The 1,153,433-nt window shown below is 36.8% G+C and overlaps 1 protein-coding gene, 2 non-coding genes and 1 pseudogene across 5 annotated transcripts; 2 read left to right on the forward strand and 2 right to left on the reverse strand.

Moving 5' to 3' along the window:
• Positions 1-190,000: 190,000 nt before the first annotated feature.
• Positions 190,001-205,167, reverse strand: LOC122688508 (annotated as a pseudogene).
• An 83,261-nt stretch (positions 205,168-288,428) lies between these two features.
• Positions 288,429-890,443, reverse strand: GALNT13 (polypeptide N-acetylgalactosaminyltransferase 13). Of its 3 annotated transcripts, none has more exons than XM_043894705.1 (14): positions 890,084-890,443; positions 856,873-856,943; positions 819,855-820,100; positions 631,868-632,036; positions 506,120-506,286; positions 505,139-505,346; positions 501,860-502,030; positions 483,656-483,773; positions 458,999-459,179; positions 344,333-344,472; positions 331,691-331,789; positions 303,120-303,254; positions 292,564-292,760; positions 288,669-288,801 (listed from the first exon to the last, which is right to left on the reverse strand). In XM_043894705.1, the coding sequence occupies exons 3-13, from the start codon at positions 819,994-819,996 to the stop codon at positions 292,572-292,574; spliced, it is 1,719 nt and encodes a 572-aa protein (XP_043750640.1). In that variant the 5' UTR covers positions 819,997-820,100; positions 856,873-856,943; positions 890,084-890,443; the 3' UTR covers positions 288,669-288,801; positions 292,564-292,571. The 3 variants fall into 3 exon arrangements, with proteins under 3 accessions (XP_043750642.1, XP_043750640.1, XP_043750639.1); XM_043894704.1 differs by having other exon boundaries at positions 889,957-890,443; XM_043894707.1 differs by lacking the exon at positions 292,564-292,760 and having other exon boundaries at positions 288,429-288,801; positions 889,957-890,437.
• Positions 325,509-325,615, forward strand: LOC122688823. The gene has a single exon (XR_006339570.1). It is a non-coding gene; the product is annotated as a U6 spliceosomal RNA (small nuclear RNA).
• TRNAC-GCA lies at positions 478,707-478,778 on the forward strand. Its single transcript has one exon. It is a non-coding gene; the product is annotated as a tRNA-Cys (tRNA).
• Positions 890,444-1,153,433: the final 262,990 nt, after the last annotated feature.

The raw sequence follows: 1,153,433 nt of genomic DNA on the forward strand, positions 1-1,153,433 counted from the left end.
GGCTGTAAGACTCCCAGGCAAAAGAAAATGAATCTTTCTACTAATTCTCCTCCAATAGGTGCTCTCTTCTAATTCTCTGTCTCTCAACCTTAGTGCAGGTCAGCCATAAGTAGAGGACTCGTGTCCTGTGGTTTGGTTAAAACCCCTACCCCAGGTTACAGACTTCTCCTGCAGGCTCTCTGATAAGAGGTCAGTGACTGTGATCCTTTACGATTACATAAGGGAAAGTGACCCTGTGGGAAGTGGAAACTTCTCTGGGTCTGGGTCATAGACCTGATTTGAGTTTTGGCCTGCTATTTACAAACTGTGTGACCCTGAGCAAGTTGCACACAACATCTTTGACCCTGAGCTTTCTATTCTGGAAAATTGGGAGTTTGAACATTTTCCCAATGTTAATCCCGGAAAAGGAGAATGAATGTGGTTTTATTAACTCTTCTAGCTGCAAAGGATGTCATAGACTGGGCTGTAAAGTTGCAACGAGGCCAAGAGATGAGGAATGAGTGTTTGGAGTTGGTCTCAAGCTGTGAACTAGCACAGATTCTCCTCTCATCTCTGACTGCTCTCCTCCTAAGTGATGATGCCCTTGCCAGGCTGGCTTCTTTCAAATCCTGAAACCCACTGAGGCGTAATCCTCATCCTTGGACCTTTATTTATCTGTGTTCTCTTTCTGAAATGTTCTTGCCATGGCACTCCATGTTGCTGATTTCGTCAGTCATTCACCTCAGCTTGAATGTGTCCTCCTTAAGGAGCTCTTTCACTAGCCTCTCAGCTACACCCTATCACATCAACTTAGTTCATCTTCATGATACTTCTTTTTCCAGCTACTATTTTCTTCATTTGTTTCCTGTTTCTCTCTCATTCTGTCAGAGTCCTGGAATGGAAAACACAGATCTTGTCCCTAACACCTCGAACACTATCTGTCATGTACTAGGTCCACAATAAATATTTGTTGGATCAATAGCATATACCAATATACATATATCACTAGAAACTCCACATGCACTGAGTAATGCAAAATTAAAAGTTATCACTAAATCAGGTCGCTTAAATAATTTAATATAAAAGAGCATGTAAATTAAAGCAATCCTTCCTGTGCTTGTTAGTTTTCGAACTGGTATTCAGTCAGTTGCCAAATCCTTTTGACTGTCCCTCTGATCTCTCTTTTTAAAATGCTACTTTCTTCAAATTGTCATTTCGTTTTAGACCCAAAGTCAAATGATGTTCTTACCTTTAGTCTTTTACTCCTTCAGACTGTCCTAGGTAATATTACTAGGTCTGTCTCCTTAGAATCGTATCCATTTATCAGTGGCATGGAAACCAAAGAGTTATTTGATTATTTCGTTTAATTATGTCATTTCCAAGCTTTTAAACATTCCCACTTTAAAAAAAAAATGTTTTTCTGTGAAAAACCTTTGCCATTTTCCAACAACCAATCTTTTTTTTCCAAACTTTAAACTTTTATTTTGTATTGGGGTATAGCCAATTAACAATGTTGTGGTAGTTTCAGGTGAACAACGAAGGTACTCAACCATACATATACATATATCTATTCCCCCCAAACCCCTCTCTCATCCAGGCTGGCATATAACATTGATCAGAGTTCCATGTGCTATACAATAGGTCCTTATTGGTTATCTATTTTAAATATAGCAATGTGTACATGACCTTCCCAAAGTCCCTAACCAACAACCAAATTTATAAACAAGTTTATATGTTAAGAAGTATAGTCTAGTCTAGAGGCTAGAAGGGGGAAATCACTTGGGTCAATATCACAGACTTAATAGGTAGAAACTTTGAGGTTTGAACCCAAAGCAGTGCATCTTTAGAACCTGGTTGGTCTGCCATCTTTTCCCAGGTGCCTAGCAAGGAATCTGAGATTCCTGCTCCAGAGCCAGGGTCTCCCTCCGCTCCACCACACTGATCATACAGGTTGAGATCTAAGGTCCACCAGAATATAGCCTAACCTATCTTTCCAAAATTATCTCCTCCGTTCCCTTTAATGTGGTCTCTGATTCAGACAACTTTGGTTCTGCAGTTTCCCAAACATTAATTGCATTTGCTCAACGTCTGTCCTGTCACTTAAGTTTTCTTTTTCTATCCCTGAAAAGTCCAAATTACCATCTCTAGTGTATACATAAAGGAAAGGGGGAATTTCTTTAGTTTTTATTTCAAGTGATTTTACCAAAATTTACCAAGATTTCCCTTGTAAAACAGTAAACACCCTGAGCATCCACCTCTTGATATTTAGATACCATCTAGCGCTCCAGCTACCCAACCCTGCCTTGCAAAGGTAAATATTTAATACATTTTTAGAAAGAACATAAACTGCTGAGCCTACTTTTACTGTGCCAGGAAACTTTCTTGGAACTTTACAGTTAGTATTCCTGTTTCAGAGCTAGCAAGATGGTAGAGACGAGATCCCAAAGCATGTCTCCCCATTTTCAAGGTCTCTCTTGGAGAGAAACAGTACTGCCTGATAAGTTAAAGACTTTTCAGGATGCCATCATTGTCACACTTTACATGTGACTGAGCCTCTGATCTATTTGTGACATCCAGTCCCACTCCTTGAAAATGTTTAAAGATGAACCAAGCACATCTTCCCCTGTCAGGGCGGCTGCTTCCATGATGAGGTTCTGGAGAGCAGCCAGCCCCACGGTGCTAAGGTCAGGCAAGACGTGTAGGGAATGGATGACAGAAGGCCACCTAATCAGGTGCTGTCTGATGAACTGAAGTGAAACACTGTGGACAGAATGGGTCAAACACAGGAGAGGCACACAGTTTCAGCCAAGGCCACAAAGCCAGAACAATCTGGAAAATAGAACTGGAGAATACACAAGCTACCATTTAAAGATAAGGTGGTAGATTATCAACAAGACTACCATGCGGTTCTTGGCTGGAGGAGGGGAAGGAATCAAAGCTATATTTAACAACCAACTCAGTCCTAAACAAGCTACACATTTATTCTTCCCAGAAAGTGATTCTGGCAATGTCTTATTTTCTGTGTCCAAAATTAGTAATAACATGAATAACTGTAACTTTAAAAATGAAGGATATGATTCTGTGTTTTAATACTGAAAAAGCATGACTTTGCACTTGCACTCACCCTATTATATAACAGAACAGTGTGGAGAAAAGAGTATATTTAATGTAAAAGAAAAAACCTTCTGCCCCCGAGAAGTCCAAATTCTAAAAATGACTTAGTCTGCCAACTGTGAAAAAAGCAAGGCTTTGAACATTTCAGCATACCTGGAGTTCATCTCCTCGTCATTCACTGATTGTTACTGTGACTCCCACCATGGGACAGTCTGCATGGCCAGAAATATTAATTACTCCCAGGTGAAAATGGTATTGCATTTAATACTCCTTTACTCCTAATCCTACCATTCTCCAAAGTCTGGTGAAGGGATGGGCAGGCTTGGGATCTGAAGCTCTGATGCTTCAAAAGGTAACACATCCCATTACCACCATAAGCTCCGCTATATTTGGGAAGAGGTCACTCTTTGAAATTCTGTATGCAATTTTGGGCAATAGAATGGTGTGTTTTTTTTTTTCCAATCCTCCTAAAAAAAGAAATACTGAAGTTATTTTCTCTCTTGCCAAAAAAAGAAGGAAAAAAAAAATGAAAGGGAGAAATCAGTTTGAGATCTGATTGCACAGACTTGAGAACAGAGGCATTGCCATACCATAGCAGATGACTCATCCAGTCCTTCATCTTGGCTCCGTATCCTGGCCTCTGCCAGAGGATTCAGAGAAAGGCAAGATGCCATGTCACTCGGAGACCGTTTATTTAGTGAGACTTTTCCTGACATAAACCTGCTCTTTACTCCAGTTGTGTATGTGGGAATACTCTGGTTCATGAAAGAATAAAAACTTTTAAAAGTCTTTCAAAACTTAAGGTCTGTTAGAAAAGAAATAATTATCAGACTCAAGGGTTTGTTAAGGATATGAAGGAAAAAATAATTTCCTATTGGAATTATGTCCATTGAAGTTATTTGAGAATTTCTCCCCTGAGAATACTGATAAAGTCCCAGATGTCAAAATATGTACAAAAATGCTGCTTAGTTCAATACAACACACACATAATGTGCATAAATAATGTGCCCAGCACTATGCAAAGGGTTGTGCAGGTCAGAAATGATAACAACATAATGTAAATAAAATATGTTAACAACAACAATAATAATACAATGTGGTAAGCATGTAAAGGAAAAAGATTGCTTTAGTTAACGTTCAGAAGAATGAGTCTCTTTTGGAAATGCTTCTGAAGGTGAGTTCTCCAAACCTATCAAACTGGAACCACTTATATTTTTAGGCATTAAATTATCTCTATCCAAATGACTTTACTTTAAATATCTGAAGACAGAGTTTTAATGACCAGATTTCTAAGAGGCAACATTTCTACTTAATGGAATAAGAAATCACTTATGCTCATAAAAAGTTAAACATTAAAACACTGGAAGAAAAAATACAAAGAGTGGCATTTTGGAACGATAAAGTACATTTTTCATGCTGATTTTTGTGCTAGTATACGCAGAAAAGATTATAATTAGTTTCCACTATGGGAAAATAAAAATGCAACTTTTGCCATTTTCATTAAAATGTTAGAAGATTGACAGATTGTGTCAGTACAGTTTATCTGGAATGCAGATACAGAGACAAAGCTAGGAGGGCAAAAGTTTTCTTAGGGGTGACACTTAAAAGAGGAAGAGACAGGATGAAGCAGAAAGAGCCTTTAGGCTGTGATGTTGATCTGATGGTAATGAAAAGAAAGGTGAGAGGAAGTAGAATAGAGAGACACTCAGACTGTGATGCAAACTGGCCAACCCCATGGGGAGCAAAAGCTGACCCCATGGAATAGTGTCCATACAAAGTCAGGCACAGATAGCCCTGTCCCATGGGCTCACTGAGCTGTCACTGGCTAGGAGATGCCCTCAGAAGAAGGTGACTTTGGCTGAATGCTGCAGCAGACCAGGAAGATGCTGTCACCAAAAGCCAGACCATCCCTTGCGCTCCTTCCATCTGAAGACATTCTCCAAAGCAGATCAAATGGCAAACCTCCATGGCTGCCAATCAGAGAAGTGGAATCTATCAGAGTCTTTTCAGAAGTTTTGTTACAAATATCCAGAAATACTAGTATAGTCTAAACAACTGTTTATGACTGTGTTCATAAATCTTCAGTTTTGTCCTGGTACAATGACATGAATCTCTCTCTCTCTCTCTCTCTTTTTTTGGCAAGAGTGAGGGGTGTAATAGCCTATGGCCATGTTGATCTTGTCTTCAGTTATAGTATTCTAGAGAATAGGATTTTATATATATATATATATATATATATATATATATATATATAAAACTTCTTTTAGCATCTTCCTGGACTGAGGCAACTTGACAGAGGGAGAGACAAGAGTCATGAAACAGTTGGGCATAGGATAGGAGAAGAGAGTAAAAGAGAAATTATGAAAGAAAATATCCTAGATGATAAAGAGGTGGAGGATGGAAATCAAGCAACATTTCATAGCAGGAAACCCAGATTAGAAAAGAAAGTGCTCCTGTGTGTGCTCAATCGTGTCTGAGACACGTTATGAATATTTTATTTTATTCATATATTTATTTATTTATGAATAGTTTATTCATATTCTCAATCTTTGAGACCCTATGTACTGTAGCCCACCAGTCTCCTCTAGTTACGGAATTTTTCAGGCATGAGTGAGCTGCCATTTCCTTCTTCAGGGGATCTTCCCAACTCAGGAATTGAACCCGTGTCTCTCACATCTCTTGCATTGACAGGTGGATTCTTTACCATGGTGCCACCTGGGAAGCCCCAGAAAGGAAAGTGGAACAACATGTAGAATTTTCTGAAATCTAATTACCCTGTTATAGTTTCTATCAATAACTGTGCATTAGCATCGCCTTGTGACTTTACCCCAGGTCATCATATCAGATTTTCTCTGCATAAGGCCCAGGCATCAGTATTTTTCTAAAGCTCCCTTGGTGGTTCTGACAACACAGCTAGGATTGGGAAACACTGGTTGTAGGAACTGCTTGCCTATGGTGGAGGAGTTTCCCTGGGAAGTGTTACATGTAGAAGTATCATCACTCTTTCTTCCCCATTCCTCAAAGGCCCCATTCTCTGATTAACTGGAGAAAGACAGTTGGGATTAGTAACCCCTTGTTCCATGAACTGTCACAAATCACCAGAGTCCAACACCTGTAGATCTGAATGCAAAGTAACAGGAAGCTCTTTCCCTCCTTGCAAAAGCACCTGGGCAAAGCAGGATGCAGTGTAGGTTGCTTGCAGTTTCATCCAGTCCTACTACCCACACTCATAAATAATGACACTGAATAGAAGGATCTGGGGCCACTAAATTCTTAAGCCCATTAATGTTTTTAAGTTTTTTCATTAATAATGCTTCTACAACTTTCTCTGAATGCAGATGTAAATTTAAAAATTCTGCCTTTATAATCTCTCTTCACCACTATTTATCATACTTTCCTGAATTAGAATAACTGAAACTAGGAAAGGGAGGGAGAGTAGAAGGAAGAAAAGGAGGGAAGAAGAAAGAGCACAAAAATGAAAACTCTCACAAAGATCACTGATCAACCTGTGGCAGAGCAGGTTACCCCTGAAACTAGGTGGCCGCGTCGGCTGACAGCCAAGCTGAAATTAGCAGATCTCAGCTAATACATGCTTTGTGTTACATGATTAGTTGGAGAAAGGTGGGTAAAGAACAATTACAGAAATAAAGACAATTACCACTAGAAACTGGAATGTCCTTTTTATACACACTTACTTCTAAAATTCCTCCCAGTTTTTTACTCAGAGAAAACTCTCAATTTTTTTTTTCATTTAGCTTTGCTTTCATTTAGTAAAATGACATCATAAACTCACCCGTGTTAGTGATGATCCAGCCATCCAGGGATCATCTTCATGTTCCCTATGAGATAACAGAAGAGGTGCTGTGGGTTACTTCAGGGGTACAGTGGAGGAAGTGCATTAAAACTCTGCCTTTCCCTGTTACATGGTTCCTCCTCCAACTTTCAAAGTGGGTGCTTCAGCAATTCAAGTTTCTGGTTGACTAGACTAAGCAATTATTGTCAAAGCTGCTCTGAAAGTAAAGACCATATCTAGTTTATTCATAAAGAGCTTCTACCTATTTATTATGATACCATAGATTATACTGTGGCTCTGAAAGCATCTTGGCATTGAAGTAATAATTAAATGTAATGATTCTCCAAAGCTACTCTTTTTTCCTCTCTCTCATCTCTATCTACTAATTGAAAAGTCTCTCCTCCAAACAGAGCTTAGGTGATTGACACATTTTTTTTTTTTAATTAGTGAATTTCTCTAGAGAGAGCGGATAGGGATTAGCAATCTATTATGGAGGTAAGATAAAGAAGATGCCTGCTGTTCAATAGTTACCTTTCTATATTGTTTCTGTTTTGCATCAAGATGAACAACCAAAGAAATTAAACATACTGTGAAATGACCAAATAATGGATATATGACCAAATAATGTACCAAATAATTCCATGTATGTAGAAATAAAATTGTTTCAGCAAGTAGTTTTTAGCAAAATCAAAGAACAAGGATGCAGCAATTAGAGAAGGGGAGAAAGAGAGGATGGAATAGGGAGGTCACAGCCCAGGTCTAGCCATCAGTAAAGTGCATATCTTTTTGCATTCAGTGAGGCTAAAGTTGCTGCTGATGAAATGTCCTCACATATTCTGTCAATGTCAGAATGCAAACATCACTAAATAAACCCTTGTGTCAAAATGTCACATGGTGATTATTTATGCTTCTTGACAATACCAATGAATGACAAGGCTGCCTCTATAGCTGTGAAAGGTTGCATACCAATTGTTAGAGGTAACACAGATGAAGGACAACGTAGTCAGCAGAATTCATTTAAACTGTGCCATTAATTAGGTATGTTACCAGCAGCCAACACAGTACACACAACTGTTATTCTCCTGATTGAAAAAATATTGACTAAACAACTTAATGCAAAGCATTTAATGATTAAAATGCCTTTCTGAATCCCTGCTATCAAGTGGATAGTTGTACTGAAGAAGAAGTGTCATTTATTTTTCTCCTTTATTTGCATGTTGTTTCAGGTGTTCTTTCTTCTGGTATTGAATTTGAAGTCCATGTATTTACAGGAGATTGCTATCACCAATAAAGTTTGGATAACACAAAATAAACCCAAATGACACAGTGATAAAATCTTTGCAATATATACACAAAGGGACTAGATATCCAGCCCCTTTGTTCCTGAATCCCTTGTCTCCTTTGCCAACTGAGATAAAAGGTAGGTCAATGGGATAAAACTAAGTATTGTGAAAACATTTTATCAAATCAATCAGTAAAATCTGTAAGGTGATTATAAATCTGTCACCATACATTTCAAATATTAAAAATAATTTAAAAACATTGTTTTATTAGGGATAACATTCTACTAACATTTTCCTCTATTCATCATCCTGACAGGTACTAATACATTAGATGTTCAAAACACAATTCGATGTTAACTGAATCGCTAGGCTTTTGGGGGTCTTCACTGTGACCTCTGATACTGCCCCCAGCTGTTGGAATATGAATCCTTGCTTTGAAATTTCTGGCTTTGTGATCTTAGGCAAGTTACTAATCTCTCTGTTTCTGGCTTTTCTTACTGTTAAAATGAAATAAAAGTAACTTTCACCTTGTTGAGGTAGTATGATGTGAGAATTAACTGACAATCTACATAGATCATAGTGCCTAATATTCGGCACAAAATATTTTCAAATTCACTGAAAAGCAAATAAAAATTATCTTTAAATAAGTAAAATATCTACAGGGAGAACGTCTCACCTGCTATTAGCCTATAGATGATTTTATGGCCACAGAAATATCATGAAATTAAAGCAACAACTGAAGTCAAAAGATTTTAGTATATTCACCTTCTTTAGTAACATTGTAAGTCACAAGTTACAAACTCTGTTTTCTCAAGTCAACAGAAAGGAATGTGCCTGTTTTCATTCCCTGTTGTTGTTTAGTCATTAATTCAGGTCCGACTCTTTTGTGACCCCATGGACTGTAGCCCACCAGGCTTCTCTGTCCACAGAATTTCAGGATACTGGAGTGGGTTGCCACTTCCTTCTCCAGGGAATCTTCCCAGCCCAGGAACTGAATCTCAGCCTCCTTCATTGGCAGGTGGATTCTTGACTGCTGAGCCACCAGGAAAGCCCTCTCATTCCCTCCACTCTTCCATTTCCCTGTTTCTCTCTCAATGCTGGCTGTATCTGAAGTTTCGCCACCTGAGTCTACTATTTGTGGTCTAATACGCACTTGCATTCACTCATTCAGAATCCCTTTGCTTATTGATGGAAGAAGTCCCCAGGTCACCTCATTCCACCCCCACCCCTACCCAAGCCCTTGCATCAGTATAAGAGAAGAATGGGCTTCTTAGCAGTCCAACAAGAAGACAGCCCTCATCCATTCTCCACAACAACAAAATTCCTACTAGAAGCAAAGCAGAATAAAACTTTCCTTAACTTTCTCCTGTAATGAAACAGTGAAAGAAGTATTCCCCAGAACACTTTTTGTGATGTGGAAGTGTTTGAGCAGAGTCTGAGACATATGAAAGTGGATGGAACTATTTCAAAGTCAGACTTCAAGAGGTGCTTGTTAGTCTTGAGAGGGAGGAAGAAGGACAAAAGGAAGCGAGGAAGAATTGAGAGCAGTCTCAGCGCTGATGGGAGACCTCCCAATGACAGTCTTTGAAATTCACAAAATTCATTGGTCTGATTGTTTTTGAACCCAGTGAAGTGCTTGGGACACACATTCCTCTTGATATAACATAAAGGAAAGCCAAGATGGTCCTTGCAACTGCCAGATCTGAAAGATAAAAAGATGCAGGAAGAAATAAGCCCTGAAAACAAGAGACATCTCAGGAGGGCTTTGGATTGGGTAAGGCCATAAGGATCACATCAAGTTGGAAAAGTTCTGTGAAGAGTAAGGAGCCTCCAACATGATCCTTGGTTTACAATCCTGGTTTTGGTTTTTGGATTTATTTAAAAACATTTTCCTTATTAAGTCAAAGAGACCAGTGGCTGCACCAAATCAGCTTTATCACCGTTAACCTTTCATTGTGTTCTGTGTGGGTTACAAAGTGACACAAGTGAGAAAAGGGCATTTTGAAATTAAGAGAGAGCGGTGGGCTAAGTTATTAAAATAACCGTGCAAATAACAATCTGGAAATGCTATCAGAGTATTTCAAATAATGACTTCAGAAAGTAAACCTACCTAACATAATAGGGCACATTTAAATTGGTGCTATTTAAAGGCAAAATAGCTGTACTATCACAAAAGTGACACTGATACTTCAATTCTACGTGCCTTTCAAACAGTATGAAAGGCTATAACTTTAGGATTTACCTCAAATAAAAGCAAAAACTTGTAGCAGAATATATATTTATATATATACACACATGTGTATATATATAATTTTCTAAGAAACATCTTAATACAGACATTTCTAAAGCAAGAGTATTTTATTTTCAAAAGTCAGAACACCTATAAGTAATAAATTAGTTTCATGAAACTGTCACAATGAGTATGTGGAAAGAGGAAATATTTATATCGTTTTTCCAAATTTGATAGCATTCATCATCTGTTTGCCGTAAGTTTTAATTGGCTCCAGTAATACCAGGGTTACTTTGAAGAGTTTCCAGTGCTAAATAACTCATGACCCTATGTACCATCTAGAACTGTAATTGAAGGTAAGGAAGAATAATATTCTTAGAACTCCTTCTTAAAAGAGAACTTACAAGGAAGGAAAAATAAAACAGATAAAAGCAGAGCTATTCCTGTTGAGGCTGGGTCGTGGCAGAGAATCTCCTCAACACAAATAGAAACTATAGCACTCACAAGGGCACATCCTCCATGTCTCTGGAATTTAATTGATAGAATGGAATGGAGATAGGGTGAGGGAGAGATGCCAAATTCCTCCCAAACCGGGTCCACTTCCGGGATGCTCTGACATTTGAGGAATGAGGAGGCCGAACTGATAAAAGTGAATTCCCTGAAGGACTTAAAAGTCTCATGAAAGGAAGTTCATTCCTTCTGAGAGAAGAAGGAGTGAGGTTGAGAAGCTAGTAGCAAAGCCTTAGTCATAGAGGGATGAGCAATTCTGCCATAGGTTACCTAGCACACAAAATGTCTTTATCCAGGAATTAATGGTTTAATATAATGTATGAGTCTTATAGATGTGCAGGTGTGGGGAAGGATTGATGGGAGCCTAAATTCAAGAAGAATAGGCTGTTTCATTAAGAATTCTGTGAGGAAAAAAATGTTGAATATAAACAGCACACTTTGGTGCCCTTGTGGAGTGGTATTAACACTGCAAGAGAGAGCTATTTTGAAAAAGCTTGGTTTCTGAGAATTGGGATATCCAAAAGTTGCCTAGCCTACCTGCTATGAGATGGAGTAATCTTGATCCTAGCTTCAGAACAGGGGCTGTCACAGAGGGAGAGTAAAATGCCCAGAAGAGGCAGCTCCGTGTGTGATTCCTCAAGGGGAGAACAGAGTGTCAGAAGTGACAGAGCTGACAGTACACACAGGTTCCTCCCCTGAGTGGAAACTTCCATTCCCTGAGAGGCAGCAGAGCAGGAAAAAATAGGAAAAAAAAAAAAAAAAGCCTCTGTTACTTGACCAGACCTAGACTTATACCTCAACAACAGTGAATGACCACCAAAAGATTCCCCACAAAAATATGATGGATGGTGGAAGTTGCGTTAATTGGAAAAGAAAGTGCTAGGATCAAGTGGCAGCAACAGAAAAAGAGGTTAACTACAGAGAAGGAGGGGCTTTCCTGGTGGCTCAGTGGCAAAGAATCCGCCTGCAATGCAGGAGAACCTGGGTTTGGTCCCTGGGTCAGGAAGGTCCTCTGGAGAAGGAAATAGCATCTCATTCCAGTATTCCTGCCTGGAGAATCCCAGGGACAGAGGAGTCTGGTGAGCTACAGTCCATGGAGTCTCAAAGAGACTTAGTAACTCGACAGCAGCAACAACAGAGAAGCAGACTGCATAGGCTTTACTCTTTCAAGGATTAAGACAGCAATTGGTCAAATTATTTCTGTACTTACTTATACACTCTGTCTCTGCACTTCCGGAATATTCCAACCATACTTCTGTGTGCTGAGTAGAGCTCAGTGGCCCTCTGGAGCTCACATCTCATAGGTACTTTTCAGTTCACCTTACATGAAATTGGATGTGTGGAGTTCCCTTCTTTTTTCTTTAAAGGCCACATTATAAGACAGATAAGACAGAAAGTTACTGTGGAATCACTGAGGCTAGCATTGCTAAGAAAGATAATCCATCTTGGAATCACTGGAAATTGCCTTCCTTATGCACAGAGAAGGCCATAGCCTTAGGATGATAAAGACTGTGGCCCCATGTGGTTGAGAGATAATGCAATAGAAGCCATGTGTTCTGTGTCCATGTGATGGTAGGAAGCTGGCTTCTACCCTGATCCAGTGTTCATGGGACCAGATTTGCCTTTCTGAGAGGTAGCCTTATATATGATGAGAAAATCTTGTTCACCAGAACTGGAACCTTGGCTAGAGAAAGCGGTCTCCTAGTTGTGCTCCAAAGGCAACCATCAGGGGCTGGTTCAGACAGTGCTTCGACTTGAGCCACCCTAGTGCCCCTCAGCAGCTATAATGCTCCCTTCTACTAGCATCCACCTTTGTCCAAGCCTCACCGTCTCAAGTTCATGAAGTGACAGAGAATTAAAAGGACTCGAACCTCTAGGCATCTGCCTTATTGCTTAAATGTTTTTTTTTTTTAAACGTTTTTTGAGGGTTCTGTTTGAGATCCTTCAGAATTTCTCTGGTGCCCTCTGATTGCAGATGGACAGTGCTGGCTGCCTAAAGTTCCATCTTTAGCTTCCTGTCTTGGGATTGCATCTCTTTTCTCTTTTGCTTTCTAAGCAGGAACACCCTTGGGGGCTTTTCCAAAATGGTCCTCAGCCAGTTCCACTCCCCACAGATACTTTACAGCTTGTTCCCAGGAATACGCCTCTTATGTCACGGCTTCAGATGTTCTATCAAAGCAAAGTTTTGTTCCACTTTCCTGGTGCGACTCAGGTTCTTGTTCCAGGGTCCCCCAAGCTCCAGGGAATCTATGTCAAGCTTTCCAAAATATTTTCTTGAAAATCTTTCCATCTGGCATTATCTTTCATTTTTTTCCCTCTTGGGAGATTGTGAAAAGGACACACAATAAACTATCAACTCTTTAAAAAGCTGTGTCACTACAGCCTTTTTAAGCAGCAGGTGAAATAATGTTGACTGAACTAATTTTATGATCTCTGAGCATGTCTCTCAAAGATGTCTGGCACTTTATTTCAGACATGCAGGGACTTCGTAACTACTGTATTGTTCATAACTTTCCAGGCTCCTGTGAATGAAGTCCAGCTGTAACTCGATAACATTACCCATGGATCACATGGACCAGTGATCACATTATACATTGATAGCATTATGCATCAACAGAAAGAAATAAGAACATTGGAAAATAAATGATACTCTAAAGATAATTGGTAAATCTCATACTAAAATATCTTATAAAGCTATAATAAACAGGCTAAAGAGATACTAACTAAATAGATTATATACCCAGAACCCACATAAAAACCTAAAAGAATTCCAAACTAGTGATGCAGAGTGGATTCATAATAAATATCATTGTTACTGTTAAGGAATGTCTTTTATTAAAGTCTTTATTGAATTTGTTACAATATTGACTTCTGTTGTTTATGTTCTTATATTTTTGGCTACAAGGCATGTAGGATCCTAACTCCTTGACGAGGGATTGAACCCACACCTCTTGCACTGGAAGACAAAGTCCCAACCACTAGACTGCCAAGAACGTCCCAGGAATGTCTTAACAGGGGATCCCTGAAAAGCAGATTCTGAGGCAAAGATTCATGAGATACCCCTGTATCAGGGAATATAATCCTAGGTAGTGAGAGTGAAGAAAAGGAGAATAAGTTTAGGAAGGGGGAAAAGGCAATAGAAGATGCAAGGATTGAGTTGACTGACTGCTCCATCTCCAAAGACCATTTTCTAAGAGGCATTATGGACAACAGCTTCTCATAAGGCAAAAAAAAAGTGATCTCTAGTTGTCCCCTCACCTGTTATTGGTTAGTCAAGGATGTGCCCCCAAAAGATTAATTACTCCAGTTCCTACAACACTCATGTATACCCCCCATACACACATCCTCTGCTTATATATATTTTGACATCAGATACAAATACCTCTATGTCACTACTCTTCAATAAGAAGGCCTTAGGGCAGGAAGTCTGTGTTGCGAGGTTGGTCACAGTCTACCCCCATTTAGGTCTGGCTATAGTTATTGGGGTTGAAGCAGGTAAAACAGTGAGACGGAAGGGCTGAGGGAGAACCATTTTGAAGTAGTGTGTATCTGAAACCAAAAAAAAAAAAAATTAACTATTGTGTGGAAGTCAGGTATCAACTTAAATCTTTATGCCAATGCTTACCCCAAAATAAATGCCAGTAGACAGAAGAAAATAGAAAATTAAACCATTAAACAAAAGTTGATATTGATGCATATGCATCTCTAAAAAGCTTATAAAACGCTGGCGATGAAGGAGACTGCAAAGCAAAAGAAAATGATAAGGAAAGTCCAAATTCTGTCCAGCGCTGACGGATGCATTGATGCGTTTCTTGGAGCTGTTTCCTTCTGTGTAGTCGGAACCCTGGCCTCTCTTATTATCCTTCAGTGTCATTGAATTGCATTTCTTTGGTCTCCTCAAGGACTCTCACCCAGGTTTGTACTGTACATGTGAGGTTTGCCAGATCCTTGTCTTGTTTGTTTGTCCTCACTCCATGCCCTCTGAATGTTCTTGTTGACACTCTCAAATACAATTATCCATAGGCTGATGATTTTCAGATCTGTCAACCCTGTTTTCTTTCGAGCTCCATATCAATATTTCTCCCATGTTGCTGCTGTACACCCTTATCAAATTTTGTGGGCTCAAATCTGAAATCAGTACTTCTTTCCCAGGACACATCAGGACTCCTCCTTGTCCTGAGGCACTGCTGAAATCTGAGTCAGCAGTGGCTCCTTTCTTCCCCATATTCAACACATCAGCCTCTCTTGTCAATTCTTTCTCAGAATGTTCCTCAAGTCTGGCTTGTCTTGTCTAATTCCACTGCAACTGCCTTAATTCAGGAACTCGGGATCACTCATCTGAAATATTGCAATAGCTTCCCATCTGTTCCTTCTCTCACCAGGCTCTCTTACTATAGTCCTTCCATCAAATTCCTGCCAAGTGATCTTCCTGAAAGCATTTTTAATTGATCGTGTCCCTATCCTGTTTTAAAACCTCCCTTGTTCCCACTTCTCACAGAAGGATTTTTTTTTAAACAATATTTTTTAACCTCAAGTTTGCCTGGAAGACAAATATATAACCCTCAATTCCTGGTACTCCACTGTTCAAGTATCTATTAAACATCTCAATCCTAGTTTTGAAGTATGTGTCAACCATTTATGTTTCTGGAAATTCTAAATTGAGCCTTCCATCATAATAAGAACTCTATGTTATTCATATTTGTATGCCCCAGAGTATAATCTATTGACTAGGACAGAGTAGAATCTCAGAAATGCTTCTTATTGAATGAATATTTAGAGACAGGAATTGCTAAAGTAGGATCTTTCAAAAATATGTTTCAGAAGTATGTTAAAATACTGTCATATATAAATATGGTTTTGTAGATAAACCAATTGGGGACATATTAAAAAAATAAATGAAATAATTTTAACTGGACTACTCAGAATCTCTTTTTAATGCATATCATGAATCTTAAAAAAGCAATGTAGTATAAAAATATTCACTGAACATTTTTCTACCAAACCAATATTTGAAATGAGTTACACTTTAAGGAAATTATTTTGAAAATGTTTCTATGAGCAGGTTCACTAATTCACTATAAGACAATAATAAAGACAGTTTCCTCTCATATATATCTTTATTCACCAGAAGAATATATAATATAACCCAAAGATTATATAGTTTTCTTATAATTAAATTTAAGCTATTCTTCAAGGTAGATGAAAGGAACACAGGGCAAGGTTAACTTTTCAAGGCCATTCCAAGTAAATATTGTGGATGATTTCATATTCCTGACAATAACAATAATAAATAAAACATCATGTATTTTTTTCTGGATTGTATTCATATCCTTCACTAAATTGTTGGCTCGAGACCTTGAGAACTCAGGGCAAAGCTGACAATGGAAAATAAGCACATTGATCATTATTGTGTAAGTACCAAAACAAACAATCCAAGGAAATAATAAAAAACACTTTTTGATTAGGGTATTTCAGAGGAAACACAAATTATTCTCATATTTTACTAGGTAGAAAATGATTTGCCAAATTATTAAAAGAGGCAAGTTCTGACTATATCAACCTGTATTGGGACTCAAGAATCTGTACTTTAACAAGTTTTTCTTATAATTCTTATGCAAAAAGTCCAGAACTAACAGATAACACTTGTACATACCCTGCCTTCACTTATAACAGTCTATTGAAAGGCTACACAAAAGAAAGTGAATGAATAGGGTGTGAAGACTAATTTTATGTGTCAACCTGGCTTGGCCATGGTGCCCAGATAGATGGTCCAACATTATTTTAATGTTTCTGTGAAGATAGAAAACAAGAACTTCTGTGAAGTTTTTGATGAAATTCACACTTAAATCAGTGGACTTAGTAAAGCTGATTGCCTGCTATAATGTGGGTAACATTATCCAATCAGTTGATGACTTGCCTAGATCAAAAGGCTGACCTCCCCACTCCCAATTGAGAAAGGAAATTCTCCAGCACACTGCCTTCAGACTTCATCTGTAACAGCACCTCTTCCTGCTTCACCAGAAGACTGCCTTTGGATTTGAACTGCAAGTCTCCTGAGTCTCTCACCTGCTTACTTACTTACTTTGAAGTCGCTGAGTCGTGTCCGACTCTTTGCCACCCCATGGGTTAAAGCCTACTACTCTCCTCAGTCCATGGGATTTCCCAGGCAAGAGTACTGGAGTTGGTTGCCATTTCCTTCTCCAGAGGATCTTCCCGACCCAGGGATCAAACTCAGGTCTCCTGCATTGTAGGCAGAAGCTTTACCGTCTGAGCCACCAAGGAAGGTTCTCAACTGTTAGCCTATCCCCATCAAATTTTGGACTTAAGTCTTCCAAAATCACAAGAGATTACTCCGACAGATGGATAGACAGACAGCTCAATCTATCCTATTGGTTTTGTTTCTCATGAGAACTCTAACTAATACACAGGGAAAACAATTTCAGCAGTTGCCCAATTACTCAACTTCTAACGTTTCTCAAGCTGGGTTCTGGAATTCGTGTTGATTGATTTGCAGGATTCTATAATCTGCTGAGAATGCCCAATTCATTTATTCCTCTACCTCTCCATTCCACCCTGCATGTCTGGATAAACCAACCTGACCCTGTCCCTTAAACATCAGAAATAAAACTGAGATAGTAAAATCAATCTGCCTTGGGGTACTTGAAATACTGAAGCCAGGACTGAGAACCACTGATATCAGTCTTTATGTGCAATGTCAAGGCCAGTGGTTTTGTTTATTTTTAATTCTAGGAGTCAGGGAAACCTCTCAAAGCTTTTGAGTAAAAAGGTGTCCTTATCAGGCTTAAGTATTTTTTATATGCTCATGCTGACAGCTGGGATAGAATGAATTGGGTAGGGAGGGTAAAGTGTGAACACAGAAGATTAAGTGGCTGGGTGAGGGAAGTAGCAGTGAAGAATAAAAAGTTGATGGATCCAAGGTACATTAAGAGATAAAACTGATGAGAAATTGTCAATTGATTGTCTGGGTGTGGGCGAAGAGTGAGGGAGTGAGCCATGACTCCTGGGTCTCTACAAGCAATAGATCACAAGATTCTACCATTTTACTAAATAGGATCAATGCAAGACAATCAAATTTTTAATTCTACCTTGGGCTTTTAAGTTTTAAATACAAAAAGTTGAGTATGTATATCTAGAATACAGAAATAAATTTTGGACTAATTTTCACACTGACAAAATCAGTACTCTCTCTTCTTTGATAACACATTGGTTCTAGGGACTATGAATTATTACAGAAATGAGAAACAGGATGAATTAAAAAGTGTAAGATGGTTGCACTAAGAGTTTTTTTTAACTTATTTAAAGTATGGTCAAGATGTGCTTCTTTTATCTATGCTTAAGATACTGCATTGCTGTTCTGAAGAGAAGGGAAAAAAAGAGATCAATAGTTTCCAAATGATCCTTCAAAGCAGTTTTTTTTTTTCTTTTCTCTTTGGCTTAGAATGTAAAGGAAGATGCAATTAAGCAGTTTCTACTAGCAGTTACATTCAATGGAAATCCAGTTCTAATCATTTCAGTAAAAGTTTCTTTGATTTTTATTTTATCTATTAATAGACCCACATATGCCAATCTGAGTTATTCCTGATGTTACAGAACTATGTCTAAGTGTTGTCTAATCTACTAAGGGAATTGATTTTCTTGACTCTAGGGTTATACTTCCACAATGACTCTGAACAATGACTATGGCATCAAGAAACTATAGGTGACTAGTGAAAAGTAGCTACTAAAATTTTTCCAGAAGTTACCAGCATCCTCTCTGAGAAAAATTCAGTTTTCTAACAAAACGATCCTTCTTTATGGCTTGGCTGATCTCAAGAGTGGGCCCTGTAATCTCTAACATTGGCAGAGCTATGAATGCAGACAATTAGTGGACAGTAGTCAAAGACATGGTAGTTTTCTTTCAGCACACATATTCTCCCAGAAGATAATGTAAGAAATAATTGACAGATCACTGATGCAGGTGAAAAACAAGATAAAACAATAAATTGGTTATAACTATAGGAGACAAAATTTATAATTAGGAGGTGCATTTATTTGTTCTTCTTTATCATAAAGCTTAAGTGTGTTTGATAAATTATCTATTTAAAAAACAGCAACTTAAACCAACTCACTGTAGTAGAAAAGTGTAGGCTAACAGTGAAAGACCAAGAGTGAAAGAAATGGAAGAGACCTCATACCCACAAATATCAAGCCATTTGGCATCCATTGTTACCACTAGAGTTGCATTTTTTAAATAATAAATCTTTCTTAAATCTTAAAAATTTACTATTAATATAACCACACAAGGGTTCCTTGTGGAAGGATCTAATCAGGCTGTAATTTTACCTGGACTCATAAGTTAGGAACATTAGCTGACAACCCATCTTCTTGGCTGGGGGTGCTGCGATTGGCAGAAGCCCATAACATAGCAGTTGTTAAATATTTTGAATATCTCTCCTGGGTCTACCTGAAGCCATTGCTGTCTAAAACCCGGAGGAATAGTTACACCCGATCAGAGAGATATGGTTAATCCAAAATGATACATGGTGTGAAAAGCATTCATATTTGGCTTTGAAAGGTATTTTTGTACTAACATTTGAATGTGTGTCTGATGTTCTGAGAAATTACTTCAAAGAGATTAATGAAGCCATACTGTGAAGACCTGACTCAGGAGAGCTGGGAAATGGTCCAGTTTTCTTTGCATTCTGCTTCCCCGCCGAACTTCTCTTTGACTCCCACTCTCTAACACCACAAGGAATGGCTCAATGTCTTTTAGAATCATGTCAGTCCATACAGAAAAGCGAAATGAGCATGTGAGTACCACAGACTATTTTTGCAGTAGGCAATGTAGATTTAAAAAAAAAAAAAAAACTTATTTGTGGATTTTCTTTTCAGTATGCATTTTTCCTTTTATCCTATCCCTTTTTAACAGTCCCTGATTTTTATTTAGACATCCCAGTGTTTCCAGGAAAACTGGCTCCCCTCCCACCTTCCAGAACGGGTAATGGGAGCTGATCATCCTGCAAGCTTCAGGTGCAGGAATGTGATCTTGACTCAGTATATCCTATTCTCTTTGGCACTGTCATGGGGTTCAGGCCGGAATATTCATTCTAAACTGACCCAAGAATGGTAAACCTCAGGGTTGTTGATGTGCTGCGACTGGACTCTCTTCCCCAGATGATTTTTTGTATAGATATGAGGCCTAAGTCTGCTGCAGCCAGTTTAATAAAGTCATCAGGAGGAAAAATCAATAAATGAAGATGGACAGAGCTGAGAGACCCAGAGCTAGATCCCTCATGATATTATAAACCTCAGGATAAATCCCTGCCTGAGCCTGTCCTTCCCTTTCCACCAATAAATCTACTCAACCAGAATGTTCCTTTATTTTTTAAGCCAATTAAAGTGGAGCTTTCTGCTATTTGCAATTCAAGACCTTCTAATTAAAACAGTAAGTCAACAAACAGGTAATTAAGCTGATTAGGAACTGTCAATTATGTTAAAATATAAATGTTGCCAATGAATGTAAAGCACAATTTCACCACAGATAATCACAAGTTGATATACACATTCACTTCTCTCTTCACACACACACACACACACACACACACACACACACACACACACACCACCAATCTATGTTGCCTGCTATATTTTAATTCAGTTGGGCTGTATATTTTCACAGAATACATGACAAGAATGCAAAAATAATGTCTACGTTATGAGTTAAGATTCACTTGATCCTGGGAGAGCAACCTGCACAAAAACTAAAATATCCCAAGTATTAGTATGTTTGGCCTCAAAAGTTCTAGTAAATTAAGCTTTTGTGCTTTAATTGAAGATAAATTAAGTTTTTTTCTACAGAGACACCCACAGATTTTTTTGAGAAGATGCATAATCAGAAGTGGCATTATCAATGAATGAAAATAACAAATCAAATGCAGTAAATTAGGCTAATCTGTATATAATCATAACACTCATATTGGCACAATATCATTGTCAATACTTCAAAATATTCAGAAGTCTTATGTCTTTTATAGGTATTTTTTGTTATATTACTTAAGTAATACACATTTTCTAGTATATGTTAGAACCAAGGGCAAAAAGAACTCTGCAGTCAGCAAAGTTAATGAAGTAAAAAAAAAGCTTTGTCATTTTTGGGGAATATGATGATAAGTATAAATATATAGTGACTCTTTCCTCCCAAATTTTGCTACAACAGTTTCTTTGACCTATGATCCAGGGATTGCAGAAAAACAAAATTACCAGATAAAATGTGGCCAATATTACCGGGTATCTGCGTAGAAGTAATTAAAATATTAATAAAGAGAGTGTCATGATGGAAGGTCATGTTGCTGTTGTTCAAGCCCCATATCTGGGTAATTGCTTTCACTATGAAAAATTCTTGGAGTTGCTTCATTAGTCTCGCCCTGTAGTCAAAACAACTGCAGTGAGGCTGTTCCTAAAAGTGCTCACACATGCTCCCGGGGTATGGCTTGCGTCTGGCACTCTGCTTTCTGCTACAGAGATCTGTGGGTCCATTTGACACGCTCAGCATTGGCAACAACTGGGAAACAGGAATTATGACACGATAAAAAGATAAATCCATTGCAGCCACAGAAGCCAGAAAGAAAATGCTTGGTGATGGCTCAGGTGATTTGGGTGACTTCAGGAGTTAGTAACTGAATTTTGAAATTCAGCAGAATCTGAGAGATTTTAAAGAAAGTCACAAACAAATCCAAAACTGGTGTTGGGTCATAGTTGGCATTGGGTATGAAAGACTTCTAAAGAGAAAAGCTGTTCTTCCTATATAACTAAGCAAGGGAATAAATCACGAGAGACATGGGTTCAATCCCTGAGTCAGGACGATCCCCTGGAGAAGAAAATGGTAACCCACTGCAGTATTCTTGCTTGTAAAATTGTAAAATTGGAGCTGTAGTCCATGGGGTCGCAAAGAGTTGGACACAACTGAGTGCACACACACACACACACACACACACACACACAAAAGGGAATAAATGGTCTTACCTGTGTAGCCCTGACTTCCTATAATATAAAAGAAAGGCAATTTATTTCACCACTATTATATGCTATCAAATCAATCTTATATTGACAATCAAATAAATTGGATAATATTCATGGTGAATTTGTGTGTGTGTGTCCACACATGGGAATAAGGTATTTCCCTCTTCATCCTAGCCATGAAATTTATAAATAAAAAAAATGTTGTGTTTATTGAGTTAAACCATAGATATAATTTATAGAGGACTAAGCTGAAGCTGAAACTCCAATACTTTGGCCACCTCATGCGAAGAGTTGACTCATTGGAAAAGACCCTGATGCTGGGAGGGATTGGGGGCAGGAGGAGAAGGGGAAGACAGAGGATGAGATGGCTGGATGGCATCACCGACTCGATGGACATGAGTTTGAGTAAATTCCGGGAGTTGGTGATGGACAGGGAGGCCTGGCGTGCTGCAATTCTAGGGGTCGCAAAGAGTCGGACACGACTGAGCGACTGAACTGAACTGAACTGAACTTAAGGGCTTCCCGGGTGTCTCAGTGTCATGGAATCCACCTGCCAATGCAGGAGATGTGGGTTTGATCCTTGAGTTGGGAAGATCCTCTGGAGAAGGAAATGGCAGCCCATTCCAGTAATTCTTGCCTGGGAAATCCGATGGACAGAGGAGCCTGGTGGACTACAGTCCATGGGGTCACAAAAGAGTTGTACACAACTTAAAGACTAAGCAACAACAAACAACAATAACAAAGAGCTAAAGCAGAAAAGCATAAAGCAATTTTAGGCCCAATATCATCATCAGTATAATGACCCTCATTGTCTTCATCATTAGGCAAAATGACTGTAAGAGAGCTAAACTAGACTTTGTAAACTGTGAACATTAGCGCGCCTAATGTAAGACTGTTAATGAGAGGCCAATTTCTCTGCTGTGAAGGTAGAGTAAAAATAAGCCAAATGGGAAGTTGCTGACATGCCAAAGTGCTCCATAAATAAGATCACAGGTTCTGTATAACATACATCCAATAGGATTGAAGGCTATATTCTATTTCTGCCTTGACAACACCAGCCATAGATATATTGCAACTAGTTCTCCATTTTCTAACTTCATGGTCACCCAGTGATTTTTTAATAATAATTTGGTTTCTCATCTAAGATTTCTTGAGCAGTAAATATAATTATTATTCTCACTGATTATTAGTCATTTGACCTTCAGGTTTTTATGCATCAGCTCCCTTTAGTGTATTTAACAGAAAACTGTCTTCCACAATCCTGTGATCTCTAATTTAATTTCTAATCTTAAGAAAAGGAGGGACAGACCTTGAAATGAGACTCATCTAGCAGCAAGACATCCTTCCCGGGAAGCCCCCTATTCTCTTCTTCCATGCCTTTGGTTTCTCTGTCTTTCTTTGCTCTTCCATCCCATTTACCAAAGAAAATAAGATCATTAGGAATGGTTTTGTCATGTTTGCTAATTCTCAATACCTGTCCTAAGAAGACTTAGGATATAAGGAAATTATTAATCGTTTTCTAGCAAGATGTGAGTAAACAGCAAAGGAGACTAGGAAAGTACAAATAATAATTCAAAAGAAGGTATTTATTTGACAAGTAAAAATTTCCATAGTTGTAACAGCAATTTGAAATACTAGAAAAATTCACACAAAAAAATGTAAATATAAATCTTTTGGAAGCCAGTTTATGAGTAGATTTCAAGTGTCTTAATGGTGTCCACAAACTTTGAACTGGAAATTGAATTACTCACATGGCATTCCAAGGAATAATTCTATATACAGAAACAAGATTCATACAAAAAGATGTTCGTTGTTTACACTGTTTACAGCCTAACAAGATTGGTCAAACCCATGACCTAAAATAAAAAATATTTAAGTAAACAATGGTACATCTATTGGGTGGTTTATGTTTACAAAGATATTGGAATAACATAGAAAATATGTACATTCTTTTTTAAAGAGTAAAAGACAAAAATATATTAAAATGTTGACAACATTTATCTTTGGATGATTTTATTATGGATTTTTCATATTTATTTTTCCTGTTTGTATTTTCAAACATTTAAGTAATTATTTATTAATTTTATTAATAAACTTGTATTGGTTTCATAATGAAAAATTTCTTCCTAGTGATTCAATATTTAAAAACACTAGTTGGTAGAAGTAATGAAAATTGTCATTCTAGATGAACTGATTTATGTATAAGAACAACATCTCTCTCAAGTATTTATTTTAAACCTTTTTAATCTTTGAATCAAACACTGCTCTTCCACTGTTTTGTTCATTTATCCAATGAATATTTATAGAGCCCTTCTATATATCTGCTCCAGTGATATGCTCTGGGAATGCAATGAAAATAAGACCATATTCTTCTTTTCAAGATGCTCTAGTTATATCACAGATACCATTGTATTTGTTAATTAAAATAAAATGAAATATGGACTTGATAACATTGGAAAAACTTGGAGGGTAGCTACGGTTCCCCAGAGGAGGAAAGTTCCCCAGAGGAGGAGACCCTTATCCTAAATCTTAATATCTAAAGGAAATCAATCCTGAATATTCACTGGAAAGACTGATGTTGAAGCTGAAGCTCTAATATTTGGCCACCTGATGCAAAGAGCTGACCCATCAGAAAAGACCCTGATTCTGGGAAAGATTGAGAGCAAGAGGAGAAGAGGGTGACAGAGGATAAGATGGTTGGGTGTCATCACTGACTCAACAGACATGAGTTTGGGAAACTCCAGGAGACAGTGAAGGACAGGGGAGCCTGGCATGCTACAGTTCTTGGAGTGGCAAAGGGTTGGACACAACTTAGAGGCTGAACAACAACATTTGCTGAATGTTTATAATGAGTCAAATAATACTTTTTCTTCATGAATTAACTTATTAAGTGTAACAATCTTAAAATGTTCATTTTGATATGAATTTAATCTTGTAGATACATACAGATGAGAAAACTAAAGCAGAGACAGATCATACAGCTAATTAATGACAGGCTGGGATTTGAACCTATTAAGTCTAACATCAGAGTTCCTAATCTTAGCCACCACACTCATTTGTCAAGGATGGTGTGTTTGAGAAAGGCTAACCAAGCAAAGACAGAGGCAAGTGAAATGGCAAAAAGGAAAACCCAGGGACACAGTAGGTTGGGAAGCTGGACTCCAGAGCAGAGTAATGCCTGGGAGGGAAGTTGACAAGGCAGAAGTCATCAAGTTACCATAGACTTTTTGTACTATGCTCCAGAGACTGAGATTTATCTTGAATTAATGAGGGAACAATTCAAAAGTGTTTTCCCAAAAGTTCCATGGTCAAATGCATTTCAGAATGGTCACTCTTTTGAGTGAGAAGAATGGATTTAAAGAAATACAGAAGCAGAAAGAGAATAAGAGAAAATTTTCTGATCCAAACTATTTAGATTGACTCATTATCAGGTAATTGTTTTCTAATGTTTGATGATTTGACATGATTAGAATTTGGGATCTAATCAAATGTCACATCCTTTAGATAATCAGTAATTGAGTATAATGATTATGATGATTACCCTCTCTAAAACTGGACATGAAAATAACGATAAAATATTCATTGCATAGATTTAGGGCACTTAAAAATTGGCTATCTTTCCATAGTTCTTAAATATTTGTCTTGTAAGTCACTGCGTGAGCAAAAGATGAGAGGTAAGCTGCCAATTTATTCTGTCCAAATGAGTTTTGTTCTTCTATGTCCACACATATTTATACAACCAAGAAACTTCATAAGCCCTATATTCTTTCCTAGGGTTGCCATAATAAACTATTATAGATTGGGTGGCTTAAACAATTTTTTCTCAAAATTCTTGATGCTGGAAGTCCAAGATCAAAATGTCAGCAGGTTTGGTTTCTCTTGAGGGGTCTCTCCTTGGCTTGTAGGTGGCTGCCTTCTTCCTGTGTCTTATATAAACTTTCCTCTGTCCCAAAACACATCCATGGCATCTCCAAAACAGTCACATGATAAGATGCTAATGGTCATGGCTTCAACATATAAACTTTAGGGGTTTAGAATTCAATTTTTAACAGTTACCATTCTAATAAATTATATGAATAACAAGTTGTAAGAGATGTTGATTATTTATTTCAGTTTCCTGAAATCAAGACAAATAACTTCCAAAGAAGTACCACTTGGCCAAGAGAGCATACATAATTACAGAAACCAAACATAGTATTTTAATTTTTATTTTTTCTAGGCTGTACTGAGATAGAGTTGACATACAATATTATGTAATTTTAAGGTGTACAACACAGTCATTTGATACACATGTATAATGCAACCTGATTGCCACTATAATGTTAACGAATACATCCATCATATAATTACAGTTTTTTTCTGTAGCAAGAACATTTAAGAGCTATTCTCTTTTTTCTTCATCTGATTTATTTCACTTAGTTAATATCCTCAAAGTCTACCCCTGTTATTACATGGTAAGATTCCATCTGTTGTGTGACTGAGTAGTATTCTTTTGTATGTAAATACACATCTTCTGTATCCATTCATTCGTTGATAGATGCTTAGTTTGTTTCCATATCTTGGCTATTGTAAATAATGCTGAGATGAACATAGGGATGGATGTATCTTTTCAAACTAGTGTTTTCATATTCTTTGGATAAATACCCAGAAGTAGAATAGTTGGATCATACAATAGCTTTATTTTTTTTCCAATTATTTTTATTAGTTGGAGGTTAATTACTTCACAACATTGCAGTGGGTTTTGTCATACATTGACATGAATCAGCCATGGAGTTACATGTATTCCCCATCCCAATCCCCCCTCCCACCTCCCTCTCCACCCGATTCCTCTGGGTCTTCACGGTGCACCAGGCCCGAGCACTTGTCTCATGCATCCCACCTGGGCTGGTGATCTGTTTCACTATAGATAATACACATGCTGTTCTCTCGAAACATCCCACCCTCGCCTTCTCCCACAGAGTCCAAAAGTCTGTTCTGTACATCTGTGTCTCTTTTTCTGTTTTACATATAGGGTTATCATTACCATCTTTCTAAATTCCATATATATGTGTTAGTATGCTGTATGTTCTTTATCTTTCTGGCTTACTTCACTCTGTATAATGGGCTCCAGTTTCATCCATCTCATTAGAACTGATTCAAATGAATTCTTTTTAATGGCTGAGTAATATTCCATGGTGTATATGTACCACAGCTTCCTTATCCATTCGTCTGCTGATGGGCATCTAGGTTGCTTCCATGTCCTGGCTATTATAAACAGTGTTGCGATGAACATTGGGGTGCATGTGTCTCTTTCAGCTCTGGTTTCCTCAGTGTGTATGCCCAGGAGTGGTATTGCTGGGTCATATGGCAGTTCTATTTCCAGTTTTTTAAGAAATCTCCACACTGTTTTCCATAGCGGCTGTACTAGTTTGCATTCCCACCAACAGTATAAGAGGGTTCCCTTTTCTCCACACCCTCTCCAGCATTTATTGCTTGTAGACTTTTGGATAGCAGCCATCCTGACTGGCGTGTAATGGTACCTCATTATGGTTTTGATTTGCATTTCTCTGATAATGAGTGATGTTGAGCATCTTTTCATGTGTTTGTTAGCCATCTGTATGTCTTCTTTGGAGAAATGTCTGTTTAGTTCTTTGGCCCATTTTGATTGGGTCATTTATTTTTCTGGAATTGAGCTGCAGGAGTTGCTTGTATATTTTTGAGATTAATCCTTTGTCTGTTGCTTCATTCGCTATTACTTTCTCCCAATCTGAGAGCTGTCTTTTAACCTTACTTATAGTTTCCTTAGTTGTGCAAAAGCTTTTAAGTTTCATTAGGTCCCATTTGCTTATTTTTGCTTTTATTTCCAATATTCTGGGAGGTGGGTCATAGAGGATCCTGCTGTGATTCATGTCGGAGAGTGTTTTGCCTATGTTCTCCTCTAGGAGTTTTATAGTTTCTGGTCTTACATTTAGATCTTTAATCCATTTTGAGTTTATTTTTGTGTATGGTGTTAGAAAGTGTTCTAGTTTCATTCTTTTACAAGTGGTTGACCAGTTTTCCCAGCACCACTTGTTGAAGAGGTTGTCTTTTTTTCAATGTATATCCTTGCCTCCTTTGTCAAAGATAAGGTGTCCATAGGTTCGTGGATTTATCTCTGGGCTTTCTATTCTGTTCCATTGATCTATATTTCTGTCTTTGTGCCAGTACCATCCTGTCTTGATGACTGTGGCTTTGTAGTAGAGTCTGAAGTCAGGCAGGTTGATTCCTCCAGTTCCATTCTTCTTTCTCAAGATTACTTTGGCTATTCAAGATTTTTTGTATTTCCATACAAATTGTGAAATTCTTTGGTCTAGTTCTGTGAAAAATACCATTGGTAGCTTGATAGGGATTGCATTGAATCTATAGATTGCTTTGGGTAGAATAGCCATTTTGACAATATTGATTCTTCCAATCCATGAACACGGTATGTTTCTCCATCTGTTTGTGTCCTCTTTGATTTCTTTCATCAGTGTTTTATAGTTTTCTATGTATAGGTCTTTTGTTTCTTTAGGTAGATATACTCCTAAGTATTTTATTCTTTTTGTAAAGGATCAATCCAAGAAGAGGATATAACAATTATAAATATATATGCACCCAACATAGGAGCACCGCAATATGTACGGCAAATGCTAACGAGTATGAAAGAGGAAATTAATAATAACACAATAATAGTGGGAGACTTTAATACCCCACTCACAACTATGGATAGATCAACTAAACAGAAAATTAACAAGGAAACACAAACCTTAAATGACACAATGGACCAGCTAGACCTAATTGATATCTATAGGACATTTCACCCCAAGACAATCAACTTCACCTTTTTCTCAAGTGCACATGGAACCTTCTCCAGAATAGATCACATCCTGGGCCATAAATCTGGTCTTGGAAAATTCAAAAAAATTGAAATCATTCCAGTAATCTTTTCTGACCACAGTGCAGTAAGATTAGATCTCAACTACAGGAAAAAAATTGTTAAAAATTCAAACACATGGAGGCTAAATAACACGCTTCTGAATAACCAACAAATCATAGAAGAAATCAAAAAAGAAATCAAAATATGTATAGAAATGAATGAAAATGAAAACACAACAACCCAAAACCTATGGGACACTGTAAAAGCAGTGCTAAGGGGAAGGTTCATAGCATTACAGGCTTACATCAAGAAACAAGAAAAAAGCCAAATAAATAACCTAACTCTACACCTAAAGCAATTAGAGAAGGAAGAAATGAAGAACCCCAGGGTTAGTAGAAGGAAAGAAATCTTAAAAATTAGGGTAGAAATAAATGCAAAAGAAACTAAAGAGACCATAGCAAAAATCAACAAAGCTAAAAGCTGGTTTTTTGAAAAAATAAACAAAATTGACAAACCATTAGCAAGACTCATTAAGAAACAAAGAGAGAAGAACCAAATTAACAAAATTAGAAATGAAAATGGAGAAATCACAACAGACAACACTGAAATACAAACGATCATAAGAGACTACTACCAGCAGCTCTATGCCAATAAAATGGACAACTCGGATGAAACGGACAAATTCTTAGAAAAGTATAACTTTCCAAAACTGAACCAGGAAGAAATAGAAGATCTTAACAGACCCATCACAAGCAAGGAAATCGAAACTGTAATCAGAAATCTTCCAGCAAACAAAAGCCCAGGACCAGATGGCTTCACAGCTGAATTCTACCAAAAATTTAGAGAAGAGCTAACACCTATCTTACTCAAACTCTTCCAGAAAATTGCAGAAGAAGGTAAACTTCCAAACTCATTCTATGAGGCCACCATCACCCTAATTCCAAAACCAGACAAAGATGCCACAAAAAAAGAAAACTACAGGCCAATATCACTGATGAACATAGATGCAAAAATCGTTAACAAAATTCTAGCAAACAGAATCCAACAACACATTAAAAAAATCATACACTATGACCAAGTGGGCTTTATCCCAGGAATGCAAGGATTCTTTAATATCCACAAATCAATCAATGTAATACACCACATTAACAAATTGAAAGATAAAAACCATATGATTATCTCAATAGATGCAGAGAAAGCCTTTGACAAAATTCAACACTCATTTATGATTAAAACTCTCCAGAAAGCAGGAATAGAAGGAACATACCTTAACATAATAAAAGCTATATATGACAAACCCACATTACCCTCAATGGTGAAAAACTGAAAGCATTTCCCCTAAAATCAGGAATAAGACAAGGGTGCCCACTCTCACCACTACTATTCAACATAGTGTTGGAAGTTTTGGCCACAGCAATCAGAGCAGAAAAAAAAGTAAAACGAATCCAGATAGGAAAAGAAGAAATGAAACTCTCACTGTTTGCAGATGACATGATCCTCTATATAGAAAACCCTAAAGACTCTACCAGAAAATTACTAGAGCTAATCAAGGAACATAGTAAAGTTTCAGGATATAAAATTAACACACAGAAATCCCTTGCATTCCTATACACTAACAATGAAAACACAGAAAGAGAAATTAAGGAAACAATAGCTTTATTTTTAATTTTGTTTGAGGACTCTGTACTGTTTTCCACTGACTTACATCCCCAGCAACAGTGTACGAGGGTTGCCTTTTCTCCTACATTTCTTATTACCATATGATTTCACTCCTATGTGAAATATAAAAAAGAAAGTAAGTAAATGAACAAACCAAACTAAGCAAAAATAAACACACAGTTAACATATAGATATTAAGAACAGAGTAGTGGTTACCAGAGGGTAAGTTTTGGGGGAGAATAACATGGGTAAAGGAGATGAACTGTATGGTGATTGGGGTAAAAGGACATTTTTGGTGGTGAGCATGTTTCAGTGTTTACAGAAGGAGAAATATAAAGTGCACAGATGAATTTTGTATAATGTTATAAACCAATGTTATCTCAAAAGTTAATTCATTAAAAAAATGTATACTGTCTTAAGCAACTCACATGATTTTTTGACAACCAAGTACAAAATGTCAGATGAAAAATGTTAAAATGATTATTTGTCAGGTAGAAAAATCACTTTAAAATAGCATCTTAAATAAATGTATCAGATTTAGGACTAAAAATATCTGTTGTAAAGTACCAAATGATGTTATCTTATGAAAGCAAAGCAAAAAAAAATTCTTTCTAAAGAAATAGAGCCAATTATTTTTAAAAATTTAGTTTTAGTTGCAGGATAATTGTTTTGCAGTATTATGTTGGTTTTGAGCTGGTCATTTTTATTTCTCAGAAACTAGTTGAGAGATTAGAAAATAAATTAACAGTAATGCATACATTCAAATTCATAATAACCTAAGCATCTTCTATTACACCAAAATAAATAATGTAGAGTCTACTTTGGGGAAAAATAATCATTGACTCCTAAGTTGAAAACATTTTTCTTAATCATATTTTTATACCTACACTAGTAAAGTAATGCTTAAAATTCTCCAAGCCAGGCTTCAGCAATACATGAACTGTGAACTTCCAGATGTTCAAGCTGGTTTTAGAAAAGGCAGAGGAACCAGAGATCAAACTGCCAATATCCAATGGATCATTGAAAAAGCAAGAGAGTTCCAGAAAAACATCTATTTCTGCTTTATTGACTAAGCCAAAGCCTTTGACTGTGTGGATCACAATAAACTGTGGAAAATTCTGAAAGAGATGGGAATACCAGAACACCTGTCCTGCCTCCTGAGAGATCTGTATGGAGGTCAGGAAGCAACAGTTAGAACTGGACATGGAACAACAGACTGGTTCCAAATAGGTAAAGGAGTATGTCAAGGCTGTATATTGTCACCCTGTTTATTTAACTTATATGCAGAGTACATCATGAGAAATGCTGGGCTGGAGGAAGCACAAGGTGGAATCAAGATTGCCAGGAGAAATATCAATAACCTCAGATATGCAGACGACATCACCCTTATGGCAGAAAGTGAAGAAGAACTAAAGAGCCTCTTGATGGAAGTGAAAGAGGAGAGTGAAAAAGTTGGCTTAAAGATCAACATTCAGAAAACTAAGATCATGGCATCCGGTCCCATCACTTCACGGGAAATAGATGGGAAGACAGTGGAAACAGTGTCAGACTTTATTTTTTGGGGCTCCAAAATCACTGCAGATGGTGATTGCAGCCATGAAATTTAAAGACACTTACTCCTTGGAAGGAAAGTTATGACCAACCTAGACAGCATGTTAAAAAGCAGAGACATTACTTTGTCAATAAAGATCTATCTAGTCAAGGCTATGGTTCTTCCAGTGGTCATGTATGGATATAAAAGTAAAGTCACTCAGTCATGTCTGACTCTTTGTGACCCCATGGACTGTAGCGTACCAGGCTCTTCTGTCCATAGGATTTTTTAGACAAGAGTACTGGAATGGGTTGCCATTTCCTTCTCCAGGAGATCTTCCTGACTCAGGGATCAAACCCAGGTCTCCTGTATTGTAGGCAGACGCTTTACTCTGAGCCACCAGGGAAGCATATGGATGTGAGAGTTGGACTATAAAGAAAGCTGAGCACAGAAGAAAAGAACTGATGCTTTTGAACTGTGGTGTTGGGGAAGACTCTTGAGAGTCCTTTGGACTGCGAGGAGATCCAACCAGTCCATCCTAAAAGAGATCAGTCCTGGGTGTTCATTGGAAGGAATGATGTTGAAACTGAAACTCCAATACTTGGGCCACCTGATGTGAAGAGCTGATTCGTTTTAAAAGACCCTGATGCTGGGAAAGATTGAGGGCAGGAGAAGGGGATGACAGAGGATGAGATGGTTGGATGGCATCATCGACTCAGTGGACATGGGTTTGGGTAAACTCCAGGAGTTGGTGATGGACAGGGAGGCCTGGTGTGCTGCGGCTCATGGGGGTCACAAAGAGTCGGACACGACTGAGCAACTGAACTGACTGACTGACTGACTGAAGAGGTAATTAAGTTTTGAGTTTACTGAAATACACATTATTTATTCTTGCTTCTGTTCACATACCCAAGAAAAATATGAATTGAAGAGCAAATAGGACCAGTTTACTTACACAATGACACACTCTGAATTATCTTAAAGTATTACTTCCTTAAAGAGATAAAGAAAGAAAAGGAAGTGATTTTGGAACCAAGAATGATGTAGATCACAGATTTTTAAGGATCTCGTTGTCCAGGCCAAGTTTGTCTATTACATTGGAGTAAAAGTAGTACCTCTTCTAAACAAATTGTTTTAAAGATTAAATAAAGCAATGCTTAAATGCTTAGCTCAGTGCTTACAACTGAACAAGAGAAAGGGCTTTGCCTTCTTCTTTTTATTCACATTTACTATTTCCATCCAAAAACTAAGGAAGGGGTATAATTGGAATTTTGGAAAACAAAAAGTCATATCCAAATCCAAAATAATAATTTAATTCTTTTGGTTCATGTGTCTTTTCTTTAAATAAGATTAGCCCCAGTTTTTCCTGTAGGTTAAAAAGTTTGTCTTCAATGTAACATTTATAGATAAGTGCCAGGAAAGTTCTCCTTTAAAAAATATCTACTTGTCAAGCGTGTTGTGCTTTTTTCCTGAAATTTCGCATTGATTGTTTCACCTGTTGATGTCAAGTATTGACCTGGCTTTTTACAATAAAATATTTCAAACCTTGCTTTTTGGTAGCCCAGTGAATTACTAAAACAAGCATTAACGTCATTTGAAAGACGAAAATAAAACCAGATCTCCTCTTGTTGAAGCAGGCTCAGGAAGCCAGGAGCCCAGAACACTCAGTTAAATAACAAATTGAGAATACCATTATCTTATAGAATGTAATGTTTTTCAGTGAATAAGCTTAGCAATTCTTTTTTGTAAAGGCCACAAAAATGGTAAGTGTAACTGAATTAGAAAGGCAACAGAAAATGCAATGTCTTTGGAACTGAGGCTAGTACTAGTTGGCCCTCTGAATCTTTTTTCCTGAGAGTGTTTTTTTCCCCCTATGGCTCAGCTATAGTTATAGTAAATATATTAACAGGGCTTATTTATTTTCCCACTTGTCTGCATTTCCTAGAATCATTTTATCAATGTTACCAGTTGTTTAGCCAACTGTGTGGTGGTTTATGTCCAATAAGTACATTTTCATATACAGACTTATTTAAAAGTATATCATATTATAATTTGCATAAAGAAATGTTTAAAACGGGTCTGCATGAGTGCTAAGCCACCTCAGTCATGTCCTACTCTGTGTGACCCTATATGCTGTAGCCCGCCAGGCTCGTCTGTCCATGGGAGTCTCCAGGCAAGAATACTAGGGTGAGCTGCCATGTCCTCCTCCAGGGGATCTTCCCGACCAAAGGATTGAACCCACATCTCTACCATCTCCTGCATTGACAGGCGGGTTCTTTACCACTAGCACCATCTGGGAAGTCCTTTCAAATGGGTCTAGCTAGATGGCACTGAAGTATGTACTTATACTAAGAAATTAACAGCCACCACTTCATTGACTGATTTGGAAATTATCTATTCAATTACATGTCATGCAGCCATTCCCAGATGTTCATTAGTTATTGCTTATTCAGAGGATTGACTATATTGGTCCTGATATATTTTTAGGTTTATTAGAGTGTGAACATATACTGTAATTACACGATGCAGATGAACCACCATCTGCAGATATTTCTCCTCCTCTCAAGGACTTTCAGATCAAACTGAGTCATATTCCACTGATGAGCTCCCCTGGATTAAAGCCTTACAGCACTGCAAATGACAATAATTATGGAGCTGAAAATATAATGTTTCTTTGAACTAGAAACTTCCTTTTCTGTTCTTTCATGCTTTTAAAATGACTTCTAAAATAAACCATGTCTTGTGTGATATGTTAATAAGCCCTTTAGGGCAACATCATTAATTATGCTTTAAATGGACTATTATTGATAAATGAGCAACTTATTTTTAGGTCACAATTTAGAGACTCAAACAGCAACTTAAATATTCTATGATAACTATTAAAGATGTATCTTCATCCCATTAGTCACCTTGTATTCCTCAACCTTTCTCAATTGTGGTATGTACTTTTATGAATATTTTGAGAAAATACTTATTGGAAGTGTCTACAGTAGAGAGGTTTTCTGGAAGCTGCCTAGGTATCCCTTCCATAGTTTAACATCACAAATGGGACATTCAAACTCAATCAACAAATTTCGTTCACAAAAATGAGTTTGTAATATTATTGAAATAGGTATTTTTAAAAAGTATGTTTTCCTTTGTCTGATTACCCACTCATAAATATATTATTTTACTGCTATAGAGCAAAAGATTATGACTTTGTATGCTCTCTTGGAGGACACTAGCTTTGATTTTAAAATATAACAGATGAATAGGCTTTGGGAAGCTCATTCTCAGACCTGTAAAACTAATATATCCAGCTTAAGATGTTTCTTCTCAATCTCAATGTTACATTATTCAACACACATTAGCTGCATTTCTAAAATGGCTCTATTGCCTATTTGGTAGATCCAGATAAAAACAACAACATGGCTTTTGATATCTTGCTTATTAACTAATGGAAGCAGTAGGACATAAAACTGTCCAACTCTAGTAACAAGAATTAAATGGATGCCAGAATATAGGCTCAAGTCATGTTCTGGAAGAGAAAAGATGAATAGAAAGGATTAGTTCTGCTTGGAATTTCTCAGCTCTCTGTCTGCCAAGCATTTCCCTTCTTATTGTCTAGCTCAGCAATTTAAGTATTTATATTCTTTTTTTATAATTTTTATGGATTAGATGTAAGTTATAGAAGATCCCCACTTAGATTCAGTCTTGAAATCAGAAGGCCAACAAACAAATGGCAAGTTACTCAGCATAAACATGGAGATGCAAATTAAAACAAAATTAATATGCCAAAAAGAAAACAGAATGGTTGATAAGTGTTGATGAAGATATGGAGACTACACTCCAAACATTGATGGTACGATAAATGAGTCAAAATTTATATTTTTCCATGTCCATATCCAATGACTGAGCACATCAAGAACACTGCATTTTCATAAATCAAGTAATTGAACATGAAGGTGTCTTTCTAGATTCTAGTTTGTTCTATTGGCCATTTGCCCCCACCGCCCCCCCCCCCCCCACACACACACTTGCTCCAAAACTACATTTACTTTTAATTACTGTAACTATATATCTTCCATCCTGAAGTGGGAGTCATCCAGGTTTGTTTTACTGCATAATTGCTTTACCTATTTTTGACCTTTGAATTTCCATATGAATTCTAGAATTTCCATCCAACTCTAGACGAAGCCAGCATTGAGTTTCTAATGGTCCTGAGTGGAATTTTGTACAAAGTCCCTGCAAGGAGTTTGGAAATAAGAAAATGTTTTGATGGAGAAAATGGACAAGGTAGATCATGGACTGAATGAGTGCCTCTCCAAGAGAGCAGAAATGCAAATGAAATGGCTGAAGGCCCGTGGGGCTCATCAGCAAGGAGGGCTGCTCTTAGGGGAATTTCTAAGCTTTCTAAAGAAATGTGTCCAAGAAAAAAGGATAGACTACAGGGCTGAACTTCAGCATAAAGAAGCAGAGAAGTGACTATAGCTAAAAACCAAATGAGCGGGAACCTAGCCAACATCTTTGATTTCTGCTTCACAGATGCTCAGAAGTCCTGGATGATTATAGAAGAATGGAAACAGGTATAAGAGGTGATGATGAAGTTGAGTTTCCAACCTCTCCACTGGTGAGCAGAGGAAATTTGTCTCACAGGAAAAAAAAAAGCATGGGATGTTGTAAACATTAATTAATTAATTAGTTTAATTGCAATGAAAATAAAATCCCTATGTGTCAGGTGTGGAATTAGGTTGAATACCGAAATCTGCCTATGATATACTTTGCAAAACAATTTAGGATTAGATGTAAATGACTCTATTTTACCAGAAAGGTAGAAAAGAATGAGGTAGCTAGAAAAAAACATGAAAAGTGTTTTAGAGTTCAAGTTATTTAGAATTAGTTTCTTCAATTTTTCAGTCACATATTTAGTTTAATTCTGAATCACTTCAAACATCATCTCATGTAATAGGCTGACCTCATATGGGAATGTAGTTCCTGCTAAATGTCCCTAAACATATGCACATATATATACCTGCAATAATTTACTCCATTCTGTAGATTTTACCAATTACCTGTCAAATCAAATCAAATCCTACATGCTGCCTTCAAGACATCATTTTTCAGTTTTCTTACGAGAAGTGTTGATCTTCCACCATGACCCATTTCATCCATTTCTGGGAATGATGGAATATTCAGAGATATTACTGAGTTACATATATGATCACTTTTAGGAGGAGGGCATAAAGGTGGAAGAGGGAGGGGATAGGTTGCTGAGGTTGGGGAGAGCAGTAGGTCACTGAGAATGACAAGTAGGATTTGACACAAGAGTGGCTTTCTATCTCCCAGTTTACGTTACACGGGGCTGTTTGAAAAAAATGCAATGAGATCAAATGCATTATCATAGATGCAGTTCATCTATGATAATGTTTCATAGATTAAAAGAAGAAAAGTGTCCTTAAGGTGAACATGCCAAAGAATAAAGGATAGGAGTCAAAGTTTTAGGTTCAGCATTCAGTTACACAGGAGAATAAAGCAAAGGCAGAAATGAAGTGAAAGGACAGAAATAAACTTATCTGCAACCCCCAGAACTTGTTTTTAGTGGGCGTGGTACCATGTTGGATAGTTGTGTTTTTCACTTATAAACATTAAAATGCATCGCCAGTGTCTTCATCTTGTGTTTGCCCTATACTACTTCTTCCTGACTGTGTAAATCTTCAGAGAAGATGGGGCCAAATTCAGAGGTGTATCTAGCCTGAAATCCCTGCTTCATTCACACAATTGATATCTCTATAGTCTGCTTAAGACATGGCTGTTCTTTTTCTCTCAATGAGACTATTAGATCTTTGAGATTAAAGGTCCCGATAAAACTTCTAAAGTATCATTGCACTGTAAAAAATCCTAAACCATTTCCCTACCTTTTTCCATTGGTTAATGAGCTTGAAATCTTGAAATCCTACACCACAAATCAGTCTGACTTCTGCTCCTTGATTTGATTCACTCTGTTAATAAATCTAAGGATATAGTCAAGCCAGTAATCTTTTCCTTTTTTCCTACTCTTGCCCATCTTGGCAATTTCTTAGCAATATTTATATTAATATTCATGAGAAGGTGCAAAGAATTTGAAATTCAGATCAAATATATGTGTTGCATTACAGCAAAACTAGTAAAAGTTTGCGTGTAAAAGAAGATTTTTACACAACTAAACTCAAGACATTGGTTTTTCCAGAGTTTATTTTCTCATTTGTTACAATTTTACCCCATTTTGCCAAAGATATTCAAATATAAAACTCATGAGATTCACATTTGTTAAGTTTTTCTCTTAAACTCATTAGTCTTCATATTTGTAATGTCATCATGATTAAATCTAACATATTGAGAATATTAGTAGAAGTCTATTAAATATTTGTTAATCTAATGAGTGACAGATGAATGCGGATTCAAATTGAATCTTCTCAGAACAAGTCTACCAACATTCAAAAATATTAACTGGTTAATTTACTTAGGATAATTCTAACTGCAATGAAAATAGCTGCATCTAATTTAATATCTGCTTCATCTTTCTGACAAACTTCATAGCTGCAATTTTATCCACGACCACTGTCTCAGTCCATTTGGGTGGCTGTCATAAAATACCATAAACTGGATACAGTATACACAAAATAAATGTATTTTTTGCAGTTCTAGAGTCTGGGAAGTCCACTATCAAGGCATGTGCCGATTCAGTGTCTGGTGACAGCCTGCCTCCTGATCCCTAGAAGTCATCTCACTGTGTCCTGACATGGTAGGAAGGATGAAGGAGCTCTTTTTAAAAGAAACTAATTCCAGTCAAGAGAACTCTGCTCTCAGGACCTGATCCCCTCCCAAAGACTCTGCGCTCTGGAGCTTGGAATGTGTAGTATTCCCCATTTTCAGTGCTACATATTAAATTTAAATGAGCATAACATGGTAGTTGGTATAGATAGAATGTTTATGTCCCTCTACCAAAATTATTATGTTTAAATATTATGTTTAAACCCTCAAGATGAGCAGTGTAGTTAACCTTTCTAAGTTTTAGTTGTCTTATCTGAAAATCAGGACAATGGTAGTAACTACCATATGATTTCTATATTAAATAAAGTATAGAGTATTAATCATGTCCAATACTTTGGCTCAATCTTTATATTAGTTATCAAAATTATTATTTATTAATCATTTATGAGATTGTCTTTTTCCTTCTGTGAGGCCACTGTTCAGTTGGCATTCTTTTAATCTTAATTGCAGCTATAGTAGATGGTTTTATTTTATCTGCCCTTAAAATAGGAAAATGTCTCTCTTTACCTATGCCCAATCATTTCTCTAGATAGGTAGATGATACATGGATAGATAAATAGAATTTCTCTATTTAAAGATCTATGTCATTTAAGATCTACGTATAAAATTTCATTTATTTACTCCAACAGTCAAAAAGTACCAGTACTAAGAAAAATTTACGAGCATCATTGTGGTTGAACACCTTTTGGTCAATCATTTACTTACATTTCTTGACACCAAAAAATAGCTTTTGTCTCAATTTTTAATCTCAAAAAAATTTTTTGCCCCCGGAATGTTAAGAATGGGTAAGGGAACAACGATGTTTGTGTCCAATTTTAAAAGTTAACAAGGCAATTTGAAATGTTTATGTCTGTTAAAATTAAATGGTGGATTCAGTAAGTTTCATACATTCCTGATTGAAAACTTGAGATTCACAAGCCCAGAGATCAGTTACACAAAACTTACATTTGGAATATAAAGGCATTTTAGGGAATTACTGAACCAAGTAAAATGCTGAATTGCTCAGACATGTCTATAAGCACATGGTATTCGGTAAGAAAACATATTCAGAAAAATAGTCCTTAGAGGAAGAAAGACAAATTTCAAAAATTATGCCTAAGGCACAGTTGTCATTTTGCATTCCAGTTTTCCTATGAAGGTGAAAGAAACCTTTTCAAGTGTTATCTAGTTTTGTTTCAAGGCTCTTGGATCTATTGACCTAAACACCCTTCACTGTCGAATATTAGCATTATGTCAACATCACATTGGGGCAGAAGTAGCCAAATGCGGAACTATATTGAACAAAAAGAACAAACAATGTTATAATTACTTAAGCCAAAATAGCTCTGAACACTTTTTTTTTTTTTGTATTTTTATACAAAAATCAATCAGTTGTGAATTACTTGTTCAAGTTAATGCTTTAGAAAAATTATGATGAATTTTTCAAAGTTATACAAGTAAGGATTGAAATATCAACTAAAAAAAACACGTTATATTTACTTCTTATCCTTCCTAGTTTAAATTACTTCTGAAGACATTCTACAAATCTCGTATAGATCCTTACCACAAAGCTTATCAAGTACCAAGCCTGATACCATGTTCAAATTCAAATTACAAAGTAAAAAAAAACATGTGTGTGTGTGTGTGTGTGTGTATAAATCTCGATCTGTATTTCATAGGGTGAATGGTGGTTATGCAGAAGGGTCTAGAGTCTTTACACAGGGAAAAGGGACAGGGTAGAGAAGCTTTGAGAGTTTCTTAAAACTCTTAACACTTTTCTATCTATGCCTATAACTCTAAAACTTCTTTGTGTGTATTTCCTTATTTATTAATTATGTGGTCAATATGTCATCATCCCACCTAATTCACAGAGTCATTATAGTAATCAATTTTAATTCTATGTGCAAACCTATTTTGTGTCAATATAATACATTCAATATTATATCATACTATAATTGTTTAAAAGAATGTTTGACATGTTAAGTATATAGAGTTTCCAAAGGTTTTACATCAGGAATGTCTCATATGAACTCTGGTTTTGTACGTAACTAATTTGATCAAAGGTATCTTGTTATTGTAGCAGCAGCAGTGTAAAGTGGGAAATGCCACTTTATAGAAGAATTAAGACTTATGTTAAAGTTGAAATTTCAATGTATTGCATGACTCCAGGCAAATTTGTGTAATTTTTTAGCATTAGTTTCTCTATCCAAATAACAGAAATAACAGCATTCACCCATAGGGTTAAATATTCTTATGGAAATGGCTAGTTTACTGCACAGTTGATGCTTAATAAATACTGGTTTTATCCAATGGTCTGTTGAATAAAGCATTGGTTGCTTTGTGAAAATATATAACAGTCTCTCTTGGCTAATTTGCTCATTCTTTTTCCAACTTCTAAATAGGAGAACAAATTAGAAAAGGAAAAGTTTAGAGAAAATAAACACTTCACAGTCTGTCATTCTAACAGGGGGTTGACAGTAACAGCCTTTATTCTGTCACTTCAACTGTGAAATAATGCCTTTTACCTTCAAATACTAACTGTTAAAGAATATAATTTTAGAACTATACCTTTTCTCCACTGTTTTATCTTTATATGTTTGAGGAAGGAAAAATAATATTACATCTCTAAATATGACTTAAGGATCACAGAATCTTGGCAAGAAGTGAAATCACCATGCTGAGTACCATTTTGTATGTATTGAAGTTAATTAACTTTAAATTGTAAAAGTTATAAAAATGGGTAAATAAATAAAAGGCCATCTTTTAAAATAATCAATGCACTGCACTTCTAAACACTGTATTTATAGAATAAGTATTTTAAGTTCAAATAGTGTTGCATTTTAAGTTCAAATAGTGTTATATTTTAAGTTAAATTGTGTTTTATTTTAGGATACTCCAAAATAAAAATCAGGTTAAAGATAAGCTACCAAAAATTGAAAAGAATACTTCAGATTCATATTTATGATCACTTTTTGCAATGTAGTGATCTTTAGAACTCTATATAACAGAGTTTGTGAAAGAAAACCCTACCAGAAAGATAACTATGATTATTAAGCTGTGCTTTCTACTACTCAGAACTCTCTAAAAGTTCTCCTGATGGAATATTTGCATGGTTACTGTACCCAAAAACATTTCTCCTTTCAAAAGCTAGAAATAAATGTAAATATATTTTACATAGATCCAAAAGTGAAGATAATGAAAAGTTTCTTGGCCTAAAAATTATAAGCTTGTAACATGTATCTTAATAGGAACATCATGCATAATAAAAGGAAATGCTTTTTAAAAATTTAAACTGCATATATAAGTTCAGTTTTGAATTAAAATTCAATTTTAAAACAATGCAATGTATTTTACCAATAGCAATGGCTGAAATACTTTACTTATGTAACTAATATTATAAATCACATCAAAATTGGAATCCTAAAATAAATAAAAAGCAGCCACAAAATTTCTTTATGTATATGTTCTGTTATTCACTCAAGATTAAGCTCAGAATAAATCAAATGTGTACATTCATAAACATGTTGTTTGATTAGGTTTATTTGAAATTCTCACTCACAAGAGTGGAGGAACATTCTCCTGAAAATATGCTAGGATTACAGATTTTGAGCTTCAGAAGGCAGAATTGGAATAAACTGATATCTGTAACTAAGAGATTTAAGCTCAGTATAAGGCGATAGTTTCTAACAATTAGAGAACTCTCTGCCCTAGGATGTAGTGACTCAGAAAAATTCACCAGGAGACTAAATTACCTTTTAAGGATGATCAATAGAAGACAGTGATGGTAATATTGCCAGTCCTGTAAGAAGATTTTCTATGCACATTTTCACTGACCAAGTGAAAATAAATTTGAGCTAGATAATTGTCAGAAGAAGATTAACTTAAATCTTCCTAATTCCTACTCTTCCTGATCCAGGGATTGAACCCACATGTCTTGTGTCTCCTGCATTGGCAGGCAGAGTCTTTACCACTTCCCAATTGGGAAGCCCCAATTGTCAGGAGAAGAGGATCATTTGAAAAGCAACAAAAGACTCATTTTTATTAAAATAATAATATATCAAAAATAATATTTGAAAAAATTCATGAAAACATAACTATTTTGGCAATTACAAATAGTTGTGTAAGCTTTTCTGACCTGCTAACATTTTATAGAGTTGTGTTAGATATAGCATATTTTTATTTTCTCAGTTAATATTTAGTGAACATTTTTGTAAGATTTTATATACTGTTTACAAAAGCTGACAAACAATGATAATAAAAAATTATCATAAAGATAGAGAGGATGAGCGAATCCATCAGTTAAGTGCTTCTTATATGTCAGGCACTATTGGAGTAGTTATCTTATTGAATCCTCACAATCCATTTACAGATAAGGTTATTTAGGGACAGAGAGTTTAAATATTTTCTCAAACATAAAAGTATTATGTGGTGCAACCAGGTCTTTATACCACATTGGCTGTTATAGCATACTTTTCTAAAAAATGATACCTTACTATAGAGACCTATTAGAGGCAATTATACATTAGAACCTGGAGGAGAATTTCTAATTTCAACATGATTTAATTAGTATTTCCCCTATCGGCACAGAGTCGGACATGACTGAAGCGACTTAGCAGCAGCAGCAGCAATCTTATTAGAAATAGGAACATAGACATTCCTATATAACTCTGCATTTGTTTAAATAGAATTGAAATTAATCTTCATCTTTTTTAAAATCTTCAACTTGACATGTAGGAATTAGTACTTTGGTATTCCTAGGTAAACCTCTAGAGTCAAGTTAATAGACTGCCCAGAACTTTGGATGGACCTAGAATTTTTCTGGAATGGAAGAAATAGTATTATGTATAATAAAATTTCAAAATTTCACAAGAATATGGTGATTATTCACTGAAAACTACAAGGGTGCGTATCTCTGAAGGGGCAAAGTTAGATGCAATGGAGAGCTTAGTTCTTATTTGTCTCCAGATGGTACAAATTATGGGTTAGAGGTGGTTTCAATTTATTATAATGATGGTATTGAAAAGGGAATAAACTAGAACAAAAATTTCCAGATGCTGCAGTGGAAGAATTTTTCAGAACTTACAGAAGTCTCAGTCCTTTCTCCAATTTAGCTATCAAACTTCTTGGACGTAATATCTGCAGTGTTTTCCTTCATCTCCAATAGGATATACTTGGAATTCCATGGACCAAAGCTAGAGAAAAAGATTCTTCTTAATTAATTGGCTTGTTAAAGAGTAGGAAAGAAAAAGGAAATTTGTTTGCAAACAATTAGAACTGCTTTAATTTTACTTAAACGTTTATTCATGATCTTCCTAATGCATTTAAACTATTCATATCCTGGAATAATGCCTGGAAGATTTCAGTAATTTGCTTCCACTGAAAGAGAAAGTGTCTAGAAAGCTATCTTTCTGAGGCCAGAATTCTACCTGTTTCAAGGCTTTTTTTCTTTACTATCTCCTTTCTTAGCGTTTGGCCTCACAACTGGCCTTGTATAAAATCCACAACTCCAAAATTAATTTCCAGCTTCTGGGTTGTGGACAATGTTCTCAACTTGTTCTGACCCACCCTCCTGTGCATTCCTGCCTTGCCTTGAGAAGAAACCACAAGACTGGAAGAGGTCCTGAAGATAGTGAGCTCTGATACAATAAAGTCTTTGGTCTGGGAGATGAGGAAGGAGCAAAGCAGACTTTTAGAACTCAAGGTGAAGTTCTAGAGGCAATAAACAGAAACAAAGAAGATACTAATCTCAAGTTGAAACATTTATTAATTATGACAACACCTAGATGATATTTAACAATGGAGGATTCATTCATAGTGGAGGACATGATCACTGTTAGAAACAAGATGAAAAATCTGGGAGGTCCGTGTAATGGAAGAACCATGTATATGAATTTTTAAGTACAAGAATCAATGACTTGGAGATGGACATGTATACACTGCTATCGTTACAATGGATAACCAACAAGGACCTACTGTATAGCACAGGTAACTCTGCTCAATATTATGTGGCAGCCTAGATGGGAGGGGAGTTTGGGGAGAATGGATACTTGTGTATATATGGCTGAGTCCTTTTGCTGTCCACTTGAAACTATCAAAACATTTTTAATCAGCTATATTGCAATTTAAAAAAGTTTAAAAAAAAAACTTTAATGACAATAAACTAGGAAATTTTCAAATGAGAGGAACTAATCACAGATAACTACAAGCAAAGTATAGGAGTTTGTTTCAGTAATAGAAGACTAGGTAATGTGGACAAACTCTCCCACTGAGAAGATCTAGAAAAGCTGTTCAGTATATTTTGTAAAAAGTATTTAGAAATACTAGAGAACTACCAAAGGAGTGGAGATTTTTGAGGCATGAACAGAATTAGGCAGGAAAACGAAAAAGGAATTGGGTTACACATTTCTATAGACTGGAGGTCATAAAACTATAGCCTATGGATCAGATCTGGCATGCTACTTGTTTTTGTAAATTAACTAAAATTATTTTGTTGGAAAATATCTGCATTTATTTATTTTTATACTGTCCATGATGTTTTCTTGCTCATTGACAGAGCTTAGTAGTTGTGACAGAAGTCATGTGGCCCTCAAAGCCTGAAACATTTGTTCTCTGAATTTTTACAGGAAAAAAAAGTTTGCCAATCCCTGCTCTGGACACAGGTTTCATGATGAAAATAACTGAAATCATCTTTAGAGGAATACAACATCATTCTTACTTTTAATTTTTTTCTATAATTTTTAAAACACAACTCTCAATCAAAATGAACAAAACACAAAGGGATTAAAAAAGCTATGTAAAGTAGGTTCTTCCTAGAAGTAGACCCTGAGAAGAGAAGTTGAGTAAAAATATTCTTGAAGTGATTTGACTCCAAAAAAAACTTTTTCAGAGGAGTGGAGATATAAGAAAAGGAAAAGAAAAAAACTAATGAAGGATGCATTATTGACCTAATTACCTCTGCAGATAACTGAAATTCAATCTCCCTAGAGAACTAGGGCCTCCCTAGTGGCTCAGACGGTAAAGCGTCTGTCTGCAATGCAGGAGATCCGGGTTTGATCCCTGGGTTGGGAAGATCCCCTGGAGAAGGAAATGGCAGCCCACTCCAGTATTCTTGCTTGGAAAATCCCATGGACCGCGGAGCCTGGTAGGCTACCATCCATGGGGTCGCCAAGAGTCAGACATGACTGAGGGACTTCATTTCACTTCACTAGAGAACTTTAGGAGATATTATAAAACGTGTCTCAGAGCTATCCCAACCAAAGGATGAGGAAGCTGGAGTTTTTATCCATCAACTTCTAAACAATCATTATATGAATGCTATTTCTGCAGATATTATCTTCTCAACTTTTCCACTAAGTGGTAAGATCCAGGGGCCACAGGGTGCTCTAGAGTATATGGATAAACATTACTTTGCACATGTGAAAACCCACGAGGCAGAGTAGAAAAAACTTTAAAAGAAAGCGAAATTATCAGGTTACTATAAGTCAAATAATTTCAAGAGATCATATAGTCAGGTGTCATCGAGTCCCCACAAGCCAGAAAAGAGATACATGTTGAATACGAGGGCCATTCAGTAGAGATCCAATGTGGGTCACACCTCAACTGTGGATTGAAACCACCCTTAGAGTAGGACCCAGTTTTAAAAGCTTAAAAACAAGCCTTAAAAGCATAAGAAGGAATCGAGTCAGAAAGGTCACATATATAACCTGACTCAGATCCTTCCAGGGCCTCTGACGGCCCCAGCATCTTCAAGTTTACTTGGGCAATAATAATGACATATTGATTTTTCTCTCAGCATGTTTGCTTCATTTTAAATAATTAACTAGCATTAACTACTGTGATCTGCTGGAAACTGGTACTTAGTTGAAGAGTACACCATTGGGATGAGAGTACCAAAATAGGAGTGATACAAGCGAGGCTCAAGAAATCACTTAATAAATGTAGAGGATTCTGCTAAGCATGAGGAAAATGAATTGTTTCAATGTGCTCCAACTGAATTAAAAAGGCCATTAACATCATCATCAAATCATCTTTCTTCTACTACAACCAATTTGCCACATTATTTTACCTTTTCTTTCTCATTCCTTTTTCTCCATTGCAAACACAAAGTTCTACTAGATACTCCTTTAAAATAAAAGTTAAAAATGGACGTTGAGGAAGTGACAAAAATTCAGGGGGAAAATGTAATGAGACATCATTATTTAGCAATGAAGTATTAAAGCCACGGAGAATTCTCTGGATTTAAGTAATTTAATTATCATTATGAGAGGGAAATTTCAGAAATATATATGTGTGTGACATTATTCTTTATATTGATTATCTCTGATACTATTAACTGTATATCTTCACATGTTCCAAAATAAATTTTTGAGAGTGCAGAAACACACTGAATGCATATACCCATTGACCCATCAATACCATACCTGGGAATTTACAGAAATATATATATTCACATAATATATACATATATTCTCATATACATGTGAAATGATATTGATGTATTTATATAATAGCAAAATATTGGAAATAATCTAAACTTCCTAAGTAAGTTATGTGCAGTTATTAATGAAATAGTATGAAGAAACAAAGCAAAATAATATTTGAAAGTTATATAGTAATTTTAGGAAACTTCTACACAACAACCCAAAATGCAACTATTATTTCTGTTACACTGGGAAGGAAACAGGCATACAGAAACTAATCACCATATTCAGAAAGTTTATAGCACTAGTAAGGGTTGGAATAAATTTTTGGCAGAGGCATTCTTTGAAAATACCTTTGCCACTTATGGTGAATACATGTCCCAGTTTGTTTGTAGTAATGGCTACTAGCACTCTTATTCATGCTCAAATGTATCCTGATTTGCATGATAATTTTAGATAACCCTATATATGGCATGAAAGCTATCCCTACAACAGAAGAAATGACAAAGATGAACATTTTGCAATCATGCTTTACTGGTTTCAGTTTCAATAACTCTAATTTTTCTCATTATTATCCTTCTGCCATACAAAAGTTATATGTTCATTTTACACCTTTATACTTCAGTAACCATTCATTTATTCTGACCTTCCAGAGAACATTTTTGATTTTCTATATTTGCCAAGTTTGTTTGCTTTGGCTCGTAACAGTTACCTCCTGTGTGTTTAAAATTCATTTTTAGGTATTAGTGTCCCCTTTCCTTTTGGCTAATAGCCACACTGAATTTCTTAACTCTAGAAAAGAACATTTAGAAATGTGCATTTTGCATGAAACGTGACAAGAAGCTTAATCCATTCAAGTGGACTTTAGATACCATTCTGACATCTAGAGTTAGGCTCTTCTAATGTATGCATTGTGATTTTTAAAAATTATCTTATTGGGGATACTATATTATCATATTAAACTTATATCAACCATATACTGTACTACATTTCTGTTATTACATGAATGTAAAAATTATATAAAATAATTTCAAAATATTCAATGCTAAGTCACTGGGTCATTCACTAAATCTAGTTTTATTTTAAGGAAACCATTAAAGAATAAAGCACATATGATAATTAGAGTTATCTTATAATGCTGACGTTGATTCAAAGACATCTTCTCTCTTGGCTCTGGTACTATTTTCCATGTGTTTTAACTACTATACCAAAACACTGATTTCTGAAATCCATGTGCATCACTTAGTTATATGAAATTACTTATATCAAAATTAGTAATTTTGAGACATCTCTATTAATCAAACCTTCCTTATAAATCATGGTACATTGTATGCACATCTCTTCTGCATTTTAATAACAGACTTGATTTTCCTTGGATATCTTTGAGTTGTTAACTTTTAATGTTTTTCATCTATTCAGTACATTATGTCTGCGAGTGACAAACTAATGATCTACATGATACAAAATAATGCAGTTTTCTCACTTTCTATTATTTAAATCCATATTAATATGCACTTTTTGGATCAGAACTTTTATTGAGAAATGTCATATTCAAGACCTCCTATATTTATCTATGTAAGATGAAAAAGTGCTAAATTTTTAGAGTACTTCAACAAGTATTATTTTTGTACATTCACTCTTTTCTTTATTCTTGGCATTTGTAATATTCCAAAATTAGAACAAAATAATACTGTAATTAACCTACCCTGTATGCCAAATTAGACAAATAAACATTTGTTTAGTATCTTTTAACAGTGGTCAAGAAGTATACCAGTTTCCACTTTTATTTTAACATGATATAATCCTTGATAATAATAAAAAATATATCTGAAAAGCAATATATAATATACATATGCTATTGTTCAGCCACTAAGTTGTGTCTGACTCTTTTGTGACCCCATGGACTGTAGACCCATCAGGCTACTCTGTCCATGGGATTTCCCAGTCAAGAATACTGGAGTGGGTTGCCATTTCCTTCTCCAGGGAATCTTCCTGACCCGGGGATCAAACCCACATCTTTTGCCTTGCAGGCAGATTCTTTACCACTGAGTCACCAGGGAAGCTCTCCGTACACACTCCGTATATACAATGAATAATTGAAGAGTAGATGCCCAAATCCCCAGATCCCTGGATAGCAAATTATAAGACTCTGAGAGAGATCAATTAATAACCTTGATGTTGTAAGACTTCTTTCTCACATCTTTAAGAGAAAGAAGAAACACATGGTAAAAATCATATTCAATCATGGAAGACAACACGCAAAAGAGGGATCTTGAAAGAATTAGATCACAAAATTGATGTGTGCCTGGTGAAATGGAGATGTGTTGAATATGTTCAATGATATTCATGTTCCTTCTTTTCATTTTGGTTTGATGACGTAATCTTATATACCCAACTTAATGAAAAAATATATTTTTGTGTTTAATTTCTTTTTCAATCACCTTATACATAATAGGGAACTGTGAGGGGAAAAGCATTGAAAGGATTCAGTTGCAGACATTTACCTGATTTAAAAGACAGAAACATAAATCAAGTATAATCAATTGCATGAACAATGTCCCCATTTTATATAAATACTATTTCTCTAAAATGTTTCACAAAATTGGCCTCCTGACAGTATCAGAATCCCAGAAGAGCTGGATATTGCAGCCTGAGCTCCTGTCAAGCCAGAAGTAATACAGATGAATTTGTAATCAAATTAGTGACATCAATTCAGGTTGACAGATTGAAAATGTAAAAGTGGTTTGAGGAAATATATTTTTTTCTTTATATCCCATAGAGGAGGTCTAGAGTTTATAGCCTGCCTTGATTTTAAGATTTCTTAAAGCCATGATTTTTCAATAGTACAAGCTAGGCTGAATTTGTGTTGACTCTGCAAATTGCATAAGTACTTCATTTTTCAATCACATAAATTATATAGGCTGAGTGCAAGGTCTGAATTCCTTTCCAAGACTATCATAGTATATTTTCTGAGTTTGATTGAAAAATCAACTATATTCCCTTCTAATAAATAAATACTTCTTTAAAATACGTGATATATATGTGATTTATAAATATATCTTATTTCTTTAAAATCAGTGATATATAAACTTTATGGATAATAGAAATATTTGAGAATCCACTAAAAGTTACAGAGGCAATGGAGTTGACAGTGACAAGTGTTTTCATTCAGTGTCCATCTGTGAGGCAGGACAGTTTATTTATTGTAAAATATCTCAGGGTCATTTGCCCCCTGGTGTAGTGTGGCTACCTGAAATATTCATCACAGCAGGTGAGCTGCCTGGTAACTCCATTCACTATTCAGACCCAGGGCGAGTTGAACTAGTAGGAGTCAGCATTCAAGTTCCTAAGGAGACTAATTAATGAGACCAGGAAGAAGTCTGCTCTAAAAGGCAGATTGAGGAACACTGCATGTTTTTGAAACAGAATCTCAGAATAGGATCTGAGCTGAAAGATACACTAAAATTCAGCCTAGGTAACATGGAGCAGGGCAGGCAAAATATCAGAAGAGTCTCTCTCTGAAGACTGTGGAGCTGCAACTCAGGAAATGACGTGGGATTTCACAGAGAGCACTAGGATATGAAATTCTAAGTGAGACTTCATCAAAATGAAACCTGCTTACACTATGGGATCCAAATACCCAGGCCTCCCTCATTGCAGGCAGATTCTTTACCATCTGAGCCACTGGGGAAGTCCAATGCTGGTAGATGAAATACTAAAGTCTTATGAAAAACAAGACAGTGTAAAGGCTAAGAACTCATAAACCGTGCCTTAAAAGTTTTGGTTTGGGAACTGGTATGAGTTTAAGCCTGTTTGGTGAGGTTTTAGCAAACTTCCTCTATAGGAGAGTGGATGCTGTTGGCTGTCAATTAATCAGCGCTGGAGAGGCTAAGCAGCTAGTGACTGAGCGGTATTACCACACAAACCACCTTCCCTACACCTTGTCAACCACAGGCATTTACATTCTTTATACAAAAATTCTGTACAAATTGTTGAGCCAGCTCAACTCAGATAGGAACTTTTATTTCTCAACAGATTTAGCATCAGTCAGCAGCCATTGGTCTCAAATGAGGAGCTAAGCCATGGAACCTCTGTACCTAAAGATACAGGGAAATCTTTGTACCTAAAGATACAGAAAACAAAGAAATAGCCTTCTCCTAACCCCAATCTTCTTGACTACTTCCCGTTTCATCAGCTAGAGTTCAGTTCAAACAATCTTGAACTTCAGCTCAATTGTTAGAGTACCTGACAATTCATGGAGATTTCAAACCCTGTATCATTTGTCTTTAAAAAAATTTGTTTCTTTGCATTTGTTTTCCCAAGGATAACACTCTTCCCATCATGGTTTCACTTGCCTTTCATGAATGGGGGTGATGTGTGATGAACAGAGTGATGACTCTGACTTTCCGGTCTGGGGGATTTTAAGGACTGAGTTTGAACACTGGTTCTACCTCAAACTACTGATATGATCCTATGCAAGGATGACTGTCTACTTCTTTGGTGTATTGTAGGGTTGAGGCAACCCATGTAAAAAAATCCAGCAAAATATTTAGAATTAAATGGTAACTAAATCACTTTGATATATAGTGGAAATTAACACAGCATTATAAATCAACTGTATTTTGATAAAATTTTTTAAAAATTAGCAAATGTTAGATATCAAATGCTGCCTGAGATTCTACTCTCAGAAAACTAACCCAGTGCTATGATGGAGTTGCTCCACAGATTATCCTATTTCCTTTCAGCCCTAAACCGGCAACAAAAAAATCATTCCTTAGGAAAAATATCTGATCATGTGTATAAAGTACACATCAACTTGCCTAAATTTTAGTAATTGTCAGTTTGTCTTTCTATATTAGTGTAGTAGAGACTGTTTGCTTATCTAGAAACCATTCTGTTTATTTCTCTTTCCTAATATAACTGTCATTTTGTTCAAATATCTACTTCTCCCAGTTCAGCCCATGTCACTCAAGAGGAGCTGACAGCATTTTCAGCTCCAGAGTGGGGTTTACATTCTGTAGGTCATAATTATTCCCAGCCTTTACCTCATGTAGGTTAGCCAGATGGACTTCTCCAAGTGATTGTTATTTGACCAGAGATGGGCACAGGATTTACTTGGCTCTACCAGTCCAAAGGAAGCAGCTTTTATTTCCATGGTTAAAAGTAGTTTTTCTTTCTCTCTCTCTTTTCTCAAGCTGCTACTGCTGCTGCTAAGTCGCTTTAGTCGTGTCCAACTCTGTGTGACCCCGTAGATGGCAGCCCACCAGGCTCCCCTGTCCCAGGGATTCTCCAGGCAAGAACACTGGAGTGGGTTGCCATTTCCTTCTCCAATGCATGAAAGTGAAAAGTGAAAGTGAAGTCACTCTGTTGTGTCCAACTCTTAGCAACCCCATGGGCTGCAGCCCACCAGGCTCCTCCATCCATGGGATTTTCCAGGCAAGAGTACCAGAGTGGGGTGCCATTGCCTTCTCCTCTCTTCTCAAGCATATAGCCTCAATTGCTTCCAGCAACCATTTGGTGTTGACTGAAACCAGCCTGAGGAAGAATTTAAAGCTGAAAAACCATGTGACCTTACTTGTAAAGTCCAGGGAATGCACTTCTACCATGTGAGATAATTCTTCTCCTTATTAAGCCTGCCCAAATAAGTTCATTGCATCCAAGAGCATCTCAACTGACAAAAACCATTCTCTGCTCTTCTGCTACTTTTTCTTTCTAGTCATTAGAGCAGATCTGATAAGATAATCTCATTCTGATCACAGTCTTTTTTCTTTTCTTGATCTCCATGTTTCCTTGATTGTTTTCCTCTATTATCATGGTTCTAATGACCCTCTACATATTGACATATTCAAGTCAGTACTCACTACTGAACAAACTCATATTTCCAAGTGTCATTAGTTATCTCCTCCTGAATTATCTGCCAGCATCTTCAAATTAGAATTCTAATCTTATATTTTTCACCTGTGTTAATACGTGAACTAATATGACTTCTTCCACTACTTATATTCTCCATTATCTGATGTACTGTCATCCACTTAACTTGAATCTTCAAGATTTTATTCTCATCTTCTCTTTCTAGCATTTATCCCATCAGTAACACATATTTGTCTTCTCTACTTCCTAAAGCAACCATGAATTTATTTACTCTTTTTCCTCAATGAGTAACCCTGTAGGCCAAATTCTTCCTTCTCTCTCATGAGGGATGTTGCAGTCTCCTCTTGTTCGAACTCCTGGCCATGAATTTCTCCTCCTTCCATCTGTCCTCCAGATGCAAAATATTATCTTTCTAAATCAAAAAGTGATTTTCCCTACAGGAAAATCAAACTGCTCAGCATATCTTCAACAGCTTTTCATGACCAGACCCCATTCCACCTCTCTGGGTTGATTTTCTTCTAGTATCTTTCTTCTACACATTTCCAGGCTCCAACCTAGAAATCTGATTAGAGTGCCTCACTTTTCTGCAAACATACCAAGTTTCCTCTTGATACTGTGTAGTTATATGTGTTTCTTCCTCAGCTTCAAATGTCCTGACCTCATTTCTCTGCCTGGAAAACCATTATTTATCACTGAACACTCAGCTCAGTAATATTCTAAAATTTACCCTTAGCAACAACCTCAGCTCTCAGCCAGAATTAATCTCTCCTTGCCATGTAGTCAAAGCCTGGTATACATAAGTTCTCATATAGCATTCTCCACAGCATCCTATTATTTGCAGCTCATGAGTCTAGATCTGCTCGTAAACCCTTAGTGCTTTAACAAAGGAAGAACGCATGGTTCACCTGGGAATCTCTCAGACCAGTTAACACAGTATCTGGCATATACTAATGTTTTAATAAAAACCTTTGGAAGGAAAAGCTGCAGGATTTCTCAGGGCACCACTCAATGGAATAGGCATACTTTCTCAGTAAAGGTTCAGATTTTATATCAATTGTGGTTTGTGCTAACTACACAAACACTCTGTCATTTCTCTATCACCTGGCAACTCCACTTCCCTTTCCACGTTATCCTCAAGTACAAATAACTTGGAAACTCTGCTTTTAGCCAAAAGCTGAAAAATACAGAGCTCATGTCCCAGATCTAAATGGAAGAATAAAGATAATCATGAATTCATTTCTAGTAAACAAACCGTTACATCCTAAAGTTCTTACAAGTGAAAAGTTCATGACATCCACATCCACAAAATGCAATGAAGTTTGAATAAAATCAATGGAGAGGCATAAATTGATATAATTATTTTTATGTCCTTCTGTTACAGCTGTATTGGGATTTTTTTTTCCCAGAGTGAAATCCTTTTAAGGTAAAGGGGATGTTTCCCACAGCAGGGCAGAGAATGTGGAGCAGAATTTATTTTGACCCAAACACCAATCACCTCTCAAGAGTCTTAATAAAGAGCTGCTCACCGTTATGTACTGTAACACCTTGCGGGACACAGTGATATTCTGTTTCCAAGCTTCCTAACAGAGATGATGGTCTGCAGCCAAATATTATGTGCTGTATTTCTAAGTAGCTTTGCAATGGTGCTAAATTCTTTCGAAGTGTTGCTTTGCCCTTTCTTGCGTGAAGGCCTTGGCTCATGAATCAGGAAGCTTTGTAGGGTTTATGAGAATGTAATTTCTGAGTTTCATGAAGGTCTGGCACATTCTTGAATAAAATTAATTAGGTTGAAATGGAATCCAAATTGTCATCATGAGACAAATCTGAATAAAACACATGTTCCCTGATGAATCTATGCTGGAATAAAGCTGTAAAACAACAAATTAGGTGTGGCATATTTCTATATTGTCACCACATTCTAAACTTGTTTAGTGAGAAAAACAATTGAGATAATCCAGAGTAAACAGTTATGGGTTCATAATCCATCATGACTTATCCAGTGCTTCCTATGTGTTTGAGAAGGGATCTTCTCTGCTGGCTCAGCAGTAAAGAATCTGCCTGCAATGCAAGAGACATGGGTTCAATTCCTGAGTCAGAAGATTCCCTGGAGAAGGAAATGGCAACCCACTCCATTATTCTTGCCTAGGAAAGCCCATGGACAGAGGAGTCCGGCAGACTATAGTCCAACGGGTCACAAAAAGTCAGACATGGGGTCGCAAATGGTCAGACATGACTTAGCAACTTGAAACAACAAGGAAGAAGGAACAGATCCTGTGTGTTTGAAGGTATGAGTGCATTTAAATATTCCAAGAGTCTTGTGAAGTCCAGCACTACTATTACACTCATTTAGAGGAACTGAATTATGCGATCTTGGTGCATGAGCTGGCTCCCATACCCAGAGAGCCAGGAGACACCAGAGGAAGAGGTAGCCCACTGCAGATGGGTAGCTGGCAGGTTTAATAAGCAAGGGGACTTGCACCCAAGGATTGTCTCGGGCAGTCATAAGACAAGTAGATCTCTACATCTCTGCACCTGCCCACCAGAATTTTAAAAGTTTATACAGCAGCCTTAAGTGTTTTTAGTCATGTGTAGTGTCCAGACAATCTCACCAACATCTTATCTCTCAAGGCTGCATCCTTGAGAATGGGTCCCACTGTGGACATGGTGGGCAGCGCATACATTCCAAAGACAGCGGGCAGGGATGAGCAGATGCCATCTGCCCCGCCCAGGGACAGCTCGAGGGTCAACTGGTGTCATATCCTCCTGATTTTCTCCGCCAACAGGTATAAAAGTAACTTGTCAAAGGGCACATGGTTAGGAAGTGGCAGAATTAGAAATGGAACCCTGATTGGCATCACAGACTATATATTTTATCACTATGCAAATTGCCACTCTGTTTTAGTATTATCCTTCTGAAAAAGGTGAAAATCAGCCTTGCACATCACTGAGATCAAGTTCTAGTGCCGATTATAGGATTTCCTTTGTTTCAGCCTTTAATCATGCCGTTTGCACTTGTGCACGACCAAGTCTTGAATATCCAGGAGTTATTTAAACATAAATTACCTAACTTTTGTTAATTTAACATGATTTAATCTTTGAATTGTGTATTTGAAAGCAATCCGGAAAATACACAGGAGCAAACATAGCCTGGAGGTTTCAAATAGCTAATCTGAATACTTCCAAAAAGTAATAAGCAAGGTATTCAAGGTTATTTTGAAGTCCAACAGAAACCCAACGTAATCAGTAGGTCATGGTCAGGTGGACAATATTTCAAGGTACAAATGAAACTATAAGAAGCATGGGAGAGGATGCTGGGCTATACAGTCACTCTAAAATCAAGTCTGTAATCCCTTATGTGCAATAAAGTCATTTAATTAAAATTACATGTAATGGATTTCAATGACCAATCTGCCCCTATTATTATAAGCAATAAAAAAGAACTCTGAAAAATATATTTTCTGCTTAGAAGATATGAATTAAAACACTGCTAGAATATCTTCATATCAAGTTGAGAGACCCTTGCCAACTCACTATAAGAGGAAATGCTATCCAATTTTCAACTTCCTAAAGGAGCTGAAAAGTAAAATATGTTCAGAAAGCAAAATGAAATCGATCTCATAGCAACCAAATTAATCTTTCGTTAGCAAATAAAAAGCACATATCCTCATCCAATCTCAAAGCTAAATAGTAAAAATCCCAGGAGCTTAAGAGAAAACATACCATCAAAGCTTGAAAATCCCATTTATCAGTAAAAACAAGCTTAGAAATCCAACCTTTAATTTTATCTTTTATAATTTATCAAGTACAATTTCCACCTTCAGTTAACACATTGGATAAGGGAAAACTCGTTATATGAGTCACGCTGAGGAATAAAATGAAGTGTTTACAGAATAGAAGGCTCAGGGCAAGCAGGAGAGGTTAGAAATGGAATTTCCATGTCAACACTGCATGGGGAGACGGCACTCCACTACAAAAACTCAACTAGTGACAGTTAAGACTGAAGGAAATAGAGACAAATTTCAGACTTGTTCAATGCATTGTAATCCTCCCACTTTGATTTAGCTTAACCACCAAAGGAAGCAAACTGGGCTTTTTTCAAAGGAGAGAAAGGGAAAGAAAAAAAAAAATATATATATATATATATCTATATATAAATGACCTAGCACACATGCATGTGTATATATTATATATATATATTATGTCTATATTTACATTATGTAAATGTATATCATGTACATTTGTATATAATGTACATAAATGTACATTATGTATATATATGATATATACATATAACACATTATATATAATATATACACACACATATATATAATATATATACCTATGCGTGTGTGCTAGGTCACTTCAGTCATGTCCAACTCTTGGTGACCCTCTGGACTACAGCCCGCCAGACTCCTCTGTCCATGGAATTCTCCAGGCAAGAATACTGGAGTGTATTCTTGGCGTGTATGCCATGCCCTCCTCCAGGGGATCGTCCCCACCCAGGGATTGAGTCCACGTCTTCTGCAGCACCTGACTGCAGGCAGATTTTTCACTACTGAGCTAAGTTGGAAAATCCCATATATACCTATACAGTGTGTGTGTGTATACATACATACACAAACACATGTATGGAATCTTAAACAGCATTTCGGATGTCATGTAAAGACTGCCAAATTGTTTAGCAATCATTTTCAAATTTTAAAGGTCCATCATCATAAATGCAAAATTCAAGATTAAATTGATTTATACAATAAGACAGTAGGTGTCTCCCTGTTTTGATAGCTTGCGGAGGATAGGAGTCAAGTTTGATATACTAAACAGAAGTTCTGTGCCCTAACACTTAAAGCTTTGCTTATTTCAATGATTGACCTCTTATGGTATTGCTCATCCAGTCTTCTCACGCACTACCTGTTCTGAAGTTGAGAGAACACCAGAATTAGAATCTTGGGCCGAAGGCTGGCCTTGCCATGTGCTATCATTTAGCAACAGTACTTTGACTTCTAAAATGGGGAGAAGAAAACCAAAATAGCCTGTTTGTAATGAGGATTAAGTGAGATTGCATGTGTAAAACCAACTTGTAACCATAATTATTACTATATTGTAAACTATATAAATGCTGGGCAAATAATAATAGGAAGAGAAGAAACAATATATGATACAATGTGAAAGGTATCTGGCAATGAGAAAAGAACTGAGTGTACTTAGTAATTACAGGATTCTCCACAAAATGAACTATAAAAACCAATTTACAGCTGAGCTATTATAATTTTATATTATTTTAATTTCAAGAGTAGAAACAAAAATCCACAAAGTATTAAGGCTCAAAAACATGTCACTTTGGGACTTTCCTGGTGGTCCAGTGGTTAAGAATCTGCCTGCCAATGCAAGGACATAGGTTCAATTCCTGGTCTGGGAAGATTCCACATGCCCTGGGGCAATTGAGCCTGTGCATCATAACTATTGCCCACACATAGCAGTGAAGACCCAGGACACTGCCCCTCCTTGCCCGCTGCAGAATGTCACTTTGGAAATAAAGATTATCAAACTGAGAACAAATCGAGGCTATTTATTTACAGCTTACTACAGCAAGGGACTGTGAAGAAAGCTGAGCACCGAAGAATTGATGCTTTTGAACTGTGGTGTTGGAGAAGACTCTTGAGAGTCCCTTGGACTGCAAGGAGATCCAACCAGTTCATCCTGAAGGAGATCAGTCTTGGGTGTTCATTGGAAGGACTGATGCTGAAGCTGAAACTCTAATACTTTGGCCACCTCATGCAAAGAGTTGACTCATTGGCAAAGACCCTGATGCTGGGGATTGGGGGCAGGAGTAGAAGGGGACGACAGAGGATGAGATGGCTGGATGGCATCACCGACTCAACGGACATGAGTTTGAGTAAACTCTGGGAGTTGGTGATGGACAGGGAAGCCAGGTGTGCTGTAATTCATGGGGTCGCAAAGAGTCAGACACGACTGAGCGACTGAACTGAACTGAACTGATAGCAAGGGAGTCAGCCACTATCACTTGCATTTGCCAGAGACCTAAAGGCAGGCAACAAAGTGGGAAAGCTTTACAGTGAAAAAAATTAAAGAATATGAAGAAGAACACTTCAGGTATGCATTGATTGAAAGTTGTTGGCATAAGAAGGTGGACTAATTACAAGTGAGGTATTTTATGTGCTTGATCACGGGAATATATTTGGCTTCATCTGAGTTGGAAGCAAAGGCAAAATTCAGAGCAGCCGGAAGTCACCGACCAATTCTTGACCATTCTAAGCTGAGGTCTACAGAGGTTATGCTTTGGCTTCGCAGGCCTGTGGCTACTGGAGTTCAGAGTTCTATTGTCATTTATAGGCTTATCGTTCATACGTTGAATTAAATCATTCAGTTCTCTTACTTCTAAGTATAACAGCTTGCAGGCAATAAAAATTCATTTGCTCATAGCCACTTCTTTTATTAGACTTGTGTAGATTAAATGCATTAAAGATGTTTTTAGGGAGTAATGTTAGTATCATGGTAAAATAAGACATTCCCTTTGTCTCTCCCCTTCAATCTGCAACCAGTGAAATATCCATGGCCCAACAAAGGTGTCTCTACTCAGTACAGCAGGACACTGGGGTATTCCACATATCTGTACTTGGAAAGGTAGGTGGACATGAACACATAGGGAAGGTAGAACCAGGGGACAGAGGAACCAATGATGCTTCAATCCCAGAGCTTTAGCTGTGGGACCAGTAGGCTGAACCAGTGGCTCAGCCTACTGCCCCCAGAGAACACCATAGCATCCGGGGAGGTAGCACACACAGTTTCAGCCTCTGGGCCATGTGATGCCTGTGATCCAGGGAACCAGGCAGCAGTGGGAGTGGGGCCAGTGACTTCGTCCCTCTAGTCTTGGAGGTACTCTTACCCCCGACCTTTGTCCACAGCAGTGGCTCCCACAAACCCAACTATCCCAGACATAACAGAGGCTCCCTTGACCCTGGCTCCTCCATCACCGTCACCTTCTTGCCACAGCAGCAGAGCCTGCAACACAGGAGACCCCAGACATGGCAGACGGGCCTCCGATCCTGGTGCCCCAGGAAGTGATGCCAGTGACACAAGTAACACCAATGACTCCCACAAGCAGGGACAACAAGGGCACCAGGCAACACCCCTGAGAGATGATGGAAGGTGGAAAGTGCCAACTCTCAAATATAACCGGAGATAGCGCAGGGAGGAGAAACCAACAACTTGTGCTATATTGCCACCTACTGGACACCAAAGGAAGTGCTTTTAATTCTAAACTCTGAAATAGAAGCAAGGGGGAGGGTGGGGCATTTACCCAACAAGGTGTTTATTACTTCAAATGCATTGGTGGAGTAACTCATCAAGCGCTTTGATGAATCGCTATAGCACAGTATAACAGAAATAAAATGACAATTCTCTAGAAACTAAAGTCAATCTAACAGAGAGAATTCAAAATCACTATCATGAAGAAACTCAGTGAGCTACAAGGAAACAAAAAGGCAGTTCAATGAGCTTTGAAATAAAATTTATGAACAGGAGGAATACTTGGCCAGAGATTTAAACTCTTAAAAGGAACCAAACAGAAATTCTGGAGCTAAAGAATTCAACAAATGGAATAAATGATGCATTGGAGTGGAGTGTGTGTGCTCAGTCATGTCTGACTCTTTGTGACCCCATGGACTATAGCCTGCCAGGCTCCTCTGCCCATGGAATTTTCCAGTCAAAAATACTGGAGTGGGTTGTCATTTCTTCCTCCAGGGGATGTTCCTGACTCAGGAATCAAACCCATGTCTCTTTCCCTTTCTGCATTGGCAGGTGGATTCTTTACCACTGTGCCACCTGGGAAGACCAAAGAATGCATTAAAAAGCCTTTAAAATAGAGCAGACTATATGGAAGAGAGAATTAGCAAACTTGAGGATAGAAATCTAGAAATGATATAGGTAGGAGAAGAGAGAAAATTAAGATCTAAAGAGAAATGACAAAAATCTTATAAGAACTATTAAACTTCTTTAGGTAGGGAAATTTTAGGAAAATGGATATCCCAGAAGGAGAAGGGGACAGGGAGAAGAGAGCAGAGAATTTATCTAAAGCTACATGAACATCTGATTCACAGGTGAATTCTATCAAACATTCAGAAAAGATTTAATACTTACCCTTTTCAATCTCTCTCAAAAAATTAAAGGGAATGCTTCTTAACTCATTTTATGAGGCCACCATTACCCTGATACCCAAACCAGGCAATTATTAGAATCCTGATTTGATGTGGGAGCATTCATTTTTTCCTGACATCAAAAAAGTAACATTTCTATGAGCATAGACTAGTGAATCTGGAACTTTCATACTAGTGTATCCTATAAAATGCAGTCAGTACAAACTGGGCTAATGGGTAGTCTTGGCTCCTTGAGCAATTATGCTGGATTGTGTGATTACTCAGTGAGTCCTAAGAGTTCGCTGAAATTCATATTTTTACATGTCTTGGAATTTATAACTTTTCTCTATATTTTGATTCACCCTCCAAGAAGTATATATGCTAATAAATCAGCTAAACTTCCTGTGGATGCTACAATTAACTATACTAACATTTCTCTTTCAGTTACTTACTCAATGCAAAGATTAAAAAATGGGAAACTAGTAATTTTAATATCAATTTGTATGTCATTTTTAGCATAATTTTAATTGAGGATGTAGAATTATAGATAAAAACAGAAATTTGATGCATAAGATAAAATTCTGATGGAAGAGATAGGTAGAAACATGCAGTATATAAAATTTTGAGTCTTAAGTTTTCAATTGTCATTATATTGACCTGAGGCTTCTATTAATGAATATGACCTCAAAGATCTATGAGAGTGATAGTTCTCATCAAAACCTTTATGCACCAGAGTCCATTTTACTATTATTCATCAAATGCATGTTGCATCAAAGATTTTGTTTTTCTTGATTTTTTGTTACTTCTGAACAATGGAATTAACTTTAAGAAAAAATAAACGGCTTGAAAAATTATTATTAAGTATTTAATGAAATGGAGAGAACTTTTAAGAACTAGTTCTTTGGGGGGGAATATATGACCATTTAGTGAGAAAGAATGTTCTGACTTTTTGAACTCTGTCATATTGGTAATTTTTATTATGGAAGAACATAAAGAACCTGAAAACAGAGAAAATATCTAGTTAAGATAAATAAACTTTTTGAATCAAAATTACAATAAATTGTAATTATGTCAGCTTATTTCACAGATTTATTTGGAAATATTTTGTTAAAATTCTGAATGCTAAAAGTGAGAAATGAGTGGCTGTTTTTACTACACGTGACAAAACACATGAAAGCAAGTTTGAATATTTGGTGAAAAGTGTTGTTGATCAGTTTCATGAATTAATTAGTGACTTGATTCATTTGCACATGATGAAAATCACAGTGGCTGTGATAAAGTATAATGTTATCAGTCATCTTTTTACCCAGAAAGAAGAAAAGGTAAAGAGGGCCTTGAAACAGTGAAACAGACTAACAAGGAGATTTGAGATTCCTTCAGTTCAACATAAGAACCAAGTGAGTTCACATCTAAACAATATGAGACTCATCAACATTTCCATAAAGTAGATCAAAAGGATTACATGTTCTCCAACATTTCTCTTCATGAACTGTCATAAAGAAGTAATGAAATGTTACTATTTGCACCTACATATATATGTGGGTTTAATTCTTTGAAATACAATACCATGAGTCCAGTTCAGTTCAGTCTCTCAGTCGTGTCCAACTCTTTGTGACCCCATAGACTGCAGCACGCCAGGGCTCCCTGACCATCACCAACTCCTGGAGTTTACTCAAACTCATGTCCATGGAGTCGATGATGCCATCCAACCATCTCATCCTCTGTCGTCCCCTTCTCCTCCTGCCTTCAATCTTTCCCAGCATCAGGGTCTTTTCAGAGTCAGCTTTTCACATCAGGTGGCCAAAGTATTGGAGTTTCAGCTTCAACATCAGACCTTCCAATGAACACTCAGGACTGATTTCTTTTAGGATGGACTGGTGGGATCTCCTTGGAGTACCACAAAGGAGATAAGAAAATAGCACAATTTATACAAAATATTCTGGAAGAGCCACTTCAGTCCTGATTCACATTCTTCCATTCCTCTCTGTTTTAGAATGGAACTTGAAGAACACTGTGCTCAGAAATGACAGTGGTGGTGAATAGAGTTTTATGAACGATTATGGAATTATTTTCTAGTAAAAACAAAGCAAACAAACTGGTAAAACAATGTTAGAGTCTTGAAATATACTTCACTGCAGTTTATAACAATTGTTGCAGGGTGAGGGGACAGGACAGTTGTTGTTTAACTCTACCATTAATAACTTGAAAGGGAAAGTGGAAATCGCCCGGTCATTTCTGACTCTGCGACTGCATGGACTGTAGCATGCCAGGCTCCTCTGTCCATGGAACTGGACAGGCAAGAACACTGGAGTGGGTAACCGTTCTCTTTTCCAATGCATCTTCCCAACCCAGGAATTGAACCCAGGTCTCACATATTGCAGGCAGATTCTTTCTGTCTGAGCCACCAGAGAAGCCCAAATTAATCAGTTCAGTTCAGTTCAGTCGCTCAGTCGTGTCCGACTCTTTGCGACCCCGTGAACCACAGCACGCCAGGCCTCCCTGTCCATCACCAACTCCCAGAGTTTACTCAAATTCATGTCCATCGAGTCGGTGATGCCATCCAGCCATCTCATCCTCTGTCGTCCCCTTCTCCTCCTGCCCCCAATCCGTCTCAGCATCAGGGTCTTTTCCAATGAGTCAACTCTTGGCATGAGGTGGCCAAAGTATTGGAGTTTCAGCTTCAGCATCAGTCCTTCCAATGAACACCCAAGACTGATCTCCTTCAGGATGGACTGGTTGGATCTCCTTGCTGTCCAAGGGACTCTCAAGAGTCTTCTCCAACACCACAGTTCAAAATCATCAATTCTTTAGCGCCCAGCTTTCTTTATAGTCCAACTCTCATCCATACCTGACCACTGGAAAAACTATAGCCTTGACTAGACGGACCTTTATTGGCAAAGTAATGTCTCTGCTTTTTAATATGCTATCTAGGTTGGTCATAACTTTCCTTCCAAGGAGTAAGCATCTTTTAATTTCATGGCTGCAATCACCATCTGCAGTGATATTGGAGCCCCTAAAAAATAAAGTCAGTCACTGTTTCCACTGTTACCCCATCTATTTTCCATGAAGTAATGGGACAAGATGCCATGATCTTAGTTTTCTGAATGTTGAGCTCTAAGCTCAAATTAATAACTTGCCCAATTAATAACTTACAGAGTAGTAAATAAGGCCTAGAGATCTAATGTACAGTATAGTGAATATAAACAATAATATTGTATTATAATCATCAAACTTGCTAAGAAACTGGGACTAATGATTCCAAGCACTAAAGAGAAAAGATAGTTATGAAAGAAGAGAGAGGTGCTAATTATTGCTAAAATGCCAATCATATTACAATATATTAATGTATTAAATTAGCATGTTGTATACCTTAAATTTGCACAGTTATGTGAAAGTGAAGTGAAAGTTGCTCAGTTGTGTCCAACTATTTGCGGCCCCATGGACTGTAGCCCGCCAGACTACCCTGACTCAATGGACATGAGTTTGAGCAAGCTCCGGGAGTTGGCGATGAACAGGGAAACCTGGTATGCTGCAGTCCATGGGGTCGCAAAGAGTTGGACATGACTGAGCAACTGAACAGAACTGAACTGAAATGAAGGAGAGATTTAGGGAGATCCCTTAGGAGACAGTTGTAATTGTCCAAGAAAAATTTGATCATAATTGAATTATTATTGAAAATAGATATAAATCATTTGTAATAAATTGAGTAAAGAAATTCAAATGGGGTTAAAAGAGACGGAGATCTCAAAGAATACTCTGTGCCCAACTTGTGAAATAATATGAATGACGGATACACTTACTATAATACGGAATGATGGAAGAAGATAAAATGGCAAATTGGGCAATGGTCATGAGTTTCCTCTGAATATATATTTAGAATCAGAAAAGAAAATTGCAAGAACAGATTGAGAAATAATTTCATTACATCTTTCATTTTTGCAGGTGAGCAAACCAAAGGCGAAAGGGTTTAGGAATATAAAATTTTTTAAGCATTATACAAAATATACATACATATCTAAATATATTTGCAAAAATTTTGCACTATGTTGCTAAATTGTCTACTCTTCAATGACTATGTACATGTAATTTGTCATTCTGAAATATTTGAAAATTTACATTCAAAGAAGCACGTGATTTTGTATAATTTTCCAGAAAAAAATGTAATTGAGAAGCAAACAATCATCATATCCCAGAATTGGATGATTAATTATTGAAAAATGAATGAAGGGGAAATAATTTGACACCTAAAATTCATTTTTCTAGTGGCTACATATTGCTAGCCCATCTGGCAGTCCTGCTGATAAGATGTCCAGCACATCAAGAATATTACAATGAAAGATATTTCTGAATGTGTACTAAATCTTTACGTGAAGGTTAATTTGTTATGCTAACTTGCCTGGGCCAAGGGATGCCCAGGTGGCTGGTTAAACATTAGTCCTGTGTGTGTCTGAGTTTCCAAAAGAGACTAGCATTGGGAATGGTGGACTGTGTAAAGCAGATGGCCTTCTCCCATGCGGATGGGCCTCAGCCAATTCATTTAGTTCCTGAATAGAACAAAAAGGCAGAGGAAAGTGAGATTCACTCTCAGACTTGTAAGCTGGGATATCAGTCATCTCTGGGCCTTGATATTTCTGATCCTCAGACCTTCACATCAGGATTAGGATCTATTAATACACCATCTACTCTCCACCTCCCAAGCCTTCAAACTATTTGCAAATAGTAAATCATAAGGCTTCTCAACTCCCATAATCATGTGGGTCAATACCTTATAAAAAATCTCTTTATACATATACAAACCACCAGCCTGGGACATGAATTTTCTCCTGCCTATCACACTCCTAGTTCTCAAGACTTTAGTCCCAAGACTGGAATCCACACCATTATTATTGTATAAAATTAATATGTATCATATCAGATTATGTATCCTATTAATATGTTAATATATAAAAACATAAGCGTATGTATTTCTTGGTTGTGAAATATATAACCTGCCTTGGTTTAGTATAGAGGAGTGGATTCAAAGGCTTAGGGAGATTGGAATGTCAGAGTGTGTTTGTCTTAAGGCTCTCTCACCTATGCTGGGCTGTGTTCAGTTGTGTCCAACTCTTTGTGGCCCCATAGACCACCAGTCTCCTCCGTCCAAGGGATTTTCCAGGCAAGAATACTGGAGTGAGTTGCCATTTCCTTCTCCAGCGGATCTTCCTGACCCAGGGATTGAGCCCACATCTCCTTTGACTCCTGCATTGCAGGCAGATTCTTTATTACTGAGCCACTGAGGAAGCCCACAGGGAGAGTCCAGAAGACATATTTTTTAACAGTACTGTAAGGAATAAGTTCATGAGGGAGCCCTGGCATCTTTGAATAGCTCTGTACTTGTTCTCTGTAAGCCAGACTAAATTTAGTGGGAACTGCAGACATTCAATTGGAAAACCTAAATGCAAAAGAAGTAATTGCTTCCTTGGGTCACAGAGGCCAAGTGTTGGCATTCAACTGCCAAAGGCAGAGTAGGCATGGTTTCTCTAAGGAGCAGCAGGGTCACAGCTGGAATCAGAATAGTCTGACTCACACAGACGTAGGGCATTGGCTTGATGATCATGGTATTTCTAGCAGTAAAATAGATATGAAGACTACTAAATTCTTCCTTAATCTATAGAAGCAGAAACATTCTATGTTGAGTGAACAAAAATCTAAACTGAATCTTAAAAAACAGACATAGTTTCTCAATTAAATCTCAAATTTGAGCCAGTTTATAGACCCAAAACCCCTTGAACAAAGGGGAGTTCAAATATCCTTGAAGAAGGATCCAGGAACCCTATCAATACTTTATATTTTTATTCTTTCCTCCAATCTTTCCAAATGTCCTATAGCCTTTAACTCAGGTAATTGTTCACTGGGAAAATGAAACTCATTATACCTTTGGGGAATTACTGGACACTGGTTTTGAACTGACACCAACTCTAGGAGACCTAAAACATCACCTTGGACTACTAGTCGGAGTAGCGGCTTATGGTGGTCATGTGATCAATGGAGTTTTAGCTCAGGTCCCTCTGACAGTGGACTCAGTGAATCCCTGAATACAACCTGTGGTTATTTCCTCAGTTTTAGAACACATAATTGGCATTGGTATACTCAGTAGCAGGCAGAATCTCCTCATTGGTCCCCAGATCAATCATTCAATCCTCTGAGGGCCTGAATAGAATAAAAAAGGCAGAGAAAATTTGAATTGGTTCTCTGCTTAACCACTGGGCTGGGTCATGGATTTTCTCGCCCCCTGCATTCCTTATTCTCAGGCCTTTAGTCCCAAAACTGGAATCCACACCATCAGCTCCTTGTTCTCAAGCTTTCAAATTACACAACTAGCTTTCCTGGGTCTTCAACTTGCAGACAGCAAATTGTGGAACTTCTCAGTATCCATAATCATGTAAACCAATGCTTCGTAATAAATCCCTCAGTTCTCTTTTTCTGGAGAATTTCCTTCTCCGTTTTGAAGTCCTATTTTGTATCAAACTCAAGTGAGTGAGTGAAGTCGCTCAGTTATGCCCGACTCTTTGCGACCTCATGGACACCAGACTCCTCCGTCCATGGGATTTTCTAGGGAAGACAAGTAATTCAAGTAGACACCTTCCCAGGTGGCGCTAGTGGTAAAGAACCCACCTGCCAATGCAGGAGACCCAAGAAGCTGGGGTTCTACCCCTGAGTCAGGAAGATCCCCTAGAGAATATTGCAACCCACTGCCTGGGTTGCCTGGCAGTGGATATTCTTGCCTGGATAATCCCCTGGACAGAGGAGTCTGGTGGGCTACAGTCCGTAGGGTCACAAAGAGTTGCACACGACTGAGCGACTAACACTTTAGACGGTGCGAAGGTGGATCAGCAGTAGAGTTCTCGCTTGCCACACGGGAGGCATGGGTTTGTTTCCAGTCCCATGCAGCCACAGAGTCCCCTTTTTGGCTTCCCTGGTGGCTCAGATGGTAAAGCGTCTGCCTGCAATGCGGGAGACCTGGGTTCGATCCCTGGGTGGAGAAGATCCCCTGGAGAAGGAAATGGCAAACCACTCCAGTTCTCTTGCTTGGAAAATTCCATGGACAGAGGAGCTTGGTAGACTACAGTCCATGGGGTCACAAAGAGTTGGACACCACTGAGCGACTTCACTCACTCAATCAAGTAGTTCAGTAAATACAATTTCTAAATTAACCATACATATATTAAAATTAAAATATTACAAATTTCATTCTTTTGAAGATTAAAAATTATTTTGTATCAAAAATGTTAAAGAGGGTAATAGCCCTACTCCCTAGATTCTGCAAAATATTCATTGAAAATCTGAACTGTTTTACCACATTTCAAGTAGTAACAGGCATCTATATACAAATGCTAGTGAATAAAAAATTGATATGAAAACAAATGATTTAATATATTCAATTAATCAACCCCAAAACATGGAACAAGTATTAAGACAAATTAAATTAATTTCTGTATATTTGATAATAACTCATATGTATGCTGATACTGAAACTCCAGTACTTTGGCCACCTGATGCAAAGGGTTGACTCATTGGAAAAGACCCTGATGTTGGGGAAAATTGAGGATAGGAGAAGGAGGTGACAGAGGATAAGATGGTTGGATAACATCATCAACTCAATGGACATGAGTTTGAGCAAACTCTGGGAGATAGTGAAGGACAGAGAAACCTGGCATGCTGCAGTTCATGGAGTTGCAAAGAATCAGACACAACTGAGTGGCTGAACAACAACATATGTAGAGTCCACTGCATTGTACATTGTTAATTCCTATGGATGTGATGCGTGTGATTCTACGATTCTTAAGAAGGATGTATTCAGCAAGGAGATCCAACCAGTCCATCCTAAAGGAGATCAGTCCTGGGTGTTCGTTGGAAGGACTGATGCTGAAGCTGAAACTCCAATACTTTGGCCATCTCGTGCGAAGAGCTGACTCATTTGAAAAGACCCTGATGCTGGGAAAGATTGAGGGCAGGAGGAGAAGTGGACAACAGAGGATAAGAGTTGGATGGCATCACTGACTCAATGGACACGGGTGTGGGTGGACTCCGGGAGTTGGTGATGGACAACGAGTCCTGGCGTGCTACGGTTTGTGGGGTTGCAAAGAGTCTGACATGACTGAGCCACTGAACTGAACTGAACTGGTTCATGTATACTGGGACATGTATAACGTCTGTATGTTATTTATTGTATTACTCAACAAATCATATGTAAGATGTCTATAGTGAGCCAGACCTTGTACCTTCAGTATAGAAAAATGAGCAAGCTATAGGTCCTACTTTCAGGAATTCTCAATCTAGTGAGCCTAAAATAGTGAGAATTAAAAGACACAGACTTGAAAAATATGGACTGTGAAGGTGAAAGAGAATTATGGAAAACAAACCATGAGGAAGGAGGGCTTTAAATGTTTCCCTCTGAGAGCAATATGTAAATATTATAGTATGCTCTGCCATTCACTGGATGAGATGTGTATATGTGCCTGGATATGCATATGTGTGGTACAAACACATACACACCCATAGGCCTAGTTCGTGGAAAAAGGAAATCCTGGTCATAGTGGAAGCTATAAAGACAAAGGGAAGAAGGACACAACAGATGTCTTTACCAGGGTTAGTTAGCTGGGAGCAGTGGATGAGATGGTTCAGAGAATGAACCTTGAGATCACACTCCAGCTGAACCAGGTACCATTTCAGGCTCTTTCACATAACGTTTGTGTGACTTTATTCAAGGGATAGAACATTTTTAACAGTCAAATTCCTCACCTTAAAAACAAAAATAATAGTATTACTTCATAGTACAGTTGTGAGTATTGAGTGAGATAATCCCTATGAAGGACTTACATAAACAGGCCAATAGTATCTTAGAGAATGTTAATCCTTTGTATTAGATTGGTTGAAATTCTTTACCATGGTCCTGAGAAGGAACATGTTAATGTGAATTTTAGTATGAATAAATAAAAAGGGATAACTACATAGGAAGAAAATTCTAGAGACGAGATAATTGATGGGTATTGAATTCCAAAGACTGCCCAGCATGTCCACTGCAATTAGGCACATGAGAACTGAGGTATGGAGAGAGGAAAAGACACAACAAAGGCTAGACTTTGCTTCCAAAATTTCTTATCTCTTGATACCCACCTGAGAGCCACATTTAGAAATCACAACTTTTCCAAAATGTGCTAAGTTCATGACTCTCTTGGACACGACAGATTCATCTAACAGAGAAGCCAATGTTTCACGAAGGGGAATTCAGAGGAGAAAAAGGAAATTATGAGTTAATATTTATTGAAAACCAAAGAGACTAAAGAGAGGAATACTTAGCATAGCACACATCGAGGACCACACTTGAGAACAATTGTACCAGATGCCAATTTGCAGTGTGCTCTAGGGTAAAAAGGGGGAAATGGAAATGTTTTTCCAAACCCCAAAGTAAAAATGAGCACAAAGAGTAATAACACTAATAATATTTGTAAATGAGGAGCTCAATTACAGAATATTTTTACAACTGAGTCCTGGTGCTTCTTAATTTTGAGATATAAATTTGGTTAAACTTCTTCTATTTTAAAAATGACTCCCTCTGCTATAATCTTCTTTAATATATAGTAATAGAACAGCTCCAAAGCTTCCTCACAGAAGGTTGCCACAGCAACATCCCTTCAATATATGTGAATGGTAGTGGGGGGTCGGCGAGCAGGAAGGAGAAATACAGGTGAAACACGTGGGCGATGGAATATGATATTGATTTTCAAAGGGCAAATAAGAAATTTAAGAGAAGTGGAGAAAAGGGAAAGCATCAGAGTGTGGAATGTGCAGATTATTGGTCATCTCTGGTCTCATAGAACTCAGAATATGCCTCCAAAAAATCTAAACCAGAGAGATAGATGTTGCTCCTGAAAGACTGGCAAGAATGGACACAAAGCTCATCTTGAAGGCATGGGCACAGGAACAAATGGAGCTCAAGTGAGACTGTCACTCCCAGAAGGATGCTCAGCATCTTTATTTCCAGCTGCCTTTGATGCCAAGTGTTCACATGTCTTCCAAGTGTTCACATGTCTTTGCCTGTATTTTTGTGCTTTGTACACTAAAGAAAAACTGACTTGAACATAGTTCAGTAATGAATTTAGCTATCTCATTTTTGTCTTTCATATTTTGGTCATAGTGAATGAAAAACATTCCCGGCAGAGTCAAGTCAGTTAAGTATACAAAAATAACAGTTTGAGTTAAATATCACCTCCCTTCTCTCCCTTCATGCCTCAGTTTTCAGGTGCCTAATGCCAGCCAGTGGACATGCTGAACAACCTCCAAAATTCAATACCCATTGTTTATCTCCTCCCTAGAGTTTCCTTCTGACGTAATTTCCCCTTTTTCTTTATTAACACTAACATTCACATTAGCATGTTCCTTTTCCTCAGGGCCATGGTAAAGAATTTTAATCAATTTAATACAGGGCTAACGTTCACTAAAATACTATTGGCCTGGTTATGTTAAGCCCTTCACAGGCATTAACTCATCCAATACTCCCAACCGTACTATGAAGTAGATACTATTATTTTTGTTTTTAAGGTGAGGAACTTGAAAGTTAAAAGTATTCCATCCCTTGAATAAAGTCGCGCAAGTAATACGTGAAAGAGCCAGAAATGGCACCTAGTTCAGGTGGAGTGTGATCTCAAGGTTCATTCTCTGAATCATCTCGTCTACTGCTCCTAGCAAACTAAATCTGGTAAAGACATCTATGACCTGTAAGGCTCTAGAGTGTCCTTCTATTCTCTGAAAATTGTTTTCTTTTTCAGGGGAATCTTGAATACATCAGTAAAAGAAACAGACTTAAGATTAAGAAATGTCTGGTGCAGTCTCTTGAATTTTACCAAAGTGACTGTCCTTTTCACCTTCACTAGCAGTTTTGTTTGAGCTCTGCTCTGTTACTTTCAGAGATAACCTCATACAGGTTATCTGTATGGGAGAGTAAATGGGAGAGTCTGTCTTACCTCACGGAGTCCAATACGCAGGTATGTAGGTGGCTGAGGCTTTTCTGGGTGGCACACTGCTCCCTCTGCTGGACTGTGGGAGAGAGAGAAAAACATTTTCAAATCCTCGTTTGACACTGTTTATATATATATATTTTTGGGGGGGGGGGGATTTTTTCCTTTGACATGGTACATAATTTTATTTACATTTATGTTGAAACTAGGAGAACCAAATAATCTAGGAGAAACAAAAAATTCAGGGGCATGATGGTCCAACAGAGCTGAGAAATAATAAGGGATTCCAGTGAAGCTTGTCTCTAGCACAGCTGTACCTGCTATGACTAGGTTTTATTTTTCATTTAAGAGACACAGCCAAGATGTATTTTCACGCCAATAAGCGAACCCTTCAATTGTCATTGTGATCTGTTCTAAAGATAGAGCTGGCATCATTATCTTAAATTTCTGCTATTTGCAAACCATTCATAGTATGTAGACTGCACATACTTTTATCCTTCTGGAAACATTTTACAATCTAGAAAATATCAACGTGGAAGAATGTTCACTGACAAGGTGAAGTAATTTTAGCAAAGACAATTTAAGTTTATGACAATCTAGACACAATTCTGAATTCAATGTGGTGCAAAAATATGTACAGAACAGTAGTTATATCAAACCTTAAAAGACAAGCTAAGTTTATATAAATCTAATAATATGGCAAGATTCATGGTTCATCAACCTTATTTATTCATCCATTCATTCAACAGTCGCTTATAAAATTCTGACTGTGAGATAGACTCAGAGTCAGATGCAAGGAATTTTTAAAAATTTTCCCTCCAAAAAAAAGCAAATTCTGAGACAAAGATTTAGTTTTAAATTATTTCTCTGGGAAGCAGTCTCAGGAAGCACCTGGGTCCAGCAGAGATGAAGTGAGATAGATATAATAGCAACAGATAAAGGGTATATAATTAAGTTAGTTACAACTCTGGATCAATAGAATTTAATCCCGCTGATAAACTTTGGAAGACAGTACAGAGTATGTGCCTAATAGTTTTCCCATCTGGGGGGCAAGAGGGCTGGACTATTTATATACTAGCTTTCTTAAATCATCGGCTGAGGAGTGAAACCTGGTCAGGGAAGTGCAGTGAAGTCGCTCAGTTATGTCCAACTCTTTGTGACCCCATGGATGATAGATCGCCAGGCTCCTCTGTCCATGGAATTCTCCAGGCCAGAATACTGGCGTGCATATCCATTCTCTTCTCCAGGGGATCTTCCTGACTCAGGGATCAAACCGGGGTCTCCCACATTTCAGGCAGACTTCTTTACCCATCTGAGTCACCATGGAAACCCTGACCTGGTTTCAGCCCTTCTTATCAGTTGAGGGTTGAAAACAGGTCTGGGAAAGGGGTGATTAATTCTCTAGGACCTCCACATGAGGTGCATGTGAGAGCAGCGCTGCCACTAGAGAAAGCCCAGGCAAAGAGATGCAGGGTTTAGGGCATTGAAATAGTAAGGCCCAGAGAACATAGGCAGGCCACCTACACGCTTGCTACAGAACACCACAGTGGTATGGAGTGGAGTGCAGAGCTCACAGCGAGACATGGAGGTCAGGCACACGTGGGGTTGATCTGGGTAAGCGTTTCAACTGATCTAAGAAAAAAGCAATACCTTGTATCATTTGTGATTAGAGGCAAGGAGATAAAGTTGAGAAATAGATAAATTTGTCATTAGAAGTGGAAGCTGTTAATGAACTAAAAAATACAGGCCTCACCTGATGAAGTAGGACATAGACAGTCCCTGAGAGCTGAAGAGAGAGTTCAGTAAGAGATGGTCAGGGAATTGGGAAAGGAAACAGGCAAGGACATTATTTTTTAATCATGTGAAAGATTGAAAGATAGAAGAGAATAGAAAAATAATTTATAAATATTTTCATCATCAAACATAAGTTTTGTTCTCTCAGACCATGTATGTGGAAGTAGGGAGATGTTTAGTGAAGAAAAAATAACGAATGTACTTTGTTCTTTTCCTAATATCCTATCAGCTGTGTTGCATTTGTTTTGAGAGTTTCAGCTCATCTCCAAAGAATCTGATTTTGCTATCAGCCAGTGAGAACACCAATGTTACTAACTAATATCAAATTACCCACTCTTAAAAACTCAATTTATGGGAATAATAATCATGAGAATTTGTTTAAGCAAAATGTTTTCCATTCTTTATCCACTTCTGTGTTATTTATTAGTTGTTTGTTATTTAAACAACTAGAAAAATGTATGCATGGATCACATTTTCCTAGTGCTTCTTAGAATGACTTTCACTGAATTATAAATACTTGTTTCTTAAGACTGTTAAAGATTTGAAATAGTCACATAAAATTTGCTTCTATTTTTATCAAAAATTTATCAGTGACATTTCCCTTTTATCATCAAATATCTGTTTTGAAGGCCCATGTGAAAATTTTTCTTATTTCTGCTCAAGAAATGATATGCATTTTCTCCTATGATTACAAAATGCTATAACTTATTTTACAAATATTACCCTGGCTAAAAGTAACTTGAAAACAAACATGAGGTCTGAATTTTTTTTTTTTTTTTGCTTTTACCATATTGGCCATTTGTTGTATTATTCAGTTATGATTTTATAACTCTATATTTATTATCATTTTCATTAGGAGTTTTGTGTATGTGGCTGAAATTCTCACTATAGAAAAGTAAATACAAATAAATTCTCAAATGAAAATAATTTGGGAAGCTATGTAACTTTTTAAAACACCACAAAATATGATTACCCAAAGGGCATAGGACTATATACAGAATGAAGCCACTAATCTTGTGCATGTTAACTCCAGGATACCAAAATCACTGCTCTGTCCTTGCCACCACATGTCTCTTTATGCTGATGTGATTTACCATCTACTGGAAGTCTACAACATAAATATATCTGCTTTAGAGCATCATAAAGTAACACATTTTCCACATCTATACACCTAGAAAGACCCAGATCTAGTGAGATTCAATTTTTACCTTTAAGATTATTTATGTATAACAGTTTCAGAAAAATCCTATGAGGCAGAACCCCAGTTCAAATAGGCTAAGTAAACTTGCCATTAACAGAAGGGGTCAAAATCCAAACACACAACAAACAAAATCGAAACAAACATGTTTGAATTCGAAACATCCTTTCTACTGAAACACTTTATTATGACTTATATTGTCCAACTATACAGATAATAATATGTAAAGAAGAAAATAGATGCATTTTTTTGTTAATATCTACTCAATGCCTGGTGGCTATAAAAGTATGAAAATTTTCCCTATGGCAATTCTAGCACAGACCATTAATTGCATCATACCACTGACAAGTTTTGTCATGTAATATGACATCTTATTCTTCTGTGTTTTTGAGGAATAGTTTAGATATTTCTAAAGGGCTTTTTAAAAAGCCATGTTTTTGCAAATTATTAAAATTTTACATGCCTGTTTTTTATGTAAAAAGGTGATGTCTGCAATAGCAAGACTGGGACACCTGAGGAGGATGGTAACTGAACTGATTATGCTGGCAGAACTCAAGATGAAAAATGAATGACAGTAGAACACACATAATATTAGTATTAAATGGTCAAAGCAAATTAGCCATGTAAGAGATAGAGTCAGTGCATCTCTCCTCTGAAGCTTGAGTGTTAAAGGATGCTAGCTTTTCGTCGTCTCTAATTTGCGCATCTGATGTGAGTAAATCAGTACACTGTCATTTATGCTGAGATAACAAGTACAGCCACTGACAGATTATCTCATCAGAAGACAATGCTAGTGGCTAAAAGCAAGGGATTTCTCCTTTCCATGTTCACTTGATTTTCTCCATCCTTTCACTGACGGTAATAGCAGTTTCACAGGTCATGGGTAGTGCAAAAAAGCATCACTTAAAGTGCTGGCTGTCATTGTTTGCGCCAAGATGCCTGAGGAGAGTACTACCTGCTATTACAGTCAAAACTCTAACAAGATGGATTTTTGCCAAGAGTGAGCCTGAAGTGAGAGCTACATCTCAGGTAATGAGTTGCCCACCCAATTATAATTACCAATGGAGTTGTTAAAAAAACAAAAACAAAAACGAAAAATCAAGAAAAATGTCTGATAGGCACTGTTCCCCAATTTGGTGCTTGAGTTTTGGCACCAGAATGTCCTAATGTTTGTTTGTTTAATCTAACAGGTCGGAATCTTTGGAAATGGCATCCAGAAATCTGCATTTTTAACAAGGAGATCAACTATATGAATACTGAGTGAAGTTGCCCAGTCGTGTCCGACTCTTTGCGACCCCATGGACTGTAGCCTATCAGGCTTTGCCGTCAATGGGATTTTTCAGGCAAGAGTACTGGAGTGGGTTGCCATTTCCTTCTCCAGGGGATCTTCCTGACCCAGGGATCGAACCCAGGTCTCCTGCATTTTAGGCAGACGCTTTACCCTCTGAGCCACCAGGGAAGCGTTGACCACTATTTCCTCTAGTTATGTATCAATATGCCTACTCCAGTTTGGTAGGGAAAAATGACTTTTCCCTTATTCTTTATCATCAAGTAAATTTGTCACAATGATAAGGACTGTGTTTCATGAATGCTCCATTTCCATTTTAGGCAGTCAAAAGCTTGAAAAATTCTGAAGTCCAGATCTTACACAATAAACTAATTCTCTTTTATTTTCATATTTAAAATACAAGAATTAAAGTAGTTCAAATCAAAGTGATAATTATTGAATGATTTTTTAAATTATCATGAACATTTTAGAAAACATAATGACTAAGCCCCTACATTAATCAAACTGGGGCTAACATTTTAACAAATTATCCTTGCCTCTCTTTATATCAAAGAGGGTTTTGGTTATTTTTGTGACTGGTTTATCAGAATGCTGACAGGAAATTTCTGCCAACTGATTAACAGTTATGAATAAACCATATCCTTTAATTGTGGTTTCCTGGATGGCTAATCTTGTCACTTCTTATTTGTAAAGCTCATATAAAAGGAAAAAGGGCATATAATAAACAACCTAATTTTCTTATGAGATTCTGAGTAAATGTATATGTCCAAAACTAAGACAGCTATATGTAGAATAGGTATAATTAAAGCTCTATAAATAACTAAGGGGGAAACATTAAACAAAGAAACAATTTTTTAAAGCCGATGAAGTCTTAGTTTCTTGCAACCATTTTAACAGTGAGATCGTTTTATTATAAAATTGCTTTAACACCTACATCCCTTGAATGAGATGTGATTCAACAATGCTACACAAAGATTTCAATATTGTTTTCTCACCTGAGAGCTATATATTATGGATTGGAGAAAGAAATGGCAACCCACTCCTGTATTCTTGCCTGGAAAATCCCATGGACAGAAAAGTCTAGTTGGCTACAGTCCATGGGGTCGCAAAAAGTTGGACATGACTGAGCGACTTCACTTTCAGTTTCATCTTTTAGAAGTACAATACAAAATTAAATGAACAGATCCTGATAGGATTTCTAGTCTATCACTACCTAGTGATTGATTTAAGTCTTGTGAAATAGCTTTTTAATAGTGTACTAGCAGTAAAAGTCAAAAGACATTATTATTGATAAAACAACATCAGCTTCAGAAATTATCCAATATTTACAACACATTGCTTCTATCCTAAGCAATCACAATGGAAAATAACGTGATGAATAAAATTTAGAAATTGGTTTTTCATGTGATTTTTTCATGATTTTTCATATTTATTAAGTTTTCATGTTTAGTTATTGTTTCATGTATATTTATTAAGCATCTAATAATGTGGAGTTTTACATAGACAATGAATTGAAGAAAAAAATAATTCTTTGATATCTACATACATCATTTATATGAATTAATGAGAGTATACATTTGGTAGAATGATTTTAGGTCTTAATTTTTATTTACATAGTGCTTATGAACACGAATTCATGTTTTCATCATGACCCTTCTATGAGGTATGTATAATTTTTGTTCTATTTTTGATGTAAGCAAAACTATGGCCTACAAAAGTTAAGGAGCTTGCCCAGGATCTCAAAGATAGTAAGTCAGGATGTAGCAAGATTCAGACAGTCTAAAGTCCATGTTCTTAATGGCTACATGAACCATATGATTGACTCTGACTCTTACCGGTATTAAATAGGTAAGAATGCAATCATATTTGTAAAACACTTTCTTGTTATGCTTTTTAGTCTATATCTATTTTTTAATTTGGAAAAATTATAGATCTTTTGGGACACCTTCCTACTACATGATGTTAAGACACTTGCATAAACTATCAGAAAAAATTCTCTTTTTAAAAATTTCTAGAAAATGAGTTTTTATTTAATAATTTATATTTTGTTTTTTCTATAGAATATCCTCATTGATAAGTACAGATAGTAATAGCTATATTTACAATACTCATGATTTATAAAAATCACAGTAGAATTCATAGCACTGTAGAGCTAAATAAGATACTGGGATGATTTTTCTGAATAACTTAATTTTGAAGACAAAGATCAGAGAAAATAAATGTTTTGTATCTGTTTATTTTTTAGGCAATGGACTTTAGTTAATTCCTGTCTGCTGAGGATCCTTGCCTCCTTACACGTGGCACCTAAATTCCCTCTTGAGGAATTAATCCTCCCCATTTTGGTCATCTTGGAGGCAGTGAGCAATTGACATTGTGGCTGTCAAAGGTGCTGCATCTTCCCTTATGTTGGCCAACTACACCTGGGCCCCAGGTACCCCACAACCCTGGTCTCCCTTCAAAGGCGTTGAATCTAGAGCCTCTGAGGCAAGAGTGGAAGGATATTTAGAGGTGATTTGTCCAAGTGGGACATGGGGCCAGTGACTGATTTTGTCTTTTGTCTTATACCTTTAGCTCTCCTAGATTTGGAATAATTTTTGTTTTTCTTGCTTTCTAGTCCTTTAGAACAGATAAAGTTTAGTTTCAGCCTATTCTTTTCAGTCCCTCAAGCCTTACCATGATCCTTTCAATAAATCAGATTTCATTTAATTAGCTAGAGTTGCTACTTTCTGTTACTTATAGCTGTGAATCCTAACACATGTATCTTTTCTATTCCTTTGTTCCAGGTCACCCAAATAGTTAATGGTTGCAAAAAGAAAAGAGAACCCCTCTTACTTGAATTCTCATACCCTTTTCAATAAGAAATTCTACTTCTCCAAGTATTCATGGTATGTTCCCCATCCTTCACATTCAAATCTTACATTGTCTGAATTCTTGATATCCAAAATCCTAGAACCAAAGAGCTAATAATATTCCTTTCTATACAAATTGTTTATCTAAATGGTTATCATTTAAAATAAAAAGATACATTGACTTGGATAAGAAGGGATACATTATGGACAATGAACCTATTCTGCAGCATTAATCAGATTGGGTAGCAAATGGACAGTTACCAAATACATTTTCTGTATAAAGAACAAAATCTTATATTAAGACTCAGACTGAAATTGTAGAATTAAATACAGAAAAAATGGAGTGGAAAGAAAGGGCAATAGCCTTTCAAATAGTTTTCATTTCTTTAAAATGTAACCAATATTCTCTAGTTAACTTTATATTCAGTCAGCTGCCCTGTCCTAAACTCTCCTGGGAAATTTTCTGACTCATTATGGAAAACCACCTAAAATATCTATACCCTCTGATAAGACTCAACTGAACTATAATTATAAATTGTGCTTTAGAAGTCATTTTCAGGGAAAAGAAACATTAAACTCTCATTTCCTACAGATGAAAAAAAAGTAATACAACCTAAGTGTTAGTCACTCAATTGTGTCCGACCCTTTGTGACCCCATGGATTGTAGCCTGCCAGATTCCTCTGTCTATGGAATTCTCCAGGATGGAGAATTCTTGGAATGGATAGAATACTGGGAATGGATAGCCATTCCCTTCTCCAGGGGATCTTCCTGGCCCAGGGGATCAAACCCTAGTCTCCTGCAGTGCAGGCAGATTCTTTATTATATGAGCCACCATGAAGTTCAATGTCGCCTAAAGGAGATACCTAACATATAGGTATAGTTATATCAGAGATTGGTTGACTTGAAAGAGAACGCAACAACAATCTAGCTCAAAATTCATATATTTATAAATGTGGAAACAGAAGGTCAGGATGATAAAGTGACTTGTAAAAGATGATAGAGGTTTTTTGTGACCTTTTTAGACACCCATGCTGATATTTGTCCTATTACACTCTACCTATGGTTGACAAACAAATACACTTTGATTTTGGTCTTGGTCATTATAGGTACTTCTCAAATTACACTTATTAAATTTCACACTATGTAATTCATGATCTTATTTTATTAAGTTCTCTATCATTAAATCATCATGTTTCCAGATGTATAGAGCTTTAGAATGTCCTATTTCACTGGATAACAAGGCCAAGTTACAAAGAAATAGTGTGGGCATATAGAATCAGGGAGCAAAGAAGCCTAATGCAAGAAATAATGCAGAAGCAAAATAAAATAGAAAAGTACTCCAAGCAAAAGCCAACTCATCACTCTTAAGTCTAAGAGAGAATAATATGAGTTTCTACTTGACAGCAAGAGGAAATACTCAATGGGAAACATTAAAAAGTAAATGATTCACAGCACTTCACTTGAATCTTTATACATAAAAGATATCATCTGTGTTCAGACAAGTGCAGAAGGCCACAAAATATGGAGAAGGGCAGGAAGTCACTCTGAAATAGGGAAGAATAGAATGCCTACATGAACTTTTTGTACCTACAGAAACTTTATTTTAATAATTTAAATCATTTTCCAAGACCCTATCAAGTTAACACAAATTATTTTTGATATTCAGAGAAGAAAGATAGGATTTCTGGAAAAACTGAAGGAAGAAAAAAAGTTTGAAGAAATGGAAACTAATTCCCTTCTTCTATCATCAAACTCTTTCAAATAGCTTTCTGGTTGTTCTAAATACTCAGAACATTGAAGACATACTTTCTGCTGAATTTCAGAAGATATATAGTTTGTAAAGCCATACATTTATTACACCAATGTAAGATTTCATCAGAAGTTCCTTATTCTTCTTCACGTATACAAAGCTGATAATCTCTAGTTATTTTAATGCTATGTTTCTCTGTATGAAGAGATGAATTTGGCATAATCATTACAATATTTACTTTCTGACTAGTATCATTATATTATAACTGCTCATCAATTATAGAAATTAAATAGGTTATTCTTAGGTAGATGGACATTAAACATTAATAGTTTGTAAAATAGTTATTCCTTGGCTTCCCAGAGATTTTTGATACCATTATCTATCAGAATTTCCACTGTTTGGTTCTGTTGAAAATTGAAACTACAACTTGCTGGAGCACCATTCAGCATGGTTCTGGGCTCTTAAACTGGATAGTTTGCTTCCAGGGCCAAGAAGAACTTCTTAGTGGTAAGTCAGGCAACACTTCACAATGAAAGCATCCTCTCAAATACATTGTTTCACCTGGTCCTTAAAGAGAAGTAGGTAGGAAGATTTAATTTCGAGAAGTGATATAACCAGTGCATGGTCAAATGTCAAATGCCAAGTGGGCAACAGACTAGAGAATTCTTTCCGGGTGAGTGTACTCTTTAGAGCGATCTTTAGAACTTCCACATCTTTGTCAAAATACACTTGCATTGCTTGGGAGATGCCTTTTAAAAATAAAATCTACTAGTTCCAGTGACTATAGAGATAAAGTTTAGTTTCTTAGATTAACCAGACATGATTCAGAAGATATAAGAAAGGTACATTTTGATGAAGGAGAGGCTTGAAAATTAAACCTACTAATTGGATAAAATAAATAAGGGACAAAATATCTGAGCAGTCACAGAGCAGCATGAATTCAACAAATTCTAATAGCAAAATGATTGGCACTGAAAAGGGATTGAGCAGGACCAATGTTAAAAGTTTCCAATGTTCTGTTCAAATTCCTGAGACTATGTTCCTGTGGTAGCAACCTTGATATCTGGTCCACTCCACTTTCTCCAAATGAGTAATCAATAGATACTGGAAGCTCCAAAGTTCAGGCAGGTATTGAGGGAGTGTTATCTACCCAGATATTATTCTGTGTAATTAAAAAATGTCAAAATACTCCAGAAAAAAGCATTCTTCAATAATATTTCAGTGGTGAATATTGTTGATTGCCCATCTGCCCATACTCCTCCATCCTTGCAGACAGAACCCTGATTTTGTTCAAGTATTAGATGATCATGTGTTTGAGAGGAAGGTGAGTCTGAACAATCATCATGGTCCCATTGCTTCTGCTGCTGTTCAGTCGCTAAGTCATGTCGGACTCTTTGCAACCCTATGAACTATAGTCAGCTAAGCTGCTCTGTCCATGGGATTTCCCAGGCACAGATATTGGAGGGGGTTGCCATTTTCTTCTCCAGAGGATCTTCTTGACCCAGGGATCGAACCCAGGTCTCCTTCTTGGCAGGCATCTCTTGCTTGGTGGGGATTCTTTACCACTGAGCCACCTGGGAAGCCCAGTGGCCTCATTACTTTTGCCATTACACTTGATTGGCTTAGACAGAGCAAGTGTTTCAATTCCGGCCAATGAGATGTGACAAGAAATCTGGTTGATATCACCTACTAAAGTTTCTCAGCTCTTATAAAGGGACATAATACAAGGACCATCAGTTTCTCTGGTTGTCTGGAACTGACAGTCTTCTTGGGGACATAAGTGTAGCCAATCTAAAAAGACAACTCAGTATGATGAGAATGGCAGTGCAAAAAGATTGAAAGAAGCTGTATTCTCAATATTCATCCTCTGAATCAACCTAGTAGTTGCTCTATATTTGGATTTATGAGATAAAATATCTCTTCTTTTAAAAAAAGAGTTGTATTGGGTTTTTGTTTCTTTGTAGCTGAGTACAACTTAATTTCATGTAGTAGCCAGTTTACAGTACTGATAAAGAATTTCAACTCCACACCTTCCTTCAGTTCAGTTCAGTCACTCAGTTATGTCCGACTCTTTGCAACCCCATGAATCGCAGTACGCCAGGCCTCCCTGTCCATCACCAACTCACAGAGTTTACTCAAACTCATGTCCATCGAGTCGGTGATGCCATCCAGCCATCTCATCCTCTGTCGTCCCCTTCTCCTCCTGCCCCCAACCCCTCCCAGAATCAGGGTCTTTTCCAGTGAGTCAACTCTTCGCATGAGGTGGCCAAAGTATTGGAGTTTCAGCTTCAACATCAGTCCTTCCAAAGAACACCAAGGACTGATCTCCTTTAGGATGGACTGGTTGGATCTCCTTGCAGTCCAAGGGACTCTCAAAAGTCTTCTCCAACACCACAGTTCAAAAGCATCAATTTTTTGGTGCTCAGGTTTCTTCACCGTCCAACTCTCACATCCATACATGACCACTGGAAAAACCACACATTCTTTAGATTGGAATAATTGAGGTGGATGGAAGATAACTAAATTCATGAGTATAAAATATTAATCAGCAGTAAGTAAAATCTACAATGGCTTTATGAAGCAGAACCCAAAACCATATGTGAATCTATTGCCTGTTAAGAACAATTACTCTGTCAAAATGAGTTCACCTATGAAGGAGACAAAAAACATTAAGTACACTGACAAAACTAATATGAAGGAGACATATTTCCAACTCAAAAAGCAAGGCACACTATACCCTGATTAAAGGGAGTTCACATTCATGATGCAAATGGAAAACCCCATGGGAGAAAAAAAACTTTAAGTCAGGATGATTATGAGAGAATTTGGAGGAAGTTCTGGTCTACGAAGTGACTGTCTTAGTGACTGTCCAGTCACTTCACTGAAGTGAAGTAACTTCGTGACTTCGTGAGGAGATACCCCAGTCACTTCATGAGGAGATACTGCATGTCCAGGGTCAGAGAAGCCCCAGCAAGATGGTAGGCCGTGGAGCGGCAGCTATGTGGCACTGGAATGGCTGTCAGGAGATACCCCATGTCCAGGGGCAAAGGAGAAGCCCCAGAAGATGGTAGGAGAGTCCAATTCAAACCCCATTCCCTCCAGAGATGCTCAGAGGGTTCAAACAAACCTTGGGCACACCAGGACCCAGGGACCCTGCAGAGACTGAGACAGAACTGTTTGAGCATGTCCTATGGAGATATGGGTCAGTAGTGGACTGCCGCAGGGGCAGAGGCTCTGGGTGCAGCAGACCTGGGTATGGCATAAACCTTCTTGGAGGATGCCACCATTAATCCCACCACAGAGCTGCCAGAACTTACACAGGACTGGGAAATAGACACTTGGAGGGCACAAACGGAATGTTGTGTGCACCAGGACCCAGGAGAAAGGAGCAGTGACCCCACAAGAGACTGACCCAGACTTGCCTGTGAGTGTCCAGGAGTCTCCAGTGGAGGTGTGGGTCGGTGGTGGCCTGCTGCAGGGTTGGGGCCACTGAGTGTAGCAGTTCATGCATGGGACCTTTAGAAGGAGGTCACCATTACCTTCATTACCTCCATCATAGTTTGGCCCCAGGGAAATAGCAGGGAGGGAACACAGCTCCATCCATCAACAGAAAATTGGATTAAAAATTTTCTGAGCATGGCCCTGCCCAACAGAACAAGACCCAGTTTCCCCTCAGTCAGTCTCTCGCATCAGGAAGCTTCCATCAGCATCTTATCCTTCTCCATCAGAGGAGACTGAAAACCACAATCACAGAAAACTAACCAATCTGATCACAGGGACCACAGCCTTGTCTAACTCAATGAAACTATGAGCCATGACCCATAGGGCCACCCACGACGGACAGGTCACAGTGGAGAGTTCTGACAAAATGTGGTCCGCTGGAGAAGGGAATGGTAAACCACTTCAGTATTCTTGCCTTGAGAACCCCATGAACAGTATGAAAAGGCAAAAAGATAGGAAACTGAAAGATAACTCCACAGGCCAGTAGGTGCCCAATATGCTACTGGAGATCAGTGGAGAAATAACTCCAGAAAGAATGAAGGGATGGAGCCAAAGCAAAAACAAAACAAAACAAAACAAAAACACCCACTTCTGGATGTGACTGGTGATAGAAGCAAAGTCTAATGTTGTAAAGAGCAATATTGCACAGGAACCTGGAATATTAGGTCCATGAATCAAGGCAAATTGAAAGTGGTCAAACAGGAGATGGCAAGAGTGAATGTTGACATTTTAGGGATCAGCGAACTAAAATGGACTGGAATGGGTGAATTTAATGCAGATGACCATCATATCTACTACTGCAGGCAAGAATCCATTAGAAGAAATGGAGTAGCCATCATAGTCAGCAAAAAGGTCTGAAATGCAGTAATTGGATGCAATCTCAAAAATGACAGAATGATCTCTGTTCATTTCCAAGGCAAACCATTCAGTATCACAGTAATTCAAGTCTATGCCCCAACCAGTAATGCTGAAGATGCTGAAGTTGAATGGTTCTATGAAGACCTACAAGACCTTCTAGAACTAACACCCCAAAAAATATCCTTTTCATTATAGGGGACTGGAATGCAAAAGTAGGAAGTCAAGAAACCCCTGGAATAACAGACACATTTGGCCTTGGAGTACAGAATGAAGCCGGGCAAAGGCTAATGACTTTTGCCAAGAGAACACACTGATCATAGCAAACACCCTCTTCCAACAACACAAGAGAACACTTTACACATGGACATCACCAGATGGTCAATACTGAAATCAGATTGATTATATTCTTTGCAGCCAAAGGTGGAGAAGCTCTATACAGTCAGCAAGTGGCTCAGATCATGACTCCTTACTGCTAAATTCAGACTTGAATTGAAGAAAATGGGGAAAACCACTAGACCAATCAGGTATGACCTAAATCATCCTTTATGATTATATAGTGGAAGTGACAAATAGATTCAAGGGATTAGATCTGATAGAGTGCCTGATGAACTATGGATGGAGGTTCATGACATTGTACAGGAGACAAGGATCAAGATGATCCCCAAGAAAAAGAAAGGCAAAAAGTAGAATGGTTGTCTGAGGAGGCCTTACAAACAGCAGTGAAAAGAAGAGAAGCAAAAAGCAAAAGAGAAAAGGATAGATATATCCATTTGAATGCAGAGTTCCAAAGAATAGCAAAGAGAGATAAGAAAGCCTTCTTCAATGACCAGTGCAAAGAAATAGAGGAAAACAATAGAATGGGAAAGACTAGAGATCACTTCAAGAAAATTAGAGATACAAAGGGAACATTTCATGCAAAGATGGGCTTAATAAAGGACAGAAATGGTATGAACCTATAAGAAGCAGAAGATAATAAGAAGAGGTGGCAAGAATACACAGAAGAACTATACAAAAAAGATCTTCATGACCCAGATAATCACGATGGTGTCTTCACTCACTTAGAGCCAGACATCCTGGAATGTGAAGTCAACTGGGCCTTAGGAACCATCACTATGAATAAAGCTAGTGGAGGGGATGGAATTACAGTCGAGGTATTTCAAATCCCAAACGATGATACTGTGAAAGTGCTGCCCTCAATATGTCAGCAAATTTGGAAAACTCATCAGTGGCGACAGGACTGGAAAAAAAGTGAGTTTTCATTCCAATCCAAAAGAAAGGCAGTGCCAAAGAATGCTCAAACCACGGCACAGTTGCACTCATCTCACACGCTGGTAAAGTAATGCTCAAAATTCTCCAAGCCAGGCTTCAACAGTATGTGAACTGTGAACTTCCAGATGTTCAATCTGGATTTACAAAAGGTAGAGGAGCCAGAGATCAAATTGCCAATATCTGCTGGATCATTGAAAAAGCAAGAGAGTTCCAGAAAAACATCTGCTTTATTGACTATGCCAAAGCCTTTGACTGTGTGGATCACAATAAACTGTGGAAAATTCTTAAGAGTTGGGAATACCAGATCACCTGACCTGCCTCCTGAGAAATCTGTATGCAGGTCAGGAAGCAACAGTTAGAACTGGACATGGAACAACAGACTGGTTCCAAATAGGAAAAGGAGTATGTCAAGGCTGTATATTGTCACCCTGCTTATTTAACTTATATGCAGAGTACACCATGAGAAACGCTGGGCTGGAAGAAGCACAAGCTGGAATTAAGATAACCGGGAGAAATAGCAATAACCTCAGATATGCAGATGACACCACCCTTATGGCAGAAAGTGAAGAAGAACTAAAGAACCTCTTGTGAAGGTGAAAGAGGAGAGTAAAAAAGTTGGCTTAAAGCTTAACATTCAGAAAACTAAGATCATGGCATCTGGTCCCATCACCTCATGGGAGATAGATGGAGAAACAGTGGAAACAGTGTCAGATTTTATTTTTGGGGGCTCCAAAATCACTGCAGACGGTGATTGCAGCCGTGAAATTAAAAGATGCTTCCTCCTTGGAAGGAAAGTTATGACCAACCTAGATAGCATATTAAAAAGCAGAGACATTACTTTGCCAACAAAGGTCCGTCTGGTCAAGGCTATGGTTTCTCCATATGGAGATGTATGGATGTGAGAGTTGGTCTATAAAGAAAGCTGAGCACCAAAGAATTTATGCCTTTGAACTGTGGTGTTGGAGAAGATTCTTGAGAGTCCCTTGGACTGCAAGGAGATCCAACCAGTCCATCCTAAAGGAAATCAGTTCTGAATATTCATTGGAACAATTGATGCTAAAGCAGAAACTCCAATTCTTTGGCCACCTAATTCAAAGAACTGACTCATTTGAAAAGACCCTGATTCTGGGAAAAATTGAAGGCGTCTGGAGAATGGGACGACAGAGGATGATTTGGTTGGACGGCATCACTGACTCAATGGACATGAGTTTGAGTAAACTCCGGGAATTGTTGATGGACAGGGAATTCTGGCTTGCTGGGGTCCATGGGGTCACAAAGAGTTGGCCACAAGTAGGCAACTGAACTGAACTGAACTGAAGTGACTGTCCTCTTTGGGAGAGCTCTCATGTATGCGTCCAAAACTAGGTTAGTTGATTTCTAGATCCCAGTCTAGCAAGGAATGTTAGATTGAAGCTTTATACTTCCTTGTTGTTTAGTTGCTCAGTCATGTCTGACTCTTTTGCGACCTCATGGACTATAGCTCACCAGACTTCTCTGTCCATGGGATTTCCCAGACAAGAATACTGGAGTGGGCTATCACCTCCTTTTCCATGTACCTCCTTAGCCTCCTCAAAGATAAACCTGAATGAATCATTAATCCTTCTGTTTATACACCAATATGAATCTTGAATTTATCCCTATTCCCTGTTCTCACTCCCACAGTCCAGACCATTAACATATCTGGCCTAGATTATTTTAAAGATTTCTAACAGGTCTTGCTAGTACAAATCTCCACACTCTTTCTTCAGTTCAGTTCAGTTCAGTCGCTCAGTCATGTCCGACTCTTTGCGACCCCATGAATCACAGCACGCCAGGCCTCCCTCTCCATCACAAACTCCCGGAGTTTACTCAAACTCATGCCCATTGAGTGTGTGATGCCATCCAGCCGTCTCATCCTCTGTCGTCCCCTTCTCCTCCTGCCACCAATCCCTCTCAGCATCAGGGTCTTTTCCAATGAGTCAACTCTTCGCATGAAGTGGCCAAAATATTGGAGTTTCAGCTTCAGCATCAGTCCTTCCAATGAACACCCAGGACTTATCTCCTTCAGGATGGACTAGTTGGATCTCCTTGCAGTCCAAGGGACTCTCAAGAGTCTTCTCCAACACCACAGTTCAAAAGCATCAGTTCTTCAGTGCTCAGTTTTCTTCACAGTCAAACTCTCACATCCATACATGACCACTGGAAAAACATAGCCTTGACTAGACAGAACTTTGTGGCAAAGTAATGTCTCTGCTTTTTAATATGCTATCTAGGTTGGTCATAACTTTCCTTCCAAGGAGTAAGCATCTTTTAATTTCATGGCTGCAATCATCATCTGCAGTGATTTTGGAGCCCAGAAAAATAAAGTCTGACACTGTTTCCACTGTCTCCCCATCTATCTCCCATGAGGTGATGGGACCAGATGCCATGATCTTAGTTTTCTGAATGTTGAGCTTTAAGCCAACTTTTTTACTCTCCTCTTTCACTTTCATCAAGAGACTTTTTAGTTCCACTTCACTTTCTGCCATAAGGGTGGTGTCATCTGCATATCTGAGGTTATTGCTATTTCTCCCGGTTATCTTAATTCCAGCTTGTGCTTCTTCCAGCCCAGCGTTTCTCATGATGTACTCTGCATATAAGTTAAATAAGCAGGGTGACAATATACAGCCTTGACATACTCCTTTTCCTATTTGGAACCAGTCTGTTGTTCCATGTCCAGTTCTAACTGTTGCTTCCTGATCTGCATACAGGTTTCTCAAGAGGCAGGTCAGGTGATCTGGTATTCCCATCTCCTTCAGAATTTTCCACAGTTTACTGTGATCCACACAGTCGAAGGCTTTGGCTTAGTCAATAAAGCAGAAATAGATGTTTTTCTGGAACTCTCTTGCTTTTTCAATGATCCATCAGATGTTGGCAATTTGATCTCTGGTTCCTCTGCCTTTTCTAAAACCAGCTTCAACATCTAGAAGTTCTCGGTTCACGTATTGCTGAAGCCTGGCTTGCAGAATTTTGAGCATTACTTTACTCACGTGTGAGATGAGTGCAATTGTGCGGTAGTTTGAGCATTCTTTGGCATTGCCTTTCTTAGGGATAGGAATGAAAACGGACCTTTTCCAGTCCTGTCGCCACTGCTGAGTTTTCCAAATTTGCTGGCATATTGAGTGCAGCACTTTCACAGCATCATCTTTCAGGATTTGAAACAGCTCAACTGGAATTCCATCACATCCACTAGCTTTGTTTGTAGTGATGCTCTAAGGCCCACTTGACTTCACATTCCAGGATGTCTGGCTCTAGGTGAGTGATCACACCATAGTGATTATCTGGGTCATGAAGATCTTTTTTGTTAGCATGATCTTTTTAAAACATAGAATCTGTAATGTTAACCTCAGGTTCAAAAATGTTCACTGTCTCTCCAATAGGGTTTAAAATTAGTGTTCAAATTCTTCTTCAAATACTTGAAGTATCAAGATTTTCAATTTCATTTCCTACTATTGCCAGGGACATGGCAGTATTCACATTTTCTAGTGAAATAACATGTTTTTCCTTTTTTTCTTAAAATCAATTATATTCATATTTGTACTCTTGTAATTTAAAGATTATTTCCCATTCAAGTTTTCTCTGTCTAGAACTTCAAGTCTTCTTCAGGCCTTGCTCAAATGTCACATCCTCCCTAACATCCCCAAGTCAGAAACCTTCTCTTCCTTCTTCTTGTCCTTGTTGTAATGTGTCTACACACTGTGGTACAACTCTTTTCATAGTATCTCTTGCAATGTTTTTGGTTGTGATTTTGACTGTCAACTCTTCGAGGTCATGAATCACACATCTTTAAATTTGTACCTGTCATCTGGTATTGGTCTTAGAGGAAGAGATGAGTTTACAAGACACATGGACCAATGGGTCTCTATGTCATAGAATGGAAGCTCCTCCCTGTTCAGACCAGAAAGGCCAGAGAACAATGAAAGGGCACCGCAGTTAAGTGCAAGTATATTCAGTTCAGTTCAGTTCAGTCGCTCAGTCATGTCTGACTCTTTGCAACCATAGACTGCAGCACGCCAGGCTTCCCCGTGCATCACCAACTCCCAGAGCTTGCTCTAACTCATGTCCATCAAGTCGGTGATGCCATCTAACCATCTCATCCTCTGTCATCCCCTTCTCCTCCTGCCTTCAATCTTTCCCAGCATCATTTTCCAGTGCGGGTATAAGGAACCAACTTATGGGCTTCTGACTGAAAATTTTTTTTTAATTATTTTATATGGAAGATTCTGCAAAGAATCATGTGATACACAGTGCAACATGCTGTGTTTTCAACAGAAGCAAGTAGGATGGATACTCTTGTGTGAGAGCCTGTCCCTCTCCATATGGTTTAATTAGAGCCCATTCTTCATTCATGATCTTTTAAAAGAATCAGCTCTTCTATTCCCCATAATAAAAATCCTCACTATAATATTATTAGAAAAACAAAACAGAGAACAAAAACCCTTCTTCCTTCCTTAGCCTAAGTGATTCTTTTCAATCTGGCTGCTGCTGTAGCAACTTCATCACCTCCACCTCTTATATCACACTTTATTCATCAGGCTTCAAAATTCAGTCTTTTTGCAGTTCTTCATTAACTCAAGCAAGCCTCAGAGGGTTAGTTCTTATAGTTCCCTCTGTCTAGATTCTTCTTGCACCAGCCATTTGTATAGCTGTCTCATTTTCTCTGTCATGCCTCTGCTTAAATGTGTCCTTGATATGGTTTTACCAAGTCATCATGACTAACATAGCACACTGGATTTTATTTTACTAAAATCATTTTAATTATTAATTTGTTTTTATGCTTGCTGTGGATTTGCCTAGTTCAAAGTAAACTTCTTGAGGGCAGTGCTGACTTTGTCTTTTTGTTTACTGCTATATCCTTAGCCCAGAGTATAGACCACAATTGGAGTTCAATACATACTTGTCAAAAAATGAAAGAATGAATTAATAGATGATAACTTCAGAAAGATTTTTGGAAAATGGCTAGAAGAAATGGACTTCAACATTATAGAACAAGTGCAGGGCACACATGACAGTTGTGATGTCTTGGCCTTTCCAAACAACCTCCTGAATTAAGAAAAGGCTAATTGAGGGCAGCTTAGATACAAAAGGGTATATACGGTGAGTAGGTTTTTCCTTTTGTTTTTAGATAGAAACAAATACACTCTTTGAAAATATTATTTATTTATTCTGGCATCTTATTACAAACTATCTGAGGGTAAGACCATTAAAATTCTCTTATAAACCCAGTTTTTGTTTCTTATCTGCAACAATTATCTTTAAGATAAATTATAGCTTGCTTTGTCTTAAAAGACTTTCTTTAGTCTTTTAACATGGAAATAATGTAAGTAGAACAAAAACAAGAAATAAAAATGCTAGAATTTTCACAGAGAATGGCAATCACATTTAACATGAAATAATAATCCTTTATTCTTAGAAATAAAGCTGATATTTTAAAATCATGAGTTTACTTATTGCTAAGCTGCTGGGGGGAGGGGTTCCATATTTTTTTAGTTCTTCCAGCTGTTCTCACAAATCTTCAACTAATGAGTTTCCAAACAAACCTGATTTGAGCAGTAACCAGCATTTTAAATTATGTTTTTATGGGAAGGAAGATTTCTGGCAGGAAGTTATGCAAGTGACGAGACAAAGGTTTGGCTCTCCAAGCCCTCCAGTTCTTAAAACAGCTACATGGAGCTCATTAAGGCCTGCTGAATTATAACAGGCAGAACAGATCCTGGCTTCACTGGAAAACATAATAGGCCCACATCAAAGCTCAAAGGTTAAAAAAGTAAAATAAAACCATAGTTTTCATACTATTACATTCAACACTACTCCCCTTTCCCTATTTAAATATTGTTGACTCAGATGACACAAGAACATAACTGGGTTTCTGAATTACTTGAATAGTTATAGCTATCATTACTATGTTTTATTTAAAGCCAGATTTACCTACATTTTTTTTTCACATAAAGCAACTAGACTTTATTTTTATTTTATTTTTTCAGTTATGAAAATTTTCAAACATAAAGGCTGAGACTAGTGTAATGGACCTCCAAAATCAATATATTCTTAAAAAATCTACGTATTTAAAATCTGATTTTTTTTTTCCTTAGAAAAAGGAAGAAAACCATCATTTTAGGTGAGTCAAATCACAGCACAATTTAGAGCTGTACCTTATGGCAGCAGTTAAGAGATGACTTGAAGTCACAGTGCCAAGACTGAGCAAATATATATATCCAAAGGAACAAAAGTGAAATGCTAAAGAACTAAATATTTAATTGTCTGGCCACTGAAACCAAGTAATTTATTGATATATTTTTCAAGAGTCATTTGGATCTACCAGGTGCCTATTTCAACATCATGTTGCTTAAGGACAAAGAATAAAGATCTGTGGTCATACAAGCATTCATGGTTGAGGGCTAGAGGTGCTGAAATGATCACATAGAGAAGACATTGGTGATTCCATCAATGACACTTGTCTATCACAACTCATGTATATAGCACAAGATACAATTCACTTGGAAAAGCTAGAGAAATAAATCACTTGTAAATTAAAGAAGCAAACTTTAGAGGTTTCTAATATCCCTGAGGTAGATAAGGCTAAGGGGCAAAATAAAGAAAAGGTACTGAGTTACCAAACTTTTATTTCCTTCACTCTGAAAAATAAAGATCGAGTTTGATTGAATTTATTTCATTACAACCAGAATGTATTGGAAGGAATAAAAAACTATTGATGAAAATAACTATAGAAGTTTTTCAATGCAGTAAAAATCAAATATCAAGTAGACACTTGACATAGACTTATGGCTTAGAAAATAAAGTAGGAAATCCATAGAAAGTCTCCACGCTTCCTATATTTATATTGTCTAATGCATTCTAATTTTCTTTCTTTCTTTCTTTTCTTATTTTTTATTTTTTTTATTAGTTGGAGGCTAATTACTTCACAACATTTCAGTGGGTTTTGTCATACATTGATATGAATCAGCCATAGATTTACACGTATTCCCCATCCCGATCCCCCCTCCCACCTCCCTCTCCACCCGATTCCTCTGGGTCTTCCCAGTGCACCAGGCCCGAGCACTTGTCTCATGCATCCCACCTGGGCTGGTGATCTGTTTCACCATAGATAATATACATGCTGTTCTTTCGAAACATCCCACCCTCACCTTCTCCCACAGAGTTCAAAAGTCTGTTCTGTAATTCTGTGTCTGTTTTTCTGTTTTGCATATAGGGTTATCATTACCATCTTTCTAAATTCCATATATATGTGTTAGTATGCTGTAATGTTCTTTATCTTTCTGGCTTACTTCACTCTGTGTAATGGGCTCCAGTTTCATCCATCTCATTAGAACTGATTCAAATGAATTCTTTTTAACAGCTGAGTAATATTCCATGGTGTATATGTACCACAGCTTCCTTACCCATTCATCTGCTGATGGGCATAATAGCCAGAACATGGAAGCAACCTAGATGCGTTCTAATTTTCTTAGAGCTGTCAGTGGGACAATTTTTGAGAACAGAGTGCTCCTTTTCTTAACGATTTATACTAACTTACTAACAGGTAGGGTGACAGTGAAGTCTTTAATGAGAGCTACTTATTTATGTTTGCTAGACTCAGGAGAATTGGGACAGCAGGACTGTCTACTTATGCATCTGAATGTGGAGTGAGTTGATTAGATTGGGGAAATCTGGCATGAATTTGGGAAAACTGAAGTAGAAGTAGAAATTAAGAAATACTGAAATGCTTTAAAAATGTTATTATGGTGGGGGTTCCCCGGTGGCCCAGTGGTTAGGTTTCCTGGCTTTCACTGTCATGACCTGAGAACTGAGATCCTACAAACCATGGAGCATGACCAAAAACTTAATAAATAGCTAAATAAATAAAAATATTATTGTGATAAAGATGAAATGAATGACGAAGAGATTTTGAAGAGGCACACATACATGGTCTTCTGAAAATAATGCCGTTCAATTCCAAAACATCTTAGGGTGCCCATGGCATCAGGAAAAGAAAAATAAGAGTTCAAAGTATGTAACTACTTAGTTTCTGTCGACATTTCTGGAGGCCTGGACAAGGATAATGATATTTGGTGCTGAAAGATTTCTCAGTAGACACTGTATTAGACGCAATTTCTTTCTAAATGAAACATAAACTTTTCAAACTTGACAGAATGAATCATGTCCTGTTAAATCTCTATTTATAGTGATATCAATGTGTATTTACAAACACATTCAATGGAAAGCGATTCATAGATCTTGGCAAATTTAAAAAAATTATCCTCTATTATGCGATTCCCACCAATTTAAGTACTAACAACCTGACACAATTTGTTGCCAGTAATCTGTTTTACTTTTTATATCTGGCCCCAGGGATTGCTGCTTAGTACTTGTCTATTCATGAACAGAAGAGAAAAGAATGAGTATGTAAGTGAATAACCAAATAAATACTAAACCCTTCATCTTTGCCATAGAAACAGTATTATTTTAGTTGCCAGTATTCTCTAAAAATTGTATAACAAAGCCTAGTAATTTGTTTGGCCTGATCTCAATATATTTTCATTAAGTCAATATCCAGTTTTCTAGTTGCTTCTATTGTTATTGTTATTTTTGGAACAAATATTCTATGTCTGCAGATAGCAAGCCCAAGATTTATTCTCTTTTCATAATCTCTTTTTGTTTTTAATTAATTTATTTTTTTATTGAAAGATAATTGCTTTACAGAATTTTGTTGTTTTCTGTTAAACCTTAACATGAACTAGCCATAGGTATATATATATCCTCTCCCTTTCACAGTCTCTCTTTTTAAGTGACAGTTGGTTAAGAAATCAGTCTCCTCCTTTGGTATGTAATATCAGATGTACCATAGCCTACTGAAGTTTAAAATTGCAAGTTGCTCAAGCTCATAAAGGAAATTGTGAGATTGAAATTCATTTCAGTTTAAGCTAGTTTATTTAAATATCAGATTGCCAGGCAATCAGGAAATAATGGAAGCATCTATGGATAATTATCATTCACTGCTTTAGGGAAGATTCCAAATCACTATTTCACACATACTAACAAGTGTCATCATATTGATGTCTACACGATGAAATAAATATATAGCTTGCAGTTCAACTTTTATCATTTGCAAGTTTTACTTGATTATATGTACTATAGTCTGGTAAAGCATTTCCACTCTGCTAAATTTCTTGATGTATTCTGGTATCATGTCTTTTCATTAATAACTGTATAACTTGTTTTATCTTCTGAGGCTTAATTTACAATCTCTGCAAGTATCTGTGGGGTTGAAGGAGACATTTAGTCCACTGAAGAAATGGAAATGCACTTTCATTAGACTGACACCAGGTTTGCTCGAAATGCCCTGGTTATGAAAAGGCAGGATGTAAGTCTGAAGGCAAGTTGTAACCCTGAGCTTGAGAGAAATAAATAGTGAGACAGAACATGAGTGAACACATTGCCTAGGTTGATTTGTTTGAAAATCTGCACCTACTCTGACAAATGTAATATAAACAGATAAAGTGCAGAAAAAAATTATTGATTAAAGTATACACAGATTATTTTCTATTCTTATCAATAATTTTGATACTAACAAAAGTTTTGCCTTCTGCTAGTCAGTCTTTTCTCTTAATTAAAATCTCTATGAATTTTACTCTATATAATGGAAGTATCTCTTTCCCTTCCTCCCACCTCTTTTAATGCAGATGTCACTCAGAAGGTAGACCCTAGAAATAGATATCTCACTTGACTGCTGATGGGTTTCCTCCTCATTACACAGAATGCAGTGGCTACTCTTCACATATTTTATTTGCTTTTGAATGTTCCCATTTAAAATATGAAGTGCTAAGCTTAGCAGTGGTAAAAACAAATAGTATAAGAGAAAGCTTTCACTCTCCCTGACACAGATGGTAATCAATACTGAGATTTGCCTCTCAAACTCTGCAACTGTTATTGCTGCCCCAAGCTATGCCTATGGTTCACATGCAACCAATATGGGGAGAATAATTTTGTAGGAGAGGAAAATATCTTTCTCTTCTCCCCTTCTAAATTCTTGACTGGTGAACACATTGACTGGGCTTGTTTGTTAGAAAACCTGCACCTACTATGACAGCTGTAATATAAACACAGTGAAGAAAGAAAATTGTTGAATAAACATACACAGACTATTCTCTATGCTCATCAATAATTTCGTTACTAAAAAAAGTTTTGCCTTCTTCTATTTAGTTTTATAACAAAAGACAGATAAACAAGAGAAAATATACAGATTTATTTAATATAAGTTTTAAACAACATAGGACCTTCTTAAAGGAATGATGACCCAATGAAACAGTTAAGCCTGGGTGTTTTTATGCTAGTTTAATGAAGAATGAAGAGTGGTGGAATGATGTGATAGGACAAAAGTGAGGCAAGGTCTGTGCAGATTCTTCCCTGAGTCTTTTGTTTTCAGAAATAAGGATACACCTTACTTTGGGTATACAGAGGGCATTACTCACATGGGAGTTTTATGACCTGCTTCAAGGGATAGTCAGAAAGTTCTTCCTGCACACACCACATTTCAAATTCCTTCAGCTTGAAATTTACAAAATGTAAAATTGCCATCTTTGGAGAAAGTGTATCCTGAACTGCATAGACTTTCATCAAACTATTGAATTAAGAATAAGGCTAAACAGCATAAATAATATACTGTAAAATCTCAAAATGGACATTCTCAGGTACAAGGCTCATGGGATGGCATGAAGAGATAAACACTGGCCAGTCAAAGCTAGACTTACTATGGGTTTGCTTAGCTCATCCCCTGCTGTCTCAGGTTTGCAAGGATTTGAGTGGGGACAGGGAGAACTAATCAAGTAGGAAGACCAGCAGTGCTTTGTAGTCAAGGTTTTACTACCTTAAGAATCCTGCTATTCTGAGACATGGGTCTGGGAATTCGTACATCAGTGAGTTAGCAACCTTTCCTGCTAACCTGGCTTGGCGACCTAAGGGGGAAATTGCCGGGGTCCAGCCTCGGCAGGATCCAGGGGGTACCTTCAGGATGAACGGCGTCGGCAAGAGAGAGAGAGAGAAGACACGTGAGACCAGCCTTGATACGGCCAAGTCTGCGAGGGAGAGAGAGAGAAAGAGAGAGAGTGAGCGCGAGAGAGAGAGAGAGAGAGAGAGAGAGAGAGAATGACGAGACGGGGGTGTTTGCAGGGTCTGGCAGAGTCTGGCAATGCTTTATTTTTTACCATGGCTTTTATACCCTAAATTAGTACATTTCTAAGGGGAAGATAGTTTAACATTATGTCAGCTTGTTCTTCACAAAACCAGGGTGTTTTCTGCATACTTCTTTGTTTATGAGGGTCTTGTACATTATCTTCTGGCCTTGGGGCCTATTAACATTTTATGCAAGTCAGGTGAATGTAAACCTATTTTCTGTTTCTCTGGTGACCTTAACTGAAAGGTAGCAGTCTCATAGGGCAACAGTATAGAGTAGAAGTATAACCTTGTTAACACAAAAATTAATCCTCCTGCAGAAGTTGTCAGTTGCGTTTATCTAAGAAGTTTACCCCATACTGACTCTGTGACTTTGGTGAAGCAGCTTCTGCCTAGCACTCTTGGCTGACAACAACCATCTCATTGTTACCACACTAGGGCTAAGTCCTTATTTCTCTAGATCTTTAACTATATTAACAATGATTTCTATAACACAACCTTAGCACATTAAAAGCAAAAACACAGCAAGCAAAACACAGCAAGCAAAACACAGCAAGCAAATCTCAACCCAATAACCACCTATAGAATAATTTTTCTTATGTTTTCTAATAGGACTTCCTCACTCCCCGAAGGGCTCTATGTCTACTAGGGCCTTTATATGATCAGGTTCTTTATGCTATTTTATGATTAGGGTATTAATATAAGCAATCATGCATATTAGTACCAAGGGCATAAATGCATTTGCCAAACAAACTAAAATACCAGCAAAGGAGTTTAAATTAAAACACTCCTTTCACCCTGGATAATCTCATAAAATACCACCACCTGGGAAACTTATTGATTAAAGTTCTAAATTGATTCTTATTTGGAAAGAAATCTGGGAAGGCCTTCTGCCTATGTTACAGAAATTAGGGAGTAGTCTATTAAAGCAAGCATCAGAAGAACAGATACCACCTTTAAGGTGAGCGCTGTGGGCAGCTTTGGGGCAACTTTTCAGAGTCCCTGAAAACCTGATCCGCCTTGCCCATCAGGCTTTCTCCCCATGACCTTGTCATGGGTGGGATCTTGTGTGCTGGCTCCCGGCAGGAAATGATCTAGAAATTCAGCCCACAAATACATTTGTTTCTCGGTTATAAGATTTCGAGTTCTCCTCAGTGGCTGATGGCTCTTCAGGCCTTAACCTGTATCAGTGTTTTCACAGTTATTTACCCTAGATGGTTTTCCCCTCTCTCACTTTAGTATCTTACACAAGGCAAGAAAAGTTGAGGGATGAAGAGCCTAGGAGTACCCAAAGAGGAATGTATTTTATCTCCAAGCAAGGGTGCAGAGTAAGACTCTTAGAAGGTACTGAAGTGAAGTGAAGTGAAGTCGCTCAGTCGTGTCCGACTCTTTGTGACCCCATGGACTGTAGTCCACCAGGCTCCTTGGTCCATGGGATTTTCCAGGCATGAATACTGGGGTGGGTTGCCATTTCCTTCTCCAGGGGATCTTCCCGGCCCAGGGATCGCACCCAGGTCTCCCTCATTGTAGGCAGACACTTTACCATCTGAGCTACCAGGGAAGCCCTAGAAGGCACTAGGTAAGGAGGCAAAATGATCTCAAGTGAAATAGCCCCCTGAAATTGTTTTTTAAAAATTTTGTGTAGTTGTATTTTGGCTGTGGGGTTTGTGGCATCTTAGTTCCCCTACTAGGGATAAACTTATGCCTCCTGCAGTGGAAGCCCAGAGTCTTAACTGCTAGACTGCCAGCAAAGTCCCTCCATTGGAATTCTTATCTCTGCATTCCTCTCTCTATAACTCTAGAAGACCACCGGCTATACAATAGGGAAAATAATGTCTAATTTACAAGGCTCTTAGGAAAATTCAATAAAATACTGTACATGGAATATCTAGTCCAAAGCTGGGCAAGTACTATGGACTAAATATGCATAAGTTTTTCCATCAACATGAAATACCCAAAGCTCCCTCCACATTTTAACTAACTTCAGGAAATCAAAATTCTACTTAAGTAAATCTTTGTGTTTAAGAGAACAAATGAATCTCCATGACTCTCCTCGAAATTGTCCAGTTAGCCAGGATCAAATCTTCAGGTAGTATCTAAACCATACCATCTATCATGGCCACCTTTGAAAGAACATGAGTAAGATCTAATATCTCTGTACGTGATTGGAAAGGATGTTACTTTACTTAAGAGAACAGATGCAATTTGAACTTGAATGGCAATCTAGGGGTTTTTAGTCTCAGTTTAGCAATTTGCTAAGGTATTTTGGGAAAGGATTATGGCAAGGTTGTATATTGTCACCCTGCTTATTTAACTTATATGTACCTCATGAGAAATGCTGGACTGGATGAAGCACAAGCTGGAATCAAGATTGCCAGGAGAAATATCAATAACCTCGGATACACAGATAACACCACCCTTATGGCAGAAAGTGAAGAAGAACTAAAGAGCCTCTTGATGAAAGTGAAAGAGGAGAGTTAAAAAGTTGACTTAAAGCTCAACGTTCAGAAAACTAAGATCAAGGCATCTGGTCCCACTTCTTCTTGGCAAATAGATGGGGAAACAGTGGAAACAGTGGCTGACGTTACTTTTTGGGGCTCCAAAATCACTGCAGATGGTGACTGCAGTCATGAAATTAAAAGAGACTTTCTCCTTGGAAGAAAAGTTATGACCAATCTAGACAGCATATTAAAAAGCAGAGACATTACTTTGCCAACAAAGGTCTGCCTAGTCAAAGCTATGGTTTTTCCAGTAGTCATGTTTGGATGTGAGAGTTGGACTATAAAGAGAGCTGAGTGCTGAAGAATTGATGGTTTTGAACTGTGGTGTTGGAGAGGATCCTTGAGAGTCCATTGGACTGCAAGGAGATCCAATCAGTCCATCCTAAAGGAGATCAGTCCTGGGTGTTCATTGGAAGGACTGATGCTGAAGCTGAAACTCCAATACTTTGGCCATCTGATGAGAAGAACTGACTCATTTGAAAAGCCCCTGATGCTGGGAAAGATTGAAGGCGGGAGGAGAAGGGGACAACACAAGATGAGATGGTTGGATGGCATCACCAACTCAATGGACTTGAGTTTGAGTAGGCTCTGGGAGTTGGTGATGGACAGGGAGGGCTGGCGTGATGCAGTCCCTGGGGTCACAAAGAGTCAGACATGGCTGAGCAACTGAACTGAACTGAACAGACTCTGTGCGGCCCCCTTTACCAATGGAATGAAGAATAATTATAGGCAAATTTCTATTTTATTTTACACAATCTCAAATAATCATGTCAAGCACTTTCACTTTCAACTTTGTATCTAATTGTGTTTTTAGATGTCTAGAAAAATATACAGATTAATCACACATAGTTTACTGGCATGAGCAATAAAGAAAGCCAATTACTACTTTTCAAAGAAAAAAAAAGTGCATTATTTAAATCTTTAGCAGTATCCATTGAAGGAAGACTTATTATAACAACCTTTGAAGAAATAGTTCAAATCACATTCATATCTAAATATGGGATATAAACTTAAACACATTTAGAATTATATAATGTTTCTTCTCACATGGTTTTAGCTAAATAGGTGCTTAATAAATATTTATTGTTAGGTATACATGCGCTGACCTTTGAAAATAGAACATACACATAATTTCCTGAGTTTCAAAAATAATGCTTGAGCATAATTATGAACCCAATTTTGGTCCTGGAAGATAGTAGCCTGGAAAGGAAGGAAAGACTATGATAAATTATTCCTCAAATAATATTCTTTTTGAAAGCACAATGACCCAGGTAATAGCACCACATCTTTTATCATGTTAGGTATAATCTCCTCCCCCCCCCAAATAAACAACAGATTTGTAAGCATGGCTTACAAGAAATAAAATGTCTTAAAGATAATGTCGTTACAAATTCATCTAAGTTCTGAATCTGTTTTGAGAAAGGATTGGTCCTGCCTGCAGTCTACAGTGAGAACTTCTGGTAATGTTCTATGGTCCACCATGGATGAACTCTTTCATTTCCATCATTCAGACACAGCAGGACATCTATTCACAAACAACACATTTATTCCTAGGATATAAAGAAAAAGAAACTCAACAGAGACCTTCACTTTGTTTTCCGTTTCTCAAAGACTGTCTGAATTATATCTGCTCTTCATTGATGATAAACTCCCCAGTAAGCCAAGCTCTTGTGATAATCGATGTTATTGAGTTACTAATCAACCTTCCTATTTTTCATAGGAAGAAAGTTCCTGTGAAACTTTACCTTCTTGAAAATTATTTGCTTTGGAAGAATATCAGAAACATAAAATATTATGTCTGAGCATACATGCTTTCTTCAAACCTTCCAGTAAAAGGTCACCTCAGTAACTGATGAGTTTACTATAATCACATTTGTAGCTGAAAGAATAGGTATTTTTTGATTATCCCTGATAAGTTGTTTTGCAGCTTGGCTTTGTGAGCTGAGAATAGGAAAGTAAATGGACCCAATACCAATTGTGGCCTAGGTTCATTTTCTATTATAACAGTTTTTACAAAAAAAACCCGAAAACATGGAAAATCAAATTGAAGTAAATTCAATAAAGAACTTTTGGGGAAATTTTACAACTGCCATCAAAACTCTTAAAACCCAGAAAATGTTCCCATTCTACATTTTCTAAAATTACTCCTTGTTTTCCTCATCTTCAATAATTATATTAAGGACAGAGTAGAATATGCAAAGTTAAAGATTTAGCTTCAAGTTATTAAGCAATGCTATTTACTATCTTAAAGAAAAAAAAAGTATGTTTCTAATAATAGCAAACTAGAAAGGATTTTAATATTGTTTTGTCATACACAAATATGTTTAACAATTTTTATAATCCATATGTTGCTGAAAATGTGTAATTTGGTATGCATGTTAAGTAAGCTAACACTAGCTACTGTATTATGCAAACCCTGAAATTTCTACCACTTTGTATTTTTGAAGCTTATTCCTTGCTTATTTAAAATTCAGCTAGAGGCAAGGGAAGGGTATGTGCTCTTAGTGATTCAGGAATTCAGGTTGATGGAAGGTCTGCATCTAGAATGCACGTCCCATAAGGCCACTTTAGACATTGACATCCAACCAACACACACAGAGAAATAAAACTTGAAGGATTGAATGAGGGATTTTTATAGGCCTGTATTGGTAGTCATTTACATCACTGCCGTGTACGTCCTATTGGTCATAACTCAGTCACAATAAAGGTAGGCTTGAAAATAGTCTAAGAAGAAAAGAAAAAGCAGGGAAATTATTATGGCAAACAGTTAACAAGTGTCTTTTGTAGTCCCTTCATTCTATTCAGTTCAGTTCAGTTTAGTTCAGTCCCTCGGTCGTGTCAGACTCTTTGAGACCCCATGAATCACAGCACACCGGGCCTCCCTGTCCATCACCAACTCCTGGAGTTTACTCAATCTCATGTCCATTGAGTCGGTGATGCCATCCAGCCATCTCATCCTCTGTCGTCCCCCTCTCATTGTATTAATATCTCCTTAATTCACAATACAATTTCAATATTTGTTCCTTTGAAAATGTTTGATTCCCAGATATAATTTTTAAGCCCGCATAAGAAGTCAAAGAACATTATTGTAAAATTATGTGCACCTGTAGAATTTCTTACGATTCATTCTAAACAATAAAATATTATATAATCTAAGAAACCATGATTAATAATGAGATAGATATTTGTTATAAGCATTGGTTCATGTAAAAGAGAGCTCTCAAGGGAATAAAGATATGACATATGATGATGGTCCCTAACCACATCCGTAGGAATCCTTTGCTCCTGTTCAATACTCCTGTTCTTCAACAGTCACAAGTGTTGCTCAAAGCTCACACTTGTAAATTCTCCCTAACTTCTGAGTTTTGCCCCTGGGTAATTGAAATCACTTCTCGGGAGCTGCCTTGAAGGTATACAATATGCTCAGTGAAAGACTGGTAGGGATTACAAGTTTTGCTCTCTTGCCCAGTATTGGGAGAGAATCTGTGTTGTAGCGAAAGCTCCAGAGTTCATTGAGAAATAGGTGGAGGCTGGACTTCAGTTCAGTTCAGTTGCTCAGTCCTGTCCGAATCTTTGCACCCCATGGACTGCAGCATGCCTGGCTTTCCTGTCTGTCACCAACTTTCTGAGCTTGCTCAAACTCATGGCTGGACTCCACCTGACACCAAAACTTGTTTTGTTACTTCTGTTCTGTCTAGTGCTCCTAAATGCCATGGAGGTATTGCCAAATATCGCTCCCTTAGCAAATCTCTTTCAGGCACACAAATACTCCTTTCAATCTGCTTCTAGGGAACCCAACTCAAAACAGGAGATAAACCATTTAAAATATGTTTAAAAGTCCCTGGCATCTCTAGACATGTTTAGTGCAGGTAGTGAAGCTGCAGCCTCTAAATTAACATTTTACATTCTGAAAAATATGTCTGCATTGCTTCTTTACAAATAAGGCTTTTCTTGTTTTACAGCTATGCTGAGATTCTTTGGTTTCCTTTATACTCATCAGGAATGAAACACTAGGAATAAATATAAATGAAAAGAATAAATCTAGGGACCAAGATCTAAGAAAGAAGGTTGGTCTCAGCAAGTTAGTGAACAGTAAAGATGGTAGCACAAGTAAATTGATTATCACTAGGAAGTATTTCAAGTTAACAGTCCATCAGTAAGTTCATGTGTAACTGGAATCAGGTATATTTGATATTCTAAAACAAATTGTGCATATACTGAATGACCTTGACCTATGGAAGTTTAGCTAAGTTTAATAGAATTTTTAATAGAGAAAATCTAAATGTACCTTGTAAATCTATGCAATAATTGGAGAAAATAATATAAAGGTGCTACATTTTGCCATATTCATTTACAGATGTTTTGAAATCAAAAGAAAATTTCAGTAGGTATATATACATGTGAAAATTGACAAGTCAATAATCATAAAATGTAAATGTAAAGGGCAAAGAATAACAGATACTTTTGAAGAACAATTCTCATACTCATTCTACCAGATAACAAGATCTATTATATACAGTAAATAAGACAGTACATTAGAGGAATAGATGAATGAAACAACGTGGACTTGAAAAGTGAAAGTCGCTCAGTCACGTCTGATTCTTTGAGACCCCATGGACTATACAGTTTGTGGAGTTCTTCAGGCCAGAGTAATGTAGTGGGTGGCCTTTTCCTTCTCCAAGGGATCTTCCCAAGCAGGGATCAAACCCAGGCCTCCTGCATTGCAGGTGGATTCTTTACCAGCTGAGCCACAAAGGAAGCCCAAGAATACTGGAGTGGGTAGCCTATCCCTTCTCCATGGGATCTTCCTGACCCAGGAATCGAACCAGGGTCTTTTGCATTGCAGGTGGATTCTTTACCAACTGAGCTATGAGGGAAGACCCCAAAATGGGCTTAAGGCACCAAATAATGCCTCCATCCCAAATATGTCGACATCATAATCCCTGTGGATGTTACCTTAAGTGACAAAGCAGACTTCAGAGATGCGATTTAGGCACAAACCATCAAGGAGATAAATATGGAAAGGTTTCTTTATAATAAGAATAGGGGGTTAAGAATCATGAGAAGTAAGAATGGGTGTATAAGAAAATTTACCATTTAGATATATTAGAAATCTAAATTTTTTTTATTTTAAATTAACAAAGGAGAAAAACAATCTCCATGAACACTCTAAACAAATAGACCAGATCCCAAGTTTCAGTTAACCAGAAGATATAACTAGATTAAATTTACATGTACCTAACAAAACAGATTTAAAATAAATGAAGAAAATATTTAGAGTAATATAAAGCTAAATGAATATCATATGTTATGTATAAAGTTATGTATGCTATGGATTTCCCAGGTGGCACTACTGATAAAGAACCCGCCTGCCAATGCAGGAAATATAAAAGAGGCGGGTTTGATCCCTGGGTCTGGAAGATCCCCTGGAGGAGGAAATGTCAACCCACTCTAGTATGCTTGCCTGGAGAATCCCAAGGACAGAGGAGCCTGGCAGGCTATAGTCCATGAGATTGCAAAGGGTCAGACAAAACTGAAGTGACAGAGCATGCACGTGGCATAAATGTCACGTGCTTTTAAAATCAGATTTAAAATAAATGAAGAAAGTGTTTATAGTAATACAAAGCTAAATGAATATCATATGTTACATATGCTATACACAAAATTATATAAATTATCAAGGTTTATAAGATTACAGTTATACAAGTTTAAAGATAAATCCACAAATCTGGAGAATAAACACACACACACACACACACACACACAAATCTGTGAGTATCCAGGTGTGAACCACAGAAAGAGTAAATAGATTTGCACAGTTACATGGTGGAATACTATTCATTAAAAGTTCTTTGAACACAATGAAATTAAGCTAGAAAATATGAAGAAAATATGACTGGAGCTAAGTGTACGATACCAATGCAAATACTCTCGGCCTCCTAATCTGTGTGTTCTGTATCCTCAGATTCAACTGCAGATCAAAACTATCCCCCCCAAATTTCTAGGAAGTTCCAAAAAATAAAATTTGAATTTGCAGCACATTGGCAATTATTCCCATAGCATTCACAATTATATTTGCAACTGTTTACACAGCATTTACATTGTATTAGGTGAAAAAAATAACAAAATGGAAACAAAGTATAATAAAAGATTCACAAAGCTATAAGTTAAGTTTTTGACAATATAAATAAAATGTGCACACCTGTGGCAAAACTGATTAAGAAACAAGCTCACCATGAAACAATTTCAGGAATAGAAAAGGTACAGTGCTACAGAACTTTAAACATTCCAAATATATCAAAATACTACTATGTGCAACATTACAACAAAAAATTTGAAAATGTATATTGATGAAATTGACAAATTCCTAGAAAATTTCGACTTATAAAAACTAAGTCAACAAGAAATAGAAACACTGATGAAATCCAGAAGCTACAGAACCATGGCTATTCACAATTCCAGTTATTAGACACATGTAGACTGCAGCACCAGTGAAAGCTTGTTTCTTCTGATTAAATGCAATGATTAGTCTGCTTTGACAAGTTAATCCTTTATGTGAGCACAGTTTTATTTCTTCTAAAAAATACTGGATTTTAATTTCACCAAATATTAATAATACTTTTTTAATGGGAGAGCTATATTTGTTATATTGTTTGGGGGATTTTGTTTAGTATTTTAGTTTACAAAATAAAAAAACAAATTGGTCAAGCCATGTGGCATGCAGAATTTTAGTTCTCCAACCAGAGATTGAAACTGTGCCCCCTGCAATGGAAGTGTGGAATCCTAATTATTGGACCACCAAGGAATTCTCATACAGAATAAAATTTTAAAACAAAGTTTGTGAAATGTAACATACTTGATACACTCCATTTTTAGCTCAGACACATTTTATTTAAAACTTATTTGATGAAACTAATACTACATAAAATTATTTAACAACTTTATGTAATATTTACCCACCTGCAAGTGTGACAACTTTTTATGCAGGAAGTTGTTATGAATAATTCTAAAATCCTGAAAGTAAGGGTGTATTATAGAAACATTTATTCATAGCTGGTGTTTCTAAAATGTAAAGTGGTTTTCAAGAGAAATTAGTGACATATTTGGAAAGCCACTATAACATGTATTCTTATACTATGTTAACTGGTCTTTAGTGTTTATACTATTAATCCAGTACCAAAGGTAGAAAATAATTTTTTGCACAAATTACTCAATTTTCTAAGGCCAGGAACTATTCTAGGTTTTAAAAATCATTTTAGTTTCTGAAAACCTCTTTCTCATCTCTCTTTTTATGTAACTGCTATTTTATCTTTTACTTCCTGGAAACTGGAAAGCAAGTTTTTCTTTATTAAATAATAGATGTTCATGAAGATAGAAATATATAAATAAGGACAATTTTTAATTGCCATTTTAATGAATAACAATAGATTTATTTTGCTGTGTCTGGATAATAAGTGTGAGCACTATCCATGGTTTGCTCAATATAAATTGACTTTTATTCTCTTTTTCTTGAGGGACAAATCAAATTGCAGTACTAAAAAGTGATTCAAATACAATCCTACAGTCTTCATACTCTTTAATCATCATAGAAATGCAAATCAAAACCCCAATGAGATATCACCTCAAATCTGTCAGATGACTACCACCAAAAAGACAACATATAACAAACATTGATGATGATGTGGAAAAACAGGAACCCTCCCTCACTATTTGAGGGAATGTAAATTGACACAGCCACTATGAAAAACAGTACGGAGATTCTTAAAAAATTAAAAATAGAACTAATATATGATCCAGCAATTCTACTTATGGGTATTTTTCCAAAAAAAACAAAAATACAAATTTGAAAAGATATATGTGTCCCTATGTTTACTGCAGCATTGCCCTGAATAGCCAAGATATGGAAGCAACCTAAGTGTCCATAGATAAATGAGTGGATAAAAAAGATGTGGCATATATATACATGCAATGGAATATCACTCAGTCATAAAAAAAAAGAATGAAACCTTGCCATTTGTGACAACATAAACACACCTAGAAAGTATTATGCTAAGCAAAATAAGTCAAGAAAAAGATGAATACCGTTATGATTTCACTTATTTTTGGAATTTTAAAAACAAAACTTACAAACAAACATGATAAAACAGAAAGAAACTCATGGATACAGAGAACAAACTAGTAACTGCAAAGGGGGAGAGGGTTGGGAGGATAAGTGAAATAGGTGAGGGAGATTAAGGGGTGTGAACTTCCAGTTACAAAATAAATAAGTCACAGGATTCAATACAGCACAGGAAAAGCAGTAAATAATATCACAGTAATTTTGTATGGTAAAAGATAAAATTATTGTGGTGATCATTTTGTACTCTATAAAAATATCTAATCACTATGTTGTGTTCCTGAAACTAAGGCTGTAAAACACTTTCACCAAAATAAATAAGGAGTGTGGAGAAAGAAATACAACCACATACTTTAAGAATTTCTTAAAATAGACTGAGAATGTTGGCAGGATGGGGAGAAATCCTCTTCCTTCACTTGCTTATGTTTATATATATATATTGGCATAAGCTTTTTGGTGAGAAGGTTAACAGTATCTGTTATATTTAACATGGGCATTGCTTTTATCCCAGAAACTTCATTATTTAGGATTCTATACAAACAGTCACATGTACACAATAATACAAACATGCTTATCATCACATTACTTCTAGTAGAAAAATTATAGTAATAACCTAAAAGTTTATTAATAAGAGAATGGCATTAGATCATGTTACTGTGAAATATTACATGGTCATTCAATGAAAAAGGCAGATATCTTTCCATAAGAATGAAAATACAGCTTAGATACATTGTTATGCTTAAAAACTTCATTTAGATTTTACAGTCATGCATATTGGGTAAATAGTTTCACACATAGTAATAAAAAGAGTAGTAAAAATTGTAAGAAAATGCTAACAAAAGAGCAGAGAAGTACATTAAGTTTTCAGTTTGAATGAAGAAACTTCTCCCCTTGAAGAAACTGTTTCAGACAAAACACTTATTTTTAACTATTTCACTCTAATGAGTAGTTTAGGAAAAGGACTATGCCCTAGTGAGCTGCCTGATTTACCTTTACTGTAAAGTATATAAGAGAGGAATTTCATACCTATTCTATAAACTACTATTGTTTATGTTCATAATTGCTTGCATCATAATCAAGGTGTTTTATCAGTTTTCTGTTGGGTGCCTTGCAGCTAAACACTATTATAATTGACCTTTGATCTCTGGATTGGGAAGATCCCCTGGAGAAGGAAATGGCAACCCACTCCAGTATTCTTGCCTAGAGAATCCCATGGACAGAGCCTGGCAGGCGACAGTCCATGGGGTTGCAAGAGAGTCGGAGACAATTTGGCAACAAAGCAGCAGTAGCAACATCTGTATAGATACTTCATATCATGGAAAGTTGAAGGGACTGGAATTAGAAGTTTATGCAGATACTTATAGCATATCTATATCTATGTTTGGCCCCCAAATTTCAAACAAGAACAGTACAATTTCTAATCTCTTCCATTTACAGGTGCCTCTTTTGACAAATTTTCAACTCCCTTGAATATCCAAACCCTCAGTCATGTAAAATAATTCAGTGTTTCATAAATCACTCATATAATCAAGATCAGATGATGCATGATTAGTCATTGTTATAATGAAAGGGGAAGACATAAGTAAATATTTATAAATGATAGTCAAGATGGGATCATTCTGATGAAATTCAATTTTTTCACAAAAGCTGATGAAATTATCATCTCAATGTTGACAATCTCTTTTGGAAGAAAATCCAAAGTAAATATTAAGTTATCAAGATATCAACTTATTCATTTTATGAGCTTAAATTGTTGCCTATAGTACAAAAATCTGTCATGTAAAAACCTTCATTTGGAGGTGCTATAGTTAAAAAAAAAAACTTTCTTCTGTATGATGTTATTAAATCCTCTCACAAAAATCTCTTAAAGTACACTAATCTTCATATTAGAGATAAGGAATCTAAAGTTCAGGCAGAACAGGATGCTTGAACAAATTCTATAGCACAGATTAATAAAGTATGGACTTGAGAACTAGACACTCTGGGTTCAAATTTTTCTCTACTTTGCATTTACTGAATAACTCATGAAAGTTACTCAAACTTTCTATTCTCTAGTTTTCTCATTCATAAAATGGAGTGATGAAAATGATAGTACATTTTTCACACCTTTATTATGGTAAAGAGATGAGCCAAATGCTCCTAAACAGTAATTGGCACATAGAAAGTATGAGTATTGGATATTAGTAACTGATGGAGTCTAGACTTGAACTTAAATCGGTTGTCGGATTTAAACTCTGGAGCAAGACAAACCTGGAGTTCATTCTTACTCATCTATGCAGAAGCTGTGTGAATCAGGGGTGAGCAATTTTTTCATAGATATAATAGGAATAAAATATACATGCATACATAATGGACTTGTGAGAATTATGTTTGTCACCATAGTAGAGAAAATACATCATGCCTCATTCAGACCAGCTGTACAGTAGATGATAATTTCATTTTCAACTCCTATGCAAGTATTTTAGTGATTCTACATACAAAAGATGTGCTGATTAAGTAATATTTATTTAAAACTTAATGCACACATAGACAATGCTGGTCTTACTGACTCACTTCTCAGTATAATCCATAGGTCATCATCCTCATTTTACAGATGAGGAGATCAAGGCAGAGAAAGGTTAGGCAATGTATCAAAGATCATAAAACTGAGTGATAGGATCAGAGTGAGGATCCAAGTACTTAGTACCTGACATTACATTCTGTTGCTTCTGAACACTTCCATATTTAGATATACTTCCTGATGTGATTAGACATCCCAGGTGGTGTTGGTGGTAAAGAATCTGCCTGCCAGTGCAGGAGATGCAAGAGACATGGGTTCAGTTCCTGGGTGGGGAAGATTCCCCTGGAGTAGGAAATAACAACCTGCTCTAGTATTCTTGCCTGGGAATTCCACAGATAGAGGACCTGGTGGACAACAGTCCGTGGGGCTACAAAGAGTCAGACTGAGCAACTGAGCATATGTGCATGTGTGCACACACACACACACACACACACCCCTAATGTGATTACTTTTTTAAATGAAAAACATAAGACTGGTATGTATTCTGGTAACCTAGGAATCAGGATTGATTAAAAATTCTTCCAACTATAAGATATCTAGAAATACTAGAACAAATACAACAAACATTCTCCCAAATTTAGTGATATGCCCAGGGGTCAAAAATAACAAGGGAGTGGAAACAAGAATTCTAATCTATTTTCAGAGATACACCAGTCTCTGTGGTTGAGAAATTTCTAAGTTAACAGGCACACTATGAACAGGAGACTAGACTTTGAAATCAAGCAAGATTGGATAGATGGTTCAGTTCAGTTCAGTTCAGTCGCTCAGTCGTGTCCAACTCTTTGCGACCCCTAGAATCACAGATGCCAGGCCTCCCTGTCCATCACAAACTCCCGGAGTTTACTCAAACTCATGTCCATTGAGTCGGTAATGCCATCCAGCCATCTCATCCTCTGTCGTCCCCTTCTCCTCCTGTCCCCAATCCCTCCCAGCATCAGGGTCTTTTCCAATGAGTCAACTCTTTGCATGAGGTGCCCAAAGTATAGGAGTTTCAGCTTCAGCATCAATCCTTCCAGTGAACACCCAGGACTTATCTCCTTCAGGATGGACTGGTTGGATCTCCTTGCAGTCCAAGGGACTCTCAAGAGTCTTCTCCAACACCACAGTTCAAAAGCATCAATTCTTCAGCCCTCAGCTTTCTTTATAGTCCAACTCTAACATCCATACATGACCACTGGAAAAACCATAGCCTTGACCAGACGGACCTTTGTTGACAAAGTAATGTCTCAGCTTTTTAATATGCTATCTAGGTTGGTCATAACTTTCCTTCCAAGGAGTAAGTGTCTTTTAATTTCATGGCTGCAGTCACCATCTGCAGTGATTTTGGAGCCCCAAAAAATAAAATCTGACTCTGTTTCCACTGTCTCCCCATCTATTTCCCAAGAGGTGATGGGCCCAGGTGCCATGATCTTAGTTTTCTGAATGTTAAGCTTTAAGCCAACTTTTTTACTCCCCTCTTTCACTTTCATCAAGAGGCTTTTTAGTTCCTCTTCACTTTCTGCCATAAGGGTGGTGTCATCTGCATATCTGAGGTTATTGCTATTTCTCCCGGCAATCTTGATTCCAGCTTGTGCTTCTTCCAGCCCAGCGTTTCTCATGATGTACTCTGCATATAAGTTAAATAAGCAGGGTGACAATATACAGCCTTGACATACTCCTTTTCCTATTTGGAACCAGTCTGTTGTTCCATGTCCAGTTCTAACTGTTGCTTCCTGACCTGCATACAGGTTTCTCAAGAGGCAGGTCAGGTGATCTGGTATTCCCATCTCCTTCAGAATTTTCCACAGTTTATTGTGATCCACACAGTCAAAGGCTTTGGCGTAGTCAATAAAGCAGAAATAGATGTTTTTCTGGAATTCTCTTGCTTTTTTGATGCTCCAGCAGATATTGGCAATTTGATCTCTGGTTCCTCTGCCTTGGACGGTATGCCCCACAAAAATCAGATCCTTAAAATAGACACTAAAGACCATTTGTTGCCCAACAGAGGGAATGGACTGGGAATACATCTATCCTGATCAAGGCTCAGAGTACAAAAAAAAATGTTTCTAAGATTCATAATTCAGACATTCGGTGGTTTGTTATGCAATTGAATATAAGCTGACTATTCACACAGGTATAGAATGAATGCTATGACTAAGAATTGGCAAAAACAACAGTCTTTAGTCCTGTGAAGGTTTTATACATTTAAATTATAAGATGTGGAACACAAAATAGTATATTAAATAGAAATCTAATAGAATATTACAGAGAAACAAATACAAGATTTTTAAAGTAAATTGATTAATTTAAATGGTGAAATCATTAATATTCAAAATTATCAATAAGAGAAACAAGAACACGACCAAGGAACATTGGTTCCATCTACAGGATTCAATTTTAAAAGTCTAGGCAGATTTGAAAGGAAACTGGAGTGTATTTAAGGAAATAAATCATTAAAATAAAGTATAACTCCAAGGACAGATTAAACAGCACACTTGACACCACTGAAGATGGAATTAATGATATGGAAATATGAATCTGAAGGTACAACCCACAATGTAGAAGATAGAAAATAAAGAGACCTCATGCAATGTGTAAAAATAGAAAGATATTTCAGAGGTCTAATTTGAGTTGCAACAGTCTTACTCAGGATGCATATTGATTTAGACTCCTTGGAAGAAAAGCTATGACCAACCAGATGGCATATTAAAAAGCAGAGATATTACTTTGCCAACAAAGGTCTGCCGAGTCAAAGCTTTGGTTTTTCCAGTAGTCATGTTTGGATGTGAGAGTTGGGCTGTAAAGAAAGCTGAGTGCTGAAGAATTGATGCTTTTGAAGTGTGGTGTTGGAGAAGACTCTTGAGAATCCCTTGGACTGCAAGGAGATCCAACCAGTCCATCCTAAAGAAGATAAATCCTGGGTGTTCATTGGAAGGACTGATGCTGAAGCTGAAACTCCAATACTTTGGTCACCTGATGCAAAGAACTGACTCATTTGAAAAGACCCTGATTTGGGGAAAGATTGAAGGCATGAGGAAAAGGGGATGACAGAGGATGAGATGGTTGGATGGCATCACCGATGCAAGGGACATGAGTTTGAGTAAACTCCAGGAGTTGGTGATGGACAGGGAGGCCTCGTGTGCTGCAGTCCATGGGGTCACTAAGAGTCGGACATGACTGAGCAACTGAACTGAACTGAACTGAAAACTGAACTGAACTGAGTAACAGCAGAAGACAAGAGATAGGGAAAAGTGTTTTTAAGATGCTACCAAAAAGTCAGAGTGAAAACATATTCATTTAAATTTTTATTGAAAAACATGGATGAAATAAAGACTTTCATTGTGATACAGGGGTAAATTAAGACATTTTCATACAAATGAAACGAAGTTTAGCATCAATAGACTTTCACTAAAGAAATTTCTGAACAATGTACTTCAAAAATAAGGAAAATGCAGAGTTAATCCTGTAGAAATATTTAACATTCGACACAGCAATGTGAACAAAGAATGAGAGTGTAATTACTGAGATGTAATCAAAGAGGAATTGAATTAAATAGCAAATAACATCTATTTGGGGATTAAAAGTTGGGAAGAATGGAAACACTGGACAATGATAACATGTAAGTCAGGACTGACAGGATAGATATAAGACATTTTCAAGGTTTTTTACTATTCAGAAAAATATTTATATTATTGCTTTGCTTTAAACTTTGTAAATATAGAAAAATTTTAAAGTAACCATTAGAAGAATATGAATATAGTATTTAACATCCAAACAAAAAATAGACAAAAGACATGAGCAGACATCACAGAAGATGAAATTAGGAAAACTGAAAATGAAATAACCATAAAAGATCCTCAGCCTCACTATTAAATGGAAAAAAGCAAAATAAAACCATATGTTTCATAATTTCATGCCTATCCTATTGACAAAACTCTAAATGTCTGATGATGTTAACTGTTGGCTAGAAAGTGGAGCAACAGGAACTCTTACATGGCTTGTGTGTGTGGATTAAGGCAACCACTTTAGCAAACGTTTTGGTAATATTTTGAGAAGTCAAAAGTGCTCTAAAAACTTATGCTAAAATGCTAGGACTCCTGTCATCTTTTCCCTGACTCTTAAACAGCCTGGGGCAAATCTCATATTTGTACTAAATTACATGAACTGTTATTAAAGTTATAGCTGATGTTAGTTAACTCAGGGCTTCCCAGGATTCAAACACACTTTTTTTTTTTAAATTTTTAACATATTTTCTTTCTCTGAGGAAATGCAAGAAGTTAGCCAGAGGTTTTGTTATTTGTAAGCAACAGCTTTGATTTCTTACTAACTTACTTAGGTTAAAGCAATGATCTTTTCTTTTTTTTTCTCTTTTTTTTTTTATGTCACTTTTATTTTTTTTTTAATTTTTTATTTTATTTATTTATTTATTTTTATTAGTTGGAGGCTAATTACTTCACAACATTTCAGTGGGTTTTGTCATACATTGATATGAATCAGCCATAGATTTACACGTATTCCCCATCCCGATCCCCCCCTCCCACCTCCCTCTCCACCCGATTCCTCTGGGTCTTCCCAGTGCACCAGGCCCGAGCACTTGTCTCATGCATCCCACCTGGGCTGGTGATCTGTTTCACCATAGATAGTATACATGCTGTTCTTTTGAAACATCCCACCCTCACATTCTCCCACAGAGTTCAAAAGTCTGTTCTGTACTTCTGTGTCTCTTTTTCTGTTTTGCATGTAGGGTTATCGTTACCATCTTTCTAAATTCCATATATATGTGTTAGTATGCTGTAATGTTCTTTATCTTTCTGGCTTACTTCACTCTGTATAATGGGCTCCAGTTTCATCCATCTCATTAGTACTGATTCAAATGAATTCTTTTTAACGGCTGAGTAATATTCCATGGTGTATATGTACCACAGCTTCCTTATCCATTCATCTGCTGACGGGCATCTAGGTTGCTTCCATGTCCTGGCTATTATAAACAGTGCTGTGATGAACATTGAGCAAATGAAGAAACAGACAAAGGATTAATCTCAAAAATATACAAGCAACTCCTGCAGCTCAATTCCAGAAAAATAAATGACCCGATCAAAAAATGGGCCAAAGAACTAAACAGACATTTCTCCAAAGAAGACATACAGATGGCTAACAAACACATGAAAAGATGCTCAACATCACTCATTATCAGAGAAATGCAAATCAAAACCACAATGAGGTACCATTACACGCCAGTCAGGATGGCTGCTATCCAAAAGTCTACAAGCAATAAATGCTGGAGAGGGTGTGGAGAAAAGGGAACCCTCTTACACTGTTGGTGGGAATGCAAACTAGTACAGCCACTATGGAAAACAGTGTGAAGATTTCTTAAAAAACTGGAAATAGAACTGCCATATGACCCAGCAATCCCACTTCTGGGCATACACACTGAGGAAACCAGATCTGAAAGCAATGATCTTTTCATACCTGTTCTCAGTGTCTAGTAGTAGACCTGGCTCATAGTAAACTTTCAGAATAGACTGTTCAACTTCAGATTACTGGGTAACACCCAGGTATATATTAGATTCTTTGTAATGTGGTTTTTTAAGACATTATATGTAATATCAGAATAGCAATTTAATAAACACCATTCAGCTAAAGGTCTTCAAAGATAAATTCATTCAGTATGCAAGATTTGGCCTCTTTTATGTAACTTTCATTTCTTCTTAATTTACATGTTATTTTCAGGGTACTATGTTTCTCCTCCAGGAAGAAACTATTTGAAGAACTCTAAGTAACTTCTATGATATTTTACTTCAGATGTGATAAAAATCTCTTTAGTTTAGAAATGGAATTAGAAAAACTGCAATACACATGTATGAAATATTTTTCTTTTTACAGACATATGAAGAGGCCCTTTCCCTCTCACAAGCTTCCTGTCTTTAAAAGTCCACAAAGTGTATGAGCCTAATGAGACCTGATAGCTTCCTGAACTGAAAAACACAATGGTTTTGTAAAACCAGGGGCATTTAGCTTTTTGGGGTTTTTTTTTTTTTTTTTTTTTTTTTTTAGTATTCTTGTAGTTGTTATCCTATGGCATATTCAGGGAGACCAATACAGCTTTAACTTTGTTTTCTATTGCTGGGCAGGCATGATGGCAACTGAATGTTCATCTGGAGTTTTAATTGAATGTGTTTCTAGAGATGCAGCAAAACAGATCAGAATGATTTGCTTTTAATTCCCTTTGGGGCAAGTTGCTGGCATGGGCTATGCTGAATTACCATTTTGCCTTTTTTTCTTCATTTTTGAGTGTGTCGCTTTGAGCAACACTGTCATAGCTGCTGGCTATGCAATTAGGCATCTCTGTCTGCCTCCCTTTCAATCTTTTTCTCCTTATTAAGCTAGTAGGAAAATGTTAAGCCCCTAGGCATCTGTATCTATTAATAGGAAAAGGAGATTAACTGTCCCCTGTCCCCGTTGCATAGATTTATGATGAGTAGTCTTCTAGCAGAGTTCTCTTTTGTTTCCTCCTTTTTAGTAACAAGAAAGCTGCAGGTATCCTTGCAACATCATTAAGTAGCTCAGCAGTAGGGCCTCTAATCTGATCTCTGATGGGAGATTGTTGGCCCTCCATCTTGTGTCCATACACAGGATTAGGACAAAGGAAACAATTAGACTTAGTTCAACATTCTTCTTTTACAGGTGAAGAAATAGAGGTCATGTGAGGAGTCACAGGACAGGTAGGTAACTAATGACAAAACAGAAACAACTACAGTTTCTAGATGAACCTGAGCAATGGACTCCTGTGCCCACAGTAGAGAAAGCAAAGCTCTGACAGCAGGTGTTTGCAGCAAAGGGCTTTTTGCAGGACACCAGGCAAAGTGGGAGGCAAGTTTCAAATCTACTCCAACCTGATCTTTGACTTAGGGGTTTTTTAAAGGGAAGAATGAAGAAGTTGGGTTAATCATGGTCTTGTGACATTCTTGATCATAGTTTTAGGAGTCAGCATGTCTATGGGTTACAAGTCTCTGGTCTGGTTGTCCCTGACCCAGACATCTGTAAGCTCATCTTGACTTAGAGAAACAACCTGAATTTGTATGTCAACAATGTTATAGATAACAGCGATTTTAGACATCTGACTCTGGTTGCTTATGGCTCAGTTAGCACAGGACTGGGGTCAGAGGGGAACAAGAAAGGGAACAACACAAAAGAATAAAGATTTGAATTGGGACAAGTCAATCATAAACTTGGCAGGGGAACTCAGTTTAAGAGTAACTCAGTTTCATAGGTATCCTACCACTTTTATGAAAGTTCTGAAATTTTTTATATCCCTTATTTTGGGATCAAAACTTAACATTTTTCATAAGTGAAATATTTAGACAATTATTCCTTCTGGGATAATAAAAAAAAATTAGAATAAGAAAGATAATAGAACAGAATTGCCTGAACAGAATTTTGAAAAAGGATTAGTTGAAAAGAAAGATAGCAAGTATGTGTCTGGTATGAGACATTACAGAAGAGCTCTCATTTAATTCAAAAATGGTATTTTCAAACTATCTGAGCATTCTCAATTTACATCACTCATGTGAATCTAGGTTTTTTTTTTCCCTACAAAAAGACAATTTTAAAACATAATTATATAAGCTAAAAATTAGCAAACACAAAGGGATAGTTTGTTACATAATGAAGTGATTCTTCAAGTGTGATTCTAGTAAAATGAAGACTACACTAACTAGTTGTATCATAGTGCTTTTGTGAAGATTTAATGAGTTGATATAGGTAAAGTGCTTAGAACAATGCCTGGCATATTATAAACATTATATGTATTATGTACTCTTATGTTGCATGCATGTGTGTTCAGTCATGTCTGACTCTTTTCAAACCTATGGACTGTAGCCCACCAGGCTCCTTTGTCCATGAGTTTTCCCAGGCAAGAATCCTGGAGCGTGTTGCCATTTCCTTCTCGAGGGAATCTTCCTGACCCAGGGATTGAATCCATGTCTCCTTCATTACAGGTAGATTCTTTACCACTGAGCCACCTGGGAAGGCCATTGTATACTCTCACTGTTAACCTATTATCACACTACAACTAATCTACTGGATTAACTGATTGGAATTTAGTTTCAAGAAAGGCCTGGAAGAACAAGACTAATAGAAAGATTTTTTTAAATTTCCTATGGGGAAGATAAATGAGTTGCGAGCCTCATTGAGATACCTAAGAATTAAGGCTACTTATGGATCTTGTATCCTCTACGTATAGTTAAGAAGCATTTGCCACAAAAATGCAATAGAAAATAAACCTTATTGCTTCATGTTTCATTATGAGTTTTCTAAAGGTGTGTATGCCTTCTGTAGATAACAGGGCTTTATTTCCATAAAAAAATCTTAATTGTTTCCCTGGATCTTTGAGACAACTAGTGTTTCACCTGTTCCTGGCTGAATATCACTTCATAGGAATCTATAAAGAAATCTATAATAAAAAGAAATTGCTGAGACATCCTTTGACTAGAAAACAAAGGAAACATGCCTATCATCTGTTATTCTTTCTTCTTCTTTGACCAATGCTTTTCAAACTTGAATGTGCATACAAACCTCCTAGGAAATTTGTTCAAATGCAGATTTTTATTCTCTAGGTCTCCTGTGGGGCCTGAGAGTCTACATTTCCAATAAGCTTCCAAGATGCCACTATCACAATTTATGCAATTTCCATCACGTATGATTATAAACAAATTATCTTGATTCTTCATGGACTCTCAGATGGCAGTTCTTCTGCAGTCTTCCTGATTCAGGCATTTAACCTTCAAACCACATTTCTAATTTTCAAGTCTTCCTCACTCTAATTCACATCTCTTACTGCCAAAGTCATCTTTTCCAAGTAGTGTTTTGATCTCACTCATCCTGTGCTAAAAATTTTTCAGTAGATAACCTGCCTAAAATTCATTTACTAGGCATCAGCTATGAGAAGAGTGCTCTACTATAAACCTACTATATTCTCAGAATACAAAGATGAAAAAACATAAGAATTTTAAAATAAAAAAGGGCAATTGTCTAGATACAAGGTGAGATCAGAAAGTTAGAAAAGATTTGTTGTTATGCTTAAGGTTTCTCATTATCAACAGTCTTTTATGCCAGATTAGCCCCACATTTGGAATGTATGACTCTAGAGTTTCAAGGATTCAAGATTTATTTAAGGCCATAAATGATCTTTAGAACTCTTGGGTGTCCATGTCAGTTATTCAAACCACATTTCTGCTGTCCTGAGAATGAGTCCTTTGAGGGCCAAGGGATAAGCAAGATGACGATCCCTGAATCCCCTGAAGGTTCTATAAGGTCTGGTATAACAGCCTTGTATCAGGATTTCTGTGTGCAGAATCATCTGAGAAAATCCTCTTTCTGAGTCTGAGAAAAATCTCAGACTTCTTGTATTTGAAGCTACTTATCTCATGCTACATATTGAAGTCTGATCAGAAGATGATCCCCTGATAATGACTTGAGCATGCCTTCTCCCCTACTAAAAATTTTATTCCTCTGAAAAATATATTTCTTATGTCTTTCAATGTCCAGCTTTAAACCACCTCTCCCTAAAGCCTTCTCTATTTATATCAAGTGACCTCTAGTTCTTCTTCAAGGAGATTCTTCTCCCAAGAGTCGTCATGGCTAGATACTTGGTGGGGATTTATCATAGGCTTCATATTTCCTAATTGTTTTACAAAATTTTAGACATTAAAAGGCAGTGACACTCTGTGGTGTTCCTACTTACTGTACTCCATGAACCACTCTAATATGCTAGTCATTTAGTATTTTCATTAGCACTTGATAGTGAAAATGGTGCTATTTGGTTTCAGCATTAGGATAATGGTCCTGTCTTTGGGGGTCACATCCAATTGGAAGATGCCTTTCTGAAAGGACAATCAAGGTGTTGGAGAATCCAGAAGTGTGTTTACTTCATCTGGAAAATGTGTATATTCATCAGGACACCTCTGGGTGACTTAAAAATTGTTCTCAAACATTGAATGGGAGGCTGGGATTGGATTATTGCTTGTGACAGAATATTCTGCACTGTATTAGTATTATAACTTCTACTTCAGGCTAAGCCTGAAGCCATTAAGGCACTTGGGTTACCTGGGCCAGTTTGGAAGGAAGAGGAAGTCAGTGTGTGTAGGACTTGACTTGCTGTCTAGCTATGCCCAAGGGTTAATAACTTGCACTTCACCTTCCCCAGACCCAGTGACTAATAAATAATGATTAGCTCAGAAGGAAGGTAGGACTGAATCTGGCAATGTACAACCTCAGTGCCTTTGACTGAAAAGGACTAGAATAGGCAAGGCATAATATGGGAGACAGGGACAGAAAGTAACATTTCATTTCAATATTTTTGAAAATGTGTTTTGCTTTTTCATTACTTAAAAAAAATTTCTTCGTGTTTTGAAAAGGGATAGAGAATTGTATTATGAAATGATTTTTCTGATAAAACAAGATGTGCTTTTAATAGGAAACAAGTACTAAGAGAGTTTTCCAAGTTACTCAATCCTCTATGCAAGTGACAAACAAGGAAACACAAAACAATAAAGGGAGAGACAACCTCTGAGTACAGAGCAAATTTTGTAAACAATTTAATAGTAAGCTAAGGCATAGTCTGTAATAAAGACTTACAAACATCACTGTTTAGAAAATGTTGAGATTGACATGGGATATGTGAAATGAAATGCTTTCTCCTTTACATTTTATCAGTAAACAAGCCTCTTCCAAATGTATATTCCTGAGCCCAGGTGAAACAAAGCCAGCTATTTGGAAGCCATCAGCTACTTCCTCCCTGGAGCTGGGAGATGTGAGAAGCAGCTACCTGCCATATTCACCATCTCTAATGGTAAACATGGAATTAGTATGTGAACAATAAAGAAAGAAGGATTTGCTCCAGATAGCTAGATGCATATGAAAGAAATTATTTCAGCAAGCCCAGGCACTTGGATCTTCCCAAGCATAGATCATTAAATCTCTTCACTTGAGAGATTTGTGCTTGTGTGCTAAGTCGCTTTAGTCCTTTCCAACTCTTTGTGACCCTATGGACTGTAGCCTGCCAGGCTCCTTTGTCCATGGGATTCTTCAGGAAAGAATATTGGAGTGAGTTGCCATGCCCTCCTCCAGGGTATGTTCCTGACCCAAGGATCCAACCCGGGTCTCTTATGTCTCCTGCATTAGCAGGTGGGTTCCTTACCACCAGTGCCACCTGGGAAGCCTGTGAGAATTCATTTTCTCTTAATTAATAGTAATCTTTTCATATTCAGATTACATGCCCCTTTCTGCAAATTTGTATATAACCTGGCTCCTCTCCCACCTCTTTGGAAATCAGCTCTTTAGGAGTCACCTGAGATACTGTCTCCCAGGCTTGAGTCCTAACACGCCCACCAAATTAAGCCTAACTCTCAACTTTTAGGTTGCATGTATTTTTTTTAGTGGATAGGTAACTTTAAAAAAAAACAAACTTTAAGAGTAGTTTTTGATTTACAGAAATATTTAAAGAATTAATACAGAGAGTTCCAATAAACCTATACTTAGTTTCCCTATCCTTAACATCTTATCTTAGCATATGTATTTGTTATAATGAAAGAACAAAATATTGATGTGTCAGGGGAGTGTGTAATTTCCTCAGTTCTGTCTTGCTGCAGCAAAAATTTGAAGCAGTGGACTAGTGTTACACCTTGGTTGCAGCTCAGTTTAAACAGCAGACCAGTGTTACAGCTCTGTTACAGCTCAGTTTTATTTGGCAAGCAAAGGAAAATACATCCTCAAGGCATGAGGACAGGCCAACACAAAAGAAGAGCGGGTCTCAATTTTGGCTTCTCTTTTTGCTTGTTTTTTTCTCCTCCCCCTGAGCCTGCCCTATGTAAATTGTGCTAGCCAGGAGCACTATTTGTTTCACCTGAGGTTCTCACTCCAGTCCTCCGACCTTCCTTTGCTCTATTTTCACAGGCTTTTTCCTTTCTTTGTCTTTTAGCTGCCACCATTTTGGACTACTTTTTCTTATTCTAACTACCTAACAGATAGATATTAACTAAAGCCCACACTTTATACAGATTTCCTTAATTTTTACCTAATGTCCTTTTTCAGTTCCAAAATCCCTTCTAGGACAAAACATGACATTTAGTCATCATGTCTCCTTAAGCTCCTTAAGGCTGTTAGAGTTTCTCAGACTTTCTGTGTTTTTAATGACCTTGACAATTTTGAGGAATATTGATCAGATAGTTGGTAGGATGTCCTTCAGTGGAGATTTGTCCAATGTTTTACTCATGATTAGTCAGAGGTTATAGGTTTTGAAAGGAAAAACACAGAAGTAAACTGCCATTTACATCACAACTTTTCAAGGATTAGTTCAGTTCAGTCACTTAGTCATGTCCGACTCTTTGTGACCCCATGGACTGCAGCACGCCAGCCCTCCCTGTCCATCACCAACTCCCGGAGTTTACCCAAACTCATGTCCATTGAGTCAGTGATGCCATCCAACCATCTCATCCTCTGTCATCCCCTTCTCCTCCTATTCTCAATCTTTCCCAGCATTGGGGTCTTTTCAAATGAGTCAGCTCTTTGCATCAGGTGGCCAAAGTATTGGAGTTTCAGCTTCATCATCAGTCCTTCCAATGAAGACTCAGGACTGATCTCCTTTAGAATGGACTGGTTGGATCTTCCTGAAGTCCATGGGATTCTCAAGGGTCTTCTCCAACACCACAGTTCAAAAGCATCAATTCTTCGGCCCTCAGCTTTCTTTATAGTCCAACTGTCACATCCGTACATGACTACTGGAAAAACCATAGCCTTGACTAGATGGACCTTTGTTGGCAAAGTAATGTCTCTGCTTTTTAAGATACATACCATCAAAATGACTATAGAAATTTTTCTAGGTTTTCTTTATCAACCTAAGCAAATTTCCCTCTATTCCTAGCTTGCTCTGTGCTTTTTTTTTTTAATTCATAAATATCTATTGGATTCTGTCAAATATTTTTCTGCCTCAACTGATACACTCATATGATTTTCCTTTCTAACCTGTTGATAATAATATAATAGATTACATTGAATGATTTGTTTTCAAATCTTTAATCAGTCTTGCACACCTGAAAAAAATCCCACTTGGTCATCATGTATAGTGTATAATTTACTTTATACATTATTAGATTTGATTTGCTAATATTTTGAAGATTTTTGCATCTGAGTTAAAGAGAGATATAGATCTGAGGTTTTCCTTTGCAGTGGTGTCTTTATGTGGTTTTAGTATTAGATCATAAAACAAGTTAGAATGGGTTTTTTCTACTTCTATTTTCTGGAAGAGATTATAGAGAATTGACATCATTTATTCCTTAAATGTATGGTAAAATTCACCCTAAAACAAGTCTGAGCCTCTTGCTTTCTTTTTTGGAATACAGTTAGTTGATCTTTGAACAACATGAATTTGAACTGGTCAGGCCCACTTATATAGGGAATCTTTTCAATAAATACATGCTACAACACCATCTGATCATAGTTGGTTGAATCCAAAGATGTTAAATCATGGATATGAAAGATTGACTGTAAAGTTAGAAGTGAATTTTTTACTGCATAGGAGTCACACCCGTAACCCCCATGTTGTTCTAGTGTTAACTATTTAGTAATATTTATTTCAATTTCTTTCATAGATTTAAGCGCCTAGTAAAGCAAGTTGTTGTGTGTGGGTTCTGAATTGTTTGGTTTGCATTTGAAAAGCACAGTTGCTGGCAAGTGGCTCACTATCTCTAGGAATCCGCTTACCTAGATCGGGGCAGTCCCTCCAGAGTCAGCAAGGCCCTAGATGTCAAGACATCAGAATAGAAAATAGAAGGTGTGGTGGATACATGGCTCTAGAGACTTTTGCACCAGGTAAGCAAATCTCAACTGTAGTCCATTCTTTTACTTGTCTCTCCAGATTTCAGGGTGGCAAGCTTCCCTGCAACCTTAGTTCACTCATGGGTCTAAGGAAAGTTATTGATTTTCAATTTGCTCAGCTTTTTCTTGTTGTAAGGAAGGAAGTGATGACTTCTAATCTTATTATATGTCAGGATTGAAACCAGATGTTTCCAACCAATTTTTTTTTTTCTCATGGTTTTGAATTTAATAATAACAATTAAAAACAACAACAACAAAAAAAAAACAGGGACATCCCTGGTGGTCTAGTGGTTAAAACCTTGCATTTCCAATGCTTCCAAAGCATCCAACCAATTTTTAATTGTTCTGCTGATTTAGTTTCATTCCAAGCCTAACATATTTGCAGTAGCTTCCAGATTCAATGGAATTACACTGAGAAATTTCTTTTTATAGAAAATTATGCTCAGTCTAGAAGTGAGATGACAGGCAGTTCATTCATACAGTACCATGTGCTTTTATCTTGCTTTAAATGTAAGATAAAAAGATATAAAAATACTATCTCAGTTTTTTTTAGGAAACTGCCAAGAAATTAACTAGTTAGTGATTCAAACATGATTTAAAGCAGCTAAGAAACAAATGACATGAAACTACGATAAATTCTTCAGTTATCTGCTGAAAAAAGGAGTGGATTAGAAATCCTGACTCAGGTTTGAGTATTGATTGTTATTGCCAGCTCGGTATCCTTAGAGATAGTTCACTCCTAAATTTCTCAGTTTGTGAATTTGGATAATATTACCTACGTTTCTCACCTACCTTTCTAACTTCAAGTGTAGTTAGGAGCATAAAAGGCACGTGAAAGCTTTAAATTTGCATTACAAAGCACTACAGAAATGAAGGAAAGTAATATCCTTGTTAATAACTCTCATGCACGTTCTCCTAAGTGTAGATTTTAAAGAGGTCAGAGAGCTGCTAATTCTGTTTTAAAGAAACCACAGCCTCAGGACATATACATGCTAAGAATGATTAAACTGAGTATCCAAATAGAACACCCATGGAGACGTGGGTTCTGTGTTCTTATATCTCTCACCTTCACTCTGTGACATAAAAGACTCTGAGATGAGAAGAATAAGTGAGTGTAAGAAAATGAAGGGTAACAAGTAAGACTCATCAAAACAAACAACCAAGTACATGACTTTTTCAAAAAAGTTAACTAGTTAGGAAATTTAAATCACTTCTGAGGCAGAGAATACACCTGTGAGTGGCTGATGAAGTCAAGCGGGGATCCCAGCACATATTAACATGTCTGTTGGAAAGACTAACAGAGGACTTATGTTCCTGGCTTGACAATATGTCTTTTTCTTTAGCAGTAAATTCAACCCAAATGACAAACTACAGACAGAAAATGATCATAGACTGTGCCATAGGTAATAACACTGAGCAGAGAATTTTATTGCCCTATAAACTTTTGTCCCATGTGTATCATAAAGCATAGAGGTGAGGGCAAAAAAGGCCTTTATATTGTCTGTTTTCCACAATTGTGTTCCTATTTTTTAATATTGATAGTGAAGTTTTATATCACTCACTGTTTGTTTATATCTCAGTTTCATAGCAAATGCAACACATCTGTCAAAGTCTAATGAATCTACTTCCTCAGGATATTTAATGTTAGAAAAGAGTAAGGAAGAAAGTCAGCATTTCTTGAGCACCTACTATATATCTAGCTCTGCAGACATTGATGTGTGTTAAAGGATGAAGGTGACAAGCCAAGCTAATTTGTATTTGGGTTCTGGTTTATACAAGCTGGGTGACTTTAGGCCTTTGTTTACTCTCATGAAACCCCAGTCTTTTCTTTTTTCCATTCTTTGTAAATTTGGAATAATAATACAATCTGCCTGAAAATATTTTGGAAATTTGATATATGGAAAGTACTTATTGATATCCCAGCAGAAAGATGTCAAGCATTTTTCATTTGCATATATTATCTCAGACCAGACTTCCCTGGTGGCTCAGTGGTAAAGAACCAGCTGGCCAATGCAGGAGACATGGGTTCTATCCTGGGTGGGGAAGATCCACTGGAGAAGGAAATGGCAACCCACTCCAATATACTTGCCTGGGAAATCCCACGGAGAGAGGAGCCTGGTGGGCTGCAGTCCATGGGGTCACAAAAGAGTTGTACATGATTTAATGACTAAACAACATTATCTCAGACCATCCTAAAAAGCTCTATAAATTAGGTATCTTTCTCCCCCATTTTACAGAAAAGAAAGTAAAACTGAAGAAAGTTAAGAAATATGCCAAGTGAGGAATATGGTAGGATTTGAGGCAGAGTTTTTCTGACTTTTACATCTTCCTTATGTTTCTAGTCTCTTATAGAATTTTAGAATAATATATTTTTAATAAGTAATATGAACATACTATAGATGTTATATGTCATAAGTATCACATATTCCAGCCCTTTCTATCTTATCTTTAGCCTAAAATATTATCTTTGCTTATATATTTTTTAGAACTCAAAGTTTTGAATTTTGAAGTAAAGTGATAATATTATCTCTCAGTCACATTTCCTCAAAAGAAGAATTCGGCCATTTTCACACTGTGAGGAAGGGTAAAAAGTTTAGAAACTTCCCATTTGGTTTCTATGTTCATATGCTGTATGGATTATTATTTTATATGAACTGAAATGTGAATATTTGAAATGGAACTGCAAAATAAATAACCAAATAATAAGAAACTTACATATTGCAAATACTATTTGGAAAAACTTTTTGCAGAATTGATAATTATTTCCATAAAAGGTAATTTCTAAATTCACATTTTATAATTAAACTTATGATTGTTTTATCTGATTTTCTATATGACAAGAATATTTGATTTATGATTGTGCTGTCTGTATTTCCTATGTGGCAAAATTGTAACTAGTTTTGAATATCAATTTTCAAATACAGGAAAAATATGGGTTAGGCAAATTAAATTCATTATAGAAATGACCTGCATTCAATATTTTATAAAATGGGAAAAAATATAGAAGATATATAGAAATATTGAAGATATATCCATTATGCCTTGCTGTCTTAACTGGTGAAAGTATTGTGATTTCTTTAAAGACCTAATTTTTTAAAATTGAAACAAACAAATTTTAAAAATTTGACTCAGATAAAGTAGACTATAAGCATATCAATTTTTCTTAATTCCCATGATGTGTTTGAGAGGGAAAAATGTAAATGAATTGTGCATGGAATGCTGCCATATTTTGATTATGATAATTAAAATTTTAATGTAGCTTTATTAAGCAATTTTATCCATGCTAATGTTTAACAGAGTAAGGCTAATTTACTCTTTCTTGTTTTGACTAATCAGTGCTACTTTTATAGAATTTTTAAAAGACTCTTCCTTAAATTTTAAAGAAGTCAGTTAATCCCTGAAGAGACTAATAAGACATGAGTTGCTGAAAGGTAAATAGGCGACTAATTATTTAAAATAGGCCATTTCTCAAACACATGCCCTGAATAATGGAAACCCATATTTTGAGAGTAGAGAGGCAAGACAAGTTAAAGTGTAAAAAACATTTTGAAGGCAGTGACAAAAAAATCAGAACCATACATATTGTAAATTTACCTACTCTGGGTTAAAAAAGTAAAAATAAGATCAATAATTAATACATTCTATTATGTACTTAGAATAGGAAAAAGGAGGAGTCCAAAATGGTGGTGGCTAAAAGATGAAGAACTATACAAAAAATATCTTCATGACCCAGATAACCATAATGGTGTGATCACTCACCTAGAGTCAGACATCCTGGAATGAGAAATCAACTAGGCCTTAGGAAGCATCTCTATGAACAAAGCTAGTGGAGGTGATAGAATTCCAGTTGAGCTATTTCAGATCCTAAAATATGATGCTGGGAAAGTGCTACACTCAATATGCCAGCAAATTTGGAAAACTCATCAGTGGCCACAGGACTGGAAAAGATCAGTTTTCATTCCAATCCAAAGAAAGGCAATGCCAAAGAATGCTCAAACTACCCCACAATTGCACTCATCTCACATGCTAGTAAAGTAATGTTCAAAATTCTTCAACCCAGGCTTCAACAGTATGTAAACCATGAACTTCCAGATGTTCAAGCTGGTTTTAGAAAAGGCAGAGGAACCAGAGATCAAATTGCCAAGATTTGTTGGGTCTTCGAAAAAGCAAGAGTTCCAGAAAAACATCTACTTCTGCTTTATTGACTATGCCAAAGCCTTTGACTGTGTGGATCACAATAAACTTGGAAAATTCTGAAACAGATGGGAATACCAGACCACCTGACCTGCCTCTTGAGAAATCTGTATGCAGGTCAAGAAGCAACAGTTAGAACTGGACATGAAACAACAGTTTCCAAATAGGGAAAGGAGTACGGGAAGGCTGTATATTGTCACCCTGCTTAACTTACATGCAGAGTACATCATGAGAAACTCTGGGCTGGATGAAACACAAGCTGGAATCAAGATTGCTGGGAGAAATATCAATAACCTCAGATAAGACACCACCTTTATGGCAGAAAACAAAGAAGAATGGAAGAGACTCTTGATAAAAGTGAAAGAGGAGAGTGAAAATATTGGCTTAAAGCTCAACCTTCAGAAAACTAAGATCATGGCATCTGGTCCCATCACTTCATGGCAAATAGATGCGGAAACAGGGGAAACAGTGACAGATTTATTTTGGGGGGCTCCAAAATCACTGCAGATGGTGATTGCAGCTATGAAATTAAAAGATGCTTACTCCTTGGAAGAAAATCTATGAGCAACCTAGACAGCATACTAAAAAGCAGAGACATTACTTTGCCAACAAAGATTTGTCTAGTCAAAGCTTTGGTTTTTCCTGTAGTCATGTATGGATGTGAGAGTTGGACTATAAAGACAGCTGAGGGCCGAAGAATTGATGCTTTTGAACTGTGGTGTTGGAGAAGACTTTTGAGAGTCCCTTGGACTGCAAGGAGATCCAACCAGTCCATCCTAAAGGAAATCAGTCCTGAATATTCATAGGAAGGACTGATGCTGAAGCTGAAACTCCAATACTTTGGCCACCTAATGCAAAGAACTGACTCACTTGAAAAGACCCTGATTTGGGGAAAGATTGAAGTCAGGAGGAGAAGGGGACAACAAAGGATGAATTGGTTGGATGGCATCACTGACTCAATGGACATGAGTTTGAGTAAACTCTGGGAGTTGGTGATGGAGAGGTAGGCCTGGCGTGCTGCAGTCCACAGGGTCACAAAAACTCGGACATGACTGAGCAACAGAACTGAACTGAACTGACGTCATTACACAGTGACAATGAGACATCATTTACTTCTAAGGTCACCCAAGGGGTCTCTAAAGCACTGGGCATTACTTATTATCTCCATTGTCCCTAGAGGCCTCAGTATTCAGGAAAAGTAGAAAGAGCCAACCAATTCTTAAAATCAGTGATAAAAAAGATAACCCAGGAGACCTCCCTGGGTTGGAAGGAGGCTTTACCAATAGCTCTCCTCTGCAGACACATTGCCCCAAGGATCTTAGTCCTTATGAGATGCTATATGGGAGCCCTTTTGTTTATGTCAATGACCTCTTCCTAGTATCCAGAGGCTCAGATCCTCCAGTCTTATATGATATGGCCACTGGGCAATTCCAACAAGATATATACTTGTGGGGTGTCATCCAGGACCCAAAAGATTCTAAAGAGCCACCACTCTAAGCTCCAAGGACTCAAGTCCTAATTAAAGCCTGGAAAGTTGGGTCCCCAAAGGCTAAACTCCACCCCACATATAAGGGTCCCTACCCTATAATACTTTCTACCCCCACAACAGTCAAGATATCAAGACACGATTCCTGTATTCACTACTCATGAGTCAAGCCAAGGAAGAAAACAGAAGAGGAGGACATTCAATACACCTGTGAGCCCCTGGGAGATCTGAGATACGTATTCAGGACTACAAATGAGTGCCATTCTAATGAACACCCCCAAAATTAAGTTTCTGAGGACAAGATTTCTCAGGATAGCTCTAAAGAACTAACACAGCTTGGCAAGTGTTGTACTCCAAAATAGACAGAAAATAGATCTCCTGATCCCTGAACAAGGAGGGACTTGACCATCTTGAATGAGACGTGTTGTTTCTGGGTAAATGCCTCCAGGTAAGTTAAAGGAAGTCTCACAGTCCTCAAGAAAAACATTCAGATGCTGCATGATCTCAAAGAATGAGCTGGAGAGTTCTCGGGTGGCTACAATCTCTCTTTGGGGGATCCTTCTCCTGGTGAGGGGGAATTTGGAGTTGGCAAATGCCCCTACTAATCCTTGTTATCACCATATTGATGCTGTTTATGATTGCTCCATGTATTATCAATTATCTAACCCATTTGTCACTGCCCAGGTCAACAAACTATAACATGCAGTGCCAGTTCAGCAAGGATATATAAAACTATGGCTGACCATGGAAAATATCACTCACCCTTGGACTCACCACTATAAGGTCTGAGGCTTGAGACTAACAAGAGGAGGAGACCCAATGCCCCTCACTGTCCCAGTTCAGCAAGAATTAGCCAGAGAGACCTCAATGCCCCTATTCCCAAATAACTGGGCCTCCCATCTCTTGAGGGGGGAATGTTAGGTAGTTAGAATAGGAAAAAGGAGTCCAAAATGGCAGTGGCTAAAAGACAAGGAGGGAAAAGCCTGCAAAAATAGAACAAACGAAAATCTAAGGACTGGAGTGAGGACCTCAGGTAAAACAAACAGCCCTCCTGGCTAGCCCAATTTACATAGGGCAGGCTCAGGGAGAGGAGAAAAGAAAAACATAAAAAAAAAAGTAGACAAAATTGAGCTGGGGGCTTCTCTTCTCTTCGGTCTTTAGGGCTGACCCACCCTCACACCTTGAGGATGTATTTTCCTTTCCTTTCTAAATAAAACTGAGCTGTAACATGGAACTGTAGCACTGGTCCATCCGTCACTTCAAACTTTTGCTGTGACCAAGGAAATTTGCATGGGGCTGTAACACTGGTCCGTCTGTCACTTCAATTTTTTGCTGCAGCGAGACAGAACAGTGGAAATTACACACTTCCCTGACAATTCCTTTATATTTGTTTTTAGAAAACAGCTTCCAGTAAAGTCCAAGATTTCAGAAATAATTAACTCAAGCTACAATGTTGTTTGAAAAAGGAAATTAGAGAATAATTTATAAGAATCTAGCCTTGATCCTGAGATTGCTTATTATTAATAAAAGAATCTCCTGAAATAAGCAACATACCTAAAGATATTTTGTTGGACACTATCACTTAATTTTCTTCTCTGTCCTACTTTACTTGAGCAATGCAAACAGAAAAACTTATATGACATTCATTACTAGAGTCATAATTTTAGTGCACCACAATCTAACATAACTGATTGATTAGCAAAATACATTTAGTATATAAGATAAAAAGTTTTCACTATGTAAACACTTGGGACATTTAGTACATATTCATAGAATATGAAGGTACTCTTTTAAAAGCTATATTTATGTTTTTAACAGTAATTATATCTTTATCTTACTTTGCTGTTGTTTAGTCACTAAGCCATATTTGACTCTTTTGTGACCCCATGGACTAGCCTGCCACGCATCTCTATCCATGGGATTTCCCAAGCAAGAATACTGGAGTGAGTTGTCATTTCCTTCTCAAGGGATCTTCCCAAACCAGAGATCAAACCCACATCTCCTCAATTGGCAGAGGGATTTTTACCACTGAGCCACCAGAGAAGTTCTTTCTTACTTTTAATTTTCTACAAACCGTGAAAATTCTCAAAAGAGTAGTCTGCCCAGACACAATATTCTAAAACTGAAAATTAAAGATAAAAAATTAACAATTTATCCTGCATTTTTATGTAAGGCACTGGAGTTCACCATAGTGGATGATTAAAGACTTCTCATTAGGTAATGAGTGCTAAGTAGCTTTAATTGTGTCCAACTCTTTGAGACCCTTTGGACTTACCTACCAGGTTTCTCTGTCGATGGGATCCTCCAGGAAAAAATACTGGAGTGGGTTCCTGTGCCCTCCTCATCCTTAGGTAATAATACCAGCTAAAAATAAGTATCATTCGGTATTGCTTATAGGTGGAATCTAGAAAAATAGCACAGATGAACTTACTGACAAAGCAGAAATAGAGTCAGAGGTGAACAAAACAAATGAGGGATGAATTGGGAGATCAGGATTGACATATATACGCTGCTGCTGCTGCTGCTGCTGCTAAGTCGCTTCAGTCGTGTCTGACTCTGAGCGACCCCATAGACAGCAGCCCACGAGGCTTCCCCGTCCCTGGGATTCTCCAGGCAAGAACACTGGAGTGGGTTGCCATTTCCTTCTTCAATGCATGAAAGAGAAAAGTGAAAGTGAAGTGGCTCAGTCATGTCCGACTCTTAGCAACCCCATGGACTGCAGCCTACCAGGCTCCTCCATCCATGGGATTTTTCCAGACAAGAGAACTGCAGTGGGTTGCCAGGGCCTTCTCCATATATACACCACTATGCGTAAAATAGAGAACCAATGAGAACCTTCTGTACAGCATGGAGAACGCTACTCAGTGCTCTGTGGTGAACTCAGTGAGAAGGAAATCTGAAAAAGAACGGGTATGTGTGTATGTATAACTGATTCACTTTGCTGTGCAGCAGAAACTAACACAACACTGCAAAGCAACTATACTGGAATAAAAATTAATAAAAATAAGAATGCCAGCTCATAAAGAAAAAGTGAAAGAATTAGAAAATAACAATTTTGCAACCCACAATGAAATAAATGATTCATACAAGTGTCATTAATAGATGATAAATCATGAAACGGAAGGCTGATGAGAAGCAAATGCTTGCACATTACCTCTTAGATTACTTTCTAAATTCAACAGAACAGCTTTTGGAAAGAAAATAACTGGCTGTAACTTACATAGCCAAATGATCAAACCTAAAACTGGTACCATCTAAAATCATCTGTGGTCTACTATGATCTAATATTAAAAAATACAGCAATATCAATAAAATATTCTTGCTAAAATTTATTAAAAAACTATTCAAGCCTTTAGCCCTAATTCAAAACATTCTTCAGTAATATTATTCCACACTAGCATTAGCAATCTAAAAACTTTTGCATTATTTCTCTACATCCTAACATTTAAAGTTCTTTATTCCTACACATGAATATCTGAATATGAAATAATTTTTCAACAATGTTTTAATTTTCATTTCTCCTATTACCACTTAACTGGAATACATTTTTACATAATTTCACTTTATGGCCATTTACAGCCAAAATTTCTTATTCTCTGAATTATAAACATGGAGAGTCAATTTTTGTGTTTGTAGCAGATATTTTTACAGTGATTGTACATACTTTGTTAGGTACAAGCAATCCTCAAAGATACTGTGGGTTGGGTTTCAAACAACTGTCATAAAGAAAGTCACATAAATTTCTTGGTTTTCTGGTGCACACAAAAATTATGCTTACACTATACTGTAGTGTATTAAATGTGCAAAGGCATTATGTCTAAAAAGTGCGTATCAATTCAGTTCAGTTCAGTCGCTCAGTTGTGTCCAACTCTCTGCAACTCCATGGGCTGCAGCACGCCAGGCCTCCCTGTCCATCACCAAATCCTGGAGTTACTCAAACTCATGTCCATTGAGTCAGTGATGCCATCCAGCCATCTCATCCTCTGTTGTCCCCTTCTCCTCCTGCCTTCAATCTTTCCCAGCATCAAGGTCTTTTCAAATGAGTCAGTTCTTCGCATCAGGTGGCCAAAGTATCGAAGTTTCCACTTCAGCATCAGTCCTTCCAATGAATATACAGGACAGATTTATTTAGGATTGACTGGTTGGATCTCCTTGCAGTCCAAGGGACTCTCAAGAGTCTTCTCCAAAACCACAGTTCAAAAGCACCAATTCTTTGGCACTCAGCTTTCTTTATAGTCCAACTCTCACATCCATACATGACTACTGAGAAAACCATAGCCTTGACTAGACAGACATTTGTTGGCAAAGTAATGTCTCTGCTTTTTAATATGCTGTCTAGGTTGCTCATAGCTTTTCTTCCAAGGAGCTAGCCTTTTCTAATTTCATGGCTGCAGTCACCATCTGCAGTGGCTTTGGAGTCCCCCAAAATAAAGTCCGTCACTGTTTCCATTTTTTCCCATCTATTTGCCATGAAATGATGGGAACGGATGCCATATCTTAGTTTTCTGAATGTTGAGATTTAAGCCAACTTTTCCACTCTCCTCTTTCACTTTCATCAAGAGGCAAAAATGCGTATACCCTAATTTCAAAATGCTTTATTGCTAAAATACTAATCATCATGAGCCTTCAGCAAGTCTTAATCTTTTGCAATATGACATCAAAATTGTCATACTGAATGAAGTAAGTCAGACAGAGAAGGACAAATATGTGATATCACTTATATGTGGAATCTAAAAAAGGATACAGATGAACTTATCTACAAAACAGAAATAGAGTTACAGATGTGGAAAACGTATGGTTACCAGGGGACAAAGGAGGGAGCCGTTATGGGAGGTCCCGCCCGTGACGAGGTCATGAAGAAAATACCGGGCAGGCAAGGCCGTCCGGGACCCCATCCATGATGAGGTCACGAGGAAAATACCTGACAGGCAAGGCCGTCTAGGATAAGGGACCCTCCAGGTTGGCCTCGGCCTCTACCCCACCCTGTATCCTCCCCCCTTTTCTGCTGTTGTTCTTGTTTGCCCTGCTGCGGATTCTTGTGTTGCCTGCCGAGAGCTCTACTGCTCCTCTTTCATTGAATAAAGACCAACTTAAAACCCTAATTAATAAATCTCCTGGATGCTGGTACCCTGTGAAGGGGCCAGGGATGAAGGAAATGCTTCCATTCAAACCCTTTAGCTGGCATTCTGCCGTGTTTGATAAATGTGTGCTCTCATTGCACAAAATGCTCATGATTGTTCTAAACATCCTAAACACAGTACTCTAACAAAAGAAACTATTAAGCACAGGTCCCTCCGCGGGGTGAGAAAAGCCCCACAAATATTAAAGCCACATATACGCCTAACAGAAAATAGTTTAGATAGAGATTAGCTGGTGACTTCTTGCAGGTAATTAACTTTTGGACTAAGAGCCTGTTTTGTGCCATATCTGCTGTTTTTGCAATCCTTTGCATTTCTGTTCTGTGAAAATGTAATCCCATCTAGTTCCCTTGGAGATGACACCTAATAGAAAGAAAATAGATTAACCACAAAAAAGACAGGGTTGGCTACTGAAGTTGCTTAAAGTTGCACCAGGTGCAAGCCATAAATTGTCAACAGGCCTGAAAGCCAAAAGGTATTATACATAGAGATTAACCATAAAAAGGGCCCTAATAGGCACAGAGCCCCTTGGGGGGTGAGGAAGCCCTATTAGAGAATACAAAAAATATTGTTTTAAAAATGGTTACTAAATCAACGTTTGATTGATGTTAATGTGCTGAGGTTGTGCAGTGAAAACTATTGTTAATATAGTTAAAGATATAGTAAAATAAGAGTTTAGCCCTATGGTAAAAACAATAAGGTTATTGTTAATTTTAACCAGGAGTGCTAAACAGGGGCTGCCTCACCAGAGCCACAGAGTCTTTGTGTGTTAAACTTTTTAGATAAATTTAGCTGAGAATTTCTGCAAACAGACTGTCTTTTCTGTTAACAGGATATTTATTTTTCTATTATGTATTTCTATTATGTTACAACTTGCTGTACCATGAGACTGCCAATTTTCTGTTTTCTGCTAACCTCAAGGCCAGAAGATAATGTACAAAAAATCTATGGGAAAAGACTCTCATAAACAAAAAATAAACACAGCACACCTGGTTTCGTGAAGGACAAGCTGATACAATGTTAAACTAAGTCTGTATGCTTATCTGCCCGTTAGAAATGTACCAACTTAGGGTATATAGGCTATGGTGAAAAATAAAGCAACTGCCAGACTCTGTTGCATATTCCTGGTCTGGTCTCTTTCTTTCTTTCTCTCTCTCTCTCTCCCTAGCAGACTTGGCCCTATCAAGGCCGGTCCTACGTGTCTCTCTCTCGCCGACGCCGTTCATCCTGAGGGTTCCACTGGATCCTGCTGGGGCTGGACCCTGGCACATACCAGTATATATAAAATGGATAACTAATAAGGACTTATTGTATAGCACCGGAAACTCCACTCAATACTCTGTAATGGCCTATATGGGAAAGGAATCTAAAAAAAAGCGAATATATGTATAACTGATTCACTTTGCTGTACAGCAGAAGCTAACACAATATTGAATCAACTATACTCCAGTTAAAGTTCCTTTTTAAAAGATCAGTGATCACAGAGCACTATAATAAATACAGTAATAATAATGAAAAAGTTTGAAATGTGTGAGAATTACTAAAATATGACACAGACATGAAGTGAGGAAATGTTGGAAGAAATGGCACCAAAAGCCTTGTTGGTTGGAGGTTGACACTAACCTTAAATTTGTAGACGATGCATTCTCTTCAAAGCACAATAAAACAAAGTATGTCTATATGTGAAAATAACTTTTCTTAGTCAGTGGTTCTTAACCTTGATTATACAATAGAATCACCTGGGATTAGACATTTTAAAAATGTCTATACCCAGGCTACTGATCTCATATGATGATGGGAATCTTTATATTTGTCTTACACAGGCTACTTTCCTATTTTCATACTTTCCACCTTAGTTTTGGATCATGTAACCTGTGTGGTACTTTTTCTCCATTATCCACCCATATCCATCATTTTTTCAGCTTTCAGTTTTTTTCCACAATTTTTGGTATTCAGATGTGTTTAACATTTTTTGAGTTATTGGCTTTATTTAGCACAGCTAATACTTTTAAAATATTGTTTACATGCTTTTGTTTCACTGGTATTTTTTTCTGATGTTTTGAGAGGAGATGATAAAATTAACTACATAATGCCATGTTGATTTGATCCTCTTCAATTTTCAACTTGACAACTACCTAGTTCATTAAAGTCAGTAATGATTTTCAATTCTTATCTTATTTATTATTCAGTCAATGAGGTAAAAACATTTCATTTGCCTTTCATTTGCCATGCATTCTACTATTCACTAGTTGTAGAATGATGAAACCACCATCTTACTGCTCCCAAAAAGAAAGAAAATAAAACCAAGGAACAAAATTCTTGTCATGTACCTCACAATCTAGTGAGAGAGGAGCCATCAAATCTGATAAAATGTAAAACTGCAGTTGTGATAAATATCAAGAAGTAGATATCAATGTAGTTACAATAATGTAACATTTAGATAGTGAAATGATCACTGAGTTTACTAAATCTTCTCTGAGTTATTGATGGTTGAGTTGGGACCTACATTTCCTGCTTCCTTGAAAAAGAAAATGTACAAATCATGGAAGAATTATTCAATAGTAAATATTTGATTGATGTAATTTCTTATGATAAAATCACCAATGATGAAGATATACTGTTACCATTGATTTTAAAATGATTGGCAGAATCCAAACATCCCAGGATAGATTCTCTCTTGTTCATAAATCATTATGTTACAGGGATGAATCATAATTTTCAAGAGTATCTCAGATCTACTGCTCTAAACTTGCATCTTTCCATCTATGAGTACTTGTTACCTATGCTTTTGAAGAAATGCTACCTTGTTTATACCTCTGACTGCCTCAGCTTTTTCATGAGAAACCACCTCATCCGTTCTCACTTACCAAGAATGATACTCTTTTTGACGGTTTTTATATGCTACTTGTTATAAGCACATTGTTGTTAAGGCTGAATGACTGAACTCTAAACAGGAAAAAAATGAATGCTTAGAATTTTCTAGTGATACTCCCAATGAAAGTTCTTTTATTTAACAATACTAGAATTAGAGATCTGATTTGCTGGAAAAGTTTAACAAAATCATATCAAAATAAATATAAGAAACAATAAGAAATAATTAGAAAAATAAAGAGCCCCTTAAAAAGCAATAGAGATGATACTGCTTTTCTGTGATAAAATTTGGAATCTAAAACAAGTGGTAATTACTGTTGGATTACTTCTTTTTAGTTACAGTCACTTAATTCACCCATAAAATGTTAAGAAAATTCTAAGGTGTGCTGTTCTGGCTTTATAGGAATGTTCATTCCTCAAAGTTAACGGTGAAAAACATGGAATATCCAATTGCACAAATACGTTATTTTTCTACAGTTACGTACAAAGCATTTATAAGAAATGTTTGGAGAGTGCAACATTCACATTTATCACCCAGATATTGGCAAATTGCCAATATTTTGCCTAACTGACTCTACATAAACTTTGTGGGGAAGCTTCTTTATTTTTACAAGAAACTGAAAGAACTGGATAGTTAACTTGATGTATAATTAAATAAATGGAAGAATGAAAATACATCCACTGGAAAGATACAGCAAAAACATGAGAAAACACAAAAATTATAAAGGTAACTCAGTAGTCAAAAATTCTAGATCTTTACTCCTTAAACTGTAAGAGATTTTATTCCAGTGCAAGATACCCAGTTTATACTGAATACAAGGTACATCAATCTTTTTTTAAAAAAGTCAATTTCTTCTTACGTATATATATCTACAGTGATCTAGTTTTCATAAATATATGAATGGCAATACATGCTTTTTAATGTTGAAGTCTGTTTTCTTCCTTTTTCCCTCATTACCCAAAAGAGGACGTTTGACCCAGTCAATATCCTGGAATATTCCAAAGCATTCATCTTATTGATATTGAATGAGCAATATTTTTTAAAAATCTAATCAGTGAAATATATCTTAAGTAGTCATCCAAAATGCATGTACAAAGCAGGAATTTCTTAGTTTATTTATAGTGGATTCATTATTTCTGTTTTTTTCCTCTTCTACAATTACAGATAATGATGTTAATATTTCTCTAGTCTTCTTTTTTTATAAATTTTGGTGAAAACTGAGAAGCTCTGAATGCTCTCTACCTACCAAAAGCTTAGTTTGCATAGTTGTTCTAACATGTATGCACATATGTATACACCTGAAAAAGGATATCTTTACCCTATATTAATATGCACTTTATAATCATTGATAGCATAATAAAATATAGAAAAATCAATCATTTCATTAAAATAAAACCACGAATTACTATGTTAAGTAAGATTTTCTTCCCTAGCAACAGTTGCATAATTGTTTTTAGTGAGTCCTAGATGATTACAGTAAACATATAGAACATTGTGCCTACTATTATTCACTTTCATTTTTAAAAGATTCTGGGTTGGAAATTTTTCCAAAATATTTTACATTTCTAACAAAGTAATAAATGCATCTGCTAGAGAATACTTCTCTCAAAGACATGGCAAGAGTACCATTAAACTATAAACTATAATTGCCACCTGAGCACTTAAGCTCTTGTGTCAAGGGACCAGCAGACAAGAAGAGGAGGTGGGCTGTGGCTATACAATGGGAATATTTGAGAATATGGGTAGTGCTGAAGTCACCAATTTCAGTGCCACCCTTTGCTCCTTTTGTCAACTTTAACACAAATGGATTGAGAAAGATATGATGACCAGGGTCCAGAACCTTCATAATTGAAGATCAAGACATCAGGAAGGCAAGCCCATTAGAATTCTATAAAGATGTCTCAGTCCTTATTTGAGCTGGGAAAACTGGACAGCTACATGTAAAAGAATGAAATTAGGGCACTTCCTAACACCACACACAAAAATAAAATCAAAATGATTTAAGACTTAAATGTAAGGCCAGAAACTATAAAGCTCTTAGAGGAAAGAGGAAAACATAGGCAGTACACTCTTTGACGTAAATCACAGCAAGATTCTCTCTGACCCACTTCCTAGATTAATAGAAATAAAAATAAAAATAAATGGGACCTAATAGAACTCTAACACTTTGCATAGCAAAGGAAACTATAAATAAGATAAAAAGACAACCGCCAGAATGGGAGAAAATAATTACAAATGGAGCAACTCACTAAGAGTTAATCTCCAAAATATATAAGCAGCTCATATAACTCAATATCAGAAAAATAAACAACCCAGTCAAAAAATGGGCAGAAGACCTAAACACATATTTCTCCATAGAAGACATACAGATGGCCAGTAGACACATGAAAAGATGTTCAACATCACTCATTATTAGCAAAATGCAAATCAAAACTGCAATGAGGTAATAACCTCACACTGGTCAGAATGGCCATCATCATCAAAATATCTGCAAATAATAAATGTTGGAGAGGATGTGGAGAAAAGGGAACCCTCTTACATTGGTGGTAACGTAAACTAATGCAACCATTACGGAAAACAATATGTAAATTCTTTAAAGAAAAAAAAAATCTAGGAGTAAAACTACCATATGATCCAGCAATCCCATTAAGTGGGCATATACCCTGAGAAAACCACAATTCTAAAAGACACATCACCCTAATGTTCATAATAGCAATATTTACAATATCTAGAACATAGAAGCAACATACATGCCTATCAACAGATATGTGAATAAAGAAGTTGTATATTCGTATAAAGAGAATATTACTCGGCCATTAAAAGGAATGAATTTGAGTCAGTTGTATTTAGGTGGATGAACCTAGAGCCTCTTCTATAGAGTGAAGTAAGTCAGAAAGAGAAAAGCAAGTACAATATACTACTGCATATATATGGAATCTAGAAAACTAGTACTGAGGAAAATACTAGAGACTTTTGGACACCATGGGGAAAGGTGAGGGTGGGATGAACTGAGAAGTAATATTGACATACATACCATATCATGTATAAAGCAGATAACTAGTAGGAAGCTGCTATATAACATAGGAAGCCCACCCTGGTACTAGTGATGACCTAGAAGAGTGGAATGGGGGGAGGGGAGGGAGGCTCAGGAGGAAAGGGATATATATATATATATATATATATATATATATATATATATATATAAAAAATTATGACATTCATATTGCTGTATGGCAGAAATCAGCACAAAATTGTAGAGCAATTTTTACCAATTAAAAATTAAAATTTTTAAAATGGATCTGAGCCACACAGAGAGTGGACTGTAGGGAAGTCAGGCTTTGTCACTTAGACTGTCTTCAGCATTAAAGGCCTTGTTATCTCAATTACTGGAAATGTTGCCAGCAGGCATCCCTCACCTAGCAGTCCCCTTTGACGATTGCCTTAGGTGAGATCTGCCTTACCTAACATCATTCTTCCTTCTCAAGGCAGAAAATAAGCAGTGCTTAGTTGGCATGGGATAAAGACCTGACATTTTTGACCCAGCTTTTAGGATAACTCTGAAGGTTATGCCATTTTGAGATTCCCAGTAAAGTCAGGTGACAGCTTTCTTAAGGCAGTTTCCCTTTGCCCAGTCTTGCTCTCTTTCCTTACCTCCCACAAGTGTTTTCCCCAAGAGCACTCCATAACACATCTCCTATTGGTTAAGAAAGCAAATAAACAAACAAATCAACTATGGAAAATGGCTGAGGATATATATGATATATTTCAACTTCTTATTGCTCTTATTCTTACATTGCTCTTAAAACTTACATTGCTCTTATTCTATACATGTGCTATACATGATTATTCAGTATCTTCATTCCCACTCCTTTTATATACTTCTACTTCCAGTATGCATTTTAGCTAGAGTTCTGTATATTGTTTCAGTTCAGTTCAGTCACTCAGTCATGTCCGACTCTTTGTGACCTCATGGACTGCAAGATGCCAGGCTTCCCTGTCCATCATCAACTCCCAGAGCTTGCTCAAACTCATGTCCATTGAGTTGGTGATGCCATCCAACCATCACATGCTCTGTCATCCCCTTCTCCTCCTGCCTTCAATCTTTCCCAGCATCAGGCTCTTTTCAAATGAGTTAAATTATTTGCATTAGGTGGCCAAGTATTGGAGTTTCAGCTTCAGCATCAATCCTTCCAGTGAATATCTAGGACTGATTTCCTTTAGGATTGACTGGTTTGATCTCCTTGCAGTTCAATGGACTCTCAAGAATCTTCTCCAACACTGCAGTTCAAAAGTATAATGTTTAGGTTTCACCAGTGGTTGAAAAACCTAGGGAGAGGTAGTTCTCACCAAGAGAAAGAAGCCATTTGCCACTGGCTCTTTCTGCTGTTGGACAAGACCAGAGATGTTTTAAGAAGGCCATAAAGACTTTTGCAGATTTTACTTGCTCATAAACGGAGTAGGGATACCCTATTAACAAGCTTCTTCAGTGGCTCAGACAGTAGAGGATCTGTCTGCAAGGCAGGAGACTGTGGTTTGATCCCTGGGTTGGGAAGATCCCCTGTAGAAAGCCATGGCAACCCCCTCCAATATTCTTGCCTGGAGAATCCCATGGACAGAGGAGACAGGTGGGCTACAGTCCATGGGGTCACAAAGAGTCAGATGCATCTGAAGCAACTTAGCACACAAAGCACATACCCTATTAACAGAGGTTTCTTACTGCCTGGATCTCATATAATCCAGAATAAAAACCCTGAATGGGTTAAGATAGTACCCCCAATTATGAGTTGTTTGAGGACTATAAATTTAGATGTCTCATAACTCAACTTTGAAAGTTTTATTTTATAGTTTTATTTACATGTATTTTTAACAATTTAAAAATGGAGACATTAAACATTAATAAGAGAAGTTGTTTTAGCTTTCAAATCTGCATCCAGAAAATAGAAGGCTGATTTTTTTTCCCCCTCATCACAATTCGTTTGGTCTATATGAAAAGATGCAAGACATCTTTAGAATATAAATTCCCAAGTCTTGTGCCAAGTTTTCAACACCAAACTCCACAAAAATTTCCAGCAGACTTGTCATATGAAATTTTAAGAACTGAAATTAACTCGTATCTATTTTCTGTATTAGATATTCTATTTAGAGGAACAGCACACACTTTTTTAGCTTTAGGTTTCAAAGTATATATTTCTTGAAAAGCTTTGTGACACATCCATCCACTTTAAAAATAGTTCATATAACATTATTTCCACTGCCAGGAATCATTTGCTCAGTAGGACAGTTCTTACACTTTAGGCTGAAGTATATGGTTCTTTGGGTAATGTGTATGGTATTATAGTTCTGTACTTCTCTTACAAACACTAGGGATCTGAAATAGATCTGTATATACGAACATACTTTAAAAAATAATACACAATTTCAAATAGGTAAGCTTTTTACTTGCAAAAACTATGCATTTTATAACTTTTATGACCCTCTTTTCACATAAAACTCCATGTTGTAATTCCTCTATTTAACCTCTTGTTAAAAAATCTTCCTCACCTCACTTCACACTCATTCCCAACCTCCTTCCCCAGTAATCATGGCATCTTTTGGTTTCTGGTATAATCTACAAATGGTAAAGACAAAGCTAGGGAATATTAATTTTTGGCAAAAGTTAAAACCCTCTTCAGAATTAATGGACTCCTTGGCAGTGAATAAGGTTGTCTGAAGCTCTCCAAGGAGTATGTTTTGGTACAAGTTGGTATGATTACAAAAATAACATCACTGAGATGAATATTTATCTTCAGTCGTGTATTCTTGGTAAATATATTTCCAAGAATATTTTTCTTTCAAGAGCTAATTTTAGGATGGTGTTCTTAAAACCCTAACTAGCAAAAATTTTACACGCCAAAGGAAACCTAGTTTCCTAATAGATTCAGAGGGCTATAAACAAAAAGAATGTTGTAGATTACCAGAGTTGTCCTAATCCAATTAGTTAGATAATGAAAGAAATGGAAGAGCCCATATATAGTTAGACATTCCAACTTTTGTTTCTCCTAAAACTAACAAACCCCTGTAGTTAAGTACTAGTTGAGAGTAGTTTTTAAATGTTACTATTGTTCAGTAAACAGAATAAATAATAGTTACTACTATTGCCCAGGCTCTCAACTACAACACTTCATAGTGTATTGAGATTTCACATCTGTATAAGCAGGACCCATAAGATGGTTGCTGGTTTATTCTCTGTACAATCCCTGCTCTACCCGGCCCTGCCTCACCTTATCTTAAGGGCATGATTGCCTTCCCCTCCAAAGTCCAGGAAAGTTTAATCAGTAACCATCTGCATGATCAGGCAGACCCTCCCACCGCCCCCCCCCCCCCCACCTCCCAGCTAATGATTGTTCTAGCCCTGAACCAGGAACTCCAGTATGTTTGCTCATCAACAGGAAACAATAGCTGTGGGAAAGAAGCAGGTGATCCAGCAGTCACCTTGGCAACCAAGGAAGCTTTCTGACACCATGGCCTCTATAACTGATAGCCTCCTCCTCCCTTGTGTAGCCATATTGCAGCTGAGTCCTGCCTACTGCAGACCAGGCATGGTGGGGTGTTGCTACAGGACCTTTGCCTCTAACTTGTAAGGTTTCGCCTTCAATAAATCGCTGATGTCTCTGTGGCTAACTCCTGGCTCTTTCTTTGGTCTAACAACAGCTGGGCAATGACATGGATTGCAGCATTATGGGATGCAGCCCAACAGTATCTACATTCTATAACCCTTTCAAGTTGTCAAATTCCTCTGTATCTCATATTGTATCCATTCAGGCTGAGAAACTGAAACCACTCTAGTTATTTGAAACAAAGAGCAGGAAATAGAGGAACTGGTCCTCAAAGTGTTTGAAGGGTCAGGGAGTGAAAAGGAAAGGAGTTTATTCAGACTCCATCTCTGGGGTGACTGCCATTCCCACAGGGAGTGCGGTGCAAATACCATTAAGTCAGACAAGCAGGCGGCTAGGAGGCCACAGGGCAATAGAGCAAAACCTTGGAGCTCCCATTGGTCTGAAGTGCTGGCCTTTCCCCAGTACCACCAGAGCAATTCCAGTAGCCTGCTAAGCAGAAGCCACAGCAGAAATAATAATGACGTCTTCTCTTTAAATTTCAGTCTAGCACAAGTGCCTCACTTTGGCAGAACCTAACCCGTGAACAGCTGGCAAAGGAGTCTAAAAAATATAATTTTAAGTTTTTAGCCCATAGCACAAGGCAGAGTAAGTGCAAGACTGAACTCTGATAAATATTTGGCACATTTATTTATGCAACATTCCTAGAGAGACATTAAGCAATTATTAAAATAAAATAGAGTTAGTAAGGAAGGAACAGCATATCATATAGGAAGCGTGTGCTATGTTGGACTGGTGCTCAGAAGCAGAGTTCTAATGTGAGTATCTGTAGGATCGAGTTGCTATTGATAGACCCTTAGTCCCTTTCAACAGCTTTTATTCTACACCAGAATAATTTACTTATTAAAAACAGCAAAAGATTATATAAGCAAATATGTATCCAATAATTAGCATTCTACTGATCTTTAAGTATCTCACCACTATTAGGTATGAAGCTGCTGCAAGCACAAAAAGAACCTATAGTACAAACTATGATTGGTCAAATGGTCATTCCTATTAAGGTCGTCTTCTAGAACATGATCTTAGTTGGAAACAGTTGTTTTTTCTTTGGATCCCAGCCATCATTTATTCAGTAATGAGATAGTTTATAAAGCATATAAGCATCCATTTATCTGTGTTGTTTTTGCTCTCCATCCATTTCTAATAGATGTAATTTCACTGGTAATTTTACTTTGAGTTACTAATAAGGGGTATAGTTATGTAGAGATAGATTATATAAACTTCATTTTTTGTTCTTTTTTTGTGACAAATTTCTAGAGTATTACATTGCTTTCAAAGAACATATATTATTTCTAAGGAAATAAATTTTTCCTTGTAGCCGAAACTATGGCTTATTTTTAAACGTTCCATAGGTACTTATCTAATTCACTCATTCATTAAACAAACTTTTGTTGAGCAACTTATTTGTTTTTCCAGGCTCTGAAAAAGGCAGAGAACAGCACCATGAACCAGAAACAGGGTCAGAGGGATGCTGCTTACACTTGAATTGAAAGAGAGAAGTAGAAGTAAGAAGTCTAATAAAATAATTCCAAGTCATGTGAAAAAGTAGTGAAAGTGTTAGTTGCTCAGTCGTGCCCAACTCTTTGTGACCCCATGGCCTTTAGTCCCCAAGGCTCCTCTGTCCATCGAATTCTCCAGACAAGAATACTGGAAAGAGTAGCCATTTCCTTCTCCAAGGGATCTTCCTGACCCAGGGATCAAACCAAGGTGTCCTGCTTTGCAGGCAGATTCTTTACCACTTGAGCCACCCAGGAAGCCCAATTCCATTTAATAAGTGCTCTGATTTAAAAAAGGGCTAAGATAGAAACTAACAAATGAAGGGGGTCTACTCTAGGTAGGTTGGTCATGGAAGTCTTCCCTGAAGAGATGACTCCATCTGGAACATGAAATTAGAGAAGAGTTCATCATGAGAAGAGCTGGTTGCATGTGGAGGTACATGGAGCCTCACAGGAAGCTCAAAGCTAGGAGCTATACAAAGGAGACTGAGGCCTGCCCCTTGGGGGGTCTTGAGTGTTGAAGGTAACGTGTCTTTTATTCTAGCAAGGATGCTTGACCTTCTGTTGCCTCAGTAGCTGTAGCACTGTTCTGCCAATCTGGCCCCAATGTCAAGTCCACAAGCCTCCTTGGTAATAACATCCTCCTTTTTTGAGAATTATGTGCACAGATTTAATCTGAGAATGATGTAACACACAGATAAGTTCTTACACATGACCACTTCTTTTGGTCAGCTTGCACCACCACATCACCACATCTGATGACGGGACTGTTGTGGTTGTGCCAAAGAAATTCAGCTTTTGGAGAGATTTCCACTTTGAGATTGCAGAATCCTTAGTTCTCTTGGGTTTCTTTCTCAAATTGATAGCATTTGCTTTGTAAGTTAGCAAATTCCTATCTATTCTGGCTTGTGGGTGGCACCTTTCCAGTTTTCTGGTACTGTTTCGCGTTTATTCTTAAAATCATATTTTTTCTGTCTTTTCAACAAGATTTGGGAAGTGACTGGAAGTAGCTACACAGGATCCTTCAACTTTGTTTACACTGGAGTCCCAGAATTTATTTCAAAAGTATGCCTTTATTTATCTGAAAATATTTTATGTAGTTCACAAATAATTGTGAATATGTATGTTTATGAAACCCTTTATAAATGCATGCCACCTGCTTTTAGAATTTTATCTTTATTTCTTCCTGTTTTTGTCTTATTTTTCTATATTTTTTTGTGATGTTACTACTAATTTTGTCTGCAGTACTGAGCAGGTGTGATAATTGGTATTACAGTAAATTATTTAATAAGTAATGAATAAAGTAGAATGACTTGTACCTCATATACTCATAGAAATGGAATAAAAGGTAACTGACATTTTTTGTGCCTTTACAAAAACCAAGGCCCTTTACACATATACTGTGTAATTGTCCATTAAAACAACTCAGACTTATTATAGCTCCAGTCAGTCAGTTCAGTCTCTCATTCATGTCCAACTCTTTGTGACCCCACGAACCTCAGCACGCCAGGTCTCCCTATCCATCACCAACTCCTGGAGTTTACTCATGTCCATTGAGTCAGTAATGCCATCTAACCACCTCATCCTCTGTCCCCTTCTCCTCCTGCCTTCAATCTTTCCCAGCATCAGGATCTTTTCAAATGAGTCAGTTCTTTACATCAGGTGGCCAAAATATTGGAGTTTCAGCTTCAACATCAGTTCTTCCAATGAATATTCAGGACTGATTTCCTTTAGGACAGACTAGTTGGACCTCCTTGCAGTCCAAGGGACTCTCAAGAGTCTTCTCCAGCACTACTGTTCAAAAGCATCAATTCTTCGGTGCTTAACCTTCTTTATGGTAACTCTTACATCTGTACATGTGATGGAAAACCATACTGGAAAAACCATAGCTTTGACTGTACAGACCTTTGTCAGCACAGTGATGTCTCTGCTTTTTAATATGCTGTCTAGATTGGTCATAACTTTCCCTCCAAGGAGTAAGCATCATTTAATTTCATGACTGCAATCACCATCTACAGTGATTTTGGAGCCCCCAAAAATAAAGTCAGCCCCTGTTTCCACTGTTTCCCCATCTATTTGCCATGAAGTGATGGGACCAGATGCCGTGATCTTAGTTTTCTGAATGTTGAGCTTTAAGCCAACTTTTTCACTCTCATCTTTCACTTCCATCAAGAAACATAGCTCCAGTATGTTCATTTATTTTCCTAAGACCCCCAGAGTTAACAACTGGTTTAGCCAAGACTGAAACATTCATTTATTGATTCCAAATTCTTGCTCCTCTCTGTTACTCGCTCAGTCACGTTCAACTCTTTGCAACCCTATGGACTGTAGCCCACCAGGCTCCAAAGTCCACGAAATTCTCCAGACAAGAATACTGGAGTGGGTAGCCATCCCCTTCCCCAGGAGGTCTTTGGGACTTAGGGGTTGAACACTGGTCTCCTGAATTGCAGGCAGGCTCTTTGTCATCTCAGCCACCAGGAAAGCTCTTGCTCCTCTCAATACCCCCCAAAATCCATAGCAAATGAAAATGAATTTATTGAATAGAATTTTCAGGTTTAAGAAATTATCTTGAAAGCTTTAAAATACACTGACATGGAAAGGATACATTATATTTGGACAAGGTTAAAGAGGGAGAAAATGGGAAGAGTATTTCTAACTAAACAAGGGTAGTCACCACTTACTGCCACTTGTATTACCCCAGCATCTCAGTACCACTCTGTGACAGTTCACGGGAACACACAATGGTTCCAGCATTTGTTGCTATGAGAACACTGATTACATTTGTTTCTTTTCTATTTCAAGCTGCAGATTTCTCACTTTAGTACTTTTAATTATCACAAAAGAATGATCTGTCCTGCTGATCACTCATCATTTCCCTGGCACACACTGTAAAAAAAAAAAAAAAAAAAAAAAAAGGTCAAGGTAAATTTTATTCAAAATATTAAGTAACATAAGCAGAACAATAAATATTTCCATATATTCTTAAATTGTGGTAATATTTACATATAGTGAAAAGCACAGATTTTAAATAAACATTTGGTAACCCCTTGATTGATGTAATCAATCATATAACTACAAATCAGTCAAGATATAGAACATTTCTATCACCCCACCAAGTTTCTTCATGCCCCCTTTCAAACACCACCACTGAAAAGGCAACCACTGGTTTGACTTCTTTTTTGCTTATTCTTTATCATATAAACAGAATTATGGTTATAATTCTCTCCTGTATTGGTCTTCTACTCAACATATGATTTTGAGGTTTCTGCATGCTGTTTTTATGTATAAGCAGTGCATTCTTTGTTTTTACATTGCCCTGTTGATCAACATATGGACTGCTCTTCCTTTTGGATTGTTATGAGTGAAGCCACTATAAATATTCTTGTGCATGCCGTTTTGTGGGTATAGATTTTCATCTCTCTTAGGAGGAGTAGGAGAGATTTTCATCTCTCTATCTAGGAGTAGAATTGCAGAATAGTAAGGTAGATGCATGTTTAATTTTATCAAGAAGTGCCAAAGAGTTTTCCAAAGGGGTTGTACCATTTTCTAATCCTTCCAACAACATAAGGGTTCAACTGTACACATGCTCAACAAATTTTGACGTTTTCAGTATTTTTAGATTTAGTCGTTCTAATCTAAATGGGTACATGGCAATATTTCACTATGGTTTTAATTTGCAATCCCTCGTCACTGATAATATGCAAATTTTCCTGTGACAATTGGTTATTCCTACATCTTTTTTGTAAAGTATCCACACAAGTCTCTTGTCCATTTAAAAAGCTAGTTGTCTTTATTTTTGAAATTGATTTGAATGAGCTTATTATATATTCCGGATAAAAGCTACTCTGTCCGATATATGGTAATTAGAATAATTTCCCTCAAGGTGCTACATATCTATTTACTTTCTTTTTTTTTTTCCTTTATTTTTTTTTCTTTTTCTTTTCTTTTTTTTTATTTATTTTTTATTTACTTTCTTAATAGTGCTTCTTGATGAGGAAAATGTATGATTAACTGAGGTATTTACATATATTCAGATCAAAATATAAAACATTTCTATCTCCCCAGAAAGTTTTCTTATGCCCAATGTCTCTTTCCTAGTCAACCTCACACAGAAGCAAACATTCAACTGATTTCTATCATCATGAGTTTGTTTTGCATATTTAAAAATTTCATATGAATGAACTCATTCATTTTCTTTCAATTAGCTTAATATTTCTAAAATTATCTATGGTCTTGAATGTAGCAATATTTCTTTCCTTTTTACTGAATGTGTTGTTTGTTTATTATATTACTTCTTAGCTTCCACTTTGGTCTATCCATTGATAGAAATCTGAATCTTGTATTTGTCTATTACATTGCTATGATAATAATGTTACTATGAACATTTTAGTGAAAGGCTTTTTGTAGATAAATAACAATGATAAATACCTATGAGTGGCATTGATAAGTTGTATTTAACATTTTAAGAAACTGTTGAACAGTTTTTTAAAGTGGTTGTACAATTTGACACTCTTATTACCAATCGGTGAGACTTTTGGTTGTTCCACTGCCTCTCTAATATTTGAGTTTTGTCAATCATTTTGGTATTTTATGACTTCCTATGGGTGTGTTGCAGTATCTCCTGGAAATTTTCCTTTACATTACCTGATATCTGATAATTTATGGTTTTTCGTGTACTTATTGGCCACTCATTTGTTTTAGTTTGTATGTTAATTTTGAGCAAGTGTCTGTGTGTGTGTTTTGCTCATTTCGTCTTAAGTGACTTATTTTGGGGAGGGGGGTGTGGCCTTTTATTATTGAGTTGCTGGAGCTTTTTTATCTTTTAATATATAACCCATCTAGAAATCCTTCTGAATCTGTAGCTTTACTTTCATATTGCTAATGGGACTACCTTAGTAGTTATTTTTATAATTTTGATGGAATCAAATTTATAAATATGATATTATATATTTTGTGATGACTTGCTTAAAAAAAGTAAATGAAAGAACCTGAGAATAAAAGAAAGAAGAAAGAGAGAGAAGGAGGGAGGGAAGAAGGAAGGAAGGGGAAAACCTTAGCCAATATTATGAAAATATTCTATTTTTTTCTGTATTTTAGACTTTATGTTTAGGTCCATGATCTTTCTCAAATGGATTTTTCTAAATTGTCTGAGATAAGAATCAAAGTTCTTTCTTTTTCTCATAAAAATATCCATATCACTTATTACAGAAAAAATAAATTAATTGAAAGAAGTTGCTTTTGACTCTTGGAAAAAATTGTTTCACCAGATAGGCTCCGTGTCTATTTCTGGTTTCTTTATAAATCCCAGTACTCTGTCTACTTTTTTTCCCACTGTCATACTATCTTACTATATTTAAAAATTTGATCTTGATTTCAGGTGAGGCAAAATCTCTAATGGTTCTTTTTTTAAAACTTTGTTTATCTTAGTTCTTAACAAATACATTTTAAAATTACTATGCCATTTCTAGAAAAAAAGACCTGCTAGAGTTTCTACTGACATTGCTTTAGATTTTGTGAAAAATAAACATTGTATTAGGTATTCCATTTTATAAACACGGTATATATATATATATATATATGTTTGGTTCTTTATTTTCTCTGAAATATTTTGTAATTTTCAGTGTATAGATTTTTCACGTCTTGCATTAAATTTGCCCAGAAGTATTTGATGCATTTTGTAAAGTCTGCATAATTCAAGACTTAATACCAAACAAGTTTTTCTAAGTATTTCAACAATAAAAGCAACCAACTTAACCTGATAAAGTGTATCATCTAGAAACTTATAGTACCATTTATTTAAGTGGTGAAACATGAGAAGCATTCTCATTAAAGAATACCTTGTAAGGTACAGGGCTTCCCTCATAGCTCAGTTGGTAAGGAATCCACCTGCAATGCAGAAGACCCCGGTTCAATTCCTGGGTTGGGAAGATCCCCCAGAGAAGGGATGGGCTACCCACTCCAATATTCTTGGGCTTCCCTTGTGGCTCAGCTGGTAAAGAAACTGCCTGCAATGTGGGAGACCTGGGTTCGATCCCTGGGTTGGGAAGATCCCCTGGAGAAGGGAAAGACCAGCCACTCCAGTATTCTGGCCTAGAGAATTCCATGGACTCTACAGTCCATGGGGTCACAAAGAGTCGGACATGACTGAGTGACTTTCACTTGTAAAGTACAAGTAGAGCTAACATGGTAATTTAAAAAGCTATTTGGATAGAGGATCAACCAATAAAAATCTAGAGTTTTCAACACAGAGATAAAAAAATTGGGACATATTTTTAAAGCTATCCCTCTCATAGTAGCAACAAAAATCTAGAACCTGCTTAAAGTTAATGTAGTCCAAAATATACTAGGCTTGCCTAATGGAATATGTGTGTTTGTGTTAGCTGCTCAGTTGTATCTGACTCTTTGCAACCTCATGAACTGTAGCCCACCAGGCTCCTCTGACCATGGACTTCTTTAGGCAAGAATACTGGCGTGGGTTCCCATTTCTTTCTCCAGGGGTCTTCCTGACCCGGGAATTGAAGCCAGGTCTCCTGCACTGCAGGTGGGTGCTTTACTGTCTGAGCTACTAGGGAAGCCTACCTAATAGAATATACATTATTTTATTTAAGAACATAAGAGATGTTCTGTAGAACTAAGAAAACATTTTTACATGGGAACACACAATATTGTAAAGATATATCATATTACCCTATAAATTGTGTGTGTGTGTGTATGTAAATGTTATTAATGGTACCATTATAGGAATTAAATCAATCAATGAAAGTAGAGTTTAAAAATTGATCACTATATATGTAGAAATTAGTAAATGGTTAAGTGATTCTCTCGCCATTTGAAAAGGATGAATTATTCATAAGTGTTGATAAATTTAGCTTTCTATTTGGGAAAAGAAATTATATGCATGTGTCATACTATATGTGAAAATTTAATCAAGTTCTATCAAAGATCTAAAGTTTAAAATGATACAACAAAATAAAATACTGGAATTAAAACATGTAAAAGCAGAGAAGCTCCCAAGTAAAGATCAAACAGATCTGACTGTACAAAAATGTAAAATTTTGTGTTATGAAGGATATTGTAAAAAAATTGCAAGAAAAGTAACATCGGAAAAAAAATCCTGAATGTGTGTGTGTGTGTGTGCGTGTGTATATATATACACACATATACACATACATATATATATGTGTGTATCTGTATATATATACATATATGTGTGTGAGTATATTCCATATGTAGCAATATGATAAACACGTTCAAGGGTTGACATCCACACTTATAAAGAAGTCTTTACTCCCCTATTTCCTCCAAAATAAAGACAACCATGTAATACGATTTTTTGTCCATCAGACTGGCAACACACTTTTGAAAGAGAAATAATATCTATCATTGATGAGGATGTTAATAAATTGGCACATTTATACATCATTCATAGAATTGTAAATGGTGATATCCTTTGGATAGCAGTTTAGCAATATTTATAAAACGTGACATGCTCCTATTTCATGATGCAGCAATTTCTCTTCCACCAGTGCTTACTCTGCAGATGAGAACACCCATTACAACACTGGTTACTCAGGGCAGTAAGTTTGCAGGCAACTACCTGCTCATTAATAGGCAAACAGATTAGGCACTCTTTTATTTTAATACAGTATATTATCATGTATTAACTTGGGAAGTATTTCATAGTATGTTAAGTGAATAAAAGTAACTCCAATGCTCTATGATAAAATGTATTTTTAAACCTCATGTACATATATGGACATGATTTAAGCAGAAGTATGCATATTGATGGGGCTTCCCTTGTAGCTCAGCTGGTAAAGAATCTGCTTGCAGTGCAGGAGACCCCAGTTCAGTTCCTGGGTTGGGTGGATCCCCTAGAGAAGGGATAGGCTACCCAATTCGGTGTTCATGGGCTTCCTTGGTGGCTCCGAAGGTGAAGAATCCTCCTGCAATGCGGGAGACCTGGATTTCATCTCTGGGTTGGGAAGATCCCCTGGAGGAAGGCATGAAAACCCACTCCAGTATTCTTGCCTGGAGAATTCCCCAGTGACATAGGAGCCTGGCAGGCTACAGTCTGTAGGGTCGCAAAGAGTCAGACATGACTGAACAAGTAAGCACAGCATTTCAAACCAACAGATGAATCTTCTGAAATAAAAAATAACTAGTACAAATGAGCTAAATCAAACCAAGAAGCAAGAAGGAAGAGCCCACTGAGAATGTCATTGTTGTTTGCAAATTGCCTGCTGTGAGTGGCCATGTCATATAAAATGAATTTTGCAGCTTTATGTGATTTGTTCATCTTTCCTGGTAACTTGGGCACTTTTGCCTACATCTCTGGACATGCATTAGATGAATAACTACATAAGCAAAACTATCCAATGGAGACAATTTATCCAGGTTAATTCAAAGAAGTGGGAAGATAGCACTTTCATCTACTTTATCCTTTATTAAAAATAGAGACTTTATTTCACAGATGAGAATGTCTAAGCACTGAAGTATTAAGTCACAAGTCCAAAGTTACCCAGCTGGGAAGTGTCAGAGATGAGATTAGTTCTCAGACACTCTGGTTCAGAACCGGAGCTGTCAGCCACTCCCCTATACTCTGCGATTCAGAGCTTGTTAGAACCTCAGATTCCTCACCTCTAAGTGCAACGCCTGTCTTAGAGGGTAGCCATAAAGGAGTTAAATAGGATAAGCTAGGAGAGAGTGTGCAGTTTGTATGGCAGTCTGTGCTTTTGTGAGCTGAGTTCCCCGTAAGTGTTAGTCATGACACCCACGTAAGAGCCCAGAAGTGTTTACATGTTCCTGCCTCCTCTCTAAGGCCTCTCCAAGCCAGTGATGGGACACAAATCCCTGAGACCCAGTGGCTCTCCTTTTAACACAAAAGCGCCTGTCCCTTTGTGGCTCAACACTGTGGCAGAGGAAGCCAGGGGCTGCCCTCCTATGTCTCTATCCTCAGCATCTCCTTCCGTTCTTTCAACAATCTTGGGCTTCCCTGGCTGTCTACGTGATTCACATTAACGTGGAAACTTCAGACACACACACGTGGAGAGGCCAGACAGCCTGAAACACACATAGGCACAGGGCAGAGCAGTCCTGAGCACAAAGCCAGGGTTCCAGCCTGTGAGGACCAGGATCCAAGGCGGGGCTCCCAGGAGGTACCCACAGGTGTGTGGAACCCTCCCTGGGAGCCACAGGGCAGTCCTATGCAAATGCTTGCACAGGTCTGAGATTTTTTCCCTCTGGAATAACACCCATATTATTCCTCCATTCTTCCGGTTCTTCATGAGTAGCTGTTATATGCTGGGCACGAGTGAAAGGTCAGTGGTAAATCAAGTCCCCTCCATGTCAGAGGCCAGGCCAGGCAATATACAGCGTTACTGTTGTTAATACATCGACTAAAATGATCCAGAAATGCAGCAAGAACTCTATATATCTTCTAAAATAGACAATCCCTTGAAAACAAACTTACGATTACCAAAGGGGAAATGTAGGGGGAAGGGATAAATCAGGAGCTTGGGATTAACATATACACATTACTATATAGGATAGATAACAAACAGGGACTTAGTGTATAGCCAAGGAACTCTCCTCAATATTCTGTGATAACCAATATGAGAAAAGAATGAGTATATATATATATCAGAATCACTTTGCTGTAGAACTGAAACTACCATAACATTTTTAATCAACTATACCCCAATAAAATTTTTTAAAAAAGAGAGTCTTTAAAAGATAGCAATTACCCTGGAATCATCTCATAATGAACTATGAAATCTAGGAACTTCATCTCCTTCTATTAAATCTTAAGCATTGTCAAATGCCCATATTCCTTCCTCTACTGAGAAGAACTGGTTACTATAACAACCACTGCGGCAGTATTACTAACCACACACTCAAAAACAAAACCCACAACCTCAAACTGGTGAATATGTCTGTGTTCACAGTGTTATCAGGTAATTTAAAAATGGACAGAAATGAAATAAAAAAGAGTGAAAATGATGGGGTTTTGAAATTAGATGTTAACCCAGAAAGTATGTATAAACAAAATAGAGGACAGAAGAAACTGACAAAACAGCATATGGCAGCTTCCACCTCCTGCTCAGGCCACACAGTTCTCTTGGCTGGAGTTGCCGAGATGACGGTGTTACAGTTATGCAGAGAAGTAAGGTCACAGCCTCACTCTCCTGCTCATTTTGGGGCTGTGAGTGAAATAGGAAGAACTAAGTATGATGCCAGACAGAGCAATGATTATATGTCCCCAGAAATGCACCCTGATCTCACAATTAAGACTACAGGGAGAGGTAAGAAAGATTGAATCAAAAGAACTACAAATTCTGAAGCTTTTATTTCTACTTGCTGTAAAATGGAGATAACATTTCTTCTCCTTTCCTTATCACTGGGAGTATAAAATTACATAATCTTCTTAGAAAGTGACTTAAAAGCTATTAAGCTTTATAAAATGTAAGTAACATTTCTTATTACTAAAGTTTAAATGACTAAATATCAGCAATTTATTGATAAAATATTTTGTCATAATTTTTTTAATACTGTCATTTCTCCTCTAATAACAAAAAAGTTTACCCTGTATCTGAAACTCAAACAATATACTCCTAATACTTTTAATAAATTTAAGACTCTGTGAGTTAAAAAATTAGAAATGAATTAAAAAGTGTATTCAAGCATGGGTGGTTGTAGCAAATTTTGAAAAAGAGTACAGTCTGAGACTGTAAAAAATATATTCTCTAAATCTCAAAAGAAATACTAACTTTCTTTAAACACTTCTATTACATGTATAGTTGGCAGTCAACCAGCAACTTAATACATTTTAGAATTTGACTATATTTAAAATGTCAAGTTCTTGTCATGCTACTAAGTATATTTCCCTTCACATAAGAGTGTAATGACCTAAAATGGTTTTACTCATTTAATGAAGCCATTTTTATAGCTGTGAGAGAGTAAGTACAAAAATTTCAATCTCATTTTAGCCCAGCTATTCTGAAACTAAGAAGTAGTCAAAATAGCTTGCTTTAAAGAGAAAAAAAGATGTCAAACCACCTTGTTTTGACAGAGTTCATGTACACCAAGTTCTAAACCATAACAGAATTTTTAAAGCTAACTGGTAAACCTCTAAAAAGTAGAGATTTATAAATAGAAAAGTTGGTCAGCATTAACTACAGAGCTGGATTATGTTTCTACAAACACAAGACTTTAAAATTCATAGATGACTGTCCTATTTGTTAAAATAGAGAAAACTTGAAAAGAATGATAGAACATGGCAGAGGGTGTGACTGTGTAGGTTTAGAAATAGTATTTGGGTTCTTTTATCAAGTAATATCTGTAATTAGCTTTATGAGTCACGTACCAGGTTAACAAAGACAGAGTCTGTAGAAGCCTAGGAGAAGAAAACTACATAGGCCACAGTTCAATCCTCAGTCGTGTCCGACTCTTTGCGGCCCCATGGACTTTAGCCTGCCAGGCTCCTCTGTTCATGGAATTCTTCTCCAGGCAAGAATACTGGAGTGGGTTGCCATTTCCTCCTCCAGGAGATCTTCCCAACCCAGGGATTGAACCCCGGGTCTCTTGCATTGCAGCCAGATTCTTTACCATTTGAGCCACTAGGGAAGCCCCATCCCATATCCTACAGAATGTCAGTTTCTACACCAATGATATAGCATTCTGGAGACTTCCTCAGTGGCCAGCAACTAAGACTCTGAGTTCCCAATGCAGGGGACCCAGGTTCCATACCTGGTTGCGAACTAGAGCCTGCATGCCACAACTAAGACCCAGAGCAGTCAAATAAGTAAATATCTTTAAATAATAATGTAGCATCCCTTGTGGCCATAAAATAATAGACAGTTTCCAGGCTTTAGATTTGATGTGGTCTTTTGTTCATGACAGTAAAAATAATTTTGACATAGATTATTTTTTAATTATTCTATAATTATTCATTCTGTTTCTTCCTACTGAAAAATTTTGTCAGTAGTTTTTTTTGTTTATAAGTTTTATGTTTTTGTTGTTGTTTGCTTTAATATTCCTAAGGAGATTCAAATCTGCATTTTGATTGTTTCTTTCACTGTAAAAAATATGGAAAGACAAATTTTACTGAACTGGGAAAAATTGAGATTCTTATCTAACTTTTGAAATTTGGGCCAATATTAGCCAAAAACGTGGCACAATTTCAGACAGAATTTTAAAAGAAAATTTTATCATAATATAAAATATTTTGTCAAAGGTACCAAGCTGTTTATCAATTTACCATTATTCATAAACTCTAGTTTGGTATTTGAAGTGCTCTCCCATTCATTACCATCTCTCTCTTTCAACATATTTCCTATTATTTACCTACACAAATCACTCCAGCAGACGGATATGCTAATTATCCTCCATTCATGCCGGCTTCTATGTCTTTGTTCATTTAATTTCTCCCTGGAATACACTTTCTTATTATTCTTATTCACATTTGATTAATCCCTCACAGTTTAGGCAAATCCCTTCTTCTTAAAGTTTGGCTGTTTATATCAGCTTTAAGAAACTTCTCCCTCTACCCAAATTTTTTTTTTTTCATTTATTTTTATTAGTTGAAGGCTAATTACTTTACAATATTGTAGTGGTTTTTGCCATACATTGACATGAATCAGCCATGGATTTACATGTGTTCCCCATCCTGAACCCCCCTCCCACCTCCCTCCCCATCCCATCCCTCTGGGTCTTCCCAGTGCACCAGCCCTGAGCACTTGTCTCATGCATCCAACCTGGGCTGGTGATCTGTTTCACCCTTGATAGTATACTTGTTTCAATGCTATTCTCTCAGAACATCCCACCCTTGCCTTCTCCCACAGAGTCCCAAAGTTTGTTCTATACATCTGTGTCTCTTTTTCTGTTTTGCACATAGGGTTATTGTTACCATCTTTTAAAATTCCATATATATGCATTAGTATAATATATTGGTCTTTATCTTTCTGGCTTACTTCACTCTGTATAATGGGCTCCAGTTTCATCCATCTCATTAGAACTGATTCAAATGAATTCTTTTTAATGGCTGAGTAATATTCCATGGTGTATATGTACCACAGCTTCCTTATCCATTCGTCTGCTGATGGGCATCTAGGTTGCTTCCATGTCCTGGCTATTATAAACAGTGCTGCGATGAACATTGGGGTGCATGTGTCTCTTTCAGATCTAGTTTCCTCAGTGTGAATGCCCAGGAGTGGGATTGCTGGGTCATATGGCAGTTCTAGTTCCAGTTTTTTAAGGAATCTCCACACTGTTCTCCATAGTGGCTGTACTAGTTTGCATTCCCACCAACAGTGTAAGAGGGTTCCCTTTTCTCCACACCCTCTCCAGCTTTATTGCTTGTAGACTTTTGGATAGCAGCCATTCTGACTGGGGTGTAATGGTACCTCATTGAAGTTTTGATTTGCATTTCTCTGATAATGAGTGATGTTGAGCATCTTTTCATGTGTTTGTTAGTCATCTGTATGTCTTCTTTGGAGAAATATCTGTTTAGTTCTTTGGCCCATTTTTTGATTGGGTCATTTATTTTTCTGGAATTGAGCTGCAGGAGTTGCTTGTATATTTTTGAGATTAATCCTTTGTCTGTTGCTTTGTTTACTACCCAATCTGAGGGCTGTCTTTTCACCTTGCTTATAGTTTCCTTTCTTATTGCTCATTTGGCACATATTATGGGCCACTGAATAGTATTTGTCACTTGTGTGAAGGTCCTTTCCCTTAAACTGTGTTGTTCTAAAGCTGGAAATTCCACAAGAACTACCAGATTTTCTGGAGCACAAAAGCAATAGGGATGATAACCAAATACATTTATGGGCCCAGCATTATATATACTGTAGAGGAAAGATATAAAATCCAGTTCAAATCCAAACTCCATCATTTATTAGCTTTCATCAAAGTACTTAGTATTTCTAAGACAGTATATTAGAGATTTCACAAATGTTATCTCATTTAATGTTCAACATAACCAAGCATGGCAGCTTGTATCATTAGCTCAATTTTAAGACTAAAGGAAGTGGAGCCTGGATATCCCAACTAAGGACAGAAGCTGGTAAATAGAGGGACCAGGATATCCCTTATGGAGAACCAGAGCTCTGGTTTTACCCAGAGAGAGGTGTATTATTAAACAAAGGTTGTATATACACTCAGCTAGCCTTTTACCTGCTAGCAAAATGGATTTCAAAATTATTTGGGGACTGACAAAGAAGAAGTGAGCCTTTCTAACTACAAGAAGAACCAGGCACATGAGATCAAAGGAATTTCTAACGCTATCAAGAAGCAATTGCTAAAGAATCACTTCCTACTTGCTCTACTGACACCAAAGCGAAAGCCAGGCTATTCTCCCTTACGCTGGGCACAGTTGGTTAAATCAGCTCTCAAGTTTTCCCAAATCAATAAGGACAGGTCCTAATAGAGGAGTTCTGACAGTCAGCTAGCACCAGTTACAAGGGTAGCTGTCTCCAACTACAACTGGGCTTTTGAAGTTGAAGCTGATTTCCAATTAACCGTTCAAAATTAAGGCAGAATGTAGAAAAGGAGAACAAGAAAATAGCTCAAGCACTTTTGCCTTTTAATAGATTTGACCTTTTAAAAATTGAATTTTGTGACAGGCTATGCCAGAAGAAAGTCTGGAAGAAATAAAATTGCACAGTTCTAAAAATATGAAGTACACATTGTAATTTTAAAAAAAGCTTAAGCCACAATTCACCTCAGATGTCCTAAGTACCAATACCTCTTAATTTGATAATTAATGCTCTCTAAATTGTGCAAATAGTTTTCATCTGCTATCTCTTCCTCTTTTAATAAGTTCCATTCCTACTGGCTGCACTATTAGATCCATTTTATTATTACTTCACTGTGAGTACTAGATTGATGCTGGTTAATTTCCTCTAAGTTAAAGTTAACACTAAATGCTTATTTGTGTTGATATCTCATTTGCATTAAAGGCCAACGGTCAGACAGTGTATTATGGAGGTCAAACAAAGAAGACGTATATTCTATATATTATATTCTATATCTTGGCAGGAAAATACTTGTAAGGTGTTGGGTAAGTCCCAACCTTCTTGGATCTCAGTTCTCTCATCTTAAGAACAAATAAAACTTGTTCTAGATTATAGCCAAGTATTAAAGTCTTTAATTTTATGTCTGTAAATCTACTCATTATGCACAGCTTCATAATAGTAATCTTATGTTCTTTACCTTTCTTTATCTTTATCTTCTTTAATCCATTTGTGTTTCTTTATTATTTATTAAGGGTCTTCCCAGGTGGCTCAGTGGTAAAGAACCTGCCTAACAATGTAGGAGATGTGGGTCCAATCCCTGGGTTGGTAAGATCTCCTGGAGAAGGAAATGGCAATCCACTTCAGTATTCTTGCCTGGGAAATCCCAAGGACAGAGGAGCCTGGTGGGCTACAGTCCATGGGGTCACAAGAGAGTCGGACATGGCTTAGCAACTAATCATCTTTGAGATAATTTTCAAGCTTTCTCTTTTACTATTTTCACCCCTAAACATTTTCCTCTTTCACAAGATTTCAACTTAATTGTCAACACTTAATCATCAATCTCAGTTTTATTCTTTTAACAGGAAATCTGACCCATCTACTACAGCTCATATTTGCTCAGCTGAACATTTGCCACTTGCCTCAATGTTCCTATTTTCCAAGTAGACTTGTAGCCATAATAATTGACTATTTCAAATCACTCCTTCCCTCTGACTCCTCCCAGAATTTATTTTATTTTTTATTTATTTACAGTTGCCATAATGTGTTTTGTTAAAGTGTCTTCCAAGTCTTAAAGTTTATTCCTTCTTTGTGGCAGAGTGAGTGGTCTTCATGAAACATTCAATTTTTTCCCTCACATTTTCTAGCCTCTTTGTAGTTAGGTAAGAGCATGTGAATATTTCAGGCTAACTGGCTGAAGAATAAGTGATGTGTCGCGTCTGAGCAAAAGTATAAAAGAGTTCAACCTTCCAACTGTGTCTTCCACTAGAAGAATGCATGTGTCAAACTGTGATGTCTCCATTGACCTGAGTTCCCTAGTAATGCTATAGGCAAATCTCCCTAGTGGCCTAAGCCAGACATATAGTGAAAGCAAAAACAAGCCTCTGTGCTTCAAGCCACTGAAAATCTACTGTTGGTACCTAAATAATACAGTCTTCAAATTTAGTCAAATGACTTTCGGTAAGGGACCACTTTTTTCATTGATTTTATGGTTCATTCCACACTATACAGTATAGACTTCTACAGAAATGTCAATAAATACTTTTGACTACATACTTTTTATTTTTTGTGTACTTTTTCATAAACATAATTGGTCCCAGAAAATGTAATGTAAAATCAATGGTAATGATTTAAAATGCTTCCTTATACCATTTTAAGTGTTTCATTTAAGAGATTTAAAAGATAAATTTAAAAGTTTTTAAAGAAAGACAGTTATCTTGTATATCTGTCAGAAATTAATCAGAGAAGCAGGACTCCTAGGACTTATATGATAAAGGATTTATGAAAATTATATCTTACACAGTTTTTCTTTTATTTTCTTTCTAATTCCTAGCTGATGGGAAGTGAAACATTCTTTAAATTCTCCAGCCAGAACTCAGCCACTTTTGAAAGAGAAAGGGCTATTAAACAAGGCAAATGAGCCCAGTGAGGTATTATATTTTAATAATAGTGGCATCACTTACTGTGTGGTTTTATGCTCAGATAATGCTTTCAAAGTACTGTCATGCTGTTATTTCAGTCATGTTTGACCCTGTTCGACCCTGTGGACTGCACCCTGCCAGGCTCTTCTGTCTATGGGATTCTTCAGGCAAGAATACTGGAGCGGGTTGTCATTTTCTACTCCAGAGGATTTTTCCGATCCAGAAATGAACCCATGTCTCTTATATCTACCTGCATTGGCAGGTGGGTTCTTTACAACTAGCGCCACCTGGGAAGCCCCTCCCCTTCCCAAAGAATGTGGAGTAAGCCTTAGTTGAGTCCCATTATCCAGACTCTGATCCACAAAGTGAAACTACTCAAGTTTACTTATCCTGCAAGTAGTGGATCCAACCTCCAAACCCAGGGGAAAGTCTGGTGTCCATATCCTTTATAATGAAACTAATGATTTTTAAAACTGTATTTGCTGATTTTTTTTAGAAGTTTTATAATTCCACTGTTCAATTTCTAAATATCAGTAATCAATTTTAGCAGATTCAGATGTGTCCTAAAAGAAAATCTGTAAGCATTAATAAGCAAAAAGGTATAAATGTGCATATAAAATTGCTCCTTTTAAAAACAGAAACTGTGGTGAAATATACATTCCCCTGCAACCTGCTTTTTAAAAAAATGTTACTAATTTTCAATATCAGGTTAGAAAAAAAATCTTTGTTTTTTTATTATGGGTACCTAGACTTTTACATTGATGTATTATAATCTGTTAACCAGCCCACTCTTATTAAGCATTTAGTTGTTTGCAGTCATTGCTGTTTAAGCCATTGCTATAATAAGCAACATTGCACTTACTTCATCTTGCATTTCTCCCAAGCCCCTCAGTTTTATTCATATATCGTGCTACCTCTCTGAGGACCCACATCAATCTTCTTGACAATTATAATTCCGAGATTTTTTAATTTTTCAAGTAAGAGCATTTTGAGATATGCCAGTCTCTCACTATTGTATTTCCTACTAGACAAAGAGGTTAAACTTGAATGCTCCATTCAGAGCATTTGTTAAACCAACAGAATAAATGGGGATGATGTTTAAAAAAAAAAGATGAACAGAGTTTTAGGAAACTGAAGGGTGATAATCAAGAATATACATAGAGTTTTTTTTTTTTTTTTTTAAAGAATGAATCTCCTGGTGCTTTAGGAAAAACTACAGTGCTATTCTTTGAAACTAACCTCCCATAAATGAATAACCAGCTAATATACCACTAATATACTGACAGCTAATTCTCTCACCAAACGTTTACTTGATGCCTAGACATACTTTAAAGAGCTCTGGAAGTTAGACTAATTAGGCCTATAGGTTATTTTTTCTCACCTGTATTAATAAATTATTTGGAGAGTCAATTCACAAAACTGAACATTTATTTTATTTTAAGCTATTTGGTTGATACTGGTTTATATAAAGCCACAGTAATGTTATGAATGATAGCATTCTTGCTAATAACAAGGACTTTAGAAAATGTAATGTTTCTATTTTGAAGATTTTTATTACTTGTATCTACTCTGCACTGTGCATTTGTTCTTCCTGGTTCCTTCTTTCTGATTATGACAGTTCCATTCTAGTGCAATCATCTCACTCTATTAAGAATAAGCTTTCTTAAATCTGTTTAAGGGCAGGTCAGCAGACTGAAACTCTTGTATATTAAAGTCAGAAGCTTAAAGGATATCCAATAAATGCTATTGCTATGATGATGATGAAATGACATTTGCCCAAGAATTAAGACAGAGGAGACTTTAGCCTTAAATATTTCATTGTCTATTAACTCTTTATGATCAGATGTAGAGCAATATTCAATTCTTTCCTGAAAATATCAGTAAGATTCATTGTTACATACCTTGGTTTAGGGATCTTCATGACATACAAATGATATAATTAAAACATTTCTCAGACAGACTAAGTTATATCTAGCTTTTACTCTTAATTGAATGATTATAAATACCTTACTGGGAATTCCTTGGCTGCTCAGTGGTTAGGGGTCTGAGGTCTCACTGCCATGGGCTAGAGTTCAGTCCACAGTCCAGTAACTAAAATCTCACAAGCCATGCAAATAGACCAAAAGAAAAAAAGAAAGACTTTACTGAATGAAGCTATAATCTTAAAGATAAAAGAGCAGAACTAAAAGAGGGTGAACACAGAAAATCTTTATCTTCCTCAAGAAAACAGTATCATCCAATTATGAACTTATTATTCAAACATTTATTGTGGGCCTACTTCATGCCAGGTACTAGGACAGGAGTTGATGGTATATAAAGATAAAGCATGATCCATGTTTCTGTCTAGTAGGAAACATGTATATAAAAAAGTAATATTATGGAATAATACAGATATAATAATAATAATTTTCAAAACTGATAGCCAGAATGGCCAACATGTTTCTTTTTATCCTCCAAACCTCACAGGTAGGTGATAGCTTTGAGAGCATGGTTTAGAAGGGTTTGGAACTGAGTCAAAAGTGTGATCAATTGGTGATGGTTGCCATAGATACGGGATGGAGAAGGTCCGCCTGCATGTTGTCTATTTTCTCTCTTTACTCTGTGGTGTAGATTAGGTTTACACAGAGAAGGGTGGTGATCTGATGTTTTAGAAAAGAGTTGACATCTGTAAGAGCCTTGAAAATTGGACCTCGATATGGCAAAGGTGGTTAAGGTCAGTCAAAGAAGAGGTAAATGTGTGAAGAAAGGCAAAAGTTATCAAACAGCCTCAGTGTTAAAGTTAGCACTCTCTAGGACTCGAAAGTAGATTGGAAAGGAAGCAGGGTGAGTGACAGACTTGAGAGTCCAATAGGAGTCAACCACAGGTTCCATTTTGTGTATGCTGAGGAGTTGGAACATAATCCCATAGGCCAGTGTGCCTGGAAGATGTAGTCCATAGAATACTGACTAGTATCAGAATTATCTGAGATGCTTGTTGAAGCAACCAAATCAGAATATTTGGATATAGGAGCTGAGATTCATCATTTTGCATGAGCTCTCTAAGTTATTAATAGTTGGAAGCCCAGAGTAGGAAACTATTACAGCATGAGACCAATACTCTTCAGGAAATGTTCATGCTGAGCAGCTAACTCATGTGTTCACAAATATTTCCCACCTAGAAATGGGCCAGGCTGCTGTTCACTATGAGCACCTGTGTTCATACCCCCTCAGCATGCCTTTTACAAGCCAAGCTGCAGCAGCATTTCCAGCTCATTAGTTTTATTGTAGTTAGTAAGAACCCTTAGTCTAGCAGGCAAATTATAACACTAGAATTTAATTGTAATTGGAAATATGTACCCAGTCTAATTTGAGCATTTTGGGGGAAATTGGAGCAAAAGGAGATATTTCATCCTAGTCAGAAACATATTTTCAGCAGTGATGATAAAACACTTAAGCAAAAGCATAATTCGCTGCCATCAGGATGGTCCAGATTACAGCTGGGTTTGCAAAAGTTACCTACTTTCACTTGCAGACATTTTCTGGTTCATTATAGAAAGCATAGGAAAAAAACGCTATGTAATGAAATCCCCTAGTTCAGTAAAAGAACATTCCTAGTAAATAGCCCACAACTAATGGAGATTAATTTCCTGTTTACATATACATATAGCATATTCCCCAATTTTTCTTTTTCATTCTCCTTTTTTTTTTCTTTTATGCAGGTTTGTAAAATGCAACCTGACATCTTGAGTAGAAAAGAAAAGGAAATGCTGAGAGTTGGGATTTAAGTCTATAAAAAACATGATTTTTCTTATTGTTTCCGCTTAAATATTTATTCTCTTCATAAAATTTATCAACACTGATTCACCTATTCACTCATTTATTCAAAGATTAGTTATTGCCTCCTTGAAAGGTATTGGGGACAATATGGTGGGCAAGAAAAAACTGGTTTTCTGTCCTTGTGGAACTCTGTATCCAAAAGAGGGGAGAGCTATTAATCAAATAACCAAACAACTATGAGTCTAATTTTAACTATAATAAATGCTTTGCAGGGAATTCACATAACGTCATGGGAATATCAAACAGGGGAAACAAAACACATTTTTAGGGTTATGGAAAAAAGTCCCTAGAGAGTGACAGTTGATTTTGAGTTGTGAACAGTGTGTAAATAATTATAAATTTGGGGGATAGGAGTGGATTCTAAGTAAAGGGCAGTTTATATTTGCAGGCTAGGAAGATAATAATTTTAAGGAACAAAAAATGTGTATAGGGGAGGAGAAGAGCTTATATAAATTGAGGCTGTAGAGCCATGTAGAGACTGGGCAGTCTAAAGTCTTTATAGCCATGTAAAATATTTAACTGTTTTATTCACATACAGAATTAAATCACTTAGAAGAAAAGTGCATTTGTTTTCACATATTTTTACATAAAATTTCCTTAATCCTTTACTGAGCTTGCCTTAAAAATTCCTGATATGATCAATCATTAATTTCCCTAAAGCTTGGTTAGGTGAGGTTTCAATGTTATATGAAGAAGAATTTCAGTAGTATTGTATATTTTAGTAGAGGATTGAACCAAAAGACAAATGATTGATAATAATAAGTAATAGAATAATAGGTAAATTAAAAATTAGTTTAATTTTAAAAGTTAGTTTTATTGATGCAGTGTGCCAAAAATTTTCACTATCACATTAAGTTTTGTGTCCATATGCTCATAGTCCCAGAAAGGCATGTGTTTGAAATAGATACATATATGATAATTGCATATAGATCTACAGCTACTGGAACAAAAGTGAAAATCAAAAACACAGCTATTCATATTTAATCAAAAAAATACAGATGGTTGAGTCATTTATGTCTTAATTTTAAAAATATACTTATCTGGACTTCCAGTTTTATTTCTCCCTCTTGCATTTCAGAATTTAGAACATACATACACAGAGGGAAAAAACATAACCATGCTTTGGCATTACTCAAAGTATTTAATTAGTTAAAGGATAAACATTGTCATTTACTTTTTCAGCCCTGTAGGCAAAGTTTGCATTATTTAAAGAAAAGAGAATGAATTGCTGAGCAATAAGTGGGTGATTCAGAGCTGTATAAATACACCTCCTGGAGTATTCAAATTCTTATCCTCCATCAAACTCAAGATTGAGATTCAGAATTATATGGACCATTTCCCCATCTTGCCACTTTACCATCTGTCCTAAAATAATGATTATTTTCTACAACAATTGCATTGTGGAATCTTCATTAAGAAACAAACCACTACTTGGAACAATTAGGCTGGCATTGAGGCTGTTGGCTCAACAAAGTGCATTATTCACAAATCCCACATGCTCCACATATGTTGGTTCCGCTGCAGAAAGAAGGATTCTATAGTTTTATCCTAGACTTGCGAGCTTAGAATTAAGACCAGTAACTTAAGTAAAGTAAGCCAAACATCAATTTTCATTAAGGAGCAAAAGTCAAGATCTTAAAATCTTCTTAACTGTGGCAGCAACTAGAGAATTAGACACTTTCACTTTACTGATGGGTTCATTGACCATGAATTCAGTTCAGTTCAGTCAGTAAGTCCTGTCTGATTCTGCAACCCCATGGACTGCAGTATACCAGGCTTCCCCATCCATCACCAACTCCCAGAGCTTGCTCAAACTCATGTCCATCAAGTTGGTGATGACATCCAACCATCTCATCCTCTGTCATCACCATTTCTTCCTGCCTTCAATCTGTCCCAGCATCAGGGTCTTTTCAAATGAGTCACTTTTCATCTGTCTGCCAAAGTATTGGAGCTTCAGCTTCAGCATCAGTCCTTTCAATGAATATTCAGGGCTGACTTCCTTTAGGATTGATGGATTTGATCTCCTTGCAGTCCAAAGGACTCTCCAGAGTCTTCTCCAACACTACAGTTCAAAAGTACCAACTCTTCAGCGATCAACTTTCTTTATGGCCCAATTCTCACATCTATACATGAATACTGGAAAAACCATAGCTTTGACTATAAAGACCTTTGTTGGCAAAGTAGTGTCTAGATTTGTAACAGCTTTTCTTCCAAGGAACAAGCGTCTTTTAATTTCAAGGCAGCAGCCACCATCCGCAGTGATTTTGGAGCCCCCCAAAAATAAACTCTCTCACTGTTTCCATTGTTTTCTCATCTATTTGTCGTGAAGTGACAGGACCAGAAGCCATGATCTTAGTTTTCTGAATGTTGACGTTTAAGCCAGCTTTTCACTCTCCTCTTTCACTTTCATCAAGAGGCTCTTTAGTTTTTTGCTTTCTGCCATAAGCGTGGTATCATCTCCATATCTGAGGTTATTGATATTTCTCCTGGCACTCTCAATTCCAGCTTGTGTTTCATCCAGCCCAGCATTTTGATGTATTCTGCATGTAAGTTAATAAACAAAGTGACAACATACAGCCTTGACTTACTCCTTTCTAAATTTGGAACCAGTTTGTTGTTCCATATCCAGTTCTAACTGTTGCTTCTTGACTGGCGTACAGATTTCCCAAGAGGCAGGCAAGATGTTGTGGTATTCCCATTTCTTTACGGATTTACCACAGTTTGTTGTGATCCACACAGTCAATATCTATATTGACTATAGACTGTTATATCTACTACTGTGGGCATGAATCCCTTAGACGAAATGCAGTAGGCATCATAGTCAACAAAAGAGTCTGAAATGCAGTATTTGGATGCAATCTCAAAAGTGACAGAATGAACTTTGCTCGTTTCCAAGGCAAACCATTCAATACCATGGTAATCCAAGTCTATGCCCTGACCAGTAACGCTGAAGAAGCTGAAGTTGAATGGTTCTATGAAGACCTACAAGACCTTTTAGAACTAACAGCCAAAAAAGATGTTCTTTTCACTATCGGGGTGTAGAGTGCAAAAGTAGGAAGTCAAGAAACACCTGGAATAACAGGCAAATTTGGCCTTGGAGTACAGAATGAAGCAGGGCAAAGTCTAATAGGGTTTTGCCAAGAGAATTCACTGGTATAGCAAACACCCTCCTCCAACAACACAAGAGAAGACTCTACACATGGACATCACCAGAAGGCCAACACTGAAATCAGATGGATTATATTCTTTGCAGCAAAAGATGGAGACGCTCTATGCTGCTGCTGCTGCTAAGTCACTTCAGTCGTGTACGACTCTGTGCGACCCCATAGACAGCAGCCCACGAGATTCCCCCGTCCCTGGGATTCTACAGGCAAGAACACTGGAGTGGGTTGCCCTTTCCTTCTCCAATGCATGGAAGTGAAAAGTGAAAGTGAAGACACTCAGTCGTGGGAGACGCTTTATACCGTCAGCAAAAACAAGACCGGGAGCTGATTGTGGCTCAGATCATGAACTCCTTATTGCCAAATTCAGACTGAAATTGAAGAAAGTGGGGGAAACCATGAGACCATTCAGGTATGACCTAAATCAAATACCTTACAATTATACAGTGGAAGTGAGAAATAGATTTAAGAGACTAGATATGATAAACAGAGTGCCTGATGAACTATGGATGGAGGGTCATAACATAGTACAGGAGACATGGATCAAGACCATCCCCAAGGAAAAGAAATACAAAAAGGCAAAATGGCTGTCTGAGGAGGCCTTACAAATAGCTGAGAAAAGAAGAGAAGCGAAAGGCAAAGGAGAAAAGGAAAGATATACCCATTTGAATGCAGAGTTTCAAAGAATAGCAAGGAGAGATAAGAAAGCCTTACTCAGCAATCAATGCAAAGAAATAGAGAAAAACAATAGAATGAGAAAGACTAAAGATCTCTTCAAGAAAATAAGAGATACCAAGGGAATATTTCATGCAAAGATGAGCTCACTAAAGAACAGAAATGGTATGGACCTAAAGGAAGCAGAAGATATTAAGAAGAGGTGGCAAGAGTACACAGAAGAACTGCACAAAAAGATCTTCACGACCCAGACAATCACGATGGTGTGATTACTCACCTAGAGCCAGACATACTGGAATGTGAAGTCAAGTGGGTCTTAGGAAGCATCACTACGAACAAAGCTAGTGGAGGTGACGGAATTGCAGTTGAGCTATTTCAAATCCTAAAAGATGATGCTGTGAAAGTGCTGCATTCAATATACCAGCAAATTTGGAAAACTCAGCAGTGGCCACAAGACTGGAAAAAGGCAATTTAATTCCAATCCCAAAGAAAGGCAATGCCAAAGAATGCTCAAAGTACCACACAATTGCACTCATCTCACATGCTAGTAAAGTAATGCTCAAAATTCTCCAAGCCGGGCTTCAGCAATACGTGACCATGAACTTCCAGATGTTAAAGCTGGTTTTAGAAAAGGCAGAGGAACCAGAGATCGAATTGTCAACATCTGATGGATCATTGAAAAAGCAATAGAGTTCCAGAAAAACATCTATTTCTGCTTTATTGACTATGTCAAAGCCTTTGACTGTGTGGATCACAATAAACTGTGGAAAATTCTGAAAGAGATGGGAATACCAGACCACCTGATCTGCCTATTGAGAAATCTGCATCCAGATCAGGAAACAATAGTTAGGAATGGACATGGAACAACAGACTGGTTCCAAATAGTAAAAGGAGTACATCAGGGCTGTATATTGTCACCCTGATTATTTAAATTATATGTAGAGTACATCATAATAAACTGGGCTATATGAACCACAAGCTGGAATCAAGATTGCTGGGAGAAATATCAATAACCTCAGATATGCAGATGACACCACCCTTATGGCAGAAATTGAAGAACTAAACAGCCGCTTGATGAAAGTGAAAGAGGAGAGTGAAGAAGTAGGCTTAAATCTAATCATTCAGAAAACTAAGATCATGGCATCTGGTCCCATCACTTCATGGCAAATAGATGGAGAAATAGTGGAAACAGTGGCTGACTTTATTTTTGGGGTTCCAAAATCACTGCATATGGTGATTGTAGCCATGAAATTAAAAGACGTTTACTCTTTGGTTAAAGTTATGACCAACCTAGACAGCATATTAAAAAGCAGAGAGATTACTTTGTCAACAAAGGTCCATCTAGTCAAGGCCAATGTTTTTCCAGTGGTCGTGTATGGGTGTGAGAGTTGGACAATAAAGAAAGCTGAGCACCGAAGAACTGATGCTTTTAAACTGTGGTGTTGGTGAAGACTCTTGAGAGGCCCTTGGACCGCAAGGAGATCCAACCAGGCCATCCTAAAGGAGATCAGTCCTGGGTGTTCATTGGAAGGACTGATATTGAAGCTGAAACTCCAATAATTTGGCCACCTGATGTGAAGAGCTACTCATTTGAAAAGACCCTGATACTGGGAAATATTGAAGGCAGGAGGAGAAGGGAATGACAGAGGATGAGGTGGTTGGATGGCATCACCACCTCAATGGACATGAGTTTGGGTAAACTCCGGGAGTTGGTGATGGACAGGGAGGCCTGGCGTGCTGCGGTTCACGGGGTCACAAAAAGTCTGACATGACTGAGCCACTGAACTGAACTGAACACAGTCAAAACTTTGGTGTAGTCAATAAAGCAGAAGTAGATGTTTTTCTGGAATTCTTTTGCTTTTTCATTGTCCCATGGATATTGGCAATTTGATCTCTGGTTCCTCTGCCTTTTTGAAATCCAGCCTGAACATCTGGATGTTCTCGGTTCACGTGAAGCCTTGCTTGGAGAATTTTCAGCATTACTTTGCTAGCATGTGAGACGAGTGCAATTGTGCAATTGTTTGAACATTTGGCATTGCCTTTCTTTGGGATTGGAATGAAAACTGACCATTTCCAGTCCTGTGGCCACTGCTGAGTTTTCCAAATTTGCTGGCATATTGAGTGCACCACTTTAACAGCATCATCATTTAGGATTTGAAGTAGCTCAACTCTTATTCTGTCACCTCCACTAGCTTTGTTCATTGTGATGCTTCCTAAGACCCACATGACTTCGCATTCCAGGAAGTCTGGCTCTATGTGAGTGATCACCACCTCGTGATTATCTGGGTCATGATGACCTTTTTTGTATAGCTCTTCTGTGTACTCTTTCCACCTCTTCTTAATATCTTCTGCTTCTGTTAGGTCCATATTATTTCTGTCCTTCATTGTGCCCATCTTTACGTGATATGTTCCCTTGGAGTCTCTAATTTTCTTGAAGATATCTCTAGTCTTTCCCATTCTATTGTTTTCCCCTATTTCTTTGCAATGATCACTGAGAAGGGCTGTCTTGTCTCTCCTTGCTATTCCTTGGAACTCTGCATTCAAATGGGTATATCTTTCCTTTTCTCCTTTGCCTTTCATTTCTCTTCTTTTCACAGTTATTTGTAAGGCCTGTTCAGACAGCCATTTTGCCTTTTTACATTTCTTTTTCTTGGGGCTGGTCTTGATCACTGCCTCCTGTACAATGTCACAAACCTCCATCCATAGTTCTTCAGGCACTCTCTATCAGATTTAATCCCTTCAATCTGTTTGTCACTTCCACTATATAATCATAAGGGATTTCATTTCGGTCATATCTGAATGGTTTAGTGGTTTTCTCTATTTTCTTCAGTGAATCTGAATTTTACAATAGGGAGTTTATGATCTGACCTTGGTCAACTCCTGGTCTTGGTTTTTCTGACTGTATAGAGTTTCTCTATCTTCAGCTGCAAAGAATGTAATGAGTCCGATTTCAGTATTGACCATCTGGTGATGTCCATGTTTAGAGTCTTTTCTTGTGTTGTTGGAGTAGGGTCTTTGCTATGATTTGTGTGTTCTCTTGACAAAACTCTATTAGCCTTTGCCCTGCTTCATTTTGTACTCCAAGGCCAAGCTTGCATGTTACTCCAGGTATCTCTTGAGTTCCTACTTTTGCATCCCTGCTGCTGCTGCTGCTAAGTTACTTCAGTTGTGTCCGACTCTGTGCGACCCCATCCCTGGGATTCTCCAGGCAAGAACACTGGAGTGGGTTGCCATTTCCTTCTCCAATGCATAAAAGTGAAAAGTGAAAGTGAAGTCACTCAGTCATGTCTGACTCTTCGTGACCCCATGGACTGCAGCCTACCAGGCTCCTCTGTCCATGGGATTTTCCAGGCAAGAGTACTGGAGTGGGGTGCCATTGCCTTCACCACTTTTGCATCCCAGTCCTCTATGATTAAAATAACATCTTTTTCTGGTGTTAATTCTAGAAAGTCTTGTAGGTCATCATAGAACCATTCAACCTCAGCTTTTTCAGCATTAGTGTTGGGGCATAGACTTGGATTACTGTGATGTTGAGTGGTTTGCCTTGGAAATGAACAGAAATCATTCTGTTGTTTTTGAGATTGCACCCAAGTCCTGCATTTCAGACTCTTTTGTTGACTATTTCATTTCTTCTAAGGGGTTCTTGCCCACAGTAGTAGATATAATGGTCATCTGAGTTAAATTCACCTATTCCAGTCCCTTTTAGTTCCCTGATTCCTGAAATGCCAATGTTCACTCTTGCCATCTTCTGTGTGACCACTTCCCTCTTATGTTAATTCATGGACATAACATTCCAGATTCCTATGCAATATTGTTCTTTACAACATCAAACTTTGCTTCCATCACCAGTCACATCCAAAACTGGACATTGTTTTCACTTTGGCTCCATCTCTTCATTCTTTCTGGTGTTATTTTTCCACTCTTCTGCAGTAACATTTTGGACACGTACTGATCTGGGGAATATATCTTTCAGTGTTAAATCTTTTTGCCTTTTCATACTGTTCATGGGGTTCTAAAGGCAAGAATACTGAAGTGGTTCGCCATTCCCTTCTCCAGTAGACCACGTTTTGTCAAAACACTCCACCTTGACCTATCTGTCTTGGGTGGCCCTACACGGCATGGCTCATAGTCTCATTGATTTAGACAAGGTTGTGATTCATGTGATCAGTTTGGTTAGTTTTCTGTGACTGTGGTTTTCATTCTGTCTGCCATCTGATGGATAAGGTCAGAGGCCATAGTTCTATTTAAAATTTCCTATTTGACTCTTACTCTTTTTCTTTGTACTCTGCTGTCAGCAATTACAGGTGTCTTTTGGAGTGGCTTACAGTCACTGAAATAAGTGAGAGATTTTATGTGTTTGACAATCTAATAATGTCACACTGTACTGCTTCTCCCTAAGAATTGATATACATCTAAATGATATAAGTATTAGCTAAATGTATTAGATTAACATTCTCTTTACTCCTTTGTTTAGTAGTATGCAGTCAATACCTGCATAGCATGTAGGCTTATCATGATGGGCCTTGAAAAGAAAGGGATACTTAAGTAACTGGGGGATGATTGTGCTTCTGTATTGTTAAGTAACAATAGAGAGAAACAAAATAGATTTCATCAAGCTTATTGTTGTTTTATTTTCTGGTGTATTATTTACATCTTTTGCTTACATTCTGTTTGCTGCTGTTTGGCAGTGAATAAAAGTAGGACATGTAATAAACAAAACATTTCCTGTATCTAAATTTTTCTGTGAATTCTTTTTGTTTAAAGACTTAAATTATTGAACTATAAAATTTCATGTTTATAATCACTAAGAGAAGTATCTGTGATATTTTTGGTCAACTCGAGAGTACATAGCACAAGGTCAGTATGGAAACAATGGTGGGTTGACATATTTTATCCTTTGCAAATTCTTTTTTTGCCTTTGCAAAAATTTAGTGTTCTTCTAAATATGATATAATATTCTAATGGAGAGTATAAAGAATTAAGAAGAATTCTTAATTCTTTTCATAATATGGGCTTTCCTGGTGGCTCGGATGGTAAAGAATATGCCTGCAATGCCAGTGACCAGGGTTCGATCCTTGAATTGGGAAGTTCCCTTGGAGTAGGGTATGGCAATCCACTCCCATATTCTTGCCTGGAGAATCTCCATGGACATAGGAATCTGATGGGCTGCAGTCCATGGGGTTGCAAAGAGTCAGGCACAACTGAGCAACTAAGCATGCACACACAGGAAATCCATATCTACTTCTCTCTTGCAAAGAATAGTAATTAGGAATTTCATTTTCCAAAAATAATCTATGAAATTATTATTTTATAAATAGCAGTTGTTCTTTCTTGAAATGGAAACAAAAACTAACACATCTGATAATCATGCTTTTTCTTTTCTTTTCTTTTTTTCTTTATTTTGTTTATTTGGTTTTTTTTTTCATTTATTTTTATTAGTTGAAGACTAATTACTTTACAATATTGTAGTGGTTTTTGCCATACATTGACATGAATCAGCCATGGATTTACATGTGTTCCCCATCCTGAACCCCCCTCCCACCTCCCTCCCCATCCCATCCCTCTGGGTCTTCCCAGTGCACCAGGCCAGAGCACTTGTCTCATGCATCCAACCTGGACTGGCGATCTGTTTCACACTTGATAATATACATGTTTCGATGCTGTTCTCTTAGATCATCCCACCCTCTCCTCCCATAGAGTCCAAAAGTCTGTTCTATACATCTGTGTCTCTTTTTCTGTCTTGCATATAGGGTTATTGTTACCATCTTTTTAAATTCCATATATATGTATTAGTATACTGTATTGGTGTTTATCTTTCTGGCTTACTTCACTCTGTATGATGGGCTCCAGTTTTATCCATCTCATTAGAACTGATTCATGTGTATTTTTTTAATGGCTGAGTAATATTCCAACTTTAAATTAAGAATACCATCAAGAGAACTCTAAGATGGTGGCATAGGAAGACCCTGAGCTTATCTCTCCCACAGACACACTGAATCTATACCTACATATAGAGCAATTTCTGTTAAAGACTTGAGGGATGATAAAACATCATCTAAAGGGTATTATGTTAACTGAAATAAGTTAGAGAAAAACAAGTACTGCATGACTTCACTTATATGTGGTACCTAAACAGCAAAAGAGACACAGGTGTATAGAACAGTCTCTTGGACTCTATGGGAGAAGGCAAGGGTGGGATGATTTGAGAGAATAGCATTGAAACATGTATATTACCATATGTGAAACAGATCGACAGTTCAGGTTGGATGCATGAGACAGGGTGCTCAGGGCTGGAGCACTGGGATGACCCTGAGGGATGGGATGGGGAGGGATGTGGGAGGGGGGTTCAGGATGGGGAACGCATGTACACCCATGGCTGATTCATGTCAATGTATGGCAAAAACCACTATAATACTGTAAAGTAATTAGCCTCCAATTAAAATAAGTAAATTAAAATAAATAAATAAATAAATAAAACAGACAACAAAGGAACAAACAAAAGAGAAACAGACTCATAGAGAGAATCATAGAAACAGAAACTGGTGGTTGTCAGACTAAAGGTGATGGAGGAATGGATGAAATAAGCAAAGTGAATTAGGAGGTTCAAACTTCCAACCCTAAAATATGTAAGTCAGGGGATGTAATGTAAACATAGAGAATACAGTCAATAGTATTGCAACAACTTTGTATGTTGATGAATGGTAGCTTTTTATTGCATTGATCATTTCATAATATACAAATATATCAAATTGCTATGCTGTACATCTAAAACTAATGTAGTTAGTATGTATGCTAATTATAACTCAATGACAATACAGTCAAATGTAAGTGAAATAAAGTTTCATGCACTAAGATAGTTATTATAAAAATAGAAGATAAGTGTTGGAAGAAAATTGGAACTCTTGAGCACTGGTAGCATGAATGTAAAATGGTACATATACTTTGGAAAATGGTACAGCCACCCAACAAATATTAAAAACAGAATTATCATGTTATTCAGCAATTCCACTTCTGGGTATATATTCAAAAGAACTGAAAGCATGGACTAGACCCAGGTTCACAGCAGCATTAGTCACAATAGCTGAAAGGTGAAAGCAACTTAAATGCCCATGAATGGATGAATGGATAAACAAAATGTGGTCTATACATACAAAAGAATGTAATTCAGCCTCCAAAATGAAGGATGTTCTGAAAAATGCTACGACATGGATGAAACTTGAAAACATGCTGATAGGTGAAACAAGCTAGTCACAAAAGGTCAAGTAATGTATATTCCACTTACATGAGGTAACTAAACTAGTCAAATTCATAGAGACAGGAAATGAAATGGTGGTGGCCAAAGACAGGAGGGAAGACGGATGGAGAGTTACTGAAAAGTATTTTATATTTGCAGGATAAATTGAGTTTCAGGGATGGGTGGTGGCGATGGAAGCACAACAGTGTAAATGTACCAAAAAGCACTGAGCTGTACACTTGAAAATGGCCAAAATGATAAAAATGTTTATATATACATTTTACCACAATTTTGATAAATAAAAATGAGAATTTTTTAAATGGTGAAATGAGATTAAAATACTTATTTTTTCTTATAAAGTACATGCATGAACTCAAATGTGATTGAGTTTTCTGGCTATGTTAATACGTAATATGTATTTTGGGCTTCCCAGGTGATGCTAGTGGTAAATAACCTATTTGCCAAAGCAGGAGACAAAAGAGACAGGGGTTCGATCCCTGGGAAGATCCCCCAGAGGAAGAAATAGCAGCCCACTCCAGTATTCTTGCCTGGAGAATGACCATGGACAGAGAAGCTGGGCAGGCTATAGTCCATGGGGTTGCAAAGAGTCAGACACACCTGAAGCGACTTGGCAGGCATATTTACAGGTAAAATAACAGAATTGAAAATGTAGTCACTTTGCTTCTACTGGTTAACAATTCCTTTATGCTCTCTCTGCTCCACCTGCCTGACTTTTTTCAGAGTTCGTCCAGCTACTGAGCACTGTATGGACATAACCAGAATAAGAAATTTTGAGCTTCCATGATGAGTGGCTTCTTTGAAAGAGCCTGTGCTTATCAGGTGAAGCAGCAGGCAGCCACAGATTACTGAAAATGGAGAAATAATTAAAAATTAAAAATTAGAGAAACCAATCCATTTGCAAACATGATAGTGAATGTGTTATATACATCTGGAAATACAGAACAAAATGTTAATAAGAGCTATTTATTTTTGTTCTTTTTAATTATGTATATTTTCAATTTTGTATATAATGAGCATTCCATAATGAAAAATTGAAAGAAGATAAAAGCAGCAGAAGGAGAATAAAATAAAATGCAGTTGGTTTTAACATTGTATGATGCTAATATCCTGATAAATATGGATTGTTTGGGAGTCATATCTCAGGCATTTTATGACCTTATTTCTAACTGAAAGAGTCCTTTTTACACAAATGCTATCCTCTATCAAAGTTAACAGTGAGCTATATTTAGTACCATCTGCAGATTTAATGAATGTGTGTTTTCTTTCTTTTTTGGATGATTAATATAAGATGTGGTAAATATGAGGTCTCACCAATCTCTTTAGCATCTCACTTGATAGCTTCCCTTTATCCATTAAGAATGGCCATTACATCTCATATTCTCTTTATCACTTAGGTACCTTTTAATTCAGAGCTCTGTTTCTTTTCTTTTTTTTTTTAGCTGCACAGTGTGGCATAGTTTGGTTTCAAAAGAAGATTGACAGGCCTTCTCTGAGAGATTATGAGATTATTTAATATACATTGGAAGGACTGATGCTGAAGCTGAAGCTCCAATACTTTGTCCACCTGATGCAAAGAGCCAACACATTGGAAAAGACCCTGATGCTGGGAAAGATTGAAGGCAGGGGGAGAAGGGAACGACAGAGGATGAGATGGTTGGATGGCATCACTGACTCAATGGGCATGAGTTTGAGCAAGCTACAGGAGATGGTGAAGGACAGGGAAGCCTGGTGTGCTGCAGTCCATGGGTCACAAGGAGTCTGGCACAACTTAGTGACTGAACAACAACAGCAACTTCCTTAATATGAGGCATGTAACACTGACAAAAACCAGGAAATGGACATTGCTCTGTTCCTCTAACTTGCCTTGGAATACCACATCTGCCATCGTAGAACTCCACTTGATTGAGGCTGATGCTGAATATTCCAGAGAATCACGGTATCTACTAAACTGGATTTTTGAGGCTGACCATACATGATGGATTTAAATTTGGTTTTGAAAAACTGAATTGAAGCTGCCTGTAGACATAAGGCTTTTGAGAAATAAAACAGTCTTAAACTATTTGAATAGTGTTTTTCATTACTTATATTGCTTATAGTTTTCATTAATGTAGGCTATAAGATAGGCTATTTTTTAGCATGGAAATAAATCAATTGACAGTCGATCCCCTGGAGGAGGAAATGGCAACCCACTGAAGTATTCTTGCCTGGAGAATACCCATGGACATGGGAGTCTGGTGGGCTACAGTCCATGGGGTCACAGAATCAGACACAACTGAGTGACTAAGCAGAACACAGCACAGCACTATATATAAACAGTAAGACCCAATAGTTTGAGTGTTTCTGTGGGCAGGTACTATGCTAACCATTTTGCATTTGTTGTCTTATTTAATCATTAAATAATTCCATGAGGTAGGTACTATTATTATTAAAATACAGATTGAATGCAGAGACTGAGAAACTTCATTGCTTGTCTCAATTCACAGAGCTGTTATGTGGAAGAGCTGGGAATTAAACTCAAACCTGTTGGATGTCTGACCATAATCATCTTCTACAAAGGCAGAAGGGCTTATGGCATTTTGTTTGCTTTGGTAAGGATACAATCCTCACTTCAGTTCAGTACAGTTCAGGTGAGTTGATCAGTCATGTCTGACTTTCTGTGACCCAATGAATGGCAGCACACCAGGCTTCCCTGTCCATCACCAACTCCTGGAGCTTGCTCAAACTCATATTCATGAAGTTGGTCATGATATAAACCGTCTCATCCTCTGTCATCACCTTCTCCTCCTGCCTTCAATCTTTCCCAGCATCAGGGTCTTTTCCAATGAGTCAGTTCTTTACATGAGGTGGCCAAAGTATTGGAATTTAAGCTTCAGCATCAGTTCTTCCAATGAACACCCAGGACTGATCTCCTTTAGGATGGACTGGTTGGATCTCCCTGCAGTCCAAGAAACTCTCAAGAATCTTCTCCACACCATAGGTCAAAAGCATCAATTCTTTGGAACTCAGCTTTCTTTATAGTCCAACTCTCACATCCATACATGACTACTGGAAAAACCATAACTTTGACTAGATAGACCTTTGTTGACAAAGTAACGTCTCTGCTTTTCAATATGCTGTCTAGGTTGGTCATAACTTTCCTTCCAAGGAGCAAGCATCTTTTAATTTCTTGGCTGCAGTCACCATCTGTAGTGATTTTGGAGCTCCCCAAAATAAAGTCTGTCACTGTTTACATTGTTTCCCCATCTATTTGCCATGAAGTGATGGGACCAGATGTCATGATCATAGTTTTCTGAAGGTTGGGCTTTAAGCCAACTTTTTCACTCTCCTCTTTCAATTTCATTAAGAGGCTCTTTAGTTCTTTGCTTTCTGCCATAGGGTGGTGTTATCTGAATATCTGAGGTTATTGATATTTCTCCTGGCAATCTTGATTCCAGCTTGTGGTTCATCCAGCCGGGGATTTTGCATGATGTACTCTGCATATAATTTAAATAAACAGGCTGACAATATACAGCCTTGACATACGCCTTTCCCGATTTGGAACCAGTGTGTTGTTCCATGTCCAGTTCTGTTATTTCTTGACCAGCATACAGATTTTGCAAGAGGCAGGCAAGGTGGTCTGGTATTCCCATCTCTTTAAGAATTTTCCACAGTTTGCTGTGATCCACAGAGTCAAAGGCTTTGGCATAGTCAATAAAGCAGAAGTAGATGTTTTTCTGGAACTTGCTTGCTTTTTTGATGATCCAACAGATGTTGGCAATTTGATCTCTGGTTCCTCTGCCTTTTCTAAATCCAGCTTGAACATCTGAAAGTTCAGGTTCATGTATTGTTGAAGCATTTTCAGCATTACCTTACTAACATGTGAGATGAGTGCAGTTGTACAGTTGTTTTAACATTCTTTGACATTGCCTTTCTTAGGGATTGGAATGAAAACAGACCTTTTCCAGTCCTGTGGCCACTGCTGAGCTTTCCAAATTTGCTGGCATATTGAGTGCAGCACTTTCACAGCATCATCTTTCAGGATTTGAAACAGCTCAACTGGAATTCCATCACCTCCACTAGCTTCATTCATTGTGATGCTTGCTGAGGCCCACTTGACTTCTCATACCAGGATGTCTGGCTCTAGGTAAGTGATCACCACCTCATGGTTATCTGGGTCATGAAGATCTCTTTTGTATAGTTCTTCTGTATATTCTTTCCATCTCTTCTTAATATCTTCTGTTTCTGTTAGGTCCATATGATTCTGTCCTTAATTGTGCCCATCTTTGCATGAAAATTTCCTTTGGTATTTCTAATTTTCTTGAAGCGATCTCTAGTCTTTCCCATTCTATTGTTTTCCTCTATTTCTTTGCATTGATTGCTGAGGAAGGCTTTCTTATCTCTCCTTGCTATTCTTTGTTACTCTGCATTCAGATGGGTATGTTTCCTTTTCTCCTTTGCCTTTTGCTTCTTTTCTTTTTTCAGCTATTTGTAAGGCCTCCTCAGACAAACATTTTGCCTTTTTGCATTTCTTTCTCTTGGGGATGGTCTTGATCACTGCCCACTGTACAATGTAACGAACCTCTGTCCATCATTCTTCAGGTACTCTATTCGATCTAATCCCTTATATCTGTTTTTCACTTCCACTGTATAATCATAAGGGATTTGATTTAGGTCATATCTGAATGGTCTAGTGGTTTTCCCTACTTTCTAAATTTCAGTCTGAGTTTGGCAATAAGGAATTCATGATCTGAGTCATAGTCAGATCCTGGTCTTGTTTGTGCTGACTGTATAGAGTGTCTCCATCTTTGGCTACAAAGAATATAATCAGTCTGATTTCCACATTGACCATATGGTGATGTCCATGTGTAGAGTCTTCTCTTGTATTGTTGGAAGAGGGTGTTTGCTATGACCAGTGGGTTCTCCTAGCAAAATTCTGTTAGCCTTTGACCTGCTTCTTTTTGTACTCCAAGACCAAATTTGCTTGTTTCGCCACGTATCTCTTGACTTCCTACTTTTGCATTCCACACCCCATAATGAAAATGACATCTTTTTTTTGGGTGTTAGTTCTAGAAGGTCTTGTGGGTCTTCATAGAACCATTCAACTTCAGCTTCTTCAGCATTACTGTTCAGGGCATAGACTTGGATTACTGTAATATTGAATGGTTTGCCTTGGAAATGAGCAGAGTTCACTCTGTCATTTTTGAGATTGCATCCAAGTATTGCATTTCAGACTCTTTTGTTGACTATGATGGCTACTCCATTTCTTCAAAGCGATTCTTGCCCACAGTAGTAGATATAACGGTAATCTGAGTTAAATTCACAGATTCCAGTATAATGATCTTGATGGGTCATTTTACTGAGTACTGGTGATATTTGTTTCATCAGATGGAAATTTTCAAGAGCATCATTTAACCACCCTAAGTGGGTGAACAAAACTCAAAGTCTCATAAGTCAAAGAAAGAATGATAAGCACCCATGAACTTCTCTGATATACAACACTGTTTTATATATAATGTTTATATATAGTGTTTTGTAAAGACTTTTTATCCAGGATAAATTCAGCACTATTGTTAACTCTGAAAAATAGATATTTGGAGAGTTAATTTTGCACTTTTCCTACTTTCTTCATTACCTTCTTGGCAGATTCAAGAGCAAAGATTCAGATACTATGAGTTTCCAAATAAATTGGTAAGTAATCCTACTGGCCTTTTCAAAGAGAAACATTTGAATACCTGGGATAGGTAGGAATGACAATTTTTGGACAAAGAATAACTGGAAAAGTATATAGAAGTGACAGTATGAAATGGATAATTGCCAGAGAGAGAGAGTTCAAAATGTTTATTCTTAATATGGAAATTTCTCTTTTGATATAAAACCAATAAAATAGGCTCGTTAAAATAATAAAGATGTGTTTAAAACAGAAAATGAACCCCTCCCACCTTGTTCTTACAATTTCACTTTCCAGAAACTACCATTGTTAATCTAGATGGTTAGTCTTCAGAGGGCTACCTATCTCCATATCTAACTCCTTATCTCTTTATACTATTAATTTTGTCTAATTGAGATTATATTAAGCACTGTGCTTTATAGCATGCAGTCTTCTATTTACAATAAATTGTGAACATATCTTACTGTCAGTATATGTAGATTTATGCCATTATTTTAATGGCTGCAGGTAATCCATTGTATGGATGATCCTTTTTTTAAAAAAAAATCTAATTTCTAAGGGCATTTATTTCATGCCACTTTTTTATGCAATGACTGTGGTTCAAAAAGTATCCTAGCTCTATGTCATTGCGTATTTATATGTTAGTGTGAATATCTTTAAGAATAGTTTACTTGATGTATATTTCAGGATACTTTAAGGATATTTGAACATTACCAAATGGCTCATTTTTATTAAGTGGCATGAGTTGACACTTCCATCCTCAGTGTATGAACATTCATATTGGCTACTATCAGACTTTTAAAAGATTTGACCAATGTGACAGCTGAAAAGTTGTATCCAATTGATGTTTTAATTATTTATTTGTTAGCAAAATAGAATAATTTCATATCATTATTGACGATTTATATTTCAATTTATATGTTTCTAATGTAATTATTTTGCTTATTTTACATTTGAATGTTCATACTGTTTTTATGTAGGATTTATTATACATTGTGGCTGTTAATCATTTTCTCTAAAATAAGTGATACATGCTTACCAAGCTTATAATTTAATCAGTTTTATTAAATATTTAAGTGTTATATAAGTATCTCTTATACAAATAATTTAACATTTTAGAAAATAAAATCTATAAATATTTTACTTATACTATCTTAAAACCCAACATGCTGCAATCCATTTTCATTTCTGGAAAATACACATGTGTTTATCAATCAAAAATCAGAACTTACTACATTAAAGCCCTTCAAGAAATTTTTGGTCATCCTGAGTGAGTGCAGCTGACAAAGTTTGTATTTATTTAAGTCTGTCCATTCTTTACTGGTTTTTAGGTCATATTAATCACAGTAAGAAAGTGCTGCACTCAATAGGCCAGCAAATTGGAAAACTCAGCAGTGGCCATAGGACTGGAAAAGGTCAGTTTTCATCCCAATCCCAAAGAAAGGCAATCCCAAAGGATGCTCAAACTACCACACAATTGTACTCATCTCATGTGCTAGTAAAATAACGCTCAAAATTCTCCAAGCCAGGCTTCAGCAATAAGTGAACCGTGAACTTCCAGATGTTCAAGCTGGTTTTAGAAAAGGCAGAGGAACCAGAGATCAAATTGCCAACATCCGATGGATCATTGAAAAAGCAATAGAGTTCCAGAAAAACATCTACTACTGCTTTATTGAAGATGCCAAAGTCTTTGACTGTGTGGATCACAATAAACTGTGGAAAATTCTGAAAGAGATGGGAATACCAGACCACCTGATCTGCCCCTTGAGAAACCTATATGCAGGTCATAAAGCAACAGTTAAAACTAGACATGGAACAACAGACTGGTTCCAAATAGGAAAAGGAGTACATCAAGGCTGTATATTGTCACCCTGCTTATTTAACTCATATGCAGAGTGCATCATGAGAAACGCTGGGCTTGAAGAAGCACAAGCTGGAATCAAGATTGCCAGGAGAAATATCAATAACCTCAGATATGCAGATGACACCACCCTTATGGCAGAAAGTGAAGAGGAACAAAAAAGCTTCTTGATGAAAGTGAAAGAGGAGAGTGAAAAAGTTGGCTTAGAGCTCAACATTCAGAAAACTAAGATCATGGCATCTGGTCCCATCACTTCATGGGAAATAGACGGGGAAACAGTGGAAGCAGTGTCAGACTTTATTTTGGGGGGGCTCCAAAATCACTGTAGATGGTGATTGAAGCCTTGAAATTAAAAGATGCTTGCTCCTTGGAAGGAAAGTTATGACCAACCTAGACAGTATATTAAAAAGCAGAGACATTACTTTGCCAACAAAGGTCTGTCTAGTCAAGGCTATGGTTTTTCCAGTAGTCATGTATGGATGTGAGAGTTGGACTGTGAAGAAAGCTGAGCGCCGAAGATTTGATGCTTTTGAACTGTGGTGTTGGAGAAGACTCTTGAGAGTCCCTTGGACTGCAAGGAGATCCAACCAGTCCATCCTGAAGGAGATGCTGAAGCTGAAACTTCAATACTTTGGCCACCTCATGTGAAGAGATGACTCGTTGGAAAAGACCCTGATGCTGGGAGGGACTGAGGGCCGCAGGAGAAGGGGACGACAGAGCCTGAGATGGCTGGATTTCATCACCAACTCAACGGATGTGAATTTGAGAATACTCTGGGAGTTGGTGATGGACAGGGAGGCCTGGCATGCTGCGATTCATGGGGTCGTAAAGAGTCGGACATGACTGAGAGACTGAACTGAACTGAATCACAATAACTTTCTAAATTATTTTTATTGGAAGTCATTTGGAATGGAAAGTCTCCTTATCATAATCTTATTAAGCCCTCAGAGTGTAAAGTAAATGAAATGCATTGCATTCAGAGATTGCTAATCTGGAGTTCACACTTTTACTGTTCTGGTCTTTGAACTCTAATAATTGTGATAGATCACTACTAAAGAAGTTTATTCTTTTAAATAAACACTGAGATTCAGATATAAAATTACACGTAGCTCTTGTGAGAAGAATCTTGTGCCAGGCAAATCTGCTAAATCAACCATGGTAATTAGTGGAATGGCAGATATTGTGGTCCTATTGCCTTGCCTATTCATAAAGAGAACACATTCCAAGGATAAGCTAGAGTCAGAGAATTTTGAAATATTTGCATTCAAGGATACCTCAGTTGTTATCTATTCCCAAAGTCTCACACTAAGATTAATTTTAAATTTCCTAAATGTAGATAATTCTATTAGAAATGTAGTTTCTAGATATAACAATCAGAGATAAGAGAGTGTTACAAGATAGCAGGAATCACAGTTTATGGTCAGGATATGTTAATAAAAATGAAATCTTGCATATTTTTAGAAATAGAGTATTTCCCCAGTGGTGCTAGAGTATAGAAGAGACCCACAACGTCTCTCTGAAGATAGGGAGGATGGCAGAGGGTGGACAGTGGACATTGTATGCATCACCTGTTCAGGACAGGTCAATGTAGAACCAAATAAAAATCCCCTCCAGAAGCAGAACTTAAGAATTTCCAACTGCCTGCTCCCTTGAAAAGACCATCAGGATAACATTTTAATCAAGCAAAGCAAAGCTTATTACAATTATTTCAAAAAAAGATGAACAACATCTTGACAGTCTTAATAAGATCTCAGAAGTGGGAGATCAGATAAAGATATTTATAGGACTGTGGGTTTCATCCCAGTAGTTTAATTCAGACTTAATTAAATTTTTATTTGATAAGTTAGCTGTTTGCTCAGATGAGACAATTATTTGCTTGAACAAATTGATTTTTGGGAATTTTCTGAAGTTATTTATAATTTAACAGCATTATTTTCCTGGATAATAATTTCCTGGAAAAAGTGCTTAAGTTAAGTTGACACAGGTGAGCTCATGTCCAAATCCTGAAAATTAAACTCTGGATGCAGATGGTCTCAGTTCTGACTTCTGAAAAAATTATCTGGGAACAAGTCATTTCTACCTTTTATCTCCTTGACAATCCTTATATCACAGTCATCCTAATCTTTAACAAGATACTTATTAATTGCTATAGGATGACTCCAGCTTCTTAATTATTCTTGATGTCAATATTTCCAATTAGAAAGGCTTAAAAGACAAAGGGCTCATTGAGGTAAGGCATTGGCTGAAACTCCTTAAAATGAATGGGTGATCAGCTTATAAGATTTCCCAAATGCCAAGTTGGTTTTCAAAGAATAAAGAGATAAGAAGAGAGCAAAAGCACTTTAGCATCTAAAATGTGAAATGGATGAGAAGATGGACAATAAGAAGTAAAAGATGGAGACACAACAACTAGAGGGTTAAGTATTTTGGTTTAGCTATTGTGAAGGTCTGAAAGTATTAGTCCCTCAGTCCTGCCTGACTCTGACCCCATGGACTACAGACCACCAAGTTCCTTTGTCTATGGAATTCTTCAGACAAGAATACTGCTTTATGGCGAATTTGACAAATTACATCCATACATGAACAATCTAATTATTTTAAAACACAGGTTTAATTACCATTTACAAACCTCCAAAAATAAACTAAGCTTCCTCAAGCTTCGGATTTTCAAGTGTTTAAAGAAAGCATTTTATATGATTGAGTCAAATTTTACTTAACTGTTCATTGGCCAAGTCATTAAAAATACTACATTTTTAGGGTATTTGACCCAATTCTGAAACCATATAAAATATTTATCACCATATGTAACATTATTGCAATATCTTGCCTGATTTTTTTTTTTTTGTTAGCTTGTTTTATATATGAAGAAATGAAATATTCTTTGTATGGGGTCAGAGTTACTAGGTGTTAATATCATGTAACTTTATTTGTCAAGAGTATAATAAAAGAAATATGCTGTTTGGGTATAGTTTATTTAGCATATGTTTTATCCTCCTAGCATTACTTCTCTGACAACAAGTGGCCTCCTAAGAATACAGAATGACAAGTTTCTCAGTAACTAAGCTATAAACATTTCTTTTAGGGCTAGCAATGAAAGTAAACAAGTCACAGTTTTTACACTAAAAGATTTGAAGAATATAAGACAAAATTTTAACTAGTATATGAAAGTGATCTTAAGTATTGTTTTTTTCTATGTATAATTAAGGCAGGACAACTCTTATGATGTATTTACAAATAAATATTTTAAAATGAGCATTCTGTTTTTGTTAATTCAATTGATTAAATATGTGTATATACTAATCATTTTTCCAATCATAGATACACCCCTCTGGTGTATTAAATTCACATGGAAACTTTCTGTTCATAGCACTTGAAAAGGATAGGAAAGTGGATATTCTTCTTTACAATAATGGTTATCAACTTTGATATCAACTCCCATTATTTCATGGTTTTTGGAAAGCCATACCCAGAGTAAGCAAAATTATAATAATAGTTTTAACTTTGAAGATAAGAACTCCACAGCCTGGGATTATTCTGAAAATTAAAGCAATGGATTTATTCTTTTTTTTTTTTATTAAAGATGTGCATACTAGCCAAATTAGGAATTATTACAGTACATCTCTTCCCATAATCACTACTTTCCTTTCATCTGATATTCTTGAGGAGAAAAACCATCACCTACTTAATAGTCTTTACACGATATTCTGGCTTACAAATGATTTCAGTATGCTAAGACATGATTTCTTTTCCAAAAATGAAATAATAAAAATAATAGAAGAGGTACAGTTGCATCCCTTCATGACCAGGACCTAAAAACTACACGGATGCATACTTTCAACAGATCATTCCTTGGATTTTTTTCCTACTACATTCTTTTTTCCTGCTAAGTTCTTTAATCAAACTTTAGTCTTTTTAATAGGAGCTTTAAAACAAGACTGTTTTGTTTGGAATTTCTGGATAAATAAACTAAGGACAAACTATACCAAAGGGCCCTCACTTTCTAAAGCAGTGAGAGACACCAGCCCTCCCTCCACCTCAAGACAACGGGAAGGAAGGTTGAAGAACATCAGGAGGAAGAATCCTGCCTCAAACTTCCTTGTGAATATGGTCATAGAGTTACCCTTCTCTCCCTGCCCGCCTGTTCAGAGAAAGGACAGATTTTCCTTTTCTGCAATCAAGTTGTCAGAGCTCGAGGCCCCGCCCCTTGGAGGCCCCGCCCCTTCGGTTCCCTCTTCTCAGCAGCGTCGCGCTGCGCATCGGGCAGCAAGATGGCGGCGCCAGTGCAGGGCCGAGGTCGGAGCGAAGGCAACCTTCTGGGCCATTTCATGTGGCCGGTGTGCTGAGAGGTGTCCGAGAAGCCATTGCAGGTGCCCTGCGAACGCGTCTTTTGCCCTGAATTCCTGCAGGAATGTCTGAAGCTAAAGAAACCTCTCTGTGCCCTGTGTTGCAACGCTCTGGCCCCAGAGTCCCAGCGTGTTGATGGGAGACGGTCACGCAGCCAATGGAGAGCTCGAAGACTTGCTACCACGGCTGCTGTAAACGTTTCAGGAAGCCCTTGGGGAACTTGACATGTGTCCCTTGAAGTTGGGTGGCCACAACAACTTATGTATGTCTCATACGTAAACCCCTAAGTCAAAGCCTAGCTGGAGCTGCTCCTATAAAGAGAGAAACAACAACTCTGCAGTAAGAATGAGTCACTCTTCTACCAGGGGTGGCCAGAGGTGCTTGTTTTTCGAGAGTCCACTGTGGCCCCTGCTAAAAAGAGCTAGAACTGAGTTCTCTTAAAAGGAAGCCCACTTGTGAAGCCGAAATGGGCGGTCAACATCAACTCTAGAGAAGCCAGGAGCTGAGGGACGAGCCAGCCCGGAGGAAGTTGTCGCCTAGGAGGAGAAAGTCGACTGTGGGAGGGCACAGGTGAGTGGATCTTCTAGAAAGGCACAGTCACTCTACGAGAAAAGTGGCATTTGATCATGTTACAGAGAACTCCAAAGACAAATTAGAACCATTAAAGTTAGAATTGGTCAACGCGGTGCCTGCAGCTGTGGAGTTACAGGAAGGGAACTGGCAGGTGGCAGAGATGATTCAGATGAACAGTGAGGCAACCTTTCATTACCCTTATGTAGCTGAGGTTTGGCCTCTTTATTCTGGTACCAAATTAAATGTTGGAGACAGACTTTTGGGTGAAGTAGAAAAGATTTGCTTGCTTGCTTTGCTTTGCAAAGGGGGGCTGCAGTAGGCTAATTGCCTGGAAACTGTGTGTCCTGATCTGGAGAGGGTAATGAGGAGTTCTGTAGCAGTGGTTCAAAGAAGGCAGTGATCAGCTGGTGGACTTTCTTTTATTTGGTTGGGGGTGAGTTACATAGGAGTCAGTATCATTAACCTTCTGGTTCCAACCAGTCTGGGGCCTATGTGCTTGTGGATAGCACACAGTTAACTTCTCTCACCTGATGGGGTTTCAGTAACTGCATGTGTGTTAAGTAGCTTCAGTTGTGTCTGACTCCTTGCCATCCTGTGAACCTTGCCAGGCTGCTCTGTCCATCGGCTTCTCCAGGCAAGAATACTGGGGTGGGTTTTCATTACCTTCTCCAGGGGATCTTCTGGACCCAGGGGTCAAACCAGCATCTCTTAAGTCTCCTGCATTGACAGGCAGCTTTTTTTTTCTTTCTAACCACTAGCACCACCTGGGAAACAGTAACTACAAAACAGCTCAAAGATATTCTTATGTATATTCCTTGAGGGGGAGCCTGTACCCTGCCCTAGGGCTGCACTATTGTTTCCTGACTGTTCCTCCCTTGCCTCCCTGTCCCCTCTCTACCCTGATTAGCAACTGTTTGAATCTCCCTTTTGTAATTTTGGGGCTTCCCTTGTGGCTCAGCTGGTAAAGAATCTGCCTGCAATGCTGGAGACCTGGCTTCGATCCCTGGCTTGGGAACATCCCCTGGAGAAGGGAACGGCTACCCACTCCAGTATTCTGGCTTAGAGAATTCTATGGACTGTCCATGGGGTCGCAAAGAGTCAGACAGGACTGAGCGACTTACACTTTCACTTTTGTAATTTAGGGAAGATCCTGGAGGCTGAATTAAGCCTATTTTCTGCTAACAAGAAAATGGGGGACACAGAAAAACTTTTGTGCCCTGGAACCCCACAGGGTCCTGCTCGGTTTCACTTGCTCTGCTGGCTTCCATGCCCTCCAGGCCTGAAGTGTGAGGGGAAGGAGCAGGGTTTCAGTCAAATGACAATGGAAGTTTTACTTAAACTAATAGTTGTACACCTTGAAAAATTAATTCCTGAGCCTGAAATATTTAAGGCATCTAAGAGATAACATTCAGAAAAGAAAAAAAGGATTTGATAAATGCTTTTGAAAATAGTAATGGAAGGAAATAAATCCATTTTCTAATGTGCTCATACTGCATTTCCTTACATTGATACACTGGTAAATTGGTTTTGCAGTTTACACTATTTATGTTTATGTGTATTTCAGTTTCTAGTATATTTTATGGAGTTATCACTTTTGATCATCAGCAGAAACCTGCAGATGCCAGGATATTGTTGCGGTCCTGAGGTGAAGAAACTAGGTTTAAAAAATGTCAATTGTCTTTCTCAAAGCTGGATAAGTAGTACTGGCAAAGGCAAGACTCTACATAGCACTCTTTCCTCTGCAGTTTGCTCTCAAATGGAGTCTGCCAGGAAGGAGTATATTTGGGATTCATTCCATTTATTCAGTCCATGAACTTCCCCAGGTAAATAATCCTCCAGTGGTAAAGAATCCTCCTGCCAATGCAGAAGATGTGGGTTCGATCCCTGGTTTGAGAAGATCTCCTGGAGGAGGAAATGGAAACCCATTCCAGTATTCTTGCCTAGGAAATCCAATGGATAGAGGAGCCTAAGGGCTACAGTTTGTGGGGTTGCAAAGAATTGAACATGACTGAGTGAGCATGCCCATGCATTTATTCACTTATGGACTGCCAACTAGCCTATTCCTCTTCATGTTTTCAGTTAAAAAATTTTTTTTTAGGATAAGTGCATTGCTGCTGGCTCAGATGTTTGAGTGGAAACTTAGTTAACTGCACAAATAAAACTTGTGACAAGGTCTAACTGATTTTTAAAACTAGTTGTTTTTAATTTACATAGAATAAATGGTACGCATTCATGTATGCCATTTGCTATTTTGACATATGTATGCACCTAAAGAATTATTCTCATGAAGATAAATTAACATATCAATGAATCCCAAAATTTTTTCAGTGACTGAAGCCTCCCTCCTGCTTATCCTGCCCTTCTCTCCTGCCTAGTCATGTCCTACTTTGGTCATGTCTGACTGTGTGTGACCGTATGGGCTGTAGCCCACAAGGTTCCTCTGTCCATGGAATTCTCCAGGTAAGAATACTGGAGTGGGTTGCCATGCCCTTCTCCAGGGGATCTTCTTGACCCAGGGATAGAACTCGTGTCTCTTACTTCTACTGCACTGGCAGGCAGGTTTTTTAGCACTAGCGCCATCTGGGAAGCCCCAGACGTCTCCCCAGGCAGCCATTAATCTAGTTTCAGTCTTTGTAAGTTAACTTGTATTTTATATGAAAGGATTCATATGGTATGTAATCTTATTTTCTGCTTCCTTATGCATGACATAATTGCAATAATTGGGATAGTCATTCACAATTATATATTTATCAATATGTATTGCTGAGTAATATTTCATTGTATAGATATACAGGAAAATACTCTCCGGTACCTCTGTTGAATGTTTGGATTTTATCTAGTGTAGGTTTTTAGAAATAATGCTTCTATGAACATTTTGCACAAATCTTTGTATAAATATATACTTTAATTTTTCTTTAAGTATTTTGGAATGGCTAGATAAATATGGTAGGTGTATGTTTTTCTAGAAACTTCCAAACTGTTTTCCAAAGTGGTTGTACTACCTTACATTGCCAATAGCAGTACATAAGAGCTCCAGTTCCTCCATCAGTTCAGTTCAGTTGCTTTGTCGTGTCCAACTCTCTGACCCCATGAACTGCAACACACCAACCTTCCCTGTCCATCACCAACTCCTGGAGCTTGCTCAAACTCATATCCATTGAGTCAGTGATGCCATCCAACCATCTCATCCTGTGTTGTCCCCTTCTCCTGCCTTCCATCTTTCCCAGCATCAGGGTCTTTTCCAATGAGTCAGTGCTTCACATCAGGTGGCCAAAGTATTGGAGTGTCAGCTTTAGCATCAGTCCTTCCAGTGAATATTCAGGACTGGTTTCCTTTAGGATAGACTGGTTGGATCTCCTTGCAGTCCAAGGGACTCTCAGGAGTGTGTTCTCCAATACCACAGTTCAAAGGCATCAATTCTTTGGCACTCAGGTTTCTTTATAGTCCAGCTCTCACATCCATACATGACTACTGCAAAAACCATAGCTTTGACTAGACTGACCTTTGTTGGGAGAGTAATGTTTCTGCCTTTTAATATGCTGTCTAGGTTTGTCATAGCTTTTCTTCCAAGGAGCAAGCGTCTTTTAATTTCGTGGCTGCAATCACCATCTGCAGTGATTTTGGAGCCCCCCAAAATAGTCTGTCCCTGTTTCCATTGTTTCTCCATCTATTTGCAATGAATTGATCAAACTTGATGCCATGATGCCATGATCTGAGTCTCCTGAATGTTGAGTTTTAAGCCTACTTTTTCACTCTCTTCTTTCAGTTTCATCAAGAGGCTCTTTAGTTCCTTCTCTCTTTCTGCCATAAGGGTGGTGTCATCTCCATTTCTGAGGTTATTGATATTTCTCCCGGCAATCTTGATTCCAGCTTGTGTTTCATCTAGCCCGGCATTTTGCATGATGTACTCTGCATATAAGTTAAATAAACAGGCTGACAATATATAGCCTTGACATACTCCTTTTCTGATTTGGAACCAGTCTGCTTTTCCATGTCCAGTTCTAACTGTTGCTTCTTGACCTGCATACAGATTTCTCAGGAGGCAGGCAAGGTGTCTGGTATTCCCATCTCTTTAAGAATTTTCCACAGTTGTTTGTGATCCATACAGTCAGAGACCTTGATGTAGTCAATAAAGCAGATGTTTTTCTGGAACTCTCTTGCTTTTTTGATGATCCAACAGATGTTGGCAATTTGATCTCTGGTTCCTCTGCCTTTTCTAAATCCAGCTTGAACATCTGGTAGCTCACATACTGTTGAAGCCTGGCTTGGAGAATTTTGAGTATTACTTTACTAGCGTGTGAGATGAGTGCAATTGTGCAGTTGTTTGAACATTCTTTGGCATTGCCTTTCTTTGGGATTGGAGTGAAAACTGACCTTTTTCAGTCCTGTGGCCACTGCTGAATTTTCTAGATTTGCTGGCATATTGAGTATAGCACTTTCACAGCATCATCTTTTAGGATTTGAAATAGCTCAACTGGAATTTCATCACCTCCACTAGCTTTGTTTGTAGTGATGTTTCCTAAGGCCCGCTTGACTTCACATCCAGGATGTCTGGCTCAAGGTGAATTCCTCTGTATCCTTGCCAAAACTTGGTAAGGCCAATCTTTTTCATTTTAATCGTTCTAATAGGTTCCTAGAGTGTATTACAGAATAGCTTTAAAATGAATTTCTTTAATAATTGAGCTTTGCTCTCCATATATCTTCTCTGGTAAAGTGTCTGTTCAAATTTTTTTGCCTATTTTGTTAGGGTTTTTGTTTTCTTATAGTGAGTTTAATAGTTCTGTATTCTCGATATAATTCCTTTATCAGATTTATAACTTGAAAATATTTTCTTCTGGTTTCTTGCTTGTCTCTCGCTTCTATGTTTGTCATAGACCAGAGTCTTTAATTTTGGTTGAAGTAGGATTATCTTTTCTTATATGGATTTTTTGGTGTCATCTAAGTACCATTTTTTTTTTAAGCTACACTTGCTTTATTTCAAACATTTCTGAATGGTAAAGGTGTATTAATGGGACATACAGCACTTTAAATGTTTCAAAGTCCCTTGGGTTTATCATTGAGGTGAGATTCCAGATGTGGCTAGACAAGCAGCTGCTGAGTCCAGAGTCACAGTGGGAGGTGGGGAGAGGATCACCCCTGAGGACAAGCACAGTATTGAAACTGCATTGACCTCTTGTTGTTCAGTGGCTAAGTCTTGTCTAACTCTGCAACCCTGTGAACTGCAGCATGTCAGACTTCCCTGTCCTTCACTGTCTCCCAGAGCTTGCTGAAACTCACGTTCATTGAGTTGATGATGCCATCCAACTGTCTCATCCTCTCACGTCCCCTTCTCCTGCCTTCAGTCTTCCCCAGCATCAGGGTCTTTTCCAATGAGTTGGTTCTTTGCATCAGGTGGCCAGAGTATTGACATTAACCTATACTTGATACTTTGTTGTTAATTTTAGATTCCAAATTACAGAGTGCATATTCTTTGAATTTTTTTTAATAAAAGAAGAAAAACTCAAATAATTACAATTATTTGTAGAAAAACTCAAATAATTACGATTTTTAAAGGAGCCTTATCAAAAAACCCACATCAAAAACTTTTTTTTTTCATTTTGAAGTTATCATTTATAACTCTTAGAGGAAGTACAATGCTTATTAATTCTGGGTAGGTAAAAAGTTTGCATGTTATCTTAAAGATGTTTTTTAATAATCAAAAGAAAATGTGTTTTAAAAAGGAAAAAAAGTTCTCCTTTTTTAGATTTCAGAAAGTTAACGAGGATATGACATTAAAGTCAAACTGAAGGTAACAGCCATGAGAAGATGGAGGAAGTGTGAACAGGTTACCTTATAAACACCTGTGGGATAGAACACAGGGCTTTTCTGTCTGACCCAGGACAAATGCAATGCTGATGGTTAAACTATTTCTTGTTTCTAAATGTGACTAAAAGATGTCTGAGCAAGACCTAAATTAGAAATCTCTTTTATTAACTTAAAAAAAAACTAAAAAAAAAATAACCACCTTAAAAACCAGTAAAGTTAAATAGCTGGATTTGGAGCAGATGTGCATAATAACTACTTGGTAGCCCCCATCAGAATTAAAAGCAGCATTGGGGGAAGAGTTATATATAGGTGGGTGCATTTCACTAGGGGCACTAGTTAGTATTCTTCCAGTAAAAATGGTGTGCCAACAGAGTGCTGCCAGAACCAGGACTTTCTGGAAGAGTCTGCACGGGAAGTCCAGCCCACAGCAAAACCTGTGTCCTCTCCAGGATGGAAGTCATGTGTATGTGTGTTCAGTCGTGGCCCACTCTTTGCAACTGCATGGGCTGTAACCTGCCAGGCTCCTCTCTCCATGGGATTCTCCAGGCAAGAATACTGGAGTAGGTTGCCATTTCCTTTTCCAGAGAATCTTCCAGACCTAGGGATCAAACCCACATCTCCTGCATTGCAGGTGGATTCTTTATCGCCGAGACTTGCGGGAACCCGTAGGGTGGAAGTCATTGTTCAGTAAAAATGTGATGTAATTAATGAGAAGGTATTCTTGCCAAGAGTACACAAACAAGAAACAGCATTTTAGACTGGTTCACAGTAGGAATAAGCTGACAGGTTTGCTTAAGAGCTAAAGACTGTTCCATATTTTCTGCTGCTCTGAGTCACATTCCCATTATGATTAAAAAAGAAAAGTAGTTGCAGGACACCAGTGGAGTAGAAACAATGCCCACAGGTTTCTTTGCCTCAGAAGGAGCTGGTGCTTTTGGTTTGCTGGATTTTCCATCGCCTCAAATGGCTGCTTGCCTAAAAATTACTATTGGTCAAAAGTGGGTTTCAATTTTGCTAATGAAAGAAGTCTGGAACTAAGAGATCTCTCACTGTCATAAAAAAGGGCTCCACTTTGGTTTTAAGAATAAAATTTGTCAAGGCTGTAAGAATAGAATAATATAAGTTAAACCATAGGGCCTATTCTGCAAGCATGTTGTTATTGCTGTTTTAATGGCAGAAATTAGACACCGAGGCATGTGTAGAAAGTACAATGACCTTACTTTTTTGTGGCAGATTTTAAATATTTCAACCAAGATGCAGCTGCAAAAGAGAGTTTCTGATGGCAGTACCAGAACATTCTTCTATGCTTTCCTTTAAAAAGGTAAGTGGCTTGATAAATACTGTTTTTAATGCAAAAAAGCAACACCTGTAAAGAAAGCAACAGGCTATAAAGAAAGTAGCACTAAGCAGGCAGAATTATGCAAAAGCAAAGAACTAAACTGTATGAATTCCTAGCTTTAAAAATTCAAGTGGAGAGCCGGTGGTTGCTGTGTGTGTCTCATCTAGGTTTTATTTTCCTCATGACCCAGGTGGTCTTCTGACATCTAGCTCAGTGCAAGGCTAGATGCAAAGATTTTATGAACAATGAGGGGCTTCTTATCAAAATTTTGTTCAGCTTAAAGACAAAGTGTTTCTGTTTTCTGGTATTAAGGCAGAATGCAAGGGTTTGAGTGGCATAGAAAGGAATGTGGGGACAGTGCCAAGAGGAGTCGAGAGGAAGGGCCTTCAACTCCATGGTTAAGTGCCAGCACTTGATCTGGCCGGTGCACAGGGGCCCCACATCTGCCTCTTGTCTGGGAGTTGTTGGGAAGTGTGATTGGGCCTTTAACAGTCTTGTGTGTACCGTGTCTGCTAACCGCCTGATGATTGTTTACTAATACCCTGGCCTGTATTACTTCACAGTGATTGCTCCCTGCTACAGTGTTGAAATTACATGCAGAGATGTAAAAAAAAAAAAAAAAAAACACCATGTATATAGCAATATTTTCCCACTAAATTAAGGGAAAATATTTGTAACAAATAACAATAGTAGTGAGAGATATTTGACATAGTCGTGCAAAAATGCATCTCAGTTTACAAAGGCTTAAAACATTTCCAGAATATCCCTAAGCTTTTACACTGTGAACCTTAGAATCTTACTCATTTTTATTTACACTTAAACGTGGTTGTTTGTCTAAAAAATGGTAACATGCAAGGTTACCATGCAAGGTCTGATGACCTCTGGTCCACCAAATATTCTCTCCTACAGCACAGAGGTGACGATGATTATAAAATATCACTGGACAAAGTGTACAAATAGATGAGCACGTACATTCCAGGACTGAGCAGGGTCCAGTATGGTAGGAGAACAATTTGACCACAAAGACCTTGGGCTCAGACTTGCAAGGTGGAATGGCAGTCTCTTTCATAAAGTTAAATGTCTTTTCTCCTCAATAGAAGGAGCACAGCTTCTCTTCTTTCTCCTCCCACCATTTTTGGCATCAGAGCTGGAGGTCCTCCTTGGTTGCAGGGAGGGTATCCATTGGGCATCAGTGGATGTGGACGTGGATTTCCTTGAGAAAGTCCCTGAGGAGGAGGTGCCTCTCTGAGGAATATTGTGAGGGTATGTCACCTTGATGTCATGGGCAGCATCCAGGTTCTTAGATGGTCTACTACAAAAGTAAAGCTGTAATTTTTGGATATAAGACATTCATATTTCTGAAGTCCATTCTTTTCAACAAATTTATTATTTCAAGCCATGCTGTTTTCTATGAGATCAGTCCCTTCTGGGAATATGAGGAGCTGAAGTGGTTCACCGATATCACAGAAATAATATATCATGTCTTAAAATAACTCTTGTCATCCTTCTATTTGCTATGAATGAAGATATAAGCACCAGCCTGCATGGCCCAACCAAATCCAGGGACGCATTTGAGACTGGCTTTGAGATAAATTTTCTCTAATCTGAAATAGCTATATCTCATCAGATAATTCCACAGGAATTATCCACTCTTGCCCAGTGATTCATGATGATAAAATGTCTTTCTCCAGGAACACATGCATTACCTGTTATAAAAAAGTGATTATAACAGGTGATGCATTTGACAAATGCCTTACCTCCAGCAATGCCACAGGTAGTGTGAGCCGAGTTGCCACAAGGCAGTTGTTGATCCAGCAATACCCCAATGGGTTTACAAATATCAAAGGTGAAAAGGGATCCAGTGTGAAAATGCTTCCAAAAAATCTTGCCCCAAATAGAGTGACTATAAAATAAATCCCTCTCCATGACACAATGGTTATTCTGAATGTGAGTCCTTGATCAGACAGATAAATTGTAAACTTCTTCCAGTCTGAGTTTTGCCCTTTGGGCTCTCTGTGGAGCCTTAGGTGATTCTTCCTTGGAGTGGCTTTCCTCCACTGGGCTTCCTTTACACTAGACTTTGTTGACTTTGATATAATTAAGTTTTCTGTAGTATCAGAAATCAGAAAACTAGAGGCTTCTGTTAAGCCTGGTGCTATTATACCTTATTTGACTCAACAATTCTCAAAGGGTTTAAAATTCTTCCCAAACTCAGTAACAAAGTACTCCCTACTCTATTATTTTTCCTGAATTAATAAACAGTATCCCTGGGTCTGGAAGATCCCCTGGAGAAGGGCATGGCAGCCCACTCCATATTCTTGCGTGGAGAATCCCGTGGACAGAGGAGCCTGGCAGGCTATAGTCCATAGGGTTGCAAAGAGTCAGACGTGACTGAAGTGACTTAGCACACATGCACATCTCCATTCATATAGTTACCAAAAAACCAAAACAAACAAATAAAACACCTTAGTATTCTCTTTACTTGTCAGCAGGTGCTCCCCTCCTCTAACCCATTATTCTTCACATTCAGTCAATCTTCCATTCTGCCTTCAACATGTGTGGTGGACTGTGAACTCTGCTTCATCACAGTTAATGACCTGGCTTACTCCCTCGCCGTCTCTCATGCCATCTCTTGTCTGGAGCATGGAAACTGCCCTTAACTGGTCTCTTCCTTACATTGTGGATTTGACCCTGTCACCGCCAAAGTCCCCTCTTGAGGATATGCAGTTGATCATGTTACTCACCTGACTAAGATCCTTCTGTAGGTCCCATTGCCCACAGGATAAAGTCACTCTTTTAGCTGAGAATTCACAATCTGGCCCTAACCTTTCCTGTCTTCTCTCTCAGCAACTTCTGCAAAACTCTGGTCTGACCCGGATGAGTGCCCTGTCACTCATCCTAACTTTGCATTGCTTTCTTTTTTGGCTTGAAGCCCTTTCTCCCTTTATCCCACAAACACTTCCCTTCCTTTCTTTCCCAGGACCACCCCAGCAGAAGCAGGTGTTCCCTTGTGTGTGTTCATCTAAGTGTCATGTTCATGTCATCAATAAAGTCTTTGCCAAACTCAGGTAGCAAATATTTTTCTCCTTTGTTTCCCTCTAGAAATTTCATTGTTTTAGTTTCCACAGTTATTAAATGTTTAATTTTTTGGTAAACAATGTGAACTATGGATTGAAGCTCTTTCTATTTTTTCTTCTTTGTCTTCATCTTCTTTATCATCTTCATATAGAACTATATTTGTTGCCTCGTTATTTTAAAAAATTCTTTCTCTATCGAGTTATCTCTGAATCTTGTCAAAAATCAGTTGTCCAAATATATATGGATTTATTTCTGGTTTCCCTGCTGTCTTTCACTGTTATTTTGTCAGTCCTGATACCAATACCACACTCCCCAAATTACTGTCATTTAAGAATTTAAGTCTTAACATCCAGTAATATTAATCCTCCAACTTTTTATTCTTTTTCAAACATGTTTTGTCCTTTGATTTTTCCTTAGAAATATTAGAATCCACATGTCAATTTCTAAAACAATTTTTTTTTCTTGGATTTTGATTAAGATGGCATTGAATCTGTATATCTATTTGGAGGGAACTGTTAATAACATATTAACAATATTGATGTTTTTGACTAGTTAAAATAAAGATCATTTTAAAAGATCATTTAAATTTCTCCCAGCAATATTTTGTAGATTTCATTGTGTACACAGATCTTGCCTATTTTTTTCAGATTTATCCTTATCTAGTTAAAAGACCACATAAAAGTGAAAACTAGTTTTCTGAGACTTGAGACCTATAGGCTTTACCTTATAGTAAAAGCAAGGAGCCACACTTCAGCACACTGCAGATAGTGGTGTATAAAACAAGACAGTAGAGTCTTCTGAAAAATGACTGTGGTCCATGTTGATAGAATTGCCAAGAGTAAGCAGGATGGGTGGTGGCAGGTTTATGATTGGAGTCAGTCTTAAGGATTTAGAATAAAACTGGTCAAAAGTGAATAAAGTCTAGGAATCTGTTGTGCATGGACTATTAATTTTTTTTTTTTTTTTTTTAGTGAAAAGGTTAAAACCTTTTTTCTTAGGCTAGTCTAAAATGACTCCTCATGTATCCTTGACACTTTTCAGATAGATACACTGTTTATTTCAGTATCATAGAGTTTAACAGATGAGATGAAATAACTACTTTATTCTATTGCTAATTAACACCAGGTCAGGTTCTGTTCAATGTCAGTGAAATCCCCATGTCTGGCAACCTTTAAAAATTGAATAGCTAATAATCTGTGATGGATGGTGCAGACACTGATTTGAGAGTCAAAGGCTACATGACTATAACGCCTCCTAAGACACCTGAGAGCTCTATGTGCAATTAAATAATAATAATGTTAACTGAGAGTTATTTAACTTTAACAAAGGACACCCCTTGAGTGTATTTCACTGTAAGTGGATTTCCTTCTACCCTTGAATCCTTCTGGGCAGGGAAGATATTTGCTATTGAAATGCTTTGCAGCTATGTTAAGTCATTTGAGTGTCAGTTGACAGTTCTGAAAGGCTGTGGTCTTGGAAGCTGATGCGTCCCCTACCCATCCTGAATTCCAAATAGAGTTATTTTTAACTCCATTATCAGTGCACATGACTGTCCTTGCTGGGAAAGTGAGCCAAACTGATGTGATGTTTCTGTTGCTGAGCTGAGAGGGATAGAGGGGCAGCCATTTGTTTCACACGGTCCTTTAAGGTAGTAGGCAACATTGAAAAAAGAATCACAATCCAAATAAATAAAATAACCATTTTAGTGAACTAATGAGGAATATAAATGTTTATCACTGAAGCAAATGAAAAGTTACAAGGATTTTCTAGTGTGATTATTCCACCTCAACTTTATAATTCAAGTGTTGTTGGGATCATGGTTATGGTACAAAGACCAATTTCAGAAGATCTCTTGACATTCATTTTATAGAGTGCTTTTGAAGACATGTTTAATCCTCCCGACATTTTTATCTCTCTTGAGAACCTCATTCAACTCACACATTATCCCATTCTTCATAAATCACTCAGCTACAGACTTCAAACTTCAGTTCACTCAATTCAACACTTACTGAATTAGCACATGCAAAGCATTACATTAGGGCTGGAGGGGATTCCGAGAGAGATATAACATAGCCTTCACCTTCTAGGGGATAACAGTCTAATAGGGAAGAGAGATACCTCAGTAATTTTAAAACAAGGGAATCTCTGATATGTGTTTCTGCTATGTTGTAGAAAGAGGAATCATGGCTGTGTGCAAAGATGTAAAAATAGTACTTTTCTTGTATTGATGACTTCTTCAACCTCTTCCTAAGTCTGTTTTTGCTCATCATGTTATGATGAATCATCATTAGAATACTTGCAGTTGCAAGTACAATAATAATTAACTAGCACTGGCTTAGTGAGAAAAAGAAATCTTATACAAAGTAATCTGGAAGTAGGTGATTCTAAGTGAGGTACAGTCACATAGTATCATTAAGAACTTGGACTCTTTATTTACCTCTCCACTCTACCATCTTCAGTAGTGAGTTTTCATCATTTAGCTTGATGCTTCCTGGTTGCAGGAGGGCTGCTTCAGCTCTAAGTGTCACTTGCTATGCAGTTCACCCAAAGTAAGAAGAAAAGATTTCTCACTCTTTATATCAGGGAGAAAAGTCCTGCTCAGGAGAAACCCAGGACAATTTCTCTTGCATCTTATTTGCGAGCACTAGGTCATGTTTACTCCTTAGCAAAGGGGTGACTCTTAGCTTACTTGTCTTGGATCAGTCATGTTTCTTGTCCTGAATCTGTGGGTGGGTGAGAGTTCTGCTTTTCCTGAGCATGTTACTGCCCAAACACAGCTGAGAATATAGAAACCAAAAAGAGGAGGGAAGGAGGGTTAGTTTCCAACAGCATCTGCAAGAACACATCCATGTGTCTGAGCACTCAGAGCTTATGTTCCTGGAAGGGAGATCACTTCTAGGACCCACGAGTGAGCTCTTGTCTAACACTCAGAAATGTCTGAGGAGCCACACTTACTGACAAAGCAGAAGACTTTATTGGGAAGGGATGCCCAGGTGGAGAGCAGTGGGGTAAGGGAGCCCAGGTGGAGAGCAGTGGGGTGAGGGAGCCCAGTGGGGTGAGGGAGCCCAGGAGGGCTCTGCCATGTGGCGTTTAGTCTCAGGTTTTATGGTGATGGGATTAGTTTCCAGGTGGTCTCTGGCCACTCATCTTACTTTTGCCATGTTTGGGTCCTTCCTGGTGTCATGCGCATGACTTAGCCAAGATGGGTTCCAGTGGAAAGGTTTCTGGGAGGTTGTCAGCATATATTATGAGCTGGTGCCGCCTCCCTTGTTTTGGCTCCTCCTTAATGCTTTTGACTGGTGGTGGTTTGTCATTTCCATGTTCCTTATAGGGACCTCCCATAAGGAGGTCTCTTCTGTAACTACTACTTGTTTAGAGTAGGCACTATCCTGGCTAGTAGAGTAGCCAGGATCTCTCTACCTGATGGATGTAAATAAAGATATTCTGTGTCTGAAATCAGCTTCCATTCTTGTTTAGTGACTGTCATGTCTGACGCTCTTGGGACCCCATGATCTATAGCCCACCAGGTTTCTCTAACCATGGAATTTTCCAGATAAGAATACTGGAGTGGACTTCCATTTCCCTCTTCAAGGAATCTTTCCAACCCAGGGATTGAACCCACGTCTCCTGCATTAGCAGGCAGATTCTTTACCGCCAAACTACCAAGGAAGCCACACTTTAGTAACATCAGTCTAGTCTGAAGCTGTTGGGGCCTGCTAAACTTTGTGAGCAGTTGAAACAGACAGGGCCCAAACCGGAGGCCTAACAAGATACCCAGAAGTAGCAGGAGCCAAGGGAGGAAGGAGAGAAAGTGCCTGTCATGAGCAAATCTCAGTTTTTTGGTGGCCTGTTCTAAGAGCCCCTTAGTATCTTCTTGGACCTGCCCCAGACTGGTTATAATAAAAAAACATTCTTCCTTCAGATAGACAGGTGCTCCCCTGTCCTGAGGTCAGTATAGGGCCTGGTGATTTTATAGGATCATAGTGGCTAAATAATCTTCTTGGGATTGTATACATCAGAGGGTCCTTGCAGTCTTTTTTGTGGTTACAGAAGTGTCACTAGAAAGTTACTGAAACTTACGTAGAGAGGTCCCTTCGGTGGCAGCTCCTGCCAAACCTTGAGGTTAATCCCAGGGCCAGAAGCCAGAGGGCAAGCACCGCTACGTAGTATATCCTCTGGTGGTGATACACTGATTGAGGCATTACTCCAGGCCAGATCTGTGTGAAGTGTGACTTACCCTAGAGAGCAGGTCCCTGACCAAAAAGGGGGAAGAGGTAAGTAAGCTCTGTTCCTGCATATGATGCAGACACAGTGACGGGGTTCAAGCTGGGTGACAAAATGGACTTGCCAAATGGGGATAGAACTTCTCTCTTACAAGTGGAACACAGCATAATGGAATGGGGCAGACCTTCAGTATCTGGGTGGAAATTGTCACCCTGCTTGCCCTAAAGCCAGGAGCAATAAGAATGTTTGGAAAGGGACTCAAGTGCTAAGAGGCATCTTGGTATGTGTTCTCAAAGTGGAGAGCGTTACATGTGGACTGCCACCATAGGGCTCAGTTCTCAGGGATGAGGACCCCTACAAGGGAATAACAACAAACAGTCAAAGGTGCCCATCTGATTTAGAAATCAGGGTGATTGGGTGTGATATTTTGGTTGTCCCGAACAGAACATGGATTTTTAAGACTGGATGATGGCATCTAAGGAGGGCCTCAAACCTGGGGATAGGTATAGTGTGTCATTTTTTTTTTAAACTTCTAATTTCTAGGCTTTGGGCTAAATCATATTACTGCAGAGTAATTGCTGGATCCTGGTTTTTCCTGTCAGTTCCAATGCTGAAGGTTACTCTACATTGTGAACTGTCCAGGTGTTCCACAGACTCTCCTATTGGAGACACTCCTGTTTTTTGAAAATAGGGAACACCACTCAGGGGCTGTTGGTCAAGAGAGAACTTAAGGATTCAAGTGGCATTACAGATGTCACTGTGGGGGTAAATACAGCCAGGTGTTGCTGGTACCAGGGCATAAAGCTATTTTCCCCTTTTATCTGAAAGGCTGTGCCATGACCAAGATGCGTGCATGGAGTGGTAGCATACAGCTGGAAGAGTGGCCCTAGGCATAGTTTAACTAGGGCTCTTTTAAGAATCTGATTGGCCTGCTCTACCTTCCCTCAAGTTTGGGGCCACCAGGATGTTGTTATTATTGTTCAGTCCACTGACTCTCTGCCACCCCATGAACTGCAACATGCCAGGCTTCCCTGCCCTTCTCTATTTCCCAGAGTTTGCTTAAATTCATGTCCATTGAGTCGATGGTGCCATCCAACCATCTTATCCTGTGTTGCCCCCTTTTCTCCATGCCCTCAATCATTCCCAGCATCAGGGTCTTTTCCAGTGAGTCAGCTCTTTGCATCAGGTGGCCAGAGTATTGAAGCTTCAACATTAGTCCTTCTAATGAATATTCAGGGTTGATCTCCTTTAGGATTGACTGGTTTGACCTACTTGCAGTCCAAAGGACTCTCAAGAGTCTTCTTCAGCACCACAGTTCAAAAGCATTAATTAATTAATTAATTAAGGCTTCGGTGCTCAGCCTTCTTTATGGTCCAACTCTCACATCCATACATAACTATTGGAAAAACCATAGCTTTGATTATACAGACTTTTGTTGGCAAAGACATGTCTTTGCTTTTTAATATACTGTCTAGGTTTATCATAGTTTTTCTTCCAAGGAACAAGCATCGTTTAATTTCATGGCTGCAGTCACTATCCACAGTGATTTTGGAACCCAATAAAATAGTCTGCTGCTGTTTCCATTTTTTCCCCATCTGTTTGCAATGAAGTGATGGGACCAAATGCCAGATCTTAGTTTTTCGAATGTTGAGTTTAAGCCAAGTTTTTCACTCACCTCTTTCACCTTCATCAGAGATTCTTTAGTTCCTTTTGCCTTTCTGCCACTGAAGTGGTATCATCTGCATATCAGAGGTTATTGATATTTCTTCCAGCAGTCTTGATTCCAGTTTATGAGTCATCTAGCCTGACCTTTCGCATGATGTAATCTGCATGTAAGTTAAAAAGCAGGGTGACAGTATACAACCTTGATGCATTCCTTTCCGAATTTTGAACCAGTCCGTTGTTCCATGTCTAGTTCTAAATGTTGCTTCTTGACCTGCATACAGGTTTCTCAGGAGACAGGCATAGTGGTCTGGTATTCCTGTCTCTAAGAATTTTCCACAGTTTGTTGTGATCTACACAGTCAAAGGCTTTAGCATAGTCAATGAAGCCAGTGCTTTTTTGGAATTCCCTTGCTTTTTCTATGTTGCAGTGTATGTTGGCAGTTGGATCTCTGGTTCCTCTGCCTTTTCTAAATCCAGCTTGTACAACTGAAGTTCTGAGTTCACATACTGTTGAAGCCTAGCTTGAAGGATTTAGAGCATACTCTAGCTAGCATTTGAAATGAGTGCAATTGTATGGCAATTTGAACATTCTTTGGCATTGCTTTGGGATTGGAATGAAAACTGACCTTTTCCAGTCTTGTGGCCACTGTATTTTTCAAATTTGCTGGTGCATTGTGTGTAGCACTTCAATAGAATCATCTTTTAGGATTTGAAATAGCTCAGCTGGAATTCCCTCATCTCCACTAGCTTTGTTCGTAGTAATGCTTCATAACTCCCAGTTGACTTCACACTCCAGGATGTCTGGCTCTAGGTGAGTGACCATATCATCATGGTTATCTGGGTCATTAAAACTTTTTTGTACAGTTCATCTGTGTATTATAGCCACCTCTTCTTAATCCTTTCTGCTTCTATTAGGTCTTTACCGTTCCGACGTTTATTGTGCTCATCTTTGCATGAAATCTTCATTTGGTATCTCCAATTTTTTTGAAGAGATCTTTAGTCTTTCCCATCCTATTTTTTCCTCTATTTCTTTGCATTTTCACTTAAGAAGGCTATTAATAGCTCCTTGTTATTCTCTAGAACTCTGAATTCAGTTAGGTGTATCTTTCTCTGTTTTCTTCACCTTTCGCTTCTCTTTTGTCAGCTATTTGTAAGGCCTCCTCAGACACCACTGTGCTTTCTTGCATTTCTTTTTTAGGGAGATGGTTTTGGTCACCCCCTCATGTACAGTGTTTTGAATATCTGTCCATAGTTCTTCAGGCATTCTGTCTCCCAGATCTAATTCCTTGAATCTATTTGTTGTCTCCACTGTATAATCATAAGGTATTTGATTTTGGTTATACCTAAATGGCCAAGTTATTTTCCTTGCTCTTTTCAATTTGTGCATGAATTTTGCAATAAGGAGGTGATGATCTGAGACACTGTCAGCTCAAGGTCTTGTTTTTGCCTACTGTGTAATGTTTAGCCATATTTGACTGAAAAATTTTAATCAGTCTGATTTCTATATTGACCATTTGGTGATGTCCATGTGTAGAGTTGTCTCTTGTGTTGTTGGAAGAGAGTGTTTGCTATGACCAGTGCATTCTCTTTGCAAAACTCTGTTAGCCTTTGCCCTGCTTCATTTTGTACTCCAGCGTCAAACTTTGTTCCAGATACCTGGGTTATCTTTTGAATTCCTACTTTAGCATTCTTGCCCCTTATGATGAAAAGGACATCTTCTTTTGATGATAGTTCTAGAAGATCTTGTAGGTCTTCATAGCACCATTCAACTTCAGCTTCTTCAGCTTTAATGGTTGGGGCACAGACTTGAATTGCTGTGATGTTGAATGGTTTGCATTGGAAACGAACCAAAATTATTCTGTTGTGTTTGAGATTGCATCCAAGTTCGCATTTTGGACTCTTTTGTTGATTATGAGCGTTGGTTGACTATGAGGGCTACTCCATTTTTCTGAGGGAATCTTGTCCACAGTACTAGGTAAAGTGGTTGTCTGAATTAAATTCGCCCATTCCCACCCATGTTCATTCACTGATTCCTAAGATGTTGATATTCACTCTTGCCATCTCCTGTTTGACCATGTCCAGTTTACCTTGCTGCATGGATCTAATATTCCAGGTTCCTATGCAGTATTGTTCTTTACTTTACAGCATCAGACTTTACTTTCACTGTTTGACATATCCACCACTGAGAGACTTTTCTGCTTTATCCCAGCCTCTTCATTCTTTCTGGAGCTGTTTCTCCCCAGTAGCATATTGGACACCATCCGACCTAGGGGCTCATGTTCCGAGGAGGGAAGGTGATGTTTGATTCCTAAGCATGAGGTCAAGTTTTGGGATATCATGACTGTAAATAAGATCCCTTTGTCACTCCAGGGCAGTCCAAACCTATGCGCTGTCTCTTTAATAAAGCTTTACAGACTTCTGTCACTCTGTTCGACTAGGGAATGCTTCAATCCATCCTGTAAATATCAACAAAAACTAGTAAATAATACCCTTGCAATTCCAGCATAGCTGTAAAATCCACCTGCCAGTCTTCTCCTGAGTGATCCCTGATATTAGACAGGTTTCATTAGGGGAGGTGGCAGAGGTCTGGGTTTTGGATTATTTCTTAGATAGGTATCACAACTCTGTGTGATTTGCCTAGTAACCATAGCCAACTATGGGGATGGTAGAGAAATGGGCTTAAGCAAAGTTTCCAGGTTATCTCTTCTAAAATGGGTATTTCATGTAAGGAGTTAAAATTTTTCTAGACTTTGTAGTGGGAGGGGATAGTATTATTTGAACCTGGTCAGTCGGCAACTACTTATGTGACCTGATCTCCCAAGTCTGCTTAGCATATTGGGAATGTTCTTCTGGGGAAAAAAGGGGGAAGATAGCAGTGTTGGGTGGGAGATCTGCCCTGGCAGGTCTTTTGGCCTCCTGATCTGCTTCCCTATTCCCCTGGGTCTCCTTTTCCTCTCCCTTTTGTAGCTAATTTAGCAAAAAAATTGACTACCTCAGGGAGCCTGAGAATGAGCTTTTCTGTGTGTTTAATAGGAGAACTTTGGGCTCTGAGCATCCCTCTTTAGTTCCAGATTGCTGCATGGGTGTGCAGGATGAGGAAAGTATATTTACATCTATGCAGATGTTAATCCTCCTTCCATTCTCTAGTTCTGGAGCCCTTGTCAGGGGGAAAAGTTCAACCTGCCGGGCTGAGGTGCCTGAGGCAAGAGACCCACTCTCCCCGGTTTATTCTGGGCTCCCTGTGGATATCTGTTTCCTCTCTCCTTTTCCCCGAAGCTGCTGGCATCCTTGTGCCCTACTTCTCTGGGTCAGTTACAGGTATCACAGGTAGGTTAGGATGAGAAAAGTAAAATTCATCTATAACTTGCATGCATTGGTGGTCTATGGGGGAAATATGGGGATCTGATATTAAGGAGGCTGGATTTAAAGTCTGACAGACCTTTAGTTTTATTGCTGGGGTGTTAAGGAGAGGGGTCTGTATTGGGTATTTCCCCTCCACCACGTCATGCATCTATCCCCGTTAGTCTCTGATACTGCTTGTACCTGGTGGAGCATGTACACTCTGCCACAGTGCATCCACTGTGGACCATTTAGAGGTTTTTTTTTTAGCCATAAAAGTGTGGCTACTACTCCTGGAGGCAAGTGGGCCAGCCTTTGACTACCTTGTCTAATTGTTTCAAAGGATAGGCCACAGGCTGTAATATAGCCCTTTCCATTTGTCCCAACATCCTGAGTGGGTCCCACCTGTTCAGAGACCTACAACCTAAAAGGCCTTTCTGGATTTGGGAGGTCTAAAGCGGGGGCCAAGTGACGGCCTCTTTCCGAGTGTTAAAGGCCACCTTACAGGTCTCATCCCAATCAAGTGGCCCTTCTTCTTGTTTAGTTCTTCATATAGGAGTTGGGCTAGATTTCCATAACCAGGAGTCCAGATCTGGCAAACTCCAGTTATCCCCAAAAACTGTTTCCTAGTTTGGGGCAGTGGTTATTCAAGATAAAGGATTTCCTCTGAGGGTGGACATTCTTTTTCCTTCTGTAACATCCTTTTTCCTTCTGAACCCAAGGTATTTTACTTAGATTAAGCTTATATGAGTGTTCTTAGGGGGATAGTCGTTATCCCTTTTCATAAAGAAAATGTAAGGTTTTATTAGTATCCATTTAAGAGCTAGTAAAGTCTGGGCTTGCTATGAGCAAATCACCTACATATTGTATTAGGCTACTGTTTGTTATGGTTAATTCTCTTAGTTCTCTCCCCAGGGAAGTCCCAAATATATGGGGCTGTCTCTGAAACCCTGCTGTGTGGCTTACTTTGTTTCCGGGTCTCAGCACTCAAAGGCAGAACCTTTTGGGACTCAGGATGGAGGGGAACACAAAAGAAAGCATCCTTAAGTCCAGGACTAAAAATTACTTAGTGGTTCCCAAGACTTGTGTTAGGAGGGTATAGGGGTTTGGGACTGTGGGGTGGGTGGGAACCACGGTCTCACTGACTACTCTTAGATCCTGGATGATTCGATAAGATCGTTTGGTTTTAACAGTCAGGACTGAGGTGTTTCAGGAGACTCATAGGTGATTAGGATTCTGACACCCCAGTATTTGTTAACTAGTGGTCTAAGGCCCTCAAGAGCTTCTGATTTCAAAGGGTCTTTTCCAGGTGCAGGGAGCATTTGGTTTCAGGAGGATCTTTACTGGTGAGACATTTATAGCTAGTACCAGGCTGGAGACATATCATACCTGGGGATTGACTTTATCTGAGAAATAGCAGGTGTTCTTTCCTGTGTCTGACTGCAGATGTTCACACAGGTACTAGACAAAGTTATTGGTTTCTAGCTTTCCCCAAGTCACTCTGGTCTGCAGGTGGCAAAGGAGGTCTCTCCTCAGTAGAGGAACAGAGCAACTGAGGATATATAAGGGTCCCTTGCCAATTGCCCACCTTATGTGGAGGGGCTTAGCCAAATTTCAGTTTGGGGCTTTTCCATCTACCCCCATCACTGTTTTAGTCAGGGAGTTTAAAGGTCCAGGTGGGAAAGGAAAAACAGAGAAGGCAGCCCCTGTATCCAAACTGGGCTTTCCTCCTGCCCTCGTGTCCTCCTTCTCCTGGTCCCTAATTAGAAACACCTTTTTTTTTTTTTTTTTTTTGGCCTTCTCCTCTAGCTCAGAGATGGGGTCTCTGGTATTTTTTCTAGTTTTTGTAATTTTTTCCATATGTCAGGGTTGCCTGGGGTTAGGAAGGGATGGACCAGCGGGACTCTACCTTCAGTACTTTCTGATTCATGTGGGTAAAATTTTTGAGTGCTTCCATGAGCCTTCCCCTAAACAGGGCCAGATTTCCTCTCTCTCCCTGGGTAACCTCTTTTATTATAATTAATGGCCTTCTGGACTCACTGGGTCATTCCGTGCAGTAGGCAAATAATCATGTATCTTAGGGATTCCATCTCTGCATTTGTTTTGGGGTCCCATTCGGGCTTTGCAGAGGGGATTGCCTCTTCTGCAGGGGCTAGGTCTGCATCCACCCATGCAATTCATCAGCCTGATCTAGGATTTTAGATCTTTTCTGGCCTGATCTAGGGTTATAGCTTTTTCTTTACCTTTGCAATACCAATTGAGGATGACCAACACATCCCTCCAAGTAAGGGCTTAAGGCACCCAAATTCACCTAAATTTTGGGGGTTTTCAGAATATGAAATCCATTTTTCCCTAACATCTCACTGAATGATGTTTTGCATGGAAAAGGAACATGACCCTACATGGATCTCCCTTCCCCATCTGGTACCTCTCTTTGGGGACAAATTTTGCCTGAGGGAGACCTTTCTTCATGTGGAAGGTAAAGCTTATTTCCTGATCAAAATTGCATGGGGGAAGGGGCATAAGGAGGCAGACCTGAGGCAGTGGTAAGGACTTTCTCCCCGGTCTTGTGGTCTAGAGGGCAGCCACAACTTCCCTTGCCCTCCCTGCCTGCTTTGGAAGAATTAGGAGAACATTGAGGGCATTTTCCATCCCAACCTTTGCCAAAATAACTTTGAAGGAGCATTTATCAGAGTCTCTGAGCTTACATTTTCTCATTTGTGGGGGCTCTTGGTAGAGGTACATAAAGACTTGGGCATAGGGTAACTCATTGTTTTTACCCTTGTGTTAAATGGTGCTAAATCCATTTCTCAAGGAGTAGATAAGCTAATCCTGGGTGCAGTATCTGATAAGATTTTTCATTTTTAGTGCATCCAGCCAGTATTTGTCCCAGACAACTCAGTGGTGTGTCTGAAGGGAATCTGAGCTTGTTTCCTGTTTTGATGGCAATATAGTTTGTACCAGTGCTAGGGCAGATGTCCCTGTTTCTGATTCTAGAGAGGTTGCAAGTTCTCTCTTGGTAGCAGAGCACCTGATTGTATATGCACCAAAAGAAATGCTTAGTGGTAAGTGCAGTCACGGGGGCTCTAGGGCTGGTCCCAGTAGATTTAAGTTAACCTGTAGATGTAAGTCTAAGGTGTTAACTTTCATCCAAGACCAGGTGCAACTGTACAGAACCCTGTCAACCACTTCCACCTGGACGCATTCAGTCCATTGGACAACCAAATGACTGAATTTATAGAAACAGGCAGCCTGACTGCGGTCTTCTATCTTCTAGTTAACCCCCAGGAACAGAAAGCGCAACTGACAGGGAGGAAAGACTGTAGTGTCTCACAAATCTCTTTCAAAGACTCAAAATTTCAGATCCAAGTACTGCAAACAGAGTAAACAAATACCTTGGGTCTTCAAAGATTCCAAAGGGAGGAAAGGGGGCCAGGTTGAAGGAAGAGAGGAAGGAGGAGGGGCAGTATTTGTCCTTTTGGTGGCTGGCTTATTTACTTAAACTCATATACTCAAGCTTCATCCATGTTGCAGCATGTTACACGATGTCATTCTCTTTTAAGCCAAAATAATGTTTTGTGTATAAACCACATTATCTAATGTGTTACAGTTTCAATCATGCAAGATGTAAAAATTGTAGGAATCTGTTCGATAACTTGCATAGAGTTAACAATTCTGTTCACTTCAGAGTTTTTAAGAAGGTAGATTTCATGCTGTGAGTTCTTTACCAAAATGCAATTTACATTTTGATGCCCAGGTCACTAAAGATACAGATTTTCAGATTTAATTGGTCTGGGATGGGATCTAGGGATTTCGTGGTTTGATTTTGTTGGTTGGTTGGTTTTATATTTCCTGTGGTAATTCTGAGTTGTAGCTGACCAAGACAGTTTTAACATTCTCCTCAACTTGATTAAACAAATTTTTTCTTGATCACAGGCCCCTGCCCTCTCTTTTCATAGAGCATTTGTTGTTGTTCAGGTGCTCTGTAGTGTCTGACTCTCTGTGCTCCCATGAATGGCAGCATGCCAGGCTTCCCTTCATTATCTCCAAGAGTTTGCTCAAAACTCTGTCGCCCCCTTTTCTTCCTTCCCTCAATCTATCCCAGCATCAGGATCTTTTCCAGTGAGTTCACTCTTCACATCAGGTGGCCAAAGTATTGGAGCTTTAGCGTCAGTCCTTCCAATGAATATTCAGAGTTTATTTCCTTTAGGATTGACTGGTTTGATCTCCTTGCTGTCCAAGGGACACACACAAGTCTTCTCCAACACCACAGTTGTAAGCATCAATTCTTCAGTGCTCGGCCTTCTTTATGGTCCAGCTCTCACATCTGTACATGACTACTGGAAAAATCATAGCTTTGACTATACAGACCTTTGTTGACAAACACATGTCTCTGCTTGTTAATACACTGTCTAGGTTTGTCATAGCTTTTTTCCCAAGGAGCGAGTGTCTTTTAATTTCATGGCTGCAGTCAGCATCTGCAGTGATTTTGGATCCCAAGAAAATAGTCTTGTTTCCATTTTTTCCCCATCTATTTGCCATGATGTGATGGGACTGGATGACATGAACTTCGTTTTTTGAATGCTGAGTTTTAAGCAAGAGGCTTTTTAGTTCCTCTTTGTTTTCTGCCATTAAGGTGGTGTCATCTGTATAGCTGAGGTTTTTGATATTTCTCCCAGCAATCTTGATTCCAGTTTGTGAGTCATCTAGCCCAGCATTTTGCATGATATTCTATGCATATAAACTAAATAAGCAGGGTGACCGTATATAGCCTTGATGTAGTCCTTTCCCAGATTTGGAACCAGTTTGTTGTTTCTTGTTTGGCTCTAATGGCTGCTGCTTGACCAGCATACAGTTCTCAGGAGGCAGGTAAGGTGGTTCAATATTCCCATCTCTTTAAGAATTTTTCACAGTTTGTTGTGATCTTTATAGCCAAAGGCTTTAGCATAGTCAGTGAAGCAGAATAAATGTTTTTCGAAATTCCCTTGCTTTTTCTATGATCTATTGGATGTTGGCAATTGATCTCTGGTTTCTCTACCTTTTCTAAATCCAGCTTGCAAATTTGGAAGTTCTTGGTTCATGTATTGTTGAAGCCTAGCTTGAAGGATTTTGAGCATTACCGTGCTAGCCTGTGAAATGAGTGCAATTGTGCAGTAGTTTGAACATTTATTGGCATTACCTTTCTTTGGGATTGGAATGAAAACTGACCTTTTCCAGTCCTGAGGCCACTGCTTTGTTTTACAAATTTGCTGGCATATTGAGTGCAGCACTTTCACAACATCATCTTTTAGGATTTGAAATAGCTCAACTGGAATTCCATCACCTCCATGAGCTTTGTTTGTAGTGAAGCTTCCCAAGGCCCACTTGATTTCACACTCCAGGATGTCTGGCTCTAGGTGAGTGATCAGACCATCATGGTTATCTAGGTCATGAAAATCTTTTTTGTACAGTTCTTCTGTGTATTCTTGCCACTTCTTAATATCTTCTCCTCCTGTTAGGTCCATACCATTTCTGTCCTTTATTGTGCCTATCTTTGAGTGAAACTTTCCCTTGGTATCTGTAATTTTCTTGAAGAGATCTGTAGTCTTTCCCATTCTGTTGTTTTCTTCTATTTCTTTGCATTGTTCACTTAAGAAGGATTTCTTGTCTCTCCTTGCTTCTCTTTGGAACTCTGTATATAGATGGATATATCTTTCCTTTTCTCCTTTGCTGTTCACTTCTCTTCTCTTCTTGGCTATTTTCTAAACTAAATGTTTAGAAAAACTGATTGTGCATTTTTTCTCTGTTCCTTGAAATGTATGTAATTCTTTTCCCAACCTCTTTCTTTGGAAGGGTAAGAAATGACATGAAACTGTTGGGTTGGCCAAAAAGTTTGTTTGGGTTTTTCCGTTAAATTATAGAAAAAACCTGAATGAACTTTTTTGCCAACTCAGTATTAGGGTGGCCAGAAAGAAACAGGGGACCAATGTGTAGGTATTGAACTGCTTTTCATTTCCACAGAGAAACAGTTGGGATAAGAGACAGAGAAGAGAGGGTGACAAAGATAATATTAATTTTCAGATTGCCCCTGAAAACTCTTTTTATCTGTACTACTGCCTAGGTAATTGTGTCCAACTCTTGATGTGACCCCATGGACTACTCAGTCCGTGGAATTCTCCAGGCCAGAATGCTGGAGTGGGTAGCCTCTCCGTTCTCCAGGCAATCTTCCCAACCCAGGGATTGAACCCAGGTCTCCCGCATTGCAGGCGGATTCTTTACCAGCTGAATCACAAGGGAAACCCAAGAAAACATTAAGACTAACTAAAGCACCCTTAGCTAAGTCCTAGTTTTCTACATTCAAATTCTACCCTCTTTGTAGCAGGAAGAATTGGGGAGTAGGAAAGCAACTGATAGGAACCTGCATCAATCTCCCTCCTCAGTATCAGTTTAGGTCAGTGTATGTAGCATGTAATTTTCATAGAATTGGTTATATGTGGATGAGGATTATAGCCAGATGTGTAGGAATAATTCCATGGAGAGTTTGTGAAAGTTCAATTCCCAGATCAGAAGTTAGGTCTGTTACCAAATTAGATGTGAGGCCCTCCTCCTGGGGTCCTAGCTGAACCAAAGCCCCACCCCTGCCCAGTCATGCGGTTCTTTCCTGCTCTGGTTTACCCTGCCAGTGAGGAAACTGAGTTTGGGGCAAGCCAAACAGGCCTTCATTCAACCCCACAGAATGGAGAAAGGGAGCTCAGGTTCTAAAGATAACTTCTCTCTGAGGGGTTAGATGGTGGCGGGGAGGAGGGGGTGGCTTTTAAAGGGTAAGAGGCAAGTGCATGATCAGAAATTGGGAAAAAGGGTGGAGATTTCCAGGAATAGCCTGTGCATTGCTCAGTCCTTCAGCATATGGCATATCTTGCTTAGCAGGGGACAAGTCCCCCCCATTGGGCAAAGATCTTAGTGTGGTAATGAAGCAAAGGCAACGTTCTGACACCTCCAGGTTTCATCTGCACACACACATTCCTCTGGTTAAGTCAGATCCAGTTAAGGCCATTGACCACTGTGTATGTCTCCAAGTATAGCTGCAAAGTATCTTTGCCCAACATCAGGTAATTTGTAAACAGAGTTAAATCAGGGCAAGGAAAGTTGTGACCTTTAGCCTACATTGCCTGATATCTTAAATCTAGGAGGTTCTTTCTGGAGGCTTTTTTGGGGGCCTTTGTGTCATCCTGTTGAGAAATCACAGCTTGTATGGTTAAAAACAGTTTCTGCAACTGGAGTCCAGTGACGTGGAGCCTTAGTGACATGTCTAGAAGTTGGAGAGAACCTTCTTCCTGCATGGAACTCAGCACTGTTTCCACACTTAAACTTCTGGTACATAGAAAGGGAGAGACAGTGTCTCTTGGCATTGGGTATAGGCATTCCCATGTATGCTATGGAGATTGCAGAATTTTTCCAACTGTATTAGACAAGGCTCGAAGGGGAGTCAAAGCAGGATGGGAGGAAGCCACATTGGTACTGAAGCTAACAAAAAGGTTTGAACGTCCAGGGGAGGCACCCCTTTGTAATGCCTAGAGGATACTGGGGAGTTCCCAGTGTGCGTCCTAAGTCCTGAGTGAGTGGTTATAAATCAGCAAACTTTTGGGTTAAAGCTGTATTTAAATTACCAAAATTAACTAGCAAAAACGAAAACATTCAAGAGCTGATTTTTCTTAGGATAGGCACAGGCCAGTAGATCCTATGCCAGCTGCTACTTCCTGTCATATATCCGTGCCTGTATCAGTCAGCAAGTTTGCTGTGAAGCTGACCTCAGAGTGATAAGGACCAGGCTGTCCATGCTGGTCTTACATACAGAACTCCTGAGACAACTCCAGATATGACAGAAAGTTTTCACCAAAACTTCAGAACCAATGACCAACCTGACACTTGAATTTATCTGCTTATCCACCATAAACGCAAACTCAGTGACTCCTTCTAACCCCAAATGAAAAATCTATTTTTGTATAAAAGCCTAAAAGTGTCATTGATCAGAAGTTTCATGAAAACTATAATTTAGAACTGTTGATACTACTTTCAGATAAATCTTTTATCCAGAAATGAGCAGGGGGTAAAGTTTTTATGACAAGCCAAGAAAGCATTTCTCCATTTAATTCAGAACAAATGTTCAGTCACCACATATTTGTTGAATGTCACTTGGTGCCCAGCGCTATAATCGACTGGGGAGTTACTGTTGAATAAAGGAAACATGGTCTCTACTCTGGTTGAAACTACAGTTTAGTGTAGGAAGTTGAGCATTAAGGAAATAAACTCAGTAACAAACATGAATTACTAAGAGAAAAGTGCCCTGCATGAAAAAAAAGAGCCTAGCTTGCACTTACAACCTAGTTACCTGCTTTCAACTGAAGCTCAGGCAAGAACACCCTGAAGAGGTGACAGGATGAGAGAGAGTGAAAGATGAAGTTAGCCAGGTAAGAGTAACTCAGGTATATTTAAAACCAATGTGACTAGACAACACAGCAGAACCTCTGCAGTTTGAATAAAGTATCCCTAGAGAGAGATGATATATGAGCACATGCAGTAGGAAAGATCACCTTTACAAGGATAAGGAGAAGTAAAATGCACTTTAAGTGGTAGACACAATCTTAGAATGTAGCTTATAGTCAAACTTATATATATTAAATATGCTTGTTTCCCTCAGGTGAGGTCTGTCAAGTATACTGGCTAAGCCTGGGCTTTGTGCATTCAGCCCTGGTCTGGCTCACATCTTTGTAGTTTCTGAAGAGCAGTAACTACTATTATGTCATTTACGTTACTATGTGATGACAGATACTACCTGCTAAGCAAGTAGTAAAGTTTAAAATATTTTTTTTTTTTTTTGGCCACACTGTTCAACTTGTGGGATCTTAGTTCCTCAATCAGGAATTGAACCCAGGCCCTCACTAGTGAAAGTGCAGAGTCCTAACCACTGGACCACAAGGGACTTCCCTAAAATAGTTTCAAAATTTCTAAGTGTTTTTAATGTGCTACTGTCAAGTGGTAGAAAGAAAAATGTAAAAACAGAAAAGCTTGGAAAAGACCCAGACTTGATGTTGCGTATTTAACACTCATGAGGCTTTGATTTCTGTCTGCAACTAAATCATTCTGTGATTCTGAGAAAGTCACTTATTCTAGTCAGCTAAATATCCCCATTGATAGTAACAGGAGGGGGTTATTATTTTACTCTCTGTATATTTTTTAAGGGTGTAGAATAACTCAACCTTGAAGGTACTGAGGCAAAAAAACCTTCCTTCTATACTCTCTTCTTCCTAGTTTTTATTATTGTTTAAAAATTAATTAATGAAACATTTGTGTCCTTTGTTGGTTTCATGAAATCTTACTCTCCAGAAATTTGAGGCTACTACTTATTTTGTAGCTATCTGAAGAAATTTAAGATCATAAATGTAAAATAATTTTTGAGTACTTCTGTACCAGATCTTCTGTTATTAAGTAATAAATATAGATGACCTCATTAAACTATCAAGACAACTGTATGAAGTAGATATTATTACTTCCTCCAGTTTACACATTAAAAAAAAATGAAGGATTAAAGAGACTAACTTCCCAAGGTGGTAATTTTAGAAAGTGTTGGAGCTGGTATTTTATCTTGAGTCTGGATTCTGAATTGTCTCCTTGCCTAGCACAAATTATGTAACTCTTCATAGCTGCAATAAAAAAAGAAAAATTTAGCAGATAAATTCTCAGTGTACTTGTTTTTTTATTTCTATTTATAAACTCAAGTGTTTACATCAGGAAACTTCCTAGGTAGCATCCTCCTAGGCCCTTACCTTCCTGCATAGGCTGCATAGGTTTTTTTGTGCAGAACCACTGTATTAGAATCTCCAGGTGGGTATTCATACAATTCTTGAGGACTCTGACATGTTTCACATTTTCCCCAGAAATTCAATCCAGTAGCTTCTGAGTATGAAAATGTAAATAAACCACAGAGAAATTAATTAATAGTGCCATCCTTTCCACCACTTCTTGTGAAAACCTAAGAGAATTTCCAGGAAGGAATAAAAAGAGACCACAAGTTCACACTCACCTCCCTGGCTATGTAATAAATTTCCTCAAGGGCATTTGAAATCATAATTTCAGCTTGTTGGGGGAAACAGTAAGAAATCCATGAGAATGTTCTGAAGATTAAGATACATTCTATTCTCTTTTTTTGTCTTTTAAAGACTGTGTTTCATGTTCTTGTGAAACTTTGGAACTTGCAGAACTTGGTTTCTGAGTCTAAAGATTCAAACCGCCAGTTATTTAAAGGGCAGAGCATGAGAAAACACTTGTCTAATTTGATCTTTAATAAGTCACTCCTCTGTGGCTTGACTTGCAGATGCTGTTCACCAAATCTCTTCAGTTGACATGAAAATAGTGACTAGAAGCAACCGTTGAGCTAATTTAGGCAAAAGGGTAGTAAGTGCTGAAAGGGTATTCTAGTGGTACTAGGTCAGTGATATAAGTCAATCAAAATATTTTAAAGATCAGTATGGTAAATGTGTTACTCATTCACTAACAAATTTCTAAGGCATAAGTTAGGTGAGCTCTTGTGAGCTAGGCACACTACTAATATAATTTCTCTGTGCTCTCACTTCTACAAGAGTATTGGTGCTTATTATACATTTTTTCTCTGCCATGGGTTTTCAGAGTAGAATTAAAAAAAAAGAAATGGGCTTCTGGTTTACTTTCTCGTTTAGTTTCTTGACTGAAAACAAAGTAGTTAACCAGAGCTTCATTTACCCATCTGTTACAACAGAAAATAATATCCACTTTTAATTATAAGTATTAACGTGCATCATATAGAGAGGGCGTCTTCTCCCTATATTTCTTTCATCTTTTGTAATGCTCAAAATACAGAGGGTAGTGGAATTATTTGTTACCAACTATTTTTTTCCCTGAAGATTATTAAATCTTCATTTCTAATCATTGTTAGTGTTGTACAAGAGTAATAATTCATAACTGACACAATTCCCATTTATACAATAAAAAATACCAGTGTTGTCCCCTGATAATTTCCATAGATAAGGTCCACACACACAATTTTCTGATCTTAGGACCTTCTATACAAGGTGCTGCATTGGAGAGTTGGTTTTTGAAACTTCCTCCTCTGGGTTTGTTGGCCTGTGAATCACCTCCAGGTGCTCCACTTAAGTTTATTTGTCTTTCTAAGGATCTGATGTGCTCTACTTAAAAAGGGCCTAGATTTCAGTTAGCTCTAATCTTGTTTTGATAGGGTTCTTCTGAAATTTGGGCCAAAAGGGGTTCATCTATTCATTCAAGAAGTATTTGCAATGCCTGCCATATATTGTTGCTAAATGTGAAAGTATTATGCATGACCCCAGGCTGTGTTATTTTTTTTCTTTTGGTATTAAAGCCCTCCCCAAATCAATTAAATCATGGCAAATAATTCCACTACCCTTAAGAATGGCTCAATCCAAAATGATTGTAAGGAAGAGGAAACATTTAAGTTTCTCAATTATTTAGATGCTGAGATTTTCTTTCTTTTCAGATTTTCATTTTATATTGTAATATAGTTCTTTTCCAATATTGTGTTTATTTCAGGTGCATAGCAAAGTGATTGAGTTTGTTGTTGTTCAGTCACTAAGTCACGTCTGACTCTGGGCAGCCCTATAGACTGCAGCATGCTGGGCTCCCCTGTCCTTCACTATCTCCCGGAGTTGGCTAAAATTCACGTCCATTGAGTCAGTGATGCTGTCTAACCATTGTATCCTCTGCCGCCCCCTTCTCCTTTTCAGTATTCCACAGCATCAGGGTCTTATACAATGAGTTGGCTCTTCACATCAGGTGACCCAAAATACTGGAGCTTCAGGATGCAGTCCTTTCAATGAATATCCATGGTTGATTTCCTTTAGGATTGACTGGTTTGATCTCCTTGCAGTCCAAAGGAGTCTCAGGAGTCTTTTCCATCATGACAATTCAAAAGCATCAATTCTTTGGTGCTTAGCTTGTTTTATGGTCCACCTCTCACATCTGTATGTGACTACTTAAAAATCATAGCTTTCACTCTATGGACCTTTGTCAGTAAAGCAATGTCTCTGCTTAATATACTGTCTAGATTTGTCATACTTTACTTCCAAGGAGCAAGCATCATACACACACACACACACACACACACACGGAGCAAGCATCACTCACACACACACACACACACACACACACACACACCTTCCCCAAACTTTAAACATTTTTATTTTGTATTGGGGTATAGCCAGTTAACCCCAGTTAACAGTGTCATGGTAGTTTCAGGTGAACAGTGAAGGGACTCAGCCATGCATATTCATGTCTCTATTCTCCCCCAAACTCCTCTCACATCTAGGCTGGCATATAACATTGAGCAGAGATCCATGTGCGATACAGTTGGTCCTTGCTGGTTATCCATTTAAAATATAGCAGTGTGTCCATGATATACATGACTTTCCCAAAGTCCCTAACTGTCCTTTCCCCCTGGCAACCATAAGTTTATTTTCTAAGTCTATGAGTCTCTTTTGTAAGTAAGTTCATTTGTATCATTTCTTTTAAGATATCGCATATCAGGGGTGTCATACAATATTTCTCCTTCTCTGTATGACTGACTTCAGTTAGTATGACACTCTATAGGTGCATCTGTGTTGCTGCAAATGGCATTATTTTATTCTTTTTAATGGCTGAGTAGTATTCCGTTGTGTATTATGCACAACATCTCTATCCATTCCTCTGTCAGTGGACATTTAGGTTGCTTCCATGTCCTGGCTGTTGTAAACAGTACTGCAATGAACATTGGGGTGCATGTATCCTTTTGGATCATGTTTTTCTCTGGATATATGCCCAGGAGTGGGATTGCAGGGTCATCTGGTAGCTCTATTTTTGTTTTTTTTTTTTTTTTTTCTATTTTTGTTTTTTTAAGGAACTTACATACTGTTCTCCATACTGGCTGTACTGATTTAAATTCCCACCAACAGTGTAGGGGGGTTTCCCCACTCTACATCCTCTCCAGCATTTATTGTTTGTGGGTTTTTTTATGATAGCCATTCTGGATGGTGTGAGGTGATATGCTGTTATAGTTTTGATTTCCATTTTTCTAATAATTGGTTATGTTGAACATCTTTTCATGTACCTCTTGGCAATCTGTATGTCTTCTTTGGACAAATGTCTATTTAGGTCTTCTGCCCATTTGTTGATTTGATTGTGTTGATGCTTTAAGCATCATGAGCTATTTGTAAGTTTTTGAGACTAATCCCTTTTGGTCACATCATTTGCAAATATTTTCTCCCATCTATGGGTTGTCTTTCATTTTGTTTGTTTCCTTTGCTATGTAGCAGCTTTTGAGTTTAAGCAGGTCCCATTTGTTTCTTTTTGTTTTTATTTCCATTATTCTGGGAGAGGAATAGAAAAAGATATTGCTGCAATTTATGAGTGTTCTGCCTAAGTTTTCCTCTAGGCATAAATTCATCAGTGAGCCCTAGTAGTTTTCTGGTAGCATTTTTAGGATGTTCTATGTGTAATATCATGTCATCTGCAAACAGTGATGGTTTTATTTGTTTTCCAATTTGAATTCCTTTTATTTCTTCTTTTCTGATGGCCATGGCTAGGACTTCCAAACTGTGTTGAATGAAAGTGGTGAGAGTGGACATCCTTCTTGTTCCTGATTTTGGCGGAAATGCTTTCAGTTTTTCACCGTTGAGAATGATGTTTCCTATGGGTCTGTCACATACGGCACTTATAATGTTGAGGTAGCTTTCTTCTTTACCAACATTCTGAGGAGTTTTTATCATAAATGGGTGTTGAATTTTGTCAGCATCTTTTTCTGCATCTGTTGAGAAGAATATATGATTTTCATTCTTCAATTTGTAGTATGATATGCCATGTTGATTTTGCACGTATCAATGTGATGTATCATACATGCATCACTATGATAAATCCAATTTGATCATGGTATAAGATCCTTTTAATATGCTGGATTCAGTCGGCTAGTGTTTTGTTGAGGATTTTTGCATCTATTTTTGCTGAATGATATTGGCCTGTAATTTTCTTTTTCCTTATTCTTTTTTGGTATCTTTGTCTCATTTTTGGTATCAGGGTGATGGTAGCCTCATAGAATGAGTTTGGGAATGTTGCTTTGTCAGCATTTTTTGGGAAGAATTTCAGAAGGAAGTTGTTAACTTTCCTCTAAATGACTGATATAATTGGCCCGTGAAGCTATTTGCTTGAGGACTTTTGTTTGGAAGATTTTTAATCAGGTTCAATTTCAGTACTTGTTATATTTTTCAGTACTTGTTATATTTATATTTTCTATTTCTTCCTAATTCAATCTTTGTAAGGTTTTTGTCCATTTGTAGGTTGTAGTATTGTATATGTCCCACTTCTAGTTTACCCATTTCGTTGGCATATAGTTGCTTGTGGTGGTCTCTTATGATCCTTCATATTTCTATGGCATCATGTTTAACTTCCTTTTCATTTCCAATTTTACTGATTTGAGTCCTCAGTATTTTTTTCTTGGTGAGTCTGGCTAAAAAGTTTTTAACAATTTTGTTTATCTCTTCAAAGAATCAACTTTTACTCTTTTGATCTTTGCTATTGTTGCTTTATCTCTGTTTTTTTTCTGCTTTGATCTTTTAAGTTTCTTTCTACTAACTTTGGGTTTCATTTTTTCTTCTTTTTCTAGTTGTTTTAGGTGTAAAGTTAGGTTCTTTATTTGATATTTTTCTTATTTCCTGAGTTAAGATTGTATTCCTGTAAACTTCCCTCTTAGATCTGGTTTTGCTGTGTCCCATATATGGGTTTTGGATTGTTGTTTTCATTTATCTCTTAGTATTTTTTTAATTTCTTCTTTGATTTTTTTCAGTGATCCATTGGTTATTTAGTAACATATGCTTTAATATGTATCTGTGTTTTTTGTAGTATTTCCCCTATAATTGATTTCTAATCTTATAGCATTGTAGTCAGAAATATGCTTGATATGATTTCAATTTTTAAAAATTTACTGAGGTTTGGTTTGTGATCCAAGATGTGATCTATCCTGGAAGATGTTCCATGTGCACTTCAGAAGAAGGTATATTCTCCTGCTTTTAAGATGGAATGTCCTATAAATAACAATTGAGTCTGTCCAGGATAACATATCATTTAATTTTCTATCTGGTTTATCTGTTCATTGATGAAATTGGTGTGTTAAAGTCCCTCACTGTTACTGTGTTAAGATTCCCCTTTTGTTGATGTTAGTATTTGCTTTATATGTTGACATGCTCATATATTGGGTGCATACATGTCATCATTATATCTTCTTGGATTGATCCTTTGATTGTTGCATGCATGTGTACTGACTTGCTTCAGTTGTGTCCAACTCTGTATGACCCAATGGACTGTAGTCTGCCAGACTCCTCTATCCAAGGGATTCTTCAGGCTAGAATACCAGAGTGGGTTGCCATACCCTCCTCCAGGGGATCTTCCTGACCCAGGGTTTGAACCTGCATCTCTTTTGTCTTCTGCATTGGCAGGCAAGTTCCTTAACACTTGTGCCACCTGGTCTTTACTTGTCTTTTGTAACAGTCTGTTTTAGCATCTGTTTTGTCTTATATGAGTATTACTTACTCCAACATTCTTTTGATGTCAGTTTTCATGGAATATCTTTTTGGATCCTGTCACTTTCAGTGTGTTGTCCAGTCGTGTCCAACTATTTGTGACCCCATGGACTGCAGCATGCCAGGCTTCCCTATCCTTCACTATCTCCCAGAGTTTGCTCAAACTCATGTCCGTTGAGTCGGTATTGCCATCCAACCATCTTGTCTTCTGTTGCCCCCTTCTCCTGCCCTCAGTCTTTCCCAGCATCAGGGTCTTTTCCAGTCAGCTCTTCACACAGGTGGCCAAAGTATTGGAGCTTCGGCTTCAGCATCAGTCCTTCCATTTAATATTCAGGGTTGATTTCCTTTAGGATTGACTGGTTTGATCTCCTTTCTGTCCAAGGGACTCTCAAGAGTCTTCTCCAGCAGAGTTTGAAAGCATCAGTTCTGCCGTGCTCAACCTTCTTTATGGTCCAACTCTCACATCCATACACGACTACTAGAAAAACCAAAGCTTTGACTATGTGGCCTTTGTGGGCAAAATATGTCTCTGCTTATTAACATGCTGGCTAGGTTTGTCACAGCTTTACTTCCAAGGAGCAAGTGTCTTAATTTTATGGCTGAAGTCACCATCCACACTGATTTTGGAGTCCAAGAAAATAAAGTCAGTCACTGTTTCCATTGTTTTTCCATCTATTTGCCATAAAGTGATGGGACTGGATGCCATGATCTTTGTTTTTTGAATATTGAGTTTTAAGCCAGCTTTTTCACTGTGCTCTTGTCAAGAGACTCTTCAGTTCTTCTTTGTTTTCTGCCATTAGCATGGTGTCATCTGCATGTCTGAGTTTATTCATATTTCTCCCGGCAGTCTTGATTTCAACTTGTGCTTCATCCAGCCTGGCATTTCACATGATGTACTCTGCATTTAATTTAAATAAGCAGGGTGATGATGTACATCTTTGATGTACTCCTATCCCGATTTTGAACCAGTCCATTGTTCCATGTCCAGTTCTATTTGTTGCTTCTTGACCTGCATACAGGTTTCTCAGGAGACAGGTAAGGTGGTTTGATCTTCCCATCTCTTTAAGAATTTTCCACATTTTGTTGTGATCTACATAATCAAAGGCTTTAGCATAGTCGATGAAGCAGAAGTAAATGTTTTTTCTGGATTTCTCTTGCTTTTTCTGTAATCCAACGGCTGTTGGCTTCTGCCTTTTCTAAATCCAGCTTGTGCTACTGGAAGTTCTCAGTTCACATACTGTTGAAGCCTAGCTTGAAGGATTTTGAGCATTATCTTGTTAGCACATGAATGAACACAGCTGTGTGGTAGTTTGAACATTCACTGGCTTTGCCCTTCTTTGGGATTGGAATGAAAGCCGACTTTTTTCAGTCCTCTTGTCACTGCTGATTTCTAAATTTGCTGGCATATTGACTGCAACACTTTCACAGCATCATCTTTTAGGATTTGAAGTAGTTCAGCTGGAATTCCATCACCTGCACTAGGTACGTTCGTAGTTATGCTTCCTAAGTCCCACTTGACTTCACACTCCAGGATGTCTTGTCTAGGTGAGTGACCATACCATAGTGGTTATCCAGGTCATTAATATCTTTTTTGTATAGTTCTTTGGTGTATTCATGCAACCTCTTCTTAATCTCTTTTGCTTCTGTTAGGTCCATACTGTTTCTGTCCTTTATTGTGCCCATCTTTGCATGAAAGGATCCCTTGGAGTCTGATTGTCTTGAGATCTCTAGGCTTTCCTATTTTATTTTTTCCCTCCTTTTCTTTGCATTGTTTATTTAAGAATGAGTTCTTATTTCTCCTTGCTATTCTTTGGAACTCTGCATTCAGGTGGGTATATCTTTCCTTTTCTCCTTTGCCTTTCACTGCTCTTCTTTTTTCAGCTGTTTGTAATGCATCCTTAGACAACCTTTTTGCCTTATTGCATTTCTTTTTCTTTTTTTGAAATATATTTTACTTTAATTGGAGGCTAATTACTTAACAATATTGTGGTGGTTTTTGCCATACATTGGCATGAATCAGCCATGGGTGTACATGTGTCCCCTATCCCGAACCCTCTTCCCATCTCCCTCCACATGCCATCTCTCTGGGTTGTCCCAGAGCACTTTGAGTGCCCCGTTTCATGCATTGATATTGGCGTGGTCATCTGTTTCACATATGGTAATATACATGTTTCAATGATATTCTCTCAAATCATCCCACCCTTGCCTTCTCCCAGAGTCAAAAAGTCTGTTCTTTATATCTGTGTCTTTTGCTGTCTTGCATATAGGGTCATCATTACCATCTTTGTAAATTCCGTATATATGTGTTAATATACTGTATTGGTGCTTTTCTTTCTGACTGACTTCACTCTGTATAATAGGCTCCAGTTTCATCCACTCCTCATTAGAACTGATTCAAATGCTTTCTTTTTAATAGCTGAGTAATATTACATTGTGTATGTGTACCACAACTTTCTTATCCATTTGTCTGCCAATGGACATTTAGGTTGCTTCCATGTCCTAGCTATTGTAAACAGTTCTGTGGTGAACATGGGGTACATGTGTCTCTTTCAGTTCTGGTTTCCTCAGTATGTATGCGCAGCAGTGGGATTGCTGGGTCATATGGCAGTTCTATTTCCATTTTTTTAAGGAATCTCCACACTGGGGAGATTCTCCACAGTGGCTGTACTAGTTTGCATTCCCACCACCTTCTCCAGCATCTCCACCCTCTCTCCAGCATTTATTGTTCGTCAACTTTTTGATGGCAGCCATTCTGACTGGTGTGAGATGGTACCTCATTGTGGTTTTGATTTGCATTTCTCTGACAATGAGTGATGTTGAGCATCTTTTCATGTGTTTATTAGTCATCTGTATGTCGTATTTGGAGAAATGTCTGTTTAGTTCTTTGGCCCGTTTTTTGATTGGATCGCTTATTTTTCTGGTATTGAGCTGCATGAGCTGCTTGTATATTTTTAAGATTAATTCCTTTTCAGTTGCTTGGTTTGCTGTTGTTTTCTCCTCTGCTGAAGGCTGTCTTTTCACCTTATAGTTTCTTTCATTGTGCAAAAGCTTTTAAGTTTAATTAGGTCCCATTTGTTTATTTTTGCTTTTATTTCCATTACTCTGAGGGGTGGGTCATAGAGGATGTTGCTGTGATTTAGGTCAGAGAGTGTTTCGCCTGTGTTTTCCTCTAGGAGTCTTATAGTTTCTGGTTTTACATTTAGATCTTTAATCCATTTTGAGTTTATTTTTGTGTATGGTGTTATAAAGTGTTCTAGTTTCATTCTTTTACAAGTGGTTGACCAGTTATCCCAGCAATACTTGTTAAAGAGATTGTCTTTTCTCCATTTTATATTTTTGCCTCCTTTTTCAAAGATAAGGTGTCCATAGGTGCATGGATTTACCTCTGGGCTTTCTGTTTTGTTCCACTGATCTATATTTCTGTCTTTGTGCCAGTACCATACTGTCTTGATGACTGTATCTTTGTAGTATAGTCTGAGGTCAGGCAGGTTGATTCCTCCAGTTCCATTCTTCTTTCTCAAGATTGCTTTGGCTATTCGAGTTTTTTTTGTAATTCCATACAAATTGTGAAATTACTTGTTCTAGTTCTCTGAAAAATACCGTTGGTAGCTTGATAGGGATTGCATTGAATCTGTAGATTGCTTTGGGTAGTATCCTCATTTTCACTGTATTGATTCTTTAGATCCATGAACATGTTATATTTCTCCATCTATTTGTGTCATCTTTGATTTCTTTCATCAGTGTTTTATAGTTTTCTATGTATTGGTCTCTTGTTTCTTTAGTAGACTTGTTCCTGAGTATTTTATTCTTTTCATCGCAATGGTGAATGGGATTGTTTCCTTATTTTCTTTTTCTGTTTTCTCATTGTTAGTGTATAAGAATGCAAGGGATTTCTGCATATTAATTTTATATCCTGCAACTTGACTATATTCATTGATTAACTCTAGTAATTTTCTGGTGGTATCTTTAGGGTTTTCAATGTAAAGGATCAAGTCATCTGCAGACAGTTTTACTTCTTCTTTTTTAATATGTATTCCTTTTTATTTCTTTTTCTTTTCTAATTGCTCTGGCTAAAACTTGCAAACCTATGTTGAATAGAAGTGGTGAGGGTGGGCACCCTTGTCTTGTTTCTGACTTTAGGGGAAATGTTTTCAGTATTTTGCCATTGAAGATAATGTTGGCTGTGGTTTTATCATATATGGCTTTTTTATGGTGAGGTATGTTCTTTCTATGCTTGCTTTCTGGAGTGTTTTTATCATAAATGGGTGTTGAGTTTTGTCAAAGGCTTTCTCTGCATCTGTTGAGTTAATCATATGGTTTTTATCTTTACATTTGTTAATGTGGTGTATCACATTGATTGATTTGTGAATATTGAAGAATCCTTGCATCCCTGGGATAAAGCCCACTTGGTTATGATGTATGATCTTTTTAATATGCTGTTGGATTCTGTGCTAGAGTTTTGGTGAGTATTTTTGCATCTGTGTTCATCAGTGATATTAACCTGTAGTTTTCTTTTTTTGTGTAATCTTTGTCTGGTTTTGGTATTAGGGTGATGGTGTCCTCATAGAATGAGTTTGGAGTTTACCTTCCTCTTCAATTTTCTGGAAGAGCTTGAGTAGGATAGGTGTTAGCTCTTCTCTAAATTTTTGGTAGAATTCAGCTGTGAAGCCATCTCATCCTGGGCCTTTGTTTGTTGGAAGATTATTGATTACAGTTTTGATTTTCATGTTTGTTTGTGATGGGTCTGTTTGGATTTCTGATTTCTTCCTGGTTCAGTTTTGGAAGGTTATACTTTTTCTATAAATTCATTCATTTCTTCTGAGCTGTCCATTTTATTGGCATATAGTTGCTGATAGTAGTCTATTATGATCCTTTGTATTTCTGTGTTGTCTGTTGTGATTTCTCCATTTTCATTTCTAATTTTGTTGATTTGATTCTTCTCCCTGTTTTCTTGATAAGGATAAGTCTGGCTAATTGGTGTGTCTATTTTATTTATCTTCTCAAAGAACCAGCTTTAATTTTGTTGATTTTTGCTATAGTTTCCTTTGCTTTATTTTCATTTATTTCTGCCCTAATTTTAATGATTTCTTTCCTTCTATTAACCCTCAGGTTCTTCATTTCTTCTTTTTCTAGTTGCTTTAGGTGTAAAGTTAGGTTATTTACTTGATTTTTCTCTTGTCTCGAGGTAAGCTTCTATTGCTATGGACCTTCCCCTTAGTACTGCTTTTTACTGAATCCCATTGGTTTTGGGTTGTCATGTTTTCATTTTCATCTGTTTCTATGCATGTTTTGATTTCCTTTTTGATTTCTTCCTTGATTTGTTGGTTTTTCAGAAGCATGTTGTTTACCCTCCATAGGTTTGTGTTTTTAATAGTTTTTTTTTTCCCTGTAGTTGGCATCTAATCTTACTGCATTGTGATCAGATAAGATGCTTGACATGATTTCATGTTTTTTGAATTTACGAAGGCTAGATTTATGGCCCAGGATGTGATCTGTCCTGGAGAATGTGCTGTGTGCACTTGAGAAAAAAGGTTAAATTCATTGTTTTGTGGTGAAATGTCCTCAGTTCAGTTTAGTCGCTCAGTCATGTCCAACTCTTTGCAACCCCATGAACTGCAACACGCCAGGCCTCCTTGTTCATCACCAGCTCCCAGAGTTTACCCAAACTCACGTCCATTGATGAGTGATGCCATCCAACCATCTTATCCTGCGTTGTCCCATTTTCCTCCCACCTTCAATCTTTCCGAGCATCAGAGTCTTTTCAAATGACTCAGCTCTTTGCATCAGGTGGCCAAAGTATTGGAGTTTCAGCTTCAACATCAGTCCTTCCAATGAACACCCAGGGCTGATCTCCTTTAGGATGGACTGGTTGGATCTCCTTGCAGTCCAAGGGACTCTCAATAGTCTTTTCCAACACCACAGTTCAAAAGCATCCATTCTTTGGAACTCAGCTTTCATTATGGTCCAACTCTCACATCCATACATGACTACAGGAAAAACCAAAGCTTTGACTAGACAGATCTTTGTTGGCAAAGTAATGTCTCTGCTTTTTAATATGCTAGGTTGCTCATAGCTCATATGCTAGGTCTAGGTTGCTCATAGCTTTTCTCCCAAGGAGTAAGCGTGTTTTAATTTCATAGCTGCACTCACCATCTACAGTGATTTTGGAGCCCCCAAAAATAAAGTCAGCCACTATTTCCACTGTTTCCCCATCTATTTGCCATGAAGTGATGGGACCAGATGCCATGATATTAGTTTTCTGAAAGTTTAGCTTTAAGACAGCTTTTTCACTCTCCTCTTTCACTTTCATCAAGAGGCTCTTTAGTTCTTCTTCACTTTCTGCCATAAGGGTGGTGTCATCTGCATATCTGAGGTTATTGTTATTTCTCTTGGCCATCTTGATTCCAGCTCGTGCTTCTTCCAGCCCAGCATTTCTCATGATGTACTCTGCATATAAGTTAAATAAGCAGGGTGACAATATACAGCTTTGATGTACTCCTTTTCCTATTTGGAACCAGTCTGTTGTTCCATGTCCAGTTCTAACTGTTGCTTCCTGACCTGCATACAGGTTTCTCAAGAGGCAGGCCAGGTGGTCTGGTATTCCCATCTCTTTCAGGATTTTCCACAGTTTATTGTGATCCACACAGTCAAAGGCTTTGGCACAGTCAATAAAGCAGAAATAGATGTTTCTCTGGAACTCTCTTGGCTTTTTGATGATCCATCAGATGTTGGCAATTTGATCTCTGGTTCCTCTGCCTTTTCTAAAACCATCTTGAACATTTGGAAGTTCAGGGTTCACATATTGATGAAATGTCCTATAGATATTAATTAGGTCTAACTGGTCCATTGTATCATTTAAAGTTTGTGATTCCTTGCTAATTTTCTGTAGGTTGATCTGTCCATAGGTGTGAGTGGGGTATTAAAGTCTCCCACTATTATTGTGCTACTGTTAATTTCCCATTTCATACTTGCTAGCATTTGCCTTATGTATTGAGGTACTCCTATGTTGGATACATATATATTTATAATTTTTATGTCTTCTTGGATTGATCCTTTGATCATTACATAGTGTCCTTTGTCTCTTTTCCCAATCTTTATTTCAAAGTCTATTTTATGTGACATGAGTATTGCCACTCCTGCTTTCTTTTGGTCTCCATTTGCATGAAATATCTTTTTCCAGCCCTTCACTTTCAATCTGTATGTGTCCCTTGGTTTGAGGTGGGTCTCTTGGAGATAGCATATATAGGGGTCTTGTTTTTGTATCCATTTAGCCAGTCTTTGTCTTTTGGTTGGGGCATTCAACCCATTTACATTTAAGGTAATTATTGGTAAGTATGATCCTGTTGCCATATACTTTGTTTTTTGGATTTGAGTTTATGAACCTTTTCTGTCTTTTCTGTCTAGAAAAGATCCTTTATCATTTGTTGAAGAGCTAGTTTGGTGGTGCTGAATTCTCTCAGCCTTTGCTTGTCTGTAAAGCTTTTGATTTCTCCTTCATATTTCAATGAGATCCTTGCTGGGTATAGTAATCTGGGTTGTAGGTTTTTCTCTCTCATCAGTTGAAGTGTGTCCTTCCATTCCCTTCTGGCCTGGAGAGTTTCTGTTGAAAGATCAGCTGTTATCCTTCCGTGGAGATCCCCTTGTGTGTTTTTGCTGCTTTTAATATTTGCTCTTTGTGTTTCATCTTCATTAGTTTGATTAATATGCGTCTTGGGGTGTTTCACCTTGGATTTATGCTGTTTGGGACTCTTTGGGTTTTGGGACTCTCTAGGGAAGTTTTCTGGTGAAGGCAATGGCACCCCACTCCAGTACTCTTGCCTAGAAAATCCCATGGATGGAGGAACCTGGTAGGCTGCAGTCCATGGGGTCGCTAGAAGTCGGACACGACTGAGCGACTTCACTTTCACTTTTCACTTTCACGCATTGGAGAAGGAAATGGCAACCCACTCCAGTGTTCTTGTCTGGAGAATACCAGGAACGGGGGAACCTGGTGGGCTGGCCGTCTGTGGGGTCGCACAGAGTCGAACACGACTGAAGCAACTTAGCAGCAGCAGCAGGGAAGTTTTCAACTATTATCTCCTCAAGTATTTTCTCATGCCCTTTCTTTTTGCCTTCTTCTTTTGGTACTCTGATGATTCAAAGGTTGGGGCATTTAACATTGTCCCAGGGTCTCTGAGGTTGTCCTCATTTTTTTTTTTCATTCTTTTTTCCTCTCTGCTTCATTTATTTCCACCATTCTATCTTCCACCTCACTTATCCTATCTTCTACCTCAGTTATTCTACTGTTGGTTCCCTCCAGAGTGCTTTTGATCTCATTTATTGCATTATTCATTATTGATTGACTTCTTTATTTCTTCTAGGTCCTTGTTAAACATTTCTTGCATCTTCTGAACTCTTGTCTAGTCTGTTTATCTGTAACTCCATTTTGTTTTTAAAATTCTGGATCATTTACACTGTCATTTTTCTGAATTCTTTTTCAGGTATACTCCCTTTCTCCTCCTCTTTTGTTTGGTTTGCTGGGCATTTATCATGTTCCTTTACCTGCTGAATATTTCTCTGCCTTTTCATTTTGTTTAGATTGCTGTGTTTGATGTGCCCTTTCTGTAGGCTGGAAGTTCATAGTTCCTCTTTATTGTGGAGCCTGCTTCCTGTGGGTGGGGTTGGACTAGTGGCTTGTCAAGGTTTCCTGGTTAGGGGAGCTTGTTTCTGTGTTCTGGTGAGTGGAGCTGGGTCTCTTCTCTCTGTAGTACAATGAAGTGTCCAGTAGTGAGTTTTGGGGTGTCTATGAGTTTGGCATGGCTTTGGACAGCCTGTCTTTTTGTGTTCAGGGCTGTGTTCCTGCTTTGCTGGAGAATTAGCATGATATGTCTTGCTCTGGAACTTGTTGGCTCTTGTTGGCTTGGTTTTATTGTAGGTATGGAGGCTTTTGGATGAGCTCTTTTCTATTAATGTTCCCTGGAATCAGGAGTTTTCTGATTTTCTCAAGTTTTGGAGTCAGGCCTCCTGCCTCTGGCTTTTAGTCTTATTCCTACAGTAGCCTCAAGACTTCTCCATTCATACAGTATGGAAGATAAACATCTAGATTAATGGTGAAACAATTCTCCATGGCGAGCGACACCCAGATAGGTTCACAGAGTTACGTGGAGAAGGGAAGAGGGAGATAGAGGTGACGAAGAGGGAGAAGAGGGGGAATCAAAAGGGGAGAGGGCAGTCTAGCCAGTAATTAATTCCCTAAGTGCTCTCCACAGCCTGGAACACTCAGAGAGATTCACAGAGTTACATAGAGAAGAGAAGAGGGAGGAGGGAGATAGAGGTGGCCAGGAGGAGAAGAGGGGGAGTCAAAAAGGGAAAGACCAATCTAGTCAGTAATCAGTTCCCTGAGTATTCTCCACAGCCTGGAACACCCAGAGGGATTCACAGAGTTAAGTAGAAAAGAGAAAGGGGAGGGAGGAGATAGAGGTGACCTGGGGGAGAAAAGGGAGAGTCAAAAGGGGAAAGAGCAAGCAAGCAAGTAATCACACCCTTAAGTGAAAATCGATACTGAAGATTAGCTTCTTAAAGGTACAAAATTAACAACAAATACCAAAAAGAAAAGATTAAAAATCTAGAGTAGAGGTTAGACTCTCAAAAAAAAAAAAATTAAAAATACAAAACAAAATTATTCACAAAAATTATAAAAAAATATATATGAAATTTACTTTAAAAATAGGGTCTTGTTTTGCAAAGTAATAGTAGGTTATAAAAATGAAAATTGAGTAATAAAGGACTTAAAAAATTAAAAAGTGATAATAGTAAGAATATTATTTAGGAATTTTATCTGGAGCTGTTGAGGCAGTGTGGGGTCAGTTTTGTTTCAGATAGTTCCTTATTCCAGCTTGTACTTGTTCTCAGGGTCAAAAGGCCCCCTCCAGTGCTTAGTCAATATTAACTGCAGGGTTTTACTCTGTTGCATCTGTCACTTCCAGAGCAGTTCCCTCCTCTTTGTTTATTTTTGCTTCCTCTGTTTGCAAGTCTCTTCAGTGTCTAACTTCCACCTTGACGCAAGGGGGCGAAGGTGGTCACTTATTTAGGCTCACTTGTTCAGTTGTGTTGTGGGGAGGAAGGGACACTGCAAACTAATATCGCTGGCATGTGTGGGGAGTGCTTGCAGGGTATGGACCACACTGGGTTTGCCCCAGCTCAAGGCAGTGTGTGCTTCGCTTCCTGGGTCTACATTGCTCAGTCTCCAGGGTGCTCTGCAGGGTCACTGTCCAAAGTGGGCCCTGCATTTCATGCACTTCCGAGGTCTGAGTTGCTCAGGTTCTCGGGTACTCCACAAGGACATAGGCTCTGTTAGGTGTGCGTTTTTGTGCCTCTCCCAGGTCCGAGCAGCTCAGGCGACCAGGTGTTTGGCGAGTACACTGTCCCAGGTGGGCCGTGCATCTTAATCTCCCCCCAGTCCCAGCCACTCGGTTTCCCGGGTGTGCCATGTGTCTCCTCTGGGGAGCTGATCTCAGGCTGCAACCCTCCTGGCAGATGTCAACCATCCAGGATCCCAGGGAAACGTGGTTAGCAACTGGGAGCCTGCTCACAGTTTGGTGGAGGATGGCAGTTTCTGGGGCCAGTATTGGAGCAGCCACTTGCCTTCTGGCTCTGGCTGTGCACGCCTGCCTCTGTGACTCCACTGGTGGGGAGGGGCCTGTACACAGCTGGCCAGCTCTCCTTTGCTATTAGCTCAATCCTTTGTTCTGTGAGCAGGCCAGGCTGCGTGTTAGAGCCTTTTGCAGGCAAGTTCTTTTTTTTTCCTTTGATGATCCCACAGTTTGGGTTGCTATCTCACATTAGCTCCCTCAGATTGTCCTAAGGGCATTCAGGCCTGGTCCTTACCCTAAGCACGGATTATGCAGCTTGTGCCTCCCTGTCCAGCCTCTGCTCGCTGGTGGGGACCGCGAGCATCTGGGCTACTTCTCCACTGGCAGTTGCGGCTTGTATTCTGTGGGTGGTTGTTTTTTTTTTTTTTTTCTCTCCTGGTTATGTTGTGCTCTGAGATTCCAAAACTCCCCACAGACTGGCCTGTGAGAGGGTTTTCTACTGTTTGGAAACTTCTCCTCCTTCACAACTCCCTCCCCAGAATAGGTCTCCATCCCTAACTCTTTTGTCTCTCTTTTTGTCTTTTATATTTTGTCCTATGTCCTTTTGAAGAGAATGGGCTGCCTTTCTGGGTGCCTGGTGTCCTCTGCCAGCATTCAGAAGTTGTTTTGTGGAAGTTGCTCAGCATTCAGATGATCTTTTGATAAATTTGTAGGAGAGAAATTGGTCTCCCCGTCCTATTCCTCTGCTATCTTGGGACCATGTCCCCCCACCCAGTCTCCCCGCCCCCCCCGCCCCCCGCAACACACACACATTTCTTTTTCTTGGGGATGGTTTTGGTCACTGCCTCCTGTACAATGTTATGAATCTCTGTCCATAGTTATTGACGTACTCTTATCAGATCTAATCCCTTGAATCTATTTGTCACTTCCACTGCATCATCATAAGTGATTTGATTTAGGTCGTACCTGAATGGCGTACTTTCTTATTTTTAAGTCTGAATTTTGAAATAAGCTCATGATCTGAGCCACAGTCAGCTCTCGGTCTTGTTTTTGCTTACTGTATAGAGCTTCTCAATCTTCAGCTGCAAAGAATAGATTAGTCTGATTTCATTATTGATCCTCTGGTGATGTCCATGTATACATTCATCTCTTGTGTTGTTGGAAGAGGATATTTTTTATGACCAGTGTGTTCTCTTGGCAAAACTCTGTTAGCCTTTGTCCTGCTTCATTTGTACTCCAAGGCCAAACTTGCCTGTTACTCCTGGTATCTCTTGATTTCCTACTTTTGCATTCCAGTCTCCTGTGATGCAAAGGGATCTTTTTTGGTGTTAGTTGTAGAAGGTCTTATAAGTCTTCATAGAACCATTCAACTTCAATTTCTTTGGCATTAGTGGTTGGGGCATACTCCGTTTGAGACCCTATGGACAGTAGCTCGCCAGGCTCCTCTGTCCATGGAACTCTTTAGACAAGAAGACTGGAGTGGATTGCCATTGCCTTTTCCAGGGGATATTCCCAACCCAGGAATAAAACCCAGGCTCTTGTCTTGCAGGCTAATTCTTTACCAGTTGAGCTGCTGACTTGCTGCATTTTCATTTCAGCGTGTATATGTCAGTTGATCTGAAGTGGGTCTTTTGGGGACAGCATTATTTTGGGGTACTCTTTTTGTATCCATTCAGGCAGCCTATGTCTTTTGGTTGGAACATTTAACCCATTTACATTTAAAGTAATTATCAATGCATGTCATTATGGACATTTTGTTAATTGTTTTAGTTTCTTTAGGTCTTTTTTCTTCCCTTCTGCTTTTGTTTTCTTGTGATTTGATGACTCTGTTTAGTGTTTTGATTCTTTTTGCTTGTGTGTGTCTATATCTAACACAGATTTTTAATTTGCAGCTACCATGAGGTTTTGAAATAGCAGTCCAATATATGTACATATTATATATATAATAAATTGTTTTCAGTTGCTGTTCTCTTAATTTTAAATTCATGTCCAATATCCTGCATTTGTAATGTCTCTTTCTCATAATTCCTGGTTTTGATATGACACTTTGTGTGGATGGTTTCCTACCTTTACTGCATTTTGCTTTTACCAGTGTTCAGTTCAGTCGCTCAGTCATGTTCTGACTCTTTGCAACCCCATGAGCCACAGCACGCCAGGCCTCCCTGTCCATCACCAACTCCCGGAGTCCACCCAAACCCATGTCCATTGAGTCAGTGATGCCATCCAACCATCTCATCCTCTGTTGTCCCCTTCTTCTCCTGTGAGCTTTCTTACTTATAAATTTGTTTCTTTTTTGCTTAGACAATTTCCTTTAGTATCAGTTGTGGAGCTAGTTAGATGGTGCTGAATTCTTCATTTTTACTTGTGTATGGCACTTTGGTTTTCTCTATCAAATCAGAGCAAGAACTTTGCAGGGTAGAGTAGTCTTGGTTGTAGATCTTCACTTTGATCACTTTAATTATATCTTGGCTCTCCCTGCTGGTCTGCAGTTTCTGCTGAAAAATCAACAGGTTGTTTTCTCAGCTCTATTGTAAACAGTGCTACAATGAATATTGGGGTGCCTGTATCCTTTTGAACCAGGTGTTTGTCCAGGTGTTTGCTGAGGAGTGAGATTGCTGTGTGATATGGTAGCTCCATTTTTAGTTTTTAGGGAATTTCCTGACTGTTTCAGTAAAGAACAGTAACAAATTACTTTCCCACAAACAGTAGAGGAAGATTCCCTTTTCTCACCACCTTCTCCAGCATCTGCTGTTTATAGATTTTTAGATGAGGATCTTTCTGACTGCTGTCAGGTGATATCTCATTGTAGTTTAGATTTGCTTTTCTCTAGTAATTAGCAATGTCCAGCATTTTTTTTTTTAATTTTTTTATTAGTTGGAGGCTAATTACTTCACAACATTTCAGTGGGTTTTGTCATACATTGATATGAATCAGCCATAGATTTACACTTATTCCCCATCCCGATCCCCCCTCCCACCTCCCTCTCCACCCGATTCCTCTGGGTCTTCCCAGTGCACCAGGCCCGAGCACTTGTCTCATGCATCCCACCTGGGCTGGTGATCTGTTTCACCATAGATAGTATACATGCTGTTCTTTTGAAACATCCCACCCTCACCTTCTCCCACAGAGTTCAAAAGTCTGTTCTGTATTTCTGTGTCTCTTTTTCTGTTTTGCATATAGGGTTATCGTTACCATCTTTCTAAATTCCATATATATGTGTTAGTATGCTGTAATGTTCTTTATCTTTCTGGCTTACTTCACTCTGTATAAGGGGCTCCAGTTTCCTCCATCTCATTAGGACTGGTTCAAATGAATTCTTTTTGACGGCTGAGTAAAATTCCATGGTGTATATGTACCACAGCTTCCTTATCCATTCATCTGCTGATGGGCATCTAGGTTGCTTCCATGTCCTGGCTATTATAAACAGTGCTGCGATGAACATTGGGGTGCATGTGTCTCTTTCAGATCTGGTTTCCTCAGTGTGTATGCCCAGAAGTGGTATTGCTGGGTCATATGGCAGTTCTATTTCCAGTTTTTTAAGGAATCTCCACACTGTTTTCCATAGCGGCTGTACTAGTTTGCATTCCCACCAACAGTGTAAGAGGGTTCCCTTTTCTCCACAGCCTCTCCAGCATTTATTGCTTGTAGACTTTTGGATAGCAGCCATCCTGACTGGTGTGTAATGGTACCTCATTGTGGTTTTGATTTGCATTTCTCTAATAATGAGTGATGTTGAGCACCTTTTCATGTGTTTGTTAGCCATCTGTATGTCTTCTTTGGAGAAATGTCTGTTTAGTTCTTTGGCCCACTTTTTGATTGGGTCATTTATTTTTCTGGAATTGAGCTGCAGGAGTTGCTTGTATATTTTTGAGATTAATCCTTTGTCTGTTTCTTCATTTGCTATTATTTTCTCCCAATCTGACGGCTGTCTTTTCACCTTACTTATAGTTTCTTTTGTAGTGCAAAAGCTTTTAAGTTTCATTAGATCCCATTTGTTTAGTTTTGCTTTTATTTCCAATATTCTGGGAGGTGGGTCATAGAGGATCTTGCTGTGATTTATGTCGGAGAGTGTTTTGCCTATGTTCTCCTCTAGGAGTTTTATAGTTTCTGGTCTTACATTTAGATCTTTAATCCATTTTGAGTTTATTTTTGTGTATGGTGTTAGAAAGTGTTCTAGTTTCATTCTTTTGCAAGTGGTTGACCAGTTTTCCCAGCACCACTTGTTAAAGAGGTTGTCTTTTTTCCATTGTATATCCTTGCCTCCTTTGTCAAAGATAAGGTGTCCATAGGTTCGTGGATTTATCTCTGGGCTTTCTATTCTGTTCCATTGGTCTATATTTCTGTCTTTGTGCCAGTACCACACTGTCTTGATGACTGTGGCTTTGTAGTAGAGTCTGAAGTCAGGCAGGTTGATTCCTCCAGTTCCATTCTTCTTTTTCAAGATTACTTTGGCTATTCGAGGTTTTTTGTATTTCCATACAAATTGTGAAATTCTTTGGTCTAGTCCTGTGAAAAATACCGTTGGTAGCTTGATAGGGATTGCATTGAATCTATAGATTGCTTTGGGTAGAATAGCCATTTTGACAATATTGATTCTTCCAATCCATGAACACGGTATGTTTCTCCATCTGTTTGTGTCCTCTTTGATTTCTTTCTTCAGTGTTTTATAGTTTTCTATGTATAGGTCTTTTGTTTCTTTAGGTAGATATACTCCTAAGTATTTTATTCTTTTTGTTGCAATGGTGAATGGTATTGTTTCCTTAATTTCTCTTTCTGTTTTTTCATTGTTAGTATATAGGAATGCAAGGGATTTCTGTGTGTTAATTTTATATCCTGCAACTTTACTATATTCATTGATTAGTTCTAGTAATTTTCTGGTAGAGTCTTTAGGGTTTTCTATATAGAGGATCATGTCATCTGCAAACAGTGAGAGTTTCACTTCTTCTTTTCCTATCTGGATTCCTTTTACTTCTTTTTCTGCTCTGATTGCTGTGGCCAAAACTTCCAACACTATGTTGAACAGTAGTGGTGAGAGTGGGCACCCTTGTCTTGTTCCTGATTTCAGGGGAAATGCTTTCAATTTTTCACCATTGAGGGTGATGCTTGCTGTGGGTTTGTCATATATAGCTTTTATTATGTTGAGGTATGTTCCTTCTATTCCTGCTTTTTGGAGAGTTTTAATCATAAATGAGTGTTGAATTTTGTCAAAGGCTTTCTCTGCATCTATTGAGATAATCATATGATTTTTATCTTTCAATTTGTTAATGTGGTGTATTACATTGATTGATTTGCGGATATTGAAGAATCCTTGCATTCCTGGGATAAAGCCCACTTGATCGTGGTGTATGATTTTTTTAATATGTTGTTGGATTCTGTTTGCTAGAATTTTGTTAAGGATTTTTGCATCTATGTTCATCAGTGATATTGGCCTGTAGTTTTCTTTTTTTGTGGCATCTTTGTCAGGTTTTGGAATTAGGGTGATGGTGGCCTCATAGAATGAGTTTGGAAGTTTACCTTCTTCTGCAATTTTCTGGAAGAGTTTGAGTAAGGTAGGTGTTAGCTCTTCTCTAAATTTTTGGTAGAATTCAGCTGTGAAGCCATCTGGTCCTGCAATGTCCAGCATCTTTTCAGAGCTTCCCTGATAGCTGAGTTGGTAAAGAATCTGCCTGCAGTGCAGGAGACATCGGTTCGATTCCTGGGTCAGGAAGATCCTCTGGAGAGGGGCTAGGCTACCCAGTCCAGTATTCTTGGGCTTCCCTTGTGGCTCAGCTGGTAAAGAATCTGCCTGCAATGCAGGAGACCTGGGTTCAATCCCTGGGTTGGGAAGATCCGCTGGAGAAGGGAGGGATACCCACTTCAGTATTCTGGCCTGGAGAATTCATGGACTGGATAGTCCATGGGGTCGCAAAGAGTTGGACATGACTGAGCGACTTTCAGTTTCACTTTCAGCATCTTTCCATGTAACTCTTGCTCATCTGTAGATCATCTTTGGAGAAATGACTCCTCTGGTCTTCTGCCTGTTTTTGTTTTTTTATATTGAGCCACATAATCCATTTGTAAATTTTGGAGACTAATCCCTTATCAGTTGCACTGTTTGTAAATATTTTCTTCAGTTTTGTGGGTTGTCTTTTTGTCTAAGGTTTCCTTTGCCCTGGGAAAGCTTTTTGAATTTAATTAGGTAACATTTGCTTATTTTTATTTCCATTTCTATGGAAATGGCTCAAAAAAGATCTTGCTGTGATTTATATCAAAAAGTATTCTGCCTATGTTTTTTTCTTAGAGTTTTATAGTGTCTGGTCTTACATTTAGGTCTTAATCCTTTTTAGATTTATTTTGTGTATTGTGTTAAAGAATGTTTTAATTTCATTGTTTACAATTAGCTGTCTAGTTTACCCAGCACTATTTATTGAAGAAACTGTCTGACCTCCATCATATAGTCTTGTCTTCTTGGTTGTAGATTAATTGACTGTAGGTGTATTAGTTTATTTCTGGGCTTTCTGTCCTGTTACACTGACTTACATTTCTATTTTTATACTATTTCCATATTGTTTGATTGTAACTTTGTAAAATAGTGTGAAGTCAGGGAGCCTAATTCCTTCAGCTCCTTTTTTTCCCTCAAGATTGCTTTGGATATTTAGAGTCTTTCATGTCCATAAAAGTTTAAGACTTTTTGTTCTAGTTCTGTGAAAAACGCCATTGGCAATTTGATAGAGATTGGAATCTTCCAATCCAAGAACATGGTGTATCTCTCTCTTTGTGTCATTTTGATTTCCTTTATTAGTGTCTTGTGGTTTTTGAGGTACAAATATTTTGTCTCTAAGGTTTATTCCTAGGTATTGTATTCTTTTTGATGCAGTGGTAAATAGGACTGTTTCCTTAATTTCTCTCCCTGATTTTTTATTGTTAGTGTATAGAAGTATAACAGATTGCTGTGTATTAATTTTGTAAACTGCAACCTTACCAAATTTGTTTATAATCTGATAGTTTTCTAGTAGCAGCTTTTGTATTTTCCAAGTATAATATCATGACATCTGCAAACAAGGACAGCTTTATTTTTTATTTTCTAATTTGGTGCCACTTCTTTCTTTTTCTTTTCTAATTTTCATGGCTAGGGCTTCCAAAACTGTGTTGAGTAAAAGTGGCAGGAGTGGCCATCCTTGTCTTATTCCTGATCTTAGAGGAAATGCTTTTAGCTTTTTAGTGTTGAGTATGATGTTAGCTCTAGGTTTGTCATTTTTTATTGTTGCTGTTCAGTTGCTAAATTGTGTTGACCCTTTGCAACACTATGGATTGTAGCCCACTGGGCTCCTATGTCCATGGGATTCTCCAGGCAGGAATACTGGAGTGTGTTGCCATTTACTTCTCCAGGAGATCTTCCTGGACCAGGGATTGGACCCACATCTCTTGCATGGACTGGAAAATTCTTTACCACTGAGCCTCCAAGGAAGCCCAGGTTTATCCTAGGTGACCTTTATGATGTTGAGGTGAACCTGAGTGAGCAAAGGAGATAGTGAAGGATTGGAAATCCTGGTGTGCTACAGCATATTCATGGGTCTTGTTTTTGAATCCATTCAGCCAGTCTGTGTCTTTTTGTTGGTGCATTTAGTCCACTTATAGTTAAAGTAATTATCAGTATGTAAATGGAAATCCACTCCAGTATTCTTGCCTGGAGAATCCTGTGGACTGAGGAGCTGGACAGGCTACAGTCCATGTGGTTGAGAGAGTCAGACATGACTGAGTGACTAACACTTTTACTTACTTTCATGCTCATGTTGCCGTTTTTAAAATTGTTTTTGATTTCTTTTTATAGTTCCTTTCTCCCCTTCTTCCTCTTTTGATCTCTTCTCACTGTTGTTGTTGTTCAGTTGTTCATTTGAGTCCAGCGCTCTGCAATCCCATGGACTGCAGCATGCCAGGTTTCCCTGTCCTTTACCATGTCCTGAAGTTTGCTCAAACTCATGAGTTGATGATGCCATCCAACCATCTCTTCCTCTGTCGCCCCTGTCTCCTCCTGACCCTAATCTTAGCCAGCATCAGGGTCTTTTCCAGTGAGCTGGCTGTTCACATCAGGTGACCAAAGGATTGGAGCTTCAGCATTAGTCCTTCCAATGAATATTCAGGGTTGATTTCCTTTAGGATTGATTGGTTTGATCTTCTTTCTGTCCAAGAGACTCTCAAGAGTTTTCTCCAGTACCATAGTTGGGAAGCATCTCTTTTCATGGGATATAATTAGTGCTGTGTTTGGATTCCTTTTGTGTGTGTGTATTGTAGATTTTTAATTTTTGGTTAGTATGAGGATTTGATATGATGTTCTATATATAAGCAAGATTGTTTTAAGTTGCTGGTCTTTTAATTTCAAATGTATTTCCTATATTCTGTTTTGTGCTCTCCTCACACTTGCTGGTTTTGATATACTTTTGTGCAGATGATTTCCTATCTTTACTTTATGTTTGGATCTACCAGTGAGATTTTTTATTTGGAATTGTGTTGTTTCTAGTAGTGTCTTTTCTGCTTAAAGTAGTTACTTTAGCATTTGATGCAAAGCTGGGTAGGTGCTACTGCATTCTCTTAGCTTTAGCTTGTCTGTAAAGCTTTTGAATTACTTTAGAATCTGAATGAGAGCCTTGTTGGGTAGACTATTCTTGGTTGTAGGTCTTGCCTTTCATCACTTTAAGTATATTGCACCACTCCCTTTTGGCCCACAGTTTCTGCTAAGGAGTTAGCTTATAAACTTAAGGAAGTTCCCTTGTACGTTATTGCTTTTCCCATATTGCTTTTAGTATTTTTTCCTTTACCTTTTGTCAATTTTATTACTGTATGTTTTGCTGTGTTACTCCTTTGGTTTATCCTGCCTGGGATAATCTGCTCTTCTTGGGCTTGGGTGACTGTTTCCTTTCCCATGTTAAGGAAGTTTTCAGCAATTACATCTTCAAATATTTTCTTAGGCACCTTTTCTATTCTTTTTTGATACCCCTATAACACAAATGTTAGTACTTTTAATGTTGACCCAGAGATCTCTTACTCTGTTCTCATTTCTTTTCATTATTTTTTAAAATTGTGTTTGACGGCAATGATTGTTCAATGGCAATGATTTACACCTTTCTGTCTTCCAGCCTGCTTACCTATTCATCTGCCTCATTTGTTCTGCTGTTGATTCTTTGTGGTGTATTTTTCATTTCAGTTATTTTGTTTTTTAAAGATTTTCTTAATGTAGAGCATTTTTAAAAAGTCTTTGTTGAATTTTTTATAGCTTCTGTTGATTGTGTTCTGGTTTTTTGGTCATGAGGCATGTTGGATCTTAGCTCTCTGACCAGGGATTGACCCCACACCTCCTGCATTGGAAGGTGAAGTCCTAACCACTGGATTGCCAGGGAAGTCCCATTTTCAGTCATTTTGTTGTTCTTCTCTCATTGTTTGTTCTTTGGATCTTACAGCTCTTTGTTAAACATTTTTTATCTTGTGTCATTCTGTGCCTTCATTCTTTTTCTGAGATCTTGGTTCATCTTTACTGTCATTACTCAGAATTCTCTTTTGGGTAGATTGCAATTCTTTTTTGGTTAGGTTGCCTGTCACCACTTGGTTTTTCTTTTGGGGTTTTATCCTGTTCCTTCGTTTGGAGCATACTTCTTTGCTGTCTCATTTTGTCTAATCTTCCACATTTGCCGTCTCTGTTCTCTAGGCTTCAGGGTTGTAATTCCTCTGGTTTCTGATGTCCACTCCCAGTCCGGTGGAATTTCTGTCCTCAAGCACCACTGGCCTTCAAAGCCAAATGCTCTGGGGGCTCATCCTTCCGATGTCAGATCTCCAGGATGGGGAGCCTGACATGGGACTCAGAACTCTCACTCCTGTGGGATAACCTCTGTGATATAATTTTTTCACTTTGTTGGTCCCCCACCTGACAGGTATGCGATTTGTATTGCAGTTTTGACTCTCCCACTATCTTGTGTTGTCTTCTTTATCTTTGTAATAGAACATCATTTTTGGTAGGTTCCAGTATTTTTTTTTTTTAATAATTGTTCAACACTTAATTGATGATTTTGGTATTTTTGTGAGAGGAGGTGAGCTCATGTCTTGTACTTCTCCATCCTGTCCCTCTCCTGTAATTCTGTGATTGCATTGTCAAGCACTCAGGTACAATCTGTATTTCTCTGAATTTTCACTCACAAAAAATTCAAGCCCTGAGGAAATAGAGAGTAAAGCTTATGGGAACGTCAGAATAGGAAAGCTCTGCTGTTATTTAGGAAACCAGTGTCCTGGATAAGAGTTGGCACAGCCCCTTCTCAGATACTGGAGCCCGGACAGAAGCTCTCTTTCCCCACAGGTGTGCCACACACAAGCCCTTGTCCTGAAGCCACTGTGGTGCCTCCTCAGCCAGTTATGAGGGAAAAAAAGATCTCTTGACCTCAGGAAAGAATGACCATCAAGTATCTTGGTGCTGAGATTTAAAGCAGTTGGTAGAGACTAGAGAGGATGGCTTTTTTCCCCTCCTGCTTCATACTGGAGCAAAGACATATTTGCATATGAGTCACCCTCTTTCGCAAGCTTTAGTTTTAGAACTAATTATATGTGTTGTCTAGAATAGCATGGAGAGAATTAACCTGGGAATTTTTTTTATCTAAGACTAATGTGTAAATGTAGACAGACACAAACATTTTGTAAGAAAATAGCTCAGAAATGCTCAAATTTATACGAATATTACATGGAACATGTTTACTTCTAATTTTGATGAAGGGGAAATACACTGTGTTAGAAGAATGTGATAAATAAGTCAGTGCCAAGTTGATGGCTGTTTCCCATTGTAGGGTTAATCAGATGTTTCATTTTCCCCTTCTAATACTGTTATTTATCTTGGGAGGGGGAAAGACTTAAGTTACAGTCCATGTTGTATATTCTGGATGGTCTTACTATCTGTTAATTTTGTTGTCATTCCTGAACAAACATGAAAGAAACTTCTCTTATGGAATATAAAGCTGAGGTTTAAAAATTTTTTTCCTGGTTTTTTCACTGTTTGTTCAGAGAAGAGTAAGAAATAAAAATGGATGAGAATTTTTCTTGAGAGCTAAAGAAAAAGATATTCTTTCTTTCCTTACTGTTCCAGTGAAATATCTTTCAGGAAGGTTATACCTTCAAAAGAGAGTTTGGTCTTTCATCTACTCTAATCAATATTGGAATGAAAACTAATGTTTTCCAGTCCTGTGGCCACTGCTGAGTTTTCTAAATTTGCTGGCATATTGAGTGCAGCACTTTCACAGCATCATCTTTCAGGATTTGAAATAGCTCAACTGGAATTCTATCACCTCCACTAGCTTTATTAGTTGTGATTCTTCCTAAGGCCCACTTGACTTCACATTCCAGAATGTCTGGCTCTAGGTGAGTGATCACACCATCGTGGTTATCTGGGTCATTGAGCCCTTCATTGTATAGTTCTTCTGTGTATTCTTGCTTCCTCTTCTTAATATCTTCTGCTTCTGTTAGGTCCATACCATTTCTGTTCTTTATTGTGCCCATTTTTGCATGAAAGTTCCCTTGGCATCTCTGATTTTCTTGACGAGATCTCTAGTCTTTCCCATTCTATTGTTTTCCTCTCTTTTTTGGATTGATCATTGCACAAGGCTTTCTTATCTCTCCTTGCTGTTCTTTGGAACTCTGCATTCAAATGGTTATATATCTTTTTCTCATTTGCCTTTGGCTTCTCTTCTTTTTTCAGCTATTTGTAAGGCCTCTTCAGACAACCACTTTGCCTTTTTGCATTACTTTTTCTTGGGGATGGTCTTGATACCTGCCTCCTATATGATGTCATGAACCTCCATCCATAATTCTTGAGGCACTCTGTCTATCAGATCTAATCCCTTGAACCTGTTTGTCACTTCCACTATATAATCATAAGGGTTTTGATTTAGGTCATACCTGATTGGTCTAGTGGTTTTCCCTATTTTCTTCAATTTCATTCTGAATTTGGCAATAAGGAGTTCATGGTCTGAGCCACAGTCAGCTCCTGGTCTTATTTTTGCTGATTGTATAGAGCTTCTCCATCTTTGGCTGCAAAGAATATAATCAATCTGAATTCAGCATTGACCATCTGGTGATGTCCACGTGTAGAGTCTTCTCTTGTGTTGTTGGAAGAGGGTGTTTACTGTGGCCAGTGCATTCACTTGGCAAAACTCTGTTGGCCTTTGCCCTGCTTTGTTTTGTACTCCAAGGCCAAATTTGCCTGTTACTCCAGGTGTTTCTTGACTTCCTACTTTTGCATTCCAGTCCCCTATAATGAAAACGACATCTTTTTTGGGTGTTAGTTCTAGAAGGTCTTGTAGGTCTTCATAGAACCAATCAACTTCAGCTTCTTCAGCATTAGTGGTTGGAGCGTACTTGGATTACTGTGATATTGAATGCTTTGCTTTGGAAATGAACAGAGATCTGTAGTTTTTGAGATTTCATCCAAGTACTGCATTTCAGACTCTTGTTGACTATGAGGGGTACTGCATTTCTTCTAAAGGATTCTTGCCCACAGTAGTAGATACAATGGTCATTTGAGTTAAATTCGCCCATCCAGTCCATTTTAGTTCACTGATTCACTAAAATGTTGATGTTCATTCACTCTTGCCATCTCCCGTTTGACCACTTCCAATTTATCTTGATTTGTGGACCTAATATTCCAGGTTCCTGTGCAATAGTGCTCTTTATAGCATGGGACTTTACTTCCATCACCCATCACATCCATAATGGGGTGTTGTTTTTGCTTTGGTTCTGTCTCTTCATTGTTTCTGGAGTTATTTCTCCGCTGATCTCCAGTAGCATATTGGGCACCTACCGACCTGGGGAGTAGCAACAGTTAGAACTGGACATGGAACAACAGACTGGTTCCAAATCGGGAAAGGAGTACATCAAGGCTGTTTATTGTTACCCTGCTTATTTAACTTATATGCAGAGTACATCATGAGAAATGCTGGGCTAGATGAAGCACAAGCTGGAATCAAGATTGCTGGGACAAATATCAATAACCTCATATATGGAGATGACACCACCCTTATGGCAGAAAGTGAAGAACAACTAAAGAGCCTTTTGATGAAAGTGAAAGAGGAGAGTGAAAAAATAGGCTTAAACTCAACATTCTGACAACTAAGATCATAGCATCAAGTCCCATCACTTTATGCCAAATAGATGGGGAAATAATGGAAACAGTGAGAGACTTTATTTTGGGGGCTCCAAAATTACTGCAGATGGTGACTGTAGCCATGAAATTAAGAGACGCTTGCTCCTTGGAAGAAAAGCTATGAGCAACCTAGACAGCATGTTAAAAAGCAGAGACATTACTTTGCCAACAACGGTCCATCTAGTCAAAGCTATGGTTTTTCCAGTTGTCATATGTGGATATGAGAGTTGGGCTATAAAGAAAGCTGAGTGCTGAAGAATTGATGTTTTTGGACTGTGATTCTGGAGAAGACTCTTGAGAGTCCCTTGGACTGCAAGGAGATCCAACCAGTCAATCCTAAATAAATCTGTTCTGAATATTCATTGGAAGGACTGATGCTGAAGCTGAAACTTTAATACTATGCCCACTTGATGGGAAGAACTCTCTTTATAAAAGACCCTGATGTTAGGAAATATTGAAAGCAGGAGAAAAAGCGGATGACAGAGGATGAAATGGTTGGATGGCATCATTGACTCAATGGACATGTTTGAGTTCTCTCTGGGAGATGGTGATGGACAGGGAAGCCTGGCGTGCTCAGTCCATGGGGTCGTGGAGTTGGACATGACTGACTGACTGAACTGAACTGAATCAAAATTGGGGAATAGAGTTCTTTGATGTCAACTGTTTTCAGTACTCAATATTTCTTAAAAAAAAATGAGTTTTCATATTTCTTCTTCTGGGTGTTGTCTAGTTTTCTTCTTTCTAGTCATCAAGTTACCATCTCTTCTACTTTTTAAAGAGTGTTCATGAAGTATTTTAAAGTCTAACACAGATAGGCAATATATTCTTGTATTCTTATTTCTCATTGTTTCTTTATCAAACTAATTATCTTCCTTACATCTCTCTTCAGTTTAGTTCAGTTTAGTTGCTCAGTCATGTCCGACTCTTTGCGACCCCATGGACCTGTCCATCACCAGCACCCAGAGTCTACCCAAAATCATGTCCATTGAGTTGATGATGCCATCCGGCCATCTCATCCTCTATCGTCCACTTCTCCACCCATCCTCAGTCTTTCCTAGCATCAGGGTCTTTTCAAATGAGTCAGCTTTTTGCATCAGGTGGCCAAAGTATAGGAGTTTCAGCTTCAGCATCAGTCCCTCCAATGAACACGCAGGACTGATCTCCTTAAGGATGGGCTGGCTGGATCTCCTTGCATTACAAGGGACTCTCAAGAGTCTTTTCCAGTACCACAGTTCAAAACCATCAATTCTTCGGTGTTCAGCTTTCTTTACAGCCCAACTCTCACATCCATACATGACTACTGGAAAAACCATAGCCTTGACATAATGGACCTTTGATGGCAAAGTAATGTCTCTGCTTCTTAATATGCTGTCTAGATTGATCATAACTTTCTTGCCAAGGAGTAAGTGTCTTTTAATTTCATGGCTGCAGTCACCATCTGCAGTGATTTTGGAACCCCCAAAAATAAAGTCTTTCACTGTTTCCCGTTTCCCCATCTACTTGCCATGTAGTCATGGGACTGGATGCCATGATCTTAACTTTCTGAATGTTGAGCTTTAAGCCTACTTTTTTACTCTCCTCTTTCACTTTCATCAAAAGGCTCTTTAGTTCTTTTTCACTTTCTGCCATGGGGTGGTGTCATCTGCATATCTGAAGTTAATTATATTTCTCCTGGCAATCTTGATTCCAGCTTGTGCTTCCTCCAGCCTAGCATTTCTCATGATGTACTCTGCATATAAGTTAAATAAGCAGGGTGACAATATACAGCTTTGATGTACTCCTTTTCCTATTTGGAACCAGTCTGCTGTTCCGTGTCCAGTTCTAACTATTGCTTCCTGACCTGCATACAGCTTTCTCAAGAGGCAAGCCAGATGGTCTGGTATTCCCATCTCTTTCAGAATTTTCCATAGTTTATTGTGATCCATACAGCCAAAGGCTTTAGCATAGTCAATAAAGCAGAAATAGATGTTTTTCTGGAACTCTCTTGGCTTTTTGATGATCCATCAGATGTTGGCAATTTGACCTCTGGTTCCTCTGCCTTTTCTAAAACCAGCTTGAACATCTCTCTTGCTTCCTATTACATCTTCATACCTGATGCAGATATGCAAAATATGCAGATATGCAGATATGCAAATATGCAGATATGCAGAACAGACACTATCTTTTGTATAGATTGATGTATTCAGTTTCTATAGGAATCACCACCTGTCCCCAAGACAAAGGGACTAAAAATCCTATCAAATATTAGTCACTGCTTATGAATTGTGATAAAACCCATGCTTCTTAAATGTGAGCTTATTAACCAAAATGAAACTTAAATTAATTGAATATAATCTTTAATTGTAAACTTGGTATCATTTTCATATTTAACATAGAGTAGTTAGGAACGGTGTCTAGATTCATACTGTTTGGACTGAAATTGTGGCTCCACTGTTGCTTTTAATTTGGGTTAATCACTTGAAATGTTTTGTACTTTGCCTTTGTCATGTGTGATAACCAACTCTGGAAGGCAGGCAGCTTAAATGAGATTATTCATATGTAGGGTTTTGAATCAGTGTCTGATCCTTAGGAAGCTACTCTCTGTGTTATATCTATTTCATCTTATCCTGATAGGGAGTGGCTTCTGTTGTCCAGGAACCTCCTAGATGGATATAGAGGAATCAGAGTTTATTGTGAGTTCAGAAAGAATGGGTCCACCCTAAATTAATTCGTCACTGCAGATCTCAGTGCTACTTTCCCTAACGTGTTTATACCATATACTTGGAAATGGCATAAAGAACAAATATACAGAAGAAAGTCTGCAAATCAGGGAGGGGAGGACTGGACACCAAGAAGGTAGTGATGCCTGTTGATCTTATTGCTTTCCTGCTTCCATGATTTGTAGATAAGCGTGGTTTAAGTTCTGATCCCAGCACTGGCACTAATTTCTGTGGGCAACAACAAAAAACAAAGCAGAACATCAAAAATTCAGTTTTTGAGCCTCTTGCTTCCTTCTATGAAAAAGTAAGAAATTATATGAAATAATCTCAGTTCATTTCAACTCTAAAGTTACATGATTTTATAAGTCTTCCTCCCACACTCTTCAGAATAGACTACTTTGACATTATTTTAATGAATGTCAAAATTAAGCAAAATTTTTATTTTTGCTAATAACTACAGTATTATATAGTAAACATTTCCCCCTAATTTATATGCAGTAAATACCAACTTGTTTGCAAATAAATATACTTCTCAAATTGGAAGCATATTAATTCTGACCATTATTATTTTAATCAATATTATCATTTCTAATGCCATTAGAACTGAAGTGTTGGTTGCAGAGGATTTTATATTAAATGGTAATTCTGTTTTTTTGGGGAAAAATGAGACTTGTGTTTAAGAATCTTAACACTGGGTAAATCACCTTTACATTGGTGAGGATTTTGATTTTCTGAGTTTTAGTAACTCTAATTATTGAAAATTACTTGTGGCTTGGATGAAGTTATGTTTTTGTAAATATATAAACTGTTTTGGGAGAAGGAAATGGCAACCCACTCCAGCGTTCTTGCCTGGAGAATCCCATGGACAGAGGAACATGGCAGGCTACAGTCTGTGGGGTCGCAAGAGTCGGACACAGCTTAACGACTAAACTACTACTACTAAAATTCACATTGGAGAAGGAAACGGCAATTCACTCCAGTATTCTTGCCTGGAGAATTCCATGGACAGAGGAGCCTGGTGGGCTGCCGTCCACGGGGTCACAGAGAGTCGGACATGACTGAGTGACTACCACACACACAGACTGCTTTGGGAAGGTGTCTAGCTTCATATGTCCTAAGAGCTTCAGCGCTGATTATACTGAAGGAAGGTATGTTCTTTCCTTTGGAAGAGAGCATCTCTGTGGGAAATGAAGGCTTTCTTGATAATGACATAAACATAGGCTTGTTATATTTTCACCTATCAATTTGAAAGGAATATTTTAACATTTCCAGCTGTCTCGTTATTTTCTTAGTTTCAAGAAGATTCCAAATGACCTTTAGAAACATTTTGTGAAATATTCCCTGATGCAAACTTTAGAGGAAAAAAGTGCCATGAGCAATTGGACACAGCATGCTGCTATTTGTCTGCCATTAATACACCATACAGATCTACAGCAGGAGGCAGAAGCCTAGAGGATATATTTTCCAAACATTAGCGGGGTGAAAGCTGCCCTACTCGGATGGGTATATTTGTTCAGCTGCAGCTGCCTTGGAAAACATCCCCTGATGGGGCTGTGGTGAGCAGTTCTTCCCTTTTTCAGCACCTCTTTAACTATTAGTTGGTTAACCTCTCAGAGCTCGTTTGGGTATTCTGATCTCTAATTTCTCCTACTTTGTTCATTAATTAATTGCCCACCTGTTAACCATAATGTTTCTGGGTGTACTGGAGAACAGAGGGCAACCACAAAGGCACAATTACCATCCTTAAAAGAGAGTCATCAAGGTACATTTTTTTTTAAGAGAAAAATGGGTTTGCAAATACCCTTTGCTAGTTACTGCTTTATTTGGAAGCTTGCTCCTGGCCACTCATTACCTGTTACAAGGAAACTGGGAACTTGAAATTCTAGGGTGGAGTTTCCCAAACTTATTTAACCTTATAATTATGCCAGTGTTATATCATATCCCTCATGAGTGTGAGCTCATGAGATAAAACTCACTAATTGATTTAAAATGACACATATCATAACAAATTGACTGCTAGAAAAAATTATCAAAAGGAGGAAATAAAAATCTGAACTTTGGAACCAAACAAAATAATAATAGTAGTGAGACACCTATTAAGTATTTTTTTAACCAGTAAGATTTTTTTAAGGTTTAAAAAAGTAGAAGTCTATCAGTTTTATAATTTTGTTACAAAACGTGAATTTGAAAACATTTTAAAACCAGAAGAATAGTTTTGTTTCTTTTTAATAAATCACACATTGAATAAATACTAGAAATTTTGCCAAATTTCTCACTTCAAGTGCAACAATGACTTATATTTTGTTTTCATTATAGAGTAATATATATATATACACACACACATACCATTCTTTTTTTTTTTTATTTTTTATTATTATTATTTTTTTTTCCCAGTGGGTTTTGTTATACATTGATATGAATCAGCCATGGATTTACATGTTTTCCCAATCCCGATCCCCCCTCCCACCTCCCTCTCCACCCGATTCCTCTGGCTCTTCCCAGTGCACCAGGCCGGAGCACTTGTCTCATGCATCCCACCTGGGCTGGTGATCTGTTTCACCATAGATAGTATACATGCTGTTCTTTTGAAATATCCCACCCTCACATTCTCCCACAGAGTTCAAAAGTCTGTTCTGTATTTCTGTGTCTCTTTTTCTGTTTTGCATATAGGGTTATCGTTATTACCTTTCTAAATTCCATATATATGTGTTAGTATGCTGTAATGTTCTTTATCTTTCTGGCTTAACATACCATTCTTTATAAAATATATGCACACCATTCTTTGTAAAGTGATAGAGAAGGAAGAAAAGTATGAATCATACAATTTGCAGATTTTCAAAGGGTTTTAAATTAAGCTGCTCCTTAAAACATTTCTTCACCAATAAAACACATAGAAATAAAGAGAATAATAATATAAACTTCCATGTTCCTATAACCAAGCTTCAACAATACTAAGTTTTCTGCTCTATTTCATCAATAATTTCCTTTATTTTCTTTGAATCGATAGCTAGATCTAGTTGCTTAGCATCCTCCTGTATGCCATCAAGAGGCACATTGTATGTGTTTGTCTAAATTTATTATAGAGATTCATCAATAGGTTCCCATAATGCCATCTCTCCCTCATATCTATCAAATTTTTACCCAAGGCTTTTAGCATGTATTAATGATATTGCCTAGATATGTTATTTCATTAGATATTGCAAAATAGCATCTTTGTAGTTTTAGCATGATCCTTATATTTATTAGCTTTGATTCTTACATAAAGAAGATCTTTATGTTCAATTTTATGACTTTGAAAGTCCACTGAAGACAGTTTTAGACAGATGCTCGATTCTTCTTCCTTGCTAGTTCTCGAAATTATGATGTAGTGCCATTGTAAACTCTTAAGGAGACCAATAACTTGTGCTCTGTTTTGTCATTTTTATTTTTGTTTTGCTTTCAGAACTGATGGATTTTAACATATCGATATTTTATGATTTCAGTCCATCACAGGCATTATTCTTTTTGATGCTCAAACTATGCTGTCAGTGCCAGAGGCATTAGGCTTCTCTTTCTTTGATTGATTTCTTGCTTTTCTAGGTAGAAATGTCTATTTCAGGTTCATTGTTTACATTTCATTCCCTTGACTCTGAATCAGCCATTTGTCCAAGGAGTCCTGGTTCCTTTTGTTAGAAAGTTGCAGTAAGAGATGACAGCGTGAGCATTAGGGATGCTTTTTGCTTCTAGAACTTTTCAGGGCACAGAGCTAAAAAATATACAAACTTTAGGAAAAAATAAATCTTGAATTCATACTGATACTTGGAATTGGCATTACAGAGTTTTACTTAATGTGTAAAATGATTTTTAAAATATGTATATCTTTCCCCTTTCTGAAAATTTTAGAGACTAATATAACAATATTTGTTTTATGTATGTATATAAAATATTTCATGTATACACAAAGTAATAGTTACCTCTATTATCAGTAAAAATTGCCCACTGAAACCATTTTAAAATTTTTATGGTTCTTTTCAGGCCTTAGAGTATGTAAGTTTACACTTTTTATTCAAAGTATTGTGTTTTGGGGGAATTCTCTGATGGCTCAGTGGTGGGGATTCAGTACTTTCTCTGTCGTGGCCGTGGTTCAGTTCCTGGGCAGGGGAACTAAAATCCCTTAAGTCATGCAGTTCAGCCTGCAGTTCAGCCAAAAAAAAAGTATTTGAAAAAAATCATTTGAAATAACCTTTACATTATCTGCTTATTCCACTAAACTTATATACTTTTCATTTTATTTTTATCATTTTAATTTTAAAGGGTTGCTTTGGTTTCTGTTTTTATTTAATTTTAACTTTTAAATCAAGAAAAAATATTGACATCATTCCAAAGTCAAAACTGTGAACCAAAATAGTTTAGGTTCCCAGCTTCACCCTCTCCCCTTCTTACTCTCTTTCTGACACAGTAGCCATTTTGATTGCTTTGCAGATTATCTTTCCACTTTTAAAAATTGAAATAAGTTCACATACAGTATGTTAGTGTCAGATAAAAGCATAGTATATTTACATACATTACAAAATAATCACCACAATGAGTCTAGTAACAATCTGTCCCCATACAAAGTTATTACGATATTATTGACCATATCTGTTATGCTTTACTTTATATCTCTGTCATTTATTTTATTGAAAAAGGAAATGGCAACCCACTCCAGTATCTTTGCCTGGAAAATTCCATGGTTACAGGAGCCTGATGGGCGATAGCCCACAGGGTCACAAAGAGTCAGACATGAATTTGTTGTTGTTCAGTCACTCAGTCGTGTCTGACTGTTTGTGACTGCATGGACTGTAGCCAATAACCGAAGCACTCCAGGATTCCCTGTCCTCCTCTGTCTCCCAGAGTTTTCTCAAACTCATGTCCACTGAGTTGATGATGCCATCCAACCATCTTAACCTGTGTTTCCCCCTTCTCCCCGTGCCCTCAATCATTCCCAGCATCAGGGTATTTTCCACCGAGTCGGCTGTTTGCATCAGGTGGCCAGAGTATCGGAGCTTCAGCTTCAGTCCTTCCAATGAATATTCAGGACTGATTTCCTTTAGGATTGATTGGTTTGATCTCCTTTCAGTCCAAGGGACTCTCCAGAGTCTTCTCCAGGATTATAATTCAAAAGCACCAATTCTTTGGCTCTCAGCCTTCTTTATGGTCCAACTCTCACATCTGTACTTGATTATTGGAAAAACCATAGTTTTGACTATGCGAACCTTTGTTGGCAAAGTGATGTCTCTGCTTTTTAACACGCTGTCTAGGTTTGTCATAACTTTTCTCCCAAGGAGCGTGCATCTTTTAAATTCATGGCTGCAGTCACTGTCCGCAGTGATTTTGGAGGCCAAGAAAATAAAGTCTGTCACTGTTTCCATTGTTTCCCCATCTATTTGCCACAAAGTGACGGGACCGGATGCCGTCATCTTCATTTTTTAAATGTTGAATTTTAAGCCAGCTTTTTCACTGTCCTCTTTCACCTTCATCAAGAGGCTCTTTAGTGCCTCCTCTCTTTCTGCCATTAGGGTGGTGTCATCTGCATGTCTGAGCTTATTGATATTTCTCCCAGCAATCTTGATTCCAGCTTGAGTATCATCCAGTCCAGCATTTCATATGTTGTATTCTGCATATAAATTAAATAAGTAGGCTGAGAGTATACAGCCTTGATGTATTTCTTTCCCAGTTCTGAACCAGTTCATTGTTCTATATCCAGTTCTAACTGTTGCTTCTTGACCTACATGTGGGTTTCTCAGGAATCAAGTAAAATGGTCTGGTATCTCCATCTCTTTAAAATTTTTCCACACTTTATTTTGATCCACACAGTCAAAGGCTTTAGTGTAGTAAATGAAGCAGAAGTAGATGTTTTTCTGGAATTCTCTCGCTTTTTCTATGATCCAACAGATGTTGTCAAGTTTATATCTGGTTCCTCTGCCTTTTCTAAATCTAGCTTGTACATCTGGAAGTTCTCAGTTCACATATTATTGAAGCTCAGCTTGAAAGTCTTTGAGCATTACATTGCAAGCATGTGAAATGAGCACAGTTATAAAGTAGTCTGAGCATTCTTGGCCTTGCCTTTCTTTGGGATTGGAATGAAAAATGACCTTTTCCAGTCCTGTAGCCACTGCTGAGTTTTCCAAATTTGCTGGCATATTGAGTGCAGCACTTTAACAGCCTCATCTGTTAGGATTTGAAATAGCTAAGCTGGAATTCCATCACCTCCACTAGCTTTGTTTGTAGTAGTTCTTCCTCAGGTCCCCTTGACTTCACACCCAGGGTGTCTGTCTGGCTCTAGGTGAGTGACCACACCATCATGGTTATCTGGGTCATTGAGACCTTTTTTTTCTATAGTTCTTCTGTGTATTCTTACTACATTTTCTTAATATCTTCAGCTTCTGTTAGGTGCGTATCATTTCTGTCCTTTATTGCGCCCATCTTTGCGTGGAATGTTCCTTGGTATCTCTGATTTTGTTGAAGAGATCGCTAGTCTTTCTCAATCTATTGTTTTCCTGTATTTCTTTGCATTGTTCAATTAAGAAGGGTTTCTTATCTCTCCTTACTCTTCTTTGGAACTCTGCATTCAGTTGGGTATATCTTTCCTTTTCTCCTTTGCCTTTCCCTTCTCTTCTTTCCTCAGCTGTTTGTAAGGCCTTTTCAGACAGCCATTTTACCTTCTTGTATTGTTTTTTCTTGGGGATGGTTTTGATCACTCTCTTTTGTGCAGTGTTTGAACCTCTGTCCCTAGTTCTTCAGGCACTCTATCACATCTACTCCCTTGAATCTATTTGTTATTTCCATTGTATCATCTTAAGGAATTTGATTTAGATCATACATGAATTACCTAGTTGTTTCTACTACTTGCTTCAATTTAAGTCTGAATTTTGCAATAAGGAGTTCATGATCTGAACCACAGTCAGCTCCTGGTCTTGTTTCCTGACTGTATAGAGCTTCTCCATCTTTGCCTGCAAAGAATATAATCAATCTGATTTTGGTATTGACCATCATGAATGTGAAACTGTCAGTCGCTCAGTCATGTCTGACTCTTTGCGGCCCAATGGACTATAGCCTGCCAGGGTCCTCTGTCCATGGGATTCTCCAAGCAAGAATACTCGAGTGGTTGCCATTCCCTTCTCCAGCAGATCTTTCCAGCCCAGGGATTGAACCCAGGTCTCCCAAATTGCAGGCAGATTCTTTACCATTTGAGCCACCAGAGAAGTATTGGTCATCATATGTTTTTTTCAAATTCATGTTTTTATTTGCTTTGAGTTGAGTACTCAGAATTCATATGGTGCTTCTATTTTAATTTTTTTTTTAAAAACCTCCATAGTGGTGCAATAATTTACAATCTCATCAGCAGTTTATGAGGGTTTGTTTTCCTACACATGCTCACCAACAAATAAGTTATTTGTTGTCGTTTTTGCTGATAGCCATTTTGACATGTTTCAAGTGATATCTGTATCTCATTATAGTTTTGATTTACAGTTCCCTCATAATTAGTGCCTATTGGGAATCTGTCTGCTTTGGAAAAAATTCTCTTTAGGTCTTCTGCCCATTTTCTAACTGAATTTTCTTAAGTATTTAATTGTATGAATTCTTTATATATTTTAGATATTAACCACCTCTCAGACATATTATTTGCAAATACCTTCTTATGTTTAGTAAGCTGCTTTTTTGTTTTACTGGTAGTTTCCCTCACTGTGTTCTTCCACTTTTTCTCTCTAGAAAAAAGAAAAACACGATATTTGAGCTCTTCCTGAATCTGTTAGGGTTTGGTTAATGAAGCAGACAGAACCACTCTGAGTGATATAAAGATTTTATTGTAAGGATTAGACAAATTATAGAATCTGGTTTAGCTGTCTGTGTAAACCTACTGCCCCTGGATCTGGTCTGGACTTGAAGTCAACAGAAGTAGCAGTCAGGAAGGAATGGTTCATGTGAAGTTAAGAGAACAGGGATGGGTAGGTGGGGAATGCAAATCAGAACCTATTAAGATAGAATACTAAGATTCACGTCGATCTCTTACCTGAATCAGCAGTGGTTCAGATTTCAAGATCACAGAATCTCCAAGCCCTTGACTTTGGTGATGTGGGCAGCCTGCAGCAGACTGGAACGCTTTGCTGTTACATTAGCACCCACATGTGTTCGGAGAAGGAAAGAGGAGAGTTAGTGTTCGGAGAATGAAAGAGGAGCGTTAAGGAAAGTTGGAGGAGCTGCCTTTCAAACAGTTGCCTTGTGCACATCACCACAGTGTCATAAACTGAGCTGCAGCAGTCCTGACCTCACACTGACGCGAGTGAACCTAGCAGCTGGTTCTGGCCAGGCTTCAGTCCTTTGCCAGTTTTGCTTGTTCAGTTCAGTTCAGTTGCTCAGTCGTGTCTGACTCTTTGCGACCCAATGAATCGCAGCATGCCAGGTCTCCCTGTCCATCACCACCAACTCCCAGAGCCTTCCCAAACCCATGTCCATTGAGTCGGTGATGCCATCCAGTCATTTCATCCTCTGTCATCCCCTTCTCCTCCTGCCCCCAATCCTTCCCAGCATTAGGATCTTTCCCAATGAATCAACACTTCACATGAGGTGGCCAAAGTGGCCAACCCTAAACTAGAACTTTGCATAGAAGAGAACACTGGGAAACTTGCTTCCAGCTAAACTGAGTTGAAACAAAACAAAGCCATTACAGTCCATCTTTTGTCAACTTGTCATCCAATATATATCTCTCTTCCATTAATCTACCATTCCTTCTTGTCCTTGGCTAACACCTTGATGAAGGATGCTGCTTTGCCTGGACCTAAATCATCATTCCTGAAAGTATGGGCTGTTAGAATCAGTGCCTTATTAGAGACATGGGCATTCTCAGCATTATCCTAGGGGATCTGCTGAATTAAGTTATCCTCTTCCTTAGCCTCATTGTGTAGTAGCAACCCAACTTTCTCTTGATATTCTGGATCAGTCTATCCAGCAAGCACAATAAATCAGTCTCTTTCTTGTCTACTATATCTAATTTAATTATTCATTGCTCTATACATTGAGGGTGGAAATCCCCTTTGGTAATCATAAATTTGTTTAAGTCTGTGAGTCTGTTACTGTCTGAAGTTCAGTTACATCATTTTTTTGCATTCCACATACAAGCAATATCATGTGATATTTGTCATTCTCTGCCTGACTAGCTTCACTTACTGTGATAATCTCTAGGTCCATTCATGTTGCTACAAATGGCATTATTTCATTCTTTTTATGGCTCAGTAATATTCCATTGTATGCATTTACCACATCTTCTTTAACCAGTTCTGTCAGTGGACATTTAGGTTGCTTCCATGTCCTGACTATTGTAAATACTGTTGCTATGAACATTAGGTACATGTATCTTTTTTAATTAGGGTGTTCTCTGGATATATGCCCAGGAGTGGGATTGCTGAATCATATTTTTAGTTTTTTAAGGAATGTCTACACTGTTCTCCATAGAGACTGTACCACTTTATATTCCCACCAACAGTGTGGGAGGGCTCCCTTTTCTCCACACCCTCTGCAGGAGTTATTCTGTGTAGACTTTTTGATGATGTCCATTCTGAATGGTGCAAAGTGATACCTCATTGTGGTTTTGATTTTCATTTCTCTGATTAGTGATGTTGAGCATCTTTTCATGAGCCTCTTGGCCATGTGTATGCCTTCTTTGGAGAAACATCTACTTAGATTTTATGCCCATTTTTCAGTTGGGTTTGTTTTTTTGTTGTTGAATCTACAAGCTATTTGTACATTTTGGAGGTTAATCCCTTGTTGGTCACTCTGTTTCCAAGTGTTTTCTCCCGTTCTGTGTGTTGTCTTTTTGTTTACGATTTCTTTGCTGTGCAAAAGCTTTTAAGTTTAATTAGGTTGCATTAGTTTTTTTTTTTTTCTTCCATTACTCTAGAAGGTAGTTCAAAAAGTTACTGGTGAGAATTATGTCAAAAAGTGTTCTGCTTATGTTTTCCTCTGGATGTTTCATAGTATCCAGTCTTATATTTAGGTTTTCAATTCATTTTGAGTTTGGTTTTCTATATGGTGTTAAAGAATGTTCTAATTTCATTCTTTTACATATAGCTGTCCAGTTTTCCAAGTACCACTTGTTGAAGACACTTTTCTCCATTGTGTATTCTTGCCTCCTTTCTTGTCAATTAATTGACCATAGGTGCATTGGTTATTTCTGGACTTTCTGTCCTGTTCTATTGGTCTGCATATCTGTGTGTGTGTGTGTAATACCAGTACCATGCTGTTTTGTTGTCTATTTATTGGAGTACAAATTGGTAATTTGATAGGGATCACATTGTATCTGTAGATTACCTTAGGTAATATAGTCATTTTGACAATACTGAGTCTTCCATCTCTATGTCACCTTTCATTTCTTTCATTAGTATCTTGTAGTTTTCAGAGTACAGGTAGACTCCTTTTGTCTCCTTAGGTAGACTAGGTATTTTCTTCTTTCTGATCCAATGATAAATGGGATTGTTTCTTTGATTTCAGTTTTTCTCATCCTTTGTTGTTAGTGTATAGAAACACAACAGATTTCAGTGTGTTAATTTTGTAATCTGCAACTTTACCAAATTCATTGAGCTCTAGTAGTTTCCTGGTAGTAACTTTATGATATTCAATGTATAGCACCATCTCATCTGCAAACACTGACACTTTAAGGTCTTTTCCAACTTGGATTCCTTACTTTTTTCTTCTCTGATTGGCAAGGCTAGGTCTTTCAAAACTGTTGAACAGAAGAGGTGAGACTGGATATCCTTGTCTTGTTCTGGTCTTAGAGGCAGTGTTTTCAGCTTTTCACCATTGAGTACAGTGTTAGCTGTGGTTTGTCACATGTGACCTTCATTATGTTGAGGAATGCTTCCATTATGCCTACTATCTGGAAAGTTCTTTTAAAAGTCATAAATGGGTGCTGAATTTTGTTGAAAGTTTTTTCTGCATCTTGAGATGATCATACCATTTTTATTCAATTTGTTGATTTAGTGTTTCACTAAACAACATTGATTGATCTGAAGGTATTGAAAAATCCTTGTATCCCTGGGATAAATCCCAATTGATTGGTGTATGATCCTTTTTATGTATTGTTGGATTCAGATTACTAGTATTTTGTTGAGAATTTCTGTGTCTGTGTTTGTCAGTGTTACTGGCCTGTAATTATTTGTGTGGTATCTTTGTGCTTTGGGTATTAGGGTGTAAATGATGGAGGACTCCTCAAAGGGTAGGTTCGGGAGTATTCCTTCCTCTACACTTTTTTGGAAGTGTTTCAGAAGGATAAATGTTACATCTTCTCAAAATATTTGATAGAATTTTCCTGTTAAGCCATCTGGTCCTGGCCTTTTATTTGTTGGGAGTTTTTTTTTTTTTTTCCTAAATAGAAGTTTCAATTTCGGTACTTGTGGTTGTTCTGTTCATATTTCCTATTTCTTCCTGGTTAGGTTGAGGGAACTTGTACGTTTCTAAGAATTTTTCCCTTTCTGCCAAGTTGTCCATTGTTGGTATACAGTTGGTTGTAGTAGTCTCTTATGATCCTTCGTAATTCTTTGGTGTCCTGTTGTAACTTTTCCTTTTTCTAATTTTACTCATTTGTGTCCTTGTCCCCTTTTTTTTTCTATTTGAGTCTGACTAAAGGCTTATCAGTTTTCTCAGAGAACCAACTTTTACTTTCATTGATCTTTGTTACTGTTTTCTTTGTCTCTATTTCCTTTATTTCAGCTCTGATCTTTATGATTCCTCTCCTTCTATAAACTTTAGGTTTTGCTTCTTGTTCTTTCTCTGGTTGCTTTATGTGTAAGGTTAGGTTGTTTATTTGGAATTTTTCTTGTTTTCTGAGGTAAGATTGTATTGATCTAAATTTCCCTTTTAGAACTTCTTTTGCTGCATCACATATGTTTTGTATCATTGTGCTTTTGTTTTCATTTGCCTCTAGGTAGTTTTGATTTTGATTTTGTCCTTGATTTCTTCCTTGCGTAACAGCATATGTTTAGCCTCCACCTGTTTGTGGGTTTTTTGCTTTTTTTTTCTCTTTGAACAGTTTCTTTCTTTTTTCTTGTTGATTTCTAACCACATAGTACTGTGGTCAGCAAAGGTGCTTGATATGAGTTCAGTTTACTTAAATTTACTGAGGCTTGCTTCATGGCCCAAGATGTGGTTAATCCTTGAGAATATGCCATATGTACTGACAAGGTATATTTTGCTGCTTTTAGATGGAATACTCCATAAATATCTGTTAAGTCCATCTCATCTGCTCTATTATTTAAGACTTGTGTTTCCTTATTAATTTTTTTTCTGAACGATCTGTCTATTGATGTAAATGGGGTGTCACAGTCCTCTAATATTGTTGTGTTACTGTTGATTTCTCGCTTTATGGCTTTTAGTATTTGCCTGATATATTGAGGTGCTCCTGTGTTGGGTGTGTTGTTCACTGTTGTTGTTAGTCACTAAGTTGTGTCTGTCTCTTTGTGATCCCATGGACTGCAGAACGATAGGCTTCCGTGTCATTCACTATCTCCTGGAGTTTGCTCAAACTCATGTCCATTGAGTCATTAAATGCCATCCAACCATCTTATCCTCTGTCATCCTCTTTTCCTCCTCCCCTCAATCTTTCCCAGTATCACGGTCTTTTCCAATGAGTTTGCTCTTTGCATCAGGTAGCCAGAGTATTCTGAGAAGGCAATGGCACCCCACTCCAGTACTCTTGCCTGGAAAATCCCATGGACAGAGGAGCCTGGTAGGCTGCAGTCCATGGGGTCACTAAGAGTTGGACAGGACTGAGTGACTTCACTTTCACTTCTCACTTTCATGCATTGGAGAAGGAAATGGCAACCCACTCCAGTGTTCTTGCCTGGAGAATCCCAGGGACGGCCGAGCCTGGTGGGCTGCCATCTATGGGGTTGCACAGAGTCGGACACAACTTAAGCAACTTAGCAGCAGCAGCAGCCAGAATATTGGAGCTTCAGCAACAGTCTTTCCAATGAATATTCAGACAGATTTTCTTTAATATTGACTAGTTGATCTCCTCGCTGTTCCAGGGACTCTCAAGGGTCTTCTCCAGTGCCACAGTTTGAAAGCATCAATTCTTCAGCGCTCAGCATTCTTTATGGTCCAGCTGTCATATCCAAATATGATTACTGGAAAAACAATAGCTTTGACTATACAAACCTTTGTCGGTAAAATGATGTCTCTGCTTTTTAATACTACATCTAGATTTGTCATAGCTTTTCTTCCAAGTAGCAAGCATCTTTTAATTTCAAGGCTGCAGTCACCATATGCACTGATTTTGGAACCCAAGAAAATAGTCTGTCACTATTTCCATTTTTCCCCCATCTGTTTGCCATGATGGGACATGATGCCATGATCTTTGTTTTTTGAATATTGAGTTGTAAGCCAGCTTTTCACTGTCCTCTTCCACTTTCATCAAGAGGCTCTTTAGTTCCTCTTTGTTTTCTACCTTTAGGGCAGTATCATCTACATAGCTGAGGTTATTGATATTTCTCCCAGCAATCTTAATTCTAGCTTGTGATCCATCCAGCCTTGTATGTCACATGATGTACTCTGCATAAAAGCTAAATAAGCAAGGTAATAATATGCAGCCTTGATGTACTCCTCTCCCAATTTTGAACCTGTCCATTGTTTCGTGTTCAGTTCTAAATAGTGGTTTTTGACTGGCGTGTAAGTTTCTCAGGAGGAAGGTAAGGTTGTCTGGTATTCCCGTTTCTTCAAGAATTTTGCAGTTTGTTGTAATCTGCAAAGCTTTGTAGTGTGCTTCCACAGTTTTTGTAATCTGCACAGTAGTATCTTCAAGGTTTTGTAGCACGCTTAGTTGCTCAATCATGTCCAACTCTTTGTGACCCCATGGACTGCATAGCCTGCCAGACCCCTCTCTGCATGGGGATTCTCTCTGTCATCCAGTGGATGTTGGCAATTTGATCTCTGGTTCCTCTGCCTTTTCTAAATCCAGCTTGTACAACTGGAAGTTCTTAGTTCACATACTATTGAAGCCTACCTTGAAGGATTTTGAGCTTTAACTTGCTAGCATGTGAAATGTCACAATTGTGCAGTAGTTTGAACATTCTTTGGCATTGCCCTTCTTTGGGATTGGAATGAAAACTGACCTTTTCCAGTCCTGTGGCCACTGCTGAATTTTCCAAACTTGCTGTCATATTACTGCATCACTTTAATAGCATTATCCTTTAGGATTTGAAATAGCTCAGCTGGAATTCCATCACCTCCACTAGCTTAGTTCCTAGTAATGCTTCCTAAGGCTCACTTGACTTCACCCTCCAGGATGTCTGGCTCTAGGTGAGTGATCACACCATCGTGGTTTTCCAGATCATTGAGTCCTTTTTTGTATAGTTCTTCTGTGTATTCTTGTCACCTCTTCTTATTATCTTCTGTAAGGTCCTTGCCATTTCTATCCTTTATTGTGCCCATCTTTGCATGAAATGTTTCCTTGCTGTCTCCAATTTTCTTGAAGTGACCTCTAGTTTTTTCCATTCAATTGTTTTCCGGTATTTCTTTGTATTGTTCACTTAGCAAGGCTTTCTTAAGTCTCCTTGCTATTCTTTGAAACTCCACATTCAGTTGGATCTATCTTTCCCTTTCTGCTTTTTATATTTACAATTGTTACATGTTCTTGGATTTATCCTTTGATCATTATTTTGTGTCCTTTGTGTATTACAGAATTATTTTAAAGTTTATTTTGTCTAATATGAGCATTGCTATTCCATATTTCTTTTGATTTTCCTTTGCATGGAATGCCTTTTTCTAGCCTCTCATTTTCAGTCTGCATGTGTCTCTAGATCTGAAGTTGATCTCCTGTAGGCATCATATGTATGGTCCAGTTTTTGTATCCATTCAGCTAGTCTGTGTCTTTTGGTTTGAGCATTTTATCTGTTTATGTTTAAGTAATTACAGATTTGTATGTTCTAATTACTGTCATTTTCTTAATTGCCTTGGATTTGTTTTTGTAGGCCCTTTTTTCTTCCCTTCCTCTTTTGGTTCTCATCTTGTGACACAAATTTTAATGTTATTTGGTTACCTTTTTCATTGTTGCATGTATATCTACTATAGACTTTTAGTTTGTGGTTACTATGAGGTTTTGATACAGCAGTCTGTGTATAAACTTGATTGTTTTCACTTGCTGATCTTTTAATTTCAAATGCATTTTCAATATCCTGTATTTGTTCTCTCCTCACAGATTCTAGTTTTGATAAAATATTTGTATGTGGATAATTTTATACCCCTACTGTATGTTTGCCTTTACTGCTGAGCTTTTCCATTCATAATTTTTTGTTTCTATTTGTAGTCTTTTCTTTTCCACTTAGAGAATTTACTTCGCTTGTTGCAAAGCTGATCTGGTGGTGCTGAATTCTCTTCACTTTTGCTTGTCTGTAAAGCTTTCAGTTTCTTTCTTAAATTTGAATGAGAGCTTTATTGGGTAGAGTATTCTTGGTTATTCTCTTTCATTACTTTCAGTGTATCATGCCACTCTCTTCTGACCTGCATAATTTATGCGGAGAAATCAGCTCATAACGCTCTAGGAGTTCCCTCATGTGTTTGTCACTTTTCCCGCCTTGCCTTTATGAACGTCTTCGTATTTAATTTTGTCTGTTCAATTTCCGTGTGCCTCGTTGCAGTCCTCCTGGGGTGTACCTTACCTGGCACTCTGTGTGCTTTCCAAAGTGTGTTGCTGCTTCCTTTTCCATGTTAGGGGAGTTTTCAGCTATTGTCTCTTCAAATATTCTGTAAGAGCCTTCCACTTTTTCCTCTCCTTTCTGTTGTTGTTGTTGTTCAGTTGCTCAGTTCTGTCAGACTCTGTGATCTCATGGACTGCAATATGCCAGGCTTCCCTGTTGTTGCCTTCTCCCAGAGTTTTCTCAAACTCATGTCGTTTGAGTCAGTGATACCTTCCAACCATCGTGTCCTCTGTTGCCCCCTTCTCCTACCTTCAGGCTTTCCCAACATCGGGGTCTTTTCTAATGAGTTGGCTGTTCGCATCAGGTGGCCAAAGCATTGGAGCTTCAGTTTCAGTCCTCTCCTTTTGGGACCTCTGTACTGTGAATTTTGGTGTCCTTCATGTTGTACCAGAGGTCTCTTAGATTGTCTTCATTTACTTTATTATTTTTTCTCTCTTCTGTTCCATGAAAATGATTTCCAGTATTTTGTCATCTAGGTCACTTATCCATTCTTCTGTTCCTTGAATTGAAATCAATATTCTGCTATTGATTTCTTCTAATGTATTTTCCATTTCAGTTGTATTCCTCTACCATCTTAGTTTCTTCAGCTTTCTGTGATTGTAGTTTCCTTTTAGCAGATTGCACGACTGTAGCTCTTCTTGCTATTACTGTCTGCCTTCTGGTGGATGAGGATGTCTAAGAGGTTTGTTCAGGCTTCTTGATGAGAGTGGCTGGCGCCTGCTCACTGATGTATGGAGGTGGGTCTGTCTTCACTCTGCTAGGCAGGACCACAGTAAGGGAGACCTTGAACCACTTGTCTGCTGATGGGTTGGGCTATTGGTTGCTTGGCCTCAAGCATCCCAGCAGTGGAGCCTCCAGACCATTGTGTGAGGCTTGGTCTTACGAGGGAAATAGTGGCCTCTTGGAGGCTCACACTAAGGAGTACTACCCAAGACTGCTGTTGCCAGTGTCTTTGTCCCCACGGCTGCCTGTGCCTCCATGGGAGACCCTCCAATACTAGCAGATAGGTCTGGCCCAGTATCTTATGGAGTCGCTGCTTTTCTCCCCTGGGTCATGGTACACACAAAACTTTTGTACCCTCCAAAATGGGAATTTCTGTTTCCCTTGGTCCATTAGAAGTCTTGTGATTAAATCCCACTGGTATTCAAAGCCAGTTTCTCTGGGGACTCCTCCTCTTGCTGTGGGCTACCCAGCTGGGAAGTCTAATGTGGAACTCTGAACCTTTACTCCTGTGAGGTAACTTCTGTGTTATAATTGTTTTCCAGTTATTATTATATTATTACATATGCATATTAATATATTACAATATATATAATTATGGGTTGCCCACCTGGCAGGCTTGGATTTCATTTTATTTCCATTGCACCCCTCCTGCCATCTTGTTTAGCTTCTTCTTTATCTTTGGATGTAAGGTATGGATCCAGCGTTTTTACTAGAATCCAACATTTTTTGGTCAGTTGTTGTTTAGCAGTTGGTTGTTGTTCTGGTTATTTCGTAGAGAAGAAGGTAAGCTCACATCCTTCTGTTCTGCCATTTTAAGCTAATCTCTCCATTAAAAAAATTGTTCTATGAAAAATGCCATTGGTAATTTGAAAGTGATTGCAATGAATCTGTAGATTGCTTTGGGTCCTGTCGTCATTTTGACTGTATTAATTCTTCCAATTGAAGAACATGGTATATATTTTTCCATCTCTTTTTGTCATCTTCAATTTCTTTTGTCAGCGTCTTACAGGTTTTGGGCAAGATGTTTTGTCCCCTTAGGTTTATTCCTAGGTGTTTTATTCTCTTTTGATGCAATGGTAAATGGGATTTTTTCTTTCTGATCTTTCATTGGTAGTGTATAGAAATGCAAGGGATTTCTATGTATTAATTTCTTAGATTTATTATTGAAGGATAATTGCTTTACAAAATTTTGCTGTTTTCTGTCAAACCTCAATATGAATCAGCCATAGGGATTCATATATCCCCTCCCTTTTGAACCATCCTCCCATCTCCCTCCCACCCCACCCCTCTCGGTTGATACAGAGCCTCTGTTTGAGTTTCCTGAGCCATACAGCTAATTCCTGTTGGCTATCTATTCTACATATGGTAATGTTAAGTTTCCATGTTACTCTTTCTATACATCTTACCCTCTCCTCCCCTCTCCCAATGTCCATAAGTCTATTTTCTATGTCTGTTTCTCCATTGTTGCCTTGTAAATAAATGCTTCAGTACCATTTTTCTAGATTCCATATATATGCATTAGAATATGGTATTTATCTTTCTCTTTTTGAGTCACTTCACTCTGTATAACAGGTTGTAGGTTCATCCACCTCATTAGAACTGACTCAAATGCATTCCTTTTTATGGCTGAGTAATATTCCATTGTGTGTATGTACCACAGCTTCTTTATCCATTCATCTGTTGATGGACACCTAGGTTGCTTCCATGTTCTAGCTATTGTAAATAGTGTTGCAGTGAACAATGGGGAACATGTGTCTCTTTCAATTTTGGCTTCCTTGGGGTATATGCCTAGGAGTGGGATTGCTGGACATATGGTGGTTTTATTCCTACATTTTGAAGGAATCTCCATACCGTCTTCCACAGTGACAGTATCAGTTTACATTCCTACCAACAGTGCCGGAGTGTTCCCTTTTCTCCACACTCTCTCCAACATTTACTGTTTGTAGACTTTTGATAATGGCCATTCTGACAGGAGTGAGGTGATATCTTATTGTAGTTTTAATTTGCATTTCTCTTACAATGAGCGATGTTGAGCATCTTTTCATGTATTTGCTAGCGATCTGTATGTCTTTTTTGGAGAAATGTCTGTTTAGGTCTTTTTTCTACTTTTTGATTGGGTTGTTTGTTTTCCTGATATTGAGTTGTATGAGCTGCTTCTATGTTTTGGAAATTAATCCTTTGTCAGTTTTTCATTTTCTATTATTTTCTCCCATTCTGAGGGTTTTCTTTTCACCTTGCTTATACTTTCCTTTGCTGTGCCAAAGCTTTTACATTTAATCAGGTCCCACTTGTTTACTTTTGTTTTTATTTCCATTACTTTAAGAGGTGAGTCATAAAGGATCTTGATTTGATTTATGTCATCGAATGTTCTGCCTATACTTTACTGTAAGAGTTTTATAGTTTCTGACCTTATATTTAGGTCTTTAATCAATTTTGAGTTTATCTTTGTGTGTGGTGTTGGGAAGTGTTCTAATTTCATTCTTTTACATGTAGCTGTCCAGTTTTCCTAGCACCATTTATTGAAAAGTCTTTGCCCCATTGTATATTCTTGCCTCCTTTGTCAAAAATAAGGTACTCATAGGTGCATGGGTTTATTTTTTGGCTTTTGCTCTTGTTCCATTGGTCTATATTTCTGTTTTTGTGCCAGTACCATACTGTCTTGATGACTGTAGCTTTGAAGTAAAATATGAAGTCAGTAAGGTTGATTCCTCAGCTCCATTCTTCTTTCTCAAGACTGCTTTGGCTATTTGGGGTCTTTTGTGTTTCCATATGAATTGTGAAATTTTTTGTTCTAGTTCTGTGAAAAATGCCATTGGTAGTTTTATAGGGATTGCATTGAATCTGTAGATTGTGTTTGGTAGTATAGTCATTTGCACAATATTGATTCTCCAGGAACATGGAATATCTCTCCATCTGTTTATGTCATCTTTGATTTCTTTCATCACTGTCTTATACTTTTCTGTGCACAGTTCTTTTGTCTCTTTAGGTAAGTTTATTCCTCGATATTTAATTCTTTTTGTTGCAGTAGTGAATGGGATTGATTCTTAATTTCTTTTTCTGATTTTTCATTGTTAGTATATAGAAATGCAAGTGATTTCTGTGAATTGATTTTATATCCTTCAACCTTGCTGAATTCACTGATTAGTTCTAGTAATTTTCTGATACTATCTTTAGGGTTTTCTGTATACACTGTCATGTCATCTGCAATCAGTGAGAGCTTTACTTCTTTTCCAGTCTGGATTCCTTTTATTTCTTTTACTTCTCAGATTGCTGTAGCTAGGACTTCCAGAACTATGTGGAATAATAATGGTGAAGGTGGACACCTTTGTCTTGTTCCTGATCTTTGTGGGAATGCTTTCAGTGTTTCAACATTGAGAATATTGTTTGCTGTATGCTTATCATATATGGCCTTTACTATGTTGGATAGGTCCCTTCTATGCCCATATTTTGAAGAGTTTTCATCATAAATGGGTGCTGAATTTTGTAAAAGGCTTTTCCTGCATCTATTGAGATTATAATTTGCATCTTTCAGTTTGTTAATATGGTATATCACATTGATTGATTTGCATATATTGAAGAATCCTTGCATTCCTAGAATAAACCCAACTTGATCATGGTGTATGACCTTTATGATGTGTTGCAGAATTCTGTTTGCTAAAATTTTGTTGAGGATTTTTGCATCTATGTTCATCAGTGATATTGGCCTGTAGTTTTCTTTTTTTGTGTTGTCTTTGGTTTTGATATCAGGGTGATGATGGCCTTGTCGAATGAGTTTGGAAGTGTTCCTACCTCCAGAATTTTTTGAAAGAGTTTTAGAAGGATAGGTATTAGTTCTTCTGTAAATGTTTGGTAGAATTCTCCTGTGAAGCCATCTGGCCCTGGACTTTTGGTTTTTGGGAGATTTTTGATCATAGCTTCAATTTCAGTGCTTGCAATTGGGTTGTTCATAATTTCTATTTCTTGGTGGTTCAGTCTTAGAGGATTGAACTTTTATAAGAATCTGTCCATTTCTTCCAGGTTATCCATTTTATTGCCATATAGTTGTTCATAATAGTCTTTTATAATCCTTTATTTATGCATTGTCTGTTGTAATCTCTCCTTTTTCATTTCTAATTTTGTTGATACGATTCTTCTCTTTTTCTTGATTAGTCTGGCTAAAGATTTGTCAATTTTGTTTATCTTCTCAAAGAACCAGCTTTTAGTTTTATGAATCTTTACTATTGTTTCTTTCATGTCTTTTTCATTTATTTCTGCTCGGATCTTTATGATTTCTTTCCTTCTACTAATTTTGGAGTTTTTTTGTTCTTTTTCCAGTTGTTTTGGGTGTAAAGTTAGGTTTTCTGTTTGATGCTTTTCTTGTTTCTTGAGGCAGGGTTGTATTGCTATAAACTTCCCTCTTAGAACTGCTTTTGCTGCATCCCGTGGGTTTTGAGTTGTCATGTTTTGTCATTTGTTTCTAGAAATTTTTTGATTTCCCTTTTGATTTCTTCAGCAACCTGTTATTTATTAATGTGTTGTTTAGTCTCCATGTGCTTGTGTTTCTTACAGTTTTTTTCTTATAATTGATGCCTAGTCTCATAGCATTGTGATTAGAGAAGATGCTTGATACAGTTTTAATTTTCTTAAATTTACTGAGGTTTGATTTGTGACCCAAGATGTGGTCTATGCTGGAGAATGTTCCATGTGCACCTGAGAAGGTGTATTCTTCTGCATTTGGATGGAATGTCCTGAAGATATTGATGAGATCCATCTTATCAAATGTATATTTAAGACTTGTGCTTCCTTATTAATTTTCTGTTTTGATGATCTGTCCATTGGTGTGAGTGGGGTGTTAAAGTCTCCTACTATTATTGTGTTACTGTCAATTTCTCCTTTTATGTCTGTTAGTGTTTGTCTTATGTATTGAGGTGTTCCCATGTTGGGTGCATAGATACTTAACAAGTGTTATGTCTTCCTCTTGGATTGATTCCTTGATCATTATTTAGTGTCCTTCCTTATTTCTTGTAATCTTCTTTATTTTAAGGTCTATTTTTTCTGATATGAGGATGGCTACTCCAACTTTCTTTTCCTTCCCATTTGCATGGAGTATATTTTTCCATCCTCTCACTTTCAGTCAATATGTGTCTTGAGGTCTGAAGTGGGGTTCTTGTAGACAGCATATTTATGGGTCTAGTTTTTGTATCCTTTTAGCCAGTCTGTGTCTTTTGGTTGGAGCATTTAATCCATTTACATTTAAAGTAATTATTGATATATGTTCCTATTGCCATTTTCTTAATTGTTTGGGGTTGATTTTATAGATTTTTTTCTTCTCTTGTATTTCTTGACTATATAAATCCCTTTAACATTTGTTGTAAAGCTGGTTTGGTGGTATTGAATTCTCTTTAACTTTTGCTTGTCTGAAAAGCTTTTTATTTCTCCATCAATTTTGAATGACATCCTTTCCAGGTATAGTAAACTTGGTTGTAGATTTTTCCCTTTCAGTACTTTAAATATGTCCTGCCTTTCCATTCTGGCCTGCAGAGTTTCTGCTGAAAGATCAGCTGTTAAGTGTATGGGGTTACCCTTGTATGTTACTTGTTGCTCCCTTGCTGCATTTAATATTCTTGCTTTGTGTTTAGTGTTTGTTAGTTTGGTTAGTATGTGTTTTGGTGTGTTTCTCCTTGGGTTTATCTTGTATGGGGCCCTTTGTGCCTCTTGGACTTGGTTATCTATTTCCTTTTCCATATTGGGGAAATTTTCAACTATAATTTCTTCAAAATTTTTCTCATGCCCTTTCTTTCTCTTCTTTTTCTGGGACCCTGATAATTTGAATGTTGGTGTGTCTGATATGGTCCCAGACGTCTCCGAGACTTTCCTCAGTTCTTTTCATTCTTTTTACTTTATTCTGCTCTTCAGAAGTTACTTCCACCATTTTATCTTCCAGCTCACTGATTCGTTCTTCTGCTTCAGATATTCTGCTATTGATTCTTTCTAGAGTATTTTTAATTTCAGTAATTGTGTTGTTCGTCTCTGTATGTTTATTCTTTAATCCTTCTAGATCTTTGTTAATTGATTCTTGCATTTTCTTCATTTTGTCTTCAAGGATTTTGGTCATTTTTACTGTCATTACTCTGAATTCTTTTTCAGGTAGCTTGCCCATTTCCTCTTCATTTATTTGGACTTCTGTGTTTCTAGTTTGTTCCTTCATTTCTGCAGTATTTCTCTGCTTTTTCATTATTATTTTTTTAACTTACTGTGTTTGAAGTCTCCTTTTCCTAGGCTTCAAGGAAATTTGAATTCTTTCCTTGAAGAAGGTTGAATTCTTTCTTCCTTTTGGTTTCTGCCTTCCTTAGGTTGGTCCAGTCCTTTGTGTGACCTTTGTATAGGGTGAAATTTGTGCTGAGTTTTTGTTTGTTTTTCCTCAGATGCGCAAGGCTGAGTGAGGTGGTAATCCTGTCTGCTGATGATTGGGTTTGTATTTTTGTTCTGTTTGTTTAAATGAGGCATCCTGCACAGAGTCCTACTGGTAGTTGGGTGACGCTGGGTCTTGTATTCAAGTGGTTTCCAGTGTGTGAGTTCTCACTATTTGATACTCCCTAGGGTTAATTCTCTGATAGTCTAGGGTCTCGGAGTCAGTGCTCCCACTCCAAAGGCTCAGGACTTGATCTTTGAGTCAGGTGTTGTATTCAACTGAAGATGTGAAGTGTTGGGGTCTCCTGAGGACCACTGCCCTTGAACCTGTAGTAGAAGCCCCCTCAGTCATCAGGACACTGATCCTCAGAACCTGTCTCCAGACACCTGACATGAGCAGGGCCACTGGTATGAGGGCTACGAGACGGCGGAGAACCGAGACTCAAAGCGGCAAAGTGTGACTTGAGTGTGGATCCTTTGTCTCCCCATACCCCAGGGCAGTCCAGCACCCACAGTAGGAACTCACTCTCCCAACTCAGTTCCAAACACCTAAACCTGATCTCTATGTATTCATTTGGTACCTGCAACTTTTACTGAATTCTTTGAGCTCTAGTAGTTTTCTGGCAGCATAATTAGAATTTTCTATGTATAGTATCATGTCACCTATAAACAGTGACAGGTTTACTTCTTTTTCCATTTGTATTCCTTTTATTTTTTTTTCTTCTCTGATTGCTATGGCTAGGACTTCCAAAACTATGTTGAAGAACAATGACAAGAATGGACATCCTTGTCTTGTTTTTGGTCTTATAGTTAATGCTTTCAGATTTTCACAGTTTAGAATGATGTTAGCTGTAGGTTTATCATGTGTGTGTGCTAAGTTGCTTCAGTTGTGTTTGACTCTGCAATGCTATGGACTGTAGCCTGCCAGGCTCCTCTGTGCATGTGATATTCCAGGCAAGAATACTGGGGTAGATTTTCTTGTCCCCTCCAGGGATCTTCCCAACCTAGAGATTGAACCTGCATCTCTTCTGTCTGCTGTGTTGGCAGACAGGTTCTTTATCACTAGTGCCAACTTTATGGCCTTTATTTTGTTGAGTTAAGTTCCCTCTGGGCTCCCCTGGTGTCTCAGCTGGTAAAGAATCTGCCCTCAGTGCAAGGGATCAGGATTCAAGTGGTGGGTGGTTGATGGGACTGGAGGGTGGAGAGGAGGAGGCAATAAGGACTTGAATATTACAGGCAATAAATAAGTAAATTTTACTTATTCTTTTTAAAGAATAAGTAAATTTTATTAGTTTCTAAAAAACTTGATTGGAGTACAGTAGATTTATAATGTTGTGTTCATTTCCAGTATACAACAAAGTAAATCAGTTATTGTGTGTGTGTGTGTGTGTATATATATATATCTATATATATATCTTTTAAAAACCCTATTTTGTAGATTATTCTTCTGTGTGTGTGTACACTTAGTTGCTTCAGTCGTGTCTGTTTTTTTGTGACCCTATGGATCATAGCCTCCCAGGCTATCTGCCCATGGGATTCTGCAGGCAAGAATACTGGAGTGGGTTGCTATGCCTCCTCTCTAGGGGATCTCGCAAACCCAGGGATCAAACTCATGTCTCTTACATCTCCTGCTTTACCACTAGTGCCACCTGGGGATCCCATATAGGACTTTAAAGGGTATTGAGTAGAGTTCCCTTTGCTATACAGTAGATTCTTATTAGTTGTCTCTTTTATATATGGTAGTGTGTATATCTCAATCCCAATCTTCCAATATATCCCTACCCTCCCTAACCCCCTGGTAAGCATAAATTTGTTTTCTGCATCTGTAACTCTGTTTCTGTTTTATAGATAAGTTCATTTGTTCTCTCCCCCTATTTTTTAGAGTTCACATGTAAGCACTATCATATATTTGTCTATCTGCCTTCACTTAGTATGATAATCTCTAGGTCCATCTGTGTTCCTGCAGATGGCATTATTTTATCCTTATTTATGGCTGAGTATTATTCAACTGTGTGTGTGTGTGTGTGTATGTATATGTACATATATATATATATATATATATGTTTGTGTGTCTGTGCATGTGTTCAGTCATGTCTGACTCTTTGCAGCCCTCTGGAATGTAGCCTGCCAGGCTTCTCTGTCCAAAGAATTTTCCAGGCAAGAATACTTGAGTGTGTTGCCATTTCCTCCTTCAGAGGGTGTGTGTGTGCATGTGTGCATGCGTGCTGTATCTTTTTTTTAATCCATTCCTCTATTGATAGACAGTTTTGTTGCTTCTGTGTCTTCGCTGCTGTGAATGGTGCTTCAGTGAACATTGGGTGCCTTCACTGAACATCTTTCTCCAGATATATGAACAATGGTGCCTTCAGTGAACATCTTTCCCCAGATATATGCACAGGAGTGGGATTGCTGGATCATATGGTAGTTGTGTTTTTAGGTTTTAAATGAACTTTCATACTGTTCTCCATAGTAGCTATACCTGTTTACATTCCCACCAACATTTCCCTTTTCTTCACATCCTCTTCAGCATTTATTGTTTGTAGAGTTTTTGATTATGGCCATTCTGATTGATGTGAAGTGATAACCCATTGTAGTTTTAGTATTCATTTCTCTAATAATTAGGGATGAGCATCTTTTCATGTGCTTTTTGGCTATCTGTATATTTTCATTGCAGAAATGTCTGTTAGAATCTTCTGCCCATTTTTTGATTGGGTTGATTTTTTATATTGAGTTGCATGAGCTGTTTGTGTATTTTGGTGATGAGTATGTTGTTGGTTGCTTTGTTTGCAACTGACAATATTTTCTCTCTGAGAGTTGTCTTTTAATTTTTCTTATGGTTTCCTTTTTATGCATAGTGTTTTAAGTTTAATTAGGTCAGAAATCTCTTGTATTCCTATACACTAACAATAAAAGATCAGAATGAGAAATCAAGGAAACAATCTCATTTACCGTCATATCAAAAATTATAAAATACCTTGGAGTAAACCTTCCTAAGGAGGCAGAATACCGGTACTCAGAAAACTCTAAGATAGGAAAGAAATCAAAGATGATACAAACAGGTGGAGTGATATATCATGTTCTTGGATTGGAAGAATCAATATAATCAAGATAACTGTACTACCCAATGCAGTCTACAGATTCAGTGCAAGCTCTATCAAATTACCAATGGCATTTTTTTTTCACAGAATTAGAACAAAACTTTACAATTTGTGTGGAAACACAAAAGACCACAGATAGCCAAAGCGATCTTGAAAAAGAAAAATGGAGCTGGAGGAATCGGGCTCCTTGCCTTCAGGCTCGACTACAAAGCTACAGTCATGCAAACTCTATGGTACTGCCACAAAAACAGAAATGTAGATCAATGGAATAGGATAAAAGTTGAGAAATAATGACACTCACCTATGGTCATCTAATGTATGACAAAATATTCAAGAATACATGTTGGAGCAAAGACAGTCTGTTTAATAAGTGGTGCTGGGAAAACTAGACAGCTACATGTAAAAGAATGTATTAGAGTACTCCCTTACACCACGCACAAAAGTAAGCTCAAAAATGGATTGGAGATCTAAATGTAAGGCTAGATATTATAAAACTCTTGGAGGAAAACAAAGGCAGAACACTCGCACATAAATTGCATCAAGATCTTTTTAAGTCTTCCTCCTGGAGTAATGAAAATAAAAACAAAAATAAACAAATGGGACCTGATTAAACTTAAATGCATTTGCACAGTAAAGGAAAGCATAAATACATAAGTAAATTTTATACTACAGTAACAGGTGATAAGGACTATGGGATGAAGAAACTGAAGTAGGGTTAGTGAAAGTGAAGTTGCTCAGTCGTGTCTGACTCTTTGCGACCCCGTGGACTGTAGCCCACTGGGCTCCTCTGTCCATGGGATTCTCCAGGCAAGAATACTGGAGTGGGTTGCCATTTTATGGGTTGGCATTTTTTGAAGAGAGATGAAAGATAGGCTCTAGCGTTTAAAATGGTGTATGGGAAATCCAGTTGAGAATATAAGCTATGGTTCAGTTTATAAAGAATCTGCCTGCAATGCGGGAGACCTGGGTTTAATCCCTGGGTGGGAATCTCCCCTGTAGAAAGGGAATGGCTACCCACTCCAGTATTCCAGCCTGGAGAATTCTGTTGACTGTATAGTCCGTGGAGTCACAAAGAGTTGGACACAACTGAGCAACTTTCACTTCACTTCAAGGTGAGGGAGTTGGCATGTGGGTATCTAGAAATAAGTATTCCAGGCAGAGATTCTAAATCAAGAGCACACCTAACTTGTTCAAAGAAATGACAAGGAGAGTGATTAGGATAAACTGAACAAGGCGAAACGTTATATGAAAGGTTAGGGATTTAACAGGGAGTAGATCATGCAGATCCTTTTAGGCTTTTACTCTGTATAAAAGAAGAAGCCACTGGAGGGTTTTGAGCAGAGGAAGGGCATATCTAGGTTACACTTTATATCATTTTTCTGGTTTCTTGAGAGAATAAGTGTGCAAGAGGCAAGGCTGTAACCAAGTAGAAGACCACTGCAGTAGTTCAGATGATGACTTGTACCAGGGTGGTAGCAGTGGGGGTGTTAAGAAGTGATTGGACTCAGGAAATATTGTGAAGTGGAATCAACATGATTTTCTAATAAAGGATTCAAGGACATCAATATTTTTAGATATTGAGCAACTGGAAGAATAGAGTTGCCATCCATTGAGATGGGAAGATCTCTTTGGATTGAACAGATTTGTAGGATGAAGTTAGGAGATCAGACTTGGATATCCTAAGTTTGAGATACCTATTAGTCATCCAGTTGGAGATGCTGAAGCAGGTTATGACCCGGGAAGAGACACTTCATTGTGAGCAGCATAAAAGTGAAGTGAAAGTCATTTAGTCGTGTCCGACTCTTTGCGACCCCATGGACTATACAGTCCTTGGAATTCTCCAGGCCAGAAAACTGGAGTGGGTAGCCTTTCCCTTCTCCAGGGGATCTTCCCAACATAGGGATCAAACCCACCACATTGCAGGCGGGTTCTTTACCAGCTGAGCCACAAGGGAAGCCCAAACAGCATAAAGGAGGTATCCAAATTCATCTTTCTGCATGAGATCACCAAGGGAATGAAGGTAAATAGAGAAGATGACCAAGATTGCACCTTGAAGCATTCCAGAATTAAAGAGATGGGAGAAAGGAGCAAGTCTAGAAAAGACTTCTGAAATCAGTTGACCAGTGAGTAGGAGTAAAACCAAGAAATAAAGAAAATATAGATTTAAAGGGAGAGACGGTGATCTGCTGAGTCAAATGTTTCCAATTCTGCTAATGGAAACCAGAGTTTTCAAAAGCTCAGTGCATGAGAAAAATGGATTCACCATTCAGTTTGGTTCATATAATTAGAGGGAAGAACTTTGAAATGCTTTTACATATATTGTGTAATTCCATGTCATCCTTTGAATGCCTCAAGTATACACAGAGAAATCAAGCTGAGAGATCAGGAGCTAAAAAAGCACAGGTGTCATTCATCTTTGTGAGGGCTATTTTCAGTTCTGACCTCAGTCATCTAGGCGGTGTTGATACCTGAGGTTCTGTTTATGTAAGTTATCACATGATAGATGAGTATAATTTGCTACACCAAGTTCATGTGTCTCAGTGATAGAAAACTGTGAAACAGATTCTTGCATGTTTATCTAGGTTTTCATTGCTGTTGAGATTTGTCAGCAGAAATTCAGTCAACTATCTGCCAACTGCCAGCTCTTTCTGAGAGTGGAAACTGAGATTGGTAATTAATATCCTCTGACATGTGGGGAAAAATCACCATTGTGTTGGAAAGTGTGAGATATTAGAGATATGAATAGTGTCTGAGGAGTAGTTACTGAGGAGGAGGCAGGAGAGTGCCATTGTTGAGCTTGCAATTTCATTTTGTTTCTGCCAGGTACTAAAGAAAAGCAAAACATGGTGAGTTATAGAACTACTGAAAACTAAGGTTAACATGGTTTGTACTTGAAAGACGAGGTTTTTCTGTTGGACAAGAGTTAACAGAAAGTAACATAGCAGATAGAAAATAGGTATAATGTGTAATCCCATCAGATTACAGAAAGCCAAGAAGAGCCTTTTTGGATTTAATATATAAAGTCTAGGCTATATTTACACTTATTGACAATTGTATAAAAAGTATTGGAACTTCTGAATTCAAGGAAATACAGTATTTTAGGTGTTTTTTTTTTTCAGAATAAAGTTATAAAAATAGATAATATTGTGGAGTCCTTCCTCTCTCCTTTCCTCCCTTCTTTCTTTTACCTTAGCAAATGATACTTCGTTATTTTCTCCCTTGATTCTGTGTGGCTAGGAAGGTAGGGTTGGTCCTGGAAAATCACACTTCACTGTAGTGTGGGTAGCCTCCATCCTCCCCTCCAAACTCTGACAGACTGTCTTTCAGGACTCCAGCACAGGAGTCAAGGAATTGGGTATGATGCATCAGTTCAGTCACTCAGTCGTGTCAGACTCTTTGCAACCCCGTGAACTGCAGCACGCAAGGCTTCCCTGTCTATCACCAACTCCCGGAGACTCCCCAAACCCATGTCCATTGAGTTGGTGATGCCATCCAACCATCTCATCCTCTGTCATCCCCTTCTTCTCCTGCCCTCAATCTTTCCCAGCATCAGGGTCTTTTCAAATGAGCCAGCTCTTTGCATCAGGTGACCAAAGTATTGGAGTTTCAGCTTCAGCATCAGTCCTTCCAGTGAACACCCAGGACTGATCTCCTTTAAGATGGACTGGTTGGATCTCCTTGCTGTCTAAGAGACTCTCAAGAGTCTTCTCTAGCACCACAGTTCAAAAGCATCAATTCTTCAGTGCTCAGCTTTCTTTACAGTCCAACTATCACATCCATACATGACTACTGGAAAAACCATAGCCTTGACTAGACGGACCTTTGTTGGCAAAGTAGTTTCTGCTTTTTAATATGCTGTCTATGTTGGTCATAACTTTCCTTCCAAGGAGTAAGCGTCTTTTAGTTCCATGGCTGCATTCACCATCTGCAGTGATTTTGGAGCCCCCAAAAATAAAGTCAGCCACTATTTCCCCATCTATTTGCCATGAAGTGATGGGGCCAGATGCCATGATGTTAGTTTTCTGAATGTTGAGCTTTAAGCCAATTTTTTCACTCTCCTCTTTGATTTTCATCATGAGGCTCTTTAGTTCTTCTTCACTTTCTGCCATAAGGGTGGTGTTATCTGCATATCTGAGGTTATTGATATTTCTCCCGGCAATCTTGACTCTAGCTTGTGCTTCCTCCAGCTCAGCGTTTGTCATGATGTACTCTGCATATAAGTTAAGTAAGCAGGGTGACAATATAAACCTTTGATGTACTCCTTTTCTGATTTGGAACCAGTCTGTTGTTCCATGTCCAGTTCTAACAGTTGCTTCCTGATCTGCATACAAGTTTCTCAAGAGGCAGGTCAGGTGGTCTGGTATTCCCATCTCTTTCAGAATTTTCCACAGTTTGTTGTGATCCACACAGTCAAAGGCTTTGGCATAGTCAATAAAGCAGGAATAGATGTTTTTTTGGAACTCATACTGAAAAAATAATTTTCATAATAGCAAGCATTTTAACTTTTCTGTTTCAAGTCATTTTTATAAAACAGAAAGATAACTAGTTTTTAATAAAATTATAAATTAAAAAATGCATATTTTAATGTTTCTATTTTATATATTTTTGGTATCAGAATTGATTTAGGACTGCAATATTTTCTTACAGCCAAGAGATATCTATATTAGGCCTGTGCTCTTTATTTAAATAATCTACAAAATGGAACATAAGCTTAAAATACTGAGATTATTTGCGTACTTTAAATGCTAACAAAACTTTTTAAAAAATAATACAATATATTGCAAAGGAAAACTAAATTGGTATATTTTAATTCTACAAAAATATATGAATGTTGAAAGTTATAGCAAAGGAACAAGTATATCTTTTATTAATGCTTACAGTATTTGAAATGTGTAATTCTTTTATTATTGAAATGTGTGATTCTTGATGCACAGCCTACTTTTATACATGTTAAAGAACTGTGTGGCAACCATATATCTAAAAGAGTTTTGAAATTATTTCTCTTTAGCTCTGGCTACACCTACTGAAAAAGCAAAAGCTCCAAAAAAATCATCAAGTCCTTTTTTCCCACTTGTGCTATTTTTAGCTGAAAGTACAACTGAAACAAAGCTTACATTCATTTTTACCCCAATTTAACAGCATGAGGAATATATCACTTTTTAACCATTATAGATATAGCCTTAGGCATCTAATTTCCCATCCTTTTTCATACATTAAAAACCTAACATTAAGTGATTTGTTCTACCTAGCTAAAAACAAAAGCAAAATGATAACTTTATATAATGATGAAATCAATGTCATGGAAGTTGTCTTTATCTTAAAAGATAGTTAACAAAGAAGGTGTCCTGCATCACTAGTATTTCAGAAGGATTTTTTAAAAAACAAATACAATTAAAATTGCCTTTAGAATTTATTGAATAATACAAAGGAAAAGTTGAACACAAATTTATACAGACTATTTAAAACACATTGCTGGTGTTCATTGAGTAGCTTAAATTCATAATTACCTTATACCCAGTAGTAGTTTGGACAGTGTGTGTGTCACACCAGATGTGTTTGTGTGCTTTACAGAATAGTAGCTGACTATCAATTCCATATTTTGACATATTGAGGAAAAATGGGAAAAAATGGTGGGTAGTGGTTGACTCCTGAAACATAGTTTTAACTGAATTTCTGCTGCCCAACTGATTGGAAATTTATTCAAGATTTGAAGATATCAGCTGTGCATAACGACAGATTGCAGATGATGATCCATCCATTAAGATCTTGAATTTCCTAAATTCTTCATATTTATTAAGTCAGCATGCTTTATATCTTAAGAATGCATACAGATTTTGCCTCCTCTGAGACTAGATTTAGCATTTGTAAATAAGTTGCAAATAAAATGGTTACGATCAGATCATCATTTCGCAAGTCATGAAAACCATGTAGGGGATAGCCAAAATTTTTAGTTTTTTGGCACCAGTCTGTACTATGTTCTTAGCCTCCCACTGAAAGATTAAAAAAAAAAAAGGTGAATTCTTTCCTGTTGTTTTTTTGTTGTATTCTTTTCTCTCTTACTTTTCCCCTTTATTTATTATTAGGTTATTTCTAAGCACCATGGCAAAATTGAAATTGTGGGTTGTGTTTACTACAGTCCACAGAGCTCCTACTGGGATGCTTATAAGTTTCTGGTGATTACACTGCAGTCTTTCAAGCTGTGTAACCTATAACCTACTCCAGTGGTTCCTCTAATAGATGGTCTAATTCTATATAAGCTGTAGGCCAATCTTACTTTTACCTTGAAATATAATTATAAGAAAAATAGAAGTGAGGGGGGGGAGGATTCTTTTTTAGTTACTGTAGAAGAGGTTATTGTCCAATAATACTAGAATGTTCTGTAATAATGCTGTTTCCTGTTAATCTCTTTATTTTTCCTGCAGGCCTATATTTGGCCTTTATTTATTGTTTGCAGCAGTATTTTACAGAACTAATCTTATTTAAGTATGAAAGGTAGTGTTTATGTATCTAAAGAATCAGTGTACTTATCACAAAATGTTTAACAAAGACATTTTTCTCATTATTGTGCCTTTTTTTTGAGTGCTTTTAAATTGAAGACAGTATTCTAGGTTATATTAACAATGATGAGCCCTACAACACTGCTTATAGCTATATCATCTTCGGACAAACCACATTTACACATCTGGGTCTCAGGCTTATTATCTATCAATGGTAAACTAAGAATAGATAATCTATAAAGTCCTTTCAAAGGTTCTATAACTGTGTTTTGTTCATATACTTGCCCGTAGAAAATAATTGCTCCTGTGAAATCTTGAACATACATATTTCTTAAGAGAATTATGGGAATTATGAGAGATTCTTAAGAGAATTATGTCTTCCCTCTAGAAATAAAAATCTATGCTTTCAAATGGCCATTGAACACAATAAAAAATACAAATTATTTTATCTTAATAGAACAACTTATAGCAGTATGTTTATAAAATGTCATATTTCATTTCTATAAGGCAGGATATTTGTTCATAGAGAACAAAATGTAGTCCATACATGAGTATGAAGAAGGTTGAAAATTATATTTAGAGACAGTTATAGAAATCCTGTCTAAATATATTACTAGACTTTAATACTTAAAATAATGTGCAAAAAATATGATACAATAGCACTTAGCAACCTTAACACACATTCTTCAATTCATTAATTCAGTAAATGTTTAAAGAATATTTACTATGTGCCAAGAACTCTACCCAGGATATCACAGTGAAGAGGGATATCATCCATGAAGGACCTTAAGGGCCACTGTAAGAAGTTTGGTTGAAGAAACATGAAGTCATAGGGGGGTTGTGAGCAGAGAAGTGAAACGAATTTATATTTAACAGAATGACTGGCTGTCATGGACTTCCCTGGTGCCTCATGGGTAAAGAATTCCCCTGCAATGCAGTTCAATCCCTGAGTTCTATCCCTGGGATCCCTGGGTTGGGAAGATCCCCTCGAGGAGGGAAGGACTACCCAGTCCAGTATTCTGGCCTGGAGAATTCCATGAACTGTATAGTCCATGGGGTCGGAAAGAGTCAGGCATGACTGAGCAACTTTCACTTCACTATGACTGTTATATTGAAGAAAGACTATTGGGACAAGGATTGGGAAATTCGGGAACAAAATTTATGCATACTGCAGTTTTGAAGGTTAGAGTTAGTGATACAGTGGATATGGTGGCAATTCGTTGGTTATGTTTCAAGTACAAAATCAAGGAAATTTGCTGAATCAAAGTTGAGAGAGAAATAGAGGAGTCACAAGTGACTCTAGGTTTTTGATCTGAATATCTGGAAGCCTGGAAAGTGAAGTGAAAATGTTAGTTGCTCAGTCGTGTCTGACTCTTTACAACTCCATGGACAGTAGCCTGCCAGGCTTCTCTGTGCACTTGAATCCTGGAGTTGACATTAACTTCAATGCACAAGACCTCAGATGAGGAAAATTAAAATAATTTGAAATATGTATTAGTCTATTTCCATAGACAAAGAGTATATTAGATTAATGCACTGTGAATCCACTCCTGATTTTAATTTTCTGTATTGAATACAATAAATATTTTTGAAAAGAAACTTTAATTAGTCATTTTTTTTGTGGTTTTGATATTTTATATTATTTTTTGTTTGTTAGATACTCCAGTAGCATGTGCTGCAACCATCTGAGGATTCTTTGAAATTTCTTCTTTGGCATTCAAGCTCAGGCTGTTTTCATATTTCCTGTATTTTTGCTAGGACCATAATGAACTTGCAGATACTTCAAATGCTTCTGAAGTATGTCAAATTCAGTTTCAGTGACATAGCTGTATTTTTGAAAACTTGTCATTGACTCTTTGCTAGATAACATATGCTTTTTGATTGACAAATCCATAATAAGGGAAACAAATTGTATAAGAGTCCTTGAGTGTTTAAGCTTTTTAAGTTTAAGTAGGAATGCTGTGCAGGGACATTTTATCATGTTTTAGTCAGGGCAAGAGGAAAACAAGAGAAGTTAAAATGGAAAATGTGATTGATCTCAGTTGACTTGTGAGGTCACTATCATATCAGTTTAAGTCAGTGTTTAGCTAGCGCTTAGGAGTCCCAACTTCCTTAGAAGTTTGCTGTAAGCAGTTGATTCACTCACCAGAAAAAAATGGCCCAACATTAAAATTTTGCTTATAATTTATAATTAAATAAATTTAAAGTTTGGTAGAACCAACACAATACTGTAAAGCAGTTGTCCTTCATTTAAAAATAAATAAATTTAAAAAATAAATTGAAAACTTAGCACAAATTTCATGGATTTTTCTTCCTTTTAGTATCTTCTTCTCATGTATTTTGAACACAAAGGGTCTTAAAGATGGGGAAAAAAGTTTAGATATTCCCAGAGACTTCCAGATAAGGAATGTCTATATTTTAAAGAGTAAACCTGAAATGCTCTTGGTAAAATTCTTAGAATTTTAGCAGTTTAAAGCCAAAAGATAAGAAATGTTGGCTAAGAAAATCATACATGGTTTTACTAGCCTTTAGAAACTGTACTCCTTGTCATTATAAAACAGTGCCTGTTTGTGTGTTTGTCTATGGGACAGGGGCAGGTGGGGGGGGGGTTGTTTGCCTGTAGTCAACCTGTTCAAACTGATTAATATTTCCTCTTAGAGCTTTTTAAGAAGCGATGAGAGTCAAAGATGTGACATCCTCTAAAGATCACTTCTTCTTTTTCCCCTACAAATCCCTACCCCAGATTTCTCTTAGCTGCTGAGTACATTTACAGTAAAAAAAAAATACATATGTAGAGCACCTTTATGGGCATTTTATTTATTTATTTTTTCTTTATGGGCATTTTAAATGGTGTCAAATGGTGTCACAGATTTTTCTATTTTTTCTTATCTTCTACTTATGTATTTTGAACACAAAGTGTTTTAACATGGAAAAATAGCATGTGAAGGTAGGTTAATTATGATTGTGTTCCTTGAGACATAATTCATAGCATTTCAATTAAAAGTTTAATTAGTATATATTGAATTCATTCTCCTAGTGATTAAAACTTTAGATATTCTGGCAGAGCAATGAAATTCTGATATTAATGCGTTATTTTTTAATATAAAATAAGTTGGTCTTAGTAACTTAACTAAAACCCTAAATGCCTAAGAATTAAATATTAAGGCTAATATTCTACCCTTTACCTACACTTCTCTGTAGCCTAGGAGACAAGTCACAGTGTCTGAAGAGAAAAAGAACTGTACAGTTTATGAGACTGAGTGGTTAAAGATTGAGTTTTCCACATCAATTCTGAGACCAAGCTGATTGTTACACTTAGCCTGCCTTAGAAGTGATTGCAACCTAACAGAGTATCTTTTCAAATGTTTCAGTTGTTGCCTTTTAATTTCATTTTGCTCCCTAGCTGGTTTCTTCTGATTTCATGTACTTTAAATTGAATTTTCATATTCTCCTTCTCTTTTTTGTTTAAATTGTGATGTTTTAATAAGACCTTATGAGATGTCAATATCTTAATTTTTTTTCCTGGTACAAAATTTAGAGCTGATTTTTGTACGGTGAATTTTCATTGCTCAGAAATAATTCAATATATGCACTTGATGTTGACAGAAAATTGGCATGTTTTCGTGAAGGTCCAGTGGAAACAGAGTTTATAAAATTTCATAATGAATTTACCTTGTAAGGCATTTACATTGTCTCTCTCGCCACATTATGATAAGAAAAAAATAAAAGTAACCCCACCCCCAAACTAATTCTGTGACATCATGGCAATTTTTTTTTTAAAAGCAAACACAATTTGTTTTTCACGTTGTTCTGATGTTTAATAACAGTTTGCTGTTATTTATTCTTTTTATGTGCTTTTTAATCAGATACAAATTTTAGTAGGGAAGTAAGCAAACATTCCTAAAAATGAATTATAAACAACTGTTTTAGAATACTAAAAGGATTTTTAAAACTTTCAATTCAACAAAGTTAATATTTTCCCCTAATTGAAATAATGGAAAAACATAAGTGTAGACACTTTCATGGCTTAGGGGAAATGGTCTTCAGGCCCCCAGAGTCATGTTCCTTAGCAGCCACTGTTGAGATCTGGTTCCACTACAGTCCTGCATGGTAGGCACCATTTTGTCTTCTTCAGAAGGTTCATCTAGACATTGATTACTGTTAACATGTCTCAAGGTGAGTCTCTGTAAAAGATAACCAATAATCAGTGCAACATGTTTTATCTTAAACTGCACTAGCTCATCAGATTAAATCTACTCTTTAAAATATCCTGTATGATTTTTTTTTTTGGTATAAACATTGTGATGATGTTTGTAAAAGGAACTGTGCACAGGTGGCTCTGAGTTAATTATTATACAACTTTCATTGTTATGATTTCATCATTGTCTAATACACCTTTATTTGCAGATGGTTAAAGAAGTTGGCTGATATTTATCATGCACTGCTAAGAATTCAGACTCCTTTGCAAATAACCTATTTGTGAATTCAGAGTTCAGTTGAAGAGTGAAAATATTAACAATCTTTTACAGAATCTTAGTTTTCTTAGGCATGTGTTATTTAGTAACCATTTGGCAAACATGCAAAGAGATGTCACTGCTGGGACTCAAAACTTGAAGAGATGTTCCCATTTCAAAATACTGTATTAGCCATAGTATCTGTGATTGTGAGACATTCATTGTAGGAGAGTAATTATCATGGCAACAAAGATCTGTCTTACTTGATAGTGTGATCATCATATTTACTGTACCTTTTTAGGGATCTTAAATACCAACATCAAATAAATATGTGATGGACATATATTTTAAAATATTATATCTATATATTTTCATAATAATATTTATTAAGAAGCGTCTTCTCAGTACCCAAATGCTAAAATGTAATTCCAGTAATTTCATCATGTTAACCAGTCATTGCATCTCTTTTGAGTCCATATTTACATTTTGACATCATATTTTTGAGCTTTTCAGATAAACATTTTAAGAACACATGGCTTTACATACATAATAATTTATGCACTGATTATATACAATATCATATACTGTTCTGCTCAGTTGGTCTAGAACCATACTATATGAAAAACTTCCCGGCCAGAAGAGGTATGTTTGAATATGGAAGGTGATTCGGAAATATATCTTGAAAAAAACATGCCGTATACTTTTGTTGCAAATTACCAAAATTAAAGGGAGACAAATACTTTTTTTTTGGGGGGGTGGACTCTTGATTGTCTTCACTAGTGGTGCTAGTGGTAAACTGGTAAAGTGTCAATGCAGGAGACATAAGAGACGTGGATTCAATCCCTGCGTCAGGAAGATCCCCTTGAAGAGGGCATGGCAGCCCACTCCAGTATTCTTGTCCTGAGAATCCCATAGACAGAGGAGCCTGGTAGGCTACAGTCCATAGGGTCACATAGTCAGACACGACTGAAGCAACTTAGTACGGGCTTTTGATATTATATTGAAAGTTGGAAGATAAAAAATGCAGGGGGTATGCGCACACAGACAAAAGTGGGAGAGAAACACTGCCTAGACAGTTACAATTTGTTTTGGATTAGGGCTCCCAACACCCTGGACTGCACTGTCCTGAGAAAAGATAGAATGGAAAATAAGCTTGTGGTAAAGGATGCTTAATAGACAACAAGCAGGAAATTAAAAGAGCAAGGCTATTAGATGTGAAGAAGATTTGAAAACTTTGGCCTTTGTTGTTGCTCTTTTCAATACATGAAGGCCAGTTATACTGAAAAACAGACAAAAGAAGAAATGGCCAAAGATAGGCAAGAAGATAGCTGATTTATGCTTATAATGCCAGAAATTATGTTGTTGGTTTATGAACCAACAGCCAGATTGAAAAAAGATACAAAACAGAAACATCGTTTTTAGAAAATTCTAGTTAAAAATCAACAAAATGTTTTTCATTTTTGTTACATACCTGAGGTCCTTTGTGTATATATGTCCTTTTCCAAAAAAGCCACTTACCCTTGTATGCTTCTATTAGATCCTTTTAAAAAACATGTATATGACTTTAAGGATTAGATTGAATATGTATTGTCAACTACACATATAATGATAATTTCTAAAACATTAGTATTCTTTAAAAAATTTTTTTGAAGGAATTCATTGGTAGTCAAAAGCTACTGCTGTTAAGATAACAACCGACCAAGGAAAGTATTCTCCTTTTCAGTGTAGTGGGGTAGAAAGATCAGTCATTTTAGGTAGGGTTAGATAGCCATAAATGTGAATTTCTGCTCCCCAAGTTACTAGCTATGAAGATTTGGGCAAGCTACTAAATCATTCTGAAGACTTAGATTCCTTCAGATGCTTAGTTATACTTAACTATATATGTGTGTAATTATACGTACTATATATACTTACTGTATATATATATAAATGCTGTTTTCCCTACTGCTTAAAATATCTGACCTGTAGTCAACTGTCTGTGATCTCCTGCCAACCCGATAAGGGTAAAATTGTTAACTATAATATGTTTAAAGGCATAGTTATGGTGAACATGACCTTTGATTGATTTACTGCATCTTCATCTGATAAACTGCATTATAATACCTGACAGGAAGCCAAGTAGTGGACTTTTCTAAGTGCAAAGTGTACTTTTGCATATTCCCTTGGGTTTTGGGCAGCTGTTAGAGATACTGTCTCCTTTGAGGCATAAGCTATTACACCAGGGTAGTTTTCTACAACCGCTTGATGTGACTCGCATGGCCTTGCTCAGGGCTATCACCTGTGGAGAAGCTTGCTCTCATAAGAGTATATAAACTGCTGTGGAACTTTTGCAGAGTCTGAGAGAAGCAAGTTGTGGTTTCTGCCCTTGCATTCTGTAAGTTGACTTGTAAGATTAAATAGTTAAATCTGAGAAGACCACTTGATGGGCATTGCACTTTCCAATGTTTCTTTGAAAACAAATGAAGATGATAAATGCAAATTGTCTTGTATACAAGTTCTCTTTGTGCAAAAAGTCCAGACTTTGCCAGCTTTCCAATGCATGTTTGGAATGCCCTTGTCTCAAGTGTAAGCCTAATCTAAACAACACCCCTCCTTTCTCCTCCTCTCCTCCCCATGCTTCCATTTCCAATCTTGTCACAAGTATTCCAAGCTCAATTGTGTCTTCTTCTATCAACCTTTTATTATTAATCTGAACCAGACCAACTAACTCCCTGACTTCCTGTGTGTTCACATAGGGAAGAATTGGACAATATGATAGGTTTTGTTTATAGTACAATAATCCCCTTAAAATCAAGAACCAGGACAGGTACATATTTGTACTCTTTACAAGAATGCCATACCAGTTTTTTGACTTGAATAATGGTTTATATTATTGCCTACTGTGAAGATATTCACAATCACACAAGTCAGAAATGGAAGTACAGTTCTTAAAAGCTTTTATTATTATATCACTTAAGTAACCACAGAAAGTGCTTAGAAATAATTTACTTCATAAAGTTTTTGAGAATTAGTCTTCAATAATGCATTTAAGTTTCCAGTTAAAATAGTAAACTTTAGAAAGGATATGTTATATTCTCACACAATGTAACTGAATAAAAATTAACAAAATTTAGTAATTTCATCCTTCTAAAAATAATTTTTGGCTATGTTAGTTTTTTTATTTTTTATTTTTTCAGCTGTAATACAAAATCTCTTGTCATATAGACATGGGTATGAGTTAGCCTAAAAAGAGCTTATATGCCATTTTGTAATTCCATCATTTATGCTTATGTATATTTAAAATATGGAAAAAACTGGAAATACCTATTGATAATGAGCAAATACCACTTAATATATGCAGCCTCCAAAGTAATGAGCACCTAAAGATGAAACATAGCTCCATGGAGAAATAACACATACAAATTTTTAAAACACATTTTAAATAAGTAAGTTGAGATTTCATTACACAGCATAACAAAAACACTAAAATTTTATAAAGTCTGCAATACAAACCTCCAAAATTATTTGAGAAAGTAATCAGTAGAATTCTTAAAAATATTTCTAAAAATTTCCATTCTTGTATAGTTTCTTAGAAGCCATTTTTGCAAAGGGCTATCATTACATATTTCCACAGCGGGCTGTTGGGAGCCATCAGCTACTTTGCTTACTGAGAGACAGGACTGGGTGATTATGTGAAGAAGAGTGTGGGTCTGTTTGACAAAGAAAATAATGAATAATGACAAAATCAAGTACAAAGGCAGTAATAAATCAGTCATTCTCAGCAATATACAATTTCTACTGGGTAAACACGGAAGGCACATAACACACTAATTTCATTCATGGAACTTTGAGCCACATCCCTTCAGTAGGAGTATCTGAAGATAAGACTGAGAATATGGAGAAGAGCCCGAGATCAAATGGTGAAACATTTGAGACAAAAGTTAAATTTGGATAGAAAATGTTACATGCTTAGTGTTCCTCCCAGCAATAAAATGCTCTTAGCATTAAATGAGTTATTTTTCTCTAGGTACTTCAGACAAAACCTTAACCAGAGGAAATTCGAAATCTGAAATAATCCTTTTGAGATAAGTTATTTTTCATTTTAAAAAACACATAAGACATTTAGTGCTTTCATTTGTTTGAAAAAAACAAGTATTTTTTTCTTAGTATTCGGTATAGAAGAGATACCAATTGTTAATATTTTTTTCTAGTAATTTTTATCACTTTTATGTAATTGAGCTCATCTAGTTAAATAGGCCTCACTTTATATTATGGGCATCATTTTTAAAGTTAAATATTAAAAAACCTAAAAAATAATTTCTACAAAGGAGACTTGCCAAAAATCATTTAACTCTCCCATTGGGGATATGCAGTTTGGAGCTACTAGGAGGAATGCCGGGATAAACATCTCTGAACATCTCTTTCCACGTGTATCTCGTTTCTTTACAGAGGATTCTTAGAAGTGAAATCCCAAGATCAAAAGGTATGAACACTTTAATATGCATTAGCAAAATAAAAAAATCTATTAAACATCTATAATAATTATTTTGTAATAGCAGCTTTATTGTGCTTACTATATGTCAGAATACTGTATTTGTGTCAGTTTCGCTGCATCTGCATTAGTACTGTGTGTTTCCACTATAAATATTTCTTGACATATGGACAGGATAAAGAATGATATGGACAAAAAACACATGTGAAATGACTTTTTATAGTTATTTAGTGGTTTTTCATATTTATTTAAAATAACTTCTTTTTCATCTTCATTGGTTAATTTCTATTTTTCCTATGCTCTTTATACAGGACCGTGGATATGTTCATATTAGGTATACATTTTTTCTTTTAAATACTCCTTTTAAGCATACCAGCCCTTGTCATATTTATTACAAATGCCTCTGACAACTTTAGGAAACTGTCATATTAACTCAGTTTTGAAGGCAATATGACATACAGGCTGACAAGCAGCATACTGCCAAATATCATTTTGAATGGCATGATTTAAAATATTGACTAGAACAGGGAAATATGAACCCTAAGCTAGTATTGTTTTTTGTTTATAATACAGTATTACTTAATTATTCTTTACCAAAGTATGGAACATTATTTCCTAGGATTTATAAAATTTCAATCATACTATTTTAAGATACATAAGAAAAGTAATAATTCCTGTCTTTAAACATAATTTTTCTATCTAAGACAAGGTGTGTCATGGAGTATTTCCAACTGTACCCCTTTAAAGATACAATTAGAGCTGGAAGCCAATTGGAAACAGGCTAGGGAAACAATTTTGGGACAAAATATGAATCATAAAATTAGGTAATACCTTTATACCTTTGGACTAAAAAGCACTAAGTAAAAAATTTAATATTTTAATGCACAAATAGAAATGACTGCATGGTTGATTGAAAAACCAGTCATACAGGTCTCAGTTTAAAAGATGCCATACTAAAAGTTTGAAATGAAATTAATTATTGCTGTATATAATGATAAAATAAGAGTAAACTTGGACTATTATAGTTAATTTAGTAGCAAAAGCAATAGGATTTCCCCTATTGATCAAGTACAGAATAATGATTATGTAAGTATTAATATAGTAAAGTTCTTATTCAAAATGTTAAGTATGATCTCCCAATAAGGTGATCTGTGCACTTATTAGAATAGAATATGAGTATTAAATAAGTCTGTAAGTGTATTTAGTAAGCAAAAACTAAAAACAATACTAAACTACTGAATTCCTATTCACTAATTGTTTCTAATAATACATAAATCACAGCTATGGGTCAGTAGAACTATGGAAATTTAATACTTGTCTGATATACACAGCCTTCAAAAAGTAAATCAAGCCACTATTTTTATTAGGAATGCTACTCAGAGAATTGCTTGCGTTGGCAACTATAGATGACTTACCTGGAAATTATATTCCCATTTACCTGCTTTCTGATAAAGATAAATAAAAGAGGAGTTGTTAAAAATCTAAATATAAGCTTCTGTGATTTGAGTAAATATCATCCCACATATTTAACCTACTAAAGAAAATTCCTGATATTGTGACTCTGGGAAACATTTGATACAGATGGATATCAAATTCACAAGTATTTTCTCATTCAGTTTGCTCTGTCGCATGAGACACAAGACTTATTTTTAGCATCATATTTTGTTCCCTTTTTTCCTTTGTTGCACAGTGTTTGTGGAACATAAGTGTTCTGTTCTAAAATTAGATTCTCACACTGTATGTAGCAGCCTGGATGTTCAAAAAGAAATGCTGCTATGTGCACTTATTGCAGTAAAATGTACATTTCAAATGGATTGGCACAGTTGCCACGAAATAGGATAATATAACAAAACCTGAATAAGAGAATGGATGGATGACAGACCTCTATAACAGTAATCTTAAAAATATTTCAGGGAGATGAAATTTCGTCTTTTTTCTTTTAACTTTGTGGCAGTGGGCTTTTATTACACCAAAGTGTTCAAGTAATGTATTCAAGAGTTCTGGACCAGGTGGGGGTCTTTCAGTTGTGCTTGTTGATGCTTCGGTTGCCCCCAAAATGAACACATCTGGCCAGGTATAAAGTGGTACTGAATTAATTTCATGGTTGTGCTGTTTAAGAAATATTTAGTAAAGAAAGTGGGAGACTCTATAATTCAAATCAAAGTTGGCCAAAGATGTGTATTTATTACCAACATTTGCTTTAGTTTCATTCAAATAAAACATGAAATGATTAGATATTAATATATTATGAATATGTATGGCTAAAATTTGTAAACAATTAGACCATATTGACAAAGTAGTGTTATGACTTACCATTTATCTAAACAGACAATATTTACTGCAGTACATCTTTTCCATTATTTAGGAAAGAAGGAATTCTGTGTGAATACAATTTGGTACCAAAATAATTGATAATATTTAACTAGTTCTTTCATTTGTAATACTGTACAGTTAGCTTATCAGATCCAGACATGCTGGGACCTGGGACCCTTTGCTGCAGTGCTTGCACCTGGACAAACATTTCCGAGCTACAGATTAAGGAGCTAAAAATAGAACTGCATACATGAGCAGTTGGAGTAAATTATGAACAAAAAGATACAAAAAGACCAAAAAACAGGGAGCAAAGGCAGGGCACTAAGCATGCCCCCTGCATAATACCATCAAAGGGGTGGGCAAAACACCTAAGCCACCCCTCTAGCCTGACCCTTGGACACACCCCTATCTTCATCTCATATAAAGATCCCCCCACCAGAGAGGGAGAAAGAAAAACAGTTACTTGTTTTCACTCTCTTCTGTGACCTCCTGGGGGATGGGGTGAGCTTTTTCCTTACATGGGGTAAGGGTAAGGGTGTGCTTTTGTTCCTGGCTGTTCAGAGGTGGCCGTTGGGTTTGTGGTCTATAATTTGCCCCAGCTATGAATGCATGCAATTGTTTCTAGTCTCTTACAGTTTCTTTGTAATTTGTAGCTGGAGGAGACATTTGTCTAGGTGCAGGCATTATTACACCACTGCAGCAAAGGGTCTCAGGTCCCGGCCTGTGTCAAGAACATCAGTCAGGAAGCAGTGTAGTGTAGTGGAAAGATTGCTGAACTTAGTGCCAGAAACTTGGGCTGTACACATTTAGGTAAGGAATTTAAACTGCACTAAGCTTTGTTTTATTGATGTGAAAAATACAAATAATAATAGCTTAAGGACTGTTGTAAGAATTGCGTGAGACAATTGATAAAATTAGACACTCAGAAAAACTTTTCTTCTCTGTCTTTCCCCCCAGTCACTTAAGAAGTAAACAAACCAAAGCAGCTGGATACACTCAACGTTTTGAGGCTTTATGATACCGTTTCAGTTTTTCTCTGTATATCTGACCAGTTCCACCTGTGACTTGCTTTTATAAGATTGAAATGACTATGGAAGATAAGGTGATGGAATAGTTCAGTTGTTCACACTGTGAGATTCACAGTTGTGCTGATAACTAGCTTTCTTTGATTACTTAGCTGTGCTGTGCTTAGTCGCTCAGTCATGTCTGACTCTTTGTGACCCCATGGACCGTAGCCCTCCAGGCTCCTCTGTTCATGGAGATTCTCCAGGCAAGAATACTGGAGCGGGTTCCCATGCACTCCTCCAGGGGATCTTCTCAACCCAGGGATTGAACCTAGGTCTCCAGCGTTGCTGGCCGATTCTTTACCATCTGAGCCACCAGGGAAGCCCTTTGATTACTTTATTAGGACCTAAATCTGCTGGTGGTATAATTTCTCTGCTTTAGCTTTCTTCTGATAAATGCTAGAAGGAGAGAACTTTAAGGTATATTTCAGCTCTATAATCGTGAACTCCATCAAACTTTATTCTGCTTTGAAAGTGCACCACCTCATAGGTTTGTCAAAGAATAAATTTGCCCATCATAGCCATTTATTAAGACTTAGAGAAATAGCAAGGGCATTTAACCACTTTCCACTGGTTGAAAGCCTTGTCATTTTCTAAAATGTATTTATTTATTGTTTTTCCTAGTTTTGCAATATTTTTCAATAGTGCCTATAAAAAGACTAAGAAAGATAACCAGATGTTTGTCAACTGTCTAGACTTTTCCTTCTCAAACTCTTTAACATCTCTGTAAATGACTTGGGGATTTTGTTAAAATATAGGTTCTGATGTAGTGTGTTTAGAGTGATCTCTCACATACCTAATTTCTAACAAGTTCCCAGGTGATGTTACTAGTCCTGGAATTACACTTTGGCTAGCAATGGTTGAGACTATTTTGTAGACTAAAGTGATCATAAACCTAAAATTGAAAAGGTAATTATAAACATTAAATATTGTATTTCAGTTTATTTACAGAAATCATCTGTTTTTGTAGACTATACACAGATAAAATCAGTGATTTCTTTCAAAGCTGAAATTCCAAAAAGGCAGTGCATTATTTCTGTCAGTCAGTTCATCAGTTCAGTCGCTCAGTTGTGTCCGACTCCTTGTGACCCCATGAACCGCAGCACGCCAGGCCTCCATGTCCATCACCAACTCCCAGAGTCCACCCAAACCCATGTCCATCGAGTCGGTGATGCCATCCAACCATCTCATCCTCTGTCATACCTTTCTCCTCCTGCCCTCAATCTTTCCCAGCATCATGGTCTTTTCAAATGAGTCATCTCTTTGCATCAGGTGGCCAAAGTATGAGTTTCAGCTTCAACATCAGTCTTTCCAGTGAACACCCAGGACTGATTTGCTTTAGGATGGACTGGTTGGATCTCCTTGCAGTCCAAGGGACTCTCAAGAGTCTTCTCCAACACCACAGTTTAAAAGCATCAATTCTTCAGTGCTCAGCTTTCTTTATAGTCCCACTCTCAGATCCATACATGATCACTGGAAAAACCATAGCCTTGACTAGACGGACCTTTTTGACAAAGTAATGTCTCTGCTTTTTAATATGCTGTCTAGGTTGGTCATAACTTTCCTTCCAAGGAGTAAGTGTCTTTTAATTTCATGGCTGCAATCACCATCTGCAGTGATTTTGGAGCCCAGAAAAGTAAAGTCAGCCACTGTTTCCACTGTTTCCCCATCTATTTGCCATGAAGTGATGGGACCGGATGCCATGATCTTAGCTTTCTGAATGTTGAGCTCTAAGCCAACTTTTTCACTCTCCTCTTTCACTTTCATCAAGAGGCTCTCTAGTTCTTCTTCACTTTCTGCCATAAGGGTGGTGTCATCTGCATATCTGATGTTATTGATATTTCTCCTGGCAATCTTGATTCCAGCTTGTGCTTCTTCCAGCCCAGCGTTTCTCATGATGTATTCTACATATAAGTTAAATAAGCAGGGTGACAATATAAACCTTTGATGTACTCCTTTTCCTATTTGGAACCAGTCTGTTGTTCCATGTCCAGTTCTAACTATTGCTTCTTGACCTGCATACAGGTTCCTCAAGAGGCAGGTCAGGTGGTCTGGTATTCCCATCTCTTTCAGAATTTTCCACAGTTTATTGTGATCCACACAATCAAAGGCTTTGGCATAGTATAAAGCAGAAATAGATGTTTTTCTGAAACTCTCACTTTTTCGATTCAGCGGATGTTGGCAATTTGACCTCTGGTTCCTCTGCCTTTTCTAAAACCAGCTTGAACATCTGGAAGTTCACAGTTCACGTATTGCTGAAGCCTGGCTTGGAGAATTTGAGCATTACTTTACTAGTGTGTGAGATGAGTGCAGTTGTGCAGCAGTTTAAGCTTTCTTTGGCATTGCCTTTCTTTGGGATTGGAATGAAAACTGACCTTTTCCAGTCCTGTGGCCACTGCTGAGTTTTCCAAATTTGCTGACATATTGAGTGCAGCACTTTCACAGCATCATCTTTCAGGATTTGAAATAGCTCAACTGGAATTCCATCACCTCCACAAGCTTTGTTCGTAGTGATACTTCCTATGGCCCACTTGACTTCACATTCCAGGATGTCTGGCTCTAGGTAAGTGTGAGTGATCACACCATCGTGATTATCTAGGTCGTGAAGATCTTTTTTGTACAGTTCTTTTGTATATTCTTGCCACCTCTTCTTAATATCTCTGCTTCTGTTAGATCCATACCATTTCTGTCCTTTATTGAGCCCATCTTTGCTTGAAATGTTCCCTTGGTATCTCTCATTTTTTTTTTAATTTATTTTATTTTATTTTTTCATTTTCTTGAAGAGATCTCTAGTCTTTACCATTCTATTGTTTTCTTTATTTCTTTGCATTGATCACTGAGGAAGGCTTTCTTATTTCTCCTTGCTATTCTTTGGAACTCTGCATTCAAATGGGTATATCTTTCCTTTACTCCTTTGCCTTTAGCTTCTCTTCTTTTCTCAGCTATTTGTAAGCCCTCCTCAGACAGCCATTTTGCTTTTTTTGCATTTCTTTTTCCTGGGGATGGTCTTGATTCCTGTTTCCTGTACAATGTCATGATCCTCCCATAATTCATCAGGCACTCTATCAGATCTAATCCCTTGAATCTATTTCTCACTTCTACTATATAGTCATAAGAGATTTGATTTAGGTCATAACTGAATGGTCTAGTGGTTTTCCCCACTTTCTTCCATTTAAGTCTGAATTTGGCAATAAGGAGTTCATGATCTGAGCCACAGTCAGCTCCCGGCCTTGTTTTTGCTGACTGTATAGAGTGTCTCCATCTTTTGCTGCAAAGAATATAATCAGTCTGATTTCGGTGTTGACCATTGGTGATGGCCATGTGTAGGGTCTTCTCTTGTGTTTTTAGAAGAGGGTGTTTGCTATGACCAGTGTGTTCTCTTGGCAGAACTCTATTAGCCTTTGTCCTGCTTCATTCTGTACTCCAAGGCCAAATTTGCCTGTTACTTTTGGTGTTTCTTAACTTCCTACTTTTGCACTCCAGTCCCCTATAATGAAAAGGATATCTCTTTTGGGTGTTAGTTCTAGAAGGTCTTGTAGTTATCCATAGAACCATTCAACTTCAGCTTCTTCAGCATTACTGGTCCGGGCATAGGCTTGGATTACCATGATATTGAATGGTTTGCCTTGGAAACGAACAGAGATCATTCTGTCGTTTTTGAGATTGCATCCAAGTCCTGTATTTTGGACTCTTTTGTTGACTATGATGGCTACTCCATTTCTTCTAAGGGATTCCTGCCCACATTAGCAGATATAATGGTCATCTGAGTTAAATTCACCCATTCCAGTCCATCTTAGTTCGCTGATTCCTAGAATGTTGACATTCACTCTTGCCATCTCCTGTTTGACCACTCCCAATTTGCCTGGATTCATAGACCTGACATTCCAGGTTCCTATGAAATATTGCTCTTTACAGCATCGACCTTGCTTCTATCACTATCCCATCCACAACTGGGTGGTGTTTTTGCTTTTGCGCCATCCCTTCGTTCTTTCTGGAGTTATTTCTCCACTGATATCCAGTAGCATATTGGGCACCTACCGACCTGGGGAGTTCATCTTTCAGTGTCCTATATTTTTGCCTTTTCATACTATCATGGGGTTATTTAGGCAAGAATACTGAAGTGGTTTGCTGTTCCCTTCTCTAGTGGACTACATTATTTCTATAATTATTCTATTTTCATGTGTCTTCTCTACATTATGATTTCTACATTTTTTTAACTTGGCAAAAGAATTTGTATTATTTAAAATCTTAGTTTTAGACAAGTTGAACATCATAATTTTGAAAACTAACAGTAAATTAAGCTATGAATGTAATTATTAAGATGAATGAATTACATTTCAGAATACTTATGGCATATTATAAGCTTTATCATGTGTCTTTCCTATTACAGTGCTCTAAAATACTACAGTAGAATAAGTACTAGTTATCCAAAATAGTAAATTTACAAGAAAACTATGTATTAGCTGAAGCTACCTAATTTTTTTTTTTTCCTTTCCTTCAGAATCCCTAAATGCCTCAGTAATCTTGCTACTGGCTGATAAAAATATAAACAAGTATACACATATATAAACAATAGTTATTTCAAATATGAAGGAATTTGAATTATGACTTTAGAAGCTTTGTTACTCAAAAATTATAGAAAGTTTAAAGATTTGATGTGGTATTGTGAAATTCTTTACTCATTCATCTTACAAAAAATATATACATTCATTTCCCCCTTAATAAATGCTAGAAATTTGTTTTTTAGCACAAACCCCATAAAATCCTAGTTTCCTAGTGTAAACTAAAAAACAACAAAACAACAAAAGGTTTTATTTTAAAACTTACAGCATTTTCCCTTTATTTGTACTTTTGTCTGTATTTTTCCTTATTGGAGAGGTAAGAGGCTCAGGTTCCAGAACTGACCACGTGTATTATGGGGAGATACTATCCATCCTCACCCAATCTTAAAGGTTGGTGATGGATGGTAACAGTTGAAGAGAAAAACTTGGTGGTCAGACAGAGAAGATGAATAACGTATTAGGAAGACAAAAGAATCCGAATGGAACACACTTGTGAAATACAGGACAAATTCAAGGTGTCTGTCTTTAATAATGTCCCAGAAGAAAAATCTTTGATGTCTAAGGAGCTTGATAATTTTGTATAAATTTAGAGCCTAGTATCAAACCTACATAACTGGTTTCAAATCACATTAGAATTCAGTGTTTTCCTGATATTCCACTTAAGAAACTACAACACCTTGCAAATTATATTGTCATTCAAAAAGTGTTTAAAAAGAAGACCTTGTTAAAATAACAATACCAACGACCCTGTAGTTTGCTTTTTAAAATGTCACTCCTGCAGAGTAGTACAATCTTGCATAGAACACTGCACTTGTGAAATTCATTCACCTCTGTTGTATTATTTATCTTGTAAGAATAAAATTTACTCATCTTTAAATAAGTCACCAACCATTTAATGATGTGCGAAATGTAGCAGAGATAACCCATTCATTTTGCTAAGCAAAGAGAACTGAAAGAAACGCAGCTTTTTCCATTCCAGCTTCCTTATGCAGAGGAAAATATTTCTTTTTTATTAGCTCCATCTGATGGTTGATCTGGTTTTTACACACTGCCTGGCTATAAATTCCCAACAGTAATTTTATTGTTTTCTATCCCTCTCTTCTATTATAAAAATGTGCTATATTGTAAAGATATTCCTTAGCTGAGAATGTACATAAGTAATTCATTGAATTCTACAAATATTTACTAATATAAAGAATATTCATGCTAATCTTGTAGCTGTTTACTTTTTCCTTTAAGTTGAGAAGCATAAATATCACAGATTATAGTAGTATAAAAGTTAACATTTGAAAATATTACTAATATTGTCCTGTATGCACATCTTCATAGAAGACATGCAAACCTCTTAGCGGGGCATGGCCCGTCCATTACCTAATTTATGTTGAGCATGTTTTTGGTGCTAACAAATTTTAAGCACATAAAAATGGCTATTTTCCTCATTCATATTTTATACTAATGGCGTAGTTTCGTAAAAACCTATTTGTAAAAACCTAACATTCCATCTAAATGTTTTCAGCTGTGAGCCTGAGTGCTTGAAAGTGCAATTCTTTCAATGCAGAGAAAGTCAGCTTGAAGGATCAATATTTGAAATACATGACTGAATCTAGCATTAAATAAGAAGTTAAGAAAATACTATACCTCAGCATCATACTCCCATAACTGATTTCCTCTCATATGGTGGCATTTTAACATGATTACAGGTCCATTGAGTCTAGAAACATCTAAGCACAAGTCATCGGTTCGGATTTCTTTGTCAGCAGTATAAGAAAATACCTGCAAATATAAAAGGCAGCTAATAAAATAATATCTTCTTTTAAAAAATGTTGCAGTATAGCAGATTTATCTGTGGAAGCTTTCATATCATATAAACTTGTGTTTTCAAATGACTCTGCTGTGTGATCTTGAGAAAGCTAGTTCATCTCTGTGTTCTTTTCCTCAAAATGCAAAATAGGTACCATGTCATGTGCTTTTTAAGGTTTTTATGAACTCTCAGTTTAACAGACTAAATTATTATTGTTATTTTTGTAATTCTAACTTGTTTTATTTTTTTCTTTTATTTTTGTAAAATTGAATGTTGATTTACAATGTGTTAATCTTAGGTGCACAGCACAGTGACATGTGTGTGTGTCTGTGTTCTTTCCCGTCGTAAGTTACGACATATTGAGTGTTATTGCCTGGGTTATGCAGTAGGTCTGTGTTATCTCTTTTGTATATAGTAGTGTGTATGTTAACCCAGACTCCTAATTTATCCCTCCCCACCCCATCCCTTTCGTCTTTGTTAACTAGAAGTTTTTCTTTGTGAGTCTGTTTTTATTTTGGTCACTTGTATCATGTTTTAGATTCCACATATAAGTGATATATGTTAATTGTTTGGCTTCCTTTGTGGCTCAGCTGGTAAGAATCTGCCTGCAATTCTTTTTTTTTTTTTTTATTAGTTGGAGGCTAATTATTTCACAACATTTCAGTGGGTTTTGTCATACATTGACATGAATCAGCCATGGAGTTACATGTATTCCTTATGCAGGAGACCTGTATTTGATTCCTGGGTTGGGAAGATCCCCTGGAGGAAGGAAAGGCTACCCACTCCAGTATTCTGGCCTGGAGAATTCCATGGACTGTGTATAGTCCATGGGGTCACAAAGAGTCAGATACGACCAAGCGACTTTCACTGTTGTCTGACTTCACTTAGTATGATGATCTCTAGGTCCATCCATGTTGCTGCAAGTGACATTATTTCATTCTTTTTTAAGGCTGAGTAATATTTCTCTGTATATATTCATATACTGCATCCTCTTTATTCATTCCTCTGTCAATGGACATTTAGGCTGCTTCCAAGTCTTGGCTCTTGTAAATAGTGCTGCAGTGATTATTGGGGTGCATGTGTCTTTACCAGCTTGAGTTTTCATCTTTTCCGGATATGTGTCCAGGAGTGGGACTGCTGGATCGTGTTATAGCTCTACTTTTAGGTTTTAAAGGAATTTCCATACTGTTCTCCATAGTGGTGGTATCCATTTACATTCCCGTCAACAGTGTATGAGGGTTCCTTTTTCTCCACCCTCTCTCCAGCACTTACTTTTCAAAACCTTTTCAAGTTTTTGATGATGGGCCATTCTGACTACTGTAAGGTGGTATACCTCATTGTAGTTTTGATTTGCATTTGTCTCATGATTATGTTGAACATCTTTTCATGTGCTCTTTGGCCATGTGAATGTCTTCTTTGGAGAAATGTCTATTTAGATCTTCTACCTTTTTTGATTGGATTGTTTCTTTTTTTGATATTGAGCTATAAGAACTGTTTACATATTTTAGAAATCTCTTGTTGGTCTCATCGTATGCAAATATTTTCTCCCAGTCTGTAGGTTGTCTTTTTGTTTTATGATTTCCTTTGATGTGCAAAAGTTTTTAAGTTTAACTCGGTCCCATTTGTTTATGGATTCGAAAAGGTATTGCTGTGATTTATGTGCTCTGCCTACGTTTTCCTCTAGAGTTTTATAGTACCTCGTTTTATATTTCGGTGTTTAATCCATTTTGAGTTTAATTTTGTGTGTGGTGCTAGACAGTGTTAACTATACCTTATTAGTTGCTGGCATTTGTTTTCCTGCACTGCATTTGCCTTATAAAGCTTATACAACAGACTCAATAAAGTAAAGTTTGTAAACTACATGGAGCTCCATTAAGGGCAGTTCTTGTTCCCACTACCATATGACCAATTCCCTAAGTCTAGAGATAATGATGTTTTTTCATCAATTTCCTTTCCATAACACAAGTACATCACATATATGTATGTGTTTAGTCGCCAGGTCATGTCCAACTTTACGTGACCCGACATCACATACATTTCCCTGTATATCACACACATTTTATTAAGTATTGTCAGTGGATTTCTGAAGGTTGTAGAATTAACTCTAGTGATTTCTGTAAAGGCAGGGTCTGTGTTTGTTTCTCATGTGGTTTTGGCTGGGCTTGACTGTAATTCTTCTCAAAGTATCTAAGAAATGTCAAGGCAGATGGTAGACTCATTGTTAGCTAATTGAAACTGATACTATAATGTATATTATTTTGTTCCTAGTGTGAACTATTATAACATTGATTATTAAAGTTTCATGAGGGTTATTAAATACATAATTACAAAAATTTTCTTCTGTTATGATAAGCATGCTTCAGTATTCTGTGGGTATTTATTTATTTTTTGCAAAGAGGAAGTGTGAGGAGGAAGTTCATTTCAAGGTCTTTTAATTTCCCAAAGCCGTGTGATGAATCTGAGGAAGTCAGCTCTACAGATCACTGATAAACTGAATCCTAGTCTGTAAGTTGACTAAGTCTTGAAATGGTTACCTCTACAGAACTGCTACTCAGGGCTTCTAGGAAAGTCACAAGTACTGATAAGAGGAAGATGCAAAGTCAGTGATGGAACCCAAGTACCCTTTTAAATAAGCCAACGTCTTAAAAGGAAAATTTTCACAAAGGTTATACATTCTGTTTAACAATATAAAAACTTGGGACATATATACAGTTCATTTACTTGAACAATATAAATTATATTGTAGATTTTATGTATTCAGAAAAAAATTTCCTGTCTTTGAAGTGTCATGTATATGTGTATATTTGTTAATGTTTATCCTTTTCATGGGAAAATGAGTAAAAGAACAAATGAAACATGCATGAGAGAAGTATTTGTATCTTTCCCAAATATGATTAGTATTTTCACTATAGATACAAACACATTTAATTAAATAAGTGAGTCTGGTAGTAGACATTTCTAGAGGGTAATTTCTAGAGAAATATCTTTTGCCCACTACAGGATTATTTCAATGCAAAGGATAATTTTCCACTTTGAAGCTGCTTTATTCTAGTTGTATACAGATGGTAATGTAAATGGAAACACCAAAGCATCCATATTCACCATGAATTTTGCATAATGAGCATAATCACAGCCTGAGGAACAATTCTCCTCGGGTCTCTCATGATAGTCTGGAAATTTTATTGAAAGTTCTAGAGAGAAATCTGCAAAACACTCTTTGTTCCTCGATTCTAATTTTGATTCATTTGGGTCAGTTAATAGATACGTAACTTACATTACAATTAAGAAATATATCCGTAGAATACTATCTGGCCCTGTATGATAAATTATCTTTCTTTGGACTTTGCAATTGAAAAAATAATTAACTGATACATGTACTAGCCACTGCAATTGCTGGCAAACACTCCAAGTTAGAAACAGCAAGGAATGATTCTCCCTTACAGGTTTCAGAAAGAATATGATGCCCCTTCTGGCACCTTGATTTCAGATTTCCAGCCTTGAACACTGTGAATCAATGAATTTTTGTTGTTTAAGCCATCTAGTTTGTGATGGTTTGCTATAGCAGTTTGAGGAAGCTGATACAGTTCCTTTTCTTCCTAATGCTGGTGGAAGTCTTTAAAAGTAATGGGATTAGTTTTCCAAATTGTCATTACAAATTTTGGGTAGGAAAGTTAGACCTTAGGTTTCAAATCTATTGTATCTTGATGTCTAGGCTTAAAATTCTAATATCCAGTTATACTTTCAAAAAGCATGAGAGCATTTTCATAATCATTTTTCTACTTAAATATTATCTTTGTAAAGTGGTTCTTTACTGTGACTAGATGATTTTCTTGCTTTTATGTACACTTTATTGAGGTTAGATTGATTTCTGTCTTTGAATTGATACACTCATATGAGTTTAGAAATAACTCCCAACATATTAAAGATGATAGCAAAGTCCATTCTCAATTCCTTTTAATCTTAATATTTTTCCAGAAAAGGTAAACTTTTTTGTTATATCACACATGCATGCAGTTTGTTCTGGATTGTTCTTTTTGGGAAGTATGATCAAAGGCATTTTGTGATTCTTCAAATATCTAAAATTATAACAACATTTAAACATTTTTTTAAGGATTGTGTAAGAATTGCCTAAAACAGTCTGTAGTAAATTAGTTTTAGTTCACACAATGGAAAGAATGTCTATATATATATTTTAATTATATCTTGCCTAAAACCCTAATGTTGTATAGCTACTTCTTTCAAACTACTCATTTATTTTTCCCTTTGAAAGACTGCAAATAGCATAAGCAGCCTTTCACAAAACGGGGAGCAGTCCAAGTTGCAAAACAAGGATACTGTGTTCTGTGATATTGGGACCTGGACCACTTCTTCAGCAAGAGGTTTGGGGACTAAACGCCCTCTGCTGGCTCTGTCTTGACAAAGGGTTTCTTTCCGTTAATCCTTAGGTAAAGAAACATTTGGCCAAAAAATATGTGTTTATCAAAAGGCTCACATGTGTATTTGATTCAGATTTATTAAATATGCTGGTTGTGATTTCCCTAGATTTAGTTTTGAATTTATAAATACTTTTCCTGATGAGTTCCTCAGGACAACATTTATTATAAAAGTTCACAGTTTAAAGAGAGTCTGTCACACTATGCTAACTGCTTCACTTTCTATATGAAGAAACTGAGGTCCAATAAAGAGCTTCCCTGGTAGCTCAGCTGGTAAAGAATCCATCTGTAGTGCAGGAGATCATGGCTCGATTCCTGGGTCGGGAAGATCACCTGGAGAAGGCATAGGCTACCCACTCCAGTATTTTTGGACTTCCCTAGTGGCTCAGTCAGTAAAGAATCTGCCTGCAATGCAGGAGACCTAAGTTTGATCCCTGGGTTGGGAAGATCCCCTGGAGGAGGGCATGGCAACTGACTCCAGTGTTCTTTGGAGAATCCCCATGGACAGAGGAGCCTGGCGGGCTGCACTCCATGGGATCGCAAAGAGTTGAACACAACTGAGTGACTACACACACACACACACACATACACACACACACACACACACACACACACACACACACACTCAATAAAGTTACAGGGTTTGCACAGTTTGCCAAAGCTTCTTGGTGGCACAGGTCTCTCTGGACCCCAGGCTTATTGCTGCTACTCTCTTCACTTGACTATACTGCCCTTTACATACCAATTTTAGAGCTTTGGGGCCTCTGGGAATCTATTTAGGTATTTGAAAGACAATTTGAGGAATCTGTTAACAGCCATCCAGAAGGGCAAATTATAAGAAAGTAAACATAGTTTTTTCCCCCTCCTCATTCTGTAAAAATGTAGCCCGGGAAATAACAAAAGAAAATTGTTTAGCAATAAAAATTCGACATTTAGCAGTCTGTGTGTGTTTCAGATTTTTTGATGTAATCCATTTTAAAGTCCTTATTGAATTTGTTACATTATTGGCTCTGTTGTTTTGATTTTTTTTTTTTTTTTTTTGGCTGTGAGGCATGTGGGATCTTAGCTTCCCAGCCAGGATCGAATCACATCTCCTGCAGTGTAAGGCAGAGCACTGGACTGTCTGGGAAGTCCCTAGCAGTGTGGTTTATTTTTTAACATGTTCTCTCTTACTGAATGTCACATCTTCCTGATACTAACATGGAGAATGCATAGGTGGAATTGAATTTATCAATGGAGATGCCAAGCAAAGAGACTTTTGCTTTCAGGTGAAAGATTTTTTCTTTCAGACTCTGTTTCAGATTCTTCTATAGCCTGTTAGCTCAGTGATTTGTATAGAGGAGGTTAAGGAGATGTAGGTAGCTTCTAGCTGTGTACTCTTATCTTACATGCCTACATGGTATCTGTGGTCTTTTACAGTTTTAATGCTCTAAAAGACTGTTGTTAAAAACAGGTGGGTGTGTTATCTCAGGTTCAGTATTACCGGTCTCTCCTCAATATCACTTCTGAAGGCTTAACTCTTTCCCCTTTGAGTTCAATATAACTGTATATAACAATTTGGTAGTTGCTTATTTGTGCTCAGCAAGTCACCTCATTCTTCCATTCCTGACCTGATGTGTGCTGATTGTATTATGAGGCTATCCAGTAATTAGGCTTTCCACTTTTCCAGGAAAAAACTACCCCCTTAAAATCTTAGTACGTTCTTTACTTTCTTAATGTAGCGGGACAGCCTAACACCATGAGCTTTGGAAAATGACCAAGACCTGAGTTTGACCTTCCTCCATATTCTTCATGAAAATTAGACATACCAAGGGAACATTTCATGCAAAGATGGACACAATAAAGGACAGAGACGATATGAACTGAACAGAAGCAGATGATATTAAGAAGAGGTGGTAAGAATACACAGAAGAACTATACAAAAAATATCTTAATGACCCAGATAACCACAATGTGTGGTCACTCATCTAGAGCTAGACATCCAGGAATGCAAAGTCACGTGGGCCTTAGAGAGCATTACTATGGAGAAAGCTAGTGGAGGTGAGGGAATTCCAGCTGAGCTATTTCAAACCCTAAAAGATGATGCTATTAAAGTGTTGCACTCAATGTACCAGCAAATTTGGAAGACTCAGCAGTGGCCACAGGACTAGAAAAGGTCAGTTTTCATTCCAGTGCAAAGAAGGGCAATGCCAAAGAATGTTCAAACTACCGCACAATTGTACTCATTTCACATGCCAGGCAAATAATGCTAAAAATCCTTCAAGCTAGACATCAACAGTATGTGAACCAAAAACTTCCAGATTTATAAGATGGATTTAGAAAAAGCGGCGGAACCAGAGATCAAATTGCCAACATCCGTTGGATCATAGAAAAAGCAAGAGAATTCCAGAAAAATACCTACATCTGTTTCACTGACTACTCTGTTGACTTTGACTGTGTGGATCACAACAAACTGTGGAAAATTCTTAAAGAGATGGGAATACCAGACCACCTTAGCTGCCTCCTGAGAAACCTGTAGCTGGTCAAAAAGCAACAGTTAGAACCGGACATGGAACAACAGACTGGTTCCAAATTGAGAAAGGAGTACATCAAGGCTGTATATTGTCAGCTGGCTTGTTTAACTTACATGCAGTGTACATCATGCAAAATCTTAGCTTCCTTATCTGGGAAAGGGGATAAAAAAGGGATATTCCTTGGGCTTTTTCAGAGGTTGAGTGAAGTAATTTATCTAAACTCTAAATACAGTACTAAACCCAAGTGATATCTCAGTATTAGTTATTATCTGTGCAAAATCCAGGCATATTATCTACATTTGATTACATTTGTCTCATATTTATTTTTTAAACCTTGCTTTCCCAATAGTAATACTAGAGATATATTTTGAATACCTGTGGAAACAATTCTAAGAGAAGAGTATGTGTCCAGTAATTACTTGCTGAATAAATGAAAGCAATTTGTCTTTAGAGTTCTCTAGTCCACTCTGTGGAAAACAGAGCAAGAGATTAAGGTAATATAATAAGCAGAATGCACTAATACAATAAGAAAATGTGACTGATGTTTCTGTTTTCTTTCTACTTCATTGTTTCCTGGTGTTAAAGTTTATGTATGTTTAATACTTTACTCTGCCTTGAAGGGTTTTAAAGGACAGCTACAATCAGGATTCTACACTCAAATATTATCCAAATATTTACTCATATTCTATTATTGTAATATTGAGTATAAATTGCAAATTTAAGCCTAAGAGGAATCCTTCCAAAAGATACCTCAATAGATAATACTTGAAGTGCAGATACTGTTTTCTATGTGACTATGGTAGATTCTTGTCTCATGGTGTACATGCCCTGTATAACACCCTTTCCTTAAATGTCAGTGAGACTGTAATTATGATAGGAAAGTCACTTCATAATTACATAAGACTTTGTCTTTGCAGCCTGACAAAGATGAGATCTCAGACCTCTAACTTCAAGGAACTGAAATCTGCCAGTTATCAGGAATGTTGGAAGAGGAACTGGAGCCTCCAGTAAGATCACTGCTCTGGTCAACACCTTCAGTTCAGTCCTATGAGACCCTCAGCAGAGAACCCAGCCATGCTGCACCTGAATTTCTATCCTGTGGCACTGTGAGGTAATACTTTTGTGTTGTTGTAATCCACTTAATTTGTAGTAATTTGTTATGCTACAATAGAATAGGAAGAGAGTGACCATCAGGGTAAAGGAGATACTTGAAAAAAGTAAATTACTACCACCATGAGGAACACTTTTCTCCTGTGCTATGTCTGTATTATTTATTCATTCAGTAATTCATCCATCTATTTATTCAGCTAATACTTTTGAGAATGTTAAAGGTTTCAGGCTTTATCCGAATCATACAGGCCTTTCATGAAACTTTGAATTTGATATACAGACATACAGGTGAGAGCCAAGATTTCTTTAAGAGTTTCCTCCGCTGTCCCTACCTACTTGAACTCTGTTCTTCATGTTCTCATTGTATTTTCCGTAACAAATTAGCTGTCTCTTGATGATACTCTTTCCTGTGTTCTCCCCCATTGAATTATTCCTTAAATTTTTTTTTTTCCCTGAAGAACTAGCTTTCATGTATATAAATTGTAAAGTAAGTAAAGTGAATTCTTGGATGGGATATTCTTCAGTTATGGGCAGTTTAATACATACTTTGCTTTATGAGGGCTTCCCTGATAGCTCAGATGGTAAAAGAATCCACCCGCAATGCAGGAGACCCCAGTTTGATTCCTGGGTTGGGAAGATCTGCTGGAGAAGGGATAGGCTACCCACTTCAGTATTCTTGGGCTTCCTTTATGGCTCAGCTAGTAAAGAATCTTCCTGCAATGTGGGAGACCCGGGTTCGATTCCTGGGTTGGAAAGATCCCCTGGAGAAGGGAAAGGCTACCCACTCCAGTATTCTGGCCTAGAGAATTCCATGGACTAAACAGTCCATGGGTTCACAAAGAATCGGACACAACTGAGCGATTTTCACTTCACTTTGCTTTTATGACTGTATCACTAGTTGGAACGGTGGAGCATCAAGATAGCTAGTCTTTGAGGCTCTTACTCATTTATGCCTGTGAATGTAAATAAACATAGCAATAATATGTCATTCACATCACACACACACACACACACACAGATTATATATTCATTTTAGTATTTGTTTTATTAGCCCCAAATTAATGATAAGGGATTTTATGATACCATCTATGAATACATTTTTACTGATTTCAAGGCCTTTTCACATACACTGTGTTATTTAGATACTTCCTATAACTCTGGTGTGTGGCATATAATTAGAGAAAAATTATTGAGTGTATTAAAATGTCTCAAAAGGCAAATTATAATGTCTTTAAGATAGCACAAAGATAATTTTATTGTGTATCTGTTATAACTGCTTCTTAGCCGCACAGGTAAAACTACCTTTAGTTTAAATTAGACATAATTAAAAAAAAACAAAACACCTCCATATTATTACCAGAACATTTGCACTGAATCAAATAATACTGAATTTTTCTAGGTGCTTTTAAGCTTAAAGAAATCCTATTTATGACAGTTCATCATTGCTACCAACTAAGATCAGTTTGGCTAAACTAAGATGTAGTTTGGCTTCCTCCAGAAGTTGATGTTGAACAAGGATTCAAGTGCAAGTAATTTACTATGTAGATGATCCCAAGAAATATCAGTTGGAATGCAGGGAAGGCAAAGCAGCCAATAAAGGGTACGTTACAAATTATTTACACTATAGGTAGCTGGAACTTAATCCTGTTGGGAAATTCTGGCAACCAGATAAAACAAGCCTCAGATTCAGTTCCCTGTAACAGTGAAGAAGCTGAGATAATTATACCACCTGCCCTCCGCTTTTGCCTGAGGTGTACTTGCAGGGAGTAGAGCTGATTAATTCCCCAGGTGTGACAAGGTGGGCAGAGCAGCCTCTGGCAGAGAAAACTATCAGGCAGGGGGACAGATTCTGACCTTTTGAATGTCAACCTAGAAGCAGGTGGAAGGAGAGAAAGCAGACATTTCAGGATAACCTGCCATGTATGTGGCAAGATAGCCGTTATTTTAAATATTAGTATATTAAGTGAGATATGGGCTTCTATTTGGTGCACTTGTAAAGAATCTGCCTTCCAGTGCAGAAGACTCAGCCTCGATCCCTGGTCAGGAAGATCCCGTGGAGTAGGAAATGGCAACCCACTCCATTACTCTTGCCTGGAAAATTCCACGGACAGAGAGCTTGGTGGGCTGTAGTCCATGGGATAGCAAAGAGTATGACACGACTGAGCGACCAAGCATAAAGACACATAAATATGATATAGCACATATTATAAATTATGTTTCTTTAATAACTTTTCAGGGTTAGTATTATAATTTCACTTTTTCAAATAAGGAATATGAGGTTTGAAAAGGTTAGGTAAATTCCAAGTCATTCAGTTTGCAAGTGGGAGAACGTATCATTGAACTGTGGTCTGTCAGACCTCATATATCCCATGTTCTTTCCACATAGTTAAGATTTTGCTTCTGGGATATTTTGAAAATTAGACTCCAAACTTTATTCAGCTTTCACAGGGTTTTCCTTAAAGTTCCCATATGATCCTATGCTCATTTTTCCAGCACCCAATCCAGGATACCACATTATATGTTGTCATCATATCTCCTTAGCCGGCTCTGATGGCTGCTGAGACTTTAACCTATTTGATGACTGACAGTTATGAGGAGCACTAGTTAGGTATTTTGTGGAGTGCACCTCAGGTGTCTAATGTTCACCTGATGCTTTTGAACTGTGGTGTTGGAGAAGACTCTTGAGAGTCCCTTGGACTGCAAGGAGATCCAACAAGTCCATCCTAAAGGAGATCAGTCCTGGGTGTTCATTGGAAGGACTGATGCTGAAGCTGAAACTCTAGTACTTTGGCCACCTCATGCGAAGAGTTGACTCATTGGAAACGATCCTGATGCTGGGAGGGACTGGGGGCAGGAGGAGAAGGGGATGACAGAGGATGAGATGGCTGGATGGCATCGCCGAGGCGATGGACATGAGTTTGAGTAAACTCTGGGAGTTGGTGATGGACAGGGAGGCCTGGCGTGCTGCGGTTCATGGGGTCGCAAAGAGTCGGACACGACTGAGTAACTGAACTGAATGTTTACCTCATGATTAGATCGGGGTTATAGGTTTTTTGGGGATGATCACAAAAGTGAAATGCCATTCTCCTCAGATCTTATCAAGGGTTTTTGGTGTTAACATGACTTATAGCATAGAACCTTGATTACTAACCCAAGGTAGCATTTGGCAGGTTTCTCCACTGGAAAGTCAGCACCAACTCCTTCCATATTCTACTCTTTAAAAGCAAGTCATTAAAAAAAAATAATAATAAAAGCAAGTCATTAAGCACAACACACACACAACTGGGGAGGAGAGATAAATCCCATATTCTGGAGCAGGGATTGTCTACATAAACTATTTGGAACTCTTTATAGAAGATCTTAGAGATCAATATTAACATGTCTCTAAAAACTGCAGTCTAAAACCAGGGCCATGTCTTTAAATTAGATTTATATGTAATGCATTAAGATTCTCATAGTAAAAAAAATATCCAGCTTATGGGCTCCTTGTTTCACTCACTGAATGAACAGAAGATCTCTATAGTGGCAAATTGTAATGTGATAATTTCCACCACTTAGAAATGGCACTTGGTCTCATCAGCACGTAAGATGTGAATTGAACATTGGTCCTTGCAACCTCCAGATACCACTTTGATCCTTCTTTGGTGTTACAACAGCCAGGCAATGCACCTCTGAATTGGCAGGCTGCTGTGTTTTTAGAGGAGGCAGGGGGAAGTGTCTCTCAAACAATTTCTGCATATCTCAGCCAGATAAACACATTTTACTTCTTTTAAATCGTAATTTAAAAAAATACCTCAAAATCTATGTAGAAAGTTAGCAACTAGAAAGAGAGAGTAGAAATATATCTGGTAGGTTTTCATTAGAAGACTAGGATTCTTTACTAGAAATTGGAATAGACTCTAGGTTGTTTCCATGGTAACCTACCAAAGCCTTTTTTCCTTTAATGAAAAGGTATCATTTCTCTACATACCACATGTAGCTTCCTGCTCAGTATTGGATCAAGTCCTTTTACAACAGAATAAAATAAACGAACTGACAAAAAGTTCTACAGTGTGGCCCTGCTTGTGGTGAAATTATTCTTGGTACTAAAGAACAAGAAAAAAAGCCCTTTTCATTTTGGCCACATTCACCATGCCATTTTTAATAACAAAGGTGCATGTGCAAGTATTTCATGAGGTTGTATTAGAAACAGGTTACAGGCTAGCCTTTGGCAACCTTTGCAGTCTGAAAGATTATTGCTCTTTTTGTCCCCTCAAGTCAAAATTTCCTTGCTTGACATTTACATTCTCTTACGACCTTAGCTCTACTACTTATAAAGCTTAATTTTCCACTCTGCCTTGTCCAGGCCTTCAACTCCATTAAGGCCAGTATCCTTGCTGTCCTTGCACATGCTCCATTCTCTGTGCTCCCTGACAACTTTGTGAAGCCTTTTAGACTCACCCCTGTCCTTATCAGATCTTTTTTTCTCTGAAGGCCTTCTGTATAAAAGTACAAATCTTCTTTGTTTCAAGAATCATGTTTTTGTATTCCCATTGGTGTTGAGGGTTGGGATTCTGTGCCTATATACTTATTTATATTTAATTTTATTGAAAAGTGGAAGTAGATTTAAACAGAATTTTACATACATATATACACACACATATATTAATATATAGAGAGAGATAAGAGACAACAGTCCACCTACATAAAAATATAAATATAATTAAAAAATACAGATATCACATTTTTTCTAAAGAAGTTTTAATGAAACTTTAAAGAAGTTTTAATGAAAGTCCAGCTTTAATGAAAGTTTATTTCCTGCTCAAGTTCCATCCTGCATGCGTGCATGCTAAATTGCTTCAGTCATGTCTGACTCCGTGAGACCCTATAGACTGTAGCCTACCAGTTTCCTCTGTCCTTGGAATTCTCCAGGCAAGAATACTGGAGTGGGTTGCCATGTTCTCCTCCTGGGGATATTCTCAACCCAAGGATCGAACCCAAGTCTCAAATCTCCTGCATTGGCAGGCAGTTTCTTTACCACTAGCACCACCTAGGAACCCTCATGAAGAGCTTAAATAATACTAATAACTAAACCAACTTGTACTGATGATATATACTTCATTTTAGTGTAGGATTTAATTAATCCTAGAAAAATAAAGAAAAAAATTATTTCATGCAAAGTAGAAATATTGGTATACTTCCATAGGTGTAAAAACAATAGTTTCTAAAGATGAGATTAGATTGTTAACTAGGAGAAATACCTAATAAAAATTAGAAATATTTGTTCTTCATAATTTATACAGAAAATTGATGACAATTCCATGATATTTCAAATGTAATTGCTTTTTATTTGAAACAAAGAATATATATTGGGACCATTATATTATTGAGGCCAATAATTGGTGCCATTAAAATGTGGAAGATATTTTGTTGCTATCCTGTCACTATTGTTATATCTACATTTCTAACAAGGCAAAATATATATGGGATATATAGTTAATCATGGACAAATGAAATATTTAAAACATTTTCTTTTCAGCACTATAAGTTTATAAGCTTACATTTTATTAACCTCTTTGAGTTGTATGCAATAAAACCTTATATATGATGACTTCTTTTAAAATTCATTAATACTAAGCAAAAAATGCCCTCAAATATTGGTGAGTATTAAGCAAAGAATGCCTTAAAAATCTTGGTGCTATTATACTTGATAATATATTACTGGATATTTTATTTGACTTGCACATTTGTCGACTTTTTTCCCTTTTCCTAAACTTCCTCCTCCTTGCATTGATTAGTCAGATATTTGAACATAAATTTCTCATCCAGTTTTATGTTACCTAAGCTTACTTGTTTTATCTTTTCTTTTCCCAAAAAACAAGTTTTCATATTTGAAAGAAAAAAAAATAACCCTGGGAATACCCTTACCCATTACTTTGTTCCAATACTGTAAGATTTTATTAACTAGGATGTAATTGGGAAATACAGTAAGATAAAGAATATCTTAAGTATAAGAAAGCAAATAATCTTGAGTATAGGTTCTTCTGGTGAATATGAAACTGGCCAACACTGTTAATTTAGAAACTACAGACATTATTTACCTCACTTAGAAACTAATAAAGTGGCCTTTTCTACTAGAGTAAGCCAAGATAAAATTATTTTATCTACTACAAATTGCTTCAAATTGTAAGTTAAAATAATTACTTTTATCTTCAGTAAAATTTAGGTATGTACACTCTTTGAGGGAGAAGAGGGGCTCATTCAAAGGACCTTAATATTCTGCATATATAGTAGATTCATGCATTTAATCCGTTACATTTTTTTTTAATAATAAGCTAAAATTTTGGCAGGAAAATGACTTGAACAAGGAAGTTCAGGTAAATGATTAAGACACGGGTGTTAAGTCAAGAATTAGGCATAAGACAGGATAAAAAACATTTGAAGACAAAATAAAGAAAGGGATGAGGTTCAGAAGATTGGAAAAAAGTACAGAGGAGAAAGGTTCTGCTGTAACTAAATTGTTTGATGGAGACAAACCTATCTTGTGAAGTTAGCAGAAAGTCTGTAGTCCATCTCTAAGTAACAGGAGCTTCAGAAGAAATGCATAGTGGACTGAGGGAGCAGACTGATACTTCTAGTAGCAAAATATTTTTCTTTCAGTAGGTTTTCAACTAACAGTATACCCTTGTCAGTAAGAAAAGTTCTATTGGTGGTATGCAATAAGAGAAATATATATGCATGTGTGTATGTGTATGTGTGTATTTTTTTGTATGTGTGTATTTTGTAAGACTATAGAAGTATTAAACTTTTTACTTTATGAAAATGTGTAATAGTTCACTTTTTAAAGGGCACTTTTCAAAATATTCTGTAAATGTCGTTAATAAAATAGATACAAATTTATGTGAATTCTCCCAAATATCTTAAAGCATTTTAATATTTAAATTTTATAGAAATTTAATTTTAAACACCTTAAAGCATGAGCTGATCTACACTTTAATTGATTAATAGATTATTTCTTTGTCCTTCTGTGTGCACAGACATGCTTTGACACCATCGTCATTTCCTTATATGCCTTCCTAAAGAGCGTTGTCTCCTCCATGTTTAGTCCAATGTCTCTCCAGAATCAGGGTAGACATTGTTATCGTCTCAACACCAGAAATAATCGAACCTTTTGGATGCCGATTTGTTTTTATATTACTGACCCAATGACTCATATAACCAGTGCTGTACTTAGAGCTAGAAGGCTTGGAGCCGAAGCTGTTGCTTATTTAAAGGAATGAAGGATTCAGGTATTAATTTTAAACACATTACAGTAAGACAGTAAAAGTGCTTTCTGCATTGACTTGCATTGCCAATTTTTAGATAGCTTTTAAAAAAGTGTCATATGTGATAGATGTTATGAACCATCATTAAGTAGAAATACATAAAATTAGACTGTACAACACTTAGAAGAAAAGCTTTATCTAAGAAATAGATAATATTAGTGCTCATTTTTTTGAGAATATTAAGGAAAAAACCTCACAATCTTTGAGTAACTCCTACCAGGGAAAGAAAAGGATTGAACACGACAGATTTGACATTTATTTATATGTCAGGAAACACTCTGGATAGGCAAAACTAGGTAAAATAAGATCATAAGTTTAGGTTCCTCCAAGTTTTAATCAACTCCAAACTTAATAGATGTTTCTTTAATATTAATACAAAAATAAATATAATTTTTTTTAATTAATAAAATGTTACTTTTTGATTGCTCAGTTCTTGAATTAAGATTTGAAAAAAAAACAGTTTTAAGACTTATGCAGAATGTATTAACTATTAATGGAAAAGGATATAATTCAATATTTATTCACTTTTTTATTTTTCAAAGACTTTATTACTGTAGAGATATTGACAATTTTTTTTATTACTATAATTGCACTAAAATAGAACAGATACAAACTCAAGTTAAAATGGAATATCCAAAACCAAATTTTGTATAATTAAAATATTCTAAAAGTGTAATTTAGAGCCATTCTTTGCACCTACCACTTGATTTCTTGAAGAGCAATATAGAGTAATATATGTTTATAACTTTGAGGAAGGTTTCTTATCTTAAATCTCTTCTCTGAAGGAATGGATTGCTTAAGAACACTGAGCTTGAGAGTTCTTGAAGTTTTGTTTGTGAGGACCTACGTTATTTTCCTGTGGCTGCTGGAACAAATTACCACAAACTTGATGACTTAAAACAATGGTGATTTATTCCCTCACAATTCTGGAGGTCAGACATTTGAAATCAATTTCACTAAGTTGTGATTATGGTATCAGCAAGGCAGTGCTTCCTCTGAAGGCGCTAGGGGAGCATCTGTACTTGGCCTCTCGTAGTTTCTGTCAACAGCCTAGCTTTTCTTTGCTTGTGGCTACATCACTCCTATCTCTGCTTCTTTGGTCACATTTCCTTCTCCTCATCTGTGTGTCAAATTCCCCTCTGCTTTCCTCTCATACAGATACATGTGGTTGCACTGAGTGCCAACCACATAATTGAGACAATCTCCCTATATCATGATGCTTAGCTTAATCACATCTGCAGGGTCCTTTCTGCCATAGGACATTCACAGGTTCCAAGGCTTAGGATGTGGATACCTTTGGAAGTCATTTTTCAGCCTACTACAGCCTCAGATCTAGGCATTTTCGTAAGAGCAGTTTCATCTGCCAGGAAGACTTTCCTTTATGTGGTTCTCCCAAGTTTTGAAGTTATTTCTAAGTTAATAGCAGGTCTTTGAGTAACTTTAAAATTTTGTATGAATTTGTTTACCCATTCATTCTTTCAGTAAGCACTTGTTACCATAGAAGGATTAAGAAAAGGAAATTAATACTTGCTTCAAGAAGAATTTACTATTTGCTTTTGGAGATAAGAACAAACATACATAATTGAATGAAAATATAGGAGTTAAAAGTAAGAGAAACATTGATATATATGATATATGAATAATTAAAATTGAGAAAAAGTTTAAAATATTGTGAGTTCAGAAAAAGGAAATACCAGTGTGTATTGAAAATCAGAAAAAAATAAATTACTACATGGAGGATGGTGAAGTGGAACTCGACGAATGATGTAAACTAGAATTTATGTAGTTAGAAAAAATGGAGAAAGGTGATGTCAGGTGGGTAAAAGAAAAGGCAAAGATATGATTTTAAAAAATGGATAATGGTAACAATTTTTAAAATGTCTGTTCTGGCTATACTCAATAGAGATGATAAAGTTGAGAGTCTGTATGGATGAGCAACAGGAGATAAAAATTTCAAAGGTAAGAAGGGATCAGACTATAGAGCTTTGACTGGTAAAGAATCTTGTAATAACGGGATATTAAAGATTTTTGGTTTTCCAATTGGCAGTGATATTTTTAAAGGAGTCTCATGTCATTAGCAAATGAGATGGAGTAAATATGAGAAAAAGCTGGAGCTTTGCTAAAACTATTGTGATAATTCAAATATGAGGCAATGAAGGCCCAGATTTGGAAAGTAGAATTATTAATAAAAGAATAGGGAAGAAGGACAAGTAGAGAGAATTCATAAGGCTTAGTGCTTAGTTTGAGAAGAGCAGGATATGAAAAGAGAGAAAAGAAGAAAATGTAAAAGACAGATGAATACAAAGACTGAAGAAAAAGGGCTTTGGATGAAAGGTGAGTTAATCATAGACATACTGAGTTTGAAGTTACAGTTGGTCATTTAAGTAGAAATGTGCATTAGTCAGTTTTAGGCAGTGGCTGTAAGACCAGGAATTGTTATGACTTTGGAGCTTCCATAAAGGTAAATCTAAGAAGATTAATTTCCTAGGAAAATAGAATGAAAAGAATCAAGAATAACCAGAGTAGCACAGAAATAGTGATCTCACTGACTTGTATATGTATCCCAAAGGTTTTTTTTTTTTTGATACCAGACTGATCCCATGATAGCAGGCCCTGCTGAGACTTATTGGAAGGAGACTAACTCTTGTATTGATGGACTTGATGAACAGTGTAGATACTGCATGACCCGCTGAAAAACGAGGTCAGTGTGAGATGTTTGTATATATTTTCTCCTACTAACATCATATACTAACCTCATCTAGAGTTTCTGTTACAGACTGGCACAACCACCTTTGTTGAATGAGTGATTGAGCCAATTTGCCATTCCATCCTCCGTATAGTATATTTTAGTCCCCTGATAGGAGACTGAGCCTACCAAACGCAAGACAAGTTCTCCCAGCCAAGCATTAATGAGATTGAAAGGCTCTTGGAATAATCCCTGTTTCCACAGAAATTATAATAACTCTGCTTTCTTCTGGCTCACATGTGTCCAACTCATTTAAACATTTTAATGGCCATTGTGGGATTTTACTTTGTGAAATCCCTGGTGAGTTTTAATTCTAGTATTCAGGTTACTAAAAGGGAACCAAATTATTATAGAAATGGCTTATAAGTAATTATACAATGTAAACTTTACTTATAAAAATCTGATATTTAAAATGAATACATATCTCTTGAATGACTATATCCATTACAATCCATGAGTACATTAGAAAGCATTACTAAAATAATTAAGTTTTTCTAGGAGAGGGTCTGTAATAAGGAAAGAATGTATTTGTTTACTATCAAAATTTGTAATGCACCTGTCATAACATTGGATTCTTCTTAAGTCTAAATGACAGCATTTTAGAGGAAGAGGAGACATTTGTATGAAAGTATGGATAATACCTAATGATCTCTTTATCTTGGCAGACAAGGTGGTTTTAATAAATGGCTAGCATAAGCTTCTCTAGACTTGCTACCTTGAAACATGACTGTGAATCAAGTACTGCAATAAATTACACACAGTTTCCATGCGCTTTCTAGCTTTCTCCAAATGAGTGGCTCCAGGGAGAAAGAGAAACATTATAAATGCATTTGCTAAAATGTGAGTGTTTTTCCATCACTTTATGTTCTTTGTCTTTAAAAGGAATAAGTACAGTGTTTACAAAGGCTGCTTTTCTCCCTATCTTTGATTAAAGATGTATTTTCAAAAATTTTATATTGATATTTTAACAAAGTAAAATGGCTATCTTATAAATATTAATCTACTTTGACCCACTTATATAAATTTATATAAATTTTACTTAAAATTGTCACTAAAAATTAGTGTCAGTCTTTGAGTGGATCTAGTATATATCCAGTGAGGCTAAGACCTATTTACTATTGGCTCCTGTAAGATGATCTTAAATGTCACATAAAAGCACCCCATTAGAAAAGCATGGTATTTTGACATTAAAAAGAGAAAACATAAAGGCAAATATTGATTGGGATAAACTATTTAAAAGTCTATGTATATGAAAACACAATGTGAACAAACTGTCAAGTCAGCAATATATATTTAATGTGTATAACAGAAGATAATAAAGTGTTTTTTATAAGTAGTGAAAAGAACAAAGAGCCATCTCAAACTCCAATGAAAACATAAGCAAAGGCATGGTTATGAAATTCATAAAGTACTAACTTGAAAAATGCTTACATGCATTGATTATGTTAGTATATGATTTAAACTAAGGTAGAATGTTTCTCCCATACTAAATTGGCAAAGATGAAAAACAAGAAAAAGACAACACCCAGTTAGAGTTGGCCACTGTGATCACGGTGCTGGAAGAGTGTGGTTGGGGATCAGTGCAGATGCAGTGAATATAAAACTGGTGTGGAGTCAGACAGACTGGTTCAAACTGGCTTTACTACCTCAATCACATTATTAATCTCAAGGTTTCCATTAAACTCGTGAGGAGTTTAAAAATTAGAATAACACGAGGTACTTCATAGATTATTGTAAAAATCAAAAAGAGTAATAATGTTAAATATCTATCACAGTGCCTCTTCCTATTTTAGTGGTTTGTCCTATTAAATTGGTGAAATATTAAAGAGGACAATTTGTCACTATATATTAAAAGCCTTATAATGATGTATAACTTTTGATCTAGCAAACTTCTAGACATTTCTAAAGAAGTAAATATGGATGGAGGCTCACCAGGTTTTAGCTACAAGAGTACCGATGAGCCTCGACTATAACAGGGAAAAGTTATAAATAACATTGTGCCTTAAACAGTAAAGGTTTGATTAAATCTAAATTATATTTTATCTATTAAAATATGCCCTGTTTAGTTTAAGAAGTTGTTAGCCAACAGGTAGCATAAAAGAAGCTAAATTATTTGGCTTTTAAACAGTGACTGTATCTTAAGAGTGGAGCCATATTTGGCCAATAGGGCAATTAGAACAGTGCAGAGGCATGAGAATACACAGAGCATGCAGGGAATAAAGACATGTCAAACATGGCTAGAGCACAAGGACCTATTAGAACATGAAGGGACATTGCTGAAAAGCCATATGGGGACAAAATTATGAGGTGCTTTGAATGTCATAACTAGGGAATTTTTACTTTATGTTTGGACAGTGAAGAGTTGCTGGAGCATTTAATCTGATTTAATTCTAATGTAACATGTATGGGATGTATTTATGGAATTCCTACGATACCTGGAAATAACGAGTTGTTTTTTTTAACCACACAGGTGAAAGAAGATGTAGGCCAGGACAAAGACAGAGATCCTGGTTTTAAAAGGACTTACAGGTAGGAGTCAAAGCGTATTATTTTCATAGAAATAGGGGCTTTGGAGACCGATGAAATTTCAGGAGTGTCTATGTCAGATTTTGATTTTGTATGGTTTTGTGAAAGGGAAGAAAATGAGTACAGTTCGGAAAGCTTTGATTTTGAGATGCCTGTAAAGAATTCCAGTTATTAATTAGCAACAGATTCCAGAGCTCAGGAGAGAAGCTGAAGATGAAGATATAAATCTGAGTCACCAGTAACATGAAACTACTTCCAGGAATCCACGTCATCTTTTCAAAAGCATAAAGAAGATAATCCCCTAACTTCTAGTAACACGTTTTCTACCAATAAATTGTAAGTTCTTCCTTTCACTTGTAAAATGTTATATTCAAGTTTTAATCATGTTCTTATTTATTTTCATTCTTTTTAAAGTAATCATCATTTTGATATGGTTTGCTAATGTAAAGAAAGCATTTCAAGAACAGGTAGGAGTTAATAGAGTATCAAGTTTTGTTATTAGCGCTAGAAGGCTTGGATTACTAAAGTTTTAAAGAGAGCACCTCAAGATGATCAAGTGTTGATTTTAATAATAATTCTTCACTTGCTACCCTGTTGCACAGTATTCCTAATACAAAAACACCCATGCACTCTTTCATCTATTTACTTCACTAATTTTTATTAGGTGCCTACAATATCCAAAGCACTGTGCCCAGTGCTTGGAATGACGAGAGAAAAAATATGCTGGATGCTTCCAAGAACCACTGATAAGTAAGTTTCTTCGTGATATCTCCAAAATTTAACAAAAAACAAACTACCAAAACATCCATGCAAGGAGAAATGGTGAAAGGTACAACTGTCCTGAGATATAAACTGCCTTATTTTAGAAAAGTAAATGAGCAAAAAACAAAACAAAAACCTAAAAAAAGAAAAAACATTTGTTTTGACTTTTATGTGAAAAGCAGGAGAAAGGAATTTGAATATTTTTAGAGGTTGGGGCTACTTTTAAAAATTCAAAGCTAAATAACCATAAAAATAAATGCTGTTTCCATGGTAACACAAAAGAATAGCAATAAAAACAGGGAGGTAGCTCTGAGAATAAAATCCTGAGATCTGTTCTTTTTAAAAGTCAGTCAAAATTTTAAATCATGCTAGTATTAATACTGCTCGAAATATTGAATTCCATAATAAAAGATACCAGAATAGCATTTATGTGATGCTTTAATATTTTTCATAATATTTATTTGTTAGAATAACAGGAGAGGCAGTTCTTTTTATTGACCTTAACAATACCATAAAATGTCTTGTGGTTTTAACTTACCTCTGGCATTAGGCACTGAATAAATATTTTTTACTTTTAGAAGTAAAGACTGAGATAATGGAGAACACAAATGGAAATAATAAAGAGAATAATTAATAGCAGTGGAGCAAAATGTGCTATCTAGTGTATGATATGCTAGTTATTTGTTTTATAAAGTTTACTAATCTTTAGAGAAAAAAATGGAGGGAAAATTTTTATGCATTTTATAAATAAATACTGAAGCTCAAAAATATTCAGTAACTTACAAGGTATGCAATTTATCAGATCAGAATAGTGTTATAAAATGATGTTCTTGTGCTCGCTTCGGCAGCACATATACTAAAATTGGAACGCTACAGAGAAGATTAGCATGGCCCCTGCGCAAGGATGACACGCAAATTCGTGAAGCGTTCCATATTTTTAAACAAAAAAAAAAGAAAATGATGTTCTTTTATTTCAGCAGTTCAATTTCTCCATTTTTATTGGTTTAATTTTGACAGTTATATATATATATGTATATATACACACAGGAAAATGTGGGGTAAAAAGAAAAATTTCCTATTCCAGCTTAATCCTCTCTCCAGTGGTAATTTATATTCCAAATAGATATCTATATATTTCTAATAAGTTGCATAGCATTATATATGGCTATTACAGATACTATTAATACATAGAGAAAAATGTTCAAAGACATTTTCCACAAATGAGGTCATTCAAATTCAAAGTAAGTTGTACTCTGTGTTATTTTTACCTCTTTTCAGTTTTTGATGACAATACATTTAGACCTCTCAGTCATTTTGGTTGCTAAGTAGTAATCTCTACTGTGGATACACTATGATTTATTTAAACATTCTCCTCTTGGTAAATATTTGTTTCCATTATTTGTGTTATGACAAAATGGGCTTAGGTAAGCATTCTCATATTTGTAGACATGAATAAGTGTTCACATAGATGAAAAATATTAGTTTTAAAGTTTATTTTATCATTAACTAGATAATGTAGAGATATGAGAAAATGTGTAGTTATGGGTTTTTTTTTTACTTTTTATTTGTCCCCTTTGTTTATGAATCCCTGAGATTAGTATCTTTCCATAATTTTGGTTACTATGACGATAACATTTTTGGCAATGTATATATAGTAAGTGAGTAAGTAAGTAAAGTTGCTCAGTCGTGTCTGACTCTCTGCGACCCCATGGACTCTAACCCACTGTAGGCTCCTCCATCCATGGAATTTTCCAGGCAAGAGTACTGGAGTGGATTGCCATTTCCTTCTCCAGGGGATCTTTCTGACCCAGGGACTGAACCCAGGTCTCCCACATTGCAGGCAGACGCTTTACCTTCTGAGCTCATATAGTACTAGGGTATAAATCCATTATTCTGACCATGAATTCTTACATCTATTTACTTGACTAGAATTTATTAAGTGCAATAAGTGCCTCCCATATCCTAAGTACCAGGTACTGGGGATGAAGAGTGGAGCAAAATATGGGCCCTGCCAATAGGAAGTCTATAGTAGAGTGGCATAGTTTACTTCTGGACATGTGAAGACATTTAAATATTAAGTGTTTTGTGTCATTTAGACAAATTTAAGCATATAACTGGTTATCATTTTGAACAGTAACCATAGCAACAGTTAGAACTGGACATGGAACAGCAGACTGGTTCCAAATAGGAAAAGGAGTACGTCAAGGCTGTATATTGTTACCCTGCTTATTTAACTTATATGCAGAGTACATCATGAGAAACGCTGGGCTGGAGAAAGCATAAGCTGGAATCAAGATTGCCGGGAGAAATATCAATAACCTCAGATATACAGATGACACCACCCTTATGGCAGAAAGTGAAGAGGAACTAAAGAGCCTCTTGATGTAAGAGAAAGAGGAGAGTGAAAAATTTGGCTTAAAGCTCAACATTCAGAAAACTAAGGTCATGGCACCCAGTCCCATCACTTCATGGCAAATAGATGGGGAAACAGTGGAAACAGTGGCTGACTTTATTTTTTTGGGCTCCAGAATCACTGCAGATGGTGACTGCAGCCATGAAATTAAAACACTCTTAGTCCTTGGAAGGAAAGTTATCACCAACCTAGACAGCATATTAAAAAGCAGAGACATTACTTTGCCAACAAAGGTCTGTCTAGTCAAGACTGTGGTTTTTCCAGTAGTCATGTATGGATGTGACAGTTGGTCTATAAAGAAAGCTGAGCGCCAAAGAATTGATGCTTTTGAACTGTGGTGTTGGAGAAGACTCTTGAGAGTCCCTTGGACTGCAGGGGGATTCAACCAATCCTTCCTAAAGGGGATCAGTCCTGGGTGTTCATTGGAAGGACTGATGTTGAAGCTGAAACTCCAATACTTTGGCCACCTGATGTGAAGAGTTGACTCATTTGAAAAGACCCCTGATGCTGGGAAAGATTGGAGTCTGGAGGAGAAGGGGACAACAGAGGATGAAATGATTGGATTGCATCACTGAGTCAGTGGACATTTGTTTGGGTAAACTCTGAGAGCTGGTGATGGACAGGGAGGGCTGTTGTGCTGCAGTCCATGGGGTTGCAAAGAGTCAGACATGACTGAGTGACTGAACTGATGGCATCTTAATGAATCCATGAGGATAATTCACCTGAAGGGTCTTCCTCCCTCATTTTCATCTATGTTTGAATCAGAGTGATCTCATAAATAATGTTTTATTTTAGAATTCTGCATGTCATCATGGTGCAAATGATGAATAGCTTTTTTCATAAGCTGTTGAAACTCATTATGGAAGACACCTCTAAATGTCTACTCACTACTAAGGTTCTCCTCATAGTTTATTTACCAGTGTGAGTGTGAGATGATGTAGTTAGTGTATTTGTGCCATGAGGTGTCAAAATTATACATTTGTGGCCAGAGAGTCATTCATAGAGGTGTGCTGAGCCTCTAGGAAGGCATCTGCTTTGCATAATAGAAGGACAGGCATGGCTGTTTCAACTCTTCTCTATTCCCACTTTTTCCTGCTTTGAATGTAGACATGACGTTTGGAGTTTTAGCAGCCCTCTTGTGATCAGCTGATGCTAAAAGTTAACTATAAGAATGGAAAGATAGAAAGTATCTGGTTTCTTGGTGGAATTATTGAGGACCTGACCAAATTATCAACAACTGACTACTTTTAGATTTCATACTATGTGAAAAAAGTAAACCCCTGTGTATTTAGTCCTGTGATCACTTTTGCCAGTTGGGGCTGAATTCATCGTGACCTTGGTAGTAGAAACCTCTGACACTCACCATGAATCAGTATAATAAGCTGGACCATTTTTGAATGCTCTGTTGTTGTTTCCATCATCTTTCATATAGTCATTTCCGCATGCTGTAATTTAGAAAGTTTGACTCATATACTTTCTTGTTTAAACTGTGAGGTACTAATTAGGATTTTAATAATTAAGTTGTCTTTGTTTAGTTGTAGGGAGAAGCGTCGTTTTAGTGTTTTCCATTGAATTGTACAAAAGTCTGATTTGAAGTATGGTGCCAAAACTCAACAGGCCCATTTCATTCTGGCTTTTCCGCTATGGATCCTTTTTTTTTTTTTTCCTTTAAAGCTTATAGTTGAGTTACATGTTGTGTTAGTCTCAGGTATACAGCATTTACTTATATTTATTTATATTTATTAAATATAAATATATTTTTTACTTGTATATATTTTACATATAAGTAAAATATATGATTTACTTATATTTATCCTTTTCCAGATTCTTCTCCCATATAGGTTACTGCAAAATATTGAGTAGAGTACCCTGTGCTATATAGTAGGTCTCTGTTGATTGTTTTATGTATAGTAGTGTGTTTATGTTAATCCCAAACTCCTAATTTATCCCTCCACCCCACATTTTCCCTTTGGTAACTAGAAGTTTGTTATGAGTCTGTTTCTGTATTGTAAATAAGTGTATTTGTATCATTTTTTATATTCCACATATAAGCAATAGTATATGATATTGTCCTTCTAGTATATGTATATGTCCTTCTCTGACTTGCTTCATTTATGATAATCTCTAGGTTCATCCACATTGCTGGACATGACATTGTTTCATTCTCTTTTATGGCTTCATTGTATATGTGTACAACATCTTTATCCGTTCCTCTGTTGATGGACATCCTGGTTGCTTCTGTGTTTTGGCTACCGTAAATAGTGCTGCAGTGAACATTGGGGTGCATGCATCTTTTGAATAAGATTTTCTCTAGATATATGCCCAGGAGTGGGATTGCTGGATCATATAAATGGGTACAGTCACTATGGCGAACAATATGGGGGTTTCTTTAAAAACTAAAAATAGTTCTATTTTAGTTAAGAAACCCCCATATTGTTCGCCATAGTGGTTGTACCCATTTTCATTCCTACCAACAGTGTAGGAGGGTTCCCTTTTCTCCACATCTTCTCCAGCATTTAGTGATTATAGACTTTGATGATGGGTGTTCTACCAGTCGCCCAGTATGAGGTTAAACCTCATTGTAGTTCTGATTTGCAATTTCTCTCAATTTGTGACGTTGATCATCTTCCAAAACAATGTTGAATAAGAGTAGACATCCTTGTTGCTGATCTTAGGGGAAATGCTTTCAGTTTTTCACAGTTGAGAGTGATGGTAGCTCTGGGTTTGTATATATGGCCTTTATTGTGCTGAGGAAGCGTCCTTCTATGATGACTTTCTGGGGAGTTTTCATCATAAATTCATATTGATTTCTGTCAAAACCTCTTTCTGTATCTATTGAGATGGTCATTTAGTTTTTTTCTTCAGTCTGTTGCTGTGGTATATCATACTGATTGATTGGCAGATACTGAGGAATGCTTGCACCTGCTCCTGGGTTTCCTGACAGCATTGGGAGCCAGAGCACCCCCAGGGCAGCAGGGGCAGTCATTGGCCACCGCTTGTGGGTGGTCTAGTGGCAGTGGGTCACTTGTGCCCATGACTGGAGCTCACGTAGGTGGTGTCTCGTTACCTAAGAGTGTGCACAGGGAAAGAAGCTCGTATGGCGGCCCCACCCCTCTCCTCCTGTATTTCCCAAACATTGGCACCTTGCCTCTCTGGCATCCCCAAGCTTCTTCCAAGTGCATCCTTGGTTGCCACTCTGGTGGGGTGTCTCTGCACAGCCGATTCCTGTCCTCCACCTGAGTCTGACCTCTGTATCCCAAGCTTCAGCACCCAGCCCCTGTCCATAGTGACAGACAAGCATCTCAGACTGGGGAGCACAGGGCAGTCTTACTGATCTCTTTGTGCAGTTACTGTTCATCTTGTCTCACTCAGGCTGGCTGCTGCCCTCTCCTCCTGGCTCCACAGCTTCCTCTCCATCCCAGCTGATCCTCCTACTGTAGAAGGGACTTTCCTGGGTGCAGAAGCTTTCCTCCTTCATAGCTTCCTCCCTGGGGTGCTAAATGGGCTTCCCATTTAAATTCTATTTTTCCTTTATTCTTTTGTCCTATAGAGTTATGGGAGGGGTTCTTGCCCTTTCAGAAGTCTGAGGTCTTTTGCCAGCATTCAGTAGATATTCTGTGTGAATCGTTACACTTATGGATGTATTTCTGATGTATTTGTGGGGATAGGTGAGCAGACATCTTGATCCTGAAGATTTTTCTATGGATTCTTGATGCATTCAGCTGTAGTAATCATCATCATGTTGTGCTGAACAGAATCATGTTTGCTTCCTCAGTTCACTCTAAAATGCTCATGTGCTTTACCTTGACCCTTTTAGACAACTTATCTACCAAGGAGCAGCTGTCTCTCAACTGTGCTTTGTTATAAGTTCCCAGGAACTTCAAACTAAACCTCTGAAAGTGGCTGTGGCAGCAAGACTCACAGACAAGAAGCCTTTACATTTTCCACCTTGCACTACCACCTTTCGTTGCTTACAGAAAACACAAGTATCCTTATTATAGTCTGATAAGTCTCTGATAATTAATTGGACCATCACACACAAAACAGGTGTCCTAAAATTTTAATCAAGTATAAATTTTGTTTAAATAATACATTTTTACCTGATCCAAAGGGCATCTTTAGATAGCCAAAGCAAAGTTGTTAACAAACATGCTTATCTATGTGCTTAAAATTTTATTAAACCACCAAAAGTCATAGAAAACATGATAGACAAGAAACATTTGAAGAAGAAATTCAGGATAAGCACCATTAGGAAACCATCATAATTGTTGAGTGATTATTTTATATGATTGAGTTAACAATAAAATGCAGTCCTCATTTTTCATACATGGTAATAGGAAGTAGGTCTGAAACATCTGGCTGCCCTCATTCACTCTAGGCTAATTAAAGATGTTGCCCTACTTATTAAATTCTTCAGTGCTTTCTTACAATACTTGGAATAATAACATAGTTATTATATGTTAAAGACATAAATTAGGTCTTGATTAGTATGCCTGTCAATTTACTAAGACATTGTTATTGGCAGTGAGCCATAATCTACCTGGATAGTTTACACAATATTCCCCCCCCCAAATATGAAGCTGATAAAAAAGGGAGTTTACCTGATTTCCTCCCATACCATGACAGTTGAAAATACCCACTTTTTCATTTTCCTTGCGGCCCATGTTGTCTAAACATTGATTTGTTTCAACATTTCTTATCTAAAGGAAACACAAAAATGTAAGTCAGAAAATCTTTGGTATTTTCAAATTGCTTATTGATAGCAAAATAATATTTTTGTAAGGAAATTTCTCCAAGGAAAAGACAAAGCTTTAAATATTTATTTTTCTCTGTCTATTCTGATGTCTGTATAACATTCTAAACTCCCATTCAGGTAAACTTGAATAGCACTGGCATTGTCATTAGCATCCAGTCAAGAGGCACTCTGTTTATAGCGTAGTATCAGAGAAGAAGAAAACATGTACATATTACAAACTAGGAGTTCTTCCCCAAATCTTCTGAAAATTAGGACAGTCTCAAAATTCCACCCAAATAATCATAGTGTTTTTGTGAAGTCCTTAAGTCCTGCAGTGCCATATGCAAAGTAATAGAAACAAATTGGTCAAATATGCAAATTTATGTATTTTTTGTTGCTTCTTTACTAGATGCTCCATTCTGTACATTTATAAAGACTAATTACATTGATAATTTTTTAACTAAAACTTGCATCTTTTTGCATTCCTAATACCAGACAGTGGAAAGCAGTTGACCCTAAGAAAAACTATTACAAGGCTAAATGGTGATTTCACAGGAAAAATTTTTCAAAACCAAGATTAAATTGCCAACTGCAAACGTAAGATTCATGGTTTACACTCAGACACTGCATTAGTCCCATAATTAACATGTTATATACATTTGTGCCAAATGTAATTTTACAAAAGCCATTTATTGAGTTTAAAGATGCCCAAATTACTAAGTCAAATACAAGTGAATGTAAAAAAGAAGAAAACCTTTTCTAATAGATGGAATGTTTTAGTTTTTTTTCCTTTAGTCTCAACCCAAAGTAGTATGTTTTACACTTGTCCTCTCAGCTTCCAAAAAGTTCTTTTCTCTGACTCTTATTAGGGTACATATTTTACTCACTCATTACTTGGATATGTTTAGTTACCTATGCTTCAGGTGCCTGTTTCTCCCTCTTGGCAAATGAGTATGGTTAGAAACTTCTGTAGAGGCTGGATTAGGTTTTTACAGTTCAACTTTTTTGTATGGTACAGAACCCCATGGTCAGGTAATGGTTGCCTGAGTTGGGAAAAATGGTGTGATTTGCAGTAAAGCCCCAGTCAGCAATTGAAATTCACACTTGGTAAGGGGTTGGGCAGAGCTGAGCAGTGAGGTCAAGCCCTGTCCCAGCGATTAGAGGGAGGCAGGAGTGGAAGCAGAGAAACAAGGGGACTGTTGAGTCCTGCCAACTAGATATGGTTACTTGGCGTAAAAGGCCAGCAGTGGATGTGGGGAGGTCAAGTTTAGGATGTTTTTAAGATAGAGCCAGTAGGACTTACAGTTGAAGTGGAAATGACCCAGGAGAGGAAAACAAAGGCATCAAGAAGCATTACAAGATTTTGGTTTGAGCAGATCGGTAGATGATGTTTCCATTTACTGGGAGCAATATTCTGAGTTCTTACACGTTGATAACTGTATCTGTGGCCTTTATCCTTCAAAATCAATTTGCTGCATCAGAAATCCTTGACTCACAGTGTGTTTCCTTGATTTAAGGTGATTTAAGATGTTACTCTGTTCACTTCCAGCATAAATAGTTGCTTTTGAAAAGGTAACAATGAAAATGTTTTCTTACCTTGTTCTTACAAATATATATTTGCCTGAATGCCAAAATAAGTCCAGTAGATTGCCCAGATAGGTGGTGGTCTGTTTCAATATGTAGTTCCAAATTTATTTTCAAGGAGTAAATATTGAATAATATTGAATGATAGATAATTATTAGTGTTCATTTTTTATTACTTTGATTTTGCTATCAGGAAATTCTGTATTTTGTATCTTTTATATATCTCACATATATGTCATTTTCTATTCGATAGAAAAGAAAGACAAAACTATCTTTAAAAAATTTCCTCCTTCCCTCATTTTAAAACTCTTATGGCATTTTCTTCTGGAATTGTTGACTCCTCTGTTCTTTCAAGTTTATCCATTTCTGAAATGATTCATTCCTTAATTTCTAATTCTTTCCTCCATTTCAGGCCCTCATTTCAGAGGTTTTTTAAAAATTCATGTTGTTATTTTACTTATTTTATCATAATAAAATATCTCTTGTTTTGAAATATTAGTTGACAGTTTTCCTGTCTTATGAGTTTAAGGTTTTGATTTGGTTTCATTTTTCATAGAGATATCATTTTACTGTTTATTATCTTTATTCTTATGGTAGTGATCCTTTTCCTTTCTTTTCAGAAAAAAAAAATTCTCCTGATTTGTTAAGAGGGAGAATTTGATCAGGAAATCATTTTTCTCCCTCCCTCCCTCTTCCTTTCATTTTTTCTTTTCTTTGCTTCCTGATGGGAGTAATGACTTGTCTTCTTTAAACTAGTCTGATACCCAGACTATTCTTGTTTAACTGGAGTAGGGTACAAAGTGTCCGTCGGGTTCTGTAAAATCTTCCCAGGTGATTCTAACATGCAAAGTTTGGCCACCACCATTCTGGAGGAAGGTATGACATGTCTTGATATTTAATGGTGACAGTATGGTTACTTTTCCTTTTTTGAGTAACTTATTTTTCAGTGGTTTCCACCTGGGCTGCCCCACAGACTCACCTGGAAGGCTTTTAGAATATACTTCTACTTTGCTTCTGCTTCATAGATTCTGATTCAAATGGTCTGGAATAGGACCAGGTCTGAAGTAGGACCAGAATACAGTTAAAAGATCCCCCAGATAATTAAAATGTATAATCAGGACTGAAACTCCTTGTATCAGGAGAGCACAATGGAACTTCCTACCTGGAAGCCTGATTATTCTGTGAATCATTTTGAGAACTCTGGATGCTGGTGGAAAGTAAAGGATATTTTCATAGCAAAGCTGATTTTGCCACTACCAAGTAAAATGTTTAAGAATAAATATTTCCAGCTGTACCTGACAGGACATGTTTACACTGGAGAGCATTTCTAACTTCACAAGGATAGATCTGTTCCTGTAATTTTTTTGAGAGTTGGAAAAAAACCCTGCTTTTTTTGAGAATTCCTGGTTCTGCTTAGCTCTCCACTTTTTTTTTTTTTCTCTTCCAATTTTTTATTAGTGTAGAGTTGATTTACAATGTTGAGGTTCAGGTATACAGCAAAATAATTCAGAATTTTTCAGATTCTTTTCCTATATACGCTATTACAGAGCATTGACTGTGTAGGTCCTTGTTGATTATCTATTTTATATATAGCAGTGTATATGTTTGAGCAAACTCATAATTTATGCCCCCCACTTTTCCACTTTGGTAACCATAAGTTTGTTTTCAAAGCCTGAGATACTGTTTCTGTTTTGTAAGTAAGTTTATTTATATAACTTAGATTCCACATGTAAGTGATATCATATAATATTTATCTTTGTCTGACAGTATGAAAATCTTTTTCTGTTTATGGATGAGTAATATTCCACTGGGGGTGTGTGTGTGTGTATAAATATATCACATGTTTTTATTCTGTGGGAGAACCTCTGCGATATAATTATTTTCCAGTTTGTGTTGTCACCCATCAAGTCAGTATGGGATTTGATTGTTTCGTGAATGCACTCCTCCTGCTGCCTCGTTGTGGCTTTGTCTTTGGATGTAGAATCTGTTTTGGTACATCCCAGTCTTTTTGTCAATGATTGTTTAGCACTTAGTTGTGATTTTGGTGTATTTGTGAGAGGAGGTCAGTTCAAGTCTTTTCCTCTGCCATTTTGTCTCCACCTCGCCCCTTGACCCGATCCCTCCTATTTCTCCTGTTTCTATCAGGACTTTGTTTCCTTTGTTGTTGTTGTACCTGCCTACTTAAGTTGGGCTTCATTCCTTGAATTTTCTCCTGAGAAAGAGCTTCAGCTATTGAGCTATGAAAGTTCACAGGTTGTAGAATTCTTTGACCCTTCAGACATTTAAAGAGGAGACTTTTCACTGACTTGCAAACTGGATTTTATGAAAACACTTTTCCCAGTTTCAACTACTATTGTTAAGTTAGCATTGAAACAATTTCTCATGAGTATCTGTTGGTAACTGAGGTGTTATTGTGGTCTCATTTCCATCAGACACCCCATTTCTTCCCTTTTTTCCTACTGTAATGATTGTATTATCATATGGTCATGAAGTTTACAAGTCATATTTTAGGATTGGTGAGAATACCTTGTCGTCTAATTTTACTGTTAAATTTGTCCATCAGTTTTTGTTTTTGCTAACCTGGATGCTCTCTCTGCTTCAGTCGAGGAATTCAAAAAGATTGAAACTATGTCACTGCTGCTGCTGTTTTTTCAGAATTACAGAATAGATTCATTTGGGGGAGTGCATGGAAAGGAGTTTGTTCTATTCATGACATGTTCTAACCTTCCTAAAAAATGGTTTGACAGTTTCTAGACATGTAATATTAATTGTCCCTTAGAATGTAGCAGGTACTAAGAGGTTATAGTATAGGAACTCAAGTAAAATCTGGTGATGCTAACTGGACATGAGTTCTGGGAGACTGGAAACAGATAGGAGTCAGTGGCTTTGGTAAGCTGTCAGAATGAGACAGGGAAGACAACCACCACAATAAAATTGAATAATTGAAGTTGTATGTGCCATGAACTGTTCCAAGGACTTATGTGTAATAACTAATTTAAAACCAACCTATTACCCTAATTTTATATATGAAAACATAGAGGCTAAGTAGTCTGCTCAAATAAGTAATTGGAAGTTACAGTGAGGTTGGAAATTGCCTAGTCCTGACATCTAGACAGGTAGGCATTATTTTGCAGAAAGGAGGTAAAAAGAGCAAGGGAGGATTAAGTTCTAGTTGAATAAAGGTGAAGGTAAATGACAGGTCATCCAGACAGTGGCAAAGACACGTGGACCATGGAAGTGGCCTAGGATCAGATCTGAGAACCAGGTCAAAAAGTCTAGAAGTAAAGTGGTTTCCATGCTGAGTGCCAGAATGTTGGGTCCAGGTCATGAAAATTATTTCTGGCTATTGTTAAGATGACACTGGATACAAATATGATAGAGGATGAAGCGTCAGGAAACAGGGTTCTCAATATCCACTTTCAAAAATTGAGAAGAACATACCATCTGGATCGAGACAATGTCTGAGAGGTTTTTGCAGTAGTCCTATGTTATCTACATTTTTTTTTTTAAGATATGAACACCTAGAAGGCAGCATGGTGTGCATCAGGGTATACTCATGTAAATGAGTCTAACATTGGAAATCTGTAATATTTTCCTCAAACATAAAAACGGTTACTAATGTCTTCTGACAGTCCTCAATGATCTAATTTTAATGTATAATAGAAGATACTGGCATACAGGAAAAAATACATGTATATATTTCCAAAGAATGCTGTTTAAACAGAAAAATGAAATATCAGGAAATATCCTGAGCTTGTCACCGGTATTACAACACCAATTGCTTGATCATGCCATTCATTAATCGTAAGAAAAATCTAGGCAGACAAACATGTAGGAACTTCATCCACAGAAACTCCTTACAGAATCCAACCTGAATCAACATAAGTAGACCATATGGGTATATCTGCATTCTGGGAAAGTCTTGTGACTCATCCCTTATGTTATTTTATAGCTTTGAGTATGTGGTGTAGGACCAATATAGTTTTAACTTTGTTGTCTACTTTGACATTTCTTTGTTTACACAGCATCTTTTATTGCCTGAGAACAGTCTTTAATGACATAAACTTGAGAGTATTTTTCCCACTTGTGTCTTGATATTAGAAATCAAGTCTTTTTCTAAAAGTTTCTACTCATCGGCAGGATCATGGGTAATGTTACCACTTACATGGTTTATTCACTAGCTTTTGCTCCCTCTGCTGGATTGTAACAGCAAGCAACAGTGGGAACTCCAATTTGAAAAGAGGCATAAACTCTCATCCCCACCACCTTTGAATTTCAAAACTAATATGTAAAATTCATTCTAAAATTAGACTAAACTTAGCTTTTTTTTTGGCTTTAATTATCCAACACATGCTTATCCTTCAACTGTATATTATGTTACTAATTATCATTATTTTAAATATGTCAACCTCATTTGGTTTCTCTTTACTTTGTAAAGAAGGAAATACATTTGCAGTGAATTCAAGTTTAATGTTAATATTTCCATATTATAATTGCTGTAGTGAATATGCATTTCTCTGTACCAAATTGTGAATAAATCAGAAGGATGATTTTATATAGATTTACAAAATCTATATAATTAACAAATCCAAGCTGACTTCTCTTATGTAAACCTGGGTTTCCAATGACCTGACTGTGAGATTTAAAAACACTGAGTATGTGATATCTTAACCTCCTTCAACAAAACAGTAAATACAGAATACTGGACAATTTCACATATTTTGGTGGATAACAAAATCAATCCTAGGAGAATTCATAAATGCTCTAACTGGAATATAGTTTGTTGTAGTTGTTTATGCCGATACATATTTAAGTGATAAAATCAGAATTGGTTCTAATGTATTTATCAGTATATCAGTATTGTAAAGCCAAAAAGAAAAAGACTTTCCAGTAGTAAACTCATTTATTTCTTCGATGGGTGAGTTACCCAGCTCAACATTCTTTAGGTTTAACATGTGATGGAGAGTAATATATTTTGGCTGTGTACTAGTTACACTGGGATAAAAATCAGTTACTGGGTCCCAAAGAGTTTTGCGAATATGATCATAGGCAGAGAGAATGCCCCATTTGTGCATGTTTTAAAATATGAGGCTTTTTTTTTTTTTTACTGGTTATTAAAAGATCAAGAAGATGGTGAATTTATAAATAGATCTGATTACCAACAGACATGTAACCTCTCAGGGTTTTAGCCTCTGGATTTGGCAGTAACTGATTTTATCCTTAATCCCTGCAGCCTAGCAGCTTCAACAGATGTCTATTTTTAGTTACTGAAATTTGTTCTTTAACAGTGTTTAAGGAATACAGTGTCAATGTGTGCAAGGATCTTAACTAGATGATAAGGTTAAAGAATACAAGAGAAAAAGGAAGTGCTAAGGGGTCATGTAGGCAGTAAAAAATTCAGACACTACTGTCAAAATGTCTTCCAAGCAGCATGCAAATGCAGATATTAAGCCCTAAGAGTTAAGTCAATTGGCTCCAGAGTTCCTCTTCTCTTCCGTCTTGCCTTCTGTATTCTTGTGTCCCACATAGCTCACAAAACATTTTTTTCCCAAGATGCTGGCCTGTCCAAGGCCAAAAATTTAGGGTAAAGCATTACTACTTTAGAAAGCCAATTTTCAATCTTATAGTTGAATTAGCTTCTATATTTACAAGATCAGGAGCTGACATGCTAAATATACATAAGCTAGTGTTAGTCAAGAGAGAATTTAATGCTGCAAGAAGCTCTTCTTCCTTATTCCATTATGATCTGCTTACTAAGTCTAAAAGGCATATGCTTCATTAAGCTACTTAAAGGTTTTAGTTCAAAGCAATTCAGCTTTTAACTTCCCATTGGAAATTGCATGTAATTCATGGGCTGGGTGAAGTAATATTTCAATTACCAGCATAAAATTCAAATATAAGAAATCACAACAGTTGTCTGATATCAATACTGATGATTATTTTGGTGACAATATACAGTGATAGAAACTGAATATCATGTTTACCTCTATCTTCTAATATAACTAGGAAAGTTATAAAGAGAAATTGACGTGAAGGTATTTATATGCACCAGTGCACTGCAATATTAAATATGTGGGCTTTGAAAAACATTGAAACTTAAAGAACTTGTAAATTGTTATATCCTAACAATTTCATTTGAAATTGAGTACATATGAATTACTTCAAAGAAATAACTTTGTGCCCTAGATAAGTAGCTTTGGACACCTGGTTCCACTTTGAGACTCTCTGAGAGACAGTGCCTTCATATATAATGACAGATAGTAAGAAAGAAAAAGATTAAATGACTGTCGTCCATTATAGTCCATTAATAGTTTATCTCAAATTCACTATCAAAGTGTCTATGACTATGTCTGTGACTACTATACATGTCTATGCAAAATTGAATTGGAAAACAGTGGTTGGTGAATTTGTCCTTGTTTTCAAGGAAACTCTTGCAGGACTGCATCTCTTGAAGGGTAGTTTTAAAATGGAAAACTGTAGTACATTACTATACCAGAAAGTTCAAAATCAGATATATCTCATAGATTTTTTAATTTATTGAGTTTTTAAAATACCTCATAGGACAGTTTTAATTCAACTGAATTTCTTACCTGTTTGATTATCTCTTGCTTTTTCCCTCACTCCCATTTCAGTAGAATGGCTCAAGAGTAAAGTTCTTTCATTATTGACTTTACATCCTTGGCATATAACACAGGTTACAGCTATTAAATAAAGCTCTTATTTAATAAAAGTATTTTGAATTAATAACATTTAGTGATATCCATTTTCTCCTTCTAGTTAGAAGGAAAAGTGGACATTATTGTTAGACTAAAATATAGTTGAATCCTGACTTCAGTATTTAGCTAGTTCTATGACCATTAGGTCAATCATGTGAATTTTCTGCATATAGGTTTCCATATTTAATTGGGGATAATAACAAAACCTGCCAAGAAATTGTGATTTTTTTTTTAAAAAAAAATTCAATTTTTAAGCATCTAGCATAATGTTTGACATAGTAAGAAAACAGTAGTAGCTATTATAATTAAAATAACTGTAACTACTGGTGTTATAGATGCTCTGTATCCTCAATCATCACTGTAACCTGTAGGATTACCTTCCTTCTACTGCTAGGTACCATAGACAGACCTAGCGCTACTTGAGTCCTAAACTGGGAGGTCAGGATTTAAACCCTCCTCTGCTTGATTCCAAAGTCTGGGATTCTTTCAGTACACCATGCTCCCTCTCCTGGATATGTTTCAAAAACCCTAAAGGTATATTTCTATCTTCAAAAGTTTTTCAAATTACTTCTACAAATTAAAATATAGCCACCTGACCCATTAAAGAAGGCAGCTACTTTAAAATCAGTAGATGTTGTATAAAGGAATTTTCTCACACTTCATTTTTTCAGAAAGTTAATTAGATTTCTCAATGTGTAGTGCAGGAGAGTATGAAACTGAATTTTTAAAATGGAAGTGACATCTAGGTTCTGTTTCAGAACCTGTTTCAGTCCTGAGTCTTTCTCAGGAGTCATCTTGATGGCCTTAGACAATTTCCAAAAACTCCTGTTAACTCATATCTGTCTTGTTAACAGGTCTTGGTCATATGTTCTTTTAGAAAAAGTGATCAGCATTTACTCACTACCTGGGTCCACTGACTGCCATGGGAGGAATACCCTGCTACAAGAATAGAAAAACGCCCTCTTCTAAAGGTACAGATTCACAATTGGCCCAACAAACTTTTCCATAAAAGAAATGCGTGTTAGATACTTTATTGGAGATCTTTAGTAGAACTAGATTATAATAACTAGCATGCACATAGAGCTCTAGTTTAAAAAATGCTGTTCTATGTATTAAATATAAATAAATCCTGTGACATTAGAGCTAACATGGGAATACTGCATATTTAAAAACAATAGCAATGACACTCCCATCCCAATGAAAACAAATAATTTTTTAAAAAAGCCAGAGGCATAGGACTAAAGTTACACCTAGAAAGTGGTAACATTCAGTGTTATTACACATGAACCTTTGCACTACAGAATTCAGATTAATGTTAAATAGATATAAACTGAAAAATTCCATAGAGAGATATTTACCTGGCTGATGAGTGATTGGAGATTTGACAGTGTATGGATAATGCACAAAGAAACAGTCTTTAAAAACAATGCAGCTGGAGATGAATTGTATGCTTTTATTTTCTAGTGATGTTTATAGGAATGTTAATAGAGTGGATAAATTCATAGTATCTTGGCAAGTGAACCAAAAAATATTAGACTGAATTTTCAGATATTCCACTGTTATGACCTATAAAAGTGGCAGATTCAAATAATATTTTCCAAATGCATTATTATTGCTATTAAAATGTTTTAAAAATAACAAGTACTAAATTAGTTTTCTCAAATGTAATTCCTATTAAGTGGGAAATTACTAATATGAAGCATATAATTCATAAAGGGATAACTTATTTTGAGCAATTAATATGTATTATGACCATATGTTTGTACAGTTACAATGAAGCCAACTTTTTAATCTCTAAAGATATTTTACAACTATGGTACCCAAAGCAATCTATAGATTCAAGCAATTGCTATGAACTTACCAATGGTAATTTTTAACAGAGCAAATAATTTTATAATTTGTATAGAAACACAAAAGACCCTGAATAGCTGAAGCAATCTTGAGAAAGCAAAAATGAAGCTGGATGAATCAAACTGCCTGATTTCAGACTAGAGTATAAAGCTACAGTCATTGAGACAGTATGGTATTGGTACAAAAACAGAAATATAGACCAATGGAACAAGATAGAAATCCCTGAGACAAACCCACACACCTGTGGTCCCTTAATCGACAACAAAGGAGGCAGGAATATACAATGGATAAAACTGAATAAGTGGTGCTGGGAAAACTGGACAGCTAAGTGTTAAAAAAAAAGAACACTCCCTATCAAGATACACAAAAATAAACTCCACTTTCTAGAGTAATGAAAATTAAAACAACCAAATGGGGTCTAAATAAACTTAAAAGCTTTTGCACAGCAAAGGAAACCATAAACAAAATGAAAAGACAACCCAGAGAATGGGAGAAAATGTTTACAAATGAAGTGACTGAAAAGGAATTAATCTCTAAAATACACAGTTTATGCAGTTCAATATCCAAAAACCAAACAACACAATCAGAAAATGGGCAGAAGATGTAAATGTACATTTCTCTAAAGAAGACACACAAATGGCCAAAAAGCACATGAAAAGATGCTCAACATGACCAATTATTGGAGAAATGCAAATCAAATGTATAATGAGACACATCTTACACTGGTCAGAATGGTCATCCTAAGAAAAATCTACAAACAATAAATGCTGGAGAAAAGGGAACCCTCCTACACTGTTGGTGGGAATATAAATTAGTGCAGCCACTATGGACAACAGTATGGAGATTCCCTAAGAAAAACTACAGCTAGAGCTTCCATATTATCCAGCAACCCCACTCCTGGGCATATATCTAGAGAAAACTCTTGATTTAAAAAGATGCATGCACCCCAGTGTTTAATGAAGCAATACTTAGAGTAGCCAGGACATGGAAGCAACTTAAATGTTCATCAACAGAGTAATGGATAAAGAAGATGTGGTACATATGTATGATGAAATATGACTCAGCCATAAAAAGAATGAAATAATTCCATCTGCAGCAACATGGATGGGCCTAGAAATTGTACTGAGTGAGGTAAGAACAAAAAATAAATAGTGCTTTGATGTGGAATCTGAAAAAGTACACATGAACTTATTTACCAAACAAATATATTTGATATACAAACAAACTTATGGTTACCAGAGTGGTGGGGAGGGGAGCATAAATTGGCACATTGGGATTGATATATACACAATATAAAATAGATAACTAATAAGGACCTACTGTATATAGCACAGGGAACTCTACTCAATGCTCTGTAGTAGCCTATTATGGGAAAAGAATCTAAGGAATAGAGATATGTATATATATAAATGAATCACTTTGTAGTACATCTGACACTAACAACATTTTAAATTTTTACTGGAGTATAGCTGATTTATAAAGTCACAGAGGAAGAGAAAATAAAAACAAAAATGCATTGTTTTCTTCTGAATATAATAAAGTTAGGGCAGGTTTGTCCTCTGAATTGTACATGATTATTAGAAAAAGTAGATTTCCGGATGAGTGAGAGTGAAAACTTTCTAAGTGACAATATTTATTAAAAAATAAAGATAATATTTTGAAAAAGTATGAAACAGATCAGGGGTTCTCCATGTGTCCACAAAGTCATTATGATTTTGATAAAACAGTATCATGATAATATCTTTCACCCTCACTTCTCATGAATGTATAGGGACTCTTCACTTGGTTACATGGTGTGCTATATTATAATAGACTGAATATCAAAGCAGATACAAGAATCCAGCTAACTCTTTTTGGCCAGTTTTTGATGCAATTTATAAAAAATGTAGATTAAGCTAATCTTCTTACTATTTTATTTTGCTTTATAAAGTTTACTTTTCAAAAAATGTTACTATATTAGTGTGTAAGGGATTATTACATATTATCTTTACTAAATAAAGTTTCCAGTTTGTTTTCCCACAGTAAGTATTAACACTTATAGCCTACATAAAGAAAAATTCAAAATTTGCTGTAAACCTCAAAGACTCTAAATTCCATATGATTAAAAAGTTTTAGAGCTATTTATAAAGAAATAAAAAAATACTATTTATTCTACCTTAAACTGTGTTTTTATTTTTTATAAATCCCAGTGATATAGACCTTTGTGGTCCTTGTAATTTTATGAGAAGTCTTTTAAAATAGATCTGTTTAAAAACCTTTAAAGCATTGTATTCATAACATAAAAAATATTGAGCTCCTTAGAAATTGCTCCTTTTCCAAAATATATTTATAACTTAACCAAAATAAATAATTCATACCTCTCCAAGTGAGTAATAACGTCTTGGGATCTGGGAGTCCGGATAGATGTTTTCAAGGTACCAAGAAAAGGGCTTACACTTCAGATTTTCTCTTAGTGTTTTTCTGACTGACACATCTCCGTAATCCACTTTGACAACACCTGGAATTTTTCAGAGAAACATTGAAATCTGTTTATGCTATTTTCATTTTAGCACTGTTTCACTCTATTTGCTTTGCTATCAGTTTTTTCTCTATAATTAAAATTTCATCAAATTGAATTGCATGTGCAGCTGCTACTACACTGATTTCTTGCTAACATCCAATTAGTACATTAAATGGATATAAAAAGTTTTTCCATTGGTTATGACTTAAAATGCAAATATTTATCACCAAGTACTTGTACTTCTTAAATTGAATAATTAATCAAGTAAGTATAAGTTAGTATTAATTTAGCATCTCATATTTGAAAGCTTAATTGAGCTGTGTGATGATGTGGCTTCTTTTTAATGAAAGTTTCAGTGGCTTCACTATTTTTATTCCTCATATTTTTCCTTTAGTGTCATTAATTCACTACTTGTGCATTTCGTGAGAATATACATAAATATGACCCTCACAATGGATGACACATTTGTGTTCTGTTTTCCTTCTTGAATTTTTATTTTATCTAGGTTTAGGACCTAACTTTTCTTTACTAATTTTTCCCTGTTTTATAAGTTAGTGTAAACCACTTCAAATCCTTAAGTTAGTAAATAAATAAGCATAAAGAAACCACAAGCAAATGAAATATACTCACATGTGTATTATTAAAATTGCTTAACTGTACTTCATTTAATAGCAGGATATATGAATTTAAAATGAATTTTCCATTGAGAATCTTAATAGAATGATTTTTAGTTGAGAAATAAAAATAACACCACTAATTTTATATAAAAGATAGTGACATGAATTGCTCATTACTAATATTGAAGTGGCTAAAGAACTGTTATAAGACGACAATTAATTCTTAGATTTTGAAAAGATCTCTAAGAGCAGTAAGCAACCACACTTTGGCACAGGAAAAAAATGGCCCAGTGTTTATATGCTATCTCAACCAAGCAGCAAAGTCTATTAGTCATGTGTAATAAAAGAACAATTGTTTAGACAGTCTAAATGTCTGTAACTAATACCATTATTTAGGTTACTATTTTCAAATGAGGCTGCACTCTTGAGGCCCACCTGCCAGTCCTTCCCACTCCTCACCACCCGTTTGGTTTTTTTCAGAATTTTGTGTTTTCCCAAAATGCATAAGCAGTCAAACCTTTTCCTTCTACAACAAAATACTGATTTTTCTAGCTAGTATTTGGATGAAAATAAAAAGATACTTGGGCTTTGTAGACAAATACTTCCTTTCAAAATAATTGTATCCAGAACCTACAATCTGGATGTAGCCTTCAAAAGTTCAATAACATTTACAAAATAGATTACTAAAAGAATTTGTTTAGTGGTACACAAATAGGTGGCTTTGAAAAAGGATTTAATTCAGCAGTTTTGCATCTTAAATTTGACATTCCAAAAAGGTCCTCTTGATTTTCCACATGGACCCATCTTCAAGATTCTCTATTTCAGTAACTAGCACAAGTGTCCACCCATTTTCTCAAGACAAAAACATAGGAGTATTTCTTTTATCTCACACACACATTCAATTCATTAACAATCCACAATATGGATCTTTCTACATACAGAGGGGTTACATCCTGAGAAATCCATCATAAGTTAAAAAAATGCATTCAATAGACCTAACCTACCAAACGTTGCATCTGAGCCAAGCCTACATCAGATGTGCTCAGAACGCTTGCATTAGCCTACAATTATTAGCCTACACTTGGGAAAAATCATCTAATGTTAATCCAATTTAAAAAAAAATTATTGAATATCTCACATACTTTATTGAATATTATACTGAAAGTGAAAAACAGGGTGACCGAATGGATAGAGAATGGTTTTAAGTGTATCGGTTGTTTTCACCCTCCTGATCACATGGCTGACTGGGTGCTGGGGCAGCCCAGCTTCTCGAGAGAGTATTACGCTGTATGTTGCTAGCCTGGAAAAATACCACATTCTAAAGTTTCACGAGTACAGTTTTTACTGAATACACATTGCTTTCACACCACAATAAAGTTGAAAACTTTAGTCAAATCATCATGAGTCAAGGACTGTCCATAGATTCTGAGCTCCTCTATCATCCCCTTTACCATGCTGGTCTGTCTCTCTCTCATCTCTTGCCTAAGACTAAGCATGCCTAAGCATGCCATCACCTCCTAACTAGTCTCCCTGACATCTTACATTTCTCCATTTATCCTTTATTTACTATTGCCTGCTCCCTAGACAGTATATTTGAAATATAAAATCATGTGTTCCCTTGCTCCAAAGCTTCCAACAATTTTCCATTGTGATAGAAATAATTGACAATGATCTTAATCATTGCCTGAGTTTCTTTATGAAATGACCCTTGGTTATCTCTCTGACTTAATCACCTGTATTCGCTTCATTGTAGCAAAACTGGCTTTCCCACTCTTTCTTGCTTTCTTTCTCTTTCTCCAAATCTCTAATCAAAATTTACTTCCTCATGCTCACCCTGACTTTCCTCTCTAAACTGATTACTCTTCCCATCATCTTGGTAATGCTCTATCCCTCCATTCTTCTTTATTCTCCAGTATACTTGTTAGTACTTGATATCCTATCACAGGTTAATTCTCTTTGCCTCCCCAGTAAGAACTTTGGACAAATAGCTTAATCTCTTGATTCCTAAGGTATCTTGTGTGTGGTATATGATAATTACTGAATACATATTACATTTTGTAATGGATACCTACTGCTTTTGACTGCCTGGCATCCATTTTGCATGTTGGTAAGAGCATTCAAGTTTTCTTTGGGCAATTGTCACTTCCTCGCTTCAACTTTGTGTGACTTGCTGACCTCATCCCCCCCCTTCCTGTCTTTCCAGCTCCAACTAGCATCACAGAATAAAGGCATACCACTAGTGAATCTTGTTAAAAATTCACATTCTGATTCAGGTGGTCTATACTGAGGCCTGAGAGTCTACTTACTTAACAAGCTCCCAGGGGATGCTGCTGTTCCTTAGGCCAAACTCTGAGTAACCCCCAAGACAATCAAAGCAGCCCATTCGTCATTGTTACTTACAACCTACCATAATGATTGGCTTAGGACTGGGCATGTGATAAAAGTATAAATAAATAAAATTATACTCTGACAACTTTCTAGGACTATTAGAAAGTAGAATTTCCCTTTTCTTTGGAATTGCTAGCTGTAAAGATCACTAAAGCCTGGAGCTTCTCAGGCTAACATATAGAGAATGCCTTCTAAGGGAGTGAAGCAAATACAGGAATAAGATAAACAAATGGAAAGAGAAACAGGCAAAGATAGCATAAGCCAAGCCAACATTTAAATCAGCAGATATTTATCATATTCCAGCCTTTATACAGAGCATGTTTTCAGACATAAGTAAACAGTAATACATTAGAAGGTGATACATGCTATGACAAAAATAGGGTGAGGGAAGAAGTTTGCAATAGAAGGAATCTTAAAGCATTAGGATTTTTTTTTCAAAAGCAGCTTACAGGAGTTACAAGTTTTTTAGGTAAATCTTTCAGTGGAACTTGAACAAGTGCTAGAGAAGCTCTGACATTTAGAGTTTCATGATGAATTACAATAAAAAAGTACTTTAACTCTACATTTGCAGGTTTGATTAATAGGTAAATGATAACATTTATGGGCACTTTATTTAATAACTGTTATTTATTCATGTTAAAGTCTATGTTATTGTAGTATTAATCTAGATAATCTAGATATGTAGAAGAATTGTGTTTTAATTCTTCAAATAGAAGATCATCATAATCTCAAGTAAGTTCCTCCCAAGCAGATACCTAATAAGCCTAACAGTTTAGATTACCTATAGTCAAGGTACCTGATGAGAGAATACCTGCTTTTAGACTAAAGCTCTTGAGTTTTGTGCATAAAAATACATATTGTAGCATAGCTTAAAGTGGTAAAAAGAGGAAATAATTTCCTTCAATGTGGGAATTTTTAAGTAAATCAGTGGTATACCTAATTGACAAAATATGATTGCTGTATTGAAATGTCTATAAAATATGGGAAATGGAAATAAAATACAAATAATTTTTTATACTATCATTGTAACTGAGTAAATCTGTGGAACAAAAATAACCGAAAAATAAAAGCAGCGCATTCTCTTTGCTACTAAAAGAAGAGAAAGAAAAAAAAAACTTTAAAAATCTATTTTATCCTTATCCAAAAATTAAAACTGTGAAGCTAATCAGTTTTTTTTAAATCACAGTTTTCTATATACAATTATATATTAACAATATGCTTGTATAAAATGAGTATAGTTTTAGCTAAGAATTTTTTATGTTTTCAAAATTCCTCTTAAAGAGAAAATTATTTTGTTATTTACTTAAAAAAATTGTCATCAAGGGCTATTCAAATAAGAATCTACATTTATTCTCAAGTATAATAAAAAGATCATTTTTAGGTCAACTAGAGGTTACTGCATTCTAGAGTATCTAAGTACTATATGTGTAAGAAGTTTAACAGATTAGTTGGAATTTTTTTTTAATTTAAAGCTACTCTTATCCTGCCATTTTAATTTTTAGTCATTCTTAATATGCACAGAAATTACCAGGCTCATAACTGCTCATTAGGAAGTCAATGGTTAGAACTATATTAAGCGGCTGATGACCCATGCCAGCTAATAGTACACAGTGATTATCTGTTGAACTTATCATTTACTATTATCACTTCAGTTTTATTTTAATGTAATAAAAATGAGATAATGAATTGTACAAAGATCATAGCTTCTGTTGAGAACAGTATCACACAGAAGAAGTGAATATCAGGAAACTTCTCAATTTATTTATATCAATCTGCTCTTTATCATCAAAAGTCTGAGCAGGTCAGAGGGTGATCTAGATGGTGGAGTAAGAGGACCCTGAACTCATCTCCCAGAGACAAACCAAAATTACAGCTATTTGCATAACGACTATCTATGGGAAGGACCAGAAGACTAGCAAAAAATATTTATTCCAACTAAAGACATAAAGAAGGAACTAAATAGTATGACTCACAGACTTAGAGGAAAAAATTTATAGTTAACTGAGTGGGAAAGAGAAATAGACTGGGAATTTGTGGTTAACATGTACACACAGTTATATTAATATTTAAAATGGATAACCAACAAGGACCTACTGTATAGCACAGGGAACTCTCTACTCAATATTCTGTAATAACCTAGGCAGGAAAATAATTTGAAAAAGAGTAGATACATGTATATGTATACCTAATCACTTTGCGGTACACCTGAAGCACAATATTGTTAATCAGCTGTGCTCCAATATACAATAAAAATTTAAAAATAAGAAACCACAATAAGATTAGTAGGAATGGTGGAGACAGTATAGTTATGACCCAAACTTTCAGGGTTGGTAACCCACAAATGGGAGGGATATCACAATGATAGAAGTTTTCTGGAAGGAGTGAGGGGTCTGAACCTCATGTTGAGCTACCTAGCCCAGGGATCCCACACCAGGAACATGAGCCCCTAGAATGTCTGGCTTTGAAAACCAGCAGGGCTTCTGTTCAGGGAAGTGGGAGGGCTATAGGAAACAGACTTTTCTGTTAAAGGGTTTGTGCAATCTCTCACAACCTGAATCAGCATAGAAGCTGCAGTTTGAAAGGAGCCTGGGTCAGACCCACTTGCTAATCCTGGAGAGCCTTCTGGGGATGAAGAAGGACACAGCCACCGGAGGCAGCTACTTTGGAGAGCTCATTTTACTGCTGTATTCCTATTGCTGGCAAGTGACATTTTGAAATCCTACCTCCACCCTTAAAGTGCCAGGGACTTACCTGCCCACCAGTGGACCAGCACTAGCCCTGATTTCCCATGGCATGCACATATCTGAGCGGGGACTGGGCCATGCAGACCAGCAGGCCAGCACCAGTCCCATGACCCCCCAGACCCCACAGTCAGCCATGTTGGCACCTGGCCTGGACCATCAGTGGGCTAGCTCCAAACCTGGCATCCTTGGGCATCAGCCAGTCACTTCAACACCTGGCACTGCCCACCAGCAGGCAGGAACCCGTCCTGCACCCCACTGGGCTCTGTAGCTTGCCACGCCCTACCCACTAGTGGGCCAGTAGCCACCACACCAAGCAAGGCCTGGCAGTTAACAGGCCTAAATAAGGCCACATTTCAAAGACTGAAAGACATAACCCCTTCAATACCTAGAAATAAACACAGAAAATTAAGATGAGGCAAGAGAGGAATATGGTCCAAATGAAGGAATGAGACAAAATCAAAGAAAAATGAAGATAAATAACCTCCCTTACAGAGACGTCAAGGTAATAATCATAAAGATGTTCAACAAACTTGGGAAAATAATGATTGAATATGGTGCAAATTTTAATAGAGTTAGAAAATATAAAGATTCAAAATGAGCTGAGAGTATACTAACTGAAATAAAATATATACTGGAAGGAATCAACAGTAGATCAGATGATACAGAGGATAATATCAGTGAACAGAGTAGTAGAAATCAATGAAGCTGAACAGAAAAAAGAAAATATGCTGATAGTTTGTGACACTTTTGTGAAAACATCAAGTATACTAATATTTGCATGATAGGAGTCCTAAGAGGAGAAAGGGTAAGGGATCTTACCTGAAGAAATAATAGATGAAAACTTCCCAAACCTGGGAAACACACATCTAGATGTAGTAAGCACAGAGTGTGCCAAACAAGATGAACTCAAAGAGGTCCACACCAAAACAGTTTATAATTAAAATGGCAAAAATTAAAGAGCATACCTTCACAGCAAGAGAAAAACAATTATTTACATTTTAAAAGGAAACTCCCATAAAGGCTATCAGCTGACTTTAGCAGAACATTGCAGGCCAGAAGGGTGTGGCATCCTGTACCCAAACTGATGAGAGGAAAACAACTATAATAAAGAATTTTCTACTTAGAAAGGCTACCATTCAGTCTTGAAGGAGAGAGAGAGAGTTTTACAGAGAAGCAAAAGCTAAAATAGTTTAGCACCATTATAGTGGCCTTGTAAGAAATGGTGAAGAGACTTCTATAAGTAGAAAAGACTAGAACTAGAAACATAAAAATTACAAAAGGAAAAATCTCATTGGTGAAGGCAACCACAGAGTAAATCAACCACTTCTAAATCTAGTAGGAAGGTTAAAGTAGTAAAGACAAATGTAGTAAAACATCTATGTACACAATAAGTAAAGGATATTTAAAACAAAAAAAGTGTAAAATATGTCACTAACATTAAACAGGAAGGGGGAGTAAAAATATAGCATTGTTAAAATGCATTAAAACTTACGAGATCATTAACTTAAGATATTTATATATATACCCTGTTATATATGAACTTCATACTAGCCACAGATCAAAAACCTAGAATACATGCACACACAAAACAAAGGAATTCAAACATTACACTAGACATAGTTATCAAATCACAGAAGAAAGGAAGCAAAAAGAACTACAAAAATAACTACCAGAAAACAATAAACAAACTGTCAGTATGTACATACCTACCAGTAATTACTTTAAATGTTAGATGGACTAAATATGCCAATGAAAAGACTATAACAGAGGACTAAAAACAAAAACAAGACACCTATATATGCTGCCTATAAGAGACTAACTTCAAATTTAGAGACACATAGTAAAAATCTTTCCTTTATATTTTCTATCCTTCATAGTATGCTTAGAGATCCCCAGATATATATATAAAGTCCAGGTGTATTTTCTTTCATGCTTAAATTTTTTCACTTCATGTTTTTCTTTTAAAATTCTACTATGCATGCGTGTGTGCTAAGTCGTGTCTAACTCTTTGCGACCCTTATGGACTTCAGGCTGTCAGGCTCCTCTATCCTGGATATCTCTATCGTGGATTCTTCAGGCAAGAATACTGGAGTGGGTTGTCATGCCCTTCTCCAGGGGATCTTCCCAGCCCAGGAATTGAACCCACGTATCCTGCAGCTCCTGCATTGCAGGGCAGATTCTTTACTGCTGAACCACCAGGGAAGCCCAAACTCGACTATAGACACTCATATACATTTTCTCATTAAATCTCTGTCATACCCCTATCTGTTATTGTTTTTGTTTGTTTGTTTAAGGATGAAAGAATTGGAGCTTTAAAAGATTAAATATGCTCAAGCTTGCTTAGAAAATATCAGGAGAGGATTAGAAGTCATTCACATCCATCTTATATCATAGTCCAAGCTCTTGCCCATTCTACTAGATTTAAAAAAAAAAAGAGAAAAAAACTGGAGAAATTTAGAAACCTGTATAGAGATATCTTTCCTTGGATGGTAGTACACAACGTGGTAATTATTCATTCCTTGAAGAGTAGATTCCACCTGGCAAATTCTGCCAGTCCTAACAGATCAACATGATCCAAGATCTAGGATGAACTTGAATTCATAGAAATAAATGATCAGTAGTGACATAATTGGGAGTTATTTTATCGACCTGACAATTAAGTGCAAGCCAGAAGGTCTCAGTGTGCAATTGAATGATCAACTAAAATATTTCCATAAAATGCTACCCAAATTTTGTACTATCAGTCCCTCATTCTGCAGGATGCTGGATATAATTATTTCTTCAGTTTCAGGACACATATAATATTATTATTATTATACCTTCTCTGAAGTGAGTTTTTTTTATAGTAAATGGGATCTTACAATTGCTTGAGGGGAGAAGACACTGTATTGCAGCTGACACTACTTGGACATGTACAAACTTGTTTTTCTTATTGCAGCCAATTACAGTTTTAGTAATTAATGTAAATTTTAATAAGCATTTAAATACATCTTGATTGTTGTCTAAAAACTTTAATACTTCTGGTAAGATCGAGAAAGTACTAAGATGAAAATTTAGTGAATGATTTTAGGGACTTCAAGGAAAATCCCAGGAATAATAATATTTTAAGAAACTCACATTATCAGTCATCTTCATGGTACTGAGAATGACAGTTGATGGCAAGCACGTAGAGAGCAGCAAGTCTTTATTGAAAAGTGATTCTAAAGAGTCAGTTTCCAAATGTGAAAAACTTGCTTGACCAGTTTATTTTGTTTATTTAAAACAAATTCTGTGTAGTACAAGAATGACATGATCAAAAAGCTATCTGAACAGTTTATGTCTGAAAGAATTCCTGTAATAGGGACAAAATAATTTTAAGTGAAAAGGAAGTGATACATTGTAAAGTGGAGACTTTATCTTAGTGGCATGTAAGAAAATGATCTTTAAATGATGAAAGCTTAAATTAGATGAAATATATTAAACATTTGGAAGAGGAAATGGCAACCCACTCCAGTCTTCTTGCCTGGAGAATCCCATGGACAGAGGAGCCTGGAGGGCTAGAGTGCATAGCGTCGCACAGAGTTGGACACGACTGAAGCGACGTAGCATATATTAAACATTTGTTAGCTTGTCATTTTTTAATAGAAACAATGAGTTAAATTCAAACAAGTATCTTTACTACAAGACTTCTTATAACCTTTATTGTGTTACAGTGCATTTTGGAAATCTAAAGTGATATTTCCCAAATTTAACTATCCTTTCCCCCAGATTTTATGATAAGAATACTCCGTGGAAAACATTTTGAGAAATATGACTATATTGTATTCCCTTTAAGCAAAAATACTAGTCATTCACAGACATAAATTGATCCTTTTAGAGAAAAACTTTCATGGGGGGAAATACTATATGCTTTTCAATTTTTTTCATCAGCAAGTTTCCATTGCAAGTTTGTTAATTAAACCAAGACAGTGATAGTCAGTACAGCACATATATTTGTTGATGGGTATATTTATGTTCAGTTCCTAGAACTGTACCTAGTGCCAATAGTCAGTCTTTAAATATCAATTATACTCATCTCTGACACATGCTGTCTCTTCCCCCATGTTCATTCCCTATCAGTCTCTCTCACTTTCTCCTGTGTAGGAAGTATATCTTAGGAACTCTCCTACACTGCTGGTGGGAATGTAAATTGATACAGACATTATGGAGAACAGTATGGAGTTTCCTTAAACTAAAAATAGAACCCCCACATGACCCAGCAATCCCACTTCTGGGCATATAACCAGAGAAAACCATAATTTGAAAAGATACAGGCATCCTAATGTTCATTGAGCACTATTTACAATAGCCAGGACATGAAAGCAGCCTAAATGCCCATTAACAGAGGAATGGATAAAGAAGATGTGGTACATATGTACAATGGAATATTACTCAGCCATAAAAAGGACAAAATATTGTCTTTGCAGCAACATGGATGGACCTAGAGATTATCATAGTGACCTAAGTCCAGCAGCAAAAGATGAAGGTACAAATGAACTTATTTACAGAAGAGAAGTAGAGTCATGGATGTAGAAAACAAACATGGTTACCAGGGGGTAAGGGGTGGGAGGGATAAATTGGGAGATTCAGATTGACATATACACACTACTATATATAAAACAGATGACTAATAAGAACCTGCTTTATAGTACTAGGAACTCTACTCAATACTTTGCAATGGCCTATTGGGGAAAGAACCTTAAAAAAAGTGGATATATGTGTATCTATAACTTATTCACTTTGAATCACCTGAAACTAACACAACATTGTAAATTAACTATACTCCAATAAAAATTTTAAAAAGAAGTATTTCTCTATTTAAGAAGTAAATAGTAAGTAGTACAACTCTTATTTACTTTCATGACTTAAAATGACTGCAGGGGCTTCCCTGATGGCTCAGTGGTAAAGAATCTGCCTGCCAGTGCCGGAGACTCAGGTTCCATCTCTGGTCCGGAAGATCCCACGTGCCGGGGAGCAGCTGAGCCTGTGCTCTAGAGCACGAGAGCTACTTAAGAAATAGAAACTGAAAGTGGCCCATTTTCAAGGACAGCTAGCCTAGGGCTGCCGCCTGTGGGGTCGCACAGACTCGGACACAACTGAAGCGACTTAGCAGCAGCGGCAGCAGCCTAGAGTGATGACCTGCTGATGTTATAGCTCCTAAGATACTTGTGCCAGAAAATCCAGACAAAGGGAGAGTAATAAATCCAGGTGACTTCCTCCGGAAGATTGTTAGCCTCATAGTACTCAGCCAGTGAGGACTGGGAGGGGGGACTTGCATGCTGATAGGCTAAAAACCCCATTGCAACAACTCTAGTGTGCCTTCCCACCAGACACCTGATCTTGCAAGACCGTCCTTAAAGCCTCGCTTCTTGGTGCAGCTCATGTCTCCAAGTCTGTTCCTTGAGTTTGGGCTGGTGAGCTTTATCTGCCACAGCTGCAACTACTGAGCCTATGTGCCACAACCACTGAAGCCCGTGTGCCCTCGAGCCTGCGCTCTGAAGCGAGAGAAACCTCCAGAGCCACTGCAGTGAGAAGCCCATGTACCACTAGGAACGGTAGCCCCTGCTCACTGCGACTAGAAAAAAGCCTGTGCAGCACCAAAGACCTAGCATAGCCAAAAATAAATAAATAAAAGTTTTTTAAAAATTGCTGCTTAACACTTACTAAAAGAGGTGAGACAGAAAGAGACAGAAAAGAAATAATTGTATGCAATATTTGGCTCCAGAGTGTTTCATTAACAAAGAACATCATTAACAGTTTTAAATATTTAAGTGCATTTTCCTAGTCTGTATTTTGTCAGCCTTGTCTGCAAAGCCAACTGGAAATGTAATTATGTTTTTGGATTGTGAGTTATTGGGAGGAAAAAAGCAAACTTTTACTAACATGACTCAGGAAGACTAGTGTGAATTGGTTAGTACATTTGATAAACTAAAGCGATACCTGAGACTGTATTGTCAAGCACATTTCAAACAAATATTAAGTACTCATAGTCAATTCTTGGTTATTTAGGCTAACAAAATGTAAGCCTACTATATATATATGTGTGTATATATATATATATGTATGTGTATATATATGACTTCTATATCTTTTAAATATTTATTCAGCAAAGGAATATACTTCTGACTATATAGTAATATGATTAAAGGAAATTAAGAACACAGTGGTTTACTTAGAGACTGATTATCACTTCCTGGGTTTGAATTCTGCTCTGCAGTATACTAGATGTGTGATATTGAGCTATAATGTAACCTCTTAGGCCTAGTTTTTCCTATATTCGATGGGCATAATAATAGTATCTTCCTCAGAGTGTTAATGTGATTATTAAATGAGTTAACATGTAAAACACTTAAACAGTTCATGATACATAGTAAGTTCCCGTAAGTGTTACCTATTATGCTTGCGGTTGTTTTACTGTGGATCTGCACCTCAAGCGGTACATCAACCCCGCATAGAAGACCAGGCTAGTTACTCTCTGAGCCTGTGCACTTCTATTGTGTACTAGATGAATGGTGTGGGAAATCAACAACTTAACTATGACCCTGATGCCCTTTCAGTGAGAAGCATAGCATACATCACTTCTAAGACTTCTCAGAATAGTACTCCTGCAGGTATAATTTAAGACCTCTATCCAAGCATTTTTTCTAACCCCAAAGTACTAGGAAAATGAAGTTGAAGCTCCACACGTCTCTGCACTTTACATTTTCCTCTCAGGTTTGTACATTATGGTGATTTTGACACATATGTCATACAAGAAAAACCACAAATTCCATAATTACAGTTTTTCACTTAAGAAGATACACTAATAATAACAGTAGGAATTCAGATTAAAAGAAGAAAAATTATTTTCAGAGAAGATGCCTTTCTGTTTTGAAATAAAAATTATAAAAATATTCTCAACTCCCACTGTTAACAAATTTCCCTCTTCTGTTTTGAACTACTACAAATGAGTGAGCTGAAAAGGCTACAGGAGAATCATTAGTTACCTCTGGGACACTGTGCACTCTTACTGTGGGGCAACCCAAGACAAAAATTTCAATAAGCATGAGTTTGACTTATGATTTGGGTGAAAGATAGAGTAACATATTGCCCCTGGATTTCCTATGCAATATTTACCTTCTAGCACCAGCCATGTCAGAGACTTGACAGTGAAAGCAAACCAAAGTTTATTGCATACATAGGATACAGTTCACAAACCAGACTTAACACTGCTTAATAGGAGAATTTCTCAGCAGTTATTGAGGAAGGGGTAACATTCAGTAATGATGAAAATAGGCCAAGTGTGTCAGCTGTACTATTGTGATTTTAAAATATTCTTCTACATTATAGTCTAGTACTCTATAACACAGAGAATTCTAACATGCCTGTCTCTCTTTTTCAGAGCTTTGTATTTTTCTTAGGATGTCATTGGTCTGAGTCTGTACTACCATCTAATTCAACAAACCCTCTGGGACCATAATGGGACCAGTTGGGCAGCTGAAGGAGAAGGCAGAATGCCAACATCTTGAAAGGAATAGCATGTGTATAATGTAGTTGTTTCCTGGTGAGGGTTTGATTTTTCTAGGGGAAAGAAAAGCATTTTGAATCGTACCATAGCTGTGTTATTCAAATATACAAACTGAAGAATATCAGGAGTGTTTCTTAAGTTATAAATAAACTTGCGAATGTTGATTTAAGTATCTCACATTATTTCTCCTGTCCTCTGCCTTTGCTTGTTGCAAAAAGGTTAAAACATCAAAAATCATTTGATCAAAAAATAAAGGTGGTAGTTACTGAAAACTCTGGGGAAAAAATTAAAAATGCAGCAAAAACTTACTGATTTACAATTGTATAAAACCACAAACCACGACTTAAAGTCACTCAGTCGTGTCTGACTCTTTGCGACCCCATGGTCTATACGATCCATGGAATTCTCCAGGCCAGAATCCTGGAGTGGGTAGCCTTTCCCTTCTCCAGGGGATCTTCCCAACCCAGGGATCAAACCTAGGTCTCCTGCATTGCAGGCAGATTCTTTGCCAACTGAGTCAGAAGGGAAGCCCATAGAACCACAAGATTGCATCAAAATTATAACTGAGGTAGAATTGACCTTTCATTGACCTTTCCAGAAAGCTAACTGGACTCACATGAAGTTGCACAGCTGATACATGAAAGAGCTCACATTGGAACCTGTGTCTCTTCCAGTTCAGTGCTTTTTTTTTTTCCCCTTCACCCAGCATGTTTTCATTGTTTCTCTCTCTGTGTTATATACTGTGTTGGGTGATAAAGTGTTGAACAAAAACTATATCACAGTTTCTTCCCTCATAACTTAGTAGTTAATAAAGTAACCTATACAAATGAAAATTACCAAATGTAAACTACAAATGTATCTCAGAGATGGTCAGGGTATAAAAACACAGAATAGGCAGCTGATCCACTGGTGTAAAGAAGAGAGGTAAGGAGGCTTCTCCAAGGAAGAGAGCATTGAGCTAAAATGTTAATGAATTATGGATGAGATGAGACAGTGAATTGGGTTGGTGTTACACCAAAATGCCATCTGGTTTTATTTTTTAGGAACACTTAGGGAAATAAAAGTTGTTTTTCTTTGGCCACTACCAAGGGTGAGTCATTTCTTTATTTCATAATTATTTTCTGGGACAAATAGACTCAGATGGCCCTGACGGTCCATACTTCCTGTAATTCGGGCCACTGTGTGGCCTCTCTTCCTTGAGTGTGGGAAAAACCTGTGACTGACTTCTAACCAAGGGACTCCACTCAGGTGATGGTGTTGCGTTAAGATTGTAACTTAACATCTTGCTAGCATGTTTCCTATTGTCTCTCTCCCTGTTGGCTTTGGTAAATTAAGCTGCCTTGTAAGCTACCGCATGCAGTGTCTAGATGGAGAACAGCACGTGGCATGAAACTGCTGGCAAGACCAGCAAGGCACTGCCCCTCTCTCTCTGACCGTCTGCCAGGAATTAAATTCTGACAATCGTGTGAACTTGGAGGCAGATCCTTCCCCGCCTGGGCCTTGAGATGAGACAGAACCCTGATTTGTTGACCGTTGCCATGTGAGAGGCCCTGAAGTAGGGGACCCCATTAGGCCTTAGCCAGACTGTTGACCTGCAGGACATGTGAGATAATAAAATATGTGTGGTTTTAAGCCACTAGGTTTGTGGTAATTGATCACACATCAATAGATAACTAGTCTATTGCCTTTTTGAGTTGTTTGATACTATTTGAAGTATCTTCTTTTTGATACGGCATTAAGGCCTCTAACATTTTATAAAATTTCCTAGAAGACCAAATATTTTGAAATTATTTAGATCATCATTTACTTCTTATTATATACTGTTGAAAAGTCTCTTAAAGTTGAAAATTTGAAAGTATCAATGCATGATCCATTTAGGAATTATATAATAAGGAAGATATTCTACCACTATTTTTCTGAAATGTCATACTGTAGTCTAAAAAGCATTAGGTTGAAAACTAGACCAATAGAGATATAAATTATTAATTTCAGTATTGAATGTGTTAATGATCCACCTGAGTATGAATTCCAGTCCATACTATAATAGCCATATGAACTTGAATAAACTACTTGTGTAAGGTTCAGTGGAAATAATAATTGTAACTTCATCAAATTATTGTGAAAAAATGAGGTATTGTATGCAAAGTACACTGGCACAAAGAGAGAGTTTAAATATTTTAACTATTGTCAAAAAATTATAAATGCCTTTTGTTCAGTTATATAAACTATGCAGTCAAGTATTTCATAATCTAATAACAGATTACAGTCTCATTTCACTTTTTGAAATTTTAGATGAGAGTGAGAAATTTTTAAAAATATAATTACATCTTTCTGCTGGCTTGAAAACAGTTTAGAAAAATTTTCAGTGATTTGAGTCATGGATTAAGATATTTGCTACTTCACATAACAGTCATTAGGACTGTTTTATTAATAGTTTCGCAGGGCCCACCAGTCTTAATCCATTTAATCTTTTTTATGTAGTCCTCACTCTTGTATTTTTTCCTTCTTACCCAGTGCTTTTACTGAGTTAAGAGTAACTCTGCAAGGCAGTATTACCAAATTCATCACAAATTTTTAAGAACATTAAAATTGTATGGTTATTATATGGTATAATTATAGACTTTGTTTGACAATAAACCAAGCTGTTTTCAACATTTACAGAATAAAGACACTGCAGGACTTGAGTGATAGTAGGTAATTAGGTACTATTTAGTAATTATTAACACATCAGTATGCTTTTACATTGAATATCTATTTCAAGTTTCTTTCAGAAATATAGCGTGAGAATCCAACAGCCTTCTAAGGACCTGAGAAGTGGGAGAATATTATGTTAATAGACCAAAGATGAATTACTTTAAAATTATTTGCACTAAAGCAATGTTTTAACTTCACTCATAGCTTCATAACTCGTTTCTACCCTTAAAGATGGTTAATAGTAACATCAACAAAAAGTTAAGAACATGTGCTCAAACCTTGTTAATAAAAATCCAATTTAAAGCTTTTTTAAAAAGGAGGAAAAGCTACATGGCATTTTAGATGGTGGGTTTATTTTATTAGGACATTCTGTTAGTCCTCAGCCAATACAACATATGTTTTATTATCACACATAAATACAAATTTTTTCAACTGTCCTACCAAGATGGGCAAATTACTAAAATTTAGGTGGTTTTCAAAAGAAAAATGTTGCTAATGTAGTTTTGTTTTCTGTTTTAAAAGAGCTAGGTTCAGTATCATCTATTAAACATACATTATATATTTCCAGCCACATGTTACATGCTCTCTGAAATTACTGCTATTATAATAGTCCCATTTTACATAGCATAATAAATCTTCATAACACTGGGCATTTATCATTCTTTTAAAATCAAAATTTATCAAATTTTAAGTGCAGAGAGAAGATTCTTAATTATGTAAGACAGTGTAAAGATATGAAAGAATGGTGCATATCAATGGTTAATCAGAGAAAAATTCTGACTTTGTAATACATAACTTTAATACCTTTTTAATACAAGAAATCATTGCAACCAACCTGTCCCTTAAATTATTTAACATAAAAACGGAAATAAAATTTTCATGCATGTGTAAACTATATTAGATTAGGAAACTACAACAGAGAAGCTGAATGATAGTTTTGAAGTACTGAATATGTTAATGGTCCATCCGAGTGTGAATTCCAGTCCATCACATACTAGCCATATGAGCTTGAATAAACTACTTTACTTGTGTAAGTTTCAGTGGAAATAATAATTGTAACTAATTCATAGAATTATTGTGAAAAAATGAGATATTGTCTACAAAGTAGAGTTAGTGTCAGGCTTTCTTATTACAAGGAAGTTCATGAAGAAGCCATTCTCTGTAACATAAAATATTAGTTATATACACACTTCTAGATTATCTCAAGAGAAAACATATCTCAGATCATTCATAATATAGCCCCAGGAGAGTGCAATATCATTTGGGACAAATAATTTTAATCTGAACATTGAGCAGGTGTAGCAGAGAAACCTCCTGTTTTGATCTTTGTGAGCCTCTTGAACAGGGATAGGATTCTTTTACAGAGAATGTATTCCCTGTGTCAGTTCCCTGGACAGGAAACTGGAGGTGAGATGGTCATTGGATCTGAAATTTGAGTAGTCTACTTGGGTTCAAGGGTACTCCCAGATTATGGTGTTCCAGCTAAAAAGGGATGTTGAAAGGCTGACATGTCCTTAGAGACCTCTGAGCATCAGCAAGAGGCCACTGTACCAGGATGCTCATATCACTGCAGTTTCTCTGTGAGGCCTGTCTTGACCACCCTATTAAAATAGCCTGACCATTCCACCTAGTTCCCTTTCATTATCTACTGATATCTTTAGCTGCTATCATAATCACACATACTACTTATGTATCTCATTAACTTTTTCTTCAGGCTACAAGGTAAGCTCATAAAAATAAGATTTCTGTCTGTCTCATGTGCATCGACATCCTCAGGACCTAGAAGAAAGCCTGGTGTATGTTAAATAATGAATGTTATGTGAATGCGTGAATGAACTATTCCTTTTAAGTCAGATGAACTACTTCTATATGACTTCTTATTTCCTTTGTAAGGTTTCCTTTAAATAATTTAAGGTTAATGTATAGACTAAAGTTGCAAAGTGATTCTTCCTTTGTTGTTAAATTTAGAGGGTCTGGGCTTGATTTTTTAGTGGACTAACTGCAAAGAAATGACCTCTCAATCAAATGCCAAGAAATTTTCTACTTTAAAGAACAAAAAATTCTCAATATCAATGAACATTTGAGTGACAGATACATGAAAAGGTTGGTCACAGAAAGAGATAATGAACAGAACCCACAAAACTCAAAATGAGGAAAATACACAGAGGTAAAACAGATCCTTACTAAAGAGGAACTGTTACCACATCATTTTATAATTTAATATCTGTTACATATACTTAACAAGCTAATATGTATGTAAACATAAACTGTTTACATCACCTGTTATTCCCAGCAAATCACTGCACTGTCATCAAAAGTCCTACTTTAGGAAATCTTGCAGGTACACTCAATAACTTCATATCTTGATTGGGTAGGTCCTCACTTTCTAGTATAGTCCAGATTGTGGTGCTAAGAGTATTCAAAATGAAGTCTATCACAACCCTAACAGAATTCTACTTTACAAAAATATATTCTTTTCTAGGTGTGAAATTATATTCACTAATTTAGACAGGAAGGAGTTAGTTAAAACCATAGAGAATCCATCTGGGAATTCTTAAGACATTTGTTGTAGCTTAGGAGACACATCTTAAGCTTTTCTGCTTTATTTCTTCAGTCTAGCCTCATAGGATCATAAAAAACCCACAGATCTGTCTTAGATATCTATGAGTTTGAAGTAAGAAATTACGATTTACAAATTTTGTTTTATGTTACATGTAATGGCCATAGTCATAAACAGATATTCACCTGCCAACTCTTGCTCACTTTCATTCATTATAAAAGATCTTCAGTATGATTGTGACATAAGACCAGACACCCCAAAATTATGTTGTATGCACATCTGCATTCTATTAATTAGTTTTAAATAAAAGCTTTAAACACTTACATTCCTTTTAAGAATCCAACTCTACTGAGGAAAAAATGATCTTGACCTCCTTGTACTGACTCAGTGAAAGACTACAGAAAAGAGGTAGTATATAAATGATCTTAAACTGTATAAATATCCTCTAGTGTGCTTCAAAATAGGCCCCCAGAGGATCCCTGCTATTGCCCAATTGGGTAATGCAATGTATGAGCAAGTTGATATGTCATTAAGTAGTATTAGCTGAACTCAAAGTAGGGGCACTTTAATGAAGATGAGATTTGCTCATGAAAAGGTGCTTTTTAGAAATGAAAAAAATATGAAGTGACTATTTGTATAAAAACACACCTCATTTTTTATAATCGTCTTGACATTGTGGGAAAAGTTATTTTATAATGTATTTTCTCAGTAAATAAAACTTCTGTTGATTATACTACTGCTCTATATCACTTTTTCCAAATGGAAAGCCAAGCAAGTTATATATTTCTTTTGATTCCTTTGTGGGGACATAAAGTGGGGTTTATGTTTTGTAAAATCTGATTATGTTCATTAACCAACAGATTCTTGAAATAAAATGCCATTTAAAAGAATTATGAAACCTCTAAGTAGACATGTCAGGTTATACATTACCAACACCAAAAGAAAATCTACTGTTCGAAAGAACAGCATCAAAACATGTATATTATCTAGGGTGAAACAGATCACCAGCCCAGGTTGGATGCATGAGACAAGTGCTCGGGCCTGGTGCACTGGGAAGACCCAGAGGGATTGGGTAGAGAGGGAGGTGGGAGGGGGGATTGGGATGGGGAATACGTGTAAATCTATGGCTGATTCATGTCAAGGTATGGCAAAAACCACTACAATATTGTAAAGTAATTAGGCTCCAACTAATACAAATAAATGGAAAAAAAGAAAAAGAAAATCTACTGTGAACTCTCAAACTATTACTCAAAGAATCCAGTAGATGGAAGCCTTTCTCTTTTAAAACTCAAACTGCTTCCAGAGTATGCAATTGGATTTGCTATTCCTGCTGAAAGAGTAGCTGGAAATAGCTGGGGGAAAAAAGCACTTGCTCTCCTGAGAGCATATCAAAAAGACCACAATTTACCTGTTTTGTAAGTGGTTTGAAAATTGCATTATCAAAGTCAAGTTGTTTTGACCCCTATGAGGTGAACGAGAAGGGACAGAATAAATAAATAGTTGACTCCTGAAGCCAGGCTCTCAGTGGCTGCAATTTTGTTTGTCTTCCTGCATTACTGTCCACATTCTTGTTGCCCTTTCTCAGTGACACATTCCTTAGGCTAATGGTTACATCTGTTTCCTTACATTAGAGTTCTTTGGAGCAATCTTCAGATAAGCAGAAAAAGACATTCTGAATTAGGCTGTCTGGATGAGCAAAGGATTCTCCAGAAGGGTGAGGCTCACGTGCATGGCCGCCCTCTTTGTGCCTCTTTTTTCCCTTGTGTTTCAGACGGTAAAGATTCTGCCTGCAATGCAGGAGACCTGGGTTCAATTCCTGGGTTGGGAAGATCCCCTGGAGAAGGGAATGGCTACCCACTCCAGTATTCCTGCCTGGAAAATTCCTGCCTGGACAGAGGAACCTGGTAGGCTACAGCTCATGGGGTCACAAAGAATCGGACCTGACTGAGTGACTAACACTTTCACTTTTCTGCCTCTCTCAAACGTTGGTCACCTCTCCCTTCTTTCCAGATTCCTGAGCATTATCTCTGAGAACATCCATAGATTATTCTTACACTTGACTGTCCAGGGAATGAATCACTGCATTCTAAAGAATTGATCAGATTTAATCATTAGGTGAATTAAATCACGATTAGTCTATTAGATTGGTTATTTAGTTCTCTGTCTCTCTGAAATATGGGTTCCCAGGTGGCTTCGTGGTAAAAGAATCTGCCTGCCTATGCAGGAGCCATAGGAGATGAGAGTTTGATCCCTGGGTAGGTAAGATCCCTTGGAGGAGGAAATGGCAACCCACTCCAGTATTCTTGCTAATAATCCCACGGACAGAAGAGCCTGGCAGTCCATGGGGTCTCAAAGACTCAGATGTGACTGAGCATGCACATCCACTCTTTGAAAGATAATAAAAGCCAGGGTAATTTTAAAAATCTGGGTTTAGGGCATTCCCTTGTACAGTATTGAGTATTTTTTTACAGTTCAGATCTCAATATGGAATCTACACTTTGGCGTAAAAAAAAACACACCTTTTCTCTAATTCTAAAAGACGCAGTGGGATGGTGTTCTCATTTTTATAAGTTGAAGCAATTAAACTGTGGCAATTTGTGCAAGGACAGCCAGGATATTGAATCAACACCACCTTCTGTTCACTGAATTGCATTACAATTAGGTACTGGCTCCTCCACTTGTGTTTGTTAACTCAGTTTTGACATATACAGTTAAGCTTTGATTTAGTGCCTTATCTTTGGTAATGGCTTCTAACAGCTCTAACTGCTCATCACTTTTCCTTGTACTAATAAACAAGAGTCATCAGTTCATGTCTCACTGAAAACTCATTTAACCATCTCCTAAAGTTGGCTTAAAGCTCAACATTCAGAAAACTAAGATCATGACATCTGGTCCCATCACTGCATGGCAAATAGATGGGGAAACAGTGGAAACAGTGTCAGACTTTATTTTTCTGGGCTCCAAAATCACTGCCGATGGTGATTGCAGCCATGAAATTAAAAGACGCTTACTCCTTGGAAGGAAAGTTATGACCAACCTCGATAGCATATTAAAAAGCAGACAGTGGGAGGGGGGATCGGGATGGGGAATACGTGTAAATCTATGGCTGATTCATATCAATGTATGACAAAACCCACTGAAAAAATAAATAAATAAATAAAGGGGGGGAAAAAAAAAAGCAGAGACATTACTTTGCCAACAAAGGTCCGTCTAGTCAAGGCTATGGTTTTTCCAGTGGTCATGTATGGATGTGAGAGTTGGACTGTGAAGAAAGCTGAGTGCGAAAATTTGATGCTTTTGAACTGTGGTGTTGGAGAAGACTCTTGAGAGTCCCTTGGACTGCAAGGAGATCCAACCAGTCCATCCTAAAGGAAATCAGTCCTGGGTGTTCATTGGAAGGACTGATGCTGAAGCTGAAACTCCAATACTTTGGCCACCTCATGCAAAGGGTTGACTCATTGGAAAAGGCCCTGATGTTGGGAGGGATTGGGGGCAGGAGGAGAAGGGGACGACAGAGGATGAGATGGCTGGATGGCATCACCGACTCGATGAACTTGAGTTTGAGTAATCTTCAGGAGTTGGTAATGGACAGGGAGGCCTAGTGAGCTGTGATTCATGGGGTCGCAAGAGTCGGACACAACTGAGCAACTGAACTGAACTGATATACATTTAAGGACAAAAAAGCAACAAACTGAATTAAGACTTGAAAAGCAACAACTATAACAACTTCCCTATGTTAATAGTATGTAAGTGTCTTTCTTTAGCAGGAAGACATCTGGGTAAACTATTTGGTTGGTGTTTGCCTGTTACTGGAGCTTCACCGAGTATCTAGATGGTTCATGACAATACAGTTAAATAATATTCCAATTTGCAAAATGGAGGATTTCATCTAGCAGAGCCCAAATTTCTGTACTGCACAAGAACTAAGGAAGAAGAAAAGAGGAAAAGGGGGGAGGAGGCCAGAAATGAAGATAATACTCTGATATAATTGGTGAACTGTCTCAGCAGACACGTTGGGAGGTGCAACTCACAAAAAGTTTTGAGGAGCTATAGCTCAGGTGGATACTGCTATAGCCCCACAACTTAAGAGACCAAAAATGGCACTCGGGTGTATGAAATCTGCCTTAAACAAACAAAACAACTGATACATAAACCACACAGGGCTCTGAATATCTTTTTTCTTACACTCCATTTATAAATCCTTAAAAGTTATCAAAGCAGCACTCCTACCACACTTGTAAACCACTATTACAAGGCCCACGTGAGATTTATACCTAAGATGGAAAAGCATTTGCTGTTACCACTCTGTGTTCAAAACTAATTTTGTGTCTTTGACTCAGCTATTTTGTAAGACAAAGCAAGCTTTAAAAAATTAAAATGAAAAATTTAAACATAGGATGCTTGTTTATTTTAAAAGCAGGTATTTCTTGTCTTTTTGATGGCAGTCTTTCTGACAGGTGTGAGACAATATGTCATTGTGATTTTGATTTGTATTTCCCTAATGATTAGTAATGTTGAATCTTTTCATGTGCCTGTTGGCCATATCTGTATGTCTTCTCTGGAGAAATGTCTATTTAGGTCTTCTGCTCATATTTTAATAGGGTTATTTATTTTTTGATATTAAGCTGTATGAGCTATTCGTATGTTTTAGAAGTTAAGCTTTTGTTGGTCAACACTGTTTGCAAATATTTTCTCCGAGTCTGTAGGCTGTCTTTTTGTTTACCGTTTCCTTTGCTGTGCAAAAACTTCTAAGTTTAATTAAGTCCCATTTGTTTATTTTTCCTTTTGCTGCCCTTCCTTGAGGATACAGACTAAAATTATCACTAAGACAGATGTCAAAGAGCATGCTGCTTATATTTTCTTCTAGGTGTTTTACAGTTTCAAGTCTTACACTTAAGTCTTTAATCCATTTTGATTTTATGCATGTATACAGTATAAGAAAATGTTCTAGTTTCATTCTTTTACATGTAGCTGTCCAGTTTTCCCAACACTAATCATTGAAGAGACTGTCTTTTCCCCCTTGTATACTATTGCATCCTTTGTCATAGACTAATCAACCACATATGTATGTTTATTTCTGGACTCTCTGTTTTGTTCCATTGATCTGTGTGTCCGCTTTCATGCCTGTATAATACATTTTTGATTACTGTAACTTGAACCGTAGCACACTGTTGCTGGGAATGTAAATTATGCAGCCACTATGGAAAACAGTATGAAGGATCCTCAAAAAATTAAAATTAGAACTAGTACATGATCCAGGAATTCTACCTCTGGGTATTTATCTGAAGAAAATGAAAACATTAATATGAAAAGATATGCACCCCATGTTCACTGCAGCATTATTTATAATAGCCATAATATGGAAGAAACCTAAGTGCCCACTGACATGTGAATATATAAAGAAGATGTGGTGTGTGTACACACACACACACACATAGACACACACAATGGAATACTTCTCAGCCATAAAAAAGGATGAAATCTTGCCATTTGTGACAACGTGTAAAGAACTGAAGAGTGTCATGCCAGTGAAATAAGTCAGACATAGAAAGGAAAATACCACGTATTTTCAGTTACATATGGAAAATAAAAAACAAAAAATATAATAAAACAGAAAGAGACTCAGATACAGAGAACAAACTAATAGTTACCAGAGGAAAGAGAGGTGGGAAGAAGCACAAAATAAATGAAAGGGATTAAGAGGTACAAAATACCAGTTATAAATAAGTAATAGGATATAATGTACCATACAGAGGATACAGTCAATATTTTATAATAACTTTGTATGGTACATTTTCTATAAAAATATCAAATCACTACATTGTATACCTGAAACTAACATAATATTGTAAGTCAACTGTAGTTCAATAAATAAAATACAAAATAGGTATTGTTTTTATATAAGATTTTGAAGAAAAATCTAATGAGGGAGCTCTGTTCTCTCTCATTATCTTTGTGATCGTCAACAAGGAACATGACTTTTGGGACATTATTTTTTAGTAAATTGGGAGGAGGGAACTGGATTAAATGATTTTTATAATACCATTTAGGCTTTGAATTATAGAGATATAGATAGAATCGAAGAAAGGGACAGAAAGATTCTGGTGTTACTCAGATTTAAGTCTCAATTTAAATTGTGAGGACTTACATATAATACAACTACAATTTTGTCATGTCATTCCTGTGTTTAGTTTGACTACTAAAATAGCTAATTCAATGATTTTTTTCCCTTTTTAATTAGTATGTTTTCTCATGTTTTATGCCAGATGTCTTAGTCTCAGCACTAGCATCTGGTAATAAATTATAACTGGTGAAGCTCTATTATAAACTGAGGAATTCTTTTTGCACAGTGTTCGTTTTTCATAATGTTTTCATGATGCCAATTGACTTTGGCATTAAAATACTTTTTAAAACTAAATGTTTTGACTTTTTAAAACTAAGATTCAATTTTAGTTTATCTTAGTTCCTAGAAATAGTACTCTTAAAAAAGTTCTAAGATATTTTTGGACATATATTAATGTTTATATGAAAGAGAATCTTTTAACATATATTGAAAAGGAATAAAAAGTGTGACTCTTTATAACATTTTTATGATTTGATTCCACTTATAAAAGTCATTATCTTTTTTTAACATGGAGAAATGGATAGTCATTGTGCAAAGTTTCAGTGGAATCTATGGAAAGAAAGGATATACAGAAAATATACAGAAAAGAAAGAATGAAGTCATAATAATCAAGAATCCTTCTACCCAAAGTGAGCAAAATGAGAAATATTTTATCACATTTCTTTTTAATATTTATCATCTATATACTTTTCATCTAGCTGAAAATCTACTGTATTTTGCATTTTTGGTTTTATTTTACTTTGTATACAAAGAAATTTCCTAATAAAATACCCTGTAAATATTTTCACGTCTGCATGATAATCTATCAAATATAACATCATTTAGATACTCAGGTCCCTACTGTTGTCAGATATTATCCTGAACATTATTACAAATGACACTGTGAAAAATACATTTGTGAATAGATATTTGCATGAATTTTGTAATAACCTCTTCTTAATAGGGCTTCAGAGGAGATGGTGAATTCTTCCATACCCTAAGATCTTGAGATGAAATTTCAAGATTATTAGTTTGAGCAAATTCTATTCTCCTCCCTAAACAAACCAAGTTATTGTGACAGTAAAGCCTCACTCAATTTGATGACTCTTGGAAATTTTGAATCAAACCATCCATTTTATATAAATCCAAGTAATTTTTTTATAAACTGAAAAAAGGCTTATTTGTTTTTTATAAAGCCATTAATCTTTAGAATCTTTACAAAGATGCCTGGACCAAAAAGTAGCCTATCGTATCTGCCAATTTTGATGAAAGCACCTCTTCTTTTCTTTTATAATTTATCAAATTTGATTTTAGCTAATGGATTTTCATTCTTGTTTTATGTGTTTGTCTGGGTGAAGTATAAGCTCAAGTGTATGCTCTTAAACTCTGAAAAACTTTGTATTGAATAAATTGATCAGTCCTTTTTAACTAAGTATGGGATAGATGAATGTTTCTATTTTATACCCAGGCTCTTGATCATAAAGACCCCAAAAGACTAATGTTTCTATGGTAAATTAAAATTTATCCAAATAACTAACATGTATGAAGGCTATCTTTTAAAATTATTTTTTAAAAGATATTAAAATTTGAGACAGCTTTTAAAATTGCTTTTGAGAAAGCATTTTGTTTTTTAAATTAAGGACTTGTTTCATACCTTTTCCCCACTCAGGATCAGACTAGAGCTACAAATCAGGCAAATGTATTCCTCCAGTGATAGGAATAAAAATATCTACTCCTGCTAAGAGAAGATAAGATGCTTGAAATTATACAATTCCTGTCCCCTCTGGCTTCCTCAAGGACTTTCCTCTTGCTATTATTTATCTTTACCCTGAATCATCAATTTGTCCCTCTTTACTAGATCTTCTCATGAATACTTAAATATCCTCCAGTATTTCTGATTAAAAAAAATAGTCAAAACTACAATAATAATAAAAACAAATACTTTCTTGCTACACTGTCACCTTTCTGCTCTCTCTCACACAAAAGAACAACTCCAAAAACATCTTTTGATAAAGGTAAGTCATAAGGCTGGCAGCATATTAGAATTATCTGGGAATTCTTCAAAAATACTCATAGCTCCTAAAAATACTTCCAAGGTCCTCCATCTCCCTCTCAGAGGCTCTTTTATGATTGACTTGAGATTAGACTGGTCTGAGATCAGGTACTGGAAATTTCTGGAGTTCAACAGGTGATTCTAAGGTGACTCGGTTTATGGGTCTAGATTCTGTTTGCAATCCCACACTTCCCATTCCGTCTTCAGTCTTCTCAGAAGACTTCCTGCAACAGCACTCCACTGATTTAAGCAAGGCTAGTTGCCCACTTGCCCACTACCAAATATAATAGTCACTATTTATCCTCACTTTATGTTCTCAGCAGCTTTCCAGGCAAGTGATTATTCTCTTTCTGCCAGCTGATCTTTTCTTAGAGTCTGCAAACCACACTTCTCTGGCCTTGTTTCTATCTCAGCAACCACCCTAGATTCTCTTTGGTGCCTCCTCTTAGGCTTGCCTTCAACAAATTGTTGTGTCCTGAGATTCCATTCTGAGACTCTTTGTTTTCATCTAAACTTTCTCATAATCTCATTGAGTGCAATGGGTTTAAGTACTATACATATGCAGATGACACTCAAAATGTTAACATTAATCTTAATAATGTAAGATTTGAGCCCAACTGTCTATTTGACACCTACACTTGAATACCTCAGCAAGTCCAAGACAAAACTCCAGATTCAGCCCTACCGAACCTAAAACTGATCTTCTTCCAGTCGCTCCTTCTTAGCAAATGGCACTTCCAACCACCCAGTAGATCATAACTAAATAAATATAGAAAACTTTACTTCTATTTCTCCCACTGCTCCTCTCCATCCAGTTAGCAAGCCCTGTTGACTACCCCTGTGACATATATTAATTCAGATCACTTACACCCTCCTTCTTCTTCCTGTGTCAGTTGAAGCTACCATCAGTTCTTCTTTTGAATATGAAAGTAGCCTTCACACTGATTTTCTCGGTTATTCTCTTTCCCCTTTATTTTCAATATTCTACAGAGCCACCACAGTAATTTTTCAAAAATGTCAGTCAGACTTTAATATGCTTTACAAATCCTCCAATGAGTTCCCATCACTTAGGATGAAAGCAAACTCCTTAAAATAATCTAGAATGCCCTACATGACCAAGTCCCTTTCTACCACTCCACCTATATGTTATATCAATCCCTCCCTCACTAATTATGCCTCACTAGCTGCTACACGCTGATGACTCCCCAATTCATAAGTTCACACTCTAACCTCAAATATGACTATCCTGAAGATGTCTGTGTTAGTCACTCAGTCATATCTGACTCATTGCGACTCCATGGACTGTAGCTTGCCAGGTTCCTCTGTCCATGGGATTTTCCAGGCCAGAGTACTGAAGTGGGCTGCCATTCCCTTCTCCAGGGGTTATTTCTGACCCAGGGATCAAACCCAGGTCTTTTGCACTGCAAGCAGATTCTTCACTGACTGAGGTGGCGGGCAAGCCTGTTCTGAAGATACAGTCTTTAGAATGGCATTAATGTTAGGCAGGTCATAAATGTGGGGTCCTAATCTAATAGGGATTATAATCTTACAGATTTTATAAGAAGAGGAAGAGAGAGACAGAGGGAGAGATCTCACCATGCACCACAAAGAGGTTTAGAGCACATGGCAAGATGGCCGCTGCCTACCAGCCAAGAGAAAAGGCCTCAGAATGGAAGCTGTCTTGCTGACACCTTTATCTTGGACCACTCAGCCTCCAGAACTGTGAGAAAATAAATTTCTGGTGTTTAAACCACCCAGTCTATAATTTTCTGTTATAGCAGACTGAGAAAACTAAGACAAATTTTATTATTTTTCCTCAGAAATAACAAGCTCATCCTTATCTAAGGGTTTTGCACTTTGTCTCCTGCCATAAACATTCTCTCCCAGATTGCTGTATGGTGGCACCTATTCATTAGTTAAACGCCACTTTCACTGAGAAGTCTTCTTGAACCATTCAACCAAAAGCAGCTATCTCCTCTAATTGCTTTTACATTATTTTCTCAACATCACTTTGTCTTTGAAACTGCCCTATTTATTTTCTTACTTGTAAATTATTCATCTACTCCAGTAAATTTGAACTCTATGAAAGCTGGAACTGTGTCTAGCCTGTTCACTGTGGCATCACTAGTGTTTAGAACAATGTCTAGTATATAGTAGTAGCTTAATAGATGATTGTTGGATGAGTAAATATCTGGAACACAAACCAAAAATTAATAAAGCCGAAAGGCCTTGTTCAAAAGACAAATTCCATGATCTGGAAAATATTCAAGTGATGTGAAAGAGCTATCTGAGGTATTGATACAATGTTGGCAAACATGTAATAATTACAAAGAGGTCATTGACTTTCTTTCCTGAGAACTGGCACTGACTGGATAAAAATTTTTTATAGTCCTTATATACCTGATTTTTAAATAATTTTCACAACTTTCAGGCATATATGTATTATGAATTCCTTTCACTTAAGGAAACTGAAACTCATGTCAGTGAACCTTAATCTAAGTTACAAGTAAGGAAGCAGGATTTAGTGTGGTCTGTTTAATAAGTGTGTGCTCTCTGAACAGTGCCAGGTCACCTCTCTCAAAGTCCCTTTTCAATACAACTAGACACAATATTATCTGAAAGAAACTCAGTCTCAAGCATTTAGGGCTCCCCAAGGCAACATTTGCCTTGGATAAATTAAATACAACTTTCAAGAAAGTAAACTTGGTGGCCTTTTAAAGTCTTCACCAGATAGTCTACAATTCTAGAACTCAATGGAACATTCACCTGATCAATTGAGTACTGATTCCAAACAGCAAGATCTGCCCTTAGATGGAAGTGAAAGAAAACGGTACCCCTGTAGCATCTTGTTGCCCTCATCTCTTTAGCTTCCAGAAAGTTGTGGAGAATTTCCCGGATGTTACACTGAAGTTATAATGAAAATAGGCAAAATTTATTGAGCATTTCTTCTGTCCCAAGCCCTGTTCTATAATTGCATCATGTAAGTGTTACCTCTATTTTAGTAATGAGAAAACTCAGGTTCAGAGAAATCAACTAACTGGGAACCATCTGACAACAAAGGAATGAGGGAAACAGGAGTCAAGATGACAAATCTGACTTCAGAGTTCTGGCTCCTGTAGCCTCCACTTTAGGCCAACTCAAGCCATCTCCTTGACTCTGATTAGCTGAATACTGCAAAGTTAAAACTCAGTAAGTTTTTACTCCATAATGAAAACATGAAGTATTGTAATATCAGGGAAATATCTGACTGAATATCCTTCACAGAAGAATTTTTTTCACCCCACGTGAGCAGCACCCATGATTCCTTAAGAGAAAGACAGGTCTGCACTGGTTAGCCAGCCACTCACCCCGGGAGGGCTTTGCTAGTTTCTCAGTGTTGGCAGGGATTTCTATGTTGTGACCAGCTTTTCTGAGCAATACTGGCTTTTTTAATCATCTAATCTCCTACAGAAACAAGCTCTTATTAAAAACATCAGGGGAAAAAAAAAACTCATGTAGGCTTCTCATTATCAAGAAGTAATAATATGCTGTGGTAGCAAATGTGTGAGATTTTTCATCAGAGCCAGGAATATTTGTCACACGTATTATACAACTTATTACCCACTGAATTTTCTTGTAATCAAAGTGAATTCATAAGAGATAGACACAAATAATTCATTCTAGGAGGAAAAAAACCCCAAACATCCACATTTTAAAATTCATTCTTTCCCCAAACTCAATCTTTCCTATCTGTATTACTGGCCTATTGACTACTACAAGCTACTATTTCTCATTTTCTATTCAACCACATTTCAGAAAATATTATGAGAAACTCTGTTATCATAAATTTTCATGCTTTACTATTGAACTTTCTTTTTATCCCCCAGTATTTCCATTTCCCATGACAGATGTTTTCATCCTTAAATGCTTTTGTTCCATAATTATTCTACTTTGAGCAATTTTTTATCCATACTTGTCATTTAAAAATGTTTCTGGATCATCTCTACCTTTTCTGCTCTTGCTTTATCAATAGAGAAAATGACAAGGTCCTAAAAATTCAGTCTTATTTTTTCATTAAGATAGAAGTTATAGCCTCTAGATTGTTTTGTAGTCAGGACTGGCATTATTCATGTTTGCAATAGAAATCAGGAAAACTTTATTTTTCAAACTATGCAGGTTGGAAAAACAGTCAATTTCATTGTTTTGGTTTTTTTTTTTTACTCTTGAAATTATAAATAATGGAATTGCATATCAGGTTAAAAAAAAAAAACCAATGCTGACTTTTGGGTTCAGAGAGTAAACCTTCTTCTTCACAATCTGCTGGTAACCAGCCAGTGTTATCAGGAAAGCTTACTAACTATTTGGTTGAGGACACAAGGAACCAGCAGTGTGTAACTAGTGGCCAACAGAATCATGCTTTCTGTTGTATGACTCATTTCTGGACCTTTGTCTACATTATCCATTCCTTTCCTTAACTTTCTTTTAATTTCTTAAGATTTTTTTTTTTTTTCTTTTTGGTTGTGCAGCTTGTGGGATATTAGTTCCTCAGCCAAATATTGAACCTGAGCCTTTAGCAGTGAGCACAGAGTCCTAACTATTGGACCACCAGGGAATTTCTGCTTAAGACTATTTTTCTATTTCCAGGAACCACATTCAGATTCTGGGTGGAGGGGTTTGATGTGGTTAATTTCCCTTTCTTTGCATCTATGAAGGTTCTTAAAGTCTTGAGCTCCTTTGTTCCCTGCTAGTAAGCAGAATGCTCTTGCTTAGATTTGCATCATTGGTGTTTTATCTCTTCATTCATTTAAACCTCCCTTGTTTCAAAACCAGGAACTTTCCAAACTATATAAAGCAAATTCTATTTCTACTCCATTATGGAAATTTCAATTAAAAAACAAAGTTCATTTCTTCATTTTAATTGCCTTCAAACACTTTCTTTAATTGATATGTTTCTCTTTGAATTGCAACATGTTTCCTTCCATTCTTTTAGGATTCTATCTTTCTGTCTTTAATTTTCTTAATGTGTATTTTTAATGGCGATCTCTAAAACCAAATGTTACACCACTAATAAATAACAACAGCAGCAACCATTTATTGAGATTTCAATGTGTTCCAAGCTTTGTGGTGAAATCACCTTATATATATATATATATACTGGTTCATTTAATCTTCTTTCAAATCTTTGTGATAAAATTTTCTTCATTTTATATATAAAAAAGCTGAATATGAAAAGGCAATATTTCCTTCTGAAAGTAATATAACTAATAACTGATTGGAGTCTGAATCTAAAGGTAGATGTTCCTGAACTGTACTCTTCACTACTTTGAGTCCTCCAAAAATATAGTCAATAAATTATATTTGCAGACCAAATCAACTTTGGATTCTATTATGTAATTTGGTTATGGATACCCAGGATTTAAGAAAGATATCATAGTACCTGTGGTACCTAGATAATTGAAGCTAAAAGATAGCGGCAATGAAATTCATTCTTCTCAGTTTCCAACCAGGCATGAGGGAAAGAGTACTCCACACAATTTCTTTATTTACATCACCCATAATCCAAACTAATCAGTCCCCACATGCTTACTTTCAATATTTGACCCAGTTTAGGGTTCCTGCACCTTTAGTGACATCTAGGAAGTGACACATATATGACTGTTTGACCTCAATTTAGCCATCCTTTTCTTGTGTAACTATTGTTTACTTCTTTCCTCCCTGGTAACGTCCTTTTACATGCTGGTCATTGTTCACCCCAGTCTCTCTCCATCTCCCATTGTTTGCTAATTCTTCCTTATGTCCTTTATAGATCACCGTAATTTGCCCCTGATAATTTTCACTTGATTAACCCTGCTTAGAAGTCTTGATATTATATAACAAATTTTGAAAATTAGTGTTGATTTGGAGCAGATTTGAATTTGCTTTAACAGCTTAACTCATTGTACTTGTCATCCTATTAGCCAAAAAGAAGAGATGTCAGTTGGTTTACCCAATCTTCCTACAAGGTTCTGGTAGTCAGAATCACATTCCTGTTTTTGGTATTTGAATCTAGTATGACTTTTGTCTGAAGCTATGCATGTATGACAGGCATGGGGTTCATGATTAAATTCTGTTTTATATATATATATTTAGATATATATAATTTGTATATATATTTATATGTATAGAGACAGGCACACACATATATACAAATTATTATGCAATTCCTTTCAATATTTCAATATTATGCAATCATTTTCTAAACTATGTATTTTAGACAAAGACACAATTTTTGAAATCTTTTTTTTTGAAGAAGGCAGGAGCCATACTTTCAAAAAAAATATCAGATTAGTTCATTCTTGGTAATTGGGACACTTTTTGATGGGTAGGGAAGAAAAAAATAAAGAAAGGACTAACCTTGGCTGTGATATGCTGCAAAATTCTTCCTAATGGCTTTGGCATAAATTAATGTTAAATGATGTATGTGCACACAATCAGGAAGTATTTCATGTATTATTAATTAAGATTAATCACAGGAACACATCAACAGACTTTAGTTCTTATTGATGATATTTATTTCTTAAGTACTCTAGTAGAAAGGATAAAAGCATTTGATGACTGTCTGTAACATTGACTTTACAATAATGGACAGGGGTCTAGATCTCTTCACTAAGACTATACTAGATCAGTTTTCTCTAGAGAAAAATACTCATTCTTTTCATTGAAGACTGCCTTCAGAAGATTTGGGTACAAACGGGATTCCTTTTTATAGAGATAGTTCCCTCAGTGCAGTAAATAAGACTGTTTTGCCAGCCAATCAATCTAATTACACATATTGACTATCTAACAGGAAAGAACATAGGTAATGGAATCCTAGGTCTATGGCTATTCCTACCTTTTCTGAGTAAAACCAATGAGAATGTCAAGTCTTGGTCCATTTACAGGATGATCTTGTCATAGTAGTCCACATCACTTTATGAAACTGATTTTTGTAAACTCAACCTTAACTTTATTAGGAAAACTTATCCTTTCAAGTTATTTGGTATGAGAGTCATTATAGTGCACAAATGAGCTTGAAGGGACTTGGTGTGATATACATAGCACTTTCTTACACAAGTTCAACATCTTTTTATTCTCTTTTCTAAATAGTTTAAGCTTTTACACAGAACAACTATATTTTTGTCTATTTTTTAATAATGTATAGTTGTGTTTTTTGGTTTGTTTAAATTGAAGGTTATAGGGGAAATGATTGTATGAAAACTATTTGTTTATATCCAACAATTGATCAGATTAGGTAAAGAACATGCCCATTCTTGTATTTCCAGAGCCTAATAACAAACTTGACAAAGGCATTTAGTGAATGGAGTAAATGGATAAATAGAGTTTCGATTAATTTACTGATTTTAACACTCAAGAAGAAGAAAGCAGTAGACTAGGAAAATCACCCCAGCTGAATGGGATTCTATTTCTTGTATGTAAAGTAAGGGGCATTGAATTAAATTATCTAGGAGCTAAAAAATTGCCACTTCCATTTTTGCAGAAAATATAAAAATGCAAATGCACATAAAAAAGGTAAGATAACAATCCTTAATAGTCAGAGGAACATGGATTAAAACTTAATTTCTAAAACACATCATGAGAAAACATTTTAGGTGAGATCTGATTTCATTGGGCCCAAGGTAGTCTTTCTAGGATATTACTTTGCTGTACTTTCTAATTGCTATCACACTATTCACATAGCCTTGGTGGAATTACTGGAAATGTTATGTTATCCCTTGCACCTTTAAGACCACTCCTCCCTAATCATCACATTTTGCTGATTTCCCACAGGAGAAGTGATATTGAACAATATGTTAATGAATTATACAGTCAGGTTAAATATCTTCTTGCTAACAATGAGACTGTATTATTAATGCTCTCAGAACTGAGGTTAATTGAAAACTTATGTTTTACTCCATGAGATAAAAATTTTAAATTACCTTTCCATAATTATGAGTTACAAATTATTTCTTTGTCTCTCAATGGAACATTGCTTGCTTACAAATAGGTATTCTGTTATCACTTTGTTAGGTAGTTAGAATAGGAAAAAGGAGTCCAAAATGGCGGTGGCTAAAAGACAAGGAAGGGAAAAGCCCGCGAAAATAGAACATGGGAAGGTCAAAGGAAGGTCTGAGGACCAGAGTGAGGACTTCAGGTAGAACAAACAGCACTCCTGGCTAAGGCCAATTTGCATAGGGCAGGCCCAGGGGGAAGAAAAAAACATATAAAAAGAGGAGCCAAAGGGCTCTCTCTCTCTCTCCCCGCCCCGCCCCCCACCCCCCATGCGCTGGGGCGCTCTTCTCTTTGCGTCTTTGGATTGAAATGCCTTCATGCCTGGAAGATGGATTTTCCTGCTATCTTCTAAATAAAATAGAGCTGTAACATGGAGCTATAACACTGATTTGTCTAAGAGCTATAATGGTCCATTCGAGACCTGAGAGCTATAACACGGTCTGTCCAAGACCCAAGAGCTGTGACACACCGAGGGGGGGCTTTAATGTCCATCACTCCAACTCTTTCTTGTGACAAGACAGAACCGAGGAGCATACACTCGCCTGACAACTTGAATTCTGTAAAGATAGGAAACAGTTTCACACTTCTATTTGCTCAGTGTACTTTTCATTGTACTCCATTCAATACAAAACCTGTGTGATTTTTAGCTTATGCTATTTGCAGCTCAAGGATAGTGAATTTTAAATGCTTTTCACATCAAAAAATAATTATTGAAAGGTAAATGATTGAGACTATTTCACTTTTTAGACCCCCAGTTAGTTTTCTCTGATGGCTATAAAGGGATTGAAACTTTTATGCCAACCCACTGAGCAGTGCTCAAATGTGATTCCTTTGTAGATGGGATAAAGCATCTGGGTGATATTTTCAGATGAATAAAGACATTGACTTAAAAACACAATTGCATAAACATGATGTGGAAGGCACAGGTCTGCAGAGTCAATTCAACACTTCTATTTAAGTGTAGTCTTTATCTTTTATATTTATTCTAAAAGAGTTTCACATAAAAACTCCCTACAGACAAAGAATTTGCCCAATATTTAAATTTCAGGTTATAGACATAACCATTTCATTTCATCATGCTGCTCTTAGGGTTTTTTTTTCATATTTCAGAGTGCACTTTAATTTTCTTTCATTATTTTAATGGGTCAGAGTGTGCAGAACAGTGATGGCAGTGAAATTGCATTTTTAAGAAAAGGTCGTACAATTAGCTGATGGATGGATAGAGATAACTATGGCTGACAGAATCCTCACTAGGTCCATTACAGAAATCCATAGAATAAATGATCATTTACCCCCCACAATAATAAAACAAATGCCTTAGACATAATTCTGAGTGCCGCTCCAAAAAAGCTGGAGGCAAGGCAAAGTTTGAAAAATCTAAAGCATAACAGGAAGACAGGGATGAGGAAACAGTAGTGATTCAAAATGGGCTGAACAGGTTGGACAAGCACACATCTGGCTTACTAAGACTGTTGGGTTTTTGACACAAAAGTATGACACAGCTGCTAGAGAGTGTCAGAAAAAGAAAAATTAGATTTAGAAAACAGATCCATAATACTTGGTGAGAAAGCAAACAAATACAACAGAGAAACAAGCTTTGAATTCAGTTAAGCCAGGAAAATATTACTGGGTTAAAGTAAATCAGACATCAAAATGAATACTGGGCAATGACACTTTAAAAGCTGCATAATGGAATTTGGTATCCCATAAAACACACACAAATTTTGTGATTTACATATGTTACTGTGCTTCTAGTACCCAACCCCACAGGTGGTACAAGGAAGGACAATAAAGTTCTTATTTAGAGATTGGAGATGGAAGACAACAGAGGTAGAGGGAGGAGACTGTCAGGAAAATAGCACAAAACCCAGAGGGGGTAGTAGAGTTTAAATCATGCTAGCTCAGTGATCTCTCAGCTCGATATTCCCAAACTGGGCCAATACACAACTGTTGCCATCTAGCCAGCAATCACCTAAGGGGAAAAATCTGTTATAGGGAAACCTCAATTAATGCATTTAATATTTTTTAAGGACTTTAAAAGTTGACCAAAGCTAATTATTGAGCCAATAAAGTCTTCTCAGTCATGAAAATGAATATGGGGACAAGGAATGAAATCTCTTTTTGAATGCAAAAGCTAGTTGGCTGCTGGTGGAGGATGTCTAAGAGGTGATTCATGCATTGCTAAGTGTAGCAGTTAGTTTTTACTGCAGCACAAATCACCCTGAAATTAGTGCCTAAACCGGTAACTGATTGCTTGGCTCACAACTTTGAGTCAAAAAGTAATCTCGCTGGGTTTAGCTGGGCTTTTCCCCTTCCTTTCTTTTCAAGTTCAAGTTCCCTCTTGGATTTGTGAGGAGCTGCTAAGTTGGTGGGGGCTGCTGGCTAATGATGATTTTGACTGTGGAGGCAGGGGGATAATAAGGCATCTCTCCATGTCTTTCAGAGAATTCAGTGGGTTAGAACTGGCTCCTCCTCACATGGCAAGCCTTCCCTTTTTCTGGAGGGAGAGATGAAGTATTCAGTTCTCCTTAATTCTAGGCTCACAGCTTACTCTATGTCACTTATGCCACAAAGGCACAGTTATAAGACAGGTCTAGATTCAAGAGGTGGAAAATTAGATTCACTTTTGATGGGAAGGAAAGAATTTATGTTCATTTTTTTTCCGTCTCTCACAATGCATGTCACAGTAGAAACTTCTAAGGACCACGCCAGTCTTTTGTTTCTATGAAAATAATGGTGTATCAAGTTTCCCTGTAGTCACCCAATTGTTTACCCATCCTCACTGCTACTTTACTGCTGCTTTCCTGTTTCCGAAGTGATAGCCTACTCGGTGTCAATTCCACGGGACTGGGCCTAATGGTGGTGGCACCTTTTATCTTGAACTGTGAACAAGTACATGGAATTTGGCAGTTAAGGAAAAGTAACCGTAAGAAATGGATCTAATTAGTTTTCCAAAAATAAATCAAGCCTTAGGGTGAGTACCAAAAGCTAAACTGTGAAGTCCTAGGAAAGGGAGAACTAAACTCCGGCCTGAGGTGTCACTACCCAAGGCTGAGTTGAGTAATGTTGATAAAGAGGCAGGTTTCAGGCTAAGAAATTAAGTGGATGTTGTTATCTTACTAATCAATACAGTATCACAATAAAAATAAAGTGCATTTGTTAAGCAGTCACTCTGTGGCAGAAAGTAATCCAAACACTTTATATTCATTCTGAAGGCAATCTTGTAAGGAGGCACTTAAAATTTTTTTTTAAATTAATCAATTTATTTTAATTGGAGGATAATTTCTTTATAATATTGTGGTGGTTTTTGCCATACATCTACATGAATCACCCTTGGGTGCACATATATCTACCCATACTGAACCCCCCTCCCACCTCCCTTCCCATTCCCTCCCTCTAGTTGTCTCAGAGGACCAGCTTTGAGTGCCCTGCTTCATGCCTCAAACTTGCACTGGGTGATCTATTTTACATATGGTAATATACATGTTTCAATGCTATTCTTTCAAATCATCCCACCCTCCCCTTCTCCCACATAGTCCAAAATGCTTCTCTTTACATCTGTGTCTCTTTTGCTGCCTTGCATTTAGGATCATCATTACCATCTTTCTAAATTCCATATATAGGCACTTTTTAAATCCTATTTTATACAAGAGAAATTTGAGAATTAGAGAGTGCCTGATACTATAGCAAAATTAAAACATTAACATAGCTGGTAAGCATCAGAGCTAGGATTTTAACCCAAGACAGTCTGACTTCAAATATTCTCTTCTGAGACAAAATTTTGAAGTAAATATTAGAGACCATCTAATTACATTGCAACTGGACAACTCACAAGCTGGAATCAAGATTGCTGGGATAAATATCAATAACCTCAGATACACAGATGACACCACCTTAATGGCAGAGCAAAGAGGAACTAAAGAGCCTCTTGATGAAGGTGAAAGAGGAGAGTGAAAAAGCTGACTTAAAAGACAACATTCAAAAATGAAGACCATGGCATCTGGACCCATTGCTTCATGGCAAATAGATGGAGAAACATTGGAAACAATGACAAACTTTATTTTCTTGGGCTCCAAAATCACTGCAGATGGTGACTGCAGCCATGAAATTAAAAGACATTTGCTCCTTGGAAGAAAAGCTATGATGAATCTAGCCAAGTAAGCCTAGTGGCTGAGTGGTAAAGAATCCACCTGTAATGCAGCAGACAATGGTTTGATCCCTGGATCAGGAAGATCCCAAGGAGAAAGAAATGGGTACCACTTCAGTATTCTTGCCTGGGAAATTCCATGGACAGAGGAGTCTGGAGAGCTGCAGTCCATGGTGTCACAAAGAGTTGGACTCAACTGAGTGAGTATGCAGCACCATGCTCCTTGGAAGAAAGGCTATGACAAACCTCTTCAGTGAATTCAAAAGCAGAGACATTACTTTCTCCAAGCCAGGCTTCAGCAATACATGAACCGTGAACTTTCAGATGCTCAAGCTGGTTTTAGAAAAGGCAGAGGAACCAGAGGTCAAATTGCCAACATCTGATGGATCACTGAAAAAGCAAGAGAGTTCCAGAAAAACATCTATTCCTGCTTTATTGACTATGCCAAAGCCTTTGACTGTGTGGATCACAATAAACTGTGGAAAATTCTGAAAGAGATGGGAATACCAGACCACCTGACCTGCCTCTTGAGAAACCTGTATGCAGGTCAGGAAGCAACAGTTAGAACTGGACGTGGAACAACAGACTGGTTCCAAATAGGAAAATTAGTATGTCAAGACTGTATATTGTCACCTGCTTATTTAACTTAGATGTATACATCATGAGAAACTCTGGGCTGGATGAAACACAAGCTGGAATCAAGATTTCTGGGAGAAATATCAATAACCTCAGATAAGACACCACCTTTATGGCAGAAAGCAAAGAAGAATGGAAGAGCCTCTTGATGAAAGAGAAAGAGGAGAGTGAAAAAGTTGGCTTAAAGCTCAACATTCAGAAAACTAGGGTCATGGCATCTGGTCCCATCACTTCATGGCAAATAGATGGGGAAACAGTGACTGACTTTATTCTTGGGGGCTCCAAAATCACTGCAGATGGTGATGGCAGCCATGAAATTAAAAGATGCTTACTCCTTGGAAGGAAAGTTATGACCAACCTAGACAGCATATTAAAAAGACGAGACATTACTTTGCTAACAAAGGTCCGTCTAGTCAAGGCTATGGTTTTTCCAGAAGTCATGTATGGATGTGAGAGTCGGCCTGTAAAAAGACTAAACACTGAAGAATTGATGCTTTTGAACTGTGGTGTTGCAGAAGACTCTTGAGAGTCCCTTGGACTGCAAGGAGATCCAACCAGTCCATCCTAAAGGAGATCAGTCCTGGGTGTTCATTGGAAGGACTGATGCTGAAGCTGAAACTCCAATAATTTGGCCACCTGATGCGAAGAACTAACTCATTGGAAAAGACCCTGATGCTGGGAAAGATTGAGGGCAGGAGGAGAAGGGGATGACAGAGGATGAGATGGTTGGATGGCATCACCGACTTGGACATGGGTTTGGGTGGACTCCGGGAGTTGGTGATGGACAGGGAGGCCTGGCGTGCTGTGGTTCATGGGGTCACAAAGAGTCGGACACGACTGAATGACTGAACTGAACTGACATTACTTTGCCAGCAAAGATCCATATAGTCAAAGCTATGGTTTTCCAATAGTCATGTGTGGATGTGAGAATCAGACCATAAAGAAAGCTGAGCTCTGAAGAATTAATGCTTTCAAACTGTGGTGCTAGAGAAGACTCTTGAGAGTCCCCTGGACAAGGAGATCAAGCCAGTCAATCCTAAAGGAAATCAACCCTGAATATTCATTGGAAGGACTGGTACTGAAGCTGAAGCTCCAATACTTTGGCCACCTGATGCAAAGACCTCATCATTGGAAAAGACCCTGATGCTCGGAAAGATTGAAGGCAGGAAGAGACGAGGGCAACAGAGGATGAGATGCGACTCAATGGATATGGATTTGAGCAAACTCCAGAAGATAGGAAAGGACAGGGAAGCCTGGCAAGCTGCAGTCCATGAACATGACTGAACAACTGAACAACAGTTACATTCAAAGGGGTAAATAACTTAAGCAAAAATTACTTACTTGACTAGTGTCAGATATGGAAGTATAATCTAATTAAGCTTACACACACATCAACCTGGAAAGGAACGTTTATATCATATATATATATATATATATATATATGTAAACTGTATATAAATATATTGTTAAGTCTATGGATCTACAAATATGCTTACTCTTTGTTATACCTGGCAGTGTTGATCATATTCTGCTCAATAAAATATTTCTCAAAATTAACTAATCAGAGATATATAAATAACTTTCCTTTTAAGTTTTAGTCTGAAAAATATACAGGGAAACAGGTTATCTATTCAAGAATCCTCTAGCCTTCTTTTCCCATCAATCATTCACATTCTAATTACTTATATAACCCACCCTTCCAAATTTTGCATTATATACTTTTTGAATTCCCTATCTTTTCACCAGTCTCATCTTCACCCTGCTATACCAGTCCTCCAAAGTATGATTCACCTTTATGAGCCAACTTAAATGCTATGACCCTCCTTGGCTGGATTAATATCACACGTTCTCCTCTGAGTTCTTGGGAAATTGTATTCACACATCTTGCAAAGAGTTTATATTGCCTAATCGTTATGACCCCACACTAAAGTGTGGGTTCCTTGAAAGCAGGAGCTCTGCTTATTGTTTCTTTAAATCCTGGGTGTGCAGCATACTACAAGTCTTTTTTAAGTATATATTTTGTACCAAGTAGTGTGTTTTATTGAGCATACAAAATATATACTCAATAAAGACTTATTGAGTAGTCTTATTTATGAAAATGGACTTTGGCAGGGGATATCTTTCCACACATAGGTACACTGTTGCAAATCATTCTCAAATGGACATGGGCTCATAAGCACAGCTCATCTGATGAGCACATCAGGTAGAAAACCAAAAGCTCACATTCATTTTAGACTGTATTTCGCTTTTGTGCCAAAGCAGTCCACTATACTGGGCTAAAACCCTGTCTACTGCACGCCTTCTAACACCTTCCTCCCCTTCATATCCTTTCCAAACCTCCAAGATTTATTTAGAAAAAGACTTGGACAAAGAATAGTCTATTCCCTTAATATCAATAGCTAGACCTTTTTCATGTGAAAGGAAAGAAGTCGCCTTAATAGGGAGCCAATGGACTGTACACAGATTATCATTTTCTTTATATTGTAAGCAATAGCAGTAAACAAGGACATAAGTGTTAATGGTTTTCCTTTAACCAAAGCTATCCAGTCAGCACTTCTGCATTCAGAACAGTGCAATGATTAAACTACTGTAACATATGTATATGTGAATATTTGCAAATACCCAATCTAGGAAGAAAAACAGTTGATGTAATACCATATAATGTAATAGAACATGATCATCTTTCTTCTGTACAAGATTTATTGCCAAGCATTTTTTTTTTCCCTGAGATCTGCTGAAATTCATTAACTATACTTTCAGAGACACAATATGGTCCTTTCATCAGATATGTATATCTCTGCTCATTAAATCACACGTTTCTTCTGAAATGCTGCCTCTTAAGATCAAGGGCTACATTTTGAGTCAGTCCACCTTAACAGATTGCCTTGGCATTCTATCACATTATGTTTAAGAAAATAGCCATTCTAACTTATAATCCATTTTACTGGGGAGCAGCAATCTAATTCACATTGATTTTGAGTAAACCTTTACATACCCACCTGCTCCATTTTAAGTTGGGTTTGTACAAATCAATGCATCTGTGCCATCAACATGCACTTAGTAATCAATGGGTAGGGAAAATCATTATTCACTGCTCAGTAATTGTGTTTACATTCAAATAAAATATAATAAAATGTGCAAGGCCATTTTGGAGAAAGAACAAGTGACCCATGAATCACAAGGAGATTGTCTTTCTTTAGTCTGTAAAATGAAGCAGAATAGCTGAAGAATTTTATCAGGAAAGTCAGGGGAAAGTCCTGTCTCACTTTCGCCTAGTTTTAGTCCTCAAGTACTGAGGCAGTTGTCAACAGTTTCATGATCTTTTAATCCTAGGAACCCTCCAGTTGGAAAATAGGAGTTCTAGCTACCATGGCTCCAGGCAGCAATCCTCTTTGCTGCATTATGACCAGCTTCGGGGCTGATCTGGTCTCTGCCCACCTGCTCACTCTTGGCTCTCAACCCTTACTTTAATTATCCCTCTTGTCATTTGGAGTATATAGTTGGTCTCTCCAGTGTTTGAATCTCAATTGTCCCTAGTGGATTAGAGTTGGATCCGTCCCACTAATGATCTGTGGTCAGGACCAGCTTGAACAGGATACCTGGTTAATTCCACTCCATTTGAACTCTCATCTCCAGTATCACCAGCTACCTGTCTTAGCGCTGCTGTGAAGGGAGGGGAAGGGGAATCAACCAACAGTGATAGGAGTAGAAATAAATGAACTATGCTGTTGTTCTGATTCTCTACACTTTAGTAAGGCAGCCCTACAAGCAGCAGGACAGATAAGCCCAGGTTTCTGCCTCACAGCATAACCGAACAGATGGGCTGAGATGAAATTGCCCATCAAAATTTGTTTTGTCCTATTTTATTATAGTTATTCAGGCAAGGAATGCAGATTGAAATAAGGAATGGCTAAAAATAGGTTCTGTTTTTAGTGAATTTCATTGAGCTAAAAAAAAAAATTCATAGTACCATGAATGCAGCCCATGAATTTCTTTCATTGTAGCTTCTTGTAGACTTAAAAATGCTGAAGACTGCACTTGGCAAGTATCTAAGTACTATAGTTAGATGTATAAAAATTGGAACAATGTAAAGAAAATGAGCGGGTCCTTTGTGAAAAGATCATACACATTTGTGAATCAAATCAGCAAATGAGGAACTATTTTGAAAAATGGTAAGACTCATTTTTTTTTTAATTCTAAAAAAAAAAAGGAAATAAGTCACAAATAAAATCAAAACAACACCAATTAAGGTTCTTACTTTTTTAGTCTTGTGTAACCTTTTCCCAATTTTTACAGCAAGTTCTTATATTGCATGGAAATATCAAATTAAGTGATTTTGAACCTAGACATTTTTAATGTAAAATTTTACATAATAATGAACATAGTTCTATGGATGCTTACAGAAACATCTTAGTATTATAAGTGATCTCTCAGTTTGCTGATCTGTAACTGAGGCATTTTGTAAAAGAAACAATTCTCAGTGGGAGGAGAGGGAGGGATATTTGAGAAGATAGCATTGAAACATACATTACCATGTGTAAAATAGATAGCCAGTGGGAATTTGCCGTGTGACACAGAGAACCCAAAGCCAGTGCTCTGCTCTGCAACAACCTGGAGGGAGGGGTGGAGTGGGGAGGGAAGTGAAGGGGGTTTGGGAGTGAGGGGGCATGCGTTTGCATGTAGCTGATTCATGGTGACGTATGACAAAAACCATCACATTATTGTAAAGTAAATATCCCCCAATTAAAGTTAATTAATTAAGGAGAGGGTGGGAGGTATGGAGAGAGAAAGATGGAAACTTACATTACCACATGTAAAGTAGACAGCCAATGGGAATTCGCTGTATGCCTCAGGGAACTCAACTCAAACCAGGGATCCATCCATAACAACGCGGGGGGAGGGGGGGGCGCGGTGAGGATGGTGAGGATGGAGAGGAAGGTGGGAGGGAGGGGGAGGGTCAAGAGGCAGGGGACATATGTATATCTATGGCTGATTGATGTTGGCGTTTGGCAGAAATCAACAGAATTCTGTAAAACAATTATCCTTCAATTTTAAAAAAATTTAAAATTAAAAGAATTTAATTTAAAAAAGAAAAAACAATGAGTTCATATAATGAAACGTAGAGAAAACAACTTTTTTGAAAGCCCACAATTCACCTGAATAAATCACCTTATGAAAACAGTGACAGATTTTTCTGAATAATTTTTTCAAATAAATAAGAGGGAGGAAAAATAATATCAAAGATAACTGTATCACTCTTCTATGGTAACAAAACTTGCTGTTTGGAAAAGCAGCATTCTTGCTTTTAATATGTATATTTAGAGCACCATGTAACTTGTGTCAGAGCAAAGCAAATCAGAGGATGATTTTCAAAAGTCAAATATTCCTTAAGCAATATGTAAAAATATTTACACTCTACAGAAATATTTACAGTTTGCAAAGGCATAGTCTACTTAAAACTCAGATATACTCAAAATTTACTGATGTGAGTAAGCTACTCAAAATTTACTGATGTGAGTAAGCTGGAACCTCACTACAGAGGACCAAAGAAAATGAGTAAATTTAAATAAAAAGAGAAATTAAAATATAAAATATTTTTAATTTATCTTAGTCATTTAATTAGTAGTCTCCTTTATAAGGCCCATTTGAACACAACAGAGGTGCACATTGTCATTCTTTGTCATTTATATGGCACACACCTAAAGACCAATGATATCTACCTACCATGGCCATCACTCCGTGTGAATGTCAAACATAAGTGACATTGTGGTGTTAAGAGAGTGTCCTGATCACCCCCACTGAATGATCCACTATTCCTTGACTGACACTCTCATGGCAGTTTTAATAAATGTAGCTTTGTTACATGTGAGAATATGGAAGACTAGAGTACTAGAGTAGCTTACCCAATGTTACAAAGAATATCTAAGTCAAGTCTTTCTCCAACTGTTTTCTGCCAAAGCACAGTGCCTCATCAATGCCTCCTGGGAGTGACTCAAATCAGCTAACTAAAGAATTTGCATTCGTTAAATATCAGAAGCACCCTCTGATCTACACCAAACATGTAGCCAAATGAGAAACCAGGAGTAGACTTGTGATCCCAAGGCAGACAGTGAACTCTAATGAGGTTAGAACTCAGATGGATTATTAAAGAGTACTACCTTTTTTTTTTTTGTAGTACTCTTATCAGTACTACAAAAAAATAGTAATGCAACTTAAAAAATGGATTGCCAAAAATACAGCACTCATTTTTCAAGAATGCCATAAAGCATTTTTTACTCTCCTAGAAAGTTAAAAGCTAGAAAGGATCTTAAAGATTCTCTTAGTTAATCTTCACTTTTAATGTGGAGATGCAACAAATGATTTGGCCTCAGAAAAAATATGTACTCAAAATTATATTGCAAAAAAGAGATACAGAGGCAATTAGAAGGTAGATCCACTTTATCTAATTTCCAATATAATATTATTTTCAACATACTGCCTGAGTATCCACATCTTTATTTTCAATCAACCGTCAGGTTAATACAACCAGGTACTGTCAAATATATGAATTTATATAGAGCATATAACACAACTATAAGCTCTTTTTAAACAGAGATATCTGTACCACTAGTGGAAAAAAGGATGATTTTTAAGTAGTATATGGATATCATTTTATATCCTGATAGTTAAGGATACTTAATATGTATCTGATACTTAATATGTATCAACCTATATTTTCATAGTTTAAGGGTCAATTAAATGGTGAGGATATTTAAAATCAATTTGTGTTAAAAGCAAATATATATTAGAATATGTGGAAAATTCTTAAAGAGATGGGGATACCACACCACCTTACCTGTCTCTTGAGAAAACTCTATGTGTGTCAAGAAGTAATAAAACATTACATGGAACAGCTGACTGGTTCAAAATTGGGAAAGGAGTAAAATGAGGCTATATATTGTCACCCTGCTTATTTAACTGATATGCAGGGTATATCATGCAAAATACCAGGCTGGATGAATCACAAGATGGAATCAAGATTGCCAGGAGAAATAGCAACAATCTCAGAAATGCAGATGAGACCACTCTAATGGCCAAAAGTAAAGAGGAACTAAAGAGCATCTTGATAAGGGTGAAAGAGGAGAATGAAAAAGCTGGCTTAAAACTCAACATTCAAAGATCATGGCATCCTTGAAGTCCCAACACTTCAAGGCAAATAGAGGGGGAGAAAGTAGAAACAGTGACAGATTTTATTTTCTTGGCCTCCAAAATCACTGCAGATGGTGACTGCAGCCATGAAATTAAAAGATGCTTGCTCATTGGAAGGAAAGCTATGGCAAACTTAGACAGCACATTAAAAAGCAATGACGTCACTTTGCTAACAAAGGTCTGTGTAGTCAAAGCTATGGTTTTTCCAGTAGTCATGTACAAATGTGTGAATTGAACCACAAAGAAGGCTCAGCGCTGCAAAATTGATGGTTTTGAATTATTGTGCTGGAGAAGACTCTTGAGAATTCCTTGGACTGCAAAGAAATCAAGCTAGTCACTCCTAAAGGAAATCGACCCTGAATATTCATTGGAAGGACCAATGCTGAAGCTCCAATAATTTGGCCACCTGATATGAAGAGCTGACTCATTGGAAAAGACCCTGATGATGGGAAAGATTGAAGGCAAAAGGAGAAGAGGGTGGTAGAGGATGAGATGGTTAGGGAGCATCACTGGCTCAATGGGCATAAATCTGAGCAAACTGTGGGAAAAAGTAAAGAACAGGGAAGCTGGGCATGCTGCAGCCCATAGGGTTGCAAAGAGTTGGACATGACTTCACAACCGAACAAGAAGTGGCAAAAGTAATGACATAAAGACATAATGTGAGGGAATACTGATCTAAAGTAGAATAAATTGGGCATATATAATTGAGAAGCATAATTATTTACCAGAAGTTGTACTGGTGACCAGTTTCCTAAATAAAATAATTTAGTGTAAGTAACAAAATAACTTACTTAAATATGAAATGAGCTAGGATACTCCATGATATCGACCCTATAAATTTTCTTCAAAATGGTTTATTTCTCATATATTGCTTTATTGCATTATTGATTTCAAGAACTGATTAAAAAGCACCTTTTCCTTGGGTTTAGATTTCTCACAGCTAAAATCTAATGTGAACACACTGAAAACTGGCAATTGGCAGGCTCTTAAAGAGTCTGAGTTTACAAAATCAGAATAATATGCCAGAGACACACTTCTTCAAATTTTTTCTTTTCAGGGAGTGTTAAGAAAAATGCACTTAATAGAAGTTAGATTTAAATTTATTCACTTAACTGCAGAAAGCTAATGGAAAAATCTGTATATAACTTTGTCAAAAATAAAGCAAACTGGTTTTAAACCAATACTGAGAGACTTCGCTCACAAATAATAATAGAGTGGTGATCAAAGAGAAATCATTAGAAATTGTGTTTAGTAGAGATTTAGTGAACAATATCAGGCCTAACTGAAGTCCAATAGAGATGCTTGAAACTATTTTAATTTCAAGGGGGATGTGGTGACAAACAAGAAATTCTGTTCTACTGGAGACTAAACAAACTGGCCAGCAGAAAGGCAGAATGCTGAGACTCTAACCAGCAAAATTTTAAGTCCTGTCTTTGATCTGCTGGTAGCAAAAAGAAAATGTGACCACACAGCCCATTATCAAAAACAATTTAGCCTCAGAACATAGTGTCTAATGTTCTAGAACATGAAGTAGATAATTTTGCTTGAGGAAAGTACTCTTTATGCAGTCTCTCAAAATAAAGCTGTCCTGTGGATGCTGTGAGATTTTATCATTACATTTATAAACAAACTCTGGGATTATCAGAGTTTATTTATCATGAAGCATATCAGTAATTATGAAAATGAAAAACTTATGTTTTGCTGTTCTATAATAAACTTTTATGATATTGTACATATGTTTTATGTTTATGTTTCATATACATGATTTCAGAGATGATTTTAAAAGGCAGACTGCACTATAATATGTAACATATATTCTGAGCTTTCATCCATCAAAATCTGAAATATATTTTCTAAAGACAAATTGAAAACAGTGCCAACCAGAGTTGCAATTTATCTCACATGGCTTAAGGAAAACTACACTTGACTGAAGAGACAATAACCACATTATCTAAAATAATGAGAAATCAATCTGGAAATATCTGCAGTAGTGATGAAGGTTCAAGGAATTTGAGGCTTTCATCAATAGTACCTTGAACACATCCCAAATACCTGTTAGGTTCCTAGAAAAGAATATGTCTCATTCAAAACTCTGGGTTTTCCCATCCATTTCATTAAAAATACATAGCATCTTCTTTTAGACTCAATAGTGAAAATAACCTATAAGGCCAATAAATTAGGTCCATGAACAGCTGCTAGTTATCTTAGGAGTTGCAGTAGTACAGAAATGAATAAGAAATAGCTGAAATACATGGACATTTCAAGAACTGACATTACATTTACATAATCAGAAGTCTCTTGTATTCATTCCTATACCAAAATCATGTTACTTTTCAAACTTTGAGAAGCTCTTCATGTTTTATTACTTTAAATTGTGTTTAAATAATTGAACAGTATCTTATTAGAAACTTTAAAAAAATCCCTACTTTCTAGGGAAATATTTGAAACATTACATTTTTCTAAGATGACCAATCCACTAATGAGAAAACTCTGAATTTTTGGATATATGTGCATGGGTGCTAAGTTGCTTCAGTAGTGTCCAATTTATTGAGACCCCATGGACTGTAGCCCGCTAGGCTCCTCAGTCCATGGGATTCTCCAGGCAAGAATACTGGAGTGGGTTGCCATTGTCCTCCTCCAAGGAATCTTCCCAACCCAGGGATCAAAACAGTCTATCTCCTGCATTGGCAGGAGGGTTCTTTACCATTAGCGCCACCTGGGAAGCCCTTTAGATATACAGACACTTAGAAACAAAAATCAAAAAGTATTCATATAAAGTGAATATTCTTTGTCAGTACCTGCTATACCTCCAAACAGTGTAAAATGGACAATTATTATTTTGGGGCATGCTAAGTTGCTTCAGTCATATCCAACTCTTTGTGACCCCATGGACTTTAGCCCGTCAGGTGCTTGTGTCCATGGGATTCTCCAGGCAAGAATACTGGAGTGGGTTTCCATTTCCTTCTCCAAATTATTATTTTTAAATGGACTATTAAAATGACAGGACATACTCTACCCAACATAATCTTAAAAAAGAAGCAATTCTGAGGATTTTAACTACCTGATTTCAAGACTTGTAAAGCTATAGTAATCAAAGTAGTGTGGTATAAGCAAAATCAAAGACACACAGGTGTGTGAAACACTGAGGAGTCTAGAATTAGTCATATATTTAAATAGACGTTCAATTTTCAACAAAAGTGCCAAACCAACAAGATGAAAAAGTAAATTTTCAAAAATGGTGCTTAAACTGTACAGACAAAATGAAGCAAAATACTCAAATCTTACCTCATACTACAGTTAAAAAAAAATAAGACTGGTCACAGATTTAAATATAAAAGCTAAGCCCATACAGTTTTCAGGAGTAAACATGGGAAAATAACTTTGTGACATGGTTATAGGGAAAAAAGCTTCTTACATATCACCAGATAACTTTGATAAATTAGGTTTTGCCAACATTTTAAAAATTCTGCTTAAAAATAGATTAAAAAAAAAAAACTCAAACAGAAAATACTTCTGAAACATATCTGATAAAGGATTGATATACAAGATACATAGGCCCTCCTGTAAATCAATAATATAAAAAGCCAGCTCTATTAAAACTAGAAAATATTTAAACAGAGATATTTCAAATAAAGGCACTCAATGGCCAATAAATATACAAGTACTTGACATCATTAGGTACCAGGCAATTAAAATCAAAATCACAAAGAGATACCACCATACATACCCCAGAATGGTGGAACAGAAATAACTTAAGTGTCATCAGCTACCTGATTGCTGCCTTGGCACTGCTTGTTCATAAATATTCATAGCATTTTGATTCATAATGGCAAAACAAAACAAAACAGAATGGAAAACTACCCAGACATTCATTAAAAGGAGAATGGATAAACAAACTCTAGTAATGGCATTTGACTCAGCAGTAGAAAAGAGACCACTGAGACATGCAGTTTCATAGATATGTCTCAAAAAATGCACAATAAAAGAGGCTTTCAGGGGCTTCCCTGGCTGTCCAGTGATTAAGACTCTGCGCTTGCAATGCAGGGGTTATGAGTTCAATTTCTGGTCAGGGAACTAAGATCCCACATGTCTTATGGCATGGCCAAAATTTTTCTTAAAAAAAAGAGGCTTTACTATATGACTTCATTTATATGACACTCTTGACCAGGTAAAACTAATCCATGGCTCAAAAACATCAGAGTCCTGGCTGTCTGGGAAGATGGTCTGACAAGTAAAGGGCCAAGGAGAATTTTCTGTGTGATGTTAATGTACTATAATATGAATAGAGTTTTGGTTTATACAGTTGTATATTTTCAAGACTCAGATATATGCACTTAAGATATTTATATTCCACTGTATGTAAATTTCACCTCAAGAAAACATCTGGACAGATATTGACTTTAGTTGATGCTACTTAAGTATTTAGTGATTTTAAAGTATTTAAGTGTTTAATATTAAATATTTAGTATCTACATAAAGTATTAAATTTAAGTATTTATGGGCAGTGTATTGATATCTTCAGTTTACTTTGAAGTTGATTAAAAACAGGAGGGATTATTAAATAGAAGCCTAGGTAGATGGCTATGTCATAAAGGGAGTAATCAGTAAAATGTTAATAGCAGATTATCACAGGTTGAATTGTTCTCTGCAAAGTTCTGTCAACTTAGCTGTGTGTTTTAAAATTTTCAAAAAATTTTGAGGAAAAAATATACTATTTTATCTGCAATAGAATAGTAAACAGGTAAAAGCACTGCTAGGACACTTAAAAATATACTGGATAACATATGACCACAAAACACAATTATTTATGGTGTTCTTCCTCAATATGGAGAATATATGGACAGTGATAATATTCAATAAATTCATTAAATTTGGTATGATAATAAATTAAATAAATTTTATTATATTTAATAAATATTTATTATTAAATAAATAATTTAATAATTAAATATAAATTATATTTATATAATTAATTTATTAAATAATTTATTAACTATAAATTAAATGTAAATAATTAATTAAATAAATAAAATTTAGTATGATAATAACATACTAAAAACTTTTGTTTTCCTCATTAAACACCACACTCACCAATAAGATTTTACTTTTTTTCCTTTTTTTTTTTAATTTCAGAAATCATTTAAATTCTGCAATAACATCCTCAAGAGAAGGTAGAAGGCACTCAGAGTCTTTTATAAACTAAAGCATGAAGAGTATTTTCTATTACTTGCCCATGCATCTTTCATCACAACTTCAGTGAAAGGGTGTTCATATGAAAACTACCTTTGCTTTTGATTTTAAATGTAAGCTTTGAATTTAATTAGAATATAATCATAATTATTATTTGCATTTAGAAAAAAAACCTATGAGACCCTCAAGAATATTGTTCAGTAGTGCTAAGAAGTTCTTATAAGATAAATAAGTAAAAACACACTTTTAAGTAAAGTGCTCAAGGCACAATGTTGAATTGATGTGTGTTATGTTATCTACCTTGAGAAAAAAATTAATGTTTTGGTAACATGATTTAACTAATGTCATACAAGAGGATGTCGCAGAATGAATATATTTCAGAAATCATTTACTTTGAGGTCCTATTTTTAACCACAGAATAGATATGAAACTGTTTTACATAATAAAAATGTAAAATACTTACAGTACTCATTATACCTGATTAAGTTATTTTATTTAATCTGTTTATCAATTCATTCAAGAAGATTAATTTAGCAGTTACAACATGTCAGTTAACTGTGCTAAGAAGGATATATTGATTAATACTATGTTTTATAGGTTTACACAGTTTACCAGTCCTTCTCATATTAAACACTTAACAGAGAACCATTAAAGGACATAAATCTAGTAAAGAACATCTAGACAACCTTCCAAGTATGACCAAGAATTTGGCTTCCTGAATTCTACAAGAGAAGTGATAAGCTGAGGAGGGTTTCATATTATGCCAATTGAAGACATTAAGATGGAATCTATCCCTTGGAATCTCATGTTTTATGCCAAAGAGGAAAATTAAAGATGGCTTCTCTCATTTCAGTGTGGCAAATACCATAAGAATGAAGTGTGACATTTACATGTACCTATGCTGATGCACTTCTGGATCTAGAAAAAGAGCTCACATTCTGCATGTTTAGGAAGGTATTAGACTGAAACATCCCCTTCACGGACCACAATCTTCTCATGGGAAAGGGACTTGCATAACTCAATGATGCTATGAGCCAGTCTGTGCAGAGTCACCCAAGATGGACGCATCATAGAGAAGAGTTCTGACAAAATGTGGTCTACTGGAGGAGGAAACAGCAACCCACTCCACTCCAGTATTCTTGCCTCAAGAATCCCATGAACAACAACAACAACAAAGAATCCCATGAACAGTATGAAAAGGCAAAATGATATGACACCAGAAGATGAGCACTGCCCCTTACAGTTGGAAGGTGTCCAATATCCTACTGGGGAAGAGTAGAGGGCAATTACTAATAACTTGAGAAAAAATGAAGCAGTTGGACCAAAGCAGAAATGATGCTCAGCTGTGGATGTGTCTGGTAGGGAAAGTAAAGTCTCATGCCGTGAAGAACAATATTGCATAGGAATATGGAATATTAGGCCCATGAATCAAGGTAAACTGGACATGATCAAGCAGGAGATGGCAAGAGTGAACACTGACATCTGAGGAATCAGTGAAATAAGGTGGATGGGAATGGGCAAATTTAATTCAGATGACCATTATATCTACTACTGCGAGCAAGAATCCCTTAGAAGAAATGGAGTAGTCCTCATAGTCAACAAAAGAAATGGAGTACTTGGGTGCAGTCTCAAAAATGACTGAATTATCTCAATTTGTTTCTAAGGCAAACGATTCAACATCATAGTAATCCAAACCTATGCCCCAACCACTGATGCAAAGAAGCTGAAGCTGACTGATTCAGTGAAGACCTGTAACACCTTTTAGAACTGACACACACACACACACACACACAAAAGCCTTTTTCATCATAGGAGATTGGAATATGTAAAGGTAGTAAGTCATGAGATATCTGGAATAACAGGCAAGTTTGGCCTTGGAGTACAAAATGAATCAGGGCAAAGGTGACCAGAATTTTGTCAAGAGAACACAGTGGTTATAGCAAACACACTTTTCCAAAAACACAAGAGATGACTCTACATATGGACATCACCAGATGGTCAATACAAAATTCAGATTGTTTATGTTCTTTGCAGCCAAAAATGGAGAAGCTCTATATGGTCAGTAAAAACAAGACCTGGAGCTGACTGGGGCTCAGATCATGAGCTCCTTATTGCAAAATTTAGACTTAAATTGAAGATAGTAGGGAAAACCACTAGGCCTTTCAGATACGACCTAATCAAATCCTATACAAGAAGGGAAAGTGGTTGTCTGAGGAGGCTTTACAAATGGCTGAGGAAAGAAGAGAAGTGAAACACAAAGGAGAAAGGGAAAAAGAAAGATAAAACCAACTCAATTAAAGTTTCAGAGATTAGCCAGGAGAGATAAGAAGGCCTCATTAAATGAAGAATGCAAAGAAAGAAAGGAAAAGGATAAAAAGCTTAAGACTAGAGATCTCATCAAGAAAATTGGAGATATCAAAGGAATATTTCATGCAAGGGTGGGCAAAATAAAGGACAGAATCAGTAAGGATCTAAAAGAAGAGATTAAGAAGAGGTGGCAAAGAACAAGAGGGCAGAGGAGTAGATAGATGTGGAGAACATCTCTCTCTATGGATACATCAGGAATATACCTTCAGACACAGAAGTGCATGCAGAACACTAGCTGAGAGCAGACAGGAGTACCTGACTAGTGGTTAAGAATATATAGAACCATGCAAAACTCAGTAGGACAAAGGAACTAAGGGGAAAAACAGGAGTGCTAGTAGGACTGGATCTGCCCTCAGCCGGTGGGGGAACTGAAGCAGGGGTCCAATACCCACAGTGGGGCACTTGTCTGAGTCAGAGGAGAAACATTTAAGGCTGAGAGTGAAACAACTGATCCGTGGCAGCCTAAATGGAATGAGAATCAGACAGTCCTTGCCGCAGCCATACATACCTCAGACAGGGATGCAGGTCCCCTTGAAGGCACCTTCTAAAACTCTTTCAAAAAACTGCAGAGGAAGTAATACTTGCAAACTCATTGTATGAGGCCACCATCACCCTGATACCAAAACCAGACAAAAACAACACACAAAAAGAAAACTATAGGCCATTATCACTGATGAACATAGATGCAAAAATCCTCAATAAAATTTTAGCAAATAGAATTCAGCAATACATCAAAAAGCTCACACACCATGATCAAGTTGGGTTTATTCTAGGAATGCAAGGATTCTTCAATATATGCAAATCAATCAGTGTGATACACCATATTAACAAATTGAAAAATCAAAACCATATGATAATCTTAATAGACACAGAAAAGGCCCTTGACAAAATTCAGCACCCAGTTATGATGAAAACTCTTCAAAAAATGGGCACAGAATAACCTACCTCAACATAGTAAAGGCCATATATGATAAGCTTACAGCAAACTTTATTCTTAATGATGAAAACTGAAAGCACTCCACCTAAGATGAGGAATAAGAAAAAGGTGTCCACTTTCACCACTGCTAATCAACATAATTTTGGAAGTCCTTGCTATAGCCATCAGAGAAGAAAAAGTAATAAAGTGAATCCAGATCAGAAAAGAAGAAGCAAAGACTGTACTTTTTGCAGATTATATGATAGTGTACATAGAAAACCCTAAAGATAGTATCAGAAAATTACTAGAGCTAATCAGTGAATTTAGCAAAGTTGCAGGATACAAAATCAATACACAGAAATTACTTGCATTTCTGTATACTAACAATGAAAAGTCAGAAAGAGAAAATAAGGAATCAATCCCATTCACCATTGCAACAAAAAGAATTAAATATATAGGAATAAACTTACCTAAGGAGACAAAAGAACTGTACACAGAAAATTTTAAGACAGTGATGAAAGAAATCAGAGACAACATAAACAGATGGAGAGATATTCCACATTCCTGGATAGGGAGAATCAATATTGTGAAAATGACTATACTATTAAAAGCAATCTACAGATTCAATGCAATCCTTATCAAATTACCAATGGCATTTTTCACAGAATTACAACAAAAAATTTCACAATTCATATGGAAACACAAAAGACCCTGAATAGCAAAAGCAGTCTTAAGAAAGAAGAATGGGGCTGGAGGAATTAACCCTCCTGACTTTAGCTTATACTACAAATCTACAGTCATCAAGACAGTATGGTACCAGCACAAAAACAAAAATATAGACTAATGAGATAAGATAAGAAGCCCAGAAATAAACCCCTGCACCTATGGTAACCTTATTTTTGACAAATGAGGCAAGAATATACAATAGGGCAAAGACAGCTTCTTTCAATAAATGGTGCTGGGGAAAATGGACAGCTACATTTAAAAAGATGAAATTAGAACACTTCCTAACACTGTACATAAAGATAAACTCAAAATGGATTAAAGACCTAAATGTAAGACCAGAAACTATAAAACTCTTAGAGGAAAACATAAGCAGAACACTCAATGACATAAATCAAAACAAGATCCTCTATGACCCATCTCCTAGAGTAATGGAAATAAAAACAAAAGTAAACAAGTGGGACCTGATTAAGCATAAGCTTTTGCACAGCAAAGGAAACTATAAGCAAGTGGAAAAGACAACCCTCAGAATGGGAGACAATAATAGCAAATGAAACAACTGACAAAGGATAAATTTCCAAAACATAGAAGCAGCTCATACAACTCAATACCAGAAAAACAAACAAACAAAACAATCAAAAAGTCGGAAAAAGAAGTAAAGAACAAACAAACAAACAAAACAATCAAAAAGTAGTAAAAAGGCTTAAAGAGACATTTCTCTAAAGAAGACATACAGATGGCTAACCAACATTGAAAAGATGCCCAACATCGCTCATTATTAGAGAAATGCAAATCAAAACTACAATGAGATATCACCTCACACCAGTCAGAATGGCCATCATCAAAATCTACAAACAATAAATGCTGGAGAGGCTGTGGAGAAAAGGGAACACTCTTGCACTATTGGTGAGAAGGTAAATTGATACAGCCACTACAGAAGACACTATGGAGATTCCTTAGAAAATAGGAATAAAACCACCATATGACCCAGCAATCCCACTCCTAGACACATACCCTGAGAAAACCAAAATTGAAAAAGATGCACGTACTCCACTGTGATCATTGCAAAGAAATAGAGGAAAACAATAGAATGGGAAAGACTAGAGATCTCGTCAAGAAAATTAGAGATACCAAGGAAACATTTCATGCAAAGATGGGCTCAATAAAGACAGAAATTGCATGGACCTAACAGAAGCAGAAGACATTAACAAGAGGTGGCAAGAATACACAGAAGAACTGTACAAAAAAGATCTTCATGACCCAGATAATCAAAATGGTGTGATCACTCACTTAGAGCCAGACATCCTGGAATGTGAAGTCAAATGGGCCTTAGGAAGCATTGGTATGAACAAAGCTAGTGGAGGTGATGGAATTCCAGTTGGGCTATTTCAAATCCTAAAAGAGGATGCTGTGAAAGTGCTGCACTCAATATGCCAGCAAATTTGGAAAGCTCAGCAGTGGCCACAGGACTGGAAAAGGTCAGTGTTCATTCCAAACCTAAAGAAAGGGAATGCCAAAGAGTGCTCAAACTACCACACATTTGCACTCATCTCACACACTAGTAAAGTAATGCTCAAAATTCTCCAAGACAGGCTTCAGCAATATGTGAACCGTGAACTTCCAGATGTTCAAGCTGGTTTTAGAAAAGGCAGAGGAACCAGAGATCAAATTGCCAACATCTGATGGATCACTGAAAAAGCAAGAGAGTTCCAGAAAAACATCTACTTCTGCTTTATTGAAGATGCCAAAGTCTTTGACTGTGTGGATCACAATAAACTGTGGAAAATTCTGAAAGAGATGGGAATACCAGACCATCTGACCTGCCTCTTGAGAAACCTGTATGCAGGTCAAGAAGCAACAGTTAGAACTGGACATGGAACAACAGACTGGTTCCAAATAGGAAAAGGAGTATGTCAAGGCTGTATATTGTCACCCTGTTTATTTAACATATATGCAGAGTACATCATGAGAAACACTGGGCTGGATGAAGCACAAGCTGGAATCAAGATGGCCAGGAGAAATATCAATAACCTCAGATATGTAGATGACACCTCCCTTATGGCAAAAAGTGAAGAAGAACTAAAGAGCCTCTTGATGAAATTGAAAGAGGGTGAAAAAGTTGGCTTAAAGCTTACCATTCAGAAAACTAAGGTAACGGCATCTGGTCCCATCACTTCACGCAAATAGATGGGGATACAGTGGAAACAGTGGCTGACTATTTTTGGGGTCTCCAAAATCACTCCAGATAGTGACTGCAGCCCTGAAATTAAAAGATGCTTACTCCTTGGAAGAAAATTTATGACCAACCTAGACAGCATATTAAAAAGCAGAGACATTACTTTGCCTACAAAGATCCATCTAGTCAAAGCTATGGTTTTTCCAGTAGTCATGTATGGATGTGAGAGTTGGAATATGTATGGATGTGAGATTTGAAAAGCTGAGTGCCGAAGAGTTGATGCTTTTAACTGTGGTGTTAGAGAAGACTCTTGAGAGTCCCTTTGACTGCAAGGAGATCCAACCAGTCCATCCTAAAGGAGATCAGTCCTGAGTGTTCATTGGAAGGACTGATGTTGAAACTGAAACTCCAATACTTTGACCACCTGATGTGAAGAGCTGACTCATTTGAAAAGACTATGATGCTGGGAAAGATTGAGGGCAGGAGGAGAAGGGGATGACAGAGGATGAGATGGTTGGATGGCATCACTGACTCTATGGACAAGAATTTGGGTAAACTCTGGGAGTTGTTGATGGACAGGGAGGCCTGGCATGCTGCAGTCCATGGAGTCACAAAGAGTGGGACACGACTGAGCAACTGAACTGAACTGATCCCATTGTTCATTTCAGAACTATTTACAATAGCTAGAACATGGAAGCAACCTAGATGTCCATCAACAGATGATTAGATAAAGAAGTAGTGTGCATATCCACAATGGAATATTACTGAGCCATAAAAAGTAACACATTTGAGTTAGTTCTGATGAGGTGGATGAATCTAGAACCTATTATATACAATTAAGTGAGTCAGAAAGAGAGAAATAATGTATTCTAAAGCATATATGTGGAATCTAGAAGAATGGTACTGAAGAACTTATTTACAGGACACCAATGGAGAAACAGACACAGAGAATGGACTTCTAGACATGGGGAGAGGGAAAGAGAGGTTGTGATGTATGGAAACAGTAACATGGAAACTTATATTACCATATGTAAAATAGATAGCCAACGGGAATTTGTTGATGGCTCAGGAAACTCAAACAGGGGCTCTGTATCAACCTAGAGGGGTGGGATGGGGAGCGAGATGGGAGGGAGTTTCAGAAGGGAGGGGATATATGTATCCCTATGGCTGATTCATGTTGAGGTTTGACAGAAAACAACAAAATTCTGTAAAGCAATTATCCTTCAATAAAAAAATAAAAAGATTAAAAAAAATAAGAAGAGGTGGCAAAAATACACAGAACTACACACAAAAGGTCTTACTGACCTGAATAATCACATTGGCATGGTCACCCATCTAGAGCCAGACATACAGGGGTATGAAGTCAAGTGGGCCTTAGGAAGCTTTATTACGGACAAAGCTAGTAGAGTTGACAAAATTCTAATGGAGCTACTTAAAATCCTAAAAGAGGCTACTGCTAAAGTGCTGCCCTCATTATGTCAGCAAATTTGGAAACCTCAGCAATGGCTACAGGATTGGAAAAGTCAGATTTCATTTCAATCCCAAAGAAGGGCAATGTTCAAATTACTGTACCATTGTGCTCATTTCACATGCTAGCAAGGTTATGCTCAACATCCTTCAGCTAGGCTTCAGCAGTATGTGAACCAAGAACTCCCAGATGTAAAAATTAGGTTGTGAAGAGGCACAGAAACAAGAGATCAAAATGCCAACATTTGTTGGATCATGGAGAAAGCAAGGAGATCCATTAAAACATCTACTTCTGCTTCACTGACTATAAGAAAGTCTTTGACTCTGTGGATCACAACAAAGTGCAGAAAATTCTTAAAGTTATGGGAATACCAGACCCCCTTACCTGTCTCCTGAGAAAACTGTATGTGAGTCAAAAAGCAACAATTAGAACTGGACATGGAACAACTGACTGGCTCAAAATTAGGAAAGGAGTATGTCAAGGCTGTTTATTGTCACTCTGCTCATTAACTTATATTAAGAGTTATTACTGTTGTTCAGTTACTCAGTTGTCTGACTCTTTGTGACCCCATAGACTGCAGCACAACAGGTATCACTGTCCTTCACCATCTCCCGGAGTTGGCTCAAACTCATGCCCATTGAGTCAGTGATGTTATCCAACCATCTCATCCTCTGTCGTCCCCTTCTTCTCCTACCTTTAATCTTTCCCAGCATCAGGGTCTTTTCTAATGAATCAGTGCATCAGGTGACCAAAGTATTAGAGCTTCAGCTTCAGCATCAGTCCTTCCAATGAATATTTACGGTTGATTTTCTTTAGGACTGACTTGTTGGATCTCCTTGCAGTCCAAGGGACTCTCAAGAGTCTTCTCCAACACCACATTTTAAAAGCATCAGTTATTCAGTGCTCAGCCTTCTTTATGGTCCAAGTCTCACATCCATACATGACTACTGGAAAAACCATAGCTTTGACTATATGGATCTCTGTCAGCAAAGTATTGTTTTTATATACAGAGTACATCATGTGAAATGCAGACTGGATAAATCACAAGCTGGAATTAAGTTTGCTGGGAGAAATATCAACAACCTCAGATAGGCAAATGATAGATACCACCCTAATGGCAGAAAGTGAATAATATCTAAAGAGTCTATTGACCCTTGCTACTTGGAAGGAAAGCTATGACAAACCTAGACAGCGTATTAAAAAGTATAGACATTACTTTGCTGAAAAAGGTCTGTCTAGACAAAGCTATTGTTTTAGCAGTAGTCATGTACGAATATGAGATTTGGACCTTACAGAAGACATGTGAATAATTGATTCATCCTAAATTGTGGTGCTGGAGAACACTCTTGAGAGTCCCTTGGACTGCATGAAGATCAAACCAGTCAATCCTAAAGGAAATCAACCTTGAATATTAATTGTAAGGACTGATGCTAAAGCTCCAGTACTTTGGCCATTTGATGTAAAGAGCCGATTCACTGGAAAAGACCCTGATGCTGGAGAAGATTGATGACAAAAGGATAAGGGGGTGGCAGAGGATGAGATGGTTAGATAGCATCACCAACTCAATGGACATGAATGTGAACAAACTCCAGAGATATTGGAGGACAGAGGAGCTTGCCAGTCCATGGGATCGCAAAGAGTTGGATATGACTTGACAACTGAGAAACAAGATTGAGTCATAAGATATTGTTTGTGTAGGTAAAAAATGTCCACATATCAGCAATTTCATATGGTTCTATGAAATACTGTTTTAAAAATGCAAGTCTCTATTTCTTCATTTGACCCACTACACATCCTCAAGTGACTTACTGAAAGAATCAAATGACATGGTGAATCCGAAAGGACTTAACACAGTATAAATATATTTATAGACAATATAGCCTGAACTTGGAAGAGGCAAGACATGGGACTCAGTATGGGTGCAAGCCTGGGGTACATTATTTTACTGGCAGGTGAGTAGGGACTAAAGATTAAAAGTTGTTTGTAAATTCAAATCAGTTCCCAGATGTTAGGAATTACATGATTATTATTAGATTCCAACTATAATTTTAGTCTGGGAAGGATTATAGCAGAGATCCAGTTAGTATCACAGAAACAAAGGGAATGTGCCAGGCATAGAAACACTATTATTCAAGTAGAGGAACCCAGGCATGACAGAGCTGGAGTAGAAAGGAGAGAACTGATAAGGATCTAGGGTTAAGAAATTGGATAACAAGAAGGGCTTATTGAAGGCTAACTATATAGGAGGGACTATGTTAATGTCATTTATATCCATTATTTAATTTGAATTGACAATAAGCCTGATGTCATATGTATTACAATATCTATTATACGGCTGGTAAAAGTAAGCTTAAGAGTTTAAATCACTTGATGAAAGTTGCACAACTACTAAAAGGCTGAGTTGATGTTTGAAACTGGGTCTTTGTAATTCAAAACTCATGATATTTCCATAATGCAAGAAAATTACCTGTTCACCAGAGAAAAAAGCCAGTACTCACTGTTAAGTAGCTGTCATTGAAAGTTAGTATCTAGATGCCAGGAAACCACAGTAACAGATAAGTAAAGATACCACCAGTAAGACTAACAGGGTGCCACCCAGGAAAGATGCACCCAGTTAGATTCCATACTGTACTGTTAAGTCCTTAGAGTGCCTACAGAGGCTAAATAAGTAGCTTATATCCTAAATGTACAGACACTGATAATAGGTGGCCATTCAGGCCCAAAATGCAACATAAAATGGATCCAGTGTTAACTTTGAGTTTTACGCATGATAGCAGAGCACAGTGAGGCTGCATGAAAAGTAGAAGGAGGATTGTGTCAGTTGAAGAGACTGGAGAAGAAAAGCAAATGGAGACACTGAGAAGGAGGGATACTGAAGATTACTACACTCGTAGCTGCAAGAAGGCACATAAGGAGGGGGGCTGAAAATTATTTCTCATATTGGTGGCCATGGACGAGAACCTGGGAGTCAGACTGATTTGGATTCAGTTCAAGCTTTGCACCACAATGTCCTATGTGGCAGATGGTCAGAAGTCTTCCACCTCTTTTGATACTCCAGTTTCTCATTTGTGAAGTGAGAAAAATAAGAGGGTCTACCTCATGGGTTATCAGCCTTAAATGAAATAACACATGGACAGTGCTTGGAACTATGTCCAACAATATTAACAAGCACTTAATAAATAGCAGCATTTGTTGACTAAAGGTGCCACAGTTTACTTTTCAGACCATGTACAAAGGTAAACACCTGTTTCATTTACCTGAGAATCAGAGCCAAGTTTTAGGGAAACCAAAGTTGGCAATGAGTTAGACAGCTAGTGGCCCAAAAGAGGAGCAGATTGGGTAGAGCTGCAGCTGGGCAGTTACAATGATGCATCCACGGTTCACATTATTGGTTATTAGAGCATGGGGGTGTTGACTGACTTACCTGGAGTTGAGGTAGGCATAGCAAGTGATAGACTGAGTTTCTGTTCCTCTGGCGGCCACAGTTCACTCCTTTATTAAAACAGCTAGTGATACTTATTTCATAGCATAAGGCTTAAAACCAAATAAAACTGTATAAATGTACTTAAAAATGTGATCTAGCTTTGTATATTATTATTATTGTCAAAACCACAGAGAAAGTATTTAATTATCCTCATGGAATGAGAATGTAGAAAAATTTCACATGACATAGACTTCTTGAAGGAGGGTACACTTACTAAATAGTTTGTTTCAAGGAAAAATGAACATTATGATAGTTTTTATGGTTTCTGTGGTTGACTAATACATGTATTTTATTTTCCTTTTTATATGCTTATATAAAACTACTTGTTTTATTGATCAAAGTGTTTAGAATCTATATTTTCTTTGTGATAGAGATGCATGGATCAATATAATCTTATAAGAGATTTATTTGTATACTAAGGACTGAGTGATTTCATAAAGTAGAACTCTGGTCTTTATTGGATTTGGATTTTTTTTTCCAACTCAGCTCTAAAGTTCACAATTGCAAACTTCTACAAGATGCAAAAAATATTACAATGCTAACTTATGTTTCCAAATGAAATTTGTTCAGCTTTATTAAATCTGAGATCTTTCCAAAAAATAATGTCATGTTTACATCATTTCCAAAATATATTGCATGACTTTGTCTTTAATGCTTAGACTGAGTCAGAATGAAAACTGTGCTAAGGCATTCCTGCACGTAAAAGTCCTTCAATGCCTAAGTTCTTCATGATAGAAACTAGAGCTCTCCACATGGCATGCACAGATCTTCACAAAGCTATAAGCTTACTTTCTCTTCAGCTTCAAGTTTTGCATCCCCAACTGCAGTCTAAACCCCATTTCACACACACACATCTTAATCTTTAGTAATAGCAAACTCTTTACTATAAAGCAAGCTTCCCTGGTGGCTCAGAGAGTATAGATTCTGCCTGCAATGTGGTAGACCCAGGTTCAATCCCTGGGCCAGGAAGATCCCCTGAAGATGTGAATGGCAACCCACTCCAGTATTCTTGCCTTGGAAATTCCAAGGACAGAGGAGCCTGATGGGCTACAGTCCATGAGATCCCAAAGAGCTAGACATGACTGAGAGACTAATACTTTTTACTTTGATTTCAAGCTTTTACAGACACACACACACACACACACACACACACACACACACTTCCTCTGTCTTGAAACGTGATGTGAGTGTGATGTTCTCTGTGAAACCATTGCCTCAACCCTACATGCTCTGTGCCACCTGCCACACAATGCTACTTCCTGTCTGTTTGCCCATATACCTCCTAATTAGAATATGAGCATATAAAGACTGTTGAGCCTTTTATTTCTACATTCCTGAAACCAGTATTTTCATTTGTCCATAGTAGGGAATTCATGAATACTGTTGAATGAACAAATGAATAAATAAATATCATCCTTACTGCTATTCTAACTTTGAATTAATGGCCTATTTTTAATAGAGTTGTTTCTATTTATTCTTTTGTCCTTGAATCTCTTGAGGCGCGAGGTTATTGAGTCTCTCCCTTGCTCTTAGTAACAACAAAGAGAATTGTCATTTCTTTCTGAAATGCACACAGTCTAATGAGCAGAGCTCTGATGCTTCAAGCAGACTCGAGTGGCATGGTCCTCCTTCTGCTTTTCATCCAGCCTCATTATGTTCTGCAATCATGTGTAAGACTTAAAGTTGACTTAACACTGGATCCATTTTATGTCGCCTTTGGGCCTGGATGGCCACCTATTGGGATTTCCCAGGCGGCTCAGTGGTAAAGGATATGCCTGCCAATGCAAGATATGCAGGAGATGTGCCTTCAATCCCTCAGTCGGGAAGATCCCCCGGAGGAGGAAATGACAACCCACTCCAGTATTCTTGCCTAGAGAATCCCATGGACAGAGGAGTCTGGTGGGCTATAGTCCACGGGGTTGAAGGAAGTCGGACATAACTTTATGACTGAGCATGCATGCATGCACGGCCACTTATTATTAGTGTCCACAGCTTTAGGACATTAAGTCTGTTTGCTAGATTGGACACCTCAAGCATTAGTTTCTGGGTATGTCCATCTCCTTCCCTCCTGGCTTCTTTTGCTGCACCTGTGTCACCCTAGGGTTTGGACTGATATCAGTTCTCAGGTCTTTACCAGTCTGAATGATTTCACAGTAAATTGAGCCATGATCAGCTACATCCTAAAATGTGACTTGTAACACTGTTAATGTTGGATCTAACACAGTGTTGTGACTAATTCTACTTTATGCAAAGAACATTTGGATTTCTTCCATCTTCTAATGGAAATACTTACAATTAAAAACTTTGTATCATGTTCATCTGTGTTTTGTCCAGGGAGGAGAAAAACCTAAAAGTGAGTCCCTTTTGTGGTGCTTTAAATTATTTTACATGGTACTTTACATGATCCTTGCACTATTTCTGTAAGCGAGAGAAGGTGTTTTTATTTTGTCCACATTTCATAGATAGGAAATTACAACAGTATAAACCAGTGATGTGTTTCCTTACTTATGTATTTAACTTTGATGAAAATTAAGTGCAGATATTTTGATTCCTGCTTTATGGCTCTTTCCTTGGATTATACAAATCAGTTTATTGATAACTGTTCACATGAATGTTCTTTGGGACATTCTTGGTATTCTCCAGAATGACATTTGATAGAGCAAGTTTAATTTGTTATGATATTTTGAAATATTATGATACTTTTAAGTAATTTGGTATCTAAAGTATTTTAGTGAATGCACAACAGTGGTCAACTTTGAAATTGCAGTATTTATTTCTAGAAATTTAGTGGAAGATAGAGAAAAGCAGAATTATTAGAATGAATCCACTAGTCTTTTCATTTCCATGACCCCTTAAAAAGTTCTAGAAAGGCTCTGTTTGATTCCGACTATGCTCTTTCATCCTGAATGCTCACCTCTGAATAACGTGTCGACTCCAGAGAGCCAGATATTTAAGTGCATTTGCAAGACCTTGCAGAATAAAGGTGTCAGGGATTGCTTTGTGAACATTTTGCTACTGTCTAGTATAAAGTAGTATTGGGACTTCCTCAAATAGATTGCCTACAGGGACACACAGTTGGGGGCAACTCATAGCACATCAGAGACAGGCCAATCCCAAACAGGAAACAGATGCTGTGGCTTTATTATGAATATGACACACTTCAGGGTCAACACTCCTTTAAGGAGGGAATGCACTCTGTTTTTCAAAGGAGCTCCAGGACATGCTAGGAAACCTAACAGTTGTGTGGGTGCTTTTCCCTCCTGACTGTTAATTCCACTGGTAAAAAATGCTTTAAAAAAAAAAAGCAAAGAAAGAAAGCACATTTTTACGCTGTGAAACTATTAAGCACTACTAACACTATTGACTGACTTTATTTTTCTGGGCTCCAAAATCACTGCAGATGGCGATTGCAGCCATGAAATTAAAAGATGCTTACTCCTTGGAAGGAAAGTTATGACCAACCTAGATAGAATATTAAAAAGCAGACATTACTTTGCCAACAAAGGTCCATCTAGTCAAGGCTATGGTTTTTCCAGAAGTCATGTATGGATGTGAGATTTGGACTATAAAGAAAGCTGAGTGCCGAAGAATTGATGCTTTTGAACTGTGGTGTTAGAGAAGACTCTTGAGAGTCCCTTGGACTGCAAGGAGATCCAACCAGCCCATCCTAAAGGAGATCAGTCCTGGGTGTTCATTGGAAGGACTGATGTTGAAGCTGAAACTCCAGTACTTTGGCCACCTGATGTGAAGAGCTGACTCATTGGAAAAGACCCTGATGCTGGGAAAGATTGAGGGCAGGAGGAGAAGGGGATGACAGAAAATGAGATGGTTGGATGGCATCACCAACTCGATGGACATGGGTTTGGGTGGACTCTGGGAGTTGATGATAGACAGGGAGGCCTGGTGTGCTGCGGTTTATGGGGTCACAAAGAGTCGGACATGACTGAGCGACTGAACTGAACACTATTAATTTGGCAGTGAATATATTCAGAGTGCCTAATCAAACAAATGTACTAAAAAATTATTTGGGCAACTATTCATAAGAGTAGATATTTCTATTCTCAAAGTTATTTAAAGTATGAGATAAGAATCACGTACAGAATTGGTACAAAGCAAGATTATTCAATGGTTAAGGGCCAGGAGCTAGGAACAAGACCATGATAATAAGCCTCTAATATTTCATAACTCTATTACCTTCAATATTCATTTCCTCATTTTAAAAATAGACATATAATAGCACTCTATATTACCGTGGTCAATATCAAATAAGATAAAGCATGCCAAGGCTTGAGCAGAATATCTGCTCCCTAGGAAGGTCAATAATTATTAGCTATTTCTTAATCATTATTATTAACATGCTGGTACTAGATAAATAGAAAGTCCTGGCAAAGTAAAAGATAACTTAGAAACAAATGCCAGCATGGTGAAGAGAATAGTGACTTTGGGCCAACTGGATCTGGATTAGGGAACCAACTCCACTGATTTCTGGCTATATGAAATTACTACTATGCTTAGCCTCTCATAGCCTCTCATAGTTGTTTCCTGTGTAAAAAAAGTAATACCTACTTTTGAGAGCTATGGTGAATATGAAACGAGGTCACAAATGCCAAGCACCTGGTACCTGACTGGTCTCTTTTGCCTTCATTGGAAATCTGTTGCTATAATTTTTGTCCTTCATTTCAGTTGGGGAGAACTAATAAGACTAGACATTCTTCCATGACTCTTGTCTGATAATAATAAAACCTCTTAATTCTACTAGCTTTAATATTAGTGGCAAAAACAAAGTTAAGAACAAACAAAATATGTGGTGATTGATTTGTACGGAGAGACTAGGTTTAGTAATAATTGGTTAAACCACTGAAGGATGAATCATTTATAAGATTGAGAAGACATAGGAAAAAAAATACAGAGGAGAATAATTGCAGGTTTGAGTACATAAATATTTTAAAAATCAGATCTTCAAAATATCTGTTACCAAAGTAAGAACAAAAAAAGCATTTTGAGAAAAAAAAAGATTTACAACAAACATGATAGATCAAAGAGATCTTTTATATATTATGTGCTCATATAAATGATAATACACTAAGACCCTGATAAATAGGCAAAAGGAGAGACTACAAAAGAGGAAATATAACTATTAAAAACATAAAGCAAAATATTCAGAATTTTTATTAATCAAAGGATACAAACTAAAATATTGAGATAGGATTAATCACCTGTTATTTAGAATTTAAGTTAATAATTACTGCTGGTGATGATGCCTAATAAAACTTCCTAATGCTGAATTTCACCTTTCAAATTTTCTGAATGAGGTTATACTATTCTTAACTTTAACTTTTATAATAAATAATTGGATAATAGATGAACAGATTTGGAGTAGTGGACAATTACCATGCCAAAATGAGACCATGGAATGCACAGTTGGTTGCTGTGTACAGTGATTACATATCATATATTTTTGAGAATATTTCTGAAAACTACATTGCACAGATATTTGATCAGAGTCTAAGAGAGAATCTATGCATTAAGCAGTAGATGCATGGAATTATATTTAAAAATACATTAAAAAATAATGTGTGCTGTGAATATAAGATATAAGGGATCCAAAGAAGGGGGAAGTCTGTGAGAAAGTAGATTACTGACAATTGTAATGTTTGAGATTTTCCTAGTATTCTATTTATTTTTTGGAAAACACTACCATATATATTTCTCTCATTTAATCCCTTTAGTGTTACACACACACACACTTTCAGTGGTACAGACAAGGGTATTGAGTATGAAAGAGGTTAAATAATTCCCTGCCCCAAGCTCAGAAGCCTGTAGGACTACAGCTAGGGCTTCCACATAAGTCTCCCAGTTGAAGGTCTTCTGCTTCCCACTCTGTTGACTTGGATATAAAAAGTATTGATATATTAATTTCAGTGATAAAGAACAAAGTGTTACTGCAGACTATTATAGAGATTTTAGAAAGAGGATGGGGATAAATCAAGGGAAAGTGAACATCTATAAATGAAGTTTTCTTAAGCTTCTGCTGTTTTGACAACATTAGAAGCAGTATGCTTGGAGCCCATAAAATATCCCCTCATTGTCCTAAAGTCCATAACTGATCCAAGTGAACCTTCCCAAGCTTAAAATTTATCCTGCCTCTTCTATGCCTCCACTGGTCAACAAAATATATTTTTCTAGATTTCTGTTCTCTCCAGCTAATTGTATTATCTACTTCTTGTCTGTATACTTAAAGATTAATGGTGATGGCATAATGAGAACAGTCTAGAAACAAGAGTACTTGAATTTTCTGGTGTGGGCAGTAGTATTCCAAGGCTCTATCATTTTTTTTTTTTTTTAGTTTCCCAAGCAGGGATCGAATTTGGGGCCCCTTTGGTGAAAGCATGAAACCTTAACCATTGGACTGCCAGGAAATTCCCCAAGACTATACCATTGAAAGAACAAAAAAGGAATAAGAAAATCAAGTTTGGTTGTCCCTCCATGATCTTTTAATTACAGAGCCACAGGCATAGTATTTAACTACCTTGAGTTGCATTCTTTATGTGAAAAATGGAAATGATAATACCTATAGCACATGGTTTTTGTGACAATTAAATGGGATAATGGATTTGGATATAATCCAGTCTGACAATCTTTCCCCATGATGTCAAGCTAGTATCTTTGCCAGTTTTTATTTTATGCTTTTGTGAAAGCATTGATGTCAGCTCAGGGCTGTTTTCTGCAGAAAAAATTCAGATGTCCTTTAACACTGTCTGAATGTTATTTGTTAGTTTGAAGATGAAAGGATGACAACAGCAGCAACATAATGGCTGTTAAAAGTCTTTGTTAGGCCAGTCAACAAGCAAGAACCTCTTTTATTTGCAGCTGTGTAGTATGAGCTAATTTACTTTAAATTGTGTATATTTACACCATGTAATTACACAGTTCAGAAACAAAGTCTTTGTGTCTTAAAAACAGACAGTTTTAGATGCGAGGTTAATGTCACTGCCTAGTAAAGAATTTGTAAAGATCATAGAGACAAGATGCATAAAACCTCTTCTTTAGAAACATATTCTATCATGTAAAGGGTCATCAGGTTCTCAAAAAGAAGATGAAATAGTGTATATTTGGAGCAGTATTCATATTTCCAAGCCACTAAGGTGCCACTCAAAATGCTGAAATATATTCTTTCTATAAACAGACAAGTGGCAGAATCATGTCTTCTCAAAATGAAAAATGTTCTTCTCAGGGGTTCAATTAGGTGCAGTAACATCAGTAAGTACAGCCACCTTCCTGAGCTTCAATAGCTCATAAAATATTTTTTCAAAATATTTTCATAATCTACTATCTCGTTTCAAATGACCAAAAACCTGTTTGAGGACTCCTGTCTCTTTCTAATTATACTACTAATAATAAGCGCATTTCTACTGAGCATGATGTTGTAGCCACAATTTGGAACAGCACATTCAGTATTACCTAGGACTTTAGGACACTATCATATCTAAGGTTCATTCAAGACAGAATGCCATTTCATAGGTGCCACAAAAGGCATGCTGGAAAGGGTATGGCTATAGGTTGTTGATTGACTTCTTGTAAATCTCAAGGGTTAGGGATGAATATCTAAACATAATTTTAAAAAAACTGAAATGTCTCACATTTTGATGTATCAGGCTTATGAGATCACTAATTATTGGTTCCTTATTCACAATAAAGTTGCCTGCTTCTCAGTTTACTGGTTTGAAAATTTCTTGGAGTCAAGGAACATATCACTTACCTTTTTATCTTTAGATCCCCGGAAACTGACTAGTACAATATATTAAAACCCCTTTATTAAAATGAATGAACTTTGTCATTGTTGTTCAGCCACTCAGTCATGTCCAACTCTTTCTGACCCCTTGGACTGCAGCACGTCAGGATTTCCTATCCTTCACTATCTCCCAGAGTTTGCTCAAACTCATGTTCATTGAGCCAATGATGCCATTCAACCATATTATCTTCTGTCACCCCTTTCTTCTCCTGCCCTCAATCTTTCCCAGCATCAGGGTCTTTTCCAGTGAGTCAACTCTGCATAAGGTGGCCAAAGTATTGGAGGTTCAGCTTCAGCAACAGTCCTTCCAATGAGTATTCAGGGTTGATTTCCTTTAGGATTGACTGGTTTGATGTTGCTGCCCACGGGAATCTCAAGTCTTCTCCAGCACCACAATTTGAAAGCATCAATTCTTTGGTACTCAGCCTTCTTTATGGTCCAACTCTCTCATGCGTACATGATTACATGGCTTTGACTAAACAGACATTTGTCAGCAAAGTGATGTCTCTGCTTTTTAATACACTGTCTAGGAATAAACTTAAGAATGAGTAAATGTATGTATTTACGGATATTACTCAAAACACATAGTTCTCAATCTTCTGAGTCAGGTAACAACTTGTTAATATCAACATGTTAAAAACATGTCTCCCACTTTTCTCCAAGTTTCTGAATATTCTCCAAATCTCTGGATTTCCTTTGTGGGTACCTGCTGGACCTGCACACAGTATATCACGTGCTGCCACCCCATGTACTTAGCTCCACATGGCAGTGGAACGTCCCCCGAGGCTCAGAGGTGAAGAATCTGCCTGCAATGGAGGAGATACAGGAGACCTGGGCTTGATCCCTGGGTCAAGAAGAGCCCCTGGAGGAGGACATGGCAACACACTGCAGTATTCTCCAGTATTCAGTGGAGAATCGCATGTATAAAGAACCCTGGTGGGCTATAGTCCATGGGGTCTCAGAGAGTCAGACATGACTGAAGCAGCTTAGCATGCCACATAGCAGGGTTGTGGAAGGGCAAAAGAGATCCCAGTCTTAAAGCCCATATAAGCCTGGATTTGTATTCTGATAACTTGTTCAACCTCTCTGATCCTCAACTTTCTTGTCTGTGAAATATATAGCAAATTCATGCTAAAGGTGATAATTTACAAAGTACTTGGCATGTACCAGATGTTCAAGACATGATCATAAGGGCAGATAGCTTAACTCAGCTGAATTACATGTATGTTCATCATAAAAGAAAAATATTTTAAATGTCTTTTAAAACACTGAAGACATATTTTGCATATAATATATAAGTATATATTTTTGATTATATAATTCATTTTACTGAACATACATCCGTACAAATGTATAGAATTGTATAAGCCAGGCCTTATTCTGTAAAGGGTCAGAAGCAAATATTTCAGATTTTGTGAGACATATAGTCTCTGTTGCAATTATTCAGCTCTGCTCTTGAGGTATTAAAGCAGGCCTAAATAATGCATAAAAAATGAGCATGACTATGCTATGGCAAAATGCTATTTATGGACACTGAAATATGAATTGTACAGAATTTTCATGTGTCATAAAATATTATTATTTTGATTTTTCCCATTTAGAAATGTAAAAAACATTCTTAGCTTTCATTTAAAAAAATATAGACTGAATTTGTCCCATGGCCATAGTTTGCCAATCTCTGGCATAAACCAAGCCATGTATACTGAAATTGGTGGGTGATAAAGGGAATTTTTAAGATTAATGTTTACTATACACATTTTCTTCCTTATATGATGACTTAATAACTCAATCATCTTTTGAGACATGAAATAACTATTTTATTATTACTGTCTTTGAATTGCCTTAGTACTCATCTCTTATTAGATATTATTTTCTCTACACCTACTCTTGGTGAACTCATTCAGGGTTCTAACCTGAAAATCATCTACAAGTTGATGGCTCCCTAATTTATATATACCTGAACTTTTCTTTGCAGCCATGAAATTGAAAGATGCTTACTCCTTGGAAGGAAAGTTATGACCAACCTAGATAGCATGTTAAAAAGTAGAGACATTGCTTTACCAACAAAGGTCCATCTAGTCAAGGCTATGGTTTTTCCAATGGTCATGTATGGATGTGAGAGTAGGACTGTGAAGAAAGCTAAGCACCAAAAAATTGATGCTTTTGAACTGTGGTGTTGGAGAAGACTCTTGAGAGTCCCTTGGTCTGCAAGGAGATCCAACCAGTCCATCCTAAAGGAGATCATTCCTGGGTGTTCATTGAAAGGACTGATGCTGAAGCTGAAACGCCAATACTTTGGCCACCTCATGAGAAGAGTTGACTCACTGGAAAAGACGCTGATGCTGGGAGGGATTGGGGGCAGGAGGAGAAGGGGACGACAGAGGATGAGATGGCTGGATGGCATCACCGACTCGATGGACATGAGTTTGAGTAAACTCCAGGAGTTGGTGATAGACAGGGAGGCCTGGCGTGCTGCGATTCATGGGGTCACAAAGAGTCAAACATGACTGAGTGACTGAACTGAACTGAACTTTTCTTTCTAAACCCTATACTCATAGTTTGAAAACCCCACTTAACATCTCCATAGGGATATCTTAAGTTCATCTCAAACTTAACATGGCCAAAGCTAAACTCATCATCTTTCTCCTAAACTTGTTTCTCTCACAGTTGTTTCATGCCAATTTTTGGCAACACTTCTATTTCTTCAGGCCAAAACCTGAGTCTGTCCTTGATTCTTTTATTTTTTTTTATAGCACACATCTTTCCACGTGCAAATACTCTTGGTTCTAACTTCAAAATATATCTGGAATACAATCATTTCATGTCATCTCTACTGTTACTATTATCACCATTTTCAACTTGAATTATTGCAATAGGATCCTAATTGGAGCCACTGTATCCCCACCCCCACCCCTCAGCCAGCTACAATCTATTCTCAATATAAGATTCAGAGTGATCTGTTATAATATAAGCTAGATCGTGTCACTCATGTATTCAAAGTGTCCCAATGGATCAGTTTCATTCAGAGAAAATGCCAGAATCCTTGCTGTGTCCTATATAACTTACCTACAATCCTCATGACCTCTACTCCCCCTCCTCCAACCTGTCTGACTTCATCTTCCTCAGTTCCTGCTGCTGCTCACTGTGCTACAGCATGACAGTCACACATTTATCTGGAATACTGTATCTAATGTTTGCAAACAGGTTTTTGCTCAAATGCTAACTTATCAATGAGGCGTTTCTTGATTAGTGATTGATTTCACGCGACATACCATATCTCCAGTGCCAACACTTCCCTGCTTTCCTATTTCTCTCGGTAACATTCTCACCATTTGAAAAATACTACATCTTTTACCTACTTAAATCACCCTACTAGCATGTAACCTTCCTGACAGCACAAGTCTTTATTTGCTTCTTTTGCTGTAGTTCTCCCTAGTACAGCAGAATAGTACCTAGCATAGTAAGAGTTCAAAGTGTATTTGTTGAATAATTGAGCATTTTTTCATGATGGGATTGTGGGCAATCTTTGTATCTTTTCTTTGTGCATGCCTATATATTTTACTAAAAAGACAAAAAGTAGGGCAGATTTTTAGATCAAGAGACACATGTATTGGATTCTAGTCTTGAATATGTCACTTTACATCTGTGTGCATTTCAGTAAGTTCAAAAGTCTATAGCTTAAGGTTTTATCTGTATGACTAAAAGTTATCTGTTATATATACAGATATATACTTATATACTTATATACACACATATGTATATATACATACGCATATATACATTTATGCAATAAAATTAAAAGATATTCTTTAACTGCCTAACATATTACTCTGATGATAAAATACAACATGATTTGAAAATATTTTGTAAGCTATAAAAAGCTGTTCAACATGGGATCAATATAAAGAGAGGTTACTATATATTTTTCTACTAATCATTTTATGATAAACATCCAACTCAATTACATTTACATATTTCTTTCTGTCTTATGGTCTCTGTAATCTGAATTAAATGAAGGACTAGTTTTATATATAAATTGAAGGTGATGGTATAGTGATTTTTATCCAGATATGAAAGAAGCGAAGGAAGAAGAATCTTGAAAAATTCAATTTCACCATCAACATCATAGTACATCAGGTGACACAGGGCACAGGTGTATGAAATAAATCAATATTTAAAAAAAAACAAGCATAGTCTGAAGTCAGGCAGGTTGATTCCTCCAGTTCCATTCTTCTTTCTCAAGATTACTTTGGCTATTCGAGGTTTTTTGTATTTCCATACAAATTGTGAAATTATTTGTTCTAGTTCTGTGAAAAATACCGTTGGTAGCTTGATAGGGATTGCATTGAATCTATAGATTGCTTTGGGTAGAATAGCCATTTTGACAATATTGATTCTTCCAATCCATGAGCATGGTATGTTTCTCCATCTGTTTGTGTCCTCTTTGATTTCTTTCATCAGTGTTTTATAGTTTTCTATGTATAGGTCTTTTGTTTCTTTAGGTAGATATATTCCTAAGTATTTTATTCTTTTTGTTGCAATGGTGAATGGTATTGTTTCCTTAATTTCTCTTTCTGTTTTTTCATTGTTAGTATATAGGAATGCAAGGGATTTTTGTGTGTTAATTTTATATCCTGCAACTTTACTATATTCATTGATTAGCTCTAGTAATTTTCTGGAGGAGTCTTTAGGGTTTTCTATGTAGAGGATCATGTCGTCTGCAAACAGTGAGAGTTTCACTTCTTCTTTTCCTATCTGGATTCCTTTTACTTCTTTTTCTGCTCTGATTGCTGTGGCCAAAACTTCCAACACTATGTTGAATAGGAGTGGTGAGAGTGGGCACCCTTGTCTTGTTCCTGATTTCAGGGGAAATGCTTTCAATTTTTCACCATTGAGGGTGATACTTGCTGTGGGTTTGTCATATATAGCTTTTATTATGTTGAGGTATGTTCCTTCTACTCCTGCTTTCTGGAGAGTTTTAATCATGAATGGGTGTTGAATTTTGTCAAAGGCTTTCTCTGCATCTATTGAGATAATCATATGGTTTTTATCTTTCAATTTGTTAATGTGGTGTATTACATTGATTGATTTGCGGATATTAAAGAATCCTTGCATTCCTGGGATAAAGCCCACTTGGTCGTGGTGTATGATTTTTTTAATATGTTGTTGGATTCTGTTTGCTAGAATTTTGTTAAGGATTTTTGCATCTATGTTCATCAGTGATATTGGCTTGTAGTTTTCTTTTTTTGTGGCATCTTTGTCTGGTTTTGGAATTAGGGTGATGGTGGCCTCATAGAATGAGTTTGGAAGTTTACCTTCCTCTGCAATTTTCTGGAAGAGTTTGAGTAAGATAGGTGTTAGCTCTTCTTTAAATTTTTGGTAGAATTCAGCTGTGAAGCCATCTGGTCCTGGGCTTTTGTTTGCTGGTAGATTTTTGATTACAGTTTCGATTTCCTTGCTTGTGATGGGTCTGTTAAGATCTTCTATTTCTTCCTGGTTCAGTTTTGGAAGGTTATACTTTTCTAAGAATTTGTCCATTTCATCCAAATTGTCCATTTTATTGGCATAGAGCTGCTGGTAGTAGTCTCTTATGATCCTTTGTATTTCAGTGTTGTCTGTTGTGATCTCTCCATTTTCATTTCTAATTTTGTTAATTTGGTTCTTCTCTCTTTCTTTCTTAATGAGTCTTGCTAATGGTTTGTCAATTTTGTTTATTTTTTTCAAAAAACCAGCTTTTAGCTTTGTTGATTTTTGCTATGGTCTCTTTAGTTTCTTTTGCATTTATTTCTGCCCTAATTTTTAGGATTTCTTTCCTTCTGCTAACCCTGGGGTTCTTCATTTCTTCCTTCTCTAATTGCTTTAGGTGTAGAGTTAGGTTATTTATTTGGCTTTTTTCTTGTTTCTTGATGTGAGCCTGTAATGCTATGAACCTTCCCCTTAGCACTGCTTTTACAGTATCCCATAGGTTTTGGGTTGTTGTGTTTTCATTTTCATTCATTTCTATGCATATTTTGATTTCTTTTTTGATTTCTTCTATGATTTGTTCCTACAAAGCCACAGTCATCAAGACAGTATGGTACTGGCACAAAGACAGAAATATAGATCAATGGAACAGAATAGAAAGCCCAGAGATAAATCCACAAACTTATGGACACCTTATCTTTGACAAAGGAGGCAAGGATACACAATGGAAAAAAGACAACCTCTTTAACAAGTGGTGCTGGGAAAGCTGGTCAACCACTTGTAAAAGAATGAAACTAGAACACTTTCTAACACCATACACAAAAATAAACTCAAAATGGATTAAAGATCTAAATGTAAGACCAGAAACTATAAAACTCCTAGAGGAGAACATAGGCAAAACACTCTCCGACATAAATCACAGCAAGATCCTCTATGACCCACCTCCCAGAATATTGGAAATAAAAGCAAAACTAAACAAATGGGACCTAATGAAACTTAAAAGCTTTTGCACTACAAAGGAAACTATAAGTAAGGTGAAAAGACAGCCCTCAGATTGGGAGAAAATAATAGCAAATGAAGCAACAGACAAAGGATTAATCTCAAAAATATACAAGCAACTCCTGCAGCTCAATTCCAGAAAAATAAATGACCCAATCAAAAAATGGGCCAAAGAACTAAACAGACATTTCTCCAAAGAAGACATACAGATGGCTAACAAACACATGAAAAGGTGCTCAACATCACTCATTATCAGAGAAATGCAAATCAAAACCACAATGAGGTACCATTACACGCCAGTCAGGATGGCTGCTATCCAAAAGTCTACAAGCAATAAATGCTGGAGAGGGTGTGGAGAAAAGGGAACCCTCTTACACTGTTGGTGGGAATGCAAACTAGTACAGCCGCTATGGAGAACAGTGTGGAGATTTCTTAAAAAACTGGAAATAGAACTGCCATATGACCCAGCAATCCCACTTCTGGGCATACACACTGAGGAAACCAGATCTGAAAGAGACACGTGCACCCCAATGTTCATCGCAGCACTGTTTATAATAGCCAGGACATGGAAGCAACCTAGATGCCCATCAGCAGATGAATGGATAAAGAAGCTGTGGTACATATACACCATGGAATATTACTCAGCCGTTAAAAAGAATTCATTTGAACCAGTCCTAATGAGATGGATGAAACTGGAGCCCATTACACAGAGTGAAGTAAGCCAGAAAGATAAAGAACATTACAGCATATTAACACATATATATGGAATTTAGAAAGATGGTAACGACAACCCTATATGCAAAACAGAAAAAGAGACACAGAAGTACAGAACAGACTTTTGAACTCTGTGGGAGAAGGTGAGGGTGGGATGTTGTGAAAGAACAGCATGTATATTATCTATGGTGAAACAGGTCACCAGCCCAGGTGGGATGCATGAGACAAGTGCTCGAACCTGGTGCACTGGGAAGACCCAGAGGAATCGGATGGAGAGGGAGGTGGGAGGGGGGATCGGGATGGGGAATACGTGTAAATCTATTGCTGATTCATGTCAATGTATGACAAAACCCACTGAAAAAATAAATAAATAAATTAAAAAAAAAAAAAAAACAAGCAACCCAATCAAAAATGAGTGGAAGACCTAAATAGACATGCCCCAAAGAAGATATACAAATGGTTGGAAAGCACATAAAAAGATGCTCAATGTCACTAATTATTTTGCAAATCAAAACTACAATAAGACATCACCTCATACTAGTCAGAATGGCCATCATCAAAAAATCTAAAAACAATAAATGCGGAAGTGGGTGTGAAGAAAAGGGAACCCTTATGTACTGTTGGTGGGAATGTAAACTGGTATATTCACTTTAGAGAACACTATAGAAGTTTCTTAAAAACCTAAAAGTAGAGCTACCTTATGATCCAGCAACCCCACTTCTGGGCATATATTCAAGAAAATGGTAAATCAAAAAGATACATGCACCCCAATGTTCACTGTAGTACTATTTACAATAACCAGGACATGGAAACAGTTTAAACGTCCATCAACAAAGGAATGGATAATGAAGATGTGGTGTATATATACAATGGATATTACTCAGCCATTAAAAAAGAGCAAAATAACATTGTTGCAGCAACACAGATGGATTAGAGATTGTCATACTGAGTGAAGTCAGTCAGTCAGAGAAAAACAAGTATCCTATGATATTGCTTATGTATGGAATCTTAAAAAAAGGACAAGTGAACTTATCTACAAAACAGAAAGAGAATTACAGATGTAGAAAACACACTTATGGTTACCAAGGGTTAAGGGTGGGGATCGGGATAAACCGGAAGACAGGTTGACATACGTAGACCACTATATATAAAGGAGGAAACTCATAAAGACTTGCTGTAGGGCACAGGGAACTCAACTCAATATTCTGTAATGGCGTCTGTGGGGAAAGAATCTAAAAAGAAGAGTGGTTATATGTGTATATGTATAACTGACTCACTCTGCTCTCACCTGAAACCAACACGACATTTTAATCAAACTATACTCCAATAAAATTAATAAAAATTAAATGAAATCATTAAGGAAACAGTTGAGAAAAGAAGAGAAGCAAAAGGCAAAGGAGAAAAGGAAAAATATACGCAGAGTTCCAAAGAAAAGCAAGGAGAAATAAGAAAGCCTTTCTAACTGAACAATGCAAAGAAATAGAGGGAAACAATAGAATGGGGAAAACTAGAGATCTCTTCAAGAATATTAGAGATACCAAGGAACATTTCATGCAAAGACAGGCACAATAAAAGACAGAAATGGTATGGATCTAACAGAAGCAGAAGATATTAAGAAGAGGTGGCAAGAATACACAGAAGAACTATACAAAAAAGGTCTTCATGACCCAGATAACCACGATGGTGATGGTGTGATCACTCACCTATAGTCAGATACCATGGAGTGAGAAATCATAGTGGGCCTCACTATGAACAAAGCTAGTGGAGGTGAAGGAATTCCCTCTGAGCTATTTCAAATCCTAAAAGATGATGGCCTTAAAGTGCTGCACTCAACATGCCAGCAAATATGGAAAACTCAGCAGTGGCCACAGGATTGGAAAGGTCTGTTTTCATTCCAATCCCAAAGAAGGGCAATGCCAAAGAATGTTCAAACTACCACATAATTTGCCCTCCTTTTACATGTTAGCAAAGTAATGCTCAAAATTCTCCAAGCTAGGCTTCAACTGTATGTGAACTGAGAACTTCCAGATGTACAAGCTGGATTAGAAAAGGCAGAGGAACCAGAGATCAAATTGCCATCATCTGTTACATCATAAAAAAAAAAAAAAAGCAAGAGAATTCCAGAAAAACATCTACTTCTGCTTTATTGACTATGTTAAAATTTTGACTGTGCGTATTACAATAATTTGTGGGAAATTCTTAAAGAGTTGTAAATAACAGACCACCTTATCTGCCTCCTGAGAAACCTGTATGTAAGTCAAGAAGCAACGGTTAGAACAGGACATGGAAAACAGTCTGGTTCCAAATGGGAAAGGAGTATATTAAGGCTGTATACAATCATGGCTTCTGGTTCCATCACATCATGGCAAATAGATGAGGAAACAATGGAAACAGTTACAGACATTATTTTCTTGAGCTCCAAAATCACTGCAGATGATGACTGCAGCCATGAAATTAAAAGACACTTGCTCCTTGTAAGAAAAGCCATGACTAACCTAGACAATATATTAAAAAGCAGAGATACTACTTTGCCAACAAAGGTCCGTCAGATGGACTATAAAGAAAGCTGAGTGCCAAAGAATTGATGCTTTTATCTATGATGTTGGAGAAGACTCTTGAGAGTCCCTTGTACTATAAGGAGATCCAACCAGTCCATCCTAAAGGAGATCAGTCCTGGGTGTTCATTGGAAGGACTGATGCTGAAGCTGAAACTCCAGTACTTTGGCCACCTGATGCAAAGAACTGACTCATTTGAAAAGACCCTAATGCTGGGAAAGATTGAGGGCAGGAAAAGGGGATAACAGAGGACAAGATGGTTGGATGGCATCACAAACTCATGGACATGAGTTTGAGCAAGCTCAGGACAGGGAATCCTGGCATGCTGCAGTCCATGGGTTTGCAAAGGGTTGGATACGACTGAGTGACTGAATAACAACAAAGAAAACGGTGTCCAGTGGCATTAAGTCAAATTCTTTTCATGTACTGCATTGAAGAATATATGTTTATTATTCAGATGGGGCAGGATGAGATGGGATAAAATGGTTCAATGACAGTTACTGGAGTCATAAGCAGAAGGTGGGGGATGAAGGAACCATGGCCTCCTAATAAAGTTAGAAAGTTGGGGCAGTAGAGATCTGATATTAGCCAGGCAATGGGAATAACACAATTCTATGCTGGCTGGCTTGGATAGTATCAACATGTTCTATTTTCAAAGTCACATACAACATTCAAATTATTTCACTGTCTATTATTTAAAAACAGAAATAGGAGGGCTGCTTTTAAAATCAGTTCATATAATATCATCTAATTTACATGCAAAATATTCCTGTGGTAAACAAACATGAAATATGTTTATAAAACATGTATTATAACTGAAAGTATATTTTATCTAACAATAAACTTCTAGTAGATTAAATATAAAAATCCCTTCTAGTAATTGGGAAATAAGTCATCAATCTGAAAAATCACTGTATACACAGAGAGAGAAGGCTTGGGTACCAAAACTAATGATCAAAATAGAATTTTCACTGCCAAATAGGGTTCAAATCATTCTTAAGGAAACAAAATTAAAATCAGTAATTGGCAAAACCTAATCATTTAATGGCAAGCCACTCCAGTATTCTTGCCTGGGGAATCCCATGGACGGAGGAGCCTGGTGGGCTACAGTCCACGGGGTCGCAAAGATTCAGACATGACTGAGCAACTTCAGTTTCACTTTCAATCATTTAATATCCTACATCATTAAAGTGGATATCCATTTCTGCATATGAATTGAATACAATTCAAAACTAAAACTCTCCCTAAAAACTCAAAGCACATGCTAACCCTTATATTCATTATTTCCAGTCAAATATGTCTGTGTAAGAACATCTATATTAGGAGAAAAATCTCTGTAGTTTCATTCCAAGTATAATGGAATACTAGCCTAAAATATGTTTATTAGTCTTTGGAGTCCCTGCAAAATTACCTTGTAATTATCTACAATTACTCCAAATTTTAATCAATATATTATAAATAGCATTATCTCCATTAAAGAGTAAGCAACTGGAAAAAAACTGTCATATACAGAGGATATAGAAGACAGCAGTAGATGTACTAACTGCATGTTACCTACTCTTGGTTTTGAAACATCCTCTATTAGTATAATCTGTGAAAAAACTACTCCAGTACAATGTATTTGAAGTTTAGAGTTTTATGTGTTTGTGAAGAGTTTAGTGTTTATGAAGTTTAGAGTATAAGTTGAATGAAAGAAGAGCCTGCATCTGGGTTTGCCCATGACTGAATACTTAATATGTAAAATAACTGCTTAATAAATGAATAAATACTTTTCACAACCGTCTTATCTCTGGTCTTGTTCTCTTATTTCCCAATGCATTATGCATGCCTGCTCATTCTTCAAAAGCACTGCATTTAATACTAATTTGTATTAACCATGCTTTCTTATTTTCTGTATTCGCTACATTGACATCTGAGATCTTGCTGATCCTGGATGGACTGTCCTTCTCAGGGTTAGTCAATCTCTGTAGATACACAACCTAGCAGGCTCAGGCAGTGTGCCTGTCCAATGCAAACCAACCAGTACAGAGTCCACACCCCAACTGCCTCCTCTGCAGGGCTCTCACACTCTAGGGTCACCATCTGCGTGCTCCAGTCATTCCATGGCCAGGTACCAGACAACAAGGGGCAGTCCATATATATTGATTTTGTGGTCGTGTTGTTTAGTCACTAAGTTGTGTCCAACTCTTTTGGGACCCCATGAACTGTAGCCTACTGGGCTGCTTTGTCCATGGGTTTCCCAGGCAAGAATACTGGAGTGGGTTGCTGTTTCCTTCTTCAGGGGATCTTCCAACCCAGAGATTGAATCAGTATATTTTTGCACTACAGGTGGATTCTTTACCCTTCAGCCGCCAGGGAAGGCCCTATAATATTAGAGCCTAATGAGAATATTCATTAGCCAATCCTCAACCAGCTCACCCTGCCTTCCTGTGGAAATCACAGGTGAGTCTCCTGTCCACGTTTTTCTCATTTCCTCTGCCTCCTGAGTAATTCTGACTGATTCTGTCATTTTTCCAAGTTGCCCCTTGTATGGCATGCCAGGCCTCCTGTTTCTAGGGATCTCTGAGTATAACAAACTTCTTTCATGACAGCCGTTTCCATGTCCACATGTTTTATCATACCTGATTAAAATAAACACTGGTACCCTTAAAATACAATTTCTGTGGGACAATATTTCCATTGAAACTTTGGGCAAGTGAAGCAAACTCCACGTTTGGGGAAAAAATCAATTTCATATGAAAGCAATGAGAGGTTTTTCACCTATGAAATTGGCGAAGGTTTTTAAACTTATCATTCTGAGTATTGTTGTTGTTGAGTTGCTCAGTCATGTCTGACTCTTTTGCGACCCCATGGACTGTAGCCCGCCCGTCTTCTCTGTCCATGAGATTTTCCAGGCAAGAATACTGGAGTGGGTTGCCATTTCCTCCTCCAGGTGATTTTCCCAACCCAGGGATCAAACCTGCGTTTGCTATATTGGCAGGCTGATTCTTTACCACTGAGCCACAAGGGAAGCCCCATTCTGAGGATAGTTTTGTGCAAATGTCCTAAGACCCAGGGATTGAACCTGGGTATCTAGCATTATAGGTGGATTCTTTACTATCTGAGCCATCAGCGAAGCCTAAAAGACATTTTGGGAGTACTTAAATCAATACTGCAACAATTAACTCAATTTGTGATAGAAAAAAAAAACAAACTAAAATGCCTAATGGAATAAAGTGATAAAAATTTTATCTATTTAGATATATATCCATATATTATATATAATATGTAATATAACTTACATAGAAGCATTAATATAATACAATGTTCAAACAAAGATTTAAAAAACTACAATCCACATTTACAACAAAATGTGTATTTGGTTATTCCTACATCAAAGGCTAGAAGGCTAAACACTAAAACACTGAGTGAATATCACTATGTGGTGAGTTTATGGGTGTTTTAAAATGTCTTCTTTTAGGTTTTTAACTTTAATATTAAAAAATAGATAAATTAAGCTATTTACCCACAATCTAGGCTTACCATGTTAGCTTCAGGTATCTTTTTAAAAAATAAAATGTTACAAACACAAATAAAAGCCCCCTTGTTCCTTTTCTTTCCTCCCCATAATTTACCAATAATGCCATTATCATCCATTTACATTAAAAAATGTCTTCGGTGAATATATATTACTTTGTAATTAAGAAAACCATATCGAATATACCTGGTGTGGCATTTTAATGAATTGATGTTCATCATACTGAATTGATGCTAATGTGCCTCATTACTTTATATTTTGAATGGTAGCATTTCCACTTAGACCTTAGCCCTAATGTGGAATGCTTAACATATGGAACATGAAATTCCACCAGAGGCTACCAGGCATATCAAGGATTCTTTGATGGAAATGTATACATAAGCCATTACAATGAAATATTTAACCATTTAAGATTTATGTTCATTAATAATTAGAGATAGTATATTTGCAAAGTTACTGATTACAACTATTTTTGCTTAGATAATGTTTAGAGCATGAAAGCAGAAAAGAACATTACATTTATTTAGTTACTTACCAAAATAAAGTTGACATACAATATTATGTTAGTCTCAGGTGTACTATATAATGGTTTGACATTTGCACATATTGTGAAATGATCACAAGTCTAATAACCATATGTTTCCATACAAAGTTATTATAATATAGATCATATTCATAATGCTGTATATTATATCCCAGTGACGTATTTAGAATATAATTGGAGTTTTAAATTCTTAATCCTCTTCATCCATTCCATTCACCTCTCCACCTGCTCAGTTCTAGCAACCACTCTTTTGTTTTCTATATCTATGAATCTGCTCTCACTTTGTTTCACTTTCTTAGATTCCAGATGTAGATGAGATAATGTGGGTATTTGCCTTTCTCTGATTTATTTTAATTACCATAATATTCTCTGGATCTATCCAAAGAATATTATGGCAATGACAAGAGCTGTAACAAATGACAAGAGCTCATTTTAAGCAGCTGAGTAATATTCCATTGTATATATGCCACATTATCTGTATCCATTTATGTATTGATAAACACTCCAGTTGTTTCAATAACTTTGGAGAGAACCTTAGAAATTGTGATTATCCTCCTCTTTGTGGGTCATCTACCTGGGGGCGTGAGTCTTGGCCATTCTATAACTCTGCCCCTCCTACCTTATATCTTTAGATGTGGAAAATCTTTTCTTCTGGTTTCTAGGTTGTTCTTATAAATAGTTGTCTATAAATAGTTGTAATTTGGGTGTGCCCTTGGGAGGAGGTGAGCTCAGGGTCTTCCTACTCTGCCACTGTGGTCATATTCCCAGAAAAGAACTTTATTATCCTGAACTAATTAGAACTCTTGCACCAGGGATTTACACAGTAAGGTAGATCAAAATTTTCTTGTAGTAGGAAATCGTACTGCAGGGAAATAGTTAATTTCACCATAGCGTTCCTTATTAATAAATATTGGGACATTAAAATTCTAAACTAGATGCCAAGTTATAATTACAACCAAGGGCTTTTAATCAGAAAAAGAATTTGACCATTTTCAAACTAATGTTATAATTATATTTAAAAGATCGTGGTTTTATTAGTTTGCTTAGGCAAAAGAAATTGTCCATGATTTCTGCATTCTAAATTGAATTCTAAAAGCACCATTTAAATATAATCACACTTCAAATCAAATGTTCTGGCTAAAGAATGACTTTGTACTCCTTTAGTGCTTAACAGGAGAGGTTCTACAAATGAAATAACCTCAACTGATGATATTAAATTTAAATTGACCCCTGCGGTCTCACAAATGAGCGGGGAGCCAAGAATATCCTTGATTAGAGTGCAGGAGTTATCATTCATGTGCACAATGTCTAATTGCCTAGGTTGGCAAAGCTTTCTGGTATCCCTGATGGTCTTTGGGTTGGCCAGGTGAAGGCCACTTTCGAAAGAAAATCAAAAGTCTATGACTGTTGACTATGCAAACTGTACCTCTAATTTAAAATATTTCTACCACAAACCACCCCAGTTGTGCCTCACAGTCTGTTCTTTTAATCAGAGCTCACTGAATCAGAATTCCAGGTGTGCTTTTTCACTTTGGTAGTTCTATATTCTGCCCTTTGATATTATTGTGTGTTTGTCATTCATCCTGATAGACATTTGCTTCTTTCTAGCCATTGTAGTTGTTGGTGTTCAGTGGCTAAGTTGTGTCCAACTCTTTGTGACCTCATGGACTACAGCATACCAGGCTTGTCTTTATAGCCATTATCTATACATTACTCATCTTAGAATTCCTAAGGTTTCCTATCAAAGTACCAAGTAGATACTTAATGAATAGATACAAAAAGACATGAATGTAGACTTAAAGCAGATGAGACAGATAAAGAAAGCTATCAGATCATGAGGAAATTTGAATATTTAATAATTATCCCAAAATTTTAATTTCTAATAATTTATACTAAGGTTAGGTAAAGATTTAAATCCAAAAAATGTTGACTGCTCTACAGTTTGTAACTTATTTTAAATGACCGAGAGTCCTGGTAATTAGGGTTTGAGTGAATAATTTTGCTTAATCCATATAATTTAAAATAATGCAGTTATGATGAAGTGTAAATATAATTTTTGAATGGGAAGATGTTCGAGATATGTAAATTACTTGCTTTTGTTTCTTATTTTCTGTCTGGATATTACAAGAATATATACAAAAATGTTCACAGTGACTATCACTGGTATTATAGTTATCATTGCCTTTAAAAATATATTTTTATCTCTACTTTTCTTGTACAGACATATTCTTCTTATAACAGAAATATGAATTTTTAAAAATGATTAAATGAAATGGTTTGATGATTAAAGTGATTCTTTAGTTGCTCCAGTAATGTATTAAAGAAAAGGCTTTATCTAAAATGCTTTATTCTTTGAATGTAAGAAATACAATTGTATTATTGGGTTCAAAATAATAATGTTTAGCATTTGCTACTTGTTGAATAAAGTCATTGAAAGAAGCAAATAATTTTGCAAATCTTTAATTGTGCAGGCACTTATTTCCTGTAACACTGCCCTATTTTCCTCTGATATTTCATATTATAATATTAATTTTGAATTCATTTAAAATAACAATGAATTCTTTATATCTCTGACTTACAAAAGCAATGCAAAAAAATGTTTCAAAATATCAGTGTTGAACAATGACTAACTTATAAATGAATAGTTCTTGCTATTGCAAAGGCAATTAGCAGCTTATCCCTTCTCGACAAATTAAAATGAGGAACATTTTTTCCTGTTAAAGGAAAACGTGGTTCTCCAACTGAATCTGAAAATGGCAGCTGATGCTTTGTTTGAAACTAGCCTTTTGTTTTAACAAATGAAACTCATCTAGTGTGTTTGCTTGGATACTAATCATGGAGGATAATATCACAGACGCCTTTATCTACAATTGTAGTAACTTACAAAGCTTCACAGACAGCTGAGTTCATTATGTTGGAGCTGCCAATCACATAGCCAATCATTTATATAGCTTTTGAACTCTTATTGTCGTGTTTCCTCATGGACATTTCTTTTTTCACATCTCTTTCATAAAATGTTTAAACATTCTATTCTGTCTCCTTACAAATGACACTCTAGAAGATCCCCATAAGATTTTCTTTGCCAAGAAAACTAAGACATTTATTCATTCCAGTACTGTTCAAGATATGATTCTTCAAGCTAATCTCAAATTAAAAAATAAAATTCCCTATTGAGATTTTTTTTCTGCCTGCACTTTGAAACACTATAGGATGTCATAGCATCCAATTCACTCTAAATTCAATATGGATTCCTTTAACATCTGCCAAGATAACTCATTGATGTATAAGAAATCAGTAATTGATATTTAAACTGAATCAGAACTAGAAGTATTCTAAGCACTTGAGAAATCTGAACTGTAAATATGACACAATAAAAAAATATTGAGTCACTGATGGGGATTTTCAGTCCTTGTCATCCACGCCCTATAGCCACTACCACAGAACTTTATCCTGGGGTCCCCATTCAAACAAAGGCAGTAACTATCCATCTGGTTATCTGCTTCAGAAAACCTGCCACCATCTTTGACTTTTCTCTCTCTCAAAAATTTCAAGCATTCACTACATTTTGTTTCTTCTATTTTACAGTATTCTTGAACTTTCTGTACAACTCTCCATTCTCACTACTATACAAATTTAGGCCGTCAACATTTTACACTTGGTTTAGAATACATCCTGCAACCTTCAGTCTTATCCCACTCCACTTCCTTTGCCATATAAGTCAAGAGTGATCTCTCAAAATAATTCATTTTCCACTTATGTGTTTCAATGACACCCTTGTCCCTTTGAAATAAATTCCATGCTGTTACTTAACTCTTTCAATCGTATTAAATTTCTCATTTTTGGCTCCTGCAAAGAATGCTATCTCTTAATTCTCTCAAGTGATAAATTCTGATTCTTTTGTCAGGAAAAATCCATTTTTCCCACTGTCTTCTTGTCCCTGGTTGACTTCTGCATATCATTTATGCTTTGACTTAGAAATGGCTTCACTCAGAAAGACTGCTGTGGCCTCCTAAAGCTATTTTCAGAAGACTTTCTGAATATTCTGTTGTGCATTTCTCTATCTCCCATCCTACTTTTAAAACTGCATCCTAACTTGTCTTCATTCACCTCCATGTGGTAACACTAATAAGGATGGGGATTTTTAATTCAACATTTCTTCAAGAAAAAAAAAGGACTCAAGATGTCAAAGCAAAAATTATTCATATATGTTTCATTACAACTCAAATTTGTTGCCAAATAAGTAGAACTACCTCATTTTCTCCTGGCTTAGGGTTTGGAATTCCTTAGCTCTATCCTAATCATCTAAAATAATATCATTCCAAAAGCATTATACTTCTTTTATACTGTTCCAAAGTTGTTGTTGTTGCTTTTTTTTCCCCCTCTCTCCTTTCAAAGGCTGGGGACTTTTCTGCTTTCTGTAGAAATAAAATCCATTTTTCTCTCATTGGCACGTTTCCTGTTTGTTCTACAGCTGAGTCCCTATAGTGCCAGAACACCGAGGATATTAAGCTTAATAACAGACTCCTAGGACCTTTCTCTGTAATGGTCTTTTTGGAGTGGCTCTTTCTTTCCTATGCCCCTCCATAAGTGCATCCACATGAACAGAGAGCATAGCGTCAACAAGTGAAAAACCTTATTCACTCTAAGTCGAAGCAGCTACACAGTCTTCTCTTATTATCAAGGTTTTTGAAAAATAAAGTCATGTGATTCTTCTTTCCCCAAACCTCTCCATTTTCTACCATGCATTCAAGCTTTCTTCTGTCCTTGCCTTTTTTAGAACATACTTAATACTAAAAGGGCCTGAAGGAAAAGATTAAAAATGTCCATTATTTTTCAAGAGTCAGTGTTTCTCGAGGCCTTCCTGATTCCCAGGTGCAGAGCTAGGTGGGCTTTGGTCTTACAAAAAGAAAAAGACAGACTTTCTAAAAAATTTCCCTGTTGGTGCCTTTTTGGCAAACTCATAAACAGATCATTTCAAACCAGTGTGACATCTCAAATCTAAGGTTTGAGCATTTCTACAGAAGCACTGAAAATGAAGTAACTAATTCTGCTCAGAAAGAATTAGGAAAAGGAGATATGAGATGCAGAAAAGCTTTCAACAGGAGGCAGCACACACCTCTGTGTGTTTTTTTTAAATTTTCCTACAACAAAATATCTCAATATCAGAAAACATATATGAGTAAATAGATTTATGTTTCATTCATTTTCTTTTACAGTCAGATAAGAAAACAAATGAATTTTCTTCATTTGACTTTAGGCTTGAATATAATTTCATAAATTTGCTGGATCTCCAGTAGGTACCTTCCCAGTCATCTGGCTCTGGGAGAAGAGAAGCATAGGTTGCAGCTATTTCAAGCCCGAGTGCAGGGAGCCCCGCCCACTCTGCCACAGGAAGACCCGCTCACATTCTGGTGGTACTTCTGTGACTGGGCGAGCACCTAGGAGAGGTAGATGTGTTATTGCAAAGAGACTCCTCCACTTATTTGTCTGAACTCTCAGCATTCAGAATATTGGGCCTAGCAAAGAATCTTACTTAAAAGAGAGAGAGAGAGAGCTATTTATTTCCCTTGCAAACCATGAAACAGAGCTTTATAGACCACTTACCATTTCCTTTAAAATCTCCTTTGGTTAGATATTTAGGGTTTCTCTGTGAGGTAGCTAGGACAGAATTTATTATTCCCACTTTCCAGATGGGTTTCTGAGACCCATTAAGATTCAAGGATTTATTGTAACTAGACAAGTCTTGTAAAACCAGGCCTTGAATCATCAGGCTACAAAGTCAGAGTTTATTATGTTCCTTATTTCTAGATTTGGCTGATGTAGGCTTCCCTGGTGGCTCAGACAGTAAAGAATCGCCTGCAGCGGGAGACCTGGGTTTGATTCCTGGGTTGGGAAGATCCCCTGGAGAAGGAAATGGCAACCCACTCCAGTATTCTTGCCTGGAGAATCCCATGGACAGAAGAGCCTGGTGGGCTACAGTCCATGGGGTCGCAGAGAGTCGGACACAACTGAGTGACCAAGAAAACAGTGTCTCTTTCTCTCACACAACATTCATATTCATATACATATACAACATTCATATTCCCACACACTTCATGACAACCTCAATTCTTTTGTCTTTAATACCATCAAACCTTTCAATAGTTCATAATGTCTGAAGCAGCTTACATACTGGACAATATTAGGTAATTAGACAAATTATAAATACATCATGTTCAAATATGTTTGAAAAAATAAATACAACTTTTGTTCATTGGTTCATTCATTTACCACTTGCCCATTCTCCTATGTATTCTCCTATAGGAGAGAATTTGCTCCAGATACTGGGCAGACACACATGAATAAATCAAAGTCTGTACCCTTGAGGAGCTGCCATTTGAGTTAAAGATATAAATAAAAATATGTTTCTATAAATGCAATTTTAGGAATTCAGATAAAGTGCCATGGGTTAAGACTTAAGCAAAAAGACAAGGAGTAAATAGGATCTTAAGGGCATTTTTCAGATGAATAAAGGACAAGGGCATTCTGGAATGAAATAAGAGGGTGTCTAAAGATACAGAGGTTAAGTGTGTGGATTGCTCACCAGGTGTGAAAAGCATGGTATTTTGAATCCTGATTCCAAGAGGTTGTAACAGCAAATATTTTCCATAAGATAAAATAAATTATATAACCCACAACTGCATTCAAGCCTAAAACAGATCACATTAATGACAGCAGGTATGTTCTGTTTAAATTGTTCAAACTAGTCAAATGAATTTCTTTCTTAATGAAGATTGCCTTGGGCATTTGCCTCCAGAGATTTTGTCTCTTTCACCACTCTGAGACAGAAGCCCATATATTAAGATTTCCTGGTTGTTGATAAAGCCTGACATCTTTCAGAGTATATAAAACAGTACATAAACATTACTTTGTCAAAATTAGATTCGATTGTCACTTCTCTCTGAACTAACTTCCCAGAAATTTATTTTCATTACAATTCTAGAGGAATTTTTATTTATATGAAAAGAGTATTTCTCAATAGACGCACCGGGAAATTTATAAGCGAGAAAATGTGGTTACTTAACAGATTTTTTAATGATAGTTTATTTCAAGAGACAATCTTATCAAATTGTTGCCACATACTTTCCTCCCCATTTTCAAAAGCTTGCATTATTTTTGTTTCATGTATAGCCAGTGCCTTGATTAAAGTTTTATTGTACATTATATTTTAATAAGGAAAAGAAATAGTGTTATAAAGAGAATATTTATGATGGCCTTTAAGTTTTTCTTTAAGTTCTCATAATGCTTATAATGATGAAATACAAAATGTCCAGGCATAGGAACTACCCCAACTCAGCTCTTGTCACGTGATCCTTTGTCCTTGTCACACTTCTGACTGAGACAAGGGAAAAAACTAATTGTGATAAAAAAATATTTGTAGTGTAATTCCTTTAAATATACATTATTACAAAAGGACTGGGGTTTAAAAGTACTCAATAGGAACTAACTAATGGGAAGGACAAGATCATATTGTTTAAATTTAGGTCATATTTTATTTTGTTACTTGAACCTATACCTTTTCATATGAGTATACTGGCCAACACAACTGAATCTAATGTAAAACGGGAGTTAGAATAATATGTGAATTTTTGATTCATGGTATGGTGTGGTTAGAGTAAAAACTGATGTCTTATTGAGATCCATTTTTATGGAGATTTTCCCAAAAAAATCTCCATTTTACAGAGATTTCTGGAACGAAGACATGAATACCCAAAACCATTGATTCCTGGATGCAAGAAAAGCAGCATTATGAAGCTGGGAATTGGATTAGTGTCTCTCTCAATTGACCACAGTTCAATGAGTTAGTAGAGATAAAAGAAGACAGAGATATATATATTAGGGTAATGAGATGATTACTGTCTCCCACATTTTACTACAGTAGCTTTGTCCAACAGCTGGTGATTTTATATTCATTCAATTGCCCTTGTTGCCCGCCAGGAAACAACTGTAGCCTGCCAGGCTCTTCTGTCCGTGAGATTTCCCAGGCAAGAATACTGGAGTGGGTTGCCATTTCCTTCTCCAGGGCATCTGCCTGACCCAGGGATCAAACCTGGGTCTCCTTTATTGCAGACAGATTTTTTATTGACTGAGTTACGAGGAAGGCATTGCTAATTTGATTGGACTCAGCTATATACAAACGTTCACTGAACATATATACTAATGGATAGGTTTCTTAGACCCTACATCAGAAATAGGAGCTCTAGTCTCTCAAGAAGTTCTTGTTTCCTTGTGGTCAGTGAGCGCGTGCTGGTCAATCTCTCTATATTTAAAGTGTGTGTATGTGTTAATTTCCTATAACTGGGGTCCTAGTAAGACAGTGTTTGCTCTGGAATCTCACTTTGAATATAGATGCATATCATCTGTCTGGCTATAATGTAATATTGGTTTCCCATCTGGCTATTCTTTTCCCTCTCTGTACAATTTTACCCACCTGGAACTCACTAGTTATGATATAAAGGGGGTGAATTAGGGTATGGGAACTTCACTATGTCTTATGTTTTCAAAAATGTAAAGAATTAGATACCCAGAGGAACTAAATTGGCAAAGCACAGAAGCACAGACACAAGCCTGCATGTACACATTGATAAACACCCTGACTACCGTTATAAAAATTGATCATTTCATTATTATTAAAAATAAGAACTTCAGTTAATTAACAGCCTCATAAAGAAAATCACAAGGCCCAAACTGGGTGAAAATACTTTCAACGTCTATTAATCAACAAAAGAAGAGTGTACAGAATACATAAAGAATACCATAATATCAATAAGGGAATGATAACATGAATAAATGAACAAAACTATGAACAAGCTTTTAAGAGAATAAATATTGATGGCCAACAAATAATTAAAGTTCAACCTCATTAACAAAATGACTGCATAGAAGATTGATATGTAAACATCAATTGCTATTATATCAGTTCAGTTCAGTTGCTCCGTCTAGTCCGACTCTTTGTGACCCCATGGACTGCAGCATGCCATGCTTCCATGTCCATCACCAACTCCTGGAGCTTGCTCAGACTCATGTCCATTGAGTCAGTGATGCCAACCAACCATCCCATTCTCTGTTCTCCCCTTCTCCTCCTGCCCCCAATCCCTCCCAGCATCAGGGTCTTTTCAAATGAGTCAGTTCTTTGCATTAGGTGGCCAAAGTATTGGAGTTTCACCTTCAGCATCAGTCCTTCCAATGAATATTCCAATGGTTTCCTTTAGGATGGACTGATTGGATCTCCTTGCTGTCCAAGGGACTCTCAAGAATCTTCTGCAACACCACAGTTGGAAAGCAACAATTCTTTGGTGCTCAGCTTTCTTTATGGTCCAACTCTCACATCCAGGATTTGTGTACAAAGATATTTACTTTGATAGTACTCTCTCAACTTTACTTTATCACATGAATGCCCATTTTCATCATAAAAACACACAAAATCTTCTACACTATGTCCCTAAAATAAAGATAATATAAATTAACATAGGGCTTCCATGGTGGCTCAGACAGTAAAGAATCTGCCTGCAATGCAGGAGACCTGGGTTTTCTGTCCCTGGGTTGGGAAGATTCCCCTGGAGGAGGACATGGCAACCCACTCCAGTATTCTTGCCTGGAGAATCCCTATGGGCAAAGGAGCCTGGCGGGTTACAGTCCATGGGGTCGCAAAGAGTCGGACATGACTGAGCAACTCAGCACACACACATAAATTAATGAAAATATTATGTAAATATCATAGAAAAGGGGGAAAGGAGGTTAACAAGAAGCTAAAAAGTGAAAATTTCAAAATACATGGGACTGGGCTACTCTGGTACCTTAGTGGTAAAGAATCTGCCTGCCAATGCAGGAGACACAGGTTCGATCCCTGATCTGGGAAGATCCCACATGCCTATATGGAGCAACTAAGCCTGTATGCCACAACTATTGAGCCTGTGTTCTAGAGCTCAGGCGCTGCAACCACTGACCCCTATGTGCCTAGAGGCTGTGCTCTGCAACAAGAGAAGCCGTGGCAATGGGCAATGAGAAGCCCCATCACCAGAACTAGAGAGTAGCCCCTGTTTGCTGCAACTAGAGAAAAATCCTCACAGCAACGAAGACAAGACCTAGCACAGCCAAAATTAAATAAATAAAATTAAAAATTAAATGCACAGTACTATATCTGAAACAACAGTTGATAAAATTTGAAGGCAAAACCTAAAAAGAGAATTCAGAAGAGGTCATTCTGCCAGTGATATGATTACATTTACAGCACTCTGACGTTCTAATTTGATCCATAAATAGACCTTAAACATACAGAGGAGTGCATTGTTAGCAGCATATTCCTTAAATTATCTTCTATGAGACTTGGGTAGAAACTACAAATTATACATCAATAGTACTCCTGTAGTCAGAGTTTAAATTGCAGTAATAATATTGCTGATTAAGGTCATTTATCTAAGTTCTGGAAATCTGGCGAGCAGGGACAGACTTTGCATTATTGAAATTAAAGAGTGCTCTCATCTGGTACTCTCATGGAAATAAAAGTGCACTTTATCTTTGCATAGAGTTGGGCCCAACCAAGGTCAGCCAGTAAAAGATTTCCTCAAGAAAGTGCCTTAGTTACCAGCCCCCAGGACCAATCCTGTATTCAACTGCAAATTCTCAACACAGATTATAGCAGAGACAATTTTGGCCTAAAGAAAACCCCACTCAAAGCAGGTGTTACCAGCTATCCTTCAAGACAAGAGGAAACTTTAGCAGTGATTCAGCAGAGAGAATATCACATTTAAAGCAAGAAGCACTCCTGAATGACTCAGTTGTATAACGTACCCTTGGCATTTGATTTCATCTACTGCAGAGTTAGTTAATATTGATATTTTATGTTGGGGAATATTTTCAACACAGATTTTTTTTTCTTTCAACAGTTAATTTTGAGTGCTTTCTTCTGACAAGTGTTAGAAAGTAGAGTGTTTTGTATCTCAGAGCCAGTTCCTGTTTAAGATAATGTGGCTCTGTTCAATGACATCTTCTGTAGGTATACAAAAAGCATATAGATGCTGCCTTGGTAGAGGGCAGAGACTAGGATTTCAACTTCTGTCTCTTCAAAAAGGAAGTGAAAACCTTATATAAAAAGATATAGCTGTTTAAAGTTTGTGTTTCCTGGAAATAGAACTGCCATATGACCCAGCAATCCCACTTTTGGGCATACACACTGAGGAAACCAGATCTGAAAGAGACACGTGCACCCCAATGTTCATTGCAGCACTGTTTATAATAGCCAGGACATGGAAGCAACCTAGATGCCCATCAGCAGATGAATGGATAAGGAAGCTGTGGTACATATACACCATGGAATATTACTCAGCTGTCAAAAAGAATTCATTTGAATCAGTCCTAATGAGATGGATGAAACTGGAGCCCATTATACAGAGTGAAGTAAGCCAGAAAGATAAAGAACATTACAGCATACTAACACATATATATGGAATTTAGAAAGATGGTAATGATAACCCTATATGCAAAACAGAAAAAGAGACACAGAAATACAGAACAGACTTTTGAACTCTGTGGGAGAATGTGAGGGTGGGATGTTTCAAAAGAACAGCATGTATACTATCTATGGTGAAACAGATCACCAGCCCAGGTGGGATGCATGAGACAAGTGCTCAGGCCTGGTGCACTGGGAAGACCCAGAGGAGTCGGGTGAAGAGGGAGGTGGGAGGGGGGATCGGGATGGGGAATAAGTGTAAATCTATGGCTGATTCATATCAATGTATGACAAAACCCACTGAAATGTTGTGAAGTAATTAGCCTCCAACTAATAAAAAAATTAAAAAAAAAAAAAAAAAAGATATAGCTGCTTTATCAAATACTCATATTGATGCTGGCAGAAATTACTAGTTATACAAGGGGTAATTTTGTTACTGTAGTTTCCAGATGTAGAAGATAAAAATATAGTTTGTCCAGTTAAATTTGCATTTCATATTACCAACAATTAATTACTTGGCATAAATATGACCCAAGAATCAAGTATTGCTCAGGACATTAAAATATTATTTGTTGTTGGACTGACATTCAAATTTAACATGGAGTCTTATGTTGGGGGAATAAGGGACTGGAATCCCTTCGTAAGTGGAGAAATCATATAAAAAGCTTAGTTATTTGATCTTAGCTTTAAGAGGCTCAATGTTGCCAAATACTTGTCCATCTATTACAGGGGCCAGGGGAGAACAAGAGAGCCAACCAGAGAAGACAAAAATGAGACCAAATGCTTCTCTCAAACTTTAACATGAACAAGAATCACCAAAGCTCTTGTTAAAATGTGTAATAAAGTGCTGTTTTGAATAACTGCACCTAACACTGGAGGCAGGAGCAAAGCTTTCTGTTCTGAGAAGGCCAGGAGTTCCGAGGTGGTAGTGGTAACCCTGCTCTCCTGAGAAGTTGGCATGGATCATTTTTCAGGTTCAGGGATGAGGATGTTCCTATTCAAACTGGCCAGGCTCTCTAGTGGGAAGTACCTTTGATTTCCTCACCCAACCACTTCTACAAGGCGCTAAGATACCCCAGGGTTTAGCCTTGTAGAGATGAGGTGGTGGAAATTCCAACCAGAGTGGGCCAGTGCCAGCAGGTTCAAGACCTCAGGGAGGAATGAATGCTTGCTGGGGTCTCCCATAAAGAGACAGAAAGGAAAGTGAGGCAAATGCTTTTACCAGGGTGAACCATCTCACAAATAATGCAGAGTCTCCTCATTGGAAATCACCTACTGCTTCTGGAGGCCATGTCCAGGGCACTGTGGTGGGGCTGAATAATCCCACCTACTATTCCCATTTCCCAGTCCCAGAGGATCACACCACTGCTGGGGGCACCAGCCCCAGGAGCTCTAGTTACAGCGAGCAGCCTCATCTCTATCTTGTGCACCGGAGTCATTGTGCCCGCTCCCACATTTTCTGATTCACAGTCAGGGAGGCCCACTGGTCCTCCCTACTTTCTCTGCAATTTACTTTTGCTTTTGTGGCCACCCTAGTTTAACCCCTTAAATGTGGAACTTGAAAAAGGATTGGTTCCTGCCCTTTAGGAAAACCTTGGGCCCCTCAGGCAAATCAATCTGCCTTATCTCTACAGCCCAGAGCTACAAAAACAGAGGCTGATGTAGCACGTGCCAAGTTATTTGCAAATGTGTCATTTAAATATAGCACAATACAAAAATAAAAGTCTTTATGCATTGTGCTGCTCAATAACCTCCAGAGGACAAAGATCAGATTCAAAGGATGAAAAAATTAGTCAAGTAAAATTGTACCCTTTGCACATGATTTTAAAGTTAGTAAGATCAAGACATAATTGGGAATACTTAAGATAATAAAATATCTCCTACTAATAAGATGATAAAGAACGAAAATGTTAAAGAAAAGAATTTTTAAAAATATGAGAAAATGTTTTCTAAAAACCTTCAGGAGCATAAACCAAAACGCAGGAAGCAAACCCAATAAATCTAGGTTATATCAAAATCAAGGCGCTCTCATTGGAATGATGCAAAAGTAATTAAGACAAAGCATGGAAGAGGAATGGGATGGGTGGAAATGGGGTTGGATCAAGATTTCTCCACATGAACTTGTTTTATATTATTTTCATTTTCGAACTATGTGAATTTATTACATATTCAAAATAGAATAAACATTTAAAAATTGAAAAAGAATCTTGCTTAATGAAAAAAGCATGGGCAAAGTTAATGGAACCTGCAATGAGATACTTGCTGGAATTCTGAAAAACATCTGACAAAATTCTATGACTCACAAATTTTACTCCTAGGCATAAATCCCCTTCCCCATTCTTATATAAATTCATAAAACATGTATGTTGTTAGTACTTAGACATGTCTGTCATACAGTTAATATTGATTATTTGTTGAAGAAAGTAAAATTAATGGTGGCAGGGAACTGGAACTACTTTGAGTAAATCATTTTGGTATTTTTCTTTAGTCACTAAGTCATGTCTGACTCTGCAATCCCATGGATTGCAGCCTGCCAGGCTCCTCTGTCCCTGGGATTTTCCAGGCAAAAATACTGGAGTAGGTTGCTATTTCCTTCTCCAGGGAATTTTCCTGACCCAGGGATTGAACCCATGTCTCCTGCACTGGCAGGAGCATTCTTTACTGTTGAACCACCAGGGAAGATTCGAACCATCATTAAGAGGGTAAATAGTTAAAATGCAGTGGATTTCCATGACTGAGTGCTTTGTAGCATATATATGTGTGCTTAAAAACCTAGAATGAGTGTTAAAATGATAACATTTGTGATATAAAGAAAAGAAAAATAATGAAATATAATTAAATGCCATTTATACTAATTAAAAATAAATTAACCACAAACAATACAGTTTTAAATAAAATATTCAAATAAAAACTCCCAAAAGTATAACTATGAAGAAAGATATATACATATTAAACAAAATGTAATGTTATCTATAAGGAGGGCTGAAGAAAAAAGAGGAAGAGGAGGGGAAAGGGAGGGAGGAAGAAGAACAAAGGAAGGGAGGAAAGAAAAGAAAGAAAAAAGAAAGCAAATCATAGCCATGAATCAAAAAGTATGATTAACTGAATCCTCTTTATTCAAAGTTTAGGGGAAAAATCTGATAGATTAAAGATGGTCACAGATACTTGGCTATTCCTTCCTTTGAGATAGATAGAAAGTCTAAACTCTCTCTCCTTGATTCTATTTGCTTTAATGACTTGCTAAACTAACAGAATGTAGCTGAAGGGACATTCTGGGATTCTCAAGCCTCTCATGAGAATCCTTGCACCTCTGCCCAGGCCCCTTGAAACATTTACTCAAAGGGAAGTCAGCTTCTTTGACAGTTATCTGAGTACCTTTAGACCATTATACTGGAAAGGCCACTGATAAGCACTTCAGCTGAAGCTCTAATACTTTGGCCGCTTGATGTGAAGGGAGACTCATTGGAAAAGACCCTGATGCTGGAAAAGACTGGGGGAAGGATGAAAGGGGGGCAACAAAGGATGAGATGGTTGGATGGCATCATCGACTCAATAGACATGAGTTTGAGCAAAGTCTGGAAGATAGTTAAGGACAGGGTATGCTGCAGTCAGTCCACGGGGTTTCAAAGTGTTGGGCATGATTGAGCGACTAAACAACAACAAGCCCCTCAGTTGACCATCCTACTCAGACCAGCCTTTTAGCCATCATAGGAAGGTGCCAGATATGCAAGAAAAGCCAGCATGGACTCCCCAGACCAACCCACATTACAGTTGAATACTACTGAGTAACTTCAGTCAATGCCACATGGAGCAGAGGAATCACCCTGTTGAGCCCTGCCTGAACTTCTGATCCACAGAATCATGAGATACAATAAAATATTATGTTTTAACCTATTAGGTTTTAGGATAATTTGCATTGCAGTAACAGATAGCAAGAATCAGCACAAAAGAACTGATAATAAAAACTGACTACCAATTTTGGCTTCCCAAGTAGTGCAGTGGTAAAGAATCTGCCTGCCAATGCAGGAGACACAGGAGATGTGAGTTCAATCCCTGGGTTGGGAAGATCCCCTGGAGTAGAAAATGGCAACTCAGTATTCTTGACTGGAAAATCCTGTGGACAGAGGAGCCTGGTGGGTTACATTCCATGGGGTTGCAAAAGGCTGGACATGGCTGAGTACACATGCACACCACCAATTAAAGTCTAGATCTCAAGAATAAAATTATGAAGGCTGAAATACAAAGATAAACAAAATACTATTAAAAATTCTGAAATTGCTTCCTACCCCGAGTCAGAGCTCTTTCAAACTAAGCCTGCCACAATATCCAGTTACAAGCCTACTTAATTTTTTTCTTGTCTGAGAGCAAGGTTCTGATCCTCTTTATTTTTGGCTCTTGCCCCCTGATTCTTGCCCTAATTTAAAAGACCTGAGTCAGTGGAATGTATCCCTCCTTAGTGAGTGCTTCTGAATCATCCTGTTTATATCAACATAATCAGGGAGCAGAAAATGGTCTCATATTTCAAAAGAAGTAGGGGAGCTCCTTGTTTCAGAAGAATATAGAAAGTTATAATTGAACTTAGAGATTATCATTTTCAGCTACTAATTTAAATAAAAAATATTCAATACCTGAGAAACTGTCACTTTCCCAATAAACAAATCTACATGTTTAGATATTAAATTCAAATTCAAGGTTTGTAATTTGCCTTTAAAGCTAGAGTCCTAGAATCCTACATGCCTTTGAAATCCATAAGTAGGAATCAAAGCCTCCATGAATTCCAAACCTATATGAACAAAGTTGTATATTTATGTATCCAACTGGGAATAGTTTTACAGACTTAACAAATTCTCAAAGCAGTCTGTGATCTCTGCCCAGAAATGTATCTTATATAAAAGAAACCGTCATTTTATTATATAAATATTTTGTCACATATATGTTATTTATCAACAATATTTTAATTGATAACCTTTTCATAAATAATAGAATACACACATATTTATATATAAAATACTTGACCCTTGGCTAGTGCATCCTTTTATTATTTTCTTCAGATATTTATTATTTATAATTTGTTAAGTCCTTAGTATGCTTCAGATACAGTTCAGTATCTGTATATAATGTATCTCATTATTGCTCACAAAAATGGAATATGTGAGATAAATGAGATGTCAAAATGAGATTCTGTGTGATAAATATTATAAAATTCCCACTTTATAGATGCAGAAGCTGAGGGATAAAGAGATTATATGACTAGTAAAGTTACAAGTTGTGTAAGCTTACATAGCTACTTCTGGAATATGACTTACTTCTGTATACCTGTTTGCATTATTTGATCAAAAATATTGACATATTTTCTCTATTAATGTTTTAATTTATAGAGAAATTGAAAGAATGAGAAGAAATAGCATTTATTGGTTATATTTAACTAAAAAAAATTAAAAGATGGTAGAATAAAAGAAGCTGGAAGCAAGTATGGGAAAATAGGGGTCACTTGGCAAGGATCATGGGTTAGGAGAAAGGAAGAAAGGCTGACAATGGAAAACATCACCAAAGCTCCACCACGGGAAACAGCTACTATTTTTTCAAGTCTGTCTTATCCAGATTTGGTGCCCTTCATCATGATGTGGCCAAGCTGGCTCTTGAGTTATAACCCTAGGATATCATTCTTCTCTTCCATTTCCACTCCTCCCTGGCCTAAAATCACCTACTTTAGACCCCAGCATTCCCTCTCATCTTACATTACCTGGACAAATCTTAAGCACAATACATTTATGACACTAGTGGCTAATACCTTTTCCCTAAGATGATTCTCCACTTACTGTCTTTCCCACCTACATAATAAGGATTTTCCTGAGAGACCAATAAATACCAGAAGAAAATGGGAAACCAAAACATCAAGTGACTCTTACTGGAAAATATTCTACAGGGAAAAACCATGCTTTCAATGTTAATGTCCCCAGGAGTCTGAATTCAGATGAAGCTAGCAATCAAATTTAGAATCTTGGATGACACAGGTTTGCGCAGATAAATATCTGGGTTTTAGTACCAGAGTGAGATGGCATCTGGAAGTAGAAGTAAAGAAAGAGCCTTCTTCAACCTCTCTGGTCTATCCTAGGACTGGCTAGACTGGCTGCTGAAAGATAAGAAAGCTGTAGAGATAGAGTGAAGAAGGTTTACCATTGGGAACACCAGGATTTTTACAAATAAAATACAGTTTTTATGGTATGACTTGTATTAGACCATGCATTTTGGTTTTTCCCACATACCCACCAACCTTCTCTATTGCTCTTTACTGACATCCATGATGAAAAAGACTTCTGTAAGTACATTATGGCATCTTACATAAACATTTATGGACAACATTCCAATGGTACAAGCACTTGGAAGCCTGCCAAGAAGACCATCCCTCACTGCTTTTTTTCTTGTTCACTGCTTTGTTAATAAAATACAGTGATTCTAAACATGAGAAAGTCAAATGAAAGAAAACAGAGCCAAGTAGATGCTAGAGTAGAGCTTTCCAGGAAGTGATTCTGAGCCAGTCAGTTATCAACATGGCAGCCACTTTCTCTTAGGCATTGACAATCCACATCAACAGTGACTACACCACATAAGGGCTTCCCTGGTGGCTTGGAGGTTAAAAAAATATGCCTGCCAATGCAGGAGACATGGGTTCAATTCTTGGGTCAGGAAGATCCCCTGGAGTAGGAAATGGCAGCCCACTCCAGGAATACTCCAGTATTCTTGCCTGGGAAATCCATGAACAGAGGAGCCTGGTGAGCTAAGGTCCATGGGGTCGCAAAATAATTGGGCACGACTTAGTGGCTAAACAACTACTACTACTACTGCTCCATATCAATGCTGCTTCTGATAAAATTATGCAAAAAGCCTATTTGTTAAACGGGTATCCTGCCTTTTCAGGAATCATTTCCCCTTTCCTTTGGAAAGCCCTCCCCATGTCTCCTTTTCATCCTGGCCGGTATCCATTGTTCAGCATTCATTCCTTTCAACAAATAGATGCAAAGCTCTCTTCACTCATAACCACAATTCAATTCAATTCAGTCACTCAGTCATGTATGACTCTCTGCAACTCCATGGAGCGCAGCATGCCAGGCTTTCCTGTCCATCACCAACTCCTGGGGTTTACTCAAAATCATGTCCATTGACTCAGTGATGCCATCAAATCATCTCATCCTCTGTCTTCCCCTTCTCCTCCTGCCTTTAATCTTTCCCAGCATCAGGGTCTTTTCAAATGAGTCAGTTCTTCGCATCAGGTGGCCAAAGTACTGGAGTTTCAGCTTCAGCATCAGTCCTTCTCAATGAATATTCAGGACTGATGTCCTTTAGGATGGACTGGGTGGATCTCCTTGCTATCGAAGGGACTCTCAAGAGTCTTCTCCAAAACCACAGTTCAAAAGCATCAATTTTTTGGCACTCAGCTTTTTTTATAGTCCAACTCTCACATCCATACATGACTACTGGAAAAACTGTTGCTTTGACTAGGCCTTTCTTGGCAAAGTAATGTCTCTGCTTTTTAATATGCTGTCTAGGTTGGTCATAGCTTTCCTTCCAAGGAGCAAGTGTCTTTTAATTTCATGGCAGCAGTCACCATACCCAGTGATTTTGGAGCCCCCAAAAATAGCCTGTCACTATTTCCACTGTTTCCCCATCTATTTGCCATGAAGTGATGGGAACAGATGCCATGATATTAGTTTTCTGATAGCTGAATTTTAAGACAACTTCTTCACTTTCCTTTTTCACCTTCATCAAGAGGCTCTTTTCTTCACTTTCTGCCATAAGTGTGGTGGCATCTGCCTATCTTAGGTTATTGATATTTCTGCCAGCAGTCTGGATTCCAGCTTGTGCTTCATCCAGCCTGGCATTTCACCTGATGAACTCTGCATGTAAGTTAAATAAGCAGGGTGACAATATACGGCCTTGTGTACTCCTTTGCCTATTTGGAACCAGTCTGTTGTGCCACATCCAGTTCTAACTGTTGCTTCTTGACCTGCATTTCTCAGATTTCTAAGGAGGCAGGTCACATGGTCTGGTATTCACATCTCCACAATTTGTTGTGATCCACGCAAAGGCTTTGGCATAGTCAATAAAGCAGAAGTAAATGTTTTTCTGGAACTCTCGTGCTTTTTTGATGATCCAACAGTTGTTGGCAATTTGGTCTCTGGTTCCTCTGCCTTTTCTAAAACAAGCTTGAACATCTGGAAGCTCACGGTTACCTACTGTTGAAGCCTGGCGTGGAAAATTTTGAGCATTACAGTGTGAGATGAGTGCAATTGTGTTGTATTTGAGCATTTTTTGGCATTGCCTTTCTTTGGGATTGGCATGAAAACTGACCTTTTCCAGTCCTGTGGCCACTGCTGAGCTTTCCAAATTTGCTGGCATATTGAGTGCAGCAGCTTCACAGGATCATCTTTTAGGATTTGAAATAGCTCAACTGGAATTCCACCAGTACCACTAGCTTTGTTCATAGTGATGCTCCCTAAGGCCCACTTGACTTCACATTCCATTATGTCTGGCTCTAGATGAGTGATCACACCATCATGGTTATCAGGGTCATGAAGATCTTTTTTGTATAGTTCTATGTATTCTTGCCACTTCTTCTTAGTATCTTCTGCTTCTGTTAGGTCCATACCATTTCTGTCCATTAATGAACGCATCTTTGTATGAAATGTTCCCTTCGTATCTCTAATTTTCATGAAGAGATCTCTAGTTTTTCCCATTGTAATGTTTTCCTTTATTTCTTTGCATTGATCACTGAGGAAGCCTTTCTTATCTCTCCTGGCTATTCTTTGGAACTCTGCATTCAAATGGGTGTATCTTTCCTTTTCTCCTTTGCCTTTTGCTTCTCTTCTTTTCACAGCTATTTGTAAGGCCTCCTCAGACAGTCATTTTGCCTTTTTGCATTTCCTTTTCTTGGGGATGGTCTTGATCACTGCCTCCTGTACAATGTCAAGAACCTCTATCCATAGTTCTTAGTTCTTCAGGAACTCTATCAGATCTAATCCCTTGAATCTACTTGTCACCTTCACTGTACAATCATGAGGGATTTGATTTAGGTCGTACCTGAGAAGTCTAGTGGTTTCCCCTACTTTCTTCAATTTAAGTCTGAATTTGGCAATGATTGGCAATAATAATTGGCAGTACTAATAATGAATTGGCAATAATAATAATGATCTGAGCCACAGTCAGCTCCCAGTCTTGTTTTTGCTGCCTGTATACAGCATCTCTATCTTTGGCTGCAAAGAATATAATCAATCTGATTTCAGTATTGACCATCTGGTGATGTCCATGTGTAGAGTCTTCTCTTGTGTTGTTGGAAGAGGGTGTTTGCTATGACCAGTGTGTTCTCTTGGCAAGACTCTATTAGCCTTTGCCCTGCTTCATTCTGTACTCCCAGGCCAAATTTGCCTGTTACTCCAGGTGTTTCTTGACTTTCTACTTTTACATCCCAGTCCCCTGTAATGAAAAGGACATTTTGGGGGGGTATTAGTTCTAGAATGTCTTGTAGGTCTTCATAGAACTGTTCAACTTAAGCTTCTTCAACATTGCTGGTAGAAGCATATTCTTGGATACTGTGATATTGAATTGTTTGCCTTGAAAATGAAGCACACTGGATAAAAACAATTGCTAAAAGTAAAACTCTTATTTTCCAGAGAATTTGTGTTGTTATGCTAAAGAAGATCTACTTTCAAGGGCATTAGATTGTAAATTATTAGGATGCTAAGGTAATCCATCATTAAAATTGAATATTTGATAGGCAAGTATGTGGCTATGATTTTGCTTTCTTGTTTTTTGTTTTACTTTTGCAAGGAACTATTAAAAAAAACACAGTTGAGCACATCTGGAAAGTTTACACTAGATAGTTCATTATTGGATCTAGGAAAGACTGTAGTTTTCTTTCTAATTCTCTAAAAATTATCCTTTCTTCTCACTTTCAAAAGATTGTATTTAACTAGGTAACTCCAGAATTAAACTCATATTTTATGTAAAATAGCAAAAGATGATGATAACATAGGAATTAGGCAAAGATGACCCTCCAGAACACCTAATCCAGGGGCCTTAGCCTGAGAGTATTAGAAATAAGAAATCTGCAATGTGTAATCACATGACAACCAATTTATGACGTAACTATTGCTGAGTGTCGGAGTGATTCCCTCAAATCAGTTAAGAATGGGAATTGAAATGAGATGTAACTGACTATATAATTTTTAAGGTGTTCAGTTTTAAGTACTTTAAAGTTAAATAATGAAGTTAGGGAACTCTGAAGATGACAAGATGAAAGTAGGTATGATAAAACCTCTGTATGCACCTGAATCATGTTTGATTCATATTTAATGTTTTTACATCAAGCAAAAACTCTCAGCCAACTCCTGACAGTAAAAACCCACACATCTTACACAGGGGTTCTTGACCATTTATACCAATTTAAAAACACTGAAACTTTTTACTTTGACTGTTGGAACAAGTCATAAGGATATGGATACTAATCATGATCCATCCAATCCAACTGGGGTAGAATTTTCTAATTGGAAACTTCAGAATAATAAATTGGTTGCATACAAACACACACGCATTAGACAAAGGCTATGTGACACTTAGTTGGAACAGGGAGCAAAGTCTAATGCCTGAGTAAGTTTGGTATCTAAACCCTAGAAGGCAGTGATTAGTCTGTGAACAGATCTTCACTAGAACTTGCTACATTTATTCACTCTAGAAATACTTTGAACTTGCCCAGATTTGATATTAATAAAATTATTTAAGGGGTTAGTTTTCTGAAATAGTTGTGAATTGCTAATCAAAGATCCTGAAATACAATGATCCACCCTTAGTGTTCAATATCAATATTTTGGCAAGATTCAATAAACATTATTTATATCACCTGTTTATTAATTTTATGAACTATGAATACAATTCAAGACACTAGGCAAGAATTACTGTATTGGGAACTGATATAATCATATTAATAGCTTTAAAATCAGAAATTTTATGGTGGATACTTTTATTTATGTCCCATGGATAAAGATGATAATATTTTACATAATGAGAGTTATCTCATCTGACATTTCTGCTCATGTTTATTGCCCAGAGAGATCACTGACCACTTAAAAAAAAAAACATGCATTTTACTCAACTCAAACCTAAATCATTCAACAAATATTTATGGGGCACCTAAAATGTATTAGACTTGGGAGAGACTGTTTTCACACACACATACACAGAAAAAAACCATAAATGCCATAAAGAAGAAAACAGAATTTACACAAACAGATTCTTTTTCAAAAATTTTTTAAAATATATTTTTGTATATCAATTGAATTACAGCATATGTAGTAGTTTGGGAGAAAACCCTTTCCATGTATATAACAGACAGAAGATTAATTACCAGAATACATATCTAAAAAGAACCATAGATATCCAAAAGTAAAGTGAACAAGAGGTATGGAATGGAAAGAGGAAATCCAAATAACAAAAAGTGGCAGTATACTTTCATTCCTTGTAAAAGTGTGGGAAGAGAAAGTGCATATATATGAAAATATATATCCAGATGTAAATAAATGTAGGTATATATGTAGACTCAGATAAATATACATGAAAAAAAGAAGTATTGAGGATCTGAAATGTTGATAGTATAGAATAAGTGCTCAAGCACTGTTGGTGAAAGTGATAACGGCTTCAGTTTTTTTGGATGGAAGTTTTGAAAATATCTACCAAAATATAAATTTACATATCCATTGACCCAATAAATCTACTTCTATGCATATATCTAGTCAATAATAACAGAAATATCTAATGCTAACTGATATCTAATACTAGTTGTGAGCCACTATTCTAAGTGATTTATGTATCTTTTTTCATTAGTTTCAAAAATCTCTGAGGATGGCCATATTATTATAAATCCCACTTGATAATAAGGAAAGTAAGTACAAAGAGCTTAAGTAAACACAGTGGGGTTACATGGAACCAAGATTTGAACTAACCCAGGCAATCTGCCTCCAGCACTCTCTTTCTTAATGCTGTTACATTGTTCAGAATTAACCTCCCAAGTTCATCAAAATGTTATTTCAATAATGTTTTTGGAATTTTTTATAACAGCAAACAACTGATAATGCTGTATATTGCTATGATTGGATAAGCTTTGATATATATTATATTACAATTTAGCCACAGAGTCAAATGAGACAATCTTTTGTGAATTAAACATAAAATATTGAAGAACATATTCAGTTAAAAAAGGAAATGAAAATAGTACTCATTATATGATCTTATTTACTTATATATGTGTGTATATGTATGTATATTCATGCAAATGCATAGGAAAAGGATTTGAAGGAAGGCTGACAGGGGTGGTGATGAAAACATTTTATTTGCATCTGACATATACAATTTTTAAAAATATGAGCTCAATGAACGCTACATACAAATGGAACCAAACAAACACATTAAAAAAATAACAGAAACAGTTCCTTTATAGCTTAATGGAGGGAAAAAAAAGTCCTTTAAAAATGCGTAAATGCTACAACAGAGGAAGTACCTGGAACCATTGGAGCTCTTGGGGGGGAATTATATCAAATTTGATTCATGGATGATGATGGTATTTTAGGCGGAGGTGGCAGCATTCATTCATTCATTAACTACTGTTTTAGACATATGCAAAGACCTAAAAGTGGCAGGAAGTGTGTTGAGCTTTGCTTCTAAATATGGTTCTACATGGTTGGTATGTGGACTGCTAGGGTTGAAAGTATAGGGTGAAAAGTTAACTAAATCACATAGGGCCTTGTTGGCCATGTTCTAAACTTTTGACTTTGTGTTAAGGTGAGTGAGAGATCAAAGTTTATGAAGGTTCTCTAGCAGCACTGTAGGAGTGAGTGAAATGTGGGCAAGTTTTGAGGCAGGGAGAGCCATCAGGACAATCAAGAAGTTATCAGGATGCAAGATGCGTGTGAAAATGAAGATAACTGGACTAGAGAGAACTTAGTAAGTAGAATGGAAAGAACTTGAAGATTCATTTGACTTTGAAGTTTCTGAGTGAGGAAGAGGAAACTAGGAAAATGTAAACAGTTTTTATAAGTATCCCCTTCAATTCTTGTCTGTATGTTCCTCATGTACTAAGTACTTAATATTTTCCATTTAAACTAATTAACTGTGACGATCTAGGCAGTTCATTGTTTAAAGGCAAAGACAATATTTTTTCCATGTCCCTTTTCCTGGCACAGTGCAAATCAAGAACTTAATAATTCTCATCAGATGAAGATAGAAGCAAAGCAGGATCATTATTATAAAAATACAAATAAATACACATGAAATACTAGTAACAATACCAACAATAAAAACTGACCAGTGATTGGCTACAGTGAGGAAAAGCAGTTGTCTGTCCACTACACCAACAATATTGAATACAAGTGTCATCATTTACTTCAACATTTAGCATTTCAAGGGATCGCAGAGGCATATAAATTATGTGTTGTTACGATACAGTATATCAAAATGATTGAGAATTTCCTCCTCATAATATCATATTCACTCAGTGATACCATGGTTGGTACTGATGAAAAAGCACTTAATAAGTAACAAAAATTCAAAATTCATAGGTACAAATGTATTTTCAGAAGTGCCACACTATTTTCAGATGTGTTCATGTTAACTCAACCCAAAACTGATACACATGGATTATTTAAAAAGAAAACAAAAAAAACCCTGCATGCTGCACATTTTGCTGGAAACATCAAAACCTGTGCTTATGATATCAGCCAGAAACTACATTTTTATGAATTATAAAAGAAATTAGGCCCTACACTCAAAGGGCTGGTTATTAAATATTGTTATCTTTTAAACAAATCAGCATGCTGAAAACATTTGTATTTTCAGATACAAATTTCAAGAGATAGAAATGAACGTGGACCTTAAAGTTTAATAAAAGATCCAAAGATGCTATTAACAAAGATTACCTTTGATGAGCTGATTTTTCCAAAGTATTTTAAAAATGTTAACACTAGAGAGTTAACTTTCAAAATAAGTTCAACAAACCTTCTTTGAATGTGTGGTTTCTGTTTACATGGATGGAATACAGATGAAAATACTACAATAATGTCAAGGAAAGTAAGCTGCTTTCCCAGTTACATATAAATATCTTTGTTTGGGAATCTTTACCATTTTATTTTCAATTTGTGCTCAAAATAAGAGCAGAGCAGCCCATTAAGAAAAGGAAGAAGAACAACTGGAGGTTATATAAGGACAGCTGCTTCTAATCACATGTCAATTGATACCCAGTTAGAAATCTACCTCTCCAAAGAAAGAAAATCAATATTTATAGAACAGCAAGCATGTCAAATATATAGTCAGTGCTGTGACTCCACTCTATTAAAGTTCTTAAGCTTTTTACCTGTGACCAATAGGGGGAAAAAAATGTTGCCATTTATAAAGGGATGTTCTGTGTAGAGTGGTTTCTGCTTACATCAGATCACTTCAAAGGATTTGCCAGGACAATCAGATTGGCTCAAGCTGAAACAGCCCAATTACTAGTAAGAACCGCCTCAGGCTTTAAAAGCCTACAGGGCTTTAAAAATCGATGATGCTATAGTATTTGCATCCTTAAAAAGACAGCCGAAAAGCAAACTAAACAAATGCTGAAAATGCAGGCCTCAACACTGTTTCAAAGTATTGCTTCTCTTCATTCATATATCCTTTAAGGGGACATAATTAGACATTGCAACTCTATCAATATTGCCAAAGGGTAATGGGCATACGGAAGACAGTCAGGACATAGAGTAAATATTTTGAAAAAAACAAGTAAAAGTAATTCATACTTGTATCTATTTATATGTCTCCTTTTAACGTTAAATTATTGGGGGTCATGAGAAAACACAAATCGATATGTGTAAAAGTAATCATTTTAAGTTTATGAGCTCTTATGCTGCTTTCTTAGAAAATGTTATTGTCCTCCTAAATTATGCCTATTAGACTTTTATATTGGCCCTGGAAGATACAATTATATGACTGTGTGTGCCAATAATTATGGTAGAATCATAACCTAAAGCACACAGGTAAGCAATGGAACCTTCTTTTCTGGTGGCAGAGTCAAAGGAATGAGAATGCAGGCATATGAGAAGTATGTTCTACCACTCTTTTATCAGTGGATCTGCTATCAAGGGTTGGAATAGAGAGCTGGGACAAAGTGTTCTGATTTGCTGCAATTATTATGAAGGGATTCCTTGATATAGAGCAGACATCCATGGAGAATTCCATAGAAAAGATGAAACAAAATGGGCCCCCTTTAAAAATTCACTCATTGATTCAGTCATTCACTTATTGTTCTAATTATTCAAAACATATATTTTTCAAGGACTATAAAGTGACAGGAAGATTTCTAAGCACTGTAACACAAGTCTCTGAACTACTCTGGCTATAGAGATAGGTAATAAAGATAAAAGAATATAGCATACAGTAAGAATTGATTGGCCATTGTATCAAAACTGCAAGAAATACACTTTTGAGAGAGGAGTACCCATTTAGTTCAAGACAGAACTGAAGCATCCTTAAACCAATCAATAAAGTAGAAAGGTAGTATTTTATAGAGCATGTTGGAAGGAAGCAAGATTGTTGTCAACATTCAATCACAAAGACTCAGTACCTAAAGATCACATTTTGAACAACTGCATAAGTGGAGAATAAGATTTTGTACTAGAAGCCCTGGTATAAAAAATGGGAGTATCCTTATAAAATATCTTGGAAAAATGAACAGATACACAGAGGTAATTCTAGAAAGAACTGTAACATTTTCCTTAACCAGATGTTTATGGAGTTTCTGGAGACTTAAAATTCAATATAAACTTTTTAGATTTTTCATAAACATGTGTTTGTGTGTGTGTGTTTATGTACACTATAGAAAAGGATATAATTCTAAGTGTAAACGCACATGTATGTATCCTTCCAATCTCCCCCCACACCAACTTCTCTTCATGCAAACTAAAATGAAAAACAGAAACCCCATGATTTTAGATGACAGCAAAGAAATTCATGATTTTAAGAGTCACAGAAACTGTCAGTAATGACAAAAATAGTTACCCACTCAAAGAAGGCTTTCCATCATACAAATGACAGATTCCTGACTTCCTCAATACAACCTATTTTATCTGTTTTTGCATGATCTGAAACTGCTCGGGGCTAGAATTGTTTATAGGCATGCAACTCTAGTTTCCAGCTTACTTTCCATCTTCCTTTTCCACTGAGAAGCAATTTATTGTTTCAGATTTGTGGTTTTCTCTCTTTGCCCATATAGAGCAGGCAGGTTCCACACTCAGCAATGCTATCTTTGAGACATACAAAAGCATAAATGCCCCTTAGGATGTTTCCAGACATTTCTCAAGAAGTTCTTTTACTGCTTTCCAAAGTACCTTTCTGGGCTTAAATGAGCCAATTTTATATGAATAACAACCTTCCAAATGATATTTATCGCAATGAAAATAACTACATTTTCCAGAATATACAAAGAGTCCCTCTGGAGCAGCAAGTCATTAGTTCCAGAGAGCAGGCATTCTTTTTCACCTTTAAACTCTGAAGCTGGTCATTTCATTACATTATGAAAAATGGTTCTACCATTTATCTGCCTTTTTCATTCAATATGAAATTATACAAAAGACTAACACCTGGCTTCACAAATAATATTCATTATGAGTAAATATAATACACAGTTACAATTATTCACAATTACTTATATTCCTGAATGTATATTGTATATAATCACACATAACACATTTCTTTTGTCCATTACTTCTTTTTTGATGTTTGAGCTTATATATCTCTACAAGTAATGATTTGAATTCAACAAGTATCATCAAAAGAAAATGAAAAGGTTATATAAATGTCACTGCTTTCCTGCAAATTTACATGCTCTCTCTTTGTGAAAGAACTCAACTTTGTGAACATCTGGACTGGGTTTCTATTGTAACAAGAAATATATCTATATGAGAAATAGTGTTCCTGGCAATAGCGTCTTGACACAGGGGAGGATTAAAAATGTGTGAAGAAAGTCCTTCTCCTAATCACACATTTACACATGCACTGCCCCAATTTTTCTTTTCTACAGAGTAACACTGGATCTTAACAAGAAAGCTCATACTGCTCATTCTCTTCTTCATCTATAAAAGAAGGATTTTCACAGCCTCATTATCTACTTTCAGAACCTGAGCATGTCAATTAGAACCCACACTGACTTTTCTAAACCTGTGATAGATGATAATGTAGAAAAGAGGTTGTGGGCATGGGTTTTTGTTGCTGTTCTTTCCGGTTACGTAATAATGGCATTGATGACATAAGTCCTATTATAAACTATCAAAAATAGAACACAACAAATTATTTTACCAGTACAGCTGAATTTCTATTATATAATTTATGACTTGCTTTCTTTGTCTAGATTGCAACCCTGTCTTCCTCTTATTTGTATCTTCTCAAAATGTTTCATTTTTTTACTTAAAAACAATATCTCAGAGTTTTTTTTTATGCAATATGGCTGTTGGAGATATTCTAGAAAACCTTAAAGAATGAAATCACTCATAATTACATCATCCAGTAATGGAATTTCTCACAATGATTTATTTTTTCTCTTTTAAATGGTTTAAAATATTTCTCTCTTAATATTTCAATTATTTGTTTTCTTTTAAAATTTGTTTTCAATCAATTTTGAAAAATAAATATTATGTATTATAAAGAAAATTTATAATATATAGAAATTAATATTTTATAATTAATATAATAATGAAATTACTCATAACCTCACTACCCAGTGATATCCTACTTCTATTTCCATATCTATCCTACTCTGTAACTAAAGTAGGATGCTATATTATTGTCATATATTATTGCCTTTTCACATGCATAGATGAGTAATTTACTGTTATTAAATATTCTTTAAAGTATTTTTTATATCTGCATAATTTTCCATCTTGTTCCTGTGGGAAATCACTCACTCTCTCCCTACTCAGGTATTTTAAGAAAATAACACAGAAAAAAAATCTCTGTAAGAACATTAAAAACAAACAAACAAAAAAAACATTAAAAACATTTCTTAGCAACACAGTCAGCATTATGTGTGAAACATAGAAATAAAAACTTAAAATTTCTTTATTTAAATTTTACTGATACATGTTAATTAAATTCTCCCTGTATATTGCTTGCTTCTTTCTTTTTTTTTTTTTTTTCAGTATAATACTTGTACTCATAAAGAAACAAATGAAAAAAGAATGTTCAGGCATTTGCAACAAGAATAGTCTCTCTCATTTTAGGTCAAAATTCACCTCACAGGACAACTTCTCAAATACAATCTTCTACAATATTACAGTGATAAACAATACCTTATTTAAAGAATGGAATAACGGCAATAATGGAACATATAATCAGCATTCTTAAAACTTTGTTTTCCCCTGCAGAGGAAGAAAGATGTCAGAATGGCTTACCTGGGGATATGATATAGAAGAAATCTTTAAATTCATCCATCCAAACTTCTGCCAGTCTCCTGTTGTTCTTGTTGATGACATGACCAGTGCCCCCAGGGAACGTGTAGGGAGTTGCCTTCCGAAAAACGTGACCAACATGGGAACAAGTCACAATCTCCAGTGAGCCTCCACACTGCCAAATCTAGAAGAGAGAGCAATCGCACAATAATCACTGTAGATAATGCAATAATACCATCTGAGAAGCAACTGAGGCTAACTCAGTCAAGGCCAAATCTTCAGATCTTATGTGGTTCAAACAAACATCAGATGGACATAAAATGTAGAACTAGTATACCTGGGTTTGGCAAAGGCTTCTAATTTGGAAGATTTGATATATTTAAATATTGTAGTATTGGAATTGAGGAAGTAAGATGGAATTATTTTTACATGCCTTTATTAGATTACCAAATTTTTAGTTTGGTATTAGAGCTAACCTAATTTCTCTTTAATACACATTTGATACTCAAAATTTTCTAGTAAGTGAATTTGTATATGATGAATGCCATGAATGCCATGCTCAGTAACTGAATTTGATTTGGAGAAAATCAATTTATTGTACCAAACCACCTGGAATTCTAAGTAACTATTCATTTTCAGTTGTCCATATCTCCTGTATCTTAGGCCTTTGACTAGGTTATTGTTAAAATATGATAAGTATCCTTTATATCTGTTCAACATGTATGTAACCTTTAAAGCCCACTTCTAAGATCATTTCTTTTAGGAAGCTCTATGGGGATACTTAGTATTGTGTGACTTTTGTAATTTAAACACACTTATATTAAGAATGTATTATAATGTAATTTAAACAACTTTTAACTTCACTATTGCTTCATTAAAACTATAAACTCTTGAAAGACATATACCATATATTTCTTGGTATCCTAGATTTACTCTTCAGTTGGGGTTAGGTATTAAGTATACATAAAACCTTTCTTTCTTTTTTGTTAAAGTGTCTATGGTTTATGATGCTTATCTTCTTTGTGAATTGTACCTTTTATCATTAAAAAAATTCATATTTGTTTAATTTAAAATAAATTAAAAAACATTTATTTCTATAGATATATATACACATATACATTTATTCATCCCAATAAATAAAACTCATAATTATTGCTAGTTTTAATTGGAAAGACTCAATTTTATGCTGTAAATAACATTATTCTTATTTTGAAAGAAAAAGTTTTCTCCTACAGATCCCTCAAGTAATATTCATCTTAGAAGAGGGCTGCTATTGGTCTTAGGTAGCAGTAGGAGACATTTAATTTTTCTATAATAAGAAAAATGATAATTAAATTATACTCATCACTAATTGCACATTACATGCACAATCTATACTTTCTCATTTTTTTAATTGTTTAAGCAGTGTCTTGCTAATAGAAAATATGTTTCAACCCAACACTGAAATGATGGAAAAGAGGAATGGAATTCACCATTCTCCTAGAAAGACAGGATAGTTCTTTCTTAAATAATCAAATTACTTAACTGATCAGAAACCTTCTCATCTTTATAGCAAAAATTCTATATACTTTCTTGTAATTATACATACCTCTTTATATTCTTCCTTGTCTACTAAAATGTAGAAAGTTGATTCCTCTCCTATCAAAGACAAATCAGTACTTGCATGTCAGTCTAGGGCATATCCCTTAAGTCTGTCTTAACTACTGGTTTAGTCCTCCCTTTGATTTTCTCCTGAAACATCAATTACTTTCCTCATTATTAGATTATGCCTATCTTTGTATAGTATCTTCTAAAACCTATCTTTCAAGCAGATTTAAAAGAGATAAACAAACTTTAAAAATTATAAAACACAACAAAAATTCACCCTTTTATATTCCCATGCAACATATCTTTTTCTGTTTCCCTTCACTGTAATTAATATAAAAATTTATTGATATATATTATATCCCTTCCTCGATTTTCATCCATTTTCCTACTCATTTGTGAAATGCTGTTTATCTCTGTTGTTCCACAAAATTGCCATAATGAAAATCACAATTTTTTCCTTTGATGAATATTTAGCAGACTCCTTTCTTGGATTCGCTTGCTTTCCATCCTACTATGTCACTATTTATACATTTTCACTCTAAATTTCTATTTCAATGTTGGCATTACTCTTTATTTGCTATCTCAGTGGTCTTATTTGTTATTACTTTATGTATGATCTGAATACTCAAAACCTGAACAGTAACATCTTAGCCCAGACTTCTCCTGTGGGATCCAGACTTGTGTATCCAAACATCTACTTGATACCTCCTCTTGCAAGACTCAGAGGCATCCAATTAAATGTATCTGAAGTAGAATTGTTGATATATCTCCACCTGTCAAGCGGGTATTATTTTCTTTCAGTTTTTTTTTTTGTTTCTTTAAACCATCAATAAATGGAGCCACTATTCACCAGGTAGTCAATCAAAAAACAAAACAAAAAAGACAACATAACTCCCCTTCTCTCCTCCTCCCAACCCCCCAAAAATCCCTAGAAGTCATCACTGATTTCTTTTTTTCTTTCATCACTTATGGTTCCTCCATTAACAAATCCTGGTGGTGTTATCTATAAAGTAATTCTCAACAGATCCATCTCTGACTCTACTGCCATCATGCTTGTTCTAATCATCAACACGTCTTGTCAGTCAACTGTAACAGACTCTTGTCTTTCCACTTTCACTATTGCTCTTCCATAATTTGCTTTGTGCTCAGAAATCAGAGTGGTCTTTTTTTTTTTTTTTTTAGAGTGGTCTTTAAAATTTTTAATCTTGTCATTTTTTCCCCTGCTTTAATCCTTCAATGGTTTTTCACTGCACTGTGAATTAAATCAAAGCTTTAAGCTGAACATTACTAGTATTTTTAATAACTGAAAGTGACCAGAAATATATAGAATCTGTTCTAAATGAAGTTAGATTAGACAGGAATATTCTTCAGAGCATGATGCAACAACTGGAGAAAAAATAACATTTTAAATTTGTATACTCACTAAAATTCAGACTATGCAATAAACTCTGTTGCAAACAAACCAGTGATTTACAACTGTCCTCAGGGTTTCCAATTTCTCTTTTTTTGCAAATATTGGATTAGCATTGTGGTTGTGTGAGGGCACTTATTTCTACTCTGCCACTTCTTGGTCTTACCCTGGTTCTATAGGCTTATGGCTTCTATGCCCTGAGCATGCACACAGAAAGGTAAAATATCTAGTCTGAAATCCTTTGAAAGTAGATTTCCAGTGTTCTCACTCGTAACATGAAAGTGCCGATTTTAGGTTGTCCTCTAACTTGCAATAAGACTTCATGTGTACATGAATAGGCATAATGCAGTAATGCTGAAGCTGAAACTCCAATACTTTGGCCACCTGATGCATAGAACTGACTCACTGGAAAAGACCCTGATGCTGGGAAAGATTGAAGGCTGGAGGAGAAGGGGAAGACAGAGAATGAGACGGTTGGATGGCATCACCGCCTCGATGGTTTGAGTAACATGAGTTTGCGTAACCTTGGGGAGAGGGAGGCCTGGCATGCTGTAGTCCACGGGGTCACAAAGATTCGGACACGACTGAGCGACTGAACTGAACTGAATGAAGTAATGACTGCTGATTTACAAGACACAAGGAAAACCTGTCCCTGATGTGGATTCTCACAGATGGAGGCAGCTTTCTATAGTATATTTAAGAGAGACAAGAGAAGTAACTGTTCCATACTCAGTGAATATTGGCCTGTTTTGCTTGTGGGTCATACTCTACTGACTCCTGGAATAAAGTGCATACTTTCCCCATTGCCATCTGTGCTCAAAGAATGTGTAAAGAAATATTAATATTGCAATTCCTAAGTAAAGCATCTCCCCCATACTTGCATGGAAATAAAAAGATCAAGGTAGAAAAGCATAACATTATGCATTAATTAAGCTGATATCTAACCATGATAATCCCCAGTTAGTTTACATAAAAACAAAATATTTAACTGACCAGACAGTTACCAAGTACTTAGTAGACATTTGGGTAATGTGAAATAATTAAAAAATCAACAGTTTCCAGAAAACTATATGATTAAATATTAAAGTGGAGAAAATTCCAATTGAGTGGAGTCCTTAATGACTATGATAATTTCCCTTAGTGCATCTTCAAAAATATTTGGGATGGATGGAAGAAAGGAAAGAAAGAAGGAAAAACAAAGGAAGAGTGTGACAGGGCCATTAAGAACTTGGGCTTAGAAATAAGCAAAAATAATTTTCTAGTGGCTCTCTCACTTACTATCTATATATACTTTTGAAAATTATTTGTCTTCAAGACTTTAATGTTCCCATTAGAAAACATGGATAATAAGGGATAATAATAACTACTTCCTAAGACCTTAATGAGATTGTCCTTATTAAGCACCATGCCTGACACTTCATATGGAAAGAAATAAAATGTTATTTGTATACTACTTAACATTCATTGTTGTTGCTATCAAGGAAAAGCAAAATCTGTAGGTTATTAGCTGATTCTTTCTTCTTAAAAAAGTCAAATTTTGGTGAGTTCTGCCTCTTTTTAGAACTGTAATATCAATGTCTAGGGGTTTAGGTGAGAAGTTTAAAAGAATAGCCAATTAGTTTCCAACTAGAATACTGAATTTTGTTCTCTGAAATTATTTACAATGTCTAAAAAATTTAAACTAAATAAAACAATGTATCATCCACATGAATATGTGATGCATGAATTGTTTTGTACCATTGAACATATCTGATTGTTATTTCCTCGGCTTCTAAAAGATTAATATTTGTATATTACCTATCTCAAAGAAATTTGCCCCTGTGTAAAACACAAACTGTCCTTTTATGCACAGAGGATTGAAGTTAGCTGTTTACTTACCCTCATTTCCAAATACTTTTATGAGATTCTGATGATAGAGAAGGTTATTAATCAAAATGTAAAATACCCATTGCTCATTTGATAACATACTTTATTTTCTTCCCCTAGATAGAAGACAATTAACTAACATACATTACTCTTTTCATGTTTTTTGGCACCTACATCAGTGACATTTTAATTAAGGTTCATAAACTTCATAAGCTCCAATTTAGCAATGTCAGTTCTAGTGCTGGTATTGTTTCTAATTTTACAGGTGTTGTGCCAAATTCATGCAGGTGCTTGTTTTTCCCCCCTACCCCTCAACCCACCTACATACTATCTATCACTGGCACAAAGCCATTGTTTAACATGGACTTAATAACAACCACCACAACATACTTGAAGGACACACAGCACAATGGCTGAATGTGTAGGCTCCACTTCCTGATACTGTACCCTAGCTCTGACATCCACTAGCTGGGTGAAGTCATCTTTTTGTGCTTTGGTTTCGGGTAATAAGATGAGACTTGAAGAATCTACCCCAGAGGATGTTGTGAGGAGCAAGGGAAGCAGCACACATAACAATACTAAACTTTTATGTGAAAATGAATTTGAATAAAGCAAATAGGGGAGGTTTATAAAGGTATTATTATAATCATCTAGAAAAGAGATGAGAATGACTTGGACCAGAGTGATGATGGCAAGGGAAACAAATTCAATAATGTGACATAATTTGGGGGATTAAAATTAAGAATTAATGTATGTGCTTTCCCTTATGTATCACGTGCTCTCTAATAAACTTATTTCATATACATTTTCTACCAGTAAACAGATCTTAACTATGTTATCTTTCATTGATCTCCGTTTTCACTGATTCATAACATTTACTACTTATATCATTCCACTTTGCCTCATTTAGCTCTTCTGTATACTTTTGCATCTTGATAAATATTTGTGTATGTGTGTGCATGTATATTTAAGTGTATGTATATTGATATAAATACATTATACACACACACACACACACACACACACACACACACACACGGTGGCTCAGTTGGTGAAGATTCCTGGGTTGGGGAGATCCCCTGGAGAAGGGATAGGCTGCTCACTCAAGTTTTCTTGGGCTTCCCTTGTGACTCAGCTGGTAAAGAATCCACCTGCAGTGTGAGAGACCTAGGTTCGATCCCTGGCTTGGTAAGATCCCCTGGAGAAGGGAATGGCAATCCCCTCCAGTATTCTGGCCTGGAGAATTCCATGGAAGGTATAGTCCATGGGGTCGCAAAGGGTCAGATACAACTGAGAGACTTTCACTTTCATATATATATACATATATATATATGAAATATATATAGCTTTCCTTGTGGCTCAGATGGGAAAGAATCTGCCTGTAATACAGGAGACCTAGGTTCGATCCTGGATTGGGAAGATCCTCTGGAGGAGGGCATGGCAACCCACTCCAGTATTCCTGCCTGTAGAATCCCCATGGACAGAGGAGCCTGGTGGGTTATAGCCCATGGGGTCACAAAGAGTCGAATATGGCTGAAAGACTAAGCACAGCATATATATATATATATATATATACACACACACACACATATACATATATATAAATCTTATCTCCCAACCATATAATTATCTCTTTGAGAAAAAAAAAATCACACATTTCATTTTATGAAACTGAACTTCAGCATCACATGAAAGTCACTTTATGAAAATTGAGTATCATCATCACATGTTTCACTTTATGTAAATAGTATAATTCACACGGTGGGAATTATGGGAATTTCCCTCAGATGGGAAAGAATCGGCTTGCAATGCGGGAGACCTAGATTCGATCCCTGGATTGGGGAGATCCTATGGAGAAGGACATGGCAACCCACTCCAGTATTCCTACCTGGAGAAGTCCATGGGGTTGCAAAGAGTCAGACACTACTGAGACTCTAAGCAAAATATATATATTTACATGCATATATACAAAATATATATATTAATCTTATCTCCCCAACCACATAATTATCTCTTTGAGAAAAAATCACACATTTCACTTTATGAAACTGAACTTCAGCATCACATGAAAGTTATTTTATGAAACTGAGTATCATCATCACATACTTTACTTTATGTAAATGGTATAATTCACACGGTGGAAAAAAAAATCACAACTTAAATATGCTGCTATATTGGTGTTTTACAAAGTTTAAAATTGCTTAAAATACTGGTTCTCGATATATATTAACTGATCTATTAATATTGATATAGGGAAACCTGGAAAATTAGACAGTATACACAAATGTGTGCCTATCATAAAGTGGGTTTAGGAACACAAGTTCTTATTTTCTTACTTCTGGCAAAAGGACAACTGAAACAAGATACTATGACTCAATTTTCACCTATCACTCTATAGTCATTGTTTGTATCAAATAATCCCTGTCAGCACTTCAACTCTCTACTTTGTTTATACATATTCAAGTAGACCGATGACAAATCCTTTCATTTTTATAATTGAAGCAAAGTCTAAAAGAGCTTTCAGTAAGATCCTGAAGGCACTGTGATCCTTGATAAGTTGGCATAAACACAAGAGGCATGGAAGTCATTATTCAAAAGGGGCAGACAGAAGGGGCTCAGTAGGCATTTTCTATTTCATTCGTGACAAGAAACTTGTAAGCTATTCTTCATAGTCATTTTTATTTGGATAAATGTCTCATTTAATTGGTTGGTTTGTCTCATAACCTAGTTTTCAGTTCATGGTGTATGGTCTGGAAGAGGTTTCCAGAGCTCAAGTCACATCCTGATATTATCATCATATCTCAAGATGAAGACTCTTGTATATCAAGCTGCTGTGGCCTTTAAAGCTGCTGTTGCCAGAGATCACAGATTCAACATGTCTAATGTATCTATCCAGTAATAGATAATTTAAATTTTAATAGAATAATTTTTATGAAAAAGAAAGCATCAGATTTAAACCTGGAAAGCCAGATTCTGAACTTGAAATAGACAAAAACTGATTGTAGAATGTGAAAAAAGTTAATCTTGATAGTCCTTGGAAAATTCACATGTAAAAGAGGAAGAGAGGTTGATAATGATTAAGCTTTCTTTTGGAGTTCTAGGATCCAGACCAATCTCCTTATATGGAGCAAATGACACTTTTAGAGACCAGATTTTTAGATGGCAATGATAAAACTCTCAACATTTTCCTCTTTAAGGTGAGCTTACTTTACCTTAGCTGTCTTAGAAGTCTTAGAACTCTTTGGATAGCAGAAAGTCTGAGGTTATAAAACTTATTATGAGGCAATCAATGTGTTTTCTCTTCTCAAACTTGATAGTTCTATTTCAGAAATGTCACAGATGTTATAAAGGCAAGGAAAACTACCACATCACTTTCAATCTCCAGAGGTTTTCAAGAAATATCCAAATATTAGAGCAATTTGTTTGAAGATTTTATTTTCACCTTGGCATGAGATGTAGAAAATTCTAATCTGAATCTATACTATTTCATGGAGAAGGCAATGGCACCCCACTCCAGTATTCTTGCCTGGAGAATCCCAGGGACAGGGGAGCCTGATGGGCTGCCGTCTATGGGGTCGCACAGAGTCGGACACGACTAAAGCAACTTAGCAGCAGCAGCAGCAGCATACTATTTCATATTGGTTCTAAAACAACCTATTTATCAACTACTTTCCTTTATAAAATACTTTGTATCTTAAATTAGAACTGAACTTCCTGAAAGCCCCAAATTCAAAATGGACCTCTTATACATACTCACTTCATACAGGACATAACACATTAATCCTGAAATGACTTTCCTAAAGGGAAATCTCCCAAACTAGTTTATCTTTTTCCTTTGCCAAAGACTTAGCAAGTGACTCTTGGGGGCTAAGGAGTAGGGGATGAGGCACAAGGAAGGGAGAGAAGGAAAATAGAGCAGAAGCTTGAAAAGGTGTGCTTATCCTGGGTGTGACTAGAAATGGAGGAACTGTTCTGAAAAGGAACTAGGCAGTCTATGTATGAACCACTGTGTATCACAAGTATAATGAGGTAGCTGTGGTCATAGATGGAGTCCTTTTAACCTTGTCTCCCATTCTTCTCAAACACAAGCACCCATTCTCAGCAGTTAACATGAAGAGTAACAATACCTTTAAAGCACACATGCCAACATTTTATAATATAAATTCTACTATTACTTTTTGCCTCTCAACAACTTTCTTCACCTCAGAGCATTCTGACCTTCAGAATTACACATCATGGCCGCTGAAATTTCTGGCATCAGGAGAACTGTTACTTGTCATTATCCCACATCTTATTGGGATTGATGATACTACAGAAATTCTCAATTTTCCTTTAGATCAACAGAGCAACACACAGTCTTGATTGTGTTATAGCAAATATTCCAATTGCTGCTCAAATAACTTGTGAATATAGCAGGCAAGAAATGAAGAACAACAAGTAGCCTACCGGATATTAAAAATCCTATGTAATATAAGGTGGTTTTGCTTAAGAAAATTAGTACCAAACTTTTAATATTTATAAAAAAAGTATTGCTTTTCTATTAGTATAGATGGTTGCAAGCAGATAATTCATGAAAAAAAAAAAAAAAAGAGCACAAGAGCTATGTGATACACTGATACTTTTTCATCTTTCAAATAATCAATAATCTTAAAGTTTGATAATACTGGAGGTTTTGGAATATTTAGTGCTTTGAAGGGGACTACTAAGAAAAATCTAGAATTAATGGGATTTATGCTTTCCTTGTAGTATAATTAATCCTACAAATAAATTTCAACTGTGGAAAATTGCATATAGATGAGATTTTTGAGAACTAGATGAAAAGGTCTGTGATTATTAAATGAGGTTTGGGTCATATATTCTACATTTTACACTGCTGTCCTCCCATGTCTGATGATCTGCCTGCCTGTCAATTATCAGTAACATCCGCTGCTAGCTGTCACAGAGCAGCTCAGGACAGCTGTGTGGTCCTGCCCTAGAATTCATGCCGGGACGGTCACCTCTGAATATCAGTAGACCACCTGGGCATCAAGCAACAGTGTGTATCAACATCTCCTGCTCTTTCATGAATGACAAAGATACAGAAAAAGAACTTGGATGCAGAAGGAGAAGAAAACCTGGTACCTCCAAAAAGAGTTATCCCTCAGTTACTGAATTTCTCCATCTGTAAACCATCCACCTCCCCTGACTGCAGTTATAACATTTTAGTTTAAGTGAACCTCCTATATAACTTGCAAAGTGGTTAAGCACTTTTCAAGTGGAAGGCCTGTGATCAGTATGAGGCAAGGGAATGACCTCTCAATTCGCAAGCAATTTCCCTCGGGACTTGGCTGGCATTTACCAAGCAAATATTTACTAGCCATTGACTTTGTGTCAAGCACCATGCTGGGCTCTGGGGCATGCAGAAAGAATAATAAAACATGGTTCTCTATCTTCAAGTAGTTCACAGGCCAGTCTAGTTTTGTGAGTGTAAGAACCAGGCACGTTAAGGTCCAGTCATCAGCTTGCATTTGCAGCTAAGAGCAGTCTCCCATGCCAACAAGAAAAGGGTTGTCTTAAGAGGTACTCACTCTAACCATAATCCCTTCATGGACAGAATTTTCTTTTCCTGGTTTTTAATCATCTGGAGACATTCTGTTTCGTATTAAGGACCTGAGATATTTTCAAACAAAGTTATAAGTTCTGCTTCAGATAAAGAAGCAGAATGTGTCCCTTTTCCTAGAGAACACATATAAAACTCTAATGCCATGAATGGAAAACTATGTTTTTCTTCCATAAATCACCTTACAGATATCTTTTTCTTTGTTGTAAAATTTTTAGTCAGATAAAAGTGAAACATATAAAAATATCCATATTGATATGAAGAACTCATTACAAATACTGTGATGGGAAGTCATACTCTACTTTGACAGTTTTTTATTTTTTTAAATTAAATTGGTAGTGGTCAACATAGGTTACATTACACTTGAGAAGACGAATTAAGAAGGAAACATGAACTAGCAACCCTTAGACTATTACTTGACTTATTAGTCACAAACCAGAAGAAGATGGCACATGGTTTATTTCTCCAGATCTGATGCTGAAAGCACAGTGAAGATAATTTCCTCATCTCTGTTTCATTAAAATTGCAACACGTCATTCTTATGACATTTAAAGATTGTTTCATAGAGAACATCAATGCTCACTCAGGTGCTTGCTGAAGAAGCTGTTTAATCCAAAATTTTCTCCTCTTACCAAGCTTCCAATATCAACCCCATCCTCTCTGTAGATAATCTGTTGCTTTCCACTCTTCTTGAGCTCAAAGAAGCTGACCCAACTTTCTATTCATTTCTACCTTGAAATATCTCATATAGCCTTAGTTGTTTCTTTCTATTTTAGGAGGGAGAGTCAACTCTCCAAAGCTAAATCCTGCCCTTAAGATCCAGAACTCATATAGAGGAACGCTAGACTGGGAGCAAAAGGTGTGGGTTTGATGCTCAGCCCTGACAACTTCTAGCTGCATGACTTTGTTTCTTTGCAACTCAAAACATCTAATTCTAGAAAACAACAACAATACTCATTCACAGTGCTTTGGTAAGAACACAGTGAAACAATAAGCATAAAACTGTGCTGTAAACTAAAAAGTGGTACTTTACCATATCTAGAATATTCTTCCAATATCTGTAGGCATTAATCTGATCAGTTGTTCCTTCCTCTTTCTTCTTCACTATATCTTAGATTTTAAAATCCTATCAGCTTACATCTTACTTTATCTATGATAAAATAAGAATAACAAATATAAAGTAATTACTTTGATCATATTTACCCTTTAAGTTACTATGCATTTTCTTCCCTAATTACTGGGAATCTTCTTTAAAAAGTTTTTCTTTTCTCTATGTATCTTTACAATTCAATTTTCTTGACATCTTACATTCTAGTATTTTTCTTGATCCTATCATCTAAATTTGCACATGAAGCTTTTTATGAGCTTTCATAATTCTTTCTCACTTCTCTGCAGCATTTGACATGCTGACAATCACCATTACATTCTAAGTTCTTCTGATATATATTTCTTCTTTCCTGACAGCTTTGGTTTGGCATTCACTTTCTCTTTTTTTCTCCCACCCCTAAATGTATGTGCTACCTAAGGACATGCTTTGCTATTCTGCCCTCTGTATTCTCTTTCTTGGCAAATATCCATGCTTATATACTCATTTAATTATAAGTTCTGTAAACCTAACTTTCAAGTCTGTCACCTTTCTTACACAATAATTTGCCTCCACTCTGGAGCACATTTTCAATTTCCTCAGATATACTTTTAACTTTCTATGACCTTAACAAGTCAAGAGTTTCCATTCTGCTCCTCAAAACTGACAAGAAAGCTTGCAGGTCCTGGGGTCTTCTCTTGCAAAGTCAGAAAAATGCTCAAGGAGCACTAGGTTTTCATCAGGTCTAATTATCACTCATCATTTCAGGGTTAGTGTGGGATATTTCACCCTTAAACAGTTAATTTCTATATTCCTATCTTAATTCAGAAATTCTGGAAGTTAAGATGATTTCTCAAACCCAAATAAAAGAATATAAAGTTGTTTTACCAATTAAGATGCAGAATGTAAAATCATAAGTAAAACTATGAGGTCTTACTTTGCATTCAACTATACTTCAATAAAAAATAAAATTAAAAAACAAATAGATTGTTGGTTGACCAAATAAAATGGAGAAAATATATAAGACCAAGACTGCATATTGCTGAACTATGAAATAACAAAACGAGTAGAAAAGTGTAATCAAATCTTTGACGATGGAGGAACTCATGTAGAAACATGTTTTAGTATCCAGGCACATCATGGTGGCAACAGAGAAATGCTACACCACAATTTTTATTTCAATTTTTGCATATTTCTAGTATAAACCAGTAGCTAGTTTGATAATAAAATATTTTAAGAATTTGTAATCAATCAAGTTCGAATTCCTGCAGATATAATGAAATCTATTAAGATGAATCTATTTTTACAGGTAATTTAAAAATCTTAGAAATCTCCAACTACCTTTTCAATGGTACTTAAAACTCAATCTTATTGATACTTAATATTCAAATTCTGAACAGTTGGATCAATCTTCCCTCAATATTATTTCACACCCTCAAAAGAATCATTGCTGGTATCTAGAACCAGTTATTGCTGAAATCATTCAGCCTTATTTAAATAAATCTCATAATTGGTTTCCTTTTTTAACTACATTTCTGGTTGACTAGAACAACAGTAAAATGATTGGTAATCATGCACTTAAGACAGACATCACCAACAGTGACAGTATAATCATAGCTTAAGATGTTGCACATTTACTGCAGTAGTTACCATAGAGACTTATATTTGGCTCTTTAATACAAAGTACATGAATTTCATTTTGAATACATTCATTTTGGTTAGCAAGGTGCACCAGCTTTCCTAGTAATGCACATATATAGGCACAACAGTTTTGGAATTTTGTCCCAGAAATCTTTAAAGGGATCAAACATAGGCATATTTAAAAAAAAAAAAAAAAATATATATATATATATATATATATAATGTATATATATATATATATATATAATGTATATATATATATATATTCCTGGAGTTTTTAATGGGTACTTCATCATTTGAAGCCTAGTTTGGCAAACATTTATATATTTAATGATTTAGTGATATTTTATTAAAGTAATTCTCAAGAGGGAAAACAAAAGGTAGGCAAACCAGATATTCCAGCCTAAACTCAGGTGTGGTTCAAAGCACAAAGAAGGAATGAACACAGTGGCAAAGTTCTGAGATTTCACTGATTTCAGGTCCCTGCTCCTCTCCTACCCTACTGTCTACAACACTTGAAATTTTAATTTACAAATTCTTCCCTGGTTATCTTAGATCATAGAAATTTTTCCTTTGAACATAATGAGCTTTATATTTGCACCTTGAAATGATCCTACACTTATTATACTCTCCAAACCTTCAATAAATTTGGCGATGATCTATCTACAGACACACCATCCATAGGGTCTAGTACAAGTCTAGGTATATAATTATTTCTATTGATTGATGGGTAATATGGGAATAGATTGATACATAAGCATATAAAGGTAATATAAAGTATAATGCAAACATTACTGATGCATTAGAATTAAAACCAAACACATGGGAGAAAGAACCTTCTGAGATCCATTACGACAATACGTGTAAAATAATTCTATAAAGCACTATTCAAATGTAAAGCCTCATCAAAAAATAAACTCCTAGAGGAGTTTTGTTCATTTGAGTGCCTATTGTTCTGACAGAATAAACTGTTCTTAACTCTAAAATAGGAAAGCTTTTCTTTCCCAAAGCATTAGGATATTTGTGATCTTACAGACTTGAAATGAGAGATGTGATGCTCTTGCATTATGCTCCACAGTGAACGTTCTCTTTGCAAATCCTTGCATAGCTGGATCCTTCCTGTCAGTTTGGTCTCAGCTAAAAAGTTTCCTTAGAATGATCTTCCTTGACCACTATAAAGTAATGCAATGCTCCACTTTTCACTGGATTTTCTTCAAAGCACTCACCTTTATTTGAAATTAACAGACTACTTTTTTTTCCCCCCAGTTTATTCATTTATCATATATCTCCCTCTGGCACAAGTTCTATGAGACTATGGACTGATCTTCTACAGGCTTGTATGTCCAATTACTAACAAATATTTATAAATTAAATAGTAAAATTCTCCAAAGTAAATTTACTTACAAACTTCATTTGAATTTAATGGTAGGTTTATTTCATTTCCTCAAACCCAGGATATATAATATAAATGATCCTTAAAATTTCAAAACTTGAAATATTTTTGGAAGTTATTTAACTCTCCCTTTCCATTAAGGGAAAAGAAAAATGGAACCTTAATTTATAAAATAAATAGTTCAAAGTCAATTCACTGAGCACATATTTAGATACAAAAAGGATGTCAAACATTTCATTATCAGAATATCTTAGGTGCACTTTAAATGTAAAACAGCAGCATAATTGACTTAATTATCAGTGCCATTTCGTATGATTAAGTACACTTAATGGGAAGCTTCAGTAAAATATGGCCATGACAGGAAGTGTCAAAGTTTTCCATGCAACAATTCTGAGCACATTAAACTCTTCAGAAAGTTCTTTTTATCACCATAAATTCAAATAGTTAAATTGAGGTTCTTCCTATTTAGAATCATAAGGATTTTTATAGTTAATGTGAATACACATGGGATATTTCTTCTCTGTACATTAGCAGAGAAAAATTAAAAAAAAAAAACAGTCAGAATTAGTGTGTTTTACAAAAGAGACATTTCAGATATTTGTTCCTAATAAAGGTTATTGGTTTCTTAATGTGCTAAAATTCAGTAAAAAGCTAAGTGAATCTGGCTTATTGCTATTTCCTCCTACAGGGAAATTCTGTGTAGTATCTTTGAAACATACCTGCATTTGTTAAAGAAAAACATTGTCCAAAATGTTTTTATCAAGTTTTAGAAATCATAGATTCTCTTTTCTGTATTTTTGCTTCCATTCAATGATTTAATTCAAGAAAACAGAGCCAAAATTTAGAGTAATCTTAAAATTTATCCCAGTGAGTATTTCTGAATAAATCTCATAAAGAATCATTCAACTCTGATTTATATATTAATGGAAATAAAATGCAGATTTTACAGATTACTATTTTCATAGGGTCTTAACTCCATTTTCCCCATTTTATGCATTTCATACATATCCATCTTCAAACTTTCATAATTTCTGAATTTTCTTAATCATCTAACACCTTCTGGATGTCTGGTGAGTCTTCTGCACTGCAGGAAGATTCTTTACCATCTGAGCCACTTGATAAGCATACCTCTCAACACTCATTTGCAATAGATATTACATTGTAAACTTTAAAAAATAAATGTATTATCACACTATATACCTTATAATAACTACAATTAACTTTCATCTGGGCCTTTATGAGTATTTAACTATTTGGACTCAGAATCACATACACATAAATTTAGACAGGTAGATAGATGATTGATAGATGGATAAACTAAACAGAGCAAACAGAATAAGTTGAATTTCAGATGTGTATATCTGCACACTGACAAATATAGTGTACATTTACATTATCAGAGAAACACTCTCATGATAAGAACTCAGGTCATGAAAAAGAAGCAGTGAATGCTATCAGTTCAAGAAGGCACTAAACTGTGAGTGGTACTATTACCCCCAAAAAATAATTTTTATAAAAAAAAATCACTTTTAGAGATAACTAAGTGACTATAAAAGGGAAAAGTCAGTCAAAGTTGCTCAGTCGTGTCCGACTCTTTGTGACCCCATGGACTATACAGTTCATGGAATTCTCCAGACCAGGATACTGGAGTGGGTAGCCTTTCCCTTCTCCAGGGGACCTTCCCAACCCAGGGATAGAATCCAGGTCTCCTGCATTGCAGGTGGGTTCTTTACCAACTGAGCCACAAGGGAAGCCCCATAAAAGAGAACCAGAGATTAATATCAAGTTCTAGTGTACCTAAGTCCCCTACAATGACTTGTATTTCTAAAACAAAATACATCTCAATGTAGCATATGTTTATGAGGTTAAACATTACATGGATGACTATCCAATATAATATCTATTCTCATATTTTGCTTTTGTGAGCAAGAAAGTTCAAATGAAGAAGTAGAGTTATCAAAATGACCAAGCCTTACCATATTATAACTTTAAATGCAAAACAAGTTCTGCTAGTCATAGAAACCAGAGAGGCAGGAAACTAACATCATCCTAAAGTTTGATTAATATCTAATTATCCTGTTGTTCACTTGTGTTTTCTAAAGGAGCAGAGGAAATCAAGTATGCATTATGGTTAACATTCAAAATAAAATTCTAACATTTATTTTAGAAAATAGAGTTCTCTATAGATATTTAAATTAAATATTACACGATCTTATTGACCCAATGTTCTGAAATATATATAATAGATGTAACACAGTCTCTAGAAACAATGTCTTAGCTACCCCTTACCTAAAAATATTTTATTCTATGATTTCAATTAAATGAAGAATAAAGAGACTGAAGAGATATGTTTAAACAACTGTTAGAGTGGTGGCCCAAATGCCAGAAAATCTCATTTAAGCACAGAAGTAAAAATTTGAAGCCATCTGCCTCATGTTTAAGGTTTATCCTGCAACAGATAGATAACTTTAGAGTAGTTTTCTGGACTAAATAATTGCTAGTGGTTTCTATTCTTTATGGAGGCTATACAAGAACATAATCTCTTAGACTTTTATGTCTGTTTATGACCTCTTAGACTTTAAAAGCAGAGAAGGCAATAGCCTCCACCCCAGTACTCTTGCCTGGAAAGTCCCATGGACGGAGGAGCCTGGTATGCTGCAGTCCATGGGGTCCCTAATAGTTGGATATGACCGAGTGACTTCACTTTCACTTTTCACTTTCATGCATTGGAGAAGGAAATGGCAACCCACTCCAGTGTTCTTGCCTGGAGAATCCCAGGGACGGGGGAGCCTGGTGGGCTGCCGTCTGTGGGGTTGCACAGTGTCGGACACGACTGAAGCGACTTAGCAGCAGCAGCCTTTAAAAGAGGCTAATAAGATACAAATTTTCAGTTATAAGTTCTAAGATCTAATGTACAGTTTGGTAACTATAGTTAATAATTCTGTTTTACATACCTGAAATTTGTTGAGAGTATATCTTAACTATGTGAGGTGATGAATATGTTAATTAGCTTGATTGTGCTAATCATTTCCCACATCACATATGTATAGCATCATGATGTAAAACTCAAATAGATACAACTTTTGCCAATATATCTGGGATGGGGGAAAGAGGCTAAGAAGTTTCTATGTTAATATTAAGTGAGTACTTTATAATACTTAAATAAAAGTGTTCTACAAAACCATCTCCACCAAAATTGGGGATAACACATGAACTTAGATTAAGTTAATTTAGTTAAAAGATTTCTATTATAGTCTGGTTTCTATTACTAGCCAAATAAAACAAAAACAGTCAAGTTTTATATACTGACAGACAATCAATATGCTCAAATTTACATGAATTAAATTTAAATAAAGCAAACAATTCTTACAGATATAACTCAACTAGACTTTTGTCAAAATTTATTTCTATTTAATAAATTATTATGATTGACATTTTCATTTGTAAAAATTATAATTGCATGGATTTTTTAAAAAATTCTTTACTTTCAATACTTTCACAAACCTTAGTACTACAATCCCCAAAAAGTCTACAAACTTTTCGCTTCATTTATCATGCTATTCTGTTCAATAAGAATCTCTGCCTTTCATTTTTCCATTATATATTATGTCCAGTCAAATTTCTTTTCTGCTTCATCGCTTGTGAAATTTTTATATAAATGGACTTCACATCATAAAACATGTTCTTCAGATAAATATATTGCTACTTTTATAGTGATCTAGAAGGAAAGAAAATTGGGGCATTTGAAGTAAATCCCGTTCTGTTAATTAAACTACTGATTGTTGTCAAAAGAGCTTATTTTTAAGGGTAGTGATAATAATAAAATGAAAATTTCCATAGTATGGGACAGTTCATAAAAAAATCAATAAGTATTATCTTATTTAACCTACATAGTTGTCCTGAGAGAGAGATGGTTAGAATCTTACTGAGGGTATTTTAAAAGAAACTAGGCTAGGATACAATGGGAATGTCACCTAGACTGTAAGTCTATAGCTGACTTGATATCATCAGTTACATTTTTTCTTCACTTGTTTCTCTCTGGAAGATGTTTCTCTCTCTCTCTCTGTGTGCATGCATGCTTTAATACTTATCAACTTTACTGCAGTATAATTAACATACACTGGACTTGTCAACTACAAATTGGAACTTGCCATGGGCACCCACTTGTCAATGCAGGAAACGTAAGAGATGCGGGTTCAATCCCTAGGTTAGGAAGATCCCTTGGTGTAGGAAATGGCAACCCACTCCAATATTCTTACTGGGAGGATCCCATGAACAGAGGAGCCTGGTGGGCTACAGTGCCATGTGGCTGTATGGATTGGACATGACTGAAGTGACTTAGCACACACATGGGCACTTGCCATCTTCCTCTACAAGGGTTAAATTATGTGCTGCTGCATCTACCGACCTCCAAAACCCCTGAAGGAGTTCAGGGTGGACAGCAGAAACAAGACACTCGAATGTTCCAGGAAAACTGTCAGGACAGGTCTTCAGATATGTATTTTCAGGAGTTGATTTTCTATGCCCATTCATGTATCTCCTCATATCTAGAAAATAACTAAATCCTTAATGGTAATGACTATTTCTTGTGACTAGTAGAAGCTTCACAAGATCAGTAGAAACTTGCTGGAAAAATATGTGCTCGATTCCATGTATTCTTCCTTTACCAAAAGCACGTATATACTGACTGACCTTTCCCCCCGCCCCTTTGGAACAGTCTCTCTCAGAGCTGTCTGAGGCGCTGTCTCCCCGGCTCAGTCCTCATTTTGCCCCAAATAAAACTTAACTCACAACTCTCATGTTGTGCATACTTTTAAGTTGACAGATGAAGTGATGCTGACTAGTGCCATGACTTGCTCAAAACTGCACAGCTTAAACCACTAAAACAATAACACCTGCCACTTATGACACAATTTATGTGTGACAAATGGGGGTGATCAGCACTATGTACACCATCTCATTTAATAGTCCCCGAGAACAAGTCAAAAAAGTGATGCAATCTTCCTTACATACGTGAACAAACTAGAGCTTAGGAGACCTGATGCCTTACCCAAACTCACACAGGTGATGGGCGCTGGAGCCTCGGCCTTGAACCCACGATGCCTCCCTTCCGGACCATACTTGTAACCTTCCCTTGTAGCTCAGTTGGTAAAGAATCTGCCTGCAATGCAGGAGACCTGGGTTCAATTCCCAGCTTGGGAAGATCCCCTAGAGAAGGAAATGGCAACCCACTCCACTATTCTTGCCTAGAAAAATCCCATGGACACAGGAGCCTGGCAGGCTACAGTCCATGGGGTCATAAGAGTCAGACACGACTTAGCGACCAAACCACAGCCACCACATTTCATTGCAGTGGGACACTCTTCTGAGTCCGTTGCTGCCTTCTGACTTTTTATGACTCAGTTGGTTCTACAATGCAGATTCTCTCATATATTGTGTGCTTTTAGAAATATTGCCCTTGTGCTATTGCCTCATGCAAGGCAAGGACTTTTGGTGGTGATGCTTTTTGGACGGTACTGATGCTGCCATTGGGGATATTATTTAAAGATAAATGACACCTTTGATGATAAATTCATACTATACTGGGCTAATTTTGTCATAAAGGATATTCATTTCTGAATTCCTCCTATCCAGAATTTCAACCACTAAGAATTTCCAACACCTGCTGCTTCATATTCCTCTTCCCTTCCTTAGTTTTTTCCTCTTAAACACTATCACTAACATAGTAATATATTTTACTTCTGTTTATTGTCTGTATCCTTCACTAAAATATAAGTTCCATAAGGACACACAGTTTTGTCTATTTTGTTCACAACTCCATGCCCTTTTCCTATTGAGCAGGAAATAAATATCAGTTAAAAAATTAACATTTATATTTTAGGACTTATGTTATTTTGATGATTGTTGTGTAATGGAGTAGAAAATAGTATTTGAGACTAATTTTTCAAGAGCACTTGGATCTACTTGTACATATTTTCCCTGGACATGTATTACCCATAGGAGGCTACAGTCTATTAGAACAAGATTAAATCACTAGATGAGAACACATTCTCAGTATTCTGGAAGAAGATTGCATTTATATATTAACTTTTCCTCTTTCTCCTGATAATACCACAAGTTTTTCGGGTTGTCATGTTATGGAGGGATGAATCTGGTTAGGGGCAGTAGTGGTATAGAAATCAGCAGCACAGTCACTGGTCTCAGAATGCTGGGGTTCAATTTTCAACTATTCTACTTACTAGTTCTATACATATTAGAAGTCACTATTATTTTATGCCAAGAACTTTTATCTAGAGACTTTAAGTGTTTCTTCAATGTTCTGAAACTGTATTTAAACCTATGGTGTATAGGAGACTAGATGCTTCTTTCTTGGAAGGTCTATCATTTTGATCAGATATTCAAAGTCTGTCAGTATTTACAATATTTTGGGCATCAAGATCAAGTGATACCATTATAAATAAATCCACTAAAGGATACACTTTTGGATTGACTTAAACATCTATAAACCAGCCATAATAATAATATTTTTCAGGCATTTAATACTTCTCAGTTTTTCATCCTCAAGTCTACATAGACCAGAGCTATAAGACAACTATACTTTTAGTTCAGTTCAGTCACTCAGTCGTGTCTGACTCTTTGCGACCCCATGAACCACAGCATGCCAGGCCTTCCTGTCCATCACCAACTCCTGGAGTTTACCCAAATTCATGTCCATTGAGTCAGTGATGCCATCAAACCATCTCATTCTCTGTCGTCCCCTTCTCCTCCTGCCCTCAATCTTTCCCAGCATCAGGGTCTTTTCAAATGAGTCAGCTCTTCACATCAGGTGGCCAAAGTACTGGAGTTTCAGCTTCAACATCAGTCCTTCCAATGAATACCCAAGACTGATCTCCTTTAGGATGGACTGATTGGTTCTCCTTGCAGTCCAAGGAACTCTCAAGAGTCTTCTCCAACACCACAGTTCAAAAGCATCAATTCTTCAGAGCTCAGCTTTCTTTATAGTCCAACTCTCACATCCATACATGACCGCTGGAAAAACCATAGCCTTGACTAGACGGACCTTTGTTAACAAAGTAATGTCTCTGCTTTTTAATATGCCATCTAGGTTGGTTATAACTTTCCTTCCAAGGAATGAGTGTCTTTTAATTTCATGGCTGTAATCACCATCTGCAGTGATTTTGGAGCCCCAAAAAAAGAGAGTCAGCCACTGCTTCCACTGTTTCCCCAACTATTTGCCATGAAGTGATGGGACGAGATGCCATGATCTTAATTTTCTGAATGTTGAGCTTTAAGCCAACTTTTTCACTCTCCTCTTTCAATTTCATCAAGAGGCTCTTTGGTTCTTCTTCACTTTCTGCCATCTTTACTACTATTATAATCACCTTTTCACAGTTGATGTTAAGTAATTTGCCTATATATGGCCCCCACATGTGGTTCAATGGTAAAGAAACTGCCTGCAGTGCAGGAGACATGAGTTTGATCCCTGGGTCAGGAAGATCCCCTGGAGAAGGAAATGACAACTCCAGTATTCCTGCCTGGGAAATCCCATGGACAGACGATCTGGCGAACTTCAATCCGTGGGGTTGCAAAGGTTTAGACATGACTAAGTGACCACACAGTAAAAATTTTCCTATACTAACATGACAGTGACAAGAAAACCTCATGTATAAAAAAAGAAACTGTTGCATTTTACTGACAATAATGCCTATGTATTGCTTCTTTGAGAGTAAAAGTGTGTTCGGTTGCTTCAGTTGTGTCTGACTCTTTGCAGCCCCATGGATGGTAGCCTGCCAGGTTCCTCTGTCTGTGGAATTCTCCAGGCAAGAATTCTGGAGTGGGTGTCCATGCCCTTCTCCAGGGGATCTTCCTGACCCAGGGACTGAACCTGAGTCTCACGTCTCCTGCACCGGCAGATGGGTTCTTTACCACTACCGCCATCTGGAAAGGCCTATGAGAGTAAAAGCACCAGGCCTTATTCATTTTTGCAGCCTCAGTATCTGTAAAGTGTGGCAGACATACTACATGTTCCATATATGTTTTCTGTATAATAATCAAGTTGGATATTAGACATAGATCTTCTGACTATGAATCCTTAACATATTCTCATTTCATTAAGTCACACATCTTTTTATGAAATTAATCTAAAGGAGGGTGTCATCCCTTTGCTAATATATTGTTCTAGCATTTTCTCTTAGTCAACATCTTCCTCAGCCAGGGCACCAACTATTAAATAAACACATATCCATGTCACACAAAGAAAAGTAAAACACAAATCAAGAGACTAATAAAGAGCAAAATACACACTTTGTTTCTGTTGATAATATACGGAAACTAAAGACAACGAATGTTTTACACATTCAAAGACCATTCACTTATGAGTACTTCATTTCTTACAAAGAAGATGTATCATATTATTCCACTAAATTCTTTCCTAAGTAGAGTCTTCCCTAACACATCTTTCAATCAGTTAGGTGAAGAGCACCCATCCAATGTGAGAGCTCTGTGATGAAGGTAAGGGGAGTCTATTGACAGAGAATCAAGCTTAACAGGTGAGCAGAAAGAAGGTAAGACTGTTAGAAAAGAAGGGGGAAAAAGATGAGCAACAGGATCACTAGATGTTACTAATGTTGCTATGTTGATTTTTTTCCTTATGAATTTCAACCACAGCATTCAAGGATATTGGTTAATTAATGTGTAAATGCTCTCTTCATTAAGTCTAAAGATATGAGAAAACTGTTTTTAATCTTTTAAATATACTTTCTTTCCTTCATAACTCCCTTCCTTCCATCTTTTTTCTTCTTCCTTTTTTAACTGTTAGCTTCTATATTCTGTACTTTGAGAACTACACTGAGTAAAAAATTGGGGTCTCCAAATGTTCCAAAGATTGTGCAAAGATGAATCACGTACTTGACAGGAAGAAGACATTCCTAAGTATGCTACTAAGTCTTGTGGGGCAAGTTCCATTGGACTATAAGTATATAAACAAAGATAGAAAGAATAAAATTCCATTAACTAATGATCTTCTCAGACACGGGACTGTAAGGAAGATTTATAGGCAAAAAGTTGTATAACAAAGACATCCTAGTGCTTCTAAAATAATCCATATTGTCCAAGATCCATTAAATTTCACATTATATAAACTCAAAGTAATTCTTATTCTCAGATTTTGACATTTGCTTACACAATATCAAATATATTTATATTTGTAAACAATAAAGCTTACTTTCTCAATGAGAAATTAAAAGGCATAACTCTTGAACTTCATAGACAAATATATCTAAACTGTAATAATTTTGTTGTACAAATAATGCAGCAAAACAATAGTGTTTCAAATAATATGTCAAATTATAGAAAGGAGAAAACAACAGTATTACTAATTTAACTAATTTTTAAATGATATTGAATGTGGTTTGAGGAAAAAACACAGTATGTTATCCCTCATGATTTCTTAGTAAGAAGGAACATTTATATGTTCATAGTTAAAATTTTCAAATGCAACATTAAAATTATTAATATACTTCCTAGTATCAGATATATGATGGGCTAATTCTTAATTTTTGTTTACTTGGAAGGCCATTTAAAAAGTGCATTTGCATTATTACAACTCATTCATCAAACAATAATGTCTATGATTATGAAAACAGTCATGCTTCTTGAATTATCCAGAATGCCTTTGAACACAGGTTAAAGGTATTTGAGAATAACCTCAAGCAGCACTTGTAAATACAGATATCATAACACTTTCAAGTTTCAGTTCAAAAACACCAAGTGATTTTTAGGGTAATGCTTTATTTCAAAAATAAAGCCCTTCTTTATTTAAAAAAACTAAAAGCCCTAATATCTTTGAACTATGTATACAAGAATTACTTTGAAAATTTTAAAAATGCCTCTAATTTCCCATTTAACGGTAAATATTGCATGCAAAAAGACTCTAGCTTCTAAACAAGTATTAAAATGACCAACTGATCAGTAATTTGTATCACTTCACAAAAAATATCTGACAGTAAATTACTGAGTCTACACATGCATGCTACAGCATAGTATGTTCAGAGTCAAAAAATAAAGTAAAATAAAATTACCCTAAAAGACATTTCAAGATTCTCTCCACCCCAGATATCCATTCCTGCATCGTAAGTTCCTATCTCTTCAAAGTAGTTTCTGTCAATAGAAAATAGGCCACCAGCCATAGTTGGGGTCCTAGTTGAAAAAAAACAAAAACAAAAGAATATCTTTTGAAAACAACGTGTGGAGTTTAATGAGACTATAGCAAATATTTCTGAAACATTTTAAATAAAAAGCAGTATACTTAAAAATTTCAAACTGGAAACATAAAGCCAAATTATAAGAGGTTTTAAATTAATAAATAGCATTTTATTTCACATTTTCTGTAAAACTAAACTTAGATTAGTCTATAGTCTTTCGTATGGATGATCAGATAGATATAAGGAACACTGGCCATTTAAGACAGGGGCATATACATCCTGTGTGAAAGGCATAGTGAAGAGAAATTTGTGTTCTTATCACTATCCTTAAAGAGATGAACTAGTCATGAAACTTCTAGCTGTGATCCTGTCACCTAATTATAAATTATTTTAATATGAACTCTAGAAACCTATGGAAATGGTTTCTCTATGAAAAGATCTACAACCTATTTGAATATGAAAAAATAAGTGCTGTGAAATATTTATAGGCAATAAGTATCTAATAATAGTTACATAAGTACCATAATAGTGCTACATCTAATTGTCTACAGCTAATTGTTTTACCTAATTAAAATGATAGAATGAATCATATAACCCTATAGATAAACAGAAATCCTGTATACTATTCATGGATTTAGAAGGCCATTTGGCACAGATCCAGAACTTTTTACTAGGATTAATGATTTTGGTTTTCACATTCTAACTTCCTCTGTAGAAACTAAGAAATCAGGTGTTAACTTTCACAAGGAATTGATTTTAAAAGATTAATTAAAATCAGTAGTTAATAGGTGACCTACACAAAGTTTTTCTGTAAAAGCAGTAAACATTGGAACTGAAAAAAGAACGTTCTAGTTCACAAATGAATCTTTCTACACAAGCAATGATTATTTCTGAATAGAGATTTTCAAGCTTCACAGCACATTAGCAGTACCTGACACATCCTGAAAAACCTACACTTCCGTGTTTGGGTACCATTCTCTCGGATTTAGATTTAATTGGCCGGGAATGGGGACAGGATCTTTGATACTGTGTAGAGGTCCTAGGTGATTCTACTGTGCTGCTAAATTTACTAGATCGGAAACTCTGATCTAGTAACTTAGATTTAGGATGTTCATTCAGGTACACTTGACCCTTGAACAACATGAGTTTGAAATGCTTGGGTCCACTTATATGCAAATATTTTAAATAGTAAATGCCAAAGTACTACACAATCCAGTGTTGGGCGAGTCCTCTGATGTGGAGGAACCTTGGATACCAAGGGCCTGGTATAAAGTATATTCAGATTAACCTCTGTGGTATTCAATGGTAGTTTGAGATTGTTAGAAAACTCAATGTTTTTTCTCAAAATTATGTCCTCTTCTGCCACAGGATGTGTCCGTATCCTCTAACTGAACAGTGTATTTCATTGAAAAACCTCCATATAATATTGTACTTGGATACCTACCATATCAGAGTTCTCTATTTCTCCCAGTGCTATCACTGTTTTACACTCAGGCAATTAACTGTCCATCAGTTGGAGCAGCAGAGCCTCACTTGGTCTGAGCTGTTTTATTACTTCTAGTCTTGCTGGGTTCCTATCATAGACAGTATCATTGACCTACTGAGTTGTAATGAGAAATAGTAACAAAGCTAAGAGGATGCTAATTATGAAGTAGTCATGACCTGCACATGATTGGGGTTTTGGAAGTCCATGGAAAAAAATATGTAAGGTACCACACTGCTGAATAGTCTATTTAATGAAATGAGGAACAGAAGTTGCTACAATTATCCTATTATAATGTAACTAAGTGCTTAAGAATGTTAAATGATGCATTTTTAATGATCAGTTCAGAGTGCCCATTCACTTGTATATATACTAGTAAAGAACAAACACATTTAACTTAAATACATGTATTAAATTTCATCTTATAGTTGGTGATGATTCCCTCAAATATGTGAGAAATACATAATAAATGGCTACAATAAATTACATTTCAACCATAGGAATGACTCAAATAAGTTTCACTTTTACTTGAAAAGTAACAAAATCTTTTAAAAATTTGCAATTGCTCAAAAAAAAAAAAAAAGAAATCCTGTATTTTCTGAAGATGGATGCTACTAGGATTTCTTTTCTTTTCTTTCTTTTTTTTTTTTTTTTTGTATTTGAAATGGCAGTTAGCTCTCTCAAACAGTTCGGAGATATTATTCTGCCTTAAATAATATCTACAGGCATAGCCAGCACTGTGTATCATGTTCTATTCTAAGTTAACTGCTCTGTAATGTCACCCATGAAGTATTTACATACACCTGTGCAGACCTTAAGTGTTCAGGGTTACTAGAAAATATAAAACCTTGATTATAGTTGACTTAGCTAAGATGATCTTTTTAAGCATCTCTACAATGTCGACCAACCAATTCAATCTATTACATTGGGGGGAAAAGTAATCAGCCAAATGGCTGTGAATGTTACCTAGCACTCAGCAAATAGGTGAAGATGAACTGAGTAAATAGAACTAAGTACTCAGCACAGTACCTGGCACATTATAAATAGCTAATAAGGCTTGATAATAAATCTTTATAGTTGCTAATGTCAATCATTCAAACAAAAGTCTTAAGTTTCATCAATTAATTTTGGCTCCCCATATACATGCTGTCATTTTGGATTGCAAAATCATATAAAAACACTTCAGATCCAAGATGCTGAACTTTGAAATCTGCTTCACTAAACACAAGCTTCAATTTTTTAACCTTTCCTATTTAAATCCTACAGAAGTCCCTTTGATGATATGGTTCTTTAGCTCCTCCATATTCTCACAGACTATCTCCCTTTACAAATCATTTACTTCCCTCCTCCCACCCTCTCTCCAAGATCCTAATATGTCAGTAAAAACCTAGCTGAACACACGAGGCTCTCTGTCCTTGCCTGACCACATTCTTTTTATAAATATTAATACTATACAGACAAAGGTCTGTATAGTCAAAACTATGGTTTTTCCAGTAGTCATGTATGGATGTGAGAGTTGGACCATAAAGAAGGCTGAGCACTGAAGAAGTGATGTTTTTGAACTGTGGTGTTGGTGAAGACGCTTGAGAGTTCCTTGGACTGCAAGGAGATCAAACCAGTCAATCCTAAAGGAAATTAGTCCTGAATATTCATTGGAAGGACTGATGATGAAGCCAAAGCTCCAATACTTTGGCCACCTGATGAGAAGAGCCGACTGATTGGAAAAGACCCCTGATGCTAGGAAAGATAGAAGGCAGGAGGAGAAGGGGACGACAGAGGATGAGATGGTTGGATGGCATCACTCACTCAGTGGACTTGAGTTTAAGCAAACTCCCGGAGATGTTGAAGGACAGGAAAATCTGGCCTGCTGCAGTCCATGGGGTCAGAAAGAGTCATTCAGGACTGAGCGACTGAACAACAACAAGAAACATTAGTTCCTGGGTAAACTTACCCTTCTTCATCCACTTCTGTTCCTAAAACCTCGAGAATCATTGAAATAGCAATAAGCTGAGGTCATCTGGTCAAGTTAAAAGTCCATGTTATTGACTCTCTGCTTAGGTCACAAACAGCTAACTATCCTTTTATCTCTTTACTTGTTTACCTTGTCTCATCTTATATGAATCTTCCCCAAAAGTTTTGGGCTCTTCTCAAAAAACTTAAGATTAAGGCAATGCATAAAATCGAAACTCTCTCAGTCATGAAGTCTAACCTCTCCCAATCTCTATGTTAATATTGTGTTTCTCAGGGCCTCTTCCTTCTTGTCTCGGCAGGAGGTGGGGAAAGATGTCTCCTCTCCTCTGAATGTGGAATAGTATTCATTCTTTTGCCTCAGTCAGCTCTTTTCTGACTATAAGCACACTTTTTCTTTTTTGCTTTTTAATCACACATTGATTGACTGAGCTTCAACAATATTGCGTATTTTACAAATGGAAGGCTTATGGCAACTCTGAGTCAAGTCTATGCTTAGTTGCTCAGTTGTGTCTGACACTTTGTGACCCAATGGACTGTAGTCCACCAGGCTCTTCTGTCCATGGGGATTCTCCAGGAAAGAATACTGGAGTGGGCTGCCATGCCCTCCTCCAGGGGATCTTCCCAACCAGGTCAATATTTTGCAGGTGGATTCTTTACCAACTGAGCCATAAGGGAAGCCCTTACTGGTGTCATTTTTCCAACAGCATTTGCCTATACCATGTCTCTGTGTCAATTTCGGTAAATTCATAGTACTTCAAACTTTTAAATTATTATAATATTTGCTACACTGATCTGTAATCAGTTATCTTTGACATTACTATTGTAGTTTGGGCACCATGAACCATGCCTTTATAAAACTGGGAACATAATCAATCAATGAAGACCTATAAGACATTCTAGAACTAACACCAAAAAAAAGATGTCCGTTTCATCACAGAGGACCGGAATGCAAAAGTAGGAAGTCAAGAAACACCTGGAGTAACAGGCAAATTTGGCCTTGGAGTACAAAATGAAGCAGAGCAAAGGTTAAGAGACTTTTGCCAAGAGAACACACTGGTCATAGCAAACACCCTCTTCCAACAACTCAAGAGACAACTCTACACATGGACATCACCAGATAGTCAATACCAAAATCAGATTGATTATAATCTTTGCAGCTGAAGATGGAGATGCTCTATACAGTCAGCAAAAAGAAGACTGGCAACTGACTATGGCTGGGGTCATGAACTCCTTATTGCAAAATTCAGACTTAAATTGAAGAAAGTAGGGAAAACCACTAGACATTCAGATATGACCTAAATCAAATCTCTTACGATTATACAGTGGAAGTGACAAATAGATTCAAGGGATTAGATCTGATAGACAGAGTGCCTGAAGAACTATGGACAGAGGTTCTGACATTGCACAGGAGATAGTGATCAAAACCATTCCCAAGAAAAAGAAATGCAAAATGGTTGTCTGAGGAGGTCTTACAAATAGCTGTGAAAAGATGAGAAGTGAAAGACAAAGGAGAAAAGGAAAGATATACCCATCTGAATGCAGAGTTTCAAATAATAGCAAGGAGAGATAAGAAAGCCTTCCTCAGTGATCAATGCAAAGAAATAGAGGAAAACAATAGAATGGAAAGACTAGAGAACGCTTAAGAAAATTAGAGATCTCTTCAAAGGAACATTTTATGCAAAGATGGACACAATAAAGGACAGAAACGTTATGGACCTAACAGAAGCAGGAAACATTAAGAAGAGGTGGCAACTATACACAGAACTATACAAAAAAGATCTTAATGACCCAAATAACCATGATGGTGTGATCACTCACCTAGAACCTGACATCCTGGAGTGTTAAGTCACGTGGCCTTAGGAAGCATCACTATGAATAAATCTAGTAAAGGTGATGGAATTCCAGCTGAGCTATTTCAAATCCTAAAAGATGATGCTGTTGAAGTGCTGCATTCAATATGCCATCAAATTTGGTACATTCAGCAGTGGCCACAGGAATGGAAAAAGTGTTTTCATTTCAATCTCAAAGAAAAGCAATGCCAAAGAATGTTCAAACTACCACACAATTGCACTCATTTCACACACTAGCAAAGTAATGCTGAAAATTCTCCAAGCTAGGCTTCAAAAGTTCGTGAACCAAAAACTTCCAGTGGATTCAAGCTGGATTTAGAAAAGGCAGAGGAACCATAGATCAAATTTCCAACACCCTTTGGATCATAGAAAAAGCAAGAGAATTCCAGAAAAACATCTACTTCTGGGTCATTAACTATGCCAAAGCTTTTGACTGTGTGGATCAAAACAAACTGTGGAAAATTCTTAAAGAGATGGGAATACCAGAACACCTTACCTGACTCCTGAGAAACCTGTGTGCAGGTCAAGAAGCAACAGCTGGAATAGGACAGGGAACAACGGACTGGTTCCAAATTGGGAAAGGAGAACATCAAGGCTGTATATTGCACCCTGCTTATTTAACTTCTATGCAGAACACATCATGTGAAATGCTGGGCTGGATGAAATAGAAGCTGGAATCAGGAAAGCCAGGGAAAATACCAATAACCTCAGATATGCAGATGATACCATGATTATCAGAGAAAGCAAAGAGGAACTAAAGAGACTCTTGATGAAGGTGAAGGAGGAATGTGAAAAAGCTGGCTTAAAAGTCAACATTCAAAAAATGAAGATCATGGCATCTGGTCCTATCACTTCATGGCATCTGGTCCTATCCCTTCATGGCAAATAGATGGGGAAACAATGGAAACACTGACAGACTTTATTTTCTTGGGATCCAAAAGCACTGCAGATGATGATTGCAGCCATGAAATTAAAAGTCACTTGTTCCTTGGAAGAAAAGCTATAACCAACCTAACATATTAAAAAGCAGAGACTTTCCCACAAGTTCCATGTAGTCAAAGCTATGGTGTTTCCAGTATTCATGTAGACTATAGTCCACTATTCATGGACTATAAAGAAGGCTGAGCTCTGAAGAAGTGATGCTTTTGAACTGTGGTGTTGGAAAAAACTCTTGAAATTCCCTTGGACTGAAAGGAGATCAAATCAATCAATCCTAAAGGAATCCAACCCTGAATATTCATTGGAAGGACTGATGCTGAAGCTCCAAATACTTTTGCCACCTGATGTGAAGAGCCAACTCATAACAAAAGGCCCTGATGCTGGTAAAGATTGAAGGTAGGAGAAGAAGGGGATAACAGAGGATGAGATGGATGGATGGCATCACCAACTCAACGGACATGAGTTTGAGCAAATTCTGACAGATGGTGAAGGACAGGGAAGCCTGGCATGCTGCAGTCTGTGGGGTTGCAAAGAGTTGGACATGACTGAGCAAATAAACAAAAATCAATCAATGCTGTTAGTGTCCTGACTTCAATACCATCCAACTTTTTCCCTATTTCTCTTCTTCTCCTTGGGCCTCCCTATTCCCTGAGACCAACTGATATCCCTACAATGATTTCTTGTTCAACTGAAAGAAAAAATCACACATATCTCACTTCAAATAAACAACTAGAAATGAGTCAGTTTAGTGAGGTAGGTGTGATAAAAGTCAAGATAGGCCTAAAGATAGGTCTCTTGTACCAAATAAATAGGTTTTGAATGAAAAGAAAAACTTCCTGAAGGAAATTAAAAGTGCCACTCCAGTAAACCGTGAATAATAATGAGAAAGCAAGACAGTCTTATCGCTGATATGGAGAAAATTTGAGTGGTCTGCATAGAAAATCAAATCAGCTACATTTCCTTAATCAAAACTTAATCTAGAGCAAGGCCCTAGCTCTCTTCACTTTTATCATGCCAGAAAGAAGAAAGGCTTGAAGCTAGAAGAGTTTGCTTTATAAAGTTTAAGGAAAGGAGCTGTCTCTATAACATAAAAATCAAAGGGAAGAAGCAAGTGTTGATGTAGAAGCTGCAAATTATGTGGAACTCTAGCTGAGATAATTAAGGAAGGTCACTACACTAACAGCAGATTTTCCATGTAGATTAAACAGCCTTTTATTGGCTGAAAATGCCATCTTAGCATCTACAGCTAGAGAGGAAAAGTTAATGCTTGGGTTTCAAAGCTTCAATGGATAGATTGTCTTATCAGGGGCTAGTGAAACTGGTGATTTTAAGTAGCCAATGTTACTTTACCATTCTGAAAACCCTAAAGCCCTTGAGAATTGTGCTGTATCTACTCTACCTGTTACCTGTAAATGGAGTAATAAAGCCTGGATGATAGCACATCTGTCTACAGCATGGTTTACTGAATATTTTAAGCTCACTATTGAAACTAAAATTTATTCAGAATAAAAGATTTCTTTCAAAATATTATTGCTCATTGACAATTCACCTGGTCACCGTAGAGTTCTAATGGATATGTACAACAAAATTAATGTTATTCTCATGCGTGCTAACACAACATCCATTCTGCAGCCCATGGATCAAGCAGCACTTTTGACTTTCACATCTTAATTTTTAAGAAATGCATTTCATTAGATTGTAGTTGTCATCAGTAGTGATTCCTCTGATGGATCTGGGCAAAATCAATTGAAAACTGTCTGGAAAAGATTCATCCTTCTAGATGCCATTAAGAACATTCACACTTCATGGGAAGAGGTCATAATATCAATATTAATAGGAATTTGGAAAAAGTTAATTGCAATCCTCAAATGACTTTGAGGTGTTCAAGACTTCAGTGCAGGATACAGCTGCAGATGTGGTAGAAATAGCAAGAGAACTAGAATTAGAGATGGAGCCTAAAGATGTGCCTGAACTGCTGCAAACTCATAACAAACTTCACCAGATGTGGAATTGCTTCTTATGAATGAGCAGAGAAAGTTTATTGAGATGGAATCTATTCCTAATGAAGAGTCTGTGAACAATGGGAAATGACAACAAAGGATTTAGAAACTACATCAACTTAGTTGATAAAGCAGTGACAGGATTTGAGAGTACTGACTCCAGTTTTGAAAGGATTTCTGTGAATAAAATGTTATCTAATAACATTACATGCTACAGAGAAATAGTTTGTGAAAGGAAGAGTCAATCGATGTGGTAAGCTTTACTGTCTTAAGAAATTTCTACAATCACACCAACTTTCTAGTAAGCCCACTAGTAAGCAGGCATCAACAACAGCATCCAGATAAGACCCTTCATCCCTATAGGCTCTGACATGGTTAGAATTTTTTAACAAGTATTTTTTAGCTAAGGTATATACATTGTTTTAGAGGCAATGCTCTTGAACACTTAACAGACTACAGTATGATATAAACATAACTTTTAAATGCACCAGGAAACCAGAAAAAGTATTACTCACTTTAACCCAATATTCACTTATTGCAGCAGCCTGGAATGAAACCCACAACCTCTAAAGTATACCTGCAACCTTTCAGCTACCTGTTTATTGACTATTGAAAGTGAGTTGCTCAGTCATGTCTGACTCTTTGCGACCCCATGAAGTGCAACTAGCCAGCTTCCTCTATCCATGAGATTCTCTGTCCATAGGATTCTCCAATCAAGAATACTGGAGTGGGTTGCCATTTCCTTCTCCAGGGTATCTTCCCAACCCAGGGATCAAGCTCAGGTTTCCTGCATTGCAGGCAGATTCTTCACCAGCTGAGCCATCAGGGAAGTCTCTGTTCACTGACTATTACATCTGTATTTCATACCTTTGATTTTTAGATTGTCCCTTTGAGCTTACAAAACTGCTCAATTAAGTTCTATCCTAAACTACAATACATCTTCACTCTATTCTATTGCTCATTTAAACCAGGGACATAACTTTTACTGGTGACCTTATTGAAAGGATGGTTTTTACATACTCCTTCAACTCCTCTGACCTTCTAACTAGAATCTGAATCTTGGTCCCATCTCTGCAATAACTTCCTTCTGGAAGAGACTATTGATAATGAACTTCAATAGCCTTTCCTTTGAAAGCATTTAACACAATCTATCAGCCTCCTTGCTTGAAATTCTTTTCACCTCTGACTCCCGCCGCATTGTTCTAGAGAGTTTTCTCCTTCTACCAATTTGAATATTGTATGATACTTATCGATGCCCCTTCCTTTCCATTGCTGGATGTCAGATCTCAAAATGTAGTCTTCTCAAGGGTCTCTCAGAGGCACTTTCCTCTTTCTAAACTCTTTACTTGGTCTTATGCCCTTAGCGTCACCTAATCTATGCAGTCTCTTCTTTCCTCTGCATTGGTTGTGCTCTTTCAATAACTCACTAGATGCTTTCTTAAAAAACTCCTCCTGACTCTGCTCAGTGTATATAACAGAGAAAGTGCTACCATGTCTGCTTCTCTTTCAAAGACCTCTATGTCCTTCTAAAGTCCTAAGACTTTATTCATTAGATTTTATTTCATCAAACCACCATTCAGCACCTTTATCATTCTGTCTCATTCAGTCATTTCCCACGTACTTCCTCCTTTTAAAGTATTTTTTGACACTTATCTCTGTTATCCAATTTTTGTCCTTATTTCTAACTATTTGTTATGGCATGTTCTTGCTTCTGCAGTCTGCAACTTCCAAAATGTATTCTACAAACCATAGCCTGTTTAATTTCTCTAAATAAAAATTCCTCTTAAAACATTAACCAGATGTTCCAAAACCTATATTTAAAAAATTTCAGATTTTTATATTATTTTGCCATTAGTGATGTAGAGCTACCCAATGAGCTCCTTCATTTAACTATCTTTATGTATTTAAAGTGTTTAGTGGGCTTCCCAGGTGGCGCTAGAAGTAAAGAACCTGCCTGCCAATGCAAGAGAGGCAGGAGACATGGGTTCACTTGATCCCTGGATCAGGACATCCCCCGGAGGAGGGCATGCATCCCATTCCAGCATCCTTGCCTGGAAAATACCATGGACAAAGGAACCAGGGGGGGGATACAGTCCATGAGGTCACAAAGAGTCAGACACGACTGAAGTGACTAAGCATGTACACATGCAAAAGTTTAGTTGTTGGCAGTAAATGCTTCACACTTTCAAACCTTCGTACATCTGTTCATCCATTTGCCACTTAAATCTTCCTTTGTAAACTCCCCTTAAATGTTTAAACCTGCTCCAGGTCAATGCAAAATTTATGTAGTCCATACAGGCTGGCTTTGGTACAAACCTCTTCCCTCCAGTCTAGTTGTCATCTTTCCCTTCTTCCTTGTACTATAGCACTCTGCTTCTCTTGAGGCAATTGTCACTTCGTACTGAGTGTTATATTTATTACTATAAACATCTTACCACTTCTATGAGTACAGTTAATATATTGGTTTAATAGTAATAGACATTTATTGAATAACTGAAATAAACAAGAAAGAATATGTATCCCCATGTCCATATTGTAAGTTAAAGTTACCTGCAACTGTATTTCTGAAACTGTGAAAAAAAAATTCTTTGCTTACATCTGCTAAATTGATAATAAAGATGGGTTCACGAATTCCAGGATATTTAAAGACCTTATCATCTAGTAAGAATTTTGGGGATTGAGTTTGATAGTATTTTAGAAATAAAGATATAAAGCTTTATAACAACACAGAGTAGTGAAGAACTTGAAAAGTAAGCATTTGACAAGGAAAAATACTGGAGATTTTCATCAGAACTTCATAAGGCAAAAGAAATTGTGATAGAATACATTTGATTATTCAGTAATGCTAAAATGGAATGATGAATTTTCACCAATAAGACGATATATCCTGTATTTTACACTGGGCTGGTATAACCACCACGTGTGTGAAAAGAATGTACACAGTAAAGAGACTCCAAGATGAAGCTAGTTAGTTTTAGGAATATGGACTTTGTATCTGGACTGACTAGATTTGAAGCTCAATTCCACAATGTGACCTTCAGCAAGTCCCTTTTCTGTACTTTAATTTGATCATTTATAAGTTGGGGATATATGTTAATGCATGTGATACTCTTAGAATAGTATCGGCACTAACCAAGTACTGCACACTTAAATTTTAATGAAGAAGAGGAAAACATCTGTTTGTCAAGATAATAATCAGCTTTATCTTATTTTCAGACTCAAATCAATTTTTAATAGAAGTGTAATATTTTAGGGCTTTAAAATCCCTACAGATTTGATCAACCAAATTTAACTGCAATGTATTTAAATATCTTGTTCAGGAACCACCAAGTAGTTGATGGTCCAGTTGAGAAAAAAAATCCTTCTATATATCAATCATCTATTTCTCCATCTAACCAGCTTCCAGTTATCCATATAACTCACACAACACAAGATTTGATATAGCTAATTTGAAATAGTCTTTTCCTGATTTCAAGCTCCAAATATATGTATCATGTTTTTCTGTGACTGTTAGCACTGCTGTTCAAAGCAATTTCTTATAAAGTTATTGAAACATCACTTCTTCTCACTAATCCTTTGATATACTAGGATTCTATTTAATCTTACTTGGCAAATAACCAGGATCTCTGGAGAAAAGTCTGAAGAAGATTTGTGAGACTATAGCTCAGCTTTCGGCTGTTATTTGCAGTAGTCAAATTACACAGTATCTAGACAATCAGGTTTTAGCTCTGCATTAATAAAATTTCTCACATATTACAAACTATGATAAAGAGAAAAGAAAAGCATAAATATTTTATTATTTATACAAATGTTAGGCAAATAGCTGAAATAGTTCCATAAGTTTGATTTTGTTCAAGTCATAAGAAAAAAATAATGACTTCAATTGGTTAACCACTGTGAATGTTTAGAAACTAAAGGAAATTTAGACACTGTGAGTTTCTCTCCTTTCTTCTGTATTCTGTCAACTATACTCAATATAAAAAAAAAGAAGAGAAAGAAAGGAAGCAAAGGCACAAACTATTCTTTTACTAGAGTAAGTAATGAATAATTGCATGTTGAATGTAATTAAAGGTTTTTGGATAGAGAAAAGCAGGAAGTTTAGTGGAATATTGCATACCACAACACTGATTTGAACATATATTTGAGTAAGAAGATGCAGCTTTTGGTATAGAAGAAACTGTTACACTGTAAGAGTTATGTCAACTTAGCCTCTGAGCAGGAAGCTTGTTCAGATGCTGCAGAGTCTATGGAACACAGATAATTTCAAGGCTATATTTAAAGAATAAGAAAAAAAATTAAAGTTCTGCCTAATAGGGACAAATGGCTTGTTTTTCTGCCAAAGAATCCATTTATCAAGAAGTACTAGAATCAAATACAGTAACCTATGCTTAAAGACCTATATTCCCAAAGAAGGAACAGTTTTTTTTTTTCTTTTTCCTAAATCCTTTTTCATAATCCTCACCACCTGATAAAACTCTAAACTTCCAAAGAGGCTATATATTAAATGGTGCAAAAAAATTTTTTTTCATTTAATGCTTCAGATGGGTTAAAATAAAAAATGGGGCCAGATGTTTTAAAATGTTTTTGTTAATTAATTATTCAGTATATAAATATGATAGTTTATTTATCACCCTGTAAACTTTCTGTACCAGACTTGTTTCCATCTCATTTCAGCAGATTGCTAGGAAACTCTTGCAAATTATCCCCTAAACCATTAGGAAGTAATATACTATTAATGTGCTATTTTCTCCAAAGAATATAAAGATTCCATCTGGGGTAGAATATTTTTTTCTCAAAATCAACATATATTAGATTTCAATACAAGTAGGTATGAATGTTGAACTGTTGAATATTCTGAAGTTCAACTCTTTCAAAATCTATTCTATGCACAAACTTCACTTTCTCTGTGCTGTTTCTTTAGCATCTCTTATTTTAAAGAGGTGTCTCACAGGCATTATCTCTGCTTCTTTTATCCAATTTCAAAGTGCAATTTTCACTGGACTGAGGAAAATAAAGTCTGATAGCTAAAAACTAAGAAATATATCACTAGTTGCTACTATATAATAACAAATATTGTCTCAGATTTTACAGAATAAGTGTATTTCACTTACTGTACTTGCTGATAAATTGAAGTTAGTGATGATTTGGGGGGAGAAGGAAATCAAACTTGCAAAAGGTATCAGGATATTAAAATAAATTTCATATTTCTTGAATGCATAATTCTAAAGAGACTATGTTATATGCAATAACTGTAGATCACAGGTGCAAATGGCAAAAAAATAAAGTGTAAAACTCTCAGGTTGACTTTGATTATCAAAAATTGAGAAAGAGATTAGTAAATAATTTAGATATTACCAACCATTAAAATTTTTATTTGTGACAATGTTTAATGGCATTAAAGATACTAAGCTGATATACCAACTTTTAAACTGTGGAGAAACGTATCTGGAAAGAGATGCGCTGGAAGTAAATAAAATATGAAAGAACTGGCTCACTGGTGTTCTGCTTAAAAATACAGATATTTTTCACATTTATTTTTCAATCCATGTATATTCTACTTATATTATCAGAAATAAAGTTAAAATTACCTTTAAAATAGTCTCAAATTTCATTTAATGTTTTACAGCACTTCACAAGTTAAAAGCAAGGCAAGGAGGATAATTTTCCATTTCAGCGTTAAGGAGAATTGCTAAATTCTCAATAGGAGGAGCTTGAAATAAAAACTCAGATCCTCCAAAGCCAACTTCAATGCTCCTTCTGTCATATCATATTAGAAGGACACAGGAAATAATATATATGAACACTATGAGTTATTCATAATAATTGTAACCCAAGGTGTTATTAATACTATTGTTTAATTTATTTGATTTTCTTCATAAATTCCTAATTTCAATGAGAGAAAAATACATTTATGAGATTAGAAGTAGACAAATGTTAACAAAAATGGAAAAAGTCAAATGTGTCAGAAATAAAAAACTCATAATGGCATTTATGCTTCATTCATTCAATATTGCGCTAGCATGGATTAGAAGACAATCTAGAACTCTAGTTTTGCTTGAGAAAAATATTGAACATGGTACTCAAAGTAAGAATGGAGTCATACTAAGAATATTAATAATGACAAAATGTGGGGAAAAAAGTCCATAAAGTAAGACACAAAAGGGAAAGACAAATAGACTTGATAAATAACCCTGTAGACTTTTAATTAAGTAATCTGTTTTAATCAGTGAGAAATTAAAGTAGAAACTAATATCTTTATAACTACTTATTTAGGGTTACTTGTAGGGCATACTTAAGAGACGAACACACTCAATAAGATTTAAGCGTCAGGTTCTTTTTCAGAAGCACACACCTCTCTATCAGCTGACTTTGTTTAAATCCTGTACCTCCACTCTCTCCACTTTGTGCTGGCCTTTTCCTTATCCAGTAGACTCTGGCTGATGCTAGACTCTGAACAGGGCTTGTGTGCTCGATGACTTTCAAACTCAGCCATTTTTCAGGCAGTAGCCTCTAAATCAAAGATTACAAAAGATTTAAAAGATTGTGCTGTGCCTAATTGCTCAGTCATGTCCGACTCTGCGACCCCATGGACTGTAGCACGCCAGGCTCCTCTGTCCATGGGGATTCTCCAGGCTAGAATACTGGAGTGGGTTGCCATGCCCTCCTCCAGGGGATCTTCCCAACCTAGGGATCAAACCCAGGTCTCCCACATTGTAGGCGAATTCTTTACCATCTGAGCCATCAAGGAAGCCCTTTAAAAGATTATAGCCATGCAAATAAAAATATGTGAAGTCAATTAGTTGCAATAAGCATACTTCTCTCACCTGTGATTGGGACACAGATCCAGAGAAATATTTCTCCAAGTGCAAGAATGAAAAATGGCAGTTGATCCTCAAGAATCAGGGAGACACACACTAAAAAAGGAACTGGGAGATTGGGCTAAACTATCATGCTATTTCTACATGAGCAGCTTTTACTCAGTTACTCCTGATTATGCCAAGTAGGAAACTGGACCATTGTAGCAAAATCTTCTTATTTCTAAAGAATGGCTTGAAATTTAGATTTTTATTTTAAATATCTCATTTTAAAAACACTGGTAATTTTAATAAATGCCAAACATTATATAGGCCAAAGAAAACACATCTATAGAGCATATTTGACACACAAGCTCCTGGTTAATGGCCTCTGGTTTAATAATTTGATTACTATATTTTTGTACGTATAGTTGAGAGATTTCTGAAAAGTCATATAATTTGACTACTAAAATGTCAAGGACAGTTTACTGATTACAGAAAACTAAATAGAACAAAGCTGGATTATGTATGCTATTATTCCACACTCATAACTTCACAAATGCCAAGCATTTCACGAACTCCATTTATTATCAAAAAGAAAATATCAAAGACCAGAGGTTGACAATAGAATAATAAGTATAATCATTATAAACTTTACTTTAAATGCAGTATAACTAAGGTTAGGTTACAAGTTCAAGTTGTTTCTCTGTGTATGCAGATATGTGACTGTATTTCTAAATGATGACTAACTAGCCAATTATAGTCCCTAGAAAGTTATGTCATAACTGACATTTTAAATGAAGCATTCTGCTAAGAAAACCAAAATTTCGACCTCATTTTAATCACTTTAGCTATTCCGAATTCTGTTAATCAAGTAGAAAAAAAAATTGTCTTTAACACTTACAATGATTTATCTGTTTGTATGAATGCAAGAAAAATGATCACACCGTCAAGTAATAGATTACAAGTACAGAGAAAGTTCACATTACAGCTATGCTGATGAAAATTACCTGCAGGCTGTTACAACACAGCCTGTGAATTAATTAACCTTTTGCCTTAAAAATCTTGAAACTTCAGCAAAGACTGAGTTTTCTGTTTCTCCTGCTCTAGCTTCCTTAGTACTGAAGTACTGTCCCTTCGCAGCGAAAATACTGTGCAATTACTGAGGTAAACAAATAAACATACTCAGATTCCATCATTGCTCCATGTTATTATAATAAAATCACGTAAGTTGTGATTAAAATACAGCAATTTAGATGTTTCCTCTTTTTTTCAGTTAAAGATGAGAGATAATGGTTGATTTCTCTGTAGATCTTTAATTTTATAAATAAGACTGGCAGTTTCTTCATATGAATAATGGCTACCTCTTAATTATGTATGTTCTGAATTTGGGAGAAACTAATTAAATAAAGCAGAACTTTTGCCAACATATTAAAAAATAACTACTCATATGCTTTCTTCTAAACTTCATTTTCAAATAAATAAACACACTATCTCTATTTGAGTGTACTGGTCAAGTACTTTGATAATTTCCACTTGGGGTCTGAAGCTGAGAAATCATCTAACAATAAATAAAACTATGATCTAGGGAAATAGGATTTCTAAATAAACAAGGGTAACATGAGCCGTTGTATTCCTTCAAGTTGTTAAAGCCAAGGATCAATAAGACATGGTGAATGTGAAGATGACAGCAAGACTTAACGACTACTAAATTACACTCTACATATTGACATAATAATTTCACATCCTTGTGCAACTGTTTGGAAATACTTTTTACTATTTTCTTTGACGTAATTAATATCTCAAGAGGGTTAACAGTCTCAATATTTAATTGTTCAATAACAAGCAGTTATTAGCTTGTTATTAGCTTTTTTTTTGAGCTAGCTTCAATTAATTCATTATATAATTAGTCTTAACAATGGATAAGCCATTCTCTGAGTAGGTTAGGAGATATTCTTGTTTAGATAATGGGTTTTATATATATATATTGTTTTAAAACATTAGGGTATTTCTCTATTCTCTCTCTCTCTCTCTCTCTTGGTCATCTGTGTGTACGTGCTCCGTCGTGTCCGACTCTTTGCAACCCTCTGCTGTAGCCCTCCAGGATCCTCTGCCATGGAATTTTCCAGACAAGAATACTGGAGTGGGTTGCCATTTCCTCCTCCAGAGGATGTTCCCAACCCAGGGATTGAACCCATGTCTCTTATATCTCTTGCACTGTAAGCAAATTCTTTACCACTGAACCACTGGAAAAGCCTATTTTCCAATCAAATGATGATTTGCCAAATTCATCTTAAAGAGCTAAACTAGTGAACTTCTTCCCCAAGTATTGTTCAGAGAATCAATTTTTAGTTGCAGGTAAGAGGTATACAACAATATGTTAAAGTAAGAAGGTGATAATGCTTGTCTAGAAAACTGAAGATGTATATGATAGGTGTACATGTATACCTATATATGTGTGTATATATATATATATATATATATATTCTCAGTTAAGGACATACATATTTTAAGTGTAATTATTTCAAGTTAAGCAGATTCTTAAAATAATTTGGAACAAATGTTTCATAATTGTTAATATATTAAAATTTTCCAAATGAATCTTTTATTGGGAAAGTATAGGGAAAGTAGCTCTTTAAGGTTGGAAAATTTAAAACATTTACCAAAACATTTTTGGTTAGTTCAATTTTGAGCATACCCCAGTTATAAGCTACATTTAGGTAGGTATATATCTACACCTGAAGTATCAAAGCTAATACATGTTTGTCACATAGAAAATTAACAATACATATATTTTGAATATAAGAATACACAAAGTTTCAAAAAATAACTGGTACTCTGCCAATACTTAAATTTGTCTGTGCTGATTTAAACTAGAATTAATATTTCCATTGATTCTAGGATGATCATGCTCACGATAATACATGTATTTGAATAAAAAGTAGATGTCTTTGAAAGCCTAAAGAATGAATAATAGGTATATAATATATCTTAATTGTTCTAGGAATACACATGCTATGCTTTGGAAGATATGCTCCACATACCTGACAGGTAATGTTCTGTCTCCTTTCCTTCTATCCATTTCTCTTTGGGGAACAGGATACCAACGGAAATTCAGTTTCCAGTTAAAACCCCCGTAAGTCATGTCTGATCCAGCCATGTATTCAAAGGTGTCATCACTAATCACATCAATGATGGGGCATACAACTGTCTTCCTGCAGGAAAACTAAAATCAGCTGATGCAAAAATGATGATTTAAACATTTCAGTAGCTTCTTTAAACATCACATAGCCGATACACTGAAATTTAATTATTTTGTGACTTTAATTTGCCTTTATTGTCATGTTACCTTTTTCTCCATGGAATTACTTCCTTTTATTACATCTGACTTCAGTCTACTTTTATTCTATCATGTATAATCCAATCAAATATACTAATTGATCCTCAAGCTAATTTCCAAATGCATTCTAAGTACTAACTCAGCAGGATGAGCATGGCCTATTTTTCATTAAACCTCTCCCCACAGCATGATCAGTAGACTGCTTTGATATTATGCAGCATTTCAGCTATAGCCCACTGAAAAGCAAGGGTGTGCAGGGAGGGAAGGATGAATGATAGCAAATTCAATCTGGTAGCTTGACTCTCAAAGGCGATAGTTTAGATTAAAGAGAGAGCTCAGAGAAAATGTTCATGGAAAAACAAACAAATGAAAATCCACAAAGAGAAGCAACAATAAAAATCATGATCATCAGTATAAGTAAATATTTCCTATGAAAGATATTACGTTCATGACAATTTCTGAGTGAATCATCTTAGACCAGCAGTTTACACTAACAATCTACATATTTTAAAATAGGAAAAGATAAGCAACTTCAGTCTCTGGAGTTTTATGGTCCATCTTTTTCTTAAAGTAAGAGGAAGAGCCAGAAGATTTGGTATTCTTTTCTTTTTTAATGTATTTTACTGAAGTAAAGTTGATTTACAATGTTGTTAATTTATACCATATATACCACTTTGGATAGCAAAGTGATTAAGTTATACACACATAGATTTGATATTCTTGATGGTGGTTTTTTAGGATAAGGAACTTTGCACCATGGGAGGTCATCAGGTATTCTTTTAATCCATGGTTCACTTTCTCTAGTCTATCCCTATTCCAAGCCTATATGTTTTATTACGGTGTCAACCTTGTCATCTCCAAAGTAAATGTTTAAACAACTGGGCCTTGTTTATAGCTAATTCCAAAAAGTAGAGCTTGTTTTTCATATAAGATAGAAAGGAAATACACAAATATGCTCTAGAATCACCCACAGATATGGAAAACAAGGAAATGTTGTCCATTATTTATTCTGGTTTTGTAATACCTGTATCATCAATGCTCAATTTCTAATAGATCTTATATGCCACACAATTGACCAATGTCTGGAGTCCTCTGAAGTTAAAAGGTTTCCAACTTTGCTGATGATTCAGTGGTGAAGAATTCACCTGCCAATGCCATGGACACAGGTTTGATCCCTGGTCTGGGAGGATCCCACATGCCATGGGCCAGCTAAGCCTGAGCACCATAGCTACTGAGTCAGCACTCTCGAGCCCTGGAGCCCACACGCTGTGACTACTGAACCCCATGTGCCTAGAGCCTGTGCTCTGCAACAAGAGAAACCACGGAAATGAGAGGCCTACACACAGCAACGAGAGAGCAGCCTCTGCTTGCCACAACTAGAGAAAGCCCATGCACAGCTGCAAAGACCCAGTACAGCCGTGAAAATAAACAAATGAATCTTAAAAAAGAAAAAAAAAAAAGAAAGAAATTGAAAGGTTTCACCTAGCCTTGGATAAGCTTCTTGGTAACTCTGGTCCTTATAAAAACAATATCTTTCTTTCTTCATTAAATTTAATAATTTAAATTATAGGGAGATGACATTAGATCTAATAACCTTGAATAGAACTTTAGTATCTAGTTATGGCAACTTTAGAACATATAAGCAAGATAAGACATTAGAGTTCATTATATGTTCATATAATGAACATCTAAATATGTTGTTAGATTAAAAAATAAATGATCTCTTCATGACTGTAGTGAAGTAACATTATATTATAATCTCACTAAGTTGAATATGAAACACATGTTTTAAAAAGCAGCATAATGTATGAAAAGCTGCCAGGAAATGCATTTAAGATGTTCCAAGTTCATTTTACTTTGCCAGCCTTACCCTCCTGTGCATACTGTACAATACACAGAATGGAAAAGTGTTATTACCCATATATTACATTCAGTAGACTAAAAGGTTCCCACTGCTTTCTTCAACTGCTATGGTTCATTTTACTGACAACCTCCATCCATCTTCCTGGCAAATACCAAATCATGCCATTTATGTGATAGAGCTGCAGTAGCTCACACAAAGCAGCCCCTGTCTTGGAGCCTTAATTAAAAACTTCAATCCTAAGAAGACCTTTCTACTGTTCGTGAAATGACTGCACAAGCAAGGTGCTATGCAATGTTTTGCTATTATTTCAGAGAGCAATCGGCATAATTGTCTTCATTAGGTGCTTAGGAATGGTACTCATTTATCATCAATAATTATGAATAACTGCAAGAAATCCATTTAAACTTCATAGTATCACATGGGAAAGAATTGCAGGTATCCATGAGGGTTTCTAATTTCTATAAAGCATTCTTCAACTTTTCAGATTTCATGATATGTCTGTATAGAACGGCAGTACTACTTAAATAAACATTCTTACAGCTGCGCTTTTCTTTAAATCATTATTTCATTTCAGTGGGGTGCATGAATGTATATGAGTTTATTTTTAAGATCTTCAAGGTGGCTTGCACTTGACTTTGATTAAGAACAGTGACTAGGTAGACAGAAGATTGTTCTGGAAGTGGGGAGATCTAAATTGTTGTCCTCGTCATTTACAATTTCTAGGACAAGCTATTTAACTCATCTGTTCCTCCCTATCATCAGATGCAGAGAAGAGTATATTATCTACCTCACAGAGTGGTTGTGAAGACAAAGCTGCTTTGAAAATATATTTTGTAAAATATACTACTATTTCTGATTGGACTGATTTCCTTCATCTATAAAATGAATATTCAGCATCTTTACTGTTTGAATTGCTTGACTTTCTTAATCAAATATTCAGGTTTGGCATAAATAAACCAAGATCTTAATTAAATAAGGAGTAAGGGGACTTCTTTTTTAAAAGCTAGGAAATAAACATTCTGAAAATAGCAGCTTGGGAAGAAAAGTTTTGAGGGATAGCTGTAACGGTCCTAACAAGTTAAGTCAAAATCCAGACAGACAGAGCATATGAATTCTTACCTGTCCTCCTTTATTCTTGCCAGCAAGGGCTCTAGCCATCCTAATGTGCATTCACAGTGTGCATCCAGGAAAGTTATGACTTGTCCTTTTGAAGCAGCTGCTCCTCGAAGGCGGGCACGTATTAACCCAGAGCGCTCTTCCATTCTAATAATTTTTACTGGCACTTCTAAATTTTTCACATAATTCTCTAATGTTAACTTGAGAAAATCTGTAATGTGCAATTAAGAATTTATAAAGTTTTGAAATTCTTTTAAGACAGAGAAGTGATACCACTACCTAGATGGAAATTCAACACACAGAAGTGAGAGTCAACTCCTATCAACATGCTTTGCATTAGGTTAAAAAAAAAAGATACAGAGATTTCATCACTATTAGTGTACAGTTCATTATGACTCTATCACATGGCTGACAAGGATAAGGCTACACTAGGAAGTTAATATACTAGACTGTAATTTATAAACTGGGCCACATTGGCAAATGCAGTCTTCTTAAATATGTTATTTTTCTTTTGAAAGTGAAGTAGCTCAGTCGTGTCCGACTCTTCATGACCCCATGGACTGCAGCCCACCAGGCTCCTCTGCCCATGGGATTTTCCAGGCAAGAGTACTGGAGTGGGTTGCCATTGCCTTCTCCACATATTTTTCTTTTACCTACACTAAAAAAAAGAGAACCAGATACCTACTGTGTCATATAAATGTTCAGTCATATGACCAACTGAGTTGGGAAAAAAGAGAAATACTTTGGAAAGTCATTTTGGCTGATTTCTTAGGTTAGTAAGAACCAAATGGAATCATGAGGTAAACTGAAAGAATTAGTTACTTGTTTCTGGAGTGGCACTGACTAGATATACTGAAAAAATTTGATAGGTAGTTTCAGAGTTAGTATAATGAAAAGGAAAATATGGATCATTACCCTGTTATCTTTTTGAACACAATAAAGCTCTATAATTAAAAAATATATACACAATAAAAATAATTTTACCTCTTTCACTAGCATCATCTACCAAGATGACCTCAGAGAGCAGATAGTGTGGGGACCGATTTATAACACTGTAAACAGTTCTGAGGAGAGTGCTCCAAGCTTCATTATGAAATACAATGACTACACTTGTGTTTGGAAGTTCATCAGGGTAGACCTTTGTCTTGCATCTGGAAAAAAGGAAAGAAGAGGGACAAGCTAATAAGTTCATTTTCCTTCTGATCATTGTAATAAAAATATCCATTATGACACAAAATTAGACTCAAAAGTCCCTTATTACCGCAACACTTTATGGTTATCTAAAATTATTTTCCCTTTTATATATATTGTGAGTATTCACTTGGCACTTTGAAAATTAAATATGAATACTTACAAGTATTATTTGAACTGACTTTTTTTTTTAATTTTACATTAACTCTAGGGAACAAAAAGGCATGATTTGGACACGAGTCTAAGAAAGCTAAAATAACATTATGAGACTATCAATGGAAGACCAGGTACTAAAGGAATTCACTTAGTAGATACGACTGTCTTTTTATTTAGAAAAAAGAATTATTGCATAACTCAAAAATTCCTGAGAACATAAACAGACATCTGTTCACAGGGCTTTGAAGCTTGTAAAACTGAGATTACTTTTCTTCTAAAATCTAGTCATGTACATTTTTCATTCTGTTGAAGAATGCCATAATTCATGTCTACTTTGAGGGAAAGATGTTGGGGTCAAGATACATTTCAAAGATTCTCAAAAAAAAACAAAAAAACAAAATCAGAGATGACAAAAGGGTATAGGCTTCCAGAACATCTCTTGAATGTACAGAGGAATCACCTGGGGATTGGGTAACATGCAGTTTCTAGTTTAGTAGATCTAGGGTGCAGTCTGAGAATATACAGGTTTTAAAATGTTTCCAGGTGATTCTGATGCTGTTGATCCCTGGAACACATGGTTAAGTAAAAGGTTGTGTCATAATTGTTATTAATTTTAGAACTGATATTTTGAAAATAAAAAACTTAATTTTGCTGATAAATTAAAAGAAGTCCAGATTTTGCTTTTCAAGCCATCAAACTTGTAAGGTACATTTTGATAAGTAATATGCAGATGTTTGGAGAAGGAAATGGCAACCCACTCCAGAGTTCCCACATGGAGAATGCCATGGACAGAGGAGCCTGGTGGTCTACACAGTTCATGGGGTCACAGAGAGTTGGACACAACTTGGTGACTAAACCATCACCATGCAGATGTTCTAGGTGGTCATTTCAATTTTAATGTGCAGGGGTCTCTCAGCCATATCCACCTGTCAACGTTTAGACATTTTTGTCACATATTGTTAAATCATTGTGATTATAGAGTATTTTGCAAAAATGTCACTGGGTATCCAGACAGGAATAGAAATTTATTCACCTTATGTTATTTTTCATGGTGATATATGCTGAAGAGCAAGAAAATTAAAATCCTTCCATAAAGTAAAATGAACCAGATACACCCTGCCACCAATAAGTGACCTAATGCTTGACACAAAATTAGTATCATTAAAATTAGTCCCCTTCACAGGTGAGTGAAAAAAATCCAATAAAGTGTGGGCATCAAAGGCATGTAATAAAATAAATACCAACTGTATGCCTGCAGAGACCTTAATAATTTTTTAAAACAGTCTAAAATAACACCTCAGTGAAGTGCTATGTAATATAGCCAGGAAAGAATGTACATATGTCTAACCATTTTTTCAGCATACATTTATTTGAATAACATTAATTAACCATCCACATTATATAAGACATTGTGAATATAAAAAAACGTTCAAATGTAGGGTAGAAGAGGTAGGTTGATTCATAGTCATCTTTTCCCATTCTGGTAGCAAGATTAAATATTAACATATGTCTCATTGTCATTTGACTTGGGCTTCCAGGAAGTTTATCGTTAAACAAACTTAGAAAGCTGTCTTGGTAAGTCAGAAAGGTCCTCGCCAAGATTCTCCTCAAATCTCCATTCTTCTGCCTCACCAAAATACCCCCTCACTTTCAGCATGCTGAACAAAATGAGTCGTAAAGATGATTGTCATCATTGATAAAGAAGTAAAACTGAAAAAGCAGGCTGAAATCAGTCCAATAGTCAGCAACTACTGGTTTAACCCAAGGATAATAGTCTATGAAGGCTACTTATTATCATTTGTATATTAATCATTTCTTTTAAATTAAACCTCTTGCATGTTATGCTAAGTGCTAATAAAGAAAAAAGTGAACAGGATATTTATTCAAATAAATCATTTATAAAATAAAAATAAAAGCAGATACTTAGATCCAGCTTCTCAACTTATTTCCATCATACCTTATTTTTGTGGTTAAAAAAATCCACTCACAAATGTTAATTTTATATTCATTATATGTGACAACATTATAATGAACCAATTTACTAATAATGCAGCTAAAATATTTTGCTTACTTAGAGAAAATTTTCACTATGTCATTATTTAACATAGCATAAAATAAAATGTGGTTAATATTTTATTAATTCATCCTCTTTATCCTATGTAAACAGTTATTTTGCAAAAGAAACTTTGCATAATAAAATAGTCCATAGGATAATTCTTATTAAACAAGTTAATCATTTTCTATGTCTGTTTGTCCAGTTACTCAAGTATAGTATACAAATATATATGAACAAGAGTTTTTTATTTTTATAATTTTTAACGGATTTATGATATGTTGAACTGGAATTATTGCCTATAATTCTTCAAACCTCTTGTCACCTAGGGTAAAATACATCATTATTTTATGCACCACTAGGAAAGAAAAATGTTGTCAAACCATAATAAAATGCTTTGTTATCTTGAATAGGATCTATTCAATACCTAAAGCCTATAGAAAAAGCTCTCAAATTTATTTTGACATAGATTGCTATCAATATTTTAAGCTTGCTTATACATCAGTCACACTAGTTTCTTATTGCTTTGAAATTTCTTTCATCTATTCTAAAGGGATTTCTCTAGTTTTGGGTTGTATTGCTTAACAAATGAGAGACATACATTTAGCATGTATCTCAGTAACAAAATATTAATACAAAACAATTTCATCTTGCAGGTATCCTCCTTGGTACTATAAAACTGTACTTACAAACTTTTAGCGGCAAAGGAAATCTTGACAAAATTCAGATTCTGATTCAGTAGATCTGGTATGGGAATAAGGTTCTGAATTTCTAGTAAGACTCCTGGCCATGTGGACACTGTTAGCCCTGAGTTGACATAATAAGCAGTTGATAATAAGGCTATCAGTCAGCTGTTGATAAGCAAGAGAAACTGTAGTCATTGCTCCAATGCTAAACATTGGCTTCATCTTATAAAATTCAATTTTTGCCACTCTTTCCTTCCTTTCTTTTCATACTATAACATTTTGTTTCTATAACGAATCATATTGCAATCTTTCTAAAGAAATATTGAATGACAAACTCCACACACAGAATATAAATAGTGCACATAACTTAGTTGAAGCTTGATTATGTGAACAGCATTACCACATTCACACAAGCTTAGGGAACATTGCCTATAAGACAACTGTAACTAACCATCAACTATAAAACTCATCCTAAGTGAGACACATGAAAGGTAAAAAGTGTACACTTAAAACAGGTAAATACAGTAACTTTTCCTTTAGCCATAGAAAAATACTTAAAGTGTTGTTTGATTTTTTTAGTTTTCTTAAAAATGCTTTTAGTATCAAAGCTGGAAGAGTTTTTAACTCAGTGATTTTTCCATAAAAAAAATAAAAACAAAGAAAATACAACAAGGAACCTATATAATGGGATTGGGGGAAGGTACTTAAAATAATTCTGTAGTTTTGACTTCTCTAATGATCTTTTAAGTGTATGCTTTTTACCTTTCATGTGTCTTACTCAGGATGAGTTTCATGGTTGATGGTTAGTTACAGTTGTCATGTAGGCAATATTCCTTAAGCTCCTGATGCTGGGAAAGACTGAAGGCAGGAGGAGAAGGGGACGACAGAGGGTGAGATGCTTGGATGGCATCACTGACTCACTGGACACGAATTTGAGCCAGCTGCTGGAGATAGTGAAAGACAGGGAAGTCTGACGTGCTGCAGTCCATGTGGTTGCAAATAGCTGGATGTGACTGGGCAACTGAATAATGTACTCTGAAATGTGTGGTAGACATTGCTTGATCCACACAGCAGAGTGGGCTTCCCAGGTGGTCCCAGTGGTAAAGAATCTGCCTGCAAATGCAGGAGCCACAGGAAATACCAGTTCAATTCCTGGGTAGGGAAGATCCCCCGCAGGAGGAAATGGCAACCCACTTCAGTATTCTTGCCAGGAGAATTCCCAGGACAGAGGAACCTGGTGTGCTACAGTCCTTGGGATTGCAAAGAGTCAGACACGACTGAGCATGCATGCCACACAGCAGGGTAAAGCTCAGAATCTCCAAAAGGTGGAATTGGAAAGGACTTTCAAAGTTGACTGGACTGAGAAGCCTGGCAGGCTACAGTCCATGGGGTAACAAAGAGTCAGACATACCAGAGCAACTAACAGTTTCACTTTCACTTTTCCAAGTTGACTAATTCAAATATTTATTTCACAGGATACAAATCTGAAATCACAGAGCTACTTCAATACCCTGTATAATAAAGTAATAAATAATATTGCTAATAAAATGATTTATGATTTAATAGTATTGGTAATGATTACTGCTCCATAATATATACTAGATCAAATGTCTTAAATGATATTGTTGGTGTATAAAAATTAGAAAAAAATTTCCATGCATTTTAAAAAATAATTTATATATTTATAAATATATATGTTTATAAAAAGAGAAGTAGATTCCCTAGGATCATTTTATTAAAACTAAGTATAGAAAGTCAGCTATCACTGAAATTATGTACATATGGATCAAATACTCTTAGCAATCTGTCTTTTGAAGACATTATTTTTCTTTTATGTAAACATCTAAATAGAAGTGGAAATTTTGACATAATTGTGAGAGCACAATGTATATGTAATTAAGTTTGAGAGCAAATGTGTCAGACTGCAACAGCAATTTAAATCAATTTGAAAGATATTTGATACCCAATACTCAAATTGAGCTCCTGAAATCTGGTATTCCAACAAGATCATAAGCTTTATCCTAGCAGAATTTCATATTTGCACTATATTTTGACATTCTAAATCTATAATACTTGAAAGAAAATCAAAGTTTATTTCCTTTTAATTCCATAATTATCTGTCACTCTAGATCTTGGCTGCACATCAGAATCATCCCATAAGCATGAAAAAATACCGGTATGTGAGTTTTAGCCAAAGAGATTCTGATTTAGGTTTCTGGGGTGTGGCTATGGGTAATAAGATTAAAAAGAAATCTCTCCTGGGGATTTGAATGTGCAGCCAAAACTGAGATCAGTTATCCAAATTTATTTAACAGAACCACTGATATGACATACATACATACATCAACATTTTGCTTACATCAATATTTTAAAATAGGATATATAAGGTTAGTATCTTTTTCTATGTTTATCTGAACTAAAATAAGTCACTATTTGCTTTCACTATAAATACTGGAGTCAGAAAGTCTTTCTACTTCATTTACAATCTCCTCTGTCATCTGGATATATACTAATGCTTATCCAGTTTTCTGTGCATCAGCTGTTGAATTATAAATGTAGGAGAAATAAATGCAACTGCTCTTCTTTGGAGAGAATATGGTGATAGAATCACATTTCCTCCATGTGGAACATGGAAATACAGTGAGACAGTATTCCTATTTACCATCTTTCCCCTTGGCTATGTCCACATTAGGGAAACATAGATTGTTACAATTTGATTTTATCCTTTTCAAAGCTATATTGATGTTTTCAGATAAGCTACGAACACAACACACCATATGAAAGAAAGAAAAATTGACTATAAGATGAGAATGTGAAATCACAAAGGATCCATAATTACACAGTGGTTTAGTTAGACACAATCCATTTAGGACTCCAAACAAAGGCTGTCAACACTGTAGTTTGCATGTATTGCTGAAATGTGGCTCAGTGAGTCAGTGGCTACCTTTAACTGGCTCAAACAAAGAAGATTAATAACAGTAATTTAAAATGAAGACTTATAGTACAAGTCCTCTGTATACTTCTTATTTTTAAGAGCTGTAGGAATTGCATTGAACCTTTCAGAATTATGGGTGGTTTCAATGTTTCCCAATTCCTTAACATTTATATTCACAGAAAGAAATTTCATCATTTTCAATGCATACATGCAACAAAAGCCTGGGCAACAGGAAAGTGATTCTTTCATAACTGAAAGCTTGGAGCCTCAAGTAAAATGAAGCGCTTAATTTTGCAAGGTCTTTTATATGTTTCTTTGTATATACATTGTGTTAAACCTTCCAAAAGTTAAGTTCCTATAAGTCATAATTACTTGACTAATCAAAAAAAATTTTTTTTTACAAAGTGTTAGTCACTCAATTGTATCTGACTCTTTGTGATCCCGTGGAATGTAGCCATCTAGACTCCTCTGTCCATGGAATTCTCCAGGCAGAATACTGGAGTGGGGAGCCATTCCCTTCTCCAGGGGATCTTCCCAATCTAGGGATCAATCTCAGGTATCCTGCATGGCAGGCAGATTCTTCACCATATGAACCACCAGAGAAGTTGATAAACACTTGCCACAACACCTTTGTTATAAATTCAGGTAGACTTGGGCTCCCCAGGTGGTGCTAGTGGTAAAGAATCTGCCTGCTGATGCAGGAGACAAAAGAGACACGGGTTTGACCCCAGGGTTGGGAAGGTCCCTTGAAGGAGGGCTTTGCAAACCACTTCAGTATTCTTGCCTGGAGAATCCCCTGGACAGAGCTGCCTAGAGGGCTACAGTCCATAGGATCGAAAAGAATCAGACAAGACTGAAGTGACTTAGCACACAGCATGAACAGATCTTGTATTCATCCTTGGCCTATTTGCGTCATATCCATTCCTTGCTCCTGTTTTCTTTGATGTATTGGGGTGGGCATAACAGGAGGGTTACTGAGCAGGACTTTTCCCAGGACTCCTCTGCTTGTTGGTTTCTGTTTGAAACATGCCATGAGGACCCTGGGTGGGGAGTGCTATGCAGGAAAAAGGAGGAACAGGGAGCTTCTTTCTCTCTACTTCCCTAATCCCAGAGAAGACTACTCAGCCCCCTTCTGTAGTCTTGCACTTCATATATGCCTCATTTTCCTCATTATACTCTTTCACAATAAATACAACTAATACAGTAGACTAGGGTTTTTTGTTTTTGTTTTTTTTTTTAAAAGAGGAGGTTAATCTAATTTGCCTCTGTCTCTTCAAAACGTGAAAGTGAAAAAGTGAAAAGTCGCTCAGTTGTGTCCGACTCTTTGTGACCCCCTGGACTGTAGCCCACCAGGCTCCTCCATCCATGGAATTTTCTAGGCAAGAGTACTGGAGTAGGTTGCCATTTCCTCCTCCAGGGGATCTTCCCCACCCGGGGATGGAACGCCAGGTCTCCTGCATTGCGGGCAGATGCTTTACTGTCTGAGGCACCAGGGAATCCCCTTCAGAAGGTAGTATTCTGCAAGTCACAAAATATATTTAATAAGATGTTGATGTATGAAAACTTGACGAGGCAGGCTATTGTATTAATCACCAGATCGATTTCCCAATCATAATTCTATACTATTATAATCTGTAGTAGAGGTATAGAAATGTCAAGTTTTCTACATCTTTTTTATATTTTCAGTTGGTTTTGGTTTTCAAGCTTGTAGAGCCAGGACAAATAAATGAGTTAGGGTTAGGGAAGGGAAAGAATGTAAGAAAATTGGTCTACAAGTCATTCTATTATAACACATTCCTCTTGAACATAAGTGGCATCATTCTATTTTGATATATTTGAGAAGGCTCTGTGTCTGGAGATTCTATGTTTACATCTTCATTTTGCCATTCAGGATCTGTGAGCAAACTTGAAGTTTCAGTTTTGTCATCACCTAAATTGGAGTAAAACTGCTTGCTATATCTATATTCTGGGGGTTTTGGGAAATGAATGACATCGTTAAGGAATTATATGAATGTAATTTTTATTATATTCTTATATTATAAAGTGCTATATATAAGATGGGCTTCCCTGGTGGCTCAGATGGTAAAAAATCTGCCTGCAGTGCAAGAGACCCAGGTTTGATTCCTGGGTCAGGAAGATCCAGGGAGAATGTAATGGCAACCCACTCCAGTATTCTTGCCTGGAGAACTCCAAGGATAGAGGAGCCTGGCAGGCTACACTCCATGGAATCACAAAGAATTGGATATGACTGAGTGACTAACACACACATATATGAGATATTATAAGTAAGGTCTTATAATTACTTGGCTCAGCCTTACTGCTGATAGGATTCTGATCATAGCCATGTTAACTCATCTTTTATTCTTAGTTTCTGTGCCAAGCATCTGTTTTATTCTTTACTTTCAATGCAGTGTCAATAGGTTTGGTGCATAGACCATCCTGGCTTGAAAACTGCTTTACTTCTTTGTCCAGTGTAGCTGTGTGGAGTAAAGGTCCTGCCCCTTTCCCTTTTAGTTCTTTAAAGTCATTTATTGTTATAATCTGAAATTTCTGTGGCTGGCTGTGGCTGTCTGCTATTAAATCATCCTGCTTCCTTACCTTAATCTCTGCTTATTATTTTCTGATAAAAGATCTCTAAAGGTGAATTTCTGCTGAGATCTCTGCTTGTTGCCTGCTCTTCAATATCCATGAGTTAAGCCTGTTAACTTGTGTTCCCTCCTATTACTAAAGCTGGAATAGCTCCCTACTACTTACTTCATATTGTCACCCTGCTTATTTAACTTATATGCAGAGCACATCATGAGAAACGCTGGGCTGGAAGAAGCACAAGCTGGAATCAAGATTGCCGGGAGAAATCTCAATAACCTCAGATATGCAGATGACACCACCCTTATGGCAGAAAGTGAAGAAGAACTAAAGAGCCTCTTGATGGAAGAGAAAGAGGAGAGTGAAAAAGTTGGCTTAAAGCTCAACATTCAGAAAACTAAGATCATGGCACCTAGTCCCATCACTTCACGGCAAATAGATGGGGAAACAGTGGAAACGGTATCAGACTTTATTTTTCTGGACTCCAAAATCACTGCAGATGGTGATTGCAGCCATGAAATTAAAAGACGCTTACTCCTTGGAAGGAACGTTATGACCAACCTAGATAGCATATTAAAAAGCAGAGACATTACTTTGCCAACAAAGGTCTGTCTAGTCAAGGCTCTGGTTTTTCCAGTAGTCATGTATGGATGTGAGAGTTGGGCTGTAAAGAAAGCTGAGTGCCGAAAATTTGATGCTTTTGAACTGTGGTGTTGGAGAAGACTCTTGAGAGTCCCTTGGACTGCAAGGAGATCCAACCAGTCCATTCTAAAGGAGATCAGTCCTGGGTGTTCATTGGAAGCACTGATGCTGAAACTGAAACTCCAATACTTTGGCCACCTCATGTGAAGATCTGACTCACTGGAAAAGACACTGATGCTGGGAGGGATTGGGGGCAGGAGGAGAAGGGGACGACAGAGGATGAGATGGCTGGATGGCATCACCGACTCGATAGACATGAGTTTGAGTAAACTCCAGGAGTTGGTGATGGACAGGGTGGCCTGGTGTGCTGCGATTCATGGGGTCGCAAAGAATCGGACATGACTGAGCGACTGAACTGAACTGAACTGACTTACTTCACCCTATAGAGAATCTGATTATCAAAACCTGTATTCCTCATCTAGGGTTAGGCCATCTCCTCCTGTAGTGAAACCCTGATTTAAAAAAAAAAAAAGGAAAAGAAAAAGCATCATGATAAGAAAGAAGTGCTAAACAGCAAACATTTATTGAACACTTAATTACATAGTAGACATTGTACCACATATTTTCTATGGATCATCTCATTTGACCTTGACAACGAAGTGAAATCTGCAATGACACAGGTTAAATATCAGAACTAAGAGAAGGCTATGAACTTATAAATGGTTTCATTCTTCAAAAAAAATTCCAGAAAATAAATGTATTCACACAATTAATTGGTCGGAAAGTTCCCTTATTAAGGAGACTAGGTTGTTTGGTTGTCTTCTCAGAACAATATATATCATAACATAGAAAGACTGCTTGCTTATCCATTGACCTCAAAACTTTCCCCTCAATATACCCACCGGTATTAAACGACTACATCACATGCTGATGTCAACTACAAATTGGCACTTACCAGGAGCATTGCCAATGACTGCACAACAATGACATTTGCCATCTGCCTCTGCGGAGATTGAACCCCCTGCTGTTACAGCTGCTGACCTTCAACAGCCCCTGAGGGAGTTCGGGGTGGAGTGAGGCGCTCTGTGCTCCGGGGAATCTGGTGGGACAGGTCTTTAGGTAGTTGGGTGTTCTTAGGATCAGATTTTATGATCTCAATCCTTGCATCTCCTCATATCTAGAGAAGCACTAAATCACTTCATGGTGACATCAGATCCTCATGACTAACAAAAAAACCTTTTGCAAAATTAAGTGCTTAATGGTATTGAACTCCCTCTTCACTAAAACTTTATATATTGACCTTCCCTTCTCAGAGCTATCTGAGATGCTGTCTCCCAGGCTGCAGTTCTCATTTTGCCCCAAATAAAAATTAACTCTCAGTTTGTGCATCTTTTTAGTCAACACTAACCAGTCTCAATAAGATTCCTGCATTAAAAGACCTGTCTTAAGCCACTTAAGCCCAGACTCCCAATCTCTATAAATATCTATCTTTGCTTCCCTTTCCTAGACTTCTAGAACTGTCTGTTAAGGTGGTGGTTATTCTGGTGATCTTCTATGGACTCTTCATAATACTCATAAAAATAATTAAGAATTATATGTTACCTAATAATCATATGATATATAATAATCATATAATTATTTGTAAAATAATTATAACTTTAATCCTTATAAGGTTCCAAATTACTCCCATTTGATAATGACAATCTGAACATCAGTTAAATAACCTGCTTCTAAGGGTCAGACATAGGTTTCAAACCCTGGAAATCTGACATTAAGTTACATAAGTTAAGTTACGTTAAGTTAGAAAGAGAAAAGCAAATATCATGTATTAATGCATATACATGGATCCTAGAAAAATGGTACTGATGAACCTATTTTCAGGGCAGGAATAGAAGTGCAGACATAGAGAACAGAATAATGGACAAAGGAGGAAGAAGATGCAGGGAAGAAGATAGGGGAAGAATTGAGGGAGTAGTCTTGCTATATAAACACACTACTGCTCTGGGTCTCTTGAGCATGGAGGCCTTTTTGTTCATCATCTCATAGGCAAGACTTCAGTCTCCATGACCTTCAGTGACTTCCAAAGAGCAGAACAGTTACTAATCAAAGGAGGAGCAACTACAAAACCACCTGAGGCTAGATTAAGTGGATCTGAGAGGCTCATCAAGATTAGAGGACCTGACTGCTAAAACCCTGCACAGAACCCCAGTTTGGAAAATTTCCAGAAGAAAAAAACCATGCAAGAATCTTACTCCCTTGAACCTTATCACATATCCCTGCCTGACTATATAACCTCACCAAGGAGGGGACACAGTTCCTGAGGCACAAGCATACTGTGCCTTCACCTAGCAAAATAATAAAGCCACTCTTTCCTTCTCCTCCATGACTCTATTTCCACATTTCTGTTCGGCACAGATGCACATAGAGCCAAGATTTTGGCAACACTATTATCGGCTACATGTTAGCAAGGTAATACTCAAAATCCTTCAAGCTAGGCTTCACAGTACCTGAACTGAGAAATTCCTTGTCTAAAATCTGGATTTAGAAAAGTTAGAGGAACCAAATTGCCATTGATCCATTGGATCATAGAAAAAACAAGAGAATTCCAGAAAAACATCTGCTTCATTGACTATGCTAAAGCCTCTGATTGTATAGATCACAACAAACTGTGGAAAATTCTTCAAGAGATGGGAATACCAGACCACCTGACCTACCTCCTGAGAAATGTGTATGGAGGTCAAGAGGTAACAGTGAGAATAGGACATGGAACAACAGACTGCTTCCAAATTAGGAAAGTAGTACATCAAGGCTGTATATTGTCACCTTGCTTACTTAACTTCTATGCAGAGTACATCATGAGAAATGCTAGGCTGGATCAAGCACAAGCTGGAATCAAGATTGCCGGGAGATATATCAATAACCTCAGATATGCAGATAACACCACCCTTATGGCAGAAAATGAAGAGGAACTAAAGAGCTTCTTGATGAAAGTGAAAGAGGAGAGTGAAAAAGCTGGCTTAAAACTCAAGATTAAAAAAACTAAGATCATGGCATCTGGTCCCATCACTTCATGGCAAATAGGTGTGGAAACAATGGTAACAGTGACAGACTATTTTCTCAGGCTCCAAAATCACTACATATGGTGACTGCAGCCATGAAATGAAAAGATGCTTGCTCCTTGGAAGAAAAGCTATGACAAACCTAGAAAGCATATTAAAAAACAGAGACATCACTTTACTGACAATGGTCTGTATAATCAATGCTATGGTTTTTCCAGTAGTCATGTATGGATGTGAGAGACGGACCATAAACAAGGCTGAGTGCTGAAGACTTGATGCTTTTGAACTGTGGAGAAGACTCCTGAGGGCCCCTTGGACTACAAGAAGATCAAACCAGTCAATTCTAAAGGAAATCAATCCTGAATATTCTTTGGAGAGACTGATGCTGAAGCTAAAGTTCCAATACTCTGGCCACCTGATGCAAAGAGTTGACTCATTTGAAAAGACACTGATGCTGGGAAAGATTGAAGGCAGAAGGAGATGGGGATGACAGAGGACAAGATGGGTGGATGGCATCACTGACTCAATGGTTATGAGTTTGAGCAAGCTGCGGGAGATGGTGAATGACAGGGAAGCCTGGCATGCTGCAGTCCCTGGGGTCATAAAGAGTTGGACATGACTGAGCAACTGAATGACAACTCTCAACTAAAAAGATGCACAACCTGAGAGTTGCAAGGTAAGTTTGATTGGGGGCAAAAGGAGGACTGCAGCCTGGGGACAGCACCTCAGATAGCTCTGAGAGGCTGCTCCATAGGGGTAGTGGAGGAAGGTCAATATGTAAGATATTGTGAAGGAGGAGTTCAGTGCAATCAAGCACTTATTTTACAAAAGGTTTTCTGCTCCTCATGAGGAGCTGATGGCACCATGAAGGGAATTAATGCTTTTTTTTTAGATATGAGGAGATACAAGGATTGGGATCATGAAATCAGGTACTGAAAATACCTAACTATCTAAAGACCTGTTTCAATAGTTTCCCTGGAACACCTACTGCCTCACTTTCCATTCTGAATTCCCCTTGCTACTGCTACTGCTAAGTCACTTCAGTCGTGTCTGAATCTGTGCGACCCCATCCCTGGGATTCTCCAGGCAAGAACACTGGAGTGAGTTAAATTCACTTTAAGGAGTGTCAAAAGCCAGCAACTGCAGCAGCATCAGTTCAGTTCAGTCACTCAGTCATGCCCAACTATTTGCGACCCCATGAATAGCAGCACGCCAGGCCTCCCTGTCCATTACCAACTCCTGGAGTTTACTCAAACTCATATCCGTTGAGTCAGTGATGCCATCCAGTCATCTCATCCTCTGTCATCCCCTTCTCCTCCTGCCCCCAATCCCTCCCAGCTTCAGGGTCTTTTCCAATGAGTCAACTCTTCGCATGAGGTGGCCAAAGTATTGGAGTTTCAGCTTCAGCATCAGTCCTTCCAATGAACACCCAGGACTGATCTCCTTTAGGATGAACTGGTTGGATCTCCTTGCAGTCCAAGGGGACTCTCAAGAGTCTTCTCCAGCAGCAGCAAATGCCTTTGTTGTTGTTACTTTGTTCAGTCCTTAAGTCCTGTCTGACTTTTTGCAGCCCCATGGACTACAGCAAGAGAATTCCAAAAAACTATCTATTCCTGCTTCATTGACTACGCTAAAGCCTTGACTGCGTGGATCACAATAAACTGGAAAATTTTTAAAGAGATGGGAATACCAGACCACATTACCCATCTCCTGAGAAATCTGTATGCAGAACAAATCTGTATGCTGTATGCTGTAAGAGGCAGCAGTTAGAACCAGAACAGACTGGTTCAAAACCGGAAAAGGAATACCTCAAGGCTGTATAAGGTCATCCCGCTTACTTAACATATATTCAGAGTGCATGTGCGGAGAAGGCAATAGCAACCCACTCCAGGACTCTTGCCTGGAGAATCCCATGGACAGAGGAGCCTGGTAGGCTGCAGTCCATGGGGTCGCGAAGAGCTGGACATGACTGAGCGACTTCACTTTCACTTTTCACTTTCATGCATTGGAGAAGGCAATGGCAACCCACTCCAGTGTTCTTGCCTTGAGAATCCTAGGGATGGGGTCGCACAGAGTCAGACACGACTGAAGAGACTTAGCAGCAGCAGCAGCGTGCATGTGTGCGTGCTAAGTTGTTTCAGTCATGTCCTATTCCTTGTGACCCTATGGACCATGACCTGCCAAGCTTCTCTGTTCATGGGCTTCTTCAGGCAAGAATTCTGGAGTCAGTTGCAGGACCCTCTGCCAGGGGATATGGAGAGTTAAATACAAGATTGTAAAGAGATTATATTCCCAAAAAATCTGCTATTGTACCTCTTTCTTGATAAGATACGGCCCTTTCTCATTTAGGGAAGAAACTGCCTTCAGTTAGGTAGAGTTCTTAGATAAGGCACTTGTGGAAGCAGAAAAGGAGCCTGAAGGTGTACCTTCCAAGAAAACAAAGGAACACAGTAACTGCTTTGAATGAGATAAAGGAAAACTTTACTTTGCTCCAGGAAGGCGGGCACTTGAAGTGGGAAAGATTAAATTAGAGAGTAAACAGGAACTGGGGAGAGGAAATGAGCAAGTAAAATGATGAGAGGCTAAAGTGACCCGTGGACTTTCCTCAGGATGTGATAACTGCAAGAGATTTTAAAGATGAGTTATGTCTTAAGTGGAGAAGGAAATGGCAGCCCACTCCAGTATTCTTGCCTGGAAAATCCCATGGATGGCGGAGCCTGGTAGGCTACCGTCCATGGGGTCACAAAGAGTTGGACACGACTGAGCGACTTCACTTTTACTTTATGTCTTAAGTAGGGCTTCCCTAGTGACTCAGGTGGTAAAGAATCCACCTGCAATGCAGGAGACCTGAGCTTGATCCTTGGGTCAGGAAGATCCCCCGGAGAAGGAAACAGCTACCCACTCCAGTATTCTTGACTGGAAAATCCCATGGACAGAGGAGCCTGGTGGGTTACAGTCCATGGGGTTGCAAAGAATTGTACTCGACTGAGCAATTAACACTATGTCTACATTTGACTACAATTTTATAATGCAACCCCACTTCCCCCTCTATCATCCATTAAATCTGTCCTATGCATAAATGCACTACATTGGTGATTACATAAGTTTGTCTCTCATTTAAGAAAGAAGCCAGGTATAGTATCGGGATTGGATTGTGAGAAAGAGAAAGCAGTCACAAAGGAGTAAGTCCCCCAGGGAACTGAATCAATCTTGGAAAGACTGTCCTTTAGGGTTGAAGCTAACTTATCTTGACTTTAACAGATTGGGTACACTAAGTTGACATCTGGTTTATGTTAAAAAATAAAACTTATTTTAGATTTATTTCTACCAAATAAGTGGCAACCATATACTCCTACTGGTGTTACTTTAATGTTAATAGTTGCTACACAATATCTTTTTTTCCAGTACATAAAAATAAGTATTGTACAAGAAAGTTTTATATTCTTTGTATTGTGTAGAACTCTCTTTAATTTTGGAAATGAACTATAATTCAACTCTGTATCTAAAAGCAAAAGAATATCATTCAAGTAGGTCTTATGGCCTTTGTTGTTTTGGAACATGAATTTAGAAGCTTGTTCTCTTTCTGTGACCTCTGAATATAATTCTTTCATGTTACTGAAAGTACTTAACAATGAGTTGTCTAAAATGTGTTTCTCGAATGTGGTAACTATAATCAAAGTGACTTTGCAACAAAATCACTCATTGTTGTCTTTTATAAGCTTAAACTTTCACATTTGCTAGTAAAAATAACACTGATTTCAATGTGCATGGAATCTGAAACACGTTTTACTTCCACCCTCATTTATGGCCTCATTCAAGTCAACTGACCACTCTGAGCCTTATGGTTTTCACTTCTCTGAGATAATAAAACCACCACACAGGTTGGCAGGCAGGGACTCTGATTCTGACATTATGATGATGATGTTGACATCATGAGTTATCAATCCTGATGAGTCCTCCTTCAGCATCTTTCTTATTCTTTGCTGCTACTATGTCTACATAGATGATCATCACCCCTTCTCTAAGTTATTGCATGGAATCAATACAGTGCATTTAGGAGACATTTTGGCTCTCAAAGTATATCCCTCTCATAGCAGACCAGAATGCAAATCTAAGCATTTATTTATTCAAATATTTTGATGGCTCTTAATTGTCTAATGTTAAATTCTATAAAAGCTCTTCCTGGCTTAGTGTCACATATATTACCTTCTCTTCTCACCATGGCCTTTAACTCCTCAGCAATATTGAACATCTTAAAGTTCCTTCAAGAAACATAGCTCTCTCATGCCTTCATCTTTTTGAGTCTCTAGAATTCCTTGTATTTGGACTGCTGTCTTCGCTGAAGTGCTCACACACGTTATTCACCATAGGGCTCAAGTCACACTTCCTCAATGAAACCGTATTTCCTCCCAGGACATCCAACTGCTCACTCACCTAAACTCCCAGAACATTTTATACATTTATCCCCCTTCCCTCCTATAAAAAATTTTTTTCATAGCAAGAATGGAGTCATTCTGAAGTGTGTGGAAAGCTCTCTATGGTACTGTAGCTACTGTTTCAAGAAAAGGTTTGAAATGTTCCCAGAAAAGATTCCTTTCTTCTCAGTATTCTTCTGATGAGACTTTCTAGCTAAATAATTCTCTGAATCTAAAATAATCACTTGCTTATCAAATACACACACAGAGACACATATTATAAACCATTCTTGAGGAAGGATAGAGTAATAGATAATAAAAGAAAGTTCGATCAGTGAAGTGGGGCTCTATACGCAGAATGAATCATGATGGATGTTGTTTCAGGCAAAACTCTGTGTCAAGAGGTGAAGTGCTGGCAAGGGGAGAAAGCATTGACATGGGGCACCTAGCAACAAGCAGAAGACAGATACTAACAGAAAACTGGTAATATTTATGGGACCTAGTATCAAGGAACAAGGATCAAAACTAGGGAATGAATTCAGATTTGGAAGAACTCAATATCTGAAAGCTTAGAGAAAGAAAAGAACTCACTCATAAAAAAAAAAAAATAGTTTTCTGCTTTATTGGGCCAAACACATTAACACACAAGTACAGGAAATGTGCTCAGTTTATGGATTAGAGGATAATATATGAACTAGATCTTTGGATCAAAGTGGTAATTGAGAGTGATACACAGGTCAGGCAAAATGTGAAACAGATTTTTCAACTAGAATTAGGGCCACAACTAGCTTATGCTTTGCGTGGTTAGAAAAATGTGTGAGTTCTAGACAGTGGAATCGTGCCACCACAGACTCAAAAGCAAATTAGGCTTTTGTGCCCAGAAAGAGGCCCTCTTTCTTCCAGTGAGACATAGCCCTCACCAAGGTGCACAACATCGTTAGAAGATTGCATCACTCACTCCTTCAGGTAGATGACTGCGCAGTGCATACCATGGACCACCCTACATGGGTGCCCTAAGCCTTGACATATTTTACATATCCTCATTTACAGGGATGATTAGTTCTATTTTCAGAAGCACAGTTGTATCTTTAACAGTGGGGATAGAATGAATAGTGGGGCAGAAAATCAGACAGGTTATTGCACTTTATTTGAATGGGGTCAATGTGGAAAGCCTATCTATATGGAGTAAAGTATGTGGGCTTTGTGAGAATTCATTTTTTTCACTTTGGCTTAGACAGTGTTTTCATTTATTTCTAGCTTTCTTTACTATCAGGCACTTTATATCTATATATCCATCTATATTTACTTATAAAATACATGTTATACTCAATAATACTCCATGAAATTAAATATCATATATTTCTAACACTAAAGAAATGCTTCAGGAAACAATTATAAGTTGTTCCCTTATCACAGAATTTAAACACCATGTTATATATTTTTACAAAAATATTTTAAATCCATGAATGAGAACAAAATTAAGATCAAAGTCTCATGTGTGAAACAAGTGAAGAAACCAAACAGAAACCAAGCTTCGTTATCTACTAAGATAAAGTTTAAAAATATCAAATAGCAATGGCAAGGCTTAATCATTGCCAAATTAAGTATCAATTAAAAGACGACACACATCATGAATTTCTTTTATATTTCTCCCACCCATTTTTAAATAAGAAACACTTCCTTTTCTCTCTATATTATTTCTCATTAAGTACAGCCATTTCTATCAATGGCAACAATATGCACATCATTTTGGGAGAAGAGAGTTTTGTCTGATTTTTCCACATCTTTAGACTCAGGTCACCATTTGGGGGCAAGAGTACAACTGAAGAAATGTTTGTAATTCATAGTGCACCAGGCTCCTGATGCTGATTTATATTATTACTAATGTAAATGTTGACCACTTGAATAGGGTGGAGTCTGCCTGCTTTCCCTAATGTCCGGGGCTTTCCTATTTTAACAAGTACCTTGTAAGGAGACCACTCGAGATTTTGTAAAATGTTATATCTTTATCAAAATTTAACTCCTAATTATATCAACCAAGGCTATAATATACTGCATATTTTTCACATATTTCAAGGTGTGGCCTCAGTAAATTTCTAGGTGTAACATAGCTGATTTAAAGGTAAATGCAGACACAAATTTATAACATACTGACAAATCTCTGGACTATAAAAGTTGTACCAATCTGCATTCTCATCTCAGTGCTTCACGGTTTTGTTTTCCTGTAGTTTTGCAAACAGAATGTGGTTCCAAACTCACAATTTTTTACCAGTCTGATGGGTGGGGAAAAATATCTCAGTCACTTTAACACATGTTTCTCTAACTAGGAATGAAGTCAAACATTCTTCAATGTGTTTAATATGCTTAAAAGTCAACTTTCTGTGTGTGTGTTTATGAATGAATATCCGTTCTAGTTTTTTGTCCATTTTTGCTTTGAAGGCATCTTGTTTCTTTGCTTCTTTGTTTTGTTCTGCGTCCCTGGAATTTTCAGAAATCTTTAATTATAGAAATAATGATTCTTTTATCTGTGATATACCTGCTGATATTTTCTATCAGTTTGATAGTTGTATTTTTATTTTACTTATATTTTTCCATGTGAAAGGCTTTTTATTTGTATTCAACTGTATTGCAATATTCTTTCATGCATATGAATTATAATGAAAAATAGGTCATTTCTCTCTACCAAGTTTATAGAGGAGTTCAGGTTTTTTTTTTTTTTTTTTTTTTAATTTAGATTGCTGATTGACATGGTGCTTATGCTTTAGTATGGTGTGAGGAATGGATCCAATTATATATTTTCAAAATGACTAAGCAATTATTATTATTATGACCAGGACAGTGATTTTAAGATGTCACTTTGTTATCTCAAACATTCATTTATTCTTCTTATCTATCTCTGTACATCCTATTTCATTTCCTTGTCTGTTTATCCGTGATCCACTACTGCACTCTTTTAATTATAGAGCTTTATACTATGTTTCATTGAATAGTAAGCCTAGTCTCTCTTACAGATTTTTTTTTTTGGCATTGTTATTCTGGTATGTTTATTCTCTGTGGAAGGCTCTCTATCCATCTTATGTTAATGTATTTCAAAGTATCAGTATATTTCCCATTAAATTTTAAAGCATGATTATTAACTAGAGTTTGACTTTTAATTGTTTTTCTTAATTTTTTCCTTTAGTGAAAAATTTAAATACTATGAAGTATATAAATGCATGTGCTCTTCTGTATAACACATTATATTCTCTCTCAGTCTCTCTCTTCACACACATGCTCACACAGTTAAAAAAAAAAAAAAATTAAACTTCTTGTTTTATCTAAAATATCTGAAGAACAATCTTATTACCAAGCATCTTCTGAATTGCAATGAATACCTAAAGTCAAAGCAATCTCCATATATCAATTCCTCCCTTCTCATCATTAACATCTCATAAATGCCCAGAGCCTCAATTGTTATTGCTAACTGTAACATAAGATATCATGCTTCAGTGACTGCAAGCAATATCAAAATGTCACATATATCTGTTCTAAATTTCAATATAATGTTAGTTAAGAGCAGCTATTACTATTAAAGAATGAGAATCCTGGATGATAAATACTTTACCTGTAATAAGATAATTTCCAAATGATTTATTAAAAATGAAGTAATGAATTCAAGCAAAGTAGATCACTATTCATCTACAATCACTTAGTGAAGAGAAATAGTAACTAAAATTACTGCCAAATAGGTTCAGTATCTGTCCAGTAGCCTTTGCATGTTGTTGATATCTATTTTATTAAGATATCTAAAACATGGTACATGTTCATTAATTTCTTTATTAAAAGAATTCAGATCTGTATTCTATTAAGAAAGGACTAAAAAACAAATTGAATCTAAGTATAGTGTGTTTTTCTTTTAAATCATATCCAAGATTTAATACCACTTGATTAAATACTTTATGGTGAATACATTTATACTTTTATATGCTAAGGAAATTATAGATATTATCCTCAAATAAATTAACAAGGAGCTACAATTTTACAGTTTAAAAAAGCATTTTAAAAAATAAGCATTTCTCCTTTACCACACACAATCTCTGGATTAGACCCATAAATTTTTCATAATTTAGTCTTCTTTATGATTTATTCAAGGGCTTTCTAGGTGACACAGTGGTAAAGAATCTGTTGACCAAAGCTGGTGATACAGGAGATGCCAGTTCAATCCCTGGGTCAGGAATATGCCCTGGGGAAGGAAATGGCACCACAACCAGTATTCTTGCCCGGAAAATCCCATGGACAGAGGAGCCTGGCAGGCTATAGTCCATGGGGTGGCGAAGAGTCGGTCACCAATGAAGTGACTGAGCACAGCACATGATCACTGAATCGATGCGCTCCTTTGCTTCATTCTTAAATACTTTCTGAACAAAGTAGGTGGGGAAAAAGGAAAAACTGTTTGCCTCTCTTTGGTTCTCATATGTAGCTCCTACCCTGCCAATTTTGCTCTCTTATTCATAAACCTACTCCATGCACTCACACTTGCTCAGTCAGTCCCTACTTGACGGGACAACATATGTGCACGGACTCTTTTTTTACCTAATTTCTCTTCCTGAAGATAATCACATTGGGAGATTGAGCCGCTATTGCAACCCCTGTTTCATTTAGTTTCCAGATGGTTTAGACTCCTGGAACCAGCATTGGAATTTACTCTTTGGGACAGTTAACCCAATTTCCTTTCCAGAGAATTACATCCATGGAGACATTCAGCCCCATGATGTACAGAGTAGAGATGGAAGCTAGCAAAAGAGGAGGGGAAATGACTGGTATCAAGGCTAGGTCTTACTAAAGAACAAAACCCTTAAGAAACCATGCTTCTTGCTATACGAGCAGAGTTACGCATGAGTGTATATTTCCTATTCCCTTGTTTTACATTATATTTGCAATAGTATCCACAGAACCACAGACAAGGAAGGTGCCTTTCAGAGTATCTAACAACTTTAATGTCAGGGAGGGGAAATTGCATCACAGACAAAGAAAACAGCCTTTCAAAATCTCTCAAATACTTGGTGGGTGGCTGTGCTGTGACCAGAATTTAGGTCTTTGAACTCCCTGAATAGTGACCTTGCTTCTTCTGTGTGTCTAGTAGCTACCGGGGGAAATTCCCCCACGAAATGTCAGTACCAAGTGCTTTGCATGCTACACCTCCTTTTGAAATATATAACAGATTAAAAACAAAAGGAACAGGCTAGGTGAAAGTTCATTCAGTGGTTTATCAAAAATAATTCTAGGGATTACTAGAAGATATTTTTCTTACATTTTTGTATAGTCTGTCCTTATCTGGTTTTCTTACCATTAAACTTTATCTCTCATAATATTGGCTGTTTAAGATATATGTTCTCATTGAAATGACATAGTAGTGATTAGGAAAAGCAGCGAAAATTTTCAAAAGCTTTTCTCATTGATCAATTTTTTTTAATTCATTGAAAAATTTATTATAGAATCCTTTGGGAATTTAATTTTCATCTAGATTAAATATTTGATTGCAATAAGATTTCTTATGTAGGAAATATAGACTGAATACTCAGTGCTTTCTTCTCTAGGGAGAGTGAGATCAACCTGTGAAATGCACAAAGGGAGCAGGCAGGGATATAATAATCATATATAGAGAATAAATGATGAAAAGATAAAAAGAGGAGGCAAGAATAACATAAATGTATATAGAAAACAAATGGTGAAGAGCAAGGATAAAAATGTTCCTGAAATGTTAGTAAAAAGGCAGTTCCATCTTGCATTCAAATTTTTTCCCAGTATAACAAACAAGGCTTGAACTGAGACAACTACGGAGGAACTACAATCTATTTCAGAGAAATGTTGGGGCGATTCCATTTCTAGGAGGACTATAGTACTGTAGCCTCTTTTGAAAAATGAAAGGCCACTTTATGCACTACTTCAAACTCATAAAAAGTAAAACACATGAATTGCTATAACAAGAGAAACAAGACATGTTTTTAGCCAGGACAAGAACAAGATTGTATTAACATCAATTTCTGCATTTCAAAAGAGAATGTCTCCATAGCATAAGAAAAGCTTCGAGAGTAGAGTTAGTATCTAAACGCTAAAGTATCTAAGACCTTTCATTTGTGGTTCAAGGATAAAATTTATGCTTGGGAACATATGGAACATTTGCTCATGGGGGAAACTGCCGGGTCAACAAGATTCTGGTACTTAATGAAGTGCATTCAGGCAGACATACCATAAAGCCAAAGATCAAGCATCAGAATCCACTACACAGCCTATTCAGTACACTATCAAATTCTATAATTTCATTTTTTACTATTTTTCTCTTAAAGACTTCAAAATAGCTTTTTTTTTTCAATCCCCAAGTTTTTATTCAAACATATACCTGCTCTGGAAGCTGAGTATGAAGTATATGAGATGTTCTATCATTCCTCACTTATTGAAAATTAGCATACTGCTTGCTGAGCACCATTTTGTCTTAGTGTATCAGGCATCTAGAGGTCATATGTACCCACAGACTGAAATTTCAGCACTAAATATTTCAGGAAAATACAAACTCTGCTAAAAATCATCACTTCTCAGGTAAAGAGTGGCATTCTTCCATGTCAGCATGGAATAGGGTATGACAATGGCACATTCTGGGCCACAGACTATGAAGGAGAGTTAAAACTTTGTTAGTTTTAACTAGCTTTTTGGGAATCCCAAAGAGATCCCAAGGCCAAGGCCACCTCCAAACAGCTCAGCTGGGAGCAGGATTGGGTTGGTGAGATGTGGCTTTATCATAAGTAGAAGCTGAAGTGGTTTATTTATAAGAGTCTTTTGAAAAGATGAAACCAAACTTGAGGCATGCTAGTGGTGCAAAAAATACTATTAATGCAGATCTCTAACTGGTATTGCCTTAAAATATGCATAGTAAAATTTAAATATAAATTTAGATTAAAGTTTGGGAAGTGGTAATGTTGGAAAGATACAGACAGGTAAGGAGATTAGGAGGTATGCTTTGGAATCAGAATGCCTAGACTCAAACTTTGACTTAAAGGCTTCCTTGGTGATCCAATGGTTAAGAATCCATCTGCCAATGCAGGGGACATGGGTTCGATCCCTGGTCTGGGAAGAGTCCACATGCCCCGGAGTATAAACCCTCACACCACAACTATTAAGCCCACGATCTAGAGCCCACGCTCTACCACGAGAAGTCATGGCAATGAGAAGCCTACACACTGCAATGAAGAGTAACCCTGCTCACTGCAATTAGAGAAAGCTCACATACAGCAATGAAGACCCAGCACAGCCATAAATAAATTAATTAAAAAAAAGAAAAACAACTTGACTCAAATCTTGACTGTATCATTTACTTGGGATAGCAAATTTGTACAGTGACCTTATCATCTTTCATCTTTTTTCATTTTAAAAATGGAATTAATTACAACACTTATCTCATAAAGATGTTGGATCAGGTGAACTAAAATATGTAAACACTTGGCATAGTGACTGAATCATTGTGAGAATTCAGTAAATGTTAGCTATTATTATGATGACAATGATCATTAAAATAGGCTAGAAAGCTGATAAAAATTGAAGACATGCTTAATAGATACTTGGGTCTTGGAGATTAATTTTGATGTGTGGTGAAAGATATGGAGGAGTTTAAGATGACTTCAGATTTTCAAGTATCATTAATGGACATAAGCAATACCCTAAGAGGTATGGAGGTATGAGCGAGGCAAAGGGAGAGATCATGTACCATTTTAGGTCATGTGTTGACTTTGAAGGAAGCAAAGAGATAAGGAAAGCAAAGAATAAAATATTTGACTTTGAAGTTTTGAAGTTAGTCAAATGTTGAGACAGATAATGGGAAATTATCAACAGACTGTGTATGAAAACAAATGTGTCAGGAATGAATTCTAATGCTCATGATGTGAGTGACAAAATAAATCATGGAGGAGCCTTGGGAAGAACTCAGAGAATTTAGATAAGATTCAAGAGAAAGAGATTTCATAGAAGGCATAGTTAAGTAGCACATTGTAAGAGAAAGACTGAGAAGTCCCTGCTGGATGTCCCAACCCACAGACCCTTTGTAACACTCATAAGATGAATTTCAATACAGTATCCTGGGTGACAGAAAGATTACACTGGATAGAGTAATAATCTGAAGGTAAGTAAGTAGACACAGTCAATGAAGACTACTTTATCAAAAATTTTGACTGTTGAGAAAAACTGAGAATAGTGCAACATATGGAAGATTGCGGGTTAAGTGAAGACGTATTTCTTCCGTGTTGGCTTACTTACCTGGTTGTTTATATGACAGAAGTGATGTCAGAGTGGTTGTAGGCTGAGGAAAGAGTCAGTAGGAAAGGAGGTTCAAAGAATGAGGAAAGAAATGTGGTTACTTACATGTTTCTATCTATAGCTGATACAAGAATGTATAGAATTATCTCGTCACAGTTTCTGAGTAACTTGAATAAATATAATTCTGCTGAATGCCAGTGTCCCAGGATGACTACCGAAACTCCATGGTCAGAACATTCTCTTTTTTGGTTCACTGATCTATATATTAGACCTGCTACAGACTAGCTGCTTCACCAAATTTCTATTATTTTTATTTCTCAGAATCTAGTATCTGAACCAAACTCAGACATAAATTGAAGAAAGTAGGGAGGAAGTATGACCTAAATTAAATCTCTTATGATTATAGAGTGCAAGTGACAAACGGATTCTTGGAATAAGATCTGATAGACAGAGTGCCTGAGGAACTATGGGCAAAGGTTTGTAACACTGTACAGGAGACAGTGATTAAAACCATCCAAAGAAAAAGAAATGCAACAAGGCAAAATGATTGTCTGAGAAGACCTTAAAAATAGCTGAAAAAAGAAGAGAAGCAAAAGGCAAAGGAAAAGGGAAAGATACACCCAACTGAATGCTGAGTTCAAAAGAATAGCAAGGAGAAAAAGAAAAAAAAAAAGCTTTCTTAGGTGAACAATGCAAAGAAATAGAGAAAAACAACAGAATGGGAAAGACAAGCGATCTCTTCAAGAAAATTAGAGATAACAAGAGAACATTTCATGCAAAGATGGGCACAATAAAGGACAGAAATGGTATGGACCTACAAGAAGCAGAAGACATTCAGAAGAGGTGGAAGCATACGAAGAACTGTACAAGAAAGGTCTTAATGATTTGGATAACCATGATGGTGTGATAACTCACCTAGAGTCAGACAGACATTCTAGAGTGTGAAGTCAAGTGGGCCTTAGGAAACATTACTATGAACAAAGTTAGTGGAGGTGATGGATTTCCAGCTTAGCTACTTAAAATACTAAAACATAATGCCATTAGAGTGCTGCAATCAATATGCCAGCAAATTTGGAAAACTCAGCAGTGGCCACAGTACTGGAAGAGGTCAGTTTTTGTTCCAATCTCAAAGAAAGGGCAATGCCAAAGAACGTTCAAACTACTGCACAATTATGCTCATTTCACATGATAGTATGTAAGAGTTCTCATACTCCTTCAAGCTAGCCTTCGACAGTACGTGAACTGAAACATTTCAGATGTATAAGCTGCATTTAGAAAAGGCAGAGGAACCAGCGATCAAATTGACATCTGTTGAATCATAGAAAAAGCAAGAGAATTCCAGAAAAACATCCACTTCTGCTTTATTGACAATGCCAAAGCCTTTGACTGTGTAGATCACAACAAACTGTGGAAAATTCTTAAAGAGATGGGAATACCAGACCACCTGACCTGCCTTGTGAGAAAACTGTATGCAGGTAAAGAAGCGACATTTAGAACAGACAACTGGTTCAAAATTGGAAACAGAGTAGGTCAAAGCTGCATATTTTCACTCTGCTTATTTAAATTCTATGCAGACTACATCATGTGAAATGCCAGGCTGGATGAGCTCAGCTCAGTTCAGTCCCTCAGTCGTGTCCAACTCTTTGTGACCCCCATGGACTGCAGCACTCCAGGCTTCCCTGTCCATCACCAACTCCTGGAGCTTACTCAAAATCATGTTTGTTGAGTCTTCTCCAACACTACAGTTCAAAAGCATCAATTCTTTGGTGCTAAGCTTTCTTTATAGTCCAACTCTCACATCCATGCATTGACTACTGGAAAAAACAGCTTTGACTTGATGGACCTTTGTTGGCAAAGTATTGTCTCTGCTTTTTAATACACTGTCTAGGTTTTTCATAGCTTTTCTTCCAAGGAGCAAGCATCTTTTAATTTCATGGCTGCAGTCACCATCTGCAGTGATTTTGCAGCCCCCCAAAATAAAGTCTTTCACTGTTTCCATTGTTTCCTCATCTATTTGCCATGAAGTGATAGGAATGTATGCCATGATCTTAGTGTTCTGAATGTTGAGCTTTAAGCCAACTTTTTCACTCTGCTCTTTCACTTTCATCAAGAGTCTCTTTAGTTCCTCTTTGCTTTCTGCCATAAGGGTGGGTGTCATCTGCATACCTGAGGTTACTGATATTTCTCCCAGCAATCTTGATTTCAGCTTGTGCTTTGTCCAGCCCAGCATTTCTCATGATGTACTCCACATATATATTAAATAAGCAGCGCGACAATATACAGCCTTGAAGTACTCCTTTCTCAATTTGAAACCAGTCCATTATTCTAAGTCTGGTTCTAACTGTTGCTTCCTGACCTGCATACACATTTCTCCAGAGGCAGGTAATGTGGTCTGATATTCCCATATCTCTAAGAATTTTCCACAATTTGTTGTGATCCACACAGGCAAAGGCTTTGGCATAGTCAATAAAGCAGAAGTAGGGGTTTTTCTGGAAATGCTGGTCTGGATGAAGAACAATCTAGAATCATGATTGCTGAGAGAAATATCAATAACCTCAGATATGCAGATGACACCACCCTTATGGCAGAAAGTGAAGAAGAAATAAAGAGCCTCTTGATGAAAGTGAAAGAGGAGAGTAAAAAAGTTGGCTTAAAACAAAACATTCAAAAAACTAAGATCATGGCATCTGGTCCCATCATTTCATGGCAAATAGATAGGGAAACAAGGGAAACAGTGACAGGCTTTATTTTCTTGGACTTCAAAATCAGTGCAGATGGTGACTGGAGCCACACAAGTAAAAGATGCTTGCTCCTTGGAAGAAAAGCTATCACAAACTTAGACAGCATATTAAAAAGCAAAGACTTGCTAATGGTTTGTCTAGGGTTAGGGCCTGGTGCACTGGGAAGACCCAGAGGAATCGGGTGGAGAGGGAGGTGGGAGGGGGGATCGGGATGGGGAATACGTGTAAATCTATGGCTGATTCATATCAATGTATGACAAAACCCACTGAAATGTTGTGAAGTAATTAGCCTCCAACTAATAAAAAAAAAAGAAAAAATAAAATAAAAAGCAAAGACATCACTTGCCAACAAAGATCCATACAGTCAAAACTATTGTTTATCCAGTAGTCATGTATGGATGTGAGAGTTGGACCATAAAGAAGGCTGAGTGCTGAAGAATTGATGCTTTCGAACTATTAGTGCTGGAGAAGACTGTTGAGAGTCACTTGCACAGCAAGGAAATCAAACCTAAAGAAATTAACTGGAAATGTTCATTGGAAGGACTGATACTGAAGCTCCAATAATTTGCCGACCTGATATGTAGAGCTGATTCATTGGAAAAGACGCTGGGAAAGATTGAGGGCAGGAGGAAAAGGGGATGACAGAGGATGAGATCATTGGATCACATCATTGCCTCAATGGACATGAGACTGAGCAAACTCTGGGAGAAAGTAAAGGACAGGGAAGCCTGGCGTGCTCTAGTCCATGGCACTGCAAAGAGTCAGACACGACTAAGCAACTGAACAACATCAACAAAGTATGGGATCCACATCTGCTGTCATATTCTGGTGTCCTGGACGCTGAAGTGTCCTCATGCTCCCCACACTATGTCATTGTTAGATGTTTCCTGTTTTGGTGAATACTCTTGGTCTTTCATGGCAATATATACCTCTTAGACTCTCTAGGTGAGTTCTTATTCTGGATGATTTTTCTGTTGTCAACTTAGTCCATAGGTTTAGTCCAACAAATTCTGTTCACACACACCCTTTTGGAAATAAGTCTTAAAATGTTTTTTACTGAAAAGGGTCATTTGTTTCTTTTCACTTCCTATTTTAAATACCTCTGTGCACTTTTAATTCATTGCCTTTTTCTTTTTTCTTTTTTTTGGCATGAGCATTCATTTTGCTTAGATCATGACAAATTAAAATTATTTTAATCTCAACATTGAATATTTTTTATTAGTAGAATGCTAATTCCTCATTAAGAGATTTTTTTGATAGCTATTCCTAAAGTTTTGTATGCATAAGGAAACCAAAAGAGTCGGCTTGAGCTATAAAATTCACGAGGCTAACAACTGCCAGTACATGTGTATAATATCATCTGATGCCACTGAAATCAATAGATACATATATTAGAATAAAACACATGATATACAAAATTAACTTATAAATTTTAAAATGTTAATAACAATTATGTTTTCTCTTAAAGGCACTAAACTGGTTTCCAATTGCATGCACAGATATAATCCCTTCCAGAAAAAGTACTTTGCTCAATTTTATGTTTCAAAATAAGGGGTTAAATAGAAGTTATGTACTAAAGAGTGAGGATTTCATCATTAGAAATTGAATTTTAAATTTTATTTGATGATTTCATTGCTTTTGAAGATAGTGTTTGCAACAGCTAAGACAAATGATAAAGGCCTTTTGTATCCCTTACCCTTCCCACTAGTATGTCTATTAGGAAGACAGAAGCAAATTGAATAACTTAATTTTAAAAGAAAAAACAAAAATACATGAAAGATACTTAATATACCTGCCATTTATAAAGCATTTTAAAGCAGGAAAATAAATTATTATTGTATATTCTTCTTAATAATATAAGCAAAAACACTGATAAAAATCTATGAAAAGTGGCTATGCTCAAAGTTCTACCTATGCAAAACTTCAGCAATTCAAAGACAAAGAAAAGTGAAACCCTACTGTAATATTAATATTTTGAACTTTCCTGGTTTAATCTCATTTTAATAAATAGAAGGGTGACATTTGAAGTATTTTTTAAATGGAAGCAATTTACATTTCAAATTCATAATTTGTTATCCTAATGAAAAATTGGAAAAACATTTTTAATATATGAAGGAAATAGGATCTATAAAACCACATTCTACTTTTTTTAGTTTTAATATATTTTATTTAAACTGTTATGTCAAAAAAAGTCATTTCAACACATAATCAAAATAAAAATTATTGAGGTATTTTATATAACTTTATTGCACTATTTTCAAGATCAGTTTATATTTACACTTAGAGCACACTCTGATTGAAAGTGAAAGTGAAGTTGCTCAGTCGTGTCTGACTCTTTGCGACCCCATGGACTGTAGCCTACCAGGTTCCTCCGTCCATGGGATTTTCCAGGCAAGAATACTAGAGTGGGTTGCCATTTCCTTCTCCAGGAGATCTTCCCAACCCAGGGATTGAACCCAGGTCTCCTACATTGTAGACAGACGCTTTACCGTCTGAGCCACTAGGGAAGTCTCTATATCATAGGAAAACTTCTAGTGAGATAACTTGTAAAATCTCTACCCCAACAAAATTAACTCTGTCTAGGAAGCACCCTATTGAAAAAGGGTGGATTAAGTCCTACAGCTTGTAATTGAGTTTTAAAAATTAGTATGTTGCTATATTGAATAAAAAAATGTGATAGAAAGGATTCAGGCCTTATAAATGGCTGGAGAAACTGTCATCTGTATAACTAATTAATTCCATTAGACTTGCAGGGTTGTAGCATGGTTTAAAATATTACACTCCAACTAGGTCTAACCAATTGTTTGATAACCTCGTGTGGACAGTGACTACTCTATTTTGCTGACTTCTTGAATTTTATAAAAAGAAATCAAAATCCAATCAATTTTTATACCTAGAAAATGATGAATATGAAAACATATAAGAAAATGTCTCTCTAATGTTATACAGTATATGCAGTATAAATAAGTTTTTAGTAAGAATGAAGAGCCTTCAGTCACACCTTCAGCTGCAATAGTTTCTAATGATGACACATTCTGAATCTAGTCTTGAATATCAAATTGTAAAGAAAAGTGTTCCCCCCAGGGTGTCTTCTCTACTCTCAAAATTCAGTTTCACTTTTGTCACTTCTAATTACCAAATGTGGGATAGTTTTTCAAACATCAAGCAATCCTGGGACACAGCTGGATGTCCTACAGTTTAACTCAATTCTGACACTAGCTACCTGGAGTTGGGAGTCAGAGCCCACAATTTAAGGGCTCAGTTCCATGAGACTACTTACCCCCAACCTCAGAGGCCAATGGCAAGTTCAGGTTGTTATCTGTGCTTCTGATTGATTTGCTTTAGATCACGTGTTCACAAAACTTCCTCCGTGGGTGTAGTTAATTTTATAGAGCAGCTCACAGAACTCAGAGAAACTGTTCACTTACTGAATTACTAGTACATTATATGAGAATATAACTTAGGAGCAGCAGGATAAAAGTCATGCAAGTATGAAGGAAGGGGCCTGGAGCCTCCGTGCTGTCTCCAGGGGTGCAGCTCTCCCCACATCTCCATGTGATGACCAACACTGAAGCTCTCTCTCCTTTAGGGTTTTTATGGTTTCCATGGAGAATCTATTACACAGGTATGATTTGTTAAATCATTGAGCAGTGGTGACTGAGCTCAATCTTTAGCCCCTCTTCCCTCCATGGAGGTCAGGGGATGGGGCTGAAAGTTGCAGCCCCCTCTCTCCTCCATCTGGGTTCAATTTTTCTCTTTGTTGATTTCTCTCTCCACAGGTGGTTGCAGAATTAGCCAATCAGAAACTTTTGACATATATACACTACCCAGCTCAGCAATACTTCCAAAAGTCATTTCTAATACTGCCTCTTCTTATCTTCAGTATGTTAACTATATTTCCTAAATATATCTTGAATCTATCTACTCTTATCATCACCATACCTTCTTAGTTCAAACCACCATAATTCACTTAACAGTACTAGAAAAATAGCCTCCTAAACACTTTCCCTGCGTCAGCTACAAACTGGCACTTGCTGGGTGCACTTGCTATCTGCCTCTGCGGAGACTGGACCCCGTGCTGCTGCATCTGTTGACCTTCGACATGCCCTGAAGGCAGTCAGGGAGGAGAGTGAAGTGCTCTTGCTCCAGGGAAACTGGTAGAACAGATCTTTATAGTTTGGTAGTTTTCAGGAACTGATTTCATGCTCCCAATCCTTATATCTCCTCCTATCTAGAAAAGCACTAAATCCCTTCATGGTGATATCAGCTCCTTGTGACTAGCAGAAAACCTCTTGTAAATTAAGTGCTTGATTGCATAACTCTTCACCAAAATCTGCATATTGACCTTACCCCACTGCCTCTTTGGAGCAGCCTCTCGGGGCTATCTGAGGTACTGTCTCCTGGGCCGCAGTCCTCACTTTGCCTCAAATAAAACTAACTCACAATTCTCATGTTGTACATTGTTTTAGTCAACACTTGCCACCGTATTTGCCCAATTCCAACCCACTTTTCATAAACCATTCACCCAATATTTTTAAAATGGAATTATGATCATATAATTCACCAGTGTGAAACCATTAAATGGCCCTCATTACACATAATGAAATACAAACTTTTTAACATGGCCCTCAAGGCCTTGAATAATATGGATCAGGCCTATATTTCAAATCACACTGTCTGACATTCTCCCAATAATTTATAATGTATGCATATTAGCCTTAATTTACTTCCTTAAATGTGCCAGGATTGCTCCAGCTTCAAGTCAGGTTTTTCTCTTTAACGCAAATTTTATTCTCCATTTTTCACCTGGCCAGAAGCTAGTCATTCTACTATCCTCAGCTTAAATATATAAATTCCCCCAATGTTATAAATATATATTACCCCAAAAATATGTTTGTGAAATAAGTCCTTTCATATATTATCTTACCTCATAACACTCTTGTCATTCTCTCATTTTCATTTATTATAAATAACTATATAATTACAGGTCCCTTTAGTGGCTTAATGATTTACAAGCTATCTTCTAAATTACAGACCTCACTGGGACCCAGTCTATTTTGGATCAATCATACTGTATTCCAAGTATCTAGCAAATTCCTGGGCATATATATTCTGTAAGCTTATAAATTAATAAAATGTTACCATTTAAAATGCACTTGTCACCAAATCTGAACATTTTCCAGTAGCTAAATATTTATAAAATATGAGAAAAATACATAAAACAGGAAAAAAATCTATAAACACTATTGCTAAGATATACGACCCACATATTCAAGGAGTTCAATGATCTATAATTTTTATATAAACATGTCAGAAAGTTAAAATACAGAAAGACTGCATATCACTCTAATGTAAAAATTAGGATAAAAAGTTGACATAATATCCTCCAACAAGTTTAAATTTACTGATTTTGTCATGAGTGATATACAGAAATACAACTGGAATTGAAGAAACTTTCAGTGATTACTCAGAAAATGTACAAATAGTGCCCTGGGCATGCAGGACATTTGAAAGGTTGGATATTTTTTGTAACTTTTCACTGGAAACAAACTTTCTAGCAGAGTTGGAGAGATTAGCATCAGCATTATGTATTAATAAATGATGGAAGGAGATGAGTGCTAAATCAGTAAACATAAAAAAAAGGTTATGGCTTAGGAGGAAAAAAATCGTTAGCAGGAAAGAGTGGATGCTGAGTGCACTTCTGTAAAGTGAATCCTAATTTATAGATTTAGCCAGAAGTTATTAACCTAAGGTCCATCCTTTGGGTCTTATCCCCAGAAATATGAAAAAATGTTGTATTTACTTGCAAACATACATTTTGCCTGGAAGAAAAGAATCTGAGCTTTCATTAAATCCTCCTTTGAGGTTTGTGACCAAAAAATAGGTCAACAAAACCATAACAGCAGAGCCCCATGTATCCTGAGATTTAATTAAATTGCCTTTTATGAAGGATTTGGGTATTCTCATTTTATCCAGAAACCCCATTTATTATCATTTATTAATTTTCCCCTGAACTTTCATAAAAGTTTTTTTTTTTTTCCTTCAGAAAATCATAGTTCTTCCTATCTTTGTTTTGATACCTCAACTTCCCAAGATTCTAACTCTTTGATCTGGGATTAGGACAGGTTAGAATGGACTTAACCGGCATTTTTAGAGTATTACAAAAAATATAAAGGGGATATATGGCTGTACTCATCAAATTCCTAAGTACTATCATTATGGGTACCCCTGGTACCACAACACAGGCCAAGTTAAATGAAATAAAAAGAATTTCTAATTTTTATTTCAATGCATATAACACATCCACGGATCTTATTATAAACAGTGTTTAGATGGGATATAAAATATACAGAGGTTCAAAGGGATCATGAAGACAAATTATGATAAGTGATTATGAAGAGCTATGACACTTGAGGGCATTTGACATAATAAAAATATATGATGTTCATCTAAAGTATGACTAAAACTCTTCTAGAAATGAATATTAAATAAGCTACATATACATACATGCACACACATAAGTGACTAAAAGAGTGAAGTGCTTCAAATATTAGACTCCAGCGACAAACAGATCTAAGTTGAACCTTGTGTTTCTAGGACTTCATGTCTCCAGGTAACATAATCTTAGCCCTGTATTATTGCAAATATTAAATATGAAAACATAATAAATGATCAATAAATTATCCAGTATTCTTAGATTTCACACACAATTTTAAACATTAAATTTGAAATAATATATAATCAATACTGCTATCTATTTTTAACTTATATGCAGAGTACATCATGAGAAACGCTGAGCTGGAAGAAGCACAAGCTATAATCAAGATTGCCGGAAGAAATATCAATAACCTCAGATATGAGGATGACACCACCCTTATGGCAGAAAATGAAGAGGAACTAAAAAGCCTCTTGATGAAAGTGAAAGAGGAGAGTGAAAAAGGTGGCTTAAAGCTCAACATTCAGAAAACTAAGATCATGGCATCTAGTCCCATCACTTCATGGCAAATAGATGGGGAAACAGTGGAAACAACGTCAGACTTTATTTTTTTTGGCTCCAAGATTACTGCAGATGGTGACTGCAGCCATGAAATTAAAAAGACGCTTACTCCTCAGAAGGAAAGTTATGATCAACCTAGACAGCATATTAAAAAGCAGAGACATTACATGGCCAACAAAGGTCCGTCTAGTCAAGGCTATGGTTTTTCCAGTGGTCATGTATGGATGTGAGAGTTGGACTATAAAGAAAGCTGAGCACTGAAGAATTGATGATTTTGAACTGTGGTGTTGGAGAAGACTCTTGAGAGTCCCCTGGACTGCAAGGAGATCCAACCAGTCCGTCCTAAAGGAGATCAGTCCTGGGTGTTCACTGGAAGGACTGATGCTGAAGCTGAAACTCCAATACTTTGGCCACCTCATGCGAAGAGTTGACTCATTTGAAAAGACCCTGATGCTGGGGGGAATTGGGGGCAGGAGGAGAAGGGGACGACAGAGGATGAGATGGCTGGATGGCATCACCAACTCTATGGACATGAGTCTGAGTAAACTCCGGGTGTTGGTGATGGACAGGGAGGCCTGGCGTGCTGCGATTCATGGGGTCACAAAGAGTCAGACATGACTGAGCGACTGAACCGAACTGACCTTTATCTTATGAGAAAGGAATATACAGATTGGGTTTCCCTGTTGGCTCAGTGGTAAAGAATTTGCCTGCCAATGGAGGAGACAAAAGTTTGATCCCTGGGATGGGAACACCCCCTGGAGGAGGAACTAGCAAACCATTTCAGTATTCTTGCCTGGGAAATCCCATGGACAGAGGATTCTGGCGTGCTACTGTTCATGGCTTCTCAAGAGTCAGACATGATTTAGCAATTAAACAACAGCAATAAATACAGAGACTAATTTTTCAGACTAAATTCTATTTTTCTCATAGTGATAGTGTTAGTTACTCAGTTATGTCCGACTCTTTGTGACTCCATAGACTGTACCCATCAGGCTCCTTTGTCCATGGGATTCTCCAGGCAAGAATACTGGAGTGGACTGCCATTCCCTTCTCCAGAGGATCTTCCTGACCCAGGGATTGAACCCCGGTCTCCTGCATTGCAAGCAGATTCTTTATCATCTGAACAACAGGGAAGATCCTAATACATACTCAAAAGCCCAGGAACTAGGTCCATCCTATAAGTCAATATATCATTCTTATGGAATAATATCATGAGTGTGAAGTACAAAGATCTAGTCATTAAATAATATGGAATAATTCATTTTGGGCTTCCCAGGTGGCTCAAATGGTAAGGAATCTGCCTGCTGATGCAGGAGATGAAGGATTCAATCCCTGGGTCGGGAAGATCCCCTGGAGTAGGGCGTGATAACCCACTCCAGTGTTCTTGCCTGGGAAATTCCATGGACAGAGGAGCCTGGCAGGCTGCAGTCCATGGGGTCACAAAGAGTTGGACAGGATTGAGCACACTAGCAGGCTTCCCAGATGATGGTAGTGGTAAAGAACACACCTGCCAATGCAGGAGACATAAGAGATGAGGGTTTGAGCTTAAACAATCAGCTGAGTCAGGAGGATCCCCTGGTGGGGGGCATGGCAATTCACTCCAGTATTCTTGCCTGGAGAACTCTATGGACACAGGAGCCTGGCAGGCTACACTCCATAGGGTTGCAAAGAGTACGACATGACTGAGGTGACTTAGCATGCACACATGTATGAGCACACACAGCACCCATTTTTTGTTTTACAACTTTTTTATGAAATGATCTTTTGGTTATTAATGCTGTTTTTAGAAACCTCATAATATAGACTATGGTAGAAAGTGAAGAAGAACTAAAGAGCCTCTTGATGAAAGTGAAAGAGGAGAGCGAAAAAGGTGGCTTAAAGCTCAACATTCAGAAAACTAAGATCACGGCATCCGGTCTCAGCAATTCATGGCAAATAGATGGGGAAACAGTGGAAACAGTGAAAGACTTTATTTTGGGGGGCTGCAAAATCACTGCAGATGGCAGCTGCAGCCATGAAATTAAAAGGTGCTTGCTCCTTGGAAGGAAAGTTATGACTAACCTAGACAGCATATTAAAAGCAGAGACATTACTTTGCCAACAAAGGTCCACCTAATCAAGGCTATGGTTTTTCCAGTAGTCATGTATGGATGTGAGAGTTGGACTATAAAGAAAGCTGAGTGCCAAAGAACTGATGCTTTTGAATTGTGGTACTGGAGAAGACGCTTGAGAATCCCTTGGACTGTGAGGAGATCAAACCAGCCCATCCTAAAGGAAATCAGTCCTGAATATTCATTGGAAGGACTGATGTTGATGTTGAAACTCAAATACTTTGGCCACCTGATGCGAAGAACTGATTCATTGGAAAAGTCCCTGGTGCTGGGAAAGATTGAGGGCAGGAGGAGAAGGGGACAACAGAGGATGAGATGGTTGGATAGCATCATCTACTCAATGGATATAAGTTTGAGTAAACTCCAGGAGTTGGTGATGGACAGGGAGGCCTGGTGTTGGTGTACTGTGGTCCATGGGGTTGCAAAGAGTCAGACACGACTGCGCAACTGAACGGAACTAAACTAATATAGACTCTCTTTCATCTAATCGAAAATTTAGTAAAAATTACTAACACCTTTCTTGGTTGTTTTAAAAATTACTTTATTTACCTTATTTATTGTTTAAGCAGGAAAGGGGCTTCCCTGGTAGCTCAGTTGGTAAAGAATCCACCTGCAATGCAGGAGGCCTTGGTTTGATTCCTGGGTTGGGAAGATCCCCTGGAGAAGGGATAGGTTACCCACTCCAGTATTCTTGGGCTTCCCTTGTGGCTCAGCTGGTAAACAATCTTCCCACAATGCAGGAGACCTGGGTTTGGTTCCTGGGTTGGGAAGACCCCCTGGCAAAGGGAACAACTACCTACTCCAGTATTCTGGCCTGGAGAATTCCATGGATTGTATAGAGTTGGACACGCAAAAAGGCAGATACAACTGAGCAACTTTCACTTTCACTTTCAAGCAGAAAACAGTCAAATTAGTAGTACTGAACTGTAGGAAGTAAATCAGGGTATTCCTATAGAGGGTACATTGAAAAGTCTCATTTCAGCACTACATATGCTCCTTTAGTCCTATCCAATATCACCTAATACTTACTATGGTCTCTGAGGGAACTTATAATGAATGACTATGCGAAAAATGACTCCTTAGGGGACAGTCAAATTGAATGATTAAGGTTCAGACAAGGATGCAGGCATGACTAGTTTTAGCTGAAGTTTTCTGGCCTCAATCTTTCTTTATATCATTCTGTCTTTCTTAATTCAATCAGTTCTCCTCCTGTCCTTTATTCCTGGGTTCCTCAATCAAGTTGATTACCTAACATTATTCAGTCTACACACTTTACTGAGTGCCTAATATGTGTCAATGATGTGACAATGGAAACTACTACTGTTACTGATAATTATAATGATGACAATAAAAAGCTCAACATAACTAACGCAGTGAACCCTGACTATCCGCCAGGTACATGCATTAACTCATACAATCCTCCTACAAAGTAATGTGTCATTCTTATTTTGCTTTTTTGGGGGGAGGGGTGCCACACCACGTGTCATGGGGAATCTTAGTTCCCCGACCAGGGATCAAACCCATGCCCCCTTCATGGTAGCACAGTGTCTTAACCACTGGACCATCAGGGAAGTCCCTTTGTTTTTCTGATGAAGAAACTTAGCCATAAAAATTAAGGCAAGATCTCAGCCCTATAACACTTAAGTTGGGTGATTTATAATAAACAGATTCATAATAAAATTGGCTTGAAAATGATAGGTAAAGTAACACGTTATTAAGGAGAGAACCACCAAAGAATTGAGCAATGGCAAACAGAGGACCCGAGTATGGAGATGAGAAAGAGGAAGACGCAACTGATGCCGCTAGAAAATATGCCAGGAAGTAGAGAGTGAGCTTCCCCTGTGGCTCAGTGGTAAAGAGTTCACCTGCAACACAGGAGCTGCAGGAGATATGGGTTCAATCCCTAGGTAGGGAATATCCCCTGGAGGAAGGCGTGGCAACCCTCTCCAGTATTCTTGCCTGGAGAATCCCATGGACAGAGGTGGCCGGAGGTTGTGGTCCGTGGGATCACAGAGTTGGACATGCCTGAAGCAACTTGGCACAGCACAGAGAGTAGTGAGCAAGACACAAGGTTGGGGAAGCAGCCAAGTTCAACCACATGGAAGCCATGAGTGTCCCCTCAACGGGTTTAGACTTCATCTCTGCACTTAATGAGCTCATAGTCAAAGATTAACAGGGGCTCTTACTTAGAAAAGTGGTATTTTAAGAGTATAAATATTTAATCACCTCTCTTGTACTGTGTGGAATTAGAAAATTTGATGGAGTGAGTATTGAAGGAAAGGACAGTGATTAGATTTTTTAAGTCATCCAAGTACAGATAAGAAAGTCCTAAAATAAGACATGGTATCAGAGGTGAGGAAGATGAACAAATTTGATACATACAACCCAGTGGCTGATTCTACCTGGTGATGCAGTCTCTTTCCTCTTGACCTATGCTTACTCCTTAATACCAAAGTCCACCTCCTATCATATGCCAAGACAAACGTGACCCTAATATTAGGATGTTTTGTAGGTATATGTTTATGCCTGAATAAGCAGACCTATTTAGAAATATAAATTTCATTCAGCTGAATAAAAGAAAAGCAGATAAAAATGTTCAAAAACTGAACTTGCCTTTCTACAAACAAACAGTAAATGTAAAAATCATAAATGTCTCAAACGATGTAAGGCTGATCTTATACATAGAACATAATGCAAGTCAAATATTTACAAATGAATCTGAATGAAATTTAAATAAAAAAACTAAAGCTATATTTTTTCTGATACTAAAGTGGAGCATAATCTAAAATTTTGAAATAAATAATCTCTAGATTTTTCAGGTGGTGGAGGTAAAAATGAAACTGAGTCACTTAATTATTATGACTTGGGAGAGTTGATGATATAGAGAGACACTCATCTGATTTAACTATTTAATACTGACAAAAGAAAATATGATGAAAAGAGGAACTCCTAGAAAGAGAGTAGCATCATGGAGATAAACATTGTGTGAGTCAGAAATGACAGTTGTTAACAAATAACAGAGATTTTGGAAAAAAGAACTACAGTTGTAATAAAATACAAGTCATACATGTAATTCTAAATTTTCTAGTTGCCAAATCAAAGAAAAAATAGATGAACTGATTTTAATTGTATAACTTATGCAACTCAATATGTCCAAGTTATTAACATTTCAGTGTGTGACTTACTGGTACCTGTGCAAAGGATATCAATTCAATACTGTGCAGTAAAACAGTTACATAAATCCAGTATTAAACAAAAGCATATGGGATAAATTTAAAGCAGAGCACCATGTGCTTTTAAAACTGATTGACATCATAGAAAGCAACACAGCTTAGACAATTCTTAAGAAACATAAAGAGTTTTCTCATTTAATATTATTAAGTTAACAACCTAGAAGCAAATACTCTCAGTTTTGTTGTTTCATTTCTAGAACAAAGTAAAAGATTTTCCAGTTTTGCAGTGTTTATTATGATGTGTGACGTCTGAACTAAGGAAATAGTTTTTCTGATTAATCCCTCCTATATCAAATGGTGCTATGCTCAGTCACTTCAGTTGTGTCCGACTCTTCGCAACCTATAGACTGTAGCCTGCCAGGCTCTTCTTTCCATGGGATTCTCTAGGCTATTCTCTGGAGTGGTTTGCCTTGTCCTCCTCCAGGAGATCTTCCCAACGCAGGAATTGAACCCTTATCTCCAGTGTCTCCTGCATTGTAGGCAGGTTCTTTACCCACTGAGCCACCTGGGAGTTCCATCAACTAACACAAAGTTTGATTAATAGTGTTAAGCCCTTAGCACAAAGAGCTTAGCACAAAAGGCTGCGTCAAGGCAAAATTCAGATGATTTTAAAAAGAATTCTGTCCACATGATGCTTTTGGATTAGTAGGAAGCTATTTTCCTTCCAATCATCCATCCATCCATCAATCCATCCATTTATCCATCCCTTACTCAATTTCCACATTTGGAATATATGCTGATCACTATGTTACTTTCCAGGACTAGAACAGCACATAGAGTTAATTACCATATGGCACAATAAATGCTAATATAGAGACTTGTACAATCACTAACTGCCCATGAAGAGGGGAGAACTGATATGAGGTGAACCTTCATAGAAATAATATACTCACATGGGCAAAATCATGGGTAGAAAAATGGAATATCTGAGACTATACATAGTTTTATGAGATTGGATAGTAGGTTCACAAGAAGGAAGTAGTAGAAAATGAAGGTAGAAATATATAAAATGCCTTTAGATCCTGCTCAGGACTTTTGACTTTATCTTATGGATTTGGGGAATCGTAAAAGATTATCATCTTACTGGTTTAGAAATTTAACTTTGGCAATTTTGTGTAAGATGAATTGCAGAGTAACCAAAATGGACCTTTGACTATATGCATGTGTGTGTGCTAAGTTGCTTTAGTTGTGTCTGACTCTTTGCAAGCCCATGAACTTTAGCCCACCAGGCTCCTCTGTCCATGGAATTCTCCAGGCAAGAATACTGGAGTGGGTTTCCATTCCTTTCTCCACTTTGATGATGTGGATCATAACCAATTGTGAAAAACTCTTAAAGAGATGGGACTACCAGACCACCTTACCTGCCTCCTGAGAAACCTGTATGCACGCCAAGAAGCAACAGTTAGAATTGGACATGGAATAATAAGTGGTTCAGAACTGGGAAGGAAGTATATCAAGGCTATATATTGTCACCCTGCTTATTTAACTTACAGGCAGAGTGCATAATGCGAAATGCTGGGCTACATGAAGCACAAGCTGGAGTCAAGATTCCCGGGAGAAGCATCAATAACATCAGATATGCAGATGACACCACCCTTATGACAGAAAGCAAAGAAGAACTAAAGAGCCTCTTGATGAGGATGAAAGAGGAGACTGAAAAAGCTGGCTTAAAACTCAACATTCAAAAAACAAAGGTCATGGCATCTGGTTCAACCACTCCATGGCAAATAGATGGGAAAACAATGAAAACAGTGGCAGATTTTTTTCTTGGACTCCAAAATCACTGTGGACAGTGACTGCAGCCATGAAATTAAGATGCTTGCTCCTTGGATGAAAAGTTATGACCAACCTAGATAGCGTATTAAAAAGCAGAGACATTACTTTGCCAAAAAAGTCCATCTAGTCAAAGCTATGGCTTTTCCAGAAGTTATTTGGATGTGAGAGTTGGACCATAAAGAAGGCTGAGTGCTGAAGAATTGATGCTTTTGAACTGTATTGCTGGAGAAGACTCTTGAGAGTCCCTCGTACTGCAAGGAGATCAAACCAGTCAATCCTAAATGAAATTAATCCTAAATATTCATTTGAAGGACTGATACTGAAGCCCTAATACTTTAGCCTCCAGATGTGAAGAGCCAACTCAATGGAAAAGACCAAGATGCTGGGAAAGATTGAAGGCAGGAGGAGAAGTGGGCAACAGAGGATAAGATGATTGGATGGCATCACTGACTCAGTGGAGTTTGAGCAAACTCTAGGAGATGTTGAAGGACAGGGAAGCCAGGTGTGCTGCAGTCCATGGGGTCCAAAGAGTTGGACACGACTAAGCAACCAAACAACAAAGCTGGGGAAAGGAGAATTGTAGAATATTAATAATTGGATGCTTAAAAAAGAAAATATACCAAAGTCCTCTCATAATTCAGGAGATTATAGAATGGGGAAAAAAGTCTAGGATTCAAGTTGTCATTCACTGAAATGTATTTATTCATGTATCCAAATAATATTTATTACATATTTACAACATATATGACATTTTTCCAGGGTGAGAGATATGGTAATAATGGAACAGACAAAATCTTGTATTTCACTGGGAGAAAATTTTGATTAAGTATAGAATAAAGTTCCATGAATCAATTAGATGAGATAAAGTATTGAGACAGAATGTATTAGTTAGGCTAATTAGTGAAGCTATCTGACTGTAGTTGTTGCTCTGTGAACTGAGACTTGATTAACAAGGAGTCAGTCAGGAGTTAAGTACTTCAGAGGATAAAAGGTCAGTGGTCCAGAGCGTATGAACTTCAGTGTCCAAAGAACAGTATTATGACCTGTGTGCCTGATCTTAGTGAGCTTGTGGGAATGTGGTACATATGGTAAAAGAGGTGGGCATAAGTCATATTGACGATTATCTACTAGGTAATGATTTTTCGTTTCAATTAACGCAATTAGAATCTACTAGGAAATTGTTACTGAGTAATGACATTAGTATACATATTTTCTATGAAGTCCCCTCTTGCTACTCCATGGATAAAGGAATGGAGATAACTCAGCAATGGCAATGATGTAAGTTGACTGCCTAGGAGAGACAAGAGGATTGACTCAGGATGAATTACAGAGTCAGAAGAATAAGGGTTTTGGAGAGCTGAAAATGAGGGTGGGCTAGAACTGAAAGGGATATATCCAGAACAACTCCTTGAGTTTTCTCCAAAGCACTGGGTTGAAGGTGTTGTCACTCACTCACACAGGGAAGACTGGAGGAGAAAAGATGAAGCAGGTCCTCTAGGATTTAGGAATTAGGGTGAGCTTCAGGTTTCTAGTGTAAATGACTTTGAAAGAAATTACATGACTTGGAGGTGGTTCTGAAGCAAAAGAAAACCAATATTAAAAATACAGAAATGTGACATGAGACATATCACAGAAAAGACAGTTCAGTTACAACTGGGGATGCCAATCCTGATAGTTTGACAGCAAGGTGTTCAACCTCGATAAATTAAGAGCTTCCTACAACCAGTCCATCCTAAAGGAGATCAGTCCTGGGTGTTCATTGGAAGGACTGATGTTGAAGCTCAAACTCCAATACTTTGGCCACCTCATGCGAAGAGTTGACTCATTGGAAAAGACCCTGGTGCTGGGAAAGATTGAGGGCAGGAGGAGAAGGGGATGACAGAGGATGAAACGGCTGGATGGTATCACTGACTTGATGGACATGAGTTTGAGTAAACTCCGGGAGTTTGTGATGGACAGGGAGGCCTGGCGTGCTGCGATTCATGGGGTCGCAAAGAGTCAGACACGACTGAGTGACTGAACTGAACTGAAGGCAGAATATTAATAAGTTATTAATCATCCAGATGTTAACAGGAAAATAGAATTGGAAGTGAATAAGGAGGAATACAAAATATTCACATTACTCCTCCATCAACTTCTGCCAGGGCTGCTCAAGGCAAAAATGGCTGACTGGTTCTGAGTACTCATGAAGAATTTCATTATGAAGTATCTCCTCACCCCTAACTAGGATGCAGTAAGTTTTTAAGTGCTGAGATATTTTTGTTTGGGAGCTAATCACAGCCCCTGAAAACAAAAGCACAGACTAGAAAATGTAAGAAAGGCATATTTCACCCACTAGTATACAAAATCTAAATCAATGGTTTCCAGGCTGCCAACTTGAATATGTAATTAGGTGATTCAAACTCCTTATTTTATTTTTCTTCCCCAGACCCACTACAGCAAAATATTCAATGTTAGGCTCAAGGTTCTGAATTAAAAAAAAAAAATTTCCCTGGGTAAACCTGATGCCTGGTGAGGCTGAAATCACTCACAGTGGTCAGTTAGGATTATTAATATATATCCTGAAGTGCTAAGGAATATAGTTTTAGCCTATTTGGAATATCAAGAGTCTAGATTCTAAACGGAAATAAAGAAACTCTTTATTTAGAATGTCATGGTGGGGAAAGATGGATACAAATATGAGATTAGTAAATATTTCAGTGACGGAAGCTTGGACCTTGTTATTGGATATCAGAAAGCCAATAAAACTCCTAAATTCTCTCAGGCCAATAATTTATTACTTTATCATATGGTTTTAAGTCACTCTGGGTTTTCTTGACCACGGTTGAAGAGAGAGGATCCTGTTAGCCCTCATCCTAGTCTGTGAAGAATTCACCTGTAGTATCTGTACTTAAAAATCGCTGCTTCCATTCATTATGTTAATCCAAAAGCAGAATTGTGTTTTCAAGGACATTCAGAGATGTTGTGTTCCCTGGAAATAAAGATCTTTAATCAGGGGACATGCAATACTTACTATATGCAGTTAAAATACATGCATGCTTCAAAGTCTAGTTCAAATATTATGTTACTAGGGTTTCTTTGACTACCCCAATCAAACCTCTTCCACTGAAAAAGTCAAGTTTTCATTTTCTCCACTATAGATACTCCATTAAAACTTTATATGTTTCTGCACATTTTTTTTGGCATGTAGTTATCTATCTTTCTTCCCTGCTAGACACAGAACAGCTTTTCTTGCAGCCAGATGTATAGTAGGTGCTTCATAAAAGCATTCTAGATTGAATTAAATCTCAGGGAAAGAAGTCAGCAGTATAAATGCCGAAAGGTTACTTTCCTCAATGCAGCTTAGTTGTGAAAATGTGATTGTCAAGAGATAAATTGCAAACAGCAATAATAAAGTTAGATGAATCCTTCAGAGTCTTTGAGATGTCAAGGGCGAATCACGGACAGCACCAGTGGCCATCTATATGAGTCAATCCAACTGAACAACAACTCAGGTAAAGCCAAAGCACTGCCAGACAAATCAATCTTTCTGCATATACCTCCTCAACTAGAAGCCAATTCTGTAAGTGAAAAGCAAAGAATTCTCAAGTACACAGGCTTATGGCAAAAAGCCATTTAGTATTGACTCTTGCTGTTATCAGAACACAAATGAAGATAAAGGAAATCTGTAAAAGGAGCAGGTAATGAAGGATGCTTTAAAAAAATGTGATCTAAAGAACAACATTTTATGACTTATGGTTTTGTTTATCTCTATGTTTAAGTGGCAAAATTATGTAAGCTCATTTGGGACAGTTATTTGAGGGGACCATCCCATGTCACTCCAAATAAAGTCAGAGGCTGATGATATACATGTGTGCTATCACCAGGAATGTCTTCTCATTATGAGCTAATAGGTATGAGAGTTTTCAATGCCATGCTTCACAAAGCAGGTAACAGATGCATTGGTCTTAGAACTTCTTTCCTAAATTGACTTTCTGTCATAGAAGCAATATTAACAAAGGAGACAAAGCTTCTATGACATGCCAGGGTTTCAAAGTGCACTAGAGAGAATTATTCTCCCACACTGCCATCAATATACATTTATGCAAGACTTTCTATTGTCTTTATTAATTACTGTTACTATAATTTCATCACTGAACAATTAAATTATTAATACCTATGACAATTCCTCATAAGCTGACCATGTTTCCTTCAGTTAGGCAGCTGAACTTGATAATAGCTCTCAAGAACTAATACAACACATATTATTTACACATCAGTTCAGTTGCTCAGTCATGTCCGAATCTTTGAGACCCCGTGAACCACAGCACGCCAGGCCTCCCTGTCCATCACCAACTCCCAGAGTCCACCCAAACCCATGTCCATCGAGTCGATGCCATCCAACCATCTCATCCTCTGTCGTCCCCTTCTCCTCCTGCCCTCAATCTTTCCCAGCATCAGAGTCTTTCCCAATGAGTCAGCTCTTCACATCAGGTGGCCAAAGTATTGGAGTTTCAGCTTCAATATCAGTCCTTCCAATGAACACCCAGGACTGATTTCCTTTAGGATGGACTGGTTGGATCTCCTTGCAGTCCAAGGGACTCTCAAGAGTCGTCTCCAACACCACAGTTCAAAAGCATCAATTCTCTGGCACTCAGCTTTCTTTATAGTCCAACTCTCACATCCATACATGATCACTGGAAAAACTATAGCCTTGACTAGACGGACCTTCATACCACCCAATATGGCCTGGATTTGATTCCTGGTCAAGGAACTATATGTCACATATCACTAAGAGTTTGCATGCTGCAACTAAAGATCCTGCATGTTGCAACTATAACCCAGCACAGAGGTAAGAAAAAATCTTCTTCATGCATAAGTTTAATAATACCTAGAGAAATGACTTCAGTATGCAAGGTCATATTAATTTGATACTCACTGAAAACATACTGATTCCTAAAAGTTTTAAGGACAATGATTTATAGAAACTTTAATGCCTAAATATTTAAGTTTTTTGGAGTTAATCCCTTACCACCTTTGACCAAAATTGTCTTGCTGGTGGGAAAAATTTTACATATGCTGAAGATACAATTTCTGAGGAGTCTATGTGGAATACAGCAATTCTGCACTTTTCTAGGATTCTTGCTCTTCAATTACAAGATTAAGGACATAATGCATATCTGAATAATGTTTTATGCTTTCAGTCCAAGTCTTGATTATGACAAGTCTTAGAAAACTCAAGACAGAGATCAGATGAAAGATTTTTTACCTAGGGTCAAAATATCTTGTTTGGAATCCAAAAGAGACACATTCCAAAATGAGATTAAAAAAAAAAATTGCAGTCTCTGAATTCAAACAGTATTACAATCTCTGGTTTTATGTTCCTTATCAAATTTTATGGCAACATTATAAGGCTGATTATTTTATTATTTTTACACTAATAAATAAATAAGCAAAACTTACTTCACTCAGACATACCTTGTTTAGCTTCTGCTGTTGAACAACTGTAAAATTGTCTAACTACTTTGACTTAAATTATATAAAAGTTAAAAATCAAATTAAGTAAACCATTGTGATATTAGAAAAAGTATTAAGGAAAGAAAAATTACTAAATCTGAAGCTTCCTGAAGTTTAATATACACACACTGTGCCTGTGTTTGATTATAAAGGAAGCATAGAACAATTTAAAATCTTTCCTAAATGCTAGGTTGAATCTATTTCAAATATACTAAACCTAAAAACACTTCTTATAGTGTATTTTATCCTATTTCTTAGAGTGAAAACACTTCCCCTTTTCCTTTATATTTCATACATTACAATGATCTTATAATAGTACATTATTCCATTAACAAAAATATAAAAATTTAGATATAACACATATTTAAGAGAGTCACAAGTGGCAGAACAAAATCACTGTTCTAAACCTAACAAAATTATTTTATTAATAAAATTAATATATGCAAATGTTAAAGAAATTATAGAGGAACTTATAATTAAAAGTTGCAATCTCCTGATTAGACTTCCCACTCTATGTCAAGCTCCTCATATGTGTACACTTAGAGGCCCTTTCTATTGTTATCACTCCATAACTGCAAACAATAAACTATTATTTTTTAATGAATAAATATGCTTATTTTTATTGGATTATTTAACATTAAACATTGAAATTCATCTATAATAGGATAATATTTAGTTCCTTTATATCACGCTCCTCTTAACAATACAGTTTTAGTTACTCTTAGTGGTACTTGTATATTTATAAATACCATATCTAAATTTTTATTTCTTGCTGTCAACCACAAAGGGTATACGTTGATTTTTCAGTTTTTAAGATGAGCATATTAACTCCTCAACCCTTGAACTCTACCTCACTCTGTCTTCCCATTGCTGTCATTTTACTGTTTATTTTGTTGAGGTTAATAACATTTTTACTCTTTTCTGTAATCCCAACTAGAAAGGCTCTATGATCAGAAGTATCCCTTAAAGCTGTAAATCTCATTCCATAAAAGTGGAGGGAGTTAAAATCACTCTCAGGTACCTTCTCCATCCCAGTTTCCTGTTCCAAGATGGCAGTCAGTCGCTTGTGGGAAAACACCTTGTTATACTTATAACACATTGAAAAAATTAAAAAAAAAAAAAACACAAAAAACTGGAGGATGTTGAGGGAATTTATCTTGAAGAAGATGTTAGAGATTTGAGGGAAAGACAGTTATGAAAGATATCTTTAAATTGCTAAAAGGCTTTCATGTGTAAATAGAATTTCTATTGGGCAACAAGGGAATGGGATAGCAATGTAATAATTCATGTTTTGATGTAGAAAGCTGGAGAAAAACAGAAGTAATCAAAATTAGAACTCATGGGACTTAAACAGAACCTGATGACCCATTTGCAACTACTTTGCCAAAGGTATTCAATAGAAAGCTCATGAAATGATAGTTTTAAGAGAATTTAATTATTTTAAATCAGAAGTCAAAAACCATCGAAAAACAATAACCTTATTTTTAGGAAGTCCACATTTAAAGTTACAATGTGACTATTCCAACATGGTTTTATTTGTAATTATCACAAAGTTGATATAATTAAAAGTAAAATTACCAAAAATGACCAGCAGCAGTTTCCTCCCAGTTTCATCATTTTCAAATACACACTGATCATTATGTTGATTTAATCAAAGCTTTTAACTAAATAGGAATTGAGTTATATTATACGTTTCTGTCTTGATGTTACCTTTGACTCTAGGATAAGAAATTCACTGCCCTTTGTCTTTCGTTAGACTAACACTAGTAGATTAAAAAAAACAAAACAAAACAAAAGAACTACTGTAAAGACTATAATTCAAGAAAGAACTCTTCTCTATTGAATTATCATTAGGACTTTTTATGTTGTAACCCAAATCCCAGACAACACACCTGTAAGAATGAGCAGTTCCGAATTCTCTGACTCCCCATATGTTTGATCTGAAATCTTGCAGTGCCATTAGAGATATTTTTTGTTTTGCCTGAATATCATATTCTTTCTAAAAATGACTTTACTCTTTCTTTAAGAAATAGCTGCAAAAGTCCCAGGTTTTAAAACCTTATATCCTAATGTCCAAAAGAGAACACATATTTCCCCATAGCTCTCAGAGGAAAGAGGAAGCTCCGTACTCAGTACATGTGAAGTCATCTCAGTCATGTTCAACACTGTGCCACCCCATGGACTGTAGCTCGCCAGGCTCCTCTGTCCATGGGAGTCTCCAGGCAAGAATACTGGAGTGGGTTGCCATGCCCTCCTCCAAAGGATCTTCCTGACCCAAGGATGGAATCCACATCTTATACACTGGCAAGCGGGTTCTTCACCACTAGCGCCACCTGGGTGTACACCAGCATATATTTGTGATGTCCTATTGGTTCAAACTGACTCACTCACAGGCCCAGGTCTAATGAAATGAATGTGAGCAGGAGCACAGACTTTACAAATTCAGCTTCTAGACTGGTTGGATCAGTATGACCTAAAACATAGATCTGTGAATAGAAGTGGTACAATCCTTCAGAGTGAAATTGGGGTTCTAGTACCATGAAGTCGGTAGGCAGCAAGAAGAATGCTTGCCAGTAGCAAAATCATTTCCTTGTAAGAGCTCAGTTGTGCATTCTTGGTTTGCACATATAATTATCCACCAGTCTAAAAGTTGAGAAGAATAATTCATTTGAGTCCAATAGCTGTGGCTTTTTCAAAATTTCAAGAAGTTCTTATTTAATTATGGCAAAGAAGCAGATATGTACTACATCCCCCATCTGTTGGAAAGCCTTGAGCACTAAACAAAGAAACATATATAAAACATCCTTTGTCATACCAAAGTGCTGAAAATCTGAGAAGTACTAAGGGCAGAGAATATTAGAAAGATATGATCAAAGTTCAACTTTAGGTGAAGTATTTTATCTGAACAAATTGAAATGAGAAGCAGGCTTAAAACTTAACAGAATTATGGTTTCTTAGGAATTCTCTGTTTCACCTGGGTCAGTACATTTATTGATATAGATTATTTAATAATATCTAAAGGAAAGAACCCTGAAGGGAAAATGGCTGCCTTTCTCCCACGGTAAGTTTTTGGAAGAAAATGGAAAACAGTTATCAGTAATATTTGAACTTGAAATGCTAAGCACGGCTATCTCAGCTTAAGGAGGTTTGGTAGTGGCCAAATCTAAGAGCTGAAGACATAAGTCAGAAAGAGAAAGAAATTCCCAGGTAAGAATATTTTTGTTTCTTGAAACAGTTGTTTATATAAAAGGATGTATTTATTTCAAAGGATCTTGCTGAAGAGGGAAAGTTGAGGGAGCAGTAGCACAGAGCAGGAGTTATGAATGTGTCTCTGGGGTTGACCCTTTAAGGTTAAAATGTTTAAGATCCTGGCTGTATCACTTATAAATTGTGTGGCTTTGGGCAAGTTGCTTATTCTTTGATTACAGGTCCCTTATAGGTAAAATGGTGATATTAGCCATTCCCAGTTCATTGCACTGCTGTGATAAAATCATACAAAGCCCACAGGACAATGTTTGACTCCCAGTAAATAGTGTTTGGGAGAAGTATCAATAACCTCACATATGCAGATGACACCACCCTTATGGCAGAAAGCAAAGAGGACCTAAAGATCCTCTTGATGAGGATGAAAGAGGAGACTGAAAAAGCTGGCTTAAAACTCAACATTCAAAAAATGAAGATCATGGCATCTGGTCCCAACACTTCATGGCAAATAGATGGGGAAACAATGGAAACACGGACAGACTTAATTTTCTTGCTTTAAAATCACTGCAGATGGTGACTGCAGCCATGAAATTAAAAGATGTTTACTTCTTGAAAGAAAAGCTATGAAAGACATAGACAGCATATTAAAAACCAGAGACATTACTTAGCCAACAAAGGTCCGTATCGTCAAAGCTATGGTTTCTCCAGTGGTCATGTATAGATGTGAGAGTTGGACCATAAAGAAGGCTGAGCACCGAAAAATTCATGCTTTTGAACAGTGGTGTTGGAGAAGACTCTTGAGAGTCCCGTGAACTGCAAGGAGATCCAACCAGCCCATCCTAAAGGAGATCAGTCCTGGGTGTTCATTGGAAGGACTGATGTTGAAGCTGAAACTCCAATACTTTGGCCACCTCATGCGAAGAGCTGACTCATTAGAAAAGATCCTGATGCTGGGAAAGATTGAATGCAGGAGGAGAAGGGGACAACAGAGGACAAGGTGGTTGGATGGCATCACTGACTGAATGGCCATGAGTTTGAGCAAGCTCCAGGAGATGATGAAGGACAAGGAAGCCTGGCATGCTGAAGCCCATGGGGTTGCAAAGAGTCAGACATGACTGAGTGACTAAATAGCAACAACAAAAAATAGTGCTTGACTGCCTCTAGTAAATCTTACCTAATAGTAAAAATGAGGATAACTAGAGAAGTTTATCCTGAATAGAATGCAATTGTGCTCTGGAAGGGACTATGGGAAATCTTGGAGAAAATGAAGACAGACTCAGATGCACCATCAAACAGACCCAGCCAGTTTACCACCAATCCCCCAGGAAATGATGGTTTATTCCAAGAAGCTTAACAGAAATCTGGATTTTTCTGTCTACATTTTCTTTTTATGGCTAAACATTGACTGACGCTTCTGTTCCTCTTTCCAACCCCACTGTTTTCATGGCACGTGTATGGCACAGATAACATTCATCTCATCCTTTCACATGAGCTCTCCACAATCAACCAAACACAGCATGGTCACTGTTAGTACATGATTGGCTTATAACTACTCAAAACTGGACACTCATTAGAATGATAATGCTTCCATAAAGCAGTCACTTACATAGTTCCATATCAGAAACACCTGTGGATTTTTTAAAAGACAACATGCAGGGGGGTTACTTCTCAAGATGCTAATTCAGTAAGTCTAGGTTGAGGCTAAAATACTGTGATTTTTTTTTTTAAATTGAGTAGTTCTGATGTGCAATCTAAACTAATATTTTCGATCCCCCCTCCTGCCTCCCTCCCTATCCCATTCCTCTGGGTCGTCCCAGTGCACCAGCCCTGAGCACTTGTCTCATGCATCCAACCTGGGCTGGTGATCTGTTTCACCCTTGATAGTATACTTGCTTCAATGCTATTCTCTCAGAACATCCCACCCTCACCTTCTCCCACAGAGTCCAGTTGCTATTATAATTCCATTTCATCATGAGGAGACTGAGGCAACGAAAGGTTGCTAGCAGCATGGTTAATAAGAAGTGGAGCTGAGACTGAAAATCAGAAAGTCTGACTCCAGAGGCCACTTATCTTCTGGAAACATTAGAAAGCAAAGCAAACTTCTGGCATTCACCCTCAAGGAATTAGTGGAGGTAAATTAGATGAGGAAAATTATCATTAGTTATTATCTTTCTGTCAAAGGGGAATTCTATACAGCACTACAGTGGGGGCTTCTTGGCATAGAGCAACAGGTTTCTGTCAGACCCTGTCAAGATCAGGATTGTGACTGATTAAGAAATAGGTATATGGAGGAAATCACATCCCCTGAGGAAAGTGTAGAAGGAAGAACACTTCTAACATTCAGATGATATTTAGTCATAGCCATGGTTCTTCAGGAAATGTCTAGAGCACACTGATCAGTTCTGAGGAAGGCCAGCAACTCTCCCAGGAAGACGGCTGCCCTAACTCTGGAGATAATAATCAAACAACACAAACTTGGATGCCTCCCAGCCAGAGTCCATGAGTTCTATTTACTAATAAAGGAAAAACAACCAGTTAGAGATATCAGTACCATCTAAGTTGTTGGAGAGAAGATGGGGTGAATCATATAGATATATACACATACCTATGCTCATTTGATTCTGTGGGTAAGGATTATAGATTCTTCACAGGTATTTTCAAACAAAATTATCTGTCAACATCATTCAGAAAAAGCCAGAGATATCTGATTTATTGCTGTGAGCTGAAGCAAAACACTTGCGTGCTTATTTTTTTGTTGTTGTTCAGAAACACATACATGCACACAAAAATACTTTGTCAAAATGTTTTAGTACATGTGTGATATTTACTCTATTTTAATTAATGTTTGTCAATAGCTCTTCTATTCAAGACATGGAACTTAGCGTCAACTTAAGGAACTTGACAAATTTCAACTTTTGCTGTTGTGAATGTGAGTCATTAATTAGAATTATTAATGCAAATTTTAAGTACTTTGTTTCTAAAATACTAAAATTAACCCTTGGCAACAAAAATATTTTAACATTTTATCCAAGCTATACATACGTCTAAAGTAAGTCACAAAACAACTTACAACTTAATAGAATTTACTTAAAAATTTCTAGGCTTCCAAGTACTGTCTTTAAAAAGTTTAAAAAGTATTTCTGAAAATTTCATATATTTGACATGAACAAATGAAAACTGTTTATTAGAAAACCAGCTGAATATCTGGCTAAGAAGGCTAATGAAAAAGCAAATTTTATAAAGATAAATATGAAGTGTTGTGTCAACTTCACTCACAATGACAAAAAGGCAAAACACATAGTTTTAATTCATATTGCTGTCAAGTATAAACAGTTTAGGACTTCCCTGGTGATTAAAAGAATCCGCTTGCAACACAAGAGACACGAGTTTGAGAATTTCAATCCCAGGTCAGAAGATCCCCTGGAGAAGGAAATGGCAACCCACTCCAATATTCTTGCCTGAAAAATGCTATGGACAGAAGAGCCTGGTAGGCTACAGTCCATCGTCACACAGAATTGGACAGGACTGAAGTGACTTAGCATGCACACATACCATTGGTCACTTAACCTCTGTGAGTATAAATGTAACTCAAATAAACCTAGCCAGCTTCATACTCTACCTGGGTATCAAGTCACATTATAAAACAATTAATCAACATCTCATGAAATTGAAAAGTGATTTAAATCTTTACCAGAGGCAATCAAATAGGTAACCCAGGGGGATTGCATTCCTACATCACAAGGAAATTCTCTTTTCCTTCAATATCTCTGATCCATCTTGTTACACCTCATCCAACAATAACACTTTTCTTGCTTCCCACTGTAGCCTTTCCATATGTGTCTTTTATTCTGAAACAATAGTTTTCTAACCTTTAAACTATAAACAAAGCTTCTTAATCCATACCTTGCTAAAGACAAGAAAAGTCAGTGAGTCATGGAAATAAGTGCTCTGTGTATATGTATATGCACGTGTGTCTGTGTGTGTGAATGCTTGCTACTATTTCCATTGTACCTGCAAGGAAACATCCTTTCTCAGTTCAGTTGCTCAGTCATGTCCGAATCTTTGCAACTCCATGAACTGCAGCAGGCCAGGCCTCCCTGTCCATCACCAACTCCCAGAGTCCACCCAAATCCCTGTCCATTTAGTTGGTGATGCCATCCAACAATTACTTCCTCTGTCATCCCCTTCTCCTCCCGCCTCAATCTTTCCCAGCATCAGGGTCTTTTCCAGAGTCAGCTCTTTGCATCAGGTGGGCAAAGTATTGGAGTTTCAGCTTCAACATCAGCCTTCCAATGAACACCCAGGACTGATCTCCTTTAGGATGGACTGATTGGATCTCCTTGCAGTCCAAAGGATTCTCAAGCATCTTCTCCAACACCAGGTTCAAAAGCATCAATTCTTCGGCACTCAGCTTTCTTTATAATCAAACTCTCACATCCATACAGGAATACTGGAAAAACCATAGCCTTGACTAGATGGACCCATGTTGACAAAGTAATGTCTCTGCTTTTTAATATGCTGTCTAGGCTGGTGATCACTTTCCTACCAAGGAGTAAGCATCTTTTAATTTCATGGCTGCAGTCACCATCTGCAGTGATTTTGGAGCCCAGAAAAATAAAGGCAACCACTGTTTCCACTGTTTCCCAGTCTATTTGCCATGATGTGACAGGACAGGATGCCATGATCTTAGTTTTCTGAATGTTCTAAGCTTTAAGCCAACTTTTTCACTCTCCTCTTTCACTTTCATCAAGAGGCTCTTTAGTTCTTCTTCACTATCTGCCATAATGGTGGTGTCATCTGCATGTCTGAGGTTACTGAGATTTCTCCCGGCAATCTTGATTCCAGCTTGTGCTTCTTCCAGCCCAGCGTTTCTCATGATGTACTCTACATATAAGTTAAATAAGCAGGGTGACAACATACAGCCTTGACGTACTTCTTGCCCGATTTGGAACCAGCCTGTTGTTCCATGTCCAGCTCTAACTGTTGCTTCCTGACCTGCACAGGTTTCTCAAGAGGCAGATCAGGCGGTCTGGTATTCCCATCTCTTTCAGAATTTTCCACAGTTTATTGTGATCCACACAGTAAAAGGCTTTGGCATAGTCAATAAAGCAGTAATAGATGTTTTTCTGGAACTCTCTTGCTTTTTCGATGATCCAGTGGATGTTAGAAATTTGTTCTCTGTTTCCTCTGCCTTTTCCAAAACCAGCTTGAACATCTGGAAGTTCACGGTTCACGTTGCTGAAGCCTGGCTTGGAGAATTTTCAGCATTACTTTACTAGCGTGTGAGATGAGTGCAATTGTGTGGTAGTTTGAGCATTCTGTGGCACTGCCTTTGTTTGGGATTGGAATGAAAACTCATCTTTTCCAGTCCTGTGGCCACTGTTGAGTTTTCCAAATTTGCTGGCATATTGAGTGCAGCACTTTCACAGCATCATCTTTCAGAATTTGAAATAGCTCAACTGGAATTCCATCACCTCCACTAGCTTTGTTCGTAGTGATGCTTTCTGAGGCCCACTTGACTTCACATTCCAGGATGTCTGGCTCTAGGTGAGTGATCACACCATCGTGATTATCTGGGTCGTGAAGATCTTTTTTGTCTAGGCCTTCTTTGTATTCTTGCCACCTTTTCTTAACATCTTCTGCTTCTGTTAGTTCCATACAATTTCTGCCCTTTAATGAGCCCATCTTTGCATGAAATGTTCCCTTGGTATGTCTAATTTTCTTGAAGCGATCTCTAGTCTTTCCCATTCTTTTGTTTTCCTCTATTTCTTTGCACTGATCACTGAGGAAGGCTTTCTTATCTCTCCTTGCTATTCTTTGGAACTCTGCATTCAAATGGGTATATCTTTCCTTTTCTCCTTTGCTTTTCACTTCCCTTCTTTTCACAGCTATTTGTAAGGCCTCCTCAGACAGCCATTTTGCTTTTCTGCATTTCTTTTTCTAGGGAATGATCTTGATCCCAGTCTCCTGTGCAATGTCAGGAACCTCCGAGCACAGTTCATCAGGCACTCTGCCTATCAGATCTAATCCCTTAAATCTGTTTCTCACTTCCACTGTATAACTGTAAGGGATTTGATTTAGGTCATACCTGAATGGTCTAGTGGTTTTCCCTACTTTCTTCAATTTAAGTCTGAATTTGGCAATAAGGAGTTCATGATCTGAGCCATAGTCATCTCTCAGCCTTGTATTTGCTATTTGTATAGAGCTTCTCCATTTTTGGCTGCAAAGAACACAATCAATCTGTTTTCAGTGTTGGCCATCTGGTGATGTCCATATGTCGAGTCTTCTCTTGTGTTGTAGGAAGAGTGTATTTACTATGACCAGTGCGTTCTCTTGGCAGAACTCTATTAGCCTTTGCCCTGCTTCACTCTGTACTCCAAGGCCAAATTTGCCTGTTACTTCAGGTGTTTCTTGCCTTCCTACTTTTGCATTCCAGTCCCCTATAATGAAAGGTACATCTCATTTGGATGTTAGTTCTCAAAGGTCTTGTATGTCTTCATAGAACTGTTCTGCTTCAGTTTCAGCATTACTGGTTGGGGCATAGACGTGGATTACCGTGATAGAAGGATTTGCCTTGGAAATGAACGGAGATCATTCTGTCATTTTTGAGATTGTATCCAAGTACTGCCTTTTGGACTCTTTTGTTGACTTGGTGGCTACTCCATTTATTCTAAGGGATTCTTGCCCTCAATAGTATATATAATGGTCATCTGAGTTAAATTTACCCATTCCAGTCCATTTTAGTTTGCTGATTCCTAGAATGTTGACGTCCACTCTTGCTATCTCCTGTTTGACCACTTCTAATTTGTCTTGGTCCATGACCTAACATTTCAGGTTCTTATGCAATATTGCTCCTTACAGCATCAGACCTTGCTTCTATCATCAGTCACATCCAAAACTGGTGTTGTTTTTGCTTTGGCTCTATCCCTTCATTCTTTCTGGAGTTATTTCTCCACTGATCTCCAGTGGTATATTGGGCACCTACTGACCTGGAGAGTTCATCTTTCAGTGTCCTATCATTTTGCCTTCTCATATTGTTCATGGGTTTCTCAAGGCAAGAATAATGAAGTGGTTTGCCATTCCCTTCTCCAGTGGACCTCATTCTGTCAGACCTCTCCACCATGACCCGGCAGTCTTGGGTAGCCCCACACGGCATGGCTTAGTTTCATTTCCGGGTGCAGGAGCAGCAGCTGCACAATCTAGCCATGGGTGAGAGGAGGTACTCCATGTCCAAGGTCAGGAGCAGCAGCTGTGAGGAAATACTGCACATCCAAGGTAAGGATCAGTGGCTCCACTTTGCTGGGGCAGTGAAGAGATACCCCGCCTCCAAGGTCAGAGAAATCCAAGTAAGATGGCAGGTGCTAAATAGCACATCAGAGGGCAGACAGACTGAAACCACAATCACAGAAAACTAGGCAATCTGATCACATGGACCACAGCCTTGTCTAACTCAATGAAACATCCTTTATAGCCTTATCTTATTGAAAAAGCCCCAACTATAATTATCATTGTCAATCCTCTCAACCACTCCACATCTCCAGTTCTGCCACTTACTGAAGTGTTCCAATTACCCTTGAGTCCAGATTGCTTTAGAATTTTAAGGATGATGGACCTACCCTACCCAATAACAGAATTATGAAGCTACTGAGTATTTGAAATATGGCTACTCTACATCGAGATGTGCGATAGGTATAAACTATAACCAGACTTAGTACATAAAAAGAATCTAAAATCTCTCATCAAATGTTTTTAGTGATTGTGCTGAAATGTTCATATACTTGATATATTGGGTAAATTAAAATATATACTATTGAAATTAGTTTCACTTGTTTCTTTTCATTTTTAAAAAGTGACTTCCCAGAAAAATAAAAGTACATATACATCTCACATTTGTGTTTAAAGTTAGATTACTACTGAACAGCTCTGTACACTATTACCATGTTTAGACTTCAGAGGCCTCAGTAGGGGGAAAAAATAGCACTAGGGCATTCGATTAAGTTAATGAGGAAAAAACAAATTGATTGTTTACTGAATAGCAGATGGTCAGAGATAAAGCTGAGCTAGACTTTGCCTCCTTTATAATTTTTAAACCTGTTAGAATTTTTATTAAAGGAATGTGTATATCTAATGAAAGCATTTTCTAGTCAATTTAAAAAATACAACAGTTTCCATCCGTGCTATAATCAAATCTGGTTCTTTTTAACCCAACATTTTAATCACATAGTGCTTAGATTCTAATAAAAGCCCCATATCTATTTTCACTTTCTAACTGCCTGAAGAGGCATATTTTCTTCCATGCAGTATACAGAAAGGCTTAACTCTGATTTCGGCAACAATTGGTTGGGTCAACAGCTGTAATCACAGTAGACATCAAGTTTTTGAGCCTTGACTTGTCAGGCAAAGGGGATTGCTCTACATGAAGGAGGTAATTTCATGCTTGAATAGCCCTGCACTATTAAATCAGAAAATTGAGTTACAGTCCTCTAGCATCATGAAACCTGCTGCAAGCAAGCCTGCCTCTACGGAACATTTGAGGGAATTTCACTTAGAACAAGATGCTGAAAAGCAAAACACACAGGAACAGCAAATACGGTTTCTTTTATGATTGGACACCTTGGCTTATTTGACTTTTATTTTTATAGTTTTGATAACCACTTGCATTTTTCAAGTTAAAAATAATGATAGAAAAATTTAAGTAGCACTAACGCAGTTATAAAAATAGTCTCTTTCTCTCTCTTTTTTTTTCCTCCAAGGTGAGGCAATTTTTGCTAATGTTGATAAAACAGCTTTACTTATCACCAAGCATTCTCCCCACACTCCACCTCAGTAAGAGTAGGTGAGTGGTTAGTCATATGGGTCATGTGGGTTAGTCATGTGGGTGGTTAGTCATATATATTTATTGAGATGTAAGTTGGCATCACTCTTATCATATGCATTTCAACTCAACATTTTCCTAAATCAACTAATTCTTATCCTACTTTTTAGTTTTATACATCTTATTTATGATTGAGAATGTCTCCATTTTCTCTATATGTAGGTCCAGAAAAAATGTTAGGAAAAAAAAAGAGGTCAGAAGAAAAAATAATGGAAAAAAAATTTTTAATTATCCCAGTTCAAAATATTTCCTTTACCTCATCTAATTACAAAAAAAAAAAAAACTTTTATAATATAGGATTGCATGCTCAGTTGCTTCAGTCATATCCGACTGCTTGCAAATCCATGGACCACAGTCCACCAGGCTCCTCGGTCCACGGGATTTTTCATGGAAGAACACTGGAGTGGGGTGGCATGCCCTCCTCCAAGGGATCTTCCCAACCCAGGGATCGAACCTGCTTCTCCTATGTCTTCTGCACTGGCAGGCAAAATTCTTTACCACTGAGCTACCTACTGGGGAAGCCCTATAATACAGTATTATTAGATCTGTTTCTCATATTAGGAAACTGAGGCACACTACATGTAAATCATGTAAATAATTGCTTCAAGACAATTATAGTTAGTAAGTAGAGAATGAGACTTAAAATAATTTCAATTTAGAGCAAGATTCAGAAAAATGAAAAGCCATACCTTGTGTGTGAGATAACACTTTGTATTTTTAAGAATGAAATTTTTTTCCTATGATGATTTTTTGTTTCCAACACAAAAGTAAGCAAAAATAATAATAGTTACATCTTCATTTGTTATATGTAAGTACAAACAAAACATTCACCAACCTAATTTAGAAATAGCCTGCTGTTTATCAAATGTTCTTTGCTATTAGGAGATTAATATGCTTATCTTTCCGGCTTTAACATTAATAAGTACTAATTAACTTACATGGAAAGCTTCAGCTGGGCTAATAATAACATATTTTTTTTTTTTGGTTGCTTTTGTTTTCCCCAGCTGGTAATCAGCCTAATAGAGGATTTTACTTTTTTTCAAAATTGCTACATTTTATACCTTAATTTATAATAACTTTTAATAGACTGGGCTTCCCTGGTGGCGCAGATGGTAAAGAATCCACCTGCAATGTGGGCGACCTGGGTTACATCCTTGGGTTTGGAAGATCCCCTGGAGGAGGGCATGGCAACCTACTCCAGTATTCTCGCCTGGAGAATCCTCATGGACAGCAGAGCCTGGCAGTCCATGAGGTCACAAAGAGTCAGACACAACTGAGTGACTAAGCACATACAGACAAATTTAAAAAACCTTGTAACAATGAATCTTTGCAATGCACACCTTTATTTTTTCTGCCTAGTAGTTACTCAGTTCTTCAGGGACAATACTATCATTTATCTGGGGACTGTCACCCTATACTCCATTTATTTAGTCCAATTGGGATTTCCATAATTTTTAGTTCTTAGTTATTATTCCATGATATCTAGAGTATTCGTCAGACAAAAAGTGGTCCAAGGAGTCCCTTCCCTGTTCATTTTTGGGCATCTGTCCAGAGGAGTCAAGTGACTTTAAAGTGAATTTTGGAAAGCCATATTTTCCACCATTTGGTGACCTTTCACAACAGTGTGAACATATGAAGTTAATGCAGAGAAAAGAGCAGAAATAAGAAACAGAGAAAGATGTCTGATTCTTGACTGCATCACTGCTCTTTCCTTGGCTTAATTATTCTGTAAAATGAAGACATTCTTCTCATTAACATTAATAGAGAACAACAATGTACGTTATTTACCTCATTGTGCTGAAATAGTATGTTATGTTTCTGTTACTTAAAAGAAGTTCAGAAAAAAAATGAAATAGGAAGAGAAAAAATTTTTACTACTTTTAATTGTAACATAAACAAAATTCCATATTTGCTATATTGAATTCACACTTCAAATTACTGGTATTTCTTTCCCCATTCTCAGCTTATAATTTCTAAGTGTCATCTCAGGCTGCTGTTCAAGTCTTCAACAAGTTTTGAACTCATATGTATCTCTAGAGTGGAATTTTTAGTATGATTACTGAGTTATGTAATTAAATTTTAGTATGATTATTGAGTTATGTACTGTAGTAATTATAAAAGATAGATTACTTATACATTTATGAATGCTCCACTCGACTTACTAGCCTAAATATGCATTTCAAAAAGAAGGAGATATCCAAAATCACCAAGTGAGCACTGATATATTATATGCTAGGTCTGGCTCAAGCCCCTCAAATTTGATTCCTCCAGAGAGTTACACACATGTTTCAAGACTTTTTTTTTTTTCTATCTTGTCCTCATTCATTTAACCATCTATTTAAGAAGTTTCTAAGAATGATTAAACAAAAATATTATTAAAATTATATTTAAATAATTGAAACCATACATATGGTCAGTTCAGTCACTCAGTCGTGTCCAACTCTTTGCGACCACATGGACCTCAGCAGGCCAGGATTCCCTGTCCTTTACTAACTCCCAGAGCTTGCGCAAAATCACGTCCACTGAGTCAGTGATGCCATCCAACCATCTCATTCTCTGCCATCCCCTTCTCCTCCTGCCTTCAATCTTTCCTAGCATTAGGGTCTTTTCAAATGAGTCAGTTCTTTGCATCAGGTGGCCAAAGTATTGAAGGTTCAGCTTCAGCATCAGTCCTTCCAATGAATATTCAGGACTGATCTCCTTTAGGATGCACTGGTTTGATGTCCTGGCAGTCCAAGGGACTCTCAAGAGTCTTCTCCAACACCACAGTTCAAAAGCATCAATTCTTCAGCACTCAGCTTTCTTTATAGTCTGACTCTAACATCCATACATGACTACTGGAAAAACCATAGTTTTGACTAGACACACCTTGGTTAGCAGTAATGTCTCTGCTTTTTAATGTACTGTCTAGGTTGGCCATAGTTTTTCTTCCAAGGAGCAAGCACCTTTTAATTTCATGGCTGCAGTCACCATCTTTAGTGATTTTGGAGCCTAAGAAAATAAAGTTTCTCACTGTTTCCATTGTTTCCCCATTTATTTGACATGAAATGATGGGACTGGATGCCATGACCTTAGTTTTCTGAACGTTGAATTTTAAGCCAGCTTTTTCACTTTCCTCTTTCACTTTCATCAAGAGGCACTTTAGTTCTTTGCTTTCTGCCATAAGGGTGGTGTCATCTTCATATCTAAGGTTATTGATATTTCTCCTGGCAGTCTTGACTCCAGCTTGTGCTTCACCCAGCTGGCATTTTACATGATGTACTCTGCATATACGGTAAATAAGCAGGGTGACCACATACAGCCTTGATGTACTCCTTTCCCGATTTGGAACCAGTCTGTACCATGTCTAATTCTAACTGTTGCTTCTTGACCTGCATACAGATTTCCCAGGAGAAATATTTGACACAAAGCATCAAGAAAGGATCAGTTTCATTTTAATCCAAAAGAAGGGCAATATCAAAGAATGTTCAAATACCATACATTTGCACTCATTTCACTTGCTAGCAAGGTAATGCTCAAAATCCTTCAAGCAAGGATTCAACATTATGTGAATTGAAAACTTCAAGGTGTACAAGTTGGCTTTCAGAAAGATAGAGGAACCAGAAATCAAATTGTCAGCATCTCTTACAACAGAAAAAGCAATGTAATTCCAGAAAAACATCTGCTTCATTGACTACACTAAAGCCTTTGACTGTGTGGATCACAACAAACTGTGGAAAATTCTTATAGAGATGAGAATACCTGACCAACTTACATGTCTCCTGAGAAACCTATATGTAGGTCAAGAAGCAACAGTTAGGATGGGACATGGAACAATGGACTGGTTCAAAATTGGGACAGGAGTACACCAAGGCTGTATATTGTCACTGTGCTTAATTAACATATGCAGATTATACCATGTGAAATGATGGGCTAGATGAATCACAAGATGAAATCAACAATCTCTGATATGCAGATGATACCACTCTAACAGCAGAAAGTGAAGAAGAACCAAAGAGCCTCTTGATGAAGGTGAAAGAGGAGAGTGAAAAAGCTGGCTTAAAACTCCACAATCAAAAAAAATAAGATCATGACACCTGGTTCCATCACTCCATGGCATATGCCTAGGGAATAAATGGAAACAGTGGCAGATTTTATTTTTTTGAGTTCCAAAATCACTGTGGATGTTGACTGCAGCCATGAAATTAAAGGACAACTTGCTCCTTGGAAGGAAAGCTATGACAAGCCTAGACAGCATATTAAAAAGCAGAGACATCACTTTGCCAACCAAGGTCAATATAGTCAAGACTATGGTTTTTCCAGTAGTCATGTATGGATGTGAGAGCTGGACCATAAAGAAGGCTGAGTGCTGAAGAATTGATGCTTTTGAATTGTAGTGCTAGAGAAGACTCTTGGAGAGTCCCTTGGATAGGAAGGAAGTCAAACCATTCAATCCTAAAGAAATCAACCCTGAATGAATATTGGAAGGACTGATGCTGACGCTGAAGCTCCAATACTTTGGGTATTGGATGCAAAATGCCAAGTCATTGGAAAAGACCCTGATGCTTGGAAATATTGAGGGCAGGAGGAGAAGTGGGTGACAGAGGATGAGATGGTTGGATGGCATCACCAACCCAACTGACATGAGTTTGCACAAACTCCAGGAGATAGTGAAGCCTGATGTGCTGCATTCCCATGAGGTTGCAAAGTTGGAACATGACTTAAGGACTGAAAAATAACAACAAATGCCTTGAGCAAGCAACACAGACTGGTAGTCCAGAATTTGCTCTTCTTCATATAACATGACAGTTTTCTGTAACATAATAAATTCACTAATTTAGATTGTTGTTTAAAATGTTAGTGAAAGTGTTAGTCACTCAATCCTGTCCGACTCTTTGTGAGCCCCTGGACTGTAGCCCACCAGGCTCCTCTGACCATGGAATTCTCTATGCAAGAATACTGTTGTGGGCTAACAATGAAAAAACAGAAAGAGAAATTAAGGAAACAATCCCATTCACCATTGCAACAAAAAGAATAAAATACTTAGGAATAAATTTACCTAAAGAAACAAATGACATATATATAGAAAACTACAAAACACTGATGAAAGAAATCAAAGATGACACAAATAGATGGAGAAATATACCATGTTTGTGGATTGGAAAAATCAATATAGTGAAAATTAGTATACTAACCAAAGCAATCTATAGATACAATGTAATCCCTATCCGGCTACCAACGGTATTTTTCACAGAACTGGAACAAGCAATTTCACAATTTGCATGGAAATACATAAATCCCCAAATAGCCAAAGCAATCTTGAGAAAAAGAATAGAATTGGAGGAATCAGCCTTCCTGACTTCAGAATATACTACAAAGCTACAGTCATCAAGACTGGCACAAAGACAGAAATATACATCAATGGAACAAAATAGGAAGTCCAGAGATAAGTCCATATACCTATGGACACCTTATCTTTGACAAAGGAGGCAAAAATATACAGTGGAGGAAAGACAACATCTTTAACAAGTAGTGCTGGGAAAACTGGTTAACCACATGTAAAAGAATGAAATTAGAACACTTACTCACACCATATACAAAAATAAACTCAAAATGGATTAAAGATACAAATGTAAGACCAGAAACTATAAAACTTTTAGAGGAAAACATAGGCAGAATATTCTCTGACATAAATGATAGCAAGAACCTCTACGACCCACCTCCCAGAGTAATGGAAATAAAAACAAAAATAAACAAATGGGACCTAATTAAGCTTAAAAGCTTTTGCACAACAAAGAAAACTATATGCAAGGTGAAAAGGCAGCCTTCAGAATGGCAGAAAACAATATCAAATGAAATGACTGACAAAGCATCTCCAAAATGTACAAACAGCTCATACAGCTCAATACCAGAAAAATGAACAACCCAATCAAAAAGTGGGCCAAAGAACTAAACAGACATTTCTCCAAAGAAGACATACAGATGGCTAACAAACACATGAAATGATGCTCAACATTACTCATTATTTTAGAAATGCAAATCAAAATCACAGTGAGGCACCATTTCATGCAGATCAAAATGGCCTCCATCAACATGTCTACAAACAATAAATGCTGGAGAGGGTGTGGAGAAAAGAGAACCCACTTATCCTTGGTGGGAATGCAAACTGGTAAGCAACTATGGAGAACAGTGTGGATATTCCTTTAAAAACTAGAAATAGCACTGCCATATGACCCAGCAATACTACTGCTGAGTAAACACACCAAGAAAACTAGAATTGAAAGAGATATATGTACCCCAATGTTCACTGCAGCACTGCTTACAACAGCTGGGACATGGAAGCAAACTAGATGTCCATCAGCAGTCAAATGGATAATGAAGTTGTGGTATGTATACACAATAGACTATTACTCAGCCATAAAAAGGAATGCATTTGAATCAGTTCTAATGAGGTAGATGAAACTGGAGCCTATTATACAGAGTGAAGTAAGTCAGAAAGGGAAACACCAATACAATATATTAATGCATTTATATGAAACTTAGAAAGATAGTAACAATGATCTTATATGCAAGACAGCAAAAGAGACACAGATGTAAAAAACAGACTTTTGAACTATGTGTGAGAAGGCAAGGGTGGGATGATTTGAGAGAAAACCTTGAAACATGAATATGACCATATGTAAAACAGATGATCAGTGCAAGTTCAATGCATGAAGCAGGGCACTCAAAGCTGGTGCTCTGGGACAACCCAGAAGGATGGTTTGGGAAGGGATGTGGGAGGGGGGTTCATGATGGGGGGACACATATGAATCTGTGACTGATTCATGCTGTTTTGTGGCAAAAAAAAAACAAAAACACCACAATATTGTAAAGTAAGTATCCTCAAATTAAAATAAATTTATTAATTAAAAAAGAAAAAGAATACTGCTGTTGAGTTTCCATTCCCTCCTCCAAGGGATCTTCCTGACCCAGGACTCAAACCTGTGTCTCCCACATTGCAGATTCTTTACCATGTAAGCCACCAGGGAAGCCCTGGTGTTATAAAACTTATAAAGCTAGAAATATTGCAATACTACTTAGGTGCAATTTCATTTTCATAATAGACTACGTGTCTTTTGGTCCAGTTATTTCATCATGCATCTTACATCTACTCAGGCTAATACAGTGAGCAAAGCACTTTCCTAATAAATAGTTCGTTATACATAAACCTTGAAGAGATGTTGGAACACTTTTTTGACATTTGTCTTCCTATATGGTTTAGGTTAAGTTAAAAGACAAAGAGAGGGACCACAAATAATGAAATCCATTATTCTAAATTAGTTGTCCTGTGCATTCAGGATCAAAGTCATAGGTTTAAACTGCAAATCTTAAAATGTGAAAAACAATTTTACATTTTTAGCTCACCATAACTATTATCCATATAACTATATATCACCTAACTATATATCACCATACTATATATCTATAACTAATTTCAAGGAGAATCAATAAATGTGGATGGATTGTTGCAGTGCTTCTCAAATAGTTTCAAAACAAAACTAAGATATTATTTTTGCATTTATTTCAGAGCTACATTTGCACTGATGGTGTAAAATCAACTACTGGCTCCTTCAGCACCAAACTGTACAAATATCATTAAATTCTTCAATACACTTCCCAGTGAAAAGGACAGAAATACACCTCCCAGCAAACAAGCAACACAAACAGTAACAAATACCTTTTAAACATTCCATGTGATGAAATGGAAAGTACGTCTATGATAGTTAATTTTATGTATCAATTTGACTGGGTGAAGGACTGTCCAGATAGCTAGTATAATGTTATTTCTGGGTTTATAAGAATGCTTCCTGGAGTGATAAGCATTTTTATTGCTGAACTGAGTAAAGCATATGGCCCTACCCAACATGGGTGAGCATCCTCTAATCTCCTGAGGGCCTGAGTAGAACAAAAAACAAACAAACAAAAAAACAAAACAGAAGGAAGACTTTTCTCTCTCTGTGTGCTAAGCATGGTGGCTGAGACAGTGCACAAGTGCAGCTGAGAGGAGCGAACCCACATCCAAGGTAAGGAGCAGCGGCTGCGCTTTGCTGGAGCAGCTGTGAAGAGATACCCCACGTCCAAGGTAAGAGAAACCCAATTAAGATGGTAGGCACTGAGAAAGGGCATCAGAGGGCAGACAGACTGAAATGACCATCAGAGACAACTAGCCAATCTGATCACATGGACCACAGCTTGTCTAACTCAATGAAACTAAGCCATGCTGTGTGGGGTCACCCAAGACTGTCAGGTCATGGTGGAGAGGTCTGACAGAATACGGTCTACTGGAAAACGGAATAGCAAACCACTTCAGTATTCTTGCCTTGAGAACCCCATGAACAGTATGAAAAGGCAAAATGATAGGACACTGAAAGATGAACCCCCCAGGTCAGTAGGTGCCCTATATGCTACTGGAGATCAATGGAGAAATAACTTCAGAAAGAATGAAGGGATGGAGCCAAGCCATAAACAACATCCAGTTGTGGATGGGACTGGTGACAGAAGCAAGGTTCAATGCTATAAAGAGCAATAGTGCATAGGAACCTGGAATGTTAGGTCCATGAACCAAGGCAAATTGGAAGTGGTCAAACAGGAGATGACAAGAGTGAACATCGACATTCTAGGAATCAGCGAACTAAAATGGACTGGAATGGGTGAATTTAACTCAGATGACCATTACATCTACTATTGTGGGCAGGAATCCCTTACAAGAAATGGAGAAGCCATCATAGTCAACAAGAGAGTCTGAAATGCAGTATTTGGATGCAATCTTAAAAATGACAGAATGATCTCTGTTTATTACCAAGGCAAACCATTCAATATCAGGGTAATCCAAGTCTATGCCCTGATCAGTAACACTGAAGAAGCTGAAGCTGAACAGTTCTATGAAGAACTACAAGACCTTCTAGAACTAACACTGGAGAAGTCAATGGCACCCTGCTCCAGTACTCTTGCCTGGAAAATCCCATGGACGGAGGAGCCTGGTAGGCTGCAGTCCATGGGGTTGCTAAGAGTCGGACACGACTGAGCGACTGCCCTTTCACTTTTCCCTTTCATGCATTGGAGAAGGAAATGGCAACCCACTCCAGCGTTCTTGCCTGGAGAATCCCAGGGATGGCAGACCCTGATAGGCTGCCGTGTGGGGTCGCAAAGAGTCGGACACGACTGAAGCGACTTACCAGCAGCAGCAGCAGCAGAACACACAAAAGAAATGTCCTTTTCATTATAGGGGACTGGAAGGCAAAAGTAGGAAGTCAAGAAATACCTGAAGTAACAGGCAAATTTGGCCTTGGAGTACAGAGTGAAGCAGGGTAAAGGCTAATAGAGTACTGCCAAGAGAACGCACTGGTCATACAAACACCCTCTTCCAACAACACAAGAGAAGACTCTACACATGGACATCACCAGATGGTCAACACTGAAATCAGATTGGTTATGTTCTTTGAAGCCAAAGATGGAGAAGCTCTATATAGTCAGCAAAAACAAGACCAGGAGCTGACTGTGGCTCAGATCATGAACTCCTTATTGCCAAATTCAGACTGAAATTGAAGAAAGTGGAGAAAACCACTAGACCAATCCAATCAGGAGTGACCTAAATCAAATCCCTTTTGACTATACAGTGGAAGTGAGAAACAGATTTAAGGGCTAGATCTGATAGAGTGCCTGATGAACTATGAATGGAGGTTCATGACATTGTACAGGAGACAGGAATGAAGACCATCCCCAAGAAAAAGAAATGCAAAAACCAAAATGGTTGTTTGAAGAGGCCTTACAAATAGATGTCAAAAGAAGGGAAGTGAAAAGCAAAGGAGAAAAGGAAAGATAAGATATTTCCATTGGAATGCAATGTTCCAAAGAATAGCAAGAAGAGATAAGAAAGCCTTCCTCAGTGATCAGTGCAAAGAAATAGAGGAAAACAAAAGAATGGGAAAGACTAGAGATCTCTTCCAAAAATTAGAGATACCAAGGGAACATTGCATGCAAAATGGGCTCAATAAATGGACAGAAATGGCATGGACCTAACAGAAGCAGAAGATGTTAAGAAGAGGTGGCAAGAATACACAGAAGACCTGAATAAAAAAGATCTTCATGACCCAGAAAATCACAATGGTGTGATCACTCATCTAGAGCCAGACATCCTGGAATGTGAAGTCAAGTGGGCCTTAGGAAGCATCACTACGAACAAAGCTAGTGGAGGTGATGGAATTCCAGTTGAGCTATTTCAAATTCTGAAAGATGATGCTGTGAAAGTGCTGCACTCAATATGTCAGCAAATTTGGAAAACTCAGCAGTGGCCACAGGACTGGAAAAGGTCAGTTTTCATTCCAATCCCAGAGAAAGGCAATGCCAAAGAATGCTCAAACGACTGCACAATTGCACTCATCTCACAGGCTAGTAAAGTAATGCTCAAAATTCTCCAAACCAGGCGTCAGCAATACGTGAACCGTGAACTTCCAGATGTTCAAGCTGGTTTTGGAAAAGGCAGAGGAAACAGAGATCAAATTTCTAACATCTGCTAGATCATCGAAAAAGCAAGGGAGTTCCGAAAAACATCTATTTCTGCTTTATTGACTATGCCAAAGCCTTTGACTGTTTGGATCACAAGAGCCTGTGGAATATTCTGAAAGAGATGGGAATACCAGACCACTTGACCTGCCTCTTGAGAACCCTGTATGCAGGCCAGGAAGCAACAGTTAGAGCTGGACATGGAACAACAGGCTGGTTCCAAATCGGGCAAGAAGTATGTCAAGGCTGTATATTGTCACTGTGCTTATTTAACTTACATGCAGAATACATCATGAGAAATGCTGGGCTGGAGGAAGCACAAGCTGGAATCAAGATTGCTGGGAGAAATCTCAATAACCTCAGATATGCAGATGTCACTACCATTATGGCAGAAAGTGAAGAAGAACTAAAGAGCCTCTTGATGGAAGAGAAAGAGGAGAGTGAAAATGTTGTCTTCAAGCTCAACATTCAGAAAACTAAGATCATGGCATCCAGTCCCATCACTTTATGGCAAATAGACAGGGAAACAGTGGAAACAGTGGTTGCCTTTATTTTTCTGGGCTCCAAAATCACTGCAGATGGTGATTGCGGACATGAAATTAAAAGCCGCTTACTCCTTGGAAGGAAAATTATGAGCAACCTGTGAAGAAAGTGAAAGTGAAGTCGCTCAGTCGTGTCTGACTCTGCAACCCCGTGGACTGTAGCCTACCAGGTTCCTCTGTCCATGGGATTCTCCAGGCAAGAATACTGGAGTGGGTTGCCATTTCCTTCTCCAGGGGATCTTCCTGACCCAGGGATCGAACTCGGGTCTCCCACGTTGCAGGCAGATGCTTTAACCTCTGAGCCACCAGGGAAGCCCATGACCAACCTAGACAGCATATTAAATAGCAGAAACATTGCTTTGTCAACAAAAGGCCATCTAGTCAAGGCTATGGTTTTTCCAGTAGTCATTTATAGATGTGAGAGTTGGTCTATAAAGAAAGCTGAACACCAGAGAATTGATGCTTTTGAACTGTGGTTTGGAGAAGATTCTTGAGAGTCCCTTGGACTGCAAGGATATCCAACCAGTCCATCCTAAAGGAGATCAGTCCTAGGTATTCATTGGCAGGAATGATGTTGAAGCTGAAACTCCAATACTTTGGCCACCTGATGGGAAGAACTGACTTATTTGAAAAGACCCTGATGCTGGCAAAGATTGAGGGCAGGAGGAGAAGAGGACAACAGAGGATGAGATGTTTGGATGGCATCACCCACTCAATGGACAGGGATGTGGGTGGATTCCAGGAGTTGGTGATGGACAGAGAGGCCTGGCGTGCTGTGGTTCATGAGGTTGCAAAGACTTGGACACGACTGAGCGACTGAACTGAACTGATCCGTGCTAAGATATCCTGCCCTTGGGATCAAGGGTGCTTTAGGACTCAGATAGGAATTTACACCATCAGCCTCCATTACTCTTTATCCATCTCTCCACCTCTCTGCCCAACACCTATTCTCAAGTTTTAGTCAGGCTGAATTACATCACCCACATTCCTGGTTCTCTAGCTTGGGCACAGCTGACAGTGGGACTTCTCAGCTTCTATATCTGATTGGGTTAGTTCCTATAATAAATCTTTCCCTCCCTCTCTCTCTCTCTACACATACACACATACCTTATCTGGGTTCCATTTCTCTGGAGAACCAGGACTAAATGCCTAAATCCCTCAAACCAGGACTACAAGGACTACAATGCCTAAAGCACTCCTGCAACATCCCAACATTTAATGGTTGTCTAAAGAAAAGCAATTTTGAGATCATCTGTGTTGCAAATTAACTAGCTGCTTGTTTCTTGGAATGCTATTGTTATCTGAAGGAACAACTAAGAATCTACCATTTTGGGCTTGTGCATGACTTTTCTTGAAAATTAACAAAAATGATTCCATTTTTATTAAGGAAGACAACTGTCAGTAGTAGAGTTTTGTCTATGATAAAAAGGCAAGAGATGGCAAAAATTACGATTTTAGAGAATTAGATCCTTCACTTGAAACTTAAGAATTTCATAAAGAGCTTAACAGCTATGTAAGTTATCTGATACAGCCAGCTGTGATATTAAACAATTAAATTTTTTTGCTATTGTAAAACTGTCTAACTGTATAATAGGCAAGAGGTTCAATTTGGAAAACAAACATAATTCAGTGAACAGATATTTCCCCAATAAACAATAAATAATGTTACCAAGTGTTGCATGAGTAACAGACTTAAATACAGCAGAGTAGAGAAAGTTCACTGATACTGTTTCAGATGCTGTACTGTAAGTGATCTTTAGGAAACAATTTTTCTTAAAGTTTTGGTATAGTATCTTTGAGTTTGGATAAAGCATCAAATTTCAAATAGCCATACTTTTATCTTCAAGGACTATTGAAGTACATCTTCCCTTCCAACTATACATCTCTGTGAGCTCTAACATTCATCATATGCTTAAACCAATTTCTAACAGATTGAATGCACAAGCAGATATAAGACTTCCTCAGTTTTCTAAGACAGACATTAAAGAGATTAATACTACTCAGTTTCTAAATTTGCAAAATAAAAAACTTTTCATAAAAATATTTGTTCAACAAATAATGGGTTTATTGTTATTTTAAATGAATCAAATATATATTTAAAAATTTCTGCTTTATTATTTATTCCAATAAATATTGCTTATAATACTCTCTCTATATAAACAATTTGAGAATTTTTTTTTAACAATTTTTAAGATTAAAGTTTGAGATTCATTTATTCTTCACATTGATGGTAGGAAAGAAGGATCCTTAATGACCCTAGAATAAAACCAACATCACTGTAAACAAGAGCAGCCCTTGAAGCTCAGACTAGTTCTGATCATGGTATGTAGAATAGGCTGAAAGATTTTAAACATCTAGAAATTCTGCCACCATATTCATAAAACAATTGCAGGACTCCGTGCTTTTGCCATTTACGTAAATAGACATGCATGGAAGAAATAAAACTGTCACAGAATGAGTTGGTAGTCAAATGACTGGCACAACTTTGGAAGTCAGACAGTTTGAGTTTCAAACTATTTCTCAGTTTACTAGCTCTGTCAGCCTGGTCCACTTATTTAACCTCTACATAATATGTCTGCTTCTTTATAAGCAAAGAGTACCAATGTCAATAGCTCTAAGAAGATGTAATAGACAATGCATATAAAATATTAAGCATAACACCTCACAGTACGAATCCTCTAAATTGTATTTTTTATCACTATTATTGCTACTCTTATTCGGTTTCCAGATTAAAAGACTTTCTGGGAGAGGAGAGATACTAATAACATAAGAGGAAAAGAGAGAACATCTGAAAATGTTCTTGAAGAACACACTAATTAGTGGACTTTGAGATTCAAAATATTAGCTTAGATATTAAAGGATGACAAAATGGTGAAATACTGTTAATATTAAGCATTTCCCTGTAAAGGATTTTTAAAAGTGGCAAAAATTATTGACAATCTCCAAGAGATATGTAAATGTAACTTGCAACAATCCTGGATCATAGAAAAATAAATGACGTATTTTCACTTGTGAAATCCAGTAGCTGTTAATAGTGAACTGAAAAAGTGTTTTGTAGCTAAAACTTAGAAGGCTATATCGCATGTTGTAAAAGTTATCAAAATTACTGGCTTTAAAAAAGCAAAATGGCACTGCTTCATTTTCAAGTTTTAATTATCTTTTTTTGGGAAAAGCACATATCAAATTTAAGTCAAGTAATAAAACCTAAAATTATTTCACTAAAGTACCTACCAGAAAGGAAAATGTTAATGTAAATAGAAGAAATGCTATAAATATTAGCATCAAACAAATGCTTTACTGGTAGTTAAGTCCAAAAATGTTTTTTCATCAAAGGAAAAATAATTTTTATTTTAAAGACTAAACTCTCATTTTGTTAATGTGCTTCTGCTTTCTGATCTTAGTCCTAAAATCTATTCTGCTATTAAATCCTTTATTGTCAATATGGTCTACAAAACCATAAAATTATTCAATATACAACAATATAAGATTAAATAGTGTGTCTGTTGAATACTTGTTTTATTATTATCATACTTACAAAGATTTATAGTAGATATTGAAAGATTGCCAGGAAATTAAATGCACAGAGCAAATTTTAAAATGTACTCATAAAATCTCCTTAAGTAATACATAGATGAATTGCCTAGTTATATATACAGATAGAGATAGCTATATAAGGATGTAAGTTTAGAGAAAGAAGTTTGGAATCATGAATAGCAAATGTTTAACTATGATTATTTTGGGTGGTAATGTTTAGATTTTTTAATATGTGGTTATAATTTTCTGGAAAAATGCGTTTATTATATTTACAAGCAGAAATCAATTAAATCCATTTGCTTCAAAAAATACATAGTATAGAAATGTGTACCTTTCATTAAGAAATTATAGCTGTAGATATTTAAAAGCAATATTTACACTGGTTTTTTAAGACAAGTGGTTTGTTGAGCTGATGAGAAATAAAACCACACACACACACACAAAAGGAAAAAAAATGAACTACTAAAGCACGTTTAATACACTAGTTAAAGTAATAGAAGATTAAAGAACAATAATGATATACAGGGATTTTTTTAAATTTTTAATGCTCAGGAAAACAATTTCCATCTTGCTATGAGTGTCTACGTATCTGAGATAGCTTAAAATAGTCACTGAATAAAAAGCACAAAAACCTGAAATGACTGTGAGAAGGCTACAGATGTCACAAATTATTTTTCAGGCACTGATGTCTTCAATGCCATCTGTATTATGTGTGTTTGGGTTGGTTTAAACAGCTTGATGACACCTTCATAAATTGAGTATTCATGCTGAGTATGTGAATTGCACTACAAACTAAGCAGCATATTTCTGTAAATTCTGCTGTGAAATTTGTTTTCAAATCAAGCACATAATAAAATTCACTCTAAGTCAGCTATAGAGAAATGTGTGTCCAAAAACATCTGCCTCCCAAAGTATCTAATTGGATACGCAGTCAAGTAACAAATAGAATTATGTCAGAGTTAGCTGAAACACTCTTCAAAATTTTCATCATGAAAGAGAGCTGCAAACCCAACAACACTGACAGTTAAATGTTTTTCTTGAAAAGCCGCTTTGCCTGGATATGAAAGTATTGCTGAAGCCTCTTTAAGTTATAAATGTCAGATGAAAGGAACAACCCTTAAAAATTAACACTGAGTATGCCTTCATGGCTTATTTCAGGGTAAAAAAAAAAATACAAGTGTGTTAGTAAAGTCATTTGACACCCAAGCCTACAATCCTGGAAAAATCACTCTGTTTCAAGGGATTATCTTCCACATTTTATATAATTTCTCCCTATCCTCTCTCATTTCAGAAAACCTTACACACACTTCTAATTTTAAAATGACTATGAGAAAATCTACAAGAAGTTAAATCATATGCGCAATCTGCCACAAAATTTCCCTTGTTGTAATTAATTGTAATGAAATCAGGCTAAAAAATAACATTATGTATTTCACACACAGATTAATTCATCCATGTATTTATGTATCTGTAGGCTGAACAGTTAATAAATATTTACTACATGTTAGGAAAAGAGATGAAGAAAACATAGTCCCTGATTTGAACTCCAGTATGGGAAAACAGACATGTAAAAAAAATCATAATGAACTGATGCTATATTACATAACAATGAACTATGCTTTAATAGCATAATAAGTGCTATTAAAAAGATGGAAGTGATGAATTAGGGGGTAGAAGGTAGGAAAAGTTTCAGAGGAAGGAGATGACTGTTGGGTGGTAAAGGATGAGTGAGAGGTTACCAGGCAGACTTGGTGAGGAAGGACATTATAGAAAAGAGAACAACATAGTAAAAGGGTTATGTTAGTAAGAGGAAACTTGAGTTGTTTAAAAACTCCAACTGCATCCTGTATGTCTGGATCATAAGGCACCTTTGGAGCAGTGGCTGCCGATGAACTTAGAAAAGGCTGTCTGAAGGAGTTTTAAATTATGCCAAGGCATTTCGTCTAGGATGTCACTGAAAGATGTTAGGTAGGGAGCCATATGATCGTCTTTGCATTTAGAAGATAATTCTAACAGACTTGTGAAAGAAATTGGAGCTGTCTGAATGGGGAAGAGAGTTGACCACAAAGCTGACAACAGGGAGATAAATTAAGAAGCTACTGCAAACCCTCAGGCAGCAAATGATGAGGGCCATGCAACTGGAAAAATAGAGAGAAACTTGAGGAATATGTCACTGGCAGAATAAAGGACATTTGAGCATCTCCTGTGGAGGTACAGGTCAGCAGTGGCCTCCCACAGGGGCAGGGCTCTGGGTGCAGCAGACCTGGGTATGGCATAAGCCCTCTTGGAGGAGGTCGCAATTAACCCCAACATAGAGCCGCCAGAACTTACACAGGACTGGGAAATAGATTCTTGGAGGGCACAAACTGAACCTTTTTGCACCGGGACCCAGGAGAAAAGAGCAGTGACCCCACAAGAGACTGACCCAGACTTGCCTGTGAGTGTCCAGGAGTCTCCAGCGGAGGTGTGGGTCGGTGGTGGCCTGCTGCAGGGCTGGGGGCACTGAGTGTAGCAGTGCATGCATGGGATCTTTTGAAGGAGGTCACCATTACCTTCATTACCTCCACCATAGTTTGGCCCCAGGAAAATAGCAGGGAGGGACAGAGCTCCACCCATCAACAGAAAATTGGATTAAAGATTTACTGAGCATGGCCCTACCCATCAGAACAAGACCCAGTTTCCCCCTCAGTCAGTCTATTCCATTAGGAAGCTTCCATAAACCTCTTATCCTTCTCCATCAGAGGGTAGACAGACTGAAAACCACAATCACAGAAAACTAACCAATCTAACCACATGGACCAAAGCCTTGTCTAACTCAATGAAACTATCAGCCATGCTGTGTAGTGCCATCCAAGACAGATGGGTCATGGTGGAGAGGTTTGACAAAAGGTGGTCCACTGGAGAAGGGAATGGAAAACCACTTCAGTATTCTTGCATTGAGAACGCCATGAACAGTATGAAAAGGCAGAAAGATAGGAAACTGAAAGATGAACTCCCCAGGTTGGTAGGTGCCCAATATGCTACTGGAGATCAGTGGAGAAATAACTTCAGAAAGAATGAAAAGACGGAGCCAAAGCAAAAGCAACACCCAGTTTTGGATGTGACTGGTGACGGAAGCAAGGTCTGCTGCTGTAAAGAGCAATATTGCATAGGAACATGGAATGTTAGGCCCATGAATCAAGGCAAATTGGAAGTGGTCAAACAGGAGATGGCAAGAGTGAACATTGACATTTTAGGAATCAGCGAACTAAAATGGATTGGAATGGATGAATTTAACTCAAAGGACAATTGTATCTACTATTGTGGGCAAGAATCCCTTAGAAGAAATGGAGTAGCCTTCATAGTCAACAAGAGAGTCCAAAATGCAGTACTTGTTTGCAATCTCAAAAATGACACAACGATCTCTGTTCACTTCCAAGGCAAACCATTCAACATCACAGTAATCCAAGTCTATGCCCTGATCAGTAACACTGAAGAAGCTGAAGCGGAACAGTACTATGAAGACCTACAAGACCTTTGAGAACTAACACCCAAAAGAGATATACCTTTCATTATAGGGGACTGGAATGCAAAAGTAGGAAGTCAAGAAACATCTTAAGTAACAGGCAAATTTGGCCTTGGAGTACAGAAAGAAGCAGGATGAAGGCTAACAGAGTTTTGCCAAGAGAACACACTGATCACACCAAACACTCTCTTCCAACTACAAGAGAAGACTCTACACATGGGCATCACCGGATGGTCAACACTGAAAACAGACTGATTATATTCTTTGCAGCCAAAGATGGAGAAGCTCTATATAGTTGGCAAAAACAAAACCGGGAGATGACTGTGGCTCAGATCATGAACTTCTTATTGCCAAACTCAGACTTAAACTGAAGAAAGTAGGGAAAACCACTAGACCATTCAGGTATGATCAAATCCCATACGATTATACAGTGGAAGTGAGAAATAGATTTAAGGGACTAGATCTGATAAACAGAGTGCCTGATGAACTATGCTCCGAGGTACCTGACATTGCACAGGAGACAGGGATCAAGATCATCCCCTAGAAAAAGAAATGCAAAAAAGCAAAATGGTTGTCTGAGGAGGCTTTACAAATAGCTGTAAAATGAAGAGAAGCAAAAAGCAAAGGAGAAAAGGAAAGATAGAGCCATTTGAATGTAGATTTCCAAAGAATAGCAAGGAGAGATTTTAAAAAGCCTTCCTCAGTGATCAGTGCAAAGAAATAGAGGAAAACAAAATGGGAAAGACTAGAGATCTCTTCAAGAAAATTAGAGATATCAAAGGAACATTTCATGCAAAGATGGGCTCATTAAAGGACAGAAATGGTAGGAACCTAACAGAAGCAGAAGATATTAAGGAGAGGTGGCAAGAATACACAGAAGACCTGTACAAAAAAAGATCTTCACAACCCAGAAAATCACAATGGTGTGATCACTCACCTAGAGCCAGACATCCTGGAATGTGAAGTCAAGTGGGCCTTAGGAAGCATCACTACAAACAAAGCTAGTGGAGGTGATGGAATTCCAGTTGAGCTATTTCAAATACTACAAGATGGTGCTGTGAAAGTGCTGCACTCAATATGCCAGCAAATTTGGAAAACTCAACAGTGGCCACATGACTGGAAAAGGTCAGTTCTCATTCCTGTCCGAAAGAAAGGCAATGCCAAAGAATTGCTCAAATGACTGCACAGTTGCATTCATCTTACACGCTAATAAAGTAATGCTGAAAATTCTCCAAGCCAGGCTTAAACAATACGTGAACCATGAGCTTCCAGATGTTCAAGCTGGTTTTAGAAAAGGTTTAGGAAACAGATCAAATTGCCAACATCTGCTGCATCATCAAAAAAGCAAGAGTTCCAGAAAAACATCTACTTGTGCTTTATTGATGATGCCAAAGCCTTTGACTGTGTGGGTCACAATAAACTGTGGAAAATCTCCTGTGCAAGAGATGGGAATACCAGACCACCTGATCTGCCTCTGAGAAATCTGTATGCAGATCAGGAAGCAACACTTAGGACTAGACATGGAACAACAGACTGTTTCCAAATAGGAAAAGGAGTACATCAAGGTTGTATATTGTCACCCTGCTTATTTAACTTATATGTAGAGTACATCATGAGAAATGCTGGGCTGGAGAAGCACAAGCTGAAATCAACATTGCTGGGAGAAATATCAATAACCTCAGATATGCAGACGACACCACCCTTAAGGCAGAAAGTGAAGAAGAACTAAAGAGCCTCTTGATGGAAGTGAAAGAGGAGAGTGAAAAATTTGGCTTAAAGCTCAACATTCCGAACACTAAGATCATGGCATCCGGACCCATCACTTCTTTGGAAATAGATGGGGAAATAGTGTCAGACTTTATTTTTGGGGGCTCCAAAATCCCTGCAGATGGTGACCGCAGCCATGAAATTTAAGACACTTACTCCTTGGAAGAAAAGTTATGACCAATATAGACAGCATATTAAAAGCAAAGACTTACTTTGCCAACGAAGGTTCATCTAGTCAAGGCTATGGTTTTTCCAGTAGTCATGTATGGATGTGAGAGTTGGACTATAAAGAAAGTTGGGCGCCAAAGAATTGATGCTTTTGAACTATGGTTTTGGAGAAGATGCTTGAGAGTCCCTTAGACTGCAAGGAGGTCCAACTAGTCCATCCTAAAGAAAATCAATCCTGAATATTCATTGGAAGGACTGATGTTGAAGCTGAAACTCCAATACTTTGGCCACCTGATGCGAAGAGCTGACTCATTTGAAAAGACCCTGATGCTGGGAAAGACTGAAGGAGGGAGGAGAAGGGGACAACAGAGGATGAGATGGTTGGATGGCATCACCCACTCAATGAACATGAGTTTGAGTAAACTCTGGGAGTTGGTGATGAACAGCAAGGCCCTGCGTGCTGTAGTCCATGGAGTAGCAAAGATTCAGACATGACTGAGTGGCTGAACTGACTGACTGATCTGAGTGACTCAATATTCAGGGTGACTGATAGGGAAGATATGCAAAATTCTGAGTTATTTCTCACTTAGCAGTTCCCATGTTTTAGACATTATTTCCTCATTTGGTAGTCAACTTCCTATTTGAGAAAATCCCTGTCAACACTTTCAAATCCAGAGGTTGTCAGGGACATTTTGGTCAAGGCTGGTGGTTCTGAGCACTGGCTCTGTCTATTGGTAGGCAGGTAGACAGCTGCTACTACCGCTTCCTTTTAGTGCTCCTATGACCTCAAGCAAGTCAGCTTCATCCTTTAGCACCTAACTCATAGAGGTTAACACAAGAGTAGTAAACAAGCTTGAACAAGCAAGACATTTCCCTGGTCCATACAAGGAATGACCAACCACATCTAGGTGGAGGAGTAACATATATGGCAGCAGGTCATTTAACTGAGAGCTCTCAAGAGCACAGGTGTCAATTATGGAATGACCTTAATGAACATTATACTCTTAAAACTTACCTTTGAATTACATGAGTGATTATGATGTGAGGGCTGGGAGTATACACAACAAATTCCTAAAATGGCAAGTTGGGCATTGAGGCAAACTGATGTCTCTGGACCCTTCAGAAGAGAATGGCTATTACCCAGATACAGGGTATGATGATATCAACATAAAAGTCTAGCCCAGTGTTGCCAGATCCTTTTTTGGTTTAGTGTCTACATATGTATTTAGCAAAATTTACTTTTTAAATTAGCTTTAAGCTAGCAGAAAATATGAGCGGAAAATATAGAGTTCCCTCTACAACCTCAACACTCTCCACACACTCACTCATAGTATCTTCTATCATTAACTCCTTGTATCAGTTCAGTTCAGTTACTCAGTCATGTCCGACTCTTTGCGACTCCATGGACTATACGCCAGGCCTCCCTGTCCATCACCAACTCCCGCAGTTTACTTAGACTCATGTCACTTGGGTCTGTGATGCCATCCAACCATCTCATCCTCTGTCAACCCCTTCTCCTCCTGTCCTCAATCTTTCCTAGCATCAGGGTCTTTTAAAATGAGTCAGCTCTTCACATCAGGTGTCCAAAGTATCAGTGTGGTACATTTGCTATAACTGCTGAGCCAATTTATAGACATCATTATTAACAAATGTACAATAACATGTATCCACCATTACAGAACCATGTGGAAGAGTTTCATGGCCCTAAAGCCTGATGTTACATCTATTCATCCCTTTGTCCCTATCCCCTAATCCCAGGCTACCACTGAGTTTTTACTGTCTCCATAGTTCTGCCTTTTCCAGAACGTCAAGTACTTGGAATAATATAATACGTAGCCTTTTCAGACTGCTTTCTTTGATTTAACATTATGCATTTAAGATTCCTCCATGTTCTTTTGTAGCTTGAGGGCTCATTCTTTTTATCACTGAATAATACTCTGTTGCCTGGATGTAACACAGAAAATTGGTCTTTTCTCAAAAGACTAAAATTCTAGATTATTATAATGTGAAGTTTTTTTTTATTATTTAAATACTGTCAGCTAAGTCAGGTTGCTGTTATTGTTGTTTGCCATTCTCTGTGTCTGTTAAAACACTGATTCCTTGGCTGTACTCCCCCAAATCATGACTCAATAGATCAGAAGGGAGCTCACAAATGTACCTATCTGACACTTGTCCCATCGGTGCACATGCTGCTGGTCCCTGGCCCACAATTTGACTAACATTGGTCTAGATTATCCAAACCATAAACACAGCCTATGAAAAATTTTTAGATAACATTAAGTCACTGACAGTATTCTCGTGAAGAGTTTTTCCTTAGCTTTAGTTGATATGTTAAATGAGACATAATGGACACTACTTTACAACATCCACTTTTTTAAGGAGAATATGAATAAACAGTAACTGTAATAGAAGCACTACAGAACAAAGAAACATCACCAGAATCATTTCCCCTATTCCATTTTATATAAAGCCATTCACACAATTGCCCTTCATGGATCACAGCCTTGGTGTAGCAAAGGGGCTTGCCAAGAAGGCCAAGTGGTTTCAAAAGAGATTTTAAAAACAGCAGGAAACACTGGAAGACCCAGAGGAATCGGGTGGAGAGGCAGGTGGGAGGGGGGATCGGGACGGGGAATACATGTAAATCCATGGCTGATTCATGTCAATGTATGACAAAAACCACTACAATATTGTAAAGTAATTAGCCTCCAACTAATAAAAATAAATGGAAAAAAAATAAAAAAATAAAATGAGCAATAAAAAAAAAAAAAAGCAGGAAAGAAAGGAAGTGAAAAGCAAGGGAGAAAGGGAAAGATATACCCAACTGAATGCAGAGTTCCAGAGAACAGCAAGAGAAATGAGAAAATAAATAGAGAAAAATAATAGAACTGGAAAAACTAGAGAATGCCTTGAAAAAACTGCAGATATTAAGGGAAAATTTCACACAAGGATGGGCATGATAAAGGACAGAAATGGTAAGGATCTAACAGAAATAGAAGAGATTAAGAAGAGGTGGCAAGAATACACAGAAGAATTATATAAAAATGTCCTGATGACCGAGATAACTACAATAGTGTGGTAACTCACCTAGAGCCAGACATCCTAGAGCGTGAAGTCAAGTGGGACTTAGGAAGAATTACTAGGAACAAAGCTACCAGAGGTCATGGAATTCCAGCTGAGCTATTTCACATCCTGAAAGGTGATGATGTTAAAATGCTGCACTCCATCTGTCAGTAAATTTGGAAACTTCAGCAGGAAAAGGTCTAGAAAAGGTCAGTTTTCATTTTAATCCCCCAAAATGGCAATGTTCACATACTGGCATTTCACATGTTGGCAAGGTTATGCTCAAAATCCTTCAAGCTAGGCTTAATCAGTAAGTGAGCCAAGAACTTCCAGATGTAGAAGCTGGTTTTAGAAAAGGTAGAGGAACTAGAGATCAACTTGGATCATGGAGAAAGCAAGGGAGTTTCAGAAATACTTCTGCTTCATTGACTACACTAAAGCCTTTTGCTGTGTGGATCACAACAACCTTCTTTGTTTGGAAAATTCTTTGGAAAATTCTTAAAGAGATAATTTTGAAATTATCTCTTTGGAAAATTCTTAAAGAGATAGGAATGTCAGACCACCTTACCTGTCTCCCAAGAAACTGTATGTAAGTCAAGTAGCAACACTTAGAATTGGACATAGAACAATGGACAGGTTCAAAATTGGGAAAGGAGTACATCAAGGCTGTATGCTGTCACCCTGCTTATTTACCTATATGCAGAGTACATCACGTGAAGTGCCAGGCTGGATGAAGCACAAGGTGGAATCAAGATTGCCGGGAGAAATATCAATAACCTTAGATAATGCAGATGACACAACCCTTATGACAGAAAGCGAAGAGAAACTAAAGAGCCTCTTGATGAGGATATAAGAGGAGAGTGAAAGGCTGGCTTAAAACTCAACATTCAAAAAACTAAGATCGTGGCATCCAATCCCATCACTTCATGGCAAATAGATGGGGAAAAGGGGGAAACAGTGACAGACTTTATTTTCTTGGGCTCCAAAATCACTGCAGATGGTGACTGCAGCCATGAAATTAAAAGACATTTGTTCTTTAGAAGAAAAGCTATGACAAACATAGCATATTAAAAAGCAGAGATATCACTTTGCTGACAAAGGTCCGTATAGTCAAAGCTATGGTTTTTTCAATAGCCATATACAGATGTGAGAGCTGGACCATAAAGAAGGTTGAGTGCCAAAGAACTGATGCTTTCGAAATATGTTGGAGAAGATTCTTGAGAGTCCCTTGGACTGCAAGGAGATCAAACCAGTCAATCCTAAAGGAAATCAACCCTGAATATTCATTGAAAGGACTGATGCTAAAGCTGAAGCTCCAGTACTTTGGCCACCTGATGTGAAGAACTGACTTATTGGAAAAGACCCTGATGCTGCAAAGATTGAAGACAGGAGGAAAAGGGGATGGCATAAGATGAGACGGTTGGATAGCATCACCAATTCAATGGATATGAGTTACAGCAAACTCCAGGAGACAGTGGAGGACAGGGAAGCCTGGTATGCTACAGTCCATGGGGCTGGAAAGTGACTGAACTCATGACTGAGTGACTGAACCACCTCTCAGAGGAGTAACTGATCAAAGTTTCCTATTGTGGGTTTCTATTACTCCAAAAGGAGTCCATGGATATAAATCAGAGTTTCATAAACTTGGATAGGATATATGCATATTACCAAATGAGACCCAGCATTTGCTAATTATAAATGTAAGTAACAAACTATGAACATATTATAGTACCTGTGACTTTGACACTAATAGTAATCACAAATACTTTCATAAGCATTTCATAATTGCAGGTATCTGGGATTATCTATACTTAGCACTATGTTGAAATTATGGTAGTTATTAAAAGTATCTTAAAAAAAAAAAATAAATAAAAAAAAAAAAAAAAAAAAAAAAAAAGTATCTTAAGACAGTAGTAATATGGAAGCACATATTATTCTATTAAAAATTTTATTTTAAAATAGTTTGCTGAATATTTTCCTATCTAATTGACTAATTTTTCTCTTCATATTTTGTACATTCTGAGAAAGGGCCCATGTGTTTAACCAGATATCCAAAGGAATCTTTGACACCTGAAGTTTAAGAAAGCCTGCAGGACTTGGTAAAAAAATTTTTCCTGTTCCAAGATAGCCCAAAGGATCCATTGGCTTGAAATATTCCATCTAGAATAGTTCTCATTCCTGCCATTTGATTACTTTTATATTTAGTGTGTACTTTAGAAATATGACTATTCAGACAATAGACAGGTCTTTCTAAATGAACCTGCATGTGTCAAGGTGTCATGCCATATCAACAATGTGGCTCCCTATTAATTGATTTGACCAGAGTACTGATCAGGAGAATAACTAATATTAACAGGTTAGCTATCCACACACAGATATATTTACTGCATAAAACAAATTTCCTCAAAAAGTAAGAAGTTAAAAGTAAAAATTTTCAAATTATTAAATTCCTAATGATGTCAGAGATTTTTTTGGTATGAATATGCAGAAGTTTGGCTCACTAGTTCTTTTCAAATAGAAGACCTGAATTTACAACTTGTCTAGTCAAACTAACAAAATGATAGGAAATATTACCACTATTTCCTTAGGAAAAAGATAATAGTTATTACAACCAAATTAAAATCAAATAATATCAGCTCAAGTTTTCATAAGAACTCATGATAAATATCTTTTTAATAAGTAGAGACTTTTTATTCAAGCGTATTGGAAGTAATATGATAAGAAGAATCTCCTTATTTCCCCAAGACTAAAAACATTTCCTTATGATAATAGATATGCAGCCAGAAAAGTATGGTGATGATATATTATAGTCAATAATAAAAAATGAGGGATAGGAAGAACAAAATAAAATCCCATTTTTCACAATTGCTTAGAATCTTCCAAACGTTTCAGCTTTATTTCTCAATCTTAAGTCTAAAAAGTTTGTATCGGAAAAGTCACCTTACACAGAGGATAAAATATGTAAGTTATGCCATCGAGGAAATTTAATAAAAGTCAAACATTTTTCCTGGTTTTGGTTAAAAACATCCTTTGACTGGAAAGGATTATTTTAGACAAGTTTTCAAGTTTTATGTGTGTCTACTCCATTAAATCCTTTCCAACATGCTCACAGAACTGTATGAAAGCTTAGACAATCCTAAGACTTATTTCTCTGAATTTCTTACTTAATAGTACTCCCTACACCCCATATTTCCCTTATTTCTCAACCTTTTTCACTCTATAGATTGGAATCTGCTTTCTGTGTGGCCCCACAGATTTTGTGGTCTAGGCTTGGGCTGTGTATCCTAGCTCAGACACTGATTGTAACTGCCCCACTCCACATCCCCTTAACATGGACACTGGTATGTGATAAAAGTTTTGCAGATACTGAGGTATCATCTAGCTACCCTTTAATCATTCAACCTATCAGTGAAGAGACTAAGTCTGCACAGTTTCAAGGTATCTCAAATTCCCTTCCTGAAGATAACAAGCTAAGAAAATCATACACTGTAAACTTGTAGCAATTATGCCTAATTGAAGTTCAAAGAAGATTTTTATTGGGAGTGGTCATTTGAAACTGACCCAAACAATTCTTTTAAGTTATATAAAACACAGATTTTAGGAATCCAGATTCATAGTTGATACTCAAACTGAAGGTTAAGTAAAGTAAAAACTCATTTGCTTAACACTGTGTGTATATGTATGCATTTGTATATTTCATGGTATATTACACACAAATATGTAATTTTACACACAAAATGTAAAAACACACGAAATATCAGATGGAAAGTGAGGGCAAGTAATTAATAAGAAACCCCTAGCAAAGTTATCATCACCCACAATTTACTACCATTTCCACAAATGGATTATATAATTAGTGATTCACAGCAGGCCAGAAGTACAAAACTCTCTAGTGAAATAATCTCAAAATAGCTGATAAAACAAGCTGTGAAGCTGAGAAACAGTTTAGCACTTATGTGTTCCTACTTCACCAGTGCTTGCCTTAATAAGACAGAAGCTTCTATTTCAAAGTCAAGGACCTCAGAGTGTTCAAAACAGACAGACACTTTGGAGTCAAGAAAATAGCTTCATAGCCTGCCCATCTCTTCCAATTATACACTATATTATCTGTCAAGTCAATTAACCTCTTTGAATTTTGTATATCCTATCTGTGAAATGGGATTGCTATCTGACTTGGCAACTCATGTGCTGTTTTGAAATTCCTTTGAGATATGCTTGTGGAACGATTTTATAGACTGAAAGCAAGAAAATGACAACATAGATATTATACATTAGTATGTTTCAAGTTATAGGGAACTGGTAGGAGGCAAGTGGGATTGAGGACAAGTTCCTAGAATAGCAGGTAATGTTAACCCTTCTCATCCTACTCTGTGATTGAGAATTTTTTAAGGCATGGTTGGAGTTCCTCTGCCTGGGAAGGAATGTTTAGAAGACTCCTTCCAAGCCCTCTATATACTTGTTCATTCTGCAAAGAATTTCTAACGTTAGTAGTCACTTCTTTCAGCCAGGAGAAGGAAATTAACATGGCTGAGCATCTAAGAAGGTCAGCCAAATACTATATGATTTAAAGTATTATTTTTTATCAACAACTGAACAATTGAGAAAAGAGAGGCTAAGAAAGTTGAAGTAAAATACCCAAGGTGCAACTATTGCTTGTTCAATTTTGGAGTTGAATAAAGCCTTCTGAATCCAAAGATTTTCCAACAAAACTACACAAATTGTTCTGCAAGTGTCATCTGTTAAATTAAATCTTTCTTCCTTTTAATCTTCTGTGCTGGGTAAATTTATGTCAGAATTTATTACAAGGTCATTTTATTATTTAATCATTTAGGGGTAATACAGAATGACATCACAAGGAAAATGTAATAATCAGTTCAGTTCAGTCCTTCAGCTGTGTCCGACAATGTGCAACCCCATGGACTGCAGCAAGCCAGGATTCCCTGTACATAACCAACTCCCGGAGCTTGCTCAAACTTAACATCAAACTGACATCATCGAGTTGATGATGCCATCCAACCATCTCATCCTCTGTTGTCCCCTTCTCCTCCCGTCTTCAATCTTTCCCAGCATCAGGGTCTTTTCAAATGTGTCAGGTCTTCGCATCAGGTAGCCAAAGTATTAGAGTTTCAGCTTCAGCATCAGTCCTTCCAATGAACACCCAGGACTGATCTCCTTTAGGATGGACTGGTTGTATCTCCCTGTAGTCCAAGGGACTCTCAAGAGTCTTCTCCAACACCATAGTTAAAAGCATCAATTCTTTAGTGCTCAGCTTTCTTTATGGTCCAACTCTTACATCCATACACGACTATTGGAAAAACCATAGTTTTGACTATAAGGACCTTTGTTGGCAAAGTAAGTCTCTGCTTTTTAATAATGCTGTCCAGGTTGGTCATAGCTTTTCTTCCAAGGAGTAAGCATCTTTCAGTTTCATGGCTGCAGTCACCATCTGCAGTGAGTTTGGAGCCCAAGAAAATAAAGTCTGTCACTGTTTCCATTGTTTCCCGACCTATTTGCCATGAACTGATAGGACTGGGTGCCATGGTCTTAGTCTTTTGAAAGCTGAGTTTTAAGCCAGCTTTTTCACTCTCCTCTTTTACTTTCATCAAGAGGCTCTTCAGTTCCTCTTCACTTTCTGCCATAAGGGTGGTGTCATCTACATATCTGAGGTTATTGATATTTCTCCCAGTAATCTTAATTCCAGTTTGTGCTTCATTCAACCCTGTATTTCACATTATATACTCTGCATATAAGTTACATAAGTAGGGTGACAATATACAGCCTTGACATACTCCTTTCCCAACGGAATCAGTCCATTGTTCCACGTCCGTTCCATGTCCACATTACTTTCAAGCAACAGAAATAACTGTTGCTTCTTGACCTGCATACAGATTTCTCAGGAGGCAGGTAAGGTATTCTGGTATTCCCATCTCATTAAGAATTTTTCACAGTTTGCTGTGATCTACACAGTCAAAGGCTTGGTGCAGTCAATAAAGCAGAAAGTGAAGTGAAAGTGAAGGCACTCAGTCATGTCCAACTCTTTGCGACCCCATGGACTGTAGCCTGCCAGGCTCCTCCATCCATGGGATTTCCAGGTAAGAATACTGGACTGGGTTGCCATTTCCTTCTCCATCTTTTTATAAAATATAAAATGACATCACAAGGAAAATGTAATAATACCCAGATATTGTTCCAATACTTTAACGTATCTATTTTTGCATATTTAGCTCATTCACATATCTCCTCACAATCTTAAAATATAGGCATTATTATTATTTCCATGTTACAGATGAGAGAAAAAATCTGTGACATTAGCCACTATGCTATGCTGCCTCTCTGTCAGAGGCAGTAGAGTTATAATAACTATGAGATTTATTGTCCATACTGGACTGTTAATAATTATTCCAGGCAGTAGGTATAAACTTGAGTCAATCAGATATATGGCCACCATTAACCAAGTGGATAGCTATCCAGAATAATATCCTATACATTCTCCTCATTGATCATAGTCTTGAGGACCTATCAGTTAAAAATACATGTTTTTCTTTCTGACTTACTTCACTCTGTATGACATTCTCTAGGTTAATCCACACCTCTATAAATGACCCAATTTTGTTCTTTTTTATGGCTGAGTAATATTCCACTGTACAAATATACTACATCTTCTTTACCTATTCCTCTGTTGATAGACATCTACGTTGCTTCCATGTCTTGGCTATATACACTATTCATAATATGTATAAAATAGGTAACTAATGAAAACATACTGTATAGCACAGGGGACTCTACTTAATGAGCTGTGGCAACTTGAATGGGAAGGAAGTCCAAAAGAGGGGGGAGGATATATGTACTTAAGTGGCTGATTCATTTTCTGTACAGTAGAAAGAACACAACATTGTAAAGCAACTATACTCCAATAAAAGTTAATTAAAAAAATAAGCAAATAAAACTACAGCTTTTCTATGACTCAAGTTGGACAATACAAAAAAAAAACTGTTTTTGGAATCTGAATCTTGGATTGCCCAAGAGTTAGGTGATTTTATTCATTCTAGAAGTTTTGCTCCTGCTCCCCAGATCTCTGGATACACTTGGGTTCTCATACAAATGGCTTCTCATCCTTGAAACCAAAGAAAACTAGTTAGTACAAAGGTCAACCTGGAGGACTGCTTCTATACCATGAAAGTTGTGTATCAGCTACAATCAGCATCTTAAGTCCTTGGAAACCTTAAACAGATTTTGCATGCCAGACCTGGAAGGGCTCCCTTAGGGTAGGTTGGTATTTTCATTATCTTTTGGCTACTGTAACAAATTATACAAATGTAGTGGCTTAAAACAGCACAAATGTATCCTTTTAGAGTTCTGGAAGCTGGAAATCTGAAATTAAGTTTTATTAGGCTAAAGTCAAAGTGTCAGAAGAGCTGGCTTCTACTGCAGGCTCTGTGCAACCCACCACCTTGCCTTTTCTAGCCTGGAGAGGCTCTTGCAGCCTTTGACTTGTAAACCTCCCTCCACTGTCAAAGTGCATCCCTCTAGTTTCTGCTTCCATTATCACATGGCCTTCTCTCTCTCTCTGACTCCTGCACCCTCTTACCCTGGGACCACATACATAATCCAGGATAATCTCCCCATCTCAATATATACATAAGTACATCCACAAAGTCCTTTTTGCTATATAAGATGATATTCACAGGTTCTGGGGATTTGGACAGAGACATACACACAGACGGATGAGGGAATAACACCATTCTGTCTACTGTGGTAACCTAATGAAATACTATGGAAATAAAGATCATTGGAAAAAGCTACTTCCAAAGAGAAGCAAAATTGTTTTTTCTATAAATTCTAGATTATCCATTATATTTATAAAGATTCCTCAGGACTTAACACTTATCTTTAATAATTGTTTTGTTTTAAACTTAATTTAATGACTAAAGTTAAGAGTTTTAAATAAAATTGATCGGAACTCCTGATATGGTGTGAGCAGATACAGAGTTGAGAATGAGAAGAGATTTTTAAAGATACATACACACACAGGTGTGTGTGTGTGTGTGTGTGCGCGCGCGCGCACGTGAGTGCTCGGTTGCCTCTGTCTCTTTATGACCCCATGGACTGTAGCCTGCCAGACTTCCCTGTCCATGGTGTTTTCCGGGCAAGAATACTGGAGAGGGTTGCCATTTCCTATTCCAGGAGATTGGATGGAAGCTGCATCTCCTGTGTCTCCTGCATTGGCAGGTGGATTCTTTACCACTGCATCACCTTGGAAGCAATTTCTTATGAATTTGGTTAAGAACCAAATATGAGGTTGGTTGAATTTGGTTAAAAACCAGGTATTTATCACTGAACATAATGGGTGCTATGGTGTGCTCCCTAGATTCTTCATCCAGGGGAGGAAACAAATAAACAAACATCTAAACCGCTTGAGTGCTGCCAGCAAACAGCCCCAGTTGCCAGGCTGGCTTTCAAGACTGCCTTGAGGAAAGAGAGAGAATTTTCTCAGTGGCATGCCTTCTTCCTAAGGCACCTGTATTCAGTGGTGGATCAATCCATGGGTCAGTGATCTGGCCCACTTGTGCCAATCTGGGACCATTTTAAAAGCGCATTCTATCTTCAAACTCTCCCCCATAGGATTGCCTGAAGCTTCTATTCAGACATCACAGCTCAACTCAACCACGTGCTGGAGCTGGTTGGTACCAGCACACTAGAGCTGATCTGTGCATCACGTCCAGTGATGCTAAGTGTGTACCTTAAAATCAGCCACAATAAGAGTATTTTCACTATGGGAAAGTACAAACAATATAAACCAGGGCTTTAAAAATATCATTATTATTTTAAAAACATGTATTAAACATTTATCAGCAAACTACTGGGATTTTCCATCTGCACAATCCTGCTTCTTTCTCTTCCTGCCCAAAGATACTAATCCCAAGAATACTCACTAATAAACCTGCTGTAAAACAATCTTCACCTTCAGGAAACTAACCCCTAACACTTAAGATACTACAGTCATACTTTTATCAGTTTCTGAAATAATTTTGAACAAACAATCCATCTTCAATTCAGACTTCAAAAAATTACATTCTCAAAAATTCTATAAGTAACCAATGAGAACCAACTGAATAATACTCAATGCTCTATGGTGGCCTAAATGGAAAAGAAATGCAAAAGGGGAGGAGTGGATATATGTAGACTTATAGCTGGTTCACTTGGCTGGACAGCAGAAACCACCATTGTAAAGCAACTATACTGTAATAAAATATAATTAAAAATAACACAATAGCACAAAAGAAATTCAGTTACTAACATAGTGAGCCATCAACCTCAATACTTAAGAATTTTCTGGAAATAAGGATATGTAGTTTATAAAACTACAACAATTAAAATAAATAAATTAGAATTCATCCATTACTACCATTTAATCCTCAGACTAGTCAGATTTCACCAATTGTTCTATTAATGTCTTTACAGCAAAAGGCTCAAGTTGGAATGCATGAGTTGCATGTGACTGTCATATCTCATTAGGCTTTTCAAACTCAGCCAATCCTTGACTTCCGTGACCTTGACATTTGCAAGTTTACAGACCAGTTCTTGTTGTTGATGTTGTTGTTGAATATCCTTCAATGCAGATTTGTTTAATGCTTCTCATGATTAGATTCAAATTATGCATCTCCAGCAGGAATATCGACTAAGATGCTACATACTACCAGGTGGGGCAAGATTTTGACTCATTGTATTGCTGACAGTGTCCACTTTCATCACTTAAGACAGTGTCCTCTATTTTACCTTTGTAATTAACTATGTTTGTTCAGAAGACTGTTAAAGCTGTTTAGATGTCCCATTGCTCACCAAAATGTCTACTTATTCATTTATTCAATATAGACTAACGGAATCTCATTTTTTCATTAGTCTGCAATTCATTCACATCATTATTTATTTTGATGCTCATTTTGTCCCAAATTTGTTTGTTGGAGTCCTGTACCTTGGCTTCTATATCCTCCATCATTCTTTATACTCTCAGGTACAAGATGTTCTGAAGTCACTCATACTTCCACTGACTCAAGATAGCAATCAGGCATTTCTCTAAGGATCTGATTCCAGTAGATTTATTAAGAAATTCAATATATAGCTGCAGGAATGCTCACTGTTATTGGGATGTAATCATTTCCAAGCCCTCTCAGTGGAAAGAAGTATAGGAATATCCATGTGTGTGTGTGTGTGTGTGTATACACATACTCAAACATATATAATGCATGGATACACTATCTTTAAAATGTTTTTAATCTGTTATTCTTTCTATAATAGAACCTGGAAGTCAATACTGATATTCCCAGCTCCATTTTAATTCCACAGGGTTCATTCTAAAATTTCCTTTCCATGTGTTTATCTTCTTTTTTGACAGCAAGTATCCTGATTTGCTCAATCAATTCCAAAGTATGAAATCAATCTCCCATCCCCTCTGCCATCTTCTCCCCACTACACACGATCTCTGGGGCATAGGGTGCTGCCCCAACCCTATGTGGCCAACTTCCTGTCATCCTATCCTGCTCTGGCCTTCAGTTCTGGACTATCCTGCCACCCAGGAGCGCCCCATCACCTTCAGTTCAGTTCAGTCACTCAGTCATGTCTGACTCTTTACTACCCCCATGGACCTTAGCACACCAGGCCTCCCTGTCCATCACCAACTCCCAGAGTTACTCACACTCATGTCCATTGAGTCAGTGATGCTATCCAACCATCTCATCCTTTGTCATCCCCTTCTCCTGCCTTCAATCTTTCCCAGCATCAGGGTCTTTTCATATGAGTCAGTTCTTCACAGCAGGTGGCCAAAGTATTGGAGTTTCAGCTTCAGCATCAGTCCTTCCAATGAATATTCAGGATTGATTTCCATTATGATGGACTGGGTGGATCTCCTTGCAGTCCAAGGGACTCTCAAGAGTCTTCTCCAACACCACAGTTCAAAAGCATCAATTCTTTGGCGCTCAGCCTTCTTTATAGTCCAACTCTCACATCCATACATGATTACTGGAAAAAACATAGCTTTGACTAGATGGACCTTTGTTGGCAAAGCAATGTCTCTGCCTTTTAATATGCTGTCTAGGTTGGTCACAACTTTTCTTCCAAGGACCAAGTGTCTTTTAATCTCATGGCTGCAGTCATCATCTGCAATGATTTTGGAGCCCCCCAAAATAAAATGAAGTGATGGGACCAGATGCCATGATCTTAATTTCTTATTTTTTTTTTTTACCATTAGGTTATGAAGATTAATGACTTGTATTGTCATACGCATTTGGAGGGGGCACATAAGAAATATATGAAAATAAACATCTTTGGAAGAATGTGTGTGTCTGTGACATGTCTGGATTAGTTAGGTGGTCAAGACTGCATGTGATTTTGTTATTGCGTGCTTTTCTCTTTGTGTGTGACAGTACGTGTAACCATGTGAGAGACGGTGTCTGTCCTAGGAAGAAGGAGGTGCAAGCCCCTCCTCACAAGTGGCTGCCAGAGCACTCTCAGGAAACTGGGCCAGACCAGGAAGGAAGTGAAGCCTGTGGGTGCATGTGCATTGAGCAGAGGTGAGGGAAAATGACCCCACAACCCCAGAAAGGCCAGGCGCACAAAACAGGATGGTGGGTGAGGGGTACTGTCTCACCCAGGCAGAGAGTGAGCCCGGGACAGGAGCAACAGGGTGCAGTGTCCCAGTGATTTCAAGGGCTGAGCTTGCCAAATGCTTGTCCTGGAAACCAGCAGGAGTGCCTCTCTGCCTCCAAAAGGAAACCTCAGCCAGCCCTGTGGGGCCAGGTTGGGGCTGAAGTTCCACTCCTTCGTCCACCAGCCAGTCAGGAGTCCCCTTCCTCCTGTCCATCTGATGTGAGGTCCTAAAGCCCCAAGCTGGCAGTTGGGGGACATGTATGTGGAACAAGTGATGAGCTGATAAGGGCATAGTCTGGAGCAGATGGCAGTGCCCCCTGTCCCTTGGGGATGAGCTGTGTGAGGCTGGCAGTCTGGGCAGACCTTGGGAGGGTGGCAGAGATGAAGTGGGGCCAGGATGTCTCCGAAGCCCAGTCCCAGGCTGGGGTTGGTGGTGCCAGGCGAGGGACTGGATGTATGGGTGGCCCTGAGGCTACCGGGAGGCACTCTGGCTCTGCTAGGCGTAGAACTCCTTTTGCTTGTCAGGCTTCTGGTATGTGACGCTTGCCTGCTTGGGCTCCTCCAGCGTGTAGGTGCCCTCGTCCTTCTTCTTCATGCAGTAGATGAGCAGTGTGACCAGGAAGGCGGGAAAGAGGGTGCTTACAACCCCGCCCACGATCACAGCTCCCAGCACCCGCTTCCGCTCCAGGATGCTCTTCTGGGGAAGCTGAGCCGCCGAGCTGCCTGAGTCGATAGCACTGTCCAGGAGGCCAGGGTCTGGGCAGGCACCCTTGGGCAGTGTCCCAGGTAAAGGATGGCTTGGCCGCGGCCCCACCCACAGCCACCGCCTCATTGGCTGTATCTGGCTGTGTGGTCTCTTCCTCTGACACCTCAAAGTCCCCACTGGGTCCCCTGCTCACGGGCATCTCTGGCTCATCCTGGATGATGGTCAGGAAGGACTCTGGAGTTGGGGTCTGAGCCACCTCCGTGGGCCCAGGGGCAGTGGTCCCCAGGGGCAGGGTGCTCTTCTCACAGATGTCAGGCTTCTGGGTGGTAGCCGGTCTGGGAAGGGCCCTTGGCCTGGAAGTAGCTGTGCCTCTTAGCACAGCTGGGAGTTGGGGGCCTCTGTGTCCAAGACAGCCTCTATGGTGGGAGGTGAGGGCACCGCTGGGGTGGTGGCCCAGGCTGTGGCCGCTGTGGTCAGTGGAAGAGGCAGAAGCCTACGTATGCCGGTGGTCCTTATGACAGAGGTGGTGGCCGCGGATGGGGGCTCCGCAGAGATGCTGGGGACGGCGGTGGCCACGTGGCAGGCGCTGTGGCCACCGCCGGGGCCCCTGTGGTGGTGTCAGTGGCGGTAACCGTGGGAGTGAAGATGATGGTGGCTCTGGCTGGGCTATTCTGGCACCTCTGTCACCAGTGGGGGGCTGGTGGCTGGCTTCAGGGTGGGGCGCTCAGAGGGAGCTCTTCAAACGGGGTGCCCACAGGCTGGATGTCCATGGTGGGCAGCACCACGGGTGTGGTGGACATTGCCAGGGCGACATCTGGGCTGAACCACTTGTCTGTCTCGATGCTCGACTCCTGCTCAAAGTAGCCGGAGCCCGACCCAGAGCAGAGGTCGTTCAGCTCATTATCAGGGGAGTCATCATCCCCAGAGTCCTGAAAGGCCACGGGCCTCTCGAAGTTCTCACTGTGCCAGCGCTGGGCCCCCACGGCGCGCCCAGCCAGCAGCAGCAGCGGAGGCAGGAGCAGCCCGGGGGCCCCGGGTGCCAGCCCAGTGGGCGCCCCGGCGTGGGTGCGGCGGCTCTGGCTTCATGGAGGCGGCGGCCGGGCATGCTCTCGATCGGGGCTCCGGCTAGAAGCTTTTTCACTTTTTCACTCTCCTCTTTTACATTCATCAAGAGGCTCTTTAGTTCTTTGCTTTCTGCCATGAGGGTGGTGTCATCTGCCTGTTTGATTCCAGCTTGTGCTCCATCCAGCCCAGCATTTCTCATGATGTACTCTGCATATAAGTTAAATAAGCAGGGTGACAATATACAGCCTTGATGGACTCCTTTTCCTATTTGGAACCAGTCTGTTGTTCCATGTCCAGTTCTAATCATTGCCTCCTGAACTGCATACAGGTTCCTCAAGAGGCAGGTCAGGTGGTCTGGTATTCCCATCTCTTTCAGAATTTTCCAGTTTCTTGTGATCCACACAGTCAAAGGCTTTGGCATTGTCAATAAAGCAGAAGTAGATGTTTTTCTGGAACTCTCTTGCTTTCTGGATGATCCAACAGATGTTGGCAATTTGATCTCTGGTTGCTCTGCCTTTTCTAAATCCAGCTTGAACATGTGGAAGTTCACGGTTCACATACTATTGAAGCCTGGCTTGGAGAATTTTGAGCATTTGTTTGCTGGCATGTAAGATGAGTGCAATTGGTAGTTTGAGCATTCTTTGGCATTGCCTTTCTTTGGGATTTTTTGGAAACCTGACCTTTTCCAGTCCTGTGGCCCCCTCAACTTACTGAGGATCCAACATCCTGCCCTAAGCCAGCTCCTGCATATAAACCTACTTATCCCACTTGGACTCTCCTCATACATTGATGTCCTGCAGACTTGACTTGGCTATGAAACCTTAAACAGGCTGGCCCCCATGTGAAAGCACCCTTCCGCTCACTCAGGCGCTATCCATTCTTGATAGCTCTCCTATGGGGATGATGTTTTCTTAGTGCTATTCACGTTCTGAGATGCTATTCCAGGCTATCTTCCCTGGGACTGCCATCTAGACTTACACAGCTCTTGATGCCCCATACAAGTGTTCTTTGCTATGACGCCTTTCTTCTCACCCTGTTTGGGCTCTGATGCTCATGTGGTTGCTCGTCCTGTACCCTAGAGGTTCTGATACCCAGTGCTGACTAGGACCCCCTTCTCATCTTGCATGACTTCTGACTGACGAACCGACCACAGTTCTCCTCCTATGTTCAGCTGTACCTAATGGCTTTTGAACCAAATATTCAGGAAGAGGAAGGAATGAACAGGAAAGGAGAAAGAAAAAAAAAAAAGCCTTTGCTTTACTTTGAATGCTGTCATTTTGACCACTCCCAAAGCTCATTCAAAAGTTGCCTCTTCTTTTGAAACTTTCAGACACTTAAACTAATTCCTCAAAGCTGCTTAATCATCAGAAGCTCCCTTAGTACTAAAATTCCTCTATCAGCCCTTGAAAAATACAGCTTTTAAAAATGCTATATGTGTGTGTTAAAGAAGCAGATCAATTGATCATGCTACATTTTCTAACATACAAGGTGTTTCTTGAGTATGATTCTGCTTTCCTCAACTAGAAAGTGAAATCCACAGTGGCAGGGAATATGTCTAACTCATTTGCAATCATAGGATCTGGCACTGGTTCCTGGCATGTGGTTGGCTCTAACATGTGTTTAGTGAGTGAGATAACTGAATTAGTTTGGTGTGTTCTGTCCCAAACAATGCACAGCCACTCCCAGGTACTCCACGTCAAAAGGAAAACTGCCCCAGTGACCACATGGTTGCCACAGTCTGGGTGTCAAATGGACAATAGCAGTGAGATGAAGTAGAACACCTACTTTATTCAAAGACTGTGGTTGTGATACAGTATGCACCTTTTTCATGAACAGCCTTGGGAAACTCAGATAGCCACTAAAAGTGGTGATACTAAGTCATCTGACATTTTGTATACTGAGTGTAATAAAACATGTGAGTGGGAAATATAAGTCACAATAATGATCACAATAATTGTACAAAAGGGTGACTATAAATACAATATGGGCAGTGTGAAGTCTAGTCACATATTTAAGGTGGCACCAAACTAAAACTTTCATCATTGTAATTTCATAAAGGTAAAAAGAATAATCTACCAGTAGTTTAGGTTGCCATTTTTAAGCATAGTGAAAATAGGTACCTTGTGTTACTTAACTTTCTTTCTCTAATAATGTTCTTTGTAAGACACAAATATTTCTTGCATATATAAAAAATCAATATGCTTTACTAGGAAGACCCCCATCTATGTCTATCACCCCTATTATCAAGAATAAATATGAAAATATGGTAGTTTGGTAGCCCCAGTCAGGTTCTCCCAAAAAGTACGTGCTACGGCCAGGCTACAGCTGTAACATACACATCTCACGTTTACCTCCTGTCTCCCAGCCTCCTGCTTTCGGGTTGCAGTTTTGTGACACAGTCTATTAAACACACAGTTGAAGCAATTTACTTCTGTTAAAATCACTCACAGCTGAACTGACTCTCAGATGACTGAAACTGTTTATGAAAGGCACTAAATGTCTTTTCTTTTTAAAGTTATTATGTTATTTTGGAATTGTGCATGATAAAAATTTCAGTGTAAAATGAACATTTCCCCACATATCCAAATTGGTAATTCTTCTACCAATAAAATTTTATTTATTACTTAAATTCAAGGTATATGACAGCTTCTCATTCAAATTCAACTTGTTTTTATTTGTTTCTGATTGAGTATTTATGTTAGGATGGAAAAACAATTTTTTTATAAAAAAAATACTTGATTCTGATATGTTGCTCAGTCTTATCTTTTCTTATCTGATCTTCTTGACTATAATGAGATGTTATAACAAAAATATTGAAAAATGTTCTTCCAAGTTATTTGATCTTGCACAATTTTTATTTTCAAAGGGAGTAAACATTTAAAGGTCTTATTTCATCCTACACTTCCTGAATTCTTGGGACAGGATTGTCCAACTTTTCCTTACTCCCCAATGCTACTCTCATCATTATATATCCACCATCCTGTGGGTTTCTTTATTTGAAGTCCACACCATCTGTCTCAGACATCCACTTAATCATTCCTTTCTTCCCACTTGCCCCTCCTCCCACCACAATGCAAATCAACACTACTGTGGGCAGGAATCCCTTAGAAGAAATGGAGTACCGGTCATGGTCAACAAAAGAGTCTGAAATGCAGTACTTAGATGCAATCTCAAAAATGACGGAATGATCTCTGTTAGTTTCCAAGGCACAACCATTCAATATCACAGTAATCCAAGACTATGCCCTGACCAGTAACACTGAAGAAGCTGAAGTTGAACGGATCTATGAAGACCTACAAGACCTTTTAGAACTAACACCCAAAAAAGATGTCCTTTTCAGTATAGGAGACTGGAATGCAAAAGTAGGAAGTCAAGAAACACCTGGAGTAACAGGCAAATATGGCCTTGGGGTACAGAAAGAAGCAGGGCAAAGGCTAATAGAGTTTTGCCAAGAGAACGCACGGGTCATAGAAAACACCCTTTTCCAACAACACAAGAGAGGACTCTACACATGGACATCACCAGGTGGTCAACAGCAAAATCAGATTGATTATATTCTTTGCAGCCAAAGATGGAGAAGCTCTATACAGTCAGCAAAAACAAGACCAGGAGCTGACTGTAGCTCAGATCATGAACTCCTTATTGCCAAATTCAGACTTAAATTGAAGAAAGCAGGGAAAACCACTAGGCCATTCAGGTATGACCTAAATTAAATCCCTTATGATTATACAGTGGAAGTGAGAAATAGATTCAAGGGACTAGATCAGATAGACAGAGTACCTGATGAACTATGGATGGAGGTTCGTGACATTGTACAGGAGACAGGGATCAAGACCATGCCCGTGGAAAAGAAATGCAAAAAAGGCAAAATGGTTGTCTGAGGAGGCCTTACAAATAGCTGTGAAAAGAAGAAAAGTGAAAAGCAAAGGAGAAAATGAAAGATATTCCCATTTGAATGCAGAGTTCCAAAGAATAGCAAGGAGAGATAAGAAAGTCTTCCTCAGTGACCAATGTAAAGAAATAGAAGAAAACAACAGAATGGGAAAGACTAGACATCTCTTCAAGAAAATTAGAGATACCAAGGAAACATTTCATGCAAAGATGGGCTCAATAAAGGACAAAAATGGTATGGACCTAACAGAAGCAGAAGATATTAAGAAGAGGTGGCAAGAATACACAGAAGAACTGTACAAAAAAGATCTTCATGACTCAGATAATCATGATGGTGTGATCACTCACCTAGAGCCAGACCTCCTGGAATGTGAAGTCAAGTGGGCCTTAGAAAGTATCACTATGAACAAAGCTAGGGGAGGTGATGGAATTCCAGGTGAGCTACTTCAAATCCTATAAGATGGTGCTGTGAAAGTGCTGCACTCAATATGTCAGCAAATTTGGAAAACTCAGCAGTGGCCACAGGACTGGAAAAGGTGAGTTTTCATTCTAATCCCAAAGAAAGGCAATCCCAAAGAATGCTCAAACTACTGCATAATTTCACTCATCTCACATTCTAGTAAAGTAATACTCAAAATTCTCCAAGCCAGGCTTCAGCAATACATGAACTGTGAACTTCCTGATGTTCAAGCTGGTTTTAGAAATGGCAGAGGAACCAGAGATCAAATTGCCAATATCTGCTGGATAATCAAAAAAGCAAGAGAGCTCCAGAAAAACATCTATTTCTGCTTTATTGACAATGCCAAAGCCTTTGACTGTGTGGATCACAAGAAACTGTGGAAAATTCTGAAAGAGATGGGAATACCAGACCACCTGACCTGCCTCTTGAGGAACCTGTATGCAGTTCAGGAAGCAATGATTAGAACTGGACATGGAACAACAGACTGGTTCCAAATAGGAAAAGGAGTACGTCAAGGTTGCTTATTTAACTTATATGCAGAGTACATCATGAGAAATGCTGGGCTGGAGGAAGCACAAGCTGGAATCAAGATTGCCAGGAGAAATATCAATAACCTCAGATATGCAGATGACACTAGCCTTATGGCAGAAAGTGAAGAGGAACTAAAAAGCCTCTTGATGAAAGTGAAAGAGGAGAGTGAAAAAGTTGGCTTAAAGCTCAACATTCAGAAAACTAAAATCATGGCATCTGGTCCCATCACTTCATGGGAAATAGATGGGGAAACAGTGTCAGACTTTATTTTTGGGGGCTCCAAAATCACTGCATGGGTGATTCCAGCCATGAAATTAAAAGATGCTTGCTCCTTGGAAGGAACGTTATAACCAACCTAGATGGCATATTAAAAAGCAGAGACATTACTTTGCCAACAAAGGTCTGTATCGTCAAGGCTATGGTTTTTCCAGTGGTCATGTATGGATGTGAGAGTTGGACTGTCAAGAAAGCTGAGTGCCGAAAAATTGATGCTTTTGAACTGTGGTGTTGGAAAAGACTCTTGAGAGTCCCTTCAACTACAAGGAGATCCAACCAGTCCATGCTAAAGGAGATCAGTCCTGGGTGTTCATTGGAAGGACTGATCCTGAAGCTGAAACTCCAATACTTTCGCCACCTCATGTGAAGATTTTACTCATTTGAAAAGACCCTGATGTTGGGAGGGATTGGGGGCAGGAGGAGAAGGGGACGACAGAGGATGAGATGGCTGGACGGCATCACCGACTCAATGGACATGAGTTTGAGTAAACTCCAGGAGTTGGTGATGGACAGGGAGGCCTGGCATGCTGCGATTCATGGGGTCTCAAAGAGTCAGACATGACTGAGTGACTGAACTGAACTGAAAATCCTACCACTGTAGGACTCACATTCATTTTCCTTTCTATTCCAGAGTCCACTTAAATCATCTGGTCTTGAGATGCATTTGGCATGAATTTCTAGGTGCCTTAAATGCAGACAGGCCCGTTCTAGCTGACTACTCATTAATAGTACAGTACACATTAGTTGGTCCTCAAGTTTACATTCATTGAACAAGGTACACTGCAGCCTTCCATATGCATGCTTGTCCTTAGAATCTCAATCTTCTTACCATTGCCCCCTCACTTCTCTACACATACTTCATTGTCCTATGCTCTCTCAAGGAACACAAGTAAGGAACATCAGGAAGGGCACCACTTTGGTGTCAGAGATCCTTGTACAGATTCTGACTTTGCAATGTATACACTGCTGGTAACAGATAAATGATAATGATTATTTTATAATCATTTATCCTATAATCATTTATCCTATAAATGATAATAGGATAAGAATTTTAGTAAGTGTCTAAACTAAGCCAGCAAATGACAGGTGATTTAAAAAAAAAAAAGCTGCTGGAAAGATATCAGAGCTGATACTGTGACTCTCAATCTCTATCACCCACCTCCTGCCTCTATAAGAGGAGATTAGAAAGTTGAATAAGAGTCAGTGAAGTAAGGGAATTCAAAGTCACTAGGTATGTGGTGGGATTTCCTACTTCTCGGTTAAGGGAGAAAGGTATTTTTCACTTATCAAGCCAAACTACAGGGATCCCAAGAGATTTCTTTTCAGAGGTTGTGACTGCTTTTTAGAGATCAGTACCCCACTCTTTTATAGATATTTATTGACTGTGAATCTGTAACCTGAATTAATGCATGCTGAGGTTTGACAGAAAACAGCAAAATTCTGTAAAGCAGTTATCCTTCAATTAAAAAAAAATTAAAAAATATGAAAGTTACTTGGGGAACTGTGACTTGATTTCCTTGATGATTAGAGATATATGAGCTAAGAAGTATCCTAGAAGAGTCTGAAAAGGACTGGATGGAGAGAAGTATCAGTGGGTAAAGAAGTACCTTATTTTGGCAAGGAGCCTCAGTTTCCAAGTGAACAAAGTAAAAGGTAGCTGGGTTCAAGTCCTCTCGATTAGGCTCTACTCCTTGGGGCTGTCTGCTGAGGCAGGAAGCCCCAGAAGCAAGTCTTTGGATGTTTTATTGTCTGAAGCAGAATCCTATGCTGGGGAGGGAGACAGAAAGATGTAAGCTAGGAGTCCTTGGTCCATGCTGGCAACTGTTCAGTGATGGTTTTCAAAATGTCCCTCACTAAAAATGGAAACACGGATGTCTACCACACTGGAGAATATGATGACCACCTACTTTTAGCCCAAAACTAGGTTACACCATTACTACTTGGAAATGTGACCTTTGTTCTAGTTGAAAATACCCAGAAGATGCAGATAAATCAATCATCCAAAGACTGGGAAGAGAAATCTGGCAGCAAGGTTAGAGGAAATTATGGAAGAAAGCCATTTCCAGTAGTTTAGTCCAAACAAATGTATCATCTCCCCTGAGTTTCCTAATTCTACAATGGGAATAGTGCCACTTACTTACTTTTACAGCCTAATCGGAGAACTGGAAAGGAGGACTAAAAGCTGAGAGCTTATAAGCACCAAGTATAGTCAAATGTACCCAATAGTTTCTCAATAAATTGATGCTAAAAATAAGGACACTTCAAATTTAAATTTAACAATGTCAATTCTCTCTTAGCTACCACTAAATTCCAGCTACTTCATTTTTTTCTGATCTTTTTTATAGAGCACATTATAGTATTCTCAACATGGAACTATTTCTAATTTTCATTTTTTTTCTTATTCTGCTCCAGGCTAACTGTTCTGCTGGAAGAAAAGACGACAAAAATGCCAGCTTAGCCCAATGCAGATCCATACCTCTGTCATCACGTCAGTTTCCCTCTGAAAACCTGTAACATCTCTCTTCATGATTATAAAATCAAAGTCAAGCTTTCCCCCCATCACATCCTCTATATACCACCAGAATATATATCATTTAATTTATAAATATGTTCAACAAATATTTATTGACTGCCCACCATATAGCAAAATCTCTTCTAAGAACTGGGGATACAGCTGTGAATAAAATATAAAAAGATCTCTGCACTCAATGAACTTATGCTCCAGTGTTTGAAGCAAGTAATAAAGAAAATAAATATGCAAAACATGTTCTATATTATGAAGCCACTAGTATAAAAAAAAATAAAACAAAGAAACAAGATAGATGGTTTCATAGGTGTATAATTTTACATAATGTGGCCAGGGAAGATCCCAGAGAGAAAGTGACATTTGAGTAAAGACCTTGAAGGTAAGGAAACAAACCACAAGCATATTCAGGGAACAAACATTTCAGACAGAGGGAATACAAAGTTCTAAAGCCCTGAAGTCGGAGTATTATTCATGTGTTCCAGTGTTCACTGTACCTGCAACTGAGAAGGTACGTAAATACTAACACAGGATGTGAGAGAAGTGATGGGAAGCTAGATCACATGGAGCTTGATAGGCCATTGGAAGGACTTTGGTTTTTTTCACTGAAGGAGATGCAAAGCATTGAAGAGATTTAAACAAAGTAGCAGCAAAAAGTAGCATATATTTTAATAGGATCACTTTGACCATTATATTTAATTAGAGACTATAGGGTAAACCAAAGGAAATGCAAAAATTAAAACAAAAACAAACAAAAAAACAGTAGATTATTACAATAATTCAGGTGAAAATATTGGTAACTTTGACTAAGATGACAGCAGTGTAAATGATGAGAAGAGCTAATGTTTGGAAACTGCTTATGTGTCAGACATGGGTTGCAAGAGAGGGAGCTCAAATGAGACTCCAAGGTTTAACATGAGCAACTGAAACAGTGACATTTCCATTTCCTAAGATGATAGACTTCGTGAAAGAGGGCGGCTTTATGGCAATTATCTGGTGCTGAGTTTGGGACATGTTTGGTCTTAGATGAGTGTTACATATTCAACGGAAGGTATCACTATTAGATGTTCAGTTCTGGATGTCAGAGGAGAAGTCTGGATTGGAGGTTGAGAGGATATTTAATATGAATAGACTAAGGAAACAGCCAAGGGAGTGAGGGAGAGAAAACAGGCCATCTCCAAGGACAGATCTTCAGGACATTCCTGTGTGTAGAGGTTAGGGAGGGAAAAACAAGCACTAGTAAATAACAAAGAGAAAGGCCAACCACAGAGCTAAGAGGAAACTAGGACAGCACGAAGTCTTCAAAGGGCTTCCCTGGTGGCTCGGATGGTAAGGAATCAGCCTGCAAGGTGGGAACCCTCGGTTCAACACTGGCAAGAGCAGTAGTGCTGGTATTATGAAGAATAACATTAACTCAAGTGGGTTTAGGACAAAATGGACATGGGGAGAGGTTTAAGACAGTGAGCACTGACAATTCTTTCAAGACATAGACAGTCCCTTCAACAAGAAGGGAAGTGGACATATCTATGAGGAGAAGTGTTGTCTCAAGAGATATTTTGTTTATATGTTTTGTTTTTAAGGAAGAATAAACAGTTTGTTCGCATGCTAGGAATAACCCAAGAGAGAAAAAATGATTGATGATTAAAAGGGTGAAGAGAGTTGCTGAACAATGCACTTGAGTAAGTAAGAGGGGAGGGTGTCTAAAGTGCAGTGGATGGGCTGACTGTCATTAACTCACAATAACAGGAGAGGGGACAGAGAACAGGGCTGCGAATGCAAGTAAGGGAGTGGATGCAATGGGGGGACTAGTGGAGACTTTCTTCTATTTCCTTCTGTTTTCTCAGTTAAAAAGAAAGTGATATCATAAGCTGATAGGATTGAAGAAGAGTTATTGAAGGTGTGAAAGCAGTGCTGCAATAATGAAATAATAAATCACAAAGTGGAAGAGAAAATAGACATGGGAAGTTTTATATATTTGATGGACAGCATCAGGGGCCTCCTTAAGTGTAGTCAGCATGATTATTTGTGTAATCCTTAGAGTATCTCACTATGGTATTAGATCATTTGCTTCAGCACATATTATAGTCATTCTGTTTTGTCCATCTCCTCTTCCTCCCTTGGAATTTTTCTGTTCTCCTTTATATCTGTATGAAATTGTCTGTACACATCTGTACGTAATTATTCAAGGGCTAACCTATGGCTCATGTTCTCTGTGAAGCTTTTTGTAAGTTACCTATCTTGTCTTTTCCATGTGACATTCATGGGTGTTCTCTGGTGGCTGAGAGCACATAATAGCACTTATACTCCCTCAATTCAGATGTCAACTGCATGACCTTGGAGAAGTTCCTTCACCTCTTGGGTCTGTTTCTAAATACAGAAGACAAACACAATAAAACATACAATATGTTTCATGGAACTTTTACTGAGAATTCTATAAGAGAATGCAGTTAAACTACTTAATGTAATGTTTGCAAGGTAATAAAAATTAAACAAATATTGACTACTAACTACATTCACTATTATTACAGAATTTATTAATTCATGTATATTCATTAATTCATGGATGAAAATCTCTTTCCCTAACCAATATGTTAATAAGCTCATAAGGGTAGAGATAGAGAGCTCTATTTGCTTATATACTTTCTCACAAAATACTGATCAGAAAGGAGGTTCTGGATAGGTGTTTATGAAGCTGAATTTTACTAACTTACATTGCAAATTTTAACTTTATCTTACTTAGTACAATGATAAAATAATTACTTTATACTGGATCCTTCCATTTGAATTCTTAGAATACCATCTTAGAAAGTTATCTCATTAAGCAGAATCAGATAACTTCCTATGACATTTTAGTGACAATGACTCTGTCTATATTTTTTCACTACCAAGAAAGAAAAAGACAAAAAAGGAAAAATGCCTTTCCTCAAGGGAAAAATAGAGCAAGAGGCATTAAATGCAATAAATAAAGGTATATGGGAAATGTATTTGTACACATATCTTTCCTTATCTTAAAATTGTAATCATTACATATGTTCCATTTAGTTCAAGTTGAACTTGGAGTGTACATAATGAAGTCTATTTTTAAGACTGTTTTCAATATGTTTTAATACAACAAAGTTATATAGAAATTAAGATATTAAGCATTTAAATTCAAAGACCAAACACAAATTGTCCTATTTATATGGCAACTGTCATGCAGAAAATGGATTTCTTTCTGTAGGAGACCTTTCAAGGTCCTGAAAATATCAATTACAATTTATTACGTGAATTTTAGACCTGTTAACATCTCCATGTCAATGAAACTCTCTTACTTTCATGGTTAAATTACATTAACTATGAAATCAAATTCTTCCTCAGCAAAACAACATTGTAAGTTGGCATTAGAACAATTTAGCCTCCCTTTAAAGGTACAGAAGACATCTGTCCATGGAAAAATAGGAATATTTTAAAACCTAAATCATTATTCATTTTGCATAGGATTTTTCTAGCAGTAGCAGAACTACATATTTTCTTTTTTTTGTACTTCCTTAAGTTGAATCAATATGCAAGTGTTTCTTAAGAAACTATCTTTTCTTTTTAAATCACATTCTTTTCATGCAGTAAGAAAAAACTATACATTTTAATGACAAAATTGACTTGCAATTTTAGAAATATTAGAGTCTGAAAATTTTCTTAATTTATATTTTACTCAATTTTGCTAGCATTGTACAGATAAAATGTAGCAATGATTGCACAAAGAAGAAATATAAAGTGAGAATACTAATTGGATTTCTGATCTTAGTTACATATCTTTTCCTTTTAAGCATTACTACAACTTTCATATGCCGGCAGAAACTCTGCCTATAAAGATAAGTTTCTGCAACACCTGGTTTTATCTAATATGTACATGTTAATTTCATTACCCATATTAAAAGTGTTATGTATGCCTCCATATGTGTGAGTGTATGTGTGTATGGGATTATGTGTGTGTATGAAATCAGCTATACCATCCATCTCCTGGTCACTAAGATTTGAAACAATAGAGTCATCCTTGGCTTCTTTTTTCTTTTGCCTTATATTCAGTCAGTCACCAGTTTGGAAATATCACTTCAGAGTATACTTGGGATCATCTCTACTTATAGTTTCTGTCCCTCCTCCTTATCTACTTCAGGTTTAAAACACATGCACACACACGAGACTAAAACTTTATTTACCTGTTCATGTCTCCTGAAGCTATCCTGAATTTGGTTTCATCATTAATGTTTCTAAGGTAACTGCTATCACCATCTTCCTATCTCATCGTATCGATGTGAATATAATAGCCAACAAGGAATTCTTTGCTAAATTCAAGCTTCTCCTATCTATAATGTCTGCTATATAAAACTTCAGATATGTCTCTTCCTAAAGTATTATTTTATTCATGGCATATTTCTTTTCCAACACTTCCAAGTTGCCTACTAAGACATGTCTAAAAAGCAGAGGCTATATTTTTAAGATTCTTCATTATCTCCTCTAGGCCTATAATGCATAATGACTGGTTACAACTTCCATTCTAGTTTTACAAAGCCTAACAAATCCTTGTTTAGTTTCAGTCTAGACTGTATCACCTTCTTCCATTTAATCATCCAAAATTTCTGCATTTTAAAAATTGCTTTTCTCATTTCCTTTTAAAATTTTATTTTTTTCCAAACAAAAACTATCTAACTTTATTGAGTTTTAATTTATAATGAAGTTTAAAAAAATACCCATTCTGCCCCAAATCATGGAAAATCCATATGTAGAAAACTATATATATAAATATATGTATATGTATATATGTATGTGTGTATATACACACACACAAGAAAAGGGGAAACAGTGGAAACAGTGTCAGACTTTATTTTTTTGGGCTCCAAAATCACTGCAGATGGTGATTGCAGCCATGAAATTAAAAGATGCTTACTGCTTTGAAGGAAAGTTATGACCAACCTAGATAGCATATTAAAAAGCAGAGACATTACTTTGCCAACAAAGGTCCATCTAGTCAAGGCTATGGTTTTTCCAGTGGTCATGTATGGATGTGAGAGTTGGACTGTCAAGAAAGCTGAATGCCGAAAAATTGATGCTATTGAACTGTGGTGTTGGAGAAGACTCTTGAGAGTCCTTTGGACTGCAAGGAGATCCAGCAAGTCCATCCTAAAGGAGATCAGTCCTGGGTGTTCATTGGAAGGACTGACGCTGAAGCTCAAACTCCAGTACTTTGGCCACCTCATGCGAAGATTTTACTCATTTGAAAAGACCCTGATGCTGGGAGGGATTGGGGGCAGGAGGAGAAGGGGACGACAGAGGATGAGATGGCTGGATGGCATCACCGACTCGATGGACATGAGTCTGAGTAAACTCCGGGTGTTGGTGATGGACAGGGAGGCCTGGCGTGCTGCGATTCATGGGGTCGCAAAGAGTCGGACACGACTGAGCGACTGAACTGAACTGAGCTGAAGAAAACATCAACAGCCATGAAAGTGGGTAAGTATAAAAACCCTTTTAGTCCTAAATTACATGACAAAGTAAGTAAATAAAAATACAACTACCATGCTAGATTTAGAATATAATAATTAAATTCTCTGCTTTCTCAGTCAGAATTTATAAGCAAAAGAAAAAATTGTATTTGGCCAGCTTAAACATATAAACCCTTAAGAGTAAAGATGAAATAATATCCATATACAAAGCTAAGCTTGCTTATAATCTTTATTTTTAATAAGTAGTTTCACATCCTTGATCTAATCAGAGCTGGCATGATCCTCAATATGCTTTTCTTCCTTCCCAGAAAGTTATCTACTTTCTATCTGTTGCAGTTCCACACACAATTACCCTGTACAGCCTGACTCCAAATACATCCTCTTACAAAGCTTCCCTTCACCTCGTCTCCACACAATGGTTCTTTAAAACTCATAATTCCATGAATTGGGTTGGCCAACAAGTTCATTTGGGTATTTTATTGAAAATCCAAATGAAATTTTTTGCCAACCCAATACTATACTTTTTAGTACATTTTCTATCATGTATGTATAACATTATCCAATGGAGAACTGTATCATTTCATTTTCATGATCACACACTTAGATCTTTGTAAGTGCAAATATATAAAATAATTTTAATAATTTGCTTATACAAAGATGAGGCTGTGAATGAAAGCTGAAAATTTGAACTGCAAATTCTGGGAGGAAAGCATCTATCTTTAAAAAAAAATGTTCAAAGATCAAAGTTGGAAGTCTTACACTTCTGGATTTCAAAACTTATTACAAAGCTACAGTAATAAAAAAAAAAAATCTAGAATATAAAAAGAGGGCCCAGAAGTAACCCCTTACAGATATAGTCAAATGGTTTTTGATAAGAGTGCCAAAACTACACAATGGGGAGAGAACTCATCAAGAACTCTCAGTAAAACTGCATATATACATGCTGAAAAAGTGAAGTTGGACCCTTACCTTATATCACACACAAAAACTTAACTCAAGTAGATCAAAAACCTAATCATAGGATCTAAAATTATTCAAACAAAGCATAGTGGAAAAGATTCATGACATTAGATCTGGCAATACTTTTTATATATGACCTCAAAGGTACAGACAAAATATAAAAATAAACTGAATTATTTAAAAATAACTTTTGTTTTTAATCAGATGATAAAATCAACAGAGTGAAGAACTATAGATGGGGAAAATATGAACAAATTATGTATCTGATAAAGGGTTAATGTCCAAAATATATAAAGAATTCATAGAACTCAAGGACAACAACAACAAAATCTCAATAAAAGCATGGAGAAAGAAACTGAATAGACATGTCTCTAAAGAAGATACACAAATGGCCAAAAACCACATAAGTTTAACATCACTAATCACACAAATCAAATCTACAGCAAGATACCATTTCACACCTACTAGCATAGCTACTATATATATATATATTTTTAATGTTGGCAAATATGTGGAGAAAGTGGAACCCTTTGCACTGGGATGTCACATGTTACAGTCCCAAGGTTCTGATCAAGATGATGGAGTAAGAGGACATGAAGCTCATCTCCCACTTTGAACATATCAAAAATACTTCTACACGTGGAAGAGTTCTCACTGAAAACTAACTGAAGACTGCCAGATGAACTCCTGTACAATGAAGGTTATAAAAAAGAGGAAGGGAATAAAAGCAATTAGTTTGGGAACTGTGCCCCTGGAACGGGACTCAGATGAAAACAGAGATTACAAGGGAGTGGGGACAGCCACCCTGAGGAGTGAGCCATTCAAACCTCATCCTGGGCACCCCAGGCCTGGGGCCCAATGTGAGAGAGGCAAGCCTCCTTGGCTGGCTGGAGGACTTGGGACTAACAGAAGGACTGTGGGGATCCCAGATCTTACTCATGGGGAGTACACACACTCATTTGCCCCTGAGGCAGGGAAGAGAGAAGTCTTCTCGAAAAGCTGTTGAGTTTCTTGAGACTGCCCCACAGCACACCTCAGCCCAAGATGGACAAAAGTTTAGGCCCCACGCACTCCACATCACAGAGCAGGACTGGATCTGGGGCAGCCAAGAAGAGGGAGAAGATCTGACTGTGGGACACAGATGTGACTCGGTCCCAGGGCTCAGCATCAATGGGGAGGCAGTACCACTGCTGTTGAAGATTACTCAAACAGTGCAATAAAAGCAGCCCAGATCTCTGATGGCAGGCACTAAACTGCAGATCGCCTGCCCCATACACACTGAGGGTCCACAAGGCCCCACACACCCTGCAGACAGTTCTATAGCAGGGTGGCTACCGTGGAGGCTGAGGGCAGCTGTAAAGGACAAGAGGAGCTTGGGTCCACGGCTGCATCTGAGCAGAGCCGTGGTCACCTGTACAAGTAGTGAACCCGAACTTTATCTGCAGCCAAACCAAGACCAGCGTCTACGTGAGCCCCACTTGTTTCCGTACCCTCACTCTCTGAGGCAAGGAACCGGAACAGGGAAAGGGGAAAATATATACTTACAGGAAACTCATTCCTCAGGGTCTCTGCTCTAGCAACTTGAGATCAGACCTCACCCTTTATAGAGTGGTGATGGCCACTGAGCAGAGAAGTCCCACCTCACACCAGTGCCAGCTCTAGCCCACCTATCTCCAGGCCCACAGCAAATCCAGCTCTCACCTCAGAGGCATTTGGCATATGCAGATTACATAGGGATGCTCTCACACAAGAGCCCACCATCAAGATCACAATCAGTAAATGTTTAAGCTAAGTTTAAAGAGGCAGGGAAAGTTAAGCAAAATGAAAAGGCAGAAGAACTGCTCTCAATTGAAAGAATGAGAGAAAAACCTTTGAAAAACTAATGAAACAGAAATAATTTACCAGATGAAAATTCAAAACATTGGTGATAAAAATGTTGTAAGATTAGGAGGAAAATGATGCATACACTGAGCACTTTAACAAGGGACAAGAAGGAATGAATAGCAGACTAAGTGATACAGAAGAGCATGTAAGTGATCTGGGAGACAGAATACAGAATTCACTTAATCAGAACAGCAAAAAGAGAAACAGATTTATAAAAATTGAAAACAGTTTAGAAGATCTCAAATATTAAGTGTAGCAACATTCACGTTACAAGGGTTCCAGAAGAAAGACAGAGAAATGGATCAAAAATGTACTTGAGGAAACTATGGCTGAAGAAAAAAAGGGGGGAAAAAAACCAAACATACCCAGATACAGAAAACACAGAGGGTTTCAAACAAGATGAACCCAAACAAACACACACCAAGATACATCATAATTAAAATGGCAAAAGTTAAAGAGAGAATTCTAAAGGCAGCAAGAAAAAAGCAAAGGATTATATACATGGGAACCTCCCTAAGGCTGTTGCCTGATTTCTCTGCAAAACCTTAGCAGGACAGTTGGCAGTAGCATAATATACTCAAAATGCTGAAAGGGAAAAACCTGTGGCATAGGATAGTCTACCCAGCAAGATTAAATGACTACCAGTTTGAAACAAGTAGATATAATTATGGGTCAACAAATATGAACCCCATGGTAATCATAAATTGAAAATCTATAATAGATAACAGAAACTGAAAAGAAAGGAACACAAGCATGCTATCAAAGAAAATCAAACCACAAGAGAGGAAAAAAAAGAATAAATGAACAGAAAAGTACATAAACAACTGGAAAAAATTTATAAAATGGCAATAAGTACATACCTATCAATTAATATTTAAATGTCAATGGGCTAAATTCTTCAATCAAAAGACATAGGGCAAGGGTAGTTGACTGGATTAAAAAATATATAATAATAGAAATGAATGTACATAGAAAATAGAAATAGACTAGAAAGCCAAACTAGTTGTTACTAGTGAGGAGAAGGAAGAGAGAAGGGGCCCATAAGGGGTATGAGATAAAGAGAACTACTGTGTATGAAACACATAAGCAGCAAGGCTATACTCTATAGCATAGGGAATTATGGTTATTAACTTGTAATAATTTTCAATGGAAAATAACATATAAAAATACTGAGTCACTATGATGTGCAACAGAAACTAATATGATATTGTAAATCAACTATGTTTCAATAAAAAAATAAATAAAAATAATAAAATAACTATCAAAACCTGGGATCAAACCAGGGATCTTTAGGTCTTTGGACTAAGGCTTTCACAACCAAGCTACCTCAGCTACTTTTGGAAAATTTTCTCCACATACCTATAATGAAATATTTGTCTCACTGTAACAAAAAATTCAGTATATAGGTCCAGTTGGAGGTAGGAGTTAAATAAATATTACAGAGGTGATGAGACAAGGTTGGCCTCTGTTTCAAAACTAGAAGTGATCAATAATTTTACTTTCATCACTTGTCCTTTGCTTTTTAACTGCTTTGCAATTTGTTTTTCACATTTAAAAATGTCATGGACTCTTTTCATGTCAACAAAATGTAATAAAAACAAGACAAAATGGTACAACTTCTATAGGAAACAGTGTGGTGCATCCTCAAAACACAGAATTGGAATATGAACCAGCATTTCTATTCAGAGTATATTCAAAAGAATTGAAAACAGGATTTCAAAGACAGATTTGCACAGCTGGCTATCCTCATAGTAGGATAATTCACAGGAGCCAAAAGGTAAAAGCACACCAAGTGTCCTTGAGAGATTAATGGATAAACAAAAGTGGTATATACATATAATGGAATATTATTTACCTTAAAAAAGTTAGGAATTTCTGACACATGCTGCAGTATGGATGAACCTTGAGGACATTATGGTAAGACAGTCAGTCAAAGGACAAATGATGTATGATTTCAACTATATATAAAGCGTACCCAGATTCAGAGAGACAATTAGAATGGTGACTGTCAGTGTCCAGCGATAGTGGAGAATATGGAGCTGTTTAATGGGTACAGAGTTTCAATTCTGCATGACAAAAAGAATTCCGGAGATTGGCCCCACAACAGTGTGAATATATTTGTAGGCTAGTGAAAAACTTCGGATTATTCCTCGTGGGTTAATAAATCAGGACTGCAAATTAAACTGAGAAAAGAACAACTTGGGAAAAGGCATCTAAGTTTCATTTTGACGTTAATGTTTTAGTTTTTATGTATGTGGAGGTCTTTTAGAAAATAAAAGAAGACTGAAAAGATTAGACTCAGAGACTTAAGAGGTCATTTTAACAAAGGGGAAAAAGACAAAGGAAAAAGTATTGGAGCTTGAAGGGATGATAAAATGTGGGAAGACAAATCTATGGGGGGACCTAATGGAAGATGAGGGTTATTTAGTAAGGTTGAGTTTATGCAGTCATCTCAGTTCCATCCCCATCATGAGTTCCCTTCTTGCTGTTGCTCCCTTTCTTGTTCAAGAGACAGGGGCACCACACTGTCACAAGGGAAACCTGCCTTTCTCTGGGGCAGAAGAGGGAGGGAAGAGAACTTTTCCTGTGTCTCTTTTTCCTCAATTGCTTTTAGCTCAAAATAATCTTCATGCCAAAGTGGTATATTTAAATCTGGCACATCTGACTGCCTTCATAATTAATGCTATTGAACTATATATTTAAAAATAGTTAAGATGGTCAACTTTATGTTTTATATACTTTACTATAATTTTTAAAGATTCAAAGTAATAGTGTCAGAAAATTAAATAAGGAGACTGTTACAGGGTAGTTCAAGTGTAAATGGAGTTATGCAGCATGCTTTTTGCCTACAAATGTGTATACAAATGTGTCCCTGAAAACATACCTAGATGTTTTACTCAATTTTCTTACTCGAAAGAAAAGTTATCTCTTACTTGAAAGGAAGGTAACAGTACTTGTCATCTCTAATTTCTTCTAATATACAAATATATATATATACATATTTACATGTATATACAAACGCACAGAGTACTTACACACTACTTCTAATTGGGGAAGTGAAATTAATTCTACACATGAGCACATTACATAAATCAAAGTATTAGAGAAATTATTATCTTCACAGGCAAAATTTTTGCCAGTATGTGAAAGTTGTGGTAATTCTCAAATTGAAAAGATATGGAACAGAGATCAGAAATCCAATTAATATTCTCATTTCTATGTCTCCTTGTGCAATCAATGCTACATTTATTGTATTTTAATTCACAGGAAAGGCAATCCATATAAATGGACAGGTACACTTATGAGATTGACCACAGAAAAAATATATACTATGGTTTACTTCTGTGTGATAAAGTAAATAAAGTCTTTGTCCTTTGAGAGCATCTTATTCAGAATTTGTATGCTACAGCTTCTTTGCACTAATAATGAAAGTGTGCTAGACTCTTTTTCTCTTTATCAGCTTTCAAGTACGCATACATAAGAAGCAGCTATTTGGTCTGGGATATAAATAGCTGAAATAAATTTCCTATTTTCTCATTTTTCCCCTGATGAAATATATTTAAATGCCAGCTGCATTATAACCTTCAAATAACTCAATATCAGAACTTAAAGTGCTATTAAATGTCTGAATACAAGTAAATGCTACAGAACCTTAACATTTTGTTTTAATTGCCTACAGCTATTTTATAAATATTCACCCAATAATTACTGTTAATTTCTTATTCAAAAAGAATGGCAGAGTAAAGCGAGAAGCCAGTTGCTTAAAAAGTTTCCTTGCTTAGTCAAAAAAAAAAAAAAGGCTCGGGTATGAAAGAATTCTATAGAATGATAATTAATATAAAAATTTCACTAGGAACTCAGCACAATTTTATCCTTCATCATTTTTGATATGTCCATACAATATTATAATTTATTGTTTATGTAAATATATTCTTTTTACTCCTTACAGTCAGTGATATTATATCCATTTTCTTGTTGTCAAGGCTAAGCCTATATTAGCTAAATGACAGGGATTGGTGGGTTAATTAATTGATTACTTGACCCTCTTGAAAAAGGTGAAAGAGGACAGTGAACAAGCTGGTTGACTTAAAGTTCAACATTCAAAAAAACGAAGATCATGGCATATGGTCCCATTACTACACGGCAAATAGATGGGGGAAAAAATGGAAACAGTGACAGACTTTATTTTCTTGGGCTCCAAAATCACTGAGCATGGTGACTTCAGCCATGAAATTAAAAGATGCTTCCTCCTTGGAAGAAAAGCTATGACATACCTAGACAGATATTAAAAAGCAGAGACATCACTTTGCTGACAAAGGTACGGTTAAAGATATGGTTTTTCCAGTAGTCATGTATGGATGTGAGAGTTGGACCATAAAGAAGGCTGAGCACTGAGCAATTGATGGTTTTGAACTGTGGTGTTGGAGAGTACTCTTAAAGAGTCCCTTGGACAGCAAGGATATCAAACCAGTCAATCCTAAAGGAAATCAACCCTGCATATTCATTGGAAGGACTGTTGCTGAAGTTGAACCTCCAATACTTTGGCCACCTGATGCAAAGAGCCTGATGCTGGAAAAGATTGAGGGCAGGAGGAGAAGGGGGTGACAGACGATCGAATAGTTGGATGGCATCATAGACTCAACAGACATGAGTTTGAGCAAACTCTGAGAAATAGTGAAGGACTGTTAAGCCTGGCATGCTGCAGTCCATGGAGTTGCAAGGAATCAGACATTACTGAACTACTGAACAACCACAACCTGAGTTCATCAGTAAATGGAAATTGAGGCTTAGAAAATTAATGGCTGAAACCCAAGATCCAATAAGAAGCCAGAGTCAGATCTTAAACCTATGTTCTTTGGATCCATACCTAGAGATTTTCCTCCTTATTACTTGAAAAATTTCCCCAAAGTTGGGTTTTTGTTGCTCATATTTGTTTTGCATATAATGGAATAGAGTCAGTACTTCATTAATCATGATCGTATTGTGTTCTCTACTTCAGGAAAGCCTAGAGCCAGAGGACAGCATTGACTACTGATGACTTTTGCAAACCAGGTTGTGATTTTTGCTGGATTTCATGGAAATACAGTTTGAACACCTTTCAAAAAATGATATAATTACACACACATGCACAGAGGCACAGGCAAACATACATCTACGTGTTTGCTTTTGTATCTTCATGGAGTTTTACATAGCCATATGTCTGCTCTATTTCTGGCATTGTCTGTTTCAAGATTCTAGAAAATATGTTACAGCTCTGTGTATTAGGAAAATGAAATTATAACATTTAGGTGCTTAAGGTCCACTTAAGTCACTCAAATACAAGTTTCTTAAAAAGGATTTCCCTTATTAATCTTTCTTTATTCCTTACCATTCTTCATTCTTTTATTTGTTCTAAGTTTCATGAAGCAGAGACTTAGTTTTGTTTACTATTATATCCGCAGCACACAGAACAGCATTTGGAACACATCAGCATATTAATTGCTAAAATAATGTGTTTAATATCACTTAATGGGTTTCCTTAGTTTGGTTATACAGACTCTCTGTCCCTCTCCCTTTCTCTCTTAAATATTATTTTTAAAACTTTAGATAAAAAACCAAACAAAATGACACACATTTACTTGATTTCTGAAGCAGAAATATGTAGGCCTCCTTTCTAAAATTCAAACTATATCAATTTACAAAGTATTAGATTCATTACCAGTTGAGAAACATGCTAACAAATCCCTAATGCTGATCCATCAACACAAGTTGCTAGTCATTTTTCTCTAAGTTCAGAAAATAATTTTATGACATTGCACTATTTTTTAATTTATGGAGGATGGGCAAAGGAGAGAGAGGGTTGGTTACAGGTGTCTGGAATTTTATTTATACTTATATCAATTCAAACATAAGAATCACAGAACCTGAGAGCCTTCAAAAACAAAGTAATAAATTTGGTTAACTGCTTGTGGCTCAGCTGGTAAAGAACCACCTGCAATGTGGGGGACTTGGGTTCAATCCCTGGGTTGGGAAGATCCCCTGGAGAAGCGAAAGGCTACCCACTCCAGTATTCTGGCCTGGAGAATTCCATGGACTAAGTTCATGGGGTCAAAAAGAGTCAGACACGACTTATTGACTTTCACTATAACTGCTTCATTCAGCCTTGATTGTACTTAAAATATAAAATACCATGATCATCTGTGATTCTATCACTTATGGCCATCAATAATTAACTATAATATATAAATGCATGATAAAATTTAATGAGTTAAATATATTAAGTAAATAAGCAAATTGATATAAAAATTTCAACATCTCCAGAGATGGACATTCTCAAAGTTAATTCCAAATTGTCCTGATGTTTCATCACAACTGCCTTCAAGAAAGCACATTTTATATTTAGTTTCTTCTCTTTGGAAACATGAGCTATTTATTTAGATTTATTCCTTTTGTAAAAAAATTAATAAAACGAAACCTCAATGAAGCAGAGTCAGACAGCAAAAGGGAGAGCTCTCACAACCCTGCACGGACAGCAGAGACCAACAGGAAGATGAAAGATTCCCATTTTGGAGAATGGATGCATGTCTGTGTATGACCGAGTCTCTTTGCTATCCACCTGAAACTATCACAACATTGTTAACCAGCTAAACCCACAATAAAATAAAGTTTCGCTTTTTTTTTTTTTTTTAAAGACTTTCTTTCTTGGCAACAACTCAGCCAATGAAAAGCCATGGACTTTCTGTGAAACTAGAGGAGACTCCCTATGGCTCCAGGGCTGGTGAATAAGCAAGGGTGGTACCCACAGTTGAGCCCATTGTCATTCACTGCATTTCTCTCCAACCCTGGAGTCTGAATTAGTATCTTTTCCCTGGATTCCCGCTCACATCCTATAGTGTCTGAAGCCTTGCAGGCTTTCTCCGGGATCTATTGAAAGCTTTTGTCTTTCTGGTTAATGTTTTGTTCTGTGTGTGACTACTCCTTTGACACTTTGGTCTGATCTTGAGATCAGACTATTTCAGCTGAAGCTGGCTGAAAATGGCCTTTGGATCAATTCTTTCAGGATGGGGCTGCTTCAGATGAAACTTCTGGTTTTTCAAATTTTGGCCTATTCCTTTGGGAGCTGTCCTCTGAAGACTGGCTAAAAAACCAAAGCCTTCAGTCTAGCCTCCTTCAGGACCAAGCTATCTTCTAAGGACTGACTTGTAAGCTTTTTGAATTAAACCATTTGTGTTTCAAAATGTTTAAATTGTTTGAAAATTTTCTTTGCTCTAGAGGAAAATTCTCTAGGAACTGGTATCCCAGTCACTTAAGTATTAATATTTTGAGAGTGCCTTATCTACAGGGACTCTGGTTGATTTTATGTTTAAAAACAAGGGTCCTTCCTCATGTACATTTCTAAATAAATAGACCTGACCAAAGGCAATTTAAATAGAATCTCAATGGCAAGGATGGGGAACTTTTGAAATCCCCAAACTTCATTTCCTTAAAATTGAACTAGTTAAAAAATTTCTAAAAATGATTGGAATACTTATTTTGATTGGTATTTTGAGGCTTTCCAATGTTATAAGAAGCCTAAAATTGCCTCTCTGCAAAATATGATTTTAAGATTAACTAAGACCAGTAAATGATTATGAAAGAGGCATAAGAGGCAAATGAAATGATGCTCAACATCACTAATTATTAGAGAATATTAGACAAATGCAAATCAAAACTAAAATGAGATCTCACCTCACACTGGTGAAAATGGTCACCATAAAAAAATCTACAAACAGTAAATACTGGAGAGGGTGTAGAGAAAATGGAACCCTCTAGCACTGTCAGTGGGAATAGAAACTGATACAGTCACTATGCAAAACAGTATAGAGCTTCCTTAGAAAACTAAAAATAGATTTACTACATGATCCAGCAATCCTTCTACTGGGCAAGTAACCTGAAAAAGATAAACAAACAAACAAAAACAAACACATGGACCTAATGTTCATTGCAGCACTATTTATAATAGCCAGGTCATGGAAGCAACCTAAATGTCCATCACAGATGGATGGATAAAGAAGATGTGCTACTTACAATGGAACATTACTCAGCCATAAAAAAGGAATGAAACTGGGTCATTTGTAGAGATGTGGATGGGCCTACAGGCTTGTCATACAGAGTGAAGTAAGTCAGGAAGAGAAAAACAAATATCATATGTTAATACACACATGTGGAATCTATAAAAATGGTACAAATGAACCTGTTTGCAAGGCAGAAATAGAGACACAGATGTACAGAACAAATGGATGAACACTAAGGGAGGAAAGGGAAGCTGGTATGAATTGGGAGATTGGTATTGTCATACATATATTGACATATGTACACTGTGTATAAAACAGATAACTAATGAGAACCTGCTGTATAGCACAGGGAACTCTACTTAATGCTCTGTGGTGACCTAGATGGAAAGGAAATCCATAAAAGAGAGAATATATGTATACACAGAGATGATTCATTTTGCTATGTAGCAGAAACTGACACAATATTGTAAAACAAAGTATACACAATACAAAAATAAATAAAATAATCCCAACTCAATTTAATCCAATTTTAGGGGATAAACTGGAAGACACAGTTTTTAGGACCTAAAGGAGAGTTGGATGAAATCATTAATCCTTGGACATCAGAATGACCAGATTTAGTTTTCCTTTTTGCAAATGAAAAGGAAGAGAACACCTTTGGATTACTCACCCAAAAACACGGACACCGTCATTAACTTATAAAGTATTAAAGCTAGCAACCAGACCCTGTGACCCTAGGATACCGCCTTGCCTTAGTGCCATATAGACTACTGTCCATTCAGTTAAGGCTACCAAAAAATGTTTGTGTGATCCATTTAAACATTTTTGTATCTGATACAGTAGAAGTTCTCCTGAATCCTCTCCTGAATACATTCATCTTACCTTCTATGAGGCCCTTTTGTTAACTGCCCTTCACATAACTCTTTTCTGTTGTAATAACCTTAACCTGGCAACTCTTTTCCCCCTCCACCACCCACAAGGTTCCTCATGACTGCTTAATACTGGTGCACCACCTCCTGTCTCCTCATAATGATCTACAGTGAATTCCACTGGATAATGTTAACTTTTCAAGGTTCACCAATGGTTTTCATTTTAAAGGTGACGATGGCAAATAGTGTGCTGAGTATGCTATCATAATTTGTTTTGATGTTGCTGAGGCAGCATCTTTAATTTGTGGCTACTTCAGCTCAACAGGATGAACTACATGCTCTTAACATGAGCTTGAACTTAAGCCAAGGACAAAACTGCCAATATTTATGCTGACAGTAGAAACGCTTTTGAAGTAGTATACTCACAACTTTGGAAGGTTGTGAACGCAACATGGCCTCCTTACTTCCAGTGGAAATAAAATTTAAAATGGACCTGATGGTCAGGAATTATTGTGTGTAAACATCTTACCTGCTGCTTTAGCTATTAAGAGTCTGATATATTCTAAACTTAAATTTCTTGAAGCTAAGCAGAATGATCCTGTTGATACTTCTGCAAGGAATGTTATCCTTAAAGTGACCAACAGCAGCGAAGCATCTGTCATGGTTCAAAAGGTATTTCCAAATTATCCAAGTTAAAATTTGGTAAAATTGGTTAGAGAGTCCAGGCAACTGGCCTCAGAAAAGCATAAAATAAGATTGGAAATGCACCAACTATTGGTTTGATAAAAAGAGAAAGCTCTAGTTTGGACCAATGAGAACCCAGTCCTACCTAAGACTCTAATAAACTCCTCACCACTGTACATGCATTAAACCATTGGTCTACTGACCAAAACACTTTCATGAATGAATACGGTAGGGAAACATTAACAAGACCACAAGCAGTGCCTACCTCACTTGTGCAAACACAAGCCAGGGAAGTCTATTCCTATACTCTCAGGTATTCAAATACCTACTGCTCTCAGGTATTTTGCAAATGGTCTATATGAGGTTTGGCAACTGGACTTCATACAATTTCCTCTGTCTAATAGATATCAATGTTTCAGTCATGGTCTATATGTTTCCACACTGGACTGAAATGTTCTCCTGTAGACTGGTTACTGTTTTTTCTGTGACTAAAGCTGGGAAAGATGATTCCTTCCTAGAAGAACTCATCTTGAACTTCATGGTATTTGACTAATCTATTTTATTGGCCAGGTACTTTGACAAGTCTTTGCTGTTTGGCTGGTTTTATAACATTCACACTGGTGTGGATTGTTGCACCAATCTTCTGGTTAAGATGAGCAATCTAATTCCATCATTAAGACTCAATTGCCAAAATTTGTAGAGGCCCTCCAAATATCTTGTCCAAAAGAACTGTGTTGGTCCTTCTATATCCCAGATTCACCACTTTTCAAACTCAAATGCTCACCTTTTGAGATAGTAAAAGGATGCTCAATGCACTTGACTCCTGCTGTTTTAGAGTCACAACTGCTAAAAGGAGAGATACTCCAATATTTCAAAGGTCTATTTGTTTCTATTAAAAATCATTATTAAAAAACTAAAAATAGAACTACACTATGATCCAGAAATCCAACTACTGGGCATACACCCTGAGAAAACCATAATTTAAAAAGATACATGAACCCCAGTATTCATTGCAGCACCGTTTACAATAGCCAGTACATGGAAGCAACCTAAATGTCCATCAAAGGAGGAATGAATAAATAAGATGTGGTACATAAACACAATGGGCTATTACTCAACCATAAAAAAGAACATTATACATCATTTGTAGAGACATGCATGAACCTAGAATCTGTCACACTGTGTGAAGTCAGGAAAACAAACATCATACATTAATGCACGTGTGCACAATCTAGAAAAACTGTACAGATGAACTTAATTTGCAGGGCAGGAATAAGCATGCCTTTCATACTGTTCATGAGGTTCTCAAGGCAAGAATACTGAAGTGGTTTGCCATTCCCTTCTCCAGTCACATTTTGACGCTTTTGAACTGTGGTGTTGGAGAAGACTCTTGAGAGTCCCTTAGACTGCAAGGAGATCAAACCAGTCAGTCCTAAAGGAAATCAGTCTTGAATATTCATTGGAAGGACTGAGGCTGAAGCTGAAGCTCCAATACTTTGGCCATCTGATGCAAAGAACTGACTCACTGGAAAAGACCCTGAGGCTGGGAAATATTGAAGGCAGGAGGAGAAGGGGACAACAGAGGATGAAATGGTTGGATGGCATCACTGACTCGATGGACATGAGTTTGAGTAAACTCCGGGAGTTGGTGATGGCCAGGGAAGCTGGTGCGCTGTAGTCCATTGGGTCACAAAAGAGTTGGACACAACTGAGCAATTGAATTGAATAGAGATGCAGACACAGAGAATAGATGTGTGAATGTAGGTGGGAAGATGAAGTGGGAGACTGGGATTAAAGTTAGGATTGACTCCTGACTTCCTCTTTCATTCTATAAAAGTGTTCTCCTTCTCTTGCTACTTGGGGACTTGCATGTGGCTTGCCAGGGTCACTGACACTGAATTGCAATTCTCTGTTGATCCTAAATAAACCCATCTTTGCTGGAGAAATATCTGGTAGTCTATTTGTTTCAGGCCAACACTGGATATATCTTCAAATATTTGTAGACTGATATTAAGGTCAAACACAACATTAAACTATTTGGGCAATTTTATGAATTCAGTCAAGCTAGTTTAAGGATATATTCTAGCAAAATATTCTGAGATATTTTAATGAATCCACTGTTTGGCAGTTCAAACCCTTTCTAAATAAATATCAACTCAATTTTTCACTAAAATAAAGATCTTTGTAAATTATAAATTTCATTTTTTTAATATCTTGGTATATTAATCATCACTGAAACTAGCTTAATGTGTCATATGTCTTGAGATATAACTATTCAGAAACTGAACTGTAATACCAAAACTGGAAAATAGTTTTCTACTGAAATGAGTATTAAATGAGTATTAACTTTTTACATTTTTTAAAATGTTTGGATAGCTGACTCATAGTGTGTTTCTCAAAAGCGGTTGTTCCCAGGCAGTCACAAAATTGAGTTGCTCAAAATGACTTGCAAATGTCCCCAGTGAACTTCATATACACTTTAAGATTTGTCTAGGAATTGTGGATGGCATTTATTTTTTCTTTACTAACTGCATACACTGTGATGTCATAAAAATAAAACATAAAATGATTTACTTTGCTACTATTATTTGCAAAATCTGAAAATTATATTAAATATTTATATTGATTTTAAAAATTTTGAAATAGTGTGTACATGGTTTTCCTGAAACACATGGTTTTAAATATTACATTTACCAATTTTATCAAAATAAAGTGAAATCTCTCAGTCGTGCCCGACTCTTTGCGACCCCATGGACTGTAGCCCACCAGGCTCCTCCATCCTTGGAATTTTCAGGGTAAGAGTACTGGAGTGGATTGCCATTTCTTTCTCCAGGGGATCTTCCTGACCCCAGGATGGAACGTGAGTCTCCTGCATTGCAGGTAGACGCTTTACCATCACAAGGTAATAAATGCAACATTAAAACATGAACTCTGATATAAAATACTCAAAATTATTTAAAGAACATGCTCATTGTATATCTTTAAAAATTCAAGTATACCTACACATATACAAACACATACAAATATGGACAGAACTACCTGTAAAATTATCAAGACCTCTGGAATGCACAAATGTTAAATTTGACATTTTAGCAATTTGTAAGGAATCCAAAATATCCATAATATGTAGTTCTTTGTGGTTTGCTGGGAGAGACATTTCAAAAGCATAAAAGGGTATACAAAACCAGTTACCAATACTTAGCTATCAAATGGAATCTTCTGACAACCTAGGCTAGTGTATCAATAAGACTTGGGTTACTTTATTTTGCTCTTACTTGAAATAATTTAGAAAGGGGAAAAAAATCATACTTAGTAAATATATTAATGTCACCATAGCCCTAATGTAACATAACTCATTAAATGTAGCAAAATATGCATTAACTATGATTTTATTGTATATAGACAAAGTCATTACATACCTAAATAACAACTTCTTTATAAACAGAAGTGTGTTCTGGAGGATATTTGTAAACTTGGAGATTTTCTAAAACCTGAGGACATACCTTTTCTAAGTGCCAATAGCGTACTTTGTAAGGACTACATATAAGGATGACAATACTGTTACTAAATATTATGATTTTTATTACATCCGTTTAAAATATGTTCAACAACCTAAAGTATGGCTTACAGTAGTGTTGGAATCTTCAACATAATTTTTCATACAGTATTATTATTTCTAAATGAGTATATATCATCCATGGCTGATAACTGAGCATTCTAATGATAAATAACATCATAAAGTGCTAAAGAATCCTCAATAAATCATTTTAAAGTGTCAATAATCACACAGGCAATAGGCTATTTTTATGCTGAAATAGCAAAGCATATATTTTTTTCAAAGCAAACGTAAGAGCTTTCCACACAGATAAGAAAACAATTTATCACAGATCATATTTGCTCTGTTTTTGGCAAGATAAAGCAAAACAAAACAAAAAGATATTTAATGAAGGCAAAAGTCCTGTTTGGTTGTATATTCTATATGCCATTGCAAGTAAGATATTTTGCTCTGCCAGAGAAGGACATAGTTCATATCTCTCATCATATGCATGCACAGTTAATTCCTGTGGTGGCATAGGTATTCAGAACCATATAGCTCTAGGTTTCAAATAACCTGAGTTAACTGAAGTTTCAAGATATTCTAAACTTCAGAGATTGCTAGTATATTAGATTATAAAACAAATGTAAACTCACCCTTCTAATCTTACATCCGGCAGACTTCTGTTAAGGGCAATCAAATCACTGGCCATAAGGTTAAACTGATTGATTTTAAACAATTCTTTCATTTTCTCCTGGTCATCTTTAGGAATCAGCACAGCCTTTCCCATTTCTCCTGGCCCTTCTTGGTTTCTTGAAATAACAGCTGTAAGACACACACAGGTACACATATACATACAAACATACAGATAATGAACCGAATATATAAACCCATGTTGGATCAGATTCTAAAGTGTATTATTTATAAACTGGCTTAATAATACAATCGTCAAGTCTCTATTGCTACTTACAAGCCATACACTAAAGAAACAACTTATTTTAATTCACTAACTCAATACTGCATATTGTCCTTCAAATCTATCACATATTATATGATCTGACTAATCATTAAGACTTAATAAATAAACAACACAAATACCAAACTTCATGTATCTCTTTCATGTTTTGTTAATACATTTATTAGAGGGGATGAAGTTGAGCTCTGGGCACACTATGTTGTGTGAAATAATGAAAGAGAAATTTTGAAAATATACCAAGATTAGTTTATTCTCACATCCACTTAAAAATTTTAATATTTCAAATATCTATTGCCATTATATCTTTATGAAAGCAAGTAAGATTGAGAATGCTTTATCCCCATCAGAGTTTTATTCCTTTGTCAAATCATTTTCAAATAAGTAGAAAGAACTTTCATAGCAGTGACATATAATTTTAAATGTCAAGTTGGATTTGGAGGCTATGTGTTTCATAACTGGAATTTCACAGCAGTATTCTGGGTTTGACTTTTTTTTATTAAGAGCACTAAGGATTCTGCATACAGGCTAATGTTCTTGCATTTCCTCCAAGTTATCACCACAGTAATGTCCCTTCTAGCTATAAAATACATGACTCAGTGTGTGTATGTAGGCATGGGCATACATATGTCTGTATGTATGTTAACAGAAGACAAAGGTCTGGTTAACCTAATCTACCCTTGATTTACTTTTCACAATATTAAACCAGGTACTGTGAGGAAATGGAGCTGTGGTTCTGACTCTTCCATCATTTTGCTATGTTATAGCAAATATATTGCATATACATAATATATAACATTTTCTATATTATTTTATATTAATGTAATTGAATTTTATATAAAGTTAAAATATTTTATATATTTAAATTTTTTAATTTTATATAATAATTTAAATCTGCATTTTTTCTATAAAATATTATTATACTTTGCTATATTACAGTATAATCTTACTGAGTTTAATTTCCATATACTTTAAAAGGCAAAGATTTGGTCCCAGATTACTTTAAAATATATTTTAAATAGAAATACCATGTGATCCAACAGTTCCACTCCTGGGTATTTATTCTGAAAAAACTAAAATACCAATTTGAAATGATTCATGCACCCCTATGTTCTAGCAGTCCTATTTATATGAGCCAAAGGACAGAAGCAACCCAAGTACCCATCGCTACACGACTGGATTAAGAAGATGTGCATACATATATATATGTATGCATGTATATATAATGGAATATATCTAAACCATAAAAAGAATGAAATATTACCATTTGCCAAAATACAGATAGGCCTAGAGAATACTACGCTTAGTGAAATAAGACAGAAAAAGATGAATACCTTATGATATTAATCACATCTGGGATCTAAAAAATAATACATGTGTGTGTACATACAAAACAAACATACTCATAGACATAGAAAACAAATTTAGGGTTACTAAAAAGGTAACAGAGGAGGAGAGGGACAAATTAGGATTATGGGATTAACAAACTACTATGCATAAAATAGGTAAGCAACAATGACTGCTGTAGAGTATAGGGCATTATACCCAATATGTTATAATAACCCAAAATGGAATATGATCTGCAAAAAAAAAAAAAAACTGAATCCCTAAGATGGACACCTAAAATTAACACAATATTGTAAATCAACTATATTCTAATAAAAAAATTAAAGAATACAAAGTACATGAAAATAACCCATAAATTATAGCATTTTATAAACTGTTATAAAAAAATGAAATATAGTCAAAACTAGGGTGGAACACAACAAGGAGAATTTCTTCTGATTTGACCATAGTTATAAAACATCAAGACTGACATTACTGGTGCTAATACACAATAAGTTTTCAAGCCAATTACTTTCTGTGAAAGGTTATTCTGACTTTGTACTGCCATGAACCAAACTATAAAAGAGATTAGGCACTCTGGGGAACTTCAGGTACGGGTATCAGGAAGGTGATCAGCCTGTAAATCCTCTTATATGTAGAAAAATGGTAAGGACTGAGAAATTTTTTAATGAAAAAGATATCTGTATGCAACCTCAAACTATTAAACAAATTACCTTAAAGCTAATGAAGACTCCCATTCACTTTAAAAAGCAAAAGTAGAAACGAAGACAGGAATTTTATGATAAAGTCTATCATGTTCAATTTGCAAATCAAAATTCTAACTGTAATGTTTCCTTGGGAGTTAGTAAGTTTACTGCCCTAAAATCAGATGGAGTTGTTGGAGTTGGCTTTGGGTGAATTTGTGTTGCTGATTAGACTATGGACTTAGATGGGCCTCCAAGTACTTTTCATTTCTCTGATTTATTGTTTAAGATTTGATTCCATAGAAATTGTTAAAAGGAATTTCTATAGTTTCCTTATGAATCTTTCTAATTCTGAAGCAAAGGATTTAATCAGGCTATATGATACCACCCATTGATAACAGATATTTTACGTATGTGTCTGTTCCTATATCTATAAGTATCTATAAGAAGATAGATTCTCAATCTAGTTTGGTAGAGATAGATAAATAGATATTTTACATATTCTGGTCTATAACCTTAATGCCAGAAAATATAGGATCAATGTTTTTTTTCTGGGAAAAAAAAATGTTTGGTTTTTGTTACATTAAAGAGTTTAAAAAATTTGAGATTTAAAAAATTACAATTTTTAGAAGTTAAGAAAGTCATTCATTCAGTCCTCTAAAAATTCCAAAAATATATTACATCGCAGAAAATAGTAGCATCAATGCAATGCTACCAAGACTATGAAGCAGATAGGATTGACTTCTACTCTATGTAGAAAATCATGGAGCTCAACTACATTGTTGTCGAGCATGAAGATCAAGTTAGAGTACATAGAAGTACTTGTTTTTTGTAATATTTTCAAAGCTGTGACCATGTCCTTGCTGAGTATTAGAAAAATTATAGTTTTGTCAGTGATAGAGCAAGTGTATAATCTTGCAGTGCTATCAATAAAAACAAAATCATCATAAACAGGATCCTTTATCCTAGAACTAGTTTGAAAGCACATATTAATATTCTCCTTAATTATTCTAAGCTTCTTAGTGAAAAGTAGTTGACAACTTAATGTGTATCAGGTTAAGTGTCTCCTCCCCAAAGTTAAATATATTTTTCTATAATAGCCTCTAATGAATGCATATTTGACATTTTACAAAATGTTATTTTTCTTTTTATGCATGAGCAGACCTATTGGTGTTTTTCACCTTGCTCAAGAAAAAAATGCTAACTGATTATACTGTGGAAGAAGTCTTTTTCTTTTCCTGCTCTTACCTGGCAGAATACATCTTTCTAGAAGAAACAGTTTTTCTTTTTCTTCTTCAAATAATATAAAAAAAATAAAAAAGGACTGTGCAATTTAGTATTGAGGTATCTCCAGTACCTTTAAATAACCACCTCAATTTTTTTCTCACCTGTTTATTTCTCTTCTCTACATAAAGAAAAAAATATCCACCCACACACTCACCAAATACCATGCTCCTCCACAATCAAAGTGAAAAACAAAAAGAACTGTCGCTGAAGTATTGGTGTTACTTTTCAAGTCTTAGTAGGCAAATATAATAGAGAAGGCAACTAAATCTACATTATATCTTGACTTCACTTAAATATGATTGGAAACATCCCAATTCCAAACCTAGTTTGGACTGTATAAACAGATTAATATACTATGCTGTCATGTCCTAGCTATTGTAAATAGTGCTGGTAAGACAACTGGGGTACATGTGTCTTTTTCAATTATTATTTTCAGCGTATATGCCCAGTAGTGGAATTGGTGGTTTTTGGTAGTTTTTGCCCTAGTTTTTTAAGTAACCTCCATACTGTTCTCCATAGTAGCTGTTATCAATTTACATTTCCACCAACAGTGCAAGAAGGATGGGGTGGAGAGGGGAGGTTCAGGAAGGAAGGGGCATATATGTACTTGTGGCTGATTCATCTTATATAGCAGAAGCCAATACAATATTGTAAAGCAATTATCCTCCAATTAAATTTTTTTAAAGTACTATGCTAGAAGTTATATCCTTTCTAATTATAGGATTAAATCACTTAAACTGATAACTTGACCCAAAATGACATTACAAAACTGGTTAAAATATAAAAGCAGAATCATTATATATGCATGTATATATAAAACATATTTTTCATTTTAACATAGTGCATACTGTATAGATGAAATTTGATTTATTTTATCATAGAATTTGCATAGATAAAAATGATAAACCCCAAAATATAAATCAACCAACTGATCAGTCTACCAAAAGGAACCTATTAACTGCAATATTTGCTTATGTACATTGCATTATGAACACTTTTTCAGTTGCAGAAATGTCCAATTAACAACAAGCACTGTCTATTTCAAAAAATAAAAAGAGATATTGTGTATTTAGGGGAAAAAAAAACTTGAGTAAAAAATTTAGGTCATTTTTAAACTTATTATGTTAAAGAACACAGTAATATATGATGCATACTGGTAAAAGCATGACACTGGACCAAAATCTAAATGTCATTCTGAATAGCATATTTTCCAAAAAATTTTTTCAAATTGTATTTCCATCCACAGATCTACTCAGTTGTTAATTTCTGTATACACTCCAGCTCTTCTCTAGTTTTTATCAGTTTGAAATAGTCAACTGAAATAAATGTAATATCTTGACTTTTAATTTCTCTCATCTTTGAATATTCATACTTCATTGCTAATAAATCATTTCCCTAAGACAATACTTTCATCTTGACCATCATAAATGTGTTTGTAGTGGAGTCAGAAAATGAGGAAATCACACTAACACTTGGGACACCGTCTCACAATCCAAACCATTTTGCCTTCCATTCAGTGTTATCTGGCCCATGTTCTTTTGTCATTCCACAGATACTGAGTTTATCAAGAATAATTCTTGTTAAAATAAAGGAACTCAGTATATCTTTGCTTTGGCCCATTTCTATTGTGTATTTGTTGCTCAGTCATGTCCGACTCTTTGTGACCCCATGGATTGTAGCCTGCCAGGTTCCAATGTCCATGGGGTTCTCCAGGCAAGATTCCTGGAATGGTTTTCAATTTCCTCCTCCAGGGGACCTTCCTGACCCAGGGATCAAACCCAATTCTTCTGCATTGCAGGAGGATTCTTTACAGTCTGAGCTACCAGGAAAGCCATAATAGACTTCAAATATCAATATAATATTATCAATATTATAATACAGAGCTTAATATATATATACATATAAATTTTATTTAATGTGGAAATACATAGTAATTCATTTATTACACCTTTGGAAAAACCCATGCATTTCTAAAAATCTGATACATCTGTCAATATTACTTTTTTTGAAAATTTTTACCATGGCCATATGTGGTTTTCTGGTTTTGCCAATTAAATTTCAGTAACTAGATTTTTATGCAGTAAGAATGTTGCAAATAGCAAGCTTCAATGGGGTCAAGTCCAGCAGATATTAGCTACTGTTTCCCAACAGGATACTGCCTCTTGTTAGATATTAATAAGGTAGCATTTTCAACCAGCTAAGTGAGAGATCAGGCTTCCCTGGTGGCTCAGTGGTAAAAGAATCTGCCTGCTAATGTAGGAGACACAGATTCCATACTTGGGTTGGGAAGACTTCCTGGAGAAGGAAATGGCAACTCACTCCAGTATTCTTGCCTGGAGAATACCACGGACAGAGGACTCTGGTGTATAAAATTATCCATGCAGTACTGAAAAATGTAAAATCTCTACTTCATATCTACTTTTGTATTAAAAATTATTCCTCACTACCATTTAATATTTAGGTTGAGAATATTATATTTATGCATTATAAATAAATTTAGATACATTAACACAAGCTCAGAAATTTCTACTGATAGTGGCACACAATTAAAATGTGCAAACAATATGGCCTGAAGAGTTTTTAATTAGATCACAAATTAGATCCTAAGCAGACTGTTAAGGAAACCATTTAAATAAAGCAGAGTATGCAACTAATCTATTTCAAATCCCAATTGTAACCTTTAATAAAAAGAGTAGTTTGTATAACTATTACAAATGGTTCTAGATAGTAACTCAATACAAAGCATGACTGCTTAAATATATGCAGCTGTCAGTCTTATAATCATGCATCTGTCTTTCTTATCCATAATTCTTCCACTATAAATATTTGAGTGTTGAATGTTGACATTCAAACAACTAAGATCATGGCATCCGGTCCCATCACTTCATGGCAAACAGATGTGAAAAAAGTGGAAGCACTGACAGATTTTATTTTCTTGGGCTCCAAAATCACTGAGGACAATGATTGTAGCCACGAAATTAAAAGGTACTTGATCCTGGGAAGAAAATCTATAACAAACCTAGACAGGTGTATTAAAAAGCAGATACCACTTTGCTGACAAAGATCTGTATAAACAAAGCTATGTTTCTTACAGTAGTCATGTACAGATGTGAGAACTGGACCATAAGAAGGCTGAGTGCCAAAGAATTGATGCTTTTGAATTGTGGTGCTGAAGAAGACTCTTGAGAGTTCCTTGGACAGCAAGGAGATCAAACCAGTCAATACTAATGGAAATCAGTCCTGAATATTCATTGGAAGGATTGATGCTGAAGTCTCAATACTTTGGCCACTTGATGTGAAGAACTGACTCATTAGATAAGACCCTGATGCTGGGAAAGATTGAAGACAGGAGGAGAAGGGAGTGAGAAGATAAGATGATCAGATAGCATTGTCAATTCAGTGGACATGATTTGAGCAAGCTTAGGGAGATAGTTAAGGAAGAAAGCCTGGGGTGCTGCAGTACATGAGGTTGAAAAGAATCAGACATGCTGACAGCTGAACAACAAATAAAATATTTAAATAACTTTAGTGTTGTATAAATGGAATTTATATGCCAATGCATATATGTACTATGCTTCCCTGGTAGCTCAGATGGTAAAGTATCTGCCTACAATGTGGGAGACCCAGGTTCGATCACTGGGTCAGGAAGATCGCCTGGAGAAGGAAATGGCAACCCACTCCAGTGCTCTTGCCTGGAAAATCCCATGGACTGAAGATCCTGGTAGGCCACAGTCCATGGGGTCGCGAAGAGTCAGACACGACTGAACGACATCTCATTGTCATATGTACTATAGTAGATACCCATATCATTCATTCGTGTAATATTCTATAAAAGACAATGAACATGGCTTATAAATTATGACTCTGAATTATTTTATAAGAATACATTCTAAGGAAATAAAGATATGCCCGAAGTTTTACTGGCATAGATGATTAAAGTAATATCTTGTGTCTTTACATGCTGGAGAAAATGTATAAATTCTCTCTCTCCATATAGATAGACTGTGTTAAATACTATATGTACTACATATAGACTATGCTAAATACTATATATATTTTAAATACAAAAATACACTGCTATATTCACATTCAGAAAACAAAAAGTAATTAAAACTATGCTATAGAAAACTTAATAATGTAAAAGATATTCATATTATACTTAAGTGAAGAAAGCGGTCATAAAACAATGCTACAAAATAAGCCAATTTCTACATAAAAAAGCTATGTGACATATAAACATATATCAAGGGAGACTAACAATGGTTCATTAAAAGATCTTTTACCTTTTTTCTTTAGTATCATCTTTATTTTTTAAATCAGTTCAACTGTACCCAATAAGGTGATTTCAACCACGTATTAACCCAAACTCTGGTTTCCTGATGATTGATGTAACATGGCTTTTACAGTGACAGATACTGAAGTTGTTAGTAGATATTAGGGGCATGAAAAAGAAGGGATCAGTGTTGAGTGGAGTTTCTGAAGGGAGGAAAGCTACTTAATATACATAAAATGACAAGCAGGTAGAAGAGTATCCAAGAATGATGGTTGTTTTAGCAGGAAAGTTCCTCATAGGAGCTTCACTACCATTTACAGTTAAGGAATTAAGGGAAACACTCAACAGCCGAGCAGGGACAAAAAATAAAATTAACAGGCTTCCCAAGCGTCTCAGTGGTCAAGAATCTACCTGACAATTCAGGAGGCATTGGGTTGGATCCCTGGGCCAGGAAGACCCCTGCAGAAGGAAATAGCAACCCACTCCAGTACTTTTGCCTGGAAAATTCCATGGACAGAGGATACTGGCAGGCTACAGTTGCCAGTTAAACGGGGTTGCAAACAGTCAGACACAACAAAGCATACACACATGCATTATAGGGATAAATAGCAAAATTCTTGGTTCCTTTTTAGGAAGAAGCAAATTTTTATATTAGTATCAATATTTTCCTCTTTCTTTTCACAGTCATCCTTAAAAAACACTCTACATGTCTATTCTTATGTACAGCTAAGAGGTTGTCAGGCATATATTAGTCATAAATGTTTCCTGGAAGCAATGGATCCAACTTTTAAAATGTTCACTAAAGTGATAAAATAATGCTGAAACATGAAACTATTTCCTCCTGCATTAAAAATGAGCTTCCTCATTCATAGTATTTAAATTGTCCTCAGTTTGCAATGGCTCTAGTAATAGCCTAACTTTCAGCTTTAAACAGGAAATTTCCCCATCCTCTCAACTCTCTCTACACAGCCAAAAAAATAAATAAATAAAACTCTTTGGAAACAAAAGCACCAATTTTGGCTTTAAACCACCCTTTGTAAGATGAAACTGCAGTGGAACAATGGCCATTTTAAAGAAGCCCTCTGGGTTACCCAACATTACAAATGATTCCTAAGATACACAATAATAAACTCTTAGCATTTGATATATCATCACACATGTGATTAATCAAATGCACAAAAATATACCCACTTTGGCCAAAAATATGAAAGAGCATTGCATTCATTGACTGTACATCTAATTGAGGTAGTAGAGACATATCTTTAAAATAATTTCTGATTGTAACATTTTAATTATTATGAAGCTGTATAAGATGTCCAATAATGCTCAAAATTTGTTAGCTACTATTAGTCACAGAAAATGTGAGGCAAATATTACTTGGTAGGTTCTTGTGATTCCATATGTTAGAAGCAAAAAAAAAATCCTTCTTAGAGGTCTGCAATTAAAAATTATAAAATACTGTGAGCAGAAAAATGGATTATCTCAAATACCCTAAAGTATTTTAAGTCATAAAATTAAATCAACTGCTGGATTGTGAGGCTTTTTTGATTGCAATTTTGTTGAGTGTCTTTATTTGGCCCACAAGGCCTCCCTCTGTGCTTCCCAGGTGGTGGTGGTAGTAAAGAATCCACTTGCCATTTCAGGAGATGCAAGAGACACAGGTTTGATCTTTTGGTTGGGAACATCTCCTGGACTAGGAAATGGCAACCCACCCCAGTGCTATTGCCTAGAATTTTCCTGGAAAAGCCAATGCCTTGAAATTCTTGCAAGGAAAGTTCCATGTCAGAGGACCCGGGTGGGCTAAAGTCCATGGGGCTCAAAGAATCAGACACAACTGAGCACATATTTACATACAGGCCTTCCTCTGCACCAACTCCAGCCTGATGTGTCAAGGGTGGCTGATCTCTCACATCATCCAAGTTCTCTTGCCCTTTGATTTCTGGTAGGGGAGGCACTGAAGGATATTATGGAATAGGAAATGGATAGGCATTAGGGAATAGGAGATGGAGGGATATTAGGGATTAGGAGATGGATGAGTTGGGGGTATTTATTTCCCTGGTTTCCTGTCTGTGGGATTGCTGATAGTTGGCTTTCTCATTCTCAATAATTTACTTCATGGGGAGTGCCTATGACCAGTTAATAAAGGAAAAAATGGCACAAGCCTAGATTAACTAAGAATCTACTGGTACTTGCTAAAAGCTGTTACCTCACATCTACTCAGAGGCAGTTCTGCGGGAGACCTGGGTTTGATCCCTGGGTTGGGAAGAATAGAAAGGCTACCCACTCCAGTATTCTGGACTGGAGAATTCCATGGACTCTATAGCCCAGGGGGTCGCAGAGAGTCGGACATGACAGAGCGACTTTCACTTAAAGGAAAACCCCCATCAGGCAGAAAGTCAGAGAGGAAATTTGGCTGAATACTGTGTGACAGAGAGATGGTTTGAGTTAGGAATCTACGTTCATCTATGAATTGCAGCTAACAGGTTGGACAATTTGTAGGGAACTAAAAACACCAAGATTGGAAAATCAATGGCAAAGAGGTCTGATGGAGGAGTATGAGTGGTTCCCTTGAAATGTGAAAATGAGATGAAGATTCAGGTCCCATGGAATCCTCCAGAGAAGGCTTCCATGGCAGAGGAGCCCTTCAATAATCACATGGACAAAATTATCCTTCCTATAGCTGTCATTTCCCCCCCCCCCCCCCCCCCCCCAGTTAATCCAGTGCTTGCTCAACGGGAGAGGTACTAACAGGTCATGATGACACAGATGAAGACTACACACTGATTTGATAACATGAACTTCTCAACACAGTTGATATGGTATGACCACCCAACTTGCCAATAGTAGAAGCCATTTATATGGCGCCATTCTTGACCAACGTGTATGCATGTATGCTAAGTCACTTCAGTTGTCAGACTCTGTGCAACCCTATGGACTGTAGCCCGCCAGCCTCTTCTGTCCAAGGGACTCCCCAGGCAAGAATACTGGAGTGGGTTGCCATGTCCTCCTCCAGGGGATCTTCCCAACCCAGGGATCAAATCCATCTCTTAGGTCTTTAAGACCAGGAGGGTTCTTTACCACTAGCACCACCTGGGAAGACCCCACTTATATGCAGTCATTCTATGAGATCCCTTTCATCACCATGGGGAAAAAATGTCTTCTCAAAGGGAGAAACAGATATCTGGGATGTGCCTTCTCCAGTCATGATATTGTCAGTACCACCATTTGTAGACTTTCAAAATCTGTATTTTCCTTGGGTTTTGACAAAATCTTACCATAGACTGGGGAAAATAATTTATGGGGGGAAAATAAAACATGACTATGGGTCCAAAAAAAAAAAAAAGACAAAACTGACTGCTCTCAAACTCTCAATGGACTTGACAGAATGGAATAATCTGCTAAAGACTATGACAGAAACTTTGGAGAGACAAAATCTTGTGGATTGGGGATGGCATCCCACAGGATGTCATGTACCTTAAGCACTATTCAATGCATGATGTCATATCTCCTAAAACAGAATGCACAGGTCCAGGAACCAAAGGAGGATGTAAAAATGGCCTCTTTAAGCAAAGTCGCTGAAGCAATATTTCTATCACTACAATCCAGCTTTTATGGGGAGAAGGATACTAGTTTCTATGGGGGAAAAATGCTTCCACTAGAGAACATAATCAGGGCTCTGTAAAATTTGAAATAGAGTCTGCCCTCTGGCCATTATGAGCTCTTTAAGCTGTTGAACCTTCTCTGCAGAGAAAGGGAACACAGTCATGATTGAAGTGACTGATGTTATTCACCAATAGAAAATGAGATTGCTCTCACATAAGGTGGGGGCAAGGAGAAGAATTTTTGAACTTAGAGGTTACTCTGGAGCATCTCATTTATATGATAGGCTGGGTAATAGAATAATGGGGCAATACAATAAAGATAGAGGCTTCCCATGTGGAGCAAATGGTAAAGAATCTGCCTGCTAATACAGGAGACACAGAGACATGGGTTTGGCTCCTGGGTTGGGAAGATATCCTAGAATAGGAAATGACAATGCCCTCCACTATTATTGCCTGGAAAATTTCATGGACAGAGGTTCTGATGGGCTACAGTCCATGGAGCTGCAAAGAGTCAGGACACGACTGAGCAACTGAGCACACAATAAAGGCAGATCAACAAGGCTTATAACACAGGATCATACCATCAGGTATAGAACACTGTACAGACTAGTTATTGACACAGCTTAGGATACACATACAATAACTGTAGCTAAAAGGATATATAATTATCATCTAAGACCTCATGAGCAGCTAAGTATCATAAGACTATATCAGCTGTATTTTATGTTAATTCATTTCCATACTTTATTTTTTCTAGATTACCTTTTACAAGGAGCACTGAGGTTTACTAACATCTTAGATTTTGTTTGGGAAAATGATAAAACATCAATTCATAAGAATATGGTAGTTGATGGTATTTACATATCCCTTATACTTGGGACATATATTTTTCATCTAAAAAAGTGCATATGCTGGGGAAAAAAATGAAAAGAAGAAATGGAATGCAGTAATTTTTCTATTTGTTCTTCCAGATCCACACTCCACTCTTAACCTTTCTCCAACTCTGCCCGAGGAGGCTGACTTGAATGGACTAGGTCTGTGGACTTCTCTGACTTCAGATTGAATTTGGCCAATGAAAGTAAGCAATAAGAAGATGAACAGTAAGACGAAAATAAAATTAAGTCATTTACTCCTTTGCTTCTTCCTTGTGTCACAGATGCAAATGACTCTGTACTCAAACTAAAGATGTATTCTTTTATCAGTTCATATAATGGCTTCCTCCCCTCCACTTAAAGTCTAAAGTGGTAGTGACTTAACCCCTGATAAGAGGGGCCATATACAACCATCTTTTGTTGTGTTCTCTAAACTCTGTTGATTCTTTTGAAAACAACTCTTGTATTATACTCTCCTTGGTGGCTTGCTTGAAAGTGCCATCTGTTTCCTGACGATTAAAGTTTAAAAAGGTATGTGGGAGATGTAGTGAATTCCCCACTTACGTGACAAAGTTTATGGTTCAACCACTTTAGCATTCAACCTATCAATTTCTCTGGACTGAATTTCACTTTAACTCTATAATATACTTTCTTAACAGTCCTCAACATTTTTTCAATCATGTTCTCCAATCAATTAAAAAATGCATAAATACGTATTTGTAATAAATTATATTTTTTGTTGATGAGTGACACAAATATTATAGTAAACCAAACATAAAACATTAGCGGTAATGCAAAAAATAAAGAAAAATTCTAATATTTCCTTTTCTCACTCCAATGAAGTAACATAGGGCATGTACAGCACATTTTGGAAATTACTATAGATGCAGTGGTGGTAACAGGCATTTATTCTGGTCTTAAGACATTTTGATGTCAAAAAAGGTTGTCTGTTTGTTGTCGTCACTGGCTGGTTATTATGCAAGTTCTACTTCATTTTGGTACTCACATCTTGATACTAGGCATGGGGTTGACCTTCTTACTGGTTATCCTTAATAGCATAATATCAAGAAAAATATAAAATTACTGGATAGGATTTCTTAGGGCAAATATATGGATTAAGTTCAAATGACAGACATGCTCTGCTGCCTTTACTGAAAACCAGTCACATTTATTGGAATAAGGTGTGTTAACATAGTGTATATGTGTGTGCATTCTGAGGTGGAATGGTAAGTGGGCTTGAGTAGGGGGAGGACAAAAACTGAGAAAGGAAGATTAGAATGGTGGGGCGCAAAGAGTCAAATCATGAAAGTAAAATTTCTTGTTTCATTTAAAGTATTAATCAAAATGTATTCCTTGAAGTAGGAAATAGTGCCAATTTCTATGACACTAAAAACATCATGGGGATAAATTGAAGGCTTGTAAGGTTTGCATGTTCAAATGATCAGATGTTACCCTGAGAGGAAGCTCACGTTTTTATCAGTAAATTCATAAAAATGAAATTTTTAATTTAGCTGTCAAGTAATGAACTCAAATTTCCTATTACCTAAACGGTTACTTGATTTTTAAAACAGATCTTTTTTCAGAAGCTCCAGCAATAATTTCAGGCCATCAAAATAAACTGATGTAAATTTGCTGCAAGAGGCACCATGATGTGATATGTAATATTTTGATAAGTACTTTTTACGGAGACAATTCCTGGTAGAAGAAAAAAAAAGTCCAATATTCTACCCAAACTAAAAGCCAACCTCACTGATCACACAGCTAATCACTACCTGCCTCGTGCCTCCACTGCTTATGTTTATGTTTTGGGCATTACAACATTTTATTGGCCATCTGTATAAACCAGCTGCTGATCTTTGCATTTATTTGCAGGTATTATAAATCTTATTGCTTAGCATTAATTTTTTAAGTTGTGAGTTTTTCATTGTCTCCGGGCATTTTCTGTTAGTTAATAATAATAAAAAACAACCAAAACACTAACAATATACTTTAATAAATGGCGACTTATTTAATAGTCAATATAATTAAATTGAATATATTATTTCATATATTTAATAATGCAATATGGTTTAATAATGCAAATATGTTATCAACATTTCCCTGATAGCTCAGTTGGTAAAGAATCCACCTGCAATGCAGGAGACCCTAGTTTGATTCCTGGGTTGGGAAGATCCTCTGGAGAAGGGACAGGATCCTTCAGTATCCTCGATAGGATCCTTCAGTATTCAGTATACTGGATCCTCCAGTATTCCTGAGCTTCCCTTGTGGCTCAGCCGGTAAAGAATCTATCTGCAATGTGGGAGACCTGGGTTCAATGGCTGGGTTGGGAAGATCCCCTGGAGGAGGGCATGGCACCCACTCCAGTATCATTGCCTGGAGAATTCCATGGACTCTACAGTCCTTGGGGTTACAAAGAGGCGGACACGACTGAGAAACTTTCACTTCACTTCACATCAAAATTTCAGAAATCTATCATACACTGCAAATATTTTAAAGTATCCACATATTCCAGGAACTCACCATTCAAAATACACAAGGACTAAATCAACACTCATTTTATAAGCATTTACTGTCTGTGCCAAAGATACATGATAATTTTAAAATTAAAGGCTGTTATAAAAATCAACACAAATGTTCAACTACCAGTAAGGTACATGTTTAAATGAACACTCTCTTTCTTAAAACTCATCAGATCTATATGAAATATTGCCAAATATACCCTGGCTTTTATTGTCTAAACTTTTACTTAAAAGAAATTTTGGTTACATCATAATGTCCAGGGCAAATTGTGGATGCTTAGTTCCCTGAACGAGCTACAGATTAAAAGAGTGACCCAATAAAAAATAACAGACAATGATCTGAGCCTGAGAAACAATAATGACACCCCCTTCTTCTTATTTCTTTATAGTTTACTCTTAATAATCCTTAACATTCTACCTGACTATATATAACATATATATGTATAGTATATATATATGCATATACACACATATATGTTTATATTTGTGCAAACATATGCATGCCCATTGGAGAAGGAAATGGCAACCCGCTCCAGTACTCTTGCCTGGAAAATCCCACAGACAGAGGAACCTGGTAGGCTGCACTTCATGGGGCCACTAAGTCAGCACAAGTGAGCGACTTCATTTTCACTTTTCACTTTCATGCATTGGAGAAGGAAATGGCAACCCACTCCAGTGTTCTTGCCTGGAGAATCCCAGGGACGGAGGAGCCTGGTGGACTGCCATCTATGGAGTAGCACAGAGTTGGACACGACTGAAGTGACTTAGCAGCAGCAGCAGCAGCATGCATACCCATAAATATATATACAGATTTGGGGGAATGGTAATTTTAAAAATATCTTTACCAATAACGCTTTTTTCTTTCATATTTAATTTCATTATCTCCTTTTCATGACTACTTATCAGAGTTTAATTTTCATTACATACACATTGCTAGTTTAATCCTCTACTATTTATAAACCTACTGAAGTTAAAATTTATTTATGGAGATTCTGCACTAGGACTTGAGTTTTGAGATAACTATGAATCTTGAGTAATCTTTCCCATGAAATTATTTTAACCTGAAGGAAAAGCAGTTTACTCTGGCATTGCTGCCTTCAACATTTATAATAGATCCAGTTTTCTGCAGGAATAAGTAATAGCAGTCATTTTAGGAAAAAACTGTAAAATTTGTTTAAGTTAATGTCATCCAATAGGCAATTCCATTGCGATTTTTGGTTAATAAGTTTTTATTCCTTCTACTGGGAAGGGGCAACTATTTTCATATGAATCATTATATTGTTTTATTTTCAGTTATTTTATATTTATTCCTCTGCATGAATGAACTGATTTGAATTATTACCGTTCTTATTTCATAGTTCAAAGAAGTAAATTACCTAGTGATTTTGAAATGAAGTGGGTTTTTTTGCTTCCTTTTTTAAAGTATAGCTAGGAGTTTTTTTAGTAAGTGGACTTTAAGATTGCTTATTGATCAAACTTTAGTTCATCTTCCATTGTAGCAGAGCAAAAATCATTTCACTATCCTTTAGATATTGCTCCTTCCAGCTGTTTCTTCATTCTGGACTCTGTTTTGTTTTGATTTTTTCCCCTATATGACTGCACTAATTCAAACAGTCTCAAATGGGAGACCAAGTGGATGAAAAAACTTGATCTGGATAGGTCATATGTATCATCTGTTTTGCCATATTGACTTGCATTCATTCCAGACACATATATTGTATAAAATTTAGACTCACTATAGCTCAAGATTGGAAATTTGAATGCACAAGAGTGTTTTCAACAGAGAATTCTTTAGAGCCAGAGTATTCTCTTTACCTCACTTATTCGAGTTTCAAAACAGAGTTTAGCTTGCAAATGTTTTGCAAGTTCACCTTTATGATCTTACTGATATTTTACAATACTATGATAACTTAAAAAGTGTCTCAAGAAAAATAGATTAATGAGAAAATAGAGCAGATAGAGTAATGCAATAAAGTTCCTTCACATATTTAATATCACATCCAACAAAGCAGAACCATGTGATAGCAGCAACTTATTATTGCCTTGCATTAACTGACAGAATGTATTCACTCATTGAAAACTACTTAGGTAGGGGTCCACAGTTTGAGATGGTAAAGACGGCACATTATCTTCCTTATAAGAAAGAATATGGCATCATTAGGTGAAAGCATTCTGATCTTATCAAAAGATGTTACCATGAATTTAAAGCAAGCTTAAGTAGAAGTGCAAGGCAGAGTTATACTTATTAAACAATTATTTAGGTAATCTCTATTCGTATTGATCATTTTAAACTATGCAGATTAGAAATAAAAAGGAAGCAGGGAATATGGAACAAAATTTTGTCAAGTTTAACTGCAAGGTACAGGATATATTTCCTATAGAGTACACTGGGAAATTCATAGATCAATACAAATTTTCTCCTTAGAGTTTTTCCTTTTCTTCCGTTTTTTCTCAAGTAAAGTGAATTGCCATTAATTTCTCTTTGTCTTGTGATATTCCCAAAGACTTATCAAGACATTTTGTTGTCTTCCTTTCTACCTACAAATTATATGGTTCACACAGCTTTCCTTTTTTAAATGTGGGATGGTATTTTATTAAACACTTTCTATTTTATGTGTCTTGCATGTTTAGTTATAATTGTTTTGATATAGTTGAATGTTTAAATCTTTTAAGTGCAAAATATAACAAAACCATCTCCTCATATTCATTTCAATTTAATTCAAAAAATATTTACTGACTTCAGTATGCCAGGCTCTATTTGAGATGCCTGGCATATGTCAATAAACAATAGAGAAAAAAAAATCTACCCTAGTGTTTCTTTAATCTTATATATTCCACAGTTTTGCTTCACCAACCAAGAGTTTTCATTTTCCTCTATTATATCTTTCTTATCAACACTGCTAGAACATTTTCATTGGAAAGTTGTGTTATTGTTCAATATAAACAAGAACAAAACAGGCCTTGAGATGGTGAAGATGGTACATTATCTTCCTTATAAGAAAGAATATGGCATCATTAGGTGAAAGCACTCTGTGTTTTCACCTAAATGCTTTCACCTAACATAAGTTGTGTTCATGTGCTAGGCACTATTCTTAGCATAATATATACATTAACTCACTTAATCTGTATAACAAGTTAATAAAATGTACACTAGTTATCACCATCCCAATTTCATGGAAGAAGAAATACAGAAAGCTTAAATAATGTCAAAGTTTGACCAGTTCATAAGTCTTGATCCAAACCAGGCAGCTTAACCTCAGACTGTGCTATTTATACATACATACACATACACACATACATAGCTTATCAGCCCCAAATCTCTCCAGAAATGTTTACATGACGTTCTTTTTAATGTGGTTACTTTAATTATTTGTTTGAAACCAGAGCAATCCAAAATTCAATCAGAATCTCTCATTTGGCTGAAATTACCTGTATGTTGGGCTTCCCTGGTGCCTCAGATGGTAAAGAATCTGCCTGCACTGTGGGAGTCCTGGGTTCAATCCCTGGGTTGAGAAGATCCCCTGGAGAAGAGCATGCAACCCACTCCAGTATTCTTTGCCTAGAGAATCCCCATGGACAGAGGAGCCTGGCGATTTATAGTCCATGGGGTCGCAAAGAGTTGGACATGACTGAGCGACTAAACACAGCACACATGCCATATATTTAAAATCAATCTAAGGGCATCAAATTCTACTGAATAATTCTGAGAGCACAGTATTTCTCCCTTTCTTAATCAGTTTAATCTCAAGGTCACTGATTTAAAATGTCCCTCTTTCATACTGAACTGATCCTTCTTCATGTTACCTCAGAAAATTCGTATCTGTTAAAAAAAATTTTCCCTACAAGTGAGAGATATATTGTATTAACAGAATAGTGTATATATTTGACTACTCCCTAATGCCATGACTTTTCTGGCTTGTGATAAAGCATAGGCAGTTAATACGTCCAAATATTTCATCCTTATAAATGATTCTAATAATTATGTAATGATTTCTGCAGGAAACATAAAGTCCCTTTACACACACAGTGGCTTAATTTGCATATTGCTAATTGGACACAGACCTATAACAAAATATAAAAGAACAAACCTTAGTGCATTGGAGTAGGCAAATCAGTTTTGTACATAATGACAAATGTACCTGAATTTTATTCTGAATCTTTTGATCCAATCCTGTGAGCATATTCCTCCTGACTAGAAACCTGGGAATGTTGGATATCTTTTTTTTTTCAATCACATCCATATACTTATCATCCTATAGATACCACTTCTATCTCTCATGGTCTTCATTTATAAAAACAGATCTTTTGCTTGTAGAACACTATCAATATACTGATATTCATTTATTTCTTTTCTGACACATTTCCTTTATTTAGAAGCAACTTTCTGCCATGTTATTTTACTTCTTTACAAGAACTTTTTTCAATATTTCCTACACTACAAGTCTGTAAGCAATCAATTTCCTCAGTTTTTGAGAAAATGTTTACTTCACTTTCATTATTGGAAGATAATTTCATTAGATACAGAAGTCTGCTTTGTTTTTTCACTTCTTTTTCCCAACACTAATGATTTCACTGCACTCTGGTCTTCTTTATGTGGTTTCTGATGGGCAGTTTGCTGTAATTCTTATTCCCTTATTACGTTTTTCCCCCTCTATTGCTGCCTTCAAAATTTTCTGTTTCTCTTTGGTATTCTGCAATTTTAATATAAGATGCCTCGGTATGTATTTTTGGTTATTTATCCTTTTTATGTTCTCTAAGCTTGTGGTATCTGTGGTTTATGGAAAAAATATTTTAACTGTTTGTCTTCCTTTTCTTTGCCTTCTCTTATTCCAGTTACACAAGTATCACACTTTTAACTTGGTCTTACAGTCTTGGCCATCATAGTTTCTCTTTTTTTTTCTTTAAGCTTATCCTAACTTTTTTTCTTTTGCATTTCAGTTTGAGTAACTTTTAGTGTCCTATTTTCAAGGTTGTTCTTTGTTTCTTTGGTTGTATTAAGTCTGCTAGGAGCACATTAAATGCACTCTTCATTTCTTTTACTGTGTTTTTAATTTATAATATCTCCTTTTAAATTTTTGTCACAGTTTTTATATGCTGACATTATTAAAGAGATATTGAATGCTATATACCTTTTTCCATTAAGGTGTATGATACAATATCCTAAATATCTCAGTCTGATTCTAATGATGACACTGGTTCAGACTGTGTTTTAACTTGCCTTTTGACATGCTTTACAAATTTTTGCTGAAAGGCAAACTTGTTGTTCAGTAGCTAAGTTGGGTCCAATTCTTTGAAATCCCAAGGACTGCAACACACCAGGCTTCCCTGTCTTTCCTTCACCATCTCCCGGAGTTTGTTCACTTTCATGTTGAAGTCAGTGACATCATCCAATATCTCATCCTGTGTCACCGCTTCTCTTCTTGCCCTTAACCTTTTCAAGCATCAGGGTCTTTTCCAATGAGTCAGCTCTTCACATCAGGTGGCCAAACTATTGGAGCTTCAGCATCAGTCCATCTAGTAAATATGAAGGATTGATTTCCTTTAGGATTGACTGGTTTGATCTGCTCACTGTCCAAAGAACCCTCAAAGATCTTCTTCAGCACTATAGTTCAAAAGCATAAATTCTTTGGCACTCAGTCTTCTTTGTGGTCCAACTCTCACATCCATACAGACTACTGGAAAAACCATAGTTTTGACTATTCAGACCTTTGTCGGCAAGTGCTATCTCTGTCTAGGTTTGACATTGATTTTCTTCCAAGGAGCAATTGCCACTTAATTTCATGGCTGTAGTCACCATCCGCAGTGATGTTTTGGAGCCCAAGAAAATAAAATTGGTCACTGCTTCCACTTTTTCCCCTTCTGTTTGCTATGAAGTGATGGGACTGGATGCCATGATTTTAGATTGTTGATTGCTGAGTTTTAAGCTCTCACCTACAGGCTCTTTAGTTTGTCTTTGTTTTCTGCCATTAGGGTGGTATCATCTGCATATCTGAGATTGTTGATATTTCTCTTAGCAATCTTGTAGAGGGTAATAAATACTGAACAAAATAGGGTTTTACTATGAGAAGTTATGACAGTTTGGTCAAGAATTGGATTGTTTGATGCTTATTCCATCTATCCTATTAAAGATTTTTAAATCAGATATATTAATATAATTTACATATGATAAAAATCATCCTTATTAAGGTTCATTTTGACAGATGTATACAGATATTCCAGAAAAAAACTTCTAATTCTGCTTCATTGACTATGCTAAAGCCTTTGACTGTGTGGATCACAACGAACTGTGAAAAATAGATAGGAATACCAGACCACCTGACCAGCTTCCTGAGAAACCTGTATGCAGATCAAGAAGCAACAGTTAGAACCGAACATGGAACAATGGACTGGCTCCTAATTGGGAAAGTAGTACATCAAGGCTGCATATTGTCATCATGCTTATTTAAGTATATGCAGAATACAAAATACAAAATGCCAGGCTGAATGAAGCACAAGCTGGAATCAAGATTGCCAGGAGATATATCAATAACCTCAGATATATAGATGAAACCACCCTTATGGCAGAAAATGAACAGGAACTAAAGAGCCTCTTGATGGTGGTGAAAGAGGAGAGTGAAAAAGCTGGCTTAAAATTCAACATACAAAAAATGAAGATCATGGCATCTGGTCCCATCATTTCATGGCAAATAGATGGGGAAACAGTGGAAACAGTGACAGACTTTATATTTTGGGGCTCCAAATCACTGCAGATGGTGATTGCAGCCATGAAATTAAAAGACTCTAGCTTCTTGGAAGAAAAGCATTGACAAACCTAGATAGCATATTCAAAAGCAGAGACATTACTTTGCCGACAAAGGTCCATATAGTCAAAGCTGTCGTTTTTCCAGTAGTCATGTATGAATGTGAGAGTTGGGCAATAAAGAAGGTTGAGTGCAAAAGAATTGATGCTTTCAACTGTGGTGTTGAAGACTCTTGAGAGTCCCTTGGACTGCAAGGAGATCAACCCAGTCAATCCTAAAGGAAATCAACCCTGAATATTCACTGGAGGACTGATGCTGAAACTGAAGCTCCAACAGTTTGACCACCTAATGTGAAGAACCAACTCACTGGAAAAGACCAAGATGCTGGAAATGTTAACGGTAGGAGGAGAAGGGGACAACAGAGGATGACATGGTTGGATGGCACAACCAACTCAATGGACATGAGTTTGAGCAAGCTCTGTGAGATGAAGGACAGGGAAGCCTGTTGTGCTGCAGTCCATGGGGTTGTAAAGAGTCAGACACGACTGAGCGAGTGAACAACCATAACAACATACAGATATAATCACCACCAAAATCAAAATATAGACTACTCTGAAGTCTGGATTTCAATTAGTTTTATAAGTGCTCATTTGCAGAAAATCTGCTTCTCACACTTCCAGCCCAACAACCACTATAATTGTTTTGTGTTCCTATATTTTTGCTATTCTAGAATTTCATATAAAATAGAATTGCACACTATTCAGTTTTCTGTTTATTTTTGTATGTTTGCCTTTTTCTTACATGATGTTTTTGATATTTATTCATGTTTCTCTGTGTATTTATTTATTAAGTAGTATTTCTAAGTACATATCAAAATTTAATTCATTCACCAGTTAATGGACATTTGATCATTTTAAATTGTTAGGTGTTAAAAATAAAGCAGATATAGACATCTGCATATGGGTATTTGTGTGGTCACAACCTCCTGGTAAAACATTAAAGAACAGGATTGGTAGAGAATATGGTAAGTACATGGTTAAATTTATAAGAAGTTCCAAAATGAGTCTTTTTCCCATCTTCATCAGCAAATAATGAAATACCTAGTTGCCCTGCATTCTAGTCAGAACTTGGTATTTTTAGTCTCTCGACTTATACCACTCTAGTACATGTATGTTTTTGAGTAAAACTTGAATCTCCCTAATGGTATTATGTTGAACATCTGTTTATGTGCTTATCTGTTTATGTGCCATTAAATGGTCTTCTCTTGTGAAGTGTCTGGTCAAAATGTTTGCCCATTTGTTTCACTTGGGTAATCTGTCATCTCATAAAATTATAGGGGTTCTTTATGCATCCTGGATAAAGTTCATTAAAAGATACTGTTTTGCAAATATTTTCTGCCAATTTGTGATATTTTCTTCCTTAACAGTATCTTTTGAAAAACAGAATTTTAAATTTTTATTAAGTCCAATTTATCAATGTCTTTTTCTTTTATTGTTTGCTTATATATGTCCTGCTATAAATTTTTTTAGCACTTTAAGTCACTGGATTTTCTCCTACAAATTTTATAGTTACATCCATTTCACATAACTCTATACTCCATTGCAGATGAATTTTTAATAGATAAGTGTTTAGTTTAAGGTTCAGTTTTCTGTTGCAGTTTTATACCTGCAATATGGATAGACAATTGTTTTAACACCGCTTGTTGGAAAGACTGTCCTATGTCCTTTGCATCAACTTACCAAGACAGTTTAAAATAAAATGACCAATAATTGTTTGTCTAAAGAAGTAGCAATAATATGGTACTGAGTGATAATAGCACACAGATAAGTGTAGTGAATAAAAGAAATGTCATAAGGCATAGAATGTGTTAAAAAATTACCTATACTATAAATGTCTTAGAATATAGCAAGTGCTTAATTAAAACCAGCTATTGTAGCTGAGTTTTAACTTCCTATTAAAATTCATATTAAAAAAAAACAAACCCTGTACTATTCATGAAGGGGAACAACATCATTTGAAAATATATGTAGATTAGTTTAAATGTATTGTAAATTCTAGGGCAATCAGTTCAGTTCAGGTGCTCAGTCATGTCCAACTCTTTGTGACCCCATGAATCGCAGCATGCCAGGCCTTCCTGTCCATCACCAACTGCTGGAGCCTACCCAAACCCATGTCCATTGAGTCGGTGATGCCATCCAACCATCTCATCCTCTGTCATCCCCTTCTCCTCCTGCCCTCAATCTTTCCCAGCATCAGGGTCTTTTCCAATGAGTCAGCTCTTCGCATTAGGTGGCCAAAGTACTGGAGTTTCAGCTTCAACATCAGTCCTTCCAATGAACACGCAGGACTGATCTCCTTTAGGATGGACTGGTTGGATTTCTTTGCAGTCCAAGGGACTCTCAAGAGTGTTCTCCAATAACACAGTTCAACAGCATCAATTATTTTAAAAATAAAAGTTATGCAGTAAGTGAGAAAATAGAATCATATAAAATCTCAATTAAATTAAGAGAAGGCAGAAAAAGTAGAGAAAAAAAGATGCAAGTCACAATTGCAATAAATAAAAGTTACAAACCTGGCAGATATTAATCCAACACTATAAATAACCATTTTCAATGCAAATGGTCTAAATATACCAACTAAATCAAATCGCTCAATTAGATTAGTAAACTGGACTCACATCTCTGTTGTCTTCAAGAAACCACTTTTAATATAAAGACTAGGTTAAAAGTTAAAGGACTATGCTACCACAAGTCAACAGAACGCTGAATCAGCTATGTTACTTTCAAAGTGGGCTTCAGAACAAGGAAAATTACTGGGGATAAAAGTGATATACATAATGATAAAGTAGCCAAATATCAGAAAAGAGATAATAAACCTCAACATATACACAACTAACAAAAGAACATCAAAATAAACTTGTCAAAATCTGATAGAAATGTATGGAGAAATAGATAAATCCACTATATGATTAAAAATATCAACACTCCTCTTTCAGTAAGTGATAGATCTGGTAGGCAGACAATTAGTAAGGATATAGATGACCTGAACAGCCCTATGAATCAATTTGACCTAATAGATATCCATAGAAAAATAGAATAGAATATTCTAAAAATAGAATGCACATTCTTCATAAACTTACATGTCAGATTGATATAGTCACTTTGGAAGACAGTTTAGTTTCCAAAGTAACTGTAAGACAGTCCTTAAAAAACTAAACATCATGTTTAAAATAAGCAATCACACTCATGGGTATCTAGCTACCAATTTAATAACTTCAGTTCACATAAAAACCCGTGTGTGAATGTTTACAGATTTCATTATAGTCACCAAAATTCACGAGCAACATTTTTGTAATTACATTACACTATTTATTTTTATAGTGGTAATTCATATTATTTTAGCATTTTACTGATTCTGATTATTTTGCCAGAGACAAATTCAGCTAGAGAAACAGACTTTAGTTTCCTCATAATTTTGAGTATTTGTTTCTACCCACACATTTTTCATTTCTCATAGTACTTCTATTGCAATATAAACAGCTTGAACTTATTATCTGAAGTGCTAAATGATTCAATTCTGAACATTGCCTTGACCCAGAGTTTATCCCTTGGTAACAATGAAATAAACAACATAACCTCTGACCAAAGCACTGCCAAGCCTTGATTTGATTCAATCAAAATCTCACAGAAACTTAATGGAAATAAATATATATAACATTCTCTCAAATATCCTTTTCAAGTCTACCTAAAAATATCCGTTAATGCCACTGAGCCAAAATGAGATTGCTAACAATGCAAAATCATTTAGGAAGCTTAAGATATATTACTAAAGATAGCTTGACATGTATTATTTTACATATTATTTCCATGAAAAGTTGTCATCCTTTTTTTTTTTTTGAAGGTAAACAAAATATGGTACCCCAAAGTTGCCACTTTAGCATATGAATTATTTTGAATTAAAGTTTTTTGAGAAACAGTCAGTGCAAGAAGGATACTCTGAACCTTCTTTATTGCCCTGAAAGGAGAAAATAAATTTCCCATGTAAAAGATATCCTCCTATAACAGGAAGAGGAGAGACATTCTTATCACGAGAGATAGGGAATTTAGGGGCAAGGAGGCTACATAAATAAACTGTGCTACATCCTCACTAATTTATTACTCCAAATCCAAACTACTTTGTCTTGTAAGTTCTTCACAAATTTATTGTTTCTTTGTTTAAAACATATAAAGTTTGCATACCTCAGTCACTTCTTTAAGTCTCATATTTTCTATGAGGCTCCTATACATAAAAAATTAAAATTTTCTCTTGTTAATCTGTTTTATGCCAATATAATCATTAAATCAGTCAAAGAGCCATGAAGAAGGGAAAAGATTTACACTCCTACATTCTCTATAAATAAATGAAATATACGGTGTCAGATGTCAAAAAAAGGTACTGAGAAGTTCCTATATACAGGCTCAGTGTATAATTTGTATTTATATATATAAATATATATATACACACACATAAATATATATATACACATATACATAAACACATATAGGGAAGAGTTCTTGAATGTTCTATCAGCCCATTAATGTACATAATTGATTTCCGATGATTCCTGTTAACAATACAAGTTCTCATTTGAATGTTTAAGGTATTATCAGGTTTCTCTGATGACTCAGATGGTAAAGAATCTGTCTGCGATGTGGGAAACATGAGTTTGATCCCTGGGTCAGGAAGATCCCCTGAAGAAGGAAATGGCAACCCACTCCAGGATTCTTGCCTAGAGAATCCCATGGACAGAGGAAGCTGGTGTGCTAGAGTCCATGTGGTCACAGTTGGAAACAACTGAGCCACTAATAATTTCATTTTCGCTATTGTTCTGCCTATGAAAACTAATGTATCTATTTCACCTTGTGTACCTCATACTTGTGAAAGAAAACACAACAGTGGTAATCCTAAAGCGCTACAAATTTGACCTTGGAGTACAAAATGACGCAGGTCAAAGACTAACAGAATTTTGCCAAGAGAACGCACTGGTCATAGCAAACAACCTCTTCCAACAACACAAGAGAAGATTCTACACAGGGACATCACCAGGTGGTCAATACTGAAATCAGACTGATTATATTCTTTGCAGCCAAAGATGGAGAAGCTCTATACAGTCAGCAAAAACAAGACCAGGAGCTGACTGTGGCTCAGATCAAAAACAAGACCGGGAGCTGACTGTGGCTCAGATCATGAACTCCTTATTGCCAAATTCATACTGAAATTGAAGAAAGAGGGAAAACCACTAGACCATTCAGGTATGACCTAAATCAAGTCCCTTATGATTATACAGTGGAAGTGACAAATAGATTCAAGGGATTAGATCTGATAGACAGAGCGCCTGAAAACAATGAACGGAGGTTCATGATATTGTACAGGGGGTAGTGATCAAGACCATCCCCAAGAAAAAGAAATGCAAAAAGGCAAAATGGAGTCTAAAGAGGCCTTACAAATAGCTGAGAAAAGAAGAGAAGCTAAAGGCAAAGGAGAAAAGGAAAGATATACCCATTTGAAGGCAGACTTCCAAAGAGCAGCAGGGAGAGACAAGAAAGCCTTCCTCAGTGATCAATGCAAAGAAATAGAGGACAATAATAGAATCGGAAAGACTAGAGATCTCTTCAAGAAAATTAGAGATACCAAGGGAACATTTCATGCAAAGATGGGCTCAATAAAGGACAGAAATGGTATGGACCTAACAGAAGCAGAAGATATTAAGAAGAGATGGCAAGAATACACAGAAGAACTATACAAAAAGATTTTCATGACCCAGATAATCATGATGGTGTGATCACACACCTAGAGCCAGACATCCTGGAAGGTGAAGTCAAGAGGGTCTTAGGAAGCATCACTACAAACAACGCTAGTGGAGGTGATGGAATTCTAGTTGAGCCAATTCAGATCAAAAAAGATGATGCTGTTAAAGTGTTGCACTCAATATGCCAGCAAATTTGGAAAACTTAGAAGTAGTCACAGGACTAGAAAAAGTCAGTTTTCATTCCAACCCCAAAGAAAGGCAATGCCAAAGAATACTCAGACTACCACACAATTGCACTCATCTCACATGCTATAAAATAATGCTCAAAATTCTCCAAGTCAAGCTCCAACAGTGCATGAATCAATAACTTTCAGATGTTCAAGCTGGATTTAGAAAAGGCAGAGGAACAAGAGAGCAAATTGCCAACATCTGTTGAATCATCAAAAAGGCAAGAGAGTTCCAGAAAAACAACTACTACTTGGAGAAGACTCTTGAGAGTTCCTTGGACTGCAAGGAGATCCAACCAGACCATCCTAAAGGAGATCAGTCCTGGGTGTTCATTGGAAGGACTGATGCTGAAGCTGAAACTCCAATACTTTGGCCACCTCATGCGAAGAGTAGACTCATTTGAAAAGACCCTGATGCTGGGAAAGACTGAGGGCAGGAGGAGAAGTGGATGACAGAGGATGCGATGGTTGGATGGCATCACCAACTCGATGGACGTGGGTTTGGGTGGGCTCCGGGAGTTGATGATGGGCAAGGAGGCCGGGTGTCCCTGTCACATTATGGGGTCGCAAAGAGTCGGACACAACTCAGCGACTGAACTGAACTAACTGCTTTACTGACTATGTCAAAGCCTTTGACTGTGTTGATCACAACAAATTGTGGAAAATTCTTAAAAAATGGGATTACCATGCCACCTGACCTGCCTCCTGAGAAATCTGCATGCAGGTCAAGAAGCAACAGTTAGAACTGGACATGGAATAACAGAATGGTTCCAAATAGGGAAAGGAGTATGTCAAGACTGTATATTGTGACCCTGCTTATTTAACTTACATGCAGAGTACATCATACGAAATGCTGGGCTAGAAGAAGCACAACCTGGAATCAAGATTGCCAGGAGACATACCAATAACCACAGATATGCAGATGACACCACCCTTATGGCAGAAATGCAGAAGAACTTATGAGCCTCTTGATGAAAGTGAAAGAGGAGAGGGAAAAAGTTGGCTTAAAGCTCAACATTCAGAACACTAAGATCATGGCTACCAGTCCCATCACTTCATGGCAAATAGATGGGGCAACAGTGGATACAGTGGCTGACTTTATTTTCTGGGCTCCAAAATCACTGCAGATGGTGATTGCTGTGCACCTGCAGGTGCAAGCAAGATGCTTGCTCCTTGGAAGAAAAGCTATGACATACCTAGACAGCATATTAAAAAGCAGAGACATTACTTTGCTAACAAAGGTCCGTCTAGCCAAAGATATGGTTTTTCCAGTAGTCATGTACAGATGTCCATGGGGTCACAAAGAGTTGGACACATCTGAGTGACTGAACTGAACTGACTGACTGAAACATTACCAAAGTAGGCCAACATAATTACGCCCTTCAAGTAAATTCCAAGACTACAATGGCATCATCTTGTCCTTCAAACTAATGTCTTTCCCTAGGTATTCTGTAAATTGCACCCAATTTTCCTCTGTGGTCAATTCTGAACCAATCTCTGCAGAGCTGTTTCATTTAATTAATTGTCAAGTGCTATGTATTCTATTTGCAATCTTTTTCATTTATTTACCCCTTTATAGGCTTCCCTGGTGGCTCAGAAGGTAAAGAGTCTGCCTACAATGCAGCAGACCCAGGTTCGATATCTGGATCAGGAAGATCCCCTGGCGAAGGAAATGGCAACCCACTTTGGTTCTCTTGCCTGGAAAATCCCATGGATGGAGGAGGATCCTGGTAGGCTACACTCCATGGGGTTGCACAGAGTTGGACACAACTGAGTGATTTCACCTTCACTTTATGAGTATAGAGTTACTTCACTTTGCTTAATGATCTACTCAGCAAAGAATGGAGTGTTTCCTATTGGACATGTACATAGGTAAGAAAACTATGAAATTCATTAGCTGTAGATTTCCTGGTGCAAGTGGCTCCACTTTGCCACCTCTTCAATGCATGATTTTTCATGATTCCAATTCTCTGAATCATTTGTTCCTTTACTTATTCTTCATATCAAGTGGTGGAGAAGGCAATGGCAACCCACTCCAGTACTCTTGCCTGGAAAATCCCATGGATGGAGGAGCCTGATAGACTGTGGTCCATAGGGTTGTGAAGAGTCGGACATGACTGAGTGACTTCACTTTCACTTTTCAATTTCATGCATTGGAGAAGGACATGGCAACCCACTCCAGTATTCTTGCCTGGAGAATCCCAGGGACGGTGGAGCCTGGTGGGCTGCAGTCTATGGGGTCGCGCAGAGTAGGACGTGACTGAAGTGACTTAGCAGCAGCAGCATACCAAGTGGGAGGCCTACTACATGAGTTTTGCACTGAAAGAGGAGAGTGAGAACTGAATGGGCTTCAGAGACTAGGTAGGCTTCACGGGTTTTTACCTTGGTTTGTCATTATGGCTTCCTTTTCTCATTAATTACTTAAGAACACTCCAGCCAGTTTTCATAAATACCCTCTAAAGCTGTTCTGTGCAATATAGTAGCCAATAGTCATGTGTGGCTACTTTAAATTAATTGAAATAAAATATAAATTCAGTCATTCAGTTGCAGTAATCACATATTGAGTACTCAAGATTCCATGGGGCTAGGAGATGCTTTACTGAACAGTGAGAATATTAAAATATATCCATTTTTGTCACTGCAGAGAGTTCTATGGGATAGCATTGTCTAGATTCTCTAGACTGTCCAATGAAACTTTTAAAATCCTGTCCAAGTTCTTCATATACATATATATATATAATAAGATTTTCTTAAGCTTCTCACATTTTTTTTCTAAGCAAAATCTACCTCTGAAGGACTTTTCAAAACCTAACAGTTATTATATTAGGCATATTTAACAAATATTGTGTATTAGTCTACAGTATTTGATGAAGGGTCATAATGGTAGAGTTACTATAGCTTCAAATTTCCAAATATTTCTGGAGATGCTCCAAAACTTGATTATTATAATGAATAGGGTGTATTATCTTCCATGTTAAGTTTATCAGGATAAATGTAGAATCAAGCCTTTTCTTAATTTGGATTTATTTAGAACATTTTTCTTTTAAGTAGGATCTGTTGGTCAACAGAAGTTTAACTTTTTTCCTTCCTATTGTCATAGCACATCACTCACATATAATAGGATTTCCTATATTTGCTGTCATCCCAGAGGGTTTTGTGTTTTTTTTTTTTTTTTTTTTTAATTCATCCACCTTGCTCACTAGTTTATGAACTATGGGAGGGCAGAGACTTTCCTAGTCTCTTTTCCCTGATTAAACCTAGTAAAATGCTTTCAACAGAGTAAGCACTTAGTAAAATTTTAATAAAGTAATCTAATACTCATTTGATAGAAAAAAATGTGTAAATGTATGGCAAATTTCCTGTTAAAACACTGACAATCATAAGAAACTCAGGGTGTGACTTGCTATGTGCTTTAAGGCTTTAAAAAAGATTTGTTTTCTTATTCATTTATTTAATTTAATGACATAAAATAGGTACTCCCAAAGTACCCTGGGTCATATTGCAAAGGTCTGTTTGAGTCTCTGATCCATTTAACAGAACCATTTAGCTCTCATACTAAGTGATGTCTTGCAATTTAATCTTTATCATTAATAGAAGTCCTGTTTTAACAAGCCTGCAACTATTAACATTTTTTTAAATATTTTTTCAATTTTTTAGAATCCATGCAGGGAAGAGTGTCGCTATTTATTGGTCTCCCCACAGGCACTGCCCACAAGAACTTGATAACTATGCTACTAATTTTGGATTTATCCTAGAAGCAATAAGAAGTTATTAATAATATTTGAACTACATGATGTAAATGTATTTTATACCTTATCAGTGTTACTAAGGGGAGTGGTCGTTTATGATAAAAATGAGAAGAATATCATTTGAGAAAATATTGTAAGCAGTGATAATCATCTCTGCATATTCAAGTCTGAGTCACTGCATATATGAGATGAGAAGGCTTGAGAAACATTTCAGTGTTGAGACATATTTGTTATTTTTAACTCAGTTTGAGATTACTATAGCCATTTCAATGTCATTGCCCACAGCCAGTTGGAAAGATGGCATGTTTTTTATGAATTTATGATTCATAACAAAATTATTTGTCTCTTTCTCCATTCTATGTTCTAAAGACAGAAGAGAAGTGGGTATATACTTAATGCAAAGAATGGTATAAGGAATGGGGATGAAAAACACTATTTTGTGATTTTATTTTCTTTTAATACACAACATAAATTCCGTTGGAAAACTTTAAACTCTGTTTCAATTTTCTTGTCTAAAAATATGCATTTTAATAAAAATGTTAACAAAATGATGTCTTAAGGATAAATATAATTTTTCCTTACTATACATTAACTAGTAGTATGGGCTTCCCAGGTATCTCAGATGGTAAAGCATCTGCCAGCAATGCAGGAGACCTGGGTTTGATTCCTGGGTCAGGAAGCTCCCCTGAAGAAGGGGAATGGCTACCCACTCCAGTATTCCTAGGCTTCCTCTGTGGCTCAGCTAGCAAAGAATCTGCCTGCAATGTGGTAGACCTGGGTTGGGAAGATCCCCCTCCAGTATTCTGGTCAGGAGAATTCTATGGATGGGGGAGCCTGGTGGCCTAGAGTTCATGGGGTTCCAAAGAGTTGGTCATGACTGAATGACTAACAATTTCACTTTTTTTTTCATACAGAATAAAATACCTGTTCTCATATCTGAGAGAAACTTCAAATCATTCCCATGTCTAGCACCTCGCTACCAAGAAGGTAAACATTATCATCCGTGTTTTATAGATGTGATATCTGGAGAGAATAAATTAATTATTGAATCTACATATTTTATGATTTGTAGGTGTTGATAGGCATACTTTGAAAAGACAACATTCGACTTATAGGGATTCATGATTAATACTGAAACATTTCATAATTTACAAAATCAAAACTATTACATTCAATATTATAAATTTTAAAACCAGTGCCCTTTAAAATATATTTATATTTCTAAAATTTAAATAAAAATATGCAAATTCTAAATAATTTGATAACTAACCCTTGCTATTCACTTCTAGCTTAATAAATAGAACTTTTTTGATATGGCCATGAAAAATAGAACTAAATAAATAGAATTGTTTTCTATTCAGCTATTAAGAAAAGGCTATTATTTCCCTTCTCTCTTGTTATAGAGAGACTACATGCATTATGAATAAAGAAAGAAATTTGAGGATAGAATAAGTTGGAAGTGGAGTGCAAAAAATTAGTCTGTTTTTGGCAATGATTTGAAAGTAAATATTACATTAAACCTTTAAAAATAGGGGTAATCATCCTTCATTTGTTCCATATAGTAATTTGGCGTTCCAGTGAAGTTCTTATAGTTCTTTGCAGATTAATGTTTTAAATATATAAAATAAAATACATAAGGGTATAATAAAATAATATCAAAATAGTAAAATATTAAAAAAGCAAATTTGTGATATAGCAAACATAAATTCTTCTCTGATAACTCATCATATATCATGACCAAGTAGCAAACCTACTGTCTTTAATAATTCTGAAGTAGTTGCTGCTGCTGCTAAGGAGCTTCAGTTGTGCCTAACTCTGTGCGACCCCTTAGACGGCAGCCCACCAGGCTCCCCCATCCCAGGGATTCTCCAGGCAAGAACACTGGAGTGGGTTGCCATTTCCTTCTCCAAGGCATGAAAGTGAAAAGTGAAAGTGAAGTCACTCAGTCATGTCGGAAGATGGACTGCAGCCTACCAGGCTCCTCCATCTGTGGGATTTTCCAGGCAAGAGTATTGGAGTGGGTTGCCATTGCTGTCCCATGTTCTGAAGTAGAGATGGGACTAAATGATACCTAAAGATATCAGAACATCTGGATAAGAAGTGAAGAGCTGAAGGAATTGCAAAACTGTTCTAACCACTAAAACTGTTGCTATATTAAATTAGCTAAAAATGAATAATACATGTTAGATTTATTAAGTATTAGATATGTGCAATAGAAATTTTCGCTTCAAAAACATTATAGACAATTGTGCATCAGGTAGTGCTGACAGACATTCATCTTCCATAAATATTTCTTTTCTATTGAACCAAAAGAATGTCCAGCTTTTATAAAAAACTGAAAATACCTGATTTACAATGTTGTGTCAGTTTCTGATGATTTCAAAGTGACTCAGTTTTATATATGTATATGTATACACACACACATACATACACATATATATATTCTTTCTCATATTCTTCTTCAAAAATTTTCAGCTTTTTAAAATGAACCAAGATTCAGTGAAATTGGTATAGGTATTGGGAAATTAACTGACAGAAAGCATTGAATGGTGACAAAAATAGTAATATTCACTGTATTATTTTAAGCATAAAATTATTTTATTCAACTTTTCTCCTTAATATAACAAATAAATTAGTTTTATGGATACAGGTTATGTAACTGAGAGCTCTGAAAACAGAAATATTGAAGATGAGGGCAAGCAAGATAATTAACTGGCAGAGAAATAGTTAACAAGTAAACCAAGAGAATATGTTCAATGAGTAATATTTTCCTTCAAAAGTGAAGCCAGTCTGCCAATTAAGTATTGTACATAACTACTCAGATCCAAGTTAAATACTGGAATGTATTTGGGGAGAAAGAATGAGAGGAAGAGAAGACATGAAAGAGGGAGAAAAGGGAGCAGAGACAGAGAAAGAAAAATTGATAACAAGATTATATGCACAAATTAAAATCAATTATCTTAATTTTTATTTGAAAAGATACATTTTTGCTGCAACAAAATATGTCTTCAGAGTTTATTTGAAGTGGCAATTTTAAGACAAGGATTACTGCTGGCAAATAATTTGTGTACTTTGCTACCCTATTGTGCTTTAAAATCAATGCCTTATTAATCATAGGCATCTAGGGCTTCCCTTGTAGCTCAGCTGGTAAAGAATCCATTTGCAATGCAGGAGACCCTGTTTCGATTCCTGGGTCAGTAAGATCCCCTGGGGAAGGGATAGACTACCCACTCCAGTATTCTTGGGCTTCTCCGGTGGCTCAGCTGGTAAAGAATCCACCCACAATGAGGGAGACCTGGGTCGATCCCTGGGTTGGGAAGATCCCCTGGAGAAGGGAAAGGCTTCCCACTACAGTATTCTGGCCTGGAGAATTCCACGGACTATACAGTCCATGGAGTTAGAAAGAGCTGGACACGACTGAGTGACTTTCACTTTTCAGGGTAATAAAGGATGATCAGAATATACAACCCTGAAGATGTACAGCATTACATCAAGGCTCTGAGCCCAGCCAACAAATTCACAGAGGCAACCTCATTGCCCAAATATTTCTTTCCATGACTAGACATTTTGCTCTTCTCATTGGAAAGCCACTACACTTTGCAACCCTGGAAACTGTGGCCTAGTTTTATAGGAATCTGTCCAGCTGGCTTTAAGGAGATGATCAACAGCATTGAATTTTATACAGAAGAGAAAAGCTTGAGAAAAACAATAACTTATCTACCTCGGACATGAGCCCAGTTTTAAAGACACATTACATTTATGAACTCTGAGAGAACTCTGTATGCAACATCTTGGGAAAATTAAATGCCAGACTCTAAACAGTGACAGATTCTACATGTAATGAATGTCTACAAAAGCATCACATCAAGAGACCTTGCTTTTAAAACATGTCAACAGGCAGTTCTGCTTATTTCCTCATGTAGTTGAATAGATATACTATTTTTATTCAGTATAACAAACAGCTTCACGGTAGTTTGGAGCAGAGGTCGAGGAAGTACGTAGAACGAGCTGGAGTTAAGCTTTCTGATATACTAATTGTATACCGAAGTATATGGATATTGGGCAAGGATATTCATCCTATTACAAGAAATTTTCTCATTTGCAAAATGAGTCAAATAACTAACCTGTGAAATGTCTGGAATCTCCATGAGATTCAAGCAATGTCTGGAAAAATTATTTAAATATTTCATAAATGGTTTTCTGTATTCATTTTTATTTAATTATTTTACCTTTACTGTGGCAACTCTTCCAACAAGTCTCTCCAGTGTGGATGTTCTTTTTGTGCTAGTGCAAATGAATAACTAATTCATCTTCCTCACTAAACACACACAGCAACTGTGTACTATTCATTTTTGTATTGGCACAGCGTAGTATATCAGAGATGCTAAACAAATACTGATGAACTGCATTAAACTAATTTTTTTAATGCTTAAGGGTATTAGTCTTCAGATAAGCATTAACTATATTTTCATCTCTCTTAATCTCCACAATCACTAATATTTTGGTTATAAATAACACTTTAAAAAGGCACCAAAAAAAAAAGAATTCTCTACCTGTGAATAATTTATAAAAATACAGCTTAAAAGAAATATTCAGCATTTACAACCTATTTCACATCTCATTTTCTTTATTCATATTATTTTATTTCTTCTGCAATTGAGATTCTATTGAAACATAAGTGGGATTATTTTCATTTAATGGGACATGAAATCTTTTGAGCCTTTAAGTATTTGAATTTATATTTAAAATCTTTCTGCTTAGTGCTATAAAAGTAGATGTGTTGAATATTATATATTTTTTGAACAAGCAGTGGAACACAATCCAGATATTTGCTTGGGTACAGCACAGAAATTAATCATTTTTCTCTACTAGGAGTTCTTTAACCTAAGACGTACCTTCAGCTGCCTATATCCTACAATGTTCCCTGTACTCATATTTCATGCTTGTGATTTTTCAAATACATACAATTTATTTTTCTCATTGAAAATCAAGTGCTAACCTAACCACACTCAGTTACCATTGTTAGCACTGATTATGGAATAAACGATGTTTCTGTACAACCATAAATTTCTTAGTCTTGATACTAAGTACATTCCTGGGTCCTCTGAAAACAACGTCTGATTCTAGCAAGAATAACTGTACATTTTAAGTACTCGAATATGCTAGTGCAATTCCAACAGTGACAGTTTTCGGTTATTTCCAGTTAATTAAGTTAATTAGAGAAGATATTTTCAGCATTCCAGGAGATATAGCCTACATGGAGCCTGCATTTCAAATTGGGTTGTTGCTTTTAAACTCGAAAAGATCCATACTATAAGAGATATTTTGCATATCTCATTTAGCTAGCAAAACACCTTCACAGAAAAGACAGGGCCTTCTAATGCACACAAAATGTCAAATGTTGCCTCAATTTTCTTCTTAGTAATTTTAATTGGCTCTCATTTTAGAAACAGATTAGTTTTAAAGAGAGCAGTGTAGAGTAATCCCTACCAATATAAATGAAATCTATCAAAAATTACTGCAGTTAATTTGGCTGAGAGTTTACAATTTTTCACAGGAGGACTCACAGGCCTAAGCAGCTGGAACTTAGACAGTCAAAGCACCAACCTGAAACTATCAGAACAACCATACACAACTGAATTACAGCATTTTGTACAGACATGAAGCATGAAATGCATCCACTGGCAGCAAGACCCTTTATACTTAGCTTGTGGTAACAGCTTTGCCACGCATGGCTTCTGCCTACCTAAATTTTGATAATAAACTCTCAGGATACCATTAAATACCTGATTAGTTCAAAGTAGTTCTGTAACTGATTCATTTAGCTATTGACTATAGAGCCTTACACTGGTCACTCGGACTCAACAAGCCATTAATTAACATCTCAATAAATATGTATAATCACCTCAATAGAGTGAAAAATAAAACTTTTCAGTTTAGCCATTATAACTCATTGTCGGACAGAAATGCTTGTAATTCTGAGGAAAGGATTTATGAATATTTTTCTATATAAATTAATTCTTTCACATGGTTTAATATAATAATTCCCTATTACAAATGATGCTGAAAATAACAGATTTTGATTAATGATCTTCAATTCTTCATTTAAAACTGTTGAAAGCAAGTTTAATGATAACATATAATCAGAAAATATGATATATGCTATAAAAATGATAAAAGGTAACATCATCCCTTTTACTTAGTTTAATGTTTAACACAAACTGTATGTGTATATAGATATGACCAATTTCTTCAGCTTGTGAAGATTATTTTGAGTCTTGAGCTTTTGGGCCATTATAACCAACTCTTCCCCAAGTTGACCGTCTAATACACATGTGATAAGCATGCCCTTTTATCATCATTCTAATCAGTGATAAGAGTAGAAGAATAAAAACTGAATACAAATAAAATTTATTTATACATCTACAAAAGTATACAAATCATATAAATATTAAAAATAAAACTATCACAGGTAAACAAGTTAAACCTATGTAAGTGTAGGTAAATAAACCTATATAAACATGTCATTCAGGATATACTGCATTGTCTCTATTCTAAAGTGAAGAACTTCTCAGCAAGATTATGAGAGGCTTCATGAAATATTTTGAGCACTAGACTTCAAATATAGCCTTAGCTATAAAAGAGGGAAAGGATTATTGCATATCATTACAATGTTATAGTTTATTTATGTAGTTAAATCATTTTAAGCAATTTTTATGACAACAGTTGGTTCTTACTGAATTATCCCTTTCATCCCTGCTAATAATATTGATAAGTGCATATTTAATATTTAGTCTGGCTCATCAAATTAAGAACCTAAATCATTATGCAAACGATTATAATGAGAATATTTGTTGTTTTTTTCCCCACAGCAAGGAGATCTCATCCTATAAGGTACATTACATTCTTCAATGTTGCATTTTAAATTTTTAAAATTTTAAATAGTGCAGATATAGATAGTTCTGTTGGATAATTATAATATAAATGTTTATGCAAAATGAGGAAAGAAATAGAGGCATATAAGTGAGTAGAATAAATATAAAGCTTTCTAATTGAGAAAACTTATTCTTATAACAGTAAAGGGAATTTGAGTTTAATATCCAGAGCAACTTCCTGACTACGAACAATAAATGAATTATGGAACAGCTTCCTGAGACTGTGGAATAAGCTCAACCACAGAGGTTATTTTAAAATAGACTGGGAAAAGTGCTGAAGGTACATTTTGTAGAATACGAAATCTGGATTTTCAAAAGGATAGAATGGTTAAATCGAGTTTGCTATTTTTAATGGGCTTATATTTGGGGCTTGCACTGATGAAATAAATTTTAAACTGCAGACAGACAACATTCTTATCTCCCCTCCCCCAGGTCTGTGCTGCAGCAGCTCTATTCCAGACAACAAGGGCTGAGAGGCCTGATCATGTCATATCCAGGTATGGCAGGGAGAAAAACCCCTGACTAACCAAGAATACTGGGGTCCTGATCACATTTGCCCCACCACACACTCATAGGCCAAAAGATCTATGCTAAGAGAGGCAAACAAAGAAGATCAAAAGCTACCACCTCCGTCAGTATCTTTCTTGTGAAGCAGGAGTTGTCACTCCTAAGAAAAGTAGACCTCTGTCCCACCCTCAGCTTTGGAGACCAGAGGCACAGAGGTTTTGGCCAGGGCTGGCTTACATAAAAGGAGAGAGCTCCAAAGTTCTTTCCAAAGGAAGCAGTTTTGTTTGGGACCAAGTACAAAGAAAATCAAGCCTAAAGGCATTCTCTAACAATGGGGTGTGTGGAAGTGAGAACTGGGGTGGGGGGCTGGTATCCAGAAAAAGAAACAGACAAGAGCCCTCCAGGGTTCAGAACATATCTCAGAGCCTAGTCTCTGACATCACCTCTGCAAAAAGTTCAACTGGACAGTCTCTGGAGCAATTTACACTCCCAGGTATTTTAGAAAACAATAGAGTAATCAGTTGGCAATTGATGCTGAAGAGCATAAAGAGCATTGGCACTTCTGTGTAAAAATGCTTCCCCAAATTGTCCTGATATTTATTTTAAAACAAATATTGTTACCTCTACCTCTACTTGTTAACTGAATACAGAAATAACTAACTGTATATAGAGCATTTTTCTAGAAAATGTGCACCAATTTTTAACATATATAGAATGTGGAAGATTAAAGTAGGATTAATGGGCAAAAGAAAATAGGGTCTGAATCTGGTTCAATTAAACTATAGAATGGTTTCTTCTTCATATCTACCAAAGATGAAACAAGAAAAAGAATATATAGGTTATAACATAAAAGATGAAAGCCATGGTTACTTTTGCAAAATTAGAGACTCCAGGCCATTGTAAAAAGTTATAGTATATGGGGCATAGCCTGTGACCGCTTCTGTAAATACATTTTCATCAAATAGTAAAACTTTCACACTGTATTATAATTATATGTCCCAATTATTTACTTATAATCTACTTCATTCAAAAAGGATACAAGGCCATTTACAGAAACACTTTGAAAATGCTCTGAAACAAAAGCATTAACGGAAACCGAAAATCAGTAGCATAAAGCCATGAATAATTCTTTAAAAATGCTATAAGATTCAAATAATATATTCAACTGTGAAGTCAAGATACAGGTTTAATTCTGACTCTTTTCTGACAAAAAAGAGAAAAACACAAATAGCTTTAGTTACACAGTTTAGCCCAAGAAAATTATACTGCTCCTCTGAAGGTAAGTCTATTCCAGCACTGAGGTCTTAAAGTAACATCTCCAAGTCCTTGCTCTGGGAATGTTGTATAATGACAGGAAAATGCTCCGTAAGTAAAGTGGCATCCTAAATTGAATTGATTAAACTGAAAATATTATCAAATTTACAAAATTTTTCAGTTATATTTTGGGGCACATGAATAAATATATTTGAAGATTACTAGTCCAACTAATATAATCACATTTTAGAAGAATAAAATCTTACAATTGTTTGGATTCAAGAAGTGTGGCATGATGCATGAGACAAGTGCTCCGGCCTGGTGCACTGGGAAGACCCAGAGGAATCGGGTGGAGAGGGAGGTGGGAGGGGGGATCGGGATTGGGAATACATGTAAATCCATGGCTGATTCATATCAATGTATGACAAAACCCACTGGAAAAAAAAAAAACAACAAGTCAAAAAAAAAAACAAAACTATAGTCCACCTAGAGGGATGGGATGGGGGAGGGGGAAGCTTCAGAGGCTTGGGATATATGTAGACATGTCTGATATATGTTGTACAGCCGAACTTAACATTGTAAAGCAATTATACTCCAATAAAAAAAATACTTAAAAAAAAAAAAAAAAAAGAAGTGTGGCAAAAAACTGACAGCGGGATCTAGGCAAGTAAACTTACAATAGATTATGACAGTAAATCAATTCAGTCAAATAAAAATAAAATGAAGAAACTCCAAGGTAGACATAAATGTCAAAGAAAAAAGAACCAGGTTTTAAAAAAAGTCTGTACAATCAGAATATAAGTGCTATGAATGCCACACACAATGCGCCTTCAGTTAATATGCAATGTATTTTGACACGCAATGATTCAAAGAGTTTTTTTTAAAATCATGTATCATAGTGTTTAAGACTCCACTAATTTGTCCAATTTCTGAAAAATTAGCCAACTGAGCCAAAGGTATAGGTAATACTGTTAGAAGAGTATTTAATGTGGATAAAGAGTTAAGGTTTCTATATAAATAACTAAATTCTCTCATGAAAAACAAATGATGATGATAGACTACATATGGTGAACTAATGCCACCTATTTCATCACAAGCTAGATTTGTTATTTTCCATCCAGAAAGCTGTTTCAATTACGTTTATAGTATACCTATAAGTTACTTCCATCTTCTTTAAGGAATATTGTTACTTTCTTGAGGTTATAAATCTGTTGGGTTCCACTATATTATGTTGATAAAATTTAGAAATATACATGGGTATACCTTGCTTTAGTAATCCAAGTTTAAGGTATCACCAAAACCAAATTCAAAGGTAAATCCTCTGTGGACAGTTACATTTATTTGATGGAAAAATAAAATCAGTGTTTTGAATAAAAATGCATACAATCAAAAGTTTATATAGATGTTTGTGTAGAATATTGTTTGTGTAGAATACTGATTATTTATAAATTCATAAGTACTCATATTTGTAGTTGAAATAAACATAATAGTAAATATAAAAAGATTTTTCTGTGCAAAGAAAAACATATTTCACTAAAAAAAGGGAAGAAGGGTCAGTTCCACACTTCAGCTTGCTGAAAGTCTGTCTACTGAAAACAAGCAACAACCACAGTATAATAACTTTCAATGTAGACTAATCATGGCACTATAAAACTAACCAAATTACAAAGGGCTTGATAAAATTTTCATGAATGAATCTTCATTGAACAAAAGCAGAAGGTGGGAGATGCACCTTATTTATGCCTAAAGCTTAAAATATATTACATGTAATCCTCATAGAAACTTTATATGATCAACGAGAAAGTGAGGTTCACAAGTTAGGTAATTTGTCTGACGTTTACTTCAATTAAATGATGGAAGCAGAAATCAAACCCAAGACACTGGAACTGTCCAGGCTTTAGTGCCTCCTTTGCACTCAGTTAGGGCAGACTCTTTCATGATGCCCTGTCTCTCATAAAGTCAGTGAATTCTGAATGAAGCCTCTAAGTGCGTTTTCCCCAATTTGTTCATCTGAATCTAGTTATTTCTGCAACTAGCTTTTGTGAGGCTATGCTGCACCTGAAAACAACAAAGGTTTACAGAAATAAAGAAAGTCATTCACATACTAGGCTTTCAGCTTATATTTAAATCATGAGTGTTCACTATCTTAACAATTAGTACCAACCCAGGTTTCAGTTGCCATGCCACTATTCCAAACCTAAGCAAGAAAATAAGGAATGCTCTTTTCATTCAAAGAAATTATCTAAATTGGTATCTTTCTTCCATTAAAGTGTCTTTATCTTCTGAGAATTAGTCCTGCCAAATATTTCTATTTCCTGAGCAAGTGGAGGGGTGGGTGAAGGGAGACTAACAGAGCTCAGCAGGAATATAAATATAAATCAATTGTGTGGAACTGGGTCCTCTGGCATCTTCATTATAGAAAATCTTCTGTAGGAACAGGCACAGGATCAATAATTAAGCATGACCTTGAAATTAATTGAAAGCAATTAAACTGCCTTAGTGAGCAAAAAAATAAAGTAAAATAACAGTGACAGAGAATATAGGAATTTCCTTTTTAACCTCAAAATTTGATGTGCGTGTTCAAAATTGATGCTTGTGGTAAATTACTCAAAGTATAAAAGATTTCTAAGCAATTTTAAATACAAAGAGACTAATAATTGATCTATGTCAAGGAGTAAAAAAAAAAAAATGAACAGCATTCTTTTATGAAATGAATGAAGAAGGAATTCTTTGTAATACATGACGTTATCTTCATACTGGTAGTATATGAAGTCTCTGAACATTAAGAGCAAGGTTTGTTATTATTTTAGCTAAAATAAACACCTTTGTAATAGTTGGCATAAAAGATGAATTTGTTTTAATATATGGGTTTTCAGCATTTATGATAGAGGCAATTGAAAGCATTAGTATTATCATAGTAGTTTTAAACATAATGTGACCTTTCTAAGAATATTTAAATGATTTAGGGATGCCATACTTAATTTCATGAATCAGTGAGATTACCTTAGAGTTACTATTGTAGCTATTTTATGCATTGGACTGTTTTAAACAGTCTTTTTCATACTCAAATATATCAACCAATCTTTTTTTTATAAAATCCAAGTATTATTTGTATAATAGAAACTACATAAACCAAGAATTTTGTTAACCAGTTCAGCAACAAATTTCCCAAAATAAATCCATAATTAGATTATAGAATGAATTCCTAAGCACACAGATATAAGGAACTTACATGTAACTCTATGGCTGATTCATATCAATGTATGACAAAACCCACTGAAATGTTGTGAAGTAATTAGCCTCCAACTAATAAAAAAAAAAAAATTAAAAAAAAATGATTTTTTATTATGCTTTAATCTATTACAATAAAAAGTGATATTTACAATTTCAGTATTACTTTTGAACCATTATTGCTTGGTACTCTAAAAATAGCCACCAACAGATAGCATTTAAATCTCTCCAATTGAAAAACAGAAAGGTATATATATAGTATTCCAGAGACTATTTACATACAGAGTAACTCTCTCCAACCATAATGATCACATGGATCATAGCCTTATGTAACTTAAAGAAGCCATGAGCCATGCCGTGCAGGGCCACATAAGATGGACAGATCATGGTGCAGAGTTCTGACAAAATGTGGTCCACTGGAGAAGGGAATGGCTAAACACTTCCGTATTCTTGCCTCAAGAACCCCATGAACAGAATGAAAAGGCAAAAAAAAAAAAAAAATATTGCACAGGAAGATGAGCCTCCCAGGTCAGTAGGTGTCCAACATGCTTCCAGGAAGGAGCAGAGAAATAGCTCCAGAAAGAAGAGGCTGAGCCAAAGCGGAAATGCTCAGCTGTGAATATATCTGGTGGTGAAAGTAAAGTCCAATGTTGTCAAGAACAATATTGCATAGAAACCTGAAAGGTTAGATCCATGCATCAAGATAATTGGACGTGGTCAAGCAAGAGATGGCAAGAGTAAATATCAACATTTTAGGAATCAGTGAACTAAATTGGACTGGAATGGGTGAACTTAATTCAGATGACCACTATATCTACTATTGTGGACAAGAATCCCTTAGAAGAAATGAAATAGCCCTCATAGTCAAGGGAAGTCCAAAATGCAGTACTTGGGTGCAATCTCAAAAACAACAAAATAATCTCGGTTTGTTTCCAAGGTAAGCCATTCAATATCACAGTAATCCAATATGCTCCAACCACTCATGCCAAAGAAGTTTAAGTCAAACGGCTCCAGGAAGACCTACAAGACCTTCTAGAAACAACATCCAAAACAGATGTCCTTTTCATCACATGGGACTGGAATGCAAAAGTAGGAAGTCAAGAGACACATGGAATAACAGGCAAGTTTGGCCTTGGAGTACAAAATGATACAGGGCAAAGGCAACAGAGTTTTGCCAAGAGAATGCACTAGTCATAGCAAACACCTTCTTCCAACAACACAAAAGATGACTCTACACACGGATGTCACCTGACAGCCAATACCGAAATCAGATTGATTATATTCTTTACAGACGGAGATGGAGAAGCTCTATATAGTATGCAAAAACAAGACTGGGAATGGATTGTGGCTCAGATCATCAGCTCCTTATTGCAAAACTCAGGCTTAAATTAAGGAAAGTAGGGAAATCCACTAGGTCATTCACATATGATGTAAATCAAATCTCTAATGATTACAGAGTGGAGGTGATGAATAGATTCAGGGGATTAGACCTGGTAGTCAGAATGCCTGACTAACTATGGACAGAGGTTCATAACACTGTACAAGAGGTGGTGACTAAAACCATCCCCAAGAAAAAGAAATGCTAGAAAGCAAAGTGGTTGTCCGAAGAAGTCTTACAAATAGGTGAAAAAAGAAGAGAAGTGAAAGGCAAAGGAGAAAGAGAAAGATACACTCAACTTAATGCAGAGTTCCAGAGAACAGCAAGGAGAGATAAGAAAGCCTTCTTAAGTGAGCAATGCAAAGAAATAGAAGGGAAAAAATAGAGATCTCTTCAAGAAAATTACAGATATCAAGGAAACATTTCATGCAAAAATGGGCACAATAAAGGGCAAAAATAGCAAGGACCTAATGGAAGCAGAAGACATTAAGAAGAAGTGGCAATAATACACAGAACTATAAAAAAGAAAGTGTTAATGACCCAGGTAACCATGATAGTGTTGTCACTCACCTATAGCCAGATATCCTTGAATGTGAAATCAAGTGGGCCTTAGGAAGCATTACTAACAAACAAAGCTAGTGGAGGTGATAGAATTCTAGAATTCTAGCTGTTATTTCAAATCCTAAAAGATGATGCTGTTAAAGTGTTGCACTCAATATGCCAACATATTTGGAAAACTCAGTAGTGGTCAAAGTATTGGAAAAGATTTGTTTTCATTCCAATCCCCTCAAAAAAAGCTAATGCTAAAAATGTTCAAACTACCATACAATTGTGAGCATTTCACATACTAGCAGGGTTATGCTCAAAATCCTTCAAGCTAGGCTTCAACAGTATGTGAACCAAGAACTTTCTGACATACAAGCTGGATTTAGAAAACGCAGAGGAATCAGGGTTCAAACTGCCAACATATGTTGAATCACAGAAAAAGTAAAGGAATTAAAAAAAAAAAAACTACTCCAGCTTCACTGACTATGCTAAAGCCTTTGACGGGGTGGATGACAAAAAACTGGAAAATTCTTAAACAGATGGGAAAACCAGGCCACCTTACCTGTCTCCTGAGAAACCTGCATGCAGGTCAAAAAGCAATCGTTAAAAGCAGACATGGACAAATGAACTGGTTCAAAACTGGGAAAGGAGTACATCAAGCAGTATACTGTCATCCTGTTTATTTAATGTATACACAGAGTACATCATGGAAAATGCCAGGCTGGATGATTCACAAGCTTGAATTAAAATTGCTGGGAAAGATATCAATAACCTCAGATATATGGATGACACCACCCTTATGGCAGAAAGCAAAGAGGAACTAAAAAGCCTCTTGATGAAGGTGAAAGAGGAGAGAGAAAAAGCTGGATTGAAACTCAACATAGAAGAAACAAAGATCATGGCATCCAGTTCCATCACTTCATGGCAAATAGACGGGGAATAAAATGGAAAAAGTGACAAACTTTACACTCTTGGGCTCCAAAATCACTGTGGACGGTGACTGCAGTCATGAAATTAAAAGATACTTGCTCCTAAGAAGAAAAGCTGTGACAAACCTAGACAGCATATTAAAATACAGAGACATCACTTTGCCAACAAATGTCCATCTAGTCAAAGCTTTGGTTATTCCAGTAGTCATGTACAGATATGAGAGTAGGACCATAAAGAAGGCTGAGCACTTGAAGAATTAATGCTTTTGACCTGTAGTGCTTGATAAGACCCTTGAGAGTCCCTTGGACTGCAAGGAGATCAAACCAATTAATTCTAGAGGAAATCAACCCTGAAAACTCATTGGAAGGACTGGTGCCAAAGCTCCAATACTTTGACCTCCTGATGTGAAGAGCTGACTCATTAGAAAAGACCCTGATGCTGGGAAAGATTGAGGGCAGAAGGAGAAGGGGACGACAGAGGATGAGATGATTGGATGGCATCATCCACTCAGTAGACATATTGTTGTTCAGCTGCTCAGTCATATCTGACCCTTTGCAAGCCCATGGACTGCAGCATACCAGGCTTCCCTGTTCTTCACCATTTCCTGGAGCTTGCTCAAACTCATGTCCGTTGAGTCGGTGATGCCATCTAACCATCTCATCCTCTGTCGCCCCCTTCTCTTCCTGGAGAGGAATGGACAATGATCTAAAGAAAGATCTTTAGATACCACTGTGTTCAACAACCTTAAATAAGAAGTGAGGAAACCAAGATAAAGGACATTAATATAATCAATAGTCAAATTAATCTTCAAAGTTCATGAAATAAATACAAATATTTTTAATGCCATATAGAAAGTTCAACTGCTCTGTAACGTAAAGTAGAGGAAACTTCTAGCTTGGAAGACACAATACTTGAGTAAATGTCAGCTCATAAAACCATGATTGTGTTCTTCTCTTTAAATTCATGGATATAAGAGACTCCTAGTGGTTAACAGTCCTATACCCAAGGAATCTATTTGAACAGAGAATAGTAAACTGGTTTCTGGATTTTACTCAGGTACCAGGTACTAATTACTTATGTTATTTTAGAAGCAATCTGTCACATTCACAAAATGTTTAAAGAATCTTTTTTGTTGTATAGACAGGAAATTGCTTGAATTAGAGCCCAGAGACTAAGAGAACCCAAGACTCAAGCACACTGCTTTATTGTGGTTCAACCACAAGTGTCCATTTAAGTTTGAGGCTACTTAATATTGTTAAACACCAGACATATTATCCAAGCATGAATAAGATAAATCAATGGTCACTTGACAATGGTCTACCTTCAGAGCAATCTGCATTTGGTTTCTGATAGCATTCATATTCATGGGAAGTTGCTCAGTAGTATTAGAAAAATCATTGCAATGTAGGTTAAAGGGGTATAATTTGGGGGTAGAATAGCAGTAGCAAGTATTTCAGAGTGTGTTCAGGTGTCTATGACCTCAGTTTTGGGTAGGAATGTACTTGGTCCATCAGAGTGCATTTTTGTACTATCTTTCACTCATAGCAAGGACTAAAACAGACTTGCTGGTGCTGCCACATAAAAGGAACTCATGCGCAGTGATGTGGATTTCTGGTAAGATGACACAAGGACACTGCTTAATTAAAACTGACGTGAGTCAATATAAGAAGGTGAGTCTTGAACAGAGGCAGCCATGGAACAGAGAGCAGACAAAGAAGCCTAAAATAATGCCTGTTTCTGTTTCAAAAAGAGGTCTGCATGCTAATATTGAAATGGTATAAAATATGAAAAGACTGTAGAAGGAAATTAAAAATGAAAAAGTCAAGAGAAGGGTGCTGGGGTTGAGATTAATATCCAGAGATGAAAGAGATTTAGATAGAGGAGGAGTCTGCAGGCTTTATAACTTCTTCGTGGAGCTTATATGAAAATCAACTGGATTACAGGGGTTCCCCAGGTACATCCACCAGGCAGCAAGAGCATAAAACTCTTGAAAAGTATTTTGAAAAGTATTAGGGAATCCTATATGCACAGCAACATAAAATATACCACCAGATGCTTCAAAGTGATTACATAATATGGTGATATATTAGACACCATGAAAAGCATTAAAAAATAAACTCTTCAAAATCCAACATTTTTGGTCTTCTTTCTCAGAGAATAAATACAATGTTCTGCTTAGAAATCATAATCTCTGAATTTACCCGAGGAACTGCAAAATTTCTAAACACTAGTGTGATGACAGATATACTTTTGCTAACCAAGGGTCCCAACTCACAAAGAGTTGAAATCATCATGCTCTGATAACACCATTAGAATAATCAAAGGATTATGGAGAAAGCAAATATACAGGTGCCTCTGAAGTATGGAAAGGTGCTTTGAACTCTGGAAATGCAGGAATTTGCCAATGCAGTATGTCAGGGGATGCTAAAGAGGGTGTCAAGTTAGAAATCAAGTAAACACTCCTCCCCTTTCCACCTCCTTATACGAAAACCATGTTTCTAAAGAACCCTAAAAAAAAAAAAAAATCTTAAAATTTCCTTCTATTGATTGTTGGTTCTAGAATTTCATCATATTTACAGATTGACATCCTAACCAAGATGGAATTTTAACTTTTCCTTATTGCTATTTAACTCTGTTCTCTTAATTAAGTTCTAAAGCAAGCTTTCCAATACTTTGGTCGTCAAGATAATCCCTAATTCTTTTTCCCCCACTTAGTTTCATTCAATTATGACTAGATGAGAGTTGCCTGTATTCTAACCCATTTGTTGTTGCTGTTTAGTAGGTCAGCCGTGTCTGCCTCTTTGAGACCCCCATGGACTATAGTCTACCAGACTCCTCTGTGCATGGGATTTCCCAGGCAAGAATGCTGGAGTGAGTTGCCATTTTCATCTCCAGGGAACAACCCAGGGATCGAACCTGTGTCTCCTGTGTTGGCAGGCAAATTTTTGCCACTGAACCACCTAGAAAGCCCATTCTAGTTCATACCCAGTGAATTTTTATGGAATAAATGAATAATGCCAAGTAAAGTAGCCAAGATGCCTAAAGATTTCCAAAGTATAAATCTTCCTAGCACCTTTTATTGAAATGATGCTTGCAGAGATCAATTCTATTAACTATTAGTTAATAGTTAATTCTGTTAACTGTTCTATTAACTATTAAGAAAACAAAGGTATAAAAGGGGTCCAAAGTATTTTTGGGACACATTATATTTGAATATTCTCAAGTCCATAAGACTGATTACCTAAAGAAAACTATCAACAAAACAGTACTATGTAATGTTCATTCAGCTCAATATTTCTTCTCAGTATTTTGTGTTATTAAAGAGGGGTCAAAATTATTTAATTTTGTTTTCATTTTTTAAATTTTATAATGATATTTACTAATAAGTTGTAACATCTTACATTTGTAAATGACTTAAAAGGTTATTTTCTGTATTTCAAAGTATTCTGTTTTCAATTATCTAAGTTTGAAAAAAGAAAATTTCAATTAAGGAAAACTATTTGCATGTCTTTCAATATTGTTTTTATACTGATTCACCGATACTTATCAACATGCTGTAAGATTTTCCTCCTCTAAAATCTCTTTAATGATATCCCATAACATTCATAGTTTTTATATAATTATAAATTAATCAATAAACATTCAGGTTATCACACATTTCTCTATATCCAAAAATCTTTTGATGACTAGCCTACATGTTGACTATCTTCAACATCCCTACATAAAACAGTAGAGCTCCCAACAAATCATTCCCAGATTTGAATACATTTATGTTCATACTGCAATCACTGTAGTCACTGAGAAAGGAAATTTTAATAACTAAGCATGCTATATACCAGGCAATATTCTCAGCGTTTTGTAAGCATTAACTCATGCAGTTCTCTCAATTCTGAAGAAGGCTAGCATTGTTCTCCCCATATCAGTGTACTCACGATAACCGAGGCAGAGAAGTTAAGTGCTTTTCCTTAAGTCACATAGTAATACATGCTGGGATTCAAACACAAAAGAGCTGGATCCAGAGTCTGCTCTTTAAACCACTGTATATTGCCTGGCCGCACAAATGCAAACCCATGTTAGTAATTTATTCTCGATCATTTACCTCAAGTGCAATGTATTTGGAAGTTGGAAAAGATACAAAAAGGGAGGGGAAAAGATGGAGGACACTGCGCTCACCTCCCCTCATGAGCAAGTAAAAAATACATCTACATGTAGAGCAGCTCTCTCTGAAAACTGCTGCTGCTAAGTCGCTTCAGTGACTGGTAATGGTTCTTCCACAACCAAGACTGTAAAGAAAAGTTCACACACAGTCAGGTAGGAAGGGAGCAAAGCAGTCAGTAAGAACTTCCCCTCCTGGGAGGAGTCACAAAAGAGGAGAAGGATATCACCAGCTTGCAGATCCTCCCTGGGGAGTGAGGGGTGTGAATCACATAGTGAGGACCCAAGTCCCAGAAGACACCAGGAAGATGAGTTCCTTTAGTTGCTTTGGAAATCACTGGGCTTATAAGAGGACTGTGAGAAACCAAGGCTCAGCTTGTGAAGGGCACAGACATGCTTGTTTACTCCTACAAACAAGGTGGAGGAAGCAGTTGACACGGCCCAGGGCTCTGGCCCTCTGACTCCAGCATAGCTCCCACTAGGTTAAAAGCTGCTTTTCCCAGGACAGTGCACACTTGGGAGGGACAGGGCCAGCTTGGATTTAGCAGTGCTTTTTGAGCAGGCTAAGGGTGGCTATTACGGTCCTCACAGAGGCAGTGGATGGGGAGCTGTCTAGAGCTCTGGCTGGTATGCAGGGACTGGCCCAGTGCATGACCTAGCCTGCATCAGGAGTTCCTTCAAGCCCCTCCTGCTCCACCTCTGCTCCCCGCTGGGGTAAAGGTTCCATTGCTGGGAGGGGAAGAGTACACAGCTAGAGGGAACAGTGAGCCAGCTTAGACCCTGCCTTCATGCTATGGGACACAACTGCACTTCTGATAGGGCGGTGATGTCCACTGGATATAGAAGAAACCTCAGCTAACACCTGGCCCTGGCTCTAGCCCCTTCATGTCCGGCCCCACATCCCACCAAGGTACTAATTCCCAGCACACCATTGGGGAAGACCCAGCCAGTGCTCACTTCACATCGAACTCTCCCACCAAAGCCACTGGACACACACAGACTGCACAGGGATGCTCTCGCACCAGGACACCCCTTCCAGACCAGGAGAGGTAACTTTTTCACAGAATTTCATAGAGACAGAGAAAGGTAAACAAAATGAGAAGACAAGGGGATGTGTTTCAAATCAAAGAAGAAGAAAAAAACTGAAGGAAAAATAAAAAAACAACAACTAAGGAAACAGATAAATAACTAACCAGATAAAGAGTTCAAAGCATCAGTAATAAAACTGTTAACTGAATATTTTAATAAGGAACTAGATAATATAAAAAAGATCCAATCAGAGCTGCTGGATACAGTGAGTGGGATGAAAAATACACTGGAAGAAGTGAAGAGCAGCTTAGGGGACACGGAAGGCATAGGAGACCTGGAAGACAAAATGACGGAAGCCACTCAATCAGAACAGCAAAGAAGAAAACTAATTTTAAAATGAGAATAGCTTAAGGAACCGCTGGAATAACAAGCATACTGATTTTTGCATTGGGGTGCAGGGGGCAGGGTCCCAAAAGGAGAAGATAGAGAGAAAAGGGTCAAAAGTGTATTTTATAAAATTATGACTGAAAACTTCCTAAAGCCATGATTTGCTTACCTTCCATTACTGTTTCCAGATTTTTAATATTATAAATAATGCTGGTAAATATGTTTTTAAATTTATGCATATGTGCAAAGGATAAATTCCTTGCTGTCAATGTCCAGAAATATTTATAAAAGTTTGTGTTACTAGTATTTCAGATTTTTTTCCCACAAAGATGTGTCAGTTTAAACTCCCAATGGCAGTATATGAGAATGATCATGTGACCACAGCCTCACCAACACTGTTATATTTTTTAATCTTTCCCCACTTGGTAGATGAAAATAGTGTCTTCTTTTTAATTAAAAGGAGTATTCATAAATAATGCACAAGTGATATAAAATATATTTGTTTACTATTTCTTTTAGGAGTAATCTGCTTACTTCAGGCCCTAAAATCAGTTCTCTATGTGGGATTTATATTTTACTTTAAAATTTTCAAATTTCAAATGTTATATACATCAATAGGAATCTTGTAAATAAAAGTTGTACCAGTACAATTAATGAGTCTGGTTAGCTTATAAAAGCTTATAAAGCAAAACTCCCCTAAAGGTTTCTAGTACATGAATAAGCAATGTTAAAATTAATAAGCTTTTGTAGTTTGTATACTCAGCTGCATTTATAAATCCCTTCACTAAGCAGACAAAGTAATACGCACAGAATCTCAGGTGAGAAAATCTTGGTCCTTTTCATTGCTACACTAATCAATTCTTGGCTTAAGTTTTATTATTCATTCCACTCTAGCTATTAAAACTTTAGAACTATTATTTGGCATCCTTTAGGGATATTTATTACTTCAGAGAGTAGTTAGAATGAGCTAAAATAGAACCAATTTTAGTGCCTATCTTGGAGAAGATTAGTGCCTACAAAGATTAGTAAGTTTCACTTACAGTATACATCAAAGAAGCAAAGCCAACTTAGACATTTACTATGCCTCGAATGCTATTACTTCATGTATTTCACAATCTCTGTTGTTTACAGGATTAGCGTTCCTTATCTAATGTGCCAAAGCCCTTAATTACTGCCAGTCTTACAATGTTTTATAAAAATTGTTTCCAGTATAACCGCTCATCTTCGTTTCCTTGGGACAGCCTTAGGTTAAAATCGGTACAAGCATACCATTCAGTTAAGCATTTATCAAAAAGTGTGCCCAGGTTTGAACAATAAATAACAGATTTGCCATATCTATAAAATACTATGAGGTGCTAGGTAATTTTTACTGGATGTAATTTACTGTGTACTATTGGACCCAGAGCATAGTCCATAAAGTCAGAGTGCTTCAGCTTGCATGCTAGATCCATCATTCACTAAATCTCTGAGTAAGGACAAGTTACTTAAACATGCTGTTTTTCAATATTGGAATAATTAGAATTGTTTTTCTCATCCATAAAAATGTGGAAAATGATGGTATCTAACGTGACAGATCATATTTTTGTTTGCAAATATTCGCCATCCCTCCTTATGAAAAAGGTAATATTTTTTTCCTTCCCCATTGAAAGCTGCTTCCCCACTGGGCTTTCCTTGTGGCTCAGCTGGTAAAGAATCCACCTGTAACATGGAAGACCTGGGTTCGATCCCTGGGTGGAAGATCCGTTGGAGAAGGGAAAGGCTACCCACTCCAGTATTCTGGCCTGGAGAATTCCATGGACTATACAGTCCATGGAATCACAAAGAGTCAGACACAACTGAGCGACTTTTAGTCAGTCAGTCAGTCATTGAAAGTATGACTGTGATTGTGTTGGCCTCCTAATGAAAGGATCATACATCTCATTATGATAACTTTAACTATTTGATTCTTTTGGTCATATGTGTGTGTGTATCTGTGTGTATTTGTGTGTATATATGAAAAATTATATATATATTCAGATATCTCCAATACAAAGTGTAGCAGCTCTCAAATATTTTGCTTTTAGTACTCCTTTACTTTCTGAGAAATGACTAAAGACTCAAAGAGCATATTTTTGTGTCATAGCTATCAACACTGACTGTATTACAAATTAAGACTACCCATTTGAAAAATTTTTGAGTGTAAAAATAATAAACCTGTTAAACATGTTAACACATAATATTATAATGTAAAATCATTATATTTTCCAGAAACTATGAGTGATATTTCATACATTAAAAAAAATCTATAATGTCTTTTTAAAAAGCCAGCTGAAGCCTCATATTGGCTTTGAAGGCAATTTGTTGCAATATATTGTTTTGGTTATACTTTTTTTGCTTCACATGTATATTCAGAAAACAGAAGTATTTTTATAGCATTTCTGCAATAATTGTGGATACCCTGCTTGGATAATACATCAAAACTCAACAAGTAATAGTTTCTTAAAGATTACTTGCAATGAAGAAACTGAAGCCATAATAATGAATATTTTACACTAGAGTAAATTTATTGGTCTACTTTGAACTTTGAATTTTTTTATCTATGAATAATTTAATAACATTATGCACTGTAACATTATGCATGGGGAATATTGGCTTGTTGATTTATTCAGATCTTCCAAATGTGGGATATTTCATGTACATACCACATTTGCTTATATCATCACTGATCTCTTCTGAAAAGCCTTTAAATATCAGGGAACTATCAAGTACACAGTGAAGAAATACAAGTTTTCCAAAATTCCAATTTTCACTTGAAATCTCAAATTTTATCACTGGCAATAAATACTGCTATGTGTATTCCCTGAGGTAAATGGTTCACTCTTTCAACGAAAATGTCTGCCCAGTACCTAACTTTGAATACTCATAGCTTCTCTGTCATCCTTCCATTTAAAAATGATGCTATGAAAAGAATAGTTAATTCAGCTTACTATTCAAACAACTGCACAACAATTTTACTCTAGATAGCCACTATATAGACAGTATGAGTTATAAAAAAATGTGCTTTACGTTTACTTTCCATTTTATCATTAATTTATATAGACACTGAACTCATTCTTGTGAATGTATCACCGCTTTTACTCACCATGTGTTATCTCCATAAGAACAAATTCAACAAAATGAAAAGAGCAAAGAATATCTTAATATTAACATTAAAAAAAAAAAAAAAAACGCTGATCTCATGGATCCTCTGAAAGAATCTCAGGGACCCCCAGAGGTGCACAGACCACAAATTGAAAATCACCAACACAGAACATAGTCAAGTCCTCGAGTCATGCAAATTGTTACATATTCTTACTGTTCCAGGTTTGGACGGAATTTGGTACACTTTGCTTTAATCTTCTAAAATAAATTTCTCCTGTATTCATTTAACTCTTTGTTTTCCTAATGGCCAGTGAATAATTTTCCATCAAAAATGTGTTAGCACATTGCAATCTCACCATATCAACTTTATCTCCATTCTGAAGCTGCACACCCACCTCCACCTGCTGTAAGGATCCCAGGGGTAGGCAGATGGGTAGCTCAGTCTTTCGTACTTATGAAAAGGCACCAATGCTCAACTGAGTCTGGTAAGGCATTACATAATCACTTGGGTGAAATGCTGTAGATGAGGGAACATTAAACATGGAAGTATAGGAGTGGGCTCTGATAAACTGCTAACAATTATGAACTATAGGGCTAGGTTGTAATTTTTGTCATCCTGAAAACAAAGAAATGAAAACAGAAAAAGTTGCAACTAGCTTCAGTCTCTTTGAAAGTAGTGAATAACAGACTGTAAGCTATATGCCAAATGTTTCCGCCCTTGATATGAACAGCAGAAGCCTGATGCTCACACAGAAGTCTCATGCTCAAGCATGATGACTACACACACATGTAGATAAAGTACAGTTGTTCCCCATTATTTGCAGTACTTATGTTCTACAGAGTTTCTGTGAATGTTAAATTAATACCAAAGTATTGCTCTCAGAGGAAATAGAGTTGGGTTCCTGCAAGCCTGTGATCATAACATTTTTAACATTCAAAACACTATCTGGTCATATAGGCTTGTTTGCTAAATTCCTTACAAATAAGGTAGACACATCTGCCTTGAAAATTCACTCTTCTACATAAGCCCTATCCTGTATAATATTCATCAGTTTTTTAAAAATTGTTCTCCAGCCTACTATCTGAAGAACCTGCCACACTTGCACCTTTAACATCTTCTTGCTATATCGCCGTTTGAAATGAGCAAGCCCACCAACAGTAGCTGAGAAGTGTTTAGCATTTTCCTGACACTGGGTAACATGATTGTAAGTTTTCTTGGCTATCAGCCTCACAACAATGTTCTTCAATATGCTTTCCATTGGTCATCATCTCATGAACGCATAGGTATAGCACTTTCCAGTCTTTTCCATAGCTTCATTGTGTACTACCCATTAGTTTATGGCCATGCAGAGATCAGTGAATTTTCTCTTTTTCTGGATGGACTATATTGTTGATTCATTAACATTAAACCAAGGGCCAATGGTACTGTAACTCATGTGGGAACAAAGCTTATTTAACACATATGTTTTCTCCATAAGGCATATCAAAACCACAAGGCGGCGGGGGGGGGGGGTGGGTGGCAGACAGCAAAAAATATGACGAGAAAGACTGCTAAAAGGATGAATTTTTACAGCATAAGAACTAAAAAAAGAAGCCAGGTCATTACCTTCTCAGCTAGGAATGTGTATATTGGGCAACTAAAATTTTTGCTGCTCTGTGTATGTGCAAAAATAAATATAAAGTTTCCATCAGTTCTAATTTTTATGGTTACAAGTACATTTTAGCAAGTAGGCAAATTCACAAATATAAAATCCACAAATAATGAGAGTTGACTGTACTTATACAGAATTTAAAGTTCAAGGGTATTTGGAATTAGGAAAATGATATAATTGAGAACAGAAAGATGAAACTGCAAGTGTATTGTTTTTGCTTTAAGAAATGAAAGTGTTCACCTATAAATTTCTAATGTTTAGAGATATTTGACACTGTATTACAATTAATGATATTAAAATAACTTGTTACTTATGATGTAACGTTAAAAACCAAGAAATTCTAGACAGTTTTAATTACAGGCTCTCATCCAAATGCATCAACACCTGATTAAGTTCAATAAAATAAAATAAATTTCAGTTTTAACATCAGTGCACTTTTTAGTGGGCTTCCCTAGTAGCTCAGACAGTGAAGAATCTGTCTACAAAGAGAGGAGACCCGGGTTCAGTCTTTGGGTGGGGAAGAACCCTTGAAGAAGGAAATGGCAACCCAGTCCAGTATTCTTGCCTAGAGAAGCCCATGGACAGAGGAGCCTGGTAAGCTACAGTCCATGGGGTCACAAAGAGTTGGACACAACTGAGCAACTAACACTTTCACACTTTCACTTTTCAGTTTTTAGTATAGAATAAAATATTGGTATAAAAGCTATGATGTTTGAATTAATAAAGAAAAATGCCAAAAAAAAGAAAAATGCCAAATTAAATAAAAATGTCATAAATCAGAAAATGTTTCTGAAGCATTCAATTTTACTTTGAAAATTCATTTTTGGAAAATTAGCATTTCCTTGACCATGATTAATTCCAGAAGTTTTAGAAAAGGCAATCAAATGTAGAAACATCATTTATAGAAAAACTTCATTTTATCCATTTTAAATCAGCCATAAGTATTTACAGATCTCTTAATAATATCTAAATGCCACAACTTTTCTTATCTCACACTTGAATCTTGCTTTATCAAAATGAAGAGGAAAAATAACTTTTTTTGGAGACTTTTAAGTTTGTTTGTTTGTTTCTAAGTCTTTTTCAGTTCAGTTGCTCGTCCAACCCTCAATAAGGAAGGTTCCAGGATCCTAAACCCTAGGTCAGTCATATTGCTGATCCTAACTTAGAATTCTAATAAAATTTAATGAGGTTTATGTTGTGCTACTAACTTATCAACTATTTATTCAATATCCAATATGCATCTTGAACTGTGTGAGTCACCCGGGATAGAACATGAATGATAACTGTATATTTCTGTCAATTGCTATTCTCAAGTTAATTTTACGTAAGAAAGAGCGACAATTTTCATTAAAAGATCATCCTTTCCCAAATGCATATGTGTTGGTCTATTTCTATATTACAGGCTATCCTACTGGTTGACCTGTTGAACCCTGAACTAATCCTTTATTAATTTCTCAATCTATGAGTTATGAAATCTGGTAGCATTCATTCTTTTAAACATTGTTCAAGCTATACTTCAAACTTGAATTTGCACACAAACATTAAAATTATCTAATTAATACCCACCAAAATGAAAAACTAAACCTAGATATATAATAGTAAATCTACGGATGAATTATATTCTCATTTAGCTCTTCATTAAATATAGTTAAGACTTTCAATATAGAGGTCTCACATATCTATGAATTTCACTCCTGGGTATTTTGTGCTTTTATTATTATAGTGTCACTGATAGCATTCTTAAAATTTCATTTTTGTAATTATTTGTTACTAGTATATAAAAGTAGAAGTGAGTTTTACATGTTGACCTGTATCTATAATTGACCACTCCAGAGCTGTCTTACTATTTCTGCAGTTGTGTGCTTCCGTTTGGAGTTATTTTCCTTCAAGTCAAAGAAATTTCCTTATTATTTCTTGTAGTAAAAGTTACTATAGACACATTGCTTTATTTAAAAAGAATTTATCTTGCATACATTTTTGAGGAATAGTTGAGTATGTAACTCTATGTTAACTTTTCTCCTTCTTTTAGACATTTAAAATATGTTTTCCCACTGTAAAAGGAAAAAGTCAGTTTTCAGTCTTATTGCTGCTCTTATAAGAAAAATTTTTAACTATTTTCAAGATTTTATTTCAACCTTTGGTGCAAATTATTTGGCTCTGTTATGCTATGGCAGTGTTTTCTTAATATCTGAGCCATTTAGGAATTGCTAAATCTCCAGTAGTCATGCACGGATGAGAGAGCTGGAATACAAAGAAGGCTGAGCACCAAAGAATTGATGCTTTTGAACTAGGGTATTGGAGAAGACTCTTGAGAGACCCTTGGACAGCAAGGAGATCAAATCAGTCAATCCTAAAGGAAATCGACCCTGAATATTCATTGGAAGGACTGATGCTGAAGCTCTAATACTTTGGCCATCCGATGTGAAGAGCTGACTCATTGGAAAAGATCCTGATGCTAGGGAAGATTGAGGGCAAGAGGAGAAGAGGGTGACAGAGGATGAGATGGTTTGACAGCACCACCAAATCAATGAATAAGGGTTTGAGAAAATTCCAGGAGACCATGAAAGACAGGGAAGCCTGGTGTTCTGCAGTCCATGGGGTCGCTCAGAGAGTCAGAAACGACTTAGCAACTGAACAACAACAAATTTCTTAAAGTTGTAGATTCAGAAGTGTCCCAGGTATTATTTTTCCAATACTGCTTTGTCCCATTCTGACTCTCTCTTCTCTGAGATTTTAACCATTTGTATTTTTCCTTTTTATGGCACAATAAATCTCTCCAACTGTATATTTCATTTTTCTTCAGTTTTCCATCTTGGGCTTCAGTTTGCATGTTTTCCATTGGCCTGACTTGAGTTCAAGATTCTATCAAGATTGCAGTTAATCCTCATTCAATGAATTTTTAATTTCATATATTGTATTGTTCAAATATTTTTCAGTTCTGAAACATCCACTTTATACATATATAATTAAATATATATTTATATATAAATATATAATATATATAAATTTAAATATTGTGTTAGATCTGTTTTTAATTTATTTTTTCCATTCTTCTTTCTATTTTAACATAATTATAATAGTCACATGTGAGTCCTTGTTTCGGTCATCAATGTTTCTGCTTCTATTATCTGCTTTTTTCTAAGAGGTCACATTTTCTTGCCACTTAGCATGTCTAGTTTTGTTTATTTTTATCATTAGTAGTTTATGCAGACACTACAAATAACTTTGGTATTCTCACACACACATCCATGCACACATCCTTCAACTCTGCCATCCTTATATAAAAGGAATGTTAGGTCCATGAATTAAGGTAAATTGGAAGTGGTCAAACAGGAGACGGCAAGAGTGAACATCTTCATTTTAGGAATCAGTGAACTAAAATGGATGGGAATGAGCAAATTTAAATCAGATGACTATTATATCTACGACTGTGGGCAAGATTCCCTTGGAAGAAATGGATTAGCCACCACAGTCAACAAAAGATTCTGAAATGCAGTACTTGGGTGCAATATCAAAAACAACAGAATGATGTCGGTTCGTTTCCAAGGCAAACCATTCAATATAGCAGTAATCCAAGTGTATGCTCCAACTACTAAAGCCAAAGAAGCTGAAGATGAATAGTTCTATGAAGACCTACAAGACCTTCTAGAACTAACACCAAAAAAAGATGTCCTTTTCATTATAGGGGACTGAAATGCAAAAGTAGGAAGTCAAGAGATACCTGGAGTAATAGGCAAGTTTGGCCTTGGAGTATAAATGAAGCAGGGCAAAGGCTAACAGAGTTTTACCAAGAGAGTGCACTGGTCATGCAGGAAGAGCAAATGTCCTCTTCCAGTGACATAGAAGACGACTTTACACATGGACATCACCAAAAGGTTAGTACTGAAATGAGATTGATTATATTCTCTACAGCCAAAGATGGAGAAGCTCTACACTGTCAGTGAAAACAAGACTGGGGGCTGACTATGGCTCAGATCACGAACTTCTTATTGCAAAATTCAGACTTAAATTGAAGAAAGTAGGGAAAACCACTAGACCATTCAGGTATGACCTAAATCAAATGCCTTACAGTTATACAGTGGAAGTGACAAATATTTTCAAGGGATTAGATCTGGTAGTCAGAGTGCCTGAAGAACTATGGATAGAGCTTTGTAACTTTGTACAGGAGGTGGTGATCAAAACCATCCCCAAGAAAAAGAAAAGTAAAAGACAAAATGGGTGTCTGAGGAGGTCTTACAAACAGCTGAGAAAATAAGAGAAGCAAAAGGCAAAGGAGAAAAGGAAAGTTATATCCATCTGGATGCAGAGTTCCAAGGAATAGCAAGGATAGATAAGCCTTCCTAAGTGAACAATACAAAGACATAGAGGAAAACAATAGAATGATAAAGAGTAGAGATTTCTTCAAGAAAATAAGAGATACCAAGGGAACATTTCATGCAAAGATGGGTACATTGAAGGACAGAAACATTATGGACCTAACAAAGCAGAAGATATTAAGAAGAGGTGGCAAGAACGTACATGCACAGAAAAACTATACATAAAAGATCTTAATGACCCAGATAACCATGATGCTGTGATCCCTCACCTAGAGCCAGACATCTTGGACTGAGAAGTCAAGTTTGCCCTAGGAAACATCACTACAAACAAAGCTAATGGAGGTAATGGAATTTCAGCTAAATTATTTCAAATCCTAAAAGATGACGCTGTCAAAGTGCTGCACTTAATATGCCAGCAAATTCGGAAAACTCAGCAGTGGCCGCAAGACTAGAAAATGTCAGTTTTCATTCCAATCCCAAAGAAGGGCAATGCGAAAGAGTGTTCAAACTATCCTACAACTGCATTCATATCACACGCTAGCAAAGTAATGATCAAAAATCTTCCTAGCGAGGCTTCCACAGTACATGAACCAGTATGTTCAAGCTGGACTTAGAAAAGGCAGAGGAACCAGAGATCAAATTGCCAACATCCATTGGACTATAGAAAAAGCAAGTGAATTTCAGAAAGATTTTTGCTTCATTGACTACACTAAAGCCGTTTACTGTGTGGATCACAACAAACTGGAAAATTCTTAGAGAGATATGAATACTAGACCACCTTACCTGCCTTCTGAGAAATCTGTATGCAGGTTAAGAAGCAACAGTTAGAACTGGACATGGATAATGAACTGGGTCCAAATTGGGAAAAGAATGTGTCAAGGCTACACATTGTCACCCTGCTTATTTAACTTATATGCAGAGTACATCATGTGAAATGCCTGACTGGATGAAGCACAAGCTAGAATCAAGATTGCTGGGTAAAATATCAAACCCTCAGATATGCAGATGACACCATCCTTATGGCAGAAAGGGAAAAGGAATTAAAAATCCTCTTGATGAATGTGAAAGAGGAGAGTGAAAAAGCTGGCTTAAAACTCAACATTCAAAAAACTAAGATCATGGCATCAGGTCCCATCACTTCATGGCAAATAGGTGTGGAAACAATGGAAACAGACAGACTTTATTTTCCTGTGCTCCAAAATCATTGCAGATGGTGACTGCAGTCATGAAATTAAAAGACGCTCCTTAGAAGAAAAGCTATGACCAACCTAGACAGTGGATTAAAACACAGAGACATTGTTTTACTGACAAAGGTCCATATGGTTTTTTCCAGTAGTCATGTATGGATGTGAGAGTTGGACCATAAAAAAGGCTGAACACTGAGGAATGGATGCTTTCGAATTGTGGAGTCAGAGAGGACTCTTGAGAGTCCCCTTGAACTGCGAGGAGATCAAATCAGTCCATCCTGATGGAAATAAAGGAAATCAATCCTGAATATTCACTGGAAGGACTGATGCCAGAGCTACAATCCTTTGGCTACCTGATGCGAAGATACGACTCATTGGAAAAGACCCTGATGCTGGGAAAGCCCAGGGAGGATTGAAGGCACAAGGAAAAGGAGATGACAGAGGATAAGATGATTGGATGGTATCACCCACTCAATGGACATAAGTTTGAGCAAGCTCCAGGAGTTGGTAATGGACATGGAAGCCTGGTGTGCTGCAGTCCATGGGGTCACAAAGAGCAGAACAAGTATGAGTGACTGGACAACAAAAACAAAGTTTGAGAGAGATTTCCTAAAATAATTTCCTAATAGTGGGTTGTATTTGTTCTGTTAGGCAGGTAGCTTAGAAGCTGAGTGGAGGCTGGGTTAGAACTTTACTTACACTTAGCCCACTCTATTTTCAATCACCAGAAGGATGAGATCTGTATTGTGGTTATTTCAGGCTCCTCTTTCTAGTGGGACTTTGTTTCCCAAGCACCATTATAACAAGGGAAGTTCATGCTGACTTTCCTAATCAAGAACCTACTCTTTATGATACCAGAACTCAGCATATGCTCATGAGGATGGGAAGAGGCAGAGTTGCCATTTGGCTGTCCTCTACTTTTCAACATGTGACATAACAAAACAGGAACAGCTCCTCTGATGTTTCATTTCCTCCACTAGACTTTGTCAACTTAAACTCACCCTATATCCAGGGTGGGTAGGAGGAAGAGAGACAGAGAGAGAGAAAGTAAATGAGAAGAAAAGCCAACAGTAGTTTCAAGACACCTGAGAAAAACTCTTTTAAACTTTAACCCAACTACTGTTTGCTTTCATAGCTCTCCGCTGACCTTTAAAAGTAGGAATCTGTAATATAACTGTCATTTTTCTCCCAACTTTTCTCAGTAACAACAATGGCATGCTACCATCAAATTCATTTTACCAAACAGGGGAAATTTATTTAAAAGTTATCCCTTTTTTTTCAAGGTGGGAACATTCCACCCAAACTGATATTCAATTTTTGACAGTCATTAAAGTTAGATCATACTGACTTCTAAATATTCTATGTTATAATAATGTTATTCAAAGTGGCTAATCACATTAAAATGTCTATCAAACTGGTAGAAAGACTAAATGCCCTATCAATGTAGTCAAAACAGTAAACATGTCAACTGTTTTAGAAAAAAATATGAGATAAATTAGAATACTTATCATTTTTTCAGGAACTTTGCAAGTAAGTTCTAGTTACTAAGCATCTTTTCTTAATGTTATTCATGATTAATTATATCACTACTAAGCAGAGTAGCTTTGTGTCACACATATTTTAATGTCATTAGAATAAAATTCTAAAGAAGGATGCCTTTGGTCACTTGTCAGTGCTAAAGGGAAACTTTTTATACTTATTTTTTATAGAATACATATTTCTGCCCACCCCCCACTAAATCCCTTGCTTTTGAAACCAGAATTCTCATTTCAAAATCACCAATTTAATAGTAAAACTTTACATGATTATTTTTTAAAAATAACCAAAATTTTTTGAAGTCTGCTGCTGCTGATTGTGTTATTTACAATAAAAATAAATTAATATTGCTAGGTTTGGAGAACAAAGATGGCAAACTGACACTGTACCTCCACACACATCTTCCAAACAAATCATAAAAATAACATTAATGGCAAGTAAATCCAAAAATAATGCAGGGCTTCAACATCACTAAGAGACAAAACACAACAATCTTAGAGAGAGAGAGAGAAAAGAAAATTCCAGCAGAGTTTTCACCAGTCACCTGATGCTATGCCTATGGGTATGAAGAGTAAGATGGAAAAGTCGTGAGACTTCCAAGAAAAAATGTGAAGCAAACAGAGGACATAGATGAAACAGACCAAATCATTCCCCAAAACTAAACTGCAGCATTGTATTTAAAAATAATAAATTCAAGTGAACTGTGGTTGATTATAGCATTAGCTATAGAGGACTTGGCAATAAGCAGGATTGTCAGGGGCAGCCTGAAGAAGCACTGCTTATTGAAGAGAAACAGAGAGACTACAATGAGGCATGAGGAAAATGAGAAAATAATAGGGAAAAGCATATTCTTGCAGGAAAAGGGGTGACAAAAACACCAACCCCTCATCTCTTTCCCACCATCAACAACACAGTTCTTTTAAAAACAGAGCAAAAAAGAGCAAAAAATGACAAACTCTACTTTTAAGTTAGGAATCCTATTCAAAGAATAAATAATAGAAAAAACAGATAATATTAATATGAAATGGCTGTTGAAATTTTTGAATTGTGACTAAAGCAATTTTACTGGTGAAAACTATGTCCTAAAGAACAAACATGAAGCTAAGAGAAACAACAAAATCATTCCAAATTGAACCAAATATCCTAAAACATGTATTTAGGGTCATGGGAAAAAAAAAAAACCACCTTGAATTATATATACAAAAACTAATACCAGAAATGGACAAATAAGAAAAGGCAAGAGAACTGAATGAACTCACTAAAGAAACAGAAGAAGAAGAAGAACATATCAGAAATAAGCCATAAAGGAAAAGATTTTGACAGCAAAAGAAGTTCAAATGAAAATTTAATAAAGGCCATTGTATAAAAGAAGTAAAATCACCAGAATAAAAATGATATTTAAAAATAAGTAAAAAAAGGGTCAGAGAGCAAGTGTTTGAATTGGAAGATAATCAACAATAGTACAAAGCAAATACAATTACAGTCCATGAAAAGGAAAATCACAAGAAAGAAAGGAAATTAACATTTCAATATTTACAATGATGAGCAGAAAACATCATGAAAACAAGAGTACCTGAACTCCACATACTGAAGTAGCACACAGTTTCAATCGACTTGGCACACTAACCTCTGGTCCATATCTATCAAAGCTATTAAAGTTTAAAGACAAACTCCTCAGAACCTTTCAGCAAAGAGATGCAAATTCAACAGAATTAGATTCTTAACAGACTTCTCAGAAACAGACACAAAGCAAGGTACAAGAAGAGTAGTATTTTCAAGAAAATTAAAGAATTGAAAGTGTGAGTCAAAGGTATTATTTAGTCAAAACCTTAGACTGTCAAGAATATTGAAAAACAGATTTAAATGTGCAAGGACTCAGGGATACCATACACATGTACACTTCCTGAAGAGTCTACTTGGGCGTGAGCTTCACCCAACCAAGACAGAACTGAAAAGACTTGCGAAGGGACTGATGGTGGGCATTCCACAAATTTATGTTTAGAATTATGACTAAAACAAAGGTGGAATCACAGGTAGAAAAGTAACATTCATGAAATTATAATTTGTCACAAAGTACTGACGAGTCTGGCCAAATTCTGGTGTGTGATCTTTCAGGACCTCGTGGCCAGGCTGCCCACACCAGACTGGGTAGATGCCAGTGCACAGAAGTGTGGGGAAGCTGTTAGTCAAGGACACAGGTCCTACTGGCCGGTCACATTCTTAGGATAGAATAATAAAATATATTAGAGAAAGAGGAACAGAGCATATGGTAAAACAAAAGTATTAAGATGCTTACAAAGAAGATATTTAGTTAAAGGATATACAAATGTTCTTTGTAACACTCTTATTTTTGCAACTTTTCTGTAAGTTTGAAAACATTTTCTAATAAAAATTCAAAAATATGTATAAATAAGAAAGCAGTATTACTTGTAAAATGTATCTATTGGGGAGCATGATGTGGATCATAATATTTGATATTTTTGTGGTTCTCAATATAAACCAATTCCTCCCTTACAAAATATAATTTCATGTTGACTGGATTTCTCTATTCCTCCAAATCTAGTCTCTGGCTCTCCACAGTCACGATTTCTCTCTGGAGACTGACCTTTATGACCGTACAAATGGTCGCCTTTTCTTAAAGTATTCTCTTGTGTTTAGCCAATGAGAATGCAAGGAGGATGATCATGTGTGAGGTGTTAGGTCAAACTTGCTTTGTTCCAGGCTTTGTTCCTCTACTAAAGTTTACTGTCTGTAGGTCTAGTGGTAAAGAACTCACCTGCCAATGCAGGAGCCATAAGAGATGCAGGTTCAATCCCTGGCTTGGGAAGATCCGCTGGAGGTGGGCATAACAACCCACTCCAGTATTCTTGCCTGAGAAATCCTGTGGACAGAAGAGCCTGGCAGGCTACAGTCCATAGGGTCGCAAAGAGTCAGACATGACTGATGTGACTTGGCACACATACATGCTAAGTTTACTATTTCTTTGAAGTGGCCTCCTTGAACAGATTAGGGGTTTCCCTGGTGGCTCACCAGTAAAAAAAATCCAACTGCAATGCAGGAGACACAGGTTCCACCCCTGGGTCAGGAAGATCCTCTGGAGGAGGAAATGGCAACTTACTCCAATATTCTAACCTGAAAAATCCCATGGACAGAGGAGCCTGTGGGGCTACAGTCCTTGGGGTTGCAAAGAGTCAGACACAACTTACCATGCATGCACACCTGAACAGATATGACTGTACTTAAAGCTACAACTCAATCTTCAGGAACCTGCAGAAATGTTCCTGTCCCTTGCTTCGGGTATGTAACAGCAACCTTAGCCTTGTGAGCCTACTGCCCAAGATTTACTATTCCTTGTTGGTTTCCTTTAACCTGGCATACACCTTTATAAATATTCCCCTTTTTAAGCTTTCCCTAGTCATTTTCTTTTTTTTCTTTGAGTGTGTTATATCTTTCTTGCAGGGATCCTGTCTGGTACATAATGCTAACACAAAACAAAAAATCTACGAAAAACACAATGTATTTATATACTGAAAATATTTTGAAAAACATATATTACAAAGACACAATTATTAATAGAAGCAGTGAAGTAGTATGGAACATTAATCATTTTAAAATATCTACATGGACTGTTTCACAGATGAAAAATGGATGAAACTAATTTATGTTAAGAAAGCATCATTGTTGTTGTTCAGTTGCCAAGTCGTTTCCAACTCTTTGCAACTCCACTGACTGCAGCACACCAGGCCTTCTGTCCCTTACCATCTCCCAGAATTTGCCCAAGTTCATGGTCATTGCATTGGTGATGCTGTCCAGCCATGTCATCCTCTGACATCCTCTTCTCCTTCTGCCCTTGATCTTGCCCAGCATCAGCGACTTTTCCAATGAGTCTTCTGTTTGCGTCAGTTGACCAAAATACTGGAGCTATAGCTTCAGCATCAGTCCTTCCAGGGAATATTCAGGGTTGATATTCCTTAAGATTGACCGTTTTGATCTCCTTGCTGTCCAAGGGACTTTCAGGAGTCTTCTCCAGTATAACAGTTCAAAGGCACCAAATCTTTAGCGTTCTGCTTTCTTTACAGTCTAGCTCTCACAGGTCTCTCATATTGAAGGTAGATTCTTTACCATCTGAGCCACCAGGGAAGTCTGAGGGAATACCATAGCCTTGATTATTCAGACCTTTGTCAGCAGAGTAATGTCTCTGCTTTTCAACTCACTGTCTAGGTTTGTCATTGCTTTCCTGCCAAGGAGCAATCATCTTCTTTTTTTTTTTTTTTATTTTATTTTTTTTTATTAGTTGGAGGCTAATTACTTCACAACATTTCAGTGGGTTTTGTCATACATTGATATGAATCAGCCATAGATTTACACTTATTCCCCATCCCGATCCCCCCTCCCACCTCCCTCTCCACCCGATTCCCCCTCCCACCTCCCTCTCCACCCGATTCCTCTGGGTCTTCCCAGTGCACCAGGCCCGAGCACTTGCCTCATGCATCCCACCTGGGCTGGTGATCTGTTTCACCATAGATAGTATACATGCTGTTCTTTTGAAACATCCCACCCTCACCCTCTCCCACAGAGTTTAAAAGTCTGTTCTGTATTTCTGTGTCTCTTTTTCTGTTTTGCATATAGGGTTATTGTTACCATCTTTCTAAATTCCATATATATGTGTTAATATGCTGTAATGTTCTTTATCTTTCTGGCTTACTTCACTCTGTATAATGGGCCCAGTTTCATCCATCTCATTAGGACTGATTCAAATGAATTCTTTTTAATGGCTGAGTAATATTCCATGGTGTATATGTACCACAGCTTCCTTATCCATTCATCTGCTGATGGGCATCTAGGTTGCTTCCATGTCCTGGCTATTATAAACAGTGCTGCGATGAACATTGGGGTGCACGTGTCTCTTTCAGATCTGGTTTCCTCAGTGTGTATGCCCAGAAGTGGGATTGCTGGGTCATATGGCAGTTCTATTTCCAGTTTTTTAAGAAATCTCCACACTGTTTTCCATAGTGGCTGTACTAGTTTGCATTCCCACCAACAGTGTAAGAGGGTTCCCTTTTCTCCACACCCTCTCCAGCATTTATTGCTTGTAGACTTTTGGATAGCAGCCATCCTGACTGGCGTGTAATGGTACCTCATTGTGGTTTTGATTTGCATTTCTCTAATAATGAGTGATGTTGAGCATCTTTTTATGTGTTTGTTAGCCATCTGTATGTCTTCTTTGGAGAAATGTCTGTTTAGTTCTTTGGCCCATTTTTTGATTGGGTCATTTATTTTTCTGGAATTGAGCTGCAGGAGTTGCTTGTATATTTTTGAGATTAATCCTTTGTCTGTTTCTTCATTTGCTATTATTTCCTCCCAATCTGAGGGCTGTCTTTTCACCTTACTTATAGTTTCCTTAGTTGTGCAAAAGCTTTTAAGTTTCATTAGGTCCCATTTGCTTATTTTTGCTTTTATTTCCAATATTCTGGGAGGTGGGTCATAGAGGATCTTGCTGTGATTTATGTCGGAGAGTGTTTTGCCTATGTTCTCCTCTAGGAGTTTTATAGTTTCTGGTCTTACATTTAGATCTTTAATCCATTTTGAGTTTATTTTTGTGTATGGTGTTAGAAAGTGTTCTAGTTTCATTCTTTTACAAGTGGTTGACCAGTTATCCCAGCACCACTTGTTAAAGAGGTTGTCTTTTTTCCATTGTATATCTTTGCCTCCTTTGTCAAAGATAAGGTGTCCATAGGTTCGTGGATTTATCTCTGGGCTTTCTATTCTGTTCCATTGAGCTATAGTTCTGTCTTTGTGCCAGTACCATACTGTCTTGATGACTATGGCTTTGTAGTAGAGTCTGAAGTCAGGCAGGTTGATTCCTCCAGTTCCATTCTTCTTTCTCAAGATTACTTTGGCTATTCGAGGTTTTTTGTATTTCCATACAAATTGTGAAATTCTTTGGTCTAGTTCTGTGAAAAATACCGTTGGTAGCTTGATAGGGATTGCATTGAATCTATAGATTGCTTTGGGTAGAATAGCCATTTTGACAATATTGATTCTTCCAATCCATGAACACGGTATGTTTCTCCATCTGTTTGTGTCCTCTTTGATTTCTTTCATCAGTGTTTTTTAGTTTTCTATGTATAGGTCTTTTGTTTCTTTAGGTAGATGTACTCCTAAGTATTTTATTCTTTTTGTTGCAATGGTGAATGGTATTGTTTCCTTAATTTCTCTTTCTGTTTTTTCATTGTTAGTATATAGGAATGCAAGGGATTTCTGTGTGTTAATTTTATATCCTGCAACTTTACTATATTCATTGATTAGCTCTAGTAATTTTCTGGTAGAGTCTTTAGGGTTTTCTATGTAGAGGATCATGTCATCTGCAAACAGTGAGAGTTTCACTTCTTCTTTTCCTATCTGGATTCCTTTTACTTCTTTTTCTGCTCTGATTGCTGTGGCCAAAACTTCCAAGACTATGTTGAATAGCAGTGGTGAGAGTGGGCACCCTTGTCTTGTTCCTGATTTCAGGGGAAATGCTTTCAATTTTTCACCATTGAGGGTGATGCTTACTGTGGGTTTGTCATATATAGCTTTTATTATGTTGAGGTATGTTCCTTCTATTCCTGCTTTCTAGAGAGTTTTAATCATAAATGAGTGTTGAATTTTGTCAAAGGCTTTCTCTGCATCTATTGAGATAATCATATGGTTTTTATCTTTCAATTTGTTAATGTGGTGTATTACATTGATTGATTTGCGGATATTAAAGAATCCTTGCATTCCTGGGATAAAGCCCACTTGGTCATGGTGTATGATTTTTTTTAATATGTTGTTGGATTCTGTTTGCTAGAATTTTGTTAAGGATTTTTGCATCTATGTTCATCAGTGATATTGGCCTGTAGTTTTCTTTTTTTGTGGCATCTTTGTCTGGTTTTGGAATTAGGGTGATGGTGGCCTCATAGAATGAGTTTGGAAGCTTACCTTCCTCTGCAATTTTCTGGAAGAGTTTGAGTAAGATAGGTGTTAGCTCTTCTCTAAATTTTTGGTAGAATTCAGCTGTGAAGCCATCTGGCCCTGGGCTTTTGTTTGCTGGAAGATTTTTGATTACAGTTTCGATTTCCTTGCTTGTGATGGGTCTGTTAAGATCTTCTATTTCTTCCTGGTTCAGTTTTGGAAAGTTATACTTTTCTAAGAATTTATCCATTTCATCCAAGTTGTCCATTTTATTGGCATAGAGCTGCTGGTAGTAGTCTCTTATGATCCTTTGTATTTCAGTGTTGTCTGTTGTGATAGTCACCATCCACAGTGATTTTAGAGCACAAGAAGAGGAAATCTGTCATACTTCCACATTTTCCCCATCTATTTGCCAAGCAGTAATGGGGCTGGATGCCATGATCTTAGTTTTTTTTTTTAAATATTTCATTTTAAGGCAGCTCTTTCACTCTCCTCCTTCACCCTCATCAAGAGGCTCTTTAGTTACTCTTTGCTTTCTGCCATTAGAGTGGTATCATCTGCGTATCTGAGGTCGTTGATGTTTCTCCCATTTGTCTTGATTCCAGCTTGTAACTCATCCAGCTCGGCATTTTTCATGATGTGCTCAGCTTACAGGTTAAACAAACAGGGTGACAGCACACAGCCCTGTCATACTCCTTTCTTGGTCTTGAACCAGTCTGTTGTTCCATACAGAGTTCTAACTGTTGCTTCTTAACCTGCATACAGGTTTCTCAGGAGACAGGTAAGATGTTCTGGTATTCACATCTCTCCAAGAGCTTCCCACAGTTTGTCATGATCCACACAGAGGTTTTAGTGTAGTCAATGAAACAGAGGTAGATGTTTTTTTTTTTTTTTTTTTTTTTCTGAAATTCCCTTGCTTTCTCTATAGTTCAGCAAATGTTGACAATTTGATCTCTAGTTCCTCTTCCTTTTCTATACCAAGCTAGGACATCTGGAAGTTCTTGGTTCACATAATGTTGAAGTCTAGCATGCAAGATTTTAAGCATGACCTTACTAGCATGGGAGATGAGTACAACTGTCCGACAGTTAGCACATTCTTTGGTACTACCCTTCTTGGGAACTGGGATGAGGACTGACCGACCTTTCCAGTCCTGTGGCCACTGCCGGATCTTCCAGATTTGCTGACATAACGAATGCAAAACCTTGATGACATCCTCCTTTAGTGATCTGAATAGTTCTGCAGGAATTTCATCCCATCCACTAGCTTTATTAACAGCAGTGCTTCTTATGATCCACTTGACTTCTCACTCCAGAATGTCTGGCTCTGGGTGACTAACCACACCATCATAGTAATCCAGTTCATTAAATCTTTGTTATATAGTTCTTCCATGAATTCTTTCCATCCTTATCTCTTCAGTGTCTTCTAGTCTCTACCATTTTTGTTCTCTATTGTGCCCATCTTTGGATGGAATGCTCCCTGGAAACTGGATGTTTCCAGTTGTCCTGAAGAGATCTCTAGCCTTTTAACTTTTGTTGTTTTCTTCTATTATTAAGCATTGTTCATTGAATAAGGCCTTCTTGTCTCGTCTAGCTATTTTTTTGAATTCTGCATGTAATTGGATGTGCCTTTCCCTCTCTGCCTTGCTTTTCACTTCTCTTCATTCTTCCACTATTTGTAAAGTCCTCCTCAGATAAACATTTTGCCTTCTTGCTTTTGTTTTTCTTTGGGATGGTTTTATTTGCCATCTCCTATATAAAATTATGGACCTCTGTCCATAGTTCTTCAGGCACACTGTTCACTAGATCTAGTCCCTTGAATCAATTTGTTACCTCTACTGAAAATTCATATGGGATTTAAGTCATACCTGGCTGGCCTATTGTCTTCCCCAGTTTTCTTTAGTTTAAGTCTGAATTTTGCTATGAGAAGCTGATAATCTGAGCCAAAAGTCAGCTCCAGTCAGTTTCAAGCAGTATGAAACATTAGTCATTTTGAAATATCTACATGGACAGTTTCACAGACAAAAAATGGATGAAACTAATTTTATTGTGTGAAGGTAGCATCATATGTTTTCTCAAAAGATTTCCCTAGGGTACCATGATGTATCAGTGCATATATAGTTAGGTAGGGATTAAATATTTATATACAGATGTCAGAATCAATACCTTAAGAACAAAACAAAGCCTATGCTATTTCTGATCATTTGTGTTTTAAAGCATTATCACGCAAACTTCATCACTGTCCTTTCAGCCATGGTTAAGATCCTAAGGATCATGCAAGGGAAAGAAAAGGTCAAAGTATCTGAAAGTAATTTAAATATAAAACATTGCTATTTTCCCTAATTTTTACCTTACTTCCATTTTCCTCAAAATATTTTGTTCATATTCTTTAACAAAATCTACCTGAATTCTACCACTGAATATTAATATCAGTGGATTAGGCAAAAGGGGACATTTTCTTTAATTTGGTTTATGTTAACTCCATTTTCTAGTTGCTCAGTCTCAAAATCTTGGAGTCATCCTAAAGTCTATCTCTGTCTTACACCTCAAATCCTATTTATCAGCAAAAAATTATTGCTTCTGACTTCAGATATAATCTGACTACTCGTCACCTCCTCCACTGCTCCATCTTCATCTGAACTACCTTCTCCTCTCATCTAGATTAATATAGTAGCCTTCCAAATGGCATTATTGGGTCTATCTGGCCACTCAATATCTCTTAACACACTAGCCAGAACAATCCCTTTAAAAGACAGACAATGTTACACTTCTCAAAACTCTGCAATGTGTTTTACTTTGAGTGAAACCAAAGTCTACACTTGCTTAAAAGGCCCTATGTGATTTTTTTCCCCCATTATCTCTCAAAACTCACTGCCTATCAATTTTAAAGATGTTCTCTCTACTTTAGTCGAACTGGCTTCCTTGCCACCCCACAAATGCAGCAGGCATGATGCCACTTTTACACTGGCTATGCTCACTGCCTGGAATTCTCAACTTTAAAAGATTGCAAAACAAACTTTATATATTTTCTTAATTGTTAACCATTTCAAGAGGTCTACCCAGACCTCTACTTAGCATTTGTAAGTTGTCCCTCATCCAACCATTCCCTATCACCCACTTTTGTCTCCTTTGTGCCACAAGAATTACTGTCTTAAAACTTTGCATATCATTTATGTATTCCATATATTATTTATGGCCTCCTACAAATCAAATGAAATGACTGGAATTAAGCAAATATTTAATAAATATTTGGTGAATGAATTGATGCATTAATACATGCAAAAGAAATATATTGTTTATTTCCAAAACTGTTAGATACCCTAAAAGTATTTTTTTCTAATAAACATTTTTTATGTAGGTTAATGATATTGAATATCCAAATGGTATTGAAATCATAATATACTACAATTTTACCACAAAAAAGATTTTCTAATTTGAATAATTCTATTCAAATATTTCTATACATTTGCTTCAAGCAAACAAAAGCATATAGATTTATCTTGTCATTATTCTCTCTTATATTTGCTCACTAATCCCATCTTGGCTCCAAAGCTGAATTACATGGTTCTATTTCTCTTTATTCCAGCATGATATTTAATATATTTGATTGGGGTTATCTCTTAACATTTCTATAGTACACAGTCAATTATGAAGTTTTCCAGGGCTATGTCTATTGCATTCACCTTAGTTTCCCTTACACTTAAAGGCAGTACTGTATAAATGTATAATAAATAAAAAGGAGAAAAAGAAAAGAATAAGAAAGTACACAGACCTCCCTGAACATTTTTGTGCAACCTGTCAATATATAATTGTTCTAAAATTGAGAAAAGTAAGTTTCCTTCTTGCCTTTTTCATAAAGTTTTCTTCAGTTGTAAATAGTCAAAGACTTAGTATATAAAATCCTAAAAAATAAAAAAAAAGAAAACTCAACCTAAGAATAAAATCAATTAAATTTTTCTAATGCTTTAGTTTTACTACACATACGTAATTGACTATTTTTAAAACATTACATAAATATGCTAACACTTTTATTATTTTGACACTCTATAATCCCAAGAGTACCATGAAAAAATTTTGAGTTTATAACAAATTCAGGGAACCTGGGTCATGGAGCTTTAAGCAAAGGCATATTTAAGAGCTTAACTAAAATTTGAGCAATTCTTATCATCAGTGTCAGCTGTGGGCTTGATTTCAAATTCACATTTAATGATGGCTCTACCAACAATAACTTTAAGAAGAAAGGCTGAAAATAATTCTGAGCATAAATATCAAGAATTCAAGGTTTTCTAAGTACTATAAAAAGCATTTGATCTATGAATCTGAAGCTATCAGGACAGTTAAATTGATCAGCTAATGTATTAACTACATCCTAGGATAGGCTGATCAATATTTTGCCTTAGATTAAAAATGTAAGGATGCTACTAAGATATTGCTGTGATGAATACAATAAACCTGAGTCTCTAGTAACACTTAAATCATTATAGGCAAATAACGTGTACCATCAACCTGGGGTTTTTTTTTTTTATTTTTCTAACTGGAAGGCATTTTTGGAGAACAAATTCAGAGATATATTGACTTTTAGCCAACATGTTTTTCATTTATTTTATCCAGAAAAATAGCTGGGTTTTTTTCTTTTCAACTAGAAAAAGACACACAGCTATAAAAAAAAAATAGTGAGAAAATCAGTTTAACACATTTTCTTACCTAAGCTTTTATCTTTATGGGGAATCAGTAATTCTATCATGAAGAAAAGTCTATCACAGAATTGCATAATAACTAAAAAGATAAAACCTATTAGTTTATTTAACAACCAAATTTAGATTCCAGTTAATTTCCTTTGCCTGAGGGAATAGAGAATGCTTGATCCAATGGAAAGATATATTATCCATTAAATTTGGAGAATGACCATTAGATCATACCCTATTGCTTTTGTTCTGGTGAGGTCACAAGCCTCTAAAAGCCTATTTGAAAGGCAATATTCTTAATAAGAAGGAATCTGAAACTGTGGAAATTTCACAAGGATATGTTTATGAATGCAGACACTCTTGTATCTTTGTAGCTGCCTTTGTGCTGTCTTTGTAGTTAGCTCCTTTTCTTATTTGTTTTTATATTTGGCATCTCTGCAGCATATGAGATCTTAGTTCTCAGACCAGGGATTGAAGTCACGTCCCCTGCTTAGAAGCAGAGTCTTAACCACTGGACCACTGGGAAGGCCCTACCTTCTTATTTTCTAAAGCAAACCACTTCTACTCAGGCTGTCTTAATTCTACAGGACAGAATTCTTCCTCCTATCTAGAGCACTTTCTTCCCTAAAACTGCATGTAGGATTCTTCCTCCAAATAGTCACTCCCATTCTTATAGCCAAAATTCAATGCAATCTACAATTATGTGCTTATCCCCATTTTAATAATTAAACATTTGTTTTGTCCCTGAAAATGTGTACACGTTGCACAGGAAGGAATATGTTTAAACTACTGTGAATGCTATGGTCAGAAAATAAATACTAGATGACTAAGGGACTGATCACACTCACTCCCATAAAAAAGGCATTATATTTCTTTCAGTATGGATTTCGATGAACAACACTGGCTTAAACAAAAAGAGGAAACAAAGAGCTACAGGCTAGAAAATGTGGCTCAAGAAGGACTCCTGCTGTGGAAAAACTTATCAAAGACACTATCTTGCCTTCTTATAGGGAGAACTACTGCTTCAGAGAAATAGCTGTATTTACATAAGCAGCAAAAGAAAATGTTATATGGCAAAAATTCCTACTTATAAGAGAAATCATGTAATTAGATGATTTATGTGGGATTTAGTGACCCAGAGAGTCTAGATCCTTGATCAAGCCTCCATTTAACTTTGCCTAAGCAGAGTAATTTGGCATTCATCTGCAAAGGCTTATAATAGAAATTCTTTTACTTTTAACAAAATTTGTCCCACATCACATTTTACCAATATAATTAGACACTGAATATGTCATACAGCCCACTGAAATATACAGGACACTTAAAGACCATTTTAAGGTGAGCTCATAATTTCTAATTACTTATTTTATTATGGATACAGTTTTCAGTTCATAAAGCTTCCTGTAAAGAAAATTCTACCAAAAATTTCTTGTCAGTCTGATCAGCCTGACTGGTTTTTCCTCTTACAAAGATGTTGCTCTCTTGGGTACCAACATACATTCCTCAAAGGATGTTATAAAAGGAAGAATGAGGCATTTAGTTCAAATGGTAAAGAATCTGCCTGCAATGCAGGAGACCAGGGATTGATCCCTGGGTTGGGAAGATCCCCTGGAGAAGGGAATGGCAATCCACTCCAGTATTCTTGCCTGGAGAATCCCATGGACAGAGGAGCCTGGTGGACTACAGTCCATAGGTCACAAAAAGTATGACATGACTGACTAACACACATGAGGCATTTAGGTTCCTGTCTGCAAAGAAGGGAGTCAAAGAAAGGAGAAATTGTTCTTGTGAATATTTTTACACATTTGAGGAATTATGAATATGCCTGCACATGATTTATACCTTAAATTATAAAATGAATATATGCATTTTTCCAATATAACATGGGTTTCTGAAGTGAAATACAAAATTTTCATGAATAAATCTCAAACACTAGATACGTAATCAACTGGCAGTAACTTTGATAGTGGAGTTTCTTTTATTACTCTTCATCTTTTTTTTTTTTTTTTTTAACCTCATATGGACAATAGTAGAGGCATAGAATGTCACCTCAGAGCATAAAAGTATATTACTTGAAATTCATGACATGCTTTTTCAGAAAGCATTCTGGGAAAAAAGTAAGAAAAAAACACAGAAAATATTCACAGGGGAAGGGGGAGAACCAAACAGAAAACCAAGAAAAAAAATGTTGAATACCCAAAACAACCTTGAGAAATAACTAAGCTGAATGTATTATGCTCCATAATTTCAAGCTATACTACAAATCTACCATAATCAAAACAGTATGGCACTGGAACAATAGAGAGACACACAAAACAATGAAACAGAACTCAGAGCTCAGAAATAAATCAACATGTATATGGACAATAAATTTACAACAAGGATAAGAGAACATACAATGAAGAAGAGATAGTCTCTTCAATAAACAGTGCTAGGAAAACTGAATAATCACATTCAAAAGAATGAAACTGGACCACTATCCCATATCATTCAAAAAAATTAACTCAGAATGGATTAAAGACTCCAATGTAGTACCTGAAACCAAAAAATTCCTAGAAGAAAACACAGGCAGTAACTTTATTGACATTTGAATGACAAATGATTCTGAGGATCTGAATCTAAGGGCACGGGAAAACAAACACAAATAAACACGACTACATGAAACCAGAAAGCTTCTGCAGAGAAGGATGAAAATGAAAAGGCAAATTACTGAATGGGAGAAGATATTTGGAAATCATATCAGATAAGGAGCTAATAGTGAAAATATATAAACAACTCATACAATTCAATGACAAAAACAAATAATTCAAAAATGGTCAGAGGATTTGAATAGATATTTTTCCAAAGAAGACATACAGATGGCCAACAGACGCATGAAAAAGTTTTCAACATTACTACTTGTTAAGAAAATGAAAATCAAAACCACAATTAGATCTCCTCACACCTGTTAGAAAGGCTATTATAAAAAATAAACAAACATCAGAGGATGTGGAGGAAAAAAAACCCTCATGCAGTGAGGGCTGTAAAATGATGCAGCCACTATTGAAAACAGTATGGATAGTCTTCAAAAAAAACTATGGAATAGAACACCATATGTTCCAGCTATTCCAGTTCTGGGTATTTATCTAATGAACGCAAAACACTAATTTGAAAAGACATATGACCCTCTATGTTCAGTATTTATTGCAGCGTTATTTACAATCAAGATATGGAAGCAACCTAAGTGCCAATGGACTGATGAATGAATAAAGAATATGTGAATATTTATATTACATTACTCAGCCATAAAAACAGAATGAAAGCCTGTCACTTGCAGCAACCTGGATGGACCCTGCAGTATATAACAAGTCAAATAAGTTAGAGAAAGACAAATACCATAGAATTTCATTCATATGTGTAATATTTAAAAAAAAAAACCTCATAGATACAGAGAACAGATTTGTGGTTTCCATAGGGGAAAGGGGTTGGAGGGTGGGAGACATGGGTGAAGGAGGTCAGATTTATGATGATGAATGGTAACTACATTTGTGCTCATCACTTTGCAGTGTATACAGATGCCAAATTATAATACTATGCTATATATCTGAAACGTTTATATAAATATGAATATAAATGTAATATATATAGGCACTGAGCCTGAACTATAAAAAGGAAACAATCATACATAGAAAATTTCCCATCAGTATAATAGAAATTCAAATGACAAAATATTAAAAGTGAATGTTAAAAATGTTCCATGCAACAATGATGCACTGTATTCATACAAAGAGAATAAGAGCAAAGAAAAATACTGTGATTATGAAATAAAGGGAAATATATGTCCTCATGCAAGAAAGTGATAAAAGGAGAAAGTGAAGGGTCAACAACCTGGTGTTTACCTGTAGGTACACTAATAGGAAAATCTATCCATTCTGTTAAATGTTATCATCACCTAAAACACAGTAGAACACAAATACTCTCAGATTTTATAAGAAAAGTCAGAAAAAGAAAACAAAAAAGAGCATTTACTTCAAAGTGACTCACAATGTTGGTCTTTGATCTATTCTCAGACCAAACTTCAAACTACAAGTTTCTTTTCTTTAAATCCTATTTCTTTAAAATCAAAGTCACAAATTATCTAAAGGACTAAACCAATACTCTAGTATCTAAAAACATCTATTCCCTTGACACTCCAAGAGATATGAGGCAAGAGATAATAGGCAAGTTTGGCCTTGAAGTACAAAATGAAGTAGGGCAAAAGCTAACAGAGTTTGCTAAGAGAACGCAGTGGTCATAGCAAACACCATCTTCCAAAAACACAAGAGAATACTCTACACATGGACATCACCAGATGGTCAATACTGAAATCAGACTGATTATATTCTTTGCAGCCAAAGATGGAAAAGCTCTATACAGTCAGTGAAAGCAATACCTGGAGCTGACTGTGGTTCAGATCATAAACACTTTATTGTAAAATTCAGACTTAAACTGAAGAAAGTAGGAAAAACCACTAGACCATTCAGGTATGACCTAAATCAAATGTCTTACAATTATACAGTTAAAAGACAAATAGATTCAAGGAATTAGATCTGATAGACAGATGCCTGAAGAACTATGGACAGAGGTTCATGACATCCTATAGGAGGTGGTGATCAAAACCATCTCAAAGAAAAAGAAATGCAAAAAGGCAAAATGGTTGTCTGAGGAGGCCTTACAGATAGCTGAGAAAAGAAGAGAAGCAAAAGGCAAAGGAGAAAAGGAAAGATATACCCATCTGAATGCAGAATTCCAAAGAATAGTAAGGAGAAGTAAGAAAGCCTTCCTCAGTGATCAATGCAAAGAAGCAGAGGAAAACAACAGAATGGGAAAGACTAGAGATCTCTTCAAAAAACTTAGAGATACCAAGGGAACTTTTCATGCAAAGATGGGCACAATAAAGGACAGAAATGGTATAGAACTAACAGAAGCAGAAGATATTAAGAAGAGGTGACAAAATACACAGAAGAACTATACAAAAAAGAGCTTTATGACCCAGATAAGCACGATGGTGTGATCACTCACCTAGAGCCAAGCATTTAGGAGTGTGAAGTCAAGTGGGCCTTAGGAAGCATTACTACAAATACAGCGGAGGTGATGGAATTCCAGCTGAACTATTTCAAATCCTAAAAGATGAAGTTGTGAAAGTGCTGCACTCAATATGTCAGCAAGTTTGGAAAACTCAGCAGTGGCCACAGGACTGGAATGGGTCAGTTTTCATTCCAATCCCAAAAAGGGCAATGCCAAAGAATGTTCAAACTACTGTACAATTGTGTTCATTCCACATGCTAGCAAGGTGAGGCTCAAAATCCTTCAAGCTAGGCTTCAACGGCATGTGACCCAAGAACTTCCAGATGTACAAGCTGGATTCAGAAAAGGCAGAGGAACCAGAAATAAAATTGCCAACATCTGTTGCACCATAGAAAAAGCAAGAGTATTTCATAAAAACATATACTTCTGAATCATTGATTAAAGTCTTTGATTGTGTGGATCACAACAAACTGGAAAGTGCTTAAAGAGATGGGAATACCAGACCACCTTATCTGCTTCCTGAGAAATCTGTATGCAGTTCAAGAAGCAACAGTTAGAACTGACATGGAATAGCAGACTGGTTCCAAATTGGGAAAGGAGTAAATTAAAGCTGCATATTGTCACCCTGCTTATTTAAGTTATATGTAGAGCACATCATGCAAAATGCCCAGCTGAATGAAGCACAAGCTAGAATCAAGACTGCCCAGAGAAATATCAATAACCTCAGATATGCAGATGATACCACCCTTATGGCAGAAAACGAAGAGGAACTAAAGAGCCTCTTCACAAAGGTGAAAGAGTCAAAAGAGAGTCAAAAAGCTGGCTTAAAACTCAACATTCAAAAAACAAAGATCACGGCATCCAGTTCCATCACTTCATGGCAAATAGATGAGGAAACAATGGAAACAGTGACATATTTTATTCTTTTGGGCTCCAAAATCACTGCTGATGGTGACTGCAGTTATGAAATTAAAAGACACTTTCTCCTTGGAAGAAAAGCTATGACAAATTTAGACAGCAAATTAAAAATCAGAGACAACACTTTGCCAACAAAGTGTTATAGTTAAAGCTATGATTTTTCAGTAGTTATGTACAGATATAAGAGTTGGACCATAAAGAAGACTGATCACAGAAGAACTGATGCTTTTGAACTATGGTGTTGGAGAAGACTCTTGAGAGTTTCTTGGTCTGCAAGGAGATCAAACCAGTCAATCCTCAAGGAAATAAACCCTGAATATTCTTTAGAAGGACTGATGCTGAAGCTCCAATACTTTGGCCACCTGATGCAAAGAACTGCTTAACTGAAAAGACTTTGATGATGAGGAAGATTGAAGGCAGGAGGATAAGGGGACAACAGAAGATCAGATGGTTGGATGGCATCCCCTATTCAAAGGACATGAGTTTGAGCAAACTCTGGGAAATGGTGAAGGACAGGGAAGCCTGGTGTGCTGCAGTCCATGGGATAGTAAAGAGTCAGACACAACCGAGCAACTGAACCACCATAACCCTTTGACATAGGATCTAAATACTCTAACACAAAAAGAACTCAGTGTTAGATATCATAGCTCTCTCGGGCAGGGATGCAAGATAGTCCTGTATAAAGAGAACTTTTTTAACTAAAAAGAAGAAAGCATATTGAATAATTTGTCTAACATTATTATTTACAAGCATTATTTCATAATGATCCCAAGAGGCAAGAGCTATTGCTATAATTATTTCAAGAAACTGTGGTACAAAAAGTTAAGTAATCTGCCCAAGGTATTTAGGTCCTACAGGTTGGAGGAGTAAGAAGAATGTAAACCTAATGTGGGCAAACTCATAAGGCTGAGTTTTACTCTTGAATCAACCTATGTTAAAGGGCTGACCTGGCAACTAATTAGCAATGTGACCACAGGTAACTAGTCAGCCTTTCTGCTATTCCTCAATTTCCCTTTGTTTCAAAAATTACTTTAAATGTTTTTCACAATAGCTAAATTATCTTGTTTTCAAATAAAATCAATTTGAATTAAGTAGCATCATTGAGTGAGTCATCCTATGAGGCAATATGTTGATATAAGATCTTTTCTCTTAAAAAATACGCTTTCTTTTTTCTACTTCTTGTTTACTCACATGTACTTGTTTCTGAGGATAGACATTTCTCTCCTTGAATTCATGAGTATAAAAAAGAAGCCATACAAGACTTGACCCTGTCCATTCACTAAGGAACATGCATAGTCTATGAAAAACTTTCATCTTGATCAGCCAAGGCCAGCATAGCCCCTGCAAGCTCTTCCAGTCAGTATTCTTCGCCTACTCACTCTTCACATCAAATAAAAACACCCACCACCCCCAATAACTCTTAACATCTTGGATATCTTAGCAGAGGTAGAAATATCCAAAATAAGACCCAAAAATGGCATCAGTTAAGCCAACACTGGTCCCCGCCCTCTAATGTTTTATTTAAACCAGAATTTACTTAGCATTGACTAATGTAATTTGGGTCCCAAGGTATTGAAAAGTGAATTTTATCCCAATGATTAAGAAAGAATTTTTTTTTAATTGAAGCATAATATACATTCAGCAAAACCTACCATTTTTTATGTATAGTTCTATCAGTTACACATGTAATCACCACCAAATTCACTCTTTTTGGTATATAGTTCTATCCGTTCTGGAAAACAAACACAGTTGTGTAACTACCATTACAAGACATAAAACTGTTTCATCACCCCACAAGACTCTCTTTTGCCCTTGTGTAGAAAATTTCACTCTCTACTCCCTTCCACTGGCAATGATAGATCTGTTTCTTATCTCTATATTTGTTTTCCAGAATATCATATAAAAAGAATTATAGAGCTTAGAGTCTTTTGAATCTGGTTTTCCCACTCAGCATAATGAATGTGAAAGCTTTTTTGTTTCATTTATCAGTGGTGGTAGTTTAGTGACTAAGTCATGTCTGACTCTAGCGACCCCATGGACTGTAGCCAGCCAGGCTCTTCTGTCCATGGTAAGTCCCAGGCAAGAATACTAAAGTGGATTGACATTTCCTTCTCCAAGGGATCTTTCTGAATGGTGGCTGAGAAGTATAGTACTATATGAATGTACTACAGTTAATTTATCCAGTCACTAGTTGAAGGACACGTGGGTTTTGGGCAAGTGATGGGAACAGAGTTGCTCTATTTGCATATGAGCTTCCCAACTAGCTCATTTCAGTTCAGTCGCTCAGTGTCCGACTCTTTGCAACCCCATGGGCTGCAGCACGCCAGGCTTCCCTGTCCATCACCAATCTCCAGAGCTTGCTCAAACTCATATCCATCCAGTCAGTGATGTCATCCAACCATCTCATTTTCTGTCATCCCCTTCTCCTCCTACCTTCTACCTTTCCCAGCATCAGGGTCTTTGCCAAGGAGTCAGTTCTTCGTATTAGGCGACCAAAGTATTCGAACTTCAGTTTCAGCATCAGTTCTTCCAATGAGTGTTCAGGACCAATTTCCTTTTGGATTGACTGGTTGGATCTCCTTGCAGTCCAGGGGACTCTCAGAAGTCTTCTCCAATACCACAGTTCAAAAGCATCAATTCTTCAGTGCTCAGGTTTCTTTATAGTCCAACTCTCACATCCATACATGACTACTGGAAAAATCATAGCTTTGACTAGACAAACCTTTGTTGGCAAAGTAATGTCTCTGCTTTTTAATATGCTGTCTAGGTTGGTCATAGCTTTTATCCCAAGGAGCAAGCATCTTTTAATTTCATGGCTGTGATCACCATCTGCAGTGATTTTGGAGCTCCCCAAAAATAAAGTCTATCACTGTTTCCATTGTTTCCCCATCTACTTGCCATAAAGGCATGGGACCAAATGCCATGGGCTCAGTGGTAAAGAATCTGCCTGCCAGTGCATAAGATGCAAAAGACATGGGTTCGACCCCCCTGGGTTGGGAAGATCCCCTGGAGGAAGAAACAGCAACCCACTCCAGTAATCTTGCCTGCAGAATCCCATGGACAGAGGAGTTTGGCAGGCTTACAGTACATGGGGTTGCAGAGTCATACATGACTGAGCGCACACACACACACACACACCACACATTTGCATACAGGCATTCAGGTAAAACTAAGATTTTGCTTCCTTGGGTAAATTGCCTTTGCACCTTTTTTGAAAATCAGTTGACCATACATATGTAAGTCTACATCTGACCTATATAAACAAACTCATTCTGAAGGAGAATTAGTGGGTAGATACTAGTAATACATCTAGATATTGCCCTCAAGTAATGTTTTTTAAAATAGCTGTATTCAAATACTTCATCCTAGGAGTACTATAGTCTTATTAGTCTTCTGCATTATATAATCAATATATAGCAAATAGATTTTTTTCCAGTTTTTGCATATGGGAAATCAAAGGCACTAAAAGAAAAAAGATGAATTGATATAAAACCCAGGTAATAAAAGTTTTCAAAGACTTACAAGTTTAAAAAGGTTAAACTTTAAGAAAATTACTATTTTTAAATACGATGACAGAAGAAAATAGGAAAGTGAAGGAAAATAATAATAGAATATGAAAAAATGAACATTTACTGACCACTTATTATTACATATTATTATTAAATATACAACTTTAGGTGTTTTTGCATGTGACGTTAGTTATTTTTAATCATTGATTCTGATGCCAATTTATACAATCAGTTTATAGAGAAGCCAACCACAGAAGTCAAGATTCTTCCTCTCAGTTCAATGTTCAATCCTGTCATGCATCTCAAGTTAAAAGTTATTCAGCTATTTTTAAGAGCCAAGTTCTATTGAATTCCTAATTAATCACATGAGCTGTGGGAAGTTTTTAAGATATCTAGGGGAAAAGTGACAACTAAAAGATAAATCAGTTCTTTAGTGAAGTATGGAGAAGGAAGCCATGCGTCCATTCAATCAACAACCATTCACTGAGCATCAGCATAGCGAAGGGGCTATGCCGGGTACCACTGAAGAAAGAGGAGTTAAGACACATTCTTATCTCTTACACTCAAGTACCTCAAGGAAGGGAGAAAAGACATATCCAATAACTGCAATTTGAAAGGGAAAAGAAAGTTAATTAATAAAAGAAATGCAAGCAATATACTAAAGTTTTAAGAACACAAAAATAATCTAGATAAGATGAGAGAAACCATAGGAACAGACTACACTTGAGCTGGTGGCTCTTAGAACAAGCAGCAGATATGATAACATGCCATGTTAAAGAGAAGAAGCACTTAGAATACATGGAGAAAGTGGTGTATATTCAGGGAACAGGGAAAATAAACTCACTGAGTTAAAACAGAATATGTGGAAATAAATGATGGAAGATAAGCTTGGGAAAGTAGACTGAGGACAAATAATGCAGTGCCTTGCTATGACTTCCCTTGGGCTTCCCTCGTGGCTCAGCTGGTAAAGAATCCGCCTGCAACGCAGGAGACCTAGGTTCGATCCCTGGGTTGGGACAATCCCCAGGAGAAGGGAAAGTCTACCCATTCCAGTATTCTGGCCTGGAGAATTCCATGAACTGTATAGTCCATGGGCTCACAAAGAGTTGGACACGACTGAGCAACTTTCACTTCACTTTCACACCATAAAGTAGGATCGATTTAAGGAATTTGTTTAGGATACAGGAATTACAGGGAGGAGTAATGTTCCAACACAATTTTGGTGTCATTCAATGCCTTATTCCTAGTCCCTAGAAACTTTCCTCAGATCTGGGGATGGAGCCTTAAAGTTTGGTCACTTGGAGGATAGAGAACAAGTTATTTAGGGCAGTATTGATTGCAACTGAGTGACTTACTTCACTTGCTATGACATTAATTCTTTCTATGACAAATATTTCCTGAGTACTTATGAAAAGACAAGTTTGACAGCAAGCACTGACAATATTAGCCACAAATAAGACACACAAAGTGAGTTTCCTCATGGAGGTAAAGTCTAGAGGCTTAGGGATTGGACTTTACTCAAAAAGCAATGGCTGGTGTTGAAGATTTTCAAGCAGTCAGGCTAGTTTGGGGAGGTGGGATGGTAGAGGAATATAACCAGGAAAACGAGTAAAAAAAAATAAATCAAACTATTTTCTCCTGCATCCTTTGATTTGGTTAAAAAGTGTGAACAATGAGAAACATATAGTGTTTTGTAAATGAAAATCATTTCTAAATAGACTTTTGAAGTTTAGCATTTGGATGGGACAGTATACTGGATCAAATGTTTTGCTAAATAGGAGAATCACATGGTTTACATGTAGATCATAAAGTTCATATGGTGGAGTGGAATTTAGACTATGTTTATCTAAAAAGGAGAGTATCCTGTATCTGTACATCTTCCTAATATCCATTCATATAATAATACTTCTGGTGAGTATGTACTCTCTATTTAAAGAAACCAAATTAGATTCTTTAAACTAGATTCAAACCCCAACTAATAATTAATTGTTAAGAGCTTCAACTTGAAGAAGGAATGAAATTTTTTTTCCCCAGCTGCTTTTTTCAGTAATTGAGATTTAAACGGGAGTGAAATTTAACAAGTTGCACTACACAGAACAGAACATTCTGCACATTTGATGTCTCCTTGGCATTATCTTCTGATTTCCACTCAGACAATGTCCGATTCATGAGACGATAGGACAGATATTGTTACTGACAGTTAGACCTACTGCTGGCTCTCATCTGAGCACCACCCCTCTGTCTGACACAATGCTCCCAAAGTTTCCGACAGACATTCTGTTCTGGAGGTTATAATGTCCTCTGTCCTCACAGTGAGGGTCAAATATTGCATCTGTGCTATCAAACAGACATAAAATTCTCAGCTTAGGTTACTGAAACAAATGACATGTGGTTTCTTTTGAATTTTAAGACATATTCAGAGATTTTTCAGTATAGTACAATATAAGGGTACAGTATTTCTGAAATGATGATTAATTGATTTGGAAGATGATGAGTATATAGGAAAATGCAATGACAAAAATATTAAGCATTAAAAATATTTTACTATAGTAGATTCCCATGAAGTAAAACAACTCACTTTTCTACTATATGTGGAATATAAATTATATATCTCTCTATATATCATATAAGACTCTTGAGAGTCCCTTGAACTGCAAGGAGATCCAACCAGTCCATCCTAAAGGAGATCAGTCCTAAGTGTTCAATGGAAGGACTTAGGTTGAAGCTTAAACTCCAATACTTTGGCCACCTGATGCCAAGAGCTGACTCTTTTGAAAAGACCCTGATGCTGGGAAAGATTGAAGGCAGGAGGAGAAGGGGACAACAGAGGATGAGATGGTTGGATGGCATCACTGACTCAAGGGACATGAGTTTGGGTAAACTCCGGATATTGGTGATGGATAGGGAGGCCTGGCGTGCTGCGGTCAATAGGATCACAAAGAGTCAGACATGACTGAACAACTGAACTGCACTGAACACATTATATCATATATACATATCAGAAATGTGTATACATAGCATATACACACACACACACACACACACACACACATGTATATTTCCTAATGCTCTTAGGCCTTGAAAAGAAAGCAGCAATCTATTCACATATTCCCTCTTTGAGCATGCCACCATATCTGATATTTAACTGTTAAAATGCATATTTTATATTTCAATATTATTTCCCTTCTAAACTGGCTGCTATGTCTTTCACTGAAGAAGAGATCCTAAAGGCTTTGTAAAGTGAAATTAAAAGGGGGATGGGGAGCAGTACTTCATCATTCTCCAAAACTTTGTGGCTCTTTTTATTGGTCTTTCAAAGGCTCTACCAAGAGGAATTACACATTACAATAAGGAATTCAAGTTTATTTTCTCAGCAACAAGCGTGAGAGAAGTTTATCCAGCAGACCCTGTGATGGAACAAAAGAGCACTGTCTATGGAGTCAGAGGAATCGACTTCTGCCTCTTACTGCTACACCCTCTAAGCCTTGTTCCACCCACAGGCTCAAGTTTCTCCACCACAAATAATTATATCTGCGTCACTGCACTACTATGAAAATTTTTTAAAGTCATGTATGCAAAATATTACAAACTGTTCATTATTATTACATTTAAAATCTTTAATTTTTCTGTTATTGATTTCAATGTTGACTTTGTAAGACAAAAGGAAGAAAAGAGAAAAGAAGTAGGATTGAAAAAATTTGCATCTAATTTTTGGTAGGCACAGTTAGAATAACGTATTGAGAAAAAAGCCAAACCAATAATAAACATTTAAAATAACCAAGGAATGAAGATATGTTTAGATTGAACTATAGTCTTATTTTGGAAAGACTTCCTGAAGTTGATCCAAAAGAAAAGCTACCCAAGAAAATGAAAACAAAGAAGTAAATATAAAATTCTGAGAATGATAAAAACTGCAGGATACTTGTATTTATAATATATGGAATATACTATTTTATATAACAGCATATCAGTAATAATACATCCCATCTTGCAAGGAGCAAAGGAGTAAGGGATGGTAATTGACAGGTGTTAATCACTTGATTGATCCCAAATAAATGTCAGACAAGATCTGATACATTTATTTTTTTTCCATTTATTTTTATTAGTTGGAGGCTACATACAGATTTGCACAAATGCACTGAACTTAAAAAAAAAAAAAAAAGCTTTCCATTGTTTTATGGGCTCTACTGTTTAAAACACAAGAACATCACATTAATACTGTAATGTGGTAGGGTGATAATTATTCATATCCATATAACCACCATGTATTTTATGTCTCTAACAAAACAATACATCTATGATACTTTTAAAAATTCCCCACATACTTCATCTTTCTGCACTTTTGACCATGAAACATGGTAGCACACTTTGATGAATATTTAAATTTCTCTCTCCTACAATCAATGCTACTTTGGTCAAAGTGTTCTACAGTACATGAGAAACATCAGACAGTAATTACTTCCATTACTGATAATATTTGAGCTTACTCTGATAATATGTAGGTATAACTTGTTTTATCCAAATAGAGGTCTTCATGACAATGTATATGATCAATTTTTAAGTCCATTATACTTTTCCATTACTATACATTTTTATTTTAGAAAAAAGACATACCAAGATATTTTAACCTTATGCCACAATAAAAGAAATGGTGTTACATTTCAGCTAGCCTAGTTTAATTGTATTTTAAAAGAAAAATTATCTTACAAAATGCTAACACTTTAGAATAAACCAAGCATCTTATTAGCTTACTTAAGTAGCAGGCAATAGGTATAATATTTTCCAAATCAAGTTTTCTTTTGTTAGTCAAATATTTCCCAGTGATTTTCAACAGGAGACAATTTTGTCCCAAGAACATCTGACAGTGTCAAGGCAATGTTTTTAGTTGTCAGAACTAGGGACCATTGACTAATGGAACCTAATAGAGACCATGAATGCTACTAAACAATCTGCATGCATAGGATAGCCCTCACAGTAAAGAACTATCAAGGTTCAAATGTCAGCAGAACCAAGGATAAGAAACTCTGCCTAAAATTAATATCACAATAAGGTTCTAATAAGAACAAAATTAATACAAGATGATTTTTCAGACCAGCAAGCAATAAGATTCAGGAAAATAATAGCTCAGATGTAGGAGTATTTGCCATGAACCGGTGCTGTTTTATTAGTTCACTTATCTGTGCTGACCACAGCCCTATGCGTTAGGTATCATCATTTATCAACTTTATTCTACAGATGACAAAATGAGACTTTAACGTAATTTTCCTGCTCAGTGTTACCTATCTTCCAAGAGGTTTAGCCAAGATTTCAACCATAGCCTGTTAGCTCTAGATCATATACTCTTGACTACATCACTATACAGTTGACTCTTGAACAACATGGGCTTGAAATGCACAGGTCCACTTACACATGGATTTTGTTTTTCCTAAATATATACTAGAAACTATAATCTGCAGTTGCAGAATTGTGGATATAGAGGACCCACTGTAAAGTTGAACTCAGATTTTTTACTTCACAGAGGGTTAGTGCCCCTATTCCCCATTGTTCAAGGGTCAACCATACTGTCTTTGTGTTGAGAACATGCTTTCTGATATAGGTTTTTGAAAATGCATCACATTTAATAAAATCTATAGAAACCTCTGATGTATTATTCTCTATTAGAAAATCTCATTTTTGAAGATCAATAAAAGTTTAAGACACTGCAGATGTCAGTAAATCATTATTTATTCATTTATTGAGATTCTCATTTCAGCTTTAGCAAATGTACTCAAAATGTCTCAAAGAATGAAAAATACAATTAAGTGAAACACATCACACTAACAAGAAAATGAGAACAGAAACTACTTAGCTCTGGAATAATATTACAAATGTAAAAGCAATTTAAAATAAGAGAAAGGCTCATCAAATCATCAGGAGGTCTCACATTTTCAGTATAGCAGAGAGAATTACAGCTACCAAAAATCCTCTCAGGAATAATACAAACTTACTACAGTGTATTCACTTTCTAGGAGTGCCAGAACAAAATACTTCATGGGTTAAACAACAAGTTTATTCTCACAGTTCTAGAGGCTAGAAGTCCAAGGTTAATGTGTTGGCAGGTTTGGTTTCTCCTAAGGCTTCTCTCCTTAATTTGCAGATGGCAGTCTTCTTGCTGTGCCTTCCCATGGCCTTTCCTCTGTGTTCACAAGCCCTGATTCACTCTCTTTTCTTAAAAGGACACCAGTCACATTGGATTAGGGCCCCAACCTAACAGCCTCATTTTTACCTATTTAAAGACCTTATTTTCCAAATAAGGTACATTCTAAGGTATTGGAGATTAGGACCTTAACATTAGATTTTACTGATACATAATTCTGCTAAATATATGCCAAGAACAATTACTAAGAAGACATGGGGCCTGCCTTGAACTCTCATGGAGGACTAAATGAACAGTTTGTCAGATATTAGGGAAAATCTATAAGAGACATATAAAAATAGATGGCACTGTGTCAGTTCAAGGTGCCACTGCGAGTGCTAAACCTAAAGGGGATGGCCAAGAGTCAACTTTTCCCAGACCCATACTGAAATCATGTATATACATGGCAATCATGGTCTCATCAACAGCCCTGTAACATTTTCCCTACATTTACTACACAGAAAAATAAATAAATGAAAGATTGCAATAGCCAAAATGCATTGATAGTCAAAGTGCACTGGATCTTAGTGTAGGTGAGGAAGAGTTAAGTGCAATCTGAAGTCCCTCTGCTTTTAGTTAGGTTTCTTTTTTGTTTGTTTCTTACTGCATTTTTTTTCCCTTTAAACCCAAAGGAACATCAGAACTGCTGCCTTGAGTCTAAGGCAGTTTTTTTTTCACTAGAATTTAAAGCCTGCTTCTCTGTGCCTGCCAAGAAAGCAAGATCATAACTGCAGGCACGCTTTTTCCCTCATACTTGAAGCAGCAGAACTTGCCTTCAGAGCTGTCTACTCAGCAGGACAGCAAAAACAAAGAGGAAAATATGAGAGTCAAGCAGGATAGAAGATAAAGACCAAATGGAGAGATGACTGAAGCAAGCATCACAGAGGAATGTTCTCTGAGAAAAATGGCTAATTGGAACAAGATAAGAAGCATAATAACTAAAGAATATTTGTTAAGAATAAGCAAATTAGTAATATAATTATCAGTCTACTGTCATTCTAACATAATTTTCCATTTCATTCCTTTTCTTAGTCTGCTCTATCACATCTAAAATGGTCCTCTGCTGTCTCTTCTAACCACAGGAACCAGAACTCACATGGGTTTGACTGTAATAAATTCTCCCCGTTCAACCTCAACTTGATTACTTATGCTTAAACAGCACTTTCACCATGTGATTTCATTCCCCTTTCCTGTCTCTTCATTTAAAAAGGACATAAACTCTTAATCACTGTTACTTTTCTCCACAATTTGGCCTCACCTTGCAGATTCATGATCCATCATTATTCATTACTTCAGCACACACTGAGTTTAGTAATGCCACTCTCATTATTCTAAGATCATGTCACTAGTCAGCCTAAAATATCTTCCCTTTCCCCTTGCACTGACCATAGACATGTTATCTTCTGATTTAGCTTTTTTTTCCTCTCTTTTTTGGCGGAGTGGGCACTGCGTCATGCATCATGTGGGATCTTAGATCCTTGAACTGGGATCAAACACACATCCCGTGCAGTGGAAGCACAGTCTTAACCACTGAGCACTCAGGGAAGTCCCAACACCTCATCTGCTGAAACCCAGCTAGTAGCCGGTCCATAGTCCATTTCCAACTTATGGCTTCTGAGAGGATAATACCAGAGCTGAAGCTGGCAATCCACCTACCTTCTGAACATCTTACCTTGTATCTCTCAAAATTATCTCAGATTAAACATAACATTTAATTCATTTTCACCTCCAAAAATAACTGTTCCTGCCCCCAGAGTTCCTTTTATATACTCACCCAAGAGAGACCTAAGAATCAACCTTCACTGTCCCTCCCCTTTACTCTCCCCTACAGCCATTCATTAAACCTGCCTGAAATGTCTCTTTAAAATTCTTTCATATCTAGTACTGCGCCTGTGTTCTTTATCACATTATTCATCACCCCTCGCCAAGCCCAGGGCGTTAGTTTCCCAACCCTCTTCTGTGTCACTTCATCCTATTTTAATTCACCAAACTATAGCTCTATAGCATGAGAACCGACGCCCATCTCAATTTAGACTCTGGAGTAGTGGTCAGCTTCCACCACTATGACATCCCCAAGCCAGCAATATCATCCTGACCCATGACTAATGGTGAATGTCTCTAAGTTTTTGCACAGGGAGGGCCACAATCTAAAATGTCTTTCTTTCATTATCTTTCACATAAATTCTTATACATGTTTCAAGCAGTTCAAAGCACCTATTTGAGGAAGTCTTCCCTGATTTCATGGGCAGACCTGGTCACATCTTCTCCAAAATTCTGTTTTGCACAAACTCTGTTTTGACATTGACAATCTTTTCATATATTCCTTGTACATTATTCTAGCAAGTAGCTAGTGGGCAAGGTTGGGAGTCATACAGTTTTTTCATTTATATATTTCCAGAATATATCAGGAAATTATTCCACAGAAGATATCAAACAGATGCATGATAACTATTAGTCACCTAATACATTTATGGTGGTGGTGGTTTAGTCGCCAAGTTGTGTCTGCCTCTTGTGATCCCATGGTCTGCAGCCTATCAGGATCCTCTGCCATGGGATTTTCTAGGCAAGAATACTGGAGCGGTTTGCATTGCCTTCTCCAGGGGATCTTCCCTGACCCAGCGAGTGAACCTGGGTCTCCTGCACTGCAGGCAGAGTCTTTACCAACTGAGCTACCAGGGAAGCCTAAAAGAGGCTGAAGAGGCAAGCAAAGCCACAGAGAAAATCTATAACAGAAATAAACACTTCTCACCTCAGGATGTTCAGCTGTGGTAAGAATGGAGACTCACTATTACCATCAGGATTCAAAACTATACACCTGATTCACAGAGAAAGGTCAATTACAAATTCTAATTATCTGCTCTGAAAATCCCTTCATCAACAAATGTGCTAGTCTTTAGACAATTGTTTTAATTACTACTATTGTCAAATATTAAATGTAATAGACTCTTACATGGGAAGTAACCTCTTGAAATATTAAGTAAGAAGATAGAAGCAATAAAATAAAGTCCATACGCAGCAGCACCATCTTCTTGATATCAGAGGAGTCTCTTAAGTGAATTTTCTAGAAAACTGAAATTTATTAACAAAGCTTTGAAAACATTTACTCTTAAATTTGATGCTTTTGAACTGTGGTCCTGAAGAAGAGACTCTTGAGAGTCCCTTAGACAGCAAGATCAAACCAGTAAGGAAATAAACCCTGAATAGTCACTGCAAGGACTGATGCTGAAGCTGAAGCTCCAATATCTTGGCCACTTGATGCAAAGAGCTAACTCGTTGGAAAACATCTTGATGCTAGGAAAGACTGAGGGCAAGAGAAGTGGGTGAGAGAGGATAAGACAGCTGGATGGTACCACTGACTCAATGGACATGAGTTTGAGCAAACTCAGGGAGACAGTGAAGGACAGGGAGGCCTGGAGTGCTTCATGGTGTTACAAAGTGTTGGACATGACTTAGAGACTAAACAACAACTCATAAAAATCTTCCAAAAAGATATCAATTTCTTAATTCAATTCCTAAAACACAGTACACAGAATAAAGTTTATTCTTGATTAACATCATCACTGTGACAGACCAGGTGCTATCCCGCTCTACAACATTGGGATTCCCTCAGAAGTTAATAATTACAGGACTGTATGTCTCCATGTAATGACACTACCTTTTAAAGTTCCACATACTTAATAGAGCTTCTTCAATAGCCTTGAAATAAATTGACACTTAGGTTGTCAGTTTGCCTAACTCCAATGGCCAATTTTGCAATCTTGTAATCTGTGGGCTATGAAAAATCACGTAAACAACTCGGTTGGGGTTGCAAAATGTCATTTATTACAGTAAGTAGTTCCTGAATAAAACTCACAGGCTTATTATACTTTGTTACAATTATTCTGAAGCCTCAGAGCTCTGCTGTTTCAAATGGATGAAATCACTATCACTCAAAAAATGTTTAATTACTGACTGTAACATACATACTCTGGAGTTCCAAAATAATAATTGAATAGTTTGACAGTATCCTCAGGGAAAGTTACTCAACTTAATTCTCTCTGACTAGAGAAAAATTACCTACGTGAGAAATAACAGATGAAACGAAAAAGAAGCAAAAAAGTGAGAAAGACAAGTTCAAATAAAATAGAAGAGTCCATATTGCATGGATTTAGAAGTCAAGACTTGACACCTTGAGAAATATTTACTCATACTGTGTTTTTTAATGTAAAATTACAGTGGTTATCAGAGAACAACAGAAATTTGCATGAAAGTGTATATCACATATACTTTAAGAATCAGAAGACTGGAATTCCTTTGAGGTCCAGTGGTTAGGACCTTTTTATTCACTGCAAGGGCACAACACGGCCAAAAATAAATTTAAAATTTTTTTTTTTAAATCAAAAGACTTGTACTTAAATTGACATTGAATTTTCATATGAGATGGCAGATTTTTTAAGAAGTCCTACAACATGCTTTCATTGATATTTCTGATCAAGTAATTTCCTGTAAACTGTCTTGAATACCGGTTCAGGAAAAGACGAAATAAAATGTATATTCTTCATATAATTAATATGCAACATAGGTAATACACTGTATAGTTTACAAAGTTACAGACAGGTCTATGGAAATTAGCATTGTGCCATATCTAAATGAAAAAATCCAAGTGAGGACATCATGACTTTTGTTAATATCCTCTGATCACTGAAGCTCACTAGCTCTCACAGATCACTTCTGTGACAATAATAAATGAAAAGAAAAAGAAAATAAAATTTCTTGGCTTTCTAAGTTTTACTCAATCAAAACTCAAATCATATAAGATATATTTCTCCTTGAATTTTCTCAGTATATTTCTACCCAGTACTTGGGTATTTCAGTGTCTGTAGAAATCTAGTAATTTCTAAGATCTGCTACCAAACACAGTTTATAAAACAAACTTGTTAAGAATAAGCAACAAATACTCTTGCAACGATTGGATATACCAAAGGCCCAATTCCCAAGCAAAACTGTGTGAACACTTTGCAAAGGTCAGTATAAAATTGTCACCTTTGAATCCATAGTCATTTTCACAAGCTCCAATCTCTAAAATAAATGTACTCAATAAAAGTTACTAAACGAAAGACAGGCTTTACCTAAGTTAAAATTCACAGAGCTTCAATTAAACATGAACTTCAGTTGATTTTTTTTCTGGGGGCAGGGGATAGAGACAAGTGATATCCAACAATTTGGGGGATGGGCTTAAACCTGTTTAAAAAAATTAAGAGGGAAAAAAATTGCCTCACATACCGACTCCAAATTCTGGTCAACTCAAGCCCTGCTCCCACCATCATGAGCTGCCTATTTTGAGAACACAGCTATCAACCTTTTACCGTCCTTCTTTTTCTTTGCAACTTCTCCAATTCCATTTCAGTATCAACCTATACACACTCCTACATCTCCTTTTCCTCTTTCCCACATCACAGCTCTCATCACTCACTTTTATTCCCCTATGTTCCAACTTGGACTATTACAAGAAGAAACCATGTATAGCACCATATTGATTGGAAGAATTACAAAAAAAAAAGAATCCACAAACTACTTGTATAGGTGTAAGTAATTCTGATTTTTCACTCAAAAACCTAAAGCATTACTTAATTTCTAAGGCTTAAGAAAAGGGTAAGACTTGGTATCTTATGATTTATGTTAAAAAGTATAGGAGCATAATACCCTAACAATATTGTAAACGAAAACTATGAGTTACTACATGTGACATGAGGTCTTATGAAATATCCCATGGAAATCCTAGAAGAAAATATCTTACCTTTCAGTTCAGTTCAGTCGCTCAGTCATGTCCGGCTTTTTGCAACCCTGTGGACTTCAGCACACCAGGCTTCCCTGTCCCTCACCAACCCCCGGAGCCTACTCAAGCTCATATCCAGCGTGTCGGTGATGCCACCCAACCATCTCATCCTCCATCGTCCCCTTCTCCCCCCACCTTCAATTTTTCCCAGTATTAGGGTCTTTTCCAATAAGTCAGTTCTTCACATCAGGTGGCCAAAGTATTGGAGTTTCAGCTTCAGCATCAGTCCTTCCAATGAATACTCCTTTAGGATTGAATAATAGGTTGGATCTCCTTGCAGTGCAAGCAATTCTCAAGAGTCTTCTCCAACACCACAGTTGAAAAGCATCAATTCTTTGGCACTCAGCTTTCTTTCTAGTCCAGCTCTCACATCCATACATGACCACTGGAAAACCTATAGCTTTGACTAGATGGACCTTTGTTGGTAAATTAATGTCTCTGTCTTTTAATATGCTGTCTAGGTTGGTCATAGCTTTTCTTCCAAGGAGCAAGTGTCTTTTAATTTCATAGCTGAAGTCACCATCTGCAGTGATTTTGGAGTCCCCCAAAATAAAGTCTGTCACTGTTTCCATTGTTTCCCCATCTATTTGCCATGAAGTGATGGGACCAGATGCCATGATCTTAGTTACATGACATATAAAATTAGTAGCAAAACAATACCCATTACATCAGTGAATAACTAGCTTGTAACAAATTCAAAAGAAAAGCAATATTTTATTGTTTTAAAAGCCTTATGATGAAACCTGTGTATATGTTTTAGCAAAAATTATTAATTATGCTCAATAATTTTGAAAATAAAAACTTAGGATGTTAAGTAAGAAGCAATTCCATGAAAAAAGAAAGGTGTTTATCTCAAAAATGGGAAAATTATTTTGAATGCAATATTTTTAAGGGAGATCAATTTATGTTATACATAAAGATAATTCAAAGTTTTAATTCATACATAAATGATAATATTATGCTTTAGAAAGCCTTTAAAGCCACTTTTTCTAGAATTTTAACTAATGCTGAATTATTTCCCCTTTGTAATTCATAGTGCAAAATCTATTTCATTACAATATTTTGGCAAGGTAGCTTTCTATTAAGGTTTTGGTTTTTATATTCCTGAACCTAGTTTTTTCATTAAAAGTCAATCTATGTGTAAACTTTACATATCTTGCTAATTCTTATTTTAATGAATTGGATCCTGTGTCTTTGTTATTAACATTTTCCCCATTCTCCCCACTTATTCATTAATATACATTTTCTTCAAAATTGAATCCAAATCTGATTCCCTGAAGAGTTTTAAATACTTAACTATCAGACCTTACTCATCTCCTCCCTTTTCAATTATGTATTGGCCTTGTGTTTGCTAAGATACTTTTCACTTATATAAGTTTTAACTCTTAGTGGATTTTTTGAAAGTAGAACTAGGTCTTTTATCTCCTTCTATGACAAGTAGGGCTTCCCTGGTGGCTCAGATGGTAAGGAATCTGCCTGCAATGTGAGAGACGTGGGTTTGAACCCTCAAGTTTGGAAGATCCCCTGAAGGAGGGCATGGAAACCCACTCCAGTATTCTTGCTTGGAGAATCCTCATGGGCAGAGGAGCCTGGCAGGTTACAGTCCATGACACTGCAAAGAGTCGCACATGACTGACTAAGCACACAGCACACATGCCAAGTAGATATCAATAAATATTTGGACTTATTTACAAACTCATAATGTGGTCCACTGGAGAAGTGCATGGCAAACCACTTCAGTATTCTTGCCTTGAGAATCCCATGAACAGTATGAGAAAGCAAAAAGATAGGACACTGAAAGATGAACTCCCCAGGTCAGTAGGTGCCCAATACACTACTGGAGATCAATGGAGAAATAACTCCAGAAAGAATGAAGGGATGGTGCCAAAGCAAAAAAACAGCCAGTTGTGGATGGGACTGGTGATAGAAGCAAGGTCTGATGCTGTAAAGACCAATACTGCATAGGAATCTGGAATGTTAGGTCCATGAATCAAGGAAATTGGAAGTGGGCAAACAGGAGATGGTAAGAGTGAACGTTGACATTCTAGGAATCAGCGAATTAAGATGGACTGGAATGGGTGAATTTAACTCAGATGACCATTATATCTACTACTGTAGGCAGGAATCCCTTAGAAGAAATGGAGTAGCCATCATAGTCAACAAAAGAGTCCAAACTGCAATGCTTGGATGCAATCTCAAAAATGACAGAATGATTTCTGTTTTCAAGGCAAACCATTCAATATCACGGAAATCCAAGTCTATGCACCGACCAGTAACACTGAAGAAGCTGAAGTTGAATGGCTCTATGAAGACCTACAAGACCTTTTAGAACTAACACCCAAAAAAAGGTGTCCTTTTCATTATAGGGTACTGGAATGCAAAAGTAGGAAGTCAAGAAATACCTGAGTAACTGGCAAATTTGGCCTTGGAGTACAGAATGAAGCAGGGCAAAGTTTTGCCGAGAGAACACACTGGTCATAGCAAACATCCTCTTCCAAAAACACAAGAGAACACTCTACACATGGACATCACCAGCTGGTAAACACCAAACACAGATTGATTATTTTCTTTGCAGCCAAAGATGGAGAAGCTCTATACAGTCAGCAAAAACAAGACCTGGAGCTGACTGTGGCTCAGATCATGAACTCCTTATTGCCAAATTCAGACTGAAATTGAAGAAAGTGGGGAAAACCACTAGACCATTCAGCTATGACATAAATCAAATCCCTTATGATTATACAGTGGAAGTGAGAAATAGATTTAACGGACTAGATCTGATAGAGTGCCTGATGAACTACGGACGGAGGTTTGTGACATTCTTGGGGATAAAGACCATCCCCAAGAAAAAAAAATGCAAAAAAGTAAAATGGCTATCTGAGGAGGCATTACAAATAGCTGTGAAAAGAACAGAAGTGAAAAGCAAAGGAGAAAAGGAGAGATAGACACACTTGAATGCAGAGTTCCAAAGAATAGCAAGGAGAGATAAGAAAGCCTTCCTCAGTGATCAGTGCAAAGAAATCGAGGAAAACAACAGAATGGGAAAGACTAGAGATCTCGGCAAGAAAATTACAGATACCAAGGGAACATTTCAAGCAAAGATGGGCTCAATAAAGGACAGAAATGGTATGGACCTGACAGAAGCAGAAGATATTAGGAAGAGGTGATAAGAATACACAGAAGAACTATACAAAAAAGATATTCACAACCCAGATAATCATGATGGTGTGATCACTCACCTAGAGCCAGACATCCTGGAATGTGAAGTCAAGTGGGCCTTACGAAGTATCACTACAAACAAAGCTAGTGGAGGTGAGGGAATTGCAGTTGAGCTATTTCAAATCCTAAAAGATGGTGTTGTGAAAGTACTGCACTCAATATGTCAGCAAATTTGGAAAACAGTAGTGGCCACAGGACTGGAAAAGGTCAGTTTTTATTCCAATCCCAAAGAAAGGAAATGCCAAAAAATGCTCAAACTACCACATAATTGCACTCATCTCACACGCTAGTAAAGTAATGCTCAAAATTCTCCAAGCCAGGCTTCAGCAATACGTGAACTATGAACATCCAGATGTTTAAGCTGATTTTAGAAAAGGCATAGGAACAAGAGATCAAATTGCCACTATTCGCTGGATCATCAAAAAAGCAAGAGAGTTCCAGAAAAACATCTATTTCTGCTGCATTGACTATGCCAAAGCCGATGACTGTGTGGATCACTATAAACTGGAGAAAACTGTGAAAGAGATGGGAATACCAGACCACCTGACCTGGCTCTTCAGAAACCTATATGCACATCAGGAAGCAAGAGTTAGAACTGGACATGGAGCAACAGACTGGTTCCAAATAGGAAAAGGGGCACGTCAAGGCTGTATATTGTCACCCTGCTTATTTAACTTATATGCAGAGTACATCATGAGAAACGCTGGGCTGGAGGAAGTACAAGCTGGAATCAAGATTGCTGGGAGAAATATCAATAACCTTAGATATGCAGAAGACACCACCCTTATGGCAGAAAGTGAAGAAGAACTAAAGAGCCTCTCAATGAAAGTGAAAGAGGAGAGTGAAAAAGCTGGCTTAAAGCTCAACATTCAGAAAAGTAAGATCGTGGCATCCAGTCCCATCACTTCATGGCAAATAGATGGGGAAACAGTGGAAACAGTGTCAGACTTTACTTTTGGGGGTCTCTGAAATCACTGCAGATGGTGATTGCAGCCATGAAATTAAAAGACGCTTACTCCTTGGAAGGAAAGTTATGACCAACCCTGACAGCATATTAAAAAGCAGAGATATTACTTTGTCAACAAAGGTCCGTCTAGTCAAGGCTATGGTTTTTCAAGTAGTCATGTATGGATGTGAGAGTTGGACTATAAAGAAAGCTGAGCGCTGAAGAATTGATGCTTTTGAACTGGGGTGTTGGAGAAGACTCTTGAGAATCCCTTGGACTGCAAGGAGATCCAACCAGTCCACCCTAAGGGAGATCAGTCCTGGGTGTTCATTGGAAGGATTGATGGTGAAGCTGAAACTCCAATGTTTTGGCCACCTGATGTGAAGAGCTGACTCATTTGAAAAGACCCCAATGTTTGGAAAGATTGAAGGCAGGAGGAGAAGGGGATGAGGAAGTAGATGGTTAGATGGCATCACCAACTCAATGGATATGAGTTTGGGTAAACTCTGGCAGTTGGTGATGGACAGGGAGGCCTGGTGTGCTGCAGTTCACGGGGTTGCAAAGAGTCGGACACGACTGAATGACTGAACTGACACTGACAAATTCATTTTCAATTTTCTATTCTTTATTGTTTATTATAGACATGTTTTACAATTCACTTTACTTCAGTTGGACAGATAGATTTATCCATTAGATAAATCCATTAAAGATTTATCCATTTAAAAACAAGTGACTAGCAAAAAAATGTTGACCATCATTTCATAGATTTCTTATTTCTATGTGCAATGGGTATACATGTAACACTTTTAAAATGCTTACAATAAAAGTAGAAGATATTTTTGAAAATGTTGATTTTCTAAGTAATCCACTTACAGCTCAGGATGAGGCCTCTATGTATTGCTCTTTGTTTTTCCCCTTTGCTCATGTTTTTTCCTCCATATACATTTTGCTTTTTGATATTAACTATTAATGTGGAACTAAATGCTTTACACATTCTGGGTTCAGCATCTTAGTCACTTGTCTCCTACTGTGCCATGTACATGTAGCATTCATCCAGAACTCTTTCACTTTCTTAAAACACCTCAGTTGTCACCACCACAGCACCTTTGCATATGATAACCTCACCACCTTTGCACGGTGGTACAAACAAATCATTCAAGTTTTAGCCCCAATGAAACTTCCTCAAAAGAGTTCTGATCTCTCAGGTTAGATATTTTGTTATCCGGTTGTATGCCACTCTGGACTATTTTCCAGGCCAGAATACTGGAGTGGGTTGCCACTTCCTTCTCCAGGAGACCTTCTGGACCCAGGGTTCAAACCCACATCCTGCACTGCAGATGGGCTCCTGCATTGCAGGCAGATTCTTTATTGACTGATCTACCAGGGAAACCCTGAGACAGCAAATACATAATAAATTTCCATCAAATGAATAAAGTTGCCTTATGTATCTTTATCTATTTGCCAGAAGGGCCATCAAATATACTTGAAATCACTGTGGCCCAGCAGAGCTCAAGCTGAGAAAAAGGCAAACAGACTCAATAGTTTCGCAGAGCAGAGCCAGTACCCCTATTCATCCAGGAATTTGAGTGCAGGTCAGTTTGAGTTAAGAGCTCAAAGATTTTAGAGCTGCTTCTCTTACTGTATCCAGGCAGAAAATCAAATCCATATCCTTACTTATTGCTAAATACAGTTTATAGTGTGTCTGCCGAGGCAACGTAAACAGAACACATGGGAAGTTGCAAAGCCCATTCAACAGCCCTACATACAGTGACTTGAACAGAGAGAATGGCAGGTAGCTTGACCCATCTGCAGAATAAAATTGATAGCCTCACCTGATCAGGGAATTCAGTGTACGCTCAGGCCTGACTCAGGTTCCCCAACAGTGAGCTACACAGGCCCTAAGTCCTGGCCTGCTGCCCTGCCAGAGCAGAGAAGCTACTCACAGTCCCATCTACTACTGAATATAGTATGTAGTCCTGACCATCTAGTCAGTCTAACTAGAGAATCCAGGCAACCACTGAACATATCCTGCAGTCTCACTTGGTAGGGAACCAGGACAATAGTCCTATCTAACTTTCTTAGTCAAGGCTACACCTTCCATCTCTATCTGCAGAATTCAAAAGGTTCCCCTGTCCCAAAATAGACCATAATAGAAAAGCTCACCTGTCCTTGGAAAGACAAACCCAGCAGACAAACTCAGAAACCCAAATTGAGCTGATTGTTGAAGAACTGTCTCTCCCAAAGCAAACCGGTCAAGTTTGGAAAAGGAGCCCCATTATTCAAATAGGCAGATAAGAAGATAAGAAATCAAGGATCATGAAAAGTCATATAAGTATGACATGAACAGAAACTAAGAAAGCTCCAATAAATGGCCCTAAAGAAATGGGTATCTATGAACTATCAGGCGAAAAATTCAGTATAATCATCTTAGGGAGGTTTAGTGAATTACAAAAATAGACAACTAAACAAAATTAGGAAAACAATGCATGAGTTCAAGAATCGAATGTGAAACATAAAAACAAAAACCCTAAAATTGAAAAATACAATAACTGAAGAATTCAATAGAGTTTCAAAAAAGTAGACTTAATCAGAAGAAAGAATTAGTGACCTAAAATATATAACATTAGAAATTACCCAGTCAGAGGAGCAAAAAGAATAAAGAAGAATGATGAAATCCTATGGAAATTATGAAACACAATGAAAAATATCACATTATGGGAATTCTAGAAGGAGAAGAGAAAGAGACAGGGACAGAAAGTATATTTAAAGCAATATGGCAAAAACGTATCAATCCTGAGGAGAAAAATGGACACTCAAATCCATAAATACTTCATGTAGGTAGAACCTAAATAGAGCTACACCAAGATCCGTTCTAATTATCAAGTATCTAAGAAAAAAATTTAAGAACAGCAGGAGAAAAGAGAAACGTTACATATAAGGGAAACTCCATAAGATTGGTGGCAGATTTTTCAACAGAAACTCTTCAGGCCAGAAAATGGGATGACATATTCAAAATATTGAAAAAAAAATTAATGTCAATCAAAAATTCTATATTCAGTGAAGCTGTCATTCAGAAGCAAATGTGGGATAAAGACATTCCCAAACAATCAAAAACTGAGGGATTTCATTAACACCAGACTTGCCTTACAGGAAATGCCAAAGTGATGCTAAAAGTAATGGATAAGTCAAAACTCTAGTTTAAAAGGTTTCTATGTAGTAAAAGTGACCACAATTCCAATTATTTGCTATTAGCTACATAATATAAAAATGTAACAGCAATACCTAAAATGTGAAGGGAAGCAGAAGGAAAAGCGTAACATTTATGAATTGTAATGAAGTTAATTTGTTATCAGTTTAAAATTTTCATTTGTTTAACATATTTATGCAAGCTTAATGGTAACCATGGAAAAAATCCTGTACTAATTATATAAAGAACATGATAAAGAGTCAAAGCATACTGATACCAAAAGATACCAAAACACAAAAAAAGAGCTGGATAAGAAAAAAGGAATAGCAGATGTACAGAGCAACCAGGAACATTTGACAAAAGGGCAGCAGTAAGTCTTCACCTATCAAGAATTGCTTTAATTTTTAATAAATGAAAACATTCAATCAAAAGACACAGAATGGCTTAAATTGTTGAAAACACAAGATCCAACAACATGTTGCCTGTAAGAGAGTCACGTGTGTGATTCAGACTGAGACTGAAGGTAGGGGAAAAGACATTTCAAACAAATGATAAACCAAAAAAAAAAATAGCTATCCTTATATCAGAAAAAATATATTTTAAATTATAACTGGTAAAAAGAGGCAAAGAAAGTCACCATACAATTATCAAATGAGAAACATTACATTAATAGAATGAAAGAAAAGAAGCAAGTGATCATCTCAATAGATGCAGAAAAGCATTGACAAAACAATTTCCAATCATGATAAAAACTCTCAACAAAGTAGACCTGAAGGAACATATCACAACATAAATAAGGCCCAAGCTAACATCATACTTTATGGTTAAAGGTTGAAAGCTTTTCTTCTAAGATCAGGAATAAGACAAAAGTGCCAACTCTCACCAGTCCTATTCAGCAAAGTACTGGATGTCCTACCTAGAACAATCAGGTCAAGCAAGGAAAATAAAAGTTATCAGAACTGGAAAGGAAGAAGTAAAATTGTCTCTTTGCAAGTGACATGATTTTATATATAGAAAATTTTAAAGACTAAACCAAAAAGCTGCCAGATCTGATCAATAAATTCTGTAAGATTGCAGAATAAGAAATTAACTTGCAAAAGCCAGTAGTATTTCTATACACTAACAATAGGTATCCGAAATCATTTACAATAGCATCCAAAGCGATAAAATACTTAGGAATATATTCAAGGACATAAAAGATCTCTATGATGAAAACTACATATTGATGAAAGGAAATGAAGACACATAAAAATGGAAAAGTATTCCATGTTCATGGATTGGAAGATTATTTTTAAAATGTAAATATTAATGAAAGTCATCTTGATTCAGTGAAATCTCTATCATGATTCCAGTGGCATTTTTGTTTTTTTACAGAGTAGGAAAAACACTCTTAAAATTTATATAGAGCCACAGAAGAGCCAAAGAAATCCCGAAAAATAAGAAGAAAGTAGGAAGAACTTTCCTGATTTCATGCTATACAAGAGCAGTCATAAAAACATAGTTATACTGGCGTTAAAATAGTCAAATAAATCAATACAACAGAATTGAAAGCCTGGGAATAAACCCAAGCATATGTAGTTAATTAATATTTCACAAGCAAGTCAAGAATACTCAATGGAGCAGGTACTCTCAATAAATGGTGGCAGAAGAATTGGATATCCATATTTAAAGAATGAAATGGAACTTAGGTATTTTGCATCACTCACAAAAATTAACTTGCAACGGATTAAAGACTTAAGTGTAAGATCCAAAACAACGAACATAGATAAAATGAATCATAGAAGAAAATACAAAAATAAACTTCTTGATATGGGCCTTGGTAATAATTTTTTGGATATGACATGTAAAACATAAGTAACAAAATAGAAAATGAACAAGTGGGACTACATGCAACTAAAAACCTTCTGCACAGCAAAAGAACCCATTAGCAAAGTGAAAGACAGCCTATGGAATAGAAAAATATTTGCAAACTATGTATCTGATAAGCAGCTAATACCCGCAATGTGTAAAGAACTCAAACAACTTGATAGCAGAAAATAATAACCCAACTTAAAAAAGTGCAAAGGACATGAATAGACATTTCTCTAAAAAGATATGCAAAAAGTCAACAGGTACATGAAAAGATGCTCAACATCACTAGTCATTGGGGAAATGCAAATTAAAACCACAATGAAATATCAACTCAAATCTGTTAAAAAAAAAAAAAGCCATCATCAAAAAGACGATAAAAACACTGGTATGGATGTGGAGAAAACGGAATCATTGTGCACTGTTGATGGGCTTGTAAATTGGTAGAGTCACTATGCAACACAGTACGAAAGTTCCTTAAAAAATTAAAAATAGAACCACCATATAATTAAACAATTACATTTCTGGGATTACATCCAAAGGAAACAAAAATGCTAACTGGAAAAATATCTGCACTCCCACGGTCATAGCAGCATTATTTACAATAGGCAAGACACCAAAACAGGTTTCCATCAATGTATAAATGGATAAAGAAGTTGTTGTATAAATATTCATGGGCATATTATTGCCATTAAAACTAAGAAAATACTATCATTTGTGACAACATGAGTGGACCTTGAAGACATTATGCTAAGTGAAATAAGTCAGATAAAGAATAATACTGTATGATTTCACTTAAAACAAAAACCAAACTCAGAGAAAAAGAGATTAGGCTTGTGGTTACCAGAAGGGAAGGATGAGGGAGGGAAAAATACAGGAAAGATGTCAAAAGATACAAATTTGCAATTATAAGATAAATAAGTACTAGAATATAAAGTACAACCTGATAACTAGCAAACACTACTGTGTAACATATAGGAACGTTACGAGAGTAAATCCTAAGTTTTCTCACCATAAGAAGAGTTTTCCCCGTTTTTCTTTTTATTGTACCTATTAATAGATGAGAAGATGGATGTCAGCTGAACCTATTATGGTAAGCATTTCACAATGTATGTTAATCAAGCCATTATGCTGTTTAACTCAAACTTATGCACTGATGTAGTCAATTTTTTTCACTAAAACTGGGGGGCAAAGTGAATAAAATGGCATCTGTTGTCACAGGATTGCCATTTCATTTGGGAGAAACAAAATAGGCTGTTAGACATAAAGAGGATTTAGAGAGTGTTGTTCACTTTAAAAATGATCATGATACTGCTGGGGATACAGCATTAGACTGGGTGGGTAAGTCAGGGATCTCCTCTTTGAAGATGTGCCATTTAAACTGTCACCAAACAGTAAGACTCAAATAATAATGCTGTAACATGTAAATGTTAGTTGCGCAGTCGTGTCTGACTCTTCGTGACTCCATGGACTGTAGCCTGCCAGGCTCCTCTGTCTATGGGATTCTCCAGGCAAGAAGACTGGAGTAGGTTGCCATGTTCTTCTCCAGGGGATCTTCCCAACCCAGGGATCAAACACGAGTCTCCTGCATTGAAGGCAGATTCTTTACCAGCTGAGCCACTAGATAAGTCCTGTAACATGTAACCCTGTAGTGAAAGAGTCTGCTGGTTTGTCTAACCCACATAGTGTAAGATCATTCTTTGAAAGTAGGGATTAAAATCTCAGTACTTAGAATCATGGGAAGCATGTAATAGTGCTCAGTATGTATTTCTAAAGTGGTTGGGGGGGGCGGGAAAGACAACTGTGTGATTAATGGTGCAAATGTGATCATTTTCAATTTATGTGCAAAGTAAGAGATCCAGAGAAGTTAAATCATAATGGATATTCAGAGCAGACCCAAGTTCTACTTGAGTTCCTGCTCCAACCTTTCACCCATCAAAATCTTGATGTTGCTCCTTCTTTTAAGAGCTATGATATATAGCCCACAAGTCTTCTGTATCAAGTCACATAGTTATTTTACTTATTATAGATGAAGATAGTCATTATATAGAAAGAGTATCACTTGCATTGTAATTTGTTTAAATCAATTATAAAACATTCCAGTTTTAAATGTTAGGTTTAAATCTATTCAATGCATTCACCAAACACCTAGTTGATATAATGCCATGGAAAGAAATATTTTATTGCCATGAGGTTTACAAACTACTCTGAAAGACAAATATAAGAAAAACTAGTCTAGGAGACAAATATGAGAAAAACTAACTATAAACAACAATCTAAGGAATGAAGATTGACGGCAACACAGCAGAAGCAGCATTCAAATGTTCAAAGGACTGTTCAAGTACAGAACAAAAGAACACACACAAGCTTTAGCCTGAAAAGGCTTGTTGAAGCTTATAACGCAAGAGCAAAGGCCCAATATACTGTTTAATTGAGTAAGTTAGGTGTTTCTTGTCAAATTTATAAAGTTGTTTCACCTATTCTGATTTTTTTCTCTGTCTTTATTTGTAAAATTCAGGAAAAAAAATAAAACCAATAGCTGATGTGTGGCTGTATACAAATTATGGTCATTTAATATTAAGTCTTTGGCATAGTCAATAAAGCAGAAATAGATGTTTTTCTGGAACTCTTGCTTTTTCAATGATCCAGTGGAGGTTGGCAATTTGATCTCTGGTTCCTCTGCTTTTCTAAAACCAGCTTGAACATCTGGAAGTTCACAGTTCACGTATTGCTAATGCCAAAGCCTTTGACTGTGTGGATCACAATAAACTATGGAAAATTCTCAAAGAGATGGGAATACTAGACACCTGACCTGCCTCTTGAGAAACCTATATGCAAGTCAGGAAGCAACAGTTAGAACTAGACATGGAACAACAGACTGGTTCCAAATAGGAAAAGGGGCACGTCAAGGCTGTATATTGTCACCCTGCTTATTTAACTTACATGCAGGGTACATCATGGGAAACGCTGGGCTGGAAGAAGCACAAACTGGAATCAAGATTGCCGAGAGAAATATCAATAACTTCAGATATGCAGATGACACCACCCTTATGGCAGAAAGTGAAGAGGAACTGAAAAGCCTCTTGATGGAAGTGAAAGAGGAGAGTGAAAAAGTTGGCTTAAAGCTCAACATTCAGAAAAGTAAGATCATGGAATCCAGTCCCATCACTTCATGGCAAATAGATGGGGAAACAGTGTCAGACTTTATGTTTTTGGGGCTCCGAATTCACTGCAGATGGTGACTGCAGCCATGAAATTAAAAGATGCTTACTCCTTGGAAGGAAAGTTATGACCAACCTAGGTAGCATATTAAAAAGCAGAGACTAAATTACTTTGTCAACAAAGGTCCATATCGTCAAGGCTATGGTTTTTCCAGTGGTCATGTATGGATGTGAGAGTTGGACTGTCAAGAAAGCTGAGTGCAGAAGAATTGATGCTTTTGAACTATGGTGCTGGAGAAGACTCTTGAGAGTCCCTTGGACTGCAGGGAGATCTAACCAGTCCATCCTAAAGGAGAACAGTCCTGGGTGTTCATTGGAAGGATTGATGTTGAAGCTGAAACTCCAATACTTTGGCCACCTGATGCAAAGAGCTGACCCAGCTGAAAAGACCCTGATGCTGGGAGGGATTGGAGGCAGGAGGAGAAGGGGACGACAGAGGATGAGATGGCCGGATGGCCTCACTGACTCGATGGACATGAGTTTGGATAAACTCCGGGAGTTGGTGATGGACAGGGAGGCCTGGCGAGCTGCGATTCATGGGATGGCCAAGAGTCGGACACGACTGAGCGACTGAACTGAACATTAAGTCTTAGACACAGCCTTGCAATCAGGAAAAAAATCCTACCTTAGTTCAGTTCTATCTTTGGTCAGTATATTACTTTGTTTAGAAACAAAGGAAAAAAGCAATAAAATCTATATCTGAATTAGATATGTTATAAAGTCATCTCCAATATCATGATGATTTGGGGAAGATGTTAGAACCTTCCTATATCAGCAGTAACTGTATACAAATTATATTTTATACTGTAACAGAAGGGCTTCCCTCTGGACCATGTATATACATTCTTATGTCTTTTTAAAAATATATGTTCTCTTAACAGGATAAGCCAAGCTGCAGGAATTCTGAACTTCTCATTTGTGAATAGGTTTTATGGCTATCTTGATGATCTATATAAATTAATCATCAATTTACATACTTTTTATATACCTCAATTTATATATTGGTGTACTTCTTTCCTCATATGTAAAATTAACACTGTGTTTACATTGGTTTTGACCCATTCTGTCATAATATCAACCCAGAAAGAAAGCCACAGCATTTTCTAAGATAAAAATAATACTTAAAAGGCAATGAAAAATTTGCGTTATCTGAATCAAGAGACTCCCTCTTAAATATATACACACACACACATATATATGAATATAAATATATCCATTACATGTATGCAAACATGTGTATAGATATGTGTGTGTGTGTATATATGTACATATATGAAGCAAAGCAAAGTTTTAATGCCTAAAAGTCACAGTGTACTTATTGGGAAAAACAAGCAAAGTATCACAGACTAAAAAATATCCAGAGAGTTCCCCATTTAAGTTAGCTTGAGTAATTTCTAGGATAAATACAATACAGCCATGGAAGAAGCCACATTTCATAAGACCATTCACAAACCCTAAAATTTATAGATTTTCATCAAAGAACAAAATAACCACTGAATTTACAATACCAACTCATCTGAAATATGTGGTTAGTTTATAATTGTGTCCTACACATAATAAAAGTCAAACTAAATCAATATAATCCCATGCCTTAGCAGCAGTCCTCAACTTTTTATATTAGGTTTACTACTTTTTCTACCAATGTAGTTTCATAGCAGACTTTCTACAAAAACAGATGTTCCTTTTAAAATTACCACAAGGTATAATAAAGGATATGAGTGTCTGATGAATAATAATAGGCTTAAGCCAGAAAGCAGAAAAAGAAAATATTGATATGTTGATTTAACTTAAAATATTTCATGTTTGCAACTTTTTTCCTTTATCTGGCTAATGAAATCACATTTTCTCTGGTTCTGTAACGCCTAGTACATACCTTAAGTACATAGTTCCACTTAAACATTTTGATGCATAAAAAAGAAAAAAGGATATTCTCCCTGACTAAGCAATATCAAAGCAATTTTACAATAAATTGTGAATAATGCCCATTCCCCATGTGCCACACATCAAAGGTGTATCTCATTGATTTTCACAATTCCTAGAGGTAAGAATTGCTATCTTATTTTGCAGATGAGGACAGTAAAACACAGAATTTAAAAATCTGCCAAAGGTTGTGCAGCTGACTTCCAGTAAAGCAAAGATTTAAACCAAGACAATATGATTTCAGAGCTTACACCTTTATCCATTAATAGTTTATACTACTTCCCAATAAATACATTTTTAAATCACAATGTATCCCACTCAATGCACCAAAATATCAATGCCCAAGAGGAATTAGAAAAATGTCTTATACCTGAATGCATTTTGTTTGGACTTTAAAAAGTTATAAAATGACCTTGATGTGGCATTTATGTTTTAGTGAAGCATATCCTGGAATTCTAGCTTCCACTCATCATCAAAAATACAAATGTGTGTGTGTATTTCTTCTGTATTACTGATTCATTTGAAAGACAGGAACTAGGTGTGGGTCTGTATCTACAATACTAGCAAGTGTCTGAAAAACATAGTAGGTATTTGAATAAAGGATTACTTAATGAACACATATGTGAATGAGTTAATAGTAAATGTTTTATTCAATAAAATGATCTCAAAAACATACACGGTATACAATAAGGCTAGAGAGAACAGTGGGTAATTATATTCAAAATCTACACTGTGTTTATTAAGAATTTCTTTCACATACTCCACTGAATTTGCAAAATACCATAAGGAATAAAATACTATCTGCACTTGATACATAAAGAAGTTTCATGAGGAGTCCAGTCAAGGCAGTATACTTAGGAAGCGATAGAATCACCACTCAAACCCATGTTTTTTGACTTTCAATGAGGGCAATTCTATACACTCCACAAAAAGAACATACCCCTTCTTGAAGATTTATATAGTACATCAAATCACTTTAAACTCTCAATAAAAATAACTTCAGCACACTTTTATGATTCTTAAAATCAAAAAACGTTAATAAAATGGTTACTTCTTAATTTACACATGAATCTTTGCTTATTAGGTCCTTATATAAACATACTTATATAAACTGTTTTCTAGAGCAGTGGTTTTCAAACTTTATTGCACATAAGGCATGTCTGGGGAGTTGATTTTTTAAAAAATCCTAATATCCCATTTACACACCATAAATATTAAAGTAGAATCTCCGGGGCTGTAACCAAGACATCGATATTTCTTTAGAACTCCACAAGTGTTTTCAACATGCAGCCAATTTTGTGGACTATCCTTCTGAAATTTTGTAGACTTTTGTAGTGTTTTCTTTCTTCCCTTATTGAATTAAAGGGCAGACTCAGGTTGTAAAGTTTAAAGCAACAACACATGATGATGTAAAGGAAAATGAAAAAGTCAGTTAAAAGAAAGTATATGAAAATAAGTACATACATACATACATACATACACTTATACTCACAGACACTTACACACACACACATACACCCGGGCCATGAAGGATAGAATATATCTTAATACTGTATATTATCTTGCCATTACTTGTGTGCATCAAATGAGTCAATAGATAAGTCAAGGCTGATATCCACTTTAGGAATGGAGTCTAAGATGTTTCACCTTGTGGGGAAACAATTATTCTCTCAGAAGCTTTTGTTTTGTCATCATTCTATAAATTTTGCATAAGTTAAACAGCATTTATCATGATGGTAACTGCAATGCAGAATTTGTGGTCACATTCTACGCAATTAGTATATATCAAGGGATCAATTCTGCTATTTTCAGTATTGATAAATTTAAACAAAGGAACTATAATGTTAACTATTCTCACTTTAAGATTGAAGAAGGTCTCTAGAGAAGTCTGTTTCTCTGCTGTAACAGTTTTTAAGTTGTACACTAAGAGGTGGCAAAGTGCATCGATAAATGGGAAAAATTTGTCTTAATAATTCTTCTAATATACATGTGTATGTGTGTGTGTGCACAGATTTTAAGGGGAAATAACCATTCAACTCTTACTAAGGGCAAATTAGAAATATCAGAACAAAGAAATGAAATCAGTATGTAATAGAAAGTCAAGTTTTTAAGTCTATCAACAGCAAAAATTATTGGGCTTGGAAGGAGGTCTTTGTCTCAAAGCAAATTTTTCACTCCTCATTCCAACTTTGACTAATGTTCAACTAACATTTGTAACACAATAATGCTAAAATCCTAAAACATGTTCTAGGTGTGTGTGTGTTACATATATATATATATATATATGTATATATAGACAGATAATTCTAGATCTTCCTAAAGCATGCTTTAGAAAAATGGTTTTGTTATATTTAGTTATGATGTGTTCTCATTACAGATTCATTTATTCAACAAAATTTTTGACAAATAAGCATCATATATCTACTATATTCCAATCACTGGTTCAGGTATTAATAAATAATAGTGATCAAAATACCTGCCCTCATGGATCAAACGTACTGTTTAAAAAAAATCAATTAGTAGTTTAAACCACTCCCCTTTGAAATAGTTTTGTTCCTACTTTAAAATTTGTTTGATCACAGCACACTAGACATCTGCTAATTTTCTTACTATATACAATTCAGTGATACAGAAACAAGTCACATGACACTAACCAGTGTAGGTGAAATAACCTAGTTTTGGGACAATTTGAAGTTGTAGACCATACTAAATCCTGGTGTTTGACTTTCAACTCTTTTGTCTTCTGGATTATTTCTGATGAGAAGTCAGCTGTGTATAATATGCATTTTTTCCTGGATATCTTCAAGATTTTCTGTTTGTCTTAATTTATCATTTGATGGTAATTTGTTCTTTGAGCTTCTTCAATGCACGATTTGGTGTTTCCCATTGATTTTTTTCATTCAATTCTCAATGTTTTCCTTATTAATTTTAAAAAATACTTGCCATTATTTCTTCAAATTTTATTTGGTTGCATTCTGTCTTCTCCATATTGGATAATAATTACACATATTTAAAATTACTTCTGGTATTATAATTGCACTAGTTGATACTGTACCATAACTCTTGTTTTTTTCTGATTTTTCTATGTTTTAGACTTTTGTCCTGGTTTTTCATTCTGAGTAATTTCTGCGGACCTACATTCAAGTACAATAATTCTTGCTCAGCTGTACCATCCATACTGAGGAGCCCATTAAAGGCATTCTTCAACTCCATTACCGTGTTTTTCATTGGTAACACTTCTGTTTGATTCTTTCTTCTGGTTTCCAGCTCTGCTAAAATTATCTGTGTGCATAGATATGCATAGTATGCACCTTTTACATTAGGGTCTATAAAATATTAATAATAGTTATTTAAAATGTGTCTGATAGTTCTATTATCTGGGTCATATGTCTAGTTGGTTGAATTTTCTTGGCAGTCTGTCCATTTTACTGTGCCATTTTGTAGGCCTCATAAATTTTGTTTAAAGCTGGACATTAGAGACTGAGCAAATGGTTCTTATGTCTTTAATAAAGATGAGAGTGACTATCTTGTTAGTGCTAGGAGTTGGATCAATGTACTCATGATTTGAGCTAGGCTTGAGATTTGCTATTACCAAAGTTATTGTCTGTATTTCAGGAATCATATTCTTTTTGTATTACCTTGTGTTTAGGGTAGGGACTAGATGGATTGAGGGATTTTTCTCAATAGCTTCTCTATCCTCAACTTTAGTCTTTCCTTTGCTCTGTGCTTCTGAGAAAGTCTCTCTGCATGTTATTTTACCCACCGGGGAGTGTCCACTGTTACTTTTATCTGAAGCTGGTTAGCCTGCCTGGTGGCAGACCAGAATGATGGATATTCATTCTCTTTTGTTTTGATTGACTCTGGGTCCTTTTAGCACGTCAATTTCTTCCTCCAGCTACAGATCTGAGATGAGGAGATATTCGCATTGCCTTTTCTGTAGGGAAAGAGGGGTGTTTTCTGCTGTCTTTCCCTAGCTTCAATGGGTTTTCAGCTAGGACCCCAAGAGTCACAGTTCATCCTTCCCCTAGCCGTTTAAAACTTTTCACAAGGAATGGAAAAATCCAGATGGTGTCTCCTGCCTTTCCCAGAGTGGCTGCAGTACACTATACCAAGTCTGTGCTACAAGAGCTGCTTTCTGAGGACTCCAGCTCATCTTTATTTTTCTCCATGGGCATCCCATGAGATCCATATAGAGAAGTATACAAGTGAACAAAAATGCCTGTTTCATATCCACAGCCTCTAGACACTAAATTCTCTTTCTAACCTGCACTGCCTTTATTAATAAAGTTTAAATTCATTTTTAAATTTATTATTGAGATATATGACATAACTGTGTAAATGTAAGGTGTATAGCATTAATGTGAGACATTTATACTTGCAATTTAATTGTTATTACAGCAATAATTACCACCTCTATCACAAATAATGACTGTCTCTTCTTAGTGCTTAGAATCATTAAGTTTAGGCTCTTAGAATGTCTGATGATTACAGTACAACGGTCTCTATTCACTAGACTGAGCACTAGATCTCTAGGACTTACTTTCTACATGATGCAAATTCGTACACTTAAACATCTCTCCCTTTCCTCTAGCCCTGCAGCCCCTGGTAAGCACCATTTTACTCTTATTTTGAGTTAGCTCTTTTAGATTCCACATACAAGTGGTATCATATACTACTGATGGCTGATGGGATCTGCCCCAGCCAAGAAAGTGATCCTGCCCTGTGTTAAAGTTAGTTGGTTGCCCTATCACCAAAGCTCTCTGATGTGTTTAAGAAAAACTGAATTTGCAGATATTCCAGTTTTTTTGTTACTGCTGTTTTAAAGGTGACAGTAATGCCCCTTTCAGAGCGTTACATCCCAAGCAGAAACTATGTCTCTTATTTACTTATTAACCCATACACTGCATTATATGCCTTTAAAAAGGCATAATCATCATGTCCCTTAAAATGCAGCAGAATTAAAAGCAATGACTAAAGTATAAGAAAATTCTCATAAAGACATGCCAGGTTAAAGTATAAATGAATTTTATGTACTCTTACCTGAAAGAAGTGGTAAATATAATCACAGAAAAGTAAACCTATTATTTATTAGAATGCATGGAATATCATTAAGATGTTAGAAGATTGGAAATGGTCAAAGTAACATTTCTTAAAGCCATCTGTTCATGTAGAAAGAAGTAAATGAAAGCATAATACCCCAGTTGATAGGGATCTTAATGTAAAATTTCATGCTTGAAAATATACTGATATTTTATTGTATACTGGTAAAATATACTGTTTTTTTACTGTATAATATATACAGTATATTTGTGAAAATATACTGTATACAAAACAAAAAATCAATTTGCAAGCTATTAATAAAATTACAGGCTATTGAATTAAAAAAATCATGCCCTTGTGAAGAATAAATTAATCAAATTTATTTCACCAGCAAACTAGCACAGACAATATAATAAGTTGCAATATATTGCGACTTTATATAGCTTCTGATTTGCCCTCAGCATTCTTAAAAATCCAGAAAACAATATATAGGACAAAGTCAGCATTTCTTTCAGTTCATATAACTGTTAGCACCCCAGATGCCCTCACAGGCTAGAGGTTCAGCATTACCTAAAAGCTTGTCATACTTTGGACACAATGCTCTAGAGATATGGCTATTAACATGTGATGACCAAGGTTCATGTTTGATGGCAAAAACCAAAATTTTATAGGCAAAGATGACCAAAAAAGAAAAGTAAGATCCATGCCATTTACATAAACTTTTGATATATAACACCTAATAACATGAGATGCAATTTTGCAACAAATACTGTTTCTTATTTTTTTAATTCAAAATACTGTTCAATTTAAGTTTATGGAAATGCTGTTGCCAAACTGTTCTGTGGAATATCTGGGACAGATTCCCAATTCCTACTTATATATCCCCTCATTATATTTCTAATATTATACAGAATTTATTTTATAAATCTTTTCCTAACATTTTTTCTTAATACTAAAAATGTTAAAGTTCTCAACATTCTCAATATCTTTCCTTCTGAAAACAGCAATTCTTTTAAAAAAATTTACTTCTGGAAAGTTCATGCTTGAACAGTTCTAAACACATGTCATGAGTTATAGATCTCGTGTTATCATTTGTATGACTACAAATAGAGAACCATCATGGTTTAATATCTGCAGGGAGACTTATCTGTGATAGATTTTCTTCACTTAGATATAGTCTGTCTACTTAACAACTGGCCTCTACTAATCCCATGCAAATTTTAATCAAGGATCTTTTTTTAAAGATCTAACATTACATTTGCTATATACTGATTATGGAAGAGTAGACATCAACAACATTCTACACAGTAGGCTAGTTTAATGCTGTGCTGATAACATTGTTCATTACAGACAATGTAACAAAATCATAGAAAGCAAGATTCATGAATCTTTGAGTTCTTGACCCATTTCCTTTCTTACTCTGGATGCCCAACCTGGGCAGACTCATCTATTCTCATGAGGCATACTCAACTACCTCTCCAGTTACAAAAAGTTAAATTTCAGGTTTATTTCTAGCTTCTAAGCACTACATTGTGTCACACCCAAATGAATATGCTAAAGCCTTTAGCCCCAAGATGACAGTATCTGGAGCTAGGATCTTTAGGAGGTAAACTATGATAAAATGAGGTAATAAAGGCTGGGCTCTAATCTGACAGGACTGTGGCCTTAGATGAAGAGGGAGTGAAAGAGTTTGCCTGCTCTCTCTCCACCATGTGAGGAGAGAAAGGGACCACTGTAGGCCAGGAGGACAGCTCTCACCAGAACCTGACCACGGTGGCATCGTGATCTTGGACTTTCAGCCTCTAGAACTATGAGAAATACATTTCTGTTGTTTAAACCACAAATCTTTGGAATGTTTAATAGTCAGCCTGAACTGATTAGCACAGTAGCTGACTACTGATGATCTCTACTTAGATGCCCAACAGGAAACTCAAGCCAAATATGTCTAAATTAATACTCATAATCGTTTGCTAAGCCTGCCCTTTCTCTTGTATTCTATGTAACAAGTAATCATAGCAAGCCAGAAGACTGAGAATAATCTGTGATTCTCCTCACTCTTCACTTTTTGACAGTTCACCAGTTATCCATAACTTAATCTCTCTCCATTCCTAATACAGTGATATTGGATCTCACTTTTTACATAGACTATTTCAGTAGATTTCTCACTTCCAGTAGCTTCCTCACATCAAATTTTACACCTGAGCAATCCATCTTACGTTGTCACATAATCAATTGAAAATGCAAATCTCACAAGCTACCCCTCCTCCTTGAAACTATCAGTTTTATCCATTACTTATATAATGGCAAGTCAGTCTCCCTTCACCATGATCTGTGCCCCGCTTACTTTTCTAATTTAGCTCTTGCTGCTTCACATGTACCCTTCTCTCTAGTCATTTATTCATATGTCAATATTCAGTCCAAAATCCAATTTCCCACTAACAAGCACTTTACCTCTTTTCCCTCAAAGAACTGACTGATCTAAATTTGATGAACATATTGCTCTTTTACATTAAGGCTTTAATTTCCTTAAGGTAAGCAAACATATCTTATGAGCTAGTTATATCAAAGTTATTTAATATATGGTGGACACTTAATATAGATTTGCTGAATAAAAAGAAAATTACAAAAAATATCAAAGAACCAAAGAGACTACAATTAATATTTTTAAGTTAAAAAACAGAATGATCATAAACAGGAAAATGGTTTTTATTTGCTGTAACACATTTAATGAACCATCTCCAAAAATCATTTTGTTAAAAATAGCAAACCAAAACTATGCTTGCTTATGATTCAGTGTGTATGTGTGTGTGTGCTCAAGTACATGCTGGCATATATAGATTACAATGAAATATATCAAACATTAACAGAAGCTACTTCCAGATGGTGGGATTACAGGCAATTTTTTTTATTAAAGATGTATTTTCAAATACAAAAATAAATTTATTTCTACAGCAAAGCAAAATATTAAACAGGATTAAAATATTTAAGTCTATTTGCTTTTTAAAATATGAGACTGGTAAATCTTGTCTTAGTCAAGGTTCTTCAAAGATTTACCAGTCTCTGAAGTCAGGCAGGTTGATTCCTCCAGTTCCATTCTTCTTTCTCAAGATTACTTTGGCTATTCGAGGTTTTTTGTATTTCCATACAAATTGTGAAATTCTTTGGTCTAGTTCTGTGAAAAATACTGTTGGTAACTTGATAGGGATTGCATTGAATCTATAGATTGCTTTAGGTAGAATAGCCATTTTGACAATATTGATTCTTCCAATCCATGAACACGGTATGTTTCTCCATCTGTTTGTGTCCTCTTTGATTTCTTTCATCAGTGTTTTATAGTTTTCTATGTATAGGTCCTTTGTTTCTTTAGGTAGATATACTCCTAAGTATTTTATTCTTTTTGTTGCAATGGTGAATGGTATTGTTTCCTTAATTTCTCTTTCTGTTTTTTCATTGTTAGTATATAGGAATGCAAGGGATTTCTGTGTGTTAATTTTATATCCTGCAACTTTACTATATTCATTGATTAGCTCTAGTAATTTTCTGGTAGAGTCTTTAGGGTTTTCTATGTAGAGGATCATGTCATCTGCAAACAGTGAGAGTTTCACTTCTTCTTTTCCTATCTGGATTCCTTTTACTTCTTTTTCTGCTCTGATTGCTGTGGCCAAAACTTCCAACACTATGTTGAACAGTAGTGGTGAGAGTGGGCACCCTTGTCTTGTTCCTGATTTCAGGGGAAATGCTTTCAATTTTTCACCATTGAGGGTGATGCTTGCTGTGGGTTTGTCATATATAGCTTTTATTATGTTGAGGTATGTTCCTTCTATTCCTGCTTTTTGGAGAGTTTTAATCATAAATGAGTGTTGAATTTTGTCAAAGGCTTTCTCTGCATCTATTGAGATAATCATATGGTTTTTATCTTTCAATTTGTTAATGTGGTGTATTACATTGATTGATTTGCAGATATTAAAGAATCCTTGCATTCCTGGGATAAAGCCCACTTGGTCATGGTGTATGATTTTTTTAATATGTTGTTGGATTCTGTTTGCTAGAATTTTGTTAAGGATTTTTGCATCTATGTTCATCAGTGATATTGGCCTGTAGTTTTCTTTTTTTGTGGCATCTTTGTCTGGTTTTGGAATTAGGGTGATGGTGGCCTCATAGAATGAGTTTGGAAGTTTACCTTCATCTGCAATTTTCTGGAAGAGTTTGAGTAAGATAGGTGTTAGCTCTTCTCTAAATTTTTGGTAGAATTCAGCTGTGAAGCCATCTGGCCCTGGGCTTTTCTTTGCTGGAAGATTTTTGATTACAGTTTCGATTTCCTTGCTTGTGATGGGTCTGTTAAGATCTTCTATTTCTTCCTGGTTTAGTTTTGGAAAGTTATACTTTTCTAAGAATTTGTCCATTTCATCCAAGTTGTCCATTTTATTGGCATAGAGCTGCTGGTAGTAGTCTCTTATGATCCTTTGTATTTCAGTGTTGTCTGTTGTGATCTCTCCATTTTCATTTCTAATTTTGTTAATTTGGTTCTTCTCTCTTTGTTTCTTAATGAGTCTTGCTAATGGCTTGTCAATTTTGTTTATTTTTTCAAAAAACCAGCTTTTAGCTTTGTTGATTTTTGCTATGGTCTCTTTAGTTTCTTTTGCATTTATTTCTGCCCTGATTTTTAAGATTTCTTTCCTTCTGCTAACCCTGGGGTTCTTCATTTCTTCCTTCTCTAGTTGCTTTAGGTGTAGAGTTAGGTTATTTATTTGGTTTTTTTCTTGTTTCTTGAGGTAAGCCTGTAATGCTATGAACCTTCCCCTTAGCACTGCTTTTACAGTGTCCCATATGTTTTGGGTTGTTGTGTTTTCATTTTCATTCATTTCTATACATATTTTGATTAGCCACAGTCATCAAGACAGTATGGTACTGGCACAAAGACAGAAATATAGATCAATGGAACAGAATAGAAAGCCCAGAGATAAATCCACGGACCTATGGACACCTTATCTTTGACAAAGGAGGCAAGGACATACAATGGAAAAAAGACAACCTCTTTAACAAGTGGTGCTGGGATAACTGGTCAACCACTTGTAAAAGAATGAAACGAATACTTTCTAACACCATACACAAAAATAAACTCAAAATGGATTAAAGATCTAAATGTAAGACCAGAAACTATAAAACTCCTAGAGGAGAACATAGGCAAAACACTCTCCGACATGAATCACAGCAAGATCCTCTATGACCCACCTCCCAGAATATTGGAAATAAAAGCAAAACTAAACAAATGGGACCTAATGAAACTTAAAAGCTTTTGCACTACAAAGGAAACTATAAGTAAGGTGAAAAGACAACCCTCAGATTGGGAGGAAATAATAGCAAATGAAGAAACAAAGGATTAATCTCAAAAATATACAAGCAACTCCTGCAGCTCAATTCCAGAAAAATAAATGACCCAACCAAAAAATGGGCCAAAGAACTAAACAGACATTTCTCCAAAGAAGACATACAGATGGCTAACAAACACATGAAAAGATGCTCAACATCACTCATTATTAGAGAAATGCAAATCAAAACCTCAATGAGGTATTACACGCCAGTCAGGATGGCTGCTATCCAAAAGTCTACAAGCAATAAATGCTGGAGAGGGTGTGGAGAAAAGGGAACCCTCTTACACTGTTGGTGGGAATGCAAACTAGTACAGCCACTATGGAGAACAATGTGGAGATTCCTTAAAAAACTGGAAATAGAACTGCCATATGACCCAGCAATCCCACTTCTGGGCATACACACTGAGGAAACCAGATCTGAAAGAGACACGTGCACCCCAATGTTCATCGCAGCACTGTTTATAATAGCCAGGACATGGAAGCAACCTAGATGCCCATCAGCAGATGAATGGATAAGGAAGCTGTGGTACATATACACCATGGAATATTACTCAGCCGTTAAAAAGAATTCATTTGAACCAGTTCTAATGAGATGGATGAAACTGGAGCCCCTTATACAGAGTGAAGTAAGCCAGAAAGATAAAGAACATTACAGCATACTAACACATATATATGGAATTTAGAAAGAAGGTAACGATAACCCTATATGCAAAACGGAAAAAGAGACACAGAAATACAGAACAGAGTTTTGAACTCTGTGGGAGAATGTGAGGGTGGGATATTTCAAAAGAACAGCATGTATACTATTTATGGTGAAACAGATCACCAGCCCAGGTGGGATGCATGAGACAAATGCTCGGGCCTGGTGCACTGGGAAGACCCAGAGGAATCGGGTGGAGAGGGCGGTGGGAGGGGGGATCGGGATGGGGAATACGTGTAAATCTATGGCTGATTCATATCAATGTATGATAAAAAAATAAATAAATAAAAATTTAAAAAAAACAAAAAAACCAAAAAAAAAAAAAAAAAGATTTACCAGTCTCATATTTTAAAAAGCAAATAGACAAATATTTAAAAAAAATTTTTTTTAAAAGACAAAATCTTAATCTTTAAATCTTTAAAAAAGACAAAATCTTTTATTTATGTCTTAGTCAAAGTTCTTGAGGCCAAAACAGTAACCTGTAGCCTATTTTGTAGCCTAAATGGTAAAGAATCTGCCTGCAATGCAGGAGACCAGGGTTTGATCCCTGGTTGGGAAGATCCTCTGGAGACGGGAATGGCAATCCACTCCAGTATTCTTGCCTGGAGAATCCCATGGACAGAGAAGCCTGTGGGGTCGCAAAGAATCAGACACGACTGAGCCACTAACATACACACATACACACACACACACACACATACACACACAGTTCTTAGTGTTGCAAGAATGAAGCAAAATAAATGAACAGACAATACAGCTGCAACACAGGGAAGCCAAGAGCAAAAGTTCAGTCAAGATCCTGGAAACTAGAGTCGGGGGAAAAAAAGATGTTTGCAACCTGAACATTTATTTGTCTGAGGATATTTAATCTCTTAATCATGCTATTCTCCATATATCTGTTTTGGGGTTTTTGGTTGGTTGGTTTGGTTTTGTCTTGGAACTTCCCCCTCTCCTCACTCCCTCTATGCATTGGCTTTCTCTGCTTTTCTATACACATAGACCAAGCAAAGCTGAACCCTTGCATTATGAGTTTATATTACCTTAGTTTGAGAGACTATAGAGATTAACATCAGAGAATCCCAATTCTAAATTTCTGAAAGAAATCTGACTGGCCCAGCTTGGATAATGTGTTGCAAATCAGCTGTGGCTAGGTTGCTGGGGAAGGGCTAACAGATTTTATAAATCCAGTTTTCTCCCCTTACAGTTGTGAGTAGCAGTTTGTAGGAGAGAATAACTCTAAACAATAAATAATAATAGCAAAAGAAATGAAAATGTTAAAAAAAACTTTCACTCATATATTTACCAGGATTATGAATTTATAACTGGAGCTATACCAGAGATCTCCAAAAGGACAGTGCTCAGGTTGCTATCACCTTTGGATACTTATATATAAAAATAGAAAAAGATAACCTACAGAATGGGAGGAGATTTTTGCCAACAATGTGATCAATAGGGTTCAATTTCCAAAACATACAAACAGCTCATACATCAAAATAACAAAGAAAAAAAACAACCCAATCAAAAAATAGGCAGAAGACCTAAGCAGATATTTCTCTGAAGAAAAATCCAGATCTTCAACAGGCATGTGAAAAGATGCTCAGCATCACGAACTATTAGAGGAATGCAAGTCAAAACTCAGTGAGGCCCTACTTCACACCAGTCAGGATGACCATCCTCAAAAAGTGTACAAATAGGAGGCTTCCCTGGCAGTCCAGGAAACAGGAAGTCCAGGGAAGAGAAACCAAGAGCCTCTTGGTGAAGTGAAGGAGGAAAAAGTAAAACAGCTGGCTTAAAACTCAACGTTCAAAAAACGAAGATCATGGCATCTGGTCCTATCACTTCATGGCAAATAGATGGGGAGAAAATGGAAGCAGTGACAGCTTCTATTATTCTTGGGCTATAAATCACTGCAAATGGTGACTGCTACCATGAAATTAGAAGACACTTGAAGAGGGTGTGGAGAAAAGGGAACCTCCTACATTATTGATAGGAATATAACAGCAACCACTATGGAGAACAGTATGGAAGTTCCTTTAAAAACTAAAAATAGAGTTACCATATGAGTTACCATAGAGTTACCAGCAATCCATCTCCTGGGCACATGTCCAGAAAAGATGAAAACTCCATACACATGCACCCCAATGTTCATAGCAGCACTATTTACAATGGCCAAGACATGGAAGTAACTGAAGCAAACATCAACAGATGAATGAAAAGATTTGTTGTCAGCTGTGGATGTGTCTGGTGATGAAAGTAAAATCCGATGTTGCAAAGAACAGTACTGCATAGGAACCTGCACTATTAGGCCCATGAATCAAAGTAAATTGGCTGTGGTCAAGCAGGAGATGGTAAGAACAAACATCAGTTCAGTCGCTCAATTGTGTCTGACTCTTTGAGACCCCATGGACTACAGCATACCAGGCCTCTTTGTCCATCACCAACTCCCAGAGTTTGCTCAAACTCATGTCCATTGAGTTGGTGATGCCATCCAACCATCTCATCCTCTGTCGTCCCCTTCTCCTCCTGCCCTCGATTGTTCCCAGCATCAGGGTCTTTTCCAGCGAGTCAGTTCTTCACATCAGGTGGCCACAATATTGGGCTTCAGCTTCAGCATCAGTCCTTCCAATGAATATTCAGGACTGATTTCCTTTAGGATGGACTGGTTGGATCTCCTTGCTGTCCAGGGACTCTCAAGAGTACATCAACATCTTAGAAATCAGTGAACTAAAATAGATGGGAATGGCAAATTTAATTCAGAGGACCATTATATCTATTACTGTGGGCAAGAAACCCATACAAGTAATGGAGTAGCCCTCATAATCAACAAGAGTCTGAAATGTAGTACTTGAGTGCAACATCAAAAATGACAGAATGACCTTGGTTTGTTTCCAAGGCAAGCCGTTCAACGTCAGAGTAATCCAAGTCTATGCCACTGCCACCTATGCCAAAGAAGCTGAAGTTGATCAGTTCTATGAATACCTAGAAGACATCCTAGAACTAATACCAAAAAAAAAAAAAAAGATGTTCTTTTCATCACTGGGGCTTGGAATGCAGAAGTAGGAAGTCAAGAGATACCTGGAGTAACGGGCAAGTTTGGCCTTGGAGAATAAAATGAAGCAGGACAAAAGCTAACTGAATTCTGCCAAGAGAATGCATTAGTCATAGCAAATACCCTTTTTTCAACAACACAAGATGACTTTACACATGGACATCACCAACTGGCCAATACTGAAATCAAATTGATTACATTCTTTTTAGCCGAAGATGGAGAAGCTATCTACAGTCAGCAAACACAAGACCTGGAGCTGATTGTGGCTCAAACCATCAGCTTCTCATAGCAAAATTCAGGCTTAAACTAAAGAAAGTAGGGGAAACCACTAGGCAAGCCAGACACAACTTAAATCCCCTATGAATATGCAGTGGAGGTAACGAATAGACTCAAGGGATTAGAACTTGTAAACAGTGTGCCTAAAGAACTATAGGCAGAGGTCCATAATATTGTATGGAAGGCAGTGAACAAAACTTTCCCAAAGAAAAGGAAAAGCAAGAAGATAAAGTGGTTATCTGATGAGGGCTGACAGCTAAAGAAAGAAGTGAAAAGCAAGTGAGAAAGCAAAAGGTATGTCCAACTAAACACAGATTTCCAAAGACCAGCACAGAAAGACAAGAAGGCCTTCTTCAATAAACAGTATATAAAACTAAGGGGAAATACTAGAGATCTCTTCAGGAAAATTGGAGATATCAAGGGAACATTTTGGCCAAAGATGGGCACAATAAAGGACATAAACAGTAGAGATCTAGTAGATGCTGAAGAGATCAAGATGGAAAGATTACAAGGAAAAACTGTACAAAAAGATCCAAATGAACCAGATTACTATGGTGGTGGGGTCAACCTCTCAGAGCCAGACATTCTGGAGAGCGAAGTCAAGTGGGCCTTAGGAAACACTGCTATTAATAAAGCTAGTGGATGCTATGGAATTCCAGCAAAACTATTTAAAACCCTCAAGGATGATGCCATCAAGGTGTTACATTCAATAAGTCAGAAAATTTGGAACCCAGCAGTGGCCACAGGACTGGAAAAGGTCAATCCTCATCCCAATTCCCTAAAAGGGTAGTACCAAAGAATGTGATAACCACTGAGCAATTGCATATATCTCCCAGGATAGTATGGCCATGCTTAAAATCTTGCACACTAGGCTTCAGCATTATGCGAACCAAGAACTTCCAGATGTCCAAGCTGGGTTTAGAAAAGGAAGAGGAGCCAGAGATCAAATTGCCAACATTTGCTGGATCATAGAGAAAGCTAGGGAATTTCAGAAAAAACATCTACCTCTGTTCCATCAAGTATGCCAAAATCTTTGACTGTGTGGATAAACCGTGGAAAGCTCTTAAAGAGCTGGGGATACCAGACCATCTTACTGGTCTCCTAAGAAACCTATATGTGGGTCAAGAAGCAACAGTTAGAACCATGTATGGAACAATTGATTGGTTCAAGATAGAGAAAGGAGCACGACAGAGCTGTCTGCTGTCACCCTGTTTGTTTAATCTATACACTGAGTACATCAAGAGAAATGCCGAGCTGGATGAGTTACAAGCTGGAATCAAGATAGCCAGGAGAAACACTGACGACCTCAAATATGCAGATTTTACTACTCTAATGACAAAGTGAAGAGGAACTGAAAAGCCACTTGACGAGGCTGAAGCAAGACAATGAAAGAGCTGGCTTGAAACTAAATATTAAAAAACTAAGATCATGGCATCTGGCCCCATTACCTCATGGCAAATAGAGAGGGAAAAGGTGGAAGTAGTGACAGATTTCCTCTTCTTGGCCTCTAAAATCACTGTGGATGGTGACTGCAGCCATAAAATCAGAAGACATTTGCTTTATGGCAGGAAAGCTATGACAAACCTAGACAGTGTGTTGAAAAGCAGACACATTACTCTGCCGACAAAGGTGCCAACAAAAGTCAAGGCTATGGTCTTCCCAGTGGTCACATATGGCTTTGAGAGCTGGACTGTAATGATGGTGGAGCGCTGAAGGATTTATGCCTTTGAAGTGTGGTGCTGGAGAAGACTACCAAGAGCCCCTTGGACAGCGAGAAGATCAAAGCAGTCAATCTTAGGAGATATCAACCCTGAATACTCACTAGAAGGACGGATGCTAAAGCTGAAACTCCAGTATTTTCGTCAAGTGATGCAAACAGTTGACTCATTGGGAAAGTGCCTGATGCTGGGAAATATTGAGGCCAGAAAGAGAAGAGGACATCAGAGGATGAGATGGCTGGATGGCATCACCAATGCAATGGACATGAACTTGGGCAAACTTCGGGAGATGTGAAGGACAGAGAGGCCTGATATGTTGCAGTCCATGGGGTTGAAAATAGTTGGATATGACTGGGCCATTGAATAACAACAATACGTGTATACATATGTAAGTTTCTGGCACAATGACAATCTGCCCAATATGTACATGTATACACAAACACACCAAATACACAGACACAGACACACACACACACAATAGATTGTTACTTGACCATAAAGGAGAACAAAATAATGACATTTGCAGCAATATAGATAGACTTAGAGATTATCACACAAAGTGAATTAAGTCAGAAAAGGAAAAATGTCATATGATATCACTTATGTGTGGAAACTAAAAAAATGTTACAAATGAACTTATTCACAATGGGTCCCATAGAAAGAAAACAAACTGATGTTACCAGAGGGAAAGGATGGGGTAGTAATATATTAGGAAATGGGACTTACAGACACACACTACTATATACTATAGATAAATAACAAGGTCCTACTATACAGCACAGGGAACTACATTTAATATCTTGTAGTAACCCTCAGTGGAAAAGCATATATATACATAAAATCACTTTGTTGTATACCAGAAACTAACAATGTAAATCAATTATACTTCAATTTAAAAAAATACAGAAACAATAGAACAAATATTGCAAACATAAAGTGGTATGTCAGTATATATTATTTGGTCTTCCGCTTGACTACACAGTTATCTAATTCTCTAAAATCATTCCAATTTCATTATATTAATAACAAATTAGAGAGATACATAGTAAAAACCACCAGGCATGACATCAGAACCTGAGTCTAATTTCAGTTTTCCCATTTAAAATATATGTGGCAATTATAAAACCCAATAATTTCTCTAACCAGTTTCCTCAGTTGCAAGAGGGAAAGAATGAAATATGGCATGATTATATCTTTGCATTGCTATTAAAACTAAAGTGGAATAAAGGTACACTGATTTAAAAAAAAAATTTCAGGGCCATAAATGTGAGCAATACACAATGACAAGTGTCAACAAATAGCCTCGTTTTCACTTGTAGGTACTAAAAATACAAGTTAGCATTTGAAGACAGTATGCAACATAAGTAAAGCTCATTTCAGCACTTTGGAAGGCAGTTATAATCCTCTATATGAAGAATCAAAGTCCACATTGTACATGTCAATTTGCAGTGGCAAGATACAAACAGAGTAAAATTCAAAATATTAAAAATGGTGATTTAGAGAAAGAAGTTAATCCTATTATTTCAGAAAAGTGCTGGTTTTGCTCATGCTTGGCAGGAAATTCTAAATACTTTTGTCATATATATCATGTTAAGCTTTGTGCATCTGGGCAGTAAAATACTACTCATTATATCCTTGCCAAATTACTTTTAAGCTATGTAGATTTCTGAATGCTACTATCACAAATAACACCTTAGTATTCATAAATAGCAAAGCTTTGAATAAGAATTAGAGTAGTATGTTTGTTATTTCCTAAGATAGTTTTCTTCAGTTTATACAGTATTATCATAGCAATCAATCATTTAAGAAGAGAATAGCTTTTGATGGTTTTTTAAACCAGTAAGCATAGTAAGATGCCAAACCTAGTACTTCCACATTTCTCATTTCTACTTATAAAGGTAAGTTAAGAGTACACGTGGATATAATTTCAGCTTACAGTTAATACACATTTAATAACTATTATGTGCTGTGCTTAACCGTGTCCGACTCTCTGCAACACCATGGACTGTAGCCTACCAGGCTCCCCTGTCCATGGGATTCTCCAGGCAATAATACTGGAGGGGGTTGCCATGCCCTCCCCTCCAGTGGATCTTCCCCACCCAGGGATCGAACCAAGGTCTCCCACATTGCAGGTGGAGTCTTTACCGTCTGAGCCACCAGGGAAGCCACAATAACAATTATAGCACTCATATAACTTACAATTTTAAAAGTGCACTCACAAAATTTCATTAAACAGAATCAGCAATTCCCACTTTATGAATAAAAAAGGAGGTCTCTGAATCCCTAGTAGTGCTTTTTATGGGATACCATGCTGCCTATGTATACACTGTTCTTTGTTCTTCCCAAGACCATGGCTTCCCCATAGGTCTTCTATTATGTGTTTGATAATCCTGCCAGATATGAGTACATTATACAATTCCTCCAAGTCTCTGTTTGTACTTTCCTACACTCTCAGAAAATTCTTATTAACTACATTTTCTTCATCCTTTAAACTCTAGCACCTTAAGAAAAACCTCCCCTTGAATTATGATTTTTTCTTTTCAATGATGATCATTTACATCACGCACTTTAGCATTCATGACTTCCCTGGTGGCTCAGATGATAAAGCGTCTGCCTACAATGTGGGAGACCTGGGTTCAATCCCTGGGTCAGGAAGATCTCCTGGAAAAGGAAATGGCAACCCACTCCAGCATTCTTGCCTGGAAAATCCCACGGACGGAGGAGTCTGACAGGCTACAGTCCATGGGGTCGCCAAGAGTCGGACATGATTGAGCAACTTCACTTTCACTTCCTTTCTTTAGCATTCAGTTATTGATTTATCATCTCATTTAAAAGTAGAAATTATTACTGTTATTCAATTTTTTCATTGTCTCATATAAGTCATTCAAATTATCTGGTTGTCTCGATTGTTGATTTAAGGATCTGGCAGAATGATAATCTGCCCAATCTCTTCTGAGGAGGCTAGCACTAAAAACTTAAATTTCAAAAACTAAGTCTATAAATATTGTTTCTGTGTTTATGAATGAACAATTGAATATTACATTCTTACCCAATATTATAATCCTACATACAACTGAATTTCTGTTTCATTCACTTTGTCCCAGCTTCCAATCTTGGCAACTAAGAACAATTATTTATGGAATATTGAGAGAGAGCCATTTAAAATTATTTAGAATGTGGTAAGCTAATTTATAGCTATAATATTCAAATTTCCACTTCAATGGCACATGTTTCTCAAGGGATTCATGTCTGTCTGTCAGGTATTTCTCCAGAGTGGGACCATATAATTTTGAACTGTTTACAACAGCCCTCCCAATTTCCTTTTTCTTTTCTCTATAAAAGGATTCTCCCTCCCTTATGGTGAGGGGACTTGTTCATAACTTGCAATAGTTGCAGACTCTGAACTACAATTCCCTACTTATCCCAAATAAACTCATCTATGCTGGAGAAATACCTGAGAGTAAATTTTCTATGCACTTTAGGCCAACAATGTATATTAAGCCAAAGAATAATCTAATTTGCTACATCTGCCAATGGTAACTGCCTAAAACAAATAGATACTGATTAGCTTCATTTTGGTTGGCGCTTCTGGCTGTACCCAAAACTTTCACATTTTTCACATCAGAATTTACATAGTAACAGGTACTTGCTTTTTGTTATGTAAGCTGTTGGGGCGACTACAAAGATCTAAAAGTTTAAATAAACAACATTGGATTTATTTCTCAGGGAGCAGAGTACAAAAGCATGGCACTAACAAGCTAAACCTGGAGGAAAGAAGCCTGATTGCAATGAGAAACATTCAAAATATCTGAGTAAAATCCTCCCTGTAGACATTGTCTTTTTAAAATTTAAGCTTTTGTTATTTCCTCTAAGCCTCAGAGTGACTGGTATAGTGAGCAACATGTTTCCAAGTAGAAATGTTTAAAAAATTAGTTTTTAAAATCCAGAATAAGGAAAACTGCTCACTGAGAATTGTGCTTTCTCTTAGAGGAATACTGAGAAACCACTGACATATTGTTAAAAGGGGCGGTAGTAATGTCAACAGCCACAGTTTACAGATACCTCATACTTTTGTAAATAGCAGAATCCCATCTATTAACTGCAAACCCCTACTTCAGCAAAGGAATTTCTTTAAAAATTAATCAGTGATGCCGTGCCTTGGGTCTTATCTAGTAGCAGGAAGTAAGTAATCTTATTTTTTTCCCTCATATTCTCCACTCATAACTTGAAAGTAAAATGCTTAAATCTACTAAGTTAGATTTCTTTTGATGGCATAATTTGTATTTTAAGTTACTATGGCAAATCTTAAAGTACTGTAAAAATTGAAGCACTCAAACACTGGTGTTAGAAAAGCAGTACCCATTATTTTCGTTTTTAAATTTTCTGTGCTGACATACATGAACACTTGTTTCCTGGTTTAAATAAAGATTGGATAAATATTTTTCTGTACATAGTATGTGCACATTCTGGTTTTTTTTTATATTTCATACATGTGCCAATAAAGGGAAATTACATATTTTTTAAAAGGTATATTTAGTCAGATGGATACAGGTAACTGTTGGATAAAAAGTTTCAGAAAAAAAAACTAGAAAATCGACCCCAAATAGGGATAAATTTTTAGCACAAGTAATAATATACTAAGGTCAGATAGTAAAATAATATGGCATTTCTGTTGCAAGATGAGTAAACCTAATTTCCCTAAAGGGGGATAAACTGAGTAGACTTCATTCTCTCTTGAGAGAAAGATTCTGGAATACTCTACCAAATATAAAATTCTAATAAAGAATAATGAACTAAATTATAAGCTGAGGTTGGACATCTGGAGACCAAAATTTGATGAAACTGATTTGAATTTGGAAGCACTGAAGAAGTGCATATGGCGGAAGAGGTAACATGAAGGCTCTTTCTTTTCACTGAACACAGAATGAATTCCCCACCATCATTAGGTCTAGGTGAGGCTATAGTCAGTAATGGACTTCCTCAGGACTGCATATGGAAGTAATTTTTGGCTCTAATGTGAATATCAGATATCAGGGTGCAAGAAACTAAAAGAGTAAACAAGCCTAAAAAAAAAGTATAAAAGAGCATAAAGAAAATGCTAGAGTTTTCTTTGCTTTCTCCCATCCATCCAGCACTTTCTAATCCTACATCTAATGTAGGCACTATAACATCAAATGTTAAGAATTTGGCAAATTTTTTTTCATAGAGCTTTTCCCAGGTAAACAAAATCCTTTTCAAAGAAACAAAATACAAATCTCTTCACACAGAGTCCATTCAAAAAATCTCAATTCAGGATATAACATTAACACAATTGGGGAATATAATGTTTAGAAATGAAAAGCTCTGATATAAATTTCTTAAACAAAACCTCTCATCTTACCTTTGAAGAGTCTCACAGTTTCCAGTGGCTCAGTGGTCCAGGGAAAAGCAGAACTATGCCAACGGCTCAGGGCCTCATATGGCTGAAATTAAGTTTGTGAGTCAGGCCACGTTCCTTTCTGGAATTTCAGATCCTTCTCTAAGCTCACATGATGGTAGACAGAACTGAGCTTTTTGCAGTTACAAAAATGAAGTCCCAACTTTCTTGCCTGTAGTTCTTACAGATGCCAAGGAGCCCTCAAAACACAGCTGCTTTTAACTTCAAGGCCTGTAGGCGAATGTCTCTGACTAGGACGGGCCTGAAGCTTCCACGTGACTAACTCAAAATTAGCCGCAAATTCTCTTCACCTTTTTCTAATTAATCACAGGCACATCTAATCACAGGATGATAGCTCATATTTGGAGCTCCTCTAACCCTCAAGACAAGGGGGTTGACCCAAGGACGTGCACCATTCAGGCTACCTTAGAATTTTGCTGAGTCATGGAGCCTTCTTAAAACTCTGCCTAGCACAACCCCGATATCCAATGTGGGCCCTTCCGTGCTTCAAGTGGAAGGTTTGGGTATTTATCACAGCTCCTCCTTGGGATGCTTGGTATATACCATAGCCCTAGAAGGTTACCAGAAGCTCTGCTTTTGCTTTCAAGTCTAGTAACTATCACTTGCAAATTAGCAATTACCTGGAAAATAACTCTGAATGCTGGACTCCCATCTCAGCTTCCCTTCTTTGCAGGATTCTGGGCCCCTGAGTGCTCCCTGTTTTGTCTTGATTTTCAAACGCATGTTAACTAAATTTATTTATTTATTTATTTAGCATCCATGTCTTCTGCTCCTTCTTGTTAACACTAACAACCTGCAACAAGATGACTCACCATCACTGGAACCCAAAATTGATTATTCGGGTATCTTGTGAGATTTTATTTGCAAACAGTGAATTTACAAGATGAAGCAGACCAATAATAAGCTAGCAAGTGGTAAAGTTTGACATAAAGCTAACCTCTTTTTTATCAGTAACATCGGTGATAAATTAATTAGAAAATAATTTTAAAAATCATCTCTTAATGTTAAACATTTACTTAAATGTAAATTTTATTGATAATACTTCACACCACCAAGGACATTAAGCAAACTTTCAATGTATGCATCAAAAATAATTTTTAAAAATATTTTTTAAATAATCAATAACTTGCATGTTATTATTTTTCTTTGATAAGTGATCAAAGAAGCAGCTTTCATTTTGATGCTTAAACTAATCCAGTGAGTTTTGGGAATTAAGACTCTCACAGGATTATCCTAATGTAAAATTTTTATGAAACAAAATAGACGTTCAGCATAATTACCACCAAATTTGGATCCTTAAAGTTCTGCTAATTATTAACATTCAAACATGTGGAAGATGCTTCTGTGTGCCTAATTAATAAATGTACTCAATTTCCTCAAAGTTTTATACATTCGGTTGATATCTCTGCTTGGTTAACATTATCCACATCAATGCTACTCAAAGTGGTCTATGAACAGGCAGCATCAGCAATGCCTTTGAGCTTAAGAAACTTAACCCTACACCTACTGAATTAGAATCAGTTAGAGCTAAATTATCTGTGTCTTACCAGTCTCTCCCTGTGATTCTGAGGCACATTTTGAGAAGCATATATCTAGCTCATCTTGATAGATGTGGGAATTTTTATTTTAACAACCACAAAACAAAGAGATCAAAGCATGTGCGTGGAATTCCCCCCCTTTGTGCCCATCTTTGTCTTAGTCCATAAGCTGTCCCATCAAGAAGGAAAAGGACAATAAATCCACCCCAAGCTTGGATAAGCCTCTGGGACACAGGGCAAAGGGCCCCAGACTAAATGTAGATTCAAATGTTATTTCTCACTTTCACATGATGGTTTGGGGCTGTAAGTTCTGTCATAGTGCAAACAAGTGAACAATAAATCAGAGATACTAGCACTTCAGTCCTGGAGATTATGTAGTGAGGAGTTTAAAGTAGATTTTTAAAAAATATAACAGTGGGCACCCGGTTCTAACATGCCAAGAATCTCACAGAATAAAAGCATAACCCTGAACATAAAATTTGCAACCAATAAAAAAAAATAAGTAATCAAGATTCCAAACTATAATATAGTAGTATCTTTCTTGGAATTCCTCTAAAAGTTAAGAAAATCACTGCTTGTATATCAATATCAACATGAATTAGCCATTTCATCAACCAACAATTTAAATCATTTCCTCTAAAACCATGACATAAATTTAAGGTTTAATTATTTTTAATGACCTAAAAAGACAAAATTCAAAAATACATAGTATTCACAAAAATTAAAACAGTAAAGTTCAAAAATGAATATGATCATCTTCCCTCATAGTGACTAAATTCTAAAGCTACATATATTTTTTTTGAATTTTCTGCCTGTTGGCAACTATTTAATTATTATTATAATTAGCAATTGTCCAGTATTTACATTGACATAGCATTTACCTTGTATTAGGTATTTTTTTTCATTTACTTTTATTAGTTATTTTTTATTAGTTTCATTTATTTTTATTAAAGCTACATATTATGTAAATACTGTATTTGATTACTAAATTTGCCATTCCATTTTTCTCTAACTTGAAATGTAATTCTTAAATCCTGCATTTAAAATTACTAAATTTGACATCCCATTCTCCTCTAACCTGAAATATAACTCTTCAGTGATTAAATGTTTTCCTGAGACTACTAGCAATAAAATAATACAGAAAACCCAGAGCCACTATCCACCCGGTATATTTATTTACTAATTAGCATTTGTAAAGATTTATTATTTTCACAGTCAAGGATATATATTTGAAAGATTATTATGCTAAAAGTATTCTCCACATCAGTGGAACAGTTGTAATACCTGCTCACCTCATGCCATCCATGAGCTAACTGAGCAAAAGCAGATCAATTTTTGCGGCATGGGTACCACTAAAGGTAACTACTAATCTATGGACCCACTGAGACAGTAGCAACAAATAAAATCACTGTGGAAAGATCAGTTTATACTACATCATAAGAAAACTTGACCCATTACATATTAACACTAAGAAAAGCTGACCCATATTTAAGGGCCATGTTCTGTCAGAAACAAATCTCATTTTCAATGTACTATATTTAACTCCATTATATCAAGTTAGGTACATAGTGAATTTTTTAGAATTTCAGGGAAACTGAATAAAGTATCTGGAGACTCTATAGTAAACTAGTAACAATTAGGAATAAAACTAGTAACAATTAGGAATAACAATTTTTCCTGTGGAAAAACAAATCAAAGGTAGATAAGAAGACTTTGTGTTCAACATGATTAAAATAAAATTAAAATGTTAGTTATGAAATGACTGAAACTATGTCTAAGTTGACTGTAAGTTAGTTTAAAGCAACAATAATGTCTTATTAATTTATTGAAAAACCCTTCATTGATTCCAAAATTAATATGCAGTTGTTTATTTACATATCTGACACAGAAGTAAGTTTAGAAGAGTGAAGTAAAATGAAATGTATTTTAGATAAATGAGTTGAAAGTTCTTTAAAGTTTTTTTTGAACCACATAAGCAATTCATGAGTTGATTTACATATTTTATGTAAGTTATCAATGTATGTGTCTTAAAATTGTAAAATATATAAATGAACTTTAAAATGAAAAGATTCAAATAGATAAGCAAGTGTTTATAACTAATCTATTTAGAAGTTGATAAGTAATTTTTGTATGCACAATAATTCAAAACCATCATCCTAACCTAAGAGGTATCCTTGACAATATTCTTTATCTTAATTAGATACATATGGATTCATTCCACAAGACCTCAACATTTGTAAATGATTTGATATTTTATAATACTACTAAATGCTTTTTGAAAATACATGAGTTAAATAACAAGAAAATATATTATTTTATTATAAGTAGTTAAAACATGGTAATGGACACACAATGGGCTTACACACATTTTTTGAAAATCAAGAGCACAAAAATCATTACCACAAAATGTTTGCATTTTTGCAGCATTTCTTCTAATATGCTAATAAAATATGACCATATTAATTATATTGGCTTCTACTGTGAATGTTGGAAAAAACTCATTTGTTAATTTTTCTAGTATAGCTATTATCAAATTCAGTATACCAAATATCTTAATATTTTTATCTGTTCTATCTAGTAAATTTATACCATTTAAAAATTTCATCCATCTATTTAGCATGAACTGGATATTTAATTTATTGCAAAAATCTATAGCTGCTAAATATAGCAAATTAAAATATTTAATTGTTTCAACACTCTGGTGTTTGAATTGTCTAAACTTTTTGGAGAGTGTCTAAAACTTGACTTTTTGCACTCGGTAAGACTATCAAATATATTAGTCCTAAGATAGCACCTTCTGGTTTTCTCAAAATTACTCTGTAAAGAGGAGCTTAAACTGACATTTCCTAATCAAGTAAATACTTGATTTTATATATATATATATATAGTGTATATATATATACACTATACCCAGACTATATATCATGTCTGATTTCACAGTATATTTTTTTATAAAGTAGACATTTGTAAGGCTTTAAAGTTTTAATGAAATGAGAAAATTGAGAATTAGAAAAAGATACAAAATGTGCAAGAAACACAATCATGAAAATTAGTTTACTTCTATGGGCCACGAGAAGAAAAATTAACTTGCCTAATAGGGATGAGTGATGAAGCAGCAGTTACAGCACATTGATTTTTTTTGCTCTTAGTGCTGCCAGGAGTTTTCTGTGTTTTTATTCCATCTTTATTTTCTAAAATGTTTAGAAAACAATTATGAGTTCTATTACGTTTTTCCAAACTCAAATGATAATCCAGGACAACATATTACAAATGCATTTTGGTTTTTAGGAGAGTTACGAGGAACAAATACATTTATTCCAGAATCACCCTTATTACTAGGAAACCTGTTCTGTGACCCTAGGAACCTAGGACAAGTTGTACAATCAGGTCATTCAGTGTTCAGGTTGAATCCAACTTTGCCCATGCATGTATTTTTCAATGAATTATATATAAAATGAATAATTTAGTATTAAATTACTGGGTCCTACTCTATTTAAATTCCATATATGTTTTTACAGACTGAGGTAGGTTGTAATATGCATTCTGAATAGCGTTAAATATTACTGACATTCACTATTAATTTATTTTCATCAAAGCATGGTTTGTGCTGGAACTTTTCCTTTAGAAATCAGTCAAATGAACAAGTATATGTTATCTTAGCACACTACATGCAAACATACATATTAGATATTAAAACACGCTGAACTATTAATTATCACTTCATTTTTGAGTTCTCTTACCTCGTGATACTCAAATATTTAAATACACAAAAGGGTTGATACTTCCTGTCATTGTTTAGAACTCATGGATTGAAAGCACAGCATAAAAATTTAGCAATGATAATTAATTCATTCATCAAATTTTAGGAAAAAATAATCAGACATTATCATTTCTCTAAAAGGTTTAGTTTTCCAAAGGAGAGTAACAATTATCAAATTAATGTTTCAATAGTGTAATTTCACTCTCACGTTATTTCAAACATTATTGATGCCATCAGTTTTCCACACCATTTCCTTTTATCTTTAGCATTAAGTTTAATCTTTTTCCTAGTAAATTAGAAGAGTTTGATAATCTTCAACACACTAATCCACAACAACAGCCCAACAACATCAGTAATGCTATTAACCCCTTTTAAAGAAGTACAAATAGAAGTTTAAAAAATAAATAATCTCTCAAGGTTAACTTGGCCAGGAGTGGCAGAAATAAGAATCAAACAAAGGATCAAAACTATGTCCTTGACCACTATATGATAATGTCTCTGTTTTAATGCATTATATGATAATTCTATGTTTATAGATCTATATTCACCACTGGCTTCAATAGCATGAACTACATCAGATCCATTCTTTCTTATAGCTTAACCCAACAGTTCTTTCTTTAATCATAGCTTATTCTTTGAAGAGTGAAGAGCAGTCTCTGAGATAGAAATCCTCTTTACACCAGAGGTCCCCAACCTTTTTGGCACTAGGTTTGGGTTTGGGGGAAGACAATTTTCCCATGAATTGGGGGGTGGGAGATGGTTTCGGGATGATTTGAGCACATTACATTTATTGTATCCTTTATTTCTATTACTATTATCACAGTTGCACCTCAGATCATCAAGCATTAGATCCTTGAGGTTGGGGACCTCTGCTTTACACTCCCCTGCCCATAGGTTCCTCCCTGACTTGGACCTTGGGACCAAGTTCACCTTTCATCTTCTGAATCTTGCCCACGTGTTCCAGTGGGTCTCAGGTCTCATAGCCTATCTGATTTGGATTGATCCTCTGTACTCTTGGTCTTTCTCTACTAACCTATTCAGGCTCACTCTCAATCCTCTCCACTCCCAGCCTTTCCATTCAGCCAGGAATCAGCTCCTTCTCACAATCTTTGTCCCACCACAATCCAGACCCAGCTGATGGCTTATTGGAATGAGTTGCACACCATTCCCAACATTGTGGAAGAATGCTTCTGTCCTTCTCCGAGTTAGACTTTAATTTCTATGAAATGTGTGTGATGATTTGTTCTGATTGACTATCCTGGAGAAAGTTTTGCTGAGTAAAACTCTGAGGGTGGCTTTATATAAATCTGCCCTGCCTCTCCTTTCTCCATTTCCTAAAGGTCAGTTGAACATATGTCTCAAGTTGCACAAGGGAGTTTAATCAGAACCCAGGGCACCCATCTCAAATAGAAGGCAATTGACTAGTTTCAGTTCTTTTCCCCTTTCTAAAAATTATTTAAGCTTTAGGCTAATAGCCAATTGTGTGTTTCTGTCTGCTCATCAAATGTTGAAACAATAGCTATCGCCATTTGTATACCAATTTTCTAAAATGTTAGTCTGAACTACCTCAAAGTTTCAGAAGAAAGCTCTAAGTTCTGCTTTGTAAGCTGTATGGCTAGAAAAGTACACATCAGATTATTCATTTAAACTGCTTTTTAGCACAGCTCTGGGATATTTTTCATTCCATATTCTCAAGCCCATTCTATTGTTTTCCTTTCCAAAGTAACAGAGCACCACTCGATGTAATGAATTTTACACTAGACTTTGAAACATATTTTTAAAATATAATTAATTGAACCTAATTCCGTTGTAACAAAGATCTCTAAAATTTATCATCCTCCAGTGACTCATTTTCATTTCTACATTAAATGTGGAAAGACTTTATTATAAGAAACTGAAAGTGCATATTAGTTACTCATTTATTTATTCTGAGTATGCCATATACCACAGAGATTTAGGATTCTAACACTGGAGAGAGAGAGAATGTTAGTCACTCAGTCATGTCTGACTCTGTGTGACCCCATGGACTGTAGCCCGCCAAGCTCTACTGTCCATGGGATTCTCCAGGCAAGAATAGTGGAGTGGATTCTCATTCGCTTCTCCAGGAGACCTTCCTGACCCAGGGATCAAACCCAGGTCTCCTGTATTGCAGGCAGATTCTTTACTGTCTGAGCCACCAGGGTACATTGGCAATCGATATAATTAAGTGTGGAAACTCTAGGTAGAAATTATGATATGAAGAACAATTGTTGTTAAATATACCTTCTCTCCCGCTCTTGTGATAGCTTGCCACATTTTTATATCTTTTTCCTTTTCATCTTTTCTTAAATGATAGCTGACTCCTTGAGAATGCCAGCTCCACTACTAATTATACGATCTGTGAAAGTTTAACTTCTGTGTGACTTAATTTTTTTATATCTAAAAAATAGGGAAGAAGTGAAGCACCAACCTATAGCTAGAGAAAATAATGCTTGTGCTATATTGAACTGTCCATTAGAAGCCTTAAATAATGCCAGTTATTTTGCTGTCAATAGTATACTTCCTCTAGATCAAGAAAGATTAAACTCCCATGTGTTGTTCCATTTCAATGAGCATATTTTGATACACTTTTGATCATTTTTGTTTAATCTTCTCTCTACAGATATCATGCTTCTCATAATGGAACTAATTCCATTGTCTTATGACAAGTTTATTTACCTCTAGACTTTTCTTTGTCAAAAACGTCATGCATTCTGAGATCCTATCAACATGCTTTAAAATATCACTTTTGTCTTTTACTACCTAACATTTCTAACTAAATTCCTAAGGCATAGAAGAGTAGGAAAAAGGATGTGCATCATTTCACTGCTGTAGTATTTTATAGTATTAACAGATATGTAAAATGATCAAAAAAGAGTTCTCTGTGATATTCACTCTCTCCCAGAAATTGTCCTGGGCTTTCCACATTCATACACATTTCCTCACACAATCCACCTTGCAAAGATCTCTCTAAAACTTTACAGCTATCCAAAATTTACTCTTCAAAGAGAAGAGTGTTCTCATCACTTTATATCCATGCTTCCTTGCACACCACCCCACAGGAGAAAAATAAAGTGAGTTGACTTCTGTCATCATAATTGGGCCACATATATTTAATAACTAATGGCTCAGAGGAAGGCATATAAATAATCAGCAAAGACTAAGCACTCTCCACTTTCTGCTTCTTAACTTCTAGCCCTAAAGGATGTGGTCTTTTCAAGCAATGGAGGAGTATGATTTGAGACTTAGGTTTATACTTAGAGCTTAAAATACACACTGCAGACCTATCATTGTACTCTGAGTATAGGATATTGAGGCCATAAATAAGATTATAGAGTTTTCAACAGAATCAAACCTATCTTCATAAAGCATTGCTTTGCCTTGGTTTGAATTATTATGCATTAATGCCTAAAAAAATTTCTGGGAAACTGATTTAGAGAAGATTCGAGAATTTCAGATACACTGGTAAAGCTATTTTACCAATAACATCAAATAATTACTCCATAACTGTACCTCTATCTATCATTGCAAGCATATACCATGGTCAGAATTAACCAAACTTAATGTAAATTATCCCATCTTCTGTGGTTCAATTTAAATCCAACATGATAACTTTCTCAGGGAGAGAGGATCATTCTATTTTCACTACCATTTCTAGCATTTACTCTTTTATAGATTCAATATGTTTCCTGGTTTTTGCATAAACCACATTACCCACTTCAACCAGTCACCTGGATTAAGTAAAAAAAAAAGTTAATAAGTAATTCAATGATTTAAAAGTGTGTGTGTGTGTGTGTGTATATATATATATATATATATATATATATATATATATACACATACACATATAGCTTTCACTACATATTAAGGCTTTAGGTCCTCAGCCTGAATTTGCCCTCTCAAATTTTACAACTTTTCTCAAGGGTAAGGATAGACACATACTAGTCAGAGGGCCACCAATGTCCACGCTGCTCACAACCATGTGATGTCAGTGACTCAGTCATCACTGCTAATGCTTTTTTCCAACATTGCCCATATGTTTAATTCCTGCTTCATTACGATCCTTCCTAAAATGTTTTTTTTTCATTTATTTTTATTAGTTGAAGGCTAATTACTTTACAATATTGGAGTGGTTTTTGTCATACATTGACATGAATCAGCCATGGATTTCCCGATCCCCCCTCCCACCTCCCTCTCCACCCGATTCCTCTAGGTCTTCCCAGTGCACCAGGCCCAAGCATTTGTCTCATGCATCCAGCCTGGGCTGGTGATCTGTTTCACCCTAGATAATATACATGTTTCAATGTTGTTCTCTCGAAACATCCCACCCTCGCCTTCCCCCACAGAGTCCAAAAGTCTGTTCTGTACATCTGTGTCTCTTTTTCTGTTTTACATATAGGGTTATCGTTACCATCTTTCTAAATTCCATATATATGCATTAGTATACTGTATTGGTCTTTATCTTTCTGGCTTACTTCACTCTGTATAATGGGCTCCAGTTTCATCCATCTCATTAGAACTGATTCAAATGAATTCTTTTTAATGAACAGAATAGAAAGCCCAGAGATAAATCCACGAACCTATGGACACCTTATCTTCGACAAAGGAGGCAAGAATATTCAATGGAAAGAAGACAACCTCTTTAACAAGTGGTGCTGGGAAAACTGGTCAACCACTTGTAAAAGAATGAAACTAAAACACTTTCTAACACCATACACAAAAATAAACTCAAAATGGATTAAAGATCTAAATGTAAGACCAGAAACTATAAAACTCCTAGAGGAAAACATAGGCAAAACACTCTCTGACATAAATCACAGCAGGATCCTCTATGACCCACCTCTCAGAATATTGGAAATAAAAGCAAAAATAAACAAATGGGACCTAATTAAACTTAAAAGCTTTCACACAACAAAGGAAACTATAAGCAAGGTGAAAAGACAGCCCTCAGATTGGGAGAAAATAATAGCAAATCAAGCAACAGACAAAAGATTAATCCTATAATGTTTTTAAGGAGCTTGCTGCTGCTGCTGCTAAGTCGTTTCAGTCGTGTCCGACCCTGTGGGACCCCACAGACGGCAGCCCACCAGGCTCCTCCATCCCTGGGATTCTCCTTGCAAGAACACTGGAGTGGGTTGCCATTCCCTCTCCAATGCATGCATGCATGCTAAGTCGCTTCAGTCGTGTCCAACTCTGTGCGACCCCATGGACAGCAGCCCACCAGGCGCCTCTGTCCATGGGATTTTCTAGGCAAGAATATTGGAGTGGGTTGCCATGTCCTTCTCCTTTAAAGAGCTTAGCCATACTTTATGGATTGCCAAAGAGCCTTTAGTGTTACAAAACTTTTATTTGACAAACTCTTTTCCATTTAATTCTATGCAGAAGAGGTGATAGAGTTGGTCAGGAAAACAAGTGAATGATTCCATAACAATCTTTTCAGGAAAAAAAAAAATCTCCATTGGCTTAAAGTCATTATCCCCAAACTCAGGGTGAGTTCCACTCCAACTGGTATGCCAAGGAAATTAAGGGATAAATCCTATTTCTATGAGTTTCTATGAAGCCAAGTCTTTGAGGTTATCTTTCAGCAGCTGGGTTTTTAATTATTTGTTATTTATTTTAATCGGAGGCTAATTACTTTACAGTATTGTAGTGTTTTTTGTCATACATTGACATGAATCAACCATGGGTGTACATGTGTTCCCCGTCCTAAACCCCCCTCCCACCTCCCTCCCATTCCATCCCTCAGGGTCATCCCAGTGCTCCAGCCCTGAATGCCCTGTCTCATTCATCAAACCCGGACTGGTGATCTATTTCACATATGATAATATACATGTTTCAATGCTATTCTCTCAAATCATCCCACCCTTGTCTTCTCCCACAGAGTCCAAAAGTCTGTACTTTATCTCTGTGTCTCTTTTGCTGTCTCTCATACAGGCTCATCATTACCATCTTTCTAAATTCCATATATATGTGCTAATATACTACATTGGTGTTTTTCTTTCTAACTTACTTCACTCTGTATAATAGGCTTCAGTTTCATACACCTAATTAGAACTGAGGCAAATGCATTCTTTTTAGTAGCTGAGTAATATTCCATTGTGTATATTTACCACAGCTTTCTTATCCATTCATCTACTGATGAACATCTAGGTTGCTACCATGTCCTAGCTATTGTAAACGGTGCTGTGATGAACATTGGGGTACACGTGTCTCTCTCAAATGTGGTTTTCGGTGTGTATGCCCAGCAATGGGATTGCTGTTTTATTGTATGGCAGTTCTATTTCCAGTTTTTTAAGGACTCTCCACACTGTTCTCCGTAGTGACTGGACTAGTTTGCATTCCCATCAACAGTGTAAGAGGGTTCTGTTTTCTCCGCACCCTCTCCAGCATCTATTGTTTGTAGACTTTTTGATAGCACCCATTCTGACCGGCATGAGATGGTACCTCACTGTGGTTTTGATTTGCATTTCTCTGATAATTAGGGATGTTGAGCATCTTTTCATGTGTTTGTTAGCCATCTGTACGTCTTCTTTGGAGAAATGTCTGTTTAGTTCTTTGGCCCATTTTTTGATTGGGTCGTTTATTTTTCTGGTATTGAGCTCATGAGTTGCTTGTATATTTTTGAGATTAATTCTTTGTCAGTTGCTTCATTTGCTATTATTTTCTCCCATTCTGAAGGCTGTTTTTTCACCTTCAGCACCTGGTTTTGTAGTGTAATTTCTTCAAAGAAATTTTACACTTATATAATCCCTATGTCTTGCTCTGGCATGAGCTAAAATGCCCAAATTCCTCACAATAAGCACAAGAATGGGCTCTATCCTGGGACTATTTAAACATGTATGTATATTGGATCTCTCCAATTAAAATATAAGATCTTCAGACACAAAGACTGTCTAAAAACATTTATCCCCTTTCATGTCTGGATAGGTCATTTTATTCTTGTTAAGTATGTGTTTCCTAAGTAACAGCAGCAAAGTATCCAGACTAATTTTTCTACCACTTACCTTCGAACTCCACTCAGATGGATGATGAGACTTTCAAATCCAATAGCCAACACCAGACCGGGCTTTCACACCACCCTCATTCCTTGTACTCTCAATCAATTTTTCTTCCCACAAATAAAACTGTCCAATTTTATTTCAATGACTTCAGCATTTATATATTGCTTATGCCAGAAATGTGAACCTCATCCTGATTCTTCCCACTCATTCATCTTTCAGATCCAACATATTATCAAGACACATAAATGCATCTCAATTTCACCGATTTCCCTCCATTTCCATTTCCTCCTCTGAAGTTCAAACCATCTTTTCTTCCCTTGGATTACTGTAATGGTCTAGTTATTGGTCCTCATGTTTCTCCTCTTGCTTCCCTCTGTGAGTGTGTGCTCAGTTGCGCAGACATGTCTGAGTCTGTTACCCTTTGCACTGTAGCCCTCCAGGCTCCTCTGTCCATGGAATTCTTCCAAGGCCAGAATACTGGAGTGTGTAGCATTTCCCTTCTCCAGGGGATATTCCCAACCCAGAAATTGAACTGGGGTCTCCTGCATTGCAGGCAGATTCTTTACCAACTGAGCCACCAGGGAAGCCCTTTAAAGATACATAACTTTCATTATTTAAATTAAGTAAATTCCAACTTTTAATTTCCATGAGTTGTATAAGTCTTTTTTAAGCCAAATGGTGTTTTTACCTTCTTCTGTTATTTTTTATTTAATCACCTTACTGACATACACTTTATAAACAAGTATATTCATCAGTTTTAAGGGTGCACCATGGTGGGTTACAGTTATACAGAATACTGGAATGGGTCGCCATTCCCTTCTCCATGGGATCTTCCCAACCCAGGGACCCAACCCAGGTCTCCCAGATTGCAGGTAGATTATTTACCATCTGTGCCACCAGGGAAGCCCAATCCTTGCATTTATACAGTTGATGTTTGTTATATGGTCAAATATATTATTGTAATCTAGTACTCATTAATTATCACTAATTAAAACCGGCCACCTGATGTGAATAACCTACTCATTGGAAAAGACCCTGATGTTGGGAAAGACTAAGGCAAAAGGAGAAGGGGTCAGCAGAGGATAAGGTGATTAGACAGCATCACTGTCTCAACGGATAGGAATCTGAGCAAACTCCAGGAGACAGTGAAGGAGAGGGAAGCCTGGTGTGCTACAGTCCATGGGGTCACAAAAAGTTGGAAACTAGTAAGAGACTGAACACAATTAAAGCTGAAATATCTAATTTGGAACAGTAAAAATATTCTTTTTTTTAATATTATATATACATATCTTATTAAATATGTATAAAATAGAGAAAATAGAGAAAATTTGACAGTTTATAGATAAAATAGATCTATATCTGCTTAAACATAAAAGTGCTTTTTATGTTTCTGAAAAATTAACTCTAGAAAATGTATCTTATTTTTTACCTAAATTATTTCCAGATAGAAATAGATCTCCTGTCAATAAATTAGGTAAATTTAGTTTTGTTTTTCCCCTGATTTAAAAGCTGAAAGTCAAAAAGAAAATATTATAATCTCTAAGTGACACTCTTCCAGAATAAATCACCCTCCATATCAATGCTTGTGGCATTTGATATTTGGAAGCCAACTATTTACTATAAAAAGCAAATGTAAGTTAATGATTTGGAAAAGAGGCAAAGTCACAGACACTTTGCTGTCTTTTCATTGCCAGAACCAAAGAGTAGGAGACAGCTAGCTCCCAGGACACCTGCTCAGTGTATTGTCATCATTGGAAATGCTACCCAGCAACTTCATCTTACTTGCAGATAATGCTCAGTAAGCTGGCTGAGGGCCAATTTCAGAACTAACACAGTAAAAAGTGGTCTAATCTGTAGAACTGTGCTGAGATCACATAACAACTTACACCAAAGAAATTAAATACAACCAAAGATTTCCAATAAATACAGCATTACAAACCATCGCCAAATTTGGCCTCTTGAATAGCTTTTTTAATAAGTAAAGAAACAGTATATTCATTGGAAGGACTGATGCTAAAGCTGAAGCTCCAACACTGTGGCCACCTGATGCGAAGAGTGGACTCATTGGAAAAGACCCTGATGCTGGGAAATATTGAAGGCAGGAGAAGAGGGCAATAGAGAATGAGATGGTAGGATGGCAACACTGACTTGATGGACTTGAGTTTGAGCAAACTCCAGGAGATAGTGAAGTACTGCATGCTGCAGTCCATGGGGTCACAAAGAGTCAGACATGACTGAGCAACTGAAATGAATGAGAGGACTTGGAAACAAAGAACAACTGTTAAAAGTCTCAAAAACAAAAGTTGTTTTTCCTCATCATTTTGATAAAGAGAAATGCATTGAACAAACAGGCCTGGAATGCTTCCTGAGACATCTGGTGAGGACATGTTTTCAAGTATTATCAAGGAGCTACTGGCGTAAATTCTTCATATTCTATAATTTTTTATCATAGGTAAGAAGGAAGGCCATTGACATGTGAAGTTGATATAGTCCAACAAAACTACCTAAATGAAAATGACACAAATGAAAGTTAATTTTTTCCAGAATTTTCTTATTATTTTACATATTTCCCTTCATTATTATATAACTATTATGCTTGATATTATGTTTTGCACTGAAAATACAAGTAAGATGAAAACCAACTTCTCCAGGAGTTCCCAGTCCAGAGGAGAGGAATTCATAAAAAAATCCACATTTAGTATAAAAATTGACATAAAAAAGAATACCAAATGAAAAGGAATGTAATTCTTCAGAAAACTCAAGCACCAGTCAGTCAGTGACTCAGTTCAGTTGCTCAGTCGTGCCCAACTCTTTGTGACCCCATGAACTGCAGCAGGCCAGGCTTCCTTGTCCATCACCAACTCCCGGAGCTTACTCAAACTCATGTCCATCGTGTCAGTGATGCCATCCAACCATCTCATCTTCTGTTGTCCCCTTCTCCCTTCTTCAATCTTTCCCAGCACCAGGATCTTTTCCAACGAGTCAGTTCTTTGCATCAAGTGGCCAAAGTATTGGAGTATCAGCTTTAGCAACAGTCCTTCCAATGAATATTCAGGACTTATTTGCTTTAGAATTAAAGGATGAGATCTCCTTGCAGTCCAAGGGACTCTCAAGAGGCTTCTCCAACACCACAGTTCAAAAAGATCAATTATTTGGTGCTCAGCTTTCTTTATAGAAACTGAGCCTCCAAACATGACTCACACATCCAAACATGACCACTGGAAAAAGCATAGCTTTGACTAGATGAACTTCTGTTGGCAAAGTAATGAGAGTTCCAGAAAATACCTACTTCTTCTTAATTGACTATGCCAAAGCCTTTGACTGTGTGAATCATAACAAACTGTGGAAAATTCTTCAAGAGATGGGAATACCGGACCACCTGACCTGCTTCCTGAGAAATCTATATGCAGGTCAAGAAGCAACAGTTAGAACTGGTCATGGAACAGCAGACTGGTTCCAAATAGGGAAAGGAATATGTTAAAGCTATATATTGTCACCCTGCTTATTTAACTTATATGTAGAGTATATCATGCGAAATGCTGAACTGGATGACGCACAAGTTGGATTCAAGATTGTTGGGAGAAATATCAATAACCTCAGATATGCAGATGCTGCTGCTGCTGCTGCTACTAAGTCACATCAGTCATGTCCAGACTCTGTGCGATCCCATAGACGGCAGCCCACCAGGCTCCTCCGTCCCTGGGATTCTCCAGGCAAGAACACTGGAGTGGGTTGCCATTTCCTTTTCCAATGCATGAAAGTGAAAAGTGAAAGTGAAGTCGCTCAGTTGTGTCCGACTCTTAGTGACCCCGTGGACTGCAGCCTACCAGGCTCCTCAGTCCATGGGATTTTCCAGGCAGGAGTACTGGAGTCTGTCATCAGTGCCTTCTCTGCAGATATGCAGATGACACCACCCTTTTGGCAGAAAGTGAAGAAGAACTAAAGAGCCTCTTGATGAAAGTGAAAGAGGAGAGTGAAAAAGTTGGCTTAAAACTCAACATTCAGAAAACTAAGATCATGGGATATGGTCCCATCACTTCATGGCAAATAGATGGGGAAACAATGGAAACAGTGAGAGACTTTATTTTGGGGGGCTCCAAAATCACTGCAGATGGTTACTGCAGCCATGAAATTAAAAGATGCTTGCTTCTTGGAAGAAAAGCTATGAGTAACATAGACAGCATATTAAAAAGCCAACAAGCACCAGTAGAGAAGGTATATTGTATGTATGGAAGTGAGAGGAGTCTGTGCAGAATGCTGTCAAGAGGACTTCAAAGAAATCAACATTTGAACTTTGGAAAGAAGAGGAGTTAATAGGAAGCAAGGGGCCTTTTCTTAGAAAGTGACGTTCTTACCTGACAACTAGAAATAATGGACATATTTAGTTATCTAAGAATTGGTATTTAGTAAGGCATGAATCTCTGCTAAGTTGCTTCAGCCGTGCCTGACTCTTCGCAACCCTATGGACTGTCATGAATACTAAATATTGGTAAAAATAACATGGAGAATACCCCTGGAGAGTTTCCTATTTACTGTTCAGAGCTATACATAAGTAATTGCATTTACTATGAAGCATTTATGTATATATATATTTTTTTAATTTTACAAATGAAAGACCCCAGGCTTCCGTGGTGGTCCAGTCATTAAAAATCTGCCTTGCAATGCAAGGAATATCTATTTAATCCCTGACCAGGAAGATCCCAATTCTGCTGAGCAACTAAGCCCTCAAGCAGCAACTACTAAGCCCCCGTGCCTAGAGCCTGTGCTCTGCAACAAGAGAAGCCACCACATGAGAAGCCTGAAAAGGGCAACAAAGTGTAGGCCCTGCTCACCACAACTAGAGAAAGCCTGCCTGCAGCAATGAAGACCCACCACAATCAAAAAACACAGTAAATAGTCTTAAAAAAAAAAAAAAAAAAGAAAGAAAGAAATATCCTAAGGTCAAACATCAGTTTCTACTGTTTCCCCATCTGTTTGCCATGAAGTGATAGGAATCGATGCCATGATCTTAGTTTTCTGAATGTTGAGATTTAAGCCAAATTCTTCACTCTCCTCTTTCACCTTCATCAAGACACTCTTTAGTTCTTTTTCACTTTCTGCCATAAGGGTGGTGACTTCTGCATAACTGAGGTTATTGATATTTCTCCTGGCAATCTTGATTCCAGCTTGTGCTTCCTCCAGCCCAGCGTTTCTCATGATGTACTCTGCATATAAGTTAAATAAGCAGGGTGACAATGTACAGCCTTGACGTACTCTTTTTCCTATTTGTTGCTCCATTTCAGGTTCTGACTGTTGCTTCCTGACCTGCATACAGGTTTCTCAAGAGGCAGGTCAAGTGGTCTGGTATCCCCATCTCTTTCAGAATTTTCAACAGTATGTTGTGATCCACACAGTCAAAGGCTTTAGCATAGTCAATAAAGCAGAAATAGATGTTTTTCTGGAGCTCTCTTGCTTTTTCAATGATCCAGTGGATGTTGGCAATTTGATCTCTTGACAACATTACAGATTACAATTTAGGTATATCATTAATTTTTTAAGTGTATTTCCTATAAATAAAAAAAATTAGCATTCAATGGATTTCCTTTAAGAAGCATTTTACTATAAAAAATAAAACTAAAATTAAAGATAACAGATATAATCAAACATGATAGAGGTCTTCTTAAGCTAAATTGCAAAATTTATTGCAAATCAGTGACATGACTAAAGAGTTGCCTATTTCTAGTCTCATGTTATCTTTCCTTTCCTTTCAGCTCAGTTCAGTTCAGTTCAGTAGCTCAGTCGTATCCGATTCTATGCAAGCCCATGGACTGCAGCATGCCAGGCCTCCCTGTCCATCACCAACTCCCGGAGTTTACTCAAAATCATCTCCATTGAGTTGGTGATGCCATCCAGCCATACCATCCTCTGTTGTCCCATTCTCCTCCCTCCTTCAATCTTCCCCAGCATCAGGGTCTTTTCAAATGAGTCAGTTCTTCAAATCAGGTGGCCAAAGTATTGGAGTTTCAGCTTCAGCATCAGTTCTTCCAATGAATATTTCAGGACTGATTTCCTTTAAGATGGACTGGTTGGATCTCCTTGCAGTCCAAGGGACTCTCAAGAGTCTTCTCCAACACCACAGTTCAAAAGCATCAATTCTTCTATGCTCAGCTTTCTTTATAGTCCAACTCTCACATCCATACATGACTACTGGAAAAACCATAGCCTTGACTAGATGGGCCTTTGTTGGCAAAGTAATGTCTCTGCTTTTTAATATGCTGCCTAGGCTGGTCATAATTTCCTTCCAAGGAGCAAGCATCTTTTAATTTCATGGCAGCAGTCACCACCTGCAGTGATTTTGGAGACCCCCAAAAGTAAAGTCAGTCACTGTTTCCACTGTTTCCCCATCTATGTCCCATAAAGCGATAGGACCAGATGCCATGATGTTAGTTTTCTGAATGTTGAGTTTTAAGCCAACTTCTTCACTCTCCTCTTTCACTTTCATCAAGAGACTCTTTAGTTCTTCTTCGCTTTCTGCCATAAGGGTGGTGTCATCTCCGTATCTAAGGTTATTGATATTTCTCCCGGCAATCTTGATTCCAACTTATGCTTCCTCCAGCCCAGAGTTTCTCATGATGTACTCTGCATATAAGTTAAATAATCAAAATGACAATATACAGCCTTGACATTCTCTTTTACCTATTTGGAACCAGTCTGTTATTCCATGTCCAATTCCAAACACTGCTTCTTGACCTGCATGCAGTTTTCTCAGGAGGCAGGTCAGGTGGTCTGGTATTCCCAACTGTTTAAGAATTTTCCACAGTATGTTGTGATCCACACAGTCAAAGGCTTTGGCATAGTCAATAAAGCAGAAGTAGACATTTTTTTGGAACTCTCTTGCTTTTTTGTTGGTCCAACCAATGTTGGCAATTTGATCTCTGGTTCCTCTGCCTTTTGTAAATCCAGCTTGAACATCTAAAAGTTCACAGTTCACGTACTGTTGAAGCCTGGCTTGGAGAATTTTGAGCATTACTTTGCTAGCGTGTGAGATGACTGCAATTGTGTGGTACCCTGAGCATTCTTTTGCAATGCCTTTCTTTTGGATTGGAATGAAAACTCATCTTTTCCAGTCCTGTGGCCACTGCTGAGTTTTTCAAATTTGCTGGCTTATTGAATGCAGCACTTTCAAAGCATCATCTTTTAGGATTTGAAACAGCTCAACTGGAATTCCGTCACTTCCACTGTCTGTTCATAGTGATGCTTCCTAAGGCCCATTTGACTTCATATTCCAGAATGTCTGGCTCTCGGTGAGTGATCACACCATCATGATTATCTGGGTCATGAAGATCTTTTTTGTATAGTTCTTCTGTGTATTCTTTCCACCTCTTCTTAATATCTTCTGCTTCTGTTAGGTCCATACCATTTCTGTCCTTTAGGAATATCCTTTCCTTTAGGAAGTAACAATATTTTCTCTAAAGGAAACGTGGTAAGTGATACCACCTTTCTTGAAAAGGCCAGTATGTCAGGCTACAAATGTGTTTATTTCATTTAGACCATCCATACTGCCACATGTTAAATGGGTGTTAAAAGTTAAAACAGAATGTCAAGAACATTGAGGGTTGCAAAGAAATAAATCTCAATCAAAATCTTTCTTATTATTTCCTTATGTAAATGATACCTCATTTTATTTTGTCGTATTTGAAAGTAAGTTTGGGAGAATATTTAAAGCCTAAATCTTTCATCACTATGAACCTAAGCCATCCAATGGACACTTCAGTAAATGATCACAGACCAACTTTATCATATAATCTAACCCAACACAAAACTTAAATGAAGAAAAGAGGGTTAAGGGAACTAAATTACATTATGTAATTAATTTAGGGCAGCCAGCAGCAGCAGACAGGCCAGGAATCGTCCACTCCTGAGCATCCTCCAACATTGATCAGCTCCAAAAACTCCAGCAGGGCCTTTGCCCAGGCCCCAGGCAGCACGTGGATCAACACCCAGTGACTGATGCAGGCTTACACACTCAAGTGGGACAACAGGTGCAACAGGCATGTCCTCTGGCTACATGGAGCAGCTGAAGAGCATGTCCCTGCTAGGCAGGGTCTGACAAAACATGGTCCACTGGAGAAGGGAATGGCAAAGCGCTTGAGTGTTTTTGCCTTGAGAACCCCATGAGCAGTGTGAAAATGCAAAAAGGTATGGCACTGAAAGATGATCCCCCCAAGTCAGTAGGTGTCCAATATGCCACTGGGGTAGAGCAGAGAAGTAGCTCCAGAAAGAATGAAGAGACTGAGCCAAAGCAGCAATGACGCCCAGTTGTGGATGTGTCTGGGAGTGAGAATAAAGTCCGATACCGTACAGAACAATCCTGCACAGGAACCTGGCATGTTAGATGCATGAATCAAGGTAAATTGAACATGGTCAGACAGGAGGTGGCAAGAGTGGACCTCAACATTTTAGGAATCAGTGAACTAAAATGAATAGGAATGGGCGAATTTAATTCAGATGACCATTATATTGACTACGGTGGGCAAGGATCCCTTAGAAGGAACGGAATAGCTCTCATCATCAACAAAAGAGTCCGAACTGCAGTACTTGAGTGCAATCTTAAAAATGACAGAATGATCTTGGTTCATTTCCAAGGCAAACTATTCAATATCACAGTAATCAAAGTATATGCCCAACTACTAATGCTAAAAAGCTGAAGTTGAAAGATTCTATGTAGACCCTAAGACCTTTTGGAAATAACATCAAAAAAGATGTCCTTTTCATCATAGGGGACTGGAATGCAAAAGTAGGAAGTCAGGAGATACCAGGAATAACAGGCAAGTTTGGCCTTGGAGTACAAAATGAAAGAGAGCAAAGGCTAACAGAGTTTTGCCAAGAGAATGCACTGGTCATAGCAAACACCCTCCTCCAAACAACACAAGGGACAACTCTACACATGAACGTCACCAGATGGTCAATAGCAAAATCAGACTGATTATATTCTTTGCAGCCAAATACAGAAAAGCTCTAAACAGTCAGCAAAAACAAGACCAGGAGCTGACTGTGGCTCAGATCATCAGCTCCCTATTGCAAAACTGAGGCTCAAATTAAAGAAAGTAGGGAAAACCACTAGGCCATTGAGGTATGACCTAAATCAAATCCCTTATGATTAAATAGTGGAGGTGATGAATAGATTCAAGGGATTAGATGTAGACAGAATGCCTGAAGAACTATGGATGAAGGTTTGTAACACCGTGCAGTAAGTGATGACCAAAACCATCCCCAGGAAAAAGAAATGCATGAAGGCATTGTGGTTGTCTGAGGAGGGCTTACAAACAGCTGTGCAAAGAAAAGAATCAAAATGCAAACAAGAAAGGGAAAGACATACCCAAGTGAATGCAGAGTTCCAGAAAATAGCAAGGAGAGATAAGAAGCCTTTTAAGTGAACAATGCAAAGAAATAGAGAAAACAAATAGAATGGGAAAGACTAGAGATCTCTTCAAAAAATTTAGAGATAACAAGGGAACATTTCAGGCAACGATGGGCCCAGTCACAATAAAGGACAGAAACAGCAAGGTCCTAATAGAAGCAGAAGATATTAAGAAGAGGAGACAAGAATACATAGAACTGTAAAAAAAGGTCTTAAGGACCTGTATAACCATGATAATGTGGTCACTCACCTAGAGCCAGACATCCTGGAATGTGAAGTCAAGTGGGTCTTAGGAAGTATTTTCTACAAACAAAACTAGTGGAGGTGATGGAATTCCAGTTGAAGTATTTCAAATCTGAAAGGATGGTGCTGTTAAAGTGCTGCACTCAATATGCCAACAAAACTGGAAGACTCAGCAGTGGACAGAGGACTGGAAAAGATCAGCTTTTATTCCAATCCCAAAGAATGGCAATGCCAAAGAATGTTCAAATCACCATACAATTGCACTTATTTCACATGCTAACAAGATTATGCTCAAAATCCTTCAAGCTAGGAATAAGCAGTATGTGGAACTGAGAATTTCCAGATGGACAAGTTACATTTAGAAAAGGCAGAGGAACAACATAAAATTGCATGTCCATTGGATCATCGAAAAAGCAAGAGAGTTCCTGAAAAACATCTACTTCTGCTTTATTGACTATGCCGAAGCCTCTGACTGTGTGAATCACAACAAACTGTGGAAAATGCTTAACGAGATGAGAATACTCAACCACCTTACCTGCCTCCTGAGAAACCTGTATGCAGGTCAAGAAGCAGCAGTTAGTAGTGGGCATGTAGTAACATACTGGTTCAAAATTGGGAAAGGAGAATGTCAAGGCTGTATTTTGTCACCCTGCTTTTTTAACTTATATGCAGTGTACATAATGCGAATTGCCAGGCTGGATGAAACAAAAGCCAGAATCAAGATTGCCAGGAGAAATACCAACCACCTCAGATAAGCAGATGATACTACTTTAATTGCAGAAAGCAAAGAGGAACTAAAGAGCCTCTTGATAAAGGTGAAAGAGGAGAGTGAAAAAGCTGGCTTAACTCAACATTCAAAAACCTAAGATCATGGCATCTGATCCCATCACTTCATGCAAATAGATGGGGAAAAGTGGAAACAGTGAGAGACATTTTCTTGGGCTCCAAAATCACTGCAGACAGTGACTACAGCCATGAAATTAAAAGACATTTGCGCCTTGGAAGAAAAGCTACAATAAACCTAGAAAGCATAATAAAAAACAAAGACATCACCTTACCAACAAAAGTCTGTCTAGTCAAAGCTATGGTTTTTCCAGTGGTCATGTATGGATGTGAGAGTTGGACTATAAAGAAAGCTGAGGGCTGGAGAATTGATGCTTTTGAACTATGGTGCTGGAGAAGACTTTTGAAAGTCCCTTGGACAGCTGGAGATCAAATGAGTCAATCCTAGAAGAAATCAACCCTGAATACTCATTGGAAGGCCTGATGCTGAAGCTGAAGCTCCAATACTTTGGCCACCTGATGCAAAGAGCCAATTCATTGGAAAAGGTCCTGATGCTGGGAAAGATTTAGGGCTAGAGGAGGAGGCAACAGAAGATAAGATGGTTGGATTGCATCATTGACTCAAATGAACATGAGTTTGAGCAAACTCAGAGAGAAAGTGAAGGACAGAGAAGCTTGGTGTACTGTGGTTCACGGGGTTGCAGACAGTCAAACTCGACATGGCGACTGAAAAATAACAACAAAATTTATAATATAAGTTGTAGTTTCTCATATTTACAAAGTTTGTAAATAAATATCTATAGTAGCCTGATTAACATATCTTATTTTTTAGGTAAAAGTAACTGAGATATATCATAGATAGATAGATAGATAGATAGATTTCCTATTTGATAGGAAATCATTTTCTCACTTAAAATTATACAATTTGGAGATAATATTTCAAAGCTCAGAATTGGTAAAGATTAAAGTAACGTGTATTTTCTTTAAAAATAGTAAAAATGCAGAAAACTGTACTAAATTTCACTAAATCAAACTTGATACCAAATTTCATTCTGCACATAACTGAGAAAATTAGACAGTTTATAGATAAAATAGACATATCAAAAAATTAACTCTAGAAAATGTGTCTTATTATTGCCTGCATCATTTATGGATAGAAATAGCTCTCCTTGTAATAAATTAAGTAAATTTAATCTTGTTTCCTTTCTTTCCAAGTGCTAACAAAAATTCTCAGCATCTTAAATATACCTAGTACCTTAAATACACTCAATACCCTGATATAAAAAAAAATAAAACTTTTAATTTTTTCCTCTAGGCAGATTAAAAACTACTTTTATCTGTTTTGGGGCTTTTGTTGTAGCTATTGTTGTCTATGTGGTGTTTGTTTTTTTCTGTTTTTGTATAAAGTTATACTAGTTTAGTTACTCAAGTCACGTCCGACTCTTTGCAACCCCATGGACTGCAGCACGCCAGGCTTCCCTGATCATCACCAACTCCCAGAGCCTACTCTAACTCATGCCCATGGCATCGGTGATGCCATCCAACCATCTCATCCTCTGTTCCCTTCCCCTCCGGCCTTCAATCTTTCCCAGCATCAGGATCTTTTCCAATGAGTCAGTTCTTCAAATCAGGTGGCCAAAGTATTGGAGTTTCAGCTTCAGCATCAGTCCTTCCAATGAACACCCAGGACTGATTTCCTTTAGGATGGACTGGTTGGATCTCCTTGCAGTCCAAGGGACTCTCAAGAGTCTTCTCCAACACCACAGTTCAAAAGCATCAATTCTTCAGTGCCCAGCTTTCTTTATAGTCCAACTTTCACATCTACACGTGACTACTGGAAAAACCCTACAAACTGTCCCGAAAAATGAAACATAATGTTTGGTTAAGATAATTCAACATATCTCTGAAAGCCAAGTTAGAAGTTATAGTTTCATCATGCAACTTGTTAAAGGAAATAGTGAGTGAATCTTAGAGTCAGTCCTATATTACCTGCTAAGATAGTTAAGCTTTTCACCTATAAAATGAGGTAGCTATCTACATTGACAGATACTAGGAAGGAACTAATCTGTCCATCACCCTTTTTTCTTAGAAACACTGACTTTGATATGTAAACTTGGTAATAGATGATGGTTATAACTCACAACAGAATTTTCAGTTATCAGCAATCTATTTACAGACTTGTAAAGGGAAACAGCGCAGGATTTGTATCACAACAGAAAATGTTTTGCGTGTATTTATAACCTCCCCATTTTGAAATTCATTTAATCCATCCACTGAAAACAGATCAATATTTAAATAAATTTCACAGTATTTACTTACTAAAATGAGTCACATACATTTCATCCATGCAAATGGATCATAAAGTTTAATTCCACAATATAATTTCTCTCTGAGCCTGTCATTTTGATTTCTAATGTTTCAGTGACCTAAAATGATCAGTGTTGAAACTCTGTTCTTGCAGGTTGTAGTGAAATATGAGAGAAAAAGAAATGCTCATTTCTGCCAGCATAGATTTGTTAGAGTTGAGTATCAGTTTGAAAGGACATCAGAAAGCTGAGCATAGAAAAAATAACTGGACAAAACAAAATATATCTCAGGCCATTCCATCTCATGAAGAGGAGTACTGGATATGGACCACCAGTCTATAAGCCATGCAACTAGAAGAAATCTGCCAGATGAAAGGAGATAATCTGGTTCAGCCAACTGTTGATCTCAGGTGACAAGGCAAAACTCACAATATGAAACTGAAAATTGATGCAACTCTCACCTTACTGTTTCTGAAAATTGTCTTTTATAAATATCACAAATGTGAAAAGAAGTTTGAATGAGACTAAAAGAACAGTCTTTCCAATCTAATATTTAGTATCCAAAAAAATAATCTGGGAGATACGTATGCGTAGTTATCCTTCAAAACTTCACCCTCATGTGTTAGGGTTGTGAACTGGGAATCTTCACTCATCTTTAATAACATATCAGAGCATTTCCAATCTGGAATGTAGGTATTTTTTTAAGTGAAAAAAATGAGTCCTTTTAAAAGTATAGTATTATTTGAAATTGCAACTCACATTTTAAATAAGAGCAAAACTCACTGCCTTGAAAAGGAGCTCAAGGGCCTAGTTTTCTATGCCCAGATACCACCTTAGTACACAAGATGCTCTGAGGCTCCTGCATAGTACTTTATGGTTCTGAGGGGGAAAAGGAAAACACTTGTAAACCATTGCATGCATCTGAATCCTTTGGAAATCTACTCCTATTTCCTACTCACATTTCAAGAAAAGTAAAATGATAGGCTTCCTACATTTGTATGATGAGTAAAATAGAAGTATTTCTTTCATTTGCCTTAAAATGATAGTTTTCAAATTTTAAAGTTGCCTCTTAGTTCTTCAAGCCTCAGAAACATGTATCCAACTGCCTGCTCAACACTCTCCGATGAATCCCTCAAGGGCATCTCAAGTACAACAAATCCAAGACTAAACTCACTTTCTTAGCAAAGATCACAATCACTCTGGTACTAGCTCAGGGAGGAAATCTGGTTATTATCCTCATCACTTCCCTCTTACTCATCCTCAATTTCTAACTATCTCAAAGCTAGGCACATTCTTATTCTTAAATCCTTCTTTCTCAAGTCTATCTATTTCTCTCACTCTCCATCTCTAGTGCCACCAAAATGATTCAAACTATCATTATGTCTCCCTCAGTACTTCCCAGTAGGTCTTCCTTCCCAGCCATTTTTCAAGCTCTTTAATCTATCTTTTTACATATCAGTTAATTATGACTTTAGCTCTTCTCTGTTTAAAATCCTTCAGAGGTGTCCTACTGCTTTTCAAATTAAAAGCAAACATCTTAATATAACCTAGAATGACTAGGTCACACTACGAACTTCCTTGGGCTCTGTCCTCCAGCAATATTAGCTAGCGTTTTCACAGTCTTGCAAATCTGTCAGTTCCTCCTTGCCGCTGGGCCTTGATACAGATAAGATCTGGTCATTTATTTAAATGCTGTCATATCACTTTGGATTAAAGCATTCATCACAACTACAAATCAACATACAATTCTGTTTTTAAAATTTATGTTCCATGTTGGCTGGACTATCTGGCTTACACTTATATCCCAGCATGTGTCATGATGTCTTGCACAGAATAGAGCTTCATGAGTCTCTATCAGTTGAATTAGTAAGTGATAATCTGAGATCTGGAGAAGAGTAAAACTGATCTTTAATTTGATTTTTATAGACATTTGATAAGAGTTAAAGTTCTAAATCCTCTTAGGCTCTTTTTTTTTTAAAAAAAAAAAAGACTCATTTTAGAGTCTGAAATTGCTCTTTTCTATTTCCACTATCTTATATATTCAATGAAGTTAAAGAATTTCTAGAGTCACACAATGTGTCCAACTCTTTGCAACCCCATGAAATATACAGTCCATGGAATTCTCCAGGCCATAATACTGGTGTGGGTAGCCTTTCCCTTCTCCAGGGGATCTTCCCAACCCAGGGACTGAACCCAGGTCTACTTCATTGCAAACAGATTCTTTACCAGCTAAGCCAAAAGGGAAGCCCAGAATCATCATACAGATGTTTTATTTGTACATATGATTGTACGTACAAAAATTCTACTAGAGAGTGATTGTGATTTGCATTTGTATTATCAAAGCTATTACTGATTAAAGAACTTGACTCTTTAATACAATTTTAAGCATCCAAGCATATCAATAGTATTGAAATTAATAAGAATTACAGAAAGGGAGATGGTAGCAGAGAAATACGTATTCAGGCCACTAAGATTTGGCAGAGACCATAATCTTAGATCCCTAGCTCCATTCAATAACAGTGAATCTATTTTTAATTCATTCCTGGATATTTAGTTGTAAGTGCCTCTAGTTCACTTACGGATATTGATCTGTTCAAAAGCAAGGAAGCCTTTATTACTACATTAATTTTTGATCCTCTGCCCCTCAGCAACCTGGCAATTATTTAAATAAGTGTGGCTAGCTGAATTACTGATAAGATTCATGAAATCATCCATATTTAAAGTTCAAAACCATTGATTTTGAGTAATCTTATTAAAGGTGAATATAAATTAATTTTAAGAGTTTTCCCTAGATAGCTACACTAAAGTAACCTGGATTTAAAATAATAAAATACTACCACTACTACTAATATAATAATAGTCATTTCAGAATGTTCTAAGGACTATGCAAATTTTTTGCAGATATTACATAATTTAATCTTGATAATAACTCTATGAAGTACACTATGAAGCAGTATATTACTGTACTGTTATTATGTCTAGATAATAGATGAGGAAGCTAAGACTCAGAAAACTAATACACTTGCCAAAAATCACACAAAGGAAAAATTCACACCCAGAGTACCTCATTTTGCAAGTAGAGATAATCATACAAGCATAACTCTATAGAGTCTCAGCCATAATGAAAATACAGGGAGCTTCTTCAGCCTTGCTTTCCTCCACTACCTTCTTAGTCAAGGAGGGAGAAGATGAAAAGTCTCCCACTCAGAACCAGCAATGCCAGCGATTAATCAATAGCTTATGGAGTTTATTGGTAATACTCTGTCTTCTTACCTCAGAGAAATTTAGTTTGCATTAAATTCAGTAGTCCATTTGCAATGCTCTGAGAAGCATAGATATTACTGACAGAACACTTTAGGAAATCTATGAAACCCCTTTTGCTAGGGAATGATTTAAGCATGTATATCATCCTCAAGGAAGAAACCTCTATACAAATAATAGGAGTTAAAGGCTTAAAAAATATAATATTTTTTAAAAATTATAATAATTCCTAAGTTAGAGATATTATATTGGTCTAGAGGATTCAGGAAAGACTTCATTAGATACAGGTGTGAATGTGATCTTGAAAAACACTTAAAATTTTAAAAATTGGAACTTACTTCTACAATTTTAACATTCATATAAGTACCATACAGCTTTCAATCAGGCATTGAAGAGAGCAAATTCATCTATTTCCATGTCATTTATTTTTACCAAAACTATCTAATATGCAAATATCAAATGCTCTGCAGCAATTAATTAACAGTATGAAATTAAATATATTTACTAAGTAAGTTATTGTAAATAGCCTAGTATAGAAGACTGACAGAAAAACTTGTTTCTGAAATAAAAACTAAAATGAATTTTCATTTTCCAAAGCAAGCTATTAACTCAAACATTTATTTTTGGTTTCATATCTTTATTCACTTACCTCATATGATACAAACACAGTCTGTTCTTTACAGGAGAATTATTTTATTTTTCTAATTAAGGTAATACAAATATTGCTCTAATAAATTAATACCTGATTAGTTTGGAAGAAAATTAAGTTGAGATGTAAGTGACATCAAGGTTTATAAGGCTGGAAACAAATTAATTTTGGAGGAACCCTTTATAAAGAATATAAAATTAAAAATGGTTCCTGATCATATGGACCCTAAAGCTTATGCTTAAATAGCTTCATGTTCAGTAAGATACGTAGAACTGACTCACTGGAAAAGACCCTGATGCTGGGAAAGACTGAAGGCCGGAGGAGAAGGGGACGACAGAGGATGAGATGGTTGGATGGCATCACCGACTCAATGGACATGGGTTTGAGCAAGCTCCAGGAGTTGGTGATAGACAAAGAAGCCTGGCGTGCTGCAGTCCCTGGGGTCGAAAAGAGTCAGACATGACTGAGAGACTGAACTGAACTGAACAGTAAGATTCAGCTTAGGAACTCTAGAGCTCACACTTCATTGTATTACATAATTGTTGATTAACTAATTAATTATTGGATACCTACTGTGTTCCAGTAGCATGTTCTAATATTATTGGATACCTACTGTGTTCCAGTAGCATGTTCTAATATTATAGAATAATCAATATTATCCTAAGCACTGAGAATGAAATGTTGAATGAAACATACAAAAGTTTCATCTTCCCAGAACATATGTTCTAAAGGTGAGAGACATAATAGTACATGAATAGGTAAGACAAATCTGGAACTCATAAGATAAGGGCTATAAATTTAAAAGGGTGAGAAATACAGAATAGTTCAGAACTGGCTAGGAAAGGTATATCAGGATCTGATATTTAAATTGAATCACTTAATAATGAGAAAGAGGCAGACAAGCTAAGAGGGATTCTTTTTCAGTTTTATCCACAGAAGGAAGAGAAAGTGATCAATAAATATTTGTTGAAATGGTAAATGAACACATATGTGGGAAAGCATTTTCAGTAAAGTAGAAAATGCAAAGACCCTGAGATGAGTGTAACTTGCAGTTTGGGGAGATGAAAAAAAAAGGCCTCTGTCTAAAGAAAGGTAAATTATGAAGAGAATAGTAGGAGATGAGGTTGAAGAGAGGCAGAACCTAGGTCAGTTTAATGAGTTGTTCTCAGGTCAGACCGCACATTAAGTCATTTGAGGACTGTACAAAGCACCAGTGTCTGTGCCCCACTAGAAGCCTCACCAGCAGAGGGTGGGAGAAGTAGTACACAAAGAAGCATTTGTTTTCAAGACCTCCAGGTTAAGAACCGATGACCCACATACTTGAAGGCACAATAAGAATTTTGCTTTTAGTCTATCACCAAGAAATGCCATAACGGGGTTATTAGAGGGAAATCAATAATGACATGAAGATGTATATAGTCTTGAATTAAGATTCAGAAGAAATACTTTGCCCAGATTCATCATGTGTTTTTCATTCTACCTAATTTGTATATTTATACTCAAACACATAGAAAACAAAGATGGTCATATGCCAAGCAGAGAACGCTATAAAATATTTTCTATTCTTTCTAATAGTGATACCCATATTAACATACTAATCAAGAATTCTGAAAGCTTCTCACCACATAAGAAAAAAATCACTTTTTCTTCATCTAGACTATTTTATGTTATAGAGACCCCAGAAGATTAAACTGTCAAAACCAACTACTTTTCCTGACACATAACTCCAATTTCCTAGGACCTTCTGGCCAAACAAGTAATAGGAAGCTTGAAATCAGTTTTATCTCTAATATCTGAATTCTTCTGGTAGCTCTATGATTTCTGAAGAGTAAGACAGGAAAAATACCTCAGTACTTCCACGACTGATTTCCATCCTTTTTCTTCATTGTCACCTCTTCTCAATTCTTAAAATTCCTTACCAACATTTTTTCAAAGCTGAAATACCTTCTGAAATAAGGTTTCTTATGTTTAATTTAAGCTATGTATTCATTTATTCTATTCCTTGAATATCCTCCCCACTAGCATGCAAACTCCACAATAATTTTAGTCTAATTTGTTTACTGATTTATCCCAATATTTGGAGAAGTGCCTAGCACATAGTTGGAACTTTAATAAATGAATATTTGTGGAAGAATGGAATGAAAGTAGGTGTAGTCATTATTCCTGTTTTTCAGATGAGGAAACTAAGGTTCAAAATGGTAAATGAAGTGTACAAGGACATATCTTTAGGCAATAGCAAGTTTAGGACTAAAATGCTCATATTTTTCACCCTAAAGTCTGTGTGCTAAACACTGCACACTAATTTTTAGTAAAGGATTTAAAGCTGAGACTAGATTTTTGTGCTGTGATCAGACTGTAGACAGCCTCTAGTGCCAGAGTAAGGAGTTATGACTTTGAGCTGCCATTAGTTGGAAGTTATTGAAGGACACTGAGCAGGCAAGTAACAGCATCAAAGTAGTGTTTCAAGAAGATTTATCTGCTATCACTGTAGAGAACAGATGGGAAGGAGAAGAATATCAAGGCAGCAAGATAGTTCAAAGAAAAAAGTACAGCGTCCAGATAATTTCAGGAACTAGTCAAAATAAAGTCTATACATCATTGGTAACAGCAAATTATTCTTCACCTTCGAAAGGCAGACCAGTTATAAATGCTTATTCAACAAATATTTGTTGAGGGCACACAACAGTCATCAACATGCTCTATCAAACATTTTATGTCAAGTAATAAGACAAGACCATCTATATATGGCCATGCCCATTTCATTCCACTTGGTGGGCATGTGAATAGCACAGATAAACTAAAAGATCTTCAAAGAACCACAGTAAAAATAAAAATGAAAGCAGAAAAGGGTATCCAGACTAGATCAAAGCTTATTCATTCATCAAATATTGATTCCGTACTTGCCTTATGGAAAACACATTGGTGGATTATTTACTGAGTCACAAGTGGATCTTAACTTTGAATACTAAGTGACCTTAGTAAGAACTACAATAACAAAAACAAAATGCACATAAAGAATCTGAAAACAAAGAGACTATAATGAAAGACATTTAGATAAAGTACTGCGTGAATTAAGAGGACCAAAGGATTTCCTTCTATTTGGGACTGTAGAAATCTTCAGTGAATTGTTAGTAACTGAGGATAAAATTTACTCCACCAAAAAGTGCATCCAAAATGACAGATTAATGGATTTTGTGTTTGATTCTTGGTAAACAAAATTAAATTTTAATGGTAGTAGGTATAGCAGATATAGCAATAGTGGTGCATTTCAGGAAGGAACATTATAAAACCCAAGAGGCCAAAGCAAGGTTGCAAATTGTACAGGCCCTTTCATGGTCACTCTAATTTTTAAATATGGCTCTAGGTTAAAATCCTCATGTTCTCAGTGGGTTTATATTGGCCTCTACTATTCTTTTAAGTTTGATAATTAATATTATCTCCTTGGATATTCATTTCTTGTTTGGAAAAAAAAAAGCCTATTGATCAGTAACCCTTTCTCACATCTTTTTTGTAATATGGGTATCAATTCTAAAATATTATATTTATATAAATTCTATCAACAAGGTCATTGTGTGGACAACACTGAGTAATCCATACTAGAAAGTTTTACTCTGTGTAGCTAAAGGGTTGCATGCACATATCATGAGATAGCTTCCAACTCATTTCCAACTCTCTTTGTCATGAGAAATGAGAACTTCAAACTATGAAATAAAACAATCACTCCAGTAGCCTGCTTATATAAGCTGGTAACAGTGTATATAGTTTTTATTTTTCTTAACTCTTTTCTAACAGAGGTGACTTCCTGAAATATGTATTCCCACAGTACCCTAAAATATTTTTAATCTTGATACTAAAGTTAGAAAGATGGAGAAGTGCATTTGAGATAGAACCTTGAATTACTGATAGAGACTTCTTAATATCACCAACAGAATCCCGACTGAGCTACTCTGTGATTTGGGACAAGTCATGCTTCACTCTTTCCAGACTTTCCTGACTAGGGAACATTTTAAGAATGGTTGTTGGTGGTTGTATTCATTTCCTAGAGTTGCCACAATAAATTACCACACACTTGGTGGCTTAAAACCAACAGAGATATATTCTCTTACAGTTCTGGAAGCTAGAAGTTCAAAACCAGGTTGTCAGCAGGGCCACGATCCTTTCAAAAGTTCTAGAGTCCTTCTTTGCCTCTTCCAGCTTCTGGAATGCATTCCTTGTCTTTAGCAGCATAACTCCACTCTGCCTCCATTTTCACATGGTCTTCTTCTTCCTCTGTTTCTCTATCTACTCTTTCTTTTTGAAGGACACCATTCATGGCCTTTAGGGTTCACCCTAAGGCAATATGATCTCATCTTAAATAATTATATCTACAAGGATCTTATTTCCAAAAAAGGTGACATTCTAAAGTTCCAGGAGAACCTGAAGTTTTTTCAGACATTATTCAGCCTATTAAAGTGTTTGTGAAATATTTTACCAATTCATATAAAATTAGCATATGTATATCAATGTGCAAATTTTTATTAATATTATAAAGTTATATGAAAAAAGAAAATAATCTTGCTTCCAGCCGAGTGAGTGGCAGTCAATGAAGTGGCTTGCAGAGGAAAGCCATGATCTGACAGAAGTTTTAAAGAATCCCTCTGGCTGAACTACTGAGAACAGATTACAGGTGAGCAAGGGTAGAAACAGAGAGGCCAATGAATTGGTGAGAAATGCTTGAATTCTGAATATATTTAAAGGAAGAAAAAATAGTATCTTCTAGTATAAAATGGAAGAGGAGAAAAGTTAAGAATGACTAAGATTTTTGGCTTAAGCAACTGCAGTGCCAGAGCTGCTAAAACTGAGGCAGAGAAGACAGCAAGTTGAGAAGTCTTTGGTGGAAGATTTGAGTTCCGTTTCGAAAACAGTAAGTCTGAGGTATCTAAGAATCTGAAAGAACATATCCAGTAAGCCTCGAATTGTACATGTCCAAAATTTAAGATAAAAGTGTGAGATGGATATATAAAATTTGCAAGTTGTAAAATTATGAGATGGCATATAAAGCAATGAGATCAGATCAGATGAGATCACTAAAGTAGTGAGCATAGGTAAAAATGGGCTTCCTAGGTAGCAATAGTGGTAAAGAACTTGGCTGCCAGTGCAGGAGACGTATGAGATTTGGGTTCAATCCCTGGGTTGGGAAGATCCTCTGGAGTAGGAAGTGGCAACCCACTCCAGTATTCTTGCCTGGAGAAACCCACGGACAGAGCTGCCTGGCGGGTTACAGTCAATAGGGTTACAAAGAGTTGGACATGACTGAAGTGACTCAGCGTGCACATATGCATAGATAAAGAACAGATAAATCCAATCCCATTTCCTGAGCTTCCTCAATATTAAAAGGTGACATGAAGAGAGGAAACCTGAAGAGGTGATTGAGAAGTAGTCAATGAGGTAGAAATTCAGGACAGTGTGTTACCCTCTAAGACAATTCACTAATGTATTGCAGGGTGATAGGAATGATTAAGGTATTTCAGATGTTATTCATAGTCAAGTAATATAAAAGCTGATAATTGGCTATTGGATTTACTAAAATGGAGGATGTAAGTGGTCTTCATAAAATGTCTTTTTGGTGAAGTCATAGTGGAAGGACACTGATTGGAGTAATTTAATTGAAAACTGAGTTCAGAGAACTCTATCAGGATGATTTTCTCTTAACTTCTTCATAGAGATTTCTGAAGACTGAATGATATATCACTGGTAGAGTGGAGGCTTGGCATACATTAGACAATTAGTAGTAGCTCTAATGATGATAAAGATGTCATTAACAATACACATAAAACTTCTAATTCTATAGGATCGTCAATCTCCTCAACAACAATTTCTCACATCCAAGAATCTATCTTTTGAGATCCAGTCTATCTCCTGTGTAATAAGCAATAAGCAGAATGAGACATACCCAAAATAGGTACATTAATAATGAAATAAATTATAACTTATCAATTACTCTAAAGAAAAAGAGAAAACTACAATAGGGACATACTACACAGTGGCAAATAATAAAGACAGTTATGAAGATTTTTTATACTCCTTTATCCTCTTATTTTAAAAGTTAGAGGGAAAAAATTATGATGTATTAGACAGAAAAATATACAGCCAGTAAAATTGTTTTAAGAAATATTTGATGCAAGAAAATATCCAAAGTATAAATTCAAAGACTTAAGCATAATATAAAAATGAAATAAAGTAGGATCCCTATTAGAAATATAAAGGAAAAAACAAAAACTTTAATTATAATAACTTATATATGGTTGCCTTCTAGGTTCTTTTATATCCTTTCTTATATTTTTCTACACTGAAAGAATTTTTTTTTAAATAAAGACTGTGTGTTACCGTAACTTGAAAGAAGAATTAATCTTCCAAAGAAGGGAGCATGTATTATATTTAAGAGATTTTTAATAATAACTGAGTTTTTTAAGTGTTTTTACTTAAAGGAATAAGATTTTGAGAACCATTAACTTCAGGTATATCAGTGGTGGGGGGGGGAGGTTGTATTAATTTCTTTTTGTAGAGTTTTGTTGTGATACCTAAAGTACTTTTCTACTACATCTATTTAATCCTCAAGAGGTGGAGAAAGTGAGATTCTGTTTGGATCAGATATCAAGTTAAGGTCAGAGTCATGATAAAGGCCAGATCTTCCAATATGGCACTGGTGTTCCTGCCACTATACTATTTTATATCCAATATTCCCACTCATTATACCAACTCATAGAATCAGGGTGACAGACCTATAAGAAAACTCATTTGAAAGTACTTCCAATAAGCATGAAAGAAGGAAGATAAAGAATAATGGTTCTAGTAATGCCAAATATAGTTTTAAGATGAATATTCTGGCACATTCCACAGCCTGATTCTATTTAGAAATATGGCAAGATTCTATAATAACAGTACTTTACATTCATTTATCATGAAAAAAAATCATGAAATTTAGATACAGAAGAAGAGTAGGTCTGCTCCAAGCCTCAAGGCAGAGTGATACAAGGAGACCCACTAAAAGTAGCAAAGCCAAGTATAGAATTAAAATGTATTCATTTTCCAGACTAGAGTAGTTTGCAACTTTTCAAGTTATTTGTCAGTTAATATAAAGTTAAATAATTAAAATAACTCGAATACAATCTAAAATCATAACATTTTTAATCATATGGAAAGGAACCAAAAGAATCAAATAAATAGACCATATAAGACCCTGGTAGATATAAAGATTTTCTATAGGTTAATTTTAACACTGGGCTTCCCTGGTGTCTCAGTGGTAAAGAATTTGCCTGACAATGCAAGAGACATCAGAGATGTGGGTTCAATCCCTGGGTCAGGAAGTTCCCCTGGAGAAGGAAATGGCAACCTCTTCCAGTATTCTTGCCTGGAAAATTCCCATGGGCAGAGGAACCTGGCATGCTACAGTCCATGGAGGTGCAAACAGTTGGACAGACACAACTAAGCAACAACAACAACAATTTTAATATTAGAAATCAGCAATGAGAGGAAAGACATGTCACAAGTAATTATTGAAAATATACATCCTCATTATTACAATAAATAAACTACATATAGATCAAATAATTCAATGTGAAAAAAATTAACAACAGAAAAACTCAAAGAATTTGTGAAGATAAGTACCTCTCAGTTCAGTCCTGAAGGTTTTTCCCCTAAATTACAGCCAAAAGTTTCATATTTATCTTCCTGCCCCTACAGAGTTTACTGGTACCAATAAATGTGATACTCTTAAAATTTTACCAACACCCAAATTCTGTAACTGCTTAATATATTATACAATGTTTAATACATCACATCCTTTAAGCCATCATCCATTTATCTTTACATTCAAAACTCTGAACATGAAGCCAGTATATATTTATGCTCAGTATTTAATAGTAAAATTTTAATGTAAGAATAATAAAACATAAAAATGCTTTAAATGTGTGATTAGAAAGTACTCTAATTATCAAATGTGTTTTAAATGAAATTATAAATAACATGGTACGATAAGTATCCTCATCTATCAGTGATGAAATATAAGGACTAATGAGCTTTCCAGAAAGTCATTAGAAATGTCTATCAAGAGTCTTTTAAAACTATGTACACTTTAAAAACTAAATTCCACAACCAAGAATATAGTCTATGCATATAATTAGCAACATGTTTAAAAATAACTTCCTAAAAATGTTCATAACATTATTTAGTGGTAAAAAAAAAATAGCAGCAATATACATGAAAACTAATGAAAAGTAGTTAATTATGTAAGTTATGATAAATACACATGATAAAATATTACTCAGCCTTTAAAACTATGTTTTGAAAGAATATATCATGCAAGAGAAAGTGCTCATGTTGTCCAAATCATAACAGTTTAAATAGTAAATTTTATTTAAGTATATGGAAATTTCTGGGTGGCATTTCAAGCTATTTTTCTTCTTTATTTTTATTTGTATTTTATATTTTACTACAATAGGTATTTATTATTATTAGAAAAAAAGTTTTTCATGTTAATGTTGTAAATTAGATTTTCATTTGCCTTTTAAGTCAAAATTTGTTTAGTAATGTTTGGATACTTTTCAAGCTACATGACAAATTTTATACCAATTCAATATAATATGCAATGAATTTTAGAAAGTAGACTCAAATATTTATAACCAAACCATACATGTAAGCAATAGAAAAACTTATAGATTCATACTAAGAAATATAATATGAAAGCATTGTTCTTATTTCTAAAACCCTCTCCTTTTTTACCTTCAAGGAAAAATGTTTCTGGAATGGCTGGATTTTTATTTTGGAAAATGTAACCTTGACTCTCCTCACCTCATACACAGAAATTAACTCAACTCTTACAAACTGCAACCATAAATCTTCTAGAGAAAATATAGAGTGGCCTTGGCATAGGCAGAGATTTCTTAAGTAGGATACCAAAAGAACAAAAGAAGAAAAGATACACTGGACTTCATCAAAATAAAAAATCTCTGCTCTTTTACGGATATCATTTAAAATTATAAAGCAACTATATTCCAATAAAATTAAAAATAAATAACAAGATAATACTATATTACCTAAACAAATATAAAGCCATATCAATCTTGGAGGGGGGAATTAATACCTAATTTCTTTTCAGGACACATGTGTGTGCTCAGTTGCAGCCAATCATTTATTTGCAACCCATGGACTGTAGTCCATCAGGCTCGTCTGTCCATGGGATTTTCCAGGCAAGAATATCGGAGAGGGTTGCCATTTCCTCCTTTAGGGGATCTTCCTGAACCAGGAATCAAATCCACGTTTCCTGCATCTCCTGCACTAGCAAGCAGTTTGTTTACCACTGAGCCACCTGGGAAGCCCATGCATATGTATGTGTAAATAATATCTTTGATAAGCAATTTGCCTCATCTATTAAACAATATGTCACATTAAAAACTGAAAATAGGAAGTGCTAAAAATAAAAGTAGCAACTGGAACTATAATACATTGTTGGTGCAAGCAAATAATGGTACAGTTACTTACAAAGATGGTTTAGTAGTCTCTTGTTAAAAATATACCTACCATCCAACCCAGCAATTTTAATTCTGTGATATTTTCCAGAATAGAATTAAAAACTTATATCCATACAAATAAATAAATAAAAGGCAAGCCATAAACAACCAAATTAAAAAATACTCAAAAGAATATGACTAATACTTTATAAAAGAAGGATGGCCAAAAAAATAATAAACTATGAAAAAGTACTCAGTATCATTAGTTACCATGACACACAAATTAAAACCACCATGAAAAATCATTACAAACTTATGAAAATGGCTAAAATTACACTGACTAAGAAGTGTGGGCCAGGATGTGAGTAACTAAATCTCTCCTATGTTGCTAATGGGAATAGCAAATAGTCTAGCAACTTGGGAAAACAGACTGGCAGGGTCTTACAAAATTAAAACACATTGAGCATATGACTGAGCACTACCACTCCTTGATGTTTGACCAAGAGTTGCAAAAACATATGTCCACTGATGTAAACAAAGACTTCTGTACAAATGTAGCAACCTTATTCACAACCATCCTGGAAAGAATGCAAAAATCCATCAACAGGTGAAAAGATAAATTGTAGTAAATACATGCAACAGAATACTGCTCAGCAATAAAACCTCTGATATAGTCAACAGCATGGATTAATCTCAATACCCACATGCTAAGCAAAAGTAACCAGACACACAAGAACTCATAGTCATCCATTAGATTTTCTAGAATAGGCAAAACTAACCAACAGTCACAAAAAAATCTATCAGTAGTTATCTGGGGCTAGATGAGAGGGATTGGACTGCCTGGGAGTATATGGGGATATTTTAGAGGGGATCATCCCTGTGAGGTTGAACCCTGAGATTCATTTGTCAAACTCATCAAATTGCACAGTTAAAATGGAGCATTAATGTTACAACTCAACAAAATTTATTGAGAAAAGACATTCATTATCTAACTAATATGCTCAGTCATTCCCAAAGATGTATTTATATAGAGCCTAACTTACTGACTAATGATGGGTCCTCTTCTATAACTCCATCACTTTATTCTTGGTAATTTTCTTTTTTTTATTGGATTCTTTCACTTTTAAGACTTTCTTTTATTAATTTTCCATGATTTCCATTTTCCCTATCTTCTTTCATAAACGAATAAAATTTACCACACACCTGCAACTTTTTCAACATTCTTCAGTCTAACTTCATAAATGTTCCTCTGGGTCCTCCATGTGATGGTTCATATCCTACATGATCTGTCTGCCCCATAAGAGCTCTCCTCAATGAAAGCACTACTACGTGTCAACAGGCAGTGTCCTAACATGCCCTACATTGCAGAGACAGTGTGTAACAGTGCAATGCAAGATAGATTCGGAAGGCAAAAAGAGTCCTTTGGTTACCTATTTGCCAATTTGGATTGTAAATGAAATTTTCAGTTCACGTCAGTTCAGTTGCTCAGGCATGTCTGACTCTGCCACACCATGGACTGCAGCAGGCTAGGTTTCCCTGTCCCTCACCAACTCACAGAGTTTAACCAAACCTATGTCCATTGAGTCACTGATGCCATCCAACCATCTCATCCTCTGTCGTCCCCTTCTCTTCCTGCCTGCAATCTTCCAAACATCAGGGTCTTTTCAAATGAGTCAGTTCTTCGCATCAGGTGGCCAAAATATTGGAGTTTCAGATTTAACATCAGTCCTTCCAGTGAACACCCAGGACTGATTTCCTTTAGGATGGACTGGTTGGATCTCCTTGCAGTCCAAGGGACTCCCAAGAGTCTTCTCCAATACCACAGTTCAAAAGCATCGATTCTTTGGTGCTCAGCTTTCTTTGTAGGCTAACTCTCACATCCATACATGACTACTGGAAAAACCATAGCTTTGACTAGATGGACCTTTGTTGACAAAGTAATATCTCTGCTTTTTAATATGCTGCTAGGTTGGTCATAACTTCCCTTCCAAGGAGCAAGCATCTTTTTATTTCAAGGCTGCAGTCACCATCTGCAGTGATTTTTGGCCCCAGAAATAAAGTCTATCACTGTTTCCATTGTTTCCCCATCTATTTGCCATGAAGTGAAGGGACAGATGTCATGATCTTAGTTTTCTGCATGTTGAGTTTTAAGCCAACTTTTCACTCTCCTCTTTCACTTTCATCAAGAGACTCTTTAGGTCTTCGCATTCTGCCATAAGTGTGATATTATCTGCATGTCTGAGGTGGTTGATATTTCTCCTGGCAATCTTGATTCTAGCTTGTGCTTCATCCAGTCCAGCATTTCTCATGATGTACTATGCATATAAGTTAAATAAGCAGGGTGACAATATACAGACTTAATGTACTCATTTCCCAATTTGGAAGCAGTCTGTTGTTCCATGTCCAGTTCTAATTGTTGTTTCCTGACCTGCATACAGATGTTTCAGGAGGTAGATCAGGTGGTCTGGCATTCCCATCACTTCAAGAATTTTCCACAGTTTGTGGTGATCCACACAGTCAAACAATATTTCATGCAAAGATGGGCTCAATAAAGGACAGAAATGGTATGGACCTAACAGAAGCAGAAGATATTAAGAAGAGGAGGCAAGAATACACAGAAGAACTGTACAAAAAAGATCTTCATGACCCAGATAATCATGATGGTGTGATCACTCACCTAGAGCCAAACATCCTGGAATGTGAGGTCAAGTGGGCCTTAGGAAGTATCACTACTAACAAAACTAGTGGATATTATGGAATTCCAGTTGAGCTATTTCAAATCCTAAAAGATGCTGCTGCAAAAGTGCTGCACTCAATATGTCAGCAAATTTGGAAAACTCAGCAGTGGCCACAGGACTGGAAAAGGTCAGTTTTCATTCCAATCCCAAAGAAAGGCAATACCAAGGATACTCAGACTACCACACAATTGCACTCATCTCACACGCTAGTAAAGTAATGCTCAAAATTCTTCAAGCCAGGCTTCAGCAATACGTGACCGTGAACTTCCAGATGTTCAAGCTGCTTTTAGAAAAGGCAGAGGAACCAGAGATCAAATTGCCAACATCTGCTGGATCACTGAAAAAGCAAAAGAGTTCCAGAAAAACATCTATTTCCGCTTTATTGACTATGCCTTTGACTGTGTGGATTACAAGAAACTGTGGAAAATTCTGAAAGAGATGGGAATACCAGACCACCTGACCTGCCTCTTGAGAAACCTGTATGCAGGTCAGGAAGCAACAGTTAGAACTGGACATGGAACAACAGACTGGTTCCAAATAGGAAAAGGAGAACATCAAGGCTGTATATTGTCACCCTGCTTATTTAACTTATATGCAGTGTACATCATGAGAAATGCTGGGCTGGATGAAGCATAAGCTGGAATCAAGATTGCCGGGAGAAATACCAATAACATCAGATATGCAGATGACACCACACTTATGGCAGAAAGTGAAGAAGAACTAAAGAGCCTCTTATTGAAAGTGAAAGAGGAGAGTGAAAAAGTTGGCTTAATGTTCAACATTCAGAAAACTAAGATCATGGTATCTTGTCCCATCACTTCATGACAAATAGATGGGGAAACAGTGGAAACAGTGTCAGACTTTATTTTTCTGGGCTCCAAAATCACTGCAGATGGTGATTGCAGCCATGAAATTAAAAGACGTTTACTCTTTAGAAGGAAAGTTATGACCAACCTAGGTAGCATATTAAAAAGCAGAGATATTACTTTGTCAACAAAGGTCTGTCTGGTCAAGGCTATGGTTTTTCCAGTGGTCATGTATGGATGTGAGAGTTGGGCTACAAAGAAAGCTGAGTGCAGAAGAATTGATGCTTTTGAAATGTGGTATTGGAGAAGACTCTTGGGAGTCCTTTGGACTGCAAGGAGATCCAACCAGTCCATCCTAAAGGAAATCAGTCCTGGGTGTTCACTGGAAGGACTGATGTTAAATCTGAAACTCCAATATTTTGGCCACCTGATGCGAAGAACTGACTCATTTGAAAAGACCCTGATGTTGGGAAAAATTGCAGGCAGTAGGAGAAGGGGATGACAGAGGATGAGATGGCTGGATGGCATCACCGACTCAATGGACATGGGTTTTGGTAAACTCTGGGTGTTCGTGATGGACAGGGAGGCCTGGCATGCTGACGTTCATGGGGTCGCAAAGATTCGGACACAACTGGGTGACTGAGCTGAACTGAACCCTGTCAAATGCTTTGGCATGGTCAATAAAGCAGAAGTAGATGTTTTTCTGGAACTCTCTTGCTTTTTTGATGATCTAACAGATGTTGTCACTCTGATCTCTGGTTTCTCTGCCTTTTCTAATCCAGCTTGAACATCTAAAATTTCACGGTTCATGTACTGTTGAAGCCTTACTTGGAGAATTTTGAGCATTACTTTGCTAGTGTGTGAGATCAAATTTTATGAGACAATGAAAGGTAAAAGAAAAAGTTTGGACTCTGTGTGGAAAGAATAACCGTAATAAAATACGTTTGCCATGATAATACAGTTGTTTCAAGTTTCTTAATCATCCACCTATACTCGATTGTCTATTATCATGAAAACAGAAATCTGCCACAAAGATCATGCATTAATTTTTTTATTCATTCAACAGTTATTAATTGAGCATATATGATGTGTGCTGTCTCTGCTGCAACACAGCCCTTTAGTGCCCATGATTTCCAATGGGTAGAAATAAAAATGTGTCCATTTCCATTTTATTGATGGACTATTTGGTAATAAGCTTTGACCTTCATTCTCTATTCAATCAACTCTAATCTTTATGGAACTGAAAATTAGAACTTGCCCTCAAAAGACAGGTATTGTCTTACTGATGTTTTTCTCTCTTTATTTTGTATATGTTATCTCCTCCTGATAGCACAGTATTTATATGCTGACATTTCCTTCTAAAATAAGAGTGATTCTTTACTTTCCTATCTCCAGCTCTGACACAAATCAAGCCTTCAAATTGTGTGTTGAGTGAAGTGGCTCTTCTTATTTCTTACTAATAAGCAAAGATATGAGTATTTATTTCTTCAAACTGTTTCTAAACACGACTTTACAAAACAGAAAACTTTCTTGTTTTTAACCAATTAATTTTCAGAATAAAGAATTTAAATGACTTAATATTCAAGAGGTTTTAATTGCCATGGTTTAATTTAATTTAATTTAAATGGTTTTAATTAATGAATAAAGCTTTAGTGACTGAAAATATCTTAGTGCTATCTTGCACATGTACTAAACAACACTGCATTCTCCTTCTAAACTTCATCTGATGCTAAACACATCTTTCCTTCTCCAGAAACCTTCAACAGTTTCCCATTTCCTGGAGAAGATAATTAAAATTCATTTCCCCAGCACTTAAAGTCCTTTAAAATCTCTCTATCTTAACTTTCAACCTAAAATCTGTAAATCCTCTTTATGTCTGATTCTGCCCCAATCAACCAATTCACTGATTTCTTATATCCTCATTTTGAGAAAGCCAATAGCTTTCTTCTGATAATTTATTTCCCCTGATACCCACTCCCTCCCAATTTTCACATGTCCACATAATTAATATACTTTGGGGCCTTTCATAGCAATTTACTTGGTATCTCTCTTATAGCAGTTACCATTTTCTATTTTGTAATGTAGTTATTTATGTACATGCCATGTCTCCAGTAGACTGTGTGATTCTTCAAGACAGATGTTCTATTTGATTAAGCTTTGTATATTTCATAGTACCTACACCAGTACTTTTAACAAATAAATGGATGAAAAATTATCTCAATTTTTCTTGTTAAAATTTTGAGAAAAAATAGTGCTTTACTACTATTTACAACTTTTAATCATTCTTTGTAAAACTTAAGAGGCTTCGCTCCAAAGGAAACTGCTAAGGAAAATTGCAACCTAAATTAATCAGTATATGGTAACAACTCAACAAATACAAAATTACTAAAGTCTGAAAGCCTACCTTTCAGACAGGTAAGTTTGCCAGAGTACTATTCTCCTAAGTTATAATTAAATAAGACATATTATTACCCAAGGTCAGTGGCCACCTCTTTCTTTGTCCTTCAGAAATATCACACTATTTGTAATTACTTTATAAATAGTATGTAAATGTTATGATTATTTTGCCTTAAAGGAATCTAGACACTTGAGTCAGGGACACAGCATAACATTATGGTTTAAATATACTGAGCTCAAAAGTCTGACAAACCAGGCTGAGAGCCCTTTCTTCCCACTTCTCAGTTTTGTGACCTTGGGGACATTAATTAACCCTTTCATATCTCAGTCTCTTATATATAAATGAGATTAACATCGTATCTACACTCAATGCACCTGTGAGAACTAACTGAAACAGTATATACAAAGTAGTTGCCACAGTAAACCTCACAATTGTTCATTATTACAATGTATTTTTCTTCCTGACACTGATATGTCTGTCTGGATTGGAGAAGGGAGCAGAGTGAATTGTGAACAAAACTATGTAAGGCAAAAGTAAATATCAAATGTCAAAATTTTACAAAGTCTATTAATTTTTGAATACTACTTATAAACTCAATTGAAAATTATCTGGGACATTTATATGTCCTATTCCAAGTTGACTGAGCCTGTATGTCCTACCTTTTGTATGACTATAAATATTATCACCTGAAAGTCCCAGTAGTCATCAAAATTTATTCAGGACAATTCCAATACATTGTAATCTCTTATGCTCTTCTGCTACTGCTGCTGCTGCTAAGTCGCTTCAGTCGTGTCTGACTCTGTGCGACCCCATAGACGGCAGCCCACCAGGCTCCTCCGTCCCTGGGATTCTCCAGGCAAGAATACTGGAGTGGGTTGCCATTTCCTTCTCCAATGCATGAAAGTGAAAAGTGAAAGTGAAGTCGCTCAGTCGTGTCCAACTCTTTGCAACCCCATGGACTGCAGCCCACCAGGCTCCTATGCTCATGGGATTTTCCAGGCAAGAGTACTGGAGTGGGTTGCCATTGCCTTCTCCGTATGCTCTTCTACCCTCCCCCATTAAAGGTGAAGCCATATTTTTAAAAAACAAGAAAAAAGTGATGCTAGTTTTAACACTTTAATTCACTACTTTACAGTTTCCTCTCACACCTACACAGAGAATTCTCCCTTAAAGCACTAAAGATTAATCAAACAAGGTCAACAAACATTTTCTGTTTAATAAATGACTACAAGACTAGATGTTAGTGTTATGAAGAGATTACCTAGAAAGAAACAAAAGAGGGAATTCCCTGGTGGTCCAGTGATTAGAATTCAGTGCTTTCATCGCCAGGGTGGGGGTTCCATCCCTGGTCCAACAACCAAGATCCTGCAAGGCTTCCTGTATCCCCAGATTTATGAGAAGAAACCAGGGTTTCTCCCGGGCAGGGCTAAAGGGAAACATGGAGGGACAGAATTAAGATTGCAGTCAACAATTCCATTCATTTTCTTGATTACCGCCCCCCCCCCCCAAGTTCAGAGCAGCAGCAAGGAGATCTTGGGGGACACAAGGGCATGAAAGTAACTTTGCAAAACATTAAAATGCCAGATATGGTAATACTGATTCATAAATGATATGAAACAAGAAGGGTACCTAGGAAATATTTTCCTGACCATGATTTATATATCCTACTAGCTAGGAAGATTTGGTTAAGTCTAGGATGCCTCTGAGAGTGAAGACAAAACCCTCAACTCAAATTGTCAGACTCTGTGTTCCATATTGGTATCTGAATGAAAGCATGGCACTTGAATTCCAATGAAAACTGGCATTAAGTGATAACAAAGTCCTTTACTGAACTTACACTACAATAACCAAATTCTGTTCTATTGGTTGTTAAAATTCTGGCACTTCCTCTTGATCACATTGTGAAACAATAGAAGATACAGGTATTGGTCTCTGCCACCAATTCCTGGCTCAGAGTTACTCTAACCCTTATAATTTCCTAAGTTATACACTAAGAGCATCTGATGTTTGGTCTTTGTTCCTGGTTCCTGATATGGAGTCCTTAGATCCCTTGGAATTTCCTGGGTGATAGGAGCATCTTTTGTTCGAATGAGATGATTCGGGTTGGGCTCTTGGATAGCTCTGAGATGGGGCTTGTCATCAGAAAGACCAAGGCATGATCAGATGCTTGAAACATTCAGTTCCACCCCCCATCCTCCAGGAAGGAGAGAGGGGCTGGAGACTGAGCTGATACTGAACATACCTATATGATGGAACCTCCATAAAAATCTGAGAAGTATGGGGTTCAGAGAGTTTCTATGTTGTTCAACACATCTACATGACAGGAAGGTCATGTATCCCAATGCCAAGGGCACAGAAGCTCCTGCACTTGATGCCTTTCTGGACCTCAACCTACATAAGTCTTCATCTAGCTTTTCGCACAGATGCTTTATTATAACTTTTATAAGCTGGTGAATGTAAATAAGTGTTTCCCTAAGTTCTGGGAGGCATTCTAGCAAATTATCAAACTCAAGAAGGGGTCATGGATGTGCCAGTTGACAGCTGGTTGGTCAGAAGTACTGAAGACAAGATGGGATCTGAAAGTGGTGTCTGACGTGGGGGCAGCCTTGTGGGATGAGTCCTTAACTTGTGGGGTCTGATGCTCCGTCCAGGTAGACAGTGTCAGACTTGGAGGACACCAAATTGGTGTTGCAGAGAATTGTTTGGGGAAAAGTCAACATGTCTGGTGTTAGAAATACTGTGTACATGAGTAAAAGAAAAACATAGAAGTGATTTCCTCATAGGCTCACTCTGCCTTAGTGTACTTATATGTAAAAGAAGAAGAATGTCACCACATTTTTGTGTGATAATTAAGTTAACATGTATACATAATTTAGAATAATCATAGTTTATACTTATTTTTATTATTGCTGGCTAATGTACTTATCTTTGTTTACATACTAGCAACAACTCTTTCTTAAATATTCTTTCATCTCCCTTTTTTTTGAAGGTAAGTTTTCTTTCATTTTCTAAGTATGTGTAATATGTTCAATATTCAGGATCAGTTAAAGAATGGGAGGTTCCTTCCTTTCTTGAATATCATAATTTTATATCCCTTTGTCCTCTGTGATGAGAAGGCTCTCCTGGGGTTGCTAAGCAGCTCTCTCCCCATGTCACTTCCACATCACCACTTCTTCTAGCAGACAATACATTTTCCATGGACTGAACAAAATAGTTCATTTTCCATAGTTTTATTGAGAAAAAATAGCTAGAAATATAATCTTTCATTTGGAAATGAGCATGAAATCCAGGGCTTCCCCGGTGGCTCAGATGGTAAAGAATCTGCCTGCATAGCAGGAGACCTGGGTTCAGTCTTTGGGTTGGGAAGACCCTCTGGAGAAGGAAATGGCAACCCACTCCAGTATTCTTGCCTGGAGAATCCCATGGACAGAGGAGCCTGGCAGACTACAGTCCATGGGGTCGCAAAGAGTCAGATACAACTGAAGAACACTTTTTCATGACTGAAAACCATGATTCATATTTATGTCATTTTACACGTGGTGACTGAGGCCCAGAGAGAGAAATTAACTTGCCTAAGGACATGGACTCTTATTGAAGGAGCCAGAGGACAGAGATCATGCAGACCGGCCACATAACCTCAAATTTCCCCAAAGCATTTGTAGGTACACTGCAGCAACATTGGTCTTTTAAATACCTACTCTCTCAAATAGCTATTCTAACTCTTCCAACTCTGGAGCAGCACCACTTAGTATTCCACACCAGTTAGGAGTCAGAAATATCCTTCAGCGCATTTTAGCTCTAGGTGGCCCCAGAGTGGCATAAAAGAGCTATACTCCCCTAACAAGAACTTACGTTACCCAAAGGTACTCCTTTAGGAAAAGGATTCATGGCCCTGTATCTAATATTAGAACAAGTCTTTGTGCTCCCAGAAAGTCCCTCAAAATAATCATTTTTATAGCATCACTCAATAATTGATATATAAAATGATAATGCTGACTCAGAAGCAAAGATTCAATTCTATTCCATATACTCCATTTAATAAGGAAGAAAAGAATGTAATCTATCTTAGAAAAAAAAATGATGGTTTTTAAGTCTGGTATTTAGAGTTTATTAATGTAGTCAACTTCCTACTGAACAATTCCATTCAATTGCCTGACACATGTCTCAAACGCGACACATACAAAATAGACTCAGTATCTACCTCAACTCCTCCTACATCTCACCTATCAAGAAACTGGATCAAAGAATGCCCTGCAAGAAACCTGAAACCAGTCCTTGACATTTCCGGCTCCTCCACCCACCAGAGTCTGTCAAGCACCCAGGTCTCTTAATCCTGTATCTCAAATATCTCCTTATTTTACCCACTTCTCTCACATCTCACTGGCACTACGATGCTCTAAGCAGGCCTTACTTCCGGCACAGAACTCATGAAAGGCCACCACCACTACCTACCCCACCTCCCCGTACAGTTGTCTGTTCCCCAATCTATTCTCCACACGTGAACTTTCCACAACACAGAGCTAATCATGTCTGCTGTATTCTAAACTCATTCAGTGGCTTCCCCTTTTTTTCAAATCCATTCAATGGTTCTTATTCACTCACTTAGTTGTCTATATTACAGACACATCAAACCCACATCCAAAACACACCTAGGACCCTAGCAATGCCCCATATTCAGTCAAAGTACTCACTCCCACCCCATGCACCTGTTGCCCCAATACATAACAATCAAATCTTATGTTCACAGTTAGCTTTACTTGCTTTATATGAAGTCTTGATGCATCTCTATACAGTTCTAAAGTATGCAGTTGAAAAACTAAGTTGATTTTAACTTATCAAACTGTACCATGCTGTATATCATCTCTGAAAGATATAACTTCTATACTTAATTTACTATTGTATTATCATGATTAATTCATATTGGTGCAAATTGCTGTAGTTCATTCATTTTGACTAAAATATATTATTCTTTTACATTTCATACCTCTATTCATTCATCAGCTTTTGCATTAATTGGCCTATTGATTATTTTCAACTTTTATTTTTATGAACAGTAGAACTATAAAATATTTGCTTATGTGGAAAGATTTTTATAAGTATATGACTATGGATTCTTGTTCATTCATGAATTTTTAGATATCCACAGCAATGTCAAACCATTACCTGAAGTTACTATTAAAAACAGTGAAGATACCTCACCTCTAACAATTTGTATTAGCAACCTTTTTAATTTTTGCCAATTGAATGTATATAAATATATCATTGTAGTCTTGGTCTGCATTTCCCTCTCACAATCAATGTTCAGTATTTTATCATAGCTTTCTTTTTTGTTATATGTGTTTCTTTTTCCAAGAAATGCCCACTTATGCTTATTTCCTGCACATTTTTTTCTGTTGGACTATGTGGGCTTTCCTTACTAATAATAGGAGTTATTTATATATATTTGACAATCTTTCAGCTACATGTTCTTTGAACATCTTCTACAGTTTATAATCTCTCTTTTTACTTTCTTTAAGGTATATGCAAGTGAACCAACTTCCTGAATTTTAATATAGTCAAATTTATCAATAGTATCTTTTATGGTCAATGATGTTGTACAGTATTTCTAAAAATGCCTATTTTATTTTCTGCTAAAAGTAAAGTTTTCTTGTGACTCTAATACTTCCAAAGTGTACCTTGGTTTATGATATGAGTTAAGCATCCAGTTTCATCTATTTTCCATGCATATTACCACGATTTCCACTGTATTTGTTGAAGAGCTCTTCTCTCCCCTACTGATTTGCAGTGCTTCCTCTGTCATATACTGAATGTTCCAAACATGTGTGTGTACTTCTAGGATCTCTATTTTGTTCCTCTGGGCACTTGGGCTACCCTCTGTGCAAATACTACAGTCCTGATTACTCAAATTTTGTAAGATCTCTGTATGTTTTCCCTTCAGAAGTATCTTGGGTGTTCTTTTATCTTTATAATTCCATAAAAATTAGTGTTTTCTTCTTTAACTATTTACTTCCTACTTTTATCTTTTAGACCTCAGTTTAAATGTCACAGTCTCTATGAAGTTTTAGCTAGTACTCAAGATCCATTTCTAATATCCTAGATGCTCTACTCAGAGCACTGTTCTTCCTCATCCCAATACTCTCTGTGCTTTGTAATCATTTCTAAATTACATTTTTACTGAAAGAGACAGAGAGAGAAAGAAATTTTTAGTATTAACTATGTGCTGGAGAAGACTCTTGAGGGTGCATGGAGGGCAAGGAAATCAAACCAGTCAATCCTAAAGGAAATCAACTCTGAATACTCATTGGAAGGACTGATGCTAAAGCTCTAATACTTTGACCACCTGATGCAAAGAGCCAACTTGTTGGAAAAGACCCTGATGCCAGGAAAGACTGAAGGCAAAAGAAGATGAGGACAGCAGAGGATGAGATGGTTAGATAGCATCATTGACTCAATGGACATAAATTTGAGCAAACTCTGGGGGATAGAGGAGGACAGAGGAGTCTGGCATGCTATAATCCATGAGGTCACAAAGAATCAGAGGTGACTTAGTGATGGAACTATATATATAGTCCATCATTTTTTTTGAAGAGTCACTTCCTTTTGGGGGCTATACCCAGAATAACTTCCCCGGGTTGTGGACCTGACTCAGCCTGGACGGCAGAGCCTGGTGGAGTCCATTCAGACATTTCATTACTTTCACAGTGTTTAACAGACACTGATGAAGGGTCAGCATGAGCTACCACTCCACTGCGAGGCTTATCACGTCATCATGTTTAATTCTCACGGCAGCTCTGTGAAGTAAGATTTATTGACTTTAAGGTTCTCATCTTAAACGGAACACCAAGATTTTGTTAAGGAATTTGCTAAAAGTCACACAGCTATTAATAATTCACAGGGGAGGACTTGAGGACCAGGTTGGTCAATAAAGCTAGATTTTTAACCTTGGGGTGATCTATCTTGTAATGCCCCCTATGAAGTCTAAGGTGATTATACTTGGGATTGTTTCTTGTTTTTTGCCCATTACCAGACTATGTTCTTCTTTTTTATAATTGAGATATAATTGACACACAACTTTGAGTAAGTTTAAGATATACAACATGTTAACTTGAGAAGCACTTAAATAATTGATGATTTGGTAAATGAATGAACATATCTCAAAAATTAATTCAGAGTGTTTGCTAATATTGGGTATTTACAAGTGGTTTAAAATTTAGAACTAGAAGACATCTTAGAAACTACCTAGTCCAAAGCCTTTATTTTAATAATGGAGACAAAAACGTCCAGAAAGATCAACTTTTTTGGTCAAAAAATCCTGTTTTTAACATATCTAGAACCTGAAAATTTCAGCCAAGTGCACTTTGTACAATATCATCTACATGTAAATAAAATATTATTTTAAATACACAGCATGAGTTCCTAAATAAAGTAATATTCTGAAATAATGAGTAACAATAGAAGATGAAATTAAAACTAGAAAGCCTAATTTTCACTTTTTCAAGACAAATATTAATGTATAACATTAAAGAAGTATTCAAAGTAAAGAGAATATAGTTTAATTTTACATTTTAAGTACAAGGAAAAATTACTATTTCTGCCTTGCATCATTAAATTTTACATTTTGAGATTTGAAACTGAACATTAAGAACTTAAATCAGCAAAACTGCTCTTTAGGTACTTCCAGAAAAGGCTGTCATAGTTTTGCTGAATCAGATCATAAAATTTTTTGTGACCAATCTAGATGTCTCAGTCCAACAAATGACCAAGTTATCATACTAAACTGATGTGATCCATCAAATCACACTTCCACTTTCAGCCAAGCAGCTGCTCAACCAGTTCTAACAAGCAGAGAAGGCCGATTTATTCTGTGATTTTAACCAAAGATCAGCAAATCAATTCCCATGCTCATTTATCAAAAACTGATGGACTCATAAAGTTTTCCTCTTTGAATAATTCTAATATAAGGGCATAAAAAATGTATATAAACTATCTAAATGGGTCTAGGCTCAGTCACTTTCATATTACTTTCTCTCAATTTTTTTGTACTAGTCAGAAACTCTACTGAAAGAATTAGACTCATTTTGAAAAGAAGATAATCATAATTTATCCAGCTGGACCAGAGTATTATTGCAAAGTAAACTAAAGACATCCAACAAAATCACTCAACAAAAAATTAATTTTTAGAAATGTTTTTCTGAATTTCCCTACTCATACAATCAGATAGTATCAGTGAAATTCTCTTTCTTAGAATATTTTGATTAATAAATAACTTCAAAAATATCTATAATATTAGAAGCAAAATACATTTATTTAATGAATGGAAACCTCAAGTCAGTAAATTAGATTCACTTTTCCAAAAGGTACAAATACATCAACTGGGCTTCAAAGTTTACATTTCATCATGCTTATAAAAAAAACTTTTGCTATATAAGGAATTAATATAAACTAGATTTTTAAGAAAAAAAATGTTTAAAAATGTTAAAAAAAAGTCAAGGAGAATAAAATTATCTACTTCTGCTTCATTGACTACACTAAAGCCTTTGACTGTGTGCATAACAACAAACTGTGGAAAATTCTTAAGGAGATGGAGAAATCAGACCACCTTATCTGTCTCCTTAAAAGCCTGTATGTGGGTCAAGAAGCAACAGTTAAAACTGGACATGGAACAATGGGGTGGTTCAAAACTAGGAAAAGAGTATGTCAAGGCTGTATATTTTTACCCTGACAATTTAACCTAAATGCACAGAACATCATGTGAAGGAGTTTCCCAGGTGGCTCAGTGGTAACGAACCTACCTGCCAATGCAGGAGTTGTGGGTTCAGTCACCAGTTTGGGAAGATCCCCTGGAGAAGGAAATGTCAACCCACTCCAGTCTTCTTGCAATTTTTTTCTTTTTTTGTTATTTTTTTATTAATTTATTTATTTTAATTGGAGACTAATTACTTTACAATATTGTAGTGGGTTTTGCCATAGATTGACATGAATCAGTGATGGGTTTACATGTGTTCCCCATCCTGAACCCCCCTCCCACCTCCCTCCCCATCCCATCCCTCTGGGTCATCCCAGTGCACCATCCCTGAGCACCCTGTCTCAAGCATTGAACCTGGACTGGTGATCTGTTTCACACGTGATAATATACATGTTTCAATGCTATTCTCTCAGATCATTGCAACTTTTTTCTTGTAGTACTGTTACTTCCCTGATGGCTCAGATGGTAAAAATCTGCCTCAGTGCAGGAGACATGGACTTGATCCCCGGATTGGGAAGATCCTCTGAAGAAGGGAATGGCAATCCGCTCCATTATTCTTGCCTGGAGAATCCCATGGACAAAGGAGCCTGGTGGGCTATAGTCCATGGGGTCGCAAAGAGTTGGACACGGCTGAATGACTAACAATTTCATTTTCACAATTTTCACATCATGCGATATGCCAGTACAGATGATTCACAAGCTGGAATCAAGATGGAAGAATATCAATAATCTCAGATATGCATATGATGCCATCTTAATGGTAGAAAGTGAAGAGGAACTAAAGAGCCTCTTAATGAAGGTGAAAGAGAGTAATAAAGCTGGCTTAAAACTCAGTATTCAAAAAATGAAGATCATGGCAACTAGTCCTATTACTTCGTGGCTAAAAGATGGGGAAAAATTGGAAAGAGTGGCAGATTTTATTTTCTTGGGCTCCAAAATCACTGCAGATAGTGACTGCAGCCAGGAAATGAAAAGACACTTGCTCCTTGGAAGAAAATCTATGACAAACCTAGACAGCGTATTAAAAAGCAGAGACATCACTTTACCAATAAAGGTCTGTAGAGTCAAAGCTATGGTTTTTCTAGTAGTCATGTACAGATATAAGAGTTGGACCATAAAGAAGGCTGAGTGTCCGAGAATTGATTCTTTTGAACTGTGGTACTGGAGGAAATTCTTCAGAGTCCCTTGGACGGCAAGGAGATCAAAGAAGTCAAACCTAAAGGAAATCAACCCTGAATATTCATTGGAAGGACTGATGTTGAAGCTGAGGCTCCAAAGCTTTGGCCACATGATAGGAAGAGCCAACTCATTGAAAAAGAGCCTGATGCTGCAAGAGGAGAAGAGGGCAACAGAGGATGAGATGGTTGGATGGCTTCACTGACTCAATGAACATGAGTTTGAGCAAACTCAGGGAGACAGTGAAGGACAGGAAAGCTTGGCACGCTGCAGTTCATGGGGTTGTAAAGAGTCAAACATGACTTAGCAACTGAACAAAACAAAAACTAAAACTAATTTCAAGCATGCTCAAGTACTTTAGAAGCACTCATTCACTAGGAGTATTTCAGAAATAAATTAATGACATTTAAGCCAAAAGAAAACATAGAAACATTCCATGGAATAACTTTAGGAAATGAATGACTATATTTAATAAATCACCATTTATATAAATTATTGTGTTTCTTTACCTTCATGCTTATCTAGTCACTGACACTGGTTCCTTAAGAGGGAATATTGAGTGAAAATGAGTTTTTAACACACTTAAAATTATCTTTTGCCTTTAACTTAGGATGGCAAGCTGAGAGCCCACAAGTTAAATCTAGCCACCGACATGTTTTGCTTTTTAAAAAAGTGTCCTTCTTTTATTGCTTTTGGAAGTTTTGAGGGCTGTAATGTAGTCTCATTTTGCTACTTTCCTCACCATCTCACTTCAGTAGTTTTCCTTTTTTACATTATATTCTTGATCTCTAAAGGCTTATGCTTCTGAAAGACTAAATTTAAAATTCTGTCCAATTTGAATGCTCACTACAGTCACACAATGTTGGAATTATTAGAATTGGAAGGTACCTTAGAGGTGAGATAATTCCTCATTCCTTCCAACAAAACACTTGAGGCCAAGAAAAGTAAAGTAGCTTTACCATAGCTTAATGTACATTAACAATTCTGCCCAAATGCTCTTCTAAGAAACAGAACTCTTATTTTGAAATGTCATGTTTTACCATGAGTCACCACCATTCTTATTTGTATAAAAGAAACATCTGCTTTGTGAGTGCTTACCCCTGAGCGCAGGTAGCAGGGACCGCTCCTTCTTGTCATCACATTTGTTACATTCACTGAAGTACAAGAGTAAGAAGACATCCACGAGAACCCACATCAGTGAAGTGGCGAGAACCACCTTGCAGTAAACAAACCTCCTCATGTCTTCCCTTGACTTCTAGTTAACACGGAGATCAAAGACAGACACGGCTGCGATAAATCCAAGCCACAGAGCTGAACTCTCGGATAAAAGCAGGGTGCATCCCACTGTATTTGGGGAAAGAAGGAAAGAAGAAAAAATATCTCACAGTTTATTTTGCATAAATGTGATATAACATGAAACATATGACTATTTAATGCTCTCATATATATCAGCATTTGGCCTTCAAGTTTAGAATGAAAAGTCCAAATAAATGAGAGCTATAAGCAAGCCAAGGGGCTTAAATTCTAACAATTAATCCTAGGTCTGCCAATATATTGCTGGGCCCTTGGGAATCACTTGCTTTCTTCATGTTGTATTGCCTTTTGCTTAAAGTTCTATCACCATATTCTGTAAAGAACTAGGTTATAAAATAGTGCAGTTCTGAATTTACCATGATTCAGCACTTTTAAGGAGCCAATGTTGCTGAACTAGAGTCATCCTGAGTTATTATATATTGCAATGGCTAAGAGCTGGTCTTTACACAGATAGGCCTGGACTTACTCACTTCCTACATAGGGGAGACCTTGTAAGCCTCAGTTTTCTCATCTATAAAATGAAACTAACAGTGCCAAAACTAAAGATTTGCTATGAGGACCAAAAATTATAATGCTTGTAAACCATATTGCAGAATACAGTCATTAATATTAAGACATTTTTTAAAATATTTGACAAAAAGACAATTACATGAAGTAAGTCATCAGTTACTTATCCTTAAAAACCCATCTGATCTGCATGGAAAATAATCACTACAGATATGCTTTTGAGAATGGGTAGCACACATTCATAAAATTATCAGTGAATAATACATTGAATGTAAAGTGATTTAAAAGAAAGTAACCAGAGCAAGAATTCTAAAGGCAAAACAAAGACGTGTGCAATTAATAAGAGATACTTAAAGTAAGTGTGGACTTAATAACATATACTTTGTTTTATTTACACTACATAGAACAATAATAACTACCTTGCTATTTCTATCTATAGAATAATTATATCAACACAAAAATAGTCTCATATCATTGGCTACATTAAAATAATAGAAACTGAAATATAAATCCATTTACGTGAATAAGGTAAGTAACAATTTTGACAGATATTTGAGGAGAATAGCTATTAAATACAAAGATACTTGGACTATTTCAGAAACGCTTGTTTCAAAATAAAAACATCAAAGTACAATTTGCTGAGGCAGAAGTTCTTTAAATTAATGGCAGCTGACCTTGTATCATAAAGCAACACAAATGCTATTGCCTATCACAATCTGATCAGAGTAGTAGCAATTCAAAGCTTACATAAAGTGACAATTTAAAAAAATATTATAACAGAGCCTACTTTCAACAACTACATAAAATTTACATTTATTCAACAAATATTTTTAAAAAATAGAACATATACAATCTAAGGAATGCATGATATTTGACAGTGGTTCTTTTTCTTGAAAAACAGCATGCTAATTATTTAGTTTCATTTCAACTTCATTTTTCTGCAAAAATTATAAGTAAACATTGGAACTCAGCCTCTAAACCTGACAACAAGGGAAGGATTCCCACATATATTTTTCCTGTTACTTTATGTATGTGTCACTGAATATGAGATTTGAAACAATTCAACCTATTTAATTTTCTGTCTTTCTTTGAACATAAGATGGAGCAGGTTCCTTCAGTTTATTGTAGGAAAAGAGCCTTGTTTTAAGTAAAAGTATATATTACACTGATCCTAGCTAAATGGTCATTCCCAGATTTGAAGGAAAACCTTAAAATAAAACATCCCATAATAAAAAAAATTTATATGTTATATAAGATCTATGTATTATAGGATATTTTATGATAAAGATCTATAATAAAAGACATAAAAAGAACCATGACTGGCTGTCATAAAGTGGAATTATGAATTTAAGTAAGCATTTGCCTCTCTGTGCTTCATTTTCTTTACTTATATTTCCTTCCCCATCTACCTCACAAAATTGTGAGACGTAAGCAAGATAAAGTATGAGAACATTATTTTAAAAGAAATATAAAGAATATTATAATAATACAAAATCTAAAATCACTTAATATTAAATATTAAAATGTCTTAGATAAGTCATTTCCTAATAAGAGCCTAATAGTTAAGGTTATTGAGAATGTAATTTAAACTTTAACCATAACAGAAAATGAAAGTTACATCTTATTATCACTTCAAGCATTATTCAAATTATTGTAATTTCATACCCTGCTAGATCCATATATCAAGAAACTGAGAAAACTCTAACTTTACTATATTATGTGATAAAACTAAGTTGCTCTTTAAATATTTTAATTTATGAAACAATCTTTCCTTATATATATATCAAGTTTTTAATTCTATCTACTGTGAAAACATCTCTACCTTGAAAACATACTAAATTTTATCATTTGTCATCTGCTAGTACTTCTAAAATAGTAATCACATACACTGTTTCAATTCTCTTCTTAAGAACAAAACTGATTGAGCAGAAGCATGGCACAATACACAAAGTAACACTAACCAACATAAGCACAATTGGTGGTCCAAGTTTATCTAAGAGAATCAACATTTCTTCCAGTAAGACCCTATTTATTTGCAAACACTACTGTTTCTCAAGCCAAATCCAAGTTCTGGTTTGCCAAATCAACGTGGAACATGGCTAACTTTGCATCACTGACAGGCTCTTCTACCCTTTTCTAATTGTTTCAAAGTTTTGAACACAGTATTCCCCTCTTTAAAATATTTCTCTAGATAGGAAAAAAATCAGGAGTTAGAGAGCTATCAAGCGTCATCTTGCTAATCATATTGTCATTCCTTTTTTTTTTTCTTGTGCACTAAATAATGGTATTAGCCATAGACTTTGAGATATTACAGAATTTTTGTTTGAAAACATGCACCAATTTTAATATTCTATAAAAAAGGATCTCAAATATAAAAAAAAGAAGATCTAAGTAAAGCTTAGAAGTTTGATAAGTATGTTTTTAAAGTAAGACTTTTTGTTTTAGTTATAAGGCTATCACTTACCTGGGTTGGGGGGGGCGGTCTACTTTAGTTGCTGTTAGATACATTTTTATCTCTAGTCAAATGCTTTCTTTTGTAGAAAACTACATAATTGGTGCAAATACATTCAATTTATTTTATGAAGCTATACTTGAGGCTCCCAAAGGATGAATGAAGCTCCTGGAAAACTTTTGGCAGTGCTTCCAGAACATTCCGGCTACCAACACACTTTAAATGTTTTAAGTAGTTAGGCAGGAACTTCTGGGAGCTGATGACTGGACAATTATGCATTTTAGTTTAATGACTAAAAATTATAGTGAGTAAGCTTTGAAAAAATTACCCTGAATTAATTACAGTTATTGACAGAAAGACTGGTCTTCACATGAATGAAAATCTAAAATTCAGGTGGACTAGATGAATCTACCCATAGCCTAAATCAAACAGGGCACTGTGAAAACCACTGTAAACCATAAAAACCATGCCACAAGGAAAGATACAGTAAGAGACAAAGAAACAGCCAATGATAATGTTAAATGAATGCCTTATGTGGAAAGATGGTGGAAAAAAGAAAAAAATGCCCTCACTTGTCTTTAAGGAAACTTCACATATTCATAACATAAAATGTGACTATTAGTAGGAAACTAAGCATAAGACCTGCTGAGTTATGATGCCATGACCTGAATCTGAGTTCCACACGCACTTACTCTGTAGCTTAGTTCAAGTTACCTAAATGTTCTATGCCTTTTTCTAGTCACAAAATATAAACAGTAGTTGTTGTTTACTCAGTCATATCTTACTTTTTATAGACCCCATGGACTGCAGCCTTCCAGACTCCTCTGTCCATGGGATTTCCCAGGCAAGAATACTGGAGTGGGTTGCCATTTCTTCTACAGGGATCTTACCAACCTAGGGATCAAACCCACATCTCTTGCAATGCAGGCAGATACTTTACCACTGCGCCACTGGGGAATCCCCAAAATATAGTTGAGAAACATATTATGGTCATCTGAATCAGTTCATCAGTTCAGTTCAGTTGCTCAGTTGTGTCCGACTCTTCGCGACCCCATGAACTGCAGCACGCCAGGCCTCCCTGTCCATCACCAACACCCGGAGTTCACCCAAACCCATGTCCATTGTGACGGTGATGCCATCCAACCATCTCATCCTCTGTTGTCCCCTTCTCCTCCTGCCCTCAATCTTTCCCAGCATCAGGATCTTTTCCAATGAGTCAGCTCTCCGCATCAGGTGGCCAAAGTACTGGAGTTTCAGCTTCAACATCAGTCCCTCCAATGAACACCCAGGACTGATCTCCTTTAGGATGGACTGGCTGGATAACCAAACATATATTTCTTATAGCTACCTCATAAGGCTCTGAGGATCTAATTAATTAATTGTATGTACAAAGTTCTTATAATGGTTCCTGACACATAGGAGGAGTTCAATATATAGTAGTAATAGCAATTACTAATAGTAGTAACAGTACTTGAGGCACAGTAGTGCCTCTTGAGAAACCTGTATGCAGATCAGGAAGCAACAGTTAGAACTGGACATGGAACAACAGACTGGTTCCAAATAGGAAAAGGAGTATATCAAGGCTGTATGTTGTCACCCTGCTTATTTAACTTATATGCAGAGTACATCACGAGAAACGCTGGGCTGGAGGAAGCACAAGCTGGAATCAAGATTTCCAGGAGAAATATCAACCACCTCAGATATGCAGATGACACCACACTTATGGCAGAAAGTGAAGAAGAACTAAAAACCCTCTTGATAAAGTGAAACAGGAGAGTGAAAAAGTTGGCTTAAAGCTCAACATTCAGAAAACTAAGACCATGGCATCCAGTCCCACCACTTCATGGCAAATAGATGGGTATACAGTGGAAACAGTGGCTGACTTTATTTTTCTGGGCTCCAAAATCACTGCAGATGGTGATTGCAGCCATGAAATTAAAAGACGTTTACTCTTTAGAAGGAAAATTATGACCAACCTAGATAGCATATTGAAAAGCAGAGACATTACTTTGTCAACAAAGGTCCGTCTCGTCAAGGCTATGGTTTTTCCAGTGGTCATGTATGGATGTGATAGTTGGACTGTGAAGAAAGCTGAGTGCCAAAAAATTGATGCTTTTGAAGTGTGGTATTGGAGAAGACTCTTGAGAGTCCCTTGGACTGCAAGGAGATCCAACCAGTCCATCCTAAAGGAGATCAGTCCAGGGTGTTCATCGGAAGGACTGATGTTGAAGCTGAAACTCCAATACTTTGGCCACCTGATGCAGAGAGCTGACTCATTGGAAAAGACCCTGATGCTGGGAAAGATTGGGGGTAGGAGGAGAAGGGGACAACAGAGGATGAGATTGTTGGATAGCATCACCGACTCAATGGACATCAGTTTGGGTAAACTCTGGGAGTTGGTGATGGACAGGGAGTCCTGGCCTGCACGGGGTTGCAAAGAATCAGACACGACTAAGCTACTGAGCTGAACTGAACAGGAATCGTTATTATCATCATGAATAGCATTGAAAGAACAAGAAAAAATGAATGAGGATTCTCTTCACTAATCCTTAGAGAAGCAGTGTACATTCAGTATGTGTGTGGTCAGGAGTCAGGATGAGCATCACAGATATGTTTCGTATTTACAAATATATTAATATTTATATTATATTGAAATATATGTAATATGAGAGCATTATAAATATATTTTATATTTACTTATTAGACATATATTTAACAGATGCAGTTGCCGATAGAATATGAGTTACACAGGACTTTACAGTTGTTAAAACTCATTGAACTGTACACTTAAGATCTGTGCATCTCAGTCTATGTAAATTATATTTCATTTTTAAAGGCGAAACCAAAATGTTTATGTACGTATTGCATGATTCCCTGATTTACTCAAAATTTTATTAACTAGAGAAATTATAGTCCAACTGCATCAGATAAGAGCACTTCTACTTCCTACCTTTCTGATCTCATTTCGTACCATTGTTCTCCACACCAGTCCCTTGAGTCTCCTGGCTGTTCCTCACACGTACCAATCACCATCTCGCCCCGGGGCTGTGCATACGCTGTGTTCTCTGCCCACTGATACAGTCATGGCTTCCTGCTCTAACATCCTTCAGATCTTACTTTCTAGTCAAATCACGGAGACCTTTCCTATCAACTTATAAATAGCACACAATTTAATAACTCTGTATTTCCTTAGCTCACTTTATTTTACTCTTGGTACCTGTTAATACTCTCCTAGCATATTTTTTTAAATGCATTTTTTAAAAGTTTGTTCATCATTTGTCTCTTTTTCTTAAATAATTAACTCTATGAAAGCCAGATTGCACATTTTACATATGTCCTCTCTCACCTCAAAAATAGATTTAAATTTTAAAACTCCAGCATTGCTGTTATATGTGGAATTGTGTGCCTCCCTCCCCAAGAAGATTCATGTGTGAAGTCTTAACCCCCAGTATTTTAGAATGTGACTGTATTGGGGGATAGATCCTTTAAAGAGGTAATTAAGTTAAAATAAGGTCATACAAAGGGACCCTCATCCAATATGACTGGTATCCATATGAGAAGATGTTATTAGGAGACAAACACAGAGAAAAGGCCATGAGAAGACAGAGAAGGCAATCATCTGCACACCACAGAGAAAGGCTTCAGGATGAAACTAACTCTACTGACACACCGATTTGGACTTCTGAAATCTGTTGGAAAATAAATTTCTGTTGTTTAAGTCTGTCATACTTTGTTATGGCAGCCTTAGCATACCAATACACTGGTTAAATTTAACTTTCCCTTACACCACTCCTACATGCAAACAGATGAACATGACTAGAAAGAAACCCCAAAAATATGCTGCCTGTTCTCATTTTAAATCTATGAACTCATACTGGACTCGCAGTGCCTCAGAGCCATCCTGCAATAGCTCCAGTCAAATCAATTTCCATTCCTCAGATAACTTTGCACCTTGTTTGCCTTCAGACTGCCATCTCCACACCATTTCCTCTCAGCTCATCACTACGTGTATACATTTAGCAAGAAGATATAAACAGTCAGAAGAGGATTTTGCTTACTGCCATGTAGAGTTTATCAACTTGCTAGTTCCCATGACTGCCACCCCTAAATCTGCAAGTCTGAGTGTGATGATGGATGAACTATCTTTTAAGGAGTATAACATTCTCTGACCCCACACATTCATGGGCTTTACTGATGCACTTGTCTCTTCTGCCTCAGTTTTTCTCCTTGAATAAGTCATTTCTATCAATACAAAGATGCCATGTGAATAATCATCTTAAACTAATTTGACCCCACATCTCTTTTCATCTATGCTTCCAGTTCTCTGCTCACCTTGAATGCAAAACTCCTGGAAAGAACTACGTATAATCATTGCCTATACATCCCATATCCTTGTCCTTCCATCCTATTTTAAACCCAACAGTCTTTAGCCCTCACCATTATGTGGAAGACTTATTTGAGACAGTCATGGCCAAATCCATTGGTCAGTTCTCAGACATTATCTTACGTAAGTCCTAAGCAGGTTTTGACACAACTTAGCCAAAATACTTTGTACTATTTTCTGACAGCTCTTTTTTTCACACCCCTATTCGACCTTGCAGAAAATTCTATTGGCTTTATCTATACTCCAGTATTCTTACCTGAAGAATTCCATAGACAGAGGTGCCTGGCAGGCCACTTACTATCCATGGGGTTGCAAAGAGTTGGACATATGACTGAGTCACTAACACTTTCACTTTCTGCCTATAGATTTAACCTACATAATCACCAACTTGATATATTGCTTTAACTTTAAAAAAAAAAAAAACTGCTTTATTGAGATAGAATTCACATACTATCCAATCCAATCCAAACATTTAAAATGTACAATGCAATGGCTTGTAGTATAGTCACAGAGTTGTGCATCCATTGCCGCAATCAACTTTAGAACACTTTCATTTCCTTGAAAGAAAACAACTCCTCTTCACTCTCCAATCCTCCCATAGCCCTAGGTCTAGGTTACCACTAATTGAGTATCTATCTCAATAGATTTGCCTGTTATGAACATTCCACATAAATAAAGTCATACAACATATTGTCCTTTGTTACTCTCTTCTTCAGTTAGTATGTTTTCAAGACTTTATCCGTGTTGTAGTACATCCCAGTATTTGACTTCTTTTTCTCGACAAATAATATCCATTGCATGAATGTATCAGATTTTATTTATCAGTTGATCCACATTTGGGTTAATTCCACCTTTTGGCTATCATGAATAATTTGGTGATGAACATTCATGTACAAGTTTTGATATATGGGCAAATACATATGGACATATGCATTTCTTGAGTACATATGTAAGAGTAGGATCCATTTTCTTAAATACATTCCCATAAAACCTATTCTCCACACAGAAGTAAATTTGGTCATGTTAAAATTAAATTTTAACCAGATCTTTTCTAAGTTCTGATCATTATTGACCAATGGTTTTTTTTATTACATATATTAATAAAATAAATTCCAAATCCCTAACTTTGCCTATAAAACAACCAAATCTGGACCTTGACTGCCTTTCAGATTTCATCTTCTCACTCTCTCATTTACTTAATGCACTCCAGAATCTTCATGCTTGAAGTACTCTCTAGAACACTGTTCTCCTAAATAATGAAACAATCTTTCACCCTTTCTTTATTCCGATCACTGCTCAAATATCCCCAGAGAGTTCTTTTCTGGACCAACTTATCTAAGATAATGCCCTCCCACCATCTATGCAATATACTTATGTGGTTGATTCAGAATACTTATCACTAGTACTTGTTAATTTATTTACTGCCTGATTCTCACCATGGAATTACATCTATTATTCTCTGTGCTATCCTTAAGATACCAAAAACATTTTTTGGCACAAAATTGGTGCTCAGTCAACATCTGTTGAATGAATGAATGCAAGAAGGACTGAGAAGTAAAAAGTCTGGTAAAAATGCACAGAAAATTATACAAACTCTGGCAATAATAATAATGAAAACTGAAAACACTGTATTAAACATTCATTTGTTTGAGCTGTGGGTAAATGGTGCTCTAAACTGAAAGTAATTGCTCACTACATAAAGCTGCTCTCTTGTTCCATGCCCTCTGATACTTCTGGTCCCCTCTGCCCAAACCTCAACTGCTTTAAGATAAAAACATAATTAAGGGTGAAGCTGAAGTAGCCTCTTAGCAGAGCCGACTGAGTTCATATGTACCTGTTTAAATATGGTTCAGAAATGAAGGCGGGATAATGGGAGCAGAGTTCCCATCTACAGCTCTGTGTGAGTACATCTCTGTTTGGTACAGGATCTCATGTCATCATCCTACCCAGTCTCAGGTTACACTGTGCTGTTCTAGTCCAATAAACTACCTCCAACTATGTGACCCATGGAACTAACCCGAGTCATGTTTTCTGATTTCCAGACCGCCTACAGTCTGACAATGGTATGTCTTCTGTCACAAAGGCCATTCAACAATGGGACAACAATCAAGGCATTAGATTTTCCTTGGTTGGATATGGTTTCCTTGGAGATGGTTGGATAGCATCACAGATTCAATGGACATGAACTTGGGCAAACTCCAGGAGATAGTGAAGGACAGGGAGGCCTAGTGTGCTGCAGTCTATGGGTCGCAAAGAGTCAGACATGACTTAGCGACTGAACAATAACAATTAGATTTCCCACACTTTCTACTATTCAAAGTTTTTGTTGAATATTGTAACAATCTCTTTAAAAACCGAAAAAGATATATGACCAAACTTCTAATCACCTCCTGGTACACCCACCTGAGCAAGAGAATTGGTCTATTGAATTTGGCCTTCCCAAAAGAAAGTTCATCTTCTCTTGGCTACCTACTGACTAATGATCAGGATAAAATGGGTAGGGAATTGTATAAAATTAATTTTGAAAACATGGATTCCACCCTGTCCATTCCTGAATGTGATGGACTTTTTTTTCTCCAACAACAACCTCGAGCCAGCCTAGATGGCATGCCGCTAGCTGACAGTGAAGCCAAAAGGAGGCCTAGAGTATTAAAACTTAATTCTGACCCCACCACCTGGATTTTTCTATTGAACTGACATGGTCCTAGACCATGAGGATAAGAAGCCCTTGGTGGTGTACATTGTTAACCAAATCCCACTACAATATTCCATGTGGGCCAACCTAGAAAATACCTGTAATTTTTTGTAAAAACTCCCTTGTCCTACTTATATTTAACTCTCCTCTATGAAAGATCTGGGTCTGAGTAAAAGATGATTGAAAAAAGAGGTGATGTTATATTTATTAGACTGGGACACACAAATGTTACGGCTATGGAGGGAACTTGACAACTTTGATGTCTGAGGAGGAAGCAAATTGTTTATGAAGAGGTGTAAGGAAGGACTGGGAGACTAACTCATGTTGTTCTCTTGGTCACCCCAACATTAGAGCCTGGCAGGATAATCACATGGTCTACCCCAGTGAAGCAGCTTCTGCAGCTGGCAATCTGATCTACTGTTTCTTTGCTGCCTTATCCATGTGCTATAAAATAGAAATGTTATATAGACCAGTCCTGAACTACTCTGCTGCGCCTGATACCTTCAATGGCAGTTTCCAAAACGGGATTCCTTCTCCACTTCTCTGAGCAGCATTGGGTTATGCTCCATATGGCAATCCAGGCTAGAAATCTTCAGTGATAAGGCACATGCTTAGCCATATCAATGTAGTAGTGATCCAAACCAAGTTTAACCACAAATATTGAACTGGAGTGAACCATGCCCCTTTAGACTTTATGTTTGTAGCTGGGGCAGGATGGCTTATGGACTATCTTGCCATTGGGTACTGAGGTACTTGATTGTCTTTTGCAATGAGAACAAAGGATCAACACATCAGGCTACATTCCCTTGCACTAGTCACATGGATAATAAGGTGGCCTAGACTACATTTGGGCTATACAAAAATAAGACATACTGAAATCCTCTGAGACTTATTTACAATGAGTGAGTCCATGATCTGAGAGACCTGATTAAAGTCAATACTGCAGGTTCACCTAATCCTGCTGCTTTATGTCCTATTTATAATAACGTCAAGTAAATATGGCATGAGAAAAATTGAAGAAAATTATCCTCAGCCTCTGTCAGATTAATCAAGGCATTGAATGGAATGGCATACTCATGTGAAATTTCACAAGAAGCCAAAATGATGGGGGACCCAAGGGTAGCTCTCATTGGAAGGCCTTCCTCCTTAGGATGTCTCACAGTCCTACAGGTGTATGCCTAGATTCAGGTCCCCGTCACTCTTCACCCAGGCCATTTCTCAGGGCTGTGTTTACAGTGAGCAGTGTAAACAATGAGATGAGATTTTTCTCTAGGACCAAGAGCAGCTCTTTACTGCTTTATATAAAATGGTGGATTCGCTATGGTTTTTTGTTCTTTTCCTGAAATTCAACCTCATCATGTTGTCAGTATGCATTGGGGCCAGTCCACATTTCCTCCAGGAGATCTGGTAGGTAAGAAGAGCTGATACAAACATGTTGAAACTTAAGAACCTGCCGTGCCATGACTAAAAATGCCCTTTTCTCTGACATAGGAGTCTATTCTGCCAACCTCTGTGAACCAGTAACAAACTAATTTATTAGCAGATTCTTTACCGTCTGACCCACCAGAGGAGCACAGCTTTCCATTAAGTACAATCAAATTCCAGGCCCTTCATAGACCTGAAATCATCGCACAAAGAAAAATCGAGAAGTCTGTATGTGTGCGTTTTCATACATATAGAAATTTTTCTAAAAGGATACACTGGCTAAATTTGATAGTCTCTGAGGAGTAGAACTGATTCATAGTCTTCTGTAGTACTGAATTTTTAATAACAGCATATATTACTTCCAGAATAAAACTATCGTTTTAATTATAAAAAGTAATGTACATCCTTCATTTATCCTATAGATAAAATTGATTACTGATACAGATGCCAACACCTATGCTAGGTACTAAAGATAAAACAGATAAAAAGATACAATCTCTGCCTTCCTTATTTAGGATCCAGGATGGGAGACAGACAAGAGCATCAGAGTAGGGATAAGAAAAGATGTAAGTGAAATATTTGGAGTAATTCCAAGATGTGGAACTCATTTCAACATATAATTATAATCTGTAACTATTCATGTTAAGAGAATACAGCAATAGAATAATTGTGCATAGAGGTTGAAGGAAAGGTGAAGCTTTACAGAGAATATGTATAAGATAGACATTATTTTTCAAGGCAGTTTGTTATATATTGGCCTTATAAGTCACTCTTGGGTATAGAAATAACCATTCTATGAAGATATTGTGAATATTAAAGTCTAAAATATATGTTAATGAGATTCTACAAGCAATGTGTGTTCAGTCACTCAGTCACGTCTGACTCTTTTGCGACCCCATGGACTGCAGCCCACCAGGCTCCTCTGTCCATAGGATTTCCCAGGCAAGAATACAATAAGGGTTGCCTTTTGCTTCTCCAGGGGATCTTCCCCGTCAAGGGATTGAACCTGAGTCTGCTGCTTTGGCAGATGGATTCTTTACCATGAGTGCCAGCTTGTCACTGTTCAGCCGATTAGTCGTGTCCAACTCTGCAACCCCATGGACTACAGCACACCAGCTTCCCTGTCCTTCACCATCTCCTGGACTTTGCTCAGATTCATGTTCATTGAGTTGGTGATGCCAACCAACCATCTCGTCCTCTGTCATCCCGTTCTCTTCCTGCCTTCCATCTTTCCCAGCATCAGAGTCTTTTCCAATGAGTCGGCTCTTTGCATCAGGTGACCAAACCATTGGAACTTCAGCTTTAGCATCAGTCCTTCCAATGAATATTAAGGATCGATTTACTTTAAGATTGACTGATTTGATCTCCTTGAAATTAAGTCTTCACAGAAAAAGCTCGCAAAAAGCAATACATGACCCTCAAAAAGTAATGAAATTAAGTTTTAAAAACTATATTCAACCACCTAAAACCTGCTCATCTTATCTTTGTTTTAGGTATTTAATAACTGCTCAGTATTCATTCTGGGCTTCTCAGGTTGCTCAGTAGGTAAAGAATCTGCCTGTAGTACAGTAGACACATGAGATGCAGGTTCGATCCCTGGGTCAGACAGATCCCTTGGAGGAGGGCATGGCAACCCACTCCAATATTCTTGCCTGGAGAATCCCACGGACAGAGGAGCCTGGTGAGCTACAGTCCAGAAGGTCACAAAGAGGCAGCCACGCTGAAGCAACTGAGCACTCACAGTATTCATTTTATAACATGATATACCAGTGGATTAAGCTTGTTCATTAATAGTTGATGAGAGAGGAAAACAGGAATCCAAAATGTTCATCTGGATGTAAAACCCAGAGATTTAAGGCAGTAGTAGGGGATTTAGACAGTTCCCAGTTGACATTTACCAGCAAGCTAGCCATCTTCTGCCATAAATAACATGATTACAAAGAAAATAAATAATGCCACTGAGACAGTAAACCATTAGAAAATCTTAACCTCAGCTTCCTACTTCTTAGCTGGTCTTAAGGATTCTGATTTCTTCACGACAAAAGATTAAGGAATGAATTGCAAGTGTTCCTCCTTTGATATATGCATGGTAGTATGGATATTTCTTATCTAGACATTCTTCCAAATGTTTATTTATAGAAAATAAAGAAGAAGAATATCATATTAGCTTATAAAAGTACATCAGAGTCACTCTGCTCCAGCAGGCAATTAGTGGGAGATGAAAAGAAAGTGAAGTATAATGAAGCAAAACCCCACAACTCTAGGGCACAAAAGGACTCCAACAGCACAAAGGAGAGGATATAGAAGGACTTGGTTACAGAAAGTTGCAGAAGTAAAACCAACTAAAGCTGCTTTCTAAAATTCTATCCTAAAATTACACAAATATAAATAAAATTTTATTTGTCATCTCCATTTAGTAAAATTTTTACCATAGTTGATACATGAGAGAAAGACATACCTTTCTTAAGATTTTAAAAATATTAACAAGTGAAATATTCAACTTCTTCCACTCAAAAAAAAAACCGCAAACACTTTATTAAAACTACTGTATCCCTACATAATAGTTTGATTTGCAGCTTTAGTTTTCAGGTTTTTGTTTTCTTTCCCTGCACCCTTCCTGGTGGAGTTTTTAATCATACATTAAGTGCCTCAAAAGGTAGACAATCAGAAGGAAGAAGTACATAAAGAATTAAAAATAAGAATACTGAATAATTAGCCCCCAATTAATTAAAAATAAAGTGAAATTATTAAATCCCTAAAGAATTAAAATTCATCTTCTTACTAGCAAAGTAAACTTGTTATCTGAAATTGCTAAAAACTGTAACTTGTTAATCAATATAAAGCAATATAATATAATGAACCATATAATCCAATATCAGAAAACAAGGAAATATTATAAAGTAAGGTTATTTGCCAAAAACACATGAGAAAGAGAAAAACATGCCTCTTTACAAAATTCTAAAGTTGAGCAGAGATTACCATTATATCCAAGAAGCACATGAACAGGCAAGTGGAAAACAAGACTACATTTTCCCTATTATCTGGGGAAAATATTAAAATTCCTTTAACTAGGGATTGTGCCACTTAAAGAACTGCAAATTAAAATCAAATACTGTTTTTGAGAAAATTAACTTTATAGATGGGATAAAATGGGCGCTTACTGGTAGAAATATAAATTGGAAAATTTTTTTTTGAAAGAAATGTGATTTATTTAAAAATGATCTTTGACCTGCTTTCTTAAAAAATAATCCTGTACTTTGAACTAGTGATTTCTCCACTGCAAAACTCCCTTGTTAAAAAACCCCATACTAAAGAAAAGGCTTTATGCACAATTATGTCAGCATAATTTATAAATAGGGTATACAGGAATGCATAGTTACGATAAAATATAACAAATAGACCCAAAGGATTGTCAAAAGCTGTTCACAAAATGGAATAAAGAAGAAAAGGAGGGCAGAAACTTTCATTAAAATTAAAGCTTGACTTAAGGATTCTGTTTCAGAATTTCTCTCTTCAGCTAGTCTACAGTATTACAGAACTATGTGCAAGATAAAAGTTCACCCTACATGCCATATTCTATTAAAACTCCACATTCCTTTTTTAAAAGTAACTAACTTTTCAAACCTGGGGTCTCACCCAAGATTCAGGAACTGTTTTTGCTTGATCCTTTGTATTTGTAGACCTTCTTCCAAATAAATACACTCTTAAAATCATCAGGACCAATATTTAAAAGCAATTCAATGGTAAAGAATCTGCCTGCAGTGCAGGAGATACAGGAGACCTGTGTTTGATCCCTAGGTCTGAAAGATCCCTGGAGGAGGACGGGACCACCCACTCCAGTATTCTTGCCTGGAAAATCCCATGGACGGAGGAGCCTGGTGGATTACAGTCCATGGGGTCACAAAGAGTCAGACAGACTGAAGTGACTGAGCATGCACTCATGCACAAAGTGGGGGAGACTATTCACTTCCAATCACTCTTGCTGTCGCAGCCTGTATTTCATCAAATCCAACTACATTTTTACAAAGGAGACAACACAAATGGATTTTGTATTTCACTTATGTAAAGAAATTGTAATATTTTGAAGATATACCTACTCAGATCCTAAAATGCTCTTCTCTTATACATGATTTAGATTAAAATGGCACGTTAATTGAAGTATCTGAGAAGTGCAGTGATTACTGCTATAGAAAAGCAGTTTCATATCAATATTAAGAGTATATTGTAATTTGAAAAATATCATTACTAAGATAATGACAAAAATGGTTAGAATGAAAATCAAATTACCATGAGCAAGAAAACCTCCTTGTTAAAAGCAAACACCCGAGCATATTTCTTTTTTCAGAGACCACAAGAAAAATAACAGATGTAGTATACAACTAATATAATCTATACTACAGTTTTTAAATGTCCAATCCAAAAATACTATCATAAGTTACCCTAACTATCATTTTAAGGCAATAATTATATAACATTATGTCTCTGGGACACCAAGATAATATATATTCACATATCGCATTGTTCCTGTTGTTGGCAATTAAGTCAACTCCTAGAAACAATTTTTCTTTCCATGTTATTCACCAGATATTAGCAATGGGAATATGGTAGGGGGCTGGGGAGTAGAAAAGGGTAGGAGAAAAGTGATTATCACCGTGTTCAAATTAACCTCAACGGTTAGATTCCTTTCTAGAAAAGGTATTTTTATAGTTTATATCATAGCAGCGAGAAACAATGTTGTAAATAGTTTTTCTTATTATAGCTTATTTTTAAGTCAAATTTAAAATTCTGAAAGCAAACTACTCATAAATTTTTTGCAAAGGCTTTATAGTTTCATAGCTCAAACAGCAAAAATATAAAGCATCAAGATCAATAACATCTGTTAGTCCAAGGAAAAGCTCCACTGTTTATGTAGCTGAATAGCTATAATATTTTCTTTTGATTTTGATAAGCGGAATAAATAATTCCAACTAGTGATTGACATCCAAAAAAATCAGTAGGTGTCCTCTGCTCCAAAATCTCTTATCTGTTAATTTCTGTGGAATGAAACAGTGTTCAAACTGAGAAAGAAAATACTGGTATGATTCTTCTCTTGCAAAAAACCATAATCAGTATGAAAATTCTCAGATTTCCTACATCTATTCAGCACCACCCCAGCAGAAGAGCAATCAATGCTTTATTTTCCTTTTTGCTTTACATTCCCAGCAGACAGGCACAAAGGCAGCAAATCTGAGTCAATGAAACCTATTAACTAAAGCATGGAATTTTTTTTTCTTTCTGTCAATTTTAATTCCTGGTTATTCACACTCTCTCACTTTATTAAATTATATCTCTTTGATCAGAGTTAAACATAGTACTCTTCATCATATTTCTTATATTCCTTTTTTATTCATCTCATTTTCTCCCCATAGTCTCCTCTTTTTCTAATTAGAAAAGCCATCTAACCAGGATTTTTCATTTCAATTTACAGTTGGCTTTGTAGGATATATTTGTCAGTCATTTGTTCCAAATATCAATTATTTTTCCCATTCTTTTCCAGCTTTCCTGTAGTTTTTCCTCTTCTATGCAGAAAACACCATCACTCGTTCTTGACCATCCCAATATTTCTCCATAATCTCTACTTGCCATTTTATAGAAGTTCCATCTCTTACTCAGCACCTGAATACATATTCTAAGTTCTTTCTTTATTCCAATCAAAACCAAAATTACAATTGATGATACCTAAGAAAGACAGTACTTGTAATCATGTGCCACTACTAAGACACTGAAGATGCTAAAAGCAGCAAAAATATCAAAACAATGAGCATTTGTGTGAAAGAGCCAGAAATATATAAACTGTTGTTTTTTCTTAAAATTCAGCATTAGTAGCATGGTTGGGGTATTAGATAGACTTTAATTCAAATCCCATCTCTGCCATACTTTAATTTGAAGATATTGGAGAGGTTAATTTGCCAGTTAAGCCCAGTTGCTCCTAGGTTTACAAAATAACAATAAGAGTTCTCCCTACTTGAAAAGTCATGGTAAAGAGTATGCCCATAAAATGAGAATCAGTGGAACTGCCACATAACAACTAACCACTACATTTTAGCCATTGCTACTATCGTGATCAATATTACAATGAGCAAAATTGTTCATACAACTCAGAAAGAGAGAAGCACTTAAGATTCATTCAAATATAAGCTATTTACTTCATTTATCTGGCAAATTTAAGTACCTAAAGGCTTTCAACCCTCTGCTAGATGCTTGGGGCATTTTACCTCCCAGAGCTTTTAATATAATATTGATTGGCCAAAACATTGCTTGGGTTTTTCTGTATCCACAAAAATGTTGGGGCCACTCAATATTTCCAGATAAAATCAAAGACCTATTAAGAGCAGATCCACTGATAAGAGTATCAATTTTATTATTTTTATTTTTTTCTTCATGCATTCATCATTTTATACACCTCAAATAAGTCTTTTATAGAAAAATTAGGAGCATTCATAAATTTGTTGGTAGACTTTGGTGAGTCTGAGGCACCTATTAGACATAAAGAGCTTCCCAAGTGTCACTAGTGGTAAAGAACCCACCTACCAACACAGGTCAGATGTAAGAGATGTGGGTTCGATCCCTGGTTTGGGAAGACCCCCTGGAGGAGGCACGGCAACCCACTCCAGTATTGCTGCCTGGAGAATCCCACAGACAGCAGAGCCTGGCAGGCAGCCGTCCATAGGGTTGCAAAGAGTCGGACACGACCAAGTGACTTAGCATGCATGCACTCATGGGACATAAACTGGGACTCCCAGAGGCAAGTGAATATAGAAGTTGAATTTTAGGAGAGGTAAAAGATGAGGGGGTTAGCAAACCAATGTTAATTAAAGCCATGGAAATTTTCACAAAGAATCCTATAGAGTCCAATTTAAAGAAAGATAAGCCCACAAGTTCAATTGGGCAGGGGCTATCAAGAGAAGAGAAAATAATGAGAGTATAGTGTTATAATTCCAATAGAAATAATACTGTAAAATAGAGAGCATGATTAATGGTACAAAATCATACTAAGAGATCAAAGAATTGTAATCCAGGACTAATTTCAGTGACCTAAGAAAGAACAGTTTCAGACAAGCTGAGAAAGCAAGCCTTAGTGTGTTGAGGTGTGAATGGAGGATGCAGGTTTAAAACAGAGAATATGGACAATTCTTGGAAACATTTAACTGTGAGTAGAGATAAGAGGTAACGTGCAGCTAAAGGTGGACTTGAAATGAAGGGAGGATTTGTGAATAGATACTCTTTTGCTTTTAAGCAGAAAAATATTTTGACATCTTTAATGCCAATGAAGGAAATTTGGAGACAGGGAGAAAACTGAAGATACAGAAGAGGATGAAAATATTCATTTGAGTCAGGACTCTTAGGACACATACAGGTATAAGGTCAGGAGCATGTGTGATGGCACTGCCTAATGGAGCAAGATGCATTGGGAGGGAAAAATTCATGGACGGAGAATTCATGGATGGAGGTAAATTAGCAGGAACCTTGTAATCCACAGATGCTATTTTCTCTGCATGTCATCTTCTAGGAAGGAAGGAAGGAGAGTAATGTGGGGTTAGAGCACAAGATAGCAGATAAGGTTTTATACCAAATTATGGAGGATGGAAGATATCTCTCTAGAAAAATACATAAAAGTTGTATCTCAAAGTAAAGGGTTCAGCTAAAGTTGTCATCTCAGATTCTCACCATGTGTGCCTGGTATATATCACTTCTGATGTCCCCCTAGAGGGACTGAGGCATGCCTCCCTCACTATTCCTTCATGACTTCCATGAAAGGGGTTTACTCTAGGTGGAAGGTATTTTATTTTATTGTTGCTGTTGTTCAGTTGTTAAGTTGTGTCCAACTCTTTGCAACCCCATGGACTGCAGCTCCCAGGCTTCCCTGTCCTTCCCCATCACCAAATCTCCCGGAGTTTGCTCAAATTCATGTCCAGAGTGGGTGATGTTATGTAACTATCTCATCCTCTGCCACCCTCATCTTCTTTTGCCTTCAATCTTTCCCAGCATCAGTCTTTTCCAATGAGTCTGCTCTTCACATCAGGTGGCCAAAGTATTGCAGCTTTAGCACCACTCTTTCCAATGAATATTCAGGGTTGATTTCCTTTAGAACTGACTGCTTTGATCTCCTTTACTTTTCATTTTTTAGCAAAAGTATATTAATTTAAAAACCAGATTAAGTATGACTGAAGCAAACAGAATACTGCATGATGCAAATCTCAGTGAACTCTTAGTTAACACGGTTTGAATGAGCCAAAAATGACTTATTAACATTCTTCCCTCCTAAAAAATTAATAGTGATGTTTCTTGCCAAACCTTTGCACTCAGACGGGCAGACACAGCAGAGGAGGAAAGCACAGTGAAGGAAGAAGAAACCCAAAGAATTTTGCTCTAAGCTAGTTACTAGAGAGAAAAGGGGGAAAAAAAAAAAAAAAAAACAACTGTTCATGGTCATGACAAACATGGATCAATGGTCAAGTCACTCCTTTTTTATTCCTCTCTCTCTCTCATCATCCTCTGTCCCTCTTTTTCAGCTAGACCCTACTGTTTCCAAGATACCTTCTAGTTTGACTCTCTGCTGCTCAATTGGGTGTCTCTGATACTGGCTGAGGTTGCCAGGCAACATGACTGATGGAATACTCACCAGGCTGCGTGGTGGCTCTATTTTTTGGTTAGCAGGTGGGAGATTTGGATAGAATTTCATGAGGTTTCCACATTGCAATTCTGTTTCATTCCAGTGAGTGTATAGTTGATTGCCTTCAATATTATTACTATAGTTTATTGCACTATTCATCATTGTTCAGCGGCTTTTCTTTTAAGTAACACGTTATCAATATTTCCCAAATTTTTCAAGAGATTGGATTGCCTTTCAAAAAACTTCCTACCTTTTCAGATGCTCATTATCATAAAGCCAAAATTTTAAAGAATATGATAAACCAAAAGGTTACTGACGGGGAGAAGATACAAAGGGGAATTTGTTGGGGATTGGAAATGCTCTGTATCCTGATCCGGGTAGTAATAACACAGTACATAATTGTAAAAATCCATCAATCTGTATACTTATATTATTAGGGCACTTAACACAATTTAACATACATGTGGCATGCTTCTAGTTTTAAAAGGTGCTGACAAGATAAATAAACACTCATATACATATAGAAATAGGGGCTATATAATCTTGATGTATGTTTGAAAGCAAAAATGATCTCTAGCTTTTTATTAAAGAACAAAACATCTTCTGAAAGACCAGGTGTTGCAGTTACATTTAATCAGTTTAACAATAGAGATGATTTTATCATATGGCAACCATGATTTTACTCATAACTTGCTTTTTATAGAGAAAGAGGCTTAACTGTCAATTCAGCTGGACACGTTGAGGAGAGCAGACAGCCCTAGTAGCCATGCATTGCAGATGATTTGCTATTTGTTTCAGCCTCACTGGATCGCAAGCAGAATGCTTCGGATGCAGAGAAAGATCACATCTGGAAATTCACCTCAAGGACAGACTTCATATACAGAGTCATGAAGTACACACTGTTCTGGCCTCTGTGGGTTGCATTAGACCCACCACTTCCTACAACACAACATGGACAGAAAAATTGCCTGGCAAAATCTAACACAAACTTTAAAGCAATGGTCCTTAGTAGCTTTATTTTTACTGTATTTTATTTATAAAATGTTACCATACAATCTCCATACCAAAGAATGAGGATACTTTCTATACTTTATCTGCTGGACCTTCTACAGAGCTTAGTGCTAAACTTGTACAGTTTTTAAAAGTACTTTTATATTTTATTTCATTTTTATATTTTTATATATTTTTTATATCTTTTTTTTTATATCTTATTTAAATTTTTTATATTTTCTTATTTCATTTGCTGCTTATTTTATTTGGGGCTTTAAAATATATTGTCCAGTTTATAAATTAATAATCTAAGGCTCAGAGAATTTAAGTGACTTGCCCCAAATGACACACTCGTCTAAGCCAGAAGTCTTCCCAACCAGAATGTGAAGCCAGTTTTCTAACACACAACACCATGTGGTTTAATGAATCCTATTGTTTCATTTCAGGACTTGGCAAAGCCTCTACACAAAGGCATTTCCTATAAAAATTCACCTTTGTTTAGAGTAAATAAACATTTATCATGTATTTGCTAGACTTTGGGATATTTCTTTTGACAAGAAGAGCTATCTGTCTAGGGCAAATAAAACTGCATAGAATTGTGGTGGTTTAAGACTACACAATAGGTGGTTAAGGTTGACCACCTATTTATCAGCTGACAACACTGAGACCAAGTAAGTTCTGATGACTTTCCCAAGTTTCATAACTTCCAGTGGTAAAATTCACACTAGAACTCCTTTTATCTGTTTCTTGCTTTGATATTATATAAAGTGTTACTATCCTAAGCCTAAATTTTGAGCAATATTTCAGTATAGTTCAAAGGATAAAATTGATCTATTTAAGGGTAGAAAGTGAGACTTTCCATCCCCTCTAAGAGAAAAAGCTTCTCACAGGAGAAATAAGACAAATTGCCTTTCTACCCTCTCAATCAGTACTAGGCATGAATAGACTCTGCCCTCCCTTAAATAACTGAATTTATATTAATATACATGGGTGAAAAAAAAATATCATTTATTACTCTCCTCCTATGTGATAGACCCTTTGCATATATTATCATATTCTATCTTTGCAAAAAATATTTCAAGAAGTCACTATTAATATCATGTCCTTTTACAGCTGAGAAAGTAGGGCCAGTTAGGGTAAGGACCTTGCTCAAAGCCACATAGCTAGTACTTTGCAAAGCTGAGATCAGAACCCAGCTCTGTTTGATGATAGATCCTGTGTATTTTAACCCACACCATCCTGCCTTAGAAATCTGATTACTTAAATGTAGTCCCCATCCTCTAATTGTGACTGAGGCTGCTAAGAGCCTTATTGTTGTTCAGTCTCTCAGCTGTGTCTGACTCTTTGTGACCCCATAGACTGCAGTGCACCAGGCTTCCTGGTCCTTCACCATCTCCCAGAGCTTGCTCAAACTCATGTCCATTAAGTCAGTGATGCTATCCAGCCATCTCATCCTCTGTTGTCCCCTTCTCCTCCTGCCTTCTGTCTTCCCCATCAGGGTCTTTTCTATTGAGTCAGCTAAGAGACTACCCAATACTAACCTTCCCCTTCCCTACTAGTGACACATTCCGAGGATTTATGTGTGCAACAGAAACACTATACATAACAGCTTTGTTTGCAACAAACAAATGGTACTCAGGAAGAAAATATTGGGTAGTTTCTGGAGAACAGTTTTGAGGGGGGTTAAACCAGCTGGTTTATGCAGGTCAAGAAGTAATAGTTAGAACTGGACATGGAACAAATGGCTGGGCAAAATTTGAAAGGAGTACGTCAAGGCTGTATATTGTCACCCTGCTTACTTAACTTATATGCAGAGTACATCATGGAAAAGCCAGGCTGGATGAATCATAAGCTGGAATCAAGATTGCTGGGAAAAATATCAACAACCTCGAGATATGCAGATGATACCACTCTAATGGTAGAAAGTGAAGAGAATTAAAGAGCCTCTTGAGGACAGTGAAAAAGCTGGATTGAAACTTAACATTAAAAAAACTAAGATCATGGCACATGGTCCCATCACTTCATGGCAAGTAGATGGGGAAAAAGTGGAAACAGTGACAGATTTTATTTTTGTGGGCTCCAAAATTACTGCAAATGGTGACTGCTGCCATGAAATTAAAAGACACTTGCTCTTTGGAAGGAAAGCGATAACAAACCTAGACAGCATATTACAAACCAGAGACATTACTTTGCTGACAAAGGTCTATATAGTCAAAGCTATGGTTTTTCCAGTAGTCATGTATGGATGTGAGAGCTGGACCATAAAGAAGGCTGAGCACTGAATTGATGCTTTCAAATTGTGGTGTTGGAGAAGACTTGAGAGTCTCTTGGACAGCAAGGGGGTCAAACCAGTCAATCCAAAAGAAAATCAACCCTGAATATTCACTGGAAGGACTGTTGCTGAAGCTGAAGCTCCAATCCTTTGGCCACCTGATGCAAAGAGCCAACTCATTTAAAAAGACCCGAATACTGAGAAAACGTGAAGGCAAAAGGAGAAGGGGGCGGCAGAGGGTAAGATGGATAGAGAGCATCACCAACTTAATGGACATGAATTTGAGCAAACTCCAGGAGATAGTGGAGGACAGGGAAGCTTGGCATGCTGCAGTCCATGGGGTCGCAAAGAGTCAAACTTGTCTTAGCGACTGAACAGCAACAAACCTACTGGCAGCATGACCTTTGCCATTGCATTTTGTTTGTTCCTATTGCTGCACAGAACACAAATATGATGGCTAGGCTCCAGGCGTCAGCTTAGCTGCTCGAAAATCCTTGAGGATGAGGTCATACTGCTAAAGTATTGGAACAGAACTAAAGAAACAATTCCCTAATGATCAAAGTACAATTCAAATCAAAGCCCCACATGCCAGTTACCAGACTTCTTTATGCAGAAGAAAACTTGAACTCTACCTGGTTGAAAGCAATGAAATTATGTTATATAAAATCCATTGACCCTCAATTGCTCACAGAAATGTTAGAGCAACAATTAATTTTGTGTGTAAAGACTACTAAAAATAATACTGACTCAAGTATTCTAGCTCTGACAAGTGCAGACTAGGTAATGAATAGAGAGAAAAAAAAAAAAAAACAACTCATCTTTCTTTGGGAAACTTGAAAAGTTGGGACAAATATATATATATATATATATACACATATATAATATATATATATATGTATATTTTTTAAAAATTGCAGTTTTGCTACCACTTAGGTCAAAGGCCAGAACAAAATATCACACTTGTCCTAACAATGAGAAAAGGTCAGATGAGCTATAAAATAATAACTTTTCCTGAGCTTATCAGAGACCTGGGGTCACAAAGCAAAGAGATTAACTAAATTTCAAAGGGTAACAGCCATTCTTAGGAGAGATAGGACATAGGGACCATTTCACCTCTGACAGTTCATGAGAGGGACATGTGCTCATTTTGGAAGTGGGTAAGAAGCAAATAGCTAAAATGGTAACAAATTCTCAAAGGCCAGAAGGGGCTGACAGAACAGTACAGACACCGGAGGACCTGGGGATCCCCCAGACACAAAGGGATATAGACTCATTCAGAGGCTCTTTTTTCTTTTTAAGGCATTTCCTGGCAGCTCAGCAGAAAGATAAGGTTAGGGCAGGAAGCCAGAGAGAGCACCTTGGTATCACAAAGGCACAAAACCAATTCTGCTTCCCCACTCCATTGTCTAATACAACACCTTTTAGGACAGAAAACCCTCGTCCTCCTGAGGGCCCTGGAAAAGATGCACAGTTTCCGGGAGAGAGGTAGAAGCAAAAGTCCTCAGGGCCTAGGGGAGGGATGGTCACTCTCTCAGGCCAAGAATCTCACGCTAACACAAAACAGAGATCTTCTCCCACTGGGAAGAGCAGGACACGTGTCCCCACCACAGAACTCCAGAGTCAAGTAAGAGTGTGAACATCATGAGAGGAATGGGGAGGAATACTGAAAAAGCCACACAGCTAAGGCCCAGATGCACAGAAAATCATAAGCTTAACACTGGAATAAAGAATCCTTGAACCTTCCCACCCCCACCAGGAGCATGGTACCAAGTAACAAGCCAGCAGTCTACCCCTGGGGGAGGGACAAGAAGGGCCAAGAGACTTCCTACCTCAACAGTGTATTAAAAATCAGAAACATCACTTTGGCAACAAAGGCCTGTATAGTCAAAACTATGGTTTTTCCAGTAGTCATGTATGAATGTGCGAGCTGGACAATAAAGAAGGCTGAAAAATGACGCTTTTTTGAACTGTGGTATTGGAGAAAGACTCCTGAGAGTCCCTTGGACTGCAAGGAAATCAAACCAGTCAATCCTAAAGAAAGTCAACCCTGAATATTCATTGGAAGGACTGATGCTAAAGCTGAGGCTTTGACCACCCGATGAGAATAGCCTACTCATTGGAAAAGACCCTGATGCTAGGAAAGACAGAAAGCAAGAGGAGAACGACAGAGGGTGAGATGGTTGGATGGCATCACCGACTCAATGGACACGAGTTTGAGCAAGCTTCGGGAGATGGTAAAGGACAGGGAAGTCTGGTGTGCCGCAGTCCACGGGGTTGCAAAGAGTCAGACATGACTGAGCGATTGAATGACAACAACTGCTTTGCAAGCATTAGGAGGGTAGAGAACAAATGTTGAGAAAAATTCTCTGGCCCTCTAGGCCCACACGAAGAACAAGGAAGCAAGAGGACTACTGCTGGAACTGGAAGTCTTAAAAAAAAATCCTTCATTGTAAGCAGTTAGATGAACAAAGAAAACAAGAAAAATCATTTGATAATCTCAGTAGATACAGAGGAAGCATTTGATGAAATGAAAAATTCAGTTGTTATTAATAATCCCAGCAAAATCAGAATTAAAATAAACTTCTTAACCTGGTGTATGATATTCACAAAAGACACTATAATAAGGATCATTCTTAATAGTAAAATGGTGAAAGTTTTCCCTTTGATTTGAGAATTACAACAGAATGTCCTTTTTTCTTTCCATTTTCATTCAGCATTATTCTAAATATTCTATCCAATTCAATAAGATGTGAAAAAAGTATAAAACTTGACAACTATTAAATACTGTTATCTTTGACCACAGTGTAATTCTTTATGTAGAAAATCCCAAAAGAATCTGTTCAAAAACTATTGGAAGTAATAAGTGAGTTTACTATTTGTTGTACGCAAATTCAGTACAAAAGTTACATTTCTTTATATAAAAAGCAGAAAGAAAATTAAGTTTTAAAAAATATGTAATACATAATAATATTAAGCTGCATAAAATTTCTAGGAACAAATTAACCACAATGAGTAAGACTTCTATGCCGAAAGGCAGAAAATATGATTGAGGAAAATCAAAAAGATCTAAATAAATGAAGCATGTACTTTATATATATATTCATAGATTAAAGGAGTCAAGTCATATTGTAATCATACTGAATCTTCAGGAATTCATTAAATAATAGATTAAATACAATCCCACCAAAACCCTAACTTTTCTGTCATATTTTACATAATTATTCTAAAATTCATATGAAATAGGGTAAAGTCAAGATTCCTTAAATAAAAATAAAAATATGATGGGAGGATATTTTTAATTGATATGTAAAATTATATGTTTCATGTGTACAATATTTCGACTTGTGAACACACTGTACATACAACAGTGTGCTCACCACCTAAAAAGTTTAGTTCCATAAGTTACCATACTCCTGAGCCCCTTTACACATATCACCTTCCCCTAAACCCTCCCTTCCCCTCTGATAGCCACTATTCTCGGTATCTATGTGTTTGGTTTTGATTTGGTTTGTTCATGTATTCATTTTTCTTATATTCCACATATATTTCAACAACATCAATGAACCTTTAGGGTTTTATGCCAAGTAAGTCAGCCAGGGAATGTGTTTTAATAGATAACAAGAATAATTAAAACATAGCCATAGTTAAAATACTGTCCTAAGTAGTAAGATGAAACTAATAGAGCAATTAAAAAGAATAATTTCCCCAAAACACAGATATGTGGATATTTAATCTATGATATTGGCAATGAAGAGTAGTAGGCAAAGGAGAGAATTTTCAGTATGATTCTGTAACAACTAGATATCTGTTTGGAAGGAAAATAGGATTTCACTTCTACTTCAAACCATTCATGAAAATCAACTGAACTGGAAAAATATAAATGTAAAGAGGTAAAAATATAATCAATATTAAAATTTAAAGCTTTTCCCCATCAAAAACTCCATTAAGAAATTGAAAAAGCAAGTCACAGAGAAGGAAAAGTTATTTAATTTATACAGTGTTCTTAATTCAAATATAACTAATTTCTGCATAATAACTATTTAAAAAAAAATGAAACCAGTATAAAAATAAGCAAAAGCACCTGGACAGATAATTTGCAGGCAATTATAACCATATGGCAATTAAACCACATAGCATGGCTGCCTTTTTCAACAAGGAAATGTAAACTATATTTTCATCAGAATGGCTAAAATTAAAACGACTGATTAAATCAAGTATTGGTAAAGATGAAACATAATTCTCATATACTACTGACTGGTGTATAGCTAGTATAACTACTTTGGAAAACTAGCAATATATATTAAAATTAAAAATTTGCATAAAATATAATAGCAATTTCACTGGAGAATATATATCCAATATAAATGTATGTAAATATGCAGCAATAAACATTTAAAAGAACGTTCACAGCAGCATTATTCATAATTTCCCAAACCTAGAAACAGCTCAAATGTGCATCAACAGCACATTCTGAATATTTTTACATTCTGAGTATTTTTATACAGTGGAATACCATGTAACAATGAGAATCAATGAACCACAAAAAAAAAATTAGTAAAACTTAGAAATACACGTTCAGGAAAGGAAACCAAACACAAAAGACTACATATTGTATGTATGTACATAAATCATGTTCAACTAAAATTCTATATTTAGGGATGATAATGAAAGGTTAGCTTTGCTGGTGGCTCAGTGGTAAAGAATCCACCTACCAATGAAAGAAACATGGATTTGATCCCTGGGTTGGGAAGATCCCTTGGAGAAGGAAATGGCAACTTGCTCCGGTAGTCTTGCCTGGAGAATCCCATGGACAGAGGAGTCTGGCAGGCTATAATCCGTGGAGTTGCAAAAGAGGTGGATGTGACTTAGTGACTGAACAACAATGAAAGCTTAAAACTATCATGCAAAGAAAGGAAATAATTACTGCAAAAGTCACAAAATTGTTATCTGTCAGGGAATTGATGGAAAACAGGTCAATGTTCAGGAGCAGAAAAACCAGTTTCTGGAATGCAGAAAATGTCTTATCTTTTGATCTGTATGATGGAAGCATGGATCTTTGCTTATAAAAGCTATTGTTTTGTATGCTTAATATATAAAAATTCACAGCAAAAAAAAATTTAAAGTAGCAATAATTCTGTAATTAAAGTTTATAAATTAAAAATGTACAATTGAGCCTTGAGCAACAAGGGTTTGAACTATATATAAATTACATAGACTTTTAAAAATAAATATAGTACTTGTATTTTCATTTCATAGATTTTAAAATTAACTAAGTATGGAAAAGAGTTTGTATTCTATCAGAAATCATGGTACGTAAAATTAAAAGAACTAGTGTTTGAGTCCTGATTGTTAATCCAAAATGTTTAAAGTTCCTGCCTTTAGTTGAATCATTTATCATGTCCTTTATTTTTAAGGCAGATTTGCAACTCCATGGGAGTGGACACATCTTACTTCCCTCCTATGATGTTCAAGGGTCAACTGTATATGAGATAAAGTTCAATGAATATAACTAACAACTACTGAGAATTTACTCTGGTAGGAGCCACTGTAAGTGCCTTATCTTAGTTCAGATCAGTTCAGTTGCTCATTCCTGTCCAACTCTTTGCAACCCCATGAATCGCAGCATGCCAGGCCTGCCTGTCCATCACCAACTCCCGGAGTTTACTCAAACGCATATCCATTGAGTCGGTGATGCCATCTAGCCATCTCATCCTCTGTCGTCCCCTTCTCCTCCTGCCACCAATCCCTCCCAGCATCAGGGTCTTTTCCAATGAGTCAACTCTTCACATGAGGTGGCCAAAGTATTGGGTTTCAGCTTCAGCATCAGTCCTTCCAATGAACACCCAGGAGTGATCTCCTTTAGTATAGATTGGTTGGATCTCATTGCAGTCCAAGGGACTCTCAAGAGTCTTCTACAACACCACAGTTCAAAAGCATCAACTTTTCTGTACTCAGCTTTCTTCACAGTCCAACTCTCACATCCATACATGACCATTGGAAAAACCATAGCCTTGACTAGATGGACCTTTGTTGGCAAAGTAATGTCTCTGCTTTTTAATATGTTATCTAGGTTGGTCATAACGCTCCTTCCAAGGAGTAAGCATCTTTTAATTTCATGGCTGCAATCACCATCTGCAGTGATTTTGGAGCCCCAAAAAATAAAGTCTGACACTGTTTCCACTGTTTCCTCATCTATTTCCCATGAGGTGATGGGACCAGATGCCATGATCTTAGTTTTCTGAATGTTGAGCTTTAAGCCAACTTTTTCACTCTCCTCTTTTGCTTTCATCATGGAATTCTCCAGGCCAGAATACTGGAGTGGGTAACCTTTCCCTTCTCAACCCAGGCATCAAACCCAGGTCTCCCAAATTGCAGGCGGATTCTTTACCAGCTAAGCCACCAGGGAAGCCCTTATCTTAGTTAATCTTTACATATTACAAAGGCATTAGTGTCACATTTCAGGGGTGCAAAGACTGAGGCAGAGAAAGCTTATGTAGTTTACACAAGTACACAGTTCAAGGCCTCATTTTAAGATCTGAACCCAGGCATTAGTACGGTTCTGGAGTCCATGTGCTCCTAAGTAGTGCATTATGCCACTTCTCCAATATAGAAAAAGAGAGATACTCCCTATGCTGGGTGTTCGTTTTTTCTCTTGTCAAAATTATTGTTTAGTATGATTGGTAAACTAAGTCTGAAATACTGATCTTTCATGGGCCCAAGATACTAAATCTTTAATTTAGCACTTCATCCTTGTTTCATTTTAAGCTCTGTTAAGGAAGGAAGACAAATCACATTAAGATGACATATTTACTATTCTAATTTATAATTGAACAATATCATAAATTACACTGTTCCTGTTGCCCAGCAGAGAAGTGAAAATGTACATAAGATTCATCACTCACCATAGGGAAAGTCCTCCCCAAAGGTCAGAATATTTTTCTCCCTACCAAAGATTTAACTAAACAAAAGGTAAACACTGAAAAAAAAAAAAAAATCAGTTTCTTTGATTGTTGGTAATGTCACTTTCCAGTTCAGTTAATCTGGAAATTTTGGTTATTTTTTAGAGGAATGATGTAGAGTGGTTAATTGCAGATCCTCTGGAGTTTGACTGGATAGGCTCAAGTGCCAGCTTTGCCATTTTCTAGTTATCTGACCTGGGATAATGTACTTAGATGCTGCCTGAGTTTCTATTGTGTAAATGGGGAAGCCATTAGTGTCTACCATTCACGGTTGTTTGAAGTTTAAGTTAAATAATAAATACAAATCATTCAAAACAGAGTCTGCTATGTACATGCTCAGTTGCTTTAGTCATGGCTGATTTTTCGCAACTCTATGGACTGTCGCTCACTAGGCTCCTCTGTCCATGGGATTTCCCAGGCAAGAATATTGGATCGGGTTGCCATTTCCTTCTCTAGGGGATGGTCCTGACTCAGGGATTAAACTACGTCTCCTACACTGGCAGGTGGGTTTTTTTACCACCAAGTCACTGGGGAAGCCCCAAACAGAGACTCATACACAGCAAATGCTATAAAGCGCTAATTACTATTATTACTCCCTGACCCTGTGTCCTTTAAAACCTCACCCACTGATCCCTGGACTGGCTCACACCCTTACAATTTCCAGTGCTTATCAAAGCACCTGGCTCATGGCAAAATCCATACACCTTCAGTGAAGTATATTAATAAGCTATTTTTGCTGTTTTGGCCACGAGTACTAATGTTATTTTGTTACTATTTTTTAATCATGAAATTATTTATTGATTGACAGCAAAGCACTTTCTAAATATAATGTAATGCCCACACCATTATCATAAAACAACAACCATTTTTATGAAAACTATTTGGTAATTTTGATTAAAACAATGAAAATCTTTCTTATTAATTTAAAAAAAAAAAAACCTTACCCACATCTGTTCCTTTCTCTCCATTCCCACTGCTACAGCCTTGGTCTCACCCTCATCTCGTTCGTCTTAAAGTGCTACATATTTCTGCAAAATGTTCTTCTGACTACAACTGGAATCCATTGTGAAGAGAACACCAGATTAATATTCAAATAAGAAACTTTTGTTCACATGATTGGTCTTACAAAATATTCTCTTTGTTTTGTCAATTGCCTACTAATTAGACTCAACTTTCTTATTCTGATGATCAGTATTTCCTACCAACGAGCTTCAGCCTCTTTTTCCAGTGTTATCAGTTTTCAGTTCAAGACAAAAAAATTATTCTGTTGTCAAACTAATTAATTAGCCATTCAGTGAACGTGAAGCATGCCTTTTCACATCCAATCCTGGATATACTATTGCCTTGACTTCTCTGTTAGTATTTTCCACCTGCATAAATATCTATAACAATCTCCAGGGTGAAATCTTGAACCAGTGCAGTTTAGAATTGTATCTCCTTTCTTATATCTCCTCTAATGCTTCATTTTAAACATATATATATATATATATATATATATAACCTTTCTGATTATTCCTCAAATTATTTGAAATGACTTTATTAATTTGACTAATTTAGACTATTTTGATGATATTGTATCTTAATACCACATCCTTTGCTTTTTTTATGCCTGGGTATATCTTATTTCCTCAAATTACAAACAGAATTTTCTTGAAAGTCATTTTTTGTTTCCTCCTGAAGCCATGAAATTAAAAGATGCTTGCACCTTGGAAGAAAAGCTATGACCAACCTAGACAGCATATTAGAATGCAGAGACATTACTTTCACAACAAAGGTCTGTCTACTCAAAGCTATGGTTTTTCCATTAGTCATGTATGGACGTGAGAGTTGGACCATAAAGAAAGCTGAGCACCAAAGAATTGATGCTTTTGAACTGTGGTGTTGGAGAAGACTCTTGAGAGTCTCTTGAACTGCAAGGAGATCAAACCAGTCAATTCTAAAGGAAATCAGTCCTGAATTTTCATTGGAAGGTCTGATACTAAAACTCCAAAACTTTGGCCACCTGATGCAAAGAACTGACTCATTTGAAAAGACCCTGATGCTGGGGAAGATTGAAGGCAGGAGCAGAAGGGGACGACAAAGGATGAGATGGTTGGATGGCATCATCAACTCGATGGACATGAGTTCGAGCAAGCTCCAGGAGTTGGTGATGGACAGGGAAGCCTGGCCTGCTGCAGTCCATAGGGTCGCAGAGTCAGATACGACTGAACGACTAAACTGATACTGAACAAGCACCTACTCTTGTAACCAACACAGTGCCTCTCATATTATAGTAGCTTGTGACAAGTATTTATTGAATTAAATGAAATAAAAATACTAAATGTGAACACTAGCTTTGTCTTTCAGAGACCAATTCTGGAAAACAAAAGTAGACATATTCTCTAAATCCTTCTGTCAAAACCAAGATGAGTATGAGAACAACCAAAGACCTGACTCACTCATTTTTAGAGTAAAAATATTTTTTATACTAGGAAGTTTGAAAATATCCCTCAGGTAAAATGCTGCTAATGGTTCATTTCAAGAGGTGACGTGTGAAGGCCCTGGGATTGGTAGGTGACTAAAACAGCAAAAGATGAAGATAACTAAAGAGTGAAAGAGAAAGTATCCGTGTGGCTGGTGTGTTATAAAGGATGTGCCTGCGCTCAGACACACCTGAAAATGACGAATAGGGAGGAGGATTAAGTCAAGATGGACTCTCCAGTTTGAACCTCTCTGCATTGTACCAAGTGGCTGAAGAACTGCAAGAAAAGGGTGTGGCCAGTAACTTCAAATTCGAAGAAGTAAGATTAACAGAAGTATAAAATAGCTCTACGGCCTTAGGAAAGAAACTTTTTTCCCCCCAAGATTTCTTTACTCAAACAGCATTTTTTTCAAGGCAGTTTTGGGTTGCTGAGTGGTCCTACCAACATTTAGTATAAGGCAATTGTAATGTTTAGTTGAAATTCAATCATCAACTACTTATTTACTAAAGAATTAATATCTATGATCTGAGGTTGAAGAGTAAGTTTTTTATGCAAATAAAGAAAGACCAGTCACTGAATTTTAGTGCTTCATATTGGATTAAGAGGATAAAGAAAAAAAGCTATAGCACTGGATCAACCTCTTTAAAAAAATAGAAGATTCAAATAGACATTTTTTCAAAGAAGACATACAGATGGTAAAGAAACACACGAATGGATACTCAACATCACTAATCATCAGGAAAATGCTAATCAAAACAATGTGATATCACCTCACACATATTAGAATGGCTATTATCAAAAAGGCAAGCAGTAATAAATGCTGGCAAGAATTTGAAAAAAAGGAAACCCACGTACACTGTTGGTGAAAATGTAGATTCATGCAGCCACTGTGGAAAATAGCATGGAAGATTATCAAAAAATTACAAATAGTAATACCACATGCTCCAGCAATTCTATTTCAGGGTATTTATCAGAAGAAAATGAAACTGCTAATTTGAAAAGATATATGCAACCCCACAATCACTGCAGCTTTATTTACAATGGTCAAGATCTGAAAACAACACAAGTGTCCACTGATGAGTGAGTGGACAGAGAAGATGTGGTGTATATGTGATGCATATGTGTATATGCATATATACATTCCATATATGTGGAATACTATTTGGCCATGAAAAAGAATGGAATATTACCATATGCAACAGCATGAACAGACCTTGAAGGTATTATGCTAAGTGAAAGAAGTCAGGCAGAGAAAGATAAATACCATATCATCTCATTTACATGTGGAATTTAAAAACAAACAACCCAAGTTCATAGATACTGAGAACAGATTGGTGATTGCCAGAAGAGAAGGCGAGGGGTGGGAGAAACAGGTGATAGGGATCAAAAGTATAAACACCCAGCTCTAAAATAAAAAAGTCATGGGAATGTGATGTACAGCATGGTGACTATAATTAATAAAATTAGAGCATATTTGAAAGTTGCTAAGAGAGTAAATCTTAAAAGTCCCCATCACAGGAAAAAAAAATTTATAGGGATGTATAGCTATAGATGTTAACTAAACTTACTGTGGTGATCATTTTGCAATACATACAAATATTGAATCATATTGTACACCTGAAACAGATATAATGTTTATGCCAATTATGCTTCAATAAAACAAATTAGATCAGGGCTAACCTGGTGGATCAGTGGTAAAGAATACACCTGCCAATGCAGGAGACATGGGTTCAATATCTGGTCCGGGAAGATCCTACATGTCACAGGGCCACAACTACTGACCCTGTGCTTGGGAGCCCAGGAGCTACAACTACTGGGCCTGTGGGTCACAACTACTGAAGTCTGTGCATCTTAGAGTCCCCCCTCTGTAGCAAGAGAAGCCACTGCAGTGAGAGGCCTGTGCGTTGCAACTAAAGAGTAGCCCCTGCTAGCTGCAACTAGAGAAAAGCCCTTGCTTTTTGTCGACCCAGCACAGCCAAATATGAATAAATAAATACATTTATATTAAAAAATTAGATCAACTTCAACCTTTGCTCCCATGAATGATAGATTTAAACTTTCTGTGGTGCATTTCCCTTGTATGAAGAATGAAGGTAATAACATACCTACCTCATTATATTATTGCTTAGATTAACTGAGATATTGAGTGTAAGGTACATGGGATAGAATCAATACTTAATATGGATTTTTTTTCCTTGCCCATAGCCCCTCAATTTCCATGAATTGTTTAACAAAACATTGGATGAGATTTTTCCCCATTATTTGACAATCATTTTAACAATTTTTTTTATTCTGTATCTATAAGTTTTCCTGGCCTCCTTCAAAACAAGCATTTAAGATTCCATAAACACAAAACTCCCTACCTCTCATATTCAAAACACACACAAACACACTTTGGGCCTAGATTTGCAAGCATCACAGAATAGGACATACATTCCATTTGACTAAATAGTTTGCTTCTTCACTAAAAGTTCAAAGGAGGAAAAGTAGCTACTAAGAGCATCTTGATTTGTGTATGAAGAAGGCTAAAGTTTAGGTTCTTTCTGAGCATGTCAATTGACAGTATTCACTGAGTAATTTTGTTGTATATTTTATATGACATAATCATGAAGTTAAGATGCTTATTAACATACATACTTGAATTGAAATATCCAAATGAATTAGTCCCAATGTAATAACCATGTACATTTATTGACCATTAACTATGCAGTTGGAACTGTGCTATGGTTTACATGTATAAACTCACCACAAATTAGGTAGTTCCTAATTTTCCCCCATTTAAAGAGACATTAAGTAACTTATTCAAAGTCACACAGCTGAAACACTGAATAAGCGATAAACCCAGAATTTAAAACCAGGTGGTCTGAATCCAGGGTCAAATTCTTAAAACACTACACTTTGCCACCTTTTTGAAAAAGTAGTTACACTGCAAAACAACGTACATATCAATGTTGCCATTATTGTCGTTCCATTTTTTGGAAATTTTATTTTGAATTGTACGCCAGATTATCCCAATTCATCAAACAAGGAATTTGAGCTCACAGATGCCAGGACTCTATGATCCTATGGTTCCTTTCAACTCTAAAATTATAATATAAGAGCACTCATGTTTTTTTTCAGTATATGAAATAGGACTTTCAGAGAGCTTCAGAAGTCTAATTCTGAACACTTTTCATCAAAGAATAATTTATACGATTTATAAACTTCCTTTCAGAATCAAGTTATTTTCACTTATTTCCTGCTAGTTAAAGCAATCTAAGTGAGGAATTGGAAGCATTATTTGAAATGGAAGCAATGACATGTCAGACAATATGGAAAAAAAAAATCTATAACACTTCTGTGATATTGGTTACACAAAACAAAAATCCAAAGAAATAATTAGAAAATGTTTGTATTCTTAAATATTCAGACTCTTAACTAAAATTAATTTTACTTTTTCTAAGTTATTGGTGAAGGTAATATTTTTTGAAAAGCCTGTTTCTAATCAAAGCCAACAACTTCACTTTGAATAGATACTGAGCAGGTATTAAAACATCTTGGATCTCAGTTTTCTCATTTATAAAATGGGAATAAGAATAGTGATCTTCACATATTTGGGGGAGAATTAAGACAAAATACATAAACTGCCTGAAACATAGCAAATCTTAATCCTCAGAAAATCCAAATATTTAATTCAATACTACTCTTTAAAATTTCCATAGCAACACTGGCTAATAACACTAATTTTTTTCTACATGCTTCTCAACTTAAATAATAAGTGATAAAAAGTATGTACCAGTTATGTACATAGAACAAAAGTAAAATCAGTCATCAGAAATCATAAAATTATGCAATTTAATTGAGACTAGCAAATAGCTCAAATTTTTCTCTTTTACATACATTTTTCCTCAGTATCCACAAATATAAAGAACTGTAAATAGAAATGTATTCTTTTATGACTGTATGCCAAATTTATTCAGCATGAGTGCAATTGAGTGGAAAAATAAAAATACATATTACTTACTGTATGTGGCACTTGGCAATTTCAGAATGATTTGCAAACATTCATCCTCAGAATACTCCTACAAAATGCATCTGTGAAAAGAAAGAAATACAGAAGAGTAAGCAATTTGCCAAGGTCACAGAAACTCTAATCCAGACCAACACTCATTCAGACATTACATATTTTAACATACTGAAATAAGGTTTTGCAAAATATAGATTATACATCTAGCATATTATAGTGGGCTGATGAACAGAAATGTTCCCAACTATATGCAAATCTCCTACACATCAGTCAAGGAGGACACTCTTGAGATGAGTCTGCATGTGGACTTTCAAAATCCGTTTAAGAAACACAGGCCCCCAGAATGAGGCAGAATAACGTAAGAGCAATTCAAAAATATGAGGTATTTGTAAGTGAATTTAGTTGGAGTTTTTAGGTGGTTGTTACATAACAAGTTTTGAAAATGTACTTCAGTCTAATACATGAAGATCCCTGAGTCAGAGGAGAATTTTGCTTGATTTATTCAGAGAATTACACTGATTCACTTTGTAAATGTGCTTCAATTCTAATTGAAAACTATGTACAGACATAAAAGCACAGACATGCCCATTGCACACCTCACAAAAATAAACATTTTTTTTCAGAAAGCCAATTACAAGGAGAAAGTTATTTAATCAGATTTCATTAATTAACGTGTTTGTTTAAAGGAAAGGTGTATGGGAAAGCACAGTAATTTCAAAGTACAAAATATTTCAAAATTTAAGTGAATTTTATGCTTCTGGGTATGCTGTTCTATAAAAGAACTATTAAAATGAAATAAAACAAAACACAACTTAATGATAATTAAAGTAACCCTTCAAAGTCCAATGTGCTGTTTCCGACAGCTCAAACACACTATAGACAATACAAATAAAAATTAAGTAGCAAGCATCTTTAGAGAGACATTAGTTCTCAGCAGCTAGTAGAATTTCTGCCCAGAGATTTGGTTCTTTGTAGGACGAAGCAGAAATACCAGCTTACCCAAATCAACAGTTCAACAAGCAGAACAGGCATTCTGAGTAGAACATCTAATTAATCGATCTTCTGGTGTGTGAAAGATAAGAGGATGGCACTGGCCTCTACCTTGCACAGGAATGAATGATTGTACTAATGTTCAACAGAGAGCTTCTCAAATAAGATGAAACTAGAGATAGTTACCGAGTTCACAGGTGAATGCCAAAAGTAAATCAAGAAATTTTATGAATCCCTGTATTTTTATAAATTTCATTTTTCTAAGTTTAAAACTCAGAGTTGAGATAGAAGACACTGATACAAACTCACATTCACATATTGTTTCAATAGAATTACAAAGTTATAACAAATGGCAGATTTGGGTATTCCTTCATGCTGTAGCATAGTCATCCTCCCAGGCAAGAGAATTCAAACTAACCTTAATCCCATGATTTGCCCAATTTGACACAACACAGCTAAGAAGCAGTGATCCTGGGCTTAGAGCCAGCCACTTCCAACCTCAATTTCTTCTCACAACACCTACTAGTCCCTACGCCTCATGCAGAGCAGAAGCTGCAAACGGGAGCATCACAACCAAAACTGGTGTAAGGCAATTTTTAAAAAAATTCTACACCATGATTTTAAAATATTAAAAAATGTTCAAAAGCAAGCGATTTCTCATAAGAGTCCTAATTTCTATCTTTTTTTTGAAAGAGCAAATATATCTTAAGTCTGGGTTCACGGCTTCCAGAGAGCAGAAAAATGATTGCTGCTCTCGCATGAGACATGCCTCCTGCACTCTAATTCCTAATTTACAAACTCTCTCCTACTCTGCAATTTTCAAGCATCAGAATGTTTTGCTCCTGATCCAAACCCCCCTTACCTACCAACTATAATCAGACCTCTTTGCAGTGAAACTTGAAGAATGATATTAATTATGTTCCAAGAGCATATTTCATTAGTTTAAGTGACTGCTTCTAACTACATGTCACGATATTGTCATAACCAGATGTTATTGATTAGATACCTTATTTCTACCTACATATACATTTTTAAAAGTCATGGGCTTGAATTTCCATGTATTTAAATACATAGCTGATAATTTTTAAAGCTAAAGGAGAAATTTTAAAAATACAATTGACTGGTACATAATCATAAGTTTCAATCATCTCAAATCATAATTTTTTTGTTTACAGTGGACACATTTTTCAGAGACAACTCCTGGGTTGAGAGGTGTGCTATTCAATAAAATAATTATAATAATAAAGAAAAAAGCCTTCAATTTAAATAATCTAAGTTAAGAGAATGATGACCACTAAAGGTAAAGCAATGCAGCCCAGAAAGTCTGGTTACATCAGTGCATATTACAAATAACTTAAAATACCAATATGTTTTGTGGAATGCTTAAAACATATGGGCCTGGAATTTGAGGTAGTTGTGGTAATAATAGCCACCTAAATCTGAAACTTTCCACACATACTGTAAAATATACAGCCAACAAAAACAAATAAAAACACACAAATTCTAGGCCTTCAGCATAACTAGAAGTTGGAGGACAATAAAAATGTCAGATTACCAGTAAACAGAAAATTAAACACCAATTTCTAACAGAAGTATCTTTCAAGCTCCCACTGTATGTATTACAGTGATATAACGGGTCTAGAAACTGAAGGAGAGAAGAAAACAAAGGTCCTAAGAGTGACATAAAATTCACCAGCTGAAAGTCCATTGAAACTCTGATAGTGGTGAAAAACTATCCTGACATATTAGAACACAAACATAGGGAGAATATTTAAGGAGATATAGAATTCAAGGTGATGACATTTTTTTGTTTGTTTTTTCCTCAGGGAGGAGTAAGGCATTTTAAAATTGTGGGGCTGGGATTTTCCTGGCGGTCCAGTCACTAAGACACCATGCTTCCATTACAGGGGGCATGCATTTGATCACTGGTGAGGGAACTAAAATCCCACATGCGATGTGCAGAGCAGCCAAAAAATGGAAAAAAATAAATGATAGGGCTATTTCAAAAGGACCCTGGCCTTAGCTTAAAGAAATTCTCACAAGTCAAATCTGGGAAGTTGGAAAATCAGAATAAATAATTATCATAAAGAATTAAACTTCATCACAGAATATAAATTATAAATAAAACAAATGAATAAAGTATATAAGGAAGAATTGGAAAACTTTCCTTGCACAGAATATACCTTAGAGTTAGAAAATCAACATGAAACACATACTATTAATATTATTGTAATTAACCGATTAAGTCAGGAAAATATCTGTGGGTCAGCCCTTGTAGGTGAAAGTGTGTTGACAAGCAGGATATTTCCATAGTCTTAAAGTATCTTCCCCCAAATCATTTATTAATTACAACAGAGAAAATAGTAACCTTCAATAGAGAAACAAGACCACCTTAAATAAAGGATCAAGGATAAAATCATCAGAATGGAACAAACCCCCATAACAAGTCTCCAAGTATGATGCACTTGAGAAGGACACAACATCATTTCTGTGGTATGTCTGCCAAAAATGTGCAAACTGAATCAATCATTAGGAAATATCAGGCAAATCCAAACTGACGAAAGTCTAAAAATATCTGTCCTGAACTCTTCAAAGTCATTAAAAACTGAAGAAATGTTCCAAACTGAAGGAACTTTAAAAAAAGACATAACAACCAAACACATGTGTGATCCTGGAGGTACTGCGAGTTATTCATACATAATGGCATTTTGTTAAAATGATATTCTTAATGGTTAAAACTGTACTATAGTTATATAGGAAATGTCCTTATTCTTAAGAAACACACACTGAAGTACTTCAAGTAAAGAAGCACGCAAAGCCGGCACTCTGGGCCAACCCAGAGAGACAGGGTGGAGAGGGAGCTGGCGGGGGTCAGGAGAGGAAGTACACGTGTATACCTGATCTGATTCATGTTGCTTTAAGGCAAAAACCATCACCATATTGTAAAGTAATTATCCTCCAGTTAAAATAAATTAATGTAAAAAATAAATGAATAAAAATAAAAAAGAAGCATGATGTCTATAACTTATTCCTGAAAGATTCAGGGAAACATTATATATATGTACATATATATATGCATATATAATTATGCAATTGTATAATGTATATACAGGTGTGTGTGTATATATATATATAAACATATATGGAGAGAGAAAGAACAGGCAGAAATAATAAAGCACAGGGATAAAATGTAAATAACAAATCTGGACAGAGAGTAGTCAGGGTTCTTAAGTATAATAATAATTAATTCTCTGTATGCTTGAAGCTATACCAAAATTGTAAATTAGTGAAAATAGGTAGAAATAAATAAATGTCTTGCTTTCATGGAGATATTTTGGAATCACAGAAAAATAGCCAAAGAGATAATCAGTGAAGTGTTTCAAATCAAGAAAAACATTAAGAAGTTAAAAAACAAATCAGCATCATTGTTCAATGTTCTTGGACAACTAAAATTAAAAAAATCCATATATATATGAGATGAGATGGTTGGATGGCATCACCAATGCGATGGACATGAGTTTGAGCAAGCTCTGGGAGTTGGTGATGGACAGGAAAGCCTGGCGTGCTGCAGTCCATGGGGTTGCAAAGAGTCAGACACGACTGAGTGACTGAACTGAAGTGAACTGATATATATAGTATATAACATATAGTCTTCTATATTTTATATATGTCTATGTTATGACCAACATAGATAGCATATTAAAAAGCAAAGACATTACTTTGCCAGCAAAGGTCCATATAGTCAAGGCTATGGTTTTTCCAGTGGTCATGTATGGATATGAGAGTTGGACTGTGAAGAAAGCTGAGCACCGAAAAATTGATGCTTTTGAACTGTGATGTTGGAGAAGACTCTTGAGAGTCCTTTGGACTGCAAGGAGATCCAACCAGTCCATCCTGAAGGAGATAAGTCCTGGGTGTTCATTGGAAGGACTGATGCTGAAGTTGAAACTCCAGTAATTTGGCCACCTCATGCAAAGAGTTGACTCACTGGAAAAGACCCTGGTTCAGGGAGGGATTGGGGGCAGGAGGAGAAGGGGATGACAGAGGATGAGATGGCTGGAAGGCATCACCGAATCGATGGGCATGAGTTTGAGTAAACTCCGGGAGCTGGTGATGGACAGGGAGGCCTGGCGTGCTGCGATTCATGGGATCGCAAAGAGTCGGACACGACTAAGTGACTGAACTGAATTGAACTGATGTATAATTTATACATTAATATGCATATATTTAAATCAAAGATATCATATTTTAATAACATTTATATAAGCATATTAAATTCATAAAATAAAGGAGAATGAAAGTAAATATGGAATCTAGCTTTGGACTTTTAAATAAACCATACAAATAATACTATAGTCCATGAATACAGCAATGTAAAGTTAAATAATAAAGTGACATTCACAAATAAAATTTATTAGCAATTAAAAAAGAAAAGATTATCAAACAGTCCTTAAAGGTCATCAGTGTTTTTTTCCCTTATGTAGCTATTTTTCCTTAATCAGAAATATCAACTTCTGTTTTTCAAATTCAAAAAAAAAGAAACATAAATAAAAATCTCCGTTAATTCTTAAAACAACATATTTAATTTCAAACAATATATTTACTATTTTTATTTCCAAATCATTATTTAAATAATTACACAATATAAATTCTTTCATAATTAGGTTATTTTTTCCTTCCTTTCTTCAATATTATGTTTATCATTACAATGCAAAATAATTTTACTGATTGGTATCCCATACATGCCATCATTTAAAGATCTATAACTTGTTATCAAATATCAGCTACCAAAAAATAAAAACCACTGTAAAGTTCCTTCTGAATATATCTTCTGCCACAGCAAGATTGTTTCCTCAGGATAAAATATCCAGAAGGAAACTCCTGGATCAAATAGCATGAGGCTTTTAAAATTTGCTAAACTGTATCTTATTAACACAGATGTACACAATTTTCATATTTGAACAACCCCACAACCAGTTTGTATTTTTACAGTCACTGCATCCATTTGCAGCCATGACATAGTGTTTGCTGCCTGATTTGGCCCTCAGTCTTCATAAATTGTCATGTCTTGAATTGAGTTTTACACATTCTTGTTGTTACAAGTGTTGAGTTTACCTTTTAAAATGTCTTCAAAGAGGTTATCCAAAAATATGACATTGAAATAAAACTGCTTAAATGGAAAAGCATGGAAACAGAGCAACGTTAGTAAAATAGCCTTTTTTTCTTTGAGAAATTAACACTTCCTATTTTCTTGCAAAGAGCCAAATGTTTTATAGGACCTAAAGAAGATGATAGATGAAAATGTGTTACAGTCTTTTAACTGAAAACATCCCAGAGGACTGATTACTACATGACAAGTGATGCAAGTAAAGACAGGAAATGCTACAGACCCCTCTGGATAATCCAAGCCCTCTACCAAGTCTCATTTTTAATTTAGAGCAACAGTGTGTCAGTATGCCTAGATATTACCATTTACATTTTCACTAGGTTAGATATTAGCATTAGATATTAGATTAAGTGCCACTTTAATTGGAGGTTTTAATCAAACTTCAAGATACTTCAGCCACTTTTCTTCCTATCTATACTTTGTATTCTTGCAAATTCACATAGATTTAGCTGTAGATTTAACTTTCCTAGTCCATAGACTTCATATTTTGCATTATTAAGTTCTGGAGATTAATACAAATATTATTCATTATAAACATCCAATCAACCCCTTCGAGAGTTTCAACTGGTCTTCCCCGGCAGGTCACTGATTCAATGACACAAAACAAGACATGCCTTCCTTCACCCAAGACTGCATTTTCTTAACTGGCTGATGAGAACATCACATGAGATAAAAATTAAACCTTGCTGAAGTGAAGATATATGAATTCTTTTGTTTCCCTTCATATTTAAGTCCTGTCATGATGTCAGAGAACAAAATTAGATGAACTCACAGTGATTTAATACTTTCAAAGCAATGTTGGTTGTTACCCACATTTGTTCTGCTCTTTGAGGTGTATGAAAAATCAAATGTCTCTTTGATTTATTCCCCTATTTTCCTAGATATCAAAGCAAGCTGATTGATCTGTAACTTCTAAAGTCTTCTCTAATGTGTTCTCTCTCTCTGTCTCCCCATTTTCATTGGCCCCTTAAGAGCCCTAAGCCAATGCCTTGTACACTTTCTATTGTAAATATGGCTTGTTTCTCTGTCATGGGTTTAATGATTATTTGACCAGGATAAATTATTAATAGCAGATATTAGGGTTCATATGTCAAGCAAAAATTAAAATGAAGAAAAATTCAAAGGAATTCAGAGGAGAGGAATAGAAAGAATTAACATTTAGGAAATTAAAAATATTTAAAATGGCTCAAATAGAAAAATCTATATTTCATAAAAGGAAATATCTAATAGTTTAGTTTTGTTTAATTGTATGAAAGATTATTATTAGAGTTAGATTCCAAGTAACAAAATTGTTTTAACAGTAGCAGAAGAGATTATATTATACACCAGAGATGAATTTCCAGAAACTAAACATTAAATGATCTAGTTATCTGATACTAGTTATTTCTTTTTTTTTAAGTGAAGTTTCTTTGGAGCCTAAATTTAGAACTGAGATCTATCAAATCATGAGATTCAATTAGAAATGTGGTGTAAATATGTGATGAACTTCAGGTAGAAGATGTGAGTTAGCTTTCTATTATGTTTTATGGTCAACTTTGGTGCTTTCTTCATGTTTTACACCATTGTTTAAATGTACCACATTTGTATTTACTTCTCTGACAATAAAAACTGATTAAATAAAGTGCATCTTTAACTTCACTATATCTTCCAAACATAGGGTTTGGCAGGTTGGATCTTCCAAAGATGACCATCCTGCATGGACTTCTGCAACGTGACCTTGACATTTACCCATCAAAAGATGAAGTTATTTCTTTCCCTCCTGGAATATCAGCAGAGGCTACGACTTCTTTGACCAAGAGGCTATGATGGAAGCAACAGGGTACCAGTCCAGGAGTAACTCTTAACCGGCCTAGCCTCTTCTGTCTTCTGCCTCCTGGCACGCTCAGGTGCCATGGAAAAATTTCAGGTCACTCTGCTGGAGAGGGCAGCCATGCTGAGGAGCGCAAGGCATAGGACACTTGAGTAAAGGATACTCACATACGAACACCCCGTTCATTCAGCTTTTAGATGATTCCAGTCCCTGACCACTTGATGACAGCTACAGGACAGATCTCAAGTGAGGATCTCCCGGCTGAGCCCCATTAACCCACAGAACTATGAGAGATTACAGTGGCTTTTTTTTTAAGCCACTAAATTTATGGATAATTTCTTGCATGGCAATAAAATAACCAGAAAATATGATTAACTTAGAATTCAAAATCTAGAAGTATAATGTAATATCTAGCACCTTTTATCTATGTAAAATCTAAAATTATATATATATAAATATATATTGACCAGAATGTGAATTGTTTATAAGGTAATCTACTTTTCTGTATCTATCTCTACATCTATCTATGCAAGTTATCTTATATCCAGTTACCATGATTTCCAATTGTTTTCTGGCTGGTTCTGCACTAACACAGGACTTAATCACATATATGAAACAAGTGTATATATGAACATGTATTTATATGCACATACACACACAGAAATGGTATGGACCTAACAGAAGCAGAAGATATTAAGAAGAGGTGGCAAGAATACACAGAAGAATTGTACAAAATAGATCTTCACGACCCAGATAATCACAATGGTGTTATCACTCACCTAAAGCTAGACATCCTGGAATGTGAAGTCAAGTGGGCCTTAAAAAGCATCACTACAAACAAAGCTAGTGGATGTGATGGAATTCCAGTTGAGCTATTTCAAATCCTGAAAGATGATGCTGTGAAAGTGCTGCACTCAATATGCCAGCAAATTTGGAAAACTCAGCAGTGGCCACAGGACTGGAAAAGGTCCATTTTCATTCCAATCCCTAAGAAAGGTAATCCCAAGGAATGCTCAAACTACCACACAATTGCACTCATCTCACACGCTAGTAAAGTAATGCTCAAAATTCTCCAAGCCAGGCTTCAGCAATACGTGAACCGAGAACTTCCAGATGTTCAAGCTGGTTTTAGAAAAGGCAGAGGAACCAGAGATCAAATTGCCAACATCTGCCGGATCATCGAAAAAGCAAGAGAGTTCCAGAAAAACATCTATTTCTGCTTTATTGACTATGCCAAAGCCTTTGACTGTGTGGATCACAATAAACTGTGGAAAATTCTGAAGGAGATGGGAATACCAGACCACCTGACCTACCTCTTGAGAAACCTATATGCAGGTCAGGAAGCAACAGTTAGAACTGGACATGGGACAACAGACTGGTTCCAAATAGGAAAAGGAGTATGTCAAGGCTGTATATTGTCACCCTGCTTATTTAACTTATATGCAGAGTACATCATGGGAAACGCTGGGCTGGATGAAGCACAAGCTGGAATCAAGATTGCCGGGAGAAATATCAATAACCTCAGATACGCAGATGACACCAGCCTTATGGCAGAAAGTGAAGAGGAACTAAAAAGCCTCTTGATGAAAGTGAAAGAGGAGAGTGAAAAAGTTGGCTTAAAGCTTAACATTCAGAAAACTAAGATCATGGAATCTGGTCCCATCACCTCATGGGAAATAGATGGGGAGACAGTGGAAACAGTGTCAGACTTTATTTTTTGGGGCTCCAAAATCACTGCAGATGGTGACTGCAGCCATAAAATTAAAAGACACTTACTCCTTGGAAGGAAAGTTATGACCAACCTAGATAGCATATTAAAAAGCAGAGACATTACTTTGCCAATAAAGGTCCGTCTGGTTAAGGCTATGGTTTTTCCAGTGGTCATGTATGGATGTGAGAGTTGGGCTGTCAAGAAAGCTGAGCACCAAAAAATTGATGCTTTTGAACTGTGGTGTTGGAGAAGACTCTTGAGAGTCCCTTGGACTGCAAGGAGACCCAACCAGTCCATCCTAAAGGAGATCAGTCCTGGGTGTCCATTGGAAGGACTGATGCTGAAGCTGAAACTCCAGTACTTTGGCCACCTCATGCGAAGAGTTGACTCATTGGAAAAGACCCTGATTCTGGGAGGGATTGGGGACAGGAGGAGAAGGGGATGACAGAGGATGAGATGGCTGGATGGCGTCACCGACTCAATGGATATGCGTGTGAGTAAACTCCGGGAGTTGGTGATGGACAGGGAGGCCCGGCATGCTGCGATTCATGGGGTCACAAAGAGTGGGACACAACTGAGTGACTGAACTGAACACACACACAGTGTGATTTAGGGCCACTCAACCTGTAAAACTGAATACACAGCATAAATCTGAATACTGTTCCTATGTGAAGAACTGATAGTGTGGAAAACAGTTTAAATTTGCTTTCTGTGCTCCCCCAAAGCAGAACTAAGACCAGTAAGACCAATGAGAAAAATCACAAGGAATCAAATTTAAGCTCAGAATAAGGAAAAAGCCTTACTGCAGAGAATGACAAAACAGAATGGGCTTCCCAAAAAAAGGGCCAAATGAAGAGCGAAAGAAGAAGTTGAAGGTTCATTCTCCAGAAATGCTGAAAGGGACTTCAAGTTCTCCTGGTTGCTGGAAATAAAAGTTTTTTAAATACCCTTTCAAACCCACTCTTTTGATAAATTTGCAGTGATTAACTTTGGACTAGATTATATTAGATATATATATTTTTTTTTGACTAGCTAATATTTTATATCCTTATCATATTCTACAAACAGACATGAGAAGTGTCACAAAGATTCATTCAATAGAGTATCATTAAATTCACAGCCCTTTATCCTACTGAATCAATATTTACCAATTTTTCAAGACATTTATTGAATAACTAGCTATATTATGGACTTTGGTAGGCCTCCAGGGAACAATGAGGAATGTGATACCTTCACTGTGAAAAAGATTATAATTTAAAGTGGGAGACAGAGGAGGATACAACTAAGATAACATGGTGCAAGTTAGCAACAGCAATAGAAACAAAGTACTATGGAAACTGGAAAAAGGAATAGGAAACTTCTGCCTTGGAAATTTGGGAAAATCCTTTAAAAAGAGGTAGAATTTAAGCTGATCCTTGAAATGAAAAGACAGGTATCTCAAGGCTACAAAACAGTACAAGCAAAGAAATAGTCATAGATATCTATACCATGCCTAGGTAACAAAGTAATACAGGGAATTCTTAAAATAGATCAGGAGAGGATAATAAATGAGAAGTGAGCTCACTGGGATAGATTTCTATAAAGGGTCTTGAATGACATGCTGAAAATTTTGAAATTTAACCTGTAGGGCTTTCAAAGGTTTTTATACACAGGAGTTACATGCCCAGAACTATTTTTACTGAGATCCCTCTACCAACAATGTGGAATAGGTAATGGACTACACAATGTGGAGTAAGTTTATTTAAAAAAAAAACATGTCAGTCTTGGGTTTAGATTAGGCATAGACTCAACTGAGGGAGTGTGGGCTGACAGGATCACCCCCCAAGATCCCTTTCCATCTTAAATTCTGTGACTTATGTCCCTTGCAAAGGGAACACATTGCAGATTTTTTTTTTTTTTTTTTTTTTTAATGACAGAAGTGAAAGAACTCTTGGGCCACTCTGGTGAATATCATAAAGACATTGCCATTTCAAATACCCAATGAGCTTGATAAGAAGTATAGGAAGTCCACAATCTTTGATGAGCTGACAATGGAATGTGAGAAGGAAAAAAAATCACAAGGAAGAGATTAATAGAGCACAGCAGAAAGGCATTTTCAACTATCCTTCTGGGAAAGCCAGATAAAAATTTGACTGACCTAAATCCTTTTTGGCCTGCATCATTTTCCAAAGTAGCATCTCTGGCTTTGGAAGGCCTAGGGGACCTATCTGTACATGTGCAATCTAATTAATGTGTGTAGGAAAGACTTAATTGTGTAGGACATTTTGCTAGGTACAGCATAAAAAAAAAACTATGTTGGACTGCCTTCTTGGATTTTATAATCTTTTAAAGACAGACGGATGTAGATATACATTGACAATTTAGGAAGATAAAAGAAAGGATTTATTAAACTGCAGAAACTGACAAAAATGTAGGTACTTATGTTAAATGCTTCATGAGTATCAATAATGAGCAGGACAACTCCTTGATAAGTTCCATTTTAAGGAGAAATAGAGCCACATGTCAGAGGATAAATTTCAGTGACATGATCTCACACCTGAAACCAGCTGGGAGGAAAACGGAAATTTTTACCCTGTTCAGACTGGACACCACTGTAAGCCAAGGTCACACAAGAAGTCTGAGGCACAACAAGCCACAGAACTGCGGCTGCTTGAAGGGAGGAAGAGGTCAACCACAACACAGTATCCATCTAGAGACACAAGCTCCTTTTCTTGCCTTCCTTCCTTTGTGCTGTTGTTGGTGTTGGTAACTGGGCCACATGGCCCTGACTAGGGCGATCTATATGTGGGTGGACCTTTATGTGGATCTATCTTTCAAAAAGGTAGGCATTCATTAAATTTCTAATGACTTGAAGGTGTGAACCTGTACTGAGAGAGTAACACGTGAAGAAGTTTCAATTTTATCCCTGAGACTAACGCACGCTGTGTGAAATCTGAATTCTTAAGTCCTCTGAATGGCCTGCTTGATGGCAATCAGCCAAGTATATCATCAGATAAGAACTTTAGACACTGAAGAATCTCACTGTCCTTGAAACCCCTGCACAGTGGTAAAGGCACACATTTTCCTGTAAAATACAGCCACAAATAACACAGTGCGGATGAATTTGATGAAAGACACAGAGAATAAAAAGTAAAAACTCTACAGGATAACATGTAGAAATGTGCTCCTTATTCATAAATTTGTAATATTGTTCATATAGAAAGACAACATTTATATTTTTCACAGCATAAGAGGCCCTTTTTTTGACAGAATGGCTTAGCCTTATGAAAATAGGTAGCTCTATTTTGCAGATGTTCATTTTGAATGAGGTATAATCCCCAGAAGCAGGAATGAGAAAGTCCTCTCTTTAATAGTATGAGACTTCAGTAAGGAAGAGACATGACAGAAAGCAGTAGGGCAGACAAAAAGAAAAAAGGCTCTCCCCACATGGACCCCCAGGGTTTTACATGAACCCATTACTAAAAACTCATTTGTAAGTATGTGTCTGTTAATGAAATTTTGGAAGCACCTGATTTTGTATTTATTTATTTTGGCGGGGTTTTTTTTGTCTTACCTTTTTATTTTATACTAAAGTATAGCCAATTAACAATGTGATAGTTTCAGGTGCAGAGCAGAGCAATGCAACCATACATATACATGTATCCATTCTCCCCCAAACTCCCCTTCCATCCAGGTTGCTACATAACATTGAGCAGACTTTCCTGTTATACAGTAGGTCCTTGTTGGTTATCCATTTTAAGTATACCAGTATGTACATGTTGCTGATCTTGTATTTACATAGTGCCTTAAATCAAGTAGATCACAAAACCACTAGCCCTATTTATTAACTGATTATATATATTGACTAAAGTAGGAGTCACTTCACACACCAAGGAAGTATGCTTCTGTATCAAAATGTGGTAATATTTTGCTGGCCCACAACTTTGTACATCAAGTTATTGTGAGATGTAGCCCTTTGGCAAATTAAAAGTACATGGCTATTTAGAAGGGCTTCCCTGGTAGTTCAGCTGGTAAAGAATCTGCCTGCAATGCAGGAGACACCGGTTCGATTGCTGGGTTGGGAAGATCCAGTATAGAAGGGATAGGCTACCCACTCCAGTATTCTTGGCCTTCCCTGGTGGCTCAGCTGGTAGAGAATTTGTTTGCAATGAAGGAGATCTGGGTTCAATCCCTGGGTTGGTAAGATCCCCTGGAGAGGGAATGGCTACCCACTCAAGTATTCTGGCCTGGAGAATTCCATGAACTGTATAGTCCATGGGCTTGCAAAGAGTTGGACACAACTTGAGGACTTTCATTTTCCTTAAATAAAATACAGATGAGTAAAATGATTAAAATAACATATTTTTTCTTTGGCAAGAAGCAAATACATACACTATTAAAAATAGAGGACAAAAAATAAATCAGGTAAAAATGACTAAATGGTGGAGTTTTAGGGGTATTACTGTGAAGAGGAGTGAAAACAGTGAAAGCGTATATGAAGAGTTGGTGGTGTTGGTGTCAGGACATTTTGATAAACATACTTGGCTCTGCAAAGGGAGCTCTATCTATGGGTATCAGCAAAAAAAGATAGGAATTCATAAAATTTCTAATATATTGAAGGTTGGCTAAAAACTCAAAACCATTAAATTAAGTCTGAAAAGAAAGTTATAATGAAGATAAGGTTTTAGATAGGGACATCAAAAAAAGCTGAACCAAAACTTAATATGGTCCAACAATATGGTCCAGGTCAAAATGACTCTAAAGTTAATAAAACAACTCAAAGTCAAGAATAAATCTGCATTATCATAAAAGAAGTAATTTGAGCAATATCCAAGAGATTGTGAAGATCCACATTTAAAAATACCCAGAAGAAAACTGGACAGCAACATGTAAATCATGTGTAAATCAATGTAAATCATGTAAATCAATGAAGTTAGAGCACTCCCTCACACAGTATGCAAAAATAAACTCAAAATGGCTTGAAGACTTAAATATAATATATGACAACATACACATCCTAGATAGAACATAGGCAAACTATTCTCTGACACAAATCACAGCTATATTTTCTTAGATCATTCTACCAAGGCAAAAGAAATAAAAACAAAAATAGACAAATGGAACCTAATGAAACATAACTTTTGTATAGCAAAGGAAATCATAAGCAAAGTGAAAAGACAACCTATGGAATTGGAGAAAATATTTGCAAACAGTGCTACTGATGATAGCTTAATTTCCAAAATAAATAAACTATTCATATAGCTCAACTGCAAACAAACAAACCAATCAAAAAATGGGCAGGAGACTAAATAGTCATTTCTCCAAAGAAAACATACAGATGGCCAACAGGCACATGAAAAGATTTTCAACATCACTAAGTATTAGAGAAATGTAAATCAAAACTATAATGAGGTACCACTTCACATTTGTCAGAATGGCCATCATCAAAGAGTCTACAAATAATAAATGCTGGAGAAGGTGTGGAGAAAAGGGAATCCTCCAATACTGTTGGTAGGAATGTTAATTGGTGCAGTCACTGTGGAAAACAGTATGGAGTTTCCTTAAAAAACTAAAAATAGAGTTACCATATGATCCAGCATTCCCACTCCATGGTATATATCCAGAAAATATGAAATTTTTAATTGGAAAAGATAAATACACCCCAGTGTGCATAGAAGCACTGTTTACAAAATAGCCAAGACATGGAAGCAACCTAAGCGTCCATCAAGAAAGGAATAAATAAAGATGACATGGTAGATATACACATTGGAATATTACTCAGGCATAAAAAAGGAAAGAAATACTGCCATTTGCAGCAGCATAGATGGATCCAGAGATTATCATACTATGTAAAGTCAGTCTTACAGAGAAAAACAAGTATTATACGTTATCACTTACATTTATGTGGAATCTAAAAAAGTGATACAAATGAACTTATTTACAAAACAAACAGAACCTCAGCCATAGAAAGCAAACTTATCATTACCAGAGGGGAAGGGTGTGAGTGAAAGTTGCTCAGTCATGTCCAGCTCCTTGCAACCCCATGGACGATACAGTCCATAGAATTCTTCCAGGCCAGAATACTGGAGTGGGTAGCCTTTCTCTTCTCAAGGGGAACTTCCCAACCTAGGGATCGAACCCAGGTCGCCCACACTGCAGGCAGATTCTTTACCAGCTGAGCCACCAGAGAAGCCCAGGGAAGAGTGGAGAGGGGTGAATTAGGAGTTTGGGATTAACAGATATACACTACTATGTAACAGATACACACTACTGCACAGTAAGCAATGGCTTGCTGTATAACACAATGAATTATATTCAATATTATATAATAACCTACAATGGAAAAGAATCTGAAAAATAATATGTATGTGTAGACATATATATGTAAGTATAACTAAATCGCTTTGCTGTAACACCTCAAACTAACACAATACTATAAATCAACCATGTTAGTACACCAGTGCTTAGTTGCTCAGTCATGTCCTACTCTGTGTGATCCCCAAGGACTGTAGCCCACCAGGCTCCCCTGACAGTGAGGATTCTCCATGCAAGAATACTGGAGTGGGTTGCTGTACATATGTGTATATCTGCACTCCTCCAGGGCATCTTCCAGACCCAGGGATCGAACCTCCATCTATTACATCTACCTGTATTGGCAATCAGGTTCTTTACCACTAGCGCCACCTGGGAAGCCACTAAATCAACCATCAGTTCAGTCACTCAGTCGTGTCTGACTCGTTGTGACTCCATGGACTGCAGCATGCCAGGCTTCCCTGTCCATCACCAACTCCTGGAGCCTACTCAAACTCATGTCCGTTGAGTCGGTGATGCCATCAAACCATCTCACCTCTGTTGGCCCCTTCTCCTCCCGCCTTCAATCTTTCCCAGCATCAGGGTCTTTTCTAATGAATCAGTTTTTCGCATCAGGTAACCAAAGTATTGGAGTTTCAGCTTCAGCATCAGTCCTTCCAATGAATATTCAGGACTGATTTCCCTTAGGATTGACAGGTTGGATCTCCTTGCAGTCCAAGGGACTCTCAAGAGTCTTCTCCCATTAAAAAATAGATAAATACCTAGGAAACACATAATAAAAATAAAAACTCAGCTTTCAGTAAAAACCCTTTGGGGAATACGTGCACACACACACATACATGTATACACATATTTGGTGGGCATCAGTTCTATCCTCTGAAAGGAAACAGTTTATATCTTTTATTTAGTATTAGTCAGTGGGGAGGGAGGTGGGAGCAGGGTTCAAGAGGGAGGGGACATATGTATAGTGTTAGTCGTTCAGTCGTGCCTGACTCTTTGCAATCCCGTGGACTGCAGCTCACCAGGCTCCTCAGTCCACGAGATTTTCCAGGCAAGGATACTGGAGTGGGTTGCCATTTCCTTCTCCAGGACATATGTATACCTAATACCAATTCATGTTGATGTATGGCAAAAAAAAAATTACAATATTGTAAAGTAATTATCCTCTAATTTTAAAAAAAAACTACAAAAAATGTACTGCAAAATCAATCATATTTTTAAATCTTTCTATATCTTGGTTTTATATTTATAATGATAGTGAATATTTTCTGTGAGTACTAACTCCCAAATTATTGTTAAATAAAATGAAAACTCTCCACAAAGTGAATTTACAAGGTTAGTTATCAATGGACTATCATACTATAAATTATGAGTGGTGTAATATTTTGGCAGATAGATGCAACAATTCAGAAAATCAATTGTCTGTCTGTGACTTAATGTGACCTTGTTTGAAAAGAGTTAACCTCATGCATGATTCCCAGACATAGCAGGAGTTATTGCTTGATTTTAATTATTTCTTACAGAGAAATTCCTTACAAGGTTGTTGAAATTTCCACTAAACTTTTCAATCACTTGTAAAATATATTCAAACACAAAACTTCAGGATGGGAGGCAACAGGAAGACTAAGAAAATGTAAACTAATGACCCCACATTATTTTAGGCAGCTCTAGAAAATTATTTGGATCACAATAAGAAAAGTAGTAAAAGCTCATTTAATTTCATTATTTTTAATATGAAAAAGATTTTCAAACACAAATAAAACACATTTGCTATTTAGTAACCTATATAGCTATTTCTTATATAATAAACTCTTACTAAACATAACATAAGCTTTTCCTTCATCATTTTTAAAAAATAAATATTCTATCCTACTGAACATATTTTTGGAGTTGAGGGAGTTACAGGTTACATTAAACAATTAGTCCTGGTACATTTCAATAGACTGCAAATGATTCAGAAATAAATCAGAAACAGCATGATGCATCATTAGATTACCACCAGCAGTTTATTAATTTATGTATAATTATCATTTGTACAAATTATTGTGAAGGAATTGACAAACTCAAGGTTGAAAACAACATATTATTCTCATATGATAAGACAAGAGAATTGGAACTCAAATATTTCTAAATGAGAAATCAGTTACAATTTGTTATCTCAAATTATGTGTCTTTCTACATAAAAATTTGGAAAATCTTCGATTGAGCATTTAGAAAAAATCATTAAAATAAGACATTACATACTTAAAATGAAGTCTGTGTCACTAAAGAACAAAAATATAACAATAATGTTTCATCTTTTTCACTCAAAGGACTAAGGCTAGAATAGTAATGCTTTAAAATGGTTACTATTTTTCATATTCACACAGAGAAAAAGCACTCATCTTTCAATTTCTCTAAGAATCAGCCAAGACAAAATAATACAGTCAAAGCTGATCAGAAAACTAAGGGGAAAATGGAAGATGACTGCTCAACTTAGCCAAGAACACCTCACAAAAACCAGCAGTGAAGCTAAAATTTTCCAAATAAAGTTAAAAGGAATAGAAGCTTTCCACCCTTTTTCTAAGCTAGATGCACTTTCTGCAAAGCAGCATTTCAGGGTTTAGCACTGGATACAATTTGTACAATATTATGATCAATTCATCATGATACGCTATTCCTTTTCCTGCCTTCATTTACCTTCAATTCTCTCTTAAATAAGATTTCAAAATATTTCACTAATCCAGTTTTCCTGGGTTTCTATTTTGCTTGGCTTCAATCCTATCTTTACCTGCTATTTATTTATTGGATCTGATTTTACAGTTGCTCTTCACAATAACTCTTGCAGGTCTGAGAATTTTATCTTGGAAATCGGCTAAGCAGATCAGATTTCTAGGCATCTGCCATACTAAATGCCAGAAGAGGACCTTAGAATGGGAGATACACTAATAGCAGCTAGTATTTGTTAAGCACTTCCTAAGTGCCAGGGACAGTAATCAGTACATTACATGCATAATCACCTCAACCCATGAAAGCAGTTATAATTATTAGATACATGAAAATAAATATCTGGTTCTTTGAACTGTGAGAATTGAAAGTGCCAATATTACGTAAAGCCCCTAAAAGAAATCCTTATAACCAATTAGAAATCTGGGTTCTATTAGTGTTAGCCACGATCACTGTCACTTGCATTTGAAAGATGAAATACTTAAATCCCACAGAGGTTATCTAACTGTGCTTTGTCAACCTGCTTAAGCAACTGGATAGTTCAGAATTTCTGAATTACATTTATGCAGGCACCGCAGTCTTAAACTTGTAGCTTTAACACAACCATGTTCCACTGCCTCTTCCAAACTCGAATCTTGGCATTTTTCTAACTTTAGAATCAAGGTATGATTTATATGCTAAAGGCTATAATTAATTGCCAAGAGTTCAGTTCAGTTCAGTGGCTCAGTTGTGTCTGACTCCTTGTGACCCCATGAACTACAGCACACCAGGCTTCCCTGTCCATGACCAACTCCTGGAGCTTGCTCAAACTCATTGCCAAGAACTCCACCTTTAAAAGGAAATTTAATAGACCCTCGATTCATTGAACCCAGTGAGATAAAGGGACAAAACATCCTCTTCTCTGCCCCCAGTCACTGTCCAAAAGCCAGATCACTCAGAAAAAGGTGAAATCAAGGGGTTATAATTACAACCTACTAGAAACCAGACCCTCACAGCTTTAATGAATGCCTCACTGTTGACTTGTTTTTTCTCACTTCAGAATCTCCTAGGCTTCCAGATCATAAAAATACTAAATTGTAAGGTATTAATTAATATGTAATTTGTGTTCTCAGTTTTCACTACTTTTTACGTTATACAAGGCCCAAACTGCCGAGTAAGGCATGTGGAGAGACCAGAAACTTCATTACTCCTTATTTCTCTTCTTCTCTCTCTGCCTCTGGTCTCCATCTCTCTTTCTGCCAATCTCTTTATTTCTATCTATCTATAGAAAGTTATTACAATTTTTTTGGTTTGTTGAATGAATGTTCACAGTTAAAAGATGCTAAAGCACCCACACACAGAAATCTTCTAACAATCAGCAGGTTAGACATTTCTTATGGGACCAATCTGTGTTCTCACATTCATTAGGAATAGCTAGCATCTTTAAAGCAACTATTTCTGATTAGCTACAAAATTAAAGTGTTAGCCCAAATGAGAAGAAGCAATGAGAACTTCCAGAGCAGCTGCCGATCTAAGACGACAATACTCTCACATCTGTGTAATGTTGAAACAGCCATCCTTCATCTCTCAATTCCTCTGTGAATCTGCAGACACATCAGGTAATCAGAGTAACTGGTACAATTTAATAACACAGAGGACTATAAAATTTACTGTCTCTATCTGGAAACCACTACAAAATGTTATTTAAAATTATTGTTGAGTGCTAGCTATTAAATGTTTAGGAAAACAGAGGTGGAATGGAAATAGGATTTTCTGGAGAATCATTTGGTTATGCTTTGCAGCTTTACATCAGAAAAAAATAAGGTTTGTTTTTAATTATAAGCAAATAAGACCTAGAAAATGTATGGTTCTTTTCATTTTCAAAGAAAATGATAGGCCTACATTTGGAAAATAAACAAACACTAGAATAGAGTCATATGATGCTTTTTTTTTTTTTATATTACCAGTTGCATCATTTCAAGGATGAAAAAACTGAGATCCAAAGAATTTAAAATGACATGCTACAGAATTCATTAAGGGTTTTACCAAGACCAGAATCCAATGCTCTCCTCTTAGTCCCATAATTTTTATAATACTGTAAGGGATGACTGATACTATGTTTAATAATAAAATTTCCAAGTATTTATATTTCTTTATAGCTTGGAGTCCCCTCCCTTAATTCCAAACAATTCCTCTCCCCAGAGGGAATCACCTTTAATTATTTATTAGTTCTAAAACAAAATGGTTAAATTCAAATGTCTTTACAGACGAAGGTGATTTAACAGAGAGTGATTGGTATCTGTGAAAATCTAGAGAGTAGAGACACACCAAAAGCAACCACATAAAAAAAAAAAAATTAAATTAAAGCATATTTTGACCAAGCAAATGGACCCAAAGTATTTTAGACATTATCTAAATTATCTCACATACCACACTCCACGTTTCTCTATATTCTTCTTATTAATATTGTTATTATTCCTTCTCTTAGTTTTTTTTTTAATTTTAAGGAATGTATCAACACTTCTCACTTGCATCTCTTGACCGCTATTTTAAAACATGCTAATCTTCCAATTTCTGTCCCTTCTTTCTGTTTTCTCCAAGCATACCTACTTCCCAACCTCTCCCATCTGTATGTTTACTGTGGCAATGCCATTGCTAATATTTGCATTCTGTCTATAATTATGATTCTCTTCCACTTTTTAGCTAAAGATTGATACTGACAATTGAAAATCAGTTAAAAAAACACTTAAGTAATATAAAAATATTATTCATGTCAGTGCCAACTAAAGTAATACGGTTACTTTCCTTTCTAGCATATACTTTGGTTCTTCTTGGATGAAGTTTACACTTCTTTTTTCATTTTCACACTAGTTTTCTTTGTCTTTTCAAACATTTCTTGGACTTTAAAGGTTGCATAATATCCCCCTTTATCCTAGAGCCTCCTACCAGACAAAGCTTTCCACTTCTTTTACATTAACTCTATATCAGATTAAAGTAATATGAATCATTTGCCTTATAGGACTACTTCATAGCTATTATGCCATATCTTTCTCTTTAATTATACTTTGATGGGGTTCAACCTCAAGTAATTTTATAAGAAAGATTATATTTGAGGAAAGCATATTTAATCATTAGATGCCTGAAAATGTATTAATTCTACCCTTGCACTTGATTGATATTCTGAATGGATATTGGACATGGAATTTTGAGTTGCAGATCATCTTCTTTCATAAACTTGATAATGATTCTATTAATTTTTAAAATATGTTCTAACTATATATTTTGTTTTCTTATAATCAGAACTCCAATTAGCAGGAAGTCATGCTTCAGAGAGATTTATAGCGATTCTTTTTACCTTTTTGTTCTTTCCTTTGCATTGCTGAGGTTTTTTGTGTATTTGAATTAAAAATATTCCCTTGAATATTGATCTGAACTATTGATCTGAAAAATCTTTAATTTCCAATAGTTTTTCTTGTTCATTTATTGTGTCTCTTCCCTATCATCTTCTTGTTTTATGAATGTAATATTTTCTAGAATCTCTTCAAAAATTTTACTTTTTGGTTTCCTTTATGATCTTTTAATTACCTGGTCCATGCAAGGTCATTTCATTGTCATTGGTTTTCAGTTTTCTTGGTCTCGTTTGTGTTGCAGTTTTTACTAATATTTTTTCATAAAATACTCCTTAAATGTCTGGTGATACTTGGTTGAGGCTTTCTATTTAAGAATAAAGGAACAGAAATGGCTGAACCTTCTGTACTTAAGTGGATCTTGCTGTTTAGAAGACTTTGCTTTTGGGTAAGCAAGGAGTTGATTATTAGGCTTAAATATCCTAAGTGTCAAAATAAAAGGGAATTTATTCCATAGTTGTAAGATGCTTTATCCTGAGTTGCCCCTCTTGTCTCTTAGCAACTCATATAATTCCATTAGCCTATGTTAAGCAGGATAGTTAGGAGGGAAAGTGAAAAAAAAATTTGCTACAAGGATATTTGCATAGGAAGTAGAATTAGTGAAGGAAAGGCCGGCTATCCCATCAGACAGTAAAGAATTTGTCTGTGATGCAGGAGACCTGAGTTCAATCCCTGGGTCGGGAAGATCCACTAGAGAAGGGAATGGCTACCTAGTCCAGTATTCTTGCCTGGAGAATTCCATGGACAGAGGCACCTGATGGGCTACAGTTCATGGGGTCACAAAGAGCTGGACACAACTGAGCCACTAACACTTCAGGATTTCCCAGGTAGCACTGGTAAAGAACCTGCCTGCCAGTGCAGGAGACATAAGAGACACAGGTTCAGTCCCTGAGTTGGGAAGATCCCCTGGAGGAGGGCATGGCAATCCGCTCCAGTATTCTTGCCTGGAGAATCCCATGGACAGAGGAGCCTGGCAGGCTGCAGTCCATGGGGTTTCACAGAGTCCTATATAACTGACCCACGCCCGCATTCCATCTGTACATGTTGATTACTTTGTTTCAGCCCCAGTATCTCACTTAAGCCTTTTGGGGCTTACTCAGGACAAAGCAGCACCCTCTTCCCCACATCTTCAGCAGTTTCCTCTGCCTGGCTTTACTTCATACACTTTGTAACAGTTTGGTATCTTTTTAACTCCTTAATTTAATGCTTAAGTTAATGAGTTTTCAGGAGAAAGTTTAGATGAAGATATGTCTCCATCCTCCCTAGAGAAGTTGTCCTTAAAACACCTAAAATGAAGAAAAACCCAAGAACAAGCATAATTCTTGTTATGCTTGTAACAAGCATAAAAACTACACTGTTGCATATCACCATACTCCTGATGGCACCAATGCTGTTCAGAACCATTCAAGTGAGGCTCTATAAAAATTAATGCAAACTGCACACCTATACACATTTTAGGGTACCCGGGGTAAAGGTGGGACTACTGATTTCATGTTCTGAAGGGTCATTTTTGTGGGCAACTGATTAACATTATCAAACAAAAAGATGTATTGAAATTCAAAATTATTTAATGAAATAGTGGCTAATATCTTACATTTGTTGAGGTTATTTTTCCTCACAAAAGGAATGGAAATGATGCATACATGTTATTCTACTAGAATTAGAATTTTATACAGATAATAAGAATTTGTGCATTGTAGAAGCAAAATGGGGCTATTGTTGTCTGCAACAGCAAATGAAGTGTCTCATAACCAGCAATTCAATGTGTTAATTCAGCTGCACCATCCAATTACCTACAATTCATCTCAACGTAGGACACAACAATAAAACTCTTAAAAAATCTGTGACAAAATGCCTGCTCTAGGTTTACCTAATAGGAAAAACATTATCTCGAAGTCAGAAATAGGAGCCATGGAATATAAATTATAAAAGTTGTTCATCCATAACCTATTAATTAATATAACAATGAATTTCTGACATGAAGTCAATAGTCTAGAGTTAATAATAAAATATATATTGGAAATCTTATAAGGAAAATCTGACCAATGAATGTGAGAACTAGATGACAACTGAAATTGGCATCCCCTCAAGCAACACAGCATTCCCTTGGAGCCAGGGCCTGCATACTGCCAACTGACCACAGGGTCCAGGTACACCATTCTAAAAGTAGACAAAGGTAATGAGATGCAAATTTAGCATCCCAAGCCTCCTGCTAAATGACCCAGATGCAAGAGCTAGAGCGTCTGTCTCTTACCTACTTAGGGACTAGATGATGAAATGAACAGAAGCTTTTTTATTTACATTTTTATAGAATCAAAAAAGAAAAAAAAAAAAGCTAATAGATAAGTCCAGCTCTGCTCTATGAGGATATATTAAACCACGGAAGAAGGACAATTTAAAGTCAAGAGCATCATGAAGAAGGAAGAGAGGAGCCAGGAAAAGATACAGAAGAAAAAGCATATTGAGAAATGATGAAACAGTATTTATTTGAGAAGGAAAGAGAGAGCTACCCTGAAAATCTACAGGATATGAGTGAAATCTGAACCATGATTAGGCACAGGCTGGTTTCTAATATTTTTCAGGACAAGTGATATATAGTCCCATTTGAGACTGAACTATCAAGAGAATCAAAGAAATATGAACCTTGAGGATTCAGAAAAAGAGGTGGAATTTACCATGAGAGAAAGAGAGAATACTGTAGAAGTGAGTTTTAAAATTCAGTCAGTAATCTCATAACTCTCACTTCACTTATAGAATCTGAAAACAGATTATTTTTAAGTGTAGATTTTTACCTTTTAAAAACCAGGCAGGTAGAATAACTCATTACTGGGGTATCTAATTTAAACAATTTATAACAATCTAATCAAGTACCCACCTAAAAGAATATTTTTAAAACTGAAGAAAGTTCATTAAATACTACATAAGTTCTTTAAACAAGAATAATAGAAAGTTGCTAAAAATCAACCAAAGATCAGAGGTAAGCAGCACCTCCTCAAAGATAAATGCATCAATTCTCTATAAATTAACAGCGATTACAAATGAGTATAGATACTCTATATTATATAAAGCTTTCAACAATGTATTTAAGAGAAATATCAAGATGTTTCAGCAGGATTTCTCCAATCTGTTTTTAAATATTAATATTTTCTAGTGTAATCTAAACAATTTATGAACAGTAATTGCAGGACAATAAGTTATTTTGTATTTTAACTAAGGTAGATCTTAGTTATAGATTGAAGTCTCTATATAGAAATCCCACTTACAGGTTTTTTCATCGCTGTGTTAACTTCTTGTTGTTTTTCATTTTCTTTTTTGCTAGGGATGGTGGGGAGAGGGTGGGTGGGTCTGCACCTAAGAAAAGTCAAGAATGAATCTACTTGAAGAAAACTACTGTTTTTCCACATTTATTCTCTTTCATAATTAAATTTCTTTCTTCATCTGGTGCTATGACTTCTAAAAGGTAAACATGTTTTGTTTTTGACTTTGTCCGTCAGATTTTCTTCCTTTACTTTTAAAGACAAAAACTATTCAAATAGGAAACAAAACACAGAAATCTGGGTTCCATTTTCATTTCTATTGCTTCAAGTTTTGTGACTTAAAGCAGACCATCATTTCATCAAAATAGCAGACCCCATGCTCCACCATTCATCAGCTTCCCCTGGGCAACTCACTTAACCTTTCCGTGTCTCAATTTCCTTGTCTATAAATAGAGGTACTAATAAAACCTACTTTGAGGGGTTGTTATGATTAAATGAATTAATATCTGTTAAGTACTCTGAATAATGTCCAGGACACAGTAACTTCTATATTTGTTTAATTGACTAAAAGTTATTAAATCTGAAAAGTGTTCTAGAAGTAGTTCAGTTGCTTGAAACCTTGTACATCAAACTTATCTAGAAAAATGTTTATAAAGATAGATCCCTATGTATCTATCCCAGGTAAATGAGAATCTGTATCAGTGGAATCCGGCAACCTATATTAAAACAAACAAATGAAAACCTCTTTGATAATTTCAGTTTCCAAACTGGTTTGTTGGCAATGACATTAAACAATGTCTCAAGTCAATTTAACTCCCACACAATCCACCAGCGTCCACTTCCCCTTCAATGGCCACAGTAGTCACTATCCAAAGCAACTTGGGATTTAATAGCATCAGTCAGTTTTACAAAAGCAGTTAGAAGTTTTGCTTTGGAATTTTCTTTCTTACCTAAAGCAAAACTGCTTTGTCCTCAGCAAGGAAAACAAACATATAAAAAAAAAAAAGGGAATCAAACTGATCCCTAAAGACTGGGACATACTGGTTAAAGAGGACAGAATAAGTTCTTGAGACATGCTCCTTTTGTTTTTGCCCAGCATTCATTCTTTTCAAGGACACAGATTGGCACTGTCTTAGTGATAATGATTTGTGGTTAACTACCACAAAAGATCAAATTGCCTCTAATTCTCTAATTCTTTCAAAAAAAAAAAATTGAAGCAGTAAACTGAGGCTTAGGGTAATTGCTAGCATCCTTCCTAGATACAAATCGTACTGCCCAGATTTGCAACTAGAAAGAGAAAGGAATAAATAACTATAAGGACAAAGTCATAGATAGCACACCCACGCTGGCCTGTGTTGCTTGGGTGCTTGGGGTCCACTGGGTAGAAGTATATTTGAGTGGTTCAGACAGAGAAGTGTTCCAATTGCAGGCTACAGAATGTGGTGAAATAAATTACCAGACTATGATGACTTTTCTTCAGTCTTTGTTAAATTAGAAAAATAAATGCAATGTAGAAAGCACAGGAAGCTAAATTTATTCTATTTTAAGGACTATATTTTGTGATTTAGTTCTGCCATCTTATTGGTGTTACAATGTCCACTCTTTTATAAAATGACAGTGATATAAATAGACTTTTAAAAATTATTCTCATTGTGCAAAAAGAAAATGTTCACATGGAACTTGACACTCATTTTTTTTTTTTTAATTTATTAGTCAGTGAAAATGTCAGTTTGAGAACTCTTAGAGCATTGGCTTCAGAGATAGATACAACTGATGTGATCCCTGCCCCTAATATTAATACAGAAAGCTGTGTGATATTGCATATGCACTTCCTCATTTATACAGTGGGGATAGTAATACTACATATAATTCATACAATTTCAAGGATAAACTGTAGTACAAACTGTTAGATGTTTACTTACTCACAATGCAAGTCAAAGTATGGATCCAATAAATTTTAGTTATTTTATCACTTTGTAACTCTTCATCATTTTAACTTCCTTGTCAATAAATCAAAATGGCTACACCTTTACATATATTTGTTTCCAAGTATTTTTTCCCAATTTTGTTTTCATTAGCCTAATGGTGGTACTGCATGCAGATCTTGATAGTCATATGAATCCCATTCTCTCCATCTGGAACTAATTATATAATAAAAATCTCAAAAGGAAATTAAATAAATTGTTATGCTTCTGGTCTACAAGGAGATAATTCTCCTCATATGTCAAAATTCATTTCATAATAACAACAAAAAAATGTGGCACTGTGCTTATAATATCAGGGCAATTAATATTAGGCAAGAGACTAAGTTGACATTTACTACAGTCTCTGAGGTATAATTTAGATGATTTTGAATGTACAAGCTCTGTTTGAAATTCTCCTGTTTACAGTGGCTACTCGGCACATGTATTGTTCACCAAAGTACCAACATCAGTTTAGTCACACTCTTCTTATAATGTTCTACAAGATCTTAAACAAGATTTAAGTGACAATTCAATGTAGTTTAATGTACTAAATAGAGTCCCAATTAATTCTACATCATGGTAGAAACCCTGGTATATCTTTGGAGAGTTCCCATCTATCTTAATAGTAAGTACTTCTAGAAAGAAAAAAAAAGAAAGAAGCAGCCTGAGTATTTATCTGGACAGTGTTTTACATTTTCTCACCTAACAGAGGATCACAAATACGTTCATACCAATGATGGTAACAATCCCCACTTCCCCTACATCCCTCTCAAGCCATGTTGGGAGGGTTAACCATTAAGATGGAACAATGTTTAACAACCAATATTTTGCATCTTGTTTCAGGTCAACTGTGGAGGACAATAATAACAAACATTAAAAGAGAATCTGATAGTTATGAGATTTATAATTATTTGGACATTTGAATGAAGTTGGGTCCTCAGAGGAAAGTTAGGTGCCAGCAATCTCTTAATAACCTGTAGCAATAATTTTTAAAAATTAAGAATTTCAGCTTAAATAGGCCCTAAATATATTAAAGATAAATAAAATTGGAAAACTAATAGCTAAAAATGAATTTTAGCTATTGTATTTAAAAGGGACATTAGAACACATATTAATCACAGAAATGTATTTAGCCATTTGTAATAATTTCTTAATAACTATCTTTGACCAATTAAACATATTATTTTAAATATACTGCCTTGAGAACATACACATAGGTCTAAATCTTAATCAAAAAGAAATAAATATCAAATAATTAAAATCTACTTTATTATACTTTGTTCCCAAAGATAATTGCTTATAATGTCCCAAACGGATGACCAACTACTAGTAAATTCATGTGTGTATTCATTTTCACAAATTTCTGTGAATTTTCTAAGTACTAAATTTCACAATAGGAAGCTGGACTCTTCAAAAATAGGTATGCCTAAAACTGAATGGCAGAAAAACTTAACTAAACAATGTGCTTAAATATATAAATTGTAAATATTAGTCTAAAATGTTAAAATGACTTAAAATGTTAAAATGGTTTATCAAAGCAGACAGTATAGGACCTTTAAATGTGATTTATGTATTCAGATATATGCTTAGTGTGTCTGTAGCGGGGCATGGGAAATATTCTAAAATATCAAGTAGACTGTCAGACTCAGTATATATATATATATATATATATATATATGTGTGTGTGTGTGTGTGTGTGTGTATTTAAAAATAGCAAAGGCATAGTGAAGGTGGTAATTCTGATATTAGTTGAGATACATTCTGATCTCTTAATGATAAGAATATTGAGACACATTTAACTTTTTAACAGTGTGCATTACTTTCAGGTTAAAGTTATATCAGAGTGAAATACAATGTTTCTATTTTTCCAACTTGAGTTTAAGAAGTGGTAGTTTTACTTAAGTCTTGATTTGATGTTCCACATGTGTCTACTCTGATGACAGGAAGGATTAAAAAAACAAAGGCCAGTTAAAATTCTTGGCTAATTAGGCATATGGTCACTCAGACTTCAAAGTAGTGATCCTGCTAGATCTCATTAGATTTAAGAGGGCTACATGTTTCTACTACTGATATCAACACAAGCCCCAAGTGGCAATGTATTAAAAGTCACAATCAAGAATTTGTTGCTTATTGTAGGAGTTGCCTCTTGAAAACAGGATGCTTAATAAAGCAAATTAACAGACAAAACTATAGGATCTGCTCATTTTCACAAAGCACAAAAACACTTATCAGAGACATGTAGCATTGATATTTATTTCACATGGCAGAACTTTATTCATACTTTATTCTCAATCATCTTCTATAATTTTCTTTTTATTCAGAAACACCAATATCTTCTTCATTTTCCTAACCAGAAAGAATAAAAATATCCATTTATTCCTTGTTTATGCACCCTCTCCCTAAAATGCCAAAGTTTTAAAAAAGTTGCAAAATCTCTATTACATGGAAGTGTTCTTGTACAACTACTACTTCTTAAAATCAAGTTGGCAAAATGGAAACATTGTATTTCACTATGACATAACTTAAACTTGAAAGTAATGTACATCATTAAAAAGTTAAATATGTCTCAATATTCTTATTAAGAGATCAGAATGTATCTCAACCAATATCAGAATTTCCATCTTCACTATGTCTTTGCTATTTTTAAATATGAAAAACTGGATAAAGTAGGAGCTGATTTACAAGTAATATTTTAAAAGCAAAATTGCCTTGAACATGCTCCAGAACAATATTCATGGTAAATCCTCAACTGTTTTAAGAGGTGACTGTCATAGCATCATGAAAACAATATTGCAGCACACGGATTCCTACTAGAAACTTGTATCAGGAGGCATTACATTTCCAGGTACTTTGGCAAATTCTCATACACATGTAGTATCACACCTCTCACATATATTTCAAGCAATAAAGGAACCTATAAATTATTTAAGGTAAGTGATTCAGTTTGCAGATTAATTTATAGGCCCCAAATATTTTAAGCGGATACATCTGTTCTTTACATTAAAAAAAAAGAGAACTTTTCACTTGTGAAAACCACCAGAAAGTATTCACTCACAAATGTCATGCCCTAGTTTATTTTAGGTGAGAAGGCTGAGAGATGCCACCCATCAGAGCCTCTAAACTCATTTCTTCAATTCTGCACTGACTGTTAAAGAACATCAGCCAAGTTAAAGACTTGCACAGAAGGTCAAATTCAAGCAGCCAATGGGTTAAGGACACAGGGGACTCATGTTTCACCTTCTGCTAGTCCTCAATTCCCATTCATAAAAGACTAAATGAAACAAGCAAACAAGAGGTAGAATTCAACTTCTTGTATGTAGACATTCACATAGCTAGATGACTTCAATGCAAGCCTATGCAAGCTATTGATTAGCTCCATGCTAATCAATCAACCAGTAAGTTTCTGGGAAGCATTTGCTAGTTTTCCTACACTGTGCTAGGGTCCGAATATCTGAGACAGCACCTGGCCCCACTCTGGACACGGATTCAGAATTAATCTATACCAGCAGCACTTTGTTTCCTTTGGAAAACCTTTCTTTTCTTCCGCCCAAAATTGCTTAGTGCCTTGACTTCCATGGTGGCTCAGACGGTAAAGCATCTGCCTACAATGCAGGAGACCCAGGTTCAATCCCTGGGTCAGGAAGATCTCCTGGAGAAGGAAATGGCAACCCACTCCAGTACTCTTGCCTGGAAAATCCGATGGATGGAGAAGCCTGGTAGGCTACAGTCCAAGGGGTCGCAAAGAGTTGGACATGACTGAGCGACTTCACTTTCACTTTCTACTGAAGCAATCAGCTTAAGCCCTAGAATGGGATGAGCATCACAGAAACTGGTGAATGAAAAGCATTTATTTAAACAAGGAGGAACAGCCAGGGAAAATTCTCAGTGGAGTTGAAGGTGGGCAGGGGCATAAGGAAGAGATGTGAAATCCTGGTTTGCACTGAAATGATGCAGAAAAATGGCATGCTTTCTTATGTTGAAAGCCTGCTTTAGGCCATGAAAATTCTCCAAATCTATCCACCTCTTAAGGACTCAAATGATGTTTCAATATTGAGGTCCTAATTCTGCAGGAGACGAGGAGTTTGTAGAGATCAGGGCAAAGGAAAAGATCAGTACTGCAACAAAAAAGTCAAGATGAAGAAAAGGAAAGGATGGGTGAAGGCAAGGAGAACGAACTAGGAAGGGGAGAGATCAAAAGTAAGTCACCAATAGGTTCACCTTACTTTTCAATATTCTCAAACCAGCAGGTTTCTCTAACACTAGAGGGCACGAACGAACGCGCAAACACACACATACACACACACACACACACACACGCACACACACACAGTGAGGCGGGGGGAGCAACCTTGAGCAAAAGCAGTCTTCATATAAAGCTGACGATCCGGGGCCCCAGGGATACTCGAAATTTCAAGGGGCTGGGGAGGTCAGTATCTTTAACCCTGCAAATAAAATCTCAATACTGTATCTCAGGGAAGAGTGGCCGCTCTCTCTCCCAAACAAATCGCTCAAGGATTGAGCGTTCTGACGGTTGAAGGCAGGCAGTTTCCAGTACTCCTCCGACAGCAACACCTTTGCCTCAGGAAAGCTCCCACCCTTCCCAGGTTAGATTTCCCTGGATCCCGAAGCTTCTGTGTTTATCTGCCCACTCTCTCCTCCTGTGGCTGCCTGTAAAGACTGGAGATGTAGGCTCTCCACCTGGAAATTCAACTGTTTCCAGGCAAAGAACGGAGTAAGAGGAGGGGCACCCGCAGCCAGCGCTGTCCAAACAGCAGCCTGCGTGCGCCCGGGTTCGCAGCAGCGCAGAGCCCTCGGACCCGGGGCGGGGAGGCGGCCCTGGCGACTCTCGTTCAGCCCCCTCACGACAGCCCAGACAAGAGCACTCTGCTTCCATCCCCTGGCTTCCATTCCTCAGTCTCCTCTGGCTCTGAGAAAGGAGGTCTCGGTACCTGGGGGTGCCCAGGAGGGCCGGGGTGTTCTCCCCTGGACAAGGAGTCTCGGAATATGGGAGCTGGTGGTGTTCGGGAGGACCAGGCAGGAGAGATGAGAGAAGGAGACAGGCAGCGAGAGGAAAAATATATATATAAAGAAAAAAATAAGGTAAGACGGAGAGAAAGCGGAAAAGATAAAGTAACGGAGACGCGGGAACATCCCAAGAAAACAGGGGGAAAGAGAAAGAGAGAGAGACAAACCCGGAGCGGATGCGGTAAGCCAGAGAATTAGAGAAAGAAACGGACTCAGACACGGACAAGTAGAGACTCAGAGGCAAAGGAAGGCAGAAGTAAGAGTGGAAGGCAACCGTCGAGGACGACACCCGAGACCCAGCGCGTCCCCGGTGTTGAACGCCCGGTGTAGAAGCGTCCGAGCACCGCAGCGCCACACCGCCCGCAGCTGGTGGGAGAAACTTGCTGGGGCTGGAAGGCAATATCCCCCGGGGGCTGAGCGCCCGTGGAGCGCAGAGGGTGGCCGGCGCCCCCCCTCCCCCCACCCCCCCACCCCCCACCTCCCCCCCAGCTTGGCCCGGGAGCAGAGAAAGCAGGATGGAGGGCAGACAGCGGTAGAAAGTTCCGCGCCTCGCGGTCTTTCCTCCGCACTTGCAGCGGCGAGCAAGGGCGCTTTGAGAGCCCGAGAGGCCGGTGTACCGGGTTCGCCGGCGCCCCTTTCCCGGGACTGGTTCGGAGCGCTCGGCTCCGTGCGCTGCCAGCCGCTGCGGGACTTTGCGGCGCCCACCCAGGCACTCGGGCCACCCAAAGAGGACTCTCCCCAGACAACCAGAGGGGAAGCAAGAGAGACGGAGACCTGCTGTCGTGGCCAGGGATCCCGCGAAGAGGGAACGGCGGTCCACGCACGGAATTCAGCCTCCGACCCAACCCGGCAGGTGCCGGCCGGCTGCGAGGAGTGTGGGGCACGCCGAGCCCGCGCTCACCTGGAACCCGCGCCGGCCCGCGAGCGCCGCGCGCAGCCCCGCTTCCCGCCCGCGCCTCTCTGCTCACACTTCCCCGGGAGCAGAGCGAGCCGGCTCCGGCCTCGGCCAGCCCCGGAGAGGCGCCCTCATAGCGCAGCGGCGGGCTGGAGGGTTCCTCGAGAGCGGGCGCCAAGGCCGAGGAGGCGCGGGAGACCGAGCGAGGGCTCCTAGCACATTGTCACCTCGGCAGAGACGCCGCCACCGCCTGGTCACTTCGCCCCCGGCCCCCGCCCCCCTCCCACCCCGGCCCGCTCCCTCTCAGCCCCTCCTCCTCTCGCGGTCCCTCCTCCTCCTCCCCGTAGCCCCAGCCTGGAGGCCTCTCACTGGGCTAGTATCATTTACGTAACCAGCACCCCCCCGGCCCTCCCCTCTCCCGGCTCCCGCTCCTCCCCGGGCTGGGGCGGTGCGCACCGAGCGCGCTCCAGCTGCTCCTGGAGCTGCCGCTCCTGCGATGTGCACAAGTCCCGCGATACTTGGCAGTCACGGCCCCCAGGAGCAACCGAGGGGTCGGCTCCTCTCCCCCCGGAGCGCCCCGCGATCCCTGGCCGGCCCGGGGTCCCACGGTGCGGAAACAGGCTGTGTACACTGTGTCAGCCCAGGGAACCGGATAATCTCCTAGAGGGGTGCTGGGGCGCGGGGTGCAGACTGCCCTCGGGAAAGCTCTAGCAACCCCACCCCCGCGGTCGGCTCTCCATTGGAGATGAGCTGCAGGCAACTTGAGGTTTAGGCGCCCTGAAGCAGAAAGGACACACAGGAGTTTGGCCTCTTGTCCATTACAGTTCGTTTACCCTGGCAGGATCCTAGTGTTCTGGCTGGCGACAGCTGCTGCCACCGAAAGCATTGTAAGAGACCTGGAAACGCAAAAGGCTTCCTTGTGCTCTTAAAATTTAAGGGAGCGGTAAAGAAAAAAGCAAGGCTCTGAATTCCTTTCTCAGTCAGGAAGATAGGGTCTCTAACAGCAAAAAGACACATACACTGAAGCACCTGAATGTCTGCATTTCAGAGTAAAGTTAATGTGTAGTGTAGTAGAAAGTCCATGAGACTGAGTGAATTAAATTATCTGTAAGGGTTTTAGAATAGTGCATAGAACGAGGCACAAACTTAAGACTCGTATTATTAGCATCTGAAGACTTGGGACCTAACCCCCTCTGCCATGTGGGAGGGACTCTTCTAGGAAATTGGGATTGCTGAGTTCAGGTCTCTGCTTTGACATTTATTCACTTTTGACCCTTGGTTAGTTTGGGTTCTTAATACCGTTTCAGTTTTCTTATTTTTAAAAGGGGTAACATAGGTCACCTCATGTTATCTTAGCTCCCTCTTCTTAGCTTATTTGGGAAAACTAGGGGAGGATATGAGAGTTACTCCAAAAATATTGAGTCATGTTGCATAAATGTCTATTATTAATTATAATCTAGTGTATCAATGACATTCTTGATTATATTCATGAAAGGCAATTTTTAGAGACATTATCTTTATATCTTTTCATGAATCAATGATTACCTAAATTGGTATGATCATAACTATATTTAATTTTTCCTCCTACACTGTCCACCCTGGGCAGCCCTTCCACCCTCATCAATTAGTGTTTCTGTCCTTGTGTGAGGACACAAGGTGTCACTCTTAACACCAAGGACACTGGTCTTTTTCTCTATTGCTTGCTTTTGTCAGTTCTGTCATCACGTCATTCACATCTCCATGGCATATTGAGAAAAGTTATGGACCAGCAGGTAAAAGGTTAAGCTTCTAATGCTGGCACAGCCACTTATTAGTCATATGTGCTTGCAAAACACATAAGCCCCCATTCTTACATTCTTCGTCTCTAAAAACGGTAGCAATACCATTTTGCAACCTTTGTAGTAATATTTAACCAGGACAAGAATCATAAAACTAGTAGGTAAAAGTTATACATGTATTCAGCTATTTATGTACTCTCAAAGTATCTCCCTGGGAATTATGTTTTGAGGTTTATCACATCATCCTCAAACTTAGCAGTTTAAAACAATAAACCTCTATAAATTCTCAAGGTTATGTGAGTTGTTAGGGTGGTTTCTGCTCTGGCAGGCTCAATTTGGACTGGCTGGTGAATGATGACCTCGCTCACTTGTCTGCTGTTTGGCAAGCTGATTGGAGGCAGGACTCAGCTGGGATGGATCATCTTTCTTTAAGATGTTGCTGTCTTTGTTTGTCTGTCATCCTTCAACAGGCTAGTCCTGTATCCTTGAGTACTGGTAATTGCTGGATTCTCAAAAGCAACAATGGAGTATATACTCCAATGTAGAGTACTTTCCAAAGTTCTGCTAAGACACAGAAGGAAGCTACATGGCCATGCCCAGATTCAAAGGATGAAATAATATACTCCATGTTCTTGATGGGAGACTGCAAAATCATATTGCAAAGAAGAATGCACACTCGAGGGGGAATAATCACGTGAGGCCATTTTTGTAATCCTCAGATTCTTCTCAATGACAAGGGAATTTTAAGAGTCCTTATAGTGAATAAATCTGATAGATATCATCTTAACCAAGTGATCAAGGTTAACATCACCAATAATGGGATCAGGTGACATCCTGTGCTTCATGCTGTGATGAACTAAGAAGTACACAATAGAACTTATTATTAATAGTATTCCAGACCAAAAAATAAACACACAATCAAGTATAATCAAAAGGAAGCAAAAGACAAACCTACACCAAGAGAAACTTCACAAAGTACCTGTACTTTTCAAATATATCACTGTGATGAAAGTCAAAAAAAAAAAAAAAAAGACTTAAGAACTGGTCCATACTAAAGGATATTAAAAAGACACAATGACTAAATGCAACATCTACTACAATGTGACGTGAAAACACAACTGGAAAAAAACACATAACTATAAGGACATTGGGACAATAGGCAAGATATGAATAAACTCATCTCTAGGTTTTTATCTATGTTTAATTACAACTAATTTATATCAACATTAAATGTCTTGATTTTGATAATTTTGCTGTGATTGCTATAATGAGCTATTCTGGAGTAAAAAGGGCATAGTGAACACAATTTGTTCATAATGACTCAAAAACACCTACAGAAGAAAATTATTTTAGCAGTTAAATTTGGTGAAATAATATAAGGGAATTCTACTTTTTAGTTTTTATGGTAAGTCTGTTTTTACTTTTTCATTCCATTTCCACAGCAGCTGCACCATTTCACATTCCCAACAGTACACAAGGGTTTTGATTTCTCCACATCCTTGCCAACATTTGCTGTTTTCTTTCCCTTTTCCTTCTTCCCTTCCCTTCTCTTTTTCTTCCTTTCTTTTTATTTTCTTTCAAATAGAAGGTGAAACAAAAAGGTTAGATACAACAATTAATGTAAATGAGTATTAAATATAGTAAAAATTATACTGTACTTTTTTTCAAATAAGAAACTAGATATTTAATTAGTCCATGAGGAATTATTGCAAGTATTTATTTAGATAAATGGGATGACCAACACTGCACAATTAATTAGTTATAAGACATAGAGTGACTAGATGGAGAATATACTAAAAGACATGAATACTAAGTTTATCAGGTATAATTGCCCATCCTGTAGTTAACAAAAAAAGACATATATATATATATACACACACACACACACACACACTTAAAAATATATATATAATTGGGTTTCACAGGTGGCACTAGTGGTAAAGAATCTGTCTGCCAATGCAGAAGACACAAGACACTCGGGTTCAATCCCTGGGTCAGGAAGTTCCTCTGGAGTAGGAAGTGGCAACCCACTCCAGTATCCTTGCCTGGAAAATTCCATGGACTGAGGAGCCTGACAGGCGACAGTCCATGGGGCTGCAAAGAGCCAGGACTGAGTGACTGAACAGACACATGTTTTAAATTAAATTAATTAATTTAATAAATTGTCAGGTTTGGAAAAATTATTAGCTGTGAAGAAGAGGGGTAAATGTGTTATATAACTTAGAGAGTTTAGATTGGATGAGTAGCAGAAAGGTGATGCCCAATAGTTTCTCTGTTAAGAGAAATAGAAAGTTAGAATTTTATTTTTTAAAGTGAAAATCTAATAATACTTCTTTTTAGTTATAATACTTCCATGGCTTCTTATTGTTTTTAGGAAATAGTCTAAAATTCCTAACATGACCTACAAGACATTTATAATCTGGTCCCTAGTTATCTCCTTAGTACCTACAATGAGCTAAACACTGGGATAGGCACTGAAGAGCAAGAATAAAGACAGCCCCATTGAACTTAGAGCCTAATCCTCCAACCAGTGAATATGTGTAGAATACTTATATCGTGCAACGTGATTTACAACAGTGAGCAAAAAGACAATGACTGCTTTCATGAATGCCACATTTTGTTGTGCTATATTCTAAACAAATAAGTATGTATAATTCCATCAGGAGGTAAATTCTCAGAAGAAAACTGAAACAGGCTAAGAGCTGAGCTTTCAAACTAGTTTGCCACAAATCATTTATACATGTCACATAATATATTGATCACCTTACCCATCAGGAATGGCCAAGTACAGTGGCCTCAGATTGCCAGAGTCCATAGCTAGGCAGTCTCTGATCATAAGAAACTTATTCAGGCCTCTATGGAGAATGGCCTAGCAAGTGTTATTTGAGTGTGTGTCCAATTCTTTCTGTGGCATAGATAAAGAGGTGTCTACTTCTGGACATCTGCTACAGCATTCAGTTGCAGACAACTGACAAGGGCTCATGGAACAGTTTGAGGGTTTTTTCTTTTTTTTTCAGGAGCAAAAGAACATCAAATGATGAAGGAACATCACATCCCCCATTGTAGATGGGATGCAAGGAGGTTGGGCAGGAACTTCTAGTGAGTATATCTCCAATTAATGACCCAAAATTCCAGTTAATGGCCCAAAGCTCCAGCATAAATATCAGATAATCCTATTCTGTATGCTGCTAATTTGCTATTTTTGTGGTAGCTATGTCAGCTGCAGATTGGCTCTTCTAATAATACTTGGGCATTCTTCAAACTCCAGCTTTATAATTATTTTTATTTTTCTGATAAATATTTTGAATATATTGAAATCCATTTATATACATAAAAATTTAAAATCACAACTTTAATGAAAGAAAAGTAGTGCTGATGCTTTTAAAATAGCAATTTAACTGATATAAATGTTTAGTCATAAAAGTAAATGTTTAAAATATTTTCACTTACTTATGCAAATAAGCTTTCTCACCTTTGATGCTGACTATTATATCATCATTGAAAATGTCATGATCAGGAAATTTTATACCTATTTCAAGAATATAATCAATTAATATAAAGGTGAGTTCATGGAAGCAGTATCTCATTAAAATATTTTTGAAGATCTTATTGGAAAGAAACAGTTTGGCAGATCTTACCTTTTTTCATATTTTTTTATATAATAATTTAATAGTGTGAATAAAATTCAATCAACTTTTAGCAAGCTCCATATTAATACACTAATATTTGCTCTATTTTATCTCATGATCCATAAAGCCCTGTATCCTTCTTAACAGTTGCAAACTTACAGTTTTGCATATTTATGTGATTAATGCCCATTTCCTCTGATATAAAGTAGAATACACCAACACAAAGTTAAAGTTTATAAGGTGGCAGTGGTGGTGGAGGGAGTTTTTTTTTTGTTTTTTGTTTTTTTTTTTTCATTTATTTTTATTAGTTGGAGGCTAATTACTTTACAGTATTGTAGTGGTTTTTGCCATACATTGACATTAATCAGCCATGGATTTACATGTGTTCCCCATCCCGATCCCCCCTCCCACCTCCCTCTCCATCCCATCCCTCTGGGTCTTCCCAGTGCACCAGCCCTGAGCTCTTGTCTAATGCATCCAACCTGGGCTGGTGATCTGTTTCACCCTTGATAGTATACTTGTTTCAATGCTGTTCTCTCAAAACATCCCACCCTCGCCTTCTCCCACAGAGTCTAAAAGTCTGTTATTGTAACTTCACTCCAAGTGGGGTGCCTGCAAACTTTTTCTGTTAATTAATAAATCAATCCAACCACCTCTTAGTCAACAGCTATGCCTTTTCTATAAACTTTTCTCTTTTTATCTTCCCTTTACTCACTACTTTTTCCCTCCTTGTTTTAAATTCTTGATTGGGCAGTAACCGTTAGGGCCCCAAAATTAGGGAAAACTAATTTTTAGCCCACAAAAATCTTTCAGCACCACGGAGAGCGACACTGAGTCTCTCCCAATCAACTTTGTGGTCACTCTAGTCTGACTATGCTACTATTTAACATAAATTGACAAGGATGCATAAATAGATAGTAAGTAGGACAATGTGGAAAAGAATAACCCACTACTAAGAATTCATAAAAAGAGATAAATAAATAGATGAAAAGCAGAACAATGTGGAAAAGCATTGGCATTCACTTAAGGGAATATGGGTTTGCTATCATTTAACCTCTCTGTATCTCTGTTAAATCCAAAGGCAAATATAAAATAAAATATTAAGTACAATCATAAAGCATGAAACAATTACAGATCCATAACCTCAAGAGTTTTTCACCTCCATATACCATATGGACATATCCCTTCTTAGAAATAAATTCCTGAAAAGCAGGGACTGTATCACTGCTTCCCAGGATTGAGTACAATGTCTGGCACATAACAAGTATTAGTAATGTATTCATTAAATATATATACTAAGTGATATTATCTTGTCAATAACATTTCACTAGCTTATTAAAGGTCAGGAAAAATCCATTATACTGACAAAATTATTTTCACATCTAAGAGTCTAATAATCTCTTTAAAATTTGAATATGTGGAGAAGGAAATGGCAGCCCACTCCAGTATTTTTGCCTGGAAAATCCCATGGACCGCGGAGCCTGGTAGGCTACTGTCCATGGGGTCGGAAAAAAAAAAAAAAAAAGATAAAATTTGAATATGAACACTGATTTAAAAAAAAAACTATATAGCAGGTAAACTTTATTGATTTTCATATTTTAAAGCTATATTTTAAAACATCACCCTGTTGCAATGAAGACTTTTCCAGTGTGCTTTAATTAGTTATTTGATGCTTTACTCATAAGTCCAGTATGAATAACATTAATATAATATTAATGTAACAACCACAGAATCTTTCAGGGAACAAGCAGCTACCATAGCTCTTTATTTCATCGATGCACAGATGTAAGAACTATTGTCTTACAGAATTAAAGTCAGATATAAGGGACAAGGAAAAGTACTGAAGCCACTATTTTTAAATTTAAACATTTTAATAAGAGATTCCCAGAATCACATTAGGTTTTCTTTCTTGGCCTCATTTTTCCTTGGCTATCCTATTCAAAGAAAACTATTTATGTTGCTACACAATGTACAAAACAAAAATTATATATACTGGACAATAAAATTTTAAAAAGTCAAGTTCATAATTTTTTAAGGTGTAACAGGGAAGAGGAAGTAGAAAGTATTAAGTAAAGTGTCACAAATTTTTATCTTGAATTGTATCTAAATATCTGGTTACAGTCTGGATGAAAAGGAGAGAATCTGTTTCACTTTAAATCCATCTGTGTTGCCAAATTTATCTGAAGAGGCAGCTGTCTCAACATTAAATAACAGAAGATTGACTACCATTTAATAAGAAAGGTGACTACAGTTAATGGTGAGGGACTTATGAAGCTTAAATAAAAATATATTTCACTTTAGTTTGAAATAATAGTGGTCTATATTACACTTCATATTAACTTTAAATGTAAAATGAGAACATGTATTATGATTTTTCATTAATGAGCCTGAAATGCATAGTAACCCATTAAGTCAGAAATATGTAATAGTTATGATATAGAAAAAGGAATATATATATTTCCTTGAAATCTGTAAGGCATTTTACAAATGTGAGATATTGCAAAAACAAGCATAGAATTAAAACTTAGTAGATTAAGAACAAGAAAAAGTTTTAAACAATATTTCCCATAATTTTAAATTTAATAGACAATATAAAGGAAGACGTAAGATGCAATTTAATATTAAGGAAGACATAATCAAGATTGTCAGGAGAAATATCAACAACTTCAGATATGCAGATGACACCACCCTTATGGCAGAGAGCAAAGAGGAATTAAAGAGCCTCTTGATGAAAGTGAAAGATGAGAGTGAAAAAGCTGGTTTAAAACTCAACATTCAAAAAATGAAGATCATGGCATCCAGTCCCATCACTGCATGGCAAATAGATGGGGAAACAATGGAAATAGTGAAAGATTTCATTTTCTTGGGCTCCAAAATTACTGCAGATGGTGACTGCAGCCATGAAATTAAAAGGCACTTGCTCCTTAGAAGAAAAGCTATGATCAATCCAGAGAGCATATTAAAAAGCAGAGACATTACTTTGCTGACAAAGATCCATATAGTCAAAGCTATGGTTTTTCCAGTAGTCATGCATGGATGTGAGAGTTGGATTATAAAGAAGTCTGAGCACCAAAGAATTGATGCTTTTGAACTGAGGTGTTGGAGAAGACTCTTGAGAGTCCCATGGACTGCAAGGAGATCCAGCCAGTCCATCCTAGAGAAATCAGTCCTGAATAATCACTGAAAGCATTGATGCCAAAGCTGAAACTCCAATACTACAGCTACTTGATGCAAAGAACGGACTCATTTGAAAACACCCTGATGCTGGGAAAGATTGAAGGCAGGAAGAGAAGGGGACAACAAAGGATGAGATGGCTGAATGGCATCATCGGACTCAATGGCCATGAGTTTGAGTAAGCTCCAGGTGTTGGTGATGGACAGGGAAGCCTTGTGTGCTGCAGTCCACAGGATCACAAAGAGTCAGACATGACTGAGCAACTGAGCTGAACTGAAAGAAGACATGCAAAGGTAGAGTATGCAGTGATGTTTTAAGGTACTTTTGTCTTGGAAAAATCATTATCATATAAAAACAACTAATTTTATTAGCAGTAAAGAGAATAATGATAGATTCCAAGAAGAATTTTACAAACATGAGAGTTGACCTCTTATGATTTATATTCTAAGATGTTAACAATTTATCAAGTTATAAAGAAAGTTGAGTTTTACATATTTAAATGTATCTTTATCATGAACTCCTTATTGCAAAATTCAGATTTAAACTGAAGAAAGTAGGGAAAACCACTAAACCATTCAAGTATGACCTAAATCAAATCCCTTATGACTATACATCGGAAGTGAGAAATAAATTTAAGGGACTAGATCTGATAGACAGAGTGCCTGATGAACTATGGACAGAGGTTTGTGACATTGTACAGAAGACAGGGATCAAGACCATCCCCATGGAAAAGAAATGCAAAAAGGCAAAATGGTTGTCTGAGGAGGCCTTACAAATAGCTGTGAAAAGAAGAAAAGTGAAAAGCAAAGGAGAAAAGGAAAGATATTCCCATTTGAATGCAGAGTTCCAAAGAATAGCCAGGAGAGATAAGAAAGCCTTCCTCGGGGATCAATGAGGAAATAGAGGAAAACAATAGAATGGGAAAGACTAGAGATCTCAACAAGAAAATCAGAGATACCAAGGCAATCTTTCACGCAAAGATGGGTTCAATAAAGGACAGAAATGGTATGGACCTAAGAGAAGCAAAAGATATTAAGAAGAGGGGGCAAGAATACACAGAAGAACTGTACAAAAAAGATCTTCATGACCCAGATAATCATAATGGTGTTATCACTCACCTAGAGCCAGATATTCTGGAATGTGAAGTCAAGTGGGCCTTAGAAAGCATCACTACAAACAAAGCTAGTGGATGTGATGGAATTCCAGTTGAGCTATTTCAAATCCTGAAAGATGATGCTGTGAAAGTGCTGCACTCAATATGCCAGCAAATTTGGAAAACTCAGCAGTGGCCACAGGACTAGAAAAGGTCAGTTTTCATTCCAATCCCTAAGAAAGGCAATCCCAAAGAATGCTCAAACTACCGCACAATTGCACTCATCTCACACGCTAGTAAAGTAATGCTCAAAATTCTCCAAGCCAGGCTTCAGCAATACTTGAACCAAGAACTTCCAGATGTTCAAGCTGGTTTTAGAAAAGGCAGAGGAACCAGAGATCAAATTGCCAATATCTGCTGGAGCATCAAAAAAGCAAGAGAATTCCAGAAAAACATCTATTTCTGCTTTATTGACTACGCCAAGGCCTTTGACTGTGTGGATCACAATAAACCGTGGAAAATTCTGAAAGAGATGGGAATACCAAACCACCTGACCTGCCTCTTGAGAAACCTGTATGCAGATCAGGAAGCAACAGTTAGAACTGGACATGGGACAACAGACTGGTTCCAAATAGGAAAAGGAGTACGTCAAGGCTGTATATTGTCACCCTGCTTATTTAACTTATATGCAGAGTACATCATGAGAAACGCTGGGCTGGAAGAAGCACAAGCTGGAATCAAGATTGCCGGGAGAAATGTCAATAACCTCAGATATGCAGATGACACCAGCCTTATGGCAGAAAGTGAAGAGGAACTAAAAAGCCTCTTGATGAAAGTGAAAGAGGAGAGTGAAAAAGTTGGCTTAAAGCTTAACATTCAGAAAACTAAGATCATGGCATCCGGTCCCATCACCTCATGGGAAATAGATGGGGAGACAGTGGAAACAGTGTCAGACTTCATTTTTTGGGCTCCAAAATCACTGTAGATGGTGATTGCAGCCATGAAATTAAAAGACGCTTACTCCTTGGAAGGAAAGTTATGATCAACCTAGATAACATATAAAAAAGCAAAGACATTACTTTGCCAACAAAGGTCTGTCTGGTCAAGGCTATGGTTTTACCAGTGGTCATGTATGGATGTGAGAGTTGGACTGTGAAGAAAGCTGAGCACCAAAAAATTGATGCTTTTGAACTGTGGTGTTGGAGAAGTCCCTTGAGAGTCCCTTGGACTGCAAGGAGACCCAACCAGTCCATCCTAAAGGAGATCAGTCCTGGGTGTTCATTGGAAAGACTGATGCTGAAGCTGAAACTCCAGTACTTTGGCCACCTCATGCGAAGAGTTGACTCATTGGAAAAGACCCTGATGCTGGGAGGGGTTGGGGGCAGGAGGGGAAGGGGACGACAGAGGATAAGATGGCTGGATGGCATCACCGACTCGATGGGCATGGATTTGGGTAGACTCCAGGAGTTGGTGATGGACAGGGAGGCCTGGCGTGCTGTGGTTCATGGGGTCACAAAGAGTCGGACACGACTGAGCAACTGAACTGAACTGAACTTACTCCAAGAATATACAAAACTGTTCTCAAAATATTTCCATATTTTTAGTTTTATCAATTTGTCACAATTTTACTACTTCTCTGAACAACACTTCATTATATTGAATTATGTATGTATTATGTACGTATAGGTATACATGTAATATCTGTCTGTGTGAATCTATAAATTAAATATTATAACATTAATGCCCAGAGTCATCTTTCTAAGTGTGCAATTCCTCTAAGGTTCTTGAATGTGAAGATCAGCTTTTAGAGCTACTTCTCGTTAAACACACAATGGGACTAAGTGTACCATGTGACATGTAGGTGTTATATTGACTTTTAAGGATACTTCAGTACCCAATGATAGAAAATTTTAGAGTGAAAAACTGAAATTAATACTTCCTTCCCCACAAATCTATAAACTATGTGAGTTGCCTGTGTTGTGCTCAGTTGCTGAGTCGTGTCCAACTCTCTGCAACTCCATGGACTGTATCCCACCAGGCTCCTCTGTCCTTGGTTTTCTCCAGGCAAGAATACTGGAGTGGGTTGCCATGCCCTTCTCCAGGGGATCTTCCCAACCCAGGGGTCAAACCAGGTCTCCCAGTAGCTAGATTTAAAAAAAAAAAAACTGATATAAAACCTGGTGTCATGGCCTCTAAAAATCCACTGAAGAAACAAAAGCACAGCAAAAGTTAACTATATTAGAATCAACTTTTCAAAAGTGGTGCTTCTCCTTCCATTTTCATCATAAATAAACCATAGAAATTAGTAAATGAAAAAAAATTACCTACGTATACTCATCGGCCTATACAAAATAGGGTGTGTGTGTTTTCATCTATATGTAATCTTACTTCTCAAGCTCAGGGAGCCACAGTCAGTTCGCAGACTTCAAAGAAAAGCAGACATGAATAAATGTTCTGACAGTAGCAATGTGACCTTGGACATATATCTTTCTGAGAAGTTTTAGTCATTTTTGGTAAAATGAGTATGCACTATATATCAAAGTAGATGTTTTAAGAATTGAATGATGCAGTGTATATATGTGGCTCATACTAGGTACCCAATAAATACTATTTCTAAGTTTTCTATATTTTAAATGCTATTGTTTTCAATATTCAAATATAAAGGGGGCTTAAGGTAAATCCTAGAAGATTTCATGCTCCCTGATTTGGGAACAATGCTGGGGCAGGAACTAAGATGATCAACACCACTTAAGTACATTTCAGAAATTCACTGCTTTTCCCCCTCCTCAAATCTCTAATGAATGATTCTAACCTAAAATCAGAATAAACATTCATACTATGAATAATTGAGAACTAATTAATGCCCCATCATTTGCACAAGTGCTCATGTACAAGCATCACACACAACAATACTTGAGCACACATACGCATACAGATTCCCACTTTTAAATGTAAGCTCCATGGACTTTGTCTTCATTGTCACAGAAATGTCCCAATGGACAGAATTGAGTGCCTGCCACTTAATAAGGGCCAAATAGCATGTATCACATATAGGGGGCTTCCCAGATGGCTCAATGGTAAAGGATTCACCTGTCAATGCAGGAGCTATGGGTTCTATCCCTGAGTCTAGAAGATCCCCTGGAGAAGGAAATGGCCTCCCACTCTAATATTCTTGCCTGGGATATCCCATGGACGGAGGAGCCTGGTGGGCTACAATCCATGGGGTCACAAAAGAGTCAAACATGACCTAGCAACTAAACAATAACACAACAACAGTAAGAGGTTAACAAAAGTAACGAACAATAAAATAGAAAATGGGTTCAGTTAGGCTAATTTACTAATGATTATACAACTAATAAATGGCGAAACTGGGATTAAAACCTAGGTGTGTAGAAATTCAAGGTCTACAGTTTTCTTCACATTTTGAAAATTTTAAGTCTATGGAAGTCTTGAGAGTTGAATATAGTGAATCACTCCCCAACTCAACCAGATTTACCAATTGTTAAATTTTTGCAACATTTGTTTTCTGTCCTCTCACTCTCTCACTATATATATCCCCCAAATATTTCTTTCAGCATGTATTACAAAGAAAAAGAACATTCTTCTGCTTAAGAACATGCCATCTTTGCACTTGAGCTTCTCAAGTGGCTCATTAGTAAAGAATTTGCCTGCCAATGCAGGACATGTCGGAGACATGGGTTCAGTCTCTGGGTCACGAAGATCCCCTGAAGTAGGAAATGGCAACCCGCTCCAATATTCTTGCTTAGAAAATTCTATGGACAGAGAAGCCTGGTGGGCTACAGTCCATGGGATCATAAAAAAGCCAGACACGACTAAGCAAGTAAACAACAAAGCTCCTCTCTGAAGATCATCTTGCCCACAACCAGCTGCTGAATTCTTCAAAACTTTGCACATAAAAGAAGATGCCGTCCAACCAATTTAGGACTAAGTAAATAAGCAGGTAACTCTATCTCATATTCCTAGTTTGGCTTGAAGTTTGCATAGTTAAAATATGCTTGCTCCTTGAAAGAAAAGTTATGACCAACCTAGACAGCGTATTAAAAAACAGAGACATTTTTGCCAACAAAGGTCTGTCTAGTCAAAGCTGTTCTTTCCAGTATTCATGTATAGATGTGAGAGTTAGACTATAAAGAAAGCTGAGCACTGAAGAATTGATGATTTTGAACTGAGGTGTTGGAGAAGACTCTTGAGAGTCCCTTGGACTGCAAGGAGATCCAACCACTCAATCCTAAAGGAAATAAGTCCTGAATCTTCATTGGAAGGACTGATGCTAAAGCTGAAGGTCCAATAATTTGGCACCTGATGTGAAGAACTGACTCATTAGAAAAGACCCTGATGCTGGGAAAGATTGAAGGCAGGAGGAGAAGGGGACGACAGAGGATGAGATGGTTGAATGGCATCACCAACTTGATGGACATGAGTTTGAGCATGTTTGAGCAAGCTCCAGGAGATGTTGATGGACAGGGAGGCCTGGCATGCTGCAGTCCTTAGGGTCACAAAGAGTCAGACATGACTAAGCAACTGAACTGAACTGAACTTGCATAGTTAACTGTAGCAAGTACAAAGATGTCCAAAACTGGCTAGTGTGAAAGTGTAGGAAGCTTTTAAGAAGAAACAAGAACAGAGACAGGATCTGTTTTTCAGGACCCAAGTTACTTTGATAATAATAACTCCAACATTTTGCAAATTCAGAAATTTTCTTTGCAAAGAATTATGAAAGATAACTTTCATTTTAGCATAATAGTTTACCTTTTGACAGCCCAATTTCCAGAGTTTCAGAAGAAAGTATAAAATCACTGAACAAATTCATGTATTTGAATGCAATTTATTTACCCATTTTTGAGAAGTGGATTATCTAGGTCTTCTTTTTCTTTCTTTTTTAATCTACCTTTTAACTGTTGTGTTTCTTGCTATCAGTGCCAATGGAAAGAGGAGCTGATTTTATACATATTAATTATGAACTTCGCTGTGAGAATCTATGCACTACAGAGCTTTTTGAACTGGATTATAAGCCAATTATTCTATAAATACTGAATAATATTGCAGTATTTACCATGATGTTTTGAAAAGTCTTCCATTAAAAAGTTCTGAAATGATGATTTTTAGATTTAAAAATAAATACTCACTTTTAAATAGAAATTTGGATGATATGTCAATAACATTAGGAAGTGTTCCCCAATTTGCATTTTATAGTCACTATCTATGGTTCAGTGCCAATCTATGTTGTTGGTTTTTTTTCTTTCAATATTAGTAATTGGATAGTGTTTTAGTTATCTACTTAGTCTATTTTTATCCTCTCATATTTTGAGATAAATAGCACAGAAAAACACTGCCAAAAATAGCTCCCTAGGGCTAAAAGGATACTAGTCAGTTTCTTGTTTCTACTAGTAAGGGATACATTTCTCTAATAATGTATCATATTTCAAGATTCAATACAGGGGACTTCCCTTGTGGCCCAGTAGTTAAGAATCCGCCTGACAATGTAGGGGACATGGGTTCAATTCCTGGTCCAGCAAATAAGATTCCCACATGTCACCAGGCAACTAAGCCCATGTGCAACAACTACTGAAGCCTGCATGCCCTATAACTTATGCTCTGCAATGACAGGCCACCACAATGCCACAACCTGAGAAAAGCCTGCACACAGCAACAAAGACCCAGTGCAGCCAAAACAAAAATAAAAATTTTAAAAAGATTAAGTACAGGAAGTGAAAACCAATACCCAATAGTACAGAATAAATAAGGAGAAATACCGAGCCAGACCTGATTGGAGAAACTCATGTTTATATAGCAAAGACCTAGCTACAAAGAGGAGTCATGAGGTTTAGTAGCAGTATTCCATTGACACAATGATTCCAGTAAAACATCTGTAGATAAGGGTTTTTGTATCAGTGTCTTCATGTATTAAAACAAAAAAAATTATTTCAATATTAGAAAATTAGGATATTTTTCACTAAAAACTTTGATATGTGGATTAAGAATTAGAAGATCTAGGAAGATTAAACCTACTTTGCTAAATACAAAATGGAGCTACTTCATTAGACCAAGAAGCTATTATTTCTCATGTGGATATTATAACTGTCTTCTTTTTTCATTTTTGCCTTCCTTGAACCTATTAACAAAGCAGCTGAACTGATCCCATTAAACCCACGTTGGGATACATCAATATTCTGCTCAAAACCCTGCACACTCTCACATCTCAGAATTCTCATGGTGGCCCACCTCTCTGATACTTTCTCACTCTTCTCCAGTCATACTGGCCTCCTTGATATTTCTCAAATAATTCAGGCATGATTGTGCATTTTCCCCTCAGCCTATAATGCCCTTCCCCCAAACAGCTGTAACTTAAGTTTTGACTTAAATGTCATCTTTTCTGTGAAAACAAACCAGGTAATTGAATATTACGTCACTGATACCCCATTTTCCCTCCCCAGTTGACTTCCCTTCATGGCCATCACCACATACAAATATTACTTATGTATCTTATTTATTTTGTGTCCATCTTATAATAGAAGCAACTTTAGATAAACAATCTTTGCAGGTTGGCCAAAGAGTTCATTTGGATTTTTCCATGAGATGTTACAGAAAAATCTGAACAAACTTTTGAGCCAACCTGATACATATTACTTTTACTATATCTCATTCTCTAAGAATCATATCTGGCACATAGCTCTATTTCTTTGAATGAATTAAGTGGTGGGGTATGATTATTTTCACCACTTTGCTAATGACAGAACTAGAAGCTAGAGTTACATAATTCATCCAAGGTCACAAAGCTAAAAGACAAAAAGGCTATATTCAAACCTTGTTAGTGTGATAAAAGGGTTCAATATCGTAGTAATCAGGTTACAAATATATCAAGAAGAGGTATGTGATTTTCAAGGAAAATAGGAGACATTTATCTGTGGAGGTGCAGAATATTCTTATGTGAATAAATACTCAAACTCTACCTTCATCCTTTAATATTACCTGTCTGACCTTTAAAAATAGAAGGTCATGACCCTTGACCTAAGTGGTGAAAAAGGATAAATCAATGATTGTATCAGGGCTTTGGCCCCTTTGTTTCCCTCAGCTGTCTACCTAGCTCTCCTGCTCCACTTCCTCTTAATTAGGATTAATCGATACTAAAGATATTTGTTTTAAATTATAAGGACTTCCATTTTTTCTCACTTGAAATATTAATTATCTTGTGAAGTAGAACATAAAGTTCACAACTCACATGTGCATAACTGGATTTCACAAAGGGAACACATCCTGGACCAAGATTATGCTATTAAATACATAACAACCAGTCCCTCCACCTCAAAATAAAACAAAGCAAAAAACAAAAACACATTGAAAAAATATAACTTCATAATGTGACTACTTCCAACATGGCCAGTTTGAAGCTACCAACTTGTTGCCAACCAGTTTGCAAAATTCAAAAATTTAAAAATATGTTAACATATTTAACAAAATATGTTGCAATTGCAACATATCACTAAAACCCAAGAAACCCTATCATGTTTCTCCCTCAAATCACTATTTTTCTTTCCCAAAGATGAACTGACTTCTAACATCTATCTTTTAATCTTAATAAAAAGTAATCATACACACTGTGTCACATATGGTTTCTTTCTCTCATTTTTGTGTTTATGAAATGTATCCATCTGTTGCAAGTAATCATTAATTATCAAAGCAGTATATTATTCTATATGATGCTATAATTTATACTCTTCTTTAAATATTTGTAAATTTGTCTATTTCTCCTTTCAGTTCTTTGCAGTTTTGCTTTATATACTTTGAAACTCTGAAAATCATATTGACTAGGTAATCTACTTCATGTAGTATTCACCACAGCCACTGAAGCCTGAATGTTTGCACGTTTAAGACACATATTTAAAGTGTCTTTCTTGTAGACAGTGTATAGCTAAGTCTTTTAAAAAAAATTTATCCAGTCTGATATTTTTTGCCATTTGATTTTTGTGTTTAGACCATTTACATTTAATGTGACTGTTAATATGTTTGGATATAAATCTATCATGTTGCACTTTGTTTTCTATTTATTGCATGTATTTATTACTTGCTTCCTTTTTCTTCTATTCTGATTCTTTTTAGACTGAGTAATTCTATGACTCCATTATAGCCCCTTTTTCATTATTAGCTGTTACTCTGTTATTTTTGACAAATGATTTAAGATTAATAACATGCATTTTTAATTTACCATAGTATGCTTTCAAGTAATAATATATTAATGTTGCATATAGAGTAGACCTTACAAAAGTATACTTCATTTCTCCTCTTCCAGCCCTTGTGCTATTATAGGTCTTATTTCCTCATAAGTTGTAAATTTTATAACACATTGTTATTACTCTTGCTTTAAATAGTTCATTATCTTTAAAAAGATATTAAAATCAAGAAAAAAGTTCTTCTATATTCACTTAACATATTTACATATTTTATGCTCTTCATTCATTTGTATAGATACCAATTTTTATATGACATCACTTTTCTTCTGCCTAAAGAGTTTCATTAAAATTTGCTATACTGGCAGTCTGCTGGCAACTAATTCTCTCAGCTTTTCTGTCTCTACAAGTCCTATTTTAGCTACATTTTTTAAAGATATTTTCCCTTATATATGATAAGGATATAGAATTCAAGATTGCTTGTGGGCTTTTTTGCTATTTTTCCCAGCATTTCAGTGACATTCACTCCCTTAGGCTTGAATTGTTTCCAATAAGAATTACATTGTCATTTTTATTTTTGTCTCTCTAAATGTAGTATGTTTTTTTTTCTCTTGGACTTCTGAGATTTTATTATTTATTTTAAGCAACTGGATTATGATAAGCTAGAGTCTAGTTTTCTTCTTTTTTCTTATGGAGATTCTGAGAACTATGAGTTTGTAGTTTCCATCAAATGTGGTAAACTGTCAATATTTCTTAACATTTTCTCTATCACCTCCCTCCACTCTCATATGGGATCTCTACTTACATTAAGGATACTCAAAGATGTCTCACAGATACTAAAGCTTCTTCAAGATTTTTAAGTCTTTCATCTCCTGTATCATTATTTTTAGTTTCTGTTACTATTCTAATTTTTTTCTACAATGTCTTACCTGCAGTTAACATTATTCTGTGCATTTCCCATCTCAGAAATTTTATTTTTCACCTCTAGGTGTTTGATTTGGTTAATTTTTTATATATTTGCATTTCCCAATTATGCCCAATCTTTCCCTATTATCTAAATAAATGGAATATAGTTATAAAAATTGTTTTAAGGTCTGTGTCTATTATTTATCATAAACTTCTCTTTTGTGTCTGTTTCTACTGATGGATTTTTCACATTATGATTTATATTTCCTAGCTTCTATCTTGGCAATTTTTGCTTGGTTGACATACATTGAATGCTGGAAATTTTTGTATTTCTATACATTTCTTTGGAGGGCTTCCCAGGAGGGCATGGCAACCCCCTCCGGTACTCTTGCCTGGAGAATCCCATGGGCAGAGGACCCTACAGTCCATAGGGTTGCAGAGAGTCAGACACAACTGAAACAACTTAGCATGCATGCACATTTACTTTGACTTTGTTCTGTAACAGCTAATTTTTCTGGGGATAGTTTGAAGCTAAATGTTGAGTTTTGTTAGGCTGGACCAGAAGAGCATTTATGCTAGGTTTTTTCCCCATTACAGAGATAAAATCATTCTGATGACTTGATCCTGTGTCCTACTAAAAGGAACAGAATCTATTCCCAGACCTGTGTGAACTTCAAGGACTTCTCTCTGCTTTTGCAGTCCCGGGTAGTTTCTATGCATATGTGCTATTGGCATCAGCTGAATATTTAGAGCCCAGCACATATTTCTAGACTTCTCTATGCAGCTCTCCACATTTTTGCCTTGCAAACACCACCACCCTGGCCTCCCTATCTCCCTGGATTCCTAGTTCTGTCCCATCAACTCAGGAAGACCACTGAGATCTACATTGATTTCCCCTCCCTACATTTTCAAGATCACAGTTCAAGATCAGTCACTCAGTCATGTATGACTCTTTGTGACCCCATGGACTGCAGCTTGCCAGACTTCCCTGTCCATCACCAAATTCTGGAGCTTGCTCAGACTAATGCCCATCGAGTCAGTGATGCCATCCAACCATCATCCTCTGTCATTTCCTTCTCCTCCTGCCTTCAGTCTGTCCCAGCATCAGGGTCTTCTCCAATGAGTCAGTTCTTCACATCAGGTGGCCAAAGTATTGGAGTTTCAGCTTCAGCATCAGTCCTTCCAATGAATAGTCATGACTGATTTCCTTTAGGGTTGACTAGTTGGATCTCCTTGCAGTCCAAGGGACTCTCAGGAGTCTTCTCCAACACCACAATTCAAAAGCATCAGTTCTTCAGCACTCAGCTTTGTTATGGCCCAGCTCTCACATCCAGACATGACTACTGGAAAAACCATAACTTTGGTTTTCGAGGTCACAAACTAGGGTAATTATCGAACTCACCTTGTTGTTTCCTGCTTTCTCAGCGATCAGTATCTTCCATTGCCTAATCATCATTGCCTGAAAACTGTCTTTTCATACATTTTGCTGGAAGCAGAATTCTAACACTTTTATTTTTATTCCCCTTCCTGCCTCACTTTACTGCTAAGCAAGAATGCAATACTGGATTCAGTTCATTATTGACATAAGAGACTAAAGAGCAGACATTATTTTTGTCTTATTCCTATCCTCTAAGGGAAATCTCCAGATAGTTTACTATTTAGTATGACTTTTGTTTTAGAATTTTTTGATGCTCTTTTTTCAGTTTAAAGTACTTTTTTCTACTCCTGGTTTTATTTTGAATGTTTTAACTTTTCAAGTGCTTTTGCTACTTCTATTGCAGCAATAGAATGCTGCAATAGCAATGACAATATAATTTTTAATCCCTTATTCTGTTATTGTGGTGAATTACATTGACTACTGAATATTAAAACAAACTTACACTCCTGGGATATATCCAACCTGATCTTGATATAGTTATTTTTCCCATATTTCATTAGACTTGATTGCTAATACTGTATTTAAATAATTTTATAGCTAAATAAATAAGAGAGAATGACTTGTAATTTTCCTTTCTTCTAATGTCCTTGTCAGGTTTTGAGATCAAGAATTTGCTGGCTTTGGAAAACAAGTTTTTTCTATTCTCTGAAAGAGTTTTCAGAATATACAGTATCTTTCTTACATATATTGTCAAATTCACCAATAAAACCATCTGAGTCAGTAATTTCTTTGGGAATGTTATCAAATATAGATCTGATTACTTTACTTCAGATTATTTGTTTCATATTGTTTCCATTTGGGGTATCTTTACTTTCAGCCTGTGCTATGCTTAGTCGCTCAGTCATGCCTGACTCTTTGCGACCCCAAGGACTGCAGCCCACTAGGCTCCTCTGTCCATGGGGATTCTCCAAGCAAGAATACTGGAGTGGGTGACCATACCCTCCTCCAAGGGATCTTCCCAGCCCAGGGATTGAACCCAAGTCTCCCATATTTCAGGTGGATTCTTTACCATCTGAGCTACCAGGGAAGCCCAAGAATACTGGAGTGGGTAGCCTATCCCTTCTCCAGGGGAACTTCCCAACCCAGGAATCGAACCAGGGTCTCCTGCATTGCAGATGAATTCTTTACCAGCTGAACTACAAGAATTTTTATATTTCTCTAAATTTTTATTTGTATGGTATAGTTCTTTTTTCATTATTTTCTTATGTTTTTATTACCTGTAATATCTAAATGATATTCACCTTTTCTAAAATTCCTGATACTGGTAATTTTTATTTCTTCAAATTTCTTGATATTTCCAGATTTTAATTTCACTAGCATTTTCCAAGAGGCCACATTTGGCCTAGTTGTTTTTCTCTATTTCATATTTGCTTTCTAGTCATTAATTTGTATTTTTATATTTACTATTTTTGTCTGTCTACAGCATTTACATTCAATTTACTTATACTTTTCTGACTTCTTAAGATGGAATCTTAGAGATTAACTTTCAGTATAAGTGTAACTGGTGGATACCACTGATGTCTTGCACAAATCCTCTTGTATTCATTTTACCAGTGCTGTATAACCATCTTCTACTTTCCATCTTCTTTGTTGCTGACAGTGTATAGCTATAATCTTTCTGAGAGAATTCAGGATACTGAAACTACATCAACCATGAAGATTCACAAGAGCAGAACAGCTAAAATCCCTCCTCTATAGTACATATATTCTCTCAAATACCTTTGAATCTCCCAGTTCCTGGCTTGCAGTTGAGACCATCCTCAAAGGATTCCCTTTGGAATATACAAGCCACCTTGATTTTTGGAGAGGTTGAAGTGCCTAGAAGTCTACATCTTCTTGGAAGAGACCTTCATCCAGTTGGGGACTGAGCTGGTTTTAGGATTTTTTTCAGTCCTTTGTGAAAGCTGGTGTGTTTTCAGGTCACCCTTGCTGTCAGGCTGTGACACTTTCAGGTTCCCAAATGTACTCTCCAGGACCTCTTCTCTCTGATAGTCTCTGTTCTGCAATATTTGTCTCATCAACTTATCAGACATCTGAAAATCTGTGGTTTCTCATCTATCAGGTGCCTTTTTCTCTTTAACCTCTTGGTCTCTCAGCTCTGTATGATATGAATTAGCAAAGAATTTTTTAAAAAATGAGATTAAATATCAGGCTTATTTCAATTTATTTCCCTTTCTCCACCTTCTGGCTACCTTGCTAGTTCTCTGATGTGGGTCAGATTTTTGTTTTTGTTTTCTCATATTTTCTAACTGTTCTCAGTGGCAAAGTTGTTCCCCAACAAGCTCTTTTACTATTATTGGAAAAGTAATCTCTCTAAACTTCTACCCTCCACCTCCATACCCACTGTACTTTCTTTTGTATAGGAAAACACATCCCCTAAGATTTTTGTACTTGCCTCATTTGTTTTCCCTTATATCAACAAGCTTAAATCTTAAAGCTGAACTACATCAACAATGAAAATTAAAAAATGTAAACACCACTTTTTGTGTACTTTGTTTTGAGTGTTGATTGAACTCTTTAGATCTCAAAAATACATTGCTATAGACACAGACTGCTTACTAAACAAGGACCTCATTATAATTCTGTACTTACAGATGTTCTGCTTTGAACTTTACATCTAACCATAACACAGATGCTCATGAGATTTTCTCAAACCATAGACACATCTTGTATAGTAAAAATTATTAGAGAAAGTTGGGAAAAAGTCTAAATACTATGTAGTATATTTCAGGAAGTGTTTCAGCTCTGGGATGAGATGGATATATACTCAAATCCTGGCTGATTACTTATTACCTATGTGCCCAAGGATTTAATATCTTTATTCCTCAGTTTCCTTTTCTGTTAAATCAGTGTTTGTGCATGCTAAGTTGCTTCAGTCATATCCGACTCTGCGACGCTATGGGCTGTCTCCCGCCAGGCTCCTCTGTCCATGGGGTTCTCCAGGCAAGAATACTGGAGTGGGTTTCCATGCCCCCCAACCCCCACCCCAGGGGATCCTCCTGACTCAGGGATTGAACCTACGTCTCCCATGTTTCCTGCACTGGCAGGCAGGTTCTTTACCATTAGTGCCACCTGGGAATCCCAAATCAGCCTTTAATACATATGTAAAATGAGGATTTTATAAGTTTAAATGAAACAATAGGTATAATATGTATAATAAAATTTTCTTGACTCAAACTGCTCAACAAATATTAGTCACTTATTCATCTTCTTTGGAAATAATTTTTCATGCCAAGTAAAATGACAATTATGCTGGAATTCTGGGTTTTAAAATGATAAGGGAATAGATTATTTTAAGGTAAACCTAAACAAATATTTAAAGGTGGTAAGAGTTTTCATAAAAGAGAAATTATTTAAGGTTCAAAAGAATTCCTTTATAGGAAGGAAAAATATTAAATAGCTAAATTTCTTACAGGAAAGCCTTTGTGCTTAAGGGTTAGGTTAATTGCCAAGAGTAAGTAACAGGGTTATAAAGGCATATAATAAATAGAAGTAGTTGAAAGCAAACCTTTAAGTTGTAATAAGATTTTTAAAATATATTTTTAAAATAAATTTTAAGTAGTACAAAGCCTTGAAAATTAAAACAACTGATTCTGAAGTTATGTTCAGAGAATCATGAGTGTTTAGAAAAGTAAGGGATGGTATGTAAAAGATAAGAATTATCAGACATAGAAAGGTTAAGTAACTTTCGATGGTTACACACATACAAAGGCTGAAGTATAAAAGATTAGAATCTGTGCTGAATACTTTTGATCTACTTCTTCTGTTGCACCCCCCATCCTTCTGTATCTTGCTCTGTGGTCTGAAAGGCTTCTAGTTGACTTTACCCAAAGGGCAACATTATCAGGAGATTAGAGGAGAGCAGGAAAGTTAGGTCAAGGAATATAATCTTTGTATCAGCTCCCTCCGTGGTCACTCTGGGCTCAGTCCATTGTTTCCTTCAAGTTGTATTTTGTGCCAGGCAGTCCTCACCACATAGCTGTTAACAGCAGCTGCTATAAGCCTTAGGGTGCTGCACTATGCCTGTGGTTTACCTCTGTTCCTCCTTTTACTAAGCTTTTTTTTTTTTCAATTTCCCAATTGCAAGCTTCATCTATTTTCTGTTTGCACACAACTGGAAGCTTAGAATTTTGTGGCTCTCTACTCAACATTTTTTGCTCTCAATATGATCGGATTGTTGCTTCCTGAAAATTTGTTGATTTACTACACAGATTACATAGAATGATCTACTTCCCTAGCATGTTCATAAGGTCAATCACTCTTGCATAATGTCACCTATTCCTCTTTTTTTTCTGAACATGTAGTTTTAATTATGAAAGTAAACTTCTGTAAACAGATATTTTAGGATAATAATTGCATAATGCCAAACATTTTGAAAACCCTGAGTAAAACAGTGTGTTCAAAACAAAATAATATTGCCAATAGATTCATATCATTTGTTACTTTAGTTGCATATTGTTTTTGTTTGTAATTAAAGTGCTTCAATTCATTGGGGCAAATTTTCACAAAAAAAACTGCAAGTAAATGAACAATAGCTATATGTGCCAACCACATTAATTGTCAGTAGAGAAAAATGAGCATAGTCATACCAAGAGTACATTCGCCTCATCTCCTATTTCACCACTTTTTGAAAAAAAAAAAAATTTACTTTATGTTCTTCTCATTCTGAGGAGATCCTCAAGAGGCAAATTTATACTCTTTACAGAGCCACATTTTCATGACTGTTTCAGTACATTTACTAACTTTAAAATTGTGTTTTATCTACTCCTTACTCCTTGTCTTAAAGTCATGAGTCTTTGAGTTCATAAACATTAGAAGACTCAATAGTGATTTTGAAGAGAAAGTCCATCTAATATAGGTCCATATTTTCCAGTTTCTAATTTTATCATTAATTTCAAAAAAAATAAAATGTGCATTTCAATATAGTTCAGGAAAAGTTCAGCATAGAATAAAGCTAAAAGTTATAAGTAATTTGTTAGATACATGGATTTAAAGTTCAAAAATATTGTAAGATGATTTCATAATTAAAAACTTATAACAGTTTTTTCTTCTCTTAGTTCACTTCAGTCACTCAGTCATGTCTGACTCTTTGCAACCCGATGGACTGCAGCATGCCAGGCTTCCTTGTCCATCACCAACTCCTGGAGATTACTTAAACTCATGTCCATCAAGTCGATGATGGCATCCAACAATCTCATCCTCTGTTGTCCCCCTCTCCTCCTGCCTTCAACCTTTCCCAGTATCAGGGTCTTTTTCAATTAGTCAGTTCTTCATATCAGGTGGCCAAAGTATTGGAGTTTCAGCTTCAGCATCAGTCCTTCCAATGAATATTCAGGACTGATTTCCTTTAGGATGGACTGGTTGAATCTCCTTGCAGTCCAAGGGACTCTTAAGAGTCTTATTCAACGTCACAGTTCAAACGCATCAATTCTTCGGCACTCAGCATTTTTACAGTCCAACTCTCACATCCATACATGACTACTAGAAAAACCATAGCTTTGACTAGACAGACCTTTGTTGGCAAAGTAACTTTTCTGCTTTTTAATATGCTGTCTAGGTTGGTCACAGCTTTTCTTCCAAGGAGCAAGCATCTTTTCATGGCTGCAGTCATATATGCAGTGATTTTAGAACCCAAGAAAATAAAGTCTGTCACTGTTTCCATTGTTTCTCCATCTATTGGCCATGAAATGATGGGACCAGATGCCATGATCTTAGTTTTTTTGAATGTTGAGTTTTAAGCCAGCTTTTTCACTCTTCTCTTTCATCAAGAGACTCTTAGTTCTTAACTTTCTGCCATAAGGGTGATGTCATCAGCATATCTGAGGTTCTTGATATTTCTTCCAGCAATCTTGATTCCAGCATTTCACATGATATACTCTGCATATTAGTTAAATAAGCAGGGTGACATTATACATCCTTGATGTACTCCTTTCCCAATTTGGAACCAGTCAGTTGCTCCATGTCCAATTCTAACTGTTGTTTCTTGACCTGCATACAGATTTCTCAGGAGCAAGGTAAGGTAGTCTAGTATTCCCATCTCTTTAAGAATTTTCCAGTTTGTTGTGATCTACACAGCTTTGATGTCATCAATAAAACAGAAGTAGATGTTTTTCTGGAATGATCTTGCTTTTGCGATGATCCAACAGATGTTGGCAATTTGATCTCTGGTTCCTCTGCCTTTTCTAAATCCAGCTTGAACATCTGGAAGTTCATAGTTCATGTACTGTTGAAGCCTGGCTTAAAGAATTTTTAGCATTACTTTGCTAGCATGTGAGATGAATGCAATTGTGTGGTAGTTTGAACATTCTTTGGCATTGCTCTTCTTTGGGATGGGAATGAAAACTGACCTTTTCCAGTCCTGTGGCTACTGCTGACTTTTCTGAATTTGCTGGCATCTTGAGTGCAGCACTTTCACAGCATCATCTTTCAGGGTTTGAAATAGGTCAACTGGAATTTCATCACTTCCACTAGCTTTGTTCGTGGTGATGCTTTATAAAGCCCAATTGACCGCATTCCAGGATGTCTGTCTCAAGGTCAGTGATCACACCATCGTGGTTACCTGGGTCATGAAGATCTTCTGATCTTCTGTGTATTCATGCCACCTCTTCTTAATATCTTCTGCTTCTGTTAGGGCCATACCATTTCTTTCCTTTATTGTGTCCAATTTTGCATGAAATTTTCCCTTGGTATCTCTAATTTTCTTGAAGAGATCTCTAGTCTTTCCGATTCTATTGTTTTCCTCTATTTCTTTGCATCGATCATTGAGGAAGACTTTCTTATCTCTCCTGGCTATTCCTGCTAATCTGAAGGCTTCAAGATGGCTAAGTAGAAGGATGTGTGCTCATCTTCTCCTGCAAGAATTCCAAAATTACAACTCGCTGCTGAAAAACCATTGACAGGAGAATTTTGATCCCACCAAAAAAAGATACCCCATATCCATGGCAAAGGAGAAGCCCCAGCAAGATGGTAGGAGGGGTAAATTCACTTTTAGAATCAAACCCCATACACCCCAGAGATGTTCAGAGGGCTCAAACAAACCTTGTGTACACCATGACCCAGAGACCCCACAGAGACTGAGCCAGAACTGTGTCTTAATGTCTAATGTAGAGGTATAGGTCAGCAGTGGCCTGCCACAGGGGCAGGGGCTCTGGGTGCAGCAGACCTGGGTATTACATAAGCCCTCTTGGAGGAGGTCGTCATTATCCCCACCATAGAGCTGCCAGAATTTACACAGGACTGGAGAAACAGACTCTTGGAGGGCACACACACATACAAAAAAAAAACCAACTTGTGTGCACCAGGACCCAGGAGAAAGGAGCAGTGACCCTACAAGAGACTGACCCAGACTTGCCCCTGAGTGTCCAGGGGTCTCTGGTAGAGGCATGGGTTAGCAGTCACCTGCTGCAGGGTTGGGTGCAGCATTGCATGCATGGGACATTTTGAAGGAGGTCACATTATCTTCATTACCTCCAACATAGTTTGACCTCAGATCAAACAACAGGGAGGGAACACTGAAAATTGGTTTAAAGATTTACTGAGCATGGCCCCACACATCAGAACAAGACCCAGTTTCCCCCTCAGTCAGTCTATCCCATCAGGAAGCTTCCATAAGCCTCTTATCCTTATACATCAGAGGGTAAACAGAATGAAAAGCCCAATCACAGAAAACTAACCAAACTGATCACATGGACCACAGTCTTGTCTAACTCAATGAAACTATGAGCCATGCTACGTAGGGCCACCCAAAACAGATGGGTCGTGGTGGAGAGTTTTGAGAAAATGTGGTCCACTGGAGAAAGGAATGGCAAACCACTTCAGTATTCTAACCTTGAGAACCCTATGAACAGTATGAAAAGGCAAAAAGATAGGACACTGAAAGATGAACTCCCCAGGCTGGTGTGTGGCCAATATGCTACTGGAGATCAGTGGAGAAATAACTCCAGAAACAATGAAAAGATAGAGCCAAAGTAAAAACAACACCCAGTTGTAGATGTGATTGGTGATGGAAGTAAAGTCTGATGCTATAAAGAGCAATATTGCATAGGAACCTGGAATGTTAGGTCCATGAATCAAGGTGAATTGGAAGTGGTCAAACAGGAGATGGCAAGAGTGAACATTGACTTTTTAGGAATTAGTGAACTAAAATGGACTGGAATGGGTGAATTTAACTCAGATGACTATTATATCTACTACTGTGGGCAAGAATCCCTTAGAAGAAATGAAGGAGCCATCATAGTCAACAAAAGAGTCAGAAATTCAGTATTTGGATGCAATCTCAAAAGTGACAGAATAATCTCTGTTCATTTCCAAGGCAAACTATTCAATATCGCAGTAATCCAAGTCTATGCCCTGACCAGTAATGCAGAAGAAGCTGAAGTTGAATGGTTCTATGAAGACCTACAAGACTTTCTAGAACTAACACCCCCAAAAGATGTCCTTTTCATTATAGGGGCCTGGAATGCAAAAGTAGGAAGTCAAGAAAATCTGGAGTAACAGGGAAATTTGGCCTTGGAATATAAAATGAAGCAGGTCAAAGGCTAAGAGGGTTTTGCTAAGAGAAGGCACTTGTCATAGCAAACACCCTCTTCCAACAACACAAGAGAAGACTCTACACATGGACATCACCAGATGGTCAATACCGAAATCAGATTGATTATATTCTTTGTAGTCAAAGATGGAGAAGCTCTATATAGCCAGCACAAACAAGACTGGGAGCTAACTGTGGCTCAGATTATGAACTCCTTATTGCCAAATTCAGACTTAAATTGAAGAAATTAAGGAAAAACACTAGACCATTCAGGTATGGCCTAAATCAAATCCCTTATACAGTGGAAGTGACAAATAGATTCAAGCGATTAGATCTGATAGACAGAGTGCCTGAAGAACTATGGACAAAGGCTTGTGACATTGTACAGGAGGCTGTGATCAAGACTATCCCCAAGAAAAAGAAATGCAAATATGCAAAATGGTTGTCTGAGGAGGCCTTACAAATAACTGAGAAAAGAAGAGAAGCTAAAGGCAAAGGAGAAAAGGAAAGATTTTGTAGGGTACAGAGTTAGAGAAGGCGAGGTTCAGAAAAAGAAGGAGGCTGGTACTTTACAGCAACAGATCACCTTTAATGAGGCAAGAAGGGCAGCAGTCAGATTAGTAAGCTCCTGCCCTTACCCAAGAAAAGAAAAGTATATATAGGTATGTATGTGGAAAGCTACTGTCTTAAGGGGGCCTGTTCTTCTCCAAGGTTGTTAGGAGTAGTTGTCTCTTAAACGGCTGCTGACAAGGAATTTTGGAGATCGGCCAGAGGCTGAACCGGCTGGGAGCTGGGAGTAATCAACCTAATGTCCTTTTTTTTTTTTTCCTTCTTAGGGTGAGAGAGTTCTTTGTTTTGCATAGAATGGTGGGGAGGACCTGGAGGGGAGTTTTAACTCTAGGATATTTTGGCCTTCTTATCTTAGTACATCAGTGAATTCTTCTTGTGTTATCTCACCATCATTGCATTCAGATTTTGAAGCCATAGCTAAAACTGCATGTTTTCTCCAGAATTTTTTTTTTTATAATTTTCCAATTGGAAGTGAAAGTCTAAAATTAAAGTCTTAAGATTATATTATCTTAAACAAGGACTGGTGTAAAAGATCAATCCATATTGCTTTATTTTGGCTCCCATAATAAGGCATATTCAATGCTTTTGCGAAATTCACTGTTCCAAAAAGTGGCATGACTAAAATGGATTGAGGGTAGATTAATCCCATATTCAACCTTCAGTTCAGTTCAGTTCAGTTCAGTCGCTCAGTTGTGTCCGACTCTTTGCGACCCCATGAATCGCAGCACACCAGGTCTCCCTGTCCATCACCAGCTCCCGGAGTTTACTCAAACTCATGCCCATCGAGTTGGTGATGCTATCCAGCCACCTCATCCTCTGTCGTCCCCTTCTCCTCCTGCCCCCAACCCCTCCCAGCATCAGGGTCTTTTCCAATAAGTCAAGTCTTTGCATGAGGTGGCCAAAGTACTGGAGTTTCAGCTTCAGCATCAGTCCTTCCAATGAACACCCAGGACTGATTTCATTTAAGATTGATTGGATTGATCTCTTTGCAGTCCAAGGGACTCTCAAGAGTCTTCTCCAACACCACAGTTTAAAAGCATCAATTTTTCGGCGCTCAGCTTTCTTCACAGTCCAACTCTCATATCCATACATGGTCACTGGAAAAACCATAGCCTTAACCAGATGGACCTTTGTTGGCAAAGTAATGTCTCTGCTTTTTAATATGCTATCTAGGTTGGTCATAACTTTCTTTCCAAGGAGTAAGCGTCTTTTAACTTCATGGCTGCAATCACCATCTGCAGTGATTTTGGAGCCCCAAAAATAATGTCAGCAACTGTTTCCCCATCTATTTGCCATGAAGTGATGGGACCAGATTCCATGATCTTAGTTTTCTGAATGTTGAGCTTTAAGCCAACTTTTTCACTCTCCTCTTTCACTTTCATCAAGAGGCTTTTTAGTTCCTCTTCCCTCTCTGCCATAAAGGTGGTTGTTAAAAAAACGCCGCGGGAGGAAAAAAGCCGCCTCTAAGGACCGGTGGTAAAGGCCTTTATTGAGCGGTCGCTCTCGGGCAGAACTCCCGGGGGCCGGTGAGCGAGGAGACAAAGGGAGTCTGCGAGGTATGAGGGGGTGGGGAGGGGTTTTATAGCCAGGGCCGGTGTCTAAGCCAGGTCTTTTCATATAAGGAAGAAAACTCGGGCTACAGCGGCGGTCAGTGTCTAAGGGCTCTGTGTTGGTACCTGATTAGACCAGGCTGCAGGGGGTCAGTTCCCAGAAGTTTAGCCAGCCTCCGGAATTTGCCTTGCGGCACTCTTCCGGGGCATGTCTCAATATGCCCGACCTTTCAGTGGTATTATCTGCATATCTGAGGTTATTGGAATTTCTCCCGGCAATCTTGATTCCAGCTTGTGCTTCCTCCAGCCCAGGGTTTCTCATGATGTACTCTGCATATAAGTTAAATAAGCAGGGTGACAATATACAGCTTTGAGTACTCCTTTTCCTATTTGGAACCAGTCTGTTGTTCCATGTTGAGTAGCCAAATTGCCTCAAGTCATGTGGAACAAGTAGCCTCATTACCCACCAAAATCTGAGTTAATCTGTTAGTTTTGAAAATGAGCAAGACCCTGTGGCATTCCTGGGCAGGGAAGTCTATAAGTGTTCCCTACTTCTTTCTTTAAAGAAAAAGAAAGAAAAAATAATTTTTTTTAAAAATTTTTAATTGGAGGATACTTGCTGTACAATATTGTGTTGGTTTCTTCTGTGTGTCCCCCGTTTCTTGTAGGGAGTAGTCTCCGGTTCCCTCCAGGGACACCTTCCTTGAGTTCCAAAGGGCAGATTCAAACAGTTGCTAATCAGGAAAGGGAGGGAATACAGAGACGAGGGAGGAGCAGCCAGAAACAATAGGACAATCTTGGGCCTGGTTCCATTTCAAGGCATACACAAAACAGTGGACTGTAGCCCTCCAGGCTCCTCAGTTCATGGGCTTCTCCAGGCAAGAATACTGGAGTGGGTTGCCATTTTCTTCTCCAGGGGATCTTTCTGACTGAGGAATGGAACCCAGGTCTCCCACACTGCAGGCAGATTTTTTTACATCTGAGCCACCAGGGAAGCCTTTTTATAGAACAACCTGCCGCTACCACCCCCACCCCATGAAAGATGTAACATTCTTCACTCCAGAGAAGACCACTTGAAGCCAGATTAAAGGGACCAGAGAAGCTCATCAAGAGATCACCTGAGGCCAGATTAAAGGGTGCAAGCCCTGGGCACACCCTAATCTTATTAGCAGGACTGCCCTTGAACTACAGCTATACAACTCCTTACCAAGTCCTCCTAGGTGGGGACACACAGTTCTCAAGGGCAAAAGTTCACTTGTCCCCCTTTTTCTGGCAAAACAATAAAGTTGTTTTTTTCTATTTCAGCCAAAACTCTGTAACTTCGATTCGGTTTGGCACCAGTGCACAGGGCCTGAGTTTTTGGCATTAACATTCATAAATGCAAAATCTGTTCTTGAAATGTATATTTAATATATTTTAATATGACATGAAATAATAGTGCTAAAATAATGATATATGTGATTGCTGGATATTCTCTTTTCTATCATGAAGTATAGACTTATTGGATAATAAGCATTTATATACTTTGAAATCGAGTTTCAAATTAATGAATTTCAATTTAAAGTAAATATAATATCTTTAAATTTAAAAAAATTGAAGATTTTAATTTGCCAAAAATTATGATATTTAAAATATTTAGTTTCATCGGGTAACCAAAATCTCTTTCATTATTTTTTTTCCCCAGAACTTGTTTCTTTCTCTGGATTATTTTCTAATTATTAAAAGTATCACTTGCACCAAAGATTGCATCAGAGTCTGAATGATAGATAATGACCTTAATAATCTTAAATGATTATACAGTGTAACTGACAGATTTCTGATAGAGTGCCTGAAGAACCAAGGGCAGAAGTTCATAACATTGTACAGGAGGCAGTGATCAAAAACATCCATAAGAAAAATGAATGGAAAAGGCAAAATGGTTGTCTGAGGAGGCCTTAAAAATAGCTGAGAAAAGAAGAGAAGCAAATGCAAAGAAGAAAAGGAAAGATATGCCTATTTGAATGTAGTGTTCCAAAGAATAGCAAGGAGAGATAAGAAAGCCTTCCTCACTGATCAATGCAAAGAAATAGAGGAAAACAACAGAATGGGAAAGACTAGAGATCTCTTCAGGAAAATTAGAGATACCAAGGGAAACTTTCATGCAAAGATGGGCACAATAAAGGACAGAAACATTATGGCCCTAACAGAAGCAGAAGATATTAAGAAGAGGTGGCATGAATACACAGAAGATCAGAAGATCTTCATGACCCAGGTAACCACGATGGTGTGATCACTGACCTTGAGACAGACATCCTGGAATGCGGTCAATTGGGCCTTAGGAAGCATCACCACGAACAAAGCTAGTGGAAGTGATGAAATTTCAGTTGACCTATTTCAAACCCTGAAAGATGATGCTGTGAAAGTGCTGCACTCAAGATGCCAGCAAATTCAGAAAAGTCAGCAGTAGCCACAGGACTGGAAAAGGTCAGTTTTCATTCCCATCCCAAAGAAGAGCAATGCCAAAGAATGCTCAAACTACCACACAATTGCATTCATCTCACATGCTAGCAAAGTAATGCTTTCAATTCTCTAAGCCAGGCTTAGAGAATTCAACAGTGCATGAACCGTGAACTTCCAGATGTTCAAGCTGGATTTAGAAAAGGCAGAGGAACCAGAGATCAAATTGCCAACATCTGTTGGATCATCGCAAAAGCAAGATCATTCCAGAAAAACATCTACTTCTGTTTTATTGATGACATCAAAGCTGTGTAGATCACAACAAACTGGAAAATTCTTAAAGAGATGGGAATACCAGACTACCTTACCTTGCTCCTGAGAAATCTGTATGCAGGTCAAGAAACAACAGTTAGAATTGGACATGGAGCAACTGACTGGTTCCAAATTGGGAAAGGAGTACATCAAGGATGTATAATGTCACCCTGCTTATTTAACTAATATGCAGAGTACATCATGGGAAATGCTGGGCTGGATGAAGCACAACCTGGAATCAAGATTGCTGGAAGAAATATCAAGAACCTCAGATATGCTGATGACACCACCCTTATGGCAGAAAGTGAAGAGGAGCTAAAGAGCATCTTGATGAAAGTGAAGGAGGAGAGTGAAAAGTTGGCTTAAAACTCAACATTCAAAAAACTAAGATCATGGCATCCTGTCCATCATTTCATGGCAAATAAATGGGGAAACAATGGAAACAGTGACAGACTTTATTTTCTTGGACTTCATAATCATTGCAGATGGTAACTGCAGCCATGAAATTAAAAGACACTTGCTCCTTGGAAGAAAAGCTATGACCAACCTAGACAGCATATTAAAAAGCAGAAAAGTTACTTTGCCAACAAAGGTCCACCTAGTCAAAGCTATTGTTTTTCCAGTAGCCGTGTATGGATGTGAGAGTTGGACTATAAAGAAAGCTGAGCACCGAACAATTGATGCTTTTGAACTGTGGTGTTGGAGAAGACTCTTGAGCGTCCCTTGGACTGCAAAGAGATCAATCCAGTCAATCTTAAGTGAAATCAGCCCTGAATATTCATTGGAAGGACTGATGCTGAAGCTGAAACTCCAGTACTTTGGCCACCTCATGCAAAGAACTGACTCACTGAAAAAGACCCTAATGCTGGGAAAGATAGAAGGCAGGAAGAGAAGAGAATGAGGGAGGATGAGATGATTGGATGGCATCATGGTCTTGATGGACATAAGTTCGAGCAAGCTCTGGGAATTGGTAATGGCCAAGAAAACCTGGCATGTTGCAGTCCATGGGGTCGCAAATAGCTGGACACGACTTAGTGACCTAAACTGAACTGAATCTTAAATGAATTGACAACAATGTACATTGCTGGATGATAAGCAATTCTTATGCTTTGGAGTTTCACATATATTAGTATATTTTGCCTATCTACTGTCTTTGGATCCCATAGATAAGATTAACCACCATAATCCTATATTCACAGATTTTTCAGCAACTAGAGATACCCAATAATGTTATATGTTTGGTTAAGATTGTTTAAGTTACAAAGAAATCAACTGAGTTTAGCCCAGGGTAAGAAGACTTTATGTAAGATTACATATGGTAAAGGTCCAGAACTAGAATGAAAAAGCATCATGAAAAGAAGTAACTCCAGTGACTTGACTCTATTCCCTTTTCTCTCATAGAGCAAATGATCTCCTTTCGAGTTTCTATTTTTCTTTGCATTTCTTCTCTGGTCTTCTCTCAATTGACTTACTGCCAATTGACTTACTCTGCTTACTCATACTTTATGGTAGCTCAAATATTTAACTTGAAGATTTGTTTATTCAATGTATTCAATTTGAAAAGCAAATATTTACTAGGCATTGCCTGTATTCTAGGTACAGATGATTTCATTTTGCTCTGGCCTCAACTCTGTCTCATTTTCTGTCAGTTTCTTTCTTCCTATTATGAGTCTTATAGAAGCCTATTATCTATCTCTTTATGTTTGCAAATTTAAATTCTCCAAAAAGAAAATTGCTCTTTGCTACAGAAGTTGTAAATTATAACTTGAGGTTTATTTTCAGCCATCTTGATTTGTTTTGTTTTAAACTCATATATTGTTGACCCCATCACAGGGTTTAAAACAGTTGAATTAAATCCCAACATGTAAAGACTGAAAACTTCTATCAATAATCATCATAATTTCTACTATCCTTTGAGTGGATTGGGTTGAAGGGGAAGACATTCCAGCAACACTAGACATTTTTTTTTTCACTGTAAGAGTGACTTGGGGCTGATTAGCTATAGACCCCTAGACAGAGGTTCCCAGCTCTCCCAATTGTGACCCATGCTAAGCTGAAATTCCTTTGTCCTTTACCTTTGTCTTTATGCACTGACCTATTTTAGAGGAGCGCTTCTAAGCAGGAAGTGAACCGCTGATTACCCTGGCATCCTTATGTCTTTTACATTATCTGCCTGGCCTCTGGGAGCTTTCCAGTTTGCATTTCCTGGTTTATCTCATCTTGGCGCGGAAGGCACATCACAACACAGCAACCATTCTATGACCGAGCTTCTCTAAAATAAACCATACTCTCCTGATCCTGAAAGTGAGGGTAACTTTAGAACAGGTAATATATCTACCTTATTAACAGAAGGGTGGCTCAGATGGTAAAGAATCTGCCTGCAATGCAGGAGACCTGGGTTCGATCCATGGGTCAGAAAGACCCCCTGGAGGAGGGTACAACAACATGCTCCACTATTCTTGCCTGGAGAATTCCATGAACAGAGGAGCCTGGTGGGCTACAGACTGTGGGATCACAAAGAGTTGGACACAGCTAAGTGACTAACACACACAGACACAGGTGATAGAATTTCCCTTGTAAGAGGGTAAGGATAGGCAGATCAGTATATTAACATCATATTGAAAACAAATTTGATTACATTCAAATAGGACTTCCCAGGTGGTACTAGTGGTAGTGAACCCGCCTGCCAATGCAGGAAACATAAGAATATACGTTCAATCCCTAGGTCAGGAAGATCTCTTGGAGGGGGAAATGCCAACCCACCCCAATATTCTTACCTAGAGAAGCCCCTGGACAGAGGAGCCTGGCAGGCCACAGTCTATAGGGTCACAAAGAGTTGGACATGACTTAAGTGGCTTAAAACACCTGCACACACATGTTTATGTAACAAAAGAAAAATTCTGTTGGAGGAAGATTCAACAACATTTCTCAGTAACATGACTTAGAAATCATACAACCTTTTCAAGGCCAGTAAGTCAGAAGACTAGAGGGTGCAGCTACCCAGTAGAAGCCTCAGAAGGGGATCACATGGACTAGAAAACTTGGTGGTACAAAGCTCTGAACTCTCACCGTATTTTGAGAGAGAAAACCTCAAACATTTCTCCCTGGCAAGTCAATTGTACATTCTCTGCCTTTAATCTTCTAAAGCTAGGATTGGTACACTACAGCCCAGGGCCCAAATCTGGCCTGTTGCCTGTTTTTGTAAACAAAGTTTTGTTGGAACACAGCTTTGTCCATTTGTTTATTATTGTCCGTGGCTGCTTTCACACAAAGAGTCAGAGTGGAGTAACTGTGACAAAGACTGATCCCCAGAGCCTAGAGTGTTTACTATCGGACACTTCACAAAGGAAGCTTGTCTATCCCAATTCTAATGAAAGACATACTAAATAAATGCATTCAGATAAGTTCAGTTCAGTCGCTCATATTAATATGTTATATAAATATATCACAAAATGGCCATTCTAATTCAAGTTCTTCTATCTCATTTAAATTCTGGCTCAGTTTAATCCCCTCAGTTTGACTTTAGTTAAAATGAAGAACAACATTATCACCAATGTAATTTATTCACATTGAAATCTGTTAGCAAACAACCAACTCTGACATTCTGTAACTAAGACCCCCAAATTTTATGTTATGTTAGTCACACTCATCTAGATAAGCATTTGGGTCAAAATAAAGATCTTTCACATCTCTATACTTAATTCTCTGAACAACTTAAACCCCATAATAACTCCATTTATTTTTAAACTTGTTTTGGTCACGGCAAAATTGACCAATCAAGAATCTCATTCTGAAAAAATGAAATTGTCTTTTATGCCTTCACAGATCACATCCATCTACAATAAGATTTGTATCTCACTATAAATAGAATTTCTTTTGGAAACAATTGCCAGTTTAGCAATGCCTCCTGTGACATTTCCTGTCTTTGCTGTAGTCTCCACTATGCCTTCCCCATTTTTTCCTGGTGGATATGTATTATGATATAGACCTTCACCTAGACAGTCAGGTTGCTCAAGCGTTGACGAAAGTTTTAATTTGAAAAGTTTCAATTTGAAAGTTTCAATTTCAAATGAAAGTTTCAGATAGTTTCAATTTATGCTGGCATAAGCTTTTAATATATACTGTTAGAAACATAATTATCCTTTCAATATATAGTTGTTTTCTTTCATTAACTTTAGAGAAGAAAACACTTAATATGAAAACGGAAATAAAATTTTCCTTTATCTCAGCAATAATCAGCTAGAAAGTATATTGAAAAGATACTCCCTGCACACAAATAACAAGGTATAAAATAGCTCACCGACTCGATGGACATGAGTTTGGGTGAACTCCAGGAGTTGGTGATGGACAGAGAGGCCTGGCGTGCTGCAGTTCATGGGGTCACAAAGAGTTGGACATGACTGAGCGACTGAACTGAACTGAAAATATCTCATAATTAACCCTGAATGTGTAATATGGAACATATAGATATAACTATAGCATTCTGTTGAAAGACTTAAAAGAAGTCAATAAATGTGGATGTGATGGTTAATTTTATGTGTCAACTTCACTAGGCACTGGGTTGCCCAGATAGTTGGTCAAACATTATTCTGGGTGTTTTTGTGAGGGTGTTTTCACATCAGTGCATGAGTTCATCCTTAGTCACTTCAGTTGTGTCCGACTCTCTGTGACCTCATGGACTGTAGCCCATCAGGCTCCTCTTTCATGGGATTCTCCAGGCAAGAATCCTGGAGTGGGTTGCCATGCCCTCCTCCAGGGGATCTTCCTGACCCAGGGATTTAATCTGTGTCTCTTGCATTTCAGGCAGATTCTTTACCATTGAGCCACTGGGGAAGCCCTTTTGCTTGAGAGTAACAAAGTAAATTGACACTCAGTGTGGGTGTGGCTCCTCTTAGCAGTGAGAAGATGAACAGAAAAGTTGACTGACTTGAACTGAAACACTGGCTCTTCCTAAGTCTCAAGCTTGCCAGCCTGCACACAGGAACTAAACCTGTGTGGGTTTAGCAACTCTTCTGGGTCTTCAGCTTGCTGACTCACCCTGAAGATCTCGGCACTTGCCCATATCATCACTGTATATAATCATGTAAGTATACATCCTATTGGTACTGTTTCTCTAGAAAACCCTGACTAATATAGGGAGAAATACTTTTTTCCAGGTATTAAGAGTCCAGTGAGGAAAATAACCCAATTAAAAGAGAAAGGTATAAAGCTCTTAGCTAGATGACTTAAGAAAAAAGAGAACTCTGTTATTCATAAAGAAAGCAATTTCAAAAGCAGTTACCACTCCTAGGGCTGAGGAAACAAAGGGAAGAAGTTGGATTCATTAATACTCTGAAGTGTGTAGAGAAGGTCTCATAGACCTGAAAGCACTTTGAGAAGGGAGCACCGGCAATTGGTTCTGGAGTCTCTGAGAGGACATGGCTAGGCTGATTGTGTGAAGGCTAGAAAATCTGCAAAATGAATACAGGTGCTTTTACAGGAAGAAATTGCTGCTACCAAAGTGGAGAAGTATTCCTAGGGAGATGCTCACAGGAACAGAAATTTACCCGAGTCCACAGGAAGCAGATAAGAAGGAGCTAGTTCCTTGATCCTCTTCTGCCTATAGAGTCCCTCCAGGAACCTGACACAAAGAGGAAGTGTGGCTTGTGGACCTGAGCTCCAGCATCACAAAGCAGGGTGTAGCATAGCATCGTAAATGGTACAATAGATGTCCTTTGTCACCATGTACATTTATAGATATAAGTGGTTCAGGTAGCGGAATGACGGTGACTTAAAATAATTTCAAATTTAACAGTAATTTTTAAAAAACTGGCAAAGATAATCAACAGACATAATAAAAGTGATTTTATATTATGAAAATGAAAATTCATGATAAGCACTACTCCAAACAATATTCCAAAACATAAATAGTGAAATTAATTAAATAAAATAAACTGTTGAGAAATTGACTGTTATATCTTCAAATTTGTAATGATTAATCAATATATGGCATTAAAAAGAAATCTTAGATATCATTTATATATTCCACTTGCAATCAAATTTATTTTCAGTTGGATTAAAATTTCAAGTATCAATATATAAAATGAGGACACTAAAAAAAATAGAAAAAAATAATGTTTACTGTTTACTTGTTCAGAGTATGGAAATAAAACAGAGGCAGACAAAGAAAGGAAAACATTGAAGAAAGAGTTCCACTGACTATGTATAACATGTAACTTTTGTAAACAATGTCATTGCATGCAAAAATGAAAGAGTGATGGTACATAGGGAAAATTTTGTGAATTTGTAGGAAAAAAGAGATACAATTCTTATCAGGCAAAATTTTTACAAATAAATGATACAAAAATTTCTCCTTAGGAAAGTGGGCAAACTACCTGAACATGTAATGAGAAAGAAGAAATAAAAATGGCAAAAATATACAAAAAGTTAATACTCTTTAGTAATTAGAAAAATGCAGATTAAATAAAAACTTGATATGTATATATATACACACAAATATATATTTGCTATTACATAAATATATATATCTTAAATTGGCCAAGGCAATCCTTAATGCTGGCAATAATGACAGGTATTAAATTGGCACAGCCTGCTTAGAATACATGATAACAATATATGCCATGAAACCTTAAATTACTTTCTCATTTCTAGGTATGTAACCAAAGAAAATGATCAGAGGTATAGTCAAAGGCTTAGTAAGTGTGTACTATATTATAATAACAGAATATTGTAAATAAATGCAATGTCTAACTATAAGCAAATTGTCTTAAAGCCATACAATGAAATGAGTTGTAGTGATTGAAAATCATGTTCTAAAAATAAACATTTGATAAACTCAGAAATCTTTCAAGACATGCAAAGTAAAAATTAAAAACAAAATAATGTTTTGGTTATGATATTAATAGATATTGTACAAAAAATGAATACTCCTTTTTTTCATTATGGTAAAATGATTTGTGATCATTTTACTTCTTAAAATATGTTTTAAAGGTTGCCATTTATAAAATCTGACTGCTGAAGTATAATTGTTTTTCTTCATACAAGAAGGAAATATTTACTCAGAGCTTGGACATCATTCTCAGAACTAACAGATTTCCTCATTATACCCCAAAACTATAATTGGAGTGACTTGAAACTTCTTCTATAATAGTAAAATAAAATAATTCAGACTTCTCTAAATATCAAATTCCAGTTCTTTAAAGTTCAATAATGTACAAGGATTTTTTCTAGCACTTGACAAATACTAATCATAAAATTCTACTTTTTTCTGTTGTGTATCAGGAGAAATGCCATTCATATGTTTATTACTTCCAACTTAATTTTCTGAATTCTCAGACCTCCAGATTTACACATTTAACTGTTACTTAACACCTAACCTTAAAAGACAGAGTTCACCAAATGACTATATGCAAAGAAATAAATTTTTATTCCCTCTGCCCTGTTCTATATCCTCAGCACCCCTGAATCAGCAGCTTTCTTTTCCACATGTTCTCAAGAACACATCTAATTATTCAGGCCAAATTTTCACATTTTTCTCTATCTTCAGTTATATTGTTAATATACCCAGTTGTAATCCAAACCTACGCGGCTGAGTTCAAGCCCTCATCAGCATTTCTCAATACTGCTTGCCCTCTCAACTACACATTTGTTATTAAAAAGCTCCAGGAGCTATTTAAAAATATCAATTACATGATGTCATTCTCTGACTTAAACATCTCCAAAAGTTTCTGTTTTAATTTAGGTTTTCCCAGAATCAGACCATGGTGTGGATTGAGGTATAAAGAGTTTATTTGACAGTTGATCCCAAGGAACACCAGTCAGACAGGACATAACACAGAGAAAGGGAAGAAGTCATAAACAATGTATTATCAAGCAAACTGCCACTATGAGCAAGTTAATCCCATAGGGAATTCTAGAAGTCAGCATATAGCATGTGCCTCAAGGAAGCCCATTTAGATGAGCAAAGAAGTCAGTTCCTCTTGACATTTGCTGAGGTTGTTCCTACAAGGGGTGGCAGGTGGGGACCACAGGCATTAATTCCTCAGCATTTCTGGCCTGCCACTCATTCATGTGTAACAGCCTCCAGTGGACCAAGAGAGAGAGACAGAGACAGAGCACTCAAGCCCAGAGTAAAAGACACTGGAAATTGGAAGGCAGGTCTGAGGGCCTAGAAAAGTTAAGGTCCATCAAGGATAGAGCCCTGAGAGCTAAATGCCAGTGCACCATTTGTACCGCTCTGATTCATGCACAACTTACTTAATCCCAAGAAAATGAATTGTTCTATTTTTTATATACATATAGAATACAATGGAATTCCCTGGTGGCTCAGATGGTACAGTGTAAGTCCATTCCTGAAACTGATCTCAAGGTGGAGATTAATATTTATCATTTTCCTTGGGGAAACAGTTTTGAGAGCATCAGCCCACTGTGGCCCCTTTGCCTGGTAAAGCAATATAGCTATTCTTTTCCTCTTCAACACTTCCCAAATATTTATCATCTATCTCTATCACTATTTCTACATTCCATTTAACTTTGATCAGCATTTCTGTTGAATTAAATTAGAGTCCTTCAACCTCAGCACTATTAACATTTCGGGACAAATGATTCTTTGTTATGGGAGATGCCTTGGAGGATGTTAGGTACTGTCCCTGACTTCAACCCACAGACACCAGTGGTACATCTTTCCCCAAATTGTGATTATAAAGGTCTCTAGATATTGCCAAATGTACCCCAGGCAGGAAAATTCACCCCTTCTCCAAGCTGAAAATCACTAGGTAAATAGCCTACTGGATCATCATTACCTTGTACCCTTGGGGTCTGAACCTCTCATTACTATACACTTGTCAGGCTAAATCTGACAGGCTGAAGCTATTGCTTTTGATTAATTGCCTACTCATGGCTATTACTAGGGGTGAAAAAGACCCAAACCAACAAGAGCCCTATGGGACTTCCTGAGTTCCAAGCATAATCATGTCTGCCTCCATTACATAGCATCGCTATTTCTTCATGAAAATAAGGCTCATTTCTTCATGTCAGTAAAACAATTCCATTCTTTACCTGTACTTACTGGTGTGAGGATCAATAAATGACCAGGTGGCCATCATAGCTTTAGGTTTAGCAGAGCCTTACCTGCATTTCCTGGTGGAAGGCCCCATCACGTCATGGCTGGAATCAGGATCTCTAGTCCAAGTGAGCCTAAAGTTGTGGAGAGGAAAAGTACAAAGTGATGGTGAGATAGTCCACCCTGACTTCCACCTCTCTGTTCCCAGACCTAATTATTCTACCTGGTGGGATATAACATCATATAATAGTTGATAATTCAAATTATATACTGCAGCTTGAAAGAAAATGGTCCAATTCCATAAGTCTGGAATTCTAGGTGTACTGTTCAGAGGCCACCCGTATTAGCTTTCTATAGCTGAGTAACAAATTACCACAAACTTGGTGAGTGAAGACAGAATTTATTAACTCACTTCCTGTAGGTCAGAAGTTCAGCACAGCTTGATTAAATTCAGGGTATCACAAGGCTGAAATCAGAGTTGGTTGGGTTAGTACTCTTCTGGAGGCTCAGGGACAAAAAAAAATCTACTCCTAAGCTCATCTGGGTTATTGGCAGAATTCAGTTCCGTGCGGTTTTAGGACTAAAGTCCCCTGTGAAGTCCTTGCTAGATATCATTAGGGTGATCATTCAGCTCATCAAAGGTGATTGAATTCTTTTGCCAAGTGGCCCCTTTCATCTTCAAGTCAGCAACAGTATACCACATCATGCCATTGCTTTGAATCTCTAATTTCCCCTTCTGTCACCAGCCAGAGTTAAAATGGTCTGCGTTTAAGGGCTCATGTGATAGATCGATCCAGATAATCACCCTAACTTAAGATCAACCTGATTTGGAATATTAATTTCATAAGTAAATTCCTTTATTGAAAAACTAGATTAGTGTTTGAATAACTGGGAAAATATATGTATATAACAGGGGATGGAACTCTTGGGGACACATCTTAGAATTGTGACTATCAAACCATTCCAAATTTCTATCAATCTCTAGCTTCACCATGATATGGTATAAGGCAGAAACGATGGGGTCCAAGGTCATATGCCCATCATCACACTTCACTCAAAAAGAGTGGATTCCTTGGTCCAAAGCTGTGTTACACTGGATCCTATCTGATAAACGCTCAGAACCTTTTAATAGTGATACTAGCTGAGGCACTATTGGCATAACCCATATTCATAATCTGTATCATCTAAATAATGAATTGACGCCCCTCCAAAGATGGAAGAGGTAGGTCTGATGTGATCAACATGTTCCAAGTTACTTATTAATCTCCTGGATTAATGGGGCCTCAGAGTTTTTCCCATGGCTGGTTGGATGTTCAGCAACAACAGTAGCTAGTTCAATCTGGGACCTACACATATTTTCCGTCCTTGCTTCCAGGGCCTCTCCATTTTGGGCCTGTTGTGCAAGCAATGAAGTGGGTGAGGGTAGCATTTGGCGAAGCTCTGTGGGATGGTCACTCTCTCCACTGATTTTAAGTATGGTGGATGTTCCTGGTAATCGTTAATGTGGGACAAAAAGATCCACACATTGTGTGTTCATTCCTGTAGATCTATCCATATATTCCTTTCTCAGAACTTACTGCATTGTAGCTTTAAGACTTGTTCCTTCCAGGTCCCTGACCAATCAACCAAACTATTTGCCACTGATGAAGAATCTGTATATATTCTTAATTTCAACCCTTTCTCTCTCCCCTCTAAATTAATGGCTAGGAGACCTGCTCGAAGTTCTGACGATTGAAAGGATTTCCCCTTCATCGCTGTCTTTCATGAACATTGCTATCTAGAGCTGTAATGTATTAGTAACCAATTTTAAGCATTTGACATGCTAACAAGCCAATCCATCTTCTTTTAAAACAGCTTTATTGAAATATAAAGCATGCACCATACAATTGCCCCACCCATTTAAATTACACAGTGTAACGGTTTTTCATATATTCACAAAATTGTGCATTCATCACACAACTCATTTTAGCAAATTTTAATGACCCTCCCTCCTAACCATCATCCTCCACACCTTCTATCCCCAATAATGGGCAATCACTAATCTGTTTCCTGTCTCTGTGAATTTGCTTAATTTGGACATTTTGTATAAGTGGAATCATATAGTATGTGGTCCTTTGTAACTGACTTCTTTCACTTAGCACAATATTTTTAAGATTTATCAATGTTGTATCATATATCAGTACTTTATTTATATGGTTAAATAATATCTATTTATGAATATATCACATGTTTTTCTTTATTCATCAGTTGATAACATTTGATTGTTTCTACTTTTTGGCTTCTATAAATAATATTGCTATGAACATTGATGTATACAAGTTTTTGTGTGGCTTGATAAATCTTTGAACCTGGCCAGGTTTTTCCTTCTCTGTCAGACAGAAACTTAATAAATACCTTATCAAATCCTGTGTGTAATTATACTGAGAGTCACTGGTGCAAGGAATGTCATTGGGTTCTGAGCTGTCTGTTCAGGAATGATCCCAAATGTAGACCTTTTCTTGTATGATAGATTGTTGCTGTTCCTGCCAGACCTTATAACTTGAGGAGTGAAAATAACTAATTCATGAAGAAAACTCTGGTTGCCTAGACTTTTGATATGCTATGGTCAGGCACTTTTTCCACCAGGGTCCAATACCATAGCAGGAGATGATTTTTGAACAGTGTAGGCTTCTATTCTGCATAATCTCCAATCTTGCTTCAGAACCTAAAGATTTTGCTTTGAAATCTCTTCCTGAAATCTCTTCCTGGGGGTTCCCCAAGATTCAGTATGCTGCTATTATTTACCACAGATGCTTAAAGAACTCTGGAATTTGCCATATCTTATACATCAAGTGGCAAAACTGCTGGCACCACAATCTGAATTTGTCACAAATTTCTTGCTGCAGATCCTGCTCAAAAAGGCAGCCTTTTAAGTAGCCTGATAAATAGAGCAAAGAATATTTCTAAGTGTAGCACCAGCCATTTTTGCTATAACTTCCATTGTATTCAAAACTAAAAGCTGAGCAACATGTTCATGGCATGCAAATCACTTCATGAGTGGTCCTTCCTCACTTTCCCAACCTCAGCTCCTACCACTCTCCCTTTTCTTACAAAACGTGATCCATCTTCTGGCCTTCTCATATTCTGTGCCTCTGACCTGGATGACTGCACGTCCCCAGACTCTCTCCTCAGGAGTCAGGTCTCTGTTCAAATCCCACCACCACAGATTCAGAGAGCCCTTGCTCCACTGCCTTTCAAGTTTTCTTTCTTCCTTTCACTTCCCCTTGCTTTGCATTGCTTTTTGATTCCTTTTCATTTCTTTATAGAACTTGTATCTAAAATCACAATACACATTTTTCTGGTCAATTCATGTACCTTTATTTTAATAGAGTTTTACTAAAACAACTTGGAAGAAATAACACTGCCCTGCTTTCCATGCTTCCAGGAACCTCTTGCATTTTCTAAAAAGTCTTTCAAAATATACTTGGATGATTTGAATACATGTAATTCACGGAGATCTAAATTCTCAAGGCCTGTGGGTTTGGTTACCAGCTTCTTAATGTCTTAGATTTAAGTGAGTGGTTTACAACATTTCCTCATCTATTTGCACCATTTGATGGCCTCCAAAATCCTGGAAGTCCAGTGGCATACTGCACATTTTAATCTTTTTTTTCTCCATAAGAATGTAAATTCCACAGAATCATGGAACATGCCTGCCTGGGTCACTGGTATATGCCTTCCATCTAGCACAGGTGCTGAATGAGACAATGAAGAAAATAGAGGTATTATCATGGGTAGTCATTTTATACAAAGAAGAAACTGACATCTTAACTGAATAAATGAGTGTATCTTAGGGGGTATGATTAAAAACTTGGGTGGGTATCAGAATAAAGAATCCCAGGTGTAAAGGCTTTTCTTAATACAAAGGAATAAACCACCAGCACATTTTAATGGAACACAATAATAGGAGCTGAGACCTATAACCAAATCTTACCTCAGGGTTTTATGACAAGTAACTATTTGAGAACATTTTTCTAAATGCTCCATTATGTTTAGCAAAACTTATTAAGAATGGAACCATTCTTGTTTTAAGACATGCAGAGTTAATGACCTTATTTAACAACCAGAACTGTACTTCCCCCATTATGAAGTAGCATATAGCTATTACCTAACAGTGTTCAAGATTTGTGTATTTGGAGAGTAATGAGTCTGAAGGAGTAAATCTTAGCAGTATTTAAAATTATGAGTTTCTTATTTGGAAGTTTTATTAGAAAATCTATATACTCTTAATTTTTTTGTTGGGCTTTACCTGAACAGAGTGAGGTGAAAGTAAATTTTCAATAGTTCTTCAAATGTCCCTAGACACTTTACTTAAGCTTAGTAAGTAGGTTTATACACAGCATTAGGTTTATATACAGCAAAATGGATATATTATCTCTAGGAGGAGGGAGAGATAACTGAACAGAAAGTATGAACAAAGCCTAAGAATTTTTGTTTGTTCACAGGCTTAAACAAAGACAGGAACGTCAATAGATTTATAGCATCCAGAACAAGGGCATGGATGACACTATCTATTTTGTACTGCCCAGCCCGTCCAAATGAACTGTACACCCATTAAGAGATATATTAGCTAAATGAAGTCCACAGGTAAGAGAATGGTCATGCTAGTGAAGACTGGCATTAATAACAGAGGAGAGGGATGTTTTAGCAAAGAGCAAGCAAAAACTTGGCTGGGTGCGTGCTCACGGGCTTTAGTTCTTAAACAGAGCTTCTATATAGCACTGAGAACAATTAGCAATATTTACAGAGAGTTGAACTGTATTCACTCTGTGCAGAATCTTTCGGACAACACTGTTCAGTTCTTCCCTACTTCCTCTCAGTGAGGTGGGATTTTCAACCTCAGGCCGTTAAAAGAATGAGCCAAACTGTACTTCAGAAAAACACAAATGTTTACCAAGTTCATTTGGGCCAGCTGGTATTATAATGGCAGACACACATCATTATAAATTTGTCCAAACTCAATGAATGTACAACACCAACAGTGAACCCTAATGTAAACTATGGATTTGGGGTTCAAACATAGTGATCTGTCAGGGTAGCTTCATCAACTGTAAGAAATGTGTCACTCTGCTGGCGCTGTTATTAATGGGGAAGGTTATGCATGGGTGGGAGCAAGAAAAATCAACTGTACCTTCCACTCAATTTTGAGATGAACCTAAAACTGCTCTAAAAGATAAAGTCTAATAATACATTATTAAAAATTCATTGGGGCCAGAATTAAAAATCAAGATTAGAATTCATTCATAATCTCATAAGGCCTGAGTCTTAAGAAGGTCATTGCAACTGGGTAGGAAAAGATTGTAATGAAAACAATCAGGAACATTGATTGGCAGATTGTGAGGGAGAAGAGGTGGTCCTGACTGACTTTATTACACTCTGGATGTAGCAGAGCATTTCCAAAGGTGGCTGCAATGATATTCCATCTTGCCACCTTTGGCGATGAAATTTTGTGGCTCCTCTCATCCAGAAATGGAGTCTGTTTCTATTGTCCCCCTCCCACCCTTTGATTTAGATGGCTAGTGACTTGCTTCAGTAAACAGAACGTGGAAGGAGTGATGAAGTGCCTGTTCTGGATCAGGACGAAGGTGCCTGGGGGCTCTGTCCTCTCTTCTGGAAGGTGGCTGCCATGCTTCAAGGAGCTACAGATTGGCCTGCTGGAGAGAGAGCCATGTAGACACTACTAAAGGATGAGACGCTGCAAAGAGAGATGATGTGGGGGAGCACCAAAGTGCCTCTGTGGGGCTTCAGGCACAGCCAGGCTGCCCATCAATGCAGCTGAGTGAATGACCCCCACGGCAATATTCACTTAGAGCAACAACTCTGATCTGTGGAGTTTTTAAAATGAGATTTGTAGTTTTATAAGAAGAGAAAGAAATCTCTCTCTTTTTTTGCCTCCATCTGTCTCTCTGCCTCTTTCTTTTTTTCTGATGACATGTAAAAAAATAGCCAGTAAGAACATAATAAGAACATAGCCAGAAGTCAGCGGTCTACAAGCCAAGAAGAGAGCTCTCACCCAGGAACTATATTGACTGACTGGTACCTTGATCTTGGATTTCTCATTCTCCAGAACAGTGAGAAATACTTTTCTGCTGTTTAAGACACCCAGACTTTGGTAGTTTGTTACAGCAGCCTGAGCTGCCTAAGGCAGGGGAATTGGTCTGGGTAATCTGCTTCTTTCTAATTCCAGAATTTACTCAGAGTTGCTTAGGTATAAGACTTAGGAGAATTGAGGATACTTATCTAGCTTTCTTGATAGCTGATACATATTTAAAATATATTTTAAGTAGCAATGCAACTATATTATATCATAATAAGTTTATCAACATATAAATGCTTCCTTTTTCCCAGATCCTAAAAAACAGTGTTATATATGTTCACACCTCTCTACCTCCACTTTGTAATTTTCTTCCACTGGTCTGTAACAGAGAACTATATACTAGATTCGGAATCCCTGTAAAGAAAATAGATAAGAGTTCAAAACTCATATACAAAATCTAAACTAAGTAAAGAATGATATTGTGATGGACCCAATAAGAAATCAGATCTCTGTAAAAAGTTGATAAGAAATGAAATGTCTAGATAAAAAGAGAAAAGGCAAGATGAAAGGGGAAAACCATTTTGAATTATTTTTAATGTATTTTAATCTATCAGCAGTATCAGTGAATAACAAAATAACTATATGTATATAAAATGGTTCAGATAAATTTTTAAGGATGAAGAAAACCTGTAGGATTTTTTAAAGTCACATTCCTGTAAGATGTCACCGTTTACATAAGATAAGAAAGGGAACAACTTCTGTGCATAGAGAATACAGTACAAACAGTAGAGAGAAATTGCCAGTGTGCCCCAGATAAAATCAGATTAGGAAAACCACTGGGTATCCTCTACCTCTGTCTCAGATAAGCAGAGGAGTAAGGGTCAGTGTTAAAGAGAAAGGAGTATAAATTATGACTGGGAAGGAAAATAATCTATAAGAGATGGCCACTGCTAAATAAGCCATTTCTTTCCTCTATTATGTTGTGGGTGCAAAGTAAAACAGGGTATAAAGAATACTAGAATGTCCATTAGTTTTGTGATTATAAAGGAATTGTAGAGAGCAATATTTTTCATAGCAAGTGAAATTTTTCTATTCTGTCCTTCTAACTGATATTTTAGGTCCTCTCTTCCTCTTTTGCAAGGCTTGTCTGTTTATCATAGCTTCATAAAAAGCTGAGGAGTTTCAAAACAAAAACTCGGGAGAGAAGGAAAGGATGGATGCTTCTATAACTTTGCCTCTTCTACATCATCTAAGTGCCCAGGCGGATTTATAGCCAATATACAGTGTTCAAAGTGGCTTTATTCATAGTAATCCCACACTGGAGACAAGCCAAATGCCTATCAAAAGGAGAATGGAAATATACATTGAGGTATATTCATACAATGGATTGGAACATAACAATAAAATAATCTGGTGTATGAGCTGAATAGAGCCATTTAGGTGTAGCAAGCAAGCAAAAAAATAACACCTACCAGACACAGGCACACACACACACACACACATACACACACAAAACAGGAATGAATCTCATAGATAGGTGAAGTGGGGGGCAAAGCTAGATGCACAAAAATGTCTATAGTCTATGCATGATTTCACTTACAGAAAGTTCAAGAACAAGCAAAATTAATTGATGATGATAGAAGTCAGATTAGTGGTTACCTCTTGGGGGCAGTGATGTAGACAAGATAGGCACAAAGGACTCTTATGGCGTGCTGGAAATATTTTATATCTTGATCTGAGTGGTGGCTAAAAGGATGTAAACATGCAAATAATTCTTAAACTGCATAATTGAGTAATATACTCTATACACTTTACCCTGTATATTGCATCTCAATTTAGAAAGAGACAGAGGGTTGAAAAAAGGTAGAAGTTCTGTGGCAAATGTGTTAATTTTGGAGAACCCTGGTATGAGCACTTCAAAAGAAAGACTGTTGTCCCCCAGAGCAGCTGAGCCTGAGAAACAAAAAAGGCTTGTGTAACTGACAATTGGAAGAACTATTCTGAATATATTAAGACATCACAGACAGAGAAAACAAATAGTGGCTTCAATTATGAGCTCTAAATAAAGAGCCACAAGGGTGGAAGCTTCAAATTGTAGGCTTTGGCTTCCAATTTATCTACTTCTCATGTGGGCAACTCTCCGTCGCAGCTTCCAACAACAGTAGCAGAGATTTATTTGTTCAACAATGGTTAGTAATTCTTCTAAGAAATTCAGAAGGACAGCTAATAAAAAAATATATATATAAAAAGTAATTACCAGGGAAAAGCAGAATACAAATAAGACATGGATAAAAGCAATGAAGATAAAGGCAATAAAGACAGATAATTGCTATGATTACACTTTAAATTTGATTCAGCTTCTCAGCAGCCAGTGAACAGAGGTAAAGCTAATCAGTTTTTTAATTCTCATTGTCAGGAAAGAAGACAAATATCAGTCTCCTAAAGGAAATAAAAGTTTGCTTGGAATTGAATTTATGTTTAAACCCATGCTAAGTGATACCCTCTGAAATCAACAATAGGGTAAAGTGGAAGATCATTGAAAAATTAAAATACATGGATTTTGATTGAGAACTCATCATTCTCTTCTCCAGTTGGGTAATTATAACCTTTATGGATATCAATTTTCCTTTCTTTAAAATAATAATGACAATAATCTTAAAAGATAACACAAATACCCTTGCTATGTGCTGGGTACTAAATTAATTCAATCCTCACTAATGCTACCATGTTGGTAGCAACATGGGCCTTTTACTCATTTCACTGATGATAAAACTAGAGTGCAGAGAGGTTAAATGATTGGCCTCAAATCACACATGCAGTAAAACAAAAATAGCCATTCTTTTTTAGTCTACCTCACCAACGAGGGTGCATGCTCAGTCATGTCAATCATGTCCACTCTTTGCAACCCTATGGATTGCAGCCCGCCAGGCTTCTCTGCCCATGGGGTTCTCCAGACAAGAATACCAGAGTGGGTTGCCATGCCCTCCTCCAGGAGATCTTCTCAACCCAGAGGTTGAACCCCCAGCTCCTGCATTGCAGGCAGATTCTTTATTGCTGAGTCACCAGGGAAGTCCCAACCTCACCAAGAGATTGTGCAAATCATATACGATGTTTAGTTAATATTTCTGAAAACACAATTTGAAAAATTTAAATGGAAAAGTAACTACTTTATACCTATTTATAAACAAGGCATTTTACTGGACAAATTGGAGTCCACAAAGATGTAAACAGTATTCTGTGTTGACTTAATAAAAGGTAATGACTCTGAAGCTGATGGCCATGACAGGCCCTCATATAAAGATGTCTTCCCTTCACCCATATTTTCCTATACCTTTCCAAGGATTTTGCTGATCTTTTCCAAAAGCTCATTTATCCTCTCCTTATTCTTTAATTCTCTTCCCCTAGCCCTCGTTTATTCCATTTGGTATTAATTGAAATAATGGATGCTATTGTAAAATAACAAAGATGTAAGTAAGAAGAGAAAGTCAATAGAACTTAGTAAAACACACTTGTAACACTTTTGATGAGAGTAAACCACAATAATATAATAATTTTAATTAGATAAAAGTTCTTAAGATGTAACGTAGATTGTTAGTAATAATTTAATTTGATTAAAGGGAATAAAGAGAAAGTGAAGATAGTGACCATACACAACACTTTCCAAAATTTTTATTTCTTTGGTGTAATTGATGGGGATCTTCAGGTCAAAAGGAAGAATTGTTCAACTAAGCAATATTATAGCATACTTGCATGTTAAGGGAAATAATTAATTAGAAAGGGGAAAATTGCTGATGCAAAGGAAACAGGGGTTATTTGAGAGATAAAAATCCTTGAATAAACAAAAGGAGATGGGATTCAGCAGGTAAATGGGTGGGTTGACTTTTAATTAACCATTCCTGAAATCACATATCTCTGGTTTTCTTTAATGAAATGTCAAAAACCCTATCTTAACATTTTAGTGCTTTGCTGCTTGCTGGCAAAAGCATCCTAACAGGTTCAATGAACATTGGGTGCGTGTGAATGTGGTCTGAAAGATTTGGTGATAAAAAGCCAAGGGAATTGTCTCCTAGTGGCTTCTGTGTTACCAGCATAGCAAGAATTGATGTTACTGATTGTCCATGAGGAAAATGAGAGGGTTTAAGATGTTTGAGAGGAGGGAAATAAAAAAGGATCATCTTGATGAGTAGACAAGCAAATTTACTGGGGAATTATAGGATTGCTTAGCACTTTTGAGTGCGCACTGAAGATTAGTGACTATAAATTTAAAGTGCGAAAAAGTCAGTGTGGTTCTGTTTTCTCTCCAGGCATGTTCAAATAATCAGGTGCATGCACAGAGTAAGCAGAATTATGAGCTTAATCAGGTTTGGCATTTGGCCAGGCAAATTCTGAAAGCACTAGAGAACGGCAAAGGAGTAGAGGGCTTCTACAAGGGAGTGATTAATCATGGAAGCTAGCATGGTTAAATAGAAAATCAAGAGGAAGATAAGGCAGATGACAGTGAAGAATAGTTTGGGTCAAGGGATAGGAAGGATGTTTCAATGGAGGCAAAATAATTATTGGAGAGAAGAAGCTAAAGTGAATTGGAAAGAGAATATAGAAGTTGCCAGAGGAGGGTACTTATATATAAGAGTTTTGAGAAGCTAAATACTGAATATATCAATAAAATGGAGGATAAAGTCAAGGGAAAATGACAGGCAAAAAGTTGACAAGGGAATGAAGGAAGGACTAAGATATTTACTAACCAAGAAAAGAACCTTAAAATTTTGAATGACAGCAAAATGGAGAACTAATAGGAGATCTAGTCTGAAATTAGGCACTCCAAAGGACTGTCTTAAAAAAAAAAAAAAAGTGCAAGCAGAAAGGAGAAATCTGCTGAAAATGGTAATGAGAATTTAGGAGAAACCACACCACCTCCAAGTCCTATAGTAACGGGAAGTGACAGAAAAACCAGGCACAAACTAAGAATGTTGTGGGAAATGTTAGCTAAATTCTATGAACTTTAGTTTTTTAGACTATAGATGTCGCTAATGTTGACTGTCTAGTAGTTAGAGGAGAAAATGAGATAATGTATAAAACACAAGAAGGCTGTCAGTATGATAGGGCAAGAAAACATAGTCATATCCCTGTAACTCACATTTTAAAGTGCCAACCACAGTATTCAATATAGCTCTTTTGGCTGTTTGTATTGATTTTTCCTTTGTTCCTTATACTCTTAAATAGACATTGAAGAGCCAGTGATAAGAAAATTCACCTCTGTGGTGTAGCCTTGAATACCTCAAGCTGAGAATTCATTTGAAAATGATTCCAGGTTAATAGTTTAGCCAGACATCTTCCCAAGCATAGGTACATTTTCTTTAGGAAAAGACTCATCTTTAAGCGTCAAACTGCATTTTCATAAATAAAGATACAAAAATTTTGGACTCATGGGAGAAAAAAATCACAAAGTGTACAGGAAAAGATCTCATGGTCAAATGGAAATACTAGACATATAATGTCAAGTCCTCAAGACTGGATATTGAAATTTTCAGACACAGAGTTTAAAATAACTATATATAATATATGTAAAGAAATCAAATAAAATCTTGGAGATAGCACAGAACAAGAAACTTTGAGAACAGCCAAGTTTACCTATGAAATGACCCATGAGAAAGAATGGGACATATGACATATAGAGAATTTCAAAGTTATTGACATATTTCTTAAACTTGGGGATAGAACACAAGTCTTTGTTGTATCTTTCATATTTTTATGTTTGTAAATACACTGCTGCTGCTGCTGCTAAGTCACTTCAGTCGTGTCTGACTCTGTGCGACCCCATAGACGGCAGCCCACCAGGCTCCTCCGTCCCTGGGATTCTCCAGGCAAGAAGACTGGAGCGGGTTGTCATTTCCTTTTCCAATGCAAGCATGCATGCAAAGTCGTTTCAGTCATGTCTGACTCCGTACGACCCCATGGACAGCAGCCCACCGGGCTCCTCCGTCCACGGAATTCTCTAGGCAAGTATACTGGAGTGGGTTTTCAGTTCCTTCTCCCTTGTAAATACACAGTATTTGATAAAACAATTAAAGTAGATTACTGTATGATCATACTAAGAAATGCTATATAGCCATTCAACAGCTGCCAAAGTAGTAATATTTCAATTCCATCATTTATTGCTTATTTTTAGTTGAAATATTATTAAAAGAGATACTCTTCATCTATTATTTAGTTACTCAGTGGTACAAGATATATACTTTCTTCTTGTTTAAGTATTTAAAAAATATTTTATCAATAAATTTAAGTCAAACTTATTATCCTTACTGAAGTATAAATTAGCGTGTCTTTAGTCAGTGGGAGCTTCTTCAAATTGACATAATCCTAGTGTTATACACTACCCTAGTAATTTCTGATGCTTCATCACCAGCCAATGTAATAAAGTGTTCTAGGTTTAGCTGGGACATATGCTCCAGATCTACCCTGAGATATTTTTCCAAGCACCTCTAGTACTTTGATGGTAAGTGATATTTCAAGACTACAACCTACATGCTAGGTGCTAAAGCTCCTAATTACTTCTGAGTTGGTCATTGTTTCTAGGTTTTTTGGTGGTAAAGTCATAATACATTTATATTTATATGTATGTATGCATAACATTTATATTTATATATATATTTATATAAATATATAACATTTATATTTATATGTATGTACATATTACATTATATACATATATCTTGCATGTAAATACCACATATGTACATATAATGTGTATCAGAATAAATACTCTTGATTTCATACTTCCACTTCAAATTTAGTACTATAAGATTTTAAAATTAATCGTTTGTACTAATCCAAATATATTTTCTTCCTCAGCTTGGATTAGAATTCTGATTTGAAAGAACACAGGGGATTATAGAAATAAAAACAATTAGACTATTTTCCCCCACACGTTACATATACTAAAGTTTTATAATAACACTATTAAAATCACCATTTCCACTGATAAATCTCAAAAAAATATTTTTGCATATATTATTCTCATACTCTGCTCATTTTTGGTATAGTTGTACTATAACTAGACAGTCTGAATATATCATAGGCTTTCCCTTTTAAGTGTCACTTAAAATTAATCCTACAAATAGCTATGTGTACTCTTCATTATGAATTCTTATGTCAATGCAGTCATTTTGGTTTTCTATTAGAGGATTGTCCTCTCATAGATTTCTCAGAAAAGGGAACAATTTTCCAAGTTTAAATAAGTCAACAATAGTTAGTCTGTTGCCTTTATGTGAAAAAATAAGTGTACTAGCTGTATAATTTGTGCTCATGTTTTTCATTTATCGAGTATCTTACTATACAGCTCAATTTTCTCTTGATATAAATCACTGGAATGGAAAAGTTTAATGACAATATGCTTTTTTTTCTTTTCAGTATACTTGCTACATTTTAGTATTTATTTTATACCCTTGCTTTTTTGGGGGGCCATTTCTATTATCCATATATTTGCTTCTCTGTATCTGTTAATAGCTGTCATTTCCTAATTTAATCCTTCTCATCCCTTTCCATTCTTTTTTTATTTTTCTCCTGTTAATATTTCATTTTTTAATTCACATACATTATTCATTATATTTCAATGCTATATTATACATATTACATAATTATATATACACTTATATTCCAAGTTTATGTTCATTTGTTCTTCTGTTTTAATCTTAGTCTATAAATAATAATTTCTTTTGTATGCTATTTTTTCTTAAATCCTGTCACTCATTTTCCAAGTTTTTCTAATTCTTATTAAAGTCATTTCTTTTATTTTATAACATTTTTTATATCTTTCCACTCATTAAAAGATAAAATGTGAAATTTTTCATATTTCATATGAGTATATCTTTCTGGTTCACTTTATTCTCTGTAGATGTCATTCTGATCCATTCTTTTATATAATGAAAAATGTGTGGGTTTTGACATTATACTTTTCTGTCATTCATTTTAACATGAAATAATTAGATTTTCTTCTAATTATTTCTATATCATCTACCCAGAACTTCATCAGACTAGAGGGAAAGTATCAAATGTTTTCTTTAAAAAATTAAAAAGAAAGATACTCTCCCTTTTCCATTCTAACTAGTCACTAGTTTTTTTGAAAAGCAAGGAAAGATAACAGGAGAATCATCAGATTGAGGGTTTTTCACATAAGTCTTGTCACTGGTGACACATACCTCTTGTTGGCAAAATCTTATATCTGCTCCGTTATTGTTTCTATATTGACATAAATTTGTATTCTGCTACATGTTCCAAGACGTTCTATTTTTGTCATGTCATTGGTTTAAGAATGTCTAAAGTGACTTTTGGGGCTTCCCTTGTAGCTCGGTTGGTAAGGAACCTGCCTTCAATGCAGGAGACCTGGGTTCGATTCCTGGGCTGAGCAGACCCCTGAAGAAGGAAATGGCAGCCCACTCCAGTATTCTTGCCTGGAGAATCCCATGGACAGAGGAGCCTGGCAGGTTACAGTCCATGGGGTCACAAGAGTCGGACATGACAGCGACTACACCACCACCACCACCAAAGAGACTTTTGACAAAAGCAGATGCTTTCACTCTAGCTGGTTGTGTATAAGGGGGATGAAAGGTAGAGTAGCGATTAATTATTTAAATCAGCTCAAGCTGCCTTGCGGGTGTGTGCTCAGTTATGTTTGACTCTTTAGGTTCCATGGACTGAAGCTTACCAGTTTCCTTTACCCATGGGATTTCCCAGGCAAGAACACTGGAGAGGGGTGCCATTTCTTCCTCCAGCAGATCTTCCTGACCAAGGGATCGAACCCATGTCCCCTGCACCTCCTTGGGATTCTTTATCAGTGAGCCACCTGGGAAGCAAATTATTATTACCACAGATTAAGTAGCTTCAATAGGGAAAACTTATTTCTTATAGTTCTGGAGCCTGGGAAATCCAAAGATCAATATGACAATAAAGTAGGTTTAATTCTGAGGCCTCATTTTTTTTTTTTTTTGGCTTGTAGGTGGTTACCCATTTGCTATGTGCTCAAAAGACCTCTTTGTGTGTTAGGTGATAGAGAAATCTCTCTCTCCTCCTTTTCTTATAAGACCACCAACTTTATCGATTATGACTCTATCCTTTTGACTTAATTTAACTATGATTAGGTCCATAATGCCCTCTATCCAAATACTGTCATGTTGGGAGTTAGGCCTTCAACATATGAAATAATGGGAACACAGTTCAGTCCATAGCATTAGCACAATGATATAAACTCATTCCTAAAGTATGACATATTAAATTAACACCTGGTATTAATATTTATTTGTTAATCTAATTAATATAGACATGTCCTTAGAACCATTGTGTTAAGTATACTTCTGTTGTATCTAGGTTTACTAGACATCAAATAAGACCTTATTCTGTTACTAATTTGTAAACAAAAAAAGTAACTTAATGTGAAAAAAAATTTTAAGGAAAGTAAGATGTGTTTTCAGTAAAAGAAGACATTTCTCATTTCAGTATGAGAAATGAAAATGTACTGAAATGAATGGACTATGCATGATCAGGATTTACTAAGATTGGATTGCATTTAGTTGAGTAAATGGGTTTTGTTGGGAATGACATGGGCTTCCCAGGTGGTTCAGTGGTAAAGAATCCACCTGTCAATTCAGGAGATGCAAGAGACTCAGGTTCAATCACTGGGTTGGGAAGATCCTCTGGAGAAGTGAATGGCAACTCACTCCAGTATTCTTGCCTGGAAAACCCCATGGACAGACGAACCTGACAGATTACAGTCCATGTGGTTGCAAAGAGTCAGACAAGACTGAGCAACTGAGCAACAACAAATATGAAAATGAAAATATCCATCTATATTTGGAACAAGGGAATCATGAGTTTAAGATGAAAAGTATAAGATACTGTTCAGCCTAATAGGCTAAAATTGCTCCTGAGGAAGACTAAGTTTACAGAGTTAGCCTGTAATTGTAGACACTGAAATAGGGGAATATAGGATATCATCAAAATAAGAGTCAGCTGTACTGAATATGGAATCTAATTTGTGTTATGGTTTTGAGCACTGAAATTCAGAGAAGTGAAGATCACACACCTACTCCCTTTGCTGCCATTATAAACTTCACAGTTTTTCTGAGGGTTTTTCTTAGAAATATTTTGAGTCTTTGGTTTCTGTAATGCTGAAACTAAATGAAACAGGCCTGCAAAGGAATATTAATTTGTGAAAATTGAACAGAAATGAAAGAACACTGAAGCTATTTTCCCTCTGCAGTTTGAATACTCTAAGTTACAAAAATAACTCAGGATGTATTATTCTCAGTGATGTTTCATGAAATTGGCATCCATATCAACTGATGTTTTAAGAATTGTAAACCTGAAAGGTGGTTTTAAGGATTAGATGGACTCATAACATAGCGATTTTATTATAGCTTCTGATTACTTTTGGATTTCCTTAATAAATTCCATGGTACTATAGTACAATTACTCTGTTAATAAATACTAATGTTTTGAAAAAGACTTCAAGACAGAGAAATAACAATATTCATTATTTCTAAGAACAGTTAAGGGTATGCAACAATTTTTTCAATCATGGAAGTTGCTACCAAAATATTATCCACATAGTAAATGGCATGCCACAGCAGATTTCTCATATATACCAATACAAAGGCTGACTAGTAGCCAATTAACTAGCTGGGCATGAGAATTCCTTTTAATAAGGATAATAAAATGATATACTCTTAGGAATTTTAATGAGACTAAGAGGATTGGTAGTAGGTGTTAGAAGGGGAAAGACATAAGAGACAAAAAAAAAGCAAAACAAAAAAACTGAAGTCTCAATAGAAGTCATAACATTATATACAGAAGCAGAAACAATAAAAATAATGTTGATGTTCAGTGGCTATGTTCTGTTCAACTCTTTGTGACCCCATGGACTGCAGCACAACAGGCTCCTTCCTCTGTTCTTCGCTGTCTCCTGGAGTTGCTCAGACTCATGTCCATTGAGTCAATGATACTATCCAACCTTCTCATCCTCTGCTTCCCTCTTTTCCTGCCTTCAATATTTCCCAGCACCAGGGTCTTTTTCAATGAGTCAGCTTTTTTTCAGGTGGCAAATAAAAATATATGTGTGTGTAAATTGTTACATCCCAAAGAAAGGCAATGCCAAAGAAAGCTCAAAGTACTGCACAATTGCACTCATCTCACATGCTTGTAAAGTAATGCTCAAAATTCTCCAAGCCAGGCTTCAACAGTACATGAACTGTGAACTTCCAGATGTTCAAGCTAGATTTAGAAAAGGCAGAGGAACCAGAGATCAAATTGCCAACATCTGTTGGATCATCAAAAAAAGCAAGAGAGTTCCAGAAAAAACATCTACTTCTGCTTTATTGACTATGCCAAAGCCTTTAACTATGTGGACCACAACAAACTCTGGAAAATTCTTAGAGATGGAAATACCAGAACACTTGACCTGCCTCTTGAGAAATCTGTATGCCGGTCAGGAAGCAACAGTTAGACTGGACATGGAACAATAGACTGGTTCCAAATCGGGCAAGAAGTATGTCAAGGCTGTATATTGTCACCCTGCTTATTTAACTTATATGTAGAGTACATCATGAGAAACCCTGGGCTGGATGAAACACAAGCTGAAATCAAGATTGCCAGGAGAGATATCAATAACCTCAGATATGCAGATAACACCACCCTTATGGCAGAAAGTAAAGAAGAACTAAAGAGCCTCTTGATGAAAGTGAAAGAGGAGAGTGAAAAAGTTGGCTTAAAACTCAACATCCAGAAAACTAAGATCACGGCATCTGATCCCTTCACTTCATGGCAAATAGATGGGGAAACAGTGGAAACAGTGACAGACTTTACTTTGGGGGGCTCCAAAATCACTGTAGATGGTGACTGCAGCCATGATATTAAAAGACCCTTACTCCTTAGAAGAAAAGTTATGACCAACCTAGACAGCATATTAAAAAGCAGAGATATGTCTTTGCCAATAAAGGTCCATCTAGTCAAGGCTTTGGTTTTTCCGATGGTCATGTATGGATGTGAGAGTTGGACTATAAAGAAAGCTGAGTACTGAAGAATTGATGCTTTTGAACTATGGTGTTGGAGAAGACTCTTGAGAGTCCCTTGGACTGCAAGGAGATCCAACCAGTCCATCCTAGAGGAAATCAGTCCTGAATATTCACTGGAAGGACTGGTGCTGAAGCTGAAACTCCAATACTTTGGCCATCTGATGTGAAACTGACTCATTTGAAAAGACCCTGATGCCGGGGAGATATTGAAGGTGGGAGGAGAAAGGGCCAACAGAGGATGAGATGGCTGGATGGCATCACCGATCAATGGACATGAGTTTGAGCAAGCTCTGGGAGTTGGTGATGGACAGGGAAGCCTGGCCTGCTGCAGTCTGTGGAGTGACAGAATCGGACATGACTGAGCGACTGAACTGAACTGAAAATTTGATTTACAATCCAAATTGGCAAATACGTAACCAAAGGATTCATTTTGCCTTCCAAATCTATCTTGCATTGCACTGTTACACACTGTCTCTGCAAGGCAGGGCATGTTAGGACACTGCCTGTTGATGCATAGTAGTGCTTTCATTGAAGAGAGCTCTTATGGAGCAGACAGATCATGTAGGATATGAACCCTGATGCTGGGAAAAATTGAGGCAGGAGGAGAAGGGGACAACAAAGGATGAGATGGCTGAATGGCATCACCAACTGAATGGCCATGAGTCTGAGCAAGCTCTGGGAGTTGGCAATGGACAGGGAAGCCTGATGTGCTGCAGTCCATGGGGTTGCAAAGAGTCAGACAGGACTGAGCAACTAAGCTGAACTGAAAATGTTACATATTTATAAAAGGAAGAAAGAACGCATGAGAGCAAGAGTGAGGAGAGCACTAAAGGGAAGAGACATTAGTTGACAGTGATAGAGAACAGCTGTCCTCATCTGTCTGAGTAGGCCAGATCATGCTATCATAACAAACAATCCAAATTTTCAATGTCTAACAAAACTTTGCCTATTCCTCCTTTACATTATATACAATGTAAGTCATACTTTAGCTGTATCTTTGTTCCATTTCTTCATTCTAGGACTCAGGTACACTCTCATGGCCAAGAAAACAGAGAGAAAGCATTTGTATCCTCTAAAGAGAGAGAGTTTGGAAACAGCGTTTGTCATCTTTTGCTCACATTTCATTGGCCAAACTAAATTATATAATCAAGGCTGATATATGGATATGTGGCAGGAAAATACAAGTTTTCTTTCTTTCTTTTCTTTTTTCTCACAAGAATAGACTGTAAGTAATTTGGAACAATAATTTAATTGAGAACTGAGGACAGTTACCTTTAATGGCAGTGCAATAGAACAGGAAGTACTGGATATCCACTTGACAATTCTTGATTCTGAAGGAGGTTTGACTTGGTGATCGTTGACTCCTGGGTATCTGTCTAGTTCCTTTGCGTCACTCTCTGTTTTATCAGCACATACAAATGCTTTCAGGGTTTGAGTATGAGAAAAGAATATAATTTCTAACAAATCTAGGTGCCTTTCTGGTCAGGGAGGCTGGGGGAGGTAAGCAGAGTCTAGAGCCAACTAAATAAGGTATGAAGAAGCCCCAAGTAGCTCTGGTTTATGCAGCTGCCCTTTTCATCCTTTCAGGAACTGGAGCAAGACTAATGCTTTAAATTTAACAAGAACAACGTTCGACTTGACAAAATATATATGACTTTTAACAGAAAATATCCATGATATTTTTACTTTAATTATAATTGTGTTTGGCTTTTCTTATTGGATTCATTATGCTCGTTTTTCTCCATTATCCTCATTTCTCACCTTATTAAGTCACCCAGTAGATGGGGTGGACTTATTAGTTGGCATTTTTCCTTCTGGAAAACTAAAACTTGTTAGGAACGTTAACAAATATAGAATTGGTGTCTATTTGGTATGAAAATAATCTACAAGTACTTCTCAGATGTACATACATGCTTATTCACAAACATTTATAATATCCACTTTAAAACCTCAGCAGTAATGCACTCAATGCTGTACATATAGAAATGTGGAAAAATCAGTTTAACTATTTTTAAGTAAAATATAGTAAAATCTAAATAACTATTAGTTTAATGATACCATGGAAAGATACCAAACACTAGTTTTTTTGAGTCCAACTTGAAGATTAATACAACTGTTATAACAAATTAGGTAGAAGAATCTTTCCCTACACAACAATACTATGGTGAACTTTTCCCCTTAAAACTGGTTCTTCAAAGAGTCTTTTTTTTAATTTTAAGTATTCTCTATTTAAATTTAATTATTCTCTATTCACTAAGAAACAGGAGTTAACTGATTACAAATAACCTCTATGAAATCTAACAAGACATGTTTATGTTGTCTTAGCTAAAGTTCTAGTTTAGTTCTGAAGATTTTATAATCCAATTTACTACTACTGCATCATCATCAGTAAACACTGCAACTATCTTAGGAGATGAATGCACACAAAACATACAGGATTAAACAGAGACACACACACACTCTCAGAAATAACTCAGAAAATATATTTCACCTATGTCTTCTGCTTTATCTCTAATTACTCTACTCTAATTTTGTTATACAGATCATTATTAGACAGTAAATTTTGTTCAAAATTTATTTTTTTAATTATTTTTCCCCACCCAGGGATTGAACCTGTGTCCCTTAGAGTGAAACCATGGACCCCAGGTTCACTTAACCACTGGACCCCCAGGGAAGCCCCCAAAATTTAATTGAAAAAAATTGTTTAAGTAATTTTTACCAACTGAGCTCTCAGGGAAACCCTTCTAAGCATTCAGTGAAAATTAAAAAGCGATAGGAGAAAAAGCACAGGAAATCCTGAATTGTAATACTAAGAGAAGCTTTTGGCTAGCACAGAGTAAGTGATGTGTTCATTTAAATCAAGTAGGGACTGTACAGAGTAAGGTTTCTAAAATTTCACTGTGCACTTGTTGTTGTTGTTGTTTTAAGAATACAGGTCCTGGTTGAGTAGGTCTGGGAAGGGCCTGAGATTCTTCATTTCTTACAAGATTCCATATAATTCCAACATTGTGTGGTTCACCAGTAGCCAGGTCCTAGATGATGCTAGAACTTACATCAGAATTACTCCAGAATTCTGATACTCATAATACTGATACTCTACACCACCTACTTCCACCAGCTTGAGGCCAAATATCTGTATTTCTAATCTATTTACAAGAATACTTCAATAAACCTAGGCCAACAATAGAAATGAGATACGGGTCTCAGTAAGGTCAAACAGCAGCCCTTTGCATTACTTGTCTTTGTTGTAATTTTATCTTTACTTTATTTCAAAGATTCTTGACTGAAGGTATAACTGAATCCCATAGGAGTACTACTTCTGACTGCAAGGGGAAGATTTTAATGCTTCTATAAAGAACTTACTAGTGACCAAAAGGAATATAACTGGTGGGCTCTTCAGGGAAACACAGGAAGCGTCTCATCTCTACCCCTGCTCACTGGAGGTGAAATAGGAAGCAGACTCATGGGAAACGTCCTACAGGGATCCCGTGAGTTTTAACATGCCAGCCAATGTGATTAATTCTTAGGAGAGCTGATCGTCTGACAACTGTGCAGAGTGGATGCTATTTTGTCAGTTCAGAGAGTGTTTCAAAAAGGACCTTTGGTCAGATGATAACCTAACACTTTTTAAAAGGCCAAGAGCATCACCCAAGTCATTTTTTAAAACCACTTATGGAAACACAGCTTAACTCTTTCCAATAGTGAGTTATAGCCTATCGGCAATGCTTTTGGACATTTTTCTCTCTCAGACTGGGTACCAAATACTTTTACTATTTCAAAAAAATTTTAAAAGCCTTCTGTCCTCAGCATACTTAACAGGCTTGCCATTAGACTCTCTGTTATTCACCTCTCTTCTGTGACTGCTGACAAGGTACGCTTTAATTGTGGCCAGTGTGCTGGCTTTCATCTTAATGCTCATCAACTGCATTATTAACTATTCCATTTGATAATACAGATCATACAAAACTAAAGCTTAAAACATCTCTTTCCATTTGTCAAAAAATGTGACTAAAATGAAATTAATGGTAAAAATAAAAAATAAACCTTTTAATTCACTGCATCAAACAGGTAAGACAAGATAAATTTACTGCCTTTAGTGATTTACATTTATTTGATGAAAATATAAAATATATTTTTTGTTTACAATGGAAGGGCTGAGTAATCAAATAAGTAAGAGAGGAAGGCCAGACAATAATTTTTTTAAAAAATTATGGCACCAAAGAAAATACTGAGAGACAACAAAGGTCACTTTCACCTTCATGAGATACTATAATAAATTCTATAAGTAGATACATCGTTCTATTGGAAACACAACATTTTGACCAAAAAAGATTTTTTATAGCCATGTCTTCTATGTTTGCTTGGAAAAACACATTCAATTTCAAACATTTTATAGAGTCAAAGATGTTTGCTTTAAATTTCAGTGTACTAAATTCATGATATAACTCTGGTATGCTTAACTGATCATCGTTGTAGTATAAGATTATTTGCATGGCAATTGATAAGCCAGAGCTTCAAATTAGTTACTGCATATGAGCAACTTGAGTGTCACTAGATTGCTTGTGGAATATAGACGTTGGAGTTTGTTAAATTATGATAGATTGTCTTATTAAAGAATGCATAGTGCAGATCACAGTACAGGTAACCTTTTTTTTTTTTTTTTTGATTCACATTATATTAGGGAGAAAATGTTTTCTACTCTGCCCTCCCTTCTCTCCTCTGTTCCACAACAGCTAGTCTCACACGCTCCCAATCTGCTACATCTCAAAATCTGCCTGACCATGAGTCATGAGTTGAATGGACAACACTGATGCTGTGCATTGTAATGAGTCCTTTCATGCATGAAACACATCATCTACATAAACTCCTTATCTGCACAGAAGTGCTCTCATTACTAAAGTTGCATGTGTGCAAGAAAGGAGTCGAGGTGAGTTTTGTACTCTCTGATCAATGGTGTGCAAGAAAGGCCTCTCTTCTTTCTTGCACTCTGGTACAGTTTCATCTGCAAGTGCATGTCAGTCAAGAGTGGAGGAAAGCGATCATGCTTGGGAGAGAGCACTTCAACCTCCATGCTCTATACTGGGTATAAAAGGGCCACCAGTAGTTTATTTTAGGAAATAATTGTGAATTGACTGCCTGTGGCATCCTTTTTATCCTTGACATAGTAGGTGAGTTTAAGAAGCTTATGACACTGAGAGCAACCTTAAACCAAGTGGAATAAAGCAAACAGACCTGGTAACAAAAACATGAAACAATCTTGCCCATTAGTGAATATCCACAACTGGCTCTTTTTGAGGAATTAATTAAAATCTTAAACTGGATGGAATCCAAGAAGAAATTATGTGTATTTTTTATAAAGTCATAAAGGAAGTTTCCAAAGATTTGTTTCTATGAATGGGACAAAAAGATGCCTAACTAGATCTGTTTTTCTGAACATATTTCTTGTTTTGGATTCAGGAGTTTATCGGGTAGGTCCCATGATCACTGGCAGGTGTGCGGCAGGTCCCAAGTCAGGTCACTCAGGGCACTGTTTTCTCCACCGAGAATAATCCCTTCAGCTTTGATGGCAGTAAACAGGGAGTACATTTCCTACTACCTTTGTAGGTAAGGTTTCTGCAAAATTAGCCCCTGGGCTATAATTTCCTCCAGGTTGATTCAATTTTTGGCTATTTTCCCAACCAAACTAAAGAGTTTAAATAATGTAGGAGCGTTATTTTGTCCATAAATCATAGTATTATAAAGAGATTGTCAATCAATCACTAGGTATTAGCAGTGCAATTATTTAAAAGAGAAATGAATACAAATTAATGCGGGGAGGAAAGTTTTCAACACACAAATTCAGGCCACTCGCCACTGCACTCAGATAAAAGCCATATTTGCTGGGTTTCTTTAGCCTTTTCTTACCTTCCTTTTCATTTGTGTCACTTGTGTTTTGAAACTATGGTAAGAACAAAATGGAAGAAATCATGCTGAAGCACTGTTTTACTGATAAGTGAAAGAACTCTTTACCAGAAATAGAAATAACAAATCTTTTTACTATGTATATCATTGCCTAAATTCATCTTATTTATGCTTTGAAAAATTTCTGATATATTGCTTTAATGTAAAATTTTCCTAATAGACTTAAAAGATTATATGATTAGAAACTAAACTAATATGTATTGGTTTAAAAAAAATTAAGCATGCAGGTTGCCTTTAGCTGCAGGTTGCTATATTAAATTACTTTTTATGGTGCTAGAGAGCTTTCTGAATAACTGAATAAAATAATTCTAAAAGAGAAAAAATTTTAAAGGAGAGACATTTTTAAAAAACTTCCATTGAAATCCTCTAAATTAAAAGTAAGTTTGTAGGACACTAAATTATACCTAATATTTTAAGATTTTAAAGAAAGTTCTTTTGAATTTTAGATGAGATTTAATTTGAAAGCTTATTATAGTAACATATCAAAAGACAGTGAAATAAAAGTCCTTTTTGATGAGTAATTTTAAATTTCAAGATTGAAACTGCCCATCTTTGTTTCCTGTCCTTAAGTTTGAAATGATACTGACTGCTAAAACAGACATTTTGAAGTAAAAAGGATATTTCTTTCACCTTCTGAAAATTCAAAGTAATCTGCTAAGAGGTACTGCAATATGTATAGCATTAATAGGATCAACTTCCTTATAAGAGAAAATCCATGTATGCTGTGGGAAATTACATCCTGTAACTGCTAAATTTCTATAGTATTCATTCAACTTTTAACTAGTGTTTCTATTTTGCTTGTATTTTAGCTTTTATGGAGATGCATGAAATATTGCTGGAATAAAATATAAGAAAATGCTCTTTTTTAATTTTACTTCTGGCTTATTCACCCTTAAATCCAAAGATGTGACATTTCCTTCAGTATATAACATGTCAAACAGGAAGGCTATTTTCTTGTGTGTGAAAGAATAAAGAAAACTAACACCATTGTCCAATGTTGGATGGAAGAGTATTTTCAAAATACTCTTTCATAGTTTTTATACAGTCTTACAGCTTTGACTCCAGAAGTGAGAAAGCAAAGAGAAAAAGCTGTAGGGAGTAGTATGGCTTGTCATTTGAGGAAATATAGCTGAGAAACATTCTACAGTTAAAGGGTTAAGAAGCTAAGTTATCTATTGTAGAATATTGTGTTCCTTTTTCTGAAGAATGTCTTGGGTTTTGATTGCAGAGAGAAAGTGCAAGGACAATTCTATCTTGAAGAGGAATATTAAAAATGTACAGAAAAGCTGCATAAAACATGTATAAAAATCTAAAAAATAATATCTCAGAACACCAAAGTCAAATAAAAATATTGGAGAAATCTACCATGTTTCTGCCAGGAAGCATGAATATTGTTAATATGCCAGTTCTTCCCAAATTGATTATACAACTTTTCTGGAGAGCTATCTGACAAATAAAAATTTTTACAAACATTTTTATCCTCTTCTAGTTATTTATCTTAGAGTGCGATACAAATAAGCATTTCTATGACACAGGAAGATCATTTTCATGACCAATAGTCAGTTCAGTTCAGTTCAGTGACTCAGTCTTATCCAACTCTTTGAGACCCTATAGATTGTAACACACCAGGCTTCCCTATCCATCACCAACTCCCAGAGCTTGCTCAAACTCATGTCCATCGAGTCTGTGATGCCATCCAACCATCTCATCCTCTGTCGACCCTTTCTCTTCCTGACTTCAATCTTTCCCAGCATCAGGGTCTTTTCCAGTGAGTCAGTTCTTCGCATCAGGTGGTCAAAGTATTGGAGTTTCAGCTTCAGCATCAGTCCTTCCAATGAATATTCAGGATTGATTTCCTTTAGGACAGACTGTTTGATCTCCTTGCAGACTGACCAATAGTAGCAGACTGAATATATAAACTCGGGCATGCAAAGATTTAACATGTAACCTTCAAATACCATGCTCAGAAAATATTTATCAAAACATTTATAAAAATATAATGTTTCAGTGTGAATTTTACATGAGAAAAGTAGATTATACTACACTATAAAGGATAATCCCAATATAAATAATATAAAAACTCAATAAAATAATTATATGTAGACATATATAGAAAAAGGCTGAAAATATATTTGCCAACATTTTATGGTGGTTCCCAACAGGTAGTAGAATTTGAACAATTCCTTTTTTATTAAAAAAATCATTATTTCCCATGGCTCCCAAATACTTTTTACATTGGTTGAGTTTATAAATTATGAAATATTTCAAACACAGAAATGTACAGAAAACAATACAAGTGGCACACACTAAAATTTAGCATATATTACTTTTTTGAGGTATGGAATTAGAAATGGTGGTGGTCTAGGTGGTTTAGTCACTAAGTCATGTCCAACTCTTGCGACCCCATAGACTGTAGCCCACCAGGCTACTCTGTCCATAGAATTTTCTAGGCAAGAATACTGGAGTGGATTGCCATTTACTTCTCCAGGGGATCTTCCTGACCCAGGAATCGAAACTTGGTCTCCTGCATTGCAGGCAGATTCTTTACCAGCTGAGCTATGAGGGAAGCCTGTAGAATTAGAAATAGTAAACTATATATAGGCTTCCCTGGTGGCTCAGATGATAAAGAATCCAGCTACAATGCAGGAGATGCAGGTTCAATTCCTGGATCAGGAAGATCCTCTGGAGAAGGGAATGGTGCCCCACTCCAGTACTCTTGTTTGGGAAGTCACACGGACAGAGGAGCCTGGTGGGATATAGTCCATAGGGTTGCAAAGAGTCAGACATGACTGCACAAGTAAGCATGCGTGCACAAACTGTATGTAAGAGGAGGGAATAAGGAGATATAATGAGACAGAGCAGAGAGATGACTTACACACAGCAGATACGGGACTTGGCTTTGGCCAACTGGTAGGAGGGGTAGAAATTCTGGCTGAGGTTAAAATGCACCCTCAAAGCAATATGGAGGAGTCATCAAAGATTACTAATGAAAGAAGGGAAGTGGAGAAGATTCTGGTATATATACCCAACTAGAGAAAGAAACAGAAATCTATTTTCAGCTTTTTCTGTTAGCTTCAAGATTAGGTCATCTCCCCTTGGTTTCAAGACACATTTGCAGCTATCTCACTTCTAGGACTTTTCCTTTCTTGGCTTTTCTTCCTTACTCATGAAAGTGATTTTCCTGTGTCATTGAAGAGAGGAAGATCCTCTCTTCCATTTTTATGCTATTTTCCAAAGTTTTATTCTTTCCACATTGATATTATCAGCTATATATTTTCTATATCAAATATGTAATGTATTCTCATGATAGAGATGTTTCTATCATTGTGACATGACCTCACTCTTAAAGCCCAGTCAAATATCCATGATGCCTTTGGATGAAATCACTTCCATCTTTACACCACATCTGATACATCCATTGTTTTCACTACACACTAGATTCCCTTTCCTGACTTTCCTATTTTTAGTACATCTGTAACAATTTCTCAAGTCTCAATCTTGGGAGTTGGTGGTGGGGCTTTTTCCAAATTCAGTCTTCTGACTTTTGACAGGCCACAAAAGATCTACTGACATGCACACACACATGGTTGTTGGCAGGTGTGTTAGTTTGTTAAGTACAACAGCCTTGGTAGTTTAAACAACATCTTTTACTTTTTCACAGTTCTGGAGGCCAAAAGTCTGAGGATCAGGTGTTGGTAGAGTTAGTTCCTGCCCAGGTCTGTGAGGGGAGGCTCTTTATCAGCCCTTGGTCTTCTACCATTGTCTTCACATCCTCTTCCCTCTGTACCTGTATTCAAATTTCCTCTTTTTATAAGGACTCGGTTCACACTGTATTAAGCCCATGCTAATGACCTCACTTAATTACCTCTGAAAAGACTCTACTTCTAAATGCAGTCACATTTGAGGTTCTGGGAGTTAGCTCTTCAACATATGAGTTTGGGGAGGGGACACAATTCAGGACTCAAGTTCTCACTGGCTGTTGACTGCAGATATCAGATCCTTGTCTTGAGGGCCTGTCTGTGGGCAGCTTTCAACCAGGTAGATCGCTTCCCTCATAGAGAGCAAGATAAAAATTGAGAGAGTAAGCAAAACAGAAGACAGAGTCTTCTTGCAGTCAAAACTTAGGGTGTGACACCCTGTCAGTTTCACCATATTTTATTCATAAGAAGTGGTGTCTAATCCCAATTGTTTGTAATTCTCTGTAGAATTTGTAGTAACTGTCACCCCATGTCTCTGCTTTGACTCCTGTTGACTAATTCTGGGACTACAGAAAATGTCAGATCTGATACCCTGTTCCATTTAGATTTAGTCTTTTTGGCTTTTTTTAAAATTTGAAGGCGGTTTTTCTAGCAAAAAAAAAAAAAAAAAGTGCCCCATTTTTAGTATTCTTTCTGAGATCTGTGAAAATCAAGAATATCTAGCTTCATATGTTGGCTAAATGAAAGCCTCCTTTTCAAATGGCAGTTTTCCTAGCCACCAAGAGGAATCCACGCTCTGGGTGGTACCTGCCTATTTATTCTTGCCTGGCATGCACACCAAAGCTTCATCATCCAGTGCGTGTTGTACATCTCAACTAGAAAGAAAACTAATCAATTCTCTACAGATGTTTTCATTCTAATTCTATGACACCGAGAAGTCTATAAGTGCATTTTCTTGTAACAATACAAGATGGCAGGGTGAGGATGAGGAAAATGAGGCAATAGAAAGTCATGCCACACGCCTGAACCTGCCCAATGACAGAATTAATGTGACAACTTTATAGTTTCTAACACTATGATTGCTTTCAATCCAAGAGGCTGCCCTCCAAAGTGGAAAAAATGTAATATTAAGGCTATGGGATGATTCTAGTGTTTTATGCAACAAGACTTCAATTTGTAGAAAGCAAAAGCAAGTGAACAAAAATCCTCAGACCCTTTGCACATGATGGTTCCTCTCTCAGAAATGCTCATACCACTGCTGCTTCACTGAGCTAACACCTAATTGTCTCTCAGAGCTTACCTTTGTACTTTAGGAACATTTGTCTGAGTGTTTCATGTTGTCACCAACAAATAAGTTTTATCACTGTCACTGCTGTTTAGTCACTCAGTCATGTACAACTCATTGTGACCCCATGGACCATAGCCCGCCTGGCTCCTCTGTCCGGGATTTTCCAGGCAAGAGTACTGGAGTGGGTTGCCATTTCCTTCTCCAGGGGATCTTCCCAACCCAGGGATCAAACCCATGTCTCCTACATTGGCAGGCAGATTCTTTACCACTGAGCCACCAAGGGGAGCCCAGGTTTTATCATACCATATTGCAAGCTCACACTTAATTATCCATCTCTCCCAATAAACTGTGAACTAGGAGGCAGAAATCATGTCTCTGTTAGTGATCACTGTATCCCGGGCACCTAGTTCACTGCTTGGCACGCGACAGGATCTCAAACTATTGTAACAAATAGTTACATTACATTACTGCATAGGCAGTATTTTCATTGCTCTCAAATTTGGGTGAAAAGTGGTCAATATTTGGGGCACATCATTAAAAGAGGAAATATTCCCTGAATGAACACTGACTGCATGTCCTATAGCCCTCCCACACAGGGCTTTTTCTTTAATTTCTCTAACTAATAAGGTATTATCTAATGGTTGTTGTTAGGCTTTGACTCTGTAAACATCAAGAAGATATTATATGTAGAGAGAACAAGAGACTCTTTTATATGAGTCTGTTAGTAAAAACAAAGAACTAAATCCCAAGAACCAGAAATATGATTAAAATTGGGAACACAGAACCAAAAGATTAAAGTTGGGTAAGATTTGTAACAAGAAGAGGTTAGGTATAAGCAAGGACTGCCCAGTGTGATTACAATTTTCAGCACTGACAGATCAGCAGTAGTCCACACTGATAGTTTAAACGACTTTGGTTGTTTGAGAAGTAGGTTAAAGTGAGGTTTCAGAGGAATTAGATTAAGGTCAGATGTGCAGGAAGATAGCTTCATAGGTATAAATGTTAAAAGTCTGTCCAAAAGAAGATTATGCTAGTAAAGAAGGCATGATTTAAGATACGAGCTGTATGGAAACATTGTATAATGGATTACTGGCATGGAAGAGAAAAAATGTTAGCTACTTTATAGGACTATTATGGTATTCAGATTATGATAGAAGGACAGTTCACCAAAGCTATCTTTGACTTTGATGGTGTCTTGCTGAATCATGCCTGGTGTCAGAAGAATAGAAAATTTTCTTGAAAAATGAATACATTACATTCACCACACATGTTAAACTAGATGGAAATGAAGCTGAACGTTGAACAAAATGTAAACAGTTCTTGATTTATTCAACAACTACAGGGGCTGACAAAAAGAAAGAAAAGCTGAAAATCTTGTTATGCTACATATGGATATTATATTTACATCTAAGAAAAATCAAAGCCAGTTTAGCTATTGTAATCCAGATGTTTTATGAAAACTGCAGTCTCTAGTAAAATCATCACTCACGAGAAATTACACCTTCTCATTTTACTGTGAGCCTGGAGATATACAGATCAGCTTTGCCTTCCATATTATCTTACAATATAAAAATGAAACTCAGTGATGCATTTGGGACTAACATTGAAAACTGTGCTCATAAGAATATACTGAAATAATAAAGGTACTATTAAAAAAATCTTTCTTCTATATCATGGGAGATGAAGTTAAAGGATACTTTATTTGAGTTGCATTTTATATTCCATTTTAGTGAAGTTTTAGAATCCAATTACTAATAACATGGTATGTGCACTTTAAGAATTGAATTGCAACAGTGAATTTTTAAAAAGAGACACCTGAGAATCTGAATTGGTGTCATTGTAGCAACTGTATCAAAATTATAACATCAGTATTATGTTCGTGCCATTGGTTCTGTTTTTAATAGAAAGATAACACACTTCTAACACTTTAGCAGCTGATTAGCATCTCTTCACAGACTCAGGTTAAATTTTCAACGGACAGCATAAATGAATTTGCATTCTTTCCCTCTATGCATAGAACTATTTACAGAGAAAACAAGAGGAAAATGTCATTGCCTTATATACATGCCCCTTTCTGAAGTTAATTCATTTATTGAGTACTTCCTACATACTGGGCAATGAGCTAACACATAAACATTAGTTGGCCTTTGTAAAAACCTAATAATATAGGCCATTCCAAATGTAACTGATAAAGTCAAGTTCCAAGATTGATTAATGGGTCAAAGACCACACAGCTAGTAAATTTTAGAGCTGAGATTTGAGTCTAGCTCCGCCTTGAATACTTGTTTTCCTATTACTTTTCTATCTTCTTTCTTTGCTCTATGGATTAACTTCTAGTTTTCAAAGAGAAGTTAGGAAAGATATGAAGGAAACTTAATTATAAGTTGAGAAATAGACTTTGTAATAAAGATTGACCCCCTTCATGGGTCACAGCCTTGTCGTGGCAAAAGGGCTTGCGTAACTCAATGAAGCTAAGAGCTGAGCCATGCCATGCAGGGCCACCCAAAATGGACAGGTCATACTGGAGTGTTCTGACAAAACATGGTCTGCTGGAGGAAGAAATGGCAACCCACCCCAGTATCCTTGCCGCAAGAACCCTATAAACAATATGTAAAGGCAAAAAGATACAACACCAGAAAATGAACCCCCGAGGTGTGGAGGTATCCAATATGTTACTGGAGAAGAGAGGAGGGCATGACTATAGACCCAGAAAGAATGGAGGGGCTGGGCCAAAGCAGGAATGACTCAGTTATGGATGTGTCAGGTAGTAAAAGTAAAAGCTGATCTTTTAAAGAACAATATTCTTTAAAATAATAATCTTTTAAAGCATAATATTACAGAGGAACCTGGAATGTTAAGTCCATGATTTAAAGTAAATTGGATGTGGTCAAGCAGGATATGGCAAGAAAGAACATCAATGTCTTAGGAATCAGTGAACTAAAATGGATGGGAAGGGGTAGATTTAATTCAGATGACCATTATATCTACTACTGTGGGCAAGAATCCCTTAGAAGAAATGGAGTAGCCTTCATAGTCAATGGAAGAGTTCAAAATGCAATACTTAGGTGCAACCTCAAAAAAAAAAAAAAAAAAAGCCAGAATTATCTCTGTTTATTTCCTAGGCAAATCATTCAGCATCACAGTAATCCAAGTCTATGTCCCAAATACTGATGTCAAAAAAGCTGAAGTTGACTACTTCTATGAAGATCTACAACACCTTCTATAACTAACACCAAAAAGGCGTCCTTTTTATCATAGGGGATTGGAATGCAAAAGCAGGAAGTCAGGAGGTATCCAGAATAACAGGCAAGTTTGGCCTTGGAGTACAAAATGAAGCAGGGAAAGGCTAATAGAGTTTTGTCAAGAGAATGCACTAGTCATGGCAAACACCCTCTTCCAACAACACAAGAGATGACTCTATAGCTGGATATCACCAGATGGTCAATGCTGAAATCAGATTGATTATGTTCTCTGCAGCCAAAGATGGAAAAGGTTTATCCAGTCAGCCAAAATAAGACCTGGAGCTGACTGTGGCTCAGATCATGAGATCCTTATTGCAAAATTCAGGCATAAATTGAAGTAGGGAAAACCATTAGGCCATTGAGGTATGACCTAAATCAAATCCCTTATGACCATACAGTGGAGGTGAAGAACAGGTTCAATGGATTAGATCTGGTGGAAGAGTGCCTGAAGGACTATGGACTGAGGTCTGTAACATTGTACAGGAGGTGGTGACCAAAACGATCTCAAAGGAAAAGAAATGCAAGAAGGCAAAGTGGTTGTCAGAGACAAATACCCGAGGAAAGAAGAGGAGTGAAAGACAAGGGAGAAAGGGAGAGATGGACTCAACTGAATGCAGAGTTTCAGAGAAGAGCAAAGAGAGATAAGAAGGCCTTCTTAAAAGAACAATACAAAGAAAGAGAGGAAAACAATAGAATGGGAAAGACTAGATATTTCTTCAAGAAAACTGGATACACCAAGTGAACACTTCATGCAAGGATAGGCACAATAAAGGACAGAATCAGTAAGAACCTAACAGAAGCAGAAGATATTAAGAAGAGGTGGCAAGAATTCACAGAACTATACAGAAAAATGTCTTAATGACCCAGATAACCATGATGGTGTGGTCAATAACCTAGAGCTGGACATCCTAGAGTGTGAAGTCAAGCAGGCCTTGGGAAGCATTACTACAAACACAGATAGTGCAGGTGACAGAATTCTGGCTGAGCTCTTTAACATCCTAAAAGCTGAGGCTCTAAAATGCTGCACTCAATCTGCCAGCAAATTTGGAAAACTCAGCAATGGCCACAGGACTGGAAAATGGCAGTTTTCATTCCAGTCCCAAAAAAGGGCAATGCCAAAGAATGTTCAAATTACCATACAATTGCACTTTTTCCACATGTTAGCAAGATTATGCTCAAAATCCTTCAAGTTAGGCTTCAGCAATACATGAACTGAGAACTTCCAGATGTATAAGCTGGGTTTCAAAGAGGCAGAGGAACCAGAGATTAAACTGACACTATTTGTTGGATCGTGTAGAAAGCAAGAGAATTCCAGAAAACGTCTACATATGCTTCTTGACTATGCTAAAGACTGTGACTGTGTAGATTAAAAAAAAAAAAAAAAAACACTGTGAAAAATACTTAAAGAGATGGGAACACCAGCCCGCCTTACCTGTCTCCTGAGAAATCTATATGCGGGTCAAGAAGCAACAGTTAGAACTAGACATGAAACAACTGTCTGGTTCCAAATAGGTAAAAGAGTATGACAAGGCTGTATACTATCATCTAATATTTAGCTTTTATGCAGAATACATCATGCAACATGACAGGCTGGATGAAGCACAAGCTGGAAGCAAGATGGCTGGGAGAAATATCAACAACTTCATACATGCAGATGATACCAATCTAATGGCAGAAAGTGAAAAGGAACTAAAGAGCCTCTTGATTAGAGTGAAAAAGCTGACTTAAAACTCAACATTTAAAAAACTAAGATCATGACATCCAGTTCCATCATTGCATGGGAAATAGAAGGTAAAAAAGAGGAAGCAGTGATGGATTTTATTTTCTTGGGCTTGGAAATCACTGCAGATGGTGATTGCTGCCTTGAAATTAAAAGACACTCTCCTAGGAAGGAAAGTTATGACAAACCCAGACAGTGTATTAAGCAGAGACATCACTTTGCTGACAAAGGTATATATTTTCAAAGCTATGGTTTTTCTAGTAGTCATGTAGGGATATGAGAATTGATCTAAAGAAGGCTGACCACTGAAGAACTGATACTTTTGAACTGTGGTGTTGGAGAATGTTCTTGTGAGTCCCTCGAACTGCAAAGAGATCAAACCAGTCAATCCTGCAGGAAATCAACCATGAATATTCATTTGGAAAAACTGATGTTAAAGCTGAAGCTCCAATGCTATGGCCATCTGATGCAAAGAGTGACTCATTGGAAAATACCCTGATGCTGGAAAGATTGAAGGCAAAAGAAGAAGTGAGAAGGAAGAGGGTGAGATGGTTAGAGAGCATCACCAACTCAATGGACATGAATTTGAGCAAGTTCTTGGAGATAGGGAAAGACAGAGGAGCCTGTTGCCCTGCAGTCCATGGGGACACAAAGAGTTGGACATGACTTAGTGACTGAACAACAACAACAATAGAGATTGAGAAGTCCTGGAATTATTTAGCAAAGTGAAAATTCTTTTAATATAATAACTTTGTGCTAAGTATCCTCTACTACTAGTTTTCAAATACTTGGAAATAGAGTTTGATAGGCTAAATAAAAGACCACTTTAGGAAACAATTCTACTGTTTCCAATATCCTGTTCTTTTTTCATTATGGAGGGAAAATTGCACTCCATGCCTTTTAGACTTAGGTTTGCCATGTGACTATGTTAGCCAATGAAACGTGAAGTGGATAGAAATTAGTCAGTTTTGTCTATGGATACACGGAATTATTTTGGCTCAATTCCAGTACATTCTTTTGCCATTACTGTCAAGGAAACTCATTTGACATGCTTTATTGTATTAAGCCAAGTAACATTTTTACATTTTATTACCTTAGCAAAACCTTACCCCATCCTGACCTATACAAACCCCATTAACCCTAAACTGACTGCCATTCTTATATGCCCCTATTTCAGGGAAAATAGGAATTCTCTCTAAAACACATATCTTTTTAACATATAAATCATATCTAATATTCTACCATAATAGACAAAATGTTCAATTAACCACTTTTGTCTTTAAAATGCAAATATTTTTGTAAGGATGTTATAAAAATTGATAAATTACTGACAATTTAGTGTAATCAAATACTTCTAGCTAACAGTAATTTCATGTAAATACTTGGCAGGCATGTGGTATAAACGTCTGAGCAACTGCAGGTCTGAATGAGGACAGGAAGAATCTACAAAATGGTTAATATTTAAAGAATCTAAAAGAATGATAAAAAGAAGAGTGTTGAGAACCTAAAGTTAATTTCAGTGCAGGGCCCCAAATGAGATTGTACTACAGATTCTATGGTTTACAATCTTATACTTCAAAGTACATGAGAGATGTGAGGTAGAAACTGGCTATTTTTCCATTTAAAAAATAACATTTATGTGGTTTTGTTTAGTACAGAAAAGCATAAAATGAATGTGAACATGCATTAATGTCCCAGTCCAGAAAACACCTTTTGTTAGCAAAAAGAGACAAATACACATGGCCCAGTGTTTAAACAGTTAATCAAAAGTCTACAAACAATAAATGCTGGAGAAGGTGCGGAGAAAAGAGAACCCTCTTGCACTGTTGGTGGGAACGCAGACTAGTACAGCCACTATGGAGAACAGTGCAGAGATTCCTTTAAAAACTGGAAATAGAACTGCCATACGACCCAGAAATCCCACTGACAGGCACACACACCGAGGAAACCAGAACTGAAAGAAACACGTGTACCCCAATGTTCATCACAGCACTGTTTAGCTAGGACATGGAAGCAACTTAGATGTCCATCGACAGACGAATGGATAAGAAAGCTGTGGTACCTATAAACAACAGAATATTACTCAGCTATTAAAAAAATACATTTGAATCAGTTGTAATGAGGTGGATGAAACTGGAGCCTATTATACAGAGTGAAGTAAGTCAGAAAGAAAAACACCAATACAGTGAAAGTGAAGCCGCTCAGTTGTGTCTGACTCTTTGTGACCCCATGGATTGTAGCCTACCAGTTTTCTCCACCCATGGGATTTTCCAGGCAAGAGTACTAGAGTGGGTTGCCATTTCCTTCTCCAGGGGATCTTCCTGAGCCAGGGATCGAACCCAGGTCTCTCACATTGTAGGCAGACACTTATACCATCTGAGCCATCAGGGAAGTCACCAATACAGTATATTAACGCATATATATGGAATTTACAAAGATGGTAACGATGACCCTATATGCAAGACAGCAAAAGCGACACAGATGTAAAGAACAGACTTTTGGACTCTGTGGGAGAGAGCAAGGGTGGGATGATTTGAGAAAATAATATTGAAACATGTATATTACCATATGTGAAATAGATCACTAGTCCAAGTTCAATGCATGAAACAGGACACTCAAAGCCGGAGCACTGGGACAACCCTGAGGGATGGGATGGGGAGGGAGGTGGGAGGGGGGGTTCAGGACGGGGGACACATGTACACCCATGACTGATACATGTCAGTGTATGGCAAAACCCACTACAATATAGTAAAGTAATTAGCCTCCAATTAAAATAAATAAATTAATTTAAAAAAAGACAAAATTAAACCTGATCCCCTTCAATCCCAGTCCTCCGTCTTTTTCAAGGTTAACTGCTGTTACTAACTTATGGGCTGACCTGGTGGCTCAGAAGATAAAGAATCTGCCTGCAATTTAGGAGACCCAGATTCGATCCCTGGGTTGGGAACATCCCCTGGAGAAGGGAATGGTAACTCACTCCAGTATTCTTGCCTGGAGAATTCCATGGACAGAGGAGCCTGGTGAGCTACAGTTCATGGGGTCGCAAAGAGTCTGACACGACTGAGCAACACAGACACACACACAAATCAATTCTTCTATATCTTTTTGAGAAATTATTGTCATTTAACATTCTAACTCCATGTCTATCTTCCATTAAGTATATATTACACAATCCTGGATATACATATAGATATATTCTTGATAGTCCAGGTGGTGCTAGTGGTAAAGAACCTGTTTGCCAGCGTAGGAGATGTAAGAGACTCGGGTTCAACCCCTGGGTCAGGAAGATACCCTGGAGGAGGGCATGGCAACTGAAGTGACTTAGCATACATATTATTTGTACTTAAACAAAAGGTATTATATCATACAAATATAATACCTCAGTCACTTTTCTCTTAATAATAACTCTGGAAAGCTTCCGTATCAGCACTTATCAGCACGTATCACCTTTAGAAAGTCACCAAGCACATTATTCAACCGGTGCTCTACCAGAGGATAGTTTTGCAATATAAAACAATATTATAATATATCCTCTTTCATATAGCTTGTCATTAATTTGAAAGTGTGTCTTTCAGGTTAAATTCCTACACCTGGAGTTGCTGAATTTAAGATTTTCTGCATTTTTCATTATTTGGATAGATATTGCCAAATAACATTGCATCCATTTACCCTTCTACCAAAGCATGTGTGTATAGCTATTTCTCCATCCCTTACTTAACCTGAACTAGGTTTTCCCAATTTTTTTTTTCAGTTTTATTGAGACAGATATGTTGACAAGTAAAGTTTTAAATTACTTTACCTATAAAATTTCACCAATGTTAAAATTTTGCAAATCCAGTATGTGAAAATTAATACCTTTCACTGATTTATTTTCCTTAAGTTATGAATAAGATTGAATTTTCATTTAAAATTTTATTGACAATTTTCTCATAATTTGTTATCATTTATTTAAAGTAATTAATGTAAGTGGAGAAGGTTTATTTAGCTTACCAAAAAAAAAAATAATAAATGGTCTTGTATCTAAACTCATTTTGCTCTACGTTATATTTTTACATTTATCTTGATTTATGAGAAGACAGGAGGGAGAAGAGAGAAGTGCAGAAACTGAATGAGCAGGAAGTAAGATAAAGATTATACATAGAAATGCAAGAGAAATAAAAACAACTAAGGAAGAGAAGAAAGCAGTAATAAAGGAGGAAATAGCAAATCATGACTATTACACTTTACTGCTGCAGTTTTCCACAGCTAAATAGAGTTGGAAAGAAGAATAAGAGATTTAGTACAAGAGGAGAGTATTTCTGACTCCTTTATCTATTGTGAACTCAAATGTTTGCCAAATTAAAAAAAAAAATAGCTATCATCTTTTCTTTGGTTAGACTAGGACTAGCTGTGAATCTAATATATTAACTCCATGCTTCTGAAAATTATATAAAGTGTTTTTTCTTTTATCTTCTCATATGAAGCTTATTCTTAGAATAGTCTCTCTGTTTTGGCTTTAAATACAATATGTAATAATGGTTACATATTATACACATACCAAGGAATTTTGCTTGCCACTCTATAAACAAATGATGATGTATTCACTAACTTAGAGAAGAAAATATAACTTTATTTTCTGATAACACGTCTTAATTTTTAGTATGAGTTCTCACTTCAACTTTCACTGGATTGAGGATTCTTAATCAAACCATTTTAAAATTGCCTCACTTGACCATTTACTCATCTTTAAATCCCAGGGTTTCAGGTGAAGAGGTGGGCTAGGTAGCACAAAATTTGGGTCGGCATACCTGGTTTATCTTAGTATCTTTTTTCACTGGTAACTAATGAAACTCACAAAGTACAAGCTGAGTGGTCCCTAGTTTGGACCTTAAGGCCATCTTGGAATCCAACCTTTTTCTATCCTATACTTCTGTTCTTCACAAGTATAACAGAAGAGGGCAGGAATGACTGCACTATTCACTTGCCACCCTTAAATGAACAAGAATAGAAACTGATCCTGGGCAATGCCAGGATATGGAGGAATTCTGAGAGGCTGTCTCAAGCCCCTTTTGCTTGGAAATATCACGTGGTAATTTCTGGGCTCACACCTTAGTACACACGCTTAGAACATAAGCTGAATCATTAAATTTAGCATTTCAGCTCTTTTCTCCATCTGTGTGTGTGCACGTGTGTGTGCGTGTGTGTGTGTGTGTGTGTGTGTGTACTTAGTTGCTCAGTCGTGTCCGACTCTTTGCAAATCCATGGACTGTAGCCCACCAGGCTCCTCTGTCCAGGGGGATTCTCCAGGCAAGAATACTGGAGTGGGTTTTTATCCCCTCCTCCAGGGGTTCTCCATCCACTAGCCCTCAATCTATTTCCCCTTATAGTCAAGAATACTACCTAGTATAGACTAAGAACAAGAAGTAGAGCTCATGCCAGGGAAACTTTGCCAATGTTCTTTATGGCACCTGAAATCTATTGCTTATAGCTTGGATATTTCTTATTTGTCTGTACCCTAGATTGTGAAATTGAAAACCCAAGAATGATTTCTGTTCTTGTTTCTTCTTTCTTTTATAAGCATGATCCCTTCCCTGAAACCTGGTGTGGAAGTGCTTACTTGATTACACGTGGCAATAGTCATGAATAAAAATAAAAGAGAAAATACATGAGAGTATTAATTACAATACTGTCCTATTTAACACCATCGGCAACATTATGGGTCATTTCCCAACAAAGAAGTAGTATGAACAAATATTCAAAGCATTTCAAAGTTTTAAATTTTGTAAATTACTAGAGGTTTTGCAACCATGCCCTTAACCAAATAGCTAGTTGCTTAACTAGTATCTTGATCTCATCTTTTATTACCTTTAAGCTTATTTGAGGATTGCATTCTATTTCTCTAGAAAAACTACCGCTCTTTAAAATGTACATCATCTAAGTCCTCTCCACTCCCCTCCTTGTGTTACCAGCTATCACAAGAACAGGTAACACTCAGGAACACTGAAAAGTGTTTGGTGCCCTGAAACAAAGATAATAGGGTTAACTTCTTAAAGTGTTTATAATACCTTACATGGTTTATTTCAATTTGAAACAATCTTGATTGTCAACAAACCTTATAAAGAAGCTACTAACTTTCAGAGGTACTTGTTATAAACATCTTTTCCCACTAACTTTGCAGTTACTGTAAAATGCCAATCAGCTTCATAAAGTAAATTTAGTCTACCAGACTGAGCCTTAAAAGAAGACAGGGAATGACGAAACCACTTTTCACCATGGGTACTCCATTTTCACTGGGAAAAAAAAAAAGCTTGATTAAGACATGTTGACAGGCTAAAAGCAGCCTTGGCCAGGGCAGAGGAGAAACTTAGTGCCTTAGTAATCAAAGCCCAGAACTTTAAAATAAGTAGTCTAGGAAATGTTTCATCTAGGGAAGGCACAAGCCCGGCTGCACTAAGGTTAAAGCAATTACTGAAATGTCAGGGCTGCACAGCAAAGGGAAGCTACAAAGATTCTTACGGAGAGTGACAGGCTTTTTTTTTTTTTTGGCATTCTCTTTACAACTGTTTTCAGTAAATGTGTCATGTGTGAGTTAGAGGTAGTTAGTCCAGGAATCTTTGGCATAGACAGCATCAGGAATAAAAGGCAGCAGCATTTGAAAGAAGTTTCTTTTAGATGTTAATGCTTTGCTGCAATTGACATTCTGGAGTCTCAAAAAGTTATTTAATAGCTTCAGTGAATCACTGAGGTTGTTTTGTCCTTGGAGAAAACTAACAGACTGCTTGTAGTTTTTAGTTGCTAAGTTTTGTCCGACTCCTTTGTGACCCCATGAACTGTAGCCTGCCAGGCTCCTCTGTCCATGGGATTCTCCAGTCAAGAATACTGGACTGGGCTGGCATTTCCTTCTCAAGGGATCTTCCTGACCCAGGGATTGAATCTGCCTCTCCTGCATTGGCAGATGGATTCTTTACCACAGAGCCACCAGAGAGGCCCAACAGATTGCTATGGGGAGGATAAAGTGAGGCATGGGGGGGACCCAGTCTTGGTGCTCTTTAGCCTTACAGAATGTATTTCAAGAGAATTTTTAGAGCTTTTAAAATGATAGATCAGCTTAGAATAAGTGCATACAACCAGTTGTGAGAAGCAAAACACAAACAACTTCTCCTTCTTCCACCTTGATTTTTAACAGTGTCTAGATACAAACTTTAAAAATATTCTGTCCTTAACCACTTTCTCAGATTAAAATACACTTGAAAGGAAATGGTAGATTTTATATATTTTTTTCTTCTGCTTGCTTTCCACAATAATAATCACACTTATGTAGAAATTCTGTATTAAAGACAAAGTACTAGAAGGCAAATAGATTTTCCTTATGTTAACACTAGTATCTATAATAAAATTTTTCTTCTCCTGTTTCGTATGCAATCATGTATATTTTCAGTTAGGAGGTCATCACTTCATTTGAAAAGTGATTTCATAATTTATATTATGAATATATTTTCTAGTGAGTAATCCTAGATTTTACTAAAGGTACAAGCAAAGAGTAGATTAAAAAAGGAAAGAAGAAAAAACTCAAGGAAATATTAGAGATGTATATTTAGTATGGACAATTTCTGGCAATTGGACAGGACTTAGTCATTCAGTATAATTCAGTATACTTCATGGTGTTTGAGGAAAAATAATGATTCTTGGTCTTAGATAAATGTACCACTTCAGAATATTTTTAAGACAGTATAAAATTAAATATAAGTAGTATGATACAAACAGAGTACATGATGAAGAAAAAAGATGTTATTGTTCTTAACCTTTCTTGGAAATAATATATTTTGTTCCAGGATATGTTCACATTTGGGAAAAGAATGAAGAAAGTTTACAAGGAAGAGATGAGGTACTATTAGTAAGTGAATAGTTTGTATGACAATATGAGTGCTTTGCATCTAATAACTGGGAATCTTTCCTTTAATAGAAATATGAAAAGTCAGTAGACTATGTCAACAACTGAGTGAGGCAGCATGGGTTACTAAGTACCCTCCCTATTGATTTTGACAATACATTTAAAAATGAAGTTTCAAATTTGCCACAGTAAATCGATCAATATTTATTCAGTAATATTATGTTCTGTATCAATATTTGACTTTGTTTCTATCAATGTATTGCATCCAAACTGATGTCCTAATAAGTTTTAAGAAATGAAAGCATTGTGACCTATTTTTGAAACTCTGCATCATGTTAGTTTAGTAATGCATAAGGTGTCCTAAAGAGAAGAGAAACTTTCCTGCACTTATTTATTTTTAAAAAATAACATTATATGTTATTTGATTCATTAAACCAATATTCCTTTTTATAAAAATTCTTTGGATTAATTAATTCTATCTATGTAAAAATGACACACAATTTAGATGCTTTCTACTTCCAGAAAAAACACTTGCACATTTGCAGAATTTGATCAGAATTATGATAATTTATTTTAGTTCTTCAGTAAGTTTTAACATGGGTAAGTTCTCACAAAAGGAACTTTCCTGTCAAAGAGATCATGGAAAAGTATAAATCTGGATTTTATACCTTTATAAATTTTTGTTGAATCAAATAAACTCTGCATTCACCTAAAAAGCACTTAGAACTTCCATTATGTTAGATATAATCAAATTTATAATTTACCTTCTATTTTTCTTGATAATTACAGTAGCATCATTTATTAAATATGTTTTGATTATGAAATTAATTTATACATATCAGAGAAAATTTGGAGAAAAGAAAACATAGAAAGAGAGAGGAAAAAAAGAGACATCACTTATAAGCCCAGTGTTCCATGCTGTCCACTAAATAAATTTGTCATATTTCAGAATTTTTTTTCATTTTTCTCAAGATAACATTTATCATGATTTACTTATACCTATTTATGATATATTAGATAGATTGTGATTAGTTTCCCTATTATTTAAAATTTTATATATATATATAATTTAAATGCTGTAAGTATATGTTAGTATATATACTTTTACATAATAGTCAATACTATGTATTTCAATTACTTTTCCAGGAAGGTTGCTTAAAAATAATATGTATCCCAGCAGTGATATGTAATTAATTAAAAATTAATAATCTGTCATTTATCATCAATTATATTAACTAATATCAGTAAGCATAAATAAGGGAATAATTACACACACTTTTGGTGCTCCTGGCTCTGGGTATTCTAAATTACTTCTAGATTTAAGTATGCCTTAATATTAGTACTTGTTACTAGAGTTAGAGTTGGGCCTATAAAACAATTAACATTAGGGTCAAGTTAAAAATTAAGGTTGTATATGGTTTGATAGGGCTTTCCTGGTGGCTCAGATGGTAAAGAATCTGCCTGCAATCCAGGAAACCTGGGTTTTATCTCTGGATTGAGAAGATCCCCTGGAGGAGGTCACAGCACCTCACTCCAGTATCCTTGCCTGGAGAATCCCCGTGGACAGAGGAGCCTGGCGGACTACAGTCCATGGGATCACAGAGTCAGACACGACTGAGTGACTTAAGCACAGCGCAGCATGGTTTGGTATTAGAATTGCTTTTAGATTATTTTAGATTTTGGTTTCATGGCCCAGTATTGTTCCCCAAAAGTGTGTGGGTGTGAGTTCATATTAAGTTTTGGAATAAGGTAAGGGTTAAGATTAGCGGAAAGAGACAGACCATAAATAATAGTTGTCAAACTGAGTAAAGTGTGCCTTGAGGTCTTCTCCAAACACTTTACATTTCTTCAGCAGCCTATTAAGGTGCAATACTCTTCATAAATTTGATTAGATATTCTAACTAAACTTTGAAAGTAGCCATACTGTCTTGAAAAAGATTAAATTAAAATATTGTCTTATATTTCATTTACTTGATTTTTTAATTATCTGAAAATTTTCAACATTGAAGCAGCCACTTGCATTTCATGACCTTATAGATGTTATAAGTGGCATTCTTCTCTTGAAAAGCAAAGTAAAGAGTAAGTGAGAAGAAAAGAAGAAAAATCAGAGAGGTTTCTTCATGAAAGCTGAAATTACTTCCATAAGGGGAACTTATGTTCTATACCACAGAACTTTAATATTAAATATTTTTTAAAACTCATTGAGGTATTATTTTTGTTGTTCAGTCCCTAAGTCATGTCTGACTATTTGGGACCCCATGGACTGCAGCAAGCCAGGCTGCCCTGTCCTTCACTCTCTTCCAGAGCTTGCCCAAACTCATGTCCACTGAGTCAGTGATGCCAACAAACCATCTCATCCTCTGTCACCCCCTTCTCCTCTCGCCCTCAATCTTTCCCAACATCAGGGTCTTTTCCAATGAGTCAGCTTTTCACCTCAGGTGACCAAAGGATTGGAGCTTCAATATTCATCCTTCCAATGAATATTCAGGGTTGATTTCCTTTAGGATTGACTGGTTTGATCTCCTTGCTGTTCAAGGAACTCTCGAGAGTCTTCTCTAGCACCTCAGTTCAAAAGCATCAATTCTTTGGTGCTCAGCCTTCTTTATGGTCCAACTCTCATATCTGTACATGACTACTGGAAAAACCATAGCTTTGACTATATGGAACTTTGTTAAAAATTGTTATTTTTAATAATTTTTATATATAATTTTATAGGTAACAGTTGTTATATATAATTATTTATATAATGTTACTCTGATTCCTAGATTTTAAAATCCATCTTTTGTACTCTGGTTTTGCAGAACATCTATGGTTATCTTCTTTTCTCAGTCTTTCTCACCCCCTAATATTCAGTTAACATGGTCAGTGCTTAATATATTCTTCTTGTTGAGTAAAGAATTCAAAATGTATAGCCAGCTAATGTTTCTTACACTTTATAGTGTCAATATAGAACCATTGCTTGGTTTCAGTGTTACTGTTGTATTTTATTTTCCTATCTTTATTTCAAGTTCTTTTATAAAGGGTCCAACTTTTGACCATAAGAGTTGGACCATAAATATGATATAGGTCTTTGCACCTATATCATCATTTTCTCCAGAAATAGGGTTTGTCAGTTTTCCCTAGAGCATAGTTAGCAATTTAGGCTTGATGAATATTCAAACTTTATTTCTTTGTTTAACTGGACTACATTTATCGTGATTGGTTATTTTTAAAATATCTTACAATAAGTGCCCAAATCGTCATCTTCCACTTACCCATTTCTCCAGAGGATAAGGTAATGGGCACTTCCTGTGGCCTTAAGTGATTATTCCTGATTAATGTTTGTATCATATTGATTTTGCAAGAAGTTGCTTCCTGTTATTCTCTACCACTTTCCAACAGAGAATGATCTTTAAGCAGGTTGTTAGAAAAGTATGCGCCTGCAAAAATCTTTAATCTAACAAGCAAAAAAATTAAGTTAAAAGATTATACAGTAAAATTGGAGAAGTCTGATAAATATACATTTTATATTCCTTAAGTTCTTAAAGTTGATTGAGAACTAAATAGCATTTAAAAATGAAGTACAAAGCATTATCCTTGGATGGCAATCGTATAAATAAGATCACATACATAAATCATTTACTAAGATCAATTTGTCTTTTGTAGAAAAGGTGATTATCAAAATAAATATCTTGCCTTGTTTTGACCAAAAAGGGAAAAATAATTTGATGAGAAAGAAAACATATTTATAAGCCATGTCAATAAATATGCTAATTTAAGTCTTTATATGCTATGCTTTGTTTTGTTAAATGAATCAATTTCAAGGTGACATGTTTGATTGCAATAATTGTTTCATAAAGTTAAACACATTTCAATTTACTTTAGTCTCCTTTAAGTAAAACTTAACAAGACCAGTAACACATTTTATCAGCTTAATTTATTTAAACTTGAGCTTGTTTTTAAATCACACTGTAAGATTTTCCTTAAAAAAATAAACAGAAAACACTACAATAGAAACAAACAAAATATGCTTCAAATACCTTCCTTTTATTTCAGTATATGTTGGGCATGTATTTTTCTAACTAAGAAGAACATCTTATCTGTATTTCAACATCTTATCTGTCCTTTTCTGTTTTCCAGCCAAATAATTTTAGAACTCACCATTGACTAAGTCTTCTATTCTAGATCAATGTTTTTACAATGCTTAGTCTAAGTTGTCAGACCGATATTTCATTTCTTCAGGGACCACAGGTAGGCCTTTCTCAGCAACAATTCAAAGTATGTGCCCAGTACCCTACACTTTTTTTCTATTGTCCTTTTATATTTTTCAGGTACTTTTTTTTTGTCATCCAGCTTTTTGTAACTTTTATCCATTAAGCACTTGAATAAAAATCAAACTTCTCTGTATTATGCAATTGGATATCAAAATCAGCCATTTCCCATTTTAATTTGAATAATATATATAGCTCAGTGAGTTTACAAATAGAAAAAGAAATGCAGGAAGATAAAGTGGTTATTTGAGGAGACCTCACAAATAGCTGAGAAAAGAAGAGAAGCAAAAGGCAAAGGAGAAAAGGAAAGATATACCCATCTGAATGCAGAGTTCCAAAGAATAGCAAGGAGAGATAAGAAAGCCTTCTTTGGTGAACAATGCAAAGAAATAGAGGAAACCAATAGAATAGGAAAGAGTAGAGATTTCTCTAAGGAAATCTGATAGTGTGATGTGAATTGCTAAGCATTTTAGGAAATATGTGCTTGCCTGCCCAGATGAAGACTGGCCGTTGGTGTGGCTAGTGGTGTTCATTTTGCTTGCCCCATGATCATTTTCCATTCCATATTATTATACAGTATCCACTTTAAAAATGGAACATTTTCATTATGTTTAAGGAGAGAATCGTATGCAAAAATATGGTTAAGAAGGCTTTTTACACTTAACTTATGTGGAACTCAAATATCAAAGTGATTAACATAACCAAGCTGGTGAAAATAACTTTGAACACTTGATTTGGATATTCTGAGTATGTCAGCTATCTCCCACATGGTATAATGTTGATTGTTCTCAATTAGTCTCGATTTGATTGCCATCAACTTCAACTGGTCTACCCCATCATCTCATCATCGAGTGAGAAATCTTCAGCACAAAGCTTTGTAAACCACTTCTGATATAGTCAATCAATCACGCACCTTCTTCATACACAGCACAAATCTTTTTCTGTATTTCAGCTGTGTTTTTCCCTTTCATGAAGCAATAAAGCATAATATACTGAAGACGTTGCCTTTTCTCCTTTCATCTTCAATATTAAAATGGCTACACAAAAATTCAACAAATTTAATTTTTTTAATGTATGCTGATATGACAGCTGTCAATACAATCTAACAAAATTGTTTCAAATGAATTTAGACAACTGAGCACTACTAGAGCAATCTTATGGAAAAAACTGAATGAACATTTTGGCCAACCCAGTATTATTCTGATTTTACAAATGAGGAAACTGTAGAGTTTAAGTAATACAGTGGGTAAATGTGACTTCTACTCTGCGCTCTTAATCAATGTGGTGAATTTTCTTAGATCTTCACATGCTAAATAATATCATTTCATAATGCAGAAACATGAGATGGTTGGATGGCATCACCGACCCAACGCACATGAGTTAAAGCAAGCTCCAAGAGTTGGTGATGGACAGGGAAGCCTGGCGTGCTGCAGTACATGGGATTGCAAACAGTTGGACACAACTGAGCAACTGAACTGAACTGAGTAATACAGAAACAAAACTGTTTGAATATAAAAGAGAAATTGAAATAGAATTGCCATGTAAGACTTTGATACTTTTTTAAAGTCTTGAATAGAGTTGACAGTAGATAAGCAAGGAAGAAGAAAATCTGAATATCCTAAGGAATATATAAAACCTCATAGATATTTATCAATTTATACAATGAAAACAGAAAATGTGCTTTATTTTCAAACTCTAATGAGGAATGTCCAAAACACTGAAAATATGTTAGATCACCAAAAATGAAAAGACCCAATACATTCCAATGAATACATAGAAAGCCTGAAAAACAACACATTTGAACATAGTTATTAAGAGTAGAAGAATAAAAATAGGAACTCCCCCAAACAAGCCATTAAAAATATAAAAATACTTTTGTAAAGATTCCTTGGGTCCCAACTTTCCTAATGTTTTAAAATTCTTCTCTTTCTGTCACCCTGTCTCCCTTCCTTCCTGTATGCCTTCCTTCCTGCCTCCCTGAATAAGTTAATCCAAGTACATGCCTAGAAGGGAGACCTAGCTCAGTGTGGGATGTTGGAGCCTGACTAGGATGAAGAGGATGGCAGAAATTACAATAGCTCATCAAGGGGATATTGAATAGTGAGTGGGTTTAAGGAGGACTTTCCCACTGGGAGGGCAATGAGTGCCTGGTGCGTGCTTAGTCATGTCTGACTCTCTCCAACCCTTTGGACTGTAGCCCACCAGGCTCCTCTGTCCATGGGATTTTTCAGGCAAGAAAACTGGAGTGGATTGCCATTTCCTCCTCCAGGTGATCATCCGAACCCGAGGACTGAACCTACGTCTCCGGTGCCTCCTGCATTGCAGGCAGATTCTTTACCCACTGAACCATTGGGGAGGCTCAGTGGGTAAAGAATCTGCCTACAATATTGAGAGGTCAATAATGAAACCATCACAGAAGCCCAGGATAGGATGTCAGAGGTTATAGGAATGAAGAGGAATCCACATAGAGAGAGACACAGTAATGACGGCAGGCTACATGTGATAACAGGGGCCTCTACATGGCAGCACGGGCACCAATGACAGGAGTAATGGGCCCAAACTTGCATTCAGAGAGATGTAAAATAATGTAACAGATTTGTCACTGTCAGAGAAATGAGGAAAATATGTGAGTAGAAATGAGGAAAATATGTGAAAGATGAAGTGTAAAATAAATCCTATGGAAGTGGGTTACAGTTGGATATATAAGTGTCAAACTAAAGTTCTGAAGAGGTGTGTGTGTGTGTGTATCTGTGTGACAGAGAGAGAGTTAGAATGTTGGTATTTTATTTTGAATATATAAACCTATATACACATGGTCCCAAATTTTGTCCACTGACAGGACTTATAAGCAGCAATATTCCAATAGCCATAAACACATCTAGTTCCTAGATCTTGGTTTTCAAACACAATTCAACATTGAAAGAAACCAAGGTTCTTGGGAGACAAATATTTGATTCCAGTGTTGGAGAAGGGAAGTGAACAGGGTGAACTTGGAACAGACTGGTAGGGCATGTCAAAAGGACACAGGAGCTCTGTTAAAGTGGCTCCCATTGACCAAATCTGAGATAATTTGGATATCAAAAAGAAATAATCATAGCAATGGATTAAAACCCAATGAGTAGAATGAGAATCCATGAGTTCATCCTGATTGAAATGAATGGATAAATAAATGAATGAGAAGACAAAGCTTTGCTTGTGATGGAGTACCAAACAACAAGTACAAGAGAAATAATAGTAAAAATGGAAAATCATCTTTGGTAACCAAGAAACAAAGAGTAATGGATACTTTAACTAGCAGGTCAAAGTCTGATAATGAATGGAATGTGTAGATAATCTCAAAATACTTCCCCATAAAATGCTTATTAATTTCAAATATAGAAACACCACAATGGAATAACCTGGCAATCATCAACTGAAGTTAAGTGATCAAAGGTAACATCACCAGCAATGGGACAAATCAAAATCATGTACTACCTGCTAAAAAGCAGCACAGTGATCAGAGCATCACTTCTGTTCTATCTCTGCCAAAAATGCATGGTCTGAATCTAATCATACAGAAACACAGACAATTCATGTTGAGGGACATTCTGTAAAATTATTACCCTGTGATCTAAACTTGTTCCAAATGGGGCCCTCAGAGATTCTTCTAGACTGAAAGAGACTAAAGAGACATGACAATAAAACAGGGCACATGAACCTGGATTGGATCAAAGTTATTATTAAAGGCAAATTCAATGCCTGTCATCATTGAGATGGCCTACAGGCATCATCACAATATGAAAAATATATATATTTAGATTTTCTTTCCAGAAACATCAATTTTACCTATTTTTAAATTGCAATTTCTTAAAAAGGCAGCTTATTTTGTGTGTCACTCAGAAAATTCTATGTATCTGGCAACTTGACAACTTAATGCTTTTGATACATGGGAGCTTGGGGGAAAAGTCTATTCTCTCGGTAGAACAACAACATAAAACCATTTTTTTTTTTAAATAATAAGCCCTTGAGACCAAATTCAAAGTTCTTTTATCTAAATTCCATTAAGCAAGAATTGCTCTCAGAAATAAAAGCAGGTAGGGCATGCCTATGGATATTAATTAAATTCTCTGAAAATAAAAATTCATAAATGCATTTCCAAACATGACACAGAACACACTAGAGAATCCTTGCAGCTGCGACACTCGTCTTTTGTCCTTCAGGTAATATCAAAAAGTGGTTCTGTCACTGCTGGGTAGCCAAGGAGCTTCAGAGACTGATGGAGGTTCTTGGCTCAAGGTTATGTCCCCAGATACTCAGGGAGGTGCACATGAAAAGAAAAATATAGGTCTTGATTGTGGACCTTTACTAAACTGCCATCCAAAATTCAAAAGCTACCATCCAAAATTCAATTCAAAACAGAATGTGTATGGAAAATTTTAAACAAAGAAACAAAATGCCCCAGAAACATTTAACTCTGACTTAGGCCAAAATATATTAGTTTCATCAGAGTATAGTTTCTGACCTCAAAAGCAACACAGAATACAACTGTATCTAGAGCTATAGCCTAGAGAGAAATGAATGTTATGTAGATGTAAGCCCCATGGTTGCTGCTAAAAAAGAAGTAGCCCAAGTCACTGGTTAGGATCTATCCCTTCTATAACCAACAAACAACCCAATCAACAAATGGGCAGAAGACCTAAATAGACATTTCTCTAAAAAAGACATACAAATGACCAACAGACACATGAAAAGAGGCTCAACATGGCTAACTAAAATAAATTAAAACTACAATGAGATATCACCTCACACCAGCCAGAATGGCTCTCATCAAAAAATCCACAACAATAAATGCTGGAAAGGGTGTGGAGAGAAGGGAACCCTCCTACACTGTTGGTGGGAATGCAAATTGGAAAAGCCATCTGGAAAGCAGTATGGAGGTTCCCTAAAAAAACTAAAAATAGAGATACCATAAAACCCTGCAATTCCACTCCTGAGCATATATCTAGAGAAAAACATGGTCTGAAAGGACAGATACACCTCAATGTTCATTGCAGCACTGGACAGAGGTTTGAATAAAGAAGATGTGGTACATACATACAAAGAAGTATTACTCAGCCAGTAAAAAACAATAAAATAATGCCATTTGCAGCAACATGGAAGGACCTAGAGATTGTCATACTGAGTGAAGTAAGTCAGACAGAGAAGGAGAAATATTGTATGCCATCGCTTATACGTGGAATCTAAAGAGAAATGATACAAATGATTCAAAGTGGAAAGAGACTCACAGACTTAGAGAAAGGACTTATGGTTACGGGAGGGAAATATGGGGGAAAGGGACAGTTAGGGAGTTTGGAATGGACATGCACACACTGGTGTATTTAAAACAGATAGCCAACAAGGACTTATTGCATAGCACATGGAACTCTGCTCGATGTTATTTAGCAGCCTGAATGGGAGGGGAGTTTGGGAGAGAATGGATATATGTATATGCATGGCTGAGTCCCTTCTGTGTTCACCTGAAACTCACAATATTTTTAATTGCTATACCCCAATATAAAATGAAATAGAAAAAATTTTTAATATACATTAAAAAATAAAATAGAAAAAGCAACTCGTCAGTCTCTAGGATGTTCATAGACATGCCTGAAACTGACTGAGCACATCTACTGACAGTCTGCAGTTTAAGCAAGCTGCTCTTGTGTGCAAACCTATCCCTGCGCCCTTGCTTATGTCCCTTTAGATTGCACTTCAATCTTATTTTTCTACAGTAAGTTCAGGAGACAAGACTTGCAAAGTTGTGTTTTGATAAGTCAGTAAGTCAATTCGTGGTTGTCTTTTTGTTCCCTCAGTAGCAGCTATAATTTTTCTAGTGAAGGATATCACAAGGAGCTCACACATGAGACAAAAGGGACAATTGTTTATGTGAAGGTATGTTAATTACAACACATTATGAAACTGAAAATTTAAAACCTCTTTCTGATAAATGTTTTATAGGGCTATGGAAAAGGCCTCTACACACAGAACAAAAAACAAGCACATTATTTGGGTGCACATGGAGGCAAGCAGAGGCCAGTACACTTAATTGAGGTACTTGAAACATGGTTTCTGGCTTACATAGCTTAAGCCTTTGTGACTTAAACAGCATCCTTCTAAGCAATCAAATAGACATCCAACAGGATCCTGTGGTGTGCCAGAGTGTCTGAGACAATCAAACAACCTACGACCTTCCTGAAAAGGAAGAAAGTATAGACATTGAAGAAATGAAAAGAAATGCCCTAAGATGAATACAGCAATCTAAGAGAACACTGTTGCAGAATGGAAGGGATTTATATGTTTTAAATGGACAGTCTGCTGGAAAATCCACTGAAGGCCCTGAGTTCATACTCTTGTGTTACTCACAATGATTTAACTTACATTAAGCTTTATTCCACCAGTTTACCTGCTATGAAATGAACACTTTACCACTACATGCCTGCAGTGGCTTCTACTTTAGACCCCCATGATATTGCCAATAACCATTTGCTCAGTAGCAGCTGTAAATGCCTTACACAGAGAGGAAACTACTTTTGAGATTTAATAATACTCATTCTAAAAGTCTTCACTGAAGAATTCCAAGGTTGCTAGAATAAACCCTTTTATAGAGGAAAGAAACATGGCAGCATGAGGGTGCAAATATGTATGCATATGAGTATTGGATATGAAAAGGATTAGAAAAAGAGGAGCTGCACCGAACAGATCACTGTGCCCTAAAGAAAATTATTCTACAAATAGTTATTGAAATGTTTTTATCTGTAAGGAACTTTATCAGGAACTAAATATGAATAAACAAACACAGGCCCTGCCTTCTTGAAGTTTATAGAGCAACATGAAAAGCAGGTTAACTTCACTAGCCCAATTTCTTGCATCATTTGATGTTCTATATCAATGAACGCAAGATGGATGAAGAGGAAAGATTATCTGCAACCCAATAATGGTTACGGGACTTCCCTATCGCTCAGATGATAAAGAATCTGCCTGCAGTGCAGGAGACCTAGGTTCGATCCCTGGGTCAGGAAGATCCCCTGGAGAAGGAAATGGCAATCCACTCTAGTATTCTTTCTTGCCTGGAGAATCCCATGGACAGAGGAGCCTGGTGGGCTACAGTCCATGGGGTCACAAACAGTTGGACACGACTAAGTGACTAACACAACAAAAACACAATAATTGTTATATTTTGTTTGGTAGGAATGCTTTCACCCATAGTAACTCATGACTTAAACAAGGATTCAATTTCACTTGCATTAAAAGAGATATGAAAGTAAGTTGTGACTAATATTGGTCCATCTCCTCAGTGATTCAAGATCCCAACATCTTTCCATTCTTCTACTTTGCCATTTCTAAATGTTGACTTTTTATCCTTAGGCTTGTTGCCTCGTGGTTACAACATGGCTATTACAACTCCAAGTAACACACACCTCAAAATAAAAAGGGTAGGAAAATGGCCACAATTGAGAAAGAACTTTTCTGTCTATATGGTTTCATTAAGGAGAAAAATATCCCAGAATTTCTAGCTGACAATTTTTCTTTTATATTTTATTGGCTAGATTAGGTCAAAAACCTATCCCCAGTATGGCAACTAAATCCACCTTTCTTGAAATTAAGTCCTCCACACACATAACTAAAGAAATAATCAGGGTTTGTTTATTGAAGGAGGAGGGATTACTTGAATAAGCAACCATAGATTTTGTATATGTTTAATACCTATTTGCAGACTTTCAGTGGTATGTGTTTCTCTTATGCAAATATGTCCCCATTCATTTACTCATAGAAAAATATGCAGTCTTAATTATTCTATTCATATAGAAAATAAATTTGTACCCTCTTACATGGATCTTGATTCAGCCACTGTACTCATTTTCAAGTTTGAAAGGTGCTAGGGTGGAGTTCATGGTTATAATACAATACAAAAACTGGTCTATCCAAAAATTAAACCCACACCTTCTGCCTCATTAACTTTTATGATAACCAACTGTGACAACATTCCCAAACTCAGTTATAATGTGCAATGTTCTATTCATTTTCTTTCAATAGAGTTAATACACATATTCGTATGCTCACATGAGCTAGGCAAAGGATTTAAAACTACCAAACATGAAATCAGAAGATGATGGAACAAGAGGGTATTCTTGGCTCTGTTTATAATGTTGTCTCAAAAACTTAGGGATGTATCCTTGAACCCCACTTAACAATTTAGCATATATAAATTTATCTAAATTCCTATACAATCCAGCAATATTTTTAATCCAGAAAAACATTTACAAAGATAAATTTTCAATTACATTGAGATATCACCTCACACCAGTCAGAATGGCCATCATCAAAAAGTCTACAAACAATAAATGCTGGAGGGGGTATGGAGAAAAGAGAACTCTCTTACACTGATAGTGGGAATGTAAATTGATACAGCCAGTATGGAAGATGATATGGCGATTCCTTAAAAAACTAGGAACAAAACCACCGTATGGCCCAGAAATCCCACTCCTAGGCATAGACCCTGAGGAAACCAAAACTGAAAAAGACACATGTATCCCATTGTTCATTGCACCATTATTTACGATAACCAAAACATGGAAGCAACCTAGATGTCCATCAACAGATAAATGAATAAAGAAGTTGTGGTACATATAAACGATGGAATATTACTCAGCCATAAAAAAAGGAATGCCTTTGAGTCAGTTCTAATTAGGTGGATAATCCTAGAGCCTATTATACAGAGTGACATGTCAGAAAGAGAAGATAAATATCATATACTAATCGATGGGGAAACAGTGGAAACAGTGTCAGACTTTTTTTTTTTTTGGCTCCAAAATCACTGCAGATGGTGATTGCAGCCATGAAATTAAAAGACGCTTACTCCTTGGAAGGAAAGTTATGACCAACCTAGATAGCATATTAAAAAGCAGAGACATTACTTTGCCAACAAAGGTTCACCTAGTCAAGGCTACGGTTTTTCCAGTGGTCATGTATGGATGTGAGAGTTGGACTGTGAAGAAAGCTGAGCACCAAAAAGCTGATGCTTTTGAACTGTGGTGTTGGAGAAGACTCTTGAGAGTCCCTTGGACTGCAAGGAGATCCAACCAGTCCATCCTAAAGGAGATCAGTCCTGGGTGTACATTGGAAGGACTGATGCTGAAGCTGAAACTCCATACTTTGGCCACCTAATGCAAAGATTTGACTCATTGGAAAAGACCCTGATGCTGGGAGGGGTTGGGGGCAGGAGGAGAAGGGGACGACAGAGAATGAGATGGCTGGATGGCATCACCGACTCAATGGACATGAGTTTGAGTAAACTCCGGGAGTTGGTGATGGACAGGGAGGCCTGGCATGCTGCAATTAATGGGGCTGCAAAGAGTCAGACACGACTGAGTGACTGAACTGAACTGAATGCATGTATACAAAATCTAGAAAAATGATACTGAAGAATTTATGTGAAGGGCAGCAATGGAGAAACGGACATAGAGGATAGCCTTATGGACATGGGGAGAGGGGAGAAGAGGGTGAGATATATGTTGAGAGTAACATGGAAACTTACATTACCATATGTAAAACAGATAGGCAACAGGAATTTGTTGTGTGTCTCAGGAAACTCAAACAGAGGCTCTGTATCAACCTAGAGCAGTGGGATGGGGAGGGAGATGGGAGGGAGGTTCATAAGGGAGGGGATATATATATATTAATATATATATGTATATATAAATATTAATATATATATGTATATATATATGTGTGTGTATATATATATATACACACACATACCTATGGCTGAATCACATTGAGATTTGATAGAAAACAACAAAACTCTATAAAGCAATTATCCTTCAATTAAAAAATAAATAATTTTTTTAAAAAGATAAATTTCCCTGAGATATTTCCTGAGATGTTGTGAGGCAACTCAGTGTGTTGTGTCTATAGAGTAACATATAATTCAAGGACTCGATATATTTCTTGTTTCTAAAATGAGAAAAGAAGGTATTTTATTCATTTCAAAGAGCAATTCACAACTCTATCACTATTTATTAACACTGGGAGTGTCAGTGGCGGCAGATATATATCTCAGTAAAGCACATTGTTTAAAACAAAACCAAACAATGCCGAATGGTAATGTGTATTTAGTCTCTTCACCAATCAAGAAATCAAATCTCCAGTTTTATTTAGAGGGTATCTTTCTCACAGTGGTTTAGAAAAGCTCCACACTGCAGACAAAATTATGTCAAATTTGAAACTGACAAGTGTATATCATTTTCTAATCTCAGTCCTTAGCTTGAAATCCTAGTTTCACAGTAACAATTAAAAATTATTTTAAAAATAGATTTAGCCAACAAAAATAGACTTAGCTTCCTCCACAGTAAATTTTGAATCCATATTTATGTCACTCTATATTTATGCAACACATTTCAGCAATGCCATGCGTCACTGTCAGTCATGTGTAGGCCTGGGAAATGAGTAAGTTAATGATACCACTGAAATCAGATGTTATTCTGATACTAAACTCAGTCCTCAATCTGATTCTACCATGTTTAGACATGAATAGGGCAATCTGGATGACCTGGAATGAATTTCTTATTAAATAAGAAATATTTCCAGTATATTCATACTTAATAAAACAGCATCCATATACCTTCCCACCTTCATATAAATATTCTGAATTTATACATTTAAAATCTGGACAAGATTAAAAGCTGGACAAGATTTCAGATTTGACTTAGTTTTATAGTTGAAGAGGACTATTTGTGACTTCCTTGCAATTTGGGAGCAAATCTAAAACTAAAACCCAATTCTACCTAGGTCAGTTTGTTTTTGTTGTTGTTTTAACTCAAAATTGAATTCACTGGGGCTAATTACTTGAGAGATCTTATATACATTGGAAACATGGTTGAAAGTTAACCAAATTTTTATACTGAAAATTATAAAACTTGAGAAAAATTAAAGAAAACAAATAATGAAAATGTATCATGTTCATAGATTGTAAGTCTTAAATCAATTAACTGCTCTTTGGATTCAATACATAAAAGTACAACTGTGAAAGAATTTTTTGTAGAATTTTAAAATCTGATTCTAAAATCTTCATGGAAAAGCAGAAGTCAAGAAAAAAATAACAGATAAGGGAAATTTGAAGAACAAAACTGGGTGATTTCTCTACCAGAGAACAAAAATTTTTATAAAATATGATAGTTAAGATAGTGTCTTATTGGCATAGATAATTGACCAGAGAAAGAAAATACAATCTATAATTTTAAAAATTATATATAACATATATATGTATATGATATATGTATCAACATATATGTATTTAATGGTGGTTTAGTCACTAAGTTGTGTCCGAATTTTACGACCCCATGGACTGTAACCTACCAGGCTCCTCTGTCCGTGGGATTCTCCAGGCAAGAATACTGGAGTGGGTTGCCATTTTCTTCTCCAAGGGATCTTCCCTAACCAGGAATCGAACCCAGGTCTCCTGCATTGCAGGCAGATTTTTCACTGACTGAGCTTTGAGGGAAGCCCTATGTATTTAACACATGATGTTAATATATACATCTGATTTGTGAATAAGATATACTGCAGTACACTGGAGGAAGGTTAATCCTAATGCATGGTGTTGAGTCAACAGTCATTCACTGGAAAAAAGTCAATCCACTCCCCACCCTTGTATAAAAGTTGACTCCAGAGGGCTGCAGATCTAAATATGAAGGGTAACACCATAAAGCTTTAGGTTACAAACATAAGTTTGTAGTTAAATAGGGAAATATTTCTGGAACAAGACACAACAAAGAGTAACTATATAATTAAAAATGATAAATTATATTAATATTAAGAACTTATGTTCTTACAGGTAGTATTGAGAGTGAAAAATCAATTCATAAAAGTAAAAAGATATTCATAATAATACATACATCTGACAAAATATTCATATCTGAAATATCTTAATTTTTATAAATTAGTAAGAAATGGTGAGAATATCCAATTAAGAAAGTGGCAAAAGGTTTTTACAGATACTCACTACAAGAAAATACCCAAATGACCCTACGGTATTCTTACTGCACAGAAAAAGTGCTCAACTTACATTAGTCATTGTAAAATACAATGTGAAACAAGAAAATACGAGGTGAAACTACAATGAGATACTATTACACACCGAATAGACTGGCAAAAATGAAAAATACAGAAAATACTCACTGTCAAGCTGTTGAGAAACTCAGACTCATAAACTGCTGGTACAAGTGGAAACTGGTGGAAGCTGTTTCATAAGACTTTATGACAGTATCTTTAAAACTGAATATGAATACACTATTATCCAGCAACCCCATTCCACTCCAGTCATAACAGAAATGAATGTCAAATGGTCATAGTAGCTCTATCTGCAAGAGCCAAAGGGAGTAAAAAAACAAACTACCAGGTATCTATCAACAGAATGAGTAAATCATGGCCTATTCACAAAAAAGTGAAATAATATACAAAAATTAGAAAGAATAATGTAAAGCTATGCACAAAACAATGGTAAATATCATAAACCTATTTTTTTAGCAAAAGAATCCAGAAACAATAAACTTGCAATTCTATTGTGCAAAACTTCTATAGAGAGAAAACCAACGTCTTCTATTCGAAATCAGAGTAATGTTTACCCATGACCAAGTTAATATTCGCAATGGAGCAGGATTTAAGGAAGTGCAAAATAAATGAATGAGTTTAAAATAACTTTAAGTGTGATTTTTTTTTAATCACAGTTTTCTGTGAAAAGTAAACTTTAGAATCTATACGATAACTGAAATTCATAAGATAATAGTAATGTTACACAGACCTCAACATTATGGTTAAGAAGCTCTAATTGTATGATTTCAGGTCAGCAGCAGGGGCCCCGTGAGTTGCTACTATTCTTTTGAACAAGAAACAAGCTACTTAAGGAATCTCCACACTGTTCTTCATAGTGGCTGTACTAGTTTGCATTCTTACCAGCAATGTAAGACGATTCCTTTTTCTCTGCACCCTCTCCAGCATTTATTGTTTGTAGACTTTTTGATAGCAGCCATTCTGGCTGGCGTGAGATAGTACCTCATTGTAGTTTTGATTTGCATTTCTCTGATAATGAGTGATGTTGAGCATCTTTTTATGTGTTTGTTAGCCATCTGTATGCCTTCTTTGGAGAAATGTCTGTTTAGTTCTTTGGCCCATTTTTTTGATTGGGTAGTTTTATTTTTCTGGAATTGAGCTGCAGGAGCTGCTTGTATATCTTTGACGTTAATTCTTTGTCGGCTGCTTCATTTGCTAGTATTTTCTCCCATTCTGAAGGCTGTCTTTTCACCTTGCTTATGGTTTCCTTCGTTGTGCTAAAGTTTTTAAGTTTAATAAGGTCCCATTCGTTTATTTTTGCTTTTATTTCCATTACACGGGGAGGTGGGTCATAGAGGATCCTGCTATGATTTATGTCAGAGTGTTTTGCCCATGTTTTCCTCTAGGAGTTTTATAGTTTCTGGTCTTACGTTTAGATCTTTAATCCATTTTGAGTTTATTTTTGTGTATGGTGTTAGAAAGTGTTCTAGTTTCATTCTTTTACAAGTGGTTGACCTGTTTTCCCAGCACCACTTGTTAAAGAGATTGCCCATCACCAGATGAATGGATAAGAAAGTTGTGGTACATATACACAATGGAATATTACTCAGCCATTAAAAAGAATGCATTTGAATCAGTTCTAATGAGGTGGATGAAACTGGAACCTATTATACAGAGGGAAGTAACTCAGAAAGAAAAACACCAATACAGTATACTAATGCATATATATGGAATTTAGAAAGGTGGTAATGATGACCCTATACACGAGACAGCAAAAGAGACACAGGTGTAAAGAACAGTCTTTTAGACTCTGTGGGAGAAGGCGAGGGTGGGATGATTTGAGAGGGTAGCATTGAAACCTGTATATTATCATATGTGAAGTGGATCACCAGTTCAGGTTCGATGCATGAGACAGGGTGCTCCAGGCTGGTGCACTGGGATGACCCAGAGGGATGGGATGGGGGGGGGTGGTGTTCAGGATGGGGAACACATGTGTGCCCATGGCTGATTCATGTTGATGTATGGCAAAAACCATTACAATATTGTAAAATAATTAGCCTCCAATTAAAATAAATAAATTTGGAGAAGGCAATGGCACCCCACTCCAGTACTCTTGCCTGGAAAATCCCATGGACAGAGGAGCCTGATGGACTGCAGTCCATGGGGTCGCTAAGAGTCAGACACGACTGAGCAACTTCACTTTCACTTTTCACTTTCCAGCATTGGAGAAGGAAATGGCAACCCACTCCAGTGTTCTTGCCTGGAGAATCCCAGGGACGGGGGAGCCTGGTGGGCTGCCGTCTATGAGGTCACACAGAGTCGGACATGACTGAAGCGACTTAGCAGCAGCAGCAGCAAAATAAATAAATTAATCTTAAAAAAAAGAAACAAGCTATTTAATGTGAATTTCTTTAACAGAAAAAAGGTGGGGGAAGCATGTGAGCTAAATGCTGTGCTTTGGTTGTATATCACTTTAAAATAAATTTCTGATGTGGAAAATAAAAGAGGCAGAAAGTTGAGCCTTCATTGTATGAATGGTTTTATTTGGCCTATTAACACCTAGCTTGGAGTACCCCTTATCAAACTTACTTTTCACAGGAATTTTACGCAATATGACTCTCTAAGCCATATTTCATTTACACAAATTATGATTGCATCAAAGATTGTCTAAAGGAAATTAACCTAAAGTGTTGATTCCTCATGAAAAAAAAATTGCAATTTTTAAAACCTACACAAGTTATGTCTGTGAGAGTAACTAAACATAGCATTGACTTGTCATTTCAATCAGTCATGTTAATTGAACCTTCACAAATGGCTCAGGTTATGATTTAGAATAACTAACATAATGACCATGTACATGAAGATAAATACCACACTTGGGTAGTTTCCCTATGTATGTTTGTAGTATGTCTGTTTGAGAGTTTCTATAAAAGTCATTTTAAATAGACATGAAATATGTTAATATTTTCCTTAGAAATCTTCATTTTTAGATTTATTATGTTGGGATTAAAATCCTCCTCAACAGAATAACAAACTCCATATTAATACAAAAGAGATTGTTAAAGAAAAAAAGACACTCTGAGCATTTCCTATTAACACAATACCCTAAAAAATTATTGCTAATTAAGATTACCACATACGCACACAAAAGATAGTCCAAAGAGTGTTTTATAATTTACTCCAAACAAAAGGAAAAAAAGAACCTTTTAAATATTCAGCATAAAGTTAACACTCTGTAGAGTGGAAATTCAAAAAAATACCCCTTTTTCATGTGATTAAACTGTGTAGCATATTAGGAATGCCAATTAAAGTTCCAAATTACATTTTTTTGAAACAACTGCCAGTGGCATCCATCTTCCTCAAAAGTAACATCTGTTAAGCTGGCAGTGTGGGACCAGATTTTTGGACACTATGGGGTAGAATATCATAAACTTTATGTTTTACCCCCCAAAAAAGTCTCCTTGAACTTTCTTGACCTACCTTTAACCATGCATTTTTGAAAATTTTCCATGACTTTATATTATCTTGGAATTTAAAGGCAGAGAAACTGCATCTTAGTCATATTAGCTTTTTCAAACAGGTTTTGGACAAATAAAGAAGCAAATACCTCCACATCATCAATTACACATTAAAGAGGTACCTTTCAGTCAATGTCAATTAAGCCTTCAAAAAAAAGGATTTTTGCAAGCTAGCCACTTAAATGCAGAATCTAATGAGCTGCAGGGGATGGAAGATAAATCCAATCTCTTTTCATGTGACAGGAATTCAAACATCTGATAACATCTGCAATGGTTAATTTTATGTGTCAACCTGACTGGATTAAGGGATGCCCAAAGAGCTAGTAAAACATTATTTCTGGGAGTGTCTGTGAGAATGCTTCTGGAAAAGATTAGATGTTAGCATTTGGATCAGTAGGCTGAATAGAGTCCGCTTTTACCCATGTGTACAAGCATCATCTAATCTCTTGAGGGTCCAAATGGAACAAAAAGGCTTAAGAAGGAATAATTCTCTCTTTCTCCTTGAGCTGAAACATCCTCACCTGCCCTCTGATATCAGAGCCCCCGGTTCTTAGACGAGGACCCATCTCTGTGCCCCCTTCCCAACCTCACTACCCTGTTCTCAAGCCTTACTCAACTGAACTATACCACTTTCCTGAATTTCCAGTTTGCAGACAGCAGATTGTGGGACCTCTCAACCTCCATAGCCTTGTGAACCAATTCCTCCAATAAATCTCTCTCTGTCTCTCTGTCACACACACACACACACCTGTGTCTCTATATATACTATTCATTCTACTTATCTGGAGAACCTTGAATAACATAACACCAAAACATAATTTTTTTTCCTATTTTTTTTTATTTTTATTTTTTTAATTAGTTGGAGGCTAATTACTTCACAACATTTCAGTGGGTTTTTTCATACATTGACATGAATCAGCCATGGAGTTACATGTATTCCCCATCGCGATTCCCCCTCCCACCTCCCAACACCAAAACATAATTTTTATCTCAGCTTATCATCCTGGTCCTCCCTTTTCCAAGCTAAACATTCTCAGTTTTTTTAAACCACTACTGATCAGCTGGTTGCAATCACCCTAATAGTATCAGCACCAAATGTAAAGACAGAAAACTAAGGCTCAAGCTCCCTGCCATCTTTATCAGACATTCAGTAGAATAAAAACAGAGAAGGGGGTCCCAGTGGGAGTTAACCTGGTCTAGCTAATTACAGTCAAGAGACAATACTTTCCTGGAACTCAAGGGAAATCTCCACTGGCATTTCTTCCTTCATAAAGATAGAATGCCAGAACTTAATGAGACATTGAGCATAAAGACATATGGTTTGGATACAGAATTTAAATGTCCTGTTCAATAGCAGCACATTATGTGTATATAGTGCTTTTCAAAATACATTCTAATCCTGATCCTCACAATTCTGCGAGGTCAGCAGAATAGATGTTATTATCCTTGACAACAAATAGATGAGAAAGTTAGTGGGCGCAGGGCAGCTTCCCTCATAGCTCAGTCAGTAAAGAATCCACCTGCAAGTTAGGAGACCTGGGTTCAATTCCTGGGTCAGGAAGATCCCCTGGAGAAGGAAATGGCAACCCACATCAGTGTGGGAAATCCTATGGACAGAGGAGCCTGGCAGGCTACAGTCCATGTGGTTGCAAGAGTGGGACACAAATTAGCCACTAAACCACCACCACTAAACCACACAGGGTTCATAGAGGTAGAGACTACAAGTTCTCACAGCTGGTTAGGAATGAAAACAAATTCTCCACCCAGGATCCCTATTCATCCTCATCCTGACCACATTCCATTGCCTTTTCACCTCATGGAGGTAAATGAATGTGCAGAAGGTCTATGGAATGTGCTTTGGAGGAAACCTAGAAGACTCGTAGTTGCAGATAGCAACTCCATTACCTTTGTGAGCCTCAAACTCCAGAACAGGAACTCATTCTTAGGGAGTTTAAAAGCTTTCCAACTTCTTAGGAATGACTTGTTAAATCAGACAAAACCAAAAATTTTATCCTTATACCAGAATACCTTTTAGCAGAAAGAGTTAATGGGAGACATTGTTGTTGTTCATTCAGTCAGTTCAATTCTTTGTGATACCATGGACTGCAGCAAGCCAGGCTTCCATGTCATTCACTACCTCCTGGGGTTTGCTCAAACTCATATCCATTGAATTGGTGATGCCATCCAACCATCTTATCTTCTATCTCCCCCCTTCTCCTCCTGAGTTCAATCTTGCCCAGCATCAGGGTCTTTTCCAATGAATTGGCTCTTGATACCAGGTGGCCTAGTATTGGAGCTTCAGCTTCAGCATCAGTCATATCCAAAGAATATTCAGGACAGATTTCCTTTAAGGTTGACTGACTTTGATCTCTTTGCTGTCCAAGGGACTCTGAAGAGTCTTCTCCAGCACCACAGTTGGAAGGCATCAGTTCTTCAGTGCTCAGCATTCTTTATGGTCCAACTCTCACATCCACACACGACTGCTGGAAAAACCATAACTTTGACTAGACAGACCTTTGTCAGCAATGTAATGCCTCTGCTTTTTAATATGCTGTCTAGGTTTGTCATAGCTTTTCTTCCAAGGAGCAAGCGTCTTTTAATTTCATGGCTGCAGTCACTGTCTTCAGTGATTTTGGAGCCCAAGAAAATAAACTCTGTCACCGTTTCCATTGTTTCCCCATCTAGTTGCCATGAAGTGATGGGACCAGAAGCAATGATCTTAGATTTTGAATGCTGAATTTTAAGCCAGCATTTTCACTCTTCTCTTTCACCTTCAAAAATAGGCTCTTCAGTTCCTCTTCATTTTCTGCCCTAAGGGTGGTGGCATCTGCAGATCTGAGGTTAGTGATATTTCTCCCAGAAGTCTTGATTACAACTTGTACTTCATCCAGCCTGGCATTTCACATGATGTATAATGCATATAAGTTAAATATTCAGTGTGACAATATACAGCCTTAATGTACTCCTTTCCCAATTTGAACCAATCCCTTGTTCCATGTCTGGTTTGAAGTGTTGCTTCTTGACCTGCATACAGGTTTCTCAGGAGGCAGGTATGGTTGACTGATATTCCTATCTTTTTAAGAATTTTCAATAGCTGTGATCCACAGTTAAAGGCTTTAGTATAGTCAATGAGCAGAGGTAGATGTTTTTCTGGAATTCTCCTCTGTGTGTTGGTTTTTCTATGATCCAACAGATGTTGGCAAGTTGATCTTTGGTTCTCTGCCTTTTCTAAATCCAGCTTGTACATCTGAAAGTTCTCATTTTACATACTGTTGAAGCTTAGCTTGGAGAATTTTGAGCATCACTTTGCTGGCACGAGAAATGAGTGCATCTGTGTGGTAACTTGAACATTCTTTGGCATTGCCTTTCTTTGAGATTGGAGTGAAAACTGACCTCTTCCAGTCCTTTGGCACTGCCAAGATTTCCAAATTTGCTGTCATATTGAGTGCAACACTTTAATAGCATCATAGTTTAGGGTTTGAAATAGCTTAGCTGGAATTCCCACACCTCCACTAACTTTGTTCATAGTGATGCTTCCTAAGGCCCACTTGACTTCATACTCTAGGATGTCTGACTCTAGGTGAGTGATCAGACCATCATGGCTATCTGGGTTATTAAGATCTTTTTTGTAAAGTTCCTCTGAGTATTCTTGCCACCTCTTCTTAATATCTTCTCCTTCTGTTAGGTTCATATGGTTTCTATCCCTTATTGTGCTCATATTTGCATGAAATGTTTCCTTGGTATCTCTAATTTTCTTGAAGAGATCTCTAGTATTTCCCATTCTATTGTTATTTGTATTGTTCACTTGGGAAGGCTTTCTTATCTGTCCTGCTGTTCTTTGGAACTCTGCATTTAGATGGGTATACCTTTCCTTTTCTTCTTTGCCTTTAGCTTCTCTTCTTTTCTAGGCTATTTGTAAAGACCACTCAGACAACCATTTTGCCTTTTTGAATTTCTTTTTTGGGGGATGGTTTTGATCACTGCCTCTTACACTGTTACCAGCCTCCATCCATAGTTTTTCAGGCACTCTGTCTATCAGATCTAACCCCTTGAAACTATTTGTCACTTCCACTGTATAATCATAAGGGATTTGATTTAGGTCATACCTGAATGGTCTGGTGGCTTTCCCTACTTTCTCCAATTTAAGTCTGAATTTTGCAATAAGGAGTTCATGATCTGAGCCACAGTCAGCTCCTGGTCTTCTTTTTGCTGACTGTATAGAGCTTCTTTATCGACTTCAAGGAATGTAATCAATCTGATTTTGGTACTGACCTTCTGGTGACATCCATATGTAGAGTTGTCTTTTGTGTTGTTGAAAGAGGGTGTTTGGTATGACCAGTGCATTCTCTTGGCAAAACTCTGCTAGCCTTTGCCTTGGTTCATTTTGTACTCCAAGGCCAAATCTGCCTGTTATTCCAGGTATCTCTGACTTTCTGCTTTTATATTCCAGTCCCCTGTGATGAAAAATAAATCTTTTTTTGGTTCAGTTCTGAAAGGTTTTGTAGGTCTTCATAAAACCATTCAAACGCAGCTTCTTCAGCCTTAGTGTTTGGGGCACAGACTTGGATTACTGTGATTTTGAAAAGGTTGCCTTTGAAACGAACCAAGATCATTCTGTCATTTGTGAGGTTGCATCCAAGTACTGCAATTCAGACTCTTTTGTTGACTATGAGGGCTACTACATTTCTTCTAAGGGATTCTTGCCCATGGTAGTAGATATAATAGTCATTTGAATTAAATTCATCCATTCCTATCCGTTTTAGTTCACTGATTACTAAAATGTCAATGCTTACTCTTGCCATCTGTTTGATCACTTCCAATTTACCTTGATTCATGGACCTAACATTCTGGTTTCCTATGCAATATTGTTCTTTACAGCATTGGAATTTACTTTCACAACAAGACACATTCACAACTGGGCACCATTTCTGCTTTGGCTCCATCTCTTCATTCTTTCTTGAGCTATTTCTCCACCCTTCTCCAGTAGCATATTGTGGCACCTACCAACCTGGGGAGTTCATCTTTCAGTGTCATATCTTTTTTCCTTTTCATACTGTTCATGGGATTCTCAAGGCAAGGATACTGAAGATAGGAGGAGGTGGTGGGGTAGAAGGATGTGCGCTCATCTTCTCCTGCGAGAACACCAAAACTGCAACTAGCTGCTGAACAACCATTGACAGGAGAATGCTGGATGCCACCAAAAGAAGATACCCCACATCCAAGGGCTAATGAAAAGCTGCAACAAGATGGTTTTAGGGACACAATCTCTTTTAAAATCAAACCTCATACCCGCCAGAGACTCTCAAAGGGTGCAAACAAAACCTTGTGTGCCACAGGACCAAGGGAAAGGAGCGGTGACCCCCACAAAAGACTGAGCCAGATATGTCTGTGAACATTTGAGTGTCTCCTGAGGAGGCACGGGTCAGCAGGGGCCTGCTGCGGGGGAGAGGGCCTCTGGCAGCGGAAGTCCTAGGAGGTGTGGCATGTGGTATAAGTCCTCGTGGAAGAGGTTGCCATTAGCCACACGATAGAGCTGCCGAGCGGGTAACCCACAAACTGGAGATCAATTATACCGAAGAAGTTCTCACACTACTGCGAAAGTTCTAGGGCCCACAACAGATTTCCCAGCCTGGGGATCAGGCAAATGGACTGAGAACCCCCAGGGAATTTGGCTTTGAAGGCCAGTGGGATTGGATTACAGAACTGCCACAGGATTGGGAGACACTGAAGGGCAACCAAAACAAAATTTTCTATCTTACTTTGTGTCCTGGTCCTAGCTTTTGATCAGTCTCAGTGCTGAATTTTATTTTGTTTAGCAGTTGATTGTTTTGCTTTTGCAATCATTTTCATCTCTTCACCTCTCATATGATCTCCTAGCTTATTTTGTAAGCATTTATGTTAGATTTGAAATGTGACAGTAATAATAATGAAACTGCATTTATTTTCAAAAGTATTTTTTGAAAATCACATACTTTTTCAGTAAGTTAAAAAAAACTGAGTCTTATTGATGTAGTTAAGGGAAAAGTTCAGGTGAGCAGTATTCTTATAATTTCAAATGATTCCAGAGAAACACCAAAAGAACATTGTATAGACCTTCTGTGACCTTAAGTAAAAAATTTATTAATTTGTAGGTATTTTTCCTCTTGTCTCTACTAGGTTTGAGAATTTTGTAAGTAAATCTAGCTGTAAGTAATTGATGACCCAGTGATAAATGTTGAGAAAGTTTTGACTTGATGATTAAATATGACTTCTGGCTTCTTGCTATACAACTTGTTCAATTCTTATTCAGAGTAAGCAAGTTAAGAGACTGGCATTAGATTAGCTTAACGGTCATTACAAAAGCCTCCATCTTTAAAAATTCAGATGTTATTGAGATATTAAACATTTGAGCTCCTTCCTCTTTTTTTTTTTGCTATGAAATTTTCCACTAGAGCATAAAGGTTCAAAATTTACATGTAGAAATTTAAGAATTAACTGTAAAGATTAAATACAGGCACTATTGTTATCTTATGTAAATGATAATGTTGTCATGATTCTTTGAGTTATTATTCCTTGTGGTCTTTCTCTGCATAACACCATGTTCAAGTGTCTGTCCACCAAAAAACAAACAAACAAACAAAAAACAAATAATTTAAGAGGCAAACCTAAAATGCTTAAATGCTACCTAAAATGCATAAATTAATGTTCTGGAATGATTTAGAAGTTGTTTCATCTGTAGATGCTTAAATCTCTACTAAAAATGCCACAGTAATAGCAGAAAGTCTGCTTCACTTGTTTTCTGAAAGAATGCTGAAGTGAAATGGAATTCCTACAGAATGGAAGCAGAACTTTCTAACAGGCATTTTTATTTCCCGTAAGTGGCAACATTGCTAGCAATTAGAAACAACAAACAGCCAACAGCAGGAGGAGAAAATGGCAAAGAAGAATGTTTATTATTTTGAGAGGTTCATCAGGGAATGCTTTTATGTCAGGGGAGTAAACACTGCCACCCATAAAGGGAAGCTTCATGGCTTCCAAAGTCCGCCGGTATTATTGAGCAAAGTTTTTAAAACACTTTTTATTCCTTAATCTTCACTGTTACAGATAAAGTGACAAGGGTGTGGTTCAGAGAATGGTAGATGAGATGGCAAATCAATGTTTTGATGTCAGTGGTTTTATTAGGAATCATCTTGAAAGGAACAGAGTCTCTTTATGAAGAACATGAAAATACTACTCTCTACTATATGTTTTGAGTAGGAGGCATTCCTGTTTGGTTGGTTTAGGAATAGAAATGCTTGAAGCTGTTTATTTTACAGATCCCTTTCCAATAGAGCTGGGGTAATTTTACTACTCACAGTCCTGTTTATTAGACATAGCAGTTCTTTTGTAGTGTTGGTACAGCATTCAAAATTTATAAATCATTAGTGAGCCATTAAAAGGTCTCTGGCTGTCACTGTAATGTTCCCTAGATTCAGTCATTATGCAACCTAGATCTTCAATGGAGGGCAATGCACAATAATGCAACACTTTACTTAAAATTTTTAATATGAACTGTACTCAATACAGAATATTTCCTGCACAGAGAGGTTTAATAAAAACCATTATTTATGAACTTCAGAATTAAATGTCATGACTGGCTACCTTGGCTGACTGGAAATTACCATTCCCCATTGAGAAACTCTAAAGTATCTGAGATATTCAGTGTACCAAAGCTCCTCCCTGCAGTTAAGTTCCATCTCATTTTCTCTCTGGTCTCTACTCACTCCTTCACCTAATGGTGGTATGTCCTGCCACAGATGAGAGAGTATCCAGCCCAAATGATACTCAACAGAGCAAGGGTTTTCTTTGCATCTCCCCCATCACTTCTTAATTCTCAAAACTCTGTTACCAATGAAACACTTATTGCTGCCTTTTCCATGTTACTAGAACAAAAATAATAATCAGTATCCCAAAGTCCTTTGCCCAGGAAACCATCTCCTGACCCCTTTCCCTATATGTGCATAAAATGGGAAAACACCAGTGTGAAACTGTGGCCACTTTCAGCTCTGAGAACCAAGCCATGAATCAGACAAAACAAAGAGAAAGAAAAGGTGTAGTTAAAAGGTAAAGAAACAAACAAAAAGACTGAATTTTGAGCTGAGGGTGTAAACATAGTGTAAGAAAAGAGCAATAGATGAGTTAAAGATAGAAAGTCCAGGACATAGTTGGGAAATAGAGGGAGGAAATATTCTGATCCCAGGCTGCTGGACTGCCTTACATCAGTCATTTGTGTTTTGAAAAGTTGACAAGTACAACATGCCAAAGCCTGGAGATAGAATTATAGACTTAATTTATGTATGTTTTCAAAGTACATTGTGTTTAAAATAATACAAGGCGCCAAAACCTGCTGGGAGAACTGCAAGGCTGCAAAGTCATTAGCATCTACCATTTAAAAAGGCAGTGCACCAGTCACAGTTGAGAGAGCTGCCAATACACTGTAGAAGAACCATAGCCAGCCGAAACCCATGGGAGCTAAGGAGACTGAAGGGCTGCAGAGCAATCAGCTTCTGCCTCTGAGCCTCTATGTTTCCAAAGATTGTTTGTTCTAGACTTCATTCCAGCATTCAATCACCACTAGAGCTGTTGGTGGCAATTAACACTTAGTGGGCACATGAAAATACCCTTGATTACAATTAGCCCTTATATATCAGTTAAAATAATAAATTGCACACATCCCAGTGAAGTTTAAAACTGAGTTGTTTGAGCCTGACAATTGTATTTTGAATGAAACCAGTGTGAAATCTTGAGCCCTCCTATTCCTTGAAAGTCCTTCACTAAAAGTGTTGCCCCCTAGAGCCATGGAAGAATAGAATGACAGAAGTTAGATGATGACAGAGAAAATGAACTACTTCAGACATATATTTTATATTCATGGATAAACTAGCGAAATAAGGAATGTGAAACTTCCAATTGGCACTTGAAATTTTAATTAGCTTTCAATTAACAGCTTATGGCTATATTCTCTACTACTGGATTTTAAGAAAAGGTATAATGAGGGAGACAAGGGTTGAGTTTAAAGTAGCATTCCCAATTTTTTTTTCTTGACAATTAATATTTAGACTAAATAGTAAGATGAAATAGATAAGCCTTAGAACTCAAAGTGTGGAGGCCCATGATTTTAGCTTTTGCCATTTTCACTTTGCCTTGCTTCATCTAGACTGGTGGGGGCTCTTGGAAAGATTGGATAGATACATTAAGCACTTTTTATGCAGTACTTGATCATTGTCTATTTTCTACTTCCTTAATTATAACATGGTGAATTGTTTAAGCTTAACAATTCCAGTGTTAAAAAAAAAAATCTATGGCTATGATATATTTGTTACTTTTAGAATAGTGGGAAACATGAATTTCAGAACCCAGGGCTATACAATAGAATGTGACCTCTTGAATATGGCAAAATAGTGGGAAAATTTTGTAAGTTTATAGTGAAATAGTTGGATGAGTGAAGGCAGGACTTCATTCATTATTTTAAAAATGATAGCTATATACATGCCTATGCAGTGTTATATTTGATTACATAATCAAAATCTTACCATAAAAACTCAGTGATAAAGAACACGCCTCCATATTTTTCTTTTGCATGTGAAAGGTGTCTCAGGTGAAAAAGTCATGGGGATTTTGGTAACAATATCTTCTATCTCAGTGGAAATATCAACATAAGTAAAAAGGCAACCTATGTGTCTAAATCTCTGGAGGAAGGTCCCAGGTTAGCAAGAACTCACCATGATGTAGGATAGATTTACGGAATTTGTTTAGGATATAGGAATTACAGGGAGGAGTGATGTTCCAATACAACAGTGCTGTCATTCAATGCCTTATTCCTAGTCCCTAGAAACTTTCCTCAGATTTGGGGATGGGGCCTTAAAGTTTGGTCACTTGGAGGAGAGAGAACAAGTTATTTAGGACAGTATTGATTGCTGGAGATGAGGTGGCTCTCTTCTCAGAAAATTAGTCAGAAACTGGAAGAGGCAGTAAATGATACTATTTTGGCAAGAAGGGAAGTTGGAGGTCTAAGCTGTGGTAGAATAGATCACAGAGCCATAAGAGACGGACAGTGACTGGTAGAAAAGAACTGACTTCAGTCAAACAACAGTGTGAGAGACACTGAGATACCAACAGCGAGGAAGCCCAGGAATCAGGGTATTTGTAGCTCCAGTGATGTTCCTGAGTGGATGGTGGGGCATCAGTAGCCCAGACATGGCTGCGTAAGTTTTGTGCTCTCAAGCCCATCTGTCCAAAGGCACTAAATAAGAGTAGCATCTGTTTCATATAAAGTTGAATGGTAAGACATATTTTTATCTTTTATCTGAAAAAAAATATTTGATAGTAGTACTTATTCTGGTTTCAGAAATGCTCCTATTTTACCAACTAATCTTTAACTTATATTTCTCTACAATTTGAATTCTCTATCTGTCATAAATCTCAGTTCATGCCATTAACAAAATACCTGGATGGACTCATCTCTGTGTCAGCCTTGGTAGGAACTTCTGCACATTTGGAAAACAAATTTCCACAGTACAGACTGTTTATTGTACCAGCCTCCACACATCCTTTTACAAGAAGGCTGAAGTGAATCTATTTGTTTAAATTCCCCTGCGGGGCAGCATGGGACAGCCTTTTCAAAATGGTGGGCCAATACTGCTTCGCCTGGACTGACTCTCAAAAGTTAGCTCCAATGATTAGATACAAACTATCTGTCACTGATGATGGTTTTCAAAAGTGATGGTAGAGGAGATGGCCGTGCATGAAAGCAGTCTTTGTGCCACTTAAAAAGGATCACTTCCATATAGTGTACCCCAACGTTGCCTGTGAATACATGCAGAAATAATCAGGCACTAGGGTGGCAGGCCTCTGTTCCCCCCTCACCTCTGTGAGTGCAAGAAGAAAAAGTTTTAACTCAAATCACCAGGCCAAAAGTCTGAGACTTTTCCATGCTAGCACCACACCCTATCCATTCTCTTCAACCCAGTAACTTATTCTCTAATTATAATAAATAAATGAATGCAGCTACAACTTCAAGGATACAATGAGATTCCTTTTTTGTAGATGAAAAGCTTACTGTTGCAGTGATTTGTGAGCCTTGATAAGAACTGAGAGGTAGACTGGATAGAGACTGAAATGATGTTAGTTAAGGGCTGAGAAAGGAGACATAAAGAAATAGATTTATTAAATCACAATGAGCCTATTCTTTGAAGGACTAAGAAAGTGGTAGCTTCTTTCAAAAGGCAAGCCATGATTTCTAAGAATGTCATGTGCAATAGTGTAACTATCATATTGAAATAATATAAACACTGTACTTCCAAACTTGTTAATAAAAATTAGAGGTTTAAACGTTACTAATTATTTTTCTGGATATTTTATGATATTTTCTCTTAATAGATACTGTATCCATGAACTTTCTAAAGAAGGGGGGAAATAACAATTTTAAGTATAATAGTCTATCAACTCAAAAATAATCACAAACTACCAGACAGTTTTATGCTTTATTTCTACTGGTATCAAAAGAAGTGACATTTGGAGAAGTCATGGCATTTTACTCAAAAATTCAGAAAGAGTACTGTGTTTATGGTTTTCCTTCTTCCCAGTATACAGGAGGCATATTCCTGCCTAACTCCTTAAAGTTAGGTGTGGACATTTGCCCTGGCACGTAAAAATTAACAGCCAGTTCACAATTTTCCATGTCCCTTTACCCTGGCACAAGCAAACACTGATAATCCAAAGGGTAGACCCTTGTGAACTTGGATTTCTGAGTAAGAACAACAAGGAGCAGAGACCACAGCTGCCCCATGACGGATATGTAGCATGAGTGAGCAACAAACTTCAGTTGCTTTGCCGACACTGTAAATTTGGGTTTATTTGCAACTACTAACTGAAGTTCTCCCACTCAGTATAACTACTTAACCTCTTTGCACCTGGGCATTTATTAGAAAACAGAACTTTAAGATCAAACAAACAGGAGTTCAAATCTGATTCTGCCCTTTTACCTAGGTATTATTGCTATGATTCTCAACTTTTCTGAACTTGCATTTCCTCATCTATGAAATGTGTATGATAGCTACATCCCAAGGTGGCTGCATCAATTACAATGGAGACATATAAAGAACTGAACACAGTTGCTAGCGTATTTTATTAAGCTACACAATATATGGCAGCTTTTATTATAATTACCTTCTAGAGAAAACTGTAGCTTAAGCTATTTCAGGTTACTTATGATGACATCAAGTTCTAACTTGAGGCCAGGTTTTTAGTTAATGTTTCCACTAATGTAACCCCATGCACACTATGAATGTTATAAAGCTACAGATTTAGGCCAAATTATAATAGCAATTTTTATGAATCCATTTCAGCATCCTGAGCTTAGTAATTTTGATAAATGGTTCCTTCAAAAACTTGGCTTTGGTAGTGACTGAAAATGGTTGAGAGAGCTGTGTTTAGAGCTGAGTAATTGTACAACAAAGTTCCCATGGAAAAGCTCAGGAAAAAATGACCTTAAAATATTGCTTTAAGGGTGGTTCTTTTCACTCATAGTACAAATGTTTCTTGTTTATTTTTCATTGATATCAAGTCCAATTTCCAAGATGTTTATTATTAAAGGAAACATATTAAGAATAAAAATAGACTGGAAAATAGTGACCAGCATACAATAGCGGCAGCATACGATGGTGCTGCTTTTGGAAATTTGTACTCTTGGAGACCACTTGATCCTTAAAAGTACTCAAATTCACAATGGCAATAAGAAAGGAAGTGTATGAACTTGTTATCATAGCAGATATATTCATTTACCATCAAGGTCACTTAAATAGTTTCCAGTGTCTATGATAATCATCTTATTGACAAATTGATAGCAGCATTCAAGAAGAGGATGCAGAGTAAATGGACCAAGATAGTTGGATGGTTAGATGCCTAATATTGTGCAGTAGAGAAAAAACATAAAGCAAAAATAGTTCCTCCAGGAGCTATAATCTAATTGAGAAATCAAAATATATATTCCTTCTCTTTTTAAGGTTAATGTGTGCAGTTAAGATGATAAAGAGGATGATTTACACAAATTGTTCTTAAAGTGTGGCTCAGGAATTCCTAGGGGTCACTGAGACCTTTTAAAGGATTCACAAGGTCAAAAATATTTTCATAATAACATCAAGATATTTTCCTTTTTCTCTTTCTTTCCTTCTGAGTATATATGGAATTTCTAGAGGCTATAAGGTACATGATAATACCATCTTTGTGATAGCAAATGGAATGTACATGTTTGTATTTCTGTGGCTTTAAGAATTCTGTTTTAATTTCTAATTGATAAATATGAATAGATAAAACTGTATAAACAAAAGCTCTTTGAGTCCTCAAAAAATTTAGGTGAGGTAAGTAAAGCTATCCTGAGAACCACTGATTTACATTAAATCTAAGAGTCCTTCCATTTTTTAAGGTTATTAGCAGATATTCTTTCAAGTCATGAAATTGGAAGGCTGAATGACATGATAGATATTGAGTTGCTTGTACATAAAATGAAACTAATTGATACACACATAATCAAATGCTTAATTGTCACTGTACTGTATAACAGTTAAGAATAGATAATAATTTCACTTTACACTCAGTCACACACACACTCCACAAGAGTAAGATTATCTGGCAGAAGAAAGCAGCTTTTAGGTCCTTGAGAAAACTGCAGAACTCATACCTTGATATTACCCATGTGTTTTCTCTTTTCTACAGAGAGCAAACATAACACCAGTTGTTGTAAGAGGCCCTCTGTCCTCTAGTCTACACCTCTCTTTTAACAGAAATTACTTTTATTTTTTTTCCATTTCAAAATAAAGATTGCCCAAGGAGTGCCTTATACAGAATACAGAATTGAAAATGTACAAATGAACCAGATTTCCCTCTATACGGGGGGAAAAAAGTGGGGTGCAAAGAACTCTTTCATCATATTGAATTTACTGCAATATACTGCTATCTTTCTCCCTAAATCTTCAGATTCCTTTCTCTCCATTATACCAAAGACTTTCTGGCATTTTAATGTCATTTAATGTAGGCTATGGTATTAGTGGTAATAGTTTCATCATTTTGTTTAACGTGATGCATCCATCAAAGATTAGACTTTTCTTCATAAACTCTCCTGGAAGTGCTGTTGTGGATCTAATCAATACATCTTAAGGGCTAGTTAGGACAGATAGTATTATAATCTTGACTTTATGGGAAGGAAACAAGGGAAAGTCAAGTGACTCTCTCAAGACTAGTCAGTGGAGAAATCAAATTTCAAAACCAAATTTATTATTTTTTTTCAATTATTTTTATTAGTTGGAGGCTAATTACTTCACAACATTGCAGTGGGTTTTGTCATACATTGACATGAATCAGCCATGGAGTTACATGTATTCCCCATCCTGATCCCCCCTCCCACCTCCCTCCCCACCCAATTCCCCTAGGTCCTCCCAGTGCACCTGGCCCAAGCGCCTGTCTCATGCATCCCACCTGGGCCGGTGGTCTGTTTCACCATAGATAATATACATGCTGTTCTCTCGAAACATCCCACCCTCGCCTTCTCCCACAGAGTCCAAAAGTCTGTTCTGTATTTCTGTGTCTCTTTTTCTGTTTTGCATATAGGGTTATCATTACCTTCTTTCTAAATTCCATATATATGTGTTAGTATGCTGTAATGATCTTTATCTTTCTGGCTTACTTCACTCTGTATAATGGGTTCCAGTTTCATCCATCTCATTAGAACTGATTCAAATGAATTCTTTTTAATGGCTGAGTAATATTCCATGGTGTATATGTACCACAGCTTCCTTATCCATTCGTCTGCTGATGGGCATCTAGGTTACTTCCATGTCCTGGCTATTATAAACAGTGCTGCGATGAACATTGGGGTGCACATGTTTCTTTCAGATCTGGTTTCCTCAGTGTGTATGCCCAAGAGTGGTATTGCTGGGTCATATGGCAGTTCTATTTCCAATTTTTTAAGAAATCTCCACACTGTTTTCCATAGTGGCTATACTAGTTTGCATTCCCACCAACAGTGTAAGAGGGTTCCCTTTTCTCCACACCCTCTCCAGCATTTATTGCTTGTAGACTTTTGGATAGCAGCCATTCTGACTGGCATGAAATGGTACCTCATTGTGGTTTTGATTTGCATTTCTCTGATAATGAGTGATGTTGTGCATCTTTTCATGTGTTTGTTAGCCATCTGTATGTCTTCTTTGGAGAAATGTCTGTTTAGTTCTTTGACCCATTTTTTGATTGGGTCATTTATTTTTCTGGAATTGAGCTGCAGGAGTTGCTTGTATATTTTTTAGATTAGTCCTTTGTCTGTTTCTTCATTTGCTATTATTTTCTCCCAATCTGAGGGCTGTCTTTTCACCTTACTTATAGTTTCCTTTGTTGTGCAAAAGCTTTTAAGTTTCATTAGGTCCCATTTGTTTATTTTTGCTTTTATTTCCAATATTCTGGGAGGTGGGTCATAGAGGATCTTGCTGTGATTCATGTCGGAGAGTGTTTTGCCTATGTTCTCCTCTAGGAGTTTTATAGTTTCTGGTCTTACATTTAGATCTTTAATCCATTTTGAGTTTATTTTTGTGTATGGTGTTAGAAAGTGTTTTAGTTTCATTCTTTTACAAGTGGTTGACCAGTTATCCCAGCACCACTTGTTGAAGAGGTTGTCTTTTTTCCATTGTATATCCTTGCCTCCTTTGTCAAAGATAAGGTGTCCATAAGTTTGTGGATTTATCTCTGGGCTTTCTATTCTGTTCCATTGGTCTATATTTCTGTCTTTGTGCCAGTACCACACTGTCTTGATGACTGTGGCTTTGTAATAGAGCCTGAAGTCAGGCAGGTTGATTGCTCCAGTTCCATTCTTCTTTCTCAAGATTACTTTGGCTATTCGAGGTTTTTTGTATTTCCATACAAATTGTGAAATTCTTTGGTCTAGTTCTGTGAAAAATACCGTTGGTAGCTTGATAGGGATTGCATTGAATCTATAGATTGCTTTGGGTAGAATAGCCATTTTGACAATATTGATTCTTCCAATCCATGAACACGGTATGTTTCTCCATCTGTTTGTGTCCTCTTTGATTTCTTTCATCAGTGTTTTATAGTTTTCTATGTATAGGTCTTTTGTTTCTTTAGGTAGATGTACTCCTAAGTATTTTATTCTTTTTGTTGCAATGGTGAATGGTATTGTTTCCTTAATTTCTCTTTCTCTTTTTTCATTGTTAGTGTATAGGAATGCAAGGGATTTCTGTGTGTTAATTTTATATCCTGCAACTTTACTATATTCATTGATTAGCTCTAGTAATTTTCTGGTAGAGTCTTTAGGGTTTTCTATGTAGAGGATCATGTCATCTGCAAACAGCGAGAGTTTCACTTCTTCTTTTCCTATCTGGATTCCTCTTATTTCTTTTTCTTCTCTGATTGCTGTGGCCAGAACTTCCAACACTATGTTGAATAGTAGTGGTGAGAGTGGGCACCCTTGCCTTGTTCCTGACTTTAAGGGAAATGCTTTCAATTTTTCACCATTGAGGGTGATACTTGCTGTGGGTTTGTCATATATGGCTTTTATTATGTTGAGGTATGTTCCTTCTATTCCTGCTTTCTGGAGAGTTTTAATCATAAATGAGTGTTGAATTTTGTCAAAGGCTTTCTCTGCATCTATTGAGATAATCATATGGTTTTTATCTTTCAGTTTGTTAATGTGGTGTATTATGTTGATTGATTTGCGGATATTAAAGAATCCTTGCATTCCTGGGATAAAGCCCACTTGGTCATAGTGTATCATTTTTTTAATATGTTGTTGGATTCTGTTTGCTAGAATTTTGTTAAGGATTTTTGCATCTATGTTCATCAGTGATATTGGCCTGTAGTTTTCTTTTTTTGTGGCATCTTTGTCTGGCAAAACCAACTTTAGACTCCCAATTCAGTGCTCTCCTCAAAGCCTACTATTTGTCCATATTTGTGTTAGATACATGGTACAAAACCACATTTTTGCAGTAAATCAACATCTTCTGCTAAATCTGCACATATGGCAAAATATTTAGTACATCTCACATACTTGGATGCTCTAAAGAATGCTGAGGTATGCAATGTTCAGTGGGTGACATAATCATTCCAAAATTAACTCAATCAGTATGAATGAGATCACTGAATTTCCTCACAATTCTAGTTTTACTTTGATGTTTATCATAAGACTATTGAATGAATCCAAGGGCTAATTTGGTGGCAGTCAGCTGGATCTGCTTATTACATTTAAAAATAAATACTGGAAAGGATAAATGCTCTGTTCTCGTGCTGCAATAAATCCCTGTGTTGGTAATCCGATGAAAATATTTGGGTTTCTTTCTATTAACCTAGCTGCAAGAAATTCAGGCTATATTTTCTATCTGTTTGGAAATAAATCACAAAGTTCAAGCAGCATTTATATCCCAGAAAGAAGGTAGCTACTGTTGAGAAACAGAAAAATGAAAATATTATTCATTCCAAAGCAGTTCTCCAAAGAACTTTTCACATGTGCACTCAAACATAAACCACTTTGCCTATTTCATTATAATTGCAATAAACTCCAAAGCTTTGGGAAGAGAGGTTTTACTCTGCTGTATTGAAAACTGAGGTGCATTTGTACACTGAGAGGAAAATACATTATGTTCTCAATGAGAAAATTACACTCATGCCACTCACTGTGCACTGAGAATTAGAGTAAAATCAGTGGTGGTTTTTGAAGGTATTTAGGAAAAGTTAATATAATGCTCAAAACCTACAGTTGTGCTTTAGTGTCAGTCAAATAGATGGCTTATTTCCTTAACTACAATTTTTTTTAAGTAAAAAAAAAAAAATTAACCCACTTAATGCATCTATAAATACTTTAGCATTTAATCAGAAAGTTTTGTAATTGAACTAAAAAATTGACCTCTATGAGTTAAGCTGTTGAATGTTATTCCTGCTTAAATGCTTAGGTGAAGAAAGAAAAGAAAGCTTGGGGTGTTATAGTGTCTTATATATAAAAGTCAGCTATCTTCTCTAATTCTTATTATATTAATATCTCTGCAAAGTAAGTTTTTAACCAGAACAAAGTACACTGGTGTCTTTAAGATTTAATATATTGAAAAATGTAATAAAACATTTGTGAAATTAAAAAAATGAAAAATTCCATTCTATGTCAAGGAATATGTTTAATTAGAGACAGAAATTTTCATTTGGAGTGGCTTTAAAAGTGATTGAGTCTAATACCTTATTTCTCTCTGGAATAGCTGTGCCACAGTGATTCGTGTGACTTGAGTGCTCCTCCACAGTAGTATCACTCATGTTCTCTCCATTATTTGACAGTCACTAATTAAGCAGAGTGTACACTTGTGTCTGTGAGCTATTTTTCTAATAGCTGCTATAAAAGGAAGTGTAAAATGAAAATGGCCAGGAGAGATAAGAAAGCCTTCCTCAGCGATCAATGCAAAGAAATAGAGGAAAACAACAGAATGGGAAAGACTAGAGATCTCTTCAAGAAAATTAGAGATACCAAGGGAACATTTCACGCAAAGATGGGTTCGATAAAGGACAGAAATGGTGTGGACCTAACAGAAGCAGAAGATATTAAGAAGAGGTGGCAAGAATACACAGAAGAACTGTACAAAAAAGATCTTCACGACCCAGAAAATCACAATGGTGTGATCACTCACCTAGAGCCAGATATTCTGGAATACGAAGTCAAATGGGCCTTTGGACCTAGAACAAAGCTAGTGGATGTGATGGAATTCTGGTTGAGCTATTTCAAATCCTGAAAGATGATGCTATGAAAGTGCTGCACTCAATATGCCAGAAAATTTGGAAAACTCAGCAGTGGCCACAGGACTGGAAAAGGTCCGTTTTCATTCCAATCCCTAAGAAAGGCAATCCCAAAGAATTCTCAAACTACCGCACAACTGCACTCATCTCACACGCTAGTAAAGTAATACTCAAAATTCTCCAAGCCAGGCTTCAGCAATATGTGAATCGTGAACTTCCAGATGTTCAACCTGGTTTTAGAAAAGGCAGAGGAACCAGAGATGAAATTGCCAACATCTGCTGGATCATCGAAAAAGCAAGAGAGTTCCAGAAAAACATCTATTTTTGCTTTATTGACTATGTCAAAGCCTTCGTCTGTGTGGATCACAATAAACTGTGGAAAATTCTGAAAGAGATGGGAATACCAGACCAGCTGACCTGCCTCTTGAGAAACCTGTATGCAGGTCAGGAAGCAACAGTTAGAACTGGACATGGAACAACAAACTGGTTCCAAATAGGAAAAGGAGTACATCAAGGCTGTATGTTGTCACCCTGCTTATTTAACTTATATGCAGAGTACATCATGAGAAACGCTGGGCTGGAAGAAGCACAAGCTGGGATTAAGATTGCCGGGAGAAATGTCAATAACCTCAGATATGCAGATGACACCACCCTTATGGCAGAAAGTGAAGAGGAACTAAAAAGCCTCTTGATGAAAGTGAAAGAGGAGAGTGAAAAAGTTGGCTTAAAGCTCAACATTCAGAAAACTAAGATCATGGCATCTGGTCCCACCAATTCATGGGAAGTAGATAGGGAGACAGTGAAAACAGTGTCAGACTCTATTTTTGGGGCTCCAAAATCACTGCAGATGGTGACTGCAGCCATGAAATTAAAAGACGCTTACTCCTTGGAAGGACAGTTATGACCAACCTAGACAGCATATTAAAAAGCAGAAACATTACTTTGCCAACAAAGGTCCGTCTGGTCAAGGCTATGGTTTTCCCAGTGGTCATGTATGGATGTGAAAGTTGGACTGTGAGGAAAGCTGAGCGCCGAAAAATTGACGCTTTTGAACTATGGTGTTGGAGAAGACTCTTGAGAGTCCCTTGGACTACAAGGATATCCAACCAGTCCATCCTAAGGGAGATCAGTCCTGAGTATTCATTGGAAGGACTGATGCTGAAGCTGAAACTCCAATACTTTGGCCACCTCATGAGAAGAGTTGACTTATTGGAAAAGACCCTGATGCTGGGAGGGATTGGAGGCAGGAGGAGAAGGGGATGACAGAGGTTGAGATGGTTGGATGGCATCACCGACTGGATGGGCATGAGTTTGAGTAAACTCCGGGAGCTGGTGATGGACAGGGAGGCCTGGTGTGCGCTGATTCATGGGGTTGCAAAGAGTCGGACACGACTGAGCGACCGAACTGAACTGAACTGAAGATGAAATTAACTTGACTTTACTTTCATCTTAAATTGATGAAGATAAACATAAGTAAGACCCAGACAAGACAGACAAAGAGGAAACAGACTTTTTTAAGTACCATCTAATGACCCTACATTCAGGCAAATAGAATTTCTACTAGATATGTTCATCAACAAGCTAAATACTACAAAAAGCATCTCTTCAAAAGCAATAAGAAAGGCAGGCAGGCAGAATAACAACAAAAAGGAAAAGGAAGAAGGAAGAAAGGAAAGATAAAGGAGTTGTTTTGGAAAAAATACAGACCTTCAAGAGATAGAAGAAAAATGCATGCCAATGCCATTCCTTTAGGAATGGAAAAGAACCTAAAGAATATGAAGAAAGAATAAAAGAATAAAGAATAAATAAAGACAAAACTGACACCATTAAGAAATAATAAATGAGATACAGTAGGAGTACAGGCAGTAACTTAGAAGAAGAAATTAAGGTGACTTCTTTAATGAAGAGGAAAAAGAATAATGGTAAAATATTTGGAAATCACAAAATTGTATGGAAAACTGTTATTGTGCTTTAACTCACACCATTTCTTTGAAATCGCTATTATCAAGATTCTTCAATCACTGAAGCTAAAAATCAGTTCTCAAGCCTCTTATTACTTTACTAGCAGCATCATTTTACTTACCTACTCATTCTCCCCATCAAAACATCTCCCTCACTTGGTTTCCAGGATACTCTACTTGCCTTGCTCTTCTCCTCTTTCACCACCCTCTGCTTCTCAGTATCTTTGCTGGTACAACCTCATCTAAAATGGATCTTAGTCCTGCACATAAGACTCATCTATTAACTGTCTTACTTGGAATTTTATTTCAAACTTTACACATCTAAATCCAAGCTCCTAATATCCCCCCAAATAGCTTCCTGTGAAGATTATACCATCAAATTTAATAGGTACTCCATTCCTGCTTTTGTTCAGGCCTAAAGCTTGTAGTTACCCTTAATTCATTCCTTTCTCTCATACACCACATCCAGTCTATCGATTAAATCCTATTGACTACATAACTCAAAATATATACAGAAGTACACCACTTCTCACTCCTGCTACCATCCTGGTATAAGCCATTATCTTTCACTGGGACTATGCCAATAAACTCCAAGCAACTTGTCTCCTTTCCAGAGTGACATATGCAAATCAACTTTAAAATAGAAGTCAGATTATGCCATTCCTAGTTTAAAACTCTCCAGTACATTTGCAAGTTATTCAGATTCAAAGTCTAAATCTTCATTAAAATCTTTGAATTACTTTGTGATCTGACACACCATTAGCCCTGACTTTATCTCCTGCTACTCTAACCACACTGGCATCCTCACTGCTTCTTGAATAAATTCCTTATTTTCCTGTCTCAAGTTCCTAATAATTTACTTTACTTTATCTGGAATATTTTTCTCCTCACATATTCACATGTCATGCTCATAAACATCTAGTTCTCCACTCTTTTCTGAGCATACGAAACTTGCATCTCATTGGGCTTCTGTTGTCTGAGGGGCAAAGGGGAGCATGTGACTATTTATAGGCAATTAAATGTAAGTGAAAGTAATATGTAAGACAAAAGCTAAGAAGTATGAAAGGGGAAATTAACAATGACACAATAATAGTGGGAGACTTTAATACCCCACTCACACCTATGGATAGATCAACTAAACAAAATTAAAAAGGAAACACAAACTTTAAATGATACAATAAGACCAGTTAGACCTAATTGATATCTATAGGACATTTCACCCCAAAACAATCAACTTCACCTTTTTCTCAAGTGCACACGGAACCTTCTCCAGGATAGATCACATCCTGGGCCATAAATCTAGCCTTGGTAAATTCAAAAAAATTGAAATCATTCCAAGCATCTTTTCTGACCACAATGCAGTAAGATTAGATGTCAATTACAGGAGAAAAACTATTAAAAATTCCAACATATGGAGGCTGAACAACATGCTGCTGAATAACCAACATATCACAGAAGAAATCAAAAAAGAAATTAAAATATGCATAGAAACAAATGGAAATGAAAACACAACAACCCCAAACCTATGGGACACTGTAAAAGCAGTGCTAAGGGGAAGGTTCATAGGAATACAGGCTTATGTCAAGAAACAAGAAAAAAGTCAAATAAATAACCTAACTCTACACCTAAAGCAACTAAAAAAGGAAGAAATGAAGAGCACCAGGGTTAGTAGAAGGAAAGAAATCTTAAAAATTAGGGCAGAAATAAATGCAAAAGAAACAAAAGAGACCATAGCAAAAATCAACAAAGCCAAAAGCTGGTTCTTTGAGAAGATAAATAAAATTGACAATCCATTAGCCAGACTCATCAAGAAACAAAGGGAGAAAAATCAAATCAACAAAATTAGAAATGAAAATGGAGAGATCACAACAGACAACACAGAAATACAAAGGATCATAAGAGACTACTACCAGCAGCTCTATGCCAATAAAATGGACAGCTTGGAAGAAATGGACAAATTCTTAGAAAATTACAACTTTCCAAAACCGAATCAGGAAGAAATACAAAATCTTAACAGACCCATCACAAACATGGAAATTGAAACTGTAATCAGAAATCTTCCAGCAAACAAAGCCCAGGACCAGACAGCTTGACAGCTGAATTCTACCAAAAATTTAGAGAAGAGCTAACACCTATCCTAATCAAACTCTTCCAGAAAATTGCAGAGGTAGGTAAACTTCCAAACTCATTCTATGAGGACACCATCACCCTAATACCAAAACCTGACAAAGATGCCACAAAAAAAGAAAACTACAGGCCAATATCACTGATGAGCATAGATGCAAAAATCTTCAACAAAATTCTAGCAAGCAGAATCCAACAGCATATTAAAAAGATCATACATCATGACCAAGTGGGCTTTATCCCAGGAATGCAAGGATTCTTCAATATCCACAAATGAATCAATGTAATACACCACATTAACGAATTGAAAAATAAAAACCATATGATTATCTCAGTAGATGAAGAGAAAGCCTTCGACAATATTCAACATCCATTTATGATAAAAATCCTCCAGAAAGCAGGAATAGAAGGAACATACCTCAACATAATAAAAGCTATATATGACAAACCGACAGCAAACATTATCCTCATTGGTGAAAAATTGAAAGCATTTCCCCTAAAGTCAGGAACAAGGCAAGGGTGCCCACTCTCACCACTACTAATCAACATAGTTTTGGAAGTTTTGGCCACAGCAATCAGAGAAGAAAAAGGAATAAAAGGAATCCAGATTGGAAAAGAAGAAGTAAAACTCTCACTGTTTGCAGATGACATGATCCTCTACATAGAAAACCCAAAAGACTCCACCAAAAAATTACTAGAGCTAATCAATGAATATAGTAAAGTTGCAGGATATAAAATTAACACACAGAAATCCCTTGCATTCCCATACACTAACAATGAGAAAACAGAAAGAGAAATTAAGGAAACAATTCCATTCACCATTGCAACAAAAAGAATAAAATACTTAGGAATATATCTACCTAAGGAAACAAAAGACTCATATATAGAAAACTATAAAACACTGGTGAAAGAAATCAAAGAGGACACAAACAGATGGAGAAACATACCGTGTTCATGGATTGGAAGAATCAATATAGTGAAAATGAGTGTACTACCCAAAGCAATCTATAGATTCAATGCAATCCCTATCGAGCTACCAACGGTATTTTTTCACAGAACTAGAACAAAAAACTTCACAATTTGTATGGAAAAACAAAAAACCTCGAATAGCCAAAGTAATCTTGATAAAGAAGAATGGAATTGGAGTAATCAACCTGCCTGACTTCAGGCTCTATTACAAAGCCACAGTCATCAAGACAGTATGGTACTCGCAGAAAGACAGAAATATAGAACAATGGAACAAAATAGAAAGCCCAGAGATAAATCCACGGATCTATGGACACCTTATCTTTGACAAAGGAGGCAAGAATATACAATGGAGAAAAGACAGTCTCTTTAACAAGTGGTGCTGGGAAAACTGGTCAACCACTTGTAAAAGAATGAAACTAAAACACTTTCTAACACCATACACAAAAATAAACTCAAAATGGATTATAGATCTAAATGTAAGACCAGAAACTGTTGAACTCCTAGAGGAGAACATAGGCAAAACACTCTCCAACATAAACCACAGCAGGATCCTCTATGACCAACCTCCCAGAATATTGGAAATAAAAGCAAAAATAAACAAATGGGACCTAATTAAAATTATAAGCTTCTGCACAACCATGGAAACTATAAGCAAGGTGAAAAGACAGCCCTCAGATTGGGAGAAAATAATAGCAAATGAAGCAACAGACAAAGGATTAATCTCAAAAATATACAAGCAACTCCTGAAGCTCAATTCCAGAAAAATAAATGACCCAATCAAAAAGTGGGTCAAAGAACTAAACAGACATTTCTCCAAAGAAGACATACAGATGGCTAACAAACACATGAAAAGATGCACAACATCACTCATTATCAGAGAAATGCAAATCAAAACCACAATGAGGTACCATTTCATGCCAGTCAGAATGGCTGCTATCCAAAAGTCTACAAGCAATAAATGCTGGAGAGGGTGTGGAGAAAAGGGAACCCTCTTACACTGTTGGTGGGAATGCAAACTAGTACAGCCACTATGGAGAACAATGTGGGGATTCCTTTAAAAAAATGGAAATAGAACTACCATATGACCCAGCAATCCCTCTGCTGGGCATACATACTGAGGAAACCAGAATTGAAAGAGACATGTGTACTCCAATGTTTATTGCAGCACTGTTTATGATAGCCAGGACATGGATGCAACCTAGATGCCCATCAGCAGACGAATGGATAAGGAAGCCGTGGTACATATACACAATGGAATATTACTCAGCCATTAAAAAGAATACATTGGAATCAGTTCTAATGAGGTGGGTGAAACTGGAACCTATTATACAGAGTGAAGTAAGCCAGAAAGAAAAACACCAATACAGCATACTAACACATATATATGGAATTTAGAAAGATGGTAACGATAATCCTGTATGTGAGACAGCAGAAGAGACACAGATGTATAGAACAGTCTTTTGAACTCCGTGGGAGAGGGCGAGGGTGGGATGATATGGGAGAATGTCATTGAAATGTAAATTATCATATGTGAAACGAATCGCCAGTCCAGGTTCAATGCATGATATAGGGTGCTCAGGGCTGGTGCACTGGGATGACCCAGAGGGATGGGATGGGGAGGGAGGTGGGCGGGAGGGTTCCGGATGTGGAACACATATACACGCACGGTGGATTCATGTCAATGTATGGCAAAACCAATACAATATTGTAAACAAATAGATAAATAAATAAAACTGAAAAAAAAAAAGAATTTTTGTTTATCCATTCCACAAAAAAAAGAAAGAAAGAAAGAAAGAAAGTAAGTAATGCCACTTCTGAGTCAAGCCTTACATGACATTCTTATCTTTTTCTCTCGCTGTGGTAAATATAGAATAATGTGTTGATTTGGAGAAGGCACAAGATTTCAAAATGTATAATCAAAAAAAGAAAGAAAGAAAAAAGCATAGACAGAAAATCAAGTAAAGCAGAGCACATTTGGCCTTATAAGCAGAAAGAATTTAATGTAGGGCATTGTGCTTGGTTGCTCAGTTGTGTCCGTCTCTTTGCGACCCCATGGACTGGAGCCCACCAGGCTCCTCTGTCCATGGAAGCAAGAATACTGCAGTAGGTTGCCATTTCCCCCTCCAGGGGATCTTCCCAACCCAGGGGTCGAACCCAGGTCTCCCACATTCCCTGCAGATTCTTTACCATCTGAGCCAACAGGGAAGGCCCAATGTAGGGGACTAGGTGTTTACAAAACCAATGTTAAGTGCTAGAGAAGAAACAGACAGAAGAGACCACTGCTACCTTTGCAATTTACCACCATCACTCTGATGCATAGAAGAAAGAAATCACTGTTCCCATGCTAGTTAGAATTGTGGGAGCTACCCCTGCAATCAGATACCCTTGGAACAGAGTGGGTTACCTTCAAGGAAACACATAAAGTCTTCTACAAATCCTCACAGTTGCAAGAGCCCATAAATCTACACTATTACTTTCAGAAAATGGCTTATGATCCCTGTTCCCCTGTCAGTTCTTATGAGAGTACATCTCCTTGGCAAAGTATGGCAGAATTCAGATCCTTAGAGACAAGAAAGTCTGAGAAATGTAGGTCTTACATTTTTAGCCCATTAGAAAGAAGGAGGATCTATAAAGGGATAATTTTGCTGAGAAAAAAGTAGCACAATTCTCTGCTTTGGTTAGTCAGCATCTATATTCTAACTACATGATCCTTGTAAACAAAAAAAGATGTAGAACAACTTTTTCTAACATCATGCTGTCAACTCTTGTAAGATAAAAATGTGCTGACTCCAAACTGAGACCCCCAAGGCTCATCCTCTGTGTGATGATTGTTTCTTCCAATTTAGTTACAACTCACATTCATAAAAATACAATTTAATCCATGGATTAAGTCAACAATAACTTTATTACAGTGGCAAGAAAAGAACATCCACAACTACTAATTTCCTCCTTCCTGAAATTGAAATTGATCATGAGGCCATAACTGATATTTTATCTTGTTTTCTACCACATGCTTTGGGTATCCTTACCCTTCATCCATCAGCTCAGCTGGTCATGATTCTTCCTTAGTAGACTAAATCAAATCTCCATTCTTGATGTATAGGGACTGTCGTGGACCTGCCCATATGTTGTCGCTATGTAGGCAAGAGTTAACTCTTCAGGCCTGAGACTACTTTCCTTAGAAATGCCTGATAGCAAGGTGAGTTGGCTAGTATCTGAGAACTTGGATTTGGGGAAGGGTTCCCACCATTACCTGATAAGAAAAGCTCAGCTCACTATACCTAAACTGCCCAAACAGTGTGGTTTATCTTGAACATTTGCTTTTTTTTTTTTTTCTATGAGTCTGGAATTTTGCTGCATATCTAGTAGATGCATAAGTGATAAGCCCCCAATAAAAACTGTGGAAACTGAGTCTTTGTTGAGCTTCCCTGGTAGACAATATTTTGCTGGAATAATTAAGTGCCTCTTGTATGACTTCAAAGGGACTAGACTCTTGGAACTTGTGCCTGGTTTCCTCTGGACTTTATTCCATGTGTCTTTTCTCTTTATTACTTTTTCTTTGTGTCCTTTTGCTGCAATAAATATTTATGTATAGTACCTTGTGCTTTGTTATGTGTGTCCTCTGAGCAAATGGCTGTGACCTTTTGTTAGTTTTAAAAACCATGTTTTAAAATTTGGTATCCAATCATAACATCTTATATAGTCCCCTTACATAGAAACAAGGAGCATATTTGTGAAAATTCTCTCATCTCTCACTATTATGCTTTTTTTTTTTTTTACTGGAACAAATCAAATTTTAAGTGTTTAACTCAGTTGAGTTTTGTGATACACATGTAACCCACCCAAATCAAGACAACAAATATTTCTAACACCCCAGAGGATTTCCTGTGTGCTATCTTATCAATACTTTCCCAAAGTAAAACACTGTTCTGACTTCTAACTTCATTGAACAGTTGTGTCTGTTCTTAAAAGTTTGCAAATGAAATCATATAGTATATAGCATTTTGTATCTGGCTTCTTTTATTCATTGTATCTGTGTGATTGACCTATTATTATATGTAGCACTAGTGTTTAAATTTCTGTCAACAGATCTTAGGCAATTCTTCTGAGGTCATATATGGAGTTTAAGATCAGACAAGGCAAAACACATAGGTACATGGGATCCTAGACTTACCCACACTTGCAACTTCTTTGTACTTTGAGGAGCTGCTTAGTACAATTTAAGATGTATTTGCTCTCAGGCTGCTATACCTGCCAATTTTATGGAATAATGAGAAGGACAATACCCACTGATGATGAGCTTCTTAGAACAAGGGCTCAGGAGTAAATCTGTATCTCCTTCACAAAAATAGAACAGTTATTTGAAGAAGGCATGACTTTCCCCCCACCAAATCCAAAAGGTCTGTGTTATAATTCTACTATCGGGAATTGAAAGATATTCTAGTAGGCATTCCTAACTACCATAACAATTCAAGTACCATTGGATGTGCCGGGTCAGAAAATTCCAGTGTAGAACCAGCTTCAGAGCATTTTCTTGCTCTTGCATCCTCTCAAAGCTGAATTAGCTACTAAGCAAACTGTGGAGCACATTCAGACATTCTTCATATTGCCTTTAATATTAAAAAGTGTCCACCAAACTTTCAGTGTTGAGAAAGGGTGCAGGGTGCAACACTGTTTTCCCTTGGAGGTGATATTGCAACATAAACCTTGCCATTGGAGCTCTAGAAACTTCCCAAGGAAGCAATGCAAGAGTTATCATGAGGCATAATAATCTCTACCCTCTTGCACCCAGGAAACTTGTTGATCATTTTCAAACAGTAAAATAATGTCAATGTAGTAGGCCACACATATGTCCCCAATAGATGTGGAATGGGAAGTTGATTAAGGTTGCTCAGTACTAGATTAAAACAAAGAGCCAGAGGTAAGACAACAAATATATGTTCCCAGTACATGTAGGATGGCAGTTTGATCACGGTCACCGGGTACTAGATTAATACAAAGAGTCAAAGGTGATACAATGAGGGTGTGCTGCTACCCTGCCAGATGAAGGCAAATTGCTTCTGGTGGTCTCTGCTAATCAATACAGAGAAAATAACTTTTGCCAGATCAATAGCTGCAGATCAAGAACCAGAGCCCGAGTTGATTTAGTCCACCTAAAGAAACAATATCTGAAATAGTAGCAAGACCTGATCAAGTTTATTATGATAATAAACTGTCATTCTCCAAGAACCTATTTTTCTCCTGTACTGGCCAAAAAGAATCATCATATATACTGTTTTTAAGTCTTTAAGATGATACCAATCTATGATATATCCAGAGATACACCATTTTTTCATTTCAAAAATTATACATAAGTATACACCTTGATAAATTTTAAAGAACAAACACACCATATAACCAGCAGCCAGACTGTCAGACAACAGAACAGTACTAGCATCTCAGAAACTTCCTTTGTGCTCCCTTTCAGTCACTACCAACCCCAAAGGTAACCACTATCCTCACCTCTAACAAAATAGGTTAGTTCTACTTGTTTATGTAATTTATATAAAAGGAATAATATGCAATGTACTCTATTGTATCTTGCTTCTTTCACCCTATATTTTACTTGGGAGATTTATTCACACTCTTATGTGGAGTTGTAGGTCTTTAATTTTTACTGTTGTGTAGAATTACATTATGCAAATATATTATGTGTTATTTTACGATCTACTATTAGTGGGTATTTGGATCATTCCTAATTTTTGGCTAATTCAAATAGCACTTCTTTGAACATTCTAAGATGTCTCTTTTGGAGAATATTGGTATACTGTTGAGTATAAAACTAGGAACACAGTTTATGACTCATGGAGCATGTATATGCTCAGATTTACTAGATATTGACAAACATTTTTTTCCCCCAAAGTGGTTGTGCTAATTTTCATGACCACTAGCAGTATATGAGATTTCTAGCTGTTCCATGTCCTCACCAACACCTGTTCTCTATCATTGCTACCATGCTCATTTTTAGCCCTTTTGGTGTGTGTATTTCAATGGAAATTTCACTAAAAAAATCTCATTTTAAAAAATTTAAGGTAGAGAAAAATTATTTACTAATATTGAGAATCTACTATCCTGTTAAAGTCAGAGAACATGGTGGCCCCTCAAGCTATTCATATTCTAGGAACATTTTCTCCCATCACAAAATTTCAAGAGAAGATCAGCAAGCCTTTTCCTATAAAGAACCAGATGGTAAATATTTGAGGCTTTGAAGGTCATACACTCTTTTGCAACTACTGAACTCTGCATCACAGCAGGGTAACAACCATAGATAATATGTGAATGAATGGATGAAGCTGTGTTCCAAAAGAACTTTGCTTACAAGAACAGGTGGTAGGCCATGATTTGCTGACCTTCTACTCTCAGGAAGAAACATCCTGAAAAGAATTTGAATTTTACTGTAATTAAAAGCAACAAAACAACTGTGTGATTTTTAACATTTGTGAGTAATAACTATATCAACAGAATATTTCATGCAAGAATGGGCATGATAAAGGACAGAATGCTAAGGACCTAAGAGAAGCAGAAAACATTAAGAAGAGGTGGCAAGAATACACAGAAGAACTATATTAAAAAGGCCTTAGTGACCTGAATAACCACGATGATGTGGTCACTCACCTAGAGCTGGACATTCTGGAGTAGGAAGTAAAGTATGCCTTAGGAAGTATTACTACAAACAAGGTTGGTGGAGGTAATAGAATTTAAACTGAGCTATTTCAAATACTAAAAGATGATGCTGTTAAAAAGTGCTACACTCAATATGTAAGCAAATTGGGAAAACACACAGTGGCCACAGGACTGGAAAAAGTCCATTTTGATTCTAATCCCATGCAAGGGAAATGCTAAAGAATGTTCAAATTATCATACCATTGGGCTCATTCCACTTACTAGCAAGGTTATGTTCAAAATCCTTCAAGCTAGGTTTCAGCAGTACATGAACTGAAAACTTAGAGTTGTACAAGCTGGATTTCAAAGAGGCAGAGGGGCCAGAGACCAAATTGCCAATATTCAATGAGTCATGGAGAAAGCAAGGGAATTCCAGAAAAACTACTTCTGCTTCATTGACTATGCTAAAGTCATTGACTGGATCACAACAAACAGGAGAAAATTCTAAAAGAAATGGGAATAGCAAGTCACCTGACCTGCCTCCTGAGAAAGCTATATGCAAGTCAAGAAGCAACAGTTAGAATTGGACACAGAACAAGGGACTAGTTCAAAATTGGGAAAGGAGTATATCAAGGCTTGTATATTGTCATCTTGCTTATTTAACTTCTATTTAGAGTACCTCATGGAAAATGCTGGATGAATCACAAGATGGAATCAAGATTCCTGGGAGTAATATCAACAACCTCAGATATGCAGATAATACTGCTAAGTCACTTTAGTCGTGTCCGACTCTGTGTGACCCCATCCCTGGGATTCTCCAGGCAAGAACACTGGAGTGGGTTGCCATTTCCTTCTCCATGCCACACTAATAAAAAGCAGAGACATTACTTTGCCAACAAAGGTCCATCTAGTCAAGGCTATGGTTTTTCCTGTGGTCATATATGGATGTGAGAGTTGGACTGTGAAGAAAGCTGAGAGCTGAAAAATTGATGCTTTTGAACTGTGGTGTTGGAGAAGACTCTTGAGAGTCCCTTGGACTACAAGGAGATCCAACCAGTCCATCCTAAAGGAGATCAGTCCTGGGTGTTCATTGGAAGGACTGATGCTGAAGCTGAAACTCCAATACTTTGGCCACCTCCTGCAAAGAGTTGACTCATTGGAAAAGACCCTGATGCTGGGAGGGATTGGGAGCAGGAGGAGAAGGGGACGACAGAGGATGAGATGGCTGGATGGCATCACCGACTCAATGGACATGAGTTTGAGTAAACTCCAGGAGTTGGTGATGGACAGGGAGGCCTGGAGTGCTGTGATTCACAGGGCAGCAAAGAGTCAGACACGACTGAGCGACTGAACTGAACTGAACTGAATGGCAGAAAGTGAAGAGGAACTAAAGGGACACTTGATGAGGGTGAAAGAGAAGAGTGAGAAAGCTGACATAAAACTTAACATTAAAAAAACTAAGATCATGGCATTTGGTCCCATCACATCTTGGCAAATAGAAAGGGGAAAAGTTGACACAATGACAGATTTTATTAACATTTTCTTTTTTTTTTTTTTTCCATTTATTTTTATTAGTTGGAGGCTAATTACTTTACAATGTTGTAGTGGTTTTTGCCATACATTGACTTGAATCAGCCATCGATTTACATGTGTTCCCCATCCTGAACCTCCCCCCCCACCTCCCTCCCCATTCTATCCCTCTGGGTCATCCCAGTGCACCAGCCCCGAGCACTTGTCTCATGCATCCAACCTGGACTGGTGATCTGTTTCACACTTGATAATATACATGTTTCAATGCTGTTCTCTCAGATCATCCCACCCTCACCTTCTCCCACAGAGTCCAAAAGTCTGTTCTGTACATCTGTGTTTCTTTTTCTGTCTTGCATACAGGGTTATCGTTACCATCTTTCTAAATTCCATATATATGTGTTAGTATACTGTACTGGTATTTATCTTTCTGGCTTACTTCACTCTGTATATCAGTTTTATCCATCTCATTAGAACTGATTCAGATGTATTCTTTTTAATGGCTGAGTAATATTCCATTGTATATATGTACCACAGCTTTCTTATCCATTTGTCTGCTGATGGGCATCTAGGTTGCTTCCATGTCCTGGCTATTATAAACAGTGCTGCGATGAACACTGGGGTGCATGTGTCTCTTTCAGATCTGGTTTCCTCGGTGTGTATGCCCAGGAGTAACATTTTCATGGGCTCCAAAATTAATGTGGATAGTGACTACAGCCATGAAATTAAAAGGCACTTGCTCCTTGAAAGGAAAGCTATGACAAACCTAGAGAGAATATTAAAAAGCAGAGACCTTTGTCACTTTGCGGACAAAGGTCTCTATAGACAAAGGTATGATTTTTCCAGCAGTCATTTGTGGATATAGGAGATAGACCACAAAGAAGACTGAGCATCAAAGGATTGATGCTTTCTAATTTTGGTGCTGGAGAAGACTCTTGCAAGTCTGTTGGACTGCATGGAGATCAAAGCAGTCAGCCCTAAAGGAAGTCAACCCTGAATATTCATTGAAAGAACTTCTGTTGAAGCTCCAACACATTGGCCACCTGATGCAAAGAGCCAACTCATTGGAAAAGATCCAGATGCTGGGAAAGACTGAAGGCAGTCTTTCCAAGGCAAAATGAGAAAGGAATGCAGAGAATGAGATGGTTGGATAGCATTACTAACTCAATGGACATTATTTAAGCAAACTCTGGAAGATAGTGAAGGACAGGGAAGCCTGGCATGCTGCAGTCCATGGGGTCACAGTCAGACACAACTTGGACACTAACAACAACAAATCAACATTTACCTTAGGGTCTCCTATGATTTTTTGTAAACATGAGATCTTGAAAAGCAGCTGTTAATTTTCATAAGCCAGAATGTGAAAGGATATGTAAAAAATATACCCCAAATTGTCTTTTTTTGATGTTTCCTACTTCCCATTTTTTGTAACTTTTAAAGGCAATCTGTGCTTTGGGGACATTTCCTAAGATACTTATATTTGGAAGATCACAGAGAGATTCTTCTATATATACTAAATCATTTGATTTTTATGGGGTTGGTGTTCTTACTTCGCTCCAAGTTACTGCACTATAGAATTATTAAAGCTATATCAGGATCAAAGATTTAGTAAATTACTATGAATTATTATGCAGATGAAAACAATATACTCATATGAGTACCAGGCTCCATAATAAAAAAAAATTAACGTAGAAAAGAAATAAAGTGAATTCTGAAGAAGAGGTAATTATTTCTTCTTCTCACACTATCAACAATGAAATCAATCAAGAACAAGCAAAGAATTTGAGAGAATTATTGAGGCCATAATAAATGTCTGTTATAATGATATTTCACAACATTTGTCACTATTCTGCATGGTTGAATGCCTAATGGAGCTTTCTGATACCCAAGTCAAATAATTTCATATGTAATTTGAAGTGATTCTCAAGCAGAAAAAAAAATAGGTTAATTATCTTTTGTAGCATTTAGTTGGAATAAAATGGCCCACTTTCCCCTATGAAGCAATGAGGAGTTCATAAACAATGATAGTCAAAAGAAGCATAAAACAGACACAATACCCCAGACAACTATTATGGAAATAGACCAGGAACAATGAACAGTGTGAAAACAACATGAAAAGAACATATGTATAAATTCACAATAATAATTATCAAAATAAATTTCATTCCATTGCTCCCACTATCTCACTTATTCTTCTGCGTTATCTATATCAAATTTTAATTTCCCACTGTATCTGTAAATGTAAAACTTTATAAATACTTTAACTATTTTACTGCCCTGTGATATATATGTATTCTTATCTTAAAGAGGAAATATTGATATTTCAGTAAGAGTTGACGATTTCACCAAAAACTCCTACCAGGTGATTTTTAAAATTCTGAATTCCAGCTTCTGAAGGATAGTGCTAGTTGAATATGAGGGGTAATATTTTCTTATAATATACTTTAATCCATTTATTTGCTTCTTTCTAACATCACTGATTTGAAGTGAAAAAACAAAAGCTCCTAGGAGATGTCAAAACATTTACCATTGAGGATATACAGATCCTAGAAAAAGAAGTTATTCTCAAAAGATTAAAAAAGATGAAAACTGGCAAAAGGTATTTTTACCATTTAGTTCAAGGCCTATGTCAGGATATTGTACCTGAAGGCAGTGGCAGCCTCCTTGGAGCAGTGATACAATTTAATAGGCATCAAGAGAGCACTTCTCTCACTGGGTTTGTTATTATTATCTACACTTTCCTCCCAGAGAAGTGTCATAGCAGACAACTAACACTGGAGAATCATAATAGATTAGGATTATAACAGACATTAGACACTACATAGTACAATTCATTAATCCCCTTAAAAGCACTAAAGTGTTGAGATGAAGATAACCGTGAACTTTGTCAAGAGAAATTTCTTGAAGTTAAACTCTCTAATTATGTACATACAAACTAGACATTTTTATGAAAAGTTTTTAAAGCTAAAATTGGTTTTCTAATTTTCACTCACCTGAAAATAATTATGACCACTTAATATGTGTCAAGCATTATGCCTAGCACTTCACTTGAATTTTTCATTTTAATTCTTCTAATCACTTTCCTGGTGGCTCAATTGGTACAGAATCCACCTGCAATGCAGGAGACACAGGTTGGATCCCTGGGTCGAGAAGATCCCCTGGAGAAGGAATGGCAACCCACCTCAGGATTCTTGTGCGGGGAATCCCACGGACAGAAAAGCCGAGCAGGCTACAGTCCATGGGATCACAAGAGTCAGATACAACATAGCAACTAAACCACCAAACCACCAATCACTTAATGAAGATGTTGGAGCTAAAGGTTGGAGATTTAAATGAACTGCTCAAATTTTATACAAATTTGGAAGCTACAGCCAAGATCTGAATCCAAATTTGCTTGCTATCAGAACTTCAGCATTATTTAGTATGCTGTACGTCTCCCTGATCTATACCAAAACCCTTTAAGTATTTGAAATCAGTTAATGGAGCCTTTAGGGAGGCCTGGCGTGCTGTGATTCATGGGGTTGCAAAGAGTCGGACACGACTGAGTGACTGAACTGAACTGAACTGAATGGAGCCTTTGTGATGCTCCCTCAAACAAAATATTCTCAGCTTTGCTTTTCTTTTTTCTCTTATCATTTACCTGTCTTTCACAAAATTCTTCTTTCCATTTGTGCACGATCTTTAAGTGTAGACACTCTAACTGAATAATAATAATATAGATGTGTTCTAACTGATCTGGCATAGGGAAAGTCATGCTCTCCCTTCTGGTCATTTCATTCCTAATTAAGTTGGACAGGAATCTTGTTACTTTAGAACACCGAACCCTGCTGTTCAACCATGACAACATATTCTATAGCTGTGTGTGTGCATGTGTATGTTTCAGAACCAAGAGTAAGATTTAACCTTTTACCCAATTGCATTTTATATTATTATACACATAAATAATTTCAATCTGCTAAATATCTCAAGACAACAACTTAATATACATAAAAATAGTACATTATCTACCATCTGTAGATTTTATAAGAAAGTCACTTGGGGTCTCAATTACTGATGAAAATGTTGAATATACATTTCTAAGGAACAATTTTGTTAATTTGTTTTACACGAACTTATGTGAGGTTAGGTTTTCTTATTGCATTTGGAAGACAGAAAAGTGCACACAGTTTGCACAAATAATAGTATATGTATGTGGGTAATTCAAGCAAGCAGTTGGAAATCTAAGCTGGAGTTCAAGAGGGAAGACATTTGTAAGATACTGACTTAGCTAGGAATCTGCATATGAATTACAAAATAGTCAAGGATGTAAGTATAAAATAAAAGGTAAATGTTACTTGGGTATTATAGAAATCTGGGTGACCATATGTAACAAAAGAAGTTTAAAGAAGGGAAAATGGAGACTAAAAGGAGGGGATAGTATACTTTCTACTGTTAGGCAAATGTCACAAATATGGCAAAAAGCAAAACAGGGATAAAGAAGAGTTTATGGAGAATCTATAGGCAAGTCTCCACAAATACACACTGATGATCTCAAGATAATTCTCTAAAGAGAAATAGCATAGGGTACATACCAGTGTCTACACTATAACGCTGAACTTTCAAGATGATCCTTAGATGCTAGGCAAGGATGTCTAAAAACCATTCAACAGAAGGTGGTCCCCACCATCCAACTCTGGTGCATAGGAGAAATAGCCTAATGATAGAATCAAGGAGTATCTCCTGAAACTGAGGCTTCCGTGATAGTAACTTACTTGTACATATGTATATAAGCACTCTATGCCCTGTGGCATTCTATGAAGGGAAATCTGACATCATGCCTTTGGTATACATCACTTAAATGTGAACTTTTGGAAGAGACTCAGATCTCTTCACATAGCCACCAGGTTTCACAGGAGATCACAATGTGATTGATAAAAGAGCATTTTTAGTAGATTGTTGACAATAGAGAAGAAGTTGCAAAGTGGCAGAGGGAGGGTGATAGAGGAGCAGAATCAGGAGACAGTAAATGAAGATTATTCTGAGGAGGACATTGAAGGGGAATTGAGAATGGTGGCATTACATGAAGAGGAAAATCTGGTTCTCTCTTTCTCTGTCTTTTATTTTTTTAATGGTGATGGGATGGGGAGGGAGGCGGGAGGGGGGATCAGGATGGGGAACACATGTAAATCCATGGCTGATTCATGTCAAAGTATGGCAAAAACCACTACAATATTGTAAAGTAATTAGCCTCCAACTAATAAAAATAAATGAAAAAAAAAAAAAAAAAGGAGTGAAGAGATGAGCTTATCTGTAGATTCAAGGGATGTCCTCAGTACTGAAGAGGAAAGTATTGAAGACAGGAAGTAATAGATAGAATAGTATTCCAGAGAAGATCACAATAATGATAACAAACTGCAGAGATCTCTAAGACTAATAACACCATAGCATAATCCAAGGTCACATTCAGTTCTTTTCAGCACAGAATCCTATATCTACTTAGTTATAGGCGATAACCTATAACTCTTAAAGGTATCACTATCGAGAAAATTTTCCCAATTTATAACAAGTGTAATCACTGCAGGACTGAGGTTTTGTTCTCATTTCCCCCTATACAAAATGTCTCTATCTGTGATAGACAGGATGGAGTGTGTCTTCCAGCTTTATCAAGGATTTACTGCAGTCAATGTCCCCAGGAAATGTGGTGGTATTACATCAGTTTGTAGGAGGACTTCTCTTTACAACCTTATCTTCACAGAGTCAGAGGTTGGGTTTTGGTTAAAGGCCTGGGAGGTTAAAAAAGATGCTAGGAAAAAAAAAAAATCTAGCTTCACTAAAGGCTATTTCTGGCAAACTAATGCTAATTTTATTTGGGTTTTATGTTGTTTTAATGGTGTGGACTCATAATGAAAACAGCAATGTGATAAGATATCCATACACAGTTACCCTCCCACAGGATGGACAAATGTTATAATCTTTGTAATTTTTTTTTATTTTGTATTTTGTATAGCTGATTAACAAACAATTTTGTGATAGTTTCAGATGAACAGCAGGGGACCTAGCCATACATACACATGTATCCACTCTCCCCCAAACTTCTCCCATCCAGGCCACCACATAGAATGGTGGCAGAGTCTTAAATGGAAGAAGGGGGCTGGCCTAGGAATACAGAATATGGGTCACATGGGCAGCTGCTGCTGCTGCTAAGTCGCTTCAGTCGTGTCCGACTCTGTGTGACCCCATAGACGGCAGCCCACCAGGCTCCCCTGTCCCTGGGATTCTCCAGGCAAGAACACTGGAGTGGGTTGCCATTTCCTTCTCTAATGCAGGAAAGTGAAAAGTGAAAGTGAAGTTGCTCAGTCGTGTCCGACTCTTACCAACCCCATGGACTGCAGCCCACCAGGTTCCTCCGTCCATGGGATTTTCCAGGCAAGAGCACATTGGGCAGAGAGGTTAAAAAAAAAAAAAGAAAATCCCATAAAGGCAATTAGAATTTTCATGGTCACTCTTACTAAATTTGTAAACAGCAGTCTGAAGATGCTATGCTGTGCTTAGTCACTTAGTCATTTCTGACTCTTTGAGACTTCATGGACTGTAACCTGCCAGGCTCCTCTGTCCATGGGGATTCTCCAGGCAAGAATAATGGAGTGGTTTGCCATGCCCTCCTCCAGGGTATCTTCCCAACCCAGGAATAGAACCGGGGTCTCCTGCATTACAGATTCTTTACCAGATTCTTTACCAGAGCTACCAGAGAATCCAAAAAAAAGCATTTATTCATTTTTAAATCAGAGATGATCAAGTTTAAGACATTCAATAGGTATTCTATTATTCTTTGAATGTGGTTATATATTACATGAAGAGAGGAATCCACAATTTCTGTATTCTTACCATTTACACATTTACACATTGAGTGTATTTCCATTATTATTCACATTTTCATTTTATATATATATATATATACACATACAAAACACACATGCACACACACACACATTTCCTGCTGTTTATTGAATTCCATTTTTTAAAATTCTAATCATTTTTTCTCCAGGTAGGGGGCAAATCCTTTTATTAATTTCCTTTGGGGTAGTAGAAATAGGCACATTTATTTTCTCTCCCTACAGGACAAGAGATAAAACAGCTGCTATCTTTTTATAACTCTGTTTCTCATTTATCACATGCCATGATACAATATTTACCCACTTCACAATGTACTCCATTTATTTTGTTTTTAAACTTTTCTTTTTCATATCTTTTCCTATATTTACTCATTTATTCATTCATTTGTTCAATAAAAATTTATCTATTTAGTGTCTTCTTAAAGATGAAACATGGTCTCTATGCATAGCCTTTTGGGATGGTGGTAGGAGGACAAGAGATAAATATATGAAACAATAAAATTGGTGAGATGATAAATTCTACGTGAGAAAAACTGTCCTCAGAATAATAAAGCTCAGAATAATGAAGGATTGCATTAGAGTGGAATTGTTTTGCAGGCAAGGGTATATCTTGAGAAAGTTTAAGCAAAATTCTTTAAAGGAACTGAATTTAGACTGAGATTAAAGAACTGAGTGTGGGGATAGGAGATAACTGGGAAAGAATAAACATGAGAAGCAGTCATATCATATTCAAAATTCAAAGGATTTGCAGAACAAAACATAATGATTTATAGAATTAAAATGATCTGTTGAAGTCTGGACTACTAGTAAAACAATAACACTATCAACAGCTTTAACAAAAGGCTGAAGTACAGGTAAGATGGCAGAGTAGGAAGATCCTGAGCTCACCCCTTCTTACAGATACACAAAACTACAACTGCACATAAAACACCTGTGTCCTGAGAATGACCTGAAGACTAGCAGGACAGATTTCCTGTAGCTGAGGACATAAAGAAAGGTCAAATCAATATGGATAGGAGAGGCAGGGATAGGGTCTAGGCACTTGTAGAGCAGTGACCACAAGTGGGAGAAATATCACAGACTGCAGAGGTCCCCTTCAGGAGCAAGGTGTCCAGATGCTTGTCATGCTCCATATCCTGCACCAGGAAGAGGATCTTCCATAATATCTAGCTTTGAAAACCAATGGAGAGAATGCCGAGGAGAGCCAGAGGGCTGTGGGAAATCAAGACTCTACTCTTATAAGGTTTGTGAACAAACTCACGTAACTCCAAGTCCCAGCATAAAGGCAACAGCTTGAAAACTACTTGGGCCATATGAGAAGACTTGTTGAAGAGCTTAAGGGTATTTGCTGGAAGGGCAGGGACCTCATAGAATTTGCTCTGGGAATAGACTGACCAGTGCCATTTAAAAATTATTTTAAATCTCCTTTCACCTAGCTGACCCAAGTACTGGTGGGAGCCATTTCTTTCACTCTTCATCATCCTACTTAACACCATGCACCCACCCCTACTCAGCACTCCCCTGAGGACATGCCCTTCCAAATTGGCTACCACCCTGCCCCACCCAGAAGGCAACACTACAAAGTCACAGCCAGTTGTAAAAAGAGCCAATCCTGCATTACAGAATGCATTTGTACCATTTGGATCCAGGCCTCACAGACAAGTTGTATGGTGGTCCTGGTGGCACAATGGTAAAGAATCTGCCTGCCAATCCAGGAGATGCAGGCTCAGTCTCTTGGTGGGGAAGATCCCCTAGGGAAGGAAATGGCAATCAACTCCAGTATTCTTGCCTGGGAAATCCCATGGACAGAGGAGCCCTGCAGGCTGAAGTTTATGGGGTCACAAAAGAGTCAGACACAACTTAACAACTAAACAACAGCAACTCCTAGACAGGAGGGCCAGGGATCATATACCTAATATATAGAAACAAATATAGAGAGTTATGCAAAATGAGGAGACAAGGGATTATCTTCAAATGGAAAGAATAAGATAAAACCTCAGATAAAGAATGAAATAAAATGGAGATAAGTGATTTACCAGGTAAAGAGTTCAAAGTAATAGTCATAAAGATGCTCACTCAACTCAGGAGAAGAATGGATGAACTCAGTGAGAACTTCAATAAAGTTTCAGGAAAAAAAAAACAAAAAACTGGAACTGAATAACAAAATAACTGATATAAAAATACACTACAGTGAATCAATAGGAGATTGGAGAATGTAGAAGAATCATCAGTGATCTGAAAGACATGGTAGTGGAAATCACCTAACTAAAATATTAAAAAATATTTTTTAATTTAAAAAAATGGATGCTGTATGGGACCTTGGGAAAACATCAAGTGTGCTAACATTCACATTATAGATATCTCAGAAGGAGAAGAGAGAGAAAAGGAAAGAAAACCTACCTGAAGAAATAATAGCTGAAAAATTCCTTAACCCAGGTGAGCAAACACCCAAGTCCAGACAACACAGAGAATCCCAAACAAGATGAACCCAAAGAGATGCGCATCAAGGCATATTACAATTAAAACATCAAAAATTAGAGATAAAGGGAGAACCTTAAAAGGAACAAGAGAAAAATAGCTTGTTATGTATAAGGGAACGCCCATCAGACTATTGATGCTTTTGAACTGTGGTACTGGAGAAGACTCTTGAGAGTCCCTTTGACAGCATGGAGATCCAACCAGTCCATCCTAAAGGAAATCAGTCCTGAATATTCATTGGGAGGACTGAAGCTGAAGCTCCAATACTTTGGCCAGCTGATTCGAAGAGCCAACTCTTTGGAAAAGACTCTGATGCTGAGAAAGATTGAAGGCAGGAGGAGAAGGGGATAACAGAGGACAAGATGGTTGGATGGCATCACTGACTCAACGGACATGAGTTTGAGCAAGGTCCGGGAGATGGTCAAGGACATCTTTTTGTCCTTGTGACACAAGGAGTCGCAAAGAGTTGGACACAACTGAATGACTGAACAATAGACTACCAGTCAATTTTCCCATAGAAACATCACAGACCAGAAGAAACAGCTGCACTCTCAGGCTTATTGAAATGTTATACACAATAGCCATGATGTGGATGCAACTTAAGTTTCCATTGATAGGAGAATTGACAAGGAAGAGGTGAAGCACATACACATACACACAATGATGTATTACTCAACTATTAAACAGAGTGAAATCATGCCATTTGTGACAACACAGATAGACATCGAAGGTATTTTGTTGAGTAAAATAAGTCAAAAGAAGACAAATACCATATGATTTCATTTAAACGTGAAATCTTAAAAAAACAGAATAAGCAAACAAAATAAAACCGAAACTGATTCACAGATAGAGGTAACACACTGATGGTTGCCAGAGGAGTTGGGAGTGGGGAGTGAGAGGGTAGGCAAAACAGGTGAAGGAGGTGAAGAGGTACAAGTGAAAGTGAAAGTGTTAGTCATCCAGTAGTGTCTGACTCTTTGAGACCCCAGGGACTGTAACCCACCAGTCTCCTCTGTCCATGGAATTCTCCAGGCAAGAATACTGGAGTGGGTTGTCATACTCTTCTCCAGGGGATCTTCCCAACCCAGGGGTCAAATCCAGATTTCCCACATTGTAGGCAGATTCTTTATCATCTGAGCCACCAGGGATAAAGTTCCTGTTAAAAAATAAATAAGTCACAGAGAGGTAGCATACTACAACATAGGGAATACAATCAATGATTCTGCAATAACTTTGTATGTGACAGATGGTTACTAAACTTATTGTCATGATCAATTTGTAAGGTACATAAATGTCAAATCACTAGGATGTACACCTGAAACTAATATAATATTATATAAAACCTATACTTCATTCTTTAAAAAGGCAGAGGGAAAACTCATGAAAAGGAAGATCTTGAATTTAGTTTTGGGTCATACTATGTTTAAGTTGTGGAAAGGATAACCAGGTGAAGACAATCTCAAAAAAGGACAGGAATTATCCAATTCCAAAATTCAGATTTATCAAAACTGAAAATATAAAAATGAATGACATGGATTATGCATAAAATGCACATATTTCTGCATGAATTCAGCTTATCTTCTCACTTTAGGAATTAAGAAATTGGGCAAAGATATTTGCCATGATATATTTAGAGGGTCAATGATACAGACAGGAGAGAAATATATGTTTTGAGTTTTCTTCATCAAACTGTTGTTATATGTTTCTTAAGTTTGAAAAGTCAGGGTTTGATCAGAGAAGCAGAATCACTATGGGTATTACAGAATGTAAGATTTATTGTAGAAATTAAACTCTATGCAGTCATGGGAGCTACTTAGGCAATCTAGTGTAATGCTGTTGCCCCTGCAGCTGGTATTTTCCCATCATCAGCAGGGCTGGAGGTTGGGAAGGAAAAGTAATGTGCCTAAAGGGAAACAAGGAAAAGCTAGAATTCCTGAGTAAAACAAATAGGAACCCCCAAAGACAAACTGGTACCCACGTCTCTCTTGCACAACCTCCAATTAGAGTGATGCAGATGGTACACATGATAAGCTGGCTCTCTCCCCTCCAGAATTGGTCATGTTCCTGGCTCAGAATTCAGAGAAGCTGATCCAACAGGAGGAGCTGCAACAGAACCTAGGAAGCTGATGACACAAACACCGCCCCCACACAAGAAAGGTGAACCAGCAGACCTGGCAAAGCGCGTGAGTTTCAGTGATACATACTAGGCCCTAACCTGACCTACTGAGCATAAAGAGATGGCAGCTGCTTAATTTTCACTTCCAAAGCCCTGAGTTAATTTCTCTTGTGGCCTACTAGGAAACAAACAGGACAGGAATTCTGAAAAATGTAGTTCCAACTTAGCTAAGTTGACACCACACAAAGCCACCATAGTCTATCCCTTGACAATTTAGCATTATATGAGCTTAAATCATTCTTTTAATCATACCTAAGATTTCCAAATAAACACAGTAGCCAAAGTATGCTTTCACTCAATATGATGCAAGTATGCCGTATACAACGAAACACATCTGACCCTTCCCCCTAAGAAAAAGATTACAAGTCCATTTGCCCATCTTTGGACAATGCTTATTCTCCTTCCAGGTGAATCATTCTTCCCTTTTGATATCTGTAATTTAAATAAAGATATTTGATGATGGCAATTGTTAATACAGTTTATGTTAAATAGGATGTGGGAGAGAAAGAAAAAAGACTCATATTACACATATATGATTATAGTCATATAAAAATGAAGAAATATTCATAACTATCACAGATCCTGGTTTTTGCAACTTATCATGTGGTTGATCTGATATTTATCATTTGCTTTCCTTTACCCATTCTAAGTTCTCTTTTCTTTCAGTAAGCACTTTAGCTGATCAGAGTTTCTTGCCAGGTGAGGTGACCCAAAATCTAATTTCTTAAATGTCTGGGACATTAATAGTGCTGCCTGTTGGGGCTGATAGAGTACCTGAAGAACTATGGATGGAGGTTTATAACATTGTACAGGAGGTGGTGACCAAAACCATCACCAAGAAAAGAAATGCAACAAGGCAAAATGGCTGTCTGAGGAGGCCTTACAAATAGCTGAGAAAAGAAGAGAAGCATAAGGCAAAGGAGAAAAGATATATCCATGTGAATCCAGAGTTCCAAAGAATAGCAAAGATAGATAAGAAAGCCTTCTTAAGTGAACAATGCAAAGAAATAGAGGAAAACAATAGAATTGGAAAGACTAGAGATCTCTTCAAGAAAATTGGAGATACCAAAGGAACATTTCATACAAAATGGGACAATAAAGAATAAAACCAGTATGGACTTAACAGAAGCAGAAGAGATTAAGAAGAGGTGTCAAGAATGCACAGAACTATGCAAAAAAGTTCTTAATGACCAGGATTACTACAATGGTGTGATCACTTACCTAGAGCCAGACATCCTAGAGTGTGAAGTCAACTGGACCTTAGGAACCATTACTATGAACAAAGCTCATGGAGGTAACGGAATTCTAGCTGAGCTATTTCAAATCTTGAAAGATGATGCTGTGAAAGTGTTGCACTCAATATGCCAGCAAATTTGGAAAACTCAGCAGTGGTCACAGGACTGGAAAAAGTCAGTTTTCATACCAATCCCAAAGAAGGGCAATGCCAAAGAATGTTCAAACTACTCCAAAATTGTTCTCATTTCACACATGCTAGCAAGGTAATTCTCAAAATCCTTCAAACTAGCCTTCAAGAGTACATGAACTGAGAACTTCTAGATGTACAAGATGGATTTATAAAAAGCAGAGGAACCAGAAATCAAATTGGCAACATTCGCGAGATCATAGAAAAAGCAAGAGAATTCTAGAAAAAAAAACATTTACTTCTGCTTCATTGACTACGCTAAAGTCTTTGACTGTGGATCACAACAAATTGTGGAAAATTCTTAAAGAGATGGGAATACCAGACCATCTTACCTGCCTCCTGAGAAATTTGTGTGCAGGACAAGAAGCAATAGTTAGAACTGGACATGGAACAGCTGACTAATTCAAAATTGAGAAAGTGGTACGTCAAGACTGTGTATTGTTACCCTGCTTATTTAACTTCTAGGCAGAGTGCATTATTCTAAATGTTGGGCTGGATGAAGCTTAAGCTGGAATCAAGCTTGCTGGGAAAAATATCAATCACCTCAGATATGCAGATGACACCACCCTATTGGCAGAAAGTGAAGAGGAACTAAGGAGCCTCTTGATGAAAGAGGAGAGTGAATAAGCTGGCTTAAAACTCAACATTCAAAAAGCGAAAATGATGGCATCCAGTCCCATCACTTCACGGCAAACAGTTGTGCAGAAAGTGGAAATGGTTACAGACTTTATTTTCTTGGGCTCCAAAATCACTGAAGATGATGATTGCAGCCAAGAGATTAAAAGATACATGCTTCTTGGAAGAAAGGCTCTGACAAACCTAGAAAGCATGTTAAAAAGCAGACACATCATTTTGCCGACAAAGATCCATTTAGTCAAAGCTATGGTTTTTCCAATAGTCATGTACAGATGTGAGAGTTGGACCATACAGAAGGTTGAGCGTGGAAGAATGAATGGTTTTGAACTGTGGTGCTGGAGAAGACTCTTGAGAGTCCCTGGGACAGCAAAGAGATCAAACTGGTCTGTCCTAAAGGAAATCAGTCCTGAATATTCAGTGGAAGGACTGATGCTGAAGTGGATGCTCCTATACTTTAGCCACTTGATGTGAAGAGCCGACTCATTGGAAAAGACTCTGATGCTGGGAAACACTGAGGGCAGGAGGAGATGGGGGGCAACAGAGGATGAGATGGTTGCGTAGCACCACCGAACCAATGGACATGAGTTTGAACAAACTCCAGGAGATGGTGAAGGACAGGGAAGCCTGGCGTGCTGCAGTCCGCAGGGTCACAAAGAGTCAGACACAACTGAGTGACTGAACAACAGCAACAACAAAGGGCAGAGACTTCAGAGGATGTTTATTCTAAACATTCTCCTCCCTGATTCCAGTAGGTGAGGCATCCCGGTTTTCCCTTAAATGTCAAGATCAGTCAGCCCATCCAGCATAGTGAACCTCTTCCTTGCCTATTGATGGACTGGCATGAGAAGCTCAAACTGGCCAGGTAGTCAATACTTGTGTGAGTCTGAATCCAATTTTAGGTACCAAAATCTTATTGTAGTTACTATTGCCGCCTATAAAAGTGCACAGCCTTGTGGTATAAAATAATAACTATTTATTTTATTTTGCTCACCATAAATTGGAAAGGGCCCACTTGGGAAATTCTCATTAGGTCGCAGCCAGTTGTTGGCACGGGTGGCAGTGGGCTGCCTGGAGCAATGATTATAAAGAACGGCTTACTTACACGACTGGCAGTTGACACTGGAATTCAGATGGGCTAACTCCAGTGCTTATCCACCCTCTGCTCAGCAGTCTTAGGTGATCATATTTTTTTACATGGTGGCTAGCATCCACCAGAGTGAATATCCTGATAAAACTAGGAAGAAGCTACATGGTCTTTTTCAGCTTGGCTTCAGAAGTTAAATATCATTAATTCAACTTTACTGGTCAAAGCAGACACAGGCTTGACTTGTTTCAAGAAAAGGGTGTGTTTACCCTAACTTCTGATGGGAGAATGTTGAAGAACCTGGGATCATATATTTAAAAGTTATGATAATGGATTTTGATTCCTTTCACATTCTATAGACTCCTGTTCATTTAGACTACTCACAATTTTCCAATAACTGTGTGTCTTTTTCAAGTATGAGCAGTAGTTCTTATTGTGCCTTGTCCTCCAATAACATCTTAAGCCTGTGTCTTTTCCTACCAAGATTTTGCTATTTTAAAATTTTGCTTTAATTCTAATTCATTCCTTTATTTTTTCATTCATTCAACAAATATTAAGGTGCTTCAGATTTCAAAAAGCATATTCAAATGCCTTTTCCTAAGGTGAATTTTTTCCTTTCTTGAGTCATCAAGCTATTCATTAACCTTAAATTGTCCTATCTACTGTCTTAAATTATAACAAGTCTGATTTATGTTATTTTTCTTGTACTTATTATATATTTTTTTAAATGCAGTGAATATATCTTATATTTCTACCCCTATATTTATGACATATTCCTGAACGGAAGTTATTAGTAGTATAGATAGCTAGATGACTGGATGGCTGTCTGGCAGGACAGGTGGACAGATAGGTAGCTGATAGATGGATGAACTAATAGAGGAATATAATGAATTCATTTTAATTTATCACAGTAAATATTAAGATCATCGTTTAATGCCTTAATTGTGCAGAAATGGATTAAGTTCAAAAGTGGCTTTATTTTTTCTACTGTAGTATAAAGCCTCACTTATATAGAATATCTTTACCAACAATATAGATGTTACATGCTGCAAGGACCCCCTTCTTAACACTCACGTCTCTTTCAGGTGCATACCAGATAGTACAAAGAGCCTAGGCTATAAAATGAAATGAGAATTCTGAGAAAGTTCAAAGTCTAGAAGAATTCTATAAGTCAGGCTGAGCTAGTTGACTGCAGTACTGAAATAATTTTTTCTTTCGAAATTTTATTGGGTAAATTAACATATTGAATGAATATTTTGTGCCTGGTACTATGATAAATGCTCTCAGAATCAATACCTATATTTGGATGGGTATATAATGCATGTTTATTTTTTGTGAATGTTGTTTATCTCAGAATCTGTTAACTGTGTCTGTCAAATTTAGATAACATTATAATAACACTTCTCTTGGAATTAATTGTGAATATCAGCTGGAATGAAGCATCTCAGGTTAAATAAAAAAAACCAAAGCTTTATTCTGCAAAACTAAACTTTAAACTCAAATGTAAACATATCAAAAATTTTGAAGGGATATGTTCTATTAGTTCAAGTCAGTTTTATTAGCAACAAATATCTGTAAATTCTAACTAAATGACTAACTTCTTGAAGTCTATAGTTGTTTCACCTTACCTTAGTGTGTATCATTTCAGATTCTTTACCATCCCTATATGACCACTGAAAGCATTCTATAAATACTTAGAACTAAGTTTGAATGAATGAATTCACACATAAATGAATGCAAAAATAAATACAAGCATGTTTCTTTATGTAGGTAAGCTTGCTCTGAGAAATCTTTGTGTTGTTACTTTTCTCAGCAATTCCTTTTTTAAAGATGAGATAAAATTTGTGGTATGAATGATTAGTGATTCCAAATGAATCAAATTTAAATTAATAGAGACGTTTTATTCATCACTACACTTGTGTGTGATCAACCATATTGTCTGGTTTAGAATTCTATGAAGGAGCCATGTCAAGGCCTCTGTTGCTCTGCTTGCTCCTAGGAGAGCTCCGTACACATGGTGATATTTAATTCCTTGTGACAATGCTTATGACATGTGGTCAGAAAATAAGTTAGGTGACCTTGGACGCATATGCTGTTTAATTCCCAGGGATACTTCTGAGAGAGGACTTAAAATACCAACCTGGGACTTCAGAAAGAAGTGAGAACTTGAGTGATTTTGTCAAGCCTTGAAAAGACCTGGTGCTGTTTTAAACTATCACACCTAATTTAATGCAATTAAGCATGACTGACACTTCTTTTCAGGAAGGAATTAGAAGCAAGCTGGCAATGAGGAAGAGTAACTTCTCTGCCCCAAACAGACAGCTCTCCCAGGGTGAAGTTGAGCTCATTAGCAGGGCAGGATGTCAACAGTAAGGGTGGAACACTCTACTGTCAGCCGCTGCTATTTAGTTTATTATCATAAGCACAATGCTGTCCTTCAATTTAGAGCTACAGAAGATTGTTCTTTGGTGGGGCGGAGTGGGGGGGGGGGGGAATTCTTTAATTGAATGAGATTTGTTGCAGTCATATCTCAAACTGACACTCAAAATGTCAATCATTTACTTTCAGGTAATGAAATCAATCTACTGTATTTCTGTGCAGTACATGGAATAGCTTAAATCTCAGTAAACATTTTCTTTTCACTTTTTTTCTGACATGGCCAAAATTAAATAGTGATTTATTGTCAGCACATTGCAAGGAAGCTTATAAACTTAAAGTATAGTCTTTCCATATCAGCCCTCTCTTACCCACTTAAAGAAAATCTTGAAATGCCTAGCTTTACAACATTTTAGGTATTATATTTACCATACTCTTCTGCTGATTTTACTGGGCACATTTCATACACTTCTGGATGCACTTTTTTTATATTATCTTTACACTTTGAAAGGTAGAATTTAATAGTTATAGAAACTTCTCAAATCAGGTATATCTATTGAAATGTCAAATATTTTGACAAAATTACTGCTATATATTCAGTCTCACAGAGAAAGCAATCCCAGAGTTTATTGTTGCTTTTAAGAGTTCCCACCCTGCTGTTTTACTTCCATCTTCCTTCCACAAGTCTCCCTGTGCAGGTTTGTATGTATGCCTGAAAGGAGAGCTGGGGACACCTCGAAATGGTTGCTATGGGAATGGGTAGCTTGCAAGTTCCTACTTAACAGGCTGGCTCTGGGAAATAGTATTGAGGTTTGAAACAAAATGATTGAAATCTAGCTGTGCACAGAAAAATGAAGGTAAATATAAAAACTGTGTCTTTTGGATATGTATACTTAAATATAAATTCTGGCTTTGGAAATATTTTGTAAATATTTGCTTCTTTTATTGTAAGCAGTAAACCCTTATTTCTCTGACAACAGATATAAAATAAGTGATTTACATAAATATCCTATAACTAGGCACTTTGATTACAGAAGATGATTATTATTTCGACAAAGTGAACAAATCATTTGTGGCAGTGGGTTTTCATTCGAGAAAACAGTAGAATCAGTAGACAAATTGCTGCTGAGGAAGTCTGAGTGACAGGATGTGCCATCCTATGGTAACTGTGCTTTGTGAATAAGTCTACAGAGCAATGTTATAGTCTTGAGTTCCTGATTGTCAGAAAGACATAAGGCATCACTGCTCAGACCAGACTGCCGCTGTCACAGACTGGGTTCCCTGGGGAGCAGAGATACAGATTAGCAGGATTAACATGCAGCAATCTATTGAAGAATACTCTCAGTGTAGGTACCTGGGAGGGAATGAAGGAAGCCAAATTACGCAGAAGGAGTAGATGAACTTTGTTGCAATTGCAGCAAAGACCCAGTCAGTCATATTGGGAGATCTAGAGCTGGGATAGCCCTTTAAACTTATTCCAGTTTGGGGCAAGAAGACTAGACATTTATATCTCTGCAGCAACCAGTCATTAGATGTGAAATGCACTCTTGATAGGGGCATGACCTGTCAAAACCCAGTAACTTTGGGGTCATAGTCCAATAATTTTGGGGTTATTCAACTCTCTTCATCTAGAGAGGAACTCAGCTGAGAGAAGTTAGCCACCAACATTCCCAGTTGCTGGGAAATGAATGCCATAGTCCTAGAGGGGAGACCTGTGCAATGAATCATGACATTCACTACTGCAACATAAGTGAGAATGCACACACCATTGGCACAGCAATCCTTGGGAGGATCTATCATAAAAACATAGAGGCAGTAACATGTAAAGAATTATATGCAGAGATATTTATATTAATGCTTTTATAATAAAAATTTTATGAAGAAAATCTTAATGTGCTTAAATAGGTGAATAGTCAAATGCATTACAGTGCATTCACACCATGAGTAATTATAAAGCTAGTGAAGATAAATATAGTATATTAGTAGAATATATAATATATTCTACTCTAAAAGGATCTTCACAATATGTTACATAGTAGGAAAAAAGTTGTGGAAAATGTTTGGTTTAAGTTTATTTGCATTATCTGTTTTGTAAGAAGTAAGCACAATTTAAATTATGCATTATAAAAGTGGCGATATATGCTTCCTCATTCATGGAAAACAACATGGAAGGATTCATAAGTAAGTGTTAGTCACTCAGTCGTGTCTGACTCTTGGCAATTCCATGGAATGTATGTAGCCAGCCAGGCTCCTCTGTCCATGGAATTTTTCAGGCAAGAACTCTGGAGTGGCCATTCTCTTCTCCAGAGGATCTTTCAGACCTAGGGATTGAACCTGGGTCTCCTGCATTGCAGGTGGATTCTTTACTGACTGAACCACCAGGGAAGCCCAGAAAGATTCATATCAGAGAGTAATTATCAATTATTTACTGGGTTGTTAAGAAACTATTAATTGTTCCTTTGTATTGGTTTTCTTGTTATATCAACATGCTTTAATTTAAAAAAAAAGATGGAAATGGAAAAAAAAAAGATTCATTAACCTTGGGGATCCTATGTGTCTCATCAGGTATCTAAGTAATATTTTAAAAGTTAACTGTAAATATTAAAAGTCATTTTCCCCTCATTGTTTATACCCTTCTTCAGGTGCCAGTGTTTTGATTACCTGAACATCCTTTTCACAGAACATGTAAATAGCCAGATAGTATCATAAAAAGATAACTATCTATATACCACAATATTAGGGGAGATGAGCCTCTCAAAAGTCAAGTTATTCTTCCCTAAATCTAATATAACGTTATTATTTTACATATGAAGAAAATAAGGCCCAGGTAGGTTAAACGAATTGTTCAAGGTTACAAGTTTGTTAGCAAGCTTAGATCCCAGGTAACTCTTCCTCCTGTTACATGGACATTTGTACTCATCCGTATTCCCATGAACACCTTTTTATTTTCCCACTTAAACCTATCGCCTTTACCTGTTGTGAAGGATTATGTTACTACCATGTATATCCAACATATATTCCCTCCTCTTGTAATCTAAGCTCATGTTTTGCTGTTTGACCTGCAGCCCCTGCCTCCCTAGAGAAGAAGACAGTGAGCCTTTGGTCATGCTTGGCCATGTGACTTGCTTTGACCAACGGAAGTGAATGTGTTTGTACCACATCTGGGCAGAAACTTTAAGGACAACTTCAAAATTAGGCTTCACCTCTTGTTCCCTGTTCTCTGTTTAGAGACTCAGTTCAGTTCAGTTCATTTCAGTCGCTCAGTCGTGTCCAACTCTTTGCGACCCCATGAACCGCAGCACGCCAGGCCTTCCTGGTTTAGTTTTGAGACTAACATGTCCCCAAAATTTACTCCTTCAACTTGACCAACTGATAAAAAGGCACCAAGAGCAGATCCATAACAGCAGAACAGCAGCAACTGACAGACAACGAGGTTGAGAAATGGTTTGGTAAACCACAGACATTTGGGGGTTTGTTATCACAGAAAAGTTAATACACTCTATAACTGTTGCTCCCACCAACATTTTCTATCGCAATAAATGAATGCCATTTACTCAGCCTACTTAAGCCAAGGGGACTTTTAAATATGCAAATTATATCATATTAGTTCCTTGCCTAAAAGCCATCAATGAGCTGTCCATTACACTTCAAAGGACTTCCAAAGTCTTTCTGCTCAACAAGACTCCATCTGATTTACCTTTATTCCCTACCAGTCTCCTTGCTGACCCTGATTCTTGTCCCACTTGTCCTCTTTCTGTTCATAGAATACATCAAGTTTGTGTCCTCAGCCTGGTTTCCTGAGAACAAATCTGGTTAACCCCTTATTACTAGAATTCTGCCCAAATACCTTCTCCACAAAGAGAGTTTGTATGACCAACCTAAATAATGTTGCTTTCAGTTCATACTAGTTACTTTCTAGCACATTATCTCATTTCCGTATACTAAAATGTTTAGAGACACAGATAACTTCTGTTATCTCCTTTAAAGAACATGCCATAGTGTCTTTTGTATAATACTTATTTGAATACTGGTCTTGCCCCTTAACTGTTAAGACCCAAGAGATATTGGATTAGAAAGGGGTTTTGAGGAAGTAGGCAGAATTTAGATAGGCCAAAAAGTGAGAACAAAGGTACACAGAAGGCAAATCATTTCACTCATTTTTGTGTTCTCTACAGCACCTGCTATGAGGTCTTACTCAAAGCTGACACTCAATATATATTAGTTGAATTGAACTGAAATCTAAACTCAGAAAAAAGAGAGCAATAAATATACTTAGATTTTTTGCAAAACAATGTTTGATTCTTATAGATAATCTGGCAACTGCTATTAGGGCCTGACAAATATCTGTATTAATACTTCTATAAATGGTATAGTAATTCATGCTAGAACTGATGGTTGCATTTCCCATCACTGCTGAAGTTCAATGCAATAGGAAATTATTCCTCAAATCTTGTTGAAATATATGCATGGGATGGAATTTTTTAATACTGCTATTTTATTTTAGATTACACTTTAGTTCATAGGAACAAGTAGTGTCTATTAATTCATTAAATTATAATGACCATGCTTGTGAGTACAGTGTTCTAAATATGGTATTGAAATTTCAGATACACATACACTAGAAGGCACAAACATGTGGGCTAATAGATGGACCAAAAGATGTGTTTATTTTGTCATGCATGATATTTAAAACTTATTTCAGCAAATATTCATTGAAAAATTTATCATAAAAGTGTGGATTTCTGGATTGTTTTGAAAAATAAACAACATCTTGTAACACTGAATATGTACTCCTATGTTAGAATAGTCTGCCCTATAAAGTACTGTTTTCCATCTTAGGTAAGACATGTAATTTTCAAATGACTTGCTAAACTCTTATCTATCTTGTCCTCGAGTCTAGGATTTCAACAATATGTATACACTTTATGCTGCTATTTAATAATAATAAAAAAATTTAAATTGATGACTTTTAAAGATGTCAATAAAATAAAAACACTTATTGGAGGTTTATGGGGAAATTACTGTGTTGTACAGTACTCAAAAATACAAACACATGTTAAAGGCAAGACTCTGTTCTAGTTGCCTAAAATCTACTGAACTAAAACTGATATAACATAAGGGAATCAAAGATGAAATTACTAATAAATGCTACCTCTAATCAGTGCTGTGAGTATAGAGAGGTAACACCAGAGCCTAGGTAGTTGGTCACCAACAGAGGTGGGATGTATCTTGATTTTGAAGGAATGAGTGAGATTCAGATATGCAATGAATATAGTAAAAGGGATATATAGTATTTAAGCATTTTAAAGAATAGAGGGTGGTTAAGTCAGATGATAGAATGGAAAAAATGATATAAAATAACAGAAGATGTAGCTAGAGGAGTTTTATAAGATAAAACTCTAGAGGGTTCTTGAATGAGACTGGTGTCTGCATTTTTGGACAATAAGTTGCAGATGATCCTATGTGAAAGGTCTAGAATACAGCTGCCTGCAAGCACATTCTTTAAAAATTAACTTCAAACCTGTGCTGCAGAAGGTAGACTTGGGTATATTAATAGATCAGCCTGGATCTTCTACATCAATTGAAGGATGTTGGCAGCATAATGGAATCAATATCCAAAGTCAGCCAGAGGCTGTATCTAAGGCTCTAAAGGACATGCATGGAAGGGATAATAAGAGCCCAGGCTTGTTACACTATCATGAAATCTGCCAAATTGGTCTCAAACATATGCCTAATGGGTTTATGCTATAAGAGCCTAATTAGAGATTAAAAAATAAGTTAAACTGTGAAAAACTTGATTCACAGAGCTATTTAGCTATAAAATGCATAATGAATATAACTCTGGAGGTAGAATGCTCTCCATGGAGGTAATGTGGCTTGTAATTAAAAGCTCAGTCTTAATACTCAAAGAGACACTGCTTCCTAACTGTACCCTCTCATCTTCTAGGACTCTCGATCACATAGGAGTGATTGGCTTCTCGGCTCTGTGTATCGTATAGGGTCTCTGTGCTTCATGTTTCTCAACTATAACATGAAGGCTAAAATTATTATCTACCTCATAAGATTATTGTGAGATCAAATGGGGGTAATACACATAAAGTGCTTAGTACTCTGCCTGTCACACAGCAAAGGTTATAATTTCTACTATTGCAATAGTTCTCTACCACTCCAATCTTAATTCTTTTCTCTCTTCTGTTCATTCTAGACACTGTCATAATGTACACTTCTGATCCTAATTCTTTTTTCAAAAAAATTAATAACTACCCCAATGTCTAGTAATAACATCCTCCATTCTTTACCCTAGACTTCCTGAGACCTGCCTTTGCTGTACATTTTTCTAGAACATCATCATTGAACCTAACTTGACATATCTTACATTTTTCTCAATAGGCTCTGTGTTGGCTATTCAAAGCCAATAACTTCATGGAGATTCATCTGAAGGATCACTACTACCTACAACCTCACTGCAAAATTCTTTCACCACTTTTCCATTTTTTCTCAAAATTTTTTTTTTTTTTTTCTCATCTGGTGACTGAGCCCAGGAGCTGCATATCCTGGTTCACCTGTATCCCAGGGTTCTAATCTCACTTAAACTTCATCCCGAGGTCCAACTGTTGCCTACTTCCTCAATAAATTTAAATCCATTCAAAAAACATTCTCCATCATATCAAATACCTCAGATATGCAGATAACACCACCCTAATGGCAGAAAGTGAAGAGGAAGTAAAGAGCCTCCTGATGAAGATGAAAAAGGAGAGTGAAAAAGCTGGCTTAAAATTCAACATTCAAAAAACAAACAACATGGCATCCAGTCACTTCATGACAAATAGATGGGGAAACAATGGAAATAGTTTATTTTCTAGTGCTCCAAAATCACTGCGGAAGGTGACTGCAACCATGAAATTAAAAGATGCTTACTCCTTGGAAGAAAAGCTATGACCAACCTAGACAGCATATTCAAAAGAAGAGGCATCATTTTGCCAACACATATCCATCTAGTCAAAGCTATGGTTTTTCCAGTAGTCATATATGGATGTGAGAGCTGAATCATAAAGAAGGCTGAGCACCTAAGAATTGATGCTTTTCAACTGTGATGTTGGAGAAGACTTGAGAGTCCCTTGGACAGCAAGGAGATCAAACCAATCAATCCTAAAGGAAATCACGTCCTGAATATTCATTGGAAGGACTGATGCTGAAGCTGAAACTCCAATACTTTGGCCACCTGATGTGAAGAACTGACTTACTGGAAAAGACCCTATGCTGAGAACGATCAAGGGCAGGAGGAGAAGGTGACAACAGAGGATGAGATGGTTGGATGGCATCATCAACTCAATAAACACAAGTTTGAGCAAACTCTGAGAGATAGCAAAGGAAAGGGAAGCCTGGCATGCTGCAGTCCATGAGGTTGCAAAGACTCAGACATGACTGAGTGACTGAATAACAATCATGATGGAATTTTCTCCCTGACATTTCTTTCCCCTATATAGAAGCCTTAAAATTACCTAGATGGTATTTATAACAAAAATAATTGAAATTTATTTTTATGGTATCATTTGTCTTGAGGTTTGATGGTTAAAGGAAGTTTATCATTATTCCAAAAGCAGTGTCCCCTTTTTCCTCTTGCCTAAGATTCAGCAAACACTGAGGGTCTACAAAGCTCCAGCTTTATTGTGGGTTGTGGGAGAAACAGAGAAAAGTTTCTCTTCTCACAGCCCACAGTTCTCTGTTCTGAGGCAGCTCAGTTAAGTTCAATATTTTTCAAACATAATTTTTATTACTGCCCAGGTAGAATACTTTCTTACTTTATAACCACACACACACACATGCACACACACAATGGAAGAAGCAAAGGTGGTCAGACAAACATGCAAAAAAGCAATCACAATGCACTGTGACAGTCACTGTGGTCAACATGTATACACATTGTCTAGTTGTCTTATTCATCTTATTTTCTATATCATCTGGCAGAGCAACATCTGTAAATTAGCTGCTAAATAAATACATGCAGAATTAATAAACCTGTTGGCAGGATTTAAAAAATTAGCTCTTTATTACTAAGACATTTAAATTGAATTCATAATCTAATTAAAATAATCAACTGCTAAAACTTAACTATTTACATTTTGTTCAATATAGTAGCAAGTCCTTCCAATGATAAAGATTAAATGAAATACTGATAGAAAAATTTTATATATGAAATCACTGTACCTATTAAAGGATTTACTTTAAAATATCTCAAATTATACTACACACTCCTTGGATATAATTTTGCTCAAATTTGTGGCATCTTCCTTAATCTCAACTCCTGAATTTCAGTCACCCTTCCCCATCCATCAATTACAGACTTATTACTACAAGAAAATGAATACTTATCAAATATTCTATTAATAAGAGAAAGATTTTTTCTTATATAAATTAGGGTTTAAAAGCTGTCAGCTTCTAAATATCTCAGCTTCTATAAAATGTCTGATTTTTCAATTTCCTCTTGGACATAAATACACAAATATTCTATTCCCAGATCTTCAAAGCACCAATAATTCTAAATGACTTTACATGTCCTGTTCTTCCTTCACTTGGGCCATATTTCCTGATATTTAGGGTGGTAGTCTTCAGATCCATAGCTGTCTACAATTATTATGAATATAAATTCATAATTTGGATCTACTTATTGGTAGTCATAAAAATCTCCTTTTTATGAGCATTTCAACATCATTTAATGGCAAAAAAAACTGTAAATCTCTTAAATCAAAGGGTCAAAATTTGCTATTAGAGAATATCAAAATTTAAAAACATAACATTTACGGGAAAAAATATACTTGTGGGATCATAAAGTCTGTTGAATACTTTCAGTAGTGAGGAAATTATCTGCTTTCTGCAACTGTTACATTCTCTCTACGAACACATACAAAAATATTTAATATGTCAAGTGTTTGGGGTAGATGAATAGCATGTGATGAAGATGTTAACTCTACAGTCTAAATCTGTGTTATTTCTCAAGGGAACACGGAGCAATGTTTGCCAATAGAGTAATATAGGAATTTGATGAGGAAGGATGTAGAAGGCAATTATTTCAATAATGCCACTTCTCAAACTGAAAGTTTATCAAAATTGGTAATAACATGGATTTTCAAATTATGATATCCTCAGTTATGTGCATTTATTCATTCAATAAACTTATTTAATAAGCCCTTAGTGAGTCCTAATATAACCTAAATAGTAGGCTAAGATTATTGAGAACCAGAGTAAAATATCTCTAGCAGCAGAAATTTATATGTAATGTGGTGGTGGCAAAGATTCAGGTATCACATGAAACTACTAAAGTTTTCCCAGCCGCAGTAAGCAAGATAATTTTAGGTAGCACACAGTTGAAGTTATTTTTCTCATTGTAAATATCTCAAAACACTTTGTTAATGCAAGGAAACAAAAACAAGGTCAAAATCATGGTGCTGATAATCATTTCTCCATTTAAATAAATTTATGTTACAAATGGATTTAATTTAATAAAGTATATTTTATACATAATTGTATCTATCTAGCAAAAAATTGTGAAGAATTTTATACTAATGACTCAAGTTTGGGAAATCTTGACTGGCAAGTATCAAATATTGTTTTCAACCCTTGGATTTTCTAAACCAAGGACTGAACTTCCAGAAACTTAAATCCAATAGGGGGGAAAAATGTTTTATAATGCAAATAATTACTATGTTCAATAATGTCATTGTTCAGTTGCTAAGTCGTCTCCAACTCTTTGTGACCCCATGGAATGTAGCCCACCAGGCTCCTCTGTCCAAGGGATTCTCTAGGCAAGAATACTGGAGTGGGCAGCCATTTCCTTCTCCAGGGGATCTTCCCAAAGCAGGGATTCAATCTGGTCTCCTGCATTGCTGGTGGGTTCTTTACCACTGCACCACCTGGGAAGCCCATATTTAGTCACAACCCCTTGTTTTTTTGTGTTCAAGTGAGGTGTTCACTTTTCTCAACTCCAGCTAGCTGGATAAAATTTTATCAGGGAAAAAAGGGAGACTGAAAAAAATAGAGCCTTCCCAAAGAATACCTAGTTTACTTATTCTTGTGAAAGAGAACTATACTCAAACTAAACTTTCACTTGGAAAAGTAGAGCTGGATTACTCCATTATCAAATATTTGGGCATTTGGGGAGGGAGTATGACCTGAACCGAAGGAGCTGAACTACTAAGCAGTGAGAACTTAGAGATGAGCCAAGGAGTCAGTAAGAGTAACAGAACTAGCTATAGTAAAGCAAAATTTTCTACCTAACTCAGTGTCCAAAGGGACTGTCACATATTCAGTAAGTATATTAATGAGCCATGGTGATGTTAGACATCAAGACAGTATATAAACTATGCCTAATATATGCTATTTAAGAGATAAGAAAGCAAATATCAGAATTTTAAAGCTTGTTAATTATACCAACTAAAATTGCAGAACTAAGCAATCTCAGTTTTTACAACATAAAAACAAAATAAAAATTACTTCTTCACACTGACTTAAAAAATCTTCAATCTGAGACATGATGTAGTCCATTTCAAATAATGTGGGCTTGCTCTTTTTCACAAATTGCAGTTAAGTTACTTACCTTCATTCTGAAAATTTGCAATGTATTTATTCATGTTAAATTTCCTCTTGTGGGATTTAGCTTACAATGATGATTGCCAAGATTCCTTTGAACCAGATTTGTCATTCAACATAGTTTCTGTCATTTATGACATTTTTTGGTGTATTAGTTTCATAAAAAATGTCTGTTATATGTTAAAGCAAATGTTTAATAGTTGAACAGTTAAATAAATTCTTCACCATGTAGAAAAGTGAATGTTACAATAATTCTCATGTACTTGTCATCTGTAACTCAATTCCAACAAATTTCAGCTTTTGCCAATGTCATTTTATGTATTCCCCTCCTCACCAACGATTTATATCTTTGCACCTAAATAACTTAGTGTATAATATTGCAACAAAGCTGGAAAAAAATAACTCAGTGTACATTTCTAATAAGCAAGACTTTTAACAAGGCCACACTGACATTATCATATTTCTGAAATTCACAGCATTTTTTAATACCATCTAATACTTATTCCATGATAAAATGTCTATATATTTGATTTGTTCAAGTCAAGATCCAAACAAGGTTTGCACAATTGCATCTGGTTTATATGTTTTAAAACTCCTTTAAATTTATAACAATTCTTTCCATTTTTTCATATCAATTACTTATTGAAAAAAGCTGTCTTATAATATTTTCCACCTTCTTGCTTTAGTATTTGGCTGTTATCTATATGGCTTCTCTATCTCCCATATTTCCCATAAACACAATTAGAGTTAAAGACTTAATCAGATACAGGATTAATTATTGGTGGGGCTACTCCATAGGAGGTACCATGTATGTCTTAATGCATTTTGCCAGGAAGAATATATTTGTCCTTCTGGTAAGATTGAGTAGCTGGTTCAGTTGTTTCATCAATTAGCTTCTCCATCAATGTTTCTCCTAATGTTTGAGCATTCCTTGGTGAGCATTTCCTAATTCCACTATTTTACTGTGTTGCTAAATGATAATTTTTTTCCTTATTTGACAATTTCTCCTTAAGAAATTACCTGAAAATACCTTATACTTTTTTTTCTCAAATGTTTGGTTATTCTGAGATATATCTGTACAAGAGAGGCAGAAAAAGTGCTAGGTTGTTTCCTTTATTTATTTTCAAAATAATGAGTAGGTACAACCAAGAAACCTCTCAATATGATGCATTTTTAAAATGTTATTATGAAAAAAATATATAGGTAGGTATTTTGATACTTTGTGGTCTTTGGGGGGTAGGGTGGCATGCTCAAATAGTTTCCTCTTTGGTCATTGGAAAACACTTGATCTTTCTCTATTTTTCTCAACTTCATTTTAATGTCATACAACATGCTACTATATTCATAAATATTTCAGTATTTCTTAAAAATAAGGACTCTTTTTCAAACATAAGCACAATATTTAGAACCAAATAAATTCACAACAATTCCTTATATCTGATGACAAAAATGAGAAAAGTTTATAAAGGTCCAGTCACTTTGTCTCATTATGGGATTCTTTAAAGGGCAATTTTATCTTCACAGTCTTCCTTTGGGTTAATGGAGAGTATGTTGAACATTAGTCAATTAATTTTTTCCTCTGTCCAGTCAGGCTTCTCCTTCCTGCCTTTCACATGTATTGATCCTTAATAAACATATTTAACCCCAATTTCTATTCATCACCTGCTTTAAGGGAACCAAACTATGGCAAAAATACTCCATGAATTTGAACCTCAAACCGCTTGACTATCTGATCCAATTGCAGGAATGATCTCTCAAAATTATGTTCTACCTACTATATGCATTGTTGTTGATGCACTGCTAGTCTATAAATTCATATAAATGTATGTAAAGCTTAGACTACCTTATTTTTATTACCAATAGCTACGCCCAAGATTTTTTTAAAAAGAAAAATGAAGTGAACATTCTTATCCTTTCTATGAATTTTCTACTGCCTCATCATGAATTCCTTGATAACATAATATTAATCGTAATATAGCTTTTTCCTATTTTAGAATATCAGAATTTCAGCTTCAGGTGGTAAAGAAACTTGAAGGAATTTCTAAATGCATATTGGACTAATTACATTTAGAAGAACTGGTATCATTTTGCATTTTATGTTTAAACTACTGGCAAGAGTGCAGAGGAACACATATCAATCATAGTCACTGGGTTTTTGCCTATAAATTTATGTGTCTGTTTCATAAATTATAAAATTCAACTTCACCATAAAATACTTTTGCAAATTTTGATAATGGGATCAGTTATTTGAATGTACAGATTTATTACAAACTGTATTTGCTTACAGTCTCAAGATATCACCAAAATGAAAAGCTTAGCTTGTCAAGCTTTGTACATGACCTATGTGACACATACAGCAAAAATGTCATTTATTATAGACTAGACTGAAAAGAGATAGAAAAAGATTTTGAAATGATGACTCTTGCTGCCTCTGTCTTTGGTTATAATAGTCACTTTTTTTCACAACTTGCAACCCCATCATCTAGATAATACTGGAAAGCTTATGGGTCATTTGCTCAGGAAGACACCAACTCATCCTGAAAAAAGTTATACAAAAGTTATATTGGTGTTGGTAACCAGAAGCAAATATACAAATAAAAGATATACTGATATTACATCTTCTACCTTGATAAAAGTGTAAGACCACCACCTAATATGTTTTCAGTAATGGATACTATCAACCTAGTGGCATTTGTCTATTCTGCTCATCAGAGAATCCAACTTTCCTCACACACCCCATTTCTCAACCCTTGCTAAAATCTGTTACAAGGAAAAAGAACACGGTATTAGGAACAGTCTATTTCACCAGTACCACAGTCAGCTCCAATGCTTACTCCAATGGTTAAGATTATCCTTCTGATAATCCAAGATTATTATAGATGCTTTCCATTTCAAGAGAATTGTAGATTTAAGAAAAATTAAAAAAAAATTTAAGAGTTGTGTGCAGGTGGAGTCAAGATAACCTCTACCATGGAAAGAGAATGCCATCTAGGATATTGGGGGAATGCCAGATAAAGTATTGTCTATTCTGCCCTGAGCACTGAAGGATGTTTTCACTCAATTACAATAGCCCTGTTACAAGGGCCAAAAGTTACTTCACATAATCAGGCATTATCCCCAGTTTCTTCCTTCCAATTTGTCCTTACATTAATTAAATATTTATTCTTAAACTGGAAACAGACACTTTCCTATAAATTTGATTCTCTCCTCCAGTTCCTATCAAGTCTCAGGACTCCTCTTTTATACCCCAGCATTTCTTCTCTTTCTTTATTCACTTGAACACTTTATTATCTCACTTAAGTCAGATAAATACTTTCACTCTGGACATTGGTCAAGCCAGTCTCAATAGTACAAATTTGACCATGGGAAATATGAATGTACACCAAACCCAAGATTTAATCTTATAATACTTAAATCTGAGTGGAATAAGCACATTGTTCAAAATTGTTTAAACATGGTTCCTCAGTTAAGAAACCTTGTGACTTTAACATTCATCCAGAGTTCTAACATCTCATTTTGTAGATTTCTTTTTCTTTTAGTTGCCGAACATTTTTCTTTATTATTGGAGTAAATGATACTTTCATTGGAAATGCAAATGCTTCCAAAATCTTTAGATTATAATCTTCTAGTGGATAATATTTTTCAGTGGCCATTAAAATTTTCTTAAAATGTGTATGATTTTAAGCTGTGAGAAAGTAGTCTATTTTTATTCAATCAATCAGCCAACAACTATTTGAAAGTTGACTGCGTGCAGAGAGGGAGTGGAAGAACAAATATGGAATCAGGTTCTTGGGACAAATCTTATCTTCATTATGATATCTGAAACAGCCTCAATCTACTCCATATTTGCATTATTAACTACTAAATAGAAACAAGATACTATTTTTCCTTCATACCTCACAAGGCAGGGGTCAAGTGAGATCATGCCTATGTGAACCCACATTGTGAAGTGTAAAGCACTGTCCACAAATTCAAGATTTTAGTAGCACATTGTGTGAAACACTAGATGGGTGTTCGTTGCCTAGATACCCAGTGCAACAACAGGTCTCCCTGCTGCTTTATAACCTCTTTTCACTATCTCATTTGTTGGGTGGGAAATAAAAAAGTGCACAGGAGAAAGGAATGTAAAATTAAGAGCCCATGAAAGTCTTGCCAGGAACATTTGGAAAGAAGTTTGCTATTGTGAAACAAGCTTTCCTCCCACCCCCTATTAAAATACATTTCCTTGTCTATTGATAGTTGTCCCTGAAGTTTTCTGTAGGAACCTTTTTCAAATAAGCTTTCAGTAATACAAGGCTATCTTAATTTACAAAATCCATAAATTTTGATGAATGAAAATAGCTCTGAACGTACATATGGTGATAGATTTAATGAGTCAGTGAAAACTAGTGTACTTGCATAATTTAAAATTTTTTCCTAGCCAAAAGAAGCATAATATTCTGCTTTAAACCATTTTGTTTCAGAGTTTTGTCAGAACTGGAAAAAATTGCAGTGCTATTAAAGAAAAGGCTTTTTTAAAATCAATGAAAGATATTAAAATTATACTAGGGAAAAAACTTTCAACTATGCTCCAAAATATTATTCCTACAATACTATGAAATTAGGCTATTGGAAAAGAAAGAAATTCTGTTTGGGAAAGGCATATTACATTTAAAATATCATTAAATTTTAATGTGCAAAATTAAGTATATAACTCAAGCTTTGAGCAAAGCCACATCCAGCCTCTTGCTCAGCAAAGAGCATTACACCATGAAGCACGATTTTTCTTCATATTTTTATAGGATATAATCTGAAGTAACCTTGCCTCTAACTCTTTAGAGTTAATTTTTATGAATGTTTTTAATTAGGGAAAATGTTTCACAAGAGTAAGGATCTGGGCACTTGCCACATGCAGATAGAGTTTTTTCTCTGACATGAATTTTAAAAGAAGCACACTGACAAACATTTCACAGTAGTGTTGAAATAGTAAAAATGGGAATGTAAGCACAGCAAAGGGACATAAAGAATATCATGCCAACAGATTTTGCCCCATGGACACATTTGTTCATGAAGCAAAGTGGACAGAAAGGATATTAAAAGCCTAAGAAGTGAATCTTAATAGTGACAGATTGGTGCTATCATTGGCTTGGTCCCAATCTGAATGTAGAATTTTCATACACTTTGCCTGATCTTGAAAGTATAGTTAAATACAATATTGGAATCTAACGTCGGAAAACTCTACAGGACCAGAAAGACTGAAAATACAGTCAGTGAATCAAGTAGTAGGCTCAGGTTTGCCAAGATTGGAAGGAGGGAAGTCAGAGAGTTTTATACCTCACTGCCAGAGTGGAAAGTGAAAGTGAAACTCAATCTTCTCTCAGACTCTGCAACCCCTTGAACTATACAGACCATGGAATTCTCCGGGTCAGAATCCTGGAGTGGGTTGCCTTTCCATTCTCCAGGGGATCTTCCCAACCCAGGGATCAAACCCACATCTCCCACATTGCAGGTGGATTCTTTACCAGCTGAGATATCAAGGAAGCCCTGGACTAATAGACTCATATACAATGGCCCTGGAGTCTAGGTAACAGTCATAGAGAGCGTTGGGAGAGGCAGATGGACACCAAAATTCTGGAAATCCTACTAGTACAGCTCACATTTCCAGTTTTCTTTCCACTTACCTCAGTCTGAGAGATAACTGAACTGGTCTTAAAATTAACCAGGCTTTAAGTTTCAGAGAGGAGGAGAAGATTTTAATAAAATCGAATTAAACAGTGAAAGGTCCAAAGAAAAATGCATTCTCATTGTTCAGGAGGGAAAACAAGTTAAAGAAATGTTATTTAGAATATGTTTATTTCCTGTATTTTGCGTATATTAGATAGGATGCTCTCTGCTTTAACATAGTATTTGTATTAATTATGTAGGAACAATGAAATATACCTTATATATTTTTCTTATATGCAGCAGTTTACTGAAGTTTTTCATTGGTTTTAATAATTTTTTGTTGCTACCTTAGCTTTCTAGTTAAACAATCACATCATCTACAAATACTGACAGTGTCTCTCCCTCATTTCCAACCCTTGTATTTTTCATTTCTTTTAAGGACTTACCTTACTAAGAGCTCCTCCAAAACACTGAACAGAAATGTTGTCAATAGACATTCCTGCCTTCTTCCTGATATTGAAGAGAACAACACAGAAAACTATTAAGAATAACTGTTCTAGGTTTTTTTTAGACATTTTTATGAAGTTTAAAACTATTTTCTTCTACTGTCAATCAGCCAAAATATTTTACAGTGAGTGACCACTGGATTTTATCAAACACTTTTTGCATTTACTGAGATGACATGCTAATACAATAAATTCAGTGTAATATCAAACTACCATTTCAGTGTTAGGATAAACCAAAATTGATTCTGATGTATTTATCTTTTCAAATACCCTAGACACAGTTTGCTAATATTTCTAAGTGTTTTAATTATATTTCTGAGTGAAAATAGACTAAAATTTCCATCCTCTTTTATTTTTCTAGCCATTATTAGGGAATGTTAATATCTTAGAGTAATTTTAAGAACTTTACTCTTCTTCTGTAATGTAGAAATTTTGTATAAGATCTGAGTTACTTGTTCTTCAAAAATTTGATAGAATATGGGTCTGGTGGTTTCTTTGGGCTAAGATTTTACATGCAAATTCATTTTATTTAATTTTTACAAAATCATATACATAGTCTTTTTCACCAAGAGACACTCCTGCTAAATCATACCTTTAAATAATTTTTCCAGTTTTCTGTTTTAATATCATTGATATATAGCTATTTATATTCTTTTATTGACACTTTAATTGCTAATATATTTATAGATATGGTCCCTTTAAAAATCATAATGAATTTTTTATTTATGCCTCTTCCATCTTTTCCCAAATCAGTCCTACTCAAGATTTGTCTATTGTATCAGTCTTTACAAATATTTTTTTTTTTTTTTTTGGAAATCTACTTGATCTTACCTTTATTTTCTATTTTACTATTTCTGCTGTTAAATTTTATATATCTTTACTTCTAATTTCTTAATTTTTTTTTTTTGGAAATCTACTTGATCTTACCTTTATTTTCTATTTTACTATTTCTGCTGTTAAATTTTATATATCTTTACTTCTAATTTCTTAAGTCATTACATTTTTCTAACTTCATTTTAATTTTAGGACTGCTTTACTCTGCAAGTTACAATGGGCAGTATTTAAATTACTAGTAAATTCTAATACTTTTAAAATTTTATATTAAATTTCTTGGTCTATTATTTAGATGTGTTCCTTAACAAATATATGTGTTGTTTTTTTTTTTTCATTTATTTTTATTAGTTGGAGGCTAATTACTTTACAATATTGTAGTGGTTTTTGTCATACATTGACATGAATCAGCCATGGATTTACACGTATTCCCCATCCCAATCCCCCCTCCCACCTCCCTCTCTACCCGATTCCTCTGGGTCTTCCCAGTGCACCAGGCCCGAGCACTTGTCTCATGCATCCAGCCTGGGCTGATGATCTGTTTCACCCTTGATAATATACATGTTTCGATGCTGTTCTCTCGAAACATCCCACCCTCGCCTTCTCCCACAGAGTCCAAAAGTCTGTTCTGTACATCTGTGTCTCTTTTTCTGTTTTGCATATAGGGTTATCATTACCTTCTTTCTAAATTCCATATATATGTGTTAGTATACTGTATTGGTCTTTATCTTTCTGGCTTACTTCACTCTGTATAATGGGCTCCAGCTTCATCCATCTCATTAGAACTGGTTCAAATGAATTCTTTTTAATGGCTGAGTAATATTCCATGGTGTGTATGTACCACAGCTTCCTTATCCATTCATCTGCTGATGGGCATCTAGGTTGCTTCCATGTCCTGGCTATTATAAACAGTGCTGCGATGAACATTGGGGTGCACGTGTCTCTTTCAGATCTGGTTTCCTCAGTGTGTATGCCCAGCAGTGGGATTGCTGGGTCATATGCCAATTCTATTTCCAGTTTTTCAAAATCTCCACACTGTTTTCCATAGTGGCTGTACTAGTTTGCATTCCCACCAACAGTGTAAGAGGGTTCCCTTTACTCCACACCCTCTCCAGCATTTATTGCTTGTAGACTTTTGGATAGCAGCCATCTTGACTGGCGTGTATGTGTTTTATCAAGTTCTAATACAAATGCTTTTGATTGGAGAACAGGTGTGATTATATCTATATTTGAATTTTGTTGAAAATCTCTTTATTACCTAGTTTATGAGGAACTTTTGTAAAGGTTTCAGTTATACAGTAAAATCACATATGTTTTAATCTTAGTTTCAATTAAGGCAAAATTGTTACTGTGTTACTCAATAATCATCAAATGCTTGTTATTTCAATAATTGACAGAATATTGGGGAAATCTCTTCCCATATGGTAATTTTGCATTTTCTTCCCTGTAGTCTTGTAAAGTTCTGCTGTATATGCTTTTGAAGATACACTATTTGGTACAAACAGTTTTAGAATTCCTGTAGCTTTCTAGAGAATTAAAATCTTTCATCATTTTGTAGTGAATTGATTTTTGTTTTTTAGGAATGACTTTGTCAGCATTTAATCTGATTAAAACTGGTACTTGCTATTTGGATAGTATTTTCCTGCAATATATATTTTCACTCTTTTATTTAAATGTTTCCACATTCTTGTATAATCAATGTCTCTTATAAACAACATATAGCATTAGAGTAAAATGAGTTTTATCACAATTAACATGTGGTCATGTGCTCGGTCATGTCTGACTTTTTGCAGCCCCCCTGGACTGTAGCCCTGCAGGTTCCTCTGTCCATGGGATTCCCCAGGCAAATTACAGAGAAGGTTGCCATTTCTTTCTCCAAGGGATCTTCCTGACACAGGGATCAAAACTGCGTCTCTTGTGGCTCCTATACTGCAGGCAGATTCTCTACTTACTGAGCCATCAGGGAATATACACATAAAAACACAAAATAAGGCCACCTCTATTTAATAAGAATAAACTTGAAAAACATTAAAGATTTATTAAAAATCATTAAAAGTCCAGGAATTAGTCAGCTAGAATAGCTAAGAAATTTTGAGAAAGTAATAATAACTGAGGGCTTGAAAACCAAGACTTTAAAGTGCAGTATAAAGACAAAATAATTTAAATACCTTATTACTCCCACCAGAATAAAGAACCTAGCCAATTGAAGAAAACAAAAACTCTATGCCAAAACCCCTAAATAAGTATAAGAATTTGATATATGATTGAAGAAAATATTAGTCCTTCAGAAATACTGTTAAGTAGAATAACTGTGATATAAATTTCATAAAAAGAATAATATAAATGATAGTTGGAATATACTAACAGGAATAATTGTTAAATGAATTGAAAAGAAATATACAATTTTATTTGTACTTTTTCTCACTCTATATTCCCAAATAGATTTTAGATTTGTGAAGAGTATCTAACCATTAAGAAAATGATGTAACTAGAAGACAACATGTATAAAAAGGAAACTGTATAAATCATCAGAGCTTCTCTGAGAGCTATTATTTTCAGTCACTAAGTGTGTCCAACTCTTTGTGACCCCAAGGACTGCAGCACACCAGGTTTCCCTGTCCTTCACCATCTCCCTGAGAGCTATGACCATAAGCGTAATCTTTTAACATACAATAGCCCCTATCACAAGTAAATACAGAGCAAGCATTAACATTACATTCAACTAGCAAAAATTGTAACTCTTCCTTCCTATTTGGGGAAATTACAAATAGGGTGGAGAGAATAAGTGAGAATTAGGAAGAGATGAAGCAGACAAAGTTATCAGGATAGTGATATTTTTTAAGAGATCATAAAAATATCAATAATGACCCATGGAAAGTTGTACACTCTTTTATTTTCTATCTGTGTGTCAGTTTGGATAAATTTGAATCAACTTTATTCATTTAACAAAATCTATAAGGAACTTACCAGTTGTGAGACACTGTCAGACACAAGATATGGTATAAATAAGAGTTTCAGCTCTTATGACATTTACATTAGAGTAGATATTACTTTTCCAAACTGTACAATAACTCAGAGCATTAAGATTTGAAGTGGATAATATTTGAAGTGCTTATTATTATTAAGCTTGTAAGGAATGATTACTCAAATAAAAGGTTAGATACAAGAAAAGATTATTTGAGAGAGAATGCCTGAAGCACTGCCATCTCACACACTTCACTTTTCTTCTTGTACTAAATATACACAAAGGTATACAATTCAGACTACACCAAAGTGAGTTCCTGCAGTCTTTTGTCTCCTAGACAAGAAAGAGCTGGAAAGAAATAATGCTATTTTGTTCTCTCTACATATTGTAATCTTTCAAATCAATATGAATGTTGCCACTTCTTTTTTCCCTTAAATATTTATTTATTTGGCTGTGCAGGTCTTAGTTATGGCATGTGGGATCTAACCCTGATTAGGGATTGAACCCGGGCCAGGCCCCCTGCATTGAGAATTTGGAGTCTTAGCCACTGGACCATCAGGGAAGTCCAGAAAGTTCTTAAGATAACATCATTCTCCACAACTTGGCAATAAATGTCTTCCACAGACGCAAAGACCACCTTGCATCTGACAACTTCTCATATTGCCACAATACCTTTAATTACCATCTTCTCATTGAATTATACTGACTTTTTATATCCCAATGTAGTCAATATATATATATATAAGCTCAGTTGAATAACTTATTCCTCTTCTCTTTTTTTTAGTTGAATAATTTCTGAAGAACACTTTCTGAAAATCAGGGTGGGGCACTAATCTTTCTTGGCTCTTTCCCGTACTACCTCTTATCCCTGCTGCACTTTGAAGTGGGCCATGAGCTAAAGACGTGATAACCCTACTGTGCCACCTGGTCTCCATCGGAAGGAGCCGAGGAGTACGGGTGTCCTTTGAGCTTTGCTACAGACTGCCTTTCTCCAGCTTCCTCATCTTCCGGAGCTAGAGACAAGAGGGAGCCACAGAGCTTTTGATGCACCATTTAAAGTCAATTCTCTCAATCTCCATGTCACCATTACTAGATGAAGTCAGGCCCCTGGAACACAGCATAATTTAAAATTGCCTCAGCTGCCCTCCTATCAGCTCTCAAGCCTCTCCATCAGTGCCTGCCTTGAGATCAGGAGGACAATCCCATTTTGCCCCTTATCCCTGAATGTATCCTCATCACCAGAAGCTAAGAATTCCCAGGTCATCCCTCATCCTCAGAACTAATCCTCAGATTGCCTTGTATTGCCATCAACTCTTCTGCCTCCATCCTCTAAACACATCCACTTCCTGAAACACTTTCACACCTGGATCCTCTGAACTGGTGACCAATCGTCAGCAGAATCTCCCACATCCTCCAACCCTTCTGAAGGTTTCCTTCCATTTCTTATTTAACCAAAATCAGTTTAAGCCTATCATCCTTACAAGAAGGGAAAATTTACCCTCACCTTTCCCGTCTCCAGTGTTTGAGGTGGAGTGGATTCTTCCTCATTGCCACTTTCAGAGCATTCTTCCTCAACTCTATACCATTCTAGCTTTGACTCTCCTGGCAGAGCTGTCATGGCACTTCCTCTCACTTCTTGATAACTTAAGTCCCTTGTATATTGCTGTCACTCTTTCCAACAACACCCCTGTTCCATTCTTGGTGATTTCAATGTTCATGCATGTGGTCATTTAAATTCTTGGCCACCCAGGTACCTGACTTTTTCTCTTCCAAAAATTTAGTTGTTCACCCTGCATCACACATTCACAATCAAATTCTTACAAATCTTGGCATTATCTATATTACTATATTCCCTCCAAAATGATAATTTCTTGCATTTTGATTCATCTACCTGTCACTTCATTGCCTTCAAGCTAACTCAATTTTGTTGTTCAATTCCAGTAAGTGTTTAATTAGACCCAGATACAGACCTATTGATCCTAAGCTCCTTTTCATTGGCCCTAGTCACCCTCATGTCCTTCCTTTTCACTCATTAAAAACCATGTACCATAACTAAAATCACCCACTTCTATTTATTGCTGCCTTCAGCATTCCTCTCTTTACCATAGTCCCTGACATAAATACAATTCTGATTAAATCTAATTCTCTAAATACTCTTTATCTAGACATATGCAATTAAATATGACTGGAGAAAAACAGATAAATGTATTCTCTAGTTTACATTCATTTCATGACCAAAATTTCAAGTTACTCTTAATGTTGCTCAACAATCCTGCCTCACTGTACTAGTACATTTACTCTCCCATTCTCTTTAAGGAAAAATGCACATTTTGCATTTTCTTCAAATCACTGGGATCTTTAGCCTAACTTTACCTTAGGGAATTACATTTACTCCTACTCCACTGAGAAGGCAGAGACAATAGAAGAGAAGATCTACAGGTCCCATGAGTATACCTAACCACCTCTCTATCATTGTAGTCACATAAATGAGGTTTAAGGTTAAGATTATGGTTACAAAATGTACTCTTACCTTTGTTCTTAATATGGAAGAACTGCTCATTTCCCTACTCATAACCAGCCCCCAACTTGTGACTAGATTTCATCTTCTCTCACCTATGCAAAGATCTACCCTTTCAGAAATTCTTTCTGGTCCTTACTTCATTAGTTGTTCATTCTTTAGCGATTATTCCCACTGACCAAAAATATAATCTAACGTCTTCTCTGGGTACCATTTCATTTCTCTGTTCCCCTTTTAGTCAAAGTTTCTCAAGCATTTATATTGGGTTGGCCAAAAATGTTTGTTTGGGTTTCAATGTTTCAGATTCCTCTCTCCTTATTCTCTTTCAAACTTCAAGAAAATGTATGCTCTTACTGATTCACAAAAAAAAAAATACACATATTTTCAAGGTAACCAATGAACTTAATAGTACTAAATTCAATTAACAGTCTTCATCTTATATACTTAACAGCAACTTGGACTTAATAAATTATCTTCACCAAAATATTTTCGCCCCTTCTGTGCCACACTCTTGGTTTTCATCTTACCTCAGTGGGGTCTTTTCTGTCTGCACTTATCAGTTTATATACCTCTTCTCTTTCTACACGCAAACCTTTTATATTAATAAAATCATGTAGTTTTATTTAGTTAGTTTTATGTTTGACAAGCTATTTTTAAGCTGATGGCTTTAGTAGTTATGTTTCCAGCCTATATCTCCCTCTATACTCAAGACTTGTATGTACAAATATTTTTTCAATATCCTTCCTTGGATGGCTGCTGCTGCTGCTGCTAAGTCACTTCAGTTGTGTCCGACTCTGTGCGACCCCATAGATGGCAGCCCACCAGGCTCCCCCGTTCTCTAGGCAAGAACAGTGGAGTGGGTTGCCATTTCCTTCTCCAGGTAGGTATCATAATCTAAACATGTCAAAAAATCAAATTTATGATTTTCCACCAACCACAGTCTAATCCTCATACCACTATCCCAAACACAAAAAACTTGAAATGTCATATTTTTATTTAACTACCTGAAAAATTTTGAGGTTTATTTTTTATTTCATTGTTTCTCTCCTACTTCACAGTCAATCTATATCAAACCCACATCTCCCACATTGCAGGCAGATTCTTTACCATCTGGAGCCATCAGGGAAGGCCTAGTTTTAAAATATAGCAGCAATAATGTAACCATTTTTAACCATTGCCAATGCTACTGTTAATGTCCAGGTAACCAGTTTGTTCAGCCTGGTTATTGCAGTAACTCCTTATGTGTCTCCTTACTTCCTTTCCCCTCTCACGTTCCCAATACCCATTCTCAATGGAACACTCAGAATGACTGTATTACAAATAAGTCAGATGATCTTACTTATCTACTTAACTCCAGCCAATGATTTCCCAACATAGAAATCAAGTCAATGTCTTTACAGTGATCTACAAGGACTCAGATGAGCTGCCCATCAGTACCCCTAACATCTCCTCTTCCACTACTCTGATCCAAATTCATTCTATTCCAATCACCTCCAATGTCTCTAAACCTTTAACTTCCTTCTTTCTGGAATGACCCTGTCAAGGTACCTAAAAGACTTGTTCCTTTAGCTTCTTTACATGAGGCATCCCTTGCCATCTACATAAAATGGCACCCTTCTTTCATATCTCATAATACTTCCCAGCTTTCTTAATTTACTTTAGTTTCCTTTATAACACTCACCAATATCTGATTATTTATTTGCATGTTTATTATATGTTTTATCACTTCAATTTTTATTAAAACTATAGCTTCCTGATAAGAAGTCCATGGAATTCTCCAGGCCAGAATACTGGAGTGGGTAGCCTTTCCTTTCTCCAGGGGATCTTCCCAACCCAGGGATCAAACCCAGGTCTTCCACATTGCAGGTAGATTCTTTACCACCTGAGCCACCAGGGAAGCCCAGATACTGGAGTGGGTAAGCCTATCCCTTCTCCAGCAGATCTTCCTGACCCAGGAATTGAACCGGGGTCTCCTGTATTGCAGGAGGATTCTTTACTAATAACTCTGAGGGAAGCCCTTATTATATGTTTTATCATTTCAACTTTTATTAAAACAAGATTTATTAAAACTTCCTGATAAGAAGTCACAGCTCTGTCCTTTATACATGATACTTAGTAGGTACTCTATAAAAGTTAATTGAATGTGTGAATGAATGAATAGGTACAGTGTATGCTCAAATGTTATTGCATGATGCAATCAATCCTGTTCTTTTACAAGCATCTATAACAAAGTATGTATCATGTATGTATCATGTCAGCATTTAATTATAAAGTTATTTTTTATCAATAGTTACTACTAAGAACTTCTTATGTATGGAGACCATATTTTAGATTTATATTTGCCACAGTACTTTAATTACTGCTCAATTACTGATAAAAGCTCATAAAATTTGTAGATAAGTTAAAATACTCATTGATGGCATGGATCTAAAAGCACCAAGAAAATGCAACAAATTGTCTGTGATATTTATTTCCCTCTCTTCTTCCTGCTATTTTTTAAAGCAAAGTCAGTTAAGAAATAATCTCTTTAAGAAATCCTGAATTCTCAATTCTACTGTGTTCTATCCTATCATCCAGAGAGGAGCTTATCAGTGATGAAATATGGAAGAAGAACAACTGAAGCAAAAAGAGAAAAAAGGCAGAAGAAGGGAAAGCAGAATTAGAATTCCTACTGCATGTGCAGATCTTTTGGACTTACTCTGAGGTACTGTTGGTTAATTAAACATCATGCAATAGATTGCAGTATCTTGAGCTTCCTTCTAGTTAGAATATTCATTCAACTGGGATGAGGCGATGTGGACTTCAAAATGAATTAACACATCATATAGATATCTGTTTTTTAGAAATTTTAGAAATTTAGCATTTTAGAAATTCAGAGATTTGGCATATGACCAGAGAAATAACATGGCAAGCTTGAATAACCAGACTATTGGAATATAATAAGGTAAAAAGGATCCTAAGAGTGTATTTTCTTTGCTTCAATGTAAAAGGAAGTTTCACTCCTTTTCTCACCTATTCTTGAATTTAATGCACCCCTTGTCCATAGATGTTATCTTACATGTGACCCAGTAGTTCATCACTGTAATTTATACCATCTCCTTGACAGAGATATAAACCACCTCTTCACAGGAGCATTTTACTTAAAGACACATATCAAGTCACCTTTCAACCTTCTCTTCTCCAGGCTAAATGATCTCAACTGCTCCATCTTTCCTTCACAGATTTTACTTTCTTTCACAATAATTTCCTTAAATTCTGTTTGTTTTTTTTCCTTTCTTACATTTCTAGATAGTTAGGAACACATAACTGGACACATCATTTCAGAGAGTTTAAATCATGCACAATGAGAAGTAGTAAGAGCCCTGACCTAAGGGATGAAATGCCTGGATTGTAGTACAATTTCAATTATTCATTAGAGTTGCCTTGGGCAAAGCACTTACCACCCCGAGTCTTAATTTTTACAAGTTTCAAAAACCAGAGAAACATTCCATTTTATCTAATGGAGACTTTGGAGTAGGAAAGTGCTTCTTGAAATATAAAGCATTTTGTAACTATGTATTGTTGTATTTCCTGCTAAACATAGACTAAAGGGAAATTGTGCCAATTAAATAAAAGCCACAGGAGGATTTTTTACACACTAATATCTGAATACTAATTTTCTGTTTTGGAGAGAGTTGCAAATTATCACATAAAATGTGAGTCTTTGAACTTATTTACTAAGACATATTTATTTTTTTAAAATGTGTATTATGCTCTTCATTTCTTCATTAAAGACAGTAATAGGGAGGAGAGAACAATATAAAAAGATAACTAGTTAACTGCTTGTCTTTGTTTAAACTGTTTTCCCATTCAAGATGTGACTACATTTTGATTGTGTGGAATTAAACATTAAATGGGTATGTATTCAGCAGGGTGCAGGGGAATTAGAAAGAAAAAAAATCTCCTTACGTAATGGGTGTTTTGTGGATGATTTTCTTCCCAGCATGCTAAAAATGTAATCACCAAATGTGATATAGAAATGCACAGAGTCTGGAGTTTCCTCTTTACAATCCTCCCATCACACACACACCCCTCTTGTGTTTACACACTTAGTTTCAGTTTAATATGTTATTCAAATGAACTATTCCTCTGTTTCTTTTTCTCCCTGTCTCAAGGCATTTGATATTTAAAAAACTCATTTTCTAAAACATGCACGATACAAATACTAGAAACAAATTAGATGCCACTCCCCCCCCCCCCGCCCCCGTCCCCCACAAATAATCTATGACTCCACTTTGAGTCCACTGAAGTTCATTGACCTACACGATAGGGAAACTGTAGAAGCACATAATTTACAGATCTCTAGTCAGTAGCATAAAATTAGTAGAGCCTTGGGCAGAGCAGGCAAGGAGCAGAACTGTTGGGGAAGCACACCGACTGAAACCGCCCACCCTGGCCAGGCCCCATATTAACAATTTGCATGAGTTGTTTCACCACAAGATGTCCTGGTAAGGAAAATGGAACTAATAAGCCACCACCAACTGGAGTTCAGGAAAGGTCAAAACGAGACACCACATGTCCTCCCAAAATCCTGCTCTCTGGCATCTGTCTCGGCTGAACAAGGCATGCACCACCAGGAAGGACTCTGAGTCAGAATGATTGGCTAAAGACAACCCATCACCATAAAACTAATCCCATCACCATAAAACCCAAGACTGTGGCAGAGCTGTTCTCCGGGGTTCCCTTACCCTCCTGCTCTCCACCCAGGTGCCCTTTCCCAATAAAATCTCTTGCTTTGTCCGCACATGTGTTTCCTTGGACCATTCACTTCTGAGTGTTAGACAAGAGTCCAGTTTCGGGCCCTGGAAGGGGTCCCCCTTCCTGCAACAGAACCACCGAACCTTTCCATGGCAAAGATTATGAATGACTCCTAAGAAGTGAGAGGTACATCTTTATCTCTTCAAACTTCATCCTTAGCCTAAATATCTTGAAATAAATTTTTAAACATCTCCATTTCCAACTTCTTGCCCTAGCTTATTCATCCAAAATAATAGTTTTTTTGGTTCTTCAACGTTGAAAAGTAAAATGAAAATAAATTTTTCTGCAATGCCATGGGTAGAAGGTTACAGAAAAAAAAAAAAATCTGTATACGGTTCTTTGGTTACAAATACCAGGAACTCACTTCAAACTAATTGAAGCAAAAGAAATATATTGTGAAGAATATTGTGCTCAATGACCACCACTTGAGGAGCATTGAAAGTTCTCAGAAAAAAATGATTTTCAGCTGGGTAGACACCCAGACCTGGGTCTCTCAAAGGACTAGACAAAGGAAAATAATAAAGCATATGTTTTGTTTCAAGAGTCTCACTTCCATTCCCTTTCTCAGAAATTATTTTTTCTTCTCTTTCAATATCCACTCTCCTCCAAAGTAACTGTGAGTCTCATGCTTCCTAGAAAATCTGCTTTTCAAAAATCACTCTGTTTTAGCACCTAATATCTCTCAACTTCAATGTTCACACTTCCAAATGGGAGCTAAAGATGCCTGCCTCCCAGAGGTAAGATAACAACACCAAGACAAGACAATGTATGTGAGAAATTTATCACAGTGCTTAGTGTATAATTTATGCTCAGTAAAGATCTTTATTTTTGCTTTCTAATCCTTAAATCATATTCACAAGTTAGTGACATAATGTGGGATTTTTCTCAAGGATATATGGATGAAGAAGAGAGTCTTAAAGAGTAGAGATTTTATGTATTTACCTCTTGGAGTGGATACCATAAAGAACACTAATAAAAATGTGCCAACAGTCTATTTAATATCAGAGAACAGTTAGAATTTAATGGACAGCTACAGTGTTCTATTGCTTTGAACACTCATGCTACTTTCAACAAAAATGCCCTTCTGGATATATAATCGTAGGTAACATACAAGGTAAAAATTTTAGTGTGGTTAATTATTTATACTTAATTACTTAATTGTGCTCAATATGTGTTTCTCCTGGGGAAAATCATAAAACTTACAATTAAATATGAGTTTTACTTAAGAATTTCCCCAGTGGTTCTAGACTACTGAGTCCCTATATAACTTCTGTTTGTTTTTCTGACAATTTGTCAATATACCACACAAAGTTATGGAAATTATTCTACATTGCATGTGACATCTTTCAGTGAAATGATGGAAAATCATGGTCTTTATGTCAACAGCACTCAAAAGATAGCTAATTAGATTTTTAAATCTTTAGGCTCTATAGAATTTAAAAGTCAGACACTGGGAATTATTAAAAGAAAAGAGACTGACAGTTCTGTCTACAGACTTTATTGATTACAACAAAATATTTATAAGGCCACACAGTAGGGAAAAAAGTACTCTAAATACTTTGCTATGAAGACTTCAGGGGCTTTTATATAGGATGCCAAGGAAATGTTAAAGCCTTTCATAAATCTCCAGTAACAATTCAAAAAATTGGTGTATTCTACAAATAAGCAATGAGCACTATATTTACAAACAGATTACCCACTGGACCCATTACTTAATCACTCTTCAAAAACATGGCAAAGAGGACCAATTTCTCAAGAAACTGCAGTAGGTTACTCACCACCAAGTGATGAATGTTTCCTGGTAGGATTGGGAGTGGGGGTGATATTGTAATAGGCAAACAAAAAGAAGACATATTTTAGAAGCTATGGTTTTAGAGTGTCTAAAAATAAAAGCAAGTCCAAATATATTTCTAGTCTCTATATAACTGGAACAGTCTTAAAAACTTCAAGGGAGAAAGACTAATATTTACTCGTTTATTATCATCTGCAATGATGAAAGGAAGTAAATCGAATGAGAAAAAAAAAGACCACTTAGTGAGACAAAGCCTTTTCTCCTCTAGCTTAAACACATTTATTTCTTCCAAGAATATTTTATGTTCTCAGCTGTGCAATTTACAAATATGAATTGAACTGTACACAATTTCAACCTTGTGGGGGATGACAAAGATTATATTTCCTATTTTATATATGTTGGAAATTAAAACTATACTTAGCAATTTCCTTGAACTTCAGTGGGATGGCTTGATGAGAAGCAAAAGGCATGACCACTCTTTCAAATCAAGACAGCTATTCTGTACCCTGCTGATTTTCTTACAATTCTAGAATAGACAGAGGGAGAGTGTTATTAACAATAGAATCAAAAACCTCATAAGAAGTTTCATCAAGCAAGAAACTATCACCCGGGAAGAACTCAAGCAGATCTCCATTAGAAACATAGAAATAATGAAGAGAGATATTTTTAGATTTGTTTCTGTGATGATTTAAAGTTTGAAAACACCCTTTGTTCTTCACCTCCAATTCTGTCCTTTTTTTATAATTTCTCCATTTTGGCTGCATCTGCTTGTTCAGAAAGTCTCTGTTGTTACAAGCCCAACTCGAAAAGACCACCAGGTGCAAAGCACATGTTTGATAAAGGACTTGCATCCAAAATATAAAAAGAACTTGTAAAATTCAACAGTAAGAAAACAAGAATCCACCTGCAATCCAGGAGACCCTGGTTTGATTCCTGGGTTGGAAAGATCCCCTGGAGAAGGGATAGGCTACCCACTCCAGTATTCGAGGGCTTCCCTGGTGGCTCAGCTGATAAAGAATGTGCCTGCAATGCAGAAGACCTGGTTTTGATCCCTGGGTTGGGAAGATTCTCCTGGAGAAGGAAAAGGCTACCCATTCTAGTATGCTGGCCTGGAGAATTCCATGGACTGTATAGTTCCATGGGGTCTCAAAGAGTCAGACATGACTGAGTGACTTTCGCTTTTCAAGAAAACAAACAACCCATTTAAAAAGTGAACAAAATTTCTAAACAGATACCTCACCAAAATGATGTACTGATGGCAAATAAGCATATGAAAAGATACTTAGTATCATATGGTATTAGGGAATTGTGAATTAAAACAACAATAAACCACTTCATATTTTCTAGAATGACTAAATTCCAGAAAACACAACACCAAATGTTGGTGAGGGTATGGAACAACAAAAATTCTGACTCATTGCTACAGGGACCGCAAAACAGAATTCAAAATGCTACAGCCACCTTGGAAAACATTTTGACAAATTTCATAATGCTAAACACAGTCTAACCATATGATTCAGCAATCAGACACCTTGGTGTATATCCAAATAGTTTGAAAACTTATATTCACACAAAAGCCTACATGAGAATATTTACAATAGTCACTTTAATCGTGATTGTCAAAACATGAAGCAACCAGGATGTCTTTGGTACATAAATGGATAAATGGGGGTACATTCAGAAAATTGAATGTTATTCAGTGATAAAAAGAAATGAGTTACCAAATCATGAGAAGGCATGATGAACCCTACTTGCATATTGCTAGGTGAAATAAGCCATTCTGAAAAGGCTACACACCATATAATTCCAATTGTGTGACCTTTTGAAAAGGCAAAACTATAGAAACTAAAAAATATCAGTGGTTTCCAGGGCACGTGGTAGTGGTGGGGGATGAATGGGTAGAACACAGGGATTTTTAGGGCAGTGAGCCTACTCTGTATGATAATGTAATTGTGGCTACATGGCCTTATGAATTTAGCAAAATCTATCAAACCGTGCAACAAAAGTTAACCCTCATGTAACTATGGACTTTAGTTAACAATGATATGTCAATATTGGTTCATCATTTGTAGCATACATATCACACCAATGCAAGATGCTAGCAATGAAGGGAACCTAAGACAGGTGAGGAAGAGTATACAGAAATTCCTTGCATTTTATGCTTTATTTTCCTATAAACCTAAAAATGCTCTAAAAATAGAGTCTATTAATTAAAAAATAAAGAAAAGGCCACCAGGAAAAGAATTGTAGTAAAAAAAAAAAAAGAAAGAAAGAAAAAACTTTAGAATTCACTTTTTATAGCAAGAAAACATGAACCAGAGAAACTTTAGGGTCTTGAGAATAGCTTGTTATAAGACTGAGCTTGATAATTTTAAAGAGGAACAAGGGAAGCCATGGTCAGTTTGGGCTTGAATGCTGTCAGAGGTAGGAACAAGTAATTTTTACTCCAAAAGCTGGAAGATTAAAGCTAGTCTATAGATATCATTGGCAAAGAAGCAGTAGTCACTTATGTTAGCCAAAAGAGGGGATGTTCAAGTCATTTTTGTGGTCATGGAAAAGTTTTGTTTCTGTCTTCCAAAGCATGGCTATAGAGTGGACTTGCCAAGAATGGTCTATATTTTCTGATCATTCATTTTAATTTGGGATTATCATGGCTTAGATATTACTGAGCCTGTTTTTCACTTGCTCATTATAAGATGATGACAACAATTAAATAAATCACACCAAGTCTTCCTTGATAAACTAAAATACCTGAGGTGCTTTTCTGATTAGCCATCTGATATTATCTAAGTAGCTCACAAACCTCAAATGTCTATTTCAAAGAATGTCTGTCTTCTACTTTACAACCAAATTTCAATCATAGTTATTATTCAGAATACTTTGAGATGCAAGGAACATAAAATATGAATGGACTGACAAACAATAGGGAAAATTATTAGTCATAGCAAGATACATACTTATGATTCTTCTAGGTCTGGTAAATTTTAAGGTTTAATGACACTATTAAGGACCCAGATTTTCTTCATTTTCTCCATTTTACAATCCTCAGTGTGTTGGCTTTTATCAATAGGCTTGTCTCCTCATGGTCTCAAGATGGCTACAAGTACCCTCAAGCATTATATCCCCACACAATAATAAAAGAGAAAGACTGTACTTTGTCCCATCTTAAACCTAAGAGTAACTTTTCAGCATCTTCCTCTTTATGCATCTTTTTGTATTTGCAACATTGTTTCATAATCTGAAATAAAACTATATGTATCATTGCATAGGCTCCCTATGTCTGGGACTAAGTCCAGAAAATATTATTTGAATTTAGGCCAAAAGTCAGCAAACATTTTCTGTAGAGGGGAAGAGAGCAATCATATTAGGCTTTGCAGGTCATATACAATCTCTATTGCATATTCTTGTGTTTTGTTTTTCTTTACAACTCCTTAAAAATGTAAAAAATATTCTTAGCTTTAAGGCTGAGCAAAAACTGGCTTTCAAAAATAATGATGATAAACTATACTATGTTTTGTGTTTTTATCATGAATGTAGTTCACTTCAACAAATAATCATTGAGCATTTCCTATGTGCCAGGCATGGAGACTGCAATTATGCATAAGTGAGCCAGGTTCTTAATCTGACAAGTACTGCACTGAAAAGTAATTATATAATTACAGGAAATCACTGAGTATAGTGAATCTTTAGATTTCTGAGCTCCCTTATAAAAGAGAAGTAGCACCCAGAAATCTTGTTTTAAAGCTCATATTCAGAAGAATGTTCCTTATTTAGCTCTTCTTTTCAAACAGCATGCATTCCTTGATTATCTTCATGTCCAAGCCAGTGTGAAGAATTATGAGTTTCTATTATGATAACACTTTTTCTTTCTGTTGGGTTCTTCTTCTCTTGACTGTTCACCTTCAATGTGCTCCATGAGTAAGTTTATATTTCTTCTTTGAGCAAGTTGGGACAATCTTTGTATATGCAGTCAGGAACCAATTCCTTATGTGGAGTTATAGAGCTTGTGATCTTGGTGGAACAGTTAGGGTGGTATCTCTATGGTCCACATCTCTCATGACGGTGAATATATCACACCCTTGAAAGATTGTAGTTTCACTTTAGAACAAGTTTCCAACTCGCAAAGTTGAAAGAGTACATATATATAAGTTTATGAATAAAAGAGATGAGTGAGTGAAGTGGCTCAATTGTGTCCAACTCTTAGCGACTCCATGGACTGTAGCCTACCACACTCCTCCATCCATGGGATTTTCCAGGCAAGAGTACTGGAGTGGGTTGCAATTTCCTTCTCCAGAGGATCTTCCCAACCCAAGGTCAAACCCTAATCTCCCGCATTGCAGGCAGACCCTTTATCTTCTGCGCCAGGGAGGTCCAAAAGAGATGTGATGCCTTAATTAGTTTTGGACAAGAAGCAACCCCAGGATTTCAGGGGTGGTTTACTTGATCATTTTTTCCACCTATGTGACATGTACATTGCAGGTAGGCTATGCCTGTGTTGGGACTGAAATCCACCATCATTTCATTCTGGAATACAGACTGAAGCAAAAGACCTCATCTGGGATGTTTTGATTTTATGGCAGAGGACAAAAGAGAAGACCAAGATAAATTGAGAAATCATATTTAGAAATCATATCTCCTTTATGCTCTTTAGATGTAGCCAAGGATGATGATGATATAATAAAGATAAAAGTTGGAGGATCAAAGGTTTACTAATATCTTGAATAGTCACAGGGTTTTTGTTCCAGGCTCTTTCTTTTTTTTTTTTTTCCCATTTATTTTTATTGGTTGGAGGCTAATTACCTTGCAACATCGACAAAGGAGGCAAGGATATACAATGGAAAAAAGACAACCTCTTTAACAAGTGGTGCTGGGAAAACTGGTTAACCGCTTGTAAAAGAATGAAACTAGAACACTTTCTAACACTATACACAAAAATAAACTCAAAATGGATTAAAGATCTAAATGTAAGACCAGAAACTATAAAACTCCTAGAGGAGAACATAGGCAAAACACTCTCCGACATAAATCACAGCAGGATCCTCTTTCTTTTCTTTTGACAACACAAGGTTTTCAAAAACAGGGTCTTTCTAAAAAAAAATAATAAATCTATTTTATTACAACCAGTTCCATAAGCAATCACTACCTCCACAATTTCTTTTGAACATAGTTCTTTCTTCTAACTTAATTTCCATACTTTGAGACTATCAGATTTTGGTGGAATTATGTCCTTTTTAGCAGAGCAATTTTCAGAGTCCAACAGAAAGACCTCCTTAATCCACTCAAAAATCATAACATGGTGCATAACAAGGCCATGATTGGTATTTAGACTGTAGTTCAAGAGATTTCCTAACTTTTATGTTTTACTGATGGGAACTGAACAACCATTCCACTTTCCAATTCTGCAAGTTCCAGAAATGCTGGGATCTGTATCGCCTTTCACCCCTACCTTCAAACATCAATTCTTTACCAACCTCAGCTTTCCTACATTGCTTTCTCAAATGCACCTAATAACAACCAGTTCATGCTAGTAATGTACTGTTTTGAAACCTTTTCCCCCAAAGCCACAGCCCTTTACTGTATATCAACTGCCTTCCAAACAATCTCAAACAAAAGTGTTACAAAACATTTTGGCACTGTATAACAATTTTCCAGTTTCCAATAATAGTTTCTCTTCCTTCAGCATCCAGAAAAAAAGCTTTGTCACATATATGAGGCATTTCTGTTACAGTAGCCCACAAGGTTTGCCAACTATTTGCTCAACCAGACGTTTCTGCTGCTGTAACAGGTAACACCCATAGCTCAGTGGATTATCTCAGAAGCATTTTGTTTTTCTCACATCACATGCAAACTATGGTTGGGCTATGGCTGCTATGTCAGTGTTTAACTCTGCTTGACTCTGCTGTGGGTCCTCTCATTTCTGTACTCACTGTGGAGATATCTTCCTTGCCTGGGACATGTTTTTATGGCAGCAGGCCAAAACAAGACGTTAAAATGAACCGTGAAAACTTTTTCGAAACCTATGTCACATTTGTTCATATCCATCACCTTAAGAGGACAGGGAAGTATGTCCCACCAGAGAGAGGCACCAGGTCACAGGGCAATAATTGGTGGTGGAGAGGTAAAGAGAGGGAGTGAATACACCTTTTTTAAGTTGTTTTTTTTTGTTTGTTTGTTTTGATGTGGACTATATTGAATTTGTTACAATATTGCTTCTTTTTTATGTTTTGTTTTTTTTGGCCATGGGGCATGTGGTATTTTATCTCCCCAACCAGGGATCAAACCTGCACCCCTTGCTTTAGAAGGTGAAGTCTTAATCACTGGACTGCCAGAGAAATCCCTTCATTTTAATATTGTTGTTGTTGTTTAGTCACTAAGTCGTGTCCAACTCTGTGCGCCTACATGGACTGTAGCCTGCCTGGCTCCTCTGTCCATGAGATTATCCCAGCAAGAATACTGGGGTGGGTTGCCATTTCCTCCTCCAGGGGCTCTTCCTGACGTGGGATGGAACCCATGTCTCCTGCTTGGCAGGCGGATTCTGTACCATTGACCCACCTGGGAAGCCCCATACAATGTAACATAGTTTCAGACAAATGCTTTGTAGCAGGAAGCTCCTTGTAAGAAGTACATTTCATAAATGAGTTACTCCCTGGATCATAAGAAAAGCTCTCAAAGAGGATAGAAGGAATCACAATAAGCCTTTCTGATTTTCATTTACCTTGGTAATCCTTAGGAATAAAGTGATCAAATAATCAAGACAGCATCTAAAGTAAGTTAAATAGCTCATTTTCTTCTTCTGCTATCCAAATCATCTCCTTCACCTAACTTCTCTACACTATCTTCATTAGAAGAGATAAAGACATTTTCATGATTAAAACAGAAAGTTGAAAGACCTGTAGTGGTCTTTCTTAAATGACATCCACATAACATATGCAGAAGGTGTTATAATTAGGCTGATTTGTGTATGAACTCTGTGGAATGTACCATCCCTAAAGAAATTTCTACAACTGCTCATCTGTCAAACAAGTACCTGCCTCACTAGATCCTAAATAAGAATATCAGTAAAGATGCAAAAAACAAGTAGGAAATTCATTTTTAAGGCTATATAAAAATTGTCTCTGATCTTTAAATCATCCCTTACATATACCTCTCCCTAGAAATTCAAATGTTTCTTATTTACATGAAATCTCCAAGTTAAACAACATTTTTAATAAACCAAAGCATATCCTTCTTTATCATATAGGTTATGTGTTTCTATAACAGTTATATTTAACCCTATTCTCTCTATATAATTTGTTCCACTTTTATTTTAATTTAAAGGCTTAAAAAGGTGTTTACCATCATTTGGAAGGGACTGGCTTAGGTTCAGATGTTGTTAGAAGAAAGGCAGTTTCTACTCTGGTAGCAGAACAAACTACTTTCCATTTGTCCTTGGAAAGTACATATACAGAGAGAACCTTTTAGAAAGATTTCAAAAGAAGATTTGATGCCAAGTGCCATAGTAAAGCAAACTCCACCGAAACTACAATTTTATACTTCAAAAAGTTAATAAACCTTTAATAAAACACATTTCCTGTTGAGATAAGCAGAGCTAAGTATTTTCATTCTACAGATGAGGGATAACAGGGTGAGGAAGAGTATAAAGTAATTTGCCCAATGTCAAAGAAGCCTGAAGTAGATCTTGGAATAGAGCCCTAATAGATTATAGAGAAAAAGAGAATAATAGAAATTATAAACCACTCACTCATATTATAGCGTTTCTATTGCAGAAATGAATAGCCTCTGTCACAAGAACCTATTTCAGTGGAGAATACAAATTTAAGTAGCTGAGCATCAAAATTAATAGAGAACAGTCACAGTACCCACATCATTTCAATGCACATATTAAACATAAAAACTAGAAAATTTATATTATCATAGAACTCACGATTTCCCTAAGCTCTTCTATTTACAACAGAAATGGCCACATCATTCATTTATTTACCAAGAAGTCATTCCGAGGGCAAAGTACCTCTATTAATTTCACATATAAGGTTAAAAATTCTTATTATTATTTATCTGCCACATAATGCAACTTTATTATTGGGGGTAAAGGTAAAAGCAAAATATAGTTTAGCAATAAGCTCATTGTGGAAACTTATGAAGGATCAGACTGCTGAACATTATCTATTAAAGGTATAAATTTATTAATAAGAACTTTTACATTTTGTGTACAATTCTGGGCATGCATAATAAATATGAATATGCTCACCACAAGGGGGATAAAGGACATTGTGCTTGGGTTTTCCTGAGATATTTGGACTCTTTCTGGGAAAATTTATGGAATGTCCATTTTCATATCTGTTATGTATGTCTGTGGCACCAATAATCATAGTGCCCTGGCCCTCTGGCTAGACCATAAATTAAATACACAAATCATCTTTGCCTCACCTCAACCTTGAGAGGGCATGCTCACTCAATTTCTAAAGAAATGCCATAAAATGTGCTTTCATGACTATTTTAATGCTTCATGATTCGAGCAACTACTTTAGCAGGTCTCAGGAATATCTTAAAATATGACCTTACTCTTACCTCTTAGTTACAAATTAATATAACTCACTTACCTGTCAAAATCACATAAAATCTTTGTAAATAAGACTTTTGATCTCTGAAATTTAAGTCACATTTTTTTCTAATATCACAATAAAATCTTAGTGTGTGGGGGGAGCTTAGAAAGTAGTAATATTTATTTGTAATTAATATGCTAGAACTTACATATCTGTGTTATTCTGAAAAGTTGTCACCTTAAACACTTTAAGTGAATTCTGATGATGTTACCTTTTTCAAAACACTAGCAATATCAGGGTAAATACTCATTAGTTTTGGATTTCCTTTTATACTCCTGTGTGTGTTTAGTTGCTCAGTCATATCCGACTGTAACTTCATGGACTGTAGCTGCCAGACTCCTCTGTCCATGGGATTTCCCAGGCAAGAATATTGAAGTGGCTTGCCATTTCCTTCTCCAGGGAATCTTCCTGACCCAGGGATTGAACCTGCATCTCCTGGGTCTTCCGCATTGCAGGCAAATTCTTTACCACTGAGCCATCAGAGAAGAATCCTTTATAGCTTCCCTGGTGGCTCAGAGGTTTAAGTGTCTGCCCGAATATTCTTGCCTGGAGAATCCCATGGACAGAGGAGCCTGGTGGGCTATACAGTCCATGGGCTTGCAAAGAGTTGGACACAACCGAGGGACTTCACTTTCACTTTTACTTTAAAAAATGGTATGCCCAACCTACTATCACTCACATTTTACCAGGCTAACTTCTAATTAAAATTAAGCTGTTTCCAAAAATTAAGGTTTCAATTTTGTATTACCATCCAAGACCAATGTACTAAAGGACTGATAGCATTTCCAGAACAGAAATTCAAAAATATTTTGAGAAAATAACAATATAATTAGCATAAAATTAAATTAGAAACAAAGTTCCCCAAAGCCCTTGGAACACAAGTCCTTGTGCCTATGCTCAAGTTCAAGGTAGGACCCTGACCTCTGACTTAAGGCATCAACTCCAGTCTTCTGCTGCTGCTGCTGCTAAGTCACATCAGTCGTGTCCGACTCTGTGCGACACCATAGACGGCAGCTCACAAGGCTCCCCTGTCCCTGGGATTCTCCAGGAAAGAACGCTGGAGTGGGTTGCCATTTCCTTCTCCATTGCATGAAAGTGAAAAGTGAAAGTGAAGTCACTCAGTCGTGTCTGACTCTTCATGACCCCACGGACTGCAGCCTACCAGGCTCCTCCGTCCATGGGATTTTCTAGGCAAGAGTACTGGAGTGGGGTGCCATTTCCTTCTCTATCCAATCTTCTAGTGGATGCTAAATCACTTTCCCCAACACTCTGGAGAAATCCACATTCTTCTACTAGTTTCTTCACAAATGATAATTATAATAATAGTAGTAATCATTAATAATAATTTCAATTTATATTTATAGTGGGCTAAGTACTTCCTAAATGAAATATTTCCTGTAATCTTCATAATAATTCAATTTAACTCTCACAAAAATCCTATAAAGTAAGGATTGTTTGAATTTAATTTTATGCATAATGTCTCTAAAGCTGAGATGGGACTTCACTCTAATGCTACCATTGATTTGACACTGGTCATCTGTAGAGAGGTCCTAGACAATGAGTATTTGCAAATCACTGTAAAAGAATAATCACCCCTTCATTCATTCTTCATCCCCATTCAGGAATCACTCAGATAATGGTTCCTGGAATTTCTCAGTAATAACTATTTTTAAATTTGTCAAATTCTTGGTTATGCTTTTCTTATGTCAGTATTTCTTTTTTTTCTCTGAAAGATGAACATTTTAAAGTTCTAAGAAGTTAATAGTATATATATTTTTCTGAACTAATTTGGTTATGAAATCTTTCTTCCTAGAAAATGTCTTAGGTTTATGATTAAAAGGAAAATGCCTTCTCATCTCACATAAGAGATAATAACCTTAATAAGGCTGAGTCATTGAGTGCCACTCTGTTATGCGGCGTTACACGCAATAGAAAGCTAAATCCAAACTTAATATTCAGAAAGTAATGCATGGCTTTACTGAATCTCTAAAATTGATAGCAGAGGAGTAATTATATTAAATTTACATACAACAAAGTTGATTTAAAACTTCCATACACTGTTGGTGTACTCTGTCAAATTCCCATGCTATCTGTTAAAAAAAAACTATTTGCTTTCTTGCCTTCAAAATGCTCTTAGAAAAATCTCAAATCTGTGCTGATTCTATTTCCTTCTTCTTCAATTTCTCCTTCCTGTCAACTTCCAAATTAATTTTTTGCATGAGCATTTTCCTTTCTCTATCAGGATGCTTTCAGCTGCAAGTAAATAAATATAATTTTAGACAAGAATCACTTAAATAATGAGGAATTTACCTTTATACATAAGAAGGGTAGAGGCAAGGTGAGAGCACAATGGTTATTTAACAGCTCATTAATGTGAGGCTTTCAGTTTGGTTGGTCTACAATTTTTTTTTTAATGGCAATAAGATGGTTGCAACAACTCCAAATATTGCCTTCTTATATCAAAACATCTAAAGGTAGGAATAGCACTAAGCCCCTTAGTTATGACCCTTTTTAAGAATGAAGTACATTTTCTCAGAAATTTTCACTAATATTCTAATGTCTCATTAGTTAGAATTTTGACATGTGCTCATGAATAAATTAACCACAGGAAGGAGGAATGGAGGGCTTTCCAGGTGGTTCAGTGGTAAATAATTCACCTGCCAATGCAGGAGACACAGGAGATGTGGGTTTGATCCCTGGGTTGGGAAGATCCCCTGGAGGAGGAAATGGCAACACACTCCAATATTCTTGCTAGGAAAATCCCTTGGACAGAGGAGCTACAGTCCATGGGGTCACAAAAGAATTGGACATGACTTAGCAATGAAACAATAAGAGGAATGGAATAAATATTATTAGCTGGTCAAGTCATGAGGTTGGTGAAGAGTACATGTAGTAACTGACAAAATGTTGATTTGTTTAGAAAGAAGAAACATATTCAAGTAAGAAACCATTAGCAGTTATTATCTTCCCTGTCTACCTAGCTTCTCTCTCATTCTTAAAATACTTCACTATTCACCACTCCTACTTGGGGTCCTACAAAAGATCCTATAAGCAAATGAAATCCTTTTTAGGGAGACAATGAGAGATAAAGTTGAAAAAATTATACACTAATTTTTCTAGGCCACATATGTATATATAGCATGGATAATATTAATGCATAAGTATTATCCTATTATTTCCATAGCCTGCATTTTTCTTTTAACAGTAGGTTGCTCATCTTTCCATGAAATGAAGTCTCACAAGGTCATTCTTACTGACTGGCAATTTTGTGACTACAAAAATTATTAAACCATTTGTATATTTTCTTGCATGTACTTTGCCTATTTTTCTTCAGGTTTCCTATTGACAAAAGACCTCTAATGTGCTAAGGATATTAACATTTTTTAATACATATTGCAACTATTTTCTCAGTTGAATTTCAATTTTGTTCTGTATTTTTTCACATAAGAAGGATTGCAGTTTTCATGTAGTTAAATCTATCAAGTTTTCCTTACAGAGTCAATCTTCCATGTAACTCTTAAAATGCACTTTCTATCCTAGGATTACATATGGTTTATTGGTCTATGTTTTTTACCCAAAACATACTTTAAAAGCATTGACCCTGGAGCCAGTTTGCCTAGGTTCAAATCCCAGTCAGCTACATATTACATGTGTCATTTGGAACAGTTACATTCATTTTGACTTAATATCAATTTATTTATAACTCACAATATTTGATTATTCTTCCAGTACTTTTATCACATATTTTACAGGTAAAGTTTCAATCCATTTGGATTTAATTTGACACAGAATACAACTTAGGGGTATAACTCTTTATTTTGAAATGGTTAGTCAATTGTCCCCAAACCATTTAAGTCAAGTAATAATTCTTTTCCTGCTGATTTAAAATGTGACCTTTATCATAACTATATTCCTTATCTGCATTATGTATTTCTGGGCTTTCTATTTGTCTCACTTCCTTGTATTTCCTATAGTTTTTCATTTATTTTCATCCTATGCGTTATTGTCCAAGAAAATTTATTAAGGCCCAACATGGATGGTAATTTGTTACAAAGTTTCTTTTCCTCTTACTCTCATTGAAAAAGTTAATCTTGGTACTGACATTTTCTAATATTAACAATACAATTCATATTATTGTTGGCATTTTCCTAGTATGTCTTCATTCTCACTTTAATGTTTTACTTTATATGTGTCTGAAACATTTTATTTAGCTACATTTGTTATATGAAGCTTACAGTTGGGCTTTGGTTTTTTACCCTGTTTATTTATACATATTGAAATATTTTCTTTAATGTCAAGTTTTATGTTTCTAATCCTTTGTTTTCTTTCCTTTAATAAATGAAGGGTTTTTTGTTTTATTTTGTTTCCTGTGTGTGTTTGCATGCATGTGTTTACATAATATGATATTTTAGATACTTTCTCATCTGATTTTAATTCTACTAGCTATAGTGCTAGCTTTATGTAATAGGTTTAAAATCTTATTTATTTTTCATTAACATTGATAATATTTATTAACTAATCCTCACTATGAATGATAAGATATGAGCGCCTTTCTTGGGACTTTCACCCCACTCCCATCAGTCAACAATAGACATCAGATCAAAAGTTTGGTTATACTCCTACACTGTAGCACAGAAAAGCTTTGGAAGAGGAGGTAATATATTTGGTTATGAGTAAAATCATCACTCCATTTAACCTAACACTCTTTCCTCAGTAAGGGAAGGTAATCCAAGACCCAGAACTTAGTATGGCCTAAAGATTATTTTGTTGCACTTGTAACCACCACTGGGATTCTCAGACACATATATCTACATATGAATAATATATATATATTTTTTTTCCTTAAGTCGCTGAGTCACGTCTGACTCTTTGCAACCCCATGGACTATACAACCCCATGGACTTTGCAACTCTATGGACTTCTCCATGTCAGAATACTGGAGTGGGTTGCCATTTCCTTTTCCAGGGGATTGTCCCAACCCAGGGATCAAACCCAGGTCTCCCACACTGCAGGCAGATTCTTTACCAGCTGAACCACAAAGGAAGATATATGTACCTCTGGGATTTTCAAATTTATGTATCTATATATGAATAATAAATTAATATGAATATGTATTCTCAGATATATATAGGGATATACACACATATATACATATATATACATGTACACACATGCATATATACACACACATGTATATGAATATGTATATGAATAAGGTAACGCTAAAATAATTACCTTTAAACACTTTTACACAAATGTTGCTAAATCAGAAGAACTATTATCATGATGGGTACTCAGGTATCATTTTAGAATTTCAGAAGCAGCTAAACCAAACACTGAGTGTGAATATGTTTTTTTTTTTAATAACAAATTATTTCCCTTTTAATTTTCTACCTGTTTTGAAATCACCACATAATCTTATTTTTTATCAATCTATTTTCAGTACATTTTGGGATGTAGGAGATAAAAGTTGTAGGACTTAAAAATTAACACTTGCCATTGTTACTTTTATTAATCCCTCAGGGAAATGAAACATCTTTATATATGTTATAGAAGCAGACACAAGCTTAAATACAGTTTGTAAGAAGATATTTAAAATGTGATTCATCTGCTATTAATCTCTTAACCTCTTCTGCAGCATATTGTCACTGAACAAGGAACAATCTAGAAGGCTTTAAGAATCTGACTATCTGCCATAAGCATTTCTGATTAAAGACCCCGGTGCTTGTTCGGAACAGTCCTTGTTCCTCCCAGTAACCGCATTTCCACTTTAAGAACAGAAAGAGAGTTGATGGTAGGCTGCTAAGGGAAAACATTTTTAAAGAAGAAAACTATGTATTGGATACAAACAAAAGAAAACTTTAGTGAATCTAGTTAAATATGTGTGGCTTTTTCTTTAAATAACAGCTATATTTTAAAGCATATCTGGCTATTTACTCTAGTTAAGCTCCTTGTTGTTGCTCAGTCACGAAGCTGTGTCCAACTCTTTGCAACCCCATGGACTGCAGCACACCAGGGCCCTCTGTCCTCCACTACCTCATGGAGTTTGCTCCAATTCATGTCTATTGAATTGATGATGCTATCTAACAATCTCATCCTCTGCTATCCTCTTCTCCTTTTGCCTTCAATCTTTCCCAGCATCAGAGTCTTTTCCAGTAAGTCAGCTCTGCATCAGGTGGCCAAAGATTGGAGCTTCAGCTTCAGCAGCAATCCTGCCAATGAATATTCACGATTGATTCCCTTTAGAGTAACTAGTTTGATCTCCTTGAAGTTCAAAGGACTCTCAAGAGTCTTCTCCATCACCACAATTTGAAAGCATCAGTTCTTCGAGGTTCAGCCTTCTTTATAGTCCAACTCTCACATCCATACCTTACTATCAGAAAAACCATAGCTTTGACTAGATGGACCTTTGTTGGCAAAGTGATGTCTCTGCTTTTTAATACACTTTCTAGGCTTGTCATAACTTTCCTTCCAAGGAGAAAGTGTCTTTTAATCTCATGGCTTTAGTCACTGTCTGCAATGATTTTGGAGCTAAGAAAATAAAACCTGTTACTTCTTAGCACCTTAAATTTAAACAAGAGCTCATATATGTATGAGCTGAAAAAAAAAACATTTTAGCCTGATCAAAATGAGATGATGACTTCAAATTCTACGTATTTCCCTTTCCAATAAGTGTTCATAACTTTTTTTCTGGAATCCCCTCATGGGGCATTTGTTTCATATGCTTGGTTCCCAACGCCATAATACAGTTTTCTTTTAAATTATGATGGAAATATCTATGAAGATTTCCCCCAAAATTGGGGTATGTCTAATAACTACAAAAATTACAAATAATCATTTGATAGTTTTATTAATATCAAACACCACCACCTTTTCCTACTAAAAATACCTGATAGTTGAGTTCATTAAATTAAAAGAAATAAAACAGAATTTTGTTCATTTCAAAACAAATACATACTTATATTCAACTTAGGCTTTGTGCACAATTTTGTACTTTCTAGGAATGTTTTTAAAAAATTTTAGGTACTATAATACTTCAGTTGAAATGAAAAATAACAATAGTTTTCTTAATCTTCTTTTGGTGGTGCTGTTGTGATTATAAGAATTACTTAATTAAATATTTTCTGGCTTTAGTCATACTTGAACCTTTGCTGTGTATTATTCAAGGCAAAAATGCCTTAAACTGCCAAATAATTCATTCAATACGATTTTATCCGATGATTTTTTGTATTTAAAAAATAAGGCTATACATATCATGAAGGCAGTCTACTTTACTGTCCATCTGATGTTATCTTTTATTCATCATCATTTATGCAGTGCCTAGAATAATTCTTTGTGTATACAAGACTCCAATAAGTATCAATGATGAAGGAATTGAGCCACTAAGAACTTGCCTAAGCTTGTAGTGTCACTCAGCAAGTGAGTACTGATGACTACAATTTGTTAGTTCTGAGACTTTAATGACAAAGAAGCCATGGTCCCTTCGTGGAACATAAGGTCCTAGTGGATAAAAATCTGACAAGCAACTTCAGTAACTGCCCATACAGAGATTGCACTAAGGGCCATGGGAGGATGCTGAGAGATGCCTCACACACTAGGCCAGAGGAGTTGGATACACACACTGAAATTTAAATCATGTGTGTGTTCAATTGCTTCAGTCCAACTCTTTGCTATGCAATGAACCATAGCCCACCAGGCTCCTCTGTCCGTGGAAGTCTCCAAGCAAGAATACTGGAGTGGGTTGCCATGCTCTTCTCCAAGGGATATTCCTGACCCAGGGATCGAACCTGCATCTCTTACATCTGCATTGGCAGGCAGGTTCTTCACCACTAGCACTGTGCATGGGTATTATTCAGGTGAAATGAGAAAGACAACAGAAGTGGTTGATGCAGCATATTGAGACAGAATCCACTGGTACACGAAAAATACTTGCAGAAAGATAACACAGAATGTTTAGAGTACTTTAATTAGCTCAATAAATCTGGAGAACAGACTGTGAAGAGGAGAGAAGTGAAAGGGGAGACTACACAGGTGACCTGGAGCCAGATCTCCAACTTGAAGAAGAGAGAAGACAAGTCTGGACCGTGTGACCTAGTCAGTCAGACCAATTTGAAGGTTGCTTAGGTTACGGTTCACAATGGGAAATCCATCAGACACATTCAGTTTGGCCTGAGAATTCAAAGTCATATCTTCTTGGTCTCCAAAATATCATCTTATAGTAGGGTTTATTGACTGATGCAGCAGACTTCTCTTAAAAGCCTGTTTCCAATAAGCAGAAATAGCCTATAGAAACAATATCTTCAATAGACTCCCAAGGCTTTGACTACATGCAGAGTAGTATATATAATATACATATATATAACACATATACACATATTTGATATACATATATAAATATATATTATGTGCAGTACATATTATGTAATTTATATCATGTGTAATATATATTCTCTCTGGTGAGTGACATCAGAGGTTAGGCAACCTCCTCAGAGTAAATTTAAGGGTGCCTCCTTTCCTCCACTCCTTCATCATTGGGTAGTATTTATTGATGGCTTCTACATACAATAAGCATGTCCTGCTTTGGATCTAATGGGTACTGATTGCTCTTGCGTGAAACTCCTTCACTATTATTGCCCTTAACAGATGGATGTAACAGTATAAATATGAGAAACTGAATATTGCCTGATTTAGAACTGGCCTCTGGTTGCCTTCTTCCCCTCCTCCTTGTTCTCTTCCTCATCCTCACTATTGTTCTAATGATAAGGACCTTGACAACATCTCACAGACCCTCTACTGTCAGAATTCATCAAGTACATGATCTATAAGGATGTTGCATGAAATCTCAGCATGAATGCAAATTTGGCTCCCTCTTCTCCTCTGAGCTTCTTTCAAAGTGGTTTTGGTTTAACTCAGAACAGCTTAAATATCCTGAATTGTCTAAACACAGAAATATATTTACTTACTGTATCCTCAAAACTCTGACCAAACGTCTCTTAGAAACAGTTTTCCTTAAATGTGTGGAAAGAAGCAATTTATTTTTATACAGCAGTGGAAGAAAGGCCAAGAACTGATAACTGATTTTTTTTTTTTTACTCTGGTAAAAGTAAAGTCTGACACACGCTCACTCGCATTGCTAAAATGAAGACAAGAAATGACAAGTGGCTCCAGAGGAACTGGTTTTAGACTATTTGAATCTGAACCAGTCAAGGGGAAAAAATCTACTAAAAAACGTTCACCAAATATGCCATAGTCTCTCAAAGAGGATCCTTACATATAAAAAGTTAAAAGTTTGTTTTTTTTTTAATTGCTAATAACTCACTGCTGCATGCCGAAACAATTCTTAACAATAGAGAAAACAAGACAATTTTAGGAGCAGGTATGATGGTCTTGGATAATTGAAAAGTCTCTGTCCATAAAGCCAGGTGAGCTTGCTTAGCAAGAGAGTTTAATTTTGATCTGGAGTCAATCAAAAAGTGATTACCAGTTCTGAGTAAAGAGCCTATCTATTACTTGCTACCTGAAAGCAAAAAGAAAAGGATTCAGACAGCAGAATAGACAGCTGCCAAAAAGCTATTTGGAATTTCAGGAATGGAGGAAAATGGACTGAGCATATAGAGTTTTTCTCTCCTGTGCTTTAAAGCAGTGGTCCCCAACCATTTTGGCACCAGTGAACAGTTTTGTGTAAGAAAATTTTTCCAAGGATGGGTGGGAGGCGGGGTTGGTTTCTGGATGATTCAAGCGCATGACATTTATTGTGTACTCTACTTCTCTTATTATTACATCAACTCCAGCTCAGATCAGCAGGCATTAGATACCAAAGGTTGGGGAAACTTGCTTTAAAGCACCCAGATTGGACAGAGGGAGCCAAAATACTGTAGAGCTAGAATTGCACTGGGCAAACAGGTGGTTAGAAGACCTGTCTATTGGTCCTGGCTAATTATATGATCTCAAGAATGCCATTTAACTCACCTCAGCATTGTATTCCTCAACCATAAAAATGAAAAAAAAATTGAATTAGATAGTCTCTAAACTCTAGTCTATGAGCCTCAGAAAAACAAGGACAAGGTTCCTTCTTTAGTTTCTGTAACTAGCAAGGGGCCCAGCAACAACAAGCATCCAATAAATACTTCTTATGTGAATAGAAAAACTATTTGTTACATTTCTCCTAAGAGAAAAGCATCATGCTTATTCATATATATTCTAAAGATTAAGATAGTTATTAAAATATATTGAGAGGGTACACTGAATTAGGGCTTCCCTGATAGCTCAGTTGGTAAAGAATCCGCCTGATTCAGGAGACCCTGGTTCGACTCCTGGGTCAGGAAGGTCTGCTGGAAAAGGGATAGTCCACCCACTCCAGTATTCGTGGGCTTCCCTTGTGGCTCAACTGGCAAACAATCTGTATGCAATGCAGGAGACCCCAGTTCAATTCCTAGGTTGGGAAGATCCCCTGGAGAAGGAAAATGTCTACCCACTTCAGTATTCTGGTCTGGAGAATTCCATGAACAGAGCTGGGGGCTACAGTCTATGGGGTCACAAAGAGTTGGACGACTGAGGTTTACATAACTGAAGTAGCCACACGTAAGTTGAGATATTAAGTTTAATTAAAATAGCACTTTGACAAAGACTCTAACTAGTAAGTATGATGAATATTTTCCCAGAAGATTTGTCTGGATATAATTAAAGTAGGCATCTTACTCAGGAAGTGAAATTTGTTTCAGCTGAAACTTTAACATTAAAAATGGTCAAAAACCAAATAAACAAAAGATAAGACCAAATCATCTGTTGTACTGAAGTCTAATAGTATTTTTTTTCCCCCGTAGGTCCCATCCAGATATGGGGGTGTGGAGTAGTAAAAAACAATATATTCATAAAAGTTTCACATGCCTATAATAGACATGCTATTTATTTTTCACAAATTTTCAGTTTACTAATTCCCCTTTGAAAGAGATGGAGTATGTTGCTAAGTCATTTGTGACTCTTAGTACAACCAAAGCGCTATGGACACAGGGCAATGGCCCCAGAGAAAATCAGAACATAAGTTAGCAAGAGGAGACAATTGCAGAAGGAAAGAGGAAAATCTCAGCAAATGCTACATCTTCTTGGTCAATGATATCTTGACTTCTGGCTACCCTTACATTATAAATAACTCATTTGATGGTTGAGCGTGAAGGTGATTCAACCATTTTACCAGTGAAATGATATTAAAGACAAATATAAAATTCATTTGTATTGAAAAGAAAATTCTCCTAACAAAGATACAACAGATAATGATGAATACACAGAAGACTCAAGGACTTCCTTTGAATGTTCTTCTATCCAGCATTTTAAATGTGGGACTAAAAGTTGAAACAAGACTCTCAACCAGCTGCTGATTTTATTGAGACCTCAACCTGAAGCTACTTTACTGTTTCTACATCAAGTATAGTCTCACCTCAAGCTTTTTGATTTTAAAATATTAAAATAGCCTAAAGAAGAATTTGGGTTGTCAAGATTCAACACAACGCAACAGAGAACATTCTTTTCTCTTGGCTAACAGGAAAAGTTGAGAGGTAATTACTTTCATAGCAAAGTCTTTGGTAGCAAAAATTGAAAATAAATGAAATTTTGAAAATTTTTAGTCTGTAGACAATACTGTGGTCACAACTACACAAAAACAAAAAGACGAGGGTTATTATTATCTTGAGACATATCACTATTTTCTAAACACATTACACACACAAACATATGGTGACATCTGGATACCCATTCCAAAATGAATCTAAGTTAGAATTAATCTTGATGTATATATATGTTAGCTTTGATTCATAAATTCATCAGGACTCCAGCTATTTTCTTCATCTCTGTGCCATTAGTGGCTTGCATTCACAAGGTTCAGTTCAGTAGCTCAGTCATGTCTGATTCTTTGCGACCCCATCCATGCACGACAGGACTCCCTGTCCATCACCAACTCCCAGAGTTTACCCAAACTAATGTCCATTGAGTTGGTGATGCCATCCAAACATCTCATCCTCTGTCGTCCCCTTCTCCTCCTTTCCTAAATCTTCCCTAAATCTTTCAGGGTCTTTTCAAAAGAGTCAGTTCTTCAGATCAGGTGGCCAAAGTATTGGAGTTTCAGCTTCAACATCAGTCCTTCCTATGAACACCCAGGACTGATCTCCTTTAGGATAGACTGGTTGGATCTTCTTGCAATCCAAGGGACTCTCAAGAGTCTTCTCCAACACCACAGTCCAAAAGCATAAATTCTTCTGTGATCAGCTTTCTTTATAGTCCAACTCTCACATCCATACATGACTACTGGAAAAACCATAGCCTTGGCTAGATGGACCTTTGTTGGCAAAGTAATGTCTCTGCTTTTTAATATGCTGTCTAGGTTGGTCATAACTTTCCTTCCAAGGCGGAAGCATCTTTTAATTTCATGGCTGCAATCACCATCTGCAGTGATTTTGGAGCCCAAAAACATAGAGTCAGCCACTGTTTCCACTGTTTCCCCATCTATTTCTGATGAGGTGATGGGACCGGATGCCATGATCTAAGTTTTCTGAATGTTGAGCTTTAAGCCAACTTTTACACTCTCCTCTTTCACTTTCATCAAGAGGCTCTTTAGTTCTTCTTCACTTTCTGCCTTAAGGGTGGTATCATCTGCATATCTGAGGTTATTGATATTTCTCCCAGCAATCTTGATTCCAGTTTGTGCTTCCTCCAGCCCATCATTTCTCATGATGTACTCTGCATATAAGTTAAATAAGCATGGTGACAATATACAGCCTTGACATACTCCTTTTCCTATTTGGAACCAGAATGTTGTTCCATGTCCAGTTCTAACTGTTGCTTCCTGACCTGCATACAGGTTTCTCAAGAGGCAAGTCAGCTGGTCTGGTATTCCCATCTCTTTCAGAATTTTCCACAGTTTATTGTGATCCACACAGTCAAAGGCTTTGGAATAGTCAATAAAGCAGAAATAGACGTTTTTCTGGAACTCTCTTGCTTTTTCAATGATCTAGCAGATGTTGGCAATTTGATTTCTGGTTCCTTTGCCTCTTCTAAAACCAGCTTGAACATCTGGAAGTTCACAGTTCACATATTGCTAAAGCCTGGCTTGGAAAATTTTGAGCATTACTTTACTAGCGTGTGAGATGAGTGCTGATGCTAAAAAAAATAGCTTCTTTTTCTCCAGTCATAATGTCTTTATGGAAAGGAAGAGAAGGATATATTCCCTCCGTAGAAGATATTTCCTTGAAAACGCATACGGTACTTCTTATGTTCTACTGATCAAAACTTAATTATAAGATTACACCTGACAATAAGCATAGCTAGGAATCATGATCTTTACTGTAAGTGGTCAATGACCCTGTAAATATGTGAAATAAGAGAGAAGGCTAGAAGACTATAACACAACCCTTATATTTGAGATGAATCATAACTGTTATTAAACTACCCAAGATATAATAACTGCATAAGTAAAACAATCAAGACATATTAAATATAGACCTATCTTTTAATTGCTAACATTTGAACACATTCTTTAAGACCTTGATTAAAGGAAGACATTAATAATGCTAGGCTGGATGAAGCATAAGCTGGAATTAAGATTGCCGGGAGAAATATCAATAACCTCAAATATACAGATGACACCACCCTTATGGCAGAAAGTGAAGAACTAAAGAGCCTTGCAAGTCCCTTGGACTGCAAGGAGATCCAACCAGTCCATCCTAAAGGAGATCAGTCCTGGGTGTTCAACGGAAGGACTGATGTTAAAGCTGAAACTCCAATACTTTGGCCACCTGATGCGAAGAGCTGACTCTTTTGAAAAGACCCTGAGTTGAGAGCAGGAGGAAAAGGGGACGACAGAGGATGAGATGGTTGGATGGCATCACTGACTCAATGGACATGAGTTTGGGTAAACTCTGGGAGTTGTTGATGGACAGGGAGGCCTAGCGTGCTGCAGTCCATGGGGTTCCAAAGTGTCAGAGATGACTGAGAGACTGAAGTGAACTGAATAACACTGATGCTCCGATTAACAATAGAGTTTCTTTGGCTCCATTTTTAAAAGCAAACATTCCCCAAAATTTATCCCATAAATGCATTCCTTTAATCATAAAGGAAACCAAGTCAGAATTTCAAATTTAGCACAACCACACAATTAACCATTTTAGACAATTGATATACTTCTAATGGAGAATCAGTAAGTCCATTATATTCAAAAGGGTAATATGTGTCAAATTCTATCACAGCATGTTATTATCAGCAGTGCTCAATAATTTTGATTATTTTTTCCCTCTAAAAATATTCTTCATTTGTTTTCCATGACTCCATACTCTCCTGGTCATTCTTTTTCTTCACTGGTCTCCTACTTTTTTTTTTTTTTCCTTTGCTAGTTATGCATTGTCTCTATGACCACAAAAAAACTGGAGAGGTCCAGAGTTCATGTCTTGGATCTTTGCTTATCTTTATCTGTAGTCATTTGCTTGGTCATACTGTCCGGTTTCATGACTTTACAGACAATCTGCTAGTGACTCCAAAATGTATATCCACAACGTAGATCTACCTCTAAATTCCAGACCTGTATATCCAACTGCCTTCTCAATATTTTTATTGGATGTCAAATGGGCATCTCACATAAATCTTAAAAGTGATCCTTCACTCCTCTTTTTTTTTTTTTTATCATTTCCACATTCAATCCAATAGCAAATTATTTGGGTTCTTCGGTCTATCTCCACACAGAAGCCAGAACAATCTTTAATAATCAGATCATATCAGTCCTATGAGGGAATCTTTTCAACATATTCTTTTACTCAGCAAATTAGTCTCTACTATGATCTCCAAAACTTATCAAATCAGGTTGCCCATTATCACTTCCTCTCATACCCTAGTTCTCTCTGGTTTTACTCACTCCTGTCAGCCACACTTGCTTACTTTGATCCCTTATACACAGAAAGAATATCCTTACCTCAGGGATTTTGCATTTGCTGTTCACTTTCCTCAAAACTTCTTGCCCCGTATATTCACATGGTTAACTCCCTTACCCTGTCATGTCTTTCTCCAGTGTCACCTTCTGTAGGGAATTAACTGATCACCTTATTAAAAATTAACCCCTTCACCCATCATATAATCTAAATCCCCCTTTCTTGCTTTGTTTTTCTTGCAAGCCGTTTTCACCAACTACCATTGACAAGATGTATCTGGTTTATTTTCTGTTTCCTCAAACTGGAAATAAGTACCAGGAAAACAGGATATTCAAGGGGGTGAAGAGTTTACTCATCTTTAGTGCCTAAAGTAGTACTTATAACATAGAAGATGCATAAAATTATTAAAAACATGTTTTATATCTTAGCTTAAAAAGCATAAAACATGACCTGTGTGAACTCTTCATACCTACCCTTCTATTTGCTAAGTCAGATCCATAAGTAATGGAGACTTACTAATTTATAATTTGCCTCAGTTTGCTCTTTGCCTTTCCCTAATTTTGTTTTATATATGCAGCAATAACATATCAGTTTGATATGGATCCATATCAGACTAAATATTTGCTCTTTGGAGAATTTACCAATGTATGCATTTTAGTGGGTGTTTTGCAACTCCATGGACAGTTGCCTGCCAGGCTCCTCTGTCCATGAAATTTTTCAGGCAAGAATACTGGACTGGATTGCCATTTCCTATTCCAACAGATCTTCTTGACTCAGGGATCAAACTTGTGTCTCTGGCATCTCCTGCTTGGGCAGGTGGGTTCCTTACCACTGTGCTACCTAGGAATTCCTATGCATTTTAATTGACCTATTACACATAGCTGAATGAATCAAGTGATTCACCACGGTTAAGTCCCTTGATTACATAGAAATAATGCAGCATTCTACAGCTCCTCCTTGCCTAGATACTTAAGATTATTTGATGTATATTCTCTTTCAATCTACATTCTGCCTTCTATTATTTGGTGGAGACTTTTTTGCATTTTTCTTTAGAGTAAGGAATATCTTGTGTATGCCCATGTGATACTAAAAAGTAATATAAGGCCTAAGTATATCTAACAGTTGTTTTTGTTCATTGAAGTCATTTTCTGGCATTACAGCAGATGTAAGGGTCTATTGTACAATATGCTTTCATTTCATTTATAACCGAATGGAACAGGAGTGACAACGTGGAAATGAATAGAGTTTACTCCTGTTCAGCTTGAGAAATTGCATCTGACATGAAGTGAAAGGAAATATGTGGGAGTGTTGAAACCAAAAGAAAAGTCAAAGAAAAGAAAAACAGTGAAATTTTGTCAAAGGAAAAAAAATGCCATTTTTTTTGCTCTCTCCTCAAGGAAAAAGCATATATGTCAAGTTTCTTACCAATTAAAAATGTCCACATCTTTTGCAACATATTTTTATTATAGTTTACTTAAATATAATGTATATTTTTCATATGGTATAGTCTCAAATCACTAAAGACAATATGTTGCCATAATCACTAATATAAGCTCTCTTCAGAAATATGTAATATTGAAATTATGGCATAAACACTCTTCACTGGGCAAAGCACTTAAAATAGTTCTTGACTTAGAGATAAATTTCTAACACTGCACTATAAATTGGCAGAATAAAAAAGCCTAAGAAAGAAGTAAATTTGAAGACACTGAGTGCATCTAAATATGGTGTGGTAAAGATTTATTGTTCTATCTAACATTCAACATCTTTTTCTATTCTCTGATTAGCAATGTCTTGTATTGCTTTCCCAAAGCCATTATTTCCCCTTTCACAATCTGTATATGATTGGCTAGTTTTGACTCCTTTTCTGATTGTTCCAGACTGAATGTTGGTGTGCTCTCAAAATCTATATGTTGACACCCTAACCACCAGTGTGATAATATTTGGAAGTAGAACATTAGGGAGTTAATTAGTTTAGATGATGTCATGAGGGTGGAGTCGCCCCATGTGGTATTAGCGCCCTTATAAGAAGAGGAAGGGAGAGAACCATCTCTCTCTCTGTCCCATGTGACGACAAAGATAAGGTAGCCATTTGCAAGCCAAGAAGATAGCTCTCACCAGATCCTGACCATGCTAGCACCCAGATCTTGAACTTTAAGCCTCACAAACTGTGAGGAATACTTTTCTGTAGCTTAAGCCACCCAGTCTATGATATTCAGATGTCTTAAGTCTGGTCAATTTGTCTATATGTTTCATGTTTCTGGCTATAATGATCAAATCATGGAGGATTATCTGGAATAATTCAAACAATTAAGTTAGATATGGACACTTTTAGAATTCCCTTCTTCCCAGCTGGAATTCCTCTCTGAACCATATCACAGATAATTATTTCAATATCTACTATTTCAGTTCTCTCCCAAATAGTACCTCACTATTACCATATAAGAGGCTGCATAAGAAAGTTAATTGTTTATGTGTGATACATCCATTGTCTTGAAACAATGAATTTGTTAAGGCAGCAGAACTTAAAGCTCTCATATTTAAATTCTAATTGAGAAAGTCTCCCTTATTAGGGAGTATAATATTGAAAGAATGTAAAGATGGAGCGATCAGCTCCCATGGAGTCTATTAATTCTTGGATTGCAGTGTAAGTGATACCTCCTCTTAGAAGCCTTCCTTGACCTCTATCTTAATCCATTTGTACTGCTATCCCAAAAATATCATAACCAGGGTACGTTATAAACAACAGACATTTACTTCTCACAGTTCTGTAAGCTGGGAAGACTAAATTCATGAGACTGACAGATTCAGTGTCTGGTGAAAGCTTGCCTTATCATTAAATCTTGACTTCTCTCTGTTTCCTCACATGGCAGAAGGTCAGGGATCTCTCTGGACCCTCATTTATAAGGGCACTAATCCCATTTATGAGGGCTCCAATGTCATGACCTAAAAAGTTCCTAAAGTCCTCACTTCAAAATATCTTCATGTTAAAGATTAGGTTTCAACATATGAATTTTGAGGAAACACAAACACTCAGACCGCAGCTTCCTCCATAAATTAAATCTGCTATGGATACTCAAACACATTCCTTTAGCAGGTATCCCAGCTATAATTTTAAAATTATGTTTGTGATTATTTAATTAATGCCTGACTTGCCCATTAAACTTAAAGAAACATGAAAGCAGAAACCATGTATGTTTTGTTTATTATTTTATCTTCAGCACTATGTCTGGCCTGCAGTATGTGTCATAACTGTGAGATGCATGAAATGAATAATACTAAAAACAAAATACTCTTTTTATATACATTTAGCCAATAAGTGTACCATGCACTTAAAAATTTATACACAAACTACATTACAATAAAGAAAAAGCTTAAAGCACAATGTATATTCAAGTTTCTTAGTAATAGGAAAATGGATGTTTATTTTTCTGTTATTCTTTATTTCAAGGAGATGTAGTTACTTGAACTTAAAAGACAGTTATTTATAGATCCTGTTATCAAACATAGCAATTCTGAATGCATAAAAAATTTTTACATGCTAGGTTGCTTCAGTCATGTCCAACTCTTTGTGATCCTATGGACTGTAGCCTGCCAGTCTCTTCTGTCCATCAGATTTTCCAATTTTGAGACATATGAATAATTTTAAACCCTATTCTTATAAATATGTTTATGATGGTAGAAAGTGGTTGCTAAAATTTCTCTAATAAAATACTTCTTAAAACAAGTTTCTGATCTATTTTAAACAGGATAAGTATGTTTCTTCTGGCCAAAACTTTAAATGGTTTTTGGAAACTGAAGTTATTGAATGACTATATTACCTGAGTTTTCCTCATTACTCTGTTATAATCAATTCTAATAGACTAATTTAAAAACACTCTGCTCAGGTATTTGAATGGTTCAAAATTCAATAGCATATAATGGAATATATATTTACATATATAAATAAAATCCCTTAGAAATCACTGTGTGCCAGACAAGACAAGTGTGTATTTACCCCTGAGATAGTCATCAATGTAGAATATTAAACAAGCCAAGTGAAAATTGAATGCCATTAATGGCTTAGGAACTATAAATATTATCTTGAGTAAGCTGAAAACTGGCTGACTGATTCTGCATTGCGTGGTAAGCATGCAATGAAATTGGAAATACTTTGGCAAATATCCAGGAATCTTTGAGAACTTTCCCAAATATTCTAGAGGTTCCCACCAAATAAACATACTGATACTAAAAGGTGCATAGAATAAACTTCCCTCACCTTACAGGAACCGGAGGCTCTGCTTTGCCTCATAAGTGACAGCTGAAGAGAGGACTCAACGTTCTTCCAGTCTTAGTTTTATAAACAATAATTTCTAAATATTTTCCACTTATGAAGAGATGCGTGAAGGCTAAAGGAATGAGTAAATAAATAAATGGAACCAAAAATATTCTATATCCCATTATTGTAAAAAAGAGATAGGAAGGGAACCAAATGATCTCTGAGAACAAAACCTAGGCCTTTTGCATGCCACCATCTTTGTTAAATGAATGAAGTGAAGGCTGTCCATCTTTTTTCTTATATACCAAGCTTTTACTTTTACCTAAAGAATATTCAGAATCTTCTAATTATAACAGATTCAGTCTTTATAGATATTACAAAAGAAAACAGTAAAACACACAGAGATATGCAGAGACACACACAGAAGATGGAAAGGTTAGGTTCCAATACTTATTTTTGAAAAATATTAGCTTTTAGTTTTCTTTTGGGGCACTTATTTTATGCCAACTTGTAAAGAGGATACAGAATTACTAATAACAAAAGGGCTAACAGTAAAATACAGGCTTCCCTGGTGACTCAGTCAGTAAGGAACCCACCTGCAATGCAGGGGACCCAAGTTCAATCCCTGGGTCAGGAAGATCCCCTGGAGAAAGAAATGGCAACCCACGCCAGTGGTCTTGCCTGGAAATCCCATGGACAGAGGAGCCTGGTGGGTTAGTCTATGGGGTCATAGAAGAATCAGAAATGATTTAGTGACTAAACCACCATCACCACAAAGAGAATATGAACAAAGACAAACTACAAATGAACAACTCAGTATTTGCCAGTAAAAGAACTGTGGAAGGAAAATAAATAAATAGAAGAGATAAGAAAAACGTCAGATACTCACTGTGAACACACTAGAGTAGCAGCATGCCTGAAATTCTAGACACAATCAATATTTAGGTATGACCTAAATCAAATACCTTATGATTATACAGTGAAAGTGACATATAGATTCAAGGGATTAGATCTGATAGACAGAGTGCCTGAAGAACTATGGACGGAGCTCTGTGACATTATACAGGAGGCAGTGATCAAGACCATCCCCAAGAAAAAGAAATGCAAAAAGGCAAACTGGTTGTCTGAGGAGGCCTTAAAATAGCTATGAAAATAAGAGAAGTGAAAGGCAAAGGAGAAAAGGAAAGATATACCCGTTTGAATGCAGAGTTCTAAGAATAGCAAGGAGAGATAAGAAGACCTTCCTCAGTGACCAATGAAAAGGAATAGAAGAAAACATTAGAACAGGAAAGACTAGAGATCGCTTCAAGAAAATTAGATATGGCAAGGGAATATTTCATGCAAAGATGGGTACAATAAAGGACAGAAATGGTATGGACCTAACAGAAGCAGAAGATAGTAAGAAGAGGTAGCAACAGGCACAGAACTATATAAAAAATACCTTCATGACCGAGATAACCACATGGTGTGATCACTAACCTTGAACCAGACATTCTGGAACGAAAAGTCAAGTGGGCCTTACGAAGCATCACTATAATGCTAGTGGAGGTGATGGAATTCCAGTTGAGCTATTTCAAATCCTAAAAGATGATGCTGTGAAAGTGTTGCACTCAATATGCCAGCAAATTGAGAAAACTCAGCAGTGGCCACAGGACTGGAAAGGTCAGTTTTCATTCCAACCCCAAAGAAAGGCAATGCCAAAGAATGCTCAAACTACTGCACAATTGCACCCATCTCACACGTTAGCAAAGTAATGCTCAAAATCCTCCAAGCCAGGCTTCAACACTATGTGAACCATGAAATTCCAGATGATCAAACTAGATTTGCAAAAGGCAGAGAAACCAGAGCTCAAATTGCCAGCATCCATTGGATCATGGAAAACGGAAGAGAGTTCCAGAAAATCATCTACTTCTGCTTTATTTTCTACACCAAAGCCTTTGACTGCATGGATCAAAACAAACTGGAAAATTCTTCAAGAGATGGGAATACCAGACCACCTGACCTGCCTCCTGTGAAATCTGTATGCAGGTCAAGAAGCAACAGTTAGAACTGGACATGAAACAACAGACTGGTTCCAAATCGGGAAAGGAGTACATCAAGGCTGTATATTGTCACCCTGTTTATTTATGTTATATGCAGAGTACATCATGAGAAATGCTGGACTGGATGAAGCACAAGCTGGAATCAAGATTGCTGGAAGAAATATCAATAACCTCAGATATGCAGATGACACCATACTTACGGCAGAAAGCAAAGAAGAGCCTCTTAATGAAAGTGAAAGAGGAGAGTGAAAAAGTTGGCTTAAAACTCAACATTCTTAAAAAACTGGAAATAGAACTGCCATATGACCCAACAATCCCACTTCTGGGCATACACACCAAGGAAACCAGATCTGAAAGAGACACTTGCACCTCAATGTTCATCACAGCACTGTTTATAATAGCCAGGACATGGAAGCAACCTAGATCCCCTCAGCAGATGAATGGATAAGGAAGCTGTGGTACATATACACCATGGAATATTACTCAGCCATTAAAAAGAATTCATTTGAATCCATTCTAATGAGATGGATGAAACTGGAGCCCATTTTACAGAGTGAAGTAAGCCAGAAAGATAAAGACCAATACAGTATACTAACACATATATATGGAATTTAGAAAGAAGGTAACGATAACCCTATATGCAAAACAGAGAAAGAGACACAGATGTACAGAACAGACTTTTGGACTCTGTGGGAGAAGACGAGGGTGGGATGTTTCAAGAGAACAGCATCAAAACATGTATTTTATCTAGGGTGAGACAGATCATCAGCCCAGGATGGATGCGTGAGACAAGTGCTCGGGCCTGGTGCACTGGGAAGACCCAGAGGGATTGGGTAGAGAGGGAGGTGGGAGGGGGGATCGGGATGGGGAACACATGTAAATCCATGGTTGATTCATGTCAATGTATGACAAAAAACACTACAATATTATAAAGTAATTAGCCTCCAACTAATAAATGGAAAAAACAACAACAACAAAAAACTCAACATTCAGAAAACTAAGATCATGGAATCCAGTCACATCAGTTTAGTTCAGTTCAGTTCATTCATTCAGTTGTGTCCAACTCTTTGCAACCCTATGGACTGCAGCATGCCAGGCTTCCCTGTCCATCACCAACTCCTGGAGCTTACATAAACTCATGTCCATTGAGTCTGTGATGCCATCCAACCATTTGATCCTCTGTCTTCCCCTTTTCCTCCTGCCTTCAATCTTTCCCAGCATCAGGGTCTTTTCAAATGAGTCAGTTCTTCACATCAGGTGGTCAAAGTATTGGCATTTCAGCTTTAGCATCGGTCCTTCCAGTGAATATTCAGGACTGATTTCATTTAGAATGCACTGGTTGGATCTCCCTGCAGTCCAAGTGACTCTCAAGAAAGAGTCTTCTCCAACACCACAATTCAAAAGCATCAATTCTTCAGCACTCAACTTTCTTTATAGTCCAACTCTCACATCCATACATGACTACTGCAAAAGCCATAGCTCTTACTATGCAAAGTTTTGATGGCAAAGTTATGTTTCTGCTTTTTAATATGCTGTCTATGTTTGTTGTAGCTTTTCTTTCAAAGAGCAAATGTCTTTTAATTTCATAGCTGCTGTCACCATATGCAGTGATTTTGAAGCCCAAGAAAATAAAGTCTGTCTTTGTTTCTATTGTTTCCCCATCTATTTGACATGAACTTATGGGACCAGATGCCATGATCATAGTTTTCTGAATGTTGAGTTTTAAGCCAACTTTTTCACTCTCCTCTTTCACTTTCATCAAGAGGCTGTTTAGTTCTTCGCTTTCTGCCATAAGTATGGTGTCATCTGCATATCTGAGGTTATTAATATTTCTTCCAGCAATCTTGATTCCAGCTTGTGCTTCATCCAGCCCAGCATTCCTCATGATGTACTCTGCATATAAGTTAAACAAGCAGGGTGATAATATACAGCCTTGATGTACTCCTTTCCCGATTTGGAACCAGTCTGTGGTTCCATGTCCAGTTCTAACTGCTGCTTCTTGAACTGCATACAGATTTCACAGGAGGCAGGTCAGGTGGTCTGGTATTCCCATCTCTTGAAAAATTTTCCAGTTTGTTGTGATCCACGCAGTCAAAGGCTTTGGTGTAGAAAATAAAGCAGAAGTAGATGATTTTCTGGAACTCTCTTCCATTTTCCATGATCTAGTGGATGCTGGCAATTTGATCTCTGGTTCTTCTGCCTTTACTAAATCCAGCTTGAACATCTGGAAGTTCACCATTCATATACTGTTGAAGCCTGGCTTGGAGGATTTTGAGCATTACTTTGCTAGCATGTGAGATGAGTGCAATTGTGTGGTAGTTTGAGCATTCTTTGGCATTGCCTTTCTTTGGGATTGGAATTAAAGCTAACCTTTTCCAGTCTTGTGGCCACTGCTGAGTGGCAAACAGATAGTGAAAACAATGGATAGAGTGAGAGACTTTATTTTTGGGGCTCCTAAATCACTGCAGATGGTGACTGCAGCCATGAAATTAAAAGACATGTGCTTTTTGCAAGAAAAGCTATGACCAACCTACACTGCATATTAAAAAGCTGAGACATTACTTTGCCAACAAAGGTTCATCTAGTCAAAGCTATGGTTTTTGCAATAGTCATGTATGGGTGTGAGAGTTGGAGTATAAGGAAAGCTGAGCACCAAAGAATTGATGCTTTTGAACTGTGGCATTGGAGAAGACTCTTGAGAGTCCCTTGGACAGCAAGGAGATCCAACCTGTCAAGCCTAAATGAAATCAGTCCTGAATACTCATTGGAAGGACTGATGCTGATGCTGAAATTACAGTACTTTGGCCAGCTGATGTGAAGAACTGACTCATTTGAGAAGGCCCTGACGCTGGGAAAGATTGAAGACGGGAGGAGAAAGGGAGGACAGAGGATGAGATGGTTAGATGGCATCACTGACTCGATGGACATGAGTTTGAGTAAGCTCTGGGTGTTGGTGACAGACAGGGAAGCTTATCGTGCTGCAGTCCATGGGGTCACAAAGAGTCAGACACAACTGACTGACTGAACTGAACTGAGTCAATATTTATTTACTGATAAATGACTCTGAGTCAAAAAGAGAATTATTAAAAAGTTAGTTGCCAGTCTAGAGAAGAGTTCTTTGTTAATAGGTCTAGTAACCTAATGAACATTTATTAGGCAACTCAATGCCCCATACATTGCCCAAATAATGAAAATACAAACAAGACACTAAGAAAGGTCATAAACATGACATAAAATATGAGGAAGGCAAAGACATGTAACAATAACTTATAACACAAGAGCGCTTAACACTGTAACAGAGGTTGCATAAGGATTCCTAAGTGGGAAGGATCTGGATTAGATCAGTGAAGTCAGGAGCAGAGATATCATTTGAAATCAGGCCTTGAATGTTTATAGGAATGTTACATTTGGACAATATTTAATAATTCAGAAAAAAGGTAACCAAAATAATTCCTTCATATGTAACCAAATATATACCTAAGCAGAAGAGACTGGAGAATATTCTACTGCTGGAACTGCTATTACTACTACAATGTACACTTTACTGTTGTCTATGCATGTTGATAGGAGAAGGCAATGGCACCCCACTCCAGTACTCTTGCCTGGAAAATCCCGTGGACGGAGGAGCCTGGCAGGCTGCAGTCCATGGGGTCGCTAAGAGTCTGACACAACTGAGCCACTTCACTTTCACTTTTCACTTTCATGCATTGGAGAAGGACGTGGCAACCCACTCCAGTGTTCTTGCCTGGAGAACCCCAGAGATTGGGGAGCCTGGTGGGCTGCAGTCTATGGGGTTGCACAGAGTCAGACACGACTGAAGTGACTTAACATCAGCAGCAGCAGCAGCATGCATGTTGATAAAAGTGAAAGAGGAGAATGAAAAAGCTGGCTTAAAACTCAACATTCAAAAAACGAAGATCATGGCATCCAGTCCCATCACTTCATGGCAAATTGATGGGGAAACAATGGAAACAGTGACAGACTTTATTTTCCTGGGCTCCAAAATCACTGCAGATGGTGATGGTAGCCGTGAAATTAAAAGACACTTGCTCCTTTGGAAGAAAAGCTACAACAAACATTGAAAGCATATTAAAAAGCAGAAATATTACTTTGCCAACAAAAATTTGCATGGTTTTTCCAGTAGTCATGTATGGATGTGAGAGTTGGACCATAAATGAAATAAAGCTGAGTGCCAAAGAATTGATGCTTTTGAACTGTGGTGTTCAAGATTCTTGAGAGTCCCTTGGACTGCAAGGAGATCAAGCCAGTCATTCCTAAAGGAAATCAGTCCTGAATATTCATTGGAAGGACTGATGCTGAAGCTAAAGCTCCAATACTTTGGCCACCTAATGTGAAGAGCTGACATTGGAAAAGACCCTGATCTGGGAAAGATTGAGGGCAGGAGAAGAAGGGGGTAACAGAGGATGAGATGGTTGGATGGAATCAACGAATCAATGGACATGAGTTTGAGCAAGCTCCAAGAGATGGTGATGGACAAGGAAGCCTGGCACACTGCAGTCCATGGGGTCACAAAGAGTCGGACATGACTGAGTGACTGAACAACCAAGTGCATTTCCAGTTGCCAAGTCATGTACAGTTCTTTGCAACCCATGGACTGTAGCCCGCCAAACTCCTCTGCTTATGGGATTTCTCAGGAAAGAATACTGGAGTGGATTGACATTTTCTTTTCCAGGGAATCTTCTCCACCAGGGATGGAACCCATGTCTCCTACATCAGCAGGTTCTTTACTGCTGAGTCACCCAGGAAGCTTTCATTTTACTGTTAGTACTTCTGTTATTAGAAATTCTATTCCAAAAGTTTATTCTTTTTGAGAATTTGTCAAAAAAGAGGCCTATAATTTTAAAACCATATTTACTTAAAAGTTATATGTCCACTTTTGTTTCCCTAATAAGATCCGACAAAACCCCTTTCCTTGATTTTTCTAAATTTCTGAGTTCCAGTTCAAGATAGGGACACAGGAGGCTCCTGCACTGGCTTCCTTCTATTGGCACACCATATCTACACGTGCACATGGAGCAACTCCCTCTGAAAGAAATCTAGAAACTGGCTGAAAGATTCATATGCATCAGATCAACAAGAAAATACCCACAACAAAACAGTTGGAGAGGCTGAGACACGCTCTTGGCATAAACCCTATCCCAGCACAGGGACATGCAGTCAGGAAGGAACTTCCAACTCTCACTTCTTCTTGAAGAGGGAAAGGTTTGCAAACCAACTATACTCCAATAAAAAAATAAAAACAATACAAAATACAAATATATATATAAATAAAAATAAATAAATATATATAACTATATTTATATTTAAATAAAATTATATTTATTTTAAATTATTTTAATTAATTAATTAATTAATTTTATTTTTTATTTATTTAAATTATTTTAAATAAAATTATATTTAAATAAAAATAAATATAAATAAGAAATATATATATATACAAATATATATAAAGATTATATATAAACACACATATATACATACAGACAATGGAATACTACTCAGCAATAAGAAAGAATAAATTTTTGCCATTTGTAACAACATAAACAGACCTAGAGGGTTATGCCTAGTGAACTAAGTCATACAGAGAAAGCCAGATACCATGTGTGTTTTCACTTATATGTGGAATCAAAAATTAAAATGAATGAATATCACTAAACACAAACAGACTCATAGATACAGAGAACAAACATGTTTACAACAGGAAAGGAGAGGAGGAAGGGGCTACATAGGGGAAGGGGATTAAGAGGTGCAAATTACTAGGTCTAAAATAAGATATAATATGCAGCACTGGGAATATAACAATATTGTATAACTTTATATGAAGTATAGTCTATAAAACCATCATTTCACTATGCTGTATACCTGAGACTAATATACTATTGTAATTAACTCTACTTGAATTTAAAAAGACAGACACACAAATCAATGGAACAGGATACAGAGTCCAAAAATAAGTCCACAGATATATATATGGTCAATGACTTTTCAACAAAGTAGTCAAGATACACAACTTGGAAAAAATAATCTCTTCAATAAATGGTGTTGGGAAAACTGGACAGTCAACATGCCAAAGAATGATATTGGATTCTTATATACCATACACAAAATCAACTTACAATGGATTAAAGATTTGAATATAAGAACTGAAACCATAGAACTACAAAAAGAAAACAGAGGTAAATTTTGTGTTGTCCGTCCTAGCAACGACTTTTTTTAATTTGACACAAAAGCAAAGTTAAACATGCAGGGTGATGGCAAACTAAAACACTTCTACTCAACAAAGGAAACCATCAACAAAATGCAAAGACAACATACGAAATGGGGGAAATATCTGCAAATTTTACATCTGACAATGATTAATCTACAAGAAACTCAGACAACTCAATACCAAAAAAAAAAAAAAAATCTGATTTAAAACATAGACAGAGGATTTGAATAGATATTTTCCCAAGTAAGACATACAAATGGCCAACAGGTGTACGGAAAGAGCTCAGCATCACTAATTATTCTGGAATGCAAATCAAAACCATAATGAGATATTACTTTGTACTTGCAAGAATAGCTATTATCAAAAAGATAAGTGATAACAAGTGCTGGTTAGGATATGGAGGAATGGAAACCCTGTGCACCATTATTGGAGACGTAAAATAACACAGCCAGTGTGAAAAACAGTATAGAGGCTACACAAAATATTTAAAATAGAAATACCACATGATCTAGCAATCTCACTTCTGGATATGTAGCCAAAGGAAACAAAACTACTCTCTCAAAGAGATTTCTGTTCCCCCATGTTCATTGCAGTATTATCACAACATGTAAACTACTATTGACTGATGCAATAATAGATTAAAATGTTGTGATGGAATATTCCTCAGCCATAAAAAGGAAGGAATTCTGCCATTTGCAACCTGGATGGGCATTTATAGTTTTCTGCTAAATGAAATGTAAGAGATAAACATTGCATGATCTCACTTAGTTCATTTCAGTTCAGTTCAGTCATTCAGTAGTGTCCGACTCTGCGACCCCATGGACTGCAGCATGCCAGGCTTCCCTATGGAGTATTAAAAACTAAATTCATAAAAAGTGAACAAATTGATGGTGACCAGAGGCAGGGAGTGAGTGGGAGAAATGGGGAAGGTACTCAAGAAGTACAAAATCCAGTTATAAGACAATTAAGTTCTAGGGTGTAATATATAGCATGTTGACTATAGTTAACAATAGTGTATTATATATTTGATTTTTTCTAAGTTTAGATCTTAAAAATTCTAATAACAAAAAAAACTTGCCTCTAAGGTGACAGATATTAATTAAACATATAGTAATCGTTTAACCATATATATGTATGTATGTATAATTATGTTATAAAAAAACAAATATGTCAATTATATCTCAATAAAACCAGAAAAAGTAATTTCATTTTCTTTTCTGTATTGTCTTTTGAAACTCATGGTCCCTTCTGTCCCCTCTCAGTCTTCCTGTATCAATTGTCCACTTAAGTTTAGATTTTTCTAGCAGAAAGTTGATTGTCCATATTGCATTATCTTGGTTCTCTTACCAAGATGTTTTGGAGTCCCTCAGATAGAGTTGAGTTCCCAGGGGGGCCTATGGATTATTCACTCAGTTCTCTAATGAGAACTGGAAACAAGATGGTGTGGCTTATCTCTAACAGCACTTTCTTTTGGTCAAATGAATTTATGTGTTTTTAGAAAGCATTTTCAACTTGGCTATTCCAGAAATTGCTCTGCAACCATGAAATTTTCTACAAAATGAAATAACTCATAGAGAACTCAGGTCTTCTGTAAGATGCCTTACTTGGCAGAAAACTTAGGATCCACTTAAATGGTTCATTTTAGCTCCCATTTTCTGTTTCATGTGACTATGACACTTTGTTTCCCTGAAGACATGAGAAAAGACCAAAAATCAAATTTACCATTGCCCTCCTTCCCACTCAGTACAAACCAATTTGCCTAAGAGACCCTGGAAGTCAGTAGAACCTTAAGATTAAAGTTGTTACTTGAGACTCACTAGAATTTGTTAGACAGATAACTAGCACAGCCAAGAGTGTCGGAGCTAAGTTAAAATTCATAGGAGTTTTCACTGGGCACTCAAGACAGCATGCTTTCCCTATCTCAGGAAATCACAAAGATGGAAGTAGGTTATAATTCATTAGATTCATTAGATTTAAGTCAACAAATTATGAAAAATCCTGTAAGGAATAAACAGGAAAACATCTGTGTCATCCTACTTCTTGTCTCAAATTATACCCCATCATCTTGCATTATGCCTTACAGATCATTTTTAACATGTGTTTATTTTATAAATAAAAAATTATTCAAAATAACATTGTAATCAGAATGGTAGCATATTCCCTCCCCAAGTTGTTCCTCAGAAGACAGATGACTTTTTCTATTTGATTAACCTCACTTCTATTAATGGCTTAACAATATGTTTCATAATCATCTTCATTTAAAACAGAAAGTCATAAGACTTGGAAATCAAATTGGCAAATAAGAACTTGAAATCCTGAGCTAGGAAAAAAAAACCAAATAACTAGCACAGCCAAGAAAATTTTTGTTCATTATCTGATTTAGTTGACATGCTAGCAATGAAAACTGTATTATGTAAGGCTTGTAGCATTTACATCTGTGTTATGGTTCCTCGTATAACTCTATTTTTTAATTGAAGGATAATTGCTTTACAGAATTTTGTTGTTTTCTGTCAAACATCAGCATGAATCAGCCATAGGTATACATATATCCCCTCCCTCTTGAACCTCCCTCCCCATCCCACCCCTCTAGGTTGTTACAGAGCCCCTGTTTGAGTTCCCTGGATCATAACAGCAAATTCCCACTGGCTATCTATTTTACACATGGTAATGTAAGTTTCCATGTTACATACATCTCTCTCTCTCTTCCCCCTCCCCTCACCCACATCCATAAGTCTGTTCTCTATGTCTGTTTCTCCATTGCTGCCCTGCAAATAAATTCATCGGTACCATCCTTTTAGATTCCATATGTATATATGTTAGTATACAATAATTATCTTTCTCCTTCTGACTTACTTCACTCTGTAAAATAGGCTCTAGGTTCATTCACCTCATTGGAACCGACTCAAATGCATTCCCTTTTATGGCTGAGTAATATTCCATTGTGTGTATGTACCACAGTTTCTTTATCCATCCATCTGTCAATGGACATCTAGGTTGTTTCCATGTTCTAGTTATTGTACATAGTGCTGCAATTCACATTGGGATACATGTGTCTGTTTAAATTTTGGTTTCCTCAGGGTATATGCCTAGGATTGGGATTGCTGGGTCAGATGGTGGCTTTATTCCTAGTTTTTTAAGGAAATCTCCATAGTCTTTCATAGTGGCTGTAATAATTTACATTCACATCAACAGGGCAAGAGAGATCCCTTTTCTCCACACTCTCTCCATCATTGATTAATTATAGACTTTTTGATGATGGCCATTCGTACTGGTGTGAGGTGAAATCTCATTGTAGTTTTGATTTGCATTTCTCTAATAATAATGAGCGAAGTTGAGCATCTTTCCATGTGCTTGTTAGCCATCTTTATGTCTTCTTTGGAGAAATGTCTGTTTAGGTCTTTTTCCCAGTTTTTGATTGGGTTGTTTGTTCTTCTAGTATTGAGTTGTATGAGCTGCTTGTATATTTTGGAATTTAATCCTTTGTCAGCTGTTTCCTTTGCTATTATTTTCTCCCATTCTGAGGGTTGTCTTTTCATTTGGCTTATAATTTCCTTTGCTGTGCAAAAGCTTTTAAGTTTAATTAGTTTCCACTTGTTTATTTTTGTTTTTACTTTCATTACTCTAGGAAGTGGGTCATTGAGAATCTTGCTTTGATTTATGTCATCAAGTATTTGACCTATGTTTTCCTCTAAGAGTTCTATAGTTCCTGGTCTTGCATTTTGGTCTTTCATCCATTTTTAATTGTGGGTAACTGCTAATAATCTGAGGAGTGATGCCCATGTGTTTTTACACACCTGGCCAATGTTAGCAATTGTGTGTTTATAAAATATCACTTACGGACCACTGCAATAGACCACACAACATTCGTCATGCTCTGCTGACTTATAGTCCCTGTGTGTTTATGTACGTGTGTGCATCAGTTGCTCAGTTGTGTCTGACTCTGCGACCCCATGGACTGTAGCCCGCCAGGCTCCCCTGTTCATGGCATTCTCCAGGCAAGAATACTGGAATGGGTTGCCATTCCCTTCTCCAAGGGATCTTCTCCACCCAGGGATCGAACCAGTCTCATGCATTTTTGGTCAATTCTTTACCATCTGAGCCACCAGGGAAGCCTGGATCTCTGCAATGCCACAAACAAAAAGGTTCTCATCTCTTAAAATGAAATAACAGTCAGATTTAGTCCTCATCCTGCGTCTTCTGGTTAGGTTTAAACAGCTAAAGTTTTGTGCCTTCAGAATCATAAGGTCTTTACTTCTACTCTGACAGATCTACAGTCAATCTTGTTGCAAATCAGTCTTCCTCATACACTTCATTCTCCCTCTGTAAATTTTCAGCTGGAGAAGAGGTTTGACTTAACAAGTGATGCATCATTTTCTACTCTGAGTAATTTGACTTCCTCATGGTCTAATGCTATCAAATCTCCTTGGCTGCTATTACAATCACTCTATGCCAAATGTGTTTTCTTAGTGTTGATGTTACAGCTTATGAATTTCAATTTTAGGTTATATACTGGAATAAGACTCAAGATTAAAATTAGTTTTGTATATACTATTTTCCTTGAGATAAAATTAAACTATAACAATCTAGCATGAAAGTAAAAATGTTTTATTGACTCAGTTATAGACCTAACCTTGAGGCTTAACCTCAAGAATTGACATAAAAATCACTTATTACATATATTGGTGCTGTTATAAATGTGCAAAGGGAACTATTTTAAAGCCAGATTTCTTTAGGAATTTAGAGTTTAAAACATTTTAAAATGACTCTAAAGACATATAAATACTTAGAAAATAATATACATAGGTATAAAATTGTATGTAAATTTATGCACAGAAATACTTTTTTGGTTACAATTTTGTTGAATAAAGAATCTTTTATATGTACTTATGTGTGAATATGTGTATGATTAGAAAGATATACAAAGATGGACTGTCACTACCTTTAAAGTATAGAATAAATTTCAGTCAATATGCCTTTACTTAATATATTTAAGTAAAATTTTTCAGACATTGCAACACAATATCTTATCTTTAAGACATTTTGACTTTTTGAAAAATATTTTGTTCATTACAAGGATGCAGTGTTTTATGAAAGAAATGTTGTGTTTGAAATAGTTAGTGGCCTGAATCTACCAGTCCAATTTTTTCCAAGACTGTGATTAAAACAGAACTTCCCTGGTGATTAAAACAAGAACACCTTTTATAAATATATGTATGTATATATATGTATATACATAAATATAAAGAGAGAGAGGGGGAGATTGTAATACCCAAGGAAGATTGAGGAAAAGAATACAAAAAAAAGAACATGTTTTCTTTTTTAAATTGTTTTAAGGGCTTAATATGGATATTTATATATTTCTTAATTTTTTCTGCTTCAGATAAAGGAAGTAGCTATTCTGTAAGTTAGAAAAGCAAATTAACTAAAATTAATTAATTGACTGGAAGAGTAGTGATAAGGAAACAGACTGTCTAAGAAAAGAAAAGATGTTTGACTTCTAAAAGCTAATCCAGCAACTCGTTGACACCATGGCCTTAAAATTTTAAGCCACATTACTAGCCAAGACTATTTTCTTGTTGCAATATAAAACTTAGGATAAGTCAAAGAAAATTTTAAGTATCAGTGGGAAAGGTAATGGCATGTGCCTTGAACATGTCTTCCTTTTAAATATTTCTCTAGAAATAAGATGTGAAAATATATCAGTACAATACAGTGGGGAAAAGATGGTATCTTTAATAACTAGTTCAGAGGCAATTGATATTCATATGAGGTGTGTGAAAATATCTTGACCCGCTACCTCATGCCATTTATGAAAAGTAAATACAAAATGGTTTTCAGGTGTAAATGTAAAAAGCAAATCAATGAAACATTTAGAGAAAAACAGGGACCATCTTTTGAACCTTACAGTAAACAAAGGTATCTTATATAGGATATAAACACACCAACAATGACCAAAAATAGATCAATTTTACTGTTAAAATTACTTCTGCTTATCAATAAAGACCACTAAGTATGAAAAGGCAACCTCACAGTGTCAGAAAAAATTTATACCATGTACATTCAACAAAGACGCATATAAAATTTTGTAAGAAACTCAAAATCATAAAAAGCAACTAAAAAAATGCAAAAGAAACCTGAAACAGACAAACTTAAAAAGGAGTAGATTCAACTATTTAATAAACATATAAAAAGCTGCTCAGTTCACCAGTTATCAAAAAAATAAAAGCTAAAACCTCAAACAACATCAGTAAACAAGTTCCAGAATGGCCCAAATGATAAAAACAGAAAATAAGTATTAACAAGGATATAGAAAAACTCAAACTCTCAAGCAATGCTTAGCTGGCAGCTTCCTCTAAAACTGAACAAGATCATAATATATGACCCAGAGTTCCACTCAACAGAAATACATTTGCAGGTTTTCCAAAAAACACACTGAACTGTTCATAGCAGCACTGTTCACAATAGCCCTAAGTCAGAAATTATTCAAATGTTCATCCAAATAAATGAATGAATGGCATATCTGTCAAATGAAATACTACACAACAATGCGAATAAATGAACTATAAGCTTCTTTCAATATTATGGATGAAATTCAAATGATACGGAGAAAAGTTTAGACTCGAAGAATATATTTATTAGTAAGGAAATAGACAATATTAGATTAATATTACAATCTTAGATAAAGGGCTAGCTTTTTGTTGTGAGATATATCTTGTTAATAAAAGCCTTGATAAAATATTTAAATGTTAATATGCAAAATAGCATATTCAAAGAAATAAATGATGATACTTTGGCCTCATGACACAATATATGCTTAGGATTTGAAGTTTAAAGTTCAACCTTTCCTTCATGAGACTAAATCCAAAGTTTGAATTTCAGGCCCAATTTACCATTTGAAAATTTCTTTCAGTGCAATTAGAAATAACAGAAACCACCCAGCTAGAACTAGAGACAACAGTTCAGCAGAAGACATAAGGAGGTTGAAGCACTTTTCTGTCCTGCATCCCTCAGAGGCCCAAACCAAATTAAGCTCTGTGACCTACGTGCTCGGCCTGCCACAGATTCTGGAATCAGATGTAGGGAGATCTTTAAAGAGTCCTATCCAGGAATTCAGCAGTTTGAGAATAGCAGTCCTGTAGTTCTTGATATTTCTCTAGGCCAGCATTATTTGTTTTTTACAGTTTGTTCTTCTTTACATTAACAGACAACCTGTTTTTATAAGCAGCTCTTGCCTTCTACTTGTAAAACAATCCTCCCCTAGTAGCCCAGTTCCCTCTCATTGGCTGTGTTTTGTGTGATCTGTCCAGGAGCGTCCTGCTTGATGTGCTGCCTCCCATCTCGGCATTTTCTGAACAGATGATCCACTCTCCTCCTTTCCATTTTCCCGAGGCCCACAGTCTGTGTGGCTCTGACTGGATTTGCTCAGAGCTGATAGCCAGTGTTTCCCTGGATAATGAACTACTGCCTATTCCCAAACTTGACTGAAACTCTGATTTGCCTGCAAGCCAGGACATTCACCTGTTCCTCCCACCAGACCTCTGTGTCCCTGCATGGACTTCTACCAAGGCTAGTTTCCAACTTTTTCAACTGTCTCACCTCATCTGAGAAGGTATCCTAAGGCAGCTGAAAGTCTTTGATAAGCGTTATACATTGACCTTCTAGAATCCCTCATACTTTTGATTTTTGAGAGGAATGACAAGCCCTCGGATCTTTCTCAAGTCTGGGTCACAACCATCTCAACAAGACCTTTCCGAAAACTCCAGCAAGAAGGTGACAGAAATGAAGAACACAGTACATTTATTTTTGACTTAGTCACACTGAGGATGCAACAGGACAAGAAACACCCTGGAATTCTCCATCCTTGCCAATATTTTCCAAATCCTGACCCACTTGGGCTTGCATCAAGGCATTGAGATGGAAATAAAAGATAGGAAAAGCTGAGAAAAGCAAAGAAAATGTGAGAAACAGGAAGAGGAGTATGAGATAAAAGGAAGAACATGTCAGAGCAGTTTTTCACTGCTGCTTCTCATTCAGTTGTTACTTTGAAGTCACCTGGTAGAAGACATTACTGCTATCACCACTTTCTCCACTATTCTCTTATTCTGGCATTGCCCTGGTTAATCAGTCACTGTGTATCCATTTATCTTTGCTTTTTTTTTTTTTTTTTAATCTTTGCTTTTTTTAAAAAAAAAAATATGAAGAGCCTGGTTTTGGCTGTCCTAGACATTGACTTACTCTCAAATCTTACCACATGACTTTGGAAATTATCATAAACTGTGTTGGTTTCCTCATTTAAAAATGGCTTACTTGAATTAGATCAGGAGTTCTCTATAATTAGGGGAATAAGATTTCATTTATTTACTAAAGTCATAAGGTTCACGAGAATAATTAGGGTGTGACCATGGCTTAGTCAGAAGGAAATGAGGGACAAACGATTGACTGCTAGAACCATGGTGAAGACTCTGGATTCCAGAGTTGGATAGATATTTGAATTCTTACTTTCCAATTTAGTCACCATGTGATATCAGACACAGATTCAAGCAGCCTCAGTTTCCTCACCTATGAAATGCAGATAATATTAGGGTTGACACTATTAGGATATTACTCAGAACATAAAAGGTCCTCAATAAATATTTATCACCACAAATATTTACTTTGAGATCTACTGGTCTAACTAGAAAAGTCCCAGAATAATGGAAAGAACAGTGATGCAAAAGGAAATCAAGACACAGTTTCAGATCCTACTTTGGCTTCTTGGTTACTGTGGTACCTTGCATGAGTGACTTAACCTGACACTTTCTTTTCTAGGAAATGTGTTTAAAATAGAAATATCTAAGGTATCTTCCAATTATAGATACTACACTTACCTTACCTCTTATGTTGGGAAAAGTCTTTAAATACTTGTAGGGCTCAGTAGTGGCTGAATCTTACCATATGTAGTTCAGCATCAAGGCTTATCATAAGAGCTCCAGGGTCCTATGTTATAATAAACATATTTTACAAATAAAGAATTCTGTTTAAAAATGTTATTTACCATGCTATTTTAAAGTTTATAATTATCATGTTTTTCTTTCTGTCAGGTTTACTAAATAATTTTGTTTAAAATAACAAAAAAAGTATTTTTTTATTAAATGTGTACTGAATAAACTTTGAAACCATATAATAAAAAGGTATAAAAAGGCAGATAAAACTATATTAAAAGCATCAGTACAATAAAGTTGCATGTATTTCACTATACATTTTTTACCTTCCCATCTTTATTTTGAATTTGTACTTTCTTCTCATTCATTTTTGCATGAAATAATTAATAAACCATGTAGAGAAGAAATTTTCATTATGTATGTATGTGTAGGTACATACTTGGGTGTGCACAAGATATATTAGAGATATATTATATTTTATAGAGATAAGGAAAGATATTCCTAACTGAATGTAGAGTTCCAGAGAAGAGCAAGGAGAGATAAGAAAGCCTTCCTAAGTGAACAATGCAAAGAAATAGAGGAAAACAATAGAATGGGAAAGGCCAGAGATCTCTTCAAGAAAATTGGAGATACCAAGGGAATATTTCATGCAAAGATGGACACAATAAAGGACAAAAATGGCAAGCACCAAACAGAAACAGAAGAGATTAGGAAGAGGTAGCAAGAATACACAGAAGAACCATACAAAAAAGGTCTTAATAACTGCAATAACTTCAACAGTGTGGTCACTCACCTAGAGCCAGACATCCTGGAGTGTGAAGTCCAGTGGGCCTCTGGAAGCATCACTACAAACAAAGCTAGTGGAGGTGATGGAATTTGAGCTAAGTTAGTTCAAATTCTAAAAAATGATGTTTTGCTGCACTCAATATGCCAGCAAATTTGGAAAACTCAGCAGTGTCCACAGGACAGGAAAAGGTCAGTTTTCACTCCAATCCCAAAGAAGGGCAATGCCAAAGAGTGTTCAAACTACCGCACAATTGTGCTTATTTCACATGCTAGCAAGATTATGCTCAACATTCTTCAAGCTAGGCTTCAATAGTCTGTGAACTGAGAACTTCCAGATGTATAAGCAGAATTTAGAAAAGGCAGAGGAAAATTAGATCAACTTGCCAATATCCATTGGATCATGTAAAAAGCGAGGGAATTCTAGAAAAACATCTAGCTCTGTTCCATTGATTATGCTAAAGACTTTGACTGTGTGGATCACAACAAACTGTGGAAAATCCTTAAAGAGATGGGAATACCAGTCCATCTTACCTGTTTCCTGAGAAGCCTACGTGCAGGATAAGAAGCAACAATTAGAACCAGACAAGACTGGCTCAAAATTGGGAAAGGAGTACCTTAAGGCTGTATATTGTCATCCTGCTTACTTAATTTATATGCGGAGTACATCATGTGAAATGCTGGCCTGGATGACTCAAGCTGGAATCAAGATTGTTGTGAGAAACATCAACAACCTCAGATATGCAGATGACACCACTTTAATCACAGAAAGGGAAGAGGGACCAAAGTGACTTTTGATGAGGGTAAAAGAGGAAAGTGAAAAAAGCTGGCTTAAAACTCAACATTCAAAAAACGAAGATCATAGCATGTGATCCCATCACTTCATGGCAAACAGATGGGAGAAAAGTCAACACAATGACAGATTTTATTTTCTTGGGCTCAAAAATCACCGTGGATGGTGACTGCAGCCACAAAATTAAAAGACTCTTGCTCCTTGGAAGAAAAACTATGAAAAACCTAGACAGCATATTAAAAAGAACACACATCACTTTGCCAACGAAGGTCCATATGGTCCACATGGTCAAACCCATGTTTTGTTTTGTTTTTTCCCCAGTACTCATATATGGATGTGAGTTGGACCATAAAGAAGGCTGAGCATCAAAGAACTGGTGCCTTCCAACTGTGATGTTGGAGAAGACTCTTGAGAGTCCCTTGGACAGCAAAGAGATCAGAGCAGTCAGTCCTTAAGAAAATCAACTCTGAAAATTCATTGGAAAAACTGAAGCTGAAGCTCCAATACTTTGGCCACCTGATATGAAGAACCAACTCATTGGAAAAGACCCTGATGGTAGGAAAGATTGAGGGCAAGAGGAGAAGAGGGTGACAGAGGATGAGATGATTGGATGGCATCACTGACTCAAAGGACATGAGTTTGAGCAAACACTGGGAGATGGTGAAGGACAGGAAAGCCTGACGTGCTATAGTTCATGGGGTCACAAAGAACCAGACACAACTTAGTGGCTAAACAACAACAACAATAGAGATATAAATAGGTGCTCTTATCTACACACACACACACACACACACACACACACACACATAATTTTTAGGCTCTGCTGCTGCTAAGTCGCTTCAGTCGTGTCCGACTCTGTGCGACCCCATAGACGGCAGCCCACAAGGCTCCCCTGTCCCTGGGATTCTCCAGGCAAAAACACTGGAGTGGGTTGTCATTTCCTTCTCCAATGCACGAAAGTGAAAAGTGAAAGTAAAGTCGCTCAGTCGTAGGCTCTAAGATTTTCTAAAAAGATAATCTGTAAAGAAAGAGATATTACACACAACCACTAAGAAAATACATCTACTTAGTATTAATTTTAATTCTGAAAGTTCACTATCACTTTCTACTGTATTTGGAGAATAGCCATTGGATTTCAGAGGTTCCAGCACTTACTGAGATCACATAGTCAAAGCACCCATATCAATGTATATTTTCTTTATTCTCTCAATCTTCCTTTCTCCCCTCCCTTCACTTTTTCTCTTTGTAATGCTGTATATATTTGTTTTCTACTGATGGACAAGAAGCAACCAAAACCTTAGTATTTTAAAACAACACACATCTTTTATCTCACCACTTCCATAGGTCAGAAGTCAAGGCACAACAGCTTTGGGAAGGTCCTCTGCTCAGGCTTCCATAGGTCCTCATCTGAGAGCTCAACTAGGTAAGAATGTGCATCTAGCCATTAGCTAGTAGAAGAATGCATTTCACTGTGGCTGTTGGAAGACACCCTCATGCCCAGCAGTTCCCACAGCTCCCAGCTGTGTGGCCCTCTCCACAGACAGGTCACAATTTATCTGTTTGTTTCTTCAAATCCAGCAGAAGGATCTCTGGCTCCATTCTGCTAATACAGAATCTTATACAACATAAAACTATAGGAGGAACATTCCCATACCTGGCAATATAATACAATGTAATGAAGGGAACGACCTTTGGCACAAGGATTTGATTCATTGGGAACCAACTTAGGGTGTGTCTACTACACTGTGTGATAGTAATTTGCTAAGAATTCTTTTCCAAAGATCACTAGTAACCCACATTGCTGACCTTCAGCCGTAAAACAGAGTACAATGAGATTTTTATTTAAATCATAAGCAATGCTTTTAACTTCAAAAAAGAAACTAATGCTAATATGTTGACCCCACTTGAACTTTATCTCCACAGGGTCATTTAAATATTTACATCTACTGTTTTCACAAGTTTGATTGACAAGCACTTTATAAAATATTGATGCTGTCAAAAAACAGCATGGATCTCATGAGAATATCACTTTTTTGCTTAAAAATTATACCAAAAAGTCATTCTCTGTAATGACAATGAAGATATACTTCCACTTTTCCTTTTCTTTTAAAATCCAAGATGAATATTATTTTAGTACAGTATTAGTATTTGCAGAAATTTGTGAAAGTGGAGAGCATAAAGAATTCAGAGTGCAGAGTGTAAAAATGAGATTTATTAGTATAGTTTTCAAATTTCCCTAATCTTTCCATAAAACAAATAACAAAAATAGGGAAAAGAAAAAAAATTCATAAACATCTGAAAAGAATCTAGTGACAAAACATTCCTATTACTGCATTCAACTTCTGAGAATACAAGTTGGTGGTGTCAAACCATCACTGATAGCATGATCTGTGCAGGACAAAGATATTTAATAGTATAGAGAAAGGGACTCCAGTGGTAGTAAGTGCTCAGAAACAATAAGTTACCCCTCAAAAAAAAAAAAAAAAAAACCACAAGCAAAAAGAAAGAACTCTCTTTCCGGAACCCTTCAGTTCAGTTCAGTTCAGCTCAGCCGCTCAGTCGTGTCCGACTCTTTGCGACCCCAATAATCGCAGCACACCAGGCCTCCCTTGTCCATCACAAACTCCTGGAGTTTACTCAAACTCATGTCCATCAAGTCGGTGATGCCATCCAGCCATCTCATCCTGTCATCCCCTTCTCCTCCTGCCCCCAATCCCTCCCAGCATCAGTCTTTTCCAATCAGTCAACTCTTTGCATGAGGTGGCCAAAGTATTGGAATTTCAGCTTCAACATCAGTCCTTCCAATGAACACCCAGGACTGATCTTTAGGATAGACTGGTTGGATCTCCTTGCAGTCCAAGGGACTCTCAAGAGTCTTCTCCAACACCACACTTCAAAAACATCAATTCTTCAGAGCTCAGCCTTCTTCACAGTCCAACTCTCACATCCATACATGACCACTGGAAAAACCATAGCCTTGACCAGACGGAGCTTTGATGGCAAAGTAATGTCTCTGCTTTTTAATATGCTATCTAGGTTGGTCATAACTTTCCTTCCAAGGAGTGAGTGTCTTTTAATTTCATGGTTGCAATCACCATCTGCAGTGATTTTGGAGCCCCAAAATATAAAGTCTGACACTGTTTCCACTGTTTCCCCATCTATTTGCCATGAAGTGATGGGACCAAATATCATGATCTTAGTTTTCTGAATGTTGAGCTTTAAGCCAACTTTTTCACTCTCCTTTTTTTTTTTTTTACTGTTTGGGGATCAACATTTTATTTTTAATTAATTAATTTATTTTACTTTACAACATTATATTGGTTTTGCCATCTCTCCTCTTTCACTTTCATCAAGAGGCTTTTTAGTTCTTCTTCACTTTCTGCCATAAGGGTGCTGTCATCTGCATATCTAAGGTTATTGGTATTTCTCCCAGCAATCTTGATTCCAGCTTGTGCTTTTTCCAGCCCAGCATTTCTCATGATGTACTCTGCATATAAGTTAAATAAGCAGGGTGACAATATACAGCCTTGACGTACTCCTTTTCCTATTTGGAACCAGTCTGTTATTCCATGTCCAGTTGTAACTGTTGCTTTCTGACCTGCATACAGGTTTCTCAAGAGGCAGGTCAGGTGGTCTGCTATTCCCATATCTTTCAGAATTTTCCACAGTTTATTGTGATCCACACAGTCAAAGACTTTGGCATAGTCAATAAAGCAGAAATAGATGTTTTTCTGGAACTCTCTTGCTTTTTCTATGATCCAGCGGATGTTGGCAATTAGATCTCTGGTTCCTCTGCCTTTTCTAAAATCAGCTTGAACATCTGGGAGTTCATGGTTCACGTATTGCTGAAGCCTGGCTTGGAGAATTTTGAGCATTTTTAGTTTACTAGTGTGTGAGATGAGTGCAATTGTGCGGTAGTGTGAGCATTGTTTGGCGTTGCCTTTCTTTGGGATTGGAATGAAAACTGACCTTTTCCAGACCTGTGGCCACTGCTGAGTTTTCCAAATTGCTGGCATATTGAGTGCAGCACTTTCACAGCATCATCTTTTAGGATTTGAAATAGCTCAACTGGAATTCCATCACCTCCACTAGCTTTGTTTTGGAACCCTTAGCCATCCAAAATTAGGAATATTCCTGAAAGTTGGATAAAGATATACTGGCTCCAATTTGAGACTGAGTTCCATAAAAGGAAAATATCAGGAGGCACTAGTTAAGTTTGCCCATGAAGGAGTTTGGAATTATTGAACAAAAACTCTCTTATGGAAGAACAGAGAACTAAAGGGGTAAAAAAGAAACAAACAAAAATTCTGTGAATATATGGAAAACTGACTGAGGAAAAAACCTTAGGAATAAAGGAGCAAGAAGTTTCAGATTCTGAGTAGCAGATGGGAGAAGGACCCCAGAAGGGTGTTCTTAAAACTGTGTATATGGTCACAGAAAGAAGATATATTTTTAATGCTTTATTATGGAAGAGGGCTATCAAGAAATAAAGTTACCCTGATCCACGCACCATCACAGGAACATCCCTCCAAAGAACAGAAAACCCATATCAATAAATATGAATAACCAAAATATTATTATTATATATGTTTGAATCAAAATTTGAAAATTTAACATAACACATATAAGTAGACCTAAGAAAAACATAATTCATTAAATTCATAATTAAAAAGAAATTTCCTAAGTATAATAAAATCTCTATTAATCCAATTCAAAAGTTAACAATTAATGGGAATACTCTAGTAGTATTACCAATGAAGTCTGCAAAAATACAAGTTATGCTGCAATACCTAGCATCTTCAGTTGTGTTTCACATTAAATTGGATATATTATTTAACCCAGCTGGGGTATGTATGTTTAACTCATAAGAATTTGGAAGACTACATGCAGAAGTTAACATATTACAACTAAAACCCCCAAAGAGTCAATTAAAATCTACTACAAACCATAAGAGTGTTTATAAAGTGTCAAGATATAAAGTTAACATTCCCAAACTACAGCAATAACCACTGTCAATACATAATTGAAAGGAAGGCTCTATTTACATTAAAATGATGATGATGATGATGTATTTAAGCAGAAACTTTCAAAAGTGCCATAAAAGACATGAAGAAAAAATAAATGCTCATCAAAGAAATGAAAGATATATGGCCAAATGGAAATGTATACCATATTTGTAAATATGAAAATTAAACTTTATAAAGGTGTCAATTCTAGTTTTGTAAATCCAATCAAAGCCCCATCAAATACCATGATATTGTTCTTTGGAAGAAAGGCAAGTTGATTATAAAGCTCATAAAAAGAATAAATGACCAAAGTCAGCAAAGAAAATCATGAAAAAGTACTCAGTGAGAGGATTTTATACCTGATACTAAAACCTCACATGAACTCAAAAAAAAAAAAAAGAGAAAAATCCCTTGATATATTTACATTGTCTAGCTCTGTCCATTGAGAAAGCCTGAAAGCAATATCAACTCATGAGCAAAGGATGCCTTCAGGGCCCAGACTGTGGTCTCTAAATATTGTTTCTCACTGAAAGGAGAGAGTGCTCTTAGGAGAAATGGCTGATGACAGGTCTTGGGTGGGAAATACAGAAAATGATCCCAGGGCACCAGATCTAAAGGTTACAAGAGCCAACTTGGTGGTACTGCACTGATCTAAGTCACCTGAGATTGAACATCAGACATGTAAAAACTGCAATGTATTGAAACACTTGATAGAGTGAAAACTGTGAGTCAGAAATAATATTTTAACTGATTAAATATAATAAAAACTTGCTATAATACAACTTATCAATATTAGTTTGAAAATTGACCTTTTAAGAGAAAAATTAAAAAATATCCTAGCCAATTAAAATGAGCTATTTAGAGAAGAGCTATAGGTAATAAATGCAGATAAATGATAAAGTTAGAAAAATCACCATTTTGCAAACTAAATAAATAATGGATATGAGTAATAATTGAGGATTTTAATAACTAGGAAAAAAGTTGGTGTGAATGTTTTATCAGAGGAATCAGGCTTTTACTACTTAACTATAAGCATCACTAAAAGTGAAGCCTCCTAAGGTGATGAATTAAGAAGTACAGAGCACAGTCTACATCATGTCATAACTGAATCTGAATTCAGTTATTTCTCCATATATTACTACAATTTTATAAGAAATACAGGGGCTGCCAGGACAAGGTAAATGATATCTCAAGGAAATAATCAGCCAAAGTCAGGGTGTAGGACATTCTACAAGATAAAAGACTCAATTTCAAAAAAAAAAAAAGACTCAATTTCTCCAACTAAACTGTGGCATGGAGGAAAAAAAGGTTCTTAGAGTGGAAAACACTTAAGAGATATAAAAAATCAAAAGCAATATGGTATCTTGCTTGGATCCATATTCGAACCAACTGTAAAAAGACATTTTAAAGACAGTTAGGAAATCTTCAACACAAATTAGGTAGCAAATAGCATTAGGAAATTATTGTTAATTTTGTTACCTGTAATAATGCTGGTTTTATTACAAAAATAAGTGCCTTTTTCTCACTAGAGATGGATATTCATATATTATAGGGTGAGTTAATATAATGCTTGGGATTTACCCTAATATAGACCTGAAAACACAGTAATCCTTATTTTCAGAGTTGCTAATATTAATTTTTATCACCATCAAAATATACGAAATTCCTATATGCCACAATATCCAGCTTCTCAGGCAGACTATCATATCTTATTACTATAATTGGCCAGTGTTCCTGATGTTCTAGTTATCTATATTTATGAAATTTCCACTGTGTTCAAAACATTGCATATGTTTGTGTTTAAAACACTGCATTTGTCTATTGGAAAAGAAATGAAAGTTAAATTGATGACCAGTTGACCTATAAGAGTTTACAGTTTTTCAGTGGTGCTAGAACACAAGATTTTGAGAAATATATGACCAAAATATATTTAACAGAAGGTATCTATGTACAGGAATTCTGTACAATTATTTCCCATTTGGAGAGGACCATTGCCTGAAGGCAGTTGATTTCTCCTACACCTGTTTTAGGCTTATTCTTTAAAAACAATAGAAGTGGGTATGGACTTACAAATGTCAACCTACAACAGAACTTGGGAAGGGGAAAACAGTAAAGCTCAAATTGCTGCTTAAGTTACAAACAGCTGTTGGAAATCACAGTAAGGAGGTCAGCAGTGGATGCTATCTCTATGATACTATCTCTATCTCTATCTGCTATCTCTAAGATACGTGGGCTGCAATAGCTGGAGGAGCTATTGCAAATAACAGAACAACTCTTCCTTTGCCGCTGCTGGATCTGTTCTCAGAGAGCACCAGTTAGGTCTAACTGCAAACTCTACCCACTGAGGATAGATGCAATTGCCTTAGGTTCAAGCAGAGCAGTGGAAAATAACAGAATCCCCTAACACATCCCCAAACAGTAAGTGCCTGAGGAGCTCACCAGCTTATTAGGTGTTCCTACAGTCTTTCTAGGTTGAAAGTCTTTTTAAGTACTGGTTGCATTGAGTGGTTATACTTTATTTAAACATCTGTTCACTAAAAATACTTATGATGCATGTAATCTCAGCAAAAGCAGAACTCTGCTCTCTGGAGCTTCCAGCTAAGTGAGAGAGACATGCTTTCACCAAATTATCACAGTGATGAACACATAGTCACAAACTGTGATAAGGAAAGACATTTCTTCATTAGAATGGATTAAAGGAATCCTTTTCTAGCTGGATGGTTTCAAGAAAGGTTTTCCTAGGGAATGACACTTAACAGAGGCTTGAAAGAAAAGTGTGCTCTGGGCAGGGTTAGCATAGCAGAAACTTTCCAGGCAGAAGGGACTGATGGAGTAAAGTTGCTGCCACCAGGAGGCCAGATGGGCTACAGTGCAAAGAACTAAGAGGAGAATGATGATGTTTGAGAACGAGGTAAGCTGAACTCTACAGAACACCGTAGCCACCTTAAGGAGTTTGAATTCTAAGAGCAATGGAAAGTCATCGCATGATATTAAGCAGTGGGATAATAAGATCAGATTTATATTTTAAAAACATTAGTTTCAGTGTGGAGAATGAATTGTAGAAAAAAGTTGAAGATGTAAAGGTTATAAATGGGTGTTGCCAATGTCCAAGTAAGAGATTATAGAAAATGAAGCAAAGTTGGTGGCAGTGGGGCTGAAGAGAAGGCTGAAAAGACATGTTAAGAAGGTGTAACTGACAGGTCTTGGTAAGAGATGAGATTGGGGAAGGTGAAAGAAACGAAGGGAAGTTAAGGCAGAGGGAGTCATCAAGGAATCCCCTAGATCTCTTTTTTCTTTTCCATTACGGTTTATCACAGGATATTGAATATAGTTTCCTGTGCTGTAAAATAGGAATCTGTTGCTTATCCATTCTATATATAATAGTTTTCATCTACTAAGCTCAAACTCCCAGTCTATTCCCCCCACCCCTTTTCACCCTTGGCAACCACAAGTCTGTTCTCTCTGCCTATGAGTCAGTTTCTGTTTTGTAGACAAGTTCTTTTGTATCATTTTTTTTTTAGAGTCCACATATAAATGATATCCCATGGTATTTATTTTTCTCTGTCGGATTTACTTTACTTAATATGATACTCTCTAGGTCCACTCATGTTGCTGCAAATGGCATTATTTCATTCATTTTTACAGCCAACATTCCATTGTATATATGTACCACATCTTCTTTATCCATTCGTCTGTCAATGGACATTTAGGTTTTTTCCACATTTTGGTTATTGTAAATAGTGCTGCTATGAACATAGGTAGGGGTGCATATATATTTTAAGATTATAGGTTTGTCTGGATATACACCCAGGAGTTGAATTTCTGGGTCATATGGCAACTCTGTTTTTATTTTTTCGAGAAACTGCCACATGCTCGCCAACATTTGTTATTTGCAGAATTTTTAATGATGTCTTATTTGTGCAGCTTAATAAATGGGAGCCAATTTGTGGAACATGTGGAGAAAACTAGATTTGGAAATATTTGATCTGAGATATGTTAAATAAAATCTTTGAAATGTCAAACAGGTGAATGGATATTAAAATATAGAAAAAGGTCTAGAAATTTGAGAGTCATTAGCCAGATGGTAAATAAGGCCAGAGGCATAAATGAGATGTACTAAAGGGAGGAGTAGAGAACAGGGCCCTCAATGAGCTGAATCAAGCCAACAGTGAGGATTCCTTTTTTAAAAATTGTTCAATTTTTACCAGCCAAATGTTTTAAATTTTTCTGAATTTAAAAGTATCAATATTTAGATATTGCATGAATTTTCCAATTCAACAATTTTCCCTCACTTCAGCCATTTTAACACATTTGCAATATCTGCTGATTTTGAAGGCATTTGAGTTTTCACAATATGGCTTGAGAAAGAAGAGGATGTAGGACAGTCTTCAGGAATTTCATTTATATAGAACATTTGAGTAGAGACATATGAAGCTTGCAAAGGAGAATGAGAAAATGGCTGAAGTAGGAAGGGTTAGCCAAGAAATCTTTTTTTAGAAGTATTAATATCTTCATGAAAAAGTTTATAAAATTATACTATGAAAATGATATTTTTACTCAGATGTATATGATAGTATCTGAATTATGATCATTTATGTATTATAAATATTCATTTTAAATGTATATGATTTTTTCTGATGTAACAAAGAATATAAATGTATAGGCTAATGGGGGAGCAGATGTTTAAATGATGTATTTTTTTTAAAATTTAAACTGCATCTTGCTGTTATTTTCTCTAATTAGAATAATCTAAACTTTAAATATAATAGAAATTGTTTCATTAGGATATCATATATAATTATTCACTCCTTCATGGTCTAATTATGAAAAAGTAGAAAGTCATTATAGAATTTCAAGCATCACCATCTATGAAAAGATAAGAGATGAAAATATTGAAAATGTGTGGATGCACTTGTCTGAAAAAAGTTATTTTACTGTAATTACAGAAAGAGTTATTAGAATGACAAAGAATCATCATCCATCTGCAAACTTTATAATAAAAATTTACAGTGGCATTTGTCCTTTCACAACAAATTTATTTTCCCTAGCTTTAGGCAAAGGCATTATGCTATGTTTAATGCAATGAATTAATGAGCATTCAAATTAGTTATATGCTAATAATAATCTTCTTATGTAATAGTCATCTTTCTCCATTATTTTTAATAGTGGTTGAATTATAAATTAGAAGAAAATTAAATATGTTGAAAATTATCATTCAGAAGCACTGTAACAAAGCAGTTAAGAGCAGGCACAATAAAGGTCCAGACCTGCCTGGGTTCCAATGTCCAGTCATTTTCCAACTGCTTAAATCTTAATATTTAGGTGTCACTTTTCTCATATGTAAAATGGGATAATGACAGTAACTACCTCATGGAGTTGTCAGAGAATCAAATTAATCACTACAAATGCTCAGAATAATGTCTAGATATAATAAACACCTGTTATCTTTTATGATTACTTCTCTTGTTATTTAAAATCAAAGCTTCTGCTTCCCATTAATAAAATTATAAGCAAGATGATACCAAAATATACTTGGGCGATCCTATTGATTGAATGTTTATGACCTCTGAAAACTCACTTGTTGAAAACCTAATTTCTGATGTGATGGTTCTCTGAGGTGGGATCTTTAGGAGGTGATTGGGTCATGAGGATCAAGTTCATAAACCGCATTAAGGTCTTTACAAAAGGACTGGAGATAACTCCTCTCCGCTTTCACCAAATGAGGACACAGCAAAAATGCAGCAGAAAGCAGGTCCTCATCTGGTACTGAACCTCCCTGAGCCTTATCTTGGAGGACTTCCCAGCTTCCAGACTGTGAGAAATTCATTTCTGTTGCTTAAAAGCTGCCTAATCTGTGATATTTTGTTATAGTAACCCCAAAAGATCAAGACAGGAGTGCAATGTCATTCATTCCACTCATATAAGCTACAGAAACACTATAAAATGACATTTTGTGAAAGGCACCACAGAATTTAATATTTTTCACTTAGTCAACCAAATATTGTTGAGTATCTACTATGTGCTAGGCAATATGCTATGCCTAGGGATACTGATCAATCTCTACTTGCCCTAGCACAGTTCATATTCTGATGAGACAGACATTAAATAAACCCCATCTCTACCTGCTCTCTGCCCCATACAGAGTCTCTTTCTCTCAGATTCACATACAAACAATAATTTCACATTTTGAAAGGAAATTATAGAAGGAAAACATAGGGCATCATGTGAGTATACTAGGAGGACATGATTCCTGTTAGGCATTAACACAGGATGAAAATATCACTTCAATTCTGAATAAGTTAGGCAGAAAGACAGTCCATAGTTTACACAGTGTGTGTGTGTGAAGACAAACAAGTGTATGTGCACATACACACAGCACCCAAGGCCTCTGGTTTTGGTTAAAGCCCTCTTTATTAGACATTAATGATATTTGGTTTAACACAGTGCTTGATTTATAATGTAAGGACTAGTTTAAGTTCTACAAGCATTTCTTTCAAATATATTTTGGAAAAACTCAGAAAAATTACAAGAAAGACACTGAGTTGAGGAGACAAAGAACATACACAAATGGATTCTGTCACAATCGGCTCTCTCGTCTTCATAGCACAAAGTACCGCGTCAGAGGCAGCAGACCAAGTTTTGTTTCCTCTTAATATCAGGGTATCAGAAAACTTTGATATTCAAGCTTATTCTCAGAAGACCCACAGCTCACACTCATTATTCCTTGTACCTCTGTTTATGCCAAGCTTCAGAAGAAATCCACAATGCTCAGGACATCCCTCATTCCCTGGACTACCATCTACTCCCCAACTTGGGAAACTTCAGTAGACTAGGTCCATTCTTGACAAAGCCTCTGTACCTGCAGCATCTTTGGAAAACCCCTTACCTGCTTGCCTTGTCTGGAACCTGACTCTCCCCTAATGACATTGCTCCACCTAAGCCCTCTCAAATGAAGCTGCTTTTCCTTTCACACCCCAGGAAGTGGGTAGTTGTCATCCTGATTTCCTTGTACCCATTTTCAAAACTTTGCACTTTCTCTTCCCTAAAATCCATGGTTTTAATTTTATTCTTTCAAACTCTACCATTAAGGTGACCTGTCCTTATTCCTTGACAAGCTCCACAATCACTTTCATACCTTCCAAGAATATTCCTGTGCTTTCCTGGTGGCTAAGCGACAAAGAACCTGACTGCCAATGCAGGAGACACGGTTTGATCCCTGGGTTTGGGGAGATCCCCGGGAAGAGAAAATGGCATCCCACTCCAGTACTCTTGCTGGAGAATCCCATGGACCAAGGAGCCTGGTGGGCTACACTCCATAGGGTTGCAAAGAGTCAGACATGACTGATCACGCACACACATACAAGAATATTCTCATATTTCTTGATGTTATTTTAATATCCTGCAAACCACCTAGTCATAAATTGACTTGTGCCCTTCCAATGGACTTTACAGCCAGTTTCACACACTTGATGCAATCTAAATTTTGTTATTACCAGTAAACATAACCTCTATGTCTTAGTTTCCAGGTTCTTACTCACTGGCCACTATATCCTTGTTTTTCTAGTCAGTTATTTTAAAACACCTAATTCAACAATTATTTAACCACAGCTTCTCTACTTCCTAGAAAACAATTTTATACCATTCCTTCTGTTAACTTCCCAAACCTCCTTCCCATAATCCCCATCCTCACTGGTGACACAGTTCCCAATTTCATGGAGGAAAATGAGGGAAATCAATTAGCAAACCTTCACAAAGTCCCATTAGCACCACTGCTCACCAGTCTGCATCTGTGTGTATAAACCCCGAGTACATCTTGACATTACAGGGGAACTGGTAGTGTTCACTATTTCCGTATCAGGATTATGCCCTTGTGTGTTCAGTCCTAGCTCTACTCCATCCCCCCAGCTCAACTACACCACTCTTGCAATTGTTCTTTGCCCCTTCTGAATCTTCAATTTGTTCTTCTCTACCTGGTCATTCCATGGACGTATAAATGTGTTGAAATATCTCGCACTGCAAAAAAAAAAAAAATGGTTTCTGATCTATATTTTCCTTACCTTTTGCCTTCTTTTTCTTCTATCCTTTATAGTAAACCTCCCCCAGAGAATTCTGTTATGCTGTTAATGCCTTCTGCTCACATTCTTTCTTGAACCCATTTAAACAGATGTTTATGTCCCACCACTCCACTGAAACTTTTTTCAGAGTCTCCAAATAACTAATACCCATGTTGTTAAATCCAGTGGTAAATCTTTTGATCATTACATTTGACCTAGCAAGAAACACTTTTTCCAGCATTATTGAGATATAACTGACACACTGCATTTTGTAAATTCTCAGTGTACCACATGAGGATTTGATTTATGTATATATTACAAAATGATTACAACAGTAAAATTAATTACCATATCCATTAACTCATAACCTCACAGAGACAGACTATATTCCATTATATATATATATATATATACATGCCACACTTTCTTTATCTGTTCATTCATAGACACTTAGGTTGTTTCCATATCTTTGCTATGGTAAATATGCTGCAATAAATATGGGGATGCAGATATCTCTTCAAGGTAGGGATTTTATTTCTTTTGGATATATACCTAGATGTGCAATTGCTGGATCATATAGTAGTTCTGTTTTTAACTTTTTGAAGACCCTCATAGTTTTTCATAGAGGGTGTACCAATTTATATTCCCACTAATAGCCTCTAAGAATTCCTATTTCTCTCATATTCCCCATCACTTGTCTCTTACCTTTTTGACAACAGCCATCCTACTAGACATGAAATGATATCTCCTTGTGGTTTTGATTTGTATTTCCCCAAGGATTAAGTGAGGTTAAACACCTTGTCATGTAACCGTTGGCTGTTTGTAATATGTGTTCCACTTCTCTGCCCATTTTTTAATCAGGATATTTGTTTTTTCTATTGAGTTGTATGTGTTCCTCATATATTTTAAATATTAATCCCTTATCAGATACATGATTTGCAGATATTTCTCCCATTCAGAAGGGTGCCTATTCATTTTGTCGATTGTTTATTTTGCTATGCAGATGCCCTTAGCTTGATGCAATCCTATATGTTTATTTTGGTGTTTGTTTTTGTATATTTTTATATTTGTCATACACCAAAAGCACTAGGTTACTAGACTAATTTCAAGGAGACTTCCCCTATGATTTGTTCTAGAAGTTTTATAGTTTCAGGTTTTACATTTAAGCCTTTCATCCATTTTGAATTATTTTTGTGAGTGGTGTAATACAGAGAGCCAGTTTAATTCTTTTGCATGTAAATACCCAGTTTTCCCAGCACCATTTAATGAAGAAACCATCTTTTCCTCATCGAGTGTACTTGGCTCTCTTGTCAAATATTTGTTAACAATTTATGCATGGGTTTATTTCTGGGCTCTCAATTCTGTTCTATTACCTATGTGTCTGTTTTAATGCCAATACAATGCTGTTTTGATTGCTATAGTTTTGTAATCAGGAAATAAAAAGTCTCCAGTTTTGTTCTTCTTTCATACAGATTTTAGTACTGTTTTATTTACATAGAAAATGACTTTGGAATTCGACCTATGAGTAACATTTGACAAAGCTGACCATTCCTCTTAGAAACACCATTTTGTTTGATTCTCAGGATCTTCCTCTGTCCTAGATATTTTACTACTAATGTGGACTCTCCTTTTGAAGCTCCATTGCTAATTCTTCCTCATCTCCATAAACCATTATGTAGTGAGTGCTTCACCCCAGGCTCCAGCCTCATACTTCTCTTTTCTATCTACACTCACTAACTTGATTCAGTCAATCATCCTTTAATTATCATCTATATGCTAATGACTCCAAAACTGACATCTGCGCCATACAGTCATGCCCTGATCTGAAGATTTGTACGTCCAACTACCTACTCAAGGTTTGTACTCTGACATAGAATGGAAGTCACAAATTTAATGTGTCTCAAACCGAATTTCCAATATCCCTCTCATAAACTTGCTAATCTCAGTAAAGGAAACTGCATTTTTCAGTTGTTCAGCACGCCAAAGTTTAAGTTATTTTTGATTGCTTTCTTTTCTCATATCTGACATTTGTCAGTGAATGCTGTCAGCACAAACTTTAGTATCCATTACATCCGCTGGATCATCAATAAAGCAAGAGAGTTCCAGAAAAACATCTATTTCTGCTTTATTGACTATGCCAAAGCCTTTGACTGTATGGATCACAATAAAATGTGGAAAATTCTGAAAGACATGGGAATACCAGACCACTTGATCTGCCTCTTGAGAAACCTGTATGCAGGTCAGGAAGCAACAGTTACAACTGGACATGGAATAACAGACTGGTTCCAAATAGGAAAAGGAGTACGTCAAGGCTATATAATGTCACCATGCTTATTTAACTTATATGCAGAGTACATCATGAGAAATGCTGAGCTGGAGGAAGCACAAGCTGGATGGAATCAAGACTGCCGGGAGAAATATCAATAACGTCAGATATGCAGATGACACCACCCTTATGGCAGAAAGTGAAGAAGAACTAAAGAGCCTCTTGATGAAAGTGAAAGAGGAGAGTGAAAAAGTTGGCTTAAAATTCAACATTCAGAGAACTAACATCATGGCATCTGGTCCCATAACTTTATGGCAAATAGATGGGGAAACAGTGAAAACAGTGCCTGACTTTATTTTGGGGGGCTCCAAAATCACTGCAGATGGTGATTGCAGCCGTGAAATTAAAAGACACTTGCTTCTTGGATGGAAAGTTATGACCAATCTAGACGGCATATTAAAAAGCAGAAACATTACTTTGCCAACAGAGGTCTGTCTAGTCAAAGCTATGGTTTTTCCAGTAATCATGTATGGATGTGAAAGTTGGACTATAAAGAAAGCTGAGCGCCAAAGAATTAATGCTTTTGAACTGTGGTGTTGGAGAAGACTCTTGAGAGTCCCTTGGACTGCAAGGAGATCCAACCAGTCCATCCTAAAGGAGATCAGTCCTGGGTGTTCATTGGAAGGACTGATGCTGAAGCTGAAACTCCAATACTTTGGCCACCTGATTCGGAGAGCTGATTCATTTGAAGAGATCCTGATGCTGAGAAAGATTGAGGGCGGGAGGAGAAGGGGATGACAGAGGATGAGATGGTTGGATGGCATCACCGACTCAATGGACATGGGTTTGGGTGGACTCCAGGAGTTGATGATGGACAGGGAGGCCTGGTGTGCTGTGGTTCATGGGGTCGCAAAGAGTCAGACATGACTGAGCGACTGAACTGAACTGAACTGAAAGCTTTACACCTTCTTACCACCACCATTGCTACTTCCTTGATACAAACCATAGTCACATCTTGCCAGTATGAAATAGTTCTACCCTGTCTCCTCCTCTCGGCTTCTTTGCCTCCTTCTTACAGTCTATTCACAGCACTAAAGCCATTGTGTTGTTTTATGATACCAGTCATGTTTCGTTACTCTTCTGCCCAAATGCTCTACTGACTCGTGGGATAAACATGAAGATTCAATATCAGGATCCCATTTAATGAGGTAAGTGTGGCCCAAATGTAGATAGTGTGGTCAGTGGGCAGCTTCAGGTTGTCACTCCCTCAGGATCTGCTTCAACTTCACCTGCATTGGATGACTAAGCAAGTCAGGGTCACTTTGGCCTGAAGTGGGACAATGCTGATGGACTGTATTTGCTCCAGAGACTCCAACTAGGTTGGTCAAGTCTTTTGTGAGCCTGCATCATAATTTTTTTTTCTTCATTTAAAACTATATCATACCAACACTCCTCTCTAGGCCTCAGTTTTGTTTTTCTCCATAATATCTGTTATCTGGCATATCTTCTAATCTACAGATTTAATATGTAATCCTCTTCCACTCACAACTAGAGTATATTCCTCAGAAAAGCAGTAACTTTTTATTCATTGCTGTATCCCCCCTGTCTAGAAAATTTAGAAAATTGCCAAACTTGGTAGCCAATCAATAAATATTTTTCAGATTGAATAATTATATAACTTATATAATTACATATGAATCATTATTCCATATATTTGTCATTGAAGATAAGGAATTATATACATTGCATAAAGCTGAACATTACCAATGATAGATGTATTTGGAGACTAGCTTGGATGCAGATAAGGTTCATTATAGTATCAAGCACTCACAAAATACCTGCTTTTAGCAATGGCAACAGTGATGGGCATTATAGTAGTGCCTACTGAATGCCCCAAGAACCAGGGAATACTGCTCTGCACACCTTAATGGCTAAATCAAAAGTTGAGACCAATAAGTTACCAAGACTGCTTTTATACATTGTCAACATGCAAATATTAGTATGTATGGAAATAACTGCCTAAAATAAACTTATAAATCACTTTTGTTACTAGCTAGTTGGCATCTTATAGAGCCAGGCTCTCAAATGAAATTCTAGGAAACAGGGAGCAGAAAAGGAATGACCTCCAGGTCTTTCAGTCAAGATTCTTCTCTTTGGCATTAGGCCAGGTGCCCATTTGGACCTATCCCATGAAATCTCTTAAAAACACTGTGCTCTTTTAGAGGTCAGGCTTTTATTCAATCAGAAGAAGATGGAGCTAGAAACCTCTTACAAAACCAAGGTTGGAGAGAAAAAGGAGGATATAAAGAAGATATAAAGATAAGTCTGGTCAGATGCTACCAGATATTTTAGTCTGTCTTATTTTTCAGTATGGTCAACAGCAAACTCCTATTAAGAAATGATAGCCATCCCATCAAATAGGAATTTGCTTTGTTAGTAATGACCGAGAACCGAGTGTTTTCAATCAACAACCATTTATTTGCTCGAGATTCCATGGACAGGCAGTTTGAACTGGGTTTTGCATGGAAAGTTTGTCTCTGCTGATCCCATTTTGCTAAGACAGCTGGGATGGTTGGGAAAACTAAGACTCTTCTCCTAATGCTCTTTCTCATGCTTGGTCACACGCCAGTAGTTATCCAAGAAAACAAGAGTGGAAGCACAGTTTCTCTTGAGGCCCTGGCTTGGAACTCTCACATATCAATCTCTGCCACATTCTATTGGACAGGGCATGCCAAGCCAACAGATCTTTCCAGCATTAAGAAGTGGGGAAACAGACCTCACACTTCTTGAGTTGAGGAATCACAATGTATTTATTTGTGTTTTCAACCTACCATTGACCTATATAAGGAAACTGGGTCCTTTAAATCAGAATTAGAGAATATGAGTAAAGTCCAAGTATTTTGTTTGTGGGTCTCCAGTTGTTGAGGCATTTGGCATTTGATATTCTTTTACTTTGGGCATTTTTTATTGATATATAATTCACGTTTCATAAAATTCACCATTTAAGGTGTGAAATTCAGTGATTATTAGTATATTCACAGAGTTCCATAACCATCATCATGATCTAATTCCAGATTTTTATCACCTCAAAAGAGAAACTCATGCCCATTAGCAGTCATTCTACATTCTCCCCTCTCACAGCCCCTCCCAACCATTAATCATTTTTCTGTCTCTATGGATTTGCCTTTTTCAGATTTTATATAAATTAAATCACATAATCCATGGCCTTTTGTGTCTAGCTTACCACAGCGTTCATCCATATTGTAAGGATATATAGTATTTAATTCCTTTCTTTGGCTGAATAATACTCTATTGTATGAATATACCAGATTTTGTTTATATCTTCACCAGTTGATGGACATTTGTGTTGCTTCCACTCTGGGACTAATATGATTATGCTGTTATGGACATTTGTCTGCAAAGTTTTGTATGAACATATGTTTTCAATTCTTTGGGGTATACGTGGGAATTGGGATTGTTGGGTCTTGCTATATATTTATATTCAGTATTTTTTTACTATATGGATGCTTGACTGAGACATACCTATGTATTTTATACATTCTTATAGATACTGAGTTGAGAATAAAATTCAATTTTTATATTTTATAGATACTGAGATGATAATAAAATTTCAGTTTTATATTTGTTTCTAGTAGGGCAAGCCAAATGGAAAAGCTTGGAAGCCCTTATCCCAGCAAGTTCAAATTCACTATTGTGCTCCAAGCAGAGGACAATCCTCCAGAGGCAGAAGCCAGAGGACAGTGACATCTGTTCCCATGACGGTCAATCCTCTCGATACTCCACCACCCACACAGACTCACTTGTTACAATAAACAAGGCATCTCTCTTACTGTCCTTTGGTTTATTAATACCTCACAACTGAGGTCCCTGACAACCCCTATTGTTTGGAGACACGCACTGTGCTTCACATCCACCTATAGTGCCAGGTCTTATTATTTCTCTTATCATTGTCAAATCAAGGTGCTTTATAATGTTGCTACATAAGAATGATCCATAGAGCAGTAGCCACAGCATATGCATTACCTCTGAGTTTCTTAGAAATGCCAGGCTCTCTAGATCTACTTTATAGGAACCTGCATTAGAACAATATCCCCATGAAATTTCATGTATATTAAAGTTTGAGAAGCAATGCCATATAGCAATCTTAATTCACTGACCTCCTACAGAACAATACTAGAGGCCCGGCCTCCCAATCAAAGTCTTTTGTGAGTTTTTTGTTCAGTCACTCAGTCGTGTCTGACTCTTTGCGACCCCATAAACTGAAGCATGCCTGGCTTCTCTGTCCTTTACTATCTCCCAGAGTTTGCTCAAACTCATGTCCATTGTGTCAATGATGCCATCCAGTCATCTCATCCTCTGTTGCCCCCTTCTCCTCCTGCCCTCAATCTTTCCCAGCATCAGGAAGATTACAGACATTAAATAATATTATTACCAATATACATATCACAGTGACTGGGTATCAGCTATGCTTCAGGCACTAGCCACATGCTTTCCAAGCCTTTTGTTATTCCATCCTATTGCAGTCAACTACTTTTGCCCTGTCCTACAGATATCTGAATCAAGGCTCAGAGGCTTCAAGCTCCTTACCAGAAACCACAGCTTTTAAGAGAAAGAGTGAGGAGTCAAACTTCAGCTCATTTTGTCCTAGAGCTCAAGTTCTTTGCCATTTCTCTACCTTTCCTAGTAATTTCTGCAAAAAGTATTCCCAGAGTCTGATTCATAAAAAAGGAAAAAAAAAGAAATAAGTTCTATTCTGTACAATTTCTAAACTTCCTTAACTAGTTACATATGCTTTTACCTATTCATGAGAACTAAAGCTCCATGAGGGTAGGATTTTTGTCCTTGTCACTGCCAGTCTAGAATAGAACCTAACATGTATTAAGCCCTCACCAGACTTCTTGAATGAGTAAACTAATTTATGCACCAAAACTTTACCTCTAGCTTATTAAAATGAGCAAAACTTAATGTTTACTTATCTCTCCCAACTGCTCAGCCTTCGACTTTACCTGTGGTGTGAATGTGGATGGCTGGTTTGTTATGGCACCGAGGCGTTTCTCCTCATTGAAAATAGAAGGAATACGGTGTCAAACATCAGCAGCATGCCATCTGCCATCTTATCACAGGGCGTTTTGACACATTGCAACCTTCAATGAGCTGTATTATGGCTAAAAACGTATCTTGTCAGTTGTTCTTTCCTTAGGAAACATCAATGTGTAAATGTCAGCCTAGGACTGGCACATGGGTGTATTTTGTAAGAACTGAAAATGTGCAGCATGCCGGTGGTACAGTATGCTTCAGGAGAAGTTAAGATGTATTACCCAAGGGGACAGCAGGGCAGGAGATTCTTGTAACCAAACATTCTATTTCATCCACCTTACACATGATAATTTTACAGTGGGATCACTTGTTATTCACTGCCATTTCATTAGGCAACCAAATTACATGCAAAACTAGCTTTATAAATAGAACCCTGAGTAGGTGGGCCATAGCCCGAGGAAAACCAGAGAATAAATTCATTTATATAATCTCATCTTTTAGAGCAGAAATTGTCTTTTCCTTTTATATGTACGGGAACTGTCAGAATTAGAAAGAGGTGGGAAATGGTGCAATTACTCAAAACTACTTAGGAAAACACAGAAGATTTTCAGTATTTCTTTAATATAATAAAAAGAGATAAATCTATATCAGACATACTGAAAATTTCATTGTGGTTATTGAGGCGGTATACACTGATTTATTGACAAGGCTATTTTGCATCTAATACTAATATCAAATTGATCTGCACATAAGTCTTATTGGCATTAATGAGACTATCTCAACTGGCTATGGATGGTGAATGGCTAAATAGGTAATGAAATGAAGGTGACCATATAATCTTGTTTGACACCTGTTAAGAAGGGCACACCTGCACAGACAAAGTGTAGCTGTTTTAATTAACCTCTTCATGAAATTTTACAAACTTGCCTTCAAAACTTCAAAAGCAAAATTTTCTTATATTTCAAGTAGGGAAACTCACCTACATGATGTGTGGGGCCAAGTGAAAATTTAAAATGAGGAGTTTCCTATTCAAAAAAGCAGAGGTCAAGGTAGGGGACAGAATGCCAGTGAAGTCATTAAAATGTAAGTCTCTTTTCTTATCCTGCATTCCCTCTTCCAATTTGTCATGGTGTTGTTATAGTTTCTACTTAATTTCATTTTAAGTAAACAATATGAACATTTTTTCATCTTTGTGTGATTTTTTTTTTTGAAGTATATTTGATTTATAGTGCTGTGCTAATTTCTGCTGTACAGCAAAGTGACTCACTTATAAACTTGTGTGTGTGTTGAGTCACTTCAGTCGTGTCAGACTCTGCGACCCTATGGACTATAGCCCACCAGGCTTCTTTGTCTATGGGATTCTCCAGGCAAGAATACTGGAGTGGATTGACATGCCCTTTTCCAGGGGATCTTCCTGACCCAGGGATCGAACCCACATCTCTTATATCTCCTGCATTGGTAGGTGGGTTCTTTACCACTAGCGCCATCTGCGAAGCCCATACACATATATACAGTTTAAGAATACGTTTTCTGTTATGGTTTATCCCAGGAGATGATATAGTTCTCTGTGCTATTGTTGTTTATCCATTCTAAATGTAATAGTTTGATGAAATGCCAGTTTTAAATGCCATTAACAGAGCACTTAAATCATTTTAGGAATCCTGAAATTAATTTTGTGACTTATCCCTTGAGAGTGTCTGGAGCTGACAAACTCAAGACAGAGTCAGGAAAATAGTGTTCCCCAAGGTCAACTTGAACTCTCATAGGGCAAGCGCAGACCCTCACCGCTGCCAGAGGCTCAGTTCACACCCCAGGGCTAACATATTAGAACCTGACCACAATCTGTTTCTGCTTCCTGCCAGCAACCAGACTGAAAGGCTCCTCCTTGGCCAGGGTGGGCAAGTTGAACCAGACACATCCTCTCCCCCGGATATGCCTCTGCCGCTCCAACCCATCCCAGCCAAGCCCATCACCACATCAGTGTTGAGTACCTGAGTCCTGGATAGGGTGGTGAGAGGTGGCTGGGATGCTGCCACATCAGGGTGGGGATGGCCGCTCCCGTGAAGCAGATGCAAGGTCACTACCCCAACCCTTGCCACACTCACACGCACACTCAGGCCCTCTCTCTGGCAGCAGTGGCTGGGTGGGGGTAAAGAGGAGGAGGCTGGATGAGCTCCTGGGTTCCAGAGGGTGGAGAAGTAGGAACCTAGCACTCATCCCTGGGCGCTTGTGCACTGCACGGGTCCACGCAGTGACACGGCTGCTTACTAACACATCCTCTCCATTGAGGCACCTGCACAGGGACTGCGGTTTGTCTCCTAGTGGCCACTTTCCTCTTCTCCCACAGGAACAGAACCCTGGACTTTCAGCCGGACAGAATGACACCTGGGATGTAGCAGGCATTTTTCAGTCAGCCTTGCAACTAATTACACAGTGCGACTAAATCACGGCTAATGATGTGTGAATGAATCAGTATGTGTGGCCATCCTTCATCTTTTCTTCTTCTGTGTGGAACACGGATCAGATATCTGCATCTGCCGATGTCATCCTGCACCTCAAGAGCAAGGGCCGTACTTCAGGGATGACCGAGCGGGAAGCTCAAAGGAATGGAGTTTCTTGGGATTTCATGTCACAGAGTCACCTCACCAGCAGACTGCCTACCTCATCTTAAGGAAACAGAGACACAGATGTCCAACTTAAACACTTAATCCTTTCTTTTCTGGATCTCTTTTTCACAGCCAAACTGTATTCCTAAGCACAGCATAAAAAGTACAGCCTAATATTTATGCTGTGTGCTCACCACTGACCCTTGTTGGGAAGATTAACATCCATTCTCTTCCTTCAGTATCCCTGCCTCAACAATGTTTGCCTTTAAACTATTTGAGAAGGATATTCTTCAGTGTTTGCAATTTGTCATCGCTTTATCTTGGGTTTTCCCTGGTGGCTCAGTGGTCAAGAATCCATCTGCAATGCAGGAGATGCAGATTTGATGCGTGGCTCCGGAAGATCCCCTGGAGGAAGAAATGGAAACCCCCTCCAGTATTCTTGCCTGGAGAAATCCATGGAAAGAGGAGCCTGGTGGACTACAGTCCATGGTGTAGCAAAGAGTTGGACATGACTTAGCAACTAAACAACAACAACAACATAGCTTTATCTTCCCTTACATAACTCAACAGGATTGTAATTGCTCTTACTAAGATTCTATTCCTTTCCAGAAATGAGGCAGCAATTGCTGACATTTAAAAGTAACTCTATATCCCAGGCTCCCCTATTATTGAGAAATTGAGTTCTCAGCTACACACCACTTCGTTTTTGTAATCCAGTAGAATTTGTTCAGGAAATTTTTCCAAGTCAATTTCAAGTAAATAAAAAATATCTCACTTGAGTCATAGGTTGCTATCTAATTTTTGTTAATTTCCCTCTTTCTAGTTATTTCTTCAGTGAACCTGGGAAACAAATTAAAGTGATGCTCCACCCTGGATGTTAGAAAGCAGCAGTCCTTCTACACATATTCAAGTATCCAAGTTATTAAGATGTTAACTTCCTGATTTAAATGAAACCAATAGAGTTTATGCGATGTTAATATAATGTCCAATCTGTTAAGAATGGTTGTAAATGTTATAAGTGCCCACAGACTTATGAATTGTTAGCAAGGTGAAGAGATCTAAAAGCAATGGAAGAGAGAGAGGGCGACAAACAAATTATTTCTCCCTGGATATTGGGGATTTAGGTAACTCTAATATTAATCAGCAGCATTTTTTATTAACTCAAGCATGAACCCCAAATTCAATGCCTATTTATTAAATCATACTGTGCTAAAACTAACTTGCTTAGATTTAAGACACAGAAATCATACATTTCTCTGTGTGTGTGTGTGTTTTCATTTTTCTCTATTGTGCTTATGATCAATCACCAGGCAGAGGCTGATAAAACTCTGAATATTTATGTGGAACACAGGAAAGGGCCCTGCTGTGAGCTATTAGCTCAGCGGATGACGTGTGCTCCCAGTTGGAAGCTGAAGGGATGGGAAAGACACTGTTGCAACCCTTTATAAGAAGCACATAAAAAGCACATGTTTGCCGGCTTCATTAAACCTCCCTAATGAACGCCTCCAGGGAGCAGAACAGGGGGAAACTTCTTTCCATTCTGCTATAAATAGAGAAAGGTATTTAAAACTTCTCATTTAAATGTGAGTACTGTTATCTGTAACAATTTGCAAGAATGTAATACTCTTTAGGAATATAAATGAGCCAGTACTTGCATGTATTCATGATGATGACAGACAGCAAGGAAGATGGTCCCTTGTACAGTACTGAAAATTGTGTTCTCCGAGATCAAAGTCACAGATGTTTGAAGCTTTCTCTGCCTACATCCTGCCCAACAACTGCAACAACAACAAAAAAACTCCCCTCAGCTGCTACCACTTCTAAGAAACTTTCTTAAGCATCTCACCTCCCTAACATACATTTTAAGAATGCAGAATATGTGTTATTTTTATTAAAGTACTTATTACCCTGTAATATTATCATTGATTTACTTCTTTCCACTCTCAGGCAAGGACAATGTCTCATTTTACACTGAGTCTCCAGCCCTTCACCCTCTGAATGTTTCTGCCACGGAACTCGCACTCATTAATAAAGTGTGGATTGGTGCAATAAACAGTAATCATTGTCTTTCTTCAGCTTCTATGAGACTGCTTAGCCTCCTACCACACCATCTCAGTCTCCTTTGTAGTCAGTCTCCTTTCCTTCTGCTCAATGCTTAACTAAATTCTTAGGTGTGGGCACTGCTGAGCATCCACCTTCCCCTCCCTACCCTTTTCATTCAATAATTATTCTTGGGGGCCTCATCTACAGACTTGTTTTAAAGCAGCAGTTTCCAAATTGCAAACTGCAAGGCCATCAGTGGAATGTTGAAAGAAAATATCAGAATTTCTAACTATGGTATTTTTCAATCTCAGTCTTTTACAATTTCTATATGTAATGCACATTACACACAAAATTTATAGGTATTTAAGTCATTATAAATATAAATAAAGTTGGATGCAAGCTCAGGATTGTATTGGATACACATTTTTATTGGTGACGTGAAAAATATGCAATGAAAAATATATTGACTGCCTCTCCAAACAATGGGTACAATCATAACCTTTCTCATCAAATCTATTCCTTCAGTCTCTTCACCAACCTGGCAGACGACACCAGTACTCAACAGCCGCGCAAGATGAAGGATGCACTCCTCCTCCTCCACATTCACCCACTTACCAAAGAATCTATCCTACAAGCAAAGGTGAATGCTTTTGTCCTGTGAACAGATCTGCCAGCTGCCCATTCTGACAGTCTTATTATACCTTGCAGTTGGGACAGTGTTTAACAGGGTCCAGAGTGCTCTTTCAGAGAAGGCAATGGCACTCCACTCCAGTACTCTTGCCTGGAAAACCCCATGGACGGAGGAGTCTGGTAGGGTGCAGTCCATGGGGTTGCTAAGAGTCGGACACAACTGAACGACTTCACTTTCATTTTTCACTTTCATGCATTGGAGAAGGAAATGGCAACCCACTCCAGTATTCTTGCCTGGAGAATCCCAGGGATGGGGGAGCCTGGTGGGCTGCTGTCTATGGTGTCGCACAGAGTCGGACACGACTGAAGTGACTTAGCAGTAGTAGCAGAGTGCTCTTTGGAAAACCCAAACATGAACAATTTAAAAGTATTTCAATGATTCCCCTTAGGTCAAGTTTAGTGTTCACCTTCATTGTCCTATTAGCCCCTGCAGCCTCCTGTCTTCCTCCCATGTGCCCAGAGAGAAATAGATGTGCTTCCTTGAACACAGAAGACAGTACACGCCTCTGGGCATTCACACACACTGGTTTCTCTTACTGGATTGTCTCTTCCATACTGTGCCCACTAAATCCTACTCTCCTTCAAAATGCAGCTCACTGTGCACCTCCGATGTTATATCAATTATCTCTCAAAGCCAGAAAAAAAGTTTGTGTAGTGATTCCCCAGTCAGATGCAGTTAGTTTTCAACTAAATGAACAGCACTGGAGGCAAAATACTGTCAGAGCCTTAATTACACTGTTTCATAAGTATGTATTTATTCATAGGTTATTATATTAATATCCTTTATTTTTTTACTTTACACATTTTATAATTGTCTTACTTTCACAATTTTATAATTAATTATCTTTGGACTAAAACCTTTATCTCACTGTTAAAATTCTTATGTTAAAATGTCTGTCTTTGGCTGAATGGATACAAAAACAAGACCCCTATATATGCTGTCTATAAGAGACCCACCTCAAAACAAGGGACACATACAGACTAAAAGTGAAGGGCTGGAAAAAAATATTTCACGCAAATGGAGACCAAAAGAAAGCAGGAGTCTCAATACTCATATCAGATAAAATAGACTTTCAAATAAAGGCTGTGAAAAGAGACAAAGAAGGACACTACATAATGATCAAAGGATCAATCCAAGAAGAAGATATAACAATTATAAATATATATGCACCCAACATAGGAGCACCGCAATATGTAAGGCAAACACTAACGAGTATGAAAGAGGAAATTAATGGTAACACAATAATAGTGGGAGACTTTAATACCCCACTCACAACTATGGATAGATCAACTAAACAGAAAATTAACAAGGAAACACAAACCTTAAATGACACAATGGACCAGCTAGACCTAATTGATATCTATAGGACATTTCACCCCAAAACAATCAACTTCACCTTTTTCTCAAGTGCACACGGAACCTTCTCCAGAATAGATCATATCCTGGGCCATAAGTCTAGCCTTGGGAAATTCAAAAAAAAATTGAAATCATTCCAGTCATCTTTTCTGACCACAGTGCAGTAAGATTAGATCTCAATTACAGGAAAAAAATTGTTAAAAATTCAAACATATGGAGGCTAAATAACACGCTTCTGAATAACCAACAAATCATAGAAGAAATCAAAAAAGAAATCAAAATATGAATAGAAATGAATGGAATTGAAAACACAACAACCCAAAACCTATGGGACACTGTAAAAGCAGTGATAAGGGGAAGGTTCATAGCATTACAGGCTTACATCAAGAAACAAGAAAAAAGTCAAATAAATAACCTAACTCTACACCTAAAGCAACTAGAGAAGGAAGAAATGAAGAACCCCAGGGTTAGCAGAAGGAAAGAAATCTTAAAAATTAGGGCAGAAAAAAAAAAAGAAAAAAAAAATTAGGGCAGAAATAAACGCAAAAGAAACTAAAGGGACCATAGCAAAAATCAACAAAGCTAAAAGCTGGTTTTTTGAAAAAAATAAACAAAATTGACAAACCATTAGCAAGACTCATTAAGAAACAAAGAGAGAAGAACCAAATTAACAAAATTAGAAATGAAAATGGAGAGATCACAACAGACAACACTGAAATGCAAAGGATCATAAGAGACTACTACTACCAGCAGCTCTATGCAAATAAAATGGACAACTTGGATGAAATGGACAAATTCTTAGAAAAGTATAACTTTCCAAAACTGAACCAGGAAGAAATAGAAGATCTTAACAGACCCATCACAAGCAAGGAAATCGAAACTGTAATCAAAAATCTTCCAGCAAACAAAAGCCCAGGACCAGATGGCTTCACAGCTGAATTCTACCAAAAATTTAGAGAAGAGCTAACACCTATCTTACTCAAACTCTTCCAGAAAATTGCAGATGAAGGTAAGCTTCCAAACTCATTCTATGAGGCCACCATCACCCTAATTCCAAAATCAGACAAAGATGCCACAAAAAAAGAAAACTACAGGCCAATATCACTGATGAACATAGATGCAAAAATCCTTAACAAAATTCTAGCAAACAGAATCCAACAACATATTAAAAAAATCATACACCATGACCAAGTGGGCTTTATCCCAGGAATGCAAGGATTCTTTAATATCCAAAAATCAATCAATGTAATACACCACATTAACAAATTGAAAGATAAAAACCATATGATTATCTCAATAGATGCAGAAAAGGCCTTTGACAAAATTCAACATCCATTTATGATTAAAACTCTCCAGAAATCAGAAATAGAAGGAACACACCTCAACATAATAAAAGCTATATATGACAAACCCACAGCAAGCATTACCCTCAATGATGAAAAATTGAAAGCATTTCCCCTAAAATCAGGAACAAGACAAGGGTGCCCACTCTCACCACTACTATTCAACATAGTCTTGGAAGTTTTGGTCACAGCAATCAGAGCAGAAAAAGAAGTAAAAGGAATCCAGATAGGAAAAGAAGAAGTGAAACTCTCACTGTTTGAGGATGACATGATCCTCTACATGGAAAACCCTAAAGATTCTACCAGAAAATTACTAGAGCTAATCAACAAATATAGTAAAGCTGCAGGATATAAAATTAACACACAAAAATCCCTTGCATTCCTATACACTAACAATGAAAAAACAGAAAGAGAAATTAAGGAAACAATACCATTCACCATTGCAACAAAAAGAATAAAATACTTAGGAGTATATCTACCTAAAGAAACAAAAGACCTATACATAGAAAACTATAAAACACTGATGAAAGAAATCAAAGAGGCCACAAACAGATGGAGAAACATACCGTGTTCATGGATTGGAAGAATCAATATTGTCAAAATGGCTATACTACCCAAAGCAATCTACAGATTCAATGCAATCCCTATCAAGCTACCAACGGTATTTTTCACAGAACTAGAACAAATAATTTCACAATTTGTATGGAAATACAAAAAACCTCGAATAGCCAAAGTAATCTTGAGAAAGAAGAATGGAACTGGAGGAATCAACCTGCCTGACTTCAGGCTCTACTACAAAGCCACAGTCATCAAGACAGTATGGTACTGGCACAAAGTCAGAAATATAGATCAATGGAACAGAATAGAAAGCCCAGAGATAAATCCACAAACCTATGGACACCTTATCTTTGACAAAGGAGGCAAGGATATTCAATGGAAAGAAGACAACCTCTTTAACAAGTGGTGCTGGGATAACTGGTCAACCACTTGTAAAAGAATGAAACTAGAACACTTTCTAACACCATACACAAAAATAAATTCAAAATGGATTAAAGATCTAAATGTAAGAACAGAAACTATAAAACTCCTAGAGGAGAACATAGGCAAAACACTCTCCGACATGAATCACAGCAGGATCCTCTATGACCCACCTCCCAGAATATTGGAAATAAAAGCAAAAATAAACAAATGGGACCTAATGAAACTTAAAAGCTTTTGTACAACAAAGGAAACTATAAGCAAGGTGAAAAGACAGCCCTCAGATTGGGAGAAAATAATAGCAAATGAAGAAACAGACAAAGGATTAATCTCAAAAATATACAAGCAACTCCTGCAGCTCAATTCCAGAAAAATAAATGACCCAATCAAAAAATGGGCCAAAGAACTAAACAGACATTTCTCCAAAGAAGACATACAGATGGCTAACAAACACATGAAAAGATGCTCAATATCACTCATGATCAGAGAAATGCAAATCAAAACCACAATGAGGTACCATTACACGCCAGTCAGGATGGCTGCTATCCAAAAGTCTACAGGCAATAAGTGCTGGAGAGGGTGTGGAGAAAAGGGAACCCTCTTACACTGTTGGTGGGAATGCGAACTAGCACAGCCACTATGGAGAACAGTGTGGAGATTTCTTAAAAAACTGGACATAGAACTGCCATATGACCCAGCAATCCCACTTCTGGGCATACACACTGAGGAAACCAGATCTGAAAGAGACACATGCACCCCAGTGTTCATTGCAGCACTGTTTGTAATAGCCAGGACATGGAAGCAACCTAGATGCCCATCAGCAGATGAATGGATAAGGAAGCAGTGGTACATATACATCATGGAATATTACTCAGCCATTAAAAAGAATTCATTTGAATCAGTTCTAATGAGATGGATGAAACTGGAGCCCATTATACAGAGTGAAGTAAGCAGAAAGATAAAGAACATTACAGCATACTAACACATATATATGGAATTTAGAAAGAAGGTAATGATAACCCTATATGCAAAAGAGAAAAAGAAACACAGATGTACAGAACAGACTTTTGGACTCTGTGGGAGAAGGCAAGGGTGGGATGTTCTGAGAGAATAGCATCGAAACATGTATATTATCTATGGTGAAACAGATCCCCAGCCCAGGTTGGATGCATGAGACAAGTGCTCAGGCCTGGTGCACTGGGAAGACCCAGAGGAATCGGGTGGAGAGGGAGGTGGGAGGGGGGATTGGGATGGGGAATACATATAAATCCATGGCTGATTCATGTCAATGTATGACAAAACCCACTACAATATTGTAAAGTAATTAGCCTCCAACTAATAAAAATAAATGAAAAAAATAAAATAAAATGTCTGTCTTCCCACCAAAATGTAAGTATTTTAACAGTAGAAATTATCACTTGTTTCATAATTAAGTGTTCTATACTATTAGATGCTCAGTGTATAAGTGAAAAATGAATGACAAACTAAAGTGGGAAGTATTATCATCATGAAAAACAAAAATGAGAAGCAAATATGTGGTTTAACTTAAAATTGATATACTTTATGTACTTGGACTATATAAACTTAGGCAGAGAACTTAAGTTTTATGTTGTTATTTTTCTATTAGAAAAATGATCTAATAGTATTTAGCATCCACTTTGCATAGTGTTCCTGTATAAATTAATTAGACTTTTAAAAAATGCTTGGAGTTCTATCAGAAGAAGCACTACCCACTGAGATACCTATCTATACCAAATAATCTTTATAAATATCCTTTATATGGTGGTTTTTGTTAATAGATATACTTCCTAAATGTATATGTCCTCCTTTAAGAGAAAATAAGCACATTTAAGAGTATAAAACAGGATTATAATTAAATCTGTTGTGCATCAAAAGGAAATTTTTGAAGCTATAATGGATGACATAAAAATCCGCTGATAAAAGTGTGCAGTTTAGAAGCAATTTCCATTCAATTATCTCAATGAGCTCATATTTATCAATAAAATAACCTATCTGTGATTTACATAACATCTCATGGTCTCTTCTGTCCATATACTTTTGTCTATGACCAGGGAATTACTCTGATAATTATATTCTAATGATTCCCATCAAGCTAATAATGTGCCACTAAAAGGGTTCTTAAACTGGTTTTGGAAACTATCAAAATAGAAGAGAAAATGTCTTTAAAATGAGTTTTTAATAAGAAAAATGAAAAGCAGTAGGGTAGCAGTATCAAGAAATGGGAAGAGCCACTATGCCAGCCCTCTAGTATTTACTTTCAATTTCTCAAGCATCAAGATGAAACCCATCCCTGGAACAACTAATGAGTTCTCTTATCAGAGAAGAGAAAAGAAAAAAAAGAAGCATTACTGAGGACAGACTGAGTTCAGATTCATTTTGATTGCATTTTTGTATAAATCCTTAGATCCTCAATGAAGCTAACAATCCCTAAGCTTTTGAGAACCCAAATTAAGCTTGAAAAACAGATCTTAACTCTTAAGTCACCAGAAAATTTTGGAGAATTATGAACTTCAAATGACTCTCCTGAGGTCACTAAATTTAGCCACTAATCTTCCTAAGAAATCAGCAACTCAACCTGCCTAAATTGCTTCTGTTTAGTTCCGTCATGCAGTCGTGTCTGACTCTTTGCAACCCCATGGACCGCAGCACGCCAGACTTCTCTGTCCATCACCAACTCCCTGAGTTTACTCAAATTCATGTCCATTGAGCCAATGATGCCAACTAACCACCTCATCCTCTGTCATCCCATTCTCCTCCTGCCTTCTATCTTTCCCATCATCATGATCTTTTCAAATGAGTCAGTTTTTTGCATCAACTGGCCACCTTTCGCAAAGGTGGAGCTTCAGCTTCAGCATCAGTCCTTCCAATGAATATTCAGGACTCATTTCCTTTAGGATGGACTGGTTGGATCTCTTTGCAGTCCAAGGGACTCTCAAGAGTCTTCTCCAACACCACAGTTCAAAAGCATCAATTCTTCAATGCTCAGCTTTATTTATAGTCCATCTCTCACACCCATACACGACCACTGGAAAAACCATAGCCTTGACTAAACTTTGTTGGCAAAGTAATGTCTCTGCTTTTTAATATGCTGTCTGGGTTGGTCATAGCTTTTCTTCCAAGGAGCAAATGTCTTTTAATTTCATGGCTGCAGTCACCATCTGCAGTGATTTTGGAACCCCCCAAAATAAAGTCTCTCACTGTTTCCATTGCTTCACCATCTATTTGCCATGAAGTGATGCGACCAGATGCCATGATGTTAGTTTTCTGAATGTTGAGCTTTAAGCCAACTTTTTCATTCTCCTGTTTCACTTTCATCAAGAGGTTCTTCAGTTCTTCTTCACTTCCTGCCATAAGGGTGGTGTCATCTGCATATCTGAGGTTACTGATATTTCTCCTGGCAATCTTGATTCCACCTTGTGCTTCATCCAGCCTGTCATTTCGCATGATGTACTCTCCATATATAAGTTAAATAAGCAGGGTGACAATATTCAGCCTTGACATACTCCTTTTCCTATTTGGAACCAGTCTGTTTTTTCATGTCCAGTTCTAACTGTTGCTTCTTAACCTGCATACAGATTTATCAGGAGGCAGGTAGGTGGTCTGATATTCCCATCTTTTTAAGAATTTTCTAGTTTGTTGTGATCCACACAGTCTTAATGTGCATCTTATTTATGATTTCTGGAGAGAAAGATGCTACAATTATCCAGTCCTTAGTTGTCTTCCTGCCTGAAACCTAAGTCACTATACCTATAAAAATAATTAATCTAAATAATAGCTCAAATACATTGTTACATATCATTTTTTAAATGTGTTTTCTTTTTTTCTGGAAATACAAGTAGATGTCCAGCTCATATTTACATCACCCTATGTTTACTTACTTAATTTGGCATCTGCAGCCATCCCAACATGGAAAAAGGTTAAAGATGGACATCTGCAGTCATTAATAGCCATGAAAGCAGTCATGCTCTAAAAAGCAAAGCTCTTCAGGCATGTTATGTGATGCTGGGAGGCTAGGCATCATTTATGATAGATCCAGAACACTCTCAGTATTCTAGATTTATCCAAGAAATAATACAAAAGTGCTAAACCAAACTCAGAGCAGTCAAATGTAATAGATCCTGCCAGTGCCTTGTCATTTCATTTTCTAACTCCCACAACTTCAGCTTCTGACAGTAGCATTCAATTTGTGATACAACATAGGGGAAAATTGTGTTTTAGAATTTTTGTTACAGAAATATTTCCCATTCAAGCCTATGCTGTATAATTTATAACAAGAATCAGCTGGCACTAGAACAGC

This window comes from Cervus elaphus, chromosome 33, assembly GCF_910594005.1.
Source record: "Cervus elaphus chromosome 33, mCerEla1.1, whole genome shotgun sequence".
NCBI classification, from domain to species: domain Eukaryota; kingdom Metazoa; phylum Chordata; class Mammalia; order Artiodactyla; family Cervidae; genus Cervus; species Cervus elaphus.

Bases quoted from the DNA above. Each gene is read 5' to 3' on its own strand.
- GALNT13 (XM_043894705.1), bottom strand. From the start codon at position 819,996: ATGAGGAGGTTTGTTTACTGCAAGGTGGTTCTCGCCACTTCACTGATG. The intron at 505,347-506,119 runs GTAAAATTATTT...TGCACATTACAG, and splicing joins AGATGATGCTAGTGAAAGAG to ATTTTCTCAAGTTAACATTA. The intron at 303,255-331,690 runs GTAAACTCCCTT...TTATATTTGCAG, and splicing joins ATGGTATGGGAGGAAATCAG to GTATTTTCTTATACTGCTGA.